We start from the raw sequence: 1,054,113 nt of genomic DNA, 5'->3' as shown, positions 1-1,054,113 counted from the left end.
TTAATTAAACAATAACTCCCTCTACAACTACTAATATTAATTTATCCCCCAGACCATACCTTTATAGTAATATTAATATAATTAGTAAATAATAAAGCGTTGCATCCGAATTATAGAAACTACTTTAATTATTTCTAATAAAAAGTAAATAAATTATCTATAAGCGCAACTAGACTTTAATACTTCCAAACCCACTAATATAAATAATCTTATTACTACACACCACCTTCTACTTTAATTAAAATAACTTAATTAACTCTAAACAATATAATTTTATATTTCTAACCTCTACTATTAAAAGTAAATCCAAAGTACCTCCTAACTATTCCTTCCCTACTACACTACCTTCCACTTTAATTATAGTAATTCAAATAATTCTAATAAGAATAAAATTAGAAAATCCATTGCTTTACTATCTAACCCTCTTCCGGGGCCGTATCGACCAACGAAGACCCTCAATAGGAAGGGGGGACGTTATATAGGGAATTTCTACTAGCAATTCAATAGAATTAAAAACTTATACCCAGCTACTAAGGATATTTCTATATAGAGATATATTAATATCTATATTAGAGGTAGGAACCGGGTATCCCCTATCGACTATCGTTTAAATCCACCTCAACCTAAAACTAATAATATAATATTCTAATTAAAGTACTAATCTACTACGTATATTACCAAAGCCCCCACCTAATTGTAATTATTAGTCGATAGCCACCTACTAACTATACAAATCTTCTCGCAAACTACCGTAACCTCCACAAATATCCTCCCATTTACTAATTTCTATAATACTATTCTTAACTTTATTATACTAAAGATTATTAATTAAAATAGACAATACAATATAAAACCGCTATACTATATAAACGCGTTCGTATAGCGGCCGCTCATTAAGATTCTTAAATTCAAATATTACTATATTGAAATTCGTAATATACTAGACTACCTACTAAATAAATTAGAACAATACTTTACCAATCCCATCCGCCAATATAATCTATAATATACCCTCCAACGCCTTTTACGAATTATTATTATCGAAATTCTCGACGATATCTATCAACCTCTCAAAAGACATCTATACCTCAATTATATTAATATCAGTTATTACCGTATTAAAATAATTCTCTTTAGTAATAAGCAAGTCGCTTATATCGGATTGGATTATTACTATATTAAGATAATTCTCTTTAATAATAAATAGGTTGCCAATATCGGGTTGGGTTATAGGCGGGTTAAAATAATTCTCTTCTATAATAGGCGGGTTACTAGCGTTAGGTTGGATTATAAGCGGGTTGCGGACGTTAATAATAAGCGAATTGCTAATATTAAGTTAAATTATAGTAGGTTGAACAATAGGGTTACTTATATTTATATAGTTAACTATAAATTTAATATATATTAGTTTATACTAAATTTCGTTCTAATTAGAACGTATAAGAATTAGCTACTCTTTACTCTAATTATAGTAAAAAGCGCTTTTAATTATAATTAGAGTAAAAGGGATATATTATTAGAATTGGATTTATTTATCGAAATTAATATTATTACTAGGTATTATATTATTCTATACCGAAACTAATTCTTATAAATCTATATTATTAGGAATTATTTAATTGTTAGCTAGTAAATTGTAGGGGTAGCCCGCTAATATTATATAACTAATTTACTCTAGGCCGACCTATAATAAATAGAATTCTAATTATAAATTTAATTTCTTTAATTATACCTAATATATAGTAACCCCAAGTAATTTAATAGCGTCTTTAATAATAATCTCCTATATAATTAAAAAGCTCCGTATATATTTTAGAGATGTAAAAGGAGGCTTTTAACTTAAAAGGGTTATAGGGTTAATATTGGCCTTGTTAGGATACTGCCGGTATAATATAAATATAGAAATATAGAACTTCTATATTATAATTATAAATAGTATAGCGGGGTTATTCTTATATTAATCGGTTACTACCTTAATAATTGTAAAATAATAGAGCATTTACTAAGTAATTTCTTTAAATATCTCCTTAAAGGCCGTATTCGGGATATATTTAGTTAGGGCGGACAAATTATTATTTTTAGTCTAAATATAATTAAAATTAGTAAATAAATTATAGGAATTAGTATATTAAAATATTATATTATTATTAAGGGAAATAATATTATTCTTAGTAGCGCTATCCGAAGTATTAACCGTTAGTACTACGGAAAGAGGTTATTTATATAATTATTTTAATAGGGTAGAAGGGGGGCTATTCTCAAACTAAGCTTCAACGTAGGAATATTTTACTCTATATTTATAAAATATTAATAAATATTAAATTTAGCCCTACCGGATTTTATTATAATTAGAATAAAGGGGGTTACTTTAATTAAAGTAAAGAAAGTACATTATAAAATCGAAACTCACCTATTATTAATATTAATACGCTTTCGTTTTAATTTATATCTATACAACGGTATATTAATTAGGTTGTAGTTTAAGTCAGATTTATTGTCCCTAGGATCTATTAGTACTTTATTCCGTATAGTTCGCTTCTCCTTCTGTATTTATAATATTTTAACGCTATTACTTTAATAATAATTCTTCCGGAGGTTATTAAATTACTCTTCTAATTTATTAATTATTACGCCGTCCTTCACCTTTGTAATAGAAATATACTATTCGTAGGTATTAATAAATTCCTATACCTTCTTAATCTATAGCGCCTCCTTAGCTTTTAAATCCCTAATAGGATATTTAAAAAACCAATCGATTATAACCTTCTAACTATTTATATCTAAGCTGTTAAAGATCTTATATATAATTTAGAAAATATAATCTACTGAGGGTAATAGATTAAACTAATTAATAAAGAGAGGATTAATTAATATAAGGTTCTTATTTAGGATAGCCCAATTAATATCACGCTTCGCTTTAAAATTAGCTATAACCGCCTTAATTAAAAAAAAATAATATTCTCTAATATAGAAGGCCCTAATAGAATCGAAGGCGGCTATATTAATAGGTAGTTTTACGACCTACGTATACCGGTTAAATTAATATAATAATATATACTTGGCGGCTTTATATTTAAATAGGGTTCTAAAATTATTTCCCGCCTTAGGGGGAATACCTATTATCTCTAAGCTTAAATTTGTAATAAGCTTATAAATTTACTATATAAATATTAACTTTCATTCTAATTAGAATTAATATATAGGCGGAAATATTATTCTAATAAAAGTAGAATATACTTTATAGAAAGTATATTCTTCTATCCAATTACAAATAATGCCGCGTATAGTAGGTAAATACTATTAAATACTTTCTTTCTAACTAATCCTATAAAGACGCCCTATATATTATAAAATTATATTTTAATTTTATACGTAGCCGAACTTAATACTTACGTAATACGTTATATAAAAGTTTAATCTAATTGTATATACGCTAGAATTGAGTATAAGAATATTAATATCCGTATATAGTTAGTTCTAAGCTACAATAATACGGTTATATTCAATTTATATTTAGTTAAAATAAATTATTTCTATATATAGGCCGATTTTATATAGGATAGTATAGAGTATCCTATACTAATTAGTAAATACCCTACTAGGTTTTGCTCTAATTAAAGTCGGTAGATCCAATCTCTAATTAAAATGAAAGTAAAAAGTTAATTGTATTTATATTTGTATTTAAAGCGAATTAACAACTATTAGCACCCTTTTCCGGCTATTATATAATTTAGTATATTTCCGAACAATCTATATAAATAAGGGTAATTCTCCGAATACCTAATATACTATATTCATTTAATTATTCGGTAGTATAAGGTACGTATTAATAGTAAAATAGGTAAATATATAAGATAGCCTACTGTTGAAATTTAGTTAAATTAGTTTATTAATAGTTTTAACCCTTAATATTACTTCTTCTTTACTATATAAAACCTTGTTAAAGATCCGGGTACGTATTTCCCAATTACCCCTCTAATACTCTATAGCCTAAATACCCTCTAATAAGTAGGACCCCTATATCGCCGTTTACCGCCCAATGGCGTTATTTTTAAATATTAATATTTATATATAAATATTATATAAGAGAAATTGTAATAAGCGGATAAAAGTAAGGTTTAGGGAGATTTGGTACTCCTTATTAGTAGCGCGGGGTATTGTTAAGTCCTTAATTTCGTACTCTAGTAAATTTATAAATATATTTTTTAAAAGATTATTTGTAATTCGGACAATTTCTTCCCGCCGACGGTAGTACCCGAATTCGATTTAATAAATTAATATTAGTAATATATTAAAGGAAGAGTACATTATTACCCTATTAGGGAGGTATAGCGGGGTAATTATACCCCTATTTATAATAATAATATAATTCTCTTAAAGGATTTCTATTATAGTTTAGTAAATAGTTTTACTATCGTTAGTAATTATATTTTAAACGTTAGGGTATAGAACTTACTATTAGTAACCCTATTCTTTACTAATTTTATATAATTAAGTATGTATAATATTAGGCGTTATAAGGTCGATAATATATAGAGGGTTACCCTAGTTATACGAACCTTTATTTCTAAAACGGAAGAACTCTAATATATTATATTAACCCCTAGGTAGGGTAAAGACTTTAAATAGGCTTGCCCCTTCCTAAAGTATAATAGTAAATGCCCGGATATTAGTAATATAATTCAATATAAGCATTATAAAATAAATTAACCTACTTACGGTAGGGATAATCTATATTACCCGCTATACTAACGAATCGCAGTTTCGAACGAATTAGGCTTTATTTAAAATAAGGGCCTAAAATATTAGGTCCTTTACTATTATTATCTAAAGCTCTAGCCTCTATAGCCTTCTATCTTTCCTAAAAGTAATATATTAGTATTTATACCTTTCGCTCTAATTATAGTAGAAGACTTACTAATTAGGCTCTTTAAACTCCTCATCTTCGATAATAATATTTATATTCGTTACATCCTCATCTTCGTATATAATATTTTACGTACTACTTTCGAATAGGTTTATAGTACGCTATCCGGGTTTTTGCCTAATAACCTTATTATACAAACGGGGAAGTACGTTAAGTTCTAAAGGCCCGTTAATTTTAGACTTATTCTTACCCTAGCGTATAGTAATAGTAGAATACGAATATATAACAACGTTTCTAACGGTATTAGTAGAATATTTCTATTCAGCCTATTCTTTTATTAAATAATCGAAGCAGTCCTACGTAAACGTCCTTACTCTATATAGGTTGTCTTTAGGTACGCTACTAATAATATTAAACTAAACTTAAAATATTAGATTACTGAAGGTATTATTAAATTTAATAAATATCTAAGGGACTAATTTAGATAGTATAATAATAATATTCGGATATATATCGAAGGGCTATTATTTATATTCCAATTCTTTGAGACGATAGTATTCTATAAGGAGTACTATACTATAAATAAATATCTTGCTAGTACCTACCTCACTCGCCAACATAGCTCTTCGTAGGGGTGAATAGAATATATAATAAATAATATACGTATTTATAGTATATTAGCCAATCCTTAGTTTCGCTTTAGTTAAAATACGAAAAATGTAGGCTAGGTTTCGTTTTAGCTAAAGTAAATAGGATTAATTTTAGCTAAAGCGAAAGGGGAAGATGCAATACCAATTTAAATTTACCTACAATTTAATAAGGGAATAGGTATTATAAATTAATCCTATTAATTTTCTAATTTACCTAATTATACCGGTCTATATAAATTTTATAGTTAAATAATTAAGGAGACTCTTCTAACGTTAGTTCGGCAATTTTACGCCTAAAAGTATAGGTACCCCCGAGAATAAAATTAAAATCGGTAAATTTCTTTATTAATAAATACTTCCGTTATACTAAACCTTTAATAACTATTCTAACCGCAATATTACTCTTAACCTTCTCCCAAATAGCCTCCTAAATATTACTAAGTATTTAAATATATTAAGTAAATCAATCAACTATATTATTTACAGCTATTAAATAATCTACGTAGGTAGGGGTATTTTTATTGCAATAGAATAGTAGAAACTACTTAATATCTTAAAATAGAAGCGTTATATAAGTTAATTACTATTAGGTTTCAAGATCTTTAATATAGATAAATAGTGTACGTATATTAAAGTATAGCGTTAGGTCTTTACTAAAATAGGTACTAATTATAGTAAAATCTTTAGTATTATAGTAATTTAATTTAGTATTAAATACGATTTTAGAATATATATTATTCGTAATAAGGAACGTATTATAAATATATATTTTTACTATTATTAAATTTAAATAGCCGAACTTCTTTAATTCCTCTTTAATTAATTTATAAGTATTTACTATAATTAATCTACAACGGTCCTTACAAATAATATTAGTAAATTAAAGGGCTTATAAAAATTGAATATTATACGGGAGTTTACTATCCTACTTCGCTAAAGAGGTCTCTTTATTAGTAGGGAAGATATATAACCTAGGAATATCCTCCTCTTTAATAGTAGCACGCATCGAGCTTAGTGCGATATTGCTATATCGGCGCATATTAAAATATACGAATATTTAGAAGATTCACACCTAATTATTAATATAATAGCCGCTATATAAAACGACGCTATCCTCTTTAGTATATTTTAGGAAGTATAGCGGGCTTTAGTATTTCGGACGTATTAAATAACAATAGAGTATAATAAAGAGAATTGCGTAAATCGATTTAAAAATTATAACTTTATTTAATTTTATTTTATTTATTATATTAAATAATACTAGATCTCCACGCCGGACGGCTATAATATAGAGCGGAAGGGAGGATATTTCGGCCCTTTCGATAGTACGTATTATATATATATATTAAAAGGAATTATAAAGCGATTCGATATACTTCTTCTATATAACGTATATATTAATAAATTTAATACCTACCCAATTCTAAATATTATATAGCCTCTTAAAGTAGGTTAATAGCCCGAATTAATTAGTTATTATAAAATAATTAGCAATAATATATTAAAGGGCCTATATAGCGGGTATAGGGATAGATATATATAGTAGGTAGCGATTTTATAGGTCGGTTTCGTTTTAATTAGAATTAGAAACCTTAATTTATATAGTCGATTCCGTTCTAATAATAGTATAATTATTTATTCTAATAAAAGCGAAAGGAGGCATTAGAAAAACTTACAATTATAATTATAATATTAATTAAATATTATAATATTAGAATACCCTAAGAGGGAAGCCGCGTCCGCCCTATTATACTTCGAATTAATATTCTACCGATATATAAATTGCTAGCCGGGGATTCGTATATTCTTAGCCTATATAGTACTTAAATTAATATACCCTTAGAAAGGCCTAGGTTCTTAATTAATAATATCGAATTTAATATTTAATAATTAGGTTAGAATATTAAGTAAGATAGCGTATATACGGTCTAAATTATAATACCCGGCGGCGAATAGGTAGTAATTTCGGATTAGAATAGAACCTCTATATTTAGAGTAACTACTACTATATTTCTTCTCATCTTTATACTAACTTAGGTTAGGGTATAATAAGGCCTATAAAAGATTGAAGTTTATTAATTTAATAATTATATATAGTATTAGTAGGTTCTAATTCTCAATAGTAAAATTATTAAAATTATCCCTATTAACTTTAAACGTAGCTTTAGGCCTAACTCTACCCAAGGATCGTCCCTTCCCTATATTAGTAATATTAGCAATTCTTATACTTCCGCTTATAAGGGATTACCAATTAATTAATTTCGCTCTAATAATAGTAAATTTATTATTAAATTTAAATACTTTCGCTCTAATTAGAATTTATTAATAGGTTATAGAAGGGAAGAAGGAGAGGAGGAGAGAAGGAGAAGGAAGGAGGAGGAGAAGTAGAAGGGGAGAGAAAGTAGGTAAATATACTAATCTAATTAGGATACAAATTGTACGTTATATAATTAATTAACGCGTTTACTATACTTACCTACTATATAAAATAGAATTTAATTAAAGTATTTACCGGTTGTACGAAATAGATTCTAATTAAAGCAAAAGTTAGGAGAGGGTAATTTAGGAAATTTAATTAAATAGTAACTATATTAGCTATTCGTAGTATAGCTTTATAATTCGAACTAAAATGAAAGTTATAAGTAGGCTGCCGATTTGAAAATTCTAATAGTTCGGATATAATTTATAGGTCGTAGGGTTAGTTATATACAATAGGGTGTAATAGCTATCCGTACACTTAGTATATAAGTAATATTTTAAATAATAATTATATTAAAGATTAATAGTATATAAATATTATAAGATATAAGTCCGATTATACAACTTTACTTATTAATTTTAATTAGAGCGAAGGTTACTAAATACTTTTAGAACGTAATAGTAGAGCTATATAGAAACTTTATATTATAAGCTACTAATTAAGTAAGCTACTATAAAATATTAATTTTAATAGAGTTTAGTATAATTATTATTTGAATTTGCCCGCTATTACTTTCGTCCCTTGAATCGAACGTTTCAAATACTCTATTACCCCAATTATTAATAATAATAGGATCGTCATCTTTATAATTAAATAAACTAAAATATTTATAATCTTCCCCCTTTTCTAACCGAACTTCCTTAGAATTAAATTATCAAAGGGTACCCAAAAATAATTTAAATAAGCCGTTATACTATAAATCTAGTACATTGAAATTATTCGGGTTTGAGGGTCTATAGTATTACAATACAAACTTATTCCTATATATTATATATATATAATCAATAATATCGATATTAGCTAATAGATTAATATATTTACCGTTGCTAGGTCGCTCGAATTCTAATTTAACCCCCTTACAAATAATTATAGTAAGAGGCCCAATAACCGATAGCTTTATAAAAGTTAATTTAATATTGTACGTCGAATTCTTATAATACTTAATATTTAGGGTAAACGAACGATTAATATATTCTATCGTTAAATCGATTTCTTTCTATTAGTTACTAATTATAGTATATTATATTAATCTAGACTTTAGAATAGTATCGGACAGTTTTAGGTTAATAATTTCGGGTCGAAGGAGCTACGAAAAATAGAGTATCTCGGGTTTATAATTAATACCCTTTCTATTATAGAAGAAGAGTAGTAGGTAATTAATAATTTGCTAAAGTATCCTATAGTTACTAAATTAAATAGTACGAGTAAGAATAAATAATAGCCGAATAATATATAAGTATTAATAAACGTTACAGAATTATATATTAATACAATTATTACTACCCCCCGGGTATTTACCAGTATATCCCTATAAAGTAAAAACTTCATTATAAATATAATTGAATTGTATAAATAAATAGGTAATTTTATTAATTTAAAAGGTAATTATAATAGCAGCCTTAATACTATCCCAACCAAGTGTAGTAGGATCTAGGAACCTATTATTAATAAAATTCTATATTAAAAAAGTAAGAATTTTAGAATAAAATATATTATAAAGGAGTCTCAATCTATAGTAGAACTTAGTTTTAAGCTATTTTACTTTTTTAGCCTTCCTAAGGCTATAGGCATCCTACTCTATAAGAGGCTAAAAGTACCGAAAAATTAAATTAATAAAATTCATTTTAATATAGAAGAATACGGGGATAGAAATTATCTACTACTTATAATCGTATACACTCTATACCTCTAACTATACTAATATAATCTTACAAATATATAATATTGTCTTCTAATTATTATAAATAAAGAAAAGCCTATTATTAAATTACGCTTAATTTATACTAAGTAAGTCGAGAAATAATTTATTATACAAACAATAAATACTAGCAAATTCACCCTCATTTTCATTAATAGCGGACGTTTAAAAAATATAACTTTTAGGTATATAATATCGTTTAACCCTAGGGAAGCGATAGGCGGGAAGAGAGCCCTATTCGCTAATAAATAGAAAGAAGGACTTTAGTTTCTTTGTAACTAAGTAGTTTATAATAGGGCGAAATAATTATAGCGTTTATACGAAAGTTAGGATAACCTAATATAATTAGAAGGGAATAGTAGGCCGAAATTGGTTGGGTTAGAACGGGCTTTGAATATTAGGATTACTTATTAATAGGTAAATTATAAGGTTGTATATTATATCCTATCGGCTAATGCCTAAACCCTAAACTATATTTAGATAATTATAATTATTATATATAATAATAAGAATAGGGTTAGAAATAATACGTTTAAAGTTGGTTTAAAAATATTAGTATAAATTATAAGATAAATAATTAACGGTATTAATTATTATAGAAACTATAAGAATTTTAATTATTATTATAGTCCTAGTATAAAATATATAAATACCGAAAGTAGATAAGGTATTTTAGATACGCTTAGCGACGCCGTTAGTACGCAAATATAAACCTATAATTTATAAAAAGAAATCGGATTTGCTAGAAGCGACGATATATATAATAATAGCCAAGATTATATATATTATAGGCGAAATATAGTTGCTATAATAAGCTTGCAATCCCTACGTTTTTTTATAGGTGTAGGTATACTATATCAAGCCTGTAAAAAGCGAATATAGTTTAGGCGTATATTTAGGCAAATTATTAATATATTGTTTAATAGCCGATGTAATCTATTATATATTGTATAGATCCGCGATATTATATAATTAGTCCCTTTATAGAATAGAAGAGGTATTGAGCTTCGCAAAAGATAAGAATAGGTTGATATATTTAGGGAAAGATATTAATTCCCGACGGAAGTTCTTTATATTATATAAATTACTTTTATTATTAAAGTATATTGTAATACCGCTACAATAGAGAACTTTATATATATAATTATTGTATAGCGTATTAATAAATTACCTAATATAGGATCCTAATAGTTAATTATTACTTCGAATTATTTTAACCTAATTACGGATAAAGGGTTTTAATATCCCCCTAGGATATAAATATACTTAATACTCTTAAGTAAAACGAATAAAGTATTAATCCTAATTAATAACGTTTAAATTACTCTAATTTTATAATAGTAGGCCGTATTCAATTAAGTTCGGGGAAGTTGGAGGGCTACAATAAAGGGTCGGAATTGAAACTCCGGAGTCTAGATATATATAAATCGAATATATTACTATAATTAGAGTATTCGGGAGAATATTAAATTTAAACGAGAGGAAGGGCGAATTAAACGCGAACGTAGAAGGATTATTAGGCAAAGTTGGAACGGCCGTTTCCTAAAACGAATAATAAATTGTATTAGGTAAATTAAACGTTATAAATCTATATACATTACTCTAATTGGAATTATAATAAACGAAAACGGATAAATTACGTATTGCGACTTTAGGGGTTTCGCTCTAATTAGAATCGCGGAAAACGAAAACGGATGTATTACGTATTGCAACTTTAGGGGTTTCGTTCTAGTAAGAGTAAATAACTAAAGTTAAAATATATCTTAATTCTAACTAGAATAGAGTTTAATTGCAATAGTTGGGCCCTACAGCGGCTAACGGCCGAAATACTCAAAATTAGCTCAGACCTGCTACCGCAGAAACGGGTGGGGTGGGGTGGTTTTGGAGGTTAGTGGGTCTGACTGAGACTAGCCTCTCTCTGCTGCGGGAGCTTGAGCTTCAGTGAGCTTCCCTACCTCTAGGTAGCTTTGCTGCCCCGGTCTTTGGTTGCCGTGTCCCACTCTTCGCCGGCCGCCTGTGATGGGCGGATGGGCCGAGAATGAGGTGAGCGGCGGTGCGGGGTAGCATTTCCTCGTTCTCTGGCCCCTCCATTATGGGTCATCTGACCAATGGGGTGGCAGCTTTTGCCTGGCCGACCCGTTCGGACGATGTTGACCGGGGCTCCCATCCCTTGAATGGCGCCTGCCCACCTGTCGCAGGGATAGCCTGCGCTACATAAAGAACCACAAGGGCCGCAGGGCTTAGGCGCAGAATGAAGTGGACGGAACTGAAGACGAGAAATGGAGCGGTTGCCCGTGCTGTCTCCCGTCTCATCGTCAAGCACTGCAGTTCGCGTCGGCACTCAAGCACACCTTCCCTTTGAGAGTGAGCAACACTGCAAGCAAGGGTGCAAGGGCAACAAGCTCCGAGGACTGGGACACGGCATGAAGCGAACTTTACGACTTTTGTTTTTCTTTTCTCGCAACGAACTGAATCTCAAACAACGTCCTTCCTTCCCGTCCATGATCGACGTCCCACTGCTCCTGCTGCAGTGCTGCAACTCGAGATGTGCCTCACCTCACCGTCCCTGGTCCCGGTCGAGGTTCATTTGAAATTATTACCTGACCCACAAAGACGGGCATCGATTTCAGCCATCATTGTTTACATCCCATAGTATGTAGGATGCGAAAACTCCAATGGTCAAGTCACGATAGGCAGTGATTGGCTGTCGCTGACGGATCTTCCACTTACCTCTCGTCTCTGTCCTCTCTCTCTCTCTCTCTTTCTGCACACTACCATAACCCACACATCTCTCGGCTGTGTCTGGATTTCTTAGCACTTCAGCGACCAGAGGGCACAGTACACTAGGGACACAACTACCCAGTGGTCCAAGCCCAAGAGACGAACAAATCCATAGGCTGACTTGAGCCACGTGTCGACCGTGTTGCTGTTTCACGTCAGATTCTCGCAGCCAGCCTTCCGCTTTGATAGAGGACCCATATGATCTGGCCGAGTCCGCCTGAGTCCTCCCTTCCACTACACTGCCTTTTCAGCTGGAGACCAAGACATCCAAGAGAACATGGCTGACTTTTTCGGGCGGGCTCGGATGCCCAATGGACACCAATGAGTTCGGACGGGCATGAAATATCATCAATGACGTGCCTTGCGCTAGATACACTATATCCAAGAGCGGCTTTCCGGCATCCCCGGCCGCCTTAGTTGCCGACCCTCGCTCCTTAGTACAATCAATGGCTACATACTTATCTATCTAGCCTTAGCTTCCTGCCTTGCTGCCTTTGAGACAGACTTTTCCAGGCCGGGTTTGAGTTGAACCCGGTCGGCCTCTTCTTCCCGTCCTGTGCTGCAGTTACTCTTATCGACGGGTGCAGGTCGGAGTGTTGTTCCTCGTGGTACTACCTACCTACCTACCTCTACCTACCTTACCTCTACCTGCTTCTACTCTGTCCCTTGAAGGCGGGCAGGCAGGTCTCGGTCATCAACAGCAAAACGACTGGGCTAGCAACAACAGCAAGCCGGCCAGGAAGGAACTGAAGCGACAAGGACTCGCTCCTGCCCGGCCTAGAACTACTAGGTGTCCTGGACTGGGGTCTCGGAGTGGACTACAGTAGTAAAGCGAAGAACCTGGGGGAACGCTCCTTCCCAGTCGCCCTCTCTCGTATCGCCCACGGCATCTGGCGATAACGAACAATCTTGCACCATCCATCTTCAAGCCCATGGAAAATTTCTGCCCCGTTCTTTTCGTCTCCGACCCCTCTTCGAAAGAAAGACTTCTTCCCTCGCAATGTTCTGGTTGGTAGTACTTTGTCAGTCGGTCGTGGAAAGGAAAACGGCTCCAACCTTTTTTGGTTTCTTGGTTTCTCGGTCAACTACTCTCTAGCACGCATCGTGCATTATCTTTTCGTCGTCACGGGGTCTTACCGCTGCGTTGCTCTTAATTACATACCATGTTTCGATAAGGGCCAGTGCATCATCTGGAACACTCGACTCGGAGAGGATTGGAGCCCACGGATCCGAGATACTATCTGCCGTGCTGCGGTTGCTGCAGGAGCACTTGGACTCGAGTCTCATCACGGTCGGTGCAGGTCATCTGAGCTTCAACCAAAGGGTTTCAAGTTTGGAGTGTTGAGCCTCCTCTGGTCTGGCTCTGGGCCCTCCTTCTACCTGCTCCTCTTTTTTTTTTGTTTTTTGTTTTTTTCTTGGAACCTCCTCTCGACCGCTGGATCCAACCCACAATGGCAGCCCCTGGACCCAATGTCGATACCCATGTCGATCCAGTCACCAAGCCTTTACCGCCATCTCCTTATGCTCTACCGATAAGCGCCATTCATACCCCCTTCGACCCTAATGGGAACCCGCTGCCGTTGCTGTTAACATCAGACGAGACACAACCACTCGACCATGTACGGGAAGATCCTACAGTCACGGAAGAAAAAGACGTCAGCTCCAGCCCTACTGTGGCCGTGGTGGATGTGAGCGAGCCCAATGAGTGGGATACTTTGGATACGATACACGACTTTCAAGATGCCGTTGCACGTCATCAGGCCCTGGAAAGTAGCAACCATGTCTACCGGCAACCAACAGCAATACCATGCGAGCCTCCAGCCAGTAAGCCCTCGAAACAGAACCGGCCGTTTCAAAAGTGGATCAAGACTCTGCACAAACGAGCAGTTCGCCGTCGGGAAGCCATGGGTAACGAGCATGCTTCCACGTCTTACTACTTCAACCTCGACGGGGCGGGCTCGACAGCCTGGGGACCCGGCCACTACCGACCGTCTTCTTCAACATCCTCTTTTGGTTTCGTGACGGCCGTCAAAAGCGCCAGTATATCTCTGACTAGTGCCAGCACTATTCTGACGCGCTCCCGGAGAAACACCGTTCGATCATCCCGTGGCCAGTCGAGGACAGAACGCAGCAGCAGAGCTTCTCTCTCCGGTGCGCGGCTTTCTGAAGATAGTTATTGTCCGGAGCGACAGTTGATGGTGGATCCTGCGGCTATAGGGAGGTCGTTGCAGCGACGCCGGGTTCTGGAGGAGCTCATCAACACGGAAGAGAGTTATATTGGAGATGTGCGCTTCCTGATGAATGTATGTCGCAGCTTCATCCCGTCCTCTTTCACTGTCTCTGACTAGTCTACCCCTAACCTAGGTTTATGTTACCATTCTTGCTTCGCTTCCTACCTTGCCAGCCAGCCTTCGCTCTTCTATCAATCAAAATCTCAATGACATTGTTGAGCTGCATGAGGAGATGTTAGGCGACCTTCATAGAGCTATTCCTCACTCTGAGTATACACAGCTCAAATTCCCACTGCAAGTTCCTTCGGCCGGCTCGGGGTTTCGTGGTCATCAGCGATGGAGAAGTCTGGATGCAGTACCAGAAGACAAGGATGGCATCTCATGGCTTCGTGAAGTTCCCGGCATGCTTGCCGACCCACAGATTGCTGCTGAAGTTGCCAAGATATTCAGCAAGAAGATGAACCGATTTTTCATCTACGAAGAGTATGGTGCCAAGTACGAGCTGATGATCAAAGATGTTGCTTCTGCTCACAGGACAATGCCTGCATGGCAATCATATCAAAAGGGCATTGAGATTCTGGCTTCCTCTCTTAGCTCGGCTAACAGTCAGGACGACAAACAGAGGAAAAGTCTCACGATTGGGGATCTGCTCATGAAGGTAGGCGATATATCGCACAAAAACACGCGGATGTATGCTAACAAGGACCAGCCAATCCAGCGTGTGTGCAAATACCCATTGCTCTTCGCCGAGTTGCTAAAACACACTCCTGAGGCAGACTGCCCCTATTCTCATATGGAAATCGAAAACACGCTTATTCGGTTGCGTGAGGCTACTGCCGAAATCAACAAAGCTACGGATGATTCTAAAATCAAGTCCACTCTGGAGAAAACATGGATCCTCCAAGACCGTCTGGTGTTTCCTAATCAGCAACTGGATGCAGCTTCAAAGAATCGCATTCGATCATTCGGCCATATCCAACTGTGCGGAGCTCTGCATGCCTGTTGGCAGACAAAAGAAGGCGTCAATGGGCAGTACATGGTTGCTCTACTCTACAAGGAATGGTTCTGTCTAGCTACAGCTAGTAGGACTGACCAGATATACACGATCCAAGCTTGCATTGCTTTGAGCAACGTCAAGTTGGAAGAAGTGGACAACGGTCGAGGTATGACATTGGCTCTGTCAGATGTCTTCATCCGTGTGAACCTCGTGCTGACGTATCTATAGGCCTTCAATGTCACACCGCGCCATATTCCTGGAAACTCGTGTTTCTCTGCGACCACCAGTTGTACGAGATCATCTTGACAGCATGCACGCCGAAAGAGGAGGTGGAATGGCGTACACGCCTCGGAAACCAACAGACCACCGAGGGCCAAGACCAGATGCAACCGGCAACTTTTAGCTCGCTTTCTCTGAATATCAAGACTCTGGGAGCTGTTTTTAGAAAGCCAGGTATGTGATCACTCTCCAATTGGTACATGGACAGAAATAGCTGATAACCACCGATCATAATTAGGAACCATTGCCAGGAAGATATCTATACATCGAGCGACCACCGTCGGGCCCAAATCCCCGTTATGCCAAGTGATACTCAAGAATACAAGTGTCGTCAAGGATGCACCCGCTTCGGGAACAAACTCCTCAATCAGTCGATCTCAGTCCCTTCTGACCACCAATACCCGACTGCCAGTCCTTGCGCCACCTCGTGAAGAACGGGCTCGACTCGAGGCTCTGCTGTCAGATGTCTGGACCCGGGATATCCTCCCCTTCCCCGGGATAACGGCCCGATCCCGAAGCGAGCAGCTAGTCCGAGCATCCGCTTCATCCATGATACGAAAGCTAAGTGTGGTGAGCATTACGAGCAGCTTCACCAAACGCTCGGCCAGTTTGACCAGTCTCCCACGCAAAGGAGGGAGTGGCAGCAACTGCACAGAAGAGGAATCTTGTGTCGGCTCTACTTCCACCAAGGGTACAACAAGCCCCAAAGTCCTGAGCAGAGTCTGCCACAAGGCGGAGGAAACCAGCCGTTCTCTACTTTCCGTGATACCCGATAAGATCGAGAGACGTAGTCCTATGCTTCGCAGCGCGTCTGACTCGGTAGGCAAAGAGATGTTTAGTGTGGTACGTCAGGTAGACCGAGGTCACGTTCGGTCAGAGAGCGAAACTGGAGGGGCACAGATGGTTCATAATGATTTCTCAGGTATTCTGCAACATTCATCGGGAAATAGCTCAAGAGCGCCGAGTATCCAGCAGTCAAATCTCAGCAAGCAGACGACCAGGGAGATGTCTTTCCGGAGAGGAAAGGAGAATGATGGCTCGGCTGGTGACACGGCTAGTGTTAGAGGTAGCGGGAATAGTATATTATCCGGTGACTCTGAGTACCAGGGGTCGACGCCGAGGAAACTGCGGAAGAGGTCCAAGACGTCAACATCAACCACGACGGGGAACAAGTGGGCAAAGGTAAACGTGCATAGGGAGGTTATGGTGCAAAGCTTGAGGAACATGTTTCGGTGAACAAAAGAGGTGAAATAATGTTTACTGGGTCAGGCAAAATTTGATGACGGGCGGCAAGGGCAAGACGGTCGGCATTATTGGGTTGGAAAGGTGGCCGGATAAAAGCATCTCTTATAATACCCGCGTGTTTTTTCTTCTCATGTTTATGGCTTCATGGTTTTACGGACTTATAAGGAACGACCAACAGGTGTTGAATACCGTCTCGGCAACGGGGTCATCTGCTCGTGGATGGTATCGAAGTGGGTTGCCAGATTGTTATCTCAAAAGTAATCAGATACCCAAATGTTCAAAGTAGTCGTTCGTTTGTGGGAGGTGGTATGGCTGATGATGATGGTATTCTCAAGGTAGGGAATTCAACGTTGACATGGCGTGATGTTTTCACGATGATTCGGTATGGTTGTTAGTACATGATGGCTTATTTTGCTGTAGTAAATGGACTCAAGATGGCTCCAATTGACCCGGAACGGAGCAACTCAAGCGGAATCCGATGGCCAAGAACAATAAGAAGGCCAAGAATTTCACCGCCCTACCGTTCTCACCTGCACTGACAGCAAACACTGGCAGTTGTCGTGCAGTTGTCGTGAATGCCAGATGGACGTCGCGACTGACATGCCGTTGTCCGATTGACAATGACGTAATTGAGGTTACAAAAGCTCGGCTGCAAGGTACCAGCAGCAACGCACTGAAAAGAGCTCCATCTTGGTGGATCGAAGTCGCTAGAACCTTGAATTATTTATAAAGAATACGCGCAGGACCCTCTTTCATTCCAAGTGTTTCTTGAAGGGTAAGGAAGGGTAAGGGGAAAATGAACACATTTCGAGGAAACTGAACCGGTGCCATGGTCGACAAGGGAAAGGTTGGAGAAGGTTGGAGGCGGCTCGGAACAAGCAAGGTCTTGCTGATAGCGCTGGAGATCCACAGCGCGGTAGCGCTATTGCACGCTAGCTCTCAGAGCCCGCTGAAAATGGATCGGCGGGGTTCTTCCCGCCCCACCATTTCCCTCTTGAGAATCGTGCCTGCCGCAGCAGTGGAGTAAGTGTCCCAGGGACCCACCAATTAACATCCAACTCCCAAAGCGTCACCTATGACGTAGTTGTTTCTGTTTGTGCTTTGCTGGCTCGGCCAACCTTTCTTCGTCTGTAATTCTGTCGTCTTTATAATCTGGTAGGTGCGACGTAGAAACGGACAATAACTTCCCCTCTCTTCTCTCCATTATCCGATACCCCATTTTCCAACGACGAACTATCACGAATTTTTAACGACGACGACGACGATTTGATCAAGTTAATCAGGTGAGTTTGACGGTGATGCTTGTAGCACATCAACCCTGATGCCCTCCTTCCTAGATCCTTTTCATGTGAGACATCTGATGGGTGGATGGTGAATGAGCTTCGATTGGGAACTTTCATTCCCAACTCTGGTTTGGAGCTGAGGATGGAATCACCTGTCCGTTCACACGGCGCCCATTCACTTCCTCTCTACCTACCACATGAAGACGAGCATAACAGAATCACGATTGCATTCATCCCCCCGACACTGCGACAAAACAGACAAACTAACCCTCGCCCGCTTTCTCCAGGACTTGACAACCCCCACGAACCCAAGAACAAACACATACCAAACCAACTCCCCCCATAAATCTATCCAAAATGCGCGGCGGTGCCCACGAGCTCAAGGTCCACTACAAGGGCAACAACGAAGAGGACTTCCTCGTCTTCGTCGACAGCAAGGACGACTACAACAAGTGGCTCGGCGACAAGTCAACTCCTCTGGCCCAAGTCGTTTCCGTCTTCGAGGTCTTCACCACCCACAAGCAAGGCAGCCAGGGTATCTACTCGGCCGCGTCCCAGGCGATGCTCGAGAACGAGTTTGGCACCAAGAACGCAGAGGATGCCATTAAGCAGGTTTTGGAGAAGGGCCATTTGCAGGAGATGGCGGTATGTCTTTTTTTCTTTTTTCCCCTTTCCCCCAAGTTTGGAATAAAGCTTGCTTGGTGTCAACCACAACAACAACGACACATGCTAATCATGAGGTGATAACAAAACAGTTCCCCGAGCGCCAAGGAAGGAAGAATGACTCCAACAACGACGCGTTTATCACCCGTTAAGCAACTCTTAACTTGTCAACATCAACGACATGGCATGACACGACACGACATTCTTGAGCGGAAAGCATTGAACTAAGTGAGCCGGCGTTTTGAGAAACAGACGGGCTGGGCTTGGGCTTGAGCTTTTGTGGGCTTGGGGATTTGGAGTCGAGTGGTGGAGTGACTGGAGTGAATGGAGCGGATGGGAACGGATTAGAGCAGCGCTTATGACGATACCATACTTAATGATGACTGCTTGATTCTGAAGAACAAACAAAACATGTAAAGTTTCTGTGCGACGTGTGAGGGGTATATGTGCGGTGACTGTGATGGGCTCTAGTGCGCATGAAACTAGATTTGAGGTTTGAAGACAAGTCAGGAAAAAGGAAGATGATATCTGTCATCAAACTCCTTGAGGATTGGGTCGTTGTATGTAATGAATGAACTTGCCAATTCAGTTGGTTTCGCTGACCATGACAAGAGGGACAGTTCCGAAACCTCGACATCCATGCCACAAACCACACAGTTGACCATCAGATACGAACACACACTTTTGGAAGTCTATATATCGACTTTTCTCTTTCAGTCCCTAGCTCCTAGTATAGGTACTAGACTACGTAGTGCTCACCTTGTGGTTATAAATAACTCGCTTTACGTCGGGTTCCCAGATCCCCCTCATGCGGCCAATTTTCGAGGCCTATACTCAGGTACATATGATACACAGCGACAAGAAGGAAGCGCGATTCCATTAAGCGCGGCTAACCAGATACTACTTTCTATGCATATACCTATATACCCGCGCCAATTGCTCCACCATCTGCGACCAATTCTCGTGACCTTGCTAGGTAGATACCTAGACTGGTTGACTGACTGACTGACTGACTGACTGACTGACTGACTGCAACAGGAAGGAACTAAGCGATTTCCATCAAGCGCCGCTACCTAGGTACCTAGATACTTGTATGTATTTAGTTGTACGTAGGTAGGTACCTAGGTATGGAGATAGATATCCGCGCCAGTCGCAGTCGCCAAACAGTCGCGAGTCGCCAAACAGTCGCCGTGCAGTCACCAGATACGGACGGTCCATCCGGGCCGGCGCTTATGGAAACAACCTATCGATGATGAAATATAAGCAAACATTAAGTACTTAGATGTAGTAGTAGTAGTAGTAGGAGAGGGTGACGTCCGTCGTGAACGAAACGGCGCAAACCCAGATTAGATGACCGTCACCACGTGTGATAAGTTTGCCCTTGCCCCCCCTGGTGGTGACGGATATATCGTGGATGTAACTACCTACCTAAAAAAAATTTACAATTTCGGTCTGTGTCAATGTTCTAGTTCTAACAAGTGAAGTGTGCGAAACGCCGAAAATTGTGTTTTCCCACGAGCGAGCTTACCTCTAGAGGTGAAAGAGGGTGGGTATATGTATATGTATATGTATAGGTATAGGTAGAGTTCAATCGCTTGGTCTATACTAATGTACTAATGCCCCTCCCCCCCCCCAATAGGTATGTCTCCGAAACACATTTTTTCCCCCACGGGCTAGCTAAGAGATGAAAGAGGGTAAGTACATGCATGGATAGAGTAGAGTTGACTGGTCGATCCATAATAACGGGTTATTCGATACCTGTCGGGCTGTTGGCAGCGTGTCGTGTCGTGTGTGCCTAGTGTGTTGAGTGTGTGTGCGTGTGTGCGTGTCGAGTGTGTCGAGTGTTGTCTCGCTGTGTCGCCTGTTGCAGTAGGTTGACTACCTAGGTACCTAGAAACACACACAAAAACACAAACAAAGAAAAGGGGTGGGTGGGGTGAGACGTGGATTGGAAGCGGCTCAGTCGCCAAACAGACATAGTGTACGCAGAGGGGAATATCTAACGGGAACAGTGAGGTGACAGAGCGCTGAATATGGAAGGTTTTTGAAAGGATGGGATGGGACTGATGCGGCACGAGAGGATAGTTGGTTCGCAGAAAGTTTCGAGCTAGACTAGGTAGCTTGGATTCCAGTCAATCTGGAATAGGATGAGGATGAGGATGAATGTCTGGCGGAGGTGTGCGGATGAATGTCTGGCGGTTATTCTACGCTACGTAGCATGTTTGGCCATGATGATGATGATGAGGTGCCTGCCCGTTTTTGTAAGCTGAAGCTGAGGCTGAAGGGTCTAGGTATCGTTGCGGTACCTAGCCGCTGCTTAGATGTACTTCACCTAGCTCTACTTAGGTACTCGGTCACCTACCCAACTGCCAGGCGCCAGCTAAGCCCTGGAGGAGATGACTCCTACTTGATTGCCCGATGATGGTGATTATCAATGGTGCCCGTGGTAATGGTGTTTAGGTAGGTAGGTAGGGTGAACTGAAGGACTCAAAAGGATACAGTCCAGACATTGATTGGTGTCTACCCAGATAGGTACGAGAGACAATATCGAGTGACCTGTCAATTCCAGAGCAGGCAGGCATGAAACTGTGCCGGCTACCTACAACGGATCCAACCCAGTCGGTCAATCGGTCAGTGATGAATCATGCCAAGAACATAAAGTGAGTGCTGTGTTCAAGGATCAAAGATGATGTTCAACTCTGTAGACGCCTTGACATGGAGGGGTTCCAACGCTTGTCAACTCGCTTGTGTAGAGGGGAGGCATTGGACAATAACTCAATAGCGTGATTTTGTGTCCCCTGTTGGTGGCTTCTGGTCATGAATTCACAATGCTGGTTGGTTGGGTGAGGAAGTTGAGAAACGAACGAATGAAGGAAGGAAGGAAGGAAGGAAGGAAGGAAGGAACGAACCCGATCGGTAGCGCTGTGAACCTCGCTCCTTCTCGGACTTGACTGGGTTTCTTGAATTTGGATCTTAACCTGAACTGGACAAATGACGTTTCTTCTGATACGCTGATTTGTGTAATTTGGAGAGAATATATTGCCATTGTTTAATCTAGAGCTGGGGACCTTGAGGACGGATGGCCTAGATTGTATAATGGCAATTCCAGTCTGAGTGGGTGACTGAATGAGAGAAGATGACTGAATGACTGAATAAATTGGCCGCTTTATGTTTGAGCCGCTGAATGGTCCCCATCGTCACCGGTTTGGATCCATAATCATCCAGCATGTCATTGATTTAAGCATTCCATTACCTTTTGCTCTGGCGAGCGTCCATCACTTCACTTCACTTCTTCTATAGAGGTCCTGACACAGTTCATTGATCCTTTTCCATCATTCATTTCTTGATCAACAACATGCAACACAAGACCTCTACCTACCGACCTAAACTCATAGTCAAAAAGTAGGTACCTTCTACCACCACTTCCGCCATTAGATATATGGTGGCAGGAGGGCGGCAATACCTGGTATTTTTCTTAACCATCACTACCTATGTACTACAAGTTTCATCAATGTAATGTTGCCTAGTTCCGCGACTGTCACATTAATATCAGTCTTGAGGTCGATAGTGGATAGTGGATACCTACCTAGGTAGTCATGTCCATCACGGAAGAGCCTCAACCCGTTTCGATATCCACCTTCCTTCGACGAACTGCCCGCTCAGTGTTTCCTCCCTGCCTTAGGTAGGTACTTTGAGAAGGTAGGTACCTAGGTAAGTAGGTAGATCTTTGCTACCTACCTACCTACTGTCGACTTTTTCCCAATCCACCTACTCACTATTGACATCATACCATATGTCATACTACTTATTTGATTCCATCCCCTCTTCTTCAAAACATCCCCATCCGTCTGGTACCTAGCTGTCTCCTTCTTTCTTTCTCCCCATTTTCTGGGGGGGTTTTTCTGCCCTTTCTGCCCCCCTTCAAGCAATAGAGTGATAAGTGACCACAATACGTCCATAAATAAAGTGAGGCATTATAACCACCATTAAGGCTCTTCGCACCAGACGCACGCACGTACGCACAAGCAGGATTGGCGTTGGTGATGAAACTGACCGAAAACACCGAAGGAGAGAGGCCTGAGCGCTAGTGATGATCCCCTTCCCCTTCCCCTGGCTGTTATGTCATCAGGGGCTCACTCACTCTATCACGATGACAAACACGATGCCGAACACGATGGATGCCAAGGAAGAGTGAGCAGGTTTCTGGACTTTGCTTTATAAGTATGTAATGCAGTCCGCGTCTCTTGAGGTGGACTGGCTTGAGTCTGTCTCTGGGAAAGTGTGGAGAGTGACGAGACAACTCAGTGGGAGATACCACATAGTTTAAGCATCAATGTGGAAATGTGTATGTGTGTGTGTGTGTGCGCGCGTAGACAGACAAATGCATTGTAATGTGTTTCGTGCCCTTTCCATCATCAAATTATGTACAACAAACCCAGACGTTATTTGTAAACACCATTCATTCCCTTTTTATGCCACTTTTGATATGCTCTTGCTCTCCGTCAATCAATCATTCCCTCCATGTTCTTCTTCGTTCCTCCTTTCGCGGGTATCATACTGCTTCTTCATCCTTTGTAATCACAAAAACGCCGTGGGTATCCAAATGCCACATGCAAGTCTGACATGCAGAATTGATGCTATATAAACAAGGGACAGTAAGAAAGAGAGAGAAGAAAGGGACGCTTTGCTTGCTGTGCATCTGAAAAAAAAAAAAAAAAAAATCCAAATGATATATGTATCAGTTGTGTATGTGCTCGTTTCGGGGTCTGGCTCGTATATACTACGGCTTTCTCCCTCTTTCTGTGTTATATCACAAGATGGCTGACTGACTGACAATCCCGCGCTCTCCGATTTTTTCCTTTGGAAGTCGCGTGTGATGATCTCGTCGTTTCTCGCCAAAAGGTGATGATGATGATGGGTGTTTGAGGTGGTCCGATAAGCAGGTTGTACAGAGTCGTATCGTTCGTCACAGGATGCTGATATGTAGCATCATGGATATCATACACGTCCAGTCTTGCCACCACGCTGTGGTAATGTCCAAGGCTTTGCGCAAATCATCTGTTCAGTGATGTTAGCACAATATCCCTCATCCAAATCATCTAGATTGAAACTAACCTCTCCCTCGCTATATGCCCAAAAGTACACGGCCAGCCCAATCACCTGATAAATAGCGGCGTTGGTCCCTTGGTAGATGAGGGCGGCGGCCAGGGCGGTAAGCGGAAGGACGGCCAGGCGGGCCTCAAGACTGCGGTGAAAGCTGGATCCGGCGATGAAACCAAGCGGCCACTCCCAAGCGATGAGCAGGAGTCCGAAGACGAGGTTGATGATTTGCAGAATCGGTATCGGCTTGACGGCGGCGTCTAGCGTTTTGGTGAGGAAATCCCAAAAGATCTTGGGCCAGAAGAATCCCTCGAGTGCGGCTGCGACTTGGTCTGTGAGATGTGTTAGTTGAGGGGTTCGTGAGACGTATAGATGAGAAATAGGCCACACGTACAAGTTCCAGCGGCCAGGATAATGAGTCTCGCCCAGTGGTTCTTGATGAGTTTTCCCATGTTGACGACTGATTATGAGTCGGGTATCTTGACCAAGACGCAAAACCTGGTTCCCTATCGTTTCCGGATCGGTCTCCCTTTTCTTTCGAACTGACTTTGCTTCCACTTTGATCTTGCTCTTCCTTGCTCCTATGACTCGGTTCCTTCGCGGATGATGATTTCTTTTCACGTAATGATGATTCCGTCCCAGTCCAAATCCTCCCTCGTATTATCCAAGCACTGATGACGAGGCAAATGTCGTAAAAGTCCGATTTTGTAGCGATCCAGCGCGTCAAACAACCCAAGTTCCAACAGGTACTCTGGTAAGTCCTTTCGAAAGAATGGAAGCAGGTAATCCCGACCTGCGGTTAAAAGAAGCGAAGTAGTTGAAAAGGGTTGTCGATGTGAAAGAAGGCTATCGACGTCCAGACGAAGATCAGGCCGGCAAAGAATGGAATGGGGAGGAAAGACGAAGGGCAACCCAAGGATGAAGCGGCCGGAAGGGCCGAGGCGGTACTAATATTAGGCGGGTTGTCCCTTCTTCTCTGGTGATGATGGATGACTGGCACTCGCCCCGCAAGGGCCTTGCACCCGGGGGGTTCGGGAGAGCGTGTGTCAGAACGGACGGGGTGGTGGTGAGGTGGCGCAACTGAAGCTTCACCGATGACGATAGTGTGTATCCAGTATTGCTAGTCGCTATTGTTGGAGATCCAGGTTCTAACGATTCGGTCTATGGCGACAGCGGGCATCCGGGCGGCATCTGCTGTTTCCAGGGGATCGGACGCTTGTTCTCACCACCCAAACAACGGGTATTATGGTGAGGGTAGAGGTAGTTGGAGGCACCTGGCCTGGGCGATCTAACGGTGGCGGTGTTGTTTTGAAGGTGAAGTCTTTGGCGATGTCACTCTGGAAGGCCGGGAGCGTCTGAAGTTGGGGGAGAGGAGGCAGTCCTTGCATGAAGCTGTGTTTGAGGCCGACAGACTTTTCTAGGGAAAGGGGGGACCAAGAGTGTATGATCTACCAAGGTCTGGGACACATGCCGGGTTTACCCACGTCTTAGTACCAAGACCTGAAGAGGGGAGGAGGATGGATGTCACTGTGTGGGGTGGTGATGGATGGAGCGTGCCGAGCTAGCACCGCACTCGGCAAGGACTGGGCATTGTCTGGGCAAGAGAGAGGAGGAGAGGCCATCGCTGGGCATTGAGAACTAACAGGCCAGGAACAGGCCGAGACCATGAGACCGCCTTGTGTTTCTGGTGAGTTTTTTGTCTTTTTTTTGTGAGAGGTGAAGCCTCAAGCCACTCTGTGAGCTGGGAGGCGGGCACATGGCCTTTCCGGGGACCCCTGGGCGGTTGCGCAGACCTCAGCTACATACTGTAGTGTACCTAGAGGTAGGTATTTTGGGGTCTTTTTTTTTTCTGATCCACGATGAGGTAATGTAGAGAGGTACCGTCCAGTTGGTAATTGGGAGAAGGAAAATCCGAAATCAACGGTCATGCCCAACCAAGACTGCATTGGGTGGAAAAGGCAATGGATTTGTCACCAGAAGCAGAAACCAAAAATGACCCAAAATGAAGAAAGAAAAAAAGAGAAAGTCGTCGTCCACACAGAAAGAGCCCCGCGGTTCCTGGCTCAACCTCAAAGCCTGGCATCCATCCTTCCTTCCTGGGCCCCGAGGTGCCCCTGCCGTCCGACGTGATTGGCGTTAGCGTGAGCGGTTAGCAGCCCCGGGCCTCATCCAATCATATGCCATCCCGCTCTGCTTTTCCGTTGCCAAGACAGGGGCTTCCCCCATGCGATGTGACCCGCCTATAACGTTCAGCATCAGGGATCTTGTACCTTTTGCGATGCCGTCCTGTAACTGGACAGCGCTTCACCAGTGTCGAGTGACAAGCCGGATGCCTCCTTTGCCGTGGCCCGGTACCTAGGACACCATGTTGAATATTTGCTCCGGAGTGCACGGTTGACGCATCGTGCTTTCCGATATCACAGTTATTTTTGGTGGGCCAAGATGGCAGCTGTGGTTTTTGTCCTCATTTTTTATTCTGCGAATGCACCCTTTCAACGGCACATTCGCCTCCCAAAGGAATGTCGTCCAGGAGCATTTGGAATCAACAATGGCCTTCTAGAAACCCAACTTGGACAATTCAGTAGCTTTGGTTCTATATGTATTCTGTAGTTCACTATACACTCACTACTGGTGTAATGCAACATGGATGTGCTGAGACAGGGCCGTTGGCTGCTGAGGCGCAAGACGTTTGAGATGCTTCCCCGATCTGGATTTCCCACCTGAGCACAGACCCTCCCCTTCCTGCCTCTTGGCCCTTTTGAGGAGAATCTGTTTTGAGAGAAGTGGAAAGCAGTCAAGCTTCCTTTCCCTTTCGTGTATCACCACTGCACCATGCGGCGACAACAAGAACGACAACACGATTGTTTAACCTCGTACAACCACACCTCACAACGTTTGAGACTCGTTTTCCATGCATTCTTCATGCTGTGACAACTGACCCCAACCCAGCGGATTTCTCTTCTCGGATCAGATTGCATTCCGTCGTGTAGTCTCTGAGATTTTCCACCACCGCCCTTTCCAAGTCGATCCGGTTAAATTGTTTCGCAGAGTTTGGTATGCCAATGGAGGAAGCCGCCAACCGACCTGGTCCATGTTCTCTTCAACATTTTCTTTACAATCACATCGGCACTTGCTTCACAATTGAACTCAATGTCCGAAGTTCAACCTCTTGACTAAGAGTCTTGTCATCACCTCCATCATGCTCAATGACCTGAAAATTCAGAGAGATGATCCCTTCACCGCCCGATAGCAACATCTGTTCATCCTGTGTGTGGTCAGATGGTGGACCCATCCAGATTCCAGTTCCGGGACCGAGCCTTCGGGGATTTGTCTGTTTTTTCTTTTCTTTTTTCTTGCTTTATTTCCCCCTGTCTCTCTTCGGAATCTGCCCTGCCCGCCCAGTCTCCTCTTTTTTGAGGTAAACACCACAGCCACACAGTTCGCCAAAAACATGGCCATGTAGTCATCACGCTCCTCGCGAACTCGCATATGCACATCGTGGGGACTACTCAATGCTGCCTTTGCACGCTTCGCTCTGCACATTGTACCTAAACCCACACAGTAAAGTGCTACGTTAGACCGGGCGGTTGTGCGCTGCTCGTCATTGGCCTCGCATGGGTCAATAGGCGGAGAACCACATGGGGGATCTCACAGTGTCCCCGACACGACACGACAACCAATTAGGGGTCCCACCCTCCCCTCTCCATCACCTCGAGTTCTTCACTCATTTTCTCTCCCAACCGGGACAAAGAGCCTCTTTACATTCCAGTGACATGATCTTCATGCGAGGAGGGCAGGTCCTGTTCGCAGATCACTCACAAAAGGATGGAAAATGTCCGCTTCGCTACACTAGTTAAAATAATCTTGTCATCATCATCATCATCACCGACACACCCCGAGCTTTCTCCAACCACGAACTTCGCGCACTCCACCAATTCATGCCGCGTCATGCGCTACTTATTCGCACATTTCACCATGGCTCCGATCTTGGGAGATTTCTTGGGTCGTGCTGTCGATTCTCGGCGACGTGATTGTTGCGTTGTGATTGTGATGGACCGGATTATGGAGCAAGGCAAGGACGAGGACATGCAAGACATCATGTGGTGATACACTACCTAGTGGGTAGCCGTCGGACGAGCAAGACTCAACGTTTGTTTGGTTGACAATGAAAGTGGCATCTGGAAACGTTGAGAAGGAGGAGATAAGATGCCGAGCACCGACCACTGGTTTCTACAAAATCCGACAAACGGCGTCTGGGTCTCCTCATATGTATGTTGATGGGGTTCGTTATCTCCACAGCTTATCGACTCATCTCCGTCAAGTTATCCTCCAGATGGTCATCACGCCCAGCAGAATCAGCCTTGAGAACACTAATGGAGGCCAGTTTAAAGCCGAAGGCGAGGTTGTCATTTTGCCACTGTGTACGCCTCAGCCGCAAACGATATCGCCCAACACTTGACTACCTATTTATCATGGCGAATCGTCACAAAAGACCGGACGATACGGACAAGTAATCCGAACCCCAATCGCGGCATCTTTCTCCTGGTCCGAGCCGTGTCCTCCACCTCATTAATATTCAGTGGCGAGGAACAAAAGCCATTGTTCTGTGCCTCAGCCTCAATCTTTTGACTGTCTTTTTTCCAGCCATGTATCACCGGGTAGTGCTGCCAGCCAGGTCCCAGGTCCAGTGACCAAAACCCACCAGTCCCAGTGGGATGGCTCGATGGGGAGGAAGCGCCCCGGGGGGTTCCAACCAACCGAACCCAGTTAGTGTAGGTCCGGTGTGTGGATGTGTGGATGTGTGGATGTGTGATCCAGCCTGGTCTGTCGGGCTGGCCTCGACCCGCCGGACTGGTACCTTGTTCGCCTCTCTCGTCTCTTTTGGGGTTTGGTGTGGCTTCATCTCCTTTCCTTTCCTTTTTTGTGCTCTCCTGTCCGGCATCCCGGATGGATGAAGATGTCTAGGTACACTACGCAGGGCATTACGCAGGGGGCGCCAAAGATAACTCAGCTCAGCATCAAGTGATGTACACGTGCAGATTTCCCTGAAAGCGATGTTGACGAGAGAAAATGAAAAAGATATCTTTGGAGAGTGTAGTCCACATTGCAAAGCACGTAAGGTTTAGAAACCTCGGCGGTAAGCTGTGCCTTTGGACTACATTACTGTAGCTCCTTGGTTTCACCTTCACTCTTCTCCCCTTTCATGCTGAACGTCCGTCAAGTTGGTTGCTCACTCTACACTACCTGCATCAGCTAGGTAGTATACACTTTCTCGGCGCTTATACCCATTGCCATATAGGCCAAGGTCAAGGATCCCTCCCTTTCTCCTCACATTTATAGGGAATAACCTGGAAGCCTTTTTTCCGTCAGATTTTATTCTATAACTTTCGTTTGTTGTCGTGGTCAGCTCAGCTCACTCCCCGTTGTGGTCGTGGTCAGCAGGAGCAGCATTCGTCACAGTGCGTCAGTCACTATCACTTACCGTGACGCCAGGCAGGCGGATATAAATAGGTGCCTCTCGAGACTATCTAGTTTCTACACTACACTACTTACAATAGATTTTCTTGGCTACGGGCTACGGGCTACGGGCTATTACGCAGTATGGGGAATGTCCCTGCTTGGGGATCACGGCCGAAAAAAACAAATAGCGCAATGAAGGATTGGTAGGTAGGGTATTGTGTCGATGCCTCAGGGATGAAGATAACAAACGGACGGATGGAATTAGAAGTAAGAGACGGTACGGGAGGGGGAATGGAGAAGGACTGAAGCAGAAGTGGAAGCTGACACAGAAACAGAAGCAGAAATGGTAATATTGGTGCTCTTGATGCTCGTGAAAGGTGTGTAGATTAGGTATGCCATCATTCATTTATTCCATCCCAGCGCTTAGTTGTTCTAGGGGACGAAGGAGATCATTGGATTGGCTTGGAGTAGATGGATGAACAGATTCGAAGTAGCTGAGCTGAGGCAGTGATGGATACACAGATATGAGTTCCTAGATGTGGGTCGATTGTACTCACGAGCCCAGAGTACCCATAGACGTAACAGGAACAACCTTTGGGCCGAGTGAATGACCGGATTCCTCCCCATCTTTCCCTTCTCGTCGGCGGTCGGACTTTGACGCGTGCTCTACCTTTTTTGTCCCCCCTTCTCTTTTTGGTTGAGGAGCGGAGGATGTAGTTTGATACTATCTATCCGAATACGGTTCATGTTGGATACGTGAATCCTAAGCGCTTTGAACTTTTGTTTGAGACGTTGTATCTCAGAGGACGATACATCGTCATGATACTAGCGTGATGGTTTACCAAGCCAGGTAGGGTCTGCACCCTCCGACCAACCAATGAAAGATAACTTGGACAGTAGGTACTCTTGTTTACCTCTCCTCTCGCCTTGAAGCATGGATCTCTAACCGTCTATCTCACTCATGTCTAGTCTTGGTCCTGTTTATGAAGTTTCGGGAGATGGTATGATCAAGATCAACGACGCAACGAAATTACCACGCCTCTCTGTTTTGTCTGCTCCACGCTGAGATATCTCTGCTTTGGTAATGTGTGAAGCGATTATTACTCAAAGTCTGAAGCGATAGGTGTTTAAAGTGGAGATGAACATGATGGCTTAAGGTGGAGATGAACATGATGGCTGTTGTTGGTACCTCTAGGTTAACATTAAGACCATAAACAAAAGACCTTTGAGGTGAAGTACTGATTCCGATCAATATCTAAGTTTTGACCAAACCAGTGCTCTAGCAAAGATTAAGAGAAGCGTGTGAAGCTGATCTCGTTACTACCTACCTACCTACCCAGCCAGAACCGCCACTTGGTTTTCTCTCTATCTCAGATAATCAACCTCATTTATACCAACCATCACTGCATAAACCTCACTCTACTTTCTACTTCCCGCTATTTTTTGATTGTTCAAATCACTTCAAATCCCAAGTCTAGTCCATTTCACTTCCGCCTTGGATAGACATACTGACTGCTCTTCCCCTTTTTGACCTTGTACCCACCCCCCTTCCCCTCATTACTTTCCAACCCCCTTCGCATTCGCCTTCCTTACCTCTTCTACCTCTACCTCTACCTAGGTAGGTAGGTAGCCAACGGAACAAAAAAAGTCCATCCAGAGTGAGTGAGTGAGTGAGTGAGAGAATATCCATTCACCCAGTACCTACCTAACAAAAGTCACCTACGCAACACACACACATAAACCCATTTTGAAGAGGCATAAAAGTCACATACGACCATAGATGGTAGAAAACTCGGGATCCCGTCCGCTCTCCCATAGATAAGCTACCAATCGCCTGACTAGTAGTTGGGTCGGTGACGACCAGCGAATCCCAGGTGTTGTATGTATTCCTTTTTGTTTTTATCGATTTTCTTTTGCGTTTTTTTTCCTTGTTTGTTTCTCTTGATAGTTCAAGTTCCTTCTGGTCCGTCCTCCTTATGGCACACACAAGTCATCTGGGGCTGGCTGGGTGCTGTTTCCCTAGGTACCTACCTAGGAAATATTTTGCCGAAACATGATGATAGCGAAACTTGGAGGAAAATAGGTAGCAGGAGGAAAGAAGAAGATGGATAAGAAGAGAACTAACTCGAGAAAAAAAAAAAAAAATACCAGTTGCTGTTCCTTCCCACTTTGGCCTTCATATACCTCCAAACCCCATATCTCAACACCCAACCCCCTATCTACAGCAACCACTAAACAGCAAACTCATGCTCCCAAAAAGCCAGAAACCTCTCAACTTCCACTTCTACCTGCTCACTACCCCCCGAGGCTAGCGCCATTGCGTTTCTGATTTGTTCTTTCCCCTCTGGTGTCTCGACTAGCTCTAGCAGATCTCGGAGGCCGGGGAAGTTCCTGAAGATTGGACCGCTGAGAATTGCGCATGACTGAGGGGAAAGAGGGTGAAAGAGTATATAAGAGCGGGACCGGTTGCGGTGGGTGGCTGTGGGGACGGTGCAGAGCGGGAGGAGGGTGTCTCTGCTGGGGATGGAGGTGGTGATGTAGGGTGCTCTTGGGTGGTGATGCTGATAGCTGTTTGGGTGGTGGTGAGCGTGGGTAGTTGGAGGGATTGGGATGTGAGCTGTTGCTGGAGTAGAGGATGGTGGTGGTTGTTGTTGGAGGGAAGAGAGGAGGGATGGGAGTTCTGAAGGGTGGGAGATGGGGAGGATGGGAATGGAGGAGAGGGGTGGGTTTCGAGTTGAGAGGAGACTGTAAAGTTGTTCGTTAGTTGCCTGGCTTCATTATGTGATTTGTTGGTGTCATGATGTCCAAAGCAGAGGACCGAAAAATGGAGACATACCTAATTTGCAACTTCATGAAGCCCTCCATCCCCTTTTCCTTTCCTTCCTCGTCGGTCTCGAGCGCATAAACAATCTTTGCTTGCGACGCATCACTTCGATCCGAGCGACAGAAATCATACAGTCCACCGATCCACTGCATTGTTCTTGCCCTGCCGACATCAGCAGCCGAGTATAATAGAAGACGAAGGACGCGGTAACTGTTTCCGCTGGGGACCATGAGGGTGATGTCGTTGTAGCGCAGCTCAGTCTCTTGTTGGAAGGGAACGAAGACTGTCAGTGGTACTGGATGATGATTGGCATGGGAAAGAATAGAGAAGGAACGAGGAATGTACGTACCTTGCCACTGCCCTCCTGGCTGATGAAGCAGCTGAGAGACGACTTCGGTCCATGCGGGTCTTTGTCTGAGGTCTGAGGATAGCAAGTTCATGGTTGTTGTTGTTGTTGTTGTTGTTGTTGTTGTTGGGTGGTGGTAAGGGAACACTGGGTGAGAAAGGATGGGGGAAAGTTCAGTTGGATGTGAAGGAGGATCATACTGTGACATGTTAGGATGCTGCCTACCTCTACGGTCTGCAATGTCACTCAAGAAATGGCCCGTGGTGGGGTGCCAGAATGCTCTTACCTACTATCTTCCACTCAGAAAGAAATTCGTCGCTCTTTCCTCGGATGACTGGAGTGGCGTGTATTCGCTGAAAAGTCTCGAGGCGCACCTGCCTCCCTGGGATGATGATGATGGTGTACCTTTACCTCTGAACCCGGGATCCAGCAGGTTTGCCAGCTACAGGCAGTTTCCATCGCTAAAAAAGAAAGCTTGCTGAGAAAAGCGATGATAGACAAGCAGGTACATTATCTTTCCCACCTCTTATTTCTTTCAATCTCCTGCTCTTTCTCTGATCCAAGGTACCTACCTACCTCTACCTACTTACATACCCACACTCACCTCACTTAACCTATTCCTCCCCTTTCATCCTCCCTTGTCCATGTCCTTGTCCTTGTCCTGTTCCCACTCTGACTGGTAATCCATGCCCTCCCGAACCCGAACCCGACGATGTCCCCGACTGTTGTAGTGTCTGTTGCTGCTGTTGCTGTTGCTGTTGCTGTTGCTGTTGCTGTTGCTGTTGCTGTTGCTGTTGATGTTGCTGCTGAGAAGAAGACGAAGAAGGCATGGTAGGTACCGGAACGCCGTCCACAAAGGAAATGACTGGCTCGGCAAAGGCTTGGAAAGATGGTTGGCCTGTTTCGGGGTGAGTGGGGAAGAGGGATTCGATTAGGTTCTGTTTGGTGTTTTCTGGTGTCAGTGATTATCCGCTTGAAGAGTATTGATGGAGATGAGATGAGAGGGGAATGGGAGTGAGTGGGTGACGAGGGAAAAAAAGACACAGAGGTGGAAGGAAAAGGAACAGAAGAAGAAGACATACCCAATCAACATTTATCCCACCACCTATCGTCGTCCCGCCTGCATTTCCTCCACCACTTCCTCCATTTCCTCTGCCTGACCCTCCTCCTCCCCCTCCACTACCACTACCACCAGCAGCACCACGACTGCTGCTGCCATTACCTGCACCACCACCCTCATTCCCATTCCCGTTACCAGCACTAGAGCCACTAGAACCCCCGCCCCCAACAACACTCCCATTCCTCCCCCCTCCCCCTACTTGCCCCCCTCCATGACCATGACCATGACCATGAGCATGAGCATGATTCACCACACTCCCCCCATCACTACTACTACTGTTCTCCGGACTCCCCGGGTTATTGCTATTCCCAGGCGGCAACCCCCAGAGGACGGCGCCGTCCGAGACCCCTGCGTACACCATGTTGGGTGGCGGCATGTTGTTGTTGTTGTTATTGTTGGTGTTGGTATTGTGGTGCCAGTGGGGTTGTTGGGAGGGGGGCCATTGGTTTTGTTGATGGTGCTGCTGCACGTGTACATGGGACTGGTGATGTTGCTGCTGCTGCTGCTGCTGTTGCTGCTGCTGTGGGTGCTGCGGATGGTGTTGGGATTGTAGGTGTTGGGAATGTTGCACTTGGTGGTGGTGGTGGTGGTGCTGTTGGAGGAGGAGCAACTGTTGTTGTTGTTGTTGCTGTTGATGGTGGTGCTGTTGTTGGTGGTGCTGTTCAGCTGGAGAGAGGGAGCCATTCATGCTCGAGTTTGGAAGGGAGAGGATATGAATGGAAGTCATGGCTGCGGCGGCGGACATGGACATGGAAGAGGATGGAGGCATGGTGGGTGTTTGGAGGCCGGGTTCCTGTTTGAGAACTAGGGGTTGTTGTTGCTGCTGCTGCTGCTGCTGCTGCTGTTGTTGCATCATCATTTGTTGTTGATGATGGTGATGCTGAGCCTGCTGATGAGCGTCATACGACTGCTGCTGCTGCTGCTGCTGCGACGACGTCTGCATCATCATCATCGGTGTCGGCGGCGGAGGCGATTCCTTAATGGCCTGCTTACCCGGCACCGCCCTGACCAAGTTCGTCGGGGCCCGCATCTTGCGCATGCTCGTGTACACGCTCGTCTTGCTCATGATCTCAGTCAAGATCCGCAAGCTCTTCTCCTGTCTCGGCATCTCGCACTCGAGCTGGAAGACCCAGTCCAGACACGCCCAGATGCGATCGGCCTTGGTGTTGTTGGGCCGATAATAAATCTCGGTCGCGAGCAAGAGCGCGATTTGGTACTGCTGGTAGGCACCCAGGTACCATGCCCAGTCGCGGAACTCGGGCGTGGTCTCGAGCGCGATGGAATGCTCGATGATCAGGATGCCGCTTTCGACTAGCAGCCCGTTCAGGCGCTCGGGAAGCGGGTGGGCCGTGTTGCTGTGGTAGGGGTGCAATACCATGGCGTGGAGTCGGTAGATGAGCAGGTTCATGACATATCGGGTGTATCGTTGGATGGGAACCCGGTCGTCTAGCATGGGATTGTACTTTTCCACCATGCGCTTGCGGAAGTTTTCGATTTTGGCAATGACGGGCGTGAGATCCATCTTGCGGGCCTCGAGCTTGCGGCGGTCCGACCAGATGATGCGCATCATCTCGTTGACTTCGAAGCGCATGATGGTCAGCAGGGTAGAAGTCCATTGGTGGTCTTGTGGGACAGCAGGGTAGCCGGGATGGTTGACGAAGGCGTCTTCTTCGCAGTTTAGGGGAAGGCGGGTGTCGTAGTCGTCTCGTCGGATGGTGGGCTTGGGACCTTGAGCTTCGCAGGTCCGGATGTCGAGGAAGCAGAGCTGGTGCCAGATGAGTCGACGGACGTGGGTTTCCAAGGGATTAAGACCAAAGGCTTCACCGTCCCGATGGAGGCCCATGCATTCGGCCATGCGGACGGCGGCGCCGACGAGGACGGAGTGAGCTCGGGAAACTTCTTCTCTGCAGAGGGGGATCTAAGCCTTGTTAGCTTGTTTGTATGTTACCCCTTTTTTTTTTTAGGAGGACAGCAACACTCACCATGTACATGACAAAAGCCTGCAGTGTCTCGACCTTGGTGGTCCTCAAGAAGTTGGCCCTCGCCAGCGCGCTCTCCGTCCCAATCTTCATCTTCTCCAGCAACTGCGTCTTGTACCACCCAAATTCCCTCTGCACCTCCTCCTCCTCCATACTCACGCAGGCACTGAACCAGGCAGCAAATACCACCGCCTGTACCGACGCTCTCGGCTCGATGTTGTTGAGCACTTCTAGCCAGAACCCGTCATACAGGGTCTCGAAGGACTGCTTATGGACACATCGAGCAATGGGGTGCACGGCGGCAAAGTATCGAGCCACGAGCCCGTCACCGATGAATTTGTCTGGCAGGAAGTGGATGAGCGAAGGAGGGTGGCCAGTTTGCCCAAAGAAGAAGCCGCTGGTAGGAGGAATGTATGCCGCGCTAGGACGGAGAAAGTCAGGGACATGTTCGGTTACGTTCCCGTCTTGGTCGATGATGGCTTGGTATCCTGAGATGTTGTTGGCATCCGCGTAGCTCATGTCTGTGTCTACCTGCTGCTGCTGCTGTACTCCGTTTGGGTTGGACGCGTTCCCCATACGAGGACTTCCAATGCCGACTTGGATCTGTCATCATCGTCATAGTCATTAGTATCTTTTCCCCCCATCAAATTCCAGGACAGAATTTCAGCATCAAAAGGCAGAAAACTCACCTCCTCCGCCAACCTAGGCCTACTCATCCCCCCAATCCTCTCCGTGATCCTCATCTTACCCACTTGTATCCCCAAATCAATCACATCATCCGTCTCATTCTCATCATACGCCACATCATTCGTCACCAACGGCGTAATCTCCAAGTCTTCCTCTCCCTCTTCATGTTCTCCCCCTTCTCCCTCTGCTCCGTCGTAATCTTCTCCCTCTCCATCATCCCCATCCCCATCCCCGTCCCCATCCCCCTCCCCATTTCCATCTCCCCCCCTTTTTCTTCTTATGCTATTATCCCCCCAAGTAGAAACACCACTCCCCCTCCTCCTCAATCCCATTATCCCACCCATCCCGAATGCCCCACCTCCTCCTCTATGTCCACCCGAAGAAGCAGCGCCCTTAGCTACATCCCTCTCCAACGCCCGTTCCAAGGACCCAACCTGCTCTTTGATTTCCGTTAATCGCATCTGGGAAGCTTCGTCTAGTTTGGGACCTAGATAGAGACATTCGCGATTGAACTTTTGGCAGTTGACGCACGGTTTGCACTTGTTGCATTTGAGTTTGCGCCGACGACATTCGAGGCATGAAGTGATCATGCGCATGCGTCGGCGAATGGGTTTTTGGCCTCCGGTATGTTGGCCCCCGGTGTGTTGGGAGGGGTGTTGGGAGAGAGGGCGGTGTGGGTTGTTGGATAGAGGTAGGGTACTGGTGAGGCTGGACATACTGGATATGGGTACCATGGATATGGGCATGGGCATGGACATGGGTATGGGCATGTTGGGGAGAGGGAGGTTGTTGTTGGGGGGGTAATTGGTGGACAGTCCGGCGGAAATGCCTGTGGCGATGGACATGATGGTGTTGTTGTTGTTCATTTGGGCGGATGAGACGATGGGTTGTTGACTGCTGCTGTTGCTGCTGCTGCTGCCCATTCCGGATCCAATGCCGCCTAGTAACCCGTTTATGTTTCCTCCTCCTCCTACTCCGACTCCGAGCATTCCCATGTCGAGACCCATGGAGGATGGTCCGGGTCCGTAGAGGTTGTTGCTGCTGTTGGGGTCAAGACTTCGTGGGGTGGACATCGGGGTGACCATCTGGTCGTCGTCTAGCGTGGCCGTGGTTATGGACGAGGCGACACTTGTTCGTCGGAAGCTATTCTGCTGTTGCTGATGTGCGCTTGTCGGCGGAAGGGAGGATAAACCACCCATGATTGTTGATGACATGCTCACGGCTGGAGGTATGCTGGCTGAATAGGCTTGTTGCTGTTGATTAGCTGCTGACGTTGAGGAAACGGCGTGTTGTTGATGCTGATGATGATGCTGGATATGTTGCGCCCCTGTAGTCTGCGATGCCATTGAAACCGGTACCGCAGTCATCGATCGAGAATGAGAGTAAGTAGTAGTATGTGGCTGTCGATTACTGTGATTGCTTGTTGTGTTCATGCTATTCGTCGGCATGCCGTTCGCTGTGGCCATTCTTCTGCGGCCGTCTCTCTTTGTTCGCCTCTCCCCTGAATTAGGCGGATGTATATCCTGGTATCGTGAAGTAAACTTATTGGTAGAGTTTGATTGCTTTCCTTTTTCCCGTTGTTTGATTTCAGGCGACTCTTATGCGGAACAATTATCGAGTGGCTTCATGGTTTGTCCCTCCAGGGGCGAACTAGGCAATAAGCGGTTCCGACTCGAAAGGGGCTCGGATATCTCCTACTATGTATATCCTAGTCCTGATCTGATTCTTGGCCTTAGCCGCGGTTTGTGTCGATTTTCTTCTTTCCAGAATTGATCTCGACCTCAATGGTCACTCTGGTTTTATTCGCGAGTTTGCGCCGATGCTGGTAAATAAAGGTCGAGCGGATGATACCGGACCCTGAGAAACGTAGACGCATTGGGTTTCCGGCTGTGTATAGGGGTGAGATGCAAGCTGAAGAAGATGAAGTTGTCTTGATTCAGGAGGGCCCTCAGTAACAGAGTAGATCGGAAGGCTGATACTGCCTGCTACTCTCGTGGTCCGTCTTGGGGGGTGGTGGTGGTAGTGGCGGTCGCCCAACCACGTGCAATGCTCTGGTCCTGCTGAGAACGAAAATGAGGCGTAATGTATCTTGGTAGTGCTACTTGCTCGTCGGTACCGTCGGAATAGATATTTCCGTCGTGAAATCCATATGACACTTCGGGGAATAGCAATGAATCGGTGTGTTGTCGTATCGCTCAGCTACCGGAAAAGCGCTTTCGGTCACAAGAAACCCACCAAAAAAGGCTAGATTCTGACAAAAGCCTAAAATAAACAGACTGGTGTTGGTATGTCTGTGTCTTTGGGAGAAAACGGATCCTATGCTCTCTCTCTCAAGACTATTGCGTCTGTGTCCAGTCTGTGTGCTGGTGCTCTCGCTAACTATATCGTTCGGTCTTGGATTCAGCCGCTTTTTGGGTGGTCCATGTCCATCTGAAATGCCACCGACCGACCTTTGCGTGTGTATGTGTGTGTGTGTCTCCGGAAGGGTACCGTACCGGAGGGTTAAAGCTGGAACTGGAACTGGAACTGGAACTTGGGGGGGGTATGTGTGTGTGTGTGAGGAGGGGGAGGGGAACACGTTGTGCGAGGTGATGCTGCTTTCTTATTGTTGCCACACTCACTCTCACTTGTCTCTTTGGGGTTTCCTGGCTTGCTCTGGTTGCGCTTTTGGAGGGGGGCTGGCGTCACGATCGATAGTAGGCGCAGCAGCCACCACAACCACGCGAGATGATGAACCCTGATCACTGACCGACCCCGAACTGATGGGAAAGTATGGAGATTCCCGTTCCTTCTTTCAACAACAGCAGCAGCAGCAACCGCTCCAGAAAGGGGAACAAAGGCTATTGGACTGTTGCTCCTTGGTTTCTCTTCCCTTGGAGACGGCACCCGGAACGCCAGCCGACATACATCCAGGGGTTGGACCTAAAGTTTGTATGTACCGGGACGGCGGCTGCTTGATCCCCAGATTGTCAGCTCCCAATACCATAGGATGCGTGACTCCGATAAGGGTATGTGAGGTAAAGAAGAGAGGGGTAAGTATGAGAAGGGTAGCTGCGGCTGGCTACCGAACCAAGACCGAGTCAAAGTCTCGGACCGTATTAAATGGGGGGAACAAGAACAAAAGAGAGAGGGAGGGAGAGAAGAGAGATGGGCCGGTCAGACAGCCCAGAAATGCACCGCAGATTGGGAAACTGGGGGAACTGGGTGAGCGATAATGCAGGAGCGAGTGTCATAAAAGGGATCTCGGGCAGCAAGCTACCAGGAAGGATCCGAAGCTCCTTTCAACCTTCTCGGTCGGTCAGCCAGCCTTTACCGAATTGCCATTTTTGGTATCGAGCTCAAAGTACCTCACTTTTTCCCCTGTTCCCCTTACATACGATGATACTCGCGTAGTTGGTAACTATTTCGGGGTGTCTGCCTACTCCCAACAGTGATTGTTGACTGTTGGGTGGTAATAGTTCTTCATCGCCGGGATGGATCTGCATGAGGAACTGGGAAGTGCCTGTTCGCTTTGCGCTCTTTTTCTTATATGCCTCTCTTGGGTCTACAGACGAACTCGATGGTCCCATTTCTAAGGAAACGAGTGCAAAGTCCTTTGGGGGAATCTCCTTGCTTAGACCCACATACCTTGATCAAGACATGGATGGGACAATGGGTGATGGGGGTTTATGTGAGCTGCAGACGCAATAGCGCTTCACACGCTCCCGCCCGACCGACCGGACGGGATAGCACAGCAACGCTTTTTGAAAGACCGGGGAGGGAGAAGGATTGGGGACAGAGAGCTAGGGGCAGAAGCTGCAGGCAAGCACCGGAACGTTGATCCCACGTTTCACAAAGAATGGAGTAATTTAGGTAAGCTGAAGGACTGTACTGCGGGAGTCGGGGTGCCGTGGTGTTATTGCCATACGTTGCTTGTAGGCATGCCTCTTCGTTTGTTATAAAGATCAATTTCGGTGAAGTGAACTCGATCAGAAGAATGCCATTCGATTTGGAACATCAAGACCTGGCGAGTGTATCTCTCGTCTCAAGGGCTGGCCCATGATCCCATGTGTCGTTTCGAATCACCACCACCACCACGAGGCAGCCAACCGTAGCGATGAGAATATCTCGTCAAAACATCCCCAGCCGGAATGTATTCCTTCCCATTTGCATTCGGCACTCGGTTATTGTTGACTCTAAGCCCTTTGAGGAGTGGCAGCCCACTCCACGCAGGAGGCGTTCGATCCGCCGCTCCCCTCACCACCCCTATCAGATTTTGCGTGTGTCCAAACGACAGCATGAGGAGGCTGGTCTGAGTCTAGACTCCCTACAGAGCCACCAGCCAGCCATACAAGTCTGAACCATGCGCGAACGCCACTTTACTGTTCGCTTGCTGACCGACCGTGTGTCTCAAGATCAAGATACGTGAGTGAGGGGGGTTGATAATCAGAAGAAATTCACAATAACGAGGACTAGGAACATACGCCGGGAAAAGACTGTGGCGTGAGATCGTGGCCTGCCAGGCGGACCAGCGGGACAGAGAGCACAGAAGCCACGATCGGGAGACTCCATGGAGGAGGAAGCCTATCGGACGTTCTGGTCGTCTTTGTGTGACTGTTGCAAGTATTGAAATGTTGCTGCAGGTCATTGCTGACCCTTCTGTCTCGCCTGTCTGTTCCTTAGACCCCCGTCCTTGTCCATGTCTCTGAGTCTCATGTTTCGGTTGTTGATTTAGGTTTTGATTTGGGTTGTCCATCTTTCTTTTGCTCGCAATCTGCTGTTGAGTTTTGATCCCCACAATAATAATAAGGCATGAACAACATAGATTGTGAGTTAACGATCATTCGTTTCTCTTCTTGTGTACTCCTTTCATTGCCGTTGAGTGACCTGAGAGTGTCCCAGCGGCCAGGCCAGACCAGATCGTCTGTTAGTAACCGTGTCACCCAGTCTGGTGGTTGGAGATTCTTTCTTAGGCACACCTTGTAGTCAAACTCACGTACCCACTTACAAATCCACTCACTCTGATTGCCCTGAGGCTTGCCATAGGCAGATAAATCGTCAACCGTTGAGATCTCTAACAGAAGTTGGGAAACATGGAACCATGGCTGGTCGTTTAGGCGAGTTTCAAGTCCTGAAATCATAGAGTGCCGCGCGGGACTTCCTCGAGCCCTTTCAAACCTAGACACGCCCTTTCTCGCCTTTGGTAGTAGGTATGTGTGCTTTAGTAGGGGCCCGCCCGAGCACGGAAGCATCGTGGCGACCAACTTATTTGCATATCTGCCGTGTAACCACGATTGGTCTCTGTGGCACCATGACACCATCCACCCCCGACCGACATCCCAGCAGCGTCAATTAAATAATCATGGGGAGCTTCTCGGTCGACGCAATCGCGGCGGTGGAAGGGGGATCTCGTTGCTCAGAGTCTGGGGTGGTGCCCTTGTCGAGCAACTGACTGCCTTTGAGACAGACGTTGAACACTTGGGTATTGGAAAGCAAGAGATGCCATGGGTGCGTATCTGCCCAGAACCAGAATTCAAACAGATGTTTTTGATGAAAATTGAACGTATTGAAATTGAGTTATGTCCAGAAGAAAGTGAGAAAAAAAAAAGACATGTGCAAGCATGTCTGCTTTCGTTCATCATATACGCCCCTCTCCACCTAACACGACGCCATCTGCTTCAACTCCCTCCTCCTCCTCACCTGGTAGGAATTCGGCTTGTCCTGCTCATAAAGCTTCGTCCTCCAGTCCACCAACTTCTGCCTCGTCGCTCTAGCCACCTCCGGCCCATAATGCCTCTCCATGCACTGAATGAAATACCTGAGCCTCGTCTCCCTGCCCGGTCTGCCCATGACCAAGTCCTTCGTTACGACCTTGTAGAGAGCCATCAGGACGTCTGCACTCAGCCCTTGGTTCCATGGATTAGGCTGGTGGATCGCGTCACGGTCGCTGGACTCGCAGTACCTGGAGTCAAGGGTGTGCTGCACCGTGGACTGAATGTCCTGGTCAGTGAGACCACCCATGCCACGGGCGGCCTTGATGGCCTCGACTTCCTCCAGATAGCTGATGGACTGCTGCATGAGCCGGTATTTCTGTCTGTCAGAGAGGTGTTCAACGCTTGCGAACAGGGGTGCGATCTGCGCAACGACTGTGGCACGCTTGTCACCCACGTTTCCATGGAGGCTCAACCGCTTCCGTTGGTCCTCCAAGGAAACCCTGTCGGGGTCGAATGCCTCTTCGAATCTGGGAATGTCAAGGACTTTCCAAATGGTGGAGATTCGAATGCTCGGGTCGGCAATGATGGCCTTGGCATACTTTAGGTATACGTGGGTGCTGAACGGCGCGTGCTTGTCGCCGTCATCCATCTTGGGTGGCATTTTGGAATTCATCATTTTTTCCATCTTTTCCCTGAACACGGGACCTATCGCTCTCTTTTTCCAGGCATAGGCTTCCCAGATGCGACGCATCTTGAGAGCCACCTTGTGATCATCACAAAGATAGGCAAGGTCTTCGAGAAGAGTGCGGTTAATAAAGCCTCTTCGTGCGAACTTCTTGAGGGCCCTGGGGAGGTGATGAACGCGGTTGAACGATCGGAGGATATGGAACATGCTGGTGAACAAAAGCGCATGATTTGTCGCTGGTTCGGACTCATATATGGCCATGGCAAGGCATGCGAGTTGGCTGTTGTCGAGGCCAACTTGGTATGCCTCATGCTTGTGCCTGTACAATCTGGCCGTTAAAAACCTTCTCTTGAGACGATTTCGACTGGCCCAGTGAAAGAGCATCAGCGAGCACATATGAAAGTTACCCAAGTGCTCAATGGTCTCAGGTACCGTCTTAAAGGCATCGATGGCATCGCAAAGTATTTGCGTGTTCACTCCGTCCATCTGGGCCAACACAGAGAGCCAGTTGTATACTACCGGGCTTCCCATCCCCTCTGGACTGGAACCGAGTTGCAAAACGAGTTCAGTGGCTGCATCGAAAAGAATACTGTGCTTGTGTGGGGAAAGGGCTTCCAAGGCGGCAGAAACCCAACGAACATGTAGACAGTTTCTCTGAGGATTCTCTCCTCTGGAACGGACGTTGAGCGCAAACAGGACGGAGTCGACGCAGCTGATAGACTTGGGATCGGGTGGAGGCCATTCTAGGTATAAATCTTGATTTGGGTCAATGTCGACTTCCTCCGTGACATCCTCGTGAAATTTGACTTGGTCCAGATCGTTGTTGTCGAAATCGCTTTCGTCGATATCTTCTTCATCAACGTTCAGCGTAGCTTTATCAGCCTCACTCAATTGACCCCCGTCAGGGCCTTCCCCAAGATCTGTGGTTCCTGGCGGCTGAGCAGCCCATGTGGTGAGAATTCGTTCGAGGACTGTCAAAATGCCTTCCATGCCCTTCTTGATACCAGGTTGGGATACGGTGCGCATTCCCCAGTAGAACAGGTAATACAAGTCGTTGCCAGGTTCGAGTTTGGACATCCACTCGAAGAATTGCCGCCAGAAGGCAGGTTCAACAGCGTCTGCGGTGAGAGTTTCGGAACTTCTGACGCCGTCAATGATGGTTTTCAGAAACACAGCTAGCTGTGCCTGTGTCATGTTGTACAGCGCCGAATAATGGGTTTGCATCATCTCCTCATCTTCGCCCCATCTCTCCTGTATGGTTCGGATCAGCTCATGGGAGATGGCCCTAAGTTCTATGGCCGATATCTCACCAAGAGCAATGTTTTGCTTGAGGTTGGCGCATATTCCACTGAACAGCTCCGCAAAGATCGCCAGGGGTTCTGTGGATGCCGCGTGTAGACGATCTACATCTTGTCGAAGATTTAAATACTGTGCTGACGGGGATTGTGGTTCTTCCTCCAATATATCCTCTTCTGTCTCCTCTTCCCGGACGGCCTCTGGACCTGAGGTTTCCAGCTCAACGTCCCTTTCCATGTTTTCTAATTCCTCAGGCATCGTTTGTCCCAAGGCTTCCGAAAACGACTGGAGGTCACCCTCTCTTCTCAGGGAACGTAGGCTTATGGTCTCTGGGTCTTTGAACCATGCTGGGAGTCGAAGCGCCGAGGGGTTGGTACTCTCTGGTTTTGTAGGCTTCGCTTCCTCCGGTGGTTCTGACGTTGACCATTGTTCCATAAAAGTCTCTTGACTTATCCACTGATCTTTGGGCTTTTTATTCTTTGGATCAATTTCGGATTCTGGAACTGAGGTAAAGAAGCCAGAATCGTCAAAGACGTCTGGTGCAGTTGTTGAATGGCGGGTGTCCGTTGAAGTCGCAGTCTTTAGGTCTACTGTGAACGACCTGTCGAGTGCTCCATGTAAGGACCCTTCTTCCCATGAGAGATGCTGCTGGGCCGAGTGCTGTGTATCCTCTGGACCTTTTATATCAACTTCTGTCGACAATTTTGCTGTAATTATATGATAATCGGAGTGCTCCAAGGTGTCTGTATGTTGCGCTGTCGGGTCCCAAGTGAAATTTCCGGTTTCGTCAAAGATGTCGGATGCGGTTGTCGAGTGACTGTTGTTCTTCGAGCTCGTAACTTCCACGATCGGAGCTTCGGGGCTTTTTTGTGAAGGCCAGCCTTCATATGGTGTTTCGTTGGGGGTCGAGTACTGTGTATCCTCGAGACTTTCTGTCTTCTCCTGCGCTGACCATGCATCATCAGATGGGATGTCGTGTCGAGCCGAGTGCTGTGTATCCTCGAAGCTTTCTGTTTCTGCTTCCGCTGTCAATGGCTCATTATATGGTACATCATCCTGAGTCGAGTGCTGTGTATCCTCGAAGCTGTGTATTCCCTCCTCTATCGCGCACTGTTCCAGAAACTGTGGTGTTATCGGTTCATTTCTCGACTGTCGCAAGTCTTGATGCGCCGTCCAACCGCTTACAAAGAAGTCGGCATTATCGAGCAAATCGGTTGGCGCAGAATTATCGAACCCAATTGCCGTACGATCAAAGGCAACATGTTGCGCCGAAGCTGAAGATGGCGGCTCCCAATTCCACTGACTCAGGTCGACTGGGTAAGGGAAGGCCCATGGTGGTGGAGTGGGCGGACATTGTAAGGCGTTGAGATCTCCGAGGTTCCGTTTCCCCAAGCGGCGGCGGGCCTCGAGCGGACCGGGCACGCTCCCCACCGTCCTCCGTGTGGACTGGACAAAGCTGGCGAGATGGGGGAAGTCGGCGGCGGAGGCGACCCAACACGGAGGGCCGGTCGGGAGTGGGCTTCGGGGAATGGAGGGGATTCGCGGCGTTCGACTCAGCTGGAGCAAGCGGTAGCAGTGGGAGGTTTGTGGAGTCATGGGGAGTGGACTCGGAGCGGAGGAGAAGGAGGAGACCTCGACGTGGGAGCTTGACTCGCGTTCACGGGCGGCGGAGGGGTGGGTGGTCGGGGGATCCCAGCCTAGTGAGATCCATCGGAGGGGGGGGATATGTGCTTGTTGATTGAGGTGTCGAGATGATGTAGTGTATGATAGCAATTAAAAAGGTATATCATGACAGACAGAGAGAGTGAATTGGTGTTGAGAAGAACATGGCGAGACCAGCAACGTACGACGGGACACAACGAAGAGAACAGCTTAGGTGGCTTGGTAGCTCGAGACTGGTGAGAGTTCCGTCCCGGTCGTGAGGGGGAATTGTGGATATCAACTTTTTAGTCTGATGGACAATCGATTGCGGGCAGGCGGCCCAGGCAACGGCGTGGCACAGCTGAGCATCTCCAACCTAACTGAAGTAAGGAACTGAAGTAAGGAAGCAAGCTGTAGCGGGAGCTGTGCTGTGTCCCTAGGTAGGTAGGTTCCACTTGTGGCTGATGGTACCTGCATTCGTCTGAACTTCCATTTCCTTGAGGGCAGTTGTGGCTTTGAGGTTGTACTTATCACCATACCTACCTAACCTAACCTACTGCCCCTGTTTGTCCTAAAGTCGTAGGCCACACCAATTGTCCGAGAAACCTACCTCTACCTAGGAAGGTACTCTAGGTAAGCGGGGGATTGACAGACTTCCAGGGACAAGAGGGGTAAATTTAGTGGAAGCCCGATCGTACCAGGGGTGCAATTGGCAGCAGATCGACCCCGCAAACCGCCAAAGGGACCCCACTGAAATTCAGGCCGAGCTTCAACTGGACGACGCTGTGGGTGCGGTGATCCTCTACCACCTCAGTTCGGCTGTTTTGGATATCACAAGTCCTTGGAAACATGGCGGCGGCTTCTCTCTGTCTCTTGTCCTTGTCCACTGCCTTGGTTGCCTGGTATCTTCACAATAAGTCAACAAACAGACACAAGATGGCTTCCCAATTTCCTCCTCTCAAGAATGACTTGTTGCTCAGGGCCGCCCGTGGTAAGTCTGGGGAAAATTTCAGACAGAAAAAAAAAAGAGTCATCTCATCTTGCACATGCAATCTCATTCACTAACACACCCATTTTCTCACACACAGGCGAGACCGTTGAGCGTCCCCCTATCTGGGTGATGCGCCAGGGTGAGATGTCCTCACTTACACATTTTTACTCTCACATCTAACGCAGCACCTCTCATCCTCACAGCCGGCCGCTACCTCCCCGAGTACCATGAAGCCAAAGGCGGGCGTGACTTCTTTGAAGTCTGCCGCAACCCCGAGATCGCCTCGACCCTGACCCTCCAGCCCATTGAGCGCTACGCCGGCCTGATCGACGCCGCCATCATCTTCTCCGACATCCTCGTCATCCCCCAGGCCATGGGCATGACGGTCGAGATGGTCGACAAGAAGGGCCCCCACTTCCCCAACCCTCTGCGCTCGCCCAGCGACGGCCAGTACGCCGAGCTCATGAAGCGCGACGTCGACGTAGCCAAGGAGCTGGACTATGTCTACAAGGCCATCACCCTCACCCGCAAGAAGCTCGACGGCCGTGTCCCCCTGTTCGGATTCACCGGTGCCCCGTGGACGCTGCTGTGCTACATGGTTGAGGGCGGCGGTACCAAGCTGTTCAAGGAGGTCAAGACGTGGATTTACAAGTATCCCGAAGAGACCAAGGCCTTGTTGCAGAAGATCTCGGAGTTGTGCGTGGAGTATTTGGCTCTGCAGGTCAAGGCTGGCGCTCAGGTAATGACCCTCCTCTTATCTGGGTATATCACTTTGGCCATTCAGTACTAACGACATCCAGATCGTCCAAGTCTTTGACTCCTGGGCCGGCGAGCTCTCCCCCTCCTCCTTCAAGACCTTCTCCCAGCCCTACCTGACCTACATCGCCAAGCACCTGCCGCTCCGCCTCAAGGAGATGGGTCTCGAGCCCGTCCCCATGGTTGTCTTCCCCAAGGGCGCGTGGTATGCCCTCGACGCCGCCTGCGACATGGGCTACAACGTCGTCGGCCTGGACTGGCTGCACGACCCCGCCGAGGCCGTCAAGGTTGTTGGCGACAGGCCCATGGTCCTCCAGGGTAACGCTGACCCTGGTGTCCTTTACGGATCCCATGAGGCCATCACCAAGGTCGTCGAGGAGATGGTGCAGGGCTTTGATTGGCATGGCAGACACAAGGGCTGGATTGTCAACTTGGGCCATGGCATTACGCCGTTTGTCAACCCGGATGACCTCAAGTTCTTCTTTGAGGAGATTCACCGGTTGACTAAGACCAAGGCTTAGTTAGGTGCCTGGTTGTATGTACGAATAAAATCGGTGATGATGATGTATGAAATTTAGACAGACATATATCCCCTCAGTCAAATCTTCAAAGTAACCTGCTCAACGCCTACAAGGCATCGCCAACTGTAGCCAGGTCCACCACGGCCCTATTTTCATGTCAGCAGCAACTCTCATAACATCAAATTCCAAAGGGAAGAAACGGGAATACTCACCAAGACAACAACCACCCAACCCGCCCTCCAATACTCTTACAAACCCCCTGACTCCTATAATTCTCCAGAAAAACATCCGCAGCTCCCCACCCATCATCGCCATAATCCTTGACATGATCCCTCATGACTTTACAAGCCACCGCCTTTGCCAGTCCCTTTCCGCGGTATTGCTCCTGTTTTGTTCTTGTCAGCTTTCTCTCTCTTTCACCTCCCTCTCCCGTTCTACAGTGACAATACAAGGGAAAAAGGGAAAAGGAAAAGAAAAGACAAACCTCAACATGCAACGTCATCAACGTCCCATCAAACGCCATGAACCCCCACGCCACCATCCTCCCCCCTTCTCCATCCCGTACCGCCACACTAGGAAGTCCCAAAAGCGTATCCTCCTGCCTTTTGATACTCGTCCGGCTCTGCACCAACCTTACATCCTCCTTTGTCCTCACCCGATCCCACACCAGCCCCTTTTCTTTTTCCAGCGTCGTTCCCAACTGCCCCTCCTCCTCCTTCTCCGACGACGACGACGACGACGACGACACCAACGCTTCCGTCCGAAACAACCACTTCTGACACACCTCCCACTCAATCTCCTCCGGGATATTCGCCGTCTTGTGCATGTGGACCCTTCCTCCCTTAGGATCCAATAAAAACAATCGATGGCGATGGATCTCCGCCAAACTCCCAATCATCACCTTTGGTCCCGGCCCTTCGTTCTTGTTTCCCGCGGCATTCATGAGGAGATACTCCCTCGCCTCAGTCCAGTTCTTTTGTCTTTGCTCACTTGCACTACCCTCTAAAACCAAAGGCATCTGCAAAGCAATGGTGCGCATCCTTCTCAAGAGGACCAACATGAGCTCGTCGCACTCTTGAGCTTCCTCTTCCGGTAGTAAGGAATGAGACTGTGATTGGGAACCGAACACTTCCTCCGATGTTGTCGTCATCGATGTTGTCGATGTTGTCGATCCATCCATGGTCGTACCAGTTCCCACACCAGGATCAAAAAAACAGTGATCTTCAAGTGTAGAATAAACCCACGCCTGCGTCTCGGGAAACCGACTCAGGTCCACAAACGCCGCGGCAAAGTGTTTGCGTCCCTCTTTTTTTCCCTTTCTGGGCTTTGACCCATTCGCATCCGCATTCCCATTCCCATTCTCATTCCCATTCCCGTTCCCATTCTTGTTCTGCTGCTGCTGCTGCTGCTGCTGCTGCTTCTCTTGGGGTTGAGTACATGTGGATGTAAATGCCGATGACGGAGTTGCGGCTGTCTTGGAAAGACCCAGACACTCCTCAACCGAATACTTGGATGCATAGAGAACATGGCTGTAGGGAGTCGTGCCTGGTGCGTTGTTGTCCGAGTCCGAAGAAAAATTGGCGGCGTATTGAAGACGGCGGAGGACGGGGAGGGAGTGGGGGAGGTGGTTGGATAAGAGGTTCAAGAGGGAGGGAGAGGGGAGGGGGGTGTCGAGGAGGTGAACTTCAGTGGACACTGTCATTTTGTTTTGGTTGTTTTGGCTGTGGTGGTGGTTGTGGTGGCGTCGGTAGGGAGCAGGAGTTGTCAAGAGATATGTATTTTGCGTGACGTCGGTTGGCGGCTTCTGTTTCTGTTGAGAAATTTTCGAAAACGGAGATCCCCAAGACGGAGAAAACTCAGACGCGTACTCTGAGAGAATGTATTTCGAACTAATGAGCGGGAGACCGACAAGTCTTCTTTGTATAGCGTTCGAGGAATTGACTGATCAAAGAAAGTGAAGAATCGATATTTTATGCAAATGTAGTTTGTTGTCGTCAAGTCGTATCAAGATCCTTCGGAATAGTCATATAAGTGGGCCAATCAGATTATCAAAGACAGAAACACCAATAACATCGACGAGTGATCGGACAATACGCGGATATAGGCAGGTAGGTAGGTGTTTGGTATCTCTGCTCTGACATATAGACATGAAACCAAATCTCACGCAAATGACTCATCACTCAACTCATGGCTTCCGAGAAAGAAGTCATGTTCAGTCAACACACTGTTGACCAGAAAAAGACCGTAACATTGGGATCACAAACGTCCAGCGGGCAAAATGAAAGATAAGTTAGGGTAACTCTTGAAACCCTTCTCTTTCTTTCCTTGCCTGTTTTAGTGTCAAGCTTCAAGTTCTTTTTGTCCTATTCCGTGCTGTGCTCAACACATCCGTACATCCGTCAAAAAACAACCCCCATCCAAAATGCTGATATTGAAAAAGGAGAGCCCCAACCTTGCATAATGGCCTATACCCAATCCATCGCAACCCCGTGTAGAGAGGTGAATATCCCTTAACGCCAAAACCCCTGGGTATGAATAATGTGATGAAACAAAGAAAAATCCCACTTTCCGTAAACATGCCGACATCAGTAGATGTTGACAATTCGGAGAGGAAGCCGAGAAGAGGGTCGTGGAGCATCGTAACAGCAGCCCCTGATCACCACTGTTGCGCCCCAACAAGCCCCTCCAGTTGTATCCCCCGCTTCGACCGCACCACAACCCAACCCGCCCTACGGCGAACTATTCCCACTCTTCCTCTCCGCACTCTCCTCCCTCTTCTCCTCCTTCTTGTCTGTCTTGTCCTTCTTCCCAAACAAAAAATTCCTCCCCTTCTCCGCCCACCCCAGTTCCGACTCGCTCTTTTCATTCTTCTTGTGGCCATGGCCAGCTTGTCTCTCGCGCTCGGCCTCCTTCTCCTTTTCCTTTTCCTTTTCCTTATTCTCCTTATTCTCCTTGTGACTTCCGCCATTATGTGTCCTTGACGGGTGCAGCAGGTTATGCAAATGCAGGTGGTTCTCGTCTTCCTTGTCAATGGCAGTGGCTCCCGAGTGGCCAGCCTTTTGGGCTTCGCGAGCAGCTTGCGCGTCTTCGGCCGTGAATACATTGCCGGTGCCGCCGCGGCCGATGTGGGTGGCGCCGAAGGAGTCGCGGCGGACAACACTGTTGTAAGAGGAAAGTTAGCAGATTGTTGAGATGGGGGAGACATGGGTAGGGAATTGTAAAACGTACGGCTCAACATCCTGCCTCCTCCTCGTCTCAACGGGATCCGAGTTCTTGGCCATGTTACCGTTGCCGCCGCGGCCGGTCGTCACCATGGCTGTCTTGAGAGTGGGTGTTTGTAGGTCTTCGGGCTGGATGCGGGGGGACTTGGAGCTGTCGACAATGTTGCCGGCGCCGCCGCGGCCTGATGATTGCATGTGGGCTGTCATTGTGTTGATATCGGTTGTGTTGTTTATGGTATAAATTGCCAAAGTTGAGTGGTTGGGTTAAAGTTTGGACGACACAGGAGACGATCACGCCTTAGACACTGTCTCTGACGTAGAAGAAGAAGCTAGGGGCCAGTCGGGTTGTTTGTTGTATTGTCTTTTATGTAGATCGTCACGAGAAGGGTTGACGATTGGAGGTGGTGGTTGGATGGTTTGCGCCGATGTGGCTGATGTCGTTATGACTTGATGTCGTAGATGGTGAAATTGGAATTGAATGAAGAAGCCCCAACTTTGGGAATAAGATGAGTCTTATATTCGAGCGACTTTTCCTTGTTCCTGTTTTCTTGTGATTCAAGACTCTTGGATCGTCGTTTTCGGTTTCTTGTCACTGCACTGAGATGAATGTCGGCGGGGCCTGGGAGGGGTGCACGGGGTGGTCTGAGTGGGCAAAAACCCTTTCTTTTCCAAGTAGCTCAGCCCAGCGGACAGGCCGGCCGGGGGCAGGCACTGCACTGCACTGCACCTACTGCATAGCTCAGGGCACCGCATGACCAAAACGTGCTGTTGACAAGGAAACAACCACCACAGCACAACAAGGATCTTGCTTCCTCTTTGGCCACTGAAAAAAGGTCGATCACAAGCGCCCGAAAAGATTTTTTTTTTTTTTTTTTTCCTCCTTCATTCTCTGCTGAAGAGAAAATTTCAAGGGTCTCGTCCGTCTGGGCGTTGACATCACACGCACAGCCTCAAGGAATAAAGAAAAAAAAAAAAAAAAAAAAAAAAGTCCCAAAACCACGCTCGACAGGCAATCCCAGCGGAAGTGGAAATCTTCTTGATGGGACATGGGATGAGAAACAAACCCCCAACCCAAGACTCTGCAACAAACCATTCCAGGGCGGAGAACACACACGGGAGCAGGCGAGAGCCATCAATCAGCCAAGAAGATGACACCATCCAGCAGATGATGTGCTCCGTCCAACGAAAGAGATTCCTGTTACGTACACAAGCATGACTTGATGGGTTGGTGTTGATCGATGGGGCGGGCAGCTGGGCAGTCCAGTATAGCTTGGGATTCGCCGACTGGTGCGCCGGTGAGTGATGTTTTGATCTTGATAAGAGCGAGGAATCGGTCAATGTCCTCGTTGATAGAGGATTCGAAATGAAGTCGTCATCACAAGGAACCCGCGTACGGAAAGGAAAGGCCATGTTGATAGCGATACCGAAGAGGAACCTGGCGGGGCCGGGCCTAGCCGAGTAAACCCCGGCGACGGAGACCACCGCTTGGGCCGACCTTGTGGCGGCAGAGGGTCCGCGAGCTCATCATGGCTTTTCCGGGTCGAAAATGCGATTTCAGCCCGACCGTCGACTTGTCTCACGAGAACATTTCGCGACAGTTCGTGATGAGACCAAAATTCACCGTGCTGGGTCCGGTTCCTGAATGAACCTGACTCCTGTTTCTGTCTCGTGACTGTTTGGAACGGGAGATCCCAGACCTTGATTTAACCCCATGGATTTACCCGATTCACCCTTATTTCTGGGAAGACATACATAACGCCGCACAGATGGGATTCTGTGCCTCAACCACTCGTTCCAAATGATGGGTCAAACATGCTTTCCACGTTTTTTTGTTTTTCTTTCCCCTTTTCCTTTTCTTCCTTCTTCGATACGATGGGATTTCGCACACGGGACCTTACTCCCTGGATCACCTGTTTGGATAGTCATCACCAAACAAACTGCGCAACAACAACGACACACACAAGCATTGTTTGTGCCTGTCGAGATATATCTCAGTGACGTATGCCATGGCACCTTTTTGCCATGCTTTCTTTTATCTCGTTGATCTCCCGAAATCTCAAAATGTGCCACTATCTGACATGCTGGCTGATCTTGCTTTACACTAGACATTTACACTACTAGGAAATGAGGCCAAGAGCTTTATCTCGTTGATCTATCAAACCCCAACGGGCGATCAACTCTAATAAGGAAATGTCATGGAATCAATGTTAACACAAAGAACAACAACACCAAAGACCTAGTCTTATCAGCAACTGCCTAAGCGCAGTGATTCTTACTTGGCAGTGGAGCAAAAACTAATAATAATGATAATAATTATTGAGTGTCTGACTTTCACTGCAGCTTCCAACAGACGCGATGTCGATTTCTCCTCGGGCAAATAACCGTCACGGCATCTTCCTGGCGATGCTACACTGATCCGGTCGCAACCCGGGAAAAGTGGGGAGCAACGGCACGGGGAGCAACGGCACGGGTACTTAGTGCCTGGCATAGCGGTATCCGGAATCGGGACTTGCTCCACTAAAACGGCCGGCCGGGTGGGACCGAGTCGAACTCCGACTTGGTCCGTTACGGCTTCCGTACAGCGATTTACACAACAAGTAGTTATATTGGGGGAGATTTAGATAGACTCACTTCATTCTTCAACTTGTTTTTCCTTTTTCCTTCTTTCCCTTTTTTTTGTGTGTGTTCCTTTACACATCGGCTTCATCGTCCACACCTCTGGTCATTATTTTCCCTACGAATGCAACTCCGAAAATTGACTGCGACAGCAACGAGTTCAGTGTGTCATAAAAAGCGGATGCTTGGAACAAATGTAAAATTGGAATTCTATTACATTCTCGAGGTACTATCTCGATCAGCCTTTTTCTTTCGTATCTCATGATACGAGCTACATCGATATTAGGCAACTATGGAAGAGTGGAATTGCGGACGTAAAAGTCCCGGGAGAAGAGCGGAAACGGGTGTATCCAATATTTGGTCCATTTTGTCCGCCTTGTCTCTTTATGCTTCCCGTCATTGCTATGTTCAATTCCTTTACGATGTACCATACTGGACAGCCAGAAATATACATGGTTTCACCTCTAACCTTGCACCTCTTGACACTCAATAACCACGTATCTCTTTCCAAAGAATCAAATAAGTATTGGATGTTTGCAATCCACTTGATTGTCCAACATTCAACATATCATCATCACGTTCATCTTGAATAAAACAAGAGGAACCCTCAACTCAACCACTTACCCCTTCCCCCCTCAAGCCCCCAAGACCCGGAAGCTCACAAGGAAACCACTTTCCCGTCATCCCAATCAAACCTCCCCTCCCCTTGCCCCCCCCTCCCCTCCCCTTTTCTCACCACCATCAGCACTTTCCAGTCTCACCTCCGCCCTCACCTCTCCGCCCTCAACCCCCCCTTTTCGACTTCGATTCTCTCGGTTCTCTCCCAAAAACCTAATTCCAGCCCTAGTCTAGTCCTCGACAGGCAGTTCCAGTCCCTCGAACCAGATCTTTCCAAGACTCCAACCCTGTTCGGCACCACCAAATATACATCTTCCACCATCACCACCTACGGAGCGGAGACACGCGCGATCCCACTTTATTTTTACTTCCCAAAACCTCCTCCTGTGCTAGCCTAGGTATGTTGTTCGTCATGTAATGTATCAGACAGGCAGACATCGACGGTTCGCAAAACGGGTATCGGCTGTGTTTGGTAACCCATTGGGGGTTTGTTTATCCATTATCGTGACAGAGACAGGGGAGAAAATAAGGGGAGGAGGATAAGATTGGTCGATTGGAGAAGCCTAGGTAGAGGTATCGAGTAAGGTGGATGAGATGGTCATTTTAGAGATCACGGACACCAGGTTATGTATGAGTCGGAGGCGGGTTGTGATGATGGTGCTTGGTGTGTGAACGTACCTAGTTTTTGAGGCAAAAGAAGGTGATGATGACGGAGGTCGTGCTTGTAAGAAGGATGTAAGCCTCGAAGATGGACGTGGTGATAATGTTCGAGACATCTAACAACTTTAATCATAATGAGAATAAGTAGAGATATAAGTTACAAGGAAGCCTTATGGTATCCTTGCCCGCCTACTTGGTGAACCTTAGACTTACTAGGTACTTACGTACAGTCACTACAGCTGGGACCATCAACCATCAACCACACTACCACACAGTCTACCCCGTGCCTTCCACTCAGGATCCTTCACGGGTGCAAACACTATAGCATCGGATGAAATCACCAACTGGCCCGCCTGCCGCCTGCCGCCTGCCGCCTGAGCCTCGCCGCACTTGCCATTGATAAAGGGCCAAGCCAGGCCCAGTTAGCAGGATCTCCACGAGACCAGATTAACTCAACTGGTCCCATTGAGGGTCTCTTCAGTGTGCCGTACCACCCCCCGGTCCACGAAGAGGTCCCGCGTTCGAGTCGGTTGCGCGTCGCGGTTTCTTCGAGCAAGGCTTGGGTTATCGGATGTCGACACGTGCCTCCGTCATCGCTCCCGAAGAGAAAGGAAAGGAGTTTGGTGGCTTTGTAGTATTTTTTCTCTTCATTCCTCTTTTTATTTTTTTGAATTCTTTGTTGATTCTTTTCTAATTTTTATTATTATTATTTGATTTTGTTGTCTTTCTTTCCATTCATCATCGTCTTTGCCACCACGTGCCTCACTCAAATGGGTTTGGCATTCGGCCGTTACTCAACCCTTAGGTGGTCAACTGAAGAGGTAAATTAGTGGAAATGCGTGATGATTGCCACAGAGCTGCGAGACCTGGGCCTGTTTACAGGTAGTCAGGTCATCCCAAAGGAAAGTACGGAAAGCCAGAAACGGGACGGGTGTAGCCTTATGAGCAAGTACTGTGTCGGGCTACTGTTCCTCTGCTTGAATCAAGGAAAGTGCTTACAAACAGATAACGTATGTACCACAGTCGGGAGTGATGAGGAATAGGGAAGCATTCAGGGACAGACAATAACTAGCCATGTCCAACCATCATCGGGTTGTCAGCATTCACTGCCATGTCTCCCGTGTGTGCCAAATTTCCCACACGAGCAAGACGCCCCGAGTGTGTCCGTCTCTGGGTGTCGCTTCCTCGTTCCGAGTCCCCGAGCATGTCATAAAGATTGGCGAGCCCTGTCGTTTATTGGCTCTGGGGTAGGCTTGTGCTGCTGTATGAGGGTGTCATGTTATCCGAGACACTACCTCTTGGTGACCCGTCTATGCCTTGATGAGCGCTAGACTTTCTGCCACGCCCGCCAGTCATGTATTGCGGTCACTTCAAGTAGGTTCTGGCATCCCATATCGTAGTCACATATAGCCTAGTCCATGAGGAATGGCCGTCCCTCCATCGCCATGTTCTACTGTTTTGGGAAAGCACATCGTATGGCATACCCAATGTTCAGGCAGGACGGAGCGGATTACCTGGTTCGTTGGCAGCCATGGTAAGGCGGGAATGGTCCATTGGGTGGCGATGCTTCTCTAGTCACCCTTATCCATATGAGCATCATATCGGTACTGATGCTGGGCCTTGGTGATGGCCCCAGATCCGGTACGTCATGAATCCATGCCCCTCTCGGGTGTTCCATTGCTGAACGCTTGAGGTCGTGACTGCAGACATGACCAAAAGTAACATCGGAATGGTGAGCCACGAGGGTTTATGAGCCCATGTCTCTCCATAACCGCCCGGGGCTCCAAACCCCGCACCTTTGTCAATGCCGTTGGCTACCCGTGTGTCCATTTGATAGTGACGCTGACAGGATGATTTGATGCGACCATTCCCGATACCATGTACCCACGTCTGGTCCCTTCCGGGGGCCATTAGTTGGGTTGCTGAAGGGAGGGGGCCTCTTTGCAGAGAGCAGCTGCCTCAGAAGCAGAGTAACACTGCTTCCAGACAAGATCTTACATTGCCTTGACAAAAGTACGGGGTGGGAAAGTCCCATGCCCGGCGGTTACCAAACTTGCCGTCTATGCAATCTTGCGGTTGTGATGACGGCATGACAAGGACTCAACCTCCGGCTCGAAGATTGTGACGGACGGTCTGGTATCTACCCCTTGCTTGATGTACCAGTACAGACACACAAAGAGGGTGTTGGTGGTGATGCTTGGATTTTATCCCAAAGCAGTTTGCTGCAAAATCGGAAGTCAGCTTCATGCTTTGTCTTGGTGAAGGTGATGGGAGAAAGGGTGGAGTTGCACCACACGGTACACGGTGTGTCAACTCAGGGGAACAAACACTCATCGGTTGCCTGGCAGCGCGAACTGGTAATAAGACGATAAAGTAGCAGTAGCAACCTGAGGTGGGCTCGCATGAATAATACCCTGTGTTGTTTACATGCCCTTGGTTCGGATGGTCTCGTGATGGTCCTGACTCTTTGCGAGGGTTAAGATGACTGTCGACAAGAATAAAGGTGTGATGTCTCGTTGTTTTTGGTAGAGTGAGTGAGTAAAAGCGCGCTACAGCTGTTTCATCGACGACCTACGCATGAATGCACACGGATGCAGAACGTCTGGAAGCCTTCCTCATGGATCTTAGCGAGCCAAGTAAACAAATTAAAAGGGGAATGGGAATAATGGAATGTCCCAGCCTGAAACAGACAAACAAACAAACAACCAAATATAAACCAGATCCCAAGGGCCATCGAATATTCTTCGAAGATGATCAGCTTCCACTCTCACCCACGCAAGGTTTCATGCGCACGGTCTCGGTTTGTCGCATGAGGCGCCATTCAGACATGCTGGACGTTCGGTTGTGTAATTGAATGGTGGTGATGTTGGATCCCTGCGATAAAATGACCGAGGCCTGACTGAAGACTGCAATTCGAGAAGAGCTTAGTAATCAGAAGTAACGCGAAGAATGGTTGGGTATCAGAGGTTCAGTTCGCGATGGTCACAGTGCCGGTTTATGGGGGAACCAACTTGAAGTCCGAGGTTGTCAAGTGGAAGGTCTGCTGAAGACACTCGACTGAGCGTTGACCAAAGAAAATATTTCAAAAAGCCAAAAGAGGGGAGCTCAAGGCCAACGAATCCTGCTAGTCCCTTGATCGTCCATTCTCGGAACCAATTTTTTCTTTTTTTTCATTTGTCATTTCCAGTCTGCTTAGAAAAACTGAAGAGCAAACAATTCGGGAAAGAATGACCTCGAGGTAGGTAGAGCTGCCCTCTGCTTTTTCCATTTGATACCGTCTGTGCGCACCTTTCAGTATTAAATGCTTAGTCTGAAGAGAAACAACCCCACCTTACCAAACTCAAACCACACTGTGACTTTTTGGTTGTTCTAATTTCTAGGTAGTCACTTCATCCTTTCATCAACCGGATCGTGACATTCCCGTTGCGGCTCATTAAACCTCTTGTTCACGTGCGAGTGTCAATCGCCGTGTACTCTTATGACTTTGCCTTTACAAGCGATCCAGGTCCTGAGTATCTCGGGGTGTCTAGCAGTTGCATAAACTCAAGACTCACCGTCGTGGTATCAGTCAGACTCACGAGACGCAATGCTTGTGACAAGGGAGTGTGGATTGTGAAAGGAGGAGCGCGCCTGCAGACGGCCAGTATAAGTCGTGGCTCGACATATAGCCTTCCCCAGCAAGGATCCTCGTCGAGATGTCCATTTGACTGTCGCTCTCCACCATCCTACCTGTCTGTACCTGTCTCACTCTTGCTGACGAGGCACGGGAGCGGAGACTTGCAGTCAAGGCACAATACCGCAATGCGGTGGGATTCTGACAAGTCGATAGATGTCATCTGTGCCTCGCCCGCGGAAACGGTATGCCCTCTCCGACCATGCTGTCCGACTCGTTGCAGACCCGGCTTCCGCCGCCCGGGAAGTTACCGCGCACGGCACGGACCCGCTCCCCTCTCTGGCGACTCGGTAGGTCAAGACAGGTCGACTGTCGAAGAAACTCGTTGGGATATCTCAATGTGTGGGTGTGAGCTGGCCAAGGGGAAAGCGAGCGGGACTCTATTGCCATCAGCCCTTACATTACACCATCTTGTGACGGCATACCAAGCCTTGGACTCGTTCACACATCAGTCTCCCATTTCAGCCTCCAATTTCGGGCCAGAAAAGGGCAACACATGCACAGGGAGCGGAAACATTGTCAGCCGAGCTTGGTAACTCTACGCCTGATAGCACTACAAGGGTATGGCGGGGCACGAGACAGGAAAGGTAGGTCTTGCCGACCGTTACGTCGACATTTATGCCTACAGCAGGCAAGTAAAGACGAAGTCGCGGCTAACGCCTAGGCATGATGGCCGCTGCCTGTCTACCTCTACCTACAATGTGCTGATGTATCTCTCCATAGAGGTAAAAACTGAGCTTATCACAGGGAAATCTGCAAACGACCTTGGACTGCCGGCATCCCATCTCAGCGGTTGAGGAAGACCTGTCATTGACGATGGACCCCCGGTAACGGCCCAGTGGCCGTACCTAGACTAATTACATATACAAGTTGTGCGATTGTTACATTCTACTGTACGCTTTCTCTGGGTGGTAGGGCAGTCTGGTGAGGTATCCCGTCTGAATTCCGTCTTGCGCACACCACCACCCACCCCCTGTCCAGTTGCTGGCTGTTCACTGCTGCTACCATAGCACAAAACAGGACGAGTTGAAATCGAAATGGCTGCTGTCTATCACATACACAGTCCCGAGCCACAGCTTGAGCATGACAGATGAAGGGCCGCTACCTTGGTGAGGTGACAGACGCAATTCCAGGTACCGAATGAAGGATCAGCTACCTCTCCTCTTCATGCAAACCCTTCAGCTATACCTACACTGCACCAACACATGCTACGGAGCGCTGCTTTTCTCGATTACACCCGGGGCCAAGATGCTTGTGCTCCTTGATCATTCGCAAGTGTCCGTGAGCATGTTGCGACGACAACATGGTCGCCCGATATTCAAACAAGGCTCCTTGCCTGGTGGTCGCCATACGCCGGTGGCCTAGTCTAGTAGCCGTTTTGAGCTCTAGTGGCATTCGTTTGCGGGCGTCAACGAGCTATAGGGTAGGTTTGGGAAATATACGACAATTATAGAACTACATATACACAAGCTCTATTATACAATGACCCGCAATAGCTGCCAAATACCAAGATTGGACCTTGCATTTCCAGGAACGAACAACACGTTAAACTTGACGGGAGATTGGGAATCGACTATCCCAAGGCTTCTGCGGCTGATGAGCTAACATGCCGTGGACTCCCGTCTGACGAACGGGCGTTTGCACAGTACCATATGTATCACATAGCCGACGGCAGTGGCCAGGAGCCCGGCAGCGGACTTGACTGCTTGTCAACATTCGATTTCCCGCCGTCTGGACAGGTATGACCTCTAGAGGTACCCAAACCGCTACAACGTCAGACAGGGGTAGACCTCATAATCACAACAGCGAGATACAAAACGGACAGGCAGCGGTATCCCTTCCTCCCTACACAGTAGAAGGCTCCAATGCCTGTGTTCAACAGCTGTACAAACGCCAAGTACCGTCTAGGTGGTGTATAGAACCAGGGCGGCTGAGTGCGTGTCGGAGACTTCTTGAAATGATTGCATGGACGGTGCAGCTTCAACAGACGGGAGTGTACAGGGCAGTAGGTATGTACCTCTACCTCCAACCTAAGGCACAACTGCGAAATGCGCGAAACTGCCCAATGAGAGGGCCCGGAGGCAATACTGGAACTGAATGAACTCAAGAGCGACGGGACACCAAAAGCTTGTGAGAACTGAAGAGCTCCACACGTACCAGGGCAGGCCTTACGTTACCTCTACATACCTTGCTCCACTAGGAGACCCTGGCCAGCTACCTAGTACCTGCCATTCTGGGGAAGCAACCTCGCTTTCACGGGCGGGCAGTTCACAGGGCGGACAGTTCCCTCACACACCCAAGTCAAGGGAACCTCTCGAGCACACACAGACACCGACATGACACGGCCTCGCGGGGGGGATTCAAGGGTACCATAGTGAGCAAGGCCATTGACGAGAAGTAAATTGGCAAACCTACCGAGGTATCTTCTTTTCTCGGAAGAGTCGAGCAAGTTACTTCAAAGCATCTACATCAAGGCATATTCACGAGGCGCAAATAACACATGCCTCACTTCAAGTTGCTCCTCTCTCTTTCAAGTCAGTAAGGTCACTTCCACCTTGAAACCCGCCTTGGATAAAGTCGACAAACTTTTCTCGGACCCGACCCATTCGCCTTCGTCATCGTCATCTCACTACAGGTTCAGGCTGGCCTGACTCTGTCAAATCATCATCCAGCATTCCATGACCCTCCCCTCCCCTCCCGTTACATACTGCATTCCCGACTCCCGTCAGCCTGGACTGGACTGGACTGTCTGTTGCTAAGTACCTAAAGGTGCCCCACGCGGCTGCCGTTCCTTCGGTGCCACTGACCGAACCCGCCCGCCCCTCATCCACTCACCACTCGCGGCTCTCCACAAAACCCCATCTCCAACCCATCAGAGAGGTACCGCAACAGCTCCAGCTCCAGGGTTCCTGAACTTCCTGACAACTTGAGCGATCAACATTGTGTAGTGTACCTTTCCCTTGATTGCTCGCTTGCCCTTCCCCAAGATCTGTCGTCTGCACTTTTTATTGTCCTGTTTGGACGAAGGAAATAACAAAAGCTCTTGTACGCCCACGCCCCTTGCGCCCACACAATATCAACCGTGGTTCAGCTTCTCTTGGTTTGGTTAAAGACAAAAAAAGACCCCTCCGACTTTTTAGTTTCTAGAACCGGACTCGAGTCCGCTTCAGCTTCCAGGATTAACTACCCACCTATCCACCTACCGACCTAGCGCCGACAAGAAGCAACAGATAGCTCTAGGTCGTTGTAGCCAGATTGGAGACAGAAAACAAAAGGGAACAGACAAAAAAGATGCAACCGTACACTTCAAACCTACCGCACCAGCTGCCGCCCGACCACGGCTATCACCACGATCCTCACGCGACTCCATATCCCCCGCGTCATCACCAATTGCAGCAGCAACACCAGCTCCCCTCCATGGGCCCTCCCAGCGCGCCACCGCCGCACCATACAAACCCATACCAAGATCCCACCATGTCCGGCTCTGCGTCGTCGGTTCCTCCTCATGCTCCCCCCGGCCCCGGTGGTTCTAGTCACGGCGATGGAAGCGGCCACGCCGGCCAATTACAATCAACCCCGCCATCCCACCAGCAGCTACACGAACGAGCGCCCTTGACGGCCGAGGAAAGGATGCAGCAGGAGCAAAACTTGAAGCCATACTCGGGGACCGACAGTCAGGGGAGGATGTATTCGTGAGTTTTGACCTACATACAGCCAACCCTTGGTTCCGGCGATCTTTCCGTTTGCGATCGGCGGTGTCAGCGACAGAGGAGAGGGAGCCAAAAGACAAGAGACATAAAAGACAGCAGGGCTAACCCGGTCTCATCCCATGCCGTAGGCTCGAAGTTGTGCAACAACCACAACGTGCACGAATGTGTGGTTTTGGTGATAAGGTATGGATGGCTTGCTTATGTCTGGCTGTTGCTGGCTGCTGGCACATTGCACATGGGCACTCACACATTCGGTCCCTCCAACCAGTGTAGCCTGTTGCGTTGTGTTTCGCTCTAGAACAAACAGATTGATCGGTGGCTTACAGCTGACATGGAATAACAGGATCGAAGACCCATCACACCCCCTCCTTGTGTTAAGCTGATTATTAGAGACGCGAAAACCGGGAAAGAGATTGATTGCAAGTTAGTAACTTTTGTCTCTGAACCACTACAGCTGATAATGACTGACATGGATGTTACAGTGAAATCGAATACTCAATGTTCATCTGCAACGTCAGCCTATACACAGAAGACGCCCTAAAGGAAGTAAACCTCGTCCGACACACGACCTCAACGCCCTCCATCTCGTCTACCACTCCAGCTTCGTATGCCTCCCTCGAGCAAACAACGCCCGCTTATTCGCATATTCTGCCGTCGAATCGAGATGTGGGCTATGGGCATCACCAGGGGATGTCATACCAAGGGAACCCGGGCATGAATCCGTATGATATGCAGACAAGTCCTTACCACGGTATGCGTGCGGCCCCTGATTCCGCGACATTTTACAGCAAGTGCTAACAATGACACCAGCTGGCTTTGTAAACGGCAACCCCTATGGCGCCCCCGCCCCCTCACACTATCAATACAACCAACCACTTCCACCCCAGCCCGGGCCTTACGGCGCCCCGCGAGGTCCTTACGACCACCCAACTCAGTATGGCGGCATGCACGGTGGTGTAGGCGGACCTCTACAGCACAGGATGTCGGTCAGCAGTACTAGTGGTCAGGGCGGACAGCAGCCTCAGGGCATGTTCACGAGGAACCTGATTGGAAGCCTGGTGTGCAGCGCCTTCAGGCTGACAGATACAAACGATAAAATTGGGATTTGGTTCGTGATGCAGGACTTGAGTGTGAGGACTGAGGGTGTTTTTAGGTGTGTATTTCTGTGCTTGCTTCTCACCCCTTCGTCCCCCCCAAATATTCTTTTCCGTCTTACCACATCCCCTCTCCAGCCGGATCAGAACTGACACAACCTCAAATAGGCTCCAATTCTCCTTCGTAAACGTTGGCCTCCCCACCCCCCTTCCTTCAGGGTCATCCGGCTCCGGCACGGGCATCAACCAATCCAAGGCTCCGATCCTCGCTTCCGTCTTCAGCGAGCCGTTCCAGGTCTTTAGCGCCAAGAAGTTCCCGGGAGTGTGCGACAGCACGGCACTCAGCAAGTGTTTTGCGACGCAGGGCATCAAGATACCCATCAGAAAGGAGGGGGCGAATAGTAAGAATAATGAGGATGATGATGATTATTAAGGCGGGGGTTTTGGATACCAGAAATGAGATGGCCATTTTGAAAAGAGGACACCGAGCAGGGCAGGGTGTGTATAAACGATCCAACGTTGATGGGAATGTTGGATGCTCGACTCACACTGCCAGTCACGTTGTCAACGCTGCCATCCGCTGCCGTCCGCTGCCGTCCGGCCCAACCTCGACGAATCACGACCAGATACGAAGAGTTTGGGAGGTACTGTGAGAAGGAGGGAGGGAAGGAAGGGGACAGGACAGGATGAAGTAGGGAGCACGAAGATGAACGAGCACGAACATTAATGATGTTTCGTGAGATGATCAACCACGAAGCGGTGTCTTTCCTCAGATAATATCTTTATCAGAAGAATATGTTGAACAGGACAGGAGATACGAAAGGCATGATTCTCCCCATGGGTTTTTTAGGACTTGGAGTATGCGAAAAGGATTGGACTGGGATGGGATGGAATGGAATCGAGCAGGTAGCTGATGGATATCATTTTTTTGTTATTCTTCTTTTCCTTTGGCTTGCCTCATTGTATTGTGTGCTAGACTCACTTTCAACATAACGCCAAATAGGGGACGTTTTTGTACATACATAACTTCGTAACTTTTTTTTATCATTTTGATCTTTCGCGTCTTTGTTTTACGAAATATCTGGCTTACACAGAAGAAGAAAGGGAGGTAAGGCGCAGGCGGCTTTTTCTTGTCTGCTTCATCTATCTACTTACTAGGTAGTTGTGTCTTGTAGTCTAGTTCTACTCGCTTACTTGGTCTAGGTCTAGGTCTAGTTCTAGGTAAAGGTACAGGTACCTAGGTAGCCAATCTCGCTTCTTCTTTACCTTCTTGTTCTTTCCCTCTCAACATCGTCGGTTTGCTTTACTTTTTATTCAATCGTTCAACATTATCATCATACATAGATAGATAGGTAGTATAGTATAGTGCCTCACCTACCTGCCTTAGCAAAGGTACCTACCTACCTACCTACCAATGTATCGACCGCCACCTTTTAGTTCCAGACCAAGCAACACAGAAGAAACCAACAAGAAAATCTGAAAACTAAAAATAACTGAAAAGCTGAATCAGTGAACTATGTTGATCACCACAACACTTCACACAATAATTTACTCACTCTTATTAAATACATACTACACTACACTACAGTACACTATATAATTAAAAGATTAATCAACCAACCAATCAACCAATCAATCCATCCTTCTATTTATTAATCTCAAGCTGAAACTGCACTGAACTGAACTGAACTGAACTGAACTGAACTGAACTAAACTGAACTAAACTAAACCATAACAGTACTGTTCTTCAAACTGAAAGGTGCCCAAGATAGGTAGGTAGTTACGTATGCGCTTGTACAACCACTGTTCGGATCGGATCGGAAGCGCACAGAATGGAAACGGAAGGGAGGGAACGAAACATACAGAACCTAAGGGGTCGGGAAAGGCAGGAAAGGAAGGCCGTTTACAACGCCGCCGGCCACACCGTCGGGGAATTCAAGAGGTAAGTATATAAGTTAGTTGATGGCCGGTTGTAAACCCCGCATCTCAAATGCATACCATACATACTATTGTTTTGGTTCCTGAGCTGTTCACATCTACCTTTACCTATCTAATAAGACCGGAAGGGACGGATGGATGGATGGATGGATGGATGGATGGATGGATGGATGGATGGATGGATGGATGGATGTCAAAAAGTGGTTTTTGTAAAGTGTCTTCATTTTTTGGTGTGTATCAATGTGTGTCTGTCTATGTACGTACGACGGCAGGTCTATGTAATGGATAGGTACTAATGCCGATGATGAGGACTTTTGTGCCCCTGCTCCCCATTTTTGTCTTCAATGCAAACAAGTACGCAAAACCAAACAAATACCCAAACGCCAAACACCAACCCTTGTCCTGGGTTACAACGAATCCAAACACCTTCCCTATGATATACTTTTGAATGCTCTCTCAAACACGCCATGCCATGCTCCGTCCGTACTTCTCAACAATGCTTCCTTCTCCAACAACGCAAAACAACCTACTCATGAAACCCGACTCGTCCAAATCATCAGCAACTTTGCAATACTATCCCAAACACAATCAATCAATCATCCAACGCCTCTCCACTCAAGATCCCCCTCAAAATCCCCACTCCCGCCCCATCATCCTTCAGCAAAGTCTGCTCGACCTCCCTCTCCCCCACACAGCTAGCCACCCTCTTCTCATCTCCCGCCACCAACGCGCCTCCCATCCCAAACACATCCTTCTTCTTCTTGCCTCCCCGCTTCGGTGTCCCCACTCCAGGCGAGCTATACCCCAAGGCAGTAAACGATCCCGTCTTGCCGTCCACTGGCGTGATCAAACTGAGAGTTTCCAAGGAAGACACCACCTCGCGAAACTCAGATGACGAAAGCGGATGAAGCAGCGAGTCCTGTTTGCAGAGCTTGGTGTAAGCTTCAAAGAGAGTCTTGACTGTCGGGGCAATTGGCGCCTCTTGTTTCCTCGACGGAGTGCCGGTAGTGGATGCAAAACTGGCTGAAGCAGAGTTAAGAGCCTCCGACTGCGCGGCGCGGTTACGTTTCTCGATGGCGACCAGAGCGCACAGAGCGGCTTTCTGCTGGAGGTTGAGCGTCTTGAGACGCTGAGTGGTGCCGTTGCTGAATGCTGCGGCTGTGACTTTGCTGAGGTCGGCGATGCTGACGCGCGGAGCGGTGGCGGGCGTCAAGGCTTGCAGAGATTTGAGTAAAGAGGCCGAGACGCTGGCGCTGGGTCCAGTGGAGATGCTCCGGAAGAGAGAGGAAGGCGCAGGAGCCGAGGAGAGGTTGGTGTTTTCGCCTAGGACGCGCTTCTTGGAGGGAGACATTTGTAGCATCTGCTCCTTGACTTCGTTTTCGTGCTTCAGACGGGTCTCCGACTCGACCAGGTCGATGGCGCGGCGGCAGATCTCGAAGGCGCGGCGCAGGTCGCCGGTTTGGCTGGAGACTTTGCGCGAGCAGAGCTCGATGGCGGCTGGGTGGAAGAAGGGTATGTAGTTGGGGTCCTTGGGTGTTCCACCAGGAAGCAGGCTCTTGAGACGTGTGATGATGATGTTCTTGACCTGAGGCGCCGTGTATGGAAGGATGGGCAGAAGCTCAGGCTTGAGGTTGCGCGACTTGAGGCGCGGCAGGAAACGGTCGGTGAGGTCGAGCGCGTTGGCAATGCCGATCAGGGCGAGGCGCGAGTTCTTCTTTTCGAGTGACCATTCGAAGAGGCTGTAGAGACTTTCAGGGTCGAGGGTGAGGATGTGGTCGATTTCGTCCAACACCACGAGGAAGACGTCCTGGGTCTTTTTCCTGGGCAGGATGAGCTTTTGGAGAGCTGCCACCACGTCGCTTTCGGTTGAGAGTTCCTCCTTGTCTTCATCTTTGCTGACTAGCTGGTCGAGAAGGGTGACGTAGAGATCCTTGGACGACTTGATGCTCATGCAGTTGATGTAAGCCTTGCGCACTGTTGATGTCTCGGATGCGAACTTGTCGGTGACCTTGTTGACGATGGCGCTCTTTCCGGTTCCAGGAGGTCCGCTGACGTAGAGGCAGCCGCTGGGATGGGCAGTGGTGCAGCAATCCAGGAAAGTGTTGAGCTTCTCGCGCTCGTCGTCGCGTCCAATGAGCTCTCCAGGATCGGCGCTTCGAGAAAAGAGTTGGCGAGCTTGATGGTAGACTGTCTGAGAAGCGGCGGGTGTCATGGGCGTGCTTGGTGTCATGCGCCTGGAGAGCTTGCCAACGGACATGACGCGATGGCGCGGAGTGGTGACTGGTACTCTTGCAAAGACATCGTAGTGTCGTGGTGTGGAAGGTGTGACGGGAGCTGTCTTTGGCGGGCTGGCGATGACTGATTTGCGCCTTCTGAGAAGTGACTTGGCTGGTGTTTCGGCCTCCTTTCTGTCCTCGTCCTCGTCTCCTGTGGGCTTGCGGTTTTCCTTGTGGTTCTCAACGTCCTCGTCGGCAGTTGGCTTGGGTGGTGAGGCGGCCTTCTCCTTCTCTGCTTGGATGTGGTCGGGCTCATGGTGGATCTCTGGGTGGATTCGGAGAGAGCGTCTTGTTCGCTTTACGGCAAGAGGGCCTAGTGTGATTTCCTCGTCTTGTGGTCTGTCAGTATGTCGATGGCAACTCTTGAATGTCGTTGTCAGTTGCAGCTGCTCACCTGTGAGTCTGGTGCTCCTTCTCCTCTTTCCCAGAGTCGTGGGTGCGCTAGGTGAGGCCATGATTTTTTGTCAAGTCTAAAACACCAGTCGCAATGCACAATCACAATGACAAGCGGCAATCGCGTGGAAAGAACGATGCGCGGATGTTGATGGTGGTGATGGACTTGCGTGGTTGTGTGGTTGTAAGGTGGAAAGAGGAACCTTGCGCACTCAGTCCCAGTCGCACTGCACCAAAGTAGAATTCCAGTTCGCGCGCTGCCACCCCTGGCACATTCCACTTCCACATTGCGGAGACGCGACCGCGAATTTGTGGGGCTGCAGCTCGGTGCTCGACGCGGCTTCCCCGCTGCACTGCGCGTTTCAATTAAGCCCCGTTGCGCATGAGCCACACAGACTGTGGCTAGGGAGGGTTCGTTTCGTGGCGCGTGCCTTGTGTCAAAGCGGGGCCTCTTCCAGATCCGTATCCACTTCCCCGCACTATTCTCACAGTGTCCACAGGGGCATTCCAGGGGAGCCCTCCACTGAAGCAGGGAGACCGCCGCCTGTGTTTCACTTTGCTGTGCTGGAAAGTGGCGATCTCCGTCCCGTTGGACCTCCCGAATCGGTACGTATAAGAAAACTAAACCTCCAATACCCGACGCCACTACCGTAGGTGCCTTTGCTTGTGTTTATCGACAAGTATCATGACCACAAGTGGCAATGACAAGTCATCCACCTCAGTGTCTGTTCAGATGTCCATGTCGATAGCCCAGAGATCTCACAGAAATATCAAACTCGGTTGACCGGTTGTCATTTAATGGACTTGGTGATACTTGATTGTTCTCCAAGATGGGTTCGTTAAACATACAGCACAATGGCTACGATGCCGACGTGGAAAAGATAAGAGAAGAAGAGTATCCTATGCTGAAGGGCAAGTTGAAGTTCGTTTTCAACAACTTGACCAGACCACTAACACAAAACAAACAGACTCCATCTACCTCGACCATGCCGGCACCACCCCCTATCCCAAGTCCCTCATGGACCGTTTCGCCCAAGAGATGACCACCAACCTCTTTGGCAACCCCCACTCCGCCTCAGCTTCCTCCCAACTGTCAACCCAGCGCATCCAAGACATCCGTCTCCGAGCCCTGCAGTTCTTCAACGCCGACCCAGCCGACTTTGACCTCGTCTTTGTCGCCAACGCCACAGCCGGGATCAAGCTGGTTGTCGAAGCCATGAGATGTCTGCCCACGGGCTTTGACTATGTCTACCATCAATCCAGCCATACCAGCTTGGTAGGAGTTCGGGAAGAGGCTAGAAGTAGTGTTTGTCTGGACACTCGGCAGGTGGAAGACTGGTTATCTGGGAGCTGTCCCTTTGACGACAACGAAGACGAAGAACGACCGATACTCTTCGCCTACCCAGCCCAATCCAACATGGACGGCCGTCGCTTTCCCCTTTCTTGGTCTTCCCAGATCTGTCGGCAGAGTTTATCGCCAACCAACAAACGAAAGACCTACACCCTCCTAGACGCCGCCGCTCTCGTTTCATCTTCCCCCTTGGACTTGTCCAACGCCGAAACAGCACCCGATTTTGTCGTCCTCTCTTTTTACAAAATCTTTGGGTTTCCCGATCTCGGCGCCTTGATAGTCCGGAAGGAGGTCCAGGATGTGTTTTTGTCCAGACGGTATTTTGGCGGTGGCACGGTGGATATGGTTGTTTGTCTGAAGGAGCAATGGCATGCCCCCAAAGATGGATTTCTCCATGAAAGATTGGAGGATGGGACGTTACCAATACACAGTATCATCGCGTTGGACGTCGCTATGGATGTTCATGCCAAGCTATTTGGGTCGATGGAGAGGGTGGCGGGCCATACGGGATTTTTGGCTAGGCGGCTATATCAAGGGCTGAAGGGGCTGAGGCATGCGAATGATGAACTGGTTTGTGCCATTTACTCCCCTGATCCTGAGACGGAAGAGAGCGGACCACTGGTGGCGTTCAACATCCGAAACGCACAAGGGATATGGATCAGTCTCGCCGAAGTGGAAAAATTGGCGACGCTAAAGGGCATACATATCAGGACCGGAGGGGTGTGTAATCCCGGAGGCATCGCTAGCGCTTTGGGACTTGAGCCATGGGAGATGAAACAGAACTTTTCTTCCGGGTTTCGATGCGGAACGGATAATGATACCATGGGTGGAAAACCAACTGGAATCATCAGAGTGAGCCTAGGGGCCATGAGCACGATAGCGGACGTGGATCGATTTGTCCAGTTTGTGAAGGAATTCTACTGCGAGGATACACCACCGATCTTACCTCCGCCAGAGACGAAACTCGATCCATCACTACGAAACACACCAGAACTCTTCATCAAAAGTATAGTCGTCTACCCCATCAAAAGCTGCGCCGGCTTCCACGTTCCCCCGGGCATCGACTGGGAAGTCCGTCCCGAAGGTTTAGTCTGGGACCGCGAATGGTGTCTAGTCCACCGCGGATCAGGCCAAGCACTCAGCCAAAAACGATACCCCCGCATGGCACTTTTACGACCAAATCTGGATTTCACTAAGGGTGAGCTCCAAGTTACTTTTGCCGGCGACATCTCTTCGTCACCAGGTTTACCCTCCTCGATATCGGTCCCCCTGTCCAAAAACCCAAAGATGTACGCCCCCAAGAAATCAGGCATGTCCTCCCGCGTCTGCGGCGAGGAAATCACACCCCAAACATACGCTTCAGCACAAATCAACGACTTCTTCTCGACTGTCCTCGGGGTACCGTGCGTGCTGGCCAGGTTCCCGCCGGGTGGGCAGGGGAAGGGGATGACGAGGCATGCCAAGGCGCATTTACAGAGACATCAGCATCAACAACCACATCCTGCAGTATCCGTATCAACAAGGTTGACAAAACCAGCAATGATGCCGGGCGCTTTCCCTTCGCCTAAAGCAGTAGAAACGCCCCCGTCGCCACCGGATTCGGATACCGAAAGGTCAGCGACTCCAACTCAAGAGGCTCAGGGTCCAAAACCACGAAGGATACTGCTATCGAATGAAAGTCCGATTTTGGCGATTACGAGTACCAGCGTCGATGCCTTGAACCAGTCCATCGCTTTACTTAACCCATCGGTATCGCAACCGATTTCGGAAGCGGTGTTTAGAGCTAATCTTGTTTTGTCCCCTTCACCTTCAACCCCTTCCGCTTCACCTTCCAACCCTTTAACCCCTTCGCCTTCCCCTTCCACCACTTCAAAACCAACACCAAAACCAAAACAAAAACCGAAACAAAAACTAAACCCCTACGAAGAAGATACCTGGTCTTCCCTTACCATTTTTAACTCTTCTTCTTTTTCTTCTTCTTCGTCTTCTTGTTCTACCCCGTCTTCCTCAGGCTTTCAAACAACAACAAAATTCCAAATGCTAGGCTCCTGCCGACGCTGCCACATGGTCTGCATAGACCAAACCACGGGATCGAAAACCGCAGGAGGCGAGCCCTTTGTGACACTAAGTAAGACGAGGAGGTTTGAGGGGAAGGTGTTTTTTGGTGTGCATATGGGGTTGCAGGCGGAGGATGAGGAGGATGGGCATGCTGAAGATATAGAAAAGGAGGGGACGGGGATGGGGATGGGGACGGGGACGGGCACGGGGACGGGGACGAGAAGCATGGGAGGAAACGGAAGTGTGGTGAAGGTTAGGGTGGGGGATGTGGTGAGGCCTTCTTATTTGTGATACCTGGGGTGAGTTGTAAAGATTGGAGGGAGTCGGAGGGAGTGGGAAGACTTTTTGAGGTTAGGGAAAGAGGTTGGAAGTCAGAGGGAGAAGTTAGAGGGGAGAGGGGAGAGGGGAGAGGGGAGAGGGGAGAGGGGGTGCTTGGGATGTTTGCAATGGATGTTAGAGGTGCTCAAGGATATTACTTCACATGAGATCATGAGATACATCACGAGAATCGTTAAACAAAATGAGGAAACTCGCTCTTTCCTCCCCGACAGCTTTGCCTGACTGACTGACTGACTAACTGCTCAACTCAACTCAACTCAAATCAAGTCATGTAATGTCGCAAACACATAACACAAGTAAGGTACCTCCACCTATTGTGGAATATCCAGGCAGTTACCTAAATCATCCACTGTGTTCATGTAACCATTCAGTAGAGCAAAATAAGACCACACCAGTTTCACAGTCCTTATACAAGAGTACTGTCTATTAACTCTATCAAAGATGATTAAAATAATCAATTCATATCATCTGACCTATGGTAGTATCTACTTTACACTTTTTTTTTCCCCCATAAATAATGAAAATTGCGAGGTCCCATGGTAAGTAGCCCACCAGAGCTTTAAGTACCTATCTTGTCTTTAGCTTTTCCTTTGACAAGTCTAGGTAGGTATTGTCTGTCAGTTATTACCTACCTATGTACCTACCTACGCACTATGGTATTGCTTTTCAAGCAGCCAGCCAGTTTATTTACCTACCTACCTACCTACCTACCTTACTTATATCATATATTCTTAGGTAGGTACTTCTTTCTTAGGTAAGGTAGTTAGTGAGTAGTTATTTACGAAGCAAGCACGCGAGGAAACAAGCACGCGAGGAAACAAACAAACAAACATCATCCTTCGCATTACAATAACCTACTACCTCTACCTAGACTACCTAGACTAAGGTACCTAGCTAGGGTAACGGTGGTTTTACTTACTTACTTACTTACTTACTTTTTTCATTTGTGTACCTATCTATCTATCTATCAATGTATGAAGAGAGAGAGAGAGCCGACTGACAAGAAGTAGTATACTTCAACTTTTTTTTCTCAATTTCAATTTTTCAAGTTTTTTTTATCTTTATTCTAGAGAGCTAAAAAAAAAAAAAAAAAAAAAAAAAAAAAAAAAAAGAAAAAGGCAGATGGACACAGAGGGACAGATAGACAGATAGATACCTTACCTAGCCAGATAGGTAGATAAAATAGACTATACCTAGCGAGCAGCTGTGACGGAACTTGGAAACTTACATAGATACCTAAGTCCCAATGGTATTCGTGAAGGAAGAAGGTCCTGCCACTATAAAGCCCGGGCCGCGCGTACGTGTCTGAGGAGCGGGAGATGATGGAGTTATATAGGTACCTAACTACCTAGTGATGTAGATATCATAGGTAGCATTTCACGCATCTCCAATTCCTTCAGTGCTCATTCGTGTCTTTTCACTCTCGTTCCAGTTTTGAGACCCATCTATTTTGGGTGCCGTCACCAGCTAAAGCTATGTACATTGAACACACCCACACACAACCAACTCACTCATCCACTCTCATCCACTCATTATCAAACTACCTATTACATGGAAAAAAGTGTATATATGCATACATACATAACTTTGACGTTCTTTATGGATACTTTGCCCCCATCACATCTGGGCATGTTCCATTTTCTCTCTTTCTTCCCTTTTTGGTTCCCCTACGCTACGCTACCAACTTTCCACATTCTCATCTCTTCCATAACTCACGCACTCTTTGTCTCCCCTGTCGTCGTCGTCGTCGTCGTCCTCGGCTTCCTCTCCCACCCAGTCTTCAACAACCTCCCCACCTCAAAGACCGGCAACGGGTGCGCCTCGGTATTGAACACGACCTTGTCCAGCGGCAACAGATCCTCCGGACTGAACAACAAATAAAAGTACTTGAGCGTCTCCGCCATCCAGAAGCTCTCCATGTTATCCTTGATCACAGGCGGTATGACATTTGCATTCGACAAGCTCGTAAATCCGCCGCCATCTTCGACAGCAGTGTAGTTGACAAACGACTTGAACATGTCCCACCCCCACTCGCGGTACTTGACGTCGCCCGTGATGCGGTACATGTAGAAGAGGGACTCGACCGTTTCGGGCCGTTGGAGGTTATGCGCGTCCATTTGATGGACTTCATAGTCCTTGCGCCAGGTCGCATCAGGGCCGGCGGGGTCATCGAAAATGGAATCTGGTGGGCTGGTGTGCGAGGAGGACTCTGGCAAGGGGTCCGAGGGGATCTTAAAGTAGGTGATTTCCGCGGCGAGGCCCGTCGCCATGTACCGGTACATGCCCCAGCACGTCTGCATCAGCTCGCGGGCAAGCTTCATGTCGGCCTCACGCTGCTTGTTCCAGAAGCCGGGCTTCTTGCGGGCTTCGCGCTCCGAGAGGCCTTCGGTGGCGGCGAGCGCAATGGTTCCCGGGAGGAAGCAGACGAGGTGGTCCATCTTGGGAGACAAGTTGCCCTCGAGACCCGAGGGACGTTCGCCGACAATGGTGAACCCGCTGTTCTCAGTGTAGGTGACTAGGTGCTTGCGGATGCCCTGGAGAGCGTCGTTCCACATGTCTTGGTAGATGGGTTCGGCCTTGTGGGTTTGCAGGTACTGCTTGATCAGGTATTCGTAGTAGGAATCGCCGCGCGAGCCGAGCCGGATGTTTTGGGTATGAAAGTGGCCGGTGCTGGGCTGGATGAAGATGGGCACGAGGCCATCGGGGGCTTGGTTGTCGTCTATCACTTTCATGACCTTTTCGGAGCGGTCCCAAAAGTCCTTTTCGCCTGTTAGGTTGGCGAGGTACTTGAATTCGAGCTGGAGGGTGGTGGCTTCGGCGGTGGAAGAGGCACCCATGTCGGCGTGCGAGGGCAGGCCCTGGAATTTACCGAGGTTGACGCTCGCGTAGGGAATGCCAGAGGGCGTGTCGAAGGCGGACATGAGGCGGTCGGCGAGGTCGCGGGCCTTTTCGAGGTAGAGGTCCTCGCCGGGGGCGCCCACATCGTCATCGGAGATGGGCGCTAGGTTCGGGTACTCGGTGCTGAGGTAGTAAGCCGACAAAAGACCGCCCATCATGCGGATGGTCGTCTCAAAGGTGTTGACATCTTGATCCTGGTCCCAGGTCAACGACTTGGAGATCCACTCGCGAGCATGAGTAACCCGCGAGGTCAAGTTCATGATCATCAAGGTGTCTAACGAATCGATAATGATCCAACCCAAACCCTTGGGGGCCATATTGCGGCCCGTCTTGGACACGGGGTGAAACTCGTCATAACCTAGTCACACAAGTTAGCCTTAACCGATAATCACAACACCAACCCTTCTTCAGAAACATACCCCAGGCATATCTCTCATAAGCATCCCAGCTCAGCTCCATAGCCTCAACAACCCTCTCCCTCCTCTTCAACCAATCCGCCTTACTCCTCGCCTTGGTATCCGAGCTCAACCACCCCCAATCGCCCAGCTTCGCCCTGGCTCGTTCATGATGCTCATCAAAGAAGCCCGTAAACCACAACAGCCCCAGCACCACCAAGGTAAATAACCCCAACACCCTCTTTTTCCTCAACAGTGGCCTAGGTCTCGCTCCTCCGGGGCCGTACCCATACGGCTTATCCTTGTACATGGGTAATGACCTTCGATCCGGGTTTAGGAATCCTCCCACTTTATCTTGTACTCCCCCTAGCACTCCTCCTGCTCCTGCTGATGGCCCTGCCCGTTGGCGGGTCGCAGCAGCCCACAGTCGATCTTCAGCTTGGCGCGCCGGGTCCGTAAACGACGGGACGTGTCGTGGGATGGAAAAAGAGGCCATGTCCCCTGGATCTTCGTATTCTTCTTCTACTTCTGTGTCTTCCTCGTCGTATGTCTCTTCCGCAGCAGCAGGAGCAGCAGCTGGCAGTAAGGTGCCCTGCTCTAAATCCGCCTGTGACTGTGACTGTGACTGGCTCTGAAAGGCAGTGTGGTCAAGCGCCCTCTCGACTTCCTTTGCGGCGGCTTCGACGGCGTCGCGGGTGCGTTCAGCGGCCTGCTCAGCGAATTCGGCGGCTTTGGCAGCGGTCTCGACAGCCTGCTGGGCGGCTTTCTCGGCACGGTCGCGGAACTCGGTGGCGGCAGTGGTGGCGGTTGCGCGGAGGATGTTGATGGCGGCAATGGTACCGGGGCGGTTGAGGGAGAGGTTGTGGAGGTTGAATGGATCGCGGACGCGGTTCATTGAGGAGGAGGAGGTGCCCTGGAGGGGAACTGAACCGTTGGCGCTATAGAGGTACCTAGTTGGGGCAGTTTCATTGGGGGACGGCAATGTCTTGGTAGGTGTGGTGCTGTTAGTGCACTTTGGGCCTTGAATAGGTAGGTAGGTGGTGCTGGATTGAGACAATGGATTATTAGAGGTAGGTTGGAATCACCACAGTAATGTAGACAGACGTATTAGTTGGTCATTAGGTAAGTACGTAAAGATAGGTAGGTAGAGGTATGGATTAAGCAAGAGCTGGCAATTGTATAAATTCCATGGAATAGATGGAAGGTAGGTATTCACACGCAAAAGGGAGCAGCCGTCTCTCAAATTAAAGGCCCTTCTTGGATTTCCCCCCAACTTTGTATTTCCCAAATTTGAGCGGTCAAGCTGCACAAGGAAGGAGAACTGCGGCGTGGACCTGGCATGGAGCTGTGCTTCCATCCCTTCGTTCCATCACATCCGGCCGCTCTTACTTCCACTTCTGGAAGTGCCTGACATGTGTTTGCACATGTGTACCTACCTACCTACATAGGGGTTGTATATTTATAACCTGCCAACGGTCAGATGTACGTACACCAGCCGGATGCAGAAGTTGTGGTGATTGCTTTCATATTAGCCCCGAGATAACGAGAATCATGCAAGAAACCAAGAACCTTGCTGACCTCTTACACTAACTACGCAGTACACAGTACAAGTACACGACGCCAAAAAGGACAGCTTGAGCTTGGACGCGTCAAGTTCCCTTGCGACAGTTGTGGGGCCCCGCTGTTTGTACAAGTCTTACAGGGGGCCAGATTCGCCAGGGTTACGAGTGTGGTGATCTGTCAGGGTTGGGTCTGTCATTAATTACTCCCGGCGGTCTCGCAAACTTCCATCTCTAGGTAATGGTTGGCGTTTATGTATTGAGGTATTGTGGAATGCATGGAGGGTATATTTTTCATGCATATGATCATAAATGAAGAACATGTGAACAACCACAATACCTCTAACTTTGAGTTACGACCCCTTCCTTATCTTATCACCCTCTCCCGTCCGTCTCGTCCCGCTCACTAACACCGTCCCGCCCGGCCGTGACAATCCAGTTCCACATGCGGTAACATCGATATGTATGTCCCAATTTCTCCCCCATCCCATCCTTCACCACTGCACCACTCAGCAGACCGCCCACCGTCTCACCATATCACAACCACACACCTCACCATTACCGAAAACACTCTTGATCAAAATGTACTCCCTGGAAATCCAAAACTACCCCCACCTCACCCCCTCCGAGTTCGCCGAGGCCGCCCACCACCTCGACCGGCGCTACAGCCAAGCGACCCTCGGCCCGCTCCGGCGCCAATGGAAGCTGCGCGTGCGCTCGGCGCTCAACACCCACTTTGTCTCTCCTTCGGATCCCGAATACAGCACTTTTATCCAAATCACGAGACCGCTCGAGGTCAATCTGGATGATGATGGCTTATCCGAGTTTTTGGATAATTTGTGTTTTTCTGAGGGGCCAGCAGCGGTAAGGGGGGATGAGCGGGAGGGGGAGGGTGTGGTTGGTGTGAGTGAGGGGATGGAGGTTGAGGATGATGATGATGATGAGGTATGTTTTCTTAATAAAAACAGTGGGTTGAAGGGGGGGTGGGTGTGGAATGCTGATAATATGTGGTTTACTGGGGGAGAAAAGGCCATGGTTTTGCCTTCTAAACATCAACAACAGCAAAAGACAAGTTATGGCTACGTCACATACGAAATACACCTTCACCCGACATATCAAGCGCCTTGTCTGTGGTTTTCACTAAACGGACTGCCGGCGGATGAACCAGCCTTCAACATCGACACCGTCTTTCGACGTCTTGTACCCGATCAGTTCAAAGATGGACTTCGCCGCGCGGGTTCCGTGGGTGGTATCTCAGCTGATGTAAGTTTTCTCTTCTCTTCTCTTCTCATCTCATCTCGTTCTTTGTATTTGTGTCTTGCGATTTGGGTGGGTTCAATCTTCTCGCTGTTGAAACACCAAAAAGTTAACTAGGGCTGAACTCCTTTTTCTCGCTCTTTGTGACTTTGTTGTGAAACATAAAGATATGAGAAGGACAAAAAGAGAGAGAAAGAGAAAAAAAAAAGGTGCCTATACTAACACACGAATGTCCCTTCTTTTGAATTATTTCGGCCATACAAACAGTATCATCCCATCACAGGCCTTCCCACCTTCTTCGTCCACCCTTGTCTCCTCGGCGAGGCCATGTCGACCTTTGACAATGTCTCGATCGAGAACTACCTGATGGTTTGGCTTGGACTCGTCGGCGGCTGTGTCAGCCTTTGGGTCCCCAAGGAAATGGCCTTGGAGCCTTCCTCCGCCTAGAGGAAGTGGGAGTAGCGCGGTGTATGTTGTACATGCAGCTAGCGGTGCGTCTTCTGCATTGTCCTTCGAGAGGGCGAATTTTTCATCCATCCGCTTCATTGCGCCTTCATTTTTCGTCATCCTTCCCCACCGCGAGCTGGTATCTTAAACAAGAAGCAAATGCCATAGTGGACACCCATCAGTCCTCGTCGCTGTCTTCCTCCATAGCAACGTCCGAATCGCTCTCCTCCTCTTCTTCCTCCTCCTCCCGTGGCCGCTTCGTTCCCCGGTTCTCCTCTGCCGGTGTGGTTGTCTCCGTCCCGGGAGGCTTGGCTGGCGAACCTTGTGGTGCTGGACTCTCGGTATTCGTAGTAGGGGCGCCTGGTACTGGGGCACTAAAGATACTCTGTTGGACGGTGGTGAGGGCCACGGCGGCGGCGGCCTTGGGTGGCACGAGAGTACCGTCGAGTTTGGCGATGATGTTGGAGCGGCCCTTGGCGTAGGTGATTTTCTAGGCAAACCCAAGTTAGCATGTGAAGGGCTACCGCTGAAATATTCAACCCGAGAAGACCTACCATTTTGCGGCCCAAAAACTCCATGCCGTCAAGTGACCTCATGGCCTGTGTTGCTGTCTGAATGTCCCGGTAGACAATGTGTGCTTGCCCGCGCATCTTCATGGTCTTGAGAGCGACGACATCGAGGACGGGGCCGTAGGTGGAGAAGAGCATGTATAGTGCTGTACGGAGGTCGTCCTTCTGGATCTTAGCTGAGGGGAGGTTCGTGACGTAGAGAGTCTGGTTTGGCGGGTTCGAGACCACCTTTTGGGGGAGGCCCGCGGGGGGAGCAATACGCGTAGCCATTGCCGCGTAGGAATCCGGGAGTTGATGCTGTTGTTGTTTGTCCAATGCAGGTTGTTAATTGTCGCGTAGATTTTCAGTATATCGTAGGCGCCTCGTGGTAGGGGTTAATATCGTCAATTGTCTCGTCGTCGTCGTCGTCGTCGCTCGGGTGTATGATGTTCAGTGTTCAATCATGAATTCAAGTCGCGGCGGCGCATGCGATGTCGACAATTCAGATGCTGGTCCAAAAATTGGAGACAGTGGCCAGCCAGCCTACGAACCATCGAAATCGGTACACAAACCCCACGGGCGTGGGTGCAGCTTGTTGGAGGTACTGCGGTTGCGAGCAAAAGTAAAACCCCCTTGTCAGGTATCTTGCACGGACCACCACAGCCAGAGCTTCGTGAGCACTGTGTGGTCGACGACCTGATCCACGGGTTTAACTTACCCATCTCACCATAGTAGGTTCCAGTTCCAGGTGGGTCAGCCCCGGCCGGCAGCAGGGCACTCTTGGCGGCGTCACCCACCCGCAGCCAACCCCACCACCATACGCTGCCGCAACGGTGCCCCTGGAGCCTGGCGGTCTGACCTCATTTCAGGCGTCCAGCCCGCTGTAGTTACGGAGCTCTCCCGCTTCCCGTTCCCGGGCACAGCTTCCCCTTTCCAATTACAACATCCGGCTCCGACACCACCGAACCAAGACATTCGATCACACTCTCCGTCATCACCGTCCCCGATTCCGAGCGCGGTAGTAGAGAGCTATACTCCTATCGCATACCTTATTTCTACACAACACCAACCTAACAACCCACAATGGCTGCTCCCGAGGTCCACCATCTCTTCCACCACCCCATCGCCGACCACTCCTTCTCGGCCGATCGCCAGACCTTGGCCATTGCCCGCGACACCCAGGTCGAGCTCTACGGCAGAGTCGGCAATGCCTTCAAGCTCAAGGATGAGCTCAAGGGCCATGACAAGCTTGTCACCAGCGTCGACATTGCTCCCAACACCGGGCGTATTGTGACCTGCTCTCAGGGTAGGCCCCCCCTTTCGCAACCCAGGCACCCCATAATGCCACCATCACAGTCAGCTAGACTAACAACCAACCCCAACTCACAGACCGCAACGCCCTCGTCTGGGAACCCTCCCCCACCGGCTACAAGCCCACCCTCGTGCTCCTCCGTATTTCCCGCGCCGCCACCTTCGTCCGCTGGTCTCCCTCGGAAGCCAAGTTCGCCGTCGGCTCCGGCGACCGCGTCATCGCCATCTGCTACTTTGAGGAGGAAAACGACTGGTGGGTATCCAAGCACCTGAAGAAGCCGATCCGATCCACCATCACCTCTGTCGCCTGGCACCCCAACAGCGTTCTTCTTGCTGCCGGCTCCACCGACGCCCACGCCCGCGTCTTTTCCGCCTTCATCAAGGGCACCGACCAGCGCCCCGAGCCGAGCCCCTGGGGCGAGAGATTGCCTTTCAACACGGTCTGCGGCGAGTTCCTGAACAACTCTGCCGGATGGGTGCATTCTGTTGCCTTCAGCCCGAGCGGCGACGCTCTGGCGTTTGCGGCGCATGACTCCTCCATCACCGTCGTCTACCCCTCTGCGCCCGAGCAGCCGCCCAAGGCGGTGATCAGCATCAACACGCAGCTTTTGCCCTTTATGAGCCTCTTCTGGAACGGAGAGACTGAGATCATTGCTGCGGGTTACGATTGCGAGGCTTTCCGCTTCCAAGGCGGCGAGCAGGGGTGGCAGCTGGCCGGCACGCTGGAGAAGGCCAAGGCCGGAGGAAGACCGGGTCTTGGTGACGAGGACAGAGAGGAGTCTGCGCTGAACATGTTCAAGCAGATGGACCTGAAGGGTAAGGTCAGCAAGGATGATACCATGTTGAAGACGGTGCATCAGAATACGGTTACTATGTTGAGGCCCTTTGAGGAGAGTGGTGGACGGGTGACCAAGTTTAGTTGTGAGTGTTCCCCATTTTTACATGACCTGTGGTTTCAAGAATTATTGATGCTAACTTGACACAACAGCGAGCGGTGTTGACGGCAGAGTCGTCATCTGGCACACCTAGATTTCCCCTCGATGAAAGAGGGTTGCTGCACACATTGGGAAGCAGAAAAGCCAAGCAAGCAAGCGTAACATCTAATGTTAATGGAACAAGAGTGAATGGCTGATAATGAATCAGATTCAAAGTCAAGATCCATCAATGTCAGTTTAGCGGGTAACTTTCCCGGTCTTTGATTTCTGCCCTATCCGTGCTTCCCGGTATCCGCCAAAGTGATTGATTGTCCATTCACCCATTGTACAGAGACTTATCATGTCACTTCTCCACAGTGAGCTATCCGTTTGTCATGACCGCCCGGCCAATTTTGCAAGATATGTATGTGTGAATCAGACACACAGTCAAGAACAAATACAGGTTCAATACATACAAAGCAATTCATTGACTTCCGCTTGTGGCTTGCCGGACACATTCCGATTTGCCGTGATAACTTCCATAAAAGGATCATAAGAGAACTAATAACCGGCAGCAGGAGAAGTGCATGTCACAATTCATGTCCATACCTACCATTGTTTTGTCCCTGTCGATTATTTATTCCATATCCTTTCGCTCCTCATCCAGACCTTCAGCTTCAAAAGCAGTTTACCATAAGTAATCAGCCGTCCGTCACTCCGTCCCTTTCAGCTATCCAAACAAACTCAACTTACCTCGCTTTGCCTCCATCTTCCCTGCCTGCCTACTTCGTTGTCTGGTTAGAAGAAGAAACAGCGGGATCAGAAGAACCAAACAACAACAAACTGAACCATGGACCACAACAGTTCCTACGACTACTACCCATTCAACCACCCCCAACACCCTCTGTACTTTAACCCCGTATCTCCTGTTCATGTTCCTCCTCCTCCTCCTCCTCCTCCTGGTCATCCAGAACCAGAGGAACAAAAAGACTACCACCACTACGCTCCCGCATCACCAAGCGACTTTATTTACAACGCCAACTCCTCTGTCAACACCACCACCGCCGCTAGCATCCTTCATCATCATCATCATCGGCATCCTTCCCGCTCTTCTCGATCTTTATTCTCCAACGAGCCAGTACTCGCCTATCCACCTCGGACAGTGGGGTCTAGGTCTGTTGAGCAATCATTTTCGAATTACTTACCTGGGGTACTGGAACCAAGTCTACCACGACCAGCACCAGGTTTCGAGGAGCATCGACGCCAGCGGCAATCAACGATGATGACCATGGGGCCGGGACCAAGTAAATCGGTACCTTCTCCACTGTCACTGCCCCTCAGTAGGGAAGGAGGAAGAAGTGGTAGGAGGAGGATGAGCGGGTTCAGTTCCGGTGAGGAGACAGTGGTGGTGATTAAGCGGGAGGAGGAGGAGGAGGAGTCGGTTCCTTGGGTGTCGATACCGTTAGAGCAGAGGGTGAAGAGGTGGGTGCCGCGGGTGCCACAGGGAGAACAGGGAGAACAGATGAAGCAGGTGGAAGAAGATGCGGTGGGAGGTGTGGTGGGAGGTGTGGTGGGATACGTGCCCCTAGGGACGGAGGAGAGTGGGGTCAGTGGTAGTAAGACTTGGGAGGAAAGGGGGGAAGGGGTGGTAATGGAGAGGGTTATGATGGTGCCGTCGGTGGTGTCTAGCGTTGGTGCCAATGCCGGTGTGGAAATGGTGGCAGGGATGATGGGTACGGCGATGGGAATGGGAATGGAACCAACAATAACGCCAAAGATGGGCCTGTTCAAACCCATCAGGTGGGATGGACCGTCTTCTGCTTCGAGGGCTAAGGCTAAGGCAAGGAGGGTACGTGCCTGGGAAACCATGGAAGAACAACATGGTGATGTTCATCTTCGACGGACTCCTCCTGGAATTCAGAATCGAAGCAGCAACAGAGACCGAAACGACGAAACCGAAGACGAAAAAGTTTCCGACGCCCCCATCTCTCCCCATTCTCGCTCCCCAAAGAGATTCAAGACCTCCTCCTCCCATTCAGGATACATCCTTCGTCCAGGTCCATGTCCAGCAGAAACAAAAACAGACACAGAAATAAAGCAAGAACCAAGCCTCTCACCTCCACCATCCGCCGTTTTGGCTCAGATTCCCATGTTTGATTCCTTCGATTCCCTTCCACGCAACAACAGTGGCTATGAATCCTCCGGTCATGACGACAATTCCCTTTCTTTGCGAAGTATCAGCCCTTTGACTCGGGTCCCGACACCTCATCGTGTGCTGTTCACTACTACTACTACTCCGAACCGGATCATGACTGGAACTGGAACCAGAGAAACGACCCAGCCTTCATTGAGGGCGGTGAGTAAGCAGCTGAAGAAGAGGAATCGGGAGATGGCGCTGGGTCAAGGTCACGGGCGGGAGGATAATCGAGAACGGAGTCGTGAACCAAGAAAGAAACGAAGAGAGGAGGGGGCGTGTTGGGGTTTACCTGGCGGTAGTCAGAGACAGACTCCAGCTCAGGGTGCTAACTCTGCTGCTCAGCAAAAACAACAACAACAACAACAACAACAACAACATCGAGAATCTTCCGAAGGGAGAGAACAAGGCTGGACAACCATCTCGGGCAGCAGTGAAGAAGGGGAAGCAAGCAGTCATTACGAAAACAGTTACAGTTATAGCTTTGGTCAACAGGAGAGGGATAGGGATGCCGCTGCTGCATCAAGTACGTCTAATCCCCTTTCTTATACCGATCAGGAAGAAGAATGGTGTCGCCCTTTTTCTTTCTCATCGTCGTCATCGTCGGCCGCACCCGTCTCTTTTGAGACCTCAGCGAGATATGATCATGATTATGAATCCGCTCCTCCGTCACTGTCGGCCTCGCAGGAGAGAAGAAGAACAGAAGAAGAAGGATACCGCCAAGCGATACAAATGGCGCAAGACACTTGTCTTGAGGCTAGCAAGAGGTATATCAGGGCTCATTGCGCGAATAGGGGGGCTCGCGGGGGTGGTAGTCCTGACACTAGTCCTGCTCCCCGCCAAACTGTCTCGACACGGTCGGCCCGCAAGGCAAGAAGGAAGCGTAAGCTGGAAACCCGTCAGGCCTCTTCCTTTTCCTCCTCTTTCTCATCCTCCTCACCTTCAACTTCACCAGAGGCACCAGCACCTTCACGGCAGCGACGCAAAGGTAAAGGTAAAAGCAAACGACAAAACCGAACCAAGAACCGAACCACCACAACCTCTCCTCCCTCCTCTTTTAACTCACCCCATCACCAGTCCCCACCTCCCCCAGACATCCAAATAAGAAATTCCCTCCTCCCCAACATCTCCCAAATCTGCACCCTCCTCTGGTCGCGCTCGCAGTCTCTCCGACTGCACGACACCGACAGCATCGAGTTGCATACCGCGCGCAACATGTACTGGCTTTTATCGTGGGCGGAAACCGTCGCTTTTGCCGTTGTTCCACCTACTCTCGCTTCCATTTCTACTTCCACTTCTTTTACTGCCTTTACCGTCCCAGACTCAAAGTCAGACCCAGATCCATTCGATTCAACTACGACCATATCAGTCGGTTCGTCGGTCCCCGGTTTCGATGGTTGTTCTTCTTCTTCTTCTGCTGCTTTGCGGCAGAGGAAAAGGGAGTGGGACAGGGAGTGGGAATGGGAGGGTTTTGGGGAGGGGGTGAGTGAGGAGGGGGATAAGGCTGAAGAAGGGTTGGAGAGCAAAAACGGGAGAGCGGTTTGGGAACAGCAACGGATAGAAGAAATGATAAAGAGGGTGTTTGACGAGGGAGGCATGCTTTGTGAGTTTCTGGGGTATGGGGAGGGGGTGGAGAGGTTGGGTAGGGTTAGGGAGTTTTGTGGGGTTTGACGGAATACATTCGTGGACTTGGGTTTGGTTCCTACCTACCTAGAATTGGTGACCTTTTGGGTAAGTACCTAGTATTTCTAGGTCAAGGATGGGATTTGGATCTTGAGCATTGGATAGACGAAGTTTTTGAGATACATGTCAAAAGATCATCGATGTGGTAAATGAAGATAGCCTGATGAGCATGTGTACTTCCCTTCGGGGCATGGTCCACAACGTGGTTGCCTCGTGGTTTGTTTGGTTCCTGGTGAGAAAAAGGAAATATGTCTCGTGCTGTTATTTGACAGCTTCTTCTGCTGTATTAATCGTCTGTCTGGCTCTTGGGTAAACCTTCATGGGCCTGGTGGGCTTGGCATGTGTGACCCTGGTTGACACTTTTTGAAGCGACAAGTGTGGGTGTTGCTGTACATATCTTGATACATAGGTACCCTTTAGTAATGACGGTAAGGAATCGATAAGGTAGCCGGGAAGAGCGGGAATAATCAAAGTGGAAACCCTAAGGGACGGATATCGAATAGAGAAAAAACCAAAAACAAAAAAGGGGGCGCGCATTATCACAGACTGGAAATTGGGATGGTCCACAAAGTATCCAATATTGCCATGATAACCTCAACCTAACTGAGGAAGAGCTGAAAAAAGATGACCCCACTGGAGGTGGAGCCCACACGATAACCCCACAACCCCACGGCGGGTAGTCGAACGCTAAGAGCGCTGCCCTGAAGTAGGTGGACCTGTCCGGGGCATGGTTGGCGGGATCCCGGGCCTCCATTGTTACAGTGGATGTGGTTTCCCCCAGAATTCCCGTCCCAGGCAGGGCAATCCCCCGGAAGGATGGGAAAATGTTGTGTTCAGTTGGTTGCTCTTATTTTTCAAGATGGTATCATCTTCGACCCCCCTTCCTTGGACCTTCCAGTCTTTGTCACCAATGAGAGACGGACTCGCTCACCGATCACTCGCATTCCCATTCATATGTCCGCCCATGTTACATCCCAGAATCGACCCCACGGACCGTCACCCAACAGCCCTGAGGCCGCCCGGGGGGGGGGGGGGGGAATGATAAGCACTTCTCTTCCTGTTGTGGCACTGGCCACGGCTATGTGCTGCAGTAGTGTAGTAGTATCAGGTAGTGTAAGCTTAGCTGACATTCGATGACTGCCCCTGCCTCTTTTTTTTCTCTTTTTTTATTTTTTTTTATCTATCTTTACATTTTCCTCCTTTCTCACTCAGATATCATCCAAGTTGAATTACTAAACACATCAACAAGGACTGTCACGCGACCACACTCCACTCACCGAATCCTCCATCTCACCCGGCGACGATAGGACGAACGGCTGTGATAGGGACGCGATGATATTGGGCGCGTATCTGGTGAGAGGATGAGACCTTTACAAACCGACCAGTCGCCTCTCAACCGACAATAACCACAACGACAACGACGGAAGCATGAAACCCAAAAAGCGAGACAGCATGCCTAGCGACATAGAAATGGCCGCTTACGGCAGCAGAGGTGGAGATTCCTTCGGCCAGGGAAGTTCATGGAGTTTCCGGGAACCCTTCGCAGTCGGCCGCGTCCCGACATGGGCACGCGCTCGCCATCGCCAAGAACCGAGGTTGCGAACATTCCTCGACTCGTTCAAACGGGACCCCGTCCGCCGGATATCAACCCATGGCATCTATGCCCAGAGTCATCCTGATCAATACCAAGCAGCCGACTCCTCGGATGAACCTCCGACCGAACAGAATCATGGAAGCCACTACTTTGACCTGCACGCCGCCAACGTCAGGACGGCAAACACGGGTCTGGCCCGAGAGCTCAAGGGGAGACACTTGCAGATGATTGCCATTGGGGGTTCAGTTGGTATGTCTTGTACAACACCTTACCTGAAGACATGACTGACCAACATCAGGTTCCGGTTTGTTCGTGGCCTCGGGCAAGTGTCTCTACCTAGGAGGTCCGGCCTCGCTCATCATTGCATATGGCTTTGTGGGTGTCATGCTTTGGTGTACTATTCAAGCTCTTGGAGAACTGGCCGTTGCTTTCCCCGTTGCCGGTTCCTTCTCGTCATACTCTACAAGATTCCTTGATCCAGCATGGGGGTTTGCCATGGGGTGGAAGTAAGACACTGACCCCTGAACTTTGATGATATATCGAACCCGACTAACCTCACCCCCAGTTATGCCCTCCAGTGGTTGACAGTCCTGCCACTCGAACTCATAGCAGCTTCCATCACCATCGGCTACTGGAACGACCAACTCAACAAAGCCATCTTCATCACCATCTTCCTAGCAACCGTCATCATCATCAACCTCTTCGGCGTCAAAGGCTACGGTGAAGCCGAATTCGTCTTTTCCATTGTCAAAATCGCCGCCGTCACCGGTTTCATGTACGTACATCCCCTTCCTTTATCCTCTCCAAAACTCTCCCTAACGATACCAGCATCCTCGCCGCAGTCATCAACATCGGCGGCTTCGACGACCCCCAAGGCAACACCGGCTACATTGGCGGGCGGTACTGGACCAACCCCGGCGCTTTTCACCACGGTTTCAAAGGTCTCTGCTCCGTCTTTGTCTCTGCCGCCTTCGCCTTTACAGGTACCGAGCTGGTCGGGCTCGCCGCCGCTGAGACCGCCAACCCGCGTAAATCCCTGCCGACAGCCATCAAACAAGTCTTTTGGCGCATCACCCTCTTCTACATTGTCTCTCTCACCCTCGTCGGCCTCATCGTCCCTTACAACCACGAGCGCCTCCTGGGAAACATCCAGCACTACTCCGTCTCCGACGCCTCGTACTCGCCCTTCGTTATAGCCATCGAGTCGGCCTCCATCCAAGTGCTGCCGGGAATTATGAACGCCGTCATCCTCATCGCCGTACTCAGCGTAGGCAACTCCGCCGTCTTCGGTAGTTCCCGCACCTTAGCAGCCCTGGCCGACCAGCGTCAAGCGCCCCAAATCCTCGCCTACGTCGACCGCAAGGGTCGACCCCTCTTCGCCATCCTTTTTGCTGCCCTCGTCGGCCTGATCGGCTACCTAGCCGACCTGAAATTTCAATCCGACGTGCTAAACTGGCTGCTCGCCGTCTCGGGCCTTTCGTCCATCTTCACCTGGGGCTCCATCTGCCTCTGCCACATCCGCTTTCGCCGCGCCTGGGCCCGTCGCGGCCGGTCCCTCACCCAATTATCCTTTACAGCACAGGCAGGCATCACGGGGTCGTACGTCGGCCTTTTTCTCAATGTCTTTGTGCTGATTGCCCAATTCTGGATTGCGGCGTTCCCGATTGTCACGTTTACAGATAACCAGTCGGCGGCTACCGCGTCGCCGAGTAAAGTGGCGCAGAGTTTCTTTTTGCAGTATCTGTGTGTGCCGATTGTGGTGGCGTTTTACTTGGTGTATAAGTTGTGGTTTAGGACCAAGATTGTGAGGAGTGATGAGATGGATTTGGACACGGGACGGAGGAGGGATGTGAATTTGCCTGTGTTGGTGATGAGGGAGAAGGAGGAGGTAGAAGGGTGGCCGGGGTGGAAGAGGGTTTATCGGTTTTTTTGTTGACCGTTTCACTGGGGTTATTTGGGTTGGAGTGGTTTGCTTTGGCTTGGGTTGAATGGTTAGGAATACCCTAATTATGTCTGGGAGTTTGTGTTGGAGTATCTGGGAAGGGTATGTCGGAATTATGGGATTATGGGATGGAATATGAAGCGAGGCGTTTAGAGTTTGTGGGCTGGGAACGAATTTGCAATGGAATTTTGATTCAGTTCAGTTCACTTCAGTTTTGATGATACCATGGCCGGGGCTTGTTAGTATACACCACTTGTAACTGTAATGACCATGAATGGAGAAGAATCAAAAGATTCGCATAATCGGCTTTTACCTTTTAAGTTCACCTACGACATTCCATCTTCTATTCACAGGTAGTTAGCTACTACCTATACCCAGACCTACGCTTGATCCCAATTCACAGTAAAGGAACGGGAGGTACTCATACACCACCGTGTTCATTGAGTCATTTTAGTATCTTGGGCAGGCAGGTTTATCGGGACTTTTCAGATATGTGCCTATTACTAGGTAGGTAAAGGAAGGGGCGATGAAGTCTTTCTGTTTAGTCATTCAGTTCAGTTCAGTGGAAACTGCTCTGGGAAAGAACACTCCATCCACCGCATGACCTATAGAAAAGGACTGTACCATTTGGACCATGAAAAGAATGAATACCGTACGCGTACTGTACCATTGACATTAGGTTACGAAACGTTTCTTGCTCAGATCGGGCAGCCATTTATACTACTAAAAGTTGGGAACCGTCCAGTCCTCACTGCAGTGTTTATGGTCATATAAAAGTCTAAGTCTTCTCAACCGGACGGGAACAGTCTACAACCACAGTCTACATAACATCCCAACACTCTTTATTGGTTTCCACCTTATCTACCATCCAGATTTACCACCGGGCATCAATCTCTATACCTCTCCCCTTCCCCTTCCACCCCTTCCTGCTCTCCCCCCTCCTCCTCCTCCATAATCTCCCCCTTCCTCCTTCCAAACCCCACCAAACTCACCACCCCCAAACAAACAGCAAACATCCCCCCGGCCACCAAAAACGGCAATCCCATCCACCGCATCCCATCTTGATTCCCCTTTTGGTCCTCTTTTCCCTCTCCGAGTTTGAGTCCCACACCAAACAACCCCGCAGCCACCGGCCTCCCCGCCGACGTAGCCGCATACGTAACAACACTAATCACCGTATACAGCGTCGCGCGATGGCGCGCATCCACAAGGTTGGTAATCAGACTGCGCAAGGGGACCGAAAGCGCGGCGCCTGCTGAATAAAGAACTTCGCCTGAGGCGAGAAAGCTGACATTTGAAGAAGAAGAAGAAGAAGAAGAAGAAGAAGAAGAAATGGGGAGGGAGATGAATAAACAGCCGAGGGTGAGGAGGGTGGCGAAGAGGCGGGAGAGGAGGGCGTCTTTGGCTTCTTCCGAGCCCATTCGTGCCCAGGGATAGGGTGAGGAGTGGGAGAAGAAAGTAGTAGACAAAAAGGGGAGGAGGAGGGTGAGTGTGAGGAGGTTGGTGAGGGCGCCGAGGGAGGGGAGGAGGGAGGCCTGTTTATTTAGGGGGGGTTAGTGGTTAAACGAAGGCAAAGAAGAAACAAAAAGAAAAAAAAAAGGGAAAAAAGAAGAAGAAAAATAGAAGAAACGAAAAGAAGAGGAGGTAAAAGAAAAAGAAAAAAGAAAAGGAAAAACAAAAAGAAAAAGAAAAAAGAAGCAAAAGAGTATAAGTGAGAGGTGTGGGTGTGACGTACCTTCCCCAAAGACCACCCCAGCCTTTTACTCGCATACTGAATCATCAACAACTGTTCCGCCTGCTCGCCCATATAGTACAACCAGAAACAAAGCAACAGCAAAACCGCCTTGGGGTTTTGGAGAATCCAAGTCCCTGCCTCCTTTGCTTTTTCCAAGTACTCTTCCACCCGCCGCTGCATAACAGTCCTCTTGTTCTTCATGACCGTTTCATCTCCCTCTTCCTCTTCATCTCCCTCTCCCTCTGCACCAATCATCAACTCACCACCACCTATCTCATCATCGCCTGTCCCAGACGAAGAAGGCAACGTCTCCTCCACAAAAACCACAGCAACCACGTACCCCACCACCTGCACCAGCATCCCGATCCACATGGCCAACCACGCATCATCATAGGCAATCATCGCGCCGCCAATAGGCACAAAGACGAACCGCGAGACGATGGACGAAGCAAGCAGGTAGCTGAAGAAGGTGGAGCGTTGCTCGGGTGGGCAGACGTCAGCAACCAAAACATAGGCGATGCTGGTGAAGGTGGTGCTGCCGGAGCCGAGGAGTTGGAAGAGGCCGCCGAACCAGACGGCGCGGATGGGGAAGAAGGTGGGGAAGTAGTCTTGGGGAATGTTAGTTTTTTGTGTATTATTAAAAAGGTAGGTATGTAAAAGATGGGAAAAGGGAAAAGGGAAAAGGGAAAAGGGAAAAGGGAAGAGGGAAGAGACAAAGAAAAAAAAAAAACTTACAGACGAGTCGAACCCATGCTTCGTTTAGTAGACAGCCAAATAAAGCGAGGAGCAAGACTTTTTTGCGGCCGATGCGGTCGGTTAGGATCCCCCAGGGGATGGCGAGGGCGACGGCTGGAGTTTTGCATGTTGTTAGTGTTGTGTTTTGTTTTGTTTTGTTGGGTTGTGTGTAAGTTTTTTGTTCAACGATCATGCAGCGTGTTCCTTTCATGGTCATGATATCCCACTCAATTTATCACCCGTTCATCTTCTCTGCCCTTTACCCTTCCCACCCTCTTCTCTCTCTCTCTCTCTCCCTCTTTTTTTTTTTTTCTTCTTTTTCTTTTCTTTTCTTTTCCTTCCCTTTTCCTTTTTCCTTCTCTTTTCCTTTTTTTTCCTCTTTTCCTCTCTTCATCTCTGCCCCCCCCCCCCCCCCTGTTTCCTCTTCCCCTTCTTTTCTCCCCTTCTTCTTCTTCCACCTCCCCTCTCAACCCCTCTCCCCCCCCGAAGAAATAAAAAAAATGCATATGAAATAAAAAAAAAAAACCCACCAGGTAATATCTCAAACACATCCTTCCAAGCATTCACCTCCGCCACTTCACTCTGCACCGGTCCCACTTTACACCTATCATCTTCAAAATTCGTTGGCAGCCCTTCCATTCCTCCTCCTCCTCCTCCTCCCAGTCCTGCCCCAATTGAATCGGTCATTCCCTTCTCATAGTACTTTCTGCAGATGATCCCCTGGAGAATGGCGAGCGAGGGCGCCGTGGTGATTTGTACGCCCATGGTGAAGAGGAGGATGAGGGAGGCGACTGTTAGGAGGGTTGGATATAGTTGAGAGGAGGAGGAGGAGGAGGAGGGGTTTTGGTTTTGGAAGGAGGGGACATCTTGGGGAAGAAGGAGGGTGGTTTGTTCGGTTGGTGGGGTGTCGTTGGGATCTGGTGGTGGTGGTGGTGGTGGTGGTGACATTGTGGTGGTTTGGTGGTTTGTTTGGTGATGGGGATGAGTGATGGATAAGGGAGTTGGAAGTGAATAGTGGGATGAAGTAGTAGGAGACAAAGTTGAAGCTGATCAGGTCAAGGGCTGGGGAAGTGAATGGAGAGTGATGCTGATGAAATAAAAAAGAGTCTAAACGCCTGAGGTCAAATGAAGTGTTAGGGAATGTGGAGTAATGGTCAAACCTTAAATGAACCACAGTAAACAAATGATAAGGGGTTTCGCATCATAGGGCTGGATGGATTGGTGTTGTATTGGTAAGAGTACGTAATGCTGGGCCGGAACGCGCAAAGGACGCGCAATACTTGCTGGGGTTGCGGTGCGCTGGCACGGTATAGGATTCAATAGCGGTTTGTTGGATGCGGCTTAACAGAACCCGGAATGATATCAAGGTTGTATTGTCATTGGGTTCCGTCTTATGTCTTGATGGTTGCAAGTGAACCAGACTCACCCTTTGCTTGAGAAGAGATGACGGGAGAGACTAACCACCACGCGGAACAGAACACCGACCAGAGGCGTATCTACGACATGAAGCATTCATAGGGCCCTTCTCGGTAACCAACGGTTTCTCTTTGTGAGTATCATACATGATGACTCTACCATGAAAGAATTGTATGGGAGTATTCAAATGTACCTTTGCTTTGCCCTGGAGACGGGACGTGTAAGCGCTAGAACAGATGCGGAAGGTCGACAACTTTATACCAACTCTATTCCAGCAACCGGCCGCGCGTTTACGTCCACGTCAAGCAACCAAAAAGAACTTTCATGCCCAACATCGCTCCCGATTCAGTCGATATATATGATGGGCTGCCCTTTTTGTCTAATCCATCGCGCCCTGCCCCAAACTCCCTTTCCTGGCCCGGCCTATGCATGCCCATCCTCTGTCACAAATATGTTTTGGTCGTCGTCATTGCTGGAAACATGTGGTATAGTATGTCGCGTATAGCTCAAGTATACAAACAGATCGATGGGCGGCTATGGGGTCCTCAGACTGTAAATCGGCTTCATATGGTCTGTTGTTTGTTCTCTAACTGGGGAGTATGGTTTTTCAAGCCGCGGGGGCAGCAACATAGGCGTTGATGGCCTTGACAGCGTCGCCATCATGGGCCTTGAGCAGCTCAGTAGCCTTGGCCTTGGTGAGCTCGAGCTCCTCGACCTGTTTGATGCCCCGTCAGTAACCTGTCCCCCACGGCGATTACTAAAGACACTCACAAGAAGGGCGACATCGGCCGCATCGACCTTGACCTTCTTCACCTCGGCCTGCTTGCTGCCAGCAGTGCTGAGAGAGTGGAAAGCGTTTTGGACGGCATCCTGGTCGACCTGGGCGGAGGACTCGTCTTCGCGGTTGGAGTCGAGGCTGGACAAAGCAGCGGCGGCCTTGCGGTCCTCGGCGGACTTGGCCGTGGGCTGAACCTCTTCCTCAACGTCACCGCCAGTGGCGCCCTCGACGACGGCAGGTGGTTGTTTGTCCTCGGCCATTTTGGAAGTTGAAACTGAAATTGGCTGTGTCGGTGGAAGAGGAGACAAATGGAAGTCGGACAGACGTCGGTTGCTAAAGCTTGAAACAGGAGCTGGCTAGGTGCTGCGGCAGTGTTACCACTACTACATACTGCAGGGCTTCGCTGTAGAACACTTCAGTTGAGTTCCCGTCGCGACCAGTTGTGGGGGCGGGGCAGGCACCACAGCGTCACAGTGGGACACATTTTGGGCTTCTTTCTAACGCTGTTCTGTTATTGGTCAATTGACTTTCCCAAGGACTCCAACTACTACCTAAACTTTGGAGGGACGGTTTTGACACTTTGAACAAACACCGTGTGGTGGGTGCACTTCAGTTGCCACTGACTCACCACTCCAGTCCCGACAAGCCGAAAAGATATTTGAATAGGATCTTCCGTCTTCTTTGAAGTCCAGTCATGACTATCAACTACCACACACCATTCTTTACCACTCTCTTTTCCGAGAAAAGACCACCATAACAGTTGTCGTCGTCGTCGTCAAGACTTTAGTTTTTGAACATTGACCCACCTGTCCTTTCTTAGTCACTCGCTGTTACATAGAATACTAGACGTACTTACTGCCAAGACATCCTCAGCGCCACTTTGGCTTCGAAATTTCCACCCACTTACACAGCAACTTCCACTTCACCATCTTCAAATCCGTCGTCACCATGAGCCAACAAACGACACCAAACGCCCCCGGATGGGCGCCCGACTCGTGGAGATCCAAGCCCATCAAGCAATGCCCCGAGTACCCCGACAAGGCTGCTCTTGAAAAGGCCACCAACGAGCTCAAGACGCTCCCGCCCATCGTCCTCCCCAACGAGATCATCCGTCTTCGAGAACACCTTCGCGATGTTGCCCAAGGCAAGGCCTTCCTCCTTCAGGGTGGCGACTGCGCCGAGCTCTTTAGCTACTGCCAGCAAGACGTGATCGAGTCCAAGATCAAGCTTCTTCTCCAGATGTCGCTTGTCCTCCTCTGGGGCGCCGACAAGCCCGTTGTGCGCATCGGTCGCATGGCCGGCCAGTACGCGAAGCCTCGCTCCTCGCCTGTCGAGACCATCAACGGCAAGGAAGTGCCCTCCTTCCGTGGCGACATCCTCAACGGCTTCCACCCCGACGAGCGTGAGCTGGATCCTAACCGTCTCGTGCGCGCCTACCAGTACTCGTCAGCCACGCTCAACTACATCCGCGGCGCCATCGGTTCCGGCATCGCCGACCTCCACGGTCCCCTCGACTGGGGCCTCGGCCACGTGCGCGACCCGGCGCTCAAATCCAAGTACCAGGAAACCGTCGACCGCATCCAGGAAATGTTGCGCTTCATGCACACCATCGGCGCCGACCAAAACGAGAAGCTGTCGACTGTCGAGCTCTTCACCTCGCACGAGGGTCTCCTTCTCGAGTACGAGGAACCGCTCACCCGCCTGCTCAACCACCCTTCGGTCCGCTCCTACCCTCCCGACTCTACCACGCCCCCCAAGAAAGAATACTACAACACGTCGGCTCACTTCTTGTGGATCGGCGACCGCACGCGCCAAATCGACCACGCGCACGTCGAATACTTCCGCGGCATCGCCAACCCCATTGGTGTCAAGATTGGTCCCTCGACACCTACTTCGGACTTGCTGCCTATGCTGCGCACTCTAAACCCCAACCGCGAACCCGGCAAGGTTACGCTCATTACGCGCTACGGCGCCGACAAGGTGGCCTCTCTCCTGCCTGCGCACATCCGCACCGTCGAAAGCTCGGAGTACGCCCGCACCGTGGTCTGGCAGTGCGATCCCATGCACGGCAACACACAATCGGTTAGCGGCGGCATCAAGACGCGCAAGTTCAGCGACATCTTCTCGGAGCTTCAGCAGACACTACGCATCCACAAGGAAGAGAAGTCGTACCTGGGCGGCATGCATCTGGAATTGACGGGTGACGCGGTGACGGAGTGCTTGGGAGGCGGTGCAGGACTGGATGAGGATGACTTGAGTACTAACTATACGAGCTTCTGCGATCCGCGGTTGAACGAGAAGCAGGCGCTGGAGTTGGCCTTCTTGGTGGCGGATCATTATAGGCAGGAGAGGAAGGAGAAGGAGGCTGAAAGGAGAAAGTCCTCGGTGGTTTAGAGGGCTGCTTGCTTGAGGATGTGGAGGAGCTGGCAGATGAAGAAACTAGGTACTGAGGCTACTAGTGGAGGAAGTGCTACAACTATTGGGGCTGCTACAGCGAATGGGGCAGCAAATACAAAATAGGATGCGAATACCAATGAGGCTGCTACTACACCTAGTGCAGGTGGTGGTACTGGATGTGGCGGGACTGCTGCTTCGGAAACTCTTTTTTCATGACAGGCCAAGGTTGGAAGCGGCTGGCATGCCACGACGGGAGATGGCCCGTGGTCGCGATATAGATATTGTGTAGTAAAAGGGTGTATAGTTTTGTGGTGAAAATAGGGTTTCTCAAAATTCAAAAGTGCTATAGCGTCTTATTCATCTTCAAATTCATCTTCAAAAGTGTGGTGGTTTGTGAACGCAGCGTGTTTTGGAAACTCGAAGCCCAGGTAAAGTACAGGGTAGTCAAGGAGACGTATCGTGAGCACAGTGACGTACCTACAGTACACCGTCCGTCGTCGGGCTCCAGCAGCTTTGGTCGGTTGGTCACTGCACAGGGCATGTTTCAGGTCATGCAACAAGCTACTTACTGGCGAGAGAAGGGGGATGGATCATTTACCCCGCTGTCTTGTATCATTGGCTTCTTCATCCCAACCACCAACGAACTTGTCGACCATTTCTTCAATCTTACACTAGCACTCTGTCATTGGGCTGTATTGTATCCCGCGTCTCAGGTAGAGTGAGTAGTACTTAGGTGGTTTGCCCCTCTTCTGTGTACATACCAGAAGGGTTCCCCTCTTTTTGATCTTCCGTCCGATCAACTTGAAACATCCGACTCGAACTGACCAAGCTTTCCACTTTGCTTAGAGCCGGCTTCCAGCAGACTTATAGCTTATCTATCTTTACTTGCGTAGCGAGTTGGTCATTCTCGTTTTGTTTGGCCGACCTCGTTACCCCTCTTCCACTTCCGGTTCCAACTCTATTCCAATACCCTTCGACGTCCATCGCAAACCCCAACAACTCTCCCCGACCAACAACCCAAACAACCCATACCAACCGCAACGATGGTCGACCGTGGCCGTAAGCCCTCCGCCCTGGCCTCCACCCCCGGCCTCCCCCCGCAACCCCAAGTCGCCTTCTCGTCGGACAACTCTCGTGTGACCGCCACTCTTCCGACCGGCGAGAGCGTCTCGGTCCTGCTTTACGGCGCCACCGTCGTCAGCTGGAAGGACAAGAACGGCCATGAGAAGCTGTGGTTGAGCGAGGCGGCCAAGTTGGATGGAAGTAAGCCTGTGAGGGGCGGTATTCCCTTGGTTTTCCCGGTATGTTGTCCGCCGCCCTTGGTCATTTATTTCAAAGGAGGGAAGGAAGGAAGGAAAAAGGAAAGAGGACATTATGCTGACGAGAAACGGAAATAACAGGTCTTCGGAACAGCCCCCGACCATGCTCAGACCAAGGATCTCCCCCAGCACGGCTTCGCCCGCTCGTCGCGGTGGGAGTTCCTGGGCAAGTCCACTTCGGAATCGACGCCCACTCCCACCACCCCGGCCTTTGCTGCGACGGCCACCAGCGCTGCCGGAGCGGTGGCGGCTGCGGCGGCGGATTTATCTGTCAAGTTGGACTTTGGACTGAGCTCTTCGGGCTTGAGCGAGGACGCCAGGGCAAAGTGGCCGTATGCGTTCAATGCGATTTACAGCGTGACGCTGAACACGGATAGCCTGACGACCAACTTGGTCATTACCAATGACGATGAGAGGAGTTGGGAGTGTCAGATGTTGATGCATACCTATCTCAGAGTTAACGTATGTCCCCCTTTCTCTCCCCTCCTTCCTTCCTTCCTCCAACTAACGGACAAAAAAAAACAGGACATCACCTCCGTCTCCATCCACGGCCTCGAAAACGCCTCCTACGTCGACAAGACCACCTCCCCCATTTCCACCAGCACGCAAACCACCTCGGCGCTAACCATCTCCTCCGAGACCGACCGCGTCTACACCCCCGCCGGCGACGACCCCGCGTCCATCCCCATCACCGTTTTCGAAGGTGACCAACCCAAGTACACTGTTCTGCGGGACAACCTCGCCAACGTGGTGGTTTGGAACCCCTGGATTGAAAAGGCGCAAGGTATGGCGGACTTTGAGCCCAAGGACGGGTACAAGAACATGTTGTGCGTGGAACCGGGGGCGGTGGCTACGTGGCAGGTGTTGGAGCCGGGCGATGCGTTTGAGGGGGCGCAGACGATTGTTTTGGGTGGGAAGACACAGAATTGAACCCAGGATGCGTGGGTGCGGGTGCGGAGGGCAAAGTGGGTTAGAGAAGGGATGAAGGGGAGGTTATGACATCAAGGCAAGGGGATGGAAGTGGTAATTGGATTAAGGGAGGAAACGGAGGATGTACATGAATGATGATAAGTGATGACAGTGGATATGTGGCAGAAGGTGAGATAGTATTGTAGCTGTGGGGGCGGCCAGTTTTGCTGGATAGATAGACAGACAGACAGACGGCAATGACTATAGTAGCTGGACAAGAGCTCATGTATAGGAAGTGAAGGACGTGAAGAGTGATGGCAATGACTGAGAGAGGCTTACATCAATATAGCCACCATTTTCACTACACTGGCTTAACCTGCTCTTTATGTTCCTAATCAGTTATATAAAGAAATGCAGCGCTGACATGAACCTAAAAACTTCCGCTATGCTATGCTATGCTATGCTATGCTATGCTATGCTATGCTATAACCCAATATCCCAGACGCCCGGAACATCCCAATTCCTACAAATGCCACATGCCACGATGATCCTGTCTGTCTATTTGCTTATACAATATGACTGACTATCTTACAACTTTCCCTTCATCTTGCTCGCCCTTCTCAAATCGCCAAGCTGTCAAGCGTCCTTGTTCCGGGCTATGGTACTGGCTACCCAGCGAGGCAGTTACAACGTCCCTTCTCCCTCCCCCCTTTGCCTTGCTTAGTTTCCATCCATTACCCATAACCCCTCACCACCCCCCCCGTATCCATCCATCCATCCATCTTCTTCTTCTTCTTCTGTCTGCATTTAGGGATTTGCTTCTTTTCTTTTTTTTTTTTTTTTTTTTTTTTTTTTTTTTTCTCTCTTCATTTTGTTCCCCTGAATATGGCCGCCGCTCGGCAGTAGCTCAGCTACCCCTCGAACCTGAACCTGCACCTGACTTACCACCACCACCACCACCACCACCAGAACCACCACCAACAACCCCCGCAACACCCCCCAACTTCCCCAACAGCGCCACAATATTCTCGCTTATCGCCGGGAGGAGCGAAGAAGCACCACCTCCATCGGGAGAAGCAGAAGCAGAAGCAGAAGCAGAAGCAGAAGCAGAAGCAGAAGCAGAAGCAGAAGTGGAGGCGGAGGCGGAGGCGGAGGCGGAGGAGGAGGCAGGGAAGTTATCTCTGAGAATCGCTTGGCAGATGGCCATGCAGGTTGCTATGTCGTCTAGTGGGACTACTGCGTAGTCACCACCACCACCACCACCGTCCTTGTTGGAGGAAGAGGACGACGATGAAGGGGGGGAGGAGGAGGAAGAAGAAGAAGAAGTGAAAGAAGAAAGAGCGGGACGACCTTGGTTGTGGTGGATGAAGGCGTCGAGGTCGAGGGAGGGGGGGGTGTGGGGGCCGTTGAGTGTTACTAGTAGAGGTGGTGTGACTGGTTCTAGTACTTGATGGTGGTGCGTGGTGAGTCCGGGGGTGGTGGTAGGCGTCATCACTTGTTGGATGTACAAGCTTGACTTTTGATGCTGTTGCCCCTTTTCTCTCTCCTTTTCCCTCTCCTTCTCCTTCAAGTGCCTAGCATCCTTAGAACTAACACCACCCCCCCTCGCAGTCTGCAACACCCCCCACCCCCAAACCGCCAACCCGCCTAAATGCACCGCGGCCGCCCAAAACTCTCTCAGTTGTCCTTTCGGAAACTCCCTCGCGAACCTGAGGACCTGCCCCGCATGCCACAGCGCCTGTCGCGCCTCGCTACTATCCGCCCATCTTTGCAGGACCGGATAAATCCGTTTCGCTTGCTCTTCGCCTTCTTTTCCCGAAAAGAGCTGTAGGTCTTCTAATGACACATGGATATGCATGAGTAAAAGGTGGAGGAGGAGGAGTTCGTTAGGTGTTGTGTATGAATACAAGGGAGCTGAAGGAGAAGAGACCAAAGCGTGGAATTGGTGCAAGGTAGTGCGCAGGTCGGCGAGTCGAGAGATGAGGAGGGATTGCGTGGTGGTAGCATTGGGGTTATTAAACGGGGATGTAGGAGTGTAAGTGGATGAGGAAGAAGACGACGGTTGTCCGAAAAGTGGGCGATGGATCGATGCCAGCTGGCGGTATTCCCAGATCAGCGACCAGAAACCATGCAAGTAGATGGAGATGGCGAACTGGACGTCTAGTCTATGGTGATGCCGGACCAAGAGGTTTACATCCCGAAGTAAGTCGCCGAGACACGGGACTTGTTCGTCCATGGTAGAGGAGGACGAGGAGGAGGCGGCGGCGGCAGCTAACCACCGAGACTTCCACTCTTCTTTGGTGCGCGCGAACCAACATTCTTTCGGGCCCGGTAACGGCATGCGCATCTCCGCGTAGCTGATGCTGGGATTGCTCAGCTGCGTCATGCTCACTTGCGCGTCGCGCAGGTACGCATGGAACGCTAGTCGTTTCCAGGATTCCATCTCCATCCACCGCTTCCACTTATCTTCGAGCTCCTTGCCTTCGTCGGCTTCCGTCACTACGATGGAAGGGAGGTAAGCGCCGCGGGTGAATTTGCCTCGGCCGCGCATCATGGCGACGGGGACCGTCAGGTGGCATTCGGCAATCTCCATCTTGCGCCGGTTGCCGGACCAGACGCCGAGGTCCTGCGTCAGGACGAGGGCTTGGACGAGCCCGAGGTCCGACACTTTGGAGTTGTTCTCTTCGAAGCGGCCGGGGATCGAGACGCGGACGGCTTCTTGCAGGGCGAAACCGAATTTGCGGAGGGCGGGCACGGGCGCGAGGACGGCGCCGCAGGCGGCGGTGATGGCGAGCCATTCGGGGGGTTGGGCGTTGAGGGACCAGTAGAGCGCCGAGGGGGAGTGGTCCTTTGAGCCGGAGCCAGAACCAGAACCAGAAGAGGAGGAAGAAGAAGAAGGAGGAGGAGGAGGAGGAGGCAAATGACAAGCAATAAAACTCGACACGGAACATAGATGCGAAGCCAAAAAGATGTGGATCCAATGGTTGATGGACCCCGAAGAAGGAAACGAAGAGGCTACCCTGGAGAACTGGGACGAGTTGGATTTGCAGATGGAGAGGACTATGGAGAGGATCAGGTCGCGGCCCGAGGAGTGAAGAGTGTGCTGGTTGAGGGTTATTAGTTGCTGCTGCCCCTGAGAGCTGGAGTTTTGCTGCAGTTTGGTTGCTTTGTTGTTGTTGTTGTTGTTGTCGGTTGGTTGTGAAGGAGAAAGATCAGACGACTTGCGTTTGAGTGCCGATTTGGGAGAGAACGAGGGAGAAGAGTGCCCGGATGTTGGGAGAGGCAAGTGCGATTGTTCGGCGTAGACGTTATCCGTTCGCTGGGGGGTCCAGCGCCAGGGAGAGTCTGTCCATATCTGAGCCAGTTTTGGTCGCATGGCGGATATGTTCACGGGATCTGAGTTTTTTGTGCCTGCTTGACCCGTTTCTGCTGTGGTGGTTGTCGACGGAATTGGGCCTGAGCTTGGACCGAGCTGAGCTGGATCAGAAGAGGGAAGCGGAATAACAGGCTCGTCATGTAACCAGTAGTCCAAAAGCCCAAAGTCCATGGCATTCAGGTCAAGACTGGAGTCATCGCAAAAGTCAAGAACTGCCAGCCCCTGAGCCTGGGAGAGCGATTGGTCGTACAAGACGTCCCGAAGAAAGTCGGAAAAGGGGAGTTTGGCCATGTTGTCGAGCATGCTGCTGCTTGTGTTATTGTTATGGGGGTAAGTTGCTTGGACTTGAAAGGCTTGTTCTGGGTTTGGGTTAGCAGTCTGAGTCTGGTCCATCATCGTTTCGGGAGTCGGTATATGGGATTCTTCGCTTTCGGTGAGCATGGGACTGTGTTCGACTGGTTCCGAAGGGTAATGTGTGGAGAAGCCAGACGCATGAGGCTCGGAAATCGAAGGTCGTGGGTAATAGGAAGCTTGTCTATCCTCATGGTCATAACCCTCAGCGCGGTCGTGGGCGGATAGATGAAGGAGATGCAGAGCTGCGTCTTCCGAGGAGCCATATTCGCAGCTTATCCCTCGATTTTTACATCGTGTACATCTGGGTGTCGTCAGTAGTCGTTCACCTAATCCCTTTCAGTTGTAGGTACGCACGGCTTCGCTTCTTCACACTTCACTCTCGCCTTCGCACAAGCCTGACAAGCATGCGTCACCCGTCCAGCACCAGGCGAGGAATTCATACGTCTCCTTTTGGCTCCATTGTCATCTTGGTGGTTGGTGCGGTGACGCTTTAGGAGATCAGCTCGGGCAAAGGCTTTTGAGCAAACCTAACCAGGACAGTGTTAGTCCAAGTTCCAAGAAAAAAAATCAGCTGCGACAGCAAACATACATCGCAAATGAAACGCTTCCCAAGAGTATGGGTCGCAATGTGTCTCTACGCTTCGGTTAGCTACATTGCTGCGATACTTTGACTATATCCGTCATGGACATACCTGTAAGTGTTCAGGCCGAGAATATCGTCCTTGTTTATTGTTAGTATGCCGAATTCAAAAGCGAGCATTGTAACCTACGTAAACAGTCGGCACACTGATAAAGTGATTGTGTGTTGGAGTGACTCCTCGACAACGGTGGTGGAGGAGGAGGAGGATTATGAACTGGTGACGGCAGTGATGGTCGATGAGCTTGCGATGGAAGATGTGATGGCGGCGGAATGGGATGAGAAGGACCAGGAAAGGATAGTGGAGCAAGAGACAAGCCAGACCCAACCCCGGGCCGGTTGCCGATGGGACTGAGGTGGTGGATCGGACTCGGACCCGGATGTGGTTGATGACTGTGGAGAATCGAGTCTATACGGGGAGCTTGGCCCGATCCTTGCCGGTATGGAGGGTCCGGAGGATGAATAAGATTCCCAATGGGACTGGCCATGGTCGATCGATAGTGGAAGATGGCTTCAACACAGGTCGAGTGGCTTTGGATGTAAAGACGCTCTTAAATTGCCACTCAACAGCACTACCCTAGACAGTAGATAGCTCGGCTGTGGTAATAGTACAATGTCACAGGTGTCTCAAATCGAACTTTTGAGTACACGGTTGCTCGGTGAAGAAAGTAGGCAGATCCGGAAAAGTGGGAGAACGACGGGAAGGTTATTGACGGGTATATGGTGGCCGATGGGGTTGATATGCTTGGTGTTTCGTCTACACGTGTAAAGTTGTATGGGTTGGTGTCCAGGGGAAGGGGACGATGGTAGGTCCCATGTCTTTACTATTATTTAGTTGAACATCTTTCTACAAGCCTCCCGTTGTCCGACTGAAAACCTAGCCCAGTGAATTAGAATGACGCTTGGCACGACCTGGGCGGGAATAGCGATTAGAGAGTTGGTGCAGATAGTATGTATGTAGAGCACACCGGCCCCCGCACTAACGGCCATCTCAGCGGATCAGTAGCCCCCCCTGACGGTTCCTTAGACAACCCCTGTTCGGCTCGGATCCCATCCACTTACCTTAACCTACACTGACACAGGACCAAGACACTTGGATTTGTGAACATATCCACGGTGTGTTGAAGATCATTGCCGACTTGTCGGACTGATAGGAAACCGGCAAGTTCAGTTGTCTCGGCAATGTCAACGGACTTTCTTGGAATTGGAGTCTGGAAGGGGAGCAAAAGATAAACATTGAAGAAATTGGTCAGCGGAAAAGAAAGAGACCAAGACCTCCTTTTGTAGTTTTGACTCAGGTTCCTGGTTTTACCATGTCGAAATGCCCGTTGGAAATGGACGGGATATTCTGAATGTCTGATGCCGTACATATACTGGTTGTCCCTTTTCACAGTGTAGGAATCTGGGTACTCCCTGCAGTCACCGTTCCACTATTGGTGATCACACCTTTTGAACTGAGACAGAACTTGCCGTCCTAGGTGGGAGTCGTATACCTCCGCGGAGGAAGGCCTATTGAGCCATCAAGGGCATCATCACTGGTCGGTGACAAGTGGGTGGTGATGGTGATGCAGTGTGAGGAAGCAGTGCCGCAGTCTCCGGTACGCGGACATGCGGTGAAGGAATAACACATTGTCAGCCCTGCCATCTCACCGTAGCGGAGTACACTCCGGGCAAAGCGAATCATGTGCCCCTGAAGAGCCGACATCGTTCCACGAGGATCGACAACATGGATGCATCAGTTAGTGGAGGAGGCTCGAATGATGTGTGATGCGCGTCGTCATCCTCACCAGCATCAGCGTCGTCAGCTCTTTTTTTTTGTCGGGATTAAAACCGGGTGATATTGATTAGCATTACGATAGCATTGATAGACCAGCGTGGTGAGTTCTAGGTGGTCAGTCTGGGTCGAGGTTTTCCAGGTAGACTTGCAACAAAAAGAAACGTCGGGCCCTTTGCTCAGTCCGAATCCTCTTCGTAGTCGTCGGGCAACTCTTCGAAACGACCCTCCTGAACCGCCTTGGCAACAGGGTTCTCAACATTAACGATTCCCAGCTTCCTCGCCCTGCGAAGAGAAAAAGGGTCAGCTTTCGGGTTTTCCGACTTGACTGGAAAAATGCAGTCACTTACCTCTCAAACAAGACAAACAGTCTCTCGGCCTCACGCTCCTTCTCCTCCATGGTCATCTCGGGCATATCCGGGAACGTCTCGGTATCCAAGAACTGGCCAGTAATGGGGTTGACCGCCCTCCTGCTGCTTTGACCAGCCTGGGAACTTTCGCCCTTCTCGGCATCGCCACCCAGCCCTTCGGGAACCGGGATGTTGTTCTGGAACAGGAAGCCAGAAGCATAGCCGTATCCGATGTTTTCGACAAACTTGTTTGCGTCCTTGTCCGACACGTTGAACAGAAGGTGGGACACAGCTCTGGCAAACTCGGGAGCAATGGGGTTGGTCATGTTAGCTAGCAGCTTGGCGGGAAGGGTGTCGCCCTTGCCGAGAACCTTGTTGCGCTCCTCTTCTGAGGGGAGCAGGCTCTTGCGGATGAAGTCACGAACGGGAGAGTCGGCTGGGGCATTCTCGTAGATGGAAGAGATGATGCAGACTAGAGGGGTGACGGTTGCGTCGAGTTCCTGGTCTGAGTAGGCTTTGAGGGAGAGATCGAGAAGGGTGATGAGCTTTTCGGCAAGACTGGAGGGTGCGTCCTTGGGGTAGAGGCATGACCGTGCTTCCTCGGAATCGAGCTTGAGGTTCATGAGCGCATTGACCAGAGGACTGAGGGGAGACTCGAGGGGCGGTGTTCCCTTTGGTGGTGGGATATCCAAGCTGAGAAGAAGGGTCACTATATGCGGGACCGCAGCAGTGAAACAGTCCAGCTTGGATGGACATTTGCTGGTGACATTGAACAGGAGCCGTAGTGTCTCTCCCAGGGCCATGAGTTCCATGGGGTCCGGCTTGGTCTTGTTCTTGGCATGCTCGGAGATTCTGGAGGCGTGGCGGGCGAGGTTCGCAACCATGCTCTCAGCCAGGTGATGCTCATCGATGAGCTTGGCAAGGTCAACAGTGGTGCCGTAGGTGCTGAAGAAGATGACTCGGGTGGCCAGAAACTCGTCGTCCCAGTTGTCGTTTTTGAGCTTTTCGCAGGCCTTGGACTCATAGCCTAGGTCAACGAAGCGCTGTCGTGTCTCGGGTATGAGGAGCATGGCGTTGCAGAGCACACGGAGGGCATTCCGAGAGGTGGTTTCTGACGGCGAGTCGAAGGCATGTTTTGTGAGAGTCTCAATGCCTTGCTTGGTGAAAATGGGGTCGGCATTTCTAGGGTCTCGGCCATACACCTTGAGTTCCTCCAGGGCCTTGTCTCGTTCTTCTGGCGAGAGACTTGTGCTCTTGAGGTCCTCGGTCAGCTTATGAATGAGAGTGGTGACAGCTTGCAACTTGGCTGGATAGGTTGTTAGTTTATGGATGTCCAAGGTGAATGAATGACTGGTGACTGACCTGGCCCAGAAACTCCTATTGAGGCCATGGTGATGTGCTTGGTACAGTCAAAGGATTGAGTGACAATTTGACCGGGTTCCTTTTTGGGTGACCACTCTATGAAAGGAATACCTAATGAAGAAAGAGTGAAATATATCGTGACTAGGGCAAAGTGGTGGTGGTGGTTGACAGGTACGTAGAGAAGCGGACAGAAAGTGGATGAAGACTGACTTGTCAGGATGACCGAAGACGGTGAACACTGTACATACTCTACAAGTATAACAGCGGCCCCACCTTCCAGATTGGATGTTTGATCCCAAGTCGAAGACTTTGAGCTTCAATCAGCGCTTGACCGAGTCATCCAGTCTGATCTACTGGGCCATGTGTATTTGATTATTTCAACATTAATTAGTATGTTTGTCGGGATCTTCAAACCAGTTCAAGTCTGTTGAACGTCAACCTCTTGTCAAGAACAGGTTCTCCTATGGTTGAGTTGACCCAGCTTGCCAACAGGGGATCAAAGGCGGGGTGCTAGCAGCTGTTAGCTTGAGCTGCTTATAAACTAGTGATTCTCTCGATACAACACATCTCAGGCTAACACTACTGATCTGATCCTTCTTTTGATCTATTTTCAGTCCTGAACAAGACCAATCTCATATGGAACACGATACACAAGTTCCTTTCCATGTTTGATGACAGCCTCAGACTAACACCCGACGGTTGTCCTGATAATCCAGTAGAGCACAGCACAGCACACCTAAACGCTTATACCAACACCTCTAGACTCAAGGAGGAAGCTGTGGGGACTGGGGAGACGGGGACCCTTAAAGTGGAATGGAGACTTGGCGCGTAACCTCCCCTGTAAATTAGTGGCTGCAAGACGCGATCTGCATCCCCCGTCCATGTCTCCATGTCACAGTCGCGACCGCGTTAAATCCTTTTAGTTTATCAGCGGATTGGCATCACCCACGGCGGCACAATCGTCACCGCCCGCCCTGTAGCCTCTGTAGCCAGTGAACAAGGAACGTGAAGAGGAGAGGAGATTGGAGGGAGACACACTGGACATCACCACCACCACCTCAAGTCATTTCTCTGCTCTGTTCGTCCCGTCGCCTTGGAAGAATCGCACAACGACGGCGACCAAGAAATCACCACCCACGTTCCTTTTTCTCCAACAAGTACCTACCTACCTACGCACTGTCGGTGAACTGGCGCTGGCTGAGTGTTGCTTGTCCTCTCCATTGTCTGTTGACTTTGACAAGACGTCGGGTCTTCAACCAAGTCATTCTCTACCTACCTTACTTCGCCTTCCACTTCTACAGTTTGGCTCCCTTTGCTGTGATGAGCGACGAAAAAGCCTCTACCATCTAGTGTAGCTCTCCCACTCGAAAGCACCGGCGTTGTCCCTGTCTTACATGCCCTCCTAGGCTGGGCCTACACGGCTGTCTGTCATCCCCCCCTCCCCGCCACTACGACGACCGGCTTTCCATCCAGATCATGTCCAATAACACGAATAGCCTCGAATCTCTGCCACCACGACCGCCCACCCCACCAAAGAGAGAACCAGCACATAATGCCCCTCCAGCCACCATCCCAAGAAATGTACTGGCCCCCATCGAGCTCGACAGCAACCTCAGGGCCGTCCATACCCCGCCTGCCCTAGACTCGCCCGGCTCAGGTCTCGACAGCAAATCAACCTCGAAACGAAGCACCAAACGAGTTGGCTTCTCGGCAAAGGCAGAATACAAAGACGCTCCCGTCTTCATCGACGGCGACAAGAGACAGCAGCCGACCCCCGTCTCCCTCCCGAGAAGCGCTTCCAAGCCTGTCAAGTCCATCCTCAAAATCACCCACCACGTCCCGAACCCCCTCGAGGAAGCCAACGGCAATCCGTCCGATCCCTCGAACCCAAACATCTCGGTCGCAACCATGTTGGAGTCAACCCTGAAGCAGCTCGCCGGCGGCGACCGCGACTCCAAGCTCGATTCCTACATGATGTTGACGCGCGCCTTCAAGATCTCCAACAACTTGCCAGACAGGGTGGCTTTGCAAGAGAAGATGGGCCTGTTCATGCAGTTCATGCAACGAGATCTTGTCGCCAGGACCCCTCAGGGCACCCTCGACTCTTCGCTTGTTCAGCATGCTCTCAAGCTCATCGTCACCTTTCTCGGCCTCCCTGCCATTGCCTCGACCATGACGACCGACTTCGGATCCTTCCTCATCGACCACTGTATCCGCTCCTTCCAAGACAACTCGACCCCCAAAGACACTGCTCGACATTTGATGCAGGTTGTCTTGGTACAGAACTTCTCGTCCAAGGTTATGACCCCTGAGCGAGTCGGCAGACTGGTCACGTCGCTACACAACATCGAGGAGAACATCAAGGGAAAGAGCATCATCATGTACCGGGTCATGATATACCAGAAACTCGTCAATCAAACGGGAAAGACCATGGTTCTCCACTCGGACTGGTTATACGACCTCTTCACCGACATGCTCAGCTCAATAAAGGATATCCGGGAGAAAGCCGTCACCCTGGGCCTCAACGCTGCTTTCACCATCGGTCATGAGGTCCAGCTTTCGCGCAAGATCATGGAGATATTCAACTCGGTCGCCGAAGAAAAGAAATACATCGAGTACTACGAGGAGAGGCTGAAAGCCATGGTCAAGGACAAGACCGTATCCGCCTCGGTCCCCCACATCTGGAGTGTTGTTATCCTGCTACTACGGATCCGTCTGAGGGTATGGGACCGTACAGCGCATTGGCTGCAACTGGTCCAGAATTGCTTCAACAACATCGATTACCCTACCAAGATTGCCGCTCACCATGCCTGGGCCCGTCTGGTCTACTTGACAAATGCCGTAGAGCCGTCCTTTGAGGCTTCCCTCAAAACCATCATCACCCCCTTGACCAGTCAGCTCCGAAGAAAGAACAGTGCAAAGGCCTCGGAAGGACAACTCAGGGCAGCTGTCTTGGGCGATGTGTGCAATCTCTGGTACTATTTGTTTAAGCCCAATACAAATGCAGCCTTATTAGATGGATACTGGACAGCTGGCGTCCAGCCCATCATTACCGCCCTTGTGTCCAGTCCGGACCCTTCCAAACCAGTAACCGCATCCCCAACTAAGCAACCCCAGGAGACTCATGGGCAAGCAAGTGTCATTCTCAGCGGTCTCTTTAACTGCACGACAGCCAGGCGATGGAGTGTGGACCGAGTAATGGACGAACCCCTTGCAAGACCCGAGGAGGTTCCGGCCATTGACGCGAAATGGGTTCGAAAGAATGCTGTCATGATTCTGGCTGCCATCGAGCCCATCCTCCACGATGATTTTAATGCACTTTCCAACAAGAAGAGCGCAGTCTACTGGCTCTGGGCCTCTCTTGTTGGGTCGATCGCCTCTGCCGCATCCAAAGAGATTAAGGTCTCCAAAGACACAGGCTTGTTTATAACAGAAGCATTGTCTGTTCTGCAAAAGATCTGGCAAAAGGGTGTGCAACCTGGTGATGCCGCTTCCGCAGTGGATTTCCTTCGCGCTACAAAGGGATATGTGGAGATCATGATAACTTCACTTGGCCTCCCCCCTTTTACAGAGAAGCTAGGCAAGGCCCAGGCCGGCCAAAGGTCGCCTATGCATCATCTGTTTTCTATGCTGTCTGGGCTTCCTTCTGGCATCCCTGACGACCACACCTTTGAAGTCTTCTTCACTTCCGTCTTTGACCACTTCACCGAGGCAAAGAGTGACAAAGGAAAGATGGAGATTGCCCTGGATTTACTCACTTTGATTCCCATGGAGACACCACGCCCATATGGAATGTGGCTGTTTGTTGCGAGGGCGCTTGAGGGATGGCTCCAACCTGATGACAGTAGCAACCACTCAACTGGCTCCGGTGATACACCCATAGGTCACGATTACCGTGATATCGTCAAGGTTCTCGAGCGTGGAATTAGGTCGACTCCTAACCTACCTCCTGAGCACTGGGAGTCACTATTTAATGCTGTTCGCCAGAGGGTCAGATCAGAAGCAGGAGAACCTGGTGTCGCCATTGTTGTCATCGAACCTCTAGCTAAAGTGGCTCTGGATCAACTTACTACCCCGGGACCCATGATTGCTTTCTTCAACGGGGTCCGAAATGTAGCCGAGTTGTTGTCGATTGCGAGTCAACCACGCGACAAGCAAGCTGTTGACGCAGCTCGAAGACGGCTTTGGGGAACGGCCCTGGCTGGCTCGCGCTCAGCTACTTTTGACACATTTGACAACTTGTACAAGGCTGTCAATGAGGCTTTGACACGGCTTTACAAGCAGTTTGATTCGGATAATGCCGAACTCATCATCTGCCTCCTGCAAGGAATTGTAGGCTTCTTTGACAGATGTAACCAACAACTCATCTTCAGGACCATGTCAGTCCTTCAAAATGGCTTCCTTCCTTGGCTCCAAGACCCTAATAGACTGCTTGGCAGCCGTTTGGACGCCATCGTGGCTGTGGTGAGTAATCCGTGTTGAGTATACTGGGCAAGCATAGACTAACATCAGATAGACAAACACGCTCTGGGACAAGGTATGCGGTTATCTCGCGGCAACCGAACGCCCTGAGCAGCAGCTGGATTCACTCACGCGCATCTTCTGCGCCACTCTCGGTTCCTCTCATCGATACATTGTCAACTCGGCTGTATCCCTTTGGAACAGACTGTATGGCAAGGCTGAGAAGCTAGACTACCCTGATGAGCTCAAGGAAGTGCTTGCCAAACTCCGACCATATGCCGACCTGGTCACGCCCGGTCTAGAGCTTTCAAGCCTCGAGTATCCCTCCCACGAACCCATCTTTGTCGAGTCAATGGAGGAGTTCAGCTTGCCTAGGCTCCCACCACCATCCTCGAGACGCACCACAAGAAGCGCCTCACGCACCAACTCCCCAGTCAAGACGCCGGATCCTGTTAAGCGCAGGTCCCCAACCAAGCGACGTGCTAGCGCCACTCCCGAAGTCAAGAGCTCTGGCTTCAACCTCCGTCCCAAAGCGGGGGCACCACGTCTTCGGCACGATGACTCCCAGATTCAGTTTGCGGCGGTTGACTCCTCCCCTCAACTGCACCTTATCAATGAGGAAATGGAGTCCCAATTCCTCACTGAGCGCCAGAAAGAGGTCCGCGAGCGCCAAAAGGTAAACGCCGCGCTCTTCCCCGAACTTCGTTCCTCCCCAGCTACACGAACTCGAAGCTCAGCGCGTCTCGCCGCCCGCTCACGAGAGGGTTCCCCTACCGTTGCTCAGACCCCTCAAGCTGGAACTCCCAGAAACCTGGGAGGCAGATTCACCGAGTTCGTCAGCGGAACGCCTACTCCCCGCCATGGCCAGGCGTTGACAGCGATTGTCGACCAGGACATGGAAATGATGGACCCGCCCTCGTCGCCGCCGATGATGGAACCAAGGAGGAACCCGCTCGCGGCCGAGATAAGGTCCAGGTCGGCGAACACAAGCTTGCTGGATGATTGGCAGCTGTCATCTTCTCCCATCTCTGGATCGCCATTGCGCCAGCAGCCGTTTGCGCCGGTGCCGTCGGGTTTGGCTGTGGCTTTGGATGCTGTCAATGCTGCGGTCGAGTCGTCTCTTGCACCGGAAGAAGCGGCTGAACAGGATTTGATGGAGGAGGATGATGATGATGATGATATTATTGAGGAGAGTGTGCTGCCCGATCAGGAGAATCAAGCTCTTCCGACCATTGATCCGGCTAAGGGAGCTCATCTGGGTGTGCCACGCCAGGAAACGCCGGAGAAGTCGGACCATGAGCTGGAGGAGTTTGTGGATGCGCCTAGCAGTCCGTTGCCGCCGACGCCACATAAGGTAGGTAGAGTCGCGGCCAAACCTACCATCCAGGCCAATACAGACCCGGTGAAGAAGACCGCACCTATTCCCGCCTTTGCAACTGCACCCACCATTGCTCCCGCTGCCACAACGGTTGTACCCGCGCCCACGCCATCAGGTGCGCCATCTTACGACGGCGGCGAATGGGATGACCGATCCCTCCTCAAACTCGTGGTTGAGCTCGACTCGGGGAAGCTCGATAGACAAGAGTACACCCGTCCGTCTCCCTCGGTTTCGCCCGAGAAGCTGGCTCTCACAGCAGCGAACCTCAAGCCCAGTTCCAGTTCTAACAAGCCTGGTTCTGGTCCCACGTCAGCTGCTCCCTCCCCTGCCGCTTCGTGCATCGTTGCTTTGGATGACGATAATATAGTGGAGGAGGAAAGCGAGAATCTTCAGGTTCCAAAGCCGGTGGCACCTCGAGGACGGATGACGAGGTCGAGGGCTAGCTCTGTGGCTTCGAATTGTTCTGTGGAGCAAATCCCGAGTTCACAGGCGCAACAGCAGCAGGCGTCAACACAAGAAAAGGGCAAGTCCAAACTCAAAGGTCCGACGAGCGCACGAGCAACGGCAGGGAAGGGCAAGAGGAAGAGGGTGGCTTCTGCGGCTTCGGAGACTGCTGCTGCTGCTATGACTCCTGGGACTGGAAAGAAGAGGAGGGTTGGACGTCCTTCGTCTACTGCGCCGGCGGAACAGGAAAAAAGCGAGGTTCAAGTTCCCAGGAGTCAAAGCCAAGAAGGTAAGTCCTCCTTCTTAGTGTCCTCTTTGGGAACGATACATGCTGACAGCAAGATTACTGCAGTCCCTCCTAAATCCGAACCTATCTTTTATGACCGCCTCCCTATCTCTGTCGCAGCCTCCTCCCAGTCGCCGTCCTTGTCTCAACTACCGTCCAGCCGTGCCTCTTCGGTGGTGTCTAACTCGGTTCTTAATGAGCGAGCTAGGGGTTTTGTCCCTGGCGGCAGTGGGACCCAGCGCACCGTGCCTTCTTCCCTCCTTCCTCAGCAAACGTCGCAGTTGTCTACACCTGCGTTGGTGCCAAGGGATGTGGGTGATGCGGGTGATGCAGCTGAGCAGCAGTCTCATCAACAGGTTCCAGAGATGGAGGAGGTATCCTCCGATGGCGAAGATCTCGTCCAGTCGCAAATAGAAATTGAGTCTAGGAGTGCGGATGAGAGACAGTCGCTATCTATGTCTCAGGTGGAACATGGTTTGGAACACTACTTGGAGGAGGAGGAGGAGGACTTGATCCCTAGTTCGCCGTTTATGGCTGTACCAGCTAGTGGAAGAAGCGGAAGTGTCTTGGTGGAGGATACGGTTCTTTCACCGGAACGAAACCCAGGAGGACAGGAGGAAGAAGAAATGGAGGTTGATGAACCACCACCACAACGAGAACAACGAGAGGTGGGAAACAACAACAAGGGGACGTTAGCAGAGCAGCAGCCGCAGCGTCATCAGAAACATCGGGTGATTGGAGAGAAGCTGACGGAGGACGTTATTACCAGCGCACCATCACCACCACCACCACCACCACCACCACCCGGCGGAAATCATCATCCAGAAAGTCTTCAGCGGCAGCAACTACCGCAATTACCACCACAACAAAATCCACCTGGCGAGGAACCCGTTCAGCGACTGGAAATTTCTTTGGCAGACAACAGCAGCAGCAGCAGCAGCAGCAGCAAGGAAAGAAGCAGCAAGGAAAGAATCCTCTCGTCCCTCCGCGCCAGTCTAAACGAACTGCGCACCGCAACGGCAGCAGGAGGCCTGTCTCGGCAAGAGGTGTACGAGATTGAAGACTTGTTTATGGATTTGAAGAGGGAGTTGTATGAGGCGGAGAGGAGGGGGAGGTCTTAGCCTTGCTTGTCTTTGATTGCTGTTTGGGCACTATGTGTGTGAGTGTGTATGTAGTGTATGCTTTGGGTATGAATGTGGCTTTCTAGGCGTTGCTGTTGCTGTATTGTCTGAACGAAAGGCTTTTCTGGCTATATTATATCGCTCTCACGAAGAGAAGGTGCGGTTGTCTGGACTGGTTGAGAATACGAGTTCCGCTTGGTGGGTTTGAAAGCGCGTTATAGTGGCGGTGATGATGGTATTCATGCCGATGGTTTGCTTATTGTTGAGATCCGAGATCCTTAATAACTACCATCGACTTCAAGGGGTTCAGTGTACCAAGGTAGGCACTTCACTACTGGTAGAGACTAAGCAGGTCCATAGAAGGACCTTGACTAGGAGGTGATCCAAACTACCTCTACCTAGATGAAAGCCGACAGCGCACGGAACTCCGAACTCCGAAGGAAGTGATAAGTAGTGAAGATACTTCCTTGGTTTTACTGATTCATCCCAAAACTAAAGGAAAAAAAAAAAGAAAGAAGAAAAAGAGGAATCCCCACCGATCTGGTTCATCCGATCTGATCTGGTAGCCACCATTGAATCGGGCTGATCTGTGGTCGGGTCTCAATCGAAGATCCAGCACGGCCCGGAGGGGGCACACCTACTAAAAATTGCATCGAGGATCGCCCGATCACCCGCCCCATTTAGAGGTACCTTATAGGGGGCCAGGGGCATGATGGCCCTGACTCGTCGCCCCCGAATCTGGTACCTCTTTCAATGATGATAGCGGCCCGGGCTCTATAGCAACCCAACCGCTGTGGAGTTTAGGGTACCTACCTAGAGGTACCTACCGTGCTGTGCAGTAGGTGCTGCCCGTCCGCCTTGGAGCAGCATCAGGGTCCTCACGCCTAGCGGGAGGTACCCAATCTTGCCTAAATTGATGGAATAAGTACTACCTCTAGGTATACCTATAGTAGAGTAGGCATCACAGGTTTCCCCAGTAGGTAGGTACAGTAGAATAGGTAAGGTAGGTGGCGTCCACGAGGGGCAGCTCAGCGGCGGTTTGCTGTGAAGCCCGGCTGGCACTAGGTACCAGTTATTGTCCGGTTACGTTACCTACTCGATGATCGACACTGTTATGGACATCCGAACGGGCACGTCCGGGTGATGATCACGCGGCGGCGGCGGTGACACCATTGAGATGTTGAGCTGTGAGACATTATGTATCTCTTTCCTTGATTTGTCTTTTTTTTTTCTTTTCTTTTTTTTTTTCTCTTTTTCTTTTTAAATATTTTTTTTTTTTTTTTTGCTATCTATTTTTCTTCTCGGACTTTCATTCGCAAATTCCAGCTTTATTTCTTCTTGCATTCTTTTAATCCTGTTCTGAACAACCTGAAGAGACAAGACAAGACAAGACAAGACACGTCGGTCGCTGCTTGGTGAGTGGTGAACGAACGGGTTAGTCTAGTGACGGAAGAAGTCCAACAAAAATTATTTTTGCTTTTTGAAGTTGTTTTTTGTTGAATTCTGAGTGAAATTATCACTTACCTCACCTCACCAACAACTTCTTTTCTCTTTCTCTGCATCTTTTACATCACATCGCCATCTCCAATTCCCTAACTATACTAGAGAGAGGTATCTACTGCAAAGGTCCTGCCTGTCCTATTGTTTGACGGCCCGCCCGCTGCAACGCAACGTACCCCAACTCAACCTACCGAACGTAACCGCCCGCAACGCAACGCAACGCAACGCACCCCTACTCGCGCCGTTCGTTCCGTTCCGTTCCGTTTCGTTGAAGGTCTGCCTGCAGCAGCTACCTAGGTATCTACCTCTACAGATACAGATACAGCAGGGGACACGACACGACACGACATGACATGACAAGATGTCACCCCTCACATCACCCCTCACATCAACCCTCACATCAACACCACCACCACCACCACCAGACGCCACAATCAACCTCGCAACCCACTACCTAACCACCTACCGCTCCATCTTCTACCACGCCCTTTACTACTACGACGACACTACCCCCACCAAAGTCCAACCGTTCCTCGTCCCCTTTTGCCTCGTCGGCGCCTTTGTTTTACCCATTGCGTTTCTCTGCATCCCGCAGTACTCCGTCGTCACCACTACAACCACCGGAGGAGCCAACGGGGAGGAGAAAACCCAACAACAAGTGAGGGTACGAAGGGAATGGGTCCATTGGCTGCGATGGGTCGTGGGTGCGGTTATCGTTTGGTGGAATCTGGGGGTGGTGGTTGGGTTACCTGGTTTTGGCGGGCTGGGACTTGGGTTTGGGGCAGCGGAGGGAGGTGAAGGGGGATGGTTTAGTCCGGGAAGAACAACGACGACGGCAAGCGCTTGTACGGCTTTGTCGTATGCGGCGGGACTGATGGGTGGGTGGGGAACGATTTGGGGGTTGGAGACGGTGGTGTTTGGGGGGTATCAGGGTGTGGCGATGAGGGTGAGGAGGAGGAGGTTGGAGAATGGTCGTGGTGGTGATGGTCGTGGTGGTGGACAGGCAACTCAGACTCAGACTCAGGCTCAGGAGGGAGAGAAGGGTGGGATTGTGAATGGGAATTTGAACACGGGAACGAACGGCAATGGAAACGGCAACCCTGATACAGCGGACTTGCGACGGAGGAATCTCAACGGGAGTGGCAAGGCTGCTTCATCGGCTTTTAGAACTACCGAGTCTACTGATGAGACGCAAAGTCCAGGCGAAAATGAACACAAGGAAAAGGGAAAGAGATGGACAGTAGACGAAACGATCGACTTCGACAAGTACGAGTACTACTGGGAGCCGTACCCGGACAACGGCACCATTTGGGAGAGACTCGATTGGGTCATGGACATGTTTAATTCCTTCCGGGGAGCCGGTACGGTTTTCTTTTTCTTCTTCTTTTCCTTTTCCCATTCCTCTCTTATTTACACAAAAACTAACTCCCACACAAAGGCTGGAACTACTCCATCTCATCCATCCCCTCTCTCCAACCGCCCGTTATCCCCCCTTTGCCAGAATCCACCACCACCACCCCCTCCTCCTCCTCCTCCTCCTCCTCCTCCTCTTCTTCTCATGTGGAAATCCTCCCCTACTTCCCAACCGGCCTCCCCGTCTCCTTCGCCAACCTCCCCGTCTCATCCCACCAACACTTCCACCGCCCCCTCACCGCCCGCTCCTTCCTCCTCTCTCGTCTCCAGCCCATGCTCTGGTCCTACCTCGCCCTCGACTTCTTTTCCATCTCTGCCCGCCTCGACCCCTACTTCGTCATTGGCCCCAACGGTCCCCTCCGTCATCCAACCTACCTCTCCTCTCTCGCCTCCTCTTCTTCTTCCTCCCCATCGGTCCACCTCCCACCTCTATCCCTCGCCTGCGCCAAGTTCTTGGCAAGCCTCCCGCCCTGGGGCCTCAACTTCTTCCGAAGCTTCTTTTCTTTAAGCGGCATTTTGGGTGGGCTGTTTCTCTACAGCTACCTCTGGCAACTAACCCAGTTTTTCGTCTTGGGGCGCTGGCTAAGACTGGAAACCCACGGGATGGGGATCCTGGATGAGTTGTGGCGGTATCCCGATTTGTTCGGGGGGTTTGTGCGGAATGTTTTGGATCGAGGCTTAGCGGGCTTTTGGGGCGGGTGGTGGCATCAGAGTTTCCGAGTGGGGTTTACGGGCCCGGTTAGGTACCTCGTCAAGCAGGGAATTCTTGGAAAGGAAGGAAAGGGAAACAAAAAGGTGGTAATGACGGTGGTACAAATGGCCACCGCCTTCCTCCTAAGCGGCTTCCTGCACGCCCTCGGCGGCTATTCATCCACCGCCTTCCGCATTTCTTCTTCTGAGAGGGAAGATCTCCTAACAGGCGACAAACAAAACAGACTGGTTGCCTTTCTTGAACCCGTCGGTTTTTTTGTCTTTCAGTTCTTGGGGTGTCTGGTCCAAGCTCTCCTCATCGCCATTATCAACAACAACAATAGAGTCACCTCTACTACTCGAGAGATGCCCAAGTGGTTGAAAAGAACAGGCAACGGCCTTTTCGTGCTGCTGTGGCTGCATTCAACTAGATGGATGTTGATTGACGATATGGCAAGGTCGGGATTATTCCTGTATGAACCGGTGCCCATTTCGGTGTTTAGGTTGTTGGGGCTGGGAGGGATGCCGGGTGAGGGAAGGTGGGATTGGTGGAGGTTGGATTGGGAGTATGTGCCTAGTTTGTGGTGGGGGAATAGGTGGTGGGAGAAGGGGTTTAGGATGTGAGGGGATGAATGGGGAGGGATGTGCAAAGGGAAGGAGAAGGGTGGTGGTTGTTACAAAGGGACATGGGATACTAAGGTCTGGAAAAATGAAGAATGAAAGAGTTGGATATCAATGGAAAGCATGGCGTTCGAAAGAAAATCGAAAGAGGAAAATAGGGATAGAAAGTATTCATAGATGGACATGGCATCGATAAGCTATAGACATAGAAAGACATCATCGCTCTTAAGACTTTTTTGCACTCAACCTTTGTGTACCTACACCCCCCTATTCTAAGCTAGACCCAAGGCCTAACAGAAACTTACTTCCCTCGCCACCTGAACCAACACCCTCGTATCCATCTTCTCCTTCTTCTTGTCTCTCATCACCTTCTCAATTTCCCCCTCCAACCACCTAATCACCTCCCTATACCCCGCTTGTTTTCTCACCAGCACCTGTCGGCAAGCAACCATGGCTAACCACGCAACTTGCCCTTTACTGACAGAGCACTGATACCCAGGATATCTTTCCTTTCTGGATTTACTCGTCAACAGACGGTACGCCACTTCGATGAGGGACTTGATTGTATCTGTTTCGCGCGCGCGCGTTAGTATATCAGCTATCTCTTTCTTTCACGACTACCTTCCAAGATATGACAAACAGACACGAAAGAGATCCAGAAGGCAATGATACAAGAGAGAGAGAGAGAGAGAGAGAGAGAGAGAGAGAGAGAGAGAGAGAGAGAGAGAGAGAGAGAGAGAGAGAGAGAGAGAGAGAGAGAGCTGAGAGAGACTTACCTATAACCAAAGCAGTACCTGGTTTTCTTTGGGTGAAGGAAAGACAGCGAGCGTGCGCCCACATCTTGATGGCTGTTTCGAGAAAGGCCGAGTACAAGTTGCGGAGGGTGGTGCGGAAGGAGTTGTGCGTGGTGTCGAAGAAGAGGAGGTGGGATTGGATTTTGAAGGCGTCTTTTTTTTTTTGGCTGCTGTTAGCTGTTTGTGCTCCCACGTGAGCCACGATACTGCTTAAATGGGGAGAAGAAGGGGGGGAGAGACAAGACAAGGGGAAAAAGAAAAAGAAGACAAAAAAAAAAAAAACTCACTCAACACCTTCCTCCTGAAATTCCGTCCCTGATTCCTCGAGTACTCAACCGTAATCCCATTGAATACCACTGTATCCTTTTTATTATCCTCCACCCCACCAGTACCAATCCCAGTACCAGACTTACAAATCTCCAACGTCCTCGTATCAATCATCAACCCACAATACGGAAACTTCGTCTTCCTTCCCCTCCTCAACTTTAACACTCGAGTACCACCAACACAAACATCAAAGTTAACCAAACTCTTATTCGCTGAAACAGTCACGCCATACTCTGCAAACCCACGATGCATCACCTCCACAAACCGCCGCGCTTTGGACCGCGACGTGGTGATGAGGAGGAAGTCGTCGATTAGACGCATTAATAAGGTATTTCCGTCGCGACTTATCCCCCTTCCCTCGTCATCGTCTTCAGTCCCTAAACCCAGGAAAGCCAACCCTTGAGAGCGTTCAAGATCAGCGTAAAAGTAGTTGCATAACGTGCTGGAGAGCACGGAACCCTGGGGTATCCCCGTCTTTTGTCGGTAGTACTTCTTCCCGATCTTGACGAGGTTTTGGGTGATGTGTTCTTTGGCGAGGGATAAGAGGGCGGAAGAGGTGTGTAGTTTGGTGGAAGAGTGGGAGGGGATGAAGAGGGTGTTCTTTTTGGTTGTTGCCACTGAGTCTTGTTGTTGGGGGAGGATGGATATTGATGCGGAAGTGGTTGAGGTTGTTGTTGTTGTAGTAGTGATCGAGGGAAAGGACGTGGTGGTTGAGTGCCAGCGTTTGGTTGGTTTTAGCTTATATTTCGGGTTGTCGATGTTGGTGTCGTCGTTGTTTGCTGGGTTATGTTCGTAATCCAACGGAAGACTGACCTCGACGTGTTTTGACTCCTTGTACACCCCATGTCCCGGGATTTTTCCCAGTAACTCGACCATTGCCGCTTGTGGAATGGTGTCGAAGGCCGCTTGCACGTCCACCTTGACAAAATAAAACTTTTTCTTGCCCTTTTTCTTCGAAACCTCGCTCATCACCCGAGCTCGAAACTCCTTCACCCTCTGATAAATATCCCCCACAGCAAACATTCCACCTCCCAACCGTCCCGGCCGTTCCCTCTTTTCAAACTTCAACATGGAATTCACCGGTCCTAGTACTGAGTTGATACTTGGCCCGAGCATCTGCTTTTGCTTTCCCCAAATGCCTTTACTCCCGAGTCCCCTGACCAAAACCCTCCTCCTCAGATTCATGATCGGCCTTAGATTACTTCCCACTCCCTTCGGCAACAACCTCACCTGGGAAAACCCCAACTTCCTCCCCTCCAGCATCTTCACCGCTTCCGCGCCCTTGACCTCCTCAAACATTTTCACTTTCAGACAAGCGAGGGCCGGCTTGGTGACAGACAGCCAGACATCATGTCGGAAGAAAAACAATCTGTACCGATGTGCCGAACTTTCCGTAACATAAAAGTTGGACCGGATCAGCGGAATCAAGAGCGAGTCAAAGGTGTAATAGAGAAACTCGAGGTAGATTTCTTTTCGTTTGTTGAGCTCGGGCTGGGAGCACTTGTGCGAGGATAAAGCTGCAGATGCCAACCAGGAAATGGAAGAGAGTTTCATTCCTTGCACGAGGTTGTGAAGGGTCATGGATTCGAAGCGGCGGAGGCGGATAAAGTTGTCGATTTGTTTGAGGAAGACCGACTTGTTGTGTTCTTGGGGATGTCCCTCTTCTGAGTCTGACGAGCCCCAGAAGTCGTTGGGGATTATTTTCGATAGAACAGCTTGGCAAAAGGCTGATATGCTCGAAATAGGGGTAGCTAGGTCCAGAAGAGAGTAAGACTGGGAATCAGAATTCGAGATGACGGCAGCGGTAGAAGGTGGACGAAGATTCCTGCGGTTCTTTTGGGATGACTTTGAGGGGCGGGCTGAAATTCTGAGTTGACTTGACTGTGACTTTTGCTCTGGTTCTAGTTGTTTTGGAAGCTGTTTGAGTTAGCATTGCTTTACTCAACTCAGAGGACCAAGAGAACTCACAGGACAATAATACTGCAGCATCTCAGCATACGAACATCGCTTATGCAACACTTGCAACTTACGAACCAACTCTTGCGTGTTACCTCTGAGTCTCTTGGGTATCTTGATCTTGGGCCGCTCCTCCTCGGCCGGTTTAGGGAACTTTTTTGCTATCTCATCTTCGCGAAGAGTGTAGTCTTGGAACTTTTGCGCAGTCTGCTGACGATCTACCGCCGAAGTGAAGACATTGTGAAGCCCGAACTGGCGAGGAAAGATGTACATCATCACATGTGTTGTGCTCTCATCCGGTTTACTTGCCTCTTCTCCTTCAGCTGGCTTTTGGCATGGAAAACGGTTCAAAACGTCTACGAGAGTCAGCTTGCGTGTCCTCAAGTCTACGATGGACGCTGAACCTACGAATATGCCTCAGTCCAAAGTGAACCAACCCCTTTGCATTCAACGCCGCTCTGGCGTACAACATTCTGTTTCTGGCAAAGGTGATTTCCGAAGGACTCAGTTCCTGGTTCTCACCGCCGGCCCCACCAGTGCCCTTCAAGTCTTTCCTGGCAGCAAAGTCCGTTGCCAACGACCGCCGCGACTGCAGTTCCGAAACAGGAATACCGCTCATTTGAACCAAATTCCCCTTTCCCTCCTTCACACCTACAAACACGGCACAATCCAGCAACAGATCCAACATGATCCTCTCCCCTTCTTTCCCCAGTAACATCAAGAACTGCGGCCAAGGCGCTTCCTTTAGCACTTTGACACAGTTATTCTGATGAACCGCATACACACCGGGTATCTGATGCTGATGACCGGCGGTTGTTGCCATGTCCCCAGATCGACCCTGCGGAGGGACTCCCTTCCGGAAACCATCACAGAGTAAATGTCTCGGCCCAGGCCATCCGTTCCCGGTTTTTGTCTTTTCTCGGAAAGATGCTGAGCGGGAACCACGGGAGAATAACAGCCAGATGACAAAGTCGACAATGTCGGACTGCGAGTACATGGCCCCCTTTAACCCATCAGTCAGGGTCACATGGGACTCATCACCTTTGGTTCCTCCTCCGCCTTGGGAGAAGCCGACCCATTGTTCCCAGCGGTAATCAGACTTTTCTTTCTTGGAAGTGATGTCTGATGGAGGGTCGTGAGAGCAGACCAGAGTTGTGTCGAGGAGGGTACCTAGGGCTTGCTCAAGTGCTTGGGCAGCGGAGGGTTTCTCCGAGGCTGGGGCAGGGGCAGGGGAAGGAGAAGGGGGAGAGGAAGACAGGCCGAGTGCGGCGATCTTCTTCCGGCGAATTCTGGATGTTTTGGGAAGTTTGGACAGTGCGTATTGGCGGAGAGTGAGGGTTTGGGGATAGTAGATGGAGAGGAGGGTGTGGGTGATGGGGTTGGTGACTGTTTCTTTGCCTTGTTGTTGTTTTGGGCGCTTTTTGGGTGGCTCGGGCCGTTCCTTGGATCCCCAAGTAGTGGTACCGGTTGAGTCCAGCTCAAGGAAGCTGACGCTCTTTCTCTTGGCCGACATGGTGATGATGGTTTGGGAAGATTTGATGGTCCATGCTGGAGCCTATGAAGGGCTCGGGAGAAGGAGCTGGTTAGTGATTGTAGGAGGGAGGATTGAATTGGTTTTTTGTACCAAATGGAAGCAGGGCACCAGTCGGTAGGGAGAAAGAAAAAAAAAAAAAAAAGAAAAAAAAAAGAATTGACAGGTTGGGTTGTGGCTGGTGAAACGGCGCGACCGCGAAAAAGGTAAATTGATGAGTTGGCGTGACGCGTGAAAGTTGGAGATGGCGACGGAAATGGAATTGGAGACATGGGGGGGGGGGGGGGGGTTCAGTTTGCTTTTCCTTCAGGTCCAGGGGCCATGTTGGGGTAAAAATGGACATTGGACGAATAGGGTAGGCACCTTGTGCGCATGTGAGACACTATCACGGCTTTTACGGGGGAATGATTGTTAGTGGAACTGCGCCCATCACACAGTCGTACAGTGCAGCGCATTATCATTAGACAACCTCCACCGCCCGACGGGCATCCAATGCAGTCCCTCTTCTTTCCCATTTCGAAACACACCTAACGGCCACAGAAGTGGAAAGACCCAAGACCGGACGTGTTGCTTCCGCGGGACTCTGCCAGTGCCCGCTTAGGATGTGTGTGAGTGTGGGTGCGGCAGTGGCACAATGTCGGGTAAGGGAAACCTCAATGGCAGGTGAGAGTAGAGACATGTAAATACCCCGGACTTGTCTGATTGGGCGACATGTACAACATGGAGCCGCCCAGCCACTAAGGGCGTGTTTGGCTATTCTGAAATTGGGCTCTGAAATGGATTCTCTGAAGTGGTTTTCAGAGGAACAGCACAGACCCTCCTGAACCGGATTTTGGCGGTAAATGCCGAGCTTTTGAGCTCCACCCTGTTCCTCTTCAGAACAGCATTTCAGAGTCCCGTTTGGCGCACCAAAATCCCCATTTTCTAAAATTTTACATTTATAGGTCTATAAATTAATATAATAATAGATTGTACACTCCCTTTATTTATACCCATTATTATACCTAATATAGCTAGCAATACCGGCTAGCGTACCCCTCTATTTATATAATAGTCTAGTTAGATGGCTAGTTAGACGGTTAGTTAGACCGCCAATTAGTCCGCTAGCTAGTCCGCTAGCTAATATATTGCTAATTAGACGGCTAATTAAATTATTAATTAAGTAATTATAATTATTAAGAAAAAGAAGAGGTTATAGTAATAGACCGATACCTAGGAAGTAATAGTATTTACTATATTAGGCGGTATAGTCGATGATAGTCTAACTAATTAAGGCGGTTATAAGGAGGTAGTATATAATTCGATTATTAAAGCTCTTTGCAATAAGTATAGTATTAAGTTCGATTTTATATAAATACGTAATAAGGTAAATTACTTTAAGTGTAAGTAGCGTAGTTGGTAGTAGTTCGCTAGTATAGTAGGATAGTCTAGTTTTGGGTATAAGAATAGTGTATATATTATAGAGGATTCTATTTAGGATGCCTTTATTAAAGTTAGTTAACGTTACTCCTATTCCTAGTTTAGTTAATAATTTATAATAGTATTATAGAGTTATAAGGATTGTACGTAGTTCCGTAGTAAGGGGTTACCCTATAGAGAATTGATGGAGGAAGCCTTTGTTAACGATTAGGGTATTAGTAAGGGTAAGGTATAAATATTGGGCGCTCTATTCGGTCGTAAGGAGCGTCCCCCTATAGCCGCACTATACAAATCTTTTAATAAGGATGTCGATAAGGAATTTGCAATACCGGTTTATATGCGTAATAGTAAGAGGAGGGCTGCTTCGTCTTTAGATCCTAAGAAAAAAAGGAAGAGGAGTAATAGTGAAGCTATTATTAATAGCTTTAAGTATTTAGCGAATATTTTAATTACTAAAGGTATTAATAATTTTGCGCCTACGTCCGTCGTTGAATTATACTTATACTTCACTAAGGTAGTAAAGATCTTCGCAAGAGATTAGGAGTATAAAATCTATCTAATTATTAGTATTTATACTTTGCGCGAGTAGAAGGATTCTAAAATTGATTTATATTATTTTGTAATTATTTTAAATAGAATGAAGTAAGCGTACTTCGATGTATTGAAGGATAAATTAGGTATTTAAGATGAGGGGGGGAAGGAGGAGGAGGATTTGCTTATATTATAATTATAAAAGGAGGAGGATTCCTTTAACGCTAATTTAATTGACTTAATTTTATATTTAGTTGCTTTATACTTAGATTAATAAATACGCTATATTATAGTAATTTACTAATTGTTTATTCGAATAAATAAAATTCCTATAGACAGGAAGGAGCGGGAAGTGGGCTTAACTCTAAATTTAATTTTTATTGTCTTTTTTGACTTTTTTTTATATTGAAACTTTAATACTAAAAAGATGTTGTATGTATATAAAAAAATTATTATTCTAATTACTAGAACGAATTAAATTAATATATTTACTTTATATCCAATTTGGAGTATTATTATAATTAATATAAGGGATTCTATAAATCCCCTCAATTATTAATATAGGTCGCTAAGACTATACGGATAACACTAATATCAATTAATATATTAAATATTTAAACTATATTTTTAACAATAATTACCAATCTTTATATAATTATATACTTAAGGTACTAGAATTTTAAGAAGGCTATATTCTAGGGGGTAATTGAACAATTTAAATTTATAGCTTAATAAATACTATTACGATGCTGACCCAAGGGGACTTGGAAAAGACGTAATATTGTACGAAGAGAAGAAGATTAGAAGAGAGTAGCGAAAATTCTACTCTCAGGCTATGTACATGAGCCAAGTGGAGGTATAATTAATAGGACGGCTAGGCTTCGGTATTGGAATATTAAGGGTGCTAAATTATTATTATATAGTACCGTAATAGTACCCGGGCCCTTAAAACGCAATTAACCTCAATTACAAATAAAATAAGCCTTTAGGGGCCTTATATTCCTTCGCTAATATAGCGGTATTGTAATTGTAGGGCGTTAAGGCGTATTTAGGTCTGTACGCTGCCTACCGGGATTTATTGCCCCTAATAGTAGCTATAGTAGTAGAACGCCCTTAAAACGGTAATACGCTAGTCCTAATCCGTTCTTAGCAGTACGGGGCCTATGTATTGTATATACTTCTTACTTCCCTCCTCTTCCTTCTATCCCCCTCCTTCCTCTTCCTCTCCCTCGCTCCTTCTTTACTCTAATAATAACTATACTCTATTACTTCCTCTTTTACTAGCGTATTGTTACTGAAACCCCCTCGCTTTATTCTTAAAGAAGTATTATTCCTACGCCGTTACTATAGATAGAGTTAGAACCTTTAAAAAAAAAGTCGTATATTATACTACTAAAATAATTAAAGGTTATATTACTACCTAAGAGGCTACCTTAGTAACTCTCGTACTTAATTTAGGTTATATACTTTACTTGTATTATTATAATCTTAATATTGAGATTAATAGTATTGAACCGTTAAAGATTTAGTACCTTCTTCCCCTTAGTAAGAAGAAGAAGTACTATTGCTATTGCGTCCTTAAAGATAATTATAACCCTATAAATTATTTTATTATATTTTGGTTTTAGTATATTGCTAACGAAATAAGGCTATTATATTAATAATTAGTAATTATTCTAACGCTACTTCTTTAATTACTTAGGCCGCTTCCTTCTAAGAGAAGGAGGATAGTGAATTTATTTAGAATAAGGCGATTCGTATAGTTATTGCTACTAAAACGAAGAAGTTGTTTAAGAACTTTACTATTATTGAGGAGGATATTTATAGTAATTATAGTTTAATTAGCGTTAAAAAAGCAATTAAGAAAATTATAAATAATAGAGGGAGTACTAGTAGAGTATTACTAGGGTTATAATACTAAGATACTAATAATATATTAGTATACCGAAGTATAAATTATTATTAATTTGCGCTGTAATATATTAGCAATTACCGGCGGCCTGCGCTCCGCCTATAATATACTTACGAAAGAACGTTATATTTGGGCTAAAGATATAAAGCTTTGCTTATTAGAGGGTAATATTAGTTTTATTTAATAGTCTATAGTTAAATTCTAATTTTGTTCTAGTATTGAAGCGGAGGTTTCTTATGTAACTTCTACTATTAAGGACCCTACCCCCGAAAATATAGAAGAATTTATTAGTTAGACTATATTTAATTATTCTATTTGGGTTTGAAATTTGGCGGTCCTGTTCTATTTATAGTATTTTACTATATTAGTTCCGAAGTAGTAGTATTATAGAAATAGGAATTTGGGTTTTAGGGTTTTAATTATAGAAATTAATTAGGGTAGTTATATTGAAGTACTTTAATAATAGTAATAGAAAGGCGGTAAAGCTATAGCGATTTGTTATTAAATATATTAAAAATAATATTATTTCCTTGTAAAAAATATAAAGTCTATAAAAAAAAGAAAATTATTAAGAGTAACTATAAGAGAAAATTGTAGGGTTTCTTAAGTTAGGGGTAAGACAGTTTTAATTGTATAGCCGGGGGCTCCTTTAACGAATAGTATTATTTTAAGGTTCTTCTAGCGTTTTATTTCTATCCTACTATAGTTAGGGGCCGGACTTCTTTAGGTTTTAATAATAGAAGTCTTTAATATTATTAATATTCGTTTAGAAGTCTTTAATTAGATGCTAATTAAGACGGTATAGTTTTAGCTACTTAATCCTATATTTTAAATTACTATCCTTATCTTAATAAGAATTTATAATACATTTAAAATACTATTCCTCTTCCCTAAAGTTAGTAAGAAAGGCGACGGCGCCGCGGGCTCGCTAGTTTAAAGCTTTATTAAATATATTCTAATTTAGGAGGCCCTCCTAGTAGGGGCGGACGAGGGAAATGTAGAAAATTAGGAAAACCTTATACGAAGTATCTATAATAATAGCGATAATTCGGAGGTATACCTTTTTAATAGTAAAAAGGCCCGCCTACTTATTAGAGAACTTAGCGACAGGCCTACCCTAATTCTAATACCTTATATTAACCTAAACTTTATTACCTACCTTATATTTAAATATATCCAACTTATACGTATTAGTATAATATTAGTAACATTTTTAAACCTCTTCTATAAATAACCGGGCCCTAATAATAATTCTATCTACCTACTCCTTAATATTATACGTATCTAACAATTCTTAGTACTATATTAATAATATTAGGCCGGCCCTATAGTATAATAGTTCGGTATTTATTCTAAGGTACTATTTATAATTAGTAAAAAATAGGGAGAGGCTAGTAGTTTTAGAAATATAATTATTAACCGCGAACTTTATTAAAGGTAACTACTATAATTAATTATCTTAATAATAGGAGTAGAAAGTATAGAGGTACTATTTAATGTAAGTATTAATAATTTCCATTTAATTATTAATTTTAAAGTAAGCGGAAGAGGAAAGCTTCTATTAAATGCCTAATAAACGGTAGAATTCCTATTAGAAAGCGGCGACGAATTAGGTACCCCGGTTAAAAATAATAGAGTCGGATATACTATAAAAGTAGTAAATTTCGCGTAGGAAGGTTGCGGCGGTTATTTTAACCGATAGGCTATATACGCTAATATAATAGCGTATCTTCGTAAGATAATTAATAATAACTATTATATAAGTATAAATATAATTACCTACCTTTATTACCGGGAGGGGGCTAATAAAATTAATAGAAATATTAGATTAATTATAAAATAATACCGGTATTAATTCAAGTAAACTAGGAGGTGAGAGGCGGGAATTTTTTATTCGTATATAGAGGTAGTAATTTTAAATAAAAGTAGCAACGTTTTAGGAGAGGTTCGGCTACGTATATACCCGCTATATAAGGTTATAAATTTTAAATTACTTAGGGTATCCCCTTAGAGTAGAAGCATAGGTACGCTATAGAATTTATAATTAGGCTTTAGAGTAAGGGGGAATAAAAGTCCTACCCTTAATTAGGATTTTACTATAAGCTACTTTATAATTAATTATAGTAGCACTAATAATTTTTTAGAACTATTTTAGGAATACGTTACAACTGGGGTCCTAGAGCGCTATAAGGGCTACTAGAAATTCCGGCGAAGCTAAATAGATTATATTAATATAATTATCAATAGGGGATTTAATATTAAAGATAAGGAGTTTTATTAGCGTCGGTCCACTTAAGTCCTTACCTAAACTTTATCCTATAGCCTAATTCTCTTCCAATAAGAGGGTATATATATAATTAATAATACGGTTGTCGCCTACGTTCCATTTATTAGCCGGGGCGCTACCGGAGAGGCGTAAAAGCGTATTAGGGATAACGGCGTATACTCCGGGGCGGTAAGTAATTTTAAAGCGAAAGTTATTAAAGAATTCGGACTACCGAACTTACTATTAATTAAGGAATTTTATAGAAGTAAAATACTATAGACTCTTATAGTCTATAATAACCTCTACTAGTTCCTTAACACTTTAAAATTCGGGGTACTATTCTTCGAAAGTTTTAATAATAATAAATAACTCTTTATTATAAATTTTATAATTATATTTGGTTAGGGAATATTTAGAAGAGAAAAAGGTAATAGGGTACTATTTCCCTTCTTCGTCGATTTAAAATAGTACGTCCTTAGAAGCCTAATTTAATATATTTACTTCGAGGACTATTTTCTAATTAGGGTTGTAGTAAGCAAATATTAATATTAAAGTAAAAGTGGCCTTAAGCTATTTAAATACGGTTATAGCTATTGGAGTTAGGGGTAAGGCCTATTTATCTTTTAATATAAGTACGGTAAGGGGTTGGACAATTTTCGAAAAACTTTTAATAAAGCAGCAGTAAAAATTTATAAATTTAATAAAGCGCTAAAAATCTTTAAACATTTTAGGGGCGCCTTAATTAAATATAGCGTTTACTTTCTCCGGGTTTATATAGAGGCCTTCCCTAAAGATAATTAAGTTTAAATATTTTATTTTATACTTATAGAATTTATATTTTCAAATATTTATAATAAGGCCGGCTTTATATAGGCGAGAAATAATATCCTTAAGGTAGCGCTTATATTCTACCTTCGTTTCGCTATAAATAAGAATATTATTTAAGTAAGTAATAGTATATTTATTAAAAACGTTAAAAAGTATATAATTAATATAATATTAAAAGAAAGCGGGGGCGCCCGTTATACCGAAATTTGTAATAAAGTACTCAAAGAATCTGAATTTAATAATAAAGGTAATCTTCTATTTATCCCCAGGGGCGATCTATAGCCGATTAAAGGCTATTATTATATTGAGCTTATTAAACTATTTTACCTTCCGGAGGACGTTAATTATTTTTCTAATAAGGAGAATAGAATACCTATTTTTAATAGTAGTATTATTTAATCCTTAATAATTAATATAAATACGGACGCCTCCGTTTAATTTCTTAATAAGTAAAATTAAAACGGCGGCGAGGGAGGAGTTCGGGCGGATAAACCTAGTAGTGAAATAATTATTTAAATACTTACGGATAATACGGAACTCTTCTTAGGATATAAGGCGGGGATAGTAATAAGGGGGGGTCTAACTTGGAATTAAATCGATCTTATAATTGAAGGAGCGGTATAGAAGTATTATTTTAGTAGTATTAAGGTCGAAGGCTTTCTACTTCCCTTAGAAGTACTTAGGGAGGGCTATAAAAATTTCTTACCGGGTCGGTAATAATTTACTATTAATATACTTCTAAATATTTTTTATTAAAATAATTCGGAGTTACAGTTATTCCGCTACCTAATTCCTATAGTTAATAATTAGCCGAGAAAGGGGTTATATAGTCGGTTATCTTTAAAGGACTATTTAAAGTATAATTTTATTAAGGTAGTAGAAGAGTTAATTAAGGTTAATTAGGTTGCTAAATCTAGGATTAAGGACTTTATTTACCTATTCCTTCGTAAAGTAATATAGTTAATCCGGCGTATAATAGTAGACTTCTATATTAAGCTCTTTATACGAGAGGATAAAATTAATAGTAAATAGAATACGAATAGAAGTATTTTAAGGCTAAGTATAGCTACTTAAGTATAGTCTATTAGGAGGAAGAGGATTATTTGCAGTCGAAGAACAGGTATATAACAATTTCGGTTTTAAAGTAAATTAGGATTTATTGCGGGGGATAGGCGTTATAGGCCCTATAATTGCCGGGGGGTTCATTATAATAAATATTAGATTTAGGGCGGCGTATTGGGTAGGGTCGGGTTAAGGCAGCGCTTCTATAGTAATAAAATTTAATAGTTCTATAAACTTAATAGATTAATTAATTATTAGGTTATACTTCCTTAATTAAAGAAGGTTAAGAATTATATTCGGGCCATTAAGTAGTTAAATAAATAAAGCGAAGCGGTTTATAAATAAACCAATAAAGTATAATAAAATATAAATATATAAAATTTTACTTCCTTCCCGGCTATTAATTAATTGAAGGGTATAGGGCCGGGGGAGGAACATTGTAGGAATATTATAACGGTATATAAAAGCGGAATTAATAAAACTTATTAGAGAATAGCTAGAATCGATTATAGTAAGATAAGGGACTTATAAACCGGCGCTAAAACGAAGCGAATTCAAAAAAGAAAAATTAGTATTAAGTCCTATAAAATATAGATATAAATCCTCCAAATCCTTTAAATTAAACTTCTAGCGGCGACTTTTACCGGAAGTTAGGTTTTTCCTATTTCCTAAGGGGAGGTTAAAATAGTAGCGAAGCTTATAGGCTTCGGTTTACCCTTTACTATATATACTATTATATAATAGTTAAAGGCGTTATAATATATATATAAATTAAATTTCTAGCGTCTATCCTTTTCGGTTTAGGAAATAAGACCCTTCTAAAGGACGCCGACCTTTCTAAAGACTATAGGGTTACTAGTATTTATAGAAGGGGGGGGGTATAATAGTATTAAAAAGCTACCGTTTCGGTACCGGTAATTACTAATATTATTAATTATAACCCGGAGGAGTTTAACCTATATAGTAAAATTATTAATTACTGGGCGGACTATAATACTAATTAAAACGTTTTGGAGGGGGCTGCTAATTTTAGATTTAAATGTATTAATATAGCGACAATTATTAAACTTATATTAGTTAACTAATTTAATAAAAGTAATAATAAAATTAGTAAATAGTATACTACCCTATTTGAAACGGTCTATTTCCTATATTACTTTAGCATAGACGTTTAAAGTAATATAGTAGGGGTTGAGGTAAGTAAGAATATTTTAGAAATTAAAAAGTCCAGTTAATTAGGTTAAAGTATTATAAAAGTTAAATATAATAATATTAATTTTAATTTAAATACGGGCGTAGGCGTTACTAGAGAGGCGTTAAGAGATATAAAGGATATAGTTGGTTAAGGTCGGGTAAATAGCGAAGTCGAATATAAATTTAATAATTAGCTAGGACTGTTAATTAATATATTCTTCTTAACGTTTAAATAGCGATATTTTAGTACTACTAAAAATAGGGGGCTTAGCGCTTCGCGGACGGGTAGTAACGGAGGTATATATAGTATATTAAATTTAATATATTAGCGTTGTAGTATTACTATTTGAGTACTAAATACGGTTTTTAATTTTAGTAAGCTACTACTATATTTATTAGGCTTATATAATTATAGTAGCGGCCTCTACTATAACCCTAACGAAGTCCTACTATATTTAGGAAGTAGCTGTAAGGTTTTAGGTTGTAGTATTTTAAATTTAATTAGCCGCCTACTAAATTTCTAAAGCCTCTTACTAAGTAATATAGAATTCGCTATATACCCTACCGAAGTATTCTTTAATAATTATAAGATAGAATTAAAATTGGGTAAGAACGTTAGGGTCCGCCTCTAAAGTAGAGGCGAAATTAGAGAGGTCCTTAAGGATATTCTTAATTACTTTATAAATAAAAGGGAGGGTATTAGGGTAGAAAAGGGTATAGGTAGTTACCTTGTAGGTAGGTACTATATTAAAAGTAAGCGTAGTTGTACTTAGGGAGTTTGTAGAGTCGTTTATAATTTAATACGAGGTTATAATATAGGAACGGTTGGTAGTATAGGGTAGGAATTAAAGTATTAAAATTATTAGGGCTAAGCTAGTTGTATAGTTGGGGTTGTTCTGTAGGTAGTATAACGGTAGTATAATATATATATAGTATTGGAGTAGTAGGTTTAGGGGTTTCCTAGGGGGTAGTTGTAGTAGGGTAGGGTTAGATTATAGGTATAGCGTAATTCGGTTAGGACGGGGTAAGGTCGGTATTAATTTTAAAGTAAATTGAAGCGAAATAATTTTAATCGTTGGGCTATTAATTAGTAGAAACGGTATAATATACTGTTACAATGCCGATTTAAGGGGATTTAGAAAAGATGTAATATTGTACGAAGAGAAGAAGATTGGAAGAGAGTAGCGAAAACTCTATTCTTAGGCTATATATATAAGCTAAGTGGAGGTATAACTAATGGGACGGCTGGGCTTCGGTGCCGGAACGTTGAGGGTGCTAAGTTATTATTATGTGGTGCCGTGACAAATATAATTTTATTTAATTTAAATATTTTAAGGGGTAATTTAGGCGGTTAGCGCTAAATATATATATTTACTCCCTTCTTTATTCTCCCCCCCCTTTAACTACCTTATATTTCCCCCTTTCTTTTAAACTCCTTATAATAATTATGCTATATCTTCTTTATAATATAGTTGCAATAAAGATTTATTTAATTACCTATCCTTCTAATCCTCTCCTAATCTATTATTACTATTAAGGGCAAAAAATTTACCCTTTCTCTTATAATTTAACGTACCGTAGGATTTACAACTGTATACTCTATTTCCTCCGTTATAAAGTTATACCCTTACTAGTTTAAAATTTAATTTAATAATGTAGTAGTTGCGTATATAACCTTTATTTACGTAGTAGGGTTGAAGGTTGGAAATATACAATAGATTTTGAATATACCCTTTAATCGACCGATGGTCTTTTTAATAATAATCCGAATTTATAAATATCGAAAATTATATAACTCCTAATAAGTCGCTAATCTTAAGCCGGTACATTCAATCTCTTTAAAATAGTAACGTATACTATAGTACAACACGAGGAATTTAGAACTATTACTATAGCCGGCGTCGGTTAAATAGACCTATCCCTTAGGGATATTAAAACTATTAATATAAATATAGTTTAATACCCTTATATTATTGGCCGACCCTTCCTAATTAGGCTATACGTATATAATCCTACTAGTAAAGTTACAAGCTAGTAAGATATTTATAGAGATACTTCCCTTATAGTTGCACTAAAGTTTTTACTCTTTATTCAATACCTTTATATTGAAATACGATTTATTAAGAATCCCTAACGCTTTACGGAAGTATAGGAAGAATTTAAAGTTAGATTGAATTTTATATAGAGTAATTAAAGAGGGTAGTTTGACTTTGCTCTATATTAGTATAAAGTAAATATCTAGAACTTTATAGAATATATTAGTAGTATATTAGTACTTTATATAATAATTACTAGTATAAATTATTAACCGGTATACTATCTCTAGACTAAATCCGAGAGTATATGTAGTTATACGAAAGGTTAACCCCTATATTACAATAAAAAGAAAGATTAATACCTTCTTATATATTGTAGTCCTCCTCGAGTTGGATAGATTAGTATGTTTATTAAATTATATTATTAACTTGTAGAAGGTATTTGGCGTTATTTTTAATAACGATTGGAAGCGGTCCGGATGCTTATGGAGAAGTTCGTATGTTGTTAATTAGCTATTTTTATTGATATTTATAGGGATACGGTGGGCTTATGGTATTAAGTTGGTATTGATTAGTATTGCGATTGTTAGTATTATCCGTATGCGATAATAGTATAATATTTAACGGCGTTGTATAAACGTACTAGCGGGTATAGCGATTAATTTAGTCGATTTATAGTGACGACGAGGGTAGTTACGTGGTGGCTGAAATCGGATTTTACGATTTTAGAATGCCAATTTAGTAGATTAGTCGATTTTGAATAGTTTAGAATCGGTTATTCTGAAATTTAGAAGATTTATGCGATTCTATTGGTTGTTTTTACGAAGTGGAGTAGCAAATTTTAGAGTCGGTTTTTAGTGGGGATTTAAGAGTAAAAAATTTTAGAGTGTTTCCAAACACGGCTCTGAAAAAACGGGTCTGAACACTTCAGAGTCGGATTTCAGAATAGCCAAACACGCCCTAACACTTTTCCCTGCCCGCCGCTCCTTCCACTCACCTACCTCTAGGCAGGCAGGACAGTCCAGTGGATGAATGGCTGATGCGCGCAATTGAGGAAGCCACGAGGGGGGGGGGGGGACGCCACAGTGTTTCGAGACCTGAGGTTGGTTGCAGTGTCTTTTACCTCCTTTTGTTAGTTCCTGCCGGCCGAGAACCTAGCGGACAAGACAGACAGGCCAATCTCCTTTTGCTTTTCTCCTTTTCCGCCCACCATTTGCTGCAGCTGTCTTCGTATTCTTGCCCTTCTCAAACGTATACGGCCGCGCGGAGGATTTTAGTCGCAGTTCCCCAAACACCGGACATTTCTTTTTTGTCATCCACAACGTTGCAGTGGTACCTGCTTCGAGTCAACATGGACTGCTAGGTACTGCTACAGTAGGCACAGTATAGGGTTCCATGTTACAGGACCGTGTTGGTGACCGGTAGACGCCCACCTATGTTACTGCAATGACGCTGTCCCCTCCTCCATCAATCAGCAAATATCAATCAACATCACCACTCACTCGATACGACATTGACCACCACCTCTTGAGGCCTGACCTGGACGGGACCTGCATTCAGCAGCAGCTTGTCTCGCATCGGGCCGTGATGATGACGACGGATGATGCTGATGCCGACTGACTTGAGGAACTAACTGCCCGTCAGCCAGGGTCCGGGTTTAGTGTACACTAGGTTGGTAGTGTAGTGTACAAGCAGATTTGCTACTGCATAGGGGTCTCTGCACTACGTGTAGGTAGCGTGCTTGGCAGAATCCACACTGGTACAACTTGATACTGATGGACGACGGGGGAGAAGGGGTTCTGGAAGGTCATTAGCACCGGGGACAAATGACTCTATCCAGATAGCGAAATGGTCAATTGACTCTTCTTCCATGCCTAGTAGTGTAGGTCGCGATGGCTTGTATAGGTGTATCGAATCACCAGATTGACGAGTCAATAGTCTTATCTCGTTACAACCATAGCTGTTAGTGTGTGTGTAAACATGCAAGTGGGAGTCTGCAAGCAGGCATCGGGCATGATGGAGGAATAGGAATGCAGACGCCAGGGGAAAGAGGGGAACTTGGGTGATCATGGTGGTACTGTACCGGGCGTACCAAAGGACCCCTGGTCAGAGACTGGACCGGATTGAAGATTGGTGGTTCCTGTTTTCTTTCTTCTTTTTCTTTTTCTTTTTCTTCTTCTTCAGATTCGCGATTTTCATTCAACCTTCAGTACCTATTGACTCGCAGACCTCCATCTCATCCCAACCAGGAAGCTACCTACCTACATATCGACACGTCGTCACTACCTAGGTAGCCTCATGCCCTGACATTTATCTCGCGGGCTGGCATGCTATGTACCGTCTCTACCCAAGTAAAGTGGTATTCAGGGTGCTGTAGTCTAGACAGGAGACATCCTGGTGCACAAAAGGTACCCAGTAGCCCCTGGCTTGTTGTGCCTGGCCTGTGTCTGTGTCTGTGTCTGTGCATGGCCGGGATGATATCGACATTTTAGAGAGGAAGGACCCGTCAGTTCCTCGCACCGTTAACACCGACCGCCTGTTACGTACTGTCGACACTTCAACGAAGTTCCTCTGACGACAAGAACTGAACTGAACTGAACTGAACTGAACTGAGCTCGCCCCCATCCCAGGTTACCCCCTCCTTCAGCTCAGCTCTTTCCTGTCCCGCGTTTTCCATACCGCGAACAAGACTGGACAGGGGCGCAGACGGGTGCAAAACTCGTCACTGTGTACCTAGGATTGAGGAGTCATCAGAGCACTCGGAGCAAAGAGGTGAATCCAGAGCTGAGTGGGCAGCCGTCACGGTACCTTCGTTACTATACCGCCTTCCACATCTTCACAAGGAGAAACGGAAAAAAAGAGTCACAAAAAGTCATAACCGTACTACCCTTAAAGAAAAGGAGACAAAACGTAATGGATCACGGCAGCATCCGGATCCAACAAGAGGAGGAGGAGGAGGAGGAGGCTGCTTCAACTACTAATTTTCATACTTTGGCCCACGAGCTTGGTGGTGGTTCAGGTTCAGGTTCAGGTTCCCGTCGTCATATTACCCGCTCAAAGTCTCAGTCACAGTACAAGCAACATCACCACCACAACTACCATTCCTCTCTGGACAATCTTGACCGTCGAGCCCCAGACTTGTACCGGTACCTCGAGGCCAAACTGCCCCACGACGGCCACCACACCCACCATCACCACCACCACCACCACCACCACCACGACGACGACTCCCACCACACCCGTCCACCACCACCACCACGCCGCCGTGATTTCCACCAACAGGACCACGGCTCCTACTTCCCCGAACACTCCAGTCCCACGCACCCGTCTGCGCCTGCGCCCGCGCCCGCATTAGACTTTGAGGCCCGACCCAGTCACTTGGCCAGCCCGTCAGCCAGTTATACCAGCTATTCAGCGAGTCGACTAACAAGTCCCTTGGCCAGCCCTCGACTAACAAGTCCAGCGCAAAGTCCCCTGGCCACCAGTCCGTCTGCCTCTGCCCACAGCCTCAGCCAAAGGTTTCCATTCGCTTCCCATGCCGCCGCCGCCGCCCATCATCTCCAGGCTTTTGCCGCCAATCCGCGAGTTTCCGGGTCGCTAAACCTGCTGCAACCAGACGACTATTATCGTAGCTTTGGAACAAGAAGTGATGCCGCCCTCGTAACAAGCAGCACTGCGGATCCAATCAAAAAGAGTACCTTGGCACCTACCGGCTCAGTCCAACAGCAGCAACAACAACAACAACAACAACAACAAACGCTTCCCCCATCCACCTCTCCAGGGTCACCTTCGAATGGGGCCCTAAAGCCATCCGCCTTGCCTGCTGCTGCTGCTGCTGCTGCTGCTGCTTCCGCTGCGGCTGCTGGCACCACCAAAATGTCCGGAAGCAGCCGTAGTACACATACTAATCCACAAACACCCAGCGGTGCTCGATCGGGACTCCGCTCAGCATCGAATCCCGTCGACGATCGCCTTGGCAGCAATGCCAGGCCGGCGCTGACAACAGCTAATTCGTATGGCACACAAGGTGGGGCTCACCCACCGAGCGTCAAGGACCTCAAGAAGATGTTCGACCAAACAGGGACATCCCACAACACCAATCTCCCAAGCCAGCGAAGACAGCCGAGACCCTCGAGAGACCAGACTACTTCCACCATATCCTCCTCCTCCTCCTCCACTACCACCGCTTCCGCTTCCCAAACCAAGGGTCCATCTCCCAGTGTTGTCGCCCGAGTTGCCTCCTATTCGGCGGCACGGTCCAGGAATACAACGACGACGACGACGACGACGACGACTTCTCCCGCGACACCGACAGGGACATCTTCGAGAGCGACATCGATCCGGCGAACGCGACAAGACCCAACCAACAATAGCCCATCATCCCAACCATACCGATCCCGATCCAGAAGTATACCGCGACCGCGACCGCGACCCAAACTCTCGACCGACGACCGAATAACAGATCGCAACTCCCAATCCTTCGCAAACCGAATCAGCAAGCCTCGGAATAATAATAATAATAACAACAACAACAACAGCAACGGTGGAGCTGCCGCAAACGGCCCAGCATCCAGGTCGCTGCCGCAGCTGTCCCCCACCACCGGATTGCCGGTACAATCCTTGTCGCGATCGAATGGGCTGCTCTTTGGCGAGATCCTGCCCGACGAACAAGACTCGGTCACGGCTGGGTTTGGCATCCAAGGCCACCACCTAGAAGGGGCTCGTCCCCGGCGGACTTCCGAGTCGGCCAGCATACATGACCTCACCATGTCCGGACCCCGCCTGCGAAGCTCCTCTCACTCGGATCCTATGGGAGATATGGAGCCCTCGTCTCCAACTGACTGGTACCGCGGGGCGGCCTCTGCGCTGCCGACTACAGATAATCTGGCTAGGGTAGCAAAGAACCACTCTAGAGCCCAGAGCGATGTTGTTGTCTCATACGCGTCCACCAAACAACCCTTGTCCACCAGCCATACCCGGTCCGGCCGGGGCACTGCGACAACAACAACAACAACAACAACAACAACAAGTAGCAGCAGCAGGGCGACCAACACGGGCCGGACCACCCCTTCCACACCGACCACGCCCCTATCCTCCACCTCGCGCCTCCCCGTCATGGTCAAAAGAGCTAGTATTTCAGAGAGCCACGGAAGAAGCAGCCCGGTGTCCACGCGATCCAACTCCCCCGTCGCCGCACTAAAATATGGACCAACCCCTACCAGCGGAAGATCGTCCCGCCAGCAGCATGGGACACCAGTCTCAAGGGCTAAAACACCTGCCACCCGTTCGCATACCCCTACCACGCCCGCGTCCACCACCACAACCGCCAAGCGACTCCAGACCTCGAATCGAAAGGCTGCTCCGACCAACATTGCGACTCCCAACAATAATAACAACGGCCGGCTCAACGCCTATGTGTCTGTGCCCGCTCCCAAACTCTCTCCTTCGCTGCGAAGCTCGCGACCTCGGCAGTCCGTGGCCACTGCTTCGACCGCGGCTTCCCGGATGAGATGCTCCACCGACCGACCGCCGTCCCCCGACAAGTCGAACCGCCGGGCTGGATCGAAGGCCGACAACGCTGCCACCATTCGACGACAAAAGCTGTCCGTAGGACCCATCGATTTCGCCCAACGACGAGAGACCATCAAGCTTGCCTACAGCAGAACCATCAAGGACCAGCAAGCAAAGGAGGCCAGGGAGACTGCGGCGGCGGACAAGCGCAAGATGGACATGGATGCTGTCACCCGCGCCGAGGCCAAAGCGGAAGCTGTCGCTCTTGCTGCAGCGCCATCAAGCAAATCGTCCGCCGATTCAGTACACCGAGAAGAAGAAGCAGCAGCAACAGCAGCAGCAGCAGCAGCAGGGAGACATACAGACAACAAGGGGCTTGAAGAGCCTCTCAAGCTTATTACCAATCTACCCATAATACAGACACCGGCGCAACCACCTGTGAGCAATGGTCGTGATTCACCAACGTTAGGAATACCAGGAGGCTTTGTCGATAGTGACGACGAGCTCGATATTCCAATACCGCAATCAGCCATATCTGTTGCTACCGCAGTGACCGAGTTCGATGAGGAAGCGCAAACAGAGCCACCACGGCCCGAGAATTTCGCAGCGATTGACTATGCCTTGGGAAATATCGTCATAGACCATCAGCCACCAAGTCCACGAACCCATGAACCGCCAGCCCCGACGCCTCCATTGGCGTCACCTTTGGCGGCACCCCAAAGCAAGCGGTTATCCTATCATTCTCCATTTGACGACGATGACGACGTGGACGACGACGACGATGTATCTATCGAGATTGCGCTGGATACGTCCGTGCAGCAACAGCAGCAGCAGCAGCAGCAGCAGCAGAAGCAGCAGCCCTCGCAGCAACAGACGCCGACTCGGGAGGACTTCACATCGACCGAGCCAACCACGGGTCCTGCGCAGCAGCAGCAGCCAGATGCAGACGAATACATGCTCCAACCGTATACATTTTCATCCCAAAATTACGAAACAACGGTCACGATATTGGGCCCCGAAAATGATTTTAGACCGTTGTACAAGGACCAAGCTCGTGACACGATGCCTCCATCCGGTCTGCACCATGCAGACGAGCCGCCGCTGATTGAGACATTGGGAGCCCCTGCTACTGCCGGCCCTGGACAATCGCGTCCCCAGCACCAGAAGCACCAGCGCGAAGAGTCCCGGGTCTCCGAGGCCGACAACCTGGAGCGCCTCGAGGATTTCTATATTGGCCCGCATCTACGTGACAACATTGCCAGCCTGCGGGATTCGACCTTGACGTTATCAGACAACGATGACCCATATGATGCCCATCCCTCCTCCGCAGCAGAGTACCAGCAAACACTTGACAGCTCACACTCCAACGGCCTGGCCCTACCTGCCTACTTGTCACCTGGTAACCGCCTCAGTCAGCACTCAGCCTGGACTGACTTTTCCTTTGGAAGCGATGATCAGAATGCTGCTGCTCTAGATAATCAAGACCCGCGTGCATCACGGATATTCAAACAGCCAACGGAACCCGAGCTACCCGTGTCGTATAATAATAACTTTGCCAGAAACCGGTCAAGCTTACGGCGTCCGCCACCGCCAAGTCCGGAAATATCACCACTTGACAAGCCGCCACGAGCGTCTTCATCCTCCATGCTGGCCGACAAGGTCGACCCGCGGCAATCATCAGAACTTGATAGGGACAATTCCGCTGTCCAAAGGAGGATACCACTAGTGTCGCATCAGACGGTCCCTGCTCGCCCATCCGCAAATAACTATGATGACTTGGACGAGAGCACCTACGAAGTGCTCTCCCGGCCCAACAGTTATCCACATGTACAGGATGATGAGGAGTTTGGAACTGCCATCATCTCATCTCCACCATCAGCCGGCCTATTTTCTTTCGAGACAGTCGATCAGTCACAGCTTTCCCGTACCGAAAGCAAAAGCTTATCGTCGGAAGCCACAGATAACTTGACGCAGGAGCAGAAACGACTCCGACAACGGCAAATGGTCATCCGCGAGTTGATTGATACCGAAGAGATATTTGTCCGGGATATGAGCGTGGTGGAGGAGATTTACAAGGGCACGGCAGAGGCATGTCCTCAACTTGATTCCAAGACGATCAAGCTTATTTTCCGGAACACCGACGACATCATTGCCTTTCACGCTACCTTCCTTGCTCAGCTGAGGGATGGGGTTGCAAGTGTCTATCAACCCAAGGGGAGAAAGTCACCTACTTTTGCACATGAGGCGTCGCTAAAGGAAACGGACACGACCACTCTTGCGTCTACCAACTCCTCCGGCGGGGCCTCGAACAAGCCGGAATTGGATGATGATAAGGATCGCCAGACCAGCCTCGGACCTCTCTTCATCAAGAACATCGACCAGCTCAAGGCCGTCCACGAAGTCTTTCTCCGAACCAGTGATCTTTCTGCCAAACGTCTGATTCAAATCCAGGAGGACGATGCCGTCAAGGTGTGGCTGAACGAGTGTAGCGAGGGTGCCAAGGAACTCACAGCAGCCTGGAGTTTGGATTCCCTTTTGATCAAGCCCATGCAGAGGTTGACCAAGTACCCTGATATCATTGCTCATCTTCTCAAGTACACCCCAGAAGATCATCCCGACCGGGAGGCACTTGTCAGTGCCAAATCCACCGTGATCAGCGCCATTGATGAGATCAACAGGACCAAGAGGAACTTTGAGCTTGTGGGCCAGATTGTCGGCAACCGGAAGCGCAAGGAGTCGGACGTCCGAGCTGGTCTGGCCAGGGCCTTTGGCAAGCGTGTTGATAAGCTACAAGGAGCAAGCAATCGGGCACCAGAAGACGAAGAATATGCCAAACTTCATGAGCGATTCGGTGACGAGTTTCTCAAATTACAGGTGGTGCTTCGCGATGTCGAGTTCTACACCCGAAGCGCCTCCACCTACGTCCACGAATTCCTTCAGTACGTAACCGCCATGGAGCTGGTGATGCGCCTGCAGCCATCGAGGGATTACGCCCACATCGAAAGCCGCTGGGTCCAGTTTAGTGTCTCTATGAGGGACATGGAGAAAATCCTGGACAAACATCTGACCGACGTTCGCAAACAAGTCATCGAGCCGTTTGAGCAGGTCATCAAATGCTACCAAAATCCCGGACTAGCCATCAAGAAGCGAGCCAAGCGCCGTCTCGACTACGAGCGCTACATGCAGCTGAAAGCCCACGGCAAGAAGATCGACAAGGCGCTCGCCGAGGCCGTCGAACAGTACGAAGCCCTCGATGATACGCTCAAGAAGGAACTGCCCAAACTTTCTGCACTGACCGCCGAAATCGGTAGAATTTGTCTCGCCAAGTTCGTCGACATTCAAGCGGCATGGTACTCGACCTGGACAGAAAAAGTCAAGGCCCCCCTCGCCGACTTCGACCACACCCCCGAGATTCCGGAAATCGTCCAGGTCTTCGAGCACGATTTCAAGGAGCAAGTCGAACGGGCAAGACAGCTCGTCATTCTCAACCCTGTTTCGCTGAGAGGTAGGACCTCCCAGTCGACGTCGGATGACATTGGCTCCGGCTCCATTCTGACCAAGACTCGATCTCGTCCTACTGAGCTGCTCACCCCGAGAGGTCGTGGCCTGTCCATCAACAGCGATTATGTCCCGACTTTGCCGACTCCCGATCTGTCTGGAAGATTTGACCTCTCTCCTACCGGCACTGGTTCGGCGTTGCCTAGCCCGGGGCAGTATTATCGGGATTATTACTCCGGGTTGTTCAATGGCCATCACTCGAGGGGCAACTCGGCGGCTCCGCTCAGTCCGGCGGATCCCTCGTCGTCTTCGGCACCAAGGTCGGTACCTGCTACGCACGCTACTTCTACCACGGGTGGCTATTCCACTACTCGTCCTACAACTGGTCGTAGCTTCGACTCGGGCAGTCTACCTCGTCAATCCACCGATTCTTACTCTGCTCAATCCGCCTCCGGCACTCACCACACCAGCCACGGACATGGAGTCGCCCACTCAGGCCACACCCTCTCCCGTCGGGGATCCTTCACCTCTTCCCACCACAACTACGCCACCAGCGAACCGCGTCGCCAATCCGGTCTCTTCCACTCTGCGCTACCAATGGACGACGCAGATGAAGTTGATGGGCACCCTGAACTGGAAGCCGGTCCCAGCAATTTTAACCATCATCATGAGATGCAAACTTCGAATGGTGGCTCAGGCATGTTCATCTCGGCGGAAGCTGCGGCCGAGGCCAATGTCATGTGGTTGGCTGCTAGTCTGTTTGAGTTCAATATTGAGACTACCAAGCATGAGGGCGGGTATCCTTATTTGACTTATCAAGCTGGGGAGGTACGTTATCATTCTTTTTTTTTTTTTCCCCTCATCTGTTTCTGTGCTGGGATTTTGGGGAGGTGGATGTCCGCTGCGCTCGGCTTTTTCTCATTTTGCTCGCTTCGCTCGAATTCACCCTCTTCCACTCGTACCTCTTCTCCCCTCTTCGCCTCGCTCAATATTTCCACAAGAATCAAAACCAATGACTAACAAATAACGTGTTGCAACAGATCTTCGACGTAGTCGCCGAAAAGGGAGAGCTCTGGCTGGCCAAGAACCAAGACGACCCCACCAACGTCATCGGCTGGATCTGGAGCAAGCATTTCGCCAAGCTGGCGGAGTAGCAAGTCGCTGGTTTTGAGGTCATGATTGCTAATGCTCGGGGAAGGGCGGAGAGGGGGAGGACAAGTCGGGAGGATAGGAGGAGGACGGACGATACCTCCAGGGATAAATAAGGATAAGGATAAGGATAATGATGAATAAGGTCCAAGGAGAAGGGAGAAGGAAGAAGGAGGAGAAATGTGACTGACCAAGAAGAAGAAGAAGAAAGACGATTGATACCTAGGGATTATTCTGGCGGGTGGTTTTTTTTGATTCTGCTTCTGCTTCTGCTTCGTCCACTACTGCTTGTCTAATAAGCGGGTGACAGTTCTTATTACTAGGTACTTTTGGGCTCGAGTGCGCGAGCCAACCTTGTGTGTGTGCGCTTTTTTTTTGTTTTTCCCTTCTCTTCGACGGAGATTATTATTTGCTTTCGGCTACCTACTTTTTATTATTATTATCAAGCATGGCGTTCAGAGAGACAGTGTTACCTACCAATTCCCCTTTGTTTTTCTCCCCTAAGCTTGAGATAAGCACGAGCACAAAAAAAAAAACTGGTTGAGGGACGGACGAATAGGCGGGGGGTATATGAACCGGGGTGATATAGGGGGGCGTGGATGGAATGGAATGTAACGGACTGACTGGCCTCTGACTAGTATTTCTCTTTCCTTTATTTTTTTTTAATTTTTTTTTCTTTTATCCACTCTCTCTTTACTTTTCTCCCTTCTCTAACAGGTTTTTTTTTTTTTTTTTTTTTTTTTAATTTCCTATTTTCAAGAAACGGTAAATGGTTAGGTTGGTGGATGAGTGGTGGGCTTTGGTTATGTCGATAAGCTACGGGACGAGGACAATAACAAGGAGAGCACGGAGGACACGGAGGACACGGAGGGTAAAAATACAGAAAAGGAGGAGGAGGAGGAGGAGGAGGAGGAGGAGGAGGAGGAGGAGGAGGAGGAATGGACAAGTGACAGACAGACAGACAGGCAGACAGACAGACAAACAGACAGAGAAGATAAGAAAGATGGATGGAAGATGGATGGAGGAAGGAAAGGAAAGGAAAGGAAAGGAAAGGAAAGGAAAGGAAAGGAAAGGAAAGGAAAGGAAAGGAAAGGAAAGGAAAGGAAAGGAAAGGAAAGGAAAGGAAAGGAAAGGAAAGGAAAGGAAAGGAAAGGAAAGGAAAGGAAAGGAAAGGAAAGGAAAGGAAATATGTATATATATGTATGTATGTATATCCAAGGCAGCTGGGATAGGCGGAGAGATAGATAGATAAGTAAGCTAAGGTAAGGTAGATGTAGGGGGATAACATGACAGGTACCTACCTACAGGTGGGAACTATACTAGGTACCTAAGGAAGACATTACTTACTAGAAGATATAGAATGTTGATACCTAGAGGTACCTACCTACCTAAATAAGTGCTATTGATATTTATTATGTCTACCTATCTGTTTTCTTTTTCTTTTTTTTTCTGGTTTTCTTTTTCTTCCGTATTTAAACCTCAATGTTGAGGTATACTTTTTTTGTCAGTCGGCTCCTGGGAATAAAAAAAAAACAAAAAACAACAACAACAATTAATGATCGTCACGCAAAGACGTGCTTCACAAGTAATGTGATGCTAACCGAGAATACCTAGATACTAATATAAACAACTAACTATTTACTAGGTACCTACCTAGGCAAAGTAACAACCAGTGCGTATCTAACAGTTGTTAATAGAAGACTTCCTTTTTCAAAGAACACTAGGTACCTACCTATCGAAGGAGGCAATGACAAAATAATTCAAATCTCCACAAAAACACGAATTAACCCGCTTAAGTCTAGAGGCGAGCCCGCTTTCTATTATTATGAGGTAGGTGAACAAGACGTGTCTGTCTGTCTAGCTAGAAATTCTATGTACTTAACTATACCTAGGTATCTTTGCCCTTCTGAAGAATTGATAAACCTCTGGATTTATGTATATATCTCGCTGAGGAAGTATGTCCATCCTTACTCTCACTAATCATATTTAGTATAGTAGTTGTTGACTGTGGTATTTGGGTTTATCTCAAATGACCTTTATACAACAACGAAAGCAACTACTGCTGCTGCTGCTGCTGACACCTCCAGATTTGCTACTCCTAGTTACACTTACCCAGCTTTACGTACGTTGAGTAGGATGTTCTTCTTATGTTGGTATGGGTTTTGCTCTATTTCAGTTTAGTAAAACCGTAAGAGGGTAGGGACTTGTGTTCGTCTGGAAGGAAATAAATTAGACTAGCTAACAAGTTAGGTTAGGTGAAGAAGTAGTTTGATGCCGCTTGTTATGACTAAAATAAGAAAAGGTCATTAGAAGATGTAATGACAATTACAATACTTCAGAAGACATCGGCTAGTCCAGATTCCCATTTAGATATTGCTGTCTAGGAAGATAATTCCTTAGAAATTAAAATAAAAGGTACAACAAAGATGCTTGGATGCGTAGTAGGCGTATACCAGGTACACAAGGTATAATGTTAGGTCTCAACTATTTTGTCTCGGACGAGGAGGGTAGGTAGGTAGGTAGGGGAGGAATCATGCCAAAGTACTAACTTCACTTATGTACTTATGTTTGCGTGAGAAGTCATTGATTATAACACCATCTGTCACCTCATTATTACCCACTACCCACGCAGTACTCAACAGCTCTCCATGTTAAGAACGTTAAGAAACAAATGGAAAGGCCAACATTTTCATTCTAAACAGCTGAAACAGGTTCATTATCAAATCGATTCATATATTTATCTATTATCCGGTCACCGAAACAAAAGCGAAGACCCAAAATCGAAAACTGGAGAGATGAACAGCGACAAATCATAACTGAATTCAAGACAAAAGCAAAGCAAAGCAGAGCAAAACAAATTCAAATTTGCGCCTGCCAACTCCGACGACCATCGACCGAGTAACTAACTAATAACTGAAAACAATAAAACAACGCAAGACCAAACAGTAACGACAAGACATGAAATTACCAAGTAAGTCGGAAGATTCTTTTTAGGTCATCTCATCGTCATGTTTTCCTTCCTTGCTTCCTTCTTTTCTTCCTGTCTATCTCTCCTTCCCTTCCCTTTCCTTTCCTCCTCCTCCATCATTGTGCTTATTTTCCATTTTCCATGTTACATGCCTTCCATCCGTGCTTCAATCCACCATCCATCAGACAATCAAACCTGACTCCCCATCCCACCCATCATCTCATCTCCCCCCTTCATCCCCTGCGCCACCGGCTCCCGCGCCTTCTGACCACTAACAACCCTCCCACCAGCAGCACTCCTCTGCTTCCTCGGTCTCTGCACCAACACCTGCGCCGGACAAACCACCACCTCGTCATCCCCCCTCCCCCAATCATCCCCCTTCCTAATCACCAGCGGAAACAACACGACTCGGACCGTGGCCCTCTGCCTCTCCAGCTCTTCTGCGCTGGGAACATCCACATCCCCACTCCTTTCATTCATCAGCGCGGCATTGAAGCTGACCGTCTCAACCAACTCTCCGCTCTCGTCGTACTCTGGCTGTAAAGGAGGCAACATGATATACTCTGCGCGCTGGGTTCGCATTTCAATGGAGAGCTTGACTGCTTCCCGCACCACACGGCGCAGTTGGTCCAGAATGACTTTTTCCTTGTCCGAAGGAGGCGGCAGGATCTTATCCAATGCGTCGAGAATAGCTTGGACGACTGCTTCCGTGTCGCGATCACGCTGCGCTTTGTAATTCCTTCGTTGGCTGAGCAGAGTCAAAGTGACGGCGCGCCATTGGCGGACGGCGTGCACGGGGCCAGTTTCCGACAGTTGTTTCTCGAGGTACTTGAGGCGCTGGCGCTGGTCGCGGTCCATACCGAACAAGAAGCGGGTGAAGACGAATTCGTAGATCATGGTCATGGTCATGGACATGAGGACGTCGCGGCGGCGCACGCGATCAGCCAGGTAGACGTCGACGTCGGAGCCGTCGAGGACGGCGTTGTCGAGCCGGTCGATGAGTTTCTCATCGTTGATCTCCGAGGTCAGTCGGCAGTGGCGCATGTCGCTGAACTTGGAAAAGCGGAGGACCCATTGCTGGACGTGGGCGCAGAGCTGAGAGAGGCGCTGGTCGAAGTAGTCGACGTCGTGAAGGTCGAGGAAGTCGTCTGTTGCGGTGGGTTCCGGTGACCGAGCAATTTGTTGGCTTTCAATTTGCTCCTGCAGCTCGCGGATCTGGGCGGTTTGGGCGTTCAATTGGGCGCGGAGGTGGGCGATCTGGGCATCCTTCTCTGCAATGGCCTTGGTGTATTCCTGTTCGTGATTGCCTTGAGCGGCGGCGAGTTCCTCGGCGGCTTTCCTGACTTGTTCTTCGAGAGCGCGCACCGTCTCGTTGTGCTTGACAGCGATGGCCGAGGTGGAAGTCTTCAGACCCTCATATGTCTCCTCGAGTCGGTTGCAGGTTTCCTGGGTTTCTTGGATTTCCCGCTGGAGGTTCTCAATCTCGACATTTTTGTCGGCAAGGATGCTGGCCAGGTCGGCATTGCGTTGGGACAATTCGGCTTCGGCGTCGTTTTTGGCTTTTTGCAGCGCGGCATTCTCGGCCATCAACTGGGCAAGTCTGGCTTCCAGGTCAATGAGCTGGGCACTGTGTCGTTTGCGCAAGCTGGGCGGGCGGGCAGGTGATCGCGGGGATCCCAGGCGACCTTCGCCTAAGCCATCCTGTGGGAGCAATTGTCGTGTCAGCGTTGCTTTTCACGCAGCAGTTTTCAATGAGGGACAAAACACTTACATAAACGTCGGGCACATCCATTGACCCCTTAGATCGGGTGCGGCCTTCATTGGCGACGGGCGTGGCAGATGTGACAGAAAGAGCCCGGGGCGTTGCCACGGCTTGTTTGTGCTGCTGCTGCTGCTGCTGCTTGTCTTTGCTCTTGTCCTTGTCGACGAGGTTGTTGTTGTTGGTGTTGTCGTCACCACCATGGGCAACAGGGCTGGTGCCCAATGCCAGGGCAGGGGCAGCTGCACCAGGGATTACGCTGTTAGCGCTGGTGGCCCTGCTAGTGTTGGGCCGGGGAGGACTAGGGGTGGCTGGGGCCTGGCTTTGGTGGGGGGCAGCAGCAGGGGCAGCTGTCGGCGACGATCCCGATGTGTCACTGCGAGGCCGGGGGGGTTGAGCACGCGAGGGGGTTGTTGGGCTGACAGGGCCAATGCTGCTTCTGGAACCTGGCCCTTCAGCATCGGCCGGGGCTCCTCCCTCGCCTTCTGCAAGTGTACCAAGGAATGCCGACTTGGCGGCGGCATCCTGTTGGCTGCCAGAGGAGAGGGAGCGCAGATTGCCAGTGGCTCGCTTGTCCATCCGCCTGAGCGGGGGAGTGCTTGTGTGAGACCGGCTGGTGCTGCTGATGCTGATGCTGCTGCTGCCTGGACTGTCAGGCCGCAAGCTGAGGTTGTTGTTATTGTTGGTGGCACTCAGTGGTTCGGGAGTGCGCAGTCGTGCAACACCAGTATTCGAAGGGATTGGCCGGGCAACCGGTGATGGTGATTGGCCTGTGAGTGCTGATTGCAGCTGCTTGCTGATGTCCGAGACGCTCCGCAAAGCGCCTGTTGGCCTCAGCGCCACTCCCAGGCCTGGCAAGGTTTTGGGAATGTGCTGCTCAGGCTTGTCTTGCGGTGTTTCTTTCCTTGCCTTCTCGCTAGAATGCTGCTCCTTGACGACTTCCACATTGTCCTCGGAACTCTCAGGCACTGGTTCCTGCACCTTGGGAGTCTCAGTAGTTCTCTGAGGAGACGAAGGGCCAGTCTCGGTCCGATCACTGCCGGCAGATGGGCTATTGGCAAAATCCCGTAGATCAACCCCTCTCTCTCTCAGATCCTCCTCCTGGATTTGAGCTTGTCGTTCAAGTTGCTGTTGGTGATACTGCTCGTTGAACACCGCGTACCGGGACATCTGCGGTGAGCCCCGGGCCGCCACGGTAAGAACGCTATCGCGGTTGGGATCCATGATGGGAGTCCCGTATCTGAAAAGTCCCGTGATATTGGCTTTGTTGACGGGTGAATCGCCGTCCTTGTCGTGCCTGTTCCTGTCGTCATCCGTTGCCCAGTCTTCCTCTTGCAATGTCGGTAGACTGTTGTAAGAATGCGCATAGTCTGAGATGGTGGACATGGGCGCGCTGGGCGTTTGTTGATGTTGATGACTTTGATCCGATGTCGCGTGACTGCCTGCCGGACCTTCCCCATGATTCGTGTCACCACCGCCTTCAATCGCCGTGTTCGAGCGACTGACGGTAAATGCTTCCTCTTCCGCAATGTCATCAGGGAATGAAAACCTGCGTTGCTCAACCACGGGAGGCGAGCTGGAATCTTCCCGACGATTGCTCTTCATTGCCCACGGCATCGGCGCTCCTTCTCTGATGGCCTTGGGAACGGTCTCGGAATCTTGGCGGTTGAGACTTGGTTCGGGAAGACCCTCGTTGTCCCCACCATGGACATCCTCTACGTCCTCTTCACCTGCTTCTTCATCTTCAAGGTCGTCTCCAGACCGTCCATCCCTCTCACCAGGCTCTCCGTCCGATTCTTCATCCTCACTGTCTCCTCGCTTGTCATCACTCCGCGTGATCGTGACAGGTTTGACTTGGTCATCCTCATCCTCACTTCTATCCTTCTCTTCATCATCCTCACTTTCTGTCTCCTCACGCTCTTCATCATTTTCACTATCAATCTGTTCCTCCGCTCTCTCTTCTTTCTTCAAACTATTCGCGACGAGCGCAGCGCCGCCAAGCACGGCAACGGTGCCGGCCACAATTGCGACGCTTTGTGCTTGGTGAACTTGATGTTCTGCATTTAGATGAAATCATTAGCAACATGTTCCGATATCATCTGTCTGTCTGAAACATTAAAAAAAGGACTGCTTACCATCATCACGATCATAATTCTCACTTTCGCTTCCGCTTTCGCTCTCCCATTCGTCGTCGTCTGCTGGGGCGTCACGAGACAATCCACCATCCTCTTCTTCTTCCTCCTCTTCCGCACCATAATCAGGCGATGCAGGCAGCTGCACATCCTCGGGATTGACCTCAGGGAAAGACGCAAACTCTTGATGATCCGCTGACCTGAGCTCCGGTGAGCAATGGTACCTCAACTCGGGCGAATGCCAAAACTCGACTGGTTCAGTATACACTGGAGTATGAACCTCCTCGGATTCTTCATACCCGTGTTGTTGCGGGGCTGAGTAGTCGACGGGGTGCATCATGAGTGGATGCGGATGCGGAAGTTCCCGCTCGTAGCGCTCATGGTGTTGTGCTGGGCTCATATCCGGAGACGGGAGGAGGTCGGCTAGCGGGTCGTAGTCATCGTCTTCTTCGTCTTCATATTCCGCTTCCGAGTCGAGTAGAGGGTCGATTGTCGTCTCTTGCTCAGGCTCAGAGTGGAACTCATGCTCATGTTCAGGCTCGGGTGTAGAGGGGACTTCGATTTGTTCGGGTTGCACGGTAGGGGAAGCAGGAAGTTCGATTTCCTCAGGTACCATTGCGGGAGATGATGGTAGTTTGATTTCCTCGAGCTTTGTGGCATCTGCCTCGGAGCTAGAGTCAGAGTCAGAGGCGAACCCGGCATCCTCGGGTTCATTGACAGGCGAAGACGGAAGCTCAATGTGCTCAGGTACGAGTTGAGGTGAAAAAGGCAGTTCAGCCTCCTCAGGCTTTGTGACATGAGCTTCAACAATTGGCGTACTATCCTCGTCTGACTCGGAGTCAGAGTCAGAGGCGAGCTCTGCATTTTCAGGTTCGACAGAAGAAGATGGAAGCTGAAAATTCCTGGCTTCAATGGCAGGAGATGAAGGAAGTTCAACCTCCTCGGGCTTCGTGGCATGAGCTTCAACAACTGGCGTACTGTCTTCGTCCGCCTCGGAGTCAGAGTCTGAGGAGAGCTCGGCATCTTCGAGTTCGTTGGCAGGCGAAGAAAGAAGCTCAACCTCCTCAGGAACCATCCGAGGTGAAGAAGGAAGATCGATGTCCTCAGGTACTATTGCAGGAGATGAAGGTAGTTCAATCTCCTCGGGCTTTGCAACATGAGATTCAACAATCGGCGTCGTCATATCTTGCTCATCCGCCTCGGACTTAGAATCAGAGACAACTTGCACGTCTTCGGGTTCATTGAGAGGCCAAGCAGGCAACTCAACCTCCCCCGTCAAAACCCGAGGCGAGACAGGCAACTCGATATCCTGGGGCTTGATGATCTCAGGAGAAGCAGGGAGTTCAATCTCCTCAGGGTACACCTTTGGCGTGGCAGGACGGTAAAAGTCCTCGAACTCGTCATTCACATGTCTGCTGTTGTGATCTTCGACTGGTTGTAGAGGAGCAGGTGCGGAATCGTTCTCCTCCTCCTCCTCCTCCTCAACAGAATGATCTCTGTTGTCCTTCGAAACCTCAGAAACAAGCGCAAGTCCAGCGGCAACCAAGCCCGTAGCGACAACAGGGATTGTTTCCTCCACCGGGGAACTAGGAAGCTCGACATCCTCCGGCTTCAGGGTAGGCGAGGAAGGGAGTTCAACCTCTTCGGGCTTGATTTGGGGAGGAGGCAAGGGTGAGGCCTGGCGCTGTGGACTGGGCGGGAGAATCTGTCTTGAGTGTAACTGCTGGAGCTCAGCGATATAACGTTGTAGGTTAGGCGGAAGGATTTGTCCTGAATGCAATTGCTGGAGCTCAACAACGTTGATATCCGCTGGAGTATCTTGAGGTTCCTCGGGGATTTTAGGCGAGGAAGGGAGCTCAACCTCTTCGGGCTTTACTTGGGGAGGAGGCGAGGGTGAGGCCTGACGTTGTAGGTTAGGCGGAACGATTTGTCCTGAATGCAACCGTTGGAGCTCAGCAATATGACGTTCTAGGTTAGGCGGAAGGATTTGTCTTGAATGTAACCGCTGAAGCTCAGCAATATGACGATGTAGGTTGGGCGGAAGGATTTGTCTTGAATGCAACTGCTGAAGCTCAGTGATGTTGATATCGGCTGGAGTATCTTGAAATTCCTCGCGAAGTGCAGGCGAAGCTGGGAGTTCCACCTCTTCGGGCTTGATTTGGGGAGGGGATGATGCCGGATGCTGTAATTTGGGCGGAATGATTTGCCTTGAGTGTAATTGCTGGAGCTCAGTGATGTGAATATCGCCTGGAGTATCTTGCGATGCCTCGTGGAGTTCAGGCGAGGAAGGGAGTTCAACCTCTTCAAGCTTGACTTCAGGCGATGACGGGACTTGACGTTGTAGGTCGGGCGGAACGATCTGGCTCGGATACAACCGCTGGAGCTCAGCAATATAACGTTGTAGGTTGGGCGGAAGGATTTGTCCTGAATGCTGAAGCTCAGCAGTATCGATATCCGCTGGAGTATCTCGAGATGTCTCGTGGAGTTCAGGCGAGGAAGGGAGCTCAATTTCTTCAGGTGCAATCTTGGGCGATGATGGAACTTGACGTTGTAGGTTAGGCGGGATGACTTGTCGTGAATGCAACCGCTGGAGCTCATCAACGTCAATCTCAACCGACGGAGTGTCGTGATATTCCTCGGGGAGTTGTTCAGGTGAAAGGGGACGCTCATCATGTTCAGACTTGTCAACAACAGGCGCCTCATGTGTATGCGCCAGTGCTGACGTGGGTTCCTCCTCCTCATCAGTAGGCTCCGACTCTTCCATCACCGTCGACAGAGTCTCAACCTCATGCGGCGCATGCGCATGCTGCACAGGAATGTCAAACAAAGACTCAACCTCTTCCTCTTCCTCTTCGGGTACAGCCCTAGGAGTAGCGGGCTGGATTTCCACACTAGGCAGAGACATCCCTCGTCCCCACTCGGGAGAAGCATCATGTTCATCATCTTCTGCTGCCGGCTCAGATTCAGGTTCAGGCTCCGGCTCCGGCTCTTGCGCAACCTTTACCTCGGCCTCGCGCTCCCTTGTTATTTCCTCCTCTTCCGGCTGCAACCCAGGTGAACTCTCCGGGCTAGGCGTAATTTCCATTTCCACGCCAGGTGTAACCACCATCGGAACAGCACCGACGTCCTCTCCTTCATCGTCCAGATACGAAACAGCCATCTCTAAAGCCATAGACTGGTCCTGTGCTTGTCCATGCGTCGTCGTGGGCGACCCCATAGAGTCTACCGAGCTGACAGACGGAGGCCGAGCCGGCTCTTCTTTTTCAGGAACGATAGTCTCTCCCAACGAATCCAAATCAACTGGCACCGGCACCACCCTATTGGCGGCGTTGGGTGCCGTATGTCCACCAAAAAAAGATGGCTGACGCGGTCTGGATTTGGATCGGACTTTACGGTCGTCTGCGAACGTCTCGAGATAATTGGCTGCGAGTTCGCGCGACTGGCGCTGGGTTTGTTCTTTGAGCAGAACTGAGACTGGCGGTTGCTGCTGGTGCATGGATGATGCCGATGGCGGGAAGCGAGGCGTAACAGGGGAAGAGCCACGGTTGACGGAGGAAGACTCGAGGAAGGAAGCGGCGAGCGCTTTGGCTTTTCCAGTGGTAGTAAAAGCGGGCCACGAGTTTCTAACTGATGAGGATTTGGCGCGTGGTGAGAGGGATGCTGCGAGGGCTTCGTTGCTGAGACGTGCTGGCTCGGTGGACCTGATGCGCTTGTGTCTGACTGGCTCTGCCTGCTTGGGGGGTTGGCGTGTCTGTTCGGCGGACGGAGACGGGGTAGTGGGCTTGGGAGATTCTTTGACTAGTGTCTCCCTTGTTGAGGCGTATGGCATGGGCGTGCGAGGAGCGAACAGGGTCTCAAACCCTTGCGTTTCTTCGATTGATTCCCTCGGTTTCTTGACCTCATGCTCCTCGGGCTCGGAGGGCGGGTCATGAGTGAAGTGGCTGGCGTGCTCGTGAGCAGGCTCCTCCGCCTCGGAAGGAAGTTCTTCGAAAATAGCACCCTCGGGCAACTCGACGTTATTGAAGTAATCGCCGTCATCGTCTCCAGCTTCCTCGAGAGGAAAGGTGGAAGCGGAGAGAAGCTTGGGAGAGGGCCCATCCGTAGGGTAAAGATCCATGGGGGCGTCCTCAATGAGACCGAGGCCGACCGTGGTGGGAGATAGGGCAGTAGCATAATCGTACTCATCGAAGCCTCTATTGATGGCACCCTTGACGGCGGGGTGGACCTCAACGGTCTCGCTCAGTTCCGGTTCATCGTTTTTGGTTGTTGTTGTAAGGAGCTCATTCACGGTGGCCGCAGCGAGTGCTGCTGCTCCTGCTGCGGCGGTGGCTGCTGCTATCGACGTGGAAGTTGGAACTGGCGACCCACCAGCTGACCGACGAAGGTCCACATTGTCTTCTGCTTCGCGGCTGAGAATGTCAGCATGATGTCCGTCGCCAGTAGTAGTAGTAGTACTTGAAGGGTCTCGAGGTATGATGGGGGCATCATCTTCCGATCGCTCGATCGCAGCAGCCACTTCTTCCCGTTTTCGGGTTGGTTTTGGTTGGTTCGGTTGCTTACTTGTTGGGGCCTCGGTGAGTAGGCCGTTTTCCGAAATCTCTGAATCGGCACCGTCAATAGAATCAAGATCATCAACATCGTCGACATTGTCGACCATTTCCCATTTCTGTGCCGAATCGGTCTTTGCGGCATCGCCCTGTTGTGTTAGTTCCTCAGCATCGGTTGCGGGTTGTTTGCCCTTGCTGTCAACAGCATCGTAGTAGAGGTCCGAGTCGAAGCTCTGTCGGACAGGTTCAATCGGTTCTTGCTCGGATTTCGTCGCAGGGGAAGTCGGAAGCTCCACTTCTTTAGGTAGAAGGACGGGCGAACTTTCGGGTGCAGTGTGCTTGTCAAGTTGCTCTTCGACTTGCTGCTCTTGAACGTCGGAAAGATCGACAGGCTCAACTGAGAGCTGCTCATGTTCCAAGTCAACCATCGGAGAAGGCGGAAGTTCCACATCTTCGGATAAGGTGACAGGCGAAGGCGGAAGTTCCACATCTTGAGCCAGCACCTCAGGAGAAGCAGGAAGTTCCAAGTCCTCAGGCTTGACGATTGGCGTAGACGGGAGTTTGGTATCCTCTTCGGAAACTTCAATGGCCTGCGCAGATTGCTCAGGCTCGACTGGCAGCTGTTCATCTGCCAACTCAACCACGGGAGAAGCGGGAAGCTCTACGTCTTCAGGAATGATCTCAGGCGAAGAAGGTAGCTCAAGGTCCTCGGGCTTAAGCTTGGGCGAAGATGGGAGCTCAAAATTGACAGGCTCAATGGGAAGCTGATGTTCCAACTCAACGATAGGAGAAAGGGGCAGTTCCACATCTTCAGGGATGACTTCAGGGGAGGCAGGAAGCTGGATATCCTCGGGCTTTGCGACAGGAGAGAACGGGGGCTCGATCTCTTCTTGTGGGGCAATGTCGGCTTCAAGATTGATGCTCCGTTCAGACGGCTCAGAGACGGTTGCAGGCTGTTCTTCGACCTCAACCACAGGAGAAGCGGGAACATCTACCTCTTCAGGGGCTGTCTTGGGAGAAAGTGGGAGTTCGACTTCTTCGGGTGCAATTACAGGTGAAGACGGAATCTCAAGATTGACATTCTCCTGAACAGCTTCCTCTGGCACATCGTCGGGTTGAGGAAGGTGCTGCACATCAGCCAAATCATCCACCGGGGAAACCGGCAGTTCGACTTCTTCAGGAACAACCTCAGGAGAAGCAGGAAGATCAACCTCCTCAGGCTTCAAAACAGGCGAAAGAGGCAATTCCATCTCTTCAGGCTGAACTTCATGCTTGACTTCAGGAGAGGATGGGAGTTCAAGAGCGGCACTCCTAGCATCCTCCTCCTCCTCCAAGTCATCGATTTGTTGATCAACGCTGGCCTCGGATTCTTTAGTAAGAATGGGAAGTTCAGCTTGTTCAGCCTCGTCGATTGGCGAAGCTGGAAGCTCGATATCTTGAGGGACAAGTTCAGGCGAAGCCGGGAGTTCTACCTCTTCAGGAGTAACCTTGGGTGAGGCCAGAAGTTCAGCGTTAGGAGAAGGCGAGGCGGGATGCTGAATATGCGGAGGAATGATCTGGCGCGAGTGCAAATGTTGCAGCTGCTCAATGTCCACTTGTTCCACAGGCGAAACTGGAAGTTCAACCTCCTCAGGAACAACCTCCTCAATAGTTGGCGAAGCGGAGCGCTCAATATGCGGAGAAATGATCTGGCTAGAGTGGAATCGCTGAAGTTCATCAACGTCCACTTCCTCCACAGGCGAAGCAGGCAGTTCAACTTCCTCTGGAATGATCTTTGGCGAGCCGGAAGAGGAAGTCGCATAGTGGATATTCCTGGGAATGATCTGGGCCGAATGCAGATGCTGAAGCTCAGTGATCTTGGACTCATCGAAAGGCGACGGCGAGCGTGGAACCTCAATTTCTTCCGGTGTGATCTTGGGCGAGGTAGGCTCAGAAGCTTGGAGCTCAACTTCTTCGTGAGCGGCTTGAAGCTTGGCGCCATCCAATTCATCTTCGACAGGCGATGGCGATCCCGGGAGCTCAGCCTCCGCGGGCATAATCTCTTTTAGAGGCCCAGTCGGAAGATCAACGTCCTCAGGATCAACCTCACCCCAAGTTGAATCAGCACGCTGAACGTACAGGGGAAGGATCTGAGCCGAGTGTTCATGCTGCATCTCGACGATATCCAATTTCGCCTCCACTGGTGAAGATGAACGTGGCAGTTCAACCTCCTCAGGCGTGAACTGTTCCAATGGCGAAGCAGGAAGCTGAATCTCTTCGGGAACGGCCTGGGTTTGGGCTGTAGGCAACACGGAGCGTTGAGTGTGGGGTGGAATGATCTGAGTTGAATGCTGATGTTGAAGCTCGGTAACATCCAGGTTATCCACAGGCGAAGGTGAGCGCGGAATGTCCATCTCTTCGGCTGCGATCTTGGGCGAAGATGGACTTGAAGCTGGATTCTCAACCTCACCAGAAACAACCTTGAACGAAGCCGGCACATGAACCTCTTCGTGTACGATCTCCTCCACAGGCGGCTTTGGAAGCTCAACCTCCTCAGGCTCAACCTCACCCCAGGTCGAATCCGCACGCTGAATGTGTGGAGGAAGGATCTGACTCGAGTGCAAGTGCTGAATCTCAGTAACGTCCAGTTCAGCGCCAGGCGAGGGTGAGCGCGGAAGCACATCCTCCTTGGGTGCAGTTTCAGCCGAAGGTGAGGCAGGAGCCTTGACGTCCTCAGGAACAGTATTAGACGAAACAGCACGCTCAATATGCGGAGGGAGAATTTGACTCGAGTGCAAATGCTGAATCTCAGTGACATCCAACTCAGCCGCGGGCGATGGCGATCTTAGTGCCTCGATATCCTCTAGCGCAGCCTCTTTCACAGGAGAAGCAGGAAGCTCGACTTCTTCAGGTACAACATCAGGCAAAGTCGGGGATTGCACCTCTTCATGAATTACTGCAGGGGATACCGCACGCTGAACATGCGGAGGAATAATCTGGCTTGAATGCAAGTGCTGAATCTCAGTGACATCCAACTCAGCCGCGGGCGATGGCGATTTTTGGACCTCAATATCCTTAGAAGCGGCCTCCTTCACAGGGGAAGCAGGAACCTCAACCTCCTCAGTCGCGGCCTCCTTCACAGGAGAAGCAGGAAGCTCATCCTCCTTGTGTGCAATCTCAGTCAAAGGTGAGGAAGGAAGTTCAACCTCAAGCTCAGCCTCACCCCAGGTCGAATCCGCACGCTGAACATGCGGCGGGATAATCTGACTCGAATGCAAGTGCTGAATCTCATTGACATCCAAGCCCTCCACAGGCACAGGCGAAGAAGGCGAGCGAGGCAGTTCAACCTCCTCAGGAACGATCTTGTGCGAAGTAGATACTTCGAGATCATTATCAGATTGTTCGTCGACGATTTGGTCATCCTGCTCAGCGGCTGTTGAAAGATCCATATCTTTTTCAACTTGCGCCTCGGTTAAATGCGACTCGGGCAAACTAGAATCTCCAGGCAGCAGTGTCTTGGGTGAGTCTAGGACGTTGTTTTCGGGAGAGGTGGGGAGTTCGATGTCCGCAGGCGCGATTTTGGGCGAAGATGAAACTTTGTGAATGTTGTCAGATTGATCGCCGAGACTCTGGATGACTTCGTGCGCGGGAGTCGGGACTTCAACCTCAGGCGACATTGGCAGCTCCACCTCCTCAGGCGAGATCTTTGGCAAAGTGGAAGTCGGGAGCTCGTGTGCAGTAGGAATCTCTTTCGTAATTGGCAGTTCGTGGATTTTGGGCTCAGTCTCGGCAGGCGACATCGGCAGCTCAACATCTTCAGGCAATTGAGCAGCAGCGGCAGTAATCGGAAGCTCCATCTCTTCGTGTTCGGCCTCAGGCAAGAGTGACTTTGGCAATCCCACATCTTCGGATGAAATCTTGGGCGAAGCTGGGTGTTGTACTTCGGACGACGGCGCAGGCGCAAATTGAACATTTTCCTCCTCAGGCGCAGGTGCAGGTGCAGATGCAGATGCAGACGAAACACCCCTTTCCTCAAACATTGTGGTATCCTTAGTCGAAGGAACCGAGCGCTCCACAGGCGACGAAGGCGTGAACTCCATTGCCGCTTCAAGCGCAGGCGAAAGCACCGCGTCCTCCGGTGTGCTCTTTGGCGAAGGGGACGATGAAGCAGGAGCGAAATTGGGCGACTCAACAGGAGAGGCGGGGAGTTCCACTTGCGCCGGTGAAATTCTTGGCGACGACGACGCGAATGCGGGTGAACCTTGGGAAGGAGGAGAATGCTGGACTTCAACATGATCAACTGTTGCCTCATCAGGCGAAGACGCGAACCCCTCCTCCTGGGGATCATCACTAAAGCTCCGCTCATATTGCTCGACATCAACTGGCGACCCATCATCGTCATCATCATCCTCAAACTCATCATCGGGCGAAAGCGGTAGTCGCTCATCGTCAGAGATAGGCTCAGGCGAGAATTGATAGCCGGGTACGATATTAGGTGAAGGCAAGAGCTGAGGGCGCTGTGGAGAAGGCGGAAGCTCGATGTTTTCTGGCTTGACCTTGGGCGAGACCGTGGGCGAAGTCCAAGTTGGGATTGTAACATTGGCGATGGCTTCGTGGGACTCGGTGGTGATTGGAAGGTCCTTGTCTTGGTCGTCGGTCTCAGGCTTGGGAGAAGGTGAGGCTGGGAGCTCTACATCCGTAGGTGCATCCATGGGCGATGAGTGTGCAGATGAGAGTTCAGCATCCTTGGTAAGTCCAGTAAAAGATACAAGCTCCGCATCTCGGTTATCAACTTCGGGAGAAGGAGACCCAGACCCATCGAACTCCTCCAACTCTTCAGCCAACGTCTTCTGCTTCGACTGCGACGCAAGATCCTCCACTTCAGAAACCTCAGGCTCAGCAGCAGCAGTCGGAACCTCGGACTTAGAAACTTCAACCGCGGGCGAATGAGCAGGCGAATGCTCACGAGAAGTCGGGATCTCTACATCTTGATGACCGCTAACAGGTGACTTGACACGCTCATGAATCTCGGCGACGATTGGTTTCTCCTCTCGATGCTCCACCCCATCAGTAGGTGAGGGCGGCAGTTCAATATCCTCGGGTGGTGGTGGCATGTCCAGGGAGCTTGGGACGGCCATTAGAACAGCAGGGGACTCCAAGGATGATGACGGTTGCGCATGAGTATCGGCAGTGGTGGTGACCTTGGGTGGTGGTGATTGAGAAGAAAGTTGTTGTTCGTCGTCACCATGAGAAGAATGCAGCGGCTGAAGCTGAAGCTGTTCGTCGATGATGATAGGTGTGGATTCTGAATCAGGGGAGGCGGGAAGCTCCACCACACCTTCAGGGGTAACCTTCGGTGAGAGCGGCAGTCGGATATCTGTGGGTCTGATCTCGGAAATAGGGTGTTGGCCACGTTGGTCGGCGTGCTGGCCAAGGCTTAGTTCGCTGTCTGACTTGGGATCATCCTCGACGTGCTGATCGCCTTTAGGCTTGGTGTTGTCGACGTCGATATCTTGAGCAAATTGGTGGTGGTGATGAGCCTCATTGAGATTGACATTGACAGTGACAGTAGTAACAGGCGAAGCCGGCAACTCCACCTCCTCAGGCCTGGGCGCAGTATGGTGCGGCGGCGCCGGTGATGAGGGAGATGGAGGAAGCTCCACTTCTTCAGGCTCGGTCATTCTAAGTGAAGAAGAAGAGGAGGAAAAAGAAGAACGAGCAGCCGCGCGTTGTGACGGGGCATGCTCGTCGGTAGTAGTACTAGCTTCGGTAGCCTGGGACGACGCGGTGTTGACAGCAGCAGCAGAGCTTGTAGTGGCAGTGGCAGCGATAGTTGTTGTTGTTGTAGCAATAGTAGCGGCAGTAGTAGTTGAAACAAGGTTAGGAGAGGTAGTTTCGGATGGAAGCTCTTCAGAAGCACCAGACATGGAAGAGCGGGAAGAACGACAAGGAAGGAGTGGGGAAGAAGACGAGGGAAGGTTAGTAGTCGCCGCCTCAGAAGTTGGCAGCACCAAGTCGCCGGGTTCCTCGTGCTGAGCCGCCTCAGGCGTGAAAAGTGGGATGTGTGATTGCTGCCCAATGAACTGCAGCATATGGATTAGCACAAGACTTATTCCAGACATCCGATTGGGTACATGGGGGGAAAGAGGTGGAATCCATACCTTGTCAGGGTTCTGGTCCTGGTCGCGGTCGGCAGTGGTGGTGGCCGGTGAGAGAGGCTCCACGGTTGTCTGCTTGGCTTGTTCAACCGCCGGCTCGGATTCGGTGAGATCCCCGGCATCTGATAGGGTTGACCAAACTTCTTGTTCAGGGTTCATTGCGTGTCTGGGAGATCGCTGGTTGAAGCCCTGTTCAATTGGCTCGTTTTCGCTTTCGGCCACTTCAGCTGAAGGTGAAGGAGAGGCGGGCAGCTGGACATCTTCAGGATTGACTGCATGTGAAGATGGGTCGGTTTGGAATTGCTGACTGATGATGATATGTTCAATTGGCTCAATCTCGGACATAGCTGGAGGGGGAGAAGGTGGCAGTCCAATCTCTTGAGGGTTGAGTGAGTTGTCTTTCTCAAGCTGCTGGTCAAAGTCCCGCTCAATTGGCTTGATAACGGCTTCGTCAAGTTGTTCCCCAGCAGCATCAGAGAGAAGAAGAATCGAGGGAGAAGAGCATGGCAGTTCTACCTCCTCCTCAGGATTGACTTCAGGTGAAGCAGGTAGTTCCACCTCCTCAGGGCTCACCGTGACCTCCTCAACTCCATCCTTCACCCCCAAACCTCCAACTGCATTCTCACTTCCATCGGTCTCGGACAAAGCGTCTTCTAAACCCCCTTGTCCTTCTCCTTCTTGTCCTTCTTCATAAACATTCCCATGCCCACCACCCCCTTCGTGCCCTTCAGCGCCCGATTCCAATTCGCCTTGGCGCTCGTGCTCATCACCTTCTTCTCCTTCTTCTCCTCTCCCATCCCCGTCGTCTCCGACTCGTCCCTCCAATCCTTGCGACTCCCTATACTCATCGCCGTCTTTGTTCTCGCTAACATCCCCGGTTTGGGCTGATTCATCATACTCGCCGTCTCCGGATCCTTTGGTGGTCTCTCTGACGACGGTGTCTCCACGTTCGGGAACCCGTACGACGTTCCCGGCGCTGACACCGATCCCCCCAGCGGAGGAGGAGGAGGGGCACCCGATGACGTCGCTGGCGGGGAGAGCGACCCCAGACCCGATGATGTTCCCGGTGGAGATCCCAGTAGGGAATCGCCCAGTCCAAAGCTGGGAAGTTCCAGCTTCGGCATCACGGGCGGCTGTTGTATCGCTGGCGGCTGCGTCTGGGACGAGTGCTCGACGCTGTGTCTCCGACTGCTCGAGGATCGATGGCTGCTCGCCATGCCCAGGGTGACCACGCTCTTGAAGGACATCTTTGACTTTTCCTTCTTGTCTGTCGTCGTCGTGGTGGTAGTCGTCGTCTGATTCGAGTGATGGCTGTGATGCGAGTGCGCGTCCGTCACGTCCGTCGGCTCCGTCAAGTTGGCACTGGTCGTTGTCTCCGGGTGTGAGCTTGCCGGTCTCTCCTGGGAGACACTGGTCCTGCTGCCCGACGGGATGCTTAGCGCAGACATGGCTCTGCCCATTCTCGTCTGCGACTTGCTCGGCTTCCCCTCTGGCATCAGTTGGTCGGGGAACTGGTTGCTGTTCCAGCTCGACGGCCTCGACCCGTTCGAGTGCGCGCTCGCCGACGATTCCATGGGCGTCTGCGTCGCTGTGTCCGGCTCGTGGTGGCTGGGCGTAGGAGTCTTGTCGCTCTTGTCCTTGATCAGCCCCAGCGTCATCACCTTGTTGAAGCTGGCCATTCTCGACTTGGGCGCCGGGCTGGGATCCGGTCTCACCGGGAACTGCGACTGCTGTGGTGGCTGCATTGACGATCCAGTTCCCGGTCTCGAGTCCGTGTCCGGGGGAGGGGTCTCTTGGCTTATACTCTTCCTGGGCCTGGACATGCCCATCCCGGAGATCGTCCGATCCATCCTGCTGGGCTTGCTGGTGGCCGTTGCCTGATACGACCCGGACGAACCCGGTCTGCTCATCTCCGGCGGCGTCTCCCCCAACTCCGGGTGCTTGTCCTTCTTTGTGAATGCGCCCAGCCCGAGCATCTTCATCGTCTTGTTGGTCTTGCTCTTTTCCGACGAGTGCTGCGAATGGTGGTGATGAATCGAGCTTGATCCAGACCCCGACCCAGATCCCGGTCTCGACGGCTCCAGCACGTCCTGTTCGGCGCTGTTGAACCCCAAATCCGGAGTCTGCGTACCCATGCCCGTTGATGTCGAGTGAGACCTTGACATCATACCGAACGTCAGCCGGTCGAGCGTCTTGTGCTTCTCCTTCTCCAGAACCGGTTCGGATTCGCGGCGCTCCGCCATGTCCGGCCGTTGTTGTGAGGCGGCTGGGTTCATGCCCGTCAACGCTCGCTTCATCATTCCCGGCTTCGGCTGCGGGTGCGGATCCGGCGACACTTCGGGTCTCAGCGCTGGACTCTCGTGCGGACTGATTTCCATGCTGTCCGTCTCCTGCGAGCCCAGATCGATGCTCGGTCCCCGGCTGGTCGGCTCCCGTGTCCTCGACTGGTCCCGGGACTTGCCCGTCATGCTGAAGTTCTTGAACGCCGAGCCCATGCTCATCTTGCGTTCGCCCGAGTGCTCTGCCGTCGAGTCCATGCTCGACCGTGGCTTCGACGCTCCCGGGATCATTCCCGACACGGCTCTCTTCATCATGCTCGGCCTGCTGGATCCGGAAATCGACTCGGTCTCGGACTGCTGATCCAAGCTCGCTCGTGGCTTGGACGTGGTAGGAATCATGCCCGAGAACGCCCTCTTCATCATGGCCGACGACCCCTTCGGTTGCGTGATCGACGCAGTCTCCTGATTGATCGACTCCGTCTCCGCATCCGTCGCCGTTGCGGGTCTGTGATGATCCGTCTCCCCACCCACCGACGACGCCCTCGGCTTCCTGAAGTCCAGCTTGTCCAAACTCTTCATGCCCGTCATGGCGCGATTGATCATGCCCGGCTTCGGCGGAGGCGAAGTCGCCCCGTCCTCCAGCTCCGAGTCCTCGAACTCCGTCTCGGGAATCTGTTCCAGACTGGGCGCGCCCCTCGTCCTCGACAAGCCGCTCATCGCTCGGCGCACCTTGCTCTTGACCGGCTTGCTGGCTGACGGCGGGTACTTGGACGGGTCCGGGGGTCTGTCCTCGGCCGGAACGTCCTCCTCCCCGTCCTTGCTGAAGCTGTTCCTCGGGCTCGGCTCCGGACTGCTCGTTTGCGTGCTCATCTCCTTGGCGCTCGATGACGACTTGCTGCCTAAGAGCGAATTCAACCCCAGCTTCGGAATCCCGAGATTCATTTTTGATGACGTTGACGTTGACGTTGTCGATTGCGAAGAGCTCTTGTTGAGTGCGTTCGTTGTCAGCTGCGGTAACGTCACGAATTTGGGGGGAGTTGCCAGTCTGCTCATCTTCCTCCCTTGGAGTAGTCTTGAGGACTGCATGTTCGAGCTCAGAGGTTGGATCTTCGCCTACTTGTTGTTGATGCTTGTCTTTGGCCTTGTCGCCCTTTTCGCCCTTGTCTGACTTGGACTTGCTGCCGCGTCGGTAAGGCACGCCCATGAAGCGCTTCGCCTTGGTCGTCTCGTCCGCTGCTCCCGTCTCGGCGTCGTCGTCGTCGTCGTCGTCGAGCTCTTCGTCTTCGTCGTGGATGGAATTGCCGTCACTGTCGTAATGAGCCTCGCCGTCGCCACCACCTCCTCCGGAGGACGTCCTGCGAATCTTGGGGTTACCCTTAGTAACACTGGAGTTTCGCCTACTGCGACCCTGGTCCGCCGAAGAATTTCTGGTCTTTTCGACAACCAGCTGTTGAACCAGATCGGTAAGCTGAGCCAGCTGAGCATGGAGCTGGGCAACCTCAGCGTTCGGCTCCAGAGGCGGGCTCATAAGGCCGGAAGACGCCTGGGATCCCTTCTTTCTATTCTTCCTCTTCTTCCCAGACGCATCGCCGGCAGCGCCAGCATTGGCGTCTTGCGAACTGCCAGAAGAGGAGGGCTCCTCATCACCATCCGAGGCCTCCTGGTCCTCGGTTCCCTCAGTATCAACGGAAGGGGAGGAAGGCGTGGATTTGTCTTTGCCCTTCCGTCCTCTCCTGTTCCTTCTGGTCTTCTTGCCAGGCGCACTGCCAGAGGGCTGAGTGTCCAAGTCACCTTGTTCGGCCTCAGAGTTGTTGTCATCAACGTCCTCTTCCTTGTCGGTAGCAATAGCAAGGGACGAGTTTCTTCTCTTGCGGCCCTTCTTGCCAGAAGGTCTCACAGTACCACCAAGCTCCTTGTTGGCCTCCGAGGTAGGGGTGGCAGTATCGGAGCCAACATCAGGAATGGGCTTCGAGGGCACCTCAGGGATGGGTTCAGGGGGAGGGATGTCCTTAGGTCCACCGCCGATAGTGAAAGGATCAGACATGTTGTTGTATCGTGAGCGTGATGAGTCTAATAATAGAATATTAAAGTATTAGTTGCTGATCCACCGTATGTGATAAGCAATAGTAAGTGCTTGTGCTTGAGGATCTTGAGATGTTGTTTCTCCTGGAAGTGAAAAAAGGAAAAAAAATTCAAGTGACAGTGAGCAGTCCCAGGAGCAGACAGGGAGTATCGACCAGAATAGGGATAGCCTGTGTAGATGGATGTTCAGGAACGGGGGCGGTGACGGTAGGCCGAGCTAAAGGGGAGCTAGGGGAGCTTCCAGCCCCGCCCATCTTTCCCCCTGGCTCTGGCTGCTCCATCCCGTACCCCATTCACATGTTCGACATGGGCTTGAACACCGTTCCGCTCCCAGATCTGCAGGCATCCCCTTGCTCACAAAGTTGTTTGACCAATAAACATACCTGGACCCACTGAGTTTCCCCCCGCTGATAACCTGCGATCAGATTCCTGTAAAACACCAACATGGTTAGCAGAATCATCACCAGTCTGTCCACTTGCGCGGCCCACCTCGATGTGTTGCCCAAGCGGCGTCGGCGTCCTATAACCGGACCGTCCTCTGATCGGGCTCGGCGATGCTCTCCCGTGCAAGTCCCTCCCGTGCAACTCTGGCCACATGCTCGGATGTCCAGGCTCCTGTGGCATCGTAGCCTCTTCATCAAATTCCTCGGGCCACGCATCCGGCCAATCCGACTTCTTGCTCCTCTTCTTCTCAGCAGCCAGCTTCTTCTTCTTCTCCGCTCTATCGGTACTGGCCCTCTTGAGCGCATAAATCGGTCTCTCCTCTGCATTGGAACCAGTCTCTGCGGCCCCGGAGGAATGAGTTGAGCCAACAACACTGGTGTGCGAAGATGTCGGTGAATCGCCAACGTCAAAGGTAGACCTGCGTTGCAAGAAGAGCGCCCGCTCGAGCTTTTCTTTCTCGGCGATCTTGGCTGAGCGCTCAGCTTCTCTGTTCGCACTGACAGTTCTCATGCGCCGTTCAAACTCTCCATCGGCAAACGGGTCAGCGGCTTCAAGGGCCTTGTCCAAGCTCATAGCGGGAGGGCTGGCAATGCCCCAGCCTGCGCCCATGGTAGGTGACGCCGGATTGGACATCTTGCCGGCCTTGCCCTTTTCCTTCTTAGGATATGACCGTCTCAGCAATCTAGGCGTGAATGTGTCTGATGTCGGGGAGACTAGATCTGGCGATACTGTAGCTAGTTGCTCCTTTATCTTTGGCTCCTCCTCAGGCTTGCCCTTATCATCGGTCTGGGATTCACCTTGCTGCGTCGAACCTTCCAAGGCGGCTTCGACGGGAACGGGATCTTCTGCAGGTTGCATGTCCATGGGAGTATCTGCTTGAGGGCTGATTGGCTGCTCGGCACCACTTGTCAGAGGTTCAGTGGTGTTGCTGCTCTCAGGTGGGGCAGTTTGGACGCCTTGTTCCGCATCACCCTGTGGCTTTCCTTGGTGGCCATCAGAGATATGCTGCTGGGGTGTGGGTGTCACAGAGCCGTTTCCATCCAACTCGTTTGTAGCCGTTTGCCTTTCATCGACAGTGGTGGCCTCGTCGTGTTTGGTTGCGGGGATCTCTGGCTCTGGTTCGCGCTCAATGGTGGCGGTCTCCGTTGGTTCCTCAGAGGCACAAGGGGAGAGGTCGCGGCTCCTTGGGAGAGGTATTTCTTCGGGGAGGGTGGTGTTTTCATTGGCCGTGGATCCCTGGGGGGGCGGGACTTCTGCTTCAAACCAAATGTCAACAGGGCTATTCCTCGTCTCTACCTAGGTAACAAAATGTTTTGCGTACTTGATTCGCTTCCCGGAGCTGTCTTCTTTTCACTTGGTACGGCGTCGCTCTTTACCATTGGCCAGGTGCTGTGTCGGTCGACTCCGGGTCCATCTGTGGGTTTTGCTGTGTCAGAAATGGTTGGTCCCTTGAGCATGCTAGCAGCAGTGCTCTTGTTCTTCTTGTTCTTTTTCTTCTTACTCTTCTTTGGCTTGCTTGCGGGTTCAGCCTCTAGCTCCAGCTCTTTGGGCTCTTCGGTTTCAGGTGCTAGTGTTGTTTCCAGGTCAGCTTGTGTTGTCGGTAATGGCGCCTCCGGCTCCACGTCGGCTTTGCCCTTCCCCTTGTTTCTCTTCTTCTTCTGTTTCTTTTTCTTACCCTTCTTCTCAGTTGTGCTGGGTTCACCTTTGACACCCTCCAATGTAGGTTCCGGTTCAGTTTCCGCCAGTTTCTCCGGTCCGGTCTGCGACTCATCAGCACCCTCAACCTTCTCAACCTCCTCCTCCTCCTCCATCTTCACCCTCTCCAACCTCTTCTCCAACTCATCCCCTGATAATTCCTCCTGCTGCTGCTGCTGCTCCTCCCCAAGCATCTCCCGCTCATCACTCGAATAATAATTCCTCTCGTCTTGCACCGGCACATCCGACGGGCTCGGGGCCGAATTGCTCCTAAAGTTCCTTCCCAAGAAAGCCGTGACACCAGGGAATGTGGGTAATCTAGTCAGCGAGTGCCTCTTTAAATTAGTACCGCCCGGCGAATATTCGCTGACATCGTCGTCATCTTCGTCATCCAAGTCGTCCAGGTCGCCAAGCGTGCCCCACTGGTTTTCAGGGCTGGCTACTCTCATTGGTCGCTGACGCTCAGGCTCAGCGACGAGACCGCCTCCGAGGATGGAGTCTTCTTGAGTGATATTGGCGGGCTGGGGTTCACCGCTGGACTCCTGATTCGATGGAGACTCGGTGTGCTTGTCTTTGTCGGTCGAAGTCTTGGAGAGTTCATCTTTTTGGGCTTCGACATCAGGAATATTCTCGACCTCATCGTTGACCGCTTCGAGGTTGGCTACCCTGGAGCTTGGGCCTGGAATGCCGATCCTGAGCTCTTGGCGAGGCGTGCTTTGGTCGGATGTGGTGTGATCGGCAGGTACGTCTTCAGGAACGTCACGCTTCTCGGTTGGAGTATCCGAAGATTCGAACGAAACTCCTTTGGCCTTCTTGCTCTGCTGGGACAATTAGTCAGTAATCTGTAACACCCATTCGTAGAAATCGTGGACAGTACCTTTTCGATAGACTCCAGTGCGTCCTCAATTTCCTGTGGAACTTGCTCCTCTTCATCCTCATACTGCGACGACGGGCCTGGCACAACCTCCTCGGGCTCCTCATACGTTTGACCCTGCTTCATAGCCGCATCTCTCTTCTTCAGATACTGCAACACCCTGAAGGAGCTCTCGGGGCTCAAGCTAGAAGTAGCCTCGGAATCGCCCGCAAGGGCCTTGGCAATCTGCTCCTTCTGTTCCGCATTGGCGCCGGACAAGAAACTGGGAGCGTCTGATGCAGCCACCGTAGAAGCGTCATCCTCGTCGCACATGTCCTCGTAGATGGTCTCAGCTAGCTTGTAGTCAATTTCGTTGGGGTCATTGTTGCCGATAAGCATGGGGGACTTGGCCTGATTGTGGGAGGATGGCTTTTCGTAGATGTCGGATGGGTGAGCGGCTTCGGAAGAGTCGCGGCGGACGTGGCCTACAATGAGTTCGTTGGAGGCCGGGAGAGGTTCGTCTGTGAAAACCATGTTAGCTTTCGGCAAACTTTCCTCGAACGGATATTTTGTACCTTGAGTCTCGCTCTCGTTCCACGGTTGACTAGGCGCAATCTGCTTGGCCAGTGACTCCTTAGCTGGCTGGGCACCAAGGTCAGGCAACGGGGACTTTGGTTCAGGAGAATCTTCCCTGCTTTCTGGCAGTGGCGGGAGTTCCGAGGGATCCTCGAGACTGGGAGCCGTCTCCATGTCCTCCGAACGGCTGCTGGATCTGCTCTCTGGAAGTGCTGGCAGGTCAGAGAGCGGCGTGCCGCTTCTGCTTTCCGGCAGAGCTGGCAGGTCGGCCAAATCTCGAGACACCTCGTCACCCTTGACGGCGGCGGGAACAGGGAAGTCTTCTTCACTGATGTCAGACATCTGAGTAGGTTGTGTCTCTTCCCAAGCAGGCTGCGTGAATTCTTCGGGCTGCCACGTAGTTTGCGTCTCCTCCTCTTCGGGGAAGTTGCCAGCTGCAGGAGAGTCAGGCAAGGCAGGAAGGAGTTCGAGGTCTTCATCAACGGGAAGTGCTGGCAGATAAGAGAGGTCCTCTTCAGCAACAGGGACTTCGGTGATATCCTTAACAGCTTCCTTGGCGATGGGGGATTGAGGTACAGCCACTGGAAGCGAAGTCTCTTGATCGGGAGTGCTACGCCGGCTTTCCGGCAGTTCAGGCAGAAGATCCAAGTCTTCGTCAGTCGGAAGAGGAAGAACCTCTGGTGAGATGACCTTGGGCAAAGAAGGCTGTGGCTCAGGAGAATCATTTCTGCTTTCAGGGAGCGCAGGGAGGATGTCGAGGTCCTCATCGACAGGCAGGGCTGGCAGCTTGGACAGGTCGGCCTGCTCAGGAGTGTTGACGGGTAGAGAGACCTCAGGTTCAGGCGACTCGTTTCTGCTCTCTGGCAACACAGGCAAGACATCCAGATCCTCATCAGCAGGCAGAGGTGGCAACTTGGACAAATCCTGTTCCTGCTCCTTCTCCTTCTCCTTCTCCTCCTCAGCTTGCTCGGGAATGACAGCCGGGACAGTCTCAACTTGCGGCTCAGGCGACTCGTTCCTACTCTCCGGAAGCCCTGGCAAAAGTTCGAGATCCTCATCAACAGGCAAAGCCGGAAGCTCCGAAAGGTCAAGCTGCTTTTCAGACTCTTCAGCTTGTGGCACCTCCTGGTATTCCTCGACTGGCAAAGAAACAGCTAGATCGGGAGAACTGCCGCGGCTGTCAGGTAGGGCAGGCAGAAGGTCGAGGTCCTCATCAGCGGGCAGTTGAGGCAGGGAATCAAGCGGTAAGTCCGTCTCAATCTTGAGGGGCTGCTTATACGAGACTTCGTCGACGACTTCTTGATCGTAATGGTCAGGGAAGTACTCCTTCAGATCCTCCATCGGCGGCTCCACACCCAGGGTGGGCATTGCCGCACCTGGCGAAGCGTATCCCGATCCCTCATGGCTTACAGGCAAGGAAGGCAAGGCCCAAAGACCGTCGTCAGATGGCAGGCGGACAGTCTCAGGGTTGATGGAAACAGGTAGCTCGGATGTTTCTTCGGTAGCCTTGACGGGTGAGGAAACCTCTTCAGTTGGGATATCAACAGTGACAGGCGAGGCATATCCCGAACCAGCGCGACTTTGAGGCAGTGAAGGCAAAGCCCACAGACCGTCATCGGACTCAGCTGGAAGTGGCACGGACTCAGGCTCGGGGATAGTGATTGACAAGACATCCTCCGTGTCCTTGGAAGGATGTTCAACCTCTGTGCCGACTGAAATATCCGTCGGCTGGGCCACTGGTGCCGCGAACTCTTCTTGGACAGGAGAGCTGGGACCACTTTCAGGCAGAGCGGGGAGGAGGTCCAAATCTTGGTCGGTCGGGAGTGGCAGAAGTTCAGGGACAACTTCTGGGACAGTCTTGGAAATATCCACGGGGACGACGTCAGGAACAGCCTGAGGAATCTCGGTCGGAGAGGAAACCGGGAAAGCAAACTCCTTAGCAGGCGAGACGGGAGCACTCTCCGGAAGAGCGGGGAGGAGGTCCAGATCTTGGTCGGTCGGGAGTGGCAGAAGTTCAGGGACAACTTCAACGACGGGTTCCTTCTCAACGACTACTTCAGTAATTGGCGAGGGAGCGAGAGAGGCGTGCTCCTTAATAGGCGAGACGGGAGCACTCTCCGGAAGAGCAGGTAGGAGATCCAGGTCCTCGTTGTCCGGAAGAGGTAGATAATCAGGGACAACTTCAACGAAGGGTTCCTTCTCAACGACCGCTTCAATAATTGGCGAAGCAGCAAGCGAAGCGTGTTCCTTTGTAGGCGAAGCCGGACTACTTTCAGGCAGCGCCGGAAGGAGATCCAAGTCTTGATCAACCGGGAGTGGCAGGAGTTTAGGGATAACCTCAGGCACTTCTTCAACAACCGGTTCCTTCTCAACGACCGCTTCGATGACTGGCGAAGTAGCAAGCGAAGCATGTTCCTTTGTAGGCGAGGCAGGTCCACTCTCGGGAAGAGCAGGCAGCAAATCCAAGTCTTGGTCTACAGGAAGTGCTACATTTTCAGGCTCAGGGATGATTTCACGGACACCCTCCGACCTTGCCTCGGGAATAGTCTCCTTTTCGAGCACAGGCACCGCTGGGGAAGCGGATCGGGCGACATGCTCCAATGCTGGCGAAGCAGGCCCGCTCTCAGGAAGAGCAGGCAGGAGGTCCAAGTCTTCGTCCACGGGCAATGAGACAGTCTCCGGCTTAGGCTTAGGCATAGACACCAGTTCTTTAACGATCTCGTCATCGACCGCGGGAACGAGTTCGACTTCAGCCTCGATCTCCTCGAGAAGCGTAGGGGCAGCGACAGGAGAAGTAGCAAGCGAAGCATGTTCCTTCGTAGGCGAAGCAGGCCCGCTCTCAGGAAGAGCAGGAAGGAGATCCAAGTCTTCATCAACCGGCAATGAGATAGTCTCCGGCTCAGGCACCTCCAACCCACGGCTTACTTCCGAAACAAGCTCAACCTCAGTATCGACCTCCTTCTCAGTAGCAGGAGCAACGACAGGCGAGGTAGCGAGAGAAGCATGTTCCTTCGTGGGTGAGGCAGGGCCACTCTCAGGCAGCGCAGGAAGCAGGTCCAAGTCCTCATCAACCGGAAGCGCTACTGTCTCAGGCTCAGGAATAATGACAGGCGAGGCGGCCTTCTCGAGGAGGACGGGCGAAGTGCTTCTCTCCGGAGAAGTATTGCCACTTGCAGGGAGCGCGGGCAAGAGATCGAGATCCTCGTCAGCTGGGAGTGTGATAGTTTCGGGAGCAACTTCGATTTCCTTCGGCGCATGTGTAGCTTCTTCGGAGGCCAAGATAGGCAAGGATGGGGTGGTCTCGGTTGTTGGAGAGGTAGCGACGCTGTCTGGTAGAGCCGGGAGGAGATCAAGATCTTCATCGACCGGTAGCTTGATGTTTTCCGGAACTGAAACCTCACGCTCAACGACCTTCGACGTCTCCTCAACTACTTCCTCCACGAAAGGCAGGGATGGCATAATCTCGGTTGTTGGGGAAGTAGCAAGACTGTCCGGAAGGGCAGGCAGAAGATCAAGATCCTCATCGACAGGAAGTCTAACAGCCTCCGGAGCCAAGACTTCCGGAGCCACAGTAGTTGGTACTCCAATAACGGCCTTCGGCATCTCCTCCGTGTCCTTAGCAACATCTGAAGCCGAGATCGGCAAAGAGACGGGCACAGTGTCAGTAGTAGGGGACGAAGCGACGCTATCAGGCAACGCCGGAAGGAGGTCCAATTCCTCATCAGCGGGAAGCTTAATGTCCTCTGGAAGGTTGACACTCCTTGGGACAGGGAGAACGTCCTCGGCGGGAGTTGAGAGAGCGTCGTCCTCACCAACGGAAACAGGTGAGGCAGGCTCACGAAGAGTAGGCGAAGAAAGGCCACTCTCCGGTAGCGCTGGAAGGAGATCCAGGTCTTCATCAACTGGGAGCTCGACAGTCTCAGGAGCTGGGATCTCAAACTCCTTGGGAGCCTCAACCACCTGAGGAATCTCAGCAGCCGGAACCTCCTCAACAACCTCTGGAGCAACTGCCGGCAAGGAAACAGGCACAGCAGACTCGATTGTCGGCGACTCAGGCAAAGCCGGCAACAGATCCAGATCTTTATCAACCGGGAGTTCGACAGTCTCAGGAGCAGGAAGAGCCTTCTCAGTAGAAGCCGGGCTGGGGATTTCGGCATGCTTGAGATCCTCATCAACGGGTAGATCAGTTGACAAATTTACGGGGGTGACGATAGGTGAACCAGCATCACTCTCAGGAAGGGCCGGGAGGAGATCCAAGTCCTCATCAACCGGAAGTCTGACAGTCTCGGGCGTGAAAGTATCTTCCAGAGCAGGAAGAACTGCTTCACTTGGCACATCCTTTTCAAGACTCTCCATTTGGGGCGCAACAACAGGCGAGCCAGCATCACTCTCAGGCGCACTGTCCGGCAAAGCAGGCAGCAAATCCAAATCATCATCCTCCGGCAGCTCAAAGCTCTCCGGGGGAGGTAGAGCCTCCTCGGTATCAACAACCGGCGCCAACACAGAAGCAGCAGTAGCAGTAGCAGCGTTTCGCTCAACAAGATACAAAGGCTTGATCTCCCTCATCGAACCCTCCCAACTGGTCGGTCTTGGCCTGCTGCTCCTGACCGGGAATTTCCCCTCGGAAGCAGCAGCGGCGTCACCATGGGCACTGGATGGCCTTGAAGCGGGTGACTGCCCCCAGGCTTCAGAAGGTGGAAGTGAGTGCACTGACCCTGCCCTCTTCTTCCCCATTAGACGGAACTGGATAGGGACGGCGGTCTGGCTTGGTACTCTCACTGGGGCAGTCCCATCCAGTGCACTACGGCTGCGAGTGTGACCCCTCTGTCTCCTGATCAGGGATTGGGTGCCCATCATTGCTGCTACGGCGGCCTTGAATGCAGTGCCTGAAGAGCTAGACGTAGGTGGTGGCGTAGAGGGTCTGCTTTCCGGCAGTGCTGGAAGCTGTTCGAGATCAAAGTCAAGCGGCGAGGGCAAGTCTGCAAGGTAGCGGTACCCAGGTCCCGTGAGAGTAGGGTAAGGAGGCAAAGGAAGAAGATCGCCATATTGAGGGTCGATGGCTGGGGTGAATGGTCTGTGGACAAGGACTTCAGGGTCGATAAACCGAGAATCCGTGTGTTGCAGCTGGGTCGGCTCGGGGGCACTGTCCGAACCGGCGTTGCTGCCGTATAATTTTTCCTCCTCATCCTCCTCCTTCTTATACTCAGCGACGGGGGTACTATCCATGGAGGCCTGGGTGGCATTTGGGCGAGGGAGACTCTGGGCCTCCGCGTCTTTGCTGTCAGAAGCGGTCGCAGCCTCAGAATCCTCTGCCGAGCCGGCACCTGCGCCATGGGTGCCGGCATTACCTAAAAAATACTCATCCTCGCCGTTGCCCTTCATCTCGGTGGTGGCAATAATGTGATGATCATGCTTGCGGTCCGATGTCGAGTTATTGGTCTGATTTTTCAAGAACTCGATGAACTCATTGCTGGGTCGGCGGTCCGCAACACCATTTTGCTCGGTACTAGCCTTCTCGCTTTCCCTCGCATTTTCATCCGAGGGATTGGTCTGGGAGTTCTCACGCTCCACAACCTCGAACGAAAACTCCTTTCCCAACCGATCTGGCGGCTCTCTGTTGTCCGGGTTGAATGTCCCCGTTGGGTTCGTCGTGGTTTCGTCCTCACCAATTTCCGCTTTGCGCAGAATGGACTCCCACTCGTCGCCTATGGAGGACTGAGTTGCCATGGCCTCACGGCGCCAAGTGTAGGTATCGGCATGAGGCTCGGGGTTGGGGTGTTCGCCGCAAACCACATCGGCGAAGTTGTCGGAGAAGGTGGGACGGTAAGGAGAGAAGATTGATGGTTCTGCGAGACTTTTCGGGAGCTTGCGCTTGGGTTTAATGGGGCTACTTGCGGATTCATCGAGGATCTGTAACTGGGTTAGCAATCAACATCATCCTCTATCAACATGGTCAATTCTCACCTGACGCGTGGCCTCATTTTGCTTCTCTTCATGGGATTCTCCCTCGGGAAGCGCACTCTGCTCCTCCTCCTCCTTGAGCTCCTCTTTAGCCTCTTCATACTTGGGCTCTTCAGTCGCCTTCGGGCCCTCGGGTTCGTCAATGGTAATGGCGGGAACTGGAGTCGCCTCATGGTGCGGCTCCAGGTGCGGCTCCGGATCGGGATGCGGGGATTGGCGGGGTAGCTCAACGTCCGGCTGCACCTCGGTCTTTGTTGGTGCAGCAACGTCAGCCGGCTTTGTCTCGGGCTCGGCCTCCCGCGGTTTCTGCTCTTCAGGCTGCTTCTCTTCAACAACCGGAGCTGGAAGAACCTCAACCTTTTCCTCAACTTCAGGAGCAAGGCTCTTCTCCTCCGCAGCCGGGACCTCAGCCTTCTGCTCGGCGGCGGCTTTCCTATCCTCAGCGACCTTCTGAAGCACCGCACCAGCAAGCGTTCCCCAAGCAATGCTCGCCTTTCTTTCCTTCTTAGGCTGTAGGGCGCGCTTGATCGCTTCCACGGCCGCTTGCCTCGACCTGTCCACAACAACGTGCGTCAACCCGGTATCAGCAACGGGCTCCACCCACCCATCTGACTTGACGGACTCCGTGTCTTCATCCTTGGGGGTCGGGGCGATGATTTCGATTTCACCGCGGGCGTTGAGGATGTAGTTTGGCTTCTTCGATTCGTCGACAGCAACGGGAGCTAGCCTGGATTCCTCATGCTCCACCTCGGACTCGCGGACAGCTTGTCTTGCGCGCTCTCTACGTTCGCGTTCAGGAGTGGGAGTGGGTGCCGGCGTGGGTAGCACTAGATTCAGCAAGGGCCTCTCCCTCTCACACGATGGATCTCTCGAACTAAACATCGGCTGACCCGTGGGCGCATGAAGGCTGGAATGATCCTCCGCCGGCCTGAGGAACCTGTGCAGGTCTCGTGGCAATATGACATGATCGATTCTCACATCGGCATCGGGCTCGGCGTACTTGCCCTTCTTGGGTTTTCCATCATCGGCAGGATCAGCTGTGGCCCAGCTAGGTTCGGCCGTGATGATCGTTGGTTCCGCTGTGACAATGACAGGTGTCGGCGGTCCAAACACTGAATCGTCATACTTATCCACGACTGATCGGGCAGGCGAGCTGCTGCGCAAGCGTTCCTCCCGCCGGCTGGAAACATAGTCACGATACCACTTGTTGGCTTCAGTCTGCGGATCTGGCGTTGGTTCCGCTTCGCGAACGTAACTATATTGACGGCTCCAGCTACGAGCACGCTCGGGCTCTTCGGTCGCGTCACGTAGTGGCTCGGATTCGCGAACACGGCTTCCCGCACGGTTATGGCTTCGGCTCCGCTCACGTTCAGGTTCCTCTGCAATCAACGTCTCCTTGTCGGTCTCGGGAATGGTCGCTTTGTCGGCATCTTTGGTGGTTGGCTGCTCCGATGCGTTCCTGCTCCTACGGATCTCTTCTTGACGCTGCTGGATCTCGAACGAGTCACGACGAGTTACCCTCTCACGAATTTCAAGTTCCGCGTCGGTTAGTGCACGGGTTAGTTGACGGCGCTTGGGAGGCGAGAAATCAGGCTCGGGAACCGTGTAGACCTGGGGAGTTAGTGGCCTAGCCGGGGTAGCAAGAACCGGCGTAGCGAAAGCATCATCCGGAACCTGAAATTGGAATGGGTCAATTACGCCGCTGGGAGACTTCGAGAGGGATGTTCCTGGAGCTGGCGCTGCCTTGGAGTCGTGACTAACCTGGTCCTTGGGGGATTTCGAAGGCTCTAGCACAGCCGGTTGGCTGGACTTGCGTGGTTCCTCGTCCTTGGGCTTCTCTTGCCGTTGCTCAGCGGCTTCAAGCTCGGCCAACTTCCTTGCCCGTTCCTTTTCGAGCTCGAGTTCCTTTTGCATTTCGGCGAGAAGTCGGAGGGTCTCGGCGCGCTTAGCACGTCTCTCCTCCTTGCTAGGCTTCTTGGGCTTCGGGTCCAGAGTATCGCCCATACTCTCTCGCTTCTTCTCCGAGACTGATCGGGTGGGCTCTTCGACCTTGGGCTTGGGCTCGTCTTTCGGAACGTCGCGCTCGTTGATGATGGTAACAGGTTCACGCTTGGGACGGTGATGCTCCTCTCTTTCCGTCTCCTTACCTGCGTTGGAGCGCTTTTCCTCCGGCGACTCATCCCTCGTCTGCCGGCTAGTGCTGCGGCGCCTAGGCTCAACATCGATAATCATGTTCTCCCGATCAGCGCGATATCGAGCATCATACATCCGGCGCTCCTCCTTGTACTGCATTTCACGAGCCTCTCGGACACGACGTTCGTACTGCTCACGGTAATCGGCTTCGTCACGGAGGCGCCTAGCTTCCTTGGCGACAGCCTCAAGCGCAGTTTCACGAGTCTCAAGCTCTCGTCGGGCAGCAATAGCGAGATCCTCCGCCTCACGACGGACTTTCTCGAGGTGCTCGCGCTCTTGACGCTCCCGCTCAGCCGCAGCTGCGTCGCGTTCCAACGCTTCACGGCGGGCCTTGTCAATGGCTTCCTGAACTTCGCGTTCCTGAGCTTCGCGGCGGACCTTCTCAATGGCCTCCTGAACTTCGCGTTCGTGAGCTTCGCGGCGAGCCTTTTCAAGAGCTTCAAGTTCCTGTTGAGCGGCAGCGGCAGCAGCAGCGCGTTCCTCAGCCTCCCTCTCCATCTTCTCAAGGGCCTCACGCGCTTCCCGCTCTTCGCGCTGCCTCTGCGCGGCAAGTTCAAGAGCAACAGCAGCGGCACGCTCCTCTGCCTCCTTCTTCTCGCGAGCCTCCCGCTCAGCAGCCTCCTGGGCCTCGCGCGCTTCACGTTCCCGCTTGATGGCGGCGGCAGCACGGGCCTCCCGCTCTTGGCGTTCCTTTTCAAGACGCTCCTTCTCAGCCTCCTCGGCTTTCCGGCGCTGCTCTTCCTCCTGCTGTACACGTTGCTTGTACTCGGCCAGAACATGGTTGGGGTCCAGGTTGCGATCCTCCTCGTCATCTCGTCGGTATCGGTCCTGGAAAAGGGCAGTTCCAATGAGGGTTGCGGCGACGCCGGCAGCAGCTGGATCGGTAAACTGGGGGACATCGGAGGCTAGGCGGGTGTTGCGGTCTTCAAAGTCGTGCCAATCGTCGAACTCGAGGTCATGGGTCGTAGGAAGCGGTACTTGGACATGGACGGGGACCTGAGAGGTGTGGGAAGTACGAGAAGTATGCGACAGGGCGTGAGAGTGGTGAGAAGTATGAGATGGATGAGCGGATACATTGCTCTGAGCACGCGAGCGATGTTGTCGGTAGTTGGAAGGTGGCGTATCATCTCGGATTACTTCATGTTTACCAGCTGCATTCCCCATGGACTTGGCCAAGGCAGAGTCGGCCGTCATAAGCCTACCATCGGCGGATCTCTGGCGCGGCATGGGGTGTTCTTCCAGAGCGCGAGTCGAGACCGGAACACGGGGCTTGGGGGCCTGGATAGCAACAGTAACGGGTCGTGACGTGATCAGAGGTGAGCCGGATACCAGAGTTGGACTGGTGACAGCATCGAACCTGCGGAGATCCGGGGTAGCGATCGGGTAGTGCATCTGCGTCGGTGTATCGAGTTCGTCTGTCGGGGTCGGGTAATCCGGAAGAGGATCGTTCTCGAATCTGCTAAGCCAGGGCTTCGACTGACGGGGTGGAAGCACATCTTCAGTCGGTCGAAACCCATTCAGGGGAGTCACAAGACCGTGCAAGGAGTTGACGGGACCAAACTTGGAGGGATCGATGGCCTTGTTCCTGATATAGGGTTTCTGGGGGCTGATGGTCGGTGGTGGCGGCGCGGGAGCCGGGGCCGGGGAAGAAGACAGCTTCTCGTCCGAGTATTGAGGTGATGAACCATAGGCAAGGTCAGAGTCACTAGCGCTGGCCTCTTCCGCGTTGTCACCCGAGTCCGAGTCCGAGTCCGAGTCTGAAGCCGTATCCCAGCCCTGATCATCATCACTTTGCTCATCGCGCTTGGAGGACTTGGAAGGAGCAAGACCGCGGCGTCCATTCCTCCTCGGATTCTGGCGACGGAAGTTGGAGATGGCGGTTGCGGCACCTACCAGCTGGGATGGACGTTGCTTGCCCGCCCTTTCCAGATCACGGAGGTTGGAAGCCCTAGCAAGGTCAGAGATCTTGCGCCCAAGTTCGATAATCTCCTCGTCGGTCGTTGTTCGCGCCAAGTTGGGTCGGCCATCGGGCGTAAAGAGCTCTGGATCATATTCGGGCTGGCCATGGTAGGGCTGCGCAGGGTGTTGATAAGCATGGGGTTGCTGCTGATGGTATTGCTGATGCTGGTGTCGATAATATGGCTCGGGCTGCGCATGTGGGTGCTGTGTGGGTTGCCCTGGTCGTGGTGTGGTCTGGTCCGAGTGCGCATACTGATCCTGGGGCACATATTCTGGGCGCTGGTATTCGTGCTGAGGTTGCTCGTACTGTGGATGATCCCTGTACTGATCCTGGTTGTGTTGTTGATACTCCTTGTCGTGGTGGGAGTGTTGGGAATAGGTCTGGCTAATCTTCCTCTGCGGCCCGCTCCTTCTCCTGGCGCCTCTTTGCGACTCGAGGGACGACCTGGACTGGTACCCGCCATAGGCCAGGTTGCTGTCGATGGAGGACGAGGAGTAGTTCTTCTTGCGAAAAGATCGGCGCTTCCGCACTTTTTTGGAGGATGCCAAGGAAAAGAAGGAGCGGAAGCCCCATCCCGTGTTTTTGGGGGCGCTGTCCTCGTCGGAGGAGGTGACGGCGGAAGACGAAGTGCTGGAGTTGGCGCGGGATCGGTGGGTGGAGGAGGGGCCGGCAGTTTTGGCAGCAGTTTGGCCGACGGCGGCGGCGGCGAGGGCGGCAGCGGCAAGCTGTTCTCTGGACTGGCGGCGGTCAGCGCGTCGGCGGCGCTCCCTCTCGGGGCTCCGGCGGCGTTGGTCTCGCGGAATCATTGTTGACCGCTTGGGTATAGGAAGTGATGTGTTTCGTTACGGGCCATTCATTTGCGGTGGGCGATGTGTATGCGTCGTCGTTAATGTTGCTGGCAATTGGTAGGGGGTGTCGTTCATTCGTTACAGTCGTTCAGTTTCGTTGTGTGTTTGTCTAAGCTTCTTTTTCTTCGCGTAATAATGGGGTATCGAGAGTCTTTTTTGCGAAATACTACTACGGCTAGGATGGTATGGTAAGCGATCGCGATACTAAACACTATGTATGGTTGATGGTATGGGTATTTTGGTGTTATTTTTTCGGTGAAGTTGTGTTGTCTGTGTTTTTGGATCATCACACGCACGTACGGAGCTGAGAGCTGAGAGCTGAGAGCTGCTGTCTCGGTCTGGAGGCTGGGGGACGGGGGACGGGGGACGGGGGTGGACGGGACTGGGGTTTGGATCTCGATTTTATGGATTCTGTCTGTGTTTCTTCTTGGTGAAGGGTCCCCACGGGTAGCGAGCGTAACAGCGAACAGCGTTCACAATGGGTGAATGAGTTTAGTATTTTCCAGGGTATAATGGGTCGTGGTATGGTATGTAGAGGCAGTTAAGAGTTATTGTCGTTGTTGTGTGTTGTATGAGGCTGGACCCTTGACGGGCACTCTCTATTCAGCCCTGCTGTAAGGAGTGTGTGTGTGTGTTGTTTGTTGTTTGATAGAGTGTTGAAGAGTCCCGTCCTTTCTTCTTGAAAGATGATGGAACGGTTACAATCAAGCCAGGGAATTGCCTGGGTACACTAGTGCAGAGCTCCTATCCACAAGCTGAGAAGAAAGGAACAAGCGCCGAAACCGACGATGCCCTGCGTGGAGACTTGAAGACCAAAAAGACCCCGATTCCGGTTGCTACGTAACGTGAACCAATCCCCCAATTGGCCCGTTTGGTGATATGTACACTTGGGACCCGCTCATTAGATCTCAGGTGGCAGGAACAAGCACTCAAGCAGCGAACCCAAGGAAGGCGTCGAGAGGCGTCGCCAGCAGTGTGCCTTGAGTTGCCCAAATTAACAAGAAGACGTGAGACGGCAAGAGGGCACTAGACTGCATGGAGAGAGAGAGAGAGAGGGGCCGTGCTTTTTTCCCTCTTTCCATTTTCCACTTCTTGGGATGAACACGACGTTAAAGGTTCCCACTCGGCGGGTGAAGGAGCGATCCCTGTCATCCTAACTGGGATCTCCACGAATCGAAACATACAAAACAACAACTGGAGGCCCCACCACTTTGACCTCTTCCCGCCCAATTCGATGTAGGTTTCCTCCATGTCTTGAACCCAGCTGAGACCACACCTCATCTCCCCTCCGCCCCTGCTCCCCTCATCGTCCCCTCCCCTCTCTCTTCCTCCCAACGAAGCACAAAGTGGTGTCCAATGCAGTGTGTCTCACAACATGTCCCGACTCCCGCGCCTGGTCCCGCGGCCGAATCATGATGTGCAGCCGGGGGATGCTTTAAAAGTTGGTGGGCACTTCTTTCTGCCCTTGTTGCGTCCTCCTCGTCTGGGCAGTCTACCCTTGCATGCGTCTCACCGCTCAATTGGCCCATTCATTCCTCGACTTCCTTCCTTCTCTTCTCTTCACACACAACTTCACATCCGTCCGTCAATCGAGAACCTCTCCCACTGGTTGGTTGCTCTCCTACGCCAAAAAGCCCAACAGCGAGTCCACACGTGTACAGAGGAGGCGACATCATCATCAAGTTACTGGTCATCAGAAGTCACGCAGAAGGCAAAAAGAACATGCGTTCTTAATGGTGTGTTTCTCGACATGGTGCAGTTAGTGCCGGCGAGAAAACCTCCCCCTCTTCAAATTGCCCCCTCTACACTAAACTCCCTCCTATCCAATGCTCATCACGGATTGTTCGCCTCGTTATCACTTGCTTCGAACTCAGCTGTTATCGTAGGCAGCAAGAAGCCACTGCAGTCATGGATAAGCATGACAAGGCTATATGTTCATGTGCCTCGACGTCAGACCTGATCGGGCATCTGTAAGCCTGAATGATGCCGTGAGGTTGAAATAAGCGCAGCGTGCTTTGTTCTTTCATCCGATGGTTGGCAGATTGGGCCGTTGTCATCCGGATATATTGATTGATCTTCGAACTGCAGAAAGTCCAGATGGAAGAAACCCTAAAACCTAAAAACCCAGCCTAGACTAGATCACAGATCTTAGTAGTCCGTGCTTGAAACCTGACAAGAGATCGATAGACACTTGTCAGTGATACCCAGCACATACAAGCTGTGTAGAAACACAAAGTCGGGTATCAGTAACCCCAAAACTTCCAGAAGAGATGACCTGCATTATTCATGTCTCAACCCTCATCCTCAATCGGACGGCCTTGCTGAGGCCGGGTCTAGCTCACAGAGTTCAAGCTGGGAGACAACATTGGAAAAGTCGTCATTGGTTGGTTGAAAAGACCGATATGAAGTTGTAGTTGCGATATTGACTTTGCAAAACGACTCTGTACGTTGAAAGAAGTCGATATGCTCTGACATGGATGTTATTTTCCCACAGTAAAATGAGAGAAGCAATGAACAGAAGCGTATAACAAAAATGTAAAAAAAAAAAAAAAAAAGTCCAATGGTGAAAAAAGAAAAAAAAAAGATGGGGAGAACACAACAAAAAAGGAAAGAAACAAACAAACACTAGCTCGTGATACAATGAAAGATACCCAAACTACCTACCTACCTACCTACCTACCACCAAGCAGCTGCTTAATCCAGAACTAACCTCCCAACGTCCGTCCTAAGCGACTTCAGCTTAGAAGACTCAAGTCAGAAACAGCCCAGCCCAGCCCAGCCCCAGCCCAGCCCCAGCCCAACCTAATGACCTCATTCATGATCGAACCCACGCCAGTCACCTAGAGGTAGGTAGTAGCTTGGTTAGTTCAGTCCTATTCAGTCACTTCTATCAGAAAAGCAGAAAGAAAGACTTGAGGACGGAATCAATGAGAAGTCATTTATTTGTGTTACGAAACAGACAAAACAAGAAAAAAATAAAAAAAAAAATTAAAGGGTGGCCGGGGTGCGAGAAAAGAAAGGAGGACAACAAGAATGATATGATGGAAATGAATAATACAAACAACATCCCGCCCATTACCATCATCAACATCAACATCATTACCTACCTACCTACCTACCTACCTACCTGTACCTACCCCCACCAACTTTGAACAAATCAACAAGTAATAAATATACACACCCATTATCCGACCGGTTATTAACGCACCTTGTTGAAAACAAGGATTGCATGAGGCCAGTGTAATAATACATACCTACATACCTCTTTCCGTGGTTTGAGCAAGGTACTATACTTAGTTATGGGAAACCTCAGTAAGCTTGCTCTAAAGTTTGCAAGACTTAGTTGGGAGAGAGACGCTTTGCTTGCTTACTTGCTTGCTTGCTTGCTTGCTTGCTTGCTTGCTTGCTTGCTTGCTTTCAGAGACCGACCATCTCCAAGAAGAAACACGACTCATAATAGGAGACAAAGAAGAAAAAAAAAAAAATATTCGGTGAGTGGGCAAGTAATCGAGTCTCAAAGCCGGTCAGTTAGTCAGTCAGTCAGTCAGTCAGTCAGTCAGTCAGTCAGCCAGCCAGTCAGTCAGTCAGTCAGTCAGTCAGCCAGTCATTAAACCTACCCGGCTACGTAGGTAGTGTATACTTGCTCTTGCATACCACTACCTATGCCAGTGAAGGAGAACAGAACAGAACACACATTGCCGACATCGACTTGAAGTGAAGAGTTTCTTTTATTTTGAAATTGAAATGGAACAAAAGAAAACTTGGTATATAAAAAGAAGTTGATTATCATCTCAAAACAAGACATGCCGACAGATCGTCTTACAACAAACAGGATAGAACAGAATAGAACCGAACAGGATAGAACAGACCAAAAAGCTGTCACGACGCTTCCTCCTCGCTATATCCAAGATATCCAACAGACAGCAAGAACAGACAGCAACATCCTCACTACCCCTTCACCTAAACCTTGGCCTCAAATCCCCCAAAAACAAAACTAATGCCCATACTCCAAATGCGGCACAATCACCGGCCCATACTTGGTCGTGGCCGTAAACGCCCCATCGCCCTGCACCACAAAATCCACCGCCAGACTAAGTTTATTCAGTCCACTTCCATTAGACCCCCCACTATGCACACTCGCCGCATACCCAGTTTGTTGTAGTCCTCCCATCCCCATGCCCATATTGACCCCTGCGTCCGGATCATAAGCCACAATAGCGACATAATTCCTCCGCGCCATGAGTTTCTTGTACTCCCTTGCTGCGCCGCTCGCATCGGTATGGAAGATCTCCATCATGTCTTCCTTGGTGTCGGAGACTTCGTGGGTGGATTTGTGCCCGTTGAGAGGCACGTAGAGCAGTTTGTTGGAGTTGGAGCCCGAGTGGAGAGCTTTGAGGAGATAAGAAGAGCACGGGGCGGCGACGATGGGGGAGGTGATGAGTTGGTACATGGTTTTGTGGTCGGAGGGGTGGGAGGGGTCGTGGAGGAGGCCGGCGCCGGCGGAGTTGACGTCTGTTTTATCCAAGTTAGTTATCAAGTGCATGACATGGGAAGGGGGAGGGAGACATAAAGGGGGAAGAAACATACCACCAGACAAAAACGTCATCCTGATCCCCTTCTGCTGCGCAATCCCTTGTAGCGTCCGAATCAAATACGTCCTCTCCAGATCCTTGCTCTCATGCGTCCACAAGTCCTTCAGCTCCTCCGCGATATCGATCTCGCCAAACTGATTCAGCACATTACCCATCAGTCCGCTCTTGCCCACTGCCCTCTTCACTTCCTTGAACCCATGCGCCACCACCTCCTTTCCTCCCACCACACCCGCCACCGAGCTCGTCACTTTACCCAGCAAGTTATACGTCGTGTTAACCGCCTTCTTGCCCGTCGCAAACGTATTCGCTAGCGTCTCGACGGTCTCCAAACGTGGGTAGACCACGGGCACAGATAACATCCAGATACAATGCTGCACGCTAGGCGGTAACATGGCCACCTTGGGGAACAGACCTTGGTACGTGGGACCAGCCATCACGCGCGTCTGCGTGCGTTCGGAGCGACAGTCGGGTCCTACCACCACAACGGCTGGGCCGAGGTACTTGACGAAATGCCAGCCGGCGCCGGTGATGGTGAAGAGGTCCATATCCGAACTGACATTGCGCAGCATTTCAACGGTGGTGTGGTGCTGGAAGAGGAGGTACATATCAATCGCAATCCGCCCGATATTCTTGAAAATCGCCGACGACTGCATGTACTCCGGGTAGGAACCAAACCCATCAAAGATATCGTGATCATCGATCTGCAAGACATGCGGAATCTGCGCAAACGCCTCGCGCATGAACGGCTGATCGAAGTGGCTTGTGTAGTAGTGGAAGTAAGCATGCGTTACATCCTCCTCGTGTCTCGCCGTCCAGGGGACATTTTTGCGGTTCTCTCTCCCGGCGATAGCAAGCCATTGCTTGAGAATAGGCACCTCGCGCCAGAGCCGATCACCATAAATCTGGTCGCCCAGACCCAGCTGGACATGAAAGCCGCCGCACTCGACGTTCTTCTGCAGGATATCCTTCCACATGAATCCCACGCCGCCCAGCTTTGCGCGCTCGTTCTGGTTCGTCGACGGAGCAAAGTCATTCCCCGAGTGCGCAATCATCCGCCATCCGGTTTCATACCGGCCCGCGACAATGAACTCGTAACGCGTGCACCCCAGGTGCGAGGTGACGGCGTAGGTCCAGCGCTCGGTGCCGTGCTCGGACATTTGCAGGTCCATGTCGTACTTGTAAAACACCCAGCGCTGGTGCGTCCAGATGTTATGCGGGATCAGCTGGCGCGGGTTCGGGGAGAGGTCGACGCTGAGGTGGATGTGGATGGTGGGCGGTTGGGGCGCGTCGGTGACGATCAGGATGCTGCCGTGCCAGACGCCCTTCTCCAAGTCCATGTTGACGTAGCGCAGGTAGGGGCCAAAGTAGACGCCGTTGGTGGGCATGATTTTGTACATGTCTACGCCGGCGCTGGGGGGTGGGCCAGTGAAGCCAGAGGGCGCGGCGGAGGCGACGGTCATGATGCTCTCGGCATAGCCGGGGGTCTGGGGGTGGAACATGGGAGAGGCCAGGCCGGTCTTGCCGCCGAGAAGAGGCGAGGCAAGAGGGTTGCCGTAGGTTGACGCCGTGGGAGACAAGGGCGCCGCCTCGTGGCTGATGGGGTTGGGGCCCTTGGGAAACTCCCACTGCGTGGCTTGGGTGGCCAAGTGGATGTAATAGTATTGACCCGAGTTCTGGTCGAGATGGGCAATCCAGCCCTCAGGCAACGGCGGCGGCGCCTGGGTGGAAGCCATGAGAGACGGCGTGTGTTGCAGGGCCGGATGTCCGACATTGTGGGCAACCTGAGCCGGGTGCTGGGGCTCATTGGCAAAGGCCGGGTGTCCGGGATGCTGTTGGGCCGGGGTTTGGGAAGCAGCCACAGCAACGGGCTTGGGCTTGTGGATGGATGAAGCCGGAGCCGGAGAGGCAGTATTAACTGGCCGGCTACTGCTGCCAGATGCAGTTGTTGCTGGACGAGATGTTGGGTTCGGAGTGGCATTGTTGCTGTGGCTGTTGTTGTTGTTGTTGGTGGTGGTGGTGGTGGTGCTGGCAGTGGCCGGATGTGTCTGGGCCGGCCGTTGTTTCTCGGCTGGGTAGTTCGAAGAAGCATTGGGAGTGACACTGCTATAGGCCGGTGGAGGAGTAGAAGCCTGCATGCGTTGGAAGTCCTGCTCCAGAACGCTCACTTGGAGGCTGGATCCAGCCGGCGCATTACTCACGGGCTCGGGGTTCTTGGGAAGGTTGAAGCTATTCTGCTGTTGGGGCTGGGGCCTCGCTGGCTGAGGGTTCTGAGCGACGGCATCGCCTTGGTAGACGGTAGGGGGGCCGAACGGTTGTTGATCCGGAGTCTCGGTCGGAGTCCAAGGCCGAGGTGGTTGCGCCTGCGCTTGAGGTTGCTGCTGCTGCTGGGACTGAGCGAGCGCGGGATGCTGGCTATGCTGTTGCGGTTGAGATGGAGGTCTCTGCCCACCATATTGCGCCAGACGCGACTGGGCCGCCGCACTTTGCGCAGTTTGTGCCTGGAGACTCGTGAGGGTTGCGGTCCCTGAAATACCAGCAGCGGCATAGCGAGCCTCGATTCCGCCTCCTGGAACCACACCCGGCTCGACAATGGGCGTCTCGGGAGGAGGAGGCGACCCACGGCTGGCCCTCGTGGTCGAAGTGGAAGCCGTTGAAGAGATACGGGCAATGCTGGGCTCCGAGTTCATGCGAACATTGCCACCTCCGGGAGGAGGGTAGTAAGGCTTTTGCTGATAGGCATTGGAGATTTTCTGCGCAGGATGAACTGGCTGAAGGGCTGGCTGCTGGGGAGGCCGACCCAAGGGCTTCGCAAACAGGTCATCCCCATTGGGACTATCGGGACTCTGTAGAGGCTTGGGGACAGCTCCGCGTCTGTCGGCCAACCCTGGCTTCTTCTCAATGGGACTTATGTTCAGCCGCGGAGTGGTATCGTTGTGTAGCTGGGGGCTCGAGGAGACCGGAGGAGGGCTATAGATGCGCCCCGTGCTGGAGGCGGGAGAAGGCCTGCGCACATCATCGACGGGGTATGGGGCTCGGGCTGGCTTGGAGGCCTGTGTAGGTCGCGAGAGGTCGTCGTCCGGGTACGGGAGAGGGGCAGCCGAACTCGAAGCTCCGGGCGGGAGAGGGAAGGATGGCAGCGGAGGCAGGCCCGGGAGGCCGGGTAAAGGGGCGATGGACGGCTTGGAAGCTGAGGCTGACGCGGCCGACGATGTTGGCGGGGCGGGGTACTTGTAGCGGTTCTCAGATGCCTTGTCGGCGGCACCGGGTAGTTTGGGGCTCATGGGCTTGAAGATTCTCAGAGGTTCAACGGTGGGACTATCGCAGTCCTCATCCGAAGGGCGAGGCCTACTGATGAAGAGTTCCTCATCAGGAACACCGCGGGATCGAGACATGTTGGCGGATGGATCTATCTGGCAAGGAGTGGTGGTTATTTTTGGGAGAGCGGCTATGCGCAACAACGGACTGGCGTTGTTTCGGAGTGTGTCGAAGGATTCGGGTAGACAGACGGTCTCTTGTCACTCTTGATCGAGCGTGGATTATTTCCGGATATTCGTTTGGAGTTCTCGAAGGGGTTCGTGATTACCCCTCCTTGGTGTTGAAGATGGTGATGATCGGAAAAAGGAAACTGAACTGAGACAGAAGAAGAAGATCAACACAGTAACAACGACAACCTCTTGCGCTCAACCTGTCACAACCGAGTCGCTTTTCCAACTGAAGCAAGCCAAACCAAGACAAAAAGTGACTTGAAGATGGACGTTTTGAAACAAGAGCGTCTCGTATCAGAAAAAAAAAAAAGAAGGGCCAGACCGGGAACAAGGTGATCAATATGCGGCCATATGTGCAGGCCACACTACACTAGTCTAGGTGACTGGCACATGGGCGGCGCCAGGCACTTACTTCCCTTTGCTTGATGGAGAAACAGACCAGGGGCAAAGGGTCACCTAGACTGAGGGAAAGTCAGGCTTCAAGCCAGTTGGTTGAGGGCGGCGTGGGCGGCAGTCGGGCTCGCTTGTCGTGTACCATCCAGATAGTGTATAAAGTGCTTGACGAGGGGAGTTGGGCATCCCATTAGGGCAACAAGACAAGCTGTGATTGGCCTCGGATGGCCTCCCATGGCAGCGCTTATGAGTCTGGAGATGGGGGGCTTGATTGGACGAGAGCAGTTGCAAGCGCCCACCCAAGCTCAGCCTGTCAGGAATCAGGATCCTCTCGGGCTGTTCATGCCCAGGCCTCGTCAAAGAGGTTTCTGTCACAGGCGTCAGAGGACTCGGACTATTTGCTGGTGAAGCCATGATGCAATCTCGTGAGACCCATCTGTCTTTGAGTTGACTGAAGAACAACACGCGTCTTGTGGTATCCTGGGGGAGATGAGCTGTGGATGAAGAAGTCCCCCCCGCAGTTTGTTATTGATCACTGATTAGGTAGGTATGTGGATGGCGGGGCAACCCGGGCTGTCCTGGCCAAAGCGCCTAAACAATTAGGCCAGGGGCAGGGGAGTTGCTACAAGTGCTCTCTCTCTTCACTCTCTTCTCCGTTCCAACAAGAGATAATTTGGCGTTTCATTGGTTCTGAAGGAGAACAAGTTGTACATATGTACATGATGTTTGTACTGGGTTAGGTTCACCACATTGGATGCCGGTGCATGTGACGACTGTGATGAGTGCTACAGTTGCTTCCACTTAAGCTGAAGCACCAAGATGCTTCTCAAGTACCTTTCAAGCAGCCGACTTGTCAAGTTGTAATATTTGAGACAAGCAACCTACTACCTATGTATGCTGTCGCACCACCTTCTCTTTACCACGGTGATGCTGTGTTCCAAAACATAAAAGTCTCGCGGTCGACGGCTCGGCCAACCGGGGGAGCGGGGCCGGCCGGGAAGTCCCACTCTGGTTCCACCCAGTTTCCATTTTGCTTGCGCCATCGCTGCAGCCGCAGCTTCCGTTAGGTCCCGTTCCCCGTCTGCAGTGTCTGGCCAAGTCCAAGTCACGGTCCCAGGCGACTTCCAGGCTTCACAGAAACACCAAGAACACCAAAATATTGAATTCAGGATGGTGATATTTATCCATTCCTACCTATCCCGGCCGTTCTTGACTCTCAAAGCTGCCCATTCTTCCGCTGTCGGATTCTTCACCTACATCAGTTTATCAGAACTCATGTATGGGTGGTCGGAACCAAGCGAACGGGCAGGTTTCCATCTTCTCCTTGGATCAAGTTCCTGCCTGCAGGGGTGAGAGTTGCGGTGCATGTGCAATGGTGGTTCGAAACTAATGATGGCACGCCCAGACGGTAAGGTAGACATGGCCACGGCCTGGATTTCGCAGCGGGGTTGTTGGACGCTACACTGCCCTGGATTCCATCAATCACCTGACGTACGTCCAACAATATGTCTAGTCTAGGGCACTATGCTGCATGACTTCAATTCCTCCCGAACACAGATTGACACTGCTTATCCAAGATATCAACGATCAGGGAGCACACATGTACAAGCCCCGGATTTCTGTCCTCCACGAAAAGGGATTTGTCAATTGACTTTACCTTACTGTATTTTGTTTGGTTCGTGAGAAGAGAGGCTGGTTGGTAGATGGTGAGAGGTAGAGAGACGTCAAGTGACGGAAAAAGACGCCAAGGTCGAGTTCCATTGTAGGTATGCGAGTACTTATGTGTCAAAGGATCTTGATTTGTCTCAACCACAGCCACCCTGTTGAATATACTCTAGTTTCCTGTTTCGTTTCTACTTTTGCTTTGCTTCAATTCCATATCTGCTACATCTTGACCCGTCTCAATATTCCTCAAGATAAGGTAGGTAGGAAATAGCTTCCTTTTCTGTCTGGCCTATCTCCCACCCCGCGGACATCCTGCAACCTCAACGACGTCACTTCTTGTCCTATTCGGCCGCGATCAACGCCGAGCTAGGCCAGTGCCGGTCTTAAATTTTCATAAAAAAAATATCATATTCCCCTCCCCAACTTCTGGGTTACCCTCGTCTATCTATCACTCGTCCTCTTCCTCTCTTGCTTCATCGTGGCCGTGTACAAGGGAACCGTGAGACCCTCGAGCCCTCCAGCTCCACCGTCTCTCTCCCTCTGTTCCCTTCTACCGTCTTCGTCATGTCTCTAAACCGTGTCTCCTCGTTGGAGACCTTTGCTCCCCTCCTTACAGAGAACCGATCCAGGCGAAGCTCGGATGCCTCGACTCGAGCTCGCAAGATCAGCTTCAACCCTCTCCCGTCATCATGGGATCCTCCAGCTTTGGAACAGATCCAGGCCGTAGGTGCCTTTGAGGTCCCCAGGTGGAAGAGAACGCGTACGTCATCTTTAACCCCCAACAGTGTATCCACCCATGAGAGTATATGCTGACCATAGGTATATATGTCTCTTCTTCTTCTCCATCTAGTCCAAGTCGTAGTTGCCGTCATATACTGCCTCTTTGCCGCCGGCATCGTCTTTGGCTATGCCGCCATCAAGCCCGTTCTAAAACGAGAGGGTGCCTACCGAGACGTCTGCCGCGTCGACCCCAACGATGAGGACGCTATCGGCGAGGACACATGCGTTGAGATCCACCTAAACTTCATGTTCACCGCGGCCGCCGTCGCCACCAACGTTGCTGCCCTTCCCATTGGCGCCATCCTCGATCGATATGGTCCCCGTGTCTGCGGCCTGCTGGGAGCCTTGTGCCTCGCCATCGGGGCCCTATGCATGTCCTTCGAGAACCAACTACCCTTTGACGGCCTGCTCTTCGGATACCTCTTCCTGGCCCTCGGCGGACCCTTTACCTATATCTCGTCCTTCCAGCTGTCCAATGCTTTCCCCAAGAACTCTGGCCTGATTCTCGCCCTCTTGACGGGCGCCTTTGACGCTTCCAGCGCTCTGTTTCTGATTTACCGCATCATCTACGAACGCACCAACGAAACCTTTGGCCACCAGAGTTTCTTCCTCGCCTACCTGATCGTCCCCGCCGCCATCGCCGTCATTCAACTCGTCCTGATGCCGGCACAATCCTACAAGACCGTCGGTGAACTAGTCGAGGAAATTGAGGAGCCCATCCCCGCAGAAATGGAACCCTACGACGACCAGATTGACGAGGAGACCGCCTTGCTTCACGAAGAGGAGAGACAGCACCGCGCCGAGGTGGTCTCGGGTATCCAGGAGTTGCTCGGAACCACCAAGGCGGACAAGCAGGCCAGGAAAGAAGAGCGCAAGAACGAGATTTCGGGCGTGTGGGGCGTCATGCATGCTTATACCGCCTGGGAGCAGATTAAGTCACCTTGGTTCATCCTTATTTGCTTGTTCACCGGTACGTTTTTTCCCCCCTCCTCTTGGGTTTTCCCCCCCCCCCCCTCTCATCCAATGTCCCTACTAAAAACCAAGTCACAAAGTCGTCCAAATGACCCGCATCAACTACTTCGTCGCCACCATCCGCGTGCAATACACCTACCTCCTCTCCTCCCCTGCCCTCGCCGAGCGCGTAAACGACTTTTTCGACCTCGCCCTCCCTCTCGGCGGCATCTTGTCCATCCCCTTCATCGGCGCCATCCTCGACCGCACCTCCACCCTGACCGTTTTGGTCACCCTCGTCGCAACCGCCACCACCATCGGCATCCTGGGAATCATCCCCCACTCGCTACTCGCCGCTTACGCCAACGTCTGCCTGTTTGTCCTGTACCGACCCTTTTATTATACTGCCGTATCCGACTACAGCGCCAAAGTCTTTGGGTTTAGGACCTTTGGCAAAGTATACGGGACCATTATTTGTCTTGCTGGGCTGTTTAATTTCAGTCAGTCCGGTCTGGATTACCTGTTGCATGAGATTTTCAATGGGGATCCGGTCCCCGTTAATGTCGGGCTGATGGCCGCGGGATTGCTGATTGGGGTGGTGATGGTCATGTTTGTGGGGGTGCAGTCGAGGGGCATCAAGAGAAAGTTGTTGGAGGAGGAGGCGAGGGGGGCGTTTGCTTATTATGGGGGGAATGGGAATGGGACGGGTACGACGAGTACGACGAGTAGTACGAGGGAGTGGAGTGCGAACTGAACGGAAGTGGACTGGGCTGAAGTGGACTGAACTGAACTGCTCTTGTCCTATACCTGAAGTGGAAAAAGAAATGCATAAGATGGAGTCTCAAAATGAAAGGATGAAAGAAGTCAAGCCAATCCGACATTCGGCAAGAAAGACAAGAGGCAAGGAAAGAAGGATGGCGGGCCAAATGAAGGCACTATGTCACTATATATGGTAGTTCATAACGAGCGAGCGAACGAACGAACGAACGAACAACAGCCGCAAAAGAAGGCGGATACGAAGGAAATGGAAGAGTACCTCATGGGAATGGTGGATGGAAAATGGCAACGGAAATATGCATGCCCGGATATGGATATTTGTTACGGCTTGACGGATTCTTTTTGCTTGATATGATATCAGATACACAGCCAGCCGGGCGCTTGGGAAAGCGGAGTTTTATGCTTTTTTTTTCTTCTTCTTTTTTTTTTTTTTTTTTTTTTTTTCCTTTTCTCTGGGCGTTTTGTGGCTACATAGCATTCATGTATGGTATTTGTTTATGGTATACTTTATGAACCGTTTTTCCCCAAGGTTGATTGATCGAAACTGATTGTGAGGGAAGGGGGTATTTACTTGATGGGTGTTCAGGTGTTGTTGGTAAGGTATTGGTGAAGCGTCGGTGGAGTGTTGGTGGTGGAGTGTTATGTTGGTGAAGTGTCACTAAAGTGTTCACTTAAAGCGTTTCTGAAGGGTTTGCGAAGTGGTGTTGTTGTTTGAAGCATCAAAGTATTGCGATAGTATTACCGAAAGTGTTATTGAAGGATTTCTGAAGGATTTCTGAAGCGTTGCTAAAGTGTCGATGAAGTATTGCTGGAGTGTTACTGAAGTTCTTGTTCAAGCATTCAAGTAATAAAGTGTTTCCAAACTATTGTTGAAATATTAAAGTAATGAAGTATTATCAAAGTGTTGTGCTACAGTATTGCTGAAATGTTGCTGAACTGTCACCAAATAATTTCCAAAGAGTTCATTGCCAAAGAGTTACCAAACTCTTGCTGAACTATTACCAAACTATTTCTAAACTATTACGAAAGAATTGCCAAAGACTTACCAAACTGTTGGCGAACAGTTGTTGGAGTGTTGGAGTGTTCGCTCAGTGTTGTGTTGCTGGAATACAGCAAAGCAAAAAGGGGGTCAAAATAGGGAAAACAAAGATTGGATGGATGGATGAAGGACTAATTTTGAAAATGTAACATCCTAGATCTTGGTAGTTACCTAGGTATCAATACAACACCTCCACATGGTGTGGGTAAGTAGGTAGATGATAACACACTTCCCGTTCCTTCTCGTGGTGTCAATTCACGAGAGTAAGTGGATGGGAGACTTAAATATTAGATACACTTGTTCTCTTCCTAGATAAAACCACGCTTCACTTCGTTGATTTTGTTTCCACGTAGAAAGAGAGTTTGTTTGATGATGCTTTTATCTTATCACATACATAAGTAGGTACTTAGTAATAGGCCATCCATTTATTCAACTGTCTTTTACTACTTAGCCTAACCTAACCTAATGACACGGTCCCAACAAAACCCATAACCGCTGGTGAAGAATCACCTGTGTTTACTACGCTTCCAAAGTTCATTGCAAACAAATACTACATATAAATCCCAAACAACAAAAAACCACTCCCAATTCCCGTCTCATCACGTGCGATCCATCTTATCATTATCCTCCTTAGCCACAGGTCGGTAAAACCGTACAGTCGGACGTTCTTCTTCTTCCGCTTGCTGTGTCCATTGGGTCTCTTGCCAGTCCCTGTCCACAAAGTAAGAAGGAAACGACTCGCTCCTCCACGGTCCACGACGAGCCTCCTCCTTGAGAACCTGAGGCAAGTGCTACTTTCTCTCCGGTTGTTGTTGTTGTTGTTGCTTTTGTTGTTGTTGTTGTTGTTGTTGTTGTTGTTGTTGTTGTTGTTGTTGTTGAGGAGGAGGAGGGGGGACGGTCAGGTCGTTCATGAGATGCGAGACGAGCACCCTGAACCTGCCGATGACTAGCTTCTTCGAGTGGTCAGACAAGTTGGCAGTGTTGTCATCATCTGAGAGCGCAGAGTGTATCCAGAAGAAACCGTTGCGGACCATCCAGAAGCAACCGGTGCGGACCAAGAGGCGGGCGTGGATCTCTAGTTGTTCTGCAGTGAGTTCGACCGAATTGGGTACAATGTCTTGCACGGGCGGCGGCGGGAATACGTGTGGCTCCGCTGGCATTTGCTCTTGCGGCAGCATCTGCCCTTGTGGCATCGAATTGTGGTGTGGCATCGGAGTCTGTGGTTGCATCGGCCAGGGATTCTGGTCTAGGATAGGATTCTGTTCTGGGATGGAATTCTGGTCTGGGATGGGATTCGGGTGAGGCATCGAATTTTGGTGAGGCATCGGATTCTGGTGTGGCATCAGATTCTGCGGTGGCATCGGAGTCTGTGGTTGCATCGGCCCGGGATTCTGGTCTAGGATGGGATTCTGTTCTGGGATGGAATTCTGGTCTGGGATGGGATTCGGGTGAGGCATCGAATTTTGGTGAGGCATCGGATTCTGGTGTGGCATCAGATTCTGCGGTGGCATCGGAGTCTGTGGTTGCATCGGCCAGGGATTCTGGTCTAGGATGGAATTCTGTTCTGGGATGGAATTCTGGTCTGGGATGGGATTCGGGTGAGGCATCGAATTTTGGTGAGGCATCGGATTCTGGTGTGGCATCAGATTCTGCGGTGGCATCGGAGTCTGTGGTTGCATCGGCCAGGGATTCTGGTCTAGGATGGGATTCTGTTCTGGGATGGAATTCTGGTCTGGGATGGGATTCGGGTGAGGCATCGAATTTTGGTGAGGCATCGGATTCTGGTGTGGCATCAGATTCTGCGGTGGCATCGGAGTCTGTGGTTGCATCGGCCAGGGATTCTGGTCTGGGATGGGATTCTGTTCTGGGATGGAATTCTGTTCTGGGATGGAATTCTGGTGTGCCATGGGATTTTGTAGTGGCATAGGGTTCTGGTATGGCATCTGTCCCTGCAATGGCATCTGCATCTGCCGAGGAACCTGTGTCTCCTGCGACATCTGCCACTGCCGAAGAACCTGTTCCACCTGCGACATCTGCCACTGCCAAGGAACCTGTGTCTGCTGCTGCATCTGGCTTGCCCATGGTATCTGTCTCTGCCGCCACATGTGTCCTCCCCACGGAATTTGTCCCTGCTGTGGCTTCGGTTCCAGTCCCGGTGGAGGTGGAATTTGGTGCCCTAGCATCATCGGTCCCGGTCCCGGTCCCGGCATCTGTTGTTGCGACGGCATCAGTGCCTGAGACGACATTGGGTTATTGTCTGCCTCTTCCTTCACCTCGTCTTCTTGTTTTATGTCGTCCTCATTGACCTTTTCCTCGACTACGATTACCTCGTCCAGCTTTTTCCTCTCCCTCGCCTCCTGTTCCTGTTGTTCCCTCGCTTTCTGGGCCTCCTTCTCCTGCTCCTGTCTTTCCCTCGCTTTCTGGGCTTCCTTCTCCCTCGCCACTTTCTCTTCCCTTTCCTTTGCCGCTTTTTCTCTGGCGTCTTTTTCCCTGACTTGTTTTTCCCTGGCTTCCTTTTTTCTGGCTTCTTTTTCCCTGACTTCTTTTTCCCTGGCTTCCTTTTCTCTGGCTGTTTTCTCTCTGGCTTCTTTTTCTCTCGCCGCCTTTTCCCTGGCTTCTTTTTCCCTAGTTTCCTTTTCCCTGGCTTCCTTTTTCCTCGCTGCTATTTCCCTGGCTGCCTTTTCCCTCATAGCTTTCTCTTCCTTTTCTCTCGCCGCTTTTTCTCTGGCTTCCTTTTCCCTAGTTTCCTTTTCCCTGGCTTCCTTTTTCCTCGCCGCTTTCTGCGCCTCCTCTTCCCTCTTCTTTCGCTCCTTTCTCTCCTTCGCCTCTTGCTTCTTTTTCTCCCACGCTTCCCGCTCTGCCTTCTCCTTCGCCGCCTGTTCTGCCTTTTGCTTCCTTTGCTTCCTCCTCTTTCTCTTGGCGTTATTGATCTTACTCTTCTTTGGCTGCGGCGATTGTTCTTCGGCGGCCGTGTTATACTCGTCGCTGTTTTCCTCTGAATCCATCTCATCCTTATCTTTTTCATCCACGTTCGCCTGTCCGTCTTCATCCTTCTCGTCGGCGTCGTCTCGTTCATCCTTTTCGTTGTCATCGTCCTGTTCATCCTTCTTGTCATCTTGTCCATCCTCAAGATTTCTAGTCTGCTCATCGTCTAGATACTCCTGCGCATCCTTGCCGGTCGTCGTCTTCTTCTTCTTCTTCTTTTTCGGCTTCCTTTTAGACCTCCTCTTCTTTTTGCTCTTCTCTCCGTCCTCCTCCTCGTCTTCATTCTTTACCTCCTGCGCCGTTACATCTACCCCCATCATTCGTAAATATGCCGTCGCAGCTTCGTATTCTTTCTTCACTACCATTATGTAATTTTTCATATCCACCTGTCCCTGTAACGAATCCTCTGCTTTCTTGGGATCCACTTCTATCACATGAACATTCCCCTCAATCACCATCGCTGGTAAACTACCACCGAGTCTTTCAAGCCATTCTGTGAACCGCTGGTCTTCGGTACGCTGCTCAACTGCCCCTTTATCGTTTTCCTTCTCCCACTCCTGCACCGCCACATCTAACCCCGTCTTTCGTAAAGCTGCCAGCACAGCACTGTAGTTCCTTTGCAAAGCCTCCAAATCAGTTTGCATTTTCACCTGTCCATGAAACCATTCCTATAGTAACTGGGCGTGCACCCGGATGGGATACTGCCGGATGGGATACTGCATTGATGAACTATTATCGAGGTTCACAAGTGCCGCACGTTGACGCATATACTGCCGGAAGTGCTGCTGTTTCCCTAGCCACTCATTCACTCCCTCATCCTCTTCTTCCACAGCTTCCAGGGTCTTTTCCAAATCCACAGTACTCTCGGCTCTTCCACGTGGGCTCTCAGGTGCCGCACTCTGCGCAGCTTTCCCAGCTTCCTGAGTCCTTTTCTGTGCTTCCTGCAAATTCTGCTGGACGCTCTCTGCATAGGCTGCCAACTCTTTCCAATCGTCTAAAGCTTTCTGCACCTCCATGGACTCCTCTTCTGTCATGGGGCCAATATATTCCGAAATGCGACCGGTTTTCAAAACCATGCGAATGCGTTTCACGTCGGCGTGACTTCGGGCCACGTCTTCCTTGGTCAGCTGCCCTTGCTCCCTTTGATTGCGCAATTCGCCGAGGATAAGGGTCAGTGCACGGTCGGGGTCTTTCTCAAAATCCAAGGGGTTTATTATATTCCAGAACCTGGGAGGCGGTGCCGTGTCTGGTGTCGGGCGCGCTGTCCCTCCTTTCCGCAGATCTTGTAGCTCTTTTGCGTGTTGTTTGGCCTTTGCTGAGACTGCAAAGTTATTCCACCACTCTAAAAGTTTCTGCGCGGTTTGAGATTCTTCTGCAGTCATCGGGCCGCTCGCTTCCGAAATCCGACCAGTTTTCAGAACCGTGCGAATGCGATTTAACCGAGTGCATTCATCGACAAATTGTCTTCTGGTTATCAACCCTCCGTTTCTCATTTCAGATACGTCTTCGACGGCAGCGAATATTGCTCGGTCGGGATTTTGTTCAAAATCTTGGGCGTCCACCTTTTGCCACCACGGGACAGGCCAGTGCGGGGGTGCTGTCGACGAGGCTGCTGTCGACGAGGGTGCTGTGAGGCCTTGGGTGACAGCGGGAGGGGGCCGTTGCGGTGGTGTCGAGGATGCTGCTGATGCTGGGGCGTTATTCGGATTGGGGGAGGCCGTTGTGGCTTCTTGATATGTAGGGGCATCATCAGGAACATCATTGGGAGCTTCAGAGTCGGGATCAAAGTCGGAACATCCGCCGCCGCGTAAATTGCACTAAAACTCGCCACTGATACCCAAACCTTCCTCCCTGTCCCGTCTGAGCCCTTCATCCCGCTCCTCGCTTTCCTCTTTGAGGCGGTCCTCGACATCGTCCCGGATGCCGCCCAGGTCTGGCGGAATCACCTGCTGCTGCACGCTGGGGGCGGCGTTGACGAAGCGCAGCTGCTCGTGCACATGTTGAATGATTTCCTGTAGGCGCTTCTGCGAGTTCCGATTCGCACGCGGTTCACCCAGGATCTGCTCTAGCGAGGGGAAGAGCTCCTCCTGGACAAAGTGCTTCCGCCAGGGAGTGTGGTCGGGAATAATCTTGTTGATCTTTTCGTCAACGTCGATGGCTACTGATGTCTCGTAGGCCCATGCGCGGGCGACATTGCGAGGAGTGTAGCCACCGCCGCCGAACATGATCATGGGAATGCCAAAAGTTTTGCAAAACTTTGCGCAGGCACCGTGACCCTGGACTTGCAGGTTAAACCTACCCAGGCGGTCGCCGGCGAGCGAGTCGGCACCACACTGAAGGGCGATGACCGAAGGACGGAACTTTTCGTTGATCTTGCCAATAACGGACTGGAAAAGATGGCCGTACTGCTCGTCGGTAATGCCGTCGTTGAGGGGCACGTTGATGGCGTGGTGGGCACCCGGATTGTGCTCGGACTTGGGGCCGTTGTCATCGAGACCGCCGGTGCCCGGGAAGAAGACCTCGGGGGCGAACTTGTGGAAGGAACAGGTCAAGACACGGTCTGTGCTGTGGAAGGCCTCCTCGACGCCGTCGCCGTGATGGACGTCAATGTCGATATAGAGCACGCGTGGATAGCAGCGCAGGAGCTGGAGGATGGCAATGACAATGTCGTTGATGTAGCAGAAGCCCGAGGCCTCGGACTTTTTGGCGTGGTGAAGGCCGCCGCCCCAGGCAATGGCAATGTCGGACTGCTTGTTGCAGATTTTGCGGGCGGCGTCCAGGGAGCTGCCGGCCGACATGGAACAGTAGTCGTAGAGGCCGTGGAAGAGGGGGCAGTCGGAGCCGCCGAGGTTGAACTTGACTTCCTTGTCGGGGTTGTCGATGTCGCGGGGCATCTCCTCGGGCGGGGCCATGTGCAGGTAGTCGAGATAGTCGCTGGTGTGGAACGAGTTGAGCTCTTCGTACGTGGCTATGCGGGTGTTGTAGTTGTCCATGGCAAAGTTCATGCCGTAGGCGGTGACGAGGCTCTTGGTGAGGGTCAGGCGGAAGGGCTTCATGGGATGGGTCAGGCCGAAGTGGTGAGGCTCCATGTCGGGGTTGAAGTGGTACGAGACCGTGTATCCCTTGGGGCGGGTGATGTTGTATTCGTGCGCCATGCGCTTCATGTGGGCGTAGTACTCTTGGTTCTCCCGGTCGCTGGCCTTGTCCATGGGGATCGGGGGTTTGTAGACGTCCACGATGGGCTCATCGACGTCGATGTCGTGAGGCAGGTAGTTTGGTTTTGGCGGCCTCCATTGTAGCGACTGTAAGGTGTCCATGATGTCGCCGTCTCGTGAGGGGTCTGGGTCTAGGAATGCCGTGAAAAGCCGTAATGTAAAAGAATGTGTTGTGTGTGATGTTTGCCAAGTCCGTGGGATTGTAGAATACTAGGTACTGACTGTAGTCTGTTGTAGTGTGATGAGAGTTGAGGCGCGAGAGGATGGGTTGGGGGTGACGCCTGTTGTGCCTCTCTCTACCTATGTAGTAACTCTGCAGACCGGGCTGTGATGCTACTGAGGTGTGGTGATGTATGTATGTATGTATGTATGTATGTATGTATGTATGTGTGTATGTTCCTCTGTCCTTTGGTCTTGGTTTTGTATCGCTGTTGGGTGTTTTGAATGTTCCTTCCTTGAGAGGGCGTGTCGAGGTCAATCAATCAATCAATGCCGCGGTTGTGCCTGTCTGTCTGTCCGGCCGGTGTCGTGCATCTCGAATTCCCATCTTGACAAGAAGTGGAAGTGGAACGGAGCCGTGGTTTGTGGACCCCTGGTAGTAGTGGTAGAGGTACGTACCCCCGTCCCTCGAAACTACCAAATAAGAGGTCACCCCGGCCTAATCAGTCAGTCCAGTGTGACTGTGTGAGACGGGAGGGGACGGGAGTCTCTGGAAATCCGAGTCCCGAGCTGTCAGCAAAGTGTCAGTGCTTCTTCTGGCGTCTTTTTTTTTTTTTTTGTGCATCTGTCGCTTGACCTGCTTTCGGCTTTGCGTGGCGATCTTGCGCCTGGAAAATAGGCTAACCAGACATCGTTAGCTCATCATGGGTTGCGTTTTGTGGGTGACGGAATTGCAGTCATGATTGGTTGTCACAACCACAAACGGAGGGTACGTACCTAGGTTAGGTTGTCCTTTTTCCACTGCAGTGGGTGTGATCCCTCCAGCCCGTTCGCAAGGCCGCCAACCGCCAGGAACTGTGAACTGTGAACTGTGAACCTCCAGGATGTGGAAGTGATTGAACGCCAGCAGTTTCATGGATTGGCAACCGCGACGGGACTTTCTTTCCACTTGCACCACCCACGGCAGACTGGCACGGCGTCCTGGTGTCCATGCCAAACTCACTGAGTCTGCCGCAGCTGAGGAGTGCAGTGCCTCTGCCTGCCCGTGTGTGTACATCCAACAGGTTTGACGCGGCTACAGTACTTACCTACTTGCCTTACCTCTACCACCGGTACACTACAAAGAAACAGGGCAGTCCACACACGCATTCAGGTCATTCATTCACAGTCATTCATTCCAGCCTTGCCTTGCTGGTAATGACCCAAGTTGTGTGCCAACGCCAAACCTCAGGCAACTCCTTCAATCCGTCCACTACTACTATTATCCCTTTCTCCTCTTACATCTTGGAGTCATTCAATTACCTGCTACTCTATCCAAGTTGCTTTTTGTCTTTTTGCTTTTCGATTTCCCACACCACATATATCTACACCCACTCCTCGTCTCCCCACCCACTTGCCCGGCATAGGACGCGACGGGAACGACGGGACAAGGAACTGAAGCAGCACAACCCGTTCCCCCCCCCACCACACCAACCACTAACTGAAGCATCAGCAACTATCCATTTCACCCATCCATCCTTAACAGATAAACAAACATAGCAAAGGCCAAGACTTGTGAAGTTGAACCTCGCGCTCTACACATCCAATATCTCCGCTGCATGGAAGCTGCCAGAGCTGTCCTTACCCAGCAGCCAGGTTGACAGGGGGGGTTACTTCATCGGTAGCCGCGCCCACTTCCTGTCTCCATACAGGTATCAATACCGATACGTACACTACACAACACTACACTACACTACCGTCGCAAGGTAAGCCCGCTCGGATTTTTTTTTTTTTTTTTTTTTTTTTTTCTCTTTGGCTCACGAATCATCAATCGCCTCTTCACTTGTCATTCTTTTTCTCTCCATCATGTGTTAACCATATGTCTACCATTACATATTTGCTTGGTCACAATACAACTGCGTTGTTCCATCTCTGTCATGTGTTACTTTAGTCGTCGTCGTCTTCTTCTTCTTCTTCCACATTAGTCCTGTGCTCCTCGGCGCCTTTTTGTCCTAGACGCGCTTTAATAGCCTTTTACCTACTTACCTACCTTCTTCTTGCCCACTTCGCGCCTGGATCGCGGGGTATCCAACACCTGTTGCCACCTATCCATCCCACTCACTTATGACACGCGCATCCTTCTTGATTTCTCCCACGAACCCAGAGCGTGCCCCGTCGGGGCGCCGAGTTAACAGCAGTCATCATGCCTAGAGACGACCTCTCCATCGACTTCGTCAGGAAGATGCCACCTGCCGCAGAGCTCGACCCGGCATTGATCCTCGACGAATGGATACACAACACGCAGAACCTCCCCGAGGAGATTCGCTTCATGCAAGACGAGATTGCCGAGAAGGACCGCCAATATGACAAGCTGGTTAAGGAAATCGAAAAGAACGACGAGCGCATCCAGAAATTCATCAAGGCCAACGGCAGCTTCCAGCCGAACCCCAAGGAAGAAGAATATAGAGCCACCATCATCAAGAACTTTGACCTAGCCGAGCAGCTGTCCAAGGAAAAGCTCGAACTCACGCGAAAGCTACAGCATACCTTCGACAAGCACGTCCGCGCCCTCGATAAGCAGATCAAGTCTCTCTACGACCGCGGCGAGCCCGGCTTTACTGATCCCGACGAACTACCCTCCCTCGTCCGCGACAGCGCCGCCAACATCACCAGCACCCCGACCCTTCTCCGGCCCGTCAACGGGAACCACCCCATATCCTCGGCACTGAACGGCCTCGCTAACGGCACTGGCTCCAACGCCGCCCGATCGAACCAGATCCGCAACATCCAAGCCTCGCACCATCACTCGGCCTCGGCACCCGCCACGCCCGCCGCGACCATAATACTGAACCAGCGCGCCCGCGAAAGCTCTGCCGGACCCGGAGGCGCCGTGCGCAAGGGCGCCGTCCGCAGCAACAGTGGTCTGAGCCTCCAAACGAGTGGCATAGGCCGACACGCTTCGCTCGGTCCAGGCACGCCCAAATCCTCCACAACTTCTGGCGGCGTCCAACGCGCCGGCAGCGCTGGCCCCCGCGGCATAGGCAAAGGATCTACAAGCAGCACCAGTCGCAAGTCCGTACCCTCTGGTAGTTCGGCCGCCTCCCGTAAGAAGGGCAGCAGCGTGCCCACTGCCGGCAGCGGTAGTGGCTCAGCCGGTGGTGTTTCCGCCAGCGGCGTCTCTGGCTCCGGCGCGGGAGGTGGCTCCTCCCACAAATCCAATCTCTCCCGCGTGCTCAAGCGCGCCGGCACCGGCACCAGCGGCAGCGGAGCGAAGAACAGTCCCAACACGACCTCCCGCGCAAACTCTACGGGAGACAGCGACCTATCAGACGCAGACTCCAACCTCTCCGGCTCCGAATCCGACCACCGTCGTATCGGCACAGGCCGCAACACCCCCATTGGCGGTGGCTCACACTCCCGTTCCGCCTCCCACCACCACACCAACTCTTCCTTCTCGCACAAAGGAGGAGCAGACGACCTCAACCACCCTCACCACCCAAGCCACGGCCACCGTCCATCCTCCTCCCTCGCCTCTAACGGCGGCGGCGGCGGCGGCACTGGTGGAGGCAGCGGTGGCCCCTTCCAATCCCGTAACCCCGGCGGCAGCGGCGGCGGCCCCTTATCCAACCCCTCCCACCCCCAAAGTATCTCCAGCCACAACCGCTCCCGCTCCTCAACCCACCATCAACTCCAAGAAATGCACCGCTCCCCTTCCCTCTCCTCAAACAACCGTCGTCGGAACAACCCCGGTCTCACAGACGAGGACGACGAGGACGTGGACGACGACGACATGGATCTCAATGTCGATCAAGAAGATGGCATGGACCTGGACGACGAAGAAGCCGGGGACGACCGCAAGTACTGCCTCTGTCAAAACGTTAGCTTCGGCGATATGGTGGCGTGCGACAATGACGAGTGTCCGTATGAGTGGTTCCACTGGAGCTGTGTAGGGCTAAAGTCAGAGCCTAACGGGACTTGGTATTGTCCTGTTTGTGCCAAGAATATGGAGAGGGACAATACTAGCAACAGCAACAACAACATTAACATGAACAACAATAACAGCAATAACAGCAGTAGTAGCCAGGGGAGGAGCGATAACAAGAAGAGTGGGAGTGGTGGGAGTGGGGGTGGGGGGAATAGTAGTAGCCAGGGAGGTGGTGGGAATAATAGTAGTCAAGGAGGGGGAGGGCAATGAAGTGATTGAAATGATTGAGAAGGGTAGATTGTTGTCCCGGGGTGGTAGTAGTATTATTATTTGCAATACTAGGATGGGAAAGCAATAAATCATCACATTTGCACATTCAGGAAAAAGGAATAGAAACAGTCACGTCGACAAAGCGCTGAGCCTTCCTCCTCTCTCTCAAATTGATGGGTGCATTGAGGTTGTGTTTTTGCCTTATCAAGTCACCAGTATACTATCGATTTCACATCCCATAAAGCAATAATGTATGTGTGTGCAATGATAGCATTGTGTATTTGTACCTATCGCCAAAATCACTGCTAGCCTCCATTCCCATCATGCTTCGTCTTCCTCTTCTTCCTCTTCTTGTTCTCTCTCCTTTTTCTAAACCATCGTCCTGGACATGGACAGACGATTTTATTACAAAAGAGTAATAATTGAATTCCCATTCATATCCATTGGTATATTAATCATATGTACGTGCAGCAAAAAAGACATGATGACGTCCCACAAAAATAGGCCATACAGCGACAAGGCACGTGCTAATAATTAAACGACAAGAACCCCCAAAAAACCGTTTAGTGCTCAAGGAGGCGCAAGCTACCCTGGACAACAACGTTTTCGAGGATGGATCCGGGAGGAATGTCAATGGTCTGGCCCTCAGTGGCCACGATAATGACGGTACCCTTGAGGGTGACGCCACGGCCGAGGTTGACGGCACCGGTAATGGTGAGGTGGTCAAGCTCAATGATCTTGGGGATGCTGGGGATGCGCTTCTGGAAGTCCGACACCTTCTTGAAGTCGTTACCAAGCTTGATGAGGGGAGCGTCACCGAAGCGGGCCGAGCTCATTTGGAGCTGGCCGTGCTTGACAGTGTAGAGATCCGACTTGACGAGCATCAGGTCGGAGCAGGTCTTGACGGGCAAGAAGCGGCGACGGGGCACGTTGACACCGTGGGCGCCCTTGAAGTGCTTGATGGCGGCACCGACGGCGGTCTCGAGCTGGACAATGCTGATGTCGGACTCGCCCTTCTTGTCGCCGGGGATGGTCTTCTCGTTGGGAATGATCTCGAGCTCGAGCTCGTTGTTCTCGACGACACGCTTGACGGCCTGGACGTTCATCCAGATGTTGTTGGTGTTGAAGTACTTGAACTTCTTGATGGACTTGAACTCGTTGACGTGCTCCTTGGGGACCTGGGCGATCTCGAGGAGACGGACGGAGCCCTCGTAGTCGATAATGGTACCACCCTTGACGTCGGCCTTGGTCTTGTTGGTAAGCTCCATAATGTACTCGGCATCGGTCTCCACCATGTGCTGGAGGATGCGGAGGTCGACGACGGCACCGAGGTTGTCGGCGTTGGAGAGGAAGATGATCTCGATGCCGCGCTCAATAAGCTTGTCGAGAATACCCGAGTTGTAGAGGGACTCGAAAACGTCACCGTGGCCGGGAGGGTACCAGTCATGGAGAGGAGAGTCAAAGGACTTGGGGACGGGGAGGAGGGAGTCCTTGTAGATTCTGGGGTAGCGGGACTGGTTGAAGGTGAGGATGTCGACATTGTGGCCCTCGTACTTCTTGATGATGGCAGCAGTGTCATCATCGGTGTTGAACGAGTTCATGAGGAGGATGGGCACGTTGGAGCCATAGGTGCGGTTGAGGTGCTCAACCTGGCGGACGGACATGTCGAGGAAGGACATGCCATCACGGACCTCGATGACGGACTTGGGGCCGACGCAGCCCATGGAGGTACCGAGACCACCGTTGAGCTTGAGAACGGCAAGCTTGTTGAGGAAGTCGACCGAGTTGTTGTTAGCGAGGCTCTCGTAGTCGACGATCTGGTGAGGGGCAGGAGGGGCAATCTTGTCCCAGTTGCTGTGAACAGTTAGTTAGCTGTCTGCGAGAGGAGCGCGGCTGGCGACAGGGCATGTCAAGATACGTACACCTCGTTGCCCTTGGCCTTGTCGTTCAGGTAGCGGCGGAAGAGCGAGAAGAAGTTGTCCATCTCGGTCTCGAAGAGCTTCTTCTGGTCGGGGTCCTTGACCGTCTCGGCAAGCTTTGTGAGGGCATTGCGCATCTGGGCAGCGGCAATGCTTGTGGAGGTGTTCTCGAAAGCCTGGCGGTGTGTTAGTTCCTCCTGGACTGTCATCTTGTTGGATGGATGGTGGCAGAGTGAAAGAATGGTACTGACCATGTGGGATCTAGTCTTGCCATGGTGTCTCTTGGCAAACTCCTCGTCGCCGTTGGAAGGCATGAGGCGGTCGGGGAGGGCGCTCCTGATTGCTTGGGCCATTGTGTCGAATTGTGTGGTGACAAAGTCGGGAATTACGTTGGAAAAGAAGGAGGTCGAAATGGTGACGGGCGTCTTGGAGGATTAGGTAGGTATAAATAGGTAATGGGAGGGAAGCAGCTTTCTATGTCTTTGAGGTGTTCGTTAGCCTGGACGCCCTTGACGTAATATATGGGAACCAAACGACTAATGCAACAGGAGTAGGGATCCGATTCGACTGGGCCTCTGGCTGGGCTCGAGATGGACGGGAAGCTGGCAGCAGGCTGGATAGGTAGAGGTAGGTAGGTAACAGAATGGCCGGGACCCGCCCAGTCTTCTCTACTAGCGTCTCTGCAAATGACAGCTCAATCGTCGTCTGTGGACACGTTGAGGATCGGCCCCAGGCAGTTGCAGAAAGGGTTTCGCCAGTCAGAGCAGCCAGAGGAGTGGAGGGAGAACGACTCGAACGGTGAGGTTTGTGTCGTTCGTTCGCTCCCCTCCCCTGCCCTGCCTGCCTGCCTGCCTGCCAGCCAAACGCCAGGAGGTGTGTGAGGTGGTGGTGTCGGTAAGGTAGGGAAGGTGAGGGGTGGAAAAAAGGAGGAGGGGTAACGGGTAGTAGCCAATGCCTGCAAGTGCAGTCTCAAGCTGCTTCCCTTGCTGCCCCTGCCCTCATCCGTCTTGGATCCAAGGTAGGTACGTAAGGTAAGGTCAGTAACTTACAGCTTAAACTTCCACACTATTGCTCACGCGGTGAGACTGGTAGTAGTTGGGACAGGAGAGGATGGAGAGAGAGAGGGAGGAATGAAGAATAGAGCAAAACAACACAAGAGAACTCGAGGGTGGGCATGGGGATCTCGATGCTTTTATCTTGTTCATGGAACAAGTGGAAGCCATGGCCCATAGAAAGTCGGGACCCAGCTCCCGTCTCGTAATAGCTCGTACCGGGTGGAAATTGTTAGGGAGCCATGTACACGAGCTACTACCTGAGCAAGGTACAAGGTACCCCGTGGGCCCCCCTCTCCTCCGATCGGGCCCAGGCTCATCTTCAACCGACCCCAAACCGTGTGGCGTCATTGGACTGCCTGCTTGAAGATGCTGTGTCTACCTTCAGACAACTAAACCCTTTGGACTGCAGTGTAACTCGAGTTTTTTTTTTTGTCTGCTTATTATTATTTTCACGATTGGGCATTCATGACATCTCAGACACACTCGGAATCTTTCTTTTCCTTCCAGACTTAGTGTAGGTAGAGGTAGTTATAGTGAGCAGCTGAGAGCCTGAGAGCATGGAAGGCACAGAACACCCAGGTACCTTATTAACCCCGCCTCCACTTTCATGCCAACATCGCCGTCAGAATGGAACCTCCATGCCAGCCTGCCCAAGCAGCCGAACCCAATCCGCAAAAACGGGGTCCTTTTTGACAAGATATCTGCCTTGATGAGCCTCTCATATTTAACTCTGAGGCTCTTTGGCTAGGTCATTATTCCATGTCCCGTAGAAATATTGATGGGTGTTGGGGGCGATGGGAGGTGGAAGGGCAGGACTGCCAAGTGTCCAAGTCAGGGGTAAGTACTGTGGTAAGGTCGGTAGAGCTGCACCTATGCATTCAAAGCTGTTGCTTCAAAAAACGGCCAGCATTCAAAGAACATTGTCGAAACTCGGTGGATCACTGGTCAGCCGCTTGGCTCAACTTCCTGCCCAACCTGCGACTTTGCCTGGCGTTTCCCCCTTTCGACCTTCGGACCTGAACCTAAACTCTTACTAACTCAGTAGCAAGCAATAGGGGCCTCCACCCATCCCACCTCCCTGCCTGAAAGCTCCAGGACGAGGTGTTGACCGTTGACCGGAAAAAGAGGCACCTCGATAGCTATCTGGCGTGGGTTAAACTGGGGACGGCTCAGCTCCATCTCCCACATGCCCCGGTTCGTGGAGTATCATTTTAGGGGGTTAAGGAAAAGCTCCCCAACTTGTTCAACCCCCAACATCGTAGTGTAGGCCCTCCCCGATGCGTTTCCTGACTTTGTTGGCTATAGCTTCCTTCTTTGGAGGGGCTGTTAATGTTGTTCTCAGCCCCAGCGGGAGCTAAAAACAGGATGGTGGGACCAGCGAGAGATCACGATAGATCCACCGTGAGCTCTCTGGTGGACATTGCCGGGAAATTTGACAGTAGGACGGGAAACCACCACGGCGGGAGAGGTCTTGAAAGGACTCGGAGCGAGACACTTCAATATTCTTTTGCTTTTGCTGATATCAACACATCAATCACAACATGGCAGGAAAAAAGTGTGAAACGCCACCGGCAGTAGTCCAACACCTGGGCCTATGCTGTGCTCCGGGAGATAGGCGGTTTGTGTACATGGTAGCAGGTGGTTGGCCGTTCTGACTTTGGTGACGGATCATGATGCAGAAGAAATGCCCCTTGCACGAAACGGGCAATTACGGGTCGACCTTGTATAAGCGAGACGTCAGAATGTTATCAGTCCAAACCCCAAGGGGAAACATTCCTAACAAACAGCAACACCGGGTCTTCTTCCCATGGCTGAGTGGATGGATGGGGGATGGGATCGTGAGGTGGTGCTGTGCTTCTCCTGAGATTCCGATTTTCCGTTCGGCCAGATTGCCCCACCCGGTCTTCTTTTTCTGGACATGGCAAGATGAATACGATTGCACCTCACCGCAACCACCACCACCACCACCACCACCACCACCACCACCACGAGAGGCCATCACCGCCGCATACATACAACAGGGTATCAGGCCTAGACGCTGTCGATACGACTGTCTCCGCCAAGAACAGGTCAGCCCCCCAGCAGATCGTAGCTACAGCGCTCGTTAGCCTCCAGATTCCCACGTGGAAAGGGGAGCTGCGCTGTTTTGCTGCTCTGTAGGTACCTTACACCGAGTCCCCCAAATGTCGGAGCGAGAAGACGACGGCGGCGAGGACGGTTGAAGGACTACTGTAGTACCTACATCGTCGCTTTGCCGACCTCACTCTTCCTCATTCTCACCCTCACCGACACGGACCATTCGTTCATTGGGCAATTTGGGGTGTCCTTGGGAGAGTGTGGATTTCTTCATGATTTCCCGACCCGCCGCTCATTCAAAGGGAAATGGAAAGCAGCGGAACCAATAACACCCCTGTCTTGACCACCCCCCTTCCTTCCGACCTCTTATGGACTTTTCCCTGGTACACTACACTACATACATACTTACAATTTGAACATTCTGCCCCTTCTCCCCATCCTACTTCGGTACAACTCGGTCGGCTTGTCGGTGATAGCTTCACTCTTCCGTTCCAGTCTTTCTACTCTATGCAAACAAGCAAACGCCCATCACCAACCAATGTGAGCCTGATGAAGATCATGATCACCTTGTTGTCTCAGGTCACATCAGTCTTGGACCACTGAGCATCGTTCCTCTTGACACATGGCTTTGTTTCGTTTACCCCTGACTTGATTGTTATCTGATCCCCAGTGGGAGATTCTACCCTTCTATTTTGAGAATTGGGCGGGAGCGATAGTTGTCCTCTGTGAGCCCATCAACTTGATAGATGTCTCTCTTGCTTTGAGCTAAAGAGCATGGTCTGTTCAAAAGTACAAGTGTTGATTTTGGAAAAGAAAAGGGAAATCAAAGGGTTCCGCAACACAGCCACTGCCAGATGGAGAGGCTTCCATACAAGTATCATGTCAGCAGGTGGATAATACAGGATGGATAAACCTGTAAGCAATCCTCAATCCTCAGGATTTGTTTTCCATATGCCGCCGCTCAAGTGACAAGGCGCCTAACGCTATCTCAAGTGCAAACATACGAACGGGTTACCCAGCTGAAGCGGAAGCACCTATCATCAACATGAGGCTGCACGAGGCTTGCGCAACACAAAGCAATTCCAGAAAGTCCATGTGTGATACCGGCAATATCTGCAAACATGGTCTCATAACGTTTGTGGTCAGTTAGTTTTGCTTTTATCTCGAATTTACAGGCCCCAAGATCCGGTCACTGAATTCACGGGAACTTCATCACAATTATTATCTAGCATCAGCCTTGTGAGACCATCGCAGTCCGACCGCCCGCGGTTCCCAGAACCAATAAAGAGACAGTATATGGGTGTACTTTCGGGGATATCTGCCAGAAGGGGCTGTCTATCTGCCAAATCAAGCAATGGCCACGAAAACCATGACCCAACGGGGAACCTAGACGTCTTCAGCAGGGGCAGGTCAACAGGATCCAGCTCCAACAGGGCTGAGGCGGCTTAAATCAAGTAATTCTTGCTTGTGTTCGGTAGCCGGGGGTCGCTTGGGTGTTGAATGGATCTTCACAAGGTACATCGAGATACAGTACAGCAATGGAAGGGGCTATTCTGTGAAGATACGCAGGTTCATGAGCAGCGGGAGGAACTCCCAATGCTATAACTGTCTTTGGCTTATTCAGCTGATAAGTCCGCGCGGCTGGGCCAGCCACCGTCAAACATGGCTCAAAGTCAAAAAAAAAAGCTGTTGGATCATCATGGCGAGCATAGCCATGCTTCAGGATCACCCTTTTTGCTTCTCGAATACTACTAAAGTGTTTCTTGGGAACTCTCGATGTTTGCTCACCACGAACCTAGTAGCAACGGGCCGAGTCGACTACATTTGTCTGGTACCCTTCACTCCTTGGGATAAAGACCAATGTCATCCTGTCGAAAGTGTCTGGAATCCTCAAACTAATAACAACTAGCTTATTTGCCTTTGATCTATATTGTCTCCTACTTTATATGTCATATTCACAATCCAAGAGCTTACCAGACACACCTGCTTGTCAAGCAAATTCATCGGTTGACCAAGACCATTGACAGTCATCCATCGAAAGCAGATATTCTCTATATTTCATCCCCATTGACCAATCCTGTATTCAACATGGTCAGTCATTACGGTGAGGAAGTAGGTAAAGATGGAAGTGAAACCCAACCTGAACCGATCGGCAAGGACCGAAACTGAATTGGTTGGTCCGGAGCACAGACACGCCGCCAGACGTTCGTTATCTCCGAGTAGTAGTATAGTAAGCACGACTGCCGGGTGAAACGCCCGTCTTGGCAAACTTGAATTGATTTACAGACAACTGCAACTACAACTAACCACCTCCTTGACTCGGTCTCCTTCCGTGCTTCACCGTCAGTCTTCTTTCCATTAATTCTTCACAAATTTCGTCCAGGAGAGAATACATATATCACCTTAATCCTTTCGCAGGTTCCTTTGACAATCCAGTAGTTACCTACCTACCGACCTACTCACCTACCTACCTATCTCCCAACTCTTCGGTTTTCCCCCCCATTATCAACCGAAACCCGCACTCAACGAACATCCAAAAATAATTTCAACACCACCAAACAAACAAACAAACAAAATAAGATGGGCAGCATCACCCTCACCCACCACCAACCCTCCTCAAAAACCACAGACCATCCAGACCATCTAGTAGACAACCCACCCCCCTTCTACTGGCGCATCAACGCTCCTCCCCATCACCCATCGCGCACCTCCCCTTTTTGCCCTCCCTTTCTCCTCCTCAAAACCACCACCAGCAGCAGCAGCAGCAGCAGCAGCAACAACCTCCCTTCCCCCCAATGCCTCTCACCCAAAGACTTTTCCACAATCATCACCCCCAACCATCTCTATAAACGCGACACGTGGCCCCAAGTCCGTCGTCGCGTGCAAGAAAACAAGCTGGCCGAGTTCCAAAGAACTCCAGCGGACATGTGGCGGTACCTGGAATTTTGTTGGCAGATTAAAGAAAAGTACAAGGAAGGGGGAGGGGGAGGGATCAAGGAGTTTATTTTGAAGGAGCGGTTGAAGTGGGGGGTACCTGGGGATGGGGGTGGGGAGGTGGTGGCGGCCAGGGGAATGAGGTTTGCAGAGGATACCAAAGAGGGGGAGAATGGGGAAAAGGAAGGGGATGTGAAAATATTGTGGAACGATTGGCCTTATGGGGTGGATGAAAAGATTGTTCACCTGGTGGTGTGGACGAAATTCGCGCTGGAGGATGATCCGCAGACGGGGGATTTGACGGAGGAAGCGAGGGCGGAGATTGATGAGTTTGTGAAGAAAAAGTTTCAAGTTGGGGGGAGGATGGCGGGGGAACATGTGCGTATACAAATCTTTCTGTCCTCTTTTGTGATAAGTGGTTATTGGAAGGCTGACTACGAACGAACGGCAACAGATCATCTGGTTCAAGAACTGGGCACACATCAAGTCGGTCAAAGCCGTCGAACACTTCCACGTCATGCTATTTGATCCTGACCCCGAGTTTGTGAGGGAGATCACAAAGGGGGATGTCCCTCTTGGTATCATACATACAGACGAACTAACAACGAACGAGAACCGCCCGGGCACCTTTTCAACAACCGAACAAACCAGCTAAAAATCCGAGGACTTTGAATTCACACACACACGACTGCGTTCATGGGGAAAGTTGCCAAGACCTAGCTCGCGGCTGGCCTTCCGGGCGCGGGAAACCCGTAACCAGCGCGCACCTCGACAATAGGGCAGTCGGCAAGAGGCACAGCTGTGGGCTTCTCCATCCGGATGTGTACCTGCCACTTTGTGTGGTCTTTCCTATGATCCGGCTCAAGGATCTTTTCAGCCAAATGGGCACCAAGTGCTTCGAGAGTCTCATAGGAGGATTCTTCAAGTGCCTAAGTATTGATTCTGTTAGCGCCATCCCCAAAAAAAGACCAAACACGTCTTGCTTATATAACGGCGAGGAAATACCGACCTTGACAACCACACCCTCCAGCTCAGAATAATAATCGTCCATACGGAAGTACCTCTCCACGTTCACGCTCGTCACAACAAACTGCTTGGCCCGTCTCTCATGGGGGTTCACTCCCACCAACGTCGGCACCTTGAGGTTATGAATCTTCAAGGACGCACTGATCAGGTTCTCCCTCATCTTCTCGCCCGGCCCGTTCTTGAAGAACTGGCTGCACGTCATGCTCACTCCGTCGCCCAACAACGACGCCTTGGGCAGCGTCACCGTAAGCGACAAGAACCTGATGCTCGAAATATCCAGGAACGGCTTCTCCTCCTCCTTCACCGAACCAAAGTGGGCCCACCCCGTCAACCCAACCCACAGATCATGAATGACGTACGCCAGCGTAAAGTTGTTGTTGTTGTTGTTGTTGTTGTTGTTGGTTTCTTGTACACTGTGGTCACCGTTACCATTACCGCTACCACTCTGCTTCTGCTCCTGCTCCTGCTCCTGCTCTTGCTCTCTCGGCACCGTGAACCGCTTCATGCGCTCCAGAATCGCCTTGCTCAGGTTGCCGTAGTGCACCGTGTCGGCGCCGAGCTGGTCGTTGGCGGCGGCGGTCCCGAACGGCTGCTTGAAGTGGACTTCGGCCGAGATGAGACATGGTTGGGGGGCGACGGTGCATTTGCGGCCCCAGGCGTCGGAGGCGGCGTACAGGGTGGTGGAAAGGTTGCGGACCGAGACGGCGGCGCAGGGTTCGCCGGCGAGGGAGCGGACTTGGAAGTCGGAGACGAAGGTGTCGGCCATTTTTTCCCTTCTTTTTTTTTTTGTGGTGACCAGGGTATTGGGCTGAATGTAAAAATTAGTGATGGTGTTCTGTTTTCGTATGATAACAACAGAGACTTACATGGGGGATTTAGAGTTGTGATAAAATGATTTAGTGAGAAATATGTAAAGTCTGCAATGTAGATGTCGTGATGTGAGTCCCGTTGAAAAGTGATGGCTCCACTATGAGTGTTTGTGTTTCCGTTTGCGCTAGCGATTGGATTTGGACGGTCTCGTTATGGGTTGAATTTCAAAGGAGAGTTCTTCAAAGCCACGAGATTTGACTCGAAAGAGGGTGTTATCGTCAATTTATATACTTCATCACCACCTGAATCCTTTTCTGGATCTGGCGAAAGGCAGGCATGAAATGGAAAGACCTCCTGAGAAATGACCTGACCTGGGTGACAAAAAACGGTTATCATCGCATCGCATGCCGCTCGCTCACAGAGGGACTCGGACCACTGTCACCTTCCTTACGTCACGGTCACGGTCACCAGTAACGTTGGACCCTAACCCTTGTGAAACCGAGAAGCGTGCCTGATGCCGTCCACACTCAACATCAGACTGCAATCAATGCCAAATGCAACAAATGCAACAAATGGTTCCTCCGTTCGTCCTGTTGGCCAATTTCACAATGTCTCGGTTCACAAGCTGAGAACGAGTTGTCTTTGTTTCATGGATGGACTACGTGAATCGTTCTTCACTACGAAATTGAGAACCAAGACTAGACCAAGCGACCGATTCTCATTATGGACATTTGCGGTTATTCGTCCCTTTTTACTGTGCTTCAAGTCTCCTTTGCTGTGTATGTTCTGACTATGGTATGTGAGTGCGGAGATTTTACATCCCGTTCGATGCGGTGATCAATTTCTCTTTGAGGATGGCTCGTTGGAGGGAAGTTGGAGGACTCAACATCGTGGTTGCTCTTTCCCGCGAACCTTGGGAATGAGTGATGTTGGCGAGGAACGCTTTCCCTAACATGACAGACTCAGATAGCAGACACAGTGAGGCATCTCTGCCCTGGAATGTTAGTATGAGGGAGGTGGGCCGCCCAGATTTTTTTTTTGGTTTGGGCTTCGGCTTTATTTCCGACATCATCATCACCATCATCATCGTCATCAGCACCAGCACTTATTCTAGCAATCCAAGAGGCATTCCCGATTGATCATCAATTAGTACGAGTATTTTCGGTCACCTGGAAAGTAAGGGTTATCCTCTTGCTCGAGATTCTAATGAAGAAGCTAATGAAGCCGTCTTCGCCAGACGACAAGCAGTTCCTCGACATACGAACGAACCCCTAGGCAGAACCAACCGGCATCGGTAACAACAGACAAATCCCGAACATGTGCATGTACAACTAGGAGTTTCACCAGTGTGGTTGTCCTGTCCATGAACACCCACCACATGCAAAGCTCGTACTCTGCCCGCTGAGCTGTCCTAGGCCCTATCGAGACCAGCTCGTCTTTTCTCCCCAGGATTGCGGAACTCCCCATTGCGTAAACGTACAACACTACTGGAGTTGGCTCATCAACACGCGCCGAAAAGGACCGCAGCACTGGCACATGTTCTGTCATGACTATCGCGCTTGGAGAGTTGCTCACGAGAGACATATAGAGCACGGTGCGCCACCACATCCATACCACAACGGTATTCCAATTTGGCATCGCGCCTATCCTTACTAGAATGAAGCCGGCCCGGGCGCCGCCGTCGCCGTTGATTACAGCGCCGGTATTTGTTCAGGTCCTATCTTGGGCACCCTTTTACAGCTGGTTCCTCTACCGCCGATGCGGTCGACGATCCCATGGTGGCAGGATAAGACAAAAGAACAACGCGAACAGGTGCTGCGGGAGCAACAGATTTTGTTCCCGTATTGTACACGAGAAGAAATCTGGAGTCTTCTGCAAGGTCGGCCCCTTCCGATCAATGCGCTGTCTTTGGATCCGGCGCTGGAAAAAGAACTCGCTGATCGGTTTGCCTATCCTTTGCGTCTCCCTCTTGACGCAGATGAATGAAGAACACAAGTTAGCTTGACGGGAAATGATCAGAGGGGAAATCTAATCAACCACTCCTAGCGGCGAGCATCCTGGAGTAGAGTATCAGTTAGGTTATCATGGTTTTATATCACGGCTACCCCATCCTTGAGTCTTTTGAATCTTTTACCTGTGACGCGGCTGACCCCTCGCCTGTTCTTTCCCATGTATACGTCGTCATGGATACCAGATGGATAGAAATCAGGCTGCTCCTTCCCAAAGATCGTCAGTTGCCTCAAAGTGAAGGCACCTACTTAGTGCTTGAGCTCGTATCAGTGGAAGTTGCTGTCGAGTGAGAGTGATCACCTTCAACATGGCCCCAAGAAAGCAACAATTCCGTGTTCCATGGGCTTCTTACTTCTGCATCATCATCATCACTCCACGAATTCTCAACCATAACACTGCACAAACGCGAGCGTACATCCCCGTTGTCTACGCCTTATATCCCTACACTTATCCTCTTTGGAACAAGATAGTGAGTCTATTCCCTCTCCCCATAAACAACGGAAACTGACAGCAACAGAACACTTGTTAGACCATCAGAAGCTTCGTACGCTCAATCTTCAGCAAAAAACGACCTACTAAAGGCCACAAGACCAAACCGAAGCCCGGAATGTGTCTGCGGGTGCTAGTTCTTTATCAATGTGGATGTAACGCGACCCGAACCTTTTCAGAATACCCTGAACAAACCTACGAAATATGGTCTTGCCATGGGTACACACCTTCCTGCTACGTGTGCCGCTTGTCTTGCGTTTACATCCTCGCCAACGACTGTGGCCGACCAACCTGCAAAGCCGTGAGAAACTATTGGGGCTGGCGAGTCCATCATGGGCTCTCTCCTGAGGCCACCTGGCTGGTATTCGCCCAATTTTATGACCGTTGGTATGCCGCCGGCGCCAACGACCAAGCCTTACCCGTAGCTATTAACCACCCACACGAACTTGTCCCTCACCGATGGGACTACAGGTACCCCCGTTACGACCAGCCGGGGTTCCTCTGCGATCCAAGGAGGAACTACAGCACTCGGATGAAGAACACAGCAGACGCGCCGCAGCCGCCGTGGCCTGTTTTCGATGTTCCCAACCCGGACCCGGACCTCAACATTGACTACGAAAATTATCCAACGCTGAACAAGCGAGTACTCGAGGAGGAAGATCCGCGGCCACTGGGACTCGGACGGGAAGAGGACTTGCAGCCGCCGGCACCTTTGGAGGACGGAGTCCGCGTAGGTCCTCGCCGCCTAACGATAGCGCAACTGCACATGGTCCAATATTACCATTGGGAGTGTACCTTTGAGATAAGTGGAATCAGCGAGTAGTAGTCTTGGTGTGTAAGCGTGGAACGAGTGGTAGCTATCGATAATGGTGTCGGTTATGCGTTGTATTTATGAAGAAGTTGAAATAGGGTGTACTACCGGGAGTTGGGCGAACAACGATTCCCATCTGCTTGGGTTGCGCGGCTTAGACGGGGAAAGGGGGTGAGTAAGCAGGGGCGGGAGATAAACTGCTTTTATACTTGTAAGTTTCAACACGTAAAGGAATGGATAATCAATTTTTTACCTTCCCTTCTCTGTTATACCTCAAATACGTTACCAACGTCAATGCAAATGGTCCTTTCGTCAAGCTTTCCTTCTTTCTCTGCCGTCCCAACTACCCAGATTTCGCGACCTTATCCACTCCCTCATAACCTCTTGTCTTTGACTAACCTCAAACCCAGAATCACCATGTCATATACGCCGAATCTTATACCGATAGACTAGCAACCACTCACTCCCCTCAACCCAACCTCTCCCCTTGTTATCATCTCTACCTCTTATCCTTCCCTCCCCCCTTTTCCTTTATTCTCCTTATTACTCTCCCTCTTCTTCTCATGAGTCTTTCCGTGTTTCGAGGCATCTTTACTGCTGCTGCTCCTCTTACTCCTGGGCGCTTCATCAGCAGAAAAAGGAGCAGTAAGTAGGCCTGCCACGCCTGAAACATCTGCATCTTCAGTGTATCCATCATGTCCATCATGATCACCAGGAGCTGTGAGGTAGAGGGTAGTGTTTGGAGCTGGGAGAGGGGGGTTGTATCCCGATGACGAACTGGGATGCGTGGATTGGTATGGATGATACCCAGGAGTAGTCTCAAACTGGTGTTGATCCGTGTGATGATGGTTTGGATACTGATGATGATGATGATGATGATGATGATGATGATAATGATGATATGATGGGTACTGCTGCTGCTGCTGCTGCTGCTGCTGCATCTGCCACTCCCACCTATTCAATTCATCATCAACATCTCGTCTGACTAATACCCAACACTCCTGCTGCTCCTTGTTTGTAACCTCCTTCGTCAGCACCTGTCCTGGTGACAGTTCCTTACCCTGGATTCATCCGGTCAAGATTTGCTGCCGGAGTTGAGGAAGTTCCTCAGGGTAGGTAGACTCCATCCATCTTACTGCGCGGACTGCTTTTTTTTTTTTTTTTTTTTTTTTTTTTTTTTTTTTTTTAGGGCAATTTTTTGAATAGATCTTTTGGAATAAAAAAAGGTTGGTGATGATGAGAGGTGAGGTGTAAAAAGGGACTAGGTACTGGGTCAAGTGCCTAAATAGGTAGGTAGGTATCAAAGATGGAAAATAAAAGGTTTGACTGCTTTGGGGGGGGGGGGGGGGGGGGGGTAGGTAAATATGGAATGCTATCTAGCTTTCGTTGTAAGGAGGGTTTTTTTTTGGAGGTAGTAAGTACGCGTGCGTCTGATGTCAATGTAGGCAGAACTGACTACGGCAAGCAGATTCATTAGTGACTCTCTCTCTCTCTCTCTCTCCTTCAAATATTTTGAGCATTCGCGACGCCTTGTTCGTCAACTCCGTCGTCGCCGTCGCTTTGATGTACGTGCACAAGCTTACAAGCGCCCAACCCAACGGGATTAATATAGCGTGCGCGCGTGTGTGTGTGTGTGTGTGCGCGAAGAGTGTTTGTTATATGTACTTTGTCTCTCCCTTTTCGCTCCCTGATTAACCAACAGACATTCACTCGACATTATATGAATGGAAATCGCTGACGACACTCAGTCACTCACATTATATGCTTCACGAGACATGCATGGCCTCTCGTCACAGATACATATATGCCCCAAAGCAGTCACCAACCAACTTAAGCTTGACACGGCGCGATGGCGTTTCAGGTTGCTTGGATAAACATGTACCTAGTTCACAATGAAAAGCACTAGGTCACGAACTGGCGAGAGGGACGGATACATATTCATTTTGTTCTGTTGCTTGTTGTTTCTCCACCGTGAGGAGCCGCGAGAGGAGAGGAGGGCGGCGGCAAAACTTTGATTTGGCTCTTTGTTTAAGGGGGAGCTTACCACTTAGATTGGTCCCAGTGATCTAGTCTACCTGTTCGTTGGTGGGGAGAAAGGATCGAGCAGACTCGAACCAACACTGGCGGTGCGAGGATGATGAGCGATCAAGGTAGAGGTAAGGAAGGAGAATCATGACCCTTGGTTTGTTTGTGCTGTTGGCTTCTAGCGACTGGTTTTGAATCGCTCACTTTGAACCTATCGGCCGGTGTGCAAAGAAGGAGTGAAATCGTATTTACGTGCGTGTAGTCCTCAAAACCTACATCTCAGTGGACAGTGATGGTAGTGTATCATAAAAGGAGACATACCCTCTACCGCGAGTAAATCGATCATATGTCTAGTGTAGATTCCATCTTCAACCAGGAAATGTGTTTAACATATATGTCTTGACCATATTAACAGATCACGCGCGTTTGATTTCTCGAGGTTCTGAGCATCTCCTTATCATAATCCATAGGTAATAAGACTCAATGAGATGGACAACCAGTTCACGGTATTATATATCGAAGATCACAGTGACACTACGATAATTGTATCGACGGAAACTGTTGCAATGAAACACCTTAATCCACCAGCAGGCACACAAAAACAATTGAGTAACAACTGAATCTCGGACGGTTGGTTCAAGTATACATCACTTCTCCGATCATGTTCCGTCGTCACTTGATCAACCCATCTGAAGGGGACACAGACACCTTTGGATCTGATCAACGACACTTTAGTCTATATCGGATACCAAAATACCTTGAAAAGTTAGTCACAGTCGAGCAATATCAATGATGCGCGAAAATGAGACAATAAAATCCGCTCCTTGAATAATCTGTCTGCAAGACTGTAACTATGTTACTTGTGTAACCCCACGAGTTGTAAAAGGGGCACCATGAAAACCTCGAACCTCGGAACACACAACACAAGTGACACCCATCCTTTCCATCCTTTCACGATCAACTCATCATCGACTGGACAAATACATATGCGCTCCTCAAACCTGACTAAACGTAACCCCCCTTCCATTCATTTTCCGCTTCATCCCGTTCAGAAGAAAAAAAAAAGACCTTGTCCCTAGGAAACAAAAAGAAACTAGCAAATAATTATCAGGGTTGTCACAATCCCTCCCTTCATGAATCTCGACCAGAGATATAAACCGAACTGGACAAAAACCAAATTAGAGAGAGACCATTACTTTTAATAGTTGAGCTCTCCACCGTTTCCACCAGCCGTGGCATCCAAATCCTCGTAGCTCTTGATCGTCCTTCCCTGGACGGCCTCACGCGGACCCATAGCCGCATTTCCGGCGGCGCCGTCACCCCAGCGGTTGGCAGGACCTCCTACGCCGCGACCGCGACCGGCCATTCCGCCCTCCATGCCTCCTGGGTACCGGGGGTTGGGCCGACGGTCGTAAGGACCAGTACGGCTCTGGAATCTACCTCCGGCACCGCCCATGTGACCGCCACGGCGGATAGGACCGCCTGCACCACTGCGGTCGTCACCACCAGCGGCATGCCAGTTGGACGCCGCCCCGGCCATGGCACCAGCGTTCATCATGTTAGGAAACATGGATGGGATGGGGAAGCCCGGGAAGTTCAGCATGCTATTCATGGCGTAATTTTGCAAGTTGAAGCCACGCGGGGTTCCAGTCGGTTGCTGGCCGTTGGAAGGCGGGAAGTGGCCATTGGAGTTGGCATCGGTCCTGGACGGCGCAATGTGTGCAGGGTCGATGACGTAGGCATTGACCAAGGCGATCTTTTGAAAGTTAGCACGTAGTCCATTCAGTTAGAGGAAGAAGAAAACTCACCTCTTCCTTGAGCTTATCTAGCCACTCGTTGTGTCGCTTCTCAACGTGCTTCTTCCAGAAATGCTCCTCCTTGAAGAGCTTGGTGCACTCGGGTACCTTGCACCTCCACTTGTTCTCGTCTTCCTGCTTGACGTACTTGGCGAGCTCATCGTTAATGGCATCCTCAACTGGCTTACCGCCCAACTTCCTGATGTCAACCGTATCGGGCTCAAGGATCTGCATGATCTTGTCCTCAAAGGTCTTGACCCAGTTGTACGCCCGCTGCAGCTGTTGCTCGGTCTTGGAAGACGTGCGGAACTTGCGTTCACCCTCAGGCGCCTCACCCTCCTCGACGTCCTCGGCATCCTTACGCTTCTTGGAAGGGAAAGGCTCGCCGAGCGCGCTCGCACGAGCGACGGCCTTGGCCGACGACGAGAGCGTGCTACGGGGTCTGCGGAGATGGCCGCCAGGGCACTTTCTCGTCAACTCATGGATGGAGTCACTCTCAAAGACGCAAAAGAAGCAAAAGTTGAAGACACGGCGAAGATACTCAATCATGAGGTCCAGCTGCTTCTTCTTGACGAGCAAGTCTTCATCATCGACTTCGTCATCGACCGTCCCCTCATCTTCATTGTCATCGTCATCATCTTCATGTTCTTGGCCCTCTTCGTCCATGGCTTCATCCATGCCAATCGACTTTTCCTTCTTGATCTTCTCTTTCTTGATGCCAGGAGCAGAGACCGCAGGCTGCAGGCGACCGGCGGCCCGCAGGTCCTCTACGCGCTCATCGATCTTGAGCGTGGCATTAAAGTCGGAGCCGAAGTCCTCTTCGAACTTGTTGACAAGGCGTCTGACAAGCTCGAGGTCCTTCTCGATGCGTTCAGGTGCAGAGAAGAGATCCCAGAGGGCCTTCTTCCTGGGGTTCATGGGTGGGTTGTGTACTCCTACGTGGCAGGTGAAATCACCGCGCTGTTCATCCTTGACAGTCTTGCCGTTGATGGCCTCCAGGGCCTTCTCAGCGGTGCTGGGGACGTGGGGCTTGGCTGAGCCCTCGTCATCATCGTCTTTCATTTCATCCTGAGCGATGGGAGCCTCGGGTGCAGGGTGCAACATGATCCAACCGATGCGGTGGTATCGTTTACTGGGATTGGGATCACTCAACGAGAGCCACTTGAATCCACCCTCTTCCTCGCCAAGATGCTCCTTGCAGAAGGCCTCGAGGTTCTGACGACTGACGGACGGGGCAATAGTCTTGATCAGGAGCGTTGGCTGGAACAGATTCTCGTCCCTGATGTCGGCACTATTGGCTGGGACCAAATCACCGACGCCGAGAACCTCGTTCGCAGCAGTTGCCTCACCTTCTTCCTTTTCCACAACACCGCCGGCACCATTGCTCTCGCTCTTGGGGATGCCCTCGAGAGAAAAGTCGTCAAAGGTGCCGGTCTCGAGATCTTGCTCCCACTGCGTGTAGGCGCCACGGCGGAACTCGTTCAGCTGCTTTCTGAACCCATCTCTGATTTCTGGGACATAGCGTTCCCTGAACCACTGCTCGTCCTTGTGCTGTTTGACAAACGTTTGTGCCATCTTGGCCTGAAGCTCTTCCTTGTAGGCATCGTAGGCGGCCTGAATCTTGGCCTTCTCCTTCTCACGCTCCTCCGGACCGCGGACCCGCTCGGGCTCACGGCGGCGGCCAGTGCGCAACCTCTCCTTTTCCTCCTTGATCTTCTCGTTTGCCCTCCACCACTCGCCGTAATATGAGAAGCCGACTTGGTACGGGAGCTTGATGGGATCGGGGATAGGGTTGGCCAGAGGTTGGATTGGGGCCACGTCCTGGCCAGGAACATAGCGGTCAATATTGGCCGGAGGGGATCGCATGCGTCTCGACTGGTCATCGCGATCGCGAGGGTCGCGGAGGTCGCGGGGATCGCGGGGATCGCGGGGATCGCGGGGATCGCGGGTCGGGTAATCGTCGCGCGTGCGGGCTCTGGGTTCGTAACGATCGAGCGCGGCCGGGGATCTTGAACGACGTCTGGTGCGGTCGGCTGATGCAGGAGTGAGTACGGTGTGGAGGAATGAACGCATGATCATGGGGCTGAGCGATGGGGAAGGACGGTCCACAGTGGTGCAACACGAAAAGGATGAGATGATGGACGTACCAGGAGATCTGCCACGATAAAAGTTGTCCCTCTCGTCTTTGATTCTGTCATCACCTCTGCCCCAGCCCCGATCACCAGGTGACCGAGCCGAACCCTCTCGGTAAGAGTGATAGGACGAGTCCATCGTTGATGGGAATCTGCTATGTGAAGGTGGGTTGGAATGGACTGTTTCCGTCTCTAACCGTATCGATGAAAGGATGGAGGAACGGGATGGGAAGTGGTCGGAACCGGATTAAGGAACCGCGTCGTATAAGTGTTGATTTTGGACGTTGAATGTTTTCTGAAGGACAGCAAGCGTGGTGTGCTGCTTGTCACGTAACGGTAGCGGAAGCCGGACAGCTGATTGCGCGTAGAGGTTGGCTTCTGTTTGGCGACATGATTGCGGTTAGAAGGCTAACTCTAGGGTGAGGAAGATCTAAGGTGGGAGTAAAAGATGGAGAGAAGCGGCAGTGATTGTAGAAGAAGAATAAGAAGACAAAGAATATGGATGAGGTAGAAGATGTAATGTTTCTGGGGTTTGCTGCTTGGTATGCTGGAGTGGTGGTAGTGGTGGTAGTGGTGATGATGATGTTGATGATGATGATGGTGGTGACGGTGGGAGGAGGAGACGGTCAATGAACAACAGCAGAGAGAGAGAGAGAGCTCAGCGCCAACACACTCTCGTCGCTGTACTAGAAGAAGAAGAAGGGGGGAAATCGAGTAAAACCAAGGCAACGATAACGATGGCTGGAAGGATATCTGAACAAGTGAAGGCTTGAGGATAGAAAAAAAAAGGGAATAACGAACAATTACATGGAACGAAGTGTTGTGATGGCCCGTTGCTGGTCGCCGTCGCGCAATGAGGGAGGTTGTCTGGGTACAGGTTGGATTTCCCGTGGCGGCGCGCGTGGAGATTCCTAGGTAGAGGTAGGTTAGGTAGTGTAGGGATGGAGGGAATGGTGTGTACCTGGCACTCCTGGCACTCCTGGCTTCCACTTGCTGTGCGAGTCGGGAGACCTGAGGGAGAGCTGCAAGTCCACTGTTAGCTAGCTCAGCACCTCAGCCGTCCGTCCACGGGCACCTCTTCCATTCTTTGATCCACTTGCCGCTAGCCAACAACCGGCTGGCCAGCCGAGTCACGTGTAACCTCCACTTTCCATCCATTGTCCAACGGGGGAGGAAGAGGAACCAAACGACTTCTGCTGACACTGTCCTTGTTTCACCAAATCACCAGCAATGATCGATCGGCCTTGTAACCACATGGGCAGCCCTCTACTTATTCCATAACACAGAACATTCGAAGCTCTGTACCCTTTTTCCTTCTCAGTGCCCGTTATTGTTCCTTTTTACCTCGGTTCGTTCAAAGTGCCAAAACGCGGAGACTGGACTTTCCTAAGCGATGTCCACAAGAGGGGTAGTGAAGTGACATGTCGCGATCCAAGGGACCAGTCATCTGGCAAGTACATCGAGCATTCAACGAATGATCTGGCAAAAAGTTTGTACCGCCAAGGTTGCAATCTCCCTCCAAACAGCAAAGTAAACACAGAAACAGAGTTAGTACAGTAGCAATGATGCCACGGAGATATTTACTTCAACGCCGGTGAACCCCTTTCCGCTCTCAAGCAGGCACAGTGTTAGCAATACAGACCCTGAACTTCGTTAGTTTCCAAACCTGGCCATGTCGTCATTACGGTACTTATAGTCAGTCATCCGACTTATACATGAGGTGAACACTACCACCACCAGTACTAGCCGAGGCTTCCATTCCAGCCCTCTTTCTCATTTCATATATCAGACGCCTATAGAATCTGTCCCCAAATTAAGGCCCGTCCTTTTCTCTGGTTTCTCTGGTCAACTTGACCAAACAGCCTATCCGAAACATAACAAAACATATCCAGAACAAAACAAAACATATATCAGAATAGAACGAAACATATCAACACTGCTTACAACCACAAAACCGCCAAAATGACGAGCTACATCCCCCAGCTCACCCTCCCCTCCTCCATCTTCACCTCAGCACCAGCCTCCATCCTCCTCCCCGTAGCTCTCGGAACAGCGGTAGGCTTCGGCACAGGCTTTGGTACTTAACGCCCTTCTCTACTTTCCCTCTTCACATTATTCCCCCCCTCCCTCTCCTTTTGTATTCACACTAACACTTGACAAAAAGTCTCCGACCAAAAACGCCAATACCACTCCCTCCGGCAACCCCCCCTCCGCCCGCCCTCCTCCGTCTTCGGCCCCGTCTGGACCCTCCTCTACGGCACCATGGGCTACGCCGCCCACCGCGCCTACCTTTTCGGCACTTCTTCTTCCTCCTCTCCCTCCCTCCTTCTTAGCAACCCATCCGTCGTGCCCACCACCTACCACACCGCTACCTTGTACACTATCCAACTCGGCCTGAACTTAATCTGGATGCCCCTCTTCTTCGGTCTGCGTCGTCCCATCCTCGCTACCCTCGACTGCGCCGCTTTGGTGGGGATCAATGCCTACTTGGCCTGGACGTGGGGAACGCAGATTGACGCGGTGGCGGGCTGGTTGATGGTGCCGTACGTGTGCTGGTTGGGGTTTGCGACGTATTTGAGTGCGGGGAGTGGGTATTTGAATGAGTGGGATTTTAGCGAGGAGAGGATTAGGAAGGGGGAGGAGGAGCAGCAGAAGAGGAAGGGGGAGAAGGGGTTGTGAGATGGTGGGAAGAAGGGTTTGTAAAAAAAAGGGTGGGTGGGAACTGAAGAGAGCAATGCAAGCAAGCGAGCAAGCGAGTTGATTAATTGGCTGATTAGTGGCTTGGGATTACTTACCTAGGTACCTATTTGAAGGAGAGAAGAAAGAAAAGCTGTTTTGGTTTGGATTGCACTGGGGGAAACGGAAAACAATACACAACATAAGTTGAGCTCAAGGTACTAATTGCAAGGTATTTCGGCTTGAGTTGCTCTAAACCAGTTGTTATTGTATATGCAAGCAACTTAGTCTACCCAAAGGCCTCCTCCTTCTATCGATGCACCTGAACTGAACGTTCTTGAGATTTCTGGCTGGCTATGTCCCGTCCCTCTTTAGCCACATTCCTTCCTTTTTGTTTCCTCTTCCTACGTAGTATCTTTGGTATCATCAATCCTCCTTGAAATGAAACGATGTGTTTGTAAAAACAGATGCAAACGCTCCAGTTCCAACCAACCCCATCTATAAACTTTGCGCCGCCGACCGTTTTCCTCCCTTCCCCCCCTCTTTCTCCTCTTCTTCGTCTTCCCTTCCCATAGTTTACCAACCATCTTCCTTATGCTCTCTAGATCCTTCCCTCTCCTCCCGCCCAAAAACCAACCAAACATAGACGGACCCCTTTTGATCTCATGCCCCTTATTGCTTTATTTTCCTTCCCCTCTAATGAGAATGTATGACCCCTCCCCTCCCTCAAGCCATAGGAAAATACTTCTTCAACCCATCATACACCATAAAGATGAAGGCCGAGCTCGGCGCGCTCCTCAACACCGTGATCCCGCACCCCCTATAAAACCCCTTGATGCCCGCCTGCTTCCACAACGCCCTCGCCTCCTCGCCAAAACTCTTCTTGGGCATCATCGTCGCTGCTCCTTTTCCTCCATTATCCCCACCACCACCAATCGGGCTCGTCTGCATCCGGCTCTTGACCGTATCAGCCGGGAAAAACAAGAAATTATAGCTCATGCCCGCCGACGCCCCCGCAATCGCCTGCTGCCACAGCGGCAGCGGCCGTTCCCTACTCGCCACCACCTCCTCCTGGCTCGCACCGCGCTTCAGCAGCGCCCGCTCGTTCCTCCCCCGGAACCACTTGGACGTGGTCTCCTTGGACCCGAACCAGGCCGCGCAACCGCCCGCTTCGCGAATCAGCGTGCCGAGCTGCCCATGCCAGAACCCACGTAGTCCTTCATGCCGAAAGATCTCCTTGATCACGGGGATCGGCTTCAGCTGCCGCTGTCGTGCTCCTGCTCCGCCAGGTTCATCAGGGACTTGGATCTTGCATTTGACTAGCTCCACGGGCGTGAGGATGAGGCTGGTAAAAGCGCCGGAAAAGCCGCCGGTGAACCAGAGGGCGGACAAAGAGAGCTCCGAGTCGCGCGGGGCGAAGCCGGATGAGTACAAAAGACTGCGGCCGATGCGCTCAAAGAAGAAGAGGGACGAGTTCTCGAGGGCAGCGCCGACGAGCGGGGCCGAGATGCCACGGTACAGACCGAGGAAGCCGTCGGCGCGGATGGATTGGCGGAAGCAGTCGAGGGGTCCCGTGTACCGCAGGGGAAGGTGGTCGGGTTGGGATTGCAGGCGGACTTTGACCGTGTCGAAGGGGTATTCGATGTATTTGCCTACGATACCGGCGGCCTATGCTTAGGTGAGTAAGTGACAGGTTTGAAAGGTTGTGGATGTTGTTGGTGAGTGAACGTACAGATCCGTAGACGATATCCTCCAGAGCCTCCATCACTGCTGTCCGTGACTCAACCTTGGTCGGTAGAGAAGTGGTTGTTGTGAGGTGAGAGGCAGAAGCAGCACCCGCTTCCTTGAAGCCCTGGTGCGTCTGGGCTGGTACGGAGTCCATTTTTGATGATGTGGGCTATGAAGCCTGTGATTAGGGAGAAAGAGAGAAAAAAAAAGTTGAGGTTGAAGAGAGAGAGAGAGGCGTGATGAGACCTGACCAATCCCCTCGTTGCAAACGACGTGGGAAGTTAGCCGGTTATCAAGATGCTATGCAGTTTGCGCCCAAGGAGGCGTTTTGCGAATTTGCGATCTGTCGACTCCCGTGAGACGGCACAGAGGTCGTTGACGGTGTGTGATGCGCGATGCGCCTGTGTGACTGATGAAGAGATGCCGAGATGTCTTCACTTCTTCTTGACTCGTGATCTATATGAGGGGTCAGGATGCTTTGGAGTCGACAGTCGTTGTTGTTCCAGGAAAGAAACCTGGAAAGAGGAAAATAAGAAGAAACGAACAAAAAAAGTCTATGATTGCTCAAAATGAAGCAAGGGGAGGACAAAAAAAAAAGTGTTGCAGGTGAAGGTTTATGGGACAAAAGTGGTAGTGAGAAGGCCGGGTTCGGTTTGGATGAGGGTCCGTACTCTTCCTTGTGAATCCTCGGGGTCGCCGTTCTCAGACTTGGGGACTACACTACACTATTTCAGGGATCACCACTGATGATAAGGAATACGTAAAGCCAACCTTATTTGGGTCCACGGGTAGGGTAAAGATTCCTTCCGAACAACGCAAGACCAAGAGCGGAGCAGAGCCGGGTCGTTGGTGTGAGCAAAGTGCCTCAAAGTGGTTAAATGACATGTGCTCTTGTCGAGTTCTGAAATCATACTTCATCCATTATTTTTTGGAGTATGCGCCCTGTGATTGACAAATTTTCCCACCATCACCAACACTAGAACAAAAAAAAAAGTATCAAGGGTACAAAAACCCTCAGTTATACCAAGTAGACAGATCGAGGCAGTGTATGTGTTACCCACAATGCCCTTGTAACCCGATTTGAACAAAAAGGAAACATTGCCCGGGGTGCAACTCCATGAAGAGACAGGGCAGAGAGAAGTCATCACTCACAAACCTTCCACTTGGGTGTGTCGATGGAAACCGATCATCGGAAATTTCCGTGAGTAGTTACACTACAGCAGGCACTCTCAGCCCGCAGCGGCACTCAGCGAACGACAGGACAGGACAGGGCCCCCGTCCCACAGTGAAACGTCGAGAAGAAGTGGATTTTGTGGACAAAAATTTGGTCAAAGAAATCCGTCCGAGAAACGGAAACTTGGCGCGGTTTCGAGTCCAGGAGCAGTCGCGTTGCAGGGCCCAAGACCCAGTGAGTCTTTACCAGTTTCGCCCATTTCAAGCGGGATTCAAGCGCCAGAACGGGGGCCGGGCTGGTGCTGTACTGTGTAGCGGAGGGCCCGGGGCTACAAGCATGTGACCCACACCGATGATGCTTGGCGACATTATCTGATGATCTGATAATTTTTGAAAAAAAAAAAAAAACCATCTCCACTGTAAGTAACCTCAACCAACTCCTCTCCAGGCTTCTCCCTTGGTTCTCACCGTCTCTTCATGTGCAAGTGCACACGCGGCTGGGTCCGCAATTGCTTCGTGGAGAAAGATGAATACGTATCACATTAAATCCCTCAAACCATCCACCTTACCCATCCCATGCTGTTGACGTCTTCTCTCAACCAGTCAAGTAATGATATGCATATAGTAACATTATGAGAACATTCAACTAAGTAGTGTGATATACTACACTAGTTCCATGACCCGCCCTTCCCGCTATACCCATTGCTCTCCTCCAACTTCTTCTGTCCCTTCTGCGGCTTATTCTGAGCAGCCTCGTGTCTCCTGAGCTCATCCGGCACCTTGGAGATGGACGACTTGGAGATGATCTGCCTCAAGTCATACAACACATCGTTATCCTCCGGACCCAAGAAAGTAATAGCCACACCACTCTTGCCCGCACGACCCGTACGACCGATACGATGCGTGTAGGATTCGATGTTGGTAGCCATGTTGAAGTTGACAACCAGCGAGACGTCGGGCACATCGATACCACGACCCGCCAAGTCGGTGGCTACCAGGATGTCTGTCTGCCCGTTCCGCAGCGACGCCAGCGCCGCCTCACGCTGCTCTTGTGTCTTGGAACCGTGCAGAGTAACCGCCGAGTAGCCCATGCCCTTGATGTCGCGCGCAACCATGTCGCAGTTGCGCTTGATGTTGACAAAGACAATAATGGGCGGCTTGAACTGCCCCGAGTTGAGGATCTCCTGCAGACGCTTCTTGCGCTTGTCTTCGCCGGATACGAACTCGACGCGCTGCTCGACCGTGTCGACGGCTTCGCCTGCGTTACCAATGGTGACGATGGCTGGACGACGTAGGTATTTCTTGGCGATGCGCTCCACGATCGGAGGCATGGTAGCTGTGTACATCATAGTCTGTCTGTATCGATCTTTGCCGTCCACGTACCGGCTCATCAGTTGTGGATTCTCCGCATCGTCTGTATCTGGCTTTTCGTTGGTTACCGGCATGGCATCCAAGATCTTGGTAAGCGGCTCCTCGAAACCTTGGTCAATCATACGATCGGCTTCATCCATGATTGTGTAGCAGCACTGAGAGAAGACGAGCAAACGTCTTTCAAGGCAGTCCACGAGACGACCAGGTGTGGCGACAATAATCTCGGCACCGTTCCGTAGAGCAAACGCCTGCTCTTCGAGCGAGTGACCACCCACAATACTGACGACTGTAAATCCGAGAGGTGTAGCAAACTTCTTGGCCTCGCTCTCAATCTGTTGCACCAGTTCTCTTGTTGGCGCCAGAATCAGGGCATATGGACCGTCGTTCTTGTTGTACTCGGTCAGGGGTGGTAGTTCGGAGATGTAAACCAGCAGAGGCAGCAAGAAAGCTGCAGTTTTACCGGAACCCGTCACGGCCACACCGATCAAGTCGCGTGCTTGAAGGGCAATGGGAATGGCAGCTCTCTGAATCGGCGTCGGCTCGTCGTAACCCACGTTCTTGACAATGTCGAGCAGACGCCTAGGCAGCGTGGACTCTTCCCAACTGCGCATAGGGTTGGGAATGGCACCGCCCTTGGTGGCAATGCCAAAGTTTTCCTTGAAGATACGCCAATCGCGCTCCTTCATGTCCTCCAGCTTCTTCTCGGACCAGTGCTTGCCCAGGTTCTTGCGCTGTTCCATCTCCTTGATCCGTCTGTGTTGTTCCAGGTATTGCCTGGCGCGCTCCTCGCCCGTCTCGGGATCGCCACGACGGATGGCTTCGGCCTTCCGCATCACCATCTCTTCCGTCATCTCGTAACCACCAAGTCGGACCAGAGGCTCTTGACGCTCTGCGTAGATGGGGTCGAAGGGTCGGCTAGTGTCGTCATCGGCATCCCAGTCAAAGTTGAACTTGTTCGCTGCCGTCCTCCTCCTCTTCTTCTTGGCCGAGAATGTGGACTGATTTACTACTGGACCCATGTAGCGGGCGCGCAGCTCTGCCTCGTCGTTCCTCTCCATCTTGGCTCGCTTCTCTTCGTCATCGTTGGGTGCGCCGCGTTTTGCGCCCCGTTGGTTTCTGTCTCGGTTATCTCTGTTGTCGCGATTGTCTCTGTAGTCCCGACCGTTGCTCATGCCGTTGGGTCCCCGGTCATCGTCGTACCGCATCGCCTTGGGTCCGGTTGGGATGTTTCGTTGAGGGTTGTGGTTGTGATGACTCTGGATACCGTCCATGCGGTTGCCGTTATGATTTGTTCCATTTGGTTGAGGCTTGGCTTCTTCCTTGCGCTTGCGTTCCTCTTCTTCCTTTGCCTTTTTCTCGGCTTCTAGCCTCTCTCGTTCCTTTTTGGGGATGAATCTTGGTTTCGCGGCGGCGGCTTCTTCCTCCTTCTTCTTGCGCAGCAGTGCTGCCAGGTCTGGGGGTTCCCGTCTTGATGTCGTGCTCATCGTGGTAGTGTATGGAGTTGGTGATGAATCGAAGGAAGAGACTGGTCGGAGGCGACAGTGTTGACAATAAACGTGTTGATTTCCAAGCAGTGCTGGGTTCCGGAATGGGGTTGTTGTTATGGCGAACTTGGGTGGTTCTGGGGTGCAGCAGCGGTGCAGCACAGTTCTCGACCCGCCCAAAAGTTATGTCACGGTTCAAGGTCGGTGATCCCTGTCGTGCCTGTTCAAGGGTCTCCACATGCCCCGCCTTACGCGGGGGGTTAAAGAGGTCGGGTTAGGGCTCAAAGTGTAACTTCCGGCTGTCGCTATGTACCGTTTCGCGACCTGGAACTTTTTCGCAGTTGGGGTCCCGTCGGCGGCCGATTGATCGCAAAGTTCCCCGTTCCGGTTCGTTCGAGCAATCCGGACCCTGTCACCTACGACAAAAACAAACAAACAAACAACCCCCCCCCCCACCTCGACCGACACAGTACCGCCAGCAGGCCGGTCGATCGACATCTTCACCATGGCGGCCACGGTGAAGCAGCACGTCCAGCTGGCGCTTTCGCTCCCACCGCGGTTGCGCACCTTCTTGGCCCGGTACCCGCCGGCCTCGATCCTGCCCGCCGGCGCCGACCCCGAGACGCACAAGACGCCCTACCAGGAGGAGAGCCCGAACCCGTTCATGCCCACCAAGCACCCAATCACCGGAAAGTGGCACAACCCCAAGTACTCGCTCAGGCGACAGGCCGAGCTCGTCAAGCTGGCCCAGGAACACGGCGTCGAGGAGCTGCTGCCCTTCACCCGCAAGCTCAACGAGGAGAAGCTACGGAAGAGAGTCGAGCTCGGTCTCCGTGTCAAGGGTACCGGTGTTGGAGAGAAGGTCAAGGGTCACAAGCACGAAAGGACACTGGTTGCCAAGTACGTTGTCGATCCTCGGCTGCTGCTGCTGCTGCTGCTGCTGGTTGGGAGGAAGTGGTGGTTTGCTGACGGTGGATTTCGCACACAGGATGGAGAAGAGGAGAGAGGCCATGCTGGCTATGCCCGACCTTATCCGGGAATGGAAAAAGGTAAGGATTGCGCCCAAACTCTTGCGGTTTGCACTCTTGTTAACCATGGGCTTCGCTACAGGTCGGCAAGAGGAACTGGACCAAGTTCCCCAAATAAGCGATCGGTTGTTGTCGCTTGTCGGGAAGATTACAACGAGAGTCACTGCCATGTCCATAGACTGTATCATCACCAACAATGTACAACAAATTTCAAGCCATTTGGAAGGGGATTGCCATCAATGTGGTTCTGTTTCCCGGTTGTTGACTGAACGTCCTCTGGCGTCTTATAAGACGGAGTTCCCCACTGTGGTTGGAGGCCGAGACGAGGTAATGTGTCTAACGGTGCAGTAAAATTTCCCCCCCGAATTTGTTTCTCTGAACAACTCACTTCACGATACCAGGCACACAACTAAGACTCAAACCACCACGTGAGAACCGACACATCACACATCCTCTTTTTTTTGCCTATTCACATTTCCTACTGTATACAGCAACATAACAAGGGCAGCGAGCGCAAAGAGACACGTGATTGCGGGATACAAACTTTTCTCTCGAAAGCTGCTCGACGCAAACCACCAACCTTTCACCACTTACACGTCGATACATTTCAACACCAAACCGGTCTCACAACCATACCATTTTATACCCGGGGCCGCACTACCAAACACCACATTGAACACCAAACCGCAAAACCACCAACACATCCAAGATGTCCCAACCAACCTTCTACGAAATCCTCTCCCTCTCACCCACCACCTCCGACCTCACCCCCGCCTCGATCAAACAAGCCTACCGCCGCGCCCTCCTCACCCACCACCCCGACAAGTCTTCCTCTAACTTCTCCTCCTCTACCTCCAACAGCCACTCCAACAGCCACCCCAAAGGACATCACCCCCCAAAAACACGCTACACAATCGACCAAATCTCCCTCGCATACACCACCCTCTCCTCCCCCACTCTACGGACCCAATACGACGCCGCCCTTCGCTCTTCTTCATCTTCTTCTTCTTCTTGCTTCACTACTACTAGGAAAGAAGAAGACGACGACTTCCAAACAGGCATCGACACCATCGACCTAGACGACATGGTTTTCGTACCACACGAGACCTCGTCCTCCGCTGGTATTAGTCGTAATGAAAAAGACACATGGTACCGCCCCTGCCGGTGCGGCAACGAGCGGGGCTTCGCCCTAACGGAAGAAGACCTGGAAGAGAATGCCGACTTGGGGGAGGTGTTGGTTCAGTGCGCGGATTGTACGATTTGGTTGCGGGTTTGTTATGTGGTTGCTGAGGATGATGAGGAGGAGGAGGAGGAGAAGGAGGAGAATGGGGATGGGGATGGGTATGAGGAAGAGAAGAGGAAGAGGTAGTGGGGAGGCATCATCATCATGGCTATTAGGAAGACTTGCTGTGGGTATATAAGTGGTCAATCGGGAACAGAAGAAGGAGGTGAGTGGGCTGGATCGGATCAATGGGATCAACGAAAAGTAGAGGGGTTGTGGTGGTGGTGATCTTGAGGGAGACGGCCATCTGTGAGTGATGGGTCAGAATCTGGCAGGAATATGTTGCTATGGTCACTCAGAAAAATACCCGGGTACCAGGACGACTTTCGGAATCACTAGCTTAGTTTGAGGAAGGTGGAGGCATAAACGAAAATCACTTGGTAGGTATATTAGCCTGAAAACATTGTGTCGCAATGTTGTTTTGAGTCGGCAATGAAATGCCTGAACTAATCTTCTCCCCTACATGTAGAATATTCCTACCTATGCCTGTTACTCATCGGGCCTGGTTCTTGACTGGCACGCCCAGCGATGCTGTGGGAAGCTAAAAGTGTCTGCTCGAGATCTTGCTCGAAAAAAGGGGGTAGATTTTGGGTTTGTGTTGTGGTCACGACTGCCCAGCGTACTAGTCTAAAAGACAAGACGATACCGAGACAAAAAAAGGAAAACCTCCAAGGTGCTCTGCTCTGCCACCTTCTAATCCTCTTTCATATTGGGGGAATCGTCCACTTATTCTTGAATTGCTGTGTTGTGTATCTGCGTAAAACATGCAAAAGTATTTGGGGGATCTCCATTCCGACACTCCAAAGACACCATTTCCACCGTGGACTTGCCAAGATTTCTGCCAGGGAATTATCACATCATGAGACTAAAAAGGAAACGTATCCGCCACCTCTTTACTCGGCCTTGGGCTCCTCCGCCGCAGGGGCGTCAGCCTTGGGCTCTTCGGGGGCAGCCTCACCCTGAGCGGCGGGCGCCTCGGCCTCGGAAGAGGTCCAGAGAGTCTGTGGGAAAAAAAAAGAGTCAGCGCCGTTCAACCGAATCCAACCTCCTCGAGTGTACTCACAAGGTTGTCGCGGAGGAGCTGCATGATGAGAGTGGAGTCCTTGTAGCTCTCCTCACTCAATGTGTCGAGCTCGGCAATAGCGTCATCGAAGGCCTGCTTGGCGAGGTGGCAAGCCTGGTCAGGAGCGTTGAGAATCTCGTAGTAGAAGACGGAGAAGTTGAGGGCAAGGCCGAGGCGGATGGGGTGAGTGGGAGGAAGCTCGGTCTGGGCAACGTCGGTAGCGTTCTTGTAGGCGTCGAGCGACTTGTCGGCGGAGTCCTTGCGCTTGTCACCAACGGCGAACTCGGCGAGGTAACGGTGGTAGTCACCCTTCCTGTTACGGGGGTTAGAGAGCGGCAAGGTAAGCGACTCGGGGCGTTGTACGCTTACATCTTGTGGTAGAAGACCTTGGACTCGCCAGTGGTGGCGGAAGGAATGAGGTGCTGGTCAAGAACGGAGAGGATGTCCTCGCAGATCTTGGCAAGCTCGCTCTCAATCTTCTGGCGGTACTCCTTGATGAGGCTGACCTGGGTAGAGTTGCCCTTGGACTCCTCCTTCTGCTCGATAGAGGTGACGATTCTCCACGAGGCACGGCGGGCACCGATGACGTTCTTGTAGGCGACGGAAAGGAGGTTGCGCTCCTCAACGGTGAGATCACGGTCCTCAGAAGCGACGATCTTCATGTTCTCGACCATCTCTGCACGGCGGAACTTATCAGTCTATGTCGGTCGGCATCGGGCATTGATTGATTTAACGTACCCTCGTAGCGCTCGGCCTGCTCGGCGAGCTTGGCAAGGTAAACAGCATCCTCGTGGCCCATTTTGGCGGTGTTGTGAAGTTCTGAGATGTCGTGTGTTAGCGGGTGAAATTATCAGGCGTGGTGGTGTGATAAAGGGGCGGGCCAATGTGAGGACGCGGGTGACCGAAATGGCGGGGTAGATATCAACGCGGGACAGCGAAAAGGAGGTGTAAGGCACAACAGCAATGCGCGCTGCGACGAAAGAAGCCCTTGGTTGCCGACCGACACGGTGAAGCCAAAGTAAAAGTCGCTTTGTGTTTTGATGTTGTGAGTCCCGCGGTGTGTCGATCGAATGTCGAAGTAGACTTGCCGCCAACGGTAGGTAGGGGGTATGCGCGCAGCAGGCTGGGCAGCACACCTCCTGAACGGCCGTCTTTGAAGCGGCTCCCGTCAAGTCAAAGCTCGGATGCGATGAGTGCTGCGGCCGCCGTCCATGGCGACAAAGATATGGCGTTGTCGCATCGCGATGACGACAGCGGGCGGTGGACGAGAGGAGCAGCGGGTAGCGGAAGTGCGTGTGCAGCTGATGATGATGATGATGATGATGATGATGCCCATGGCCGACGGTGCAGGGAGAGGGAGGAAGCGGAGAGGCAGTGTGTCTGTCTGTCTACAAGAAGCCATGATGGTACATACCTGGTTAGATATTAGAGTAGACGGTAAGGCGGTTGGTTGTAGATTCGCAAAGGCGACAATCAGCAGAGGCTTTGGTGGTGAAGAAGTGGATTTCGCTTGGTCGTTGGGGAAAAAGAAGCAGGAAATGGACAGGCAGAGTGGTTTTGGGAATGCAGAGTTGGAAATGAGGGAAGGGGGTGCATTAAGGCGGGCAGGGAAGGGGAGAGTGAGTGCGACCTGACACTGGAGGGGAGTGAGTGGAAGTGAGAGGAACCCGCCGGGGCGAGCGAGGCTTGCACGGCCACGCCTCCGCCTGTTTTGGGTTCTGATCGGTGCTAGTACCTATGGGGGCGGCGGCCTGCCTGCACTCGCTCCCCCCTCTGCTTCACCCACTGCGGCCTATGATGGTAGTGTACGGGCCTCTAGTGTAGAGGTACTGCGTAGAGGTACTGCGTAGAGGTAGGGACAGGAGTGAATGGGGAACTGAAGGGAAGTACCACCAACACGTGACACCATCTGGGCTCCCGTCTGCTGCCTTTGAGGTTGGGGACGGGATTCCCTTTGGATTGCAGCTTCACTTTGGCCGGGCAACCTACACCAGAGGTAGTACCTCCAGACCTAGAGGTACGTCACGTCACTGGGCTGGCACTCACGTAGGTTCAGTCCAGTTACTACCTCTATCACAAAGGTAGAGGTATAATCGCAGACGGGCCCGGACCAGGTGATGGCTCTCGTCGCTTCCATTCCATCAGCATCTCTACACTACCTACCTACCTTCCAATACTGTGTACCTCTGTGCAGGTGCTTGCACTCACTCCCAAGCCTGATACTCCCACACAAAGTACATACGAGCCCAGCCAGCCCAGCCCGCTCCCTGTTTGTCCACCAACCCAGACAGCAGCTGGGCAGCCCTGCCGGATAGGTGTGCCACGCAGCGAACGACGGCGGAATCATAAAATAGGTAGGCCGAAAGGAGACACCACGTTGCTTCTTGAATGAAAAACTCTGATAGTGATAACCCTCTGTCGTGGCAGTCACAAACACCACCATCAGCCCCTTCCTCCTGGTGGTGTTATTCAACAGCCCTATTTTCATCCCGCCAACCTGGAATCATACACGCAACGGATGGATGCCATGATTGAAGCGATTGGACCTTGGTTGCCGCTCCCTACCTAGATTCCGTTGTTCCATGAATTCCTATCCATCCGTCTCTATGGCATAAAGTGCCCGGCATATCTGGATCATGCGCTTAGTTCTCTCCACGGCTACAAGTCTCTATGTACTGCTGTAAACAAACCAATCGCTCGGATTCCACCTGGTGTCCAGCCCCTATGTCCTTAAACAAGACCCTGTCTCGCCTGGCCAAACGGGATCGGTCTCACGGTCTACAACTCTTGCTTTGGCATCATCTCTACAATTTCAAGAGATCTTTCTGCTCACACCCATCACGCTGAAGCCATCTAGAGACCATTCGGGTCTCGCCCTACATGTTGTCGCCCTCCAGATGTAACCGTTCCTATAGCATCAGCTGAGCTTCATCCCTCTCGCCGTGAGGTCGCTGTCCAGACCTCGATGGACAGGGATGGGCCCGCATTTATGATTGAGAGGATGGAGTCCACCCAGGGTCCCTTGTCTGACCTTGCTCAATCGCAAGGCCCTTCACGAATGCCAGGAACACGATGATCTCCGGCTCCATGGAGTTTGGCAAAATCCATGCCGTGGTAGTTGGTACAATACTATGATGCAAGAAGGCTGGAGGGGCAAGCCGCCCATAGAGACACTCTGAATGAATGATATAGAATTCGGGCTGGAACGGCTGGAGGGTTCAATGGGACTCCAAGTTGGGTTTGGGTTGTGCAAACCCACAGAGCCGCCCGCTTGCGCCAACCAAGATCTCACTGCCGAGTGTGTTCACAGCAGGTGGTGGCGTTCAGGTTGCAAAGTTGCCCTGCTTCTTGCGTGCTTGCAATCAAAGTCACAACATCACTGAATGAGACAAGTTGAATCAGGGGAGTTGTTGCCCTGGGCCGTTTGTTGACAAAACTAGGTACTTGGTCTAAGACACACGACGGAGTTTCGTTTGTGGTTGTCTTTCACTCCAGGGCATTGATTGACTCCAGATCATGATTGCTTTCGGACCCCCTCTCAGCCCCTGATGCGTCATTCGTTACCTCCCAGCAAGACAGCTGAAAGTGGGAAGAGGGGTGAGCTAGGTTTGGCGGGGCAGTGGGGTTGAGCGTGCCATGGAAGCTTGCGCAAAGAACACTGTCGAGTGTCGTCGCAACAAACTGCTGCCTCAGGCGAGAACTAGGTTTGTCTGATCCAACCCGATTGCGGTAAAGCTGCCAACTGTCAGCGACTGCCACAGCCGAGCCGTCAGCGGACAGGCGGAGCAAGTCGGCGCCAGAAGCCACGAGCCTTGAGCCTTGTCCCGGTATGGAAGGTAAGGTACGTACAAACCCCCAACCCGCGACGACATTCGCTGGAGAACAGAACCGAGCTTCGACGTCCCTGCGGACCCGAGAAGCTCCATCCCCGTCCCCGAACTCCAGTCTCCAGTTTTCGTCAGGTCATCCCAAGCAAGTGTACACTACGCAATTGGATCACCATCGCCTACACAACGTAATCGCATTGACAACTAACTCGACGATTCAATAGAAAAAGGTAGCTTACACCAACTTCCGCGACTGTCCAACTGTTGTAACACATCTTCTCCCATACATACACTCAACTCTTTTTAATCAAATCACCCATCAAATCTGTCTTCTGGCACGCCAACCTAAGAAAAGAGACCCCATCCGCTAAAGCTTAACCCACGTCACTCTAGTCCAACCAAACCACCAAACCAACCATCAAGATGCTCCGCACCACCGTCTCCAAGCTCGCTCGCCCTACCGTTTCCAGGGCGTTTGCGACCACCTCCCGCGCTCTCGCCGGTGAGACTGGTGCTCCCCCAAAGACCGGCGGCCCAGGGTGAGTTTTTGTTCCGCCGCGTTCCTCGCACGCGCACGTGGATACGCGGCGACTCCAACTAGTTCAAACCCGCTGACATCATACCCTCCCATTCCAGTGACGCTTTCCAGCGCCGCGAGAAGGCCAACGAGGATTTCGCTATCCGCCAGCGCGAGAAGGAGAAGCTCCTCGAGCTCAAGAAGAAGCTCGCCGAGCAGCAGAAGCACCTCAAGACTCTTTCTGATCACATGTAAGAACGACCCATCAGCCAGCCAACAGCCACCACCGGCGCATAGTCGCCACAAACACACCAGGCCGGGCGCGCATCATATGGGCCGTAGTCAGCTACGCACACCATCATCAGAGGAAGCCGGGCCTCGATTCTCCTTCACAAATAAAAGAAAGTTCTAAAAACAAGGCAGTTACTAACATTCGAGAAACAGTGACGAGATCACCAGGGAGCAGGGCGGCGAGCGCAACTAAACGAACAACAAGCAACAATAACAACCCATAAACATATTTTTTTTTCTTCTTCCTCTGCTTATTATCATTCCCTCTCGCGACGTCCCATCGCTACACACGCCACTACGCCTACGCAGTATGAATGCAATGAAATGAGAAGGGGCCAAGGATTTGGGGGGGTTAAGAAAGGATGGGACTTGGGCTACGGGGACGGACGGCGCGCCGAGGATGAGTGTCATCTTACACATATCTCAAACTTACCCCTTGTAGCAATATAGCGAGCAAAGCCATGATCGATGATCACAAAATCACGACCGGGGGACCTATGGACCTCACAAGTTGCATCAATGGGACGAACAAGTGTCTAAAGCAAAACCGTGACAGAACCGAGCTTATGAGAAAGTCCAAAACGAGTCGAACAGTTCCTGTGCTGCAGTAGGGGCGATATTGGGTTCATCGGCTTGCCCTTGAACCAGAATCTCATAATGCGGCTGAAGAGTAATGAAGTTATCAGGAAAGCAAGCCAGCCTACGTAGTTCCGTAACTAATTTTTTTTTTCAAAACCTAGTTACTTTGATCCAGACTCAAGACTCTTCATTATCTTAATGCCACTTACATGGAACATGAAAAAGAAAGCAGACGGGACGGTACTTTACTGAAGTATTAACAACTTCAAGTCCGTCTTATAAGAAATTTCACTGATACCCACCGACGTTCTGAGTCACAACAATGATGCTCTACGTCTCGGTTTTCAAAATGAAACTCCTGGCAGTCGGTACCTATATGTACAGTTCGGCAGTCCGATATGTATGATATTCACTCGACATCATATGAAGACAATATATCGAAAAAAACAGACACATGAACTCCCTTCCAGATGTAATGAACCCCTTTTTGGACTGTGGCCATTACCTTGAACCCATCTTGTTTATTGATTTTTGCTTCCACAACCTAGAATAAGTGGCCTAGCCCAGCCTAGCATAGCATAGCCTTTTTTCTTGTCTCCTAACCCATCCCAAAGCCAGACAGACAGACAGATCTCAGCTACGTAAATTAACATCATCGATCCCCCCCCATCCACAGCCACGATACATATACAAGACGTTTCAAATCATACCATGATGGTCTTTCACAGACTAACAAAACAAACCAACAAACCAACAAACCAACAAACTAGGGTAGGTAGGGTACTCAAAACTGAACACACACACACACACACAGACAAGTTCGCCGCCATCCGATTCTTCAGCCTCTTTCTCTTTCTCTTTCACTCATACTTCACTTTACTTTAGCTTCCTACAATACAGCATCATCAAAGCCCATTTATTTCCCTTCCCTTCCCTTCCCTTTCCCTTCACCTGTTCACACCACCGGCCCTGTACGAGCGGTAAAAGCTCTGAGCGGCATCCGACTCGTTGACGCCTTGGTGGGCACCCATGCCGCTGGTAGCCTTTTGGGCAGCGGCCACCTTGGCTTGGAGGTCGGCGGCGTTTTGGTCGATCCACTGAAGCTGGTGAAGGTGACCGTTGAGGACACGGACGATTTGGCTGAGCTGTTGTGTTTTGTTTATCGTGTGCGTTAGTGATTGGATAAAATAAGGGAAAAATGGAGAAAAAGGAGAGAAAAAGGAGGAGAAAAAAAAGGGAGAGAGAAAAACATACCGGATCATCAGGCTTGCTCCCCTTGCTCAACGTGCCCGTCATATCATTTATCTCCTTGATCATCTTGGCCAAATCCTTGCCCATCTCATCCAGCCTATCCGTCAGCTTCTCGGCAAGCTTATACGTCCTCTCGCGCTCCTGATCGGGGCCCAAGCCGTCGCCAACACCGCCAGCAGCCTTTGACTCGCCGCCGGATCCAAGCTGCTGCTTCTTGAACAACTCCTCCAGCTGTGCCTCGTACTGGTCCAGCCACGCGGTCAGCTCGTCCTGCTGCGACTCGACGCCCGAGAGCTGGCGCTCGATCTCGTTGCTGGCCTTTTCGGCCTCGTACGTGCTGGTGTACAGCTTCTGGATCTTCTCGCCGTTTTCGACCAGGAGGCGGTCCCATTCGGCCACCTTGGCGGCTTGCGACTTGAATTCCTTCTGGTACTTGGAGAGATCGGTGGCCCAGCGGGTGATGATTTCATCCATGGTCTTGTTCTTCAACCGCGGGAGAGTAGAAGTGGGGCCGGTGGTCGTGGAGGCGAGGTTGCCGGTGGTGCTGGTGGTGCCGGCGGCAGTAGTGGTGTTGTTGGTGGTGGTTTTGGAGGTGGTGGTGTCCGCAGGCTTGGCTCCTCCTCCAAAGAGACTGCTGGTGGTTCCAGCAGTGGCGGTGGTGCTCCCACCGGCAGTGGTGGTGGCCGCTGTGGTAGTGGCGGGCTTGGTGGTGGCCGCACCGAAGAGGCCGCTAGTTGTGGTCGAAGACGAAGGAGCAGGCGCCGTGGTTGTGGTCGTCGAAGGCGTAGTCGATCCAAACAAGCCTCCTGATGCTGGGGCAGTAGAGGTAGTGGTAGCATCCTTGTTGGCGCCGAACAGACTGCCGGAAGCAGCAGTGGTGGTAGAGGTGGCAGGAGCTGAGGTAGCAGGAGTGGCGCCGAACAGACCACCCGTAGCTGGCTTTGCGGCTTCGGCCGGCTTGCTTGTGTTGGCACCAAAGAGGCCGGAAGTTGCTGGTGCTGTGGTGGTCGTGGTCGATGTCGTAGCCGGGGTTGTCGAGGCTCCGCCAAACAGGCTGCCACCGCTGGTCGCAGGCTTCGCGCCAAAGAGAGTAGATCCGGAAGTGGCTGTCGTCGCGGGAGTTGTGCTGGACGCAGGCTCGGCTGGCTTGGCGCCAAAGAGACCAGAAGTGGTGCCAGAGGTGGTGGTCTCGGCTGGCTTCGCTCCGAACAGAGATGGTGTTGTTCCCGAGGTGGGGGCAGGGGTTGTGGTCGGGGTACTCGAGGCTCCTCCTCCTCCAAAGAGGTTGCCAGAGGCAGGCTGGGTAGCACCAAAGAGAGAGGGCGCGGCCTTGGAAGCGTCAGCAGCAGGTGGTGCACCGGCTGGGGTAGTCGATCCTAGTCCAAACGAGGTCTTAGCCGGCGTCGTCTGAGAGTTGGCGCCAGCTCCGAAGAGACCACCGGTAGCCGGAGTAGTAGAAGCATTGTTTCCAAACAGACCTCCCGAAGGAGCTCCTGTTGCGGGTGTGGTGCTGGCCCCGCCACCAAACAAGTTCGAGCCACCAGCGGCGGGGGTTGTCGATGTGTTGGCAGTGGTGTTTCCAAACAAGCCTGCGCCAGGCGTCGTGCTGCCTCCTCCGGCAGTGTTGGAAGCAGAGCCGAAAAGCGAAGGTGTAGTCGAGGTGGTATTGGCTCCGAATAGTCCTCCAGGTTTCGAGGCATCTGTAGGCTTAGCGCCAAACAAGCTACCGGCTGGCTGTGTCGAGCTCGCTGCTGGGGTGCCGAAGGAGGAGGCTCCGAAGAGACCACCGGATGTAGCAGTTGTTGCTGGTTGGCCCGAGGCCGCGCTGGAGCTTGGTGTACCGAAGAATGACATGATTGCGATTATGTGAGGCTGACGATATGATGTCGAGGTTTCGGGGTTGGTTGGTTGGATGGATGGATGAGGCGTTGGTGGTTGGGTAGTCGTCGTCAACCAAAATCTAGAAAGTCAACAACAGCGTCCCACTTCCCAAGGCTGTTGCGGTTACCTCAACAACAACAGGGAGCGCGCGGAAACCCAAGCAACGATTCGTTGAAATGCGAAGAGGAAGATCGGCGCGATCTCGGTTTTGAGTAAGTGATGCAATGGTCCAGCCGTGGTTATCGGATCGCGAGTTTTGGACGTCGGTTCGGAATCCGTTTGGTGGAGTGGACGTGGACGTCGTTTGGGCGTGGATTGGAGAAAGCAAAGAAAGTGTGGCAGCGTCACTCAGTCTCTCGGTCTCTGTTTGTCAAGGTTCCGTCCGTCGCGACAGGCCTTTCCACTTTTTTGGAGGTGCTGCAGCGCGCCTGGGCTTTTCCCCTTCTGGGGACCCGGACGCGCACTCAACAAGGCCAAGCATTTCCCGCTTATTGGAGCACTCCAGTCACCACTGCAACGAGTCAGCCCCAGGTGAAGTGGTCAGCCTCACCTCACCTACCCCGTCTAACATTTTACTAGCAAGTGCCAAGCGTGCACGGCCAATCAATATGTGGCTTGACGGCAGTTCGACAACTGACGGAGAACTTGAGCAATGACGGGGCGGGCCTCATAAACTGAAGCGAAGTGCTGACTTTCCACTTGCCGTGATGCTCTTCTGCATTCTGACTGGACCGTCTGGTTGCAGCACATTACGCAGCGAGTTACCATACAGTTTCCGGACACGGCGGTACCTTAGTACCATACCGTACCGTACCGTACCGCACCGTCCCAGGGTAGCCGAGCAAGAAGCAGGAGCCCCGTTCAGTCGTCTCGGAAAGCTTGGGGTGGTGGTTACCCCATGTTCTAGATTAGGCCATCGTGAGCCCATCCTCTAGACTAACTCTAGGCCATCCGGAAGCTGTTCCTTTCTCTCGTCTCTCTCCACACACATTGCTGTCCATCGTCTGGACATTGGGATGCCACAAGTCAGCCGCAACGTCTGTGTGCATACCCAATCTTGATTCAGTTCACTTTGACCTCAGGCCATCTGCTGCGTGCAATTGACCTATCTCCTGCAGAGTATAAGAGTCGGCTTACTCCCGTCTTGTTATAGGACACTCCAGTCCTGTCCCTCACAGCAGTAAACATACTGTAGCACCCCACACCAACTACATCACTCCTCAGTCCTCACCTTGGCCCCCCGATCCCCGATCCCGATCCTCCCATATCCATATCCATATCCATATACATATACATACACCTATCTTGCTTCCTACCTACCATATACATTTCTGCGCTTCCTTCAGCACTCACCATAGTCGGAAATCCTCTTGTTCTTTGATCGTATAGACCGCCGCGACTACGCTTCGAGATCACAATGGCTTCGCGCAGGAACAGTCTGTCGCCTCCCGAGAGGCAGGGGACCATGGACCCGGGCGCTCATGAGCTACCTGGTAGGTTACAGCTGATGGGGAACTTGGGAGACCTCTGGACAAAGTCGGCACATGGATATCCAACTAACCATTCATTCTACGCGACAACAGGCTCCGACACCGAAGATCACTACTCCGATGCCATCTCTTCTCCCAAAGCTCCCTCCTCGCCCATCCCGCGAACAAGAGTCGAGAGAGTAGACGACAAGCCGGCGTATGGAGAGGTCCCGGGGACCAAGGCGTATTCTATGAGGGAAGGGGACGCGAAGCCGGATGAATTTGCCATTATCCCAGACCCAGACACCAAGCTCTCGACCGAGGAGCATGACCAGCGCCGGCCGTCCACTCCAGGCGGGCGCCCCATTCCCATGACCGTAGTGGAGGAGACGCCAGATAGCACTGGTGCCGTCACCCACCATGAGATCGAAGCGAGGCACAGGGTTGACAGTCCTCCCGACGTGCTTGTCAAGGCGGATGGGCAAAAGGTCGAGCATGAGAAGGGTGGTGACAATGGTACGGATGCGTAGCACTTCTTTCTAGCCACACACACACGCGCGCGCACACACACACACTTTCACAAGCACATGCCTGTTTGTTTGTTTTTTTTTGAGCCAGCAAATTATACAAGATCTCCTTTGTATTGACTTTACGTTTTCCTGCGTAGATACACCAATACCACCTGCATTAAAGAGTCCCGCCTCGATCCATTCTAGAGACTCGTCATCTGATCTAGACCAGCCATCCCCTGACTCGCCCTCATTGGGGCCCAGTCTTCTAGAAAAGGAGGAGGCAAAAGATGACGCGCACGACAATGTCGTACGAGACAACGCCAAGACCGCCGACGACGAAGACGCCGATGAAGATGAATCCAAGAAGGAGGAGGAGAATGTAGAGGTCAAGACTGAGCAGGCTCAAGATGGAGAGGTGGAGGACGAGAAGCACGAGGAGGAACAGTCAAAAGACCGCGACACCGAAGAAGCATTGAAAGGAGACGAGTTCGAGGATGCCAGCGAAGAGCTTGAGACGCAAGATACAAAGGAAGAAGACACAGAGGACCACTTCGACGAGGCAGAACCCAGTCAAGAGAACGAGAAGAAGGTCGAGCCAGAAGAGGACAAGAAGGACGATGTCAGCTTTGACCAGAAAGAGGAGAAGCCTGTTGAAAAAGATGGGTTCGACAACGACGACGACGACGGATTTGCTGAAGCAGGGGATAAAGCCCCCGACGATGACGGGTTTGGTGATGACGACTTTGGGGACGACTTTGCTGAGCCAGCTCCGGCTGGCGCCGATGACTTTGGGGATGACTTTGACGACTTTGAGGAGGGAGCCGAGGCCAACAACGATGCTGACTTTGGCGACTTTGACGATGCCGGCTTTGACGACGATGACTTCCAAGAAGCCGAAGGGTTCTCAGCTCCAGCACCTGCTCCTCAGCCGCAACCACAACAACCGCAGTCCTCATTATCCTTCGTAAGTCCCCAACCCAGTTACTCCCTCTACGTCCAACACACACTAACATATCCCCTAGCAAATACCCGACTTCACCCACCTTTCCGCGTCCGAGATCCTCTCCCTCACTTCCCCTTACCTCAACGCTCTCTTCCCTCCCTCCCCCGACACCGACGGCGACGACTCCTCCTCCTCCCCCATCCCCACCCTCAATGTCTCCAACGGCATCACCGACCCCATCTTCCAACACCCCCGCTCCGCCTCCCTCTGGTCACAGCTCGTCGCCCCTCCCCCACTCCAACCCCCCGACTGGATCCGCTCCCGCATCCGTCGTCTCTTCCTCGTCTCCCTCGGCGTCCCCGTCGACCTAGACGAGATCCTCCCCGCTTCCAAACAAAAGAAACTCGTCTTGCCTTCGTTAGGCGACCCCGACGCAGCAGACGACGAACGCACAGGTCGTTCGCGACGCGCTAGCTCTGCCGCCGCTGCCTTCCGCAACAACCAAAACAGCCAAAACCTTACCACTACTTCGACTTCGAATTCAAGCCGCAACCCATCCAAGCAACCACCCGTCAACAAAACCGTCGCCGCCGCCGCAGGATCAAACACAGAAGGAAGCGCCAACCGCTCTTCCAGTTCCGCTAGGAAGGGACCACCGCCCGAACCGGTATTCGACCTAGTGGCTGCCAAGCAGCTGTGCGAGACGACGGATGAGGCGCTTTCGGGGATGACGGACAAGGAACTCAAAGAGCATGTTCAAAAATTGGAGGCGATGCAAGGGGTGGCGTCCGAGGTGTTGGTGTATTGGCAGCAGAGGACGGATGAGAAGATTGGTGATCGGGAGGCGTTTGAAGGGGTGATTGAGAATCTGGTGAAGCATGCAAGGAAGGTTAGGAAGTAAGTAAGTAAGTACGTGAGTACATAAGTCGGGGTGGGGGAGGTGGGTGTGATTGGGTATATATATATGTGAGAGTGTGGGTGGTTGGTTTGGTTGGGGATCAGGGAATGGAGGGGGGAAAGGAAAAGGATGATGATTATATTCTATTCTTCTATTCGATGTACAGGAGGTGATTACTTTGATAGACTGAGACTTGTTATAATATCAGGTGTTGTAATTAGCGAAGGACAAGAAGGTTTTTTTCGGGTGTGGTTCAGTTTCAAAAGGGGGAGGGAATTGTGATAGGTATGATAGACTATCAGGTCTAGAAAGAGAAAAATGAATAGAGTTACGTACGGATACATACTCGACTGTGTCCCATGAAGAGTATTGTTAGGTATATTCTTGGACTCTTTCCATCTATCCGAGCCATTACCATAGCCTAGTATAATGGTAAGATGGTCATTACGTCGAAGACTCATGGCGGAATCAATGTATTTATCTTCTCTACTTCACTCTTTCAAGTTTACTCTTATCATCACCACTGGCTAATAAACTCAATCCAAGTACGTCGGACCTTGACAAAATCAACGTAATGGCATCTTCTCTACCTCTACCACTACTTGGTAAACCCAAAGTACGTCGGTACCAAACATAACTTTTTGTACAAAAACTCCTAATGGTCCGATAATGCGCTTCTCTTCACGAGTTCCTCTTTTCACAACATTCCTCGCTCATCTTCTTCAACGAATCGTATGACCAGTCTTTCTACTGTCCTCGGCCCCAAGTTGGATAAAAATAAGACCATGTACAAATTTCACAAGGCTAGTTTTTAGAAACACAGGTCCCGGTTTCCCCACGCTACGCCGTTTCCTTCCGTGTCCGCGCCCAAGTTTCCATTCTTTGATCATCCTCCAACGACTTTTTGGATATTCATCATTAGAGCAACCAAAAATTAACAACCTTTTAATTTTCCTCCTAATCAAGCGATGTATAAACTTTGGATATTTTCTGGTCGCTCGCTTAAGAGGTAGAAGGCTCGAGGGTGACACCGCTGTTTTTTTTGTTAGTGGTTATTCAGTGGTGATAAGTTATGGGGTAAAGAAATAGAAAAGAAAAAAACTTACGCAGCAATGGTAGCCCAACCGATAAGACGCCAGTGCTTCTCGATACGTCTGGAAAGGGCAACCTTCTCGCCGATGCTCGTGCAGGCAGGGGAGGTGAGGATGAGCTTGGCGGCATCCTTCTTAATGGCGGAGACCTTGGCACCGGTGGAGGTGGAACCAATGTTGACCATGATGACTTCGTTCTTGGCAAGCTTGTCGACCTTGGCCTGCTTGCCGTCGGCGGTGCGGACACCGAGAAGGCGGCGGAGGAGGTAGAAGTTAACTTCGATCTCGGAGTAGATTTCGGGGAGGCGGCCCTTGAGACCGAGGACGAAACCGACCAGACGATCGGCACGGCAAAGGGTAGGATCGATGCGGGTACCAACACCAATGAGACCACCGGGCACGGCGTACTTGAGGTCGTTGGCCTCGGAGTTGAGGGAGACAATCCTGCTGAAGATGGGAGTGCACTTGAGGTCGCCCTTCTCGTCACGGGTGACGATACCGGGACGGATCTCAATCTCGTCGCCGAGCTTGAGGACACCGTGGAGAATGGAACCACCGGCAACACCACCCTTGAGCTCGTCGATCTCGGCACCGGGCTTGTTGACGTCGAAGGAACGAATGACAATCATCTGGGGGTCCATGGAGAAATCCCTGGGAGGAACGGGGATGGTGTTGACGATGGCATCGTTGATGGCGTCAATGTTGAACTTGAGCTGGGCCGAGATGGGGATGATGGGCGACTTTCCGGCAACGGTACCACGGATGAACTTGAGGATGGACTCGTAGTGCTGCTTGGCGGCCTCCTCGCGCATGAGATCGACCTTGTTCTGGAGGATGATGATCTTGTCGAGCTTCATGATCTCGATGGCGGCCAAATGTTCGGAGGTCTGGGGCTGAGGGCAGGATTCGTTTCCGGCAATCAGGAGGAGAGCGGCGTCCATGACGGCGGCACCTGAAAGCATAGTGCTCATGAGAATATCGTGACCAGGGCAGTCGACGAAGCTGGGAGGAGGAGACACATGGTCAGTCATTCATTGGCGCAAATGATGTTATGTTAAACAACTTACGAGACATGGCGCAACAGACGGTAGGTGCCCTCGCAACCCTCGCGCTCGCAAGGGGGATCAACCTCCTTCTCGGACTTGTAACTCCTGTAGCATGTCGGGCGAGGGCATGCTGGGTTGTCGCACTTGTAGATCTTTGCGTTGGCGTAACCGAGCTTGATTGTGATGTTGCGGATGAGCTCGTTCTTGAAACGGACCGTCTGGACGCCCGAGATGGCTTTTACTACTGTCGACTTGCCGTGGGCGACGTGGCCGATGGTGCCGATGTTGATGGTGGCCTGTCGCGCAATGATCTCGGGGGTGAGGGGGCTGAGGGTCTTGACGTCGAGGTCCTTGGGATCGGTCTGGGGAGGAAGGGGAGGTCTCTGGACGACGGGGGCGGGGGCCTTCTTGAGGGCCGACTTGCGCGGCTTGGCCTCGACCTCGTTGTCGGACTCGTGCTGGTCGACGTGAGACTCGTTGTCGGAGCCCGAGTCGGACTCGACGATGTCGTTGCCAAACTTGTCGCCGTTGGTAGCCATGATTGTGGATGTGGGTGGATGGAGGTGAGGTGTGGAGGTGAGTTAGGTTGGGTCGTCAAGTCGATGGATGGATGTGTCGCGGGGCAGTAATTTTTTCGCTTTCGGTGAAGCAACCCCTCTTGCTGTGTACTGTGTAGTGGGTGGTGTATGCCTGGTAGTTGCTGTGTACTTTTCTAGACCCTGCTCCTTGGTGTGGGTATGTATGTGGGTGTCCTACTGTCTCCGCAACGGGACTCGCGATATTTGTGATAGCGGACGTTGTTGGTGGACGGTAGAGGTAGTAAAACTGGACCTGCCAAAATAGTGGGGTTACAGCGAAGGTTGGAGGAAGGCTGAGAAGAAAAACTGCCTGCCTGGTGGATGACTCTGACGATATTTGACTTGTATTTGGCTTGTGCTAGGTCGGTATTTTCCTGTGCTGCCGCTGCCAGCTGCGACCAACAAGGCGAGAGCCTCACACATTCCGCTCTGCGAACCTGCCCTGCGTGCGCCCAACCCTTCCCGCCTTTGCCGCTGCCCCACTAAGCACGGTTTTCGGTTTAGCCCGACCGTCGCCTGCCCCACAAGGGCCGATAAGAGCGCGATAAGGACCAAGTAAGTGTAGTGCTAAAGTCCAGAGCTCAGTCACGGTTCAGCTTCAACATCATTGAGGTGACTTTTGGAACCTCTCTCCTATCAAGAGTTCGCCATCTACACTTTTATCCAACCCTCTGTCCCGTCTGTGTCGGCAGAAACTTACTCACAGCGTACACGGTAACTCAACGCTGAGAATTATATCAACTGAACGTTGAGAACGGGTACATTGTATCGATCGGCGAGTTGAATCCGGTTTCTTTCTTTGAGAACAATCGTTACTCTGCAACGGCCTCTCCCATTGACACCGGCATCCTTCGACGTACATACAAACGTTTCCGGGTCGATAAGCTGATCCATCATCAACAACGCCGAGTCTGCTTGTCGTCGTCAACTCTGAGGAGCACCCACGATGCTGGTCATGGCCACAGTCTCAACTCTATGAAGCTTGGTTAAGGGCGTCATCAAAGTCGTACCTGCTGCCAATGCCTGACTGTGGAGCGAAAAGGTAGGACACGAGGTGTCTTCTCCTGGATTCGACCCTTTCCCGTCAAGTTATTCGATATCTTCACGAAAGGTGAGGCTCATCGCTCTTGGGATAATAAGGGTTCAACTAGGGCTCAGTCTCGGGATAATAGCGCTGTGAAGAGTTGAGCCAAGTGGCCCGAATGTTGTCCTCCGTGATCTTGGACTGAGGCAGGGAGTAACTGCAACAGCTGTGCAAGCGTTACAGGATCATGTTATGTTTTGAGTGTATTTTGCTGGGAATATGCTCGATATACATCAAAACTACATCGGCCACCAACACGCTTCTCTCCCGGCCCCCAAAACACGCCCAAGCCCTTGTTTCACATCCAACCCAGATGCTTGTTGGATCGGAATCGGGAAGATTCCGGGGCCAAGACCTGTTCAACAGCGCGTACAACCGTCTCTGATGGTTCGAGAAGCAGTCTAGTAGGATTCAAGCCACAACCGATTCACAGCAATGACTATTGGAGCGGGGAGAAGACTCAGCCGGTTACACGAGACATATCCGCTTGACCGCTGAATGGCCGTCAGTCACGTCCATAACCATGCTGGGAGCTTGATCATCGCTGGGTTGGGGTCAAGAAAAATAGCACGGGAGTGTCTATTCAAGTTCATTCGGGCTGAGACTGGGCAAACGGACCAAACGATGAATTCACAACTGGCATGGCCGAGCCACTCCTATTAATACCTTGTCAGTTCTTCTTAAGAGGCGCACTGCTGAGGATTTGTCTTCTGCAATGAGCTTGGTAATCATCGTTTCACGACATGATGTGGCCAGCACTACCTACGGCACCACTCCCCAAAATGGGAATTCTTGCTGAGCTCGGATTTTTCTTGTCAAGTCATCGAACCGCATCAATGGTGCCATGGGCGATGACTTGCAGCAGCCGAACAGCGTGCTTCCACCGAGCCACCGAGCCACCGAGCCACCGAGATGACCGAGAGAGCGGGTAGGAATATAACGCAGAACTGGCTGTCCATTATGGTTTTGATGGCGATATCACAACGGTGGTACTGAAGCCTTAGTACACAACCTCCGTCTCGGCGGGCTAAAAATACTAAACCGGTGGCAACACCCCCAAGTTGATGTGCTAAATACTGGCACTTCCATGATACTCTGTGCTTACGAACACCCGATGGAGGGCGGGCAATATCTGTGTGCTGACAAGTGCAGCACAAGGTAACCTCGCTTCCAGGTGTAGATACGATTTTTCGTCAGAGTTGAGGACGGCATATAAGTTGCCAAGCTATCTATGGGCGGAAACTCGTAAGCTGAGATGTCCGAGTTGGATAACATATTGGCTGTCAAATGCAAGTCCAGAACAAGGACATCACTGTCGCGGACTTGTGACCACGGCTCTGATATTCAAGGTATTGATCTTTGCGAGTCCAGAACATACACCCAAACACCACCAGCCTTGTATCGTCTTTCCTGAATCAAGCTCGTTGCATAGTCCGTCTTACACTCACTCAGCAGCACTGCATCCGTCCTAGCGGTGTACATGTCTTGGTACCATGCCATGTTGTCCGCTGTGTTACGGAACACCGACGTCGTTGTTCGTCGCTGTTCCAGAGGGACCCCGCTCCCAAATAGAGAAAAGCGTGAAGAACACAGAATAGCTGGAAAGTCGGGAAGCAGAGACCACACGTGTGATGGTGTGACATTGACAAGTCTGAAGAAGCCGCCGGGTTGCTGAAATCCCCGCCTTCACCAGCCCTTGGCTTTCACATTAATGAACATGGTCAACTGACGATGCTGGTCGGCAAGTATAAAAGATTACTGTGTCCCCGGCGCGTGATTCCCGCGCGTTCCCGCGAAGTCATGGTCAAACATCACACTCAGAATCGTGAATTTGGCCCTTTCTGGGTCAGCGCCCGATATTAGATTGGGGGACCATGATTTGCGCAAAAAATGGAGTGTGAACAGCGTGGAGCGAGCGAGTCGCTAGTCGCGGAGAAGAGAGCGTAGAGGAGGTTTGTGTGGTACCGCTTGCCGCCCAGCAATGCATGGTTGGCAGCTCTATCACAGGATTGTGCCAACTGATTGGCTACACATGTGAAAAGCCAAAACAAACAGCCAATTAGAGGACTCGGAACACTCCAGGGTAGGCAGTTGGATGGCAGGGGACCAGCGGAGATGTACGGCAGGGGTTCTTGTGAAAAAGGCCCGCCCTCCAAGACTTCCTCAGCAACGACAACGACGACGACGACCGCTTGCCGCCCAACCACGGGCCGCCGTCTCCTAGTGCTGCTCTGAGCTTCACGCTGTCGATGATCTTGGCGGTACATCTGGACGATGTCGTTGGCCTGCCTCTTCCTGGTCGAGTCCGGTAAAAGTGCTCCCCCATCCGCCAGCCGCCCCCAGCCAATGGATTCGTGTTACCCAACCTTGCCTGTCCGAACCAGTGATATTTTCTCCTGTGACCAGGAAGGCAGAACACAAGAGAGAGCATGAAGGGCTCTGGTGTTGGGGGCGAGAAGACATGAGGAGAGAAGGAGGACTCATCATGAGCAGTCGATTGCTATTCGAGTTATCTGAGCACATTTCCGTCTTCTTGGCCATGTGTGCACACGCAGGGCCATCTACATGTTGGTGTTGACGCCGCGGGATCGTCCATGCCGTCAACAGGCTGTTGTTATTCCCCTGGTCCGTTGCTACTATATCGAGAAGAAGAAAGGTTGCAACCCCACTTCCGGTCTTACATCTTTTCTTACGGCGTTCGAGTCTTATGTGTAGACCATTTCTGCTTCTAGACTTGAATTTCTCTTCTTTCCCCGTTTCTCTCAAAGCAACACCACAGGAATCTGCAGCATCTCCAACATTCAGGAGACACAGGGAACAAAAAAAAAACGGCCTGCCACTGCCCGATCACAGTTCCTCGCTTACCGACGTACATCTGCGGCCTCCCTCTTGAGCCACGAGCGAAAAAGCAGCTAGAGGTAACCACGAAGCCAGTCCGGTGCCCACTCCTGACTCCCAGTGGGCGTCTATTTTCGACATCAGTCGCTCGACCTTATTGGCGACACTAGCCTGTCGTCCTATCAGCTTCCGTGTCTCGGGTCCGACTACACCACCCCTGTGCAAAGTATGCTTCCCTATTGCTTCCCTCCGAGGAACCACTTGCTGATCGTCTCATGCAGAGAGGCAAGACTCGCGCAACCACCCATACCCATCCACCACCAGGATACCAAATCAAGGTGTACCAGGTAGTGGCAGCGGCTATTCAAAACCACCTTCACCCCAACGGCAGCGTCTCGCTTTCCATCCTCTCCTCTACTTCGGTAGCTGGGCTCTCTCATATCTGTGTCTCCTTTTCATTATACTCTATTTCCTTTTGCTTCACTCCTGCAAAGTGTGTGCCGTCATCATCTCACAGTTTGAGGCTGTGTACCCTTTGCTAGTTTGATATCGACATCGGGAACTGGCTTCTTCGAGTTATTTCTTCATACAGTAAAGCCAACTAAAACATATACACATCTACAATCGTCGACATGGCCTTTAACGACGAGAAGAAGCGGCCAGCCGCTCTCAACCTGACGCCTCAACGAACAATGTCGGCCGGCTCAGTCTCTTCTAACAACTCATCATCCACATCCTCATCACTGGCCAAGCCTCCAAGAACACCACGATTTGCCGAAGCCACCTCAGTACACTCGCCTGTCGATGGACGAACACTACCCTTTTCTGACCAGTCGGAGGTTGCGCATGCTCAGCCTGGAGATGTTGGTTTTGGTTATATCGGGAATGGAGGAAACAGGGAATCAGTCGCCATGCCAATGACACCAAGGTCGCCCCTCAAGAGTGCGATGAAGGTTCCGGGAACACCAGGTCGGACTCTGGCCAATCCTCTCAGCCCGACATTCAGGGAAGAGGAGGAGCTGGAGGTAAAGGAAAAGTTGACGGAGAAGGAGCAGGCCAGGGATTTGGTGAGTTTTTGCATTCAACCTGCGAGCAAGCTCTGGGATACTAACATGGGTACAGAAAATCAAAACCCGGGTACGCATGGCCAAGTTCGCTCTCCGCGGTGTCAACTTCAGCTGCAGTCTCATCATTCTCTCCATGCTTTCGGCCTCGTTTTCCATCTTCAACGCTACCCGACATCTTCCGGCCATGAACGGCCTTCCCGCGTGGGCCGCTGGCACCAACCCTTGGCCTCAATACGTCGTTCTCGCCTGCTCCTGCGTCTCGCTGCTCATCTGCATCGGTGTCTTCATTGGTTACTGCCGTGGGGGTCATCAAAGGGCGGAGAAGGTTGGCGTGTACTACACGCTCTTTGCTGTGGGCTGGTTCATTTTCAGCATGATCATGTGGGCGGTAGCTGCCGGCATCTTCCAATTCACCAAGAACAACAGCAAGAACCAAGACATGTGGGGTTGGTCCTGCGTTGAGAACCACCGCGCGGAGCTCTTCAAGGACAAGGTCGACTACGCGCTTGTGTGCCGTCTTCAGGTAAGCTCTTTCGCTCCCCTCACTTTGTATCACGGCAACACCCGGAATGTCTTACTGACAACAAACTTTTTTTCTCGTGGAACAGAACTGGGGTCTTATCTGCATGATTATCGAAATCATTATCGAGATCATCAGTATCACGCTCTACAGCATCGTCTTCTACCGCTACTGGTCCAAGCGCAAGCTGCTCAAGTCTATGAACATGCGCGACAAGGCCCGGTCCGACCTCTACCTCGCCCAGCTGCGCGTGCAATCGGCGCCCAACACGCCCGGCTTCGGCCCCAAGTCACCCACCTTTTCGCAATACGCCCTTTCCCCCCGCTTCCCGCCCTCGCAGTACCAATCCTTTGACGACGTCGAGAAGGGTTACGGTCCCGGTCCTACCCAGCAGCAGCAGCAGCAGCAGCAGCCAACCACCCCCGGCGGCCAGCGTCTCATCATCCCTCAGCAGTCCTCCTTCAGCTCGCCCAAGATCGACACGGGTTTCAAGCTGCAGGCTCCTCCCTCAAAGGCCAACCCTGCCACGCCCGTCACGCCCAAGGGCGGGTTCATGACGCCTTCGTCTTCCAACGCGGTCTCGCCTGTGGATCCCATGCCCCAAATCAACCTGCCTCAGCCTCCCCCGCCGGCGGTGGTGCAGATTGCGCACGCGCCGATGGCGGATGGCGAGCAGCAGTATGAGGCGGTACCGATCCCCGGCGCTTATGCCGGTCAGGCGATCAAGAACCCGCCGCCGCCGCCTATGCAGACGAGGTTTGCTTAGGTGGTGGTCACCGGGTTCGGATGACAGTAGCAGTGGCAGTGGCTGTGGGTGTGGGTGTCAATAAGCAAGGCGATGAAAGTATATATATCCCCCTTTTTTTTTTCTACTTCTAAAGCAATCTTCTTTTTCCCTTTGTTCATAGTTTTTACTTTGTTCGTTTCAAATTGGATATACCAAAGGCGTTGGCGGGATCACAACTTTTGATTTTGTGGAATAGCGATGGGAAGCTAGGATGGAAGGATGGATGGAATGACGGAAGAAAAATTGACCAGAGCAGACGGAGAGTGTGTATAATATGAGCGGGAACTCGAGTTACGTGAAAGATGAAGATGAAGATGGATGGACGGATAAGATGACAGAAGGTCAAGTTACCTTTTTCTTTTCTGAGACAGATCAGACAGGAAAAGAACAAGAGAATAGAATTCTCTCTCTGTGTGTGTGTGAATTGAATCAAACAAACAAGTTCGTCTGACATCAAAGAGTTTCACTTGAACATGGTGGTATGCATAGCCAAGTGGTTGATTGGTCTTGTCTGTTGTTGAGAATGAAAGAAAGAAAAAGTACTCCCGTGTCTTGAACATCGTGATACTCGCAACCGAACTTGGGTGGTTGCCAACCCTCCCCAGCCACAAACCACTCGGTGAAGCCATCACCAAGATTCATGTGTAACTATATTCAGAAAAAAAATCTGGGTTACTGAATCCTAGCACCGAAGTGTAACACCATAATAGTTTTCCCAGCCATTAACAATCACCAAGCGGGAACACCCGACGCATCATCCCCGTGTCCTTCGGTGGTAGTAGTGTAATAAGCTTTGATGTTCACCAAGTCCCGTCAAGGCCCGGGGGGAGGGGCCCGGGGAATTGAAGTCAAATCCAAAGCTCCACTCTGCTCAGGGGCGCCAGCTGTCGGGCTGCCAAGGACATCGATCTGAACTGCCAGGGGCAGCGGGCAGCAGAAACAGATCAAGATTGATCCACTTTGCGACAGCTGCCACCTGCCCAACCTAGTTCATCTCATCCCGCCCGTCGGAGTCTGGTCCTCAGCGGGCGGGCGGGCAGTCAAGCACTGCACTGCGCTGCACTGCGCTGCACTGCACTGCACTGCACTGCGCTGCGCTGCGCTGCGGGCACCTCACTGCAATGACGGACGCCTGGCGGGACCTGCACTAACAATTAATTTGCCGGCGGGACGAACAATGCGCGCGGACGGGTGGTGAGGGACTGGACTGGACTGGACTGGACCCTTTGCCGCTGATGAAGGTGGATGGTGGAATTGGACCCATTCGGGGATGCCACATGTAATTGTCGCGCGTTTCGGATCGGGTCAAGTCCCCAAGTGTGTTCCTGAATCAAGCCAACGCTCTCCTTTCCCTTTCCCTTCTTCTCGTAGTTTAAACAGATAGAGTTGGAGGTCAAAGTGAAAGTAAACCAAGTCGAGTGAAAAAGGTACGTCCATGAAGGAAGGTCGTGATAACTGAGCAACCTCAAGGGTAATTCGCAACTTACACTACACCACTCGACCGCCGCTCGCCGCCGTGATCGTCATCAACCCCCATTTTCCCCAAAAGAAGAAGAAAAGGGGACGGGACGGGAGCTCTCTAATTCCCTTCCCAAAGTCGCGACCTCACCTCCAGCTCAGCTACACACAACCCAGTCCAGTCCAGTCCTAGCAATATAACTAACGAAACGGGCGTCATTCCTTGTGCAGACCAGCCTACCAAAACCAAAACCAAGCTTTTTCCACTTCATCCTCCGTCGTCTCGCTCCCATCATCCATCCGTCCCAACCCCGGACCAGCAAGCAAGTCGCTCTGTACCACCTGTACCTACCTACCTCACCAAACCAAACCAAACCAACCCGATCCAATGGCATCCCGCCAAGCCTTCCGAAGCCTAGCTGCTTCCACTCCTTCTTACACAACCACCTCTACTACTACCCTCCGCGCCGCTACCACCGCCGCTTCTCGTCGTTGCGCATCTACTTTTGCGAACACTACTACTACTACTACTACTCGGACCGCCGCCGCCCGTCGCAGCACCAGCAGTAGCAGATTGCAGCAAGGGCAAGGAAGAAGCAACGGCAACAAGAGAAGCTACAGCAGCACTCCTGGTGGCTCCCCCCCTCCTAGGGACACGAACAAGATCAGCTTTTGGCCTTTTGTGGCGCTGATTGCCTTGACGTCCGGAGGGTATATGTTGTTGGTTAATCGGAGAAAAGGTGAGTTGTTTTTTTGTTTATTTGTTTGTTTGTTTGGTATAATCTGGGGGTTAAAAGATAAGAAGAAGAAGAAGAAGAAGAATCTTAGAAGAAGAAGAAGAAAGGTGAAGGTGGAGAGGGGTAAAGCGTGGTACTGTAGAAACAGTCAGTCAAGTCGAACACCGACCGACGGGAGACGCACGTGGAAGCAGCAGTGCAGTGGGAATGCAGGGCAGCGAAGGAAGGCGGAAAGGGCAACTCAAGGTCCAGTCGCTCTCTTAACTCCCTGCTGCTGGCTGCTTTGCTGCTGCTGCTGCTGCTGCTGCTGCTGCTGCCGCCCTGCGGCTTTGTCAGACGAGACAAGACGAGACGAGACGAGATGAAACGTCCGACACAACCCACCACCTACCTAGAGGTAGTTCCTAAACTAAGTGGAAAGCTCACCACCACTTACCTCTCTACCTACCTCCCTATTTTACCTACCACCAACATATAAACCGTCCTCAAAACAACAACAAAGCTAACCACCCCCGATCACACACCTAGACATGCCTCCCAACCCCACCTCCTCCTCCTCAGCCGCGGCTGCTCCCGCTCCCGCCACAACCACAACCCCCGCCTTCTCCCCCTCCGACGTAACCGTCATCTTCGTCCTCGGCGGCCCCGGCGCCGGCAAAGGCACCCAATGCGCCCGTCTCGTGCGCGACTACGGCTTCACCCACCTCTCGGCCGGCGACCTACTCCGCGCCGAACAAGACCGCCCGGGTTCCCAATACGGCCAGCTTATCCGGGACTGCATCAAGAACGGCGCCATCGTCCCCATGGAAGTCACCGTGGCCCTTCTCGAGAACGCCATGCGCGACACTCTGGTCTCTGGCAAAACCAAGACAGGCAGGTTCCTGATTGATGGCTTCCCGCGCAAGATGGACCAAGCTGTCAAGTTCGAAGAGGTCGTTTGCCCTGCGAAAATGGTGTTGTTCTATGATTGCCCGGAACAAGAAATGGAGAAGAGACTGCTGGAAAGAGGCAAGACGAGCGGGCGTGAAGATGATAATGCCGAGAGTATCAGGAAGCGGTTCAGGACGTTTGTGGAGACGAGCATGCCGGTTGTGGATCACTATGAGAGGGAAGGAAAGGTGGTCAAGGTGGATTCGACGCCGGGGCCGGAGAAGGTGTATGAGGAGACGAGAAAGCAGCTGAGGAGGGTGTTTGGGGATAAGTTTTAGTTAGTGTAGGGGGGGGGGGGGGATTGACTTGACTTGTCTTACTCCGGGGATGGGATGGGGGGTTGAGGTAAACTTGGTTTCTAGGTACTAATTCTGAGATGGGGTTGGCCGTTCCATTAGATAAAAACTTTTAAAATACTATACACTACTACAGATTTATTGGAAAGGGACGGAGCGATGGAGTCGCGGAGGCGGTTCGTGGATGGATGGGGATGGTTTTCTCCCGTTTGGAAATTGAACTTGCTCTGTCTTTTTCCAGATGTCGAGATGGCTTGGTATTGCGTTTATACTATTCATCGTTGGGAAGCCTGAGCATGATGATTCATTGTTCCCTTTGCTGCTGGTGGTCATAGACCTTGTCTCAAAAAGCATTGATATTACGCTTCCGTTGCCTTGTATATCCTGGGTATCATGATCTATACTCCACCTTTCTGGATTTGCCCTCACGCATCATATCATCCATCACTGATGTATAAATGGAGAGAGAAAACCTGATGATTGCTGGATATCTAAAGCTGCCATTCCTCGGAATGATACAACAACAACAAAAATGCAAATCCGCCAAAAAGTGTAGCAGCTCTACCTTGAAAATAGTGTTCCGTATTTTTTTGGGGCTCACAACTCCTTGATAGATAACAACAACAACCCGTTTTGATGTAGAATTCCTTTCCCATTCGAATGAACTGAACTGAACTGATGACCGAGCGGGATGATACAGGGGCAAGACATCGCTCTTTTTTCTTTTTGAAAGGTCCCCCCATATCTCTATGCTACTAACAACAACAACCAATTATTGCAGCAAAACATCCTGTTGGCAACCCCCCTTCAGTCATCATCATCCGTGCGTTGCCTCGTCTGTCTGGCACCGCCGGTACGTCCTCCCCGGTTGCCGCCGCGCTGCTCCGACTCGCCAAGACCGGCGTTGGCCAGCTTGCGCTCGAGCTCCTGCTGCTCACGCTCACGCTGGGCCTCGACATCGGTCTGGGCCTTGCGCACGACGCCGACGAGCCTATCGACGACCGTCTTGAACTGGTCGACGCGGGTGCCGAGCTCGCGCCACTGCTTCTCGCCAAAGACGCGGTAGGTGGTGCGGTGAACCAAGAACACCTTTTGCTTCTGTGACAGGCGGCCCTCGACCAGCTTGGAGCGGATCACGTCAATGGTCCACATCTCGACGTCCTCGTCGGGGATTTGGAGGGCCTTGGCGATGCTGGCGTAGGGGATCTCGCGGTTCGGGGTGCTGGCGGCGAGCGACGCAAAGGTGAGCAGGCGCATCTTGCGCTGCAGCTTCTCGTGGTCGAGCTTCTCGTTCTCGATCCATCCCTGGTGCTCGTCCCTAAAGTCGTTGTAGTCCTCGAGGTCCTGCTCGGTGAAGATGTCGAGGAGCTGCGAGTAGACGGGGTGCGAGTCGCTCAGGGCGTGGACCGAGGGGAGCGAGCGCAGGTCGTTGAAGTCGAAGCGGGTGGGCGACGAGATGGCCATGCGGAGGGCGCGGAGGGAGAGCTTCTGGGCCTCGTCGGAGGCGACCTCGTCCTGGTTGTCGCGGTCGAAAGTGGCCAGAGCCTTGAGGAGGTAGAAGTAGGACTCCCTGCAGACCAAAGGTTAGCATGAAGCCGTAAAGGTGCACAATGCATGATGCTATAAAAGGTAAAATACTCACTCCTGATCACCGCCGTCGTTGGCGGCATCGGAAACCTCGACGTAGAGCTTGCGCTGGCTCTCCGAGTCGGACTTCCATTCCTGGAGCCAGCCCTCGACGTTCTTTAACCTGGGCTTGAGGAGGTCGAACTGGCTGTTTTGCCTGATGAAGCGGACGATCTGCATAAAGACATTGAAGCGCAGCGGGTTGGACTTGTCGAGGAGGTTGAAGATGGTGGTGAGCGCATTGGAGGCCAGGGTGAAGCCGTGGGTGGGAGACGAGGTGATGGGCTTGAGAAGGTTGGCGCACAGGGTGGGCAGGTACTTCTTGGGCTCCTCGGACTGGAGGACGAGGTGGATGAGGAGGTTGTAGGCGGGGGTGAAGTCCTTCTCGGGGGCGGCGTTGAGGGAGTGGGAGGCCTTGACGATGAGGTCAAGGGCATCCTCGCGCTTGTCCTGCTCGAGGAGAGGCTGGACCTGCTCGCCGACCTGGACGAAGTCGGCCATCTCCTGCGCCAGCTCGGCGAAGGTGCCGTCGACGAAGATCAACTGGGGGGTAGCCATGTTGATGGGTGTTGACGGTGTGTGTGTGTGTGCGTGTGTGGTTGTTTGACGACGGGGCTATCGAACTATTCCCACTTGGACCTCAAGGCTGGAGTGAGGTCGGGTTGAGGCGAGACACACGGCGGGACGGAGTCAGGGACGGACGGGGGACACGGCGACGGGGAAAATATGGCCGGGGACAATCTGATAGTATGTCCTGGTGCTAAAGGTCGACACTGGCCGGAAACGATACGGATATCCTGTCAGACGTGGGAGGGAGGGGCGGGCCCCAAAGGAAGTTTTCTTAGTGGCAGGGCTCCGCTCTTTCTTTTTCTTTGCACAGTTCCTGGGCCTCGACTCGCTGAGTGGTGTGGTGTCCCTCTCTCATCCCATGGACGACAGAGACCTGACCGGACCCTCGACCCAATTTCTCAAAGCAAAAAAATGCCCCGCATTCCAATGCCAAGCCCACCGCCTATTTTTGCCCTGTGCTGAAGAAGAGCTGTTCTGTGTGCTCCAGCCAGTCACGTGCAGGAGCTGTGTCGATGGTCAGGGTTATTGCAGTCATCTGCTTGTGACATAGAAAACCCTGACCCATGGGGTGGTCCGTCCCAGCGAGGTCTTTGACAATGTCAAGCTCCCGGGCTTCAGTCCCTTTTCCTTTGCTTGTCACCGTGCGCTTGACATTGTCCCCAGCTTCTCCAAATCCGATCTTCTTAAAGTCACATTCCCATCCATGATTCTCTTACATGGATATCAACAAACGCACCTGATGAATAATCGAAGGATTCGAACTTGACAAATCCATTATCCAAGTCGAGATTTCTGACCACTCGAACAATATGATTTCCTATATGATGTGATGCACTCGATCGAGGTTCGCAGTTACTTGCCGTGGGCTGTGGAGATATCAACCACGGGAATGACGACACACCTTGATTGGAGTATTCGGCTGCATCAAAACAAAACTATTGAACTCGCTACATCATCGAATATTTTCTTTTCGACTTTTCACCATCGTATCCATCAGGACAAAAATGGGACTCTAGCCAGTTGCAACAGTCACCTTTGTAAGCTAGGTCACCTAAAACACAAACAGAAGCGGGAAGCAAAGAGGGGGTCACGGGGCATCCGAATCGGATATCCAGGCAGACACTTAAAAGTGTGGTGGTGACCCGGGCAACGGCCACCTTCCATTACAGCCTGAGGATATTGTATCAGCTCCTTCCCTTTTCCACTGACGTGATGGGAGTCTCAAAATAACAAATGACCGGCACGCCTGACAGCCCAGAAGGATGGTGAAGAGTCACAATGAACCCACAATAGATTCCCGAGAAAAAGAGTGATGACCAACCAGCCCTACGCTACTATGTATGCAATGCACATGGTGACATTCAACCAGGGCTGAGGGTGTGCACCGCCGAAAGAAAGTCAACAAGTGTACCTAGCGTACAGAGACAGCAACAGTAAACAAAGCCCCGTGGGGGTATAACTCAGATTGTATATACACGTGGATATTTCATAGAGCACTGAATAAAATCAATGTTGTCAACTGGATGCTGTTTCCCTTTCTGTGGATTTGTTGACTTAGACGCGCCAAAAGAGTGGAGTTATGGCGAGGCGCGGCGTGATTTCCAAGCGAAAAAGTGGAAGAAAGTGAGGAAAAGGGAAGCTTCCACTTGGGGCGCGGTCATCAAGGCCTAGGTTGTAAGGTAATGTACACTGTGAGTCCCTGACGTTGTATGGTTGCTTTCTGGTGGAGGCCCCCCCCCCCCCCAATACCTTAGCACTGCCCGCGGCCTATCCCAGTCCCTCGCGAACTGCACAGTAGCATCATTCAGTTCACTCAGTCAGTCATTCTCCCCAGCCCGGCGCCGTCACCACCACCACCACCACCACCCCATCTTTTTCCACTCTACTCTACATACAACCTTCCTGGAACACACCATCCCGCCACTTGATCATTTGAGATCCTCTCTTTTGAATCGAATCCTCAGCTCCGGCATTGACTGACCAACACACCACTCGACTCGTTGCCCTACAATCCCAGCAGCCATGGCTCCCCGAGCTGAAGGCAGCAGCACTCTTAAGAGAGCTCGCGTACGTCCATCCACTCCCCCATCCCATATGTCATGTCATGCTATGTCATGACTACATTATACCTCGAGCTTTTGATTAGGTAGTCCATGGCGCATTGCGTCACCACCAAGCATGCTCCGTCGACTAATATGCGCTTTACTTCAGGGTTCTACCGACGACAACGATTCCTTCAAGAAACCCCGTCGCTCCGAGCGCCTCTCCTCCCAGCGCACCGGCGACAGCCCCGAACCCAAGCAGAAGACGCCCCTCAAGACCACCAAACAATTACCCTCTCCAGTCACCCACGACTCCGATGAATTCCCACAGGATTCCAAAGAGCCCACTGCCACCCCTCCAGCCGGCCGTCCCAGCCAGCTGTCGCAAATCAGCCCTCGCCCAGAAAACCAACATTCTCAGTCGCAAGCGTCCCAGCTCAATGACACTCAAGCCTTTAGCCAGTTGCCCGATCTCGACAAGGCATTGTCGGACGAGGTCGAGGATGAAGTCAAGGAGGGAGTTTGGGGCTACCTGTTTCCCTTGGATCCTAGGTACGGCGGCCGCTGTGTCGTCTTGAGGAGGAGGGCCGCTTGTCCCCTTCCAGATACCGTCTCACAGGCGGTTGGCTCCAAGAGAGGTAAACGCGGCCAGAAGGCGCTGATCAAGGAGGAGCACGATTTGGACAAGACCAAGGTCAAGGGACTTCCATCCGGTGGCTATCTGATCGGCCGACACCCGGAATGCGGTTGGTTCACCTGTACAATCCCAGCTAAACGCCACCATGCTAACATGACATTAGACATCCAAATAGAGGACCCCATCGTTTCGAACCGGCACTGCATCATCTTCACAGAGAACAAGGGCAACGATACCATCGCCGTATTAGAGGATCTGTCGAGTAACGGGACGTTCGTCAACGAGGCAATAGTGGGTCGCAACCGAAGAAGAGAGCTCCAAGAGCTAGATGAGATCGCCGTTCTTGGCACAGCCCGCTTCATCTTCCGATACCCCAAAAGTCGACACACCAGCGCTTTCAGGCAGCAGTACACCATGCTGCAGAAGCTGGGCAAGGGCCATTTCGCCGAGGTCTACCTGTGTGTGGAGAAGTCGACGGGTACACAGTATGCCGTCAAGGTGTTCTCCAAGACTCCTGGCGTCGAGGAGAGGTCCAAGGACGAGGGTCTTCAGCAGGAAATCGCCGTGCTGATGGGGGTTAGTCACCCCAACGTCTTGTGTCTCAAAGATACCTTCAATGAGCCCAACGCCGTTCACCTAGTTCTGGAGCTGGCGCCAGGAGGTGAGCTCTTCAACTACATTGTCAAGAAGACCAAGCTTTCCGAGAACGAGTGCCGCAAGCTGTTTACCCAGCTTTTCCAGGGTGTCAAGTACTTGCACGACCGCAACATTGTCCACCGCGACATCAAACCCGAGAACATTCTGCTGGTCGATGATGACCTGCACGTCAAGCTGGCTGATTTTGGTCTTGCCAAGATCATCGGCGAGGAATCCTTCACTACTACTCTCTGTGGTACGCCCAGTTATGTGGCACCGGAAATCCTCACCGACACGCGTCATCGCAAGTACACCAAGGCGGTCGATGTTTGGTCTCTCGGTGTAGTGCTGTACATTTGCTTGTGCGGCTTTCCACCTTTTTCGGATGAACTCACCTCGCCCGACTTCCCTTATTCCCTTTCGGATCAAATTAGGCAGGGCAAATTCGACTATCCATCGCCTTACTGGGACCCGGTGGATGATTTGGCTCGTAAGTTGTCTAGTTTTATTCCATATGTTGCTGTTCTCCGTACTAACAATACCCCAGTTGACCTGATCGATTCCATGCTCGTCGTTGATCCCGAGAAGCGCTTCACCATTGACGATTGTCTTTCTCATCCATGGATGACGCAAAAAACGCCTGGCGTCAACGACAGCACCAACGGCCTTGTTAACGGCATCGCCGGCCTCGACGTCACCAGGCGCGGCGTCCTCCGCGAGCGCACCCTCCTCAGCTCCATCAACACAGTCGAGATCGCCGACAAGATCCCGCTTGGCGAGAACAAGCCCGAGCTGAAGATCTACAAGAAGAATCCCACGGAAACGGTCGGTGGGCCCAGCGAGCACGAACTTGCCGGTGCACAAGCAGGACCCTCCCGCCAAAAAGAGGCCAGACCCGATGACAACAGAGACCCAAATGAGTTTATGAAGATGGGTGGTAAGGGTGATGAGGTACTCTTTGCGGACGATCCGAAGAGTAATTACCCAACCGCCAAGAAGGATGCGAAGGATATTGTCGAGTCGACGACAAAGACGAACGGCAAAGGTAAGGGTAAGGGTAAGAAAAAATAATGGGTGTTATAATCACTCCGTACTTCTTACCCGGCCTCCCTTGACCAAAAAAAAACTTCAATGATGAAATATGGGTATTGGCGTTTGGAGCATTGCATTTGGTTGGTATTGGGTTGTATCTGTGGGATAAGGAGGACATATATTACAACGATGGATGTTGGGGGGATGGCATGGATCTGATGTTCTATGTAATGGTATGTCCAAACCAGGACAGGTCATGACATGTTTGTTGTTGTTGTTGAAGCAGGCAAACTAGCAAGCGGATTTGGGATTGTCATTATGGATGCAAGATTTCATGGATGAAGGACGGAAACTGGTACATATATCACTGGAGCTTAATCTCTTTTTTTTTTTCTCTTCCATTTGCTTTTCTTTTTCTTCTTCTTTTTCGTCACTCCACGGTATATATGTGGATCGAGAGAGTTTATTTAGTCAAAAAAGCGGTGCTGCATGGGACTTTAAGCGAGGTTCTTGCGAAGACGAGATTCAGTGGTATACTAAGTTATGTTATTTGTATGTATGTATGTATGTATGTGTGCGTGCAAAGTACATTTGAGGACACCTAGATAGCGTTTTGCTTCTTCATCTTTTCCACCTCTTCATATGATCACTTTGATGAAAGATGAATGGGTTCTATTCGTTCATGGCAAGCAAGAGCGTTTTCGGTAGATGACCCCAGAAGCAAAGAAAACGTTGGGATTTTCTTCACAAAGAGCCTCAATGATGCTACAAATAGATCGCGGCGTGAAATCAACCTTGTTAATTGGACTTCACACAAACAACTTGAAAGTAGGTAGAAGTAGGTAGTGATCCGTTATTACTTCCTATCCTATCCTATTCACGTGAAGAGTGAGGCGCAAGAAACAAACAAACAAACCAACAAACAAACATAGCATCCGGTTATGTACTCGGATGACGTGCTAGGATATATATGTTCATTGTACTCCTGGATTTATTAGTAGTAGTGCTGATAGTAATAGTAGTAGTAGTACTAGCAGTATAGTATAGGTATCATGCAATAGTGTTAAGAAAAGAGAAGCCACTCCTGTCAGTCCATAGAGAGACGAAGCAGCAACCCAACAGGTCCCCCTTGGTCTGGCTAAGTAAGGTACAGGAAGTCGATAACCATTTCTTAGCCATCAAAGTCAAGCAAGCCAGACGACAACAACCAAAAAAAGCCAGATCAGCAGAAAGACAGACGAGCAGCAGCAGCAGCAGCAGCAGCGGCAACAAACAAGCCCCGGCAAAGACGAGACTAGCAGCGATGGCAAAGCAACAGTCGAACCAGTAAATACGAGAGAGACACGAGACAGAGGAACAAGACATACAAAAATTGAAAACTAGCAAACCAGCCGCAAGTAATAATTTCAATGCCTTGTTGATAACAGAAACCGCCTTTGGACCTTAAAAACCTGATTTGAACCCGGGTACCGGACAGAGAAAACACACAACACGATAAAGACAACACGGACTCCATCCACTTTCCATCCTTTCTTCCTCCCTTTCTCTCCTCGTTTCTTTTTCCTTCCATCCCATCTCATAAAAACCTTCTTCCACTTTAAGTTGGCGTGGCCGTTGGTTGCTTGGTGTATCGCACGCGATGTTGATCAAAGAGTAGTATGTGCTCGTATGACCAGCTAAATTCCTCCAATAAAAGTCAGAATTGACCCATCCACACGGTTAGCTTGCTTTATGGATGTTGGGTTCGGAGAGGCTTGCACGTGCCCTGCTCAGAGGATCCTCCTTATCCGCCGTCACGATGGATGGGCTCTCCAAGCCGGAGACGAGGCTGTCGGCGGCAGTGAGGCCCCTGGTGGCGAGGGGTGGGCGGAGCGCAGCGTGCTGCGCGGCTTGGCTGGCAGAGTACATGCCGTTGTCGCGGCGGCCGCCTGTGACGGCATCGGCAGCACGGGTCAGCTCGCGCTCCCGGTTCTTCTCGAGTAGTTGCCCGCCGAGCGTCGCACACTTGAGTATGGTCTGGATTAGATGGTTCTGCTGCAGCGGCTTGGAGAGATACTCGTCCATCTGTGCCTGGATACACTTTTCCCTGTCACCCATCATGGCATGCGCCGTGAGGGCGATGATGGGTGTGCGCTGGCTGCCGAGGCTGCGCTCGTACTCGCGAATCTTGGCCGTAGCTTCGAAACCGCCCTATGAAAATTGTTAGCATCGGCTTCTTGGTTTGAAAAACAGCTTTGACTCACCATAATAGGCATCTGGACGTCCATAAGAATGACATCGAACTTTTTCCTCTTGACGGCCTCAACAGCCTCTTCACCGTTTCCAACAACGGTGACGACGTGGTGATACTTCTCCAGGATCTTGACCGCGAGCCTCTGGTTGACCGTGTTGTCTTCGGCAAGCAGGATCTCAAAAGATTTGGTGTTGTCCGCCAGCGACGGCGTAGCCCTATTTTCGAGAGCAGGGACCATGCCGTTACCGAGGTCAATGAGTTGACAAGGCGTCGTCATGTACGACGTGATACCCAAGTCAAGGCAAGACTTTAGCGAGACGTGAACGACTGGTGCTAGCAATACGATGGGAAGGTACTTAAAGTCGTCAACAGACCGCAAGCGCCTTGCATCCTCGATCGAGTCCACAATGATGACGTCGTAGGGCGCCTGGCCGGCAGCTCTGGCCTTCTCGAGCGCAGGATTCCTCTCCGAGTCGACGACGATGGGAACGAGGCCCAAGCCGTGGAGCATCTTGGCGATCTCCGGTCCATGTCCGGTGCGGCCCTTGTCGATGAACAGGACCTGGTGACTCTTGTAAGGGTTGAGCTGCTTGGCGATCAACGAAATATCGTCGTTGGCCAAGCGGACCACGCAGGTGAAGAAGAACTTGCTACCCTTACCATACTCACTCTTCACCCACACGTCACCACCCATGAGGTTGACAAGACGCTTGGAAATGGAGAGACCGAGACCAGTACCGCCAAACTTGCGAGTCATTGAACCATCGGCCTGCTGGAAAGTGTCGAAGATGAGATCCAGCTTGTCCGCCGGAATACCGATACCAGTGTCGGAAACGACAAACTCGATAGCGTACTCTTCGGTGCTGCACTGTACTGAAGAGGCCTTCTGGATGGTAAGACTGACTTCACCATGCTCGGTGAACTTGATAGCGTTGCCAACAAGGTTAAGAATAATCTGGCGCAACCTGAAGGAGTCTCCGACGACGTGGTCGGGTACAGAATGGTCGACACGATAGGTAAGATCCAGAAACTTCTCGTTTGCCTTGACGGCAAGAGTCTTGAGCGCGTTGAAGACGGTGCCACGCAACGTATAAGGAATCTCTTCGATGACCATACGCCTAGCTTCGATCTTGGACAGATCCAAAATGTCGTCGATGATGGTCAGTAAGCTGTTGGCCAGGGAGTTGACAATGTTGAGCATTTCTCTCTGATACTGTGTCAGGTCAGTATCGAGAGTAAGTTGTGTCATGCCGATAATGCCGTTCATGGGTGTGCGTATTTCGTGGGACATGTTCGCCAAAAACTCGGACTTGGTCTTATTGGCCAGTTCGGCGGCTTCCCTGGCCTGGGTATTACGTTGAATACTGTCCCTCAAATTGTAGACCATCTGATTGATCTTCTTTTTGAGTTCGTCCATCTCGCCCGAGGCTTCTACCTCGACGAGTTTTGTAAAGTCCCCGTCTGTTGCTGCATTTGTGATGTCGCCGAACGCTCTCACTTGAGCCGTCTGTAAAAGGCATTAGCAAAAAGGGGTGCTGTTCAAGGGTGCTGGCGGCGGCGAGACATACCAAGTTATTCGCCATTGTGTTGACATCGGTGGTAATTTCCTTCCACCTGCCCTTCAGGCCAGCAACATCGGCTTGTCCTCCCATGATACCATCGACACCGACATCCTTGGCGACTCTCTGCACCTCATTACAGAAAATGGAGAGTCGGTCAACCATGTTGTTGATAGTCTCCTTGAGTATGAGTATCTCTCCCTTGGCTTCAACTTCAATCTTGCGGCTCATATCACCATTGGCAATGGCTTGTGTGACGGTAGAGATCCCACGGACCTGTGAAAAGTTAGCAAACAGTGCATGCCGCAAAGGATCATCTAGGAGCAGCTTACCTGAGATGTAAGGTTGCTGGCCATGGTGTTGACGTTCTCTGTGAGATCCTTCCACTTGCCCTCCACATTATCAACCTGTGCCTGACCACCCAAGGTACCATCGGTGCCGACTTCCCTGGCGACCTTGCTGACCTCGAAAGCGAAAGTACCAAGACGGTCAACCATGGTGTTGATGGTGTTCTTCAAATCCAGGATCTCACCCTGAACCTCGACCCCAATCTTCTTGGTCAAATCACCCTTGGCGACGGCTGTAGTAACCTTTGCGATTTCTCGCACCTGTGTGGTCAAGTTCATGGCCATGCCGTTGACGTTTTCGGTGAGGTCCCTCCAAGTACCCTGAACATCGTGAACAGTGGCCTGCCCACCGAGCCTTCCTTCGGTTCCGACTTCCCTGGCGATCTTTGTGACTTCCCGAGCAAATTGTTGTAGTTGGTCCACCATAGAGTTGATAGTCTTCTTCAGTTCGAAAATCTCACCGCGGCATTCAGCTTGTACTTTTTGAGTAAGGTCACCCTTGGCGACAGCGGTAGTAACCTTGATGATATCTCTGACTTGGGTTGTTAGATTGTTGGCCATGGCGTTCACATTAACCGTAAGTTCGTTCCACATGCCCTGGACTCCTTCAACGTCGGCTTGACCACCGAGGATACCCTCGGTACCGACATCTCTGGCGACACGTGTAACTTCAGAGGCGAAAGTCCGTAGCTGATCCACCATTGTGTTGATGGTTTGTTGAAGTTGAAGTATTTCTCCCTTGGCGGGACGCTCGATTTTCTTGGTAAGATCGCCATGAGCGACAGCAGTCGTTACGGAAGCAATCTCTCGCACTTGGTCGGTAAGATTCTGGGCCATGACGTTGACTAGATGATATGATCAGTACACATAGGCCACTACGGCTGCGGCTGTCAAGATGGGATCAAACATACCGTTGTCTGTGAGTTCCTTCCAGGTGCCGTCAACGCCTTCGATCTGAGCTTGGCCACCGAGAATACCCTCGGTTCCGACTTCACGAGCGACACGCGAGACTTCGCTGGAGAAGACTTGCAACTGGTCCATCATTGTGTTTATCGTACGCTTGAAGGTGGTGATTTCCGGGTCCATTTCCACCGAGTTCATCCGGACCTTTTTGGACAAATCACCCCTGGCGACGGCAGTGACAATCTCACCGATTTCTCGGAGAGCCTTTTGGAAGGCCTCGTTGGCCTTTTGATGCTTCCAGAGTTCCCGCTCAAGGGTAGCAACCCGTTCCTGTTCGATAATAGCCAGAGCCTTTTCCTGAAGTTGCTTTTGCTCAATCAGCTGGGCGTTGACCCCAGCAAGCTCCTGACGCTGGCTGTCAAGCAGCTTGGACTGGTCGTCGACATGCTCGCGGAGACCCTCAAGGGCCTCGTCGATGAAGCCATTCCGCGGTAGCGGAGCGGGGTAGCGGGCATCAGGCGTTTCCGAGGATGGCGAAAGGGTGCCGTTTGAAAACAGCGCATCGGTTGGCGCATTTGGTGTATCGGGCATGGCTGGAGGAGAGGCAGCGATGGCGGCAGTCTCCAGCTGCTCTATGCGGACAACAAGAGCCGAGAGCTCACGCTCCAGATCACCCTTCTCACGGGTATACGGACCGGGAAGCCTGACATGGGTGCTTGGGCGAAGTCCAGAGGTCTGGGTAGTGGCCGGGTCGACAGCCAGGGATTTGACGAGAGCAGCAATAGCTGCGAGAGTTGGTCCGTCAGTCATGATTGTGGGCTACGGCCGTTGGCGCCGTGAGCCTTGGGGACGGAATAGAGCAGGAAACGCAGTCGGGCAAGGCGCGGAAGCTAGTGGGTAACAATCGACTCTTGCGACTTCATGGGCGTTTGCGGGTCTAAGAAGTTGGTTTCAATTGAATCGAGATGGGAGATGGACTCGAGAGAATAGGGAGCGGCGTTGTAATCGATCTCTGGTCTCTGGGCTGTGTTGCTGGTTGGGTAGCTTGATGTGGTTATGTTGCGAAATTGCAATGCAGAGCGTCGGGTTTGTGGTGGTCTTGAAGCAGGGGATCGTCAGCAAAGGTGTGAAGAAAGCAAGCGCGTGCGTATAATTGACAGTTTCAGACGAAAGAACAGTGCTGGTGGGGAGTGGGCTCACTGTTTGTACTAGATATCCCGCCGCGATGGGTGGGAATTGTGTTTTTCAAAAAAGGATTGTATCGCGAAAGGAGAGCGGGAGCTGGAGCTGGACGGAGGCTTCAGGCTCGGAGACTCGACGTGCGCCTCGGTGCGAGGAGGCAGTAGGAGATTTTGTTTGCCTGTTTTGGTCGCCTTTTTCTCCGTGGCTAAGGTAGGTCAGGTAGTAGGATTGACTGGGGACAGCGACAGCGGTGGGTGGGTAGGTAGGTAGGTAGGTAGGTAGGTAGGTAGAGGTAGGTAGCGAGTCTAGTCTCGTCCTCAGGTTCAGTCAGTCAGTCAGTCGTTGACGACTGCGGGCGGACTGCGGACTGGACTGGACTGGACTGGGCTGGCACTGCTGCTGCTGTTGCTGCTGCTGCTGCTGCTGAGAGCTGGCTGATCTGTTGCTGGGCCTGGCTCCTTGCGCTGCTGCTGCGGTTGAAGAAGTCCGGGCCGTGGTGGTGGTGGTGAGTGGTGGTGGCCCGGTCGGTGGGTGGACTGTGGTTGGGAGAGTGAGGCGGAGAAAGAGGAGAGTTATCGAGCGGTGCCTGGACTCGACTGGCTGGCAGCGGGCGTGGACTGGGTCGACTGGGTTGGATGGGATCAGATCACTGGCTCCTGGATGGACGGGACTGGAACGGGACTGGAGACCAAAGACAGACTCGTCGGGGCCGCAGCAGGGCACTGCGTGCAGTGTCAGTCTGTAAACTCCAGGTGCAGAGTCCGTCGGAGCGCTAGAGGAGGAGGAGGAGGAGGAGGAGGAGCACAGTGCTAGTTCTGTTAGTGCCGTGCGACGGGGAACAGGGGCGCCCGCCGAGCGTTGAATGGCTGAATGAATCGGGTATGGTTTTGGTGCCGTTGACCACTGCACTCGATTCTTCCTAGCGTCGCTTTGGTTTTTGTTTCTTTTCTTTTTCGCTCCCAACTGTTTTGCCTATCCCATCAGTCGACTCTCTCTTCATCCTCTTTTCCAAGTTGCTACCTAGGGAGGTTGAGGTTGACGGGGGAACTCTTGTACAGTGTACTGTGGACGGAGCGTTCAGGTAAATCAAGTGCGGAAAAGGGCTTCGTCGAGAAGATGGATGGCACGTGGATGGGGAAATTCTGAAAGGGAAAACGGATGGGATGAGAAAGGGACAGGGCCGACGATGGCCAACAAGGATAATGGCGGCGCGCGGACGACGAGGGTGGAGGGCGGATCCAAGGTCTGAGACTTGTTGCCCGGAGTGGTCTGTTGTTGTTGTTGTTGTTGTTGTTGTTGTTACTGGGCGAGGTCAAACACCAGGCAGGGTCAAAGGAAGTCAGAGAAGAACGAAGCCTCTCCAGTGCTTGCTAAGGTAATCTCCCGTCTTCAGGTCTTCCCCTTTGGCTCTCCAGTTGATTTCCATGCTTCACAGCCGCGCAGGAAGAGAGACGAGAGGCCGCAGAAACGGGATGGGGGTGGGCTGGTGGGGTTGTTTGCCGGCCGAGTGCGCCGAGTAAGGGAGGGATCAGCGCTGGCTGCGCTTCCTGCACGGCAAGGCAGGCAATGAACTGAACTCGGGCTTCTTGGTTGCTTCCTCTTGCTTGTGGTGCTGCCGTGCTTGGCCCCTTGGGACCTGAGGGTTGATATTGTATGGGTGGTCTGTGCTCTGCGCGTATGACTTGATGTACACTACGCAGTACTGCGTATGTATGGAACCCTTTGAGCATTATATCTTGGGTTTCACTTCTCACATCGAGCCGTCCACGTTCATGACCAAGATCTCATCAGTCGTCAACTGTTGATCCGAACTTGTTCATCTGATAACTCAGTCATCTTCTTCCTGCCACTCGGCGGCCATCACCGTCCGGACTCCGAAATCCAGTGCCGTGCAGGTGGTATCAAAGGCTGCAGACTGGTGGTGCACGGTTGGGACAGTATGAGCGGCAACACTTCACACGCTACCTGCACGCCTCGAGCCTGACACGTGCCTGACTCGTCCCATCTCGTGGTCCCGTTCCGACGGAGACGGAGGGACGGCGAACACACAGACAGACAGACAGCCGCCGGGACGGGGTGTTTCCGCTCGGGAACCAGGACGTGCCTGGGACTCTTCAGGACGGAAGGATCTGATCGTGCATGTTTGGAGAGATGGGATCAGAAAAGGCATCAAGGGGACACAAAGAAACCATTGACCTAGACATCTTCTTAGCGAGAGCGCCCCCTCCCTCAAGGCCGCAAACTCCAGATCGAAATCTTGGAAACTCGGGGTCATAGCTGACATTCACCACTAGAAACACCATCCTCATCTCACGTTTTCCATCTCGGGCCCGATCTCGATCGCAAAGGGGGCAAGGGACCCAAGGTCACCTACTGTGGTCAGGCAGCTGGCCGATGGCACGCATGGGTTACCCGCACGCGATGGCACACAAGGCGCCTTGCACAAGACTCTTTTTAATGTACGACTTGGAGTCTTAGCAGGCAAGGCAGTTAGGTCATGCTTTAGTTGATTCTGTAAGAAGCCGTTTCTGGCTTCTGTTGCGCATCTGGTCGTCTAGGCATGGTCGCCGGATCGCCAGTAATCGAGTGTCTTTGAAGAAAGGCCATAGGGATGCACTAATCTCCTATCAACTAACGATCGATCGATCCATGCCATGGAGATCACTGGTTGGTAAGTATCTTATGTGTGGCTACATATATACTACACTCCCCCCAGCTGTCAGTGAGTCGTCGCCTGAAACGGGTTGCGGGGTTGCTCAACGCCACCACTTCAAGGTCGTACACTACACATGGACACAGACATCACGTTGAACAGGCCGGATTGTTTTTCCCGGCTTTCGTTGCCTTCGGTCGACTGCCTACATATAATATAAGTATGGCGGTGGAAATATTGCCTGCGTCGCAACAGGTTTCAGTTGCCAGGCAAGGCATGCCGATGGAGGGGTAGCCAGCCGCTTTTTCAATAAAAAAGGACGCCAATATCAACAGCGGACACCAAACGGGCAGCTTTGGAGATACTAGTAGCCTTGACTCCAGATGCTCCAAGGCCTGCTGAGCCATCCGGAGACGAGAACATTGGAGCCGGCCCTGGTCAGGAAACCCTTGGCTCCTATGCCGTGTATATAGGTAGTCTACATATCACTCGCTCTGTCCCACGCGAGATGACAAAGGTGAGCGAGCCTCAGTTCGCAGTTTGCATCTCGGGATGGAACCGTGTGCTCCAGCGGGCAGTTCCCTCCCAGCTCTGTCTGCCCTGTACAAGCAGGCAAGGCATGGAAAGCGGTTCTAGACGCGGCCACCTACACTACACTACTTTGAGCCTCCCCGAACCCGTCGGCATCTCGTGGGAGTTTCAAGGCCCAACGTGTTTTGACGTTGCGACCCAACTGAAGGACCACTGAAAGCTAGGTGACGATGCAGTCAGTGCTGGGCACCCATCCAAAGACACCCATGCAGCAAGAAGCGTCGTTGGAGTCTCCTTCCCCAACTTTTACAGTGTGTACAGTCGACAAGGTACTGTACACCAAACCATAAGCGGCTAGACTCCAGTCGCTTTCCTAGGGACCTAGGGTTTCTCGCACATGATTGCCCCGTCACACACTGACCGACGGAGAAAGCGCAAGTGCCAACACCTTCAGGTCCTTCCATTCCACAATACCTACATCCACTACCTATGTAACTGCTCAGTTTGCTTTTTTGCGCTCGCAAGGTTCCCTATCGCGTTTGAACGATTGCCATGGAAATTGACCACTTCTACCACCACACTAGACGGGCCAAAAGATATACGATCGAGATCATGGACCGACCGGATCGACAACATGTCAAAATCGTTTTCATCTGCAGGCACGCGACCCCATTATTTATCTGTGCTACACTTGTCGATATTCTACCCCTCCTTCCAGCTTTCCTCAGGCCATTATGGATTTCTCCCAACGGGCGACCCGGCCGATGCCCAACACTTCTTGGGAGCTTCCCCTCGTCCCAAAGTGTGTATTGCCAGCCACCTACGTCAGTGCTGGCTTTTCGTTTCTTCTCGCGAAAGCCGCCATTGGGACGGCATCTGTTGGCGCCCAGAACGACCGAACCCTGGCCAGCGAGACATAATTTTTTTTTTTTTTTTTTTTTTTTTTTTCTCTTTCAGATGGAAGACGCGGCGGTGAAGGCTTGATGAATTGACGACGTGGAAACAGAGACCACTGCAAGACATGGCTGGACTTGCCTGATGCCGAAACAAGCCTAGGCAGTAAACGAATTTCAGCCATGACGATGGCGGCAATCGCGATACTTTGACACTTCTAGCCGAATCCACCATCGTATCCGACTTCCCCAACCAAAGCTCCGTCCAGCTCCCGCTTCCGTCTCGAGTTAAGCATCAGCTGGCGGAGAAATTCAGAGAGGCATCATGACTTTAACAACAAGAGAAAACGGTCTTGTATGCGCTCAAGATAAATCACCCTGAAACGCCACTTGAGATGTGCTTGCTCGTCTGGTATTTAGTCAACCAGTGTACCAGCCTCGTAAGTCTAGCCTCATCAAAAATAGCATCTACCATTAACAGCTAAGCACCAAGACGAAAACGTGGATCTGAGCTGACAGGCGGGCACTGATGGGGATCCCCTACCTGCGCAGTATCGGAAGGCTTGGTTATCTCTCACGTGACTGCACAATCTTGCGGATTGGTTTCGCTTGCTGTTTACCAGCTGCTACGAAACGGCTCGACATCCGAATGGAGGCTGGCAACTCAAGGCCAACTCGCAGACAACAACACCAGGGACACAGTACGTATTCGCACTTGAGGCCTTCCAGAACCCTTAGAAGTCCTATCCCCAGGACCCTGAAAAGCGGTCAGGTGGCGAATGTCGATCCCCGAATCCAGACTCAACCTCTTTTGCTCTCTTTATCCCCTTTTGTCCACTTGTCAGTCGAATATGTAGCGCGTGGGTGAAAGGGAGCACAGGGGACCAAAAAAAAAAAAAAAAAAAAAAAAAAAAAAAAAAAAAAAAAAAAAAAAAAAAACCCAAAGGTCATACTTATCGACAGCCGGGGCGATCGACAAATTGCGATAAGGCCGTTCGTCTGTTTTATCTTGTGATTAAGGCACAAAAGCGACACGCCTTCACTTAAACCCAAGCCGACATGGCTGTATCAAGAGACATTGTCATCCACATCCACTCATCTGTCTGGTGTGTTGGTTACCTCCCGAATGTCCGATCTTGCCTGTATTTGGCCGGACAGCAAATGTGAGAACCGAACGAGGTCAAAGGGAAAGAAGACAAAAAAGCAGCTTGTGGCTGGACAAATCCAGCCTCGAATCGCTAACATTACGCGAATGCCCAGATGGGCCCAACCGGATATGTTCCTCGCTTTGTCTCTAGTTTCCCTTTTCGAGCTTTTCAAAGACCCTGGAAGCGAACATGCACCCTTGTCTCCTCTGCCTCGCGTGCCCAAACACACCAAGTGGGTGGTTGTTCAAGGGTTACGGCTTGTGGTATTTACCAAGAAAACACAACGCTCGAGCTATTTCCCGCGATCAATCAAGCGCCAAGCCTTGATTTCATATTTTTCTTTGCTCGTTCAGTCGGATACCGGCAACGTTATTGGGTCTCTAGTCCCAGCACACACCCTTCACTCACCTCTCCACATTCCACATGGTCTGGCAAACCGAACCAAAACCGTCTCTTTCCTCTCTGCGGCCGCCATATCGACACCCTGAAAGTGGCGAATTGAAGCTCGCAGTGTGGGCTCGCTGGGAGATACATAGCCCTATACTATCACCGTTTTAACACCACCACTCACAGGAAACAGATCCGCCCCAGTTAGTGAAACAACGGACTCGCGGACGCTAGTGGTAGAGACCCCTATCACAATGCCAAGCCAGCCCAAACAAACATTGTGTATTTGGCAACCTCTTAGTAAACATCCAACCCCACCCAGTAACTCGCTCACACAAGGGATCTAAACACCCAAGCGACCAATCTTTTTTTTTTCTCTCTCTCTTCCTTGCCAATCTTCAGCAGAGCAAGGAATGAAAGCGATCAAGGGGGTTTCTCGGAGCTGGAGCAAGCCAAAAATGTGTCTAGTGTAGTGTCACAGGAATCGGGATGCTGGGGGTGCCTGCCGCGGGAGGCTCAAAGTCTCCGATCCAAACTACCTAGTGTACAGTACCGTGTGTAGGCACGTATGTCGAATTTTCTTTCACGTTTCTCCTTTTTTTTCGGTCGTCTTGGCTGTCACCCCTCTTCTTTTTTTTTTCTTCCCCTTCTCGTCAGTGCTGATCTTGATCTGATATCGGTCACATCATCCGGAGCCAGGGCCGCTTCATTAGTGTATGTCACTACGTTACATACATGCTTGGATGTCCAACGATGGCTCGATGGAGTTCGTTTCGTCGTGTAGCCGCAGCATGGCATGGCATGGCATGGCATGGCATGCGGGTATGTAGAGAAGTTAAGAGAGGGGGATATAGGGGTTGGTACATAGGTAGGCGCTAGACGTAGAAACTGTTGATAGAAACAAACCAAGATGCTATTGGGATACCTATGTAGCTAGCAATGTATCTCAGACCACCATTCACTGAGGGAAATGCTCACGTGGCCTCCTTATTACCACATTCATTACCCATACATAATGAACGAAGACCGAAAAAAGGAACGCTTTCAATCTCGGGGCATCTTGGCAACAACCAAGAAGAAGAGTAACTGGTTGCTGGGATGCTTCTTTCACACAGTGTCGTGTCGTGTCGTGTAGTGCGCCAAGCTCACTCTCATCTTGTGTAACGTGGGTGGTCTGATATGTAAGTAAGATCATTAACGCCAAGGACTGGCTACTAGAAGTGTGGTCTAGAAGACGGAGGGAGTAGGTAAGTAGTGTACTATAAAGAAAGAGGAGAGTGCGCGCGCAAGAAACGAATTCGTTATGATGATCTTTCGGCGGGACGACGTTAGAAAATCCGCCATGTCAACGAAACTGTGAAGGGAAGGCCTTACCAAGGAGGTATGAATGGAAGGGGAAAACAAAGAAACAGAACAGGGCAAAAAAAGGAAAGAAGAAAAGAGAAGCGAACCCTTCTCACATAGGATAGGATAGGATAGGATAGGATTGAATACTAGTAGGTATCCAACTCGCCAAGTCTCTTTTTTATTAACCCATTCAGGTTTGCCAAGCCAAGCCATTTTGGCGGAGCATTTGGGACCCAAAAGGGGAAGGGGGGAAGGGGGGGGGCCCCCGGGGAACCCCAGGTTTTTTTTTTTTTTTTTTTTTTTTTTTTTTTTTTTTTTTTGTCCTGTTGGCTTGTGGTTCGAATACGAACAAACGAACGAACGGAAGTTAGTTGTCGAGGACGGCTCCTCGCTCTCGGTACTGCGTAGGTATGACACTGATACGGATACTTATCGGGATTCCGGGCCGGATGGAAACCTAGAGGTTGTGTACATGTGTTTTGGTTCTAAATTGACTATATACCTACCTACCTACGTAGGTAATGTAGGGTCATACACACTATGTAATGTATAAATTGACAGTCAAGATCAAGTTTCGTACATGGTAAGTTGGAAGTTGGAAGTTGACATCCCAAGTTTAGGAATCATCACACTGTCTGCTCACTAAAAGTCGTGATCGTTTTCAACAACAACAACAAGGAGAGCCGAGAGCGTCTGGTTCGGTACCCTAGGTATAAGCGGTCGAATTTGTTGAAGTTGGAGCTTCCGCGACTATACCTACCTAAGTTCTTAGCCATCCCTACAGGTTGATTAAGAAACGAACGTAGTCGAGATATGCGGCCAGCTCCTGTGTCTACATGGTAACTACCTATCTAGATGGGGGTCACTACGCCGAGATAAAGTAACAACAGCACTCCTGCTACGTACATACCTCCCTCCCTCTATATACGATACCACTTACCTAGCTACATACCTACATACCTGTTCTTACTGGGCGGCACTCACTCATTCATTCGTCATTGTGACACTTCGCGAAAGACGGGTGTCATTTGGAAAGGAAAGGAAAGCCTTAACCTGAACCGAGCCTCACGCACGAAATTCACTTACTACACCCCCTCACAGTATGGTAAGCTGAACTGTGAAGTTGTAAGGGAAAGAACGATGCAAGGCACAAAAAAAAAAAAAGTGAGGCTAAAGCATCCCCATGCTACCTGGGGGTTGGGGTTACGGTTCGCTTTTTGGTGGGTTTTAGGTACCAAGCAGGGGAGGGGGGAAGACGAATTGCGACGATGGAAATCATTCATTCATTCCCCCGTCAAGCCAAGTCAAGTCAAGCCACAGTTAAGGTTACATAGTACATACCGCAGTATGTACGCACGTACATGGATGGGATAGAGGTACATACATAGCCTCTCCATTGTACCCCCACCGAGAGACACGGGGTCCGTCCGAGTTGAGTTGAGAGTGTCGTGTCTTCTCTCTCACTGGCGCCGTAACCGCAAGCGATGGAAGGGGAGGGGTCCATGTGAAAGAAGAACCGGGGACTACATGTATGTGCGACATAAAATATGGGGGGGGGGAATACGAAAGGAAGGAAGTAAAGGCAGTGCTCGGAGATTAGATCTAGCCACGGCAGGGTCGGGCCGAGGAGATAAAGTCTCGAATGGAAAGAAAAACGAGAGAAAATGGAAGAAAAAAAAAAAAAGAAAAAACGAGAAAAAAAGGGTGTTTCTCGGTAAGATAAGGAAGGTTGAGGTAGGTTTCATTCGGTGAGACGGTGAACTCTCGGTGAGTTAGTTTTTTGTTTTTTTTTTGTGATAAGCGAGTGAGGGAGCGAGCGAGCGATCGAGGCCAGGCCAGGGTAAAGGGGTTGGGGGTCACTATCATACTGATTATGTACATAAATATAGCCTCACATGCCTACCTCTACATACCTACTTACCTTACCTATGTATTGTATGTACAAAGGAACCCGATATCGGTAATACCTAGGCCAATGACGCCGAGAGTATCTATAACCTCTGCTTTGAAAAAGTGCCGAATAGTCGTGGGTAGATACATATATCGTGAGAATTTGATCAGTGCCAAAGGTTCACATGACAATGGGGTGTCGCTGTCCGCTTGCAAGATGAAGTGAAGAAAGCGGGCAAGCAACGACGAACACAAACGACAGATAGTCATGGAGTACAGATGTAGTTCTGGTTTGCGTGCATCACCTAAGAATATCATGCAGTTGCCGAGTGTCTTGGGGAGGCACTTCTAGCTCCCTGTTTGTTTTGATCTCGACTCAACTATCATCATCACTTCCTTGCTAGGAATCCCCCGAGCCAGACATTTGCCACAAAGTGGTGTGTCACTGACCGATGCACTGGAAAGACAAACGAACATGCGCTTCTTACTTGCGAATATCCAATGTCACGTACCTGATTCTGGTTGATGATGCATCATGTCCAAAGCTGGATAGGTAGGCATCTTCAACCATGACAATCTCCCATGCCTACATAAAAGAAGTGTTTGAGACCCTCACCGCCAGTAATATCATATCCTCATCCAACCCAATCCAACCCCAACAGAATTCACCTTCAGAACTAACCCATATTCACAATGTGCCGTAAGCTTTGGCCCGTCTACTCGTGCGGGCACGAACAAATCCCCGCCCAGAGCACCCGCACCGAGTCCTGCGGAAACAGCTGTCCAGAACACTCTTGGGGTTCCGGCTACTATCAGCTCCCAACAGACTGCGGTAATGTTCGCTGCTCAACAGCAATACGGAACATGTTGGACAAGGGCCAAGTGAAAATTGCTGATTGGAAGTGGAATTATGGTGCTCATACTGGTAATAACTATAGCGGTGGTGGTGCCGGTGGTGGTGGTGGTGATACTACCTCGTATGGTGGGTATGGCGGTGGATACGGCGGTGGATATGCCGGCTTTTCTCCGATGCCCCCGTCGGGGCCGTCGTCCGTGTCTTGTCCGGTGCATGGTGGATACAATCCGGCGCCGTTGCCTGCAGCACCCTCTCTTCAACCGTATCATAACGCTGGCAGCGGCTTTTACCAAGGATATAACAACAACCCGGTGTTGCGTCCTATGTCAGCACCTCCAGCCCCGTTCTTGGGTCAACCCTTCTTTCCACCTTTCCCACCGTATGGCGGCGGCAGTCAAGGGTGTCCGCCTCCGACGATTGTGGTGAGATATCGTCGGTAGGTTGTCGACAAGGTGAGTAGGAAGTCTAATGAAGGTGACTGGTTGTGACGCTTAGCTTGGAGTCTGTCCAGATAAGGGAGAAAGGGAAAAGCGGAAAGTGCGTCTGAGTTTGGTTATGTGTGGTAATGAAGTTACCCAAGTATAAGCAGGACGATTGCAACGCTGTTCTTACATTCTTTTTCGTGGTAACGTGAGCACGTGTGCTGCAAATGCAAATGCATCTGCACATGTGCATGTGGACTCTGTGTCGTTGATGCATGCATGAAGAGAGGAGAGAGACTTGATATTGGTACCAAGTTGAGCAACGTCAACTCTGTGTGGGCGGCATGTCCTGACATTTGGGTATCTAGTAGCCACTCATCTTTATTCCCTTCATCTTCCATGCTTTCCTTCTACTCTTCATTCTGTTTCCTTCTTTTTATACATTCCCTTCCCATAATCTGCCATATTTCTCTTCTCCGAATCCCTTCATTTTCCTTTCACCTCCAGTTCATCACCCAAGTATCTTTCACTCACTCATTCTTTTCTCCCCTTTGCCCTTCTTTCACTCCTCAACTTTCTCTCCCCCTATGTCCCTTGCCCATACCAACCTCACCTATGCTTCCGATGACTCTTCCCCTTACTCTTCTTACTTCCATTCTTCTCCTCGTCATCTCTCAGCCACGAAGGTAGCGGCGGCGGGTTGTCGCCAGCGAATGGATTGGGGTTTGGACGCGGCATTGGGTTCGGAGGGACGCTACCACCGCCGCCATATCCTGAGCCCGAAGGATCACTACCTCCGTAACCACCATAACCCGAGGGATCTCCTCCACCGTAACCACCGCCTCCGTATCCCGGATCAACTTGTCCACCACCACCACCATAACCTCCATAGCCCGACGGATCGCCACCACCGTAGCCACCACCACCATAACCTCCATATCCCGACGGATCACCATACCCCGGATCAATCTGTCCACCACCACCACCACCACCACTCACAGGAGGAACAGTCCCATACGAATCATAATACCGGGAGTGCTGCGGATCCGTCCACTTCGCCGTCTTGGGCTGTATTCTCTGAATACAAACGTCACAGCGCGCACTCATGCAATACTGCTCAGACTGGTACCGACCGACCTCCCAACTCTTGCAGTTTTTGCCGCAGGGGTACTCTCGATTTGGAGCGGGCCCGGGAAATAGTTCTTTTCCGCAGGCGTAGATGGGGTAGTCCTTTACGCACATTCTTTATATCTGTTGTGTGGATGCGGCGGTTCAGGTAGGTAGGTCGGGTAGGTTGGGTACCTAGATGGGAGGTGTAGACGACGATGCTGATGAAGACTCGTCAAATGCACCCCCGCCATATAGCACCGGGGACACTCCTCTTTTAACCACCCTTCCGAATCCATCCCCCCTTGCCAGCGATACATCACGGAAGACGACGTCCACTGGATCTGACGCGGATTAGAGTGTTGCTGGACCCAGTCTGTCCGTTTGCGCTGCGTCATCAACGTTGACATTTCGTGGGTCACCAATCTCCGAGTTTTCTAAAAGACTGAAGAGAACGCTGTTGGCGAGTCGGGTGGATGAGCAGCGGCTGGCTGGTAGACTAGTGACTTGACGTCTCTGGACTTTTGGAAAGACACCAAGTTGCTATGAATCGATCAATTTTTCTCGTCCATCAGAAGTGTGGACGCGGAACATTTCATTTGGCCAAGGTTTGTTGACTTTGTCTTCCGGGAAAAGGGGTCATCAACAAGGCCTGTTGTCACAGACATAGTTTGACGTACAACCCTATTAATTCTAAACCCACCTACGTTAACCGCGTGTATTCTATTTGTCTAATAACTTTCCGAGGTAGGTATATCTCAATAACAGATGTACCAGGTCTGACTCTTGACCTTGCTTTATTCTTTGATCCACTCCCTTCACTACCTATCGTGTCTTCTATCGTTGTCGTGAACACCATGAGCACTTTGTTCCATTACCACAGCTCTTTTTAAACTCTCGTTTCCCTCCTTTTTCATACCATCATCATCATCACTGCAGGTGTCTTTATCACTATTACGGATCCCCATCCGCTTCTCTATCTATACTTCCATCCACGTCGTACCATACATATCCTCGTCGTCACTCTCATATCTTTAGACCCAAGTGCGTCAGCTCTGGACAGTTTCGTTGTGACTTGCATCCTTTGCACCACCAGTTCTTACCTATAATCACGAGTTCCCGCCCTGAGCAATTTCTTAGGTAGGTAGATACTCGTTCTATGAAAACCTCCCAAGTCGCTAATCAGATTGATCATCCAAGTTCATGAAGTTCATTAAGTAGGCCTAAGCACACGCGGGCGGCGGCGGTAGCGGTTGGTTGGGTCTACCACAGTCAGTCGTAAGCTAGTTAACTGATATCTAGGTAAGTTTTAAGCCAGACGACCTCGGAACATTCTCAAGGCACACGGGGTGTGTACGGGCAGTTATCGCGGGCTTCGCGAACTTGCGTAGGTAGTATTGACATTTATAGTTGTTGTGAACGAATACTTATATACATACATTGTTCTTCAGACTTTTGCTGTACTTTTGTGTGTCCAAGGGGAATGGGTTTGTCCTCTCTGTTTTTGGGGATCTGGGAGCTGGTTGGATGCGTTCTTTTTGTATAAATGGGTATTCTTCCAATAAGACAAGCTTCGTTTCCTTCCTTTTACTACCGTAGTGGGAAAATCTCTTTCCAGACATGCGTTGTAGTTGTTGAACAATAACCACAATCAATGTTTAAAAAACAATGCATGTTTCTTATAGGGGGTAAGCGCTATAACACAGTGACCTGCAGTGGTTTTGGGGCTAGGTCGGGTCCGAATTTCAGAATTTCTCAAAGTCTCAAAGTCCTACCTTCCTTCCTCCGCCTCCCCCCCCCCCCCCCCCCCCCGCGACCTTTATCAACGGAAAGAACTAGCCTTTTTCTCCAGAAATAACCAATTGGATCAGTGGCCAAGCGGTTAATGAAGTAGTTCTTCATTTATCAATCTTCTTCGTAACCTTTGTTCGATTCCCGTTCGTGACCAACTTTTTGAGGCTATTCCGGAAGACCTTTCAAGTTCCAATGCCAGCTTTAGCCTTCACCTTAAAAGGCTACTATCAAGGCCACTAAAGTATAGAAGGTTATACCCTATACTAAGCCCTATACTTTTAACTTCTAGGGGCTTAGAAGACAATTAATGTTTGGAAGACAATTAATGTCTGGAAAACAGTTACTGTTTTTTAAACATTGATTGTCTGTTAGACAACGCTTGTTGTGACTCAGGGTTTTCCGCTTAGGTACCTACAAACCTTCAAGGACATCGGTGATATCCACATTTTCCGAGAAACCAAAGCATCAGCATTTGAGTAAATTAGAATTAGTGAGTATCTAACGGCATCCGTTCCAAGTAGCCACTACATTAGAAGACTACCTACATGTGAGTCAGAAACACATACCTCCTGGGCCTCACCATCACTGCCCAAGGCAGTCATGAGAAAGGCAAGAGGGACGGACCATGCCAAGTTGGACTCAAGTACAAAGCTAGGTACCTAAAGTCAACACGAGCCGGCTGGACTTAGACTCGAACCTGAACTTTGCTAGAACATAACTTAATGAATCAATGTGAATGAACATCATCAGACGTTCGTGCAAAGTGACAAGTTCGGCATGTGCCTGACATGTGCCTGACATTTACACACTAACCCGACCTCAACACATATACATTCTATCTATATATATACAAAGTGGTGGTAGAGGTAAGTGAACACCTGACGGCTCTTGCAAAGTTCTTCCTTCCTCTCCGCCGCTCCTTTGCGACGAATTTTGTTTATTTGGGAGTCCCCTTCTTCTTCTTTTTCTTCTTCTTCTTCATCTTCTTCCCCTTCTGCTGCCCGTGATTTCTTGCTTGACGATGAGATTCTCGTCCTTGCTCTTTACTTTTTTTTTATTTTTTATTTTTTATTTTATATTTTTTTTTAAAGCCCTCTTCGTTCGCTCTCTTCTCGCTCTTCTTTCGCTCTTTTCTCGCTTTTCTCTTCGTATGTACTTCTTTACCTCTTTGGGTAATGATAATCCAAACCAAGTTTCCAGAATGTCTCAGTTCGGCTGTTTTTTTTCTTGTTTTTTTTTTTCTTTTTTCTCTCATTAGGTAGGCGCCCTAGGCAGCAGCAGCTCAAATCACACACACCACAGACTACCATCCATCCATGCATCCATGCATCCATGTGTCCGTCCATCCATGTGTCCGTCCGTTCAGTCACTTCTTCTTTCTGGAACTGGTCGCTCTGGAACTGGTCGCTATCTTTTTCCCATACTCGTCAGGTAGCTCGCCCACTAGTCATATTGGTCGATTTTGCAGACCTGACGAGTATTTTGTTTTATTTCATTTCAATTGCAGAATTACTCACTACTCAGGTTCTGCTTCCGAAAATGAACAAAGAAGAAGAAGGAAGAGAAGCAAGATCTTGGCTGGTCCTTCCTTCTTTCCTTCCTTCCTTTTCCTGCCTGCCTGCCCCTGCAGTGATGATTAAGCTGTTGTCTCCATGAAGACTGCTGTGATATAACCATAAGGTACTTTACTTCAGTGAGGAAACGTATCATACAGACTCTCATTTTTATGCATGTGAACAAAGAATTCGACAAAAACATCATCTAGGAGCTTGAGCTTAAATGTACGTGTTTATTGACTTGAGTACCTACCCTTTTACATGATACTCTTTGGGGACTGGATCACCCACTGCAGTTAAGTTCATCTCCATTATGAAGTCAGAAAATGGAGGGCGGAAGGCGATTGATTCAAGAAGTCCTGAAAAGGCGAGCGAGGGAGGTATCGATTCATCCATTCTTTCACACTCGCGGTGTCTCGGAAATGGTTCGTTTTCTTACACTCGACCAACACGTATTTACGTGATCTGGAGGTAACCATGCCATACAGTTTATTACAAATCGTAAACGAAGAAATTTGTGTATGTAACAAAGCATTGCGAATACATCATCCAATCAGGTAAAGACTTCAGATGAATTCTTGACTTGCATGTTGACGAAGGGCGTACAGTGTACCTTACAGTGCAGCAAGTACATCGCATTCAGTATACAGCCAGTTTTTTATATCCAGTAATAGTACTATTGATGCTAAAAATGCGGAATATGCATGCTGAAAACTCCGAGCCCCGAACCAATAGCCCATATCATGATATTCAAAATGACTGACGGCCGTCCGTCAGCTAGTCAGCCTTAATGGCGTATTATATGTTGCTGTTGTTGTCTTTTTTTTTGTCTAGCCGCTTTAACCAACCCGGCTTCCAGATGCTTCCCTTTCCCTTCCCCAATCCAATTGTCCCCTGTTCCCTGTCCCTTCCTTTCCCCCTTACGTAACCCTTTCAATGCGTCCGCCGATCAACAATCTCGCCAGCCTTCAACAAGGCACTCATTCCATCGAGATTGGGGTTCCCTCCCTCTGGTTTCCTGTCGTATTGTTGTTGATATTGTTGTTGCTGTTGCTGTGCCAGACCAGAGCCCATCTGCTGGGGTGGTGGTCGTGGCGGGATTCCATACACAGCACTAATAGAATGGGAAGTGGGAGTAGCAGTCTTCGCTACAGCAGGAGGCACGTGTGCGAGTGATAGAGCCCTATGGTAGCCTACGAGGGCTTCGTCAGCGGCTTCTCTAGATACTGAAGGTGACTTTCTCCAAAGCATACCATTTGTCATGGCCAGGTTAGCAAGCACCGGCGGCTGTCCAGCAGACATGGATGTCTGCTGCTGTGGCTGCTGCTGATGTTGCGGCTGCTTTTGATGCACAGGCAAGGGACCCGTCGGGTACGAATGGTGCGGTTGGCCTGCCTCATAGGAGTGGGCGGAGCTGGACGAGAGCAAAGCCTGTATCGGCAATGGACCGTCAGTAGGGGTCCTTGGATAGCCAAAGGACGAGGCCGTGGAGGCCGAGGATATGCTACCCGCCGAGGACTGCTCCTTCTTCAACGTAGGCGGATATCTCCGATCACCGCCAACCAGGCCAGGTGGGGGACCAGGGCTATTGGTGAGACTCCCTCTTGGGAAATAGCTGCTTGTATCGTTTGTCTGTTGTGACCCGCTGGGCAGAAATCTGTGGCTATCAAAAACATCGGAGAAGGATGGTAGGTTTTGTTGAGACTGAGGTGTGCTTGACGGTTGTTCCTGACGATGTTCATCCGGTCGGGTAGTCTCTGTTCGACTGGGTAATGGGTAATTCCTGGCATTGGTGTTGAAAGCCGTGGGTGATCGTTGTTCCGAAGACCGTCGATCCGCGTGGATCGTACGTGGCGATTGCATGCAGTCGTCTTGGTACGACCCTGGGCTCAGTGCCGCCGATTGATGAGAATCCGTGGTGGAAACAATAGAGCTTATCCTCTGTTCCCTGGATGGCGGTGGTTCGCTTCCGTGAATACTGTCACTGCCGCCACTGTGACTCCGACATGTCCTGGTGGGCGTGGCAGCAGCGCTACTAGGACCGCCAGATTCCGAGAGCTTCACTCGCTTCGACGAATCGTTGTCTGTGGCATGTTTAGACTCTGGCTGACCCAGTGGAATAGCAAGGTCGGATCATACGTACCTTGAGATGGTAGAGAATGCTTCGCCTTAAAGTCCGCCAAGTACTGCATGTACTTTTGGTATTGGGGCGTCTTCTTGTACTCGGCAAGTTCGGCGTGATACTTTTCCTTGTAAGCCTGCGCTTTGGATTCGTAAGGCTCCTTCTCAGCCGGCGTCAAATTTTGCCAGTTCTCGCCAACTAACTTGGCAATCTCGGTGAATGAGAGATTACGGCCCTTGAGGTCCTCGCGCATCTCTTGAAAGGGGTAAACGGGTTAGTTGCCTTCCTGACGCGGGACAGGCGCTTTCCAATTGGGTGACTTACTGTTGGAAAAAAGCACATAGGCTGATGGAGGCCTTTCCGGCGCATTTTCGTCCGCCTTTGGGTGTCTACGATACTTCCTCTTGGTAACAATAACAGTCCCAGGTTCTCGTAGCTCCATCTTTGGTGGCTCAGCACGAGGTACAACCTCTGTTGGCCTGAAATCTTCTATGCTGGGCTGTGCCAAGGGAGCCAATGAAGCTTCTGGCGCAAGCCCTCGGTAATTTGCTATCCTCCTCTGGAGTTTCTGTTGGTCCGTGTTAGCAGTTGTGACATATTGTACCACAGATCTTGTAGTACGTGGCAGTAAGATGATTGCTTACCCGTCTATGACCTAATTTCACGCCTAGGACATCGCTGATGGACCAGCTGTGTTAGTCAAACATCCAGCATCCTGCCCGTGGAAGTCCCAAACAAGATGCTTACAGGTCAGATTCCGTGATATCGAGAATAGTCTCCCATGTGTCGAAACCCTGCTCAACGAACGCATCGAGATACTGACTGATCCCCAACTCCCCAAAGATGACTGTTAATTGTTGCGCCATTGAGTCCAATTGGTGTGATTTGTGCTGCATGGTGCACCGACAAGTCGAAGTTCCTAGAAGATCCCTGCACCGAAGCTCAACAGGAGCTTTTTCCAAAAGCGGTTGATGGTATGGATGCCTGATTGCCACAAAACCAACTATTGCCCAGGTGCATGGATGAATTTGAAAGATCGGATATAAAGTCGTCGTCAGGTGGCCGAGCGACAAGAGATCTGGTTTCTGCCGCCGTGCCGAGTTCGTGTGGATAAATTGCTGTGGTGGGTATGGCGTGAGCTGTTGAATCAAAGCGAAGAAGAGAAACCGCAGCCAAGGCCGTGAAGGATAGAAGCAGATCGGGCTGTTGATGAAGCTTCCGGGAGGGAGAAGAAGAATAATTAATGGTGGTGATGATGGCTTCCTTGGATGGTTGGAGGTAATTCGACTTGGTATATTGGGCAGAGTGTCACAGTTCTCTGATCATGAAGAAAGACAAAGTGCGCTGAGAGACTGCAAGCAAGGTGCTGAAAATGGTAGGTATATCTGTAACAAGAGTCTCGGTCAATGGTAAAGTCCAGACGCGATCCAGATGATGACGGGAGTTCATGGAGCCATGACCCATTGGGCTGGTGGGGTGAGGGCAGAGATCTCGATGACAACCCCAGCACAGAAGACAGGTAAGGAAGTCTTCGCGTGGTACGACATCGGCACGGGCATGGGTTCGGCTCTGATACAGCTACCGGGCGAGAGGGTATTGGGAGGTACATACTTGTACCAGTGGCCTAGGTACCTAGCGGGGCAGCCACAGGCGATGAGCAAAAGGTGGAATTGAGATTATTCCAGCTCTTTTCAAGGCTTCTTGCGTCGCCGGTAGAGGAGTGAGTGGACGGTGAAGCTCAGGACTTTAAAGACAGAAATTTGGCCCACAAGTGCTGACAAGGGGGATTTCGCTTGGGAGGGGTTTTTTGAAGAAGATGGAGCTTCCAGCTGTCTAAAGAGAGATCTATCAGCATGGATCCACGTCAGCGGCAAATCAGTGTAAACGGCGAGTGGACTGAATCAAGTCAACTTTGAACTTTGTCAAGCTCTCTCGAAATTTTAGTTGTGAGTGAGAGCAGCACGCCAGCCTCGACCACAACCGCACAAACTCCTAGACTCTTCTCTCTCGCAAGCCAGACTTTTTCCCAGGCTTGCAAAGTTCGGGCGGCGCGATGCCACCCTCAATGCACATCAAAGGATGGTGGTGAAGTGCTCTTGGGGGGTTTGAGATGAAGTGCCTCCGACTTCTTTTTCCCCAGAGCCGCCTGGGTCCCGTCTTCCGTTCGGGTAACCAGAACAAACCCCTGAGCAGCCAACGGCGGAACCTCGCCCCCATGCACTACATTGGGGATCATTGGGAATTTTCAAAGAGGCAAGAGATCTGCTGCTTGACACTGTGTGCACATCCCATGCCAAGTGGACGGGAAATGGGTATCACGAGATACATGTACCATACATTCAGCCACCAAGGCTTTTTGATAGCCTAGGCGAGTTTGTCTGTACTGTATCCGAAGACATTGCAGTTCCTATCCACTGTCAAAGTGTATGTGTGTGTATGTGTATGTGTGTGTGTGTGTGTGTGTGTGTGGGTTCCTGGCTAGACTGTCGTCACGGTAAGAGCAGACCGTGCGCATGTTGGGGTGAATATGGATCAAGTCAAGGGGAAAAGGTTGCCGCCGTACAGGGCGGTTACATTCGGAAGCGTCTGCAATATGTAGACGCACAGGGGAAAAGAGCAGGAGCAGGACAGAGTGGTATGTAGACGGAACATGCTGATGATGCCGTGGTGCATTTCCACCAAGTCCGAACGCGCAATTGGACATGTATTTGTTTGTTTCTTGGCTCCGTGAAACCCGCAGCAGTAAAGAAGCGAGGGAGAGGGGGGAGTGGTGTTTAGGTTGGAAAAGCAAAAGGGGAAGGGGGGAGGGGAGCCGTGGCAGCATCCTATCCTACCTTGTGGTCTTGAGTTCAGTTGACGTTGTGAGATGTCTTTGATCTCCGTCTCGCTTCTGGGTAACCGTGACCGAAACCGTGGATGGCGATCCGGATTTCCCAAGAAGTGGTGGTCGCAAGGTTCGATGGTGGTTGATATCTCGATGCGAGGTGGTAACAGCAAAGTGATGTGCTGCAGGTTAAAGTGGTCGAGTGTGACTGCTGACGAGGTACGTCGGAGCTTCAAGATGGGGAAGGAGGAGCAGACCTCGAAATGAAGAAAAAGACGGATATTGATTGACGGGAATCTTAATTGGCAAGTCCAAGTTGCAGAGACAAGGGCGACAAGGAAGGGACAAATGGGCAAAGTCAAGTACCGAGAGGGTTGGAGTGCATGAACAGAGTGTTCGAGACTCTCCAGCTTGACGCCAGGTAGATGCAGATGCCAGGGCGTAGCGGTGGTGCGGCAGGAGCAGGGCAAGGTGGTAGGTGGGCGGCCAGGCAGGCAGGGGAAAAAGGGAAAGAGTGGGATTTTGTAAGAAGTGAACTGGAAAGAGCCCGTTCGTCGACATGGTACGCGGTACCTGGTACAAAACATGTGGGCTCTGGGTTGCCCATGGACAGTGGCCGAGTCGTCTACAGTTAGTGTACAATTACAAGAGGACCTCTTCCTGGTCTCATCGTGGGCACCAAGCCGAAAATGGAGCTCCAGCCGGGCAACTCCAAATCGACTCCTGGGCACTCGTGACAGGTACCTCCCGTTGCGAGCCTCGCGTACACTACTACAGCACCGACAAAGTAGGTACATATCGTAATGGACAGCAAGAGAAATTGAAGACCTTGCTTGCCTACCCGGGATGGCATTTGGAGCAAGAGACAGGTGAAAAATGTAGTGTACACGGTACTTGGGTCAACCGTGAGACAGGCACTAAACTCTCTCCAGAAGAATCGACGACTCTTTTGGAACTCGTGGCGGCTCCGCTTTCCTCGCTCACGGTTGCTCAACTCGGCATGGCGGGTCTGGATTCTTTCCCTTTTCGAGTTACGAAGGAGAAGAGGGGGGGAGGGAAGAGGGAGGGAGGGGGGAGGACCCGGCGGGTTCTTTCTCTCGATCTCTCGTGATTTCCACCTATTTGGAGGTGCTATTGCTTCAGTGCAGTCAGTCGTATGCGAGAAAATTGCATCTCGAGATTATTATCGAATTTGCAAATGTCGATCCAGGGCAGCCGTCGGGATGCTTCTCAGCCCCGTTGCCTGAACCTGGCACAGAGCGTTGTAGGTAGGTAGGTAGGTACCGAGTAGGTAGGTATGTACCCGTTGGACGTCAGGATATGTAGAGGTAGCTGCAAAGGGAATTGCTTGGTAGGTGCATACGCACTATTGGACGTCAGTGCGCGCGCGCCTGTAACGGAGCCGAAACTCCAAAAGACTGCAACCTCCCCCACAACCGTCTAACCTCCCCTCACCAACCCCCTGATGGGGCTCATTTTTTAGTGCTTGCAGTTCAGCTTGCTAAACATGCACCTACGCCTCGGCATGCGGGTCGTGACCGGATTCGAGTCGGGGAGTTCCAGCTGCCAGTTGTTATCACTGCAGTGACGGCGTCAAGGGCGTCTCCGTTAGGGCAAGTGCAGGACAACCAAAATCACGAGGCTGTAGCCGTATCAGATACGTCACTACATAGGAGTCAAGCTATTCATCATCAAATCACACAAAGAAAATGACGGTGAGCGGCGTGTCTGAAGGTCAGCAATGTAGACTACAGTAGGTCAGACCGGAGACGGACAGCGTTCCACAGATGTCCAATTCAATTCTCAGGTGCGCGTGTATTCTACCATAAATCGCAAACAAGTCCGTATTTGCTGCCCCGGTTGGTTTCCTCCAATTTGACTTCATCGGCTAGGATGCACTTTTAGATGTGGAATTTCATGATGATTCCATGTTGCTAGTCTCTCTAGTGTAGTTAATAGTGTTGTGTGTAGCTTTGTTCCAGGATGGTCCGTCGACATATGTAACCGTCGGATATCTCGATCACCATCCGTGGTTTCGTCATCAAGCATGTCGCTGCCGAACTGGGAGAGATGTGAGTACAGTAGTTGGTACGAGGGGCGTCAAAGTGATGGTAACTGCCCCTGGTAAAGGAGACATCGTGATCCTGAAGCTTGGAATTCCGATCACGATTCTTCCATCTGGGCTTGGTTTCTGGATGGGCAATTGTCCAATATCGGCCTTTTACAAGCCATGGAAATGCCGAGATTCCCGTACACCATGTCCTGTGACTGGCTCAGCCGCCATGGGGCTAAGTATTTGGAACAGATGGAGGGGAGTCGGACACACGCCCGCCCGGATTTCACCCGAACATAGTGCGATATCGATGTTAGGTAACGGGTTTGACGGTGCTACAAACGTGTTCGGACTGTGGTAGCGACCTCAGCTCAAACTTTACGTGTATGTAGGTAGGCTGCAGTGGGCAGCCAGGGCGATCGATGGGCGGTGACTTGTGGGTGTCAGGGCAGAAAGAAGCTTTCATCGAGGGCCATCGAAGTATGTACGGGAGCCACCGAGTTCAGTATCCCTGTCGGAGCTTGAAGAGCCAAGAAGGTCCCTGTCGGTCAGAGGACTGCCCTAACGCTCAAGCCCGAGTCCCATTTGAACAAAAAACCTCCGGCTTTTCACCGTTCACCTATGAGATTGAGTCCTTCCAGGGCGCGAATGCCATCACTCCCCGTTCCAAAGCTTGGAATGAAACATTCCACAAGAGGATTCAAGATGCGCAAAGCCCAACAAGTCCAAGTCTGAAGCTTGTGATGGGCGGAGTGGCACGAGAGTGGGAAACCCAAGAGGGCAAAGAATGGCAGAAAGGATCTCGATCGTTATCGAACAGCATAGGAGGTACCGCAGTACACATGGAAAACGGTCGTACGATTATGATGGTTTTGACGGGCCGGCCAGCCAATCAAGGCGCCCCTATCCACCTCTTTCCCCCAAAGTGGCCTGAAATTCCGCAGCCTGCACGGGCGAAGCGGCATCGCGGGAATTCCCCGTGACCGGGACTGGACTGTTAAAAAGTGCAAGATACCTAGAGGTAGTACCTGGAGGTAGTTGTTCGCTTGGAAGGTGCCATTGTTCTTCAGTGGTCTTGGAAGCCGAATTTAGCATCCTGCCAACGCGGTTCCCGGCTGTCCTGTGGTTGCAGCTGACATTGTCACCTTCTCAGTTGCAACAACGAACCTTCACTGTGTTAAGCCGCATGGCATGGACAGGCAATACGGGCTTTGGCCGTGTCAAAAAGTTCGCGATCTCTTCTTCCTCTCCCCTTTCTCTTTTCACGTCCACACATTTATCAAGTCTGCAGTTACAATGCATGTCGTCAGACATGGCACATATGCCTGTTTCTAATAAAAGTCTCTCAATTCCTCACTTCATTCATTCACAATCGATCGATGCCCTACTTCTGCCCTGTGCAGCACGCGAGCCAGTCAGCCAGCAGGTACCGGTAGAGGTACGTAAGGGGGAGCACCAGATTGTCTTATCCGACCGTGTCTGCAAACCTACCTCTGCCGGGATGTAAAAGAGGTTAGCGCGCTGAAGGGCAAGGTGGCGATTACTTTATTTTGCATACAAAACATGGACGTTTTCCTCACTTCCAAATACTGTGACCCAGATGGACGTACCTCGCTAAACTTTTTCTTCCAGGCAGAGGTGTACCATAGCAGTGTTCACTACCGACCCTGATCGGCGTTCTACACTATACCGGTCATCGGGGGATTCTGGCGCCTTGTTGCGAATTCAAAAACCGTTTCTGGCCTTGTTCGACGAGTGAGACAGGAAGCGGGGAGTCGGAATGGTTCCGTCATGGGTTTTGAAGTTGAATGTCTCATACGCTTCCTTGTCACCCGCTGGACGTCATCCTGCACACCAAGCATGCTGCACTGCACCACTGGCGTTGCCATCTCGTTGGTTTCCCCTGTCAAAAAGGCTTTGCAGTCACCTTAGGACATGCTGTGCCGTGTGAATGGCCCAACACCACACACTGGTCATCGATCGCCAGGTGCATCGCCGGATTCAGGAATCGATGTTCTGCCTGGCAATCGAGCACTCGAATCGAACACCACCCCACCATTTTATCTGTCAACAGGTCGTTAATGGCCACAGTCATGTTCGAAGCCCACGAGGTTTGGGGATCTTGTCATGGTTTTCCATCCGACTATCTCTTCGTCTGCTCGGCTGCCACAAGTTCCGCCTGCCCATGGGCCTGCCGATGCCCAATTCGGTAGGTATAGAGACGATGCGAGTCTCTCTTCCTTTTTTAATTGCTCTCTCACTTCGTCGGTGTGATTCTGGTTTTTGACATGCACACTCACTTTGGCCTGTTTGTTAGCTCCAGACTTGCGACCTCATCGGACAAGGCGAAAGACACGGGATTCCGGCGATCGCATTGGTTCAAACAACCCCCAAAGCAGGGGTCAAGAACAACAAGGGAAAGATCATGTCTCGCACACATGCACCAAAACTTGACTCTATTCACAGCGGGTAAAAGCCAAGTGGGTGCTATACATGCCTACAGTCCCGCCTAGCTATCTTGAATAATGTCCCCTGTTAGTGCAACTAGTGTAAATGCGCCACTATAGGGAACGACTCGAATTCTTAGCATTTTAGGGGCGGCTGTGCCATTAGAGGGGGTGCCTCAATTACATACAAGACTGGGAAGCCCGGCCGCAGAAATCGATTGCATCTAATGGGCCAGTTTCTATTTGTTTGCAAAAGGGGTGTTTTCTTGCATTAACATCGATGGGACATTACTATCAGTAAAACACTCCAGCCCTCTGCAAGTACCCCTCTAACAGACGAGGCCAGGGTTAATCGTAAACATTACAAGTAGAGGTACGCTTGCTACTAAATAGACCTTTCACACAAGAGGTACTACCTAGCTGTGACTAGGGTACCTGGGTACCGAGAATCATTCATCATGCAATTCATCTGATTGCATGTCGTAGTGTAGTGTAGTATACAGACGTTTTTCGGAGCTCCGGATGCCATTTTTCTTTGGGTGATGGATCTCACATAATTATAGCAATCGGTTTATCAAGCAACCGTAGACCATGTCTCGGCCAGTTTTTTTGCTTTGAGGGCTGAATGAAACAGGGAAGCTTCTTTCAGGGCGATCAGCCCATGGTGTACTCAGCTGGAAACCCGTCGTCGACCCAGCGGGGACCCAGCGGGTCGGTGGGCACGTCGCCCTCCCCCGCCGCGCCGGAGCTGGCGCCGGGCCAATATACACTAGGAACGCGTCCCCATTATTTTAGCGATGTTTTACCGATTCTCACCCGGTCCCTGTAGTGTACACGACGATAGAGGTAAGCAAACCCGTCTTTTAGTTTCAAACTTGCGTCTTGTTCCAGGACCATTCCGAATTGCACCGAGCCATCATGGGCGATTTCACTTGGGGCATCCATCCATCTCCCTCTCCGGATGTACCGAATACGGCTCTCCAAGCTTCAACGGTTTTGCTGCCGCTATGTAAAAGCAATCCGGACGCGGTGGATCAGGTGTACAGCGGTACCGTTCCACATCTCCATATAAGGGCCCCAGGCCCCCATCCTGTGGTCTGTCGGTGCTTCTGGTAGCAGGTCAGTCGATAACCGTTGATACAATAGGGGTTGATGGTGCAGACACAGGGAGGTGGTGATGTGATGGCGGTGGTTCCTGTCATCGGCCCAAGTGGAAGTGAAGTTCTTCAGTTGGATGATCACAGGAAAGTCTAGAACGTGGGATGCCTCAAGTCCAGGATCTGGCGGTACCTACTGCGCCTGCGGCAGACCAAGCCAATCTGGTAAAGTGGCAGTCTGTGTGGCCTGTGGGGCAGGCGGACCGAGCGCGTGTGGCTTATTCTCAATCTTGCATCCAATTTCCATGATTTGTGGGACAAGCTTGAAGCCGTACCGCATGGGGGGGTGTCCGAGAAATAGTTGATTTAGCGTAATTTTACAGTTGAAATTTCCAAATGTTTCCTAACAAAAAATGGATTGAGCGACCGTTCGAAAAAGTAGAAACGTTTACAATCTGAGTCGTTTGGGTTCGGCGAAGCGTTTGTGCCTCCAAACGTTTCTATATACAAATATTTCAATCTTCGGAAACGTTTCAATAAGTACTAACGTTTATGTATCCGAACGTAGGGTTAACGGTTCATTTATTATTAGTACTACATTAAACGTCCTAAAAAAAAATAATATTTGTATACAAAAACGTCTAATTTGTAGGACGTTTATTATATAGGTCTCGGCTATAGGTCCTAGAATCCTACTCTTCGTCGCCCTTGTACGGGCTACTCCAGTCCTATATTCGTACCCTATACCCGAACCTTAGGTACTTAGAATTAAAACCTGTATACTTGCGACGCTATATTGCTAAACTACACTAGAAAAATTATTAAATTTAATAAAATATAATAAAGGAAAAATATAATAAAAAATATAAAGATATTCCTAATACCTCTACTACTACCTTTAAATTCTATATACCCGATTTATATACTCCCGACTTATATATATTTAATTAATTAATTTATAAAAAGAATATTACTACCGTTATTATTATAAAGCTATTCGTTGGTTATTAGTAATTGCGTAAATAGCACTATGTATACTATCGTCGGTATAATTCTTATAAGCCCGATAATTGTACTAGTAATAGTATTGTAAATTAATAAATATATTAATAGATTAATAAAACTACTATATAAGTATATAATTAGCAATACAATTAAAAAGACTCTATATTCGTCTATTCCTATATAAATATATATATATTAGTAATATATATTAATTTAAGTATTAAAACCCGGGTAGGGGCCTACCTTATATTACTTTATACGTAAATATCTATTCTAGCCGAACTTAGCCCTATTTAATAGCTATATTGTCCGGATTAGTATAATTATATTCGATATATTAACTTCGCTCCTTAGTAATTCGTTTGCCCATATTATTAAATATAAAATAGTTAGCGATCGATATATAGCGATATAGTATAGCGGTTGTATTAGACAAATATATATTTTGAAAAATAATATTTAATAGTCTTTATATAGATATAACGATACGTGTACGAGTCTCCCCGCCCTAATAAATATAGAATTTTAATAATATTAATTGCAAATTGGGAATATAGAAAATATATACCTTTTATTATCCTATATAACTTTCTTCTACTACTTTACCTATTAAACTATACCTATAATAGTTATTAGTTTAGTATAATCTTATATATACGTTATACTTAAGTCTTTTTGGAAGTCTTTATCTATTTCGGATTCTTTAGTAGGAAGTTTCTCTATACGAATTATATTATTCTTAACCTTGCCGATAATCCGAACGTTATAATAATATTAGGTATTAAGGGGCTTAAATTACACCGATTTTCTAGTTATTGTTATTTATTAGATATTTTCGATACTTCTTATTAATAAATTTGGTAGTTCTTCGGTACCGGCGAGGATCGTCGAGAATAGAGTTAGTATAGTACGGCGAATTCTTTTTAATTAATTAGTAATATTAATATTAGCCAGGTTGTTATTATTATTAAATATATCTAGTAAAATAAATTGAATAGTCTGTACAAAAGCTTCTTATAAAAATAAGTCCCTTTTTAGACTACGATAGTTAGTATAATATACTACCCTTTTCTATAGCTTATATTTAATTTCGAAGATTAGTACTATAGTAATGGATATAAGGGTATACTTATCGATAATAATTAGGTAGTATAGATTAATATGTATATTCGGCTTCGAAATTATTAAGTTGAATTTATTCGACTTTATACTCTTAAACTTAGTTGTATTTATAATATCGGCTTCTTCGAATTCTTCGATACTATTTATAGTAAGAGCTGTACCGACAGCACTTAGCCTAGCTTCTAATCCTCCCGAACTATTAACTATAGTTAATATTACTTGGGCGATTATACCGGTAGTACTATTAGCGGATTTACTATAAGTTCGGTACGATTTTACTATTTTAGATATTGCGTCGTAGAATATCTAGTAATACTATTGATTTCTTTTGATCTACTTCTAAATAAAAGTAAGATCCCGATTACGTATTTTATCTATTATTAATATAATGTTAGTATATAGGTTTTCAATTAATACCCTTAGTATATAATTTACGGTATCGATAGTTTAGTTAATTTAATTTATCTATTTCTCGTCTTCGATATTTTTAGTGAAAATATTTAATAATGTATTAATATTATGCGATTTAATATATTGTTAATTCGACCTTAGTTATATTCGAATGAATAAGGGTATAATGATAGACTATTAACTATATTTATGTAAGGCGTATTGTAAGATATAGTATAGCAATTAAAGGTTATTTTAATTAGGTAGTCGAGGGAATTGGCGTAATGCTTTAGTATATTCAATATTCCCCTTAGTTATTAATAACTAATTAATAATAAGGAGGTGTATATTCTTAGTAAGGCCACCGAACTCCGAATGTACCGAATTAATTAGCCTTAATTTAATAATATCTAGTATAGGGAGGATACATATTAAAGGAGGATCTATTAGAGATAAATTAAATTTATTAACTTTCTTCTTACAGTATATTTTATATTAGTATATATCTAAGTACTATTATTATCGAAGAATCTTATAATAGTATTATTAATATTCGTTAGATAGATTGAATTTTAGATTACTACGATTAATTAGTATTATATTATATATCCGACAGTTTTGTTTAGTTATTGGGCGTTTAAATTTAGAATTGTCCTATTATTATAGGAAATTTCCGACGATAATAAAAATGAAACTATAAACAAATAATTATTAATAATATTCACTAGTATTAATCTCAATAATATTTCCTTATTCGAATATTCGAAGTTTATTACTAATCTACTCCTATACTTTAGTATCGTTTGAGCTATAGGGTTCTAAAATAATAAGTATAATATTTATTTATCTTAAACGATTAGTACGTTGAAACGTAGTAATAAAAATATATATTCTTATAATTAATTTGGCTATTATTTTATATAGATTAAAACCGTTGGTAAAAAGAATTAAGGGGACGGTCCGGATTGGAATATTTATCCTAGCGAATAATATAATAAGGGCTAATTTAGTAAATTTAACGATTTCGAATTTACCCTATATTAAATTGGATTTAACAATTAGGAAAAAGTAATACTATTAGAGATTATACTTCCGGCGTACTAGGTATTTCGCATTAACTCTTCTTTTTATTATTTCTTCGTTATTATCCTTATTTAATTATATTAAATTATTGAATGATAAATTATAGAAGATATCTTTAGTCCGTCTAATAATATTATTAATAATAATATACGTTGCTTTATCCTTTATTAGAATATGGTTTCGGGGATCGATATCCGGGTTATTATCTTTCAGTAAATTATAAATAGCTTATAATAGTTCGATACCTATTTTTTACAATACACCCGAGAGTATAGATATTAATTCGTTGAACTTAGCAATCGGTTTAATTTTAATAATAATATTGTTTTTTCCTTATAGTAGTACATTTCGATGATTACGCTAGACTTCAATAATACGACCGATATAACTATAGCGACTAGACTTACTAAGGCCGTCCGATTTATATATTATATACTTTGTATTATAATACTAGTATAAAATAGTGTTTAATAGGAAAATAGGAGTATTGTTTAAGTATTAATTGAAATTCCTAAATATATTGCGGATCGACGAAGCCTATCCCTTCGAATACTATAACTTATATAGATTATCGACTAGTACCGCTATACTAAAATATATTAAATTCCTAATACTACTACATAATAAAGTATAATTAAAATTAATAGTATTGAAAAAATATAAATCTTATACTTATTATTTATTAGATTCGTTTATCTTATATTTATATACGTTAGAAAGTTTTTTAAAATTCAAGGGAATTAGTACTTTACGAATTTCGAGGAATAGTATACGTTCTTTAACTTTAATTTTAAATATTTATATATTAGCCGGGAATTTAGAGATTTTATAATATATTTCCTTTAATATATTTAATTAAGTATATTGCTAGAGGATTTCCTATAATTTTCGATATATCGGGTCGGATACGCTATTAAATTACACTTACATTCCTAAGGCTATTTTAAAATCGGACAATACGGCCGGCTTATTGCGTTAATAGACTGGCTCCGATTTATCTTTAACATTCTATAGCTTTCAAGATATACTTAAGGAATTAAAGAATAGCGGCGGTAGTAGTAGCAATAAAATATACCTTATAATATACGTAATTATATTATAAATATAACCCAATACAGAAGGATATCGAGGGTTGGTAGTAAGTGCGGGTAATATTATATCGATAGGTAGGGAGGAAGGGATATTAAATAGAGTAGAGGATTAGATATCCTTATTTTCGAATTTATCTTTATTAAAATCCTTATTATTAAGAATATTATCTACGAACTAGTAGTCCACTATTACTTAGAACTCTTCGACGTTTATAATATTATCGTTATTAAAATTATCGTTTTAGTCCTCGGCCAACTTATTATTATAATTATTATTGAAATTCTATATTTTATAGTCAATTTAATTATAGGAGAGAAGAGTAATTTATTTAAGTGAGACTAACGAAGTTAGGATTAGGTATATTATCTTAGCCTTTAAAATCGATTATTTTCTCTTTGCTTTTTAGTAATTTTTTAATATCGCTTAGTTTAGATCCGGTTATACCTTTAAAATTAGTAATAATTCCAAGCTTATTACGTTATTACGTTAGTCGGTATATATTATCGGCAATAGAGGGGTATTAATTAAGCAATATAATAGAAATTATTAATACGAGGCTATAAAAATATAGAGAAAATTGAATAAGGTTGAAATTAACTTATTTAATAAGTTTTAAAGTTTTTGAAGGTATTTAATAAATGCGTATAGTTGTAAATATTAATAGCGTAACGAGGTGAAGGTTGAACAATCGCAAGTTTCTAGCTATTTAAAAATTTAGTATAATCTAGATATACTTTTGAAGCGAGCGATAGCCTAAAAGGTATATACCGAAGTACAAATAAATCCTTAAATTTTAATTAAATTAATATAATACCCGAAAAAAATATTCTAAAAACTTGCTAAAGGTTTATTATAATAATATTTAATAGTTTATCTTTTTTCTTTATTATTAATAATACCGTTTTATACTTTTATTTAATATATAACTAGCTATTAGTACTTTCCCCCTAGCTAAGTACAGACTCGATCTTTTTTATATTTACTAACTTAGTTTTTTACTATAGTTAAATTAAATACAATACTTTTTATAAAAAAGAGAGGAAATTATTATTAAAAATTATAAAGCTCTGGGTATTAAAAAAAAAAAAAAAACGAAAGAAATATAGGAAAAAGAAAGGGAAAAAAAGAAGGAAAAAAAAAAGAAAAAGAAAGAAATCTACCGGTTAATCTAAAAACCCAAATTATAAATAGATTATATCTACAATATATACACCCCCCTATTTATTATTTTTATCTTCTTCGCTATTCAGAGAATCGGAGGGGACTTCGATAATTATTTCCTTCTCCTTTCCCTTTCCCTTACCCTTTCCCTTACCCTTACTCTTAATCTTCTTAATCTTCTTAATAATCTTCGCCCTCTTAGCGCAACGGCGAGCCGTCCTCTCCTCTTTATCTTCCTTATTATTCTCCTTACTATTAGAAATTTTATTACCCTTATTATTAGAAAACAAGGGGGGATCCTCTACGAATATAGAGTTAAGGATAGCCTCCTTATTAACTACTTTACCCTATTTTATAAATTAGTATATATATTAATATAATAACTTCGAAACAATATATAACTTAATATACCTTAATAAGAGCCTTCCTCTTTAGCAGGGTACTCTCTTTAAAGCTAGAGCGCTAAACTTTTATATAATTTTTATATAATAATACTATTTTATAATAATCGAAAAGGAGATCCTTCTTATCCTTCTCCTCCTTAGGGTTAACTGCGGCCGCACGAAGGTATTTAATAATCTTTATAACCAAGTTAGCCCACGACTTTAAATAAAATATATTAATTAAATATTAAAAAAAATTTTTGCTCATAATAACTTACGCTTGCAAAAGAACTAGGCAGTCTTCCCAAACTTCTTAGGCACTATATAGCCCTTTATATAGTTAAAAACTATAAAAAAACGCTATTACAAAAAAGCGTCCCAGCATTTAATAATAATAGTAGCATCGCTTAAAGTATTACAGGGCTTAAGGAGGCCCAAACCCTCGTCCGACACCTATTTCTTAATAAATACCTAATATATTATTAGTATTATATATAATTTTTAATATATTATATATATAAATAAATATATATACAATAATTCAACTAGTAATATCGTTCTAAAAACACCATTAGGTTCCTATGACTTTGCGGCGGGCTTTATACTATGTTTCGGTGTTTGGGTTCTATTATATTTAGTATATATTAATAATAATAAAAAAAAAAAAAAAAAAAAAAAAAAAAATAAAAAAACCTATTATATTAATATTACTAAAAATAGCTTTCAATACAGGCTCGACACGGGATTCCTTTAATTTTCTAAATAGAAAGTATTTCTAGCGAGCCTCCCTCTAGAGGCAATTCTCCCACTTATTATTACAAGTAATAACTATATCCAATTCATCGTCCTCCGAAATTCTCTTACACTTTTACAAGCATTTAATTTAAATATTTTAGGACAATTCATTCCGGTCAATATTATTTTAAGGGAGGGGATTGGGGCGGGAATTATTACTACTATTATTATTATTATTATTAGTATTAGTATTATTATTACTATTACTCTCACTACCCTTTTTACCCTATCCCTAATAAAATATTAAATATATATATATATTAGAATTATATTTAATATTTATTAAAGTAGGAATCGTATTACTATTTTTAGCCGCTAATACCAACTTCAAAAGTTTAAAATTATCCTTTTATAATTATTAATATTATTAAGTATTAAAATTAATATTATATAGTATACAGTAAATATCTTTTAAAACTCCTCGGTACTAAATTAGAAAGCTATAATTACTATAAATATAAGAATAGAGATACGAACGTACGTACGGGCCTTTCATAACGAGATAAAAATAAGAGTAGTATATAAATTACTAAATAAAGATAGGATTAATAATAGCGTTTGGGATAACAGCAAATCGAATACTTATATACCGCGAAGTATAAGTAATTAGGTAGTATTAATAATAATTATTGGTTAATAAAATTAAAATTTAATTGGCTAGTTAAGTACAACGGGAAGATTTAATATAGTATAGTATTTATAATTGTACGGGTAGATACATTATAATATTTGGTTCTAATAGGCAAACCCGCTATAATTTTTGGTAAGAACATGCCCTAAATACTATATACGCAAAAATAAATACTAAAGTGACTTCTGAAATATTTCGGGCCTCCAAACGTTTCTAATATTACAAACGTTTGCCAATGTCAATTAACATTTTACCGTTAGCTCCACTCAAATGTCTCAAATAACAAACAGATGCGTTTTGTAACGTTTGAGGCCATTTTACGGTAAATTTACGACTTTTTTTTTTTCAACAGTAAACTTACTATTGCCCGCACCCCCCCCCCTTTTGGTACGGAGGTCGATAGGGTGGGACTCGACAAACCCACGACACACTAGTACTATAGCAGTTACATGAACCACCACTTGTTCACCACTCGTTGCTGGAATTGGGGACAGATTGCGCGTCATTATCCGGGTTATAATCAAGCAAAGCCAGGAAAGACCCAGCACCGCACCAGCTTGTCGATGCCACGTCCATGCCACTTCTTTGATATCCTCTCAATTCACCGTTTTGACCCGAGGTGAGGTCGCCGGCTTGCCAACCTCACCCCAAATTCTTACCCCGGCCCACCCGATCGCCCACGCCGACCCGAGAAGCTCCTCTCCTTTTCCTTCCAGAAGAAGCCTTGTCGTGTTCGGCTTCAGTGAGCCGAGACGAATGACGATCATCGCAGCTGTCTATCCGACATACATACACGTTGTCAATGTCCGAATGTACAAGTCGGAAAGCTTGACAAGCAACAGACAGACGCGACATGGAAAAGTGTTTTACCACAGTGTAGCGGATTGGTCCCCTTTTGTATTGTCTTTGAACAAACAAACAGTTTATTCGCTTTTTTTTTTTTTTTTTTTTTTCGCTCTCGCCCGGCGATTATCCCCGTAGCACCCCGTAGCCTCATCGCATGCACATATCGTACGACGTCCATATAATCAGCCGCCGGGGAAGGGGAGTGAATGGCCCCGTATCGATGTCCCACACAATGTCCCTGATGACTAGGTACACTACACTATACCGCACGAGACTAGCATCATCCGAACCACAAAGTTGTACCCTGCTACCTTCAGCTACGGAACAGTGACTTTAAGACAGCAGGCAGACGACACTTGACCGTCTCCAACCGTCCATTCCGCCGACTAGGGTGCTGTGCTGTGAACATACATCCCAGCCCGCTGTCCGATTAGACATTGAGCATTGGGGACAAGCGACAGGAGAGATGTAGTTTACGGAGCTTGTATGACAACTTCAACGCGTTAGATAGCTATGTACAACTACAGATCTCTACTGATAAGTATTGTCCCAATCTTCCTCCCACCTGGCTTGACTGCCGTCTGCTGGAAGGCGTGTCATGAACTGCCAAGAGCTGAAGGAGGGACCAGCATATTAAAGTCCAAGACGTCCCAAGTAGTGTACCGTCTACAAGTTGTCCCGGGATCACTCATCGTAAAATCCCCAAAGTCGACCGCAAGCGGGTGGGTTTTTGTGGGCTTCAGCAGATTTCCCGTGGATTCACCTGAATTTCTGCATCTTTATCAGATTCGACAAGAGTGGATTTTCCTCTCTGAATACCGACGTGCCCAATCAGCGCGTTACCAAAACCAACTAGTCCGGCTGTCGGTTGTTAATCACCGGCCGTTCCTTCCACGCACTGCCGCCCGGTATCCTGTAAGTTACACGTATGTAATTACGGTAACAAAACGCAGGCCACACACAACCGACGCTCGCTGCAAGCCGCTGTCGGGTTGTCGAGCAATGCCGGCACTGCGTCGTCTCCGCCGTCATCAACCAAACACCCGACGACCTACCGACACTATTTACCTTTTTAGCACTTACGCTGTTGTAGCAACCCCATCAACGACATGACACGAGAAGAGTCCAGCAACATGTCCGCCGGACAAGATACCGAAGAGAGCAACGGCCAAGCAACGTCTCCAGTCATGGTATCTGCCGCGCTTGGAGATCACTTTGCTCAGGTGAGGGTTTCCATCTCCATCTCCATATCCATACCCCGCCATACCATCTCCTTTACATTGTAGGGACAAGACACCACAACAACATGCCGACAACACAGTAGTGTAAACAAAACAAAGAATACTAGATGATGGACCTTCAGGATCCAGCCCTATGTCCGTCCGTTTCGGCACTGTCTTGATCTCCCGTTCCTCTATTTCGATCACAGCCTCATCTTGACGCCCTGCATGATCTTTCTTGCTGACCACTTGCTCGGTGTTGGGCTTGACGTTCTAGGCCCTCAAAGACCTGGCCAGGTATGACATGGCATTCTCGCTTCTCGTGTCTCATCCATCTTTACCATTTCTACACCACGCATAGCAAGATCCCCATGGGCCATGGCCATGTCGGCATCCCAAACGGCCAAGCGGCCATCTCACCTCACATCTGTATGTCCCTTCATTTGGGTTTGGACGTGTGACAGTGTCTCGGAACCCTCATCGTTTTCTCGCCCCTGTTGCTGTCCGGCTCGCAAATGCCAAAATCCCCGCTGGATCTGCAGACATGGCGATGCGTATAGGGACCTATCCCTATGGAAAATTCAGGGTCTCATGCTCCCCAGACCCAGAATCAAATGTGAGATGTGTGTCTCATTGCACATCATCTCCTCTCCTTGCTTTTTTTATTTTCCTTTTTTTTTCCGCCTTGCTTCTCCAAGGGAACACTGCTCATGGTGAGGCTACGGAGGAAGGGTCCGATTCAGCTGCATGAGGTTCCAGGGACCGGACCCAGAGCCTCGAACGTGTCGTGCTTCGGACAGGCCATCTAGCAGATCAATAGCGGGCGCAAGTGTCTCCATTGGCGTTCAAGCCCACATGAAGCACGGCGTCTAAGCAGATTTCACCAGAGATTCATTGCCCGAGTTGCAACGGAAAAGCACTCCCCACCCGTCACAGCCACATCACACAGGTTCATGCAAGCGCATCTAGACATGAAGGCCTAGAACTTTGTACCCAGCACTGGACCCCGAAAAGTCTCCTTTTTCCGAGGTAACTGGTACCAAGTACGGAGCCTCCGGTCGATCCCATGTGAAAGTGAAAAAGTTTCATTTCGTCTCGAGAACATCGATCTTGAGAGTCCATTCAAGCCTCGAACTCGCAAGGCGCCGATGCCGATAGTGTGTCGTCTTTCCCCCGGCCCCATTCCGGTCCGGTCAGTCCTGGAAGCGCCCATCCGCACGGTACCGTATCGCCACTACCACCTCATTCTCCGTCCATGTACTTGCTACGCAGACACATGACCACCCTCACCACACCCAATTGTCCTCTTTCCCATCCAATTCCCCGGTCCATACCCCAGAGTGCAATCTCATCGGTCGTTCCCAACAACTGCAAATCTAGCAGCAATCCTTGTCTCACATCCCGCCGTTACTACACGTGTAGTGTATGTCGGCCTCAGCTCATGGCTGTTTCGGGGCTCATGGTGTTGGCACTGTGCAGCATCGTTTCGTTTCAATCCATCTTCCCCCGTGCTCCGTCGGTACTCCCTCCGGTCTATCAATATCCTATGATATCCCCCCGATGGTCTTCGGACGTCCTCCCGGTCCGGAGTTTTCTTGGGCCCGGGGCACTATTGGATACGGGACGCACGGGCTAGAGAGCAAGGTGTTAGGCTTGGATATGTGCTGGCCTTTCATGGCCAAAGGTTTTGCCATCATCATCACCTCAAACCCCATCCGCTTTCTCTATTTGGCATCTCTCCGGTCCTGTTCGGGGGCCGAAAGGAGAGAATGAAGGAGAAAAAAAAATTGGCAAGCTTTTAGGTTGAGCTGCTCAGCTGGTCAGGGGATACAGCCTCGAGGTAGACGATGGGACATGGACACGGACAAAAATAAACATCCCAACTCCACACATGAGCATGGTTTTTTTGCTCCCGTCTTTCTTATTTTATTTTGCCTCCTCCACCTGTCAAGCATCGTGAGCACATTTGCTCCGGCGACCGACATACGCTTTTGATAGTTGGAAAACACGCCAATGTCATGAGCTGCAGTCGAGTTCGGGTGATGTATTAAGATCGATTTTTACAAGGGAACCCCTATGTCAGCATCGATCTATCTCTGCCCGCTGCCTTCCTCGTCCATGCATTTGACACTATTCTCATCACACTACCCTACACTATACTTGATACTATTGTCATGTATCCCTGTTCAAGTCGTAGCCGCAGGCGGCCGGACAAGTTATTGGGTCTATCTACCAACACTTGATTATGAGTGGTTCATATACGAGCATACACGCTCTTACGGAGTCGGCCCTCTGTCCGAAATGGAAACTGTCTGACTTGATGATTTGTGTGAACACTTACTGATTTTTGAACAAATTTTTCTCTGGCGAATATAGAGGCGAACAAACAGCCACGACTCTCGAAGCTAGTCTGACTAGACTGGAGAACACCCTTGATCAACTGTTGGCTTCCATGGAGGAGGAGGAGGAGGGGGGGGAGGAGGAGGTCTTCGAAGGTCAGGGCCAAGACAGCCAAGGCAACGCCAACGGCAAGGGTCAACAAGATCAGAGCAAGGGCAAGGATGAGAAGTAATAGGCAAAAAAAAGTCTCCGAATACAAGGATGTGGACGTGTATGTGAAGGGGAGGTGCTTCGTTACGTTGCTGCCCTGGTGAAGTTGCCCTTTTGCTGGGTCGGAGGAGATGAAGCTTGGGGACAGAGAGTAGGAACCTCTTTTGCTGGCAGCAGGGTAGTTACATGAGTTTGACAGGTCCATACGCGGCAAGAGGATACTGGTCAAACGGTGTTGGTTATTGACCTAGGTAAAAAGGGGTTTTAGGGGCACGAGAGAGAAGTAGCTATGGAGACGCTCACTACACTACCGCAGTACACTACAGACCACAGACTTATCTACCTAGCTTTGACATTGCTACCTAGCTTGGTTCGACCTATTATCCATAACCTGCTTCTTATCTAAGGGGTGCTGGGTTAATGGCTCTGTATCCGCTTCCTTGGGCTGCTTATTACTTTGGTGTTTATTCTTCTGGCCCATATCTCACATTGATATTATTAATATGGTGTATAAGCAGGGGAGAATGGGCATACCCCTTATCATGGATGGTTGGTTGGTTGGTCATCATGAACTAACTAACTATCACTTGCTTTTTTTTATTCAAGTTTACTACCTATTTTTTCGCAGCGAAGATTCGATCGGAAAATATTGCTTCATAGTCATCGATCAGTGTAGTTTGACTTGGACCTATTCACAGCGCAGTCAATCAACCAAGATTGTATGTACTACCTATCCATGGCTACGCTACCTAACTTGGCCAGAACACACGGAAGACGGGAATTACCCGTAGAGAAAAAGAAGGAAGGAAGGAAGGAAGGAAGGAAGGAATATGCTCCCAGGGGAAGGACTACCTTACCTTACTTGTAGTGTAATGTAGGTTTTATACCGCCCTGTACTGTAACCCAGGGGCATGTTCGAACCCGTCTGGCTAGTGAAGGTTCCAGGTCCAGATCCAGATCCAGGTCCAAAACCAGCAGAACTCCTTAAACCACACATACACAACCCATGAAAAAGAAAAGAAAAGCCATCATCAACTCGATGCCGGCCGGGGACTTCTTCATCATTTTTTCTGACTAGGTAGGTAGGTAGGTAGGTAGGTAGATAGGGAGCTCAGAATGGTTCAGCATCTATCGATTCCTTACATGTTGTTACATCCCTGGGATACATTGGGATACAATACAATGAACCAACTGAACAGTCCTCGGTGGTTTTGTCGCAGTTGAGTTGATGCGTCGAGTATGTGTGTGTGTGCTTAATAGTGGCGGAGGTATTGTGGGAGGACACGATGATGTAGGAAAAAACCCCCAAGAAAAAAAAAGGAAAAAAAACTAAAAGAGAAAAAAAAGAAACAAAAAGGAAAAACAGAAATAAAGGAAAAACAGAAAGAAGAAAGGCAAGAGCAGCAAAGACGAAGGGGGACGTAAATAAGTAAGGAAGCAAGTAACGAAAATGCGAATGTAACATGTAGCCATCAGGGACTGTCTGGAAAAGGGGTCAGTTGGGAACCGACTACTGGTGAAATTCAGCTCAGTGCAAGTTCTTCATCGGCTGAAGCTTCATACTGACATGACATGAGAAAGGGATGATGATGGAAATGCAACGAACTGATTTCTCTTCTTTTCTGTTTTACGCCTTACATATTCGTTGGTTACCACTGCAGCTGGCGGCATTCCCCTCCTTCAGTTCCTTCCTCGTACTCCTCCCGCTATACACATCCCCCATCCCATCCCAGGTCTGTCTGTCCCTTGGTTCTCTCACTCCTTCTCGGGTATTCCCTCTGCAATGACTTTGCGGTGTTTATATCCTTTCTCCCCCTTCGTTACATCTTCTCACGGGAGGCAACCATGTACCTCTATCATCAGGCATGTGACTCGTTCTCTACATACCCGGCATGATTGTGGTTTTCCTCATTATCACTCAAACTCGAACTATCACCATCATCGTCGCCCCCAGGCATCTCAGGCATCCCAGGTCTTCTGTGTCCTCCTCCTCCTCCTCCTCCTCTTCCTCTTCCTCCTCTTCCAGGCTCTTCTATCAACCCGTTACCTCCTCCACCTTCTTCTCTACCACCACCACTACTACCACCACCACCTCCTCCGCCCCAACTAGGTTCGAACCTCACCGCACGTCGTGGCTGCTGCTCACTTGCACTTCTTCTTCCATCATTTTTTTCTCCGTTCAGCGCCACTTTCTCTCCGATTATCGGTACCTTCACTTCCACCCCTATCCCTGGTTACCTCCCGAGCGGTATTCCTTGTCGAACCTCACCACAGATCCTGAAGAAGTCCCTGAAGAAGTCCCTGATGACTCCAAACGAGAAGATGATCCTGAGCGAGGAGAAGAAGAAGGAGGAGAAGGAGGAGAAGGAGGAGAAGGAGGAGTCTTAAACCGACACCAAACCGCCTGGCACGATACCCCTCCCTCGACTCGCTCATACACCCCAGGCCATGCTTGACAGGGGAGTCCGCAGCGGGTGAGGACGGTCTTGGTGTGTGAGCAGAGGGCGTAGCGGGTTCGTTGTTCGTGGCACATTTTTTTCTTTGTCTTTTTCTTTTTCTTTTTTTTTTCTTGGTTTTTTTTTTCCCTTGTTCCAGTTTAGGTTCGTGTTGTTTTTTTTACTTGGGCTTTACTGTTTAGAGGCTCTGTTGTCCTCGGGTTTGTCTTGGTCGTTAGTTGTCGGTAGTTAGTCGTCAGTGGTCAGTGAGCGCTGATAGGTCTAAGGGGTAAGGGCGAGGCTCGTAAAGACAAGACAGATCGATAGATATCTGATGCGAAGGAATCCCCCGGTTTGGTTAAATAGATGAATCGAGGGAGCAAAAACCCATCGGTGGGTTACCGAGTTATGTATCCGTTGGTGCGCATGAGCCATCACGTTGTTCTGAGTTGAGGTATGACACCATTGTCAAGTGATTCGGGAATGGCAAGCTGTTTGCTTGCTTCGATCTCAACTTAACATTCCGGTCATGGGGAAATCCAGCAACAACAGGCAGCTCTGTGATCGGAACAGGAAGAAGCTCCACTCATGTTTGTAGTAGTTTTTCGTACCTGACACTACATGACGAGGGTACAAATTCAAGTTTGATGTATCTGTTTGTTGTCCAACCCTTCTTTCTCTCCCTTTCTTTGTATCACCTTGTCTCGTCGAAGCTGGTGCAATACTTCACCGTCGGAAATATATAGTCAGTCCGTGTTGACCTACTCCCAGTTTGGAGCCAACGAACGCAATATGCGGTAGCACCAAGACAAACAAACCACCGATGGGCCTGAAACCCATCGGGATGGGCATCGTATACGGAGAAGAACACATGCTCAAAAATTCGTCGCCCAATACGTAGCCACAACCAAGTTATGGATCATCAAAATAAAAATCAATATCATCGCTACTTCCGTCCTTCCTTCATTCCTTTCCTTCCTTCTTTCTCCCCCCTTTTCCTTTTCCACCCCCCCCCCCCCCCCCCCCTTTCATAACTCCCTCACCAGTGTACTACCTAACATCAGTCCAAATCCCCGTCGTCTCCACCACCAGGTTGAAGACGGTGCCCAAAGTCCATATCCCAATCAGAGTCCATCCAATGCGTTTATTCATCACCCATCCGTTACTCGGCACCAAGATCAATAACGAGACCAGCGTGACCAACACGGTAATGGCCGAAATCATCAGCGTCCCGCCCACTTGCAGCTTATAAGGCTTGTATCTGAAGGGCAACTCGGGGTGCTTGGCGTGGCGCTTGTTGGCCGACGACACAATCATCCAGGCGCCTCCCAAGCCGATGCCGAGGAGGATGTTGAGCATGGGGCCGCCGAAGCAGGCTGCTCTGTTAGGGTGTTAGTAACCGTTTTGCAAGAGAGTAGAAAGGAGAGGATCTTGGGGTAAAGCGAGCGTAGCGAGGTGAGAAATGAAAAGGCCAGCGCAGCCGCACACAAAGAGGAGAGGGAAGAGCAGATGGGGAGAAAAAGGGGGAATACTCACAAAGCCATAACCGGCCACCCCAGCCTAGCAACAGTAACATCAGCCACCAAATCCCCCAACGAATTCCCGACGGCAAAAATCGTCAATCCCAAAATGGCCTCGCTGATGCCCAAGATCACACCAAACGCTTTCAGGATGCCCACCACTTCATTGGCTATGGTCGAGATCCAGGCGATACTAATCACGAATCCCAGAAAACAGAGCAAAAAGTGGTACTTGGGTTTCTTGTCGGCGCGTGTGGTCAAAAGTAAGATGCCGAGGCAGGTCAGGGAGAAGATTAAGCTGTAGAGGGTCATTTTGAGTAAAGTGCGGCCGGGCGAGGGGAGCTCGTCGATGGTGTTGGCCCAGTATATAAACACGACAAAGAGAGGACCTGTGAAGAGCTGGAGGGAGATCAGCCAGCGGCTCCAGCCTTCTTGGGCGGCTTTTTCGTCGTTTTCAGTCCCGTTCTCGGTTACGTTATCGTTATCGTTGTCATTGTCGTTGTCGTTTCCGGAGTTGGGGTTGGGATTGGGGTTGTGGTTGTGGTTGTGGTTGTGGTTGTTGGCCAGAGTCGTAGGTCCGGCGGCAGCGCCGAGCTCGTCTTCCTCAACGATAGTCGGGTGGGATCCGTGACGACTGTGGCCATAGCGCTGGTGCGGATTGAGTTTCATAGCCTGCTGGACTTGGGCGCCGAGATTGGTATAGCCGTTGGTGTGCGCTCTGGCTTCCGAGGTCAGCCTCGTCCGTGGGGATGCAAGCGTTACGTAGGATGGCGAGGCTGTCAGCGGGGAGTGGAGGGGTGAGCGTGCCAAGGGTGAGCGCATGGGAGACCGATTAGAAGCGGAGCGTGTGCGACGACGGAATTCCTGCCACTCGGTTTCAGGGCGGATGTGGGCGCTTGACTCCAAAGACACGGGGACGGCCATGTGCCCCAGTTGTCCGTGGCTCTGGATCAGATTGATTGCGGAGGATTCAGCGGGACCGCTCACTTCGTCGTCATCGTCGCGCTCGGACTCGGTTTCCACCACAGGGAGAGTGATGGCGAGGACGAAGACGGAGGGGGCCGAAATCAAGCTGACGAACTTGTCCCACCAGGACTTTTCAGACCAGCCTTGGAGAGTTGGGAAGAGTGTACCGAAGAAGATGTGCGGCGGCGGAAGAATGGAGTAGGGCCAGTACTTGAGAGGTTCCTCTTCTTCTTCATAGCCGCCAAATATGGCGATGGAGGAACGTCTTCTCTCGGATGGTGTAGGGAAGACAAAGGCTGATTCGGGTAGCTGTTGGGGTGTGAGCGCTGTGGGAGACTCGGAGAACATGGGGAAAGGCGAAAGAGTAGGCGATGCCCGGTTGCTGGAGGCGGTACTATCCGGAATTTGGAGGTGTAGACCCATTGTCCTGGGTGTTGTTTTTCTCCATTGATGCTGAAGCAACCCTTGATTGACACCTCCGGTATCAAGTGGAGGCGCAAGCCTGCCGTCTACGGTTCGAGTGGTCGAGCTACCTCTAGTATCCGGACGCAAATTGGGACTCTCGTTTGGACGAGGCCCTGGTGTTAGTGCCGGGCTTGTGTGCCCCGTTTCTGAACCGCTTCGAAAAGCTGGTAAACCGAGACTGTCCAGGTTAAGGGGTGAATGTCCGGATGACAAGGCGCGGTCTCTGCCGGACCTGATAGTCGAGAGGGTCGGCAATGTGTCGAGGGTGTATTGACGCCCCCGGTATAGCTGATCCTCGCGAATTAAAGGTAGTGATGGTTGATTTGAGAAATAATCGGAATTCCCCCGTCGATGTCCACGGACGTAGCCGCTATGCTGGTTTCTTTCCTTCTGTATTGACGACAATATCGACCGGAATTCCAAAGCACCGACAAGACTAGGTCTGATGGGAGTGATGGTGGAGTTGCTTCGGCCCCAGCGGGGACGGTTGACGCGCATGCTGCTGGTCATCTCTGCAGCCACTTGCAGATCGCGGTGCTCATCCTCTTCTTCTTCGCTTGGTGTAGATGCAATTCCGTGTCCGTCAACTTCTATTCTGGGACCATGTTCCAGAGCGCTGATGTCGGTCTGAGCAGTACGAGGCCGATGATGTCCCGAAGCTGCTTCATCATCCTCTGGTTGATCCCGGTATGGCTCCAGCTCTCCTGATGGCTCGGGTGTAGAGCCATAAAAATGAGCACGAGCAGCAGCTTCCCCTTGTTTCCTCTTTCTCCTCCTGTCCGTGAACCACTGCCACGCAAACACCAAGATGACATAGAAGATGTAGCAGCCAACCATGGCGTTGGCCTCCCACAGGTGCAGTTCCTGGTCCAACAGGAACATCATGGTAAAGCTGATGGAAACAATAAAGTAAACGATATCTCGGACGAAGGTTCGTTTCTGGACCTTGAACTCGCGAACCAAGGCCATGGACCCGGCTACCACGGCAGTGATAAAGCCAGCAGCACCGATCAGCTCGCCCACCGCCATGCTCCCACTGTTGGAACTCATGGCGGCAAAGGTGCTAAAGACATCCGGGGAGCCATTGCCCAAGGCGAGGAACGTGACGCCGGCCAGGTTCTCGCTTAGACCCAGGACGCTCGAGATGGTGCTGAGGTTGATGCTGAAGAAGTCACTGGCAGCGATGCCGATCGTGGTAAATAGGAGGCCCAGCCATGCGGTCAGGACGGCGAAGGCGACGGGTTTCGCATTGGGTAGCGTGCAGTAGTAGAAGCTCAGGTAGTGTATTAGGCCGGCATCCTCGTCTTCGCAGTTGGCCAATATGAAGGCGCATTGGTCTTGGACCAGGTGGACATCGCGGCAATCGACGGGGGCGGTCGGTTCGTGCTTGTGGTGACCTCTTGCGAGGATTCGCGCAATATTATGTGGTTGTTGTTGATCATGTTCGGGTTGGCGCAACAACCGTGATGTCGCGAAGGGTCTGAGGACGAGCGCATAGGTTGCTAGACAGGTTATGAGGAGAGTCGACACGATAAAGGGTCGGGAGCTGAAGGGGCTCCGTTTCTGGCGATGTAGCGACATGCTGGACCTTTGGTCATGGCATCGCGTGGGGAATACTGGCTGTATGTGCTGGTGGTGGTGTGTTGACCCAAGGGAAGTGTCGCCACGGTGATGGATGATGGATGGATGGATGGACCGGCGGGGCAATCGAACGGCAGTTATCGTTGGGTCGCAATCGCAAATGTGATCGCAAGGTACGTATGTTGATGATGGCCGGAATTAAAAAAAAAAAAAAAAAGAGAGAAATTTGCCAGCAGCAGAAATAGAAAAGAAGAAGAAAAAAAAAACAGATAAGGCTACAAGTATGTCCAGTATGGTGTATACGATTGACGGGACGATGGCGTGGCTCGCGTGGGCGGGCGGGATTGCTGTGTTATGTAGGCGGAATGAGATCATCGTCGCAAAGTTGCCAAGGTGATTTCGGGTGGCCAGAAAGGTCGGATTAGGACTGGTGCGTCGAGGTATCCATGCGCCGCTTCTCTGAGACAAGACGATAGATTCATTGCATTGGAGATGGGTAGACGACGGATGGGCGCAAGGTAGGTATCTATTAGTGTAGATACTATAGGAAATAGGTGATTGGGAGAAAGTTGAACGAGAAGATAGAAGCTATCGATGTATGTAATCTAGAGTAGAGGCAAAGGGCAAAGAAGGAAGGCGGGGAATATTAAAAGAGGGTGACCTTCCTGGTTGGGCAGGAGACTGACATATCGCTGTGTTACCGTGTTCCTGATCTCAACAAGTTCCCTGCAGCAACCGAAAAGAAGAAAAAAATAAAAATAAAAAGGAAAGGAAAATCACGGAAAGGTAATGCTACCTTCTAACGTCTGCAGCCCCATGCGCAACCCGGTTGGACATGGAGACGCTGTTTCGGTTGGAGTCTGTCTTGACTGTAGAGTAGGAATACATACCTACTACAGATGCCTACTATACTTCTACAGTGCATACATACGCGAGCTCCAATCGATGCGGGTGAGGTGACCAACAGGAACGGAACTTCCATCTGAACTAACTCAAGAGGCTGTGGATTTGTGGCGACAAGAGAGATGAGTCTTGATCGCATCACAAAGAGGTCAAGACGGGGGAGGTAGCCCATATGCCCTGCCACTTGTACACTAGGTAGAGGTAGATATACGTCTCCTTTCTCTAGTTATGTAGGGAGTGCACATGCGTGACAACTTCGGACTCAGGAACTTCAATCGGAGTTTCAACTCCCCAAGTGAACCCCACATACAAGGTACACGTGTATGTAGTGTAAGTACCAGAAGGGGGGGGGGCTCTGTGTGATCGCCAACGGCCGCCGCATGTAACAGTATGTCCCTTGTACGTGTATGGATGTATCGATGCCCTGTAATGTACCGCTGTACCTGAGCGTAGTACCTTGACTGTAGAGGTAGCTTAGTCATTCGATGCCAAGCCCCCCAGACTTCCTCCCTTCAACTTCCTCACCCCGCTCTTAGTTACCTCTACCATAGTACTGCGTAGTAGGCCCCAGCACGTGCCGCCACCCGTCACCAGCCCGCCCGCTGAGACGTGGATCCGTCTAGCCCGTGTCTGCGCTACCTATCCAGCATTGGCACTCCCATCGTGGTTACGGGCGGGTCAAAGTAAACAAACACCACTGAAAGTCCAAACTAGACAGCGGCCGCCTGGAGCTTCACATCTTGGATAGCTTCGTCAACACCGCCAAGATGCCTCGCCTCAGCACAGGTCCGCGACGGAGCATGAGCAAGGGCCCTGCGGTGCCATCCCCGCTCAAATCCCCCGGCCTCAAGTACGTCTTTTCTTTGAATTGCGAATTGCGAATTGAACGTCTTGTCGCGTCCCTCTTTCATTTTCCTCCCTTGTAACTGACCAGAGATATTCGTCCCGACTAGAATCCCACTAAACGACGACGCCCAAGAAAAGGAACAACGATCGCGAGGACGCAAAGCCCTCCACGAGGCCCAGATCAACCAGCTCAAACTCGCCGCGACCGCAGTCGCAACCCCCGCCCGCAGCGTAATCGACGAAAATGGCACTCCGACCTCCAACGGACCGCGCACCCCGCGTCGCCGCATCTCTGGCAAGGAGAACTTCTCCATCCTCGACGACGATGACAGGCCGGTTGTGGGCGGCGCCGTCGTCACCCCCATGAAGCGCGTCCCCATCCTGGCCAACTTTGAGGAGTGGATGAAGATGGCCACCGACAACAAGATCAATGCCGCCAACTCGTGGAACTTTGCGCTGATCGACTACTTCCATGATATGTCGCTACTCAAGGAAGGAGACGGTGTCAATTTCCAAAAGGCCAGTTGCACGCTGGACGGGTGTGTCAAGATTTATACCAGCAGAGTCGACAGTGTTGCGACGGAAACCGGAAAGCTGCTCAGTGGTTTGGCCGACAGTCGCGACAGCAAGAAGAGGGATAGGGGCGAGGGCGAGGACGGCGGCGATGACGATGAGGAGGAGGACGAGGTGGACGAGAATGGCAACGTACTAAAGAAGCGTAGAAAGAAGGTTGGTTGCTCGGCTCACTGCTACGGGCGGGTTGCATGATACTGACAATTGCAGACCCAACGATCCTCCGAAGCCACCCTGGCACCCTCTTTCGCTTCCCTGCAGCTCAAAAAGTTCGAACTCGAATTCTCAGTAGATCCGCTCTTCAAAAAGGCATCAGCAGACTTCGATGAGGGAGGCGCTAAGGGTCTCCTCTTGAACCATCTGATGATCGATTCGCAGGGTCGCATCGTCTTTGACAGCAGCGACGACGCCATCGACACTCTCGACTCACGCAACCAAAAAGCCGCCGAGGAGAACGACCAAGATGCCGACCCGGACGCCATGGATATTGATGCGATGGAAATCGACGGCCAAACCGAAAAGACCCAGACCCGGACCCAACAACAAGAAGAAGAGGAGGAGGACGATGTGGAGATCGACATTGCCAGTCTTGGTGCTAGGTTCTTTCCCGATCTTGGACGACTAGACGAGATGGATGTGTGCCCATCGCTCAAGACTTTTATCCTCGGAGACCCCTCCGGATCCCTCGATATTCCCTTCCTCAGAGCGCCCGAGGACTGGCGCCAGGAGCAAGATAGAGCCAAGACCCCTGGCCTCGGCAACAAATCCGGCTTCATTATTGATGACGAGAACCCGCTCGGTTTCGATGACGATGATGCGCTGGGCGCATTCGACCTGGGAGGAGACGTTGACGTAGCCTTCGGTGAGGGTGGAGAAGCCTGGGCCCGCGAAGCCGCCATCGAGCCACAAATGATGCGGGTCTTTGACGCCGGTCTAGACATAGGAGAGGGCGAAGGTGGTGACGATGGTGATGGAGTAGACGGCGACCTCGAAATGATCGATCAAGACAAGGGCGATTTCGGCATGGTTAACATGACGAACGCCCAAAAGACGGACCGGCTGCACGAGGACATTCTCAGCTACTTCGACCAAGCCCTATCAAAGAACTGGACCAGCGCCGAGCACTGGCGCATTCGCAAGATCAAAGATGTCAACAAACCCCAAACGGGAGAACCACAACGCCAGCGCAAGGAGAAACAGGCTTTCGAGATCGACTTCTTCACCCCCGTGGATCGCACCCTTCACGACGTCCTGCACACCCAAGCCACCACCAACTCGGCCATTTCGCTGCCCAAGAAGGACTGGAAGTCCAAGTCGCGCAACCTGCTGCCGGACGACAAGCACTTCAGCTCCAAGCAGCTGCTCAACCTCTTCCTCAAGCCCAAGGCCCGTCTCGGCCGCAAGCAGCGCGCCTTTGGCCGTTCCAATGCCGACAACCAAAACCCAGACCAAGTCCCCGAGGGCACCATGGACGAGGCCTTCTGGGCCCAACAAAAAGCGCCGCTGAACCAGGGCCCATCATCGCAAGACGACCATCTACCGCAGGGTGACTACGACGCCAACTTCTTCCAGGATGACGGTCTGCCGTTTGCCAACGGCGGAGACGACGATGACGACGAAGACATGGACGAGGAAGTCTTTGCTGACGCACGGGATCACTTCTCGCCTGGCCCCGGTGGCACGCAAGGGGATGGCGCTGCCGGGAAAGAAGGAACAGCAGGACTGACGATGGACGTGGGCATGACGGGCGCGTTTAACGGGCTGACGGTTACGAACCCGGCCGATTTGGCGTTTGGCACGATGCTGGTCACGCAATCACGAAGAGTCAGGCCCGAGTATGTGCAGTATGCGAGACGGGCCAAGAAGGTGGATGTCAGGAGGCTGAAGGAGGAACTTTGGCGGGGGATGGGGATGGACATGTTGAATGGCGGACGTTTTTTTTTTTTTTTTTTTTTTTTTTTTTTTTCCTCTCTTCTTTTCTCCTCCCTGTTTTTCTTTTCTTTTTTTTTTTTTCTTTTTGTTTCATCCTCTTTTTATTTCTCCCAGTTACTAACAACACGAACAACAGATACCAACAACAACAACAACAACAACAACAAACCCCGAAGACTCCCTCCTCTCCCCACCCCCAACGACGACCCCATCCGCCCAACCACCGAGCTCCTCAGTAGAACCTCCCAAAGAAGGGGAAGAAGAACAGCAAGAAAAACCAACGCTCAAGTTCACAGAAGTCATGAACTCGCTGCAAAAAGTCTACCCGAAACAAGCCATGGACGACATCTCCACCAGTTACTGCTTCATTTGCTTGTTGCATCTTGCCAACGAAAAAGGGTTGGTGATTGAGAAGAGCGAGGAGTTGACGGAGCTCTACATAAAGAAGGACGCGAATGCTGTTGTTGAGGAGGGTGGTGAGTGAGTGAGTGAGTGAGTGATAGTTGGGCGCTAGATGGAGATAGATAGCATGGGGGTTTGTTTTTGGAGTGGATGTAGTTGTAGAGTGTGACGTTGATACCCCAGTTTAGCGGGACGGTTCGGTTGTTTTGCAACGACAACGGAGAGGAGAAGAAATAGTACACTAGTGAGTGAGCGAGTGAGTGAGTGAGTGAGATGGGTGGGTGGGTGGGTGGATTGGCAGGTTTCTTTCTTCCTTTTTTTCTCTGTCTGGGTGGGTGGGTGAGCGTATGAACCAGTATAAGGTATAAGGTATGGTATGATATGGTATGGTCTAGCACTTTGTGGTATATCAAGAATATGAAATACGGGTTACGGAATGGTATACCCAACGGGTCTCTGACAGTGTTGGTTTCCAATACAGAGAGGTGAGATGAGGAGGTATGTGGTACCAGCGTGAAAAAGATTAAGTGAAAGGGTCAACTGAAGTAAAGGAGCAAGGAAGAGCCTGTAAACAACCCTTTGGTCACGCATCATATCGTTCCCGAGGACTCTCCATTTTGTGTCTTCAAATCATCATTACCAATTATCTTCAATCCCTATATAGGCTTTTTTCTTTTACTTTGTTCTTCCATCATCATCATATCCCCACCCAACCCCCTTCACAGGTAGGTAGGTAGACCTCTGACACCCCCAAAACCCAAAACTTAAAGGTTAAAAAGCTTCCTCAGCTCGGCCGCCGTATCCTCCGGTCCGGTAACCGAGTGACCAATAGTCCTAGGATCCTCGTAAATCTCGTAGTCGTTACCGCCCTTGAAGGTCTTGTCGCCAAAGAAGTGGATGGTGTCGTACGTGATACCGCCGGCCTTCTTGGCCTCGTTCTCGAGGTGCTGCAGGCAGTAGGTCTTGTCCCAGCCGGTGGGGAAGACGTCGAAGGAGATTTGGCCGCCGATGGAGAAGCTGTTTGTTTTCCGTGTCTCTCTGTTAGCTTTGTTGTCTCGCTGAGAGAATGTGGGGGGGGGGAAGAGATCGAGCGAAGCGAGGTAAAGAAAAAAAAAAAAAAAAAAAAAAAGGCCGACCGCAGCAGACACCACACCACACCACACCACACTACCAAACGGGAGACAAGCAAAAGGAAAAAAAAAAACGAAAGAAAGAGCAGAGCAGAGCAGAAAGAAATACATACGTCAAACCCAAATGCCCAAACCTCTCCCTCAACTTCTCCACCATCTCCTTCCGCACGCCCGCCTCCTTATCAAACTTTTCAAACTCGTTTCGCTCCGCCGTGCTCGCATTACGGCCAATCGGGCTGACGTTGATCATGCCGTTCCGGTACTCGATAAACGTGCCGCGCTTGATGGGGATTTCCAAGTCGGCAATGTAGTGCAGGATCCAGCGCACCAGCTCCTTGTACTGGTCCTCGCCAATGTACTTGATGAAGCTGTTGGAGGGCAGCGGCTGCCCCAGCTTGTAGGCCGTCAAGCCGTTCTCGGCAAAGCAAAAGTCAAACAGGGTGGTGACGTCGGCCGAGGCGGCGGAGCCGAGCTGTTCTTGCTGCTTGACCAGGTCGGAGCCGCCGACGAAGCCGATGGCGCATTTTTGGCGGAGGGCCGAGAGGAGGGAGAGCATTTCGGGCGAGACGGTCTTGATCGGGGGCGGGGCGGGGCTGTGTTAGTTACATCGGTGTATACATACATTTAAAGAAGGGGATGGAATTAGGTGAAGCGATCACCACCACCAGCTGGCTCTACCAGAAAGGCAACAAGGACCGGATTCATAGAGCAGCTTTTAGAGGGGGGGGCAGAGAGGACAGACATACCAGTCTCGCGGGGGTAAGGGTGCCATCGACATCGAACAAGCAGATGGTGTTCTTGAGCGGGCGCTCCTCGAGAGGAGGGTAAGTGGTGACGGCGGGGGCAGCGGCAGCCATTGTGGTGATGATGATGGTGTTTTTGGTGTTGTGGTGGACGAAGATGGAACAAAAGGACAAGTAATAAACCCTGGAAAAGTGTACAAAGCTGGGGGGAGGGGGGGGAGATGGTCAACTAGACTTATATAAGTAAACGCCTCGCTGCGACGACAATGTACACTATGTATGTACACTTCTTCAGATCACTTGCCTCAATTAGGTTGTTCTGTCAATGGACGACGGAGGACAAGGTAAATTAGAGCGGGGCCCCCCCGAGGCGGTCAACGTGTTCGGTACCTTACACCTTCCTGGTTGTTTACACTACACCTCGCTGCAGTTTGTTGCCATTTGGGGGGAGAGGATGAGCGCGGGATGTACCTCTACCTGCACCAATCATCCCCACCATTGCCGGTAATTAAGTACACGATGTGATACGTTTGCTCTTATACACCGTACTTGTACGCATGCACATAGATGTCCCAAGTCAACTGCTTCGTTAAGTAGAGGTTATACTGTTACCACGTTTTGGACACTTACGATTACTTGATACCAAGTGAACCTTGGGAGACATCCATCTCATCCATCCTCTTTTACAGCCGAGTTCAGCGAGTCAAGAGCTCCAAACATTACAAGGACAAGACGGGATTCAAGCATGTGGAGGGGTGTGACTGACAGGACCCACACTTCTGGGGCGGGGTCGTTTTCGTCCTGCAGGGGCTGACCAGTAGAGCAGATCCACCAGCCAAGTCCCCTGCTGCGCTTTGTTGTTGCCCCTGATTTCCGTTGGAGCTGAAACTTGGAGATTGAAATCGTGTTTGATGAAATGAAAGAGGGTTAGGGTCAGATATGGGAGGGTTAAGTATCCAAGCTTCTGCCTACTGATTTTCTATCCTTCACCACAATTGCTTCATCTTGTGTATATCTTACCCAATGCCACCAAGACGCCTACGAACGACCAAAAGATTGCAAACGAAGAAACCATTATCTTTAAGAGTTAAATCATGCCCAATAAAGTACTGCTCGTGTCAATGTTGGTCATGACAATACGTCAAACAGAAGGACCAATACAAAACCCCCATTCAAACAAAACGAGGCTCGGTGAACATGACATGGCGCGACACGAGAGGAGACATATACATAATTATAGAAAAGAAAACAAAGCAAAAGGAGGCGCCAAAAAGCACCGCCACTAAACCCAAACTTTATCCCCAAGTTGGTCCATGCTCAGACCTTGGGCTTGACTAGACAAAAACGGACCCAGGCCGGAACTCGGAGGGCAAGAAACAGACAAGCAGGTAGACAGGCAGAGAACAACGGTAGACGCGTCACCAAGATTGATACTGCATCGACACCCTTCGACTCGATCTCCCACCACCACCACCTGCTGCTACTGACGCCACTCCTCCAAATCCCAGACCTCCCAGTCCTTCTCCAAGTCCAACTCCAAGGTTCCTCAGTGTCAAATCCAATGATCCCAACCACACGGGCTGCACATCGCACGCCATTGTTCCCAACAAGCCGCCATTGCTTCTCCCATGGCGGCCGCCGTCGCCACCTGTGCCCGCCGCCAAACTCCTTTCCGCCATAGTAGCCAGACTCCCCGTGCTCCCGATTCGCTTTGGTGTTGATACTAGTTGTGACCCATCATTATTACCATCCTCGCTACCCCCGGCCCCGCTGCTATCACTCCCGTCATACCCCCACCCCATCCCATTCAACCCATTACTGATTTTCCTCCTTAGACTTCCCCTTTTTCTTATCGACGGGCTTTCAACCCCGTTGTTCCAACTTGTACTAGCGCTTCTTCCCCTCGCGCCTGCTCTTAACGTATCCTTGATCCCATGAACTGCCATCCTGCTATACCCCAGTCCGAAAGCGCTCTACCGCTCCGGAATGGGCGTCTTGGCCAGTCTTCCGCCCGCACTCACCCTCTTCTGTAGCCTTGCTTCCTTCTCCTTTGCCAACTTACTATCGCCGAGATTAACAGCGCCAGACCCGCCACCCGAAGCCGAAGAAAGCGCACTAACGCCGTCGTACGAAGAACCGTAACTTGTCGTTACCGCCGAGGTACCGATAGACTCGACGAGGGCGCGACGGCCACGCTTAATTTCAAGATAAGTTTGTGCGGCGTGACTGAGAGGAAACATGGGCGGTGCGACGGGGATCTCGGCCCCGTTCTGGATCAGGAGTTCGGCGACAGGAAATGGGACCTGTTTATCAGGTCCCGTGGTCGAGGATCCAGGGGTGCCTGGAGAGGGAGAGGGAGTCATGGGGTTGGGTGAAGGAGGGGCCGGGTCGGCGGCGGCCAGGGCCAAATATACGGCGTGTGTACCCCTAGACTTGTCCGTTATATTGGGGTTGGCTTTGAGCGCAAGGGCGTAGATTACTTGTTGGATTTCGTTCTTCTTGATGGCTGCGAGGAGGGTCTCTTCGGCAGTTGGATACCGGGACAAGGTGGAAGATATTGGCTCGACGAATGCGCGGTCGACATACTTGGCCGTAATGAACCGAAGTCGTTGCTCCCGCGAAGCTTGTGGTACCAGCTTCTGTTGAGGGTCCAGGCGTGCCTCATATACCATGTTGGACACTCGATTTCCAACGAGCATCAAGAGCTCAATAATGTCCGGCGTAAACGATGTGGTGTCTAATGTGAGTGACCGGACTTTGCTAATATGTGTGCCAAGAGATCGGTGAATACCACTGCACTCGATGCAAACAATAATCGCCAGGTTGAGTGACACCCATTCGACCTTGTTGCTGGAGCCACAGTCTGCACACCACGAGTTGCCCTGGTCGTTCTCCCGCAGCATCTGGAGGAGCCGATCTGGGCTTTCGTCAAAGCTGGGTGCACGAGCCGTGCTAGGGCGAGCACCGACAGTCGTCCTCCTAGAAGGAATCGGGCTCAGATTCTGGTTGCTGTGGCCATGGAAATGGTGATGGTGGTGATTAATGGACGAGCTCTTGCCCGTCAATACTGAAGCGATGTCTCGCCTGTCAAAATCCGAGTGTCCTATAGATGATGGTGGCGGCTTCATATCCTTCAGGCCGCGCCCTTCCACCGCGCTTTGTAATGCGTTGTTGATAGCCATAATCCAGCTATTCATATCTTCTTCCGATGTTGCTTGATATACGCGTTTGAACTGTGGTGTGATAACTTCAAAACAGAACCGACGCTCTGCGTTTCGAGCCTCTCGTACGGACGCCAAGCGCAGGTCGATCGGATCCATGTGCAAGTCTAGTCTCTGCTTCCAATTACTGTATTCCGAAAGCTTGCCCTGGTCAAGCACAATCCAAAACCTGCATAATATCAGTTCGGCCGTTCCACGAAATTTGGGGATAAGCAAACTACTCACTTGTGCCAGCCTTGTTTGTTGAGAGCTCGGGGATCAACATGCCCACCAGGCCGGTTAAGAGCCCACAAAAGTCCCTCTTTCCTTTGTGTCATGTTCTTGTCCGCCGCCAACTGGCTTGGATCCTTTTCTTCCAGGTCCCGAATACCCCGAAACTTTGTATTTTGTTGCGGGCTACCCAGAGGAGGTGGGAGCCCGATAAGACTCCCCGGCGACCTGGACAAATCGGTTTGTGGTGGTTGTGCTATTCCTGGTGTGATGGCCGACCGAAGCTGGGATCCTGTGCTGTCAGCGCGACCCAACTCGGACTCTCCATAGGACGCGGTTCCATTTTGGCCAGTTGAAGGACTGGGCCCGGACGATGTAGAAGGAGGTTCTGGCTCGGCATAAGCAAGGTTTCCCTTCTCCAACAGCCTTCTCTTCTCTTCTCTCTCCCGTCGTTGATACTGATACGTCTTGTCCGCCTCTTGAACTTCTGTCGATAGTGCCTCAAGCTGTGGAAGGAGCCCCTCAACCTTCTTGGCCGTGGTGAGAAAAGCCTTTGCTTGAGCGTCCGCGTACTTTGTGAGATGGGAGAGAATTTCCTGCTCTTTGCGGCCTCCAGAAAGATCCTGCATGAAGGAAGAATAGTCAAAGCGCTTAAGTTCGAAGTTTTTGCGTTTGGTTTGGTATTTCGAGTCGCTCTGTTTCGCCTTGACCGAGTCGTGTCGCTGTCCCAAGTAGCGACTGACATAGGCGTAAAAGTCTTTGCTCTCCTCCTCAAAGTCGCGCTTCTTGGCTTCAGCTTGCTTGATATCCAACTGGTATAGCTTATTCATAGGGTCGATTACGATCTTCTGAAGATTTTGGGTGTTTTGCCGCTCGAACCTCAAAATTTCCCAGGCAATCTTGTCGAAGTAATGTTCAATGGCGGGCTGGACGGCGTTGGCGTTTGTCGACGAGACGTCCCTCAAAGCTTCCATAAACTGTAAAAAGGCGTCGTTGGCTTCCGTTTGCGCGGCGTACACTTGCTCGGCCCGCTTGATCAGTCGCTTCATCTGCATTCTCATGTTACCCGTCTTTTGTTCCAGGGCCTTCATCGTGGCTCGGAAGACGGGCCCGTCGTCAGATACCGACACATCCTCGCCGGGTCTCGGACATGGCACATCGACCTTGATGGGCTCTCTAACGGTTTGCGGCGGCTGAGGCGATTGAAGACCGGGCGGAAGAAGGCTAGGACCTTGATCAATCATGGGTAGATTCGGGGATGCCAAGAAGATTTCATCCTGCTCCAATGTGCTGTCAATTCCAGGGCCCAAAGTCTGCACTGAGACCGCTCTGCCTTTCGGGGGAACGCTGAGAAGGGGAGGCGAGGGCGAACTAGGCTGACTAAGCCATGGAGAGTAACCTTGAGATTCGTTAATTCTTGTAAACAGGGGAAAAAAAAAAAAAAAAAAAGGGGGGGGGGGGGGGGGGGGGTATAAGGGGTTGAGGCAGGAACGTACTGCTCGTTACAAAGAATGAAAAGCTAGCGAGGGTGTGCAGTTTGTGCGCACGAGGATCGTACTCGACGAACTAGGCAAAGTTTCAGCAGATGTCCAGAAAGCACCAGCAATGGGGGAAACACAAACGCTGCAGAAGTTTCTCCAGCCGCCGCCCTTGTCTTCTGTGGGCTTAGGGGGCTTCCATTTCCACGTCCACTCAAACGATACCGAGGGGCTGCCGTCTGTCGCATAAACACCGACTAGCTCGACGTTTGCGTTCTTGTGAAGATTTGGGTCGGCCTCGAACTCGCGTGTAAGGAGGTTCTCAACCTCGCGGGGGGTGGAGCCGTAGACAAAGGTCAGACCATTGATCTGTGTATCGGTCGGACCGAGGGTCTCGAGGGCGCCGGCAGCATTCTGAAGCACCTGATGTGTTTGGCGTACGACGAAGGTAAAGGTAAAGACGAGCTCGTCATCGTTTGTGAGCTTGAGTAAGAAGGTCGGAGGGCAACCCGGACCGGTGGACTCGGTATCCTGGTCTTCCTGTCAGCTTGGAGAAGGGTCGAGAATGGAAGGCCATACGCTTGGGGAGGCATTGCGCACCTGAACAAACTCTATCGGGGTGTTGTCGCCTAAGGAGCGAGATACTGATGCTCGTGTAGCTGGGAATGCATTGGGAACAATGTTGATCGAGGTGCGCTTTCGCGGACTAGAGATGACGAGAGAAGAGATGGATACTGTCAGACAGAAGGAGGGCAGGTCAGCGCCAAGTCAACAACTGCAGAAGCAGATCCAGCGCAATTCTTGGGGTGCAATCTCGGTGAATCGTGAGACTGTGTGTCAGCCAGCATGGCCGGGGCGCGAGGGGTCGGACGGCGGGCGGGACAGCCACGAGGCCAGCCAGCCGGGACACATGCAGGGACGGGCGGCGCGTCTCTCACATCGGGCGAAGGAAGGGATTCCACCAAAGTTCTTCCCATTCGTGTGTCGCAATGGTGGTGGTTTTGGTTGGCGCAAGCAGCAGACAGAGGACGGCTGGATGTGGACATGACAAGACTCTCGGAGAGGAGGTGAAGGAAACCAAACATACATCGATTCTGGTCTCTAAGATAGACGGGCGTGCCCTCGTCGGGCGTGCTGCTGACCTGACCCATCTCGACAGCGCGATAGTGCAGAGTGCGGCGGCAGCAAGATGCAGAACATCCAGCTTGGGGGAGGGGGGAGAGGGGGGGGAATTGAGGCTGCCGGGCGCGATGGGTTGGCCGGAGATAGTCCGTCGTCTCTTTGCTGTTGCCGAGTTTCGTTCGTAGGTTCACTTCTCTCGCTAGGTCGCAGTCTCGCAGGTGTCGGTTCGCGCGCGGCGCAGTGGATAGGTGCTGGATGGATGGATGGCCGGACAGGGCAGTTGGTGCAGGCGGGCCCAGGCGGGTGGACTTTCCAGACTGCGCTAGTCGGCTGTCCTGCCAAACTTGCGCTAGCTGGACTGTGTGGGTTCCTTTTGTTTGGTAATGTCAGTGGTTCACTTCCACTTGGTGTACTAACCTAGGTAGAGGTATGATGATATTGGATGATAGTGCTGCTGTTGCCCGCTGGAACGACGCCCGGGCGGGACAGGACAGGACAGGACACCCGGGAGAGGGAGTTGAGCGGTAGGTACGTAGTGAGAAGTATCGATGTAAACAACCGGTCGCGGTTACGGGACCTAGCGAGGTGAGGCAAAAGAGAACCGCGCAGGAAGTTCACTTGTCGTCGATCTCTCCTGGTGGTCGGGTCAGGTTCGTCTTTTTTTTTTTTGGTTTTTTTTTTTGGTTTTTTTTTTTGGTTTTTTTTTTTAACAGTATCTACCGGCAACCCAAGTCAGGGACAGGAAGCCGGCACAAGACAACGAGGCACACATGGGCACATAACCTACCTACCTCTACATATGGTAAGAGCTATTGGCCAGTAAGTGCTAGTAGTGGACATGGATACGAGCCCAGTCTGGATTCATAGTGTGGACGGCCACTTGATTGCAATTTAAACAATGGACGTCAACGACCAGGCAGGCGGCTCTCCAGTTGTAGTACTTGGACTTGGGCGGTTGAGAGCGGTGGCTGCGACTGATCCGGATCGATGTGTGTGTCTGATGCGCTTCCCACTTCCACTTGCGGCACACGGCGGGGTTCAATTGGAATCCAATCCAATGACCTATGGAACCCAGGTCACCGAGTCTTTCTTTGCTTTGAAGGGCTTGGCAATCGACCAACAACCCTGATGGCCAAGAGTGTTGCTCTGCCAGGGGCAGGTGGATATGGATGCGCGCGCAGAGCAGGACACTGCAGACCCGACGTGAAACTCCCCGTCCACACTGTTAACCCTGGGGTTGCGGCTTGGATTCGAAAGAGTGGGCCACTCAAGTGCCAAGGGGAAACCCAAGTGCAGCGACAGCAAACAGAAAGAATCCGGACAAGTCTGGGCGCTGACGGATGATTTCCATACGATCTTGTGCAAGTACCGAGATGATTGTCGATGCTGTGCAACCAACACATCCGAGTTATCCAACGGTTTCCCTGTGTCTTTTGTTCTTTTCCGATTCATCCCAGACTGTCCTCTTTTCTGGCAAATGGCCACCTATGGTATGCAGTGTGCCCCGAACCACGCAAGCGCCGAGCAGTTGGGTCATCTGGCAAAGACAAAGAGAGGATTGGAGCTTGTGTTCCTTTCAAAAAGCTCGTGATAGCCCCATTTCCCCCCCCCCCCCCAGGGCATCAGCCTCCCCATGGCCCATGCCCATGCCCCCCTTTCCCTTGGCATCACCCGTCCCTGGCGACGCGTACCTGGAGTTATTGTTCCGGCCCTCCCAACGGCCATTCAGTCACTTTGTCTCGGAAGGCAAGATGGGAAGATCGATGGCCGGTGGCAAGTCCTTCAACAACCAATCGAAGTCAACGCGGAAACAAAAGTAAAAAAGTGTGCGGCGCCTGTGGTGTAGATCGCACAGGTTTGTGACCCAGTATCTAGAGCCAAGTTTCAGAACCTCCAACTCGACATGTGCTTGTTAGTTATAATCCCTTTCGGCTCTCACCCGCTTGGCGCATGGTGGGCCAGAGGACCGTGACCATCTAGACTTAGACTCTCTTGACCGTGGTTGGTGATGATGTCACGCTCCTTCTCCAAAGCAATAACACCAAACTTGATGATTTTGACATGTGTATTGACAATGTATGGCCCAAGACCAAGAGCAGGAGCAAAAATAGACCAACGTCTCCAGGCTGATAAGCAGCTCTGCCACACCCAGCAAGCTGTGTGCCATGATGGATATGTTTTCTTCATTTCCACCAGGACCCCACGCTGTTCTGATTCTCCTCCGTTGATACGAGGCGCCGAGTTCCGTTGCCTCGTGTCGGAGGGGGGTGCGTAGTCTGTGGTATGTTGCAAGGTTGGGTACAGGGACAGCTGCTAGAAGATGCTACTATTATCACTCCCAGCATCGATGCGTCAAAGTGGACTTTTGTCATCCATCCTCTTGTCGTTCTGGCTGTGAGAAACAAAGCAAGGTGTCAGTTGACATGATACCTCTAAAAGGCAGGGGACATCCATATTTCAAATCAGAACAATGAGCCTCAAACACAGCCCCCAATGATTTTGGAATCTTCGTATACTAAATATCCGACCGCGTGTTTGTTAATTTCGCCCTTTGTCGAATGGGCTGCCGGTTTGTCTTTGGACGTGTTACAGAATGGAATGGTGGAAAGACTACAGCAAGCATCATGCTAGAACATGCTCGCGAACCACAAAAACGAAGGCAGAACCTAAACCTCGGCGTCATCCGCCGGGCAGCTTATCACAACTTTCAAGAACACCATGATACCTTAGGTACCCAATGTTTTCTTACCTTTAGTCTAGTGTAGGTAGGTAGTCTAGGGGTTGTTTGCAGGGAAGGGTGCACGTGCATATATGACGTTTCTGGCTCTCAAGCGCTACGTAAAGGTACCCGAGGAAATTGCCCGCACAAGGGACCTACGGGATCAGACTCCCACCCAGTCAAACCGTTCCTTTGCACTAACAAACCAGCATGGGCTGGACTCCTTCTTACTGGGCCGTCACTGTGCACTTGCGATAGTGTAGCGAAAGGAAGCCGACTCCTTAGGTAGAGGTAGGTAGGTAGGCTCCCCAGCTCTCTTCTCCATTACAGGTCCCGTCGAGGGGATGCCCGGAGGTCCCTTGGCCAACGAAACTACATTTTTGATCTTGCATGATTTAAACGCCAACCAACAACTTTGATGCCTTCGTTGCACCAGGTACTGCCGTCCGCTCATACAACCTAACTACCGAAGGAAACCTCTTGTCGTGTCTTCAGTTCTTGCCCCGTCCCAGACCGTGTGAATCAATAAGGGGGAAAACACCCCGATCGACATCCTCGCTGTCCGTCAGCATCTCCAAGCTACCGAATACGCGCCCAACCAAAAAAAACAATGAAGGGACTCCCTTGAATCGGGACCACTGACTTGTGACGACACGACGACCTCTACTTTCTCCTTTGTGAACCGGTCGACAGGCCACCAACCACCAGCGCAACAGTTGCCAGCGCACCCAACCCAACTTCTTCCACCATGTCGGGGTCTACGCGACACTCGTACGCCTCGAACCGCCGAGTCGATAGCATCCAGAGCGTCCGCAGCGTCACCAGCGACGAGGAAAGACGCAACAGTCGCATTCAGGCCTCCAAGGCCCGCCAGACCGCCGTCAGCTATGACGAAGCCTACTCGTTTGCCCTCCGCGTCGCCTTCCTCAACTACCTGTTACAGCCACGCAAGAAGCGCAAGGAATATGTCGCCGTCCCCAAGGCCGTCCACCGATCGCATAGCTCCAGTGTGAGCGAGCTCATGAAGGACTTTGTGCCCTCTGGCTCCTCGTCTTCCATGAAGCTGCCGCATGGCTTCCGTGGCCAGCTAGAGAAGCGCATGACCGCCGTTCTGCAAGGCACCGAGAGACTGCCCGGGTACAATGACGCCGCCGTCAAGCGCACCTTTGGTGTGGCATACACCGCTTTTACCCAAAGAGACTTCCAAAAGTCCATTGACAAGGACCGCAAAGTCGAGCCGCTGGTCTTGATCTTCTACTCGTCCGCCATCAAGTTCCATAGTGCTGGAAAGTCTCCCGATGACTATCACTGGAGGTCACTCGTCGACCGACATTTGGCCATGTTTGTCCGCCTGATTTCCAGCGTTATCAAAGACATTGGCAGCGACCGCGATGATCTCCTGGCCCGTTTAAACACACTCGAGAACAAGCTCTTGACCAACGACCAGAATCTGTCCTTGGACAAGGGCCAAGAGAGTTCGACCTTCGTTGAAGTCGAGGTGCCCCTGAGTTACGAGATTAAGGACATGCCCATGGTTCTGTTTGTTGCCAAGATCTTTGGCTTGCCCAACTCGCAGGTTCAGAATGACATTGACAAAAACATGACTACATGGACCGAAGAGGCAGCCCTAAAAGACTTCAAAAACTACCAATTTAGATTGTCGGCAAACATGGCTGGCACTCTGCGCAAAATGGACTTTGACGTGGATGATGCATTTGAGGACTGGAAGAGAACCGAGACCCAGCAATTGGCCCAAATCTTTGCCGAAATTCTGAGTATCCGTCCAGATCTCAAGACCGGCTCCGGCTCGGATAAGCCCCTCCCATTACGGCCCATGTCGCTTTATTCGGAGGATCAAGCATTTTCCGACTTGAGCAAGATGCTTTCGAACCGCAGCTCGGGCAGCTTTGGCTTTGATCCGTCGTCTGGCTTCAGCCCCATGTCTCCTGACGATAATTCCAGCATTCGAAGTGTGGACGAGCCGAGTTATACCTTTATGCCAGTAGACCCACGGCCCGTCTACAAGACTATTCTACAATACGTCATGTCTTACGACCAACTGCACTCTGAGGAGTTCCCCTTCGCAGAGGAGTCCATCGAGTTTTTGACCGAGCTGGCCATTAGATGGCGCATCCCGCAGTTTATGCGCCACGTTACGCTCGTCGAGGTTGCCGTACGAAAGTATCTCGACCAAGAAATTTCCACGATGCAGCTTGATGCTTGCCTCGACTTTGTCAAGGAGGCTCAGCCGGAGCCAAAGAAGCCGCCCCCAATCAACTTTTTCGGCGCCACTCTTTTTGATGTTGAGCCAGGCCGATGGACAATGACGGATTTTGCCGGCTATCAGCAATCCATAAAGGACCTCCATGACGCTTTGTTGCGCGAACTCTACACGCTCTTGATTCAGTGCTACAAGCCTAATCCGCCATCAGTCGGTGTTGTAATGTCGGTACTTGCGAATCACGTCCATAATGACCCTACATATAACGAACGCCCAGACGAATTGGCCGAGTATACTCAGCATCTCGAAAACGGACTGCGTCAAAACGCCGCCGAAGTTTACCGAGGTTTCCTGGATGCCAACATTCCTTCCAACATGGAAGACTGGAACTTTGCCCATGTCGTTAAGCTCGGTCAGGCTGTGGTCGGTCTTGCGGAGAAGATTAAGAAGCGATATCGCAAGAACCCCGAAATCATGGGTGCTAGTCCATTTAAGGTCCTGGTCGAGACCATTTTCCCCAGCTTTGAGGAAGATGCACAAGAGTTCATCAAGCGTGTCGTGGATATGAGCAAGACCCGCGGTGAGGAAGGCCAAATCGATGTTCAGGACGGCTTCGATTTGTACAAGGAACTTGTGGAGATTAGAAAAATGCACGTCGAGTCTTTACCTGGAAAGCCCTTTGCTTTCCACATTGAAAGCCTCCTCGAAGACTTCGTCTGGCGATGGATTAGGAATGCCGAGGCTAGAATGACCGACTTCGTGGAGCAAGCGATCAAACAGGACACCTTCCAGGTCAGGACGAACGATCCCGACGATATCCCCACCGATGAGCAACGCCACAGTGTCTCCATCATCGACACCTTTACGCTGTTCACCCAGACCGTCAACCAGATTCACCAGCTTGACTGGGATGACGAGCTTCACCACGCAAAATTCATGACTGCACTGGCCAAAGCCTTCTCAGCAGGCATTGGTCGTTATTGCGAGATTGTGGAGCAGCATTTTGCCAAAGAAATGGACCGTCAGACTCCTCAAGAGGCCGCTGCTAGCAGGTCGGCGCAAGATCGGTTTCTTCAGTACGCCAAGGATGCGTGGAACTCGAAGGACAAGGTCGAGCCTTTCCAGTTCTATCCACAGGTATGTACCAACACATTGTGAGTTCTTACTGTCACTGTAGGCTAATTCTTCGCGTCAGTCCTTTGTCAAACTCAACAACATTGAATATGCCATGCAAGCGCTGGATAAGCTAGAAAAGACCATGAACGTAGACGGCTGTGCCGAGGCGATCCGCCGGGTCGAAGGCATCAAGCCCCTGGTTAGGAAAGCAGGCAAGTATGTGTTCACGATCAAGATCGTAGAGGCCGAGGACTTGAAAGCATGCGACCCCGGTGGGTATAGTGATCCGTACGTGGTTCTGTGTGACGAGTACCAAAAGCGTCTGGCCAAGACGAGAATCATCATGAGGAACCTCAACCCGAGGTGGGACGAGTCGATCGATATTACCGTATCGGGCCCCCTTAACATCATCGCCACCATCTGGGATTATGATACCTTTGGTGACCATGATTTCGTCGGGCGTACCTCGTTGAAGCTTGACCCCGTGCACTTTAGCGACTATCTCCCCAGAGAGTTCTGGCTTGATCTTGACACCCAGGGAAGATTGTTGCTGCGTGTAAGCATGGAGGGCGAGCGTGATGATATCCAGTTCCACTTTGGCAAGGCCTTCAGGCACTTGAAGAGAACTGAGCGTGACATGGTTCGCAAGATTACTGACAAGGTAAGTCGAACACCGCGTCTCTTGCACCTTGTCATCAGCAGCAATAATACTAACAGCAGTCCTAGCTGACCTCCCACATCAACCACTCCCTATCCCACGACACGCTCAAGAGCCTCCTCAGCCGAGGTATCGCCGCCTCTATGGCCAACCTCTGGAAAAAGCGACAATCTACCGCACCTACCGTCACTGCCCAAGACGTCGAAAACACGCTCCAACCGCTCTTCACCTACTTTGACGAAAACTTTGCCATCATGAAACAAACCCTCACTGACGCAACCATGGTGGCCGTCATGACGCGTCTCTGGAAAGAAGTCCTCATGGCCATCGAAAACCTGCTTGTGCCCCCCTTATCCGACAAACCCTCGACGCAAAAACCCCTCACCCAAGCCGAGATGGACATTGTCTACCGCTGGCTCGAGCTGCTCTTCAACTTCTTCAACGCCAAGGACGCCCAGACAGGCGAAGTCCTCGGCGTGCCCTCGGACGTGCTCAAGTCGCCTAAGTGGCACGAGCTCGCCTCGCTCAACTTCTTCTACTTTGACTCGACCGAGAACCTCATTCGCACTTCCGAGCGCATGGCCGCCGCCAACGCCCAGCGCGCGCGCGAGCAACAACAAGCGACGGCCGCCGCCGCCGGAGCCGGGTCCCGCATGTCTGCTCCGCCCCAACTTCACTCCAACAATAACAATAACAACTCCCTAGCCCCGCCTGGCGGAATGACTGGCGCAGCAGCCATCGGCGCCTTTGGCTCCCTTGGCACCATTCGTCGCGGCAAGAGTATCATGATGTCTCGCAACCTGGGAACGATGCGGCAAGCCAAACTGGAGAAGCGCAAAGAGGCCCAGGCCGATCCGTCAGATGATATGATTCTGCGGATTTTGCGTATGAGGCCTGAGGCAGCACATTATCTGAAGGAAAGACATCGGCAGAAGGAGAGGATGGCGGCGGCGGCGGCGGCTGCCATGATTGTGAGGCAGAGCGTGAATCAGAAGTTTGGTTCTGGTTTTGATAACGGTGGAGGACTGAGCGTGAATAAGCGGCAGAGTGTGGTGCCGCCGGTGCCCAAGTTGCCGTTTGGGGCGGGGACGTCGGGGGGGCAGGTTATTGGTGGAGGACAGTTTGGGAGGGGCGGGAGGTGAGTATGTTGTGAGAGTGAGTGGGAGTGTGAGTAGAACGGATTTGTGATGATACGAAGGGGAGGAGGGGGAGGAGGAGGAGGAGGGGGATGGATGATGGAGAGGTGGAACGAAAGATGATGGATGATGAGAATGGAAGGAAGGAAATGAATTACTTAATGGGGCCACATTGTCGTTTTTGTCTATCTTGTTTGCATTGTACTGTTTATACCTATGATTATCTGATATACCATATCCGCCGCACTGGAAGGGGCGGGGAAGGGGAGCAAGGCCGGGGGGGTCGGTTGGAAGGGAAATTAGCGTGTTTTGCTTTTCTTCTCTTTTTCTTTTTTTAGTTAGAAGTAGGTTCCGTTAGCTTACTATGATATCATCCATATCTTTTTCCAAGTTGTTGTTCTTCGGCATGTATTTTTTATTGCTATTACTAGCTGCTGGCTGGATTCAGTGATAAGATGGGAGAGAAAGGATATCGATATGCAATAACATTTAGGTTAGAACTGAACATGTTCAACTTGTATATCAAATACAAGCTTAGTAGTATACTGAGGAGGTACATGTGTTTGTTAATGATGAAGGGGGGGGGGGGGAGGGGTGAGTGGAGGAGGGTAACTTAGTGTACTTGTTGGTTGGGAATAAAGTGAGAAAAGGAAGAGAGGAAGGATAAAGAGAGAGGAGTCAGTGCTTGGAAAAATGTATCATGTTTGGTCTGTGGCATCTAGATACAAGCAAAAAAAAATTGCAATTGAACGAGCATCGAAAACTGTGCCCTTCAGACTTTAAGGAAAAATACCTACCTACCTGATTCGATAAAAGCAACATAATAAGGAACATTTTCTGCATTACCTAGTTAATCAATGGAATGAATGAATGGTTCTTCTTCTTCCTTGATGCGTGTTCATCTTAACTATACTACTACTACTACTACCACCACTACCAATATTTCCCACAAGAGAAACGCTTATAATTCAATCCAATTCAATGCCTGGCTGGTTTACCGATAATCATCCATCCCATGCTTAACCCAGTGAACAAACGTATGTATATATAATAATAATGATGCTGATTTGATGGATGCTGTTTTCCTCCTCCTCCTCTTTCTCCTTCTTCTCCTTCTCCGTCTCCGTCTTTGTAAAGGGACATAACTGACTGATTGCTGTAAAATAGTTTTCCCAGGATCTCATGTGGGGGAACCTCCGCTGAACTGCCTACTTGCCTGCTTGCCATGTTTCGTTTTTTTCTTCGGGCTCAAAAGGGATGAAAATACTGATAAAAGGAAGGGATGAGAGAGAACCCTAACAAGAGATAGTAACGCCAGACAAAACGTCAGACGAAAGGCGGGTCAACTAACATGTCCTTTCATCCCCTGTCAATCGTGAATAGAAATCAGACTCCTTCAATCCTTCACCGACACACCCGACACCGCACTAGAGCTACTCCCAATGACGGTCGGGGTATCTCCATCCACCGCCGGATCATATTCCTCTTCCCTCACTGCTTTGGTCCTGGTCTTGAACCCCCTCTTTTTATGACCGACCATTAACTCAGCAGCTTTGTCCTTGGGCAGCTCATCCTCCTCATCTTCCTGTCCATCACTATCACCATCCCCGGAACTACCCGCATCATCATCACTCCCACTGATGATATCATAAACCCCTCTTCCCCTTCCCCTCTCCTCAGCACCCGCAGCCTCGGCATCTCCCCGTCCCGTGACTAATCCTTCACTCTCCGCCCCTTCCTCAGGAATCTTCTCGTCCTTCTTGATGTACGAATCAATAATATAGTATTGCAACGCGTTCATGATGAGCGGGAAAAGCATCATGACAAAAATGATTTGCAATCGTTCGTTTCCCTCGGTCCAGCCGAGGGCCCAGTCGCCCACGCGCGAAATCCAGGGGAAGACCATGAAGATGATGAGCACACAGAACTTCATGCCCAAGAGGCCGATGAAGTAGATGATGGATTGCTTGAACCACCAGCTCCAGCGCGGTTTAGTACCGGGTGGGGAGTGGAGCGGGGTGTAGTTGCCGGATTGGAGGGATTCGGGAGGTTGGCCGAGGGGGGTGTATTGGAGGCCGCGGGAGAGGAGGCGGACGATGAGGATGAGGATTGGGATGCCGAGGGTTGTCTGTTTTTTTTGTGATACCTATTAGCATGGGGTTGCGGTAAGGGGAAAAAAAAAAAAAAAAAAAAAATTGAGAAAAGAAAAAAAGAAAAAAAAAAAAGAAAGAAAGAAAGAAAGTAAACGGGGAGGGAAAGGAAGACAAACATCAATAGCCAAGTTCAACAAATAAAACGAGCACGGATTGGGCGTGTACTCGTCTTCTCCTCTCGCACTCAATATCCCATATTCCACAGCGCGCTTCACCATCTTGGTCCCCACCGCCACTGCCACCGGATCCAACACTTTGATCTCAAACTTGCCGCTTGTCAACATGGACATGAACACGTTGGCGGCGTGCACCAAGACGCTCCCAAAGACTTGTTTCGACACATCAAAGAACCAGATCTTGACCGGTCTTTGTGGCCGTTCGCGCCAGCGCTTGTAGACGAGTGATAATAGAGCCAAGCAGCCGAGGGCAATTTGGACGAGGATGGCGAAAGGGCCGAGTAGGCGGCATTCGGTGTTGTTGTCTGTTTGATGAGCCATGGGGGAGGCTGGTTGTGGTGATGTTGACGACGTAGGTTGCGATGTGGGAGTCATGGTGACGGATATAACGGTCCCGGTGGGAGCAGGTGGGTTGACGACGTGAGGAAAGGTTTCGAATGGTTGTGGTTCCGTGTCTTGGGCGTCGGGATCGTCGAGTTGGGTGTCTACTTGCGGGTCGACAAAGTAATCGGGACGGGTATCCGCACCAGCAGCTGCCTCGCCACCTAGGCGACGATGGAGGCTGTTGACTGTGCCGATGCGCAGACGATGGTGAGAGGGCAGAGTACCGCCGGCTATTCTTACAACCGGTATGTCTTCGCGGATATCAACATTGCGACGCTGTCCTGACAAAGATAAAGGCGGTGTTGCGCTGAGGGGAGCAAGACCCGGCGCTAAGGGTCCTGGAGGTGGCGGTGGTTGAAGAGAAAGAGGAAACATTTAATGGTGTGTAAGTCTGGCGGATTAAGTGAAGACTAAGGTCTTGGATATTTCCGAGACAGGTTTCTCCCAACAGAAAAACAGGGTCGGGAGGCGTCGTCGTCGTCGTCGTCAGAGACGATCTAGACAAAAGAGGGGCGCTCGAACACGGTGACGTCGGTTGGTGTGTGTCGCACAATGGTCAGATGGTTCAAGCGGCTAGAGGTAGACTCGTCCCGTGGTGATGGTTTCGTTCAACTCTAAGAAATGGTAGACAAGGTGATTGTAGGTCACGGTACTGTCGGGGCTGGTTTGGTGTAATAATGTTGGTTTGATCGGTGCACAGTTCCGAACAAGTGGGCTTGTCGAGTTTCAGCCGTTCGGTTGTTGAATCCCAGCTTTCCACTTTTGAAACGTTGAAACGTTGAGTTGGAGAAGGAGCAGGACGATGACACTAAGCGCATTCAGTCGCATTCGCAGTCCAGCCAGCCAGTTGGTTGATTTTGGTTATCGTTTTCCGAAATCGCATGTCAAGTTTTGTGTGTATTTCCAAACGGGGAAATGAGACAGTCAGTACATAACAACCAATGTCGCGTATCACAGCCGCCAGAAGAAAGCCCTGGTTTGAATCGAGTCAAACTGCAAGAATTCAAGAGCGACGAAGGAGAGGTGAGCGGCCGCCACCGCCGCCTGTTCCTGCGCTTACAAGTTACAGCACAGCACGTCAAGGGCGGAGGCGATGCACAGCAAGGTCCCGTACCGTATTGTACCGTCATAGGCCAGTTGCATAGTCGCATGCTCGACTTGTCATTGGCTGTTGATATTTCTCTGGCCTTACCCTACAGTGGAGCCGTACAAATATTCCACTTGCCTGAACGGGACCTATCCACTGGAGGACGGGTCGGGTGTATCAAGATGGATCCACAACCTAATTGCATGGCGGCTCCGCACCCAGGTCCAGTCCACTCGGCTGCTGGATATGCTTCCCGTCGTCTAAACACGTAACGACATTCTGGCCATTTCAGCCTCTGTCCGTCACAATCCTAAATCTTCTTAGGCACTGTCGGGACTACAGGTAAAATGAAGCTAAGGAGATGTGACGAATGTGTGATGCGTGGTTATAGTACGAGTGTCAGGTGAAGCCGAAGGATGTGAGATGGCAGATTCAATATCGTATCGTGCTTGGATAGTTGCATCTTGCCGTTCTCCAACTTTGAGATATAAATTTCATGGCGATAATGATTCACGCAAGACAAGTAACTTGCATGTGCTGGCGGACCGTGGCGGCGAAAGCAGGTGGCTTAGATGCTCTGTTCACATACCGCCATCCCGCATCAAACATCCAACAGCCGACCTACAGGGCTGAGAAGCATGCCAGGCTTGCTTCAACATTGAATCCACACGCGTCACATGGCTCAACCGCCTGACAGACGTCATTTCACTTTGGCTATGTAATATCCTTGTGCCGAGTGTTATTTGAGTCGCGTAAAAGTTGTCTATCAAGGTTCACGGGCAACAACCATCATCAGGGTGCAGGAAATAGGTGGATTCTGAGCGAGCGTCTGACCAAGCAGTGGGACAACGCCAACACTCCAAAATACAGTGACCAATGGGTAATGACTAGGTTTGCAATTATCTCGTCGCAATCTCCTCTCATGGCTCTTTACGCCATGGGGATTCTGTGTCGCCATCAATTCAGTTGTTCCCGCATCCCAATGCCAGTTCAGTAGTTGGAAAGTCATGATGCAATCCTCCCCTAGGATAAAGACAACCGGGGAGCAAAGGAAGGCCAGCAGCAAAGCGGCCATGAAAGCATTGCGCGCGCCCAGGGGCTTTACAGCCGAAGCCCAACGTAAAAGAGTATAAAAAGCAAAAACAGTCCATCAAACCATCACACCTAAAACCCCGTCGCATTCCCCCATGCCAACGCAACAACAATGAGGGAGCAGCGCCAAAAATAACAAAATCGATCCGTGAGAAAACGAGTTTAATGATGATGTATGATGTTTCGGTAAGAGGCTTCGTGATGAGAGGAGTATGGCAAAGGCAACACAAAGCCTATCGCCAGAGCCGAATCCGGCCGCGTGTACGAAATACTGCGCGTCGTTCGTGAAATCTCTTCTGTTGTCATTCGCACACTGGGGGATTCGATTTGTGATAACAGGGGTTGATCGTTTAGGCGCACTCTGGGACGGTGGGAAGCAGCTTGCGCACGAAGTGAGGGATAGAGCTCCGCGCGTAAAAGGTCAACGGCGACCTGTCCTTCTTTCGGGCCGGTCCCGGCGGCGATGATCTGCTCGAAGCAGCCGGTGGTGCTGATCTACTCGAAGCCGGTGTGCTCGGCGCCGTCGTGCGCGGCGCCGCCCTGGTCTTGGAGGAGGAAGTATTCATAGAAGACGGGCCTCCAGACGATCGTTGTCGAATTCGGAGGCTGTCCGTAGGCCCGTCTAACTGTCAATCGATCCCGTGTTGCCTCTTGATGCGTTCTAGATTCTCCTTGCGGGCATCGAGGTCCTCTTTTGTCTTGTTCATCTTGTCGGGCTGATGGTATAGTACTGCAGAACGGTCAGCGGGCCCTTACCATGGCGACCATGTGAGGCCAGGGACACAAGCACATACCAACGAGGTAGCGGTTCTGAAAGTTGTAACCATTCAACTTGTCGCACGCCTGCTTCGCATCCATTACGTCCTCATAGACAACGAAGGCAGTGCCCTTTGTGTTGCTCGCAATGCCCTGGCGAACTTGACTATAGCCCGACGTGTCAGTGAGAGGACGACGTGATGGCTGATAGGGACGGGATGACATACCGGATAGGTCCGTACTTTCCAAAGAGGTCGAAGAGCTCCTCCGGAGTTACGTTGTAGCTGTCGAAACATGTTAGTCCATGACATGTCCATGACATCTTGGCGACAGCGAGGGAGGCGATGGCGTACCTTAGATTCTTTACGAACAAAGCTCTGTTGTGTAGATGCCAAGGGGTTAGTCATGTTCAATGGTAGATGTCTAAAGTTGGCGTAGGACAGGAGGGCGATTGATGGAGGGACGTATAGGGAATGTAGCCAAGTAGCTGTAGGTAGAGGTCGGTGTAGGCAAGGTGTGTATGTGTGTGTACCGACAGGCGGCGTGCGGGCGGGCGGGCAGGCGATCGATAGGACGCCCGTGGACGGCAGGGTGACCGCAAAGGGACTCGCGGACTCACCGATTCACTTCAGGGCCAAGTTTGTTGGCGCGACTCATATCTCGATGTCGATATTGGTAGGGCTCGACTCGGGGAAACTAATTGTTGGTGATGGGTAGGGCGTTCAAAGAGGGGTGTTTCAGGCGACGAAGCTGGAGTGGTGGTGGTGGTGGTGGTGGTGTTCAAGAAGTGCAAAGTGGAAATGGCGAAAGAGATAAGTGAGGCTGATGCGAGACTGGACGGGTGGACGCGGGAGGGATGAGGAGAAAGTTCGAGTTGGAAACGGCCACAGGCGGGTGGGGCTGCTGCTTTCTGCCTAGCCTGCCCACGTGACGCCACCAGGCAGGGTCAGTGGCCTGCCTGCATTGCGGTCGGATGCCTGGCAGTGGAAAGATAGCAGAATGTGGTCAGCTGGCACCAGCGCATACGCCTGTCTGCATGTGAGTTGCGCTGCACGCACATCAAAACAAGCAATGATCAATTCGTCCAACCTGCCAAACACAGCGCGCGTCCAGGGTCCTGGCAGCCACAAGCCGAGTGTTTGATGCAGGATCGGTCAGATAACGCCTCGAGTATTTCATCCCAATATTCGCCTGAAGGTAACCTTAGTACTTATTGTCCCACTGCGTATACGCAAACACCCGACTGTTGGAGACAACTTCAAGCAACGTGGCTCATTATTATTCATTTCTGCCAAATTTTCACATCTCATTTTGAAGTGACTGGATATCCGCCCCGATTCCCGATCGCTTTCCGACAACGGGATTCTCGGGATTAGCAGCTATTGGAATCCGCTAAAATTCGATAAGATAACCGGACGGGGTTACGAAACAATGATTTGCACTTATCCCTGGACGAGATATTCAAGTGATCATGCCTCATCATTCTGTCACCTCAGACCCTGCCCATGATGAAGCCCTCGGTCTGGGATAAACTGGACAGGATTTGCAACCTCGGAGTAACTGTGTCCGACAGTCTTTTTGTCTCTCTCTCTCTTTTTTTTTTTTTTTTTTTTTTTTTCTTTTGGCAACTTTAGCACAGCAAAACGAACACTCAAAAGTCAAGACAGACAGACTACCTACCTAGACCAAATAAGGTTTGTTTACTTTGTCCCCTAGCCCCTTTTTCTGTGCGGCCCCCACCTTTTTGGGGCCTCTTGGTATGGAAAAGGCCGGGAGACACCCGACGAACCTCTGGAGTCTGTCTCTTCGTAGCCACGCTGACCCTTGTCTGGGCATCATATCGAGTTGTCATTTGCTGGGGAACTGTCCACTGCTGTTCAAATTACCTGTACATACCTCTATCACGACATCGAGCGGCGACTGGCAACTGTGATTCGTGACGGCTTTCTTCACACCTGGTTTCTCTCATTGCGACATCTCGATCATGTCTGAGACAATGACATCAGACTGGGATTCTTCACCGGAATAAGGGAGCCGTGGAATGCCAAATCGTTCTAGAAGCCAAGAGCGTCTTGGCTATCACTTTAGCTCTTAGCAGAGAGCCAAGGGGCCTCTCCTTTGACTGTTGGCGATATCGTTAACTAGACTTACTCGGCCCTGTCAGCGCACGGCGACACGCCTTTCAGACGCGTCAAGCGGTCAAGAGATTGGAATTCATTGGCGAACAACATTTGGCCGGGCGTACTGGATAAAGGAGGTCCCTGGGCATAGCAAGACTGGCCGAGAGCTGCCACCTGCTCATCTTCGTTCCTTCGGCATTTCGGGTGAATGTCAAAACTTATGGTCGAGTGTCAACAGAAACATTGGCCTTTTGTTTTTCACGGCCGTTGAAATGCCACTTACAACCCTGACGCGCTAGTGCACAATTGGTGTTTCATTTCCGTTTTGCCTCCAGTCGTTCAAAGACGCTGAGAGTTCCAATTCAGGGACCACTTAAGCCATGACTCCAGTCTCGTCCACCCAAAGACCACCAACAGTGAATTCCTAACCCTGAATACTGTTTGTGTACTGTAGCGCGTTTCAGCGGGCAGGTACCCGCGAACCTCGACAACGCACTTGCACTGCAGGGCTGAAATCGCATCGTCGCCTCCACTTTTCGTAATCTCGAGCTTCGACTTGCTCCCAACTGTTTCTCTTTCCATCCATCATCCTCTCCTCCTTGGCTTGAATTCAACACGTCAATCTTCTCGCTCTGTAATTATTGACTAGTTAAAGTCTGTTCTTGTCACAATCAACTCGCAATTTCAGCCGCGTTGCAACCATCACGAGAACGGTTCCCGTCAATAAGCTGTGTTCGAATACCGGGAGTGGACGATGCCCTCCGTCACCCATGAGAGGATCCCCTCGGCCAAGAAGAGGAGGCGAGACGATGTCGAGAATTCGTACACTTCGGGTAACATCCAGATTCCATTGTATGCGGACTACATGTCAAACCTCCCATCGCCACCCCAGTTAGCTAACCCTTTCTTCCTCTGCTCCAGCTCCCACCCAGCCCTCGACACCACACGCGGGATTCTAGCCGACAAAGGCTCCTACGCGAATCCTACCATGCATCAGCCTTACCCGCCAACCCTGCGCAAGATAATACCAATCGCCATCAACAAGAAACAACGCATGTCCGTGTCCGATGAAGTCCACCACCGAGAGGACAGCCACCACGGCACGCGAGCCAAGTCTAATTCTCCAACTGCTGCTTCCCACCCCCACCACCAGAAACAACACGCTTTGCTGTCCAAGATCAAATGTCTAGACAGGTGTCATATTTGCTTTCGAAAACCGAGCAAGAAGGCCGACCTGGATTCGTACGCCGACTGCCAAGGTTGCGGCCAGCGTACGTGTTATGTATGCATGAGGCAATGTCCCGGATGGACATCGAGTTTCCATCATCAAGGGCGACATCACCATACCGAAACCGGAGAACAAGAAGCGCAAGTGCAATATATTCCCTTGGCGAAATCCAGTCCCGAGAACTCGTTCGTGATGCTGGATGCGGATACAGAGACGGAGGTGGACTTGGATGAGGTAGCCGAAAAAGAAAGATCAAGGCTAAAACCAACGACTACTGGATGGCATGCCAACGGCCACCGGGAAATGATATGCGGACATTGTTGCGAAGAAAGAGGGGTTAATGGGGATGTGGTGTGTTTGGGCTGTTTACCTTCCTTTGGGGGATGACACGGCACACATCTCAGGACTCGACACCAACAGTCTGAGCAACAAATCAGACTGCCTCCGAATTTGGATCAAGGACTTCTGTAACACTGCTACTGCTCGGCCATAAAGATTACGGACGATATGATTGCTGAGGTGCCGCTGCCAAATCGTTTGGCTCGGCAAGGAAGGAAGGAAGTGGTATTGTATGGAGGGATTAGAGAGTGAAAGAACCTACCATATCACGGTTGTTTCAGAATGCTCTTTTTTCCTACCTGGACTATTGTAAGCCGAGAGAAGGAATATTGGACGACGTGTCCCGCGGCTATATTCCATCAACAAAGGAGATGGAAGCTGGAACCTAAAGAAACGCCAACGCCCTGTCATTCCAATCCATGATGACTCTAGGATGGGGCTCTACCATTTACGGCATTGCTTGTACAAGAGAAAAGGCACAAATGAGCCCGGAGGTCTGCTTGGAGGAAGCCGAATGCTCTCACAGCACACTGATGTTGATGTGGCCCAAAATGTGTTCGCCACTACGAGAAGAATTTGCCAAAGGACGCATTTACCTCCTAGGAACCACGGTTTTCCTATTAACGAAAGAGGGTGGAAGATACATGCAACTCCCACTTTGACCCCTAAAACTGATAGACTTAGCCACACCCAAGAGGAAATGGACAACCGACAGAGAACCGAATTGTAGGTTGGGTCTACCTATGATGTTGAGTGGAGGAGGAGCTCAAGTATTGGAAGTACAAGAACATACTACGCAGTGTCCACTGGCGTGGTACACCCTCGAGCTATCAACCTTGCACGAAAATCCCCCTTGGCAGAAACGGGTTACGTTCAATTGCTTGGGAAAGCTCAATCTTGGACTTGACCTCACGAAGACGAAACAAGGAGAGAGAAGGTATTAGGGGAAGAATTAGAGGTGTGCGAAGCAAGGATTGGTAGTCATTAAGGGTCTTACTTGCTTCGATACTCATGGCTGGCAGCAATGAGGTCTCACCAGACAGATTCTGAGAGAATTTGGCGAAGGATACATGATGTTGAAGGGGAAGTTGATAGCATATGAATCTGTATAGCTAGCAAGTCTATCGGCGGTCATGTTTGAGCATGGAGTATGAGGACGATTACGGTGAAAGAAAAGGGATTATAGAAATCAAGATCAGACATCATGATGAAAATTTACATATGATATGAGAGAGCATGTTGGGCCGGTGGTGATTACTTGGAACATTCATTGTAAGCAGCGAGACAAGCATAACACAATACTATCAAATGGGACGGAACTAACCAAGTACTTGTCGTAACTGACCTCCCTCACCTCATTATAGATATAAGTAGATGTTTGCATATTGTCTTCGCCTCCTGTTTTCACTTCCTCTGTTCATCCCCTCTTTCATGCACACTTATTACCTAAGAAAGGACACTCCATTATCAACAACATGATGTATCAAACCTGAGCTTAGTACATAAAATAGCAGCCCAAGTTGAATATAGATCTGATCTGAATTGCAAGCGTTTCTTGTTTCCCTTTCTTTCTATATCTTTTCCCCCTCCTTCTTCTTTTGCGAAAAAAAAAAAAAAAAAAAAAGGAGGTTAAACACTGAGGTAGTGATGCTAAGTAGCTGCACATGTCTACTATCAAACCTTATGATATACCATCCGCGGCAAAGGCCAGCCCGAGGTAGGATGCTTCCAACCCAAAATTTGAACATCCGCCCAAGACATTGATTGTATAACTGACACATCCTTACTACTTACAGCACCATCGAGAAACAGCCTCGACATGTACTGATTAATGATGGTCAACAGGAACGGTTAACCAGGGCTGTATCATCCATCCTCAACAATAGCGACTTATGGAAGTACATCGTTAAAGTCCAGTTATTGATGTTCGTGTTCAGAGTAAGTAGTTGGCCGATCGATGTATGAAAGCTTTTATCACCTCAGCCCCTCCAGTTACGAACGAAACTACCCATAACCTGTCTGGCTGTCATGTCGCTACCGATGTTCCAGTCACCAGTCACGGATAGATAAAGTAGTGCAACAAGTGTTCATCCAGAACCATTTAATTACAATATGTACATGTTACAACATATTTCTTCCGACATCTTTCATTTCTTTCTTTTTTTTTTTGTTCTTCCCTTGTAACCTTCAGTACATCTACCTGCTAAGAGCAATATCGTCAATTCTGAGAATCATCTTCACCGTCTCCGCCGCCAGCTCGATCGCGCTTGTGCTGACCAACAATGGCTGCAGAACATTCTCCTTGGCGATATTCGGGTTGACACCACCGCTCTTGATGCTGACACCGGCGTTCTTCTCGCCGTTCTCGTGCCTGTGGCGCAGGTCCGTCACCACCTTGATGCTGTTCAGGCCAGCGTTCTCCGCCAGCGTCGTCGGGATCACCTCCATGGCGTCCGCGAACGCCTTCCAGCAGATGGCCTCGGTGCCGCTCAGGGCGCGCGACTGCTTGGCCAACTGCGACGCGATCTCGATCTCGGCGGCACCGCCACCGGCAATGAGCGCCTTCTTCTTGACCAGGCAGCGGATGACGCAGAGGGCGTCGTGCAGGGAGCGCTCGGCCTCGTCGAGGATGAGGCTGTTGGCGCCGCGGACGACGACGGACACGGTCTTGCCAGCGGACTTGGTGCCCGTCACCTTGACCATGCGGGAACCGGAGGAGTTGACTTCCTCGACCAGGTCGGCGCTGCCGAGCTTGTCCTCGGTGAAGGAGTCGATGTCGGCGATGGGCTTGCAGCCGGTCGATTTGCAAATGAACTCAACTTCGTCGCGCTCGATGTCCTTGACGGCGAGGATGCCGAGGCGCTGCAGGAAGTGCAGGGACAGGTCGTTGACGGCGTCGCGGAGGATGGATTTCTGGATGAAGAGGACGTTGCACTTGGCTTTCTTGATCTTCTTGACCATGTTGAGGAGGTAGGTGCGCTCTTCCTTGACGATCTTGTCCATCTGGCGGTAGTCGTTTACGGAGATGGTGTTTTCCATCTGTAAGAGTGAGTTGTTAGTAAAAGCACGAAAAGGGTAGTGTTTGGGCGATTTAGGGCCAGCAGGCAAGGTGGGTAGGTTATGGTCGCCAGAAAGGTATACGCACATCAGGCTTGGGAGGGCTGAGCTGGAACTGAATAAGACCGATCCTGGCCTTCTCCATCCTGACGGGACCACCAGCGCTCTTGATGACGGGCTGTGTAAGGACGAGACCATCAACCAGCTCGCTGTCCTCGATCGTACCGCCGACCTTCTTGATTATGCGGATGTTCTTGAGGTCGACATTCTCGGCGGTCTTGAGATCTATCGTCTTGGTGACTGCGTTGACGGCCATGGGGCCGAGGAGGTTGGAGTATTGTGACACGATCTTGGAGGAGAGCGAAGTGTTGGCGGCCTGGAGGAGCGAGGCGGTATCTGTGAGGGAGATGGGTTGCGACATGTCGTGGAGGACGTCTACGGCAGCGGCGGCGGCTCTTTGGAAAGCTTCGGAGATGACTGAGGGGTGGATGCCCTTGCCTAGTAGCCTGTCGGCGGCACCGAGCAAGCTACCGCAAAGGACGACGACCGAGGTTGTGCCATCACCGGCCTCGACATCTTGGGCGTGCGACAGCTGGACGAGCATCTTGGCTGTGGGGTGCATGACCGACATGCTCTTCAACATTGTGCTGCCGTCGTTGGTGATGATGGTCTCCCCCTTTCCAGTCATGATCATCTTGTCCATACCCCGCGGTCCCAGCGACGTTCTGACGGCATCGGCGACGGCTGGTGCATGTCTCTGTGTCAGCACCCCAGACAACAACGACACAAGACGGAATGACAAAATGTTGTAGGCATACCTCTGGCGGCGACAATGTTGGATGAGCGAACGGCGATGGGCTTCTCCTTGTCCTGTTTACATGGTGGGCTATCAGCAACTGGCTTGCCACAGAGCTTCACCCCTCCTCCTGGAGCTTTCGCACCGACTCCTATCGAGGGGTCAGGTTCCAAAAAGCGGGACGCACCCTGAAAGTCGCATTGCTCGCCGTCTGGGTAGCTGCCGGTGCGGTCGCCATGGTGCAAGCTTGTTTGATCTGGTATTTGGGATTATGGGAGATAGTAGACGGGAGGTCGGATGGGGGGATCAGAAACTGCCGGAAATTCGAGTTGACAGTTTTGGGGAATCGGCTTGCGCTGGGTGCAGTGCAGTTGTTGTGTTGTAAGGCAGAGCTCTCCTCTTCTCCTTCTTTGCTGGTCTGGAATCAATGGGCCAAAAACACACACACACACCGTCCCCTCCGTACCAATGTTTCCACTGCGGGACCGTAAAGTGAGTGCTGGCGCGGGCGCAAAGGTGGGCTGGCAGGTGGTAATTTTTTGTCGGCTGCTTTTTGCTGAGCGGTGGGCGGTGGAAAAGGTACCTGCGGCGCTGTAACTTTACACAGTCTAACCGGATAGGGTTAGGTAGGTGCTGTCAAGGTGGCACCCACCCGTAGCTCCCTCGCCCGCAAGGCAGCGCATGGATTACGGCAACGATTGAGCTTCGACCCTCTGTCAGTGAGTGGTGGCAGTTGGACCTTGACGAACCATCTCCATCCATCCATCCATCACATCAAGCAAGCACTGAACACCCATCAAACCAACTTGAACCCGACACACCACATCAAACCCGCGCCGAGATCTCTACAACCCCACGAACGACCCACGCCAAACAAGGAATCTCTCGCCCGGAGCCATCGCGACTTTAATTACCGACCCGATCCTTTCGATTACCCACCCTTCTTCGCCTTACCTAGTCCAAACGGGAAGCGTCATTCCCACCCGCCGTCATCATGGTATGCTTGCAGTCGCCCTACCCAAAGGTGCAACGCCACTTTGCACGACTGACACCGGGAATAGCCTTCTGCCACAGGTCAAAACTGGGAGAAGTACAGGAAAACGTTTGGCGACGATGAAGTCGAGGAGAAGAAGATCACTCCCCTCTCAGACGAGTATGTTGCCGCCCAAGAGAGCCCGCCCACCACTACCACCGCAACGGACAAGTCGTCTAACCCCCGTCAAGGGATATTCAGGTCCTCAAGACATACGGCGCCGCGCCCTACGGTGCTGCCATCAAGAAGCTAGAACAGCAAATAAAGGAGAAGCAGCAGAGCGTGGATGAGAAGATTGGCGTCAAGGTATGCTAGTCTTGCGGTGGCTACCCTACAAACCGCGAAGCGCATCTAGCTGACCAGTGATACTTTTTGGTCTACAGGAATCAGATACCGGCCTTGCGCCCCCTCACCTTTGGGATGTGGCAGCCGACCGTCAGCGTATGTCAGAAGAGCAACCGCTTCAGGTAGCGCGGTGCACCAAGATCATCCCTGACGAGAAGGACGAATCGAAGAGCAAGTACGTCATCAACGTCAAGCAGATCGCCAAGTTTGTTGTCCAGCTGGGCGAGCGAGTCAGCCCGACAGATATCGAGGAAGGAATGCGCGTCGGCGTCGACAGAAACAAGTATCAGATTCTCCTTCCGCTACCTCCCAAGATCGATGCGAGCGTTACCATGATGACGGTCGAGGAAAAGCCTGACGTCACATACGGCGATGTCGGTGGTTGCAAGGAACAGGTCGAGAAGCTACGCGAGGTCGTGGAGATGCCCCTCTTGTCGCCAGAGCGGTTCGTCAACCTCGGTATCGATCCCCCCAAGGGCGCCCTGCTATACGGACCTCCCGGCACCGGTAAGACGCTTTGCGCCCGTGCCGTTGCCAACAGGACAGACGCCACCTTTATCCGTGTCATTGGTTCCGAGCTGGTTCAAAAGTACGTCGGTGAGGGTGCCCGCATGGTCCGCGAGCTTTTCGAGATGGCCCGTACTAAGAAGGCTTGCATCATCTTCTTTGACGAAATTGATGCTATTGGTGGAGCCCGGTTCGATGACGGCGCGGGTGGTGATAATGAAGTTCAGCGTACTATGTTGGAGCTCATTACGCAGCTGGATGGTTTCGATGCCCGTGGCAACATTAAGGTTATGTTCGCTACTAACCGTCCTTCCACGCTGGATCCCGCCCTGATGCGTCCCGGACGTATCGACCGCAAAATTGAGTTCTCTCTCCCCGATCTCGAGGGTCGTGCCAACATTCTGCGCATTCATGCCAAGAGCATGTCAGTCGAGCGCGATATCCGATGGGAGCTCATTTCTCGCCTGTGCCCGAACGCGACGGGTGCTGAGTTGCGTAGTGTTTGCACGGAGGCGGGCATGTTCGCCATCCGTGCGCGCAGGAAGGTGGCGTCGGAGAAGGACTTTTTGAGTGCGGTGGACAAGGTCATCAAGGGCAACCTCAAGTTCAACTCTACTGCGGCCTATGCCCAGTACAACTAAACGGGGAGGAAGAAGCGCATCAATAGCGGAATGGGGAGTTTGGGGTTTTTGGTTTGTGTTGAAACCGGAAGTCTAGATGTGTAATAGATGATGAATCAAGAGCGGCTCGAGATGGCACTCATAGCTGGGACTTGGGAGAGTTTGGACCGCCAGATCCCACACAGTAGGCACAATGCAGTAGGCTCTCCTGACAAGCGAAATGAACATACGGGCGGAATGAATAGGTATCATGCCTACTGTTGTTGATGATGAACATGGATTTGAAGCGATTGCATACCTATGTGACAAAATGTGACAGCAAAACTCCATGGCAGACATGGTGAGAATTGTGACGATGAGGTGTTACGACTCCGCCGCCGTGGATATCCAGACTTCCAAAATGGGGAGACGGAGCTGCTCCCGGGATACCCTTGGCAGTGACACCATCCAAGCGAAGCGATAAGGCAAAAAGGCGGGTTACGTTGAACGATAAGGAAGCTGTAGCTCAATCGTGTCGGGTGCCGCCGTCGAGATACCGGAGCACGGAGAGGTCTTGGGGGCAAGTCATGGATGCAAAGGGGGGAAGGAAACAAATGGAAATCAAGCGAAGGGGGAAAAGTTGCAAAAAAATTAGAAACCGTGGTCGCGCTGGGGGTCGAACCCAGGACCTATGCATAACTTCCAATGGCTTGGAGGTATCTAATTGCGTGTGTTAGTATGGGACAAACACTTTGGAGAAGGTATCTTCGGGGTCAAGACTCACAAGAGCATCGCGGTAACCACTCCGCTACGTGACCATTTCTGGTTTGTTGGTTGCCTGCTTGTACCCCATGGTCAGCTTATAATAGCAGGTGAGGGGTTTGCAGATGGCTTGAACATCGATAACCCTAACCCCCTTGAATCTCAGAGCTTCTTAGAGCTGATCTTAGCTGACAATGCGATGACGCATCACCTGATGATTTGCCCTCCGGCGTCCGCGACCCGCGTTCATCGGCCTCTCACCTCAGTCTTTCCGGTGGTTTTGGATCCTTGCAAGCAATATCACGACCCAAACAAACAGGCTTGGAGGTCTGCCACTGCCACAGCTTCAGCATCTCTCCTGTTCCGGGAGTATCTACCTACATACACTGCCCGGTCATCGCGTGTGCATCACCATCACAACATGGCATTTTACATGTCCACTCACCTACCTGACTCGGCCGCGCACGCGCGCACGCACGCACGCACGCACGTACAACACCACTGCCCCCCCTGCACTGGAGAACCTACCGGACGATGGCTCCTCCAAGTAAAGTCTCCAAGAAGGACTATCGGTCTATCACAATCTTTCACCCCGCTAGGTCGTGGCAGTTGGCACCTTTCTGCCCCATTGAGCCCTTCTACCCCCACCACGTGCCCGCTGAGTATCTCCTACACTAGTATCGCATCATCACATCCCACCTTGCAAGTCCTTGCCAGCCTCCAGGCTCGTCAAGGCTAGGACAAGCCGTTGAAAAGTTTGGAAGCGATAAGCGGCCGACAGTCCCACTCCGCGACTCCCGCCCGCGGATCCCACTTTCTAGCTTCGTTCGTTCTCTGCCCCGGCCGTGCGTCTCAAGTGGGGAGTGGCCGAAGGCGGCGGCGGCGGCATTGCTCGGAGCTTTGACGGATCGATGTTAGCTGCGCAAAGAGGTTCATCCGGTTTTTTTTGCGCAAGCACGGCCGCGCGAATCAGGCCGCAGGTGCCCGCTGGTGAGGCTCGGCGCTTGGGATTCTGTGCTGGTGACGTGACTGACACAGTGAGACATTTGGCTTCCAAGGCGAGGGAGGCCAAGAGAGAGGAAGAAGGCTGTGTATACAAAGGGCGCTTTTGCTCATAAAACCGGCGGGCCTTTTTCTCGCAGCTTTCTTATTTCGGTAAGTAGCGAGCATTTGCTGGCGGCCTTGGGAGTTCAGGTCTTTGAACATCTACCATACCGACATTCCTCGTAGAGAATACCCACGGCACAGCACAGCACATATCCACATCTCCGGTCACCGGAATCCCTTTACCGGATGCGTGCTACCGTTTATCTATCCATCCTACTACATACCTAGATAATCGCGCAAATTCAAGGCGCATTAGCCTGGTGTTTCACCATTTCACCACCGCCGCCCCGAAAAAGCCTTGAGGAACACCGAAGCGGACAAAGTGAGGACCCTTGGTGAGCAAATCCCACCCAAGAACAGTCGACTGCCCCGTCCTGGTTCCCTGGCGTTGCCCCATCACAGCCCGTCCGTACCTTGCAGCAGAGCCGGGGTTGTGGAAGACGAAGAGGAACAAGCGGGTCATTCGAAGGCGCACTAAAAGTCCACCGCACCACTCACCCGCATTGTTGGGGGGTTCCCTTCACTTTGGTGCCTGTTGACCCTTCCCGTCCCACACCAGCGAGGCGCAAATCCTATCTTTTCCCATCTCTATTTTTTTTCTTCTTCGCTTTCCCAGGTTCCGCGGTCCCGGGTTCGCTTCGTTCTTGGCCTCAAGAGGGAACGTACTACACTGCCGATACCCCCTTTTCGCATCGAGTGGTGTCGGTCGTTTCTCCTCGTCCTCTCGCTTCACCTCCCGCCTGTCACTTCTCACGGTCCACACTGCTACCGTTACTGCGTCGCGTCTCTGTGGTTTCAATTTTAATCTGAGACGACCACTCGGTGCGACAACCTTCCCGACCTGTGCGACCGTCTTGTCCAACCCGACGACACGCCTAGAACGGCCAGAAGGGTTCAGTCTGATACTGTACTGTTCATCCCCGAGTCGCCCTGCCCAATTGTTTCGGGATTTTGGTCCAGGTTGGATTTGGATTGCTCGTTCACCCGCTCGCCGCTCGCGTTTAGCGACAGACGACAGACGACTTCGCTTTCGACTTCGCCATCTTCGAACGGACGAACGACGCATTCAGACAGTATCGGTATACGGTAGACGACACATTCTTTCCACAACATCCATTGTTCTACCCGCAAGCACGCTGTTCACTCTTTTCAGCCTCACACACCTGTCACGATCTTTTCTGTTGGTTATATTGTCGACAACGATTCATTGAATTCCCGGATACTCATCGCGCCGGTCTTCGCAACTAAAGGCAAGAAATATTGCACGCTATATGACGAACTTGGACGAAAGTTGGATAAGAAAAAACGAAAACAATGAGAGACTAGAGGCGATTGGACTCGACCAATTTTTCATCGATACCCAAATCATACCGATAGGACAGGTCGTCAATCACTCCGGCCTGACCAAGGTCCGCACCCACGAGCGGACGATATATATATAACATTCTAGAAATACAAAATAAGACGACAAAATGCCTGCGATAGACGTGGCCATGAGGAGGAGTGTCCAAGGGGGAATTGCGGATGGCTTTGTCAACTTACTTGTGCGCAGTGTGCAACAACCGCTCGAACAAAGAGATGTCATTCAGGATTTCAACAATGTCAAGACGGCGTTTTCAAGTTGGGACAATTGTATGAAGGTCGCTTACTGCAAGTACGTCATCTCGAACCTTGTTCCCTGACAAATGTGTCGCTGCCGCCGAAATGACACGGGCTGACCTTCTTCTCACAGATGGACTGCCATCGGGCTCATGATCTTTGCCGGTGTCATCATCTTTTCGGTTTGTTGGTGCATAGGTCGCTGCCTCTGCTGTGGTGTCTCGTGCTGTTGCGAGTGCTTCCGATGCCTCCAATGCTGCGGAAACTGCTGCGGTTGTTGCGATCCTCCCGGGGCTCGCAAACACAAGTACCTCGATGCGCCCTACGTTCCACCCGATCAGGGCTACAAGGCTCCGGAGCCGATGGATCATGGCTTCGGAAGCCGTCCGGCACCCACGTATAATCCCCAGGCATCTGAACCCCAGTATGCTGAGTTCGAAGTCAATAAGAAGAGGCAGACGATGGGCGATTCGCTGCCTGCTATGCCGGAGTGGGAGGGCGCAGGGAACAAGAAGGTGATGGTGGAAGAGGAGGCTGTGGAGCTGGATCAGTTGAAGAAGCCGGAGGAGAAGACTGCCCAGAGTGCCGGTGCCGATGCTGCTGCTGGGGCTGTGGTCATGTCCGGCGCGGCTGCTACTATTCCGGCAGTAGCACCTGGACGAGGAACAACACCACGACCTAGTCCACCTCCAGGGGGCCAGCAGGGTCCCTACGGAGGTCCGGCCGGTAACAACGGCTTCTACGGAAACAACAACGGTTACGGCCAGAACGCACAAGGATATAACCAAGCATCCCTGACTTCTCCTTACGGCCAGTCCTCATCCCCATCACCATACAGAATGGCCGCTTCCGCCATGGGCCCCGCTGCCGTAGGAAACGCGGGGTATAATGCCCCTGGCGGTGGTTACGGCAACCCACAACAAGATGCCTATGGCCGTTACGGCGAGCCCGCACGAAACAACACCTATGATACCGCACGAAGCAACACTTATGATTCCTACGGCGCCAGCACCAACAGCCCTGCCTCTCCTTACGACACCTCACCCTACGATAGCTACGATTCCGGCAACCAAGGCGGTTACGGCAGTTCTCAGCAACAACCCTACGGCATGGCCGCCGGTGGCGTAGCAGCGGGTATGGGGATGGCAGCTGGAAGTACGGGACCTAACCGCGTTCGCTCCCCGCCCGCCGCAGCAATGAACACAATAGCCTATCCTCCAAACCCCATGACCCGCCGGTCGCCAGCTCCCAAGCAACCACTGAACGGTCTCGGGTACGGAGGACCCAGCAGTAATCAGGCGTACGAAATGCCAGGCGATGATTCCTTCCTCGGTGGACCTAGACACCAGTCTCCCGCTCCTCAATCAACGGGAGTCACAGGGGGCGGGTACGATAGCCTCGGTGGGCCTAGACACCAATCTCCCGCTCCTCAATCAACGGGAGCCACGGGGGGCGGCTATGGCAGCCTCGGCGGACCTAGACACCAATCTCCCGCTCCTCAATCAACGGGAGTCACAGGGGGCAGATATGACGGCTTTTCCAACCAGCCATACTCCCAGGGCAGCACCCAGCAACAGAGGCAAAACACCTTTGGCGGAAACAACGCTTACGGAGGGGGGAACAACGCAGCTAGTTACGGCGACATGATGCGCTCCACGCCCTCCCCAGCGCCGACGGGACCGTTGCCTAGGCCTCCGGTGAGGAATAATACTATGGGAGGTCAGAGTGCTTTGGGAGGTAACAATGGTGGTAGTAGTCCTGCTTCTGCTACTGGAGGGTTCGACTTTAGTAGTGGGGGTTATTCCAGGCCGAGCCCAACAACCGTGGGACAGCAGCAAGGAGGAAGTATGGGAGGGCAGAATGAGGGAGGAGGAGCGGCGGCGTATCCGGGATACAAACCTTACTCGCCGGTGGGCGGAGGAGCAGCAGCAGGAGGAGGAGGAGGGGCGTATAGAGCATGGTGAAATGGCAGCGACGTAGAGGCGAAAGTGAAAAAAGTGAATGATTAACGGGAAAAAGCATGGGGTTGCGGCGTTCTTCTTCTTCTTTCTTCTTCTTCATGTTTTGGTTAGATACCAGGATCTTTTTGGTCGGTTGGTTGGTTGGTTCTCGATGTCAGGACCAGACTACCTACTCCGCGTCATAACCTTGACTTCAGAGAAACAATGGCCAGTGAAGGAACACCTTTCGTGTTGGATTCTTACTTTCGTTCATCCATATTTTGGTTACTTGGGATTATTGAATGGTGAGGGAAGAAGGATAGGCAGCATTGTGATTATACCACCAGGACAGGACATATATACCCGTAGGGGGGGTTTGGATGAAGTATGGAGGAGGTATGAATGAATACCTGATACTTGATTGTAGTGTTGTTTAAGTAACGTGCTGCAGTTCGTTGAATGGGTGATACCCAGAAAGGTTTACTCCGTCATGTTGGTCCTTTTTGATTGACTATTGATAAGCTGTGCGGTGTGTCTTAGACTCGCTCATATACTCGACTAAAACTCGGTCTCGCTCGACCAACACTCGATCTTGTGACTTTTAAATTATCTGCGACTTTCTCGTCTGGATACCTTCCTAACCTCTCGGTGGTTGTCTGGTGAGCGGTTGCCGGCATGGTTTGCAAACTGGTTTGGTAGGTACCTTTAGTTCTTGGGTTTGTTGTTTGTTTTTGTTCTTCTTCTTGGTTTAAACGAACTTGATATGTGGCTTTTTTGTTGTTCACAACCACGTGTAGGCAAGGAATACGAAACTCGGTAGGTCGATTGAGTGGATTGGACGGGATTGGACTGGACTGGACTGAATTGACTATGTATGGGTGAATAGAGGTACCTACCTACCTACCTACCTACTTACCTGATATGTTGCTTGACAGTTTAGAATACATATAGTTATTTAGGGACACCTAGGCAGGGGCACCTAGGAGGAGTTTTATAGTCACCCCGTGTAGTTGTAGATCAACATCTACATTTACCTAGCGGTACCTATGGTCAGCGATGTGAAGGTTGTCGGAGGATTAGCGGGTGTGGATGTATATGACCTAATGGCTTATAGGTAGGTAGGTAGGTAGGTAGTCACTGGTACGTACAACTGGGCAAAAACACTCAGTGGGAAACATGGGTACCTAATCAAACTGCATACTTACCGATGTGTACCTACATAGCTCGTAACATACCTACCTCTACCTAGGTACACACGTGGTAATTGTACACACATCTCGTCAGAGAGGTTTTGCAATAGTGACATACCTCTACACTACCTAGGTACCTACCTACCTAGTGTACCTACAAGCAAACAACTTAACTGCCCGACAATAAGATAGAGGTACCTATATAGGTAGCTTTATGTCTCTCAAACAGGCTGGTGTCAATGGTCCCCGTCCCTAGGTATCTAAATGCACCTCAGAATTCATTCACCTTTACTTCACCTCCTTTCTCTACTAGAGGTACCTATACCATCATTAAGTTCATGTAAATACCTATACCTACCGTGTCTGATGAGCGTCGCTTTATCTGTCCCTAAGAAAGATACTTAATAATCGTAATCACACCTCTATATATCTCTATACTTAGGTAGCAGGACAAAGGTCCACATACATTCAAGTTGTCTAGACACCGACCGCACCGAAGATTGATTTTCTCGGGTAAGTTGAAGTTACCTAAGTACCTAGACCCAACAGCCCGGTACCGGTACCTGTAGATGAAAGGAGACTGACTACCTGACGATGAAGGGCAAACTACCTAGGTAAGACCGGCTTGTACGACAAAGTTCATCTCTTATACGAGGTGTGTGTCCATTTCACGAGATAGATAGGTAGGTGTACAAGGCTTCTTGTGTTTTTTTTATGTAGCTCTGTAAGTGGAATAGGGGGAATTTATAAAGTTGTGTGAGTTTTGATGAGTGCGCACTTGCACCTACCTAATGGCCCGCCGTGTGTATGTATGTATGTACCTAGGGAAGTAACTACTTACTGCCGTCCTGATATCTGGTTGGTTGCCCCTACGACTGAACTGACTAGGTAGGTACTTACTTTTGTCGGATCGGGACTTTCATATTATCTTGGACTCTGAGAGCTTCCATTCTCACTTGTGTATCATGTGCGTGTGAGTCCGAGTTTGGGTAACTAACTAACTAACTACCTAGTTACCTAGGTAGGTGGCCAGTTGGTAGTACGTGAGTGAGTCTTTCCCCCATTGCGGCTCGTGTCCGAGATGTATCTATCTATCCGCTGTGTCACCAGCACTCGTTCGTCGTCGTAGCAAGTGGACGAAAGAAGAAATGGAGAGGGTAGGTAACAAGATGAAGGAAGTATATGATGGATGATAGCCGACCGAGAGGAGTAAGGCGATATGTACTTCGACCTGTGATCTCTCCTACCTACCCTCGTGAAACACTCGGCAACTATGAACGGTTGGAAGCGGATCTGGTAACAGTGCTTTTTTTTTTTTTTTTTTTTTGTTTTTTTTTTCCCCCACTGCTGGCCAAGTTATTGAAACATTGTCAACTTGCGCATGCAACATGACAGCCCCAGAAGAATCTTTATCATGATTTGATATGGCTCTTCTCTCAGAGTACTAATCATCGGGTCAGCGGGTTTACCAAATCACTGACTGCACCTGCGCCTCCCGTTCGCTTCAGTTTCGACTCCTTCCCGCTTTTGTCATACTCCCACTCAAATGCCAAAACCTACAAGCGCGGAGACACAAGCACACTCTCATTCGGTTCCTATCTAGTAAATAATTAAAAGTATTAAAGAGGCGTAGTTTGAGGTAGCACTTCTGAGAAACAACAGCAAAATCAGAAGGAGGCTGAGTTAGGTCCTGATGGAGGTTGTGTGTGTGTGTGTGTGTGTGTCCCGGCGGCTACCTCCTTTCCCACGCCGTAGGTGATGTAGTTGTAAGGCGAAGCATCACATGCATCATCAAAAAGCACGAGTTGCAATTTGAAGTCACCCACCCACCCATGGCCCGTTTTGGACTTGCACCACACACCACCACTTTTGACCCATTTTGTTCTAGGGTGAGGATAGGGAGGAGGCGGTTCCGTCCCCTCGGGTATGCAGTGGACCTATGTATGTAGTGTAAGTGCAGCGTAGTAGTACCCATTATAGAGTTTTCTTCGAGGTTTCAGTGGGTTGGATTCATGCGTGTTACACGTGGTTGGCTGATGGTTACCTACCTAGAGGTAGTCTGTTGGTTGTCTGGCTGTGTGATTCCCCGTGCAGAGAGAGGCGTCTTGAGTTGTGTGTGTGTGTTGGCTCCCGATCTTCCGCTCAAGACGGGATGTGAGGATGTGAAGATGTAATTTCCTCAGAAGAAACAAGAGAAGCCAAAGGATCAAATGCAATGCAAGAGACTTGGGTTGGTAGCCTTTGCTGTTGAGGAGCAGGATCGCAATGGGTGGTGTATGGGCAGCTATATGCATGATGATGAGTTTGGTGACGGCTTCCACGGCGGTCTTCGCCCGAAAGAGGCAGAAAAAGTAACCAATGGGCCTGTTGCCGAAAATAGATGTACGCTAGAGGTATGTACATACCTCGATGCCCCTGAGGGCACAATGAGGCGTTTCTTTAGGTAGCTTCCATCTGGCAGTTCTAGCGCCGCCGTATGAGAGAAGGAAGCGCATTGCCGGGATATTAGCGAGGTGGGTCTCTTCCTTTTGGGAGAATGAATATCGATCGACTGATTGATGTGGCCACCCATGGAGTCCAAGTGAGGCCCGAAGACTCCGGGGTTCACCAGTGTCTCGGGGAGCAATCTGGAGGTTGTTGGGTTTGCACGATTGGGGAATCAAATGCTGGCTGGCCATCTCGTTACATACCAGGCGGACCCACGGAACGAGATATTGCGTAAAATGTCGTTTGAAAAGCGGGATTACACGTACACGTACACTACCTACAGCTCTTCCGCATGCATGCCCGCCATGTGGGTGAATTGGTTGGTTGACCTGTGCCTAACCTCAAGTACATATGCACTCAGGGCTCCTCTCTGGGGGAGCTTTGTCTTGTGCTTGACGTGGCAGACGCGCGTAGGAGTGGCAGTGCTTCGGAATGTGGTGTACCTTTTTCAGCCTTCCCCGGATGTTGTGGATGACGTCGGAAAGGGCCGCAATGGAGCGGGGCGCCCAGTCAGTGGTTCGCTGTCATGAGAACCTCCCGGCCTTCTTGAGAGGATCCATCATTTTGGCGGAGAATATTAGTGAGGGTTATCAATACTCCTGGTGGAGCAGGGGAGGTCAGTCCATAATCTCGTACCCATATTCCTTGTTGCGCAATGAAGGAAATCCAAGAGCCTCATTGAAGATACGGTGAACAAGAGGATACTAGGACCGAAAAGAGGTTAAACATATGAGGGAAAATAAGAAGAGTGGGAAAAAGAAAAAAAAGGACAAAGTCGCATTCCGTCTGTTGACAACTAACGGTAAGCTGCAAAGTGACAAAACTAGTATACAGCGGGTGACAACCCAAGAGTTCAAGGTACCCCCTGCATCCACGCAACCATGCGCCTACCATCCCTAACCCCGGCCCTCCTCCAAACCTGGAAAGGCACCCCAAGGGCCCAGCGGAGCCTCCATCTTCTGCATGTAATGAAAGGTACCTACCTACCTTAACCCCGCCATTATCGATAGGTAGACGAGCATGAGGCTGAAAATGCCCTCTCTGGACCCTCATGGTACCTCTACCTTGGTTTCAAGAGCTGAACCCCTTTCTCTGGAGGGAGAAGTCGTCAAACACTCGAGAGTGCAAGGATCCGATGAGGCAGCGAGTGTGTCAAAGGACCCAGAGTGGCTTTCATGGATACGGCATCCTGTGTCACCAACGAGGACATGCGAGGCCACCATGGGAATCCTCAAAGACCCAAAAAGGAAAAAGCCACGCGAGACACGGCGTCATGGTGGAACACTCGCTGAGTATGGTAGACCTTACAGGTTTGCCCCGAGGGAAGTGAAAGTGGTTGATGACCAGAATATCAAACCATAGTCCAGGCCGATCGCGCCCCATTGGAGCAGCTGGACATGTTGGTCGTCCTGAAACAAATTCGAGTAGGGATACTGCGTGTACGACGTAAGCTATCATGTAGCTGTCACAGAAGTCACTCGCTGCAGCATGTCAAGCCATACAGGACTGACCCTGCCATGTTGTCGAGCTGTGTGTGTGTCGTCCCCTTTTCCGTCCGATGTTGTCCCCCGATGGCAACCCTTCTTCCTTCACTTGAGTGTGTCCCGCCCTGCCGATGTACGACCATCAATATTGGTCTTCCTCCTTCTTCCCAGAAGCGTGAGGCTAATCCTCCGAATTCCGATTCACCAGAAACACCAAGACCAGGCCAGCGACTTCGCTCCACCAACATCTCGTATCACCTGATCCACTTTGAACCGCATTGTGGTTCTCGGTAACGCAGCACCCCGACGACTCTACCGCCAGGTGGTGCCCCCCCGTTTGTGCCGGCCCCCTGGCAATAAGGGGTGGGAGATTCTTTGCTGGAAGAGAGTGTATAAGGTTGGGCAACATCGCCCTTTTTTTTTCCACAGGAAAAAGATGGGAAGCAGAACTTTGGATCCTCCCGTCTACGCTGTGCCTCCGCAGCAATACTACTCCCGAACGCCTGTGTCGCCCGTGTTGCCCGACATGGCCCCTACGAGTGTCGACGCCGGTTCAGTCCGGCGCAAGCCCCTCCACCGAATGAGCACCCTCTCGCAACACCTCTCCTCATCTCTCCGTCACAATACTTCATCAGCAGAAAGGGAAAAGGGGATACAGGAGCCCAGCGTGGTCCAGCTACCACCTACACCAGACTCCGAGACCACCACGGACACGGACCGAGAAAGTGGAATACAAGACGTCGACCAGGGACCCCCGGCGTCCAAGATGCAACGACGCAAGTCCCGGCTTTCGATGCTGATTCCATCCTTTTTCTTTTCACCAGACGCCGCAGATCAGCAGGGTACTGGGCTAAAAGGTACCACTGGAGCCTCCCGGAAGCAACAACGGCCAGTAACTGCCAGCCCGGCCCCTGCCGCCAATTACGCCAATGCAGAGGCGCAGCAAGCAGCCAGTGTCAGCGACGTCCATAATAAGAACATGGTAATATATCACAACCCGGCCGCCAACTATTCGTCACCCGATGGATTGTTGTTGGGCAGGAATAATAGTCCTGGGGCTCCTACTACTAATAGCTCATCCCCTCCTTTGTCGTCTTTACAATCAGGTGTGTTCAGTTGTTCGACACTATCTTGCCCTCTTTCTTCCTACCTCTACCTACTTAGCGTCCTTTCCCCAACTAACCATTCCATATCTTACCTAAGCGTCGACTATGCCCCTAAAACAGACAAACCTCGGCCCCCCCGCAGCAAGGCCCAGCAACGGGGCCCGCAGTGTCTCCGTCGAAGGCCCCCCGCCGGGAGCTGCCATCCCACCCAACCGTCTCCAGAAACAATCACAGCAACAACAACAACAACAACAACCACCATCCGGCAGCAGCTCACCAACATCCCCTACAGGCAGCCATTCGCGCGGCCGTAGCACTTCCAGCCAACCTTCAGCGACTCATAACCGCACTCCCTCAGCAGAACCCCCGCGCATCGTTTCCACTTCGGCAGACTCGAGGCCAACATCAACCCATTCCAACGGCAGCGATGACGGCAGCAGTCCGACAGCACAGAAGCACAAGCAGAGGAGGAGTTGGTTCGGAGGCCGATCAGGCTCCGGCTCCGAAGCCAACAAGGGAGACAGCAATGCGGCCTGGATTGTTGCGCCAGACAGCAAGGCCGAATACAGCACGGCGAACCTCCTGAATGGCGACAAGGTATGATGACGTGCCTCTCTCTCCCTAGGTTACATCCGTCGGACATCCGTACTCACTCACCTTACCCACCCACCTACACAGGTCCCCGAATTATGGAACGAATCTGGAAACTTGTTCATCTACCTCCATCCTCCTACCAGTGGCCGCGGCCCATCCTTCAAAGTCCATGATTACCTCGTCAGCTCCTCGCAACTATTGCTGTCCGAGATTGCCGGGTTCACCAACCCCCGCAAAGCTAGTGCCGGCGGCAGCCTTCTTACCGTCGACGATGCCGCCAACAGGCGACCAGTACCATCGCCATCAGCCTACGGCGCCAGCCCGACTGACGGACATCTGTACCTCCCGCTCGAGAATACGAATCTGGACAGCCTCGTCGCAGCAAGGAATATGTTTGCTCTCTTGACCAGCCAGCCCATTATTGCCACACACACGTATCCAACCTTGTTTGCGGCACTTCTTCAAGTGGCTGCCCTGCTCAAGCACTTCGGCTTCAGAAACCATGACGGGTCAACGTTTGGCGATCAGGTCGATGCCGCCTTCAACTCTTTCTTGGACCAGTTTGGCGTTTCGGATGTGAGAGGCAGCCGCGAGAAGACTATCCAGGCCATCATCTTGGGTGAGCATATGCGGTCATGGACGCTCTACAACGAAGCCTTCACCCACGCCGTGGGCAAGTACGAGTCCATTCAGGATCTCAACCTACCCGTCTACAAGAGTATCTCGGTCAGCACCAGGAACAGGCTTGAGCGCGCCTATCTGGATCTCACTAACAGGCAGGCCAACGCCAACCTTCGTCTCGAGAGCTTCGAGTTCCCTTCCCTGTTTGCTGGCATTGGCAGCTCGACATCCAGTGAGGAGGCCAAGCACTTGAACTTCAAGGAATGGCAAAAGTCGTTCGCCAAGATGCGCACCTTTGTTCTTGGCTACTACAAGGACTCGTTTGGCAGCTGGCCACCCAAGGCGCGAAGCAAGAAGAACCACTTCTCCCAGAGTGGTCTCAACCGCCAATGCCTCAAGATGCTTTACTCCGACTGCTGTGCTCTGTACGACCTGCTCGTCGACCGCGAATCCATCACTCCCCGTGTTATCGACCAAAAGTTCGACGACGGTGTTGCGGAAGCCGAGGCCGAGAGGGAAAAGGCCAAGAATGCCGGCGAGTTCGAGTACGAACTCTTCCTGATGCGCTCCGCCCTGCGCGCCATGCTCAGCGAGTTTGACCACTCCTCTCCACCCGTCCTGCCGCCCATCCCCTTCGACTGCCCCAAGATCCCCTCCATGACCGCCATCCACGAGAACTACCGCGAACTGGACGCCAAGAAGCGGGCCAAGCTCGACCGCAAGCTGGCCTCCAACGAGCTGCTGCTCATGCTCATCAAGTCGCGCAACATGGATACCGACTCAATACAGCTCCCCTTCCTCCAAGCCTTCAAGGAGTTCGAGTACAAGGAGGCCAAGGGTGTCAACCCTTCCGACATCGCCAACCAGCGCGTCGGCTACTGGCTTTTCCTTTACGTCGTTCTGCAGTCCCTGCCTATGCTCGTCGTCGACGCCCCCCAGCTTCACTGGACCGAAGGAGTCGAATACTTCCTCTGCGAGGCTCCCCAGGGCAACCCGCCCTGGATGGAAGATGCCGGCGAAGTCCGCAAAATGTGGTATCAGACCAACAACGGTCAAGGCATCGTAGAGCTGTCCGCGGACGTGGTCATGTTCTCCGTCGAAGGTATCTACATGCGCTCGCACTGCTGGCTCGCAGCTAAGGAATGGGAGACCGCTCTTCTCCCCGCCTCTGCCGCCGCCGCCGCCATTAACCAGCCCCTCGAAGCCGCCGCCGCCGCCTTAGGCGAGGAAATCACCCCTCTGGAACCACCCCGCCCGGTATTCCAAGACAACGACTCCTTCACCTCGGGCCACCAACGTTCTGGCTCAAGATCACAAAGCAGCTACGGAGGTGGCACTCCCGGTTCCGAACCCGCTTCTCCTCACTTCCGTCCACGGACGGGATCAACAATTAGTCGCGGGGTCTCGACCTATAGGTCTAGCATCGCCATAGGCCTCGAGCCGCTCGACTTTAGCCAGTTCGGCCCCAACGGCCCCTCGTCTCAGCAAGAAGCCGAATTCATGCAATCTTTGGCTCCCGGCGGTGACCGCAGCTCCCGCGTCGTTTCTACTCCCGCCAACATGCTCTCCGGAGGTGGTGGTGGTCGTCCTGACTCGTCCAACTCCACGGCCGCCCATGGCCACCGCGCGAGTTCGGTCGGCAGCGCGCAGACTCTTGCTGCGCTGGGTAATCTAAGCGTTGGTGAAGGTCAGGGGAGGTCCAGCGCACCGCCCACGGCGTACAGAGATCCTTCTAGGGGATCGATTAGTCAACAGATGCAGCAGCAGCAGCAGCAACAGCAGCAGTATCCGAGCCCCAGTGTCAGTCCAAGTCCATTAGGCAGAGGAGAGTCGCCGCCGAGGCAGTCACCTCCAAGGCAGGTGGCGCAACCGGCGGCGCCGGCACCCAGTAATGGGGGGAGCACGTTTGATGATATCTTGAAGGGAATGGGGGGACAGGAGAAAAAGAAGAAGAAGGGCTTGTTTTTCTGAGTTAGCGTGCAATTTTCTGTTTTTCAAGGGCAAGCAATCGGTTGGGTTGAAGTTGAAACCAGGATAAGAACAGAGCGTGTTGACACTTGATTTTGGTTTTGAGCGCTTGTCGGTAATAGGTGGAAGAAAGTTGGGAAAAAGGGGAAAATGAGGAAGGAAAGGGATGGATATACCATTTTACTAGTTTAGTATGTTGCAACTAGTATAAACCTACGCTAGAACGACTTTGTAATCAGTCAGTGAAAAGAACAGTTTCTTCATGGTTACTTACTTATTTGCAAAAATAAATACATTTGTATTTTTTATCGGTATTTGTACGGTTTTGAAATACTTTCATGTCACTGTCGTGAAAAAGTGGAATAAAATTTCTTCCAACATCAACGGCTCTTTTCATTCTCATTATCATCACAGAAGCCTTGGTATTCATGAATTCCAAGAAACCTAAGCATAAATAAGCTCATCGCTTGCCATAGCCATCCATCCATCCTTTTGAAACCATTCGTTCGATCCCTTAACATTTTTTTTTTTTTTACCGATCGTTATCATTTCAAGCCCAAACTTCATCATTATACCCGTATGAAGGAGTGTCAGCGAGCAACACTCTCCCTTAACCCCTTGGTTCTCAGTGTGAGTTTCGTTGATCCCTCATCAAATGGGAGCTGCTGCTGGGCCAAAGGTGAGCGGGACAGCGGGGATCTGGTAGCACCTGCCGTCGTCCCGTTCCCGTTGCCGTTACCGTTGCCGTAATGGTGGTAGCCGATAGTTAAACCACCTCCCCCTCCTCCTCCTACTCCTCCCGTTGTTATCCTCCGCGTCGTTGTCGTTCGGGGGCTGATGATGGTGGTGGCAGCATCGCTGTCTGTGCTTCCCCTTCTACTCCTACTCCTACTACTATTCCTACTCCCGATGTCGTCGTCGTCGTGGTCCCTACTACTGATTCCTCTTTCGTCACCACCAGCTTGACTACCATTGGCACTCCCATCCACATCATCATCAAACTTCATGCCCATCCCCACCACTTTCCCCCTTATTCTCCCCAACCACAACCCCCTTACCCCTCCCCTTTTGCGCTCGGGAACCTCGTCCTTCCCTGCACTACAGACCATCAACAACCACTGTAGATTCGGCAGCGTGTGGCGTATGTCCACGACTTTGAGGCCTTGGCTCCAGCAGAGGACTTCGATGTTTCTGTTTAGTAAAAACCAGGCGTATTCGAAGCGGTACTGGGCTGTGCTGCCTCCCTTGGGTAGGAAGAGGGGGAATTCCCTGCTAGGATCTGTTTCTTCTCCCAAGCTGGCAGGGGAGTTGGTTGATGCGGACCGAGACGATTGGGAGGCGTGAGAGGAATAGGAAGAGGCGTTGGGGTTCATGGGAAAATTGGAAATGTCGTCGCGGATGGTGGAGCGAGAACCGTGCCATTTGATCGGGTAGGGGAGCGGCACGGAGAGGTATAGTTGGAGGTGGTGCACCAAGAGGGCGACGAGACCGAGGGAGGCGGAGAGGGATTCCTCGTGGGGGTATTTTTCTTTGGGGATGCATGATAGGCTGCTGCTGCTGCTGCCGTAAGGAGAAGAGACGAAGCAGTGCGCGGTCGTGGTGGTTGGGTCCAGTACCGTGTTGGCGAGCGGGAGAGAGCAGATTTGGAAGGATAGCGGGTCATGCTCTTTCTGCGCTTTCGGGTCGGTCGGGGGAGGGATCGGTTGGATGCGGTAGATGGTCAACAGGTCCTCGCAGATGCGTCGGCGTTGACCGCGGATTTGGTCGCGGACGGAGGAGAGGAGGGCCTTGGATTGTGCGAGCGGTTCGCCGGCGGCGTGATGGACGTCTTCTTCGGCTTTGCGCTGGACGGCCAAGCCGGATTCTATGGCGGCTTTGCGGGCGGCGATGGAGGCGCGCAGGTCGTCGTTGTGCTTCTTTGCGGCGGCCACGATGCGCTTTTGGGCCGAAAGGTACTTGGAGGCTAGCTTGACTTGCTCTTCGGCTTCGGCGAGGGTCCCCACGTCTTTTTGTTTCTCCTCTTCCTGGGCGAGGAGGCCGTTGATTTGTGCGGCGAGGGCGTCACGGGTTGCGAGAGCGTCTTGAATCGAGTTGTTGAGGGTGGCGAGACGCATGAGGACGTTGTAGGAGGAGGTTGGTAAAGGGGGAACCTCCTTCTTGGGTGGTGGGTATGAGTTGGAGATCTCAAGGGAGTAGATGCCGTCTACCATGTGGAAAACCAGGCTGTTGGGTGGGAAGTTGACGTTCTGAAGGGTGCCGAGCCAGTTGAGGGTGCGGAGGTCGACTTCGTCTTCGAGGAGGAGGCTCCATTGGTCCTGTCGGTTGGTCCATATTCGGACGGTTACTTGGGGAGATCGAGTTATGGTCGAATCCAGGTCGGCAAGCTCGAATAGACGGAAGTTGAAGTTCTGATTGAAGGTGCTTAGCGTGGGTCATGGTCTGAGAGGTTATCATGATAAGCGCACCGTAGCTCGTTCAGCAACTTCGCTGATGTATATGGGATCTTCCAGACCGTCGACGTGAAGGGTAAAGAAGGCATCGGCAAGCTTGCTGGCAAAAGTATCTTGGAAGCTCTTTTGTCGCGTGGCGGGGTCGGCGTTGGCCAAGTGGGTGCTGCGGCGTCGGACAGCGGGTGGGCGGAGGTCCTCTGATGATAGCGTATGGTGTAGGTCTGGTCTCTCGCGCAAGGCCTCGAGCTTACCAGCTGTCTTGTTAAGAGCAGCATCGTCAATGGTCCGTCCGTGTTGGCGAGTGAAGGCGAGGTTCCTCAGATAGATGCCGCGTAGATGGCGTAGCTTGCGGTTCTGGGGCAGCAACAACGGGCGGGTCGATTCCGTCGACATGGTATCATTGCGGTGTGTGTGTGTGTGTGTGTGTGTGTGTGTGTGTGTATATATATATATGTATGGTCTGGCCGAGTGTAAAGCTTGCCCAAGCTGTCGCGATGAATGAGTATTACTGAAGCTTCAGATGGTAGGTTATGATAATATGGATTACAACTCTGAGAAAGTCGAAACTTGGAGGAGAGCTCTTGGTTGGTGTGACAGTGTTCCCGTCCTCTGATGACATACGCGCAATGGGGTCGATTGGGGGGGTTGCAGTCTTGGCACCACTACCTCTACGTCTACCCTGCACTGTCAGCAGAAAGGTCCACACTCCACAGAAGGAGAGAGTGGTCCGTGCGCCAATGCTACTCTTACTTGGACAGAATCACATTGTATCATTAGAATGTAAACAAATTGGTATCCAAACAACCATCAAAATCATCGCCACGTTCCGTTCGAGCACGCACCCATCGCCCATGTCCCACGCTCAAACACTCCCCGTCTTATTCAACCACTACCGATATGCCGATGGGGGATGATACGGCGCAGGTGGTGCCATCAGCTCCGACTCCCCATCACTGCGGAATGGATCAACCGGCGCCGGCGGCTGTCGTCTCGTCGGTCCCCGGTGCCAGCCCGGAATCTCCTCGTTCCTGAAGTCCGCCGTGCTGGGTCCCACATCCTTCATGCCGTACATGCGATCAAACTCTTCCTCCTCCATCTGTTGCTTCCGTCGCCTCCAAGCGCAGATGAAGATGATGGCAACAATGGCCACGGCCAGCACCCCGCCCGCTACCGCCATGCCGACCTTGAATCCAGTCGAGAGGCTGACGGGTTTCACACCGTCTTCTTCTTTGTTGCCCTCAGAAGCTCCCGTCGGCTTGTTCGAACCTTGGGAACCCACGAGCACAACGCTCTGTGATGGGAATCCCACCCTGGAAGTCACGCCTGCTGGCGCGTCCCCTGCTGTGGCCAGTGTCGACATGGTGTCAACATCAACAGAGAGAGAGACGGTCCCGGAAAACACCGTCTCGGTCGGTCGGTCGGAGCTTTGCCAGTTGATCTGGATCAACGGAGCATAGAACATGAAGTCCTTGTCGTCGGATATCGTCATGGTGGCCAGATCAGCCGGGTCCGATCCGTCGCACGTCACGTACTCGACCTCTGTGGATGTGGCTGCCCTGACACATGTCTGGCCATTTTCAACACTGCTGCATTGATAGCCCCTTTCCGTCGTCGCATGTCAGTACACGGCTAACCCGGAGGGCGGATCAAGGGCGGCCTACCTTGGACAGCATCCGACTGCCGTCTCTTTGGCGCCGGGCGCGAACTGAAAAGCGAAGTCCGACTTTGCACCAGCGCCGCCTGTCGCCGAGCATGCCGTCGCATAACCGGCTGGACAGTGCAGACCCGGCGAGTAGTATCCCCATCCGTCCAGCGCTTTTGTCCTGGCTTCCGCTCCACTGGAAACTGGTGGCCAGCAGGACGTGTCGTCAACCGGACCGCCTTTGGAGCATGTCTGACCGAGCCAGCCCGAGGGGGCAACCTTTCCCCCCAATCCAAGGAACTTTCCCGTAACCGCAGCTACTGCTACCGTGCATGCTGGTGGTGGTGTGAATGTCGTCGTCAACGGACCAAGAACGGCGGTCGCCACGCTAAAGACGGTTGCAGTCGGCGTCATGGTGCTAGCAGGTGGCTGTGTTGTGCTTCACGATCCGTTCGTCGCTCGCTTGTTCAAGTTGGCCTGCAACAAAGTTGACCTGCAACTTCCAAGTATACGATGATGTACACTTCGCAGGTTGAAATCTCCGAGACAGAAATTTCCTTCAGCGGACATCTTCTACTTGAACGGACCACGGCCACGGGCATGCAATTTCACGCAGCAACATCTTAATCTTTCCACACCCGGTTGCGCCCTTACCCACACTACCTACCCACCCTCAGTTGCACAATGTCTTGGTATGCAAGCGAAGAAACACCCATCCAATTGACGGGGGAAAAACAAGCAAGCTGCGTTTCAGGTTCCCGGTAGGACATTCTCTTCATTTGGCTAGGGAGGGTTCAGCCGTTTGTACGTCCCACGGGAAAATGCTGGGATTATCGACATGTCTCCTGCCGATCTATGGATGCCGGGACGGAGAACGGCACTGGCGGCTCAGTGGTCGACAGTGCGCGCGCCCTTGGCAAGGCCAAGAAGCGTTTGCGACCGACGATCAGGATCCACGCTGCTTTCCGTGGTCGGCATTTGCCCCAGGGCGCGGTAAACCTTTATCCCTGCCTTCATCCCTGGCGCCGTCCCTGGCGCCGTCCCTTAGCCTTCCATTTCTCAACCGTCTCTTCCATCCTGGCGGTAAAAGGGGCGTTTTCCTTCGACGCTGGTATGCGCCTGTGTGCCGTGTGATGTGTCTCGGGTAGAGGCAGCCAACACCCGAGCCCTTGAGGGACAAGGGTTACAGAGTCTATTACGAAAGGGGGGGTCCGATTGATTATTGCGGCAAGCGTGGGAATCTTTATATGAACATCGTCTCATAACTCCTTCATATGATGATGTCTATCCCACACGTCCACGTGGATCGACATCTGTGTGGATTGAGGAGACTCTAAGCGAGGTGTCAAGATGAGACTCCAAGCAAGGAGTTGTGATCCAATCTCTTTCTGTCCATCTGCTATCGGAGGACATGATCAACATATTCAAGCTATGCACTAGTGTTACAAGTGTTTACACAACAGTCACCAAAGACATTCAACCCAAAACACATAACCAGAGTTCACCAGACCGATACTATCAATGGCTCAACGAAACCTCGTGAAATGCAGCAACATGGCATCCTCCAACTCCATCTCCTCAGCACTCCTGTCCATCCCCACCACCTCTTCCATCCCATACCTCCTCCTCAACGCCGGGCCTTCCTCCCCGAAATACCCCCTCTGCCCTTCATATCCCTCCGTACCCTCTCCCTCTCCAAAGCTGGTCCCCATACTTTCATCCTCTTCCCCAAAGTCCTCCACAAACAACCTCTCCTCCCTGATGTAAATCTCCTTCCTATACGCACCCTCCGTCTCCCCCCCGCTAAAGTCACCTGTAGAAGCAGCCGCATGATACCCAAACCCCATATCCCTATCCATATCCCTCTTGATCTCCTGCTCCGTCATCCTCCCCGCATTCATCAGCGGTCTATAATCCCGAAACCTCATCCTGGCCCTCAGCGGATCTTCTTCCATCGGACTCCTATCCGCTCGCACATCCATCTCGCTCTCCGTCTGTTCGGGCAACGCCTCCCCTACCGGCAAAAGGATGACACGATGCAACCCCATCGGCAGCGGATCAATCGGCGTTCTCTCCGCCTTGACAATCGCCTCGCTCTCTGACGGCATGTCGTTGATGGTCACCGGATCATAGTGTGGGTCCCCAGGTAAGATGGGCCGCGGCGGGATTCGATGGTCCGGCTGCACATGACTGAAGAAGCCCCAGTCCCAAATCGACGGGTCGTGCACCGCTGCCGTGCTGATTTTGCCCAAGATAAAGGACGAAAACTGCCGCGTCTGGTATGCCGCCCAACTTTGTTGGGAATGGTGGTGGTGGTGGTAGTAGCTGTGCGACCACAAGGGGCCGTGGCCAGCTAACGGATCGATATCCGACCTGTCGGCTTTCACGTTCGCCTCGCTATGCGTCGGCATGGCGTTGATGGTCACCGGATCGTAATCCTCATCGCCCGGCATGATGGGGCGCGGAGGAATGGGATGATCGGGTTGTATGTGACTGAAGTCGCCCCAGTCCCAGATGGACATGTCGTAGATGACCGCATATTGTTTACGCATAGAACCCGAGAAGTGACGGGTTTGGTACTCGACACCGGCCGTCGGACCGGGGTGCCAGTGCGACCATAACAGGCCGTGGAAGTGGTTCAGGCCCCCGCCGGCGCTGGCGGCCGAGGTGTGCGGAGCCGTGGTGCGCAGAGCGGCTTCGGCGGGCGAGACGGCATGTGAATCGGTTACTTCCTCTGCGACGAAGCCTTCTTGTTCGTAGATGTGACGCGAGACTTGGAGGGCGTCGATGATGCCGGCGGGGAAGGGAACGTGGGTGCTGGTGGACTTGCAGGCTGCCTTAATGATGCCATGATGCCGAAGGGCACCGCTGGCCTTGCCCAGAGATGAAGCTTTGGTGAAGATGGTCATTCTAGTCTGTATGTCTGTGTGGTCTGTAAGGGGTTTGGAGGGAAGTATTTCGAACAAGGCTTTTAACAAGTCACTGCTAGAATCCAGGGTGTAGTAATTGAATGAAGGGGGGGAAGGGGAATGAATGGGAAGAGGCACCATTTACGACATTGGCTTTGGTCGTCTTGGTACTCCCGACCAATATGACGGGTCGTGGAGGAGAAGGTCAGAGTCACGTCACGGTGATGTGCTAAGGCCACTTGACCCCTCTCTCTTTCTTTTCCTCCGACCACCATTCACATCTTTCTTTTCCCCCGTCGAACAACTCTTGGCTATCTGAATGGTTGGATAATGGCTTGTAATTGGACCGTGGTCGGGAGAACTTACCGGATCGGAAGCTTTTACAGTATTGTGATAACGGACTGTCTAGGATGGATGCGCATGGCCTTGCCAGCTCACGAAGCTTAAGGCGGATCCCCTGGCTCATATAACAAGAAGCTTTCTGTAAAAATCACGGGAATGGCGGAAGCTGAAACGGGATCTCCCATTTTATATAGCCATGCAAGCACAGCTTCAGCCTACCCATTTTATCTACCGGGCATGTATGCCTCCGGCGGCCCCATCCGGGGAGGGACCTCGCTTCGCTCGATAGATGTCTGCAGTGGGTGAGTAAATTGTGTCATATTCCCTTCTTGTCCCTGTACGTATATCATCGACCATCCTCCCAAACTATGTACAATCCTCATGTCCAACTCATCGCTCATTATTCGTATATCCAACCAGGCCCGTCTCCGATTACCGCTTTCCGTATCACTCTCTAGTCCCTCCGGTCCCCCTACCATTTCAAAACAGCCTTGATGGCCTTTCCATTGTGCGAATCCTCCAAAGCCTTCTTGTAGTCCTTAACATCGTAAAAAGTGACGAACTGGTCCATGGGAAAGTTGCCCTTGGCGTGTTGGTCGATGAGGAACGGGATGAACTGTTTTTTGTCACAAGTCAGCATCAACCTCCTCTCCTCTTCTCACCCTCATCACCACCACCACCCCAAACCCCTCAAACAACACGCAGAACTCACCTCCTTAGGTAAACTATCCCCCTCACAACTGCCCACATACTCCTTCCCATACGTCAAATGCTCCATCACATCCACCCCCACCACCTTTCCAAAACCCGGTGCACCCACCGTCGCCGCCCTGCCCCTCGTCCCCAGAACTTCAATCATGGTTTTAATCACCGCCACCGACCCCGTGCAGTCCACCGCGTAATCGACTCCCACGGGGGGACATATCCTCCTCACCTCCTTTTTGATCATTTCCTCCTCACCACTACTACTACTTTTATTATTATTATTATTTTCTCCCAACACGGTATGCGTAGCCCCCAGTTTCTGGGCGAGTTCCAGTCTGGACGCCTGCAAATCAATAGCGATAATCGTCTTGGCTTTGGCGATATGCGCAGCGGCCATGACGGCCGCCATCCCCACGCTGCCCACACCAAAGACGGCGATGCTCGATCCGGGTTTTACCCCCAACGAGTTCAGAACGGCGCCAGCGCCGGTTTGCATACCGCAGCCCATGGGGGCGTAGAGCGCCAGGTTTGTTCCGGGGGGGACTTTGACGCAGCAGGATTTATGTACGAGCGTGTGGCGCGCGAAACTACTCTGGCCGAAGAATTGCGAAAAGATGGGTTTGTTGGTGTCGGGTGTTAAGAAAGTTGCATAGGAAGGGTCCACGGTCGGGTCAGACTTGAGAAAGGAGGAGGAATCGATAGAGCCGTCGGGATGGACGGGCAAAGGACGGCAGCCGGAAAAGTTGCGGGCGTTGAAGGAGTGGCAGTAGGCAGGATGGCCGGAGAGACAAGAAGGGCAGGAGTCGCAGTGGGAAAAGGAGAGGAGGACGGAGTCGCCTGGGGAGAGGTGGCTAGTGGAGGAGGAGCCGACGGAGAGGACTTTGCCGGCGCCTGGATGGATTGGTAGTTAGTATATGGAGGTGAGGGTTGGGGGACGGGGGATGGGGAGGGTGGTGATGGTTTTTTGTTGGTGTTTTTTTCCACTCGGTGTTTTGCCTTTGGGTTGGGGTTACATAGGGCGAGGGGAGGGAATCTGGGGTTCAACAACGGTTGGGGGTAATAATAAGATTGTGATCAATGCTCGAGATGAAAGATTTTCAAAAAAAAAGGAAAATGCGAACCTTCATGGCCCAACACGGCGCCGGGTCTACATGGCAATAAGCCGGCGGCGAACGAGAGATCGGTGTGGCAGATTCCGAAAGCCTCGATCTCGACGAGGACTTCATCTGGTTGGATGTCGTTTAGCCGGACTTCTTGAAGCTCAAACTGGCCGTTGAGTTCGGGGATGACAAGGGCGGTGGTTGTGCGGGGAGCTGCCATGTTTGCTGCGGTGATTGAGAGGTATCCAGATCTTGATGGTTGTATGCTGTGAAAAAAGAAAAGATGAGTTTATATCGAGAAGAGGTTATCACAATAGAAAGATGGCATCTATCAAGAGACTACAAGAGTTACACAAAAACCACGATACTTCCCCTTGCTTACATGCCGTGTACCAGAATAGGGATACATGGCGAAGCGGAAACGTGGTCGTTATCAAGCCAGTCGATATCCAATGGGTTTCTTCGGTCCTTGTTCCGGACGTTCCGTCCTTCCGATTATGGAAACCAGAATAGCCTTATGATATGCCGACGGAGTGGAATGCAACATCTGACGGGATCCCTATACATATTCTCCAAACTCTCCCACCCCCGTGTCCGACAGTTTAATGATGGGGGTGCTGACTGAGATGCTGTTGATGGAGGTGCTGCTTGCTGACTGAGATGCTGCTGATGGAGGACCGCTCACTGGGGGAAAAGAGAAACCGGAAATTCCCTTTTCCTGTTCCTTGTTCCTGGTTGTGCCAGCCATTCAGTTTCCCCGCTCTCTGCTTCCGCGTTTGTCTGCGGCAGTTGTTTACATGTGTAGAATATAAGGTATCGGAGTGGTGGTGGGAGGGGACTTTTGACCGTCCGTTCAGCGTTTGAACAAGGTCGGCAGACAAAGGGGGGCAGAGAATTGCGGTCGTGACTTTGTGTCAGTGGGTTCTCTAAGTAATATAAGGAATCCTTGGAATCACATGGAGGTGTTTTGGAGAAGGAGGAGAAAGAGATCCCCAAGCCCGGAGGCCTACCGACAAGCCCGGAGCCGAACGGTGATGTCTACTTCGTGACGCGGGCCAGTGGAGACCTAAGGGCCAGACCCCCCGCTCGCCCCGCTTCGCCCCGCCGTCCCTCATTCCCCGTCCCGGGGGCGGGTGCGACTCTTGGTTGTACAAAAAGGAGATGGATGCACAGAACGGCGACAGCCATTCATGCATCTGGACAAGGAACCCTCTCCACTTTCTCCAATGTCGTCTCCATCGCTAGCATGTGAGCATCGATGTGAGATGGATGCCTCTGTGATACCGGACGGCACCTAATGTATATGTAGTCTACACCTCTGCCGGCATTTGAAAGGTTAGCGCGATGAACTGCAAAGTGTGTTGACGATAACTTTATTTTCCGTGATGCTTCTTAGGTAGTGTACGCCTCCAATATTCTGAATAATGCAAGTGAGGTGCATAAACCAGAAACCTTGCTGATTGTCATCAACCATCACCAGCTAGCTCACCAGCTAACTTCAAAGAAGAAGCCGTAATAGTAGCTTCATTTCATAGGTAGGTAGCACCAGTTCCTGGCTGTTACCAAAAAGCAAAAAAGAATTCATGATCGCCGCCGTCGGTTGCTCGACACAACGGACACACACACTGCATGTGATCGCTTCAACGGTGGGTGGGGAACGGCACTTTTTGGCTTCTTCCGCGGTAGGTTTTGCTTTTTGGGGGTGCTGCGTTTCTAGGTCTCAATGTCTGAGAATGCCAGACACACAATGTGGGAGGTTGAAGAAGGAAAGAAGAAACTGTAAGAGGGTCTGAACTCTGAAGGTGATATGTATGTATGTACATGAAATCGGAGTACTGGTGGGATATAGTACTCGGTACGTACCTACGTTTTCCTTTTTTGGACGTACGTGTATTTTGACGAGGTTTTGTGGACCCCCTGAATGTTACCCCATCATCATCACCACCATCATCACCACCACCATCATCACCACCACTACATATGTACAACCACCACCGCGGATGTGATGTGAGGGCCGCCGGTAAATTGCCAAGCGGTCATACAGCGGCGTCCCCGAAAATGAGACATCACCTCTCTTCCAAGTTCCATGTCTCTCCTTACCTTTTCCATGTTCTTCCCCCTACCTGCCCTTGAGGTTCCTTGCCTACCTACCTACCTAGTAGCCCAGCCCTCTCCAACAACTCGTCCGTCGATCACTGAGTGGTAAGCAAATCCTGTGCCGGAGCTCGTACCTAGGTATTTGCATCTCGATAAGCTCCTCAAACCCATTCATATCTACCTGGCTTCCACAGTACGTTCCATGTAAATGTAAATGTGAATGTAACCCAGCAGGAAGATATCACCTGTCTACCTTGCATTAACAGGTACACACATGTGCAGCAGATGTGAGGAGAAAGGAGGGTGATGTATCGACTCCTGGCTGGGTGGGTGGATGAGTGAGTGAGTGTAAACGGACGGGCGGAGTGTCAGATTATCAGGAAGTAGATACGCATTAAAAAAAAAAAAAAAAAAAAAGAAAGAATATGAATGATCTCGAACATGATGTTGCTTACTACTTAGCTGCCGAGCTCTCCCTATACGGTTGTATCATACCGAGTGATGGGTGAGACATTGCTATGTACATATCATCACAGCGGTGACGAGATGCATTTGATCATCTTTTCATGTGCCCGGACTAAAGGGAATCGAGAAGTTTGAACACAACGAGGAGGGAGGGGATCCGTTTCCAACCTTTTACCGTGCCGGGTGTGGAAACTGACAATGTAGTCAGGTATGGATGCAGGCCTGCAGCAGTTGGGCAATACACTGCAAGCAATTGAGCAGGGCATGCTTCCAACCAGACAGGGCTTTGAGACTATAATCCAGGGCTATATTCGCATGGCCAAGCAATGCCATGGGGAACAAATGCTAGAAAGATGAGGTTCAAAAATCTGTGGTATAGCCTAGCATGATTGTATTCGTATGCTAAAACTACCATTCCCTCTCGCTTGCTTGCCTGCCAAAGACAGCATACGTTGATGGTAGTATTGGTTACATATCATCAACATGTGTCTCTTCCTCCATCTCAATCCCTCTCAAATAGACAAGTTAACAAACACTCCAAAAATGACAAAAAAAGAAATTTGAAAGAAAACTGCTGTGATATCAGACATCAAAGCACATAAACAAAAGAATCGAACCACAAACTCCCCTCCTCAGTCCCAGGATCAAACCTTAGTAGAACTCAACTTCGGCACCCAATTCATGCCCTGCTTCCACTGCTTCGTCTCCGGATCCAAACACTCCCTCTCCGCCGCGAACCACTCCTCCTCCATGATCCCTTTCCTCCTCTCATCCCTAGGCGTGATGGTCGCGGGATACTCCTCAGGCATGCAGACAAACCCCTGCGTAAGCTTCTCCTGGTCTGGAATGATTTCCTTTCCATCTACCCCAATCTTGGGCGCGATACTGAATCCCCACAGCATGCGCGCAACGCCAAGAAAAAGCGAGCGCTCGGCAACGTGAATGCCCGGGCAAATACGCCGGCCGGCACCAAAGGTGAACTGGTCGCGCTTGGTAGGATCCGGGTTGGCGGCGGAGTCAGCAAGGGAAAGCTTGTCGTCTAGGTGCCGCTCGGGCTTGAACTTGCGGGGCTCGGGGGCGCGGACGGGGTCGTGGTTGATGGCCCAGGCGTTGTTGACGACGGCAGCATGGGCGGGGATCAGGTATCCGTTGTAATAGTCGTCCTGGGTAACGGCATGCGGGACGGCGCCCATGATGGTGGTGGGCATCCAGCGGAGGGACTCCTTGACGATGGCGCGGCAGTACTGTAGGTGGGGCTCGTCGTCCATGGTGGGGAGGCGGTCGGGGCCGACGACGCGGTCAATCTCTTCTTGGGCCTTGCGCTGGACTTCGGGATACAAAAGCATGGCTTGGACGAATCCATAGAGAGTGGACGAGGTGGTGTCGGAGCCGGCTTCGAGAAGGGTGCCGGCGATGTAGGCGGCTTCGTCGTCGCTGAATCCTTCCTTCTTTTGCACGGGCACGGCGTCCTCGCAGAAGCAGTGCGTGATGGTGCCCTTGAGCGTGACCTCCTTGGCCTTGAGCCAGTGACCCTTGTAGAGACCGAGTTCCTTCTTGTGCAGCTCCTTGGCCTTCTTGCGGGCGGGGAGGAGAAAGTCCGGAAGGTAACGCAGGATGGGGAAGAAGTCGATGAGCGCGGCCACGCCGGTCTGGTTGATCTCGGCAAACTCGGAGAAGCCGTCAAAGAGCTGCCGCATCTTCTCGTCGTTGTAGGTGGGCGTGCGCCACCCGTAGACCATGGTGGTGGTCAGGGCGTTGGAGTAGCGGCGGATATTGTAGAGAAACTCGTCGGGCTTGGTGATCATCTCGTAAAGCATTTGCTTGTTCTCGAGCATTTGGTAGGGGACGTAGGACTTGGCCGAAGAGACGTTGAGGAGAGCGTGGACGAGCTTGCGGGACATACGCCACTTGGCCGTGTAGCCCAGCATCAGAATGCGCATGTCGCCGGAGCAGAGAGTCTGGCCGACGTACATCTCCTGTCTGTGTGAGTACATGTGGCTCTTCTTGTCGAGAAGGTCCTTGACCGCCCTGTCACTGGAGAGAACGACCATGACCTTGGTTCCGAGAATGAGGCTGTAGACGGGCCCATATTCACGAGCCCATTTTTCGAACTGAAGGTGAACATCTTTCGTTGGCATCTATCAACACATCGGGTGTTAGCCATCATCTAATTCCTTTCAGTAAAGGCTTTTTGCGATTTCACATACCAAGTGAAGGTTGCCGAGGATTGGAATGGTCGGGGGACCAGGAGGATAATTCTTTGGTCTCCGTCCAACCATAAGCAGACGGATCAGGAGGGCAATGCCTACCACAATGGGCAGGTATGTTGTGATGACGGCCATTTGTCCTTCTTCCAAGCAAGAACCGGCATGAAGACCGGTGGTTGGTTGGTTGGGGGATGTTTCTTGGGGTGATAGTTTTCATCTTGTGGCGGAAACTTCGGGGCAATTAATAGATCTACGAGTCAGTCGTCAACACCAGCACTCGTGTCTTGATGCTGGATGCACGTCTCGCCAATCTCTCTCCTTTGGAATTTGATTTTCAGACTGCCTTTGCCATTGATGCTCTCCATGTCCCCAAAGCGACTTGGGATCGGAGTACTGGTGGGATTTGGGGAGGGGATAGGCAAGATGAGCAAGGATGGTAGTATCGGCGATAGGGGAGGGCCCGCTCCAAGCAGGTTGGCGGACATGGAGGTGGGATCCAAACACGTGCAACGGCCCGCAGTACAATGTGGATGGTGTGGTGGGGCTGACGGAATAGCTTCAAGTGATCGCGCATGTCGATTTTGCGGACTCGGGGGTGGGCGGGTGGGAAACCGCAGATGTCAAGACACCTCGAAGGACGGCCACGCATACCAGCTTGCCTTTCAACCTTCGCACAGTCACCGTGGTACTGGTCACTGTCCCTAGTTTTCGTGGGCCAAGACGGTTGGGCCACAAGATCGGTAAGGCAGATGTCAGATCTTGGGGTGGCACGGTGGCTACTGTAGCTTCGCGGGTGGACACTCAATCATGTCTTACTTCTCAGAAACTGAGTGATGATTCCTTAAAAGAGTGATAGCGCTGTATCCCTTTACTGTGTCCGACTGTCAAACCCAAAAGTGCTGCGCCGTCCCAATATCCAACATCATCGTCCCTCTTTCGTTACCTTTCCTTACCCTTGGAATACCTAACCCATTACTCGTTTTGTCATTCAATTTCCTCAAGCTGGATTTTCTTAAAGTCGCTGATCAGCTCGTTGACCTGTCGCATGCTGGTTTGGTCGTACTTGATGAGAATCGGGTCGTTCGATTTGCCTTTGCCGCTTCCTGTCAACTCGTCGGGGTAAGAGTCCGGAGACGACCCCTTGCCCTGGTTTTCTCTAACGCCGCCTGATGTCTTTCGCGCGATACGATCCGTGAGGAGACTGCCAAGAAGCCAGTACTCGGCCGAACACCGGATGAAACCGATCCTTTTCCACATGTTTGCGGGTGTGAGGTTGTCGCTGGCTGCCATGCAGTGGGGCGGCGTAGACGACCAGTGGTCGCACCACAACTCCCAGATCGTTATCCAATTATCCAGGCCATTACGGATCGGCACAAGTTGACCTTCTACCCCGAACAAATTCTGGTGCTGGAATATCATATAATGGAACACTGAGCAATAACCACGGATCAGCATTAATCACCATCATGATGGCGAATAGTGGGATACCAAAAGAAAGGGACAAGATAAAGGGGGCAAAGAGGGCTACTCACCGGAAACAACGACAAACAAATTGAGGGGCCCAAGTCGAGCCAACCGCTGCAACGTGTCTGCGTCAAGGGTGGTGCCGATGACGTTTTCGAGCACGTCGCGGAGCAGAGTGTTGCAAATAGGACTCGACGAAGGCATCCACTGGTAAATCTCCTCGAGGCACTTCTCTGCTGTCGGAGCTTGGAAGACCGCTTCTGGACTAGCCATGTGCATTCTCATCTCCTTAATAACCATGCGGTGAGGGAGATTGTTGAAGATCACAAAGGCTGTATCGAGAAGGAATACCCACAGGAAGGTGCTACATGACCCACTCGTCAGTTTCCCGGTTCTTCGATTATTCCAAGGTGCGGGTACGCTTACCGTATAAGTTCTTCCCTCACCACATACTCGTGCCAGTCAAACTCATGTCTGAGCAGCCGGCCATATTCGAGATGCTTCGCCATAGGAATGCCGATGTCTCTCGCCACCTGATAACGGAGTACAAGGTTAGTGTTTCCCAGCACTGTCAAACGCAATACACAAAGCTACTCACAGATACCACAGTGTTGAAGCGATGGCGACGAATCCTCCTCTTGCTAGCGTCTGAACCTTCCCAATTCTGATAAAGGCAGACGATGTACGAAGCTTGCAGGGCTTGGAGTTTTCGTTTGCAATGTAGAGCTGAAGCAGGATTGGCATCATCGTCGGCCGGTGAACCAGGCTCAGTGTCGCTACAAAAGTCGTCATCCGTGAAGACCATCTCCTCAACACAGTTAAACCACACTTTTGCGTCCTTGGTGTCTTGCTCATCCGGAGAGACCGAGGCACCTGAGGGGCGTTAGTTTGGCAACTCGACGACGAAATGGCAGAACGCACGTTACTTGCCTGTCAAAGCCATAGCCGCCAGCAGAGTCGGCTTTGCGCTGGTGGGGTCGAAGGAAGGGCGATGCATAAAGTTGACATTTGGATGCCAGCATGACCAGAACAGTTCAAGGAACTTGGCAAACCTCTGCGGCGAAAAGAATTGAAGACACTCCTGCTCTTTATCGGGTGTCCAAGTCAGAGTACCCAAAGTACTGTTAGACGGTTTATGTCTGACTACATTCATGATCGAAACCACAATCTCTTGCAGCTTGATAATAATTGGATTACTGAGCCAAGAGGACCAAGGAGTCCATGGCATATAGCTATAATCATTCGACGTAGCCGAAATTGAGACAGCTGACGACGAAGCGGGCGAAAGTGGGGGCTGACCCATATGATGTTGTAGTTGCGGAAACATTGGGTGGAATTCAAGCTGGCCCTGAATCTGTTGCTGTGCTTTGAGGTGTTGTTGCTGCTGCTGCTGCTGCTGCTGTATCTGTTGTAGCTGTTGATGGTGTTTTTGCTGCTCGGCATATGATGCATAGAAGGCATCTACGACCGCCCTCCTTTGCGCATGAGTGCCGCATTCAAACGAGTCAACGAGACCAGTCCTACTAGTGAAATCATACAGGAAGTCAAAAGAGTAGCCACGATGAGTTTCTGAAGAGGGAGTCGACCTGGACGTGGTGTTACCTTCCGGAGTATCCATTGCATGAGTGCCCATGGGTAGCTCCATCTCAATCCAGTCGGGGATATGGGTGTCCTGGTGTCCAAGCATCGGGAACTGGCCAGCAGCGTCCTGAAGGAGGTTGTCGAGGTCGTCAAAGTGGGCCACACCGGGGTGGTGGAAGGGTACATGATGAGGCTGATGAGCTGAATGAGGCTGGTGGGACTGATGGGACTGTTGAAGAATCTGGGGAACCGGAACTTGGTGATTACGGGGTATCTGGGGAACCGGTACCGGAGCTATTTGAGGGATCTGGGTGAGTGGTTGGGTAACTTGAGCGTGGAGGACGTTGTGATGATGGCGCTGCTGTTGATTGTGTTGCTGCTGGTGTGGATGCTGCTGGTAGGTCTGTTGTTGGTGTTGTTGCGGCTGGAATTGGTGGTGTGGCGGTCGCTGCGGATGCTGCTGCTGCTGCTGCTGTTGTTGATGATGATGATATTGTTGGTGCTGATACTGGTGCTGTTGCTGGAGATAAATCGGCTGATGCTGCTGCTGTTGGTGTTGCTGTTGGTGTTGCTGTTGGTGTTGCTGTTGGTGTTGCTGTTGGTGTTGCTGTTGGTGTTGCTGTTGGTGTTGCTGTTGTTGTTGTTGTTGTCGTTGTTGCTGTCGTTGTTGTTGTTGTTGTTGTTCTTGTTGCTGCTGCTGCTGTTGCTGGTGAAGCTGCTGAGGCTGTTGATGAAGGAACTGTTGATGCTGATATTGCTGAGTCTGCTGCTGCTGTTGTTGCTGTTGCTGTGGCTGCTGTTGTTGCTGCTGTTGTTGCTGTTGCTGTTGTTGCTGTTGCTGTTGTTGCTGTTGCTGTTGTTGCTGTTGTTGCTGTTGCTGTTGTTGCTGTTGCTGTTGCTGCTGAGTGCTGGGCGTGTTGGAAAAGCTCTCAACCGAGTTGGCAGCACTGGTGCTACCCGCTTCTCCGTCCTGGCTTGTCGATGAACTACCAACGCTCGAGTACAAGCATTGGACTGCGCGTTTTGAGCAATTTTGGCAGGGCTGGGCCGAGTTGCAAGCTTTTTTCTGGCGAACGCATCTGTCGCAGGCCCTTCGGCGGCCAGACGAGCCATGAGGCAGCCCGTCGCATGTCTGAATATGACGCTTCAAGACGTCTGTCCGTTGGAAAGAGGCACTGCACAGAATGCAACGATGTGGGCGTTCCGAGGTGTGTGAAGCGCGATGTCTTTGCAGATGCTCCCGACGCTTGTACGTCTTATAGCAGACGGGGCAGCGATGAACAGGCGCGGCTTCACTCATTTTGGCAGTTGATTCTTCAGATGGATGGGGGCCCTCGTTGTTGCCGTCGCGTCATCTGGCTGAGCTGTGTTGTCATGCCCTCTTCGATGTTGACGTCGTCGAGTAGTCGAAGCCCAAGCCTGCACATAAAGCCGGATGGCCTGGACGATTTTGGCGGTGGCACGTCTAGGGCCGGACAGAATAGCAGCCGACAGCCGGATTCGTCGATTCTTTGGTGACTGGTTGGCGCAGTTGTTGGCAAAGTGCGGGGTGTGGAGTTTGGCCGGGCGGGAGCTGCGTCTTTACCCTTTTTCGGCCAGGTAGGGTCCAGTTGAGGCCCTTTGGGATCCAGGTCAGGTCCCTGAGAAGTGGAAAATCGAAACTGGGGAAAGCTTGGGAATGAGGAGACTGGCGAGAAGTCCAGGACTGGGTTCTCGGGTCGTTTAGGACGGCCGGGTTGGTGGATCCAAAGGGGGGGGCTTTGCTGGAGCTTCAGGAGGCGGAACGGGGGGTCCAGAGCCACAGAGGTCCATCTGATTTCCATGATAGGTCGAAATGCTACTTGTTTGGGCTAGACGGGGGGGGGGTATATTGGACCCGCCAGAAAAAGTCCTCTTACACCTCTGCGGCCAAACTACTCGCCGACGTTGGCTGCCGGGGGTAGCAGGAGGTACTAACGAGATGAGCAAGAGCCTATCGAAGGCTCCAGAGGAACCTTTTGGACTCTTTTTGCCATTGCAAATCAGCAAATGCTCTCCATCTTGAAGGAGCTCGAGCAGCTCAGCAGCTCCTCTACACTTGTGCGTGGATATAGAAGCTTAGCTCGGCACACCTAACGATGGTACAAGAAAAAGGGAGCAGACAGACGACAGGAGAGCCATTTCCTGTGCGTGAATCAACGTTCGTTGCCACCCGTAAAAAACCGAGCTAAGCTTTTATATCCATGTCTTGAGTAGTCCAGGGCAGTGTACTTGGCGACATGCCCCATACGGTATGCGAGCCATGTCATCCGGCTCCCCGTCCCTTCCACTTGGTAAGCGTCCGTGTTGGTGGTCGGGGGCATGGCGTGGCTCGTGGATGTTGGTGCCCTGACACTCAACATACTTCTGGTAATCGACGTTGATCGCACCAGGATCAGGACGGGATCGCGTGGGCGTGTGATATGTGACACATCTCAAGGGGAATATAATAAAGGGAATACCCAATGCAAGGCAAAGTGAAAAGGGAACAAATGCAGAAGAGGTAAAAGAGAAACAGGACAGTTGCTTACCTACCTACGCAGTATACACAGTTCTAGAAGGGTGGCATTTTTGGATACATAGGTGCCTGTTGAGTGTCGCCAATACCATGGCTGCTCGGCATCAACGAAGCTACGCTACTGGCCCGGCGGAGTGGACGGTGTCTTTTGATGGTACTGGATAGGCTGGAAAGTGCCAGGTAGCCAGGTAGTGTCAGGTGGTATGTAGCTCACCAGATGACCTAGGCAGGGGACTGTGTAGTGTAGCAGTCACGGTAGGTTCATCCGTCGACGTTGACAATGGAATGGACGTTGAGTTGTGGCTTGTATCTTGGCCGCTCCTGTTGTGCAACATGAAGAGATTTGATACGTGATGGCAGCGACACAAGTAGCGAGAGCGAAAAACAGGACGAAATCCAGCACAGCCGGAAGGGTTTGTCCGATAACGAACTGTACGATCGATGCTAAAAAAAGATTTGAAAAAGATAAAAAAAAAAAAAAAAAAAAAAAAAAAAAAAAAAAAAAAAAAAAAAAAAAAAACCCCAATGCGACGGTGACGCCAACCGGGAGGCTGATACACACAGTGTTGGAAAAACTGCTCAAGAGTTCGTCGCAGTGACTGGAGTGTCGCAGTACGCAGTAGAAGAAAGAAAGAAAGAGTGCCGTTGCGTGAAGGTGTGTCGATGCCTGCGGGAAGGATTCAATAGATTGGAAGGAAAGCAATGGAGAACCGTTATTGGATTGCGAGGGAGATCCAACAAAGTGGACGAACACTCCATTCCCGTCATTTCTTCTGCCCCGCCTAGAGAGGTATCCACCGCGGGCGAGGTCGGGTTCCATCCCGTCCCATGTCCAAAGTGGGGTTACGTAAGGTATTGTTTACCGCGCTCACCTACTTGTATGTAGTCTAGGTACTCCCGGCCTCCCCGCGTCTCGTGTCTAGGTCGTCACTGCATCGTCGTCTGCGCCTTCCTAGAGGTCTCCAATGTCCAACTGCAGCAGTCACCTGCCTGATTGTGGAAGCGACGACAGATGCGAGACCAGAATGTGACCCGACATCAACCGAATCCAGAAGAGCCGACCTACCTAACGCCCGGGCAGGAAGCTACATTACGATATACCGGAATCCCCTCCGGTCGGGTGGGCGCTGGAATGGAATACCTGTAGCCATTCATACCCTACCTAGGTACAGTGAGTTCACCCGCAACTAGAGGTACAGGCAGGTCATTGCAACCCTCCTTTCCCGTTTGAGAGAAAAAGAAAAAGAAAGTACCTACCTAATTGCGGTGGCTGTTGGTTCCCCTCGTGGAATTACCTGAATTGTATAATACTGTACCTGCCACAGGGCCGCCTCAGGGCACTGCGCGACTACACTAGTGTACTATTCCGGCGTATCGTTCCTGGCGCCACCACTGTACGGATAGAGGTACGGATACAGCCGCAAAGGCGCCACCATCTTCCCGCCTGCCGTCCCACATTCCATCAACGGGCGCCTGTAAAACACATCACCAGGGTCTCGACAATTTGAGACACCCTCCAACAACATCAATCACCGCTCATACATACCTACCTACCCAGGGCACATGTCGGTCACAGTATAGTACCACAAGATCAACATATATACGCCTCATTGTTTGTCAGCACAGCAGGGCAGGTCTCAACTGCACATCAACCCACGAGCTCCCGCAACTACACTATCATTCGAGATGATGGAAGCAGATCTTGCTTATCCACATCGAAAAGGCAGCTTCCGTACTTTCCCCTGCGAGTAGGGTGCTTTTCTTTCAGCTTTTCGTTGCCTCATCCGACATTTGGATGCCGGACTGATGTCGAGCCCGTCTCCGCCGACCATTCAGAGCTCCGGCCTCCTCACCGCAAGTATTGTACTCTCGTTCTTCATCGCGACTCGGCGTCGGAGGCAACAACTCTGAGATCCACGGACAAGGGGCTCAAGGTGACCGATGGTCCCCGAAAGCGACCCCATTGCGCAGAAGTGATAGATACTGTCACGTGTCACTCTGAAAAAGATGTTGCCTGTCGGGTCGAGTGGCAGTTGTATGGTCGCGTCGCATGGTTAGAATGCTTTGGCCGTTTCGAATATCACCACCACGACAGCAAATTGGTTCCGTCGAAAGACTGGGGCAGGCTCCCTCCTCGGCTACAGCCCAGTCTTGCGTCTATGAGCCGATGTCAGCTTTACGGGCAAGAGACGCTTCCCGTCTAGACACCCGACGGACTGAAACATCAATGCTGGACATTGCTTGCTGCAACAGTGTGATGCCGCATTGGTGTCGATCACATGCTGCGTGTCGACGACAAGGGTTCACGGCTACCGACTTCGCTAAAGAAGACGGGCTGTCTGTCAACCACACGTGCCACGTCTAATTCTTCGCCGAGACTCACGAGTGCACGGACCACTCCGGGGATAGGATACCGACACCACGGTAACGCGAGCACGACGACGAGAGCTCACTTGTCTCTGTCCAAACAGCGTTGAGATGGACAAACCAAATTCTCCAGTTCAAAGTGCCGAGGACGCTTGATACATCCAGTGGTGTCAAGCCGCGTCTGCTCAATAGCACGGCCATGCCTGCTGCTGTCAAGACAAGCAGTGCTTTGAACTAGTTTTGAAGCCCACCTTGAAGGACAAGACCAATTCCCTGAAAGGATGACACTGTTTTTGTGTTATGGGTAAGACAGGAAACACCCAAAGGCTTCTATTTACTGCTTGTGGAAACTGCTTGGTTGCCTGAACGGCAGAACAATGTGATCTGCTCATTGTCATTGCTTTAATAAGTAGTCACATACTTGAGCTTAGGTACACTTCTCGATCGGAGCAAGTGCTTGGTAGGAACACGGTATCAATGCCTATAGATCACTGACCTGAATAGGAACCTCAAATTATGTCCCTGTGGGCATTATGGTCGACCGCCAAGTGGACAAAGACCGCCAGAACCATGGAGATAACGGCATATCCACGATCACCGCTCTAAGACGCACTAGTTGCGAAGCTAGCATCCCAAAGCCCCTACATAGCAGGACCCTGAACATCAACCATCAGCGGTCTATTCCGATACGAGGGGGCGCCCATACCCGACATATGTCGACATCCAGGGGGGCGAGCATGGTTCGGGAACCACCGGTTAGAGCAGCTCGTCATCACAGGTCATCTTCCTCCTCAGGACAACCCCGACACTACGAATGCATGTACTACCATACCCACCGGCCCGAGGGCTACGCAACACGCATCCAAACCAAACTAGCCCAGCAACAGTACGACCTCCACAGCCATATTTCTAAATTCAAACCCCCCCTCTGCATCAAAGAGTGTGCAAGCCTTGGCATTATCAGTAACCAAGTCTTTCAACACCAACATTACGGGCAAGGCCCAAGTCGTCTCCCTTTACAATACGCACAAAGCGCAAACCCCATCCCGCCTGCCCCTCCATAGCCCCCTAAAGAACCTCGATATCAAATTCCAAACTGTATCCCTCGAGCATATCCACGACTCAAGGTTTCACTAGAACCCAGAATCCTCATGAGTCGCGTCTGCATCAAAGGACCAGTGACCGAAGTGACAGTCCCTACCATGCTCCCCAACACTAACATCACGGTGACTGGGCAAGGCCCAACCTTCAAAGTATTCGCAACACCCAAACCATCACGTCCCCCCATATCCCCACTCATTCTGGTTCTCAAATCTCACCCCTTCGCAACGCCATCGCAAAAACCCCACACTTCATAGACTTTGCTCTTCCAGACAGCTTCCTCATTCAAACCTCGGCAAACCCTCAACCAGCACATCCACAGCGTCCGGCAACAACACAGCCTTCTTCCCATCGTCCTCCTCCTATCCTTTACCTACTAAACAGCCCCCGTACTCTCCAACCCGTCGTTTGTCTTCAACATTATAGTCTCCGACCCCTTAGCTTCTCACCCTTTACCTATCCTCCAGCCTCTCATCCTACCACTTACCCTCGTACCCACCCCCCTCGTCCTTCCTCCAACGCAACCTAGACCAATGTCTCCACACCTTTCTGTTCGCCTCCCTGCGATGACGATAAAAGAGGAGGAATCCAGTTCAAACTCTGCAAGGCCTTGCTTCGATACGAGGCTTGGACAGGTGGTCTATGAACCTGTACCCAATATGGAGAGGACGGGGAGTTGAGGGGGGAGGGGTTCTGGAGGGTGGCAGGGTCGGGAGTTGGGTTAAAGTGGGGGGATACGAGTGGTGCTGGGGATGTGAGAGACGCTGCCGGGAGTAGCGAAGGAAGAGAGGCGATGAACGTGGGTAATAGGGAAGGAAGAGGCTGTGGTGGGTTTGGGGGGGTGATTATACTACTGGGTGGGGAGAGAGGGTGCTGGATGTCAGGCACGAGGGGAAGGGAATGCCGTGATGGGGAAGAGGAGGAGAAGGTCGAAGAGAAGAGAAAAGAGGAGGAGGAGCAGGTGCACGAAAGGGGTCAGAAGAATATCGAAAGTGAGTTCGCTCAGTTCGATAGCCAGCTCCAACAGTACGTCGGCTGCATCGTCGCATAGGCGGCTTCGGAGAACTGAATCCTAAAGCTCCTTATGCTTGTACACATAGAACAGTCACTCCCGGTCTTCTGTTTACGCTCTTCCTTTTCCTCAGCAAGATCAAGCTGGGCCTTTTACTTCCCATTCTCATGTTTACGATCACGGGCACATACCTCTTCTCATTACCTCCCCACTTACTCATCCTGCACCTCAACAATCTTACCACCATCATCAAAGGGGTTCAGCAGTCGGAATGCACACCCCTGGTAACCGAGATGGGCCCCAGTTATTCTATCCCCCGCATTTGTATCCCCCTTACGAGCCACCTTCTCTTTTCTCTCTTCCCCTCCTGGCACGCCTCGCCTCGCCTAGCCCAAGGTCCGCCTTTCGCTTCTGTTCCCAATTCAACCTACCACTGCAACTAGCAACCCAGCACTCGGCTCTGAGTCCCTACAGCCCGTTGGGTGCCGGAAAATCAATGTCTTGTGGGACAAACGAGAACATGAACATGATGAACTTGAGAGCCAAGTGTCTGGGGCCCTTTGTTAATGGTATGGGGGGGGGGGGACCACGCAGTGGGATTGGTATTGTCGAGGCAGGAGAAAGGTGAAGGGAGGAGTCAGGGCCAGGCAAGGAAGGAAGGAGGGAGTCAAGTTTGGGAATCGGACTAAGGATATGGATGGCGAAGGCGGGAGGAGGGAAGTTGGTACTGTAGGGCGATTGCAGACGGAGAAATTAATTCCGAAGGCTTCTTTTTTTTCGTCGGAGAAAATGAGCAGGGAGAGAGAGAGAGAGGGGGGGGGGACAATTCCTTGAGAAGAAATGAAACGATGCGTTCTGTTTTTAGGCCTGTCGTGGTCGATGGCTTTCCTTTGGGAGATGTCCCGCTGGTTACATCTAGTTTGCTGGCAGCATGAGGATTTCGGAAGAGGTGCAGTGGTGAGGGATCAAGCGGTGAGGGCAAGGATGACAACAAGATTCATGCGTCAGGGGCAAAGTTCAAGTGCCATCGGTTATGGGAGCAAAGGTGCCAAGCTGCCCCTGGGCAGGAATGGCTGGAAGCCAAGGCCATGCATGCGTGGAAGTAAGTGAATGTTAGGCGGCGATGGGGAATCCAGAGTGGTGAGGAAAGTCAAAAGTTCGGGCAGAGATGAGAGAGGGACAGGCTGCCTGAAATTGGTTGTTCGGAGGCGCGGATAGATGGTCGAGACAGTCGACAGACAGAACAGATCAATAGGGAGAACATGAGGTAACAATGTTTATGCAACAAAGTCACCAGATGAGCTGACTCGGTCCAAGTTGAAACTACGGCCAAGAATCAAGTTGAAACTACTGCCAAGAATGGGATTTCAGAAAAGAAAAGAAAAAAACAAGTTTTGCACGCTGATGTGATGATGCGTAGAGGTAGCATACCAGGAGACAGAATAGAGGTAGATGAAACAAAAAAGAAGAAAAACATACAACACCAGGGATTCGCTGGTCGTCACCGACCCAACTACTAGTCTGGCCCTCACTGGCTTATCTATGGGAGAGCGGACGGGATCCCGAGTTTTCCAGTGGGTATGGTCGTATGTATTAGGTCATGGCGCAACATTTGCTTATGGATGGTGCGAGCTTGGTTCATGATTGCGTAAAGTACTAAAGCGGAACGGAAGTGAGACCTTGTGGTTGTTGGACACTCTCGAAAAAAAGGCAAGAAACAGACCATTCGCCGACAAAAAACTGCGGAAAGGGCTCCCGGGATTGTTCAGGAAAGTCAAACGAACTTCCTTGAGCTGCGAATCAAGGTTGTGGTTTGCTCGTTCGTTCTCCTTGGTCGTTGGTGGTTCTGGATTGCCTGGACCGTCACACGCTGCCACCGAGATACCTGGCTGGACTCCGGATGCATGTTGTTCGATTGAAGAGGTTTGGGGATAAGTAGAGAAAATCCAAAAATCCAAAGCTGGAACTGGCTTCGACAAGTCGACGAAATGTGATTCTACTCGATCAGGTCTAATCCGGTTCTGTGACCAGTTGTCCGGACTGCTCCCTTTCCCCTGAGTGGTCGAGACTCCCGACTCTCTCTCACCTCACCGCAAAAGTCCACCCACCTTTGTTTTGGAAAAGATTGGTTGATATCTTGGTTCGGTTCGATTTGATTTTCTGCAGATTCCCCGGCTCACTTACCGAGAGTGCGGGGACACTAGTTGTCCCGAGAAACAAACCGAAATCGGTGTGAAATTGAAGGGTGGGGCGAACAGGGGCACGCCAAGCTTCCCTCCGTCTTTCTCAATCAGTGGGCAAAATACAGTGCTTATAGGGGATGCCGAACCGAACAGCCCACTGCCCGGGATAGCATGCCATCGTTGCCCTCACCGACTCAACGCATAAATGTTCGGCGACCAACCGAGATTTTGGAGGATAAAAAAAACATGTTCTCCGACTGGGGTGCTCAGAGATGAGGCTGGACAAGAAGCAAGAAGCTCGGCCTACGTCCCGGGAATCGGAAATGTTGTAGAAACACCCAACCGAACGACAAAGCCGACTTGTTGAAGAACAAAACCACCTCTACCTATGTAGCGATCCGTCGACGAGGGCGAAGGTCCTCCAAAGGTAGGGCAGCAGGGGCCGAATGCTCAACTGAAGCGTGCCAAGGTGGTAGTGCACGACACCCTGCCCTGTTCCACGACCTGATAGGGTTGAATGGTGGAATATCTCTTGTTTCAGCAAGGCTAGCCTCCGTCTGCGATAACCACTGCAAGGATTCTCAAACACCGAACGGACGAAAATGGAAGCTCGATGGAAGCCGTCGACGTCCGTGACCGAGCTACGCTGTGGGGCCCCAGTGATCCCTTCATTCAGCCTGAAGGCCATGTACGGAGCCACTTCTTCCGCCAAGAAAAGCCGGGGTAGTGTAGAATGGAATTACACTACATATTCCCATCTTGGGTACGGGGACCGGACTAAGCGTGAAGTTCGGGTGCCATCGATACAACCCTACCCGAGACCACCTCCAGGGACCAGGTACGTTTGGACTAAATTGTATGCTATGACAATGGCAAAGCATCCGGATCTCGGCATCAGGGTCGCCGGGATGGCTCTCTCCAAGGTGACAGGGACGACGACAACGAGTTAACCAGGAGAAACGATGGGATTGCCTAAGCCGGTCCTGTCAATCAAAAGCGACGACAAGGAGTTCGAAAGACAAGCTTGAATGGATATATAAGACCTTCAGGATCGTCGTGTTTCGACTTTTGTTTCTCTATCCCCATCACCAGCCATCAGCCAGCAGCCATCAGCCAGCAGCTTCACCCTCGTTTTCAATAAATCAGACACAATGGTCTCCCTCAAGTCCCTCCTCCTCGGCGCTGCCGGTGCCCTCGCTATGCCCTTCAACGCCACCGAGTTCTCTGAGCTCGCCGAGCGTGGCGGTACCCCCAGCAGCACCGGCTTCAACAACGGCTTCTACTACTCCTTCTGGACCGACAACGGCGGCAATGTCAACTACGCCAACGGCGCCAGCGGCTCTTACTCTGTGAACTGGCAGAACGCCGGCAACTTTGTCGCCGGCAAGGGCTGGAACCCCGGTTCGGCTCGCACCATCACCTACTCGGGTAACTTCAGACCCTCGGGCAACGGCTACCTGTCCGTCTACGGCTGGACTCGCAACCCGCTTGTCGAGTACTACGTCGTCGAGAACTTTGGCTCCTACAACCCTTCGTCGGGCGCCCAACGTCTCGGATCCGTCTACACCGACGGCTCCACCTACGACATCTACAAGACCACCCGCTACAACCAGCCGTCCATTGACGGCACCCGCACCTTCAACCAGTACTGGTCGGTCCGCCAGCAGAAGCGCACCGGTGGTACCGTCACCATGGCCAACCACTTCAACGCGTGGGCCAAGGCTGGCCTGCACCTGGGCACCCACAACTACCAGATCGTGGCCACTGAGGGATACCAGAGCAGTGGCTCTGCCCAGATCACCGTTCACGGTTAAACGATGGATTATATTCAGGATGGCAAGATGTTGGGATGATTTTGGACATTTGATGGATTGCAGGACCTTGAGATATGTTGAGGGTGGACAGAGAACGATCGGAAGTCGCACATCGAGTCTCTTTTTTTCCCTCGACCTCTTTTTTTACACTAGACTAAACTTCACAATCAGATTCATTTCTCTTATTATAGTAAATCTTTCAGTTGCGTTGCACCTTTTTCTGAAATCTCAATCGTCTCCTGTTCTTGGTCAAACTTTGCGACACCGAAGAATAATACTTAGCATTCCAGCCAAACACGCGACTTTTACACCGGCCTCAACTGTCAGCCACAAGCTGAACAATGTCAAGATACTGACTGCACATGCGTTTGTCTGCCACAGCACCCCTGGCGGTGAAGATGCATGATGCAAACGTTCGGATCTCGCGTGGCACAGACAATATGCGGAAAGCAGACGTGCAGGCGCCACTTCATATCTGGCATGATCCTATTGACGCCTCTCAGCCTAGTGGATCCCACCGCTCTGTCGTACCTGACGAGATAAATAGCAGCCGTTCCAATCCTGTGAGTTTCTCCCACAATCCCGGATTTTCCCTCGATCCTGTTTCAGCGATTTGCGTTCATGGATAACGCAGGCAACATTGTCCGCAGACGCTGTGTTCCCCTAGGCTTGCGGTCAAGATCTTGACTCCTTACCTATCCATCATAGCTCCCTGCCGGCCATGGCAATCGCCGCGCAACTCACATCCACTCACTTGTATCTGACGATGTCGCCTTGATTTTCTATTCGGCTGCTCACAGTCTTTCACGGTCAGCGCCAATGGACACGGCACTGTCACTTGAAGGCGCTCCTGCTCTTGGGTCAGGTCGTGCCACTGTGGCTTCTTACCTCATATCCTCGAATGGTCGATCTGCTCACGAATCCCAGGAACATCCGGACATTTTCGACCCGTTCCGTCGGAGTCGGTCTGAGAAAACAGCATCAATCCGGTCCCCACTCACCCAAAGCATGCGTTGGCAGCCCTATTTGTCCATCCCGTTGCCCTGAGTGGGCAAGCGCGCGGATTGCAAGCGTCATGCCTCGCATCATGCCCACGCATCTAGACCGAGCGCGATCCGAGCAAGATTCCGATCCGACTGTGGCGTGATTTGGAGGTTTCGGAAGAGGGACCGGGATATCGATGATCGAGGTGATAATATTGAGCGGTCAGGGGGGTTCAGCCAGTGGGATGTCCAGCAGGGAGAATATGGTTCGTTTGCGGCTATTCCTCGACTTACGGGCGCGGACGGCTGTAAGACCGGTGCGATGCTTAGACTACGGCCGGGAAGTCCACATGCTTCGGAATGGACAAGGAAAATCCAATAGCTTCACCGAAACAGAGCATCAACGGACGATGACAAGGTAGGCTTCAAAAGAGAAGAAACTGCTTTCCGAGTTCTTTACCGCTCTTTCTGGACTGTCTTCCGTTGTGTTCAATATCAGCATAATCTTGGAAACAAACGTTACGATCTCCAAGAGCTGTCTTTGAATATTCGCACTACAAAATGGGACTGGCAGCACCAAGAAAACGAAGCCATCAAGTAGTGGCACCTCAGCAAATCCCCGACACTCTTCCAGCTCCAAGTCAACCTCAATCCCAGCCCTCTGAGACAAGTTACGCCCTTTCTTCTGTGACTGAGACAGCTACCACGTCAAGAGCGACACCCTTCCTCCCGACGAAGCTACTCGCCATACTAAAAACTCCAACCAGTTTCTCGTCACCCGTGCTTGCAGAAACATCATCATCCGCGCACAGTTCTGCCGTAGCACTTGGAATCGTCTTCGGTGTCTTCTTCGGCACAATCATCTTCTCCTTCATTGTCTGGCGTCTCTGCCGTCGCCGTTCAACACCAAAGACTTCAGCATCATCTTGGCCATCATCAGGCAAAGCCGCCGCCTCTATGCCTGTCAGACACTCGTCAACCATGCGCTACCCGCACAGGCCAACAATGGCCCGAATCCAAAACGGCGACCGTGGAGAGCGAGCAGTAGCACCAAGCGAAGAAGTGGAAAAAGGACGTACAACACCCAAGCTGGTCAAGGTCATCCAATCCGATGCACCCGAGCAAAGCTCTAAACGGAAGTCCCGTCTAGTTTCACACGGGACTGGACGGTTACATCATCAACGCGATCTCTCTGTTTCTCGACATCGAGAATTTCCGCATCCGGGCCGACAAGCAGTGGTGGACGTATCCAGCCCTACTACCGAAGAATGGAAAACTCATGACGTCCATCCACCCGAGAGGTCAAGGCACAAGTACGACGACTTCGACGACAGGCCAGCGGTCAGGGGTAGATATGGTCAAGACAATCCTTACCATCCACCACCGCTGATATTCGTCGCCGGACGAGAAGCCCATGAAAGGAGCAATCGAAGAAGCCACGAGCGGGTACCTCAACACCTACAACGACACGGGCAGGTAGCTCACGAGCGCAGACGAATGAGGAGATCACAACCTACTAGCGTGAGCGTTGTCCAAGCGTCAGTACCTACGGTTCATGCCACCTCTTTCTCAGCACCCGCGATACCGACATCGACAAGGAGGTACCAACCGCCAAGATATGAGTCAACTTCTTCTGCGACAAGTAGCTTAGGCTTGTCGGACAATATTGGCGAAGAGCCACCAAGCGTCACATCGTCGTCATCGTCTTCAAGCTCTTCGGAGGAAGGGAGGAGGAGCTGGTCACGGCGACGTTCACGTTCGCAGAGTCCGACCAGAGTCAGGTTCACGCTCCCATCCGGGGTGGGACAGTATTTGGATGCTGATTGAGAAATGAAGATGATATCGCAATCATTTCTCGTTTGGTTTTCTCCGTCGGTCCTTTCTTCTCCAAGTATCTATACGAGCGAAGGCGCTAGACTACATTCTTTGTGTACTCTTTTCTCATGTATTGTTTCCAACAACGGCAGATTGCCAACGCGCTACCATTAGACGGACTTAAACAGGGGGTGATGATGGTTTCTAGAAGTAGAAAATGGACAGTTGCCCAAAGCCAAAAGCTATACCAATCAAAGTCAAGCTTTACATGCTGCGCAAGCTCGGGATCATGCTGTTTGAGGATTGCGTGAAATGTAATATTCTGAGAATGCGCATAGCAAGCTGCAAAACCACTGTAATTCTGCTTGCATGACCGCTATATCCTGGATGGAGGCTTTTTCTCATGCAACCCGAAATACAAAGCCAAAAAACATAGTATGAGACCAAAAGAAGCCAACTAACTAACCGTTGAGGGAAAAATATTGCAGATGAGGGAGGACAGACAAATCAGAAAAAAAATAAGAAAAAAGAAATGCCCAATAACAGGATTGAACTGTTGACCTTCGCATGGACTTGATATCAGAAGAACCGATATTAGTACGACGCTCTAACCAGCTGAGCTAATCGGGCTTTGTTGAGGGAAGCGCCAAGGGCTTTGTCTCATATTGGCTGCAAAGTCAGAAGCGGTCAGTGCGCAAACTACGATTCAGGTGTCTGAAATGCAGATGAACGGTTCATCACACTTGTCGTGTAGCCATTTTCTGTCCCTCACCACCCCAAGAATTACGGACATGGAAGCAACAAAAGTCTCACAGCAAAGAAATAACAGATATTCTTTGATGTACCGTTAGTAGATTATTGAAACGCCTCCTATGTGCAGATACAATTGAGTGAATACCAAATGTCGAGCATCAGAAAACAAGGAACCTTTTCCCTTACCTGGTCCGTGCGCGGACTACCCTTCAATGGCCCCCTTTTTCGTCATACCTTGAAAGTAAACAAACCACCCTTCACTCCCCCCTTCTGCCCCTCCCCTTTCATCCCATGTATAGTAAGTAGCCTTGCAGCCTTGTACCTGAACTGTCTTCCTGACCTGCATCTCAACACCAAGGTTCTCGGGCCTTCGATAGCCTGCCGGAAGTCCGGACTGCTGCCAGCTGATATTCTTCACATTCACCATGCACTGCACCGGAGTCCAAAATTACGCAACCTCTGTGCATACCTATGCTCCAACCTTAGGCAGCCCCCCCCCCCTCTGGACCTCAACCTTTTTTTTAATGTTTTATTAGTCAAAACTTGTCGATCGACTGAACTTCTTCTGTCATCAAAACCACAAAATCCAATCCCCATTCGACGAAAGTCAACCAACACTCGACACATCTTTTCCGTCTCACAACTACGCACCGACAAACTCACTCCGACAACAGTCTGCAATCATCACCCGCCGTCAGTTTTCCTTTTTTCCAAGACATCAAGGGCACCTAAAGGACACCAAAGCCAGCATGTTCTCTTTCCTGATCGGAACGGTCGCCCGCCTCGCCACGCCCCTCATATACAAGGTTGTCGCCCCCATCCTCCGCCCGACCATCTCGCACGCCGTCGGCTACTTCCAGCCCATCGAAGCCGGCTTTGACTACGACCATGGCGACAACCCCTTGGTCGTTGGTATCGACAAGGTGATTGACAATGTCGACATTGTCCGGAAGCAGATCAAAGCCGTCTGCAAGGCGCCCATTGTCGTTACTTCTCGCGTCGTCGACAAGGCCGTCGTGGTGGTGGTAAAAAAGCTGAGGAGCGTTCGCGAAGAGCCTGTGGCTGCTGCAAGCCAGATTGTGAAGGGTGTCGCTGGGATTGTTGAGCACTTTGTGCGTTCTTTCTTGTTGAGGTATGTTCGGACTCTTGTCACTTCGAGCTCAGCAGTCTTTCGGTGAATACTGACTTTCTACAGCGGGACCAGAAGAACCAACGACTCCGAAATCCGCCCGTGGATTAAGCCCAAGCAACCCAGATCAGGAAGAAAACGGTACTCGATCGACCAAACCCGCACGTCCTCCTTCGTCAAGTGCATTTCCTCCGCATACCCAACCCCTCCTCCCTCATGCAGCGACGGCGACGATTCGCCTGCTCGCAGGGACAAGACCTCTCCCGTCTTTGACGCCACAAGCCAGGAAGCGGACACCACAACGGTTGTGAACTTTCATCCCAGGGCTTACTCTCCCGACGTCGACACCCCTCCGCGCTCAGAGAGCACCGTCTCTTCTCTGGACCTCGGCGAGTCAATCGACTCTCTTACCAGTCTGACCTCCGTCACTTCCGTGGAGACCCATCTCCCCTCCGAGATTTCGTTTCCGTCCTCTCGCTGCTCCTCAGATCTCTCCGAGATTCGCCTTCCGCTCTATTCTCCCTCCCACGAAGGTGTCGGCTCCAAAAAGGCCACTAGCGAAGCTGAGAAATTCTCCGACGACAAAGAGGATACCGTCAATAGAGCCAGAGCCATCATCGCTTTTCGACTGGATCATGAAGAGACGGACCGCCTTGACAGCTCACTGGAGCAAGTCCCTCAATAGGATGAGGGGTGCCCAGCTGAGCTTGTCGATGGCGTGGTGAAGGCGCGTTTTGAATCCGATACCCAGGGTTCGAAAGTCGACGGAGATGCTCAGGTGGGAAGCGAGAAGCGTGAAGTCGAGGGTTGGAAGGAAGAGCCGTCCGAGATTGAGGCACAGGGAGAGTTGGTTAGTGAAGCTGACGTTGCAGGCGATAGCGAGACGGCCATTGAATTGCAGAACTCGGAAGACCCGGTTTTGACGCTGACTGAGCCCAATCGTAGCCAATTTCAAGAGCTCAACCCGGCTTCCAACCTCCAAGCCATCAGCAACGCGGCTCTGGAGCCAGCCAACACACAAAGCCCCGTGGCCGTCAATACGTCCATGCCTCCCGAGCAGCCCCAAGAACTTGCGGCGAGCTCCATCGACGACGACACCGAGACCATCTATCCAGACGATGATGACCTCGAGCCCTACGTCTTCAACTGGGAAGACCACGTCTTCATCGACGCCACGGGCCATCTCGACACCTACCAACGTGTCCACGACGCCAACTTCAATCCCAGCCGCCAATACCTCCAGCACTGCCACTGGGTGGGTCTTTTCGAAGCCTACAAGCCCAAGCAGATCATCACGCACTACCTGGGCCCTGTCGACGCCTCTAGCCAGCACCAACCGATCCTTCCCGTGCCCGAGCTGACCGTCACGACCCCCGAGGGCTACACGCTCTGGCTTGATGACCCGCTGCCTTGGAACCGGCTGTGCATGAACCGGCGGTGGCTCCGTCTGAACTTTATCGATGACTATGGGTATCTGGATACGTGGAAGAGGGTGACGGATGAGGAAAAGAGGGAGCAGGTGATGAGGGGTTACCGGAGGTTGCAGAGGGATAATTGGGTGTTGTCAAAGTTTGCGCCGCTGGAGAAGAGGCTGGAGGGCCTGCCGGAGATAGTGGTCACGGTGCCGGAGGGAGGGACGTTTTATTTGAATGAGCCGAGGAGTTGGGCGGACTTGGATGATGATGATGATGATTGGTAGGGGTACAGTGGACAGGCTGACAGTTCTGGAGGTGGCTGAGGGGGGGGGGGAGCGGGATATGAAATAAGTGGGAGGGTCCAAAGTGGGCTGAAAACAAAACACTATGGTACTTGAGAAACAGCAAAATGATGGAAAAAAAAAAGTCAAATAGGGATAAAACTTATTATATGGCCATCAAATTGTAGACAGGTGGAGCTTATAAACAGCACAAAAAAATATGAAAATTGAACAACATCTTGAATTCCGTCTGCAAAATGTGACGTGAAACTTATCTGATACAATGTTGGCCCTATACGGTAGTGTCTGGACTTGCACTATCATAGAGTGAAGACGAGAAAAGGAGAAGAGAGTAAAAAAAAAACAAGAAAAAAAAAAAAAAAACCGGTTGGGGCACTTCCGACAGCTCAATCGAGCTAATAGGTATCAGAAGAGCAGCACGCATAGAGCGAACGTTAAACGTGCAAAGACCGGAACGAAACAGGCCAAGCCAGGGGCAAGTCCTCAACCAACTGAACTGAAGGGAAGCTGCTAAGACTCAGTCATGCAGGTACCTGCCTAACGAGAGGCAAGAAGAGCGGCGAGTGGGCGACAGGAAGTATTTGACATGATTAGATGAGAGTAGGCACGTACTGGCGCCAGTCAGTGGAGGAGATGCCGCAAGTAATTCCGCGACTGGGTCGGAATTAACCACCATAGCGCGCACACGGTATCTGTAAAAATGGTCCGCGGGATCAATTCCATGTGACTGGACTATTTTCCCATGGAGGGTCAATTTTCTAACTGTAAAATAATGCTCAGTATCTTCTTAAAAATGAAATCATCCTATTAATAATCGTGGTCTTTTTAACGAAATAGTATAAGTGTAAAAATCATCCCTAGTATGGTTTTATTCAATATTAGTCTTATTTATTATAATTAAATTTTCTAAAGATTTTATTTTATAAGTGTAAAAAAACTTTCAACTTTAAAGTATAATTTCTACTTTAAATTAATCTTTTAACAAGAAGTTCATTTTGGAAAGAGTAATTATTTTAACCTAAGTATAAAATATTTTACTTTTAAAAATAATTATTAGCTTTAAATATTTTGAATATTTATTTATTTTTAATATTATTAGTAGATAATTTTACAGTTAGAATCTACTCTCTTTCTACTTATATAAATAAACTTTAAATATTTTAAATTTATCTTTATTATTATACAATTGGTAAATAATTTTACAGTTATACTCTTACCTCTTCCTACCTATATAAGTAAAGGAATTCAACTCTTTTTTTAATTATTTAGCCTAGTGGCTTAATGGTTTTTATTCTTACTATCTTTCCTGAGATTATGAGTCCGATTCCAGTTGAAAGTAAGTTTTTTCTATTTAAAAAGTTTTAAATAGTCAAAGTCTTATATTTTATCTAAAGTCTTAACTGTAAAAAAAAAAAAAAAAAAAAAAAAAAAAAAAAAAAAAAAAAAAAAAAAAAAAAAACAACTTTAAGACTAGATCCTAATTGTAAAAATATTTAGGGATTTTTATTATAGTAATTGTATAGTTTTTTTCTCGTTTCTTCCTTTTTTACCTTATAAAAGTATTTATTAATTATAAAAGAATCTTATTTTATATAAATTAATATATTGAATTTTGAATTTAATACTAAAATTATTTACTTTCCTAAAAATTAATTCATTTTCAATTACTTATTAAAGAAAATAATTTTATATTATAAAAAAAAATTTATTTTTCAAAATCATTTTGAAATTTAAAATAACCTTTATAAAAATATCATCTTCTTAGTTAAAGCTCATTTTAGTTAAAAGATTTTTATTTTGAGTAAAATATTTACTATCAAAATATTTGCACTTTATAAATAATTTATATAAAGTTTACTTGTATAATTCAAGTAGAATTATATACCTTTTATCATTTTTACCCAAAATCGTAATGCGATGATTTTACAATTGTCATATTTTACAACTGTAAAATCATCCGGAGGATCATTTTCCAGAACCCCTCCCGCGCGCTATGGCATCTTTAGAGACGTGGTGTTGTGAGTTGAGAGAAGGGGGTCGGCAAAAGGCGTGGGGGTCTCCTTGAGACGGGTCGCGACCTCCACCTGCACTTTTCGCACCCAAGCTGCATCCGGCTTCAGTTATGTTCCTCCCTCTGCCGCCATCTTGCCTAGTATACTGAATCAAGGGAACAATTGCCATTTTATAAACCTAGACGGCAGCTTCCCACGCCATGACCACGATGTCGAGAGCAAGCGCGCTTACCCCGCCACTGGCCGGCAACCCAAATCAGCCCAGGGGCACCTCACTCAATACATGACCGCAGCCCTCTCCGAAGTCACCTTATCCAAACAACACCAACCATCGATATCGTTTTCCGCCGCAGATCAACGCGCCGGCTTTCTTTTTGGCAGCATCTTCAGCATAGCAGCTGTTACGATCGTCAACTATCGCTATACACTCGTTATCAGTATCACGACCATCGAAATCACATCCATATTCCGCGCTCGCGACGGCTCGGCGAGCAACGGCACCGCTCCCGCTTTGAAATTGAGACCAGACAAAGTGTGTACAGGATCCCTGATACCTCCCCCCCTGTTGGCCGCCGTAGCTTTTGAAGGCTTCACTGAATGTGGAAGCTAATAACCCTGTCGCTACAGCCACCCAGACCTGCCTTCCAAGTGCCCCGTCGCGTGTTTCTTTCTTCTTTGCTTCAAGCCTCCAAGAACGCTACTCCGACCACCCGCCAGTAGCTGCCCAAGATGGCAGGCCACAACTTTAAGCAGCTCGTCTTCGAGCAGTTCTTCACAGAGAGTGTCCCTCTCCCGGAGCCTGAGCCTACCACGACCACCTCGCTAGTACCTTCAGCCCTGGCGAGCGATACAGAGCAGCCCAAGGAAGAAGCCAAGGCTCCGGAGCCGGTCCCATCGTAGGCCGATGAGGTGGAGGAAGAACTTGGCCAAGAACAACCACCACCGGCAGCGGTACCGGAACCAGCTGCTGAAGATGACATTGAGGACACCGCTGAGAAAGAGGATGTACAAGTCACTACAATTCCGCTATCAGGTGAGGCAACACCCGCTGCTGCGGATGTGGCGCCTCCAGAGTCAGATTCCCCGGAGCTGGAGTCGCCAGGGTCGGAGTTGGCAGACTATGAACAGGAGACCGGGTACGAGTCTTTTACACAGGGTCAGAGCTCTAGTGATAATGACAAGAGGCTTAGCACAATACCTGAAGAGCCGTCTGATTCAGAAGGTTCCCACGACAACTTTCTACCAGTTGATAGCCCGGATCAACCGGTTGATCCAAGGGAAGAAGACCACACTGATGTACAATCAACTGATTTGCACGGAGAACCACCACAAATGGTTCCGGAGGGCCCTACTGCTCCCGAAACGCTTACCGGCTTTAGCCCAGCTCAGCTTCATCCTGAAAGCTTCCCGCCCTTATATGTCAATCCAGACAGAACTCCAGTTTCCGGTAAGTAACGACATACTCTTCAAGTCACATATTAGCTGACTAGGTTGCTTGACCAAGGCACGCCTGGTGGTGTAGCGCCATCGTCTGCTGGCGAGGGACAGTCGGTTGAACCAGAAAAGCACGAACCCGCTGTCCCGGAATTTGCGCAAGAGAATCCAGCGAATGACAACAACGAAGACAACGGGTACATTTTCATCGGCAACGATGATTAGTATCTCAATGCTGACGGCAACTGGAGCAGTCTGGGAGATGGTGAACGGCAGAATATCGACGCCTGGGCAAGAGGAGAAGCTGAACTCACAACCCATGTTGAGCCCGATGATGAAGGTATGTACCGAAACATGCATAGCCAGCAATCCTGAAGATCTTGAGGCTGACGTTTGTAAAGCACCTGCAGCCGGGTCCCCGGATATTCCCGAGTTATGTAATGTTCTACGTCCACCTCGTTCATTGAACTCCTCGGACAATAATTCGTCGGATACATCAGAGGTTGCTGCTAAAGGCCAGTTTCAACACGAATCCCTGGACGCGTGGCAAAGACGGTTACAAGACGAGTCCCGGGGATTTCCAGAGCCCCCTATGGGTACGATGGCCTCTATGTTTGATTATACTCCTTTTTCCGAGACTGCTTCCAACGCACCTGCGTCCAAAGACACTCCGCCCAACGATTTGCCCGGCGATAGAATCGCAGAACCGACGGATGCTGCCTCATCTTCGGACGGCACTCTCTTCGATGCCGAGACCACCCCGCTGGCCACCCCGCCGCACAATGGTAACGGCGTTATTCCCACATTAATTAGCTCATTTGACAAACGCACGTTCTTTGAAAACCTGTCGAGAGTTTTCAAAAAGGGAAGAAAACGAGCAGAGAAACTTCGTGAGCGGATCACGTTGCTTGAAACTGGGATTGGCGGTGCTGTTCCAACGTCAATTGATGAACAGAAGAACAAAGACCACGTCCAACACATGCCTGAAGAGAGAAGCCGCTATAACAGTATCATGATCAAATTATTAAAAGAAGGATACAATGTTCCAATACCGTGGGATGCACTCGAAGAGCCGCAAAATGAAGAAGAAGATATCAGCAGCTCCGCGGGACCTCTCATGAAGCAAGCACAAGCGGGAGTCTCTCCCCCGCAAAACATCTCTGAAGCTGGCAAAGAGGAATCACTTGAAGCTGGAAGAGCCTTGGACAAATTACTCGATGAAAAACTGGGAGAAGCCAAAAACGCTCAGAAAAAGGTAGCTAAAGGGGAAACGAAGACCGATGGCCCCCAAGTTAACCCGATTGAGCACCAGAAGCCAAATGTTGCTAAGACACCGGATAACCCCGAGAAGCCAGAGGTCCTCGAGGCAAGGGGAGAACAAGCTCCGGAGTACAAGACCCTCGCAGAAGAAAGGCGTAAAGCCGAGCGGGAAGATGCGGACCGCAAGCCAGCGGAGCAAACTGTCAAGGGTGAGGAAGAGGAAACCGCAAAGAATGACGGGGATGTCAAGCCCAAAACATTGGAGGAGCAGCAAAAAGCTAAGCAAGAAGAAGAGGATCGCAAACTAGCACAGCAGATTGCCAAAACCCAACAAGAAGAAGCCGCAAAAGCTTCCGAGGATGCAAAGCGCAGACAGGCAGAGGAAGCTGACGATCTAGCCAAGTCCACCGAGGCCGAAAAGGACAAAGCCCTCGGAGAGCGGATCAAGGCTGCTGAAGCTGAAATGCTCAAGGAAATTGGACACGCAAGGGCTAAAGTTGCAGAGGCCGAGAGGCTCACAAAGACCGAAAAAAACAAGGTCAAAACGGCCAATTCTGAAATGTCCGTAGCCCGCATAGATGCCGAGGCTCTTGAAGAAAAACGACGCAAAGCCGCGCAAGAGGGCAAAGCCAAAGACGCTGAAGCGCTTGAAGACAGGAGGCGCAAAGCACTTGAATTGGCCGAAAAAGCTGCGGTTGCAGAAAAAGAAGCGTCTGAAAAGGTCAAGGTGTATCAAGAGGCGGAAGACAAAGCCCGTGAAGAGCTCAGACTCCTTGAGCTTGTGAGGCAGGACGCCGTCAAAGCGGAGAAGGCCAAGGCTGCTGAACTTGGGAATTGGAACGTGGCCGTGAACGAAAAGGCAGCTGCAGCCGAAAGAAGAAGGATCGTTCGCGAGGCAGAAGAGGCTACTTTGGCTAAAACCACCGTCGAGAAAACCCCCAAGACTTTCACTCCAGGAGGAAAACTCACCTCTGTTGCTGCATCGAGAGGTGATGTGTCGAGGACAAGAGACAATCACAAATTTGTGCCATTTTTGAAGACTTCGAAAGTTGCTGCAGCAAGAAGTGAAGCCGCCAAAGATGCCGATCGCAAGCACGCAGCGGCCGGAGCTGAGAAGCGCCAGGCACTCGAGGCTGCTGGGGCTGAAAAGCGCAAAGAGATCAAGAAGGGGAATCAGCAGCCGGGCGTTGTGAAAGCTTCCGAAGCGAACGTTCCCAAGTCTGCTGATCCGGCCATTTCCAAATCTCCTGAAGCGAGTATTCCCACAGCTCTGACAGAAGCAGAGAAACCAAGAAACTTTTACGAGACCATAAGGAGGCGCAGGGAATGGGAAGCTCAACGGGAGGAGGCTAAGAAAAAAGACGAGGCTGAAAAAATCATTAAACCCCCTGAAGCCGATATTTCCAAGCCTTTCGAAGCGAACGTTCCCAAGCCTGCTGATCCGGTCATTTCCAAATCCCCTGAAGCGAGTATTCCCACGCCTCTAACAGAAGTAGAGAAACCAAGAAACTTTTACGAGACCATAAGGAGGCGCAGGGAATGGGAAGCTCAACGGGAGGAGGCTAAGAAAACAGACGAGGCTGAAAAAATCATTAAACCCCCTAAAGCCGACATTTCCAAGCCTTCCGAAGCGAACGTTCACAAGGCTCCTGAAAAAATCAATAAACCCCCTGAAGCCGATATTTCCAAGCCTTCCGAAGCGAACGTTCACAAGCCTGCTGATCCGGCCATTTCCAAATCTCCTGAAGCGAGTATTCCCACACCTCTAACAGAAGCAGAGAAACAAAGAAACTTTTACGAGGCCATAAGGAGGCGCAGGGAATGGGAAGCTAAACGGGAGGAGGCTAAGAAAAAAGATGAGGAAACACGACGGGACTGGTTGGAGGAGAAAAAGAAGCAAATGCATGCCAACGACAAACCTGCTTCTACTCAGCAGGCGAAGGTGGAAGAGGCATGGCCCAGTTTGCCCTCTACATCACAGCAGGTGAAGCCTGAAGCTCTGGGTGCTGCCCCTCCATCAGTCAAACTTCCCAAAATTATCAAGATTGCCCCGCCTAAAGAGAAGTCTCAAAGCTCCGCTAAGGCAAACCCGCAGCAGAAGCCTCAATCGCCTACCCGAAAGCCGCAGCAAGCCTGGTCTCAACCGAAGCCAGATGGCAATGATCGCGGAAAGACCCAGACTCTGGTACAGGTGAAATCGCAAGAAAAAACTCAAGAGCAGGCTCAAGCTTCGGCTGCGGAAAACACTCAGGGTCAATCTCAGAAGACCATGAAAGGCCCGGCGCCAAAGACGCATCCCGTTCCAGCTAAGGAGAAGCCACAGCCTCCAGCTCAGAAGAAGCCACAGGATCCAGTTAAGAAGCAACCACAGTCCCAAGCACAGAAGAAGTCACAGCAACCACCTCAACGAAAGGATGAAGCTCCAGCTCAGCAAAAGCCTCAAGTTCCAGCCGAGGAGAAACCCCAGCCTTCACCTCAGAAGAAGCCACAGCAACCACCCCAACAGAAGAGTCAAGCTCCTGCCCGAGTAGAAAAACCGGAACCTTCTGCCTGGAAGAAAAGGATTAACAATTTGAATGCTAAAATCTCTGAAGAAAGTACTCATACAAAGTCTCAGCCGCCTCGACCCTCAATTGTATTTGGGGAGAAAAAGAACGAATTGCAGAAGGGAAACAGCGCAGATCAGACCCAGGCTGAAGTTCCAACTGACAATAAGCCTCAACTTGAGCCTACATCAAGCAAAACAAAGCAAGATGTTGGACCTGAAGCCACTCCAGCTACAAAAATGGACGACAAAAAGGTCGAGGAGACACTATACGTTCCACCACAGCATCAAGAAACGGTTGATACTAAGGCGCAAGAAGACCAGCTGAAGGCCCAGAAAGTCGAGACTGAAAGACTTGAGCACGAGAAAGCCGAGCAAGAACGCGTTGCACGAGAGAAGGCAGAAAGGGCGGAGCGCGAAAAGGCTGAGCGTGAAAAAGCTGAACGTGAGCAGGTCGCACTCGAGAAAGCGCGCGAGAAAGCCGAACAAGAAAAAGCTGAGCGTGAAAAAGCCGAGCGAGAAAAGGCCGAACGGGAGCGTGTTGAACGTGAGAAGGCGCGCGAGAAGCTTGAGCAGGAGCGCATCGCACGTGAAAAGGCTGAACTCGAGAAAGCTGAACGTGAGCGGATTGCAGCTGAGGAGGCGCGCAAGAAAGCTGAACTTGAGAAAGCTGAACTTGAGAAAGCTGAACGTGAGCGGATCGCAGCTGAGAAGGCGCGCAAGAAAGCTGAACTTGAGAAAGCTGAACTTGAGAAAGCTGAACTTGAGAAAGCTGAACGTGAGCGGGTCGCAGCTGAGAAGGCGCGCAAGAAAGCTGAGCAAGAAAAAGCCGAACAGGAGCGAGTTGAACGTGAGAAGGCGCAGGAGAAAGCCCTACAAGAAAAGGCTGAGCAGGAGCGCATCGCACGCAAAAAGGCTGAACAGGAAAAGGCTGAGCGCCGAAAGGCCGATCTCGAGAAAGCTGAACGTGAGCGGGTCGCCCTTGAGGAGGCGCGCAAAAAGGCGGAAGAAGAAAAGGCTGAGCAGAAACGCATTTCACGCAAGAAGGCTGAGCTTGAGAAGGCCAAACAGGAAAAGGCTGAGCGCGAAAAGGCTGATCGTGAGAGAGCTAAGCAAGAAAAGGCTGAGCAGGAGCGTATATCACGAGAGAAGGCTGAACATGAGAAAGCTGAGCGTGACAAGGCCGAGCAGGAGCGCGTTGCCCGTGAACAGGCCGAACGTAAGCAGGCCGAGCAGGAGCGGGTCGCACGCGAGAAAGCCGAACATGAAAAGAGTGAGCGCGGAAAGATCCAACAGGAACGGCTTGCACACGAGAGGGCTGAACACCAGAAAGCCGAGCGCGAGAAAGCCGAGCATGAGGAAGCTAAGCGCCAGGTATTCGAACGTGAATTAGCCAATCGTCAAAGGGTTGCTCGCGAGACGGCAGAGCGTGAAGAAGCCGAACGCGAGAGATTGATGCACGAAAAATTCAAGGCTGAAGAATTCGAGCGGCACAACCTCGCGGCCCAAAGGATCGCACGTGAAATGGCCGAATATGAAAGGGTTAAAGAATGTGGACCCGAGGATAAGTATATGGAAGCTGAAAAACCCAAGCCAGTTGTCCAGAGTGGAACTGCAAACCCGGTGGTCAAGGAAAAGGAGGAGAGAACCCATGCTGGCCAGCCAATTTTCAATCTTGATGGCTCGGAACCAAAGCATAAGGATAAAATGCTCCAAGTTTGCTTGAACTTGAAAGCAAAGAGGCTTGAATTGGTTGAAAGCGCCGAGGAGTATGGTGAAGCAGCGAAGCGCCAGAACGAGAAGATGGAGGAACTTGTCCATCTGAGGGATCACAATCTCATGATCAGAGAGCAAGAGCTTCAGAAGATAAAGCTAATTGATGAACAACTGGAGAAGGAAGTGCGCGCTATACGTAGAGTAATCGCAGAAGAGCGACGAAAGATAGAAGCGAAGCAGCGGATGCTTGATGCGGTGCAGGCGGAATTGAAGGCTGAAAAACCTCTTGACTGGGTTCCATTCATTGTGTCCTCGGCCCAACCCAACCTGAACCGGGAGCAAGGACATGAAAGGGGGAGGGAAAGGGAGCGCCGCTCTGCGGTGGGCTTGAGCAGTCAAATTCCAGGAGCACCTGAGGTATGTCTTTTCCAGCATCGGATATCGTGGGTACTACTAACGCATGAGGTAGAATTATGGCGAGGAATACCCGCTGGAAGGACATCCCGCTTGGGGACATGTACCCGAGCAGGACCAGTATCCTTCAGTTGACGCTCCGTCTTGGAATTCGTATCCTTTTAACGAATCCAAAAATTCAGCACCAGAACAGGAGCAGTCAGGAGGACCTAGAAACCCGCTACCCGAAGCACCAAGGTCACTTGGAGTCCCCCAGAAAGCTGTGATTCTTCCTACAGAAGACTATGATACATCTCAGGTATCAAGACTACCCGCAGAGTTTCAAAGCACGATCCCAGGCCAGACTCACGTGCAGAACTTCGAAAACCAGCCCCCAGAAACCGGCTTCGCGGGCATGTTCTGCATGAATTGCCACTGGGTATTCGAAAAGCTGCGTAAGCTTTTGCACCTCAAGTCTCTGCGTTAAATAAATACTGACCATATACTGCAGGTTGTTCCTGCACCTGGGGCTCACTCAGCCGAGCTCGTCCCCTTCTCTGCCAATGGTGCGGATGGGAACACGGCTTCCTCTATTGTCCCACTCATCGTCTAAGCTTTTGGGACCATACCTCTGTGCCTGTTCAACCTCCTGCTGAACTGACTCGGGTCTCGCATCCAACATCATCATATCAAAGTGGCTACCAAGGACAAACATACGTGCCCCAACCGCAGTGGAATGCGCCTCCACCGCAGTGGAATGCGCCTCCACCGCATTTAAACGCACCACAGCAAGGCTTGCATGAATTCCAACCACAATTCAACCCATCCCAAGGACCTTTGATGTCGCCACGGGAACCTGTATGGGTGCACAATGATGCAATTCCTGAACCAAATCTACAAGGGCCGTATACTCAACCAAACCATCATCGACAACTTTACGACCCTCGCAACCCAAGCAGGTCACAAAATGAGCCGTATACTCAACCAAACCATCATCGACAACTTTACGACCCTCGCAACCCAAGCAGGTCACAAAATGAGCCGTATCCGTCAGGTTCTAATCCCCCAAAGGGTTCAAGGGCCGAGAGGCCTTCGAGGCCCAGAAGGACGAGCAGTTCACACAGTGGCCCGAATCAGCCAGGGTTGGGGCCACGCCTTTGGAGTCCAAACCAAAAGAAGTTGTTGGACTCGTTCAAGGGAGATGGTGATCGTGGAGAACAAGTCCCTTCGCAGGCTCCTGTTGCGGAAGGGAATATCGTAACAAGCTCGACGCTTCCGAGTGTCCAGGAGGAGACCAAGTCCGCAGGAAGAGGTCGTCAAAGAAAACACCGCAACTCAAGGTGAAGCCGCCGGTCAAGATGAAGCTGCTTTTCAGGGTGCTGCCACTCAAAGTTAGCTTTTATCGGCCGTCCAGTATCTACCAGGAGGGACAGCTGGAACGGATTGCTCGATGTGCTGCCCTTTGACAATGGTCTTTGGACCACACCATATGGACGGAAAATGGGCGGGAGAGGTATCGTTGTTTTGGTGGTTGATTGTTTGAACATAACTTGCCACCTGTTTTTGATATTTCTGTTTTGGTTTGTCAGTGTTTGAAGGAGAGATCAAAGCATTGTTGAGCGTAGCGTTTACCCCCTTATCGTCATTCAGCATCAGCGAATAGTTTTCAAGTTTTAGCATTTGGTTGTACAAATTGAGGATGGACTACAAGGCAGTGAGATAGCAATTGATTGAGTACAAAGCAGAATATGAAAACCTGATGTGCACCATGTTTTGGATTTTGAGCAGGATATTGATGCGGGATGCGAGTTCCGTGGTGTTGGGCCATTGGCACGCAGTTACACACAACAAGCGAGCGAACGACTTGGATGTGACGCTATCGTCACCCCTCACTCTCTCCGCACAGCTCTTGATAGTGCAGTAACTGGGTGAGTCGCTTCGCTTGCCCACCATTGTACCTCTCGCAATTTCAGGGTGCTCCCCCCTCCCCCCCCCCAAAAAAAACAGTCAGCATGGGGTCCAAGGAAACAGCTGAGATGGAACCTAGGAGGGAATTCCCTGCCCCCCCCCAACCCCAAACACCATGCGATATGTACCCCATCATAAACTCCATCTCATAACCCACATAATCCATTTCAAAATTCTCATCAACCCCTTCACAAAAGGCAAGATGGCCGAGCGGTCTAAGGCGCTACGTCAAGGTTTAACAAGAAAACCTTAATTTCGAGGTTTCCCTTGAAAAAAAAAAAAAAAAAAGATCTCAGTATCCGTGTTCCGAAAGGGCGCGGGTTGGAATCTCCCACTCTTGTCATTGTTGTGCTGTGGTATCTTCTCTACTGGGCTTGGGGGGAAGTTGTTCTTTTCTCTCTCTCTCTCTTTTTTTTCTTCTTGTTTTTGGGGCAGGGGGGTTGTAGTATCGTACGCAGTAGGGCTGCTGGTCAGGCTGGTCTGGTTTGTGGGGGGTTTCGATGATGACGAGGTGGCTACTCTACTTGTCTCATGGGAATTATTCGAGAATGACTGTTGTTGTTTTTTGTTGTTTTCCTTTGCTGGTTTTTTTTTGCGGACGTGCGTGGATAATGTAGGTAAGGTAATTTGTGTTTGTTCTGGGATGTAAAAAAAAATCATGTTGTGGTAAGTAAGGTGCTTGGTGGTGGCCGGGGCAAACTCCGTTGTCCGTTGTTTATATATAGTATTGCACTGCGCTGCGATACGATGCGATGCGATGCGATGCGATGCGGGAGGGTTAATTAGATTTCGGACTGCGTTACCATTTTTTGTTTTGTTTTTGTTTTTATTCTTTTCAACTTGCGTGCGTGTGTGATGGTGCAGCTAGATATATAAATATTATTCTTGGACGTACATAGGTGAGAAGTGGAAGTTCCTCCCTTATTTCGGCGGCATTGCATGGCATCCCATGAGCATGAGCATTTTTGGCTTGCGGTGCGGGTGCTCTTCTTTCATCGGACCTGACGGGGGCTGCGGAGGTGCAGATTTTTAGAGGTATGGATGTCCAGGCTCAGGTTCCATGCCATGGTATGGACGCTGAAATTTAGGGTAGCTACAGGGCAGTCACAGTCAGGCTTAAGACCCGAACGGGGAAGAGCGAGGAGATTACGACTTCTCAATTGCCTCGCAAAATACAGCGTCCCGGAAACATGGAATAAATTTTGAACCTACATGTTGAACCACCTACTCGATGATATATTTATTAGTGGCGTAGATTTGCCCCCAAGTCAATTGAATGCTCGTTGTTCTGTTGAGTGTCCTTGCTGGGTTTTGCTGCTTTTGTCTCCAGACGGCAGGTAGCGCTGCGTGGGCCACATTCACTTCCAGCCGCAGCGCTATCGGCAAGCACTGGAATCCCGGCAGACCGGCACCTCCGCCTCGACCGACCGACCGGTCCTCGAAGTATACATGTTGTCACGACGGTAATCCGCAGTGAACGAGTATCGACGCGAGGGCATAACTTCCCAAGTAGTTGCCACTGAATACGGGCGTCTTTACTGTTTAAAAATGCCTTTGGAAATGTGACCGGGTGACTCCGTTCGACTGGGCGTCAGGTTCACAGACCACCAAGCCTGTACCTCTAGGTACCTCTACCTAGCCCGGCATGCAGTGCGCATCAAGGTCCAATTTACCGGACTTCCTGTTGACTTCGGACGACTTTGGGTCATACATAATCTGCGATTAAACCTGCGAGGCACCAGTGAAGGGCGGACTTCCGATTAATCATTTTTATATTTATTTTTTGTGCCATGGTGGAAAAATTGGGGATATAAATTCTAAGGCTCTAGACTCAAGCTTCTCTTCAACTCCTCGCTTTATCACCCCGATATTCCTAACTTCAACATTCCAAGAGCACTTTCGAAAACATCCCATCTCCAGCATCGACATAGCCGAATAACCATTTGAACCTCTATATCTTCTCCCGCTCGACATCACCAACTCTTTCCCTCTCCGCCACCTTTCTTCGCACCTCTTCCAGCGAGACTTTCGGACAACTCGACACCAGAATTCACCTCGACCAAGTCGACACCAGCAAGCAACATCGCACACAAACGATTTACACCCTCTCACAATCCGACATTCACCATCGCTTAACTACCCAGCCGGTACAATCCGTGGCACTTTGTCGACTGTCAACATCCATTACTCAAGATGTCACACTCTCTCCTCTTCAAGCACTTGTTCGAGCGCAAGCAAGTGGGCCAGCCCCATTACATCCGAAAATGGAGTATAAAGTAAGCCGTCGTCGTCGCCATAGCCTATTTGCATAGCCTTTGCTAACTCTACCGTACTTCACCTAGGAACGCAAAGCCAACCGGGCTAACAGATGCCCAACGTGCCATTGCCGCCCCACCACATGGAGGCGAGCCTGCCGCACCCGTCTACGCCTTCTTTGACATCTCCAAGTACAAACCAGATTGGCAGCCCGGAGTCATTCAAATCGTCAAGCGACCGGAGCTCAACACCGAGTACGCCCAGCTCGACAATGGGTTTTGGTATCTGCTCGAGGAAGGCGGCGGGTATGTGCACATGACGGACAAGGAGTTCAAGGACTTCCTTGCCTGGAAGATGGACCGGGACCAGCGAGAGGAGGAGGACGACGAGACGGAGGAAGGATCGGATGATCATGATGATGAAGAACTCCTTGCTGAGTTTGATGCGGCGGAGGAAGCTCCTGACCCGTCGCTGGAGATGCTTAACTCGGAGATTGGAGATATGGAGTTGGAAACGGAGAAAATCGACCCTGAGCTCAGGGATTCCAAGTAGGAGAGGACGAAGACGGGAATCCGGAGAAGGAGATAGGAAATCGCAATTGAGCGAGAAGGAGCACGAGGTCAAGGCCGCCGTTGGGGAAGGACATAAATACTCGTCGATGAGTTTGAACGATTGGATACCTGGAGGAGCTGACGGACAAAGAGCTGTGTCGGGTGCTGAGGATAACAGTTACTACACAGAGACAGCTTTTTTTTTTTTTTTTTTTTGGTTATTTGACCCTGTTAACTACGAGTTTCTGGGGTAGTTTCATGGTGGATGGAGTTTAACGGGTGGGACATAAGTTTTCTTTCTTCATTCAAAAGCATAGATATCGAGCGAAACATCTGCTTCTATTCCGCCTACCTCCGTGTCACTTCGCCACTTATGGTCTCCGGGTGATTTTCTGTTCTTGATCGTGCTCCTACTTCGCTCTATAGGTACCCTAGCAGTCCGTTGTGTGCTATCTGCTATTCTGTCCCGTCCGCATCTAATCAACATGTCATGTGTATTCACAACAGCGGCCTTCGTGCCTCCACCTATCTCGTCGGCTACCTAGAGGTAGGTAACAAGTGAAGGGCATAAAATTACCGAGACGATTAACCCGTGGAACCTTGACAAACAGACGATCTTGAAACTCAATCACCATAGCAACCAGGCAGATGATGATAGCACAAGGTTTGGGCGCTTGGCAGCTGCCAGAGCGATTCTCGCCGCCAGAAAACTGCCGCTGTCGCTGAAATTGAATGCTAGCTGCTCAGGTCTTCCCGTAGTATTGTTTATTTGGCTGGTAAACAATTGCTCGAGTTTCCGCTCTCCTCTTCTTCAAGTATCGATATTTGGGGATCTCAATCTCCCTTCTGCGCCAGCCTCGACATAACTTGCCTGCGACATTCTTTCACCACTTCACCTACAACAGACTTTTCCATCTAATTCCCACCTTTATCAACTGCAAGCACGGTACTTCATGCCGGGAAACTCATCAAACGAGAGTACTCCTCTCTCCAAGATGGACTTGCCTCCTGGTAAGATAACAACTCCAACTGCGCTGTCACAATCGCTGACGAGCTTGCTGTAGCTTCTTTAGTCGACACCAAAGTTGACATGCCCGCAAGCTCCGCTGAGGTCACTCCCACGCCGGGAGACGAGGAAAGCTCCACCATTGCTTCTCCGACCACAACCCGTTCCTACTGCCACGCCCTCAGTGTTGATGAGGTCACTGAACTGGCTAAGCGACTGGATCTTACTGGTTCTGTCGATGAGGATACCGTGAAGATGGCTGGAACTAGCGAGGGATTACGAATGGACGGCAAACATGCGATGAAGCCTATCGAAGTCGACATTCGCTCAAGCGCACAAGACGGAAGGACTTATGTGTCAGACGATAAATCTGGTGGAAGTCAGCAGGACGGTGTTACTTGCACCATCTGTAGCAAGTCCGCGACAGAAAGGTAGGTCTACATCCTCGAACATACTACCCTTTCCGCTGTTTCGCAACGAGCAATCGCTAACCTCTTTCCTCTTTCCTAGCTCCCCGAAGACAGCAATTTCAGCCCAATTTGCCAACTCGTCTACCGAAACCGCCCCCGAGTCACAGATTGCGGCTGTCGAAAGCACTGCACCCGTGCCCACGATCTATCTGCCCCGTCGCCCTAATATCTTCCGGAAGCGCGGGATGAAACGAGCCAGCCGACCTGTCTATGTGTGGAGTCAGGAATCCGGTGTACAAAATTTTGCCAAAGACGCTGAGACGATTGACGATGACGAGGGAGAGGGCTTCACCGCGGAAGATTTGAAGGAGTTCCAGTCAGCGGGAGCGGAAAATATGGAGAGGAAGACCGAGCGCTTCTTGCATATGGTCAATCAGTATTCCTGGCAGCCGCGCCGCGTGGAGGACTTGGGCGAGGCTTTTGCGATTGAGGATTAGCGGCTCAGTTCCAGCGTGGCTGATGCCAAAGGTGGAGTGGGTTCGGGGGAACAGGCTTTTTCTTATAACTGTACCTGATACATTCCATGAAGGAAGGATACATAGGTTGAAGGAAGAAGCGGGAAGGTGCTCTCAACGCATAACTACCTACATGAGTGGAATACTCAGTCCACCTATCAACGGCATTTCCTTGACGATCCACTGGAGAGGACGAGATGTCTAATTCTACTTCTAGTCGTGATGCAATATAACCACCTATGCCGTTTCAATAACCAAGGTATTTTGTCCTACATTTTCTCTACTTCTTGCCCAACCGCTCTCTCTGTGTGTTATTGTGATACCGTACCGGTCTTTGTCTACCTCCACCGAGAAACTCATTTGACAACAAAGAGCACTGAAACAATGGACATTGTGTTGTCATATATGTTATATGTCACTTCACTGGCATAAAGGAGCTAGACTGAGCAGGATCCGAGTTTAGGTAGTCTACAAGCCAGGTGCCTGTGCGATACCACACGGATAGCACCAGTGGACATACGTCGACTAAGTACTTTGCGACAGCTGTGGTCAGCTGCAACCGAGAGTTCCGCGACGGAGGATCTCAGTGACAGGCTAATAGGAAGGGATGCGGGCGGCTGGACGTGAACAGAACAGAACTCGCTGGGTGAAATGAACTGGAATTTCTGACAGTCGCTTTCAATGTTACAGAGAAGACTGGGCGACCGACGGCAGCTTGCTGTACCTTGAGTATAGGGTTGTTCATGGCTGTTCATCATCATTAAGACTGTTCACCATGTGCATCCCATCCTCAGGGCTGTTCACCTCGAGGATTGAACAGATGGTCAGTTCACCGTCACAGGTTTACTCTTCTGAACTGATCAAAAGACCGATAAACAATTTCTCTGTATGCCTATTTTCCGTTGCTTCTGTACCAAGCGCAATCGTCGACAATCTTCCTTCTTCGACTCAGATCACCGTCGCAATCATGAAATCTACGGCTGTTCCCAACTCTGATCGCGAAGTCCCGGCCATGTCTGACCTTCGAGTCGCTGCTGAAAAACCTCCAGTAAGGACGGATAACCATAAGCTCAACGTGGGCGCTCAGGCTAACGAAGAAAATTAGGCGGTGCTTGTCAACAGCGACAAACATGTGTCTACTCACGAAGAGAATGGTATGGCGACAAACGGCGCATCCATCGACAGATTGACCAACGATGTCATTGGCTTCCATATCGGCGACGAAGCTGCTACTAAAATGTATGACATTCCGAAGAACCGCTTGCTGATGCAAAATCCACCATGTGCTAACCCATACTGTCATGCCTAGCACCGTCGTCGAGAATCCGTCCCCTCGCGCCGAGAGGTCTCCAGCCGAAAACCAATTCGGCACTTTAGGCACCCTTGCCAACAGTTCCCAAGCGCCGAACGACATCTCAAACTCGGCTCTGTCCAAGCAAAGCCATATCAACCACGCCGAGGGCAAGAAACTCGACGTGAAACCGACCTCCACAGCCGTTACAAGCACCGAGCCTGTGGGCATCTACTATCCGCCACGTCGCCCAAACATCTTCAGGGCGCGCGCAAAGCATCTGCGTTTTCCCGAATGTGACCGGAACCCGATCCCAAGCCATGCCGTTGACAAGTCTGAAGGGTTTATGGAAGACGTTGATGACGATCTCTCTTTCGAGGGCTTGGAGGAATTTCAGTCCGAGTCAAAACGGAAAATGGCGGAGAAGACGAAGCGATTCATGGGTGTGGTACAGCAATGTGAATGGAGGTCGAGGGTGGAGGATTTGGGAACTGTTCAGGAGATTGAGGAGTAGTGCTGAGGTGGCTGGGCCAGGGACGGGGTATGACGTACAGCAGGATGGAGTTGAGGAAGGAAGAACGAAGAGATGTGACCTACGGAAATTTCTCGATGTTCACGAGCTACTCGAACCAGTCGTAGAATCTTCATGAAGATGTAGAGTAGTGGCACTCGAAAACTTCTGCGGACGCTCTGCCCGGCTTGCACTTCTCTGGACAGCTGCACCCAGCCTGGCTGTTCACGTTACAGAACATTGCAACAGATCAGATTTGGTCGGTTGAATGTGAACAGCGGTAGCAGAGTGTGAGCCACTGAACTCTGAACAAGCATGGCTGAGCAATTGTTGAGGACTGGCTGTTATTCAAATTTCAAGGTTGTTCATGGCTGTTCAGGATCCTCAAGACTGTTCGGGTTGGAACAGTTGCCAAGTCCCGTTCTGTCGTTTGGTGTTCATCTAATGTCGCAACTAAACCGTCCGATGTCGCCAGGAATTCATCGCCAGTCGCCTCTCGTCCGGAGGAGGATATAAACGTCGAGCCACTCCATCTTCCCCTCTCCAAAATTTCTTCCTCCCTCATCTCACAACGAGGATCTCAATTTGCACCCGCACCTGCACCCGCACCTGCACCGACTCTTCTGCACACCTGCACAGAGACTTCGCATCGCGCACCGATCTTCCAACCCACACACTCTACCCCTCCTCGACCAACCCCTCGACTACCTCACTGTCGACGCTACCGCACGGACATTGTCGCCAAACCAAATAGTAAGTATAGCTTCCCACCTCTACGCGCCTCCCAACCCCATCAGTCTTGACCTAGCATCCGACTAACCACTTGCGCTACCGCAGAACTCCATTCAGTCAAGACGATCTCGACATGTTGAGAGCCCTCCAATACCATCGTGCCATGGCCCGCGCAAGCGAGCAGCAAGAGGCCACTATCGAGGCACCGATCCACCACCCATATCAGCAGGGAGAAGCGCAGCCTTTCCGTCGCGCAACGCTCAGAGACTGCTTCCCACAAGTCAAGAAGCCGACCGAATTTTCCGAGCCTATCACAATCAACAACCCCAACACAAACAACACCTTCAACAAGGACATTGCGGAGACGGACAGAAAGAATGCCTCTTCCATTGTCGAACCCTCGAACCTCGGTCCAAATGACCTTATCGCCCCCCTTACCAGCTCCATGTCGCAGCTGAAGATCTCACCAACTCCCACCAGGTCTGGTGATAACTACCAAGCCAGTTGGTTGACGGCTAGTCCTTTCAGGTAAGCTAGCGCTTCATTCTATCTTCATTTCCCACTCTTCCATTGCTAACGACCGCACAGTCACCCCACCCCGAACCATTCCATCTGGAATAAGGATGCACGCGTCGCCCTTCCAGTGTACACACCCACGACTGTACACCCAAACAACACTGACAAGACCACCGAGTTCCCGAAGAGCAGCGAAAGCCAAAACAAACAGAAAATGACGCTGGCCAACTCCAAGGGGCATGACCGCGCTACGGGTTAGGGGCCCGAGCCGGTCAGAGCCACCGAGAGCCAGACTTCCGTCCCTAAAGCCAGGGGAACGATCATGTCAAGTATCCACACTAAAACCGAAACAAGCACCAACGGATCCGCAAGCAAGCCGCGGCTGTCACGCCGCGAGCAAAAGAAGCTTGAAAGCAGGAAATGGGCGAACAATGCCTTCATTGATGGAAAAGGCCGCCTAGACACCAAGATGAACAGGCTCGGAAAGATGCGGAAGAGGCTGCGCCACCGGTGCACCTGGGTCAAAAAGCCCTTCTCGCTCCGCGAGTTTGTCCACAGGGCGGAGCAGCCGGTTCCGTTCCTGGTGCTGACGGATCCGGAGGGAGGTAAGCACTTCTTGGAGGATCCCAAGAAGTACAAGAACTGAGGGATGACGGGACAGGGAAGGAAGGGGGCCAAGAGAGCCAAGGGAAGGGAGGAGGAAAGTGATGATGGACTAGGAATGTGGGATTATGGGAGGAGAATCAGCTGATGATGGTCGTTTGTGTCTGAGTAGGAAACGCTAGGATCATAGGGGGGGTGGAAGGGAAAAAGGTCGAGAGTTAGTCAAATTATACAAACTCTTTGGCCGTCTATTCTTCCCTGCTATATTGCCAGCTGTGAATGAATTTCGAACTACTTGTAATTGTTACTTCAACTGCCATCATGCCATCGAATATCGATACTCCATTCAAACGTGACTATGCGACGCTACTTTGTTCCCTCTCCCCTCTTTACTGAACTGTGAACACAAGTGACATTTGCTGCTAAACTCAACCCCTAGAATTTAGAACATAGTAAGTTCGTGATCCATTTTTCAAGAATGGAAAGCTGATGACCACCGCTATGACGTCAGGACCTGCTGCCGGGCCGGCTCTATGTTGCCTGCCCCGGGGACCCAGACGGCGAAGCTCCGGCGCCGGCTCCGGCAGCCCCACCTAACGCATCACGTACCTGCTGTTCCCTTCCTGCCGGCTGTCTTCATGTCCCTGTTTTATTCGTCTACAGGCCGCCTTCACCGGCACGAGCAAACATCTTGCCCTCTTTTTACCTTATCTTCAACACTCACCGCCGACAGCACGACATGAAGTACGCGCCTAACCAACTATAGTACTGCCGCGACCACGAGCGATCCAAAGAGCTTCGTCCGGGCTAGCACCATGGCGCGCTCTACGACCAACCTCGGGATAACTCCTCCAGCAGAGAATGAGGCCGTTATCCTGTTCAATTATGGTACGCCGGCTAGGATCGATAAGTCTAATCACCGCAACAACAACATATATACGAATGAGAACATTCCATCAAGAATGGGTAGTACGGATAGACCACATGATGGTGCCAACACCTCCACCGTGGACAAGCGGGAAACTCCTGAACTGCGTCAGGCTGGCGGCTTGTCAGGCGCCTACGATCACAGACACCTAAATGGAAGGTAAACCAAACTCTCCAATACCTGTCGCCTCTTCACTTGCACTAATAGTCTACTAAATGACTTCCATCACAAGCCTTGCTACTGGCTGGGCTAGAGATTCACCGACCGACGACAGATCTGACACACCAGACACCAACCATTTCGATGTCAGCAGCGAAACGACGGGAGCTGAGCCTCTCGAGCGCGAAGATTCAAGTACCACAGGTACCACAGATGCGTGCTTCCTTTACAACAATACCGTTGACAGTACCGAGGGTTAGGAACCCATGGTTTTCAAGGTCATCAATGTTATTAGGAGACCTGAACTAGGACGTGAATATGCACATCGTGACGACGGTCTATGGTACCATCTAGACGAAGAAGGCGGTTTGGGAAAGATGACTACCCGCGAATACAGCGAGTTCATCAACTGGAGGGTAGCGTCGCTGATGTCGCCTGAAACCAGCGGCCCAGAACCTATTACCGAAACAGAAGCACAAAACTTGGAAGATTCATCGAATCACGACTTAGATCCTGTCGCATCAAAAAGACATGACATCACCGACGACACAGAAGACGACGAGAATTTCAGCGTCGAGGAATACACCGGCGAAGACGAAGGCGACGACTGGCTCCTCGATTCGTTGACTGAAGAAGACTTGGAGTACTTCACTGTGGAAGATTTTCGAGAGATCTATTCTGCTAGGGAAGATCATCTCAGTCAAAAGACAGAAACACTGCTTCTGCAGGGTTTTCCGCCTCCGCGCAAGCAGCCCTCATCGCGCCGGCACAGAGAACCAAAGACACCGAAGTGGAAAGACCATAGTCTGGCCGACGAAGACGGTTTCTTGAGCACTCGGCAAAGAAAACGCCAGGAAGAGGGACGCAGGTTACGGGGGCAGTGCAACTGGTTGCGCGTACCTTCTTTGGCAGTCAGCACTGACTCATCGGTACCTGACCTGATAATGACGAGCCCGGAAGGAAGATCATACTCCTTGCATGACCCCATGGACTATGAATGAGTAGCAGCAAGTCGATGGAACAGGCGAGTCAATGGCCGGAACAAAACACAGCAGAGGTTGGCTTTAAGGGCACAAGGAGGCGCCGGTTACATGATCCCGATAGAGTTGGTCACAACATGATATAGGACTGACAAGAGTCATGGACAGAAAGAGGTGCATAGTTTTAAGGTAAAAGACAACCGGTAGGAGCCCGGGTGATGGAATTTTTGGTGGTATTGGCCTACGTTAGGTAGGTGGAGGCATACATCGATTCAGGTATTACGGGGGCTGCATCATCATAATAAACACCTATTGAATGGTATGACGTCTTATCGTTGCTTCGTCCTTTTAACAAGGAAATTGGTCTCCTGACTGTAGTCTAACAATGGTCACTTCAATTTATCCCCTTTGTTGTTGTCGTATGCCGGCCTTGCCTCCAAACCGACCGGGCACTTGACCTGTCCAGACAATGTTCTATTTGCATAGTACGACCAATCCTGAGTTTTCAAGCGAAAAAAAAAACAGAAGCCTGACAACCTGGTAATTTTTGTCATCCTAACAAGTTCATTTTGCTACCATATCTCGCCTGCGAATAGGTTGTGTTGCCTGCCCGAGGCGGATGCAATCCGGCGGCTGGGCGCTCCGGCCCGCCAATTGCCCCTCATCACATTCACCTACTTCTTCCCATCCAGAGTCATGGTACATGCGCTGTCGAGGTTCCAATCCTCGTTTTGCCTCGCCGATATCTTCTTCAGTTTTTTTCTACGAAACACCACGGTCGATCTCCTTACCTCGTCCCCTTACGCTCCTTCCTCCCGCATGACTAATCGCACGACCCAGTTTGACGACGTCCCATATCCGACATCACGCAAATATTGACCTCGCATCCCGAGATTGGGATAACTCCGTACATAAAGATCAGGTACTTGGACAGAAGCCAGTCGGCGCTTCAGGCCGAGATCAACATCGACAAAGCGGACACGAACACCGAATCCGCCGCGACGAGCGACAACGAACACTCTACGCGAGGCAAGGAAAACGCGCGCTTGGAACCTGACGAGGAGTTTGCGGTCGAGAATACAGCCCAGCTTGGTAAGACGGCCGGAGAAAGCCATAGAAAGCGTTTTGGGAAGAGGTAGTTGACCCCAAGACCCCCCCACCACCACCCTTTTTTTTTTTCCCGTTGAACGTAATCCATCCTAACTATTTTGTAGCAAAATCGAGAGGAGAAAGACCAAAACCATCTTGAGATCGAGCAAAGAGTCGTCGACAATGACCGCGCCCAAGACTCCCGTTATTGCATGCCCGAAGCCGTACGTCAAACATCCGGAAGGTGTTCAGATCACGAGTATTCCATCTGCAAGCCAACAGAGTGCGTCGACTACCCACACCTTCGTTAAACGTGCTCAGAACTGCGGACCCAAGGTGGTCCGCGTTTTCGAAAGGCCGACAAGTGGGATCAAGTACGTCAAGTTGGATAACGGACACTGGTACAAGTTGAAGTATGCGTCAAAGGCCCGCCAACTGAACGGTCAGCAACATGTCGAAGCCGTTGACTCGAGTAACGCGCCAGTCATTGATTCGGGTGAGGGTCAGCGGAAGCAGGCAGAATCAATTCGCCAGTGCCTTACTGGCTCGACGTCTTTATCCAAAGCCAACACCCTCGAAGACTACAACCGAGAGGTCAAAAAGGTTATCGCAAGGCTGAAGGAGATGGAAAGGCAAGTTACAAAGATTCTCATTCGTCAACAAGGTAAGGTGGACCAAAAGGGAGGCGTTGAGGGCAAGAAGGGCATCAAAGGCGAGAATACAGAAAAACGCAGCTCGCGCCGGAAGAGGCCCCAGGAAATGAAGTGGCATGATCATGAGTTCGTCGCAAGAAATGGTCTGCTGAGTGCCTGGGGTAATAACGACAAAAGGAGAGGACACAAGCTACGGCATCGCTGCACATGGATTCCGGTGCCGGAGAAGAGGCCCATCGAGCAGCTTTCAGGGGACGTGTCAGTCCCAGGCCTGGTCTTGACGAGTGCAGAGGGGGGCAACTTTTCTTTGCACGACCCCGCCGAGTTGTGATTGCGGGACTGGTCACGGAAGTGGACGATAAGGGAAATGGGAATCTCGTCCAAAACGTGATGAGTCGACCATCGGCAGCTTGAACAATAGGATCACCATATTCGAGGCAACTAGAGATAGCACAGGCTAGCGATATTCTAAATCAAGGGAGAGTGGCCATATGGTATCATTGCGAAGATGATGTTGTTGTATAAGTACGATCTACTAGAGCTCATGGCATTTGTCGAACCATACATGTGTGCCTGAGAAAGAAGCGAGCTATTATTGAGACTTCCACGTTCCAGCCTTTGAGGGCCGTGAAGGAACCAAGAAGATATCGACTTGGTATTAGGGTTCCCATATTCACTTGCTATTGTGCATTCTACACTGTTTCATAATTTCTCATCCCATAAATTCTTCGTATTGTGATAACTTTCAGGTTATATTGCCTGCCGCACGAAGACGGTCAAGGTTTTATGCCAGTGACCCCGCCCATTGTTCATTATTCACAGCTTATGGTACTTTTTGCGATCGTACTCTCCTTTAGTACAGGCCCTGTTTCTGTTTCCTCCCCCAACTCAGCTTCGTTACCAGCGATTACTTTCTTTGTCAAAAAATCACGTTTCCTTCAACACTGGCCATGCCAACTTTTTTTGAACGGCTAGCATCAACGACTACCCATTTTGTGAGCGCGCATTCAAACAACCCCCCCACCACAAACAAAAATGGATTTCTTTCTACCCTTTATCGGCGTACTCGGATCCCAGGCATTGCTATCTGCTCGGAATATCTTTGGCGCAGGGCAAACCACTAAGCCTACGTCGACGGAGAGCGTCAGCACATATCAGGACCCGTGGAGTGAGTCATCCATTGAGTCTTCTGGGTGCGACAAGCCTGTCGTTGCTTCCACAACAAGCGAAAAGAAGGATTGCGCAAACGACGATACAAGCGCGGTGAAGAAGCAGAACAAAGACCCCAGGATGACGCATATCGGCGCGGACGTAAGCGCATCAAAGTCGGATGAGAGCAAAGTATCAACGGACAAAAACCCCCCGACTGCCAATTCTGACGACGAGATGATCCTCGACTGTATCACGGTTCAATCCCACTTTGTCATTGGCATCACTTCTTCGCCGACCGACAACCAACCTATTACCAGCAGCCTCAAGAAGAGAAAGTGGGAGGAATCGGTCCGCACATCTCTCTTCGACGTGCTTCACAGCCCAAGCCCCAAGAAGCGTCTCACCAGAAGGTATTTCAATCCTCAAAGTCGTCCTCCTTTGTGTGTAATAAAGTGACCGCTAACTCACTTCTCTTTCAGCCCTCCTGCTACTACAGCCAGGGGCATCTCTTTCAACACCCGCACTCCACTTCGCAATACCACGGCGACCAAAACCGATGACCACCTGGCCGACACTCCGACCCCATCCAAGATCCGACTTCGCCTTACCTCCCCCGTGCAGATGGCCGTCTACAACAGCAAAGTTGCACGCACCCCGAGTTCGGAGCCCGAGGTGTCCAACTCATCCGTTGGAGGCGCGCCCGACATGGAGTGGACCGAGAAGGACATGGCGAAGAAGAAGGAGAAACCCAAGGCAGGAGAGAGTGTCGACCAAAGGCCCAAGACACAGACACCCCGTCATCGTATCCGCCAGCGTACGTCGCAAAAGACCTGGGACGACCTAAGTGTCGTTGACCATAGGGGGCTGCTGGACACCAAGGCCAACCAACAAAACTCGACTGGAACGCCGCGACGGAAACTTCAGCAGTGCAAGTGGGTGCGGTATCGGGAACCGGAGATCAATGTCTTGATGCCTGATGCGATGGTGAATGGGCGGGTGCCGAGGTTGGTGTTGACGGATCCGGAGGGCAGACATTATTCGCTGGAGGATATGCGGTTTTCGATGCAGATGGCGTTGTCGAGGAATCGAAGTGGGTAATTGAAAGGGGGCAGGACACAGGAGGACGGGTGTGGAGGGGGGGCATGGCGGACTGGACTGTGAGGGACAGATCGAAGTGGAGATATTGATTGCTCCATGGCATTATGGTCCACGAAGAGCTGCAACAGTTCGCAAGGCTACTTTATTGGAGACTGATATCGAGCATGGAGGAAAGAAGTAGGAGACTTGAAAGTCTTTTGCCAGGCACTTTAGAGGTTCATCAGCGGCGAGCAAGGGTCACGGACGGATGCGTTTACGTGCACAAGCACACTCAAATTATAGCTTTCTTGCTAGTATAATCTTTTTTCTCTTCCTTGTGTTGATGTTCCAAGCGAGCGACTGGCCTGTTTAATACTACTACTTCGTCTTTATTTGCTATATATATATATCCTGCTTCGAGAGGTTAAGTTCCTCCTGAACTAGACCATTCGCAGACTGTCATTGCAGTAGACGGACCATATGCCCAATTGCACCACCACTAAGAAACGACAATTAAACCCCAGAAATGCCTATCTCCCAAGAAGAAGTATCAGAATGACTACCACCGATAGAGCCAGGGCAATTCGCTTGACCAAGGGTGAAGCAGATTTCCCGTCCCACGGCGGGGAAGTTATTTTATCAGACAGACGTGCCATTCACTCGACGGTTGCCAAGCGTGCCTCCAGCTTCTGGGTGGTCGTGCTTGTGAATGGGATTACCCTCAGGTTTCTCTGCTCGTGAATGGTCTTCGGTGTCTGTCCGGCAGCCCGATGGCAGTCGTCAAGTGGCAAATACCTAGAGGTAGTGAAGTGTCGTGCGGGCCTGAGTGACCCCGCGCACCACCTATTTATTTTCGGTCTTGATGGACTTTTTGGTGTTTTCTTTCTTGCGTTCTTCGTTTCGTTTGCGCTGGCTTTCTATATAGCGACTGCACAACTACTACAACCACCACTTCTATTCGGATTACATACGAGACAAGATGTGTTACACATACCGCGTCCTCGAGTCCATGGACTCCAACATCTATCTGTCTATGGTAAGTATTTCTTGTTACCTTACTCATTATCACAGTTCAGAACTGATCTTTGGCAACACAGCTCTATCCTGAATTGGACAAGTGTACCTCCAAGGTCGAGGTCGAACTTCTGTCGGTTTTCATCATGAAGTCTACTCCGAGCGTCACCGTGAACACAACCGAAGACTCCGACAACTCCGACGACGGCGAGTTCTTCGATGCTCTGACCGGCGAAGACCTCTTTCCCGTCGACGACGACTGGGGCCACGAAGACTGGGGCCACGAAGACTGGATCACACAAGACATCGATACCAAGGAAGACAACCTCCAGACCGAAGAAGACGATACCTCATTTGAGGCAGACACATATTCAGAAGATAGCGGCCATCCCTTCGCTGGCTGGCACTCACAGCGCCTGGTCAACAGCGACTGGGTCAACCATAGCTTCATCGACAAGACCGACCACATCGACACCTGGGCGCGTCGATCGGCATCCTCCTCTCTGGCCCGGTGCAACTGGGTAGCATTTCCTGAGGACGGCGGTTGGCCAAAGCCCGAGAACGATCATGTTTGGGGTGCCCCGGAGGCGCCGGAGCTGAGGCTTGTCACACCGGAGGGGGATGTTTGGTGGTTAGATGATCCCGTCGATTACGAGGCCCTGCCCTGGGAGAGGGAGGTCGCGGAGGAGCGGAACAGGATTTTGAGTGCAATTTGGTGAGTGGAGTGGGGGTGTTCAGGGTTGGGGCACTGTCTGGAAAAAGGATCTATCCGCCACCAATGCATGTCGGAAAAGCAAGTTGATGTCGGCGGCTGTCTAGGTATTCCCTTGGAAGTTGGGGTCGAATATGTCGATGTAGATGCTTCCATCCCTGTTATACCAGCGCAGTCATCAATTCTTGGTCAATCTCTCTTCATCCTCTTGGTCTGTTTGCAGGAGCATGCTGTTCTTTTCACATGACAGGACTGATAATCAACATGCAACTCATGCACCTCAACATCTATCGTGGGTTATCCGATATGTCCTTCACCCCTCTCCTTGGCTGTTATGCAGTAACTCCTCTCCAAGATTTGTGGCATGAAAAACTTGAAAAGAGCATCCCACCCACATTATTCCAATCCAGAACAAGTACTTAAACATGGTCTTGCCCGCCATTTCTCTTCTCTGCACACAAGTGATCAATTAACCATTTCCTTATCGTTCCTGCTCATAACATCGAACTTCAGATTCACCTAAACTTCCTTTAACTACCTACATCTGGGAGTCTTGTTGACCGTGCACGCCGTTTCCCCTCCTCCAAGCTGCCTCATTCTTCCCTTCTTTGTTCTGTCCTTGCATCCTAGGTTACGATTCAACCATTCTTTTCTCTTTTCGCCTTCATTCGCAGAAGTCTTTCCAACCGCGCACATAGGCTGCCCATACATACCACACGACAGGTTTCGCACTATCACCATGGCCAACAACCCAGGCAAAGTTGGCCGAGAAGGAGCCGCATCCGAGACACTCAACGAGCAGGCCGATATCTGGGTCGACAAACCGGTCGACAAGGATTGGTTGAACGCACCAACCGATCCATTGGACGAAGACCTCTACTCTCCACAACTGGTTGAATTAAGGTTTGTCTTGCTCCAGCTACAATTGATCAACGAGGCTGGGGCTTTTACTTCGAGCGTCTATAGTAAAAAATTGGAGAGATTCTTGCTGGACGATCTTGTGCCCTTTACTCCACCGCGTGCTCCATTATCGTGGCGTCTCATTCTTGAGCACGTTATAATTACCAAGATTTACAAGATCAAGATCAGGAAACGGAAAGAGAAGAAGATTTTTGAGGCTATGGTCAGGGAGACGCTCGGGCTAGACAAGGGAGATACTTCTGTCGACAATACCGCGTACACAAATGGTGTCGGGAAACTCGTCGAGATGACGATACAATTTGCCCTCGATGTCAAGCTGGAGATGCAAAGACTTTCTCAATCGCTCGCCGCTGGCAGTAGCCTGCCGGCTGATATGGTAGTTGTCAAGTAAGTCCTTTTCTAGAGAGGTGGCATCGTTTTCCCTTTGCTAACATGTTCAGAGTCTACCCGTAAACCAATGATGCCCATCCCTATTTTAGAGCAGATGAAGCGTATATTTGCATAGCGACATGCTCGGCAGCAGAAACCTGACCAAAGGTATGGTCGCCGCATCATCATATTTCATGGGCAACGTTTCAATGGGTTGACTCAGCTATTTGTGGTTCTTTCATTACGACAAGATTGTATTTCCAAAGAGACACTCGATTTCCTAGATACTGGCTCGGACTCATGGCCTGATGCAGGGCGTTCTGATCCCCCCCCCCCGATCATGCGGCAGGGGGGAGTTAGCTTTGCAAGAACCAATCAGCGGTAGAGCGCCGAGGAAAATAAACATCCATTCCGGATTCTCAAGCCCATAACGAAGTCATGTACAGTTTTCCCTTAGCTGCCACCTTGTAGTATGGTGCCACTGCAATTGATAGCTCCGCAGCAAATGCCACAGATGGTGCCGGTGCCACAGCCGGGTTCGGGACACGGATTGATGCCGCGGAACAAGGAGACGAAGACTCGCAGCCTCGGTGCGGCCCGGGCCGATGAACAGACTGTGCCAGGTGATCGTCATCACTCAGATATTCTAAGATGCGACTCAGCGTCGTCAAGACAAAGAAAGCGGTTTGTGATGCCATGGACTCGAGCCCCTCTTTGTCGTTGCTGTACCGCGAACACTCGGGACGAGCGCCAAAGGCAGCCTTGGCAGCCGCCGACAACGGTACCATCGGACCTGGCAATCACTCTGAAGCTTGCACAGTCGCGTCCTGGCATGGGACCCACAGAATTCACGGAAGACCAGATTACTCTGGCTACAACTGCGAGCTGGCATGCCGACTGACTATCTTGGGGCTGTTCAGAGAAAACGAGCTTTGTCGGCACTGTTCGGATGGCTGTTCAGATAGCAGTTCGGACGATGTTCAGGAAACTGGTCTGTGGACACTTGCCCTGTTCGGACGACAAGAGCCGATCTGACCAATCACATGTAATACATCCACAGCCGCTGAACGCACAGACCGATGTCCTTGACTGTCACCACCACCAAACTATCACCAACACAACATCTGTTCAGTGCTTACTTTATGTAAAAACCATCCTGTTCATCGATCACCATGTCAACAACAGGTCCAGTATTGCAAGCGACAGTCGAACTAAGGTTGAGAACTGGAGGTATAAAAATTCCTCCCCTCACCCGGAATCTGTCCGCGAATTTCTTCCTGCTGCATCCAATTTTCGGACAAGCATCACTTCATGCAACTTTGCACAACAAGCGATCTCAACCGAAACTCTTACAACACCTCATCACCCATCAACATATTCCATCTTGACAACCGTCCTCGACAAAATGTCTTTCCCTTTCTTCTCTTTGGGCTTTGCCCCTCGCTCTCTCACCTTTCCGAGCAGCAACGTTGTCAAGGCTATCGCCATTGCGTCACTTGCCGCGCTGTCGGTCAAGCTGCTGATCAACGCAGTGGCGCCCTCGCAGGCCGACGAAGAATATGAGGGCCGTCCCGCTGGTGACAAGGTATGTCTATTCAGGCGTAAGACCTCTGCTAGCGACATCGACGCTAACCACCTTACCCAGACTGCACAAGATGCTGAGATGCTCAAGCACAACACGTCGGCCACTTCTACAGACAACAGTACTGCCGATAGCATGACCGATAACAAGGCATCTGACTTTACCGAAGTTGTCACCGCCCCCAAGGATATCCAACTGAACAAGGACGTCGAAATTTCCGACGACAACGACGTCATTCAGGGTGTCAACGGCACTGCCACCGCCGACGACACAGAGATCAATATCGACACCAAGGAGCCTTGCACTTCTCAGCACAACGATATCCAGGAGATTGCTATCCATGCTACTCCCATTTCCACCGAAAAGGGCATCGCTCACAACTCATCAAATGGAGTACGCTCTTACCGTCATGGCTTCCCGGTTGTCGACATCGTCGAAGTCGTCGAGACCCCATCCAAGCAACATAGTGTCCGATCTTGCCACCATTCTATCCCTGATATGGAGATTATTGAAGTCGTTGACGTCCCCTCCGCACAAGCGACCGTCATCGCCTCGCCAATCATGAGTGACAAGACTGCTATGCCTGTCGATGAGGAAGATACCATAATTTCGAGCGACGCTGCTCCCAACAAGAAGGCTGAAGAAGCCATTCTTCACCATGCTCGCGAGGAATCAACTGCGTATGTAATCCAATCCACCTCCTACTGCGATACACAGATATTAACTGCTCACAGGACCAACTTTTCCTCCGAAAGCAAGCAGACTGTCAACACCGAGTCGCCCTCGACTGTCCCTGGCACTCCTGACACCGACTACTCTGTTCTTGAAATCGACGACGCCAGCCAGGTCACCCCAATTTGTACCAAGAAGCTCGAGGAAAACGATGTGCTCACTCCTACTGCTGTGGTCAGGACCACTACTATCGACCACGCCCGATCGACTTGGTACGACTTCTCTCACTTGTCACCCGAACAGCTCGACAACCTCGAGACTATCATCGTTATCGATCGTCCCGATAATGGTGTCTCCTACGCTCAACTCTCATGTGGCTGGTGGTATCGCATGGACAAGGAGGACAATCCCGTCATGATGACCCAAGAGGAATACGAGGACTTGCTTGCTTGGTTTGCCAGCTTCAAGAAAGACAAGGAGGACACCAAGCTTCCTCTCCCTATCGTCCTAGTCACAGATGAAGAGGGTAACGAGTTCCCTGCGGAGGAGATTATGTACTCCGTCCCCGATGCCGTCGAGGTCAACCAACTCACCCCTTCCACCAACAAGGAGGCTGAGCAAACTCAGACTCAAGTCAAACCGATCACTCCTACTACCGTCGAGAGAATTCCCTCCAAGTGGTACAATTTGACACCCATGTCTTCCGAGGAGTCAGTCGATCTGGAGACTGCTACCGTCATTGACCGCCCCGACAATGGTATCGCATATGTTCAACCCCATGGTGGCTTATGGTACCGCCTGGACGAGGCCGACAATGCCCTGATGATGACGCAAGGAGAGTATGAGGACCTCTTGGCTTGGTTTGACAGCTACAAAGAGGTCAAGCAGGAAGTCAAGCTTCCTCCTCCCGTCGTCCTCGTCACCGACGAGGAAGGAAACGAGTTCCTTGCCGAAGAAGATGACATGAGCTTCGCCACCACACAGCACGGAACTGTCGAAACTCAGGACTCCGCCAGCGAGGCCATCACTATCACCGATTAGGAGTCGGAAGTGCTGGATCTCCAAGAGCGCCCCGAGTGTGGAACCAAGTATGTCCTTCTCACCAATGGCGAGTGGCATTACCTCAACGAGGACACCGTGACTGCCAATTCGATGACTGAAGACGATTACGAGGAGTTCGTCTTCTGGCTTGACGAGAAACAGGCCGAAGAGGATGAGAGACTGGAGCCAGAGGACGAAATCTCCGACCAGAGCTCGAAGGGCATCGAATTCTTCACCTACGCCGATGCCATTCAGGACGCCAACGACACCAACGACGCGCAAGAGCATTCGGACGAGCTTGAGCAGTTAGGGGAGGCCGAGTATATCGGCACCAACTGGAACGTTGTTGGAATCTTCGATCACCCTGACGGCGATAAACAATTCGCCATGGGCAGCGATAATCAGGTCTATTGGCTGATCGACGGGATGTTCTGTCTTCTTGACGAAGACGAGCTTGACCGCTTCAACAGGTGGAGAGATGGCGACAAGTCTGCCCTTTATGGCCCCATCAAGCAGTTGGGAAGCCCTCATGAAAAGAAGTCGGAGCCGAAGTGGAAGATGCCTGACCTGGATGCTATCTTTGAGGAGGATGAGGGAGAGGCCGAGCAGGCGGCGGAGGAGTACGTCCCGAAGAAGTGGAACAACTGGGGTTTGTACACGATCGAGGAGGAGGAGGAACAGGACGAGGAAGAATACTCAGTATGGTAAGAGAAGAGATTGACGGAGGGCAAGTTGGGGGTCACTGTGGGGAGGATTAGGTCTGAGGGAGGGAGATGGCAAGGGGTTGAAGTCAGGAATGGTCATAATTGTGGACTTTTCTTCATTTCAACGGTCTACATAGCAATTTGACTGCTGACATTACTATTCTGACTTCGAAGTGACTATCGCAATACTTCCAGTGACTGATATGGATGATCTTGCTTTGCTTAATTGATCTTTATGCTCTTTACCCTCTATCAATAGACTGACAACAACGCTTATGCATGATTCTCAAAACATCGATACCTAAGTATCTTGTCTGTTGTAATTCTCATCTATAATCCTACCTACCGTTAACTTACGCCACGGCACTATCTTACCTGTAGCAACGCCTCAGGCCTACGCATGACCAGCTTTATACTGGAATTATATGGATGTCCAGAGATATTTGAACTCACATGACTGGTCACGTCGGTCGAGCACCCTCCAAAGACAACCTCACTGTTCAGAGCCTGCCTGTGTTGTCCACGCGGTCGTGGTTGTGCAGGGTACAAGAATTATGACTCTCCCTGAACAGCAACCTAGTGCCGCCATGATATTTGAACAGCCTCGATGCCCCTGTTCTACTGTTCAGAAGACTGTTCAGGCGCTTATGTACCATCCATGAACAGCATCACTGCTCGGAGCCCAGCTCTGCCGTTCATCGACAGTTACCCGAGTAACGGGCATCAACCCCATCAAGATGTGAACAGACAAGCACAGTTCACCAAGGTCGAGAGTCGCCAATGGCTTCATGGTCGCAGCGACAGTCGACCTTCTGGAGGGGTACATATTGAGCGCAGCAATTCTCCATCCTGTCTCGGAAATCTTCTTCCACATCCAAAACAGGATTCCGAACTGCACTGTTATCACCACTGACACGCACCCTCGAACATCAGAACTCAACTCTAACAATATTTCACTCTCATATTCCCACAACAAACCTAATCGCCACCATGACCGCTTCCTTTCTTTGGGACTTGGGCCAGCATGCCCTTCGACTTTGTTTTCCAACCCTCGCGGACATGATCCTCGTCGCCAATGCCACCTCTGCCGTGCTGTCTCTGATGATCGACAACTCTAATCGCCCCCCTATTACCAAGAACGTAAGCATACTCTCTTGAAACATCAAGCATGTCAGAATACTAACAATATCCAGGTACTCAAGGCGAAGAAGAGGATCAACATTGCTCTTCCTAATGACACCAGCGTCCAAAACATCAAGGATACCGGAGCGATCTGTGACTTCGAGACAACCAAAGAGGCACCTACTCACCCCTCCATCGATCCGACTATCATTGTTGCAGCCACTTGCGCCACTATCATCGAACCCATCACCGAGAACATTGATAGTCCCCTTTCTGGCAATGACATCCGCCAAGAAGCCTCAGATGTTGACATTGTCGAGGCCGCCCCGATGATCCCCAAGGACCTGGATTCGGTCAACCCCGAAACCGAGGCTCACATCTACAATCATGCCCTTCCCATCATGGATATTTTCGAGGTCAACCTTTCCGCCGCTGATGACCTTGACGACTCGGCTGCTTTCGCTTCCAGCTGTCACTACCACGATTTCGAGCGTTTCCTTGACGAGGATCGAATGATGTGGATTCCACGCCCGGCAGAGCGCGTGTTTGCAAAGAAGGCAGTTGTCAAGAAAGTCGAGAGGCACCGTCGAGATGCAGATGCGGCTGGCCCCACTCATGTGAGGGAAGGCCCCGGTGCAGATGGCAAGCACGTTCCGACCGTTGCGCAGTCGGACGACATCACATTTCAGCATGCCAGCGAAGTCTCTGCAGGGTAAGTCCTCCTTGTTGATTACACTCATCCATCTGAGCAATAACTAACTTCCGAATTAAGATCTGATTTTTCAAGTGCAACCACACAAACATCCAACGGCCCGATCGCCGACACTACGCCCGATACATCGGATACGGCCTGCACGTCGCCCGACAATGTCTTTAACAACTCGGACGAGAAGCCAGCTTTTTCCTCGATCCCGGAAATCGTAGTATCTCCTCCCACCGGCACTTCCGACGGAGACGCGAACTATATCCGTTCCTGCCCTGCGGCTCAAGAGCCCGACTCCCCCATTCCGATCCGGGCCTCCCTTCCCACCTTCAACTATGTCTACGACTACGCCTACCAGGGTCTGACCCAGGAGGATCTAAAGAATCTGGACTTCGTGACAGTCCTCACCGACCCCATCAGCGGCAACCAGTATGGCATGCTCACTTGTGGCTACTGGTACTGGGTCGAAGATGACGACAATGTTCGGCAGATGGTGGAAGACGAGTACGAGACCTTTTTGAACTGGATCGACGCGGTCAACTTTACAACCACCAGTTTCTACAAGAACAACGATGATCACCGACCCACTATCAATCCAACGCAGCTGAGCCCCTCTTGGACCCCCAGGCCCAAGGACTAGGTATCTAACGGCCTGGAGATCCTGGGGGGGATTGAAGGGAGCGGAGATTTCGTCGAAGAGGAAGACGAAGAAGAGGGTGAGGAAGACTGGGCAGAACTTCTTCGCTGGAAGAAGAGATACGAGCTAGGCAGAGGTTGGGAAGTCGTCCGGTCTTTTAACCACCCCGAGTTCGCCGACAGGAAGTACGCTTTGGGGAATGATCAGGAATGGTACTTTGAGTTTGAGGGAAAGTTCCGCCGCTTGATGGAGGATGAAATGGATTTACTCAAGGGCCGGTTGGAGGATGGTAGCTTGGCTCCGGTCGATGCTACTGAGGAGGATACGGTCGTCAACCGCTGGGGACTCGATAACATCACTGAGGAGGCGGAGGAGGAATCTTGAGTACGTGGAGTGTCACGATCTGCGGAAGGATCATGGAGGGAATAAGGTCACAAAATCACTGGTGAAAGGTTGAAGAACAAGATGCTAGATGAGTTAGGCTGAATGATCATGTGGATGCGGTATGAGATAGGGACCTATTAGAGGATGGAAAGCTATCAAGTTGTATATGAACTGCTTCGAGGCCGACTAGTGATTGTGAATTGCTTTTGTTCCCGTAGTTTCATTGTGATTTGCTCTGCTACCTATCTTAGAGTGAGCGGCGCCCGAGGTTAACACTGATATTATTCGCAAATGATGTTCGTCTTCCTAGGTAGCTATGTACTTCTTCTTAGTCAAACACTCGTACTTCAATCTATGGGCGTAAAAGCTTCGGGGCAGAATGTCCCATTATCCTGCTCTGTGGTCTCTTGACTGCAAGGATCCTATTAGTTGTTATGTTGTCAACGTGCTATATCACCGCCGTTGGGCTGTATCGCTTCGGTGCAAGTTGTACACATTTATCATGCCAAAGACTGCCATACTTCTCTCTACACACTATGTCCTGGGTCGGCTACAAGGTAAACTGTGATACCTCTTATCCCTTTGCACGAACTTCCGAACAGTTTAATTGGTCCTTTACTACACGACTTGATGTTGCCCTGCCGATAAATTGCGAACTCCCGTGGTATTGTTCACCGTACAGCACACGAGCATGGAGTGTACCAAGTGCCGACGTTCAGTCTGAATACCTAGCTTCATGCCACTGTTGCACTGTTCGAAAGTCTGTTGAGATCAGCTCGGTCATTCATAAACAGCACCACTGTTCAAGATCTGAACATGTATCCGCCTGTTCTGTTGATGTTCTCAGGGATCTACAGGCATTCATCGCCTCGCCGGTTGCCCTCGCAACGGAACCTCACCACCCGAATAACGTGAACAACTGAACAGTTCGCCCATAGTCGCAAGTGGGGATAGCTTCAGTGTGTCGGCGACAGCCAACCTGTTCAAAGCTATAATATCGCGAGCTCGCTTTCAAATCCCCTCCTAAAACTTCTTCCCTCTGCATCCTAGAACTGGGCACCCAACTGCACCGTCAAATATCGACTCGCACCCCAAGCCAGAAGCACCTCGCACACCGCAACGACACATCGTCGCAACAACTCCTCACTCTCGCCACTTTCATCCATCAAGTACATCATCATGTCTTCTTTGTGGTCCTCGGGTGTTGCCGTCCATGCTTACCGACTGCCCCTCCCCAACGCTGCCATCATCAAAGCGATCATCAACGGGACTGTCGAGGCTCCTATTGCCATGACTTCCGCACAGGATCCTACCCAAAAGGTTAGTACCAATAAGAACATTGCGCATATTGATATCTCACATCTCGCTAACTTCTCTGAACAGACTGGACCTGTCTCCAAGGCTGATGCCGAGGAAAACATCAACGCCTCTGACGTTGACGATGACATGAGCATTGACGACATCGACGAGCTTGATGACAAGCCCACTTCCGCCTCCCCCAAAATCGCTCGAGCCGGCTACTTCCCTTTCCCCGTCCGCGATGGTCAGGCTTCTCCCATCGACGCCGGCATTGCTGAGACCGACAAGTCTTATCGTGTCCGCAAGGTCTCCACCGAGTAAGTCATTCTCATCCCTCTGCATCTGCATCGCTTCTGCATAAGCCAGTACTAACCTTCTGCAGCACAACTTCTTCGAACAACTCCAAGTTCTCTGCCTACAGCAACTCGAGCAAGGACACCACCGATACTCAAGACACGGAGTACTCCCAACCGTCCATCGCCAACACCAAGAACAAGCGCAGTCAAATCAAAACCCCCGAACAATGCGACGAAAGCGGATCTTCCCGCGACAGCAGCTCTCCAGTTCAGGATCAAAGCCCCACCGCCTACCGATGCTTCCCCACATTCCGGCTCATCAGGGGCACTCTCCCGACTGCGCCTTCCTCGCCCGGCTCACGCTCCCCCTCACCCACTCCATCTGATCCCGCCAGCGACAGCGACGTAGATGACTACTCCACCGTCATCCATGCCAGCGACGATGACTACGCCAGCGACGACGACGACGACGACAATGAGTCAACCAAAGACCAAGACTCCCTCGACGACCTCGACATCGTCCACACCATCGATCGCCCCGAGTACGGCCTCCAATACGTCCTCCTCACCAACAGCAAATGGTACATCTACCATGACCGCCGCAAAATCAGCCGCATGCTGCCAGATGAACATGAGGATTTCTTGGCTTGGATGAACGATCCTGATACCAAGCCCGCCACCACCATCACGGATTAGGAATCCGAGGTGGTGGATGCGACTCGGCTTGAGAGCAGCGACGATGACAATGATAATGAGAAGGAAGAAAGAGAACCCAAAGTCAAGGCAGTCGCGACTTCCCGCGGTTTAGAGATGGTCACCTATTACTCTGATGACGAGTCAGACAGCGAGGAGGAACCCAGACATCCCCTGGCTGAGTACATGGAGTGGAAGGAAGAAAAAGACATGGGCGAGAACTGGGAGATTTTGGCGTGGTATGAGCATCCTGATGGGAACAAGAACTACGTCCTTGGTAGCGATGAGCGGTGGTACTGGGAGTACGAGGAGGCGTTCATGTTGATGCTCGATGAGGAGCTTGAGGATTTTAATTCCTGGCGTAGCAGTGATCCGGCTGCGGTGTTGTATTTGAGCGGGGAGTTCATGTTGGAGGAGGAGGCGAAGGGATGCAAGAGTGTTTGTGGGCTTGATACCATTGTGGAGGAGGATGAAGAGATTGAAGAGGAGGTTTGCGAAGTCAAGGAAGTTGAGGATCGGAATGGTTTGGTGACGGTTTGGGGTCTTGATGTCATCAAGGAGGAGGACGAGGAGCAGGATTGCGAGGAGATTGACAAAGTGGAGGAGGTGGAGGATCACCAAGATGAGGAGAGAGTTTGGGGACTGGAGGCCATTGAGGAGGTTGATGAGGACGAGGAAGACTTTAAAGTATTTCTATGATTAACTAAGTGGACTGGAGGATAAATATGTGGTTCAGGATGTAAGGATTTGAAGCGAACCGGTCCATGAAGGAAGGATAGAAGGATGGTGATCGGATGATTGAGCAAGGGAAATGAATGAAAGTTTATGAGATACCTCACATTGTCCCATGTGACTCGTGACGTGACATGATACTTGCAAGCTCGCTACCTAATCTCACTGCTTGGGTGAAAATCACGATTGACCTGGATGAAAACTTCACAGGTGACTCTTCTTCGGCATTGACTAGTTATGCACCGCTCTTTTCATCATTCCACCCTTGTGTACAAAATATGCTAAACTACCAGTAGTGTCTTTGATGATCGTTCATATGCAAAGCAGCTTCCTCCTATGCCATGGACGTAACATCTTCCAGCCTCTCAATACATATCTTGACCTCAAAACTTGGTAGGCCTTATCTCCGTACTTCTTATACCTACTTGCATTATCTTTCCTACAACTGAACAAAGCGTGCTGGTATTATCGCCGAGTGTCATCGACGATGTGAATACTGCCATCGCCCTTGTTTTTCCATCCCCGTCAGCGTATGTCTTGGCATGTGAGATCGTGAGAAAGCTGGAAGCTGGGTGACAGCGAACTTTCATACCAACGTGGTGGCAATATTCTTTCTATATTGGTACAGAGTACCTCATTGATTGAGGATTCGACAGTCACCGTCGGAGTGAAGTGTCTTCCCCAGTACTGATTACCTGTTCAGCGCTGTTCAGTACTCACCTTATCTGCATGGTTGCCGGGCCAATCTTACAACAACCCGACAGCGAACAGTTCTCAATTGCATCGCACAGAAGTTCATGGGTTCTGGAGCCGAACAGGGCTGAAGTTTTATTCGTAGCACTGCGCTGTTGTTCAGTGCTGTTCAGTCCTCACCTGCACTATTCGTACCCCTGATCCCCAAACCGACCAATCCGATGTCATATATCCGTTCGCCATGTCAACCTCAACACCATCACCATGTCAACAAACCATCCAAACCTGTTGACAGTCGCCAGCGACAGTTAAAAGCACGTTCCCACCAGGGAGGCTATAAGAATCTCCCTCGCTGCCCCAGATCCTAGACCAGAATCCTTCCTCCCTCATCCAAAAACCTAAGGATATCCCATGCATCATTGCGCACCATAGCAAAGAAGCCTCAACATCCTTCATCATCTTTCAATATCAGCCTACTTCATCATCTTCGTGATACGCCACTTCAATCTTCATTTCTTCGCAATGGCTTTCTCCTTCTGGTTCTCCGCCTTCACGGCGCAGACCCAACGCCTCGCGTTCCCGACCATTGCTAACATCAAGGCAATGGCCATCGCATCCTTTACCGCATCAAGCGTCGCTCATGGTAAGTCGTCCACAATAGTCGCAGCTTCGGGTCTCTAGACAATTCTGACCATGCCATTTTAGTGTCCATTTCCACTGAGGCCTTTCAGATCCCCAAAATCCTCAGCACTCCTCAAGAATTCCAAACACTCTCCCTCATCGACTCACGTCAGGAAGGCGGCCTGATCGACAACATCACGAAAGCTCGGCGCATGAACGCTATCATCGATACCACCATCAAGGACATCACCTCCATTGACATCAACAAGACGACTCACGAGTCCAATATTGTCGATAATCGCAAGGATACCACCCAGTCGACCGACGCTCAAGCTACCGCGCCTCTGATCATCGCGGACAACAAGTCTGCTCAAGTAGTCGAAGTCTCTCATCAAGACAAGCTCATCCACAATGTCGACACCACCACTAACGACAACCGCAACGCCACTTTTCGCATCGCTGGTGAGGAGCTTTTCACCAGGCTGGAGAATGAGAAGCACATTTATCAGCATGTCCTACCCGAAACGGACATCATCGAGGTTGACAACTCCAAAGGCCATACCTATCATCATGTCCTCCCCATCATCGACATTGTCGAGGTCAATAGCTCCATGGCTTCCAAGATCACCGACGTCGCTGACGTTGACGACATGGGCGTCTCCGCCTCAAGCATCGGCTATGACTTCGAGCGCTTTCTGATGGAAGATAAGATGACATGGGTGCATGCGGTCGCCAACCAACCCGAACTGTGCCACTCAATCTCCAAGACCAAGAAGCAAGCCATCGAGGTCACCAAGCAAAGCACTCCAGTCATCAAGGCCACCGCTTCCGACATCAAGCTTTTGACCGACAAGAAGACAGAAAACATCAGCTCCAAGAAGGTAGTCGACACAGAAGTCGTCTTCCTTCACCATAATCGCAGGTTATCCAATGAGTAAGTCATCCAACCAAATCCTGCCTCATACTCACAGTAGAGTTGCTAACGTGATGCGCAGTACCATTTCCTCAACCGAGACGGACAACACTACCGATAGTAATGCGAGTAGAGCTACCACTCCGGATACGCCCGAAACGGTGTACTCCATCGCCGACACCAACAAAGTCAACAACAAGTTTGACGATCCCGCACTGGCAAACATCAACGAGCTCAAGCAAGCTGTAGAGAGCCAGTCGCCTTCCGCCACTCTCGACACCTCCTCCTTCGACAACATGTACAACTACTCGCACCTCTCACACTCCGAACTCGAAGTCACTCTCATCATGGAACGCCTCGACCTCAACTGCCGCTATGTCCAAATGAGTTGCGGCTACTGGTACGCCCTCGACGACGATGACGAGATCCGCCCAATGTCCAAGGCCGAGTACCAGGAGTTCATCGACTGGACCAGCCAAACCCCCGTCGTTACCCGTGATGATTTCGACAAGAAGCAACAAGCGGACGCCGAGGAGGGAATCATGACCAGCAACGCAATTGCCATTATTGAGAGTGTGGAAGATGAGGAGTCGGACAAGCAAGCCACTACCCCCGAGGACTAGGACTCCAACGGACAAGACTGGTTTGACGACGACGATTGGAACACCAACCAACCCATCAAACTCATCGATCGCACCGAACCTGCCGACTATCAGGCTACCACCGGCATCGAACTCCTCTCATCCACCGATCTCGCTGACGACTTTGAGGACGAAGACGATTACCACCCCTCCGACCCCCTTGCAGCCTGGGAATCCACCCTCGCTGTCTGGAAAGACCCGGAAGATCTCGACGAAGATTGGGGCGTGATCGGCCTCTTCAACCACCCCGACGGGCAGAGACAAATCGTGATTGGCAACGATGAGCAAGTGTACTGGATGTACGAGGGCATGTTTCGCTTGCTGGATGCTCGTGAGCTCGATCAGTTCAATCGGTGGAGAGACGGTGATGAATTTGCTTTTGATGAGATGGAGGCCAAGAGGGAGCCGAAGACGTGGGTGAGGGCGGTGCTGGGTAAGCGGAGGAATATGAATAAGTGGTACGCTTGGGGTTTGGAGATGGAGAGTATTGAGGAAGTGGAAGAGGTGGAGGAGGTTTACGAGTGTTGGTGAATTGAGAGGACGGATGGGTCAAGCACAGGATGGACCATGATCGGGACTTGGAGGATGGGAGGAAGGACAAGGATTGGGGACTCAACGGGATATCATTGAGAACAGCGCAATGAATTGCTTGCTACTGGTAAAACTTGACCGATATCGTGAGTTGTGACAGTGTCTTCTAATGAAGAAAGGTGTCCGGATGTTTGATTGCAATGATTGCTTGCGTGATTGATTGCTCCTGAAATGCCCGTTCTACTCCTTCCACTTTTCCAGCATGCCACGATTGTAGCATCACGCTGTCTTCGGGCTATTATCTCGCTAACACTATAGTGCTTGATTACACGCTATAGCGATAGTGCATGATAGTGCATCATAGTGCCACCTGTGCCCGGTTCCAGAACGACAGGATAATACTTCCCACCAAGAGGCTGTTAGTGCAGGCCCGCTATAACCGCTTGAAAGGCCCGTTCTGCTAACACCCAGTCATTGTCCCCCTGAAATCACTGGCCGTAGGTAAATACCCCGCCGCCGCATTGTTAACGGACCTCTCGACGGGAACATACCAACATCGATTTCGAAGAGAATGTGCGAAGCAGGACGGACAATTGATTTACAACATGATTGCGCGTAGAAACAGTCAAAGCCTCAAAGAGAATCACAATCAATTGTGCTGTGATGTCAAAAGAAAACATCGAGAACGAGAACACGACGAGATCGCGAAGCGCTCTCAGAACGCACTTAACAAGGCCCTTGTGCCACCATACCGCGAGAGTGTGGCCCTATCTACCACCCTCTTTAGAGAATGAAGTTTATGAACAAATCTTACAGGAAACTATAGCTTCTAAACTACTTCTAACTCCAGTTGTATCAGCTCGAAACTGTTGTGCGATGACGTTATCGCGGAGTGTCTTCTACAATGACCATACACTTGTTCGGCCTCCGCCGTTAGTGCATTGCGATGTCTTGGCACTATACGTTCCACGTCAGTCTGTCATTCTGAACGACACGCGATATCCATCGTTCTGGGCTTCATGAGTTCTTACATCCCCTGGCAAGCGTCTTCAGTAATACGAATCTTCCTTCGACCTCCAGCTATTGCGGCTGTGATTTTTTTTTTTTTTTTTTTTTTTTTTAGATGAACTCTAGCCTCGTCAACTCGGTCGTTGCCAGCTGCACATCTGGATGTCGCCAGGTAGACAATATCATATGACCCAGGATGAACATCCCTCAGTAACTTTAGCGCCCATCTTTGTTGAATTACCAGCTTATACGACTGTGAGGATTGTTCAGTGACCTCAGGCAGCGTCAGTCTTGTCAGCAACACCTGTCAGATTAGACTATCGCCAGCCATGTTATCTCGGATGCTTTGGTCTAAACAGCCCCCAATATCTTCAGCTCCAATCTACCATGAGCTTCTAGCTTCAGTCAGCTTCAGCGACTGTGGAGTCAAATCGGTGAACTCGAGGGCCACTTGGCTTCCTCGGCGACAACTTAAGATCTGGCTGTCGCTGAACTGATACCCGAACAGTTAAATATAGCCAGTCACCAGGGAAATGCCAAGTTCCATGAGCTTTGTGGACTTCCACGGCTCTGGAGACTGTTCAGTAAACTCGAGTACCATCAGCTTGGCTGGTAACGGCTGTAAATCTACCTGTCGCCAGACGTTCCATATCGAATACTGGCCGAACAATCGATATAGCAACCACTCTTCCATTCCCTTCCCCCGTTGCTGTGCCTACACATCTGTTCAACCATGTTCACCCCTGTTCACTACTAACCAGTCCCCCAAGAGCAGCTGTTCACGCCTGTTCACGGGCCACCTCCCTTGTCCGGTCATGCTCTACCCGTCTCGACCAATCAGGTGTAATACCCTGTCGCCGGGTTGCTCATGACAACCAAAACACCAACAGTCGCCTGTCAGAAGCATCACCAACCTTGCTGCCACCACCTTCCGCCCACCTCAATGGCGACATTCAAAGACAAACATGTAGTTATTGCACTACTAAACCGTGAACAGTTGATCTGAACAGACCTGAACTCACCCAGCAACGCAGTAGCACGGGCCCAGCCTGGGGAAGTATAAGAGCACATCTTCTGATGCCAGAACTGGAAACTGAATCCTTTTCTCTCCCCCATCTCACATCGAGTATCTCAGCGCTACCGCTAACTTTACCTTCGATCAACGATAACTTCTTCGCCACGCAGCTCTCTCTCTCTGCAAAAGATTTCTCTTGTCTCGCGACAACTTGCTATCGACTTTCAAACCATCTACGATCATCACTAAGATCTTGCCGCTCTGCCGCATTATTTTCCCCCTATCTATCACCAGTCAAGCATAACAGCGCGACTATTACCTCGATTACCTCTTCTCACCATCCTCTCCACACATCTTCCTTCTCACTCCACTCCGTCTTTCTAACTATCTTCATTCGACATCATGTCTTCTTCTGCCGGATCTTCCGCACTCGTGCACATCATCAACCCCAGCATTGTCGACACTACCGACATGCGCAACAACGCCAACAGCGCCTGCCTCCCGAATAACGACATCACCATCAACATGGACTCCGCCAGCTTCGACACGACTTTTAATGTCATCATCGGCATGATTGTCATCGCCACACTCACTGGCAGCACTCTCCTCGCTATCTTCAGCGCATTCTTCATCATCATCGCCCTCAAGGCCACTACACCTGAGGTCACCGACACCGATCAGCAGGCCACTCTCACTGCCGATACCGCCATTCCTACAACCGACATCACCAACTCAGAACTCATCAACACCCTTGAGACAACTTTGAACAATCAAGACATTGACACCTCCAGCGGCCCCAACAATGCCACCTCGATTAGTTCCACCAAGGACGCTGCCATCGACAACGAGCCCTCCGAACTTGTCGTTCCAGTCGACAAGAAAGTCCGAATCCACCACCACGCTCGTCCCACTGCCGACTTCGCTGAGGTCACCACTCCTGCCACGACCTCCGCCAATGACACTAAGTCGACATACAGCGACAACGATTACTTCGGTGGCCTCGCCTTCGACATCTTTGATTTCCACAGCCTCCACGAATATCTCGAGGAAGACCAAATGTGGCTCGCCCACATGCCTCATCCGAGCCCAGCCATCACCTCAGCTCCCGAGGCTACTGCGATTGTTCAGATGAACAAGATCGTCAAAGCGGCCCGTCCCGCACGCAAGACTAGTAAGTTGAGACGAGACCCGACGATAAAGAGATCAAAGCTGATATCAAAACAGGTCACAATCCGATCTTCAACGCCAAACTTTCGACCATCTACGAGGAGGAGGAGGAGGAAGAGATCGAGGAAGACGAGGAGGACATCGAGCATCCGCGCTCTTCCTCGCACGAAGCCGACAGCAGTTTCAACAGCCTCGCCGATGAAGAAGACTTCTCGGAATCTGAGGAAGATATCATTGCCTTCGCCAAGAAGGTCAACAGGCTCTGCGACGAACTCGAGAAGGTGGAGTGCTTCTCCGACTCTCAAGAGCATGCCTCTACCATCGCTCTGGCCCAAGACCCCGAAGCGACATTCCAACAATGGGACGAGGAGGATCTGGAGGCCTTCTCGGACAGCGAGGATGACGCGGTGGCATTGGCAAAGAAAATCGAGGTCGATACTCGACCCAGCCCGCCCGACTCTCCGACTCCGCCAACTCCCGAGGGAACTGGGGCCCGCTTCACCGAATCCGGCTTTCTCATTGAGACCCCGGACCACTCTCCGGTTTCGCACACCACGGTCGGCCTTCCCTTCCGGACTCCCGAGGGCAAGCTTTTGCAGACTCCGAGCGGCATTCAAATCCGCAAAAATATCTTCAGCTCTCCCGATCAGGAGACTCCCCATCACATTCGGAAAGTGTCCAACGAGTAAGTTACCCTCGCCAACTCAACTTCACTTAAAGGGCCTCACTAACTTTCCATAGGACCAACACTTCTGAAGACACCAACGGCAGCAGGACAACCGCCACAGAACCTGCCTCTCCCACAACGGTTTACTCCAGCCCAGACAACATCACCGAGTACCAGGCGATGGCTGGGTTTACCGTCGCTCTTTCCGCCAAAAAGGCCACGGCCATCAATTTCGATCCCATCGCCCAACCCGGCGATGACATTGAATATGACCGGAAACTTCTTAGAGACGAAACCCCTTCGCCTTCTCCCCCGCGCCATCGGAGTCCGGCAAGCGACAGATCCACTTCTTCCAACGACAGCAACAAAGTCACTTCCCCCAGCGGCTCGGAAGACATGAGCACTCCCTACGACTACACCCACGATTCAGACGACTCAGAGATAGTAGCCGTTCTGAAGCGTCCTGGTGGTGCCAGCTACGCCAAGATGAGCTGCGGGAATTGGTTCTTTTTGAATGACGACGGCTCACTTGATGAGCTCAATTGGCGGGAATACGAGGAGCTTATCGCCTTCATTGTCGGGGATGTTGCCTCACTACCGGCTAAACTACATCAAATTGCCCTACACGAAGCAGCCAAACTTCAAAACGAGCAAGAGCCGATTGCCACCATGGGTTAGAAAACCATGCGCAATGAGGTTCAGACTCAAGAAGAAGAGCTCCCACTCCCATGGGTTCCATGGGACGATGAGCCGGAGATCTTGCCTGAGGTCAACGTGGAGGAGGAGCTCCCGCTCCCTTGGGTCCCCTGGGACGAGCCAGAGGCCCTGAAGCCAGAGTCCGAGCCCAAACTAGAGGATCAACACAGCAAAAGCACAACTGAGGTCATCACGAACGACATCAACGAAGATTCCATCGCGGAGGTCGCTGAGGCCGTCATCAATTCGGACCAACCAGATGAAAAGTGGTTCAAGGCGGAGGAGATGCCCCCTAGGTGGTTCGTCATGGAACATATTCGGTGCCCAGGCGATGAAATCTCCTACTACGCCGAATACGTTCGGGGCAGCGATGACAGGTGGTACTTCCGCCTGGATGGGCCGGAATACAGGCCCCTGGACGCACGCGAGCTCCGGTGGTTCCTCAACTGGCGGGCTAGCACTCGCCCATTGACCTACATTGTCGAGCTCGAGGAAGAGGAGTGCTTCTGAAGAGAAGAAAAAGAAAGAAAATGAAAAAAAAAAAAAAAAAAAAAAAAAAAAAAAAAAAAAGACAATCTCGGATTCCAACCAACGAACCTCACGAACGGGAAGTGGGCGCTGAAACAAAAAAATCAATCGGAAGGACAGGACCGAACGCCACTTACCGACGGCTTCAGCGCCGACAAGCGAATGATACACTACAACAAGGGTCCAAGAGTAGGGCGATTGAGATAGGTATGTGAGGTGCAGTGTTGGGGTTCAAGGCCAACTGGGTGCCGACGGAGGAATTTTGGACGGAAATCGATTGGGGGGGGGGGGGGGGGGGGGGGGGGGAAAGTGTTTTAGCAATTTGGGAAAAGGGAGTTAGCTAGGAGTGCCAGACACATCATCGAAACAAGACACTTTGTAGCTTTCTTCCACTCCAAATGACCCTCTTATGCAAGGTGAACAAGTGATACTAATGTCCCAATATGCATAAAAAGTGATGGTAAGGTCTCATACTAGACAGTGTATATGATGCAAATGGGTGGTGAGGTCTCATTCTAACAAACTTACCCTGCTATAGTAATCAACAACTGCAGAGAAACGCTACGTTATTGACATTGCCGACGTGATGATAAGAAGAAAGCAAACCGGCAAAGTAAGTTTCCGTCCCTGGGGTCTGGTTCGAGCATAGTCTTGGTGATGAAAAGAACCAGCAGGATCGATATATGGATGCCTCGGATGATGCTGGAACGACGGTATGATTTTGAAGTTTCCGTCCCTGGGGTCTGGTTCGAGCATAGTCTTGGTGATGAAAAGAACCAGCAGGATCGATATATGGATGCCTCGGATGATGCTGGAACGACGGTATGATTTTGAAGACGATTGTGAACGGTCCAACCTCGGCCGATGGAGGCATGACAAGGCTTGGCTTGGCTTGATCACCTTGGACTAAACAAGCGCGAGTCGGCGTCATGTCGAAGGCGTGGGAGACCAGGAACAAAGCACTATCCGTGTCTGGACAGGCAGGTTGGAGGATTCTTGGTCTTTTCTAGGGCCGTGACGGTGTGCCGGAGTAAACGGTTATGGAATTAGCCGAACAGACCATGCGTGGAGCACCGTCTCCTTGCATCCATCATCATGGCATGGCGTCGGCGGATCATGAGGTCAAGTCTAGGCCTTGGCGGGGGGGAGATGAGAGAGATGGTGGACGAAGACGAGCCGGACATGTTGTTGTTGAATCTTTTCTGTGTGTCTGTCTGTCTGGGATTGGGATCAAGTAGTGAGTCGAGGTCGGAGGATCGTGGTGATGATGATGGTGAAGAAGAGTATTTCTGTTCGGGAGCCGTACCCTTATGGAGCCATTAGGATGTGGAGAGATTTTCCAGGTGCGTTGGGTGGTTTCCATTGTGTGTCAGTGTTTGAGAAGCGCTTACCCTCCCTGCTTGGGACCTCCTCCTCCTCCTCCTCGTCGTCGTCGTTTCGGGGTTGGCGTTGGGTTGCATGAACGGTAATGCATTATCAGATGCCCTGGTCACTTCACTGATAGGTGCAAATCGGATGTAACGTCACGTAACATTCTTTCCGTTTTCGAGAGAGTGTCTGTGCTGCGGTGTGCTGCTCCTGCTGCTCTGTGCTGTTGTACACCTTAAGAACTCATGTGGCACTTGCCCGCCCGGGATTTTGTGATGTGAATACCTATCTCGCAAATTTGCACAAATTGGGGTGGGGGTCCCATCTAGTCTTGTCTTTTCCAATTCTCCATCGTCCTCCATGTCCTACTAGCCGTAAGTAACTAACACAGGCATTCAGGCCAAGATACGACGATTGCCGCACTCCTGGGATTGTTCCGCACGTGTGGTGCCGTGGTGGATAGTGATGATGGTGATCTTGCTTTCTATCGAGTATCGAGGGATCGAGGACTTCCATTCGTTGATTTGCCCAAGGGGACTAAGGGAAGGAGGAAGCAAAGATGCGCTGCGGATCAAGCCATGTCGTAAAAAGGTTAGTCCCAAAAGTGGCAGGCGCTTCCACAAAAAGAAGCCAATGTTCGACTTGGCGACACTAGGTAGTACCCCTGTCTACTGACTATAACCCCCCTTGTCCATTACCCCCGGGCCCCAGTGTGGGCACATGAGTTGGCACGCTAGACGGCGCGGAAGGTCGTGAGTTTGTTCCGCCGCCGCGGGGAAGGAGGTTTGGATGGAGCCTTCCAATATGCACAAGGTGCAGCGTCCACAGTGGAAACAGTAGGAAGAAATCCGAGTCGTCGGCGCCCTCCCTCTCCCGAACCCGCGAAAGACCCCCGGCCGTCCAAGTTCCAACGGCTTTTGAGAAGAGCTCTGGTGCCGGAGCTCATCCTCTTTGTGCGCTAGATCGACTGCGAACTCCTGCAAAGTGCGTCATAATGGTCCGACCACCTGCGACGACTAACGCCAACAGAAATGACCCCTTCAGACCATTTTTAATCCCCCCCATAGCCTTCGAACCTCCCCCTCGGAGTCTGCCCTCATCTCTTTCTTTTTTTTCTATTTTTCCAATACTTCACCTTTTGGGGAGCGCTTCCAGTCGCCGCCGCCCCGTGTGCTCCAGAGGGTCCTAGGCTCCTGGCCGTGTCTGAGGTGTAGCAATTTTGCGAATGACTACCTACTATTATGTAGTGTGTCGGTTTTGCTTTGTCGCTGAATGTTCAGTTTGATGATTTGTGTGTAGTCACCTAGCGACGTGGAAATGCCTGGCAATAAAAAGCTGTGTCAATGCCCTTGTCTTCATTCCTGGCGCCTGTCAGCCTGTCAATCAGAATGGTCCGGGGGCAAGTGCTTTTGCTGCCGGGACCGCAGCGCCCTGCGTCGCCTGCCTTTCCAGCGCCCAAACTGCCCAACTGAGAGTGGCAGGCACATGTCTCCGCCTGCCCGTGCCTGCAGTGCTTGCTTGCCGTTTCCACGCCGGTCTTGTGGAAAGGACGAAACAAGTGGAAATGACAGCCGGAAGAAATGAAATGTCTTGCTCCTCCTTGTAATATGTTCCCTCCCCCCCCTACAAGATCGAGAAGAAGAAAAAAGAAACAAGAAAAAAGAAAGGAGAAAAAAAGAAAAACAAAAACCGACAATGGGACAGACCCGAAGTCGGAACCGGGCCTTTGAATGATTCTTTTGTCCTGACTTGTGTCTTTTATCTTTCCAGGGCTCCGGGCCGAAACTGCACTGTATTGAGTGCCCTTTGAGCACCTCCAGGGCCTTTTGAGTCCCTGTCGAGTGTGTTGTGGTGTGTGTTACACCCTACCTATAATTCCGAAAATCCGGGCCCCTCAGAAAGAGCTTCTCAGCATTCATGATGCCTCCTCCCTGCTCTCGGTGCCTCCCTTGCCCTGTCGTTTGGAAGGGAAGCGCACCGCGGACGGTGCCGTCGTTGCCGTGCCGGGCTGGGGTGATTTTCCTCACGTCACGGCGGTCTTGGAGACAGGCGAGAGGCTGACCAATCAGAATGTAGGAATGCCCCTGGTACATACACCTTACCCGTTTGGGGCCGTTGCTGGCCAAGCTACCTGGCACCCCGGGGTCGCCCCTGGCCTCTTTGCCTAATTGTGCCTAGGTCTCATCTCCTCTCACTTTTATTTTTGTCACATTTCTGTGAACAACAGACGTCTGACACAGTATCGTTCGCGACGCCGTGAGCCATCCAACACCACTCAGAAAAGCACCGCAAACCCCGATGGCCCCTCCGTCTCTGCTGGAAGATGGAAGGAAGGTTGTAGTGTCGTTTCTTCTCTCCTCAGTCTTGAGCCGGCCAGTTCCAGCCAGTACGAGCCACAGTACCCTCAGCCGGTGGTGAAACACTGGGCGCAAAGCAGCAGCAGGTCAACAGGAGGTCTTCATCCAGACCGGTCGTTTTGAGGTTCCTGTTGCTTGGTACCAACCTTAATATCTCGGCACCTGCCCATTCGTATGGACGCAATTCGCACGCTTCGGGTTTGGGCAACTTTCCGCCGCTTCGCTCGACTGCCTCCTTTGGGAATCTCTTCTGTTGTGTTGCGTGCGCGCCGCGGGGAACAGGGCCAAAGCAGTCGAGAAAAGGGAGCATAGCCCGGATGGCTTCATCCATTCCTCTGTTTCTAATCCGCAATTCCCAATCCTTCCCCTCTCCCACTTGGTCCGACTGTCTGACGCCGTGAGGTGGTAGTATCTGGCTGTCTGGCAGTATCCAGGCCTAGGTAACCAGTCAAGCCAGTGTGCGCAGTGCCGGTTTTGCCAGTACAGTACAGCTATACTACTCCTACCACTACCAAACACATCCGAGTCGACTTTATCCCACCAGCAGTCCGCCCTTGGGTCTTTTTCTTCGCACCGACCCGACGCTTTGCATACCTTACATATCTCTTTTGCATGCCTTCTTGCCCCCCCTTCGAATTGCTGTTTAACTGTCCCCCCCACTCGTGGCCCACTCGTGGCCCAATCGTTAATTCATCGGCCCTTGTAGTCCCAATCCTCCAATTAGTTCCATCTCTCCCTTCAGCGGGTGTCTCTCTGTCCGGGTCGCCAGTAGCAGCAGCAGCAGCAGCAGCAGCCCGTCGGCCGCTGTCTCACAGACACCGACACACCTCCGGGTCCCTAGGTTATCCCGGGGAATCGGGTCGCTGCCCCGACCTACCACACACGGGCAATACATGCCTTTTGTTAACAAAACACCTGGCATCCATCCCATTCGCCCGCCGTCTCCATCATCCACTTGTCTGCATTGCTCGGCAGCACGACCAAGGTGGTTCCAGTTCCGCACTCTTGGGTCAAGCGTCTTGGGGCCGCTAAATTTCACACTGCCCCGCTAGCACCGGACACCAATCCAAGCCTTCCCTAGCGCTGGCGTCTTCTCACTTCCCGGTGATCAGCCAACGCTCCGCTTGCGAAATAAAGCTGATCCGGGTCTGGGGAAAGAGAGCCGAGAATGCGCTGGAACTACTAGCAGCTACAGTACACTAGACTACACTACTAGTAAGGAACGCTTCCATCCTCGTCCAGTCGCCCAGCATTGGATCCCCTCGCTGCCCGGCTCATTGATGGCTGTGGAGTCAGGGCCTCCTTACTAGAGGATTGCCATCCCCAACCCTTCCATCTTGGGTGTCCACCATCTGGTCTCCATCCAAGCTCCATCTTTGTTTCTCTTTCCAACAAAACCAACCGACTCCCTCCCGTCCCTCTCGACCCTAGTCCCCTGGCATCAATCAGCCTTACAAGTATCATCCTCACACGCTTCAACAAGCTTCCCGCCGAGAGCCTGCTGCCTCACTCCACAATGGAGGCCCTCAACATGCTCGACTTTAGGTATTGCGGCCTTGTCCTTCGCCACAGCCTCGACCTCTTCTACGACGCCTACGACGGTGAGCCGAGTCTGTTCGACGAGTTCAACCCCACCGAGCATGACGATGAAAGGTCAGTAAAACACGTGTGTCCGACCTTGGGCCACATGGCTGCAGACATTGACACGACGGACATCAGTGTCACACAAAACTTCTCCTCCATCTGGATACAACGACCGCTATCCGATTCGACGCCGCCATTAAGCCCTGCTGTTTCACGAGAACCATTTCAGTTCCACGGCATCTGTCACAGCAATGATTCCTCCGATTCCAGGGCGCCTCTTTCCGGAGAACTTCTATGGAGCCTGGGCTCGCTTTCTGTTTTGGATGCATTTGTGAAGACGCCGGAGCGGTACGAACATGTCGCAGTTCCGCTGAGTTCCGATCTGTACATGGTGCGGGAGGAAGCATATGTCGACTACATTCCATGTCCAGGTTCTGGTCCAGGTTCGCCCGCCCTCAGCGTTTTGTCCGAAGCAGCCCTACCCGAAATTGTCGATGAGTTCCCCAAAATCGACGACAGCCGACCAGTGGTGACCGAAATTGAACCGGTTACGGAGGAGGAGACGAGCAAGGTTGAAATGGAAATGCCAAAGGTCGAACCACCCAAGATTGGAGAGCGATCCATGTCTCTATCCAGTCAACCCGTTCAACCCAGCCAGACGCGCAATTGGCTTGCAACTGTTCTCGAGAAGAGACAAGCGACCCCCGAGAACGACAGTGCACCCGTGCTCACCAAGGTACAAGCCGCGTTTGATGAGGAGCAATTAAAGAAGACTGTGTATGTTTGGAGTCCAATTTTTGGTTCAATGCGTAAAATGAAACTAACCCAGGGCACAGGAGGGAACATCGTCGTCACCAGGAGCTCACCAAGCCGCGTCTCAACAAGCGCACCCGTGTGCGTTCCAGTGTACCGCCGCAAAGTCGCAAGAAGGCAAAGCATATGTCCGGGCACCCATCGCCATCACCCTCACCTGCACCAGAATTTTCGCCATATCCACAATATTCGCTGCATCAAGTCTGGACTGGTTGATGGGAAGGAAATTGACGGCGAAAACCACCACCACCACTACCGAGAAAGTGAGCAAGGGGAGAAAGTAACAACTGGGAAACTGGATCGAGTGTTGCCGTTACTCCCCGTCTTCGACTCACGCCTGCACTTTGAAACGCGATATGGCGGAATTGGATACCGAGGTTCATCGAACCCCAGCACCAGCTCTCCTCTGGATCGTCGTCTCAATTATCGGCAGCTCATAACGAAACCCGACATGAACATTCAACCTGCAGCCTCACAATCATTCGACTAGGCAGTCGAACGAACGACAGGAACTATTCACGCACTTCGGCCGTCATTGGCCACCAAACAAACATTGCCCCCCAATACACGGGAACGGGGTTTTGGGAACTTTCCGTCTGTTCGGATCCGTACAAAGCGATGACCGACACGACAGTTTTCATGCCACATTATTAAGCAGTTGGCATCAAGCAAACTCGTACGATCACTCATACAACCCACTTTTTGTATACAACACCGACTCGTTTTACAGTTGACTTCTTTTTTTTGTTTCTGTTTTATCACAACGGATACCCCCTTTTTCTCGCATTTTTGTATGATTCTAGTTTAGCGAGAAACAATTACTGTGTTATATCTTGAAATCGCTCGTTTACCCACTCACTCACTAAATCGCTGGCTCGCTTGTACGCATGCATGCTAGCTAGCCGCGCGCTCATTTCTCGTCGTTGTCATCATCATCATCATCATCATCATCATCATCGTCATCATCATTATCATCCACAACACATCCTCTTTCTCCTACAGTTACTCAATAACAACATACTGTCTAGATGGGGCAATTCTTTGAAAGTATACGGTTAATCAAAGAAGTTTAGCATTAGCAACATCCATCGTCTTGAAAAATCCAAAAAAAAAAACGCAAAAACCCTGACGAATTGGTTCACTAATCAATCTGCTGTGTATTGTTGCATTTTAAAATCCGTGAGATGTGCGTGAGACGTGCAAAATGAACTTTGTATGGCAGTCTACATGCTAGCAGTATTTCTCTTGTGACATTGGCACATGAAAATGAGAAGAAAAAAAAAAAAAAAGACTTCGAAAGGGGTGCTTAGAGCGGTGAACTACCTACCTACTTTCGCAACTGCCCGGATGGCCAGAATGGAACTGAATACTGAAGAAGAAATCCGTTCTAAAACCGCCACATCTGCAAGCCTTTTTGACCGACGAGCAAATAGCACATGATAGTAACTTCTCATCGCAGCGGGAATGCACCTCCTCCTCCTTCGATTTACCATCTCGCATCAGTTGCAGCACAGCACATGGCAACAGGGCCATAAGTAGGTAGGGCAACAGGACTAGGTACAGGACGCACAGATGGAGGAGGCCAATCAATAAACACCGTAAACACATAGTAAGATACCGTGACCAACAAAGCCTACCAATGTAGTGTATGGAATAGGCAGAGAGAGCCCAGAGCCTGAAGAAGACTACTGTAGGTAACTGCCTACCGCAGTACAACACTAGAGAGGATTAGAGGTAGACTGACTACCTAGTATAGCGTTCTGCTTAGCAATGCATAACTCAGCACTCAGCAGCTCCGACGACCGACGGACCACAATGACCGTGCGAGCTTGAAGCCTTGTGAAAAGGAAGCGTGCACAGCACAGCCAGTGCAGCATGATTTGCATTGCCATTACCTGCCCGCCCGGCTCCGCTGGTGGCCATGATGTTCTAGAAGCTGATGTACTAGTGTATGTAGTGCTGCATGATTCGTGGAATCAACGATGGGTAGGTATCAAGGGTGTCGGAGTCTCCATGATTACTGGAGGAGGATGTAGAAAGAGTTGAGCGCCAAGAAAGCTGAGAGCGGAAAGTGTGGATGTGGATTGGGAGGCTGGGGGGTGTTTGTTACAGTGTTTAGCAACTTGATTGGTCTGTTTACATAGGTACTAGTGTAGTAGACAGCTGAAGAAGTGGACGGTGCGGTGCGTGAGAGGCTAGAGAGCGAACTGAAGTGCGCGGAATCGATTCCGGATTGGCAGGATTCATCCGCTCTGCCTTCTGATTTGGGAATGCACTGCGTTGTGGTGTCTCTTTTGGTTTTATTTAAGGCTGTGTGTACTACCCAGCTCTACCAGCCCAGTAGCGACTCCCTTGAGAATCTGGCACCTTCGGAGTTTCTCGAGGAAAAAATGGCAGACGTCACTGTAAGACAAGCAGTCGAATACCTTGGGAGGTACTCGGAAGATAGTGAGGACAGCAGCGGAATGAGTGGGAGTGATGTTTTTGTCACAGTGTAAGCAAGTCGAGTCCGAAAGAGCCGATGTGTTTGCCTAACAATCCGATGCTGCAGCAGGACGACGGGCTGACGGGAGTCCCGTCTGTAAGGGATGCGACGTTGTGCAACAAGACAAATCGACCGGTCGGGAGGACTTGGGAGAAAAGGAGAAAAAATGATGCTTGAAAGAGGAGTACGGGAACTGCACCCGGGGCAAGCACAATGGTGTGTTTGCGATGTCGAATGGGTACCTCGGAGACTCACGGACCGAAGATTCTGTAATGCCAGTTCACCGGTCTCGACCAGTCTTTGATTGTCTTTGCGTCGCGGGAACTACACCCGGCGTCAACTTGGTTTGCATTCTTCACCGTCCTGAAGAATGGACAATTTCGGACATTTTCCTATGTCGGTAGCATATGAGACTTGAGACTCGGGATAGGAGGCGAAATAGGCAGGTGTCGATACGGGAACTCCCGAAACCAAGCGAGCGGTCTGGTGTGTGCATTTTGTCCAACTGAGACTGCTCTGTTTCGGTTCCTGAATGTCTCAAATGTTCCTTGTGTATGTCTTAAGTATTTATATCAGGGCAGCAGGGAAACCGAGTATACCTATGGGAAGAAATCCCGAAAATGAGACGGGACCTGCACCAGGTAGTTGCCTATCTTGCAAGTAAATCATGTGCTCGAAATGATGGTGCTGCCATGGGGAGTCTCGGTCCGTGTTGAGCGCTGAACGGGGAATCGGACCCAAGCACCGGGCTAACTCGGGCGCAGCGGGCCAGTTGCTAAAAGAAAAAAAGCGGAGTTCGGGAACTGCACCCGAACCCGACGAGGTGTCACCCGGACCCGGGCCCGGCTGGGCAAGCTACTGCGCGGTAAGTCAGACACGGTAAAAACACGGTGAGGTCGCCATGACGCAAAGGCGGCCAAAAATACATGTGCAGCGCTTGGCACATGTCGATCTTTTGCTGCTATGTGGGCTTTGATGGATTTGCTTCGTCGAAACCTGGTCGCCTCTAAGGTCAGTCTTGTGCACTACTCTAGGTACTACACGACATTTCCACAATCCGATGGCCGTTGATTCCTTATCAGAATGTTAGCAATTGGAATCCATTCATCAATTAGACGTACCTTTGTTGACTCGTTTATTTCCTTCGAAAACCCGCGCATCCCATCCACCGGCCTCTCGCCCGACTCCGGCCAATCAGATTGTCTCAACAGTCATAATCATTCCACAACCGTTGGATGAGCAGATGAGACAGAGATACCTTCAGGCCTCGTTGATTGGAGGCCTGGAGATCACTTTACCCCTTTCAGGCAAGCACCAAAGCTGATCTGGTGGTTCGAGGGAAATGGTACGATGGAGATACGCTTCGACGTTCCCGAGGTATATCCGGTGACGGGCCTGAGGGTGGTCAGAGGGTTCGAGGGCGCAGAAGGTGCCGGGCGGTAGACAAAACGCCAAATTTCCTGATGGACGACTGACCAGAGCCACAAATGAAGTTGCTTCCTTGCTGGAGCTTGATTGCATTGAAGACAACGAGACGAACGAGTGGGTACTGGAGTGGGATGGCTGCGCGTCCTTCAAATTACCTGCTTTCATGATATTGTTTATCTCCTCGCCACCTAACACATTGACTCTCGACGGTTTGAGCCGGTGTATAAGGCTGTTCGAAATTCTACAATGGTTGGAAGCGGAAAGACGGCATCAAGGGCCGCTTGAAACTGAAATGGAAATGGAAGTGACACACTGTCCGGGGCAAGCTGGGCAACATCGACAGGAGCCTCTGGTGGTGGGGAGAAGGAACAGGATAAGTCGTGTCGGTGATGGTTGCATTGAATTGAAACGCTTCGAGTCCCTGAATTTAGTGAACGGACTTGGAAAAGGGACCCACTCAGTGGTTCGTCTGGACTTCATGATGCGGGTGTGTGGTGCTTAGACTGTAGTGATTGAAGAAATCAACTCGAGATCGTGGTTGTGAAAGAAAAGAAACGGGAATGGAGAACGGTCTCTTCATAAGTATGGAAGGATTTTGTTCTTCGATTATCTTTCTCTTCGCCAGCTACATTGGCCGAGTGCTCCTTCCAAAGGTCCCCATCTTCATCTCCATTCTGTTTGTGGCAGGCACGAATGTCATGGCTGCCATTGTCGGCACTTGTAAGACCCTCGTCATCATTATGGGCCGTAAAGAACGACCAGCAAGGTGGCCCCTTCGACGTTACCATGCTTCACTCATGTATCTTTCTTTTTTTTTTTTTTTTTTTTTTTTTTTTTTTTTTTTTTTTTTTTTTTTTTTTTTTTATGCGTCATCATATCCTACACCACAAATATGTAATCTACCAAAAGCCCCCTCCAACCACTCCGATGCAATGACCCTTTTCGATCCAACGAACCCGACAAACATAAACACCAGGGCATCTAAGAGTCCACCTACCCAGGGGCAACCATAACATTGCCCTCATCCTACACTACCCCCCAGTCTCCGAACGCTTGATGATGCTTCTTCCCACCGGCATACGAACGAGGCGGTTTTGCCCAAAGGTTATACCTACCCAGGGATCTTTCTCCCCTCGCCCTCCAGATGGTCTCGAACAATCTCGTCCTAGCCTTTCCATGTTCTGTTTCAGATCTCAACCCCCGGTGCATATAACTACCTAATTCGCACTTCCTTCTCTCAGCTGACTCGACTCAGCGCCAACGGGCAGGTAATAGTCGACCTGGTTTGCCGAAACTAAGAAGCAAGAGCTCAAAAGATAGAGACGCGTTCACTGAAGGATGAAAGGTTGCTCAGTTCTAAAAGAATGGCAAGTAAGGGTTTAAGTAAGCTAACGGCTGTAGAGATGGTTAATTCTGTCCATGTCTCCTAATCGCCTGGATTTCGTGGTGCTTCCTTTGCTGGCAGAGAAAATTATCTTTTTGCCTTGGCCGTGGTACCAATATATCGCCCCTATAGCAGCCACCATGCTGTGGAGATATTTCTATAAGCCAGAAGAACCCAGGCATAAATAATGATGACCTCCAGGGTAAACCCATCAAAAAAAAAGGGATGAGTTGCCGTCCAGGTAGGGTAACGGGGCTTGTGAGCCGAGGGGAACATCATACATCCTCTACCTGGAAGTTGTATGGTCTTTTTGTTTCCCCGAGGCTTTCGCTCCCGACTTGGCTAATGAGAGTTGGCCCGACCTCTGTTCATTGCCGTCGCGTCTCCTGATGCTAGGAAGACGATAGTTGCTATCCATAGTCTTTCTCCTTCCGAAAGAGGGTTGATATGTTTGATGAACAGGCGAGTGCGCGATACATTCAGCCAAACAGAAAGTGTATGACACTTGCATACGAACTCACACGCTTACTCTTCCCCAGTATATGTGGTCGTATCTGAAGCGATTGTCACGGATGGCAAACTTCAGCACGTATGGCTTGCGGGAAGTAGCTTTGTATGAGCTGTTCGTAGGCCGCTAAAGTATAGAAAGTTATACCTAATTTGAAAGACAATCAATATGTGGAAAACAATACTGTTCTGTGGATATGAATTATCTGCCAGACACACTTGTTGCGACCCAGGGTTTCCCGCTTCGTAAACAACACAGAACACAGGACGAATTAACCAAAGCAAAAGGAAGCTCGCGTATCGAAAAGCATATGTATCGTATCCGAAAGAGCGTTGGTCGTCAAACTAACCATCACGGCTTATAAACCCTGGACATGAGGAGTCCTAGCATCCGCCTTTGTACCACAGATGTTAGTATCTTGATCGGTATTTAGGATTCTCATTTAGGATTAACTTACCGCCACCACAGCCTCCTCCTCCTCCTCCCCCTCCTCCTCCGCATCCACCACCCCCTCCGCACCCGCCGCCGCCGCCGCCGCCGCAGGCACTACCACTAGCACCACCGCCGCATCCCTAAGCAAAGAGAATCCGTTAGCATTTGATGAACAAGCAGAGCTCCTTCCTCCACCATCTGGTACGCATATAGAATAACTTACCCCACCACATCCCTAGACAAATCCACGTTAGCATCACGTCCACTATCATCATGAGAATAAGGATAACTTACCCCGGCACCGCCACAACCACCCGCAGCAACGCCTCCTCCGCAGGTGCCCGCAGCACAGGCTCCATTAGCTCCGGTGCCACAGCCGGCAATATATCCAGGGTCCCAACCGTAGTAGAGGCCCGGGGTAAACCAAATGGGGTACATGTAGGGCCCAGCCATGTAGTACGGGTATCCCCAGTGGTCATAATACGCAGCATCCCGAGGCGGAATAGTTCTGCCCTTCTTCTCGGCACGTTTCTTGGCTTTGGCGTATGCATCGTCCAGTCTCTTCTGATGAAGGGCAGCGAGTTGCACGCGCACGCGGTCCTGGATGGTTAGATTAGGCTGCGAAGGATCGACGTGTAGCATCACGGCGTTGTGGGAAGAGATGTGGGCAGACTTGTCGGGTGGGCAGAGTTTGGCTTTTTCGGAGGTGTGGAAAGCTTCGGCAACTGCGAGGAAGTTGGTTAGCGAGCCGAACTGTGTTTGAGTGACCGGACCGGAAATGCACGGGAATACATACTTTTCTCTGACTTGGAAACACCCAGCACTTGACCAAGTGAGTTCACGTGTGAGGTCCGAATAGCTAAGAGACGGATGTTATGGTCAGGACCGAGAAACGAGGAGCTCAGACGGCTGGTTGGCGGGTCCCACTTACACTCGCAGTACCAACAAGTGCACTCGCTATACACCTCTCCATATGTATCCTGGTACTCCTTGCTGGTCCATTCAAATTGCTCACTCAGTCTCCCCTCCTCAACCTTGTCGTCATGATCGATGTACTTGTCGGTCGTGTTGATACTGTACTTGTAATACTTGCTCGGGCTCAACTGATGTGTGTGCCAAGCGAGATCGATATCCAGGGTAGGGACTGCCATTTTGGTTGGATTCTTCTGCATGATGGTGAAGAAACGGGCATATTTGAGCAGAAGTCGCTTCATGGTGTCGGTTGCCGACGGGCTGTGAAGCCAGTCAATCTTGTACATCTTTTCGATGAAGATGCCCTGTCGCACAACGGCGCCAGCCAGATCGAGTGCAAAGGGGCTGAAGTTCTCCCAATAATGACCCATCATTTTTCGTATGCTGAGCTTACTGGCACGGCCAACCTTGTATGCAGCGCTCCTGGGATTCGAGTATTTGTTGATCTCCCTCAGCCATGTGCTGTTTCCAAGAATGGCTTCGATTTCGACACGAACGTCTTGCATGGTAGGGTTCGGTCTGGAGGTCATGAGTGTAGTCACCTTTGTCCGAATAGAGTTGCATCCGCTTTTGAGAAGACGGTTGGGAAATGTGCGAGGGTAGATGGACCTTTCAGGCTCGGGCGGCACCATCGCGGGTCTCCCGGTTGTAGGTTCCAGTACGGTTCCTGGGATGGGCCGGTTTGTAGGCCCAAGCAAGGCTTCAACGTCCTTGACAAACTTGGAAGCACAAAGGAGTTCCTTACAGATAGTAATACCACAGCCTTTGCATGTGTGTTGAAGGTTGCCGTCACCGTAGCCAGTGCCGGTAAGGTCCAGTAGTTCAGCTTGATTATGGAAGTTTTCAGGCCGAGAGCATGTTGTCCAGGGGATTGACAGTTTAGTGTTGCATCTGGGGCATTGCAATTCCTTGACCAGTGGATCGGATTGGTTGTCCCAAGAGAGGCCGGTCTGCTTCGTCCATCGGGCCTTGCACTGATCCGTTACATTGTAGCTGAAGTCGGAGTCGATGGCCGCGTTGACCAAATGCCACGGGAGTCCTCTATTCCAGAAGCCTCTCAAGCCAGCTAGCATGGCATCTTCAAGGAAGGCTCGGGGGTTGAGCATGTGGGTATGCCAGACCATCAATACGTCTGTGCAGAATCAGTATCAAAAGGAATAGTTAATCCCAGCACAATTCTGGAGGAGAGTTTGTGACATACCAAGAGGAGGTAACTTGTCCTCGCTCCAATCAAAGGTAGCACTGTCATCCGTAGGAAATGTCTGGTATCCAAAGGATGTATCTTCCTCCATGTCCCTTTCTGTCAATGGCTGACTGCCAGGCAGCGATTTCCACCACGCCTCGTATCTCTGGGTAGCTCTCGCGAGGAACAAGGCCCATCGCTTCTCGCGGATCTTGCTGAGATTCTCGAGTATTTTCTTGTCGGCGTCTTCCAGTAGGTTCTTGTCAAGGGGCTTCTTGGAATCAGACGGGGTTTTCTTCTTATCGGCATATGTGTGTTCAAGGTGGTTGAAAGGCCCGGCAAGGGAGTCCCAGAGTCCCCAAAGGCCATCTGTATAGCCGACCTCTTCCTTCATGGACTGGATGGCGAACAACAGCTTCAAATGGGCAAGACAGGTATCGACAGTTGGATCGGAAGCCGCGTTGGAAAGGCTTAGTTGATCAAAGGCAGCTGTCAAGTCCGCCGTGGCCGACTCGTCTACGATGGTGTAGGCTGGGGGCGGTGCGAGGTTGCCATGGATTTCTGGTCCGTCGTTCTCATTGCTGATTGCAGTGCTTTCCGTCGCCGATGAGGTTCGGCGACCCAGCCTTCCGAAGATGGATAAGCGGCGAGACATGGTGGACTGGGACCTGTCCGTTCATAGAGATGGTTGAATTCCACAAGTACACCGCCAGTCTTGTTTGATGTGGATCTTGCCAGTCAGGTCGATGGTCGGTTGAAAGGTTGACTGTTATTCAGAGCTACCTAAGGTAGAGGTATCGTGATGGTTGGCGGGGAAGAAGCATTTTATAGTAGGTTGGGATGTCGACGTTGAGCTGACAGTGGACGTTACAGCACGGGCATGATGGTACCCTTCTCCAGTAGAGGTACGTACTACCCCAGAGCTCCACTCTTCCGCTTTGACCCACAGGGCACAGGGGCATCGTACGGCCGAAGCCCAGGGTCCAGACAAAGGGTCCCGTCGGGCACCCAGGGTAGCGGTAGAGGTACCTACTCGACCACAAATGGACTCGGTAAACTCGAGTGCGACTCAGCGAAATGGAAGGTGCATTTCATCATTCACTGTCATCATCACCAACCCAATGGACTGAGGAATCTGATTCTTCCGTTGTTACCTCTACTTTCCAAATTCGACACCGAAAGTAACCGACAGTAAGCCTCGGTGGCGTTTACGGCTAGGTTCAGATCATCCGTCGCCCCTCCTCTTAAACTCGCGAGTGATATAAGTGGCTTGTGGCTTGACAATTGCTTCGCCAATTCTAGCGACCTAACAGGCAGCAACCAAACGCACCGACGGGAAGCGGGTGAGATGGGGTCACATTTGGCCATCACACGACGCGACGGAGCCAAGCTCAGCCCCAAACCAAAGGCAACCCGCCTCAACTTCACTACTCGTTTTTGCAATTGCTCCTGGCCTTCTGCAAGGTTCTCGTCAACGGCAGGCTCAACAGTTTCTGGAAGGTTGGAGCATTAGTCCTCATCTGGCTTCAAGGCTGCAACCTTCGACCTACCCACTAGGATACTAGGCCAGAGTGCCCAACGAGCCTGCGCTTTACCAGAATATTTCGGATCGTTGATTTCAGCAGCCGTGTGGCAGTGCCATTAACTAAGTACCATCAACCCAGCGGCCGATCAAAGATAGTCCACCCACACATTGAAGAGCCAGGGCTGACGGGAACTTTCAGCATCAGATCGCCAAAAAGGGTTTGGATGATAACGCAAGGTGCCAATGTCTGTGCTAGGTGCAGGTGATGCGTCGTCCATCGCAACCAGAAAGGGACTAGAAACCCCTCAAAACCGCGGGCGATGACCCAAGAACACAAGGACATCCAACCAGACAATGTGCCTCGACAAGACATGTGCTCCGGCTATCGTCTAGCTCGACTTGGATGTGACATTTGATACAATAACACAGTTCCGTGATATTTGGTGTCCGATTCGGCTTGTTGATCACCAGGGTCTAACTAGTATGTCCTATATCATCAACAAATATCCACCTGCGGCTACTACTACATCAAGTGACGGCGCTTCTGCGTCTGGTTTGGGGAGACAGCAAGGTGGGATCAAGCAAGCAAGTGCTTTAAAGCATGGACAAACCAACTCACATCATCAGCAAACCCCGAACTACCGGTGTCCACTCAGACTCTCCAGTTGAATGGATGTTGCTATTCAACAAGTAGTTCTAGTGCCTGTTGTTCATCAAGTTGTGTTGGTACAAGCAGTCGCCCAGAGCAAGCGCCTGAGCCCTGTGCTCGCGAGTCAATCAAAGCTCTCAGGTCATATAGGCTCACACAAACGACGGCCTACTCTAGTAAGGTGGCTCTAGAGTATGAAGCACACTGACAATCTGGAACGGGAGGATGCACCATGATCTCAAGATCAGTATTCGTCCGTCTTATACCTGGTACTACCGGTCGCTTTCGAAGTCCGCAGCCAAGTATTATCCCCCAGTGCCCGTCACGTCAAGATAGCGATGCCAAGCGACTCATAATCAATTCCTCAACTTACAGTGAAGGGGCCTCAAGGCACCGTGGACGGAGTTTTGAGTGCAAAGAGGGTGGCTTCTTGAAGAAGTCAAGTTCTACCCAATGTTTTAGTCAAAGCCTTGCCTTGATCATCGCATCAACATGCCTGGAACAGGGTTCCATCTCATGCTGGCAGCCATCCACTACGCGGACCTTGATCCGTCTCATTTACTATACCTTGGTGAAGGTTCAATGCTTCTGAGGCTGTTCACGGACCTGCAGGTTGTTCACGCCGACCACCTATTCACTCGCACGCAAACCTGCGGACAGCACAGATGTTCGCATCGAGAACCTGCAGGTTTAATCCTCGCATATAAATAAACATTTCCGGGCCTCGTAGTACTTGATTAGTACTTAAATTCCACCTGTTTTATATGCCACACGCACATTCATTCCCCTTATAAATAATCGACACCGCGACTTTTCGTTATTGCCGCCTCGGATACCACTTGTAATCACGATACAAGTCAAGAACACCCACAGTCATCGAAATCTCTATCAGGATTACAATTATCTAGCCATGACACCAAAATCTGTGCTCTACCGTCTACTCACGGACGAGCCCGACTACGAGGGCATCGTCAACAATTTCATCGATCATGTGCGATGTCGTCCGGAGGAGAGTCAAGCGTAAGTCAGAGATTCGAGCGTCGATTTGGTAGACTATCATATTCATGGCTAACACTCGTGGACCTAGCAGAGGAGAATCTGTTCCCTCCCTTACCCCACTGCCTGATTTCGAGTGGCTTTCTCTAAATCACACAAACCAACCACCCAGCATGGCCAACTCGGCCAGGAAGGGAATGCTTCACGAGCGATTTTCCCTCTTTGTAATGCTACCGGCCGAGCTCCGACAAAAGATCTGGAAGATGTCGGTCGATCCAGTTCTGGTCACCGGTTACCTCACAGCCCCTCGAGGTCTGATCAGCAATTCCGTGGTGCTAAGCAACTACACCGGTCCCGGAAACCGCTCATTCCTGGGAACTCGAGACCACTACCAGAAAATCAGACTTTTCCAAATCAACAGGGAGAGCCGCGAGTTGGCTTTTGCGTACTGGGGAAGCCCGCTGCCATCGTCGCAAGGGGAGCCTCCCGCCTATCTATTCAACTCATACTCGGACACCTTGGCCATCCAGCTGAGCTACTCTCATCTCTCTCGCAACAGAACTGCACGCTCCAATGTCATCTACCAGTCTTCACCCTGGCAGGGAATAGGTCAACCCAGCGTCGCTGCCCTGGCGCCTACTGCCATGCTGAGCCGGATTCACCGAATCGAGCTCCAGCTCGACCGCGTCGAGGACCTGCAACCCGGCGGTTATGACTGGACCAGCCCTGGCGCAACTAATCCATTCACCTTTCTCTTCCATTTCTCCAACCTCCGCCACCTCAGCTTCGTCTTCCGCCGCCCCCGACTCATCGACATTCCGCAAACATCAGAAGGGATAACCGTGATCAGTGTAAATCGTGTCTTGCCAGTCACTGAAGCCGTCAAGCTCTACGATTACTACCACCTCGAAACCATCCAGTGCCTTCACAGCTTTACCCGCCTCTTCCAGGACCCCAGCACGCAAGACAAAGCCAAGACCGCGCTGCACAACCTCCGCACCATCAGCATCACGGCCAATCCGATGTCCCTGAGACTCGATCCGTATTGGCTTCCCAACCGACACAGGCACGCACGCATAGCCAAGATTCCCAAGGGTGCGTCGCCGCTTGCTTGTGAGAATGACAATAACAGTTTGGAGGTGGTGAGCCCGGATGTCCCTGGTAACGCAGGCTCAAATGGGTCCATGCTTGAGGTTAATGATCTGGTTTGGATTGTTTACAACGCTATGGAATCGGCGTTAGCCGAACCTGGAACCGGGGGCGGCCTCACTGCCCCTCCGGAAGACCAAGATGGGTCTACATCCTCCGTACCCTCTGATTCCGGTATGTCCTAATCTCATAAAAGGGTTGATGAGTAATGGGGGAGAATACTGACCGAAGGGAATTCGACAGAGGATTAATTCCGAGCAAAGCACAGTAGAAGGTGCTATGATAATATCCAATCAGGGGAGAGAGTATGAGTCTGCAGGGTATTATCGAAAGAGGGACGAAGGGAGAGTACCTTACTTGAAGAGGACTGCGATAGAAAGGTCCGGGAATTGAGACTGAGAGTTGGGCAGTGCAGGTTCATAATGACCTACCTTGTGAAAGATCTACTTTCCGGTATTCAAGAAGCGAACATTCCTGTGTATCAGCGTATCTGCGGTTTTCCAGACGTTTGCAACTTTTTCAAATATCCGGATTTAGAAAGATGCCCCAAGGCAAGACTAGAAAACAGGCATTAGCTAGCGAAAATCGAACGGTCATTTACTGGTCCTTAACGGCAAAATAATGCTACTAAATTCTACTGACACCTTAACAAAGCAAGTATTCTTCCTCCCAAGTCCGTATCCAGCGTGACATATGCAGTTTTTTTTTAAAGAAATCAGTGAGTGTCCACCAAGCAAGCACTCTGGGTGATCTTATCTCAACAACAAGGGGGGCGAGCGGGTTTGTGTCTGTGCACGTGTCCAATCATCCCTAATAGGTACTGAGCAAGCCTAATTACTTCAACAAATTACCACTAAGCCCGATTAGCTCAGCTGGTTAGAGCGTCGTACTAATATCTTCTCTAACGAGATATCAAGTCCATGCGAAGGTCAACAGTTCAATCCTGTTATTGGGCATTTCTTTTTTTCCATTTTTTTGGCCCCTTTTCGTGTTGTGCCAATCAATCTCATTTCGCCTTTTTTTTTTTTTTTTTTTTTTTTTTCTTTCCTTGAGCCGTGAAACAGAGCGTCAAGAAATCTAATTGTGATTCTTCGCGATGAAGACAAAGCAAGGGACAATGCAAATTGAGAGGGCTAGCTAGATAGCTAGCTGTATCTTTGTTTTAGCAAATTCAAAGTCCCGATATCACATTCCTAACTTAGGATTGATTCGATCGCATGAAGGCGAGCAGGAAAGGGCACCCGATTCCTCTAATTTGCTTCTAGTTCGTAAACTGAAAGAGATCATCCCTTCCGCTGTCTATCATGTGTTGAGGCCAGCCATCGTACAAAACCCTACGTGCGAAATTCCATGTCGTCCTCGCCTAACACTGCTCGGTGATCAACGACAGATGCGACCTCGAAGTTACGCAAGACTCGGACTTCTACTTCCTATCAAATGCAGGATATTCCGTCGGATTATGTATCCAATTGTCACTTTCGATCAATGAACTCAGTGTGCCAAGATCATGAATTGTTGGTGTGGTCATCTAAACGTTGTCTCTCCTCTACCAATATGCGTTCCAACTTACTTGCTTTCGATAACTCAATGCCTTCCATGTCATACTCGTATGTCTTGATATGCTTCATTAGGTATGCATCAAATCCAAACCCAATAAACTTTTGTGTGATCAACGCCATCCAAGTAGAATTTTCCAATCGCTATGCCCAATAACCGTGACCCAATATTTTTTGGAGAGACCTAGCCAATCCCAGAGAAAAACAAAAAAAAAAAAAAAAAAAAAAAAAAGAGAAAAAGAAGATATCCTAGAAATAAGAGTGTGCGACATGAAGTCTCTCAAGCCCACTTTCCGAGCAAGCTCATCAAAGCTAAACCTGCAACAAGGGCAGTCAAGCCGGCCAAAGTGCGGAGAGGACTGGCAGTAGTCATCTCGCCGCCCAGCATCCAGTCATGAGCCCACATTTCGACGATGCCGACCCACATAAGGATGCCGGCCGAAAGAGCGTCGAGGGTACCGATAGCGATAATAGTCGAAGGATCGTTTCCATTGAACTGTTTGAGTACGCCGATACCGATGGCCATGCCGATAGGGGTGACCAAGGCGAAACCAGAAGCCAGGACGAGCTTCTTCTTGAGCGAGACAGGCTTGATGACGGTAACTCTTGCTGACTCGTCTTCAGAGACCACTCCATGATCGGTTCCCGTTGGCGAGGTGGACTCAGTAGGCAGACTTGAGCGCTTAACCTCATGAGCGTGATTGTGACTGTGGCCGTGGTGCGAATGGCCGTGGACCGAGGAGGCCGCGTTGATCGGCGGGAGAGTTCCGAGAGCTGCGATGCGAGAACCAAGCGCAATACCCTCAAACATTTGATGGAACACAATTACTGCGAAAAGGGTGAGGAAGAAGGTGTCGCCAGCAACAACCAACGTAATGCCGATTACTGTGATACTTGATTAGCGGTAGTTCAACAGAAAGGGTAATAGGGCCGGTGTAACTTACGAATAGAATGGAAGATAACACCGCATTCCAAGACCAGTATGTTAACCATCTCGGCCCTTTGAGCCGAGTCTCCTCTCTCTCCGCCGTTCTCGATGTTGCGTGCCTCCGTTTTAGCGGCGTGCCACTGCAGGACACGAACGCCGAGATACTCTGCAAGGAACGAAATAAAGATGCCGGCCATGGAGATGGCACCTGCTGTGCCCTCGTAACTAAGTTCTCCCAGACATTCGCTGGCAAACATGAGTTGAGCATGAGACAAGAGGTGGATGAAGGCAGTCGAGATGACGACGCCGGTGCCGAACTGTCTAAGAATGGTGACGAAGACATTGTTTGGCGAGACAAAATTGGAGAGCAGAATGGGACCGAAGACACCAATGGAGCTGGTTGCCAACATGGCAAACAGGAGACCGACCCTAAGACGAATGTTGTAGTCCCGGTCGGTCCTTTCGCATGTTGCACTCTCCTCCTCATGCTCATCACCACCAGTGCAGTGTTCGACACCAGCGTGGAAGTGACATTTCTTCTCACTGGTAGTGGTAGAGGACGTCGCTTCATCTTCATCATGGTCGTGATCATCGTGACCTTGTTCAGATTCCTCGATTACTCGTGAAATCTCCACATCATCTCCGCTTGGGGTTACACAAAATCTGCTTCCAGTTAATATAGGCCACAAGACCAGGGAGGCGGGGGCACTATAACGTACAGCGCATCGTCGTGAGAGTGGCATCCAGTGAACTGAGCAGGGAGCTCAGAGGTGGCAGTGGCTGTAGTGTGAATTGAGTACTCGGTTTCACCAGCCATGCAGAATCTGTATGGGCCAGGTCAGTAATCCAGTGACTCATATTGAGATGATATCAAGACACTTACACTTCTGTATCGTGCAAGTGGCAGCCCGAAATGGCGGTGGGAACGGCGGCTGGGGCGGTGGTTGCGGTGGGAGCAGCTGTGACCTGGGGCGCTCTGTGTTGTATTTGAGAGGCGGAAGTGGACTGAAAAAGCAGCGCCGTCAAAGCATATTGAAGAATAACTTTCCTTGTTGAGGAAAGTAGGCGAGCCATGATGAGATTGGGGGTACTGGTAGCCCAGGAGGTTAAGGGCCACGGAGAGAAGTATAGGCTACGTGAAGCCTAGGGGCTGAGATGATATCGTGTGAGCTGAAGAGAAGCTATCCTCGTTTGGTGGCTGTCGAATATCGTAAGAGTAGCTGATGGGCTACGTGAACAACCCAGGCTAGGATGTCTTTCTCTCAGTGAAGGATGAGGGAGGTATGGACTGAAGGTGTTGACAGCTCATTAAGTAGCGAGGCTGGAGGCTCAAGTGAGATGGGTTGACTCGCGGGAGTGAAGTGAAGGGCGAGATTGACCGGTGAACAAAGTCGCGATGAAGATCGCCCGTGTAGTTTAAGACGTCGACTGCTTCGGTCGAATTGCCTAACTGGTATATGATCGAGGAACGTGGGTGTTCAAGGTTCCAAATTGTAACGGTCGTCGGGGTCGTAAAGGTAGGCCAAGCTCGTGGCGGTGGATCCGGATTGAGGGTCCAGGAAGCTTCAGACGAAACGGAGCGAGTGACGCGCCATTTCCATCTTTCGGGGATATCTATCGGACTGGGGACTTGGCGGCGAGGGGCGCGGGATGTGCCGAGCGAGTCTCACACAGAAAAATATGGATTGTGAATTGGCAAAAAAGAAGTTCGAAAACACTACTACTATGTACAAGGGAGGAATCGACACATTCCAGATGTCCAGTTCTCCAAACTGAACGGCCACGTGAAAAAGGGGAGCAGGAGGGGAGCAGAACTGGAGTAAACACGGACGGACACACACCGACGGGAGCAGAGAGAGGCTGGCGGTGGCCACGAAAGGAACTGAAGAAGAGAAGCAGCAGGAACAAGTCGTTTCTGCAGGCGGTGGAGTCGTTTTCTTGGTAAAGACGCCTCTCAGCCAATGGGTGGGCTGTCTTTGCTGGTGCATCGGAGTGTGGTACGGGTCCTAATCTTGTCTCAGCACAGAGGGCACCTTGATGGTTGAGAACCTTGATGGCCAGATAGCTCTGACGGTAGGTACGTACCTTTTTAAGCGTCCGGTGAGCCCCTGCTGCGGGTGGGGCTAAGCAGCAATTCCTCATGGATTGATTGGACGGATCCGAAAAAGGCAGTTGTCATTGTCCTTGTCGGGCAGTCGAGCATCTCACACTGCAGCTACGTACTACGTTCTTCCACTGCAGTGTATCCAACTGGAGTGGAAGGCACATCATTCAGTTAGTGCAAAGGTCATTGAGTTGTTTCTTGATGTGCGATGCTTCTTTATCTCCAAACTCCTCAGAGACTTATCTCATCAGTGTGCAGAATTCTTGTCGAACATCCGGTCGCGAGACATGTGCTGGGAGACATGTGGCCCGTAGGGATGCCACGCGCTTCCATGTCGGAGACAAAGATACCGATCCATAAAGGCCCACGTTCGAGATGCGCAATATCTCGACATAAAACACCAACATCACCACGGGAGCCCTGTAGAATCTCACGCCAAGTCCATCCGCTGTCTCAACTCATTTTACTTTTTCCTGCTGCCCACCAGCCCAGGAGGATGAGAGTGGATTCACGCTCCCACGCCGTCTACCAAGACCAGACTTTAGGGTTTCCCAAGTCAGGTCTCGGAGAGGCTTTCTTGGCATCAACACCATCATGCCGCCAAGATGAGGCATTCACGAATATTGAATCAAAGTCCCTCATCCTTTGAACACCTTGATGGACTCCTCACAATGGCTGGGAACTGCTCACTCAACCGCAACGGCTCGCCATAGACCATCTCTGCATGAGAATGATCAGCCTCCTCTCGGATATTGCTCGATAGCCAAGGCTGGGCAGCAGAACTCGGGATGAGGATAAATACGACACGATGAGGAGGAAGCAGCAGCAGACAGACCCGATAGTCACTCGTCACTCTCATTTTTGCAGCCAGCTACTCGTCAAATCAGCATCATGAAGCTGTCCACTGTTGCGCCGTTCCTCTTTTGTTTCGTGCATACTGCACTGGCCCAGTCCCTCGCTCCCTCGCCCACTGCTTCGGTTGGCTGTGAGCCTCATGGCGACCACTGGTATGTTGATGTATCCACGGCGAGTCATGCCCTCACGGACATTGTAACTAACAACTTCAGGCACTGCGAGGGTCCCAAGGTCACCTCTCTTGCCACGGTCGTGACCGCTGCCAGCGTCTCATCCGTAGCTGCGACCACCTCCGCAGTCCATGATCATGACGACCATGACCACGACGAGGAGGATCACGACCATGATGGCGAGTCCGCTTCCTCCGTCTCTTTGAAGCCCAGCCCGACGGAATCCTACGGTTGCGAGGCCCATGGCGACCACTGGCACTGCGCTGGCCACGTCTCGGCAACTACCACGACATCTCCCGGGTCCCAGGAACCGGCTAGCTCAGGCAACGCCACTACTCCCACCACCCCTCCCACTGCTGGTGCCGCTCGCCAGGGCGCGTCGGGCTTGGCCGCCGCGGGATTGGCCATCATGGCCCTCGCTTTTTGAGTTTGAGCTGCAGAGCGTCAGCGAGTTCGGAAGAGCCTGTGTACTTCTTGGAAAGATCTGCATATTTCTTCCCCTCTTCATGTAATCGCAGTTTGGTCAAATGTATATCCACCGACCCCTAGACGAGAATTGACGATGGCCCTCGTCCTGTTAGGCAAGTTTGAGGTCTGGGTACCTGTTCCTCAATATTAACTGATATCATCGTTGAATGCTGTGAACGGAATGCCGTTTCATTTTCTTCGTGTTGGTGAGGGTGTCATCGCTCGGTTCCGCCAACTTGCCAACTGGTGTGATGGATGGGTGACTGGGCGCATGGAAGTGAGAACCTTGATGGCCATCGGTCGGGTCGTGCACTTGGTGGGCGAAGGTCGGCCGGTTAAAAGAACAAGGTTGTTCCGCGGCCCCGCCACGCGCTAGCGAATTGGCAAACGGCTTGGCTGTTGGAAATGGCTGCAAAACCCATCGATGCTCTTTTCGAATGCTGGCTTGACTTGCTTTTCCACGATAAACACGGGCCCTTCCTGTCTGTTCCCGTCTCGTTTGTGCTTTGGCAGCGCATTTTGTTCACCAGCGGCTCGGCTGGCCTTTATCGCGGATACTGCACGGACCATCAGCCAAGCTGATAACGAACGATGACATCGGCTGACCATTGGATCTTGGCTCAGAATTGAGGACGTCATGTCCTGGCAGACACTCCCGCTTGCCATGATGATGATGGAATCAGGAACCACACTTTTTCTGCGGACCACCGCGAAAGCCAATTGTAAACAAGCATCCCGGTCTTACCATGTGATCCGTCTCCGGAACCCCCTCCTCGAGCCGAGAAGCATCCATTGCCTAGTTATTTGACGGCATTCGACACCGATCCAGCAGCGAAGAGCAGCACTCGTCACTGGCATCAAAGGTATACAAAACTCCGGGCCTTGCTTATCATGTTTGGCAATCTAGAGCTTCAATGCCGGTGTTTTCTTGACCGACCCCCTACAAGTTTCGGTGGCCGGATACCGCGTAGAGTTCCCTCACTACCGGGCTAGCTGGTGGGTGGGCGGACGAGTGGACGCTCGAGTCCTTTTGGCGCCGTGGCGCTCGACTCGGGTCACGGTACACAACATGGACGAATGGTGTTACGGCTGCAGCGACTACACGTCCACCCTATTTACGGACTCGGCCGGACGAGCGTTACATACGACAAAACAACCGTTCTTCATCCGACGTACCGGATGTGGACCATACCAATGCAGCCAGACGCCGTTCCACGTCGGAGACTTCCTACCTCGGCTTGTCGCCACTGCCCCGTTGAATAAAGTCGCTCGAGACAGGCCACAGCTAACCAAAAATGTCCGCACAAATGGTCAGGAACAGCCACTTTCCAAGGCTGTCGAGTGGTGGAGGTCCGACGCTGGCCATCAAGGTGTGATGGCATGGACGATCCTTCCTCGTCATTTCCGCAAGTTCGCTAGCTTTTCACTAAGATGGAACCCAGGATCCCTGGCGGCTTCAACACAATGGCATGCCGGACGGTTGAGTTGCTCGCCTATTCGGACCTTTGATCGTTGGTCGCGAGCAACAGGGGCTGTGACGCTGCGGCTGTCAGCCCCTTCGTTCGCATCTCGAAATTCGAGCGCGTACAAGATGAAAAGCATGGGTAGGTATATAAGCCTTCGCTTCCCCATAATGTCAAGCAGCAGCAGCATCAGCAACTACCGTAGTGAAATCTTCAAAGCAGGTAGGTTGCCGGGTCACAAAGCGTGACAGAAGAGTGAAGAGGCGAGCGAGATCATGACCGAGGGCATCTTCTAGGGCACTCTGGACAGCCACGTCACGGTGGTCTTCTCTAGTGGAGAGCCACTAGTTTTCTGACTTCGTTGTCAAGACACTCGAATCATGGTTCTCTGACAGTGAGTTCTCTTCAAGATTAATCTATACCTTACGGGCGCCTACTGTTGTTTCCGTCATGACCTCCGAGATTACTTCTACTCCTAAAAGAAGTCGAGGCCGCCCACTCTTTCAAATTCTTGCGAGCGAGTTTTACAGTCATGCCTGGCAGCTGTTGAAGACACGGTAGAACCCAGACAAGCTTTACGGATAGTCTTTCGGGTCACCGCAGCGCAATACCCGAGTGTTCGACGCCTGCCTGGGACCATTCAAACCTATACACAATTAGGCACAAGTTCCTGATATTCAACCCTATCACTTCCCTCATCTCAGCCAGGGAAGTTACCATGCGTTCCCTTCCAAGCGTGCAGAAGACTCGACATCAGGCTCCAAGTCAAACCACCGGGATAGAGTTGGCGCTTGAGAACGCAGCATGCCCATATAAGGAGTCGTCCAGCTTTTAACGACGTTCGTTGTCAGAAGCTAGCAAATCTTCCTTTGTATTTTGATGACGACCTCTGATCTCAGACGTAGGGCAACTTCCGGGAATCAGTGCTTTCCGGACCAGCAGGACAATGCATTTACTCAACCCTGGCAAAAGAACTCAAGAAAATATCAAACATTACTCTGCCTCTCTGTACCAATTCCTACCCATAAGATGTAGAAACCAAGTGCTATAGGCCAGACATTGTAGCTGCCCTCTGTTTCATGGTCATACTTGTTCTAGACGGACAACAGCAGGCATTGGCCTTGATTTGACTCGATATAGCTTGTGTGTAAGCTAATACCCTCATTTACTTTAACTAGTAAACATGCTGATGAGGTTACATACGCATGATGGGCAACGTCGATATCCACGCCAGGATATCTAGTCGTGGCCCTCCCAAACCAGTGCTACGGGTATGTCCCCTGAGCTCGATCCCCAGCCTAGAGACGATGTTCCACTGAGCCATATCAAATAATCAAGTGTACCGAAGCATCACCGAGTTTCAGAGCTGCGCAGGCCTCCAGCCTAAGATAGGAGTACTTTAGTGTTTTTGCTCGTCGTTCTGAGGCAATAGTATAAGCTTCTGTTTTCTCCTGAAGGCCGCATAATGGATTTCAAGACAAGTGCCGCCGGCGACTCAAGAGCTTGATGGCCACTAAGGGACATGAACATGTCGTAGATGCGTCTGTGCGTGCGACTGTCAGTCCGGGTGATACACAAAAAAGGAGAAAGCGACAACGACGGGGTAACTATTTATTCACTTGGCCTCATCCCCTGATTTACTTCGAACTGGTTCTTCTTTCCAAGAACTCGATGGGTGTAATCCTATGATAGATATGAAGATGCGATTTACACAAGAGGGAGTGTCTGGGAACACAGGACTCTCGAAGATATTACCGGAGGGATATGAATAGTTGGCGGTTTTATAAAAGGCCGGTGCGAACATTCGAAACATCATTCTCCTCGATAAATTCTATCGTTGTCAAAGGACGGACTCGAGATCTCAAGTCTTCGAGCTTATTTTTTGCCTAACGACGGCGTCAATAAGTACGAAGCACATAGCTGTACGTCAACAAAAACAACGCAAACATTTCCATTCCGGTTAAAGCTTGTGCAATCAACTAGTCCCGTGCATCACCAAAGAAACACTTGTTCCGACAAAAAGCACGCATCACTGAAGCTCCAGAAAAGAAAAGCATGTGAAAGGACGTCATTCCGCACACACACAGACACGCAGACGCAACCCCCTCCCAACCAGATGCCCAGACGGCTTTTTCTTTTTCTAAACTTTTGAGCCTCAATTCCCCCTTCCCCCAAGAAAATCCCTGCCAGGGATGATCCCGAGCCGACTGCATCGATGCTATTCAGGAACCGAAAATTTAAAAAGCTATGGGAAAAAAGACAGATAGAGAAAGAGAAAAAAAAAAGTTGAGCAGATGGATTTGCTTCAGGGCTCAGCCAGGGTTCGAACCTGGGACCACTTGCACCCAAAGCAAGTATGCTACCACTACACCACAGAGCCAGTTGAGCCAAACTCTGTTTTTTTTATCTGCTCGATTTGTTGACGTTGGGTCCTGTTAGTTGCCTTTAGATAGGGGCCCGGACAGGCAGGTGGGTGCGGTGACTCCTCCCCCCGCCGGCGGCTGAGCCCAGGTGTGCCGCGGTGAGAAAAAAAGTGGATCCACAAGACCGATAGGTACCTCTAGGTCCCCGTCGGGGGGCTTGGCCTTGATTAGGTCGTTCCTGGGATGACAACTGAACTGAACAGCCCACACTCCGGGTTGGCGGGGCGGGGGACCGACCGTTTGCGTTTTGCAATTCAAGTTGCGTTGGCGCCATGCGGTTCCACCCGCCCGATTTGGCCTAACGATCCGCAGCAGCCAGGTGGGACTTTTGAAGATCTCAGACAGCGATAGCGCGCGGAGAAAGGAGGCTCGGGGAGGGGTCGAGGGACGGCCGACGAGATGCGGGATATGGATCATGGACCGGAGATGGATGGAGATGGGACTGGATCCTGCTGCATGATATCTGCATTTGGCATCATGAAAAAGATGTATTTCTTTCTCCCCGGGGGGTCGATAGATAGTTCTTGCAGGCAAATGTGAAACAGGTTGGAAAATTTATTTGCAGTTTGCAGGAGCAGAGACTTCACTTTACGGTTGATGGTGAGAAGTGAAGATCATCTTCTTCGACTCCTCTCCAGTCTTTTTCGAAGCCGAGATGCCGCCGAAACGACTCACTACACCAAAAAAAAAAAAAAAAAAAAAAAAAAAAAAAAAAAAAAAAAAAAAAAAAAAAGGAACCTCTCGATAAGTTCCCGTCAGTGAGGCTGGCGAGCGTCTTGTGTTGTCTTCGAACCAGAGCGTAGAAGGAAGGATGAATGCAAAGACCAAATTTAGGCAGAGCTGGTGGTCTCATAAAGCGCAAGTATAATTGGGTCTCTTGCTGGGCATCGATAATAACTCGGGCTCGTCAGTCTGACTCTGCGGCCTGCGGTGCTACATACATACAACAAAATGCCTCGGGCCAGTCTTGATGTCTCTACTGAGAAAGGAAAACCGAAAGTCGCCGACTTCGCAAGCGGGATAGCCTCCAATCAACCTACATACATATCAAGATCTTCCAACAGCTGTCGACATAGGTCGTATCGAATATTGCGCAGATCTCACGATTCGCGCGATAATAGCGTACAGGAATTGACGTCCGGTGCTGATGTCTCCTGTCGTGGTTGCTTGCGGGGAGGGGTCGGGATGTCTTTATATGGAGCACCGAAGAAACTCGTCCCAGAACGTTTTCAACCACAAGTGTGCCAACATGATGGTCAAAAAAAAGAAAGACCCACGACGACGGCTTGGACGGCTTTACTCGCTCGCAAATAATTGGACAAATAGTCCTTCTCCGCACTTCCATACCTGCCTCTAAACAAGCCGAAGGCGAAACAAGCGAAAAACATTCGCACGAATCCCTCTCTCTCTCACAGGCTCACACGGTTGATGGGCGCTGCGACATTGGATAAGAAGAAAGAACAAGAAGACTCTTTTTCATTTGTTAGACACGGCTGTTAGTTTGGAATATCAAGCGAACGAATAAGTGCCCGACTGCGACTGCGACTATGACGACCTGGTAAAGTTCCTCTTTGCCGAAAACGATCCCAGGTGCTTTCCCCGCCCCGTGAGCCGCGCCGAAGATCCATTCACACTCGGGCGAACCGCAAACCTGCATCAGAAGCAGTATAGTGCATGCATGAAGTGTCGAGTGGTTCAATCTGCGCTGCGGGCGCTGGTGGCGAGCGAAACCACTGGCTGCAAGATGAGTGCCACTTCACCACTTAAACTGGATCTACTAGTCTAAGGTAGCTTCCACTTGCATCATGCAACAGAATAACGAGTGGAAGAGAAAAAATTTTGAGCAAAGAGGAGGAGAAAGAGAAAAACTGGTACATCGAACAACTGGACTTGCTTCATTGGCTTATAACATTATCAACAATGGAGACGACGTTGTAATATCATTTCTTACACAGATGATGGTAAGACTAGATATTAGAGGCTTTTTTAAACACTGCATGTGCTGCTTGCTATTCCCGCGCGCCTGGATCTGAATTTTTCTTTTCGTTGTCCAGCTTTCGATATTGTCAATTTGAACTTACTACACACAATCAAAGTTCGACGATATTTTCGCATCGCTGGTCCCTTGTTTCCACAGGATTGTATTGAGCGAACATCGGGTCCAGGGAACTGCCGAAGATTAGAGTGTAGCCAAAGTCGACTCGTCATTCAGCAGTTGGGCTTTTATCGTATTCGCATCCATATTGCAGCGCCGACAAAGACAGCCGCCAAGACCCGCTGAACTGCTCGCGAAGTGCAAGACAAACAGAGAACTCAACGACAAGTCGACAACAACTCACCGCAACACCAAAACAGTGGGCACCCGCCCGCCCCGTCGTTGAGCTGGTCTCAACCACCTCTCCGGGTGTCGTCGTCATCATCATCATCATCGACGAATCCCGCCCCTTTCTACCTCTTACCAAGAAAAGGAAGAAAATAAAAACAATAAGCCTGCGCCATGCCAACATTAGCAGCCATAGACGTCTCGGTATCCGACGACCGGATAAGCCTCGTCTTCTCGCACCGCGCCCTCGCCGCCGCCTACGCCGCCTACCTCGAAGCCGAAGATTCACGGCCACCTTATGCGCAGGCTGTGCCAGGCTACCGACGACATGCCATGTTTCATGCCGCCTCCAAAGAAGTCACACTAGCCATGCCCAGCTTCCTTACCTGGTTCATCACCATGCGGCAACCGGATGACGAAGACAGCGTGACGTTTACTTTCTCAGACGAGGATGAGGAGCAAGCCAGGGCGTGGGCAGAGAGCGTGGTTCTTTTCGAGCCACCGGTGCCGCCGGGAACGGTGTACGATTCGGAGGAGGACGGTGTTAGGCAGCTGCATGTCAAGAGGCTGTGGAATAGGGGGAAGTTGTTGCAGAGGCTGGAGGAGCTGAAGAAGGTCAGGAGCCGGGTTACGACGGTATGCTCTCTAAAGTCGACGAGATCGTCGCCACGGTCGTCGCCAAAAGAGGGATCCAAGGATGGTGTGCCGTGGTATGAGCGGCAGGATTATGGATATGGATATCGATATGCAGGGGTCGGGCAGACGAAGGAGTTGACGATCTTGGCGCCGTTGCCGAAGCGGGTGGCGCTGCTGCCCCATACAACGACGGCGGGACTGTTTCATGAAGAATGGTGGTGATCATCTCATCTTGGTGCCTGGGTAAAAAAAAAAAAATACATGGAAGAAGGGAAAAAGGATCTGTACATGACGTCATATTCCGGCAGGCGGGCAGATAGGCAGGCGTTTTGCTTTTTGGGATACCTAGGTTCTACCATAGATAGCGAAGCGAGGCGTTTGTCGTTTGATTTTACGGTTTCCTTTGGAGAGGGCATAGACTGAGTGAGAATTGAAGCTGTCTTTCTGTCCGTTGAACCACGTTATCCCCCAGTAGAGCTATGCATGGTGCCCGTTCATCGCTAGGTATTTCTGCCGCGAGTGTTCGTTACACAGAGCTTACGTTGTGCAACGTGTGCTTGCATCGATACATCTGGTAATGATAACCGGCAATTCCAATCTTGTCTTCTGTTGATAGTCCTTTCTTTTTATTGCAGGGACAGATTGCCGAGTTCGCAAGGCAGTGATCCTGGCAGATCCTCGCTTATCTCCCCTGACAATCATATCGATCGCATGTCTCAGCCATGATGGCACTTGCGCGTACATTTAGAGGACGGTATACCGAGGGGCGGGCCGGTCAAGAGTGTATGTACCTAGACCGTTGCGCGCTCGTGGTCATCACGTTTTTCTTGGAGGCATTTCGTGGTGCGAATCATGGTCGCTGCCAAGCCGGACATTCAACGATTGCTACTGGTATCCTGATTCGTCGCTCGAAGGTCGTTGGTTCGTATCCGATTCTTCGGCGAACCTTTGTGTGGTCACTTGACAGTCTGGAAGACTCGTGTATGGTGTCACTACATGGTTATGCTGGTGAACAAATGGAAAAGGAACAGGTACAAACTCCAAACTCTAGGATGCCTTGCCTCGGCACAGCGGGCCCAAATCATCCGGTGTGTTGGGTTCCTTAGCCTCACTGTTTAGTGAATGTACACTAAGACCGGAGGCCGCTCCCGTCCGGGCAGTTTTGACCCATGCGGGGCTGAGCTTGGCACCGACGCAACGTCATCCGATTCATATTTATAGCGCAGCCACGCTCTCCAGTCCACTGAAGAACAGAACGAAACGTCGCCGAATCCTCTCCAGGCGGCAGCCGCAAAAAACCCGGTGGAAGTTTTCAAAAGTCCGTCAGGTGCCCGGGCAGGCAGGGCAGGGCATCCATTCCGCGTCCTCAATTCTTTAGCTCGGAGGAACTTGTTATCTCCAACAAATCTCCCCGCACTTCGGACTCGAGCCAAACCTCGGTCAACATGGCAGCATTTGTTTCAGCGCTAAAACTTGCTTGTGCGCGGCCGTTGCCAGCAGATCCATCTCCCGTGGTTCCTGGCTGTGTGCCACTCCCAAGTTTAAACGTGGATCCAGTGGACGGGATTCGAGCAATAATACGAGGTCGAAGAGCTTCACTAACCATAAGAATTCCCTTCATGAGTATCCAATTGGTGTACCAGTGAGGTGATCGCACTAATCTCAGCCACCTTCGCACCGTACTGCTACTCCATTTCTTGAATCCTTCTCTGACGACACCCACTCAGATCTACACAAAATCTGCAGCTATCTTGACTCGAGTGAGTCCACACGAGCTTTGTCCGGTTTGTTGGGAAGGCCTCCTGCTTCACCGTATTGTACCTATTTAAGAGTCTCGTCAACTGTCCGCTTCGTTTGCTTTGACTTCGCTCGTCCTCTGTAGCCAGAAGGCTCCCCGAACCCATCCTCGGTACCTTACACCACCAGTATGGCAGCACTGCATGGCCAAAGCATGTCTAAATCTGGCATCGGCCGGGATTACATTACCGATGTTTACATTGGACCACCTCGACGGCCTCCTCAACGGCCTCCTCGATATCCTCCATTACCCACATCCAGACATACACGAGGGACATCACTTCCACCTCTAGTCATCCCGAACAATGCATCTCCAGCACCGAGACCGAGACCGCTTTCTGAGTTGGGGCCCAAGGAAGCGTCCTCTACCGTGTTTATGAACTTTTCACTTCCACGGCCTGTTGCCTGCAGAAAGAAATCAAGCGTTGACATCACCGCATCCAACACACAGTCAACACATCTTTCTGTACCAGACACAAACTCAACACATGGCGACAACAATTACTCCGCGTCCAACGCTGGCTGGGTTCCACCTCCCCCAAAATCACCACAGCGACCCTCAACGTCCAGGGGACACTACCAAATACCCCCTCGCCCAAAATCACCACAACGACCCTCAACGTCCAGGGGACACTACCAAATACCCCCTCCCCTACCAACATCAAACCGACCGCTATCAAGCGGATCAGACTCATCACCATCACGGCCCCTCTCATCAGGATCCGACCAAGTCCCAGAACTCGAACCAGACGTTTACAATGACGACGTCAGCATCATCTCCGACGCAGCCCCAACACCTCCACCACCCACCTACGCGCCTCCCTCACCACCAGTCAAATCACCCCTCCGTCCCTGGTCCGTAAGCTCCACCTACTCTCAAGTCTCGTCTTCATCTTCTTCTTCTTCAGGATTCCCACTGCACCGCTCCAGCTTCTACCCCGGCAAGCGCAACCCGCCACCCCGCATCAACTTCCGCCCCTCCTCCCAGGCTTACCACCCCACGAGCAAAAAGAGCGTGCCCAACCTCCGACGACAACAGTCAGAGTCAACAGACGACTCGACGGGGTCCGAAGACAACGACGCAACAACAACAACAACAACAACCACCACGGGAACAACAGGAAATGGAAGACGGCAGCCAAAGACTTACAAGCTCGACGACGCCCGGAGCCGAAGCCACCGCCGCCGCGAAATGAGCCCGTCGGATGTAGACCTGGATGACCCCACCGCCCGTGAATGCAGCAAGGCCGAAGCCGAGGCTTTCACGCAGCTGATTGGCATCATTGATCGGTTTAACGCCAGGGAAGGGGGGTCGCCGTCTGTACCTGATCGGTTAGCGAGACGGGTGTCGTCGTTGCATTTGCGGGTGGCGACGCCGGTGTTTGATCCGGCGGATGAGCAGAGGGAGCTATGGGCAAAGGGCTTGAGGAAGTTGAGCCCGACTGTGTATGTGGCGGACGTGGACAGCGTTTGGGGGTATTATTTTGATGAAGATACTAGTCCTATCTGAGAGAGGGGAGTAATTAATGGTCAGTGGGAAGAAGAGTCAAAAGACTGAAGGAAGAGTAGGAAATGTCGGGCAGGAACTTTTTGCATATAGGTACACATGGATGGAGTTAATTTGTATTTTTAGGAGTTTTGTACATATGATACCAGTTGAGCTGGCTGATGATAATGAATATAATGATACAGTCATATTTCTTCATCCCTTCTTTCTTTCCCCTTTGTTGTCAATGAAAGAAGTTATCGGGTAAAATGAAGATGTCCACAAAGATCCAAGTTGTTCAATTTGGCATGCACTGCAAAGCACTCACCAGGAAAAATTAAACCTATCAAGTGCGGGAACGTGGAGGCAGAATAAATTTCTTTATGTAAAAGACGTGCACGCATCTCATCGCATTAGCGATACAACATTGGAAGTCATCATATCCACGGGGAAACAAAAAGTTGACCAAATGGAATTTCGCACAAAAAGAAAACAATAATTGATCCGACCCAGGCTCGATCTGGGGACCTTCAGTGTGTTAGACTGACGTGATAACCAACTACACCATCGGACCGTTTGTTGAAGGTTCGGCTTTGGGCGGGGTCTCATAAGCTCGGCGATTCTCACCACCCGCATGAGCGAAAAATGTGGCTGGTATGCCCTGGCCATCCCCGCTTTCCACCCAAGTGTTCGTTCGAGTGGGGCAATACACGACAAAGCAAAAATGAGAAAAAATTGGAAAAAGATGAGAAAAAAGTTCAAACTGACTCGTTCGAGAAAACCAATGCGCCAGCCGCGAATCGAACGCGGGGCCCATCGATGGCAACGATGGATTTTACCACTAAACCACTGGCGCTTTTTGGTGATTGTTACCAAGAAGTGCTGGTGCATGTCATTTTGAAACCTTGCTTCGTTCAACGTCGAAGAGGATGGAGAGACACTTACTCACATGGAGTGCAGCACGACAGCAAAGAGCCAACTTGATCGTCACAGCTCTGATGACGTAGTTTGTTTCTTGTTGAAGAATACCTTACACTACCGACTACCCGGAACATCATCCGAACTCTCTCTCGTCTGCAACGCGCTGCACAGACAAAATGCCGATCAGGTACCATTGCACGCAGTTCCATTGTTCATCCCATCTGTTTTTTTCCTTCATGCGGAACTTGTTCGTCTGACATGAATGCATTGTATCCACGTGCGCTCCCGAGTTGTCTATGCATCGATCAAATACAAAGCTACTGAAACAGCAGAATAAGTTTAAGTATGGTTTCCCCCAAGATTTGTGAATCTCGACTTGCACCTCCTTGAAGTCGGGAGGTTGAGGTTTATGATGCCCGGTAGAACACAAATTCGGGACTGTATTAACGAGTAGGAAAAAAGACACGACCCCCCCTGTTAGGTAACTAAAGTACATAGGTACCTGGCACGAACCCGCACCACCCAAGACCCAAAATCCGGGGTTATATTATATAATGTTCAGTGCTTGAGTAGGTAGAGGTACTTACCCCGCCTATTTAAACTTGGCCCATAACACCCACCAACTAAGTGTACCTCCCTACATACCTTGCTATACCAACATCTAAAAAAGCAGCGTGGCACCTTTCAAATACGTTGATCGCCATTGACCTGATGTATGTTATGCCCCAAACTAAAAGGTGCCAGCTTGTCTGTCTGGTATGAGCGTGCTTGGGAGCCTGGAGCTTCGTTGGATCTTAGTTAGCGGTGATGGTGATGGTCCCTTCCCGCATGCCCCTGCAGCATGCAACCAACTTCCCCAACCCCGACCGACCAACCCCAACCTCGTGCGGCGCGTTCATTTGAGCAAGTTTACATCGATGGTCCAACACCGACCAACCACCAACCGACCTTCCTTCAACCCAGCGAAAACTTAGGTACCTAGGTACCTCTAGGTACTACTTGACAATGAAGCCACGACGTTGCCTTCTGGTCCCTTTCGTTATGAGGTTCTGCTTGGCCCAGCTTCCATCGATGTTTCTTCGCTACCCTCGATCGAACTGGATTCCTACTTACCTTACCTAACTACGGCTTCAATGTTATTACCCGAATCGTTCATAGAAAAGATCACTTCGCCAACGCAAGGGGGCCTTTCCCCATCCGATTATGGTGTCCAGACTGTGACATCGAAAGAAAACCGTAGACGACCTCAACCTCGACTCGACGGGAGCCAGGGCTGACTACCTAGGTAGCTGGAAGGAGGATATCAGATGGGATGGGGGGAGGGAACGCCTTTTTGACTTATAACTTGCTCACTTCGTGTCCCGTTTTGGTGAGGTTCATATTGGATTGCCAAGAAAAAGTGCCCTCCCGCACTGCTCCCGCTTGAAATTCAAAGCTGGTTCTGGAAGCCGCCGCGAAGCTGCGACCACGGATTACTTCACTTTCCTTCATCTTCCTTGTTATTCACAGCTGAGAAGGTAAAAGCAAAGTAGATTGGGAGTGGAAGGTACGTCCCGCAAATGGTACATACCTGAATACATGGAAGCTGCGTATCAAGGCTGCACTGAGCTTGAGCAAGATAGTGGGGCCTGCCGCCGCCAAGCATCCTATGTACATATTCCACGTTGGTGGCACCAACAACTTGCTCACTTCGTTTGTTGTACATCGGTTCGGTGAATGGGAGATTTATCAGTCAATTCTCGAATCAGAAAGCGCGAGTAACTAGATTATGTACAACGAAACATGGAAGCCTGAGGTATTAAAAAGCTGTGTTCTTTTCCCTTCGCACACAACCTTTCAAGGTCTTCCCCCCCTTCCTCGACTCGCCCGTGCTTTTCAACCGTCCACCGGATTGAGGATATATCAACCGGCGATAATCAAACAAAACCAACAAACCATTTAATAATATCTGGTTACGCACGTACTTCCCGAAAAGCCCCGCGACTTTGAAATAATTTCGATCCTTAAGCGACACGCGCCGACAACCATCAACGCAATCAGCGAACATCAACGAAAATGGTTTCAGCAACTCTCCTCCTCACAGCGGCCATCGCGCCTCTCGCTTCCGCCCACTTCAACCTCGAATACCCCGTCTGGCGCGCCAACACCCTGGAGTCTGGCACCAACTACTCCCAATGGAACTACCCGTGTAAGCTTGATCCATCCCTCTCCCCTCATTTCCTTCCTCTCTTCCCACCTCAAATTTGAGAAAACTAACACACCTTCCCCATCCATAGGCGCCGGCGTCCCCCCCGCCACCTCCACCTCCGGTAACCGCACCGACTGGCCCCTTAAAGGCGGCAGCGTCAAGCTCGATCTGCACCACCCGTGGGAGTACCTGTTCATCAACCTCGGTCTGGGCGCCAACGTGACCAACTTCAACTACACCCTCACCGGCCCCACGTTCTGGAACGTATCGGGAGCGGGTACGCTCTGCGTTGACTTGCCGCTTCCCGAGGGCTTGACTATGTCGGATGGCCAGGAGGGAAGTATCCAGGTTGTCACGGTGGGGGCGAGTGGCAGTGCCTTGTATAACGTGAGTTTTTCCTTTCATTCGGCTTCTGGAAGGGGCAAGAAGGTGATGAGTGGGAAAGAAAATACGCTAATCAGGAGTGATAACAGTGCGCCGATATTAGGTTCCGCGACAACGCGTCGACGCTGTCGAAGGATGAGTGCAAGACTGACGATAAGGTGTCGTTTGTTCAGGTCAAGGGGCCGAGCGGCAATAGCACCGAAGGCGGCGAGAGCGCAGACGACAAGAAGAGTGGTGCTTCGCTCGTTGGGTTGAACAAGGTCGCTCTCACAGCCGCTGTGGGTATGGCGTTGAGCTTTGTGACTGGTATGGTGCTATAAACGGGGAACGGGCTTCGGGTTTTTGTTGATGATGCCACGGAAATTGCGAGCTTGAGTTTGAAAATACAAGATTCTAATACTACTGGGTGTGAGCAGCGCTTCCATCAGTTTATGACCCGAGAAGGAGGGTTATCGACTTACAGTGTGAGATGATATGAAATGCTCCTCGTTTTCAATCCAAGTAGTGCGTAGATACAGGTATCTATTTCAGTGTAGATATCACGATATATCATTTATCGTACTCTCTCATTTCTCTGGCATTTGGTCGTGGACTCGCGCCACAATCTCCCTCATCGTGATTCTCTGGTTTGGATTTGGTGATAGCATATCGTACACTAGCCTCTCTTGATCATCTCGCGTATCGAGCTGTGCACGAGCCATGTTGACTTCACCCAGCCATTGCTGCATGTGTTTAACCGCGCTCGGCTGAGGGTTCCGATCGCGCGGGTTTGGGTGAACTTTGGCAATAAGCCAGTGAAGATGTTGGGGATGCGCTCTGTTGCCACGGGCGTCCGGGAAAGCGATCTTCCCCATGACGTACAGCATGGTTACCCCCAGGGCCCAAACATCGCTGGGTGCTCCGCGTTGTTTTAGGGCAATGAATTCTGGTGGGATGTACCATGGTGTACCGCCGATTGAAGGGGGATCCCTGGCGTGGGTAGATAGACCTAGATCGCACAGGACGGCACCACGCTCTCTGCTGTAGAGAATGTTGGCGGGTTTGATGTCATTGTGGACTAGACCGCGTCCATGGATGTACTGCAGGGCACTGGCAATGTCCCGGACGATGCGCTTTGCGTCTGATCGGTCACCGGCAAACCGGTCGTTCATTCGTCGCCACATTCCCTTGGATCCTAGATCTCGAGCATCAACGTGCTCCATGTACAGAGAGAGGAAGCGAGCGTCGCCGCCGTATAGACGTACGATACTCTTGTGCTGGAGCTTCTCCTGGTACTGAAGCTCCCGAAGCCAGACATCGGCTTGATGGATCACGTTCCTGGATTCCATAGCCATGTTGTTGACGGTGGCGGGAGTGCGGGTCTTAAGCACCTTTACCACAATAACTCCATCTGGCACATTTGAGTGGTCGGCGGTAAAAACGCTCGATAGGCTTGACGAGGCAATATCCGACTTCTTTGTGAGTGTATACTCGTCAAGCTCGCCGCCGGTCACTTGGACCGTCTCGTCAGGTTGAATTTGCAGGAGGTTTCCGTCGGATGCAATCAGCTCTCTTCTGCCGTTCGCGGAGACGAGTTCTTTTTTCTCCCCAGTCAGGCTTGGAAGAACGAGCGGCTTCGTCTTTGCTGGCAAGAACATGATGACGCCATCTTCCTTAATGTCGGTGTCTTCTTTCTTGATTTCGATGTCCTCGGATCCTCGAGGCTTCTTGTTGCTCGAAATTTCATCTTCGTCATCACCCACATAGGAGCGCTTTCTCACGAGCTGGCATGAAGTTGATGAATCGATAGATGGAATCCGGAAAAGCGTTGGCTTTTTCTCAAGGATACGAAAGTCAAGCACATCGGAATTGTAGAACCTGATTCGCCAGGTGCCCGGAAAGACGTCTTTATTGAAGCCTGGATTGACCTCGTATTCCTCGTTATCCCCTGAAACGGTAGTGGAGGCACGGGATAGGATGAATGGAGCATTGGAACGATTGACAAGGATGAGCTTATCGCTGGCCGGATCATAATAGAGCTCGCACCACAGCATGCCGGGGATTCGGACAGAGAACTTGATATCCCGGGATGTTTGCGTAACGGCAAGCACCTTGTGTTGATCCTGGTCCTTTCCTGCAACCTCGGCGCGCAGAGCTAGCCACCTGCAGTTCTCCAAGCTACCTGGACTGACCGGTCGCCCCCGGGGCGGCCTGAAAAGAATTCGAATGTCTTCATCCGGCGGAATAACTAGGCTATCGAGCGAGACGGTGCTGTTGAGGGCAAGTTGAAGTTCTTCCCTCTCGCGGCGGTCTTCTCGAAACCGCGCCAGAATCTCGGACTGGGAGAAGGCCTCCGTCTTCTCCGAGAATTCGGAGGTTTCCTTGGAGTCAACCATGCCGCGGGCCGGTGCACGGATCGAGGGACAAGGTATTGCAATATCTTGGTGCTGGTTGAATGATGGTTCAAGCGTCCTATCAAGCCAACTGGTAGGCGGCTATGGAAATCGGGTTTGTGGTAAAGTGGTATAGAAGAGCGCAGATAGAGCGAATGGCAGCTGTAGTATAGTCAAGGTGATTCGGCAGACTACCGCTGAAAAGAAGAACTGAAGCGCGTTGGTCAGACTAAATGCGAACCAAGCAAGAGCCCTGCTGCAACAAATTCAGCGGGCTGCAAAAGACAAAAACAAGTTATTGTCGTGTTCAAGGAGCCATAATTGCTATTGTTGCAGAATGACCATCAATAGGTTGTCAGATGAACGGACGAGACGAGGGCAGGTGGAAGAGCAAGCCTCCTGATGGGATACCTTAGTCTCAGCCTCGCCGAACAAGATGGAAGAACAAGAGCTCCGGGCCGTTTTCTTTGCAATGTCAGACAAGATGTGTGCGCCAGGGGTCAGAGAAGCTCAGAACAGGGCGAGAGAGAAGAGGGGAAAGTGTAAGAGAGGGGGGGAGAGAGTCATCAATCGAAACGCGACGAAGAAGAGATGACCCGACCTGACCAAAGTGAGCTGAGGCTGGTGCCTAGCTAGCACAACTTCCCGAAGAGGGCGGTGCTGCCATGTTAGTGCAGTGCCTCACAGCCCATGCCCCCCGCCTGTCACATCGTCTATCTCGACTTTGAGACGGACGACCAGATGATTCAAGGACTGCGAAAACGCAGAGCCATCAGCCGGGAAACCTCCAACACAAGAGAAGAAGATGGCCAGGGAAGCAGGATATAGTATTTGTAAGGGGCGACAGCCGGCGACCATCCCACGCTGGTGTTAGGCCTCATGAGGCTTCATTGGCGCCATGTTCCCTGCCCCCGATGGCCAAGAACAGCGTTGACAACCGAGTCTGACTGGTTCATCTGTGGTCCACCTGAAACTGGAAAGCGCGTCGGGTTCTCGAGGCAGCACCACATGAGGGGCCGTCAGCTGCCAAGGCGACCACTTGCTATCGTCAGTTGATGCCATCTGGTTTATTGCCGATGGGCCCTTGGTCTCTTTCCTGTGTCACGTTCCTCCTCCGACTAACTCACCGCGGTGAAGATTCTGGCACCGAGGTCGAATCTCTCATCATCAGCAACAAGCACACGCGGGTCACAACTCATGTGCTCACGTTGTAGTGTCGATCTGGACATGCTGCTTCCGTCGCGCAAACGGAGTTGAACCATAAAAGGGAAGAGGTTTCCCACTGATGACGAGCCTCGTGGTGAGCCTTTGGAAGTGAGTGGGAGTCGGAGGTTGTCGTCAGACTCGCATATTGACACTCACTCGGTCTCCAAGTTGCATCGATTCATTTCTGATGTCAGCGCCCTCGATCCTTCGGTTTGTATTGCCACACCTCAAAGCCCTCGTTTGCCGAGAGACTGGAGTGAACCCAGCCAGCACATTTGCTGCCTTCCCTGATTTCCCCTCGAATTGGAACTGACGAAATGAACCTCAACACAACTGAAGGATGGCTCAGGTTTGCGGCTGGGTGCGCCTTCTTCTGTTGGCGCTGGGCTGACTGATGGGGTGAGGAAGGAAGCGAAGAGGGTGGGGGGTTTCGAAAAGCTCGCGTTGTTGCAGTTGCTGTTCCAGGCAAGAGCGGCTGGACGGCGTTTGCAATTTATCGATGCTGTTTTTACCCGTGAATGGCCGCCATTGTCATGATTTTGTCATGACTCGTTTGAGCTAGCATCGTCAAAAGTCTTGATTTCACAACCGAAAGATGTCCCCCGTCAACAAAGTCTCGATGATTCATCATGAACTGAAAGAAAACCTCAATCGCTGTATCGGACGGAGGGCAGCGCAAGTCACGATGACGGAAAAGACGGACGACGGTAGGCACACACACTGCAGTGATGACCTGCAAGGAATGGGGGGAGGGTGCCAGGTCGAAAGTGCAATGATTTGACCGCAATCGGGCATTCTAGAGACAACAGCGCGCAAAGCGAGGGATGACGAAAAATGTGCTTCATGCAAGTCTTTTAGAAGCTAGACCGGAAGAGGACTGTTGTGTAGCAATCAGTGTGAGTGGTTGTCGCTTCGATTGGCTGGGTGTTGTTTGAGTGTAACCCTCCGGCCGCAGGCTCAGCTCCTCGTGTCCCGCTTTCCGTTCCCTTTCCTGCCGAGCCCACCTCAGCGGCCATCTCATTGGGCAACATCTCTGCCAAGCACCCAGACCATCTGGCGTTGGGGGCCGTCTGGCGAGACAGTCTGTGGCGTCGCATCACTCTGCTGGTCTTTCCAACACCCAGCGCATCCCCCCGTTGGCCTCGTCCGCCTCCTTCGCTTGAGGCCTTCATCTCCTCATCACCGCCGTCGTATACCTCACCTTCAAACCTCAACGAGCCCACCTGCAATTGAGCACGATCGAGACTCCCGTCGGCATCGGACCCCTACCTTTCCACCAAAACACCAAAAAATAAAATCAATAGATACTTATCCCTTCACCATGTGTGATTTTGTCGGTTACTAAATGGCTTTCTGCACCAGTGCAAGGCCCACGAGTCTTGATTTTGAACATCCCATCACCTTGTGGTGAAGCACCACTCACCCGGTTTTCGACTTTGGCTTCATTTCTGTCCCCCACCCAACTACGAAACGACGCAAAACATTACAGCTCTACTACCTACCTACGACCTATCTAATTACAGCAATACAATACCCACTCGATCTTCTCTTCTTGTTCGCATTTGGACCCCCTACTCGACCTCGACCGACACACCGAACCCACCCCCTTCATCATACCGCACTTCTCCCCAGATGGACGATCCGACCGGACCAGGATGGACATGGCCTTACTGGAAGTTTGGCTTACAGAGAGAGGACCTCGAGACTAAGCTCCACGATCAGTACAACACCTTTAGCCTCGCCATTCTCGACCCCGAGGCCTTTCACCATGACGTCTACGAACTAGCACACAGGGCCACCACCGCCGATGAGTTACATCAGCTCCTTGCCGAGCGGAAGCAACTCCGCGTTCGCGAACTGAACGAGTCTCTTGAATCTGCAGCATTCGAGATCATTGGAAACCCTTCCCTGATTGGGACCGATCAGTGGCAGCACGCTGTCCAGCTCTTCCGAACAAGGTCGCTTGATTCGCTTGTTCGATACTTTGCATCATACCTTCCCGAGCAACATCCCTGGCACAAATCCGCCGATTCTGGCTCCGTCACCTCCAGCAGTGCCGATTCCTGCCCCTCTCTTTTCGACGATGAGTACTACTGCGATCCGATTTTGATGACAGAGGAGCCGCTCGAAATTGCGGATGAGGAGTCCATTGTTAAGGACCATCTGCCGCCGTCTCCGCGCTCCATGACCATGTGCTCGAGCTCGTCTGTAGATTCCCATGCGGATGGCTCTCAACCGGACTTCGCCCTTACCCCAGCCCGTACCCTCTCCTACTCCGAATACGAATCCGACCATTTGGAATCGTCCGCCTCTACACTCTATGACGTGTCGGAGGTTACCACACCTGCTCCTGAGCAGCAGGAGGAGGAGGATGCCACTCCCGAAGTGGCATCAGGAAAGGAACCCTCGGATCATCCCACGGACCTCTCGATTACTTCCGAGGCAGAAACGCCTACCCCGAAACCCGAGCATCATGCTGCAGCTTTCTTCGAGCAGACGAAGCCATCATTGCCCTGTCGACGACACCGGAGTCTTTCACCATCATCTGCGCGTCCTCTCTCTGGTCAGGAAACCCGGAGTAGCATGCAGCAACGTGATCCCAGGAAGCCAGAGCTGCCGACTCACCGTACCCAGGTGGTGGACGACGCAGCTCGCCGTTGGAAGGAAACAGGATACATGAAGAGGCTTAAGCAGAGGATGTTGAACCCCTTGCAAAGAGGAAGGAGTCTGGGGAGGAAGACACAGACAAGTAGTTCTAGTCGCGTCCACAAACCGTCATCGGATAGGACGAGGCTCAGGGGACGGAAGAGAATTGATAGTTAGCACATGGCAGGGAGTTTTTGGCGTTTCGGAGCCTGAGGGCAAGGTGGATGGGCCTACTACCGATACCCCTGTACATATGTCCCGTGACTGTACATATCTGCTCTTCGATTTTTCATGGTAAATCCCTTTTATTTCAGTACAAGCGTGGCGACGGTCCTTGGTGGCCGGCGCTGGTAGTTTTTTTTCACGCCTTTGATTTGGTGTTCGATGTTTGCATGAGTAAACGACTAACGCTGAGTAGTGATGATATGCATCCGACCGTTCCCATCTCGCGGCTTACGGTCGGATACAAACAAACCCTCTCAGCTAAGTATCCCATCGTTTTCCCTGAGTTGAAAGCTGCTCACGATGGTCTAGGTTCAGATATAACACAGCCTGGGTAAGAATTAAACCACTGGTAAGTTAATATGTCCCGTCTTTCTGTTGTTCACATTCAAGCGGACCATTTCGAACTTTTGTGTCTTCGCTTCCCAGCTAGCTAGTAGTTCGCAAACATGCTCATGACAGTTAATGATTATGAATATTTCTACCCTTACCGCCTGACGCATGCTATTGTTTTCCACCGTGAATATCAACACGTTATTGGCAAGCGCTTGTAACTCGACCGATCGACCGGAGAAGACAGCTCAAATGTCATGCCTACTACGGGAAATATCATTTGTTTCTTCCCACAACACCGTTCCCTATTCATCTCATCCAAAAGCAGCATGCAGCGTTTGATTGGCAACGCAGAGAGACCCAAGTGAAAATCCTAGAAAAAAACCGCCTGAGCAACTCGCAAAGTCCCATCTCCAATCCTGCAGTGCGGATGCCGAGCAATGTGCGAGAGGGGAGGGGTATGTCGCTTTTGGCGGTAGTGTATTCTTTTGCAACAAGAAGTAAAGGGAGGGGGGCGGCGGTGGTGGTAGAGGCCATCAGATCTGGTGGCTGACTTCCCGCAGTGGATTAGTGATGAGAAGTTGAGGAGGGAGTTGGGGTGGAGGGATCGGGAAACCGTTGTTTGGAGAGGCGGTGGGGGTGTAGAGGAGGGCATGGATATGAGGCTGCGAAGGAGGGAGGGAAGGGGCGGGAGACCATATGAGGAAGACAGAGGAGATGGTTAGGGCCTTGGGCAGTTGTTGAGACTTTTTGAGAAAAAGGGGTAAAAAAAAAAAGATTGCGGGAGGATAAGGAGTCGAACACACAGCCTTGCTAGACACAACCCTCCTCTACCATCAGCCCCCGAAAAAGGTACAAAAAGATACAAAAAGAAAAAAGATACCAACAACCGCTCAGCCGATCAGCGCACACCGGTTAACCATCGAAACACCCTAACTATTTTTTTTATAGGGGGGTGACTTTGCACTTGTGATTACCTTCTTCTGTCGCTGCTCACACCTGCAGATCCTTGAATTGTGGACGGGGCTTACGATGTGGAACACGCTATCGGTTACTTGAATGTACATCATCGTTTCCCAACCGGACAGGAATGTTTTGGGAGTTTGAGTTGTTAGGACGGTAGACCATTGCGCCATTCGGCCAAGCGGTTGTTGGTGACTACAGGTACCAAAGAGAGCAATTATAGAGCCATTAGGTGCCTGGTATGGGAAGGGGTACCTAGTTGATAGGTGCGGGCAGACGGCTGGACGGGATGGGAAGAGATGAAATGGGATGAAAGGTTGGTGTTGATGAGCGCAGGCCTGGCAGGTAGGTACGTAGGTAACAGGCCGAGGGGGATAGTTTGACCAGAACATCCATGACGGAACCCCTGTAGGGATTGAAGGCTCGGAGTTATTGAACGGGGATAGGAACACTTTCTGCCCTACGCACGGAGAACCAAGTCCCAGATGTGCGAATCGGCAAGCTGGCCGGATCGTCACTCTGCCGCGTGCTTGAGCCCTATACACTAACTAGCCTATAGAATCAAGGATCTCTCCAGAGCAGCTAGGCCCTAGAGTTCTTCAACTTCATTTTCGTTTTCAGGGTCTGGTTTGCGGTGGATCTCGTACTTGTACTCATCCTGGCGCGCAGATGAGCCAAGGTTTTAGAGAATCGGCGTCTGGTCGAGGCACTTAACTTTCCTTAAGCGATCCACGCCATCTAACTCAACCTTTTAATTTCAATGCAAGATGGCCTCAAAACCGTGATGAAAGAATCATGGATCAACCGGTATGTAGTGATGTCTGGAAGTCGACGGGAAGTCATCCCGCTACTACACTATGTAGTGTATCTGCAACGGGGTCCGTGGGTCCCGGCCCCCGGATTGTTGTCTGTGGGGCCGAGCACCTATCTCCGGAGGCCAGGCCAGAACCCCAAGCTTGGCATCGTTCCGGGGAAGCGAGAGCCCCATGAAGTGCTGCCGGGGACGTCAATTCCTCCAACCCCATCCCGTCACTTACATACATAGTACATTCTTTTGAGAAGATTGGTCGCCTCTGGACGTCGATACATCCATCTTGGGTACAGGAACGAAACCCGACTCCTTGGGTCAGTGGGCATCATATTCATGCCAATTCACATGGCTTTCTGGGCACATACCTAGGTACCAGAGCACTTGGGTCACCTCAATCTTTTTAGGCGGACCAAGCTCGTCCCTGACAACTGAAGATTGTTTGATGAGACCCATGGCAGTTGGCCCCTGATCACCCGCCAAGAACGCGGCCAAAGGTCTCAGTACACGTAATACAATCTTGTGTGGGAACGGAACCGGTTGAAGAAGTGCTCGCGGCTCTCCACGGCTCCCGAAAACGTGGGTTTCCACAGCAATTTCTTGCGTCATGGAGCTGCTTACTAAAACAATTTGGTGACCGCCCGAGACGGTCGCATTCGGCGTCCTTAGCTCCTTAGTACCCCGCCGGCGTCATCGAGCAATCTGACCTCCAGCTACCCCGCTCCCCGCAGCCATTGGCCGTCAAGGTGTCGGATTTTCACCGCGGCAGACCGGCAACAAAATATGAGTATCGTATCGTATCCTGATAATCATCGCGGTGCCAGTTATTTCCGGCCAACAATGCCTTTTGGGGGGTGTACATACAAGGGGAAGTGATCGAGGAGACGGGAGGTTGACAAATGCATGTCGTCACCATCGCAATCGCTGTTGCGACCTTTCAGCTCCACCGGTTCGATACTGACCATCGCCATGGACGGAAATGGTGGGTTGCCGCCTACACTAGAAAAGGACGCAAGCTCCGGTTGTTGAGCGGGGATTAGAGACAGCTCCGTCCTTTATCTCCACTGAATATTTGGGTTTGAAATGTCGCCCAGGCCCCTCCTCATCCCATTCTCCAAGTCTCTCCTTCCCGCGGTCCGTTTAAAAGCCAGCTTCGTCCCGCTCTCTTCCTGTCCATCTCGTCTCTATTCCACAACACCATCCAGACAAACAAACACAATGGCTTCCGATTCCCCCGTCGTTCCCACGGCCTACGAGCCCAAGGACATGAAGTTCCGCTACCTGGGCAACACCGGTCTCCAGGTTTCCATCTTCTCCCTCGGTGGCTGGCTCACCTACGGTGGTACTCAGAAGGGCGAGATCGTCAAGAAGTGCCTCCAGACTGCCTGGAACCATGGCATTGTACGTCTTGATCCTATGTCCGTCCAGCTCACCACCAAAGACACCAAACTAACCGCGTCTTCAACAGCAAACCTTTGACACCGCTGAGGTATATGCGAACGGAGCTTCCGAGGTCGAAATGGGTCAGGCGCTCAAGGAGCTCGGCTGGCCCCGTGACGAGTACGTCTTGACCACCAAGGTCTTCTTTGGCACCGGTCGCAAGGAGCCCAACACTCGCGGTCTCAGCCGCAAGCACATTGTTGAGGGTCTCAAGGCCTCGGTCAACCGTCTCCAGACCCCTTACGTCGATGTCGTCTTCGCCCACCGTCCCGACGCTGCCACCCCCATGCTGGAGATCGTCGAGGCCTTCACCCAGGTCATCCGCAACCTCAACCTCGCCTACTACTGGGGTACCTCTGAGTGGAGCGCCGTCCAGATCAAGGAGGCCATCCACCTCGCCGACAAGCACAACCTGATCGCCCCCGTCGTCGAGCAGCCCCAGTACAACGCCTTCCACCGCGAGCGTTTCGAGAACGAGTACGCTCCCCTCTTCAAGGAGCACGGCTACGGCACCACCATCTGGTCTCCTCTCGCCAGCGGCTTGCTCACCGGCAAGTACAACGACGGCATTCCCGAGGACTCTCGCTTTGCCACCAACAAGGCCTTCTTCGAGAACACCATCAAGAGCCTGCAGTCTGAGGAGGGTCAGGCCAAGATCGAGAAGGTCCGCAAGTTGACCAAGATCGCCGAGCGCCTCGGTGCTACCGTCACTCACCTTGCTCTTGCCTGGGCTGCCAAGAACCCCAACGTCAGCACTGTCATTCTCGGTGCTACCAAGGTTGAGCAGATCGAGGACAACCTCAAGGCTCTGCCCCTTATTGACAAGCTCACTCCTGAAATCATGGAGGAGATTGAGTCTGTTCTTGACAACAAGCCCACGCCTCCTGCCACCTACGGCCGTGACAGGTAAAGGGCTGGCTTTGTGACGAATGGATGAAGTAATGAAATAGAATAATTAAAAAGTTCAACCTCAACTATCATTGTTTCACGTATACTCTCCGGTGTTCTGTCATGTGTGTGTGCCTCTCTAGAAGCTACAATTAGCCATGTTCGACTTGGGTTGACGCACCGATGACCAATTCAGGTCTCCTACCAACCGTCATGTGTACTGATGATCGAGAAGCTTATTGACGGCATGAATAAAAAGTGTCACATCCCTCCCTAAAATGAACAGTCACCTTTTGAAGCCCTGCACCGTAAGCCGTATACTACATATATCCATAACGGACAACAAGTGGCCGAGTAAAATGAATGCCTGCTAAAGAGACCCTTTGGGGAATGCTTAGCTTCCATAGGCGCAGGGATTGGGAGCTTCATCGCGAAAAACCAATCACATCACTAATCCAAAGCTGTAACCTTGTTCTGTTACCCATTGGAAGAATAGTACCCATTACTCCAAGCTTCTTTCTCACCACATCACATCCCGACCCAATCAGATATCATCCCTCGCCCAAGGCTTCACGCCCTCCAACAACCTCTCATTCGCCTCCTTATCCCCCGTGGCCTCCAACAACTTGTCAAACCCTTCCGCGTCCGCGTACTTCATGAACAGCAAAAACCCGGCCCACACAAAGTCCGCATACGACACCTTATCTCCCTCAAAGAACGGTCCCGCAGCATTCTGCTTCAACAAAGCCGTAGCCTCGTGCAACTCCTCCCGGATCTTCTCATAAGCCTGGACCCCGCCCTGCGTCTTCTGCAGCTCATCAATCGACATGCCAAACGCCGCCTCCCGCGTGCTGATAAAGTACGGCTGGCTTTTAGGGCCCAAAATGTTCTTGACGGCCCCCGGGACAAAGACACCGACCAGTTTGCCCATCATGCCGGGCATGAGGGACTCGAGCTTGGCGAGGGCGGGGGTGTCCAGGTGCAGCGAAGGGTACTGCGGAGCCGGGTAGCGCTCCTCGAGCGCCACGGCGATGGGCTTGGAGTCCATCATGTAGGTGCCGTCGGGGAAGCGGATGGCGGGGATGGTGTAGGAGCTCGTGGAGGGCTCGGGGGCGGCGGGCGGGAGGTGCGGGGAGAGAGTGGGGCGGATGTCGGGGTATTCGAGCCATTGAGTGTGGTAAGGGAGGGACTTGTAGTTGAGGGCGAAGCGGGCTGGTTTAGGAGAGAAAGCTTTGTTAGTGAGCTGTTTAGGTGAGAAAATTGGGAAGGGGGGGTGTGGTGAGGGATGGATAGATGGATGGATGGGACGGTATTCTGGTTTCTTACTCTTCCATGGGTTGAGAGTCCATGTGCGACCATCCTTGCTGGGGATGTCGAAGAAGGTGATTTGTTGGTCTTGGTTGGCCATGGCGACTTGAGCTTGAAATTGCTTGTGAGATGTGTTTGACTTTGCTTGGTGATGATGAGACAGACTGAGACTTCGGTGGTGTTGGGCTCGCTGCTTGTATTTATGTCATTCGGGAACTGAGCCGAGAAGCGGGTCTACCATACAGTCCACTTGGTTTTCACACAGCCGAGCCCACAGTTCCATAGGTCGATCGGGTGTTACGCAGAGATTACAAATCATTATTTACAAAATGCCCTGTAGAGGTAACTTTACCGATTATAGTAAGGTACCTACCTCGGGGGAGGAGGCTCTGGGCGATTCAGGCGGTTTGAAGCCAGAGTATAGAAGTGCGGGTGTTCGATTCCGTTCCTTCTGTCAACTCTTTCTCATCTTGAAACCAGGCGATTTCAGCCAATCATATCGCGTAGATAGACGTGTCAGGTCCTGCTTGAAAACTCCCCTGTCACCCGCTAGCTACAAAAATATATAGGGCGCATCCCGCGCTGACAAACTTCAGAGAGTTGGTGTATATTAAGTATTCGCAATTGTCAAAGTTAGTCGGAACGTAAAAGCTGACACCTTCGCCCTTGAAACATAAAAGTAACGCTGAGGATTTCGAATATTCACGTATGTTGCAGCCGAAGTGGTATGTGTGTACAATGATGCCCCACGATGACAGGGAGCGGGGAAGGTACCACGGTACGATGTTTAGTGGACCCCAACGTCGATCAAAGGGCGCGCCCAGGTCTCAACAAATCCGCCCATGTACAATGTACATATACAGAGATAGTACAGCGACACATACTTCTGATAGTACAGAGCTCTGTTTCCGACTCTTCACTCTCACATCTTACTCTGCCCGAATTGTCCAATGGTCCAATCCTCGTCGCTGTTTGCTTGGACTTCGAGTGACGTCCCCTGAATGCGAACCGAGCGGACCAGCCTCAAGGAAGTTATTCCACAACTGAAAGGCAAACAACAACCGCTGGACTCATTGTCGACACTCGTCCATCACTCATCTGTTTCAACGTTATATTCGCATTGGTTTCATTCTTCCTTGCAGGAGATTGGAAGAGAATCCCCCAAATGTTTACTAAACAATTCCCCCCACATTCGGGCGATCCGTGGAGTGTCATTCTCGAGTGACAATGTTGAGTAATCAACGAAAACAAAGTAGATTCCTTGAGATGGCAACGAGGACTCTCACTCCTAAGTAACTTCCCAACTTTCTTATATGCTTGAGACTCTGGCGGTGGGAATGGGAATCATGATAACTAATCCGATGTCCAGTTGTCCATATTCGAGATAACGCTCCGTTTCCATACCACCCCAATTCCCCCCAATCAAACGCATCATTCCAACTGATAACTAACAGAACCTGTGATGTGCAGTCATGAGGTGTCCCCAAGACATGACAAACAAAACGACCACCTACAACAGATTCTCATTATACCACCTTGCTCCCTATCCTTCAAAGACCTAAGCTCACTTCCAATCTTGAATCGAAAACCCCATCATTCCTCCCCGCTTCTTGAGCTCCTCAACGTCAAACGGAATCATCTTCACCTCCCGCATAATCAGTTCATCCAGCCTAATCCACTTATCATCCCCAAACGGATCGCACGCCCTATGACCCTTTAGGGTATGCGTAATCACCACCTGTTCGGTCGCCGTCTTCCCAATCTTCTTGATCCGCCTGTATAGATGACTCGGACTGCAAGTCAAGTCCATCGTAGCCCATCCCTCCTGGCGCAATACACGTTGGAGAGCTCCGAGCATGCTGGCGTCGCAATTTACCGCGTGGGTGACTCTCCCTGGAGGCCTGCGGGAGACGCATAACTGTCGAGGGGTGTCGTCTGACGGGATCTCGATAGGCTGTCTGGGATTTCTAGGATCGTGACTTCTAGCTCTATAGTTTTGGACTTCTTCATCGTCGCTGGGGTCGCGTGGAGGGAGAACTGGAGGGGATGATGTGAGACGTTCGATTACTTGCTCGACTTCGAAGAGGAGCCGGTTTATGACGCGCTGTCGGCAGATTGTAATGTCCCCTATGTTCAATGTTCTTGTTAGCTTGGATGATGCTATATGAATCAACCATCATCAACATCAACGTGGCGTTGCCGTGCATCGTTGAACCATGCGTGGGAAAACAACCAGCAATCAGGAAGAGGGGTAAACATACTAAGCAATCCCAAATGCACCAACGGAGCCCACTGCGTGTACTCATCCTTCCCTTCCTGGGCTCCGTATCCCAGCAGCTGACCATCCTTATTGATCCTTGCTGTCTTGACCATACAGCGGATAGTATGCCTTATCATCTTGAGGTGACCCAACTCGTAGACTATCCAAAGCTGCTTTGCCACCTCGTCATGGCGGAGGGGGTTCTCGTGATAGATTCTCTTGAGCCAGGGAACCGCCACCGATTGGAGGCTCAATGTCATTCCGTAGCGATGGGTAAACATCAAAAGGTCGTAAAAAAGTTGGACACTCTTGAAGCTCTTCTCAACTCTATTGAGGAACCCGTGGATGACGAGTAGGAACGTTTTGCACACTCTGTCCTCTACGTCTGGGATAAAAAGAGTCGGAAGGGAGGACCTATCCTGCTCAGGCGGTATTACGAAGGCGGCAGGTGAGCGCAGAGGACTTGGTGTCGGGGGCGGCGGGGGCTGTTGATTGACCTGGCTGTGCCTCTCGGGCATGATAATCGCGGCGAGAACTGGGGAGGAACGAAGGATGGCGGCAGTACTGGCGAGGAATCTCTGGCGTTGCGGGCCGCCGGACCCGACAATAATGTTGCCGTTGGGGTCGATCACCTCGAGTACATCGTCTTCGTGATGGGGAACGGGAGGTGCAATCGGCGGGGGTGCCGGACCTTGCGCTGGTAGGCAAGCTTGCTCCCGGGCAGGAGAGCTCGGTGCTAGCAGACCGTCGTAAACGGTGTCGATTGATGGAAGTCGAAAGGTGGGGGACGGCCGAGGAGGGATGGGCGGTACTCCTGGTTTGTAGATGGGTGCTGATGGTGGCGGTGCCTCCTCCATGTCGACTGCGGACTCGTATGGTGTATGCGGCACAGGCTCGGCCGGCGGCGGCGATCTGGATAATATCTGACGCGCTAGGTTCGCGCATTGCTGGATATGGTTACCAGGACTACTTGATTGATTGCTGGCACCCTCAAAGTTCCCGGCTTGGAACCATGCGTCAAAATCATCGTCATTGTAGCCCATGTCGTAATCGCCATCGGAGTCGTAGCCGTCCCTGGCGGCGGGCGGGGCATTGGGATCGACCATTTCCGCCATGGTTGCTGTTGCTTGAAGATTTGCTAGAGCTGAAGGTAGAAGGCGCGAAAACGAGGAAAGAGAAATGAGTGTAAAAACGTTCTTGCCCAGTGGGCTGTGGAGGAGATTGTTCGTGGCAGAAGGAGAGTTTGGAGGGTGGGGGTGTTTACTCTGGCAAGAGCGGGTCAACTTCTGGACTTTGTTTTTGTGGCGAGCGCCGTTTGTGCAAACTCCACTGACTGTTCTGGCTATCTCTTAGATAAGTATGATACCCAGACGTGTAGAAAACCCCCCAAGCTGCACAGGTCAAGAGTTTGTTGTCGAAAAGAAAATCGAAACGCGGAGGGGAGACGACCAAGAGGGTGAAGTCCTCGCGGCAGGCAGCAACAAGGTTCCAGAAAATGAGAGCCCATTCACTCGAACCTTGACGTGTGACTAACCGCAAAATACATCAGACGAAAAGTTAGAAGAAATCAGACTAGCTGGCTTGAGTAATGAGAAGGCGGGTTCGATAGCTGGTTCAGAGCAACGCGTGCTGGGCGGCTATCTTGGGATGGTGCTTTGAGACGTATGATAAGATAAACATAGAGAAATCCGTCGCTCCTTTGAAGAAATTAGCAGTCTATACTATGCATGGCTGAGACTATAGCATAGTGGTATCAATATTGAACGGCTCTCGTTGCCCCGGACACCATGACAACGCAAGTATTTAATGCTACTATAAAGGATGCAAACCTGCAGAACCAAGAATGACATCCGGTCTTCTCAACATTGACATAACATGGGAAGGGAAGGGCATGAGAAGGATAAATGGACGTTAAGTGAATATCCAAGGAGCGTACTGGCTATGGGTATAGGTACATGTTCCACGACGCGACAACATAGAAATCCCATTGACCAGGTACGTGCAAACTTCATTTGTTACTATTGCGTATTGGTTATATCCCGTCGACTGTGACGTGGTAAGAAGAGAAGGGGGTGGAAGGAGTTATGTCGTTAGTGATAGCCTCATTCTGGGAATTGGGGGTCGATGTGCTGGTATGCACCAGCTGCTGTGAGCTGCTAGTGTCGTCTACGGCTCCATGGACTGGCAAGGTGGCCAAGGTATATGATGGTGCCGATAATACTAACTGTGCGCCGAATAGCACAAAAACAAATGATCCGATGATAGACGTCGACCATATGCCTGCGGCGTTATACATCAGGTGATAATAAAGTCAGTACAGAATCTCCAGACTACTCAATTACGCATTGCCTCTCAAGTATCTATAGAGAGTCACCAAAGATCTTCGAGCCGAATGATGAAAGATGTCAGGATGTCTACCTAAACAACCAAACACAGGAAAGGGACGCATAGGAATACATCATAAGTTCAAAGACAGGCAGCATCAACTGAAGCATGGTTCATATATGCAGTCACCCCATGCGACTATCAATGAGGTCCAGATCGGAAATGAGATCAATATAAGCTGTAAGCGTGGATTACAAAAACAGTACAATAAGAAGAGTAGGGTATTCATTCGTCCACAGATGTCCAGAAACCATGTATCGTCCGGTTCCCATGTCCAAATCAGAACATAGCGAGAAAACCTCTTCATCCTTTTATCCCCCAAAAGTGTTGCGAAAGCAAAAAGCAACAAAACAAACTGTGATGATGTCGATAGGCCAAGCAAAGGAAAAAAAGAAACCCGCGCGATATATCCAATCCAATTATACAACATGCCAGAGACATAACCCAGCCCAACACCTGCGCTACCTAGAAATCCTGTAAGCCCTTGTGATGGTATGATATGATAGTGAGAAGATGCAAAGCTAGACAAACATACGCACTGAAAACGGAAACGCAAACAAAAACAGTAATAGCACAAGGGGGGAAGGAAAATGAAATCCCCAGAATAAACCAAACCCATCATGTGAGTGCCAGGTCGCACACAATTGACTGCAGCAAGTCCAGTGACCTCTCGACCTTTCGACCGACCGAAACTTGTGACCTCTCACGACAGTAGTGACCTGTCAACAAACACCCTATCGGAATTTCAGCCGCGGTCTCGGCAACGTCTTGGCAAGAAAGGCACTGCCCCAAGCCATCAAAGAGCGTTGACGGTGTGATAGATACTTGTATGGTGCAAGTATCACCGTCGGCCTCCCGGGTAATCCCAAATTATTCCTCGACTGTCTGTCGAGGTCTCGACCGCCTTGGAATTCCGTCCAAGGTGCCGCAGTATGTATGTAACGCGTATCATCCATCCGAGATCCGGTTGGCCGGTCCCAAGAAATAAGGGATGCAAGTGATGATCCAACGGTGAAGGAGGCCAAGGGCGCCAAGGGGACCAAGTTATCTCAGATCGCCTTGGCAAAAAGGGCCAAGGCCATGTTTCTCGCTTCGTTGATCGTTCGCTTCGATTCCGATAGTTTGGTCTGTTCTGTTTTGCTTCGTTCCCGCATTCTTCTTTCTAATCATCTCGTTCTTCGACGACTCCCGCCGTGTTTCACACACCTTCCGAGAGAGGTGAGAGCTTGTGCCATTTGCCAAGCTGTCAATGCAACGTGATCAGCACGCACGAGAACCAAACACCCGAAAAGCCAAGACCGTTTCCTTCCCGGCCGATACCAAGCCTCTTGGCACATGTGCCGCATAACGTTCTTCCCATTTGCTTGCCGGTCGCTGTTGGTTTGAACCAGTCGTTGGGCAATGCCCACCTCCATCCATCCCTGTGTCTTTTGTTGATGATAGTCCCCCTTCCCGCTCCTTCGTCATTGGAAAGGAGAAATTGTGCCGCGGCTTGGCTGGCACAGAATGGCACGTTGCTGTAGAGCCCAGGACCCAAAAACCAAGTTGTTGGGCCCGCGTGCCGTGTTAATATGTAGGACTCGCATGTTTGTATAGGGTGGTGAGTCGGCGGCCTCCGTTTTCCCCTTTTCGGTATGTTTTCCGGCACCGATAAGCCTTATTCGTTTCTCTGTTCGCCGATCGTTTTGATAACAGGCCGTCGGGTACCTGTGAACTGGGTGTGGGATGTCGATAAATGAAACTTTATCGTCCATATCTGATGGATATTTTCGACTTTTGATGATGAAATGATGATAAACTGCTAAAGTTATAGCACTTGAGGGGACTGGTTTCAGGATGAGACCCGTCGAGCCCATGAGCGGCTCAACCGCATCAAGAAGCGGTTGCTGGACTTCTTGCGTACCTTCAGGTCGTCGTCCGCGCTGTCGAGCGAGAGGCTGCGCGCCTTGTTCAGAGGAATTTCAGTTGTCTTTGCATTCTTCATGTCCGTATGCCTTCTGGTCACGGTCTCGTTATCTGATTCCGATCGTTGAAGGGACTGCCTCTTAACTTGCTTGCTGGCGGGCAGGTTGGGAGCGGAGCTGGGGTCGGGGGTAGTCTCGACGGCATGTCTGGTCAAGAAAGCATCACCCTTTGGTGTTGGTGCCCTGCTCCTGTTTTCGCCATCGCTGGGATTGTTGGGGCACTTCATGAACGCAAATGGGAACGGAATCTCGTCACCGACTGCTCAAGGGATTAGTCATGCCTCAGCCAGAGAAGGTGGATGCACTCACCGAGCTTGCACCATAGCCTCAAGTCAACCGTGTACTTGAAAAAATCGTTGGATACTGTAGTGAGCTGATTCTGGGCCAGCCAGATAACCGTCCACTCTTCGGCTTCCTTGATCGCCTGCGCCTTCTTGCCGGGAATGAGGAGCTGAATGTCCTTGCTGGCCGCGAAGTTGAGGACAAACTGTCGTCGCGAATACTCGGCCGCCGTCAAAGCCTTTCGAACCTCCATCTGGTCGATATCCTGCTGGGAAGTTCCTCGACGCTTTTCCCTTACTGCCATGTTCGCCGCTGAAGTCATGATGATGTGTAAGAAACAAAACCCAGAGAAGTGACGTATATGGTATGGAGTTTGTCTTGGGAACTTGCTGTCAAGGAAGCGTCGCTCTGGTGGTAGCGAAAAAGGAGTGTCCTGTGGGAAACCCCTTTGGATGGCTGGCAGCTCCCTCCGGGCCTCTTTGTAATGTCGAAAAGAGGAAGATGGTAGTTACAGAGACGACGGCGTCTAATTGTGTAACAAGAGACAAGACAATAAAAGATTAGGCCGGAATTTGGTTGACAATCAATATACCGGTGTCGATCCGATGCTGAACACTGCAGAGACCCGCGGCAGATATGTGTGATGATAGGACAGTGTAGCAACAGCTAAGCTGACAGGAGTCTCGGTGGAATGATCAGTGAGACCATAATAGGATCACACAGAGAGGTCTCAAGAAAGGAATCGATCCGGGAGGTTCGGGACAGGGGATCCTTTAAGTACAGATAACGTACTCGAGCGGCAAGGGGGGATGGATGAGAGGACCTGACTGGGGAGGACTGAGGAGGAGCCAGCTGGCAGGGTTCCGTTGTAGGATCCCAGGGATCCCAGGAATTTCCCAGGATGGCGCCCAGGTTTGCGTTTGACGGGGCCTGACGAGAGCCAAGCAGTGCGTTCTCGAATGCGGGAGCTTGGAAAAGGAGTCAAACAAAGTGAGGACCCATTCGGACCCATGGGTGGCTGCAGAACGAAACCGAAAAAGAAACAGAGTCCGGTCTTGTCCCATGCTGGGCAATCACAAGATTCAGAGTGGAAGCGTACCATCAAGTCGGGTCGCTTGGCTAGGTCGGTATTTGCTCGTCTTTGGACATCGATGTCGCGACAAGGTGAGGTGAGTAAGCGGGACCCGACGTGTCAGTGGTGAGCGCCCGAAGCAAGCTGCCAAGACGCGCCGTGTCTGGCCATGATGCTGCGTGGAACTCGGGCGTGGAGATGTCTCCGGAATGTGCTTGGCATGATGTTGTTGAACGACGGACGATGCTTCAGGGACAGCGACAGTCAAGTCAGGTGGAGCAGATGACGGGACATGGTCGATGCGGGGAAGCTTGCCGGGAGATCTCCATGCGGTTGAAGTTTGATTTGGACAAGAACTGAGGCGTCGCGTCTTTGCCCGCCCGGCACTCAGTCGACAGGGCCGGCAGGGCAGGACAGTAGTATTACAGTATGGGACCTCCAATTCGCACATCGTCCCTTCCACTTTGATAAAGGTCTCTAGAGGTACTGTAGCAGATAGGCAGCACTGCAGCAGCCTGCCAGGCAGGCCCGCGACACTTGCCTTGCCTGTAAACGGGCAGGCATTGCAGATGGGCAACCACCATCCACCATCCACCGCACCATCCCTCATCAAACTTGTACTAATAAACGTTCAACAAATCGTTCACCACGGCATATGACGCTCACCCAATTCCCCCCCTCATACGCGTGCACTCAGCCGATTACTAGGTAAACCCCTTTTCTTTCCAGCCTCTCAGCTACATACCTACCTAGATATGTACTCCGCTACACCGCCATGACCGATGACACTTGTTGTTTTGACGGCTCGTATAAAATGAAATTGGGCACGTCCATGCGAACACGTTACGTTGACGCGCTCGCCGATCGTAAGACGCCGGCACGCTATCTATCTCGGTGGAGAAGCTGAATTGGCCAGAACGGTCCCTGGGCCGGGCCTTGACCGTCCTTTCGTTCCTCACGGGTCCCTTTTGCATTCCCAGGTTGTTCCTAACAAGCTTCAGCCAGGCCCCTCAGTTCCAAGACCCCGCCAGCAACTGAACCAACCCTTCCCAGGTCTCCACTCCGCTTGCAACTCTCACTTTCCCTCCATGATCCATGCCACTCATCATCGTTCGAACAATCCACGACCGATCAAGTGGAAAACAAAACTTGCACCAGCCTGCACCTCGCTCGCTTCTTTGCACAGCCAGCAGCCTATCAAGCTTACAGCGGGGTTAGGGTCTTGGCAGGAATGTCGATCATTTCCTTGCCGACATTTCGCTTCGCATTGATCCAGACTCCAGCGCGTCGTCTTTTTTCCCCATCACTCACTGCCGTCCAACACCAAAATGGCTTGTGGCCATCAACAAATGGGAACAGATGGACCTGTCTCTGTCTTTCTGTCTTACCCCAAGCATTGCCAATTCTTGAAGCCATGTGTCATCCTATTCCGACTGCCTACATACCGAGGGCGACTTGCCAAGGGCGGCGGCAAGCCTTCCACTGAGCATGTGGTCAACTAACAGGCACCAGGTCCAAATGCCATTTAAACTCCAAAAAAGGAGAGTTGCACAAGCGCACACAACAACAGCCCCAAGACCCAAGGCAGATCGCTTAGATGGGCAGGGCTAAATAGGAGACGGGGGCCCGGCGGTGCCGCGATGGTGGTTGAGACGATAGTCGTAAGTTCGACAAGGCAGATATTGAGCCAAGATCTACGACCCTGTGCAATATCTGTGGTGCGTCTGTACCTAATAACCACCTCACCTCAACTATTGTCTCGTCATCCGTGAAACCTCACTCGATTTATCTGGCCGTACCACTCATGGTCCCATCCCTTGGCTGAGGACTACCATTCGCTTTACGTCGATCTTTTCGTTTTACGACTTTCGGACTTTATTCTTTCCACCTCAGATAACGGGACCTACACGTCCCGTCCCGCTCGCTGAGCTAACTGAACTACACTAGACTGATCACCAACGACACATGCAACTAGACGCAGTTGCGCAATCCTCACTTCGACCGCAAGCGGTAGCTGGATCGACTCAAGACAGTCCCTGGATAGACTCACCTAACCCACTTTTCTGGGCGCGCCTGACATCTAGGTAATCTACATAGGTAGTGTATATCAACCGCGCAAAAACTCAGAGGGCGCATCACCCAATTCTCATCATTCAAAATTATTGTGTGCTATGTTGATCCGGTTGCTGTACGTGAACTCTTCCCTGTGAGTACTGCTTGTGATCGCTGCTTACTGTATAAGTCAGCGGGCGCGACGGGCAGCTAGAGGCAGAGATTGGCTGCGCGCCCGCCCCGAAAAAGAAGAAAAAAAAAGGGTTTAGTCTATCAAGGGACTGTTCCAGTTTTCAATCTATCCGGCGACCGAGCTTCGCACTTGAGGTTTGACAGCAGCGATGATGTGTTTTTCGCTCGGGCTCCGCTACGCTTACCTCGGCGAAGAAGGAAATCTTTTTCATACAATGATTGATTGACAGTCCGATCGAGTCCCATCCGGACCATTTCTCCTGCCTGTCCATTACACAATTCGGCAATGGAAGGCGCTAGAGGGTAACAATGAAGCCACCTCACAGGTGCTTGATACCTCTAGCTTGATTATGTGATTGATAGTCCACCCAGATCTCCACCCGTTTCTTACACATCAGTCCTGGAAAGTTTGTTAGTCTCTTACTCGCCCCACACATTCTTACAGGGCATTAATAGTGTACTTACAGCGGGCTGCTACGTCCCCCGTCTCCCCTGCTCAAAACCCCCGTCTGTAGGTACCAAGCTAACGAACTTACCAGGACTGATGTGTACACCGGGACCCTCACATGCAGGACCCTTCCGTGACCTGCATAAAAAGGGATCTTTTTCATCACTACGATCGCCATTGGGCCTCACCAAACAAAGTTAAACCTCTTCCTACCATTGTCTCTTTCCTACTTACTTTCTAAGATAGCGCCATGCCGCCATGCCACCAACGCTACACTAAATCGTGCGTTATACTAGCGCCATCGAAGTAAAGCAAAGCAAAGCGGAGCGGAGCGGAGCGGCGACGACGACGACGGCGCACCGCGAAGCGAGGCTCGGCGTCGGGAGGGGACGGGCGGTTGTCTCCGCAGCTCCGCAAAGAACCTAAAGCGCGGTTGGAGCGGGAATGGGGACAGGATGAAGGAAAAGACATTTGAGATCGATTTTGGCTACGAGAATGGGAGACCCTGAGCGGGTGTTTCAAGATCCGTTAGTGCTTATTGTTGCGATCTGCGGGGGTCAGTTGCGTGCTATTTTCAAAGCTCTGGTTGTGGAGGGGATGGTTGGTGTTGTAATTTTTGATTTTGATTTTTTTTTTTCTTCTCTTTTGGCCCTACAGGGCTATAGGAGCAGCGGTATCACCCAACGGTTTCCACTTGGTTGTACCGTAGGTTTCTTGGCGACTTTATGGATAGATAGCAGTAGAAGAAATAGGCAAGACAGCGCTGTGCAAAGAAGAAGGCAACGCAAACAGCGAAAGTACACTACAGCGCATCCATACTATCTATGTACGTCAACAAGTAGGTAACCTTTCTCGCAATTAATTCAAGGTACGGGTTGTGTAACTCTGCGATGACTTTTCTTCTGTTCCAGTACAATGACCGTCGCAATTACGACGGAGATAAAAGGTCTTAATGACAGAAGCAAGACTCCAAGGACAGGCAAGCAAAGAGTCAGATTGTACACTGAGTGCAGGGCGTCTGTGATACCGAGGCTTTGAGTGGACGAGATTGAAGCAAAACAGCCCAATATAGTAGAAGCCCCTCCCATGTTAATGCAATTAATGCCGGCAGCCCAAACTTTTTGCGAAGGGTACTCGTCTGGGCTAGAAACTAACGCTTTGCAAAAGCAAAATCACAGACCAGAAGGACGAGTACATAGACCTTTGGCCACTGGACGACCGCCCCGAGCCTCAAAAGTGGGTCTGATAGAGCGACTATACCCCCCCGCGCAAGTGGTGTGGAAAATAGTCCGGACATTTTTGGGTGTGGTCAGGTGTCAGTGTGTCCGGACTATTTTGCAAGCTGCCTGCCCCGCTATAAAGGTATAAGTACGCCCCCGGCCTGCCACCACGATCAGGCTCCATTCAATGCACTTTCCCGTCGTTAACCATTTGCAATTGCATGTCGCAGTCTTATACATAGCACACCAGAGGAAAATGCTGGCAGTCAAAATCCTTTTGCGAAAGAGAAGGGTTTTGTAAAAGGTAGTATTTGCATGAAGCAGAGGTTTCTACTGTACATAGTGAGTGGCGTAGCGAGGCACTACTGACTGCAGTGCCTTAAATCCGTCCAAAATGTAACGACGGTACGGATAATTCCTTCCGATGCCGTTGACGACGTTGAGGCAAAATGTAACGCATGATCTTTTCCACGTCCCGAGATCTCGATCGTATTTCCCGCGCGAGCTAGTTAGCGTTCAACTTTGGTCCTTTTGTGGCCTGCGAGCAATCGATTGTTTACATACCACCTCAAAGAACCGATTGTCGTCAAGATCGCAAGATCATTTAAGCAGCGAAGGGTTTACGACTCCACAGCACAACCTCCAGAGAATCAAGATGTTGAGCCGACCGGGTGTCTGGTGGGCGGTGGGCCGCGAAGTAGGGTGAGATCATGGATGGATGTTGAGGTCGAGACTTCGGGTTCCCCCCGCGCCTCGAACGAGGAACTCCCTCCCCATTTAGGTACGTCAACAAAACCTCTCCAGTCCAAGGAACTCATCCGATTGATCCATTTCGTGCCGGCATTGGATGCAAAGATACTGTTGAAGTTCTGTTCCTCTCGGAGCACATTCTCAAAAAGAAACCTCCGCCTCATCAAGCGCTATCACGACGACGTCAGCATCGCACGATGGAAAGTATCTCCCAATGCTATCTATCTATCCACTTCATCTTCCCCAATCCCGTCTCGGTTCTCAAGATCTCGATTAGATACGTCGTAGGGTTGGATCCTTCATCTCAGCAAGAGGTGCCTTTCTGCCGCCACTTTGTTCGTAACCCACTTACAACCTGTTATTCGGCCCTTCGTGACTTCGTTACCTGGCATATCTCCCCGTTCGTTCAGTTCACATTGATCGGACGGTACGGATTGATTCCAGCTGCATCCGAACCAGAATGATATCTGGGAGCGCAACAGCCAAGTTACACTGATGTTCCGCATCTACATACTTGAGTTATCTTCAATCTTGTCATTGACGCCGCCATTGATTTCATCGTACAGTATTGTCGTCGTCATCGCAAGGCCGGTCGGCAAGCTCCATAAACATCATATCTCTGATATGACAGCCAGTCTATGGTACATTTTAGGGACATGATCGGCGAGTACTACCTCCGCTCGTCCTTGGTCCTCACGCATTTGGGTACTTCAAAAAGTTTACTATGGGGCTTGAAGCATGCGGGATGAACCGACGCTTCCCCGCCTTGCTCAACTGCGGTAGGTATATAGACGACTCATCGATCGAGTGGCCGAAGTTCCGATCGCTGCACATAAACGTTGATTCTCGCCCAGCAGGAGAGACTGAGAACTGGTACATTGAACTACTGCCCACAGTCGCTGCTCTGCTCCTCGTCCTTCGCATCGTGCTCCGTGTCTGGGGAGGCTTCATCTCCGTTGACGACAAGAACTGGAGTTGGCCGCCATACGTGGCTGATGACTGATATACTCTCGATATGTTGTGTTTTGCACGAACCCACAAGGCGACTGATCCTCGGGACACACGATTTGCTCTGTTGTCTCTATAGGAGTTTCTTGCTAACAACTTTCCACTGAAGCGTTACTATGGTAGATTCATAACATAGGTATGCGTGAAAATCGCAGTGCGGTTCTTGTGGATGGTATGTAGGTCTGGTGTTTCCCAGTTGTTGCCGAACGATGCTGGAAAACTGTCTCAGTGTGCTCGAGGGCCTCCCTTCACAGGTGCCCGACTAGAGTGAGAGATATTTGGAACAACCAGTTGAGAACAATGGATAATTGGGTCCGGGGAGGCATATACGCCTTTCCGGGCACGCGATGATCCGCAAGTCTCCTATCAATATGGGTCAGCACTATCTCCGACGGTAGCGAAGACAATACTGAACGCAGGTATCCATAACTGTGGGAGGGCAGTGCTTAAACTTTGTGACTGGTCATATCAACATAATTATGCTGAAGACAACGACTGTGGAGATTTCGTAAAGAGGTGCCGATTATATCATGATAGTTGACTTTGAAAGCTGGAAGGCAGCAGATAGACACATGCGACTTACAGGAGCAGCTCGTCTTTGAATGCCTCGACAATGGACACCCAAAACAAGAGGAAATCAACTTCATCCACTTGACTGGGCTGCAAACGGGTATGGACTTCCGCTTAAGAATCCAGAAACTTTGCGAGATAATGAGGTGTGTGGCTACATCAGATTCTTCACAGCCAATGGGCACCTAGTTGGTTACGCCGGACAGGGGATACTTTGGGGTTGTTCCTCAAAGGTCTTCAGTTAGAGATTAGGTCTGTGATTTTCTGAGCGCTGGTGATCTATTTGTTGGGATAGGAATCATGGAACCTACAAGCTGACCAGGAAATGGCGTATGTGCGTTTTGATGGCAGGAGAGGCGTTTGGCGGTGCTGTGCAGAAAAAGTAAAGGATACGGTACCCCATGATCCATTGCATGACTTTTTGATCTGTTGATAAAGAACTCTAGACTAAGCCAGCATGCACAGGGTGCAGCGAATAACGTCGATTACTATTACTTAGGTCTATTAGGTAGAGATATAACCGCGACTCGAGTATTACCTCGCATCAGGTTTGTGTGCTGTGACCCCGATACCCATTGTCCAACAGAACAGAACCAACGCAGCGTTGTTCCAACTGGTAGCTTTCCGGCATCACGGGTGGAAATAACGTCCAGAAAGAAAGTAGAAGAATATCACAATACCCAATAGCGCCATCAGGATCAGAAATATGCTGCAGCATACGTCTGCAATGGTCCGCAAGTTTGGCTTTGGCGCTCCTATGTCACTGTCCGTTTCTTTCTGCCACTAGTAGAGTCCCTGGAAGCTACCCGTGCCGTCTTGGGAGTCATAACTCTGCTGCTCTAGGTCAAAGCTATGAAGGTATGTTTGCAACGCTTTTTGTGGAGTTTGAGGGAGGGCTTCTTGAACCAATGTTGTCTCTGAAGGTGCCTCTTCGGAGTGGATAGATGTCTCCAGCCTAGAAGGAGATGCTGGTATAAGCGTGAAGCTAGGGCTTGGAAGAGGCGGATGTACACCTTGCGCTGTCAATTGCGGCATGGTGTGATTTTCCGCCATCGTTGTTGTGCTTCAAATACGTTTCAAGTACCCACAACGGGCCCTCAGGAGGAGACAGAAGAGGCTTGCGGTCGAGTACGAAGAGCGATAGGCAGGAAGACGGGAGTTCTTCAGCAGGATGATGATAGTTAGCAACAATGATCTTGGGGAAAGACAGCTCGGTTATAGTACTTGCTTTTTGAGGAGCGCAATGCCGTGGTTCAAACGTAAGGCCTGGTTCGGACGTTGGCTCGGATGTGAAGGTATCTCGAAGGTCGCCGTCGAGCCCGCAACGGTGGAAAGCGGTTACTTCCAGTGATAGCGGGGTTGATAAGGGATTCAGCCTGAAGAGCGACAATAGCTGCGGGTTCACCGGTGATGGCGACAAAATTCTGGTGACAGAGTAAGGGAGGGACCAGAGTCACCAGACGGTTGATGATTGATTGGGTCTAGTGATAGAACTAAGTTATGCTCACTGGAAGATCAACCTTCTCATCGAAAGAGAACATGATCGGTAGGCCTCCCGGCAGACCACAGGACATCCAGTCGTTCTTGAACTCGTCGCTTGCTCTATCTTGTTCTTGCCCGTCTTAGACCAGAGCAAGCAATCGAAAGATGGAAAGATGAATGGGAATTACCTACCTCTAGAAATGGAAGGAGGTGTATCACAACCCCGCGCGACTTCCAGGTACGGCTTGGCATCTGTAGGGCAGCACAGTTGTGACAGGGCAGCAAGGGGCAGGTAGGTACCCCCGGGCGGATCATGCCGTCTGACGTGAGAAGGTTAATGACTCCAGCTTCTTTCCCACAAACTCCACCGGTCCCCAATTTCCTCTTCCTTGTCCTGACCAACAACTTCTTGAGAGGAAACATCAAACCTTTGTCATTGTCGGGAGTTCGCCAAGACACATGACTGCCAGCGAATCGCAACAACAAACTCACAAACGGCCGGAATGATCCCAACAATGGCGCTAATTGGGAAGCAGCTGAATCACTCGCATCAACGGATCAGCGTCGTGATGGACGGCGAGACTGGGATTGCACAGACCATTCATGTAACCCCATAGAGCTGGCTCAGCTGGCGAACCTCGGCTGGGGCAAGAGATTTGGCGATGTTGCTGTGAACGCGCTGTCAATATTTAAACGCCCACCCAGCCCTCCTCCGCGCGGGCCCCGTCCGTCTCCTACGCGATTGTATATCCGACCCCGGGCCGCAGTGCTAGCTACGCCGAAACAACCCACGCACAATGGCCTCCGAGGACTCCACTTTCGACATCATCATCACCGGCGCCGGTCTGAGCGGCATCAACGCCGCCTACTTGTTGCAATCCGAGTTGCCTAACCATTCCTTTACCGTCCTTGAGTCTCGCGACCATATCGGCGGAACATGGGCCTTCTGGAAATATCCCGGCATCCGCTCCGACAGCGCCATGGCTCTGTTCGGCTTCCCCTGGTACCCATGGACCAAGGACATTAACATGGCTGATGCCCATCTCATCAAGAAATATATGGAGGACGCTGCTGCGTCCCAGGGCATTGACAAGAAGATACGCTTCAACCGCCGCGTCACGTCAGAGAGCTGGAGCAGCGAGGAGCAGAGATGGACGTTGCACGTCGATGTAACTTCCGGTGACGGCACCGTTCTCGAGAAGAAGATCTTCAAGACGCCATGGCTAGTCAACGCCACCGGGTACTACAGCTACGAGAAGCCTCGGTCCACTGTCATTCCCGGTATCGAAAGATTTCAGGGTCAAGTGGTACATCCCCAATTTTGGAATGAAGAGGTGCAGTACGATAACAAACGCATCGTCATCATTGGCTCAGGTGCCACCGCTATCACTCTCCTTCCTGCCCTCGCCAAAACTGCCAAGCATGTCGCTATGCTCCAGCGTAGTCCATCATATGTCTACAGCTTGCCAGCTAGAGACGAGCTTCAACCGTTCCTGGAAAGATTCATGCCAATCCAATGGGCGGGGAAGATTAACTGGTGTATCAGGATGGTCGCCGAAACCCTCTTTGTCCAGCTGCTTCTGAACTTCCCCAACTGGGGAAGGAAGCTTGTCGTTGACGAGATGCGCAGGCAGCTTCCCAAAGGTTTCGATGTCGACAAGCACTTCAACCCTCGGTACAAACCTTTCGATCAGCGTGTGTGCCTTTGTCCGCAGGGAGACTTTTTCAAGGCTTTGTGTGGCCCGAACGCTTCCGTTGTTACCGATCATATTGAGACCGTCACCGAAAACGGCATATTGCTCAAGTCCGGTGAGACTCTTGAAGCCGACATGATCATCACCGCCACTGGTCTATACATGGTTTTGCTCAACAAAATTGACGTCTTTGTTGATGATGTCCGCATCAATGATACCATCGGCCAGCGCTACATGTGGAACGGAGTCATGCTCGAGGGTATCCCCAACACAGGTGTTATCACGGGGTATGTGGCAGCCACTTGGACTCCTGGTGCCTCCACAAGGACACGGCAGTTCATCAAGGTCATTAAACATGCGGAAAAGACGGGAGCCACCACTGCCACCCCTTATATCGACGAGGCCGAGCGCGCACGACTTCCCAAGAAACCCTGTATTCCTAACAGCTCGACCTACATCACAGAAGTCCGTGACCGACTTCCACTTGTCGCCAACGTGGGTCCTTGGAGGAACGGAAAGAATTGGCTGGAGGATACCATCCGGCTTTGGTTCGGGTGGGTCACAACCGGTATGCGGTTCACTTCATGGAACCGAGCCAAGAGTGATTGAGTTATCGCCAGTCCTCCAGGTTTGGATATTGGTGTAGAAACGCCTGACATCTCCAGTTGGGCGAGTCCTCTTGGGCCATGCTCAGTCCTCGCACGTTCAGGTCCTTATCCTATGAAACCGAAGAGATAGTAATGTAATCCAGCCAACCTTCATTTCTCCCTTTACGGAATTTGGAATGTCCCAGTCGCCTTTTCTATGATTGAGCATGCTTTTGTTTCCCTTTTAGCCGTCGTACTCTTGGTTCTCTCTCAAGTGACAGACTTCGCTAGGCCATATACCTTGCTTGCCTGAGGATAGAATCCCCTTGGGGTCCAGTGTGTACCGTCCAATATGGTATTTCTTCCCTCATTCGAATTTTTGACTGGTGAAGACTTACCTTGATATTTTCAACAAAGCGGTTGTAGGTGTGTCCGTTGAGGTTCGTTCAAGCCCGCAATCAGCGTTGTCGAGTGATGCATCAGCAACTTTTCGATCCTGCTCTCGACACGCCAACACTCACCCATGTGGCTGACATGCGCTCTATATATGCCATACCCCCTTTCTTTCACTACCGGAAGAAGCCTTCGATGAAGGGGCCGTAAGTGGATGTGGATAAGAAGGGGTTGAATGGCTCGTTGGCCGTGATCCCCATTGTCCCATATGGACGAGGTTGCCGGAGGCAACCATGTCTTCTAGGCCGGCGATATACTGTGTATGGGGATGAGTGAAGAGGGCGCCAAGCCCGATGCCGCAATCTAGGCTCTTGAGGTCGGTCCCATTAAGGGTATTTCCGTTGTCTAATACAACGGTAAAATGGGAGAAGAAACCCAGATTCCCCATCACACTTAGCCTCACCCCAAGCTCGCCGTGCTTGGCCAAACTTTCTTTTTGTATCCGACACAGCACCGATACAAATCAAGGAACAGTCACACCGGGCTCCATGATCGCGTGGTGATTTGATCATTCACTTTGATGACATTATCCATCCCATGCGAATTTAGCGCCACGGAATCGTTTACTTTCGGCGCCGGTTCGCCATATCACAAGTTCTTGTCCTGTGAAAAAGTCTATGGAGGGATGGTGAACTTGTTGACAATCTTCAGTATGGCGCTCAGCTGGTTCGTGAAGCCAGAGCAGACGTTACGCTGGGGACTTTGCGCTTGTCCGTTGCTGACTCTGCCTCGCGAAGGTCGTACGGGGTGATGTAATCGGAGACGGCAGAGTCGAAGAGGACGGCATCTTGGCCGAGAACGGAGATGAGGGCTTGGATGGCTGTGGTCCAGACTCTGTGAGTGGTGCCGGGTGAGAGGACGGGGTTGAAGGAATAGTGGGGGGGTCGCGCTCGTAGGTGGCTTGCGAGTGGCATCGTACCCAGGATCGGAGTCGGGGTAGGTGCGGGGGATTGGGGTTAACATGGCTATGTACCAAGGTACACTGCTGTTGGTGATCAGCATTCAAAAGCAGTGTGACCTGACCATGTGAGAAGGCGTGTGTCATGATCTGCCCTGCAGAGATCGTGAATCATCTGAGATATTGCATGGGTTATGGCGGGAAAACAGTATCACAAATACAACCAAGCCTAGAGTTGCCTCGATTATCTCTCAGAATTTTGGCTTTCAACAATGCTGCATATACCTGCCACAGGCAGCGGTAAAACATGGATTCAAGCGTAAACGGCTTATTTCTGGATTGCCGCGTGAGTTTCTCGGGGACGAATCTGGCCAGCAACAAACTGTATCGAAGTGCAGCGAAATGTGTATGTAGAATCTTGGGGTACCTAGACCGAGAAGGCTAAGAGCACAGGGTTTCGCCCGCTGCGATGCGGCTCCCCACTTGGAGGCAGGGAGGTTCTGAAGTCCGAGAGTGTGACGAAAATCGAGAGACTGGTGTGTTTTCACTCAGCATCGCGTTAGCGATCTCATTGTTCCAGACATGACATCACAGTCCGGCTTTGAGAACATGGCAAATCGCGTACGCATGACTAAGCAATCTTCCACGATGAGCGGTAGGTAACTCACTTGAGATACAGAAGGCCGCATCATGTTGCAAAGCTCCAACATAGCAATGATGATGCTCGAAGATGAAGCGAAGATTGCGCAAAAAGATAAGATGAGAAAAAAGAACGGAAGGAGTGCGAAAAAACGCAAAAAGACCTTGAAAGCCCGACGTGGGAATCGAACCCACAGCCTCAAGATTAGAAGTCTTGCGCGCTACCGATTGCGCCAGCCGGGCTGTTGTTGTTTTATTTCCGCTCTATTTGAGTCTCATAAGGTGTAGAGACAGCAAAAACAAATCTCGATCCTCTTCCCACAACCGCTCTGTCAGTCGGCTGTTGAGAGCTAAAGTTCCTCGCGCCCAGGAGCATTTGTTGTTTTTACTCCACCGGAAACATGGGGCCCCGAAAACATGGGTGCACCATGATGCAACCGTCTACTGTACTGATGTTGTGCGCTTTAGGCAGTTCGCTTTCAGTCCGTCGGCACGGGGTTATGGTAGACCACAACCCAAGACACTGGCTGGGGCACTGCAGTGTGGTATTGACAGGCGGATGCAAGCTGCTGCTGCAAGTGGAATCAAAACTGAAATTCCCCTGATGTTCACCCCAACAAGGACTGAATAATAGGTCAGCGCGGCGAAGTTTCGGATGGGAGATACCTCCAAGTGAGCGTACATAGTACACTACCGTAGGTACGTTTGCCTACACCAGCTTTAAACTTGATACCGGACTTGGAATTTAAGGGCATTTTTTCGGTGGACGGCGATGGGAATTGGTACGCCTTTGCTGGGATGTACATGACTTGTTAGCTTAGTAGCGTAGCGCTACAAAAAACAGGGGGTGAGTAGGCCAAAAGTCAATTGATTTCTGTGCCGAATTTAAGGTTCTTTGCTACCCTGGAGAACCACGCTAACAAGTCATATCCCAGCAGAGCCCGGTGTACCTTGTGGTCCCACACAGTCGCTGTAACGACCCGGGCTCCCGGGCTGCCAGGGCCCTGGAGGGCGTTCTCCTGGGCGCAGCAGCGGCGCGGGGTCTTGCCCGCGTGCCCGCCTTGCGGTACTGCAACACCGTGTCAACCTCACGGCTCCGGTGCGCGGGGACACCTTACCGGGCACAGCCGGAGCTTGTCAGCCTGGAGGGACATTGAGTCACATTGATACATACGGCGGCATCCAAGGTTCTTCATCCTGAAATATAAGACTGGCTGACAGTGCGCATAATCAAACGTAAAGGTAGAAAAGTAGGACAGCGGCGACTAGCGATATCACTTACCATCCTAGCCAAATTGACATAGTAAGCCACCAACCGAAAAAAAAAAGCAAGTCGAACAATATGGCATCACAGCAACCTGTCGTCCGGGTGGGCGTCGCGGCGATCATCAGTGATGCGGAGGGGAAGATGTTGGTGGGAGTGAGAAAAGGGTCCCATGGATCGGGTACGTACCTCCTACGTCTAGACAGTCCTCAGCTCTTTTTCCTTTCCCTGTCTGTTTCACAGACTTTCACGGATGTCACGGACCTCATCGCATGTTCCTAACAGCATCATTTATGCTTACACGAACTGCCTTGACTGGGCAACAGGAACGTTGCAATTTCCCGGTGGCCATCTCGAAGTCGGCGAGGACTACTTGGAATGCGCCGAGAGAGAGACACTTGAAGAGACGGGCCTGAAGGTTAAAGCCGAGAAAGCTTTGGCCTTCACCAACGATATCTTTGATGCGGAGAAGAAGCACTACATCACTATCTTTGTTGCCTGCCGGAGGGATGATGAGCAGAAGCAGCCTGTGGTAAGTCTATGCCAGCCTGTTTGTCCAGCCTTTGGAGGAATATGCTCGCTAACTTGCTCGTCTTCTCAAGGTAATGGAGCCGGAGAAGTGCGAGAGCTGGACGTGGAGAAGTGAGGCTGAGCTCAGAGAGTTCATGGCCACTGAGGAGGGGAAGCAGCGGCTCTTTTTGCCCATTGTCAACTTGTTCAGCGATCGCTTGTTCAAGGAGCATGGCAGTCTGACGGCTTCGCTTTGAGAGGGTCCATGGCTGGGAAGTTCACATATCCGCCCGCAACGCATTTGTCTTTCAATACAGCAATATGCAGTTCGCCATGATGAGAAACAGCTAGCTCGTGTTGTGTTTACATCCGAGTGGTAGTCATGGCCAGAAAAAAGGGGGAGGGCCCGTGCGCATAGTGTTCTTGACATCAAGCGTTGGCGCAGATCCAGTGTTTGAGAGAAATACACTATATCTGTAATTCTGGGGTTCCTTCTTTCATTACAGCTGAATCTGGCAATCATTTTCCTCCGGATGTAAGTTGAGGATGTCGCGGCTCAGGTGAATATGGCTGAAATGCTCTTGTTTCTAGTGGTTCAGTTTCTGTTCACTTTTCACCCAAGCCATCGTTCCAATTGCAGCCTACCAGGACAGTTTTAGACGGGCCAGACGTGACCGCATCTCAAAAACAAGCATTGCCCTTTTCCTAAGAATCTCAATGTTCTGGATGGCTGTGGAAACTCGTGTCGTTGGGCAACGTACAGCTGATGGGGTCTCTCAATTCTGTGGAGTGTGCGTGGAAATTGCTAAGTGTGCCCCTCTAAAAAAAAATGCGAGGCCATGGAGATTTCTGACCCATGCTGTTCGATAGATTCTAGATGCACCTAGATAAGGACGACTTAGCTTACCGACTAAAAAAATACTTCATTCAATGTTGTTACAATTCAGGGATCCGTTGAGCTGCAAGCTTTGGGTCCAGGAGGAGACTCAGGGGGATATGTTGACTTTGTAGCCAGCTGAGCTTCCCATCTTCACCACTCGTTTCACGAGGCCTGGCCATGGAAGTAAACGAAGATAACCTCCACTGCGCAGCAACGGAGAATTTTGACAAGAGAAAAAGACGGTGAATGAATCACGCAAGAAACAATTCATCACATGACACCGCAGAGATCAAGTGTTATCTGATAGAAAAACGAAAAGAAGGTCAATAGCGAACGCCCCGCAGTGCGGTCGGCTTGGGTATGTACACCGTGCAGATTGCATCACCCAAAGTGAGGTGTTTGAGTTTCAACCATTAGTGTGGCCTAACTGTATTTTTTTTTTATTACTCTTCTCTTTTAGTTTTTCTCTTTTCTTGGTGTCGACAGCACGGGCCTTGATCGAATTCGACATCCGTCTTCTGTTTTTTCATACCGAGGCCCTGGCACATCACAACAAATTACGGTCTATTTACATGCACTAGAATGATACTTTCCCGACAGAGCCTATCATTGACCGCCTTCTTCCCGCTTCCCTGGAGAACATAAAAGGGCGCTAATTCGGGCAGGTCGGAGAACTATCGGACCCCTCGCCGTCTGAGAAAAATGGTTTCGCTTCTGGACTCTGAATTTTCGACCTGGTCAGTCTGCGAGCCTCGGGCAGCAGCGTGTTGCAGACAGCCTCTACGCAATCACCCTGGCTGGCCCTGAAACTAGCGAAAACTGGGACGTGCTCTTTCTTGTTGTTCTCCGGGTTTTCCATCTTCTCAACAACCATCATCCATGCTGTGCCCGACAAATTATGGACGATTTAAATCGATCACCAGCACACGATGCTGACTGGCTTGGCCGGATCGAGTTAGCCTCTTTCAGGAGGAAGCTCCGAGTCCTTTCAACATCGTTAACAGGGAGCCGCGACGAACAAAGCAGAATCAGTTAAGATGGTACGTACCTCGCATTTGCTATTATCCCCACAAAAAGATCAGTCACTTTCCGCCCCACCCAGCCTATCCCGACAGAGCTTGAAGAGGGACTGGCTGCGCTCCCGTCTGGCGTGTGAAGTGCGGGAATGCGGGTTGTGAGTGGTGAGTGGCAGGCTGTAAAGTGTGTCTCCTCCCGTGCTTTGCAAGGCCTGCCTGCTGCCACTCAGTCTTCCCTTCCATGTTAGGGTCACTCATTCTCGCCCGTCGATCTAGAAAACACCCACGGCTCGAGTCGAGTTTCATCATCCACGGTCCACACTCACTCTTCGGCTTGAACACCACACAAAACGAACGCCCAGTGCCATCATTACCTAGTTGTCCCCCCCCTCCATCCCACCGTTGCCCTGTCCGCCCTGAATGCTCCTCCACCGGACTCCTTCGCCACGGTGATCTTGTCATCGAAAAACCCCATCCTCGACCCCCTCGCCCAGCTCCTGGCACCACCACCACTTCGCCAATTCCCGCCTCTCGCAGAGACTGACTCCAACCATAACCCACAAGTCAGCAGGAATCCGTCTTCAGCTTGGATTCCACATTGACGCCATCCAGGACTGAGCAGCTCTTTTCTCCTCCGCCTCGAACCCGCGGCAGGCAGTCGAGTCATTAGTCGGGCTGCCAGGCAAGTCAGGCAGTCAGCCAGCCAGCTAGTGCTTCGCGGAGCTTTATCGTCCGAGTAGGGACGTCTACACCGAATCCGTCCCATAACGCTCGCCGGGCACTCACAGCTGCGCCATCATGCCTATCGACGACAACCAGAGCGCGATTAGCGTCGCCTCGGAGGGGAGTCCATGTGTCGACCACCCATCCATTGGGCCCTCCCATGATAGCTTCGACATTCACCAACATCATCTTGTCGCCCACCACCCTCCACCGGGCGCTTCTGTTTATCCCCCATCGGCTCCCTTTTCCGGTGCTCTGAACCCCCGGAGTTGTGTAACATGTCGGAGACGCAAGGTTTGTCGCTCTTCCGCTCCTCACGCCACGTGCCGCCTCCTGCTTTCCGTGGGCCCGTCTGCATGTCGTGGACCCGCTGACACCTTTTCAGGTTCGGTGCGACAAACATATGCCATGCTCCAACTGCCGGAGAGCACAGATTCCATGCATCTTCCCGGCCCCTGGTCGGGCGCCGCGACGACCAAGACCAAAAGACCCGAATGCGCCGTCGAAACAGCCTTCGAGCGAGCGGGAGCTGGAGCTGATGAAGCGCCTGCGAAAACTCGAAGGCATTGTCGAAGAACTTAGCGGTCAGATCGAACTTGAGGCGGTGCGACACCCGTTTAGCTCCAGCAACTCTCCTGAAGGCACCGGAGGACACGATGCGGACGGCCACGCGACTGGTGCAACCCGAGCCGGCGATAAACCTGGAACCCCGAACGGAAGCAATCTTGGCAAGAACTCGCCCTCAACTGGAACCGGTCTAAGCACAGATAAGAGTGGCGCGCAAGGTCTGCAGACACAACTCAACAGACCTCCTTTTGGCCCATTAAGGAGGATATCATCAGACATCCACAAACAGTTTGGTCGCTTGGTCCTCAACGAGAAGGGTGTCACCAGATATGTCAGCAGTGGATTTTGGTCTGCGATCAATGACGAGGTAGGGCGTTCCCTCTTGTTACTTCCCCCTGCATGAAACTCACCCAGACACAGCTCGACGAGATCCGCCGAGAAACAATAGAATGCGGCCAACACGATTCCGACGTCTCCGACGACGAGGCTTCTCCCGAATCCGTCGACCAACCCGTTAGCCATTCAGATCATCAGTCTTTCATCTTCGGGTACCGCTCCGCCGATGTCGACTTAAGACCACTGCACCCGCTCCCATCGCAAATTCCATTTATGTGGCAGGTATTCCAGGAAAACGTCGATCCAATACTCAAGGTTCTTCATGTCCCTTCGATGACCAAAACAATACGCCACGCTCGGAACAACATGGACAGCCTCACGCCTTCGACCGAAGCCTTGATGTTCGCCATCTACTATTCTGCCGTTGCCTCCATGGACAAAGATGAAGTATGCCCACCCCTGTTACCCTTTGTTTGTGGTTCTTGTCTTACACTGTTTAGGCCAAAATGAACTTCGGCGCCGAAAAGGACTATCTCGTACAACAATATCGATTTGCTCTTGAGCAGGCTCTAGCGAGAGCCAACTTTACGACGACGCCCGATATCACCCTCGCCCAGGCGTTCCTCCTCTTCCTTATTCTCGTTCGCCGCCAGGATGACACGAGGTTCGCTTGGACCTTGACTGGCCTACTTATTCGCATTAGCCAGGCACTGGGCCTCCATCGTGACGGAACGAACTTCCCCAACATCAGCCCCTTCGAGGTCGAAATGAGGCGCCGTATCTTCTGGGCCGTATGTATCTTGGATCTCCGCTCTGCCGAGGACCAGGGTACCGATCTCACTCTCGTCGACCGTACTTTTGATACACAGCTCCCTCTTAACGTCAACGACTCCGACATCTCACCCGATATGAAGGATTTCCCAGAATCACGAGACGGGCCAACGGACATGACCTTTTCCTTAATCCGGTACGAGATCTGCACGGTGGCGAGACGTTTGCACACGGCATCGTCCGCCATGGCGCCTGTCTGCCCCGGGGATGCTGCAACTTCGCTAGAAGAGCGAGAGGAAATGCTTGCCGACCTACACAAGCGTGTTGAGGAAAAATACCTCCGGGATCGCTCTTGCCTGGATAACCCCATGTACTGGGTGGCTGCGAACATCGCACGAGTGCTGGTCGCCAAGATGACCCTAATAATCTACCAGCCTGTGCTGTTCCCAGGACCAGACAATGAAGAGTTGTCGGATGAGCTACGGGAACGTCTCTTCAACTCTGCTATCGAAGTATTCGAGACGAACCACATCCTTAATACTGACCCAAGAACCAAGCCATGGAGGTGGCTATTCCAGACATACACACAATGGCCAGCCGTGGCGTATCTTCTAATCGAAGTTTCGCACAAGGCTTGGGGCCCTGCATCAGAGCGCGCTTGGGGTGCTTTGAACTCGGTGTATACAGCACCAAAAGAGTATGAGCTTGAGAAGCTCGCATCCCATACAGCTGTTTGGCTCCCCATCAAGAAGATGTACTTCAAGGCCAAGAGGCATCGTGAAGCGGAGACCGCCCGTCTTCGTGCCAATCCTCAAGCTGCCATGCAGCTCGAGCTGGAAGACCAGTCCAGACCCGCCCCGACCACTTTCGGGGCATTGTCAGTTACAGAGGAGATCAGCATCACAGTGGCCCGTGAACGCTGGAGGAAGCTTGTTAATGCGCCGCCCTTACCAGTTGAGCCGGTGCCACCCCCGAGGCAGCCAACGCCCGAGATCCCACAGACTGTACAACAGCAGACCAACGAAGTTCACACCAATGATAACAGTCACCCTACAGAAAACATGAGTGTTTCAAAACCGGACATGATGGACTTTCTAGATCCCACCATGACCAACCAAGGGTTTAACCCACAAGAATTCATCCCCTTATGGAGGGGGCCTCCTTTCGACCCGAGTCGTCCACCTGTCTACGGATTTTCTAATGGCGACATTCCACGAATGGACAGCGCGGCGAACTTCAACCCCGCAACAATACCCGACTTCAATCGCAGCACCACACCGGCACCCACAGGCGGTAATCAGCTGCATCACACGCCTGGTCCAGGGCCAAACATGAATACAGCTCAGGGGATGCAGGTACAGTCGCCCGTGAAAGACGAGAATGCCCCATGGTTATGGCCTGGGCCGGGGTTGCCCGAAATGCTCCGGGTACCTAATTTCCAGGTTGAAGATATGGACGTTAATATGGACGAGGGTTTCGACTGGCAAAACTGGCAGGAGAGCCTTGGTAGGTTCGAAATGGAAACGAATGGCGGGTCAACGGCCACCAGCACTTGGGGCCCAGCAATCTAGAAACAAAAAGGAGTATATAATAGATGGAATAGCGTATTGGACGATCTTGTTTTGGTTAATCCCTCGTTTATTGGCTGGACCATGTCAGTCTTTTTGCATGTCGCACTTTTGGAAAGCTAGGACGAGGCTACTTTGTCTGCGTAAGGAGTTATGTTATAGATACCCGTTGACCTTGCCCAACATCCCTCCGTCTGCCCGTATCACATGCATATATGTATCTAACTGTCTATACAATCGCTAGCCTTCCTTGAGTTTTTTCGATGAACATCATGCCGCCATGTCTTGTCTCATGTCTATAAGACAGTTGTTTTCAGGCGGTGATGCCGTTGGCTCGGTATTCGTGTCGAACTAAACCCGTACTGTTCTCCGTTTTCTTGCACATTAATTGGCTCAGCTGGTGCTCGGGAAATCTTCTTACTTGCTTCTCCCAAAACCCACTAAATCCGAGCCATACGACGAAAACTTAAGACCCCCCTTTGACACCTTACCATGGAAGGTATCAGGAATATCGGATAGAGCTTCTATAAACATATGTACTCTTGAACAGTCTGCGTTTCGGTTTTCTCTGTGCTTGCGCAATAGCTATCACTCTTTCATACCAGATGATCGTTGAGTGGATTCATGGAAAGCCAATTCGATGCACGATCGAACAGCAGACTCTTTGCCCAGACTTTTCTGAGTGTGGTTCGAGCATGATTCAGAAAACATGTGTTGGATTACTTGTAAGACTGGGTTGGGAATTAAAGTCAACAATGATCAAATATCTTATCGATAACACTCGCACCATTAGTCGTTTGAAGTAATGGTCGCAACATGAGCCCTTGTTTAGTCATTTGGTTATACTTGTGGAACGCGGGGGAGGATTAAAACTTGCAAGATCTTAAAAAAAAGAAGCAGCCTCACAAACTGTGCTTCACAGATATTGCGTACCAGATGAGCTGCCCTCGAGCTCTGGAACCAAGGCCTCATGACGGTTGCATGCATGGGCTTGGTAGGTAAGAACTTTTCGACTCAAACATAGCTTGAGCAACGGTTCCAAGGGACGGAGAAAAGCTTGAGAGTTTTGTGGATTGATGAACTGCTAAGTAACCTGGACAGACTTTACACCAGTCCATTGCGCAGGATGAAGCTTCAAGTTGAATACTAACCGGATGGCACTTGTCTAGTGATACTGTGCGAAAACTTTCATTAGGGGGTAAAATATAGTAGAGTCTCACTATTTGAAGTCGTGGAAGATAAAGATAGTGAAGATATACAGCCGTGTTTACGTAAATAGGAAAAAAAGAAGCTTGACAAGAGTGGGATTCGAACCCACGCCCTTTCGGACCACGGATATCTCGGATTAAGGGTTAACCTTAACGTGGCGCCTTAGACCGCTCGGCCATCTTGCCTTAAGATAAATATTAAGGCAAAAGCTGCAGCCTATAATCAGCCCGTTTACCTACAGCGTATGATCACTTCTATGGTACTGAGGTGGCCGTTGGAGAGTGGAGCAGCAGGACATAAAGCTGCACCCAGGAACCGTGCAGTACCTTTTCGCTCTCTTCATGTTCGACTGTCGCACCCCGTTGAGCAGGGCTTGTTTTCTAACCCAAGCACTTCCACTCGAATTTCTCGTCAACTTTCTAAAGCCCTACGCCCTGTTATTTGCGCAGCATAACAGCGTTTGGACCCTCCGTCCCGTGGCTTTGCAACTTGCTAATGCGTTAAACTGCAGGACGCTACAGGACACGATCAGCCACTGCCACGTTGAACGGGAACTCGTGGTCTGGTGCGCCACCCCGCCCATCAACGGTTTTATCACAAGTGTTCAGCTTTCATCCGACCTACCGATTCATGAACCAGATTTCATCAGTTTCTCGGAGGGCAATGGATTATGCAACAAGGACGCGTTCATTCGACACTTGCGATATGTTACGGCCTTTTAGGGTTGGGCCAGGTCCAGTCCAACTCCTAGCCAACCACCGCCGTCAAGCTAATGCTTTGATCCGACTGTTCACTGTTTTCATGTTCGGTACATTCTCAACCAGGCGGGTGGCTCAAAAATGCCAACCCCATACATATTGATCCCAATGCAACCTAGACTGGGTGTTCATTAGGCACCATCCAGACAGTAAGGGTTAGAAACCAGGCTGTGCCTTGCTACGAGCTTGTAATTGGCAGCTGAAAGATGGCGATGAGCCATTGGATGGGCATATCGGATATACTTAACAAGGTGTCTGGTGGTGGCGTCAGCAATCAGATAGGCAATTACAACCGGACGGGGGCTCAATCGAATGCATGTGTTCTGATCTGTTTCTCAAATTGCAGCCGGCCAGGGCTTCTTCCCACAACAACAAGCTGAAGACCCGATCAGTCAACACTTGTCATCTTTGTCTGCAAACCGATATCGACTTCATTTTTTCTACACTCAGCGCCCCTGATAATCTTGAGTTTCGACAAAGCTCGCAAGCAAAACATTCAACCCTCGGCGACTTGCCATGTTATGAGCATGGCTTCGAGCAGCAGCGGTGCACTGATTCCTTTACCAGGGTCTAAGTCTAGTCAACTGGCACCCGAGCTTCGGCTTGCTCAGGCGGTGTCTGAGTTTGCGCAAGCCCTGGATGGAACGAAGAAACAGGAGTTCATGAGGCTGCAAGCGCAATGTGCCAGCTCATCCCCTACTGCCTCAGAGGTCATCTTGATGACTGAGCAGCTAAACCGAGAGGGAGCTCGACGACACGCATCCTGGACACCAGCATCAGGAACACGTCTTGGCGGCTTTCTCAGCCGAATACAAAAGTTTGCGGAGGCCGGAGATGTCTTGATCGGGGGTACACAGAGTCTGATTGCTTCAGGTGTATGGACGGCAGTAAGGGTGTCGCTGGAGGTACGTGTGACCGGCATATCATTCAGTCTGCAATTTGAATTCGTTGAACAGAAGGATTGACTTGGCATACAATTTTCTTAAGGCCGCCGTGGGGCACTATGCCTACTTTGACCAGGTCTCTTCATTGTTGATGAGACTGACCCGGTCCTGGTCTGTTACCTCCGAATTTGCAAAGCTTTTCCCCAACTCAGCTGAACTACAGGCCTTATTCTCCGAGTACCTTACTAGAGTCGTCCGTCTATGCCAGCAGATCCTTGCCGTTGCTAGAAGACCATCATATCTGCTATTGGCATCATCTTTGTTTTCTACCTTCGACAATGAGTTTGGACCAATCCAGGAGGAACTGAACATGTACGGGGCTCTGATCGAGAAGCAGTTCACTCTGCTTACCAGCTCACAGGCGGCGGACAGACAACAAGCAGCGAGAAAAGAGACGGGAGGGATGATACGCCGCTTTTCTAAGGCGTGGAGACGACAATACATACTCGAACAAAAGCAACAACTCTTGCACCATCTATCTCCCCGACAAGGTCAACAGGATGTAATATGGAGACGAGAAAGAAAGCGCGGAACCGCGAGTTGGATTCTTACCACGTCCGAATACAAATCTTGGAAAGCAGGGCATCAGGCTGTGTTACGAGTTACCGGGCACCTTGGCTGCGGCAAAACTGTTGCGCTTGCTACCATCATCGCTGACGCACCGATGGAAAAGAAGAAGCACGCAGGCTTCATTTGCAAAAGAGATGATCCACACACGCTGAAAGGATTTACTATCCTGGGAAGTATTGCCCATCAGTTGCTGCAATCCGGAACAGTCCGTCAAGAGTGGGAAAAATTGATCCAAGGGAATCCTGATACCTTTCTTGGGGCACTGAGTGTTTCCTTCATTGTGCAGCTTCTACAGAGCCTTTTGCCGCGGGATGAAACCTTCTATGTGATTCTGGATGGACTAGATGAATGCTCAGAGGAGGATGTGGAAATCGTTTTACAAGCCTTACAGGACCTTCGCCAACAACATCAAATATCTGTGTGCTTCTCGACAAGACTGGATGCCTCTGGCCTTCCAACGAAGCTGACACAGGAATATTTGGGCACTGCTGCCGATCTGTCCTTGAACAATGTCCTGCGTGATACAGAAATTGAGGAGTATATCAGATCGGAGGTGCAAAGACGTAATGCTCGCCGTGAGCCACAAATGAGCGACAAGTTGGTGGAGCAGGTTACGAAAGCGCTGGCTGTGGGAGCCCAAGGAATGTAAGCTATACTCATGATGATGAATACTATCTGTTGACATACATCATTCAAAACTTCTGACCACGGCTATTTGCTTTACAGGTATCTTTGGGTATCACTTCATATTGAGGCCATATTCCCATCCTACCATGAAGCCGTCTTGACCAATGAGTCGGTCCAAGACATTCTACATCATTTGCCGAAAGATCTTCCACAAGCATTCGATCAGGCGCTCGACCGAATCCCTGACCGCCAGTACGGTGATCGAATATTTCAATTGGTTGCTGTAGCGGAAACTTGCCTTACCGGGGAACAGCTGAGTGTTGCACTCACTGTCCAACCCGGTGACCCTACCTGGAATGGGGCCCGGTTGCCTCACAGTCCCAAGCAGGTTGTCTTTCGCTGTGGTGGTGGGTTGCTGGAGATCGACGAGGAAGATGACCAAGTTCGATTCATCCATCACAGTGTGATATCGCATATGGGAGACCGAAAAGTTGGAGTGGACGGCAGCAGCCTTACGCGGAGCTGGATGACCGATGCAGAATCATTCATGGGATCCGTCTGTGTAACGTATCTCAACTTTGCCGACTTCGACAAACGTATGACTTTGAACAGAAAAGTCGATCCCAGTTCGATTTCAGAGAGACTAAAAAAGGAAGCATCAAGTTCCAACCCATTACTAGCCAGCATGGTTCGACACCTCAAAAGGGACAAACATCGAAGACCGGCGCCTGAACAACTGAACATCTTCATGGCTTTGCTAGAGGTTCAATTGCCGAAAAATGAGGCGATGACCTGCTTCCTATCGTACGCCTCTAAGTATTGGACTCGGCATACAGCGCATCTCACCGAGGAGAATGGAGCCAGAGTCGATGTCTTGTGGAGGGCATTGATCAACGATAGACCGCCACATGTTTCGGTTCCGTGGAATTCATCCCTAGATGGTGAAGGAGGGATGATTGTGTACGCGCTCAACAAGTCGCATGCGTACCTCTTTCGCCATATCATCAGAAGTCATATACAGGATGACCACATCTTCATTCAGACACGTAAGTGGCTCTCAAGGAAGATCAGGAATGATGAAGGGAAAGTTCCATGCCTAGACGAGTTGATACAGCGGTGCATTGTTGCTGGTCCTTCTTTTGTCGCAGCAGCCTACTTCCTTGTCCTTCTAACGATCCCTCTCGAGGATACCTCGACTCAGTTCGCGCTTCACATGGTCAGAAAGCACTTGGCGGAAATCAAAGCTGGGAGCATGGTAGACCACTTGTGGGCCTTGATCGAAGAGGCATGCCTCAAGTTATCCGCCATCGCGCATGATGAAGACTTACTCAATTCTCTAAGCAGACAAATATGTTTGGCTGCTCTCACTGCCTTGGTGCTGCTCCGAAGCACGAGGAACAGCCCAGATCCCACCGAAGACGATGTCTTCAAGTTCTTACGCATTCTCTCAGAAACCGCGGACGACTTAAGCTTCAAGATGGTTTGTGATTACCTCCCCATGGTAGCTGGCTGGGCATCAGATCCACAATCCCTTGCATTACTTGGATTACAGAATGCAGTTGCACACAATAATTTCAGCCTGGTTAAGATGATCATGATGAGCATTGACGTTGACTTGTCTATAATCGACCGCGTTCTGGAAATGACAAAAGAGAAATCCGACTCGATGTTTCGCTCGAAAGTAACCTCGAGAGTAACCTCGCTTTTAAACCACACAAGTCATGTCATCAAGGAGCAGCCTGTTGTGGGTAACAACGATCTGGAAATCATTCGAACACATCTGATGAACGACGATGACGATCAGGCTATGGAAAGCATAGAAAGGTGGTTCGGTCGCGGGAGGCCGGGTTGTTCCTCTGTAGCGGACTTGAGCCTTCTCCGCAAGGTTACTGAATGGGCCATTATCTACCGATGCGATGAAGTCCTCGATGCGATGCCGTGTTTGCCTGAGGCGGTGGAAGCTTGGCCCACAGTTTTACTCGATGTCATAACGACCTATGCGCAGCATGAAAGACTGAGAAGAGAAGACGACCCTGAGAGAGAGCGCAAAATCTTTTTCACGTTGGTTAAAGAAGTCCAGAAGCTCGAATCCAACGACATGTACCTCACAGGCTCGGATAGTGGTCCATCCGTCGACTCGCAATGGACAGCTCTTCACGCGGCAGCTCTGTGGGAGCCATACGCCGTTGATGCGGTTTTGAAACTCTGGCCTGGCGCAACACATCAAAGAACCACGCATGGACTCATGCCCCTTACTGTGTCAATTTGCGGACGACCAAAACAAGAAGGTTACTCTTCGATACCTCCTCTAATGCTGAGTGTTCTCGCTTTACTCCAAGCAGCTACTACTAATGATGCCAAAGCGCTTTGCGAAGACTCTCTACTTTCACCACTGCATTGCTCGATAGCGTGTTGCCCACCAGACATAACGGAGGTTCTAGTTGAGCATGGAGCTACATGTAACGTTTCTTTAACAAACGCCGAAGACTCCGAGGCCTACAGGATCCTCATGATAGTTGCTTTGCTGGAAAACAGAATCTATTACCGCAGCAGTTGGTATCCGTCGTGGAAGTTACAAGCCAAAACGCTCACGTCGCTTGAGGAATACTACAGGTATAAGGGCCCACTGCCTATGCCCCGGGTTATGACCCGTCCGTTTTACGACCCCGAAGACGACCCTGAAGGCTACACCCCCAAAAGTAGCTTCATTTGAAGGTCCTCGGCGTGAAATCGATAAGCCTGAAACGCCGCGGGATTCTCTTGAGTTATACTGGTAACACTCCTCTACCCACAACTTCAGCTGCTTGGGGAGAACTAATGGCTAGCACAGCACACGAAATAGTTCTAGCAATGTATTGTCACAAGCTTTCGGCCGTTTGGCTGCCGGAGCAACTTTCAGACACCCGTTCTAATCAGTTCATTTGCTTTGTTACCTTCCGTATTGCCGTTATCGAGAATTCCAGCTGCATAGAGGTACCTAGTAGAAATTTTGCAAAGTTGTTGGACCCTTAGACCTACCAATATCGATGCCAGGAACCTAGGTAGGGATGACGAGAAGAACAGAGGCGTGTACTAAGGTATATAGTACTGAGCAAACATAGGTACTATCCAAAACGAGAGAAATGGGACACAGAGACTGTCAAGGCCCAGCTATAGACATATGACTAAGCCAGAATGTGAACATGGTGCCTCTAGGAGCCCGTGAGGTGTACTGCCCCGTTTCATTTCGCTCAGTTGAGCCACAGACTTACTTGCGCTTACAGGCCGTCACTTGACTGTAGCCTTCAGCCCGCTTTGATTTGTCCCTCTGCTTCAAGTTTTTGGCATGAACAACGCTACAGTAACTGACGGACCTTAACGAAGGCAAAAGCTCCGGACTGCAATGTGGTAAACAAAATCTGTTGATTCCCTCGGGAAGAGCGAATGTTCGCCAACTGAAGCCACAACGGCCTCGACCCGGTCCTGGACACGCGGCATCGCGGATGATTGCGCCCGCATGGAAGACCACCTCGCGATGTCAATATCGAATACGACACCTGAAGAACATGATTCGAGACAGTTCTTTATAAGACACTCACTGCTGCCAAACCTTGTCGATCATATGACACTCAACTGCTCGAGTCACTCATTCTACCTATTGAGTGTCTTCGATTGAACTCAGTGGCTAAACCAGCTGTAGTGTATGTAACGTTCATTACACTCAGAACGGCGGACTCGGACCAAGAGGTGGGAAAGCTGCGTACTGGTCTGACAGTTCCAGGACTCCCCAGCTTGCTGAGAAGGCAGGCGGAATTGTACATGCTACTTCAGTTACTGTAACTGAACGAAGGTTGGACTTGCCTACAGTGAAGATAAAGAGTATCCCTACCTACCTAGTAAGGTAGAGTTAGGTAAGTACGATGCGTGCCCATTGCAGTGCACCAAATTCCACCCACCATTCGTTGTGTTCAGTTCACTTCCAACACGCATCCGCACTGCACCTACCCCGTCTGTACCTCAGTCAGTCCTTCGCTGCAATCTCCAGTCAATTCATCAAATTATAACCGACAACTGCATCTGCGGTCAACCTAGACTCGAGTTTCCAACTCCGGATCTCACGGAAAAGGACGGACGGGTACGAAAGAGGCCAGGATCGAACGAAGTATCTCCTTTAGATGACTGTTAGAAGGGCCGGGTAGTAGAGCAATTGATTCCACCATAGTTAAAATTCGAGCCACTAACAGAGGTACATACCTCTCCATCACTGCCTCCTCCCTGACCCTTCACTCCTTCCTTACCTACCTCTACCTAGGTACATACTCATCCATCGTTCACTGCAGTTTCCTAGGCGATCTAGTCAAGAAAGAACTAAACATCCCGTCACGAACAAGAAGAAGGTGATGATGATATAGATGATGAAGAGACGGAGGAAACACGGCACTGCAGCACGGCCTACGAACGACTTAATGTATTCTCAAACAAGGCACTTTCTTTTTGTTCCTCTCAAACGCCGTTTCAATTTTTATGCTAGGTAGAGGTATGTAGTGTAGCCACTTAAAGTCTACCTAACCATAACCATAAGGGTGGTAATAAACGACTATCCGCTGCAGTGCCAATGCGACAATATCCCGTCTTGAGCTTCTGAGCTTCTGGAGCTATCAAAACGCCTAGCAAGAAACCTTTTCCCCTTTTGCCTGTCTGAAAATGCCAGTACAAAGATACATTTTCTTTGTTTCTCCAGCTTGCCTGGATTCAAATCAACCTCTTGATGCACCACTCTATCCATTACATGTGATCATCCATATGATCAGTAAATGGTCTTGCGTCCTTTCCTTCTCTTTTTTGTGTCCCCCATAGAAAGTCCAAGGCTCCTAAACAGGGGGAGCTCAAACGTGATGCAAGAAAGAGCTTTGAAGCTCTAGACTAGGTAGTCAGATGTGCAGGCAGGTGTACCCAAATCATCTTGAGCAAAACACGAAACTGGAACTGAGATGAACTATATGCCTTGGTGAATTTCTCTCAGAACAAGTAATATCCACATCACCAGCATCCATCTCTTCAAGAAAGGGTATATCCATCTTCACCAACCAGTACCCAACTGCCTCAACGCCCGTCTTGCAAGACTAGTCATGTCATTATTCCTACTTCTCTTCCTACATCCACTCCTCGGTTCTTTCGGGTTTCCTATCCCATGTAGCTCACTGCATCAACTGGGGGTCTATAGCCTCCTAAGCAACGGGTCCATGCCCAGAAGGAGGGTGAGGGTAAGGGTAAGACAACGGCTGCATGGGTTGAGGCGGCATATGCTGATGCTGGAGAGGGTGCATCGGTTGCATCTGTTGTTGCATCGGAGGCATCGGAGCCATTTGCGGCGGCATCTGTCCCTGGCCCGGACCAGGCTGCGACATGGGTGCCATCTGGGCCATTGGAGGCATGGGTTGGGGAGCCATTGAGTGAGGTGGCATTTGCTGAGGGGGCATCGATTGCGGAGGCATATGCTGCGGAGGCATGATATGTGGTGGAAGCGGGGGGAAGCTGTGCATCACCTGGTGATGGCCCTGTGCCACCTGAACGTTCTGAACTCCTTGAGGTTGGGGCGGCAAAGCCAACAGCCCGGTGTGAGTGGGACCAAGGCCTGGTGTTGTCGGGGCCGAGGCACCGGTTGAGGGGCCAGCGGAAACTGGATCTGGAGTCTGGCTCATCGACATCATGCCCGGCTCGTTACCGTTTGTCACGCCCGTGGCCGCCTTTTCGGCCTTCTTGTTGGCCAATGTTGTACGGCGCTTTTCAACCGCTCCTTGCATTTCACCCGAAGCCCAGCGTCCTACGTCCCTGTTAGCTCGCGAACATGTCAACCAAAAAAGGTAGAACAGCAGTACTTACTTCTCATGGAATAGCTCATCTTCTCCGACTTGCTCATCTCCGCATATGGCTTATCCGGCTCCGTGGTATTGGCCAGGGCAAAGCCACTGGGCATCATCTTGGGGGGTTCGACAGGTTCGGGTGGGGTTGGCGTAGCCGCCTTCGGAGCCCGAGGTGCTTTACCTGGGCCCTTCAAGGTAGGATGTGGGCCATTGTTGACGGGAGGGACCGCCTGAGGAGGCACTTGGGCAAAGCTAGGACCCATCGGAGGGGGTCCTGGGTTTTTGATCTTGATGCGAGTTAACGGCTTGGTAATGGCCGGCGGCGCGGGAACTTGCGGCGGAGGACCTCCTGGTGGGAAGGCCGGGGCGGCGTTAAATGTATGCATGAAAGGAGACGGGCCAGGGGCCGGAGCGATGGGTGGCGGCCCACTGTTGAAGAACAACGCGGGTGCTTTCAATCCTCCTACGGGCTGCTGCGGAGCAAGTGCCGGAGGTGGTGGAGGAGGTACTGAAGTAGGCTGGCTCGTCACATTCGCGTTCTTCTTCTTAGGGCCACGCTTCTTAGGCTCGTGGCTCTCTGGTTTAGCTGGAACAGCGTTGCGAGCTCGCTTGTGCTGTCTTGGCTCAAGCTCAGGATCGTTCTCGAGCGCAAAGTTGCGTCTCCGCTTATCACGAAGCGAATAGCTCGACTCCGGGGTACCGGCCGTATTGTTCGTTCCCTCTGACGAAGCAGTTGATGGCCTCGGTACGTGCTGCTCTTGTGGCAGAATTTCCGTATCACCATTACCCAAGGTAACCGGGCTATTATAGAAAGATTGGGGAGCGATCTCTTGAACCGGAGGAAGGGCCACCTTGGGCTGACGCTGACGCTTAGTCTTTCCCTCCTCACTTTCAGTCGGAGCAGGCGCAGGGGCAGGCGTTTCCTCAACAGCAGGAGGCGCAGCCGGTGCACGACCACGTTTGCGTCCTGGTTTCGGCTTGTCTAATGGCAACGGGGTCTCTTCAGCCTTGGGTTCCTCAGGTGCTACGCTAGCTGCGTCGTCACCCAGTGGGACTTCCTGAGTTTCCTCAACTTGCTCGGCAATCTGGTCTTCCATGTCCTGCTGAGACTCCTTGGCTTGCTCGGCTTCCAACGCCTCCTGGGCCTCCTTAGCTTGTTGTGCCTCCTTGGCTTGCTGAGCTTGCTCCGCCAAAATAAGTGCTTTGGGTTTGGGTCCGCGTCGTTTGCGGACTACAGGCTCAGGCACAATCTCTACGGCTGGAGTTTGGTCAGACGGCTCAACCGAATCGTCATTGGAAGCCATCTGCTTGCGCTTGCCACGCCGGCCAACAACAGTAGATGGGCCGCCGGTAGGGGTGCCGGCACGACTAGGATCCTTGCTTTGATCCGAAAGGTTGCGGGGTTTGCGCACCCGCTTTCCTTCAACAACGTTCTCTTCGGCAAGCTCAGCCTTTCCAGCACCTTTCCTGTGTGGTCGGGTCTCGGTGATGTCCCACCGTTGCTCTTCGATGTTTTGTCTACCAACCGCGTTGGCATGGGGATTGTGCTTGAAGCCATATGCTGCGGCCATGATCTTATCCTGGTCCTTTTGATGCTCGTAGATGGGATCATCTGACGAAGGCTTCGGTGCGCGAACACCCTTGAGTTCGAAGGCGGGCGGTCCCTTGGTGGGTTCGTCATAGTGGCGGCGGAAATGTGGTGCGTCCTCCGCTTTCAGCCGGTTTTCCCAGTTGACAATCGAGACATCATTCTTCTTGCGGCGCTCTGCATTGTCCTCATCGTCAACGACCTTTTTGAGCTCGCGGAATTCATTCTGCCAGACATTGAGGGTTTCACACATGGCTTCAGCCAGCTTGTAGAGCGTGGCAGTGTCCATATCCTGGTAGTCTTCCAAGAGATCCGCAAAATCTTGAACGTCGCGAATCTTGGGGAATGACCACTGCTTCCGTGGCTGCCGGACTACCTCTAGGGGCTCTATGGAGCCCGCGGCTTTTTCAGAGTCAAACACCGGCCCATTGACATACTGACCATCTTCATCGTCGGCCACAGATGCGGTTGCCAGGTCTTCCTCGTCCACCATCTCGGAGGGAGAAGGCGCGGCAGTCGGAGGTTCAGTTTGGGGCACATCATCGGATGCTTGTCCTGTTGGACGAGACGCTTGCTTCACCTTTGGTGCGGGAGCTGGCTCTGGTGGGGGAAGTGTTTCCGCTACTTTGCCTCCAGACTCAGCCTGTGCTTCCTTCAGTCGTGGAATGTAGTAGTTGTCTCTAAACTCCTTCATTGACATACGAGGCTGGCCACTCGCTACCATCTTTCCAGTTTCCTGTCGCCAGAGTTTGTAGAACTCTTCCGTCTTCAGCTTGCGGCGCCCATCCCAATGGAATTCGGTAGACGTGGGTTCCGGCACGGCGGCCGGCGCGATGGGCACCGGCTGTGCAGGGGTGGGAGCCGGTGAGGTGGCCGGCGTCGGTATAGGCGTAGGATTGGCCTTCGTCATAGGATCAAGGACAAGCCTTTCAGTAAAAGGGCCAGGGTGCGTGACATCATCGTCCACGTAGGGCGTGAGCTTTAGAGAAGCGGCGATGGGTGTCTCGAGGCTATAGATTTTTTCGAGGTTCTTCAAACGGGGAGGAAAACCCGGCTTGGGAGGTCGTACCGTCTGAGAAGACGACGATGGGGAAGTTGTCGCAACCGAATTACTACCTTGTGTGGTATTGGGAGGGGATGGAGGGCGATTGCCGGGTTGAGAGCCGACCTTGGAAGAAGGAATTGGTGACGAGGGAATCAATTCGGGCACGGAGTGCAAATGAGTTGCTTCATCTTGCTCTGTGGGCTCTACCTTAAAAGGCCCATCGTGGAGCAGATTCGGGTGATTTTGGGGGTGTTCTGATGGACGTGATGTCTCAGTCTCGGCCGACATGGCGGTTACCTGGTGAGAGCCCTGCTCTTCGGTTGAAGTGTCCTTGGAAGAAGCGGTGTTACCGTTCTCCGTTGTTGATGGATTTGGAGCCGGTTCGTCCTCATTGCCGGTGCCTTCGATGTTGCCATGGGATGCGGAAGGATTTTGTGACTGGGACGAACTAACTGTTTCTCTGGAATCAGCAGCGCGAGGCAATGACTGTTCACCTTGCGGGACAGCACCGGATCCATTGGGCTTTGACGATTGATTGGCCGCAGATGCACCTCCAACGGCCGACTGTTCCGACTCTTCCTCTACCTCGGGTATCTCATCCATCAAGACGCCGACTAAGATGGTATCTTGCACGTCATTGTCCGACTGGTGCTGCTCAATATACGTGCTCTGCGCTGTAGCTGGCTTCTTACCCGATGGCTTTCGGTGAGAGGATGAGTTACGTGCAGGAGCCGGAGACTTGTTGCCCCGCTTGTTACGCAAGGCACTGTGATCGTGGTCCTTGAGTTCTTCACCCTCGGAATCCCCTTGAGTGCCCCTTCGCCGGCGTCCGCGGGTGGTAGGTGTGCCGGCAGGCCTGGCAGCGGAATCGACTTTGGTGCCGGCACCGCCAAAGACATCATCGATCTGTTCCTGGCTATAGTCGATCCGTGCACGCTTCCTGAGCGAGTGGCCGCCTTTACTATTTGAGTTTTCCTCATTGTCAAACTTAGGGGCTTCATAAGACAAGTCAAAGGTCTTGGACCTTTTGCGAGCTGATGTGTTGCCAGCAGGCATGGCAGTGCTCGAGGGCGCCTCGAAGGTGAAAGGGGTTGTTGTATCCAGTGCAGGTCCTCCGGCGGTGCGATCACTGTGTGCAGTGACGCGGAAGGAAGAAGTCGAATCAGGGGCCGATGGAGAAGTAGTGCGGCGCTGTTGGAGGTTTGGATAAGCGACTTGCTTGGTCCTACCACCTCGGAGGGAACCGACTGAAGGAGCGCGTTGATGTGTCGTTGGCGGCTGATGCGCCTGTTGCTGCTGCTGCGGCTGCTGTTGATGTTGTGGTTGATGTTGTGGTTGCTGGAACTGATGGCCAAGCATCTGGGGATATGGGTGTGTTGAATGGTGTGGTTGATTGTTCTGCACATGCGATGTAGTAAAGGGGATTGGAGGATTCTGAGTGGTCAGATCCGAAAAGGGGGTGTAGGTGGAGGAGGGGTGAGGCGCATGTGAGGTGCTGCCGGGAATGGAAGGGTTAACAGTGCCCGTAGTCGTGGGATTGGGGTGGTGAAAGCCATTGACTTGGGGAAAGGGTGTAATCTGAAATTGGTGCTCGAATTCGTGCTGCTGAGCAATAGGACGCTGTTGATGTTGTTGTTGTTGTTGTTGTTGTTGTTGGCTAAACTGTTGGTGGTGGTGGTGAGATGTAGTTGACAGGGTTCCACGCATTTTCTTGGTCGCGCGCCCGCGGCCACCACGTCCGCGCTCCATGTTAAAGCAGACTTCAGTTGTAGTTCACTCTGCAGCAGAAGTGAGGGACCGGACTGGACTGCACAGACACACTTTCTTTGAGCCTCGGCTATTAGCTGGTCAGATTGGGAACTTGATATTATTTGGGCGGCGGTGGTGGAACATAGCGACTCTGCCAGTGAGGCGAAAAGCCAAAGAAAAAAAATGCACTAACCTTTCAACGTGTCAGGGAGTCGGCTTGCTACCTCAGAGCTTGTCAATGGTTGGATCCCAAAGACGCTCAGGCTTGGCGTCGGTTCGCTGAGAACAACAGCGTTGTCCGGTTGGGTGAAAAGGGTATGATGGAAAAGATACCGAATAGCAATGCTTGCTGTCTGTTTGGCAATGCTGCTTGTCCGTCGTCAAATTCCTCCTAAGAACTGAAGTGCGGAGGATTGGCCAGAGTTGTGTGTACAATAATGGGCGACTTGCAGTTATGTCGAGTGTTGGAGGTGTTTTTTTGAGTGAAAAGTGAAGCCGCACGCACGGGCAAAAGTATGTATGTAGTGTAGTGTATGGTACAGTACAGACAAGATGGGCGGTAGGTATTAGTGCAAGCCGCCGGGGCCAAGCAGTTCTGTGTGAATAATGTCCAGTGTGCACCCGACCGTCTGAAGAAAAGCGAGGGAAGCGGGACGGGCTGAAGACAGAATAATCCGGATTGGCGAGTAGGTTGAATGCTGGAATTCCCAGCGAGCAAAGTGCGCGAATGGAGATAGAGATGATGTTGCGGCGTCTTCCTTGCTTGACTTGTTGGCTGGGAAAGAGGCCGTGACTTTGACGGCCGAGTAGATTTCTTCCTCGCATCAATTTTGGAGGTTCAGATTCCCGAATAACTGAAGCTACAGCCAATGGCACACGAGTACAGGTTGCAGTATTGTCCTGACAGATCCACCACACAGCTGGCTGCCAGTCGACAGGGCCACTAACATGCTCCAGCTCGTGTGTCGAATGAGACAGCTGGCCAATTACACTTCACCATTTGCATCCTGCAAGTGTGGATCAACATAACCTTGGCCGCTCTTTTGCTTCATGCCAGTCATTGCGCGAGCCATCTGGCTGGATTCACTCTGAACCGAACCTGACCTGGATGGGCCACTGCAGGCTGGTAGGCAATTGAGGGGTGTCTGGAGTAATGAACTTTACATTTGACACTCGTGGCCCAGCTCCGATGACAGTAGGCAGTACGTTGAGGACAATAAGGCTGACGACTGATGATGAGGCTCCTGTCTCACCAACAAGGATAAGAAAGGGCTGCAAGAACAAAGTGGATGCCTTGCACCTCTCCGGCATTGCTCCAATCCTGTCAAGCCTACCGACCTAGCCCCAGAGTGACGACGATTCACTTATTCTTGACCCCAGCAGAGACCATTAATACCTCGAGGTGCTTGCTATCACCCTGGGTGTTTCATGTCATGTACGTTGGAAGCTCTTAAGTTAAATCAGACTGTACTTCTTGAACACGCACAAGTGATGATGGATGATATGATTTTCCATTTTCCCTCTTCGTGTTCAATTGTGTAGGTACCTACACAGTACACAGTAAGAGTGCAAAGGTAGGTAGGTAGGTACCTGTGTACCGACACATTCGTGCAACCCCGCAAATCCGCACCCACCAACTCTGCCTGGTCCCCGCAGTGCATTGTTTGGGTGCGTGCCCCGTCCCTGAATGGCCTGGAGTCCTGGACTGTGCTCCCGCCCGCCGCCGCTCCCTTATCTCGATTGAATCCACCCAGAGACATCATTCCACCCCTCGAACAACCCAACACACGAACATCGGGACGTACATCGCCCGCCAACACACACAATGGCCACCAAACGATCCAAGACTGATCCTACCGACGACGAACTCGGCGAGCTCTTCGAGGGCATCGGCGACGACATTGCCATCAAAAAGTCATCGACGCCAAAGACCAAGCGAGCACCTGCCAAGCCCAAGAACGATGCTGCCGACCGAGATATCCTGGCCGAGCTAGAGGACGAGCTTGTCTCGAAAGCCCCCGAGAGACCGCATACCCCTCGCGTTCGCGACATCGCCGCCAGAGCTTCGCCGGCGAAGCGCACCTCGACCAACACTCCACCTCCTCCCGCTGCTGACACCGGCGCTTCCACACGAAAGTCAGGCGAAAGCACCGCATCCCACCCGACCGACACCTTCACCCCCAGCGCGACAAGCTCCGATCCGCACGAATCCGAGAAGAAGCCAGCCGAGAAGCCACAGCCAGCTGCGAACTCTGGCGGAAGTTGGTGGGGAGGCTTCTTGTCTACTGCTGCCTCAACTGCTGCTGCCGCCGTGAAGCAAGCCGAAGCCGCCGTCAAGGAGATTCAGCAGAACGAGGAAGCTAAGAAATGGGCCGACCAGGTTCGCGGCAACGTGGGCGCTTTGCGCGGCCTCGGTAAGTCTTGTTCTGCAGATGAAGCTCACTGCCGTCCCTGCCATGTCTCTCTCTGTCATTGCAATCAAATGCTGATTGGTATCCTTCATCACAGTTGGAGAAGATCTCGTACACCGCGCCATCCCGACATTCACCAATATTCTCCATACCCTCGCTCCGCCTATTTCATCGCACGAGAGGCTCCTCATCCACATCACCCATGATTTTGTCGGGTATCCCTCTCTCGATCCCCTTATCCACGGTGTCTTTAGTCGTGTCATGTCCCAGGTCGAGGGCGGCGATCTCCTGGTCATCCAGCGGGGCCAAGAGTCAACAGCACGCAACTCGTCCGAGAAGCCTTCCTTTTTCGGTGGCTCATCAACAGTCGGCTGGCGCGACGGGCCCTGGTGGCGGCAAGTTGAGATTCCTCGCGACCTAGGTGTCATCAACGGGCTTGTCGAGGGAACCAAGCTCTGCCGGGCTAACGCCGAAGGTTATGCCAACGATTACTTCGCCGCGCACGGTGGCATCGAGGCGGCGCGTCAGCGAGCAATGGAGCCGGCCCGCGAAAGCAACCCCGTCCGGACTTCAGACATCTTCCTGTCGGTGCAGGCCATCGGTGTGAAGGAGGACAAGGCGCTTTTTGCGGGCTCGTCAGCCTCGGAGAAGGAGAAGGAGTCATCGGATGTTCTGGACGAGGACAAGACTGACGACTTGGTTTGCTTTGCTGTCTACCTCTTTGATCCCATCCATGATATCCAGTACTCGGCTGTCAGCCAGTCCATTCCCGCCAAATGGATCCGCTGGCTGGACGCTGCCGCCGCGCCCCTTACCCCTGGCAGTGCCGACGAGGGTCAAGAGTTCGACTTTGAACGTGTACCGGAGGAGATTCGAGAAATTGTCGAAAGTGGTGGCGTTGACCCGCGCGAGTGGGTTGCTGAGTGGGTGGAGGAGGCACTGAACCTTTCTGTGGGCATCATCGCCCAGCGCTACGTTGCGCGCAGAATGGGCGTTGGTGAGGGCAGCATTGGTAAGGGAAAGCAAAAGGTGGAGACCATCCTGGAGGAGGGCGGAAGTGAGGCTGCTCGGGCAGGCCTCATCTGAAAGAAACAGACATGTTGATGATTTGGCTTACAATGAGGCGTTCTTCTTTGGGTCTTGTTCGTTTTTTGTCTTACGCAATACCAAGTTGGTCATAATATTACACGCTAATGGACACGACTGGACAGGAATTTTCTACCAGGCCATAACAAGAAATGTCCAAATTGCCAACTGACAGCAACAACTAGTCCTATCATCTTGTGCTCAAGGAGGCCAGTGTCCGAGTAGGCTATACTACTGCCAGCTCCGACTGCTTCTTCACGGCGCGGTCACCCCCTGTCAGGAACCCCCAAGTCTTGGCATGCGTCAAGTTGTTCCACTTACAGAAGCCCCGGGCGAGCCGCAACAGTGGAGTCGTGTCAACCGTTGGTCCGTGGCCCGAGTTTGTAGTGTAAATTCCACCGCCGTCCTTGCTGAGGACAACAGCCCCTGGAGATTGTCAAATTATTTGCACGGGTAAAGAAATGCGCAAGAAACATGCGAAGGCCTGGTTTACTTCAATCATAGCCGTGGTATCTTGACTGCGGAGGACAAATACAAATCTATCCTAATCGAGTACAATCGGGGCTTTATCCTTTTCAAATTTCCCTCTGGTGTGCCAGCGCCTTTCCCAATACGGTATTCTTACCTTACATTTCCTATGTAAGTCAGCGCAACATCAATCTCAACTCCGTGTCTTCAACTTCCCATAAACGAATTCGATCCGCAGACCATCCATCCCCCGGATTTCCTGCATGCAAGGATCTGATTGAAGCGTAACATGACTTACATACCCAGGTAATCTCATCTATACAATGCTTACATCTGAACGCCAGTAACACATACCTCCGCAAATCATTCTTCACTCCTATGACCATGGCATGACCAATGTCGAATACCGGTCACTTGGGTTCCCCATTGCGACTCTCTGCGGCGTAGCTGGTTTTGACAGGCGTGACAGGCGTGACAAAGTTCAGCTGGCTATTCGTGAACTGGTGTAATGTGATCTTTGTCGGTCAAGTTCTCCAACGACGACTTTGTCACATCTACGATCCAAGTTGGTAAGGTACGTTACACAGAACCAAACTCTGAACATTGCTGGTACTCGCTGGTGATGGATGGTTTTTGTCTGGCAGCCTGGTTAGGTGGCTTTGGGGAGATCTCACCGCAGTGAGAATGAGTGTAAATTAGGTTCCGAGATTGGGTATAAATGATGTGGATCGATACCTACAAGCGTTTCACGCCCTTCGGTATACTTACGTGAAGGTCCTTTCTTCAAAACAAGACAAAAATTTTTTTAAAAAAAAGTCTTGTACGTGGTGATGGCAATCTCGGGAACTTCAGTCACGACTCGTTGGCAGTTAGCGCAAAGGCTTCTTGGAGAAACTCAGCATGAAAATGTGCGGAAGCATTGTAAGTGCTGAGCTGACTGGACTCTGGAACAGTAAGTACCTAACTACCCGAACGACTCTTCTCGTTCGGTATTGACACTGACAGCGGCAAACTAAGGGTATACTCCCCATAATCGTACACAACATGCAAGGTTCTTTCTTCCCACATGACCATCATTGAACTGCCAGAACATGAAACCCCTTTTGTCATTCTGATAAGTAATAGCAACATGAACCCCCCAAAGAGAGGCACAACTCATTCCTCAACGGCTCAGCCCAGTCCAGCCCAACTGGAAGTGGACAGACATGCGCTCGCGTTTCACGATTCCATTTAGGTTACCTCTAGGTAGCTGCGTCAACGGGCACCTAGTGACTAAAGCCAATCACATACCTACCGACCTACCTTACCGAGCCGCAAGGTCACAGCCGGTGTCCCAAACATCTGGAGCCGAAAGTGGAAGCTTCCAATGAGCTGCTGACTGTGGGTCATCAGCTAGCCACCTAGCCAGGAGGCAAGAGCATGATATTTACATGCTCGGTCAAGCAATTCACTGCACGTGGTAGGCAAGAAATTGCAGGGAGGCAATATGGAGAGGGTTGAGCCAAGGTCTCGGAAATCTCACTCTGCGGTCCGAGGGCCAAAGGGATGTCGGAAGCTTGGTTTTGTTTATGTACTTGGCCCGGTGATGGTAAACCAACGAGCATCAAACATCGAGTCTATGGTACCACCTAATCACCGCCACTCAGCTCTCAAGATCACGAGAACTTCAATAGGATCACCGGCAACCCACGCAATGGAATGTTTCTCACCATGATGCTTGGTTATGTGTCAGCACAGTCGCCCAATCAGGGAATATCGATTCCAGTGAGAGCGATTCTGATGGCAAAGCTCAGCGAGGCACAGGAGCCGACTGCTCACTCTGACGATGTTGGCTTTTTGGTTGATACGTAGGTAGGTAGTCTCGACAACATCACTGCGGTGTGATGTATGTGGCTCTGTCAACATGAGGGATCATGATATGGACAGATGCGGTATCATTCAACGGCTTGACTGCGCAGAGCAACATCCATGAAGTAGGCAATTTCTAGACGTTCCAAAGTCTATAAGAAGACCGAGGAATCGTCGCCGACTATGTACGATCTCTTTCCTCATCATCATCACACACTTCACCAGCACCATCATCAGTCTACAACTCACATTTCACCTAACCTATCACCTATCCAAACCCATCAACAAAAATGTTCGCTCTCAATACCATCGTCATCGTCGCCATCGCGGCCCTCGCCTCCACTGCTCAGGGTGCCCCTACCGAGACTACCATCGAGTCTCGCCAGGTCGCCTGCCCAGCCAACGTCCAGCTCTGCGGCTGGCGTATCCTTAACGATCTTAAGTGTAAGGTCAACTTTTTTTTTTCTTGCTTTCCGGCTCCAGCTGGAAATAACACACATGGGTGCAAGCAAAAGAAAGTAGAAAGAAGAGCTAACCGAAAAATTACCTGATTGGGTGGACACAGGCTCTGACAAGGCTCATCTCCTCGCCATTTCTCCCCCCGGAACCACCGAGAGCCAGATCTTCAACGCCATCTACGAGACTAACTCCACTGGAGACGTCTGGCGCTTTGTCCAGCAGTGCAATGGATGCAACAACTTTGGGGTTGGTATCCCGGCGACTGTTTGCGTCTAGAGCGGACTTCCTGGTGTCTTGGAGTGTGTCACTCGAGGAAACATTTTGGGGCAATGAGATATGATGAGGAACGAAGGTCTGTAGTTTCTTTCTATTGGTTTGTGGCTTTACCAGCTAGGCCAGCTGTTCATTCCTTGTACACAAACTCTCGGTCTTTAGGGTAGTTGGTAGATCGAAATATTGGTCTCACGATCCACCCGCAAATGAATCGCTCTTTCCTTGATGCGATGAGTGACACCCGCTACTGCAAAGGGGAGATTTGAACTCGAACTGAAGTCGTGCATATATGATGACAAGGACGGAAGGCGCAAACCTTCACATAACGTCAGCAGCCACTGGCATGACGGGCCGTCTCCCGTTGACCGAATCTTTGTGTACTACACAGGTCTTCAATAATTCATTTCATTGATTCATGGTTCCATGGACCTTTGAGATCCAGTGGACGGTATTTTGACACTTTCAAGTAAATTGTGCGCTGAGATATCGTAGAGTGTCTTCAGTCTTCCAACCGGGCATAACCCACGATTCGGCCCCGAACAGCTGCCACAGGGGAGGGTTAGGGTTCATCCTTTGTTCGAATGACACATGTTATTGAGGAAAAGCCAACACGTTTCCTTTCCGACTTCCGTTTTGTTATCTTGTCAACACAACCACCGCTTCTTGATTTCCAAAGGTTCATCTCCATCGTACCTACCTAGGTATCTACATAGCGCAACTCGTTCCCCCCAAAACCCGAACCCACTCAACCCCCACGGTCCATCGGTAACTGCCGGCGTTGACAGGGAACCCCGCACTTTCTCATTCAGCACTTGTGCCCCACGCTGCACGTAAGGCGAGTGGGCTGACAAACAGGCTAGGTTGTGAAAGGTTTCATTGCAGCCCCGTTTTTTTTCCACTTGCGCATTTTCCCTGAAACACTCCTCGATCCTCCACTCATCATCATCTGCATCCAGCGTCTCGGGTCCAGACAACTTCACTTGAACGACAACGAAATACCATCCATCATCTCATCTTGGTTAACTCCAAACATAACTGCATAACCTTTCATCAACAGAAGCACTCATCCTAACCCTCCAATACCGACCGACCGCCCAATCTTACAGGGCATCATCCATCTACCCACCCCACAAAGCAACCCAGACCACACCACACCACCCGCCACGAACGAGGAGGCCACGTGGACAAGCAAGAAAAAAACAAAAACAAAAACAGAATGTCATCATCAACACTACCACCACCACCACCACCATCAACCTCGCAGCCGCTCACCCTAGCAGCCGCCGCCTCCTTCCTCGCCGAAAAAGCCCGCTCCACCTCCCAACTAATCGAAAAGACCCTTCTTCTGCCACTGTCTTCTTCTAAACCCTTTACCGACCCCTCAAACCCCTACCCTTCCAACCCCTCCCTGGCCAGGCTCGCCAATCTCTCGGCTAAGCTCCTCCAATTCAACCAGCACGCCAACACGCTCGGTGACTGTCTGACCAGCGCGGCCAATGCCTCGGGTGGCGGCGGCGTGGCTGACGAGCTGGCCAGGACGCTGGACAAGGCGCTGACGAGGTGTGATCAGGGTGTCGAGGTGATCAGCGGGCAGGTGAAGTGGTTGGGGAGGGACGACGTAGGTACGCATGTGTTGCAGCTCCAGCCGGGGACGGGGAAAGGGAAGACGCAGAAGGAGGAGGTTGATGGACAGGTGATGGAGGAGTATGCGGACTTGTTGATTGCCCACGCAAGATTGTTCATCTTTGGGTCGCAGATTGTCATGTGAGTGTGAACTTGGCTACCTGGCTGGCTGGCTGGCTGGCTGGCTGGCTTTCTTTGAGTGAGCAGGAGGAGGAGGAGGAGGAGGAGGAGGAGGAGGAGGAGTGACAACTGCGTTACTTATGTGATGTGATGTGATGTGCACGGCTAACAGTGGAAAAACAAACAGTTTGGACATAAATGAGCAAGCCGAGTGGATGGCCAAGGCTGATGTTGACAAGATGATCAACAAGGCGGAAGAGTCGGCGAAAAAGGTGTTGCTTGGGAAGAGCATCTTTAGGCAGCTGTAATGGTTGCCTAACTAGGTAGCTTTTCCTGGGGCTTTCTTGGGGATATGTGCGACAGTGTGAACCCTGCATGAGGGTTTTTGGGGGTTTTCTTTTTCTTTGTTTCTTTTCTCGAATTGGAAACAACTATCAGGAAGTTCATCACGGAGATGGTCGAATGCATTCATTGTTTTTGGGAATCGGATACGTGAGGGGGTGCAATCTGGGTTGTCATGCTTGTGTAACGACAAGTAGTGAACGGAAGCAATCACATGGGGGCAAAGAAACAGAAAAAAAGTCACTTTGGCATGGAATGTATTGATAGCATCATATAGCCACGACAGCGTTCGTTCTAGGAGGAGCAATTGAGGCAGGTAGGTAGGTAGGGACGTCCTTGATATCCAGATCTCTTCACCCAGATTCCTTACTTCAGTCTACTAACTAACCAACCTCAACGTACGGCAAGATGACATTTGGCTGGACTTGGAAGTGATGGATGCCCAAGGAGCCAGAGCCGCGTTGAAGCGTCATTCGAAAAGTGTGAAGGTGACAACTGAGGACAAGGAAAGGATGAGAGATCGGTATAGGGATAGGGGATGGCCCGACCACTTTGTTTGCATGATGACTGACTGCAGTGACTGGCATTTTTGATGCAAATCGAGTTTTGCTGGTGTGGCGGGTCACGATGGACGGTAAAAATGCCAAGACAAGTGTCGAAAATTGCTGCCCATCGTTTTCCGTGAACAGAGGGCCAAAGCCAAGACTACTTGGTTCCTGCCATTTTCACAAATGCCTTCATCCAGACACGGCAACGTTCCTGCCCCTGGAAGTGCTGCAGATGTTTTGGTCACTCCTCCCCCCCTTTCTGTGTGTGCCCTCGAAGTTCCAGAAACAAAAAGTCAAAAAGCTCATGCCTGGCCTGTTGGAGTTCTTTCAGGTTCATTACCAAATCCAGTCTTGGTGCAAGTTGCTCCTGCACTTCACTTGCTACATACTTCTGGAAATTGGCAAGAGCGTCAACACCCCTTCTTATTGCGAAAGCTAACGAGAGTTGCTTGATGCCATCCGTACGAGATTTTCGAAGATGGAGATTGCAATGGAGACAATTGCAGATATCTTCTTTTAGCGAGAGCATTCGTTAACTTCGCTCTGTTTTGTTATAAACCTCGACTTTTCTTTCGGACATGCTGGAAGCAATTATCTCAATCCATCTAACATCTGCATGCTATCCTCACCGTATGCACCAAGTTTGGTGATATTTCCACATTTAACTTGCTCATCCTGATGCAAACTATTGTGTAGCCGGAGCTTCCTTGCTTCTGGTACCCTTGATCCTGAGCATGACTGCGAGTGATGGTCCGCTTGAAGAAAAGGTGAACCTTTCCAGCCACCGGTCCTACATAACTGAATGGGTCCCCATGCCGGAAGCACAACTTCTTTCTAATTTGTGGCCTGCAAGCTCTAGCCATCCTCTCGAGACGTTTCAACCATTCTTCATCATGGCGACACCCACAATCTTCAAGATTCCCAAAGAAGTCCTACAAGCTATTCTCAAGGAGTACCGCACTTGGTACCACCTTCTGTGAAGAACAAAGACGCCGCACCCATCGACTTTGGCACTTACTCGGAGTTCCACTTGCGATTGGATTATGTCAAATACCTACCAGTGTTATTGACTTGCCGGACCTTTTATCGTATCGCAACACCATTAGCTTACGAATGTCTAACGACGCTCACATGTCAATCTCAGCCCAAGATAGCAGGGAGTTGCAGAGCACTGAGCATCGACCCGAGATTGCCAGTAAAGTAAGTTAAAGTCGTGTACTCGAAGGTCGCTTGCTCAGATGACTAATCATTGACGTTAGGAGTCCTTCTCAGACGATGGCGTTGTCAAAAGTGTACTCTGAGGGTACGCTAGCCAGTCTCACCACGGTTCGCTCACTCGATTATACCTTGGCCTCGCCGTCCGGCGTGTTCGATCTGTCCCATGTCGATTGGAGAACGGATGACTCGGTTCAATGGCAACTCAAGTTCTTTCAAAATGCTGTTACCCATCTTCCACGGGTGAAAAGACTCAGACTTGCTTTTGTCCGCGAAAGGCTCTGTCCATCCATCTAGAATGGTCTGGTTGAATTGCTTGCCCAGGTCAAAGATCTGCAAGTTATGTGTCTCTCACACATGCGTTCTCTAACTGAACAACGCGGACCTCATGCCGCACCTGGGAACCCATTTGCAGATGAGGTGCTACAGGCAAGTACATACACCCCGGCTTCGGGACCATGCCATTGTGTCTTCCAGTGTCACTGCCCCCTCCCTACTAACAAAACACAGAGTCCAAAACATACGGCAGAATTCACAACACTCATTTTGACCAACTACGGGCGATGTTACAGGACCCTCGAGTCTCTCATCCGATGGCCACGCAGACTCGAGCATTTTTCTTTCACTCTGCGATTTGGCTTTGAGTCCTTGTACTTGAATGATATCCACATGCGCGACAGTCCTATGGCCGGCCAGATCGTTCAGAAGTTACATGACATGCTCGAACCTCATCGGACTACGCTGAAGAGCTTACGAATAGGGCTCGCGTTGACACCGGTTGCGTATGCAATGGCGTACATGCCTGGGTTTGACTATCCCGCTGGGGCCAATTTCGGATTGGACCACGGCATCATACCAGACTTTCGAGACTATCGAAACCTACAGCACCTCCACATTGCGTCCATCTTTACTGGCCACCAGGATTTCTGCGACCGGTGGAGATTTAGAAGTGAATCCCGCGACTTGGACGGGTTACACCGGGATGTAGACCGACTCCTCGCTCCGACTCTGTACCGCATCACTCTGAATGTCGGCTGCGAGTTCTCTCTGCGACACTGCCCTTGCTTCCCCTTAGATATAGAGGAGCAGCTAGTCTGCGACCTCCTCTGTCCTCTCGATCAGGACCTTTTTGCCTTTCTCGTCACTCTCGCCCGGCGCGCCAAGCATCGGAGGGCTCGGCTTTGTCAAATCCACGTCAACTACTGCGTCAGGCCTTTTGCTCTCCCCATGCCCGCCTCCGATCTTCCAGAAGGGTGGAATTGGGAATGGTTTCCTCAGTATCACTATTTCGATCCGTGGGAATGGCTGGAAAGAGTCAAAAAGAGAGTGGAGAAGCTCGGAATCCTGTTCACCTACACTGGTCTAGAACCTGTGTGCGGCGTGCCTCGAACGCACATCCCGATCCCCGAGATATCTTTCGATATGTCGGTGGAGGAATGGCTGCAGTTTTGCAGACAGCATGAATTACAGCTATTCAACTACGAGGATGAGATGTGTTCGGAGCACGTCTGGACGGCGGTTAAGAGCGGCTGAAAAAATTGCTGCTGCTACTTTGGCCTAGAGGCTGGAGGGGGAGGAGGAGGTCTAGAGAAAGAAGAATGCTCCGCGAGGGGACCACCTATTGTTTGCTTTGTTCCAAAAGTGCCTGTGGAGGAACATATGTTGGTATGACACAATTTTGTAAACCGAGAGTTTGGTTAGATGAGTCAAAGACAGGAAAGGAAAGGACAACAAGGCATACTCGGAAGAATACGAATTACAAGGAGTTGGATTAATGTATGGGCTAGAGTTTACCCTTGATTTTGCACTTGGCATAGCGGAAGGTTTCCTTTAACATGATCGAATCTGCATCATATTTTGCCGGAGAAAAGGGTCCCAAGATTGAACCGACCATAGATAGTCCAATACTACACAGTTTGCTCTGGAAGGGCCGTTATGGAACGGTGATGATTTTCGGTGTTGATTGGCAGTACATCGGCTACAGTCTGTAAGCGATTCTGTCTTACTCGGATGGTATAAGAAAAGACGTACGGATGCGTTCACTAGTGTACCGGATGTGTAGAAGATCGTAACGTGTTTGGTCATATTCACCTTTCTGTCACTTGCAATGCACCCTGTTACCCACCGAGCGGGATCAAGGGCAGTTGCGAGACGAACGAGCGGAACGTCCCGGTCCCGACCTCACCGAACGGCGCCGGAGTGGAAGCCGAGGAGATTCCATCACTCACGATTTCTGACCTAGGTAAATGACGACATAGGAATACTAGAGTTACATTGCAATTCACTGCGCGCCCATTAACTTGCAAGACATTGTTCGGATCATAACAACAGGCAGACACAGCCAAGTCCCATGAAGGTGTAACCCATCAACCCATCCGGCCCATCATTACCCACCTCCACCCTACCTCTACCTCTACCCTTCCGTAGAGGTACCTTGGTAGATCTATCGCTGATCATAAGTAACACTAAACTGCGTAGTCATCTGGATCCCGCCGCCCGGTCTGCCTTCCCCTCCTACGTGGTTCATCCGATCTGCTGATCGATCCCGATCTCTCAACCCTATGCCCAGCCTCGAGTTTGACCTAGACATCGTCGTCGTCGCCGCCGCCGCCGCCGCCGACACAGAAGACACATGAAGAATGGTATCCTCGCTAGTCGCATCTCCCGTCGTCGTCACCATCACCATCTTATCATCATCTTCTGTCGACACCCTCCTGTCCCTTTGATAAACAGTCATTCCTCCGCCCACATCCGTCGTCGATATCTTTCTTTCCATATCATCATCATCATCAGACGAGACAGACCCCGAAGCGGACGGGCGACGGTGTCCAGACTTCCTGTCCATCTCAAACATGCCGCCCCCCTGATGCTGATGGCGCGGCGGCGGTCTGCTGAGACCGATACCAACACCAACACCAACACCGGCTTCGATGGCCACGTCGTGCTGATGTGGACCTTGCCAGCTTCGTAGCTCGGATTGGGAAGAGATCTCCCGGTGGCCAATGTCCCCTCCTTTGGGACCGGTGCGCTGTTGTTGTTGTTCGCGCCGGGAGATGGCAAAGTATTTGGGGAAGAGGTAGGCGAGGGGGAGGCGGCAGACGGGCAGGCAGGCGCAGATGATGGCCATGTTTTGCTCGATGATGGTCCAGATTGAGGAGTCGAGGTCGTCTTTTTTTGGGGGTATTAGTTATTTTGCGAAACAAAAACAAAAGGATAGGGGCTGAAGAAAATGGAAGGGACTTAGGAAAAAAAAAAAAAAAAAAAAAAAAAAAAACACATACAAGTCGTATCAGGCGTCTTTGTCGAAAACGTCAAGGTCTGCATCCGCAAAATACTCGTAATCGTCGTAAAGAAACCCAGAGCAAACATGAGCACCACCGCCACCTTTTGCGTCTTGCGGAGGTGCGACGTGAAGATGGGGTACATGGGCAGCGCCAGAATGAGGATATCCGTGCTGATGCTGAAGCCGGCGTTGGCGTACCAGTTGACCGTGATGTCGACGCAGGTTCCAGGAATGGATTTGTCCCAGGCGCGCGGGACGGGCGTGCATTGCCAGACGGAGGCGCCAAAGGTGGCGATCATGTAGGCGATGATGATGCCTATGAGGATGTAGCAGGCAATGCGGAACCATCGTTGGACAAAGATGCGCAGGTAGAGGAGCAGGATGGAGGTTTTGGTGAGGTTGATGGTGATTTTGTAGAAGGCTTGGGCTACGTAAAAGAGCTGGATGGTTGTGGGATGTGTTAGTGAGATTGTTTTCTTTTCTTTGGGTGAGAATTGGATGGCTCATACCTTCAAAGTCATGAGTTTGTTCTCCCTCGAGAGGTTTCTCATATGTTGACCGAATCCATAGGCACATGAGGCTATCATGAGTGCCGAAACCACAGTAGCAAAGACCTGTTGATAGTGTTAGACCAAACTAGCCTCTGCAATTCATCGACCATTTTTCCAGTCCCGAAACCAAGAACAACGAACCCATGATAGCAAAATCGTATAGTCATCCCATCCTAAGCCCTTCCATGACGCTGACTTGAACCGAGCCCATAGCCTAATACCGATCAAGAATAGAGTAACAAAAAAGAGGACGATAGCCGGAGTCTCGATGGAGTGCGCCCTGTTGTCGCCGGGCTTGTTCCCGGGGACCCTGATCATCTTTGGACAAGCCAGCCCCGCCGTGCTTAAGTCGTGGAGAAGAGCGGAGTGGGGTCTTAGGAAGAAGATGGGCATGCAAACTGGAGAGTATCCATAATACTATATTCTTCGCGGAAAGCGATCAAGACCTTGAAGAAGTCAAGACCAGCCAGGTGTGTATGGATGGTTGGTCCATGGCCGGTAAATACCTATCCCGATTCCTTGATCAATGGCGGGAAAAAAAGAAAGCAAAGCGTACCATAGTGCACAAGCAGACTATTTTACTTGTTCCTATATCTCCTACCTTGTTTAGAAGTTCAATGGCTGGTTAGTGTGGTATTATGTGGTAGGTTGATGCAGTGTGGGTAGTGCAAACTCAAGCTGATGCGCATGTCTTTGAAAGCTGCGAGACATTGACTGGCTGACGACGGACTGTGACTGGCCGTCGAAGCTGTTTTTTTTCTTTCCTTCTTGACAAACGCAAGGGAAACAAAGGTCTTGTCGTCGTAGTCGCTTAGAAGACCGGCAAGCCAGGCCATTGCCACAGTGCTTCCCAGACGAGATTTGATGCTACTCTGGTGCAGCAAATGCCCTGTCTCCTGCGTCCAAGCACTGTCTAGAATAGGTGCGATGGCCGATCCGGTAGGTTAAACCGAAAGAGCCGCCGGGGTTGTGGGACGGAACTTTTTCGGATGGCTTGTCGGGGCGACCCAAAAGACTGTGTCGTTGTGTGGTTTTGCGTCGATCCCTTTGAGATGCAGGTATGTGAGTAATTTTGATATTGTACCTGCGCCGCCAATATCAAGATTATCGTATGTATCGACTTGAAAACACGAGGGCCATTCGGGATGCCCACCTGCCGCACCCGGAGCCACGCAACCCAGCTGCAGGTCGGGAACGGGGTATCGACATGTTGGGAAGGTGAAAAGTAGAAAATTGCCAGAATGAGCTGTTTCAATGGTCGGGTTAATTGCGGTTCAATGCCCCAAGCGTGAAAAGAATGTCACCTACCTCTAGTCCTCAATCGTCATATGTATATCGAAGCCGTCCTATCTTGTCCCTGAACATCTAGGTTACATCTATACCGCGTGTTGTGGTATCGCCACCCCCACCCAACTGCCTCAACCGAGAACTGGCATTGCTTCCTTGCCGATACCCATCACCACTACTTTGTGCACGGGCGTACGTAGAGGGTAACATGGCGAGCTCGCCCAGCCTCCTAACATGTATGTAATCTTCCGCAACCGACGGCGTGCTTCGTGAAGTTTCTGACTTACCCGTCCGAGCGGTCGGTCGGTTGGTGGAATGCGCCATCCCCAAGACTTATAGTAATTACAATGTGACATTTGGTACCGAAAATCTCGCAATCTTCACTTCCAGGAGGTATGTATCTCCTTCTTTTCTCGGGCATACCGCTCCTTGGATGGAAGGTGAAGAAAAGCCGCAGCCGAATATCCGATTGCGACCTTATATACCACCCGGATCCCACCACCAAGAAGTAACAGCAATGTAAAGGTGATGAGCCCCCAAGCCAAACCAGATCTTCACCTGGCTTGGTTATCACATCACACCCGCTGCACCCACACCATCACACAGACCCAGACGCCGGAGCAACCATGATGAAACTCCTTACCCTCCTTATCGCCGGCGCTGCTCTGCCGCTTACCTCTGCCGCTCCCGCGTCGACGGCCATCGTCAAGGACGCCTCCTCTGCCGATACGGATGCCTCGGTGGCCGCCACCCTCGCCCGGAGCAGCAAAGACATCTACCCAGCCAAGTGTCCGGAAAACGTCAACGGCTTCAACTACACCTACCCCTCGACACTATGGTTCTACAACCTGACCTCGACCGTCCCGGGGTCGAGTGAGGTGCTCGAGATGGCCTTCATGGACCTTCTCCCTCCCAACTACAACCCTCGCAACGCCGGCAACAAAGAACCGCAAACCATCCTGCTCCTGCACGGCAAGAACTTTTGCGGTCCCACCTGGTACGCGGCCGCGACGCCCTTGCAAAAAGCCGGCTACCGCGTCATCCTGCCCGAGCAGCTGGGCTTCTGCAAGTCGACCAAGCCGACGCAGTACAGCTTCAACTTGACGTCCTTGGCGACCAACACGCGCAACCTGGTCAAGGCGCTCGGGATCACCAAGCCGCCTATCGTCATCGGCCACTCCCTCGGCGGCATGCTCGCGTCGCGCTATGCGCTGACGTACCCGGAGTTTACCAAGTCGTTGATGCTGGTTAGCCCTATCGGCCTGGAGGACTGGAAGCAGCTGGGCGTGCCTGACCGCTCGTTTGACCTGTTGACGGGGGATGAGAAGTCGACGACGTATGCATCGCTGAGGGGGTACGAGCAGGCGACGTACTACCCGGGCGCCGAGTGGACCGAGGACTTTGACAAGTGGGTGGTGATGCTGACCAAGGTGTATGAGGGCGACCAGAAGGAGAAGTTCTGGGCGGACCAGGCTCATGTGGTGGAGATGGTGCTGGGACAGCCGACCATTCACGACTACAACAAGATCAAGCCCAAGACGTTGTTGGTGGTGGGCGAGAAGGATAACACGGCTATTGGCAAGGTGTGGTCGCCGCCCGAGGTGCAGGCAAAGCTCGGCCACTATGCTGTCTTGGGACGCCAGGCGCAGGCGGTGATTCCTGATGCTACCCTTGTGTCGTTCCCGTATCTTGGACATGCTCCTCAGATTCAGGAGCCCGAGATGTTCAACCGCCTGCTGGCGAGCTGGGTGAAAACCGGCGGCCGCACCCTGGAATCGCTCAAGCTTAATGCCACCATCATTAGGTAGAGCATGGAGTCCTAGAGAAGGAGGGTCAGTAGCATTTAGACTGTATATATTCGAGTTATCAACATAGACACAAGGTAGTAGCACTGTAATGAATGATAATGGTTTGGAAATGGCAGCCTTCATGTCTTTTGCCTGGGGAGAAGCCTCCATCAACTTCTCAGGATATCTGGAGTGAAGAACGTACATGGCCATCCGACACAGTCCATCGCGAGCCATTGCCTGCAAGCGGCACCGTGGATTCCCGCCCTTGCTTGTTATGCATGAAAGGAAAAAAACGTAGACATCGGCTTGCAGAGGCACCCTTGTGATCATGATCCCGAGCCGCGCGCGGTCAAGGGGGTTCGAAGAACTGGGTGTGAATTGACCTGTATATCATGCATGTGGTATGACTCCCGAGCACGCCGCAACCGAAATGCAAATGCCTGCCAATCCAGCGGGGCCGGTTAAGGCCTTCATCCTCTGCATCTTCCTTTTATCTGTGGGGAAGACGAGATTCCGGATGACATTGTTCGTTCCTCGAAAAAAAGACCCGCGCAGCCCATAAAAGATCCATTCCATTTGTTCCTGGACAACCCCATTTACATGACGACACCAGAGTTGGAGGCAATACGGGGCCAAAGCTCAGCAGCCTCCTTACCGACGGGGCCGGTAATGGCGGAACCCTTCATCTCACCCTTGGGGTTGACGATCTAGAAAAAGCAATGGTCAGCATTGTCCGCTTGTAAACATGGCTCCCAACGGCCTGGCATTGTGGTTCTGCATTCGTGCCAATTTCCCCGGCGACTATCCTCCTCTGATCCTCCCAATTGCAGAACCCAAATATGCCCAGGCCGTGGTAGAGTGGTATCGGTGGGCACTTACGACACCGGCGTTGTCCTCGAAGTAGAGGAAGACACCGTCGAAGCGCTTCCAGGGCTTAGACTGGCGGACGATGACGGCGGGGTGGACCTTCTTGCGGAGCTCGGGCTTGCCCTTCTTGACGGTGGCCATGACCATGTCGCCGACACCACCAGCGGGGAGACGGTTGAGACGAGCACCGATACCCTTGACGGAGATGATGTAAAGGTTACGGGCACCGGAGTTGTCCGCGCAGTTCATGATGGCACCGCTGTAATAGTCGCCATGTTAGCTATTCATTCCTGTTTCGGTGTTGTCGTTTGTGCGTTTCGTGTGATTCGTGGGTGTACGGAGTGCCGATTCGTGATGTCTATCGCGTTCGTGCTCGCTTGGGGAATGATGATTCGCGTTTCGTGCTGAACGGGACGGGAATGGGATTCGTAACGTACACTGGGAGACCCAGGGTCATCTTGAGCTTGCCACCGGGGGCACCACGACTGTAGACATGCTGTTAGCTCACAGATTTCGCTGCCGGTTCCGAATTTCGTCGCTGTCTTCTGGCTGCTTGCTGTCGGTCCCTATCTCCTGTTCATGGTGTCCAGAATCTCCAAAAACCGTCCAAATGACTCCTGGTTCAGTCGGACATCCTCCTCCTCTTCCACATGATCTCGTCGCTGCAATTTCCTCCTCTTGCGGCCACCTCCGTTTGTCGAGCAGAACCTCGGCTGGACGGGCAGCAAAACAGCCAGAAAACAGGTCGGATTTGATCGCTGACGTGGTTACTCACGATTGCTTGGCCATTGCGACGGTCTGGTTGCTGAAATGGCGACTGGTGATGGGGGAGTCGAAATTTCGGAGGGGAAATTCAGCAAGGCCAAAATTGAACGACAGCCGCGATATTTTTTTTGGGCCTTGGGTTGGTGTGGACCGCAAACCCTACCGTCCCTTGTGACGGTCACGTGCAGTGGCCAAGCCCGTCAAGCCAGACGAACAACCTCAGGCTTGGCACAGAATAGTGGGGCACCGCTTTTTTTCGTGCAGCCCAGACCAGTTTGAACTTGACAATTCCCTTTGCGCTGTCCAACCGCCAGCCATGAAGACCATTTCATCAGCTCACAAGAGGACGCAATTGACAGCTACAACGAACGGAACGGCAAGCGGAACGAAATCATCAGTCAAAAAGCTCAAAAAAAAGGACAGAACAAGCTCTACGTGATGGTATCTTGCAGCAAAACTGTGCGCCAATCGAGTCAAAAAATCGCCAAGTCGCGCACCAATCAATGTCAACCGCGCGCCATGACGTCCAGCTATAACCACGCCAAGACACTCCGACGGCCGTAGAGGTACCACAAACACACTGACGATGTCAATCCTCACTCGACATCATTCGGGTTACCCAGCACGCGCAAGTCGCCCTTTGCTCCTCGACTAGCCTTGTTGCCCTCAACATACTTCAGCGGCCTATACACCGGATCCCACATCTGCTCCCTGATCCATTCATCAAGGTCCTCCTCGTTGGTTGGCACATCTTTCTCCTCGACTACACCCTCCTCCATGGCTGCCAAGATGACTCTCCGAGCCACGCGTACACTCACATCGCGCACGACATCGACACCGGGAAGCAGCGGCGCCGTATCGTCTCTCAGCGCTGGGCCCATCTCAGCCACGCCCTTCGATGCCGCCATCAACATCTTGTCAGTTACACGGTTGGCCCGCGACAGCACAGAGCCAAGACCGATACCCGGGAACACGACGCTGTTGTTGCACTCAGCCACATCGATCTCAATCTCCTTGCCATCCTTACCCCAGGGGCCTTTGACTGGGTCGAACGGACTGCCTGTGGCGACGAGAGCCTTGCCGTCTGTCCAGTTGAGGAGGTCCTCAGGCACGGCCTCGTGGAGCTTGGTTGGATTTGACAAGGGTAGGATGATGGGACGCTCAACATGCTTTGCCATCTCACGGACGACCTCTTCCGTGAACGACTTCGGTTTTGTGGATGTGCCGACTAGAATATGCGGCTTGACCTCCTTGATCACAGCTAGGAGGTCGGTCTTCTCGTTGGCCCAGTCGTCGTGCGACTTGGCATACTTCTTCTGAGCGTCTGACAGTGACTCTGACTTGGTGGTGAGTAGCCCGGGTTTATCGATGAGCCTGCGTAGTGTCAGTGTGTTGTTACGTGAAGAGACCTGTCCTAGGCCTGGAATGCGTCGCCATACCAGATTTGCTTGCCAGCCTCCTCGGGACTGATGTCTGCATCTGCGGCAATGGCATCGCGAACGTGGTCCGCGATACCAACACCTGCCGTACCAGCACCGAAGACCACCATCCGGACGTCGCTTAACTTTTGCTTTGAAATGTGTAAACCTGCCATGATGGCAGCCAAAGTCACACATCCCGTTCCTTGAACATCGTCATTGAAACAGGGCATCTGGGGCCGATATCTCTCCAGAAGTCGACGTGCTAGCGATTATGTCAGTAACCATGCAGGCGAGTAAACGTTTTGCAACATACCGTTGTCCAGGCCAAAATCTTCAAAGTGAATGTACGCTCTAGGGTAGAGTTCACGCGCAGCCTTGATGAAGGTCTCAACAAAGTCGTCGTACTTGTCACCGCGGGCACGCTTCTGTCGGAGGCCAAGGTAAAGATCGTCCTTCAAGAGCTCTTCGTTGTTGGTGCCGCAGTCCAAGACCACCGGGAGCACACGGTTTGGATGAATGCCACCGCAAATGGTCATCAGTACCAACTTGGCGATGGAGATAAGGATGCCACCACATCCTTGATCACCGATGCCCAGAATCTCCTCGCCGTCTACACTTTGTCAGCCATCTTCCTCACCCATGAAATCGTTTTATGTCAAAAGGTTGCGTCTTACCGGTTACCACGATATAGTCAATGTCTTCAGGCTTTCCCCACTGCGCCAAATCACGCTTTACGGAGTCCATATCATTGATGTTCAGGAACACTCCTTCGGGTCTCCTGAATAACCTGGAGTAGTTCTGAATGGCTTCTCCCTCTGTGGGTGTGTAGACTACACTAAACATCTCGTCAAGATGATCATGCAGAAGCTGAACAACCGCTCAAGTCAGAACAACGCACACCCTAAACCTATAGCAATACTTCACGGTACAGAACAAAAAAGCAATCTTACCCTATAAAATAGCACCTCGTTCTGCTCCTTCATCGAAGTCATAAACGTATTCTTGGCCAGATCATTGGGTTGACTGCAATACTGCTCATATGCCCTTTGGACCTGCTGTTCCAGGGACTGGATCTGTGGCGGTAGCAAACCATGGAGAGCAAAGTCGCGACGCTCTTCCTTTGTGAAGGCGGATCCCTTGTTGAAGTAAGGGTGGTTGAGCAGCACGGTGCCTTTCAGAGCGCACTCTAACGGGCCACTTGTGCTTAGGGGGAGGTGGGAGAATTTTGACCCTTTTTGGGCTTGTTCATCTTGGGGGTTCTGGGAGTGAGACATGTTGCGAAACTGATGAGCTTGGCGTCGTGACACCGCAGTGCAGCCACGGAAATGGCTTGAATGGACGGGAAAACGAGTGACCAAAGCATGACGCTTTGGAATGCGCGGAATCAAAGACTGGGCGCTGAACATTGAGACTGAAGGTCATTCACCGCAGATAGACGGTTGCTTTCCCACGCTTTGGTTTAGTAACGGCCAGAACGAACAACATGTTCAAGATGTGTGTGTTGAGGAACGACTTCCTGATGTTTACCTATGACGTAGTTGACACCCATCACCGTGGACGGAAGGTGGGGTGAGCTTGACGGTGAGACGGTGAACTTCCCAACTTCAGTCCGTCGCTGCCACTCATAGCGTGCATAAAAAGCGCACAGACCACTTCACAGCACATCAACGAAGGCATGCATTTCACAACAACGTTCACAAGCAGGATACATATCAAAATGTTGGACATCTTGGAGCCTCGAAGTTGTGAACCCCCGTTTCCTCCCCTCCGAAGAAGAGAAGAGACGGACAACGACGCGGACTATGATGGTTCATATGGTAAAGATTACTCTTGCAACATTTCAAGCAGCAGAGAAAGAGGTCCAAAGACCCCGCTCCCTGTTGCCCCCATCTCCAACCCCTTCCGAGTTGCAACACAAGACGTGCCGCAGAAGAGAAGGTCTCCCGAAGGAGCCCCATGAGGACAGCCAGATGGCCAGAGCAGTTGGAGAATGGTTGTTGCGAAACTGGGTTTGCGAAAGCAAAGGCAAAAAGGAAATAAATGATCACCTACCGTTTTTGCCGCGAAATAAAGGTGCAGTTGCACATGCGGGATTGCATCGTAATACGGATGCCATATGCCAGTCCAGTAGGTATTCGGACTTGATGAATACGAGTGCATCGATGGCGGCGATAACACCTCGTTCGCTCTTCATGGTGCTGCCGCCGTCACATTTTGTTTTGGAGGGGAACAAAATGCAGACCCAGACGTTGCAGCATTCGAAATTTTTGAAGCAATTTGATTTTCGGGGACGCACAGTTGCTTCGGCGGAAACTGTGGGTCTTCACAGAGCTGTGTGGCAGCCGCAAGCCAGCTGGCGTTGCTGTGTGCACCTGCCAAGCATTGAAGTGGAAACGCTCTTCAATCAACATCAACTTCACATCGTCAACAAACCAAAACGCACTGCCGTCCATGGCAAGGTTCCCAAATCGAACCCCAAGGTCACTCGCCTGCCATTATACTGAGAACTACTTTACGAAACATACTTGTATACTCAATGTCCTGCGTTCAGATCAGTACAGAGCCGACTGTGCACCCATGCCGGATTTCCTCCTGTCTTCATCCAATCGAAGCTCTCGATCAAAATCCCGATCTCTGTGCTGCGATCAGCTATTCAAGGAGATGAGTAGGCTCAAGCCAGTCAAGAGGTTAGAAAGCGGCTGAAGCAATCTGGTAAAATGCGATGCCTTGTCGGCCGTATGTGCATAATAGAAAGGATCTCTGTGAATGAAGATGGGTTCTCTTTTCGATTTGATGTGTACCAACTTCCCTGGACATCCTGGATTCATCGAGCCGTAATTTGACGAAATAACACGGGTCATGTAGAAGGGATATATTTCTCCCCAAGCCTGACTTTTCAAGTCCTGGATGAGCATTATGCCGGCCTTGAGGGGCTTGGGTGCATATCTTATGCCCGCTCACGAAGCCGGTGCTCTGAGTCTCTGACGGTTTGACAGCAGGTTGTGGGACTGTTACTTGGGCGGCTTTCGATGTTGTTCCTCGATTGTGAGCGGAAATGATGACCACTCAATTTCAAGACGATAAAATATTGAAGGTTACTGAAATGGAGATGATCGAAACTGCTAAGGCAAGTACATTGGATGCGCTGGGCGTTGAAGCACCAACTTGGTAGCCGCGATGGGGCGTGACATAATCGTCAAAACAACACCTCCATTGCATCATCGTGAAGACTTTCATCGTACCAATTCATACTTGTGCCTACTGCAATCATTTGCGATATCCTGCATACCTCGAGTTGTTATACCATCTTGGGTCTAACGGAGACGATACAGCTCCTCATCATGTTCCTGTCCCCTTTCCTTTCTAACCTCAGGTTTACCTGGGCTCAAGGGCACAATGGCACGTACTGTTTGGCCACAAGCTGGATAACGGAAACGTTGTTTACTGCTTGTGGGGTCCTAGAAACAACTACGGTAAGGTCTCAAAGGCACACTAGATAAAAAGTACGTCACTTATCACGCCGGGAACACAGGTTTACGAAGAAGCGCCTTGTCCGCTCACGATCAGTATCGTACTTCCCGATGTCGTCTTGACAGCAGTGACGATACAGCCGGCTAGCTCGCCAACTGCATGCTGCGTTTACCTACACCACCATCTTCCCTTAAACTGATCGCCTTCGAACCGAAGGCCACTGATGTAGACAAGATCTTCTTCTATACGAATAACAACGCTACATCCCCATATTACGTTGATACGCTGGCACACGGGTTCCGTTGTCTCCTTGATTTATCGCCAGAGGCCTTAGCGGCCGGCCGTCTTGCTGCGTATCTGTCCAACGGGGAGTCCATCATCTTTGACGAGACTGGCATGCACTACTATGGTGCAGGTTGTAACACAACAACTTCCGTCGCCATCTCCAATTTCTTGGCCCAACTCGCAGGATTGCCAGATGCATCGCCATCATCCGGCGCTGACCAAAGAGGCAGAAGAATCAGAAAAAGAGACCTTCCCGAGACCAACTTTACTGTCGCAGTTCAGGTAGCAGCTGCCATTAACCTCTTCCTCTAAGACCCTCAAGTAGCCTTTGGTGACTCGCCCTGCAGTTTTGTCGACATCCAGAACATTACAGAATGGGACATACACTCCTGGACATGCCAATATCCCGGCGCCAACAGCAGCGAGAAAAGCTGTGAGGACAAGTTTCACTCCTTGTTCAAGCCCGGCTCGCCTTCTCTCTCGGGACCTGGCCTCGATCAGACCGGAAACGCTCTCTTCAACTTCGTTCCCCGTCTCATCAACCGCGTCGAAAAAAATATCGCGAATCTCTTCCCCGGCATCAGCGAACCGCTTCAACACGGCCTAGCTTGGCTCAACAATGCCCACAACGCCGTGCTGCACGCTGCTGATGTCGGTTGGGGTGAACTTTGTTGAGATACTCCATGCCCTCGACGAATACGATCTTATCTTGTCAGACCCAGGATTGCCAAGCTTGCACACCATTGGGAACTACCACTCGCCGCCGGCAGCAACAATCACCGAGGTGTTCGAGTCCCATCCAGAAAGATCACGAAGGAACCGCCGAGACAGGTAGTACCGACAGAGACAAGCTTCCCGAACGTGACGGAGACTTCGTTCTCGGAGATTCCAGATATTCCCGATCTGGCGTCAACGTTGATGTCAGCAGAGGAGAAGTTGATCAAGGCTGACATTACTCCTTTTACGTCATTGGGATCTTTGCTTGATGCCCCGCTAGAGCCAAGTGATGCGGAGGCCTTTGAGAGGTTGTCGACTGTCACTGTGACGGCTATTGTCACGGAAATTGTGACATGGTTTGGGATGACTTCGTCGGCAGCAGAAGTTAGTTTTGTTTCGAGCACGTCTGCTATAGATTTAGTCGCATCTTGAGGGATGATAGTTCGGCGAGGTGAACAGCATACTGGCCTTTGTGATGTCGTTGTTTGGTGAGAATTCAGGAGGTGTCTACTTTCGAGAGGTGATGAAGCTCATCGTGTACCATTCATTCGATGTTTGTATTCTACGTAATGGTATCTTCCTTGAGGATCAGATAGCAGATTTGACTGCTGATGGAACATATAATCCAATGTTGTTCTCTGCCCTAGTTAATTGTCGGCGCGTAGAGTTGGGGCACGGGACGGGACGGGATGAGGAGAGCGGAGTGGGGTCCAGGAGGATTTGGCTCGGTATCAATGGTTGAGAAGCCACTATCTGAGTTAGTTGAAGAACCATGCATATTCTGTTAGTGATGATAAGACTACTGTTAATGCACTCGCGGGAAACAAACAACGGCAGCAGTCCAACCTCATCGCCGTCGGGCCGCACCCAACATTCAGCTTGCCCCCCAGCATCCCTCGTCAGCAACGAGTCGCATGATGGCTCAGCTATCCCGAGGGAGGTTGGTATCACTGAAAATGCCATCTCACTCAGCACTCAGCTAGGGAGATGTGGCGCAGCACGACCTTCACAATCCTATCAACACATTTCTCGTCCTCTCATCGCGTCTTGTCTGTCATCATCATTTGAACTTTCCAGTTTTCAACTGAAATTTCACCAGCTTCAATTGCCAAGCCAAGTAACAAGTGTTACCCCCCTGGGTACGATCGACATTGCGTTTGAACCCTTGGACCATCCCCAAACCCGTGAGAACCTCAACGGCTCCCGCGTCCTTCATAACTTGACCCCACCGTCCCAGATTCCCCAGACAGCGCGGTGACGACAGTTCCGTCGTTGTGCATCAACATTAATACCTGTTCACCAATTTGCCATCTCGAACCGAATCGCCATGCTACTCTCATTACGCTTCCTCATTCTAACCATCAGTCTCCTGGCCTGCATGGCTGCCTCCGCCCGCGACGTCCCCTCCAACCTCCAAAACCTCTACACCAAACTACTCAAACAAAAGAAATGCAAACACCCTTTAGTCTCAGGCTTCTACAGCACCGCCGACGGTCCCAACACCTACTCCTACTGCGGCGACCACCTCTCCGATTTCCAGATCCTCTACATCCGCGGCCGTGGCCGTGGCCGACTAGCCAACATGGACGTGGACTGCGACGGCGTGCAAGGAGGGGCTAGTGACGACGGAAGATGTTCCGTCGGTGTGAGCGCGGATTACCAGTCGACGACGGCCTTTCAGGACATGGTGGCGGCGTATAACGTTTCGGGGGTGCGGGATCTGAACACGTATGTGCATCCGTACGTGGTTTTTGGGAATGAAGTTGAGAAGAACGACAACGACAACGACAACAAGGATTTGAGGTGGAATGTCTTTGATCCGAGGGCGTATCTGGTTGAACCGCTCAGCGTGATGGCGGTGGTGTGCGATGGGGGCAGCAAGTTGGTGTATGGAGTGTGGGGCGATACGAATGGGGATGATGGGGATAAGAGCATGGTCGGGGAGGCGAGTCTGGCGCTCGCGACGGCGTGTGGAGGGAGAGCGATGAGTGGGAGTAATGGGATTGATGAGGAGGATGTCTTGTATTTAGCGTTTGTGGGGTCGGAGGCGGTGCCGGGCAAGATGGGGGCGAAGTGGGATGCGGCCAGTTTTGAGGAGTTTGAGAGGAGCATTGAGGGGTTGGGAGATCAGTTGGTTCAGAGGATTCCGGCGGATGGGAAGGCGTCGGGGATGGTGAGGGTGTCATGGGGATTGATGATATGGATGTATGTGGCTTTGGTGGGTGGTCATCTGGGATTCTATTGAATTTAGGGAGACATGTGGTATGGAATTCTAGCGGATATGGTGTTTGCAGTTGAGGAAGGAATCGGATCTGGCGTAAGTTTTCGAACGGGCAATGTCTTGCACAATAAAAATGATCTTATAATGCCGCTGCGGTCTTTAGGAGGCGGTGCCGGAGACTATGGTTTCCAGCTGCACAACAAGGCATCACTCGACGGAATTTTATACCTCCACAGTATGCATGGAAACACCAGTTTCTTGCGCCTCCCCAGAGCAATACCTATTACCATTTCACAGCCCGGTCATTGACTACCCTACCTGCAGAGGAACAGACCAGATGACTTTCCCCTGTCTCTTATTCTCTCTCTTTATTTTCTTCTTGGGCACTCCTTTGCTCGCACAATACCGCCAAAAAAACAAAACTATGTATATCATCAGCTTTATTATCGGGGGTCTTGCGAGCTCTGCAATGGCCCTCGAATACACCGACCTCGCTCCCTGCGGTGTAAGTAACCTCCTATCCTATCCTGTCCGAACCATTGTCGTCGTCGTCTCCGTCGTCGTGAGCACCACAATCATCACCAGGGGCATAATATAATGGGCGCTCCTCAAGCAACAACTTTGCTGATGGCATACAAAAAAAAAAACCCATAGCAAATATGCATCAAGAGCATGTTTGAACAGGCATACAATATGAACTGCCCCCCGTATGCCGACGGCCGGCCGAATCTTGAATGCCTTTGCAAAGACGCCAACTTCTTGAACGGTATCCATGACTGTGTTTTTGCGACCTGCAATAGTACTCCGGACGCCGAAACCACTTTGGACCTCGCTGCGATATATTGCACGGATCGTAGGTGGTGTATATTGTTTTCTGTACCCCCTTAATCCCCGATCCTAATTTCCATCCTCCATCATCGTACACGCCAATTGAACTAATTCTACCTCCATCCAAAATCCAGCAAAATACAAATCCCCCGACTGTCCCTGTCTGGACCCGCTCCTGTCACCTGGCGCTTCACCTGCGGCTGCCGTCGATCCTGCTCCCGAAGTCAATTCCAATTCCAACTCCAATTCCGGCTCTGATTCCTCCGCGAACAACGACAATGTCTCGAGTCCCTCTGGCTCGACTAATCCGAACCCGAACTCAAACTCTGACGATGGTACCGCCCCCACCGGCAACAACGACAACACCCTCGTCGCTACTCCCACCACTAACGGTGATGGTGCTGTCTCGTCTAATAGTGTGGAAACAGAAGGAGAAGGAGAAGGAGGAGGATTAAAGACAGTTACTGCGTACGTGGCTCCTAAAGTTACTACCGAGTTGGCTAATACTGCTTCTGCTTCTGCTCCTGCTGGTAGTGCTAGCAAGACGAATGAGCTGGATCATGCAGATGCTAGTACGCCCACGTCTGCTAGTTCGGGGGGTGCGGCGGAGAAGAATAGCACCGGGGCTAGGGAGATGGGGAGTTTGTGGGAGAGGGTGTTGTTGGTTGTTGTGTTGGGGTTTGTGATGGTTCTTTAAGTTATTTTTCTAAGGGGGGTTTGGTGTAACTACCTATGTCTAGGTCCTTGGACGAGGAACATGACATACACGAGGAATGGAGGATACGGATGTTGACACGCGCGAATTCAGGAGATGTAGTTTGGCATGCGGATTTGGGTCTCTAGCTAGGATCTAGAATAGTTACAGGAGAAGGAAAAGACAGAGATAAGAACAAAGCGCGTCGTTTGCTCGAGAAAACCCAAGATTCCTCCTTTTACAGTGGTCTCGCACCTCTTTATCTTCTTCTCGGCAAGAAACAGTCATAGTTGGACCACATTGTAAACATGGCATCCCGGTCATCGCTTGATGATTGAACAGCTCCCGGAAGCACCGTCAATGTTGCTCAAGTAATCAGGCGGTTATGAAAAACCCATCCGGCACTGATCCCACACCACCTTGCCCTGTCCTGATTGAGCAGACTAATCATCCTGCCCCTGAGCATCCTCGGCGGAAGCGTCTGTTGCGCCTCCGGTAGTGCCCGTATTGCTGGCGTCCCCTGCGGTGCCAGCGTTGCCACCTTTGCCAGCTTTACCGCCTTTGCCAGCACCGCCAGCAGCACCGCCAGCAGTTCCAGCGTCGCCAGTGGCACCTCCAGCGTTACCGCCAGTAGCACCGGCATCACCGGCAGCACCTCCAGCACCTCCAGCGTTGCCACCTTTACCAGCTTTACCACCTTTGCCGCCCTTGCCCTTTCCAGCATTGCCAGCGCCACCAGCAGCACCGCCAGCAGCACCGCCAGCACCACCAGCGCCGGAGGTGTCGGTCCCATTACCAGCACTGACGTTGCCAGTGCCAGCATTTCCAGCATTGCCGCCCTTATTCTTGCCGTGGCCTTTCCCCTTGCCCTTCCCCTTTCCTTTCCCTCCACCGGTAGCTGGGGCCGTACCATTCACAGCCAGTTGATTGCCAAGGTCGATGTTGCCTTTGCCGTTGCCGTTGTTGCCAGGGGCAGTGGTAGTGGTATCGGTCCCGTTGTTAGCGTTGCCGTTACCGACAGCACCGCCCTTCTTCTTGCCGTGACCCTTGCCCTTCCCCTTCCCCTTGTGGCCCTTTGCTGGTGCCGTGCCATTCACAGCCAGTTGATTGCCAAGGTCGATGTTGCCTTTGCCAGCATTGGAAGTGTCGGTCCCGTTATTAGCGCCGCCGCTGCCGACAGCACCGCCCTTCTTCTTGCCGTGACCTTTTCCTTTCTTCGTGCCCTTGCCACCCTTCTTTCCACCACCGGTGGCTGGAGTCGTGCCATTCGTGGCCTGTTTGTTTCCAACAAGGTTCACGTTGCCGACGGTACCGGTGCTGTTGTTACCCGCAGCAGTACTGCCAAAGCCACAGCCCTGCTTGCCAGCTTGGAATTGAGCGCCCAAGCCGGAGCAAACGCCAATGACATCACCACCGCGGGCAAGGGTTGCGCAGCATTGGGACCCGCAGTCGGCTTGGCTGAGGCATTGTCCACCGATAAACTGAAGACCTTTGCCGTTTCCGACGTTCTTGTCGCCTGCGGGATCGGGGATGTTCTGCCGTCCTTGGAGAAGCCAGGCGCCGGGGAAGGCTTGCACGGATGCGGTAGTCACTGTAGGGGAAACAGTTTTTGTCAGCTCAGAAAGCTCATCCAGAAACGGGGGATCTCGTGGGAGCACTTACCAGCAAGCGTGCTGAGAATGGTAGTGAACCGAACCATTGTCGTCTGGTGGTTCGAAGAAAAAAAAAAAGCACTGATGTGGACTATAGAAAAGCAGTGCTGACCAGCAGGAATGGGGAGAGTTGTTGCTCAAAGAAGTACCGGATTCTGGAGGACGGGAAAGGAAACGAAGGAGACCAGATCCTGCTGGTGTTTTTTTTGCTGTTGCTATCTCAAAGGCCAAGAAAATCAGCAGGAGAAGAGGGCAACCAGTCTCTTATAGCAGAAGTCAAATCGACTGTTGACAAGACAGCGACGTACCAAACACACGGAGAAACAAGGGCATGGTGATCGGCGAGGGACGGTCGGACGAACGGTGGAAGCGCATATCAAGCTGGAAACACCACAGGAGAAGGGCAAACTCGAAAAAGGGTAGGATTCACAAGGCTGAGACTGGATGGCGCCGAGAAAGATACGAAATCCGGGGTTTCTGTGGATTCCAGGTTGCAGCTCCTGCTAAAGGCCGGTGGTACCGATGTTGTCTCGCCCATGTTGATCTTCAATGCGAAACAGGGGAAGACGAAGATGTTCGCGATCTCGACCTCTCCAATTTCCCCGAGAAAAGCTTCCCCTGTCTGGCCATTGTTTGGGATGTGGAGGAGAGGAAGCCGGATCGGAGCATGTCCGTGCTGAATTTTCAGGTACACGCGGGTGCTGATTGGTTTCCAGAAGTACGGAGGTTGAGGGGGATAGCGTTGCAGCTAGCGCCGGTAGTTGATGGATTGTCAAGATTTCAGCCGTGATCGCCAGAGTCTAGAACATCATGTTGTGATAATTCGCAGAGCTCATGACAGACAGGAGACACAAAGTCAAGGAGGAAGGGAGGTTGTTGTCGTCGGAAAAAAAGAAAACAGGAAGAGCAAATGCCTGGAAGAGAGACAGCCCCACTGGGCAGAAGGCTGCCCTTGCATTAGCGCCCCTTTTAGCTTAGCGCATTCAGGGGTTACCTTGATGGCGCACGGCTGGGGGTTGAATTGAATTGACGTCCAATTCTTTTCTGTGTTCTCGACCTGACCATTACTCAACATATCCAAGTTGAAAGGGTTAAAGGGGGAAAAGAGCAATGATTGTCTCTCCCAGTTTCAAGTGTCGTATCATTCTCAACAGTTTATTACCCCAGATACCAAGCCGGCGCCAAGGAGAACGCGATCTGAGACAGATCTTGATGGGAGAAGGGAACAGGGGTCTTTCCAGTGCCCCACATAGCCCCAGGACCTATTCCCGGTCTAGACTAGTGTAGGCCCTGAAAGCGCAGGCTCCACAATACTTCCCAACGTCGCCCGGCTTCCCCAGGGGCATCGTCAACCTTATTCTAGGTAAGTCGTCGGGCCATCACCAGAGCAGGGCATCAGACTTGGACTCTGCGACGCCGCCAATTTCCAAATCGCCAAATATCATCCTTAAATCACTTACTGTCAACAATCTGACCGATTCCATGTTAGTAAAAGAGAGAGAGAGAGAGAAAGAGAGAGAGAAGGATAGAGACGCCCCTGATAGCCATTCAATCCTGGCAGTCAACGCTGAAACTCGGCAAACACCCTCCAGGCTCACAATCGCAAGGGAACCTCGAATAGCGCAGCCCGACACAGCCTCTTTTTATACAAGCCTACCTGGTTGAGTCGGCCGTCCACCACAAGGCAATGTAAGGTAGGCAGGTGGTCGACAGTTAAATGGTGTCAATCAATCAATAGGACTGCACCCAATCCTTCGCGTCTTCACCTAAGTGACGGCCATAGCCGTTATGTTCCATCGGATATACGGACAAGATACATTATCGTGGGACCTACTACCTAGAGGTGTCTTCAGAGATTTTCACTATAGTCATCACCCCTTCCCACACCTGACACATACGTGGTAGAAAAAACACAAAGTATCCAGAACCCGTCAATTGCCTAGACTATTATATCAAAAGTCGTGCTACCTACTTCAGCACCATATTCCCAACAGCCATCCTCTCCCTCCTTCTTGTGTGTTGAATTTGCCCAACCTCAATCCTTGAGGTCCAATCTTCTACAGCAGCAGCGTGCAGCAGCACTCAAGCCCACTTTCCATCCCGGGAATCAAGCGTGACAGTAACCCAATCCTCTTCCTCCAACAGCGGAACTTCAAAGAACCAATCGTCGTCATCGTCGTCATCATCCTTCCCCTCTCCCTCCTCCTCTTCCTTTTCTACCAGGTCTTCCAAAACCCAATCGTCATCAGCCGCTGCTGCTGCTGCTGCTGCTGCTGCTGATGCTGATGCCAAGTCATCTTTGCAAGGAGGTTCGCTTTGGCTGTCTGCCTCCTTGGGTTTCTGCAACAGCACGCTCTTTTGTAGTTGCTCCTATGTATAGTGAAAGAAAATGGTTAGAAGCTTGATCGTGTGATGGGATTCTGCCGGATGGGAAAACCTATTGGACTCACCTTCATGGGCAAAGGGGAAAGGGCAAGAGTGGCGATTTTGCCTTGGTCAAGTGTTCTCCGGCCGACGTCGCGCTTACCCTGAGGGACGGCGGCTTTGGACTTGGGCTCCGGTGCCGGCGGCATGGTTTGTGCTGTTTTCGTACGTTCTGTTCTTGTCACGTTGTTGGGTTGATGAGTATTTGGGTTTCGAGTCTCGCCGATTGTTGATGATCGAAAGGCTCAGGACAGCAGTGTGTGTGACTGCAGGATAGGAATTGGATCTTGGGTGCGGGAACAATGTTGGGGGTTTGAACCGACAGTTCCCTTGGGTAGGTAACTTGGCAGTGCCAATGCACCAAGTCTGCAGACCATCTCGAGATAATGCAGGCGTGGTGCATATTTCCGCAATATGACATTTCCTGATGGGAGGTCTGATAACATAACCGGATAGCAGACGACGCTCACCATTGTCCCCCCAGGACGTGATAGTCATCGGGGTAAATTGGTCAGATTTTCCTCCTCCTGTGCAAGGACACGAAACGGCTATCTAGAAGGACTAACGTAAGGTACTTTTAGACGGATGTCCTACTAGACTATAGGAACGCACATAAGTGGGCTGGAGGGTCGATAATCTGAACGAGATGCTAGTAATGAATTCCACCTGTCACCGGACTCTCAATAGTTCTCAAAGCCTAGTAGAAATTGAGCTTCAATGCATGTGTCCATAACGAAATAATTCCCCTGCCGATGCCAGAAACACCGGCTCGCGCGGTGTCAAGGAGAACCAAAGATAAGGCAAGCAAAGTTTCACCTCATTGTTCCTATCTCGTTGCTATCGGCAAGCACCCAGGCTTGAAATTCGCCGAAAGTAGTTCAGTGGAAGTAACTAGAAGTTGGAAAGTTGCCCAAAGGAAACCAATCATCCGTGACCTGTTCGGCAAACTCAACATCGGAGTCCTGCAGCTGTGTTAGCACACCCGCGATACTGTGAACAAAGGTTCTCAACATACCAGCGCACTGAAGTTGACGCCCTGTAATGGGTCGGGGAGAGACAAAGCAGTACGCTTTTGCATCTCTACTCCGAGAGAAAGGCTTCCTCCGGATGCGCGCCTGATCCTCTTGCGAATCGTATTTTGAGGTTGATGGCATTTTGACACATGGTCTCTTAGAGCTCGAGCCGAAACAAATGGCGGGTATTGACAACCCACAACGGTACAGTCAATACGCTGTGTGTGCCTGGTTTCGTGTTCAGACTTCGCCTTCTCGTCGGGGAATCCCAGGGTGGTTCTTGGGCAATTTGGAAAGCGACATGTGAAAGCCGATGTGCGAAACTCCTTTTTGAAACGGTCGAGATCTTCTGGGGATATCCCCGAGATGCTGGTGAGCGCCAAGATATCCTTGATACTGGATTGTATAGCGAGAAGCAAGCTTTGAAGATCATTTGGTGGGCAGCGCACTGGGGCTGTGGGTGTACCTACTCTTTGTTAGTATGCGTAATGATGCATTATTTCATGGCCTTTGGGTGACACAATTACACGAACCTCCATTGTCGGTCATCTGCGATTTAGCACGGGCGACTCGTTCCCCCAGTTCTCTTCGGGCCATCTCATATATGGCGTCGTGCTCCTTGAGGTACTGAAGACGGTTATCCTCACTAGCCGTGCTTTCAGCATTCCCAGAGGTTGAGCTTGTTCGCGTACTAGGCTGAAGGCGTAAGGAGTTTGCGAGCGCCTGTGCGACCTGGTGTAAAGGCGAGCCGTGAACAAGCCCGCGGCTTGTAGATACAGTATCCAGGAAACACTCCAGCCAGAACTGGTTGGAATAGATATGAAGGCCGTGGATTCCCTTCACTATGCGAAGAATACGGTTATCGTCTGCCAACTGTTCTGCAAATATCCAGAAGCCAGACACAAGGCACGTAATGGTGGCAGTTGCGTGCTCACGGGTTGCGGCCGATCGATCCAGGAAAAGGATGCACCCGGGGGTCTGAAGGTACCTATTTCTACATGTTAATATATCTGTTGATGATCTGTCTTTGTATTGTCTTGCCAAAATTATGGAAACATACTCCTTAAGTGAAATGTGCACAAATGAAAAGGTGGTATCAGGGTGCTCCTCTAGCAATGGTGCCCCAAATTCGAATATGTGCCGGGGTACGGCTTCTTCCACCATGTGATCCCCCCAGCTAAAAGCCAAGGCAGATCTCATCTCAGCCCTGGTCAATGGTCGTTTGGCGAATGCTATCCATCCGAGGGTGGATCTTAACCTTTCAACCGACCTTTGGTCGAAGCGTGAAGTAAGCTGAGCAAGAATGCGAGCGTAGCTATATCGAAGTGAGAGTCAGCATATGTAGTAGTTACCTTCTGAAGGTAGACGGGGTTCAACATGCAATTCGCCCAGCTTGGCCGGTAACATATCCACTGCTCCTCGCACCTCATCCCGAGAGCTCAATATATTTGTTGACAGGTAGTCAAGGACCAGACGTGCCCACAAGAACATACCTGGTAATCAGTTTACATCAGTATATTTTACATGGTTTGTTTGTACAGATTGACTGAGGAGAGGCTTCATCTCAAGTAAAGGGCGTTGAATATCAGAGTCCAGTATCCTTAAAGAGGCTTACATACCATCTGCCTTTCGCGCAATATTGATACTGATATCTCGTAAATCCGAATCTGTCAGACCCATCTGAAAGAGACGATAACGGATCGCTCTGAGCCTTTGGTTAGCATATGTCCGTATTGCAGGCTCAATACTTCCCTTCTCGTTCGTCATGGACACAACTTGAACCGTCCGTTTTCGTAGTCGTTTCTCCAGCTGCTGTGTGCGTCTGCTACACAGTAGGATCTTGAACACAGATGAGGCTGAAGATCGAAGACCGCGAAGCTTCTCGAGCAAATTTGCAATTCGTCCCTGTTGATCCGGTTCGCACTCGTCCAAGCCATCAATGACTAGGTAGATTGATCTGGATTCTGAGGGCATGGGGGAGACGGCACCACCGAATGCCAATAATAACTGCTCCAAGGATTGGCTAGTAGGTAGCTTTTTCCCGATCACAAACTCGGCATACGCGTGAGCGATAAGATCGGAATTGGTTCGCATAAGCTGAACCAGCAATGACCGGAGTATGGTCTCATATTGGACGGACGACAAGTGGGTGTAGGTGCAAAAATGCTGAATAACCATGGCCTTCCCACTGCTTTGGAGAAATTTGACGAGTTGTGTTGCTATAACACTTTTTCCGGTTCCAGGGATCCCATGCAACCAGACGAAATCTGTTGTGGGCGTCTCTTTGAGCCATTCACGTATATGGATGTGTCTGGAGACCCAGTCACAAGTTCCATCGTACTTGTTCCCTTCGGAGGAAATAGCATCGAAAATAGCGAGTTGTTCGGTCTCATCGATCTTCAAACATCCGATTATTGATTGATACTGCTTGGCAGTTTGCTCGTCCTCTAGGAACTTTAGCTTGTCAAGGTTTTCCTGACGCCATGCTTGCAGATTCTCACTCATCTTGACAGTTTCGCTCAGGTTTATCGCGCTCGCGGTATCGTCGATGAGTTTCTTATGTTTCTGCAAGTCTTCGAGTGTGGAATCAAATCGGCGTTGGAATCGGCCCCATGATGTGAGGAACAATATTCGCCAACCTGTTGAGCTATTAGAACTTGAGCCAAATGCGAAGAATCTAGTTGCTTCTGTTGTCTCACCGCTTCGTCGAACAAAGATGTACGCTTCCTTGTGGAATGTCAAAATGTCGGCGTAGAAGACTGCCAGAACTTGCTGCATCTCTTTGCTGTTTCTAAGTGCATCTGATATTATGTGAAACCTAGGCAGTGATTCGGCAATTTCTGAGTAGGCTTTGATGATTCTCTCGAACGCATCTGTATAATCTGAGGAAACCTAGCACCAGTTAGTATTTTGCGGAGCTTTGGTATGGTGGTCTTCACAATACTCGCCTTGAGAATAAGCTTAATGGGAGCCCAAATCCATGGTAGGTAGGGAGTTCCATTGCATAGGACTTCTACGGTTTCAGCGTAGCATTTCAGTCCCTCAAACAGAGGCGACAGACGCCGCATATTCCTCAGAGACTGTCTTGCAGCAAGGATACTTTCAATTTCAAGTGCGGCATCTTGAACGTTCTGTAGTGTGGTGTTGTTGAAGTCCTTCGCTTCGCTCGGGGATATGACCTTTTCGAGGCCTTCAAATGCTTCGCGAATAGTACGTCTAGCTTGAAGAGAGCTTCGCGCCGCCAGTGGCATGACTTTTGTGGTTCTAGTGCCTGTTATTTCTGAATCGTTGGAGAGTTTGAGAGGAGTAGGAAGTGATACAGCACAAGTGAGCGAGACGGCAACCTACCCAAATGTCTTCTTTGTTTTTTCAATCGAGACCTGAGGAGGAGGCAGCATCCACGTGGTTGAGACGGTGAGCCATAACAGCGCTGCAAGCTCGCGGAGCATGATTTAGGCAAGAATTTGTTGAGCCTCGCCAAAACGCCTCGACAGCGCCAGCTGGGATGACTTTGAGGTGTCGATATGTTACTGGCCTGAAGAGCTCTGATCCATCGGGGCTGTGTACATGCATCCGGCATGGTAGGTATAAGCCACGGCGGAGACTTGATAAGCCAGCCTCGTCAACCAATAGGCTTGTCACAAAAGTACAGATGAAGATGGTTTCATAGCTGCTGGAGAGATGTACTTGAGTGAAAGATGAAAATGACAAGGGAATTCATTGAGTGTTTGGCCGAAAAGAGGAGAGTAGATGGGAAATGAGACGATGAGCGGGAAACTCGGCGAGGCAAGTGCACCTGCTGGCTGTGCTTGCTTCAAGAGTGGCGGGGGAGGGGGGAGCTCCCGTCCCGTCTGTAGGTCTGGTTGGGCACGAGCCCCGCAACAACAATATTTACCTAACCAATGGGTCTAGAGCTGCCACGACACAGAACAACCCGGACAGGAGATAGGTAGGTACGGGTACGGGTAATGATTTGGTGTAGTCATCTGGCCGCCTGAAACTTGAAAGAGATAATTTGGCCATCTTCAGCTGCTGCTTTGCAGGGCGAGAGACGATGTGACGATGTGCGGACAATTGTGGCCAATCAGGACTGAACAGATCGGTCGCTGGAGAAGATCTCAAGGCGATACAGTCATCTGCATTTCCTTAAACATGAAGCTGTATATATGCTTCCACCCGTATGGTCTAAATCATATCTATCCACATGAACTACGACAGGACTAGGTGCGTAGTGTTCGTCGAAATGTCCGATTTTTTTCTTAGACTTTTTCGTTTTGCTGACATGAACCAGGTTATATTGTATATCTCTAGTGTTCCGTATTGTTCAGCATAAATTGCCGACAAGCTGGTATCACTACACTCCAGCGATGCCTTTTAGCCGACAGTCTACTTGACAATGCTACCGTCAGGCCGAAGCAACCCGAAGCGCAGGCGACTGGAAAGCAATGAATCTGGGGAGAGTGCCAGCGTTGGATATGCGTATCACTACAGCGATGGTTGGCCACATTATCCAATGCTAACTGCCCCTGTGGTAGTTCCTGCACTGGAAGACCGCGAAAACTCGTTTCCCAGCCCGTCGGCTGCTCTGAATTCCCCCGCTTTGGTAGGATCATGGTCATATTCGCCGTTCACACCGATCGCCACATTTACACCAACTTGCCTTCCAGTCCCAGCGACTCTACCAACCTCGAGACCGTTATTCACACCGTCATTCTTGTCGGAGGTCTTGTGTGAAGGTTCTACCAGTGAATATTCTCAAGACTCCAAGGCTAGGCACCATGACCCGGTCAAGCCAATCCAAGAGGTAGTTTGTTTTGGCGAGGTCGGTCTCTGTGCAAACAAATCCACCGTTGACTTCGATACTGACAACAGTTTGAAAGCTTTCTGGCATACCCGCAAGACTTGACCGAAATTTACCTTGGGGCAATGTCACGCCATCCTCGTACCTTCGAGTCAGTCTCGATTCATCATTCCGATTTTCTGGAAAGGCTGGTGCCCAGGATTTTTCCGGGACAATTGTTCAAGGCACTACCAAGAACAACACCGGCGACTGGACAGTGTTCACGGATGCTTTGCTCGAGGAATCCGGCATTGAGCTTAGTGTGATCTGTTCCAAAGACCCATATCACCCCTCTTCAGCTGCGCACCACAAGGCTTTTAAGCAATTCGAGAAAGCACTCGACTGCACACTGTCCATCACTATTTATGGTCCTCTTGATTTGTTTGAGGAGATTGGGAGCTTCTTCCAAGAGCACAACGTCTATTTGCAGGATCCACTGCACTGTGATAGACTTGTCCGCTACTGCAATCCCCATCGACTCTCATCAGCAGACCTGGAAAAATGCATTTGGACATCAGATCTGGGAAAACCAATGACGCAACTAGTTGAGCTCACTAATACTGTACCAACCCCGGAGCTCTTGGACGCCATAACATCTGCCCAAGACCTTCCGGAAGCAGACCAACCTCGAGCAATTCGAACAAAATTGGCAAGGTAAAGTCAACATCTCATTAACATTCTGAAACTAACCCTTCTGACACCCGTTGGTTACAGGCATCAGAAACAGGCTTTAACATTCATGCAAAGAAGAGAAGAGGGATGGGCATTCAACGGCAAGCATCCAGATGTCTGGGAGTATGTGGAGCATCGAGTCGGAGATGGGTGAGTACCTGTTGCATCCTTGCTGAACAGAAACAGTATCTGAACCGAGTGAATTTATAGAAGCTTCGTGAATCGAATATCCGATTCGCATCAAAAAGAACAGCCAGAGAACTTCCAGGGCGGTATTATTGCTGATCCGATGGGTCTGGGAAAAACGCTAACAATGATTGCTCTGACGGCGAGTGATTTGATGTGGGTATCGCTTGCTCGCCGAGGGAACAACGAATTCGCGTCGGTCGGCCAGACACTGGTCATTGTTCCACCACCACGTATGTTTACCAAAATAGGGGCAGTTGTGATTGGGAGTGCTAATCAACCACCCAATAGTGTTAGGTACATGGGAAGAGCAGTTGACAGAGTAAGTTTACTCCTTATCATGACGACATCAGGCAATCCCAGCTCACTCATACACGCCCAATAGGCACGTTGAACCCGGAGCTTTCTCATGGTGCCGACATCACGGAAACGACAGGCTTATCACAACGAACGACGCTCATCAACCCACCATTATCCTTACAACATATCATACCGTTTCAGCCGAGTGGAGGAATGCGGGTGAATCTGCTCGTTCTGGCATCTTCTCCAGGCGTTGGCGAAGAATCATCTTGGACGAAGGTATGTTTAGTGAGCCATGTTGTTTGTGGAAGGTTAGCTTGAACAAGAATTCACTGACTAAGATATTATGCCTCAAGCTCATATCATCCGAAACCACAATTCTCAAATGGCACATGCTATTTGTTCACTCGATGGGGATTCTCGTTGGGCTGTCACGGGAACGCCCATCCAGAACAAGCTCTCTGATCTAGCGACTTTGCTAAAGTTCTTGAGGATTTATCCATACAGCGACAAGAGGTGCTTTGACGCTGATTTCACGAATCTTTGGAAGAACGGGCAAGCCAATGAGGCACTAAAGCGCCTGAAGCGCTTAGCGGGTTGCTTGATTTTGAGGCGACCTAGCACCACCATCCAGCTCCCGGAAAGGCGCGATCTTCTGTGCCCGGTGGAATTTTACCCGGCTGAGCGAGAGCTGTATCAAGACATCCGCACCAGAACCATTGAGCGCCTCGATGAGTTCTTGTACGCAAACAATGCTGACACCGTACGACTGCCCTCGTATGTCAATGTTCTCCAGCAGATTGAGGGGATGCGAATGGTATGCAATCTTGGATTATACTACCGCTCACGCCACGACTTCACAGCCCAAGATCCATCCGCCGATACCACGTGGAATAATGCGATGGCCCAACGAGCACTCGACCTTCAGCTGGAAATGAACCCCGTGCGTTGTAAGGATTGCAAAGCGTCACTTGATGTGGCCTTCAGTCTTCTAGGCGATACTCCAGAGGTACAGGGATTGCAACAGGCGCTCTTGTCGCAATGTATGAAGTTTGTGTGTCCGGAATGTGTTTTCAGACGTGGAGGCGCACCGCCCGTTTGCGATCACACTCCAGTATGCCCGTTCGCCCCAGTGTCCATCAGTGCCATCACTGCCAAGGAAGCGCCGGAGCCTGCCGCTATCGAATTCGAAGGAAGAGACTTGATGTCACCGCATGAGATGCCCTCAAAGATCAAGTCGCTGATTTTGCAGCTCAAAAACCTAGCCTGCGACACCAAAAGGTATACCAGTAAGCCGCTGATTCTAAGAAGATGAGACTAACCGCACCATTAGTGTCGTATTCTCAACCTGGAGGACCACTCTCGATGTTATCGAAGCCGGACTCAAGACGGAAGATATACCATGTCTCCGCTTCGACGGCAAAATTCCTCAAAAAGAGCGACCAAATGTCATCAACAGGTTCCGACATGATCCAACCTGCAGGGTCCTGCTGCTGACACTTTCTTGCGGAGCCGTTGGGTAAGATCACAACACCGAATGTGCTCTCTCAATGAGCTGGTCTTATTGCTAACTCCCCAACCCATCAACCAGACTTACACTAACTGTCGCCTCGTATGCCTTCCTCATGGAACCACACTGGTAAGTACCCAATCCTTAATTGACCCTTACCATTTGATAGGTACAAAAAACCCTGAGCTGACCATGAGATATCAGGAATCCAACTCTTGAAGATCAAGCCTTGGCGCGAATTCACAGAATGGGTCAAACACGGGAAGTCACCACTGCTCGGTTCTTCATCAGGGACTCGTTCGAGGAGGTGAGTCTTTTGCATATACCCACACCATTCAAAATACACGATCCAGCTATCAAACTGACAAGATCAACACCAACTACAAAGAGGGTAATGGAAGTGCAAGAAAAGAAAAGGAAACTGGTCACGGTACTGCTAGCACCTCATGGCCAAGGCGAAGGGGAGGAGGAGGATGTGGGATCTCTTCAGGTGAGTTTCGTATAGAATGCTGTCCCCTGTGATTTGCATACGACTGGTGTGCTAACGAACAGTTTAGCATCTGAGATCTCTGCTTTGATCATTTCAGTTCAAGAAGAAGATAGAAAAGGGTGGAAAGGGGGTAATCAAGGTATCATGAAACAAGGTAGGAAAAAGAAAGGAATCCAGTTTCGACAAGAAAGAGGCGATGTTCCGTGGTGTCGCTCTGCGTTTACAGCGCAAACAGGCCTGGCCGTTAGCGACGCTTAGGCGGTTAGGCGGTTAGCCACCACTATCAATCCGGGCATCATTCCCTCACACTTTCGCACCTTTTCCGATTACATTTTGAGAAGTTCATCTCCTACCTACTTCATCAGCAGTACATTTCTTTGAATATTGAAATCTTCTTCTTTATCAAAATAAACATTTCGTTCAACTACCTCCGTCATCCTTCACATAACAATCAAGTGTCCAGCGACCCAAATATCTCGAAAAAAAGAAGCCACAACTTAGGTAGTACTCGTGCTCCGCCCCCACTTATTTTGGACTCGCCAAACTCGCACCCACCTAAGTGGGTGCTCACCGGCGGTACGGCCAACCCAGCAAAACGGCCAGGTTAGGGTTAGAGGTGCAATCTCGAGCTTGGTTCATGGGCCAAAACATGATTTTTCCAATATAGCAAAAATTCTAAGTAGAAAAAGGCTCCCTATATACAGTAAACTTCCCTTATTATGCTCATAACATTTTTCCTATCTCAATTGGTTATTGTATTGAGTTATAAGCTTTTATCATCTTGGTGCTTGACTATGGTGGCCGTTTTGCTGGGTTGGCCGTACCGCCGGTGAGCACCCACTTAGGTGGGTGCGAGTTTGGCGAGTCCAAAATAAGTGGGGGCGGAGCACGAGTACACCAAACATAAGTGGAGACCCTCCACTGTAAAATCCCCCCACCCCCGCAGCATTGGACGTCCGGGCGCTACGGGCTTTAGGGCACAGAACTACTAATTTATCTACAAGTTCGGCGGCGACATGAACCCACCAATCGACCAACCAAAAGGAACACTTACTTACTTCTTGACTAGGTACAACAGAGTGAGATAAGACAATCGGGTTCGCATTAGTACTAAGAAAAACAAAGAAACAAAAAGAGAAAAGAAACAAACGGGTTACTGTAAAGTAAAATAAAAAGGAGACAAGAAAGAAAAAAAAAACTCAAAAAGTGAAATGCCCAATAACAGGATTGAACTGTTGACCTTCGCATGGACTTGATATCAGGAAGAACACCAGATATTAGTACGACGCTCTAACCAGCTGAGCTAATCGGGCTTAGTTATTTCTTTTGCTTTTTAAATGCATCTATAGCTTGAACATTACTAACCTGACTGGAATCCTCTCGCAAACCGGTAGACTCGAATCAAGATTCGAAAATCTATGAATTCCATCCTAGGTACCTACTCTAGATCCAACAGATCTACCTCATCAAGTTGCACTGTAGATATCAATACAGGAATCGCGCCCAACGCCACTAAGGGCATTACCACGAAAACCGCAAAAACCACGCGCAACAAGAAAGGAACGAGCCCAGCGACCGCCATCACCGCAAGAGAAAAGATTGTCCAAATGACTAATACGTACAAAGATAAAGCAAACAAGGCCAATTTCCGTATGAAATTCCACAAGAGTCCGACTATAAAGAAGAGAAGCCAAATGAAAAAGTCAAAGTTGTAGACAATGTCAGGGGCAATGACATCGATCTCCTCCCAATCCATCCTCTGTTGTGGTGGAGGTTGCACTATCTCTTCCCAATCTCTTCTCTCCTGCTGATTAGGTTGCACTCGTGGTTCCTCAAATGGCTCACGTTCTAGCAAAATTATCTGCGGGAACAACCATACGTCTTGATCTATTGCTTCTGGAGCTCCCTGGGCCCGAAGAGCAACTTGTTCGTCTTCAACCTCAATGTCCTCCTGGTTAGCGGCGTTATCTCCGTCCACATTCGCATCTTCGTCGTTGTCCCGGTTGTCCTCTTGTCCAGTATCGGCTTGTTCACCCTGGCCCTCCTCGATCAAATTCGGATCAGCAGCGTCCCCCATGTTTCTGCGCTGCCCTTCAGCTTGAAGCTGTCCGAGCAAACGAAGAAGACGTCTTATAAGATGAACCAGCACGAGAGCAGCTTCTTCACCCCCAAACCCATGTTCTTGCTCCCAGTCGACGTTGTCGTCGTCGTCGCCGCCGTCGCCATCATCATCGAGATCCTCATCTTCATCATCATCTTCATCATCATCACCGAGATAATCCACATATTCATCGTCATCACCCTCATCAAAGATCCCTCCATGCACCACAACCAAATGGTCATACACGCGCTCTGGGGCAGCTTCCCCTTCAAACATCTCCAAGCATAACCAGCACATGTGGGTGTGGCATGCCGGACAAGTGACGTGGTTACACCCGTGGACTTTAACAAGGAGGATCGTGCATTTCGGACAGTCTTGAATGCCCTGCTCTGCTTTGGCGAGGGCCATCGAGTGTTCCCCATGCGCTAGATGGTCTTGGAACTCGAGGCAGGTCATGCCTCTGGCTGCGTGGCCTTTCTGGCAGCGTGTGCAGATGTCGACGAGGCAATGGGGACAGGTGATGTGTGGTGCTGTGACGAGATTGTCGTTGGGTTCAGGGACGACGTAGACGTAGTCGCAGTCGGTGGTGGGACAATTCTGCAATCTGTGTGGACGGCCCTGGACGTACGATTTGAACGAGGCAGTGAGGAGACGTTCAAAGGTATTGGTTTTGACCATTGTCTGGATCTCTGGAAGGCCAAGAGTGCGGCCACAAATGGAGTTGTCGAGTACTGTGGAGGTACCCGATGGTTTGGGCGCCTGACAGACGACCCGATTGCGCCAGCTCCCTACCGAAAAGGTGCTCGAGCAGAGGTTGTGGAAGCAATTACCACAGTAGACATGTTTGCACTGAGTGATTACGGGTGACTCTGCCGTATCACCACATATCACACAGCACTCGTCTGCTGCGATAAAGCCCCCGGGGTTTAACCTGTCCTCGTGGATTTGATCGTAGACGGGGAGCTGGCGTACCACCTCCATCGCCTCGACGAGAACTTCACAGCTCTCTCCGCTGAGGCTGAAGTGTGGTTCATCGTCGAGTGAATGGACGACAAGCTTCATCTGGTGAGTGTTTCTGGCAAAGGAAGCCTTACTCAGAAGCTGTTTAAGAGTGTTCTGAACCCATTTCTCTGGACCCTTGAACATCATTTCATACTCCAGTCTAGCCATTAGCATTTGCTGCGGGTCTAACGGCAGTGTTGACTGATTGAGAACCTCGACAGCTCTCCTGGCGTCATTCTCGTTCTGAAACAAGGTCGACACTCTCATCATGGTCGGCAAAGTCTCAACTTCTTGCTCTTTGAGAGGACCAAACTTCGAAAATTGCAAAAGTACAGCTGTCAGAGCATAGCTGTCTAAGAACTTTGGCTGTTTCGTAGTCCACTGCGCATCCTTCAAAAGCTCCGGAGGAATTTGCCTCGTGATCTCGTCCAAAAATACATCTGGAGGAAGCTCCAAGAGCTCGAGTGTCCCGGAGCCAGGACCGGAAGAAGAATACTGGGTGGTGACCAGCTTGCCGCGGACCTTGATCTCCCCAGACAGAAACAGAGTATGGATCGCGAGGAGACTTGACGGATCATGGTTCATTTTGATGGTGTACTTGAGGAATTGTCTACCCCAGTACACATTGACCCTCTTGGACTCTGCTTCGTAGTAAGGGAGGTGAGCTATCTCTGGCTTGACCTCGTAGACCTCCATGCCAGGACCGAAGGTGACGCCAACTCCTGATATCTGGCGGTTTTCCATAGTGGGTGAACCCTATATCAAGGACAAAATTTGTTAGCTTTGCTCGCCTGAAGAACCATAATCTCAAGACAAGCGAGGGTATGCGTTTTCGCAAGACTTACGCTCATGTAGTCTTTGGAAATGTTTTCGGTGACTGTTGATGAGAAGCTCTCCGAGGAACCTTGTCCGGACCTTCTTGATGAGTTTATTCCGTCCATGATGTCGATTTGTCGGGAAGCTTGCTGGAGCTGGGAAGTCTTCTCGCAATGACTGTTAATTGTTGCGGGCTGAAGGAGTGAATGCTTTTCAGAAAGATGGCCAACTTCAGTCTGCTTGGGATTCGCGAGGAATCAAGAGTTTGAAAGTGACTCGAAGGATGGGGGGGCTCAGGCTTTTTGAAGTCGTCAAAAGAAAACTAAAAGCAGACCTGGTGCCTCTCTGACCACAGCTCATCAGCAAGGTCAACGCCCGTTCTGCAAAGAAGATTGAATAATTAATTTCGCCGGACATGCGAGCAGCAGCGTTTCTCATAAGGTCCGCTGCGCTGCGCTGACGCTCATCCAACTGACAAGTTGGACATCCTTCTCGCCACAGGCGAGATGCCGCCAACATAAACAAGCCATCACAAGTAGCAACACTGCCGTAGCTTGCTCGAAATATGCAATCCTCTCTTGGCAAAGTCGAGGGGTTGGCAATGGGTGGAAATGGCCAGTTTTCGAAGCATCGCGTTGACAGTTTAGCAGTAATCTTGGTGGATTGGCGATGGTGCCTGGGAGAGATTAGATGGTGCAGCATGGAAGCTCGGACGATGCAAGATAAAAAGAAAAAGAAAAAAAAAATCTGTACATGCCCGGGCAGGTGGTGGCAGTCCGCTCCTTCTTACCGTATTGACTCGGGGCACTGGGTTTTAGGTTCCAAGTTCTGACTGGCAGAATCTATGTGTTAGATGCCTTAGGGTTTGGGTTTTGGTAGAGAAATCGAGCATATGCAATACTAGAGGTGCCTCAAGTGTACAGATTATGCTTGATTTCCAGGGAACCTAAAACCCAGTGCCCCGAGTCAATACGGGATATCACTTAACATTTTCATGCGGAGGAATCAGGAAAGTGCAACCAGGAGGCAGATAGCGGAACAACGGAGAGTGACTCAAGAGAGGTGGTTTTCCAAGGGTTTCCAAGTCTGTACATGATAAACCCACAGTACACAGCCACGATCAAGTGCATCACCTTGTTTTATATTCTACGCTGTACTGCACGTCAATCTCCGGTCGATAAGTGATCTGGTTGATAAGATGAGATGCGGTACTAATCTACGTATATGTGGGCAATCACAGAAAGTTGGCAATGATGGCGTTGATTCAGCGAAACAGGCAATTGCTGTAGAAGCCCGCTAGCTACGTAGCTGCCAATGTCAAGCAATGAATGAATGTTTCCAAGCGCTACATAAGATAGAGCTGGTTCCAGGCTCCTTTTGGTGGTGACCAAGTTGGCGTCAAAGAAGGCCGTTGCAGGTCAGACGGGGAAGGGATACCTCAGAATCTTATCACGGAATCAGTTCTGTTAGCCGATAGGTAGTTACCTAGACATATAGACATCATAATCCTGGAAGGTGCAATGGGGGGCATGAATTCTGATGTAGTATTCAACCGTGGGTCACGGTAAGTGAACCGTTAGTTAGCCTGATCAGCCAACCTACTCCCTCTGATCCTCTCCATCAACCGTGAGCACCAACGAGCAATGGCTGCAATCCCAAGTTGGGTCTTTTCAGTAAGTGTTCTTTGATATTTCATACTAAGTGGTACATTCTCTCCGGGGTATCATTTCAGCTCCAAACGAGCGACAGGACGAAAACATGCAACAAATCAAAAAGAAAACATATCAGAAATGTTTCCTGACCAAGAAAAAGCGGGCATCACCTCCAACTTCCATCAAGTCCTACCCAGTTGATAGCTGGTCCCATTCAGCTTCAAAAAGCAGCCGGACTTCTCTCCCCCTTGAACCCCGCATTATACTCGCTTCTCTTCCTCATTACAAATGCCAATCCAAGTGTGTAATCTGTACTATACCTCTTCTGCGGTAGGTGCATCAGCGGACGCATTATCTTCTCTGCCAACCTCTCAGCCGTCATCTCGTTCCAGTTCACGTTACCCGCCACATCACCCCACAAATTCAGCAGCAGCTTGAACAAGCTCCTGTGTGGCCCCTTAATGCCCTGCAATGCCTCCTCCCAGAAATCAATGCCCTTATCCAACCGGGTCGCCGAAGACCCAGACATGGTTGCTTGCCGCGACATGGAGATCCACCGCTTTGCCACCGATTCCGGGACTAAAGGTTGGGGAAGCTCCGAGAGGAACAAAAGAATCAAGTCGGCGGCTTCGTAAACCGTGAATTGGTTCCAATCCATAAACTTGCCATATCCGTTCTCGGGTGAGCTGAAGATGGTTTTGAGCCGCTGGAGGCGATTGGGGTCGCCTTCTCGCGCGAAAATATGCGGGGCGCGTAGCCCGTGGTCTTGGATGAAGTAGACGCAGCGAAGGATGCAGAGGGGGTAGTCGCGCGTGGAGGAGCCGCCGCTGTCGTGGCGGGTGCCGGCGAGACCCTTGGCTACAGACATGGAGTCGGCGAGGGAGACGCCGAAGACGGCGCCGGAGGGAGGTTTGTTGGAGACTGGTTGGGGAGCTGGGGATTTGGAAGTGGGAGTGGGAGGGGTGGGAGGCATGGCCATGGTGAAAGGCGTAGCAAAGGGGGTGCTACTTAAGCCGAAGGCTAGCGACAAGGATGGGGTGGATGATTTGGCGGAGCTGGTGCTGGCCGTCGAGTGGGAGCGTTGGCGGCTGAAGCTGAAGCCTTTCAAAGCTGAGGAAATTCGGGAGCTGCTTCTTCGTAGCATGGTGGGTTTCGGAGAGTTCGTGAGGTTCGAAGTGGATGTGGTCGGTCGAGGAACAGGTACCACTGGGCGAGGGTTCTCAAAGAGGGAATCGCGGTCTTGACCGTACGTACGGACTGGTGAAAGACCGCCGCTCATTTGCGGGAAGTGACTGACCGGAACTGTACGAGGTGAGACGGCCGCCGATTCACTTTGGGTTCGATGATGCGGGTTTTGGTTTCGGGGTTCGACATCCAGAAATGTGCCGTCAAGATACGGGTTGCTGGTACAAGAGTCGGATGTGCTAGAATTGTATTCGCTGCGAGTGACGGAAGCACCTGACGACGAAGATCGCCTCGGTGACCTTAGCGGTGGTGTCGGAGGTCGAACCGGCATCTCTCTTAGTTCATCCAACATCTCGTCAAATTCGTCCTGTGTCATGTTGATATAGGTTTGTGGTATCGGGACATCCGATGTTTTGGCATGGACAAAGGGGTGGGCGTCATCGTCCAAATCGATAGCGCTATCAGGGGCCTTGTCGGTCGAGGCCGAATGGGCACTGTTTCTCTGGCCTTCGAAATGGTCCATCTCGCGGTCGACAGCGGCGAGAGCATTTCCGTATAGCGCATCGAGATAATGTTGGAGCTTTGCAACAGCGCCGTTGTGGCGGGCTTCATCTTCGAGTCGAGCAGCAACACGGCTGATCTGACCTAGTGCGTCGGCTAACTCGTCCTTGCCATCAGATACCACAGAGGTGGCCTCCACGAAAGTTCCCCTACCCGGACTTTGCTGTTCGCTTTGTTGTTTGCTAGAAGTTCTTTTTTGTGCACATGTACTTAGTAACCCTGCTCAACCTCGCGTTCGAAGCTTCGTACAGTCGGAAGCGCACTTACAACGCAACTAGATCCACCGCCAGTCCCATGCTGGCCTTGTACACCTCCAACGTCCATCGCAACTTGGCAATATGCCCCCTACTGGCCATCCATCGCGACTTCTTGTCCTGCCTGGAGAGACCCACGCGGTCTAGAATGGAGATGCATCCCTGCAGTTCGTTGATGATGGTGAGGCAGTAGCTGAGTACTTCGGGAGTTCGTTGCGCCAACTGTTCAGGAAAGGATGGGACATCGTCCTTGAGGATCTCGAGAATGCCGCTGAGGGAATGAAGTTCGCTGGATACGGGATCGAGGTCGGCGCGCGATTCACGGACCTCGCGCATGAGGCCGTGGATGGCGGTGACGGTCTTTGCGATAGCGGCGATAATTGCGGAGCACCCGGCGTTGATGGCGCTGGAGACAGTGGTAACAAGACAGGGTTAGCCATGGTGTTGCTTTGGACGAGACTCGCCGTCTTTCTCTAACTGTTCTTCTGGTGTTTTTTTTTTTCTTCGGGGACACGCGATTACTTACATGTACTGCTCCATGTTGCCCGACCCGAGCCTACCAGCCATATGGTCGGCGGCGTTTTGGTGAAGCGCCGTGGTCGCCATGGGGAATACTGCTCTCCGGTGGTCTTGTCTACACCGATTTACGGTTGTACCGGGTACTATAGAGTATCACCGACAGTTCAACGAAGCAGATGAGGAACCGGACAAGGCAGAAGGAAGAGGCAAACACAAGGTCGAGACCCGCTGGGGGAGGACTGGAGTATTAGTGTAATCTGATCTCTAGCGTAGCTGTATCTATCTGACTGATGCCCACGGTTGCTTTGTATTGCTTACCTTACATGGTATATGGATCGTCAAGTGCCATTGGGTGGTGTGTGACAGCCGAACCGGGACCCTTGTTCCGCATGTCCCCAAAATCCATCGGGAAGGTGGCATGGCGTACCGTGGATGGGATGGATTGGCGTGATGATTGGCGGCGGCCAAACTCCCGTCTTCCCTGCACCTAGTGACTTCTGCACCCGTGGACCGACTAACCACCGGCGTCGATGGCGTCTTGGGGACGTCCTGGCGTTGCTGGAAGATGGGGAATGAGGAATGTAAACGACTGTCATGGCTACACAAAACCGACGGCCAATACCTATGGTAGGACCTGTCGCACTCGCCTATTTCCTCCATCGTCAGAATTATCTATTTTCTGTCATTCTCAGCGGAGGCAAAAAACAGCCATGTCCAAGTTCTCTCAAGTTACTTTAGTTCGCTTTCAGACAAACCATCATATCTTGCGGGCTTTTTCTTCTTTATCCCCTGAAGCGAGACTGCTTTGCGTCCGCCGCAAGTCCCATTGAGCCCACAATAAGATAGAAGATCGCGATACCTGGCCTCCGTCCACTTTCCGCTTGTGGTTAAAGGCAACCTCTTCCCCTCAACCTGCCATTGGCCGGCCGGTCTATTCGGCCCACCGATCACCTTTGAGTTCAGGCACTTTCTGTTCCTGGGGTGGGTGCCCGGTTGTGGTCGTGAGGGTGTGTGCAGTGCAGTCGTACATCGTGACCTCCATTTTACATATGAGACTGCAGTGGACTCTCGTCGGCACTTTCTCCATTCTTTTGTCCGTCCGTCGGGTCCTGCCTGTCAAGTCCGCCGCCGTGGGATGGAAAGCGATACAGTGGGAATGAAAATCACCGGTGTGGTGTGGTGGGGGGGTCCGCGGGGGCCGGGGGGTTTCGTCAACAGTTCCACTTCGCTGTACCGGTACGCAGTACGCTAGCGGTAAGTATGTAATGTAAAAAGAAACGAAGGATCCACACATGGTCGTGCGGGGGAGAAGAGGTGTCCACGAGCTCGGCACCCGGACCTCCCTCGTCCACCACTCACCACAAGGCCGGCCCGATTTCCAAGACAAGACACGGCTCGGCCCAGTCACTCGCTGCAAAGAAGAAGAAGAAGAAGAAAAAGAAGAAGAAGAAGAAGATGAAGAGAGTCTATGCAGGTCTCAAATTTCCCATCCTAATTAGGGAGTTCGGTGTATCTTCCAGAAACTCGGCAGTCAGCAATGCCTCTGATTTCCCACACCCTTCACCAGAAAAGTCGATAAAACTTTCATATCATTAAGTTTACTCTGATATTGCAGGGAATCTCCTTTCGGAATTCTGTTGGCCCAAAACGGGGCTTTTTCTTGGGGGGTGAAATACTACATTCTGGGTTGCAAAGCACATTTGGCCTAGACACATAGGTATCTTGAAGAAGCAAAGAGGTGTCAGTCAGTGCAACTTCCGTAAAAGTGAAATTGTGGGGCAGATTTTCCAAGTTTCCGGGACTTCGACAGCGTTTCCCCCCGGAGGAGACTGCCGAGGACCGGCGGCGATCTTTCCGTCTCGCTGTCTGTCGTCGGTCATGTCTGTCTAAGTCAACCGTGTCTCTCTCGAAGTTGTCGAAGATCGATACATATCTAAACCACGTTCATTAAACATGTGCGCTCGGCAGGTCTCAGAACCATTTGGGCGAAGGACAACATCTCTCGCTCAACAATACACAGTACATACATATCCAAGCAACCATCGACCATCTATCAAGCCAGCCAGCCATCCATCCATAAGCACTGCATTTTCTCGGTGGTACATAGATATACGACTACTGGTTAGGTACCGACCGAGCCGAATGCGCCACTCAACCACACAAACCGCTTTGGACATCCAGCTGGGGGAGCAGAACAGTCAGAGTTTATTGGAGTTGGAGTGCTTTGACCCAGCTGAGCGTGATCAATTCATTGTCAAATGTGATGATCCAGACTTTAAACAGACTCACAGACATTTCTTTTCTCCTTTCAGCGTTGCATTCTCTGCCGCGCTCGTGTCCCCATACCTCCTCTCCTCCCCTCCCCTGCTCCCAACAAGCCATGTTGCCGTGCTGAGAAACGTGGCGCCGAGAAGACGAGACAGAAGAAGAAGTGATGGGCCGGGAAACAAAACGTGCGTGGCCCGTGCGGCTCCCAATATGTATCGGTCTGCACCCTGCAAGCAATTCGATAGCGTGAAACAAACAAGGGGACCATGGAACGTCTGACCACCGTCTTATCCCTTTGATGAAGGATGCAATGAGTGAAGAGTGAATAAATTGTTCAAAGATGAGCTCTCGAATTCATAAAGATTGTCTAGGAATCAAAGGATTCTTGAGTGAGTTTCATGTTCAAGTTGTCACGTCTTCGCGGTTGGTTGCGTTTGGTAATGAATCTTTGAGGAGGTGTGTGCGTCTGGAGAAATCGGAGGGCTAAAGAGAAAGACGATGATGAAACAGGTAAGATCCAGGCGATTGAACTGGCAATGATCGTTGTGTTTTGGCCGTCGCACATGGTGGAGGAGTTTGGAGGATCATTTTCATGTTATTCTTGGGAAGGTTTGGATGGTCACCCAAGCGGGAGGGCAATTGCTATGTTTCACTAACGGGACAAGCTGTCTCCAGCACACATTTCTGTTAAGGCCAGTTAAGATAGGTCACGGACGTGGCATTCAATCCAAGCAAACAGCGAGTTAATCAACCAAAACGTCGAAACATCAGCTCGGGGACTCGGTACGTGTGCCATATGCTCAATATTGGTGTTTATATACTTGCTAAGATATATACAGCAGAAGTATGTCGTAAAAGTATGTGCAAGCGCTAATTGATCCCCCCAAAAATGCCAAATAATTCCCATCTGTTTTATCCGAATTATCAGGACCCTTTTTCATCCCGACAACTCAGGCTGAAGTGACCACACTCGGCACTTCACTATCACCTATCACCACCACCACCATTCTTTCTTCAACCGCAGAGCCTCAGACCAACTTCACCCATCTAAGGGAGGCACTGGCTGTACCAATCGTTCGAGAACTTGCAAGTTCCCGAAGCGCAAGAGGTAGGGCCAGTCCAGCCCTTACCACCGCACTGGCCATAAAGAGCAGCAGCACGGACAGCCGAGTTGCCGCCGTTGGTAGGCTGGGGGTTGCTAGCCTTGGTAGTAGCAGCAGGCTTGGAACCACCGCACTTTGTACTATGAGCAGCGCCGGTACCCGAGCCGCTGCCGTTGGTAGGCTTAGGGGTGCTAGCCGTGGTAGAGACAGGCTTAGGCGCGCTAGCCGAGGTAGGCTTGGGGGTGCTAGCCGTGGTAGCAGGAGCAGGGCTGGAACCACCGGAGCCACCAGCGGGGCAAGTGAACAGCGCGGGGCCGGGGATCTGGTACGGCTTGCCGCCGTTGTCGGTCTTGCCGCTGCCGCCGTAGATGTTGATGAGGATACCCGGGTCGGAGGCCGAGTAGGCACCGGGGAAGCTGACGGTGTTGGAAGGCGAGGCGCTGCCGCCGCCGGTGACGTTGATCTGGGCGCAGCCAATGTAGAACTGCGCGCCGGCTTGCGAGCCGGCGTTGTGCAGCGCAATGAGCTCGGCACGCATGAGGTACTGGCCCGGAGCGATACAGGTCGGCATGTCGAAGTAGGACCAGCCGTTGTTGGCGATCAGGTCATCGACGGCCCACTTGCCGTTGCTGAGACCGGCTTCGGCGACCTTGAACCACTTGAGCCCGGAGGTGCCGGTGGTGGCGGCGTTGTCGACCTTGGCGAGGTAGACCATGATGGGACCTGGAAGAAACACACGTTAGCGGACCGTCAAAAGCCATATGCTAAGAAGACTATGGGCGGAAACTTACCCTTGTGAGAAGCAGCAATCGGGTTGTCAGCGTCGTTGGGGCCGGCAGCACCGCCAATCTCGTGTCCCCAAAAGTGTCCAACCTTGGCACCAGCCGGAACGGTAAGGACGTTGCTATCTTTCATCGTAACAGCGTTGCAGATAATGTCAGAGGACATGACGTCGGTGACGGGGTTGTTGTTGGCAGGAGCACGGATGCCCTTGAGCTGGCCCTGATCGGCACCGTTGACGGACACCTTCTGGAAGATGGTGTGGGCGCTGGCCGAGGCCACGAGGGCCGCGAGGATGCTTCCGGTCTTCATGTTGGACTGTTGTTAAAGAGTGACTATGCGTAGGGCGTTCTAAAAGAGTGACTATGGTAGGGCGTTGTGCTGGTTGGTTGGTGTCACAATGGAATGAAAACTCGAGAAGGTGACGGGAATTGGCAGCACTTATACTCGTCTACCATCCGCCGTCCTCGACGTCTTTGAGATTCTAGGCCTTCGGTATACTGCCGCCCCTTTTCCCTTGATATCTCGGATGGCAGTACTGCTTCACTGTATGATTGGCTGAGCTCCTAGGCCATCCTGGTTTTTGAAACTTCTCGAACGCGATGCGAATTTCCCGCAGTCCATGGACGTGGGATGTCATCGTGTCGTTGGTGCCCATAAAGCTGGGAAATGATGTCTCCCTTATGGTACATAGCGCTCTTCCCCGGATTTTCCTGCCTGACTTGAAGCCAAGCCATTGTTTCAAGACCCCAGCGTGGCCCTGCGAAATCTCGCTAGATGCCAGAATACGATCGGTCCGCTTTCCGACTTTCCGAATCCCCAGTCTCGCATCCCTTCTAGCCCGGATCGGAACTCTTGGCAGATCGGAGTTCTGCCAACGGTCTTCCGAGGTTTCCTTTTTCGGGTCTATAATCGAGGTGAAAGGGGGCATGCACGAACCCAAAACTCGTGGGCGGCTCCGGGAAGACCGAGTGCATCGGCCGAGATTGCTGTGCTACCCTGTGACAGGTCGGTGGTGCATGTAGCCAAATTCAATATACTACTGCCGATGCCATCTCCATCTACACCTTGGGTTTCGGACGTAGGAGGTAGCAATAGTGATAGATATCTGGATCAGTCGCCCTCGCCTTGGCGGTTGGAATTCTGGCGATGACCTCGACGTCAAACGGCAACTGCGGACTGTCATACCGGAAGGCCGAGTAGCTCACGGAGATCCATACACCATCATCGGCCAGACTCCGGTGAATGCCTTGGGCCATAGCCAAAACCGCATCGTCGCCTGCACAAGAGATAGCATCAGCTGTGCTCTTGTCGACGACAAGGTGGTATTTCTGGGAAGATATCTCGGGAACAGAAGCGAGATTTGTAGCATCAGCAGTGATGTATTGCATCGTCACATCGCCAAACGCCGTCATCTCAAGGTGCCGGCCTCTTTCTATCGCCAAAGGCTCATAGTCAACATTGGTAATGTTAACAAAACCACGCGTCCGGAGCTGGACTTGCAAGTCACTCGTGCCAAAACCCAGATGCAGGATTCTGGCATCAGAACCGGGCAACTTGTTGAGAAAAGCCTCAAGAAGGGGCATAAACGTAGACGACGGGATCAGCCATTCAAAGGCCGTCTCCGACTCGAAACGTTGGTGCCAGTAGCTCTGCTTGTCAAAGTCGGGCATTGGGGGTGTTGATCCGAGGCCAGCCTCTGAAGTGGTAGTATCCGGACTTGAGGTTCCTGTTCTTGTCCCCGCCGTCTGGACTTGAAACATGAAACATTCTAGTTGTTGGGATGAACTCCTGTCTTGAGCGTCATTTTGGTGGCAGCAGTTTGCCAAGACAAGACCAAAGCTCAAGGTAGCAGCTGATAGCAGCTGACGAGGAAAGAGAAGTTACTAGGTGTGCCAGCTGCGCAGTGGGTCTACAACTCACCGCAACTGCCAATCGGCACACGGCTCAGTCTCGGTTGCCCTTTGTTTGCACTTACTTTATTTTGCTCCTTGCCATCACCCTGCAATTTAAACGTCAAACCAACAAGATTGTTGGCACTCGTTATTTCAAATATTTCTGCATTGAAGATAACGAACTTGATGACAAGGGAATCGATCTAGATCTATACAAAGGCAACGCTGAACACAGAGTACGAGAGACGAAAGCGCACATCGAAACCAACAGCGACCAAAAGCATCGCGGTCTAGAAAGGAAAAGAGACAAATCATCATGACTATGACCACCAGCATTCATCACTCCTCCCAAGTGTCAAACCATGTTCTTTGAACGCCATACAAAAGGAATTGAGAACAGAAAGGAATGAAAACCGGGAAAATGTAGCAATCTGAACCATTCAACTTTCAACCATATCTCCAATCAAACAACCACCCCTCAAGCATCCTGAGCCTCCATCATCTTCTTCGTAATCAGCTCCGACAACAAGGTCAGTGTAGCCGCCGCCGACAACAGCGTCAAGTAGGGCACATCCACCTTGAAAGCCTGGAAGATCCATGCCCTAAACTCGGCAGCCAACATGCTGTCCACGCCCACCTCGCTGATCGGCTTGGTCAGGTTCAGCTTGTCCTCGGGAATCAGCACCAAGTTGGAGAACTTCTTGGAGATCATCTTGAGGACGGCGTCCTCCACCGAGGCGCCCGTGGCAATGGCCTCGGCGACCTCGGCGGGCATACCGCTCGCTGCGTTGCTGCTGGCCGCATCCGTGGACTCGTCGAGCGCGGCGGACAGGAGAGAAGCGCGCGGGTCACCGAGCACGGGAGAGGTGCCCTCGAAGCCCTTGGCGCGCAATTCCTTGAGGCCAAGAGGCTCGAGACCGGTGAGGACGTGGGCGCGGGCGAGCTCGTCGTAGCTACCTGGGACAGCGGTAGGGGTGGCCAGGGAGGCGTCGATGATTTGCAGCATCTCGTCTTCGTTGATGGCTTGGATACCCTTGCGGAGGAGCATGGCTTCGATCTCGGGGTTCTCGTGCAGGTAGCCGACCTCGGAAATCATGCCCAGACCGATGGACGTAGCAGGCAAACCGAGGGAGTGGCGGTGGCGCGCGAAGACGTCGAGGAAGTAGTTGGCCGAGCAGTAGTTGGACTCGGTGGCGGTGCCGACGCTGCCAGAGATGGAGGAAGTCATGAGGAAGAAGTCGAGCTCGGAGTCGCGGCCGCGGATGGCGTTGTGCAGGTTCCACGAGCCGACGATCTTGGGCTTGAGGCCGGTAAGCCAGTAGTCGCGGGGCATGGTGGTGAAGAGAGCTTCCTGTTTTGGGGGAGTTACCGGTCAGTATTTGCTTCATCATCATCGGAGGAAAAGGAAAAGTGAACTCACATCAAGACCCATGGCAGCCTGAATAACACCGCCGATCGGTCCATCGATACCATTGACAGCCAACTCAACATCCTCCATGTTGATAACATCACCACGAACCACCGTCACCTGCGCACCAGCAAGCTCAAGATCCTCGACCAAGCGACGAGCAGGAGCCCTGTCCGTACCACTACGGCCCATGAACACAAACTTGCGAGCACCACGAGCAAGCATCCACTTGGACATGGACCGACCGAGACCACCGAGGCAGCCAACAAGGAGGTAGCTCTTCTCCGGGCTGAGGACGGTATCATACTTGAGCGGAAGGGTGGGGACAAGCGAGGCCTCGTTCTCAAGGGAGACCACGACTGAGCCAGAGTGGCCCTTGGCCGCCAGTGCGCGGAAGGCGTCGCGGACCTCGGAGACGTCAAAGACCTTGGGAGAGGAGGCAAGGTTCAGCTGGCCCTGGCGGTAGAGCGCGATGCTGTCAGCCAACAGTTGGGACCGGATCTTCTGTCCAGCAACGGTCTTGAGAGACAGGATGTTGGCAATGTCAAAGGTCGTGACGGTGACGCTCTTGCGGAAGAGGGTCGAGTCGGTAGCGATGGCCTCAGCAAGGCTAGACTTGCCGACATGCACAAGACGTCCACAGTCGGCGAAGACGTTGCCAATGCTGGAGATAGGGGCAGCATCGTTGGCAAAGTTGAGGACGACATCGACACCGCGGCCTTCAGTGGCCTTGAGCAGCTTGGCAACGAGAGCCTTGTCACCCTTGGTGAAGACGCGCTCGGAGGGTAGGTTGGTGCTCTCACCAACGGCGAACACTTCGGCACCAGCTAGTTGAGCGACGCGGATGGCGGCCTGGTCAGCAGCGATGTCGCTTCCAGTGATGACGAGAACGGACTCGCCGGCTTGGACGTGAGCACGGTTGTTGACGGCATAGATGGCGGTGCTGAGCTGGAGAGGAACGCTAGACAGGGTCGTGAAGTCCTCGTTGTCGGCCAGCTTCTGGCAAGCCCAGGCTGGGACACTTTCGGTAGTGGCAAAGTAACCGGGTGTCATGACGACGACACGATCACCGACAGCGAGGTTCTCAACACCGGTGCCCACGTTGGCAACAACAGCAGTGTACTGCGAAGTACAGAAGGAGCCGCTGGTGTTGTCGCCGTCGCCGTTGATGGCCTGGAGATCCTTGGTGTTTAAGCCCACAGCCTTGACGGAGACCTCGACGTGGCCATCAGCCAGCTGGACATCCTTGGCTTCCTCACGGCGGAAGAAGATGGAATCAATCTGGCCGACCATGTCGGTACCAAGGCGGAAGGGTCTGGCATCCTTGAGCGGCAGAGCAAGCTTCTCAGCGCCCTGCTTCTCACGGAACACCCTGTTGAGAGTCTCCTCGGGGACAAAGCGGCTGACATGGAGCAGCCCAGCGTTCTGGACAAACTCGTAGTCAGGATCCGCCTCGATAAGAGCCTGCTGAAGAACCTCAACAACGTGCTTAGCCGATCTCTCAACAGGGGTACCCTCATGGTCAACATCAACCACAAAGAAGCGGAGCGATGGCTGTTCAAGCATCAGCGCACGAGAGAGACCATAGACCACAGCATGCTCGGGCGAAGCAGACTGGAAGAGACGGCCGCCGGTGACCCAGACAAGGTTGGTGCAGTTATCAGTCAAAGTCTTGATGTGCTTCATCTCGTCCTCCGTGACACGCGAGAGAACGGGGTTCTCGAGCTCGATAGTGGAAATGACGCGGGTGTGCGCCGCGATGATGTCGGCGGTGACGCTCTCAAGCGGGATCCGCTTGGCCTCAAGACCAGTGATCTTTTTGGCCTGGGCGGCAATGGCGCTGTTGAGGACGTGGTCGGCATTGCGCTCGACGATGAGGACCTGCTTGGAGAGAGTCTTTTGCTGCTTGGCGGTGATCTCCTGGGGGGTTTGGGCGAGGATCGTGTCGGAGGGGGCTTGGAGGGTGGTGAAGCCGAGAGTTTGGAGCTTGTCGGCATCGGCAGGGGAACCGTTAACGATGATGGAGCCATTCTCGTCAACGAGCTCCTTGGCGGCTTCAAGTTCCTGGGCCTTGGAGCCGAGGATGACGACGTCAAAGACCTGAGCGGCGGTTGAGGTCTTGCCTTCGTTGGTAAGGTCCTCAAAGGTGAGGGTGCCATCCTCGGAGTAAGATCCGCTGACCAGAGTCTTGCACTTCTTGAAGTCAGTCTCGAGACGGAGGGTGTCAACCAGGAACTCGGTCAAGTTGACATCAAGGTTCAAGATGCGAAGTCTGGGGTGCTTGTGGATCAACAGATCAAGAGCAGCTCCCAAGCGAACAGTAGCATCATCAACTTTGCTCTCAGACTTTGCAGCATACTGCTCAATGTACTGCGAGAACTCCTTCGCATCACCGGCTCCAAGCCTAGTCACATCCGGCTTCCAGACAACACGAAGCATTGGGTGACGCTCATCACCCGCCTCCTGCTGGATACCGCTCTGGTAGGAAACCTGTCGGCACCGGTTGATCTGGAGGAAGACCCGTCCCTCGTCATCGAACAGCTCGCCATCAACACGGATGGTACCAAAACCAACCGCCTCAGAGGTGGCGTTAACCTTGAGCTCCTTTTGCCCGCCAACTGGAGCGCGGAGGTGCATCTCCTCGATGTGAACAGGCACCTTGGCCCGCAACTCGCGGACAACGCCAGAGGTGCTAGCAATGATACCCGCCTGGAAGAGGGCATCGATCGTGATCGGGTGGATAAGGTACTCCGACTCGGTCGAAGGGCCGCTGCCACCGCCCTGGCGGAGCTCCGTCTTGGCCAGCGTGTGCGGGTTCTCCTTCTTGCGGGGGTTCTGGATCTCGGTAAGGGATTGGAACTGGCCCTGGAAGTTGAGCCCGCCCTTGGCGAACTTGCCGTACCACGTGCGCGGCGCCTGGGGCTCCATGGTGGACGGCACGATGGGCAGGTTGACTTCCAGCGGAGCGGGCGCGGAGTCGATCTTGACGAGACCGTTGGCGTGCGTGGTGGCTGTGCCGTTAGTGTAGGAGCTGATGTTGAACTGGTACCAGCCTGCGTCGGTGGCGCCGCCGGGGAGCTGGGCGGGGTAGAGCGTGGTGAACAGCTCGACACCGGCGTCGGTCTCTTCACTGCCGAGAGTTAGGGCCTTGGTGATGTTGACGTTGCGCAGGCTGAGCGCAGGCTCTTGCTCCTTGGTCACGTCGGCGACCTGGCACATGGCTTCAACCGCCATGGCGAGGTAGCCAGCGGCCGGGAAGACGGTGGTGGTGTCGAGCTTGTGGCCCTCCATCCAGGGAATGTCCTTGGCCTTGACGACGTTCCTCCAATTGGTGGAGATGCCATTGCCGCCGTGGACTTGAGAGCCGAGCAGGTCGTGGCGGGGATACTTGCGGTTACGCCACTCGACGCTGACACGGGACTCGTTGAAGACGGTGCCGCTGTAGTCCCAGGTGTAGTTGGGCAGGTCGAGCAGCATCTTCTCCTGGGTCTTCACGTTCTTGCGCGCCTTGGGGCTGTTGAAAGCTGAGTCGACGTAGTTGACGCCCTTGAAGGAGATGTCGTGCCCGTGCAGGAAGAGGTCACCGACCAGGTTAAGGATGGTGGTGATGGAGTTCTTGCCGCGCGAGAGGGCGGAGCCGTAGTGTACCTTGGTCTCGCTGATGTTGAGCTTGGTACGGGTCTGCTTGATGGGAAGCTCGAGAGCGGAGTGGGGGCCGAGTTCAACGAGGTGCGAGGCGGTGTCCTTGATGAGACGCTCGACGACGTTGGCAAACAAGACGGGCGACTCCAGATTGGCGCGCCAGTAGGCAGGGCCAACGGCATGGTTCACGACGGCATCGGTGACGGAGGAAATGAAGCGGACTCCGTTGCTGGTGGTGGGGAAGTCGTCGCCGTCGAGAGCCTCGGTGAGGAGGTCCTCGTACTCTTGGCCAATGACAGCCATGTGGTGGGAGTGGTAGGCCTTGCCATCGGTCTTGAGGACTCTGGCGAACGTGCCGGCCTGGTCGAACTGGGCACGGAGAGTCTCGATGCCCTCGGTGTCACCGGAGATGGTGACGCTCTCGGGGGAGTTGACGCAAGCAACACGGATCTTGCCAACGAGGTCAAGCTCGCTGATCTTCTTGTTGGCATCCTCAGCGCCGAGACCGGCAGCCATCATGGCACCGACCATGGTGCTCTTGGTGACACAGTGGCCACGGTAGTAAGCGATGATGATGGACTGCTCGGGAGTGAGGTAGCCAGCGGTGTAGGCAGCGGCAATTTCTCCGGAAGAGTGGCCGATGACACTCTCGGGCTTGATGCCCCAAGAAGCGAGCAGCTGGACCAGGGCGATCTGGACAGCAGTGCAGACAGGCTGAGAGCGCGAGGCATGGTTGATCATGCTGGTCTTGGCCGGCTCGAGAATGGCACCCTGGAGAGTCCAGGTGGGAGCATGTGGGAGCATCTGCAAAGCAGCATCGAGCCTTTGGATGGTGCGACGGAAGCTGGGAAACTCCTTCATCAACTCCTTGCCCATCTCAGGCCACTGAGCACCCTGGCCGGTGAAGACAAAAGCCAAAGGAAGCTTGGAGTAGGTCTTGCCCTGGAGAGCAACGCGGAGGTTCTCGGGCTTGAGGTCATCCTTGAGAGTGTCCTGGCCGCTGAGAATGTAGCCACGAGTACTGAGGTGGGTGCGCTTGACACCGAGGGTATATGCCAGGTCGGCGATGTTGACATTCTCGAAGTCAATTGCAGCCGCAATGTCGGTGACTCTGCGCTCGAGAGCCGCGGTGTTGGAGCCGGAGAAGGGGAGGAACAAAGTCGAGCGGGTGAGAGAAGCCGGCAGGGAGCCGCGGTTGTATCCAACCGGGACGTGCATCTGGGGGGCCTCGAGAATGGCGTGGGCATTGGCACCACCATATCCGAAGGAGTTGACACCAGCACGGCGGAAGAGCCTGCCGGCGTTGTGAGGAAGGTTCTTTGGCCAGGGGGTCGTTTCGGTAACGATTTGAACGTTCCACTCATCAGTCTTGATTTTGGGGTTGATGTTCTTGACGCCATACGTGGGAGGGATCTCGCCCTTCTCAAGGGCCATGGCGACCTTGATGATGCTGGAAAGACCAGAAGCAGCCTCGGAGTGACCGAGGTTACTCTTGACGGAGCCGATCAAGAGGGGAGCACCCTGGGGCTTCTTGAACACGCGGGACACGGCTTCGACTTCGATCGGGTCACCGACGGCGGTACCAGTACCGTGGCACTCAATGTAGTCGGTCTCGTTGAAGCCAAGCCCGGCTTGAGCATAAGCCTTGCGGATAACGGCCTCCTGGCCATCAGCACTAGGCAGGGTGATACCGTTGGTCTTGCCGTTGGAGTTGATAGCAGTACCGCGGATGACGGAGCGGATTGGGTCTCCGTCACGGATGGCATCGCTGAGCCTCTTGACGAGAATAGCGCCGATACCATCAGCTCTGCCGTAACCATCGGCAGACGAGTCGAAGGTATGGCAAGTGGAGGTCTTGGACAGGACACCAGCCTTCATAGTGGCGAGTTGCTGCTCGGGAGACTGGATAAGGTTGGCACCAGCCACGATGGCAGAGTCGCATTCTCCAGCAATCAAGGCGGCAACGGCCGCATGCAAGCAGTAAAGCGAGGAAGAGCAAGCAGTATCGATGACGAAGCTGGGCCCCTTCATGTTGAACACATGGCTGATTCTGTTGGCCAAGATGGTGGTACCCAAACCTGTCGCCGAGTAGCGATGAGTGTACTCTGAATCCTTGAGCTGCATAGTGATGAAATCCGTCACGAAGTTGCCGACATAGCAACCAATGTTGGCATCGGAGACCTGATCCAGCGTGAAGCCGGCGTTCTCGAACGTCTCAAAGACCACCTCGAGTAGCTTGCGCTGCTGGGGATCCATGTACGTGGCCTCGAGGTTGTTGATGCCGAAGAAGGAGTTCTCGAACCCGCGGATATCGTCCTCGATGAAGTAGCCACCCTCCATGTTGAGCGAGCCGGGCCGGTCCGAGTTGGGGTGGTAGAAGCCATCGATGTTGAAACGCGACGGTGGGAAGCGGCTCTGGGCGGTGCGCCCGGCCTTGAGGAGCTCCCAGAGCTTGGAGCTGGAGTGGCTTCCACCGGGCAAACGACATCCTAGCAAGCGGGTGTTAGCCTTATGATCTGGGAAAGTTTAATGCTGTCACGAGTGTGGCTAGTGGCCAGACTTACCCATTCCAATGATAGCGATGGGCTCTTGAGGGTCCACGGCGCGCCCATTGTTGAGTCCGTTGAGGCCATCGACGAAGCCATCGCCAGCGGCACTGGCACTAGTCGGAGTAGAAGAACCCGACGAGTAGTCGGAGTCGAGAGTGCTGTGAGGGGCCATCTTGAAAGATTTGGTGAGTGGAGATGTGTCCTGTCAACGGATTGCGAAGAGATGGGAGTCTGAATGCTTTGAGGAGGAAGCACGAGTGTGTTGTTGGTGTGATAATGGTGATGCTGTGGAAGGTAAGTTGTGCTTTGATGGTGACGATCATCATCTTTCTTATACACTGTCTTTTCCTCGTTCGAAGTCAAAGACAATCATCGCTTCATCATCACCCTCACCGGCTTACTCGCATACGGAGGACTGCGATTCACACAAGTTCCATCCATGACGGCCTCTTTCTTCGATTGTCTTCCTGAATGAGGACGCCGAAGGCATTCACGTGATATCGACTTGCACAAGTTCCCTAACCACGCGGTTAGAGCTGTGCTATTCCAAAGGGGAGGTTCATCGCCGTGTGTGGTGTAGCATGGAGTACGGACACTATCTTACCGCGTGGTGATGGGAACACCAATATCCGTCTCGGGTCCGTTTAACGTTCTCATCGCTGCATTGTTTACTTGTTCTCCCTGTTGGGAGCATATCCGCCTTCGCTTCCCCCACGCTGTGAGTGAGCCGCAAGGTGCTAGTGGGGATGGATATGGAAACATGGAGATAGTCCCTTTGCCGTTGGTGCATTTGACTATCTTGCTGAAGATCTTTGCATGCCTACCAGAAACGTCAGCTATCATGCTCAACATTGCCCCCGGAATGCTGTGCGGAACGTGTTTCGGTAAGCTTAAAGCTATGATCATACGGACTGGACAGAAGAGCGGTGTCTAGGCCCCCTTCCAGGTGGCAATCAGAGGAAGGCTACACCGGCTCTGAGTTTGGGCGTTGTAATTGTCCCGAATGAAGTCCTTGGAAGAAAACCACAGCTCTCTAAGCTACTTACCCCAAGCGTGGCATCCCTCATCCCCAGATTTCCATGGCGATGTTTTTCATGGGTACGGACCGCATTCCACGATAACCATGACACGCGGCTGTTCCCTCGGCACATGGGCCGGTAGTGTGCTACGGGAGCTGCACCCCGTGGGTATCATTGACCGTGCAGTTCTGAGATCGGAGATAAAGTCAAGGTTGCATTATCTTACTTGCACAGGCCACCGTCTCCAGAACTTGCTGCACCGAATTGGGACGGGATATCGCTCCTGTCTCGGAGGGTGTCTGCCAGTTTCATCATACCCATCTACGTTTCACCCCATCAGAATGAACAAAACCACAAAGATTGTGTCTCCTTCCTCTTCAAGGCCAGGACATTACCAAAGATACCCCTCAGCCCTACAAGAGCTGATCACAAGCGGAGTCCGTCAAAGGGACAGTACATCATCAGACTATACTGGACAAGTAATACTCATGGTTCGGTCAAAGGGGATCTTGTGCGGATTGCGTCGTACCCCGTAAGAAAAAGGATCAAGCACATGCCCATGATTCGTTGAAAAAGAAAGGCCTGTCACGGCCAGTAAACGACGGACGGTCTTGATGTCGTGGTATCGCCAAAGTTCCTCGCGCCTAAGAGACGTAGTATCGGCGCCCGCCATTTCCCCCGTCTTACGGTCTCGGACCGCCGAGCGGTTATACGACCTTGTAACACTGATATCACCGTGACCTAATCGTTGATCTCGATAACAATCTCTCAGAGGGAAAGCAACCTCTACGCTTTGAACGGATAGTGACGTTGAGCGTGCCGAACGGGCGAACGGCAAGTGCCGTCAAGATTCAATCAAAGCGGTGTTGATGTAGTACAGGCCTCTTCCTGCTGACCGTCCAACACAGCCCGTTTCAGCCCATCTAACGGTGCGTTTACAGCGCTCTGTGAGCGTTTCGCCTTGATCGGCTACCGAGATCTCCTACTTGTCTGATATCTGGGTGATACTCATATCTGGCTCTATTCGTCCTCTCTGGTGGGGTGAAGATTCTGTCTGGGTATCTCCTGGCTTCTAGATTCACGACTGCAGTTGAGCGGTTATAAACTATGCAATGTGACCATCATCAAATTAGCAATATCTTGAGCACATCAGATTTTCCAGGTGGGATGTTGACGGTGGCTGTAGCAGGATGAAGACCACGCACGGTACGATTCAGGTCCTCCGAGCGCTGTGGGTGTTATTTTGTCCAGACGTTTCACATTCACGGGCAAGTTCAAGACGTACCAGGCATCATAACAATAGGTCGAGAACAATAATGAAAATTCGCAATATTGGTTATGATGCATCTAGCGTAACTACTCCACCAACTCCCAACTCAAACACTACCCCTATCCGATCACCATAATCTCCTTTATTCAGCCTTCTTATCTCCCTCCCCCTCATCATACTCCGCGTACTCCTTCATCAAGTACCCCATATCGAAGTCCAGCTGCTTGCCATTGACAATCAGCGGCTTGATGTCCAGCAGCGTGTACAACATCCTCGCCGGCTTCTCGTCCGACGTGTTGCGCCACTGGTGCATCGCGCCGCGGTTGATCGAGACATCACCAGGCCTCAGGATCCGCTTCTCGCCGCTGCCGAGCGTGAGCTCGACCTCGCCTTCACACACGGTGCCGATGCCCATGCAGAGGGCGCGGTGCATGTTGGATTTACAGCCAGGTGCGAAGTCAATCATACGGACGCAGACGCCATTGGGGATGTGGAGGGAGGGCTATATTTTTTTGGTCAATATCTTTGCTGCTGGTGAGAAAAAAAAGGGGGGAGCAAAGGGCAAGGACAAACCCTGTTCTTGGCGAACTCGAGATCGACGTTGCCGGTGAGCTCGATGGGGTTGGAGCCAGCGCTGTAGATGATGTTTTGCGCGGCAGCACCGCCGAGCATTACGGCCCGGTGGTCGCCGTTGTCGGTCTGGACGAAGACAGCATTGCCTTCGGCGTCGTGGCCGGTGATGTAACGGAAGGGATCCCGGAGACCGGGGGCGGGGAACTCGGTGATGGGGCCGGAGGTGGACATCTTGATGGAGCGGGTAAGATGCGATAGATGAGAAAGACAGAACGATTGTTGATGATAAAAGTTTGCAATGATGATAGTGAGGATGATGTGGAAAAATACGGAGTCAAACCGATGTTATATCGTCAAACCCGTTACATCTCTTCTCATCGGGTCAATTGGCCGATTCGTCATATACACGAAGTTCAGGGACCGCCCGATAATTGCTCCATCATCGATCCCGGGTTCGGCTCACGGATACGGAACCTTACTACAGCATGTCCACGAACGATCACCTTTTTTTTTCCTTTCTCTCTTCCAAGGGAAGCCATCATTTGCTTATTCGCCTTGGGGGTAGCTCCCGGGATGCAACGCCGGCGGGTATTGCCTCAATGTCCGTCTTACACAAATCTGACCTGCATCAGAATCCTACCCCCAATCTCACATCCGCCCCAAGACTGTTGATGGGATCTTTGAAAACGGAACGGGGTACTGGCGGTAATCTGGCACACAGACTTGGTGTTCCGTAATCTCCAGCAACTGTCGTCCTCCGATGCATATAATGGTAATCCTTCGGCGCGGATGGCACTCGATTTTGTTGCAAGCTGGCCATCGCTACATCATAGAAACATGGATCTCACTGGTTCGGCATTCGTCATCGGAGGTAAGTGATTTCCGTTCTATCTTTTACCATCGCTTTTGCAGCTAACTAGGTACGTATTATTATTTGCAGCAAGCGGTATTGGCAAGGCATGCGCGTTGGCCTTTGCCCGGTATGGCGTTCGAGGCATCGTCATAGCAGATCTCACGCTCGAAGCTGCTTCTGCGGTGGCAGCAGAGTGTAAGTCTCAGGCTACTCACCCTCACTTCCTGGCTGAAGCAGTTGCCATCGACGTAACCAAAGAAGAGTCCGTCTATCAAGCAATTGCATACGCACATCAGGTCCTCGGTCGGATCGACTACGCAGTGAACAGCGCTGGTGTAAGCTCTACCATGACCCCCTAATCACCAGCACACATTGATTGACATTCCCTGTTTGGTACAGGTCGGAGTCCAATTGGCCAATGAAATCGCCGAAGCCAGCGTCTCCGAGTTTGAAAAGATGTTCAAGGTCAACGTAACTGGCACCTTCATCGTCACCCGCGCTCTCTCCGCCCTCATGAAGACCCAAGACCCCGTTCCCGTTGACGAAGCCGTTCCCGCGCGGGGTGTCTCACGGGGTAGCATTGTCAACGTGGGGTCAGCTTCGGGGTTTGTTGCTACCCCAGGCATGGTTCAATACACAGCCGCCAAGCATGCAGTCGTTGGAATCACCAAGAATGCTGGTAAGTTAGGTTGTTGGGTTACACAAAGTACCGTGCCTGCTTTAGCGATAGGGTAGCAGAAAGGGTCCGTTCCGGCGTTTACTGACGGTTCTCTTCCAATAGCACTTGATAACGCCAAACATGGTATCCGGGTCAATAGTGTGTGTCCATCCTGGGTCGATACACCCATGATCCGCAAGGCCATGGATGACATCCCTGAACTCGGAGAGATGATCCAGAAAGCCGTTCCGCTCGGAAGGATTGCGCTAGCCGAGGAAGTTGCCGATGCGGTCATGTTCCTCTCTAGTCCGAAAGCGAGTTATGCTACGGGGTGCAACATGATCTTGGATGGGGGTACAACGCTTGCTGCTCATGTCTGATTGGGATCTAACACATCGCAAGGTTGGCCAAAGGTGTAGATTGGCGATTATCTAAGAATCTATTCGGAACATCAACTCATTATAACACATCCCAAAGAACTTGATAAAGAGGTCTCTCACATGTTCCCTCATCACAACATTTCCTGATCATTAAGCCTCACACCTTCAATACCTTTTTACACAGGCTCAACGCTTCACCTCAGAATTCCTTTCTCGCCATCATTCACCATGGCCCCTCCCAATAAGAATCCCAACGGCTACTACGTCGAGTCCTTCCCCGCCCCCGGCCTCCGTCAAATCGTCCGGCACATCACCGGCCTCAACAAGCAGGGTGAATCCGTCTTCCTGCACTCCGACCACGGCGACCACCACCGCTTCATGGTCCAGAACCAAGCTATCTCCAACCTGCTATACTCCACGCAAGAGACACCGGTCGATCTCAACAACAATATTGATATCCAAAAAGCTAAGGAGAAGGAGGTTTGTTTGTTTTTTTTCCCTCTCCTCTTTCACTTCTCAGGGCATATATGACTGACAAAGAATAACCCTCACAAAAAAAAGCCCCCCTTCCACTACAAATCCGGCTCCATAGTGCGCATGATCGACTTCGGCCCGGGCGTCGAGTCCCCCCTCCACCGGGCCATGACGATCGACTACGGCATCATTGTCGAAGGCGTGTTCGAGTTGATCCTAGACTCGGGCGAGAAGCGGATCATGCGCCAGGGGGATGTAAGCGTGCAGAGAGCGACGGCGCACAAGTGGGTGAATGTCACGGGGAACGGGACGCTACCCGGGAGGGTGATGTGGGTGTTGTTGGATTGCAAGGAGGTGGTGGATGCAAAGGGGGAGAAGGTCGAGGGGTATTTGGGAAGCTTGCAGGAGCATTACGAGGGGCGGTAGAAATACCTACCTACCTAAGTTGGGCACGACACGTTTCATGGTTTGGTTTTTTGGCGATAGGATTTCTTTTTTTTTTTTTTTTTACAAACAAGAAGGAGGCCAGAATTTTGGTTTATTGCCGCGAAAATTCCAAAGAGCGCGTGTTGTGCCTTGGCTCAATCCATTTGTTGACTTATCTACACGGTGAAAAGAAACATTGCTCATCCCCAAAGACTACCTTCACACGTTAGGTAGGCAACTAGACAACTGTCATCGTCCTTTTCTGTAGAGGATTTTTATGTATGTCAGAATTTCAGTTTCCTTTAGCCGACCCAGTATGTACAAATAGCTTTTCATCACTGAAGGTAGCAAAAACTTGCCTCGTGTAGGTCAAAAGGCGGAACACTCGATCATATTCTCCATATTTTACATGGATGAAAAAAAAAGAAAAAAAAATTTGAAAAGAGAAGAACTGCATCATTAGGAGCTTTTTTGCTTGTTCTTCCATTACATTTCCTAGGCCTTAAAACGTGCTCAGGATCGTAAAGCTCATTTACCTCTGCCGGACGGTCAGGATATATAAACATTGGCAGCTTCAAGACTTGTTACATTGAAAAGGGGGAGTATATAAAGAAGAGAAAGTCTAATTGTATGGTGATGAAAAGTAGACTTTCATATTCCTTTTCTAGCTTGACAGAGTTTGGTATTGAGCTAGAAAAATAAATTATATTTTTTCTAATTCTTTTCTCTACCTAACACTCTTTTTGAAGTAACCAGACCTACCTGGTAGCTTAAGAAAACCCTTCAAGAAGATGGCTATTATAAATAAATAATTAATGAGATTCAAGATAGAAAAGGCTTCAAAGGTGGTTCTTCTATGATGCTTAAGGATATAGATTCGGTACCTACCTCTAAAGATTCTTCAAAAATCAACGAATAGTTTGGTGCCACTTTCAGTTTCATCAGTCTCGGTTTTACTAAGTTATACTTAATGAAGCAAAAGTAGACCACAGTACGGATAGACAATGTTGACCGTACGATTAGACTTTCTCATGAAGAATGATGCCCATTCTATTGACCGACACCAGAAAAAGCCTTTGAATATGCACAAAATGGGAACAGGAACTTGGGCAATCAAAACTGAACATGAGACGGAATAAACGATATTGTCTAAGCACGATCTAGAACATCTTCATCCGTGCGCAATGGTAAATATGAACTATCGTTGAATATAATATCCCGCACGTACTAAAACAGCATGACTTCCAATATCCCATTCTTCAAAAAACCGATGGGACAGAAACGAATGCAATTCAAGCCACCTTCTTCTTCATCGCCGCATCATGCGCTTCTTTCAGCTTAGCCAAGTTGAACAAGCTCGAGAACCAGCGATCCTACAAAAGCTGTTAGCTCATATCATCTCGAGCTCAACTCCTGCTATGGGCAAGTGGGGATACATACAAACACTGTCTTGGGGAAGAAGGTATGCAAGAAGCGAATGACGCCCGAGTAGCTCCCTGTCCAGAACCATGTTGTGGGGGACTTCTTGAGGGACTCGCCAACGACGTTCTTGGCGTAGACGAAGCGATCGGTGGCAGCATCTGGGTAGCCATTGTTAGAGAGCTGCAGCGATTAGTAAGTGAGGTATGGAGAGGGATTACCGGGCGTCCTGTGGACGTGGTTCTTGAACTCTTCGGCCATAGGAGAGTAGTATGACCCCTCGGGCAGGGTCCTTCCGTGGTCGTTCTTTAGGATGTTGGTGCCGACTTCTCCGGAGATGATCTTTGATGGTGGGATTGTGAGCAGGTTATTCTGGCAATGCTTGACTGGGCCGCTAAAAGACTTACCACTAACACTCTGACGCCGAGCGGTGCCAACTCTACGCGCAGACTGTTACCCCAGTGCGCAAGAGCTGCCTTGGAGGCGTTGTAGGATGCTGTTATCGTATCAGTTGAGCGCCTTGTTACAGCGGAGAAAGATGACAAACTCACAGCCATAAACGAATGGCACAACACCGCCAATGGAGCCAATGTTAACAATGATGCCAGAGGACGCGATTAGCATATCATGGAAATGATGCACCATTCGCATGGGCCCAAACAGGTTGACATCAAACATGCGTTGAACAGACTTGACATCGGTGTCAATGGCTGTCATTGTGTAGCAAATGCCGCTGCAATTTAATCCAAATTAGTCTTTGAACCTCCCTTTCCAATGACATTTAAACGTACGCATTGTTAACAAGGAAATCCAAGCGGCCTTTGGTCAGCTCAGAAACATCCTTCTTCAACTGAACAACGGACTCCTCGTTGGTAACATCCAGTTTGAACCAAGTAATGCCAGCTTTGTCAAGATGCTCGCTCGACTCGAAGGGGAGGAGTGTGGCGATAGGGTGGATGCCGCGGCGCAGATATTCTAGGATGAGGGCCTCTCCAATACCACCGGCACCGCACCCTGTGATCAGGGCAAATTTTGTTGACTGAGGCGCCATCTTGGATTTGCTCAGTGATGATGGTCGAGTGCTGGATGACGAGCGAGCGATGGTGGGTGAGTGATGAGGAGGAGGAGAAGGGGGGTAAGAGTGAGTGAACATGATGTCCAGAAATGACTTGGTTCTCTCAGAGTCATGTTATGGATCCGTATCCGCAGACAATTTGGAATTTGATGGCACGGCAATGATCATCCGCTTGAACATTCAGAGAGAATGATGGTGATACCTCCGTTGATGCCTCAGACCGGAAAAGGATATGAGGTCTCAAGATCCTCGCAGAGTGATATCCAAGAGCAATCAAGTCCGCGCGGGGGGGGCAGAGATATTTGTCGAACTCGTCGGTGGGTAAGCAACATGTTGCTCCGAGCCTTGGCATCGCCTAGGGGGACGAATGGCGTCAGCATACACGGAACAAGAGCCTGGCATTGCCTTGCAAAACTGAGGATCTTCAGGATACTTCACCACGGCGGTTTATGTGTAACGGTATCTGGGATATTCATCGCAAGAGTACTCACAAGGCAGACGATAGTAGGGGAGGTTCGATCGGTGTTGTCAACACTTCTCCGTCTGGTCTGTCTGGAGGTACCTGTCGTGCCCTGGTGATCCAAGGTGGATCCCCTCCATGCCGGTGACTACAAGACTTTTTGCCCGTTTCGGCAGCCGCCAGGGTGTCTGGACCAATCAGATACGAGAGCAAGGGGACCCTTGGCTCTTCAGTCGCCCTTGTCCACTGAACCAGCCGCTGTAGAGCCTGTAAGGACGGTCCGGCGCTCCAGGCACAAAAATCCCTTGCCGCAACAGGGGCATCATGGAAAGTGTTCCCAAAAACTCTCCGGCTCACGTTACTCAAGGCGACCGATACATGACTTCCTGTCGTGTTTCTAAGCTTGGAGCTGGCTTTCTCAAACAAGACAAAGATCGAGGGACCTGTCGCCAATGATGCCAACCGAGTCCAGGCACTATGTGGTCGCACTGGCGGCCCAGCATGACACCGCCTCGTATCCTGCCCGCCCAGCTCGTCGTCATTTCGAGACATCATGATGGGAGACCACGGCGGACGGACAGCTTGGTCAGCCATTCTCTCCATAAAAGTGACAGATCCATATTGTCATGACTATCTGTAGTCCTTTAAAAGGCTCCGTGGTGACAACAGCATTGCTTCTACAGCTCGGAGCCTCCATCCTCTTCGAGCACCACCACTAGCCCCAGAACACCAAATCCACCAAGGACCGGACATCACCATGGCTGTAACAGATTCCACCGTCGTTTTCATCAGTGGTGTAGGCAAGGGTACTCACGCCCCCTCAACCTCTCAGTTTCAATCCCCTTTGCAAGATCCACAGCAAACTAACCAACTCTCCTCCTAGGCATCGGCGCCGGCATCGCCAAGCTCTACCTCTCCCGTCCCCACCACATCGTCATCGGCTCCGTCCGCGACGTCTCCACGCCCTCCGTCGCCGAGCTCAAGGCCTCTCCCACCGCTCCTCCTGGCTCCAAGCTTCTTCTCGTGCACATCGAGTCCACCTCCTCCACCGACCCCGCCGCCGCCGTCGAGGCCATTCGTGCCCAGGGAATCGATCACATTGACATCGCCATCGCCAACGCGGGCGCCATGCCTTCCACCGTTCCCATCGAGGAGGTTGATACCAAGGACATGCTGGAGAACTACCACATCAACGCCATTGGCCCTTTGCTCCTCTTCCAGGCGCTCTTGCCGCTGCTCAAGAAGGGCACTGAGCCCAAGTGGGCCAGCGTGTCGACTACTGCAGGAAGTATTGGCTTGGTTGATCCGTTGGCGGCCTGGATCCTGCCGGCGTATGGAGGCGCGAAGGCGGCGCTGAACTGGCTTACGGCTGGTATTGCGAGCAGCCAGAAGGAGTGGATGACTACTATTGCGCTGCACCCGGGCTTGGTCCAGACTGGACCAGGTAACTGGGTTGCGCAGAAGGTTGGGATGGGGGATAAGGCGCCGGTGACGGTGGGGGATAGTGCGGCCAGTGTTGTTAAGCTGGTAAGTTTCATCTTCTGTTCTACTGGGAAAATTTAATTTGAGTGCTGACACTATTTCTAAATCATAGATCGACGGCCTCACGAAGGAGTCTAACGGCAAGTTTTACAATGCTGTTGATGGTACTGAGGTGCCATGGTAAACGGGGGTTTGATGGCTTAGAGTCGATAGCGAGCAGCTGAATTAGACATTGTTTGTGGGAACATACACGATAGAGATCCAAATAAACAAATTCAATGAGCTTATATGCAGATTGATGTCCCCTAGCATTTGTGAGATGCTGAATCATACATGACTGAATATCGAACGAGAGAGACAGTAACCCGACAAGAGAGTCAACACTGCGGGAAAGAAGTGCTGCCATACTTAAAGTCGGATATAAGCCCCTGGAACTATTACCCGAGAGGAGAGAAAATTCGTCAGCGATGTCATCCCATGCTGACATAGACCCCATGATGAACCTTGACATTACACATGCTCAAAGTATAGAGTTCACAGACAAGTTATATTGTGCAGTAAACAACCCTCCGATCGACATTTTAACAAATGCTCCGAAGCAATTCTCTAATCGTGTAAGTCAAGTATAAGGCACCATATTCCCACCATTCTACCTGTTATTCTCTTTTTCTACCCTCGACTCTCAATATTTTCCTTCCTACTCACCTATCATATGTCAGGCATCATGTCCCCCGACGCCCTCACCCCCCACGACCCCCGGGTCACCCACCACTACATCACCATCCCCTCCACCTCTCTAACCTACCACTACCTCCTCGCCAACCCCGACTCGGCCTCCTTCCCCCACCCAACAGCCACCGTCCTCCTCCTGCACGGCTGGCCCGACCTCTCCCTCGGCTGGCGCTATCAAGTCCCCTTTCTTTTATCTCTGGGCCTCCGCGTCATCATCCCCGACATGCTCGGCTACGGCCTCACCTCCGCCCCTTCTTCCCCGTCCGAATACTCTTTGAAGAACCTCTCTTTTCACATGACGCACATCATCCGCCAAGTTAACCCTTCGGGACAACCAGTTCTCCTGGGAACCCACGACTGGGGGGCTTTCTTGGGATGGAGATTGGCGCTTTACTACCCGGAGCTGATCAAGGGGATTTTTGCATTTTGTATTCCTTATAGCCCGCCGGAGACGAAAGTGACGAGCTTGGAGGAGCATATCGAGAGGCATCCGGAGTTGGGCTATCAGTTGCAGAATGCCAGGGGGGAGGTGGAGGAGGCGGTGAACGGGGGGAGTAAGGAGAGGTTGAGGGGGTGGTTGAATGCCATGTTTGGGGGGTTAGCAAAAGAGGACGGGGGAGTGATGGCTTTTGATCCGTGGAAGGGGGTGGATGTTGCTAAGTTGGAGGAGGTGGGGGGGTCGCCTTTGGTGAGCGAGGAGGTTATGGATTTTTATGGTATGTCTGTTCATTTATTTTTTTCTCTGATTGTTATCATTCCCGTGACCTTGGTCTAACTGGTATTCGGACTTAGTTGAGGAGTACTCGCGCAATGGCATACGAGGACCCATGAATTGGTATCGCACACGGGAGATCAACTTGGAGGATGAGTTACCGCTGGCTGAGAAGTGCGAAAACTGGCAGTTCCAGGTGCCAGCGATGATTGTGATGGTCGGTCATGATCCTGCGTTGCCGCCGGAGCTGACCGACGGCATGGAAAAGTACTTTGCTAAGGGGCTGAGGAAAGAGGTGATTCCTGAAGCGTCGCATTGGGTCTTGATTCACACGCCAGAGGAGGTCAACAAGCTTGTTGGGGAGTTCTTGCAGCAGTTTTTGTGAGGTAGGAGAATCTAGGGAATGCAGGTCAGTTTTGGTTCTTGATTTCAATCGTTGCCATGGATTGAGGATATGGTAAATGTCAACTTGGACAATACGGTCTGATGATCTTGATGTGGTCTTCTCCTCCATTAGAAGAAGGGAACCACGAAACTACCCTTTTTTTTCTCTCATGTGTCCCAGTTCGTGAACGTCTTGAAGGTCACAACCAACATGTCGCCGGCTGCCGTTCAAAAGTGGTGTTCACCTTGTTCGGTGAGGCGATTGGTCAAATACCGAGCGCATAGGAGGTATCGGGCCTCCAGTGGACTGGCACTTCCAAGGAAGTTTCTTTGTCTCGGATTGCCCTGGTGTTCCCATCGCCATGTCGGTGTTGTTGTTGAAAACAACCCCGCGGGAGATATTCCTTTAACGGATATACGCATATTTGCATAGACAGCTACCCCACCACCCCACTATGGGTCTGATCTACAGGGGACCGTTGCAGTGCTAGCTACAGGGCTAATTGTTAGTGCTGCCACTAACAGCAGGGTCCTCATCCTTCTTCCAACCTCATCCTTCGAACCACCAACGTCCAATTGAATCACTCCGTCGCCATGTCTCTGCCATCAACAATGTGACCAACATTTCCGACCCGTGCCGCACAAAAGTCCCTTACTGGTCCTGCGCAGGAGCCGAAGCTCTACCCGTCTCCAAGAGAATGAAACGCAGGCGCATTGTGAACCAGAGAGGGTGCAGCTCAGCGCCGGATCCAACCAGTCCAAGACATGTTGCCGTCTTTGTGATGGTCGCACAGCGTTTCTGAGTCAGCCCCCACGACATGGAAAGACGGGAACGGGAACACGGCAATCGATGGCGGCAATCGGTTGTTTGGCATGTGATTTGCTGATCTGAGGCAGATGATCTTCGGGTCCTCGAACCGGTAAATGCTCAAAATGCGAAATGCGCCCGAGACACCACAAGGCGCATGTGGGGGGTGATGTTCCATTTATGATGCGGCCGCAGTGGTAGTACGCAAGAAAGGGAAAACAATCTGCTAACCAACAAGCGTATTACACGATGTAGGCTGATACTATTTTCGTTCCACAGCCGTCCACACCCATCTTCCCCTCCCTGCGATTCGAGTCCTGTTGAAGGCCGGAGGGTTTACATAGGGACCGTGCAGAATCAGGGTCCCTTGATGGAGTGGTCTAGCCCTATGCGCCGGACTAGTCACGGAGGAGAGCTCTATCGGACAAACACTCTCAGCTTGGCACATTTCTGCCCGGAATAGAGTCCGATTCTCTCAGTACCACACGGCTCCTGTCCGCTTCGGAAGCTATCCCGGATACCAATGTTCCCAACCTTCAGAGCAGCAGCCATGCAACACGTCCATCAGTTATACCACTCGAGCCGTACAACTTGCCGATCACGGTTATCAGAACGTGGGCAAGCAGTAGAAAGGACCGTGTGGTGCAAGCAACAGTTCGGAAACACAAGTTCCCATGTGGCTGTTTGGAAGCACCGTTCCTAAGGCAAGAGATCGGACGATCACTATGACTTCAAGCATGCGATAGAGTAGCCGATATAGTTGTTATAGGTGCTGGAAACAGTCGAGAATGCTGTAAAAATGTACCACTAACCTTTTTCACCGATGGTGTTCATTATCTGCCGTTCACCGCCGCCGAATGGTCGGGATCGCAGGCCAGTCAGCACGGCGGTCTCTGGCGACGGGACATCGTGACGGCGCTGGAAGATGATCGGCAGTAGACTTACTATAAGCCGAGATACACCCACCAATGTGCTAAGCCAACAATTGTAATACTTCAACTCCGATCCATATTCATCGCCCCATCACGTTTCGATTCATCATGACCTTCAAAGTCATCATCGTGGGTGGCGGCCCTGTTGGGCTCTACATGGCCCACGCCTTTGAGCGGGCCAACATCGACTATGTGATACTAGAACAACAAGACACCGTCCTGAACATCTCGGGGCAGCTTCTCTTCACCTGGCCCCAGACAGTACGCCTCTTCGACCAAATCGGCCTCCTCGCGGACCTTGAAAATGTCGCTTTAGGTATCCACCACAAGAAGCGTCTCTTCGGCGACAATGGCCAAGTAACCACCACCAGCAACTTCTGGGATGCCATGCAGGACAAGTGAATTATCTCCCTATCTTCCATCTCTCTCTTCTGTCCCTTTCAACTAACAACCTCGACCCCCAACCACCAGCCACGGCTACCCCTTTCTTCCCCTCCTCCGCTCCGAGCTCGTCAAAATTCTCTACAACCATCTCAAAGGCCGGGAATCCAACATCCGCGTCAACTCCCGCGTCACCGACATCCGCCCCCACGCCACCGGCGTGCACGTCCACCTCGCCGACGGCTCCCTCATCCAGGGCTCCATCGTCGTCGGCGCCGACGGCGTGCACTCCCGCACGCGGCAAATCATGGACTCGCTCGTAGCCCAGCACGCGCTCAACCCGGCGCGTCTGGCCAACAAGCCCATGGTCTCGACCTTTTACGGCATTTTCGGCCGGGCGTCCAACGTTGACTTGGGCATCGAGCCCGAAGTCTTTTTCGAGTCAAGAGGCGGGGGCGGGGAGGGCGGTGCCGTGGTCCAGTGCTTGGCCACCAAGGACATTGTGCAGTTTGTCACTTTGAAGCCGCTACCCGGTGGTCCGACGAGCGAGCGCAGTCCGCGATACTCGGACGAAGAAATGGATGCGTACGCTGCCTCTCTGGCGGACGTTGCCGTCTGTCCTGGCGTCAAGTTTGGTGATGTGTGGGCCAAGGTGCAGAGGAAGTCGACGAGGATGTTGAACCAGGAGGAAGGCTTTCTCGATAACTGGTTCTTTGATCGCATTGTGTTGGTAGGCGATGCGGTGCATAAGAGTACGAGTGTTAATGGGCTGGGGATGACGTGTGGGTTGCACTCGGGAGCTGTGTTGGCTAATGAGTTGCACTCTCTCCTTTCTCGGCAGCGTGAAAAGGAGGAGGAGCCGTCGACGGAGGAGTTGGAGGGTGCCTTCGGAAGGTATCAGGAGGATCGAAAGACCGAGGTCAAGCCGATTTGGAATGGTGGACATGCGATGATTAGGGAGGTGGTGAAGAAGGGATGGGTCAGCTGGTTCTGGGATCGGTTCGTCCTGCCGTGGTGCGATATGGAGACTTTTGCAAAGGGCTTGTTGGTTTCGGTGTTGCTGATTAGGCAGGGACAGATTTTAAGGTTTGTGCCGTTTGAGGGGAGGGGTGGGAGGGTGCCGTGGGCTAGGAAAGTTGTTGTTTAAGTTCTCTTGATCTTGGGCTTTGGTCTGCGATGTTGATGTTGTTGTTTTCTTTGTTGTTTGTCATGATTCATGATTTTCTTGTCGTCTTGGGTGTCGTGCGATGGTAGATTGGATCCGTGATTTCTTTACGTTTACTAGTTGAATCAATCTCCTTCATTAGTATCAAATATTTTCTTATGCTCTGGCTACTATCAAATTGTCTATATTCCTGCTAAGTATAGCCCTGGGTCATCAGCACTGTTCACAATAACTCGCGGAATTCTTTATCTATATTATGGTGTCCCTACTCGGTGAACACTCCGACTTGTACTCGGACAGAACCGAGTAATACCAACCTACAAGGACGGGAAAGTGACCATGCATCGATTCTCATCACAGCCAAATAGGCTGTTTTTCATCCAGGTTTCTCCACCACGAGAATGTATAAAGTATCACAATATGCAATGCTGTCGCCAACCACATCGCAGCATTTCTTCCGCTGTCGGTGCGTAAACATAAGTGCATCCAAAAAGCCCAGCATTCAACAAAGCCCGATTAGCTCAGCTGGTTAGAGCGTCGTACTAATATCTGGTTTCTACCTGATATCAAGTCCATGCGAAGGTCAACAGTTCAATCCTGTTATTGGGCAAGTTTCTTTTTTTGCGGTAATTTTCGTTCATGTGTGGATCCTCTCGTTGATCTTATCTAGTAGTGACTTTATTTTTTTTTATAGTTTCACTGGCCAAAACCAGTCGCAAGATGTAGCTCTTCAACCTTTAATATGTTCTTAAGTCGAGTGGACGTAGTAAGTAATCGGACGAAAAGATTAGTGGTGCATGTGTGTGTGTATGTGTATGAGGAAGGGATGAACAGGTGGAGGAAAATGAATAAACGAACGGATAATGTTAACGGACAAGATGTTAGTTACTAACATCTGCGAAACTAAACGAGATAGATAGCGAGATTGAGTCCGCCGAAATTTGCAATGCTACAAAAATCATGAACGGTCGGTCCCGTTGCGAACAATCCAGATGCGGCTCCGAACCATCTGGTAAGTAGCAAGTGATTCTTAAAGATCCAAGTTCCATACGACCGACCGATCACCTTTGAACAATATATGCCCATGATTATTCTTTTCTGCACCAGACAAACATTTCTTCAAAAAAGCAGACAAACAAAAAGGCGTAAATGTAAAATAACATCCCTACCAAGGACTTTTTCTCGGAGTGCTTTTCTGAGCACATCTATCTGACTGAGCAACAAGCATCAAGCTCCAAGAAGGAACAATAACAGAAGAAGAAAAGGTAAATTGAGAACAGAAAAAAAAAATCAAAAAAGTTATTGAGACTCGGATACCGGGAGTCGAACCCGGGGCTGTTGAGAGAGCAGTCACTCCTGAGAAGTGAGAGTCAACGATGTTACCGCTACACCATACCCGATTGAACTGATATGGTCCGATGTGTTTGATGGAAAGACGCCCGGAAGTTAGAACCTATGTAGCACATGATGAGAAAAACTTTTTTTTTTCTTTTTGTTGGTGTGGGGCGGTGGGTTGCTTAGTCCATGGTTGTAATGTGGAGACGGGGCGATCGGGGTTCCCGCCTGGATCCAGCTGGGTCCGTGGTTCGCTGGGTAAGGGCTGGTACCAAAGGTTGTAGCAGGATGGGAAAATCCTCGTAAATACGGCATAATATTTAGAAAGTGTTGTCAATGTACAAAGGAGGTTGAACGTGGTGAGCGTCGTAGTGGACGAAGAACGTGATTCGAACCTGAGTTTTCCGGGAACCGCATTCTGGTCTCATGCGTCTGGAAAACTGTTTTTGGAAATTTGAAAATTCACGGTTATCTGTCAAGGTGGGAAATATGATGTGATACAAGATGTATGTCTATGTCTATGTAGGATAATATGTCTATGTGTGTACACAATGTTCTAAAAGTAGTAGGAAATGTCTAGCGAGAAAAATGAAATCAACCACTAGCAAGCAGAAAGCCACCCCCAAGGTCTAGAAGCCAAGTCTATAACAAACAAACAAGCAAGCAGAAAGCCAAAATCAAACACCCATGAGCTCTGCAGCTCATATGCATCCACAATTGTTCTTCAAACATCTCACCACCTCAGCGCAAGGTCGAATTGTCAAGGTCCTAAGCTAGCCACTTAAGGGTAGCTAGTAGGAAGAGGGTTGTGGAATCCAAAGACGGACGAAGGGTCATACTGCTTCTTGAGCTTCGCAAGACGGTGGAGCTTGTTGCGGCCGTACATCTGCTCGGGAGTCTCGTCGCCGTGGGCGTAGTTGACGTAGACGGTGAGGCCGTTGTAACCCGAGGTCTTGGCGAAGTCGTTGCGAAGCTCGCGGCCCATGGCGTCGGCGACAGTCTCAACTGGGTTACCGGGAGCGTCCCAGCGCATCTGGATCATGCTGTAGTAGGAATTTTGTTAGTGATTGGTTAAAGTCGAGGGGAATGGGGTAAAGACAACTTACACATAGGTGGTAGCGTCTCTCCAGGGGTAGGCAGTCTCAGAGTCAGGCACGGCGACGACGGCTTGGTTGGGCCAGGTCTCAAGGACAACGGAGGAGGATTGTGCGGCGGGCTGCTCGTTCCAGAACTTGGCGAGCTTGTTGAAGGTCTTGACCCAGGTGTTGGCGTCGTGACGGCGGAGGTTGACACCGTAGATGTCGAAGACCTGAGAGTTGGCGCAGACCTCCTTGTCCAAACCCAGGGCGGTTTCCTTGCTCATCCTCTTCCAAGGGATGGCCTTGATGTCCTTGTACCAGGGGTTCAAACGAAGGAGCGGCTGCATCCACCTGCGGGCCTCGGCCTCGGAGCCGCCGGCGTAGGTGCTGCTGACAATAATGGTGGGCTTCTCGGTGGTCTGGTTGTAGGACATGATGGTCTCGACCGTCAGGCCGGGCGGGAGGTACATGTTGGCGACGGTGTTGAAGAGAGTGACGTTCTGCTCGGGCTCGTAGATGAGATCGAAGCTGATGATGTCACCCATGGATTTGTGCATCTTATAGGTGGCCTGGGTAATGATGCCAAAGTTGGCACCGGCACCACGAATACCCCAGAAGAGTTCAGGGTTCTTGGTCTTGGAGGCCTCGACAATGTCGCCGTTGGCAGTGATCATGCGGACGGACTCGAGAGCATCAATGACTAGACCGTGAACACCGTCAAGACGGCCAATTCCGGCGCCAATGGTGGCGCCAATCATGCCAACGCAGCTGCAGGTACCAGTCTGAACCTGATAGCCAGCATCTGAAACCACCGGGAAGACATCAGCAAAGACGACACCGGGGCCGATGGTTACAGTTTCACGTTGCTTGTCAATCTTGACATCTTTGAAGTGGCTGAGGTCGATGGCCAGACCTTCCTGACATTTGCCAAGGGAAGTACCATAGCCGTGGCGGCCACCAGTAGCAAGGAAGGGGATGTTGTGCTGCTTAGCCATCTTAACCAAGGACACGATATCAGCCTCGGTGGTGGGCGTGATGGCGGCCTGGTACGAGGGTGGGCGGTAGACGTCCCAACGCTCCGTGACACTGAAGAAGTCTCCCGAACCGGGGAAGTGCACCGCGGTGGTGTTGGACAGTACCGGGGTAGTATCACCAATAATGGTTCTCATGTCCGCCCCCTGGCGGCGGTAGGCGTTGGTTGCAGGAGAGGCATTGATACCCCCGGCAAGAAGGGCCGAGGTGAAGAGAAGGGAGGAAGACAGATGCATCTTGAAGTCTTTGGTAGAGTTCTCAAGGAAGGCCGCTCAGGATTGTTAGGTGGCTGGTTGCTGGAAAGAGGTTGAAGGGGTTCTTGATGCTTTGGTGTTGAGTGATGAAGGGATGAGTGGATGCTGAGATGATGATGTGAGTGATGATGAGAATTATCGTCGAGAATGAGAGAAACAAGTCTTCCTTTATACCTGGAGATCACCATTGTGTTCTTCGTCTTCAACACCCATATTGGGTGGATGATGAGAGCATCGCGGCAACACTGAGCATCTGAGCAGAGGTGTATGCTCTCGTGGCCACATTCGGCGATTCTTCAACATGAATCATAATGTTGATGTTGTTGAAGCTATCACCACAACCCTTGTGTGTCTGTGGGGCATATGCCTTTCCGAGGTGGTTAACCTGCTTGGGGTAAACTCCATCATGATATCTGTCGTAAGCTTTTCAACGCAGGTACGAGGCACCGAGTGGTTCCATGACGGAGTGTCCATTGGCCCACAGTCTCAAACCATAATGATATTGACGGTGTAACAGGTTATGAGCCCCAAGTGTGGAATTGATGCCACCCGAACCGAAACTCCCTTAATCCATTGTGTATGAGAGGCACAGATAGCTTGTGGGTGAGGCTCTCAACTTCTCGGCCTAACTCGGAATGGAGCAAAGGGGAGCTGACACTGGACAAGAGAGAACAGCCTCAATGCAGGAACAAGTTGCTTGCAGATCCCACAACATGAACGCAGTCGCCAGTGAGAATGCTTTGAGGGGCATTGGCTTTCTTGGTAGCGCACATGTCATGGGTGAGAAGGTAGTCTGAATGAGAAAGCATCCAAGAAACTTCTTTCCGTGCCCAAATCGCCATGGTTTTCGGTCAGCGTGGAAACGTGACAAAAGAGGCTGAAGCCATCAAACCTACTGACCTTTCTCCCAATCTGGCTGAAAGTAAACAAAGGTACGCTCTGCCTCAAACCCTCGGCCGTACTTTTGTGTGAACTGTTTGTGGGCTGATGGTGAATCATGTCGAACGTGAGTGTCATCTGGGGTTCCAGATGGCCAATGGGTGGATAGTTGAAGGAGCATTAAGGTTGATGGGCTGGACATCCCACAGCACCATCCAGTATCAATCTGGTGTCAAGCTAAACCGGGTCTTCGGGTCATCTCTGGTGTGGAAGATTCGGAACTGCACTCTTGTCGTCTTGGCAGGGCAGAGCAACATGGATTGGTCGTACGATCTAGCCGCAGTGCAGCGGCCCTGACACTGACAGTAACCCCTATCCCAGGCTTTGTCGATGTCCATGATTGGTATTATGCCAGATGGAGTTAACATGGCCGGATCGACTGGGTTTGGATCTCTGCCACGTGCGACAAGATTCACTGCTGTCGTCGACGCCTCTGGTGGCATCGCGGCTTGGGAATCGTTCCAACGTACTGGTGGTGGTCAGGAAGCTATGATAATTCGTCTCGCTTGTCGCGTTTGCCCGTGACTGTGCCCGTCTGTGGCATGCTTGGATCGTGGATTTTACCAGACACAGGAAAAGGTGTTGTGTCGTCGAACGTGTTGCGGCGGCACAGTTCAGGGCACAGCTTCCATGCCAGGCTGATGCCAGTGTAACCCACCTAATACAACCACTATCGATAAGCCCTGAAGCCCCACCATCTCAGCTCTCCATCGGCCGCCATCAGCTGTAGTCCTCTCAAGGATCCCACTAGCCCTTTTCAGACTGTAACGTACCTCTACTTGCCCAGTTCAGCCTCCAACAACATTAACACCACTCTTCTTCAACTTCACCAGCGAGATTCGATATGTTCTAGAAAAGAAGCGAATCTGCTTGTGCCTCACTCGACGATACGGCGGCCAGGTAGCTTGGCATGATTCATCAGGATTCATTCTCTCAAACCTCAACCAGCACTTTCCGTTTCTGTCCCGCAGTCAACATCAAAATACACTCGTCCGTATCAAGAGATCGTAAAGAGATACGCATGGTGGAGTGGCGTCAAAACCTATCCTGTCATCTGGACAGAATCCGTCAAACAGCCCCGAGGATGCGGTTGGTTGAGCGCCATGGAATTGATACCTTCTGAGATGCTCCTCCTCCAGACACTCCAAGACGGGAAATTGGGTGGTTTGGATGGAAATATCATGATACTGACTGAAATTCGAATCATGGTGAATGGAAAAGATCAAAGTCAAGTCGAGTAGTAAAGATGAAGGCCTCTTCACGCAGTTGAGAATCCATATAAACCGTCAAAGGTGTCATGGTTAAGGGGTTCTGTTCGACATCAACTCCTCATCATCTCATCACACAACAGCCTGACAAGAAGCAGTCAAAATGACTCGTTTACACCGCGTCGCTTTATCTTCAGCACTTCTTCTGCAATCCCTCGCTTTTGCTTCTCCGGAGCCATGCCTCAACGGACTCTGTCACTTCACCCGCAACAAATTGGCAAGCAGGACAGTTGCCAGCGAGCTGGGTCCCCAGCTCTCGAAAAATTGCAATGTTTACGGCCCCGATGATACGCAGTTCGGTAATTGCACGGCTCGATATGACCCCTTCTTCACTCCAAAGATTCAGATGGTGGTCCAGCCCGCCACGGAGGAAGACGTCCCCAAGATTGTACATCCCCAGCCCTTTTGTCACTCGTAGCAAGAATTCGGCTGACTCCAACCAGGTTCAATATGCTAGCGCCAATGGCGTCCCTTTCCTTGCCATGGCTCGGAGACACGGCATGACAAGCACCTTGTCAGAGTTTGACGGTATGCAGATCGACATGTCCCTCCTTGACAAGATTGAGATCCAGCCAGACGGAAAAAGCGCTATCCTCGGCGGCGGCGTGTTTGCCAAGAACATTATGGAAAAGCTGTGGGATGCTGGTTATGTTACCTGTAAGTCTTTCTGTTTGGGTTCTCCATATTCACAATGCTAAATCCTCTTAGCATCCGGCAGCACGTCCTGCGTTGGCCTCCTCGGTCCAGCTCTGGGCGGAGGCCGCGGCCGTCTCGAAGGCTACTACGGCGTCGTCAGTGACAGCTTCCTCAAGCTCAACGTGGTTCTCGCCAATGGCACCGCCATCACCGTCTCCGAGACCGAGCACCCTGATCTCTTTTGGGCCATGAAAGGCGCCGGTCACAACTTTGGCGTCGTCACCAGCCTCGAGATGAAGATCTACCCACGCGGCGTCGACACCTGGTACTACAAGACTTATATCTGGACCCAAGATAAACTGGAAGCCGTATTCGAAGCATCCAACGCTTTCCACAACGACGGCAACCATGCCGGCCACCACCTCAAAGAAATGGCCTTCAACATGGGCAGCTACACCATGATCCCCAGCATCAGCGAGACCGAAGGCGTCATCTTTTGGTCCTTTGTCTACCGCGGCTCCAAGGAAGAAGCGCAGCCGTACCTGGACGCTTTTGACGCCATCGAGGCCGTCTCCACCGAAGACGGTAACGTCCCTTACCCCGATATCCCTGGCGTGTCTGGAACTGGCATGAACAGCGCGCTGTGTGACTACGGCTTGAACCACGTCCACTACCCTGCAGGCTTGAAGGTGTGGAACGTCACTACCCAGCGCCAGATCTACGACCTGTACAACGAGAAGATCCGGGAGTACCCCGAGTTCCAGCGCACGACCGTCAACATGGAAGACTACTCGCACGAGGGTGTCGACGCTATTGACCCTGACACTTCGGCTTATCCGTGGCGCGACAGGGGTCTTCTCAGGTAACGTCTTTATCCCTTCCCCTTTATCCTGATCTCCTACCTTTCATCGTTAGTGAGTCACACTAACACCATGTCCAAAGCTTCATCGCCGTAACCTACGACCCCAACCCCGCTCTCGACGAAGCCGCCATCGCATGGGCCCAAGAAACCCGAGATCTCTGGAACGCCGGTGCGCCCGATCTTCTTCCTAGCACCTACGTCAACTACGCCCATGGCGACGAGTCGGCCGAGTCCATGTACGGTTACGAGCCCTGGAGGCTGGAGAAGCTCCGCGGGTTGAAGGCGCAGTATGATCCGGATAACCTGTTCAGCTACTACAACCCTATCATCCCCAACATGAACCCAAGGTCTACGCATGAGTCGAACTTTCAGGGTCGTCAGATTGGGGCCAAGTCGAAGAGCCGTGGACAGTAGAGTGAATGGATAGGTATGGGATGTCATAGATGAAGGGTTTTCCTTTTTTTTTTTTTTGGTGACGCGGAACTAGTCTAGATGTGGAGGTTGCAGCTGCTCTTGATTTGTTTCTTTTGTGTTTCCTGCTTAGCACCCATGGGGTGATAGACTTGATAGATATAGGCGTTTCGATATAAATGGCTTTTAGAAACTAGAATAGAGTAGAGTTATTGCTTCAACCACGCAAAGCCCCAGGTTCAGTCACACTGATGGTGTCGTGATCATCCCGCCCCCAACCAACGGGCAAGCAGATCTTCAGATGATGGGAGCGAAACAGATGGGCAACCCTTCACGCGTAAACCGTTCTGCTGGAATATGTCGTGAACCATGACCTGCCCGACGCAAGGACTCTATTCCACCTTCGTGGCTGTTCATGCACTTCGCTGTCTGTTGAGCAGATCGTAATCGCCTGTGGTTGATGTGGTACCAGTAGATGTCGATTCGAGGATGTTGCGGCAGCTGGCTGGACGTTTCTTTTGCAAAGTCCAGCGAGAACGTTGTTCAACTTAGGCTAACGCATTTCGTTAAGAGTGCTCCAGCTTTAGCAACGTTCCAGCTGCCTACGGCAGTCAGTCACTAACACTTACAATACTATTTCCCTCCTTCCGTAAAAATCTTGGCGCCAACGTTTCCATAGGTGACTCCACCAGTAGAGGTAGGTACCCACCATTTTGCCCCACTGACAAGTGACAACGTCCTCCCGTGGTTGAGCTCCCGCGCTTAGTTGTTCGCCAGCTTCCTTCTTCCCCAATCCCTTCCATCATCATTCATCGTAAACCTGAAACCAGATCATGAGACTGTGGAATGAACTTACGGCAAGTAATCCAACCCGACCCCATCAACGAGAACTTCACACGTGAACCCAATCGATCGAAACATGCCGCCTAGAGGTAGCCACTGACAGTCCGCCCGACTCTGCTTAGCTAGCTAGACATGACAACCTAGCGACGCCGTACACACACGATCTCCGCATCACGACACATGTGTCAGTCACCACCAAACACCGAGAGCATTTACCGATTCGGTCGATCCGGTCATGATGCCATACCTTCTCGAAGCTTGACGACCAGTCGAACGTTCGATTACTACCCACTTTGATGATACCGTTGCTTTTGCACGTGGATGGGGCGGGGGATCTACATACGAAGGCATCGCAATCACAATGCTAGATGTCGGAGCTGAAGTCTGTACGGTGACGACCAGCGAATCCCAGGTGCTGTATGTTTTTTCTCTCGCTATTTTTTGCACACCTGTTGACAACTTATTTATAACCTTTTTTTTTTTTTTTTTTTTTTTTTTTTTTTTGGCATTGAGTAGCCCTTTGTTTTGACCAATTCCACCCATTTCCTCCGTTTGACACTCACTCATTGGAACCATCGTACCTAACCAGCCGCTGTCTACAACAACACCATATCCATATCCAGTCCAAAACACCCTCAAATCCTCACTTGGACGCCGCCGGCGCGATAATATTCGAGAAACCTAAAAGAGAGGGCCATCAGTGTCAGAAAAAGGACCCCATCCAACTGTCAAAAAGAGGGATCAACAACAACAGACCTGAGTACATGCTAGCTACCGTCAGGCTCGAATCAGTAATTAGCATCCCCCACTTGATAGCCTTGCCCTTCGGGGTTTCATCAAAGTAGTTGGCTGCCACAACAGCTACAGCGCCCCCGACGCTCGCGCCCGTCTGGAGAATGTTACCCCAGCGCGGCTTGGTCCAGCATCCGGGCACGCAACCCGTCATGGCGGCAGCGCCAATATTCAATGCGCACCCGCCAACACAATGCGCCACTTTGTACTGGGCCTGGTACTGTCTCTGTTCATCCATCTTGTCGAAAGGTAAGTCCATATTCGCAATCCGAGCATCGTTGACTGCCTTCGTGATGTCCATGTAGGCCTCAACCATGACACCGACCACAGCGACGGCGAGACCAGCGCTCATGCCGACGTTTTGGCCCTACAGAGTCCCCATGGTTAGCAGAGGCTGTTGCGATAGAGAGAGAGGGTAGATTTCCACTTACCAGGTTGGCAATATCCTTGGGATCTTTATTGGCCCTTTCCCCCGAAGAGATGATATAACTGCTTCCCTCACCAATCATGCTACCCAAGGCAACCAGTGCAGTAACAGTTTTGAAAGCGACCATCTTGCGTCCTATGGGCTCCTCGGCTCTTCCGGCTTGGTAGACGATGAGGCCGTTCGTGATAAGCTTGAAGAGGCCACCCACGATGCTCATCCAGTCATTGAAGGAACTGTTGGATGTTTCCTCGGTCTCCGGCGCTGCCCCTTGCTTTTCGTCGTCTTTTTGGCTGATGCTTCCATAATCTGTCATGACCATCATAACCATAGGATTAGTGTCCTCTGGCCTGGATGGTCCGGGATATCTTGCCGCAAGCACTGCTTGGTTCCTCGTGTCTTGGAAGCTGGTGTACAAGGGCTCCATCTCGATCCTTTCGGCCCATCCTGGACGGAAGGGGGCACAGGCGGATGTCTTGATCTGGTCCAATACCGCAAAGGTCATGAGGTCCAACAGGACGGCTGAGCCATAGGTTGCAAAGTTGATCAACGAGAACTCCTGCCCGGTCCAGTCCTCCCAGACGTCTGTCAGGCCCGGGATTGTCCAGGCCTCAGTAAGGAGCCCAGGGATGACGTGGATCATGCGGATGATGCAGTCAACTGCAATGAGAATCGTATCCCGTGTGGCGTGAAACAGCGTCCGGGAGGCCTTTTTGATGGCAGAGATGATGATGCCCAGCATTTGCTTGGGGTTGAGCAAGGCCTCGGTGCCGCTGGTGGCGATGTTTTCAATGATTTGGCCAAAGACCGTCAGGAAGACTTCTAGAAGGGCGTCGCCTGTCATGCCAATAGCCTCGGCGAGGGGGGTGATGTCTGGAAGTTTGAAATCGGGCAATGACTCGGAAAGGCCCTCGCTAACTCCCTCGAGGATCCACGACAGAGGATTGAACTTGAGAATGAGCTTGATGATGGGCGAGTTGAGGACTCTCTTGATGAAACGCTCGATTGTCGTTTCTTGACGGGGCGCCTGGGGTTCTTGAAGCCTCTCAACTGAACCAAAAATCAATGTTTCGGCGTCATTGAAAAGGTCTTCGAGGCTTGAGCGATTGATAGCGAGGAATCGCTCGAGGACGGTAAGCGATCCAAGAGTCACATCTTTGAGTTTCTGCACCGGTTGTCAGTCATTTCCCACAGAGCATCATGATGAGGAGTCACTAACGCTTTGAATAGCTGGGATGTGCTTCCCGAAGTCCAATCCGAAGAATTCCATCATATTGGTATCGAGAACATTGTCAAGGAAACCTACCACGGACCGGACGAGAGCGGCGGTATGTTTAACGACAAAGCTGAGAACCTTGCCCTGGATCCTCAAGTAAATGCGCAAAACCTTGGCGCCAACTTTGACGACGAACTTGACTGTCTGCTTGACAACCGTCTTCAGGAATTCGAGGGCATCACCAATGTACTCGACAGCGACATCAACAGCCTTTTCGATCCACGATTGCTCCTCTCTTTGAGCATGAGCACCTTTTTCGCTGGTCTGAGCAGCAGCACCGTGCCACTCGACGAGCGTCGTTTCAGATCCAATGGACGATGAATTGTCCTCCACATTGTCGTTCGGGTCACTGTCCCTCGTTCCACTACGCAACGTATCAAACTGGGAAAGCAAACTCGCAGATGCCTCCAGGCGGTCCTCCGACACACCAGCAAACAGAGGCTTCCCAGTTGTCCGGGAGGTCAAAGACATCATATCATCCTTGCTGCGAATGCTCGACATCATTTCCATGACACGCGAAGACATGTTGATGGAGCAGCTGAAGGGCGTGCTCTCAACGAACCTTTCGAGGCTAAGTTCGAGAGAGGAGATGCCAAGGTGATCGGGCGCCGCAGTGACGATGTCAATCTGGCCCGCGGCGTTGGTTTTGACCACCGTGGGTCGCATCCGGTTGAGACGATAGGCCAGGTCGTTAATTTTGACAAACACTGGCTCTGACTTCAACGACACGGGATACCCCTCAGGCACGGGGTCGCCGGTTGCCTTACTCAAAAGCGTGATGGTAGTGACATACTGGTTTTCCTTGGCTAACGTCCCGGGACCCTGGACCTGGAGATCGGTGGATATCCAAACACCGGTTTTGCTGTCACGAGCCAGATGAGAGATTTGGTTGTCCCGCTTGGTAGTGTAGATGAACTCGATGGCGTCGATCTGCTTGTTGTAGTGGCAAGCAATCTGGGCCACATCGGTCCGGACAGGGAGGCCGGAGCACTTAAACGTGGGGAGACCAAAGTTTGTCGCGTCTCGCTCGCCCTCGATGAGGTAAAGCTCGTCGTCCTCGGAAACGGCTAGGATGGAGAGGATGTACCGGCGTGGGTTAGCAAGCATCGTCTCCTTGCAAGTAACCTGGCGGAAAGTAATGTGCGGGAGGATGACATCGCCCTTGCTGTCGAGGCAGGGGTCGTTGAGATTCTGGAACTGATGGAACGCAATTCCATTGCCCGCAACCAAGACGTCGTGGGACCTGGGAGTGTCAGTGTACCTATTTTCTAACCGAGGAAAAGGGGGATATCACTTACCCCCAGGAGTTGAAAGAGGTCCATATGGCTGACGGGCTGCTGATTTTCTCAGTGTTGAGCGGGATCAGGCCAAAGGCTTCATCGCGTGCATCATTGAGCGTCAGAACGTGGCACCGGCGCTCAACGTCGGCCTTTTGGCTTGGGGCATCGTGCAGTAAGGTGAGTCCGGCGCGCTTCTTGGCTCCCTTGGAGGCACTCCCAACAACGACAGGTTGCATGTCGACGATGGAGTAGGACTGGGCGCCAAAGGAGATAATCGTCCATGGCGCAGAAGCTGACTGGCTGGGATTGATAGCATAGGTCGAGGCCAAGTGTGTCTCTGTAGTCCTTGTTGCCGCGAAGATGGTGAAAGCGGGCGATCCAGGCACAGCATCTGGGTTAACAACGTTGACCAGTTTGGTAATGACGCGAGACCCCAGGTTGTTCTGGATGAGCTTCCACTTGAGATCTGAGGCCGTAAAACCCACCAACTGTCCGTCGGTAATTTGGGCATTCGGTTGCTTGATGCTCGCCCAGAAGACTTGGTGTGTTTCCTCGGATCCCCCTGGCGTGTATCTGACAGATGCTGAAAAGTGAAGATCCTGCTTGATTTCAAGCACGTCAAAGGCCGTGACAGAAACAGAGGTGTTCTCGGCGACCGGAGTAATGTCCAGTAACTGCCATGGGTGAGATGCTTTCTCGACGTGAAAGATACAATATAGGTGCTGCCGTTCAGTCAGAAAGTGAATTCTAGGAGGACTATGGAAAAGTATCAAGGCCGGTTAAGTTACTTACGCCGTCCGATCCAACAGAAAACACCATGGGCCGCCCGTTAGCATCGTGAACAATGTTCAACGAACTGTTGTCTCCCTTCTGGGTCCGGAATAAAGACGTCGTGATACTGGAAGTGACCAGCTCCGATGCCGACTCAACGACAATGGTGTCTGTCTCGTGTTTTCCGAGGACAACGTTGTCTCCATCCAAATTCTCGATGTCGATAACCGGAAACGGCACGTGAGTTTGGAGGATAGTGGGCTCAGCCAGTTGGGTTTGTTTCATGGATGCCATGTTGAGTGCTCAAATCTCGGGGCAGTGTAGGATATGAGAATGAAATGATGAGGAGTTCCTAGGAATAGGGAGGAGAGCGGCTCTATATATCTATCTCGTGTCAGATTCTCAGAGAGCTGGCCCTCTCGATTCCATACTGACTGGTGCCGGACCTCACACCCCAGGATGCGCAGCTGGGCATCTTGCCTCCCATCTTCCCTCAGGGACGCAAAGGCAGCATGCTGGAGGACAGAAAAACCGAAGAAGGGCGTAAGGAGGCGAGACCGCTGCTAAGATTCGGATGTTGACGAATAAACGCTGCTCATATCCTCAGATCCTGTCAGCTCAGCCATGACAAACTAGTGTCACTATATTGAACCATCCAGCTCGAACCATCAAGGCCTTTCAGCGCAGCCGACGAAAACCAAAAGGTCGGTCTATTGACTCCAGCTCGCCCGCAACAGAATATCAATACCCAGTTGGGCGATCCCCGCACCGATTGCTGGAATCGCCGTGCGGTCCGTATGACCAAACTCGCATCCATTCTGCTAGCAGACAAGAAGGGTAGGTACTTTGACGCCGTTCCCCATCACGGGCTTCACTATGTGTGCTTCGATTCCGCCGTTGCTTCGTTGTTCTGGACTGATCTAGACTCCAGCCAAAACGGCAACGCCCCCGTCTCTCGTTGGGCTGTATAAGACATGCGGATGAGGCTGGCAAGCCATGCAACGATCATGGAATAGGCCAAATCTCGAATCCTTCAAGTACTTATCGTTAAACCACATCGGTGTCCAAACGTCAAGTTCGAGACGTATCACCTCGTCAACTGACAGATAATGCATGAGCTAAATGACTAGCACGAAGCTGAAGTGCAGAAGGGGATCGGTCTCGCCACGAGGCCACATGCACTATTGGATCTAGTTCCCTTTTTCGTCGTCAGCCCCATGGAGATGTTCTAGATCATCAGACGCAAGCAAATCTTCGGCATTGGTCTCATCCCGTTACTGGTGATTTACATCACGCTGCGCTAATGCTTTTTGGTGCTTCAGCGCCAATATTCCCACATACTGCGCCACAGTCACGGCTAGTGCTGTGATTCCAAGTGCGGCTCCCATGGGCTTCTGAGAAGAGCTGAGAAGGCCAACGGCCGGCCTTCGAATTGTTCCCCCCAGCTCCCGCCAACACATTTTGACATAGGTCAAGTTGAGGGCAGATCTCCAAGTCCTGTCGTGCTTATTAAAGGGTGCCAGTCTTCAGTTATCCGCTTCTTCATTCAGCATCCCTTCTCAGTTCTTTCAAGCACCCTTCACCAAAACCCAACTTGACAATCCAACTTTTCGTCTGCTGCCCACCAAATCCAACATGGCACCACGCAGTTCAGACCCTGACACCCTTAAGGGATATGACATGGTAATCACTGTGTCTCAGAATGCCATCAACAAGCAGTTCCGGGAACTTTACGACAGAGAAATTCCAAGCGCCTTGATGCCTGATCCTGAGGACCTTGAGGGCTTTGAGACACTTCCAGCGGCCAAGCACTACATCAACCACCAAGTCAAGATCAATCCCCAGACATTGATCGAGTGGGATACGCCGGGCTTTGAGGACATTCGGCCCGAAGTACGTCCTACCGATGGCCTGTTCTTTCTCGAAAGCGACAAGTGGATTGAAGGCGAGATCGATGCGCCCTTTGTCACCTTTGGCGAGGAGGAGGGCAACTATCGTTGCGTGCGAGTCAACTTGAAATTCAAGTCCGGAAAGCTCCACTACTCGATCAATGGCCACCAGGTCAAGGCCGATCTTGGTGGCAGCACCCTGAGCTGGCTTACCGATCTATCTCACAAGGAGGTCGGAAACGTGATGCAAAGTAAGTCCCAGTCGGAAACAAGAAAACCAATGGCGTACTGAACCGTCCAAATAGACATTGTGGCCTTGTCGAAAAAGCGCGAAAGTCACACCCTTGTTGCCCAGCCTGTACTCGACAAGTTCGAGGAAGTCAGCGAGCAGAACTACACAGTTACCGCCCTCTTCTGTCTCTTCCAAAGCACCAAAGTCGTCAACAGCTTCAAGTTCATTGACTTCAAGGGCGTCAACAAAACGCAGACCGCAGCCTCAAATGAAGCTGCTAACTTGCTGTCTTCCTACTTTCAGGCGTTGACTGAGAGATCCCAGATCGCGTCGACGCCCAACAATCCCTTCGTCCTCGGATACGGCCTCACCCAGGAGCTTGCGTCTCAGACAGCCGAGCAGAAGGCCAGGGCAGAGAACGTCCCCTACCTGGTCCCGAAACGGTTCGATCTTTCGGTGACGAAAGGGGATGGCGACTACTCAAAGGGCGTCATCAACTACTGTATCCTCACTCGCAGACCCAGCGGTGTCTCGGAGAGCAACATCAGCATTAAGGAGGATCCCGGCGCAGGATTTTGGCAGGATGGAAACACGCCTTTCAAGCGCGTCCGAGCCGATGGCATGTCGAGTGGTGCAGATGGCGTTATGGCCTTTTCTCGGGGCATCTTTCGTGACTTCTGGCTGAAGGAGCAGTTCCTGAAGTATTTCAAGGTCAACACGACCGAGCTTGCTGCGATTCTGATTCCGGAAGGCGACAACGTGGCGAGAGAGACATGGGGGCGAGGTCTCTGGAAGAATGATGAGACCATCAGCGTCGATGGTACCACCAAGCTTACCCTGAAACAGGAATTTGCGTTCAACGAGATGCCATGCCATGAAATGGACGTGGACCGTATGATTCAGACCGAAGAGCTGAGCACTTTCCTCAAGGTGGTTTTGCAGGCTTCAAAGGCGATTCCGGGGATGGAGCTGAAGTACAACCAGAGGCGGCTGGCCAACGGTGAGGCACCTGTCCTTTGGAATTAGCTCTCTTCCCAATATGCTGACAATTTGACAGGAGTTGCCGAGGCCATCTTGACGTACACTAGTGACGTGCAGCAGAACCCTGCCATCGATAAAGCGTCGGATCAACAACGCAGGTTAAAGTTTGATATTGAATTGAAATCGCTGGTGTCCATAACACAGCAGGCATCTGGCATTTGCAATATCAACCGCCTTGCTGAGGACAGTAAGTACTTTTGCTTCTTTGAACGCGCAGGACTCTGGCTTACCTATGGATGGCAGAAAAACGACTCCTCAAATGGGTTGCTCTCCCGCCAACTATTATCGTCGATATCCTGAATGATCGCGATTACTTCGAGCGCGTCTTCTCCGAATGGCGCGACGCGCGGCGTGCCGACGTTCAGATCACCACCCGTGCCGGATTTGACATGCACCCTGCTGGCGACACCTGGAAGCTCAACCTCATCAAGGACAAACCACGCACAACAATCCCTTTGGGCGACGAGGAGTTGCCGCGACAGACGATTGGCCCAGAGACGTATAGCACCTTTGAGAACATCGGTGGTGTTGAGAAGATGAGGGACTTGAATGAACGCAGCAAGGAAGATGGCGTCATTGTTGAGCTGTCCAACCACGAGATGTTCAAAGAGTTCGGCACGCCGAAGGGCATGGATGGGTTCGCAAAGCCAGCCCACCAGTGGGCTTCTGGCTTTGAGAGCAGCCTCGAGGCCAGCATGGCGGCGCTTGCGAGCAGTCTCCAGACGAAGCTCATCCTGCCGGCGGGCAACGTGTTCGAGTTCAAATCGCTGAACACGGACTCAGAGGGTCATGTGTACTCGTTGATTACGTACAAGAAGGCCAAGGTATCGCAGACCTGAGCAACTTGGGAGGTGATGACCTGGTGGGGGTGGAGGAACCTAGAAGGAGGCCTGTGATCGTTTGTGTGGGTCTGTAGTGAAGTAGGTAGGTAGTCAATATTAAGTTGTAGTGACCGACATCGATACCTTACCTACACATCAGTCCTGGTAAGTTCGTTAGCTTGGTACCTACAGACAGGGGTTTTGAGCAGGGGAGACGGGGGACGTAGCAGCCCGCTGTAAGTACACTATTAATGCCCTGTGAGAATGTGTGGGGCGAGTAAGAGACTAACAAACTTTCCAGGACTGATGTGTACTAAGGGTTGGGCGCTAGACTAGGCCCCACTGTCCGTCGAGTCTTCCATATTTGTCAGTGCAATCGGGGCATTTCCATTGGCCCAAAACCTAAGTAGGTACCTAGGTATCATGCATCTCGCAAAGCTGCCTACGGCCCACCACCTTGAAAATGACTGGGTTTAAGCGGTGCGGGTTTGCCGCGAACTACTTGTAGGCGTGGTTAATGTGGCCCTGGAGGACTGAATCCAGATCCCCATATGTCAATAGATCCGACTAGTGGCATCGGAAGCGCTAACCGTTGTGGACAGACGCATTCTATCGGATCTTTAAAAGAGCGTTGAGGCTGACAAGTAACCAGCTGAACGGTGGGATTTTGAAGGCGAGGGTGACATTGACGATGTGAGCTGAAGGATGCAAAACCCGAAACGCCTATCGGCCAAAACGAAGCTGAAGGATATGTGCCCCATCATGGCTGGCTGATGATCTGATATCTCGAGACATGGCCTAGGATGATCTCGTAGGTTGGTGGATTCGCGTGGGCATATGTTATTGATATATCGGGGTAAGGACGGCGAATTTAAGGAAGTCGTCGCGTCGGACCTGTTGCAGAAACGACAGCGAGGAAAACATTCCCCGCCATCCCACCTGTTAGCACGCAAGTGTTCCACTTCTCGGTTTCCAAACCTACACGGATGGTTTTACCCAAGCTTCATGAAACTCTACTAATACACTATTCCCTTTGAAATTTGGAAATGTTGTTAGTTCTTCCTGCACCGAAGGAATGATATGATCACCTTGTTCAGCTGATGCCATCTCAATCACATCACCTCACTTAAAGCGGCTTAGGACTCGAAGAAGGCGGACTTGACACTAGAAATGATAAAACCCAGTCACTAGCAAAGTGCTGTATCTGGTGTTGATCGACGACACCGGCGGGGTTTTGACATATGTATGGAGTTTGGTTCCTCGAAATCCAAACCCTGATTGTCAAATGTAAAGGGGTGATTCCGATCACGCACCCTCACAATACTTCAACGATCTCTTTTTCACCTTCCTCCCATATCTGGACTTGACTAAGTTGAGTAGTGCAATGAAACTCCTGAGTCTTCGGAAACTATTAGCGGCCGTTCTTTAAAGGATTCAACGAGAAAAAAGTCGGCGTGTAATAACCATTTTCCGTTAAACCCGTCCCACTTTCAAAGAAAATGCGTCCTTCCAAACTCTACAGTGACAGGGTTGACAAGATCCAGGCCTTGGTTGTCGACCGAGTAGAATATCATCGGCATCGACAGATGGTTGGTTATACTACACCGTGTAATGACGTTGATGGCCAACTCTCTCCACCATGGCGCCGTGGGATATGGTTAGGTATGTGAGGCCTGACTACTCTCCAAGGAATCTCTGGCTCTGGAATATAGCGTAGAGGTAGCTTAGACGTCAAAGTATTTAACTGGCTTAGTCTTAGGAAGAACGGTTTTGGTAGTAGATTATCGTCATACCTCTCTGTGAAGCCAATCGGCGTGGTGCCGTGCCATGTCGTGCATCCGGAAGAGTCGAACCAGAGAGCTGTGCCACCTACCACGTCGCTTGAGTGCGCATAAACCCCCCGTACCAACCATCCACTACCACAAAAAAAAAAAAAAAAAAAAAAAAAAAAAAAAAAAAAAAAAAAAAAACCGGCGGGTTTTCAATGCTTCAAACCAAGAAAGGAGGAGCTGTATAGTAACTATCGTCAAGAGAAGTGGCCGCACTATCCCGTTTCTGATTATTAAAAGCAAAAAGTGATGTTTGTGTCAGCAGTTGTTTCTTCCCTAGATGGGGGGTTAGAAAGGTATCTAGGTAAGCAGCGATGGACAGGAAATCGGGAATTGGGAAAGAGCGACAGTAGGTAGGTGTCAGTGATCTTCAACCCCTCTTATTCCGTCATATGATCGCGCCAATGATCAAAGGACCATTCAAAATCGAAACCACAAAGCGTCGCACTTAGTTGTCTCCCAGATTTGGGCGGGTGAGAAAAACATGATACCCATATAAGGGCAAGAGTCCTCGTAGCGAGACATTGCAATTTATTCTGGATGCTCACACAAACTACAAAAAGAACACATGATGAAGACGAAGCAGACTGAATTGAGTACCTAATGTCTAATCCCCCACTCCCACTGCTGGCTTTCTCGTGTATATTCCCATTCGCCATTGTACTCTCCTGAACAAGTGATGAAGACAGAGAAACCTGTCGAGTCTATATATGCCAAGGTAGTCAAGGAAGAAACCAGACGCCACTCAGCCGTCAATAGGCACAGCATCAGGGTATCTCCTTCCGGCAATCTCAAACTTTTTCAACGTCTCATCAATCTTCTTCAAGTCCTCGCTAGTCAAGTCGATATCCACGTTATTCTCCTTGACCCTCTCCGCGGTAGTCGCACCAGGGATCGGGATAACCGTCGGGTAACCGGGCTTCTTGCTCAGTGACTTGACCCAGTTGATGGCCAACTGCGCGGGCGTGTATCCCTTCTTCTTGGCCAACTCGTTCAGCTCGCTAACCAATTGAATGTTCAAGTGGAAGTTCTCGGGGTAGAAGCGGGGGTAATGCCTGCGGAAGTCGTCCGCGGCCAGATCGTCAAGCGTCTTGATCTGACCCGTGAGCATGCCCTGGCCGATGGGCGAGTAAGCAATCAATGGGATGCCAAACTCGGCGCAAGCCTCAGCAACGCCGTTCTCCAGCGTGTGCGTCGCCCAAAGGGAGATCTCAACCTCCACCGCAGCGATCTTGGTGATCTTGACTGCCTTGCGGATCGTCGCGGCCGAAACCTCGGAGAGACCAATGCCGCCAATGATGCCCTTGCTGACGTACTCGTCCTCGAGGTACTTGAGCGTCTCCTCGAGCGGCACCTTGGGGTCAATGCGGGCGGGCTCAAAGATGTCGATCTTGTGGGTGCCATCCAGGTCGGCGAGACAGGCGTCGATGGAGCGCTTGAGTCCCGCAGGCGAGCAGTCGGGGATCATCTGCGGGAAGAGGAAGGCGCCCTTGACCGAGAGGACAACCTTTTCAGCGTCTTCGGGGTACTGCTTGAAGTAGGCAGCCAGAAGCTTTTGCGTGTTCCAGTCAGGCGAGCCGTAAAATTCACCGGCGTTCCAGAAGTTGGCGCCGGATTCAAGGGCAGCGCGCATGGCCTTGAAGGCTTGCTCTTTGGGGGTGGGAGGGTTCTTGGTGCAGAAGCCTAGGGGTGCGTTAATTTGACTTGATTATCTCGGCAGGGACTGTAAAGATGGGGTCACGTACCCATGAGGCCGTAGCCAGTGGGACCAACTTGCTTTCCAACGAGCTGAGGCATGGTTGCGATGTTGGTTGTTTGTGAGGACGAGTAATGCTTCTGATAGTCAAAGTGTGCTTTGAGGTCGAAGTAGGTTGAGGTGATGGAGTCGAGTCAAGTCTTGTGATACTGATGCTGATGCTGATGATGAGTGAGATGAGGATGGGGATAAGAAGTCCTTGTGTCTCTTGGGGTGGCCTGATTTATATCTGCGGCGTGGAGGACTTGTGCTCATTGAATTTGAGGGATCAGGGTAGACGGAACTTTGCAAACCCAGTGTCAGACTAGATACCGGATTCGGACGTGTGAGGTTTGGTTTTTGCATTGCAGGGGCAGCATAGGATTCCTCATGTGCTCCTGGCGGATTCTGCAGCATGCAGGCCTTGGAAGAAGCGGAAGGGACCACGGGGGCCATGGCGACTGGAGATAACGCGCGTATGTTGAGTCCAGCCTTGGGTCCGTTGGTTACCAATCTCTCGGGATGGAGAAACAAACAAGAAAGCTTGATAATACATAATTGAAGTGTTCAAGTTGGAAGAAGCTTTGCCACGATGTGGAATATCGTCAGTTTACTCGTCTGGTATCGCTAGGCTGCTTTCGTTTTGGAAGCCCATTGAGAGCTTTGTCCGAATCGGGCAATTATTCTGTGGTTGGTCAAATCCTCGGGTTCGTCATGAATTCCAGAGCGACAGACTGACGGAGGGAGAGTCGCGCCATTGGCGGCCGTTCCGAGCACCAGTTGGTTCGTCTTGACTGTCACCTTACCCTCGCTTACCTAACAATCTTCAGTTCGAAGTCTTGAAGGGCTGATCCAACCCCGCGAATGTCTTTGTCATCAGCGGTGAATTGCTCGTAGGTAGGTACCTGTTCGGGATGTCCACTGCGGTGTCCGGGAGCGCGCGGGATCTCCTCGTCGTCGTCGTCGTCAGAACTCTGATGAGGGACGGACAGGGAGTCCATATACATCATACTTGATTGGCCGGTTGCAATTTAAGGTGCAAAGTGTGGAACTTTTGCTGTGGAGCTGCCTAACGCATCCCTAAATGCGGTGGAGTCTGGGGAGGGTCCAGCCGTTTAAGTGCATATCCCTACCAAATATTCATCAATCAGGAGAACAAGGTGATTCAGAGACAGCCACAGCGTCGTGCCGCTCTGTGCCATTGGCCAAAGTCACACGTTCATCTCACGCTGCTCATGTCCGGCACTTGTTAACGGTAGATTTGTCAGTCAGTTTCCCATGGCTGAAAGCATGCAAAAGGTCCAAGGCTGAAGAAGCGAAGCCACAAGTCCCTACCACACTGCTCTGCCCGCTTCTTGGTACCCGGCTGGGAGGGCTCGCTCTCCTTTGTCTCAAGACAAGACATATCGGTTTCCTTTCCGACGAGGCCGGTGAACCATCCTTCTGTCTGCACATTTACATGTTCTGGAATCCGTACACTCGCATACTTTACACCCTCTTCTGCGCGCCATCAATGTAACGAACTGCAGAATCCCCTTATCATTCTGATTCATCCTACTCCTCTGACCTCATCCTTTCTTCTTCTTCTTCTTCTTCTGAAATCCTACGATTCCTGTCAGATACTGGCGATCCTGACCGCTGAGCACACTTCACTCATACAAAAAAAAACACATTTCACAATGGGCAAAGGGTTCCAGTTCATAGACTCGACCAAGACCGATAGGGTCACCAGGCGACTGGTTCGAAGTCATGCCATGAAGGGCAAGAATGTCGGCAAGGTGCTTCACCGTCGATCAAGGCTGGAGTTAGATCTACATGCACCCCGGCCGTCCAAGAAAGCATGCACCACATCCACTGTCTGTAACCTTCTCCCCCAGCAGGGACAGCAACCCACCAGCGCCAGCACCAGCACTGGCAGACCGAGTAGCACCAAGAGTAGGAGCAAGAGTCCAGAAGAAACCCCTAGTCCCAGTGACGGCTCGAGCTCCACGGGAAGCAGCAGCTACATGACCACTCCAGCTTCGAGTGTCACCGATCTTACCAGCAACGACTTCCTCTTCCTCGACGATCTGGACAACCTTGACTGGTTGGCCGACATCGAGAACCACGATATTGATGGTTACATTGCGGATACCCTCACCTCTCCCCCGGTGGACATGTCGTTCCCAGGGCAGCAAGTACAACAGTCGTCGCTTATTCTCCAAGCACCCACCCAAAAACCGCTTAGCCCGACACTGGGAGCACGAGACAGCCTATTCACCCTTGCCTTCCCCGTTCAGGCAACCCCACAAAGTCAATATGTCATTAGCCAATGTACGTCCTGTTAGTGTACCCCTTCACCATCTCTCACACTTACTAACACTTACACCTATCTAGTCTTCGGCATTGTCATCGATGCTCTATACCCTCCCCAACTGGTCCGAGGTGCTGCGAAGGCTTATGATTATTGGATTGGCACTCTCTTCCAGGACAGGACCTGTAAGCCAAGCCTCTCTTCACTCCCGCTCATCACTCTCCCCTCCCTTTAGCAATGGGAGTGAGAATCCTAACTAAATGTCCCCTGCTAGCTTTCCATTGCGCCATAGCCCTAATGGCTGCCCTCAGTGACTTTTTCTTTGGTGATCAAGCCCTGACACCAGACGCCATCTACCATCTGAGCCAGGCCATCCACATGGTCAACCAGACTCTGGAGACTAACGGCGCCTTGTCCGAGTCCAACCTCGCCGTTGTCAACTTTCTTGTCATCCAAGAGCTGCTAAGAGACTCATTCAAGTCCAAGGCCGAAGTCCATTTAAAGGGTCTCCAAAGAATGCTAGAGCTACGTGGTGGGTTGAACTCGCTGGGGGAGGACAATCCTCTAGGTATCAAAATAAGCAAGTAAGTCGCCGGTCTAGCATGAATCCTGTTTGATCCTCTCATCCTTCATCCTCTCCCTCCCAATCCTTCGTCATCTTGCTTAACCACCCAAAAACAACAAGACCACTAACATCTCCTCTCCCACCTTACAGAACAGCAGTAGACTATGCCCTCCACCGCGGCACCCCCATCCCCGCCCCGTTCTACCGGGACCGCATGTCTTCCATCCGCGCCCGTCTGCTTTCCGAAGGCTTCATCCTTTCTTCCCCTCCCTCCCCACTTTTCTCCTTCTTCTCTCCCCTCTCACCACCATCATCGTCATCATCCCTGTCGGGTCCCGGTAGCCTCTGCAGCGTCCAACAACAGATCCAAATCCACCCCTTCCTCTCGCAGATCCTCTCCGACGTCCTGTCCATCACCACCCTCCTCAACTCCCCCTTCCTCAACTTTCGGTTTGAGCCACACACCCTCCAAGAGTTTCTCGTGTCGGTGGGGTGCCGCTTAATTCGCTTTCGGCCACTATCTTATTACCAAACCCAAACCCAAAACCCCAATAAAGGAAAACGACCACCACCACCACCACCACCACTTCCATCAACAACAACAACGCAAAAATCCCGTATAGAATCCGCCATCCACCTCGGTCTGATCGCTTTAACCACCACGCTCTTTCTCCAATTCGGTCGTCGTCGCTTCTTGCGCTACGAATTGGTCAAAGACTGCATGACCAAGTTGATATCCGAGTGGGATTACTGCTCCTCCTCCTCCTCCTCATCATCTTCTTCTTCTCCTGCAGACAATGTCCAAAACCAAACCCTCCTCTGGCTCCTCCACATAGGCGGGATTTCCGTGCTAGCGGGGCCAGAAGAACAAAAGTGGTTGGCGCCCAAGGTGCAGGAGTTGGCGTGGGGGGTCATGGGGATCTTGGACTGGGAGGGTTCATCGGGATCGGGATCGGGATCATCATCTGGGGGCGGGGGCGTCAAGGAGTGTTTGTTGCGGTTTCCTTGGGTTGATTCGTTGCATAGTGAGCCGGGTAAGGCCATGTGGGATTCTTTGGGGGTTATGGGGATGGTGATTGTTTGAGAGAAGGTCTCCTTTGTGGGGATGAGGTTTTGTTATCGTTTTTTTTTTCTTCTTCTTCTTCTTTTTTTTTTTTTTTTTTGATGAGGGGGACGGAGTTGAGGCTTAGAGGAGCAAACAAACGTGTTGCAAGATAAACGGCGTTAATGTCAATGTTGATTCTTGCTTGTGTGCCTGGTTGTGGAATGTGGAGGACTTGGTTGTGACGGTTTAACCGGTTGATTTGTCCGTCTTTAAATAGCGAGATATTGAGTGGTGTTGTGTTAGATGGATGAATGACGGGCGTTTGTTGTTACATGAGGTTGAAGAGGTGTCCTTTCTTAATTCTGGGTTCTGCATATAAAATATATCCATACAAGTCTCAACTGTGTCGTGCCAAAAGTTCCCAGTCATTGTCCACAACTACTATTATACCATTCTCTCAACCCTTGCCATAGCCGAACTGATGGGCTTCAAGTCGTTCTCCCATAAAGATCATGAAAGACTGTTCACTGTCCCTCATGCAGTGTTTCTCGCATATGTACGCGATATCCCTCATTATGCAGTGCCATGGCCTTGCAGTAGGTATGATATCAGCCATACTGATTGCAGTGTCGAAATTTGGTGAGTGCTCGCCTTCACTCGAGAACGCAGCCCACTAACATGCAGGAGAAGGAGATAAGATCAAATGACAACACCTCAAGACGTAGAATCTTACACGAACCTTGAAGTTAGGTTGCCGACGACTCCCACAGTTAGCAAAGCGAGTGATATGTACCGTAGGAAGGTGCCGACAGTAAGGTACGTGGCTAAATATACTGGTGGCTGCCGATACAAGTAAGGTGAGAGCGAGAACTTGCACTTTGCACAAATTCAACAAAATGCTGGAATGAGTATAAACAGTCATTGGGAACTGACAATTTTCCAGTTATGCGGTACGAATACGTTCATCAACCACAACTTGGATATGAAATACACGATGAGCGCATTCCAAAAGCCACACATGATTTTCACAATATGTCGCCTGCAAACCCGACGATGCAAAATGAAATGACCAAAGACCACGCATCCCACACCAACGACGATCTGGAAGCTCCGGCCCAGAACAATCTCTCCCGGCCATGAGGCCACAAGCTCAACAGCCGCCGTCATCAAGAAATGATAAAGATCCCTCAACGCATCCAGGAACCCAACTACCTCCACCAACAACAAACAACACCACCACCCATGATCATTTCCTCCCATCCACTCCAACCTCATATCCCCCATCAGCATCCACAACCTCCACACTCAAACTCGACCTTCTATACCTCCCCCACCCCCCCAGGCCAGGTGAATCCGCCAACCCTCCTCCATCGTCCTCCCCCTCCCCGTCTCGCGTCCCCAAATGAAAGGTCCCACTGACCCCACCACAAAAACTCGACCCCCTCCTCCGTTGCATGATGGACAACGGACTGGGATGCGGAATCTCTTCCGGCGCCGGGTGCGCAGACCCAATCATGCCAACATCCACCGAATTCCCCCGCCCGGCTTTGGACAAAGCGTAGTCGCCCGAGTCAAAGTACTTGCGCTCTCGGAGGTGGCGGGCGAAGCGGGTGGTTGCTGCGTTGTTGGTTGCGCTGGGACCAGTGCTGGTCACGGTTGCCGGTTGGAGGGAGGAGCCCGAGTTTAGAGGGGAGGTGTAGGGCGTCGTTGAAGTGGAGGAGGGGGCTGATGTGGACTGGGGTTTGGATGCGAGGTTAGATGGAAGACGACCGTAGAGGCGGAAGATGCGTAGGTCCTTTTCGGAGAGAGACTGGTTTGGGTTGTTTAGTAGATAGTCATGAATGTGGATGGGGTGGAAAGGTTGGATAAGGTTGAAAAAGGGGAGGGGGACTCACGGATGTGTCGAAGCCCTGGTTCGGAGGAGCAGCCATTTTGGGAGTCCAAACAGGTATGTATGCGTGTACCGTTGCTTTGTTTTGTCAAAGCCCTTGTGGGGTAGATGCTGTTTTTGACGATTATGATGAATACTTGATGTAACTTAACTGTGTTTGGTTTCGTTCGTCGAATCGTAAGATACGTTCTACTCACAAGTCGTGTTATGTGTCTAGCACTAGTGTAGATGCACTGTGGCGGTGGTCGAGTCACAATCTTATACCCAATAGTCCAGAGCCTCAGTATCTTGGAGAAAGAGAAGCCGTTCGAGTCGGTAGGTCGGATCTGAAAGAATAAGACGGAATTGTGGAGGCGATCGGATAGGAAAAAGATGGGACGGAAAGCGATGAACAAATTCTCGGAAGATAAAACATCACTGACGTCGATGTGAGAGTTGTGTTTGCTTATCCGGCCATCCACCACTCTGACTCTGACTCTCTGATTGATGAACTCTTTTATCGTTCCTCAGAAAGATAAATCAGGTGGAAGAAGGACGGAGCCGCCCATTTGTGTGACATGCAGGCCGCTTCTTATTCATTTTTGTTTCCCTGCTTCCCACTACCATCAAGCCCTCTTAATCTCAACGGGTAAGGTATCCCGTACCATGGTTGCTTCCTCGACCCCACCACCTCTACCCGAAGCAAAACTAGACAGCGAGTAAATTCCCGAGCATAAACAAAGGAAGCCCAGCCAAGTTCACACACCAATCCCGATACGCCATCTGAGCTTCACCTACACTACACACAACTCCCTCCCCACGCTCGATCATCACTCCTCCATCTGGGCCTTCCATGTGGATAGATGAGACGCAATATGTAGACCATTCCTAAATCGGCCCATTGATCTGCTGATTCTAGTACGTTCGACCCTGCAGGGACCCTTGATCGATGCCTCAAGGACGCCAGCCAGCACGGAGATGCAACAAAACCTCTGCACGGGCGACCCGTGCGGTGACGATGTCGTGGAACACGTTGTAGTGTATGTAGTGGCTCCCCCCCCTCCACTTTCATTCTATCTGCATCTTGATTGGCTGGATGGGGCCGTGTAAGTCGTCAACTCTCTCCACTTTTCAAATTCTGGACTTTCGAATCTGATAAGTCGACGAAACCCCTCGTGACCCCATCTTCTACACTACACTACACTACACTACGTACTTACCAGATCCTCCCGAACTGGAGGAGGAGGAGGCGGAGGACTGGAGACCCTCACCTCCTTGACACCTACCACACAGCAACTCAATCTCCATATGTATATACACTACAAGAGAGCTCGCTCAGACGCGAATCTAACAGTACGACTGCAAATCCCCTCCCCCACCGGGTCCGGAAAGGACTTCCGGCGCGCGGGGTTCAAGAGATAAACCCGCAACACTACCTACATACACTACAACTCTATGTACATACACATGTAGTATGCTATTTTGAGATGCTCTTGCGTCGTCGACACGGTAGATGCAGTCAACTCAATGGTGATACGGCTAAGTAGTGTATATAACTCGTGCGTCAGTCAGGTCGCTGAGGATCTCTGGCCCCATATACAGAGTGCCACGAAGCGTACCTAGGTTGCTTGTACCGGTTCGTACCGAGTACCTGACAAGGCGGGGGGGCTCTCTTTTACCTTTCCTCGCAATCGCAAGGTACATACCTGGTGGTAGTATTAGATTCAAGCAATTATGTCATTGAACATCCTTGAGAGTCTGTTGTTGTTCACCCATCAAATATTCCATCAACGATCATCCCATCACCCACTCTGAATCTCGCGGACCTTCCAAAAAGACATCGATACCCTTCAGTTTATGAGTTCAAGATGTCCACTCGAAATTAGAAAAGCCCTGTCAGCCATCCACCTTACCTACCCACCAGTATGAAAGTCATATCCCCAACGGTTGTGTACCACTCTACTTTTCATCACTTGTGCCTGCCACAAGATAGATTCGATCCCTAAATGCACAACTTCACCTAAACACTTATCAACTGTGTTTTGGTATTAACAGCCATTGAATGTCATTTAAAGACTTACCATTACCCTCAGCATCCAGAAAGACAAAAGAGAAAAAGTGCTGCTTCATTAAAAACGCCTAATATCCTATGCACAATAGGTAGAAGAAAAAGAAAAAAAATCAACCACCGATACCCCAAAAAACCGATCCTTGACTCCTTAGCTCCCAGCTCCCACCCAATGCATTCCATGGAAATCCTCAAGTTCCTAAACCCCCAACCAGCGAGACGAGCAAGCAGCAGCACCTAATAGTACCTATAACGACCGATTGCCATCAAATTCCCATTCCCATTTCCTTCCCGTCCCTCGCTACCTAATCCATTCCATGCTGATTCAAGAATCAAAACTCCGTCTTTTGAAAACCAGAACAGCCCAGAGAGAATCCCGCCTCCAAACTCCCAAAACACCTCGCTTTTCCTAGTACCTTTGTATGTTTTGCAAGGTCCAGATATAGACCACACATACAAAATATGATCTAACCCAAAACGAAATAATACGGCATATGAAAGCCCAAAACCGCAGCACCAAGGAAACGCCCACAGCAGTCCCATCGTCTCCTCAAAATTTCTTCTACCCCCCTCCGATCCCACTCACGCTTCCATTCACTTGCCCGGACATCCTGCTCTTTCTCCTTCCATCCCATCTCCTCCAGTTTATTATCATCCTCTTCCGCATCTTCCTCTTCGTCGATAATGTGCCCTCCCTATGAGGCATTCCCGTTCCCAATAACATCCGAAAACAACAGCAGCGGCCACTGTCCACCCCCGGCTCCAACCACAGCTGAATCCGCCGCCGACACTCCCAACCCATCAGCTCCGTCTCCCGGTCCGTGGCCGGCTCCGCCGTTAACATGCGCATGCGAATGGTCGACCATTCCGGCCCCCGACACGTCACCCGGCCTGGTTGACCCCAGAGTTAGTAGCGCATTAGCGCTGTACCGCTCTTGGGAATCAGCCATGGCGGCCGCCCAGTCATGCCATGCATTGTTGTTGGGTGCATTGGAGGCGACTGATGCTACGGCAAATTGCGGGTGAACCTGTGGTCGCCATTCTTCCGTCCCGGTACCCGGTTGGCCTGTTGTGGAAACGTGCTGGGTGGCTTGAGAAGCGAAAGCTATTAAAGGGTTGATGGCGGAAGAGGTTTGGTCCATTGCTGCGGCAACGGTTTGCGGGGGTGCTGTTGATGAGGTTGGGGTGGCTGTTGCGTAGAGGTATTGCACACTGCCGCCGGAGGGGTCGTAGGCTGCTAGGTTAACGCCATTACTGGTTTGGTGGGCGTCGGCGCTGTTTTCATTCAGAGACATGGTTTGGTAGGGGGTTGCTGAGCCATCGTAGTACCCGGTTCCGTTTGTGCTGACGCTACTGCGGTGGTCATTGGGTGTGACCGAGTGACTGGACGCAATACCGTTGCTGTTGAGTGGTTGCTTAAACGGTAGGAGAGGCTGCTGCTGGAATGGTGATGTTGATTGTTGTTTGGCTATGGTCTGGTCGACTGACAGTCCATCCTTACGGCTCATGTCGCGTTCGATGCGGGTGATGGTCTGCTTGATAATCGTGTCCAGGGTGGTTGCTAGACGGTTTCCGGTACCTGTTAGTCGACCAATCTCGCTGATAATTTCGAGGCCCAAAACCATATCTGCCCTTAAAGTGGCCATCTCCATATGGGTGATCTCATGTCTCCTTTCCCAGTTTGCGACGAGAATCGTCAACGTTGAGGCGACGTATACCGACAACTGGTACCATGTTGTGTCCAGAGACTTCAGTTTCAACAGCTCCCCTACCACCTTCAATAGCTTCCGAGCTGTCTGCTCGCATATCCTTGTGTTCTCAGCACAGAACTTGGGGTCCTTTTCTAGACAAACCGACGGATGTCTAAGACAAAGCTTAAACTCGAGACTGATGGCCTGGGTATACAGTGCAAACACCAAGTCGGTCGGCTGACACTTTTCCACTCGCAGACAGTCGGGTAGTTCATTCGTCAGCTTGCGCATTCCGGCCTCAAGTTCGGCGACGGTATCGACATATTTCTTGGGATCTCGCCTCACGCTGTAGATGCTAGAATACATCTCCATGTACAAAGGAACAGCCTTGAAGCCGGCAAGCCCAATTTGATAGCGGCAATGACCAATCTTGGATGGGTCCAAGATGCCATCTTCTTCGAGATACTCGTCATCAATAGCAATTGGGAACTCAATGTCGAATTCCTCGAGTGTGATGGGCATTGGCCTGCCAAGTCGGCCGTTAAGGGTAATGATAATACCCAGGATGGACCACCACACCCTTTTGCGCAATTCGTTTTCAAGAGTTGTGCGCCCATTCGGTATCTTGTTGCTCCGATGGAAGTTGAGTTCAATGGCCTTCATCATGGCAAAGTTGGCAATGGTAAAGGAACATCCTGGTTTGGGAAAATTGCGGGTGTGAGACGCCAGCATGGCCAAAGCCTGGACCGCGGTAACCGTCTGAGAAACGGCAAGTTCGAAGAACTTACTCAAACACCAATGGTAGTGCTTGTTAGAAAGGTCATTGAGCTGCGCATGGTCCTCTGGCTTCTCGCGATGGTTCCTGATACCGTACTGGAAGTACATGCTTGATATCATCATGCGGACCAGAACGAGTTCGGGTACTGTCGCTTTAAAGGTCGGATCATCATAGATGCGAGTCAAGAGCTGCATAAACGAAGGCCTGTGGACTAGTGGCATGTACGGGTATATGGTGAGGAAGTACCACTCGGCATATGTAAAGGCGTCGTGTCTCGAGGGGAGGTCGCAATGTTCCATTGGCGGGTTTATCCTGACTAAGGACTGATAAAAGGCCGTGACCGATTTGTTATACAACGGTGATCCGATGGGAGTATTTGGCGAAGGCTCATCCATATCGGGGTCAGGATCGTCAAACGAAGTGATCTCAATGGTAGTTCCAAGAACCGAAAGGGTGGTGCCTTTAAATGTCACGCCTAGGTAGCTCTCTGTCGGCCTCGATTCCAAGAGCGAACATCTCGTATAGCGCCCTGGTGTGCTCTGTGACCCTCGCCTGCTTTTTCTATACCACACCGAGCCTTGTTGCTGCCATTCGCCTTGGGACACGGGATCGTGGATGGGATTCCCCATGGCATCCAGGGTGACACCCGGTGGGTGGGGGTTTCTATTCGCGTTTGACCCTTCCCACGGTCGGATTTCAATTTTATGGTCGGCCAACACTCTTTCGAGGTCCCTCACCCTGGCTTCGAGTTGTTGGGTATAGCCTCGACGTTCGGTACGGCCTGTTACACGGTCTGTTACAACGCATTCGATGTTTTGGCTCGCGCAATGGGAGCAGCCCGCAGGGGAGGCATCGCAGCGGATTTTTCGGACCTGGGGACGCACAGAAATTAGTATGTTACGGGAACGCGACGCCGGTTAGACGCGCAGCAGGCTGTCAGAGCGACAGGTCGGAAAATCAGTACCTTGCACCTGTCACAAGCCTGACCAGTCCGCGTGTATTGTGAGAGCTTGGTCTTGACAACACTCGAAAAGTCTTCTGTACTGCGCTCAAGACGGGGCAGCTTCATCTTGGGTTGTAGGCCATTGTCGAGAGGAGTGTCCCCGGCTTCGCTTGGCCGCTTTGGAGGACCGCCTGGGGGCATGATGTTTGAGTCTCCAATCTTGACCAGATCTGTAGGCGAGCGTGGGACGATTCGAGATGACGATTCGAAAGAATGATAGTAGTAACCGTTGTGGGCAGCGAATGGGTTGGTTTGTTGTCAATCGGGTGGTTTCTTGGAAACGGGTTATGCCGTGGAATTGCAGCGCAGTGAGCAAGCGAGCGGATGAGCGACGGCGCCGACGGACTTCAGCTGCCACGCTGAGTCGCTGGTCTGACTGTGGTCAGGGTAGTGGCGGTGGTGATGGCGGTGGTGGTGGTGGTTGTGGTGTGTCGTGAGAAGAGAGGGACGGGATGGAAAGGGACGGACGGGACGGATGTGCGATGGAGATTGCCGCGCGGTGGATATGGCGTGCCAATTAATATTGAACGATGACCGGGAACCTTGAAGCGAAGGATGGTTGGCGTAGGGAGGCACTGATGGCGCTGGATTCCTGGAGGGGAGGGGAGGGGAGGGGAGTGAGAGCGAGGGATGTCGGTTCCGAAAGCGTCAATCAAGGAATGGATGGATGTGTCCAGGGCGCCGGAATCGAGGAATTCAACTGAAGGGAATTAAAAGTTCACGGACTAGGGGGGGGGGGGGGGGGGGGGCGGCCGTCGATCGCTGATCAACCCAAGAACATTGAAAGAAAAGAAGGAACATGCTATCACCGGCCCATGATTGTTGCGACAAAAAGGCAATGAATTGGGAAATATGGCCCATTCAGGTCAAGGGCAATTCGTCCTCCTCGACGAATGAATCCGATTTCACTCGGGGCGGATCCGTTACGTTCTGCGAGTGTCCCGATTTGGCATGGCTGCATCTGCATGGAAGTCGAGTTCACGGATTTGGTCCAATTCCCAATCATTCCCAATGCAATCACGATCATCGGTGCATGGCAAAGGGAACATCCATGGCTGAGAGTATCCGAGCGTGACTTAAGCTGGGTGGAGTTTTTATTGTATGTTAACGGGATTGACCTTCGTCCGAAGTGAGCAGCCTGTTTCTGGGCATCTTTCTCAAAGCCCTCAAGACTGGCGCTCATCCAATAGAAAGCCGAACGCTCTCCTGTTTCCAGTACACCAAAAAAGTGGCTTTTCGTAGCAGGGCCGTATATCCTTCTGTGGTTTCTTCGACTACACTACTATCCGATATTTCCCATCTCTTCCCATCAACATCGACTGAGGTGGGGGTCGGGACTACAGGTGGTGGTCCCCCTTCCCAAGACAACAACCATCATGTCAAAGTCAAGGTACGCCGCGGCATCCGTGTATCCGTCGACAATGACATTCCCTAAAACACAGCATATTGCTGACGCTACCTGGCCGTCGCAAGATAATGGGAAGCGTACCTCTAGACAGTCCGAGACATGTGTTCATGTATCCGCTGTGGTTGCGTTATTGCGACCGAGAGCCCAGATTGTGAGAACCTCGACGGCTGCACGCGCGCCATGTTCCACTTTTTGGGCTGCCAGATGGAAGAAACTCAGACAATCGGAACAGCGACCCATCGGCAATGTGACAAGTTGATTCCCTGTTACGTAGTATATGACCCAATACATACAGTCAAACGTTAAAGGGGCTGACGTCCGGGCCTCTTGGAATTGACATGCTTGGCGGGGTCACTTGTGTAGGTATTGATCCCTGTCACCAGCGCGACGCGCCCCGGCGCCCGGGGATCTGCCCCGCCATGGAGATCCCGCCGATGGGCGGCAAGGATGCATTCGCCGTCGCATTCAACTTTTGAGTCTGTTTCCTTATCGCCAAATCAGAAAAAGTATCACTGGAAATTGCCCAAAAAAAGAGTACGGTACGGCACCCAAACACCTTCTCGACCTCAATCCAAACCAAATAATACTGACGTCGGCTTCTCAGCATAACGGACCGACACATGATTCAATAACACATCAATCAACCCGTCGCATTCCATCCATCTACCCCACCAGCCATCACCATCACGACCATTTACAACCGAGGACCACAACCGTCGCGATGGCGCTCGAAACCCTCCAAATCGAACACGTCCCCTCGGACCACCATGTCTACGCCGCCCTCTTCCGCGACGTCCAAAACGTCGACTTCCTCCAAGCCCAGCTCATCGGCAAGAACCCCGAGTTCGAGTACGCCTTCATCGACGCTTCAGTCATCATCTCCCGCACACACCTGTTCGCCGCCATCTTCCGCGCGCTCAACACCTTGACTGAGGGAACCCTTCAGACGCCCAACGTCCATTCCGATATTGTCATTGGGCTAAGTCCGACCAACAATGTTCGTCTTTCTATCCATCCATCCATCCATCCATGTCCTTCCTCTTTTGCGATAATCATAATCCACCTTCACTGCTTTTTTTTTTCTTTTTTTTTTTTTTTTTTTTTTTTTTTTGCTTTAAGTGAGCCAACCCATGAGCTAACAAAACAAAAAAAAAAAAAAAAACAGATCTCCGAATCCTACCGCCGCTACGGTCTAACCCCCTCCAAAACGCGCGACGTCCTGGTCATCAAAATCGTCTACCCCAAACTCAGCTCCGAAAACTCGACAATCACCAGCGAACAACAACCAACACCAGAAAGCATATGGCAACACCTGACTACTCACATTCAAGGCACGCCCGTACCGCTTACAAACGAGGAACTCGCCAAGTCGACGGATTGGGCAAAAGTGCGCAAGTATTACAAGCTGAATGGCGTGCCGGGCGTCGAGAGGATAGACAAGGCGGATGAGGAGGGGAGGCGGAAGGAGATGGAGGGGTTGGTTATTAGTGGGATTGCGCTGAGGGGGTTGTAGATGAGGCAAAGAAAGGATTGGGGGAGGAGGAGGAATACAAGCATAGGACAAGATAAAGGTCAAGACAAAAAGTCGATTGACAGATAAGAATGAAGGAACTGAAGATACCTCTAGAGGTTGGGGAATGACCTGAGACGGAATTGGGTTGTAGAGAAGCATAGACTTGGACATGGAGAGCTGCATGTTGAACTGACACCAGACCAAGATACTACTGACATCTTTACTGTGCAGCCGTGGCGAAAGTGTCTGAGCGATGCATACAACAACAGAGCAAAAGATGGAAAGAAAAGACAAAAGTAGTGGATGTCAGGATCGAAGCGGGAACATGGCCTAGGTGAATTATTGGCGGGATGCTACCATAGTGAATTGGCGCCATTCCAGGGCAAGATTTCAGGTGATTTCACAGGCATGTTAACAGAACGGTAAGTTGGTCTCATAAAGTTTTGATGTTGGAAACAATATTGTCATAGGACCTTTGAATGGGAAGACGGAAATCACGACGACTAGACCGGGATGCTTTCATTCATGACTTGAATATTTGTATCTGTATCTGTCAAGCAAAGTACCCACGCTCAGACCAAGGCCAAATCTACTAGGTAATCGATCCAAGATGCCAGGCAAGCAACCCTCGCAATGCGCCAAAAATAATGATCCCCAAAGGCCATAAAAAAATGACATTTCAGGTTCTTACACCCACTGGAGGGCGAGCTTAAGAAGAAACCCCAAATAGCCCCTTCACTCTCCTCCTAACCTCCCTTCCCATCGCCTCCCGTCCACTCCTCGTCCTCTGCACCGCATCCCGATTCTCATAAGCCCTCCGCAACAAATACTTCATGCACTCCCCCGTCGATCCCCACACCAGGTACTTGTACACCTGCGGCTTATTGACCATTTCACTTCCCTTCTCACTGCCCTTCTCACTTTCCTTCTCCGCCGCCATCTCCATTTCCTTGGGAGTCTCGTGCGGCCCAGCAACAAGCTCACAACTAACCTCGTCCGCCATTCCCTGCAGCTGGGCGAACGCCACCTGTTCATAGCCCAGCTTGGCCACGCCGCTGTCGAGAAGGGCCTTGCCCTTGAGTACCGATTCGCGGTTGTGCGTGGCTAGAACGACGCCCACGTCGGGGAAGTTGGTCGTCTCCTTTTCAGCAGATCCAGACTGGGGGACAGGAGGTTGCAAGGGGCCAGACCAGGTCTTGCGGAGCAAGGCTTCGGCAATCCCATCGTACTGGCCATCCGTGTCGGCCTTGGTGTCGCAGATGAGATATCTGGGATCAGCGCCCAAGTAAGCGCCGCGAACGAGTTTCACGCCGAGGGTGAACCCTTCGGACGCGGCGATGGCGAGGTGCTTAGAGAGAGTGGCAGGTGTGGATTTGAGGTAGGCTTGGTAAGTGCCGTAGACTACGGCGTTGCTTTTGTTGTAGCGGCGCATGTAGTCGAGCGTCCAGTCGTCGATACCAGGCTGGAGAGCATTTTGTTCGGCGTCGAAGAGGAGGCGGACGCCCCGCTCGGCGGCGAGGTTGCAGATTCCGTCGATGGCAGAACCTAGAGCCTCGGAGGGTGGGAGCTGTTTGGAAAGACTATAAAGGGCCTGGCGGCCGGCGCCGGTGAATTTGAGAGCTACGAAGTCGCCGGGAGAGGCAAGGCGGACGGTCTCCATGGTTCCTTCGGCCCAAGGGTTGATTTCCGTGCGAATGCACTCCTCCGCAGCGGCGCCACCCTCGGCCGCGCAGGAGGCGAGATCTTTGGTCTCCGAATCAGTAAGGACCACCTCACGGGCGTAGCCGAGGATGACACCACTGAAACCGATTTGCTTGAGGGAGTCGATGGTTTGGCGGACCTCGGCCGGATTCTCACCGGCGCAGAATTGGGCGTAGAAGGTCTTCTTGAGGAATGCGCGGAGGAGAGGGTTTCGGTCGGGGTTAAGAACTGGGTTTGTGGTATGGGCTAGGACGGACATGACAGCTAGTGAAGGCGGTAGGAGGAAGGGCGAGGAGGAAACGGTGGTGGTCATCCATGATCGGAGGACGTTTGTTAGTGGCAGTACTGCCAATGGCGAAGGTCCCGGTGTCTTGGGCATCTCACTGGACTGAGACCCGCCTGTTGCTGGTAATGATGATGCGTTGTTGATGGTTAGGTGGTCGGTAGGCTTAGGTCGGTTGGTGGAGGAGTGTATAAGTCGGGTGGCATATGTTCTCCCGACGCCGTTGATACGCCCGACCATTAAAATTGAATGTGAGACATGATGACGTGAGATAGAAGCCGCGGCAGGTCCAAGGGCCGAAGCAATGGTTCTTGCCCGAGCATGTCCTACGTTGCAAACCAACTGCCTGCTGGCCGGTGATGTTGAAGTAGGGAACATATTGCAGTGTGTGATGGGGGTGCCGGGATGAGACCAAATAAAGACAGGTCAACACCGTACAAACACAAAGGATGATGAAGCAGGTACCGAGGGAAACAGAGACGGGGTAATGACTGTGGCATATATAGATGCAGCTTGATTCATGACAATCAACCACACCACAGACCTTCGTCTCATCTTTATCTCCGGCTCGCCCCTGGGAGGCCGGGACCGCTAGCAAATCGAACGTACCAGATCCATCCCCTCCGAGTACACTAGCGCAGCGTGGGACGGGCAGAAGACAAGTTCAGGCCGACTTGCTACACTACTATCTGGGATAAACCCTCATCGATCCTCCTTTGTCAAGGTTTCGTTGACGCGGGTGATGCTGCGGCGGGATGGTACCTGATGCAGCCATTGGCATCAATTGCGCTTGCTTCTTATCGGGCGTCACGTGGCCGTCCCCCAAGGCCGCCAGTAGCCGCGATCTGCTGGGGGGTGATCGGAGAGGAGATTGGGCTGAGTGACGTGCCCCCTTTGATGCCCGCTTGATGAATGGCCAACAATTGGTTCTTCCCAGCCCTGTCTCGCCAATGGAAGGATGCTGAAATAACAGTTCCAATCCAAGCATTCCAGAGCTTTCCTAGATATACCCACCTATCAGCTGATACCTTTACCCCTAGTGTAGGCCGCCGGGTCTTCGAATTCCAATGCCGATGTTGGAAAGCTTCGATACGTACTGGCCAATAATGGTGACTTGTGCGCATACCTCGGCGAAAGAACGCCGATGTGTGTCTAGACTCTACTCTATAGAATCCGATGCGGCTGAGCGGGCGCCATGTTGGATTCCCACAATGCTTGGGCATTTCGTGCAGAATTGAGGGTCTTGAGTTTGTCATAGAAATGGACTAGTAAACCGACTGCCCGATAAGTTGCAGGGGTTGTGCTGTTTCGACCTTGAATAACCGTTGCGGAGCATTTGGGACTTCCGAAATCGGCTGTGATGGTAACACTGAAGAGCAACTAACCAACCTTGTGTTTTTGTATCTCTTCACCGATCGGATTGGGATGCACCTTTGAGTGGGCAAGGGGGATTGGACTTGTATCGTCTTTAAATCACCCGCTCCTTCTGGTTTTCGTCCGCGGTATTCTTAAAGCCGCCAACGCGGCGCTTGAGGAATTCGACATATCCGATGGGTCGACCTCTTGCGATGCCAGCTACATCCTGCAAGCCTCCGTAAGCGAGACCTACGACCAGGGCAGTTTTGGTTGTTCGGGCCGCCATGGGCAAAGAGAAACGATCTATATGGGAAAGTCATGATTAGCGTTTGATGCGCAAGATCTAGGACAGACAATCACGTACTCCATAGACTGAAGGCTCCCGCAACAGTCACACAGGCGGTTACAGTATTGAAGATGTCGGCCGTCCCGCGATAGGCGTCAAACATGTGCTCGATGCCAAACATGGCTGTTGTCCAGAAGCAAATCTTGGCTCCCATCCTGGCACCCTCCTTGGCGCCGCCCCAGATTGAGTTGTAGTTCTTGCTCTTGTGATAAAAGTACCATCCCATCTTGGTGGTCGGCAGCTTATGAGCGTGTTCGGCGCGAAAGCGCATACCGGCTGTCTTGATGCCTTGGCTCATTCCGAGTGTGAAGCCAATGAGCAGAGCCGTGCTCGACGCAAGGGGGATTCGCACGGCATCCGGAATGGAAAGACGACATTTGGTAACGTATTCGGGGACGGGCTCTGGCGCGGCGGCCTCGGTTTCTTTGGTGGTTGACATGTCGACCAGTATCTATCGAATGTCGTATCGCAGTCTCCTGTCGTGTTGTGCTTGTCGGAATCCTCAGGTAATGGAAGTTGTGGAGTTCAATCGGGGCAGCTCGAGCCGATGTAAAGACGCGGGTCAAGGTGTCTGCAGCTGTTCGCTGGCGATCCACCGTGTTGGACAGTGAAAGACAACTTGGATCAGTGACACTGGAAACAACTTCAGTTGAAATCTCCCCCGAAAGTCCAGGTTGACGAGACGGGGACCTAACAGCTTCCACTTGGTAGGCTGCGTGCCTGCATGTGGATATCAGAGATTGGAGATGGCCCGAGCTCCCTTCTATGTATGTAGCTGCCGCCCCCTCCAAAACGCGGAGAAAGCGGGTCGGATCGCGTCTGCAGTCTCAGTGTCTCCAACCTGGGCCACCCGACCAACGTCATCACAGCCCAACTCCACTGTCCATCCCTTGTTGCAGCTTCCACTTCCACATGCCAGGAACAGACTGACCCCAACTTTTTAGATCTCAGCCTAGCGAAATCTTGACAAAGGGTTTCTACTTCTTTCTTCTGTACACTCAACATATTCCCTCAAAAAAGACCCCATTACCGTCATAGTTGAAAAGTTACAATGGTAAAAAAAACCGCCATCTCCGTCGGGCTTCTCTCCAACTTTGCTGACCATCACCGTCGTCCCAGCCTCGCACCACCAACAACCCGGTCGATGACCCCCGCATCACCCTTCGCCTCAAATGCGGTATCCATACAATCTTCCTCTTCGTTATGCTAGATTGGACCTTTGCCAAGGTGTCCGAAGAGCTACTCATGATCCTCCATGACCGCTACCCCAACGGTCTTACATTCAGCGTCGACGCCGAACCGGTCCCTCTCCCCGAAGGCGATGTCAAAATCGTTTATGGAATCCCTAGGCACCCTAATGGGGACTTAAGCCACGGGTGGAAGAAGCTGAAGGTGGAAGACGAGGACACGGTAGAATCATCCAAGCTTGCGGATGTAAGCGCTGTGGCCTTTGCGCTGGTTGATCCTGAGTCGTATGGCAATGTGACGTTTGATGTCACTGTTCCGCGGTTGGACGACTATGATGAAGAGTACTGAGTCATGGGAGGGAACATAACGGCGTTTGCGTGGCGCATTGGTTTAGGTTCAGGCTGCATGGCGGCAAGGTCGGCGTTCGGGTTAAAGATATTGAGCAAAAATGAAAAGGCGCTTTGGTTATGGGAAAAGGATACATCATACGTCTACCTGACATGTATACCACTGGCTTCTACATCGTTATCTGAAAAGTCCATTGTAAAACATCCTCCCACTTTCCCCTACCCTTTTCTTAAAAAAAAAAAATCGAATTAGTCCGCCTTTCCCACTATCCAAACAAGACCTAAAAGCCAGAACTCTTGGTGGCTCTAAACTCCACAGACACCCCAGCCCACCACATACTTCCCTCCCATCAGGCCGGTACCGCAACGTGACCGAGGCAACTGAGCAAACCATGAAAATTGCTGATAATACCATCTAAGACCTCCTTGTCAGTAACATCTCAAAGCCAAACTGGGAATTTTTGCTTACCAAGATTTATGTAGGTGTCTCCCCACTTCTCGCCATCATAACAGCTGCAGTGAAGCCATGTAAACATACCCAACTTCCCTTTGGGGTCGGGACTGAGCCAGCAATCACCGCAGGTATTACCAAACCATCCACTGACGGATTGCTCGTCAGTTACCTGTTGTTGATCGAAAGGTAAAAACCAAGAAAACTTACTTGTCTTGCATGATCAGATAACCATCGACGTTGGCGATGCACTGTCCGAGATATTGTCGTGACTTCAGATACGAACCATCTTCCGTCTGGCATTCTGCTAAGAAGTCCATGTCGAGGGGGTGGGTTCCTGGTGTCATATACCACTTAAGGCAGCATTAGTACTGGGTTGGTACGTAGTGAGACCAAGAAAGCAAAAGAGTCACTTACGCGTGTGCATCCTCCGAAGGCGGTTTCGTTATGTCCCGTGGGCTCGACACTGTCCAGGCCCCCAACAGGTTCAATGACCAGTCCATGGACCGCACCCCAAAATAGCAGTGCTGCAAACAAAAGCCTGGGGAGGATCTCCATTATGGGTACTGTTTCGGAGAGTTCTTGTCAAAATTCCACGATTTGCGGTTCTTTCCAATCTGTCAAAAGCCTTCCCGAAATAAAACCACAGCAAAGACGGCTCCCGGGGAGCTTATTATGCTTCGAATTCATCATGATTTTTACCCACTCCTTCATCTTTCTCACCTACACGCAACTGACAAGGCAACGAGTGTCAAGATCTTTGTAGGACCGATCTCGGTGTAAACTGATTGGTGCCACTTCCACTCTCCGCGTACACACCTTCAGCTGTCTTTGGTCTGTGCTGTCCGACGGAAAACTGAAGGTCTAGGGCCAGTGATTTTCCCTTTGTACTGCTACAAAGTCAACATTGCAAGATGGAGCTTGGCCTCAACAAGACCGTGTGGAGGAGAGGGACTTTGGGTCAAGGCACACAAGATAAAGGTGCCCCCCACAAACATAGGGAAACACGTCTATGAGTTACCGGCCAGTAGACTAGCAGTCAGAGCAAGGCGGGAAGATGGTGCTTGAAACTTGCACATCAGTTGGACTGACTCTGCTTGCCGGGCCACGGAGCCGTTGGCAGCTACACAATCACGGACCATGTCTCGGCCTGACTTGATTGTCGGCGAGCGTTGCCACCGGTGAGGTGATTTGTCTGATCTTGTCACTTTCCGGAGCCTTTACGATGATCAGAAAAAGAACTGGTTTTTAGTGGGGACCATCATCCAAAGGTGTAGAACTCCCTTCTTGATTCATTTGAGGGAGAGTTCATACGACCCCCATGTTGACGAACTCCCATGTCTCACAAGATCTAGACCCCTTATGCCAAGACATGGTGAGCATCATGGATCTGGAGAACTCCAAATCAGGGGCATGCACATGACGTTCGAGTGCAGTTGCCGCCGGCAAATCCCTTCCCCCACCCTCCCTTCTCCCCTCAAGTCTTGGCATTCTTCACCTGAAAATTGGCGAAACACGACTGGAGCATCGCCGACACGCTCTCATGCGGCGCAATTTGTTGACTCCTTTTTTTGTCGACTCCAAATCGGGAATTATCACAACAAACAGACCCCTGACACTCATTGTCCCGGTTTCACGAGGACTCTCTCAGAACTCTCGTTTGAGGGCATTGTGTTTTTGCTTTTTTTCTTTCTCTTTTTTGGTCTATACCCTATATACCCTTTCACATGTGTCTCTGTTTCCCCATGTCGCGATAGTCAACATCCAATGTCGCAACTCTCCTGGTCCCCGACGGCGACCCTCCGCAAGGGATTGCGCATCTTCCTCCCTATCTCCCTGGCTCTGACGATATACCTCTACTTCTTCCCTTTCTTCGGAAAATGCGCCTTTCCGTTGCCGCCTGTCCAACATAATGCGCCCGCCGACACAGGTTACCATGCCTTCCTCGAGACGGTCAAGTTGCACCTTTCGCTACCGTCTGTGCCCGTAGAGGAAACCGACCCTACCTCGACACCTACCGTTACACCTTCGCGACCGCTTGCGCCGTTTCGTCTCCTCGCACTTGGCGACCCGCAGCTCGAAGGTGACACCTCGATCCCGACCGAGTACCTAGGCGTCTTTCCACACGTCAAGAGCCTCTTCCGCCACCTGACCTTCCAGACCAGCCACGCCTCTTTGCGATGGCGCCTGCGCCAGTGCTTCCACGAGATCGTCGACATTTTCTTCGAAGACGTCTTCAACCTTGCCGAGTCCTACCGCAAGCGCTTCGACCACTGGGGCAACGACTACTACCTCGCCCACATTTACCGCACGCTACACTGGTGGTCGCGCCCGACGCATGTCACCGTTCTCGGTGACCTTCTCGGCAGTCAATGGGTCACCGACGATGAATTCTACTGGCGCGCCCACCGCTTCTGGAACCGCGTCTTCAAGGGAGGCGAGCGCGTCCCCGACGAAGTCGCCATGTACCCAGCCGACGAGTACGACCTAACCGGTTACCTCTCGACCAGCGGGCCCGCCAACGACTCTTCCGTCTGGACCAAGCGCATCATCAATGTAGCGGGCAACCACGACATCGGATACGCAGGCGACATCAACACCAATCTTACCGCGCGCTTCGAAGACGCCTTTGGCAAAATCAACTACGAACTCCGCTTCGAGCTGCCCCTCACCAACAAGTCCCTGACCTCGACCCTCTTCGACGCCCTCGACAACCCGCTCTCCGACCGTCTCGTGCCCGAACTCCGTCTCGTCGTGCTCAACGACATGAACCTCGACACGCCCGCTTTGTCAACCGAACTGCAAGACGACACCTACTCCTTCATCAACAGCGTCATCAACACCGCCAGCGCGGTGCAGTTCAAGGGCCACTTCACTCTGGTTCTCACGCACGTGCCGCTTTACAAACCCGACGGCGTCTGCGTCGACTCGCCGCTCTTCACCTTCCACGACCACGACGGGACCCTGAAGGAGCAGAACCAGTTGAGTCTGGCGGCCAGCAAGGGGTTCCTTGAGGGCATGCTGGGAATGTCGGGAAACAAAGACGCGCCTGGCAACGGCCAGGGTAGGAGGGGGATTATCCTGAACGGACACGATCATGAGGGGTGCGATACATGGCATTATATCAACCAGTCTTTTGTCGAGGTGGAGAGGCTTGTCCAATCTGAAGACGGGGAGTATGAGATCGAGAGGAAGCAGAGGGAGTGGGAGGTCAAGAGGTACAAGCAGGCCAAGAAGGAGTCCCTGATCGGCCGCGAGGATATGCCGGGCGTGAGGGAGGTGACGGTGCGAAGCATGATGGGCGAGTTTGGCGGGAACGCGGGGCTTCTGAGCGTCTGGTTCGACGAGGAGGAGTGGGAGTGGAAGGCCGAGTATGCGACGTGCCCGATGGGCACCCAGCATTTGTGGTGGGTGGTGCATTTTATGGATTTCTTTGTGATTTTGGGGGCGGTGCTGTTGGCCGGCGCGGGAGTGGCGGGGTGGTTTGGTGTGGATGTTGATAGAGCTGTTGTGAGGGGGTTGAGGAGGATGGTTGGTGGAAGGAAATACAGACGGAGGACGGGCGAGAGGAGTGAGAGACAAGAAAGGCTTAGGGGGGAGGGAGAGAGGCATAGAGATGAAAGAGGGAAAAGCCGTGATCGTGGGGTCTTGAAGGATCGGACGAGGTCAAAGTCCAGGAGGCGGTTGGAGAGGAGGGGTGTGACGCCTGATCATCAGTTGTGGAGTGAGGCGAAGAAGAGATTGGATTATGCAAAGTCGTGATGTTTTGATGTTTCATGTAGGGGATGATATGGGATAGTGGGTTTCTTTTGGATAGAGCACCAATTGGATTAGGATTTTCCGTCCCTATATGCATTATTGCGTGTACAAGCTCAATGACTTTTATGGTCGTTATCCCGACTCGTGATCTGCTCATTGCTGCTTACCGTTTGACTTTGATATGATTATATGGGATACGCCAAATCAACATTGGACTTGGATTATTCTCAAAAGTATGACACATCCGAACCAAAAGAAAACTCAGGAAGTTTCATTATTCATCACTAGTCGCTATCATCCATAGAAAAAACACCTCCAACCTCTACCAAACCAGCCCAAACTACCCAAGACAATATCTCACCCCCTAAACTTCCTACTAGCCTCCACAAAACTCATCCCCCCCTCAATCGCAACCTGCATCTTTGCATCCGCCTCCACCTGCTTCTTCATCAACGGCAGCGCGTGCTCCGCCAATTCCTTGGGAAGCACCACCACGCCATTGATATCCCCCACGATATAATCCCCCGGGTTAATCATCATGTCCTTTTGCTCGTCCGTCGTCTGCTGGAGCTTGACTGGCACGTTCACAGCGACCACCTTCACCAGCTCGGCAGGCGGCGCGGTGCCCACGTCCCGAGCGAAAATGGGATAATGCAGGTCTCGTTGCTCTTGCAGGTCCCGGAAGCGGCCGTCGATGACGGAGCCGACGGCTCCCAGGGCGCGGGCACGCGTGGACATGAGGCCGCCGTAGACGGCGTTGGGGGTCTTGGCGGGGGCGGAGACGAAGACTACGGAGCCTTTGGGGACGTTGTCGATCTGATAAATATATATTTGTTTCGTTTAGTATGTAGGATAAACCATAACCTACGCCTAGGCACATATAAGGCAAGAAATAAATGAAAGCAAAGTTGAGTAAGTAAGTGAACTGACATAGTGTGTAGGGTGTTTCGGCCTCGGGTCATCCAAAGGAACATATTGGACGGTGTAGGCGGGACCGACGATTTTGGTTGCGCCTTCTTGACGGTGGGGGGACCACATGGTCAGACCGGAGAGAAACCCGCCATTGCGATACTTGAGCTTGATGAGGGCGTCCGAGACATCGCAGCTGTTTTTGTGTGTTTTTGTTGTTGTGTTAATTGTAGGCTGGACAACAACGGGGTTCTTTGGATGATTGATGACATACGTTGTGTATTGCTGCAACGCCTTGACGATGGGATCTTCCTTTGTCATCTTTGCTGATGTTGGTAGTGATTGTGATATCGTGTTGTTGTAGTTCAGCTGTGAATGTGATCGACAACAAGTTGACAGCCGAGGTTGCGGGGTCACTTGGGACGAGTAGTTCTTTGGTGTAAGTGTCAGTAGTACGTAAGGTATCTCGAACGCTCAACTCATATAATATCTCGAGTGTTTAACCAACCAAGAGGTGATCCAAGGTCACTTATATATCTCCAAAGCATACAGTGGAGTTTATATGTTGCATCATGCAATATATCATGCCCGTCGTTGATACAAGCGGGAGGGAAGCTTAAGAAGCTCGGCGACGGCCGGCTGACAAGTGGGACTGTGGAGATCAATGACACCGTTGGGGTCCGTTTCCGTCCGGCCGTCAATGGACGCCAAACCCGCAAAACCCGGGGAAGTCAGGGGGTTTAGACCCGGACCATTCGGCATGTGACGGTGCTTTCTCGATGTTTTTCACTCAAGCTTCGCTGTACTGATTGTGGCTTCAACTCGCAATAATTAGCTTGACGCACAAGTGATGTGCAGTTGAGATCCGATCATGATGCAGATATCTTGGGCTGAGGCTCCAGTCTGTTCGTCTACAGAACGCTTTGCTTGTCACAAGGTATATATGGGAACATCAGATGACTTTACGAGATAGGACTCGATCCATCGGCCAGAGTCTTCAGAAATGCGAGTCAAGTAGCTCTCGGCTCGTAATAGGGACTAAACACACTTTAACGTACCCCGATAGACTGAGTAGCGACGTCATGATGCGCTCTTCATATTGTACAACTTCCAGATAAAAGCAGTTCGCAATGCATTCCCAAACTAACCCAAGAACGCCTGTCCCAACCCATTATGCTCCCAGACTACTATCATCATACCCTTCAGTGTTGACCCGCTGCGTGGATACGTCAAGCAACGATGACAACGTCCATACCGACGCCATTAAGCAGTGCGGTAGCCACCATGTCGTTCGTAGGGACCACAATATCCTCTTCATTATCCAAATCAGTCCAGCCTCTCTCGGGCCCCCACAGAATCTGCTTCCCATGCGACAGCGCTGTATTGATTAGCCCGCGCATCATGGCGCCCTTCTTCCGGACGCTGCTCCACGCGTCAAAGGTAACGTGTTCGACAAAGGGCATTTCGGTGAGCACGTCCGTCAGCAGACCACGGGAGAAGCCCTCGTAAAAGTCGTCGGCGCGACGGAAGCCATTAAAAATGCCGTCGCTGGGGTCGCACTCGACAAAGACGGTCAGCTTGCGCACGCTGGTGCACTCGTGCAATCCCAGAGCTGGGTTGACAACCCAGCCGCGCGGTGGCTTGTTCCAGCCGGGGCCGAGGCGCATCTCGAGACTGGTAATCCAGGAGCGCTGGCGGGCGCTCATGCGGGCAAGCAGAGGCTTCTTGGTCTTGAAGTGTTTGCCCGGATGGGTGGGGAAGATGCGGAAGGTGTGTGTGCTATAGAATAGGTAGCCGGCCTCGAGGCTGATGGTCCGACAGGTGCGCAAGAAGCCCAGCTTCTTGTGAATGCGCCTGTAATTGTCCGGGTCTAGGTCGAGGACGTAGTGGGTGTCGTCGAAGAAGTATTCGTAGATCTTAACTCGTAGTTCGGCCGGCAACTCTAGGAAGGGAAACGGCTTTTGTTTCCTTCTGGCTAGTCGGGAGAGAGGCTTTGGGGGGGCAGAAGCTTCACCAGTCGCTTCGACAGAGCCAGCCAAGGTTAATGCGCCCATGGCTTTGGTAACATCCTCATCGACTTGTCCGTCAACCCCCCCTTCAACCTCTCCGTCAACGTCCCCCTCAGCCTCGGAGGCATAAGTCGACGGATAGGCAGAACTCAGCGGAGTATTGAGATTAGAGGGGATCGGGGTCGGGGGAGCATGAAGCGAATTGTCCACGACGGTCGCGACGGTACGGGACGTCCTCGTGGTGATTCTACGCCCCACTAGTTGTTGGGTGGCTTTGCGAGGCATTGTGGTGTAGATCGTCGTCTAACGACAGGGCAAGCGAAGAGAAGGTTGAGAGATACGGTAAGTAGAAGTAGTGGTGATTATGATATCGCGATCCTGGCAAAACACGAATAAGCAGTCTGTAGGGCTGACTGGCGCCACTGTGCCTTCGGAACGCGAAGTGGCAAATGTTGAATGTCAAGGGTTTGGGAAGGGTGGGAGATGAATGTAAGTGGATGTTGTAGGAATCTGGAAGGATAAAAGATCGGTTCTGAGATGGTTCAGTTTCTTCTGACTCTTGGCTTTAAGCTCGATGCGTCGATGATAAGTAGTATGTCTAGGCTGTGTGTGTGGTTGAGTACGCAGAACTCTGAGAGGGTGGTCCCATCGTGAGTACTGAATGCGCAACGACTGGACCACCCTCTAGAATGCATTCGCGAAAGCCATGGTGGGCGGCGATAGTTGGGAGTTGGAATGGTAAGTGGCAGGGAGTTGTAGAGCGCGGACTGGACTTTTTTTTTGGATGATTGATAATGCCGGTTCGGGTGGCGGGGAAGGAGTGGACTTTGCGTTTGTGCTTGGATCACCGCAGCCGTTCGAGCGTTGGATGAATGATGATATGTTCCAGAAGAAACAGAGAAGACGGGAGTGGGAAGGAGAGAAGATGGGTTGGGAGCAGAAGAGGGCAAGTGTTGTGTTAAAAAGAAGATTCGTCAATTGTATCGATTCGGTTCCGTCTCGGCTTGCTAGAACGATGCAGAAACAAAACGAGCAAGAAGTGGTCACCTACCTACCGAGAAGTGCAGGTGAGGGGAAGGCAACTGAGTGGATGATGTTGAATGGTTCAATTGGATGTCCATCACAGCAAAACACGGCATCGCTGTATCGCTGAGTGTGCAGACGATTTGCTTTGACCGACGCATTACATAAGCTGTACTCGGATAGCAAGAGGGTTAGGGGTAGAGTAGGGAAATCACACAAATGGCCTGGATCACCAAGAGGTACAACTACTGAACTGGATTGTAACAGAAAAAAACATCCACTTAGCATATGGTTCACCTGGGGGACTTTTGAGGTGATCAAGTCGTCAGTCAGGTCACCCAAGCTTTCCATCCGTCGTTTAGATAGCAACTGTGTGGTTAGGAGAAGAGCGAAGTGATCTGAATGGCTCAGAAGAGCTTTAGTTATCGAAGAGCCAGTCATACCTTTGAATGCCCGGTACTTGTTTAGTTCGCAACCTCCCTTCATTTACAAATTATACTTGCTCCTTTCCACGCAACAGTAATCTGCTCGTCGAAAAGCATCCCGTCTGTAGGCGCAATGCCAGTGGAAGAGTACATAGTGTCACGGTCGTCTGACGTTTTCAGTATCTGCAGTCCAATAAACGACACCTGTCAAATCGTGCCCGAATCTTCCAACCGACATAGGATCTCAGACACCTGTCGTAATAGATAGTCTCCTGGAGACGAGATCAAGAGTTTTATCTTTTAAGCCATATTGGAGTTGAGATGGTGAATTGGAGATCAAAGACGTGATTGTCATCCATCCATGCAACAACCACAAGCTGAAAGATGACGACATGTCCCCCACTGTCTTTGACGCTTAACTCCGTATGTGGGGCCATTGGGGCCGGGAACAAGAACTCTCAGAACATCAAAGGTCTGTGCACGGCGGCCTTGGAAGATCCAGCGACAGACCCCTCCTTCGTGTCTGATTGGACCGAAAGAAGCGCGCCAAGGCTGAAGTTCAACTAGCAGCGTTGTGACGGAAGGTTCAGGACTCAAGTTTTTTTCTGGGCGAGCAGCCGGCCGGGGCGGGAAGCTTGAGTTTGTGGAATTGGAAAGTTTGGTTTTGGGATATCATATCGCTATCGGGCCCAGCGGATACTGACTGACTGCAACTGACTACGACGCCCTGAATTTCCGTTATCCTACTGTTATCGTCACTTGTTTCCACCACCTAGAGGCAGCAACCAGCTCCCCCCCCCCCCCCTCCTGCAACCACCCGGGCATCCATCCACCTCCGGTTTCCATCACTAGGGGACACTCGACACCACACAGCTCCAAACAGCTGCTGCCCTTTGTGTGTCCAACCAATATCAGTCATGATGCTGTCCAGAGCTGCCGTGCGCTCCATCGCGGGCGCGCGTGTTGCAGCTCACGCGGCGTCGCCTCTCCTGTCGCAGCGCACCCTGCCCGCCGTCTGGACCCGTTCCATGGCCAAGGACAACAAGCCTCCCAAGTTCTCCAAGCCCGAGAGCACTCCCGCACAAAAGGCTACTCCCAAGGCCCCCGAGCCCGCCGAATCCGAGAAAGCTGAGCAGAAGCAGCAGCAACAGCAGCAACAACAAACCCCAGCCGAATCCGAACCCGAACCCGAAATCGACCTGTCCAAGCTCCCCGATCTAAGAGGTGGTATTCCCACCACCCTAGAGTATGAGATGGCCCAGAAGGAGGCCGGCAAGAAGCCGGTCGCCGGTGAGGAGGCAGAGACACAGGCTGAGGGCGCCGAGGGCCCTGAGGCCGCTACGTCAGGCAGCGGTGGTGGCGGCCGCAAGAAGGGCCAGCTCCCCGATTCTGCCTACGTTTCTTCTACTGAGAAGCGCCGCCAAAAGATGGCCAACTGGGCCTTCATTGCCGCTGGTCTCGCCTTGGTGGGTGGAACGATCTACTTGGGAAGGGAATGGGATGAGGAGGAGCTTGAGAAGCACCATGATATACCAAATGGCTGGGGTCTCGGCCTGTGGTGGAAGAGGGCCAAGGCCAGGATGACTGGAACCGTCAGCTACTACCAGGAACCTGCCTTCGAGAAGCTGCTACCCGACCCGGATCCGTCATTCGAGCGTCCGTACACCCTCTGTATCAGTTTGGAAGATATGCTGGTGCATAGCGAGTGGACGCGCGACCACGGCTGGCGTCTCGCCAAGCGTCCTGGTGTCGACTACTTCTTGCGCTACCTCAGCCAGTACTACGAGATTGTTCTCTTCACCAGCGTTCCCTTTGCCAACGCTGAGCCTATTGTCCGCAAGATGGACCCGTACCGCTTCATCATGTGGCCCCTCTTTAGGGAGGCGACCAAGTACAAGGATGGCGAGATCGTCAAGGTAGGACCACCTAGAGCTGTCAAGATTGCACCATCACGGTAGCTAACCAACCATTGTCGCACAGGACCTTTCTTATCTCAACAGAGACTTGTCCAAGGTCATCATCATTGATACCGACCCCAAGCACGTGCGCGCCCAGCCCGAGAACGCCATCGTCCTCCCCAAGTGGAAGGGTGATCCCAAGGATACCGAGCTCGTGTCCCTCGTCCCCTTCCTCGAGTTCATCCACACCATGAACTTCCCCGATGTTCGCAAGGTCCTCAAGTCCTTCGAGGGCCAGCACATCCCCACCGAGTTTGCCCGTAGAGAGGCCATTGCCCGCGCTGAGCACAACAAGCTCGTTGCCGCCAAGGCCAAGAAGGCTGGCTTGGGCTCGCTTGGCGCCCGCTTCGGCATCAAGCCTAGCAAGCTGAACCCCATGGCCATGGAGGGCGAGGAGGATCCTTCTGAGGCTTTTGCTAAGGGCAAGATGATCCAGGATATTGCCCGTGAGCGCGGCATGCGCAACTACCTGGCCATGGAGGAGGAGATCAAGAAGAACGGCGAGATGTGGCTCAAGATGGAGCAGGAGGCCCAGGAGAAGGCCCAGAAAGAGATGATGAAGAACATGCAGAGTTCCGTCTTTGGCTGGTTCGGCGGTGCTCCCAGCGGCGAGCAGCAGTCCGGCGAGTCAGAGAAGAAGGCCTAATCGACCAAACGAATCCGCCCCCTCAGTCATCCGCGACGATATGTATCAACACCTTGTGACCATTTTCTTGTACTTTTACCATGTCTTGTGCTATTTCTTTTTTCCATTTTCCATTCTCTGTCTATGATTGGCGTCACTAAAGGGATTTACCGGACTTCTCTACTCCGGTCATGGTATTCTTCCTTCACATGCGGAGCATTGGAATAGGCGTGGGTCACTTAGGAAAGAGAAGGTTTCATACATCTACATAATCTGTCTGAGGGTGTGGCTCTAGAGGTGCTGTAGAATGTCTCTCAACGAAAAAAAGTTATGACAATTCCAACACTTTTCCATATCACTTCGGGCAAACATCCCTTCTCAGCAAGAAGTCTTGTCTGTTCGCCTCCCTGCATTTTATTCGTGATGCCAGGAGCACGTTACTGTGTGACCGCAAGTCGAGGGAACATCCTAATCGAAGAACACCCACTAGCTCATTCACCTTCTCTCGTTATCGAAGCCGCCTCGCGTTAAGCGAGATAAATATCTGTCCTCGCATTGTCAGCGAGCACAGTCCCACCAGTCGAACCCGGTGCTTTATTAAAGAAAGTCATTGGTATTGAGCTTGGGTTGGCACAACTCAACACCTTATTGCATTGGACATCTCATCGTCCAGTGTTGCGAGGACTATGACTTGTCATCCTTGACATATTCCCGATCAGGGGTAGGATAGCCGATACTAATTCGATGAAATGTTACGCATTCGAGCGAACCCCTCTTGACCACGCCGTCGGGTCAGAACTGTGAGGAGCACAGTCGAGATACGGATCTTTGTGTCCAGGGTCACTTATCAATGTCTGGAGACCTTTTCTTTCCACCAGGTATGTTGGCAAGTCCCTCTGGTCACTGCTCCCAGATCTTACAAGCCATGAACATCCAGTAGGCAGAGAACCGTTGCACTGCTTGAGGTCATAGATCTGGAGTTCTACCCAACTTGGAGGTTACTCTAGATAGCTACTACTGCTGTGCTTCGGTTCGAAGTTTCTTCACTGGTCCGAAAAACCGCAACGGCTCGCCACTTTGCGCCCTTTCAGTAAGCAATCACTACAGTTTGTGCTTCTTCTAGAAGCGGACATTACAACTTCGATCATCTTGGTACACATGGTGTTTTGCCTACCAAAAATGAGCGAGCAGCAAAGCATATAAACGACAACGATCTCCTCTCAGCAGTGTCGAAAGAATTCCAACCTCCAACCTGACATCCTCACCACTCCTCAATCCTTTCAACACAACTTTCTGACACTTTCAACCAAGTCCACTGGCTAGTCCGCCGCCAACAACATGCATATCCACTCCCTTCTTGCCCTGACCCTGGCAGTCACCACCTCGGCCTTGCCCTCCCTTCCAGGATGTCTCGTGACCGATGAGAACCACTCTCGCGCCTGCCGTGAGGTTGGCCCCGTGCAGAGCAAGCTGGAGATTGTCGACGGTCAGAAGCAGCAGAACCGCGGTGGTCTCCAGGGCCAGATCGAATATGTCGACCAGCAAATCGGCAAGGAGATCGAGTGCCCCGGTTGCGGCAAGAACATCGTCGGTGGCCTTGCCCAGTCCAGATCCATCGATCATAACAACAAGGTTACTGGCCAGGGTGAGCAGCAGCTTGATGTGATCAACGGAAAGACCCACGAAGAGTGGATGGGTGTGGATCAGCAGCAACAGGACAGCACGGTGAGTCTTCAGAGAATCCATTATCTCTATCACCCTCAAATCTCAGCATACACACTAACAAACAACTATTCTACCACAATGCAGCCCCATGGCCAGAAGTCCAACTTCAAGGTTGGCCAGAATCAAAAGCGTAACCACCTCGGCCAGCACTTTGACGACCAGTCCAGCACCCACGGCCCCGTCATGTACACCGGCAAGACTCAGCAAGATGAGCTTCTTACCAAGGGCCAAGGCAAGACCCAAGAGCTCTACAATACCATAGGCCAGACCAATGGCCGCGTCCAGGAGCGTGATACCACCCACAACTGGGCCAACCAACTCAACCAGGGCCAGAACCAAGAGCAGCAAGAGCAATTCAACAAGGGTACCCAGCAGATCGAAGGTCTCTACACCACTGGCAGCACCCACGGTGTCACCCAGGAGTTCAACAAGGGCGGCCAAAACCAGCAGCTCTACAACGGTCAGCAGGTAGGTACTACTGACCAGCTGTACAAGACCGGCCAGAACGGTATCCTCCTGACCACCAACTCCAACCATGAGCAAGAGCAGTTCAACAAGGGTCAAGGCCAGGGCCAGCAGCTGTATAATGGTCAACAGACTCACCATCAGCAGCAGCAGCAGCAGTGGAACAACGGCGGCAGCCCCAACGACATTCTCCTGACTACTACCCACCAGCAGCAATTCTACCAGGGCCAGCCCATCAACACTCAGCAGCTCGACAACAAGGGCCAGGGACTCCAACAACTCCACAACGGCCAGCAGACACAGCAGCTGAACAAGATCGGCGGTGAACAGACCCAGCAACTCAACAACGGCGGCAACTGGAACCACCAACAAGCCACCCAAGAGCTCTTCAAGACCACCACCACCAACGGCGGCATCATCCAAGTCCGTCACGACGAGACTGCTGCTGGCGAGCATTTCGATGGTCAGCTGGAGCAGCAGCAGCAGCAGTTGGCCGCCGGTAACAGCCAAAGCAAGCAGCAGCAAGAGGAGATCGTCATCGGTAGCCAGAACAACCAGCAACAAATCTTCTCTCCCCAGCAAATGATGGATTTCGTTGCTGCTCACTCCAAGCAGCAGCAGCAGCAGCAGTGGGTTAGGGAGCAGGTGGTTACCGTGGATGGCAAGCAGCAGGAGGTTTGGACTTGTGTTTGAGCAACTGACTGACTGACTAACTAGTCAGTTAGTTTTCCCTGCTGAGAGGGAAGGATGGGGAGGATGGATGGATGGATGGATGGATGGATGGGAAAAGAATGGATTCAAATGAGATGGATGTTGGATGAGATGATGACGATGTTTCAGTTTCATGACACTGATGCTGATGCTGACGCTGCCTGTGACAGGTGGTAAAAAAGCTACTTTTCGATTCGAGAAGGAAGGGTATAGTGCATTGATGCCACATTGGGCTCAACGCCTTTCACTCGTTTGGTTGTTGAAGGGATTTTTCTATTCGAAGGGCGATGTTTTTATCTGTTTTGTTGTTTTTCTAGTGCTTTTGAGAGAATAGGTAGCAATGGAGTCGCTCGTTGAATTGTTGTTGTTCTTCGGATAAAAGTAAAGCAAAGTGAAGTGAAGTGACTGTCATGCGGAAATCGAAACCTAGGAGGTGCTGGCGAAATCTTGCCAGACTCTTCACTTGCCCTTTACATATGTACAGTCAAGTCTGCAAATAACGATCACGTCGGTGGCGGGGATTCTGACCGCTATACCCAGATTATCGTTACTCCCAGTAGTGCCAAGAGCGCCAAGGCAGGCTCGGATAGGTACAAAGGTACTAAATAGTTATGAGTTAGGTACTGCTAAGGGATGACTTAGTAGTATTTCCCAAGTTTCCTACCTATAAAAATAACGATTAAGTACCAAATTATAGGTGTTACTAAGCAGGATTTTGATCGTAATGCCAATACGGAATATATCGTTATACTACTAAAATCACCATACAAATGAAACGGTAGCAGCGAAATTGATCGTTATATCCAGATTATCGTTATACCTCTGATCGCTGCAGACTTGACTGTACTCGGTTTTGACGCCATGGTCATTGGAAGTCTCAGTCCGAAGAAGTCTGCCGTATTATTGCCCATTGATGGATGGAAGGAAGGAAGAAGGAATGTTCGAACGACCTTAGCGGAACCGATTCACCAACGGGTACACATACAACAAGCAATCACCAGGTTTGGAAAGCCGAGCATCAGAATGCCGTTGTCTCATTCATTCCCTTCATCAAAAAGTATCCCTTGAGTAATTTATTGGACTCCAGTTTCCATTCCACGCCGGTTGGTCGGTTGATCATTGACAACATTACTGGTATATACATAAACATAGTGATACCCACAAAGTTGATGCTTTAGAGTTTCCAAATTTCCTCCAGTTCTCTCATCCCCTCCTTTCTCCTTCCACCCAAAAGAAAAAAACGCTGTCCTCCGGTATGTATACGAATCGAGTCGCGGGTATAGGTCACGTCACGCCAATCATCAGAATACCATCACCATCCCAATTCCATATCTTGTTTTCTCTTCAAAAACCTCGTCTCATGGATCCGCACCTTCCGCCGTTATCCTAGCCGAAGTTCCTTTTATCCCTTCTCCTACTGGGGGACTGTGACTCTCCTTGTCTCTTGCAGCTGTCGTGCTCCTGGTGCTCTCCGAGCGATCGATATCCGCAGTAACAGCACCGCTTCTATTGCCCTTCTCTTTCTCCATCTGTTCATTTACTTCGATGGTCCTCTCGGGCTTTTTCCCCTTTGTCGTTACTGAGGTTTCCTCGCCCGAGTCACTCTCCGTCGATGTTCGGAAACTCTCCGATACTGACGTACGAGCTGCGCTACTCTCTCCTTGGAATGTTATGTTGATGTTCGGAGGGTGAGACGCCGATTCCTCTGTGCTGGCCGCGTTATTATTGCTCCCCTCTCCTATCCTTATCTCCTCTTCCGGTTCGACGACAATGAGTGGCACTGAGTCGAGACGCAGACTTGGCAATCTGGTCGGTAGGTTCCCGGTTCGGACACCTCCTCCCCCTGAGATGCTCCTCTGGTGAGCAAGGGTTCTGCCTCCATTCGTGCGCGTAGAGAGCGATGTCTCTTCGGCTGGTGGTGCTGGTGATGGACCGGGGTATTCCGGAGGGGGTTCGTTGTACGGAAGCGGCGTCATGGTGGTGGGGCTGTTCCTACCGGATACAGCAGCAGAGGCAACTGGGGAGCGGAAGGGAGTCAAGTCGTCCAAGCGAACATCTTCGTAACCTGGCGGAGGCGGCATGTTGATGGCGCCCAGGTCAGCATCATCGGCATCGATCATCTCAGGGCTGGATCCAGCGCGCGGGGTATTGGCAGCCGAGTTTGCCCTGGACCTGGATATCGATCGTCCGCGTTCTTGGCTGTTGCGCGTAACAAGGCTGAACGTGCTGCTACCGCCCGCTCCAGTCAAGGGCGTAGCCACAGCCGACGAATCGAGTAACTGATCACCCAATCTGGAGGTGTCGATACTGAGCGAGCTCGAACCCCTCCGATGGTGAGTGGCTGAAGTACTAGGCCTTACACCCTGCTGCGACGCCGCCATGCTCGCCGCATCGCTCAGCAATCCGACCCTCTCGCTTTCCGTGCTGTTAGCCCGGATGCGAGTGCCATCGGCCCTGGCGACACCCAATTCCGCATACTGTACACTGCTCGTCGCGCGCGATCGCAACTCTCTGATGCGATTGTGTTCCTCACGAAGCACCTCCAGTTCCTCGGTATTCCGCGCCGTCTGAACCCGTGCTTGCTCTCTGATCTGGCGCAAAGCTGCAGTGTTATGGGCTTGCCGAGCCTCTTGGCGCAGTCGTCGCCGCTCCTCCCGCTCTTGGTTCGCGCGCCGTCTTGCCACGCGAATCTGATACAGTGCCTCCATTTCCTCGTCACGTAGATGCTCCTCATCCTCCGCAGTCGGCATCTCCACCACCACGTCGATACCGTCGCGCTCGCCTTCTCTACCTAGTACTCGCTCGTTCTCGCCTGGGGCTGGCCGGTAGGGCGGGAGTGTCATGATGCTGCGGATCGACTGGTTACGGTTTACCTCAGCTGTCGTTCCTCCTGTCGCTCCTGTTCTGCCGGCTGCGGCGGCAAGTCGAGCGTTCACCGCAGTGAGTGTTTCCTCCATGACGTCTTGATTTGCTCGGTTGTGACTGTTGTACTCTTCGTCGATGCCAGCCTGAGCGTAGGCATGCTTGACAGGCGGGACCTTCCATCTGGTCCATAATCGCTTTAAGAAGGGCGTGGGTATGTATTTTGGGTTGGGATGCCTGGCGCGGACGGCGCGTAAGGTGAGAGTGATGGATAACATCAGGGCGATTACGGCAACGACAATGGCGACAATCTGCGATGGAAGCAAGTGTTAAGAGAGGAACACCATTTGATGTGGAATAGAGAGGCCTACAATGCTAGTTTGGGTGGGCTTTTGGGAAGAGGGAGCATTCGGATCCGGGGCTATGTCGATGCGTGGCCATAACCTGACTTCCATCGAAACAGCATTGGGCTCCAGTGACGGTTGAGAAGCCCGGATCGGTATCCGTGATTGTGTTACAGGCATTTTGGCAAATGGTGGAGATGTATAATGGCATATATATATGTAACAGTTCGAAGAAGCGGCCGCGTCGACGATCAATGGGTTGAAATTATCCTCTGACTAGAAGGCCGATGTCTCTGCATTGCTCTTGGTCGTCGTCTGTCGATGGAACGCAAAGTCGTGAACCGGGAAGAGGCAACTCGGCAATCGTCACACAGCCCTCCGCAAGTTGACAACGCCAATGAGAGTGTTGAGGCGCGGTTGGGGGCGTTACCGGTCTCCAAAGGGTCGCGATACGCGGTGATATACGCGGTGATCGGCCTTGTACAACCGTTCGACGGGAGTAATAATTTCTTGATGTCGGCGGCTGGTGCAGATATGTAGTGTAGAGGTCGTGTAGAAGTGGTATGTGTATGTAAAGGTTGTTGAGGCAGTATTGATTGACACAGTCTGCTATTCGCACTCACCAAGCGAAACAAACGTAGACACAATACCCATGGAGATATACGACTAAGCAAATGGGCGATGGCCAAACAGGAGAATCCGCCTTGGCGGCTAAACAAATCGACCAAGATAGTGAAGTTGAAAAGGTTCAATTAGTTAGTTGGAAGAGAGAACAAAGAGGAAATCGCTATCACGCTTTCGCATTTTCCACCTAATCTTTCAGCAAGGCGGGCGGGCGGGCAAGCGTGCGACCTGGGAGGGCTGGGAAGTGGAAGCAAAAGAGTGACAGGGAAGGCCCGAGTTTGGGCCATTCAGAAGCCAAACAAATTGGCAGGGGCTGTCATCGTTCCATCCAGCAAGACCCCGCTGGGCACTGGGCAGTGCCGCCTCGTGTTGCCCCGTCAGTGTTGCGCCAGTTGTTTACCATACCCCTTGGGAATCCGGTAGGGCGGTACTGCAAGAGCAACAACAGGGTGCAGGGCAACAACCGTGAATTACGTGTCTGGGTACCGGGAGAAAGACTGTTTTTAGAACACATTTACTTAATGACCTATGTAGGCTCGTTGTTGTTCCAAGTTCAACTTTTTCATGATCTTCCTGCCTCGAAGAAAATCACATCCCAAGACCCTCACTAACAGACAGCCAAACTGTTACATAGGCGGTCTTGAACCCCACGGCATCAAAACAACGAATGGAACACCAAAGTCCCACAGTGGATCGCTTTCCCATCCCAACCGAACGTCCTCTTTCATTTTCAGGGACGGGAACTTTTACCTATTTTGACGACTTCAACCACAGCACTCAACCATAGAGATACATATGAAGACGATGTCCTGAAACTCTCACTGATTGTTTCGTGGCTAACATGGGCCCCTCGGTCTCTTGTCCTTGTCCAAGCGCACTGCCATGGTCGGACCCTATTGTGGCTTTATCTGAGGCCGATCTCCAACTTACAACCAAGGCCGGTTTCCAAGGGAGTGGCTGAGTGGGACGTCTGACGGGATACCTACCCACTGCCACCGTCCTTTGAGATCACCACGACCACTCGGTCCAGGCTGTGCACGCACTCGATCTTCTGTTCCTGCGCGGTTGTCCTTGGTCGACACTGATTTGGGCATGGTCAATCGTCTATTTGTGTACACTATGTACAGTGCAAAGGGTCCAACAAAGAGGTACCATAAAGAGGCACAAAGGATCTACGTAGATCCCATCTAGATCACCGCCATGAGCTCTTCCGGCCATCCCATCCTCCATCTTCTATTTCCAGTCGGCGCTAGCACGCAATCAAGTCAACGTGCAGAGCAATCCCCGCGTACGCTGCTGCCCTTGCCTTTGCGATATGTACCTACCCTACCGACAGACATGTCCGAGCTACGCGGTACATACTGCGCACTCTGAACACATACACACATATCAGGATACAATCCCGCTTCGTCTGTCCAATAATACTTACCCATCCGTATATACACGGCATCGCCGGATTTAGGGCAGTTTATTGCTTGTTCTTCTCCGGTTCTGCGGGGTCCGGGGTGAGATTGTATACGTGTGTCTCACTCTAATATTACTGACTTTGTGCCTCAAAAAATAAACAATCATATTATATTTCTATAATTCTCTGCTGCTGCCTGTTGTAGTCACCCATAGACAAACGTCCACTGAGTGTCGGACAGCCACAATTGCCTGAATGGTTCGATGACTGCCAGCGTGCCCCGACTGATCATTTCAGTGCAAAAGTGCGACAGATGTAAACCTTGACTGCTACTCAAAGATGGGCAGTCTTGTTGTTCCACCTAACACGTCCGGACTCTCGTCAGTCAAACTGGACACTCTAACTTGATCAAAAGGGGAACTTACAAATCAAGGAACAACTTCCACAGAATGGAAAACATCAAGCCCTGAAGGCCATTGCACAAAATCCGCGTCTTCAATCCGCGGCCAAGCAAGCCCCTGATGCCATCATTGACAATGACCAGCCTCGCTGCTTCGGCTATCCAGACACAACATGTTAGCGTAAAACAATTCTCTTGCTGAAGATTCACAAACAAAGGGGGGAAGGACTCGTCCGTCCAAACTCACAATAAGAGACCTCCTTATCGTTAACCTGCCGATACGTCTTCACCACCCTCAACGAATTCGACACCGAGTCGCTCACCACGCTCGCCACGAACCCCGCAAACGCCAATCTCAGCAACCAGATCCCCAACGGGTGCTTCGCCGGCTCCGGTATGATCTCCAGCAAATAATCATGCGTCGCATACCACGGGTAGTTACCCACAAAAGTCGCCGCGGCCGTCGCAAAGGCGCCCCACCAGAGACTGCCGATGCCGTCTGTCTTGATACGTTGCCGGAGAATGGCGGTGCCTCGGGGTCCCTGAGCTTGGAGGGTAGTTTTCAAAGTGTCGATGGGTGTCAGGATCATCCGGAAGGCGGCGGCGCAGAGCGAGGCGAAGATATCCTGGATGGTGATGGGCAGGCGCTTGAGAAAGGAGTTGGATTGGAGGAGGGCGTGGATGCCGGCGTTGGCGGCGGTGTCGCCGAAGCGGGCTGCTGGTCCTGCGGTTGTGATTTTGTGTGTGAGTATCTGGGTTGTTAGCGGGTGTTTGGGAGTAGAGGAATTTACCTTGAAAGAGAGCAGCTCCCATTCCATCGTAGTACCGACGGAGACCACCCTGTCGGTAGAGAGTCTTGGTAGCAGTGGTGAACGACGTGCCGAAGCGGTATTGATAGTTCATGATGGTTCGTAAGGGCTTACTAAGGGTAAGTGACTGCCTTCCTCAAGATCAACGGTGAGAGTCAAAAGATCACGTACCATCAAAAGCAACACCTGAAGCACCATGGCCGCAGCACCGCTTATACCACCACCCAAAGCCCGTTTAAGCGCTCCCTTCAGGTCGAACTAGAGATGATGAGATCCATCAGTGTCAGTACAAGTCAAACATTTGCGAAAAAAAGCCCTTGGGAAGGTGATGATGCAGCAACCCACGTTGACATCCGCCCCAGCATCGATCCAAGCCTTGACAAAGATAACCGTCACTGTGATCGCAGCAACAGTCCAGAATATCCTCCAAGCAAAGTAACTACGCGTATATCTGCTTCTTTCATCTTGTTCTGCCTCCTCAACAGTATCATTATCAGGCCCTGCTCGATGATCAGTTTGGCTTATCAACAGCGGCGTCTCCTCGTTGATAGTGGTTGTCTGGCTTTGGCCGCTCTCGATATCATCGTTGAGAGTTTTGGTGGGTGGCATGGTTTTATCCAGACGAACTTTTAATGAGCAGGATAAAGAGAGCTTTCGATGATGGAAATAGTCGCGTTCTTGATGTAGTTATGGTTGAATTCTCGATGTATGTTTTGTTTTGTTCTGATGAAAGATATCGCCTGATAGGCTGCCAGCCGATCCCAGTCGTATCCCCCCGCCCGCAGCAGATTACCAATCGGTGATGACGTGCTAATCTCGGCCGCTTTGGTGGTCGACATGAGACACTCATCTGCATATCTTTGAAGTTTTTGATTTCTATAATCGGGTTGTTCTCATGATGAGTTTCAACCTCCACCGATCGAATATGTTCGGTCTCAAGATCAACAATCGCCTTACGTTGAGTTGATGAAAACGATGTGCAGCACTGCGGCCATTCACGAAAACCACGCTAGCATATGGTGTTAAGGAATGGATAGTAAACAAACCACTGTGTGTTTCCAATCCCAACTATAGTACCATCCATCCCTAACTAATATTTCCCAAGAGCCCCAGCTCGCCGGCGAAGTACTTAATGGAGGTGCAATTCCCCCATGCTTGAGCGCGAGTGATGGTAGCACTCATGATGAAAGCGCGGTCTCAAGCGAGCGTGTCGCGTTCCGACCAGGCCTCCCTCTCTCGATAGATTACGTGAAACGCTCGATGTCTTTCAGCGAAGTGAGGTTCTGCGGGTTGACGGTCAACTGGGAGAAGCAGGTCGCTATGCGGGGGAAGTCAGTGTTTGAGACGAGGTTCTCAAAGACAAATTGTTCCTTTTTGGTAGTCTCATAGCCGGGGAGGAAGAGGTCGTTGATGATGATGGCGCCGGCAGAGCGGAGGACGGAGAGAGCTGCCTCGAAGGCGGGGAGGACGGGCGCGTAAGGGTCGAAGGCAGGATCGTCGAGTTCGATGAGATTACGTGGGACGCCAATTCGAGCACCGCGCAGGGCGACGTAGTCGGGGATTTTGTCGACGGGTCCTGCTGAGGATAGTATACTACTCCCTCAGTCTGACCTCTGGTAGCAGATCAGCTTGATGTGTAATTTTTGCTGGGATTGCTGGCCCATTGAGAAAGGTTTTATTTGCCGAGGATGACGGCGCCAGCTTTCCTCAACTCAGCGGCCACTGTGCTGTCTTCGGACACTTTGGCTCCAACCAAAGCGTTTGAACCGGCTGTATAATTCATCTTATCTGGCGTGGCGATGTTATCCTTGAGCAGGATTGGGATGCCATGTAACGAACCCATGATCCTGCCGTTTGTTCGAGCAGCGTCCAACTCTAACGCTATCGAGAGGGCACTGGCGTTGAGCTGGGTGACAGCCTTGAGGGTGGAGTTCACCTCCAGAATACGGCGAGTATAGGCATTGACGAGGTCGATGGTGGTGGTGAATGAGCCCTTCTCAAGCCCGGCAGCTAGATCTTCAACATCAACATCCAGTAGTGAGGGGAAATGTACGCAATTGCCGGCTGAGCCCAAGAGTGGCTTTTGCGAGCAGAAGGCATCGCGATACCGTGATGACGCGAAGACTGTGGCTACAGGAAGGAGACAAAAGACTGTAGAAATTTCATCTTCGACAACGGGGAAGATGGAGCAAAGGTTCACCGAGAAACAAGGGTTGAGAGCACAGAGAAGTAGAATCGCTGGATGAGAACATCGGGATGTTCATACGGAGGTCGAGAAGTGATAGATGCGAATACTCGATAGATGATGTCAGATCATCATCGAACCCCAACATCCTCACCGTCCGCAATGGATGTGAAAGATAGCCGGTGTACGCCATAGAAGTCGGGTTGTATCGTTCAGATACGAGGCGGGAAGTTGGACTGTCTGTTGGGAATACCCAGTGAATGGTGTCAGATCCGAATCGGCCCTCGACATTGTGCTAGAGGACCGACGCAATCAAGACGCGATGTCGCCGATCCAGTCTATCCTGGTATTTCACCATGTTCCATATGCAACCTGCTTCTTCACACCCCGAGCTTCTAGCCCAAGATTGCAATGAAAGAGGGTGAGCACAAGCAAGATGTAGTGTGGTTCGCGTCGCCTGGAGGCAGTGTAATACCAGGGACACAGTGGAAGGTAACCATGTGCAAGCACAGAGGGAAACCGACCGAGTTGCAAAAATTAGAATAATCACGATTGTACTCCGTAGAGCACTTTCAGAGATTAAACTGAAAAGAACAGATACTACACTTGATCTAAGCCAAAAGGCAAAGAGAGCTGAAGAAGAAAAGAAGAAAACAGGAGCAAAAGTGGGAGGGGTGGCCGGCATTATATACCCTCCCGGGTCTCCTGGGGCTGGTCTGTGCACGAGTGCAAATTATCCGTGCACGAGTGCAAGTCGCTTGCTGAATGGGTGGAGTCGGCATTTGCCGGTGCCCGGTTCCACCACATGTCAGGCACGCCCGCCCACTGCCTCCACGTGCAAGGCGGGCACAACGGAATATGTAGGCAGGTCGGATATGGGGGCGGGGTCTCTGTGCAGTTCCCGTTTGCAACGCAACCCGGCACCATCCACCACTGCAGCTTCTCTTTGTCGAGCTCAACCTCACCACTCCAGCAGATCATGCATGTATCTTCGACCATTCACAAAACAAGGAGTGGGACAAATTAACTGTTAACTGTCTTGACTTGGTATCAATTGCATGCTAAACTGTCAAATTTCAAAGGATGACGCATTTGGACGGCAATCCGCAAGGCCCTTCTTTGGTTTCCTTCTGCTTAGTAGGTTGCTGTTCTTGCTTTACAGGTTCCTTCTTCTGCTGCGGCGCCGGCTTGGGCTGCGAAGCTGTTTGATTGGCAGCAACAGCAGTTGCTTTCGCGCCAGTGTCACTTGTCTTCGCCTTCTTGGAGCCTTTTGAGGAGAATCACTGTTAGCAACCACTCGCAATGACATTGATTTCGCGCACATCACAACCAAAGGATGCATACCAGTTGCAGTTTCTCACGCACCGGTAAGCTTGGACAAGGTGTTGTAGAACTCCTCGCCCTGAATGCCCGCAACCTTCAACTCGCTCTCGCTGGGCTGCCTGCTGCCATCACCACCGGAAAGGGTGCCAGAACCCCAAGGGCTGCCGCCGTGGACGGCCGAGAGGTCGGACAGCTCACCGAACACCTTGGCGTAACCGAGAGGCACATAGATGATGCCGTGGTGGGCGAGGGTGCTCATGGCCGCAATGGCAGTCGACTCCTGGCCACCGCCGAGACCAGCAGTGGAGATGAAGAGACCAGCCGCCTTGCCGTAGAGACCGCCGGTGGCCCAGAGCCCACCGGTCTTGTCCCAGAAGGCCCTCCACTGGGCAGGGAAGTTGCCGTATCTGGTGGGGATGCCGAAGAGGAAGCCATCGTACTCCTTGAGGATCGCAGGGTCCTCAATGACGGGGATGTCGGTGGGCTTGGGCGGGGCGTACATCTTGGCGAGGACCTCGTCGGAGAGGGTCTCGGGGACTCTGATGGATATGTCAGCGCATTTGTTCAAGTGGTGGATCGCAGAGTATTGGTTTACTCACTGGTAGAGGTCGGCAGTGCCACCGGCCTTCTCAATGCCAGCCTTGGCAGCCTCAGCAAGCTGCCTGATGTGGCCGTACATAGAGTACTAGAGATTGTTGATTAGCCGTTTGTCCGACACATCAAGAAGGACGGATACCTACGTAAACAATCGCGATCTTGGGCGCCATCTTGATTAAGGATATTAATTAAGTATGAGTGTGGGTATATTAGAGTATGGTATGGAAAAAGCAGAGGTTCTTATGGGAAGAATTTGAATGTACAGAGCATGTGGCACAGTCGTCCTTATATACGATGAACTCGTCCTCGTGGGATCAGGGGTCGTCTTGAAACCAGCGGGATGAACCTGCAATCCATCGACGCCGATAACACGTTGTGAGACCGATCTGGATTCGTCATGATTACCGTAATCAACTGCAAATCGGCAACAAAGGGTAACAGCGTCCACTGGAGAGCAGATCGGGAGGGCTCTAGGCTCGCAGATCCTCCATCATGCGACGACCTTTCCCTAACTGGCTGGAAATGGTGTCATTGATTCCCGTACGACGTGGTATCATTGTAATTACAAGCACTGTACGTATGGTTGCTTAGCTCATCGGACTGGAGCATTGCTGAATAACGGATGACAACGCCCGGGATACCTGACTCGGCCTTCGTTGTTCAGCCTTCAGTAAGCGGGGCGACTCGCTTGTTGGGAAGGTGGGTCAAGGGTGAACCCCGGCTCGAGTCATTCGTAATGCTTTGTTACCATTGACAAACTTCAAGGTTGCATTTTGCGAATAGCATCATTAAACTCGGAAGATTCTCGCACGGCATGGAAACATTCGCATAGTGCCGTATCTATGGCATACTTTTTATTTCAGGTTTAGGGGTGAATATTTTACTCCATCAATACGGTATATTTTCTCGGCATGATAGCCAAAACAAGAACGAAGGGGTGTCACAATGGCGTTTACACCCGTCCAGTGTGAGAAGATGCAGACACTCTTGACCCGAGTTCACAGAACCTTCAAGTTTCCTCTGTAGCTTCTCTCACCCCCATCAAAATGTTCCTCAACCATTCATTCTCTCTGCCCTCATATTTTCCAGCCTTCACCAAGCCAGCGCCTGACTAGTCGCCCTCACCGGCTTCGCATCTTTCTGCTCTTCCGTATCCTTCACCACATGACCATGCTTATGACCCTCCTCATGTTCGTCCTCCTCGCTCCTCGGCAGCAACACCGCAACGTCCCAAACCAAGCCAAACCTCTCAGCCAGCTCGGTCCGGATAATCTGATCCCACTTCTTAATGAGCGGATGTGCTAGCGCAATGTCAGGAAAGAGAATTTCTGGCTCTGCTTCTTTTTGCTCTTTCTTTTGGTCCTCCTCTTCCATGTCCTCTTGATCCCTCTGTCGCTGTTGTTGTTGTTGCGGTTGCTCTCGCTCAGGATGCTGATACCGCTCATGCTGCTCCTCTGTCTCCCCTGGGACCTCAAACTTCCAAGTCCCATCCTCATCCCAGTACTCCTTGCCGTAGATACTGTGCACGCTGAGATCCTTTTCTGCTTCCGCCAACAACCTCTTGACTCTCTCCTTGATATCCTCCTCCTCCTCCTCCTCCCCTTCTCCTTCATCATCATCCTGCTGTGGTGGTTTGCGCCCCTTCGCCGACGAAGAAGAAGAGCCAAGAGAAAAACTCAACCCCTCCAAAACCCCCAACAATTGCCCCGCCATAGCGCCGATCGTCGCTCCAAGCCCAAACCCCTCGTCAAACCCAGCCTGCACGTGCTCGGCTTTGGCAACGGTGATGCCATCACGATAGCCAGCTGTGGTGTGTTCCTGTTGGAGGCGGGGGATGTCTGACGGGTGATTATGCCCTCCGTGGCCTCTCACCGTTGCTTCGTGATGGTAATAGTGATGGTGGTCTTCATGTGAATGGGAGTGAGAATGTGAGTCGTCGCCCCAGACATCATCATCGTTGTTGTCGCCATCGTCGCCCCAGACGTCATCCAATGTTGTGTTGCTGTTGTCCTCAATGGAAAGGGCAGTGTCGTCTGTTGGGTTGTGGTATTCGACTGCAGGCGCTGTAGGAGCGACGCCGGCGCCGGCGTTGTTGGCGATGCGACCGGATGAGGACATGGTGGTGAAGAGGTCGGGGTCTTCTCTGGAGGAGATTTGGCGCATGAACATTTCTTTTTGTGTTTCAAACCAGTTGCTGCGGTGGTGGGTGAGACGACACGTGGATCTGAGATAGAACTAAGCGCTGATTTGAATTGAGATATGACGGCGTCGGCATGTCGGCGCTTTCGTTCCATGTGAACTCGAAAAAAAAAGGTCAAAACGCATTTGAATTTGTAATCGTGGGTCTGGAGTCACCTTCAACCCTAACCCTTCTACAATAGAGATCGATGGATTGGTTGATGCTATCGTCAAAAACTCGTTTATCCGATCACGATGTCAGTTGGCTGTTATGTGACGTTCGCACTGATGATGTAGAATATGTTCTCAATTGGTATACCCAAAACACCTAAATCGCTAATAAGGTTCCCAAAAACATCTCATCAGATAGGTAACGCCCCGTCACCCCTCAAATAAACTTCTTCTCAAACTTCTTCAACATGCCAGTCACTCCCCTCTCTAACTTGCCCGCACCCTCTTCTAGCCTACCCTTCTTCTGCTCAGGCACATACAACTGATGGTGGACCCCATACTCTTGCTGTCCAGCGACATTCTGCCCATAACCCGCTCCTTGCTGCATCGACGGCGGTATCGGCGACGGCGCAGCCACGTAACCAGCACCAGGTGGCGTGGGAGTAGGAGGAACGGCTCCGTAGCCGCCAACCGCAGCGACCGAAGCAGGTTGGGCTGGGTATCCTTGGCCATATGGGCTAGCAAATCCAGGGCTGACGAGACCGGGACTGGGGAGCCCACCAGGCATGGTGACAGACCTTTGTACTCCGGGATGTACGGGCGGTTGGCTGAGGCCTGTCGGGTAGCCGCCTCCAAGCGCGCCGAATCCCTGGGGCGCGAAGCCGGGTGAGGTCACGCTGTGCTGGGGAGGAGCAGCAAAGGTCGGAGCTCCAGGCGGGTGCTGTAGGTTTGGCGGAGGAATGCCTGGGCTCAAAGGTCCGCGGCCGCTGGGGGGAGGCAGGCCTGGTGAGAAGGGAGTGGTCGCATCGTAGGCCAGAGTCTGGTGCAACGGGTTCACCGCGGCATCCTCTGGGGGAGGCGTCTTCTCGCGGTACCGTACGGGTTCGGCGGCAGGTGGCGCGGCTGGGTTATAGGCCATCGGAACAAATGCTTGAGGCGATGGTGTCGAGTGATCGTGGGAAGCAGACACTGCAGACATGGGCGGCGGAGCAAAAGACTGGATTGCGCCAACTTGCGGAGGCTGTGATAAAGTGGTCGGGGGTGTACCGTGGTCAGCGATTGCTGCCCTCTCGAGTTGCTGGACTACCGCGCTGACTTCGGTATCGTGCCGAGGTGGTGGTCCTGGCTCGTTGTGGACATCGCACTGGTGCGGAGGGAGCACACGTCGGATGCCATTGACGAATTGCAGAGCATCTTGATGGTTGTGAAAGTAAATGTCGAGCGAGTGAAGCTTGTAATGGTACTTGGCCTGATTGTGAGGGTCGTATGTTGGTAGATGCCACTCCTCGTAGCCCTCGACCTCGCCAACCGTCAAAGTTACAAGGCAGGTGTGGTTGTAATCGTACTCGAGATGGGTTTTGTCGAGGTCTGGCGACACATGATGTTAGCCTTCCCACTGTCGTCTCGAGCTCTCACTCTAAATCCTAATGCTTACAGCCATCGAAAGCATCCTGGTCTTCCCTTCCAGGTTGGTTCGCAATCTCCAGCCGTGCGCGGCCCAAGTTGGCATCTTCGAAAAGGTATACATAGGAGCCCTTGTCGAACCTGTGATGAGGCGGGTTATTTGTTGGAGGGCCGTAGAAGTAGTGAATATCACCAAAGCTATGCAGCGAATCAATCAGTCAGAATGCGCCCAGGAACTATCACCTCTTTATGGGATCAACGGAAGACAAACTTACAACGTGCCGACGTTCTCCTCTCCCTCACGGGCGGCCATCTTTTGTGATCAACGAACTCGCTTGAGTGAACAAACACAACAACACAACAACGGTAAAAAGGATTGAGAGAACTGAAAGACAGCAAACTTTCTCAGCTTCCCACCCGAGGGCTATCACGCCTAATATCAGAGATGACGGAACCCAAAGAAAACAAAAGCCACTCGGCTTCCGCGTCTTTGCGATAGTACCCTACCTCTTACATACCCTTGCAGGAGACCGTGGTCTGGTTCTTCACATTCGGCTCTCACTCCATGGCGCAATCAGCACACAGCCATCCAACCAGCGCGCACGATAGGTCGGTGATGCGACCCCTAGTGCCGGTAGAGGTGACCTTGCCTGGTGGTTGCATCGTCCTGGATGGTCACTGGATGGTCCGCCTGGGCGCTTAAGGTGGGATGCCAAGAAAGAAGCACGAGCAAGTCAATTGTCACACTCTCCAGTCCTTCTTTCACAATTGACGAGGAGGGAAAGGAGCGGGAGGGAAAGACAAGAAAAAAGGTGGGGTAAGCAGGATCCATCCTCAATAAACCTGGAGAGCTACCAAGAAAGCCCCACCGGACAGACACCTTCTGGTCTCTCTGGCGGAGGGACGGGAGGCCTTTCAGGGCAGCAGGGGTCTCTTTTGCAGTGACTTTCGTGCAAGGCACAGTGGAGGTCATTGCCCGAGGTCATTCACTCTTTCAACGCTCAGCCTGAGGTCTTTTCTCGAACCATCCCTGTCCGTCCTCCACACGGCCCCGGCGGCCAAGCAAACGCACGCACGCCCGCCAGCCCGTACGTAGTGCCGTACGGCAGAAGCGGACAGAGCAGCAGGGGGACAAAAAATCGGCAGCACAACTTACCTAACGGAGCCATCCCGATCGAGACCTCGAAACCGCAATTCGCATCCGGACCCCGTTGCGCGCCGCATTCGCGAGTCCCGAAACCTCCACTTGTTTTTACGGCTCCTCCGAAGTCCGAATTCCTCCATCACGACCACCGACCCGTGACGGCCACCCGACTGTGCGCAACAGCTACGGTCTCCCGATTGGTTGTGCGTTGCAATCTTCCTTTTTTTTTTTTTTTTTTTCTGTCCCGCGAATCTTCATCGGCACGCCTAGACTAACCTCAAGACGCCCCGTCGCTGCAGCACCGATTCCTCACCCGCATCATCCTTCTCTTCATCCCGCATCATCCTTCTCTTCATCCCGCAAGGTCCCCAGTTCGCCGCCGCATCTCCCGAGCACTTCTACACCGGACGGACCAAGCCATACCAGCCGATCGACCCGACGACTTACGCGACGACGGCCGACTTCTCTCTCTTTATAACCCATCACCCAGTGCATACCATTTTCTCTCTCTCTCTTCAGCAACACAAAAGTCCCACACGGGCATCATCAAACCTTCAAAATGGGCATTCAACAAATCACCAACATGTGCTCGCACCTCCAAAACGCCTCGCGCGCTCGCCTGGGCCTGACCTCCCTGCCCAACACCAAGTACAACCTCGCCCTGGCCCTGGCCCTGCACCGCGCAGGCTTCATCTCCTCCATCACGCGGGGCGGTCCTCACCCGCCCACGCCCGAGGCCCTCATGACCTACGAGCCCGAGCCCGTGACCAGTGCCAACGTGGCCACGCGCCGGTTGTGGGTGGGACTCAAGTACTGGAACGAGGAACCCGTCTTGAAGGAGCTGAAGCCGATTTCGAAGCCGTCGAGGCTGGTGACTGCCTCCCTGGAACAGCTGAACCGTGTGGCGAGGGGCTTTCCCGCGGGATACATGAAGGGGTTGCAGTTGGGCGAGTGTTTGTTTGTGAACACTGATAGAGGTGTGTTGGAGGTTAGGGAGGCAGTGGAGAGGAAAGTTGGTGGGCTGGTTTTGTGCAAGGTAAAATAGATGGGTAGAAGAAGAAGAAGGAGGAGGGTCTCAAGGATGGACGGTGGGGATAGGACATGAATTCGGTGAAAGGAAGGCATTGTTGGGAAGGAAGCGAGAGGAATAGAAGAAGAGGAGGAAGAGTCACCGCACTTTGGGAGGATCTCAAACCTGAACTGGAGCCAACCATTTCTGTGCGCAGTGTACGATACGGATGTGATTCCATTGTACACTAGACGACTTAGCAAGACTGGACAAACATGGAAAGGAATAGACATTGGCAAAGCAGAGCTCATCCTTGGTTCTTGCTATGTGAATATGAGGTATGAGGCCAAGAAAGACAACGAGCTGGCATCCTGTATGCTATGATCTATGCATGACAACTAAATCATCAGCACTCACCGTGGAAACAGATATCACCAAGATTGATAAGAAAAGGGATCGATTCATCCTGCTCCAGGGTGCTGTACAACCCACTATCTGCTATGCATTCATACTTCATGCTTCGCCAACTTTCTTACAAATGTGTGATTGGTCTTTCTACAAAGGTATCATGAAATGTGCTAACCCAGTAACACTGCATCCCCCTCTTTCACTGTCTCGAACAAGTAATAGGGGTGATTAAAAAAGACTCTACAGGCCAAAAAGCGATCACATCCACCATTTCTGGCTTCCTTTTACGAATCAGAAGTGTGCTTAAATTCCGAAGTGCTGGCAGACTTCTCCTCGCCGTGCTCCTAGATGTCAGCATCGGTGGTATCAACAACCTCGGCAGCGGACGAGGGGGCGGCTTCAGTCTCCTGGGCTGGCATCTCCTCCTTAACAACATGAACGTCAGAAGTGGGGGTTTGGGGAGCTTCCGTGGCTTCCTCTACCGGCTGAGCAACTTCTTGAGGAGTCTCCGTCACAGTGGGGAGGGGCACCTCAACAGCTTCTTCTGCCTTGGGAACCGGCTCAGCCTTGGCCGCAGCTGAACCAGCACGAGACTGTTTCGGTGTCGTAGCCGCAGATGGTGCTGCAGATTTAGTGGCAGGTTTTTTGGTCCGTGGCTTGCTGAGACTTCTCTTCGCGGCAGGTCCGGGCGTGGCCGATGACCTCCTGGGTGGCGATGTGACAACCTTCTCAGCGGTCTTGGAGGCGGATGCCGCGGTTGGACGCGTCATGCGTGCCAAAAAACCTTCGTCCACTTCCTTCTCCTTCTTCGTTGGCGGATGATCCTTCGCGGTCTGCTTCACAGGCACACCTAGACTAGGGCGAGGCCGGTTCTTGGTCGAGTTCTGTCTCTTGAGGGTCGAGGTGGCCGTTTTCGGTGCCGACACAGTAGAGGATGGCACTCTCGCTCTGCTAGAGGAACGGCTAGCCGGGGTAGGACCTCGCTCGCGAGTCTGCGACTGGGCGCGCGCATTGCCGAGCTTGGAACCAGAAGCAGCCGTATGAGTGGTAAGGCGTTCTGGGAGAGCAGCTGGGCGTGTAGGTGACTTGGCCTTGGGCTTGGAGCTCCCGGTGATGACAGGAGATGGGGCCAAGGACGCTGGCTTTTTGTTCAGCGAGGAACCGAGAGGTTTCGTGGTCTTTGCCGCCGAAGGCTTCGGGGTAGCGGTCTTGCCCGGAGTCTGACTGGATGCGGTCGTAGGGTTTTGCGCCTTGGGGGTTTCAGCAGTGATGGGGGATTTGGCAGGCTTAGCTACTGTCTTGTTGGCCGAAGACGTTGAAAGAGGTGGGAGGTTCGATTTTGTTGTTGTTTTCGGGACGGTCCGCGCCGCCGGCTTGCTGGGATCTGTCTCTTTGTCTTTGCCAGCCCCAGCTCCATTGGGTGCCTGCGTCTTCTCTGCTGACTTTGAGTCACTCTCCGTAGTAGATAAGCTGGTAGCCCCATCTAGCTCCAACGTCTTGGATTCCGCCGATGCGCTAGCCGAAGATTCTACATTCTGTGCTCGTGGTTCTGGAGCAGAGTGTATCGGACTCTGAGCATTTTGGTTCGCTTTTGGAGACTCGGCCGGTATACGGCTCGCCTCGGGACTCGCCGGTGCTGGTGTTTTCTCCATAATCTGGTCAACGGCATTGGCTTTTTCTGATGGAGCAAAAGGACTTGTGATGTCGCCTGGGCCGGCTGGGGCTTGTTGTGTGGGCGTCTCGGAGTCGTTGCTGCCTTCTCGTTGAAGCCCGAGTCTTCCACCTTTCTCAACCGCAATGAAGCTCGTTTTAATCTTGTTCAAAGGCCTAGGAGAATCGGCTAGAGGTTGAAAAAGACACTAGCTATTAGTCCGGTCCATGCATAGTGTGATGTTGTGGTTGATAACAACACCCAAGATGACCAGTGCAGTTGGAGAAGAGGCAAACAGCGAGGTGATGGAAATGGCGACAATTGGAAGTGGAAGATGGCGGAACAGAAGACTGCTTACTTGGAGAGATGACTGGCGACCTGCCACGGTCCGGGGGACTCGTCTCCCCCTTCTGCTCGAACATAGCCCGAAGGTTCTTAACCGCGCTCATGGCTGCTGACTTTTTCGAGCTCGAGCAAGACCTGGGGAAGTTGAGAAGCGTCGGGCCACGAGGTGATGATGAGTAGGTTGTGGTAAGGTGGCAAGAGCGGTTGGTTCTGGTGATTTTTGTAGCCGACAGTCCAAGTCGACTCCGAGAGAAGGACCTGACTGAGTGTTTGTTTAAAGGAAGTCGAGGATCGTGGCCGCGTCGGGAAGCAGAGATCGGGGCAAACGGGCGTGCCTCCTTTAAGCCCCTGGACCCTGCGCAAGGGGTCTTCGTGTTGTAACAGACTCGAAGCGGCTTCCCCACGCGCCACTATAAGGAGGAGCTACGATCCTGACCCGAGGAACAGGGACTCTGGAGGGAAGCGATGCGCGCGTGGAGCTGGCGACGCTATGACGAGGAATGGGGAGAGCTGTTTGCTTGTAGGGATGTCCGTAGAACGTGTCGCGGATAATTGTAGCGCAGAAGTTGGGGGAGTGTAAGCGACACTTGGCGCGATAGGTATAGATGAATGTTGATGAACAACAATGAACAGAACGATGAGGGATAAACCTAAGGTGTAGGTAGAGGTAGTGTGGTTCAAGTTAGAAATGGAAGAGACAACTACCTCTATCGCAAATTCCCCAGATTTACGTCCATGGTGCCACCGGGCAGTCGAGGGCTTACACTACAAGTGACGGCCGAGGCGCGTTTAATGAGCAAATGCTTTAAAAAGTACGGCTACTTCAGGCGAGCGGAGTCGTCGCATTGCAATAGCGTATGCGGCGCTGGGTCTTCTGATGCAGACAAGGGAAGTGCACCTCGCTGCAGGTCCAGAACAGGGAGTCATTCCCGTGTGTCAACAGTACACTCACTGGGCTCGGCTACCTCAGTCTACACATGAGCTTCGGATGCATCAGCGTGGCAGGACGGGATCGCCTTCACTTCTGTCTGGGTATGTAGGCCTTGGCTTTCTTTTGCTGAGGTGTCTTTGGATCGGAATAGGTAGGAATCCCGTTATAGCCACTACCCGGGCAGGCGGCACGAACCAACCAATCCGAGACTATTTCCAGGCATTTGCCATTGAGGCTATCGTGATAGAGCAGAAAACTCTTCCAACAGACTGGCCCGTTCACGATGAGGTGCCACGGAAGCTGAAGGCTGCGTGTTGGCCTAGGCTCTTGCATGAAGTCATTGGCTATCACAAACAGTCTAAATTAAGGAGCTTTTTTTTTTTTTGGGGGGGGGGGGGGGGGGGGGGGGTTGTTAGTACTAGCCGGTGTTGGTGGTTGTGAGGTTGTGATTGGAAAGTCCATTTCAAGGGCACACATGTCAAGCTTTTACGAGACTCCCATCTTTCAGTCGGGCTGCCTTCCTTTCAGTCGATTGTCGTACAATCCTCGATGTTTACCATATGCCGGCTTGACACAGGCACGCAAACATACATACATCCACGGACATCTACCTATCTTCCTCTCTGGATCATACATCCCGCTCCTCCTGTATGGGGCCGGCGGATAGCTCTCCGTGACAAACGCTTGGCGCCCTTCAACCCGATTTCACGATGTTTCAAGTCAGTGTTTCGCATTGGAGGTGCCCCTGGCGCAATAAACGATGGAACCGGACTCCCATCATGACACCCAAACCTCGAAACGACCGGCGGCCACCTAATTCACACGTGGAATCATGCTACGTTGATTCGGACATTACCACGGCCGGTAGATTGTCCATGAGGACACGTGAAAATGGGCAGCGCTGGGGATGCCGAAAGCATATATGACCTGCTCTCTCCATGCTTTCTGAAATCACGTCCTTTGGAGATGCTCCGAGTCTTCTGTCATCTTTCCCAGGTTGTCCTTCACTCTCTGTCATTGCCTCGACATCTCTAGCCTACGCAGTAGAGACGGCATAGGCAGGCACTCTAGATCACCTCCCTGACAGGCCATCCTGGGAAAGGTGCGGAACAGCCCGCAGCGATCAATAAACCTGGAGAATGCTGCATGTTTACTTCCCAAACAGGCTAGTTAGTCTCTTTGCTGAACATGCCATTAGTCACTTCACTATGGCGCTTTTGGTCCGATCCCGGCCCTGGTGAGCCATGCTAACGTATGATTCGTCCAACATTTTGGAAGCTATCCGCGGTACTTTGTCTTTTCCTCCGTCGGCATTTCTCCACTCCTCGAGACTTTTTCCTTTTTCTCTTCTACAAAGTCACTTGAAACAGAAAAAAAAGATGGCGGCCAGGACTCTGAAGATTGGTTAGCAGCTTCCTAACCCTTTCATCTCTCCCAATGCCTTCATGCAATGCTGCTTACTGCTGGGGAAAAAACAGCGCCCTGCTAATCACCCCGCTTTCTGCCAACAGGTCTCATCCCCGGTGATGGCATCGGCAAGGAAGTCATTCCCGCCGGCCGGCGCATCCTCGAGGCTCTCCCGGCCTCTCTGGGCTTGAAGTTCGAGTTCATCGACCTCAAGGCCGGCTGGGAAACCTTTGAGCAGACCGGCAACGCCCTGCCCGAAGAGACAGTCTCGATCCTCAAGTCCGAGTGCGATGGCGCCCTTTTCGGAGCCGTCAGCTCGCCCACCAAGGCCGTCAAGGGCTACTCCTCTCCCATCGTCGCCCTGCGCAAGAAGCTCGACCTGTACGCCAACGTGCGTCCCGTCAAGTCGGTCCGGGGCCCCGGCGTCAAGCCCATCGACATGGTGATTGTGCGCGAGAACACGGAGGACCTGTACGTCAAGGAGGAGAAGACGTACGACACGCCCGAGGGCAAGGTGGCCGAGGCCATCAAGCGCATCTCGCAGCGCGCCTCGTCGCGCATCGCCACCATCGCCGGTGAGATCGCCCTGCGCCGCCAAAAGATCCGCGAGGGCGGTTCCCCTTCCATCCACAAGGGCCCTCTCGTGACCGTTACCCACAAGTCCAACGTCTTGTCCCAGACCGACGGCCTCTTCCGCTCCACCGCCCGTGAGGCCCTCGCCGCCGGCCGCTTCACTTCTGTCGCCGTTGAGGAGCAGATTGTCGACTCGATGGTGTACAAGCTCTTCCGCCAGCCCGAGGCCTACGACGTCATTGTCGCGCCCAACCTGTACGGTGACATTCTCTCTGACGGCGCTGCCGCCCTCGTCGGCTCGCTCGGTCTCGTTCCCTCGGCCAACGTCGGCGAGGGTTTTGCCATCGGTGAGCCCTGCCACGGCTCCGCGCCCGACATTCAGGGCCAGAACATTGCCAACCCCATCGCTACGCTCCGCTCTGCTGCGCTCATGCTCGAGTTCCTCAACGAGGAGGAGGCCGCGGCCAAGATTTACGCTGCTGTTGATGCTAACCTTGAGGAGGGCAAGCTGCTTAGCCCCGATCTTGGCGGTAAGGCTAAGACCGAGGAGGTTGTGCAGGATATCCTCCGTCGTCTCTAAATGGGGAGCGCGATTAGATGGCAAGGGTTATGAGTCATGATATTCAAAAATGACTAGGTATCCGGCTCGAGAACCAAAAAAAAAAAATGGCTATTGAATGATGTACTATATGACATTTACATGAGAGCGGTATCCTCCCGCTGGACACCCTGTACATAATAGATTGAGGAAGTCGTAAATGATGGTTTTGAACACTAACGATATTAGTTGCAATTGCCGTGTGCATGATGTGGTTTTTAGACAGCTTCCGCCAACTGTGAGCTGTGGGTTCAGGCCGTTGATAGCCACAAACTCGGCATCCTTGCCAAAAGATGGACAAGGTATCGGGACGGTGTTCAAGCGAGTTCATTCGGAACACCACACCACAGCCAGGTCCGACACCAATTTATTTAAGAGAGAAGAGATCATGTTCGCTTTTGCTCTACCGAAACCCATAAAACAACCGTTTCCAAAGTAGTTTAACCATTCCATACATGTACAAAATACCCTTCTTTTTATCATCACACATAAAATACTACAGATCTATGTACTGTACAACGTCAACACTGGACATCCTGTATACCAAGAGAAGGAAAAGCCGCTACGCTGCTGTATGTTCTAGAGTTACAAGAATGCTAATCGGGTTACATCTTTTTAGCATAGATACAACCAGATGATCTATTTGCCTTCACACGCTTCTCCAGTCGTGAATCATCTGATGGGGAAGAAGAGTCCGTCGTGTCTAGGCCAGAGCAGCAATTATCGTCTAGCCGAAGGACGCTACTTCGACCGTTCAACAACATCAAGTTCAGGGTAGACTGACGGCTCGAAATCGGCCTTTGATTCGAGCCCCAAGACCTGATCCGAACCTGACCCTCAGGCTGGAAGCAAGCGCCGCGTGAGAGCCAGCAGCGCGAACCTCGAGTTCGATCGCAGCAGCAGCAAGCAAATTCAAAGTTTTGCAGTTCTTCAACAGCCAGCTTACTTTGTGCGCTTGGCCTCGAGCTCCTTCTGGTACTTTTGCACCAACTCCTTCTGGAGGTGGGGCGGCGCAGGAGCGTAATGGCTGAACTCCATGGAGAACTCGCCCTTGCCCTGGGTGGCAGCGCGCAAGTGGGTGGAGAAGCCGAACATGGCGTTCAGGGAGCAGTCAGCGACCATGGTGAACTCGTCGGCGCCGACCTCGGTATCGACAATGGTGCCGCGCTTGTTCATCAGCATGAGAATGTTACCCTGGAACTCGGCGGGGGCCGAGATGGTGGTCTTCATCAGAGGCTCGAGCACCTGGCCGCCGGCGGCGGTGAAGGCCTTGCCGAAGGCCATCTGGGCGGCGAGGTTGAAGGCGTAATCGGACGAATCCGTAACGTGGGTGGCACCGTCGGTGATGACCATGGAGGAGCCGATGACCTTGTGGCCGAGCAGGGGGCCCTTGATGCAGGCCTCCTGAAAACCCTTTTGACAGGCAGAGATGTACTTGTCGGGAATGGTGCCGCCGACGACGCGCGACTCGAAGTGGTTGTCCTCACCGCCGTTGGGGTTGGGCTCGATCCAGCCGACGACGCGGGCGTAATCACCGGGGCCACCGGACTGGCGCTTGAGAAGGTAGTCGAACTCGGCCTTCTGGGTGATGGTCTCACGGTAAGAGACGCGGGGCTGGCCAGTTTCGCACTCGACCTTGTACTCACGGCGGAGACGCTCAACGTAAATCTCGAGATGCAACTCACCCATGCCGCTGATGATGGTCTCCTCCGACTCCTCGTCGACATGGAGACGGAAAGTGGGATCCTCACGCATGAAGCGGTTCATGGCCTTGGAGAAGGCGTCGGCGTCGCTGGAGCGCTTGGGCTTGATGCTGAGCGACATGACGGCGTCGGGGACGTACATGGAGCTTAGGGAGTAAGGGAGACCACCGTCGGTGAAGGTATCGCCAGAGGCGCAGTCGACACCGAAGACGGCGCAAATTTCACCGGCACCGATCTCGTTGACGTCCTCCATCTCATTGGAGTGCATACGAACGATACGGGGGATACGGACCTTCTTGTTGCCACGGGAGTTGTAGAGGTAGGCGCCCTTCTTGAGGGAGCCCTGGTAGACACGCATGTAGGTGAGCTGGCCGTAAGGGTTCTCTTCGAGCTTGAAGGCAAGACCGACGAAGGGAAGGGAGTTGTAAGGGACGAGCTTGACCGGCTGCTCGCCCTTGGAGCGGTCGAGGGCAGTGTTGTCGGTATCGTTGGGGTTGGGGAGGTAGTCGCAAACGGCGTCAAGCATGGGCTGGACACCCTTGTCGGCAATGGCGGAACCCATGAGGACGGGGGTGAACTTGCAGGCGATGGTAGCGCGGCGAATGGCGGCCTTGATCTGCTCGGGGGTAGGGGTCTGCTCCTCAAGGAACATCTCGGCAATCTCATCATCGACATCGGCGAGCTTCTCGATAAGTTCCTGTCTCTTCTGCTCGCAAAGCTCCTTGATTTCGGCAGGAATCTCCTTGGAGATCTTGAGGTTGACACCACGCTGACCGTCGTTACGGATACACTTCATGTCGATCAAGTCGACAACACCCTCGAGCTCCTTCTCAGAGCCAATAGGGACCTGGATAGCAGCGGCGGGAATCTTGAGCTTGGTGTTGATCTGCTCGACGGCCTTCCAGGGGTTGGCACCCATACGATCCATCTTGTTGACGAAAGAGATACGGGGGACGTTGTAGCGCTTCATCTGTCTGTCGACGGTGATGGTCTGGGACTGGACACCAGAGACAGCGCAGAGAACCATGACAGCTCCGTCAAGGACTCTCATGGCACGCTCGACCTCGATGGTGAAGTCGATATGGCCGGGGGTATCGATCAAGTTGATGTGGTAGGTCTCCTCCACGCCCTTCTCCTTCTTCTTCCAGTCGGCGAAAGTGGCGGCAGACTGGATGGTGATACCTCTCTCTCTTTCGAGTTCCATGGAGTCCATCTTGGCGCCGACACCATCGCGACCACGAACCTCGTGGATGGCCTTGACTCTGCCAGTGTAGAAAAGGATGCGCTCGGTCACGGTGGTCTTGCCGGAGTCAATGTGGGCCTGTATATAGCTAGCTGTTTAGCTTCTATCCCCGTCCTCTGTCCTCGGTCTCTTATCTTTCATCTCGGGCGCGTTTGGGGTTCACATACGGCGATACCAATGTTACGGACACGGGCCAGTCTCTTGGCCTCCTCGGGGGTCATACGGGCGGCAGCAGCCTCGGGGGTCATGTTGGAAGCGGCGAGTTCCTTGGCCTGCTTGAGACTAGAGAAATACAGCGCGTATTGTCAGCCGGGTCTGCTGCTGTGGCATGCTGCCCGGTGCTATGACGCCAGCCATGACAGCCTTCGTTTCACGGGAGATATCTTACGCAATCTCGGCCGCAGTCATGTTAGCATTCCTCAGGTAGGAGGACCTGCTGAACAGACGGCGGCTCTCAAACTGGGAGCCGGCCGACCGGAGGGACGGCGTCTCGACGGCGGCGCGGCATGCTCCAAGACTGACGGAGCGAACACCCTGGCGCACGGCGGCAGCGCGGCCGGCGTGGAGAGTAGCAACAGCCCGAATCACCCTCATCTTCGCTCACACGCAGCGAAGGGGGAGGAAAGAGAAAGGAGTGACTGGTGGGGAGGAAGGAGTGGTGCCGTGGATTTGGAAAACTACCTAAAGTTTCCAAAGGAGAAGCACGGGGCAGGATGCGGGATGCGGGATGCGGATGCGGATGCGGCAGCAACTGACGGCGGGGGGAGTCGGGACGAACTCTACCAAAGCCCGGGCATTGCCCACGAAATTTTTAAGTGGGTACTTTTATCTTTGCTGGGGCCATCGCGCGGGTACCATGGCGCTAAATATCGGGGGCGTGCGTCCATCGACTGCTGGGTACTCCATCCACACACAGCTCCCCAAGAACCATCAAGGTCCATACACTTATCATCAACTGAAGCGTGCCACGACGAACCCACATCGACAACCTCACTACCTTGATCTTCTTTGGACAGTTAGTATCCGAGACTCGTTGAAGGTTGAACACTGATCATACATTACTAGCACTATAAACAAACCACTCCAAACAGAACAGTAACTCAATACCATACCCAATTGCCATCCCTCACTGTTTCAACCCATGATGCCTAGTCCACGTAAAGTAGGTACCGACCATAGGATAAACAAACTACCCAAGTCCTAGGTAATAAATGAGTATTGTTAGGATCCATCCAAAAACAAAACCGAATACTCTTTTCAACTAACGCTACGCCCCTCGGGGTATCGTCATCATCCTGTTCTGTGCGTTTCTACTCCCAAAACAAAGAAAAAAAAAGGAATGCCATATCCAAATCCAACCGAATGCAATGGCAGAGCCTATAGCAAGACGAATACGCCAGAACCAACCATGGCAAACACCATCGCAATACCCATCACAGACATCTGAGCGACACCAAATGCACTTGGCATGCCTGCCGATGCATTCTCGTCCTTACCATCGTTGCCCGAGCCACCAGTATCCGAGAATCCTGAACTCGCCGCAAATGATGGCATAGTTGCAACGGGTCTATTGGTGACCGCCGCTTGATTTGGCGCCTGTGTTGCTGACGGGATCGTCGCGCTCATGCTGGCAAACGCCACAATGTTGCTTTCGGTCGAGTTGAAGTCCGTCTCCGCCAAGCCGATTTCATTGTTGACCAGATCGTAGACCACATATGCCGACCGCAGGAAGGTGTCGCCAAGGAGGTATGGCGCAGAGGTAGAATTCTGAATGCCAAACTCGCATACATCCTGGCCTTTGTTTGGTCCGCTCGTGTACTTCGGAGGGTCTCCACTAGTGAGATCGAGGACCAGCTCGTCCATCCGCACAGTGATGCGAGGGCCGTCAGGGCCGGCAAACCCAAAGGAAAAGTAGCCGTTACTAGACTTCTTCGAGCAGGGAATGACAGCCAACTCAAGCCTATCAGAGTATTCTGCACCGACTTCCTGCCAGATCTGATCCACGATGTCTTGCGGCAGATAAGACAGGGTCGTACCCGAGTCGAGCACTACCGGAATGGGGAACTCCTGAGAGGTAAGCGTGTCGTTACCGCTAGGACTAATTGCTTGTAACGATGTCAAGGCGACGATGAAGGAGAAGTAGTAGCCGTTACTACTAGGGTAGATTCGGATTCGCGTCAGGTCGCCTTTATACTTCTTTGTGTCGATGCCGCCGAAAAGAATACTGCCTTCACCCGCGTCTATGCGATGCCACATTGTCAGCTTTGCGTCCGTGTCAACGAGAACATGCGCTATACATACCAAGATCGTTCAACCAGAGACTGTACGCGATTGTGTTGATCAACCCATCATCGACCATGGCAACGGGCAGGTTGGGGTATTGGGAGCTCAGGGAATGGCTATTTCCCACAATGGCCTCATTGATAGCATACCCGATACCCACCAGGCCATACGCAATATCCGTCTGAGCTCCCAAGCCCATCGTCAAGTTGGTGACCGTTGTTCCGCCAATATTGAAAACATCGGTAAAATAGTCCCCCTTGGACGAACTGCCGTCCACATATGAAATGTCAAATTCACCCTGCCCTACCACCGTGTATGTTTCCGATTTGCTTGGATCGACTAATACGTTTGTTAGTTGGCATCAACGCCGTCTCAGGTATAAGGGAGCGGCAGGTCACATACAACTTCCCAGATCACACGCGCCCTTATTGCAAATTGATGCAGTCGAGTCCGGTACCCATACGTCGCTGCTGCCTGTATCCAACTGCAATGTCACTTTCTGCCCAGGCGTCCCCATCGCGCATGTCGCAAAGTATCCTCCTCGGGCCTGCTCATTTTGAAGAATTGCCTGATGCGTCGGGCCGGCGCGCCTTAGAAGCCGGTTTGGTGCGTTGGGTGCGTGCCTTTTCTGGATGCCCCAATGGACAACGCCGTTTGGTGCTTGCTGTGCTAGGGCAAGCTGAGAGAGCAGCGCAGGGCCCAGAAGAAGGGCAGATGATGTGTATCCCTTCATGGTTGCGATGGTTTGCGATTTCGACTTTGGATAGGTGCGGCTCCTCTCAAATGTCGGGGAGTCCGAGCGGAAGGGCCGGTGAGTTGGGTCCGGTCAAGAAAAGGCCGGCGGGTCTCGGAGGGCTTAAACGCCGATCTGATGCTTCTTCGTACTTGGAATCCGACTGCGCGAAGAACAAACTCTGCAAAATGATGACAGGGTATTGGGAGGGGGAATAGGTAAGTCGACGGTTACTTGTCGCAGTCCAACCTAGCCCACAAGAACGATGCTGTGATGAAAAGGAGAGGCGAGATGAGCTTAATGGAGGCAGCCGAGGTCACGCAGCCAGGTAACGCAAGCTGTGCAGCCGGGAAGCAACTGAATGTCCGATGACACTGCAGCCTGAAATGGAGTCGAAAAGCAGACTATCGTAGCGTATTCATCCAGAAAGCTCAATACTGAAACGATCGGCGGAGAGAATGCTGGCGAAGCGAATGTCTCCTTGCGTTTAGGGGGTATTTTATTTATAGTGGTATTGAGACCAAAAAAAAAAAAGGACGGCGTTTGGAAAGCGAACGTGCAAAGAGGCGACGTAAACTGAGGAGCCAAGAAAAGTGACGAGTTGATGGATTGATGGAAAGGGAAAAAGAGTGGTTGAAACCAGAAAAGAGAGAAAAATAACGAGAACTAAGAGATGGAGGTCGGCGATGATGATGATGACGACGACTGCAAACATAAACCTTGGATGACCACTCCAAGGCTTGGCCCTTCCCATTCATTCCGTTACCATGCGCCCCTTCCGTCCAACGTCCGGCTCCCCCAACAACAAAAAGAACTAACGAACCAGGGGTCGATTACACTAGACGCAGTGGACATCATGGAGCCACTTGGGAAAGAGCATTACGAATTTTTGGTACCGACAACAAACCAAAACGAAAGAGTCAGCAGCCAGGCAACACTCACTGTGCACCGCCTCCGTCCCGTCCGCGATTCAGAGACCTGGGGATTTGATGCATTGTGCGCCAGTTCGGTTTCGTCCCTTTCCTTTGAATGGCCCATCTCGGACTGCGGCACATCCGGATCTGGGGGATCTCCTTTGCCTCGCTTATTGCTGCAACACCACGCAACCCCTCTGCAAGGAGCTGTCCACTTGCGTCAGTGTACCAGTCAATGGAAGGTATCTAACCGCGCATCTGCTGGCTGGCTGCTGCCCTGGACCTAACTAAGCGTCACTGCCGCACCCACAGTCACACAACTGAGTATAGTTCCCTCCCCCTGAGCCTCTTTTCTCCAGTTGCATTGAGGCCACAGCCGCTGCTACAGCATAGCCGCTGCGGCCGCTTATTTTTCATGCCAATGTGAAGGCCCAAGACGAGTTTGTCGAGCCGCGCTTGCTTTCTTCTTTACCCCCTTACTTCCTTTGAACATCTGCTTCTATCTGTCTGTCTTTCCATCTGTCTGTCTTTCAAAGTTTTCGCTTGCCAAGTGAGCCAACTGAAATAGCGTACCTATCTGCGTCAAAAGAACTTAAAGATGAAGATTCGAAGGGCTATACTGTGATAAGCGGCAGGGACCCCGGACCACCTCTTTGGTGCCGCAGTGACCAGCTTAGGACTGGCCAATGGCAGTGTCTCTGCAGTGACAGGTCCAGCCTCAAACGCAGCCCGAGACCCCGAATCATCCTTCCTGTCAGGAGTCCACTCAGTCACTTGTCGCATCGTCGTCGCATCGTTAGTATCGCTTCCTGTCTGTCGCCACTGGCAACGACGATCGATTACGGAGTCGAGGTTGTCAAATCTGAGACAGATTCAACCGATCTTGACTGCGCTTTATACCCAGTACGTACGCAGTTAGATACAATACTTCGTTGTCTTTGCGCTGCGCTGCAGTTGTTGTTAGCGACCGCGGCGACCTTGATTTTCCGGCTCGCCATGTCAGCGTGGGTGGGACTGCCACGACGCACTCTCAGTCGGCCCCTGCATTGAACTGTGCGCTTATCGAAGCAAGTACACTGTGCATTTGTATGCCTTGTGAATGGGTGCACATCTTCCTACCTAGAACCCTGCGCCATGCATCCCATTGTACAAAAATCTCCGAAACGGAAGAGAGCTTGCAAGTGCCGAAAAGACTTCACTTTCCGCGACTCCAGTAGAAACTCCATTCGTCCCGTCTTCATTGTGGCAGTGCTACGGTTTCTTCATATCGAGCTGCTTTCTTTTGAAGGAGCCAAGAATATACCTGATTTTTGAACACCCGACAGGAATTATAAGATCGAGTATAAGTTCAGTCCTGAATAGCGGGTGTGCGTACTTCTGAGGCGTTCGTCGCTTCAAGAACATATACTTTCACAAGTTTCGACAACACGGCAGCACTGATAATGATGAGACCCTCCGAGTTCGCCGCGACGAAATTTCGGGGACTATACTTAACTATGTAAGTGTCAGTATCCATCTCATCCCACCACGATCATCATCCGTGTCACGTGCAGCCGAGCCCAGCCCAGCCATGGTCCCTTCGTTCGTTGCCCTATTTCCAAGACCTCGCTCCAGACTTGAGTGCACAGTCTAGTCTAACCTCTTGCGCTACTCAATACACTACATCATCATCATCGTAGTTGATTTATTCGTTGTCCCGTTCAGCCTGTTCACACCCCCATATCCTTCCTCCCTGCATCCGAAGTCATGTCGTCCAACCAGACGAATCAGCAACACCGAGTTGCATTTCATCGCATCCCCCGGAGAAGAAGTCCGACAATTAATTCATGATCCGACCTATTACAGGTTCCCGACTGACTCTCACGTCGCAAACCGTCACCCACCCTGCATCCGGTTCCCGATGGACCATGCCATGTGCTGATGTTCCTGATTGTGCCCAGCTAATAACCTTAGCAGGCTTCCATGTTATTGATCGAAAGCCAAATCAAGAAAAACGACAACCATGTTTGCCACGTGCGTTTTTGTGGGTTGAATGTTGGTTGTAGTCGTTTACACTACTTGTTCCTCGTGTTTGAGGATCAGATGCCCTTTTGAGGTCGTTTAACATATGACTTAAAATACCCACAGGCTTGGCCGGCTGGGCTGGCTGATGGTTCAAAAGATCGAAAGAGAGATTACGGCTTGTGTACAAAGCGCTGTAGCAGTATAATGCCGGACAACTTGAATGTTGACAGTATTTTCGATTCAGCAAGCTGAAAAGAGCAAACATACATTTTGCTCTTGGCTAGCTAAAGTGTCGAGGTCTAGAACCAGGGGCCCGGGGCTGTCGATTATGTAACGATCCCTTCCATGCTTGACGATCCTTGGTATTGGCAAGAACAGGGAGGGAACCAAAGTGCGCAACGAAATTGTATCGCCATGGTAACCTTTTGCTTCTGTTTGCTACCGTGACGGGAAGGTAGTGAAGGTTTGTGACATGACAAGTCCAAATCCCCATTGACTAAGTAGCTTTCAGCGCCTTAGAACGCATTCGTCGTTGAACTCTCCACTACAAATTCCCCTGAGACGATGGACCTCTCTCTTTCTCACTCTCTCGGTAGTGTCTCTTCTCTGCCATTTCCAGTCCACGATTATATAATTCCCGGACCCAGGTTGGTTTCCGCGCGCGGCCTTTCTTTCCCCTGTCTATTCACTATCCTCAGCACACTTCACAGCCATAGCCATAGCTCCGTAATTCATTTCCTTTCCCCCCTCTTTCTTTCTTGGCCTGACCGCGCTTGTACCTTTCAGCAGATCGTTACTGTTCAAGATCACACAACGACAACCATGCCAACCGTCAAGAGTAGAACGGCGAAAAAGACAGAAGCTCCGCATTCGTACACCAATTTCCACCTGTTACAGGATCCCCATTGAGTTCATGAAACGCCGAAACCTTCCTGGGTGCACAGCTAATGGAAAAAGAGAAAGTAAGAAGCGGGTTTCCTGAAGGAAGAGCATCCCCTTCTGAAAGGATGCACACCAAAAAAAGCCATGGGTATACTCAACCTGGCTTTGAATCAGGAAGTTCCCATCGAAACCGCAAAACAAGCCACCCATATCCCGACCGCTTTGCTCGCTGAATCCCATGGCCCAGTGAAACATACAACGAAGATTAATTTTTGGAGAACCGGATGACGAGAATCGAAATATAGAGGCAAGATGTCATGAAAGACATACCTTCGCTGTCGATAATAGCTATGCCTTCTTTTGTTTGATCAAGCCCTAGCGGAATAACGGAGTAAAGCTGGGCGCAAGTAAAATTGCACGCCTGGAGCAATTGCCGCAACTCCAACTTCTCCTCCCTGAGGCAACAATAATCAAGACATGTCGCAAGGTTCCTCAGAAGGAACATATGTGCCATCCGTGAGTGGGGCTCACAAAGACGGCCAGTGCCGTAACTGTACATCAGAGGAAGCCTGTTACACTGAACTTCTTCTTCTCAAGTGACGCAGCGAACGCGTGCAAGAGTGCATTGAAGAGTGTAATGAAGCTCGGCTCATCGATGTCTTGGTTAGAACAAACTCCTAGAATCTGTTCGGCTCGGGAGGGCGGAAACCGTTCACTCGAGGTGCCTCATACTGGACTCCGGTCATGGCGTCAATTCCTGGTGCTGGGGCAGCTGCGGCAGCTTGAAGGGTAGTACGCAGTGGTGGCAATTCCTGTTGGGACCTCCTGTTCTCAAAACCGTAGGTTTCGCCCATAGGAGCGGGTTGTGACCGTCTCAAGCTATTGGCCTCCATCTGGGCTCGCTGGAGCTCGTGTCTCAAATGTTCAATCTCGCGATCTTTGTTATGGAGCGTCGACGTCAACACCTGTATGTGGTTGCTCATGCGTTGATGTTCGGAGATGGCTGTGACCTGGTCAGTTCGCTGAAATCATGACGAGAATAAAAGCGGGTAGCGGCACGAACCTTTTGTGAGAATTTCCCACTTTGATGCCTTGGAGCCGCGCTCCTGAGGCATCAAATCCCTCAATTGTTCGAATAGCTCCTTCATCTCGGTGCGCCGCTTGCGCTCCGCCAGCTTGTGACTAACACGCAACTCGGGTGTCCTGCTGTACGGCTGAGAGCCAGCATGCGAGCCGCCCTCCTCGTTTTGCAGATCACTAATTGCTCTGTGTTGAAGGCTGTGGTGATGGTGGTGGTGCACGGTTGGATTCGCAAAATCCGCAGATACACTAGAGAGCCTATGGGGGTAGTTGTCATCAAGACGTCTTTGTCCTGATGGCAGCCTACTGTCCATGGTGAAGTGGCTGCTCGCCAGCGACTCGGCAATGCTGCTCCTCCTAGAGTCGATCAGAGACTGACTGGAGGAAGTGACGCGCTGTATCTCCTCCTCTGGGAAAGCCCACGCCTGGCCCTTAGTAGGCTCAGCAGCCCGAGCAATCTGACTCGTTGCCGGCCCAGTAATGGTGGGCGCCACCCTCGTCCTGCTTTGCCCATCTGGATTCCGCTCAGCGCTTGGCTGGTAGCCATTGGAGATGCGGTGATTGGTAAGAGCGTTCATGTCCGACCGCGGATTACGCTGCTGCTGTAGAGTCTGATGAATTGATGTTGTCGACTGGTTCTGGCTCGCATATGGCGAGTTTCCGAGCCGCATGTCGTTAAATCCCTGATTTAGGGAATGTCTGCTGTCCCAACTTCCTCTCCTAGACATGGCCTCCAAGTCACTATTGAGTGGCAAGGGGGCGCCATTGGGCCCTGATTCGTAGGACTGAGGCCGGTCGAAGCGTTTGGGGTCTGCGCTACCCGGTGTTGTGGGGGAAACCATGGAGGCAACGCTCATGTTGCTGCTTACCGACGAAAGATGCGATTGCGGGGGCTGAAGGTTCGATGTGTTCGTGGGGGACGGGGACGTCTTGTCGATCGGAGAAGGCTGGAAGTTGGAGCCGTTGGGAGTGAAGACACCGACGCCTGATGCTGCCGACGTGTCTAGGCACAAGTTAGCTTATCGATCAAGAGGAGACTTGTAGGGCGGCGCGACGGAGCGGAGACTGACGCTTGCTTGAGGCATCCGTCGCAGAGTAATAAGCCGAGTCTCGATTGTCTTCGGGTGCATTGAGCACGCCCGCAAGACCGAGAGGTAGCTTCTGCGAGCTTGTTCGTTGAGCCATGATACACCGAGTTCGTTTCTTCTTCTGCCTGGGCCGACCAATAAGGGTCGTAGGGGGGTCCAGTTCAGTAGCCACACACTCGCCCGAAAAAGGAAGATGGCAGAAGTCCTTCTTGGTTCGAGATCGAGGTTCCAGATTGGGGTGGTAGGATATACAGAGCAGTACCCTAGGTATGGATGAAAGCAGTAATCGACACTTTCGGTCAAAAGGTATACAGGTACCTTGGATGATTATAGGTAAGGTAGGTCTCGCGACAAGGTGAGATGAAGAACTCGGATGGCAACTGACGCCTCGGGCGGGATCGAGTTTGGGACTCGCAAAGTGCAAGTCGCGAACGTGCGAGTCGGCGGCGGATGGCGGACTCGGAAAAGAGAGGACCGGGTACGTAGCCAATGGATGGTTGCGGCGGTCCGTCTCTTGTCTGTTTTTCGTCTCTGTGTGTGGTGTCTCTCGCGCGGTCGCGGAAGGGTGCACAGAGCAGACTTGACGAAAGCTAAGCGAGAGTGGTACGGATTATTCCAGGTGAAGAGTCGAAGGCGGTCGAGACATTGGCCATGCGACACACTTCAGGTTGAGGTTGTGTTGTAGGAAGAAGTCAAGGCGGAGGCGGAGAAGCGGGAGAGGTCTGGACGGGGATCGAGCTGGTCAGGTCTGGCTGAAGGCTGAACGGGATGCGATGAGGTGGATGGATGGATTGGGTGGGAGACCTACACTTCCTCTACAGGGGCGGGAGAGGAATGGAAAGCAGCGAGAAGCCTGAAGCCAAGGTGAGCCGGCAGACGCAAAGACGGGCAGGCAGGCAGGCAGGCGGACAGCGGGCAGAGCGCCAGGGCAGCCGGAGACGGGAGAGCACGTTTTTCATAGAATGGCAGGGCAGGTTAGCACGAACTGCGCTGGGGGGGGGCCGTGCCAACGATAGAGGAGGGGCCCGCTGGAAGGGGGGAGGGACATGGCTCGACATCACGGAAGGGACATGGTGGTCGGCCCATGGGATTGGCTGGTGGGATGGATGCAGCCAGCCCATGTGTCTCGATGTGCCATACCTAACTAGCTCGCATAGGTCGATGGGCTCCAGATGATGTAGAGGTACAAGTGCCTACCCGTCGGTACAGGTACTCGGTGCACATCTCCAGCTACAGGTAGGTAGGTAGGTAGGTACTAATGCTAAAGCCGTCCCATCCATCTCTCTTCAATCATGCCTCCTCCCGTCTGGATGAGGTGAGGTGAAGCGAGCGGCAACAGTAGTAGCAGTGATATAGCAGCATCAACCCAGTGCGATACTATCATGGGGGCGACATCATGATGACAGACCAACTGAACCGTCGGAGCATGGCAGGAACGGTCGGTACCGTACCTTGGAATTGGATGCGCACGTAGTGTCGGGTAGACGTAGATGCGGGAACTGCAGTGAACTCGACAGCAACGTGGTACATACGGTGATGATGCATTTTTGCGCGCTCTCCTTGCCTCTGGATCTCTGCCATCCACGGTTTTGCATGAAACATGGCCTAAAAATCAACTGGGCACTCATTCCTCTCGCGAGTCGCAGTAGGGGTCGGGTACATAGGTATCTCTTGGCCTGGGTAACGGCTCGCTCCCCGCACGACGCGAACGGGAATTCCTGTGTTCGATTCAGACGAGAGGACACGGTGAGGCTAGTACAAGGGAAGAGCAGTACCTCTGTACATACCTTGCTACATTGGCAGCATCTGTAGGTACCCAACCTCACACTTCCACAATGGGTGGTCCGGTGCTATCCATCTCCGCGATTCCTCTTGCGCGGGCGTCCCTGGCCTCCCTGGACCTAGGTAGCTCTCTACTAGTAGAGTACCACACCACTGCACCAACGGGAAGGACAATGGCTGAAATCACGGTGAAAAAGCGGCCGTTCTTGTAGGTTGTTATTTGGTATTCCCAACCCAACCACAACCATCGCCAATTGTCCCACTTTGTCCAATGTCCGTCATGTCCGTCTCAAGTTCTGGGTACCTGGGCTACTTAGCTACGGCGCACTGAGGAGCCGTGATTTGCTTGGCTTGTCCCTGAGTACCGCAAAACTTGAAGTAGTGTGTGTATCTTCAACGGGATCCGCTAACTGCGTTCCGGAATTGGCAGGAGCTGTGGTGGTCCATTTGGAGACGATTTGGAGGGGATTTGAGGGCAAATGCGACCGAAACACTGCCGATAAGGCTTGCTGGTTCCACCCTGGTCTGCTAGCCCCGCGGTAGCTAGATACACGTGCCGAGCCACGGGTCAGGTGTTTTGGGCGTGACAGCCGGGCCCAGCACTGTACACAATGCACCTAGTGTACTATGTACTGGTGGTCCCTTGGGAAATGGGAATGCGGCCAAAGTGGAAGTGGTTAGGACTTTTTATTTGAGCCCCCAAATCAGCAAGCTGCCTTTGTCCTTCATTGAGTGGCCCTTCAAGTTGACAACCTTCAGATAGATGGCTGGTTCAACAGTCTTTAACCCAGGGTAAGGCTACAGGATGACCCCGCCCATTGGCATCGCGTCATCCAGCCCGATGTTGAGTCGGCGCCTGCAGGTGGAAAAAGAGGAGCAAGGGTGAGGAGCCATCAAAGAAAATGGTTACTCCATCATAGGAGCGAGGTTCATTACTCAAAGGAACCACTGCGCCAAAGGAGGAGTTCGCGGGGCGTGCGCTCAAAAGCGACACCAGCACCGCAACGGGAACAGACGGGACTGGAGAGAGCGGGCGAGACACAGACCACGCAGCGAGGAACTGGATTCCTCATTTCCGGCCCCGTCTGTGCTCTGGAATCACACGCAAACAGATACAGAATCTGCCCAAGGGGGCCCAAATGTGCCATCGCTACCAAACAGCCGCCAACATTGCGGCTCACCCATATAACTCGAGATAGGCTAGGTGCGATACACACGGTAGCGCGTGAAACACATGGCTTGGGGGTTGCAATAGGGCGGCATTGATGTGACTGATCTGCTGATCTCCTTAAGAGGTGCCACTTTAGGGCATGGGTGTTGGGGGGATGGGTGTGCACTTGGCACGCTACTTGGAGGGTAGCAGTCAAATCTTTCACGTGGCTTTCTCGTCGTTTTCTCGTCGATTTCTCGTTAATCGTCAGGTCTCTAGAGGGCTAGATTTCACTTTGCCATATTCGATTTGAGATGGGACAACAAGCACGAGTGTCATTGACTTCAAAGTTCATCACACCAAACCCGAATCCTCAGTGGTAGACGGTGATGTGGTCGAGAAACAAGCGCGGCAATCACAGCTTTCGGCCCCCGCAGTCCTGTTCTGTTACTGTACGGAACTCAGGTCGACTTGGCAACCTAAACTGTGAAGCCCTGCAGGTGCATTCTCCATGCATACACTAGGTACCTAGTAACCTATCTTAAGTTCTTAACCCTACCATAGGTACCGTTACCTACACTACAAAGTGACCATTACTTGCAATACACAAAGAGAAGCGCTGAAACTGTAAAAAGTCAACAACTTGTAGGTTGACAGTTGGCACGTACAGCGTAGTGTAGTGTATAGCATGAGAAACAAACCTCAAAACTTGTCTTCACCGCCCGCTATACGTCGAGCAATGCACACGTGCGCTCAAGCAATGGACGTTGACAGCTCCGGCCCCGACCCGCCTCTTGCTGCAGGCGCAGGTACATCACAGTGATCACATCTGGGCCACCTCAACAACACGTGTCAGCCAGCCAACACTTTTTTGCGAGACAGATTAATCCCACCTGGCATATGTCGTAACCATCGAGTCCGGCCACCAAGATACAGCTCACATTTCTCTTCTCAAAGTTCCCCTTGCTTTGTGTTCTCACTCTCACCAAATCAGACCTTGCCGTCTTCCATTCATTGTTGTTGCAAGTCAAACCCCCCACCCAATTCCCATTGTCAGTCAAGGACGATCCAACGCTGCAATGAGATCGCAACCCCACGTTTTTGTCTCTCCGACCGCTGTCCTGACAACGAAGCCATGGGGAGATTTTTGTTTCTTAGCACATGCAGCTTTCTGCTCGCAGCAACAGCTCCAATGTTGCGAGTATCACATTTCAAGCCCATCGACAGTCTTGGCGCCTCCATTCCGGGCATCAATGTCTTCATGACAATTAGACATCCATTGATCGCAGTTTTCCCAATCCATCGGGGAAAGACCGGAATCTTCATCCAATCAACTAACAATCTCGCTCGGTCGAATTCCAATTAGCTGCTAGCACTAGCAAATACAAATACATTGGCAGAGCTTCTTCCCCCGCGGTCTACTGTGCAGTATGGCCCACCACAGTACAACCATCACCCACTCTCTCCAGAATATCCCCCACCAGCGCTTTTCCTGGCAACAGAGCCCCAGTTCATCAGGGCCGTTTCCCCTTGTCTAACGTCCCCTGCGTTCACGGAATCAGACTCCCTTGGATTATTCCCGGGCGCTCGAACCTCCATGGGCCTGTGATAAGAGACTGCTACTCGTCGAGACTGTGTACACTACATAGTCCACAACTCTAGCGGCTCCCAGAAAATGTGGGTCAACGAATCCCCCCACTTCCAACAACCGCATTTTCGACGGGATCTGCGTGTTCGCGACCCTTTTGTTTCTCGTATCTGTCTTTGATGGCCGCGGCTCTGACGGATCACGGCAATGGGAATTGGATCTGGGATAAGATTCTGCTAGTCGGGTGGAGTCACACAAACCTGTTCCAAAAGACTAAAGACCAGAGACGGCCAACAAAAGGTCACCACTCACCCAAAAGCTCCTTGACATACATTTTAATCACTGGGAACCGCAGAAGACTCACGGACAATTGAGGTTATTTCCGGGGTCTCTGACGGCCTAGGCCTTGTGAAGCTTGTAGGTTGTGGGTTCGGATGGACGCCCATACAACTTGCTGGCCCTGCCAAGGTGCCATGATAGGAGAGAATATTGGTGCCCAAATTCCAAAAACTTTTTGATTTGGCGACAGCTACACATTTCGCTCACAGCCCCCAGTTTTCTACCTGCCTCTACACGCCCAGAGTAGCTGCGAACCACAAGCCTCATGTAGTCCTCTGAAACTTGTCTCAAAAACCGGAGTACGGGAGAACGCAACCTCTTCCCGACATTCCAATAGGGGCCTTGTATCGCTGTCAACTAATACCAAGCAAGCAGGACAGCGCATTCCCCAGTTCCTGGAATGTCGATGGTCAAATACCCAAAGAGAGAACATGGGGAAACTGCAGACAAAAAACCATAAAGATACAATGACGAAAAGAACGGTGGTCTAGTGGTGCCTACATGGCTCATCTCGATGACGGTAATCGTTAAGTCAAAGGAAAAAGACGCACACTCACACTAAACAGTTTAGCCCGCCGCCCCACGAGCCTAGAGTTTTTGGGACCTGCCTAATGCGGCCCAGGGAAACGATATGCCCCCGAGTCGGCGAAGCTGCAGCGAGCTCATCCGTCCGGATTCCGACGGGAATGAGCCTTTTGCAGGCGGCGCGGCACCCCCGAGTGGAGAGGGGAGAAAGCGAGCGAGAGGAAAGTTTAAAAAAAGAGAAGAAGAAAAAAAAAATGGGTATTTCGTTTTTCTTTTCTCAAGCCTCAGGACCTGGGGCCCTGGGGGCCACCTTGGAAGTACCCTCACAAGCGCCATCGTTTAGTCCACCAACCCAAGACGACGATCTAGCGTACGGGTACCGATACTGAGTGCCGTTCCGCTGTTAATAGTAAATTGGCATCCTTCGATAAGCCTAACCACAGTCGAGATCTTGCAGTTAAGGAAGAAGTATCTTTATCCCAATGTCTTCCGTTAACCATTTGCTCATACCCATTAGGTACGGGTTAGAGACAGAAACGCTCAACATTGTCTCACACCGGCATAAAGCTATCATGCGGTTCGCAAGAAAGTGATTTGCGAGCGAGGTCAACTGACTGCATCATCTACCTACATACCTCTACCCGTGTATCTCGCTCGTCCTTCTACTATGCTACGATACAACAGCATTAATGTAGCGAGGTACAGTCAGAGTAGAAAACTCTCCTGGGTTCGAAACGCTTAAGGAAAATAAAATAAAAAAACGGCCGATGTGATATCATAGCAAATACATGTGTACATATGTCCCAAAGGGAAAAGAAAAGAAGAGTTCCATGGGAGAGGGCCAAGGATTCTAATGCCAGCTTCCAGCCTCCGGTTCGTCTCACTCGTTCATTGATTTATTTATTCTAGTTTTCGCTCTTCCGAAGGAACATACCATAGGTAGCCTTGGCGATGGATTCGATCCAATATGTCGAATAGCAGGACTTCCAGCTTCAAGTCTAGTGAAAGGGGTGTACGGCTTCCCGATTGGTTGATAGGGTATATGAGTACCTAGAGTCAAGCTTTCAATTGCTTGTCTATACCTATGAACGATTCGAAGATCAGCCTATCCCCTGGGTTGGGTCTATATAGGGTGGATGTTCTTTCATGCAATCGTGGCATTATGGGGCATGACAGAATATAATATCGAAAGAGAAGGAACTAAGCGTTTGCTATCAAGTTGGAGTGTCCTCGTCAAAGTGTTTGGCATTCTCTTCTTTCCCCCAGGGATAGCTGAGAGGAGAAATTCCACTGAACGGCCAGTCCTTGCGCCAAGATTCAAGTGGTCAGCAACATAATTGCAGTCATCTGCTAGACTTGGGATCCAAGATGATGCTAAAGTCCAAGAGCTTGCGAGCTCAGGATATCCCAGGTCAGTTTTCCTACTCCTGATTCCTACCTACGCCCTGCCCAACATAATCCCATCTCACCACGTACTCACATCCAAAACATCTCTTGTCAGTCTCCTATTTTAGGGTCCCTAACTACCTACCTATTCTTACCCCACGAAATGTATTGCATGTACATCACTCCCATTCTAGAGTAGAGGTACCTACCTAATATTCTCCACGGGCCCACCGCATAACGACCGAGATAACTGGAACAGAAATGCCACAATGTAGGTAGTACGACGGCTATATCTATGTATGTGTGTGTAGCACGCATGTGGTTTTCGCCCGAGTCTTATTGTTGCAGCAGCAGTAACAGTGCAGTGTAACGCGGATTGTACTACTGTTGCGTGCTTGCCCGCCTGGCGCCGACGCAACCAGGTTGCGTTCCAGTATGTGTACAGCGACGCCTCTGATCCTTGGTGAAGGTGGGAAACATCGAGATTCCCGGTACCTATCTAAAAGTATGTGCTGGTACCTAGAGGTTGTTGAGCCGAGAGTTTCCAAGTCTCAATATGGGCGCGATAAGTGAAAAACAGTTGAGACGAAGAGTGAAGTAAAGTTAACCAGAAGGGAGCAGGACACTTGCTATTTTTATTCCTCTTTTCGTACGTACATTGCTAGAGGTATACTACCTAAAGGTAACTACCTCTCCTAAGCGCCAAGTTGACTTCCACACCAAGGATCACCCACGGAGACGGAACTTTCCACGTCCAGTATGCCATAGCCGTAACCGCTGGACCTCTCGGTCTCAACTCAGGTTACCTCTCCCAAGCCCCAAGCCACTTGTGCAATGTGAGAACCAAGGTGTAACCGCATACAGGTGTAGTATCCATCTGGAACACAAATGCATTGGGCAATGGATTGAGGATGGGAGGACAGGGAGGACATGGAGACAAAAGTAGTGCTACTCTTTCGCCACGTGTGGGTTGCTAATGATGTCCTACCTCACATCGCCCACCATTTCTTTTTTCTTTTTTTTTTCGCTTCCCCTCTTTCCCTCTTATTTTCGTGCCTTTGTACCTCTGTACCTTTCTTTCTCTTCTACTGCTTGGGGCATCCTAGCTGCTGGGCTTTTTGTGCTGTGGCGGTGTTGTTGTATTTGATAGTAGGGCGGTAGTTGTGACTTCTCCCGCTCCAGCTGTAACTGTACACCAGGGGCAGACATTGGTGAATACTGCAGCTCGGCGGTTACTATGACTTTTCAGGTCCCACTCCTCATTTCATCCGTCGGGATATTGCAGAAGCAGTATCAGCAACATGAAGGGGGGAAAAGAGGGAAGCAGAAGGAGTACGAGAGATGGTGAACTGGCAAGACCGATTCTGGATCATCATGTACGATCTTGGGTTACCATACACGAATGGCGGGCAAGTATAGATGTTCGGCGGTAATGTTTCTCAACATGAACAGAGGCTGGTTGAGTGTCGGCATTGGATTTTTGCCTCCCTTTCTACGCTACGCTTTTTGCTCCCGAAATCACCGTGATGGCCTGTTAACACTGCTTGCTATCACCTTTTATCAACCTTGGGTAGGGGATGAGGCAAATAAAGAACATGAAGATTCCAAACTAGCTGAAGCAGAGTGATTCTATACAGTGCCGTAGGTACAAGTAGGTAACTGAATCACATAAACCACAACACGACCGGGTAACCGCACGTGCCGAGTCACCCGTGATGACATAGACGCAGTGAAGTCGTGACGTCGTAACCCTGTGACATTGACTCCTTGACCTTCCTGTTTACCATGGCCACGGTACACAGGGGTGTGTTCTGTCTTGTGTCGGCTGTGGTTGGTGTTGTTGTTTCTGTTGCCGTTACCCAGGGGCAGGTACTCTCGTTGGACCAAGCTGGGCACCCTCACTTAGCACAGGGTTATTTTCTGGCCCGTTCGGGCACGATATTTTGACGTTCACTCCGACATTGCTACCTCTAGGTCAACTTTCGTTCTCTCAGGTTCTGTATCTCGTGCCGTTGCTCTCGGACGTAAGATCTTGTGAGTCTAGAGGAAAAGGAAAGGAAGGAAAGGGAGAGAACATACGTTGAGGGCATGGTGTTGTTCAGTACTCGACCTAAAAGGTAGAATTCGGGAGGGAAGAAGAAGCGGCTGGATACCAATGGAGGAGGAAGACACCCACAATGCACTGAACCACTTAACTTCATGGAACAACCCGGCTGATGACCTCGTGTCTCTTCGCGTGACTGTACATCATGTCCAGTGGACAAATAGACATGCATAGCGCCTGGCCAGGAGGGTTTCGTTGATCTTCCTGTACAGCAGCGAGACAAAACATACAGATAGCATGGAAGACACAAAAAAAAAAAAAAAACGTGTCCAGCTAAGTGCAGGTGACTCACCTGGCATTGCGGGTTCTGACTTTGAGACAGTTGATGGAAAAGTAAGTTGACGACTGGGATGGGGCTGCCCTCCCCTAGGGTCTCCAAAGCTCCTAAAAGAGTTCATTCTAAATTCGGGACGCAAACTTCGAGAAGAACTGATTTATAGAAGCATGTCCTTGCCTCAAGAGAAGCTAGATGTCAAACTTGGTTTTCCATGTTTGCACATCCGTCTCACAAGGAGGTAGATGAACGTAGTTTTGCCCTCTTCTTGTGGTCTTGGTAATGCAGCTAGGGGATTGGGGTTCAGGAGAAAACACACTTCCCCGATTTAACATCATTGATCCCGCGTTCGGTCTTCGGTGGTCGATTCCAAAGTGTCGAAGCTGATAACGGAATGGGGTTGAGTGCATACAGCGCGGGTGAAGTCGAATTCGAAGACACTCGTTGTCGATATGTTCCCAGCATCAACTTTCTTCCCTGGAAGGACATTCCTTAAATCCCTGAAACTAGCATACAAAGAAACAAAAAGAAGGGAAACGAAGATTATCACACCAGATCATAAAGGAAGCCATCGCCAGTCCAGACAACAAGAGCAAAAAGTAGAATAAAAGTTGCGCCAAGAGGGAATCGAACCCCCCCCTCAACCTTGGAAGGGTTGAATCCTAACCACTAGACCATTGGCGCCCTTGATGGTTTTGTTTGCTTGTTGAAACTACAACTATCGTGATCCTCCTATATCATACACCGCAACGTGTCCGCAACAGCTCAGCTCTAGCTGGGCAGTCGCGGCCCAACAACTGTGGAGCCTTCGGAGCCGACGGGCTGTCTTGGCACTCACTCTACACATGTAAAGAGATCGAAATGGAAGGAGAATACTTAGGGTTAGGGTTGGCCCCTGGAGGTATCTTTTAATGAAATGGAATCTACTTGTATAAAATGCCTGTTGGGGGCTCAAAGATTGGGAGTGAGTGTAGTCGGAGAAGGCCTGGTTCGGTGCTTACTACCGAGTCCTATAGTTAGGGGGAAGGCCTCCTGTTAAGCTTTTATCAGCAAATTTGTGATGATCGTTCGATGGCAATGCGTAGTCTGTGCTTGAGTGACTTTCGGTGGATGGTAAGATAAGCCAGAGGCTTATATACACCCTGAGTAACATGGCGTGGTCTGCGGAGTCAACTGCCAACTCGATGCGGGTTGAAGCCGGATCACGACGTATCAGGAATAGGTGTTTGTCAACCCATCGGGCATATCCCACTACTAAAGACGGTATAGTCATACACAGCCCAAAGAGGCACATAAAACGGTCGCAACGGTCATGGTGTGCGGTTGGCAGTACTGTAGCTTTGAGGTTGCCTTTCGGAGTGAGTAAGCGGAATCCCGATGTGGGTAATGTCCGTTATTAGAGTCTTTCTCGGATATGTGTGGGAACTACAAACCATCAAATAGGTGGTGGTGAGTGCTCGTAGTATGGACGACGGGGTCTAACCATCTGCTTTTGAAAGAGCACGCAACCGGTCAGCATGGCGCTCCATTCGCACGACCTTTACTTGACGGTTGTTGGTACGAGCTATGAGACTGAGGTATAAAAGATCGCGCTTACACTGGCGAGTGTACCGCAAACCATGGGCGTAGTTAGTACTGCGGCACGTGCAATATCTCCTATTGGTCCCATGACAAAGAGCCACCCAGCCCTATGGCACCAACATAGCCCATGTGGTTGCTCTGCGTCATTGTTGTCATTTGCTCTTCTCATCCGGTGGAAAAGGTGAATGATCACTCTGCAGCACACTCGCGCTTGACCCGAAGGTAAAATCCTCATGCCACCTTCATGGGCACTGTCTTACAGTCTCACGAGTTGTTGAGGCCTGGTGAGCATGTCCATGTTGGGTCTATAACACCCCCCAACTCCAAGCACTCATGAAAAATGACCACTTCCCGCCAGTCGATGCTCCTTCCCCAGATGAACACAGTTTCTGCTATGCCTTCCCACCATGGTCGGAATCTCATACCCGGCAAAGGGATATCGCAAAATCGGTGGCCCTCGCCCCTTCTCGACCATCGAGGTGGTACTCTTAATCTTCCTGGTCTCCTTAATGACCTCGCTCATTGTGTTCTCAATTATCTACTCCGTCCAGCATCGGGGACCTCTCCGACCTGCGCTTGTCGTTTCGATATCCGGATCGATAATCTTCCTGTTGGCTGTTTGTTATATTATATATAGCAGAAAAAGTCAATCTCGTCAGTATTACGATCTTGAGAACAGGGAGGATGGACAACCCAGTCCGTCAAGCTACACCATCAACACCTACTTGCCATCAGTTGAAAGCACATCTCCCAACATGCGTTTCGCGCCGGCAAATTACTTCCGCAAGAATCGGAACCGCCCATTCTGGACCTCTTCATCCACCGTCTTACCCACAAACGCGGCGGACGAAGAGAGATTGTTGGCCCACACCAGTGAGCAGGAAGCGTCCGAGGAACGGAAAGAACGAAAGCCTGGGACGGGCCGAAGTGACAATCGTAGGAATGGGAACAACATCAAAATCATCATCACGGAACCGGAGCCGGTAGCCTCGCGACATGGCATATCCCTCGAATTCGACCCCCTCAGATCCCATCCAGTCAATCTGGATCGAGGTCCCAGCATCATTCAGTCAGGAACTTACCAAAATCTGACTACGGATCCCAGAAACGCAGAGTCCAACAAAACTGCGTCAAATCGAATCCATCAACTCGACTCGGGTCCCAGGACGCTAGGGCCCAGTTCAGCCTCTAGATCTCATCGCCATCAGCATTTGCGGAAGTCGAGGAGGCCAACCCTTGGCAGCGTCAGCGGCAGGGAGGACCTGCGCGCTGTGTTCCAAAACGGGGAGTAGATATGGGGGTGGTGTGATGTCGCTCGACGCTCAACATCCCTTGGAGACCGCTGATGGCGAGTTGGACCATGGCGCATAGCACGCTCAAGTACCGGTAGTGATCCGGTCGGTTTGGATCATGAACCTGACGTAGTATGGTTGGTGGGGACAGACCAGAACGTTGGGGAATATGGGGCCAACCAGCCCTAAGAGATGTCCTGCGAATTGATAGAGAAAGCCTTAGACCTTCAAATGAGACCAAGTCCAAATATGTTGGCGAGCGTAAATCTCAAGTCATTTTCTATGCGCAACCCGTCGCCGTGATTGTGGGTTTGAGATGTGTTTTTGTAAAGTGCCAGGTGAAGTTGAAGTTGGACAACTGATAGCGATAGATAAAGAACCGTCAGTACTAGACCTCTAGAGGTAGCGACGGGATTTACACACTGCACCGTTCAGCCTGCACTCACTGACGCGTGCTGCACAGAGTCAGGCACGTCCGATAAGCTTATCCGTAATAGCAACCTTTCCCAAGGCGGCTAGTCCAATCGGTTATGCAGCTCAGTGTGCCGCCTCAACCCTGCTTGAATTTTCTGATAGCGGCGGATGAGAGCACTCCAACCATAGGCAGTGGAGAGTCCACTCTGAGAACCCCGACTCGGGAGCGGGACCTTGAGGTCGACTGACTTTTATTCTTTTCCAGGCAAACGCTTCCTGTCTTCCCGATACCTCTTTTCAACAACCCTTTTTTGCCCATCCATCCATCCATCCTCATCCCCATACTTCAAAATGTAAGTTCGAGTTGCTTAATATCTTTCCTGGCGTAACAGTCAAGGAACGGACAGGTAGACCGGCATCCCACATCAGTTACTAACCAGATATCTCCATATTCAGGCAGTCCATCCGTCGTGCCGCTCTCAGATCCGCCCTCTCTGCTTCGAGGGCTATCTCTACCCAGGCTCCTGCTGCGTCCTTTTCCGCCAGCATTGCCCGTACTGCTCTTGTCTCCAGCAGAATCCAGGCTATCCGCTTCTTCTCTCAGTCTCCCCGTGTTCTTAACACCGAGGAGCCTACTCAGCCCGAGCAGACCGAGACCGAGACTGCCCCTGCTGCTACCGAGGAGGCTGCTGTTCAGAAGGACACCACTGAGGGCCACGCCGCTTTCGTCCGCAACATTGTCTTCGACGCTACCGAGGAGCACCTCAAGGGCGCTTTCGAGAAGTTCGGCAATGTCACCGACGTTTTCCTTGCCCGTGATCCCCGCGGCTTGAGCAAGGGGTAAGTTTGGAGTCCTTTCTACGTATCCCACATTGAACTACGCTAACAGATTGTGTCCACAGTTACGGTTTTGTCACCTTCGCCACCCGTGAGGCCCTCGAGGAGGCCTGCTCCCAAGTCGACGGCTCTTTCTGGCACGGTCGCCGCATCAGCGTTGAGCCCCGCCGTGCGAAGGTCAACCGCGGCAGCGCCGTCGGCGAGCCCTCTGCCTGCCTTTTCATTGGCAACATCCCCTACGAGACCACCGATGCCGAGCTGAACAACATCTTCGTCGGCATTGACGGTCTCAAGGACGTCCGCGTCGCCGTTGACCGTGCTACCGGCTGGCCCCGTGGCTTCGCCCACGCCGACTTCGTCGACGTTGAGGCTGCCGTCAACGCCTTGGAGAAGCTCCAGGGTACCCAGCTCGGCGAGAGGACCATCAAGATTGACTATGCTCAGCCCGCCGCTGCTCGTCAGCCCCGTGAGAACAACGGCGAACGCCGCGAGTACCGCCCCCGTCAGCAGCGTGATGGTCAGCGCGATGGTCAGCGCAGCTACAACCGCGACGGCGGTAACCGCAGCTACAACCGTGAGGGTGGCAACCGCAACTACAACCGTGATGGTGGCAACCGCAGCTACAACCGCGAGGGTGGCGACCGCAGCTACAACCGCGAGGGTGGCGACCGCAACTACAACCGCCGCGACCAGGGCGAGTCCACCGAGTTCTAAACTAACAAGCCGCAATCGAGGGCATGTAATGGTTACGACATGACTGGGTGAAGAGGATGGGAAACGGATGTAATGGAGGGCAAAACTGGGCAAGTTCGGTTTTCAAAAAAGAAAAGAGGCCGGTTGTGTTTCTTGACAAATGTTGCCAAAATTGGGGCACATTGGGATTGGGAAACTGTGGGATTGGTGTTGTGGCGCCTTTGCAGTACGATCACTCTGCGTACATCATCCTGACCTTTTGCTTGCAATGATACCTGTACAACTACGAAAAATCTTCTCTTCTTTCTTCTTACTGCGACTAGTTGTTTTCGTTTACCATTTTTTGTTGGTTATATCGCTGTACATATGTACGAATAGAGGGGTGGTCTTCTGTACCTTCTTTGCGTCCTGCATCCCGTATGCGTGACGTGACGATCTGCTCGAAACGCATCGTTTGATTGTTCATTTTCCCTTTCAACTTGCGTACATTGCCGTGCTGTCGGCATGCGAGTATGATTTCCGCACTCCGCTGTCGTCCGATTGTTCTCGGCTGTCGTTTGAAGGAACGAAGGGATCGATGATGGATCCGGGGGCGGGGGCGGGGGTGTACTCCACGGGCCGGGCTGGGGTTCGGCTCCATGTGAGGTGTGGTTGACAACACTCCATTGGCGGGGTTACCAGTAATAGCCGCGGCCAGGCAACAAGTGCCTGAGGTGTGGCCGGCAACTGCCACAGCCCAAAAAGACCTAACAAGAGCGCGGTGAGGTGGATATGATGGCTGGCTGAGGTGCCCTGGCTGCCTCGGCATTTCCAGCTGTTCAGGTGGCGCACGGCGGTGCCCCCCTTGTGCCCCTGAGTGACCTGAGCTTTTGGCGCCCAAGGTTCCAACTCACTTCAGATGCATGCAGAGCCCGATTTCTAACCACGCTGCTGCCATCCACACATGCCGGACCCAGACAACCCGCCCGTGCATCCGTGGGCTCCCGTCGTTACTTACAAGACAGCACACCTGCCACACATCCCGCGAGAGTCGGTCAACTTCTTTCTTTCACCTGGACAACTTCAGTTCTGGACACCGCCGCTTGATCACTAATTAATCAACTCCACGAGCTCACCACGCCCGTGCCTGGCTTGTTTGTTACTTCCACTTCTTTTTTTCTTTCCCTCTTCCAAACTAAAGTCATCCTTCCTTTGCCCTGCGCAAAAATCTACCTAGCTACCGCTACTTCCAGCCTGCCTCTACAACTTGCGCGGGCCGCTGCTTTCCCAACAGTCGACCGCATAGCGCTCTACTTCGTCTACCAGATAGTGTACAAGAGCCGCCCATCTTGTCTTCTGTCTTGGGCTTCGTTGTCAACTTTCGCCGAAACATCGCCATTGTCGCATTAATATCCAACATCTTCAAAATGTCTTTCATGGGTGGAGCCGAGTGTTCGACGGCGGGCAACCCGCTCAGTCAGTTTACCAAGCATGTTGGAGACGACAAGAGCCTCCAACATGACAGACTTGCCAACAGAGGTCCCAATGCTGCGGTTGGTGGCTTCCGGAGTATTAACCGCGGGCCTGGCCAAGATGAGGTAAGGAATCTTCATGGATATTGTTGACGGCAAGGCATGCGCTCTTGGCTGACATGACGATCCTCTCGAACAGATGGTGAACGGATTCCTAAACCAAACGCCGGAGATGGCTCATATGCCTCTCGAACAAGGACATATGCTTCACCTCGACCCGAGCCAAGGCGCCCACATGCGCGCCCCGAACGCCTCGCCAGCATGGGCTCAGGACTTCCACAACACACAGGCGGCTATGGAAGCCGCCTTCAATGCGCCGCCTGGCACTCAGTTCAGCGCCGATGAGTTTTCAAAGTTCCAGCAAATGCACCCCGCCGCGGCGCCGGCCACCGCCAGCCAGATGCCTGCTCAGCGCCCCATGATGGGTGGTGGCATGATGGGCATGGGCAACATGAACTACAACATGATGCAGCGACCCATGTACCAGCCCATGGTCGGCATGCACGGCCCTCAGATGCACAACATTCCCCAGCAACAACTACAGCCCGAGGGCAAGGGTAAGGGCAAAGTTGTTGAGCTCGACCAGAACAAGTGGGAAGAGCATTTTGCTCAGCTGGAGATCAATGGTGACGAGGCCCGCGCCATGGAGCCCGAGCTCAACAAGATGGACGAGGCGCTACTTCACTCCGAGACTGGTGCTGGCGATCTCGAATCCATCTGGCGCGGTATCCAGGCCGAAAGAGACGCCATGAAGGAGTTGGACGAGATTGATGTCCAGGACGACTTTGCCAAGTTCGACAGTGAGAACCTGGAAAAGGAAGATTGGACGCTGAACGGCAGGCTCGGCGCGGACCCTATCGTGCAAGAGTACCTCTTCGAGGAAGATAACCTCTTCAGGGAGACACCAAACCCATTCGAAGAGGGTATTCGTATCATGAAGGAGGGCGGGAACCTGTCGCTAGCTGCTCTGGCCTTCGAGGCTGCGGTCCAGAAGAACCCCGACCACACCGAGGCGTGGGTCTACCTCGGACAGACGCAAGCCCAGAACGAGAAGGAAGAAGCTGCCATCCGTGCTCTCGAGCGTGCCATGAAGCTCGACCCCAACAACCTCTCTGCTATGATGGGCCTAGCCGTCTCCTACACCAACGAGGGCTACGACAGCACCGCCTACCGCACGCTCGAGCGCTGGCTGTCGACCAAGTACCCCAGCGTCATCTCACCCAGTAACCTTTCCTCGGCCGCTGACATGGGCTTCACCGACCGCGCCCAGCTGCACGAGCGCGTCACCAACCTCTTCCTCGAGGCGGCCCGCCTCGCTCCCGATGGCGATCACATGGACCCCGACGTGCAGGTCGGCCTAGGCGTCCTGTTCTACGGCGCCGAGGACTACGACAAGGCCGTCGACTGCTTCCAGTCGGCGCTGCACTCGACCGAGCTCGGCACCTCCAACCAGCGCGAACAGATCCACCTGCTCTGGAACCGGCTGGGCGCCACTCTCGCCAACAGCGGCCGCTCCGAGGAGGCCATCGCCGCCTACGAAAAGGCCCTCGCCATTCACCCCAACTTTGTCCGCGCCCGCTACAACCTTGGCGTCTCGTGCATCAACATTGGCTGCCATGCTGAGGCCGCGGGTCACTTGCTCGCGGCGCTGGACATGCACAAGTCTGTAGAGAAGAGCGGACGCGAGAAGGCGCGCGAGCTGCTGGGCGGCAATGCGGGTGATAGCGACTCGCGTATCGATAACATGATGACGCAGAACAGGAGCACGACCCTTTACGACACTCTCCGTCGCGTGTTCACGCAGATGGGACGGAGGGATCTGGCGGAGAAGGTTACTACGGGCGTGGATCCCGAGATCTTCCGTGGTGAGTTTGATTTCTAGAGTGAGTCAGAGTTGGAGTTGAAAGAAGAGGCTCAGGAGTGGATGGTTGGGTATGACGCTATGGAGGATGTTTACTACGATGTTGATGTCGAAATGGAGAAGGCCTTGAAGGAGGAGCAGCAGTGGTGTGATGAGGACTTGGACGAGGGTTACTTGTCGAGTGAGGCGAGTACACTATGTTCGGATGATTATAGGGAGTTTTGGTGAATATACAAATATTAAGTACTGTACAAAGCGAATGTAGCTGGCTTGTCGGGGTTGTTAACAGCTTGTGTTGGGGAGTGAAAAGTCGAAGATGGGGCTTGGTGCTTTTCGGCTAGTGGTGAGTCTGGTTTTGCATTTGCTGGGTGTCGTGTGTTTCTTTCTTGCTTCACGATGGTGAGCGGAGAAAAGCGGATTGTGTTCACAGACACATACATAGATAGATACGATACATAGGCTTCTGAAAGAATCTGCATTGCGTGTCCTTGCCATACCTTGCTCGTTTTGATATCCACAAGTTTGGGATCACCATCTTGCTAGTATCTACCGTCAACCAGAAATAGAAGAGTAGATCCAATGAAGGTGTGCAAAGCTGAGGCTCTTGGTCAACAGCGTGTATCACTGAACCTTAACAAAACGGTGATATTGGCAATAGATGCTGAAGACTCAAGACGTCGCCTTCTCTAAATTTATGGTAAACTTCGTAAAGAGAAGTAAATGTTCGTAGAGCCCGCGGCATCGAAGTATGTATCTTGACGATATTCTATAAACCATCGTTGACGCACCAAGCAAAGCCATAAGGTCTATACTGTCTTGATGTCATCTAAGAACCTCTTCGCTGCCATCCATAACCATGTTCACGCCAACAGCTACCCTGAAACCACCTCCCACAGATATTAATTCTTCTTTCTCCAGCGTCCACTCGGGGGCATAGAGCTCAGAGCCTATTTAACTCCAATGAAGCCAATGCCGCTTCTCGCCACCTTCAGAGCCCGACGCAGAGCCTGATCCTCCCTGTCCGTCCATTGCACACTAAGCTGGTCCCACTTAGAGCCAGGCGTGTTGTACTCCTTCTTGAACTGGGCCTGCATGGCCTGCAGCCGGCTCATCTCGCGCGGGTCACCAGTGCCGGTGTAGACGATGAAAGCCGTGCAGGGCGGGAGATTGTCGTAGATGCGCTTCAACCGCTCGCCGAGTGTCTTCAGGCAGGTCTCAAGGGGTGATGCGGCATCCTCCTGCTCTTCCTCTTCCTCCTTTTTATCACCATCAGTGAGAGCCGGCGGGCCGCCAGCGTCCTCGGGGACGAGCTTGTTGCGGTTCCACCATCCTCGGAGGGCCTCGAGCTCACGCATGCGTGCCCACACAAAGTCGACACCGCCGCCGGGAACTTCGAGGCCGTCGGGATCACCCTTGACCGCGCGGAGGATGCCGGCTTCAACCTCGGCGTCGGATTTGCAGGAAATTGTGACGGTGGCGGCGTTACCGGCGCTTCTGCTTACGTCACCCCAGTCAACAGCTGCGCTGCTCTTGCCGACAGGAGCACCGCCCGTGGCCTCCGGCCCAGCGGTCGAGCGATATGCCGTACCAGCGCGAGCGAGGCGCTTGAAGAGGTTCTCGCCCTGGCTCTCTCCGGCACCCCATGCCTTGCCCTTCTCGCACTTCCTCTTGACAAGGTCGAGACACGTTTTGGCGTCTTCGATACTGTCGTGTCCGGCGTTGGTTCCACCACCCTTTTGAACTTCGCGGTTGAGGAACTTTTGTGCGAGGTACTTCAACGATTGTTTGAGGGGAAGTCCGCGAGGGTGCGGGAAGAGAAGCGAGGTGTCGACAATGAAGGGGTGAGCGAGCTTGAGGGCCTTAAGATCAGAGTCAAGCGAGTGTCCGAGGAGAATCGAGCGAGGACCAAGAATGTCGAGCAAGCGTGCCTGGATATCTTTCAATGTCGTGTTGATAGGATCGATCATCTCTTTGGTGATACCTGAAAACCGGGTCACATAGTCAATGATAGGCTTGTCCGGCTTGACAAGCTCGTCAAGAACAACACTGCCGTCCCAAGAGACCAAGCTGATTCTGGTAAGTGAATACTCGGCTTCCCCCGTCATACACATCTCGCAATCGAGGGCATAGACTTCCCGGCCTGCGGTGACACTGCCCTGTTGCACTTCGCCTTCGGGGACCTTTCCATCCTCAAGATTCTCGACCCTCGTGTGTACCCAGCCTTCGGGGTCCTTGAACTTGTCTTTTTTCTCCCCTGGGTTCAGCATAGCTGGATGAACGGGGAAGCCATGCTCCATCAGCTCCTCGTTGGTGGCCAAAAACTCGGTAATGCGTGTTCGCTGATTTTTCCAGCCGTGGGGCTCAGATACGGGCTGGATTCCCGTTCCCTTGCTCTTGGGCAGGGGCGCGGTAAGCATTGCAGGCATTGGCGAGTGCAACTTGCCATACTTGTCGTCACCTGGAGCTTTTACAGGCCACAAATGCGGGAACATGTCGGCGAAGGGCTGCAGGACTTCGGGCAACAGCTCCTTCTTGAGCTCGCGTGGATAGTACTCATCAGGATCAGGGGCGCCGCCACCGGAGATCGCTTGATCAAGAGTGGGACCGGTGTAGGCGGAGAAGTCAAGACCGTTCTTGAACATGGCCTCGTCAAGACCCGGTACCATGATGGCCACGATCTTTCTGAACTCGGGGCGATGCTTGACAGACACCCATTGCGGCGCAGGGCCATCGGCAAAGATGTACAGGATCAGGTCGCGTAAAGAAGAGACGTTGATCTTGGAAAAAAGCCTGGCCTGGGTCGAAAAGTGAATGCCGGGATAGCGCTTGGATTCCTGGCCAGGAATCTTCTTGAGTTTCTTTACCGGCCGGCCATTTTCGATTGTCTGCCAGCCGCCGCCGTCTTCATGGTCATCTTCGGGACATGGCCGTTTAAGACCAGCCGAAATTGTGGTTGACGTCAATTCACCGTCCGTCGGAGCAGTCGAATTCTGAAGGCTGGTGACTTCGGAATCAATGGCCATAGAGTCGCCCTGAAAGGTGGCCAAGGCAGCCGCAACGCCGCGCTGACCTTTACTCTTGTTCTTTTTTCTGCTCATGATGACTGCGCTTCCTCTGAGGGGAGTGTGACCTGAAAATTGCACGGAAGTGCAGGCTCAGAAGAAATTGCAAAAGAGAAGGAATTAGGGAGTGAAAGTGAAACGAAAGTGTTCAGGTTTTAAACTGGGGAAAACAACTGAACATTGATGGAAGTGGACGTCTGAAGTTGGCACGAAGTCACTGAAGTCGGACCAAACCAAAAAGAAAGACACCCTTGTTCGTGCCTGTCAAACCCCAGGCACGCCAAGGTTGGGTGGAGCGACTCACGGCGCAGTGTTTGCAGGCAGGCAGAGCCCCACTGTGGCATCCAGTGTGGCGGATTTCACTGTCATTATCGGGCATACCTAGTGGTAGGTAGTCAAGCCACATCTTATCGTCCAAGAAGGTGGCGCCTACAGCTTTCGGTCCCCTGTATTGCCAAGACCATCTCTACATAGTACAGTATCAAACGACTTATACGATAGCTCCTTCCTTTGTTGTCCATTGTTGAGAACCAAAATGAGCGTCCACGTTTCCCATGATGTGAAAATTTCCTTCAGTGTACACAGTTGAGTTGCCCGAGTCATCCCCAGCACATCTCCAATTCGATTTCAGCTCAAGCAACAATGTGCGTGATCTGATTCCGACGCCCACGCTCCACGGTTCTGATCTCCCGATACGCGGGGCATCACCATATCTTTCCTTTCTCATTCCTGAACACCTGAGTTCTTTCGCAGCAGGCCGCTTAACCTTGCCCTCGATATCCATAGTTCAGCATGGCGGAGCTGGTGCTCTGCCGTTGCAAACAGTGCCGGGGCACTATAGGCAAGTTCATCAACCTGTGGTATGAAATCGGCATGTATGTGGTTCCTATCATCGAATCAAAGAACAGTCTGGACGTATGCCACAAGAGAAGCGCAGTTTACGGAGAGCCGGGTACCTTGATGGAAAACTGGTAAGTCTGTATCAATCATACACTCCATGTCTGATGTTGTTACTTATTCGAATGTGCTGTAGTCGACTGCAAATCATAGCCTGTGTCAGTTGTTCCGCGTTTCTTGGGCTGAAATGCGTCGAAACACCCGGGAATCATGTGCTAGAGAGGCAAGTCAAACATGATCATTGGCGTGGGACATCGAAGACAATGCCTAACATAACCTTGTAGATATCATGTCCTATTCTACCAAGGCTCAATTGTGCCATTCGACGACGCAGGCAAGAAAAGTAGCATCTACATCGATCGCGTCCTCGACAACACAGAGCCATCTAGTAGTGTCAGCACAGTTAGCTCAGCCGAGACACTAGGGGAAAGTGGCACTTCTCCCCGGGCGGGAATTTCAACAATGCCTTATCGAAGAACGAGCTTCCCAGACAAGCGAGCAACGAAATGACCAAAGTCAGAAGCCAATTGCAACAAGAACTGGCGGGGCTTAGGTCCCAGGTCTCTGACCTCCTAGTTCAAGTTGATGTCATAGCATCAGAAGCCAACAAGAGCGTTTCTACCACCAATGATGGGAATGAAGTTGCAACACTTCGTGCCAAAAATGCAGACTTGAGACGCCTGTTGAGCAACATGCGCTCTATCGAAAGTCTTCAGATAGACTTCGATATTCTCAAGAGCAGGGTGCAACGGCTCGAGGGTGACCAGCAAACTGCCAAGAATCTGACATCTCCCAACTGTCACAAACGGACCTCGTCGGAGGCCGAGCTTCCTGAGACAGACATTGCAGGAGAGTTGCCAAGTACGCCAGCTATCGACACTTCGCCTTGCCTCGCCCGACGCCGCTGCACAAGGAGGCGTACAGTCGGGATGCAGCTAGACACCTCAGACTAGCCTGTCGGCCAAGTAAGGAAAGGGAGTCTAGGTGCGGAGAAAGGACTGAAATATCTTTGATTCTTTTCGGGCTTACTTCCGAGCCAGACTCTTGTTGCCTCCCAGTTCAGCCTCGATGATCTCAATTGCGAAACTCGCAAGCTGTGTGATCGGCTTGAGCACAACGTTCTCCCAGAAAGCTTTGCTCACAGGATCTTGCAAATTGTTTGCCCAATGCTTGACCATAGCGGCGTCCTTCTCGTCGCGCTCCTGCAGATCTCCGATGTCGCGCAACATTTCCTTGGTTCCGAATAAGACGTCCCACGATGCCACACCCCCTATAACGCCGTTTTGCCTGACCAGCCGAAGGATGACCTCGGTCAAAGAAACTATGTCAGCGGTTGCCAGAACCCCAATAACACCCTCGTGGTCGCAGTACCGAGCAAGATCGCCGCTATAGGTCAAATCTCCCGCCGCGGACAGGAGCTTTGCAATTGTCATCAGTGTTTTGACCCTGAAAGGCGTGAATGATGCCGGGTACTTGAAGGGATAGCATTCCAACGCCATGAAGCAGTGTAGAGGAAGCGCCTTGGCTAGCGTAGTACGGTTAGAACCCAGCATGGTAGCTATCCTGAGAATCGTGGGAGGAAGGGGATCGAGAGCCCACAGCTGGGCATCCCTGAGAGGTTTGCAAAGTTCCCACTGGGCTCGCGCATTCTCCATAGGATCCCCCTGAACAATGCAAGTCAACTCCATACACTTCCAGTGTATTTCCTCGATCTTTGACTTTGGTACTGTCTTTGACCTTTCGATATAAGCAGGAACCAGGCTGGCGACATCCGGCTGGAAACTGGAGGAGTTGAGCCACTTGACACCCGGGGAAACCCCGCAAGCCTGAATAACTTCGTAGGCATTCAAATCCTCTTTGCAACGAATACAATTGCACTGGAAGTGATAGAGTCGAAGACTCTCTTGCCTTGCACGGCGAGGCATAGTGTGATCTGGCTGGCAAGTTAGAAGACGAGAAAACCCTCGCTTGCGAAAGGAATTACCATACCGATATATGAAATCAGAATCTCGTCGCCCGGTTCAAGATCCCTCTCCGCCTTGAGAAAGGCCTTGCGCTTCTCGAAAGCGATGTAGGCGTTCGGAACACAAGAGTGATTAACCATAGAAAGACTAGGGTGAAGATAGATGCCCGCCTGTCCCGTGTCGGCATCAAACCTGTTGAACGCATTCGTTTGGATCTAAGGTCGCCGCACTAGTCAGTTCACATCACACGTCGATACCCAGACTTCCACATCAAACTCACCTTGCACAAAACCTCCATAGCCTGCTTCAACGTCTCATCACTCTGCAACAAACCCGCATAAACCACCGCCCCCGTAGCCTGTAATTCGAAATCACCCCACAAGCCCTCATCAGTCTTGAACCCCTCCACATTACTCTCCAACGTACCACCAGGCCCAAACGCCTTGACAGTCTCCTCATCCCCAGCCTTCAACAACAGCATCACCTGCGCCACCGCCCTCACGGGAGTCGGCAACCAGTCCTTGCCCGTCCGCTCCTGGATTCGCTTGAACATCTTGCATTCGGCCTTATGCACCAGCTTCCAGTGCGCCCGCTGGCACTCGGCGTTGCAGTACACGGCCGCCTTGCAGCCCGTGCACGCCTTGCACGTCCGGGCCCCCGCTTCCACATCGCCCTCGAACTCGATCGTCCCGCTGACATAGAGGCAGTAGTTGCAGGTCGTCCGCATGTTGGCGTCGTCTGGGAGAGCGAGCAAGGGGTTTTCGATGATGGCGATGGTTTCGCCGGCGCCGAAGCGCTCCGTGGAGAAGAGGCTGCGGCCCCGGTCGACGCCGGGGATGCCGCCGATGCGGGTTTTGGGGATGGGAGATGGCAGTGAGGGCGCCATGATGGTGGTGCTTCTCTGCGAGTTTGGGTTGGGGTTTGTTGATGAGGTGAAGAAGAAATTCGGGTGTTTGTTTGTTAGAGGTTGCTGGGGTGACCGTTCTTATGTGTAACGCGAAAAGTTGAGGTGCCACCCGTTGATAGTGGCAACCGACGAGAAAGTTTGAAGAGAGCGAGAAGGATAAAATGCTGTTTCCAGTACAGTTTTCCGTTATACTCAACCCAGTAAGCCGCTTCGCCGTGTATTTCTCTTGGAACAAGATGGTCAGTTCGAGGATTGGCTCCTCAATGGACCTATCTATGTTGTCGAGGAAAAGTGAGAAGATGGTTGTCAGGAGAAAGTCAAGTCACTGTTTACTCGGTACTACATACCTAGGATCTCGGGCATGTACCCCGCCTGCAGCGAACAGGGGAAAGCGACGAAGCGACCCCTGGAAGCCCGCAAAATTCTGCCCCACAGAGCTGCTCTCATAGCGGGGCAACCACCTCCACGCACTACCTCTATCGTTGCTGCCGGCCCTCGTGGCCGCCCGATCAACTGGAACTGAACCTCGTTCAAACATCACATTCGGTTTTGTGAATTAGACACTCTTACATCTAGCCCATTCCTCTCTCGATTACAAACGAATAAGAAAGCGTAAAGATGTCTGGCAAGCAAGAAGGAGGTAAGTATCTCCCCTTTCACCGCTGCCCGCTCCTTTGAACCTTGCAAGCTCCCACTCATTCAAGGGAGCTTCATGTTCGCTCCTCCTCTAAAGCTCAATCAAGCTTCGAGCTCAAGCTTCACCTTACCTTCCCCATCCCCCCCCCTGGTCACCTCCCGCACTCATCTCACCCCCTTTAGTCCACACCATGATGCCGCCCCCATTCCCCGTTTGATGTTTCAATGTGTGGCAGTCACTAACAGACCTTCCCAGTCAACATTGAGAGCCTCAGCGCTCAACAACTTACCGCCGTCAAGCAGCAGCTAGACGAGGAGGTCGAGCACCTGACGGCCTCGTACACGCAGCTAGCTGCGGCGCAGGCCAAGTTCAAAGAGTGCTTGCGAATCGTGCAGACAGGAAGCAGTTCTTTTGATGGTATGTTTAGTTGACCTGTTTCCTTCATTTTTCTTTCATCTTGATGTGGTAGATGAGATGGGGTGGATCGTCTATGAGTATATTCGAAGGGCCGGGAGTTTGGGGGATGGGGATGGATTTTGTCAAGCTTCCACTTGACGGTCAACCTCTTCGTGAGCTTTTGTCTCATTCTCTGATGTGACCCGATGAGCTATCCCTTTTTTTCTCCAGTCCTCTTCATCCCACTTACAACCATAACAAACGTCTACACCTCATTTTACTTTTATCTACTCATCTCATGGCGGTGATGTCGCCATCCTCCACCTCCCCACGCCTCATATCTCCCATCCTCATATCCGATCAACACCCTTTCTTCCCACCTGCTGTTCCACCACGCCCATCCTACAATTCCATTCCCTTCATCCCGACCCAAGCCCAGCCGAACGCCTACCCTCCAGTCATGGTCACCGCTGACAACAAGACCCCATTCAACAGACAACAAAGACATCCTCGTGCCCCTCACCAACTCCCTCTACGTCAAGGGCAAGCTCTCCAACCCCGACCGCGTGATCGTCGATGTTGGTACTGGGTTCTACGTCGAAAAGGTACGTCTCTCCGCCACGAACGGCACTACATGTTATTAACTCGAAGCGTTCAGGACACCAAAAGTGCCACTGATTTCTACGATGCCAAGGTCAAGGAACTTGGCGCCAACATTCAGAACTTGGAAGCCATTGTCCAGGGAAAGACTAACAACCTCCGCGTGGTGGAAGAAGGTACGGCATTCTCCTCTTTTTCTTGAGCTGTCCGTGCATTTCAGCCATGGCATTGTTACTAACAAGAATCAACATCTAGTCTTGAGGCAGAAGGTGCTGGCACAAGGAGCTGGACCTGCATCGGCACAGGCATAGTGGAGAATCTGACTTGTTATTGTGTGATTAAGCGAAGCAAAAAAAAACAAACAAAAAACGACAAAAATACAACTTGGGCACAGCTACTTGGTGTATGTCCTCGATCTCCTTGAATACGCGTTGAGCCATTGACGATTATTATGACGACACACCCATGTATTCGAAGAACCGTTCCGCGACCTTGAGCTCAGCAGCCAAACATCACTACTTCAGCTCTTAATACCTCACCACGACAACTTTCCATCTACAACTGCTGATAGCCCGCGTCTGTCTATACAGTTCTTTCCAGCACCGTTTGGACCTTTCCAACCCAGTGCAATAAGGCATCAAGCGGGTCAAGATCCCTAGTGGGGTCAGCGGATGACATGGATGACTTGAAGAACTGTTCTGGAAACGCTTCCCAGGACCGCGGTCCGGCTGAAACGTCAGCATTGGCCATGTGGTCGTCCCACTCCGGTCGATACATGCTGACGCTCACACCAGCGACGGGCTCTTGAGGCTGTCGGCTCTTGGTGCCCGAGATAGTGCTCCACTGCCGGTACAGGGAAAGCTCAACGATGTAGTCCTTGTTGAGGTAATAGGACCAGGTCGTCTTGCCAATGAGAGCCTCAATATGGTGTTTCTGTGCGAAGGACGCCGCAATGTGAGGCTCAATACAACGGGTGTTCTCATTGTGACGAATCCTGATGCCCTTGCTCAGTGTATGTTGATCGAGTGGGAGCTTATTGCCGGTCTCATCGATGGGAGACTCGACTTTCAAGACCCAGTCGTGATTTCTGGGATGTGTTAGTTTGGCAAGGAAGTGAGAAAGATGCCGACTTACTTGTCAGGGCATGCTGTGGCAAGTTCGACACTACGGTGGCTCTTCTCTCGATGGAAGACGTTCAATGAGCCGAAAGTAAAACCACAGATTTGATTTTTATCGACGCTCACTTCCAGGTTGACATTTTTCGTCGTCACAATCACAAAGTTTTCTATGCCTTGGGGGCCTTCAAAGTCTGGATCGAGGGAGAAGGCATGTTGAATCTTTTCGCGCATTGATTCACCACCCAGTCTGAGCAGTGTTAGACATTAATCGCCTGGGAAAGCGACCAGAAAAAGGAGAACCAGAAGGGAAGACCAGAGTATACACTTACCTCATCTCCATGTAAGAAGTCCCTCTGCTGCTCACCCTGCGAGCCAACTTCGAGAACTCATCGAGCGTATAGCTCGTAGTACCCCGCTTGCGTTCTTTGAAGAACAGTTTGCCGAAAGCGATCTGCATGCGCATCCTATTGGGACAATACCGCAAGCCATCACCCACGCGGACCATCGCAGCAGCAAGATCGCTCTTGTAAGCTTGGACAGCCAAAGCATCGGCCACCTCAGTAGAGTCGGTGAGTGTCGCGGCTGGTCGAAACCATGTGGTTTCAGGGCTGTCCTGGAGAAGTATCCGTATGACACGCTTGTCGCTGCTGGGCGGAGCCACAAGTACTGAATCTCGCCAGACTGTCGCATGCCCTTCACGGAGCATCAAGCTCCTCAAGATGCTGCGTATGGCCGCCTGGGCGTTCTTGGGAGAAGCAGCGGAGATCTGGATGGGATCCTCCTGTGCTTTGAGGCAGATCCTGACACGGTGCTGTTGTTCGATCTGTTCCAAGATTGTCTTGAGCTCTCGGTCCTGGTCGTCTACAATGCGAAAGCCACGAGTTGGGACCACCAAGTCCACCTGTAGAAGAAAATATCAGTATACGTGAAATGGGGGTGAAAGCACTCTTCCTCAATAGACATAGACGTAGAACTGCGCTGCTTGAGAGAAAGGGGAAAGCTGAAAGGTACTCGCCTGAATGTTCAATACCTCAGACGCCTGGCCGCTGCGCTGCGACGAGGATGAGGCGCCCGAACGAGAATTGGGCAGTCGAGCTCCGGTGGCGAATGACATGGTGACTTGACAAACGCGGAGTGATTGCAAGTTGAGATCGAAACGTTATGAAGACGGGGAAAGATGAAAGAAGGAAGAAAGAGGAAGATGTAGAGGTAAGGAAGACGGCGACGACGACGACGGCGATGTTGATGTCGAAGACCAGGTGGTAATGGTAGTGGTGGTGGTGGTGGTGGTGATGGTGGAGGAGACACTGAAGATTGATGAGGATGAACAGAAGAAGAAGAAGATGGAGAGGAGGAGGAGGGTGAGATGGTCTTATAAGAACGCAGGTCGCGAATTTGATCTCGTGTCCGACCCAAGCAAACGATACTCGACACGAACGCGCATGCTCAAACCGAGTAGGCCGCTGGGGGTAATTGCAAGTTGCCGGCTGGTTGCTTTGGGCTTCGGGGTGAGTGCCTTGGCAATCAGGGAAGGAGCCAAATGACGTTGCTCACCCGAAGAGGGAGTAGGCACGAGATTGAAGACCTAACTATATGAACATGGGTTGCTCTTGCCCATGGACTACTCACAACCGGATAAGTTGAACACTTCGGTTGTCTTCTTGCGACTTGTTTATTGTGGTAGTAATATTCCTGGTTGGATGGGCAAGGTGCAGCAAACCCAAGACACTGTTCGGAAATGCCCGAGTGATCTTTGTCCTTGCCCAACTGAACCTCAGCCAGTCTCGAAGGAATTTGGACAGCAAGTGGTAAATAGTTCGATCGCGGTAACAAACTTAACAAGTCTGGACCAACGCATGAGCTGATGACTGGGAGGAAAAGAGCAAGACCATTCACCAGGCCGGAGATCAAGCCGAGCTGAACACGTCATTGTCGTTGGAAAGGGGAAGAGCCATCAAACAAGGACGGCAGTGGCATCAATGCGTCACTTGGGGTGGGCTTTTGAAGGAAAGCACGTACCTGTAAGGGCATTCGAACTAAGTGGCAGGAACAACGAGGTTGTCGATAGTTGGCGATAAGTTCTTCGTCCTTTGTGAGACTGCAAAGGGTTGCTCCCCGGTAGATTCAGGTACCATTGGAGTGATGTGATCTTGCTGTACCTGTAGATGATACTAACGAATGCATATTCGGAAACCAGATTTGGTTCAAGGAGCTACGCATTTATTCATATTAAATATTTCTTTGCTGACAAGATCGACTACTGCTACAGATAAGTTGAGATGGAAATACTCTATATAAAAGCAGAGTGTCCGCCTTTTTGTCCCGAGCGGAAGACAAACCAAACAACTTGTGAGCTGTGAAACAAGTGTCATGAAGTGTCTTGTCTTGAGAACCGTAACAGTCCAGTGTCCTCCGCCCGGTGTTGTCTCTTTGCACTGCAGTAAGAATATTGAGACAGAAGTGGATGATTGCTATGGATGTCTCTGCTGAAACAAGCTCAATGAGGTCTTCAAGCCTTTCGTATTGACCATCTAGATCATGAAGTGTCGAGATACACCTACTCAAGAAAAGAAACTCGACCAATGCTTTCATGTCTAAACTTGGACAACCAATATGATAACAGTGTTTTGAGAAGAATCTGAATGGGACTTCAGTCTCATGCACACATGAGTGCCACAAGCAAGCCACGAATCTAGCAGATCCCGCCGCTTCACTACGCTTACTGTTCCTTCGATGATATGTGAAGTAGAATATGACTATAACGAACCGCAGTATGGGGGTCTCCAAAAACGAGTGATGATTTTCAAACGTTTTTTTTCCACAACAGTCCGCCTGCCTGACCTAGCTCTCACATAAACTGTATTGTTGGTGACGTTCCGGATGAAGATCAGATGGGTTGAAAGTGATAGCGGAAACTAAAGAGCATCGCTGCTGATCGATATAGGACGAAAAGATATGACAGTCGAAAAACCAAAGTAGACACAGAGCTGAGGATCCAAGAGAACTAATGTTCATTTCTTGACGGCTCAAGGTTCAAAAATCTCTTGCATAGGTTGCCATCGAACGGAAAACTGAGAACTAATCTCTTGCCTTGGCTTGGAAAATACTTTTCGCAGATGAGATGAGAACAGGCAGAAACTTAGAATCACTCAGTTTTGTTGCTTCCGACTGCATACCAACACTCTGTTCCTAAACATCGCTCTATCGGGTTTCTCGAGCAGTTATCGGCGTTATTCTCCGTTACAACGATGGCTGCCCGTGTTCCGTTCTCTTGATGTTGTTTGCATCTTGTCCTAAAATCGCAAAATCGGAACCGTGAAGAAGTATAGCGAGTTGTAGCCGGTAGTCCGAGACCAAAAAGAAGCTCAATCAATACAGTACCATGCTGAGTTCGAAGAAAAGATCAAAGAAGAATATAGCTGGGCTGTCTCTTGGGCAAAGATGGACGTGGACGCTCATCGACGTCGTCGTTGTTGACGGTGATAGAAGGACCTGATCTGATTGGTAGCCCTAAAAGGCAGCCGCTTTCAGGGGCTCGTTCTTGGCTCCGTCAACAGAGCCGTGGGGCTCAAGCGGGAGTTAGCGGATCCTGCAGGGATGTTAAGTGCCCTGGACGCGCTAAAGCTTCCAAGACGCGTCTTGCCTGCTCTGCCTGTCATCCATCCATTCCGGGCCCTTCTTCAACTTCGAACGAACTCTTTTTATCTCAGCGAGGCAGTAGTCAGTACCGGAATTGCCAAGCTACGTTGATGAACTGTTTGTTGTGATTTCCGACTGACCGACCGGCCAAATCGATAATCAATTTCTACGACTGGCCTCTTCAACAGCTGGCCGCCATGCCTGCCACCCCCGGACGGCGTTCGTCTCGAGCGCAAGACTTTCGTCTCCCAGGCGTAACCAGAGAGGATTCGGATGATGAGCTTGGGACAGATGATTTGCCGTGGGAATGGATTTATGACAGGGAAGAGGACGAAGGAGAAAACGAGGTTATACCAGCAAGCGGACCGGGATCGAGAAAACGGAAACGAACAACACAGCCAGAGCGCAAGATTATCGGTGCACAAATGGGGGACTTTGACTGCTACGTGGGAGACACTCTGCTTCTCAAAGCTGAAGGCTCTAACGAAGCCTGGGTTGGCATTGTCTCGGAGTTTTTGGTGGATGATGGCGAAAAGTCGGCCAAGTTCATGTGGTTTTCTTCGGAGAAGGAGATTCGGAATGGTCCGAAGAAGAGAACGGATTTTGTTGAGGTATGTCATCATAGTCTTCATCTCAACAGTCCCTGGTTTGATTTTGCTAACTTCGAAGTGCAGAACGAGCTCTATATAACACCGAGCTTCGACTTCAATGCCCTGACCACTATCAATGGCAAGGCCATAGTCATGTCCCAAGAAGCCTTCATGAAACAGTACCCAACCGGCAAAGTCCCACGAAAATCCAAAGAGTTTGGCAAGGTCTTCATCTGCCGTCGAGGCTGCAACACACGAACGTGTACCTACACCGACGAATTCAAATGGGAAGATATCTACAAGGGCAAGGAAGATCTCGAATCCCTCCTCGACTTCGTCCTCAAGCGCACCAAAGCCACACGGAGGAAACGACAACCCAAAGCCGAATCTCCCGAACGAGAATACGCCTCCGACGACGGCGCTGGCGCCGAACCCGCCGCTAAAGTCCCTCGCACCCCTCGAAAACTCAAAGTCCGCAGCAATGCCGCCACCCCAACCAGCCGACGCAAAGGCACCAAAGCCGCTCTCAGCGCCGCCGTAACGCCCACCTCCCACCGCAAGATCATGATAAAGAGGCATCTCGAATTTACCCCCTTGGCCACCCGCGTGCTCTCCCCCATGCACATCCACAACTCCCCCTACCAACTCGCCCGCACCCAACTGCACGTTGCCTCGGTCCCGACCTCCCTCCCCTGCCGCGAAGCCGAGTTCTCGCTCGTGTACTCGCACCTCGAAGCGGCCATCACTGACGGAAGCGGCACCTGTATCTACATCTCCGGCACGCCGGGCACGGGCAAAACCGCCACGGTGCGCGAAGTCGTCTCGCACCTGGACGCCGCCGTGCGCGCCGACGAGCTGGATGACTTCATCTTTGTCGAAATCAACGGCATGAAGATTACCGACCCGCACCAATCCTACTCTTTACTCTGGGAAGCCCTCAAGGGCCAGCGCGTCAGCCCCTCACAAGCGTTGGACCTGCTCGAGCGCGAATTCAGCCACCCGTCCCCGCGCCGCGTGCCGTGCGTGGTGCTGATGGACGAGCTGGACCAGCTGGTGACCAAGAACCAAGGGGTCATGTACAACTTCTTCAACTGGCCCGGGCTGAGACACAGTCGGCTGATTGTGCTGGCCGTGGCCAACACGATGGACTTGCCCGAGCGCACGCTAAGTAACAAGATCAGCAGTCGGTTGGGGCTGACGCGGATTACGTTTCCCGGGTATAATCATGAGCAGCTGATGCGGATCGTGCAAAGCCGGTTGGAGGGCGTGCCGGGGGATATTGTGGATGCGGACGCGGTGCAGTTTGCGGCTCGCAAGGTGGCGGCTGTGAGTGGTGATGCGAGACGGGCGCTGGATATTTGTCGACGGGCGGTGGAGTTGGCGGAGGCGGACGCGAAGGTTGTTGCTGAGGCTGAACCGCCAACGCCAAGCAAAAAGAAGGGTGTTGAAGATAAAGTGGTCAGTAAGAAGAAGGGGTCGGCCGGTCGAGTCACGATTGAGACGGTGCGGAGGGCCATTAACGAGGCTACGAGTAATCCGCTGCAGCAGTACCTGAGGGGCCTCCCCTTTGCGTCAAGGTTGTTGCTTACGGCGCTGCTGTTGCGTACTCAGCGGACAGGGTTAGCGGAGAGCACGTTCGGAGATGTGCTGGAGGAGATGCAACGGATGATTAAGCTGGCGACCGGAGGCGATAGTCGGCCATTGAATGCCTTAATGGCCACGGCTGGAGTGAGCGCGGCAGACTATGGAGATGGTATCATGGGTGGGCCTAGATCCAAACCCGATGTCAGGCAGATGCGGCCAGGCGGACTCGCCATCGCAGCGGTCGACCTAACAGGAGCGGGTGTCATCAACTTGGAGGCTCACAAGGCTGAGCGACCGAGCAAGATTCGGCTGGCTGTTGGAGATGAGGAAGTTAGGTTGGCTTTCCGTGATGATCCGGAGATCAAGACGCTAGGTGTGCTTCTTTGAACGATAGTAATGATACCCAACAGTAAGAATATAGACAAGATTTCGTTGGTTTGATGCTCATGAACATTGAATGTCAAAGTCCATTTGGTTGATTAACACGCTATCCCAGGTTTGTCGTCTATCCATTATATCCCTTTTTCGCCTGCTCGTCTTTAACCTGCATGCAAAGGAAGAGGTATGACATTCTCCGTTCTCGCCATTCACGATGCTTAAAATTTACGCTTAGCCAATGTTGGCTTCCACTCGAGGGGATGCGACTCTGGTGTCGCGCTAAGGTCTTCACCCCATATTTTAACTAGACATGGGGTTAGTAACAATATCCTCAAGAACTGATTGTCATGGCAGGGTAAACTCACTGGTCTTGTCCGCTTCACCGCAAATCAAGCGGGCGCCAGACTTGTCAAAGGTCGAGCTCATGATACCCGACTCCGCATCAAGTGAACCAGGCTGAGCAATCGTATCAAGAGCCTGGAAGCGATGGCCCGACTTCCAATCCCAGAAGCTCATGGAACCATTGTCGCCACCAGAGAACATGACGTTTTGGTCGTTCACGGATAGCGTGTTGATGATGGCATTGTGTCCCTCAAAATTCTGCATAAAAGCACCCTCGGGACACTTCCACTGCTTGATGCTGCCTGTGCTACCCGTTGCGAACGTAAACTCGGTTGGATGCGTCGTCAACGCTCGCACACCCTTCTTGTGATGTGTCAAGACGCCCATCGTCTTGCCGGCTGCCAGATCCCACATGCGAACGGTCGAGTCCAAGCTGGCTGTGATGACCTGAGGGTCGGCCTCCTGACAGACAAGATCCGCTACTGTGCCTGTGTGTCCAGAGAGGACGTGAATGTTGCTTCTTGTCCGCATATCCCACACACGCGCGACACCGTCGCGACCGCCTGTTACCAAAACATCCAGTGTAGGATGCAGCGCAAGGGTATAAACACCGCTGAGATGGCCGTGGTAATGTCGGATAACCTTGTTCGTCTCCAAATCCCAGCACTTGACCATCTTATCCTCACCGCACGAGAACAGGTATGGGTGTCTCGGTGACACGGCCAATCCGCGAACCGTCGAGATGTGTCCGGTAAGAGTCAACTTCAGCGCTCCTGACGCCAAATCCCAAATCTTGATAGTGCGGTCGCCTGCGCCCGAGGCAAACCACTTGTTGTCCGGTTCTACTGCCAAGGCACGCACCCACCCCAGATGGCCCGAAAGCACCTTGAGAAGCTTCCAAGGTGGGTGCCAATCTGGCCTGGGCTGTACCAGCACGTCGGATCGCCGCGCCAGGCTGTTTGTTTGGGGCTCGTTTCGTTGCGCATTTGGTCTGGTTGACGACGCGCCAGCGCCGCCGGGCTTGCTGCGCGACAGGACCAGAGCATTCGAGTTGGCGGCGGCGGACTTGCTCGGTGGGATACCCTCGATGAGTTTGCGGGCGTGTTCTTCGGATTTTGAGGGAGCCTCTTCGATGGCTGGCTTGGCCTTCTTTTTGCGTGGTCCGCCGGCTGGCAACTTGGAGGCAATGGCTTCGGGGAGGGTCTGGACGTCGCTGTACTCGGCGTGGAGACGGAGAGATAGGCCGGTCTTGGTGATGTCGGGATCTTCTGACGCAAGCCCAGGGTCGAGTTTTAGACGCTTTCTCCCGGAAGTGCCAGAGGCATCTGTAGTTGTGGCTGTGGCGGCGTAGATGAGTTTCGTTTTTCTAGCGTTCTCGCGGATCATGGTCGAGAGCGGGTTGGTGTCAGGGCCAGAGCCATTGGCGGCGCTGTTGGCAACCTCGGCCGCCATCTTAAGGGTCGGATGTCGGATAGGTAGGGTCGTTTCGTCGTTTGGGTTCTTTGTGCGAATTATTCTTCAATATAGCCGGAGGGGGTTTTGAGTCGGTTGTTGTGATGAAATCCGAATTCGAGCCGTGGTTGTTGACTTGATGTCAAAGTTGAAGTTGAAGACTGGATGCAGTGCGTGATGAAAGTGATACAGTGTGCTGAGCACCGACGAGCGCCACCGGCGCGGCCTGGACGCGGCTGGGAATTTTTGCTGACGTCCTGGCTTGGGGGAGCTTGGGCCACATCTTTTAGCACATTTAGCGTCTTGGCAAACACAGTCGAGCTCACACTGTGTGCCTCTTTCGGACTTCACACACCTCATGGAAGCTCCCGGGGGAAGGCATCACTTACATGACGTTCAACTCATGCAACAGCATCATCACCATATCAAACAAATCCTTGGAACTCAATTCAATCGACTTTCTGATTGACTTTGAGGCCTCTCTTACTGAGTAATCCATCTGCTTGATCAATATGGCAGAAGACAAGTTTGCAATTCACGCTGCCGCTAGGGATGGTAAAGGTGAGCATAGAAAGCTCCAGAACCCTTCAAGCTGAGCAGTTGAGGACACTCGTTAAACCATCCACGAAATGACTGAATACTGACATTTTCACAATCTCAGCGTCCATCGTCGAGTCTCTCCTCAATGTGAGTGAGATGTCGTTTCAAAAATACGTATACTTGCAAAATGACTAAACACACAACCAGGCCAACCCCAAGCTCGCTCAACGCAAGGACGACGATGGCCGTCTCCCCATCCACTGGGCCTGTTCCTACAACCGCAAGGAAGTCGTTGAGCTACTCGTGAACCAAAAGGGTTTTGATCCCGATGTTGAGGTAGGAACTCTCACTTTTTTTTTCTCCTTTCCCTTCCCTCTGTTCACTCAGCACTTACAACTTACACCACACAACCAGGACGACATGGGCTGGACCCCCTTCATGATCTCCGCCTCGGTCAAAGACTCCGACGCCATAATCGACCTCCTCCTTTCCCGCGGCGCCGACATCAACCAAACCAACCACCAATCGCAAACCGCCCTACACTTCATTGCTTCCAAAAACAACATTGACCTCGCGCGTAAGCTTTTGTCTCCAGACATGAAACCCAAGCCTGCCTCGGTCCGGGTCAAGGACAAACGGGGGCAATACCCCTTGCACCGCGCCGCGGCTATTGGGTCCGTGCCGATGATCAATCTTTTGTTGCAGCACAAGTCGCCGATTAATGCCAGCGACAACGCGGGGTATACGCCGCTGCATCATGCGGTGGCCGAGGGACATGGGCATGCGGCTGTTGCGTTGTTGAAGGCCGGGGCGGAGACGGACAAGAAAGATATGGATGGATATTTGGCATTGGACTTGGCGCCGGATAAGGATGTGAGGAGGTTTATTGAGAAAGAGGCCGAGAAGGAGGGGATTGAGCTTTAGGTTACCCCGTTTGCAGGTGCAGGTTGGGGGTACGTGTGGCGAAGATGACACGATGAGGAGAACGAGCGTTGACTTAATTTGCTCCGGAAAAAAGGGCGATGAATACGAGATAGTGATGCTATGGGCTAAACCAAGGTTTATGGACATCAATATCCAAAATATTAGTGAAAGCCATCCTTAGTCACATGTCCATTAGAGTCCCCTTCCCTTCATACCCACACGACAACTCATTTTCATTACCAGCCATCTTGAATAGTTTATTATGTATGCAAGAATCACTACCCAGTCCGTCCCCTCTCACTCACCACTCACGACCTCATTTCATAGTCCTCTCCACCAAATCCCTATACATGTCCTTCAAATCCTGCACATCCGCCTTCAACTCATCCACCTCCTCGCTCTTCTCGCCCAACAGCTCCAGCGTCGTCTCATATCGCTCATTCACCTCCGCCACCTGCCTCTCCAGCTCAGCCACCCTCTCAGCCGCCTTCTTCTGATTCTCCACCTCGCCCATGAGCGCCACAATCTCCGCCCGTGCCTCGTCCCGCTGCTTGGAGATGCGTGCCAGCTCTTCGCGCACCGTCACCTTCTCGCTCTCAAGCTGGCGGATCTTGGCACTCATGCGCTCCACGAGCTGGACCGAGGGCCCGGCGGCGATGGTGGATACGGAGACCATGTCCTGCAATACGTTGTGTGGAGAGGAGGACGAGTCGACGCTGTCGAAGCCCGTGTCGGAACGATGGAGCCCAGCGCGTGGGTGCTGGATCTCGGGTGCGCCACCTGCGTCTGATGTCTGGTGAATCGCGGATGAGGGTGTGACTGGAGGCATGGATTCTGTAGTGGGACTGAAGAGGGAGTTGCTTCCTGCTTGGGTGCTGCCAGAGGCAACTGATGTGCGGATCAGGCCGGGTTGGCCGGAGGGTCTACGGCTTATGTTTGCTCCCGTTGCGGCATCACCGTTACTTGATGGGGCTGATGCCTTGCGGACCTTGTTGGAAAGGCCTTGGATGCCTAGGAAATCAGTGCTGTAGGTCCTTTGCGCTGTTGATAGTTGGGGTGATCCAGGCCCGCTACCCTCGTTCTTCAGGAATGGGCCGCCGGGGAGACCCTCTAACCAGGATCGTGGCCGGTTTCCTTGTGATTGGAGATCCCTTTCCCTTTCCTCTTTGATTAGTTCCTTTTCAGCCTCCCATGCCTGCTTCTGCTTCTCAAAATCGGCTCGCGCCTCTGCTAGGGCGGCTTCGGCTTCTTCCGCGCGCTTCTTGAGAGAGTCGAGTTGTGAGCGGTAGGACTCAACGTCTTCCTGGTTAGGAAGCTTGGTCTTGGCTTCTTCCAGCTCTTCCTCATTGCGTCTCGCTCGGAGGGCCTAGAGATTATCAGTGTTCTGATTTGCAAAGGCATATGACTTCGGAATGTGCTTACAGCTTCACGAGCCTTTCTTCGCATGTCAGACTCCCGCTGCAATGCTTCATCACGCTCCTTCTCAAGGTTAACTATTCTCGACCGCAAGGTGGTTTCGATCCCTTGCCAGTTTTCGCTTGCAATCGAGTATTGACTTTGCAGGGTTTCCACCTGTCTAAGCAACTTGGCTTGGGAGTCTCCCGTCACGCCCGAGGAAGCTTCTTCAGCGCGGGTCCGCATAGCTTCCAGCTTACTTTCCATCATATGGACTTCGGCCTTTAGCTCTAACTCCAAAGCCTTTGCCTTTTCGCTTGCTTTTTCAGCCTCTTTTCGGAGTTCATCAGCTTGCGCCTTGGCGCGGTCGGCCATCAGATTCTTCTCGATCTTGAGAGCTTCCACGGATTCTTCCAATTCTGCTATCCGCCGCTGATCCTGTTCTCTTGCCTTGTCGTTGGCCTTTGCTGACATGACATCCGCCTGTTCAGTAGCCTTTTGGATTTGTGATCGTAGTTCAGCGATGATAGTATCCTTGGACTTGACTTCCGGTCGTAAGTAGTTTAGCTCCCGTTGTGACTGGTCCAACCGTTTTTGGAGCTCGTTCTGGCTCTTTTCGAGTTCGTCTGCGTGTCGAGCACGCTTGCGCAAGTTCTCTATTTCCCTGTCGGCCTTTTCCTTGGCCGCTTTAAGGTTCCCCATGTCCTTTTCATCTTCGGCTTGTTTCTTTCGCAAGTTCTTCAAGATCGTCCGCAGCTTTTGTTCGTTACTAGCAAGATTCTTTCCTTCTTCCATCAGCTGGGCTATTTGTTGATCCTTCTCCGCAAGCTTCTTTTCGGCACTGCCAGCGGGTGCAGACAAAGCCTCCTTGCGCGCCGCTGCGGATGCCTCCCTTGCAAGGTACTGGAGCTTGGCCTCCAAAGCATCAATTCGCTCTACGTAGGCGTAGATTTCGTCCTGATTTTGCGGTCGCGTATCGTCCGATTTCATTTCCTGACCATCTGGACGTGCCTTCTCAGTGACCTCAACGCTCTTCTTGGGTTCGGTCTTGGCGAGTATCTCCGCGGGTGCTTCCAATTTACTTTCAGTTGTCGGGGCTTCATCCTCAGTGTTCTCTGGACTTGGCTGATCCGTCGAAGGCCTCGCACTATCCGCTTTCTCAGAAACTGACTGTGCTTCCACCTCCTTGATGTCGTCCGCTGAGTCCAGTGGTGCCACTGGCGGTTCCTGTGTTGTATCCTGCGATTTTCTGGGCGTGTCTGCGGATGCGCGCGGCGAAGAAACGGCATTCGGACTGGCTTTATCTGCGAAATTTGGTCTTTCGATGCTATCGGTCGAGGCACGACTTGGCGCATCCATGCTCTGGCGTGGGCTCGCTTGTGTCGAGGATGACGTTCGATCGAGGTTCTTGCCGGCAGCCTTGGCGGCCACGGCCCTGGCCAACCGCTCTTGTAGACGATCATTGGTACGTGTCGAGGCTGTTCTCGATGGCGCTGTAAGTAGTAAAGACTGTCAGCCATATGTCCTGGACGGATGTACAAGATTGGGTTCGAATGGAAGCATCCTACTCGGGCTGGCCTTTGCCGGTGATGGTGCCGGCGGGGGAGTGGCTGCTGGTTTGGACTCCTTGTTCTGCTGGGCGGCATCATCATAGTCATCGGCGAGAATGGTGTCTAGTTTGGCCTCGACTCCGGCGACGGCCTGGGATAAGAAGGAGCCCCATCTTGACGAGGCTTGTTTAGCGGGTGCTGCCATGTGGTGGTGTGGCCATCCAATGATGGCAGGTCAAGGCCGGGGATCGTGTTTGGAGTTGGTCAGGTACGGGTGGTTAACCAGCTGTCACATGGATCCGTCGTTGCAGTGGCCGTCGTCAGGAATTGTTAGATTGGTGAAGGACTGATGCCGGAATCCCTCGACACGTTTGTCGTCGTGCTAGGCTCGATGGCCTGTGTATCCGCAAAGGTCCGTCGAGGGCCGCTTCGTCAGAATCTCGAGGGTATTGTTGCCTGCTTCGGAGGATGCGCCGAGTTCTTGACATCCCCAATGCGCCTCGGCTTTCTTCAAGGTAGTCGCCCCTGGTTACCTCTTCTTCATCGACCTGGCTCTGTCAGTGTCAACAAACATTCACTTTCGGCTCGTGGCCCGAGGTATATGCTAGTAGAGACGGCCGGGGATCATGGAAGGGTGACAAGTGGAAGTGGACAGACAGTCTGTCTCCAGCTGATGGCCCGGGTGCAGTTCGATTCCTGGGGCTACCATTACGGCACCTCTACCTACCTAAGGTAGCAGGTGCCACCCCCACTAAAGCCACTGTGGCATGCTGTATCTCAGCTGCTCGCTGTACACGGGCGGTACAAGTTCGGCTGTGCATGCACGAGCCATCCGCTCGGATCCGGGCCGAGCGGGGCCGTTGCCGGGGGCTTGTGGTCCCGCTTTTAGTTCCAGGTTCCGCCTTTTCTAGGCTCGAGCCAGGCACATGTGACAGGAACCATGCTGCCGGTGTCTTTTCTGCTCATGTCTTTGTTTTTGTTTTGCCATATCATTGATCACTTCGGGTCGCTCAGGACTCTGAGAGTTTGTGCCGGTTGTTCTCTCAACCATCGTCGAAGATGCTGCATAGAGGTATATATATATCCGTCACATACGAGTCGAGGCGTCTAGTGTCATATTTATCGTCCAGCATCTACGCTTACGTACCTCTAGTTCTAGTTTGGTCGAGCATCTGTTGACAATAAATGTTGCGCCAGGCCGGACACTGATCCCGCATGGATCCTCGTCTAAACTCCTCTTTGGGAAGTCAACTTTAACGCTCGGTTGTTGAGTTGTGTGAACTGCCCAACGTCGACATTTTTGGTGGATCCCGATCACCAAAGGTCTCAGATTTCGATCAATGGTCTCGAATGTAGGGCGCTTCCTCTTTGGATGTTCACGGACCTTTTGTTCCTGTCCCAGGGCAGCAACCTTCCCCCAGATTTTTACATATACTAGTAGTTCCAGTTGCAATTCTGATATTTGACCTATTGTGAGGAAAGAACAACCCGTTCCTGGCGTGCATGGTTCTGCGCTACTTTCTGTTTTCGTCGATTTTCGTACTGTTCCGAGATATCCGGCCTTTCTTGGTTTTCAATTTCACCGAAGCCAAGCCGGTTTTCTCTTGCTTGATCGACCACATCTTGCCTTTAATTGCCCAAGATTTCAACTTTCTACTGTTTCGCTGCGATCCGCCATACCAGGACATATCAGAGGCCCTCTCCGTGCTACATCACACACTCATTGCCTTGTAGATCTAGGGGCGTGGCTTATACGACCGACGAATAACACGGACATCTGGTACACTTACTGGCAGATCTGTTTCGACTACAGCAACGATTCTTCACTGCCACAATACCCCAGATATCTGCAAGCTTCAGTTCACTTTACGGTTTCCAATCCAGCCACCCAGACCACCTTTTTGGTCGGGCTTGGCGCCATTCCAGGGTTCGGGGTGTTAGCTGTGCGTCTTATTTGCGGCGAGAGCTACGCTATTTGTTTAGCCACAAGTCAGAATGTCGATACTTCAGATTCCTTATCGGGAAGGCCGTGATGGCTTCTGGGGAGAGCAAACATCAACCTTGAACTGGTGTGAAGAGGTACCTAAATTACACCAGTTACAGCCCGCTTTTGCCCGCGAGACTCACCATGAATCTGACATAGGATTACAACATCACATACTATTGCGCCGAGCTGGTCAACACATTGACCAACTTGATGTTTATGTGGCTCGGAGTCAAGGGGTTACGCAATGTCCTTGAGTTTAAGCATTCGCCCATTTTCATCCTTGCCTATGTTGGCTACCTGGTGGTTGGCCTCGGCTCCATGGCGTTCCATGCAACTCTTAAGTGTAAGTGAGCTATTGTTCCGTCATAGTGTTATTGTGGATATGCTAACAAACAATCTCAGATGAGATGCAACTCGCCGATGAGCTACCCATGATTTATACCGTCTTTATCATGTGTTATGCCACATTTTCCTACAAGAGATCCCCGAGGACCCAATTACTGATTGCCTCGATCATGGTTGGGCTTGGTATCTTCATCACTGTAAGCAAGTCATGATCTCTTTTGGTGGGAAAACGTAGCTGACCCAGATTTTTAGGTTTATTATCTTTATGCGAAAAACCCAGTTTTCCATCAGGTGGCATTTGCCCTAATCACCGCAACCACCATCTTCCGCGGCTTCTATGTTATGGAGTATCAGTTGAGGCCGCAGCTTAGGGAGAGAAATCCTACCGCGTGCAGCCGGATTATGCGCGAGATGTGGACGTTGGCATTGGTTTGTAAGTGATGCCCGTCCTTTTGTTCCCAATGAGGACTACACTGATACTTGGAACATCATAGCCATTATCACCTTTGTCGGGGGTTTCTTTATCTGGAACATGGACAACATCTTCTGCAGACATCTCACCACCGCAAAGAACCAGCTGCAACTCCCCTGGTCGATTGTACTTGAAGGTCATGGATGGTGGCATATCCTGACCGGCCTAGGTGGTAAGTGCATCCCATAGCCGAAAGGCGGCTCTATCGCTGTGGTTTCTTTTTGACTGACACTTGCTCCTGTATAGCATACGAAATGATTCTCTGGCGAATCTGGCTGGTTCGTTGCCTCAGCGGCGAGGAGGAGAAATTCATGCTTGATTGGCGGCCTTGGAGGTCTATTCCTCAGGTCGTTCCCAGAACCCACAAGGGTGCAACCAAGAGCAGCTAATAATATCCGGCAAGAGGGCGAGCGTCCTTAGATAATAGACTAAAGATCGATTTAAGAGGATTAGCGAAGATAGTATGATCATCTTGTTGGTAGGATAATGGGACCAGGCACAAATGTAGGCCGCTCCTGGCGAACCGATCACGGTCACTTTTTTTTTTCAAGTACAAGTCGATCCGAGAGCAGGGAAGCAGTGAAACGCTGATAACTTCAACCCGCTATCAACACAGTTTTTAAGAAGAAATTAAATGAAGAGAGTGAGTATCGGTGTAATGGGTCGTATCGCGAAACTGTCCGTTTGTTGAGGATCAACTGCTACCACAAAGACGATGTCTTCGCAGTAGAAGCTGTGGGGGCATAGGGTATCGTGGAAACAAACACCTCGAATGAAATAGAGGAACCAATGGAAGCATACATGGGTAGTTACCCATACTTAGAGATACATACAATGTAACATGGCAGTTGCAACTTCAAGAAGCTTGTTGCTTTGTTGTGTTGGAAGAACTAAAAACAACGAACTGAAACGGACCCTGAGTGCATCGAACAAAGACATGTGCGGATAGGCGATAAATTCACTGTGCTTTCCAGCGCATCACCACTGCACTGTCCAAACTGAAGGTCGCGGCCGCCAACGTATCCCTCACAGAACAGCTTCCCCCCCTTTTGGACTTTCAGATTCAAAACACCCAGACAGCAACAATCCAACCCAGTTGAGGATCAAATCACCGAATATACCCTTGTTCCTCACCCAGTCTCTCAGACCGCAACCGCAAAAATGTCCATTTCCAACGAAGCTCTTCAAAAGGTAAGCCGGGCATCAACCACTTCAATGACGCTTTGCAGTGAAGCTCTGACATCGACCCCAAAATGACATAGCTGGTCCGTGAGATCGAAGCGCAGTCGATCGCGGCTCAGCAACAAATTGGTCTCGTCCGCACCCAACAAGCATCCAAGCAGCGTGAGATGCGTCTGGCCCAGCTCACACGGAATGAGCTCGCCACGTTGCCCGAGACCACTGCCGTGTATGAGGGCGTTGGGAAGATGTACGTACTACCTCTTGATCATCACCTTTACAAACCGACGACCACAGGACACCACGTCTCGGGTGGCCACACCGACTTTCTTTAACGACACACTCACCATGTAACAAACAGGTTCGTCTCCGTCCCTGTCCCGGCATTGAAGGATAGGTTGAGCACCGAGATGAAGGAGATGGAGACCGAGGTGGAGAACCTGGGCAAGAGGTTGCACTACCTCGAGACGACAGCGAAGAACAGCCAGGAGCATATCGAGAAGATGCTCAAGGGTGGTGGACAGGCTTGAAGGGGAGCTAAGGAGCTGGGTGTCGTTCAGGGACTTGAGCGCGAACAGGAAGGGAGGTTGTTGCTTGAAGCGCCGATGAGTTTGGCGCTCACAAGTTTCAACAGGGAAAACGTTATCGAGGTCCTTGGAAATAGGAATCGGTAGGGAAGACTATAAAACTTTTGCTCGATACCAATGGCACCGTGTCTATCACATTCAGCGGTCGAGAACAGCATATCTCTTGAGCTTGGAGGTCCAGTTGTGTCGTTGCTATATGTACACTAGCCTGCCAACTGAACGGTACGCCGTTGTACGCGGCTGTGTACAGTGTACACTAATAAACTCTGCGGAGTCTACCCGGGTAGAGGTAGTTATAGCTGGCGCTTAAATCCCAGCAGATGGAGGAGTGGCGGCCCAAGTCCCGGCCGAGCTCGGCAGCAGGGCACGGTGCCCAACCTGGAAGCTCTAAATAAAAGGTTGAGCGATATGGGATGGGGTTGAGGTATTGGGTGCGTCACGATGTTACAGACATATTTCGATGTTGGGAGATACAACATACGGTTGCCTATCATGACAGCACTTTCAGTGTCACCGGCGGCGCGCCTTGCCTTGAGTTTTCGTGTTCACATGCGGACAAAATCATTTTTCGTCGATTACCATAGTCTATGGGCTGCTACGAATCACCACGCCCGATTCATCACAGCAACTGAAGCTCCTGTGGGGGCCATCTTTCGGTCGAAAACCACTCGGCAGCCATTTCCTCGAGCAGTCGGAATGCCCTCACACTGTTCCCGTCCCCTAGGATCCACATAGCGGACGCCTCAATTCTTTCTTGCACATTGATCTCGATATCTTGGGTCCTTGAGGTAACACCCGGCTGACGGCGAAGGACCGTGTTCCTTGGAAACAGACATCTGAAAAGACACAAGCCTGGCAGCCAGATTCGATCCGCTGCCAAGACCCGGTTACTGCACGCTTCATGCACCTGGGTACAGCCCCTCACTTTTAGCCCTATGCATGGCGACTTTCAGCGACGGCATTCCCGAGTTTCGGGTTGATAACAGCCTGTGTTCGCACATTTTTCACAACGAGAAGTCGATGAGGAAGAAAAGAATTAATTTTGACGCCATGCTCAGTCACCAACAGAGACCGTCACTACGGAATGTACAAAGAAACACAACATGTCTGGTTTACCCGACACGGAAGATACCAGTCACAGCAGCTCCTAGGACCCTCCAGCTAGAGCCGATGATTGTCGTTGGCGAGGCTCAGCTCTAAACCCAACCACAGCCCGTGAGACCCCTCCTTTGCGGGTACTGTCGTCTCAGACCCTTCTGCGCGACTTGTTCGTCCTCTACTCGGCATTGGAAAGTGGCTTTGCTTTTTTTTTCCACTGAAGGGATGGAGATTCTGGATTCTGGATCTTGGGATCTTCACCGTCCACATTCCACAAACCTCCACCACCGACCCGTCCAGATCACGTTCTGAGACCTTTTCCTGTGAATCCTGTCAGCACCTTGTCTATCGCTTGCCCATCTCTGGTCCATTCACTGGCTCATCATGCCGCCTATGGGCGCCTGGGACATGCAACCGCTAGGGTTGTTACCGGACCACCCACCCGCTTTTGGACCAACCACAGCCAGGCCACCGTGAGAAACGAGTGAGAGGGCGTGATCACCGTTGCTAGCCCCTCCAGTATCTTCTGGCCTTCTCGTCGGCTCCATGGTTCGGCGGCTGGGTGGCACATGCCGCATCACCCGTCGTGTTTTGATTGTGTCCGAGGGTGTGGTCCGTCTGGGAATACCTGCTTGCCTACCAGACTGAGGAAAAACCCGTACACACTGTGTCGTTAACGTGTCTGGCCGGGGCCGAGCTGACCCAGCCCAACCATGCCTCATGGGTCCATTGAGACCTTCCCTCCTGATGCTCTCCCATGCCATGCTACCTTCCATGCCCCCCTGCGCTAGACCACAGAGCAAGTGGTGCGTCACTCCCCGCCCTCAAGTAGTGTAAAACCGGGCTTTTATATTCCTTCTGGGCCCCTCCGTGTGCCGCTTTTCTCTCTCGAGCCTGATCTCTTTTGCGACAAACCACCCACAGTGAGCCTTTCCTCCTCCAGTCCTGTCTCACTGTCACCTCAATCAGTGTCAGTTTGGCTCCGGTCGGTTCACCCGAAACCCCATTCACCCATTTCCCAATCAAGTGTCGACAAGATGAGCCGCGCTGCTAGTCGTCACCATTACGACTATAGCGACGAGGAGTCGTTGGCGTCCACGGGCATCGACATCCGTGTCCATCGGGCGCCGCCTCCTGGCATGGTCCGTCCTCCTCCCAGGTCGCCTTCGCCCGATCGCACCCACCGTGGCCCTACCTACATCCAGTCCGTCTCCCGGTCCGACTTTGGCGGCCCATCCCGGGTACCTTACTGGGAGCAACGCGCTCCTTCTGTTGTCAATGAGCGCACTCTCGTGGCTACCCACGCCCACCAGAGCCGCTCACGGTCGCGTGCAGGGTCGCGCGAGCGCCCCTCTCCTCCCGCCGGCATGGTCGTCCCAGCACCTCCCTCTCCTGCGACCAAGGGACCGGTTGTGGTTCAGAACATCATTGGCCGCGGCCATCACAGCTCCTCTGATTATTCGTCTGACTCGGAACCTGATTACCATGTTCATGCTGGCATCAGCAAGCGGGGCCGCAAGTCTCACAGCCGTGGTGCACACAGCCGCGCCCGTAGCCGGTCGTCGAGCGGCGAAAGCAACTTTGACGACGCCCATACCAAATGGGAGCTGGAGAGAATGAAGGCCGAGCTCGCGGCCATGAGGTCCGCCAACGAACAGAAGAAGCAGAGTCTCACTCAAGAAAAGTACCACGAGGAGGAGATCGAGCTGGTCAAGGCCCGGGAAAAGTTGGCCATGATCAGACTCGAGGAGGAGCGGAACAGGTCCGCTTACGACCAGGAAAAGTCACTCCGTCTGCGTGATGCCGAGGCCAAGCTTGAGCGCCTCGAGCGTGCTGCCGAGGAGAAGCGATTCCAGGCTGAGCACGACAAGGATGTGGACTACCACCAGACCAAGCTCCAGCTCGAGCTGATCCGGCACAAGGAGGACGAGGAACGCCAGATGGGCCACATGAAGGAACAGCAATCGCTCCATGAAGCCAAGTTCCAGCTGGACCTCATCAGGCGTAAGGAGGAGGAGCGCCGCCTCCAAGAGCAGCACGAAGAGCACGATCAGCTCTACCAAGCCAAGGTGCAGCTCGACCTCATGAGGCGCAAGGAGGAAGAGTCTCGGGAGCGCGACAAGTACAAGGAGCATGACGAGCTGGCCGTCTCCAAGTTCCAGCTGGACCTCGTCAAGCGCAAAGAGGAAGAGGCCCGCCACCTGGAGGAGGAGCGGAAGAAGGAAGCCGCATTCGAAAAGCAGCAGCAACTCGCGCAGGCCAAGTACGAGCTTGACATGATCAAGCGGCGCGAGGAGGAGCGCCGCCGCGAAGAAGAAGAACACCGCCGTGAGATGGAGTACGAGAAGCAGCACCAGCTGCACGAAGCCAAGTTCCACCTGGACATGATCCGGCGGCAGGAGGAGGAGCGGCGCCGTGCAGCGGCTCGCGAGGAGGAAGAAAAACTCATTCGCGCCAAGGAGAGGCTCGAGCGGCTGGAGCGCGAGGAGGAAGAGGAGCGCAAGCAGAAGAAGCTCGAGGAAGAGCTAGAGCTGCGCAAGGCCAAGGAGGAGCTCGATCGCATGCGCAGGGAGAAGGAAAAGAAGGAGGAGGAGGAGCGCCTGCGTCGCGAGTACGAGCTCAAGCGGCTGGAGGAAGAGAGGAAGGCGGAAGAAGAACGGAAGCGCAAGCAGGAAGAGGAGGAGGCGGCCGTGGCCCGCTGGAAGGCCAAGGAGGCCGAGCGGCTGGCCAAGGAGCAGGAGGAGAAGGAGAGAATGGAGAGGGAGTACCAGCGCCGCCTGCAGGAGGATCTGATCAACTCCGGTCTGGACGAGAAGGCTATCGCGGCCATCCTCAAGAAGGAGAAGATCAAGAAGGAGAAGAAGGGTAGCGATAGTGACAGCGACAGCGAGAAGGAGGCTAAGAAGCAAGGACAGATTGCTCGTCCTACCTACACTCGCATGTCTCTGCGCCATCTCGACGTCGAAACCCTCTACCACTTTAAGATTGATTTCGAATATGATGCTGTACGTATTTCATTCTCCCCCCTCTCTTTTCTTCCCCCCCCCCCCCCCCCTCAATATCCCATTTTCCCATTTCCAAATCACTAACGCCCCATCCCCCCCAAAACAGGAACCAGGCTACGTCCTAATCAAGCGCTGGGTGCCGGAATGGGAGCAGCAACAACTCTGGGACCACACGCGCCAGATCCGCACCGTCGTGACCAAGGAGGTATCCGAAACGCTGGTCATCAAAGACAAGAGAGACAAGCACCGCGAACGCTCGCACTCACGCCATCACAGCCACAGCCATTCGAGGAGCAGCCACCATAGACACAGCAGCAGTAGTCATCTTGACGACGACCAGTTTGAGTTTGTGCGCAAGAAGAGCAGCACCAGACATCGCAGCAAGAGCCCTAGTTTGTTGATGTATTTGGCTGGTGGACGGCCTTCATGAGGGGAGTGATGAGGAGGATAAGGGGGATAATGAGGGATGATGACGTGTTATGACTTTTTGTGGTTGGGATGAGAGATGGATGTGTTTTCTTTTTGCTCTTGGATATCACGAAATGAATGCATCGCTTACCTTTTTCTGATTTTCTTGGTTGATGGTACAGGTTGGGTAGTAACAAAGATATCCATCATCAAATCACTTATTGTTGGGTTTCAGTTTCTTCTCAATACCCTCCTACTCCAAGAAAGATTGAATGAGCACCAGAAACACACAGAGAAAACCCAAGGGAATGACTTTACGTTTTCCGACGATGGAAGGTATAAAGATATTATGATAACAAAGAAACCCATGACTTCATTCACTACTTCAACTTCAGCTGTGGGTTTCGATTTGACTTGGTCACCTTTGCAACATCTTTTCCAAACAGAATTCCGAGACCTTCCAATGCCAATGCTAATTGACCCTTAACCCAACCACGATATGATACCTACCCATCATCAATCCATACCAAGACAAAGCCGCTGGCTGTGTCTCGTACCTATCTTACAAAGGCCTTTGATCGCTAATTGTACATGCCGTTAATCGCTGAGCAGAGGGATATCTATAATGGTGGTACAAACCCCAATAACCACAAAAACACCGTTTCATGATGAATAACCAAAATCCGTACCCATACCTACCGCCTGCAGTATCTTTTTTTCCCCCTTTTCCCTGTTCAACCATGAACGTCATTTCATGACCTTCCCTTCCTGTAGCCATAATTGGCCCTTGACTTTCCCCTTCAGGTCTTTCTTCCTGCCCCATCCATCTTCCAATGTACCAACTTTACGAACACCCTTCGAGATACTTCCCCCTTCAACTTACAGCTGAACCTCCTCCGGTCCCCTCTTCGTCCACGCCCCCTCCGCCCGTCTAATCAGCTCCTCATAAACCGTCCACGCCAACGCCGAGCTCATCGCCTTCCTGCTCATCCTGAGCGCCAGTCCATCCATCATGCTCCTCACCCCTTCCTCGGCCAACATCTTTCTCGAAGCCTGCACCATATTTCGGTACTTTTTCGGCTGCAGCTGGATCCTCGTCTTGACCGCATCAAACGGGTTCGAAATAATCGAGCAGATGATTGCCGAGAAGACGCCCGAGGCAAAGTTGATCGAAGCGGCGCGGGATTGGCTCATGCGTCCTCCTCCGTCTTGTCCCGCTGCTGCCTCAAGGGTGGTGGTGGTGGATAGTTGTGGTTGTGGTGGCTGCGGGAAAAGATTGCTGAGATGTTGTTTGGATTTTTCGTAGAACAAGACATACAGTCCCGCGTACGGCGCATCGCGAATGGCGGTTGCGCCGAACCCAGCAAAGAAGCCGCGCGCCCCTTCCGTTCGCGCGATATCCCGCGCCGCGCCGGCTAAAGAGGTGTACTTGTAGAAACTGCTTTCGTACCGGACCTTGAGCACGGTGAGCGGCATGAGGATGAAGCCGGCAAAGGAGCGGGCGACGGCGCCCGCGAGGAGGTTGCCTGTGTTGGAGAGCTTAGGGAGGGAGGAGGATGTCTGGTTTGCGTTGGGGGCGACAATGCCGGATGCGGCGGCTATGGTGGGCGCGGCCGCTGCGAGCGAGGGCAGATGGCGCGCGGCATTTTCGCGGATGGTGTTGAGGGTCGTGAAGTAGATGGCGGAGCCGAAGCCGGTGCGCAGAGCTGACGGGAGGGTGCCACGCCAGAGAGAGGGGAGGAGGCCTTGTTGGGAGGAGCGGAGCTCGGCGAGGGCGGCGCGGAGGGAGTGTTTGCCGGATTGCTGGACGCGGGTCTTGAGGAGGTCGATGGGTTGGAGAAGGATAGCGGAGAGGACACCGGAGCCGAGACCAGCTACGAAGTGGAAGGCTGTTTGGTTGGGAGGGGATTAAGTCAGCGAGGAGGTCTCAAAGGTTACAACGATTGCGATGGAAGCTTTGGACTGGGGACATACTGGACTTTGTGCCCGATTTACGGGAACCATCGGACATGGTTGCGCAACGGTTGGCTGACGAGCTTGATGCTCCCTTTGCTCGGTGGGCGAGAAGATGACGACGGAAAGAGAGGGTTCAGTTTAAGCGTGGCGCAAACCGACCATGGCCGTAATACGTTTCCGCTGGGGAGAAAAAGAGGAAGGAGAACAAAAATCAAAACTAGAGACAAGTCAACATCGTGACTGCGCTTCCGTTTCGTGTGTTGAGATTTGCCGTGGATGTGGAGGGAAGAAGCTACCGGGAAGGATGCTGTTGCCGGAACGGCAGGGACAAATAATTCCAAGTATGACGGCATGGGAGTCGCCGATTATTTTTTTTCGGAACTGCCCCGCTGTTCGGGAACGGTCTCTCTCCACCCTGCCGCTGCGGGGCCGCTAACTGGTTCCACCACAGACCGAACAGGCCGGGGCCCCGGAAGCGGCCTCAAGTTAAGGTAGGCCCACTTTCAACCTCTCTTGGTTGTATTAAGTGTAAGTCTCGGGCCGAAAAGCTCTAGTTTAGTTGAATATTGGTAGATTGGGTGTTCATCCAGGCGGTCTTCTTATTTCTTCTGATCCCCCACAATCGACTCCAGCCTTCCAGCCAAAGCCCTATGTCTCTTCACAACCTCCACCCACTCCTCCTCCGCTTCCGGTCCAAGATCCAGACTGGCCAAAAACAGTCCAAAGTCGCCTCCCAGCCTTCCCAAGCTTCCGGCACAGTAAAGGACCTGCGTCAGCAAACTATCCCTTGAGGCCTGATCCTTCACTGTGGGCAAATACAGTCTCAGTGTCTCCAATAACATATCCACCAGGTGCAGCGGAAACGTCGCCAACGCAGCCGGCATGGGCTCCAGCGCATCTTGTTGCTTCAACGGATCATCCAAATTTTCGTTTCCATTTCCCTTTGGGGCAGCAGGAGGGAATATGCTCCTAAACATACTCACAATCGCGAAGCTCTGCTCACGGAAGATCTCAATGTACCGCTTGAGATAGCGTTCCGTTTGCTGCCCGCCCGACCAGGCATTCCCGCTTCCAATCGCCTTTTGCCTCGCCTTCTCCTGGTCGGCCAAGTCACGTAATGGTTCCAAGGCGTCGAGCATGTTTACCAGCGTCGCTAGTCGGCAGACCAAGAAGAGGGCCCCCAGCACCCGTTCTTGAGAGTCGTGACCCTTGCTTGTGCCGGCAGCCTCTAGGTCAGGAAGAACGCGCCGAAGCCAGCTAATCGTGCGTAGAGAAGCAGCTAGTTTGAGACCTGGGGATTTGAGACTTTGGATGAGGTTGGCGGCCATGGTGCGCATGGCCTCATCTGCCTGGGCGGCGATGGAGGTGACGAGAGGTGAGTCCGGGTAAAGTGAGTGCAGACGGCGAATGTGGCCGTTTAGGTCGAGGGCAGAGGAGTAGTTGACTGGGGCAGTGGAGATGGCTGTTGATAGAAGGTTGGGCAGCTCCAGCACGTCGACAAGCCGCTCGACATTCCGAGAGAGCAAGAGTGCCTTTTTGCGTCGGAGGAGAACATCGCTCTCGCTGGACTTGCTGTAGTTCGTCGAGAAGCGGACGGCTTCGTGATCAAGCTTGGGGATGGAATGTCGCAGGTCGGCGGTGCTGGCTGCTAGGGCAGGTAGGCTGGTGCGCAGGGTGGAGTGGTGGGTTGCTGATTCGATGACTTGCTTGTGAGACTTCTTTGAAAGAGCCTGGATGGATAGAAGGAGACCATGCGATGTCTGGGCGAGGGCTTGTGGCTCGGTTGTCTCCAGGGCTGTGAGAGGTTGTGACGAGAGACTGGTGAGATACTCGAGTGAGCTTGAATCGGGCGCCGGCCTGGATGATGGATCCCCTGAGAAAGAAGGGGACAGCAAGTCGTAAAGGAGGTCCGCCATGTTTAACTCGTGTGTCGTGCAATTGATTCTTTTTCGCTGAATATGTGTATTATCTTGCGCAGGATTCTTTTCATCTGTTCAGCTGCACCCTCATGCGATCGTGAAAACCAAGCAGAAAGGAACCTCGCAAGGTTGGCGAAGGGTCACTCGAGCCACAATGTCGAGTGCACTCTACACGTACCAGCCCCTGTAGTGTATGAGTTGTGCTAGTGAAGTACGGTCAGACAATCTCAAGGAACGTCAGCAATGGTCTGAACAAATCGCGTACAAAGTCTTCACCTTGGTTCAATGCAAGGTTAAAGGCCGCCGCATTCAATATCACTCTGGTCTGATTGACAACTCTTATATCGTGGAGATGGTGGGTGTTCAGTGACAGTAGTTAAGTGGTACGTATTCCTAGGTACTTGTGGTGAAGGGAAGTTGAGGCCAAGCTGACAGCATTGGACGGGAACCCTGGAGCTGAATGAACTTGGCTCGCAGTGAGGGTTAGGGTGACCAGGCGAGCCGGCATGGTCAGTGCACGCATGTGAGGCCAGACCTGCCTGGAGCAGGACAACGAAGCACAACTCAATTTGAGGGGTCAACGACTTCATCAAATTAATTCCAACAAAGTTAACACCACTTTTCCTTGAAAACCCAAGCTCAAATACCTTTTCCTTACCAACCTACGCCGTCGCGACCAATCAAACTCACTACAACGTCTGCGTTCTTTAATGCGTCGCTCATCTCTCATTCCCGTTATTTTTCCCACTCCTCCTTCGCCTTCCACCTCTGCCCTGTCCCGTTTGCGACCATCACGGGTGTATCTGTGTCGAAATCCTCTGACCATGGCTTCTTTCCCCAAGTGGCGGGCTCTATCTGCCGAACTTCCGAAACCATCGGATCACGCTGGTCTCTCGTCCATACTGAAGGGTCGGGGTAGGCAGCAAACCCAAGCATTGCTGCGAAGAGGTCCCAGACCGTGAGACCACCCTGCAGCCAACAGAGGAGACCCAGGAGAAAGCCTGCTTTCATCTTTGGCTCATCGATCGACATCTTCACTTCCTTCCCCTTAGTTCCCTTACTCGCGCAGTCCCCTGGCTGTGACCCCTCAAACTGGGTACGCATGCTACTCCTTCTCACTCGGCAAGTTGGACTGGATTCTCCTCCACTCTCACTTTCCTGGCTGCTTTCAACCAGTGTTGTGCCACTCGAGAACTCCGATCTTTCGAGAAACTCAAGGCTTTGCGACTGTTGGGGCATCGTAGAAGTCATGGCCAACTCCAACCCAGCCGCCCTGGCCATATTTTCAGGTGTCGACGGGGTGAGGTGCGGCAGAGCACTGGAAAGTCCCGTCAGCCTTGGCCATGCCGTTGTCTGCAGTCGCGGAAACATCATCTGGTCGTCAGCATCGTTATGGGTCACCGGAACAGCCGTGTCATTTTGACGCTGGGGGGCTAGGGCGCTGGTTGTCGGGCCGGTTGCTGGCTCTGAGTCCATGGCTGGACGGAAGGAAGCTGGTTGAGGCTGCGGAACTTCAATCGGAATGCTACGCATATTCTCCTCCTCCATGGCGTACGGAAGACCTTGAGCTATGCTGTCTAGCCACACAGATGACGAGTATTCGCGGGTCCACTGGAATTTGACGGCTGCTGTATCATGTGGACGTGCTTTATTTCCGCCGAACTTGAGCTTGTTCATCGTGTGTTTGAATTGGTCCCTTTTCCTTGCGAGCTTGCCTTTGACCTCTACCGTCATATGGAAGGCCTTGGCATTGTGGCCGATGGCGAAGGCTGTGTGGAAAATGTTGCCATGCGATGGCCGCTCCTCAAGAAAGCACTCGTCGAGGTCCCACTCAAGCCTGTTATAAGTGAGGGAGCCGGGATCAGATCGGAGATGGCCGGAAAAGCCCCATCTGTCGGTGATGTGTCGGTTTTCTTCTGTCGAGATACCGGCGCCGCCAGCCCCATAGCCCATGACCTCCACGTGAGGCATGAATTGCTTCACCCGTCTGCTTTGCACCAATTGCCTTGGTCCCCGCAGCTGCCCCGGGCCATAATACTCTGTCATCATAACAGGTGACCCATCCTGTCCAGTTGTGTCCTCGTCCTTCCCTATTATCACAGCTACTGTTGCTGACTGGAGTTTACAGTCTTGTGGTTGCCGGAAAACCAGATCGAGATAGAGGATGCCGGCTGGAAATTTGGCTGACTCGTTTCCCAAATTCAATCCCATGTATCCCCATTTCGACTTGGAGAACAGGAACCGGCAGTCAACTTCGACCTTTCCAATCGACCCATGTCCCGCAGGCACAACTGATGGAACGCTGTCAGAGTACCTTTCATAGTCAAAGCGCATGTACTTGGACTTCTTGGTTACTCCCTTGAGCAGCTCCGGCCGTGTTTGTTGTTGTTGTTGTTGTTGTTGTGGTTGTTGTGTCATTATGGATGGAATTTGGCGCAACAATGTCCTTCGTGCTGGGAAAGATGCGATTGAGAAAAGCAAAATCCACACACGAAAATTGCCGCAGCGAAGCGGCGGCTATTTGTGAAGGACGCAAACCCGTAACTCGAGCCATTGCTGCAACACCAAATTGGCCTCCAGCCTTGTTACCAACCTACCTACACGAACACCTCGCGATTCGCCTGATGCAGCTAAGCCACCCAATAGTAGGTGTACGCGTCAGAATCGAGATGTGGGGGAGGCCGTCCCAGCCCCAATGCAACCATTCAGTCGACCTTACGGTGCTTCGAAATGCCTCCAACTGTTTGATACGCGTGCCTATCTGCCTTCCCTCCTTCCTAAGTTAATTGTAGCGAAGGGTTCAGATGTCGGTCATTTTCGCTTTTCAAAGTCATATATGGTAACTACTAGACATGAGCATCGGCACTGGTCGTCTACTACCTTGATAAAGCGCATGGCTATGTTTCTGTTGGCCTAAACGATTCTTTCTGATCCCGCCACACCTTATCATTACTTGTGCAATATCTTCGGAGCTGCGGCTATATTGACTGCGGTACGTTTCGACGCGGAGAATCTGAAAGAAGCAACTGGACACAATCACTCTCAACCGCTACCGAATCACCAGACACCGGAGTGTTTCACCTCACCCCATGGATCGGAGGCCTACGCAAAGTGGTCATAGCCATGATGTTAGTCATTCGAGGAGTCGCTTCGCTGGGAGGTCGGTTGAGGAAATAGTCGACATCCTCACGAAACTGGACCGTGCAAACTCACAGCCCGATGACAGAGCTCTCGTTCGTGGCACGGAGCCAGAAGGCGCTTCAAGCCCTGGCAGGTATCGATATCGATATTCAGGACCCTCTACAGGTAACCTGCAAGAGACTCCTGACATCGGGATGGGCTTCAACACGAAGGATGATCCGCCTAGGTTGACACACAGAAATGAAGGGACTGGAAAGTCTATCCCTCGTTATCCTGCCCATCGTTCTCGGCCCGGCTCCCCGTCACGTAGTTGGCCTAAACATGCATCAAGGCAATTACAACAACAGAACAACCAACAACCTACAACAATCCAGCCCTCAAATGACCAGTTGAAAAACAAAGTGGTCGATGCCATCCACGATCCTTCCCTCTCAACCAAGGATATCACAGTACGAATTGGTCTTCCCATCGAACAAGACATAAGTCTTGATTTGGAGAGTTTCTGTCGGCTGAGGCGTTTAGGACGCTTTAGCGAAGCCAGGAAAGTTTACGAGTCCAAGCTCGTCCAGCACAGCACTGCTCCATACATTCTTGTGCAATATGCTGAGATGCTCGTTGTTTCCGGTAACTACAGAGGATTCCATGAACTCATCTACCCTGAAGAATCAGCAAGCGCGGCAGATCACAACCTGGCAATCAATTTTGCACTGTTGGAACTGGCCGCACACTCAGAAACGCTCGGATATACCGCCCACGCAATGAAAACCGTCCTGTCAGTTATAAATTCCATGAAGGGAACACAGTTGGTGGGATCAACAGAGGTATGCTGCCTTGTTATGGATCATATACAAGATTTCAACTGCATAACTTACACGTTTGCAGATCCAAATGTTCTCGCTTTGCCTTCAAATAATGTGTTATTTGAAACCAGCTGTCCACGAGGACGTTGTAAGCGAAGCTCTCATTAACGCAAAAACGGTCTTTGAATGGAAATCGCTTTATTCGCGTCTCCTGGGTGAAGCTCGTATCTGGGACTTCAGGGATCTTCTCGTCGGCGCAGCCTCCCTATTTGGATGGGACGAGACCAGTATCATGTTTTTTGGATCCACACCGTTGGATCAGGTACTAAACATGATCCATCAAGACTGGCTCCAAACAGGAGATGACGAGGCGACCGTACTAGGCCTTCTGGACATATTTACGTCTCTCATACTACATGGTCGCCCTTTAGATCCCACTCGTCAGCCGTTGCTGTCATCTTTTGCCGGACATGCCCGAGTTCTCGCCGAAGTGGCTCAGCAGAACAATCCGGATAACATGAACACCCGACCGTTCATTCAGTTCATATTGGCTAAGACGGTGATCGAGATGGTACCAGTACCGAAGCGCCCCGATGGAGTTACTCTACGAAACTTCATGGGACTTCTTCTTGACCAAGGAGATGAAATACAACTACCAGTTTTCGTCCCTCTCTGGCATTCTTCCAAGCCAGGGTGGGGGATGGTTTCAGCTCGTGCGAACCCGGCGCAACGAACTGCTGTTGAGGTGGCCTTAGGAGCAGCAATGCAAGGAGACGACTTCCATCTGCAAGCCCTGGCTTTGAAGATCCTTTGTCTGCAGTCGCAAGACCCGTCCAATCTATTGGACGCCCTTCTTACTTTGCAGCTGAAAACCCAAGGCGACCATGATGGGTTTCTGCGCACATGGTTGGCAAAATATCTCATAGCTGATCATAGTACCGACCATGAAGCCTTGCTGGAAACCCTCGCACAGTCCACGAGATTCGTGGACAGCTCAAAGAGGTACTACATGGCCAATCCCTCGTTAGTCTGGGCCAAAGAAGTCATTAAAGATCATCTTTTGGCGAGAGTCAGCGGCCAAGAACTACATGCTCCAAATTGGGGAAATTGGTTCAATAAACATGGCCGAAACCTCCCTCAATATATAGTGGACTTCATCTATTTTCACTACCACCTTGAGCTTCCTTTGCCAACGCGGGTTTCATTCGAAGTGTCTGAGGGAAAAAAACGCAATTCATGGGAAGGCAAGCAGCCAGAACCTGATGTGGATGGCGATGACGATTGGGGCTACGACAGTGAAGGAAGTCATGATGGTACTGGCTCTATGGACGAAGAACCTCACGACAATACACCTGTTAGACGTTCTGTTTATGCCGATCGCGTTCGCGCAGCACCGAGAGCCCGGATTAATGAACCCTTTCACGATCACCGCAGGTATGACCATATTCAACGACTTCGAAGTCCCGACAAAAACCGATCACCCGCTACAAGGCCTCCTCCCGGTCCAGTAATTCCCCCAGACCTGGTGATAAGAGCGAGTCCTAGCAATCGCCGGGGCCGTCGGAGCCTGTCTCCCAGCACTGTGAGAATCCGGACCCCTTCCCCTGACAATGTACTTGTTAGAAGGCCATCATTTTCTAGTTCAGACCACAGTTGGGGGAGGTTCATGGTTGGAGGAGAAAGGCAACGTGAGTCTCTTGAATCCAAAATCTTTCTTTGGGAGGATGGATATCGCGAAGAACACCCAAGACAAGATATATGTGTTCGAATGACACAATGCAATGATGATGATGATGACGGCAGCATGGTCGTCCATGACGACAATGCCAATCACACAAGGACTGCTAGAGATGACCATATAAAAGTCGGCGTTGACCGACTACAGCACAAGGTCAGGTTTGTGGAATCGGGGCGGCCACAGCTCGGATCTCAAAGGGTTAAAGATGAGAGGCCGGATAACGCAGTGAGGAGCTCCGGTGATCGATGCGGTGACATCGGTTACAGTACACAAGTTCCGAAGTCCGTGAACGTCGATAATCACAAATCCGAGCTCCTTTTCTCATCCAAGATCCTCAAGGATAATACGGTCACAGTATCCGTGCGGAACAGAAAAGACCCGGATAAAGTGGCAAGGTACGAGATTGAATCCACAGGTATTCAGGATATAACCTTGGAAGACAAAATGCCCATTCCTACGACAGTATCAGGCCGTCTTAATCAACGAGACGCCAAGGCTGAGGTGAGAGAACAACAAGCTGTACCTTCTCAACAAGAGAGTACTCCTCCGAGGTCTACTTCCTCAGAGTCTAGTTCCATAGACCTGGACTCTACTTTGTCGATGTCTGCTTGGATGGAATCACGAACGCTCAACCAAAATCACGGTTCCAGACCCTCCCAACCTATTTCAACGTCACACGATAGCAACACTTTGAATGACATTGAGGTAGAGCGGCCGGAGTATGTAACTACGAAGAAACAGGATTTGGCCAGGAGTACAGCGAAGTCGCAGATTCTGCCAGGAGGTCGATCCAGCACGGTAAGCAGGGCGAGCAAGCGGGCAGAATCTCCAAAAGGTGAAGAGACGCAGAATGAGTGGCCGACGGTCGATGCGGAGGAGCGGCCTGGTTATACTAATGAAACCAGCAGCTCTCTTTCTGAAAAGGCCCTGAACGAGTTGAACGCAGATTCGACCGAACGGCAGCAGAGACCGAGAGACTCGAATACGATAGCCGCGATAGCTTCAAACGAAGAAGCCAGGGGCGTGAACGACGATACCAATAACGGCCTGTCGGTGGAAAGCCTTCAAGAATCGGAGTCTGGTGGTGGCGTTGACGAGGACTTGGCAAATGTGAGCGGGATGCACCAGGTTCCGAAACCCCTTTCGCGACGCCCGACGGTCCAAGACGACTCCGACGACGACTTCATGATTAGATGTAGAGATTATAGAAGAGAGGACTCTTTCTGCAGCGACCAAAGGCTAGAGTCAGAGCCAGTCAAAGATTTTCAAGTAGGCGCTATAAAGATTCCCCTGGACAGATATGCAGACTCATATGCGATTGAAAGTACTAACACTATGCAGGCGCAAAACACGGTGTCCAGCGATGATGAAAGACTATACTTATAACGGAGATTGCGAACGGATAGATAATAAGCTTGGCAGCTGAGCTCACAGAAAGTTTAAGCACCAAACCCTAACTATTCGGGATACTGAGGCTTTTTCAAGATGACGGGAAGAATATTCGATTATATCTCGATTTTTGATTTTGTTCATTCATTGTCTTTCTCACATTTTAATAGACTCCAGGTTAAGTCAAGCACCAATTCTCTCTATCAGTGGCTTGTTGAAGTCATAGAATGTATACCGAGTACCTTGACCCTCTTCTCTTGCAAGTGCCCTTTCTGTGCCTCGGCTCTTTGGTCAGGGGGGGCAGCAAGGGAACAAATGACCTGCCCTTGCAGCAAAGGTGGCGGGGCAACACCCATCTGCTGGGTACCTTATGGCCAGAGACGATGATTCTTGTGACTCGGGCAAAAGTCAGTCATAGATTTCTTCTGGAGAGACACAAGGTTACGGGAGTTTCTTTATGGTGATTGAAGTCGACATGTTCAGCAGCTTGTGCCACTTGAACGCATGTGATTTTGAAGCACTTAGCCGATGAGGTAAGGACGGCGCCAGAGGTACCTCTACACCTCTACAGTCGAACCCCCTGAAACTGCATACTCCAGATTCTGCATATATGCTAGTTAGTGCATAGATTTTCCAGGTCTGAAATCGCCATTCTTGCCCTAGCGCCGCCTCTAGAAACTGCATATACGCCATTTAGTGCATGGATTTTGACGGTCTGGATTACATGCAGTTTCAGGGGGCTCGACTGTAAGTACCTAGCACAGCGCCAAGACGCCCAAGATCCCAACAAAACGCACAGTGACAGGCGGGAGTGACAGGGTCCCCATCCATCTCTTTGACTTTCCTGGTCTGGACTGCCAGGATGCCATGGATGCCTCCCGCAATTGTCGTGGTTGTCCAGCTCGACAAAAAGAGAGGCGGTCCCGAATACCTACACTACGTACTTGACGCTTCCGAAAGCACGAATGACAACATCGCACATGGCACCACACCCTCATTTGGTGGTCCCAACGTCCATCGTGTAGATCAAGGAGGAAGAAGCTGTTGCTTCTCCTGATACCATTGTGACATTGTCCCAACTTCTCTCTCTTTGCATGACCTTTGGCCGTGATCATATATAACACCTATCCGCCTGAGACTCGTCTCGTGCTGGCCTCTACCGTTCCCATCGTAACGATCCAGCTGTCAAGGCCTGGGGCTGCGGACTGCTGTTCGCTGCTGCACGTTGACGGTTGCAGCTTTGTCGACCTGACCTTGTCAAAGCTCTAGACTTCCAGGGTCCATTTGACAACCTACATACCTTATTTATCTCCGCCTCTGCCTCCACTAGAAGCAACCTCGACCCTGGACCCCTTCCGTCGTCCTTTGGGCAGCCAATCTGCCACATAAGCTATCGTACATATAGTCAGAGCTTCCCAAACACCGTCACCGACAGAAGCTTGTGTACTTTCCGCAGTAATCAACAAACCTCCTAACAAACCACGCCGCCGCCGCGTCGATATGCGGGATCCCTTCCCGTTCCCCCCGATTCCGGCTCTGGCCAAGGCCACCCAGCCATGGGCCGACCGTCTCTCTTTGCCGACCCTGCCGCTCCATATCCATGAAGTCATTGGCGCCGCCGCCCTCTACACCTTTGTCCACGTCGTCGTCTCGCCCATCGTGTCCAACCTTTTCTTCTCCAAGTACTACCCCAAGCACTCGCGCTCCAAGAAGGCCAACTGGGACACCCACGTCGTCTCGCTCGTCCAGAGCACCCTCATCAACGTCCTGGCACTATGGGTCATGTACGCCGACAAGGAGCGTGCCGCCATGGACTGGGAGCAGCGCATCTGGGGTTACACGGGTGCCTCGGGCATGATCCAGGCTTTGGCCTGTGGCTACTTTGTTTGGGACTTGGGCATCACGCTGCTGAACTTTGATATCTTTGGCTTCGGTCTTCTCGCCCACGCTGTCAGCGCACTTGTGGTCTACTCATTTGGATTCGTACGTTCTTTGTGCTCCTCCCCTCCCAACCCAACTCACAACTCTTACCAGCAACTAACAATGCCCGTCAACAACCAGAGACCCTTCCTCAACTACTACTCCACGACCTTTATCCTCTACGAGCTCTCGACACCCTTCCTTAACATCCACTGGTTCTTCGACAAGCTCAACATGACCGGCTCCCGTGCGCAGCTGTACAACGGCATCGCCCTCCTCGTCACCTTCTTCGGCTGCCGGCTGATCTGGGGCACCTGGCAATCCATCGAGGTCTACAAAGACATGTGGAAAGCCGTACACCGCGCGCCCACCCCGGAGTACATCCAGTCCTACTACAACACCACCAGCTCGACCATCGATGCCGAGAACGTGATGCTCTTCGCCGCCAAGCCTGAACCCATCCCCGTGTGGCTTGCTCTGCTGTATGTGGCTAGCAACTTGACGCTGAACACGCTGAACTGGTATTGGTTCTTCAAGATGATTTCGGCGGTGAGGAAGAGGTTTGTGCCTCAAGACGAGACGAAGGAGGAAAAGTCTGATGTCGCTGCTGGTAAGGGGGAGGAGAAGGGGGCCAAGTCTACCGCTACCGAACAAGCCAAGCGCCCCGTAATCGTCAACAGACACCGTCGTCAGAACTCGATCGAGGATCTCATCCCCGACAACGAGGAGCTCCGCGAGGGGACGATCCAGTAGGACTAGCGCGCCTTTTCAGGACTCCCTTTTCCTACGCGCCCGCCATCCTCACCACCTGTGGACGGGGACGCGGTTGTCCATAGCAGCAGCAGCGCCAGCGGGAATCACGACGATGATCCGTCCCTACCGGCGCTGAGGCGTGTTATCGAGGCCATGAGCGCAGGTCATAATGGTAATAGAGACCTAAGCTCGAGTTGTTACCGTTGCCACGTCCTGAGAGCGGGAACGGAGAAGAGCCTCTGCTGCTGCTGCTAAGGGACGTGATGCCGAGAAACTATGTCAGGACTATACAAAGGAACTAGAGAAGAGACAAAGATACGGAGGGGGAGGTCCATTTTAGACTGACAAGCGCTATGACCACAGAATGTCGGATGACGAGAGGAGACGAAGGAATCAAGAGGCCGGTATAGAGACGGACTAGGCGCCAGTGTCGAATTCATGGGGACAATCACGGTGTTTTACTCGCCATATCTCTTTTGGATACATCGTCAAACGGGGTAGATGAGTTGGAGAGGTTTGACCAGCGGACTCACGGAGTGAGGTTACTCTATATAATCAGTCTTGCAAGCGTTTCTTACTTTAACAATGGGACAAGGATCAATCAAAGCGTCATATGCATTGGCTTTTGTATGGTAGGTAGGTAGGTAGGCAGGTAGGTAGGTAGGTAATATCTAAGATATGCACTCATGATATTGGCTTAGGGTCATTTAGGGTAGTTTGTAGAATAGGTAAATGAGAATAATAGACGATTGATACAAGGCCCTTCCTTACTCTCAGTATCCTCGGCGAAGTGCGTCTTATAGTGAAGTAATGTTGATGAATACCTAGCTAGATTGAAAAACCCACAAGTCCCTACCTATTGCTTACTGAGGATCCTATATCATTACACTTTTACATCATGTACTGTGGGTTGATGCGTGCGTCCAACACGTCTGGACGAAAGTAATACAATATTAGAGTTAGGGACGAAGCAGGAAGACGAGATGACTCAGTCTATTACACGAGAAAGAATTGTGTATATCTAGGGCCTCTGATATGCGATGACAGCAGTCCAAATAGGATAAAAGGTAAGACCTGAAAGACCAGATGGCAGGTAAATAAGATCTTTAGTACTGCGACATGTGCTGGCATGATGTGCCGTCACAGTCACATCAAGTACAATCGTAACGATACGTTCAAGTTTATCCACCATCGGTATGGTAAGAATAGAAGAAGAAGCAAGTGCCGTCGTTTGATACATACATACGTGGCAACTTTGTTGGGACTTTTGAGAGTTTTCATTCACATCCAAGAAGACGGAGGTAACCCGAAACTTGACAATCCATCTTAGTAATTATCATATTAAAAAGTTATCCATCTTATTATAAAAAAAAAGATTGCAACGATGCTATGCGATCCGCGGTGCTGCTGCTGCTTCTACTGCTTCTACTGCCTCTTCTTCCTCTTCTCCTTCTGTTTCGTCGGCGTGTGTCTAATTGTGTTTGTTTGTCTCGGAGAACTCGCTAATGCTTTGCACCACACCTCACACCTCACTAGGTACCTTTCCCACCATGGAACTTACCACCAACCAACCTTCCCAATTCCGCTCGCATTTGCGTTTCCTTTCACCGAGTTCTCTTCTTCACTCCAGATTCACCTCGCTCTGCATCACCCATTTCTTGGGTAGTCCGCACAGTCTATTAACAACCAGCCCCAACCAAGCAACAAAACTAAACCCAACCACTGCACGCTCAACCACTCACAAGAATCCGACAAAGCCTACATGAATTGTATGGAGAAAGCTTAGAAACCGAACGGGTTATCGGGAGCTAGGAAACTGTTAGCACATTTCCTTTTACTACAACAAGACATGCCTTTTATGCGGGCAAAACTTACTAGCAGCAGCCAAGTTGGCTCTCCTCCCCGTCGCCTGCGGCGCCAGTTTCTTCGCATCACCACTAATACCGAACCTCACAGGCGGCGCCGGCCCCGTCTGCTGCGGCACCAACGGCTGCTGATGCTGCTGGGGTCCGTTTCCAAAGCCCTGAGTGAAGCTCATGCCCGTAGCCTGAGGCTGGAGAGGAGGCGGCAGTCCACCACCGACGTGACCGTAACCGGTCGGCTGGGGCATAAAGGGTTGCGGCTGTTGTTGAGGGAATTGACCGAAGCCGGTTTGCTGGGGCTGCATGCCTGTCATCATGGGTTGTTGTTGCTGCTGCATACCAAAGCCGGTAGGCTGGGGCATGAAGGGTTGTTGTTGAGGGGGGAATTGGCCGAAGCCGGTCTGCTGGGGCTGCATGCCCGTCATCATAGGTTGCATGCCCGTCATCATAGGCTGTTGCATCTGTTGTTGCTGGGCCTGCATCTGGGCGGTGTACTGCTGCTGAAGACGTTGCTGGGCGAGATCGCCGAGGCTCTGGCCAGGAGGAGCAATCTGGGGTGCCTGGAAACCGGTCATCTGAGGCTGGATAGGGGGTGGCGTGAAGGCGCTGGGTTGAGCGGACTGAGGCGCCGAGAGGGGGCGAGATGGAGGTGGAGCAACAAGACCACCCGGGGCCGCAGTGAACTGAGGAGCAAGAGGTCTTTGACGGGCAATGTTTTGAGGAAGGATCTGTGCACCAACAGCAGGAGGTTGCATACCGGTGAAGAAGCCGGGAGTGGCGCCGGTAAGCTGAGGGACCTGTGCAGGAGCAGCAGCAGCCGGAGCTGGAGCCGCGGAGGGCGGAGGCAACGTGATGGCCGGTTGCACAACTGGCGGAGGAGCGACCTTCTCGGGTTCCAAAGGCTGGGTAAGCAACGACAACTCCTGCATCGACTTGGTAAGAGCCGCCGGCGGAGGGGGGGCCGGCGCGTCAACCAGAGCTGGCGCAGCAGGGGCTGGAGCGGCAGCGGGTGCCGCCGCAGGAGCGGGAGCAACGGCTTGCGCAGCCGGCTCAGGGGTTTTCGTCTTGGTAGGCTTGACATCCCAAGCATCATCATCAAAGCCACTGGAAGGCTTCGAGGCAGACGGTGTTGGCGTAGCCGCAGCCGTAGGAGATGATGACTTGCCACTACCAGCACCCGAGTCCTTAGAGAAAGCGTTGGGATCAACGGTGTTGCTGACCTCGACGGGGGGCGCCGGCCTGCCCTTCTTCGTGTTGTTGCGGAGCGCACCTCCTGGCCCAGAGAAGAGTCCTCCCTCGCCCTCTTCGCCTTTCTTGTTCCGCATGTACTTGTTGTCCAGGTACCGCATGACCTTGATAATATCACCTTCACGCAAGCCCAAGTTCCTCAGCACAGTAGCATCAACATCTGGCAAGACACTTTCGTCGATAGCCTCCCGCAGGAAAGCTTGAGAATACCGTTCGCACAAACCAACCTGTATGTCACAACCAAGGAAGAAGTTAAACCAGTCGTAGTCGGGCTTCTTCGAGGAATCGATGGTGGCGCCAACCCGGGAGCTGGAACCACGGTCTCTTTCCCTGTCGCGCGTCGATCGACTAGACCTCGAAGACTCACCGGCGGATCGCTTGTTCCTAAGATCGGATAGGGGCTTGTCTTCGTCGAGAGATTCGCCAGTTACGCGCTCCACGTACTCGAGATCCTCAACTGACATCTTCGAGACGGGCACGGCGATCTGCACACCGTTCATCTTGTGGAGCCTGATCTTGCCATCCTTGACACCGAGGAACTGGGCCTCAACGCTGAAGGACTTGGATCGATCGGTCCATGTTCGCACTTTGGAAGGATCGGGCTCTGCGACAAACTGTCAGTATTCTGCATACTCTGAAAGAAAATCTGGACATGGGTGTACTTACTCGACTTGCTTGACGACTTGGAGCTGCTGTTCTGACCGGGTTCGCGCCTACTGCTTCGCTGTTTTCCTCTCCTGTTATCATCTGTGGCCGGCAAACTACTATTTCGTTCTTGCAATTGCAATCCTGGGCCTACCTCAGAGTTCCTCTTCTGCTTCTCCTTCTCTTCCTCGCGCTGGGCAGCCTTGATAGCCTCCTTGGTTAAGCGCGCCTCTTCCAGGCGGTTCTTCTCGACTTCCGACATGCCCACGGCAATACCGGTAACGGCCGTCTCCGGCTCTTCCCACACGCCGTTGATCTCAATGTAGCTGCTGGGAACCACACCCTCCTTGCCGTTCTTGACGCGACGCACCATCCACCACTCGTCACTCTTGGTATCGTCGAGAATAACTACCTCATCACCAACGCCGACAGTAACCTCGTCCTCACCCTGAGCCATAAAATCATACAGCACAGCACCCTTCTTCTTCTTGCCTCCGGCTCCCGCGGCAATGATCTCCTTGAGTCCCTCGAGGCGCACAGTTCCGGCCATGTCGCCCAGCATCGCGACGATCTCTTCAGCGGTGTCCTTGGCGCCCGCATGAAAGTCAACGCTCTTGCTTGGTCGTACGAGCTCCATAAACACGTGCTTGCCCTCCCGAGAGTAGTGTGTCATGCAATCGGCCCGCCATTCCTGCGATGGACCGTCGTGGGAATGTTCCGGCGCTATGAGAATCATTCCCGTCCTCAGGTTGATGCCCAGCGTGGTAGGCATCTTCTTCTTCTTGCCCATCACCGACGTCATCTCGTTGATGTTGTACATGTGGAAACCGCCAGGGGTAAGCGCGGCGGTCTGAGGAGGAGGAGCCTGGGAGGTTCGCGGGCTAATGCCATAGTCGTCGGTGTCGTGGGCTGCTGACTGAGCGGGCGGCGGCACCGGTCTGTAGGATTTTTGCTCCGGAGCAATTTGCGAATCGCCCCGCGGGCGGCTCGGAAGCGGCGGGGACCTTACCTCATTTTCGTAATCTTCCGAAGCGTATGACTGTCGCTGGGGCTGGGGAACACTGATAGGCGCTGGAGGTTGGAAAGAAGAGCGGTTGGCCATAACTCCGGCGATGGCGGCGGCAGCAGGGTTGGAAGCGGCGACAGGGGTGCTTGGCTCGGAGGGCACACTCCTGGCGGGCAGGGGCGGGCTGGCTACATCGACGCTGACGCTGGGTGTCCTCTGCGGAAGAGGAGGAGGGGGGGCAGTCGCTTCTTCCTCCTCCTCGACCTGGCCAGCCTGGCCATCGCCCAACTCGATGTAGTTGGCGGGCGCGAAGCCGTAGTCGCCATCGTGGCCAACAAGGATCCAATCGGGGTCGGAAGTGTCGAAGACTGAGAGCTGCGCATCCTCGGGGAAGGAGAGCTCTTCGTCGGTCTGACGCGTGTACTCGTAGAGCGCGCGAGCGTATGATACGGGTTTCGCCTGGCGTCATGGTGTGCGCGGTCAGTTCAAGTGATCCATCTGAATGCCAAGGCCAGCCAGCTTGCTATCCTCCAAGCAGGTACAAGTGCCCAGATGACACTGCACGCAATCCAGATCTAGACCTCGGACCACATTACATACCTCCTCAATGTAGTTGTTGGGGATCAAGCCGACGGGCTCGTCATCGTCGGCAGCATTGGCCTTCTTCTTCGCCTTCCACCAATCGTCCTCCTGACTCTTTTCCAACACATAGAGAATGTCGCCCTCGGAGATTGTCAACTCGCCCTCGCCCTGGGGCGTGTAATCGTAAATGGCCCTATAGACGCCGAGGAAGCCCATGGCTGCTGCGGGAAATCTGCTCGTATGATGCCCTTTGGATGGCAGCCGACATGAACCGACGCAAGGGAGTTGCTGTTGCGAAGAAAGGAATTGGGGAAAACGAAAGGCGCCGTGGTGCGAATGGTGGCTGGTGGTGTGGTATCACAAGTCTTGGTTCTGCCGGGGAAGGGGGGGTGTGTGTGTGTCCGGTAGGAAATGGAATCAAGGAGCGAGCGGCGGCGGCGGCGGCGGCAGCAGCGTGTGAGAGCGGGTGACGCTGGGTTGGTGACGGGTGACGGGGGTGCGGCGCTGCGGCTGCCGGGCAGAAGGTGAACGAGGATGGAAGCTCTTCTAGAGTGTACGGGTGCTCCTGAAGCAAGGGGTAGCCGCTGAAGCAAGCACTGTAGGTATGCCCGCTTGCGCGTAGGATTGCGGCCGGCCAAGGCCCTCCTGTATGGTACCTACGGATAGGTAGCCTGTAATTTCGAGCGAGGGAACGTCGGGAAGATGTCGACGACAGCGAGCACGCGCGGCTGCGGTGACCCTGCGAGGAATTTGACCTTTATCGTGATCAAGAGTCTGGAGTTGCGGTCGAAATGGTCGAGCCAAGGGAGACGTTGGAAATTACTCTATGTCCAAGTCGTGGACCCAAGTGCTCGTTTAAAGGAGCCGGTCCGGGGGGTGTGTGTTCGGGGGGGTGGGGGGGTTCGCTGAATTTGGGGGAATTTAGACGATGCAACGAAGCGGTCGCGAAGACACCGCGATCTTCATGGATGCTATCACCAAAATGTATATTTATGTAATTGCAATGTCCACGGAAAATCCATTCGAGATCAAATCAAGCGTAGGTAGGAAGTGCACTATTGACCCGAGGACAAATGAACACCTTGTTCGTACCTTACAATTTGAAACCCCAAGAACAGGTACGTAACCTCCCAGCGCTGGAGGTGTATGTACCTAGCTTTTATTTGGAATAACCGCAGCGCATTTCGAGGGTTCAGGTCAACCCCAATGACCGACCAACAACATCGAAGCAAGGTACTGGCGCAGGAACGAAGGATTCTTGTCCAAATTGAACCCGAAAGAGTGAGATCGTGCAGGAGCAAGCACAGCCCAGCCGCATCTCGAGCGCTGCTGGTACGGCATAGCACCTGAATAAGTACCTCGAAAGCGCAACTTTCACTTTGTTACACAGTATCTATTGATTGGCCGTAATTGTGGCTTAATTGTGACAGTCAACTTGGGCTCTTCTTCACGCCCAACTTTCCCATCAATCAATCAAGAAACAGCAGCCAGCTGGTCCCGACCGGCAAACCCGGGCATTCATCAGCGATCTACTGTAACCGCACGTGTAGATAGCGTCATATCCCGGGTTTTCCCTCTTGACATTTGGGCGCTTGGTGGATCGTTCATTTCAGGTCGGGGTCCGCTGGGCATGGGAGCCGTTCAGCGGGTGTCGATGTTATTTATACGCCCCCTGAATTGCATTTGTTTCGTCGTAACTCCCTCGCGTACGGTAACGTAATCATCAATACAAGCTAGTAGCAACTATTGTCGACCCCCTTTTTCTTGGTGGAGATACCCTGACCAAAAGTCTAAACGCCAGTTCAACGTAGATTATACCTATATCGATCGAATCACCCTCTGAACTCGGTTCAATATTCTGTCAAGTCTATATAGCATGACTCCAGATACCAGTACCACTTGCATTACCCAGCCAGTCCAGACCCAGAATGGCCCAATGTCTAATATCTTCAACGAAGATGCCCTTCACTCACTCACTCACTCACATACCACCTCCAAACAGTCAGGACAGTCTTGCACAGGCGTACTCCCCACCTCCTGCGCCATCCCCACCGTAGCTTCTGGAGGCTGCATGTCCTCCATATAATCCTCCATCACAATCACGCTCGGTGTGTCCTTCCTTCTCATCATCTCCACCTCGCCGACGAATTCTCCAGATGAGGTGATGTCAGCCACCTACGGCTTAGCATCGCTCTCATGCAACGAACTCTGTCGGGTGCTGGTCTTGCGCCCCTGGCTGCGCGACATCACCCCGGGGAAATACCTAGGTTCGTGCTCGGGGAGATGCAGCTCCCTCATCGAGTCGGTGAGACCAGTGGCGGTTCCTGTTCCTTCGAGCGCGGCACTGGGGAGTCCCAGCTGAGGCGACTGCTGCATGGGGCTGGGAAGGGTCTGGGACTGTGAAAGGGAGTCGTTTCCCCCGTGCGGAGCGGGCTGCAAAGTGCTGGTGTTGAGCGGTGTCTTCGCCTCCCCAATGATAGCCTTCGCAGGCGGCGCCGGAGATTTGGGGGCTGCTTGGGCAACAGCTGCCGCCGATTCGGCTGCGAGGGCATTGTATCTTTCAACCCTGTATTTATTCACTTGTCAGCAGTCGTCCACAGGGTCGACGGAAGTACATAAACTTACATTCCCCTTTCCTCAAGTAGAGTTCTATAGCGGAACTCCTCTCTGCGGTCAGGCACGTTGGTCTTGACCATGGTATTGCCCTGGGCTCCTGGTAAGTCAAAGTTCTTGCCCAGCCACTGCTCCTTGATCGAACGCTCGTAACCACTCTGCTTCACAGAGTTCTTTGCAAGCTCGCACATATCCACGGGGCTGAGCTTGTAGATCTGCGCCGCCACCGCATACTCCTCGATAAGCGGCTCCTTGGTGAACGCAAACTGGAGAGGATCATCCGTGGAGAGCGACACGTTGAGGCCACGCTTGAAGTATTGGTGCATCGGGTTTCTCTCGTATGCCAAGAACAACGCGTTGTTGCTCAATGGCGACATGGCAATACCAATTTTTTCAAGGTAAAAGACGTATTGCAAGACAGGAACCTTGCGCAAGAGAAGACCGTGGCTGATGCTGTGGCAGCACAGAGCAGCGACGGCAAGATGCTCGCTGTCACCCGCTTCACCGCAATGGGGACGGAGGACAAAAGTGTTGAACCCACGCCTCTTGCGCCAATGGTTAAGCGAGGCCATGTTCGCATACAGGTAATAGATCCAGTAGCTGTAAGGAGGGTTCTGCTTGCCGTCCCAAATCTTAGGGACGGGGAACTTCCTGAACAGTCGTCGCTCGACCTTGCTTTCATCGTCGACACTGTCCAAACCAATGACTCTCTGCAGGAAGATGTGCAGCTTGGGGTGGCTGGAGGGATCCTTAGTGACCTCGAACAAGGGCTCGAAGATGTTCCTGACAATTTCCTCAAACGTGTTTACGCCGCCACTAGCTTTGTAGACATCGTAAAGGCGAGGAATCTGGACGAGCCAGCGGACGTTGTGAGAGAACAGCTTGTTGTCGACAACCCAGCTGGCAAGCTTGTCCCACTCATCGAGGGACTTGCCGTAAATAGACACACGCCACTCAACCATCTGGTATTTGCTAGACTCCAGATCCGCAATGACTTCCTTGGTGATTTCGGCCAGGTAGCGTCCGTTGATAAAGTTATCGGTCTTGAGGAAGATGGTACGCAAACGCGACTCGCCGATTGGGTTATACTTGAGGTTGAACTTGTCGAAGCGGTGGAACGAATCCGTGTGAGCATGCATATCCAGCGTGTCGATACTGAGATCGTACGCTGTGAGGTTGAGACTCTCGAATACCTCCGCTAGCGTCAAGTACTTGCCATCTCTGTAAAGCACAATCTCGTCCGGATACTTCTTGATCTTACTCTTGATAAAACGCAAGAGATGCTTCTGGTTCATGCAGGCCGAGTGGTGAACGTGGGTGTCAACCTTTCTGACGTTATAGAAATCACGATGGGGCACCTTCTTGCAGTCGGCCGTCTCATCGTATCCTTCCAAAAGCACATAAAGGTCGAACCGCTTCTCGAGGTACTGAAGACGTCTGAAGGCAAAGCTCTTGCTAGGTCCGTCCGAGGAGACGGACAGGATGGCTTCCAGATCCAAGTAATACTCCCTCAAGGTTGGGATCTTGATAGCTGGCTGATCGGCCTCTTTGTGCTGGTCGTTGCTGTAGATCTGGTAAACACCATTTTCATCCAGTTTATACGTAAAGTCATCCGGACCAGGCACAGGCAACAAGTCCTCAAGCACAAAATCTTCGCCAATATCCTGCCCAGGTTTGCGCCTCTTGCCCGTCCACTTGTATGGGGTGCCAGAGGACCCTTCGTGTTTGTCGTTATTCAGTATCATGCTGTTCGCTAGGCTGTTTCCGGCGCTCCAAGCCGGGCCCGGGGGAGGAGGATAGATGACCCAGTTAGGATCATCCTTAGGGTTATCATGCGGCCCTTGGAGGGACAGATTGATGTACTTTTGCCGAAGATCAATGATCTTCTGAACGCCCTGAAAGATGCCAGTAAGCTCCGCAGTGATCTGAGGGTCTGTGTCCATATAAGTACTGCTTCCAATACCAGAGACCATGCCGGTGTTCAGCAACGTCTCCCGCTGAGCAGCCTGGTTCATCCTCCCCGGCAATGGCGAGCTGCCGGTGACAGTCCGAGTATGACTGTAGCTGCCAGACAGTCGCGGCATCTTTTGCCGGAGCGAGGCCTCGATCAAAGGATCATTGGCAGGGCCGGCCTTAAGCCCAGTGCCCATCGTGGACTCGGGAGACAGGATGGCGCTCTGGGAAGAGTCCGTAGGGATTTGCCTTGTTACAGTGCCGTGACCGTGGCCTGGCGCGATGAATGGGCTGCCAGTGGGAGTAGCGTGGCCGTCTGTAGGAATCTGGTTTCTCTCGACCTGGCTCCGTTGATAGAACAGCTTGGCGTCTGTCTGAGTCATCTGGCGCTCGGTTACGGCGTCGTAGAATGTCGTCTTTTTGGGCATATCTCTGAGAAGCATGCCCTCTTCAATCTCTGCGTCTGTCGAGTGGTTCCCGTTGTTGGCCAGGTCGCCGTGGCTACCAGCGCTGCCAGGCCTGCTGCCAAGGTGGTCATGCTCGATGGTGTTGTCGAACTCTGTGTCACTCGTTTCATGAGCATTGTACTCTTCGTCGTCGGAATCGCGAGCCGGTAGGTGGCTAGCCGCGAAGCTGGGAGACGTCGGGCTTGACGACTGGGTGTCGCGCGCGTATGGGGAGGGTCCTAGCAGGAGATCATCAGACCACGATCATGGAGGCATTGAAGAGCACATTGGTCAAGGACGGGATCATTGCGGGGGACGCTGTGGTTCCTGCAACTTACCACCACACATAGTAGCAGTCTAAAAGCGCAAAGAGAAGGTGAATAGTTGCTGCTGTATTCGGGTGTACACAGCGGAAGGAAGGTGATGACAGCGAGGGGCAGATTTGCAAATTCTGCCCGCTGGATGGAAGCCCCAAACAACGATTGGCCGTTGTCGTCTTTGGGCACAGTCACAGTTTTACCTGTTTGCTTGTTGTCCGACGTATACGACGGGTGACGACCTTTTGACAAGGTACCGAACTTGGCTTGTGTCAGTTGGTGCTGTTCTTTGGTGTAGTGTTTAGGTTTATGTTGGGTTCAAATCTAGAGAGAGGACTACAGAGGAAGAATGACTATCAGAATCGAACGCCCAGACCAAAACCCCTCCAAACTCTGATCAAGACTGATAGTCCGATACGGAGATAGGCCTATAACTGCCCTGCCACACAAAGGTGGTTTAAACTCTTGGTTACCAAAACCACGGGCACCAAGAAGCGAACGGGATCTTCCATCTGCCGCGTCGGATGACGCATCGCAACCCCACCATAAGGCTCTTGCAGAGTTGCAGGGGTGTCTCCCGTCGATGGACCACTAACGAGCTCCCTGCGGTCTCTTTCGGCCCCATTTCTGCACCCACTGCGCCTGACAGAAGGACCGCCCGTAAAAAGGAACTGCTTGCATTCTGACCCTACCGCTGCAAGGGCGCAAGGTGGCTCCTGGAGACAGACCCCTGAAGATTTATCAACAGGGCGGTTCCGGCCCTTATTCTCGGTCACTTCCGGCAACAAACAGTCAAACTATTACCTAAAAGCAGACTTCGAGCCCTAGGAGGATCGGTGCAGAATCCGAGTTTCATTCCAAACTGTCAGTCGGACACGGTTATCCCGGCTGCTATCGAAGTATCAACTAAATTTCCACCGTCACAACAAATCAACCCTCAAACGGATCATGCCTTTTTGAGCGGCGCGGACGAGACCCTCCGGACCGGAGCCTTCTTCTTCCCGTCCAGCGAGTACAGCCCGCCAGCGCCGAACACTATCACGGCTCCCACCAAGGTTCCAAACGCCAGCTTGTTCCCGAACAGCCATATGCTCAGTAGCAGACTGACAAGCTTCCGGATATTGAGGACGATCGTGACTGTCAATGCAGTCGAGGCTGCTGCCAAAAGATTGACTCCGCGGATGCAAGCATACTGGGTCAGGACGTTTAGCGCCAGATAGAACAGTTGACTGGGAATGTGAATATTCTCCAGGAACTTCTGGATGTTGGGCGACAGATTGGGGTACTCTTCAAAGTCCGGCAGCGGTAGAGTCAAGGGCGCGCTGTTGGCCAGTTTCTTAAATTGCGTCTTCAACGACGGCCAGAAAAACAGAAACAGGGGCAAGGACAGGAGATGCGAATAGAAGAGGTTCTCCTTCCAGTGCGGGCCATATTTCTTGTAAGTTTCTTCCGTGTAAAGGCCCATGACAGCCGATAAGCTCTGGGCAACGAAGAGAATAGCAAGTCCAATGCCAAAATCCGAGTTCTTCTCATGAGTCTCTTTCTTGCTCGATCCCTGGAAAGTCTGTCAGTATCCGTATCCTGCATGGATATCCACTACGTTGTTGGGAAGCGCACCTTGCTCTGTGCGTCAGACCAGGCCGCCGTAATCACACCCACGGTGAGGAGGAGTACGGCTACGATCTGGATTCTTGAATATCTCTTGCCCCACAAAGCTCCAGCAATCATTGTGGTTATGCTTCCTCCCGAGCGCAGGATAATATGTACGGGCACCGAAATGTCGTAGCTAAAAGCATGATTATTGAGGACATTGATGGCAAAGAATAGCGCGATATTGATCAGCCACCGTTTAATCGGAACTTGGTTTTTCTTGAGGAAGAAGGGCGGACGGCTCCAGTCGATCTGGGAAGGCAGGCCGACGAGGGCAACGAAGAGAAATTGGACAAAGGTCAAAAGTGTACCTGTGAATGTTGCGAGATCGTTAGCTCCATGTTCTCGTATCCGTGATATTCGGTTTGCAAGCAATGCGAAGCCGATTTGGCTAAAGATGGCTAATAGCAACGTACCGGCACCAGGCTCAACTTTGATAATGGACTCAAGCGCAAAGACATTGGAACAGCACCCGCCAAAGATGAGCGAGAGCATAACTCCTATAGCTATCCATTGCGGAATTGTCTCGATAAACATGCGCCCAGCCAGGGCCATGGCGCGGCTGAAGAACGGACGGTTGTCGTCAATTCCGTACATCTCGGCCTTTTCGAGAGACGGAGCTGCATTGATGACACGGGGCGAAGGTTCCGACACAATGGAACCTCGGTCGTCGCGGTTCTTGTTGCTGTTTACCGAAGTGTGCTGCGGTTTAGGCGCCTGACGCCGACGTGAGGCGGCCATGGCGAATGGGCAAGTCGGGGCATATAGCCGCTACTGGAGAGTTGGGGGCGACGGAGTGAGCTGCCAAGGGGGCGCAGTCGGCAATGTGTATAGGTACGTAGGCAGGCAAGCAAGACTCGGGTTGTTGTTGGTTGTGATGTCTTTTCGGGCAGCCTGGAAATAGTTCAAATCGGCCTGTGTCCGAAGCAAGCAACTTGTTCGTCTGATGGCGGGGCAGACAGGGAACGTCAGTCGAGTCGAGTCGGGTACCGGTAGTGGTTGGGTAAGGTAGGTGATCCCCAGACGTCTTCGAACCCTTGAGGTTGGGCCAGAGCTTCCCAAGAGAAGCAAGCGTATGTAGGAAGGTGACAAGGTCAAAGGGAGAAACAGGTGATGATATGTCGGACGGGATGAAGAAGGACGCGATGGAAGAAATGTGTACACTCGATTAGTTCCCGCTCGGAACCTTGCGTCGGGGCTGGCAGCAAGCAGAAGCAACCAAGTGGGCTCGACATCAACTAGATGGAATTTCCAGGCTCAAAGCTCCAAGGCGACCCGACGTCGCGCCAGAATTCCATTCGCTGGAATTGGTCCAACGTTACCTTTTTCAAACTTCCATGTGGCCACAATTCGGGATGGTGGAGATCTGCCCGTGGCAGTTTCAAGCAGATTCGGCTGGCTTGACCCACCATTTCCATCGGGACAGCACCAGCATGAGCTTCAGCTGAAACCGACTTGTTCACTGATCCAGGCATTTCGGTCCACTAAAATTCGCAGGGCCAGCGTCCGGGCGGGACGGGAATGTGAAGATGGGGATCGATGGTCGGGTGGCTTGACATCTGCCGAGCCAGGATCACACTCTTGACTGCCCGTTGTTAACTTAACTGTCTCCGTCGAGACCCTTAACCTTCATTCACCAGCTCGAGATTGTTTACGCCCGCAGTACAGATGCCCTGCGTTATCATGTGGCCGATGTCTTGGCGGTCTCTGAGATCCCGTCTCATCTTGTTGTGACCTTGAAGTCGGCTTGCATGCTCAGATCTAGGTACGGAATTGGATGACATAGGGTACCTTTAGGTGATTAATCGACACCGCGCGTGCAGAGACGGGTACAATGCAGCTGGAGCCAACGGACCGCAGGATAGGATCTGTCACAGACAAGCACTTGTGCACTTTACCGAGTACGCGCCATGAAAAATGGAAAGTTTACCTCTAGATATATGTGAGGAACAGTCAAGTTCAATCAGAAACAAACTGGGCTGTTTCTGAATTACCTGACGCCCCCTGGCTATTGTAAATAAATGATGGGCCAGTCATCAAGGTACCCGCCTGTGCAGATTCCAAGGTGATGGAACAGTTCGCTGGGATAGGCCACTGCACCAACCCTAACCCTCCCGTCCTTCCATTTTGCCCACTCATCTCAACCCTGGCCGCTTCCCGTATCCCGCCAGGAGGCAGCGACACGGCAACTGAACCTCCTCAAGAAGAAAGGTTCACTTATAGCATCATTGTAGTGCTTCCAAAGAGAACGGACTTTCAGGAAACAACCTGACGATATCGAGTCTTGCAGCCAGCAACATTTCCCCAATAAGCATTTGAGTTGACCACGCAAGTTGTCGCGCTGGGTCAAGCTTCATTCCGCCCTTTATTACTGCAATCGCCGTGTCAACGTTCTACATGAGATGAGGCCATCACAATGTGAGTTCCTGTCCACCAACATCATCATACACCAGACATGATATTGACACATACTTCAGGACCGTATTCTCCCTCGTCATCATCAACAAGGCCGGTGGCCTAATCTATAACAGGACGTTTCACGAAGGTGGCCTGAACAAGATCAGCACCAACGACTACCTCGTCCTGGCTGGAACCTTTCACGGGTATGTTAACATCTTACTCACATGCCACAAATTCAATCTCTTTCGCACCATGCTAACACGGCCTCCCCCCCTCAAAAAAAGCGTTCACGCAATCACAGCCCGTCTAAACCCCGTCAAGTCCGCTCCGGAGCGGCCTCTATCTAACAGCATCCCCGGCGTGCCAGGCGGGATCCTGACGCGGCCGGAACCGCCTTCGGGTCTGGAAGTGCTCGAGTCGGAGAACTTCCGACTGCAGTGCTTCAACACGCTGACGGGGGTCAAATTTCTGTTGTTTACCGACACGACGCAGACAAACGTGGACGTGATCATCAGGCGCATCTACGACCTCTACTCGGATTACGTCATGAAGAACCCTTTTTACCAACTCGAAATGCCGATCCGGTGCGACATGTTTGACCGGAAGCTGTTGTCGTATATCAGGGAGGTTAACAACAGGTAGTGATAGTGAGTGGGGTTCTACAGCACGAGGGATCAGTAAGAGAAGGGGTGAGGAATGGTATCAAGTTATCATGTCATGTCTGTCAAACGGAGTTACGTGGCGTTTATCTTTTGGAAATGGTTGGGCGGGCGGTCAAAGGGTCATGATAGAATAGCTTCATGCTCAAAAGATGGGCGGTAGGTAGTTGCCCATGTAATACCATGGCGAGTCTATTGTACACAAATACAGCCAGCGCCTATGGTAGTTGTCCCTTGCAAAGCGCCATCACCCATAATCTCGACCCGCCAACAATAAGTCAACTAGGAGGTATCCATCTTGTCGCCATCATCTGATTTGCCGGGCTTGTCACCATCCTTTTTGCTGCCGCTGCCGCTCGGTTCGCCGTCCTTGCCTAGCAATGGTTCCGACTCGCCAGCCTCTTCCTTGACGTCCTCCAAGCTCGCCTTTTTCGCCGCCTCGGCCTCCTCCTTGGCGCGCTTCTCCTGGCGTGCCTTCTCTTCCTCCATACTCATTCTCAGCGCAAGGGCCAGCTCGGGGTCGACGGATGGATCGATACCGAAGGGGAAGTCCTCGTTGGCCGCTCCGCCAGCATCGCCACCAGCGCCTCCGCTACCGCCAGCAGCAGCCTCGCCGAGGAGGATAGGTGTCGAGATGAGCTGGTCGCTAAGAAGCTTGCTGCTCGGTGGGATGACAACCATGTTGGATCCTTCGCCACTCTTGACCTCGCGGTTGAAAGCCTCGAGCTTCTTCTGGTTCTCGTCGTCGATGTCGCCGAAAAGCACAAAATCGACGCTGGTGTTGTTCTTCTTCATCTTCTTGGCAAGCTTAACGAGGTCGCTCTCTTCTTCCTCGATGGGCGAGCAAACAAAAATGACGATACGACCCCGTTGGGACTTGTTCTGTCGGTGCTTGAGAGCAAGCTGTGGTAGGTAGAATAGCTAGTCAACTGTCTGTAATCTCCGAGCAAAGATCAAGAGGGGATGCCACATACCCACGCCACCTGGATAGCCCTTGACAACTGTGCCGAGCCACGAATGTTCTTCTTCGTCCGGTGCAGACCCTCGAGAATCTTGCCTTGGTCCGTTGTAAGCGTCACCAGGACCTCAGGACCCCTGCCGGCCATGCTCATGAGACCGACCGACGACTCAGGGTTGCCTTGTACGACGTTTTGGAAGATGATGTTAACAGCGTCCGCTTGCGCGTCGTAGCGGGTTGGTATGTAATCTCCATTGCGACTGCTCTCGCTGTTGTCCACCACAATCATTACCGCTTCAAGAGGCATCTTGTCGGTGTCTGTTCGACTGTAAATTATCGATGAATGTCGCAGTTATATGCAATTTGGTAAGGAAATCGAAGCGTTGCTTGTGGTTGGTATAGGAAAGGTTGGATTAGTGGGAAAGATGGTTGGTGTTCTGATGGAAAGATGATGTTCAGTGACAGCGGTTGGGGAGCTCCTGCGTAAGGCGGTTCAGCCTAGCTGCCCGCGTAGCTGCCGTTACGCTATCAGGTGGAGTTGTACGTACCGCTGAGTTCGTTATGTCAGTGACCTGGAGCTGCTGCAGTACGACGCCCCCCGTGTGTCTAGCGAGTCTTGAGTGGTCAGTGCTTTGGTTTGTTTACTCCAGGAATTGTCAACCACTCACAGCACAGCGTACCATTCAATTCAACCTGCAACACACTTCGACTCGCTCATCCATCAAGAATACGCCGATTGAAACATACAGACACTTTCTTCCGCTAACGATTTCTCGCCAATCTCCTCGAAAGCCCAAAGTCATAGCTGACAGAGTTACAATCATTCGATCTACGGCGACCATGTCTCCAACCACCGGCGCGAAACGCAGGTCGGACGAGGCCGATGTTCCTGACGACAAGAACAACACTGGCCTCGCGGTGCCGTCGCTTGACAAAAGTACAATGGAAAACGGACGACCACATGGCAGCGAAAGTCCCGCAAAGAAGAAGAGGCGAACAGGAATTACGGCGGCGCAAAAACAAGCGCTGATTGACAACTTGCAACTCGAGCGTGAGTTTATACCCCTAACAAGCCAGTGACGATGCGCGTGGCCGACTAACATATGTGTAGTCACCGAACGCGCTCGCAAGCTGCGGGCCAACTACGACATCCATGCGCAAAGTCTTCGAACCCGCATCGAAATTCGCGTCAACCGCATTCCCATGTCCCTTCGCAAAGTGAAGATGGGCGATCTCATACAAAAATACTCTACCGAACAGCAACAAAAGACCACGACTACATCTAACGGCCCCCCGGTACCACCGAAAGATGCGACATCATCACGCCCCATCTTCCAGCGACCAGCGATTGCTTCTAGACTTACCTCTCCGATACGGCCCAGCCCGATCAAGACGACAAGGTTAGTCCCCTTTTCTTCTTCCCAGGGGAAATGGACGCCGTCAGTATCAACATCATCCAACCCTAGCCATGAAGTTTCCGGTCGCGACAAAGAAAATTACGAAATCGAACCCATGAACACGGAGAAACGACAACGTCTCGGCCCAGCAGCCGACATCTTGCGCAACCACTCCAACCAAGTCCTCTCGCCCACATCCTCCAACTCGCGCCTAGCACCACGAGGGGAGCGCACCCCATCACCTACGAAACAACACTATCCGACCGGTATCGGCGCACGCCCAATTTCCCCAACCAAACCCACAGCCGGCACGAGTGCATCTACTCTCATCAGCAACATGGTCGAAAAGGCGCGATCGCGAGCGAACAGCCCCCAGAAGCACTCAACAACAACGGAAGCAACGCAAGCGAGCGCAGCAAAATCCAGAGCTAGAGCGGCAACCACATCTGCGGCTTCTGCTACCACACGGACATCGCGGAGAATTAGTGGCGCCAGCGTGTCTAGTGAGGCTAGCAGTACGTCATCGGCGGCGGCGCGGAGACAGCGACCGGCGACGGCGACGGGCATGGCATCTGGAACGGCGGCTAGTGCGAAGAGAGGTGTCATCAGCACGATCAAAAAGGGTATGGCCGCGACGAAGAAGGCGGCGGGTGGTGGGACGAAGGAAGCGGCAGAGAAGGTGGTCGCTAATACGGCGGCGCCGGCTGTGTCGGGGAGGGTGTTGCGAAAGAGGGGATGAGCGGGTTTGAACTTTTGTTTGAATTATCGAGTGTCATCAGTTTTTTCATTGCTGGGGTATGGACTTGGAGGATGTCCATCCAGGTTGTGCACTGTGGGATTGGCATTGTTATTGTTAGGCGTTGGATTGTATAGATGTTACGACCGCCGCCAGGTGTCGGCTTCACAGAGTTCGGCGTTATTAGGTCTGGCAGGTTTCAGGGAACAGTTGGGACATGGCGACTCCAAGTAATGTTATCATTTATCGCTTTTGTCTTTCGCTACTTACAGCGTCAAAAGCCTTTTCCCCCTCGATCTCAAGCGGAATAGCCAATACCATCCGAATAGCCTTGTGATATCAACCAAACTTAATCATTAACTCCCACCTGCTTTAGGCGCGCCTCCGCAGTCTTTTAGAATTCAAAGTCAAGTCGGAACAACTAGTTTCCTTCGCCCTTCTTCTTCTTCTTGTCTTCCACGAGTTCTATGTTGTCTTCGGGAACCTCCTTGTACTTTTCGAGGATGAACTCCTCAATCTCGCCGCTGACATCGCCCTGGACGACAATCTCCTCGCCGCCGCTGGGTACCTTGGTTACCGAAGAGCCGGTAGCGAACTTCTTGCCAAAGTCCTTGGCAACCTATTGCAGGTTAAACAGGATTAAGTTAGCGATCGCTCTTCCAGCATCACCACCATGATACATGTATAGCTAGCAGCCCGTAGGTAGGCGAGCTAGCTAGCTAGCCAGCATGTAAGCTTGGCTTGCGGGCAAAAGTATAACCGTACCTTCTTTAACTCCAACCCAAACGCCTCCAAGCCCGACACCGAAGTGACGTATTTCCTCTTGTTGCGCTCAATGCGCTTGATGGTCACTACGCTGTTGGCGCGCTTGTCGGCCTGCTTCTGCTCCGCCGCCTCGGCCTTGGCTGCCTTCTTCTTCGCGTCCTTCATGGCGCGCTCCTGCGCCTCGACTGACAGCGATGCCATCTCCGCCTCGAGCACCTCAGGCGACCATATCCTTGAGTACATGGTTGGTTGGTTCTTCTCAAGCCATTGCTGGCACTTTTTGACGGTTCCACCGTATTCGCAGTACTAAAATTCGGGGACGGTGATGGGTTGGTGAGTATGTAGTTGTCGGTCTTTGCTACGGGTCGGGGGGTTCGAGGGACGGATGGACGGTAAAGGGGAATAGTATCATACCTCGGGCGGCAGGGAGCATACTGGAATTCAAAGAGGGAATGGTCAGCGCAGGGTTCGATAATAGGGCAGCGGTTCGATTTGGAAGAGAGCGCAAGCATTGCATGTGACTACTTACCACCGCAATAGACAACAGGACGTCCTGTGAGTGCGGTCATGGCTGGATCTGTGGAGGAAATAGGCGCTATAGGTGAGGTACGAGTCGAAAGTATAGAATCTACAACTCTGTCGTTGTTCTCTGATATCTGGTAATGGATGTTTGTAGATCTAGTTGCGCCGCAAAAAAGTGATGTTTCGTTCCAGGAAGCGGATAGGCATGCGACGAAAGCGGATCATGGACGGGATAGCTTCTGTTGTTGTTGCACTTGCCCCTCCTTATCGCTGCTGGGGGCGTTCGCGATTGATAGTTGCGGGGCTTAGTTCTCTTTCGTCTCGGGCATGGCGGGGCACATTCGAAAGGCACTGAGGTGCCTGGGCCCTTGCCGTGACGACAACGTGGGCCAGTTGGAGAACAGGCACAGACCACTTGCGGGTTTGATATTGTGCTCCATACCTGACAGCGCCAAGCTCTTCAAAGTCCGGGGAAGGTCTGTGCGTCTTTGAAATAGCCGCCGAGCCCGACTGCAGCCGCAATCTTTCCTATTACCGCCGCTGCCACTGCCACAGACGGGTGCGCATCACTTCCACTTTCCCATGAACTGACATTTCCTTCGCCGGCTTCCAGCCTCCTACACCGCACCGCATCGGACACGGAGTTGGCTGCCGATACGGATGCCACCTAGCATATGGTCGGATGCGCGGTCCGGACACGTCGAAAGTGAACGATTTGTCAAATCACAGGTGAAGAGACTATGAACCCCAAGTGTGGAGTTTCTTGGGGCGCCAGCGTTCTCATCACCAAGTCATCACCTACACTACTCGACCAGCAGATCAAACTAGGTAAATATCAAAGTATGACCTCTCTACTGTATCCCGAATGCGCCGATTCAACATCATGGTGGAGTGATCTCCCGAAGCTCCCATTCGATTGATGGGAAGGGGTAATATCTGTCGATCGAGATTTACTTTTTTTTCTTTTTTTTTTTCCTCCCAGGCCAACAATTCGAGCTTTTCACGACACCGCCTCAGTTCCTCTCAGTGATCCTCGGCTGCACCATCAACGGGATCCAGGGTTACGTCGATCTCTAGGTTTGTAGATCACGAATGCAAGGGGCCGTGTTACCTAGCGTGGCTTTCGTTGCTTTACGATTTTGCGGTGTCTGCAACCCTTCACCGTCTGCGGTTCCCCATCTTCAATGCAATCATTCATGCTGACCTGTTTGGGAATCCTAGAGGTTGGAGAGTGTACCCGTTTGGAGTCTGCACTAGCAGAATCTGGTGGAGGATAGGAGAGAAACCCAATCATGGAGGATGGCTCGATATTTTAAGCGCCCAGCTGGGTGCCGGCGTCGCTCCCTACCATGTCATTGGTCGTATTCTCTGCAACGCTGTCGATGAACAGGCCCCATTGGCGCGCGCCTTGTCTTGTCATGGCACGCTTGGTTCGCCGGATTCTTCTTGGTCGACCTTCTGCGCAACCTGATTCGGTCGCACAGTTTTCTCCCACCCTCGTCAACCGGCTATCTCGAATTCTTGGTGCTGCCCAACCCCAAGCTCGTCCTGTGAGACACTGGGAAGAGCGAAGCCAAGTCTCGCCGACTGCCAGGGCCCGGCCGCCAGAGTCACGTCAACAGGCGACAACGGCGGCGCAATATGGGAGGACATGGGGCAATATCAGCGGGAATCCGGCTTTCATATGGTGCTAGAGAGCGTGCTAGCCGCTGTGGTGGGAATCAGCGGACAGACAGTCCAAGTGGACCCTGCCGTCGCCATCACGCACCTGACCATCCATCCATCTTTTTGTCTTTTATAATATCGCGTGGCCCAGACCGGCTGCGTTGAGCAGTCCTGTTTAGATCTCCATTCTCTTCTTATACCTTTCTGCGCCAATACAGGAATAGAGCTTCGTTGACCGAAGCCGGTCCATCGTTTAACCCCCCATTTCCATACTCTTCGTCTTACTGTTGCATTCGCATCGACGCCGGCGTCATTCCATTTTCCCGGTCAGCTCTATTTCCAGACTTTTTAATCAATATCAGAGCGACCCCATATTACCACGACACCAACATCATGTCGGACCTTCTGATTTTGCCCAGCACTACATACCGGCCACCCTCCCCGCAGGGCAGGCGGAGGATGGCCCGGACTCTTAATCCTATAATGGAGGAACCTGAACAGACCGATACCGAGACACCGCAGCAGGAGCAAAGGAGACACTTCAACATCCAGAACAACAACAGCAGCAGCAGCAACTGGCCAGTCAACCAAAAGATCGAGCAGTGGCTTGCCCCTTTTTCTCCCTTGAGTGACCATTTCCCTACGCCACGGGGCCTCCATTTCCTTGCCGCCCCGATCCTGCCGGCAACACCGTCGTGCATTTCGAGCTACCGCGGGCCGGACACGGATGCCGACGACACAAGTTCAGAGACTTCATCTTCCAACCCTTCTTCGGGAGCATGGAATAATAAACGATCAAGCGCCATGACTGATGTGACGGAATTTGACGACCTTTATGACATTTCGGATGAGGAACCGCAGCGCAAGGAGATGCTGCAAGCAAATGGTATTGGCCGCCACATGAGTTCGAGGAGGAGTCTACGGAGGTCATCGAGAGCTTCAATCGGTCAAAGACTGTCCCTGTCCCGTCTGGTCATCCCAGCCGATGTCCAGGCGGATGCGAAAAAGAACATGACTTCGCCCATTCCACCAACACCGCCATCCGCTATTGCCATGTCCCCAGCTGTCAAGTCATTGATGGAGCTACGGCAAATCCAGGAGATTCCCAACGTCTCCGCACCCCCTTCCCTTGATGGCAGCATCAACTCGGAGGAGATGGCTGCCATGTCCGCGCCGCCAACCCCCTTGATCGGAGCCCGGGACAATGTTGATGAGGACTGGTCAGGAGTTCGTCTCCAGCCCGGCGCATTGGAGACACTCCAGGCCCTTTCCTCCAACCACGAGTCGGAATATGACGAGACACCGACCCCGGAGCAGGTTATCGAAGTGCCCCAGGAGATGATGTCTCGAGAAATGTCCCAGACTCGCCAACTTCCTCGGTTGATGACCAGCCTCAACCGGGCCCCCTCCGGTCAACGTCGGTCCCTTGCTGAGCTTAGCAGGCTCGAGATCCCTTCCCCTGGTGGTTTCTTCTCGGAGCTCTCTTCAGCAACCCGGCGCACATGGAACATGGGTAGCCAAGCAGAGGAACCTTACCCACATCAACCCCCTACTTCGACCACTGCCGAGAACTTCTACAAGATCCCTTGGCAAAACGCCCCCAACACCACGCCCCCACCACCTTCTCGGCCGCTTCACCTTGACGATGGCCCTTCCAACATTGTCGAACGCGTAGTTGAGGTTCCCGCGGGATTGAACCCGGAAGAGCTGCCGACAGCGGTTCGGGTCGAGGCCACCCCAGTCACTGCGGTCAGGATGCCTGCTGCGGGATCTGGGGAACCCGCCCTGGAACTGATCGCCGAGGAGACCTTTTCCCCCATGGTCGGCAACGAGATTGTCGCTAACGAGATTGTTGACGATTATGACGCCAAGTATGTTGCCGAACAACAATCGACTTCTCTCTCCCACATCGAACGCACTGAGCTTTGGTTGATGGCCCAGAGAGCTTATCTCCAAGGCGTCGTTGGCTTCTCCGATGAGACTGAAGTCCATGAACACCTCAAGCTCGGCATTGAGGGGCTAGAGGCGGAGGCGGAAGTGACGGTGGAGGAAAAGACAGAAGAGCCAGCCAAGGAAACCGTTGTCGAGTCCGAGACGAAGCAAAAGAAATCTGTTCGCTTCTCCGAAATCACCGTCAAGGAGACCGTTCCCAAGTCCCTTCCTTCCAAGTTGGTGCGCATGGAGAATGCCTTCTACCGCGCTTTTACCGATGCCGCCGTTAAGACCTGCCCCACCGATGTCTTCATCAACCGCCAACCACGCTTTGAGGCACTTCAAGCTCAGCGTGTCGCCCTCAAGGATGCTCACCGCAACCAGCTCCTTGGTAAGTTCCAGCTGTCTGTCGTTCCTCAGTCAGCCAAGAAGCGCATGAGCGCCAACGTGGTTCGTGGTGATGACGTCCTTGTCGATGACCCTGAGAAGCTCCGTGCGGAGAAGGAGGCCGAGGCCCGCAGTCAGATGAACATGGCCACCTGGCACGTCGCCGCCACCAAGCTTCTCAACGGGGGCCGTCTCATCTGCGCACCCGTAGCCAAGCGCCTCGCACGCCAGAGCCGCTTCGCCCCCGGCGCCGACGGCGTCAGCCGCGACCGTGCTCGCATCCTCGACCTTGCCGGCCAGGGTGCCTGTGACTGGGCCTGGCACTGCGCGCTCCAGTACCCCAACACCAAGATCTACACCGTCACCACCAAGACGCTCCGTCAGCTGAGCAACAGCAATATCCGCGGCCCTCCCAACCACCGGCAAGTCGCCGTCGAGCGCCTCGGTAAGCTCCCCTTCTCCGACAACCAGTTCGACCTCATCTCCGCGCGGGAGCTGCACGCCGTGCTCAAGCTTTTTGGTGAGAACGGCGCAGACGAGTGGGACGCCTGCCTGAAGGAGTGCATGCGCGTGCTCAAGCCTGGTGGCTACCTCGAGTTCTCTGTTCTCGACGCGGACATCATGAACGCCGGCCCACTCGGCAACGCCAAGGCCGTCGAGTTCGGCTTTGCCCTGCAGACGCTCGGCTACGACCCCAACCCCACGCGGTCCTTCATGGCCCGCCTCCGCCGCGCCGGGTTCGACGACATCCGTCGCGCTTGGATGTGCATGCCCATGGGCCCTAGCCACTCTACCAAGCCGCCCCCTCCGCCCCCCAAGGCTGAGACCCCGGGCCTCCCCCCTCCTAGGCCCTTCAAGGACAGCGACAGCGGCATCGACCTTGCTCACTCCTCCTCCTCATCCGGAGAAGACCCCAAGACCCTCGAGCTCGAAGCCATGGTTTTCGGATCCACCGACAACGTCGCCGCCATCACTGGCATCGCCGCCAGCTGGAGCTGGGAGCGCTGGCTCCTGCGCGCGGAGATGGAGAAGGCCGCTGGCGAGCTTCGCTTGGCCGACATGGTCACCCCCGGCGAAGCCATGCGCGAGGCCGGCAAGATGATTGCGGATGTGCATGCCGTTGTGGAGGAGGGCAGAAATTGCGGGTCTGGGTTCCGCATGCTGAGGGGGTATGCGAGGAAACCCAGCACCAGCTTGGCGGCCAGGGAGAGGGAGATGAAGAGGCAGAGGGAAATGGACGGGGAGAGGGTGGGGTTTATTGATATGGTGTTGGATACTGATAGTCTTTGTTGAGGTTGTTTTGTTGATTGAGGGGGAAGGGTGAATTTTGGGTTTTGTTCCTGTTTCTGGTGAAGGTGTTTATATAGTTCTAACTCTGGTTCTCGATGGACAGTAGTAACAGGGGAATTTTGGATAGCGGACAGTTCTAGATGAACGATTGATATTTCTTTTGTTGATCTTCTTAACTTTGTCTCCGACAAATCGTAATAAGTGGCAGGAACTCGTATATATATTGTTCGGCAACCAGATTGCAAATGTGGACAACATACAAGAAGTGGACGTTGATGAGTTGATGCTGGGATGTTGGTTTCTTACAGAGTCACTCTCCGTTATCCTTTCGTTTTCCTGACTTCTTTCCTTGCGTCTTCAGGTAAATCTGTAGAGTCTCGCATGTTACCAAGTGGGGTTATTGACGAGCTTTTGGTTGGACATGACATTTCCTTTGCTACTTTACGACCTTTATGTTTCCATACTACCCGTATTATGAAATAGTAATCTTCAAATATGTGGATATGCCTTTTGCTGCAAAGTGAGAACGGCACATTATCCCAGAGTTCATACAACCAAGCCAAACGGGTCTTACCAGAAGTGGTGAGTGTCCCAAGAGATCAGGTCAAATACACGATGACTTGAGGTATCTCGAGAGGTCATGCCACGCCAGAGGCCGCGGCTCCTCATCGGGAATATAAGGTGGTCTTTATGTAGGCTAGCAGGGCCTTGTAAGGCAATGCGAAGGTCATCTATCTAAAACTATGGGCTCTACTGTAGTCGATGGTAGTAACTGTACACTTAGAACATCTCTGGTGCCGACAATCTGGACAAAATTCGTCCAAATGACAAGGTAAAGGGCCGTATCTGCAATAACACTATTGAAGCCCGTTAGATGACGGAAAAGCATGTTGGTGGGGTTAAACGGTGTACTTACGCAGTACCATTTGACGTGCCTTCCCTCATAGAGTTTATGCACACCATGGTCAATATGATCATCATTGACGTGGTCGTGCACACTAGAGTCGCCAGAGTCGCTATTATTATCTTCGCTTACTTCTTGCTCAGGTTCGCAGTTGGTGTCATCGGTCTTGTCATCGTCAACCTGTTTGTCACCTTCCTCAAACCCATCGTCATCTTCATCTTGATCATAGTCAACCGAGGGAAGAGCAAACAGAGCAAGCTGCTCGAGGTGCAATGCCACGTGTGAGATGTACAGCTTGTCCGACGCCAGATGATGGTCGCAGAAAATGCATGGCCCACGGGCTTGAGCAGGATCAGACACGCTGCAAAGACGGGCAAGGCTTCCGGTATGGTGTTCGGATAACTCATCCTTGTGAGCGGACGAGATATGCTGCTGGAATTTCTCAGCTGAATGCATGTACTTGTGGCAGCCGGATGGACATTTCCAAAGCGTCCAATGCTCAAGGTACATGTGTTTTGACCAATCCTTGCGACGCCCATACAGTTTGCTTGCTGCAGAGCATGTATGAGCTAAGCAGGCATAAGGTTGAAGGTCCCTGAAGATATGCTTTCTTCACTTTGTTAATATCGATACTGAGATTACGTGGATGTAGAAAGGGGTAGGGGCTTGCCGTACTTCCAGTCGCGTCGACTACCTATCTGGATTATTGAGTGGCAGAACGGGCACTTGATGGGTCCATTGGCGTATCCGCTGGGCATTGGCGGTACTCGTAGCTGATCTGAGTTGACTTCCGACGCCGCATACGAGGTTGCCGACAGTTCGGATCTACCGTCAATGTCGTCAAAAGATATATCGCATGTTTTGACTGTTTCCAGATGGTTCGGTATTGGGGATGCAATGGTTGTGGCTTGCTCATGAGGGTCCAATAGCTCGGTCTCGGAACCAGGTAGGCCATCTGCAAGCCTGTGGAAATGCTCCTCTCGATACCGAAAGTACTGGCGTCGAACCGACAAAGACTTCCCTAGTCGCTCCGCTACTTCTCGTGCGAGCTTGGGGAACTTTTCGTGTACATGATGGATATCAAAAGGCTCGGAATATTGAATGACCTCCGCCGCTTGTCTTGACAAGAAATGGTTGTGGGGTGTAGGATTCCGGATTATAAGAGAAAGCCGAAGTAGCCGATCAATGATGTGTTTGCTGTCATCTAAGAGCTCATCGAAAACGAATCCATCTTGACGATCGTTCCGGGAAAAGTACTCAGTAAGCTCGTCATCAAATGCTTCATTGCACTTATGAATCCTCAAAACCTCAGCTGTTGAGCGGTCAGTCGATAAGTCCAAGGCTAAGGTGATTTTGCACAGTTAGTACGTCTCGTTCTTCATTACGATCGAAGTTTGAAGAGGTAGCCGCCGTTTCCTGGGATAGTAATACCTTCAGTAATCTTGATAACAACGCCATGCAGTTCTTCAAGAAGGGAAATGACGTGCCGCTGCAAAGCAGATGCATCTCGAAGTTTGAATTCGAGGGACCGGGTTCCTCGAGGTCGGTGTGCTCCTGAGCTGGCTGACCACAGTTTGAACCTTCCCAACAATGAACTGACCGCGGATACGTGTGGCCCATCGCCGGCGTTCAACTTGGCAATGAGCTTGTCGAAGGGCAAGATAATTGACGCCACGAGGGGGGCTATCCTAGGGTTTTCAGACATCCTTGAGAAGTGTTTTTCTATATATAATCAATGACTGAGGATGAAGCGCGGATTCTACAGCAAGATGCCAGCGGACGCTACTGAACAGGTTCTGCGTCAAGCAAGGACGCGAAGTATTGGAGTACTCCAATTAAATCTCGACTTCGACCTTTATTTCATGCCTAGAGGTAAGAATCAGGCATCAATTTCCACACCATACCTACCAGTCAGTGTTGAGCTCTTCAAGTGGCTGGATGCTGCCTAGTATTTCCGTAAGCCCGACCAAACTGCTCTCTATTGGCGCCACAAGAGTGGAAGAGGGGTTGTCGGCATTCTGCACCTTGCTCAGCGAAGCTCGTCACTTCTTGCGCATTAACCATGGAGTCTGACAACATATCACAAATTTTGACAGCTATCCTCACCACACTGTTCAACATAGATCACCGGCGATGTCAGGTCTAGAAGTTGCAGGTCTCGTTCTGGGAGTACTTCCCATTGCGGTTCAAACCTTGCAAACCTACAAAAAGGCCCTATCCTCCTATAAGAACGCCGTGCGATTCATCCATGCCCTCGAGTCGGATTTGACGAACGAGCATTGCATCTTGACATGCACTTGCGAATTGCTACTTCAGGGCATCGCGCCCACCTGCAAGGTTGACATAATGTTGAAGGATCCTTTTGGCCACGAATGGAAGGGAGAGCAGTTCAATCGAGCACTTCGTCTTCGGCTCGGACAGTCGTATTCATCCATCGAAAGTGGAATACAGAATCTGAAGAAACTGGCAGACGAGCTGGCGATAAAGCTAGGACTTGGCCCAGACCTCAAGGTACGTGTGATACATCAAAGAAACCTACGCTCCTTCTCCATAATCTCCAACAGAGGTGTGGACGCTACAACACTATAGGAAAAGACTGCTTTTACTCTAAAGAAGGAAGATTATGACACGGTTCTTGCCAGAATTCAATCGACAAACTCAAGCCTCTACAGGCTTGTCGATCTCAACAAAGGGTTAGAGCCTCACCGACGGTATCGCTCTCAGTGACGCTTCACCCAGCTATTGCGAGGTATTTCACAAAGTCTCTCCAATGCTCTCGATGGAGCTACAGCAGCCTGCTGTACAAGACCACACGATGCATGCTTCAAGCTCAACCCAAGACCTTTGGAGATGGATCCCGGCAGTACTGAGGATGAAATGGTCAAGGATTTGGATTTTTTAGTGTCGTTGGAGCTGTATACAAATGGCTCAATATCAGTTGGGTCTACGGCAGAACTATCGCGCTGGCATAATCTCTCGATTAGTATCGTCAGTCTCGGTAGTCGTAAAGCCGACGGCCACGTACCAAGGACACTCAACATCCGTTCATCATCAACTAACACTTCGAGACAATCACCACAACAAAAGGGGCAATCAGAAAACACCCAACGGTTCCCTGAAGGTTCGAAAAAGCGAGGATATCAAACACTAGTAGCGCATGCTGCGAAGAGGATAGCGAGTAAGGAGAAGGCAGTCAACGCATTGATCAAAGGTTCTTTGGATACAATCATCGAACCTAAACACATGACCGCGGGCTGCTTCAAGACATCGGCGCCGAGTTCTGTTGATGGGATATGTCAGCTCATTCGAAGGCATGAGAAATATCCTGCTACGGAGCATGGGCGGGTATTTTATGGAAATATTATGGATCGTGAAGATCCTGAGCGCCGGTTTGGACTGTACGCGCCAACGCCGCTGATGTCGAAAGGCCAACACATACCCGAGGCTCCCCCTATTCTTCGCTGGCAACCGAGCGATTTGCCATCTAGTTTGACCTTGCGGCAACTACTCAACCGAATACATGATGCTCGTCTTCAGCAGAGCAGTAGCGAACCTCTGCTTTGGCTAGAATTCCAGGACCAGCTTCAACTAGCCGTCAGCATTGCCGTCAACATCCTTCACCTCTACAGTACCCCATGGCTGCCGAGGATCATCACACTCGACGATATCTGGTTCCGCCTTGAAGATGAGCCCTTAGACTCCAATTTCTCATCTGGGTTTCCTTACCGCCCTTTTATCAAGAAGTCAATGCCGTTGTCCGCCGCTTCCTCTGCAATGCCCCGGACAACTGGTTTCATACCAAGATCCCGAAAAAGAGAAACAACCGTCTTCTCCTTTGGCCTGATCTTGATACAGATTATTCTTGGGCGGGTAATCAACGAGTTGGACATGAAGTCACCATCAGACGAGCAGGGTGCTGCTACACCTGAAGCAGGGCAATCTACTAGCGACACCGTAAACAACAACATTGCAGCGATGAGTTTGAATGACTACATGGAGAAACACAAACTTGGTAAGGAATTCGAGGGCGCGGTTCTCGCAGAAGCGGGACCAGAATACACCTCGGCGGTAACGCGGTGTCTGGAGAGTTTCATCAACATCGAAGGGTTGCAGAGCGAGAAGTTCTGTCAGGAGTTCTATGTCGAAGTGATCTCCATGCTGCAGGAAGCGCTCGACAAGTCCATGGAATTATGAACAAGTACCTAGAGGTACCTTGGTTAGCACATATCAATATCATGGGTTTCAGTCACATCGTCAGTGCAATATACCTTACAGTCCTAACTCATCGCTCAATATCGAGGAAAACTCAGAGTCGAAACAGGCCGGAAATTTCGTCTCACCTCTTAAGTGTATCTGTCAACGAAGCATGTAGCACTGCCAGTACCATCGAGAGCCAAGCCGACATTTTTTTGTCCGTTCGAAAGGAGGCCCAACTGTGGCCAAATGCCATGCTTCGAACCTCCTGCAAAGGCATCATCAGCATAGACCGAGAACCATGACCTTCCCAAGCCAAGTTCAGAGGGGAAAAAAAAAAAAAGACACTCACTATGCGTAAGAAAAGAATACCTCTTCGGCCCCACATTGACACTAGCAGAGGCTAGAAGTTGACCAGCCCGAGTCTAAGAGTTAGCCAAACCGGGTGTGAACAGGTGCGATAATGCATGGGCGACTGAGTAACAGCCAGACACATCTAGAAGAGCAGCTAAGTACGGTGTCAACAATGTGGTGGATCCCAACATAATTTTCTACTTATCTTCTTGATGATATGTTTCACTTCTTGAATCGCAGAACTGGTCTGAATCTTGGTAACTTTTCATGAAAGGCTCTTGGAACATGGAGCTACACGTCGCGACCCCAACCCCGGTCACCCCCCCCCCTCCCTCGGTCGCATTCCCCACACCGCCATTTCCCCATACAACCAGATACCCTCATTCTTTCAACAACAACAACTCGACCAAAACACCCTCGATTTGACTCGTTCCTATTGCGATGGCTTCGTCTTTGCTCGATCAAGCGATCTCTGAGGTCCGTAATGGACTTTCCCAGCGTGCAGCAGCCAAGAAGTACGGCGTACCCCAATCCACCATCTCCGACCGCATGCGAGGCACTCCCTCCCTTCGTGCAGCCAAAATACCCCAACAACGGCTGTCCCCCGCCCAAGAATCCTTCTTGTGCAAATGGATATTGGATGAAGAGAAGGCTGGCCGGGCTCCCAACCGTCGTCAAGTATCAGGGATCGCGACGTCGATATTGAAAAGAGGAGGTGACAATGACAAGCTGGGCGCCCGTTGGATCGATCGCTTCCTAGCAAGAAATCCCGATATCAAGACCAAGCTTTCCAAGCCACTCGAGTCAGCCAGAGTCAGAGGTTCTGTTGATGACGGTGCCTTACCAACCCAGCCATCACCACCTAAAACGCCACCCAGGGACGAGATATCTGAGGCCAATAATATATTCAAGACTCCCCAGAAGTCCAGGGATATGCTAGAAGGCATTCACAACGAGATATCTGATCTTAACCGTAATATCAGGACTCTTTACACCAAGGCAGCCAAGTCCCTGGATATCAAGAACGCTGAGCTCGCTGCAAAAGATCACCAGATTCAATATTTACAGACTCAACTAGACTCAATGAAGCCCAGGGGTAAAAGGAAGGTTAAAGAAGGGGGTAACAATAGATTTGCACGGGTAGAAGCGATTCTGGAAGCTCGTGATGCCTCAAAAGAGGGTCCCAAGCGTAGAAGGGTTGCCACGGCAACGACGACGGCACCACCACTGCAAGAGTTAGGGAGAGCCTTCTAGCCAATCTACTATATTATTCAAGAACATCAGGAATAAGATTATGACATTTTGAAGCATCAAAATCACTGCAAAAGTGGCTAGTTTGCAATGTTATCTGGTGCCTGGTGATGAAGTTACATGACTGAGGGTGGGAGGTGACCGGGGTTGGGGTCAGCACGTCTAGTTGATAATAAGGTCATAATTTGAGATGAAATCTAATCATTGCTTTGGTATGTGGATTCAGCACTATCAAGCTCGGAATACTAGATTATGAGTGGCAGGACAGTGGTGGTTGTTACTTATAAGTAAGGACATCTGAAGTTATAGCCCAAGCACCTGTACATAGGAAACCGTGGAGTGCAGGTAGGTTTTCCCAAGAGGAATGTGAGTTCTTGAATGGGAACTTGTTAAGCCATCGCGCTAAGTGGAACCCACCCCTTTACAAGCAGGAAGATACAAGTAAACGAGTTGAAGAACCTGCTCAGATGAATGGTTAACACATTCACTCAGTGGTCGTGGCTACATTTTCAATACAAAGGCGATATGTAGATGGTAACTCGAAGATCATGTCGATAAGACGAGCGAGTAATAAGAAGGTGGACATGCGTATCGCATCCAACTAATGTGCCGTCCGTTGGTAGATGAGGCCATTGCAATGGACGCCGTTGACATGCTCCTTACCCGAGAGCCAAACAACATAGAACAATGAAGTCACGAAACATACACCCTCATCAACTCAACAAGGCTGACAATGAGATCATCTCGCTGTACATCATGTAATAAAGTCTCAAGAGGCTCGCAAAGACAAGGTCACCAGGTGAGCGCACCTATCAGGTGCACAAGGCGCCAACCAACCGCACCGGCCCTATTGGCTCCCAGAGCATTAACGAAAAGAAGCCTTGTCAAACAGCCCATGCCACCCATTATGTCCGAACTGAAAGACCGTTGAGCTCGTACCACTTCACGCAGCGAATGCTCGTGGTGTTGTTGGAGAACGAATGGGGTGGTTGGGATAAACAGGGACATTGTCTATTGTCTCCAAAGTGCCAATCAGGATCGTAAGGATGGAGTATGTATAACACTCCCGTATGATAAGACTTCTTGGCCGTCCGCCTTGGATGGATGTCTGTAAAGGACCGCGATTCAATAAGGTTTCTTGGATAGGATATGGGCCATTTAGGTCTGTGCAGGATGATCATAGACCACACTCGCTAGGTTCACTTGCAATTTGAGCTAGCTGCAGTCTCGGGTTGAGTATTTGTGTGTGAAGTTGGCTACCTTTGCTCATGACCGGTCTTTTTGGCGTTCATGATGTTGGATGTGGTGGAAAATACTTTGTAGAAATCTAGATGAACGCTTGCGGATAACTTGGGAGAATCCACATGTTCGTTTCTTCTCGAACCAAGTCTGCTCGGTGGGATCTGGCCAGTATCGGAACTCAGCTCCTCAACTCAATGTGACCATGGAGGCTCGCAAGGTAGCGGTACACTGTACATATTGCTCAAGGATGGGCCGATGTCACGCCGTTGAAGCACGGCAGTCCGAGAAGTGCCGAGGATACTGGTGTCCTGGGACCAGCTGAGACTTGCGTTGCGGAAGACGAGAGTCGCCATCGATGAGAGAGTTTCCTAGTGTCGATGCTGTTGACGGTTCTCCATGGGTCTAAGTGAGAAGAGTTCATGCTGTAAGCCTTTCAACATCACCACCTACAACCCATCCTGTTGTCCGCCCAACCCATATCCCATCAGTTGAGAGGTAGGTACCTAGTTTCCAACCCGCCGTACCGCTTCTTATTCTCATGCGTAATCGTCTGTACCGATGCGACGTGCACCATGGGTTACATGCGTCTCCCCTATTCAGACTAGGCGTCGAGCGAAGGAGCCAACAACTTGTCTTGAGAGAGCGGGCTTGAAATTCGTCAAAGTCGTAGCTTTCGACACTTGCATAGCTCTGTTGACGTGCCGTCTTGAAGGCGCGGGCAAGTCAGACGCCGATATGGCCGGCCAGCTGGCAGCGGGAAGTCATGACAGACGGAGACCGACCCGTTTCTCTCCAGTGCAAATGGCGTCTGTCGTGAGAACAGACAACTTGAACGAAGAGACACAAACGTTGGCATTGGTTGGCAAGAGGCGCGTAGAGGCTGTGACTGCCTGGCTGAAATGGAGCATAATGTTGTGTTGCAGTGGGCCTTCCGTCACACATGAAAGCAATGGTGAAGACGGCGGGGAGCGGGACTGAGCGGGAAGCGGAGCTCTTACCCCACAGCAAGCTCCATCCCTTTAACGGTGAAAATGTTACATTTTAGCGGCCCCCACAGTCTACCAGCCGCGACTCCTCAGCGACTTGCCAACGTCGCCAAGCAAGCGTGAGTCAGCATGTCCACTTCAAGTATCTAAAGGCCGCAAAATGTCACCCGCTAGAAAGGGGAGCCACCTATTGGCTGCTAATCCCTACCGCGCTGAAATGTAACATTTTCACCGCTAAAGGGATGAGTGGAGTTCTGCACTACGGCTGGCATCCACCTCCCATCCCCAATGCCAAATGACGCTGGTCATTGATTGGATGGTTGGCCACTCCCTTGGCGGGAGAATGAGCTTGCCCCCCCCCGCCGGACATGGCCCGGGCGGAACGCTTTCAACGGTCGTCGAGACCTCGCTAAGATCAGCACATGTACAGAGTAGGCTAGCCCAGATGCGGCAAGGCTCCGTGAGCAAGCCCTATCACGGCGAGTTCCATTTTCACTTCGCGACTCTTTCTCTCACTCCCAGAGCGTTGAGGCGTCCAGTCGATTTTGACCGGCTCTGATTCTCCCGCCGAAGGGGGGTTCCATGCGGAGGAAGTGCCTAGCCGAGTGGAAATCCCATTTGTCGTTTTGAGAGCTCAGGTGTAATATACATGTGCATGTGTAGTGGACTGCACTTGCAGACATGCAGTGAGCTGTGCAGCGGGATGGATGGATCAGGGAGTGAGTGGATATGGTGGTGGCATACGCATGCGCGTCCAAGCTGAGCTGGAGGATTTGACTTGAGCATCCAGTCCGACAGTAGCCGTGTCCTCCAGAGGACGGAGATTTACGCACAGGATGACAGGATAGGAGTAGAGGCAGGCGTTGAAGAAGGAAAAAGACGGAAAAATAAGAAGTGCCTTAGACTCGTTACTAGGTCCGAGTCAACAGGTCTTGGTCGGGTGGCCTGATGATTCTCGCCATATCAGCTAGAAAAACCTGAAGCTCTGGCTGCGGCCAGAACCCTCCAGCTGTGCCTAGCTGTCAAATAGTCGGCAGCTTGGATGCATGTCTACCTGCAGACCACAGCGCTGATCTGGTTGTCAAGGAACATGAAGCCCAGGATCCGAGAGGAAAGCTTGCGACGTCTTCACATCCTCCGACTCCTCCATTGGCTGAAGGTGGCCGCAAGAAACCTGGGGCTGATGAAACGCCGTTGAGTTGATAGTGTAGTCCTTATCGCAGTGAATCATGTCAAACGTACCTACCATACCTTTGAGAGCTTTCCAATGAGTGCTCTTCCCACATTCTAACTACCCTACGTTCTTTCTCTCTGTTCCTTCCCCCTCGTACAATTGCCTGTCACTCGGTTTACACGGGCACCCAGGAAAAGCTCTTCATGGGGAGCAAGGAAAGACCCATCTTTTGAGACAAGGTACCTTCCAAATGGAAGCCCAGACAGTCTGAGGTAGAAACAAGCGCCGGCGGCAGTCACAGCCAAGAGAGAACAAGACTTGTCAGCAGCGTTCGGACCTTGACAGCCCCAGGGCATCCATCAGCTCAGCCCGCGGTCACTACCTTCCCGCTCAAGACTTGTGATCATCCATCTACCCTACCTTGGTAGTAGTGCAGTTCTCCGGGACAGGCAGGCAGACAAGCCATATGAAAGTGCGGGAGACTGGACTCGCACATCCCGCTTGACTTCCATCCCACCGCACTGGCTAGTGGCTCGTCATCCGGGAAAAAAAAAAAAAAAAAAAAAAAAAAAAAAAAAAAAAAAAAAAAAAAAAAAAAGTCATTCTACATTTGTCGTCCTGTCCCCCGTGGGGACTCGTCCACATCGATTTTTGGGTGCTCTCCCCAACAAGGCGGAACCATCTCCGTTGCCTGAGGCTGAGCAGCCCGAGGCCCTGCAGCGAGCTTTCCTTCAACCCGCCCACGCACATCAGTTCCGGAAAACCCATACGGCACCGCACCGAACATTCACCCAACAAAATCCTCCACTTTTCTCCATCGGCCAGGACCCCCGTTGTCGCGCCTCCCCGTCACCTATCTCCGCCTCCCCGCTTCCCCATCCGCTTCCCCATCGGCCCATCCGCTGAATTCCTTCCTCAGTCTCCCGTACAGCACCGACTGCCGTCAACCACTGCACCCCGTACCGCCCCGACGTCCGCGCCAGCAGAATGTCCTTGTAATGCAACGCAGCTGGCTGCCCAAACACCCCAGCTTCCACAAGCCGCCGTCCGTCACAGCCCTTCGTCTCGTCTCTACCATGTTGCGCAATTCAACTCACAAAGGCCCTTGTTGATGCGTGAAGATTGGAAAAAGTTCGCTGGTGGGCTTTCAAGCTGAAGCTGGTGCAACACTGGTTGCCCAGGGCCATCGGCAGTATTCAGAGGGGACTTCATCCAGACGGGATTTCGGTGTGCTCGGTATTTTTTTTCTGTCTCGCACCGCTTTGCTTGTTGGGCGCGCCAGCCCGTCACTATCACTGTTGTTGTCGTCGGGTCTGGAGGCTTTCTCAATCTTGCTCGCCTCATCTCTTGCGCACACGGCAGTGCGACCTGGTCGGCCGTCATCTTTAGCGCCGGCCCCAATCCCAACGCTATTGTTCATCCACACGCGCCATGGCCACCGAACATATCGCACCCCCTCCGCCTCCGGCGCCAGCGCAACCGGTCCAGTCGCCGGCCCTCTCGCGCCCGGACCATCGTAACTCATTAACTGCGCCGCCGCCCCCACCTCCACCATCGGTTCTTGCACCACCTCTGGGCTCTGGTCCCGGCCCCGGGCACAGTCCGGCTACCGGTACCGGCCCCGGCTCCGTTGCAGCCTCCGTAGCTGCATCTCAACAGGTGGCTCATCCTCACAGTCACGCACATCCTCACGCCCACACCCACGCCCATCCTCATCCATCTGCGCCGCCACCTTCTTCTGTGCCCTATGGCCCATCCCTGGATCCCGCCATCAAGCACTTACTCGACCAACAAGCCGAGATCCAGGCCAAGCTGGCCGCTCTTCTTCCTCAGAAATATGGGCCCAACATCAAGGTGGAGCTTGACATGTTGCGCCATAAGTACCGTGTCCTGCGCGCATATGCCGACGAGAATCGTGAGCCTTTCCGCCCCTCTGCCCTTCTTCATCTCATTACATCCATTATCCCGTCATGTTTTATTAGCTTCTCGTCCCGGTTTGTGGGACCGACCCAAGCGCCACCCGTGCTGATGGCGCCGTAAACAGTATTGTCTGACAAGATTCCCGTCTTGTCTGACATCGAGGAAGCGAGATCACTTCAGTATCAGTGCGAATGTATCGAAAGTGCATGTCTCGAGCACGGTAGGTCACCATCGTCCCGCCCGTTTTGTCTTGAATCTGTTCTAAACCCATCTGTGTTGCCACTAGGCGTCGATCTCGGTGACCCCAGATTCGTTGACGTGCTCAAGTACGCGTTCTATCGCGACCAAGCACCGGAAGGGTATGCCGCTTGGCTGGACAGGAATTTGTCACATTACGATCCCGTCTGCAAAGCTGTTCGGTTGCGCGACAGCTTGCCACTGGCTTTCCGTCAACACCACTCCCACAAGTGCTGGGATGAACGTTGCACACATTACATCTACGGATATCCTCATCCAGATGACCGGGACCAGCATGTTAAAGAGCACGCGGCCGTGTACAAGAGGGACTCAGGTCTCTCCTTTGGTGGCACCCCGCCCATGATCTTCCCTGAGCCGTTGAGTGCGAGCTATAATGGAGAATATCACAAACCACCCTCTTCATATCACCACCTCCCTCGTCCTAACTCGGGCCTTCAGCTTGCTCCCCTGGCAACGAGTAGCCAACCAAAGGATCACCGCGAAGCCCTTAAGAGCTATTCTTTTGTTCCGGAGAAGCCTCCTGGACCTCCTAGAGGCTCGGTTGACTCCGAGGTTGACCCGTTACTTCCGCCCCTGAAGCGCAGCCGAGTAGGCCAGCCACGATTGGAGTCCATAGGAGAGCTTCGACTTCTGAGGGAAAATGGGCCCTGTCTACGGTGTAGAACGATGAAGAAGAGCGTGAGTAAATTTCCCCTTGCGATCCACGGAACTATCGACTAACTTGTACAGTGCGATTCCAATGATCCCTGTGCGTTCTGCCCCGACATCGCAAGCTCTCCGAATAATGATTTTTGGGCGGCCCTTGGGTGTTTTCGAGGATCGCTGAGTAACCTCACCGACATCATGCTTCCAGGTACGTGGAATACTGCCATACGTGATACCTCAACTGCTGATCGATCTTCCAGCCTATCTGTCACCCAGACAGATGCAGACGCCCATGACTTCTCCTCTTGCTATTCGCCGCAGCATGAACGAATTCCTGGACAGAGGTTACGCTGTTGGCCCAGATGTCACCAACATGGTAAAGGCTCATTTGGATTTCAATGATCGCTTTTGGTGGACAGACGACCTCTCGAACCTGCCGCTCGCCAATCCAACACTCGCTTCGTTCTCTCAGGAACCCGTTGAACGGTCACCCCCTGTTCTAAACGTCCTTGCCTCTAGTTGGAACCTGAATGGGACCATGTACAACTTTTGGAAACTGCTACACTTGAGCGGCTCGATCTCAGACGGACGGATGCACGAAGTGACGACCTACCCTGTCCTATATCGCGCCAAGCTTCTGCTTCGTGAAACGCTTTTCTACGACCTCCAGCAGCCGGAACCCGCAATTCATGGAGAGATGACGAGCCCTGGTAGCCATGTGGTCTTCGACGATGTGGACACGTGCGGTCGCTTCCGTGTGTTATACAACTGCATGACACAATTTCTCCAGGCCTTTGAAGCCCAGACAATGCGACCTACAATACCGGATCCCCGGAGCTGGCTCGCCATTTTCTACTCACTATGCATATTCAGTGTAGTGAGGACTTTGTTGGTGGACCGAATGGCGCAATCACGAATAACTTCCCCTTCTCAGCAAGGCGTTCCTGCCATGCATGCCGTGTACAAAGCGCTGGTGAGCGTATTTACTTGGTCCGCGCCTATGCTGCTTGACGGGTCTGACATCGAGATGAGTCATGGTGACCGCGAGCTCTTGACTTCCGCAGCCACTGTATTGGAAAGGGGTACGTGGGCTGAACTGGGTATCGCAACCACCAAGGACTTTCTGATGTATCTTGGTAGTGGGGAGATAGAAGGATCTTATTTCAATGGGTTTCTGAAGCAGAGATCACCAGCAAAGCCGGGGTCATTTCTTCTGCCTCCCATTGCAAGATCGGGGGAAGATGCCAGAAAGCCACTGCCAGATACACGATCGATTGCCAATCCATGGCATTCCAGGATATCAACCCAACCAGAGAAGGAGCCTTTTTCCTACAATGTTTTCACAGGAGAGTCAGATCGGATCCTGACTTCTCCTCAGGTGATGGAGGCGGGAAGGCGGCATACTGTTGCTGAAAGCCCGACATACATGAGAGCAGGTGGCCGAGGCCCAACATCACCCATTGCTGCTGCAAGAATCAGATCGTCATACCAGCGGCCACCGTTACGAAGAGTATACTGTACGAAGTGCAACGAATATCCAGAGGGGTTCCGAGGCGAGCATGAACTTCGGAGGCACAACGATGCAAAACACGCTGCATTGGTTAAGAGGTGGGTGTGCACGGAACCGCACGAGCCAGGCTCTCCGTTACCCGTCGTTCCATTGGCAAAGTGTAAGGCATGCGTAACACAGAAACGATATGGAGCCTACTACAATGCCGCTGCACATCTGAGGAGAGCGCATTTCAACCCTCATCGAGGGGGCAAAGCAAGCGGAGACTGGCCGCCCATGGCGATTCTCAAGGACTGGATGCGTGAGGTTCGGCAGTCCATCGATATTCAGGATCAGGATGACGCCTCAAGTGGTGAAGATGAGACACAAGACTTCAAGTCAATGCATGACTTTATGTCACCGACTGAACAACATGCTCCAGTGCTGGAGATACCACGTCTTGCCCCAGCTCCTCCACCACCACCACCTCCATCACAACCACACCATGGTCCGCCGTTATTAATGCCTTCAATTGACAGGCTTGGCGCTACTGGACCGCCGCAACTTATAATGCAAGGCGGCCAGGGAGTTTTCCTTGCTCCCAACCCGGGGTTGAAAGCCGATGAGTCGTCACATCCGCCCAGCGCGACCTCATCTGCTCGAAACCGTTGTCCTATTCCTGAATGCGGCCGAGTGTTTAAGGATCTCACGGCACATATGCTCACACACATGGAAGAAAGACCCGAGAAGTGCCCTATAGAGTCCTGCGAGTACCATATTAAGGGATTTGCCAGAAAGTATGACAAAAACAGACATGCGCTGACGCATTACAAGGGCACCATGGTATGCCCTTTTTGTCCTGGAGCTGGGACGGCATATGAGAAGGCTTTCAACCGGGCCGATGTGTTCAAACGCCACTTGACCGCCGTGCACAACGTTGAACAGACACCACCAAATAGTAGAAAGTTAATACTGACCACGGGGGGGCGGTCCGGTGGGGTTGGTGCCAGATGTAGCATCTGCCAAAGTCAGTTTGCTACCGCGCAAGAATTCTACGAGCATCTGGACGATTGCGTTTTGAATGTCATCGTCCCGTCCACGCCAAAGACGGCGGGCAGCAGCAGCGCAACCACCAGGAAGGACTCTTTAGCCACAAAGACGCCCACCACTGCAAGCACCGACAAGGGAAAAGAGCTTGATATTGAGCTTGAGATGCATCGGCGCCGAGAGTCCGCGCACGCGCTACCGCCGCCTCCTCGTATACACACCCTACCAAGAGATCATTCAGAGCCAGAGCCTATTAAACAGCAAGGCCTCAGTGCCAGGGACGCACAAAATCTCAAGTTAGTCGCCGACTCCGTGTTGGAGAACGAAGCAATGCTTGCCAGTATTGGCAAGAACGCGTCTGAGCAAGAGATTGCTGGATCAGAAATTCAAGAACCTCTCCCACAGCCATCATCAGAGGCATACCTACCCCCCTCTTCGTCATATTTATCTAGACAGGCATCTGTCACCGAGCCAACATTGGAGAATCAGATTGTCCCGTTGAAGGTCCAAGAAGAAAGGATCGACAAGGAAATGGGTAATGCTGATGGGAACCTATCCAAGGAGCCGCAGTCGGCTGGAACACCTTCCGCTGCTACGAGCTACGTGGAAGCGATGAGGCTGCGTCGCAGCCCGGAGGTGACACTAGGCTCACCACTGCCAACGGATGAGATGAAGACGGATTAGATGGGAAGAACAAGAAGAACTTGAGACAGGATGCACGATGTCGATGTATGAATTTTGATATGCGGTTGATGATTTAAGTGATTAATGATGTAATGGGCTCCTTTTCATGTCATTCTTCTCCCCTCTTCTACTTTCTTACTATGTATATACGACGGCCTAGAATACTTGTCTCATGCCACGTCCTCGGTTTTCTAATGGGGTTTTGCTGCTGGTCTAAAGCCCATTGGCGGTGGTATGCATGCGATTACTGAGTACACGCGTACATTTCCGAGCTTAGGGACATTATCATTTTACTGGTTACGGACTGAGAGCCTAGAAACATACACGACGAGTGGGTTGAGAGAGATTTCTAGGAGGTGATTGGTAGGCTTCGCGTGCGGAAATCAGCAAAGCAAGCAGCCGTGGGTGTGCGATTTTATATACCTATGAACCGACATAAGCCCAGCGCCCAAAACAAGAATGTTTCATGTTTAGACAGTATCAAACACGTCACTACTGCTGTCCCCATGGGTTGCTGCTTTCTTTGCATTCCTGATCTTCCCCTCGTCGATGTTTCCGCTTCGGCCGTTCTTCTCGATGCCCTCTGCTTGCAACATTTCGAGTGTCGAGGGTGTGCTCTCCGGTGGAGGTGATGATGAAGTGCCCGGTTAGAGGTGTGTATCGACTAGACTTACTGGCCTGTGAATCACGAAAATTCTCGTTTGCTTTTGCATGAACTTCAACGGCTTGATGCTTTATGGCTGGAAGTGAACTCCCTCAGGAATAAAACTGGACAAAAAGCTGAGAATGTGCCAAAGAAAGGGGAAAAAAATGAGAAAAAGGAATGCGGACTTACAGCTACCGGGTTCGAACGCGTAGCGTACAAGAGAGCCGGGGGAAACAGGAGGAAGGAGGGGGGCCACACAAACGTGCCCGCTGCACCAACCTACCAGCTTGCCACGAAAGTCACCGCGGGAGAAGTGATACATATACCCTATGACAAAGGGTTGGATTGCAGTCTAAAGTCTAGAAGTTATTGAGAGATCTTTATACTGTTTTGATATCTTCGGCCTGGTACATTCTTGGGTTTTACATTTTGAGATATCCTATAAATGGGGAGAAGATTACCTGACACATCCGTTCAAACATAACGCCATATTTAGAACAGCCGAAGATGCAAACGGCCTTGTCTTTCTTTCTGTTGCTTTAAATATCGGAAGCCGATATCGTATGCTCACTTCCTCCTTCTGTTTAAGGGGGAGATGGAGATGAGGAAGGGCGTGGGGGAGAAAGAAGAGATCAATAGATGCCCGCTACCTGTAAGCCTTCGCTGCCATGATCAAAGACATGTGCGTGGGTTTTGTTCCATTTGTTATATATTTAAAGTGAAGAAGTAGCACGAGACAAAGCCCAAAAAAAAAAAAGTAAGTGTGAAATGGGGGTTTCTTCCCGGTTTCTTGTTAGTTTCTTTTCGAGTTTGGGAGGGGGGTTGAGGTTGGATGATGATGATGACATGAGACCCTGCCGCTATTGGACACTTCGGTATCCTCTCTCGATCATGCATACACTACACGAGGAGGAGCGAGAAATCCCCGTTCGTTCGGTCTCATTTGAGCTTCTTGAAGTCGAAGTGTACACACACAGTGGGTATGTGACTGCAGGATCGATGTCTTCGAGGTGAATCAGTTTTCTCTTTGACGGAATGACATTTAGCCCATTCATCTACCTGGAAACCCGGCGGCATGTTTGAACCAACTGCAGTCCACGATCAACTATGAAGAACACTGATACGGACAGCGGGGAACTACTGACTACTCTCTAACTAGATAGGTGCCAGAAAGTGCTTGAGGTTGAGAAGTCGTAAATTGATTTGCAAGTCGAGAGGTATGTACTTTCGTGTCTAGCTACTTCGGCGAAGATATACTACTTTGATGTATATGACTCCCGTATGGATAGGTATATGTCTTCATGTGATAGGGAACGGATGGCCGCTCTTGATGGGTAGAAGGTGATCAAACTAGAGATTGAGGCTGATCGGACATTCTCAGTGGACATATGTGATATGATAGTCTGTGAATTTACACTAGCTATAGCTGACGACGGATGATCTGCGTGGCGTTACATCATACAGCTAGGTTACGAAGCATCGAGTCGGAGCGACCCTCGGAACCTCGATACTCCGTCTCTGAAAGAACAACGTGGGAAGTGGAAACTGTGTAGAGAACAAGTCGCTATGTCTGGCACGCAGCTCAGCCACTGATTGACCGTACGCATTTCGAGCACATATCGAAGGAGGGGCCGTCGTCCTTCGGAAGCGCCGATCGGAGGAAGCTACTGTACATCTGATATGCCGACGACCAACGGATCGGGAACTTCGCAACAGGGAAGCCGAAGTTTGGCTGGCTGGAAATGTGGTGATCTTGCCAGACATTGCTCGATGCCGAGTGGTCAGGCTTGGTCACAATGAAGGCAGGCGCGCAAGGTTCAGTTTCGTCGGGCTTCGACAGATCAGCAGAGACGAGCGGCTCTCTTTTGCGCGATATATCTCGGCAGTAACACATGTTTTTGAAACACACACACACACAAAGATCAAGTGGACGATTAGACATGTGACCGGGATTTCATAGGAAAACATCACAGCATGTGCTCCGGATTCCCTCAAACTGTTCGGTGTTACTCTAGCAACTAGCAATTATGAGCACTCGCTGGACACGGGGAGCAAAAGTCCTTGGAGGCGGCGCTGGCTGCGTTGAATTGATGTATATGTATGTAGAAGAAAAGGAGGAAAAAGAAACAGAAGAGAAAGCGCGGCGAAAATTTCAAGATATGGGCGCGGATGCCATACAGTGTATAGTTACGGTAAAGAGCTGAACGTACTGTGCTTGCCCCGCGCGCTGTCGACGTCGAGCTCACACTCAGCTGGCGGCACTGCAGCGGCAGCGGCAGCGGCACCGACGGCGGCAGGGCAGTGGTGGGGAACTTCGTTTTAGTCAAGGCACCCACCAAAACCTGACATCATCTCCAGATGTACAACGGAGATAACTGACAGCTCTTCTTGGTTCTGCTCACGAGGACGTGATTCCCGGTTGACAAGCCTAACAAGCTTCTTTTACTACTACGTACAGGCTGGAGCCGGACTGTTCTCCTCTTCGTCCGGAGTTACACGACTCGGAGTGGTAGCCTCTAGAAGTTTCATCTGATGTGAAGGACGCCACCTTGATAGAAGTGATACATGTTCGACATGGTCTCTGGCGGCACGCTCATGTGTCCCATCTCGGTGGTTGCCCATATCCATGTCAGCTCGACGACGCATTTTGCGTATCAGTGCGCACCCCTCTCTGGGTTACACGTGGGGATGATCCTGAACAGATATTGGTGTCTTGCAAGGTCCCATCTGAGGTATGTACGACGTGTAAGCCTCGTACCACCTTGTACCGACAATATTGAAGCAAAAAGTCGTGATATCTGCCATGATTTCTTGGGGTATGAGCCCGCTCTGAATACCTATTCATATCTCGAGACATATTTCGCACATACAGACGGAGGAAGAGCAATGGGGAAAAGGTCAAATATTATTGTTACGAAGATTATGGAAAGCAGATTTTATGTCCAAAAAAAGCATATTAACCAACGAAGGCGTAAGTAAGTATGCTGGATGACAACCACGTTGGGGACGATCCTACATCAAATCGACGGGACCTAAAAGAGGGAATAAAGCACCTTGATGTCTGCAAGTGTGCGCCTGACCGCTGTCCATCGGATCCATTCAATCGAGGTCAGGTTCCAGCCCCCAGACGCCAACTCGGCGTTCCACTTGGCCACTGCGGTCACCAGTGATGTCTGGAGCCCACTATTCAGGGTCCAAGTTGCCAAGGACTGGACTGGGACCAAGAAGGTCAAATGGAGAAGCGTGATACCGATCTTCAAAAAGCCTTGGTTTGCGCTCCCTTTTGACTGAATCTTCCACCGGCCGACTTCCAGGAATTTTCACGAAACACGCCACCGACTATGTAAAAAAGCATAGTTCAGTTTGAACCCTCCTCTTTTTCTTTTTTCCTCTTCTTCTGAAGATGCCATCTTCAACTTTGTTCCTCTGTACGGCTCTCAAGTCTTCAGAGTCTCCAACAAAGTCCCAGAGGCAGCACCCAATGTCACTCAGCCGGTGCATTCTAGGGCTGGCTTGCCTGTGGCATGGCGTCATTGCTAGCCCACTGGGTGCCGTCCCATCCAACATCCCGATTGCAACCGACCTTCAGACAGCAGCAGAAACAGTCGCACAACCCATCGCGAACTCTGCAAGAAAGTTACACGGCAAATTTTTGCACATTACTGGTGGGCAGAGCCGCGACGATCGGAAGGTCCCAAATTATTGAGAGCTAATCGCTTCGTCGTCCCAGATCTACATCCCGACCAGTTCTACAAGCCACACTCTTCCACAGACGAAGCTGATGCCTGCCACCGCGGCAAAGGGCCTGCGGGCGTGTACGGCGCCGAGGTCTCGGATTGTGACTCGCCCTTCGCCCTCATCAACGCAACCTTCGACTGGATAGCCGCCAACGTCAAGGACGATATCGACTTTGTCATCTGGACCGGCGACACTGCCCGCCACGACAGCGACGAGGGAGTCCCGCGTAATGCCGACCAAGTTTTGGGTACCAACCGTTGGATCGCCGACAAGATGGCCGAACTCTTCTCTGACTCGACGGGCCGTCACCTCGAAATCCCCATAGTACCGACGCTGGGAAACAATGACATCCTGCCACACAACATTCTGCTCCCAGGGCCGAACTCATGGCTGCAGCACTACACGCACATCTGGCGCCGCTTCGTCCCAGAAGCACAGCGTCATAGCTTTCAGTTCGGAGGGTGGTTCTACGTCGAGGTTATCCCGAACAGGCTCGCCATCTTCAGCCTGAACACGCTGTACTTCTTCGACCGCAATGCTGGGACTGATGGTTGCGCCAGCCCCAGTGAGCCTGGGTACAAGCAGATGGAGTGGTTGCGCATCCAGCTTCACATCATGCGGGAGCGTGGCATGAAGGCCATTCTTATGGGTCATGTCCCTCCTGCGCGGACGGACAGCAAAAAGCTGTGGGACGAGAATTGCTGGCAGAAGTACAGCCTCTGGCTCCGCCAGTATCGGGATGTGGTTGTTAGCGGCGTGTTTGGCCACATGAACATCGACCATTTCTTCATTCACGATGAGCGGGACATTAACGTGGGCCAACTGGCCGGACTGGCCGATAATAGCATTGACATTCGGGAGGCCATGGACGACGAGCTCTCGGTAACGGGAGCAGCCGACTACCTCCGAGAACTACGTCAGAACTGGGCAAAACTTCAACCGCCACCCACCGACTCCAAGAACTCCGGCCAACTGAAGAAAGGCAAGAAGGGAAGGAAGGGCAAAAAGAAAAAGCCCGACGTGTGGGGTGAACGCTACTCGCTATCGCTCGTCAGCCCCAGCATCGTTCCGAACTACTATCCTGCCCTGCGTATAGTCGAATACAATATTTCCGGGTTGGAGGACACGCCCGTTTGGAGGGACGCAGCCAAGGACGCAATGTCGATTGAACTGGAGCAAAACGACAGGCAGAAGCACCTCGACCTCAAGCGACAACACCCTTCTCACATGGAAGATGACGATGAGATCGACGCCCAGAAGAAAAAGGGGAAGAAGCACAAGGGTGGTGACTCCAAGCCGAAAAAACCCGACTTCCTCATTCCCCACCCCCCTGCGAAAAGCTCACCGCCAGGACCAGCCTACTCCCCACAGCCCCTTACGCTGACAGGCTACACTCAGTATTTTGCCAACCTTACGCACATCAACAACATTACTACCGAGGCCTCGTCTGCGTTGTTGGATCACGATGAAGAGGAGGAGACATGGGTGGATTGGCTTCTCCGCTGGCGCAAAGGAAGGCACGGCAACAGGAAGCCTATCCACCCAAAGCCGGACCCGCGCGAGTTTCAATTTGAGGTGGAATACAGTACTTTTAATGATAAGCTGTACAAGCTGAGGGATCTCACAGTCAAAAACTATGTTGAGCTTGCGTACCGGATAAGTAAGCAGCCCAAAAAAGGCAAGGCTAAGAGTATTGATGTCTCGTACGAGTCCGCGGCCGAAGAAGAGGAGGAGGAGGAGGAGGAGGAGGAGGAGGATCTCTTTGAGGAAGTGGAAGAGACAGACGAGGAAGAAGAACAAGAAGATGATGATCTGAGTGATGGAGAAGAAGTAGACGATGACTCGGACGAAGACGAGTTGGAGACGGAAACCTTCAAGAAGCACGACAAAAAGAAGCACAAGAAGAAGAAGGGGAAGAAAAGGCAGAACAAGGTCTGGATGCACTTCCTCACCCATGCCTTTGTCAGCACGGTAGAAAAGGAGGATTTGAAAAAGTTTACATAATAGGTAGTATGTTGCTGTTGGATCTGTTTACACATGGGTTTTGAATCTGGGAGCATCTGGCGTTTTCACGTTCAAAGGTTGAAGGCAACAAAGATGGCATATGGTTGTGGCGTTTAGGAAAACAAGGGATTTAGGGTTAGAGAGGGAAATATACCACGTTCATTGTTGGATTGTCAAACTTTTGGAGACGCTGTCTTTTACGCTGCTTAGCTTTCATTTGAAGAAGCATTGTGAATGAAAGGAGCAACCTGAATCGACTGACTGCCTTCGTGTTGCCGGTGATCATTTCATCAACTTCAGGAGCTTTGCTTTGCCAGCCAAAGCATGTCCGTTCCTGGAAAGTCTGGCCACGCTGCCCCACGATGAACCCCACTGAGCCCCACAATCCCCTAGTGCTTGCATCTTCAGGTCAGGTTATCGGTCCCTTGATGGCCTTATCGCTTATCGGGTTAATTGAATTGCGTCCTTCGAGTCGCGTCTCTCCAACGAACTCTCCGCTGCTTCTCCTATTCAACCCGCCGTCTCTTTTTTCTAACCCTTTGTTCTTTCTGTACCAGACGGACAGACAGACATAACCCCCGACCGATATCATCTTCGAAACCCATACCAACTGCCGTCCCGATCCTGCCTTGTAACAAGCTACAACGAACGAAGGGAATGGCGCTATAACCCGCCCTCCCCGGCCCTCCCTCAACTCTCGACTTCAACCTTACATCCTTCTTCGCGACACCCCGCGATACTATGCCACGCCTCCTCCCACGCCTCTCCCTCTTCGCCGCCCTTCCCTCCGCTGTCCTCCGCCGCCGCACCCGCCGCGCCCGCATGGCCACCCTCATCCTCCTTCTGCTCATCCTCCCCTCCATCCTCCTGCTCCCCTTCTATACCATCTACAAACCGCCCTCGTCTTTGATCCGGTACTTTTCGCAACGGTGGACCGACGTCCTCTGGCGCCTTTGGTTGCCGCCGCACCGCAAGATTGTGGCCCTGACCATTGACGATGCGCCGTCCGATCACACGAGAGAGATCCTGGCGGCTTTGAAAGCGGGCGGGGCGCATGCGACGTTTTTTGTCATTGGGGGTCAAGTGCGGGGAAGGGAGGAAATCCTGAGGGAGATAGTGAGGCAAGGGCATGAGTTGGGGAATCACGGGATGCATGATGAGATGGCGAGGGAGCTGGCGGATGAGGAGCTGGAGAGGCAGATGAAGGAGGTGGAGCGCTTGATTCGAGAGGCTTATGAGGCTGAGGGGAGGGTGTGGCCTGGTGGCAGTGCTGGCCATGGTGCAGAGGAGGGGAGAACAACAGGTGGGACAGATACGACGACGACAACACAAATAAGAGATACAAGAACAAGAGAAGGAGGGACCGTCGAAGAGCAAGTCATCGAGGGCAAATATTACCGGCCTGGATCAGGGTTCTTTAGCGAGAGGATGTTGAGTCTGGTGAGGAAATTGGGGTATCGCTTGGTTTTGGGGAGCATATATCCACATGATGCCCAGATTGGGTATGCCTGGCTGAATGCGAGGCATATCCTCAGTATGCTGAGCCCCGGGGGAATCATTATTTGTCATGATCGGAGGAGCTGGACACCGCCCATGTTGAGGAAGGTGTTGCCGGAGATGCAGAGGAGGGGCTACAAAGCTGTGACGGTGTCGCAGCTTTTGGAGGAGGCGACGGGGTGAACATATCGTCGATTGAGGATTATTAGAATTACTAGACTATATTGCTTGTCGGCGTTAGGGAAAAGGGGCGGCGAAATCGATTTGGGTGGGAATAATTATCACTGAAGCGCAACCCGCAGTGAACCATGGTATAGCATTTTGCGGCCATCTCACTAGGAGTGTCAAAAACAAGACTCGAAGATTATTCAACGTGGCACAACATGGGATGGCTGGATTGGAACCAAAATAACCATCTATGTGCTGGAATTTGGAGAACATAATGCACCAGGTTTGGCATTGATCACGGATACGTCAGTCCATAACACTTTTGTACCATTTTGGTGGCGCTCATCTCCTGTTGTTGTGCAACTCCAGTTCCTCCAAGTTCGTATCACTCACAATGGTTGAATTGGCCTATTACAGCCAGCTCATCGAAGCCGGGTAATACTGCATGCTTGAATTGTAACGTATCATACCAATGTGTCGTGCACTCAAAATTTCATTATATGAATCCATTAGCTCGAAATTTCAGGGCCGGTGCCCTTCTCGACATTGATCTTGAGCGAAAAGTCGACGTGCGGCACGCCCTGGTGAATGGAGCTTGTCGAAAGGATATCGATATCTAATGTGCTTGTCAGCGACAATTCTACTGGAGATGATTGATCCGGCACACTTACCGTGGCAAATGTAGGACTCGGCGTTGTCGGCAGTCAAACCACCGGAAACCTCAAGCAAGAACTGCTTCTTGCCAGCCCACCTTTCCTTCAGGCTGCGAGCAGCGACCCTGACGCCCTCACCAGTGAAGTTGTCCAGCATAATAATGTCGGCACCGGCAGCAATCGCCTCATCAGCTTCCTCCTCACTCTGCACCTCAACCTCGATCTTGAGGCTGAAGCCGCCGGCCGCCTTGGCCGCCTTGACAGCCTCAGTAATGCTGCCGCGGCTCCACACGTGGTTGTCCTTGAGCATGGTCATGGTGCTGAGATCCATGCGGTGGGTGTCGGCTCCTCCGACGAGCATGCCGTACTTCTCGACAAGACGGAATCCGGGCGTGGTCTTCCTAGTACCCGCCACAATCCCCTTGTAGCCGGCACTCCGCAGGTTCACCAGCAGGTGCCGGCTCTGCGTAGCCACGCCGGAGCAGCGGGCCAGGATGTTGAGGGCCACACGCTCGCCCTCGAGCAGGCCGCGGGCGGGACCGGTCACGGTCGCCAGCGCCCTCTTTCCGCCGTGGGTCTCGACGTGGCAGCCCTCGGTCGCGTGCCACTCGACGGTGCAGCCGCACTGCTTGAACACCTCGTTGAAAAAGGGCACGCCGGCCAAGATTCCCTGCGACTTCCCCCAGAGAGTGGCAGTGCGCGGCGCGTCGCCGACAACGAAACCGCCGACGTCGAACGAAGGAGTGTCCTCAGCAAGCCAGGCTGTTATTTGGGACTTCCACGAAACAGGGAGGATGTGCTCGAGGGAGCCGTGGTCGAGGGCCATGTCAATCATGATGGGCGATTTTTCTCAATTTTGATTTTTTTTCCTTTTATTTTGGTTGCGTCGAGTCCTGGATCTGCAATTGGTGAGTGCTTGTTTGTTTTGGGGGGATATGTTTTGATTTGATGGCTGCAAAAGCTATCTTGATAGAGGCAGTCTAGGTTCTTAGTCACACTTATGAGAGGCCACTCATAGGTTGCGGGATGAGATGAGCGGAAGACACGCCGGGTCAGCTCCGACAATACCCGCTGAAGGTCTCGATGAGCCGGGATAGGTCCAAGCAGACGGTTCGGCAGGGTTTGGAAAAGAGAGGGGCGGTGCGAAGACACTTCTGGGCCAATGTGGGATTTGCAGTGCACTTACAGATGTCGCGATGTATTTGAAGTCGTCGCCGATTGTAAACACTTGAGACGATGACGTTGAATGTCCCCAGAAAGCCCGGGTCCGCTGCCGGGCCGCGCAATTTCGGGGAGCGGGGGAGCGACAGACTGGGATTTCGGGGCTTCTGAGGGGAAGAAGGGGTTGCCTTGTTAACCCTAACCTGTTAGCGCGGTTCTTCCATTCATCAGGCATCACAGCCTCAAAGTCTGACAACGCTAGACGTCTATTTAAACAACACCAGAGTATTATGATACCGTCCCTTTGAAAAAATATATATATATATTCATATATATATCGTGTCCTGCACTCTCGTTGGCATTTTGCCCCCCTTAATAATACGTGTCCTTGATTCCGCAATCGTGCCATGGTTGTCCCGCACTGACAAGCATCAAGGGGACGCAGTTATCGTGCATGCTCGGGTCAGTCGGGGTCTTCCAACATCAATTCTCCTCCTCCGGGACGGGTGAAGGTCATTGTCACATCACACCTCAGGAACAAGTGATCAACACCACGGTCAAGGGATAGCTACTCGGAACTCCGGACCTTGGTTTGCTTTGTGGTCCACGATTGCGCTCTATATGCGGTCTTGACATCTGATGTCTCGAGTGCGCATACTCGGCCGTCACCATTGACCTGCCACTTTTCAGCTTCACTCGACTCAGGCCAAGACCAAGCGACTTTGACACATGAAAAGCCTCAACACCCAGAAAAACTTTTAGTGATACCGAGAACGATGAGACGAGTGCCGTGACCGCCTTGCTGTCATCTGGCTTCGACGCCTTCTCTGTCAGCCAGCTTCTTCATTCTTCATACCGAAGACTTCCTGTCTTGCTCAGGATGACCCGCTTCCTAATTTATCGGCCTCCTTTATCCTGAATAACCTGGCTCATACCATTGGCCCGGCGTTGTATACACCCTCATCTTTCAATATATTCTTCCAAGTGTCTTCGATCGACCCTGTGACACAGCCAATCAGCCAACCCCAGATTCTTTCCCCGGAGCCTGCGACGCCGTGTAGATGCCATTTCTCTAGGATGATACATGTCGCTTACAGCTGGTCAGCCATAGAGGAGTGTGTTCATCTATCTACATAACCCAATCGGCTCGGTGGTTCTTTGACTGACACCTTAGTCCTCACCTTCCATGTAGCTCCTCCACCACTGATTCCTGGAATTGGAAGCTTCGTTAATCCCTACTTTCCATCCACCTCCTTCGTTTAATCTATCTCAACATCCTTAATGCCACTCTAGTCTCATCAAATCTCCGTTGGACCGCTTGCGGTGGCTACGCATTGAGCTTTTGCCATGGCTGCCCGATGACACGAGAACAGAATTTCTTTCCCGAAATATTACGTGCCATGGAAGTTTGTTATCCAGTTGGAGGAATCCGGATGTTTAGCTTGGAAATTATGCGCAACGGCAAGCAAGTGCCGATGAATACCAACAAAGTGCAGTGTCGCCCAATCTATCCTGTCCCATATTCTGGGATGCGTTACATAGTCTTGTATCGTCGTTGGAAAAAAGAAGTAAGAGATATAAGAGGCAGAGACGTCTCACTTTTTCTGGCTCACCTCCAGTCCATCAGTCATCACACTATTGTTTCCAAACACAGACAAACATACCTCCAACAGCCAGCCATCATGCGCTTCGATCTCCTTGCTCTCTCGGCCTTCGCGCCGCTCGTTGCCGCCCACGGTGCCGTAACGAGCTATATCATCGATGGCACTACTTACCCAGGCTACGAGGGTTTCTCTCCTGCCAGCTCCCCCAAGACCATCCAGTTCCAATGGCCCAACTACGATCCGACCATGACCGTCTCCGACGCCAAGATGCGCTGCAACGGCGGTACCTCCGCCCAGCTGAGCGCCACCGTGCAAGCCGGCTCGAACGTCACCGCCGTCTGGAAGCAATGGACGCACGAGCAAGGCCCCGTTCAGGTGTGGTTGTTCAAGTGCCCCGGCGCCTTTGGTTCGTCCTGCAAGGGCGACGGAAAGGGCTGGTTCAAGATCGATGAGATGGGCATGTGGGGAGGCAAGCTGAACAGCGCAAACTGGGGAACCGCGTTGATTGTGAAGAACCACCAATGGAGTAGCGAGATTCCGAAAAACATGGCACCCGGGAATTACCTGATCAGGCATGAGCTGCTGGCTTTGCATCAGGCCAATACGCCGCAGTTTTATGCCGAGTGTGCGCAGATTGTGGTCCAGGGCTCGGGCAATGCGGTTCCGCCTAGCGACTATCTGTATTCAATCCCGACCTATGCGCCTCAGAATGACCCCGGCGTGACGGTAAGTCAGAGAACTTGTCCCTATCAGGTGGTTTCTGGGCATTCAAAAGCTGACGCGAGACTTCAAGATTGATATCTACTCGAGCAAGGCCACAACATACACTCCTCCTGGTGGTCGCGTTTGGTCTGGATTCCAGTTTTAAAAGATTCGGGTATGGCTGCATGGCCCCAGCAGTGACAATCCAAATAATCATGATGAAACACAAGTGCCTCTCTAGCATCCAAAGGTTTGATATGTAGGGTTTATTATCCAAAAATCTATATAGTATATCCAAGTACCACAACGGGTGCATAATGATCAATCCCTCGATGGGCCGGCCACCTGCATCAATCTCCCCCGACTTCAACATCATCGTCATTGAAATCTAATATTGACCGCCTGAAATCAGCCGGTACTTCAACATCGTCCACGTTCCCACCGTCTTCGTTTCGGAAACGTCCCTTCGCAAACCCAAACACGCTGTACCTTGCACCCGCCCCAACAAAGAGAGTAATCCTCCCTTCAACAAATTCTTGAAGCAGGGTCGGGCGGTCGATAACATCAATGTTAGGGTAGCCGGTGGGGCGTGGCACGCCGCACTGATTTTGTGCATTGGAACCCCAGACGTAAACCTTCCCGTCCTGATCAACTGCGAGGCTGTGTTGCCTGCCCGTCGCCACCTGGTCCCATCTGCGATTATCATGGAAGTAGTGCCACCCGGCAAACTGCGGAGCCTGGGCATAATCATTCCCGGGCGGAACAGCAGGAATCAGCGGCTCGTTGTCTTGGTTCACCACGCCCATGGCATTCGGCATCTCGTGTTCGTTCCCCCACACTTCTCCCCACCCGTTCCGCCGAATCGCGAGCCCGTATCTCAAGGCCCCGGAAATCGCCTTGATCGCCGTCTCTGGCTCGTCGTCCGTGTGGCCGATCCCGCTCAGCCACGGCGCCTCCGTCGGATACAGGACAACCCTCATACGATTCCCGTCTGGCGCATCCGGATGTCCAGGTGTTTCCACAAAGGGGGCTTTCGACAGAGGAAGCGTCGTCTGCATGTCGTCGTTCTGTCCCCAAACGTAACATAACTGTGCCCCTTTGCGGTTCCCGCGCGTAAGCGGCTTCGTCACCGCAAAGCTAAAGTTGGCGCCGCAGGCTATATATCGTATGTTGACCAAGTTGGCCACCACACCGGGCGCAAAGGGGTGGTTCATGTTGCCGTAGGGATCGTGGCGGTAGCGGGGGTTTCGTAGGCGGCGACTCAAGTAGCGCCGGCCCAGGATATTCATATCCGGGGTACCCCACGAATAGACGAGACCGGATTTGGAAAGGGCCAGGACGTGGTTGGAACCGCACGCGATTTGGATAATCTGCGGGTTGTCCGTGGGGAAGCGGATCTTCAGGGGCGACGGTTGGTTGCGCAATGGCCCTTGTTCGGGCCACTCCATATGGTAGGGGTGGAAGGCGTAAAAGTGGTGCATAGCATCGTTCTCGCCGCCGTAGTACTGTTTGTGGGGTGGAATGTTGAGGTTAGTTAATGTTGCTAGAGATGATGAAGGAGAAGGGGGAAGGATATGCATACCTCGAAAGCACCCCATCCATAGACCTCACCCGTTTCGGTCAAGGCAAAGGAAGCATGATCGGTCACGGCCACCTGAGTGAAGACGGTGCCACGTTCGATGGCGATGGAGTTGATATGGCGAGGTGTTTGCAGAATGGAATCGATTCTCCGTCCTTCTGGTGAGTCTGGATTGTCGTCCTCGCCCTCAACCCGACTCCAAGGTACCCATCTGCCGTCGCCAAGCTGCCATAGGCGCGTTGTCCGGCCGAGGGCGCCATGTGTGTTCGAGCCCCAGGACAGGACCCGGTTATCTGCTGTGAGCGCTAAGCAGTGGTTGTTCCCCACGGCTATAGCAACGGTTTGGTGATCCTCGCTTAGGTAAGGGTTTCGCGCCGGCTTTTGAACGATCGTGCGCTCTCTATAACCGGGACCCATGCACAGTTGACCTTTGTCGTTGGCCCCCATGATGAAGACGTCCATGGCCTCCCTAGGGGCGCGGTTGATGATCTCTTGTGGTGGAGGCATCTTGGCTTAGTGTGTTTCTTTCACCCCAAAAGTGATCTTTGTAGCTCTAGTGTCGCTGTTCGATGAACACCATGGCGATGGCATCAGGGTCTTTACTCCTACTTATGAAGCAAAGAATTTGATGATGGCCATGGTCGTCAACTACCGAGTACAAATCGAACAATGACACCTCAACCGATCATTTCGAAAGAGAGATCTCGAGGCGGCATTGTCCAGCCATTTTTAGTAACCGAGTCCATTGTGCTAACCCAGGATTGAAGCCCATCTTTGTCCCGGCTCTTTCTTGAGCCCGCTTTGTGGTGAGAATGTCATTGTATAGGATTGTGCGCTTTGTTCTCCATAACTTGAGCACTAAACGATATAACAAAAGGCATTTAAACAATTGAGTATGATTCTGGGCAGATTGTCTGGTTGTAGCGCGGATGGTTGATGAGTGGCCATGTGAGAGTCGAAGAGGAAGTTGGTTGTCATTGATAAGAGTCTCCAGATATGGAATTGCTCCAGGGATTATGACATCCGTACGGTGAGCTCCACTTTTTTGTTCAGTTACGCCGCGCCTTGGCGTCCGGTTCCTTGCCTTCTCGGCAACTGAACAGGGACCATTTGACAGCTGGGGGAGGCTCTTGTCAGGGGTCAATCTCGGAAGGAGCCGAATCGCAGTGTCCATTTGCCTGCCATTATCCACAACCAACAACAGGACATTGTTGACATTCTCGTCTGGCATTTTAGCATCGCGATGTGATCGTTACGATACGCGAAACCATGCTAACAGATCTGCCATTATCTCAGAGGATGTCTTCCATGTTACAGTTAATCCCAAGCGTCAGGGCGCTTTGGCTGGTTTCCGAGTTGGTCACGACATGTCTCAGGGGATAGTATCCTTCACAAAGTCGTTGGTCTACTTGAGCTTTTCTTCGCTGATTGCTGATCCTTCTCTCTCTCTCTCTCTCTCTCTTCTCTTCACAATCATCATTTATATGGGGTAAAGTACTCTGTGAGCCGAAACGGGCGGATAGTTGCACATAGCATGGTTTCAAGGTTTCAGAAAGGCGAAACCACCAGGAAGGGCTGTGGTGTTGTTTGCATTCCAGTGGTTTGCTCGCGTTTCCTACCAACATTGACTCTCTGAAACCCGTGAGTGCTGAGATGGGAAGTGTTTTTTTTTTACCTTTTGGTCGTGTTGCTTGGGAAATCCATTCGACTGTAATCAGTCAGCATGCAATAGCGTCGACAATTAAGGTTTAGTTATGTTCGTTTGTCTGTTTTTTTTTTTTTTTTTTTTTTTTTGCCGCATCTTGTTCCATGTCTCTATCCGGCCCTGTCGCGATTCCTCCCTGTTCAAGCTGTCCATATTGGCGTGGGCAAGACGAGATCGAACGATGGATTCAGACCTGTGACATAGATGATCAACCCGTGCACTGTCGAGAACGGGCTGGGAAGGCACAAACGGCTATTGTGTGACGACTTGGGAGTTACACGCTAACACCATCGGTAGAGGTACTCAGTCAACGTTTCCATTATCGGTGCACACTACGAATCTTCCCTCTTTTCCATTCGACATTGACCCTTTACCTCGAAATCATTTGGACGGGATCCATAACTGAGGTGGGTGAAGTGGAAGTCAAGAGTACAACCCACCACCAAATTTGTCAGTGTTTGCGACACCCTTTCCTCCTTTCCTTCCCACCCCTCCCCTCTTGCCGACTTGATACTTACTTCCACTTCAGTCGGATGGAAGTGGAAAGCTGACATACGAACTAACTAACTTCCACTTTATTTCAGCAGCAGGAAAGGAAGGAACACTTCGCCAAGTGACCTAGAACTTTCAAACAAATCTTTCCGGTACGTTACCATCCCCGATATTCTCGCAAACCTGGGACGTTTTTGGGCCCGGACCACTCGTTCTGGAAATACCCACGGCCACCGACACCTAGAACCTACGGACGGCCAGAAATCCAGGGGACGAGGGGCTTGTCAAACCGGTGGTGCTTCCATATCATACCTCAACTTGTTCCCGTCACAACGTTACTGCGAAGCACCGACGGTTTTTGACTCTGTTGCCGCCTCTATTCTGACCAGCGAGGTGATTTTGTAGAGACGAAAAGGTAAGAAGACAGCGCTCGTCACCCCCCAGGACCCCGTGTGACTCCTCTTACGACATCTAAGCGGTCTGTTGCAAGCCACATCAGCGGTCCTTATCCAACTCTTACTTTCGCATCTACTTTTCCACTGGATTCTGCAATCCCTCAAAAGAACTGTAGGTCTGCCAACTGACCAGGGCCCAGGATTAGGACATTACACCAGAGTATCAGTACCATGGCATCAGAAGGCCGCAACGCTGGGCCGAGCGACCAGCCAGCTGTGGAAGTTCGTCCAGAGATGACTTCGCAACAGAGCCAGACGTTCAAATCCTACGGCCAGGACTACCAGTTCGCCGAGACCTGGGCGAATCCCCCTCCCGAGTTCGTCGTCAGCACCGGTGTCGCCAACAACGACCAAAACCCCGGCTTGCTGGAAGAGGCGCATCCCAACAGCGGGGGAAATGGAGGAGCCACCAATCTTGCGAGCATTGGAGGCAGTTTCAGGACCAAGGAGTCTCAACATACCGCGGATGAGCAGCCCGAGATCATCTGGGTTCCGCCTAGCGACAAGCCATGGTACAAGAAAATCGCGAAGCTATGGTGGATGATTGGCGGTATCTCTACCCTGGGCATCATCGCCGTCATCTTGGCCATTCTCGGAGCCCTGGGCATGCTTGATGGCCACCACCACAAGTCTGTTGTCCTCCATACGAATGATCCATATCCACCAGGAACGTCCACATCGCTAACATCAACAAGTACGCTTCCTGAGTCCACGGCCTCCGCCACTTCCTCGATCGAACCTTCGTTATTGTCGACCGGAACTTCGACGTTGCCCACAGCTTCGCCGACTTCAACCGTGAGTTCAGCTTCACCTTATCACTCCCTCGTCACAAACGACTTCCAGCTAACAGGACTGTCTATAGAACCTAGCCAAGCAATGCACCGACACCAGCACCTTCATCGAACACCTCGCCTGGATGGGCACCGAGGTCGGCGGTTACGAGGCCACTTACGACGCAGCCAGTTCCGGCAAGGAGTGCTGCAACCGCTGCTTCAACGGTGACCCGGGCTGCGCGGGCTGGATGTACGACGGTGCGAATAAGTTCACGCCCTGCACCAAGGTTATGGTTACCAAGGATGAAGGAAACCCGAACAAGCAATGTCCTAAGGGCAAAGCGGCCGCGACCTTCTTCAGCCAGAATCCTGACAAAATGGTTGTCGGTGGTATTGGACCGTGCAGTGGAGAGTCCCAGATTCAGCACTAGCAGGAGTGAACGGTCACTGTTCCCAGATGCGTATGCCTCAATCCAAGATCAACTCGCCAATCTCAACCAGGCATCTCTCCGTGCTTTCTTAAGCTTGGAAGCTCGCCATTTCCGGAATTCGGGTCTGAGCTGGTTCTCATTCACCTTATGATCTAATAAGAGACACGCATAGATGGTCTGATAGGAGTTATACGTGAAGAATCTGGGGACAACGAAACCAAGCGATCCGGAATCAAATGGGCGGATCAGTTGCCTTTCGATTTTGTTTTGTTTTGTGGGGGTTTCAAAGAAAAGCGCTCACGTATGTTTATTGCATTTCACAGTTTGGTAGAGAGGGATACCCGGATACCCGAGCGAAAACATCGAAGGAAGGTGAAGAATACTAAAGATACTGGTGCGAGTATTATCAGCGTTTATCGGATTCTGGAAGAAATACTACACCATGTATCTCAGGTTATGCATATGCCTCTGACCGGGCGGAGGACACTGTCGTTACAGAGGAGGATGACCGGATGTACGTCAAAATAGCGAAGATATAAGCCGTCGTCATGATTTATCTGATTGTGAGTACCATCATGGTGTGGTCTGTGATGCTCATGACCATGACAGACGGGCAAGACACCATAACAATCTGATGATCACTTCATCAGATTAGCCAGTCCAGATATTCTTTTGTCGAGGTCACCATTGTCTCTTTGTAATCAAACAGGAATTGCGCACAGAAAAAACAGAGAAAGACATCAGTATTCCACAACCCATTTCTCCAACACATACAGCTCCGAACCACAAAATGTTCACCAGGCCATTTCGCAAATGCATTCACAATCATTACATTCAAAAGCTAAGTCTAATCATCTGAAGTCTTTGTAGCTTTTGTATTTTTCCCATCCTACCCGTGTCTTTTCTAGACCCAACGTACCCTATCACACCTATACAGCCACTTAGATAAGCTTGAGAAGCTTGGCGGCGTGGTTCTCGATAAGAGACTCAGTAGGGAAGGCCATCTCCTCGAGCCCCTGGGCATAGGGCGTAGGGACATCGGCACCGGTGACACGCTGGGGAGGAGCATCGAGGAAATCGAAGCCGTACTCAACAGCCAGGGCAACGATCTCAGCACCGACACCGTAGCTGGGGAAGCCGGACTCGACCGTCATGAGGCGGTGCGTCTTCTTGATGGACTTGAGGATGGCGTCCAAGTCAAGGGGCTTGATGGAGCGCAGGTTAAGAACCTCAACCTCAACGCCGTACTTCTTCTTCAGAGCCTCAGCGGCGACAATGGACTGGCCGACGCAGCGCGACATGGTCACGATGGTCAGGTCGCTGCCGGCGCGCTCGATCTTGGCCTTGCCAAAGGGAATGACGAAGTCGTCCTTCTGGGCGGCCTCGGACATGGGGAAGACCTGGCCGTACATGAGCTCGTTCTCGAGCACGATGACCGGGTTGGGGTCGCGGATAGCCGCCTTAAGCAGACCCTTGGCGTCCTCAGCAGACCAGGGGGACACGACCTTGAGACCAGGGACGGAACCGTACCAGGCGCTGTAGTCTTGCGAGTGCTGGGCGGCGACACCGGCGGCAAAACCGTTGGGACCGCGGAAGGTGATGTTGCAGGGCTGGATACCGCCGGACATGTAGAGCGTCTTGGCGGCAGAGTTGACGATGTGGTCGATGGACTGCATAGCGAAGTTGAAGGTCATGAACTCGCACTAGATGTTGGGGAAGAAGGAACATGATCAGCTTGTGTGCTTCTGCTAAATGTTTGTTTCTGTTCCGCTGCTGGCCGTCGTTACTATCATGGGCGTAGTCGCAGCCATAGGGCTGAACTGATGTAGGGCTGGAGGTATAGCTTAGGATGAATCCAAGCTTCTACGAGTCATGGCTGGTCCGGTGTGTGCGTCACGATGGGTCCCTTCTTAAGAGTGTACTTACGACGGGGTGAAGACCGCTGAGAGCAGCGCCGACGGCGAGACCAGTGAAGCCCATCTCGGTGATGGGTGTGTCGATAACACGCCTGTCGCCGAAGCGATCTAGTAGGCCCTTGGTGACCTTGTATGCGCCATTGTACTGAGCAACCTCCTCACCCATGACAAACACCTTGTCGTTGGCCTCAAGCTCCTCGGCCAAGGCCTCGTTCAGGGCATCACGGACCGTGTAGTCCTTGGTTCCGGCGGGAGCATCGGCGTAGGTCCGTTTTTGGAAAGCGGCCACGGAGGCGGGCTTGAAGAAGGACGGGGCGGCAGGACGGGCAACCTGGACACGCGAGGCCGTGGCAGCCAGGCGGACTGCGGGTCGGAGATAGCGCGACATGGCTGGGTGCTTGGTTGTTCGTGGATTGGAGAAAATATGGAGAAAAAGAGGGTGTCCCGACTCAGGTCAAGAATAATGCAGTGCACTGACTAGCCGACAGTGCGGAGTAATTGGAAGGAAGGGGTTTGGATATGGAGGGTTGCGGATTAGTAGTTTCCTGCCGTCGGTGTCGACTGCAGCGCGCAACTTGTGCTTTGAGCCGGGAAAGGGAGAGGTGAGGACGGGGAAAGAAGGCAGTTGGCTGACTGTTGAGAGCAAAGTGTCAGGTTGGGGATGATGATGACCAGAAAAGCAGGCGCAGCTTTTTTTTTTTCGCCAGAGAGCGGGAGGGATTTTTTTGGGCCTTGCACCATCCGCCATCAAAAGATAGGGAGCTTGGATCCAGCTTTCGTTAGTTACGCCGCGCCGCACTCGAGCTTTTTCTCACAGCTGGAGCGTTGAACCCCAACGCTTCCTCGGCGCTAGCTTACAAAAGGCCTAGCAAATGGGCCATCCATGACAGTTTCGCGCGTGTCCTGGCCCCTCAATTGGCTCGACACACCCTGCACGCCTTCGACGACAAGCCCTGGCCCACTGCAATGACAGCTGCGGAGGCAATCGATTTTGGAGAGACAACCCTGCAACGCCGCGACTCCCCTCACGATCCCGCGTCGCTCACGATAAGCAAGCTCGTTTAGCTCATAAGCAGTGGGTAATGCCGGCTGGCATCGGAGCTTTCACAGGATTGGCAGCATGCAAAGTACACATTTACCATCCCTCAAAGTGATTCAGAGACTTTAATGAATGGGAACTAAGTGAGGGCGAAGATGCATTACAAATATATGGCGGCATTGGCACAGGAAAACATCGGCAACTCTTTGCCTTGTCGTCGTGGATCTGACGGCGTTGAAAGTGGATTGCTGCCCCTCCTCTCCGATACACCCCTGCGGCGTTCGTTAGCATGAGACCTCGTCAGGCTCGTCATAGCCTGAAGGGTCCCAGCTATCAGCACCGCGATTCCCTTTTGATAGAAATGCGTCGACCTGATGTAACTGATACAATTCATAGTTCAGGCCTGGTTTTGAGCTTCCAAAAAGACACCAATGTGCTCCTTGCCGGCCCCTTTAGAGTTGGAGAAGGTTTGTATCTCAAGAACCTGTCTAACACGTTACTATAACCGATACAGCAAAGTCCGTTGGGGCAAATACACAATGCGCCGAAGCCGCGCCGCAGATGAACAGGAACACCGTGAGTGAGTGAGATGAACCGCCGGAGTCGGTGTCTCACAAATGCTACCATGTTAGTACTCGGGCTCATCATACTTACCGTCTGGGCCTCGGCGTTGCGCACTGGCTGTGAAAACCTGTCCAACAACGATTCACTAAACAAACATGAAAGGGGCGGTTTGCTTTGTGCCTGAAAGAAGTGGTAGTCAAGAAAGAGTATATTAGGTTCATTCATACAGGTCATTGTACACGACGTCGTAAACTACCTAGCCAACTCTAACGTCCGGTCTCTTGCTGGCTCTTGCTGCAGCCAATCTAATCTTTCGAACAAAAATCCCGGCGTGACCGGCAATTATTGATTAAATCAGCGTATAAATGCAATAGTTTGTGGCCGTCCCTCCGTGTCATTATGATTTATCCGCTTCATGATGATCCTGATGTAAACCTTATATCCCCGCCTAAAACAGTGTACAAAGAAATGGAAATGATTATATGGGGTATCGTTTCAAGCACATTTTTTCTTTCTTTTAGTTGAGGGGCTTCTTGCCAACCATGAGGTACATGGGGGTGAAGAGCTTCTTCTTGGCACCGGCAACGAGGCCATCGGCGCCGCGGGCAAGCGCGTCAGCGGTCTTCTTGGTACCTTTGGGGGCAAGGCCGACGGTCTCGAGGATGCCGGCGAAACCGTGGAGGATGCGGCGGGCGGTGTGGGTCATGCGGACGACGGTGAAGAAGTCGAGGTAGCTCTGCATGTAGCGGAGCTCACCAGCAATGGGCCAGTACCAGGGCATGGGGTCGTTGCGATCGGCAAGATCCTCGTGGTGGACGAGCTCGAAACCGACGTTCTTCATGGCGGCGAGACCCTCGCTGATGGTCACCATGTTGGAGATACCGTTGCCGACTTCGATGGCGAGACGGATGTCACGGTGCTCAACGTTGTCGTTATCGTAGTTGTCAGTCATGAGCCATTCATAGACACCAAAGGTACCGCCGGGCTTAAGGACACGGTAGATCTCGCCGTAGACACCCTCGAGCTTAGGAGCGTGGACGGTGGCCTCAATGGCGTATACGGCATCGAACGAGTTGTCGGGGAAGGACATCTGCATAAAGTCACCCTTGACGAACTTGAGCTGACCAGAGAGACCATCGCGAACAGCGTAATGAGTGGCGCGGTCGATCTGGTAGTCGTTGTTGTTCAGGCCGGTGATGTGGGCGTCAGTGAACTTGGCGATTTCGCGCGCAGGGCCACCGACACCACAGCCGACATCGAGAACCTTCATGTCCTTCTTGATGCCGATCTGGGCAGCGAGGTAGTGCTCGTGGCGGGCAATAGCCTGGTAGAAGGACTCGCCGGGGGAGTAACGGCAGAAGTGGAAGCACTGGCCCCAGCCATACTCGTAAATATCGGTCGCGAGGTTGTAGTAGCTGCAGGAAACGCGTTTGTCAGTCTCCACGTGTTCGCACAAAGCAAGAATCTTGCGAGGCAAGGCGAGGGAACTCACTGTCTGGTCAAGGTCGCGTACTCCTTAGTACGGGCCTCGCGATCAGCCTGGGTCTCAGCCTCGGCAGTCTTGTTGTCGAAGTGCTTGAAGTACTCGTCCACGGCAATCTGCTGAGCCTCGGTGTTCTTCTTCAGCAGAGCAGCGACACCGCCAGCGGCCTTGGCCGAGTCGCCGTGCATGACCTTCTTGAACTCAGCATCACGCTGGTGGTCCTCCTTCTCGAGGGCAATGGTGGAAGGCATTTTGGCGGGGTGAATTATGGTGTTGAACGGGGAGAGGATTGCGGAGGAAGGCGAAGATCTCGCGAGTTGTTGAATGAGGGGAAGAAATGAAGATGGGATTGGCACGAACAAGCAGAAGACAACAACACGTTGCGGTCAGTCGGGATCCTCCAATATAAACAAAAAAAAAGGCCACGACCCCGGACCCCTTTCCTCCTCCTCGTGCTGCTGCCCTGGCACCTTGCAATTACCCCTGGATAAGAGCTATGCCAGGGTGTACAACGATAGCATGCGATAGCTGCTGTAGTCCATCCACAGAATAGGCGCATCTCAATCGCCAATTGGTCTGAGCGCCCCACAGAATGGCGTCGGCCAATCTGAAAGATCCACCCCCCCTTTCAGCTTTCGGGTTGAACCGTTGCGACCTTGAAACTTGGCGCCAGCGAATTGGGTGAAGAAGCACTCGAAACATGCGAATTCGAATTCGAAATCCACGTGAAGGTTCGGGATGTTCTCGCCCCCCGCGCCCGTGCACTCAAAATCCCGAATACGAATACCAATCCGACTTGTGGGGGATGCTCAGTTGAGCTTAAGCCACGGCCAAGTTTCTTACGCGCACATCGTAACGCGTGTAACAGAGGACGTGGCGTAATTACGCCACATTGATTGATAAGAGTTCTGATAAGCACCGTGAACGTCTGGACAAGGAAAGAGAAGGGCCCGAACTTACGCAGGTCACCGTTCGTTGAAAGTCGCAAGTTTCCAGATCATCATCATCACCACTGCGTACACCACCCGCCGCCAACCATCGCGTCACTATTCGACCTTCAACGCGTATTCAACTCATCAAAATTCTGCATCGATCCCGATATGCCGCCGCAAATCAAACACGATCTTAACCGCTCCGGTTGGGAGGCGACCGACTTCCCCTCCGTTTGCGAAAACTGCCTGCCCGAGAACCCTTACGTCAAAATGCTCAAGGAAGACTACGGTGCCGAATGCAAGCTTTGCACCCGCCCGTTCACCGTCTTCAGCTGGGCCGCCGATCGCGCTCACGCCCGCAAGAAGCGCACCAACATCTGCCTCACCTGCGCTCGCCTCAAGAACGCCTGCCAATGCTGCATCCTCGATCTTCAGTTCGGTCTGCCCATCATCATCAGAGACAAGGCCCTCGAACTTGTGGCCCCCGGACCGCAGAGCGAAATCAACCGCGAGTACTTTGCCCAAAACAACGAGCGCGCGATTGAAGAAGGAAGAGCTGGTGTAGAGGAGTACGAGAAGGCGGACGAAAAAGCCAGAGAGCTGCTTAGGAGGCTGGCACAAAGCAAGCCCTATTTCAGGAAGGGCAGGGAGGTCGACGAGGAGGGTAACCCCGTTAACGGATCATCGAGTGGCGCAGGACGGGCGACGGGAGGCAATCCTGCTGTGGGAGCCGGTGTTGGTGGGGTTGGTCCGATTCGCACGAGAGATTCCAGGGCGGCCGCAGCTGCTGGCGCCAGACCCGGCGGCGGACGAAGACCCAACGCAGCTCCGGCGCCTCCTCCGGGACCCAAGGACTGGCTGCCACCGGCCGACAAGAGCATAATGTCCCTCTTCGTCACCGGTATCGAAGATGATCTGCCTGAGTTCAAGATTCGCGACTTCTTCAAGGCGTTCGGAAAGATCAAGTCGCTGGTGGTGTCGCACATGTCGCATGCCGCGTTCGTCAACTACGAGACTCGGGAGGCTGCTGAGAAGGCTTCAGCGGAGTGCAAAGGCCGTGCTGTCATTGCCGGATGCCCCTTGAGAGTTAGATGGAGCGTGCCCAAGGCGTTGGGAACAATGAACAAGGAACAGCGTTCGGAGATGCTACGAGATGGTCGGTCGGCCTTTGGCAGTGGTCAAAAGACAGGTGGCCAAAAGGCGATCGGGGGACAAAATGCCCAGGGTGGCGCATCAGGAGCGCAGAAAGACGACGCATCTAACCTCACTATCGCAGCGCCGCCCGGTGCGGCAGACGTACAGTACGCCAGTCTCTCTGGCAACTAAGCGGGGTCAGAAAAGTGCTTATTAATCATGGTATTGCAAGGCGTTCGGAGGCTATTATGATTTGGGGTTTGGGCTCAGGGTATCTCGGATACGTTGCATTTCCTGATATCGCATGGTCTCTTCCACTAGTTTTCTACATTGAGGGGTATCATTGATGATTTATACATATACACGGGCAACGGCACTGTCCTGTTGTCCCATTACGTTCTCACGAACTTGAGCTTCCAAAATCCTTGTGTTATCCAACCATGGTTTTGTATTCACTTATGCCGAGCAGCACTTCTGCTCGCCGCCGATCTTGATGGTCTGGTTGCCTAGCTTGATGGTATCGTTGTCGCCGCGCTCGGTGTCCTGGTGAATCCGTAGCTCTGCAACGAACATGGAGTCAGCAACCATATTCTGTATATGACTCGAGCACCCCTAGACTTCGCTCACTGTAGGTCTCGCCGTCCTTACGGCCCTGGACGACATTGGATCTCAAAAAGCTGGCAACTTCCTCGGCATGCGCAATCGCAGGCGCAATCGTAGGATCGTTGGCGGGAACGTTCTGGTTCTCGCGGAAACCACGGCGGATGGACTCGTAGGCGGCCGTAAGGGTGCGGTTATCGCCTAAGATAGTGGCACATGCCGGTCAGTCCGGGGAGCTACATGGGCCGGCGGATGCACCAAGGAGACTGCAGGGGAACATCGTACCATCAAAGGCAACTCTCGCGGCGCGCATGAGGTGACGGTAGGCTTGAAGGGCAGACATGTTGACAATACTGCTGGTAAACGAGGGTCATGCAAGGGAATGCAGGTTCTAAAGAAAGTAAATAGTATTGTATCGCCAACTTCCGGTCTAACAAAAAGATTCAAGGCTTGTCTGGAAACAGTTGCAGTGACGGCAATGCGACCTCCAAAAATGTCGCCCAGGACCGGGTAGGCTTGCCGGCCGGAGTGGACTTGGAGTTGCGATGATTGTGATTGGCGGTCGATAAGCAAGATGTGGGGAGCTTAGCCATCGAAAAATTTCCAGAATTCCGTCGGTAAAAAGACAACAGAGGGGCCCCGCCTATACAAGCTTCTGGTTCCTGCGCCTGTCACTGTCTCCCAACCCAACCATCACCATCCTCATCATCGGCCGCAAAAATGACTACTGTGGTTCCCCTTCCTCTCCCCACCCTCCCTGAGGGCTGGACCGCCGAGAAGGACTTCAAGCCCATCGGCAAGATTGCCCAGAACGAGGCCACCCAGCGCACCATCGAGCCCGTCGGCCCTCACTTCCTCGCCCACGCCCGCCGCGCCCGCCACAAGCGCACCTTCTCCGAGGATGACCGTATTCAGGCCCAGGAGCGTGCCAAGAACGTCGAGGAGGACAATGAGAGCGACCTCAGCGAGCCCGAGGACCCCATGATGCTCTCTCGCGACGCCAAGGACTGGAAGGTTAGTGCTCAGCGTGTAATGGTGTATCACGCCACGCAAGACCTTGACAGCTAACCTGATTGCCCCGTATACAGCAACAAGATCACTACAAGGTTCTCGGCCTTTCCAAGTACCGCTGGAGGGCCACCGAGGAGCAGATCAAGCGCGCTCACCGCAAGAAGGTCCTCAAGCACCACCCCGATAAGAAGGCCGCCGCTGGCCGCACCGAGGACGACAACTTCTTCAAGTGCATCCAGAAGGCCACCGAGGTCCTCCTCGACCCCATCAAGCGCCGCCAGTTCGATTCTGTTGATGAGGAAGCCGATGTCGAACCCCCCACCAAGAAGCAGCTCCAAAAGGGCAACTTCTACAAGCTCTGGGGCAACGTCTTCAAGGCTGAGGGCCGTTTCAGCAACACCCAGCCCGTCCCCAGCTTCGGCAACGAGAACTCTACCCGCGAAGAGGTCGAGAACTTCTACAACTTCTTCTACAACTTCGACAGCTGGAGGTCGTTCGAGTACCTCGATGAGGATGTTCCCGATGACAGCGAGTCCCGCGACCAGAGACGCCACACCGAGCGCAAGAACCTCAACACCCGCAAGAAGAGAAAGGCTGAGGACAATGCTCGTCTCCGCAAGCTGCTCGATGACTGCTCGGCCGCCGATGAGCGTATCAAGAAGTTCCGCCAGGAGGCCAACGCCGCCAAGAACAAGAAGAGGCTCGAGAAGGAGGCTGCCGAGAAGAAGGCCGCTGAGGAGGCTGCTGCCAAGAAGGCTGCTGAGGAGGCTGCCGCTAAGGAGGCCGAGGAGAAGGCCAAGGCGGACCGTGAGGCAAGCAAGAAGGCCAAGGAGGCTGCTAAGAACGCTGTTAAGAAGAACAAGCGTGTCCTCCGTGGCTCCGTCAAGGATGCCAACTACTTCGTTGAGGGCGATGCTTCTGTTGCCACCATCGATGCCGTTCTCGGTGACGTTGAGCTTATCCAGGCCAAGATCGATCCCGATGAGATCGCTGCCCTCGCTGGCAAGCTCAACAACCTCAAGGTCGCTGACGAGATCAAGGCTGTCTGGAACGAGGAGGCCGCCCGCCTTGTCGGTGCCGGCAAGATCAACGCCGGTGACCTCAAGGCTCTTTCTGCTTAAATGATCTCTTACCGAGTCATGAGATAATAGTGAATGATCATGTTGGCGTTTGTCTATCACTACTAGAATCTAGACCTGGAGAAAAACAGAGTTGTTGACTGATACCATTGGAGATGGAGTATACTTTTTTCCTCGCCAGCCAACTTCTGCTTCGACGTGTGATGTCGTATCTCTGGTTGTCACTGCTACAGAGATCCCTACTTGCTGTGATGTTGAAAGTGGGTCCAAACTCTGATGATGAAGCGCATGAGTTGGCCGGTAGGCTCGATCATCTCTTCAACGATTCGGATAAATCCTGAGAAACAATACCTACTGCTAAGAATGACAGATCTACCCCTATCCGGCTACAATCATAATTCCATACGCAGGTACGCATAACAATGCTTTACTGCTCGCTCAGTCTTGGTCCTTTTTAGTACGGTAAAGCTTCATGCACAAGCACGCTTGTACATGCCATCTTGAGCGGCAACTGTAAAAGCATCATCACATGCGCATGTGGCAGATGCAACTAAGTACATAATTCACGATTACATGCGTGTTTCGCCGACGACGCAGGTACATTTCTTATCAGATGGAAAGAACAAGAAGGAAAGCTCACAAGGCACATATAAGTCACTGCTAAGCAAGGGAACAAGTCCAGGGCCCTTCAAACCGTTGATCGCAAAGCTGAGGTACAGCCACCTTGAACTCCTAGGTGTACTGTTCCCGGAAAGTCTGAGCCATTCGATTTCCGGAAATTTTCGATCAGATGTCAAGCTTGAACTCACTCTCAGTCCATGTACGTAGGTACTGTAGTACGCCAAAACCTGCGGTTCCTAGTGTAGAGTGCGCAGGTGGGTCCCAGCTTTTGCCGACGGGAACGACAATCGATGAACTCCACAGCGGACCGTCCCGCGGACTAAGCCTTTTTGGGCCCAAGGACATGGTGCAGTGGTCACTGTTTCGGACAATGTTTAGACTTTGTTCACAATGTCTTCTTCGAATACTGGTATGCTTGATATTGGTAGGTATGAACTAACTAGCCTTCTAAAGACAATGCATCAACATTCTCAAGGGCTTTTGAGAAGCCCTGAGGCTCATTTTATCTCACTCTCGTCAAGCCATAGGCTGTAGAGCAGGAGCTTGATGGACGATAACTAGGCGGCCAAGTCAGTGTGCAAGCTTTTGTTCTCTCAAGCACGATCTGAGGCAGAGGTGATCAACTGGTCACTTAGTCTTGGATCTGCGTTAAGGGCATCATAGCTTACAGCACTTATGGGCTGTAAATCTATGCATCGCTACCGTAGTTGGAATTCATCATATTAAATATTTGCCATTGGATACTGTTTGTTAAGAGTTTGGTACCCGTTTCTAACGTGAAGCTGTGGATGTCATCTCAAACATTATCTCTTTGCCGATGGCTTCAGTAAACTGTTTCATAGTCTATGAGCACAATCGTCACAAGAGTTGCTTCGCTATTGGATCTTATCAACAAGAGCCTACCATCCTACCTCTCTCCTTGTTGCGTTCGGCTATCTGGACTTGGCAGCAAAACCTTCATGAAGTCCGAGTCAAAGAAGTGACGCAATGCAATACTGCTGTTGCTCAATGGCCCCCTCAAGTTTCATTGGTATCTTAGTGCAGATGTAAAAACGGGCACCGTTATGCTTCATCACTCGACGCCCGATAAGAACGACGAGTACCCTCATGTTATATCCAAATAGAAAGAGGCGATCAAGACACGCTTCGCTATAGAAGCGGGCAGTACTACTAATCAGGAGCGATCTGGAAAAAGCTAGTAGAGGGGATCATAGCATACGACGTGTTGGCTTTGAAAAGAAAAGCCCCCAAGAGACTTCAGAGTCAGGCAAGCCAGTTACGCTCTTCCCATCTTACCTAGCGTGTGAAGTTATCAGCCATCGATGATCATAAATGTACCCGCGTAATTAGAAGCCTTAGTTGTCAGGATTGTAAGGTCATCTAAGACTCTTTCGAATCGGGTTCATTCCCACGCGTACTGGATAATTACGTCTGGAGAGCGACCGGCATACCGACGCCTCAATGTGAGAGGCCAAGTGGAGGGGAGGAGCCTCCAGCTTACTGATTTACGTAGCAGGTAAATAATTACACGTTTTCAAAGGGTGGCAGAACAGCCCTCCGGCATTTTATGCCAAAAAATGGAAACAAGGTTAAAGAAAGTCATGAATGAAAGTGAAGAGGCGCCGTGGGTAGAGCGTGGGTCGCTACGCGCATGAGGTCTCGGATAGAACCATGACTCGGGTGAAATGCTTCATCGAATCGGCAAGATAATATTGTATGAGACCATACGTAAAAACCTTGTCCGACATGCTTAATAAGCCTTCAGATACAAAACAACAGCTCCTACTAGGGACACAAAATACAGCGGGCAGTGGAGCGTAGATGCTATTCAGTTGATGCCTGACCCAGTTCGCTTTTGGTGATTCAAACCGTTAAATTGGGCAGAGATGCTCAACATGGCGCAATGTACATAGTGAATCCATCGCAGAAATGATCAGGATGGAAGTTGTTTGATTGTGTTTGGGTTAAGGAAAGTATCTGGTGCATGTGTTCCAAATGTTGATGGCTGTTGCTCGTCTGTCGGGGTTTGCTTGATGATATTCACCATTCTGACTCATCCCAGAAAGAAAATCGAGTTTGAAGCCATTTCCAGCACAAAGAAGAACCTCGAAAAGATATGGCTGACCATGCGAGGCAGGGTCCCCTAAATGGAAGTTGTGGCCAAGAGAAAAGCTCATGGCTCAAGATTTAAAGTTGTGGGGGAGGGGCTCACAGGGTTGACTCCACTACATCTCCACAATAATGCTCGCTATGGAGCTATGATTGGAGCTCCAGACCGGATGCCCGATGACTGTGTTAGACTTAGCATCCCCCAGCCGACGTCGGAGTCCTGGAGCATTCTCAAGCCAAACAAAGTTGCACCATTGAGTCACACTTGGAACTGAAGTAACCAAACTTCGAGGCGGCTAACGCCACTGTTGTATCGTTGGCCAGCACGACTGCGTGGAGTAAAGCTTTATACAAGCCACCTCCGGTTAAGATCAAAGATTAGGGTTAGTTAGGGTCAGTCCCTAGGTTGTAGGGGGCCGATGAAAGACCCCACGTGTGAATGGGAATTTGGCGCTTCGAGAAAGGTGGTTTTCAACATTCGTTGTGGCGATTCAAAGTGATGATTTTGGAGATAATGTCGAGCCGGATAAATCGACTGTGTGCCCAGATGAATCCGCTGTGTGGAGCCCATACAAACTGACAGCCAAGACCAAAATCTTGGCATTTCTAGGCATTCCCTCTGGCGCAGCAGCAACCATCACCAAAAGACATCATTTTGAACGACGACAACCAGAGTTCAAAACCACCTTTTTTCGAACGTTGAACTCTCATTCATACGCGGGGGCCTCTCGCCGGCCCCCTGCACCCCCGGAACTAACCCTAACACCTAACCCTAACCACTAACCCTAACACTAACTTGGGGTGTAGCCCGCGAGAAGCTACACAGTCGATTTATCCATCAAACACAGTCGATTTATCCGGCTGCGATAATGTAGGTAGTTGGCCAAGCTTTAGCGAACCCGAGCGAGGCTTTGACTGGCTCCCATCGTGTACGTCCTATGTAGATTTTTGACGGCCCCACACTGTCGCATTAGCCAGCCCGCTAAACTTTTAGGCCCTCTGATTCATCTTTCGGCGTCAGTCGTCCAGAAAATAAAATATCGCGAAGTCGGCGCTGTTCTTGCGCTACTTCTCTCCAAGAAACTCTACCTCTACCAATTGGCCCTTTTAAAACCCTTCTCGGTCTCGTCTTGGCTTCTAACGCAGATCGGACACACAAACAAAACACAATCACAATGGCGTCTGTATTACCCGATCCCACAATCGACCTCGACTGGTCCGGGTATGTCGGTTCCATCCAGGAGCACTTCAGACGTAACGCCGAGGCACACCCCCAAAGGACATGCGTCGTCGAGACCAAGACTTCCTCAACACCAGAGAGACGTTTCACATACCGCCAGATCTATGAAGCCTCCAACACGCTAGCCTGGTATCTGCACAAGGCCGGCATCACCAATGGCGATGTCGTCATGATTTGGGCCCATCGGTCCGTCGACTTGGTGGTGGCCCTTATGGGTATTCTGGTATGTAACACTGCCTCTGTGATACCATGGCGCCGGCCGCAGTCCTGTCTAACATTGTGCCTTGCGTATATAGGCTTCTGGCGCGACCATGACAGTTCTCGATCCTGCCTATCCTCCGGCAAGACAGCAGATCTACCTCGAGGTCTCCCAGCCCAATGCGCTCCTACGAATTGGCCGTGCCACAGACGAGAACGGCCCATTGGCCCCCTTGGTCCAGAAGTACATTGACGACGAGCTCAAGCTCAAGACCGACGTACCAGATCTGCGCCTCCGCGACGACGGTTTCCTCTACGGTGGTGAGGTCGATGGCAAGGACATCTTTGCCGAAGTAAGGCAATTGGCATCCGCGCCTCCCGATGTCATCGTCGGTCCCGACTCGAACCCCACACTATCCTTCACTTCCGGAAGTGAGGGTCGCCCTAAGGGTGTCCTCGGTCGTCACTATAGTCTGGTCAAGTATTTCGGCTGGATGGCCGAGCGCTTCAACCTCTCGTCCGAGAGCAGATACACCCTCCTTTCCGGCATTGCCCACGACCCAGTACAGCGCGATATCTTCACCCCTCTCTTCCTTGGCGCCCAGCTTCTTGTTCCATCCCGTGAGGATATCCAGCATGAGAAGCTTGCCGAGTGGATGAGGGAGCACAAGCCCACTGTCACCCATCTGACTCCCGCTATGGGTCAGATTCTTGTGGGCGGCGCTTCCGCTGAGTTCCCCAGCCTGGAGCATGTCTTCTTCGTCGGCGACGTTTTGACCACCCGTGATTGCCGCGCCTTGAGACGCTTGGCTGAGAATGCCAACATCATCAACATGTACGGCACTACCGAGACCCAGCGTGCCGTCAGTTACTTCGAGATCCCCAGCCGCAACAGGGACCCTGACTTCCTCGAAAGAGAGCTTAAGGACACCGTCCCTGCGGGCACGGGCATGCAAAACGTCCAGCTCCTGGTCGTCAACCGGGAGAACCGTGAGCAGCAGTGCCAGGTTGGCGAGGTTGGAGAGATATACGTTCGTGCTGCCGGTCTTGCCGAAGGATACCTCGGCGACCCGGCTCTCAACGAGCAGAAGTTCCTGAACAACTGGTTCGTCGACAACAACAAGTGGGTTGAGGCGGATGCCAAGCTTAACAAGAACGAGCCATGGAGAAAGTACTACAAGGGTCCAAGAGACAGACTCTACCGCACTGGCGATCTTGGACGCTACCTTGAGTCTGGAGATGTCGAATGTGTCGGCCGCGCTGATGATCAGGTCAAGATCCGTGGTTTCCGTATCGAGCTCAACGACATTGATAGCAACTTGAGCCAAAGCCCTCTTATCCGTGACTGCAAGACTCTTGTGCGGAGAGATCGTAACGAGGAGGCGACTCTTGTCAGCTACATCGTCCCCGAGCACAAGGAATGGCTCAAGTGGCTCGAGGTCCGTGGCCTCGCCGACGTCGAGGACGAGGGTGTCGAGATGGGTCCCGTAACCGTTTACCTCAAGAAGTACAGGCGCATGCAGGCCGAGATCCGCGATCACCTGGGCGCTCGTCTGCCTACCTACGCTGTCCCCACCATTTATGTCGTCCTCAAGAAGATGCCTCTGAACCCCAACGGCAAGGTTGACAAGCCGAACCTTCCTTTCCCCGATGTGGCTGAGCGTGTTGAGGATGCCTCCGAGGAGGACCTCAAGAACTGGGAATCGCTTACCGAGACCGAGCGCACCGTGGCCCAGCTCTGGGCTGATGTGATTCTCGGCCTTAACCCCCAGACCATCAAGCGTGAGAACTCTTTCTTCGATCTGGGCGGTCACAGTTTGTTGGCTCAACAGTTCCTCCTGAACATTCGTAAGGCGATTGGCAGGGATGTGTCTATCAACATTCTCTATGAGCACCCTAGCCTCGCTGGGTTCTGTGCCCAAGTCGACAAGCTCCTCGGAGAGGAGACCAGCGGCGTCACTGCCGAGGCTGGTCAGGATGAGTACGCCAAGTCTTTGGACGAGCTTTTGGCTCAGCTTCCTGAGAAGTATCTCTCGGCCGATCCCGCGGCTCTTGGCTCTGAGGAGTTGACCGTCTTCCTCACTGGTGCGACTGGATTCCTCGGCTCCTACCTGGTCAAGGACGTCCTTGACCGCACAGCCCGCACGGTCAAGCTGATTGCCCACGTCCGTGGTGTCAAGGACTCTACGGCGGCGCTCGAGCGTCTCCGTCGCTCTCTCCAGGGTTACGGCCTCTGGAATGATGAGTGGACTGGAAGACTCAGCACCGTCGTCGGTGACTTGGCGAAGCCCAACCTTGGCATCGATGATGCCGATTGGGCGGATCTTGCTCAGAAGGTGGATGTTGTTATTCACAACGGCGCCACTGTTCACTGGGTCAAGCGCTATCATGACATGATGGCCGCCAACGTCTTGTCCACCGTTGACGCCATGAAGCTTTGCAACGAGGGCAAGCCCAAGGCCTTCTGCTTCGTCAGCTCCACCAGTGTCCTCGACACGGACTACTACTTCGACCTGTCTGACAAGCAGACGAGCACCGGACGGGGTGCCATCATGGAGTCCGACGATATGGAGGGCAGCCGCACTGGTCTCGGAACTGGCTACGGTCAGACCAAGTGGGTCTCTGAGCAGCTTGTCCGCGAAGCCGGCAAGCGTGGTCTCCTGGGTTCCGTTGTCCGCCCTGGCTACATCTTGGGTGATGCCAACACCGGTGTCTGCAATGTCGATGATTTCTTGGTCCGCATGCTCAAGGGCTGCATCCAGATTTCCTCGCGTCCCCACATTGTCAACACTGTCAACGCCGTTCCCGTCAACCACGTCGCCCGCACCGTTGTGGCTGCCGCCCTCAACCCCATTCCCAGCGGCGTGCACGTCATCCACGTCACCGCCCATCCTCGTCTCCGCATGAACGAGTACCTCGCCATCTTGGAGTACTACGGCTACAAGACTCCCGAGACTAGCTACGAGGAGTGGAAGGCCGAGCTGGAAAAGTTCGTTTCTGCTGGTTCCTTGGTGAAGGATCAGGAGCAGCACGCTCTCATGCCTCTTTACCACTTCTGCATGAACGACCTTCCCGCCAACACTCGCGCCCCTGAGATGGACGACAGGAACGCCGTGGCTGTTCTGAAGGCTGATGCTGACAAGTGGACTGGCGTTGATGACTCGACTGGTAGCGGTATCGGCAGGGAGGAGGTTGGCAAGTTCCTTGCTTACCTCTCTGAGATCAACTATGTTCCTAAGCCCACCGAGAGAGGTCGTCCTCTGCCCCAGATGCAGCCTGAGGTTCTCAAGGCTTTGGCCATTGGCGCTACTGGTGGTCGTGGTGGTGCTCACTAAGCAATTTCTCCATTTTGGTTGTATGAAATTTCGGCGAATCTGGGTAGAGAAAAGCAAAAGGCATTTGGCGTGGTTTTCTTTGAATGGGAATATCGGAATGGGTCATTCGCGGAATATTAAGGGACAGAGCTTGGTACGGAGCTCGATATATATAGTGTATATGGCTCGTCAATAATCGACAACAGTCATGGTCAGGCCGCAAAGGCACTCTAACAACGAGCTCAGTGCTTACGGTGACTTCGAATTTCAGATGCCATTTCAGGAAGCTTACAGTGAAAATAATGAAGTCCAGCATGACGTAAGGAAGGTAAAAGAAAAGAAAAAAAAAAAAAAAAAAAGGGCTTCCATATGCAAAGCACCGAGTTCCAATGAACAAAAAGTAAAATGAAAACATTTGAAATGATCCGACCCAGGCTCGATCTGGGGACCTTCAGTGTGTTAGACTGACGTGATAACCAACTACACCATCGGACCAGTTGTTATTATTAATTTTTTGTTTTTGTACCTATATACTTCCAGACGCAGCACTAACCCACCAGCCGGTAATGACACAAGACACCTGGACGGCGTGGACACTCTACCATTAGTAGATGACCTGTTACCACCACCAATACAATTTTACTGAGAAGGGATTCATACCTTTTATACCATCTGTTCTTCAACCATCGGTGACGGCAAGAAAGACATTGAAGGCAGACAAACTGAATGTCGCTGATATTGACGTTCCTTGATTATGGGTTGACTTATTGCCGATACGATGGAAAGTACGTATATGCCGTAGCGAAAACATTAGAGCGTCTTCTGGGGTTGATGAGGGGGCATCTGGTTAAGCTACAATTCTTGAGGTAGTCTGGTTCACTACTAGCCTATGTGCTATTATTTGGACCAGGCAGTTGGGGAGGCCTTTTGTTTGGTTAGTAATGTATCCTCAAAAAAAAAAAAAAAAAAAAGAAAAAAAAAAATCTCCAAAAGCCTAACGGTCTTTCACAGCGGTTATAGAAGGCCGCTAACTCAAAGTTGAGGTCGAAGGGCGAACATGTAAAGAATGGAGAAGTCTCCCTGAAGCACCTGACCCAAACCGGTTATCTAGAATAGATGCTTGATCTTGGAAGAACTTCCTATCCCTTAGGTATTTCTCCGCTATGGTATGGATAGATAGATCGATACAAGACCTACCCGTGGCAAGGGGAAGAAGACGATTCCAGTCCTGATAAGTGGAAACGATCCTGTCCTACTCTGCTCATCCCAAAATAAAGGACATTGATCACCGCCACCATAGACACTGGAATCAACCCCGACACAGTATCTGCAGCTTTCTTTTTTTTTTTTTTTTTTTTTTTTTTTTTTTTTTTTTTTTTTTTCTCTTTATGCCAATACCGCTGATGGCACACTCGACCATGATACCACGCAAGCTAGGTGTTACCGAAATTGCCACTGCCCAATCACAATCTCGTAATGCGCGACTGCAAAATGCACAAATATATGTAGATGAATGGCACATAAGTATGACGGCAACGTCATAGGTCAAAGGAAATTGAAAAGAAGAAAAAACGAGAACTGAAAGGAAAGAACTCCAAAGCGAAACATAACTGAGCCTGATCCTATGATCCTGATCCCAACACCAATATCAAAGTCCCAACCAGCGTCTGCCTACCTACCATTGCATTAACATTAATCGGCATATCCGTCCCTTGAAAGAACTTATTCCCCCTAGATAGAAATAGCACTACCGACCCTCCCCAGTACCTTCGGTTTCATCGTAACTACTCCTTCCTCCCCTACTGAAGTGGGAATCGGCGACGGCGGCAAGATAACAGTAGACGTCCCTGTCCCTGTCTCTGTTTCGCCATTTGTAGCCACAGTTGCTGTTGCCATAGCTGCAGAAGAGATACTGCCGAGCAAGTTTTGTGCTTGTTGTCTCTTCCTCTTGATATTGGATTTCGGTGTGGGAAGGCCCTTCTCGAGGAAGTTCTTCTTGAGGAAGTCGAGGAAGGCATTGACGTCTTGGGCGGTACTCATTGCGCCTAGACTGGCTCGGACGACACTGGGAGGGAGGGAGGTGTTAGCTGGGCTTGGTGCGATGTTTCCTGATAGCGGGGTAAAAGGAATGAAAGGATTGAGGCAGAAAATGCGGCTAGGAAAAAGGGGAAGAGAGAAAGGGGAGAGAAGGGCATGAAAATTTGTAAACAACGGAGTGGACTTACCCTGTAGGAAGCTCATTAATGACGCTCAACCCGTTAGAGCCGCAATGATGACCGGCGGACTTGGCCCTGTTCAGTTGCCACGGTTCGTACTGAAGAGCTGTGAAGACTCCTCCAGGGTTGCAAACTCCTGTATAGAAATTTAGTGTTAGTATATCTCAGCGTATATGCAAGGGAAACCGGGCGGGATGAAGACAAACTCACCACCTGATCTCACATAAATCCCCCCATCATTTGCCATCTTCTCCACCATCGCATAGCTCTCATACGTTCCGTCTTCTCTAAACACGTTGAAGGCTATCGTAGCGCCCTGCACCCTCGCGTCACCGTACACCTTATCCCCCTCCCCCTTTTCCCATAAGTCTTCATCGCCCGAATGATAGACCTTGCAAAGCTGTTGTCCATTTTCATACCGCATCGCTTTCATCCCTTGATACAGTCTCTTTACCAACATCGACGTATGGGCAGAAACATTCTCCATGCTTCCAAACAGCTCTTTGTGAACATCAATTGCCTCGCCCAATGCCAAAATGCTGTGAAAGGGGAGCGTCCCATCTTCCAAACCCTCATGTAGACCGCCGACGTGCTCGCTCCCATCGTCATGGGTGTAGGCCTCCAACCCCTTGCTTACATGCCATGCGCTTCCAATGGTGCTGACCAGACTGACGGTGCCTCCGCCAAAGTATTTTCTCAGCGCTAGGATATGGCCGGAGTCTTTACGGACAATGAGCCCGCCCACATCCGGAAAACCAAAGATCTTGTAGAACGACACGCAAGTAAAGTCAGGTGCGGTGTCAGGGTCTTCGAAGACGTATGACATGGGACTGGTCATAGCCAGCGCTGCAGCATCCAGAAGGGTGTAGGTATTGCGTAGCCTCTTCGTTCTGTCGTGTCGGATCCTCCCTGTCCATGTGAGCGGAAGTCTGCGCCCCGTAAGGTTACTTTGCCCGGGGTATGCAAAGAGAGCAAGACCACCGGGCTGCTGACCAAAGGTATTCCTTCCCTCGATCCATTCCTCGACTTCGGCGTCACTCTCAAAGCACTTGTGGCTAAGTGGTCCCTTGGTCAACTCGCGCACGCCAACAAGACTGGTGTGTGCATCACGATGATAGCCGTACCAGAAGGAGCCGGCACGGGTCTGCTCAGCGAGATCACGGAAGCAGTCTGCCACGAGCTTGATGGCCGCGGTGGCGTTGGCGACGAAAACGAGGTCAAAGTGGCGTGGGTCAGCGCCGAGGAAACGGAGCGTTTTTTCGCGTACCGAGTCAACCATTTCACCGGAGAACTTGGCAGGCTCGTTGGCAGAATGGGGGTTACCGTAGAGGTTAGCGCGCATCTTGTCGGCGAAACGCTTGATGGTCGATTGGGCGTAGATGGTAGTCCCACTGTGATCAAGGTAGATACCTAGTCACCGTTAGATTGAAGCTAAGAACAACAAGAAGAGATAGTTGTAGAGAAGGAGAATGTTCCGGAGCTTCCGGACTTACCACTGTTCATGTGAGAATACTCTTCTTTGCGTATCATTTCCACTGGCTTGTTGTATGGTGACTCGATTGGAGTAAGGCGCTTGTTACCCGAGAATGGGACTGTACGCCAGATGTCAGCTCAGATTAGCTCAAATTGACATGTTTGATTCCTGGAATTACAGAGGGTGAGTGAAGCAATGTGGGGAAAGGTAGCTAGGTTGAATATGCTCTTACAGTTGATGGAGCTCAAAGCTGGATATTCGGAGGATGTCTTCTCTTGTGATGATTTTCTAGTGCTATCACTCATTGTAGTAACATCACGACGCTCTCGTCCTTTCTTGGAAAGACGGCTGAGAAGGTTGAGACGGCTCATGGTGAATAATGCAATGGTAATGGCGCGATGTGATGATTCGGAAGTTATGTCCACTTGGTGTTATGGAAGGGGGTATCTAGACCGTCTTAAATACTCCTGTAAGACGACTCGACCTCTAGATGTTAATTCTCCCTAGGTTTTTAGAGACCCCCGTGCGGATGTGTCTTCCTGGATCCGATGGCTCGGCTATCACACTCCGAGAGCCGGCATGACGTTTCCTCACAAGTGTATGTTGAGAGTGCCATGAAGATGACAAGCTGAACATCATGAGGAAGTACCTATCAGAAGGCAAAGAGAATAGACTCAAATGGCTGGAGTCACTCAATCTGTAACGTCAACCGCTAGCAGGCCCGGAAGCTAGAACAGCGTCATGAACGATGAACAGTGACCTGTTGCTCTCGGAGAGCAAATGGAACTCAATGGACCCCACATCCAAGCATACAAGGAGTTTCCCAGTGCTACCGGATGTCGTACCAGAAAACCGTATTTGGAAGAAGACCAATAGAAATTTGGGCTGAGGGTGTTGTCGAGAAGGGTGGGTCAATATTGCTCCCCGGTTTCCAGGTGCACACATCCGGATGTACCCATGTGCTCATCACGAAGATCAACAGGGACATGAGAGAAACTTGTTGGTTCGTTCGCGTAAAAGGGCACAGTACACTGCACAATGGGATGTATGAGCGGTGGAGAGCCTCACTACTCAAGTGTCGTCCTGGCTGATCGTTTCCTTTCTGGATCTTTGAATTCCAGCACATACCCATTGACTTTGACATGCGAGGATCCCGCTTCACGCTTGGTAGTTTGTGAATGGAATCATAGCACAAAGGGTCGGCGTCCGATCTACTCATACTGGTAAGAAGTGGAACCGATCCTATTATACCACGCTCAAGCTGTGGTCCCAGAACTCGCTTTTTGAGGTGATGCCACGCAAGAAGCAGAAAGGGCGGAGTTACACTGCTAGAATGGCTCAGTTGCGAGATCAATGCAACGGGTTCATGTGATCGTCCTGCTTCACGTGCCATTGCCTGTCGGATGTGTCCTGCTACAAGGTAGTCTTGACATAGCTTTCACCAGGTGATGTCGTTTGCGCAAGTGTCTCAATTTAGCCCCATGGCGTGGGATGGGTTACATGATGGAGTTAGCGTAGATTGGTTCTCGGTATTATCCCCGTTGATTGGCAGACTCAACAGCGTTGGTCTTCAATGTTGGCATCCGAAAAGGTCATGAGCCCTGATCGTTGGGAGTGCTATCGATTGCCAACACGTGCGGTGGCAACAAGTCCCTGTTTTGAAGGCAAATGGCCAGTTGGAGGATGGGCTTGACCTCCTAAGGTGATGCTTGTCTGCAGAGTGAAGGTAGAAGAGCTTGCAATGCAGCCTGATAGAGGCCATGGGCTGATACACTGCTCTAATGTTACCCGTTCCCGTCTTGGTTCGATTGTTGTTCGGTTTCATGAGGACAGTCAATATAGCCGGATAGCATTATTCTGCACAGCCAGCTGGACAGGGCCGGAGTACGTAGATCATGACGTTGAAGTATCTGATTCATTAGAGATCGAGATATGCCGAGTTGAATGAGACCGCGGGTGAGTCCGAACGTTTTCCGAGTCTCGGTGTGCTGGATTATCAGTGTACCATCGTCGCTCATATCTCTAGCTGTTGCTCAGCACGAGACAGCTCAGTTTGCCCAGATTTAGCACCAAAGCACTGAATGACAAATACAAACCGAGTCGCAGCCCACGGTTGGCGTCTCTAGATTGTACCATAGACATGACTTTGCGCACCGTTGAGTTGGCTGAAGCCAAGGGACTGGAGATCGCCATGGAGTTTATCTCTGCCAATTGTGATAATGTGTTCAGGATGTAACAATCTCGTGGGCGATCATGTCCCCGAGCGCAATGGTGTGATGTCCGCAGAGTTGTAGGCATCCATTCTTCACTTGGAAGGGTAGGGGCAAGTGAGACACAAGAGGAGGCTGTAGACAGTGGTATGTGAAGTGGGATGGCACGGCTGGGGAGAATGACAGAGATTGCCAGCTTGAGGTGAAAGTTGATCAAGTTTGATGATTGGTGAAGATTGCAACCCTCTTCGTCGGCTGTGACATGGATTATACCTTTCCCACAGCAGTGAAATTGTCAGCGAGGATAAGGCAAAGTGGCGCTTAGAGGGGACGGCTGGCAAAGGTCATGAATCTTGGAAATGTGGAAGCAACAAGCGCTTCGAGGCTGAGAGTGAGACAAATTTTATTGTCAGTTCCTTTCCATTGGGACCACCACTTCATGGCACACTCACAGTTGAAGTGAGGCAGAAGGAAGGAACCACCCGATAGACTGCAGGATCGAACTAACAGCTGCAAGGTGAGATGATGGCGTTTTGGTGGCTTTTGTTAGCGCGGGTTATCACCAGGCCTCCGCACAGATTCGGGGCATTCCTTTTCAGCTAAGTAAGCATCGCAGACTGCGCAGATCGCTTTACAAACCCAAACCCTAAGGCACCCAAGTTGAGTTTCTGTAATCGCCATTGGTAAAGCTGTCAGTCAGGCCCTGTCAGCTGAAAACGAACACCCCGAGTCCTTTCGGTACCGGTTCCGTGCTCATCAGCTGGCGTCGTCAACAAGAAAAGCTTGCACTTTCCATGTGCGGAAGTGGAAGCTGCGACCCGACCCTTTCCTTGTGTTACCAACCGCGTTGCGTGCCCGGATGAGCGAGTAAGACTTTAAGGGACCAGACATAGCCCTTGTTTGCCTTCTCGAAGTTTGGTGTCCGTCAGCGAACAATATTCTCAGCCGAGGTAGGAGTTGGATTTTGGTAGTTTCTCCTATGTTCTGTCAGCAGACAAGATATCTCAAGCTATTTCCAAGTTCCTGCCAGTCTTGTAGAGCTAGCTTGAGACATGGATCTGCGCAGGAAAACTCCGATTCGATAAAATAGCTATCTTTCCTCCCAAATCGCCAGCTGTCAAATGCCAAAGCTCATGGACGCGAAAGGCAGGCAAGCCAGCGCAACTTGGCTGGGATATTGACCGATTACAGCTCGGAGAATTTAGGACGCCAAAACGTCAAGACATGGCTGCTGAGCTTAGAAACATCAACTTCGTGAAGCCGGCGCTCAAGAGCAGAGCCAAGTGAAATGAAGTTGCAGTTGCGGATGAAGAAGCAATGAAAACGCCGAGTCTGACCGAGGGGACCTATCTTATGCTGTTCTTCGAATCGTTAGCCATCGGTTAATGAGCTAACTTGAAACTGGCAGGTGCCTCTACTTGACCCGAAAATTTGGTCATTAGCGGCGGTTATCTTGGATTAGCCAAGCTTGGAGAATGACGCTTCTTATCCTTGAGCGTTCATGTCGGTATACACCCCTGCCCATCGATGAACCCGTGGATAACACGCGTGTTGACATCGTGATGATGATGTTGCAGTTGCATCGCATCGTTCGCGCCGCCTGCCAGGTCGCATTTCCCTGATCGGCGTTAGCGGTCGATCATAGGAGCCCCGCTAAGTGTTCCCCTGAAAGCACGGCACGCTGTGATTTTTTACAGTAGGGGGTGCTAATGCAGTCAGGGGGATTTGTGGGGCCGCTAAAGGGAGATCCCCGCGTCGACGCAACCATACAAGGAACAAAACACTTCACACCTCAATCGGGCTACCACCCTCAAAGGACGACCCAATAACGTACCGTGGTCCAGCTTCACTTCATCACCATCACGGAACGGTCTGGATGATCATTGCGGGTGGCCCTAAGTGTCGTACGATTATGACGGCTGAGAAGGCTTGGCAGGATGTGTGTGGGAAGCCATCCAAACCCTCGACACGAAGGACAGCAGTGGCTGTCGACAGGAATGATACCCAACCCGCGGGGGAAGCCGACACTACTACCGTCACCACAGCCTGCTCTGGTCAAGTGAATGCTTCGGTACTTTCTTCAAGACACCTTATATGGACATCAGAGGTACTAAGTAACTACGGTTGCCCAGGGCTCTTTGGCTCTTTACTAGTGGCCAAAGTGGATATATCCAACCTCTCACCATCGTCTGCCTCACCATCCAGATAGGAGAAGGGGGGGAGGGGGAGATGTCAGCTGGAAATTCTGGGACGGCATCACTTGAACCCCCGAACCCCGCTCCCAACCATCTCCTATCTTTCTTTTCCCTCCAATACTCGATCTTGACTTGACAACCGCAAAGTCTACTCCGAATCGAAAATAATTGCTTTCAGCATCTAATCATGCAACAGCAGTCAAAACCTCAGGCTGTCGTCACGGCATTTGCATGGGTCACCGTCGGCAATAGCTTGACAAGTTCAACTTTATTATTACAAACTTTTGTTGGGGCGATTTCTGCTTGCATTCGTTATGCACGCAAAGAAAATCAGGGACATGTTTGTGTTCAGGTACGTAGCTTAGGAGCTCGCATGCGCCGCTAACCTAGGATAAAACTGAACTCCCAGATAATAAATCATCGGATCGCTAACCAGAGAACCAAAAACCATAGCCATTTGAAAGATGGATCCAGAAATGGACCATTAGGCAATATCTATTTTCCCATCATTGACCCCAAACATTCCCGATAACGTTTCGTCTCAACTCAGAGCATCAACATCATTGCACCGCCCAGTAAGGCAGCCGCCACTCCGGTCATGGAACTCGCGCTAAGGCTGGCTCCAGCTGCAACAGGTAGTGTGCCTGACGGTGAGGGCGCGCCTCCGGTGGTAGATCCGGTAGGGGCAGCAACGCCAGTGGTAGAAGCACCGCAAGCCGGCTCGGTGATCTTGAAGTTGGCGCAGGTGATCCTCGTCTTGTTGGGGAAATGGAAAACGATACTGCGGTCGAGGAAGTAGGCGTCTGAACCCTCAACGAGCGAGGCGTACTTGTCAACGTAACTGGCGCTGAAGGTGGTGTTGCCCGCAGGAATAGCGCCGTGCTTGCCGGCCAGATCGCCGATCTGGCACGTCTCGGGCTTGCTCTTGTCGCAGGCGGGGTCCTCGCCTCGCTCAGTAGGGTCAAAGTGAGCGCCGGTTGCTGTGCAGTTGCCGTTCTCGGGGACGGGTTTGGCGTGAATGTGGTAAGCTGTGAAAAGGTTAGTTACCTTCTTTCCTGTCCAGTAGGGATGAACTATGTCGGGATCATACTGAAAGGGCCACCCTCAGGCAGGCCGCTCACTTCAACATTGAACTGCACTCCAACACCGCCATCGCCCGACTTGGCTACCACCTTGCCCTTGATGTTGCCGCCATTAGGGAATCCGTTCTTTTGCCAGGCGTTCTCGGGAAGGACCGCTTCGGCAATGAGACAAGAGGGATTGTTGGTCACAGCTGCAGCTGTGGGGAGCTGGTACAACCTCATAGTTAGTATTGAGACGCTTTCTACGTCGTTGTATAGGCAGGAGGTCGATGATGATGAGAACATACAGCCTTCTGGGCAGCAACACCGGTAGCGGCCGCGCCGAGGAGTGAAAGAGCTACTGAGGTACGCATTTTGGATTGTGGTTGAGGCGATAATCGACGATAAGGTTGATAATGCTGACAAGTTGGACTAATGCGGTGTCTCGAGGTTAATATATGTGACCTCTTTGCGGTATGCTGAGCGAGTGACTGATTGAGACAAGCTTGAAAAAAAGAATCAAAAGACACAAACAGGCAGAGGAAGACGACAACTTAAATCAAAAGCTGAACTCAACGTTGGTCAGGATCTTCCGTCCATCCATGCAAGGGACAAACATTCAAGACCTTGTCCCCGGTTCCTTGGGTGGCGTTTGGGAGGACCAATTTCCACGTGTGCAACCCAACACAGTGAAACTAACAACAGGGGCGTACACATACCTCGTTTTCTTGTTTCTGCTTTCTTGACCCTCGAAAATACCCGAATGCGTTGTTACCAACCCGGTTGACCGTTGACGTCGCTGTCCTCCAATCAAAGTTTTCCCCTTTTTTGATGAAGTGGGATGGGGGTGGGATGTGAACAAATTCCGGTTCTTCAGGCGAGTTGAACTAACTAGCCCCGTTGGAACCGTTATTTCGTTCGTTGTTGTTGGATTTCGCCAAAACAAAAAGCAGTTGGTTCGTTGTTGGAGTTGTTGCTTTTTTGTGTCCTGCTTTTTGCTGTTGCTTCTGCTATTGCTGTCGAGCCGTACAACTTTGTACTTGGCGAGGCCAAAGAAAGAGGAGAGCGCTAAGCTTGGTAGTACCTCTTATATATCAAAAACAAATTTCGAATGTCCTTGTGTTCTAAGCGGAAGCGGGAACTCATGAAGATCTCTCCCGCCTAGTTCTGCTTTCTGCTGCGGTGCTTCCACACGCACAAGGTCACGAAGCCCAGGGGGCCCCCCAGTTGGAGGTGAGGGCCACCTAAAAGGCCGGCCGAGGCAGGACAGGGGCGTAGTTCACCACTTTAACCTATCGAGGCTAAATCTACCTACCGTAGCAAGTCAACGGAAGCGGGCGGAAAGAGAAAGGCGAAACAGGCATCAAGTGGAAGGTGTTCAACCGGCTAAAGGTAACGGACGGTATTCGTTGGGGGTCATTATTAGTGCTGTTCGCTACTAACTGGCTAGCTCGCTAGCTGCATATGGCAACCTAAGACAAGGGCCAATTGCGATGGAAACGCCAAGCCACGAATGTTTTATAACATGTTAATCTTGTCTCTTTGATGGGCTAGAGTTACGCCTGAAAGAAAGGACTAAAAACAGAAACAAAAAGGTCGAGCGTTGTCGGAGGGGCGGGGTGCAAAGCGGCAAATTGCATGGCCCCCGTTATACAATTCCAGTACCATACCACCGCTGCTACTCAGCTTAATAGGATCCTATGGGCTGTTCAGGCTGTGTGACAAAGATGCGTTGTGTTGTTGTTGGGTCGCGATACCTTACCTACTGTTGAACGGAAAGGAGTGCTGTGCTGATGCTTTCCAAGAAGCGGGTGTCGGTTGGCGATTTGTCTTGGCCTTTATCTTGGGGCCGTTGAGTGGATGTCAAATAAAGGAAGTAGACTAACATTTCGCTTGCCCCTTGCCACAGAGGCACGTTTGATTGAGCAAACTGTCTTGGATTGATAGGGGAGCCGGGAAACTGGAAGTTGGGAAAGTGACATGGCGGTTAGGGGGAAGTTGAAAAAAGTTGAAAATGCTGGAAGATAGTGTGAAAAGGATGAAATGAAACGGTTTTTTCTGCGCTGTTGGTTGGTTGGTTGTAACGACAAGTGGGAGGTAAAGCACCGCTATACCTAGATATGTAATTGAGTAAAACCGCATCAAGTGAAGAAAGCGGTAAACCATCACGTGGATGGGATGCGATGAGTATTGAGTGATCATGTATGCTTTTCCTCTTCACTAGTTGATCATGATGGTTCGTCCAATCCATCACTTGAGGAATCAATTCAATGAGCGTCAATTCCGATCCGGGCTTCGGAGCGGTCCGTGTGGTCACTTACTTCTTTACTCCGCAACGTTTTTATTATCATTTTAACCGCCCATCCAAGGCTCCAGTGCGATCAACACTCGCTAATAACGGCGTGCTAGTGTGTTCTTGGTGCTGGTGATCGCTCTGTACGCGATGGGACTGATTGGTAGCAGCGACTAAACTTCTAGGCAAGCTAGCAAGATCACTTCGGTAAAGTGGAAAGCACCAGACGAGTAAAGTCTACGTGATGCTATTGGTGGGTTATTAATACTACCGTGCTGTGGAGAGCGTAGTATACTATGTAGTGTAGTGTGGTGTACACTAATTAAAACGACAGGTACTTTTCCCCACAACTCAGCCTCCGTCCTACTGCGTTTCCATTTGCAACACCATCGTCTATCACTTTTCTCACCCCTACAATGACCAGTCAAAGCGACACGTCAAAATCATTCAACATCTTGGAACAGCTTGATGGTGCGTATGTAAGCCAAGGTAAGCTGATCCACAGCCTCGGTGTTGACATTTGACACAGGGCAGCCGGCCATGACATGACCCCATCGTGGGATGTATGTACTGCTTTCCAAGGCTCGGTTCAAAATGTAGGAATCAACTTGAGATACTGGACTAGACAGATGCTTGGAAAGAAGCGCGTGGGGAGGTCACGCAACATAATCTTGGTACCTGAGCATCTTTTGGATCGGGATGCAGAGGTCGAAACAACATGGATTCGCACATTAGAGGAACAAAGAAGAAATACGAAAAATGAGTGACATACAGAGAGAAAGTGAGGGAGGAGGAATAAGGAGAGCACTGAGGTTGGCCATAGTGAGAATGGGAAAGTCTGAAACTGTCCACGGGTGGGTATGATGCAGAATTTGAAGCTTCAATGTGAGGCTGAACGAAAGTGACAGTGAATGGTGTGTAATAAAACAAAACAAAACGAAACAAAACAGAATGCGCGCCTGACACAGGGGAAGGCAGTTCGAGTGGCTGCAGCGGAGGAAGTCCAACTCAACCTTCCAATCCAGCGCTGTGTATGAGGAAATAAAGTAACATCTAGGGGAGATTTGAGAATTGACTAGTGATACTTCACTGGGCGGGAAGGAAACATCGCGGGTTTTCAAAATGCCATGGCAAAATTACATATGACGGACGTCAGAAAGAGATGTTGTGTAATCTGCCTTCGCGGTCTGGCGAGGGGAGTCTATAGACTGGCCGCCATCGTGGGTGCCTAACAAAGAATAGCGATGAAGCGATGGCGGGGCGGAAGGCGAAGCCAGACAGGCGGCCGTATGAAGGCCAACATGAGCTGTTGGAGTTGTCATCGTCGGGCATCCTGTGCATCAAGTTATACGGCCGACCGGAAGGGCGTTTGAGGTGTGAGGCAGGGCTAGAAGCGCCAAGGAGTGCCCCCGGTCGTTTCTACGCGGCTATTTCATCGTATTAAGTTCAAGCACATTCCAAGTCACCCACGCGCTTTGGTCTATATCTTTTGTGCTGAAGATAAGTTTCATGACGAAGCCGCGAAGTTGGCCTGAGAAGGAAGTCGGTTCTCGCAATTGGAGCGCACATGCTTTTGCGGCACGAAGATGATTGTGAATTCCGTGTTGTCCGTCATGATGTGGCCATGGCGTCCGGGAGCAAGATATTCATTCGGTTTTTCGGGGTCAATCTACAATCTCGGGTGGTCTTGTCGGGAAGCTGACGGGATGCACTTGGCAGGATGTCAACAGTGTATGGAAGAAATGGTGTTCATGTTCCTACCATACAGATAATTGATACAATATGTGTGCCAATTACTCGAGCTATTGGGGGGTGTTGGGTTATTTGTTGTATGTAGATTATATGCGACCAGATAAGGCAGTGGACGCTTATCGTTGCTACCTAGCCCGTGCGGGGTACGAGCCCAACCATCGTCAACTTCCTTCATCCTCCTTCAAACACTGACCAACCTCTTCCCGATGAGGTGTCCGTTGTCCCAAAAAGCGCCAAATTCGAAGAACAATGTCCGAAGAGCCTAATCATGAGCAGAACATTGGTTTCGACGCCCAGGAGGAGGCGGTCCAGTCAACACGACCCCGCCTGCATCTATCACCGGAATTTCTCTCCAAACGCCTACACTACTGTTCCAAATGCAGATGGATATTCGAGAATGCAGATCTGAGTATCCAAGACTACCCGGGAAAAGAATATGACTTTCATAACTGGGCGGGATTGAGTGACGCGGCTAGGGAGGGATGTCACCACTGTTACGTTTTGCTAAATACCTTGGACGAAGAGCATATCTTGCGACTCACGGGTCCAGATAAATTGGAGTCGCAAGAAGATGAAAATCCACTCAAGTTACGAATACGGTCCTATGACCGTGCCTGGACTGGGACGCCTGGCATCATGACATCGTGGGAATTGCATTCGGTCAAACAAAAACTGTATGATATACACTTGGAACCACTCGAAAATGGTATAGACCTAAGTAAGAAAATGGCCTATCGCACACATCTTTCCCTTTCTTGAGTGATTCAGTGGCTAACTCCCCACTCTTATTTTTGTCCTGCCAACTAGGTGAAGCAGAAGGTCGGTTCGTTGGGTGCACGAGTACCGACAGTGAAGCCAGCTGGAAACAGATACTCAGCTGGGTCGACCAGTGCTCTGCCACCCACCCTTCCTGCAATGCACGGATTCGTCAGGATTCTCGTGATCGCAAGCCCACCCGGCTGTTGTTTGTGGGTGATCTTGTCAACCCTTGGGTCAATCTTTGCGAGACAAAAGCTCTGGATTTATCGCGAACAGATTACATGACGCTTAGTCATTGCTGGGGTGACGGTGTCCCGCTACGTCTCACACACGACAACTACAACAGGTTTCTTGCAGGGATTGAGTTCAGCGAAATACCGAAAACATTCAGAGATGCCATTGACGCAACCCGGCGACTGAGTGTCCAGTACTTGTGGATTGACTCTTTATGTATTGTCCAAGACTCTCGGGAAGATTGGCTCCACGAATCCGCAAAGATGCATCATATCTATCAGAACTCATACCTCAATCTCATGGCGGCTGCTTCATCCAACTCCCACGGTGGGCTCTATTCATCCAAGTATCCCTTCCTCAGTATCCCATTCCTTGTGCCCCTCGGAGATCCCCGCAACCCAAAAATCGCCTTCTATCGTTACATGAATGCTAGAAGAGAAAAGCTCGATAATCTCACTCTTTTCTCAAGAGGTTGGGTGATGCAAGAGCGAGTCTTGGCTCGACGAAACTTGATCTTTGGAAAAGAGATACATTGGGAATGTCACGACTCTACCGGATCCGAAAGCTTCCCTGTTGGAACTGCACTTGAAAAGCGACAACACACTGTCGAGGGACAAACAGATGCAAGCCGCCGCACTGTCTGGCAAAATATCGTGAAGAACTATTCACGCTTGAACCTGACGTTTGCAAGCGACAGGCTCATTGCAATCGCGGGCATGGCCGCCGAGTTGGGACAGCTCTGGGACAGCGTCCAATATTACGCCGGTCTCTGGTCATTGCATCTCCGTGCGAGCCTTCTGTGGTATAGCAGGAAGCCTTCTGTTCAGGCGAAGAGTTTTATAGCGCCATCTTGGTCGTGGGCGTCTGTCGGTACAGAAGTACAGTGGTTTGACGCTGACGACTTTGATGGGTTAGCCGAAGTTTTGCAGGTGGATGTTGTCTTGACGTCGCATGGACATCCATTTGGCCCTGTGACTAGGGGGTCTATCCATCTCAATGGGCCCATGTGCCAAGCGAGATTAGTCAAGACAAAGTATACAGAGATCTTGTGCTTCGATCAAGATACTGAAGATACGGTTTCAAAAGCTGACATGACCGAGGATGATGATGCCACTACCCAGTCCGGATTTCGCACAACGGTGGTGCTCGACCACTACCCTTGGAGTGAGCAAGAGATGGCTGCTGAGACGGACGTAGACATCACGGTTTACGTGGCCCCTCTGCAAACCGACATTGACCTCAAACTGACCTATTCCGGCCTTCTGCGACTGGGCGGGCTCCTTTTGCTACCAACAGACTCGATTTCAGGACAATTCCGAAGAATCGGGCACTTCTTTATCCACGACCAATGGGGTATGGAAGGCCGACGCGTCTATGAGGAGCGGATAGCACAAATGAGAAAAGAAGGGAAAATACAGCAGAAGGATGTAAAACTCCCATGCTTTGTGGACCGAGAGGAGTGGTTGCAAAGAGACCCGTTTGGCAACGGTGTAATCACCAAAACGCTCCGCTCTCGCTATATCTCGGCTGTTAATCTGGGTTATGATGGGGAGATTAGTAACTTTTTGGGTTATATCGATCGATGGGCAGAAGAGCACAGGAAACTGGGTATCAAGGACCCTAACCTTGGAGAAGATGTTGGAGCCAGGGGGTGGTACAGATACGAGATTGTCTGAGAGCTATCAGCGAGGGTATCTTCGTCAAGTGAGTGCTCACTCGGCTCAGCGGTCTCGCTGTGATGCTCGAAAAGAGAACGAGGCTGATCACTCGAAAATCATAAGCCCAGGGCTGGCACACAGACACTAGCTCACCTCAGCCAATTTCTCCTTTTGCCTTCTGTAGATTCGGTCGGCCCAATATGTACAACAAACTGGGACAGGAGCCCCAAAAAAAAAAAAAAAAAAAAAAAAAAAAAAAAAAAAAAAGCTTCGAGGACAAATAACCGACTCGCGCCCCATATCTGGATGTCTGTATCAGTTTCTGTTTCGAGAGTTATGAACCTGCAATATGAAATTGAAAATTCGAGACTCGAACCTGGCGAGCCCCAGTCGCTCAACCGGATTCGTCTTTACACGGCCATCTTCCGACTTCGGTAACCGGTGGAATAGCATACTAACTGAAAGACTGGAAACTCTTCCACAAAGCTGTTAGGATACCATCTCATTGCACCTGGTTTTGGTGGACGATGCTAGCGCACAGATCATTCTCGACCCACCCTACTCCATCGCCAATTCTACGATGCTTTTTCCCTGTTTCTTGCTCGAAACACCAGCATCCCGCATCACCGGCCGGCCCTATAGCTGTGAAAGTAACAGAATACTACCATATATATGGTTGCAGCCAGGGCAATTTGCGACCTAATGGACACCGAGAAAAAAAAAAAAAAAAAGAAAAACCATTACAAAAGGCCTCCATAGCTTCATCTGTCAATCAACCACTACCAGCCTCCGCTTCCCTCATCATCAATCATCATTATCATCATCATCATAGTCTACAATACTTCGCCTTCAAGGCTTCCACGGGTCGCAGTGCCGCCCGCGTCAGAGACTCCTTCAGGCAACGAAACATCATGTCGTCTGGAAAAGACCTGCGTTTTCCAGGATGTACCCCTTGCTCACTCATGACCACAGAGGAGGCCCAGAGGCCAAGAGCTCAAGCCGTCGACAAAGCAGCCACAAGCGGGATCAAATAAATCACAATCGTCCACCTCGCCCAAAACCTCCACGTTCGCTCCTCAGCACCCGCACTCCTCTGCGTGAGTACCCGACTTGCCAGAAACAGCGAGTAGAGCACAAAATAGGCAGCGACTGTGATCTTCAGCTGCCAGAACCACGCGCAAACGAGCGTCCAGAGCGGCATCATCATGGCCAGCTGTGCCCGCGGGACCGCCGCTTCGCCGAGGAAGATGGCTAGCGTCTTTTTGCGCCTCATGGTCTTGTCACCGCTGCTGCCCTCTTGATTCCCCGGGGTGTGATGGTCCCCGTGGTTCTTGAATTCCTGGCAACCGATGGTGGTGGCAATTAGGATGCTGACGAGGTTGAGCCAGGTCCAGGTGTGGCGGTGCGGGCTGCTGCTGCTGCTGCTGCTGCTGCCGGCCATGAGGACAATTTTGAGAGAGGCAGAGTTGATGTACCCGAACGAGATGCCAAGAATGATGTCGCGGACAAAGAGCTCGTTGCCGCCGCTGAGGTCGTTGTAGATGAAGGCGAGGAGGTGGATCATCAGCCCTTCGTGCCAGGCGCCGAGAAAGTGGTCGAGAGCGAGGGTGATGGGGAGCAGGATGAGGTAGATGTGGCGGATCTGCTCGGGCGCTGTGACGGGCTTGCGGGAGGAGCCCTCCTGGGGCCGCTGGTTGCCGAGATTAAAGATGAGTAGGGCGTAGAAGTTGAAGAAGTAGGTGAGTGGAAGTCTGGTAATTATCTCGGGAAAAGTGGGGCCCGCGCCTTCGAAAGCCTCGCCGCGGAGATACGCATCAGCGATGGCAGCTGTGATGGCGAAGATGACGTTGGGTAGCGTGGCAGTGAAGAGGTCATCTTTGGTGAAGGCCCAGATTACTTTGCCGACTGCTAATACGTTTCCGAAGAAAACGGCGGCGGGAAAAAGAGGGAGCCGTCCTAGAACAACCTCGTCGTCCTTTCCCACGGTCACAGACTCGGACTTTTGGCGCGCCGGTCCAGCGCCGAACAAGGAAAGCAGGCTTCTGAGTGTGGGAGATTCGGACTCAGCTGATAAGTGAGAGGGAGCGTGGGAGGCCATGCTGTTCAAATTATGTATTATGTACAAGAAGGGTGAAGAGCTGGGTGAGTGATGAGGAGTGTACATCCTTGGAACGTCCAGCATGGCATCATTTATACCCGCAGTCTCAGTTAGCATCATCACCTTCATCGAGATCAAGTCCGTCCTCGGCAGCTATGTCCCATGCTTCGATCTCACAGCTGTGGGTCACCAGTTGAAAGGACCAGTTTCCATGTAATGCTATTGGATGCCGGGCTGCAATGATTTTGCGCGGATCATTCGGGCTGTTCGCCGGACTTCCCGAACGAGTGGAGCTCCCGAGAGCACGGGCGGTCTCATGCCATCAACGGACCTTGATTTGACGACAATCATTCCTCTGTTCGTGACGCGAGTTGAGCGAGGCATAATCGGCATCGGAATCTGAACATGTTGGCTGATATAACACCACACATGACACTGCAAACTTTGACTGACTGGTATGTTGGAAAAGATCTAAAGCGAACGATGTCCCTTTACTACGAACTTGCAACAATACCTAGATGGCCCCGACTTTTCCATTTTCTGCTTTAAAAGTCAGGAATTCGAAACCCATAGTTGTACGTACAGTAGAAAAGGAACAGAACCAGGTAGCTCCTATCGTGGCTCTCCCCGAACTACAGTGGAAGTAATCCTCTGGAACTAGTTCTCATGGTAACTATCGTTATACGATTTGGTTCGTTGCGCAAGAACCCACATCAGTTGCTATCTTGAACCGATTAGCTGTTGGCACAATTTATCAGTACTTCATCGACGCCGCAGACCGGAATGCGCATCAGGTAGGTGGGGTACTTGCTCAGAGCCAGGCTATACCTAACAACCCACCATCTACACTCAGTTCAACTTGACTGGATGTACGTTTCTCGGAACTCTACCTACCACGCAATATGTCTCACACCCAAATCCCTGCATCTCTCGCCATCATCCTAGAGATACCCACCTATGCATGTTACTCCTGGTCATACGTCGACACGTGAATATGTTCCTGGGTCTGATAGGAGACGAGGCGTCAACCACCACGGTATCGCCAAAGGACCCTTCCCGGACACTCTTTAAGTCTACGGCATGTCACCTCAATTGAGATTTTGTAATCCTGTGTACTGACAAGTCTTTAAACAAGACTGCTAAATGTACTCTTTTGGTTGCTTGTGGAAAGTAGACAGATGCTTACTTTGCCTTCGCACTAAAGCATGCCTCATACTCTGGCAACGCAGTCATGCCCCCGGCGACGATCGGATGTCTTCGCAGAAATTGAACTATAAAGAACCACACAAGACTAAGTCTAGTATACGAGATCAGGTTACTCTCACTTGACGAGTCACCACTGTTCTTTTTCCAGAATTGTTCTGCTCGTGCAACTTGAAAATTTCCTCGGTCCAGTATCATTCCGCGTATACACATTTCAGCTCTGAATCAGCGGCCCATTGTATCTAGCTCACCATGATTTGACGCTGATAAAAAGAGAAGGTAATGAGTTCCAAGATGAAATCATTTGCAATGGTCATCATATTACTAAAATAGTGCAAAAATTTGACAACTGTGAGATTCGAACTCACGCATCTTGCGATACTAGAATACACCGCACTATGTGCAGAAGAACATGTTCTTGAGTCTAGCGCCTTAGACCGCTCGGCCAAGTTGCCATCTACAAATTATTGAGTTTATAAACTATGGCAATGACATAAGTACGCCATGCAAAAAAGGTAACACCACCACATCACCACATACCAAGTCTATACCAACCTTGAACATTATTTTGTGCCAGTTCTACACTTTCTGGGGAAATTTCTCGTATCAACCGTCTTATCAAAGAATTGATGAAACTCGTGAAAAGTGTGTGTGTCATTCCTGATGCTGTGCAGCGCGAAAGCTCTTTCTGGTCGGCGACAAACGGCGAGTCGTAGGCCGTCCGTTTGCAAAGGAACTTAGTTCGGGATGGGACCTGTTTAACGCAATCACTTTAGCCTGTGACACTTCTTTCTCCTTTCTGTTTTCTTCTGTTTGCCTAGAGTCAACGTGTTCTTCTTAATTTCTCTTGGCTTCCGTCGTTCTTTTTCTCAGTGTCGTTTCACTTCATTGCTCAGAGAGCTGGACAGGACAAGAACTCTGTGTCCATTGCCATACGAAGCAGCGGTACATCACCAGTACAACAACAAACAGAAGAGCATCAGACCTGACAAATCTAGACGCAGTTCATCATAGCGGGACCGTAAGTGCCCACACTCGAAGTTCAGAACAGAAAACTTCAACGTTCTCCCTGGCTAACACTCAGCAACGAAAAGACCATGAACTCCCTCTACGCCACTCTGTTCCGCTCCTTACACCAGCGACGACCATTCGGCCTCAACCGCCTAGTGACTGCGGAAGTAACAAGAGCAGTAGGGCTGAGTGCAGCAATTCCCCTCGCGCTTGGGCACTGGCAATATGTCGGGAACACCGCGCAGGGACGTAGACTGAACTCAACCAAGGCCAGCCAGCTGAACGACAAGAAGAAGCCAACTGGGAAAGGAAAGAAGGCGAGATTGACAGAGGAAGAAAAGGAGGAAGAAAAACGAAGACGTAAGAAAGTTGTCAAGGACTTCAACGAATTCATAGGCGAGAGGAAACTCAAAGATTGGAGAAAGCTGTGCTATACCATTGGTCTGGAAGGCGAGTTTGAGGATGTGCAGAGTTGTCGAGAGGTATGTGCATATGTTGGGGGGCTTCTTTGGTCCCTTCTCGCTCTAGGCCACACTACCGGGGAACCGGCCATTACTGATACCCATTTCTTTTCGCCCTCACCAGGCCATTAAAGCCGTACACGTCAACATCTATGATGTCCTTGAAACCGATAGAATCATTCAGGCCGGGGGGGAGTCAAGGCCGCAGCGATTCACAACACCTCAGGCGCTCTCAAAGTATTCAATAGGGCATCGCAAGATTTACCCCAGGAATAAGGTCATCGAAGATCAGCCGGAGCACGCGATGCTCAAGCACATTTTCGATCCGGATTTGGAGGAAAAGTTGCAGAGTAAAAGAGAGGAAAGGCTGGGGAAGAAGAAGGAGGCGAAGTTGAAGGGAAAGGAGAAGTCGCAAAGGGAGAAGGAGGTAAAGCAAACGGAAACTGGAAGCACCTGAGGATTGAGGGGATACTGATGCCTCTGAAGACGTGGTTTGATGCATGTCATGCGTACAAGGAGAAGCATGGGAATACATATCGTTGCCATAGGGCTGACACTTGCTGAAACCTTTTAGACGAGCTGGACAGAATTTCATGGCCCAAAACCTTCAAACCCTTAGATTACCACTAGTTTATACTCCGCACTATTTTATCGCCAACTCAACGCACTACACAATGCGCAGATCTAGCTCCTAATCTCCCACATCCTAATCTTGCCCACATCATTGCCCACCGCCAACACATCACCACCATTCTGGTGGCTAAACGCCACAGCAGTGATCCTACCCAAAGGCGTTTGCTCCGTAGGCCAGTTCCTGTAAACGGTGCAGCTAGGCAAGTGCACCAGCCTTAACGCGTCCTTCTTGTGGAAGCTACCAAACGCCAATAGCTGACCGTCCGGCGCGAACGTCACCACTGAGATGGGCGTCGTGAGCTGCTCAAACGTCCTCTGCGGGGTGGGGATGCTCTTAATCTGCACTGTCTCCTCCTTGGACGCCGACGCACCACCCTCCTTCTTAACAGGCTCAACCAAATCATTCCGATCGTAAATGTTCATAATGCCGCTATTCGAGCCCACAGCCACCCAGCGATCGCCACCAATCTGGCTAGGGCCGGTGCCCTTCTGCCCGCCCAGCGCAATCACCGTGCCGCCGATCGATCCTTCGTCGCGCCAAACGCCGACCGTGCGCCGGCTGAGCATGCTCCACTCAGTGACCTGGCCGTTCTTGCCGAGGATGGAGAGGCCGTTGCCGTTGCCCCACCAGGCGAAATCGGAGATGCCGCCGCGGCCATTGGTGCGCGCCTGCGCAATCCACTGCATCGTGCGCACGTTGACGATGTTGATCATGCCGCCGCCCTTCTTCTCGGAGGCGATGAGCCCCAGGTAGCGTCCGCAGGGCGAGGGACGGAAGTGCTCCATGGTACGCTGCTCGCGCTGGTGGCCCTGGATCTGGGTGATCTTCTTGACGGCACCCGACGAGAGGTTCCAGCTGTGGAAGTAGCGCCGGCGACCGGCGAAGATGACGTCGTCGCCATCGGGACCGAGGAACTCGGAGCGCCGAAGGTCGGTGCGCTTGACTTGCACCGACGTGAGGGCCGGGTTCGGAACCGGGTGCGCGGTCGGGTCAACTTGGTGTAGGTACATGATGGAGGAGACGCTGCACGAGAGCAGGATGGGGTGCTTGGGGTGGAAGGACAACGAGCTGACGGACTGCTTGTGAATGTCGGGGATGTCGCGCGAGCGCTGAATGTCGATGGTCTCGGGGCGCAGCTTGCGGCGCTTGCTGCCACGGGCATCGGCGCTGGCGTTGAAAGAGTTGACGTCGCGGAGGAAGGTCTCGAGAGGGAGGGCGGATTCGATGTCGTCTTCGGCGTCACTGTCTTCCTCGGAGGAGGAACCGGCGGCTGAAGATCTTCTCCTCCGGCGCTGGCTGGCGGCCGAGGATTCCTTGGCCCACTCCGGAAGGGGGTATAGTCGGAGGTACTGCGAGCGCAGGCGGCGCGCGTACTCGGTGCCGTTCACGACATCCTCCTCTTCGGACTGACGCAGCTTGCGCAACCGCGAGGCAGCCGCAAGGGATACTGTCAACCGCTCGTCATCGCTGTCCTCCCACGCTGGGGGGTCCTCCTTCTGCTCGTAAGCCTCTAGCGCAGAGGGCGCGGCCTCTGTCTGCTTCTTATTACCGGGAACGCCAGTATCGAACGCGAAGAGGGCGTTATCGTCGACATGTTCGAGGCCAGTCGTGTCATCTTGCTTGTCGGTCCTAATGAGAGCCTTGGAATCGGTAATATCGGCGAGGAAATCGTCGCGGAAAAGCTGGGCGCGGAAGGTGTCGTTATTGCCCAAGACGAATCGTTCGAGGTCTTCTTCGTCAGAGTCCTTCTCTTCAATATCGTACTTTTTCCTCGGGTCGGCAATTGAATCCATATCGGAGTCGTCCTCGTCGTCGTCGTCTACTGACATGCCATCATTGTCGTGCATCTCCTCATCGCTCTCCTCGTCGAATCCGACGAATTCGTTGTCGTCGGAAACTTCGTCTTTCGTCTGTGGCGCCATTTTGTTCTGATTTAGGAGATTGCGCAAAGCCCAGTAACGGGAACTTTTGCTGTGAGATCCGGTCCTGGTTAAATGGAGTTGAAATGGACGGAAATGCCACGACCAGTCGCTAGTGTTTGGTTTGTTTTGAGGTTGGGAACTTTTTTTTTCGTTATCAGCCTTGCAGATCGCAGATCCTGTCCCACTTAATCTGGACCCACTTGCTATCACAAGCACGCCAGCCTTGTTCAAGGAATAAGTTTGAAGTACCCCTACAAAAAAAAAAGTAAAAAAATAAACATATATTAAACTTATCTGATGCCTCAATGCTACTTTCATTAACAATATCTTTGTGATGAAGATGACTTTATGTGAACTCATTCGAAGACAATAAATCTGACCAGACACGAACTAGTACTAAAATTATGAGCCACGCAGAGCAAATATATGATTTCAAAAAGAACATATGCATGAAGAGTACGTGGTGTTTTGGTATCCTTGCAGATGATTCTATGTCATCTCACAGCCACCTTTTTGATTATTGGACGACAAGCAAGTCTAGAGCCTAGCTTAACAACAGAGCACAGCTAATGCCCACCACACACAACAAGTTAAGTGCATGCTTGCAGCTCGCCAGCCCAGCACCACTACCAACATTCGACGTCTCAATAACCGTCGAATCACCAGGAGCAAAGAGGGCGCCGAGTTCGTTAGTGTCTGTCCAATCGATGTCCTCGGGCGCCAGTAACGGGTTATCAAGTGATTGGCAAGACGGGCGGTCGTCGCTTTTGCTGATGCTGTTGGTCACAGAGACGGGAAGATCAAATATCGTGTAGTGGTTCTCGCCATTGAGTCTGAAGCGTTGGTGGATGGAGATCTTTTGAATTGTCAGTGAAATGGCTATCAACACACTCTTAAGCTGACTATTTGGAAAACCCACATTGTAACTGCCACGATCGTTCCCATTCGTACCATCGCCAACCATGCAGTCGGGCCATGTCCACCGGACATGCTTCACGGTGCTACCAGGCTCGGAGAGCATGATATCACCGAGTGTGGCATTGTTGGCCGACGCAGTACCGTTGGTGATGGTCAAGTTTCGGCCCGTTACGTAGCTGTAAAGGAAGATGTTGATGTTGTAGATTTGGCTGGAAGCGTCGTCGCCGTAGGGCGGTAGAGGAAGCTTGCCATTGGCAGAAACATCGAGCGCAATCTCGACATTGTCTACACAAGTTGAAGCTTATTAGTAGCAAGTCCTCAAGTCCTTTGCCGACAGCCAGCCGGGTACTAATAGTACTAACCTCCGCCAAGAGGCGTGTCCGGCTGGGGGGAATCGACGATAACAAAACCAGGGGTGAAAATCTGGCCATTGCTAACGGTAAAGTTGCTCGCAAGACCCTTAGTCGCAAAAAGTGCCGCAGCTGCAAACACAGCGAGAGACAATGATTGTGTCATTCTCAGCAATGTGATTCAACGATCTCGGCGGGTCAAGTCCTTGGAATGCGAAGGGAGCTAAAAGAAAAATGCACTTGTCAAGGAGTAGACCGGACAGCAACTGGGCGTATCCTGGATAAGACAGACAGCTAACTAACCTAACGTATGGATGAAAAGATCTTCAGATTGACGTTTTCGAAAAGGAGAGAAGATAAGAGATGGGAAAGGGAAGCACAAGTATGTAATAAGGAAATCAGAAAGCTTCCAAGATACTGCCGTGAGATTGAAATTGCACCGTGACATTGGTGAGAAGTGACTAACGGAGTCAAGCAAGGGGAAGAGCTTCTCTCATTCAAACATGGTTAGGTCTGCATCCGAAAGTGATGAAGTTGTGTGGGGATTCAGGTGTTTTCCAGATCCTGAGTTCTGAAGCCATTTCCACTTTGGCCGCTTGAATCAAAGGTAAAAAGTCCAGGTGCCGGATACGCAGTACGTAGCAGATATGGAAGACGGGGTTCACGGCCTTTTTCCATAAGATCGACGTGCGCCTTTCTGAGTGTCAGAGGGTCCCGCAGTAAGATGTTCAGGTTGACATGTTGAGGAATAAGTTGCGTTTGCGAAAGAGGAGAGTTGACGATGGAAATTATGCATCGATGCAATTGAGTTTCTCGCGTGTTTCATGAGCTTCGGTTCGGATTCTGGAAAGCCTGAGCCCCTGGCAGCCCATTTCCCAGTGGGGCTCGCCAAACAGGAAGGAGGCCCGCTGGTGCCGGATGAGCCGACCAACCGTGCTGTTTTCCATCAAGCCATCCAAGTACTTGTGGCTATGTAACATAAGAAAAAGCGATAAGAGCACAGGGGATAAAGGCTTCGATGATGCACTGATCATATGCGAAGGTTACGGCGTCTATGATCATTCCGGTGAGCGCCGAAACCGAAGCCGGCTCCGGCTGGGAACGGTCTTGGCGCGGACCTAGCCCGGGGCTTGGTGCTTCGGTTGGGGTTTTTCCCCAGTGTTGATAGCACACTCGGCGACCAAGCACCTTCCTGAACAAGAGAAAGTCGCAAACAACGACCCTAACAGCTGAGGTCAAAACACACTAGGGGAACACCTTCAGGTAAAGATCTCCTGCCCGATAACCTCTCCTCTTCACCACCGACAGCAACCAACCGACTGATCTCGAAAAGTTTGTAAACAATAGGTTTTACATTGGCATCAACTGTCAAGATGCTGTAACTCTGTACTGCCTTCTCTAGGACTCTCATTTCATTCACTTGGTTGTTTAGATGTCAACAGTTATTTCTAGCCCACTTATCTTATCGCTTGGCACCCATTCTTTCAGTCCGTTGCGTTCGAATTCAATGGCGGGGGTGGGGTCCACATCAGCTTACCCCATGGTCATTTTAACCACCAACACAACATCAGATAAGTATCTCTCTTGCTAACAGCAATTGGCCTCGATCCACCACCCATCGGTCAGTCATCACGGCGGTTTAAATACATTTACAGGTCAGGTTCTCCTGATCTTGCAACTTCTGGCTCCATCACCCGAGGATCTTCCGTTGTTGTTGTTTTTGCATATTGAATACTCACTGCCGGTGATCATCAACTCGCAGTTTGGCCTGGAAGAGCTCAAAGATCAAAACCAACAACTCGATACCTGGACCAGCCAACAGGAAGAAACTAAGTCGTGTTACAGATCCTCGCTCTCAATCCTTTCTCGCGCCCCAGGTGACCCGTCACCAACATGACAGCTCGGCAACACCTCCTTAGCCGGGCCCACCATGTCAGCTCAGCCCTACTGGGCTCGCGACTCAAGTGTGCCCGTCAACCCTGTTTCAACACCGTCCAACGACGCCTCAAAAGCACAGACTCGCAACTCGCCAGTCTCCTCAAAATCTCCCCTGAAGTTGCCGACGCCCTGGCTACCAACAAGCCCGTCGTTGCTCTTGAGTCCACCATCTACACCCATGGCGCCCTCGGAGACGATCTGTACCTCGAGGACATTGTCCGCAAAAATGGAGCTGTCCCTGCTGTTTGCGGTATCCTTGCTGGTGTGCCTACAGTTGGTCTTAGCACTGAGGAGGTGACGAGAATGGTTCACGAGGGTGCAAAGAAGGCTTCTAGACGCGATCTTGCATATCTGGTGGGAAAGGTAATTCGGTTACCATGAGGTCCAGTGACTAATTTGGACATCAACGTTAGGGAGGCCATAGCTTGCTAACCATTGGTGTTCCTATAGGGCCTTACGGGAACCAAGATTCATGGTGGTACTACCATTTCTGGAACTATGGTGCTCTCTAGACTTGCCGGAATCCGCGTATTTGGTACCGGCGGACTTGGTGGTGTTCATAAGGGCGGCGAGAACTCCATGGATATCTCGGCCGACTTGACCGAACTGGGAAGAACTCGTGTCGCCGTGGTGAGCAGTGGCTGCAAGGGCTTTCTCGATATTCCCAGGACACTCGAGTTCCTCGAGACCCAAGGGGTTCTGGTGTCCACGTTCGCAGACGGGCAACAAGGAAACATTGACTTCCCTGCCTTCTGGGCCCGTGAAAGCGGCATCAAGAGTCCTTCAGTGATTCAAAACGAGGCCGAAGCCGCGGCCATGATCTATGCCCAGGAGCAGCTCAACATTGAGACAGGTCTTCTCTTGGCCAACCCCATTCCGGAGGAGCATGCCATCTCTAGGCAGGACATGGAGCACGCCATCAGCGTTGCCGTAGGCGAGGCGGACGAGAAGGGCTTCAGCGGCGCAGAGAACACGCCGTATATCCTCAGGAGAATCAGGGAGCTGACCGAGGGCCGCAGTGTGCCTGCCAACAAGTACCTGGTTCAGGCGAACGTTGCGCGGGCTGCTAAGGTAGCAGTGGAGCTCAGTAAGCTTATGGACGGCGGCTCCCGCTCTTCCCAGGCTGCTGCGTAAGCACTTTATTACAACCTCTATAAGCCAGCTAAACCATACCATATTAACGCAGAGTTGATCAGGTTCACAGTTCAGTCTCCTGGAATTCGCAAAGTGAAAGTAGAGATCAAGCCTGAGCCTTCCAAAGTCACACAGCAGCAACAGGTAAAGTTTAGCCTTGGTTTCAGTAATGCAAACCCTTCCAGTAACTCCCGTGTTACTGACTGGAAAAATGAACCTACCATATATAGTCTAACACGGCTGACATCCTAGTCGCTGGCTCGGTCGCCCTCGATTTGAGCTGTGATTATGCCGGTGGGGTTGATGCCCAGGGCAACAAGACAGTGTCGCCTTTGGCTCACGTCTCTAATCCCTCCCACATCACTCAATCCGTCGGAGGTGTAGGCCACAATGTAGCCCTTGCCGCCCACAAAGTCAGCGAGGATGGCAAAGTGAGGCTCTGCAGCATGGTTGGTGACGACATGTAAGTCGTTTTTCTTACCCTCCCTATCTCGCTCGAACTAGAGACTCACCCTCCCCCCCCAACTCAGTGCGGGCGCCACTATCCTTGCCAACCTCGAATCCTCCGGTCTTGACACCACCTGCATCCGCAAGCTGGGTCGCGAATACCCGTCCACCCGCACAGCCCAATACGTCGCCGTCAATGACGCCGATAAGAACCTCGTCATGGCCATGGCCGACATGGCTATCTTCTCCAACCACTCATTCCCAACGTACTGGAACTCCGCCGTAGCCGCCACCAAACCTAAATGGCTCGTCGTCGACGGTAACTGGGCCGAAGCGGACATCCAAACCTGGATCGAAGCTGGACGCAAGCACGGTGCCCGCGTCGCCTTCGAGCCCGTCTCGGCTGCCAAGTCCGAGCGTCTCTTTGCCGCTCCGAAGCAGGGCGGCCAGTTACCTTTGCGTCTGTTCCCCAACGCCAGCGTCGATCTCGCGTCGCCAAACCAGTACGAGCTTTCGGCCATGCATGCTGCCGCGACGAGGAACGAGTACTTTACGCACAGTTGGTTCGAAGTCATCGACACGTTTGGCATGCACGGTTCAAGGGATAAGTTTGTACGACTGACGAGCGCGGAGATCACCGATATGGGCCTGCCCCAGCAGAATATCCAGCTGTTGCCATATATCCCGACGATTATCACGAAGCTGGGAGCGAAGGGCGCGTTGGTTACTATGTTGTTGAAGCCGGGTGATCCATTGCTGAAGGACAGCCATCATGCGCCGTATATTCTGGCGAGGAATTATAACGATCATCCGCATGTGGGTGGCGTCTATATGCGGCTGTTCCCGCCAGTGGAGACGGTCAAGGATGTGGTCAGTGTCAATGGTGTTGGAGATACGTTCTTGGGCGTATTGGTGGCGGGGTTGGCGATGGGTGGTCGAGTTGAGAATCTGGTGGATGTGGCGCAAAGGGCGGCGTGTTTGTCATTGAGGAGTCATGAGAGTGTTAGTATGGAGTTGGCTGGGTTAAAGGGTGATTTGAGGTTGGCGGTGGAGAAGGAGTGAGGAATGGTTTTCCGGCCACGAGATGGAAGAGGCATAAGCGATATACAACGGGACTGGAGGGCCACATGGAGGAAATAATTGCCATGCGGTTATGAAACAATGGAAATAAGAAATTGGGGTTCTGTTTGATTCGGAGGGGACTTGTCGTTCGAACGTGACGAGCTAAACGTCAAGTCAAAGCCTTCTTTTGCCTCTTGACAACATGAAGAGACAATGAGCACATGACTTTTGGCTTGTGGTCACACTTGTAGCCTGCCTACAAGTGCCCACATGCATTTACCGTGATAAGAATGAATAGGGGTTGGAGGATGCAGTGTCAAGTTTGTTGTATGCTCGCCCTTTGGTTATGGCGCAACCAATGAGGCTTATAGTACTTGGTATAATGACTTGTTTGTGTTTCTCTAGAGAACTTGATCAAGCTTGTGGGTAAAAACCTCTATGAGTTGGCAATTCAAAAGTGTGACACATAATGATGGATCGAGTCGCCTTTTCTCGACTTACGAAGTCAACAAACATTTTCTTAACGGCCAAAGATTGCCACTTGCAGCTCTTCGGTGTTGAGTCTCAGCCCAAGACCGTCAAGCCCTATCATTCTAGAAAATTCACGAAAAATTCTTTATTGTACACAGCTTACCAATATAACGAAGACTCCCTTACTAAGTAGGTACTCACTCTTCTACCCTAACCCGGACTTGGATAGCGGGTGACGAAAACAAGAACGCAGAGAGGACACTCATCCTTCCCTTGAACAGGATATCCTAGAAAGACCGGATGATTTCTTGGACAATGGAATAACGTTCGAATTTATCCAAGATCCATCTGTCACGTGTATACTTCATGTTTCATGTGTGGTGTTATTGCCGAGTGTCCAAACCACTAGACAGTACGCCCAGCATTCGAATTTGTCATTACTACCGCACTATCCATCTTATCTTTTCGACTTCATGCACTCCATCAAGAAGATACTTCTGCCTCCAGAGCGAGTCTTGTTACGACTCCTACTATTACTACCACTACTACTACTACTACAAGGCCGACAGCTTGCCGCATCTGACCAAGTGGTATCGAAGCATACCTACCTAGTAAATTGATGCCGCCTGAGAGATGCCTATAGCTATTGCCACACATATGCAGAGCCCCTGTTCGTTCGTCGTGCAACTTTCAACCTACCTACAGTAGCATGTGCCCGTCGGTAGCCGGCCACGGTACCTATAACTGTGTCTTCTCTCGCCTAGGTTCTCTTCAACCACTTTTCACCCGCTATTGAACGTCTATGCAAACCCTAGGTACATATACAGATACACTTCCCAGTCTGGCATTCACGTACTGTCACACACCATGGTATGCAAAATTCTATCCTTCGAAGCTCAGAAATACAAAGGTAAGCTGGTGGTTTAGAGGGTTGAAACTGTGAATGAACAGACACTTCTGCAATCTCAGCCCTTTCTCGCGTACACGACGCTTTTATCGTATATATATATATATATATATAAATGTGTGTGTGTGTGTGTGTGTGTGTGTGTGTGTATTATACTCCTAGTGTTCCTTCTATATTATATGGAGTTCTCTTACATTCATCCACGACTCCTCGGCCAAGTCATGCCAAGCCAAGCCATAGATGTCAAAGGCGGTATACAAGGTATATATATCAGAAGCAAGAAACGCCTATAACCCGTGCTTCAACCAACCATCGTACCAAACAACAAAACATCATACCCAAAATCTTTGCTGTTCAAGGCCGCTACCCACAAATGACGGATCATCGATTATCGTTCATACCGCGGCAGATACTCAATAGGAGGCGGGCTAGAAGAATCCGACCTTGCTTGCTGTCCCTGTTCCCGTGGCGAATCGTGCACGTTTCCCGAGCCCGAGGCCGGGAAAAATGCCGATGCAGGTGCTAGTACTGGTGACGACGGATTGCCAACAACCGTTACTGCACCTACGGACCCAGGGCGATGATTATTGTACGTATACTCTGGCACAGTTTCTTCTTCGTGACCGCCGTTGCCGCTAGCGGCGCTAGGAAAGCTGGGGCCACCGGCGGTATATCCACCACCGTGATAATCTTCATCGTTCTCGAAAAGCACGGGAGCTGAGGGTTCAAAGGCTACGGGTGGAGCTGGGGGAGGCGCGGAAGGTCCTGCTCTTGAGCCAGAGGGCCCCGCTGGAGTTACGGGTCCTCCGCCCTCGTCGGGAATATAGTCCTCTGGGAATTCGGGCGGTGCGCTGGCCTCGGCTAACAGCCTTCTCCGTTCGAGCTCCTGTTTATCCTCAGTGGTGCTTGGAGGGTGGTGCGAGGGTCCTCTGGATATTGGTGGTGGTCGGTCGAGCTCCTCAAGGGTTGGCGCGGATGGCAGGTCTTCTGCTGGTGTGGGTGTGTATACCGGAGCGAGAGCGTGGTCGAATGGTGATGCTGTTGCGGGAGTGGCGGCTGGGGTTGGTACGTCGTCTTCTGCATCATAGATGTTGTCCCCGTTTAGTAGTAAGGACGAGTCCGGGACGTGGCTGGACGCGGATGGTGAGGGCACGGCGGCAGAGAACGATGATGATGATGCTGCCGCTATTGGTGGTTGACTGGGTAGCAAGCGTTGTTCGGCACGTCTGATGCGCTCCTTTTCCGTAAGACTATTTTCATCAGGTAAGTCGGGCGGTGGTATATAGTGAGGTGCGGGTATCGCTTGCTCATGCTGTGATGAGTCTGGAACGTAATTCCAGTAAGGTGGTTGTTGGACATAACCGTGTGGATAAGTCGTTTGTGGAGGGTACGACGCATAGTCATCATGGGGGTTTGCAGACTCGGGACCGTATCCGTCATCGTCGTGCATGCTGTTCGGCCAGCCGCCCTTTTCGTTGTACTCATTCTCCACATAGTTGGAGCCGCCTGTTACAGATGGTGTATGCGTAAGGCTGGGTCTTTGCGGACCCTTGCCTCGTGACCTATTACTGTCGGTCGTACCGACAATGACCTCGTAGTAGCCGGGAATGACTCCTTGTATCCTTTTGAGGCGATCTGTGTCCAGGATACTTGTGCTCCCTGTCGCCCCCCACGATGGTAATGTGCCAACATTCTCGAAAGGAGTCCCTACCACACCAGTAGCTCCCACTCGTGAGCCGGAAGACGCACCGCCCTGTAGATGATTGGCAAGTTTGCCGCCCAGGTCCACGATGACTTCGACGAAGTACCTGAAACTGATCATCTCCCCGGGTACACCCTTGATAGTGGGGAAAGAGTCCTCTGGTACTCGGACTGATGTCGTCAAGGTGGCAGAAAAGTTCACCGGATCTGTAATGAGAGGCGCAAATGCTTGTGATAGATCCTTTCGAAACATGCTGCAGGAACCCGCAGACGACAGGGAAAGGCCGCTGAGACCGGTCCTGGATTTGGGGTAATAATAGTCGTCTGATTCCGACTTTTTCCAATCCTCTTTGGAGAGCTGGAGCGGGGAAGAGTCGATGCGCCCTTGTCTGAACAGAGTAACAATGACACCGTGCATGCTTTTGATCATCTTGATGTGATTAACCGACACCTTGACGGGTATCACGTCGCCGGGTAAGCATCCACCTTTAAGCACTTCAACTCTCAACTTGATGGTCCGTTCGTCGGCAAATGATATCCGTTTCCCTGTCATTGCGGACCCAACGATGGCTAGCTGGTTTGTCTCGCTATATGCTCTGCTCGGGTGCGTGCTGAGACTCGCGGCGCTATCGCCACTGAGACTTCGCACCTCACTATGTGAGACACTGCGCGGAGCCTGGCTAAAGCCCTCTTGACCAACGTCATCACCGACTATCGAAAGAGATCCTTCCGTCGATGTGTCGTTTATCCTTGCTGAATCACCATCGGACAATGATTCTGCTGGCACATCAGCAGACAAGCGCTCTGACGATATCACAGAGCGCCTATCTCCACCGGCTGGTCGTTTCTTCTTGGCTCGTTTCGAAATGGGTCGGAGGTCCACAGTCTGGGCCTTGGGAGGAGCAAGCGGTCCAACGTCCAGCTGTTCCATCAAGTAGATTTTGCGTTCACAGCTGGTCGTTGGGGCTACCGAAGTCGGGCGCGTTAGCGTTGCTGTAATCATGTAAGATATCGTGCCACGTTCAAACTGGATGATAGTTAGCGACAAGCATGCTGTCTGGTTCGGAGCTGATAGTACGCACATCAATGCTGCTGGGGAGACCCTTTTCTGGAAAGAGTAGATCGAAATTGAACTCGTATCTTCCGGGCTCCAGCCGGCCATCGGAGCTGAGAACCTGCTCATCCTGAAAGAGCGACGCATAGCCATTATAGTACTTCTTGCGCTCCCCTCGGCTGCTAATGTTCTTGATCTCGGCCGGGCTCCTGACGGGCTCGTTGTTTTGGGCGCCAGGTCCCTTGTAGACACGTACGTAGCCGTGCAGCAAGACGGTCAGGTGCGTGATGCGGACGGGCTTGACGACGGTCAGAACCACGGCGCCCTGCACATGGTCGCCGGCACTGTATTTGCGGTGGGGATCGTCAGGTCGGATGTGGAAGTCGGCGATATTGCGAGTGCGTGACCGAAGAGGGAGGATGTTGAGGCGCTTCAGGAACTTTTTGCTGGTCGAGGAATCGTCGGACGTGGCAGCAGATGGTGTTTTGGAGAGGGGAGATGGCGTCGCAGTTGCAGTTGCAGGAGCGGCGGTGGCGGCGGCACTGTTGCGGTCGGAAGCGCTCGAGAAGGGGCCCATCTATGCGTGTAGGGTCGAGGACGGAATACGGGTTGTTGTCGTGGATAGTCGTATGGAGAGGAGCGGGAAGGAGGAGTTCCTTCAAGGCCGTCGCATTCGGGAATCAGCGCAGGGCTCGAACCCGCATGCGCGACGGGGCACAAGTCGACAAAAGATGGGCGGGCACTCGGTTCGAATGTAGAAATATGCACGCGAGGGTTGGTTGAGTGCTGCTGGTCAATGGTGATGGTGGTGCTGGTGGTGGTGGTGGTGGGTAGTGCCTCTGGTTGGTGTTGGCAGCCCTCGGGGCGTCCGGGTAGGTTGTCGCTACACCTCCACTGTCCAAACTCTTAGCGGCGCGCAACCACAGTCGACGGCAACCTTCAGTATCGGGCAATCGGACTCGGATTCGTCGGCGTGGAATTGGCCGTGAAGCTGGTGATGCCCCTGACGCGAGGACAGACGGTTATCGATCGCAGAGCCAAGAGATCTTTGAGTGACGGAGAAGGCTTAATTGCGTTCTGGGGGTTGCATATGCCAAGGCTGGACACTTCGGCGGACAGTGGACAGCAACAGTGACAGCGACGGGGCTGGACAAGCAAGGCCTGGAAGTAAGTTGCCGCTGGGACTGGGAGTTGATGATGGGTCGTGCTTGGCTTGCTTGCCAAGAAATGTCAACGCAGGGTGGACGACGGTGGAGGAGAAAGGGAAGAGGAAGGGTCGGCCCCCAGCCCAGCCCAGCCCAGGAGTGGAGAGTGCAGAAAAGCTTAGCTGCATCCAGTGGACCTGCTGGCACGTGCGTGTTCCGAATTCTGTTCCGATTTCAATGTCAGAAGAACAAGTAACGGCAGGCCTACGACACCAAAAACAAGGCAGCCCATTGAGGATTCAAAGAGTTCTTCTGGCTTGAAAGTACATGGAGTCGCACTCCAGAACGTTGCTCACGATGCGTCAAACGACCGCCTCACTGGACACTAACGAGACCCTCGCTCTCCTCCACAATCTCAAACTTGGAGACACCGATGTTGGCTACCTCTAGGCCAGCCCATACCCACTCGAAGACCAGGCAATAAATACGATTGTACACTACTGGGCAATCAAGCCTTCATTATGATATTCCCCCAGGGGCACGTCTGCCACGAACCCATCTGATTCTCCCTTGGATAAAACATATGTACCGGGCATCCTGGTTGCTCTTCTGGTCTCCCCGTCAATTCGGCGGTGAAATAACCCTCACATAGGACCCATTTTCCCCGCCCTGACAAAACAAATCCCTGCCCTACAGACCCAATTCCAATGCACTCTCATGCACGTAGGGACTTGGAGCTTGTCGTGCCTGGAAAAAAAGCAGAACGGATGCCCATATCAAATCCAAAACGATAACTCTGCCGATCTTGTTGGGATCTCGTAGGGCTATACGCCACGGTCTTGGCTTCTTGGCGATCTCTACACTATTCGGTCCAAGCTCGATAAAAAGGTTTTGAGGCTTGAGTAGTTGATGGAGTCAAGAACCACTTTGCGCTCTCTCCACTCGGCGAGACCCGCGAAAATCACAAACTTCAGTTCACATGATGGGATAAAATCAGCACACAAACCTCGGGGGGGGATGAGAGACACTCCCAAACACCCGACTGTGAGTCTTTACTTCCATGTTTCCAATTGATATGGCACTTGTACGTAGGTCACTGCCAGATTACCATTTCCTTTGTTCCATACTAGGTAGGTACCTTACATAGTAGACAACAGCTGAGTATCATCAACAAAGAATCAGACAGTCGGATGCTCAAAAAGCCGAACCTGAATGCCAAGAATGGCTTGCATTGCCGTGACATGCAAAAACATCTTCCTCGAGTCCTCAGTGGTTTCCCCCAGCGCTTCGCTCATGTTCGCCGTTCATGTCCCTGTTCGTTTCCGTTGGTGGTCTAGGCAGCTGAGGCAGCCCCCAGCAACCCCTCTCTTAATGATACGCTAATTTTCATGATAGGATGCCATCACAACCTTTCCACTGTCAATCACATCACGACAATTTTGTCAAAATCAATATAAGCCGTAGTCTCAAACCTCCTCCCAGCCATCCACTTGACCACTTCATCTTCCCAGAATCCTCAGTCCTCTGAACATGAGGATCATCCTTCATGATGAGAGACATTGTTGACCTACCACACGATCTCTTCCTCCTCGTCATCTCTTACCTCTCTCCCAGAACATGCGTCCTCTCTCGCTCTGTCTCTCGAAGATGGCACGCCGCCTTCACCGACGAACATATTTCGTATCTCTTGATGCGATGGAACTTCCCACAATGTCGTGAGATGCGTCTGACGTCAACCACTGCCTTACTACCATCGGCATCAACTTCAGACTTTGACAACATCAACAGCAATCTCGCCATCGAGATATCATGTACTTCTCGTAACCTCCCACCATGGCCCGAGACTTTTGCTCTCGTGGCCAGACGCTATCATCATCTCTGTCAAGGCTCAGCCCGAGTTGTTGAGAAGCTTCAGATGACTCGGCCAAGCCGTGAAAATACTGGGCCCTCCCCATTCTCTTTCAAGGGAGTCGCTCCTTGGAACCGTTTCCTGCGTCTGGAGGAAAAGACGGCCGAGTTTCATTACCCCGATCCCGCGTGGTGGTACAGTCAAGAAGACGGAGTGCTGGTCTACCCAGCAGAAGTCCGTGACAGGCCCAATACTCCATCATCAGATCCAGCCCATGGATATGTTTATCAAATCTTCGACCCAGCGACTGGATCCCAAATCCCTGTTCCGTTCGATGTACGCCGTAAACATATCCGTCGAGTCCGCCTCGCCCAGGGGGTTCTGATATTCGAATGGGCTGAAGAGCATCCATACCACCAGCTCAATGACAGAGAGGTTGTCCATCGGCATTTTGTGACTACTTTCGACGTCGTCCGAACACCGTCTCCATCTGCCTGGACGTGGACCATCCAATTCCGATCAGAATGGAAGCTACATTTCCTTGGTCTTCCCATAAACCGATCCGACCGCTTCTTCTCCGCCCACACAGCCACACACTACGCCGTTTACTTCTGGCAACCCAACCGCTCGTTGTACCAGGATGATCCCATCGAACAACTCGCTGTCTGGGACATTTCCTTGCCAAGTCCATACCGTCCATCCGAGGATCCTACAGGACACAACCGGCCACCAGTCGGTAATCGGACGACTTCCATGTCTGCTGGCTTGTGGAACGGAGGGGGGACCCACACGACGACCACAACAACGACAGCGGCCGGAGAAGCAAGAAAGGACGCCAGCCCCGAACCAGATCGCATTCCAGCAACCAACGGTCCCCAAGTAATCCGCCGCATGGCCTGGCGTGAACTCGACTTCTACGGCGTACGGCAGCGCGCCAACCCACAGCTACGTGATCTGTCGCTCGACGATCGGAACCTCTATTTCATCGAGGAAGAACACCGCTGGGCCGAGGGCCAACATTCCTCTCTTAGTCCGCCTCGCGTTCACCATGTCAAGTGCACGGGTATTCCTATTGTGCCTTGCACGCCGGCTGTTCCTATCCCTTTGTTGTCATCTGTCAAGAAGGGTGCGGAGCAAGGGGCTAAGCCGTCTCATGCGCATTACTACCAGGCTCTTTTCACTTCAACAAACAATGACGCTGTGTATGGGCCAGTATGGGTGGACCAGTGTGGTGCAGATGGGGATGTGAATATGTCCTTTTGTCAACGGGCACATCATTCCACTTCCATCTCTCCACTCACCTCTTCAGCCTCCCCGTCATCCTCCTCCTTCTTTTCCACGACACCTCAGGCCCAAGACGGGCAACAACTTCCCCCCTCCCCACCCCTCTCCCCCTCCTCCTCCTCCTCCTCCTCATCCCGCTCCTTCCACACCCTCCTCTCCGACCAACAAGCCCTCCTGCATCACCTCCTCCGCTCCCGTCCCCCTTCTCCCTCTTCCCAATCCTTCAACTTCTCTATGCCCCCCGACTCCCGCCGCACATACCAGCAATCCTTGGAGGATCTCTTAAAGGCAAGTAACCAGCAACGTTTTCCCGGCCTCGCCCCCTGCTGGCGCCACGAAGATTTCCCCTACCTGACCGTCGCAGAAATGGTCGATTTCGCTGCGGGGGTGAGGATCACGGCCAGGCATTGTTTCATGTTGGAGACTGTTAGTGTTTGTGTGAGGAATGCTTGTATTTCTGTGAAGCCTGGTTTGCCTTTGCACACGGAGGTTGGGGGGAAGGAGGATGATAATAACAATAACAATAATAGAAGAAGTGAGAGGAAGAAGGAGAATAGGAATAAGGGACATAAGGCCGGAGGGGAGGGATCAAAGAGAGGGAGAGGTGAAGAAGTGCAGTTTGCGGATGAAATGTGGAGCCAGTTGGTGGGTAGGAGGGGATATCTGGCGGGTGATGAGAGGTGGGTGCTGGGAGAGGATGAGGAGGGAAGGATTACTGTTGTCAGGTTTTAGACTAGTAGTTTTTCCACGTTGGGCTGTTGTGGTTATGGCGCTTGGCTTTTCGTCCTCTTTTTTCACTTTTTTTCTTTCGCATTGGGCATCAATTGATACACTAAAAGTGACGGTGTTATGGGTGGAATACACGGACAAAACAGTTGATAAGACAGGATGAAACAGAATATACGTAAGGGAGTTCGGTAGAATACGGTAGATTTCAAGCATCGGTACAGGTAGCTTTGGGTGGCTTGTCCTTTGCGACATATTCCAATACATCACTTACGCCTCTACTGTTTCTCAGAAAGACACACACAATGCATGACTGGCCAAGCATATCACACATTGGTCACTCCTCAAATTCCTTTCATGTTCCTTTCCGGATTTCTAAGTCGAAGACGAGAGCTTTTTTCAAGTCCTCAAATTCTTTTTTGTTTCCGGATTTCTAAGTCGAAGAAGACGAGAGCACTATTCAAGTCCTCAAATTCTTTTCTTTTAGCTCGTCAACCCGTTACATACGTACAGGAAACAGGTTACGTGACAGGACTAAGTCTAACTCCTCTGCGCCAAACCAAACACCGCCAACACAGGGATCCGAAATAACCCTCAACCCAAACCAAGACGAAAAGAAGGATATTTTCCTCACTCGACACCCCCACACCAAACTGCTCCCTCCAGTGCTCTGTCTCCTCATCTTCCTTCCCGATTGTCTTTCCAGCATGAGTAGAAAAGTAAACAAACCTGCCTCCCGGCCCTCAATGGTTCTTCCTATACCATCTATACACCAAACAACTTCCCGCCTAGACCTATTCTCATGAGTGCGTCTTTACTCCGCGAGGTCCTTTGATCGGTGTCCTTTCTGCGTCTTGGTCATTCCCGTTAGTCTGCTCGTTTCCACGTTTCTCTCGTTTTCTCTTCTCTCGTTTTCCCGAGCAACAGCAACCCCTTTGCCGCTGCATTCCCAACACTCTCCTCCAACCAGTTCTCGTTATCCTCAGCCATGTTGCTTTCATTTTCCAGCCTTTAATTTTTCCCTTTTGATATAATGCGCCCTTTCCAGCCATCCCTCTCTCTCGGGCCGATTATCAAGATTCGCCGCCAGCTTCTCCACTATGTCCTTCAGAAACTCGATATCTCTCTTCTCAATCTCCTTGTCAATCGTGAACACCTCCTGTACCTCTTTGACTATTTTTCCTTTGCCACACACAATAATTCTGCGAATCCAAACCTCTTCATCCCCTCCTCGTCCCCTGCCACGCCCTCTTCTTCCGCATCAATCTCCTAATCCATCGCAGGAGAAGGAGGCACCTGCAAAAACCGATCATAGTAAGTGTCAAGCCACTTGGCCGCCTCCTCACCGGCATCGTCCACGCTCGAGTCCCATCTGCCGATAGAGCCAACATACCCATCGGGACGGACGTTAACGATGGCCACCTCTCCGGGGCCGAGACTGCCGAGCCACTTGTTGGTGCACAGCTGGCCGCGGGTGTCGAGCTCGGGAATGTCGTCAAGGTAGAAGGTCCAGCGGCTGTCTTGGAAGAGGGCGGGGAGGTCGGTTATTTCGATTTCAGACTTGGGCATGGTGGCTGAAAGACTGTTAGCTATATGGGTTGACGAATGGGGGGCGATGTGTGCAGCTTACTGATCAAACCAAAAGTAAACAAATGGCTAACGGCCGTATACCGCTCCGGACGAAGATAGATATCCTCAGGAGCTGGCAGACGGGGCTGCTTGGCGTACGAAATGTTCGCGGCGGCCGAGAGCTGGTTCATCAAAGAATCAGGCGAGTTCAAAGCCGCGCAGAAACCATCCAAAAAGATGCGCGACTGATGGACATCCCACATCAGCAGGTAAATCCGGAACTGGCCCAGCATGGGAATATCGAGCTGGACATCGACCGGATTCGAGTCCAAGTAGCGAGTAACCTTTGCGGGCGGGAGCAAGCAGCCGGGCTTGGCATCGCCCATAACCCACGACTGCGGCTCAACCATGTTGATAGCATTCTCACCATATTCCGCACCAATGCCGGAGATGAAGCGAACATTCGTTTTGAAGTTTTCAGCCAGAGCGACAGCGTCGCCTCCGGCAATCTGGTTAGCGTGCTCATAGTCAAAGTTGACCAAATCCAGCGCAATCTTCCTGCGCTCCTGTTCGTAGCTCTCCAGTAACGCGGGCTTCGCAAGGCCACGGGCGGCAAAATTCAGCTTCCAGCCAATATTCCAGGCATCGTGCATCGACGTGTTCATACCCTGCGCAGCCTTGGGCGAGTGAGTGTGGCTAGCGTCACCAGCCAAGAAGGCCCGGGTATGAGGGTCCTGGAAGCGGTTCGCAACTCTCTGGCCAATCTGGTACCTACCAAACCATTCAATGTACTTCCACTTGACACTAAAGGGCGCCATGATTTCCCTGGCGCGCTGCATCACAAACTCCTGCCCCAGCATGTTTCTGTCACCCTTTGTGCTGCTCTTCAGCTCAATGTAAAATCTGGTCATGTTCCGCTCTCGAGGAATGATCAAGATAGAGCCATGCTCTTGCGAATAGACCAACGTCTTTGACCAAATGTCTGGGAAGTCGGTATCGAGCTCGCCGTCAAGGACGCCCCACAGCGAGGGCTGCGATAGGCCAATGGGCTTGGCATCAGGGATGCTTTTCCTGACCTTGGAGTGCGCGCCGTCACCTAGGCAACGGAATCAATGTTAGCATTAAGCGAAGTCCTTGTCAGGGGGGTAGGGCCGCCGCCAGCAGCGGCCAGCGGTAGAACGGCAGCGGAGATTCAGGGGTAAGACCCACATCCAACCAAATATTGCGTCAATATGGTCTTGCGATCCTGGGTGACATTTGCTAGGCAGTTCACCTGGAGAGGCCCATTGTTTCCGTCACAAACGCTATACGAGTCGAAAGCGGTATTTCTCCGCACTTCAACACCGCGCTTCTTCAAGTCCTCGATGAACAGACTTTCCACCATGCCCTGGTGAACCAACAAAATGTACGGGTCCAGCACATCGATTATAGGGGGATAGTGAATTTCTCGGCCAAGGCGGTGGAGCGGTTCGTCCGTTGTACTCCTCCAGAAAGCAATGTCGTACACTCGAACGCCGCGTTGTAGTAAAGGATCTGCCAGGCGCATCTGGCGGAAAGTCTCGATCGTCTTGGGTTGCAGACCGTCGGCTCTGTTGTAATTTGCACAAAGTCAGACAACCACTTTCTCGTTCCTCGTCGGGTGATTATAACGGCGTGGTGTGAACTTACCTCCCCACTGGGGTCTGGTCTGCCCTGTCATCCACCACTTCCACCTTGACACCGAAACGGCCGAGGTTGCAAGCCAGCATCAGGCCGGCCGGGCCGGCGCCGACCACGCACACTTGACACTCTACCGGCGGTTCCGGCATACTCCTCAGCAAGGTTAGACGGTCGACACAGCTGTCGTCAGCAGCGTTAGTCATGTGCAAGTCGCCTCCTTGTTGCTCCTCTGCGGGCTTCTCGAGGACACCGGGAGCCATTGTTGTATTAAACGGGGGACGCAAAGGTCCCAAGGGTAATGTTGGATAAGCTTTGACTTGTTGGAAGGGATGGGCACAACAATACTGCTGAGCCTCGCTCACGCATTCGGATCGAGATGGAATAAGGCTGTCACCAAGCGCCAGTGACAAGGGAAGTGCCGTGTGATTCGCCAAAGGGGGGGCCCTCGTCTAGAATTCTCGAACGATACGGGATGAATTTGGTTCGACTCCTGGGCGATATCGAGCCGCGGTACCGGGGCTCCAATGATAGTTGGATGCTGGCGCAAGGCCTAGTAATAGGGCGGGGCGTGGTGCGGCGCTGCAGCAGGTGAACAGCCAACTTTGTCGGTACTGGTGACGGGGGGGATTGTGTTCGATTATGGCCAAGCTTCTTGTAAAGTCGAATCGTCGTCTCGGTCTTGGGGTCTGCTGGCGGGTATGGATGTGAAGCCGAGCAGCGTCTGGTACTTTGCGATGGACGGAACCAAGAGTTGATGTGCTTCGATGCGGTATGCTGGTGGCCAGGCTGGATGTGCGTGTGTGTGTGCGTGTGTGTGTGTGTGACAACCACAGATCTGCAGTGAGGATTGACAAATACCACACAGTGAATTCAGAGAAGGTGTAAGCAGCCTTTTAGGAGCTGACTGGCGAGCCGGGAAAGTATACAGAGTACGAGAATTCGGAGTTGTCGGTGCAGTCCCGACGAGATACTCCGACAGTGTAGCTAGCTCCTTAAGTTACCACAACAGTAACAGCAACAGCGGCCAGTCGACGGCAGAATTGGTTAGTGGATCGGGTACTTATTGATATCCGAGCTTACACTAGTTTAGCAGCCAAAGCCGGTAGGTAGACTGGAGGATGTCGTATGTGAAGGAAGGGAAAACGGAACTTGAAGTCGTAGTTGTCTTTTTTGGGTGAAGGGGAAGACTGGAATTCCGAGCGCCTCTTTCGACTAGACCTGACACTGCTTAGCTCTCTGGCTACCACTACCATGGACCGGCACCTCATGGCGAAAAGCCCACGGCAAGAAGGGGAGAGCGACATTGAACAGGCGATGCTATCATAATTCTGGCTCCTCGACGACAAAGCGGATACAGGCCGATATCTCGATTCATGTTGCGGCTTTGGGGTGGTCTGTTTTATGCAGTAAATGATCTGATCTGGCCGCAACAGCGTCCATTGCGTTGCTTTGATTGGGCCCTCGGAGCGGGGGGTCTGTGGCCAGCCAGTCTCAGGTCAGGCCAGTAACCTGGGACAAGCAAACGGGACCTGGCGCCATGGGTGAGCAGCCCAGGTCTTGGCAAGTCCTCTTCGCACAAGTGACCCCTCAGGACCCATATGGAAACCCCCGCCTCCACAGTCAACCCTTCCCTCGTACCCGTGTGTAACTCCCGTCCCGCTGAAGAAAAAAAAACCGAAGGGAAATTCCCAGCCCGCGACAGGAGGTTCTCCTGTCTGCGTCGGGTCCCAGGGGCAATGATCCATCATCAGCCCATTTTCTTTCCCTTCTAGAAGAAACGACCATCAAGATCGCCCTTATGTAGTGTATAATCGATTCGTCATGCTTACATTTGGTTCTGGAATGTTGCCAAAACCGTATTTCCCCTCATTTCTTTGTTCCTGCCCCGGCCGCCGGGTCGGTCTGGACTCTTTTCCATTCCATCTTCAATGAATGTCTCATGTGCGTCAGTGAGGTGTGTACAGCAATTGCATTAAGCCATTGACACTGCATGGAGCCGCAGCCGCTAAGTAGGTAGGTACCCAGGTACCTCTAATATGTCGACGGTAAGGAACGGTAGGTATATACCTACCTCTACATATGATGTACACCTTTTCAGCGGACGGGATGCGGCAACAACGGTTCAACGGTTATTCTACAGCCAGCCATCCGAGCCAACGGCCAACGGCCAACCCGGACGTCCAGAAAGGTTTCAGTTAGACTTAACTTTCAACGGTACCAACGGGTCGGCCAAGGTACATGACGGATATGGGCGACATGTTTCATTACTTCCATCACTTACACGGCACACACACACACACACACACACACACACCGTTATCCTTCGCATTTTTCAGCAGCAGCCAGTCAGCTAGCTACCTATGTCTTGTATTACCTCGTGGGCCTAGCTACCCATCTACATACACTACATATTATACAGTACTTAGTTCACAGCGTCCTCCGACGGCCGACGGAACTAGACCATCGTAAGATAACTTTTATCCAAATGCTACCTCGCTACCAACTTCTCCGGAGTCCGGGGACTTTTGCTGCATCCAGATGGCATGGTGCCATTTTTGACCACTGGTGGGAAGCGAATGAAAGCTCTAAGCGTTCCCCTCGGGTCCACACTAGGCTCGTTTGGATCATGTAGACACTGGTATATATGTAGGTACATAGGTACCGAGGCGAGTGAGACATGGACGGCAACATATATCCATCTGACAAGATACCGTTGAGAAAGAGGCGTTTGTCATAATCGTTGGCAGGCTATATTTCGACTAGTGTAGCGCTACGGGGATTACCTTGAGACAGGACAACAAACGGCAAACAGACATGCTATAAGTCAGGGGCATATTGGTGGACTTGTGTTTGAATTGCTTGGTTTAACTGTACTCAGGTCTAGTCGACATCTTATAGACCATATCATCACATAACCAAGAGATTCCGCTTCCTCCGCCCCGTCCCATCTCACATGCCCGTGTAGTCTAATCATGACTTGCCCCCGTAGGCGTAATATCCCTCTTCCCAAACCTCGCTCCCAAAGCTCCAATATCTCTCCTGAAAAAATTCCCAATATTCTTCAAATTTTCATTGATTGTAGCTTTATCGCTGGCCGTTGTTGTTGCCCCTCCTCCGCTTGTTACCCCCTCCCGCTCCATCGTACTCATATCCCTCGCCGCACTTAACAACTTCTCCCCCAAACTCGTCGCCGCATCAAACCTGCTCGTCACGCTGCCACTTCCCTGCGATGCATGATGTCCTGTTGCCGCAAATCCTGGGGCTATCCCGCCGCCGATGCTGATGCCGCTTCCCATGGAAGCGAACAACGGCGTTAGAAGCGGCGAGTTTTGAACCAAAGTCCGGCCTACGCCTGCCCCCTCGCGATGGACGGAAAAGAGCTCGAGCAAGTGCGAGTGGTCCTTCTTCGGCACGCCTTTGAGCTCGAGGATGCGCTTGAAGTTGGCGTCGGAGCAGTCGCCGATGAGGTTGAGGTAGGCTTGGACGAGCCCTTCAGGCGGGGAGGGGCGAACTTGGAGAGTTTTGAGAAGAGGGTCGATCTTGGTCATTGATTGGTTGACGCGCTTGATGTAGCTTGCTGGAGGGGGAGGAGGGGGTGGAGCGTTGGGGTCCGAGGGCGTGCCGGGGGGTGGATGGTTCGTGTTGTGGAAGGCGAGAAGGTTTTCGAAGGCTTTGGTCAGGATGTATTTGTCAAGAAGCATCTATTTTGGAAGTGTTAGCAAGGGGTTCTATGGTTTGCTCGGTAGGGAGGAGGGCAAAGGGAAATGGGGAGAAGCCTGCTCACCTGCTCAGCGCCGACTTCGCAGACAGGGCGACATTGCACCACGTTGCTGATGTACGAGTTGGCTATGTTCTCCACCAGATGATCACAGAACGCGCGAGCATACTGCGGCTTGACCACCAGCGGCAGAATCTTCGCCGCCTTGCCGTTGACGTTCTTCAGCAGCTCGCTCACGTACGAGCTGTGATCGCTGACACTTTCCATCCTGCTCCAGTTTGTGTTCTTCATCTCTCGCCATGCCGGTTCGCAGTCCACCTCTACCTTGTGCACCAAGGCGAGTACAGCCGCACTAGCAACACCCATGAAGGTATCTGCTTGGGTCGAGAGATCAACCTTGGACGCCATTTCGGGGTCGATCCTCTTCTTGATGTTGTCTTCAAGCTGGTTGGCATTGGTGTGCCAAAAATCCGCAGTGTTGAGAACCAATATGATGTCCTGCACCGGAGGCCCCTGTGGTCCTCCGCGCTGGAGGAGTGTAAAGAGAACTTGCTGTGCGTATTCGTCCAAGTACTTCGCCAGTGTTTTGGCCAGATCCAACAGCCGCTCACCCGTAGACAGTTTGGCGCACTGGGAAAGCGTGAGCTTGTAAAAGTGGAAGAGTTCAATGGCCGAGGGGATGACCGCCTGCGGGGAGAACTCCTCGTCTGGCGGTATCAGCGGTTGTGACTTGTACTTGGGTATCATCCCAGCCAGAGTCTTATCCTGCGACTCTACCCATAGACTTAGATACGGTTCGAATGCGACCGAGATAGAGCCATTGAAGTTCGATACTCGATCATCCGCCGAGCTCAAGGTGTCGATGCTAGCCCGGACTTCGCTCGAAAACCGGCGCTCCAGGCTCTGCTCAAAGTCCATCGTCTCCTGCAAGCAATTCAACAGCAAATTGACGTCAATTTTGTTGGTGCCTCCATCTGTCCTCCGCATGCTCTTCTCCAGTATCCCCTTGAAGTCCTCCCTGGTACCATCGCAAAACGCCATCGACAAGGTCTCGTTAATGCGCCAGTGCGCCGGAAAGATGGCAGCATGCTCGCCCTCGTGTGTTTGTAACATCCGTCGGAACCAGGCATAGCGACGCCCTATGTTGTCCAAGTTGCCTGCCTCGTCGTTGCCCCGGAAAACGGATCGGTACTCGCGCAGCTCGGTGTTGACATACCACGTAATCAACCGCGCCTTTGCCTGCTCCCCTAGCGCGTCCATGACCAGACAAGCTTCCGCCAGCATGCCGCGCCGGGCAGCCACCTCGCCCTTGGCAAACGCCAGCTCAAAGTCCTCGCACACTTGTTCCAGGAGTTCGCGTTGTAGCTCGCTGACGTTTCGGCTCAGGACGGCAATCTGTTCGATGCTTCGGTAGCTGTTGAAGTGGCGCATCAGCTGTAGCACAGCCTGCAGGAGGCCGGCGCACTCGCGGTACTGGCGGGTTTTTGCCAGGCCTCGGAGCTGGTCGTAGGCGGTGGTGAGCATCTGCAGGCGCTTGAGGGCGGTCATGCTGTGGGTGAGGTTGCGCTTGGTGCCGTCGAGTCGCTTGATGTCGGCGGTCATGGTGGTGATGTCTCGCTCAGTCTGCAGGGCGCGGTTGCGGACGCTCTCGATGCGCTGGAATAAGGAGGCCAGCTCCGCCTGGGCGGACTGCATGCGCTCGAGCGAAGAGTCGGGCCCGTAGGCCTGGGCGGTTTCGAGGGAGTCGATCGACTTGGTGAGCTCATCCTTATGTCGCTGGAGGGTGGACGATACGCGGCCGACGGAGGAGACGGTGGACGGGTGGGAGAAGAGGAGGTTGAGGTGTGCGATCGGGTCGTATTCAACTGATCGGCGGCGACAATGGTTTAGTATGATGACGTGCCAGTAGTAGTAACCAGGACCCTACAGGCTCGTGATAGCTGAGACCTGTTAATGGATCATCAATCACGTACCCGAATCAAGCGATAACTGCTCCGCCAAAATGATGTTCATGATGACAGCTTTGGAGGTAGTAGGGAACGAGGGGCAGTAGTCTCAGCTTTGTGTGGTGGGAAACGGTGTCCTCGGGGAAACCCAAACATTCATTAGCTTCCCACCAGAGAGACGAACAAGAATGCGGAATCTAGACTATTCTCGAAGGAAACAAAGAAAAAAAAAAAAAAAAAGGAGGCTTTCCGCTTCCAGAAAGCAGCAGGATCCAGGACTCTCGGCCGCTGTTACACCGTAGCTTTCCCCGGTGTTGTTGAAGTGTCCACATGGGGATGGGATGCTATGGATCAATTGATCTTATCGCGGAATGAGATGCTGTCAGCAGCAAGGAGGGAGGCCTGCAAGGTACCTGCTGAGGTGGCCTGTGCTCCCTTTCCCAAGAATAGGGCAATCCAAGGTGGACCTTCCCGCTTTTCGGGGAGGTTTCGGGCGAGGTCTGATGCCCCGTTGGGCCCCCGCCGACCCGTCCACGTTAACGGCGGCACCCGACGGCACCCAACGCCCGGCATTCCCCCCGTCCCGCTCTACCCGCAGGAATCTTCTACGGCTCCACTCTCGGGTACTCTCATCCTCTTTCCAGCTCCGGTCTTCTCACGCACCATGAGCTTTCCGCTGTCACCGGCGTAAGCTAGAGAGTGGACGGAAGCTTCCAGTCCTACGAACCGAATGCATCAGTTTTCCTCCACATTGGTGTACCTAACGATTCGTTTCACATCTCCTCCACGGCTGACATACAGCTCGGTCGATCAATCTGCTTTCAGATACATAACTTGAATGGATGGTAGATAGATGGCCAACGCAGGTTGAAGTCGACAAGGTACCGTTCAGGCGCAATGGGCCATCTCACATCTGGCCACGTTCACCCACAGAATCTCTAGTGATAGGTAGGATAGATTCTTCATCACCACGGACGACATTCGTCTGCGCCGTCATCTTTCGTTCGTCCTGTTCACTTTCTTGAGTGTTTCATGATCGTCCTCTGCAACATCTGCAGCCTTTTGCAACGTTCGGATACAACCATCGATCGAACCACATATGTACATACTGTACATACTGTACCTAGAGAGAGAGTCCACTTGGCGTGTCGCCCTGCGTTTCAACCCAACTCGACACCTCTCTCCCGTCGATTGTTGGTTCTTTTTGTTTCCAACAGCACGGTAGCAAATGGGCAGCAAGCGTATGGAATAGAAGATAAAGTTTATGTGGAGAAATAATGGAATTTTCTATCATCATTTTTTTTTGCACTTGGCCGGGCGTTCGTGCCAGCAAAGCAGATCCAGGTGGCACTCGTTCGACATTTGCATTGCCAAACAGGTGCGCCTTGTTTTCAGTGTTGTTTCTTATGTGCATCAACGTCAGAGCCGCAAACGCCAAGTTGCTTGGTATATTGGCCCAAATTGAAGAGTATGGGGAGGCGGCTGTTTTGGGGTTGATAGAGGGTTTGTGCACATCGACATATTCCTTCGTGACATCTTCTTCCTTTTGTTTCCTCTTCCGTTCTCAGCTCAACTGGTACAGTTGGGTAGGTTCACATAGCTTCACCTTACTTTTTCCTCCATCCTTCTATCTCCGAGCGCACGCCAAGTTCCCGTGCCGTAACCCGACAGGCACAGGACATCTCCGTCTCAGCTTACACGGTATTTGAGCTTTTGCGCAACATGCTCTTCGATATACTGTAGACGTCATCCTAACCATTTAGACATTGACGATTGGGTTCATGCACCCCTGAGTAGGCTGCTCAGCTGGATGTGTAGTGTCTGGCCCGTCTTATGTGTGCCACCAATGTGGCTGGCTTTCGAACCAGCCAATGACACGGGTACACTTACATTGGCGTAGTCATTACCGTAGGAGGCACATGATTTCAGGGTTCTGCATTGGGTCCTAGAATCCATTTCGGCAGCGATGTTGAATATAGTTTGGAGATCTAGATGTCCATGGCGTTCCGGTCAAGCTAGCAAATATCTTTGCACAAAGGGCATGCGGATGTTTGGTGTTTTGTCCAATTTTTGGTTTCCGGAATGAAACCGAATGGTATCTCATTGGAAAATCCACGGCCACGTGTGGGAGGCGGGCTCGGTGGGATAAATTGGATAACAGAATATCGTCTTTGATTGGAGGCAGACGGGAGAGCATCGAGACATGTAGGGACCAAGACACCCAATATGCGCTAAAAAGCTTGCCCGGAAATTCTCCTATCACTAGTGTACTACCCGCTGTTAGATGAGGGAGCGTTGGGCAACATGCCAGGTCCTACAGGGTGAGAAATAGTTTTTTTTTTTTTTTTTTTTTCTCGAGAATTGCTTCCTGTCCAGCAGTCTATCCATAACAAGAAAAAAATCCTATACAACTCTGCCATGTCGCTTACCCCTCTGATTTGGTATATCCTTTTGCAGCAAAGCAACTCCTCGTCACTTGTGGGCACTGCAATATGAATGGTTGAAACCGAACTCCTAAACACGAATACTTCCGAACTGTGTGGAAAACATACCAGAAAGCAGATGAGAGAGATAGAAAGGGCGCCTCAACAAACGAAAAAAACAATACCAAAGACAAAAGAAGAAGAGACGAAGCGAGAAAACAAGAGGGAACAAAATGCGAACATGGTATCTCTAGAAAACACGAAAAAAAAAAAAAAAAAAAAAAAAAAAAAAAAAAAAAAAAAAAAAAAAAAAAAAAAAAAGACTGTATACTCGTTACAAGGGTTGTCCTTTTGAAGTCGATGATCAACGCTCCATCCATCAACGGGCGAGCTTGGTGTTATGCAAAGAATCGAGCGCCACGACTTCGATGCCCAAAAAGGTACCAAGGTGTCATTCGTGGTAGAGCGACGCATGCAGAGACGCCAACCGAAATGGCGTCCAATGACAGAAGTCAGCCACACTTCGCTGAACAACTAAGGCCATGCAGAGCCTCGGGACGACCACATTAGCGAGCAAGGGGGGGCTCTAGACTACAGTGGCTGTATGTGTTTCAGCTCACGCTGTTGTCATGACACTCAAGAGCTATGCAGTGTTCGGAAACCCGCCGCAATTAAGCTCCGTTTACTGTCTTTGACATCTGATGGTGCGCTCGAGTAAAAGAGACCCTGGATGAGAAAAACATCAGCCATATGCCTTTAGACTGGAGAACGGCTCATCAAGCCGAGTGTCTTGGAGGGAAAAGGATGGTACTCTGTGGGAGCAGTGGCCAATAAAAGATCGGGAACTGTGGGAGCAACTTACACCGAGTCCCTTTTGCTTACAAAAAGTGGCCTTGGCCTTCACTGTATCCGGATTATCGTAAGTGACGAACCCACCGTCTCCGCCCACACACTGGGCGGCAACGGCCCGCTTGTCAACTTGTTCCTTCGTTCCTCGTCGTGGTAGCTGACAATACTCGAAGGATCCGTCGTCGCCGCCCCCGGCACCCTGGAATTTGTGGCCTGAGCCGCTCGCGTGAAGAAAGCTGCGTCCAAAGAGAGGGATTCCAAACAAGATTTTCTTGCCCGGGACAGCGGAAGCCATCAGATATTGCACACTCGACGCCCCTGATGCTTCTTCTTTATTCATTGCATAAAGCTGGGAGTGATGCCCACTTCGGTGTGACCAAGACCCAAAATAGTCGTACGCCATCAAGTTAATGGAGTCCAAGTATTCAGCTGCCTGCCGCACATTGATATTCTGCAAGATGGACTTGGCCCCAGGGAGAGCAGCGGTGAGCAGGTAACGGTCCTCGGGAAGATGGACGCGGACTGCGGCCAGTAAAGATACGAAATCACTTCCTTGTTGCGGGGAGCAGGGGTAGTCCCATACAACTGGTGCTGTCAGTCAAACATCTCAACAAGATCATTGGGGATTTGTACATGTGTGACGAGGCAAGAGTGGCTGAGCCTTCTCACGCGTACGTGGTCATTGGCTACGATATTGGACGAGGCGAGATGAGGCGAAGGGAAAGGAGCCGTACTGTCTATTCCATCCAGGCCGGATGCTTCCACCAGACCGCGAGCGGACTGTGCAAAGTTGTTACGGAGAATGGCGCTGGAAGCCACCAGTGCGAATGTCTCACTGGAAGCGCCACCCCCAATGGATAAGACCACTTGCAGATGGGGATATTTCTGCTTGAGATGCATCAAGGACCCGAGAGCCCCTTGGACACCGTCACAAGGCGCTGTGACATCTGCCCACTCATCGCTGAGCTACCAGAACAAGTCAGCTGAAGTGCTTAACGATGGAAGATGGCGTCGGAACAAACTTACAAACACCCCTCCGTCTGCCATGATGTTGGCAAAGGCATAGTAAACACGGTTGATGCATCCGTAGTTGAGTGAACCGGGAGTGTCACCTCGGTACACGCTGTGATTCGGCCAATATACGGCATTGTTGTAGAGAACGTTGGCCGCGCTTGTGATGCGCGACTTGCGAGAAACGGAGGGGAAGCTCATGGTCAATGCGGACTCTTCTACGCGTGATGATCAAGACCAGGTAGCGATCGAGGGTTCGGGCAGGAGACGATGGAGGAGACGGATGGAGAACCCTCAAAACATGGAGAAGCGGACACGACCATGGCGCTCATTTATGAATACAAGAACTAGGGAAAAAGTACCGGAAACTTGATGAATGAGGCTTGTGCCAGCTCATTTTTGTTGGACCGATGTGTTTGAGATGCTGCTGGTCGGGCAGCAAGAACGGAAGAAGAGTGGCAGATTGCCCTGTTGTGCGTCTATATAACTAGGTACCCTTCTTCTGCTGGGACAGCTGGTTCCCAGACCTTGGGGTTCATGGGACGGTGAGCAAACCAAACAGACAACTTACCCATGGCAGTGGAGCAACGCGGACACCCGAGTTGGCTCAACGATCGGAAGTCGCAAGCCCTAGTTGCTGCATGACATGACGTTGTCTGCGAGGGTGTATCGAGGAAAGGAAAGGATAAGCGGTACCTCTATGGGCACGCCAGAGATGCACCGCTGCGTATCCACCAGACCAGTGAAGCACTTTACGAAAAGAGTGGGAAAAATGTAACGAGGATGCAGGCGGCTAACACTGAAGGTTCCAATGAGATGTAGAAGTCGGTGACCGGAATCTTTTGTGGTGGTTGGGTCGTAGTTAAGATTTCCTAGGGCTGACTTTTCCCGTCTAATTTCATGCCATTTTCACTGTCAACAGATCCTTGACCTGTGGCATCGGGAGACCTTGCCTTGACTCGGCCATTGGGCTTCAGTTTGCAAAACTAATCTGCATCTGGAGTCAATCCTGAAGGGCTTTACATAAGTCCACGTCCTTGCAAGTTGCAGGCTTGAGCTCGCAGGTGATGATTTTTGGTGATTTTCGCCCAACAAATTCTAAACCTGGATTGTGCTGAGCAGGGGCATATGGTAACTACCCTCTGTGTCATGGTCATCCTCGTATGTGGATATGGTCAACTTCGGCCTGTTCTCCGGAGAACCCACCCCCGGATGTAGCACTCGCCAGCGGGAAAAGCAAATTTCCTGGATAGACTTGCGGGGCCCTCCCATGATCTCGGAATGGAAACTCGAGGGTCCATGAGATGGGGCACCCGGCTGGCTCGCACTTGTCATGTGTGAGGCGCGTATGGACAAAGATTCCGAAGAAACGAGGTGGCCGGTTGACGTCCGAGGGTGCTGGTGACTGGTTATTTGGTACACAGAAGGGGTTTTCGGAAGTTTTTACGGCATCAGCCTGCGACTATTCCAAACCTGGCCGTCGATTGTCGATCTATTAGCTGGGATCATGCGGTTGGGAAGACTGTGCTCCACGGCCATCGTGGGGAAGTTGGAAGCTTGATCTATTTTGAAGGAAGCGAACCTAGTGGAAGCCATCGAGTGAGAGCTGGGTGCAAGGTTGAAGTGAGTGAAGCCTGACTTTGAGGCCCATCTGGGCGGGGAAGTTTGACACAGGCCAATCTCCCCGCCCCAAGACAAAGAATTGAAATTGGAGAGCGACTTTTCATGGTGGCTTGGTCATAGCCCTGAAAGCCTGAAAGGGCAGGCGCGATGACATGATTGCGATCGTGGCATCCGTTCAATTCCTCGCGCTGGAAGGAGTGAACAGCACAAAGGTGACGACCAGGGTTAGAGGGGTGAGTTTGTCAAATGCGCCCAGTGTAAGTAGAGGTACTTACCCTTAAGTATATTGCATCCGTCTTGTTGCTCAAGTTACCTCTACTGCTACTGGGCGGGTACCTCTCCTCCCTGTCTCGTTGCCACGTTCCTGGCCGTTGTGCAATGTCTCGACAACGGATCTTACGAGATGAGACACCCATCAGAGGCTAAGCTGAAGTAGGGGTATCTGCTCGAATTTGATGGCATTGCTGTTTCGAGAAATTATTAGTATTTTGGCGCCGGTTGAACGATGACGAGGAAGCCCGATTTGGACTGGAATGATGCAATGTCCTAAAACACACGGCCCAAGCAGTGTCTTCCACATGGCAGTTCCGAAGGGACCCTTCCCTAATTTAGTCATCACTGCCCGGGCAGTAGAGGTAAAAGCCCCTGTCGTCAGTGAGGATTTTGTTAGAGTACAGCTAATAGCGTCCCTGTACCTAACCCTGCCACTGGCCAGCTCCAATTGGGCTTCTGTGCCTGCGATTTTCTACCACGTCAAGCAGCAGGGCATCATGAATACAGGCAGTAGGAACCTCAACCTCACACCCTCGGGCAACCTACCTCGACACAGCAAACACAACGCCTCCCTGCGTGTCCGACACTTGGTCTCAGCGCCTCAACCTCCGATCTCTTTCTTTGTGTGCCCCCACGAAATCGATGTCCTCGCCATGTTATGACGTGTTCCACGCCGCTCCTAAAACCCGAGTCACTTACACAAGGCTGCTGTTGATGCAGGTGCCCAATTCAACGCAAGTATTGGATACGGACAGCATTGCTTAATTCCATCCGCTTCGTGCCTGGCCACTTCTTGGCTCACTAGAGGACTCATCATGCAGTCAACTCAACAAATTTAAGCACACCCGCCGGCGTCCGGCAACCAGCCTGAAATGGCCTGCTGTCGGCTGTCTAGCTTCAACCGTGGAGAGCTGTCATGTGTTCCTTCAGTCAGTGCAGCAACATGGCTGGAAACCCCCTTGTTCGGAGACAGAAAGTTGCACGCGACCTCTTGGTACTTGATGCTGCACCTCCAGTTGCACAACCGCCAGTCGTGCCATGGTCGCTCTTCTCAGCTGGTCGGTATTTCTCCGATGCGCCCTGCCCCGAACCGCGAGTGGTTGTCATAGAAGTTCAAGAGCAGGAGTCCTCGAAGAGTGCCTCGTATGTCCATATGATGACTCCTATTGCGTCCAATTTCTCATGTGGCTTGCCGGCATGGGAAAAAGACCATCTGTAGCTGAAAGACATGCAGCGGGCGGGACCTTCCATGAAAACTGCAGTTTGAGACATTGCTAACGAGCGAGGAAGATTCCATTAGATCCTTGGGATCCTGGTGTCGTCTGTCGATAAGTTTCGGTCCAACGTGGCAGCACAGCCTTTCCTCAACGAAGCCCGGGATTGGATCTCTTCGAGGCCCAGAACCGGAAGGTTGCATTTCACGAGATCGATTCAGGCAGCGCCTGTCCGCTGAATCCCGTATACAACAACCCACATGACCGGCGTCGCACGCGTAGCAGCTCTACCTTGACGGGCCATCTCTTGGGAAAGCGCTGATCTCCTCCTCAGTCCATGCCCTTGCCCACGCCAACTCCACTTCAGACGGACGAACGAAGAAGAATCCTCATCAACGTGAGGGCACTCGCTGCTAGTGCGTCGACATCTCGCATTGACGGACAGCCTATCATAGTGTAATAGTTCCATGATCTCAAAGGTTTGTGGAAGACAATGGTCGCTTAAGCACGTCGTATCCTTGCTTGGCCCGCAGCAAGAAGAACTGCCTAGGCGGTATGCTCTAAAGTGCGGTTAGAGATGTGTCTTGATGTACACCAAGGCTACACCAAGGCGGTGAAGGAGCAGATGCTCGATATCCTTGATACACTTACCTGGAGTATCCTGGCATGGTCCACGGACCATGCACTCTGAGCTGTACATACCTGTCTGGTATAGTCCATATGTTCTACCTCCTAGTTCGCTGAGGTTGACGCGACGGCCCATATAATGCCGCCATAACAACAAACGCTACTGATCAACCGAAAACGTGAGTAGTTTGCGAATACGATTTTGTTGTGCAGGTTTGACGGAAGACATCAACGAAAGATTATTCTCGCCAAACCGGCTATCGGCTGAGGGTCACTGAACCTTCAAGAATGCTGATTGCGCATCAAAGTAGGAGGTTTGATGCGTTGAGTTTCTTTCATCCACCAGAATAAAAGTGTAGGCAGAAGCGATGAAGTGTCTGCCATCTGAAGAAAGTTTGTTCAAAACCAGAGAAGGGAAGAGGTTTAGGTTTGTCAAGGGAAAGAGTGAGACGATTCGCCCTCGTCCATTAGTTTAGAAGGTACATGGATTTGGTTCGAAGCAGCAGCTAATCGACAGTACCCTGTCATCACACACATGCGATAACAAAAGCTACTGGACAAGCTGATAAGATGGGGGGAACCGGTCAGGTGTCAGGTCATGTGGATGCCGAGAGCCCGATAGAACCTCAAAGAAGCGGATGGGTGTGAGAGCAGGAGAGTACTATCAAGGTGTCGCAGCTGACTGGAACTAGTAGGTGACAAGATAGTGGCTCACCATCTATATGGCACGCAGAAGTTGCAATCAGGCACCGTTCGTATCATCCATCGATTCCATGTAGTATGTATACCTATGTATACGCCTAGTGACCGGCGTTCGTTACGTCGAGGCCCTGTGGGAAAGCTGAAGTAGGGTACTAAGGTACTGTAACATGCACTTGGTAGGTAGGGTTAGGGATGGAGTCGTGTTCAACGACAGAAGTGAAGCCTAAAAAGGCAAGAACCTCGGTGAACACTACACTACCTAGTATACCTTAATGACGGCTTGTAGTGGGGTCTGCTGCCTGCCGTGGAGGGGCTCTTAATGCCATGCCACCCACCTGCCACTGTTGGCGGCAGCGCTTATCGGCCTCCGCCTGTGACCTTCCAACATTACAACAACTCAATTACTTTGGTTCCCAACACAACCCTTTTCCGTAGCATCACCATTCCTCAACTTTCACCAGCACACGAAGCTATCGTAATTCCATACGAACGACTTTGCAGCAGGCTTTCACATAATCCCATCACAAAGTGCTGAACTCGAACGTGGGGCGATCGGAGCTCCCCTGAGACCAACGTCATCATCCACGACCGCCATTAACCGTTTCATTGCCGAATCGTAAAGCGATAGAAATCATGGCTGAGGCTTCAAATACTGGCGGCGATGGCCAGATTACCTTCAAAGTAAAATGCTCAGGCGACAAGAACCACACAGTCACCATTGCCGAGTCTGCGACCGTCCTTCAGCTCAAGACCCTGTTAGCGGGGGAGGAATACGAGAACATCTCGCCGGAGCAGCAACGCCTCATCTACTCCGGAAAGGTCATGAAGGACGATGAAGTTCTTAGTTTCTACAAGATCAAGCACATGAACACAGTGCACATGGTTAAGCGTCCAGCCAGCGCCGCGACAGCCAGCAGTGGCTCAACCTCGACACCCGCTCAGCCCGCGATACCTCAGAACATGGCTGCCGGCACTCCCTCGAATAACCTTTTAGCTGGCCTCACAGGCGCTCGCTTTGCCGGTCAGGTGCCGCTACCAAGCCGAGACCTGTTTGGGCCGGACGGAGGAGTACGCCACCCCTTTCTCGGCCCCCTGGACCCTTAACATAGCTGTTTACTAATGATGTTTTATAGATGGGCGCGCCTCCTAGCGAGGATGAAATCGCGAACATGCTCTCGAACCCAGCGATGGCCCAGGTCATGGCCGAGGCGTTCAACAACCCCGCCGTCATCGACCAGATGATTGCCTCCAACCCGATGTTGGCCAACATGCCCGCTGATCGCGCTCGCGAGCTTCTCAACTCTCCGATGATGCGCAACATGATGACGAACCCGGAGGCACTTCGCATGGCGGCACGCATGCGTAGGATGATGGGCGGAGGCGCCAACGCCTTTCCAGCGCCCGGGGTAACGGACAACACTCCGAACGCGACGACCGGTGCCGGTAATAACAACGCCAATGCCGATGCGCAGAACCCGTTCGCCATGTTTCTTCCATTTGGTGTTCCTCCGGCGGGCGCTCCCCCAGCAGGTAATCCCTTTGCCGCGCTCTTTGGAAACCCCGCGGGGTCTTCGCCTGCGTCTACCGGAGCTTCGACCGAGAGTGCCAGGAGCGGGGATGCCGCATCTGCTCCGGCTACTGGCGCCACTTCGGGGTCTGGGCAGCAAGCAGATCCGTTGGCATCTTTGTTCGGAGCGCTTGGAGGTGCTGGTCAGCCTGGTCAGGCTGGTGCCGCGAACCCTTTTGGTTTGCCCCCTATCTCGCCTGAGGCCTTGCAGCAGATGATGCAGGCATTTGGTGGCGGTGGTTTGGGTGGTTTTGGCGGAAATCCCGTTGCTCCTCCCGACAACAGGCCGCCAGAGGAGAGGTATGCTGAGCAGCTGCGTCAACTCAACGATATGGGTTTCTTCGATTTTGATCGGAACGTTGCTGCACTACGCCGCAGCGGTGGTAGCGTACAGGGTGCTATCGAACATCTTCTGGGCGGTTCTTAACTTAAATTTCTTTACTAGACGGTGCAGAGATGTGGACCGGAGATTGACAGTTATCTGCTGTTCCTCAAGGATACGGCGGTATTCACAATGAACGACAGAATGTCGAGGGGATAGTGGATTGAAGGATGTCCAGGGAGTGCAGTGTTATCTCCTGGCGAGGTCATTGTTGGGCCGTGCTAGATATATTTTAATCAAATATCTAGCGATAATGGTTGCTCAGGAGGACGATAGACAGTCCAGCACAGAGACGATGCTCAAAACAACACCCCTTCAGCGGGTGTCCTCACGTAAGGAGGTTTACATGTTTACAGTTTAGCGATCTTTATCAAACATGTCTCCTCTTGCTTGAATCAACAAGGTTCTTTTGTCCTCTAAGAAGACGAGTTCGCATACAGTAGCCGGGCTAACTATCAACACCACTAATCAACTCTTATTTGCATGCTATCATTCCCTCTACCGATAAAGCACCGTCAAATCCCCAGCCGGCACCGGAAAGTTCCTCAATTTATCCATAATCTCCGCGTCCGTCATGTTCCTCTCCGTCATGATCTGATCAAAACAATGTCGTCCATCCATATACTTTTGCAACGGATCCCCACTAGCCTTCATCATCATCGCCATCTTCTTGCTGTTCGACCCCTTCCCCCCCGGACCCCCATGACTCCCGGGTTCACGATAGGTATCATAATGTCCGCCCGGCACCGCCACTTTATGTTCCCTCCCCATTTCCCCTTCGCCATACCCCCTCCCACTTTTCCCTTTGCCTGTGCCAGTTCCGGTGTCGGATGGCGAAACAGGTCTAGCCAACCCCGTAGCTAGCGCAGCCAGATACTGTTTCGAGATAACATACTTGTGCACCCTGTACAAACACCCCTTGATGACGCCAAATTGAACTAAGCGGCGAACGTCCACGTACCGTAGGACGTCGAAGCCGGAATCCATATGGCCCTTGAGCCATTCGGCCACGGTTTTGCCGACGCAGAAGGTAGTCATTAGGCGGATTAGCATGTAGTTGGATATGCGGTATCCGTTGGGTGGTGGGGGCTTGTTAGACGGTGGGGAGGAGGAGGAGTGGATGTTGGAGGAAGGGTTGCGGGGGGAGGTGGAGGGCTTTCGTTCGTGGACGGGGGAGAGGTGGTGTTGGGCGTAAGGGCTGGGATCGCGGTCGGAACCACCTCCTGGGCCAAGGCCAAAGGGGGAGAGGTGGCTGTGGCGTGTGCTGGCAGAGGTGGAGAGGTTGGAGGGATTGTGGTTGTGGAAAGTGGTGCTTCCTGACACAGAACGGAGACGGTGGTAGTTGTCGGAGGAAGAAGAAGAAGAAGAAGGTCCGGCGCCGGTGCCGGTGTTGTTGCTGCTGCTGGGAGACGGATCGATAGGTCCGACGCAGACGTAGTTAGCACATTCGTCGACCATGCCGCCTACGTTGGCGATGAAGTCGTGGATGCCCGGGCGAGGGGCGTAGCACGCGCCGAACAAGAACATGTCTAGGAGCAGGATAGTGTCGTAGTAGAGCAAGTGGCGGAGGGCGAGCTGGGTCAGCTCGAGGGAGACGCCGGAGGCCAGAGCAATGCGGCGCACGTCGGAAACGCCATCGATATGAGCGACGACGCGCTGCAGGGTTAGATCCCAGGTTGGGTCGACGACGTCGGCGAACTTCATCTTGGCGACGGGGACGTGCCAGCCTTTGACTTCAGGGGGGTTGACGTGGTGAGGAAAGAGTTTCATGTTGATTGTGTTAGCGTCGTCTGTTTTGAAACGGTCAGCATTTTTTGTAACTAAGGTGATGAAGGGGGGTGAATAGGTAGGGAGATATACCAATGGGAATCATGCACTCTCCATAGTTATTCAGATCCTCCTTCACAATCTCCAGCAACGATTCTATCGGCCGCCGCATACTCACCATTTCATTCCCGTCCCCATCCACCCAACGGCCCCCGCCATTGCCATACCCATGAACCGCGACCGCTCCGCCCCTCGTGGCCGCGTCCTGGCTCAGGTAGCCGTCCTGCTTCTCCATCTCGGCAAAGGTGGCCGCCAGCCTCCTTACGACGCGTTCATAGGGGATCTGGTCCACCACATCGCAACTGATGACGAGCCCAAAGTTGAAAATGAACTCGTTCCGGTCGTACCGCGGGTCCGGAATGGAGACGGGGTATCCCAGGATGACGTACTTGCCGTCCGGGTCATTGACGGTGATGAAGCGGTTGCAGAAGGCCTTGCGCGGGATGATGTACTCCTGGAGCACGCTGAAGTCGAAGAGACATGGTTTCCTGTTGAGGGGACCATTGGTGCCTTCTGGAAGTGGAACTGGCACGATTGAGCCCGGTGGACTTTGTGCGACGATTTTGGTTCCTGAGTTAGGGAAAAGTGCCACTGGTTAGCTTGAGATTCACTACACTTCGTCTTTGGGCTGTCTTGGCCAGACCCAATAAAAATGGGTGGGCAAATGACTTTGATGAGTGACGGGCAAGGCAGGCTATATGTACCCTCTTTTGGAAAGAACCTGGCATAGAAGATTGCTTGAATCATGATTTAAATGATTGTTGTCGAAACCCAGGGTCTTCTTGGTGTTGGGAAAAGCGACTTTGGATTTGACGCCGAGACGAGTAATATGGTCTCATCGGATGTTACCGGCGCTCATTTCTATCGGTTGGTTCTACCGAGTAGCGTATAGATGTCATCCGAATCTGAAGTAGAATGAAATTGCTTTTGAGAACAATGATCAGACACTTTGCAAACCAAAGATGACGTTAGCATAGTAGTCGTCGCCGTGGTCGGTTTGCCAGAAGTTGTCACGTATTGTGTTTTGTCTTGGGAAAGGTGCCTTGGTGCTACGAGGTCAATGGCTGCTAGTGTGTACCTCACATATAACCCTAACCCCTCCCACAAAAACAGAGAACACATAACCCCTTTTCGACTTCAGCATCGGAGGACCCAGGAATGAACGCTAACTATCCGTGTATTTCAAAATGTTTGCTTGAGAAACATCATGATCATTCTGGAAATACCATATTGTCGTTTGTGTTTTTCATATTGCGGGGCTCCACGGTATTGACTATGATGTCCAAAAATCGGGTATTCTCATGCTTCTATCTTACAAAATATGTATGGGGAGTAACGCTTTTGTCCAACCAATCCAACCTTTATGCCTTTTCTCTGTGCCACCCTACCATGCGAATAGAATCTTACACATTCTCTACCACTTATACGGATCCCTATCATCTTGAGTCTGCTTCTTCACCCCATCTCCCCGCACAGAGGGTTTTTCGTCCATCATGCCATCAATCGTTTTTACTGAGGCAATCATCTCCTGCTTAAGCTTGGTCTCCATATCCTTCTTTTGCCTGCTCTTTTCCTCAGGGAAGATAATCTGCTGGCCCTGCTGCTTCTCCTGCGAACTCTTTTGCAGCTCGTTCACAGCATTCTTAGCCTCTTCAGGGGTCAACTTCTTCTCTTTGAGGTTCTTCATAATCTCATTCAGTTTCCTGACAGCGCCGGTAAAGCTCTGTCCGGGGTACGTCTGGCCCGAAGCAGCATACTCGACGTCGCTGACCATCTGGATTACACGCACGTTGTGCTTGCCCTTGCGGAGGATTAGCAGGTTGCCGTTAATCAGGTAGCGCTGGGTCTCGCCGGGGAACCACAGCTTGACGGGCATAAAAGAGATGAGGTCCGGGTTCATGGTGACGTTCTCGCCGCCGGCTCTGTGGGCTCCGCCGACGTAGCAGCCCTGGGCAGCCGCGAGCTTGTGGCCCTCGGTGGTGCTGCTGGCGAGACCGGCGGCGTAGAGGATGCGGCCGATAGACTTGCCCATGATGAGCGACTCGGGGAGAATCATGTCGATACGGGGCGCGTTGTTGAGGGTGACAGGCTGATCTGAAATCGTCTTGTACTGATCGCCACCGGTGGCTGCGTCCTTGGCACGAGAGACTTGGGGAATGGTCATCTGGCCGGTATACATCATACGATGCTGGTCCTCGGCGGCGCTGGCCTCCTGTTTACCGTGCACCAGCGTCACAACCTCACGCGCAAGGGTATGTTGCGCGACACGCTTGCTAGGGTCTTTGATGTGCTCCTCCATAGTCTTGGTGATTTCGCTGATGGGCATGAAAGTGAAGAGCTTGAGGAGATTCTCAACCTCTTGGTCGGACCGGCGGACAAAGTAACCATAGAAATCGAAGACGGAGGTCTGATAGGGGTCAAGCCAAATGGCGTTACCCGCACTCTTACCAAACTTGGCACCGGATGAATCGGTCAAGAGAGGGACGGTGAAGCCGACGCATTCGTCAAGGGCAGTCTTGGGCGTAACATATTTGCGCTCCTGCGGGTCGGGCTCGGATTCTCGGGCGGCCTTGACGACCTCGAGACCAGATATGATGTTGCCGTACTGATCAGAACCTCCAATCTGCATCTGAACTCCCTGCTGGTAGAACAACTCGAACCAATCCCAGCCCTGCATGATGGGGTAGGTGAACTCGGCAAAAGACACGCCGTCTCCCTGGGTCATCTTGTTCTTGACGGTATCGCGCGACAGCATGGGGCCGATGCGCAAGGCGTGACCTACCCTCCTCAGGACCTCGAGCATGGGCTGCTTGTTCCACCAATGGTTGTTGTTGACGATGCCTCGCTTCCGCGCCCAATCGGCTTCGTAACCACGCGCTCGCATCTGAGTGTCCACGTTCTCCCACAGCTTTTTGAGTTGGTAGTGAATCTTAGTCATGTTCATTGTCGCATCGCTGCTGCTCAAATGATCTCTGCTTTTTAGCCTGCCAGTCGGGTCTCCAATCTTTGCCGTCGAGCCTCCAATGAGGGTGAATGCCTTGTATCCTTCCAAGTACATCCAAAAGAGCGGCATCAGGGGGAGTAGATGGCCGACGTGTAATGATGGTGCGGTAGGATCGATGCCGACATATGCCCCAATCCGCCTCGTCCTCATAAGCTCGGCGATGTGCTCTTTGGTGCTGGTAGAAGAATCGTGTTAGTCATGTTCCTGTGCGCATCGAAAGGCCAGTTGTCTAAACTTACCCAGCTGTATCCTTGACATAGCCTCTCTCCTCAAACAGGTCCCATGTATTCTGCTTCTTGCCCTTCTTGATGGCCTCTGCCCTCGCCTGCCAGTTTTCCTCGGCCTCATTGATCTTGGCCGTGTACTTTGGTCCGAATTCGCGCCTGAGTCCTCTTCGTTGGAGAATGAAGCATGATGGGTTAGCCGCAGCATACTTGGCGATACTCCCGCCGGAGCGTATTAGGGCTTTTGTGCGAAGCAGCATTTGATGTGATGTTTGGCTGCGTATCGCTCAACGGCTAGAAGAAGGAAGGAGAGGGAACTGGGCGCAATCCGTAGCGCAACCCGAAGCGCCGATTCCGGCCCTCTTTTTGCGATCCGATCAACCGGAATTGGGTCCCTTGCTGGGCAATTGCAAGAGTTTGGTTATGGTTCCAAGGGCGCGGTAGTAGATTGGTCGGGATGCCCAGGCGGTACAGTAGGGTTTCCGGCTGAAGATCCGGGGTCGCGTGGTGTGAGCGGATCAGTCGACTGGTGTTGAGGTAGGTTGGGAGTGTACAAGCGGCGATGATAGCTTCGGCCAGTCATTAAGGTACCGGCGAACTACGGCGCCATCGAAAAAAAATAATGGCCCCTCGTCCCAACCCGGGTGCAGCGAAGGTCTCGATAGGTATCTTATCGCCCCAACTAACGCGCTGCCGTACCTATCATTACGCGCTAGCATCTCCGACTGCGAAATAATTTCTGGAACGGCGGAGGGGAGCTTGGGCCACCCCTGTTCTTGCCGGGTCGGGTTTGGCGGGGGGACAGGGCCCTTGGATTGCATGTGCAACCCACTGGATGCAGCAAGATCCGGTACGTAGTGAGAGGTACCAATCTCAAAGCTACGGCCACGCCGGGAACAATGGGATTTTCCACGCCGAGCCACGACCGGCACACGCTGCCGCTGACATCTTCTATGCTGCGATTGGCCGAGTATTGCCGAGGGATAAGCTACATCAGGACTCGCAGCTCGGCACCAGTCCGTTCCACTCCGGAGCCCGCCCGTCCCGTCACTCCCAGCGCTCCTAGCGATCCACGGCCACGATCCTGTCCTGAACCAACCGAAAGACCCGTGCGACGATATCTCCTGCGAAGACCGCCCTCCCGTTCTCGAAAGTCCAATTGGTTGTCCGCCATCACCACCACGCTTCGACCACATCACCACCCAACACCCGTCATCACCACCACAATCACCAGAAACAATGGCTTCCGTCGCCCGTTCCTCTGCCCTCCTCAAGCAGGTTGCGGCCCAGCAGTCCGTTGCTGCCAACGGTCTCCGTGTTGCCGCCTTCCACACCACCTCCCGCAAGAGCTTGCTCCCCCCTCCTCCTCGTACGTAATCGCATACACGCACACTCGGACCTTAATACAGGTTCAACGTATGTTGCATGGATCGGTATTTGTGCTAACACTATGAGGGGGACAGAGCGCATTGAGGGTACAGGTACGAACAACAACCCAACAGCTATGCTTCCTTGCCCGTCATGAACCAAACAACCCCCATGCCGGGTTGCGAAAAGCGCATCCACCACGACACCTCGACATCACATGCATGCAAACAATAGCCTAACACCTACCTTTAGTGAACGACCCCGTCGAGGTCCCCCCTCCCTCTCCTTCTCATGGCTCCTACCACTGGACTTTCGACCGTGTTGTCGCCGCCGGTCTCATTCCCTTGACCGTCGCTCCCTTCGCCGCCGGCTCTCTCAACCCCACCATGGACGCCGTCCTCGCCGCCACCATCCTTATCCACTCCCACACTGGCTTCGGCAACATCATTGTCGACTACGTTCCCTCGAAGCGCGTCCCCAAGGCCCGCAAGGTCTTTACCTGGGGCCTTAACGCCGCCACCGTCCTCGTTGGCCTTGCCCTTTACGAGTTCGAGACCACCGATGTCGGTCTTACTGAGACCATCAAGCGCGTCTGGAAGGCTTGAGCGACTCTTTGCGACAGTTATCGTTGCGAGGACCGGTTGGAAAGATGAGGGCTGTTTGATATGCATTGGGAACTACCGAAACTCCTAAGGCCTCCTACTTTTTTTTGGATGGAGCAAAGGCCGGAATGACGGGAATAGGTGAGGGAGGGCACCTTCAAGAGGAACAGAAAGGGGTGGAAGAAGTTCTGTTTTGTCATACCTCACGGCGTAAAAAGAATATACCTTTCTCTTTTGTCTCCATGCGGCCTTCTTTTTTTTCTGCGCTGTTCAGGGGCTCATGGCGCGCAGACGGTCTAGATTGGATTCAGTTCTCGAGTTTGGATTGCTCGTCAGATGTGACACCGGGAAGAGGTTGGTTATGAGGGCACGAAGAGGGGCTGCTGGTACAGGAGCAATCTAAACGCGCAAGTGCTGTTTTCCTTGGTGGCTTCAAGATCGCATTGAAGTCGGTGGATTGCCCCTGAATGGAGTTGTGCCTTTCAAGTGGATGATCATGGTCTGGGGCTGGCGGAAAGCGAACACTGACAAGTTGGTTTCAGCCCCGGTCGTTGTAGTGTTCTTACAACATATCGAAAACAGATGAAGAGGCACTGGCGGTTGATCAAGTTATATCACTCGCTTTTCCTGATTATGGAACTAAAGCTATCTCAGGGTGATGCTGGTCGAGTAAGGTACAGTATCTCATCTGACCCTTCTCAGCTACCTAGATACCTAACAATGACGATGGGAATGTTTGACTAATAAAGGAAAATGGCGAGTGGACTGCTATGGCCTTGCTCGTGCGTCCTCGGCATTTGCCTGCCTGGCCTTATGGAAACTTTCTTTTTCTGAGAGTTGTTCTTCTGGCCGACTGGAGTTTCCTATTCCCTCATCTCTTCACTTTCATTTCAGCTTCACCCTAACTAGCACACAACGTGGGGCACTTCGAAGACAATCCAGCCCCAGCATACAATATAGCCTTCTCACAGCTATGCTTGACTGCAAAAGCATATTTTTTTCAGGCATCCAACTCGGTCATTCGAGTTCAACCTCACTTGACGGCAAGGGATCCGGTCCCTTGAAGCATAGTAATTGGTCGTCTGCTCACCAACACTGATTACTGAGCTCACATAAGCGCCGATATGCTCCTAGCCACTCATTCCTAGTGATCAAACCAGCTGCAAAAGACATTCCAACCAGGTTTTGAATGGCCTGTGCAACCCTTTGCGAAACTGGCGCGAACCGTTCAACCCAATCTTCCATGCGGCCAGAAGCACCCGAACTACATCACCTGAGTTTCGAAACCCAGCAATGGCCATGGCGCGTAATAAGTATCGGAGAAACCAGCATGAGATTTGCTCGACTCCCCAGTTGACGCCTACCAATTGTGCGACCAAAACATTGCGATGCGTCGGCCTGCTTTCTCTCTTTACAGTGCTCTGGGAGACCGTGTATCTCGTCGGGACATCTTTTTGCTGTGGAAGCTCTTATAACAAATACTTATCTGACCCGCCTTGTCATGTCAGGCCAGTAAAGAGGTTGCGATTTCTCCCACGGTCCTCGTTTTACCATGCTTGAATCAAAAAGCCGGCTGAATGGTTGAGTGGCAGATAAAGAATATCAGATGCCGTGTTCTGGCCAGTAGAGGTAGTCTTGCGCTAAATAGGGTTATCCAACTTATCACCTAGGACCAAAATATCTACTTAAGCTGAGTCAACCAACTCCTCAAGATCCTCCATCTTTTCCAAGATCCAACAACTAGCATACATATTCACCCTGTCAATACACTCCTGGTCCCCCCTTCCGGATTCACGACAACCCACCCTCCTTGCTCCAAACCCTTCCTCCACAAAAACCCTCACATACCACGGCTCCACTCCCGCGCTCCTCAACAACACCTTTCCACCCACCTTCAACGCCCGATTCAACCTCCTCACTTGCTCCCTCGCCTTGCCCCTTCCTTCCTTTTCCTCCTCAGGCGAAGGCGGATCGAACCAATCCATACTATCCATCACCACCGCTACTGTCAAAGTACCCGGCTGAAACCTAGCCAACACCTCCTGTATTTCATCCGTGTGGATGCGTAAGCCGTCAAAGGCTCCAGGAGCGCTGAGTATAGAGTGGGCGGCAGGGGAAAGGTAATCGGGATGGCACTGGCGTGTGTATTGTCCCAGGACACAGACGAGGTAGTAAGGGTTGTCCGAGGCAAGGTGGGAGGTGGAGAGAACGGGATCAAGGGTGGAGGTTGTGTAGTGGAGGATTGCTTCGGCGCGGCTTGGTTTTTCTTTGCTGCTGGGGGTGGTGGAGGAGGAGATAGAACGGCGGTGGTAGTCGGCTTCGATCATAGCCACTTGATTCTTGGGCACGCCCAAAGCCGACCAGAGGAAGGCGTCGGAGCTGAGGACCAGGCCGTTGACGAAGCGGTTGAGCAGACAGGGACGAATCTTGGTGTGGTAGATGGAACGTTGCCCTTCGAGGGTGGGAGTAGAGAGAAGTCGACGGACCGCGGAGCGGCAGAAGAAGAGTGTGGAAATCCAGCGGAAGAAACGGATAGCGTATCGGGAGCCGCCGGTATCATAGAGACCGCGCCCCGCAGGGTCGGTAAATATGTGCGCATTGGATAGCCAGTATTGAAACGCGCGGCCGGAGAGGTGAGGGGAGAGTTTGGAGATGAGCAGTGAGCGAAAGTCGGGGTGTTTGCCCTCACCGAAGATCTTCCAGACGTCGGGGTAATCCAGAGTCGTAAAAGAGGCGACTTTGAGTTCAAGCAGGTGGTTTTGGGCTGGGTTTAGGTCGATGGCGTGCACGCGAGCGGGACTCTGCATCAGGTAGGAAAGAATGTTGTCGCCGGCGCTGGTGATGGCTAGGACGACGTCGTCGGGCCCGAGGTTAAGGAGTTCTCTGTCGACGCGCGAGTCTTCCCAGGTAAAGGCGTAGATGTACTCGTCATTGAACTGGGTGTGCTTCGGGAGTTGATCGTCGTAGTAGATCCTCCAGTGGTGATTTTGGTAGAAGAAGGACGGGAGAGGTAGGTTGGCCGAGATGTTCTCGATGGCCGTATTGAAGGCCTTTGAGCGCATCTCCGGCGCTGTGCGGCCGACTGCAAAGGCTAGCGCATTTGTTGCTGAGGAAGAATGTTTGCCCACTAGACGGGGTGATGATCTTGGGGACTCTGTCGCAATAGCATCGATGTGTTCCACAATTTCGTGTGGTAGACTCGACGTAGAAAAGGGCTTCTTGAGGCATCCCAACCAGATGTAGTAAGGAATTGCTCCCAAAGTGTTGTTGCGGGCGTTGACGGTCAGGACAGTCCCGAACCTGTACTCGAGATAATCTCGACGAGCTGGCTCAAGAGACACCCTGTCAGCATCGAACCACGAGCGCCAGAAGTTCCGCGCGAAATAGCCAACGTGTCGGTTCATAAGACCACCCGTGTAGTTGCGGAATGTGAAGTCGACTTTCGACTGGGCGTAAAAGTCCACGACGGCAATCAAGCCGTGAGGTGCTAACAGAGACTCGAGCGAATCGATAATCGAGAAATAATCCGGCTACATCGTCATGATATGTCAGCACACACCACCCCAAGACGTCCTTAATCAAGAAACATACCATCATCGAAAGGCTATAAGACATGGTGATCAACTCAGCTCCCGCATGTCGTCCCGGCTTCGTCTCCCCCCACCAACCCGACAAAGAAGGCGAAGAATCTCCAGAGCCAGACTCTCCTTCGTCAACATCCTCATAATCCTCAAGCCTAAACTTGCGAGCATCCGTGCAGATAACTCTCACATTCTCCCACCCCAGCCTGGCAAACCGCTTCCTAGCCACTTCACAAAGTGACGGCGAAAAGTCCACTAGGTAAACAGTCTTGAAGAATTCAGAGACGTTGACAAACTTGGCCATGGCTTCGATATTCCAGCCTGTGCCCCCACCGACCTGTTTTGTAGCGATGGTCAGCCGTGTGTGGGATTTCAACATTGGCAAGGGTTCTGATGAGGAGGCGTACATCTACCCATATCGGTTTCCTCCTTGTCCCGGTCCCTGTCCCGGCCACGGTTACACATGTCTTCCCATTCCTTTGTCTTTTTTCAAGCCCATCTCCAGCTCCTCCAAGTCCGCCAAGTCCAGCCTCAACCTTGTACCTCAACTGCGAAGCTGCAAGAGCCAACATATCCTCCCTCCCCTTCAGTAGCGTACCCCTTGTCGCATCATAAATGTCTGCCTGACTTCGGTAAAACGACTCCAGGGCATCTTGCTGTGTTCCTGTGGTGCCGGCGGTGGCGTGAGGTTTGATGAAGCAGGAGTAGCAGAAGAGGAGGAGGGATTTGAGGGAGCTTGGGTTGCCTTCATCCTCATTGTCGTCCTCGTTTTTGGTTGTCTTCCGCGAATAGTTGCTGGTGGTGACGAGAAATACCAAGACGGCCACACCGGTGAAGAAGATGGATTTGGTAGTGGTGGTGTTGAAGTTGAGGTCTGCTAGTGTTCGGGTTACTGAAAGTGATGGTAGCGAAATGTTACCCATGTGACCACCATGAGAAGCCATGGCACTGTTGTCTCCCATTGCTATAAGGTGTTGGTGTCAAGTAAGAGAAGAGAGGATCCGACGGTCTGTTCAAGAACCGAAGGAAGAGAGAAAGAAGTTGGATTGAGGTTAGCCTTTAAGACCGATAGTTATATCTTTTCTCTCTCATATAAACCCGTATGTACATCTTCAGAAGCTTCAATAGCGAGCGTTGTAAAAGAAGTTCCCCACCTCCACACTCCGCTTTTGCGTGAGATCCGAACGGAATGGGTGGCCAGCGCTCGGCCCCCAGTAACATAGGGAGACAGGGTTCTGTGATCCACATGTCTGGTTCTCTGTTCGTCATTCTGCGTCGTGGTCCTCAGATTCAGGCACGCCCATGGTCGGTTGGAGATTGGCGATTTTGACCTGGCGATTTCGAAAAAGAAACGAACGGAATATCTTGCGAGCGTAAAAGAGGGGATTGAAACCATGGGGTAAGGTGGTTCTGTAATCGCCAATCAACCGCCCACATGGCCCATGGTCGATCGCTGATTATCTTGGGGGCATCATCGCCAGTTTGGATAGACTTTCGAGTGTTAAACTTTAGATCCTGGGGGGCTGTTCCCAAGTACAAGCGCCATCTAAATTCGCAAGCTTGCCCGAACCGTTTCCTCTGGCTTAACTACTTTACGGTTTTGCCAAAGTCTTAGGCCTCTCGCAATCCCTTGTCCTGTTCGTGCTTGTTTGGCAAGCATTCGTCGACCACTGTTCGGCTTCCTCCCCTTCAATCCCTTACCTGGCTCCCCGGCTGCATGGGATAGGTAATGAGGGGTCTTTCACATGGGCTGGGGAGAGGTAGGGGTTCAGTCCCTATTGGAAACCAATCGGGAAGGTTGCTAGATGCACACGGGTAGGAATACATACGATTGGATGGACGTCTCATTTTTGCGGTCGGGGTCTCGATCGGGTTAAAAAGACAAGCGAGTAGGATTCCTTAACTTCTTGTATTGTGGTTTTTGCCGTCAGAGAAGTTTTGTACATTATCTTTCCCCTGGTAGTTGTGATGACTGGATCGAAAACAAGATGCTTCAGGGTGGGATCGTACATAGGACGCATGACGTATCATGAACAGACATTACACCCGACATCATCGTCTGAATATGTAAGCGCTGCACGTCAAAACACGCGCACAGAATTTACTTTACCTGGGTATCAAGCAGCGCGTGTACAACTGCATAGGTAGAGGTATGTCGGTAAAAGCATAGGCATGCATGCGAGTTCGCCGGAACGTTTAGTCGTTGCAGCTATCATTTGCTTGCGCTACATGGGCGACATGCAAACAACATCTAACGTCCGAATGGCTTCATGGTCACGACCAATATTTCGAATGCAGAATTTTTTTCCCTCGATCTATTCTAACTACCGAGTCGACTGATCATTTGAAACACCCGTGCCTCAGTCACACAAGACAGACATCGAGACTTTTATGTTCGTCCAAAGAGAGGAGATATACCAATGCCAAATCAGACGAGTGGAGAAGGGCACGAAGCCAAGAGACTCTTAAGCAGGCTGCGCGAGTTCATGCAAACAACATACAAATTTGATGTCTCTCGCAATGCCAGTATAGAGAATTTCGATGGCAAAACCACAAAGTACAAGAATAAAACAAAAATCATAAGCAGTTCATGCAGTCTTGTCCTTCTGTCCTGTCCTGTTCCACATTCGTCCTATTCCCAACCTGATAAAATTTGCAAAAAAAAACACGACTAAGCCGCCCGCCAAAGTCCATTCATCCGTTCGTCCATCCGTCCGTGCGTGCGTGCGTGCGTGCGTGCGTGCAGTCCAAGTCCAAATCCAGTTCCGTTCACCCATCCGCGCAACATTTCCGTTTCGTCAACCTAAAATCCTTCCCCCTGCTACATATGAAATATACGCTTTTTAGTGCAAGTGCTGTGAGGCGAGTTGTAGTAGTACCGGTTAAGAGGAAATATGGACAAGGATGAAAGGAAAAAATCCGATAGAAGAGGCTCCGCGCTATGACAGTGTTGAAGAAAGAAAAATGAACGTTATCCTTCCCTAAAAGAGCCTGTAGTGTGAGTTTGATGCAGGATGTGTAGCCTTGTAGACGATGTAACTGCCCTTCGTAGCCACACACCACCACCATCACCATCACCCACTACGAAGCAGTAAGCAAATAAAATAAAAAAAAGGTTTCGACCCAGTTTGTGAAGTTGAACAAGCACGAGCGCATACGTATCGCCCACCCCGAACTCCTCGCCAACCGTTTGTTCGATGCTGCTCATGCGCCCAGGCGACGAAAACATAAGAGTATGGACGATAATAATAGCATGGCCGTGTGTCATTACGTCATGAGATCCGACCCTCAACTCAGAGCTGGACTTGGGTATAGAATTCGATAAATTGTTCCTCCTTTTTCCAAGTACACGCTACCGCATTAGTCCGAAGCGTCATCGTCCTCTGGGCTTTCGGGAGCGGCCTTCGCCTTCTTATTCGGGGCGCCCGAAGTACTTTCGGCTTTCCTCTTGGTTCCTCCAGTCGTTTTCGACCCTGCTGTTACCGAGGACTGCTCCGAACCATCTTGCTTTACATCCCCGTTGACCTTGTCCCGCTCCATCTGCGCAACCTCGTCTGCTGTCAGGAAACGGCCACCAGGACCACGAGGGCGTCGCATGGCATGGTTGTGTCTCGACTCATGGAGATACGGCTTGCGTCCCTTGTTCGTCAACCGCAATTGTTCCTCCAGCTTTTGTCTAGCGACTCGGCGCTTCAAGATCCGGTGGAACTGCTTTGCGTTGACATACAGAGGTGACTCTTCCACGGCTCCGGAAGCCATCTCTGGGGACTGGGGTGGGGGCATTTGCTGTGCGGCCGTCATCGGCGGCGGGACGGCAGACCTAGAGGCGTGGTTGAGCATCGCTTGCGCATTAGGCACACCGGGGCTGGCGACCTGACTGAGACGGCGCTGTCCTGGAGGTATGCTGTTCATTTGCGGCGGAGATCGAGGTCCCGCTCTGACGTCCTTCTTAGAGTTTACACCAGACATTCTAGGCGACTGCTGCAAGTTCGGGTCCGCTGCCATGTATGGGTTCGGGTAGTTGGTTCCTGACGCAGCCGCGGTGGCAGCCAGAGCTGCAGCCTGTAGGGGCATGCCATAGTGCATGTTCTGCTGAGGCACGCCGTACTGGGTTTGGTACATGCTGTGACCTTGGGTTGGCGAAGGCTGATGCTGCTGGGTCTGGAGAATTGGCGATGTTTGCGGTAGATGCTGGCTCGATGGGGATGTGATGCTGTTACCACCCGCTGAGCTGGAGTAGGCCGTTTGCATATGTGGATTAGAATGGCTGTTTTGCGCCGGCTGGTATTGGGCGTATTCCATCATATTGAATTAGGGTCCGACTTGAAGCCGTGATGATTGGCGGCAGGCGCGATAGATTGATGTTGTTGACGAGATGAACCCAAGTGATGTTCGCGTAGTGCTGCTATGCTACCGAGCTCGGGTAGAGGAATGCTGACAAGAAAGCTGTGTCTGTGGTCGTAACAAGATGTGCTACCAGGCAGACTAAATCCAGGATGGCCTGCAGCTCAGATAAAAACACCAAGCTTCTGTTTTGGGCTCGATGCTTTGCAGTACAAGAGAAGTAACCTTGTACCTGTGGATTGGGCTGGATGTGCACCCAATCTATTGGAGTTGATGCGTTGGCAGTCGATTAAGTGTCAAGGCAAGGCTTGCTATTGGTCGCACACGGCATATGCAAGCTGATGTCGCGGGGCAAATGCTGGGTGGCTCGGTCCTGGGCCGTTTGAGACGAGACGAGGAGGCCTGAGTGAGCAAGGCCACGTGAGGACAGGGTGCTGATGGAAAACGCCTAGAGGGCTGGGCGATAAAAGCTGATGGTAGCGCTGCAGTTGGGATGACGCCTAAGCGAATAGCGAACACTGGCGTTGAGCGGGGGCGGAACGTCAAGCTTTCGTGGAACTCTCCCCAAAGTCTCGAGTAATTCTAGAGGCCTATCCGGCTGGGAGTGTCAGTTAAAGCCATTGGCAAACCCAAAACGGAAAAAGAAAACAGAGAACAGCGGGCAATGACGATGTGACTGGGCCGAGTCAGTGGTGGGCAAGTTTCTTTTGGCGCCTTGGGCCGGCCAGTTTGATGCGCTGGCATGCATGACGGAATATGCACGAGCCAGGCCCACCCTAGTTGACCAGCTCAGCACACACAATCATCGCCCTCGTCTAGGCCTGGCAATGCAGCATCGAAAGAGGAAACCGTAAGACCCCAGGGTGGGGGAAAGGAGAAGAGGTGCCAAATCCAGAGAATTGTCTCAACCAGTGAGCAAAGTTGAGGCTGCCATGAAGTCATTGGACCTATTTGGTGGGCTTCGTCCACCTGTTCCCTCAAGAAAACTAGCGTAGCTTCGAGCGCGACACAGCGAAGTATGCAAAATCGCGAGGTGAAGAAGGCAGACACATCCTCAGCGTCTCAATGGACCATGGAAAGAAGCATTCGACCTTGGACCTCATAGCCTCTCTGGATTACATCCATTACGTGGATGTGTGGCCCAGCAACCGAAGGATCCGTATGTCGTGTATCAATGCAAGCTCAACAGGGCTGGAGGGACCCGATGACAGAAACCGAGGAAATGAGAAAAGGAATGCAAACGTACCGTAAGAAAGTTTGACGGCGTTGGAGTTAAGCGACACTTGTCTGTTGCCCTTGGCAGATAAACAGAGAATACTTGGGAGAATGTCAGCAACACTGTCAGGAGACTTCAGAGACAAAATGAGGTATGTGGCTGATGGAGGTGATTGAGAACAACAGTTGCCGGTTTTCACGGGCAACAAGGCCAGCACATCCCAACCATCAAAATAGATGGGGGTGGCCTAACGAATAACGGGTTAAGGGTACTGGTACGTGCCGCTTCCCGTTTCAGATGAAGATGGTGTGCAGCCGGCAAAAGCGGGAGGGGAAGGAAGTGACGCTTGGGAGTAACGACGCTTGGGAGAAGCATGAGGAATCCCAAGTGGAAGGCAAGCGAATGGGTGAACGGGGTGTCTCTCTGTGACTTACACAAAGCTGTTCAGAAGCACGGCTGTGGACGCACCAAGTCTGCACAGTCCTGGATACAATAGGAAAAAAATTCCCCGAGAACTGGAGATTCACGCACAATATGAATGCCTGTTGCCAGGAACGTTGCAAAAGCGCTAGGAAGCAGCCGAGTAATTGAGGACCGCAGGCGGAAGTTATCACGGGACCTTGTCACGGCCAATGATGAGGCCAATGTCGAGGTTCGCGTTGGTGATAGGTCTCGAAATCAGACGCGGTGCTTAATCCGCAGGGTCGCTGCGCCCTGAATTGATTTGCTGTGTCGGGAAGGGTCTTTGGGATGCTTTGCGCTCGGGTTGTGACTGGTTGAAGCAGTGCGGGTATGATAACTCAAAGTGGATATTGGTGTTTCTACTTTGTTCCCAAATCGTCGTCAGTGTGCATTCGCAGCCTATAAGTTGTTTCCCAAGAGTGGTCTCTAGTCTCTTTTCCAACACTCGCGTCCCAAAAGGCAATAGCGCAAGCCTTGCTCGTCTCCTAATCAGGAGAGAGTGTCAAACTGCTCTGCCTTTCGGAGATGAGAAGAATGGATTGCCCCCCCCCCCCCCCCCAGCTCCCGTCTCTGGTCGGCATCGAGCACAGAAGACGCCATTGTGGCAGCTCTCGTTCAAAAGTATTTAAACATGCAAAATGCAAGCTGGTGATTGCAGGCAGGCACCAGGCTAGGTGGTGAAAGATAACGAACAGAAGCATCCGAATGTCATTCTGCTCGAACGGCCACGACCATCATAGAGCCGGGCCATGCCCTTATCGCCACTTCTCCGCATCTTGACGAGCTTGAGCGCCGGCGTGGGTTGAACCATCATCGACATGTGCGGGAAGCTTGGGATGTTGGATGGATTGATGGATTGATGAAGGGCGGAGATGACTGAAAATGAAATGAAATGACAGGGCTTACCTTTGATTTTAAGCATGTACAAGGCTAATAAGGCAGCCTGGCAGTGAGTGGCTCTTGCGCGCGAAGGTGGTCGCTGAATGGTTGAGTTTAAAGCGACGTCTCCTTGAATTGGTGGTTGGTCGGATGCTCCCGTCTCCAATTTGCAGACGGTCCGTTTGGCAGGTTCAACGGGTGGATTTGGGGTCCGATGTCTGGTTTGCTGCGACTGAGACTGATTCGGCGGGACTGACTCAACTGACAGCCAACCAACTATATAAAAAAAAAACCGGGTAGGTTCCTTGACCTTGTGTCAATTTTTGCCTGATAGCGATAGCGATATCGAAATCTCGAAGGTTGCGCGACGCGAGGCAGCAATGACGGGTTGACAGCAAGTGACTAAGCAGGCACCGCTAACTTGTCGAATGAGATGCGATGGAAATGCGAAATGCGCGTCAAATAGAGTTGCTCAAACAGTCCCAATTGGACTGCAAAGGTTGCGCAGGAGTCGATGGCCGCAGCCGTTGATTTGACAGAATTTTTGGCCTGTTCTGCTTGCTCGAGAGAGCCTTGGGCAGTGGAGTGGATGATTGGTGGGCTGATTGGTTGTGCGAGGTGAAGGAGGAGAGACGAGGGGAAATGCGAACGATGATTTGAGGGCGCATCCGGACTTCTTAAACTTAGTAATCTGGTTGGATGAATCAGCTGGCGAGTGGGGCCCCGCCGGCGGCGGCGAGTCCAAAGACAAGTGGCTGGCGCCGGGCGGTGGGCGACGGGTGAGGGGCCCAGCTCGGGGGGGTGTCGCTGCACGATTTGGTGTTCACCAGGTTCTGGGTGCTTGGCGCGGGGCTAGGGCGTGCAGTCCCCTGCACCGAGATTGTGGACGCTAGCAATGCGGCATTGAGATGGAATCTGGCTCTCAGAATCGCAGACCTAATGAAGGAAAGAAAAGAAACGAGAATGGGGATCGCGCGGACCAAAACAACCATAACCATACGCACTCAAAATACTGAACCCAATATCATTGTGACCAATGTAACGCTGAGTAGGTATTTGATCCACCTGTCTCCGGATCTGTCCTTTTCCTATTCTCACTATCGACTGGTATCTGTCTGATATCTGGATTGTGACGCAGTGTGGGAGGAGAGGTTGGGTGCCTTGAGCTGGAGATTTTAGCGAGACACGATCGGTCGGATAGGCAGAGCCGCACACAGCAGGCTGTGGTGACTTTTCTTCACACGGTCCAACTTCCCCGGTGAGGAGAAAAAAAAAAAAAAGTGATAGGTGCATATGGCCAGGTCCTGGACTACATGCTCCGCGGACATGGTTGGATGACAGCGCGTCCAACATTCAACGCGTCCCTAACTTCTCTTATTTTGAGTTTTCATGGTCAGGAACGATCTGACTATTTGCCTGCCTCGCCGGTGATCACAAATGGCTTATAGGTTTTGTAATTACATGGTGACCTTAACATCACTGCCAATAGGATGTGGTATCGTGTTGATAGGACCATATCTTAGAATCTGCCGACTGAATATTCAGTGGAAATCACCAACGTACAGACTAAGTTTTTTTGTTTTTTTGTTTTTTTGCCTTGAGTACGTAGCCTTCTCGATCGGCACACGCCTCCATCAGCTTTAACTTGATGCACCACCCGTAAGACGGACAACCTCGGGAACTAACAACAAGACATGCTGTCGCGCGAACTTAGTTTAGCTGTAGGTACATCCGAAAGCCGCCTAAATTTAGTCCGAGCAACGTCACATACGAAGTCGGGCTTTTTGCAAAGTCAGGAGAAACGGCTCCCGTCACATCGTAGCGGGCCATAACACCTCTCGACAGTTTGTACCGGCGGCCTTGCCACGCTCATGCGGCGGTTCGAATGTGCGGTGTTGAGAAGATACTTGCCTCTCATGTGATCAACAGCAACAATGATGGCATTCCAGATACCGACTAACACGACGATGGGTCCGTCTTCGGTCCTCCGGATAGTCCTGGTAGTGTACGCAGCAGCTAGCATACTAAAACGGGCGTCATTGTGAGCATCTGGCAATGGTTGTTGTTGATGCATGTTGACCCTGCCCTTTGCCACAGAGTGCTTTCGATTGGGCAAAATGGGAAAAGTTTGGGCATGTTTCCAAATCCAAGGCGCCCCTCTCGATGGCCAGGAGTGCCAGGCCAAGAGGACCGGGGATGCAGGAAGCAGCGAGGCCAACTCATCGGGAGTTCCAGCCTCCACCCCCAGCCCAATGGAAATGTCGGTGTGGACCACAACAGCAGACGTCAGAAACCAGAAACCGGGACTTTGCTGGTCCGCTGGGGCCTAATCATGCTCCACCCGTGGCCTCGTAAACCCCCAACGCGACCCCGCCGAACAACGCGGTCGACCGGCCTTGGTGGCATCTAGCTGTTGACATCCATCGTATGAAACTCGATTTGACGCCCCTGTGGAAGATCTATTATTGCCATCCCACAGGCATGTCATGGTCTGGACATTGCAAACGATGAAGATGGGTACCCATCGGAGGCTCTGACTTTGACTGCGGATTTGCAGAGGCACGCGCCGTGGTGATGATGCTGTCCTCGCAAAAGACGATGCTGCGCCGCAAAGCGGCATTGTTTCGGGGAGGTGCCCTTTGGGCTACGTGTTCCGTGTGCCGTGTGCCGGAAACGAATCTGACTGGATGGTGAACGAAGCTGTTCGCTGTGTGTTCTTAGCAGTTCGGTCAACAAAGAACATTGATGTCGCTGTAGCCGTGAGCCGGCGAGATATCGATACTATGCCACGGTACAGACAACCTGCCGATAGCGCGGTACAAGGTTGGCTGGTTGGATTGCATGTCTTTGGTCCGCAGTCCAGGTGAGGATACCATGTATCGTTCGAACACATCTCCTGTACACTAGGATTTTGTACAATGTGTTTGCGTAGACCTCGCTGTTCTTGACTCCCACCCATGTCGCCCACCGGTCTTGGCGCTGGGGTTCGGGACTTTGCGTTGCGACGGTGGTGGCGGCTCGGAAAGATGGGGAACGATGATTCTCGTCCTTCGTTACAGGTTGCGGGCTGCGGCTCTCCGTGCTGCTCTGCGCATGTCCCTTGTATCTGTGTGAAGAAAAGCATCTGGAGAACTCCCATCGTTTCTTATCTTCTTTGGTCGTTTGTTACAAAAGCGTACCTCTAGCGAGAAATGAATTCTACTGGCTACAAATCCACGTTGTTGACTGTAAAACTCACGTCCCGTACCGACCATGACTCGGGAACTGCCGGCCGCGGTTCCCACTGGCATGATGCTTTCCTTGATGTGGTTCGCTCGGCGGCTGTTCCCTCTCGAGGGGCATTGTTGACTCTCACTCTGTGAACTACCCCTGGGACTGTCAAAGCTCTCGGTCGTGTCAGTCAAGCATCCCGTCACCAAAACAAGCGACAAGAGAAACAACGAATCAAACACCAAACGGGAATTTAGTTGGAGGCCCAAGCGGCCAGAAAATCACGTTGGCGCTCCGGGGCCCAGGCCCTCGCTCCATGGACCTCCATTTGGTCCTCATTCTACCGGCGATGAGGTGGGGCGGGGGCAGGGTGGACCCCTTGGCTTCCTTCTCCGCATTCCACTTCCATCCACTGATTCCTGTGCACCCCTCTGGCCCTCTCAGACAACCCTCTCTGACCTTGCATCACCTCATCTGTGTGCAACAACATCACGTCTTTCTCGAGACAAATGACAATTCTCCAGACTTCATTCGGCCCAGCTTTCTTTTCATGTAGTCGCACAAAAGCCATGTCCGGTAACATGGAACTTTCTATGGTGTATCCTGCAACGGATCAGTCCGCCACCACAGAGTCCGGGCCGCCATCACAGCCCATATCGCGGCCCAATGGCTGATCATGGCGCCCCCGAGACTGTTGGACAAAGACGAAGCCAGCAGTGCGTACAGACTTGCACCGTCGACCGAACCTTCCATGCCCCAGGACACCGGCCACAAGGCGCATGATACGCAGTCGATTCAAGTTTATGCGGAGTTTAAGCAAGACTCAAACCCGGTCCCCCTTGTGTGCTTGTCGTCCCGGCTGTCCTAGAGGCTGCTCCCGCTCGTTTCCACTGGCGCTAATATACCTCTACATATGTACCTACATCAGATCAGACATCATCTTGATAGTTTATGTTAGTGTAGACACTCATCAGCAACTGTAGTTAGTGCAGGAAGCTAATTATGCACGTCCTCCGTCATCGAAGCACGATTCCCTTCTCTGCATCCCACTGGTCATCATTCAGTTCCCAATTCCGCAAATAGCTACCTGGCCCAACTCGAGCGCTTCGGGCGAATGGTAGACGAGCAGTCAACTTCCAATCTACTATTCGACGCCTGAGAGCCTCATAGTATCCTATTGACAAGCTGCTCCTTCCGGTTTGCCCAATCTTCGAATTTTTGTTAGTTTCAACAGTGTCATTCGAACACTGTAATGTCTTCCTTGCTCCACGTGGATATTGTGCGTTTGGGGTGACCACCTATCAACTTTGATAATCCAGTTGTTGATGATAACCGCAGGAATTTTCTCACAGATCAATCACGAAACGAGATGGCTTGCTCCTTGTGAACCCCAGCCAGAGCTTCTCCCACGTTCACCTCATCACCATGCCAACTCCCAGTGAAGCTAAAGACCCTGATAATTCACCTACTGGGGTTGAGGGGATTGGGGAGCTGTGATTGACCAATGTGACCAAAACGTAAGGATTGCAATGAGTCAGTCCTAGTCCTGTTCTGTCAAGATGCCGTCAGGGACCAAAGAGCTTTGCGTGGCCTGCGATGCTACTGATCCTCAATTTCATCACATTGACATCCCCAGAAGGCCTCAACTCTTGATCGGTTCTTTGATGTTCGTGAATCCTCAATCAGGCATCGAGTTGGACATCAATAAGTTTTTACTGCGCCATGGCGAGATGAGGAAGATTCATACGTTTTGCGATGGACCGTTTTCGCTGCGCATCATGTTGGCTAGGTACTTTTGCCAATCTGATTAATCCTCTACATACATTCATGTGATGCCCCATGGATCTAAGTAATTTCCCTCGATATGACCATCACAAGGACTACTTTCCCGACATTACCGAGTTTCTATCAACTTGCTTATGCGGCGTTGTGATTCTGAAAATTCTTCGTAGCAGACAGGCGATTAGTTGTTCGTGTGTTTGATAGAGTTTTTCGTTCTCTGTTCGGCTTTAATCAGTTGACGATGCATCAGAGACAAATGTCTACTGAGTTGTTGGTCAGAAACAGTTGGCCGGTGAGCCACAAACTCACAATCACTGGTTCAAAACTCTTATCTGCATAAGAAGGTAGAGACAAACTGATTAAGTGCTGGATAGTTACCACTTCGAACTTATTCCGTCACTTGCACGTATCCTATTCATCGCCTGTCTGCCAGGCTTCCACGTGTTGTTTTCCACTTGCCGCGTGTTGCCTCTAGCAGGGGTAACAAGCCACACCACTAACCACCAGCACACATTCTCCCGTCAACATGCAGAAAGATATCAAACAACCATGAGTCCTACACCAGAAATAGGTCTTCTCATGTCGTTGCCGTCACTGGCTGGGCGGCACCTGAGAAAGAAAGGGGGAGCACTGGCAGATTTGGCAAACCATAAACGAGTATGTACAACGAAAAGAAGATGGTGAGGTAGTGCTCACACATTCCGGGTATAAAAGGGCCGAGGGAAAGGAACTCAACGACGACAAGCTGGATGACACGACATGCTCGGAGATTAACGGCCCCATTAATGATCTGCCCTATTCTAGGCGGACTATACTTCCGGAGTGTCGGAGATGAAGAAGCCGAGGAAAGATGAGTATTGGATTGGAGGTCAGGCGGGTGTGATACCCTGGCTTGCTGACTGACTGGTCTCTCCTGGTCTAATTGGGTGGTTTGGAAGAATACTGGACCAAAGAGACGATAAAGGTGAGCACCCAGGCGTCATCGTCCGTCCGTCCCTACACTACATATCATTTTTCCAACCCGGACTCCGGAGTGCGAGAGAGTAGCGTAGGTAGGGCACCGAGCTATCGCTGTCTCCCAAGGTAAGATGCTATTACGACGAGCAACGGACGGAATAGCAGTTGGAGAACTTAGTAACATGACTATCCAAACACATACGGCTTCTCGATATCAGAAACATTAGTGAGTGATGCTCAGTTCTACCCGTCATTTCGGCGCCTAAATTGCACATACTGAAGGATAGATGACGAAAACAGCCAAAGCACCTCTACACCGAAGCCAAGGCTGAGTACACCTTTATATTCGTGCTGCTAGTAAATCGTAAAACCACATTCATTTTCTCTAGAGGACTGCGGTCCCACAGGCCGTTTTGGTAGTTCGGTTCCGAAGATTTCGGGTTTCCGGTGTTGATGAAGGGTCGAGGTACTTCCTTCTTGCTGCTCGCTCTTGCCTGTGATTCTCCATCGCTTCTTCTTGTATGACCTTTAGCCCCCAGTTTTGGGGAAGGTGCGACCGGACGGTTGAGTCGATGGATAAGCACGCAGACAAGGTGACATACATGGCACTCTATCTCTCGACTACCTACCCTAATTCTACCTCCATGTATACCGGTCTGCATGAGCCCTAAGCCCGAAGGTTGTCACAAAATCTTATGCCGCTGCTGGTGAGAATCAAGCCGCTAGAAATGGTTTAGTCCTCAATAACCCTTGCCTATTATCCATAGAGGCAAAGCCTAAATGACTTGACTATAACAGCAAATTAGAGACCGCCAAATGTTCCAGGTTGTGCTTATTAGTTCATACCTCTAGGTTTACAGCGTGTGTTCTCACAAGCGGCCCGATATTTTTGGCGGACCTACTAACTGTTTTGGATTATGATCCGTGTAGACATTGTTATCAGACCAACTCGATAGTGAAGATATTATACAGCAACAAAGACTGTTTTACTTCAGGACTAGTTGATTTTGAATCTGCCCACCACTAAGTAGATACTCACATTAACTCGTTGTCAAAAAAATACTGTCCCCCTCCACATGTGTGCAATGCATGGCATTTATCATTTTCTTTCATGAGTGCATCTCGGCATCACCACTATATGTTTCTTGATGGTTTCAGGTGCAAAAGAAAGGTAGAAATTTGATTTTGTATTTGATGTACCCATCTTCACTCTTTTGAAGGCGCTTATGTATCAAGTCAAATAGACACCGTCCATGAAAGACTGGGGGATTCGGTTCTAGATTCCAACAAGTATCTCTCTAGTTCCTTGCTTGTTTGCCTCGTCTTCTATCAATAGATAGAGGTCTCGAATCTGAATCTCTTTTGCAAAGATCCTCTTGATTTCATTCCATACATGCTTGATGGGGTTAGACACTGACCGTGAAGAGGGTATTCTATCCACTAAATGCCGTGGCTTTTCAACCAGTCTTTAGTTGTCCTTGAAGTATAAACTATGGCATTGTCTTAGAAAAAACCTATTCCTGGGCGATAGTTAGGGGCTAATACGTCCTCTACGCTTCCTTTAGGGCAGATGCAAAAGAGATGACGGGGTAAAAGTTTGATGGAGGTGCAAAGAGAGGAAGGGGGGATATCGTTCTTATTTTCCTTTTTTTCTTCTTTTTTGACCATTACTGTACATATAGGCCTGTGCAAACATAACCAGCGGTCCAAGTAGAAACGAGTAAGAGCATAGAAGAGTGGTTCGTAATCCGAGGGAAAAATGAATAGACTTTGGAAGTTGCACAGCTCAAATTTCGGTTTTAATCGGCTATCTCAAGAGTAGTTCGACGCCACTACCGCATGACCCTGAGTTGATGACTGACGGGAGGTCAGATCTCTTCCGGGCACTGGATGCCACATCCGCCCACAGGCAGCGGCGCATTGGCAGCGAGAGGTCTGATGAAAACATCTCCTCCGTTCCACGACTTCAACCAACTCGGATGTTAGTCAGAAGACAACAGAGACAAGGCAGTAAAGACAAAAAGAAGGAGGAGTGAATGGCTACATAACAGTCTGTCGAAGTTGGAGCTAAGCCTGATAACCAACTCGATCTGACTGGCCTAGTGAGTAGATACGAAGTGGAGGTAGTCAAACAGTTCCATCTGCTGTGCCTCCAGAGCCTCGTACCAGCGCAAAGGACCGTGCATGTTGTGTATATGTATGAAAATGTCGAACCAGACCAAGTCTGTCTAGTAGAAAAGGGTTTGTCCTCGTCGTTTGCCACCTCGTGTTGCTGAGGATTGCCAACTCGGATTGGGGCAGCTGATGTGACATCCACGTTCAAGATTAGAGCTACGGACGCGGGTTTGCCATAGTCTCGGCGACGTCGATAGAAGCGTATTGAAGGGAAATAGTCTACTTCCAACGATACGACAAGTCTTTTGACGCTTTCTCCAGGCTTTGTCATGTAATGGAAGCATGTGGTCATGGCGAAACAACAAATTGATGTCGTAAATTGCAAGCACGAGACGAACAGCATCTTGCGACCATGAGAACAGCAAAGAGCCGAGGAATGTTAGAGCATTATGAGCCAGGGGTCTTGTCTTGGTCTCATTCGGTCAATACTATCCACAAATAAAGAGAGAGCTCGGAATTTCGACAGCCATCGACGAGTGATGCCTGAAACTGGCCATCGAGAACTCCCATGATGGTGTTTCATGTGTAGGAGCTCATGAGATCCATATGATCTACCAAGATCCTGGGTATTACTGGCATATGGACGGCCAAATAGGCGGCCGTACCGAGCGGGCCCTCTCAGGCGGCCACCCGTGTTGATGACTGCCCAGATGCTTGGTGTTGCGCACTTGCGATGACTCGTTCATCCCCTCAACAATAGAGCAACAATATCTAGCACGTTGTCATGGCAGCAGGCGCGCGCTCTAGGAGACTTGGGAAAACAGATACACTCGTAAGTCAAAAGGCAGGCAGGGTACTGAGCGCGCGCTCAAATAAGGGGTAGAAAGTCGTTAACAGCAGCCAATCGACGTGAAGGCGTTTAGACTAGACTACTCAAACACTCAGGGCCAGATGCGGAAGTCCGGGGAAAACAACCAACAGAAGTCTTGGCAGATGATTTCTTTTCTCGCAAAGTTAAGCGCATCAACAGCCGCGCGCCGTGTTGGTCAGTCCGGACAAAGATCCGCCTTAATTAAACCGTCGAAAGCAGGCCCCAGAAGGCGGTCTCCCCAGGGACAAAGTACGGCTGCAACCGCAAACCGGGCGAACCGACAGCCGCTTGGCGCTCTGGAACAGGCATCTCAACGACCGGAGGCATGAACTTGTGGTCTTTGGCGATAGTAAGTCAAAACCAGCTGGCGCGCGCTCCCGGTAGGGGCCCGTTAAACGGCATGGAAGATGGGGAATGGGGAGAATACCGCGAGGTTGGGCATGCCATATTTGCATACTGATACGAATACTGGCGTTTCGAGATCAAGGAGCGTCTATCTTGCAGACCGGCTAGTTGGCGGTTATGTAGCGCGGGAGAAATGTATATATAGAAGAGAGTTGCGCGAGGCGACGAACGGGAACGGGACGGAATACTAGCATTGCCAACATCTATGAGTTTTCTTTGTCGGTTTTTCTTTTCTTCTATTAGAGTCTTGGAGTGTTGATAGTAACTTGCCCTTGCCCTTTCAACCATAACTTCTGCCTGGTGGACTGGACTGGTTCCTTCCTTCCCTCACGCATCTTTGTTTTCAAGATTTTCAGCCTTGTTCTTTCCCTTTCTATACCAGCTCATCTCCCTTGGGCTTGATCCGTCATCTCGTCTGCGACTTTTTTTTTTTTTTTTTTTTTTTTTTTTTTTTTTTTTTTTTTTTTTTTTCCGCAAGTCGCACTCCACTGTCGACAAGTCACCTGAAAAAAAAACTCCATTTCGGGAGATCTTCCGCTGGTCGACCGCCTCAGTTCTATTTTCTCGACACCCGGAATACCAGCAACACGGTTCTCGGGCACCTCAATTTTCCACACACACGACACAAGCTGAAGTGCAATCCCACTTCCTGGCACTTCCTTGTGGTCATCCCCGTTCTCCACCCGAACGTTCAGGTGTTTTTGTCGGTACGCTAGCACGCGGTAAGCCCCTGGCCAATTAGCGGCGTCGGCGACCATCAGTGCTAAGAATACAAGTATGAGCTTAGCGCTCTGGTGCTGCAGGTTCTGGCACAACATCACCAATCACATCCCGTGCAGGTGTCTCGCCGGCACCCCATCCTGGGCCTTGCACCTGTACCGAACGGACGCCATCACGATTCACCTCACGATCTCGCAGCCAGCACCAGGCATCTTCCATCCCGAGCTCGTGGCAAAGACACCGGAAACCCCGGGCCAAGACGTTTCGTTTCTTCTTCCCGTCTTTGCTCAGTGATTTGGGTCCAAGGGCGTCGACGGGCGTTTCACTCCGCCTCCCTCATAATCCACTCGGGAACTCCCCTTGGAAATCAACTCTCTTCAGACAGTCGATCAAGAACCCGGGCACCGCATTTGCACCCAGTATCTTGCCGGACTTGCTCGTCGGATCGTGGTATTGGATCTTGCTTAGGCGCTTCTTCGTTCCGAGGCACACAGAGCCCGATCTTTTTTTTTACTGCGCAACTGCGTAGAAGACCACAAGGGATTGATTACGAGGTGATCCACTGGACGTGTGTAAGTCTCCATCCTCTTTGGCGATACCTTCATCAACCTATCCCATGCTCCAAACATGCCTTCCCTACCTATCCAGACCAAGCGAAAGCTGCCAGCGCACCGGACAGAGAAACAAAATCTGGAGCTCTGGATGTAAGCTGCATCCAGCGTCACACTAAAGCATACGGCGGGCATCCCAGCACACTCACAGCCGCTTTGCAAAATCGCTTGCCGCCGTCGTCCACTTTGAACCCCTCTGGTTGGCTGGTCCGCGCTTGGCTGCAAACTTCACCACCTCTGTTTCTTCCCTCTCACACTCCTCCTCTCAGTAATCCTCTCATATTCTGACAAGTTGCTGCTGGTGGCGTATAGAACTTCCCGCTTTCTCCTCTTTGCACCTTGGTCTTCCCGTCCGTCTGTCACTGTGGTTCGAACCAGCTCCCTGGACTCGAGTTTTAACAAACCATCCTCCCTAGAAAGCCTAGCTCAACCACCCCACCTGGTCTTCATAACGGGCCCAGCCAATCACCAGACAAGCATCAAACCACCACTGCTCCCTGCCTGCCTTCCGCTAGCTCCAAGTGCGAAAAGAAAAGAAACAGCGGGACCCTGGAGCCAAACCCACTGCTCTGGAAACGAGCAGGGACACCAAGGAAGACCAGCATCACACGCCGTCCTTCTGCTGCCGCGGGGATTTGGTTCTAGCTTCGCTTGTTTCGAGTCCGACTACTGAAGCACACCCTCGTCCATCGCCTTGAATACCCCTTCACATCTTTACCGCCTCTGGGGCCCTCACTTCATTCTACCTCTTCATATAACCGTTTGCCCACCACCTCCTGCACATTTTTTAGCACTCTTTCCCCTCCCCACCTACCGGCTCTCTTCCTCCATCGCCCAAAGGCAAGTCAACCGGTGGGCTCACAACGCCATACGACATTCAAGATCAACACGTCTCAGGTCCTTCGTATTGCCAGCCTACCTGCCATCAACATGTCTACCAAACCAATCCTCAAGCTGTCGACTCCGGTCACAGCCAACTTCCCCAATATCCCCCGACCAACAGACGAGCTCCGCTCCGCTGTGACACTTCCCTCGGCTCTTTCAGATCGTACTCCTCTGTCTGCCATCTCGCGAACATCAGCCTTTCGTGACCCTCTATCGGCACTTCCTTCAGCAGGCCTTCCTTCTGCTGGGCCATTCAGCGCAACTCTCAAGGTGGATCATGATCTTCAAAAGACACCCATTACACCACCAGTCGCATACCTCGATTTTCTTAAGTGCATGCAACTCGTTTCTCCTAGTCTAGCCTCGCCACCGCAAACAGGAAAGGTGTCCCTGCACCGGACGAGCACCGCTAGCAGCCTCAGCACCAGCAGTACTAATAGCCATGAATCGGAGTCTTCGGTTGACTCCGCCACTACGGACGACTCTGAGAAGGAGAAAGAAGGACAAATTGAGAGCGCGCCATCAACGGCTCGCACAGACGTGAGCTCCGAGCCCGAAATCAAGGTCGAGGCCGAAGAGAAGGAGGACAAAAAGGTGGACGAGAAAGAGGACAAGAAGGAAGACGAGGAGAACGTCGACAACGGGAAGGAAGACAAATCCAGACCAGCACCTATCACCATCTCTCAACCTCCGACTCCCCAAAGCTCGCTCTATCCGATGTCAGCTCCAGCCACCGGCGCCGCGGTATTCCCAAGCACCAAGATTCCTGCATCACCCGCCATCTCTACTTCCGCACTCTACTCGCCACGAACACCCCTCAGTGCAGCATCTGTCCGCTCGCCTTTCGATTGGGAGACGGCGCTAAAGCTGCGGCGATTTGCCGAAGTTTCTAGCCTCAAGCGCTCTGCGCCATCTGATGCTCCTGCTGTCAGCACCCCCACGTCTGTTCCCGTCGCAAAGGAATCACGATCCAGCATACGCCACATCCGTGAAGTGGTTACAAGAACAGTAACCTACACACCACGAATGGCGCCCGCACCCAAGGGAAAGCGAAGAAAGATTGACGCCGACACAGCCATCAAGTCATGAAAACAGCTAAATTATCTACGGTGCTGGTCATCGCCGCCAACCTGATCACCACCACAATATCGTTGCAGAGCAGCCTGCCTGGAGCGGTGCAATAACTGAGATCCTCACAACCCATTAATCGTCAAATCGACAACGCTTAGAGGGGTCAGGAAGAGGAATCAAAAAAGAAGAGGGGATGCAGCTTGCCCAAAGCTACGGATTGTCATTTACGAATGGTGCACATATCAACGGAGTCAAACGGAGTTTATCGGCGTTGCTGGCGGCGTCCACCACCATGGGAGTTGGGTTGTATTTTGCGGTCCGAACGGTCAGGTTGGAACTTGAACCACGATACCACAGGAGGAGTCTTGGCTTGGCTTTGTGTCAGCGAATTTTTTTTAGAGGGAATCTATGGAGCATAGGGAAGGGGATACTTGAAATTTGCTGGAGGATGAAGAGAGTTACAGGATAGGGTCTAATCATGGCCATTTTCGGTGGTTTTGGATCCAGCCCAAAACTCATTCTGCATAGTCACTACAATAGGAATCCTCGGGCGACACAAGTCGTCGGGTCTTCAACACAAGAATATTCTCTCCCCATGTTTGATCAGCATATCCTTCGAAGATCCGTTTGCTTCCTCACTGTTTGTTGTCGGCTTGCTACCCCGCAAACAGGAAGAAATGGCCGCCTTGATGGCCGGCCGGAGTACACAAGTCAGGATCTTGGAGGCCTGTAGAAGGTACGTACTATACTGGGCGATGAAACACCACAAAAAAAGAAATCAAATTTCCAATGCCCGGTTATCCCAGAGCGTTTGCTTAATCCAACTGACAATGACAGATGACCTGATGAGGAGTGCATACGTATCCCGTGTTTACTTGACCCTTTTTATTTTCCCTAATTACTTCTTTTCCTTTTTCCCACAAAACATGACGAAATATCTTGTCTATAAATTCAGTGTTATCGATGGCTTGCATGGATCGTGAAATTGAACGAGCTGGAAGGCTCAGCTGACCTCTCTCATGGAAGCTCGTTCAGCAGATGTAGAGAGCCCTTCACGAAGAGAATATCATGCATTGCGGTTCACCCCTGCACTCTAGGTATTTCCAATGCCTCCACCAAAATCTTTTGAGACTTGACTGTCCGCCACTCAATTCTCATCTACGACTTTCCGCTGGGTGGATGAGGGAGCATCTCTTCCAGCAAGCAGTTCACTAGGTATGTACCCCAACCACTTCACTTTCCCAGTCTTTTTCCCACTGGAGTCTGGCAGACTTCCCACAAGCTCGGCGCTTAAACCCATGCTCCCAATCCCTGTCTACCGGTCTTTACCGTGGTCTACCGTGTCGTGCGGAACGGGGCTGCTTGCCCATGATTGGTTTTCTAGAGAGAAGGCAATGATAACATTGGTTGTAGCAGTGTGGGTTTCTTGTGTGTAAGGGCGCTTAAATCCCTGTCTAGTCGACGAATGATGGGTCTGGCGAGACAGGGGTGGATGATTGGCGAGACGTCACATGTCGATTGATTGATTGACACTGGGGGACCTGAAGAGAGAGTTTCAGTGCTTCGGGAGTTGTGGGACTTGTGTGTGGGATTGGGAGGTGGAAGGTGAAGGGTTCATTGCTGGGGACCGCTGTACAGTTTTCTTTCTTTCTTTCTTTCTTTCTTTCTTTCTTTCCTTCTTCGGGATGGACTGGAGGGCTTTTGAATGATGGAAACAAGTGATGCTGATGATGAAGGCTGGCTGCTATATCATGGGCCATGGCTCTTGGTTTGACACATGCCTTGTCACCGGGGTCACCTAAGCTGAACGGATCCTTGAAAGCGATCGACTTGGAGAATATCATTCCGACGACATGGCCCAGCCTCAAGTAAGGTTTAGTACTCTTTCTTCCAGGGGATCACCTGTTCTCTACCGCTGCAACTTTCGCAATCTGCCTAGACATCTTGGGCGTGTGATATCGAACCCATGAGCCGAAGCATCGATCGGATCAACTCACCTCATCTCGCCCACCGAACGTTCGGAACTGGGTCTGTCTCGCACTAGCACTCGAAAATGATTTCTCGGAGGGGGGCCGGATAGTGACACAGCATCGACATAGTGTACACATCTGCATAATGGAATTTTCTCGGCACACTGCCATTGTTCACTGAGTGACGAGTAGGTACTAAGGTGCTGTTACTTCGATGTTTCGATGTTGTGAAGTGTGGAGATATGTCAAAGTGAGGCAAGCTGAAGCCGCAAGTTGTGCTGTCCGTTCGGTGTGAATGTCACGTTGTTCATTCAAGACAGAATCCATTCAACATAAAAATAACCAGCGCGATGGGGTGACAGCGCGGTGGTAGCAACCCGTTCGCGGTTCGGATGCCCTTCCCAGCCCAGAATCAAGAACCGGACTGGATGGTTCCTTGGCCCAGGAACTTTTTGTTGCCAGCTTGCCTTGGAAGGGTAGGGAAGGTAGGGAAAGTAGGTGTTCATGCAAGTGGAAATTGAATTTCCGATTCAACTGTGAACTGTAAATTGTAAACTTTGCAGCGAAATAATCTACTAGATTGCTATGTTTAACTTCTTGTTTTCCTTTTTTTTCTTCCCCCCTCCCTCAAGCGGCTTCCATGGGGCGGCAAATAAGCAAGCCCTGGCGCCCTCTATATCATGGGATACTGTACACTATGTTGGGTTGCAGGGCGGAAAAGGTAAGGCGGAAAGTAAAACGCTCGTCGATCTGGAACCGAATCGCAAGACAGGGGGTTCGGTCGGTCGGTCATGATGTGTGAATCGACTGTAAGGCCCCCGTGGAACTCGAGCGTGAAACGCGACGCTGGACGGGGGATTCGGGTGAACTGCCCAGGGGAGGGGAATGCGAATTGCGGAATGCGTGCGCGCGCGGCGCGACAGTGTACATCTTTGTTAACAGACCAAAGAGTAATCTGAAACACAACTGATATGGTTCAGGGTGGGTTTGTGTCTGCGAACAATTCGCTCTATTTTTGGCATGTTGGAATTTGATCAACATCCCCTCCGCTTTTTCCCACGTGTGCGTATCGCTGCTGCATATCACAGTTGTACACCATGATGTGCAATCAGGACTTGTGGTTGGGGCGAACAAAACAGCGTGGTTTATTCCTGGACGGGAAATGAAGCTTCTTCGTACGTGAATACGTGTTGACGACCAGTTCGTCAATAAAATGGCGTTATAGACGGCGATACGGTTTGATCCGGAAAATGATGTTGCTATTTTGATCTCCTTAGCCATTGCACCGAAGAAGCTGGCGATGCTGCTATTGCTATTGCTGCTGCTGTTGGTGTCATGATTGGAGTAATCATCAGTCGATTGTCTTCACTTCCTTGGCTACAGCATTGCACAGCACGACCCGTACGCCCGCTGCCGAGAGGACATGTATCCATAGCCGTTGTGTGTCACTGAGCCGGTCATTGGCACTTTTGACTTCCACAAACATAACTTCTCCCTTGCCGTTCTCAGACTGCTCCTTTCGATCGTCGCTTAACTCATGTGTGGTACGCCAGAGGATTAAGTCCGGCACACCACCCCCACGAGCCTTGTAATCCTGTGCAATGACCTTGCATATGGCGGCAAGAGCCTCACTTTCAAAGCAGGAAACCAGCTGGATAAGATCCTCAACCTCGTAATCCCAGTTCAACCCAACAATGCATGTACGGCGCTCGCGGTGCTGCTCGTTGACCCGGCGAATAAGGTCAACAGCTCCACCATTGGATATGTCCACCAACCGGTGGTTGATCTCGCTCGCCCGGGCCGGATAGAAGGCGTCAGTATGTAGATCCAAAGGACAAGTTTGGTAAGCGGTCTGAAAGACGTTCGGGACGAAGATGAAGAGGATGTCGCAGAACAAGTACGCAAAAAGTGTCCGCAGAATCCCACCCTCACTGTGATATCCTTTCCAGCCTTGTGTGCGGTAGAATGAGAGGCACATCTCTTCTACACTGACATGCATCAGATTGCCCTTATCATCCGGGTCACCCAGTTCGTCAAGCCAGATAGTCTTGGTACTTCCTTGGCCACGGCCTGCGTCCTCACGGACCAACTGAATACCATCGACTGTGTGCTCCTCCGGATCTCGTAGCCTGGCATGGTCAAAGTTGTGCTGTTGCCGACGCGGAATGTTGAGTTGCTTTTCAAGTCTAATAAGACGCTTTTGCAAATCATAATGGTAGATCAGATGACAATTGGGATCCTGAAGGGCGGTTTCACAGGTTGCCAGAGCAATTTGCCTCCAGCGTTTCTTCTGGAGATTCTTTTGTGCTTCGGAAAATGTGGTTGTAGGAGGTTGTTGCAGCTCCCACATATACCGCTCCTCAACGAGGGCCTTTCGCTTATACCAAGCACCTCGCCGGGCAAGGTGAAAGATTTGTTGGCTCAGTAGCTCGGTCAGTAGATCGTATTCGTCCTGATACCGATGTAAGCGGCCAAGAGCTTCAGCAGCTTTATGCGCAATCCTCGTATAGGCATGACCTGCATTGAAGCGGCGAAGATACCCTCCTTCACCGAACTCATAGCCCGTGTTCTCCATTTTCTGTGCTTCAGCAAGCAGCTCTCTCCAACGAGGGGCTATGCTCTCGAACATTTCCACGACTTTGCGATTCCCCTCTGCTCCCGGCGGCCCGCTGAATTCCAAGATGGTGTCTGCCTCGAACTGGAGACGCATTGAATTCTCGAACTCCAAGAGATATCGCCGAGATGGAAAGATGTTAGCTGAGCGACAGACGACATATTCAGGAAAGTTCCTCCTCGAAATCTTGGCTAAGATGATTGTTGTCAGTGACTTTTCTGTCCATTCGGTAGACCGATAGAAAACTAAGTGAACACGTTCAAATAGCTTGAAGACAGACTCTGAGAGTCTGACAAGCGGGCCAGTAATAGCAAGAATTTTGTCCAGGAAATGCGCCTTTCGGTTGGTATCTTGTCCCTCCGTGTTTGCCTCTTCCGATGTCGAATCCAACGAATGCATCGAGGCGTTGGTGCTGGACCGTCGTAGTCCAACAGACATGAGGCTTGACTGCTGAGAACACATCCGGCAGAAAGCCTTGATGAGGTCTGGTTTGTTCTTGCCTTGGACTTTGGCATCCTTTGCGAGAGTTTTGAGCTCATCGAGAGAGAGCAAATGTGCAGCTTGCTCGACCGTCTTGATGTGCGATGCTGAATCATCAGCGAACGCGAACGTGTCGGCGAAGACATGCCCCGGTTCTGCCACGAATTCCTCGTCGGACTTCTTCACAGACTGTCCCTCGGGCAACGCTCGAGGCTCCAGTAGACTCTCAATGGCCTTCTCTATATCCGATATGTCGGAGTAATGCTTCAGTCGTTCTAAGCGATGCCAAGAAGCAGTTTTGCGCAAAAACAAACGCACATACCTGAAGAGTGTCAGTCAGAGATGGCCACGCTATGGCAGGGTTCCATACAAGTACTGAGCTTCATAGCTCAACGCTCTCCAGTTCTCAAGTACACAGTTTTCTTTCTCCTCAAAAAGATGCGCCTCATCCTGCAGGACTGTATCCAAGGCAAGGTTGAAAGCGTCAACGTAGATCGAACTTTGCCCTCGGACCCATTTCCGTGTCTGTAGCCGTGTCTCCGCGCTAACTTCACCATCCTCGACTTGGGAAGACTTCAGCTTTTCGTATTCTTCGATGATATCGTTGTCAATCTTGACTTCGGGCAGACTATCCTCCAAGGCCGTATGGTGCTGCGCTGCTAAAGCAGTCTCTGTGGCATCGGCATCTTCAGCATCACCACTTCCGGTCTTCCCGTCTCGAAGAGGCGAATTCCGATTCGGATCCGCCAGAAACAAATCCTCCTTTTGGTCATTGTTCAATGCTGCGGAAGAGTCATCGTCTTCATCGTCTTCAGCATCATTTTTCTGCCTGATTTGATCGGTTCGACGCTTCTTTGTTGGTGGCCTTTCAGGTCTTCTATTGGTGTTGGTCCACCCAGCCGTCAACGTCAAAGGACTGTTGGAAGTCTGGGACGGTCTTGTTCTCTTCACAAAACGGTCCATTCTATCTCCGATGACTCTGGTGTTGAAGGATCAAAGATCATGGTGTACACCGAATAAAATAAAAAAGCATCCGCAGTGGCTAGAAGCAAGAAACTAAACACATTTCCTCCGCAACTTCCTGGAATCAAGGCGAGTGGAAGGCACGAACAAAGAGTGACGTGTGTAGAAAGGTGTTGAACCGGAACCGCGTGGAGCCTTCAACGCGAAGTCCCGTGACTGCGTGTACAATAGTGGGGCACGCAGTGGAAGCGACGCTGATCTCCAGACGCAATTGGAGCTGCATGGGACCTGGAGCTTCTCCAGACGGGTGTCAACTTTCTCGAGCAGAGCATTACATACCACCTCAGGGCACCAAGTCACGGCTTTAATCACTGATTTACACTATAGTCACTCAGGAACAAAGCGAAGCTCGGTATAATTTCGGCCGACTTTCTGTTATCGCATCGCATATTCTTTGTTATCAACTTCAAGATGGCCGCCAACGAGCCGCAACAGGGACATGCTCCAACAGAAGATGTAAACATGACCGATGCTCAGTCCGACCAACCAACTGTATGATTAACTCCTCTGGTCTTTTCCCCTCCATGTCTTCCTACAAACAAAGCCCATCATCATAGCCACTTCACCCAACTTTATCAAGCCATTCGTTTCACACGACGTCTCGACCTTGACTGCCCATACCCAACAACCACCTTACCCTGAAAACCAAAGCATATGCAAACAACTGACGCTCACTCTCCACATAAGCAGCAGCAGCAGCAGCAGCAACAGCACCTAACAACAAGCCACCACCACATCCCCGACCGCCCCCCTCACCCCGTCTCTCCGGTCCCGATCCCCCAAATCCCCGGCCGTCCAAGTCCCACAGGGGCACACCCCACCGCAAACCAAGGACCCAGCGCGATACGCTCTACAGCTACAACGAACGGCTCGACAAGCGAAGACCAACAATCTCAACCACTACCACCGTACCAGCAGCGGGCTAGCTCGTCACGAGCCGCCTCTGCGCATCCCCAGGACTCTGGTCAGGGTCAGCAACAGGGGCCGGGATCAACGGGCACAGCAGGCATGCCCACGGAACCGACACTTCACGGCGCGCCGGTGAGGCAGTACTTGAATACCAAGGTGACGGGGCACTTGTTGGAAGGGATGAAGATGCTAGCGAAGGAGCAGTATGTTACACCCTTACACCCTCCTCCGTGCGTGGTTTACCTACCGATAAGGAAACTATTTTGCTAACCGACCCTGAACAAAACAGACCAAAAGACCCCCTCCGAGCCCTAGGCGAGTTCCTCCTCCAGCGATCTAAACAGTATGAGGGTGGTGGTGGCGCGAATGGTACTTCGACTAGCGCATAGAAGGCTTCAGTCAGATGATCGAGCCCACGCACATACCGGGAGGCCGCGATCAGCGGCCACCGTAGTTCTCATAGGGTCTATGAAGATTTCACCTTGATGAGGTCTATACTTTTATTACGATAAAAGGCGGCGGGAAAAGGGAAGGCAAGAAATAAAGGAGCTTCTCCGGCGTCCAGCGAAAAGAAAAGGAGGGGGTGAACAAAGGTTGGCATATAGTCTACGTGACAGAACTGGAAGGTGACACATCATGAGAGCGCTCAAGTATGTGTTGGAGGCTGGAAAAGCGACAACGAAAAGGGCTTGATTCTGGAGTTGTCTAACGGAAGGGGAGAAACGAGACCAGGGCAGCCTAAATACCCAGGAAGGGAGTGCCAGTGAATAAGCAATGCTAGTGAATGGACGGCCCGGGACACGGACTTCCGACAGTATGGCTAGGATAACATTGGCTTTACGTCACAAGGGTCATGAGATACGCAGGAAAACCGAACTTGAGGCAAGAGGATCGAGGAATTTGTATTTTTCAAACAAAAACCCCAGCTGACTTTGTCTTCATCATGGGTGCTGCTAGACATCCGCCTAGCAGATAATTTGAGCACGTTGAGCAGTAAAACTGCATCCCGATGCCTTTCTTCTCTGCAGTGACTTCCGAGAATGCAAGTTTCCTTTCCATTCCTCCCCCAACGGCCTTTTCAGTTTGTGTGGATCGACCAGACGTCATGCTAAGCATGCTGCAAAAGAAGACACCCGTAGAAGCCGACAAAGATCACTCCATCTCGACTCGGCTGCCCACCCTCTTTCACCAATATCTCGCGGCGCGTGCTCTACGCTTAGGAGACGATGGTGGAGGCAGTGGAAGACTCGTACTTCCAGGTGGGGGGAAGGACACCGACGGTCTTGTAGTAGCGAGCAAGACGGTGGATACGGGACTCAATGAGAATGAGACGGAACTTGGAGTCCTTGTCCTTGCGGTTGCGCTCAAGGTGCTTGCGGACGGCAACAGCCTATGATCAAATAACGTCAGTTAAATGCAGGTGATGACGTATGAAAGTGACAGCGGGCATATCTTACCTTCTTGATGAGCATGTACAGGTCCTCCGGAAGATCGGGGGCAAGGCCTGTAAATAGCATCACTCTGTCAGCCAATCTGACCAAACAGAGGCATATGCGTCTTTGACATGTTGTTTGTTTCCCAGCTCTTTCACTCGTGCCTTCTGCATCTGGCGCTAATGTCCCGTGTCGTCCATCCGTCACGGGTGCACAATCAAGGCTACGTGCGGGGCAGGCTGAGCGAGAGCCGAGAAAGCTCACGGGACATGTAGCCCATATGCATCGGAATTTTTCGAGTTTCGAGGGCCGGTAGTGATTAGGGGAATTATCGTCGCGATTCGGTTTGTCTCGCTTCCGCGTGGGAAAATTCAAGGGAATTCGTCGGAGTAGTAGGCAGTCATACCGTTGGACTTCAGGATACGAAGGATCTTGTTACCTATAGAAGCACCACCGTCAGCATTTCACCTCGACATCAACTCGAGGACTCGGGAATGAACATACCAGTGACAACCTTGACCTGAGCAATACCGTGGGAGTCACGGAGGATGACACCAATCTGGGAGGGGGTAGCACCCTTCTTGGCGAGCTTGCAGATCTGGTCGACGACCTGCTCGGGGGTGGTCTTGAGCCACGAGGGGGGGTTGCGCGAGTAGGGGATCGCGGAGGCAGAAATGCCCTTGCCCTTAGAGTGCATACGGCCCATTTTGAAAGATTTGGTGGTGCTGCGGTTGTCGGGGGAGTGACTTCGGCTGGCTTGTCGTCGACAGAGAAGTACGAAGAAAATATCACCGGGCGAACGGTTTGGCGGTCGTGCGATATTCGCTGTGGGCTGGGAAAATTCGCTTGCTTAGTCAGGCTCTTAGGGTCGGCAATATGATTGGCTGTAAAGCACTGAATTTTGCACTTCAGGTTCCACATCCACGTGAACGGAGACCTGACCTGAACTTTTCTTTCTTGGCATCTCCCGCGTCCGCCCATCCAAGCATAAAATCGCTTTCCAGCAAAATTTTTCGTGAGGCTTGCACTTAGAATCTTCCTCCGATCATCGCCAGGTCGGCCGTTTGCCCGTTTGGACCAAGTTGCTCGACAGCATTCGGCCATGATCTCCAGAGACATGCCTGATCGCAGTCCTGTCAAACTTCGGGAATTAGCATCATAACGGTCGACCTGGTATCCTATTCACTTTGGTAAGCTTCTCACTGCTCCCTCTACCTTTTTTCCGAGCCTCCTTATCCTGATGATACACACTTTATACTTTATTCTGGTACCTCTTATGTTAAAGTTCCTTTTTGGGACTTGATGAATTAAACGGACTTCTGAAACTTTAGCTTTCGCACTCGTCTTGTTATTGCATAATTCGAGTCGTGCTCAGGCTAACGTTCCTTCAGACCTAGGTACCAATTTTTAAGCTCGAGACTGTGCGGTCGCCATGGCATGCAAACTGAGTTCATTGTCGCGGGCGTTGGTTGGCGACCCCGGACATTTAGACTAAGATAATGATAAACAAGTGATCCCAATGCAACTTCCCTTGTGCCGATCGATGATGTATTTGTAAACCTTCGGCATGTAATCAAAATACACTTCTGAGTGTATTGATGTTGTATCCTCTGTTTTTGAGCGCCCTGACTGTACCGCGGCTGAAATCCCATTAACTTCTGTACACGCCGCTGAGATCCCAACGATAACTTCGAGGAAATGACCGAACCTTGATACTAATGACGTTCTGATTGTTTCCTCGTTGTCAATCAACAGATCACGCTATACCATGCACGACTACTGTTCTTCCTTTCAGTACAGTCAAACATATCCCTTCTCCTACTGCCTATCGTCTTTTACCAGGCGTTGACATCAAAGTTCTCCTGTAGGATTTATCAGTATAAACGAGCGAAGCAAATCAGAGCAAAGCTGATGAAACTAACCTCAGGGAAGTATGTCGCAACCACCGTGCGGTCAGCAAACTTCCTGCCCGCCAAAGCTTTGAGGGCCTTTGTTGCTTGGTCGGAATTCTCGTATTTGATGAAAATCTTGCCAACACCAGCAGACTGCCTGCTTCCGCCAGTGGGTCTGGGAATCTTTAGGGAAACAATAGTTCCGAACTTCTCGCATTCTTCCTGGACGTCGTCGCGAATTTCTTGAAAGCACACGTTAGCATCTTGAACATGTGTAGTGACAGAAACGCTGAACAAACCTTCGTAATCGTCGTTGTCCATCAGCTCATCCGCTGTAACCATGTTCAGGAGCTGCACGACCCTGCTGACGTCGCCATCCAAGGAAGTGGTACCAGCAAGCATGGACATGGCGTTCACACTCAGTTCTCCAGCTACCTGTTGAATGCCATAGCTGGCCTTTTGAACCTTCAGCGCCCTATCGCCCAGCATCATGTTGTTGAGGCCGTCAATAGCAACAGATGTGACCGAAGAATCGTGATACTCGCAGAATGCGATACCCTAGGACATGTTAGCATGTGCGCTCGTTGGTAGAAAGGACCATTAGGCTCACCCTTGACTCCTCCGTATGCTTATCCTTAACCAACACAAAGGACTTGAGCTTGCCAAAGGCAACCAGGAGCTCCATGATTTGCTCTTCGCTCAAATATGCAGGGATGTTGGTGACGCTGATCTTGTTAGGGCTGTCGATGACAATGCTGGAAGGCACCTCTGAATCAGGGTCGTAGTTGGGGTCCTCGACAATTGCGGGTACGATGTAGTCCTTCGGCCTACGGATCTTGAGCCCACCGGCACCAGCAGCACCATTGGCATCCTCGGCCTCCATGGTGATACCGTCAAGGGCCAGAGCGACTGTAGCATCCGGGCTGTTCCTAAACTCAAGCATGGCGAAGCTGTGATCGGGAGATATTTGGCACTGGACGCAAGGATCGGCGCTGTCGATTACATTTAGGCCATTGAGCTGAAGGTTGAAAAAGCCCAACAGGCTCTCGTCGGTGGCTGACGGTGGGATATTCGAGACAATAAGTCGTTTGCTCTGGCGGGAGTTCGTAGGCTTAAGGGCAGCACTGTTGACAGCTCCACCTGGCTGGGTCATGAAAGCCTGAAGCTTGGTCGGGTCCATGGCCTGTTGTCGCGGGGCGCCAGGTAATGGGAACATACCCGAGAGCTTGGCCTGCTCCGCGGTGACGTTGCCATATCCGGGAGGCTTGATATCCCACTGTGTCATGCGCCTCTTGCGCTCTATAACAGGAACGACATCGGTCAAGTCGGGTGTCGGTTCCCTCTTTTTGGGGGGCGGCGAGACACTCCTCCTGCGCTCCCTGTCCGCCTCTCGGTCCCTTCTGCCTCCACCGCGGCGATCATCTCCCATCACGTCACGATCTCTGTCCCGGCGACGGCCGCCTTCGTCATCGTCCCTCCGGCTGCGACCTCCACGCTCGGCCCCGCGGTCAGCGCCACGATCCGCACCACGGTCGGCTCCACGGTCGGCTCCACGGTCGGCGCCCCTGTCACGATCCCACTCCCTATCACCACGATCGGGTCCACGACGGTCGCGGCCAGAGTATCGATCTTCTCGCTCGCGGTCGCGGTGGCTGCGGCTCGATGAATAAGCGTCAAAATCGCCGTCTTCGCGACGGGGTCGGCTGCTCCGGTAGTCGGCGGGAGAGCGAGAGCGTCTGCGTCCACTGCCTCGGTCACTGCGATCTCCACGGTCACGTCTGTCATCGCGGTCGCGTCTCGAGGACTGATAATAGGTTAGCTTAGGCCCACAGAAAAGACCGCTGTTAGGTTTGTATACGAGGCACACTTACCGGATAGTCGCGAGACGAACCGTGTCGGCCGCTGTCTGTTTCGCCACGGTTAAGTTGAGTTCTAGCGGATAGCCACGGTCAGTGCCAACATACCTCTGGAGGAATAGGTGTCCCCGTTCATGGTCAACACAAATCTCGTTAAGTATAAAAGAGGTGATACGAGATGGTTGCACCAAAGAAGCAGGAAAATGTTCTGAGGGTGTTTGATGAAAAGGAAAGTGGCTTTGCTTGACCTAGCTTCCAATTGCGAGTCTCGTCGATCGCGAGGCTGCAACTTTTCCAGTAGCCGTTGTTACTGCAGAGGGCGCTTGATCCTCTTTCGGCTTAGCGCGCTATGTTTCCGTGCGATTCGGTTCCACTGACCCATCCACACCGGGAAGTTTGACGCCCTGCAATGGCGTGGCAACAACTGAAGAGGAATTGCCCCTGTAGAGGTACCTTAGTTCCAGCAGATAGGTAACCACCACCGCAGGGCATTTGCAGCCCCAGTGCATTGCCCCCCATCAAATCCGGGTTGGGATTTTGGGTCCATGAGAAACAAAAGTGATAATCAATCTACCTGCATAATAAGGGATGGAGACAAAGAATTTCACATCAAGCCTCTATAGAAGACCCTTATATCCTTTTTGTCTTATCTGCAAAGTCTAAGAGTTTTTAATAAATACGATATGGCATCCCAGAAAGTGACAGAATGGCGCAAACTGCCTATCAGTCTCACAGAGCTCTGCATCGAAACCACACTCCGATGCGGCCAGTCCTTTAGATGGCGCAAGATAAATGAACAATGGTCCGAATGCACACCACTATCTTACTTTTTTTCTTTTTATTTCTTCTCTGTTCAAAGTATCAAGTCCTAACAGTTTTCCAGGCACTGCGTCCTCAAAGGCCGTCTCATCTCCCTAAAACAAGATCCCACCCATCTTCACTACAAAGTGACATGGCCTACCAGTACAGCAACTCCCAAAAATGAACACCCCCAGGACTTCGAAGACGACACGTCCGTCCTCCTCCACAACTACTTTGCCCTCTCTCACTCTCTCACTACCCTTTACGCCCAATGGTCTCTTTCAGATGCCAACTTCGCCCGGCGTGCGCCCGCTTTCACGGGGATCCGCATCCTTAACCAGGACGCATGGGAGACGCTGATCTCCTTCATCTGCAGCAGCAACAACAACATTTCGCGCATCAGCCAGATGGTGCTGAAGCTGTGTACGCACTACGGTCCTTATGTGGCCACCGTGGAGGGAGAAGCGTTTCATGATTTCCCCGGGCCGGAGGCGTTGGCGGGGGAAGGGGTCGAGGCCCATCTGAGGGAGCTGGGCTTTGGTTATAGGGCCAAGTACATTGCTGAGACGGCGGGGTGTGTGGCGCAGGTTTATGGGGAGAGGTGGTTGCTGAGGTTGAGGAATCCGGGTGTTCCTGCGTTGAGAGCGGCTGAGGAGGATATTTTAGTGAAGAAGGAAGAAGGGGCAGAAGAGAAGGAGTCTGTTGAATCCAAGGCTGACTTGGACAACCCACCGACCTACCAGAAGGCTCATGAAGCTCTGTTGACTCTGCCGGGTGTTGGCCCCAAGGTGTCGGATTGTGTGTGTCTAATGGGTCTCGGGTGGGGCGAGTCTGTTCCCATCGACACGCACGTTTGGCAGATCGCGCAAAGAGACTACAATTTTGGTGGGAAAGGGTCTGCCAAGACCAAGACGCTCAACAAGGCCATGTATGTGGCCGTAGGCGACCATTTCAGGAAGATATGGGGTCCTCAGGCTGGTTGGGCACAGAGTGTCCTCTTTACTGCGAATCTCAAGTCGTTTTCCGAACAAGCAGCTGGGGTAGAGAAGAAGAGGGTGGTGAAAGTCGAAGAGGAAAGCCAGGAAGAGATGGTTACGACTGCTGAGGTTGTGCCCAAGCCCGGAAAAAATAAAGGAGTGGTGGTCAAAATCGAAGAAAGCGAAGAGATGGCCGCCACAACGTCAGTGGCCATGTCCAGGAAACGGAAAACGGTTGCTGCGGAAGTGATACCAAAAGCTGAACCGGACGCCACCGTCCAGACGACAACAACCCGGACATTACGATCCAGTAAAAGGATAAAGAGTCAAGTTTGAGGTCGAGAATAACGCCGATGGGGCTGCTTTGTTACCAATACATACCAACTTGAGCACATATTCCCATCTCCGGATTCATCGCCTCAGTAAACCCACTTTCCACTCCTTGAATACCCGTTCAGTGGTAGGCAGCAGACAGTTACTCCTGTCTAGACGTTCCACAACCTCCTTGATGGCCTCTGTCGGAAGGTTCACCTCCTGGGCATCGCCAGTAAGTGAATCCAGCATGCGGTCAGCCTCCTCTCGGGGAACCAACCGATAAAGCAGTTTCATAGCCGGAATACCACTTTCAGCTCCTGGCCTCGTAACCGTGGCCTCCATGGCAGATGATGTAAACACGATACCACTGTTAAGCACCCATATATGGACAACTTGGTCCTTCCCTACCCCTTCTTCCTCTGTGGTTGCTATGGTCTCTGTGATGGGAAGCAACAGCGACTTGGAGGATCCTGATCGTGCTATGGTGGAAATCAGGGTCGCGGCAAGACACTCTTCAAGTCCTGGGCTGAGGTTGGACACAGAATCGCACGAAATCTGCCACTTTAGGAGTGTGACTGCGGCTGTCCGGAAATTGTAAAAACCGAGCTGGGATTGACAGGAAGAGCAAAACACGTTGAGGCTCCGAACCTGGTTGCTGCTTTCGTCTGAAGCAACAACTTGCCTATCTGGTGATCCATGCTCAGGGGTAGAGAGTGAATACTAAAGAGCGGAAACATGGTCAGCACTAACTGACGAGGGGAGAGGTTTACTGGTGTGAAGAGTTGAGAAAGGATGTTCCTCCAGTTAATCCCAGAGCATTTAGGACTTGGCAATGATCTGGCGAAATGCGGAGGGTTCAGCCTGTCATCCACCGACTGGAAGCGCCCCATCACAGAAGTCAGGTTCGTCGACCACTCAATGCCCCGCATAAGCAGGGGACAGAGTCTGCTTGATTTTGGGCATTTGTATCGGTATCCATGCCATTGAGGGGCCGAGGCCGACTTGGCTACCTTCTTGATGCCCCGACTGCTAAGATTCAAATGGACGCATTCGAGACGGTGAATAGACCAAGTCATGAGCATGCTACATATGGACTTACCGTGATGTTGGAACAGTCCTGCTCGACGAATAACAGCGTTGTCAGATCAACAAACCCAACACCTTGTTGCGCCGAAATGGCCGAGCTCGCGCCATATCCTCGAGCTGCAAGACTCATGTCATCTGCCCTATCGCTTTGCCCGTTGGCATCAACGCCGTTTGACTTGTCGTGGTGGTGATGGTCATGATCGTGGTCACCAGGTTTGTGACAGTGCCAAAACTCCATCATCTCAGCCCAGTTCTCACTCGGGAGGTCTTTCCACACCTTGACAACATCTCGCTTGACAACAACGGCCTGGCATTGTCTACAAACAACTTCGGACCCGGCCTTCAAATCGGTGGCTGTCCAAGTGGACGACTCGGCTGATGATGCATCCGTGTATGTTCCTTGACCCAACGGTAACCTCCAGGAGAGCGCAGAGGCTCCAGGTCTTTGTATTGGCAGAATGGCGCCGCCAAGGGCTACCTTTGCGGGTAGATGTAGTGTATGTGACTGTCCATGGTGTGTGAGCTCGACATTCTCTCCATCCGCTGCCACCACTACTCGTGTTGACGCATCGCTTGCAGAGCCCAGTGAGATGGCCAGCGATATCTGGCGGATATTTGAAAGCAACTCTACATACAGTAGCGGCGTTGCAGGTTGGGATGTCATGCTGGTCGAAGCGAAGATGAAGCGAGGTTGAGAGAGGTGAAATGGATGGAAGTTGAGGGTGTGGAAAGTGAAAGTGCTGCCTCCCCACATGAGCTAAGTGGAAATGGATGGAAGCTCCCCTGCTCCCCACCGCGATCGAAAGCGTCGAGGTCTGGACTGCTTACCTAATGCACCTGGAGCGCCACTTGGAGTGGAAACTTCAGGTGCAGCCTTGCCAAGCCCGTGTCAGCTCTCTCACGGTCACGTCCCGTCACCAGTCGCTGGCCAAAATTTCAGGGAAGGCGTGTGCACCGTACCGCATCCACTGCGCCCGTCTTCAGCCGTGACCTGCATCCCTCTGCCTCCACCGTCTATTCCCTTGCTGATAGCCTCAGTTATACACGACAAAGTGTCAAAACTGTCACCGTCAATTTAGCTGCCCCGTCAGTTACCATACCCGATCCCACCCAACCACCCACGGGCAGCGCCACATCATCACGTCCCGTTTCCTCCCGACCACATACCATCATTCACCCTCGCGGCGCGCTGGACATTCTTGCGACGACCCCGACCTGACATGACACGAGGAGGATACGGCCAGCACCATGTCGGACTCGGATTTTGAGCAGATCAAGAAGCTCCAGCAGGAGCGCAATGCTGCTGCTGCCGCCAAGAGCGGTTCGCGCAGCTTTGATCCTGCCAACCAACGATCCGACAACAGCACCAAAGCCAAGCTGGGAGAAATATGGGACACCGATCTGTATGAGCGCAACACCGGCGACAAGTTTGCGGGCTACCACACCACCCTGCCTGCTGCCGATGGCGACGACGAAGAGATGGAAGATGCCGACTCCGGCCGCCGCCTAGTAGGACAGTACACCGCCACCCGAGCTCAGATCGATGAGTTTGCACGCGGCGATGGCGTCGAGGAGGATGATCCCCTGGCTGGCCGGGGCGAAAAGAGCAACCGCATCACCGACAGGGAGACCGACTACCAGAAGCGCCGATTTGACCGCGTTCTGACCCCTACACGAGCCGACCCATTTGCTGCCAACCGCCAAGCAGGTGCCACTGATGAAGGCGAGAGTTACCGGGAAATCATGGAACGCCGCGAGCTTGAGCGAGAGGAAGAGCGCGTACGGCGCGCCATTGAACAGAAGATGAAGGAGGGCGGTCCGGTCGAGGAGCACCAGCCTACCCTTCAGGATTCCGGTAACAAGGAGAACGAGGAGGCTGGCTCTACTGAAGCTGCGGCTGGTCGGAAGCGCAAGAAGAGATGGGATGTCGCCTCTACAGATGATGCTACCCCGGCACCAGAGCCCAAGAAGAGGTCTAGGTGGGATCAAGCACCATCTGTTCCCGCTCCAGGGGCGCCAGGGGCGGAACCCAAGAAGCGATCCCGCTGGGACCAGGCGCCTTCTGCCACTCCTGTTGGTAATGTCGGCCTAGCTACCCCGATGCACCCTACCCAGACCGCTGTCGTGCCCCCAGCTTTCGGGGCTGATGCGGCCGGTCGCTACGCACCACTCAGCGACGAAGAGCTGGACGCGATGCTTCCAGGCCCCGAACAAGGTTACAAGATTCTTGAGCCGCCACCAGGGTATGCCCCCGTGCGAGCACCGGCACACAAGCTGATGCAGGCTCCGGCCCCAACAACGGGCTTCATGATGCAGGACCCCGACAGCGGACGGATGACAGGCCAGCAGGTGCCAAAGGAGATTCCCGGTGTGGGAGACCTGCAATTCTTCAAGCCCGAAGATATGGCATACTTCGGCAAGCTCACCGACGGAGCAGATGAGGAAAGTTTGAGTGTCGAAGAGCTCAAGGAGAGAAAGATTATGAGGCTCTTGCTGAAGGTCAAGAACGGTACTCCTCCTATGAGAAAGACTGCGCTCAGACAATTGACAGATAATGCTCGCAACTTTGGTGCCGGCCCCCTCTTCAACCAAATTCTTCCTCTGCTCATGGAGAAAACATTGGAGGACCAGGAACGCCATCTTCTCGTCAAGGTTATTGATCGTATTTTGTACAAGCTCGATGACATGGTTCGACCATACGTTCACAAGATTCTCGTCGTTATCGAACCCCTTCTTATCGATCAGGACTACTATGCCCGTGTTGAGGGTCGGGAAATCATTTCGAACCTCAGCAAGGCTGCTGGTCTTGCCACAATGATCAGTGTCATGCGTCCAGATATTGATCACGTCGATGAATATGTCAGAAACACTACTGCCAGAGCCTTTGCCGTCGTTGCCTCGGCTCTGGGTATCCCAGCTCTGCTCCCCTTCTTGCGAGCTGTGTGCCGAAGCAAAAAGTCGTGGCAGGCTCGTCACACGGGTGTCAAGATCGTCCAGCAGATTCCCATCTTGATGGGCTGCGCAGTCTTGCCCCATCTCAAGCAGCTGGTTGACTGTATCGGACCCAACCTGAACGATGAACAGACCAAGGTCCGCACAGTGACCAGTTTGGCCATCGCAGCTCTCGCCGAGGCATCTAACCCCTACGGTATCGAGAGCTTTGATGATATTCTCAACCCCCTTTGGACCGGTGCCCGAAAGCAGCGAGGCAAGGGTCTGGCGGGTTTCCTCAAGGCTGTCGGTTATATTATCCCGCTTATGGATGAAGACTATGCCAACTATTACACCAGTCAGATTATGGAGATTCTGCTACGAGAATTTGCCTCTCCTGATGAAGAGATGAAGAAGGTTGTGCTAAAGGTGATTTCACAGTGCGCCGCCACCGATGGAGTAACGGCTGGGTACCTAAAGGAGCATGTGCTGGACGAGTTCTTCAAGAGCTTTTGGGTACGGCGTATGGCTCTGGATAAGCGCAACTACCGACAGGTCGTTGAGACCACTGTCGACATTGGCCAAAAGGTTGGTGTCAGCGAGATTCTGGAAAGGATCGTAGCCAACCTAAAGGACGAGAGCGAAGCCTACCGCAAGATGACGGTGGAGACGGTTGAAAAGATTGTGGCCTCTCTCGGTGCTGCCGATATTGGCGAGCGTCTGGAAGAACGCCTTATCGATGGCATTCTTCATGCGTTCCAGGAACAGAGCGTGGAGGACATCGTTATGCTTAACGGCTTCGGTTCGGTGGTTAACGCATTAGGCACCCGATGCAAGCCTTACCTTCCTCAGATTGTCAGCACCATTCTTTGGCGTCTGAACAACAAGTCAGCTACTGTACGACAGCAAGCAGCCGATTTGATCTCCCGCATCGCCATGGTCATGAAGCAATGCGGTGAAGATGCCCTCATGGGTAAGCTTGGTATTGTTCTTTACGAGTATCTTGGCGAGGAGTATCCCGAGGTCCTTGGCTCTATTCTTGGTGCTCTCCGCTCCATTGTTACTGTCGTGGGTATCAGCCAGATGCAGCCCCCTATCAAGGATCTTCTGCCTCGCCTGACCCCTATTCTTCGTAACCGACACGAGAAGGTACAAGAGAACACGATTGATCTCGTAGGTCGTATTGCCGATCGCGGTCCAGAGAGTGTCAACGCCCGCGAATGGATGCGAATCTGCTTCGAGCTTCTCGACATGCTCAAGGCTCACAAGAAGGGCATCAGACGTGCTGCCAACAACACTTTCGGTTTCATTGCCAAGGCCATTGGTCCTCAGGATGTCCTTGCAACCCTTCTGAACAACCTCCGCGTTCAGGAGCGTCAGTCCCGTGTCAACACGGCCGTCGCCATCGGTATCGTTGCCGAGACATGCGCGCCCTTCACTGTGTTGCCTGCGCTCATGAACGAGTACCGCGTCCCCGAGCTCAACGTTCAGAACGGCGTGCTCAAGTCGCTCTCCTTCCTCTTCGAGTACATCGGCGAGATGGCCAAGGACTATGTTTACGCCGTCACGCCACTCCTGGAGGACGCCCTCATTGACCGTGACCAGGTGCACAGACAAACAGCCGCTAGTGTTGTCAAGCACATTGCCCTTGGCGTTGTTGGTCTCGGTTGCGAGGATGCCATGGTTCACTTGCTCAACTTGCTGTATCCCAACCTTTTCGAGACCAGCCCCCACGTTATCGACCGCATCGTCGAGGCTATCGAGGCCATCAGGATGGCCGTTGGTCCGGGACTGGTCCTCAACTACGTCTGGGCCGGTCTTTTCCACCCGGCAAGAAAGGTACGGACACCATATTGGCGTCTGTACAACGATGCATACGTCCAGTGCGCGGACGCTATGGTGCCGTATTATCCCAACCTCATCGAGGAGGGCATCGACAGGACGGAGTTGGCGATTGTGCTTTAGGCGATGGGAATCAGGTTAGTCTAGCAGGAGCAAACAGGTTTCTTGTTTCTATGGTTCAGCTTCGTTATGACGACGAGGGTGAACAACGCGACTTTTTATCGAAGCGTCTTGGGGTTTGGGCGCGCTATGCGCCATTGAAGGCTTTACACACATAAACACACGCGCACAACAAAAGAAGGATCAAGTGATGTCACTATGGTTTTATGTGCGATATACACTGTAAAATGCGATCTGCGCCAATGTCATCGTTTGTCGTATTGGTTAGGACATCCAAGATGATGGCTTTCTATGTTGTAAGAGAATGGTGGACGATTGTTCTTAGGTCAGAAAGTAGCTAGGTTGTTACATATGCACCTGTAAAGCTAGGTCAGACGAGCAGATGAGTGCAAAAAAGGATAAATACATAATGACGGAGTTCATCGATGTTCTTTCTTGGACTTCAACGTCAACAATTTTCCATTCCCTCATGAAACTATTTGGCTAGAGGTTGTGACAGATCGTTGACAGAATGACAAGTGTTTTCCTTCTCGTCTCACCTCTGCTTCACCTCTCTTGTCATTCAACAAACACACCACTCTTTTACTAATCTCCATTTACTTACACTAGTCCTGTATCATGTCAGTTCATGTCAGTTCACTCTCCTTCGAGTTTATTTGGTAAACCTCTTGTAGTTAGTGTTTGTCAACTTCTATAGGTGATAGACAACTGATGTAGATTTGGTTGGCTAATATATACGGACGTTCTATTTTTCACTACTAGTAACACTTTATTCCGTTCCAGATCACTCTGAGAGTTCGTTTATATCCTGCCTGTACTTGTCTAGAGACCGGGAGGCAGGGACAACCGAGGCTTCTGCTGCTCACTCTTTCCCGCTTGGTCTTTATCATTCCTGTTAGTATATCTAGAGGTAGGTACCTATCCTCCGGCTCCTTCTTGTATGAGGTAGCTTCCGACCTCCACTCTACAGAAGAGGCAACCCGTGTCTTCTTCCCTTGAGTACCTATGTCCTGTACCTACTGATCTGTTATCTCGCTCGAGCGACACCACAGGAGGATACCTATTGCCTAGAGGTATATATTCTGTGCACTTCCGGTATATGTTGGCAAGCGAATATCGTCCTACGATCTTTTACAGGTTTGACGGGCTCGGCCGCAGTGCACACCGGTTGTACTACAAAGGAAATACAAATCTCTCATGAAACGCCTACATAGAGGTACTCACACTGTCATGATCCAGCTGGTGTTTGGGTTATATTTTCCCTCGAATTTGCAATTCATAGCCAACATATCATACATAGCTGCCGATGAAACCCCGGAACAGTCCACACTTCCATCACAGAAGTTTCATTTCTAATGAGCCGTAGTGGAGCACCCAGCCATATGAGCTTGGCCGTGTTTCTCTGTCTCATGACCCGGATATAAGTGGCATCTAGTTATTGACAGCAACCATTTGATCGTTATTTTACACTACATTCTTGAGTAAAGTACCCGATGTCAGTCATGACTTCGACTGCTTCGATCATGGATACTTCATTTAAATAGGACGTGAGCACTACATGGCCGGGTGGTAATCATACAGTTTCATAAGCTTGTAATCTATAGAACATGTGATGTCTCTCCTTGTCACATCGAAGGCCGTGGGTGTGAGCCGAACTGTTACTTGTGTATGGTAATAGTAATTTCATTCATGTCTTTTCCAACCCGACAAGCCACTGCTTGGGGCTGATATTACAAGATGCGGTTTCCGTGAGACTATAGGGCGCAAGTCTGGTGTAAAAGGTCCAGAGATTTGACGAAGTCTAGATCTAGGTACTTGGCTATGGGAACCAATTACAAAGCAAATTACGGTGCGTTATTTTCAGAATCAACGTGTTGCATTCATGTAAGCTGTTTGAGAGGATACACAGAGTTAGAAGTCCCTAGTTAGTCGTCAAGTCCAGTATCTAGACAGATTATGCCTATGCTAACTGTGTAGTCATTCTATAGTGTGCCTACAAACAAAGTAGGTACGTGGTTGTTCTCCTAGTACTTACCTCTACACATGTAGTTGGTTCTACGACACAATGTGCTCCTTGAGCTACAGTCAATGTTCAGAATTCAGGTACGGTATTCGATATTGGGGGCGTACACTACAGAGTAACAATAAACAATACCCGTGGTCCGGGAAAAGGGGTCCAAGAAATGTTTCCAACTGTTCAAAAGCAGAAGCCACGGCTCGTTACTCTTTTTCTTTTCAACTGGATGATATGGACCTGACGCTCAGGTCGTCGCCAAGCGACATCTCGCTCTCCAGATCGAACCTGCCAGGATCTGTCTCCAGGGGTAATAATTCCTCCAGCTGCCCGACAACAATGGACTGGGAGGGAGGAAGGAGGAGAAGAAATCACCGTGTCACCAGGGAAGCGCCGGCTCGAAGCCTGAACCATACCGCAGTAATGACAAATCAGGTGACACCGACTTGTCTTCATGTTAAGGAGCCTACCAGGGCGACTGTGTAATTACCGGCGGCGACTGTGTTGAAGCAAGGTCCAAGTCGCTCCCAGATCTCCAAGGTCGGTATTTAGGGTAAGCGGTGAGGGTTGCTTATTAGAGTTAGTTCCGTGGGGAGGGGGGTGCCAATAAGAGGCCCCAGCATATAGATCCAGAGTCAGCGCATCGAAGTCCTTTGGATATCTCGTTGTTGAAGTTCAAAGTGGTAATTCTCTGAAGATGATTATCGTGACTTTAGCCTTGCAGCCTTGATGCCGAGCATCAAGTATGCGGTTCGTGCAGTCTACTCACAGTCGCCCAAGTGAGCCCGTCAAGTCAATTAAGGTGTCGCTTGAAAAAGGAGGATTGCTACTGGCTGGCCGCTCGTAGACCCCTGGTTTCCCCATCAGCCTAGGTACTTATAACTTACTATCTGGCATCCCCTAGTCCAAAGAAAGGGGACCCAGAAAGGGGAACCGAAAACAGGAGAGAGGCCGAGACGACCCAAAACTTGTGAGATCCGTAACACGTTACGGAGTGAAGCGGAGCATGATACGGAGATAGATGTGATGCAATCAATGCATCAAGCAACGAGTGTTTCGTGTTGATAAGGTGGACGTGTGCAGAGACAGAGTGTGTGGGCTCGTTGCTGTCGTGGTGCTGGTCAAGTTCTGGCGCCGCGCATTCCCTCTCATGCAGTGAATGATAGTTGTAGTTGCAGGTGGGAAATGAACAGTTGGTGAAAGTAACACTAAAAGTGATGGCAATTTGGCCTGACGCAACATGGCATTTTGGAAATGCGGTTCATATACTCTCGTCCAGCTGACGGGTTGGTCAGACGGCAGGCAGGATTGGATGGTCATGTCGAGGTGGGATTGACGCATTGTTATTGATTGGTATTGACCGCGTCAATTTAATCTAGACATATCAGATCGATTGTACCTCTTCAGTTGGTTGTGTGTGTCGTAGAATTAAGGGTGGACTGGTGTTTTTTTTCTTTGTTTTTTTCTCTCTTCTTTTTGGTGGTAGTGCGTGCGGATGGAATTGGTATGGCAGCTGTACACGTGTAATGTCTGTATCTGTTCACCTCAACCCCAATGCCCAGCGATAGGTATTAATGGAAGCCCAGGATCGCGCCGTTGCAGTCGCAGTCTCAGTCGAAAATCCCCCGCCAAATGAGATCATCTGGTGTTTCATGTTTGCTTGCTCTCGGCAGTGCAAAGTAACGGTGAGAGGCAACCTTATCTGGATCGATCTTGAAGCTGTCGACGTTTAATTTGCCAAGTAAAGGGACGTCGTTGTTGGATTGACTCTCAACTCATCCACTTGGGCGCGTACTGGGCAAAGCAGAGATTGGAGACGTGTCAAAAGCCAAAAGTGAAAAATTTGGTTAGAACAATCTGTAAAGTGAGATTTTTCAGCGACTGTGTGCGTTGTGTTGGACGAGCTAATGCACACGGGGTGCTGCTAACCACGGTGTACACTACCTGACTACGTACAATCTTGACCTCTCTTGGTGCAACTTCATTTCAGAAGCGACACTTGTTGCAATAAGTAGAGTGTTTGTCAAAAAAGGGACTGGGCGTCAAGTGTATGCATAGTACATACCTAGTAGCAGCTAGCACTGCAGTCCTAGTACGCCTGAGTCTGCCACCTCAATCTGGCACTCAACTTCAACTGGCTATAATGAGTAGGGAGTTCTAGCACAAAAAGAATGAAAAAGGGGGGAGGGGGGAGTTGCAACTGCAGGGGTAAAGACTGTACCATTTTCATTGCATTCCCTACCTATCTTCATTACGCATGCAGCAACAAGCATGCAAGTAGCAAAAACATATACGAGTATGTTTTCCGTCACTCTTCCTTGGCACCCTTCCACTTTGCGATAGTACACAGTAAATAGTGTTACTTGTGCTCGTAGTTTTCCATTATCTGACAACCTCTTAATTTCGCAGCGGCCGGGCTTCATTCAGATTCGACTACACAGGTAGTACTACTCGGGCAGTACTGTACGGTACTGTGAGGTTTGCAGTGGGGTAAAGACGGTGCGGCAAGATCAACAGTTGGGACTGTGCTTGTCCGGTCACGGTGCAGCACAGGGGTTGCGGAGTAGCCACCAAAAAGCCACATGACGTCATGAGGCATGGGATTCGGCTGGGAAGACGTGCCATTGAAGAAAAAAACCACATGCGTTCCATTTTGTAATCGTCGTCAACCTCACTGTGGCCTTTCCAAACAGTTACTGTAACAACACCAACCTAGCCAGCATGGGTACCCTCCGAGAGATACCTTACTGGGGGCTAAACCGACGGAACCTAACAACATTACACCGAGTGGGACTTCACGAAATAATACACAGTACTATGTAGTTATTGCTCACACCTTAGTCACCTCAACCCACCTCTGCCACTCTCATCCTGGCCCGCCCTTTTTCAACCACTCTGTGAAGCGCGGTTCTGATTCCGCCCCTGGTCACAGACAGGGGCCCTGGCACATATCTCCTCCCAACGGCTCTCATCTTCAAGTTCCCTTTGGTCCGTTTTGGCTGACATTGGCTGGTCAGGAACCCGATCCGGCCGGTGGGATATGGTGGAGGTCGGCGAACACTGCCACCACGGCAACCTCAACCACCCTTCAACTGTGATAAAATCTTGGATGCGTGCGGGACACGCTTGTGCTCGATTGGCCGCCGTCATCGGTCCTCTGCAGCGCGACAATGCATTTGCGCCGTACCCTGCTGAGCGCACCTTGACCTCTCACAAGTTCACATTTGGCCTTATTCAAACTTGGGCCCCATATCAAACCTCAACAGGGCCGTCTCTGGGACACTGTCAGTTTCACGAATCGCGATTACCTGTGCTCTTGGGATACAGTGTCAAAGCCAAAGCTGCCTTTGGTCATCCTGGCCCTGAGTGTACATATTGGTGTCAGTAGGAGAGTGCTGCTTCCCCGCGCGATTGTCGGGCAGCAGCACAAGCCTCAGAAAGGACCCTGAAGATCCGTGAGCATGCGCCGGTGCCATGATTGGCTAGCCTCGTTTTTGCCATGCGCACTGGGCAAGGCATCCAAAACACGACACCCTTAACACCACACCCTTTTTGAAAGGAATTAAAGGAACTACATAACTCTTCGGCCAGTTAATATCGTGCCTTGATACTTTACCGGCCACGTTAAGCATTCTGTGCCGCCGCCGCCGCCGCCGCAACTGCCGCGGCAGCCAGACTCGGTTGCTGACAACCGACGTCATTAGCGGGTCTAACGACACCCTGAGAAGATTCGCCGTCGGTATTGCTGACCACGGGGATAGGTGCTGATAATACCTATCAATGATTTTAGTGTCAACCAGTTCAACTGTTACGGTACGAGTAAGTAGCCAGCCATGTGGCGCCATCCCGGCCAACCAGCGTCGGTTGTCAGTTACCCAATTACGTATTGTTACAGTACTATCTTCAGTTTGCGAGTTTGTGGTTGCGACTTGCCTGCTAATACCGTCTCCTATACGAGTTTCGGGCGATTGTTTCACGAGCCACAACTTCCTCAAAAAGCTCACCATGCTTGGTTCCGTCCGTCTCCTGTTCCAGCTAATACATGTGATGTTGACGACATAGGTAGCGGGTTCCTTCCCAAAACCACGGCAATGCGTGCTCCTTCCCCCATCTTGATCCGCCTTGTCCAGCGGGCGGCAGTGAGTCCGAACCTCAAAGCCGTCAAACGTGGAAAGCGTGGATGGTTACAACTTCCCGGCCCTGCTTGGCTCCTCGCCCCTCTCCTGGCCCCTCCCCTCGCATCCCAGCCTCGCCTAAACCAAGGAAAGCACGGAGAGCGGACGGAAGACATGCAACCCAGGCCTCCAATGTCGAATAGGATTTCGTCCTGCACCCAACTTACCTTGCTTACCAACAACCCAGGCCCTGTCCGGATGCTAGGAATCAGGGACCGAAAACCAGCTCACTCAGTTTTCTCCATCAGCCTGCCAGCTATGTACCAGTCTGTGCCATGCCAACTTGGAGACGCCCCGCATGCCGTCACTACACTTTACGCCGTGACCTTGACGACGTAATGCCTCTCCACCAGGTGACAAGACATTTGTCTGGTGCCTTGGTGAAGGCATCACGGCTGCTGACAAGAGAGGTTGAGAGGGTCCATAAACCAAAGAGACGATCACCCCTTGAACCCCATCAATCCCTTCCCCTTGCGTTACACGGCACGTGCTGATTCGAAAGAAAGAAGCCAGATGAACTCATTACCGAACCTCGCCCGTTCCTTGGACCTCAGTTCCATTTCCCCAGTTTGGCTCAGTCTATCCCCACTCACGAATCTGATGCCCGCCGATCACCACCGCTTCCACACTCGACCGTCCAGTCGAGCTTTCTGCCGGCCGTCAACGTACCGCCTCGGTACGGCTCTTCTTATAAGCACTTGCCTGTCTGGGCAATGATCAGATGTCTCCCCATACACCCCGTCCAGTCAAGCTTTTCTTCTCCATCCACCGCCGTCCATCGACAAGGACTCCCCGCCCTACACGCTCCGTCACATCTATCTTTTCTCCATTAAAGGGACTGATTTGCGTAATCTGAAACGAGGCCGTCGAGGTCCTTAGGACTGGGGCTTGCCCATAAACCTCCACCCTAGCCCATCATCAGAGCTTCTCTCGTCGCCTGCACGAGTAAGGACGCGCCAGCAAAAAGTCATGCAAGAGCGTCGGATGTTGTTGTTGTTGTTGTTGTTGTTGTCCTTGGATGTGTCCTGTGCGGTGCTCCCACGGAGCGGTGCGGTACGCCGCGGACCAAGCGGTCACGGCCATGGGACGGCGGTGTCGGTGGTGCTAGCCGTGCTTTGAGACAGTCCGCCAGGGACCCTCCACCCATCACCCATCTCATTTCATCTCATCTCATCTCATCTCATCTTATCTACATCTCCGAGTTCAGTCTCATTCCTCTGTCATGCCATCCCGTAAGTCCTGGTCAATCGTTGCTTTTTTCCGGCTCGTTGTTCAGTAAGGTATTGCCTTGAACAGGTGTTTATACGAAGCACTGACGGAGTTCGTACGTGCTGTTGAGAGATGGATATGCATACTTCATCACAATAGAAGCAAGTTTTGGTCGTGCACCATCCATCACGCACCCACCCATCCACGTCCGTCTTTCATTTGTAATATGCCTTGGTGCACAATACACTTTCACGTGTATCCACCATTACCATGGGACGCCCCATTTTTTCGCCTCTCTCCAGCTCCTTGGGCATTTTCAGCTGATACCAGATGACTGTCTCGTTAGAAAGAGGTCCATCTCATACTCAAGCACAAACCCCGTAGATCGATGGGCATAGAGGCCAGACAATTGGAAGCGTGCTGCTTCGTGGACAATCAGGCAATGAGAGACGTGTGGCGACGATCATACACCTTCTCTCACACCTCCTTCCTTCTCTCCGCTTTCCATTTTGAGCACAGCATATACATGTACGCCCTCTCTTATCCCATTTATGGGCGGGATATGGGTTGATGGAGATGCTGCTTGTGTGTGAAACGTGATCGCGGTTCCTATTCGGGCCAGTCAGCATTCGGGACATGCGTCGATTCGGCTTCAAATCCGACTTCCTCTCGCACCGTGATCTCTTCTAGAGTGCGCCCTACTCCCTGCCGTATGTCGCCTTGGGGGGCTTGACACTCGTCCTCCACCGAGGACGGGGAATGGGAGGAAAGCACGCAATGCAACCCGCCCTCTCAGTGCCCGGATCTTCCGCGTCTGCCTCTGCCTCCTCCCCTCTTCCCTTGCGTCCCCTGTCTCGCATCTAGGGATGCCTGTATACGCGGAGCTCTTCACACATCGGCTTCGTTGGCTCCCTGGCTTTGGTACCAGATCAAGCAGATGTGCCCGACTCAGCCTCCTTCTCCTTCTTCATCCTCTTCACTCTTCCTCCTCCCTGTCTAGGTATCCCGATGCCCTTCTCCTGAAATTGTTGTGGACCCCTATGCCGGTCAATGTAGTTAGTACAAGCCTTGATGTGAATGCCACGCTAGGCTTTTTCAAGATAAAGATTTTCACGGCCTTCCCGAACCTTGTTCAACCTTCATAACTTTGTATACTTTATGAAGGAAATGGTAGAACTGTAATTGAGATGTTCGTGGGAAGAAAGTAGGGACTAGGAACCGTAGCAAGAAAAATAAAACCTGGGCTAGTCTAAGGACCAGCTTAACTTGCGCAACCACTGCGATGTGACGTCCGAATTTCTTTCCTATACCTTGCCCGGTCTAGTCAGGCCACTCAAGCGAGTTAGTCAAGTCAGGGTAGGACTGACGGGTTACAGCATGGTTAAAGAAAAAGTATGGGGAGAAGCAAAGGTAAATGGACAATTTGATATCTGAAACGGACGGCTATGCTGATTAGTTGCGAAAAGAAATTCGAATTAGGTGGAGGTATGTTGTTGATTGGACGATGAGTTTTTTGTGTGTCATCTCATTGGAGGTAGAGATCTTGGACGAGAAGACAGACGCGGATAACTCGTGATGAACTCTGCTCGCATTCGGTTTCGCAATTGAGTGAATTTCTGGAACATTGCAGTGCTTGATAGTGACAAGTTTGATAGTTATAGTAGTACATAATTAGGTTTCGCAATGTGCTTAAGCTCAGATGATACATAGATGTTCCTCCGCTCTTTGTAACATCCTTTTGGAGTCGTCGCCATATAGTGGTATCTGCCGAGCCTGTTTCCCCCTTCCTTCCTTCCGATGGGCCCATCAAATATGTCAAAAGCTAGGTATTCTTCTCCTTGCCATGATCAAATGATGATAGTATGATGATAATGGAAAAACCCCTGATTGACCAACCGAAACCTATAACCAATTCCAACCAAACCTGTGTGAGTGTATCTCTTAAACGACAGTAGAGAAAAAACATTCCCAGATGCAGCAAAACAATGATCTGAAAAACAAGCCCACCGAGACGCCGGTTCATGAGATTTGTGGTCCCTGTGCAAAGGCGCCCTTCCTTTCGCAATCTCCCTTGGATGATGACTCCCTTGGTATCTTCCCCGTTCCTTCCCCACGTAATCAATCAAATGAACCCAAAAGGAAAACGAAACGATTAAAAGATGTTGGCCAGCTCCCCGCGGTTGGCGACCCATGCGGGACAGCTTGGTCGTTGTGATCGACAAGTCTCGTCTACCTGAACTCCAACGCCGAGCGCCTCTGCTGCCAATGACCGACAGCAGGGAATGATGGAGGGATCGCCTGCTGTCCCTCCTTGCCAAAACGTAAGTCTATGAGATGCAGAGCGGGTACCGCCGACTCCATTCGTGTACTTGGTAGGCGGTAGCGAGTCGCATTTGTTTATGTCGATTTCGAATCCTTTTTTTTCCCGGGATCGATATAGACCGTGGTGTAATATGCTGGGGGGTTCCAGTGCCGATAGTGTTACATGTAGTGAATGTTGACAATTAAAGTGTGTAGTCTATCGAGGGGCATAATGTTGAAAAAGAAGACTTTAGCGAGATGCACTGGTTAGTTTATTCCGAGTGTTGGCCCGCTTCGGAACCAGTCTCAGATGGCGTCTCGCTCTGGGGCTTGTGGACCTTCTTGTGTCTCCTGAGGTTAGACACAACTGAGAATTGGCGACCGCATCCCTCAACTTCGCAGTGGAAGGCTATGAAAATTGTTAGCAGGCGCAAAATCTTAAACTACGTTACGAAGGAGTCCTTACGCTTTTCACCGGTATGGCTATACATGTGGGTCTGGAGCGAGCTAGGCCGTGTGAAGCGCTTGTCGCAAACCTTGCACTTGTGCTTCTTCGAGGTACTTGTTGAGACCTTGGAGCTGAAGGAGCCCATCATAGACTGTGGTGCCGGGGGCTGGCTCGACATCAAGCCTTGAGGGCGAGGAAGTGACCGGCCAGAGAGCGACTCAATGTCAGAGCCTGCGGTCGAATAATCGCTGATCGACCCATCGACTGAACCGCCATAGTACCCTCCAAAGCTCGCAGAAGAAACGCTAGAGCCCGTGGAGTGCGTCTGAGGGAAGCCGTACGAGTCTGTAGAACCCCTAGCACGGTTTCGCACATCGTAGATATTCCTTGGTGTCTCTTGGCTCATGGTAAGCATGCCTTGGCTAGCTTCAAGCGCATCTTGAAAGCTTCTCCGGTCATCAGGTTGAATTCCCCTGGGCAGGTGGGTTAGTATTGGTAAGATGTACAGGACAAACCCGGAGAATACTTACTGCTGTGAATACCTCCTCGCAGTGTCATCAGGAGCCATGCCAAAGGCCCCCCTCATGGTGGCGGGTGGGTAACCGAGCTCATACTGTGATGTCGAAGGAGGATAGTTGGTGCTAACGGGGGAAGCAGAGGTGGTGTAGGCGGAGGTATCATATGCTGTCGAGGTGGCTGGGTGAGGCATGCGGTTGAGACCTAGGAGATGATCTTGTGGCATAGAGAGTAAGTCCTGCTGCCTGTAGACATCCGCCATGGGAGCGCTACCTGCTGGCGCAGTTGTGACGGGGCCGGGAGCAGCAGGTTGATGAGGCCACACACTTCCGTTCCTGACGTCGTGCTGACGCTTGGGGAGTGCAGCGAGGTTAAGATGCGGCAGGCCGGCGCTGTCACGGTTGTTGATGTACATGTTCTGGGGAGCGGGCTGCTGAGGAGGAGGAGGAGGAGGCGGCCCTCCAGGACCCGAGGACGAACCCCAAGGGTTGGTGAAGTGTGGCTGGCTCGATTGATAAGACATGTGGTCGTAGTTTAGCGGTGCAAAACGGTGCTGGTTGGCGTCTAAGGTCATCATCATTGGGGTTTTGTGTGTGCAACGAGTGCGGTGTCCTTCCCAGTCTTGTTTGTGAGGTGAACTGGTGAACTTGGGAAAGAGAGGAGTTAAAGGTGTTTGTCGACAGTGGTAGGTAGGTATGTAAGTAAGTAAGTAAGTAAGTATGTATGTATGTATGTAGTAGTTGCTGATCAAACGCGGGATCCTTTTAGTCGGGTCGAATGTCAAGAGAAGATCAAACCACGAGTTGACAAGGAGGGATCAGCGACCTTAAGTGTTCTTGGGGGTCTGAGAAGCTCAGATGGCATGCGAGCAGCCCTGGGAACAATGGGGAGTACCAAACTGCAGGCTAGGGCCAATCGGGTATGCGTCCACTTCAGAGCAGCGAACCCAAAATCGACTGAACGGTATTGTCTCCTTGGTCAGCGGGACAAGTGGAGTCGGCTTCGAACTAGGTATATTCTGTGACGACCTCGGGGCGAGATTGATCGACGGTGGAATCTCCCGGTCCAAGGGGCCCTAGCAGGGACGTTGAGGAGACAGGGTTCACCCAATGATGCAGGCGAGCCAGGGCGGTCTTGTCGTCCGCTGTGCTTTTCTACTCGCTACTGTGTAGAAGAGAAAAGACAGAAGACGGGGGGGGGGTTCAGGGCTGACGTTGGTCTGCTTGTTTGGCCAGAGGAGCAGGCTACTCTCAGCTCAGTTGGGACAGGCGGGAGGGCCGAAGAGAGGAAGAGAGGAAGAGGAGAAGATCGGCTCCTTGTGAATACTTGTATGGATGTTGTAAGGGTCTTTCTTGTATGGATGCTGAAGAGGGGGAGAGATCTGTTGCTGCTCGACAGGAACCGGTGTTTACGGTGCTGGCTTTGTGTCCTGATGTGTCCGGGAAATCGACGGTTAAACCTTTTTCAGGACAGATGATTGCGCGATAGTTGCAGTGGTGTCGGGTGTGAGTGGTCCAAGTGTTTCGACTGTTGTAGGTTGACTGCGTGTACTTGCGCTAAGCTCTTGCTCCGTCAGGCTTTGATTTAGTTGGTTTGATGAGATGTCTCTATACTGTGGAAAACGGAGGAGACCAAGTCTACTGGACAATGGTGGAGGGTTGGCCAAGCTTTAACAGAAGCGAGCTTCGTCCGCCCGTCCAAAGGGATGCCGTTATGAAGTCAATGGTTGAATCGGAAAGCCCAAACCACCTACCTGGCCAGACATGACAAGCGCAAGCCCACTCCCCCTGCCCACACGCCTGCTCCAGTTCAAGGTTGGGGGGATGGCTTGGATGGGTTGGAAGGAAGGATGGCTCGGTACCTGAGTACATTGTCCTTGTACACAGCGGCAGGGGTCGGGGGGCAAGATGGGAGTGGGGAGGACAGCCCGGGGGGGTGGCTTTAGGTGAATGGGGGCAGGCTGGCTCCCACCGACAGGGCAGGGATGCGAAATATTCAAGAGATGCAAATAGCAGTCGCAAAATTGCGTTCTACCTTTTCCGAATTGATTCACACAAGGAGCCGTTTCAACTCTCTTCTGAATGCTCTTCAGGGTCGGTCAATGGTTGATGATCAGGATGCCAAGTGACGGGAGCAAAAGGCTGAAGGCCGGGTGGTGTGCTGCTTCTGGCAGCCCCCGCACTTGCTGTCAAAGTCATTGCCGGATATGGTCGGAGGAGTTGTGTGCTTGCATCAATTGATTCATTGCTTCTGTTGTTTTGAAGACGAATTGGGATTTGGTCAAGTTGGAGAGTACAGTATGCAACTCGGTAGCAGCACAACGGCCTCCATCTCAAGGTTGGGTCGGTGCTAAGGCATGTTGTGTGTGCTGCTACACTATGTATGAGCATGTGGAGGTTCGTTGTTTTCCTTTTCTGCAGGGTCTGGGACGACAGCCCTCATCTGACACTGTGTGGCTGACTCGACATGGACACACTGTCGCAGTGTGAATGGGGGTTGTCGCTGGCCCTCCGGACGGGGGCTCCTCGTTACCCTCCACAATCGATAATGGTTAGGATTCCCAGGAACTCAGTCTTGCGTTGTTATGCTGTGGTAAGATGGGCGTGTTGATTGGGAGTCGGAATGGGGACACGCATGCCCCGGCTATCAGCTCTCAGCGCTGTGACGACTGTGAAATTTGGTAGCAGGCTGGACGATAGACAATGGACGCTCGACGCTGGAACGAAGCCGGGATGTACGAGGCGGGAGCAGCCATTTCCACTCGCAGCTTGACAAGCTCGACGACCGGATGACGGACGGGATTGCATTTGACGCAAGATTCGTCCCAGCTGCACGACTCCAACACCCAATCCCATGTCTGTGGTTTCAGCATCCCATCATAGCTTTCCAATTCTTCGGGGCTTTGACAGTTGCTTGCCGGGACTGTCTCTTCTACCCGCGCCTTTCGAATGCCAACATGTCTCCCTGTGAATTTGTGATGGGTTTTTTTTCTGCCCTGCAGTAATCAAGATGCTGTGTGTGATTCTGAACGCCGGGGGCAATTCCGGAGGGTGTCACCTTCCAGCGGAGTTGTCATGAACGCCATGTTCTTTGTGCATGCGTCATTGGTGGCAGTTGTGGAACAGGGTGCAGGGCACAGGAGTTGGGGGGGGGGCATTGCCCCTGTCCCTCAGAGGCAGGTACGTACCGCCAATGTGTCGGCTGGCAGGTGGGAAGGCAATTCTATCTGAATGCCATTAGCAAGGACACCCGACTCATCGACAAGAAAAGCGGATTCGGCAGGGGCCACTGCAGCCCACCACCAACGTATGGACTAACCCCATCCGCGATACTGCAGAGAAAAATGGCGCTAGCCCCCCTCCCCTTCTGCCGCTTGCTCCCATTTGTTGCGGCGGCACAGTGAGGGTACTCTAACGTCGAGACTGACTAGTTTCTTGTCAGTCGACAAAATTAAAAAAAAAAAAAAAAAAAAAAAAGTGAGCAGTGTCGGTACATGAACACTACACCAGCCCAGTACAGGCGTTTTCAGGCAGGTTTCGGTTTTACGGATTGTTATGTTAGTAGACTTGCTAACGAGCAGTGCTTCTCAATTTTACCTCAAAGACTGTTCTGCTTGAGATGGAAAAGTAGTGTAGCTACACTCAGTCACGTCACGAGACGCGTAGGACAGCGATGCCAGCTGCAACTTGACAGTCCCCATCGCATGCTTGAATGAAAACCTTTTCCGCCGTGTGAGATCATTCCAATTGGCGTGCGGGGACGAAGCGGAGTTCAGTTGTGTTTTACCACACAAAGTGCTAGGAAATATACAGGGTCGCGGTCGACAGAATGAAACGAACGTCTATTGGAAGGCGTGAGTGGGGGTGCTCGTAATTACTCGACGCTCTGTGACGTCTGTCGTTCGACCTCGCAGTACGCGCGAGGCGCAAATGAAAACGGCCCGAGACGAAGACGGTTTTTGGGCGGTCCCTCGCACAGCAGCCAGCTTATTCACTGAGGAGGATTGCAGCGTCAGCTCTCCCGAAATCAAACTTTTAGCAAAATGGCTGGGCCAAGTGCAGGCGAAGGGTAGACCATGATATCAGCCGAGAAATAATCGGGCGAGCCTCGCTTTGTTAATGTTGAGGGCGGTCCCCTTTGTTTGTTTCGCAGCCTTTCAGTCCTTCGTGACGAAATTTGACAATAACCAGGTCGGGATTCCAAGCTGGCGTCACGGCTCTTTCCGTTCTGTGAGATATGCCACTGACATCAGCCGAATGCCCTCCAGAGATGCCGTACACTAGGTACCATACATTCGGCATTCTTACCGCGGCGGCCAGAAAGAAACGTTCCTGAAACGCATCGATACCGGCGGTATGATAGTAGTATAACATGAGCTTGTCATAACCGGACTCAACGCCGTCAAGTGGAAGCCCAACATTTCAGGGAACCCTCAAATACTCCACGATTGCGAAGCCGCGTCCAAATCAGCGGAGTCCAGTCGTCGTCAGCCGTGGGTCGGGACCCCCAACTGCGGAACGGGAGCCTCCTGGTTCGGAATTTCATACATGAGATCTGGTAACTTTGCGAAACGGGGACAGGGATGTTGCACTTTACACCGCAAAATCTGTCCACACTTGGAGAGCTTGCGAGTTCCTGCATCGCTTCGTCAAACAATGCTAAACGTGTTCATCCGTTCTTGTGAACGACAAAGACCACAGACAAAGTGCAAAGCTACAACACTTCCATGCTCGCGGTGGTTTCGGCATTTGGACGCTGCCCACCTAGGGCAAATGGCGCTACTCTGTCGACATCCTGGCGTGGCCAAACTCCCCAAGGTGTGTGGGCTCGCGACCTCACCGCGGAAACCGTCGAACACGAAGCGGTCGGCCAGAGGACCGGGAATAAAAGAAGCAAAAACTAGTACCTCAAGCGTCGACAAAGCAAGGGTACTGCAGCCTGGTCCACTCTGCCGTTGCCCACGGCAAGCGGTCCAATAGCGGCACATTAGGTGGGGTGGCTACCCCTGACGCCTCCATCGACGTCCCCATGATCCCCCGCCAGGTTGGCAACTTCGCAGGTGAGCACATCAGCCTATCATCCCCATCGGCCTCCATCGCCCAGCCATCAACACCGCACTTGACGGCCAACGGGTGTGGTGTGGTTCGAACGTGAGATTTTATCAGATCTCACTGTTGGCAACTTGGCACGCTATGTCTCTTTGTCGGGCGCGAGCTCCTTATCGTCGTCATCGTCGTCGTTGTCGCCTCAATGTGACAGGCAAGACCCATCAACTTATTGAACCAGCTCACCACGCAATACGATGATGATGCCTTCTCTGATGACTGGCAGTTTGGCAGGAAAAGTTTGATACAACGTGAGACTCGGATGGATATCGGATGCGCCACTCTTGATATTTCCCTCCTTTCTTTTTTTTCCCTTTCGACGACATCTTATTTTCATGCAAATGATTCGAGGCATAAATGGCTGACTGACTGGTGTGCAGCATTCTGCTTGGTAACATTGGAGCCACCTCCACAACTCGCTATTCCGCGTTCAATGTTCACTGTAACTCTGTGTGCTGAGTGTTCGCGTCCACCATGACGCATGCAGAACTGGATCATCGTCGCTCATTGCCTCTTTGGGCAGAAAGAGATTCAGCTTTCCTATTCGTCCACTCGGTCCTTCGAGATGAGCCAAATAACATCTTGTACACCTTGATGGTCACCTCGCGTCAAGGAAATCGCTCGTTGACCAGGACAACAGCGCTCACTGGTTCAAAAACATTGATTATGCATATTCAGGCGCAATCTTGAGATGGTTTCTCCTGGGGCGCGGGAGGAAAAAAGCGGAGAGCATCGGAGGAAGTCGTAAAGGCGAACGGGTGTCTCCTTGCTACGAGATGCGGCCAGGAGTCAGTGACCTCAACGTTCCGTTACCGCTATCCTATGTCTCAGTCCAAAAGATGAAAGGTATGCCTCGAAGGCTGCAAGAAGAATTCCAAAACGGCACGGAGAAGACCGAGATGATGTTGGGAGGGTTGAATGTTTGGCAGGTATGCCCCATGCTCATCTCGAAAGCTGGTGTAGCCCGTTTTGTGACCCTAAAGCTCACTACGGTCCATTAATCAAGGGAAGTCATCCCCCCCCCCCCCCCCCAGAAAAAAAAACAAAAAAAAAACAAGAAAAAAAAAAAAGACAATCTCGCAGCTATTACACTATCTTTCAGTAAAGGCAAGGGCGCGACTACGGTTGTCCTTGTCTGTCGAGGTTAGGATCGGGATGTATAGACACCGTCTCGGGGGGGCTCGCCCTTCCCTATTAGGACAACCGAGTATGGGTTACTAGGGGGGGCTCGTCAGTGGCAGCTGGGCAGGTCGCCGATGTTTGATGGCGTTCCGCTGGTGCGTGCAAATAGGGGAGCCGGGAAGACGTCCATGGCGGCTATTTTGCTAACCAGGGGGAGGGGGAACCAGAACAGGAGACAATGGAGTGTTGGAACCCTACCTTTCTGGTCATCGATGTCAAGAGCGAGGCTGAGTAATGAGCTGCAGCACATCCGCACGAGGTACAGAACCATATCGAGAAAACCCTGAATGTCTATTTTCGCAATGATGCAGCCCTTATTCTCGGCTGCACATGGTAACCCAGATATTGGTGTAAATAGCCCTCTTTGCGGATGGAACTATCAACGGCTCGCGTTTGATCGTCGTTCCTACGGATCTCTTAAACGTGGCAACGACGCTGATCGCACGAAGCCATTCGATACGCTCATGGCGAACATTTGTACTAGGAGAGGAGTCTATCCAACTCCCTGGGAACTACGCCACACTATTTACACGCACATGGAGGTTGTTTAAGATTCCCGAGGACAAGATACACCGACGATCGCCCCTGAGAAAAGATGACCGCCAGCAGGACACAGAGCGTCAGCTAGTGTGCCCCCAATTTGCCAAAAAAAAAAAAAAAAAAAAAAAAAAAAAAAAAAAAAAAAAAAAAAAAAGCGAGAACGGCCTGGACGAAGGACCAACGATCTAGGTGCTTGAACTATACGAAGTGGGTAAGTAAATTCCTCAGCTCAGGTACCTCTACCTATTACACTACTTACCGCCCGCATATCAGTAGTGGATGGCATCGGGGACGATAGAGTGACATTCGGCGATGTTACATTGACCAAGTGAGGATGGGAAATTGATTGAACAAGATTAACTGGGGAAACTCTCCCCGTGGGACAAAAGCACATCCAACCATTTTAAGAAGAGGGATGGCGGGCACACGATGGGCTGCTAAGAGAATGGGTGCCAAAAGACAAAGAAACCAACTCTAAGACCCTCGACACGGTGTTGCCAGCTGGGAATACACACTCGCGAGAAATTACTCCTTGGAACGCGAGGATGGTGAAGTTGCCTTGATCCATAACGAGATTCGGTCCAAATACCAGCGAGGGATTCGGTCGTGGGTTCTGCCGAGGACGGACACTGGACAAACCCAAATTTTGGCAGAGGCACAGCCAGTATCGACAAGGGTGTGTTACAGATCAGACAAGGGTTCCCGAAGAGGGCAGGCTCGATGGAAACCCTTGCGCCAAAAACGCCAAAGACGACAGACTGCCCGTGTTCGCGACAGGCGACATCCCTCCTTCTCAACGACATCAAAAGTTGCCTCTGTTAGCAGCTTATCTTGACATCGTATGGATGCCAGACCGTTCATGTCATGCTTCAAACAGCAGCACAAGCAGCAACTCCGCGGCCGGCATCGGGGCGCGTATGCAATGCATAGCTTTCTAACAATGACCCAAGTCTCGTCGCCAGCCATGATAACTTTGTCCTTCCGAACCTCCCGTACCAGCAACCGCAGTACACTATGTACATGTCGGGATTTGGCATCTAGCGTCCCCAAAAGACCCCGGCGCTCCCTGGACAGAGCAAATGATCACTCTCGTTTAATTAGATGGATAAAATGGATAGGAACGGCGCCGTGGGGCAGCGTCCATCGGCGAATTCACAACGACTCCATACCCCCGCCAGCGCTACGGAATACCCAATCTGGGCAATCCACAAATCCCCAAGGACCCAAGAGATCCTAGAACTCCAGAATACCACCGTTTTCTAGGAAGCGAATTGCGACTCAAGCGAACCATCACTACAGTACAACCTCACCCACCCACCATCCAAGCTATACTCGGAGGATCATCTACCCCATAGTGCTTGTGCTTGTCGGGTGGAGTTGGAAGATGATGTTCGATGTGTGAGGATACCTACCTACCTCTCGAATGTGCTGCTTTTATCTCACAGACCCCGTTCTTCACGCATCCTTCACATCCTTAATCTGGCCTGGAACCCTCGTGATATCTTGGTAATTTCTCCAGACTTCAGGTTTCAGTGGGAGATCAGCACTGCTCGCTGACGTTGACATCTGTCAAAATTACAACACCGACGTCCACACAGCCGCCTAAGCCCCGAGATCGGCCAAGCTGTCAAGTGCGTGTTTTGAGCTCCCCTGAATCCCGATTGCATACGGTACGTAACGCAGGAGGGCAACAACTGCCGGCGGCAGACATCTCTGTTGTGCGCTACCCGCTCGCTTTCGCCGCGTTGAATGGAAACGTGCGAGTAAATTGAAAAGCCCCATACAGGTTTCGGCGGACAGCAGAACGGCTGCAACGCCAACAACAAGTTACCCCTTTGAAATAGATAACAACAAGCGGACTGTTTCCGAAAGCATCTTGTACTATGTACAGTACCCCAAAGATCGGAATCTGGAGCAACGGTTGCGGTAGTTGGGTCCAGTATCCACCAAATCTCCCTCCCGTCCATCTTGGCAGCCACTAGTGCTAGGACCGCTGCAGAGAAGAGAAGAGCTTTTGCGGCGACACCATTATCATTGACTACAGTAGCAGTTGACGGCTTCTTGATGCAGTTTGGCGGTCAATCCAACTTTGACGGTCAAAGGTATCATGATCCCCAAAGTCACACAAATAGAAGCCTCATTCGAAACGGAGGGTGCCATCACCCGCTGTTGATGCGACGGCAGAATCACAGCCGCTTACCTGTTGAGCCTTCGACAAGAACGTCAAATGTCTACCTACTGACTAGTCTAGAGTCCCACAGCCGACGACGTGCAGACAATTTACGGGGTACATCCGCCAAACACTGATAATCGGTTCAGTGCAACGGCGCGGTTTGCACCGTCTTCACTCAGCCTTTCTCAAACCCCTTCGAGGCACCACCATAGGACGCCATGAAGCGCCACGGCTAAAGAAGACGGCTCAGATTCGGCCCTTCCTATTCAACAAGATGAACACTGCAAGCCCAATGACGCCGCTATTCGAGGAACAATGAATGACCTTGGCTTGTTGGCTGTCGCATCCAGGCACGTTCTGCCCTCTTCTGTGTTGCGACATGCAATGCATCATCAGATCAGGTCAACAACAAGTCCTGCATTGGTCTAGGTTAGTCCATACGACAAGACTGCGGCAGCTCACTGCAGCAACACGAAAGTGATCTACCGTTCCCCAACTTGACAAGGCGCCAACACTGCCTTGGATATTCTTGGTACATAGCCGTTTGCCGCGCAACTACCAAGGAAGAAACCCCAGGAAACGAGGAACGAGAAATGGTGTCTATACCGGTAGTGATGTTTGCCGCATCGTGATCGACAATGCCTAGCGCATCTGTCAGATCTGCCTGTCGTGCATCACTTGAAAGTAGATTCATCCTTACGGTTGGAGATCGCTCTGCGCCAAGTTCAAAATAGTCTTTGACCCCTTCCCTCGTCATGGCACAAAGTGAAATCGATGGGTTTGCCAATTTGTTCAAGTTTCAGTTGCTAACCTGGCTTGGCCCATTTGCTTGGTTTCCTCTGCTCTTTCCTGGCCATGAAGCTATTCTTCTTTGAGAAGTTTCGATTCCCAGTGGTAGGTATATATTGCCCCGCCAAAAGCAAGGCGCCCTGTAGGGCCTGGATCTCTGTGCTAAGGGGGTGGCTTCAATATAGCAAATGCCGCCATCTTGACTTGTCATTATTGATACATGTCTAGATCCGTCCGCCCGCCGATCGAAGATGCAACCAACCCGAAAGAGAGGAAAAGATATGGAAGACGCCGGCAAGAGAAAGGCAAGAAGAGATAGTCAAGGCCAAAAGTACCAAAGCAAGAATTATGCAGAGGATGGAGCATTCAGCCTTCCAGTTGCACTCTTTTTTTTTTTTTTTTTTTTTTTTTTTCCAAGCAAAAAACTCATTCATGAGTACGACTGCCGGCTTATTACCGGCTGACTAAGTTAACATGAACACTAAGGGAAATACTGTCGTCGAAAGTCTGACACAGTTCCGAGTTCATGCATTCATGCATCGGACGAACCTTCGATGGTGCAAACTGTTTCCATTAGGGATAGTCGCAGTCAGCGTTATCCCTGGTGAGCGAACTAGGAACCCCAGCACAACGTTCTTTTTCATTTTTCATGAAAGGGATCACAGAAGACATGCCTGAGCTGCTGTCCGTAACGTTCCCTTCAGTCTCGATTTTGCGAAAGCGCGGTGGGAGGCGGGTCCGGTCCTAACTACAGGCATGTCGTGATATTGACCGACGGCTGCTGCACATGTTCATTTACTCTGTTGTGATGCGCCACCCCAGGCCAACCCTTCCATTTACTTGACGTTGTCAGGGATCTTCTTCTGCTGGCCAACAAATTCAAATTCACCTGATCCAGGGGCGTCGACAAGGCGTCCCTTACCCCTGATCAGTGATCGACATAACCTCAGCACGCCCCTTGGGACACGATAGATCATCCCTGGGTTCCCTAATACCTAGCACCAGGGAATAACCTCAATTGTGTTCAATGCTTTTTATTTTCTTTATGCTTGTCGCTGTACGTATCGAATTGATGTCGGCCGGCCGCTTGGCAAGTCTGCAAATTACCGAGCCACTGTTGTTGTGGACGAAAGAACAAATGTTGGGCGTTGTGGCTTGCATTTCGTTGTCGCCATAGTTTCCCGCCCCTGGCCCTCCCTCCCCGTATTCCCTTTATCATGCGAAGCTTCTTTCCACTCCACTTTTGCATTTCCTGGGGAATGGTACGTACCGTACCACCTTGCTCGCAAACAATGGGACATTGTCTCTTTCTCTTACCCCTTTATACCTCGTGGCAGTCTGGTCGTGATCGACAACCCCGCCGAAGGGCCGGTTGCAATAGGACAAACCCCTAACCATAGGCTTCACATCGTAGGGTATTGAAGCAAAAGCTAGTACACTACACTCGCACAGCCAAAAGCCCAACGACGAAGGAAAAGTAAAATGGAGGACAGCCCTCCTTGGAATGTCCTCCAAGACATATCGTTCCGCTAATTCTCAAACATATCACGGTTCGGCATTCGCGGCCCCATGCACTGGGCAGGGGTAATCCTTTGACGCTCGAGAAATGATAAAAGACGAGGCCAGCCAGCGCCCAATGATTCCCATCACACAACACACAAGTCCAGAGGCGCTTTACAAAACTCCGCAAGGCTGTCACCAAGCTTCTCGGCACGACAAGAAAGGAAGGTCCATAAACAGAGATCCAGTAGTGTCTGTCCACGATCAGTCACCGCACGGAACTCCATAGTCCACGCAGTATGTACACTAGACTACTATGTACATACTAGCTGCTCCAGGGCGCCGGAAACCCTCGTGCTTCCCATTCTCCCTCGATCGACACACCCCCATCATCGGGTACATAGCATAGAGGCGGCAGATATGTAGTATAAGGCGGTAACAAAGAGCGGTGTGAGTGGACAATATACACTAGGTACACTAGAGTCTAGAGTGCTTTCAGCGTCTCGCCAGTGAGACCTGCTCCCCTCTTTTTTTTTCCCCCCTATCAAATGCCGTGCCTCGTTGATGGCCTTTCAAAGATGAGGCTTCTGTAATATGAAAGTGAGTGAGTCGAGGTTTTGGGAGGCTATCCGCTATCATCCAGATCGTTCAGGGCCCAGTGCCAGAAGTCGATATTGAAGGTATTTTCCACCTTGGAAGCGGACCTGTCTGTATCCACTACGGCTTTTATCGGCAGTGAACTTTTACCAATTTATGTACCGGTTCACTAAGCTCAGCCTGGGAAGACTCATGTAATGGTATCAGGTATCCAGGCCCTCGACCTTTTCTTTTTCGGTTTTCTTTTTTTGTCTCTTGTTTTTTTGTTCCAGTCTGTCCAGAGCATGGAGCCCTTCTTTGAAATCTGCTAGACAATAGGGTCTCCGCTAGAGACAATCTACAAGCTGCTTGTCAAGAAAAAAACAAAAATTTAAAAAAATAAAAAGAAAAAAAAAAACTGCCATGAGGATGTCTGTGTACACTACTGCTCGCATATGGGGTAGGTCTGCATGTTCTCTCTGCACCAAGCATACCGCCTGAGAAGGTGAAAGAAGGGTCGGCTGGGAGAGTCCGAGAGAGGTGCATGTACATCGCGTACGTATGTACCTCTCTCTACTAACTTTCAATTTCCATTGATAGCTGGAGTAGGCTCGGCAGGAACTGCGGGAAACTACACTACTATACAACCACAAAATGGCAAAGATCCTATCGGTACAGAGACCCCCAGTCCTCATCAGGCGCACATGCAATCGAATTGCAACCCGCCAAACTCACAACCGACCACTCCTTTTCGCTCCTTTTGGGCATCCACCCACCCTACCGGTACTTGAGGGACCCGGGGCGACCAAGGGGATTTCAAGGGGACCCGTCAACCTTACGTCGATATCATACGATAATTGTCCACCCCCAACCGCCTCCCGCTCTGCGCATCGCTGCGCGCCCGCAAGCCCGGGCTCCCTTCCTGCATTACGTCTAGGCTGTATAAGGTTTAGTTCCCCTTGGTTAGCGTCCTCTTGGGAGTGGGTTAGCTTCAGTCTGTTAAGTAGCTTTAGTTGGGCTTGCTGCTAGCAGTGTGACTTGCTGCAGGATCAACATGTCTCGATCTTACATCCACCACTCACAACCAGAATCGGAGTTTGCTCGGTACCAGTGACACTAGTGGGAATGTTATAGCGGGAGTCAACCTCCGGAGTTTTTGAGTACGTACATACGTACTCTGTGTACACTACACATACAGGATGATCTGTGCGGCTCAGTCGCATGAAGCTGGCGAGTATGGTAGAGAATAGCAGCGTACGTAAGGTAAGGTAGGAACTAGCAACTAACTTGGCCATCCCATGTTTCTTTACTTGGCTCTATCACCATGAGCGCTACTACAATGCCACTCCCAGATAACCATCCAACTGAGTTGTTGGCTTAGTAGGCTTTTATCATCAGGTGAATGTTGTAATCTACCCACCAGTCGTCAGCGTCATCCATGACCATTTTTGCCCCTCAGTAGCAGGCCACAGGCGCAAAGGTCAAGGAAATGTGAGTGTAAAAGTCAAGTAAAGCGGCCAGTTCAAGTTCGTGTTGGGGGGATTTTACTTTTTTTTTTTTCTTTCAACCACTCACTCACTCTCTTACCGTGTAGGGTCTGCAGCTGCACTCTGCAGTATTAAGGCCGCATTGAGGCATACCAAGACCCTCATAAACGGCCGTCTTACTGCGTTGTAATCGGTACCTACCTAATTATATAGAGCCAAACCTACATAGTGCCCTCGTACTCGTTTTCCCCCCTGTCCCTAGTATCTTGTTCTTTCCAGCACGGCATATGCACTATGCAACATACTGTGGAGCTTAGAGGGTAGGTATCAATTGGTAATAGCCTTGATCATTAGTCTTTTTTTTGGTGTTTTTTAAGAAAAAAAAAGAAGAAAAAAAGTTGAATACTTGATGAGCGCAGTACGGCAGTACTATCTCCCTTTAAGCATCTTTACTGCGAGCCGACGGGAATGATGCAAATCTGGATACATATCTTTAACCTCTTAACTCAAAATAGAACAGGCCTCAAGTGAATTGGCCAGCAACATGAACCAGGGGGGGGGCACCACCAAGAAGCAAGATAGAGGTACATATCCCGTGTATACCGATGTGGTCAGCAGCGCAGCTGGAGAGGTATCAATCACACATGTACAAGAGGGAAGGGAGCAAGTCCAGTCGCATCACAGGGCCTCGAGGCTGTATGGCAGCAGGCGGTCGATATCACCGGGCGTGAATGTGGTGCGCATAGAGTCTCCTATCATTGATGTCTGCGTATCTGTCCAACCAACTAACTATCCTTCAAACTGGATATAATATCCCATCCTGCTACATAGGTACCTGTTCTTACTTACTCGATCACCCCTGAGGGAACTTGACTAGGAAACCACAATACAGTTGAATATGCGTCTGTTAAGTAATGATTCATTCTACATACTTACACACATAGGTACCTCTACCTGCCCTATCGATGCAGATGTAGATGTTAACCTATGCGACCTGTCGGTACTGCAGTGGGTCACATGGCCGCAGGTTGTCAGCTTGCGCTTAATCGCACATCCGCACATCTCCCGTCCATCTAGCCGCCGCCTATCTACTATCCACCACCTCTTCAGATGGAGGTAGGTCTCCCCGTCAAATAAGTCAAGTGTTAAAAGAGGAAGGAGGAAAGCGAGGGGCTGCTGACAGAAGGCTCGGGAGGCTGGAAGGGGCCGTCGCCACTGCTTACATGTACTACACTGCAGATGAAAGACACAGAAAGCAAAGAAAAAAAAAAAAAAAAACTAGAGCTGTGTTGACCTTTTGCCGGATCGGATGAACTTGGACGGTATAGGAGGTTGATGGTACGCCGTTAGAGGTATCCGTTTGATACTGAGGCATGAGTAACCATCAGAATATGGCAGCCCGTCGTCTACATACGTAGGTAAGCTCGAGCTCCGGAATGGTGATCAACAAAAGGCCATCTTCATGCAGCGACGACACTGAGTGAACAGTGAGGACTGAAGAGCGACTGGGCCAGACTCCTGTGTTGAGGAAAGAAAAGTTACACCACAGTTCATCACGGAACTTGAACTCCAAGGAGACCTCGATGTTATTGTAGAGAAAAGGGGCTGTTTCTGAAAGCGTGGCATTTCCACAGACGACATGATTTGCGATGAGACTACCTCTAGGTACAGAGATAGCTATTACCTGCGAGGCACCTTCACAAAGCTTGAAACTCCCAGCTTTTTATGACACTGCACTGAGTGTTGCAAGTAGTGGTATCCAGATGGAACCCCCCCATTGAGGGAAAGTACTACGCACATACCTCTACTGACCTCAAGGTAGAGAGAGGTATGTACAGTACTGGCTGGGTCAATAGAAACAATGAATGACGTCGCGTGGCCATGAAGGGAACATTCTGATCACTCCGCCATTCCGGGGACACAATGGCACATGAAAGCCAGTAATGAGGTCTGATGCCATGTGAATGACTTCCTTTGATCATCAATGGCGGGAAGTAAACATAAGACGTCCAAGGTCAGGATGGAACGAAGCACAAGCACCTCTAGCTAAGGTATTAAGTGTCAGTTGTTCGACCATGGCGTTTCGTGCCCGACTGGACGACGCCTTTTGCGCCCTCACTCCGGACGGAGCTGAGTGAGACGAAGAAGGACTGGGAAGCCACGGTACGGCAGCAAGGTACAATCATCTACCACTGCACTCACTCAGGCGGCAACTTGAACCTGAGGACTCCGCTGATAGAAGGAGCCAGAGTAGCCCGCCCACTGCAAGTGGCGTCGGACCGGATTGGAAAGGAAGTACCTTGGATCAAAAACTGTTAGAGAGGGTAGTAGAGGGATCAAATTACCTATGCATGGAAAAGTTTCCCGCTACTAACAGATGATGAAGCTGGGTACCTACTTCCACCCAGTTTCTGGGCAGTTGCCGGGCGAGTGGGAAGGCACAAGCTTCGAAGGGCAAGAACGGTGCAGCTCAAAGGGTTTAAGCTCACGGCGGTTTGTGAGGGAAAGAACCACACCGTTTGTCCCCCGCCCGCCATACAAGCTGCGGTCCTGGGCTACAGACCGACCGTCGACTAGGTTAGTGTAATTGGTGTGTAGAGGTACCTTACCTCTAGTAGTAGTAGTCTGGTGCAGTGGTTGAGTGGAGGAAGTTGCGATGCTCTCACGACAGAAGCTGAAGCGGGAGCTTGGCGGTCGGTCGGATTCCGGCCAGGAGGCAAGAGCTGACATTCAGAACTACAGTACCTCTACGTGACCTAAGAGACAGAACTTGGGGAGAAGAAGACCTGACGGATGCATGGAATTTGCCGACCGACCAACAGTTGCCTGGTACCGCAGACCGTGCAGATTCGGTTCCAAGTTTGGGCAATTGCTTCCGATAGTATATCCGCTGTCTTGGGACGGTACAGGCGGCTGTAAGTACGACATCAGACACCCGGAGACCGAAAGACCATGTTGAACCAAGTATCCAGTTGGATTGCAGTGATCGATTGAATCACTGGACATGAAAGGTCCTGTTGGGTGTATTTCCATCCTCTTGAAACAATCTTATCAACGGACATGAACACCGTGAGAGACCTCGAGAGTTTTCGAAGTAGCTGAGTGGCGAGTAGAAATGCTTTTCCAGTCGATTGTATAAGCGGTAGAGTACTTACGTACCTAGGTATCGAGATGAACAGTCTCCGTGACGGACTGCGAATACAAACAAAGGATCATTGACTGGCTGCTCAAGACCAGGAACTTTAAGAACAAGCGCAAGAATCTGAGGAAGACAGGGAAGCGGCCTGCATGGTTGGCAAGAGCAGAAAACATGGAACTGATGCCACTGCAGTGCTCACTGCTTCGAGAGGGTCCGAATAGGTCGACCACGAGCTTTTTTCCCCCCGTAGCCAAAAGAGCAGTGAGTTGAATGCATTCACTGCACCTCGCTGACAAAATCGTCGGCCCAAATTCAAGCCAAAGCTAGTAAACCAGAGCAACGAATTATAGGACAACGAAGGACAATTCCTAGTCTCAAATTACAAAGTGTCTAGCCAGTCTGCAATGATGTTGGCTAGGCAAAGTGCAACGCCAACAGGCAGGCGAGATTCTTTTGCACCGCTTCGACGGAATCGTCGTAGAAACAAACTAGGTACCTACCTTACCTTCACCGGTCGTTAAAGTAAGTACCGCAAGCAACAGTGAATGAAAAAGACAAACACAACAAAAAGATGAGGAGAGCAAGAAGCTCTAACAACTATCTTGTCAAGTTGAACTACGGAAAAAAAAAGTTGAAAAAAGGAAAGTCTTACGACGGGAATTGAGCCCGACGTGGGGGTCGAACCCACAACCTTGAGATTAAGAGTCTCACGCTCTACCGATTGAGCTAGCCGGGCAGCTTATTGAGCTGCCGTGATTGGTTGAGAATGAGGCTTAGATCAAAAGCCTATATACCTAATATTTCAATCAGATTCTTAAAAAGTCCACGAAAGCTGCCATTGTGCGATCATCTCCTCACGTCGTTGGCTTCAGATTCTGTTGGAGCATCAAGATTGAAGTTGCGTACATGCGAATGAAACATGAGTTATTTGCTATTTTTTCAGTCCCTATACTATCACTACTGTTCAATCGTTCTCTCCTTCACCAGCCTTTCTGATTTTTTAACCGTGAATATTTTCGACTAAGCTCCCTTCAGCAAAGGAAAAGATATGGCAAGGTAGATGCCACCCTTGATGTGATGCTAAACATTATGTATTTGAAAACAAGATTACCACATTACACTTAGTAAGCGGGAAGTGGCTTGCTGTGGATGCAGCCTTATAGACGAGAAAAACTTTTTTTTAAAAAAAAAAAAGGGAAAAAAAAGGAAAAAAAGGGTGGAGGAAAGAGGTCGTCGAGATATGGCCCGTAAAAAGGAAACCCTCGTCAAGTTGCGTTACAAGGTACCTTGAATTGTCGTCTCCATTACCATCAGGTCATCTCACCAGCGCCGTTGACACACCGCCGCCCAGCCACACCATGATAGCACACCACACAAGGAGATATCTCCAAACGCCCGAACAAACATAAGACGAACGAAGCCAAGTCGTGGTATATTAGAGTTCTTCAAACAGCAGCCCTTTCCACCAACCAGGTCTGGGTTGAGTAAATGGGTATCATTTTGGTCCGTCAACCCATCCGTGTTGTGGGTGTGCTTGCTGAGAAAGCACTCCAAATTTGTAAACTCAGGAACAAAAAGGATGAAAAAGAAGGAGCGAAAGTGAGAGAGAGGCAAAAAGGCACATAAAAAGGACGCCATGCCGCTGCCGCTATCAGTTACCGCCTGCTGCTGAGGATCTTGTCATAAACCCGAGGTGAGATTAACGCTTGATGATTGATAATGACAAAGAATGAACAAGAATGCTAGTGGAACCCCATGAAAAAGTTGTGGTATCTCCTCCTATCTGACTGACTGACCAACAAAACCATCTAATCCCATTGTGAACCCATCTAATTGCATCACCCCAATGTCCCTTTACATCTGAGGCGCACCAGATCGACTTTTACTTAGCCCCTCCAGCAGCTCATGCGGCGGTATCCTCTGGATGCCACTGCCTCGGTCATACATGTGCGTCGGGGCAGGCACGTAACCCTCGCGCTTCTTGCGGATTCTGTCGAGGATCAAACCGGCCACGACGATGAGGAGCATGAGGGCGAGCGAAATGCCGAGGCCGATGAGAACAACAAACACTAGTGGCAGGTGTTTGCCATCCTTACCGAAGAAGTTCTGCTTTTCCGAGAAGACAACGGCAAGCGACCCAGGGGTGTTACCGGAGTTGGTGGTCAGAATATAGGGCCTGAAATTTGCGCCGTCAAAGAGGACGCCAGAGGCTGAGCCAAAGTCGGGTAGAACAATGTGGCCGGTGACCATAAGGACCTCCTTGTCGTCGATCAGGGAGTGTTTGTCATGCGATTGGCTGAGCTGGAAGATCTGGAGACCACGGATCTTGGTGCCGGGCTGCAGGGTCTGGCCAACGGAATGCCAGGATGATCCGTCATCCTTCTCGGACTTCATGAGGTAAACCGAGCCGTTGGAGGCGGTTCCTGATACCCAGATTTGCTTGTTGTCGCTTGTGCCGGCAGTAAGAACCTCGACCGGTCCGGGGAGCTGGCCGGCATCAGGGTAAGCGTCCCATACCAGGGTCTTGGGGTCGTAAGTGGCCAGGTAGGCTGAGGCGGTGTTGTTGATGGTAAGGTTGCCGCCAGCAAGGAGCAGGTTCTCATCGACCCACAAGAGCGTGTTGACGGTTCCTCCAAGGTTTTGGCCAGCTTGTTGCCATTGCGACGAAGATGTGCTGAAGAAGCAGACACCGGGACAATCAAGAGAGCCCGCCTGAGTGAAAGATCCTCCGACATAGACATCGTCTGTGCCGTCACGAACAGCAATAGAAGAGACAGTACCGTCACCGCCGTTCAAAGAGGGTGGTTGCGAGCTGAAGGACATGCTGGCAAGGTTGTAAGTGACCAACGCCTTCACTTCGTTGCCATTGACTGTGCCAGTGATGTTGCCACCGGCAAAGAGGATATCATTATGCACAACCAGGGCCATGACAGTTGAATCCTGTGAGATACCATCACCAAGACCAGAGATTTCGTTGTTCTTCTTGCCGTCCATAATAAGGAGGTTGTTGATCGCAGGTTCGCTACCGGTTGCAGTGAAGTGACCACCGAGAATAGTGAGATTCCTCTTGTTTTCCTGGTCGAAGATGCCTGTAACGACTCCTTGTAGGCTGTCGGCGCTATCAGCGTTTATCGAACTATCGCGCTTGGCCAATGAATTGGAGCTTGACGGCTTGGAGGGAGCTTGGATTTTCAATGGCAGACGACTGAGCGTTTCTCCCAAGCCCGCAATGTCCCTCACACCGAGCGTGGACGATACCAACGAGCCAGCGTAGAGGGAACCGCTGCCAGAGCGATCAATGATGGACGTTGATAGGACACCGTCAATTGACTCCAACTCGAGATCCAGGTTTTGTAGCCAGTTCTTTTGTGAAGGCACCCAAATACCGAAACCAGTTACAGAAACAGCAGGGTTCTTATCAAAGGCATTCAGCTCGTCAAAGTCGCCGTTAACGCTCACGACAAACTCTGGAGTTGACCCGGTAATGTTCATCGTCAAGCCAACAACGCGCATGACCTTGCCATTGACACCAGCACCGAGGGGGCTCCACGTGTTCTTCTCGGTGTCGTAGGCGGCAACATTGTTGAGACCATCTACCGGCTTCTCGGAAGTGCTGTTAAAACTTCCTCCAACGTACAATGTGTTGCCGTCCAATATCATCGATTGAACTTCGCCGTTGAGTCCACCATCCAATGTCCTGTTGGTCGAGTCCTTGGTGTTTAGGGCAACAACGTGCTCAGCAGATGGCGAGGTGAAATTGCCTCCAACGAAAACGGTATCGCCAGAGGTGGCAAGAGTGTTGACAGCGGATTTACCAGAGAAGCTCGATCCAAGGCGGTTGACAGCTGAGGCCGTGAAGTCGCTAACATTCACATGTTGGCCAGGCGTGTATTCAAACAACCCATTCAGGCCACCCGTACTGTTAATCAAGGTGAAGGCGATACTTTGGGCGACGAGAGTAAGACTGGCCAAGTCCTGGCCAGCAACTGGCGTCAAGGTGATTTGGGGCCGAAAGCTTGACGAGCTCGCATCAACCATGCCATTATAAATCTGATCGTACTTGTCGAAGTTATTTGTCTGGAACAGTGTTTGGTCGACCGGTTCACTCTTGGTAGGGTCGGCAGTCATTTGACCTGAAAGATGAACCTGTCCTCTGCTCGAGCATGTGTCATCCTGGAGACACCCGGGTGTGTACAAGTTGACGGAGTAGAAGCCCGATTCCCTGATGTCCGGCGAGAAAACGATCTTGGCCGAGGTGTCGGTAACGGGTGGGGATATTTGAGCAGTCAGGTATTCGGAGGTGCTCTGATGAGAAGGAGTGACCTGCCAAGGGCCTGTGGCAGTAGACGACGACTTGAACTCAAGATTGGCACAAGTAGGCTCGTTGAAGTCATTGATCGCGTACGAAAAAATATCGTCTCCAAATAGCTCGATCCCGTTCAAACCTCCACCGTTTCCGTAATAGTCCGAAATATCGATACGAAACTCGTTCATACCGATGACGTTGATGAAGTGGAAATCCTGGAATTTGATAGTCTGATTGTTGCTTAGTGGGCACTCGCTCGTACACGTAGCGTTCTTGTTCGTGACTGGGTCGACATAGGTCATGTTCATGATGCCGTTGATGGGTAGCGCAGTGAATCGCCATGTCTTTGTTCCAGCGCCGTCCAGGTGCGTGTTGTATAGGCGAAGCTTTGTCGGCCGGAAACCGTGTCTAAACTTTGCCTGCCAGAATCCCGGTGAGTTGTCCTGCAGCAACCATGTCTTGCCTGCCCCGTCGGTTCCGCTAGTACTGCACACAATGTTCTTGGGATCACTGAACCCATCCCTGGTTGTCGAAGGGCTGGCTGAAATATTGGCGGAGGAGAGGTTGATAACTTGGCCATCGCGCTCAGTCGGCGCAGTCGCGTTTCCCAGACCTGTGAAGCTTCCTCCGTAAATGATATGACCATTGGATGCCTTCGTAATGGAGTTCACAGGTCCGTTAAACCCCCTAAACGGTAAATCCGTCCATCCCTGCCCCCCAACCCATGCGATCGCATTCCTAGAGTCTTTGCCGACGAAATTTCCACCCACGTATACCGAGTTGGTGTCACGGTCACACAGCACAGCATAGACCTGACCTTCTAGACCTGACAATGTCTCGATGCTGGACGTGTTTGGGTTGAACAGCGCTATCGCTTTGGACTCTCTAATGTCGGGACTTCCGCTTCCGTGCGTCGGCAGCTGCAAACTCGTGAAATTTCCGCCGATAATCACTCCATCCTCCTTCCCGTTGCCCTCCACAAACGTGCACATGGCCAGGATAGTCGCATCTGTGGTGACAACGGGGCTGAAGATGCCGTTGGGCATGCGTGCCATAAGCGACTGGCTGCCATTTGTTGTAAAAGGTTGTTCATTTTGTTCCTCGAACTGGAAGAGAGATATTCCTGAAAAGTCGCCAGCAAGGGCTACCCGACCAAGGTCCTTGAGGTCAAGATTTGTCGCGGGCGCGGGGGTAAATGATATCGCGGTGACGGGTGATAGCGCTACTGAAGATAAGGTGAGAAGAACGGATATCGGAGAGAGGGACTGGCCACGCGCATCACTGCGCCGGCTGAAAGGCAATCGCATCGCGATTCCAGGTAAGTTTATGTGGTGGAGAAAGATGTTGCCAACCGGAGGGAGCACATATACTGCTCTTGGTCGTGGTAGTCGGGGTCAAAGTTGCTATGGTCGGAAGGCCATAACCACGAATGGTGAGTACCTAAACAGTTGAACAGTTCGCGATAAGGTAGGGACCGAGCGCGTGGTCGTTCGAGCGGTGGAAGTTGCCGCCGACGTCAATTAGGTGAGATATCCAGGTCCGGAAGACAATCTTTGGACGAAAAAAAAAAAAAAAAAGCGAGACGCCGTTGTTGGACGGGATCAAACGAGAGTGGTAATAATTAGAGTGAAGTGGAATTAGGGAGGAGTATCCTAGTCGTCGATACCAAGCGGGTTTGCGAGGACGAGAGATTGAGGATGGGGACGGCGACGAGGTCTGGTGTGTCGACGAAGAGTTGGGCTTCGCGACCTTGCGACCTGGTTAGGTTTGTTGTGGGTTTCGCCTTGGCCGGCCGGGCGGGTGCCGCCTGAAATGTGTGATGACGCTCAAGAATGCTGAGATGGAGGGTGACCCGAACTTCCGTCTGGGTGTCGAAGAAAATGAGTGGAAGTTGTGGTACAACTGAAATGAATGAATGTGTTTGGATTGGGGGTCCCGTTGGCGTGACACTCAAGCTTCGCTCGTTGCCTCTATGTAAGGTAGTTGCACGTGTTGCACGGACCGCAAATTCCTCCCACGTACTGGTACGGGCAGCCACGAGCACAACCACGGCAGCTGTTCCGGTTCCTGTCTCTGTGTTCCTTCCCTCCAGCAAATGACTGGGCAACCGGGGTCGGTGCAATGTCCGCTTGTCTACAACGGGAAACACAACCGTAGCTGCGTCGACAAATGGAAACGTCGTCACCTGAAGCAGCCTTGAAAGCGGTTAGTCCTGGCCAGGCGACAAGCTGCTGGTGCTTGTGGTTCTTGTTCTCGGCCTGTTGATGTTCAAATGTCCAAAGGGCAGCACAAACAAGATGCGCCCACAGGGCACCTTTCAACAAGAATCAAGGACGAAAAGCTTTAGGTGCCGATCTCTTGATCTGATATTGCTCGCGTCGCTCGTGATCAGATTTTCTGTGCCAGTTGCTGCACCTTGGAGCTCAAGGTTGGCTTGCCTGCGTTTCGAAGATGCGCGTGAGAAATGGCCCGCGCACTCAGACAGCTTCGGACGACGGCGTGCAAGGTGGCGGATCGCTGGGCGCACGTTTATGATGGTGTGCCGTGCTTCCTCGAGTGTTCTCGATGTTTTCGATATTGGTAGCTTTGAGCCTTTGATCGATGAAGTGATGGGGGAGGATTGGCCAGGAGGCGATTTCCTTGATCTTCCACTTAGGTTCCGTTCTCCCTTGAACGTTCAATGTCGTTTATTAAAGAGTGCTCCACAAGTTAAATGAGTGTTACTCCGCTTCGCAGGCGGCTCGTCGTGCAACCCCAGGTCACTCTTTCGTCGCACAAAATGTCTCTCTCAACCCGCAACACAACGCAGAACAGATGAGTATGTTTCGAAGCTCCTGTTTGTTGTCTGATTACACTGGTTTTCTCAAGTCTCGAGTACCGACCAAGAACGCTGCGCTGTGACGTGCATTACATTTGCAACGAGCTCTCCTTTTTCACAAAGCCGGGGTCTCAATTGATGTCTCAGAGAACAACCTTAGTCCGACGATCAGGGGCCGGCGGCCACGCCTTCTTCAGAGTCGAGCGATTGGTGACCGCTGGGCGACTGCACAACCGCAATACGAAGAAGAGTGACAGGACGGCTACCCGTATTGCTTCAAAATGTTCAAAGACTTGGACGAGCCGAAGATATAAGAGAAAGAGAAAAGGAATAGTGCGATTGAAGGGCAAAAAGAATGGCGAATGTCGTGAAGGCGATGATTGCTGAAATGTTTGTCGTGGCGTTGTTCGTTTTGTCTTCGTATCCTTCAACCTCACGAAAAACGCAGGTCGAAAGACCCTCAAAACCTCCGAAAATCTCAAACAGCTGTTGATGCTGGCGTGGCTACCATGGAACCCCATCAGCCAAGCCCAAGCAGTCCACAGCGGGCATTCAGGGGCTCCCGGTGTTCTGCGTCGGGACTACTGTAGTATCGTGCGATTGGGTTAGCTGGGTGAAGAGCGACAGGGGTCGTCCCAGGTACCGCAGCCATCGCAGCGATCGCTTTTAGGAACGGCGATCACCTCACCTCACGATTCACTGCAGTGACTGTCTTGGGCAGGTGCTTAAGTACTCTATGAGTTTCGATGTGAAGTGGGCAGCGCTTCACACGAATATTATATAGTCAATCAAGCTCGGGAAAAAGCCACCATCAGTTTATTAGGCTAGACAACTGTTTTGGAGGAAAGCGAAAATTCAGTTCCGAGTCCCTCGCGTGCCCTCTATGCGCAGCCGAAGCCACGAGGCGCCCGCCGCCCGGACCGGCCGACATCAGCGTTGGATCCCATTCTCCCTTCTCACCAAGGCGCTCAAAAGACCTGGACTAGACGTTCCAAGCTTCCAGCTCGGTGTTACCCTCGCGCGCCGTTATGAATCGGCCGTGTGACCTTTGAGTGGGAGCTTTCATCGTTGGGAATATGTGTTGGTCTGTCATGGCAGCTAACTCACCAACTTGCCCAGGCACTGACATGCTTACAGGTAGAGGTTGTGAGAAATGATACCGTTGGCTTTCACCCTACCCGTCATTGCCGGCTTTCGTACTAATATTAAGTGGAAATCACCTCCGTAGTTGTATGAGGTAAAGGTATCAATGAACACGGCGCCCAAACAGCGAACAACGGGCATTCCCAGCGTCGATCATGCGTAAAAGGAACCGTTATGGTAGAAGGCTTTGCGTTCCTGACAAAGCGGACGGGATCGACAGACGTGCGTTGCATATGACTTATGCGAAACATTTGGGGTTCATCTGGCTTTTGTACCGCCTTATTGGCGCAGGAACCTTCCAAGTAACTGTGCGTTTCTAGAATAGGCTCGGGGAACGAAACGAGCTTGTATTGGCGCGGCAACAGTTGTATCCTTCATATCTTCTTGGAAAGGCTTTCCATATGTCACAAAGCCGAATGTACAAGGCCTGCTCAGTATAGACTCTACTCAGATTCAATGCGATTGTGTACGATAAGTCCAAACGATTGGAGACTCGGCGAACCAAGACAGCACTTCCGAGCAATGACTGTGTTTCTGTGCCAACTGACCTCTTCCTTGGATATATCATTTCATGGGTATTATCAGTCGTCGTCCGTTTCCTGCAACCATCATGGCATCTTTGCCACGGTACTATCTGCAGCCGTCGCTTTGGTCTTCTCCTTCTTCGCAGCCGCCGCCGTCTCCCTCTTCACGGCCGGCGCCTTCTTGGTAGCCGTTGTTGCTTTGGGCGCCGCAGTCTTCTTCCCCAGTATAGTGTTTCCCGCCGCTCTCATCCGGTCCTTATACTGTCTCGGACTCTCGATTTCCCTTCTCCTTCCCAGCCCGAAAAATCCCGTCAGGGTATTCGCCCACATCCCCTTCCCCTTCCTCCTCGCCGCCGCCTCAGCATTCTTATACACCTGTTCCATCTTAGGCCCGCCAAACTCCGCGCCCGTCTTGGCTTCGTACGTGGTCGCCAGCCCAAGTTTAAGCATTTCCAGCCCAACGTCCTTGCGCAGGAAGAAGGGCGGTTTCCGAACGAAGACGGTCGCAACGACCCGGTCGTACTGATCCTTGCGGTATATGCGTGCCCGCACGCGCTTGCCGAGAATGTAGTTTCGGAGCCACTGGAGGGCTTCGCTCGAGTAGGGTTGTGCGGGCCGGCCGAAGTGGGCGCCTTCTGGGGCGTCGATGCCAGCGATGCGGATTGGGATCTGGTAAAAGCGGCACTCGAGTCAACACTTTATCGCCGCTCATTCTTTCATTCACATATTACATTTCGTAGTGTTGAGGACTGCGCAAAGGCAAACTAACCGTTCGATCCTTCAATTCCTTCCTAACCATTGGCACCCTACGCAACCAGCCCCACCCCGCCAACCGCCCGCCGGGCGTGTGAAAGAAATGAAAGTTATCGCCGTCGCCTACGCTCGTCACCTTGCCCAGCAGCGTGCGCCGCCGAAAGAAGCCGGGCGAGATATATGCGGTGCCGCGAAAGCGGCGGAGAAACGAACGCCAGATGCCGAAGAGCGCGAAAGCTCCGATGGTCGGAAGGGTGTAGAGCACGATCGATCGCGGTTCTTGGTAGTGCTGCCAGTCGATAAGCGTCCAAAGCGAATCGTTCCAGGAAATGGCTCTCTTTTTTAGTTGGGGCGGGATGGGTGGTATGTCTGCCATATCTGCGGCAGGCGGCGGCGCACGCTCCGTTGGACGAGGCGAGTTGGAAAGGAAGTTCGAAGGCATGTTGTGGATGCCATGATTGCTGTGGTTGACGCTTGTTGTTGATGTTGTTGATGAATACTTGGTCGAAGAAGAGGGTGATGGAGTTCCCTCATCCTTCCCGGTAGGCGATGCCCACAGACCCCATGGCATCGTCAAGAGCTGGGGGAATGGGGAAAATGAGGAAAATGGGGAATCGTAGCGGTGATGTCGGTTGCGATGCGCGTTCCTGCGTTATGCGATACGACGAACCGGTTGGGGCAGGCAGGATTTAAGGGACTCAGTGCACGGTCCTCATTCCCCGATCCCCATATTGCTTGGCGTGGATTGGCTCTACCCGTGTACATAGTGTAGTAGGTCCAGCGCCCTTTTGACAGCAGCGCCAAGAGTGGCCGGTCTTCCAGCTGACTTGGACCCCCTTCCGTGATCCGTCGTTCTGTTCCCCAACCCAACCAACCACGGCACTTTTGTCGAAGCCAGGTGATCAATTTAGGAGGTCACGTCGCTCATGGTCAGTTCGTGATTTGTCTCATCCGAAAAGAGCGATTCGCTACATTGACTGAGCTCGTCTTCATGGCTGAGTGGCCGCGGTGTCTCTTGATCACTACTTAACGGCTGCTATTAGTGGCAGCTCCTTGACAGGACTCAAAGGCTGGGCTGGGTAATTTCAAGCTTACCTAGCACGTAAGGGACCGTGGTCTTTGACGATGACATGTTGAATTTGTAAGGAGCTGCTGCGAATTGGAATTTTCGCTTTTAGCTTCCTTTCCAATCGCTTTTTCGGTGGATTTGGAGATTTGAGAGGTTGAAGGCCGATGCTAATGCCGCCAACAAACTGTTCGTTTTTCTACGCGAATTGTTACTACCAGTCTGTTACAGGCTCACTCTCGTTATGAGGACCAGGAATAACCATGGTAAAGGGAACCTCATCCAAGATCATTTAGGACTTCACTCCGAACTAGAGGCATGCTCCCTCACCAACTCCATCATATTTCGGAAATGAGCTTGACTCACCTTGATCACTTCATTAGGATCGATAAGATCCATGGTTTCTGCCTCCTCGACATCACCGTCACCCCCACAGTCGTCGACAACTCCCACCTTCACGATACTTCCCCTGTTCATTGAGGCAGCAGACTCAACCCCCCCATCACTCCAGCCACGCTCTTGAACCCCAGAAGAAGCCTCCCGTAGGTCCTGGATCTTGGCTAGCAACTCTCTAGTCAACTGGATCCTCCCTCTGATTTCATCAATAGCTCTATCCGTTGTTGCTCTTTCGAGGGCGCAACTCTCGCAACACCTGTCAACTCGGTATGTTGAAAGCGGATGCGTCCACATGACATTGCAGCCTTCGTCGATCTTGCCTTGGTCGAAGTTGCGTTCTGACTGGCACTTCTTTGTTATGCCTAGCCAGGTGAAGTGGCCGCATTTGCGGTAGATGAGACGATGATGGATACACATATCTAGTAGGTGTTGTGTTGTTGTCTGATATTAGTTTGGACAAAGGGATGGCACGTAGTGAAGGATAAGTACTGGTATCAGAAACATGATGATGTTTGGCACACATGGTATTGGCGGTGGACATCGCTGCTTATAATGTTATTCATTCCGTGCTGATGGAATGAGAGTCTGGTTCAATGTTTCAGCACAAGACAAAAGCAAACCAACAGTATTGTTATCTGAGATCATGTTCTGAACATAGCAGAAAATCAGTTGTGACATGTTTGCGGACAAAGACTTTGTATTGTCAACACTAGTGGTGCCATTGATTGGTCAGAGAAATGAGGACAACGAAAATTAGAGACAAACACACATGTAATAAGTTCCAAGGTCTGCTTTTGATCAAACATCAAGATCCTATGGGCAAATCCTATCATTGACTTTCCTTGGCTTTGTGGTTCAAATACATTGGATGATAGACATGAAAGAAGTTCCGACTTGTCATTGGTACCGTAGTCTAAGAACCATGGACTAAGGGAGGGCATGAATACCTGTGGCTTTCATCGCATTCAACAGATATACACCCAATTATCAAGCTTGAAGTCAACCCATAATACTGTTTCCTAAAACCTCCTTGAAATCTCTTGCCCATGCCAACTTTATGCCTTCCCGACCCTCCGACACATGCGGCACCTCAAAGCCCAGCCTCTTTAGGGTCCCCAATAACGTGCTCTGCTCCTCCTCACCCTCATTTACCACAACGATCCCTGTATCCGCTCTCAACAAACACTCCAGATCCGTCACCGAGTCGCCAAAGTACACGCTTTTACGCTTTTTGCTCTCCCCGGCTGCCTCTTCCAGCAGCATCGTCTCAAACCCCTCAAGTTTATCCTTAGCAGTCATCATCACCTTCCCGCCCATTTCCTCCGGTCCTTCCAGCTGTCCGCCAGGCCACTTAATCTCGTTAACCCTCTTAACAAACTCACTCCGGTCCGGATCTTCAGGTTCTATCACCCCTTCAACGAACGACCTGGACCAGTTCACGCTCACTAGCCCCAATTTGTCTCCCCTCGCCTTAGCTTGTTGCACAAACTCCGAAAATCCCTTTCTCACCCTCACTGCTTTCCCTTCATCCCCGTCCCAGTCGGGATTCCATTCCTCGCCAATCCGTCGAGCCTGTCTCCCAAACTCTTCCCACTGCTCACTTGTCAACCTGGCAAAGAACCCTGTATTAACAACTCTCTCCGCACTAGACAGTTCAACGGTTTGCAAGCTCTCTAGGTACGCCAGCTCCTGCGCTAATAGTTTTCTATACTCGGCTTTGGGGACGTATAACTCTTTATGCTTTGCGTAGTCGGCGAGGTATAGGTCGACTATCCGTTTCCAGTTTTCGGAAGCACTTTGTTGAGAGTAGGCGCAACCGCGAGACGAGATGGCAAATTGAGCGAGCACGTTGATAGTGTCTTGCTGGGTAACGGTACCGTCGAAGTCAAAGACTATAAAGCGAGCCATTCTTTTGGTAAGGTTGCGGGTTATGCTTTGATGAGCGGGTTTCCAGAAAGGCATTGAACTTGAAAGGAGGTTGGCTCGGATCAGAATGAATGTGGCTTTATTTAGGGTTCAAGTTGTGCTATCCCGAAGGTGGGTGGAGGTAAGTAGGTAATGGAAACTCCAGGTGAATTGTAGCCAGGACAAGAAGGAAAGCACCAGTAGCCATAGCATTTCTTGGCCAGTAAGAATCGGGAATGATTGACATAGGGCCCCACTTCATTTATGGATAATGTTGTTGACCAAAGGATCGCCCAAAGAGTTGTACCAACGTCACGCATTGTGACTAACACTTGTAATGTAAGAGCCTTTGCATAACCAACGACTGCAACGCTTTGACGCAATTAAAGGAACAAATAACCCAAACTGGAAAACCGACTCTTGTTCATTGATGCAACGGGTATCATTGTATGAGCATGGTCTTGAAAGACCGCTCGTCTTGCGAGCAAAGGAAAAACGCAGCAAACCCAGTCTACTCTAAACGCCTGACGCAAAGTAAGTGAATGAGTCAGAAGGAAGATCGCATCCATCATGACAGCGCTCAGTCCTGTCATCTTAAAACAGGACGTCCTCCATCTTGATATCGTCGTCGTCCTCGTCCTCAGATGCGATTTCGGGTTTGGGAGCCGCTTCGTTGGTTGGTGCCGGCAGGTCCTTATCAGAAATCATACTTTGGTATTCCGGTTTGAGAGACCAGTGGTTTGCAAAAGTACCAGTTCGGTGAATAACGGCAATCTTGTCCAAGCACTCTCGAATGAACGCCTCGGGCTGAGGAATCCGAGAGCGCAGCGCCTTGATGGACCAGTACATGTAGACGGAGAAGCATTTGGCGAGCTCGTCGAGCAGCTGGTTCTCTGGCCAGCGAGCTGTCTTGTTGTCCATCTTCTTGGCCTTGCTCGGAGCCTCGGTCGTGCGCTATTGTTTGCTATTAGTGAAAGCTCTAGTGGTGATATGTCTTCAAGTACACGCACCAGAAATGTTTCCCAACCCTTGGGATCCGTGATACCATTGGGTGGCAGACGATCCAGGACCTGTACTGTATGTTTGGGAGCCGTCTGCTTCTGGCCTCGGGCAGCAAGCGCATAGTCTGTCTCGGGATTTTCCAAAGGAGTGGCGACAACCTCACGCTTGATTGTTGCTGCAATCGCCGTTTGTTCTGAACTCTTAAGTTAGCACCTATCAAGGCAGGCCAGTTGAGATTGGGTGTAACGAACTCGGGATGGCCTTCTTGGTGTACTGCTGTCCCTTCTTTCCGCGCTCCTGAGGTGGCTCCGACTGCTTCATCTGCTGGCGCACAAGGTGTGCAGGTATGCCCTGAGCTAGAGCCTCAGCCCGCTCCTTGTTCTTGGCGGCATAACTTGGGTGATCATGTTCACCAAAGATGAAGGTGTTGTTGACGTTGGCATCCACCATGTCGAGGTTGTATTCCTTGGGAATATCGTAGTGTTGTGGAAGATCGTCGAGGAGAATTTGTAGCTTCTGAAAGCCCAAACAGTCTCAGTAACCTATTGAAAACGTAGTGCTCGTCAGGGAGTGCTGCTACTGACCTCCGGTTGACCATCTTGCACAATTCGACGAACTTTGCCAATCTGAATCTCAGCATCATCGGGAAGCGAAGCCCATGCTTGCCAGACATACCCCGGAAGGCGAGCCAGATAAGCGTTTTTCAAGGGAAAATCATTAGGATCATAGAATCCCAAGTCGGCTGATTCGTCAAGCTCGTCTTCGGCGAAGGCTGCGTCCGGGTCAGGCTTAATTCTCATTGGATCGGCCATGATTGGAGTTGGTCGCTGTGACAAGACTAGCAAATATTAATATGTGCGTAAAATGGCCTTTCGTTCGCTGGTTGTCGGCGTCTTGTGGTAGCGTGGACGGAAAGTTGGGGCGTGATTGTCGTGGTCGTTGTTGTTGTAGAGAGGTTGCCTGGTTGAAAGCAGCCGCGAACGTCAACGTCAGGACAAAGACCGTTGAACCTTGGATACGTACCTGTATACTATTATGTAAGCCGCTACCTGATCCTAGCGCGACCCGCTCTCCCGCAAGCGGAGCGGCTAGTGGGGTCTCTGGTGGCAAGTACTTAGCTGTACCTAGGATCCTGCATACATCTTTCAGTTAAAGGTTGACTTCAGTCTGGTGAAGGCGCCTGTGGTTTTGGATTTCTCTGAGGGCAGTTCAAACTTGGAGTCTCATAGGTTGCAGTATGGCTGTCTACGGGAGCGTTCTTGTTTGTATCCGGCGTTATTTTTTTGGGCGTAAAGAAAGGAACAGAAGTGGAAGTAAGGTATGAAGAGTGCCTTGGGTCTTTTTGGAAACAAGCCGATGGTAGCTGATTAGGAGGAAATGTGAGCTCACCACGGGGCATTGAGGCTTGGTATCTTGCATAAACTGCTTTCCTCGACGTAGGTAGTGTCCATACTATCATATGTGCACAGCATAGCTTCCCAATGTTCAGGTCCTGCCTGGTTGGTCGTGCCCTGACTGGTTGACGCATTACTTACTTAACTCCATGGCCTTCTTTCTCTGATAGCGACCTTGGCCGTTTGTGATTGGCTGACCTCTGGCGCATCCCCCCTCAAAAGATCACTGGCAGTTCGCCGCCGTCCTTGAACATCCGAACCAAAATCCTTCTTGCACCCATCATCCTCTGTTTTGCGCGCCGCCACAATCATCCCAACAACAACGTTACCTTATCGCATCGAACAAACGGCACCAGCAACATCGCGACCTTTATCATATTTTCTTCAATCTAAATAACCGACAAAGACCGGTACTGCTTGATCGTGGAACGTGACCGCAATATACCGATACGCTTTTAATATTGAAATTGCAGCAACAGCTACTTGTATTGGCTCTTGGATTCGAACAAAAAGATAACAAGATGACAATGTCTGCCGAGGAACACGAGCTGATGGAGAGGATTGCCCGTGTGGCCGGTCAGATCAACCAGCACAAAAATCAACAAGCAGGCCTTGTTCCGCCGCAGAGCAGCCACGCACCACCGCATCACCGTACGTCCGTGGAGTATCATAACAGCAACCGTGCTGGTATTGACGGTCTTGAAGACTCAGGTTATTCTGGAAGCTGGCGTCATCAAAGAGGAGGCTACCCATACCCGACCCGCGCCCATTACACCAAGCCTGCCCACCGTCACAGGACCTTGGTGCTGAACGGCGCGTCTCAACAAGGTAAAGCAGGTCCGCCCAGTTCAGGCGCCGCGCTCGACTCGTCCCCGTCGTCCTGGGTAGCAAAGAACGACCGTCACCTTCAAATCATCAATTCGTCCATCTATCATAAGGAAGCGCAGGCTCGCACTCGGGCCATTGAGCAAACTCTGCGCCAGAAGCAACAGCAGAGAGATGATCTGGAACGAACCAAGTTGATCAACCATCTACACCGTGCTGGCGATCGGTCGGCAGCGGCACCAAACCAATATGAACTAACCGTGCAGGGTATACGTTTTGCCGTTACGAAGAACGGAAGCAAACTTGTCAAGATTCCCGGTGCGTCGAAACCGCGGCCAGAAGTGCTGGATGTGCCGAATACTCACCCTTTCACAGGCGATCTCAACTCAGGGCCGACCCCGAAAATGGCTATCGTAGGCGGTGTCAAGTTCTACCGCAGCAAGAACGGGAATTTGTACCGCCATGGTATTGTTAAAGCGCAGCGGTATGTGGCCCGGTCCCTTTTGAATCATCCGCTAATTCTAGTTTGCGATAGGCAATCCGGCGCTTTCAAGAAGGTCAACGTGCCTTGTCGCAATTTCTCCATGACCGGTAACTCCAACTTTTCAGATTTCGGAACCTTAACCGACACCACGTCGAAATGACTGGGTCTGGTAAGTCCAAACGATGTTTATACTGACATCCCCCGCAGGTTCATGCACCAAAGGCCCTCGGTGCCGATATATCCACGACCCAGCCAAGGTTGCCATTTGCAAGGACTTTCTCCAACAAGAAGAATGCATCAACGGTGACTCTTGCGATCTTTCGCACGAACTCTCCGCGGAACGCACCCCCACGTGCTTGCACTTCATTAAGGACAGTTGCACCAAACCTGACTGCAAATTCACTCACGCAAAGGTGTCTCCAGCTGCCTCGGTCTGCCGAGAATTTGGCCTCTACGGCTACTGCGAGAAGGGTGCAAGCTGCATCAACCGCCATGTTTTCGAATGTCCCGACTTCAGCAACACTGGCGTGTGTAATACCAAGGGCTGTAAACTGCCGCACCGGGAGAGGGCAAGCGTCTTGCGCAGGGTCAATGCCCGCGACGACGCGGAGATGGAGGATCTATCCAGCGACGACGATTCAGTCGATAGCGACGATATCGACTCGGACGACGTTGACGAGTTTGTTGGCCAGGACGACGATCCTGACTTGGATTTCGCCGAGCAAAAGGACTTCATCAAGTTTTGATTAGTGCAGTCCTGGCTCGTTTGTTTTGGTCCTTGGTTTTTCCTAAGCCTTGCTGGCTTATTGATACCCTTTGATGTTTCTGTTTTCTGTAGCGCAACCCGTTACACTTTCCGGGTTGGCAGTGGGTATAGGAGGATAATAAAAGTAAAAAAAGGAGGAAGAGAAAAGCAAAAGGAAAAAAAAGAGAGAAAAGAAGATGTCACTCTGAAGAACAGCCAAGACTAGGCAATTTATTATAGATATAGGAGTGCATGACCGCACTTGGTGCATGATTACAATGATTGGCCTGTGGTGAACGTCGACCTTGATGTGCTGCGGCAAGCTCCAAGCAGGTACCGCAAAATGTTATCCTGTTCATCCAATGGCTGCTGAGAGTTAGTCTGCCGAGAGCTCAATAGCCACACCATCACTGCCATTCCTTCTTCACTCGGGCCCGGAGTATCATAGATCAATCACCCCGCATTCGCAACCTTAACCCCATATGCTCTCCGCTAAATTATACTCGTATGAATTCACCGCTGCCTAACGAGAGTTTAGCGACGGGATGCCCTTCTCTTGGGCATCCGGATTTCTGTTTAGAAGTAACTCGCCGCTTACACTATCCAAAATCCATGTAATCACTCCTCTTATGACCCCTTAATGCCGTACACGTATATAGATCAGCACCTGCAGATGTCCCACATTCCATAATACTACTAGTCTCATGATCTTTCTATACCTAACTCCCACCTCCTCTCCCGCACTCCTGTGGATAGTCAGTAAGGGACTAAGGAGCACTGGGGTTTAGGCAACTAAAGCAGTTTTATATATATACTACGTTCTCGGATTCACAACTACAACCACTCAGATGGCGCGGATGTAATGAAACCCAGACCAAGACCCTTGCACAAAGCACTAGTCCATGACGCAGATCGAAGGCCTGCGGCCGCCGTGCGGTTCGGTTGAGCAAAGCCGTTACCGAACCGTCCTGAGTCCGACCAGGGGTATTTGATTGTGAGGGGTAGGAAGTGGTAAGTTTCGGCTCATGGTATGTTTGATGAAATGTATATATACAGAGAAAGAGAGAGGTTTGGAGGCAAATACCTTGGCTGCTGGTCTGTCTTCGACTATGAGGTTGACGATCTAATACCTACACCCTTTGACAAAACAAATACGTCGCAACAAGTATACGTCAAGAGATATCAGTGGAGATGGCTACAACTACGAACGGGCACATGGACGGAAGTGACCTCAAGAAAAAGTTTACACTTAAAGACACGGTAGTGGAAAATCTTAGACCGTTGAGGGTAGTTGTCATTGGCGCTGGGTATAGTGGTATCGGGGCAGCGATTAGGTGAGTTGCTTCCCTACCTCCCGCTTTAGGCTGATGAAATAGTTGTACCACCGGTTCAATACTGACAAACATGGGTGTGCTGTGAAGAATACCAGAGAAGCTACGAAATGTCGAGCTAGTGGTCTATGAGAAATACGAAGGCGTCGGAGGGACATGGTAAGTCCACGCTTTTCCTCATGAACTCATTTGGACCGCCAGTCATTCACCAAGCAAAGACACTGATACTGCAAGAAACAAAAAGGTGGGTGAACACATATCCAGGTATGTACGACCTGGTCGTGGTCCCCAAACAGGAGTAGGAAACCAAAGCAGATCAACTAACCGACAGCTAAAACGAACAAAAGGCGTCGCCTGCGACATCCCCTCTCATTCATACCAATTCTCCTTTGCGCCCAACCCGAACTGGTCCAACCTCTATGCGCCAGGCCACGAGATCCAGAAATATCTGCAGGACGTGGCTGAGAAATTCGGAGCGACGAGGTTCATCAAGTTATCACATAAAGTGGAGGAATGTGTCTGGGACGATGGGCAGAAGAAATGGTTCGTTATAAGTTCAGACCAGTTTCACACACGTCAAATAGAACAGACAGGCTAATAGAACGTGAACGGAAAGGCAATTCAAAGTCATGAATCTGGTTACCGGAGAGGTGTTTACCGATTCGGCGAACGTGCTGATTACGGCTCGAGGTCAGCTTAGCGAGCCGCGATGGCCGGATATTCTGGGAATTGACCAGTTTAAGGGGAAGAAGATGCATTCGGGGGCGTGGGATAAGAGGTAAGAGGTTGTCTGACTGGCCTTTCAGAGGCAGTCCTGAAAAGGTGTCGTGCTAACTGACCTACAGTTATGACCTCCGCAACAAGAAGATCGCTGTTGTGGGTAACGGTTCCAGTGCCATCCAGATCGTTCCCAAGCTCCAGAAACTCGAAGGAACGACGCTCTCATGTTTCATACGATCACCGACCTGGATATCGTCAGCTTTTGGTGATAACACCATGAAAGACCTAGGACTGGATCCCAAAGTAACCGAGTGTAAGTTTTCATCTTGTGTAGATCACGGACCTCTCCGTGAACAAAAGAGCCTAACAACCTATACCCAGTCACCGAAGAACAAAAAGCCCTCTTCCGCTCCGACGCCCCGCCCTCCTCAAATTCCGCAAAGCTTTTGAAGACTTTGGCACCTCCCTCCACAACTCCACCATGGCAGGCCACCCGATGACCATCGAGGGACAAGCTTTCTTCAAAGCGGACATGGAATCCAAGCTGTCGGCTCGTCCCGACCTGCTAGCCAAGATCATCCCGGCCTTCGCCCCTGGCTGCCGGCGCCTCACTCCAGGAAGGGGCTACCTTGAAGCCCTCCAACAACCCAACGTGACAGCAATTCACGACCCCATCTCACACATTACCTCCTCCGGCATCGCGCTCGCCACTGTGGAAGGAAAGAAACAGATAATCGACGCCGACGTAATTGTCTTTGCCACCGGCTTCCAAGCCTGCACCTCCCCACCCTTCCCCATCATCGGCCGGCGCGGACTTACCCTCGCCTCCCGCTGGTCCCAACACCCCGATAGCTACCTCGGTCTAGCCGTCGACGGATTCCCCAACTATCTGATGCTGTTCGGCCCAAATACGACCATCGGGTTCGGCAGCCTGAATCGGATCCTGGAGGCGCAGGTAGACTACATCGTCTCGGTAATCCGCAAATTACAAAAGGAGGATTACGCGTCCATGGAGCCCAAGCCGGAACGAGTGCGGGACTTTGTGGCCTTTGTGGATGCCTACTTTAAGGATACGGTGTACCTGGATAAGTGCAAGAGTTGGTATCGGTCGGAGGGTGGGACGGGAAACAGGATCGTGGCGCTGTGGCCCGGGTCGACGCAGCATGCTGTTGAGACGCTGAGGAGCCCGAGGTGGGAGGACTGGATGTATGAGGGTGCTGACAAAAGTGGGAATGGGCTGAGGTGGTTGGGGAATGGATGGAGTTTGACGCAGACAGAGGGCGATCCGAGTTGGTATTTGAATCCGGAGGAAATCGAGTTTCCGTGGGAGGGCAAGCCGGAGGAGAACCCAAAGTATAAGTCGAAGCCATGGTCGCATTGAGGGCGGTGGCGGTTATAGGAAATTTCTAGCTGAAACTAGTTAGCCAAAAGCAATCTTCACGTATCTTGGGCTAGAATGAACTCCGGTGTGCCAGGTATATCGGAAAGCCGCAAGATCAACGTTCACTATGTAAATCGAGTGGAATGATTAGGGTAGTGATTAATATTGTCTGTCTTTGGTGGTAGCTGTAAGTGGTCATCTTCGGCCGCCTTTGCCGATAGACTAACATGACGGGTTTCAAGTAAAGGCAGAGTAACGTGATACACAAACCGCTGCACGAACTCCTTAAGCGCCAGCCTTGAATGTCCTTCCGCTTGCTGTCTTCTTCTCCTTTTCTTCGGTATCGGGCCTGGCTCTCCGGAGAACCTGGAGGAAGTCGGCGGTGCGTTTGCGCATACGCGAGTGGATATACGCCTGGGATGGAATGTCAGATGGAGATCTCTGCGTAGCATGTTTCCCAATGCACCTACCTTGGAGGCCTTGATGTGATAGTGGAAGTAGTCGCGGAAGGTCTGGATATGGGAGATAACATCGGGCATCCGCTGAGGAGTGAGATGGCGAGGGAACAGGACTGCTACCGTTAGTCAATCCCAGATATAGCTTGTTTCACGATGTGGCATACCAAAAGTGACATAACCAATCTCGCCTGTACCAGTATTCTTCACCCCCGGAACATTCTGAAGCTCGAGAGGAGGGTCGTTGCGGAACAGGACCTGGGGGGCGTTCTGGATGGCTCTGCGCCGGGCATCGACGAATTCCTGGATGAAGACCTTGCCGAATACTCTGTCCGTTTCTTCCCTAAAAATGGTACTGAATATGACGGTCACACGATCGTGGCTGGCCTTGACGTAGATAGCCTCCTCTTCTCGGTAGTGAATAGCCTTGACCTCTCCACCCTCACGGACACCCTGTGGCGCCTCCTCGGATGTAAACTTGGACGCTTCCTCCTTTAGGGCGTAGTGTTCCTGGTAGGCCTGCTCGAAGGGCGCGGCCATGGCATTGCGCTTCAACAAGGCAATCTTCATGACAAGGGCATCGCGGGCCTCCTGTTCGGCGGGGAGGTTCTCGAGGTCGACCTGGATGGAAAAGTCATAGCCGGCCTCGGGAGGGACAACGAGATCGGCATATTCGCGGTTGAGGACCTGCTCAGCGCCGTAGCGAACGAGATCCTGGAAGCATCGAATTTGGAGAGAGACGAGAATCTTGGTCTTGGATTCGGGGGTGGAGATGTGGAAGACGACGCCGTCAAAGTCGGAGACAGTCTGGTCGATGTTGACGGGGGAAGCTCTGGAATGCGCGGTGACGGCGGCGGCAGCGTCGTCAGTGCAAGTTCAGGGGCGGACAGGCGCACTGCGCGTTCGGGCTGGAGACGTGGTAAACATACCCAGGAGCGAAACGCTCGGTGAGCACCGCCTGAATCAGGACGTTCTGGTAGTCGAGCAGGAGCATGTTGACTGTGATTCCTCGTATATATCCGGCGCCGTCGAGTTGTTGAAGCCGGGTCGGGTCAGTTGCGTAGTGTGTTCAAGTGTCGGGGGTGGGGCCGTGATAGGTAGGTAGCTACAATCTTAGAGGTATGTAGAGCGGTCACCTCCCTCAGCACGGGCGGGCAGTGTTAGTGTACAGAGCAAGCAGCACCTCCAGCGGCACCTCAGCAGCTGCAGGTGGAATGGGCCAACAAGGCCCTGGAGGGAATGGGGGGTCTGACAAAAGTGGGCGTAGCAGGCCTTTGTAGTATAAAACGCTTGAGCAGGGGTTGTGGGCTGCAACATCCTTATACAGTATTGTTTCTTACTGTAATCTACTAAATAGTTGAATATTATTATATTAAAATTGGTTTTATTTTGCAATGTATAGTTTTAATTAATAGTACAGCGACTATTAACGTAGTATTGGGTACGAAACGGAGTTGACCGTTCAACAGCGTACAAAAGTATAACAACAGCAAATTGTACTACAATAATGCGACCTAAGCCACAAAATGTGCAATATAACATATATACTCGCTTGAATTACTAGTTGCAGGCTAATATTCTTATTAATATAATAATTATTTAATTATATTTATCTATTTAATAATTAGTATATATTCTAATTACTAAAAGTCTTACAATTATTTTACAATAATTTTTAAGTAATATTATATTTATATTAATAGAGGTAAGTAGTAAGGGAGAAAGCGCTATATTAAATTACCTATTTGGGCTACCTAGCGGAGGTTCTTTATAGTTCCTATCATTTCTATCCTTTTTTAATAATTATAAGCCAAAACTCTAACTTATATATATAAGAAAATTGGAGTATAGGTACTATATAGGTAGTTAATAATATTCGCCTACTCTAAGTACGCCTCCTTTATAACTATTTCAATATAATAGTATAAAATATATATTCCTTAATATAAATATAACAATAGGAGAGTATAGCGAAAAGAAAATAAGAAACTCTAGCTCCGGCTTTAAATAAAAACAACGTATAAAATTAATTGTAAATAATAACCCGGGATAATATTATAAAAATGAAAGAAAAAAAATAACTTAAAGAAGATCGAGGGGTACTATAGCCTAATATATATATAATTGTAGGTTTTGCTAATGCTAACTATTAGCGACGAATATCCTCCGGAATTATTCTTCCTTAGAGAGGTGAAATTTATTAAGGTATTCGGTCGGGAATTCGAATTTAGGCGAGGGTATTCTATACTAACCACAACTATCTTTTAGAATTTAATTTCTAGCCTCTTTAATATTCTTCATTAAATCTAAAGAAGTATTAATAGAATATCGATTTAGAATCCATAGTTCGTAGAAGCCATTAAGATTATTTACATCAACCCTACAATAATAGCGCTCTACAAACTCTATTTATATTAAATCGGAAACTTAAATTTCGCCTTCGAATTTAATAAAATTGTATTTATAATTAGTAATTTAATTAACTATTTTATACTCTCCTTTATACTTATAGAAGTTAGGAGGTTCTAGGATCTCTTCTAATTCGTTGGAGGACTAAATAATTGTAAATATAGTAATATTAGGGGGAGGAGGCTTAGAAATCTCTTCTAACTTATTAGGGGACTAAGTAATTACCGGTACCTCCATAAATATAGTAAAATTAAAACTCAAAGCAAAAACCTCCGGCGGAGTAATATAGTCGGGGATAAAGTTTGAGGAACTAGGAATATTACTACCCAGCGGAGCAATATAACTAAGAAGGTTATTTCTACTTACTATAATATTACCGCCTAATAGAATTTCGCTATCGTTATTAATATTATAAAAAGGTTATTTATAATTATTAGCGTTATAAAAATACTATTTATATTCGTTTTCTCTAATTTTAATATAACGTCTCTTTTAATTTCTATATCCACCGTCGTCGGATTCAACATTACTACCTTAAATAGCTTTAATACTAAAAATATATATTTATTCTTTAATTAATATACTATAGTCTAATATATTCTCTAGTAATTATCCGTATATAGGAATAAGTAGAATAATAGTAGAAGGAACTAGGAATATATATAGAAGCTACTACTCCAATTCTCTTTTAACCTTAGGGGGGTAATTATATTTATATTTAGTAGGAGTAAAAGTAGTAGTAACTTAAAGGGTTACAATAGCTTTAAATTTCGGACTATAAAGGTTATTAATAATAATAGCGGTATAGAATAGGTAAGAAACTTTGTATATTTTTAATTATATTAAAATAAACTTACTAGTATAAAGTAAAATTTCCGAAAAATCGTCGTTCTTAATAAGCTTAACCCTAAGTAAAAATATATTTCCGTTATAATTAATAACCCGTATTTCAATAGCCGAATAATATAAGAAGCGAGCTATATTTGGCTATTTATTATAATATTTTTCCTATTCCTTTTTTATATTACACGAAAACTTTTTCTTATTTATACTTAAAACTCCCGTAATACTACTAATAAATATTATAAATATTAGGCCCTTACTTAAGTTATTACTCTTATTAGCCGCTTTAAATTATTAAAGGAATAGCTTATAATAACCATTTAGGTAGAAACCTTTACCGGCTATAGCATTAGCAATATCTAAGGCAATGTTTCCAATTATATTCTTCTATTTAAGGATATAAATAGGAAGGATAGCAGCAATTTTATCCTACCCCGTAGTAGAAATATTAGTACTTCCAGCTCGAAACTTATTCTTACTACCGGGAGGTCTACTAGGGCCTCTACGTAGCTTCGTATTCTTAGGGGTAATAATAATAATAGTAGGAACCTTAATATTAAGAGGAACTTAAATAATAAAAACCTAAGTAATATCCTAAAGCGGGGGAGGGATAGTAGTGATATTAGCGGTAATTCGAAATTTATTTTTATTCTTACTACTAGGAGGCCTACTTTAAGGTTTATATAGAGCTGCAACTACAATAAGAGTAACTTTTCTACTATATTAGCAATCAAATCCTCTACCTATTATATATATACTAGCGAATATATATTAATTATCTTTATATAATTCTAAAGTAAGAATAACGTTACTTATATTTAATTACCAATATTCGTAAAAATAGGAAACCGGTATATTAATAAAATAATATTACAAAATAATATAACAATATAATATAATAATAAAATTAATTAAAAATAGTAATTTAAATCTTTCAATATAAAAATATAATAATTAATAGAATATAGAAGGAAGAAAGATATAATATAGGGGGTAGAGGTTGGATACTATAAGGTAAAAGCGGGAGTATCTTATAGAAATTTAAATATAATAGGAATAAGTAACGTACCGTATATACCACTTCCCGTTTACTATTACTATAAAAATCTCAAATTATTCTCAAATTAAAATATTAATATAATATTAAATTAGAAAATATTTAGGACATTTTATTAGTACTACATTATTAGTATTCCCACCGGGCCGTTACCTTTAGTTACAATAGGAAGGAGAACTACGAAAATAAATACTTAGAAGATTTTATACCTCTATTAATATAATAGGAACTAATAGAAATTACTAAAGATAAATAACAATATTAGAAAACTAATATTAAAATATTTAAAAATATATTAGCTACCTATATCCAATATTATATATTATTATATAAAATATTAATACTATAATTAAATATATACTAATAATACAAAGTATAAAACCTAATACTATATTAACTAAGTATAAAATCAAGGTCGATATTATAATCTCGTCCTTCGTTCCTTCGTCCCGTATTATTCATCAGTATCGTATAAAAAGGATCGCGAAATACCCTATAAAAAAACAAAAGAAATATAAATATTAAATATCTATATAATCCTCCCTATTAATACCTATTAACCCAATACCCCAAAACTTATAATAATAAAAATCCGAGTCCTAAAAACGAAAATATACTAATATCTCAAATAAAAAAAAAAGAAAAGGATAACTTCATACTACAATTTATTCAAACAATCTTATTATATTTCGTATAAATTACTAGCATACTATTTAATTATCCCTTAAATTCGGCAGCCTCCTCCTTATTTAACTCCTAATCGAATTAATAATTAATATTATTATTAATACCCTCGTTATTCTCGCCCGTATTCTCCTAACTCCCCGTACTAATTCGAATACTAAATATATCCCCTTTACACTTTATATTAGGAGGAACGAAGTTTCAACGCAGCTTATTATCCGGGTTAATTAAAAAGGAGCGTTTACTATCTACCTTTTTCTTTATTAATTTAATTGGCTTAAAGATAGCGAAGTCCTTCTATTTCAGTTTATTATCTTTATCCTAATCCTCTACAATCTCCTCCTAATAACTATAAAATTCCTCATTATTATAAGCATATCGCTTAAAGAGGCAAATACAATACTTTATATTAGTATTATAGTCCTACAACTTAACTATAATTATAACCTAGACATAGACGTTTAATAAAATCCTATTAGTAAAAATATTTTATAATAATATTAATTACAACGTACCGCAAACCTATTTCTAAACTTTAAGTATAAACGCCCGGATATTAAAACCCTTAAACTAATAAAATACCTATTAGAACTCTTCAATACCACCTAGGCTCTCCCAACGAATATAAAACTACTATTCAATAACTTCTTAATACCTAAACTTTTTAAAATTCTTATCTTACTTATTAAAATATATAACAATATCTTTAACCTTCTTAAGAGTATAGAAACGCTACTATTAAAAGTTATTATCCTATTTATTAATAGCCTTATTATAAACAAAGCTCTTATATAGCTCTATAAACTTCTTAGTAACAATAACGTAAATTCTATTATACTTAACATCTAAGTCGCCAATATAAATTATTATATACAAACGCTACACAGATCGTACTCTCGCCTAATATATAATTATTTTCTCCTAAAAGAACTTATACTTAATAATATCTTTACGTCCTTTAGTTATAGGAACATTACTAATATAAATATTAATATTAATTTCTAATATAAGCCTAATATCTTTAATACACTTCCTAAGAATAACCTCCTTATTTTTATTCTACTTTCTTTTACCCTTTCTAACGCCTCTAACCTTATTAGATTCGGGGGCCTATAAAAAATTAATATTAGGAAAATAATATTCAATATAAATAAAATACTTATAGTATTCGTATTAATAAAATCCGTAGTACTAATCCAGTTGTCCGAGGGCTATATCCGTACTAGACTTTTATTAGGAGGACCCGTATTATATATTTAGCCCCTAAATTGAAACGTTTAGGTTTATATTTAATATTACCCCCCCCAATTATAATATTTAGCCACCTTAGAAAGATATCTACAATTATAATTAATTCTATATACCTAACGTATTTATTAAGGTACCCGAGACTTAAATTTACTAGCCCGGCAGTAAATTTACTAGTAGAGTTAAAAATTATTCTTATAAGAGGGTTGGTAAAGAGTTAGTAGTAGTACTAGAACTATTAAGTAAGTTAGGAGGTTGTAAAATAAAATAATTAATATTATAATTAAAATAATAGTATTTAAAGAGAAAAAATACTTATATAAATATTATCTATATTAGGAATTGCGGAAGATAAGCCTCCGCCCAACATTTTAATAGGAATTATTTTTTAATAAATAGGGAGAATTTAATATAAATACGGGAAAGATAAAGAAAATATAAATAAATATACATAAATATACTACTAGGGCCTCGAATTCATAATAATAGTAAAGTAATAATAATAATATATAACGGAATAAAAAAAATAAAAATAAATATATATAAAAAAAGAATAAAATTACTCTATAAAATTAAAATAAATTTAGGGTAAAGTATTCGCAGGGTTAACAATAGAAGAATTAACAAGATTGTAAAAGGAAGAAAGGAAGAGAGAATTTAGAAATAAATAATAAAATAGGAAATAAAATATTTAAGAAGTCCGAGCTCCTTAATATAATAATAATAAGGTTGTAGGGTAGCCTTAATTTATTAGGACTTTATTTATAGTACATACTTCAAATCTAGAATTAGGTACTAAAGTACCTTACGCATTTTCCTATTTTTAGAATAAATTCCCCCCCTCCCCCCAACAGGCCGCCCATTCCCCTAACAACTAACGTCAATTAATTTAATATTTTTAATAAAAAAAATATTATTCTATAAATTATTTACTAATTTAATTCCAAAAGCAGATCTTACTATATTACTATTATTTATATAACTAACTTATAACGTATAACTAATAAAATAAAATTAGTTAAATAATATTCCTCCAACCAATAAAATAAACATATTACTTTTATATAGAGGTAATTTAACTTTTGTTTTACAACTTCATTTTTTATTAAATATATTTTAATACTTATATTAAATATTAATAGAGCAATATACTTAGGCGGCGCTAAGATACTCGAATGCCTCTAACAGGCTTTATAATAACTATTAAAGGAAATAAGAACCTTATACTAATTTATAATAATATTCCTAATAATACCTCTAATTCAATAAATTCGGAGCTAAATTAGAATAAACTAGAAGCTTCTACTTTAAGGGCATTAAACTCGGACTTAACTAAAAACTCTAACTTAATTAAAAATTCGGACTTAATTATAGCCAAAGGAATACTAAATCGTAAACGGGCTAGGACAAATCCCTCCCCAGAACTATTAAATAGAACTACAACGTAAATAGAAAACTATAATATAATCGAAGACGATTATACTATTAATATATTACTAATAGAGTTAAATAAAGTGTTTGCGGGAATCCCTAAGGATATCGAAGAACTAGAAGAGGAAACTATACTAAATATCATCAATACCGTTTTAAATAATATTATAGTACTTAATAATATATCAGATACTAATAATACGGATAAGAATAACAATATACAAGTAGGAAATAATAATTTTAAGGAAGAAAGAGCTATAATTACCCCTAATAATATAAATATAGGTAGCGATTTTAATAACGGACAATTTAATAATAATAATAACAATCCTACCTTTAAATAACTAATTAGAACCCCGACTACTACTAATTTAAATACTACTACCCTCTTATTAACTACTCTAACGGCTACATTAATTTAAATACTAAATACTACCTTTAAAATAACTCCTATATCTATACCTCTAATTACAACCGTATATATATATATATAATATACCTACAATATTCCTATAGGAATATTTCCTAACCTAATAATAGAGGAATTATATTAGTAATAGCCTATTAAGATAATACTTTTCCAGAATCTACTAGTAATATAGCTATAAAATACAAAAATATCCTAGGAATAATATATAGAAATAGTTAATATATTAAAGACAACGGAAAGCCTTAAGGAAATTCACTCTTTACCCAAATCTAAGGAAATATTAATTAATAAATTTAATAACAGCCTACCCCTTAGTAAAATATATAATTACGTAATCTCCTTCGACGCTCGCTCCTTACTAAACCGGGTTTTATAGTAGGAGAAGTATTATATCGTCGATATTAAATACATATTCAAAACACTTCTTAACTCGGTTTAAATAAAGGAAAAGATTTATCGAAGTATAGTAAAATATACTAATAAACCTATTATTAACCTATAGGAATATCTATAGTAGGGATAGTTAGTATGTATAATAATATCGGAGTAATATTTTACCTACTCCAATAGTATACCTTTTTTCCCTTCTAACTTTATATATTAATATAAATATAGTAATACTTTAAAGTCCTATAAATATTTTAAGCGAAGGTATAAAACGGTTTATATTAGAAGAGTAGTTTATTATAATCTAAATTACTCAACCCTTATATAATAAGAAAATAAACTTAATAATAAAATTTTATACATCTAGCGTATAATTACTAAAGATTAGTTTATTTAAATTATAAAACGTATTAGTTAAAGTCTCAAAATTTTAAAAATAAAAAAAGATTCGGATTATAAAGAATTATTTATTATTAAGGATAATTATACTTTACTTAAATATTAATAAATATTTAAATATACTAGGTATATAGAAATTAATTACAATTTTAATCCTAAGCAACCTAATATATAGATGGAATATACTACGCTTTTTACAATTCGTTATTATTATAACGAAGAACAAATTAAATTTAGGCTAACTATTACTATATCGCCACTCTATAGTAAATTCGAACTTTAGATATATTCTAAAATATATTTTCCAAAGAAATAAGTAAATAAGTAAAATATATAATTATTACCTTTATAAATATTCATTAACAAATTTAGATTTTTTTAATTTATACAAAGATTAATCCTTAGTATATATTTATTCTATTAATTCTTCCCTAAAACTATTCGAAAGTAATAATCCAATATAATTCCTATTATACTTAGACTATTCGGAGTACAATTATTTTATATTCTTAAATTACTTACTTATATAACCGAGCTTAATAAAAGTATTGAAATTAATACTAGGAATAAAAACGAGAAGATTTTAATTTATCTATTTATTAGCACATTAATTAAAAATATACTATAATAATAAAAAATATTCGGATACCTTTTATATATAGCTAAAAGACCTTACCAATTCTATCTTATTTAGAAAGAGAAGCGTTCTAATTTCTAGTTTAATATATAAAATTAAGGTCGCTATCACTTCCAATACATTAAAGATATTAAAAAAATTAAAGTAATACTACTATACCTACATAAAAATAAATTTACTAAACTAGGTTTATTATTAGACTTCCGAGTACTAAATATTCTTATAATTTTATTTCCAGTATTGGATATTATTCGATCCCGTCCAAGTAACGCTACCTATTCCGAATACTAAGGATTAAGAAAATATTTTCTATATCTTATATTCGACTTTAATAATAAGGGTTTCTTATTTAAAAGAGCATCCGACGAGGCTATTATTAAATTTCGGACTTTTCTTTTTCCTATAAGCTAAAGCCAAATATTGTCTATTAAGAAATATATCGATTTAATAAATATATAATAAGTAAGCAAAGTAATTATAATAACGCTAGTATTTTTATATACGTAGCTTAAAAATAAATATATTAAATCGAATTTAATTAAACCTATTGAGAAATTAACTATTAATAAAAATCTCGGATATTTAAACTTAATAATTTTATAAGGCGGTTTTCCAAAAGGTATAAAGTTCACTATAAAATATTATATTATTTTCACTTTCTAAATATTTACTATTAATTTTATTATAATAAATAACAATCAAAATAAATTTTATAACTAAACTATACTTAGAACGAAGCTAATAGCAAAAAGAAGAACCATCCAATTTATATTTTACATTCGATAGAATATATAGAACAAAAGCAAAAAAAAAAGTAATAAATCTACATCCGGGGCCGGTATTCGAAAGCTAATAAAACCCCTACAAGCTACCGGACTATATAATTATACTATTTACCTTCGAGCCAAATCCCTAATTTTAATACTTTAGTACCTAAATTCACCCAGTACTAAACTTAATATTAATACGTATACTATTCCCACATCCAAATTTATCTATACTCCTTCGGTAGCGGTATTAAAAGCGTTATTTACAAAATCTATAGTATTAAATAAAATATCGAGCAACATAAGAGTAAAGACGCAAGATTTGAATAGTAATATTAATTTAAATACAAGCAAAGTAAATAATAAGGGAAAATAGGGTAGGAAGTTGGTACTTCCTAATATATATTAAGGTTTATACTATTATAAAACAATAAGAGAGTATAGAACTCTTTATATAATATTTATTCTATTTAGAGAATTTTAATATAATAAGTATAAAACCGATATTAATTTAACAAATTTCTATAACGTAGTATTAATACTACTTTAAAGGGATTAACTACGGCAAACTATTACGTATTTATTTACTGGATATTTTAAATATATAAACCCCAATAACTACTAGAAGTTCCTTAAACTTAAAGAACTTTACCCCGCTATAGCCAAAAAATAGGATCCCCGGCTCGGCGAGTAACCTAAGGATAAAGATATATCGAAATTTAATACTTTATATATACTAGAATATCGCTCTCCTTCTATATATTTTCAATTAAACCCGACTATTATAGAACAATAATTAAATAAACTTTTATATATTAATAAAATAAAGGAAGATACTTTATTCGGTAAACTCCTTCGTAAAGTATTAGAAGCTAATTACAAATTCTAATACTTTATAAACCTAAGGAAGAAAAATATATTATAGTATAAAAGGGTAGTATTTATAGATAAGCTCGACAAAATATTTAAATTTCACACTAGCGATTTTATCCGAATAAAACGCTCAACCTATATACTTCTAAATTTATAACTAAAATATTTAATTAAATTTTAACTTACAAAAATTAACAGCATCTTCACTTATAAAATTACAAATTTAACCCGGATTTTTATTATAATAACGTACCTTAATACCCCAGAATATAGTAAAAAGACGGAGCCTATCCTTAATTACCCTATATATAAATTAAAAAATAGCTATAATATAATTAGACTCCCTAAAGTACTCCTAAAGCGGGTATAGATAGTACCTAAATTAAAAGGTAGTATATTTATATATATTTAATATAATATCTACTTTATATAGAATAGACAGAAGGTAACCGACCAACGTAGACTTGTATAATTTTTATTTAATACTTTCATAGTATAATACTAACCTAATTATACAATTAATATTATTTTATATATAATATTTACAATAAACTTCATTTATTATATTATTAACCGGAGTATTAATTAAAAAAATATATCTTTTTTTTTACTTCTTAGAATAAAAAGATTAAATCTAGCGTCTATACCCCCGTCTTATTCAACGTTACGGTTCCTAATACTCCTTAATTAATAATATTCTTTCTAAATATTTTATATAATAAGTATAAAATATTAGTAAAAAAAATCAAAATTTATAGAATATACCTATAAAAGAAAATACTAAATCTACTCCCGTTTATACTCCTTCCTCGTTATATTAATCGACTACTAGCACTACTTTTATTAAAGTACCTCCGTACCCTAACTCCCATCCTAGCTAGCTACGTCCTACAATTTAAATCCGATATATATACAACCTCCTACTTCTACTCTCCTAAGTACTATCGCTATATATAAAATCTTTTATTCTTTACACTCTACTACAGCACTTAATTAAATATTTTTATAATAGCAGCATTATAATATTTAAATACCTAACTTCCATTTATTCTTTACCCTATTATACTATATATCTTCTATATTACCCTCCAAATTCTTTTTACAATTATAATCTTATTAATTCGGGCCCTTCCTCTTACACTCCCGCTCAATACCAACCCCGCTTCTACTTATATAATTAAATTATAGTAGGGATATTACCTACTATCCTACTACAATAAGTAAATATAAAAGTCGATAATAATATTTAACTCCCTATTATTAAATAGAAAAAACAAATATAATATTAATATATTAGTCTAACGGTATTAGTAAACAGGATTCTATCCAATTACAATATATATTACCTTTTAATTGTAGTACTATAAAGTTAAATTCCTATTTCTTCTACTATCCTAAGCCCCTCCCTCTATTTAAACTACCTATTACTAACTACTTCTAATTATTATTTAAAACACTCTCCCCGCGTACTTAATACTTTATATCCACTACTCCCCCTCTATTTTTAATAATATTTATTACTAATAGCAGTAAATTCTCACTATAAACGCTTCGTACGTACTTTATAACTATCTAATACCCTCCTACCCTACTTACTACTCTATACTCTTTATTCCTAATTAATATTATTCTATATAAGACTATTGCTTATTAATATTTATTATATTATATTACAATTACCTACTATAAATTTAAATTACAATTATACCTAAGTAGAAGAATTTATATACCCCCTATATAATAATAAATATTACCTAAATAGTTGGTTAGCAATTTACAAAAGTTAATTTATTTTATAATAATTTCTAAAAAAATAGATATAGGTTAATATATTCCCTAATCGCCCGATACCTTAAAGGGAGTAACCCGTATACTATATTTTAATCCCCAATCGACTTATTAAACTCGTAACTAAATATTAAACTTCTAATATAATTATCGTTTAGCCCGGTTATACTATCGAATAACTTATCTAATATTTAATATTCCAATCTAACTATCGAACTCCTAATCTAAATATTAGGACTTTAATTAAATAATAAGATACCCAATCAAATTATCAAACTTCCGGCTAAATTATCCATTTCTTAAGTAAATATTCAACTATACCGCAAGCTACGTACAAATAGGAAATTAACGAACTTTGAATTTTTAGTATATTAAATCTATAAATTAATTATTTTTTTTTATAGTAGCTTTAATATTCTATATATTAAGCTCCCTCCTATTTAGAATATAATTAACTATACTAACTCCTAATATATTTAATTCGCTTAAGGATTTTAAAGTATACTAAATATAAACCGGGGCAACCTACTAAATAGACGGAAAGAACTCTAATTTAATACTAAATCAATAATAACTATACTTTTTCTATATAATAGAATACAAATAAACTTCTTCTCCTAATAATTATAAGCAATACTAACGTAATAGAAATATAAATTATAAGCTACTTAATTAATAATAAATAAGTAAAAGTAATAATAATAAAGGAAGTTTAAGAGGAAATAGAAATTTTAAAGGAAATTTAGGAAGAAATAGAAATTTAGGAGGAAATTTCCTATAATAAAAGTAAATAGAAGTTCTAAATCGCTTCCACTACCCACTACCTAACACCTATTCCATTCCGTCTACCCTACTATTACTAAAGCCCTTAGCGCTACTACCCTCCAACTATATAAATATTTAAAATAATTACGTAATATAATAATTAACTATAAAATATCCCTACTTAACTCCGAATAGAGACCTAAATAGAAGCTAGAGTCGTTAGTAGTTTTTTTATTATAATACTAAGGGGTATTATAAATAGAACCGACGAATACTATTTTAACTTTCTTTATTTAAAAGTAAAATTAATAGTAGCGTACTCCGTATATACAATCTAATTAATATATAAATTTCCACTTCCGTAGGGGACCTTAATATATATACTATAAGAAATATAGGTAGCGACCCCCAACTCCCACTATATATCTACAATATACTAACGTTATTATAAATAATTACTATTATAATATATAGATTTAAATTATTACACACCTTATCGTAGGGTTTCTATAAATTAAAGCGTAATATATTAGTAATACTAGTACTAATAACTACCAATAATCTAAGATCCTAATACAAATTCGGGGTACTATATAAAGGGGCTTAAAAAAAAGCAGGTGTAAAATAAATACCCGGGCTACGTATTTCTTTATACTACTAAACGCTAGCTACTAGGAATAGAAAATAGGAATAAATATTTAATATTTTTACAATAATAGTAAATAAGGGAATTGCCCTAAACTACTTTAAGGGTAAGGCACAAAGTATACTACCTAAAAATACCTATAGCAACGGAATTAAGATAGTAAATAAATACTAACAGCAACCCCAAAGTAGTAAATTATAAATAAATATTAAATAAATATTACAATAATTTCAAATAATATAATAATACTCATATAATATTTAATTATACCATTCAACTTCCAATCGTATATCAATTAATAATTATTATATTACATATACAATAGTAAAAGTTTAATAAAATAAATTAATATATATATAGTAGGATATTTATAAAAGAAAAAAGAATAAATTTAAAATATAAATTGAACCTTCAAAAATAATTCTTATACGAGTTTATTTTGTATTGTAAATAGATAGTTTAACTAATTATTACTTCGGAGATAAAATAAAATATTAAAGATGAAGTACCTTCGATAATTGAACATTCTATTATATAGAAGTTTCTATTATATACGCGAACCACTTTTTAACGAAAATTCCTATTGTACGCACTACTTTTTATTCTATATAAAATACTATTACTATTTAAGTATACCGTTCTAGCGGGTCAGCTATCCAAACGCAAATAGACCAACTACCGAAACGCATTAATTACAATCCACAATTGTTCAACCAAACATACAATTATCGAAAAGGGGCTTATACAAGCGGATTCGTTCTATAACGCTTTTGCACTGTCAACACCACTGCCTGCACCCTGTTCTGGCCCTGTTGTCAGACCCCCTATTCCCAGCAGGGGGTCAGGTCCTCGCTTCAGGCTGGCTGACGTTGCTGGCTCCAGGCTGAAGTACTTTGGCTCCACTCTGGCGCCGGAAGACACGCCGCCAAGCCTGGAAACTGCCCCGCAGAACCCGTCCAGGCCGTGATACGATGCGGCGGCGGGACCGGGCCACTTTCAGACAGGGGCCGGGCCAGCCACAGCGGACAGTGGCCGTCTGGGCAGGCAGTGGCTGGTGGAAATGGACGCGGCAAAAGTTCTTATCTTATCACTTGCCGGACTGGCAACGCCAAAAAAAAGTTCAGGGACGGCAACCCACTGCGCAGCGGCGACACGATTGTGCTAGTGGACATTGAATCGCGAGAGACCTTGCGCATGTTATTTTGGATTGGCATCTTGTACTAGTGGCTGTCCAATTATCGCAAATATGGTCAAATCATACCTGTAAGCCTTGCGATTCTGTCCTACTTTTCTCTCGCCTGATGGCATCTCTAATACACCTGGGAACAACAGCAAATTCGAGCCCTCCAAGTCCTTCGGTGTCGTCGCAACCAGCTCCTCGAATCTCGTCTGGACCTCCTCCAAAGACAAATCTGGCACCGGTGCGGGCCAGGCTATCGTCGCCGCCAACAATGAGGTTCTAACTTGGGATATCAAGAAGGGCGAGCTTCTCAACCGCTGGAAGGACGAGAACTGCAAGGCCCAGGTCACTGCCATCGCCCAGAGCAAGACCGATCCCGACGTATTCGCTGTCGGCTACGAAGACGGCAGCATCAGGCTGTGGGATAGCAAGATCTCCACCACCATTGTCAGCTTCAATGGACACAAGTCGGCAATCACGATACTGGCCTTCGACAAGTCGGGAGTGCGCCTGGCCAGTGGCGCAAAGGATACCGATGTGATCGTTTGGGATTTGGTCGCCGAAGTCGGCCAGTACAAGCTACGAGGACACAAGGATCAGATCACAGGACTGCGATTCATCGAGCCCGAGCCGCAAATACCCGAAGGCGGCGACGACGAAGAGCAGGCTATGGTGCTGGACAACGAAGCGACAGAAGGTTTCCTCTTGACGACCGGCAAGGATGCGCTCATCAAGCTTTGGGATCTTTCATCACGGCATTGTATCGAGACCCATGTGGCACAGAACAGCGGCGAGTGCTGGGCGCTTGGTGTTTCTCCCGACCTTAGTGGATGCGTCACAGCTGGCAACGACGGCGAGATGAGGGTATGGGCTTTGGATGTAGCAGGACTCGCTTCGTCAGCACGCAAGGTCGATCTCTCGCAAGCAATCAACTTCCTCCACGATCGCGGCACACTACACCGTTCGAGCAAAGAAAGGGCCGTCGAGGTCATCTTCCACCCCCGTCGCGACTATTTTGCAGTACATGGCGTCGAGAAGTCTGTCGAGATTTGGAGGATACGAAACGAAGCCGAAATCAAGAAGAGCTTGGCGAGGAAGCGGAGAAGAAGAAGAGAGCTGGCTGCGAAGAAGGGCAAGAAGGAAGCAGACGCGGAAGAGGAAGACGACAAGGCCGATGATATTTCAAAAGCAGACATCTCCGACGTCTTCGTGCAGCATGTTATCGTGCGGACAACAGGCAAGGTTCGGTCGGTCGCTTGGGCCCTCAGTCAAGGAACCAAGGATCTCCAGCTCCTTGTTGGAGGCACAAACAACCTGCTCGAGACATATACCATTGTTGGAAAGGATAAGCTCAAGTCCAAGGGTGATGCGCCAGACTACAACAAGGCGCTTGCGGTGGAGCTTCCCGGACACCGAACAGACATTCGTGCCCTCTCCATCAGCTCAGACGACAAGATGTTGGCTTCGGCAGCAAACGGCTCCCTCAAGATCTGGAACATCAAGACCAACACATGCATCCGGACATTCGAGTGTGGCTACGCGCTCTGCTGTTCCTTCTTGCCTGGCGACAAGGTGGTCGTGGTCGGAACCAAGGAGGGCGAGCTTCAGCTTTACGATGTTGCTTCGGCATCTCTGTTAGAGAGCGTCAACGCTCACGAGGGCCATGCCATCTGGTCACTACAGGTTCACCCAGACGGCAAGTCCGTTGTTTCTGGCGGTGCTGACAAGACAGCCAAGTTCTGGGACTTCAAGATCGTTCAGGAACAGGTTCTAGGCACGTCAAGGACAACCCCCAAGCTCAAGCTTGTCCAGTCCAAGATTCTCAAGGTATCAGACGATATCCTGAGTCTCAGGTTCTCCCCCGACGCGAAGTTGCTTGCTGTTGCCCTTCTCGACAGCACTGTCAAGGTCTTCTTCGTCGACTCTTTAAAGCTTTACCTCAACCTTTACGGTCACAAGCTGCCCGTTCTCAGCATGGACATCTCCTACGACAACAAGCTCATTGTCACAAGTTCCGCCGACAAGAACATCAGAATCTGGGGTCTCGATTTCGGTGACTGCCACAAGGCTCTCTTCGGTCACCAGGACTCCATCCTCCAAGTTGCTTTTGTTCCTCACAACTCGGACGGCAACGGCCACCATTTCTTCAGTGCCAGCAAGGACCGCACCATCAAGTACTGGGATGCCGACAAGTTCGAGCAGATTCAGAGGATCGACGGCCACCACGGCGAGATCTGGGCCATTGCCGTTGCTCACAGCGGCCAATTCCTCATCAGCGCTAGTCATGACAAGAGTATCCGCGTATGGGAGGAGACGGACGAGCAGATCTTCCTCGAAGAAGAGCGCGAGAAAGAGATTGAGGAGCTGTACGAGAGTACGCTCACCACCTCGCTCGAGCAAGACCCCGACGCCGAGGACGAGAACCGCGAAGTCGGCGCTGCGTCCAAGCAGACGGTTGAGACGCTCATGGCGGGTGAGCGCATTGCCGAGGCGCTCGAACTCGGCATGGCCGACCTCAACGCTATCAAGGAGTGGGAGGAGGCCAAGCAGCAGAACCCCAACGTGGCGCCGCCGCAGCGCAACGTGCTTTTCATGGCGCTCGGCAACATCAGCGCCGAGCAGCATGTCATGAACGTGCTGCAGAAGATCAAGGCGTCGGCGCTGCATGATGCTCTGCTCGTTTTGCCATTCGCCACCGTCCCCATGCTCTTCACCTTCCTCAACATCTTTGCCATGCGCTCCATGAACATCCCGCTTACTTGTAGAATTCTGTTCTTCATGCTCAAGACCCACCACAAGCAGATCGTGGCGAGCAAGACGATGCGCGCCATGTTGGATGGCATTCGCACCAACTTGCGTGGTGCACTCAAGCGCCAGAAGGATGAGATGGGGTACAATGTTGCGGCGCTCAAGGTCGTAGGCATGCAGTTGCAGCATAAGAGCGTGAAGGATTATGTTGATGAGAAGTGGGAAGAGGAGAACGAGGAGAACAAGGCAGTTAAAAAGCGTGCTTTCGTGCAGGTTTCTTGAGCGTCGGATGGTTGGGGTTGGCGAAGGAAACAAACGCCAGCATGATACATGGGAGTGACCTACAGGTGGAGGAAGGGTAGTGTAGGTGGAAAGAGTAGAAGGGATCTGGAAGAGAACAAATCCGTTCCGCACATAACACAACATACATATGATGTCTGACGTAGAGGAGAAAGGGGTGAACGGTGTTGATACCGTTTCTCTTTCGTAAGGTAAAATAGGGCAACGTTTCTCTTTTTTTTGGAGTTGGGGTCTAGTTAAAACGGCATTGCATAGTATTCGTTACCCTTATCTCCAAATTGCTCTGTCTTGAATCTCCCCCATCAAATTCTCCATCTTAACTTCCGGAAGGGAAACGCGTGATGTCTTGATCAGTTCGTCTTCGTGGTGCCGCAATCTATCGTCCACCGTCCACTATCATTGTCTTTTTCCATCCTTCGTCGTCTTGTATTCCCCCTTTTCCCTCATGTTCCCCAATTCCCCAATTTCCCCTCACACCTGTCCCACCTTCACTCCCTCTCATCTTCCCATCCGATCCCCAAACCTCTACTACCTTAACCTCGTTCAGCCGCCTCTCGCTCCCTCGGCCCCAAGTCCCCCCCCCTCCCTCTCCCCTAATCACACTTGTCGAGTTGCCTCTCACATAACACAACACCGAACCTCAACCCCCGGGTCCCCTCCACTGGGTCCGGCACCAAGTTTAATCCCCTTCTTAATCCTGGTGACCATCCTGACCTGATTCCGATCGTAAACTCCCCTCAAGTCACACTCCGGACACGGTTCGCCGCGGGCGATGTAGGCGGGCGGAGCGGGCTTGGCTACTAGGTGTTGGTGGTGTGGGCAGTTATCTTGGATCTGGTGGTAGGGAGGGCCAGGAAGATGGACTTGGCAGGTGTTGTGGCCTTGGATTTGGAGTTGGCCCTGAATGGGAGTGGTAAAGGCAGCGGTGTGGCTAGGGGTGTGATTGGGATGGGGATGTTGCTGGTAGGGGCAGAGGGGTTGGTGGCAGAGGCCGTCGGGAGAATGGTGGTTGTTGTAGTGGTAGTTGCGTGTGTTGTTGTTGTTGTTGTTGTTGTTGTTGTTGTTGTTGTTGTTGTTGTTGTTGTTGTTGTTGTTGTTGTTGTTGTTGTGGGAAAAACAGGGACAGGTGTTGAAGCCCGCACCTGGGAGACAAGGAGTGGTGATGCGCATCCAGCGGTGTTTGCAATGCGTGTCTTTGTAGAGGGTTGTTTGGCACATTGTGGTTGTTTCCCGTCGGTGGGGTGCTGGTGGTGTCAAGGTTGTTATGTCTCCTACTTCGTTTCCGCCTCCTCAAAGGGTACGACACGGCGCCTTGGTATTAGGATATGAAGGTGAGGGATGGCTGACTGTCTGGGAGGTGGCCGTGACGGCCTGCTAGCGACTTCTTTTTCCTGCTTTGCTTTTTGAGGAAGGCGCGATGGGCGCTGGCTCCGGCGGTCCGAGGTTGAGGACTTGACTACAATAGACACCGGGAGATATTAAGGGCAGCGAGAAAGCGCTGGGGATGGCTTCTTGTAGTTTGTTTGAGCATTAAATGGGAAATTATTGTCTTGTCAAGGAGGAGGGAGCGCGAGTGACTGTGGTTTGTGTGGGTGAACTACCTATGCCGATGATGAGACGAAAGGGGCAGTCACTCACAAGCTTTCTGGGGTCTCGACTCGTGGATCATGGATATCGCGAGGATAGCGATGAGTTCAGTTATGCCGTCCAATGTCACAGGATACAAACGCACCAGCCAGTGTCTGGAACCGAGGGTTGGAATCGAACCCCAAACAACCCAACTTGATCCATGTTGAGATCTTGGACAATCAGACGCTTGCAGACCCTCCGGCTGAGTGCGGGATCATGTGTCTACCAGTTCTGCATATAGGATTATTAATATCCCTATCAGGGTTCGAGACGACGAAAGAAGGGGTCCATGGAAACGACCAGATTTATGAACTCGTGTTTTGGTGGATGTTAACTACCTCATAATCTTGACAATCCAAAATCAAGGTCCTCTTGATTCCTATTGTGGACCTTTACCTGGTTGATTCATCAATCAATAGCTTCGTCAAGCCTCGGATCATTTGCTACCTTTTCCGAATTTCTTCACCCATTTTTTGACCTTTATCCAACAGATGAATACCATAGCTGTCGTTCCGTCTTGGCCCAAGCAACTCTACCCATCATGACTCTTCTGAAGCAGATGAGGTATGTGTCGGCACAGGGGATGTGCTCTGGGACCGACCTCTTTTTGTAGATGCCACATCTGCACTTTTGTGCTGCCGTACCTTTTCATGAGTTTCACTTGAGACGTTGTTACCGTCCTCCTTGTCACTTTCATCGCTGACGGAGATGTCTGCAGATGAATGGTGTTCCTGCTCCTCCTCATGCTCCTCCATCTCCTGAGCCATCTCTTGATCCAGATTCTGGTCCTGATTGTGCTCCTTTTTCTGCTCCTCCTGGTCCTGGTCCATCTCCTGGTCTTGTTCCTGGTCCTGATCCCGAACTTCGCCCATCTCCTGATCCGGCTCTTCCAGTGCTGCTCCAGCCTCCGGAAATGATACTAACACGGCAGGTCGCTTGTCAACCGACTGTTCCTGGCTCTGGCTGTCCTGCACCGTATTCCGAGCCTCTTGCTCGGCCAATAGCTGACCGGCTGGTGACGCTTCATCTGGTTCGGATTGCGCTTCTTGTGCATCCGATGACTGTCCTGCAGGCTGTTGTCTCGGAGGAGTGACCGGGGGATGCGGGGCTACACCGGAAGCCGCCGCCTGGGGCGATTGGGTGCTGCCACTGACGCTTACAGGACCGGGGCCAGGCTGAGGGGGAGCTGGTCCGGGCGACCTGAACTCTCTCGACCCTGGAAATGGTGGCACTGGCACCATTCCCGGTGCTGGACCAGGAACTTGTCCCGGTCCGCCCGGTGCAAACGGGGGAGGTTGAGGTGGAAGGTTGGGAGGAAGCGCAGCAGGCTGAGCGTACGGAGGCGCCTGGGGGGTTGCATAATAGGGCGTGAATTGAGGAAATTGAACTATCATTGGCATCTGGAACTGCGGACCATATGTGTATGGGGCCGGGTAGGATCCGGGGTGTGGCTGCGGCGGAGGTCCTCCTTGGTATGGTACACCTTGATGAGGTGGGTATACTGGGCCTCCTGGGCCAGGTTGGGGATATGGCGGGTAGCCGGGGTGGCCCAAAGGAGGACCTGGCGTATGGGGAGCTTGGTGTGGAGGACCATAGTGAGGAGGAGGAGGAGGAGGAGGAGGAGGAGGCTGACCATAGCCATGCTGAGGATTGAAAGCGGGCGGTCCCGGCTGATAAGGGTATCCTGGCGGCGGTTGATGATGAGCCACTTGCGGAGGGTACGTGTGCTGTAACTGATGATACTGCGGTGGGATTTGGTCAGGTTTGGGCTGATAGGGGTTGAAAAATGGAGGCTGAGGCTGTGACGGCTGAGGCGGTTGAGAGTATGACGGCTCCCCGGGAGGGCGAGGAACATAGGGATGATGATTCACTGTCCATTGGGCGGGAGGTCTCTCGAGTTGCTGACCAGGTTGCACAACGACAGGACCGTTGGTATTTTGTGTGTGTGGCCCAGCCGGCGGCACCTGGGCAACGGGCGGTCTTGAAGCAGCCTGCGAGTTCACATTCGTTCCTAGAGCTGCAGTGTGCGAGGAAGAAGCGGACGAAATTGAGATGGCACGAGCAGGAGTGTTCCTGGCGACTGCGCCACGGTTCCCTTCTCCAGCCATGGTAGCGCGTTGCTGAGATCCTTTCGCACTTCCGCCACTCGAAGGCGCAGTTGGCTGCTGTTGTGGTTGCTGTTGAGGTTGTGGCTGTTCAGATCCTTCTCGAGATGCCGGTTGAGGTGCTTGCGGACTAACTATGAACTCAACACGGGTTCCCGGCCTTGGCTGATCGGAACCCGGGTAATCACCTGGCTTCGATTTGGGCAGCTCAATACCTGTGCCCTCTAGGATTTTCTCGCGGGAATCCCACCAGCCTTGGATGGTTGGGATGGGAATCTTCCACCACTCCGAGGCCTCAACGTAGGTAGGAGCACGATACCAGACCAGCTGTCCGTTGGCGTCGCGGGTTGCAGTTTGGGGGACGGGTTCCTGTTCGTGTGGCGGTTGGCCGATTCGACGACGAGGAGCCTTGCGTGGACGATAATCGGCAATCCGATGGTTCAGCAGGAATTGTATAACCTCGATTTTGCGTTCCCTGGAATAAGAGCGCTCGACCCTTCTCACAGGCTTTGGGGCCGTCCAAGGACGTTCTGATATTGGTTTTGGAGCTGGGCCACGCTTCTTAGCCGGGATTCCTTTGGCGGTCAAACGCACAACTGGGGGCGGCGGAGGTTTCCTGGGTGCCATGACCAATGCTTATATGAGCACTGCTCGAGAATTGACGCAGTCTTGATGGTGACGAGACCGGTCATAGAGTGTGGAGAGAGCAGACCTGGTGCAGTACACCGACGTGTTGGCACATGGCGGCCCGATCACGTCTGCTGCAATATCGTCGGTGGTCCGGTGGTGGTTTGGCTGCGTTGCTTGCTCAGATGTCCGGTGTTCGGATACTGGTGGCGCGCAGTCTACGCCAAAATGAGCTAGACAGAAAGGGTGACATCCAATAGGCGGCTGATCTAGGTGGATACCAACTACGAATTTCGGGCTGTTTTGCTGGGTTCACGTTCCCCTCAGACTTTTTCAATTCAGAATTAACGGATTGGGTAAGATATGGGGGTGGACAGTGAGAATTCCATTCGGGTCGAAACTTTGGGTCAAAGGCGTTTTCATAATGTGAATATGCTATTTCCCAATCTAGAACCACTGTATTGGATCTTGTTGATGCCATTCGGATCCCTTCGTAGCCATTCATTCAATGGCTTAGGCCAAGTCGGAAGATATCTCGTCTAGCGTGACAGGAGTACTGAATTAACAATGAAACCAGCATCGAATTGTACTTTGAAGGTACCAAGGTTAGCAAGCAGCTCGAGGCTTGCACGTACTGGCTCCCTCGACTCAGGCACTGAGGATAAATTGATGTGTTCTTGGGGAAACGCGCGTGCAGACAGTTTCAATGTGCAAGTGGTGACTGCCCTGGCTGAGCAGCCACTTCCCTTGCATGGAACACTTCGATTGCAACCGACTCATCACAACTCGTCATCGACATTCGGCAAAACTCGAAAAAGCTGCATCGCGCCCGCCACTACAAGTACAGGTAGAGGTACCTCCTCTTTTCATGAAACGCAGCTGAAGTCGCGGCAAGGCACCTGTCTCGGTCCCTCGGAAGACCTGCTCCAAAAGGTTCCCCAGAGCCTCCAACTAACCCCAAACATAGCGGCTAAGCCCCGCTATTATGTCCCACTCATGAAAGACCCTTACCCCCTTCCTTCGAGCGGTGCCTGGCTGGGGTGGGGATCGAGGGTACCAAAGAAGCTGGCCCGAGACCTGGATGCCTGCCCTAGCGTATGCCTTGCTGCTGTCTGCGCCAGCCTAGAACAATTTGGACATTGGGGACCTCGTCCAATCTCCGTGTGTCGCGAACCGAACCCAGATCCCTCCCCGTCCAAGAACGATGCCTCCAACTCGCCGACAAGCTGAAAGATTACGTCCTTTCCGATGGCGCCGGGCGAAGAACCCAGATTTACACACGCATCTTCTCCTCCAAGTCTCCAATCCGTGAATCTATAGTCAACCACACCTCCGCCATCCCGATCGACTGCGCCTTTGTCGACCGTTGCCTTTTTTTGGATACAACAACACTCGCTTTCTTCGTCGTCTTTGCTTCCAACCAACTTGAACGCCGCGCGGCGCGTATATCACCAGTTCTGACAACAATCCTAGCTACAACTACGCTTTGTATCTTATATCCCATCTTTCGACCGACTACACATCTATACCCGACACCATATTCTGCAATCGTAATCGCTACTGTATCTACACTTCAAATCATGGGCCTTTTCGCAAAAAAGAAGCATGGCCACGAAAAGGGCGACTCCGAGGCGCATTCGCCATCTCCCAATACGCAGCTCGGTGCCCCCGAAATCACGTTCGTCCGTACCGATACGTTTACCGAGGAGAGAATCTTTCCTCCTGCGAGCCCTGTAACCGAAAATGATGCCGACCACGATTCATACCTGTCCGCCGAGACGGCGTCAGGAACACCAGCAAGGGGTCGCCTTAGTCTGGACGTCTTCCGCAGCAATCGCAGTCGTAGCCAATCTATGAGCAGCAATCCCAAGAGCCCCGGAGCCAAGCGCGCCTCGCGGTTCCATTTACATCGTAGCCCAGTGAGCTCCGACAATGTGCCTCAGGACCTGCCGGACGTGCCTGCTATCGTGGTTCCCGAAGGCGATGAAGATAAGGAGGGCAAAGAAGCCCAATGGGAGAAGCGCGCAACCATGTTGGCACGCAAGAACTCCGAGGTTCGCAGTCGTCCAGGAGCCCGTCCGGCCAGCCCTACCCGCAGCGTTAGTAACGACTTTGCCCGTATGCGCCTTGGAAGTGGCCCGACCGAAGCGGAAGAATGGCCTTTGAAAAGCGAACCTGGGGCTGTTACGCCTGCTCCGTCTGCAACCAAAGCTGTTTCGTCCAAGGCTATTGATGACGATATCCAGCAAGCTATCAAGTGGCATGAAGAAGGAAACTTGGAGGAGTCCACTGCTCTATTTGGAAAACTGGCGGACCCAGAAGGGTCAAATAATCCCCTAAGCCAAGTTCTGTACGGCCTTGCTTTGCGGTACGTGCCTCTTCACCTTTTTGGCTCCGGTGTTCCATCTGTCTCTTGTGCTCGTTCGTAGGGCGGTGATTCGGGTGTATTCACTGGGATGTTCTGTTGCGTCTGTTGCGGTCTTGGCTCCGTGATACTTGATAACTCCATACGAGTGTATCTGTCCGTTGCTAACGCGAGGGTGCAGGCACGGATGGGGATGCACTCCTGACGCAGCCAAAGCCGTGACATACCTCTCAGCAGCAGCCTCGAACGCCGCCGAAATCGAACAACTCGCCCTCCAGGCTGGGCTTAAGAAGGGCGGCGCTGCCAAAGGCGAGCTCGTCCTAGCCATATTCGAGCTGGCAAACTGTTTCCGTCATGGCTGGGGTATTCCTAAAGACCCGATAGCCGCGAAACAATACTACGAGACAGCGGCAAATTTGGGAGATTCTGGTATGTCCCCGAGTACCAAGTTTCTATGTGTGGGCTAACAGTTATGTCGAAAAGACGCCATGAACGAGGTAGCATGGTGCTACCTTGAAGGTTTCGGCACAAAAAAGGACAAAGTTAGTATTACATCCACCAACACACTACAATCTACCAATGACGCGGTTTTTTATCTTTACGTCGAGCAGCCTCGTGGGCTCTTGTGCATCAATGAGGCTTGGTCAGCAGCGCAAATGGGAGGGGAGAATCACCTCGGTTGACACGTATCAAAGAGATATACATACATAAGGCTGACCAAGACCACTCGCCATTAGTACACCGCCGCAAAATATTATCGCCTGGCGGAGAAGAACGGAAACAAGATCATGGGCAATACCTGGTAAGTGCTTTCATTTTCCTTGCTCAGCATCAACCACCCACACTCGCAACACACCGACGCAACCCATTGACAACGGTCGCCGAGTATCGGGACATTCCGAAACCGTAAATTGGGTTTCTCAGGAATGGCTTGCGGATGCATTGTGGCAGAGTGCTAGTCGCCCATTGGTACATCAACGACCAAGCATCCTTGCTCGCCCTGCCTCTCACGTGTTGTGGTGCTATGCATGGCCTTGGATATCCTTCTCTCAGCCACTTCCCGAGGAAGTATCAGGTTGAAAAAGGGGGTCTGATGCCAGGACGGTTACGTTAAGTCTAAAATTGGACGTTGGACGTTGATCAGCCGCCGAGCACATCACTCCGTTTTTCCTTTTCCGTTCACGCAGATTCACCCCTTCCCAGACTCTAATACTGGATATCCACCCTCCTCCGTTTCATACCGCGTCCAAAGTGACTAATATGTCGTCGTACACTAGGATTTGGAAGGAAAAGTATGACCCGGGAAAAAAGAAGTAAAAGGAGGGGGGGGGGGGGGGTCCAATTATTTATTCAGTTTTTTTGTTTCTGGTTTTCTTATATCCAAAAGAGTAGCGAAAAGCGGAATCAAGAACAGGGTTACCGAGAGCGAAAAGCCCAAAAACCTGTTCTAGACACTTGCTCTCTGTGAAATCTATGGTCTCGACGGCCGGATTTGAAACAACCAGCCAGTCCCTCAGTCAATCCGTCAGTCAAAGAGCGGTAGGCTGGCAGGGTAGGTGTTTTCTTTTTTTTTTTTTTTTTTTTTTTTTTTTTTTTTTTTTTTTTTTTTTTCAAACCATATGCCACATGAGAAAATGATATTCCACAACATATATCAAATACAAGGAATATCAATGACAACGCGTTCGCGGCCATGACCTGAAGGTCTAGAACATTTGTATGGATTCTATGTCAAAGCCAACCAGCAACTTAGCAACAGCAACGGCAGTTCAACCACATGGTCTCGTATGGTTTGCGGTGTCAGATACTGCAAAAGGGTGCAGGATCGGGAAGGATCAGAGCAGGAGCAGCAGGATCGCCTGGAACCCTGAGCTCGTGCTCGATCTACTTTTGCAGGCATGCCGTCGGTCGTCGTGCCGGCTAGTACAGTCAAGTCTGTACATAACGATATCTGGCGTTCTAGTGGATCTGATCGGTTATTCTAGATTATCGATAGATCGAGGTTTTAGTAACAAGGGTCTTAAAGTTGTACTTTTTGACCAAAATCGTCGTTTTTACGTTATTTTGAATTAAAATCATCGTCGGATTATATCGTTTTGAATCAGAAATTACTTAAATTTAGATCTAGAAAACCGTCACTATACTAATCTATATAGCTACTATTTTTTGAAGTACGAATCTATCGTCTATTAAGGTGCGTTAAACTTTTCAAACAACGATTATTCAATAAATCTTTTCTATACCCGCCGAAATAATACCATATCCACCAAATTGACCATTATCGATTACTCCTCGTACTAAATAACTATTACAATAGCTTCAAACGTAACCGCCAACGATACAATAAATAATTCTTACTACTCTAACTAATTATCATTATCCTCCCCTATTACCAGCGAGAAGGTTTCAACTATATAGGTAAGGAGGTTATCTAGGGCATTAATAACTATTTTATTTAGTAAATTAATAAAATTATTAATATTTATTATAGCCTTAATCGTCCCTAAACGCACTAAACCTTCTACCAATTTAATAACCTCATTAATATCCTTATTAATTGAAGAGGCTTCTAGAATCTATTATAATAGTATAATAGGAATTAGTAGGGTAGTAACTTCTTTAATACTATAGTAATCCCCGTTATTAATTACTAGGGTAACCTAATTTACTAGCTTCTTATTAAAACCCTATACTAGACTAAATAATATAAACTTCTACTAACAATTATTAATAGTAATAGTAGTAACCTTAGTCCGCTAAGTATCGATAATCCAATAAACTACTTACAAAATAGTAGTATTCTTAAAGGGATTACGGCTCGCTAATATCTAATTAACTATATATTAGAGCTAGAGCTTCCTATAATAAACCTTCATATTATTAATAATCCCTTAATCTATAAATTAATATAAGGAAATAATATTAGGAAGGAGAAAGAGGATAATTGTATTACGTAGAGTTTAATTTCTACTACCTTCTTTAAGCTATTTAACTATAAAAATATAGGTACTAAATCTATCTATTAAAAGGAATACCTTGCTACCCTCCATCTAACGATCGAATTATAATAAATATTCTATAAAAATAACCAACGTTATTTATACCTTCTTATTAAACCGTTAAATAAAGGGGAGTTTAGTAATATATTTACTATCTTTACCGAAGGCACAAAGGTTCTTAAAATAGCCAATAATCTAAAGATCTAATTTGTAGGTACCTAAAGTATTAGCAATTAGTATAACTATAATACAGTTCTTCTTCTTCTTACTACTTAACTATAATTAGGAAGCAAGGGTATAATTAAATATAAATAACCAAAAAAGGCTAGTTTTATCCGTATTGTATATATTATTAGAATAATACTACTTAACGCGCTATCTAATACGCTCAATTTTATTAAAGGAGCTACTAACATCGGCGGACCCTAATTTCCCGGACTACTTGTACTATTTAATACTATAGTAGCGTTTAAATCCGGCTAACCAGCCTATTACGGGGTAAGGGCACCGTTATAGGTAAGCTACGATATTCGTTATTGTACGAAGGAAGCAAGAAGAGAGTATACGCCGGCCTGGGTTTATAGGTAGGGTTGTATAGCCCGGTAGAGTAGGTTATATAGAGCCTCAATACCCGGGCTAGTACTAGTGCTATAGTAAGGCACAGAGTACGTAATTTACTATGCTATAGCCTAGCATAGGGTATGTGATTTAGCCCTGTGACACTACCTCCCTCTAAAACGCTCCTACTATAAAAAATACTATCTAAATACAATCTTTTACTCAAAGTAGGTCTCTCGAGCTCCCTTATCGATACGTCCAATTATTTCGCAGCAAAGATCTTTAGCGCCTATATTAAAACGGGAAGCTACTTAGCGCCGGTTAGTATTTTAATTCCTATTTAAGAGTAGAATACTAGCTAAAATATCATTAAATCCAACCCTTCTACTATAAAAGCTATTATTTCCCTTAATAATTTATTTATACGTTCAAAAACTAGCCCAATCGTTATATATAGAGAATTTTAACGATTCTTACTATTATTAGCCCTACCGGGGGTACTATAGGGATACCCGTAATATAGCGGTATATAGGGATATCTATAATTGCTATTAATATAAGTTTAGAGAATTCGTACGTTCAATTTCCTATTTATACCTTATTTCTTCTTTAAATATTCAATTATTATATTGCTAACCTCTTTTAGATCCTTCTTATTTTTAAATTTTGGTATTAATTGTATAGGGCTACTCTAGGGAATAGGAAATGTAAGATTGCTATAAGACGTACTATTTCTCAGTACTATTAATAGTTATTTTATAAAAGGGTATATTATAAAGTATTTAATTAGGGTACGCGGAATAAATCGTACTAAACTCCTTTCTTTTTACTCTTGCCGAGTCTCATCCTTTTTACTAAGTAATCCGAGTGCTCCGCCGAAGTGGCTAACGTAAATTTAAGTTGTAGATAATATCCTACGTTGGTAGTAGTATATATAATAGGTTTAAAGGTAATAAAGACTTCTTCTTTAGTTTACTTTTAATCTATCTTTTTTTTACTTATACTAGTAGTAGTAGTATATTGGGGTGGGAGTTGTAATATTTCTAAATAGTATTGTTATATCCTTCCAAGTTTTTAATAGACTACTATATTAGTTTATTAATGTCCTTCTATTTAATTTAGTATATTTAACAGCTATTATTTACTTTACTATATCTAATAATATTTTCGAACTTCTATTCCTACTATTCGCTATTATTATTATTATTAGTCCTAGTTATAAACCTCCCTTAGTTAGTTAGAATATCCTATTTAATATTATATTACTTTAAGAGTCCTATTACCTTCTAGAGTTTAATTATTAATATATAAAATACCGAGTTAATTTTTATATTCTTAGGCAGTTAGAGCTTAACCCGGTAGGAGTTGTATTCGAATACTACGAATAGGCCTTCGAATTTAAGGATTAATTTTATTTATAGTCGTCTAGTAATAAGATTTTTAGTATTAAGTAGTACTTTATTGCTTATTCTATACTTAGGGGTATTTGTATAGTATTTATTTACTTACGCCTTATACCGGTCTTAGGCTTACTTAAATAGGGCGATAATACCTTCTAATACGGTTTAAAATTAATTAATTACTTCTAAGGCCTTAAAGAATTCCTTCTTTTAAACTTTTATAAAATTTAGGGGGTAGGGTCTTAACGGTTTTATACCTATTTAGGGGTGGAAATTGTAGTTAGTATAAAAGGGATTGACGCCCGTTATTTTAAAAATAGTATTATTATAAGTAAATTTAGTTAAAGGTATCCAATCTACCTAGTTGTCTTGTGCCCAATTAATATAGAGCCTCAAGTATTATTCTATTTCTATATTAATTCTCTCAATTTAACCGTTAGTTTAAGAATAAAAGGCCGATAAGAACTTTACGGTAATACCTAATCTTTTATATAGTACTCTTTAGAATATTAAAATAAATTGAGAGCCCTTATTTAATATAATTTCGTTAGATAGTTTATAAATACTATAGATTTTCTTAATAAATTTTTCGATTAGTTCGTCCGTTTTTAGCGTTTTTATTAGGATATAGTACTTTATTTTCGTTAAACAATCGACTACTATTATAATATAGTAATAAGTATATCCCTACTTAGTATAGGGTATTATAGGGGTTACGTAATTTACCGAAACTTATAATTACAATATAAAGGGGATTAGGAAAGGTTTTAAGTAATTTACTAGCGAGTATTTCAATAATTTAGTCTTTACGTAGGCTAGATAGGCTTTATAGAATTCTTTAACGGATTAGTATATTCTTAACTAGTAGTAAAAATAATTAAATATTTTATATATTCTTTTACGGCCGGGGTGCCTACCTAGTTTCGCTATATATATTTTATAAATAAATTAGAATTAGATTTCTTTATCCTTAGGATTCATAAAGATTTACTCCTCCGTATCCTTTTGTTAATATACTCGTCCCTACTTGGTGGTATATTTTGTAAATATAATTTTGAAATATTTTTTAACTTCTAGGGTCTAGCTTCTCTAATCTTCTTTTTATAAGTATAAAATTATTTCTTATATTAAATTCAATTTTAAGTAGCTATTATCGATTAAGTTGTTTATTAATTTCGTAATTTCCAATTCGTAGAATCTAATATCCCCTAAATCTAAGTCCTTTTAATTTCGGTAGACGCTTTCTATTGCTTTTAAATATAGATAAGTAGCGTTTAACGCCTCCTTATCTTCGAAGAAAGTAGGGTTAAAATAATCTAGGTTAATAAGGGGCTTCTTTCTAGCGAGTAACTATTCGTCCTTTATATCCCGAAGTTTATTTTCTAATTTCCTACTTAATACGTCGGATTTTATATTTTCGGGCTCCTTCTTATAAGTAATATAAAAATTGAAACGGCTAAGGAACTTTAACTAACGTATATATTTTAGGGTAAATTGTTTCGTAATTACGAATATTTTAAGGTTTTTATAGTCGGTTATAATTTTTACTTATTCTTGGGCCTCTTTTAATTCTAATAACTATTCTTCTAAGGCTTTAACGATAGCTAATAATTTTTTATTGTAAATATTATAATTATATTCCGCTACTATATACTTTATTAAGAAGTATATTACTAAGTATAAAATACTATCGTTCCCCTATTGCGAGAGGGTGCCGCTAGAGGCCCAATTAGAGGCGTCCGTCTTAACTACTATCTTCTTTGTCTAATTGTATATCTTTAGTATTGGTACTGTAGTAAATATAGCCTTGAAGTTATTGAACGTAGCTTAGTACTTAATATTCCAATATTAATTAGCGGCCTTCTTTATTAATTTGTATAGTAGTTTAGCTATATTTAAAAAGTTTTTAATAAAATGGTAATAGAAGTTCGCGAATTTAAGGAAAGATTAGAGTAACCTCTTAGATTTTAGGGCCTCCTATTTTATTACTACCTTTATTTTATTTATATTTATTTTAATCCCCCTTAATATAATAATTAGCCTTAGGTATTTTATCCTAGTAATATAGAATTTATATTTATTTATATTAATTTATAGGCTTAAATGTTCGAGGCGATTGAGGACGTTGGATATATATTTAACGTACTTATTACGATGCCGACCTAAGGGGACTTGGAAAAGACGTAATATTGTACGAAGAGAAGAAGATCGGAAGAGAGTAGCGAAAACTCTGCTCTCAAACTATGTATATGAGCTAAGTGGAGGTATAATTAATGGGACGGTTGGGCTTCGGTGTTGGAACGCTGGGGGTATTAAGTTATTATTATATGGTACTGTAATAGTACCCGGGCCCCTAAAACGCAATTAACCTTAATTATAAATAAGATAAGCCCTTAGGGGCCCTATATTCCTTTACTAGTGTAGCGGCGTTATAGTCGTAGGGCGCTAAGGCGCACTTAAGTCCGTACGCCGCTTGCCGGGATTCGTTGCCCCTAGTAGTAGCTATAGTAGTAGAACGCCCTTAAAATAGTAGTACGCTAGTCCTAATCCATTCTTAATAGTACGGGGCCTGTGCATTGCGCGTACCTCCTACTTCCCTCCTCTTCCTTCTATCCCCCTCCTTCCTCCTCCTTTCCTTCGCTCTTTTTTTATTTTAATAATAATTATATTTTATTACTTTTTCTTTTGCTAGTATATTATTATTAAAACCCCTTCGCTTTACTTTTAAAGAAGTATTGCTCTTGTGCTATTACTATAGATAGAACTAGAATTTTTAAGAAAAAAATTATATATTACACTATTAAAATAGTTGAAGGTTGTATTACTATTTAAGAGGCTGCTTTAGCGATTCTCGTACTTAGTCTAGGTTATATACCTTATTTGCGTTATTATAATTTTAATATTGAAATTAATAGCATTGAGCCGCTGAAGATTTAGTGCCTTCTTCCCTTCGGTAAGAAGAAGAAATATTGCTATTGCTGTATCCTTAAGGATAATTACGATTTTGTAAATTATTTTATTATATCCTAGTTTTAATATATTATTAATAAAATAAGGCTATTATATTAATAATTAGCGATTATTCCGATATTGTTTTTTTAATTACTTAGGCCGCTTCTTTCTAGGAGAAGGAGGATAGTAAATTTATTTAGAATAAGGCGATTTATATAGCTATTACTACCAAGACGAAGAAGTTGCTTGAGAATTTTGCTATTATCGAGGAGGATATTCGTAGCGATTATAGTTTAGTTAGCGTTAAGAAGGCGATTAAGAAAGTTGTAAGTAATAGAGGGAGTGCCGGTGGAGTACTATTGGGGTTATAATATTGAGATATTAATAATATATTAATATATTAAAATATAAATTATTATTAATTTATATTGCAATATATTGGCGATTATTGGCGGCCTACGCCCCGCTTATAATATACTTGCGAGAGAGCGTTGTATTTAGGCCGAGGATGTAAAGTTTCGCTTGCTAGAGGGTAATATTAGTTTTATTTAGTAGTTTATAATTAAATTCTAGTTCCGTTCTAGTATCGAAGTAGAGGTTTTTTGCGTAGTTTTTGCTATTGAAGATTCTACCCTTAAGAATATAGAGGAGTTTATTAGTTGGACTATATTTAATTATCCTATTTGGATTTGAGATTTGGCGGTCCTGTTCTGCTTGTAGTGTTTTGCTATATTGGTTCTGAGGTAGTAGTATTATAGAAATGGGAATTTGGGTTTTAGGGCTTTAATTATAGAAATTAGTTGGGGTAGTTATATTGAGGTACTTTAATAACGGTAATAGAAAGGCGGTAAAGTTGCGGCGATTTACTATTGAATATATTAAAAATAATATTATCTTTTTATAAAAAATGTAAGGTTTATAAAGAAAAGAAAACCGTTAAGAGTAATTGTAAGAGAAAATTATAGGGTTCTTTAGGTTAGGGGTAGGGTGGTTTTAATTATATAGCCGGGGGCTCCTTTGGCGAATAGTATTATTCTAAAGTTCTTTTAGCGTTCTATTTCTATTTTACTGTAGTTAGGGGCCGGGCTTCTTTGGGTTTCGATAATAGAAGTTTTTAATATTATTAATATTTGTTTAAAAGTCCTTAGTTAAACGCTAATTGGGACGGTATAATTTTAATTATTTAATCCTATATTTTAAATTACTATTCTTATTCTAATAAAAGCTTATAATATATTCGAAATATTATTCCTCTTCCCTAAAGTTAATAAGAGAGGCGATAGCGTTGCGGATTCGCTAATTTAAAGTGTTATTAAATATGTTCTAGCCTAGGAGGCCCTCCTAGTAAGGGTGGATAAAGGAAATATAGAAAATTGGGAAAATCTTATACGAAGTGTTTATAGTAATAGCGATAGTTTGGGGGTATATTTTTTTAATAGTAAAAGGGCCTACTTACTTATTAGAGAGTTTAGTAATAGGTTTACCCTAATTCTAGTACCTTATATTAATTTAAATTTTATTGTTTACTTTATACTTAAGTATATTTAATTTATATATATTGGCGTAGTATTAATAATATTCTTAGGCCTCTTCTATAAATAATTGGGCCCTAGTAATAATTTTATTTACTTACTCTTTAATACTATACGTATTTAATAATTCTTAGTACTATACTAGTAATATTGGGCCGGCCCTATAATATAGCGGTTCAGTACTTATTTTAAAGTATTATTTATAGTTAATAAAAAATAGGGAGAGGTTAGTAGTTTTAGAAATGTAATTATTAATTGCAAATTCTATTAAAAATAACTACTATAGTTAATTATTTTAGTAATAGGAGTAGAAGGTATAGAGGTACTATTTAATATAAGTATTAATAATTTCTGTTTAGTTATTAATTTTAGGGTGAGTGGAGGAGGAAAGCTTCTGTTAAATGTCTAATAAGCAGTAGAATTTTTGTTAGAAAGCGGCGACAAATTGGGTGCCCCGGTTAAAGATAATAGAATTTAGAATATTATAGAGGCGGTAGACTTCGTATAGGAAGGTTGCGGCGGTTGCCCTAATTAATAGGTTATATACGCTAATATAATAGTGTATCTTTATAAAACGATTAATAATAATTATTATATAGGTATAAGTATAGTTATTTATTTTTATTGTTGGGAGGGGGCTAATAAGGTTAATAGAGATATTGAATTAATTTCGAAATAGTACCGGTATTAGTTCGAGTAGGTTAAGAAGTAAGAAGCGGGAATTCTTTATTCATATATAAAAATAATAACCTTAAATAAAGGTAGTAATATTTTGGGAGAGGTTCGGCTATATATATATCTGTCGTACAAAATTATAAATTTTAAATTATTTAGGGTGTCCCCCCGGAGTGGAAGTATAGGTATATTATAAAATTTGTAGTTAGGCTTTAGAGTAAAGGGGAATAAAGGTCCTACCTTTAATTAGGATCCTACTATAGGCTACTTTATAGTTGGTTATAGTAATATTAATAATTTTTCGGAGCCGTTTTGGAAATATACTATAATTAGGGTCTTAGAGCGTTGTAAGGGCTATTAGAAATTCTAGCGAAGTTAAATAGGTTGTATTAATATAATTATTAATAAAGGATTCGGTATTGAAAATAAGGAGTTTTACTAACGTTAATTCGTTTAAATCCTTATTCGGGCTTTATTTTACAATTTAATTCTCTTTTAGCAAAAGGGTATATATATAATTAGTAATATAATTATTACTTATATTCTATTTATTAATTAGGGCGTTATTAGGGAGGCGTGAAAGTATATTGGGGATAGCGGCGTATATTCTGGGGCGGTAGGTAATTTTAAAGCGAAAATCGCTAAAGAATTCGGATTACCGAATTTATTGTTAGTTAAAGAGTTTTATAGAAGTAAAGTACTATAGGTTCTTATAGTCTATAATAATTTTTATTAGTTCCTTAGTACCCTAAAATTTAGAGTACTATTTTTTAAAAGCTTTAATAATAGCAAATAATTCTTTATTATAAATTTTATAATTATATTCGGTTAGGGAATATTTAAAAAAGAAGAAGGTAATAGAGTATTATTTCCCTTCCTTATCGATTTAAGATAGTACGCCCTTAGAAGCCTAATCCGATATATTTACCTTAAGGACCGTTTTCTAATTAGGGTTGTAATAAGTAAATATTAATACTAAAGTAAAAGTAGCCTTAAACTATTTAAATACGGCTATAGCTATTAGGGTTAAAGGTAAGGCCTATTTATTTTTTAATATAAGTACGGTAAGGGGTTAGGCAATTTTTGAGAAACCTTTAATAAAGCGGCGGTAAAAATTCGCAAACTTAATAAAATATTAAAAATCTTTAAATATTTCGGGGGCGCCCTAATTAAATATAGCGCTTACCTTCTCCGGGTCTATACGAAAGCCTTCTTTAAAAATAATTAAATTTAGGTATTTTATTTCGTATTTGTAGAATTCGTATTTTCGAATATTTATAGTAAGGCCGGTTTTATATAAGCGGGAAATAATATCCTTAAGGTAACGTTTATATTCTACCTTCATTTTACTATAAATAAGAATATTATTTAAGTAAGTAGTAATATATTTATTAAGGATATTAAAAAGTATATAATTAATATAATATTAGAAAGAAGTAGGGGCGTCCGTTATATTGAAATTTATAATAAAGTATTCGAAGAATCCGAATTTAGTAATAAAAGCGGTTTTCTATTTATCCCCGGGGGCGATTTGTAATTGATTAAAGGCTATTATTATATCGAGCTTATTAAACTACTTTACTTTTTAGAAAGTATTAATAGTTTCTTTAATAAGGGGGATAGGGTATTTATTTTTAATAGTAGCGTTATTTAATCCCCGGTAATTAATATAAATACGGACGCTTCCGCCCGGCTTCTTAGCGAGTAAAATTAAAGCGGCGGTGGGGGAGGAGTTCGGGCGGATAAACTTAGTAGCGAAATAATTGTTTAAATACTTATAAATAATGTAGAATTCTTTTTAGGATATAGGGCGGGGGTAGTAGTAAAGGGGGGTCTAGCCTAGAATTAAATTAATTTTATAATTAAAGGGGTAGTACGGTAATATTATTTTAATAGTATTAAGGTTGAAGGCTTTCTACTTCCTTTAGAGGTACTTAGGGAGGGCTATAAAAATTTTTTACTAGGTTAATAGCAGTTTATTATTAATATACTTTTAAATATCCTCCGTTAAAATAATTCGGAATTATAGCTATTCCGCTACCTAATCCCTATAATTAATAATTAGCTGGAAGAGGGGTTATACAGTCGGCCGTCCTTAGAGGACTACTTAAAGTATAATTTTATTAAAGTAATAGAGGAATTGGCTAGGGTTAATTAAATTACTAAATTTGGAATTAGGGGCTATACTTACCTATTCCTTTGTAAAGCGATATAGTTAATCTAGCGTATAATAGTAAATCTCTATACCGGATTCTTTATATAAGAGGATGAAATTAATAGTAAATAGAATATGAATAGAAGTATTTTAAGGCTAAGCGCGGCCGCCTAGGCGTAGTCTATTGGGGGGAAGAGGACTACCTACAGTTGAGGAACGGGTATATAACGACTTTAATTTTAAGGTAGGTTGGGACTTATTGCGGGGGATAGGTATTATAAACCCTATAATTGTTAGGGGGTTCGTTATAATAAGTATCGGATCCGGGGCGGTATATTAAGTAGGGTTGGGTTAGGGCGGTACTTTTATAGCGGTAAAACTTAGTAATTCTATAGATTTAATAGATTAATTAATTATTAGGTTATACTTCTTTAATTAGGGAAGGCTAAGAATTATATTCGGGCTGCTAAATAGTTAGATAAATAAAGTAAAGCGGTCTATAAATAAACTAATAAAGTATAATAAAATGTAAGTATAGGAAATTTCGCCTCCCTCCCGGCTATCGGCTAACCGAAGGGTACGGGGCTAGAGGAGGAGTATTGTAGGAATATTATAATAGTATATAAAAGTAGAATTAATAAAATTTATTAGGGAGTAACTAGAGTCGATTATAGTAAGATAAGGGACTAGTAAATTAATATTAAAATAAAGTAAATTTAAAAAGGAAAAATTAATATTAAATCCTATAGAATATAAATATAAATCCTCTAAATCCTTCGAATTAAACTTCTAATAGCGACTTCTACCGGAGGTTAGGCTTTTCCTATCTCTTAGGAAGAGGCTAAAACGGTAGTAAAATTTATAAATTTCAATTTACCCTTCGTTATATATACTATTACATAATAATTAGGGGCGCTATAATATATATATAGGTTAAACTTCCAGCGTCTATCCTTCTTAATTTAGGAGATAGGACCCTTTTAGAGGGCGCCGACCTTTCTAAGGACTATAGGGTTATTAGTATTTATAGAAGGGGGGGGGTGCAACGGCGTTAAAAAGCTATTGTTTCGGTACCGGTAGTTACTAATATTATTAATTATAATCTAGAGGAATTCGACTTACGTAGCGAAATTGTCGGTTGCTAGGCGGATTGTAATACTAATTAAAGCGTTTTAGAAGGGGCCGTTAATTTTAAATTTAAATATATTAATATAGCGATAACTATTAAATTTATATTAATTAATTAATTTAATAAAGGTAATAATAAAGTTAATAAACAATATATTACCCTATTTAAAACGGTCCATCTTTTATACCACTTTAGTATAAATATTTAAAGTAATATAATAAGGGTCGAAGTAAGTAAAAATATTTTAGAAATTAGAAAGTCTAATTAATTAAGCTAAAGCGTTATAAAAGTTAAATATAATAATATTAATTTTAGTCCGAATATAAGTATAAGCGTTATTAGAGAGGTATTAAGAAATATAAAGGATATAGTCGATTAGGGTTAAGTAAGTAGTAAAGTTGAATATAAATTTAGTAATTAATTAGGATTACTAATTAGTATATTCTTCCTAGCGCTTAGATAGCGACGTTTCGGCGCCGCTAAAGATAGGGGGTTTAACGCCTTGTAGACGGGTAGTGACGGAGGTGTGTGCGGTGTGTTGGACTTAGTGTGCCGGCGTTGTAGTATTGCTATTTAAGTATTGGGTACGGTTCTTAATTTCGGCGAGCTACTATTATACCTATTAGGCTTATATAATTACGGCGGCGGCCTCTACTATAGCCCTAGCGAGGTCCTATTATACTTAGGAAGTAGTTATAAAGTTTTAGGTTATAGTACTCTAAATTTAGTTAGCCGCCTATTAAGTTTTTAAAGCCTCTTATTGGGCAATACGGAATTTACTATATACCTTACTAAAGTATTCTTCGATAATTATAAAGTAGAGTTAGAATTAGGCAAGAACGTTAGGGTCCGCTTTTAAAGCGGAGGCGAAGTTAGAGAAGTTTTTAAGGATATTTTTAACTGCTTTATAAATAAAGGGGAGGGTATTAAGGCGGAAAAGGGTACGGGTAATTACTTCGCAGGCGGGTACTATATTAGAAGTAGGCGTAATTATATTTAAGGAATTTATAGAGTCGTTTATAGTCTAATATAGAATTATAGTATAGGAATAGTTAGTAGTATAAGGTAGGAGTTAAAGTACTAAAATTATTAGGGCTAGGCTAATTATATAATCGGGGTTATCCCGTAGGTAGTATAATAGTAGTATAATATATACGTAGCGTCGGGGTAGTAGGTCTAGGGGTTTCCTAGGGGGTGGTTGTAGTAGGGTAGGTTTGGATCGTAGGTATAGCGTAATTCGGTTAGGACGGGGTAAAATCGGCACTAATTTTAAAGTAAGTCGAAGCGAAATAATTTTAATCGTCGGACTATTAATTAGTAGAAACGGTGCAATATATTGTTACGATGCCGACCCAAGGGGACTTGGAAAAGACGTAATATTGCACAAAGAGAAGAAGATCGGAAGAGAGTAGCGAAAATTCTATTCTCAGACTATATATATAAGCCAAGTAGAGGTATAATTAATAGGACGGCTAGGCTTCGGTGCCGGAACGCTGGGGGTGCCAAGTTATTGTTATGTGGTGCCGTGACAGTACTTATCCTTATTGTCCAAATAAATTAAAATATTATTTAAGTAGGCCGTAGCGAATTTATTTAAAGTATTGTATAGAATATTATTAATAAAGTTTTAAAATATAATTAGGGCGTTCTATAGGCCGAATAGGTATATTAAGGATTTATATAGACTAAACCGAATAATAAATATTATTAATTATTTATAGCCTTTGTAAATTCGGATCCGGTTGAATATTATAATAATATTAAATTTAGTAAATATTTTAGTTTTATAAATAGCGTCTAAAGTTTCTTTAATTAATAGTAGCGGGTATTATATTTTTAAAGTAGTATTATTAATATTGCGGTAGTCGATGTAAATGCGTACGCTTCCGCTGGGCTTTTTTGCTAGTAGGATTAGCGAGGCTATTAGTAATTAGGATAGCCGAATAAAACTTTATTTAATATTATTGTCTAATTATTTCTTAATAATACCTAATTCTACGGAGGAAAATAATTGTAACCGGGCATTAAGAAGCTCCACGCTAGGGATTAATTTAATTTTATAATTATAAAAACGGTATTGCGGAATAACTTTCGCCTCCTTAGGATTTACTATATTCTAATACTTATAGTAGTATATTAGCATTTTTACTTTAATTTCCTACTCGGTAGCTAGGGGCTTGTCCGCCTTTTTGTAAAATTTTTTAGTATCTTCCTTTATAATCCGTGCTATAACCTCCCCTACTTTGCCCTAGAGTATCCTAAGAAAATGGTTTATAAATTGGTTTTTGTACTTTGTACTATTACCCGTATAGATTTTATTATATATTTCTTCTATAACGTTCATTTTAGAGTCTGGCTATTTATTTATTACTTCTATATTTAGCTTCTTTAATATTTCATCGATTTCTCTTCTAATTATTATTATAACTTCAAAGTTTTTTATTTATAATTATAAAGTTAAAGCTAGCTACATTGAGTACTATAATATTATTAGGATTAATAGGGGTTTTACTAATATTTATAGGTCTTACGAATAATAGTACTAATAGTCGCTTCTTAGGGTTTAATATTCGAATTCGCTTACTGCTGATAGTTCTATATAGAGTAGGTCTTTTTATAGGGAGTTATAACGTATTAGAAATTATAATTACCTAACTATTTGCAGTTGAGTTAGTAGACTAGAGTTGGTCGGGGTTTATTCTGTAAATTTTAGCGATCCTATATAGTAATTTAAATCTCCTACGCTTTAAGGCTCTACGAATTGGCGATTAATGTTCGGCCTTAAATACTTGCTCCTCTTCGGCCGCTTTAACGGTTTATTCTTCTTTAGTTACTTTAATAATTTACTCTTCTTCGGCCACTTTAACGGCTTGCTTCTCCTCGGCCGCTTTAACGGCTTACTCCTCTTCGGCCGCTTTAATAGTTTACTCCTCCTTGATAATATTTCTGACGGTTATATCCTTTAGAGCTTTGGGGGTTCGTATTAAGAAATTTGGGGTGGCTGCCGGTATATAAGTACCCTTATACTTATAATTGAATTTAAGTTCTTCCTTTTCTTAATTTATTAATAGGTTGTAGCGTTATAGCTATAGTAGACCTAGGATAATAGGATTCTCTAGGGATAGGGTAAAAATAAATAATTTAATTTTTTTTTTATAGAGCCTAATTTGTATAATGATTCTTATAAAGTCGGTTATATAGGTATTAACGTTGCTATTAGTTAGTTGAAGCGGCCTTGGGTAGTTGAATTTTATTATAGGTATTTAATTTCTTTTAACGAATTTAGTATTAATAAAGCCTTTGCTTGTGTAGCTATTATTAATTAAGGTTAGGTATTGTATTTTGTATTTACTATAAAGAAGGTAATTTAAAAGGAGGATAGATTTCTTTAGTCTAACTATTACTAAATTAATAAATAATAATTCTAATATCTTTTCTTAGTCCCGGTATAACTCCCTATTTAATTTAGTTAGGTATCCTTCCGCTTCCAAATCCTTACTTTCCTTCTCCTTTTCTTATAGTAATAGCCTTTACTTATAATTTAGTATAGAGGTTTAGTATTTCCTAATTTGTTGGCCTCCTTTGCGGCTTCGGTATTGGTATTGGTAGCGTCGGTGGTCTTAAAGTTATTAGTATTATTACCGTAGCCGTTCTAATTAGCCCTCTTCCTTTTAATATTATTTAGGATAGGGTTAATCTTTATACCTTCGATGCCTCCTTTACCGTCTTCGATATTAATAAGGTTCTAGTATTTTTTTTAGTCGTAGTTAATTTTACTATACTATTAGTATTTACCTAGTTCTTAATATTTCTTCTATAGAGTTTGGGGTACTAAGCGTTTATTGATAACTTCGAGTTTATTTAAATTTATAAGATTACCCCCTTAGGAAACGGTTTTATTTTCGAAACTAACTCTTTTATTGTTGCTATTATTATTACCCGAACTATTGCCGGAGGATAAGTTAGTTATTCTTTTTTAAAAAGCTTCCTCCTTTTAATGTTTAGTTAATTTATTAAATAATATAAACTATCCTTAGAAATCCTTATTATTTAGGACGTTAGGTTAATAGGTTATTAAAGCTTTAAATTAGTTTGTAACCTTCTAGCGAAGTAAGAAGACGTATATAGTATTATTTATATTGTAGTAGTCGGCGTTTAGAATAAATTTATTAGCGAAGTCCTAGAACGATGATTTTATTTAAAGTTTCTGTAAAGTATAATCGGCTTTTACTTTTATATTTATAGTATTATACCGGCTATTAAGGTACTTAATTAATTCTTTAACTATCTTCTACTTCTATAGCTTAGGGTATTTATTAGTAAGAATCGTTTATATATCTGGCTCGATAATAAATATAGGGGTCTTATTTAGGTATATAAAAATATATATAAGTTTATTGCGCTCGGTAGGGAAGTACTATTTATTATAAGCCTAGTATAGGCGAATTTTAGTACGCTAGGTAGTATAAATAGTATTATAATCCTTAGGGTTGGAATTAAAGGCATTAAATACCTCTAGGTTGGTAGATATATAACGGTATATTCCGTTAGTAGGTTCGATATAATTAGTATTAGAAGAGAATTTACTATTGTTAATACCTCCGCTACTTATATTACTGCCGTTAATACTCCTACCGCTAAATCTTCCGCCGCTGCTATTATTTAAATTACTTTAGTTATTAGTATTTAAATCCTTAATTATAACGTTGAGGCTATTATTAACTATTTCGAATATAACGATTTTATTTTATAATAAACGTACTTAGGCTTTAAGGATAGTATTGTCGTTAAGAAGCTTTATTATTTTAATATTGTAGTTAATATAAAGTACTTCCTTGGCCTTAAATTCGTTAAACTAACCTTCGGCTTCGGTTTTTTAGTAGATAATACTATTTTAGAGATCCTTTTATACTTGGATATAAATTTATTTATTAATTTCCTTATAAAGTATCTCCTAATAATAATTAGCGCGGGTTGTATTAAAAGCCTTTATAATAGTATTAATAATAGTACTAAAAATTAGGAGTAGTACGATATTAGAAGTATATTAGCGGAAAATAATAGGGTATACATTAATTGATTTATTAGTTCGGAGCCTATTATAAAGGTAAGCCTAAGCGATACTACGATTATTATTATTGTTATAGAGATATAGAATTAATATTACTATCTTATTATTAATAATCCTTCCCTCGGGGTTGGTATAAGGTAGGATTTTTATTCTTAGGAATACGAAGTCCGGACTATAGAAGTTAAAGTCCGGTAGATGATTGGGGGGGGGGAATTTGCGAGCTTTACTCGGTAGGAATAGGTTAATTATTAATTATATTGTAATTGAACGCCGTTACTTAATTAACGATAGGTACCTTGCTTAAGAGGCTAGGATAATTGTTGAGAATTAGAAATTTAGTTTTACTATTAGTATAATTATTAATAACCGATTTGGTATTATTATTGTTTTTAGGGTAATTGAAGTAGCTTTAGCTATTAATTATAGTAGTTGAGTTTGTATAGTAGCTATAATAATTATTGAAGCTATTTATAGTATTATTCTTTTGTCCTACAAGGGCTGGACTTTTGGTTTGATTAATTGCTAGCCCGCTGGTTGCGATGATAGTTACCTATTGTGCGCGCGTAGCGCGATTTTAAAAGTATAATAAATTATTATAGGGCAAGGGTATTATTATAAGTAAACTACGATATTCGTTGTTGTACGAAGGAAGTAAGAAGAGAGTGTGCGCTAGCTTGGGTTTATAGGTAGGGTTATATAGCCCGGTAGAGTAGGTCATACAGAGCCTCAATACCCGGGCCGGCACCGGTGCTATAGTAAGGCACAGAGTACGTAATCTGCTGTACTATGGCCTAGCATAGGGCATATGATCTAGCCCTGTGACACAGCCGGTAGAGAACTTAGGCTCGTTAAGGGAATTAAAATTGGGCATTAAATTCTATAGAGCTTTAGTAGTAATTTAAATCATATTACTAATAATTAACAACCGGAAACCCTCTATACGAAGTACCTATTCGTAAAGCGCTTTTTTAAGGACAAAGTAGTCGGCTTTATAAATTTTAATAATACCAACGTATCTTCAAACGAAGATCTTAATATCGAAATACTCCTATCTAAATTAGAATAACTCACTAACGGTAAACTAGCTAATCTTATACCCAAACTCACAGGTTGCCCAAATAATTATCTCGCATTAGGGGGTAGAATAGAAGCCGCACTTTACGAAACGGCGGATAGCTTACCGCTAGAATTCGGTAAGGGTATAGCGGCGGGTAGAAACATTTCTCGAAAGCTTAGATATAGTGGAGTATTGATAGAATATTAATAAAATAATTAAGGAGAATACTAGTAGAATTATAGAAAGATCTATAAAATCAAGAAGCTTGTTAGCGTTGAAAAAGGAGGATTTTTGAGTAATTTGTTGATATACTAGCAAAAGAGGGGAAAGAGGGGATGGGTCAGTTAGACCCAATTAAATTTACCCAATCTAGGCACTGGGGGGTGGCCATTGAGACCCCTAAAAATAACAATCAAACTCGATTTAATATATATTACTAAGCAAGATTCTAATCGTAATCTCAATACTCAATTTATCGTTGTACTACTGTAATCTCTATATAAATAGAACGGTAGCAGTAAAATTGATCGTTATTTACACGATATCGTTATATCTCATATCGTTATGTACAGACTTGACTGTATTCCCTTCACTTCGGTCTAGTCCCCGAATACTTACCAGCCAGGAGCCCATACTTGTGTCGGAGAATACCTGCTGGAGGATGGGATACTGGGTAAGGTATAATCGGTACGTGAATGGCAGTCAAGGTTCTGTTTCATATTCACGTAGGGTTTCCAAACAGCGATATATCCAAGTATATCTTTCAGCGCGTGTAAGAGAAAGTCTTTTACCGGCTTCTCTGATAACGAACGACACTTGGATAGTTTTCACTTTGTCCCAGCCTCCAGCCTTCTCCTTTTCAAAAGAAAGGAAAATACCTACATTGTTTAGTCTGGCCTGCCATCCTTTGGGACGTTTGGCGGATGGCGATGCCATGATATGCCATGCTGGCTCGTGGGGCCTACTAACAAAGATCAATGTCAATAATCCAGGTACCTACTATCATTGCCGCCACTCAACATAGGAGGCTCGTTTACTACACATCTGACGTTGGATTTCTCTCACTTCCGGTCCGGGTCTAGTCCGTGTCAAGCATCCGAAGAAGTGAAGTCGTATCGTTATCGATTGGACTGATGAGAAGACGGCAGTGAACGGTAGATCAACGACGATGAGAGAAGAAGAAATTGCTTATGTGCATGTAATTAAACTGTAAGCTATCATTGTCAACACAACCACATTGGAAGCCTATTTGTAATAACGCCGAGTGATGTAGACGGGATGCCGGATAACAGTTATTGAGTAGATAGAGGTAGTAGTAAGATAGCGAGAATTATGCGATAACCTGGAGGTCGGTATGCACAGAATTCACGATGAGGTAAGTGGTTTTGCGCATTGTCCATATCGTAAGCGATTTTAATTGATATACCTAATTTGATATTGTAGTGTTATTATTAATAATTAGTTTATTATTAGTATCATTGGCTGTTTTTGGTTAATCTTAGTCAGACCTACTAACCTCCAAAACCACCCTACCCCACCCGTTTCTACAGTAGCAGGTCTAAGCTAATTTTGAGTATTTCGGCCGTCAACCGCTATAGGGCCCAACTATTACAATTGAACTCTACTCTAATTAAAGTTAAAATACACTTTAACTTTGGTTATTTACTCTCACCAAAGCGAAACCCCTAAAGTCGCAATACGTAATATATCCGTTTTCGTTCTCCGCAACTCTAATTAGAGTAAAACCCCTAAAGTCGCAATGTGTAATTTATCCGTTTTCATTTACTATAACTCCAATTAGAGCAACGTATATAGACCTACAACGCTTAATTTACCCAATGTAATTTACTATTCGTTTTAGGAAATAGCTATTCTAATTTTACTTAATAACCTTTCTACGCTTATATTTAATTCGCCTTTCCTTTCGTTTAAATTTAATATTCTCCTAAGTATTCTAATTATAGTAATATATTCGATTTATATATATTTAGACTCTAGGGCTTTAATTCCGACCCTTTACCGCGGCCCCCCGACCTCCCTAAACCTAATCGAATATAGTTTACTACTATAGGATTAAAGTAATTTAAGTATTATTAATTGGAATTAATATTTCGCTCGTTTTACTTAAGAGTATTAAGTATATTTATATCCTAGGGGGATACTAAAACCCTTTATCCGTAGTTGGGTTAAAATAATTCAAAGTAATAACCGGCTATCGGAATCCTATATTAAGTAATTTATTAATACGCTATATAATAATTATATACGCGAAGTTCTCTATTATAGCGGTATTATAATATACTTTAGTAATAAAGGTAATTTATACGATATAAAGAGCCTCTATTGGGAATTAATATTTCTCCCTAAATATATCGATCTATTCTTATCTTTTATAAAGTTTAATACCTCTTCCGCTCTATAAGGGGACTAGCTATATAATATTGTAGATTTATACGATATACAATAAATTACATCGGTTATTAAGTAGTATATTAATAGCCTGCCTAAATATGTGCCTAAATTACATTCGCTTCTTATAGGCTTAATATAGTATACCCGCGCTTATAAGAAAACGTAAAGATTGTAAGCTTATTATAGCAATTATATCTCGCCTATAATATATATAATTTTAGTTATTATTATATATATCGTTGCCTTTGGTAAATCCGATTTCTTTTTGTAAATTATAGGTTTATATCTACGTACTAACGGCATCGTTAAATATATCTAAAATACCTTATCTACTTTTAATATTTATATATTTTATATTAAAATTATAATAATAATTAAAACTCTTATAATTTCTATAATAATTAGTACCGTTAATTGTTTATCTTATAATTTATATTAATACTTCTAGGCTAACTTTAAATATATCGTTTCTAACCCTACTCTTATTATTATATATAATAATTATAATTATTTAAATATAATTTAAGGTTTAGGTATTGGCCGATAGGATATAATACGTAACTTTATAATTTGCCTACTAATAGGTAGTCCTAATATTTAAAGTCCGTTCCAACCCGACCAATTTCGGCCTACTATTCCCTTCCAACTATATTAGGTTATTCTAGTTCTTATATAAACACTATAATTATTTCGCCCTACTATAAATTATTTAGTTATAAAGAAACTAAAATTCTTTTTTCCGTTTATCGGCGAATAGGGCTTTTTTCCTACCTATTGCTTCCTTAAGGTTAAATAATATTGTATACCTAAAAGCTATATTCTTTAAACGCCCGCTATTAATAAAAACGAGGGTGAATTCGCCGGTATCTACTGTTTGTACGATAGATTGTTTCTCGATTTATTTAATATAGATTAGGCGTAGTTTAGCAATAGGCTTTTTTTTATTTATAGTGATTAGAAGACGATATTATATATTTGTAAAATTATATTAGTATAGTTAGAGGTATAGAGCGTATATAATTGCAAGTAATAGATAATCTCTATCCTTGCGTTCTTCTATATTAAAATAAATTTTATTAATTTGATTTTTCGGTATTTTTGGCCTCTTATAGAGTAGGATGCTTACGGCCTTAGGAGGGTTAAAAAGGTAAAATAATTTAAGACTGAATTCTATTATAGATTGAGATTCTTTTATAATATATTTTATTTTAAAATTTTTATTTTTTTAATACGGAATTTCGTTAATAATAGGTTCCTGGATTCTACTATACTTAGTTGGGATAATATTGAGGCTACTATTGTAGTTGCCTTTTAGGTTAATAGAATTATTTATTTATTTATATAGTTTAATTATATTTATAACGAAGTTTTTACTTTATAGGGATATATTAGTAAATATTTGGGGGGCGGCAATAATTATATTAATATATAATTCCGTAGTATTTATTAATACCTATATATTATTCGGCTATTACTTATTTTTATTTGCGCTATTTAATTTAGTAATTATAGGATACTCCGGCAGATTATTAATTACCTACCACTCTTCTTCTATAGTAAAAAGGGTATTAATTATAGGCCTAAAATACTCTATTTCTTATAGCTCCTTCAACCCGAAATTACTAACCTAAAACTATCCGATACTATTCTAAAGTCTAGACTAGTACGATATACTATAATTAGTAACTAATAGAAAGAGATCGACCTAATAATAGAGTATATTAATTACTTATTTACCCTAGATATTAAATACTATAAGAACTCAATGTACAATATTAAATTAACTTTTATAGAACTATTAGCTATCGGGCCTCTTATTGTAACTATTCGTAGGGGGGTTGAATTAGAATTTGGACGACTTAGCGGTAGTAAATATACTAATCTATTAGCTAATATCGATATTATTGATTATATATATATAATATATAAAAATAGGTTTATATTGTAATACTATAAACTTTTAAACTTAAATAATTTTAATGCGCCAAATTTATAGTATAATAATTTATTTAAATTATTTTTAGGTACCTTTTAATAATTCAATTCCAAGGAGGTTCGGTTAGAAAAAGGGGAAGACTACGAGTATTTTGGTCTATTTGATTATAAAGATGACGATCCTATTATTATTAATAGTCGGGGTAATAGAGTATCCGAAACGTTTAATTTAGGGGATGAAAATAATAGTGGGCAAATTTAAATAATAATTACACTAAATTCTATTAAGATTAGTATCTTACGGTAGCCTACTTAATTAGTAGCCTACAATATAAAATTTCTATACAGCTTTACTATTACGTTCTAAAAGTATTTAGTAACCTTCGTTCTAATTAGAGTTGATGGGTGAAATTGTATAATCGGACCTATATTTTATAATATCTATATACTACTAATCCTTAATGTGATTACTATTTAAAGTATTACTTATATATTAAGTATATGGATAGTTGCTATACCCTATTGTATATAATTAACCCCGCGACCCATAGGCTATATCCGAATTATTAGGATCTTTAAATTGGTAGTCTACCTATGACTTTCGTTCTAGTTCGAATTATAAAATTATATTACAAATAGTTAATATAATTACTATTTAATTAAATTTCCTAAATTGCCCTCTCCTAACCTTCGCTTTAATTAGAATTTATTTCGTACGGCCGGTAAATACTTTAATTAAATTCTATTTTATACGGTAGGTAAGTATAGTAAGTATATTAATCAATTATATAATATATAGTCTATATCCTAATTGAATTAATATA

The 1,054,113-nt window shown here is 50.6% G+C and overlaps 267 protein-coding genes and 25 non-coding genes across 313 annotated transcripts; 139 read left to right on the top strand and 153 right to left on the bottom strand.

Annotated features, from left to right (window-relative positions):
• Positions 1–11,955: 11,955 nt before the first annotated feature.
• On the top strand, positions 11,956–17,529 carry Rsp (round spore). The gene is made up of 5 exons (XM_959166.2): positions 11,956–14,779; positions 14,841–15,365; positions 15,417–15,870; positions 15,933–16,157; positions 16,222–17,529. Exons 1-5 carry the CDS (start codon positions 13,928–13,930, stop codon positions 17,217–17,219), a joined length of 3,054 nt encoding a protein of 1,017 aa, XP_964259.2. The 5' UTR covers positions 11,956–13,927; the 3' UTR covers positions 17,220–17,529.
• An 811-nt stretch (positions 17,530–18,340) lies between these two features.
• NCU02765 (RNA binding protein) lies at positions 18,341–19,824 on the top strand. Its single transcript, XM_959167.3, has 3 exons — positions 18,341–18,511; positions 18,799–19,156; positions 19,267–19,824. The coding sequence occupies exons 2-3, from the start codon at positions 18,869–18,871 to the stop codon at positions 19,324–19,326; spliced, it is 348 nt and encodes a 115-aa protein (XP_964260.1). The 5' UTR covers positions 18,341–18,511; positions 18,799–18,868; the 3' UTR covers positions 19,327–19,824.
• A 3,623-nt stretch (positions 19,825–23,447) lies between these two features.
• ham-6 (hyphal anastamosis-6) lies at positions 23,448–26,304 on the bottom strand. The gene is made up of 4 exons (XM_959169.2): positions 25,918–26,304; positions 24,669–25,732; positions 24,290–24,606; positions 23,448–24,232 (listed from the first exon to the last, which is right to left on the bottom strand). The coding sequence occupies exons 2-4, from the start codon at positions 24,724–24,726 to the stop codon at positions 24,173–24,175; spliced, it is 435 nt and encodes a 144-aa protein (XP_964262.1). The 5' UTR covers positions 24,727–25,732; positions 25,918–26,304; the 3' UTR covers positions 23,448–24,172.
• Positions 26,305–31,520: 5,216 nt separating this feature from the next.
• Positions 31,521–31,619, top strand: NCU15608. The gene has a single exon (XR_897805.1). It is a non-coding gene; the product is annotated as a 5S ribosomal RNA (ribosomal RNA).
• A 346-nt stretch (positions 31,620–31,965) lies between these two features.
• NCU16492 (hypothetical protein) lies at positions 31,966–33,112 on the bottom strand (the record flags this gene model as incomplete). Its single annotated transcript, XM_011395141.1, has 3 exons — positions 31,966–32,479; positions 32,571–32,841; positions 32,908–33,112. 3 exons carry the CDS (start codon positions 33,110–33,112, stop codon positions 31,966–31,968), a joined length of 990 nt encoding a protein of 329 aa, XP_011393443.1.
• A 406-nt stretch (positions 33,113–33,518) lies between these two features.
• On the bottom strand, positions 33,519–38,036 carry NCU16491 (fungal specific transcription factor domain-containing protein; the record flags this gene model as incomplete). Its single annotated transcript, XM_011395140.1, has 4 exons — positions 33,519–33,842; positions 33,987–35,942; positions 36,007–36,606; positions 36,693–38,036. The coding sequence occupies 4 exons, from the start codon at positions 38,034–38,036 to the stop codon at positions 33,519–33,521; spliced, it is 4,224 nt and encodes a 1,407-aa protein (XP_011393442.1).
• Positions 38,037–39,313: 1,277 nt separating this feature from the next.
• Positions 39,314–40,259, bottom strand: NCU02769 (hypothetical protein; the record flags this gene model as incomplete). Its single annotated transcript, XM_959171.1, has 2 exons — positions 39,314–39,478; positions 40,068–40,259. The coding sequence occupies 2 exons, from the start codon at positions 40,257–40,259 to the stop codon at positions 39,314–39,316; spliced, it is 357 nt and encodes a 118-aa protein (XP_964264.1).
• A 1,145-nt stretch (positions 40,260–41,404) lies between these two features.
• On the bottom strand, positions 41,405–45,965 carry NCU02770 (hypothetical protein). The gene has a single exon (XM_959172.2). It carries the CDS (start codon positions 45,958–45,960, stop codon positions 42,328–42,330), a length of 3,633 nt encoding a protein of 1,210 aa, XP_964265.1. The 5' UTR covers positions 45,961–45,965; the 3' UTR covers positions 41,405–42,327.
• A 735-nt stretch (positions 45,966–46,700) lies between these two features.
• NCU02771 (uroporphyrinogen decarboxylase) lies at positions 46,701–48,497 on the top strand. The gene is made up of 4 exons (XM_959173.3): positions 46,701–46,996; positions 47,094–47,135; positions 47,200–47,735; positions 47,797–48,497. The coding sequence occupies exons 1-4, from the start codon at positions 46,855–46,857 to the stop codon at positions 48,271–48,273; spliced, it is 1,197 nt and encodes a 398-aa protein (XP_964266.3). The 5' UTR covers positions 46,701–46,854; the 3' UTR covers positions 48,274–48,497.
• NCU02772 (hypothetical protein) lies at positions 48,380–50,068 on the bottom strand (the record flags this gene model as incomplete). The annotated part of the gene is made up of 3 exons (XM_959174.2): positions 48,758–50,068; positions 48,486–48,658; positions 48,380–48,419 (listed from the first exon to the last, which is right to left on the bottom strand). Exons 1-3 carry the CDS (start codon positions 49,973–49,975, stop codon positions 48,380–48,382), a joined length of 1,431 nt encoding a protein of 476 aa, XP_964267.1. The 5' UTR covers positions 49,976–50,068.
• Positions 50,069–50,381: 313 nt separating this feature from the next.
• NCU02773 (hypothetical protein) lies at positions 50,382–52,080 on the bottom strand. Its single transcript, XM_959175.3, has 2 exons — positions 51,502–52,080; positions 50,382–51,432 (listed from the first exon to the last, which is right to left on the bottom strand). Exons 1-2 carry the CDS (start codon positions 51,699–51,701, stop codon positions 51,003–51,005), a joined length of 630 nt encoding a protein of 209 aa, XP_964268.1. The 5' UTR covers positions 51,702–52,080; the 3' UTR covers positions 50,382–51,002.
• Positions 52,081–56,217: 4,137 nt separating this feature from the next.
• Positions 56,218–57,141, bottom strand: NCU14048. The gene has a single exon (XR_897804.1). It is a non-coding gene; the product is annotated as a ncrg93 (non-coding RNA).
• Positions 57,142–60,364: 3,223 nt separating this feature from the next.
• On the top strand, positions 60,365–61,462 carry NCU02774 (hypothetical protein; the record flags this gene model as incomplete). Its single annotated transcript, XM_959176.1, has 3 exons — positions 60,365–60,484; positions 60,558–60,800; positions 61,262–61,462. The coding sequence occupies 3 exons, from the start codon at positions 60,365–60,367 to the stop codon at positions 61,460–61,462; spliced, it is 564 nt and encodes a 187-aa protein (XP_964269.1).
• Positions 61,463–61,852: 390 nt separating this feature from the next.
• Positions 61,853–64,947, top strand: NCU02775 (hypothetical protein). The gene is made up of 6 exons (XM_959177.2): positions 61,853–62,753; positions 62,900–62,954; positions 63,115–63,194; positions 63,254–63,522; positions 63,582–63,924; positions 64,034–64,947. The coding sequence occupies exons 1-6, from the start codon at positions 62,353–62,355 to the stop codon at positions 64,296–64,298; spliced, it is 1,413 nt and encodes a 470-aa protein (XP_964270.2). The 5' UTR covers positions 61,853–62,352; the 3' UTR covers positions 64,299–64,947.
• Positions 64,948–66,004: 1,057 nt separating this feature from the next.
• On the bottom strand, positions 66,005–68,681 carry NCU02776 (cell division control protein Cdc6). The gene is made up of 2 exons (XM_959178.2): positions 68,474–68,681; positions 66,005–68,410 (listed from the first exon to the last, which is right to left on the bottom strand). Exons 1-2 carry the CDS (start codon positions 68,532–68,534, stop codon positions 66,396–66,398), a joined length of 2,076 nt encoding a protein of 691 aa, XP_964271.2. The 5' UTR covers positions 68,535–68,681; the 3' UTR covers positions 66,005–66,395.
• A 465-nt stretch (positions 68,682–69,146) lies between these two features.
• NCU02777 (molybdenum cofactor sulfurase) lies at positions 69,147–72,177 on the top strand. Its single transcript, XM_011394723.1, has 2 exons — positions 69,147–69,384; positions 69,441–72,177. The coding sequence occupies exons 1-2, from the start codon at positions 69,303–69,305 to the stop codon at positions 72,170–72,172; spliced, it is 2,814 nt and encodes a 937-aa protein (XP_011393025.1). The 5' UTR covers positions 69,147–69,302; the 3' UTR covers positions 72,173–72,177.
• A 1,402-nt stretch (positions 72,178–73,579) lies between these two features.
• On the bottom strand, positions 73,580–76,738 carry gh47-1 (glycosylhydrolase family 47-1). Its single transcript, XM_959180.2, has 2 exons — positions 75,538–76,738; positions 73,580–75,476 (listed from the first exon to the last, which is right to left on the bottom strand). Exons 1-2 carry the CDS (start codon positions 76,406–76,408, stop codon positions 73,933–73,935), a joined length of 2,415 nt encoding a protein of 804 aa, XP_964273.1. The 5' UTR covers positions 76,409–76,738; the 3' UTR covers positions 73,580–73,932.
• An 826-nt stretch (positions 76,739–77,564) lies between these two features.
• On the top strand, positions 77,565–78,776 carry NCU02779 (hypothetical protein; the record flags this gene model as incomplete). The annotated part of the gene is made up of 3 exons (XM_959181.2): positions 77,565–78,017; positions 78,102–78,335; positions 78,597–78,776. The coding sequence occupies exons 1-3, from the start codon at positions 77,655–77,657 to the stop codon at positions 78,774–78,776; spliced, it is 777 nt and encodes a 258-aa protein (XP_964274.2). The 5' UTR covers positions 77,565–77,654.
• Positions 78,134–79,846, bottom strand: NCU02780 (U2 small nuclear ribonucleoprotein B). The gene is made up of 2 exons (XM_959182.3): positions 79,331–79,846; positions 78,134–79,266 (listed from the first exon to the last, which is right to left on the bottom strand). Exons 1-2 carry the CDS (start codon positions 79,613–79,615, stop codon positions 78,955–78,957), a joined length of 597 nt encoding a protein of 198 aa, XP_964275.1. The 5' UTR covers positions 79,616–79,846; the 3' UTR covers positions 78,134–78,954.
• Positions 79,847–80,183: 337 nt separating this feature from the next.
• On the top strand, positions 80,184–81,955 carry NCU02781 (hypothetical protein). The gene is made up of 3 exons (XM_959183.3): positions 80,184–80,630; positions 80,714–81,556; positions 81,624–81,955. The coding sequence occupies exons 1-3, from the start codon at positions 80,408–80,410 to the stop codon at positions 81,662–81,664; spliced, it is 1,107 nt and encodes a 368-aa protein (XP_964276.1). The 5' UTR covers positions 80,184–80,407; the 3' UTR covers positions 81,665–81,955.
• Positions 81,956–82,399: 444 nt separating this feature from the next.
• NCU02782 (hypothetical protein) lies at positions 82,400–85,414 on the top strand (the record flags this gene model as incomplete). The annotated part of the gene is made up of 1 exon (XM_011394724.1): positions 82,400–85,414. The coding sequence occupies one exon, from the start codon at positions 82,400–82,402 to the stop codon at positions 85,412–85,414; it is 3,015 nt and encodes a 1,004-aa protein (XP_011393026.1).
• Positions 85,415–86,533: 1,119 nt separating this feature from the next.
• On the top strand, positions 86,534–89,273 carry NCU02783 (general amino-acid permease GAP1). Its single transcript, XM_959185.3, has 4 exons — positions 86,534–87,269; positions 87,319–87,526; positions 87,586–87,795; positions 87,849–89,273. The coding sequence occupies exons 1-4, from the start codon at positions 86,855–86,857 to the stop codon at positions 88,954–88,956; spliced, it is 1,941 nt and encodes a 646-aa protein (XP_964278.3). The 5' UTR covers positions 86,534–86,854; the 3' UTR covers positions 88,957–89,273.
• Positions 89,274–89,700: 427 nt separating this feature from the next.
• NCU10239 (hypothetical protein) lies at positions 89,701–92,642 on the bottom strand. Its single transcript, XM_001728352.2, has 4 exons — positions 91,963–92,642; positions 91,433–91,546; positions 90,698–91,305; positions 89,701–90,497 (listed from the first exon to the last, which is right to left on the bottom strand). Exons 1-4 carry the CDS (start codon positions 92,378–92,380, stop codon positions 89,850–89,852), a joined length of 1,788 nt encoding a protein of 595 aa, XP_001728404.1. The 5' UTR covers positions 92,381–92,642; the 3' UTR covers positions 89,701–89,849.
• Positions 92,643–92,940: 298 nt separating this feature from the next.
• Positions 92,941–94,005, bottom strand: NCU02784 (hypothetical protein). The gene is made up of 2 exons (XM_958847.2): positions 93,620–94,005; positions 92,941–93,563 (listed from the first exon to the last, which is right to left on the bottom strand). The coding sequence occupies exons 1-2, from the start codon at positions 93,884–93,886 to the stop codon at positions 93,456–93,458; spliced, it is 375 nt and encodes a 124-aa protein (XP_963940.1). The 5' UTR covers positions 93,887–94,005; the 3' UTR covers positions 92,941–93,455.
• A 218-nt stretch (positions 94,006–94,223) lies between these two features.
• On the top strand, positions 94,224–96,395 carry aro-8 (aromatic-8). The gene has a single exon (XM_958848.2). It carries the CDS (start codon positions 94,575–94,577, stop codon positions 96,018–96,020), a length of 1,446 nt encoding a protein of 481 aa, XP_963941.1. The 5' UTR covers positions 94,224–94,574; the 3' UTR covers positions 96,021–96,395.
• Positions 96,396–96,593: 198 nt separating this feature from the next.
• On the top strand, positions 96,594–98,681 carry NCU02786. Of its 2 annotated transcripts, XM_011394725.1 has the most exons (4): positions 96,668–96,741; positions 96,870–97,324; positions 97,424–97,804; positions 97,868–98,615. In XM_011394725.1, the coding sequence occupies exons 2-4, from the start codon at positions 97,067–97,069 to the stop codon at positions 98,270–98,272; spliced, it is 1,044 nt and encodes a 347-aa protein (XP_011393027.1). In that variant the 5' UTR covers positions 96,668–96,741; positions 96,870–97,066; the 3' UTR covers positions 98,273–98,615. The 2 variants fall into 2 exon arrangements, with proteins under 2 accessions (XP_011393028.1, XP_011393027.1); XM_011394726.1 differs by having other exon boundaries at positions 96,594–97,324; positions 97,868–98,681.
• A 447-nt stretch (positions 98,682–99,128) lies between these two features.
• On the bottom strand, positions 99,129–103,206 carry NCU02787 (hypothetical protein). Its single transcript, XM_958850.3, has 5 exons — positions 102,752–103,206; positions 102,674–102,702; positions 102,571–102,615; positions 102,336–102,508; positions 99,129–102,282 (listed from the first exon to the last, which is right to left on the bottom strand). The coding sequence occupies exons 1-5, from the start codon at positions 103,104–103,106 to the stop codon at positions 99,159–99,161; spliced, it is 3,726 nt and encodes a 1,241-aa protein (XP_963943.3). The 5' UTR covers positions 103,107–103,206; the 3' UTR covers positions 99,129–99,158.
• Positions 103,207–103,298: 92 nt separating this feature from the next.
• On the bottom strand, positions 103,299–106,312 carry ric8 (ric8-like). The gene is made up of 3 exons (XM_958851.3): positions 106,105–106,312; positions 104,743–106,048; positions 103,299–104,677 (listed from the first exon to the last, which is right to left on the bottom strand). The coding sequence occupies exons 1-3, from the start codon at positions 106,130–106,132 to the stop codon at positions 104,572–104,574; spliced, it is 1,440 nt and encodes a 479-aa protein (XP_963944.1). The 5' UTR covers positions 106,133–106,312; the 3' UTR covers positions 103,299–104,571.
• Positions 106,313–107,068: 756 nt separating this feature from the next.
• On the top strand, positions 107,069–114,177 carry NCU02789 (hypothetical protein). Its single transcript, XM_958852.2, has 3 exons — positions 107,069–110,568; positions 110,621–112,676; positions 112,740–114,177. The coding sequence occupies exons 1-3, from the start codon at positions 107,581–107,583 to the stop codon at positions 113,792–113,794; spliced, it is 6,099 nt and encodes a 2,032-aa protein (XP_963945.1). The 5' UTR covers positions 107,069–107,580; the 3' UTR covers positions 113,795–114,177.
• A 907-nt stretch (positions 114,178–115,084) lies between these two features.
• Positions 115,085–118,260, top strand: NCU02790 (hypothetical protein). Its single transcript, XM_958853.2, has 2 exons — positions 115,085–116,655; positions 116,733–118,260. Exons 1-2 carry the CDS (start codon positions 115,656–115,658, stop codon positions 118,019–118,021), a joined length of 2,289 nt encoding a protein of 762 aa, XP_963946.1. The 5' UTR covers positions 115,085–115,655; the 3' UTR covers positions 118,022–118,260.
• On the bottom strand, positions 118,180–122,745 carry NCU02791 (hypothetical protein). Its single transcript, XM_958854.3, has 5 exons — positions 121,504–122,745; positions 121,108–121,451; positions 119,100–121,056; positions 118,795–118,965; positions 118,180–118,586 (listed from the first exon to the last, which is right to left on the bottom strand). Exons 1-5 carry the CDS (start codon positions 122,606–122,608, stop codon positions 118,309–118,311), a joined length of 3,855 nt encoding a protein of 1,284 aa, XP_963947.3. The 5' UTR covers positions 122,609–122,745; the 3' UTR covers positions 118,180–118,308.
• Positions 122,746–136,487: 13,742 nt separating this feature from the next.
• On the top strand, positions 136,488–144,638 carry NCU10282 (hypothetical protein). Its single transcript, XM_001728351.2, has 3 exons — positions 136,488–138,130; positions 138,413–143,711; positions 143,924–144,638. The coding sequence occupies exons 1-3, from the start codon at positions 136,788–136,790 to the stop codon at positions 144,035–144,037; spliced, it is 6,756 nt and encodes a 2,251-aa protein (XP_001728403.1). The 5' UTR covers positions 136,488–136,787; the 3' UTR covers positions 144,038–144,638.
• A 2,091-nt stretch (positions 144,639–146,729) lies between these two features.
• Positions 146,730–180,934, bottom strand: NCU02793 (the record flags this gene model as incomplete). Of its 5 annotated transcripts, XM_011394730.1 has the most annotated exons (14): positions 146,730–148,701; positions 148,772–150,816; positions 150,895–161,500; positions 161,579–162,169; positions 162,235–164,838; positions 164,972–165,924; positions 166,320–166,365; positions 166,426–167,636; positions 167,702–167,794; positions 167,882–167,947; positions 168,056–168,893; positions 168,953–169,449; positions 169,504–175,414; positions 175,469–180,424. In XM_011394730.1, 14 exons carry the CDS (start codon positions 180,422–180,424, stop codon positions 147,190–147,192), a joined length of 31,929 nt encoding a protein of 10,642 aa, XP_011393032.1. In that variant the 3' UTR covers positions 146,730–147,189. The 5 variants fall into 5 exon arrangements, with proteins under 5 accessions (XP_011393032.1, XP_011393029.1, XP_011393031.1 ...); XM_011394727.1 differs by adding an exon at positions 180,767–180,934 and having other exon boundaries at positions 162,235–164,526; positions 164,627–165,924; positions 166,320–167,633; ... (1 more) ...; positions 175,469–177,139; positions 177,227–180,641; XM_011394729.1 differs by having other exon boundaries at positions 162,235–164,526; positions 164,627–165,924; positions 166,320–167,633; ... (1 more) ...; positions 175,469–177,139; positions 177,227–180,747.
• Positions 180,935–184,180: 3,246 nt separating this feature from the next.
• On the bottom strand, positions 184,181–189,150 carry so (soft). The gene is made up of 2 exons (XM_958983.3): positions 185,054–189,150; positions 184,181–184,978 (listed from the first exon to the last, which is right to left on the bottom strand). Exons 1-2 carry the CDS (start codon positions 188,448–188,450, stop codon positions 184,461–184,463), a joined length of 3,915 nt encoding a protein of 1,304 aa, XP_964076.3. The 5' UTR covers positions 188,451–189,150; the 3' UTR covers positions 184,181–184,460.
• Positions 189,151–190,385: 1,235 nt separating this feature from the next.
• Positions 190,386–193,529, top strand: NCU10987 (MFS transporter Fmp42). Its single transcript, XM_001728350.2, has 4 exons — positions 190,386–190,427; positions 190,514–191,361; positions 191,452–192,351; positions 192,434–193,529. The coding sequence occupies exons 2-4, from the start codon at positions 191,166–191,168 to the stop codon at positions 193,084–193,086; spliced, it is 1,749 nt and encodes a 582-aa protein (XP_001728402.2). The 5' UTR covers positions 190,386–190,427; positions 190,514–191,165; the 3' UTR covers positions 193,087–193,529.
• A 1,145-nt stretch (positions 193,530–194,674) lies between these two features.
• NCU16490 (hypothetical protein) lies at positions 194,675–197,777 on the bottom strand (the record flags this gene model as incomplete). The annotated part of the gene is made up of 2 exons (XM_011395139.1): positions 194,675–194,859; positions 194,944–197,777. 2 exons carry the CDS (start codon positions 197,775–197,777, stop codon positions 194,748–194,750), a joined length of 2,946 nt encoding a protein of 981 aa, XP_011393441.1. The 3' UTR covers positions 194,675–194,747.
• Positions 197,778–198,950: 1,173 nt separating this feature from the next.
• hda-2 (histone deacetylase-2) lies at positions 198,951–200,450 on the bottom strand (the record flags this gene model as incomplete). The annotated part of the gene is made up of 1 exon (XM_959358.2): positions 198,951–200,450. One exon carries the CDS (start codon positions 200,448–200,450, stop codon positions 198,951–198,953), a length of 1,500 nt encoding a protein of 499 aa, XP_964451.2.
• A 1,201-nt stretch (positions 200,451–201,651) lies between these two features.
• Positions 201,652–204,907, top strand: NCU02796. Of its 2 annotated transcripts, XM_011394732.1 has the most exons (2): positions 201,652–202,252; positions 202,698–204,907. In XM_011394732.1, exon 2 carries the CDS (start codon positions 202,729–202,731, stop codon positions 204,679–204,681), a length of 1,953 nt encoding a protein of 650 aa, XP_011393034.1. In that variant the 5' UTR covers positions 201,652–202,252; positions 202,698–202,728; the 3' UTR covers positions 204,682–204,907. The 2 variants fall into 2 exon arrangements, with proteins under 2 accessions (XP_011393034.1, XP_011393035.1); XM_011394733.1 differs by lacking the exon at positions 201,652–202,252 and having other exon boundaries at positions 202,273–204,907.
• Positions 204,832–207,839, bottom strand: NCU02797 (UTP-glucose-1-phosphate uridylyltransferase). Its single transcript, XM_959360.3, has 4 exons — positions 207,650–207,839; positions 206,852–207,080; positions 206,604–206,776; positions 204,832–206,535 (listed from the first exon to the last, which is right to left on the bottom strand). The coding sequence occupies exons 2-4, from the start codon at positions 206,951–206,953 to the stop codon at positions 205,245–205,247; spliced, it is 1,566 nt and encodes a 521-aa protein (XP_964453.2). The 5' UTR covers positions 206,954–207,080; positions 207,650–207,839; the 3' UTR covers positions 204,832–205,244.
• A 4,472-nt stretch (positions 207,840–212,311) lies between these two features.
• On the top strand, positions 212,312–213,396 carry NCU16489 (hypothetical protein; the record flags this gene model as incomplete). Its single annotated transcript, XM_011395138.1, has 2 exons — positions 212,312–213,043; positions 213,120–213,396. 2 exons carry the CDS (start codon positions 212,312–212,314, stop codon positions 213,318–213,320), a joined length of 933 nt encoding a protein of 310 aa, XP_011393440.1. The 3' UTR covers positions 213,321–213,396.
• NCU02798 (hypothetical protein) lies at positions 213,062–214,890 on the bottom strand. Its single transcript, XM_959361.3, has 3 exons — positions 214,558–214,890; positions 213,675–214,499; positions 213,062–213,594 (listed from the first exon to the last, which is right to left on the bottom strand). The coding sequence occupies exons 2-3, from the start codon at positions 214,455–214,457 to the stop codon at positions 213,382–213,384; spliced, it is 996 nt and encodes a 331-aa protein (XP_964454.1). The 5' UTR covers positions 214,458–214,499; positions 214,558–214,890; the 3' UTR covers positions 213,062–213,381.
• A 171-nt stretch (positions 214,891–215,061) lies between these two features.
• NCU02799 (hypothetical protein) lies at positions 215,062–218,073 on the top strand. Its single transcript, XM_959362.2, has 3 exons — positions 215,062–215,677; positions 215,739–216,980; positions 217,029–218,073. Exon 3 carries the CDS (start codon positions 217,119–217,121, stop codon positions 217,821–217,823), a length of 705 nt encoding a protein of 234 aa, XP_964455.2. The 5' UTR covers positions 215,062–215,677; positions 215,739–216,980; positions 217,029–217,118; the 3' UTR covers positions 217,824–218,073.
• A 2,566-nt stretch (positions 218,074–220,639) lies between these two features.
• Positions 220,640–224,461, bottom strand: NCU02800 (arsenite resistance protein Ars2). Its single transcript, XM_959363.3, has 3 exons — positions 223,780–224,461; positions 221,645–223,665; positions 220,640–221,592 (listed from the first exon to the last, which is right to left on the bottom strand). The coding sequence occupies exons 1-3, from the start codon at positions 223,901–223,903 to the stop codon at positions 221,035–221,037; spliced, it is 2,703 nt and encodes a 900-aa protein (XP_964456.3). The 5' UTR covers positions 223,904–224,461; the 3' UTR covers positions 220,640–221,034.
• Positions 224,462–225,264: 803 nt separating this feature from the next.
• Positions 225,265–226,783, top strand: NCU02801 (translocator protein). Its single transcript, XM_959364.2, has 2 exons — positions 225,265–225,841; positions 225,929–226,783. Exons 1-2 carry the CDS (start codon positions 225,727–225,729, stop codon positions 226,441–226,443), a joined length of 630 nt encoding a protein of 209 aa, XP_964457.1. The 5' UTR covers positions 225,265–225,726; the 3' UTR covers positions 226,444–226,783.
• Positions 226,652–229,009, bottom strand: arg-13 (arginine-13). Its single transcript, XM_959365.2, has 2 exons — positions 228,173–229,009; positions 226,652–228,108 (listed from the first exon to the last, which is right to left on the bottom strand). Exons 1-2 carry the CDS (start codon positions 228,320–228,322, stop codon positions 227,167–227,169), a joined length of 1,092 nt encoding a protein of 363 aa, XP_964458.1. The 5' UTR covers positions 228,323–229,009; the 3' UTR covers positions 226,652–227,166.
• An 854-nt stretch (positions 229,010–229,863) lies between these two features.
• On the bottom strand, positions 229,864–232,328 carry NCU02803 (pre-mRNA-splicing ATP-dependent RNA helicase prp-28). The gene has a single exon (XM_959366.2). The coding sequence runs from the start codon at positions 232,194–232,196 to the stop codon at positions 230,010–230,012; it is 2,187 nt and encodes a 728-aa protein (XP_964459.1). The 5' UTR covers positions 232,197–232,328; the 3' UTR covers positions 229,864–230,009.
• Positions 232,329–232,509: 181 nt separating this feature from the next.
• On the top strand, positions 232,510–233,515 carry NCU02804 (mitochondrial 60S ribosomal protein L25). Its single transcript, XM_959367.2, has 3 exons — positions 232,510–233,096; positions 233,185–233,245; positions 233,307–233,515. Exons 1-3 carry the CDS (start codon positions 232,702–232,704, stop codon positions 233,340–233,342), a joined length of 492 nt encoding a protein of 163 aa, XP_964460.1. The 5' UTR covers positions 232,510–232,701; the 3' UTR covers positions 233,343–233,515.
• A 92-nt stretch (positions 233,516–233,607) lies between these two features.
• Positions 233,608–234,883, top strand: NCU02805 (diphthamide biosynthesis protein 4). The gene has a single exon (XM_959368.2). The coding sequence runs from the start codon at positions 233,934–233,936 to the stop codon at positions 234,591–234,593; it is 660 nt and encodes a 219-aa protein (XP_964461.1). The 5' UTR covers positions 233,608–233,933; the 3' UTR covers positions 234,594–234,883.
• A 19-nt stretch (positions 234,884–234,902) lies between these two features.
• On the bottom strand, positions 234,903–237,396 carry nfh-2 (Neurospora fourteen-three-three homolog-2). The gene is made up of 5 exons (XM_959369.3): positions 236,984–237,396; positions 236,308–236,388; positions 235,939–236,245; positions 235,570–235,882; positions 234,903–235,507 (listed from the first exon to the last, which is right to left on the bottom strand). The coding sequence occupies exons 2-5, from the start codon at positions 236,366–236,368 to the stop codon at positions 235,400–235,402; spliced, it is 789 nt and encodes a 262-aa protein (XP_964462.1). The 5' UTR covers positions 236,369–236,388; positions 236,984–237,396; the 3' UTR covers positions 234,903–235,399.
• A 2,038-nt stretch (positions 237,397–239,434) lies between these two features.
• On the top strand, positions 239,435–240,790 carry NCU02807. Of its 2 annotated transcripts, XM_011394735.1 has the most exons (4): positions 239,435–239,626; positions 239,790–239,935; positions 240,033–240,164; positions 240,358–240,790. In XM_011394735.1, exons 2-4 carry the CDS (start codon positions 239,820–239,822, stop codon positions 240,395–240,397), a joined length of 288 nt encoding a protein of 95 aa, XP_011393037.1. In that variant the 5' UTR covers positions 239,435–239,626; positions 239,790–239,819; the 3' UTR covers positions 240,398–240,790. The 2 variants fall into 2 exon arrangements, with proteins under 2 accessions (XP_011393037.1, XP_011393036.1); XM_011394734.1 differs by having other exon boundaries at positions 239,598–239,935; positions 240,358–240,724.
• Positions 240,791–241,380: 590 nt separating this feature from the next.
• NCU02808 (hypothetical protein) lies at positions 241,381–244,495 on the bottom strand. The gene is made up of 2 exons (XM_959371.2): positions 242,038–244,495; positions 241,381–241,928 (listed from the first exon to the last, which is right to left on the bottom strand). Exons 1-2 carry the CDS (start codon positions 243,886–243,888, stop codon positions 241,731–241,733), a joined length of 2,049 nt encoding a protein of 682 aa, XP_964464.1. The 5' UTR covers positions 243,889–244,495; the 3' UTR covers positions 241,381–241,730.
• A 426-nt stretch (positions 244,496–244,921) lies between these two features.
• On the top strand, positions 244,922–247,973 carry NCU02809 (hypothetical protein). Its single transcript, XM_959372.3, has 4 exons — positions 244,922–245,408; positions 245,499–245,900; positions 246,052–246,860; positions 246,919–247,973. The coding sequence occupies exons 1-4, from the start codon at positions 245,333–245,335 to the stop codon at positions 247,738–247,740; spliced, it is 2,109 nt and encodes a 702-aa protein (XP_964465.3). The 5' UTR covers positions 244,922–245,332; the 3' UTR covers positions 247,741–247,973.
• A 306-nt stretch (positions 247,974–248,279) lies between these two features.
• On the bottom strand, positions 248,280–250,827 carry NCU02810 (eukaryotic translation initiation factor 2 gamma subunit). The gene is made up of 3 exons (XM_959373.3): positions 249,896–250,827; positions 248,844–249,830; positions 248,280–248,770 (listed from the first exon to the last, which is right to left on the bottom strand). The coding sequence occupies exons 1-3, from the start codon at positions 250,411–250,413 to the stop codon at positions 248,740–248,742; spliced, it is 1,536 nt and encodes a 511-aa protein (XP_964466.3). The 5' UTR covers positions 250,414–250,827; the 3' UTR covers positions 248,280–248,739.
• Positions 250,828–253,608: 2,781 nt separating this feature from the next.
• Positions 253,609–257,289, top strand: ham-8 (hyphal anastamosis-8). Its single transcript, XM_959374.3, has 4 exons — positions 253,609–254,600; positions 254,656–255,441; positions 255,497–255,964; positions 256,050–257,289. The coding sequence occupies exons 2-4, from the start codon at positions 255,007–255,009 to the stop codon at positions 256,725–256,727; spliced, it is 1,581 nt and encodes a 526-aa protein (XP_964467.1). The 5' UTR covers positions 253,609–254,600; positions 254,656–255,006; the 3' UTR covers positions 256,728–257,289.
• A 707-nt stretch (positions 257,290–257,996) lies between these two features.
• Positions 257,997–260,593, top strand: NCU02812 (uridylate kinase). Its single transcript, XM_959375.3, has 3 exons — positions 257,997–258,175; positions 258,438–258,946; positions 259,472–260,593. The coding sequence occupies exons 2-3, from the start codon at positions 258,595–258,597 to the stop codon at positions 260,149–260,151; spliced, it is 1,032 nt and encodes a 343-aa protein (XP_964468.2). The 5' UTR covers positions 257,997–258,175; positions 258,438–258,594; the 3' UTR covers positions 260,152–260,593.
• On the bottom strand, positions 260,522–262,809 carry NCU02813 (eukaryotic translation initiation factor 3 subunit M). The gene is made up of 2 exons (XM_959376.3): positions 261,812–262,809; positions 260,522–261,739 (listed from the first exon to the last, which is right to left on the bottom strand). The coding sequence occupies exons 1-2, from the start codon at positions 262,351–262,353 to the stop codon at positions 260,977–260,979; spliced, it is 1,305 nt and encodes a 434-aa protein (XP_964469.1). The 5' UTR covers positions 262,354–262,809; the 3' UTR covers positions 260,522–260,976.
• Positions 262,810–264,175: 1,366 nt separating this feature from the next.
• Positions 264,176–267,389, top strand: prd-4 (period-4). Its single transcript, XM_959377.3, has 4 exons — positions 264,176–264,432; positions 264,577–265,153; positions 265,208–266,170; positions 266,228–267,389. Exons 1-4 carry the CDS (start codon positions 264,388–264,390, stop codon positions 266,749–266,751), a joined length of 2,109 nt encoding a protein of 702 aa, XP_964470.3. The 5' UTR covers positions 264,176–264,387; the 3' UTR covers positions 266,752–267,389.
• A 269-nt stretch (positions 267,390–267,658) lies between these two features.
• Positions 267,659–274,233, bottom strand: os-1 (osmotic-1). The gene is made up of 6 exons (XM_959378.2): positions 272,955–274,233; positions 271,763–272,852; positions 270,837–271,696; positions 270,514–270,780; positions 268,956–270,452; positions 267,659–268,902 (listed from the first exon to the last, which is right to left on the bottom strand). The coding sequence occupies exons 2-6, from the start codon at positions 272,562–272,564 to the stop codon at positions 268,432–268,434; spliced, it is 3,897 nt and encodes a 1,298-aa protein (XP_964471.1). The 5' UTR covers positions 272,565–272,852; positions 272,955–274,233; the 3' UTR covers positions 267,659–268,431.
• An 8,018-nt stretch (positions 274,234–282,251) lies between these two features.
• NCU02817 (hypothetical protein) lies at positions 282,252–283,081 on the top strand (the record flags this gene model as incomplete). The annotated part of the gene is made up of 1 exon (XM_959380.2): positions 282,252–283,081. Exon 1 carries the CDS (start codon positions 282,479–282,481, stop codon positions 283,079–283,081), a length of 603 nt encoding a protein of 200 aa, XP_964473.2. The 5' UTR covers positions 282,252–282,478.
• Positions 283,082–283,524: 443 nt separating this feature from the next.
• NCU02818 (hypothetical protein) lies at positions 283,525–284,305 on the bottom strand (the record flags this gene model as incomplete). Its single annotated transcript, XM_959381.2, has 1 exon — positions 283,525–284,305. The coding sequence occupies one exon, from the start codon at positions 284,303–284,305 to the stop codon at positions 283,673–283,675; it is 633 nt and encodes a 210-aa protein (XP_964474.2). The 3' UTR covers positions 283,525–283,672.
• Positions 284,306–288,165: 3,860 nt separating this feature from the next.
• NCU02819 (high mobility group protein) lies at positions 288,166–292,955 on the bottom strand. 3 transcript variants are annotated; one of them, XM_011394737.1, is made up of 8 exons: positions 292,477–292,955; positions 291,254–291,487; positions 290,390–291,027; positions 290,287–290,320; positions 289,967–290,210; positions 289,664–289,897; positions 288,774–289,604; positions 288,166–288,713 (listed from the first exon to the last, which is right to left on the bottom strand). In XM_011394737.1, the coding sequence occupies exons 3-8, from the start codon at positions 290,536–290,538 to the stop codon at positions 288,454–288,456; spliced, it is 1,752 nt and encodes a 583-aa protein (XP_011393039.1). In that variant the 5' UTR covers positions 290,539–291,027; positions 291,254–291,487; positions 292,477–292,955; the 3' UTR covers positions 288,166–288,453. The 3 variants fall into 3 exon arrangements, with proteins under 3 accessions (XP_011393039.1, XP_011393040.1, XP_011393038.1); XM_011394738.1 differs by having other exon boundaries at positions 291,254–291,475; XM_011394736.1 differs by lacking the exon at positions 292,477–292,955 and having other exon boundaries at positions 291,254–291,957.
• On the bottom strand, positions 290,678–292,672 carry NCU14047. Its single transcript, XR_897803.1, has 3 exons — positions 292,477–292,672; positions 291,254–291,475; positions 290,678–291,027 (listed from the first exon to the last, which is right to left on the bottom strand). It is a non-coding gene; the product is annotated as a ncrg92 (non-coding RNA).
• Positions 292,956–312,233: 19,278 nt separating the features above from the next.
• Positions 312,234–313,183, top strand: NCU16488 (hypothetical protein; the record flags this gene model as incomplete). Its single annotated transcript, XM_011395137.1, has 1 exon — positions 312,234–313,183. One exon carries the CDS (start codon positions 312,234–312,236, stop codon positions 312,795–312,797), a length of 564 nt encoding a protein of 187 aa, XP_011393439.1. The 3' UTR covers positions 312,798–313,183.
• A 451-nt stretch (positions 313,184–313,634) lies between these two features.
• Positions 313,635–317,891, bottom strand: NCU02826 (sodium/calcium exchanger protein). Its single transcript, XM_958690.3, has 2 exons — positions 314,313–317,891; positions 313,635–314,157 (listed from the first exon to the last, which is right to left on the bottom strand). The coding sequence occupies exons 1-2, from the start codon at positions 317,306–317,308 to the stop codon at positions 313,827–313,829; spliced, it is 3,327 nt and encodes a 1,108-aa protein (XP_963783.2). The 5' UTR covers positions 317,309–317,891; the 3' UTR covers positions 313,635–313,826.
• A 1,087-nt stretch (positions 317,892–318,978) lies between these two features.
• Positions 318,979–322,046, top strand: NCU02828 (condensin complex component cnd2; the record flags this gene model as incomplete). The annotated part of the gene is made up of 4 exons (XM_958692.3): positions 318,979–319,061; positions 319,165–319,786; positions 319,841–321,502; positions 321,699–322,046. The coding sequence occupies 4 exons, from the start codon at positions 318,979–318,981 to the stop codon at positions 322,044–322,046; spliced, it is 2,715 nt and encodes a 904-aa protein (XP_963785.3).
• A 426-nt stretch (positions 322,047–322,472) lies between these two features.
• sec53 (Sec53-like) lies at positions 322,473–324,152 on the bottom strand. The gene is made up of 3 exons (XM_958693.3): positions 323,841–324,152; positions 323,208–323,665; positions 322,473–322,981 (listed from the first exon to the last, which is right to left on the bottom strand). The coding sequence occupies exons 1-3, from the start codon at positions 323,949–323,951 to the stop codon at positions 322,729–322,731; spliced, it is 822 nt and encodes a 273-aa protein (XP_963786.1). The 5' UTR covers positions 323,952–324,152; the 3' UTR covers positions 322,473–322,728.
• Positions 324,153–324,876: 724 nt separating this feature from the next.
• On the bottom strand, positions 324,877–330,860 carry NCU02830 (ARF GTPase activator). Its single transcript, XM_958597.3, has 6 exons — positions 329,834–330,860; positions 329,347–329,480; positions 328,891–329,277; positions 328,765–328,834; positions 327,284–328,667; positions 324,877–327,227 (listed from the first exon to the last, which is right to left on the bottom strand). The coding sequence occupies exons 1-6, from the start codon at positions 329,895–329,897 to the stop codon at positions 325,811–325,813; spliced, it is 3,456 nt and encodes a 1,151-aa protein (XP_963690.3). The 5' UTR covers positions 329,898–330,860; the 3' UTR covers positions 324,877–325,810.
• A 1,840-nt stretch (positions 330,861–332,700) lies between these two features.
• On the top strand, positions 332,701–338,108 carry ham-10 (hyphal anastomosis-10). Its single transcript, XM_958600.2, has 3 exons — positions 332,701–335,945; positions 336,004–336,585; positions 336,651–338,108. The coding sequence occupies exons 1-3, from the start codon at positions 333,336–333,338 to the stop codon at positions 337,722–337,724; spliced, it is 4,266 nt and encodes a 1,421-aa protein (XP_963693.1). The 5' UTR covers positions 332,701–333,335; the 3' UTR covers positions 337,725–338,108.
• A 433-nt stretch (positions 338,109–338,541) lies between these two features.
• NCU02834 (hypothetical protein) lies at positions 338,542–341,476 on the bottom strand. Its single transcript, XM_959031.3, has 2 exons — positions 339,988–341,476; positions 338,542–339,846 (listed from the first exon to the last, which is right to left on the bottom strand). Exons 1-2 carry the CDS (start codon positions 340,804–340,806, stop codon positions 339,115–339,117), a joined length of 1,551 nt encoding a protein of 516 aa, XP_964124.2. The 5' UTR covers positions 340,807–341,476; the 3' UTR covers positions 338,542–339,114.
• A 691-nt stretch (positions 341,477–342,167) lies between these two features.
• NCU02837 (pre-mRNA branch site protein p14) lies at positions 342,168–344,216 on the bottom strand. The gene is made up of 5 exons (XM_959034.3): positions 343,986–344,216; positions 343,720–343,743; positions 343,594–343,650; positions 343,405–343,532; positions 342,168–343,340 (listed from the first exon to the last, which is right to left on the bottom strand). The coding sequence occupies exons 1-5, from the start codon at positions 344,021–344,023 to the stop codon at positions 343,240–343,242; spliced, it is 348 nt and encodes a 115-aa protein (XP_964127.2). The 5' UTR covers positions 344,024–344,216; the 3' UTR covers positions 342,168–343,239.
• Positions 344,217–346,008: 1,792 nt separating this feature from the next.
• Positions 346,009–348,299, top strand: NCU02838 (hypothetical protein). The gene is made up of 2 exons (XM_959035.3): positions 346,009–346,338; positions 346,408–348,299. The coding sequence occupies exons 1-2, from the start codon at positions 346,241–346,243 to the stop codon at positions 347,099–347,101; spliced, it is 792 nt and encodes a 263-aa protein (XP_964128.3). The 5' UTR covers positions 346,009–346,240; the 3' UTR covers positions 347,102–348,299.
• Positions 348,300–348,969: 670 nt separating this feature from the next.
• On the bottom strand, positions 348,970–351,468 carry NCU02839 (T-complex protein 1). The gene is made up of 4 exons (XM_959036.3): positions 351,094–351,468; positions 350,929–350,980; positions 350,199–350,854; positions 348,970–350,092 (listed from the first exon to the last, which is right to left on the bottom strand). Exons 1-4 carry the CDS (start codon positions 351,142–351,144, stop codon positions 349,250–349,252), a joined length of 1,602 nt encoding a protein of 533 aa, XP_964129.1. The 5' UTR covers positions 351,145–351,468; the 3' UTR covers positions 348,970–349,249.
• Positions 351,334–353,690, top strand: rpt-1 (regulatory particle, ATPase-like-1). Its single transcript, XM_959037.3, has 4 exons — positions 351,334–351,903; positions 351,968–352,059; positions 352,131–352,245; positions 352,323–353,690. Exons 1-4 carry the CDS (start codon positions 351,901–351,903, stop codon positions 353,430–353,432), a joined length of 1,320 nt encoding a protein of 439 aa, XP_964130.1. The 5' UTR covers positions 351,334–351,900; the 3' UTR covers positions 353,433–353,690.
• Positions 353,691–354,051: 361 nt separating this feature from the next.
• Positions 354,052–354,208, bottom strand: NCU15071. Its single transcript has one exon. It is a non-coding gene; the product is annotated as a tRNA-Thr (tRNA).
• Positions 354,209–355,378: 1,170 nt separating this feature from the next.
• On the top strand, positions 355,379–359,286 carry NCU02842 (hypothetical protein). Its single transcript, XM_959039.2, has 2 exons — positions 355,379–356,913; positions 356,992–359,286. The coding sequence occupies exons 1-2, from the start codon at positions 356,732–356,734 to the stop codon at positions 358,820–358,822; spliced, it is 2,013 nt and encodes a 670-aa protein (XP_964132.1). The 5' UTR covers positions 355,379–356,731; the 3' UTR covers positions 358,823–359,286.
• A 2,304-nt stretch (positions 359,287–361,590) lies between these two features.
• Positions 361,591–363,316, top strand: NCU02843 (hypothetical protein; the record flags this gene model as incomplete). The annotated part of the gene is made up of 3 exons (XM_011394739.1): positions 361,591–362,381; positions 362,890–363,091; positions 363,303–363,316. The coding sequence occupies exons 1-3, from the start codon at positions 362,199–362,201 to the stop codon at positions 363,314–363,316; spliced, it is 399 nt and encodes a 132-aa protein (XP_011393041.1). The 5' UTR covers positions 361,591–362,198.
• Positions 363,317–365,073: 1,757 nt separating this feature from the next.
• Positions 365,074–368,555, top strand: NCU10529 (hypothetical protein). The gene is made up of 2 exons (XM_011395004.1): positions 365,074–365,662; positions 365,744–368,555. Exons 1-2 carry the CDS (start codon positions 365,171–365,173, stop codon positions 368,249–368,251), a joined length of 3,000 nt encoding a protein of 999 aa, XP_011393306.1. The 5' UTR covers positions 365,074–365,170; the 3' UTR covers positions 368,252–368,555.
• A 68-nt stretch (positions 368,556–368,623) lies between these two features.
• On the bottom strand, positions 368,624–371,103 carry NCU02846 (hypothetical protein). Its single transcript, XM_959043.2, has 2 exons — positions 370,714–371,103; positions 368,624–370,656 (listed from the first exon to the last, which is right to left on the bottom strand). Exons 1-2 carry the CDS (start codon positions 371,089–371,091, stop codon positions 368,839–368,841), a joined length of 2,196 nt encoding a protein of 731 aa, XP_964136.1. The 5' UTR covers positions 371,092–371,103; the 3' UTR covers positions 368,624–368,838.
• A 484-nt stretch (positions 371,104–371,587) lies between these two features.
• Positions 371,588–372,754, bottom strand: NCU02847 (hypothetical protein; the record flags this gene model as incomplete). Its single annotated transcript, XM_959044.1, has 2 exons — positions 371,588–372,254; positions 372,360–372,754. The coding sequence occupies 2 exons, from the start codon at positions 372,752–372,754 to the stop codon at positions 371,588–371,590; spliced, it is 1,062 nt and encodes a 353-aa protein (XP_964137.1).
• Positions 372,755–373,820: 1,066 nt separating this feature from the next.
• On the bottom strand, positions 373,821–375,395 carry NCU02849 (hypothetical protein). The gene has a single exon (XM_959046.3). The coding sequence runs from the start codon at positions 375,388–375,390 to the stop codon at positions 373,867–373,869; it is 1,524 nt and encodes a 507-aa protein (XP_964139.3). The 5' UTR covers positions 375,391–375,395; the 3' UTR covers positions 373,821–373,866.
• Positions 375,396–376,063: 668 nt separating this feature from the next.
• Positions 376,064–377,616, bottom strand: NCU02850 (alcohol dehydrogenase; the record flags this gene model as incomplete). The annotated part of the gene is made up of 3 exons (XM_959047.2): positions 376,064–376,207; positions 376,304–377,187; positions 377,418–377,616. The coding sequence occupies 3 exons, from the start codon at positions 377,614–377,616 to the stop codon at positions 376,064–376,066; spliced, it is 1,227 nt and encodes a 408-aa protein (XP_964140.2).
• A 2,965-nt stretch (positions 377,617–380,581) lies between these two features.
• Positions 380,582–382,300, bottom strand: cyp450-31 (cytochrome P450-like-31; the record flags this gene model as incomplete). The annotated part of the gene is made up of 2 exons (XM_959049.2): positions 380,582–382,096; positions 382,166–382,300. The coding sequence occupies 2 exons, from the start codon at positions 382,298–382,300 to the stop codon at positions 380,603–380,605; spliced, it is 1,629 nt and encodes a 542-aa protein (XP_964142.1). The 3' UTR covers positions 380,582–380,602.
• Positions 382,301–382,983: 683 nt separating this feature from the next.
• On the bottom strand, positions 382,984–387,060 carry NCU02853 (C2H2 type zinc finger domain-containing protein). The gene is made up of 5 exons (XM_959050.3): positions 384,560–387,060; positions 384,228–384,502; positions 384,056–384,162; positions 383,698–383,993; positions 382,984–383,595 (listed from the first exon to the last, which is right to left on the bottom strand). Exons 1-5 carry the CDS (start codon positions 386,508–386,510, stop codon positions 383,150–383,152), a joined length of 3,075 nt encoding a protein of 1,024 aa, XP_964143.3. The 5' UTR covers positions 386,511–387,060; the 3' UTR covers positions 382,984–383,149.
• A 4,882-nt stretch (positions 387,061–391,942) lies between these two features.
• NCU02854 (hypothetical protein) lies at positions 391,943–393,409 on the top strand. Its single transcript, XM_959051.3, has 4 exons — positions 391,943–392,240; positions 392,315–392,550; positions 392,670–392,795; positions 393,163–393,409. Exons 1-4 carry the CDS (start codon positions 392,008–392,010, stop codon positions 393,330–393,332), a joined length of 765 nt encoding a protein of 254 aa, XP_964144.3. The 5' UTR covers positions 391,943–392,007; the 3' UTR covers positions 393,333–393,409.
• A 289-nt stretch (positions 393,410–393,698) lies between these two features.
• NCU15607 lies at positions 393,699–393,814 on the bottom strand. Its single transcript, XR_897802.1, has one exon. It is a non-coding gene; the product is annotated as a 5S ribosomal RNA (ribosomal RNA).
• Positions 393,815–394,685: 871 nt separating this feature from the next.
• Positions 394,686–396,436, top strand: gh11-1 (glycosylhydrolase family 11-1). The gene has a single exon (XM_959052.3). The coding sequence runs from the start codon at positions 395,561–395,563 to the stop codon at positions 396,221–396,223; it is 663 nt and encodes a 220-aa protein (XP_964145.1). The 5' UTR covers positions 394,686–395,560; the 3' UTR covers positions 396,224–396,436.
• A 1,331-nt stretch (positions 396,437–397,767) lies between these two features.
• NCU02856 (hypothetical protein) lies at positions 397,768–399,029 on the top strand (the record flags this gene model as incomplete). The annotated part of the gene is made up of 2 exons (XM_959053.1): positions 397,768–398,727; positions 398,853–399,029. 2 exons carry the CDS (start codon positions 397,768–397,770, stop codon positions 399,027–399,029), a joined length of 1,137 nt encoding a protein of 378 aa, XP_964146.1.
• A 525-nt stretch (positions 399,030–399,554) lies between these two features.
• NCU15070 lies at positions 399,555–399,651 on the bottom strand. Its single transcript has one exon. It is a non-coding gene; the product is annotated as a tRNA-Ile (tRNA).
• An 872-nt stretch (positions 399,652–400,523) lies between these two features.
• On the top strand, positions 400,524–402,602 carry NCU02857 (hypothetical protein; the record flags this gene model as incomplete). Its single annotated transcript, XM_959054.2, has 3 exons — positions 400,524–400,906; positions 400,979–401,576; positions 401,655–402,602. 3 exons carry the CDS (start codon positions 400,524–400,526, stop codon positions 402,600–402,602), a joined length of 1,929 nt encoding a protein of 642 aa, XP_964147.2.
• Positions 402,603–404,867: 2,265 nt separating this feature from the next.
• NCU02858 (hypothetical protein) lies at positions 404,868–413,330 on the top strand. Its single transcript, XM_958899.3, has 7 exons — positions 404,868–405,164; positions 405,260–406,079; positions 406,137–406,263; positions 406,321–406,406; positions 406,468–412,004; positions 412,057–412,435; positions 412,492–413,330. The coding sequence occupies exons 2-7, from the start codon at positions 405,965–405,967 to the stop codon at positions 413,322–413,324; spliced, it is 7,077 nt and encodes a 2,358-aa protein (XP_963992.3). The 5' UTR covers positions 404,868–405,164; positions 405,260–405,964; the 3' UTR covers positions 413,325–413,330.
• An 814-nt stretch (positions 413,331–414,144) lies between these two features.
• Positions 414,145–414,291, top strand: NCU15069. Its single transcript has one exon. It is a non-coding gene; the product is annotated as a tRNA-Leu (tRNA).
• A 1,850-nt stretch (positions 414,292–416,141) lies between these two features.
• NCU02860 (hypothetical protein) lies at positions 416,142–416,756 on the top strand (the record flags this gene model as incomplete). The annotated part of the gene is made up of 2 exons (XM_958901.1): positions 416,142–416,224; positions 416,291–416,756. 2 exons carry the CDS (start codon positions 416,142–416,144, stop codon positions 416,754–416,756), a joined length of 549 nt encoding a protein of 182 aa, XP_963994.1.
• Positions 416,757–417,750: 994 nt separating this feature from the next.
• NCU02861 (hypothetical protein) lies at positions 417,751–418,668 on the top strand (the record flags this gene model as incomplete). Its single annotated transcript, XM_958902.1, has 3 exons — positions 417,751–417,766; positions 417,829–418,192; positions 418,272–418,668. The coding sequence occupies 3 exons, from the start codon at positions 417,751–417,753 to the stop codon at positions 418,666–418,668; spliced, it is 777 nt and encodes a 258-aa protein (XP_963995.1).
• A 793-nt stretch (positions 418,669–419,461) lies between these two features.
• NCU02862 (hypothetical protein) lies at positions 419,462–420,491 on the top strand (the record flags this gene model as incomplete). The annotated part of the gene is made up of 4 exons (XM_011394740.1): positions 419,462–419,509; positions 419,639–419,734; positions 419,792–419,925; positions 419,996–420,491. The coding sequence occupies 4 exons, from the start codon at positions 419,462–419,464 to the stop codon at positions 420,489–420,491; spliced, it is 774 nt and encodes a 257-aa protein (XP_011393042.1).
• Positions 420,492–421,353: 862 nt separating this feature from the next.
• On the top strand, positions 421,354–422,382 carry NCU16483 (hypothetical protein; the record flags this gene model as incomplete). Its single annotated transcript, XM_011395136.1, has 3 exons — positions 421,354–421,748; positions 421,809–421,990; positions 422,045–422,382. The coding sequence occupies 3 exons, from the start codon at positions 421,354–421,356 to the stop codon at positions 422,380–422,382; spliced, it is 915 nt and encodes a 304-aa protein (XP_011393438.1).
• Positions 422,383–423,154: 772 nt separating this feature from the next.
• Positions 423,155–424,427, top strand: NCU16482 (hypothetical protein; the record flags this gene model as incomplete). The annotated part of the gene is made up of 3 exons (XM_011395135.1): positions 423,155–423,426; positions 423,500–423,681; positions 423,781–424,427. 3 exons carry the CDS (start codon positions 423,155–423,157, stop codon positions 424,425–424,427), a joined length of 1,101 nt encoding a protein of 366 aa, XP_011393437.1.
• Positions 424,428–425,678: 1,251 nt separating this feature from the next.
• On the top strand, positions 425,679–426,479 carry NCU02864 (hypothetical protein; the record flags this gene model as incomplete). Its single annotated transcript, XM_958905.1, has 1 exon — positions 425,679–426,479. One exon carries the CDS (start codon positions 425,679–425,681, stop codon positions 426,477–426,479), a length of 801 nt encoding a protein of 266 aa, XP_963998.1.
• Positions 426,480–427,183: 704 nt separating this feature from the next.
• On the top strand, positions 427,184–428,398 carry NCU02865 (hypothetical protein; the record flags this gene model as incomplete). The annotated part of the gene is made up of 2 exons (XM_958906.2): positions 427,184–427,710; positions 427,780–428,398. 2 exons carry the CDS (start codon positions 427,184–427,186, stop codon positions 428,396–428,398), a joined length of 1,146 nt encoding a protein of 381 aa, XP_963999.2.
• Positions 428,399–429,356: 958 nt separating this feature from the next.
• NCU02866 (hypothetical protein) lies at positions 429,357–430,110 on the top strand (the record flags this gene model as incomplete). Its single annotated transcript, XM_958907.1, has 2 exons — positions 429,357–429,413; positions 429,475–430,110. The coding sequence occupies 2 exons, from the start codon at positions 429,357–429,359 to the stop codon at positions 430,108–430,110; spliced, it is 693 nt and encodes a 230-aa protein (XP_964000.1).
• A 732-nt stretch (positions 430,111–430,842) lies between these two features.
• Positions 430,843–432,002, top strand: NCU02867 (hypothetical protein; the record flags this gene model as incomplete). Its single annotated transcript, XM_958908.1, has 3 exons — positions 430,843–431,006; positions 431,070–431,411; positions 431,888–432,002. 3 exons carry the CDS (start codon positions 430,843–430,845, stop codon positions 432,000–432,002), a joined length of 621 nt encoding a protein of 206 aa, XP_964001.1.
• A 796-nt stretch (positions 432,003–432,798) lies between these two features.
• On the top strand, positions 432,799–435,396 carry NCU02868 (hypothetical protein; the record flags this gene model as incomplete). Its single annotated transcript, XM_958909.2, has 4 exons — positions 432,799–432,978; positions 433,039–433,655; positions 433,710–434,538; positions 434,689–435,396. 4 exons carry the CDS (start codon positions 432,799–432,801, stop codon positions 435,394–435,396), a joined length of 2,334 nt encoding a protein of 777 aa, XP_964002.2.
• A 986-nt stretch (positions 435,397–436,382) lies between these two features.
• On the top strand, positions 436,383–438,238 carry NCU02869 (hypothetical protein; the record flags this gene model as incomplete). The annotated part of the gene is made up of 4 exons (XM_958910.1): positions 436,383–436,532; positions 436,586–437,226; positions 437,302–437,771; positions 437,895–438,238. 4 exons carry the CDS (start codon positions 436,383–436,385, stop codon positions 438,236–438,238), a joined length of 1,605 nt encoding a protein of 534 aa, XP_964003.1.
• A 1,179-nt stretch (positions 438,239–439,417) lies between these two features.
• Positions 439,418–441,225, top strand: NCU02870 (hypothetical protein; the record flags this gene model as incomplete). The annotated part of the gene is made up of 4 exons (XM_958911.1): positions 439,418–439,558; positions 439,622–439,854; positions 439,920–440,391; positions 440,530–441,225. The coding sequence occupies 4 exons, from the start codon at positions 439,418–439,420 to the stop codon at positions 441,223–441,225; spliced, it is 1,542 nt and encodes a 513-aa protein (XP_964004.1).
• Positions 441,226–442,473: 1,248 nt separating this feature from the next.
• NCU02872 (hypothetical protein) lies at positions 442,474–444,657 on the top strand (the record flags this gene model as incomplete). Its single annotated transcript, XM_958913.3, has 4 exons — positions 442,474–442,594; positions 442,657–443,506; positions 443,568–444,058; positions 444,263–444,657. The coding sequence occupies 4 exons, from the start codon at positions 442,474–442,476 to the stop codon at positions 444,655–444,657; spliced, it is 1,857 nt and encodes a 618-aa protein (XP_964006.3).
• A 2,425-nt stretch (positions 444,658–447,082) lies between these two features.
• On the top strand, positions 447,083–449,720 carry NCU02873 (hypothetical protein; the record flags this gene model as incomplete). The annotated part of the gene is made up of 4 exons (XM_958914.3): positions 447,083–447,851; positions 447,905–448,532; positions 448,589–449,099; positions 449,193–449,720. 4 exons carry the CDS (start codon positions 447,083–447,085, stop codon positions 449,718–449,720), a joined length of 2,436 nt encoding a protein of 811 aa, XP_964007.3.
• A 3,864-nt stretch (positions 449,721–453,584) lies between these two features.
• NCU02875 (hypothetical protein) lies at positions 453,585–456,991 on the top strand. Its single transcript, XM_960464.3, has 3 exons — positions 453,585–455,116; positions 455,183–455,824; positions 455,884–456,991. The coding sequence occupies exons 1-3, from the start codon at positions 454,980–454,982 to the stop codon at positions 456,074–456,076; spliced, it is 972 nt and encodes a 323-aa protein (XP_965557.3). The 5' UTR covers positions 453,585–454,979; the 3' UTR covers positions 456,077–456,991.
• Positions 456,992–458,216: 1,225 nt separating this feature from the next.
• NCU02876 (hypothetical protein) lies at positions 458,217–458,804 on the top strand. The gene is made up of 2 exons (XM_960465.2): positions 458,217–458,354; positions 458,412–458,804. Exon 2 carries the CDS (start codon positions 458,449–458,451, stop codon positions 458,647–458,649), a length of 201 nt encoding a protein of 66 aa, XP_965558.2. The 5' UTR covers positions 458,217–458,354; positions 458,412–458,448; the 3' UTR covers positions 458,650–458,804.
• Positions 458,805–462,075: 3,271 nt separating this feature from the next.
• Positions 462,076–465,131, bottom strand: NCU02877 (hypothetical protein; the record flags this gene model as incomplete). The annotated part of the gene is made up of 5 exons (XM_960466.3): positions 464,271–465,131; positions 463,029–464,201; positions 462,894–462,956; positions 462,392–462,822; positions 462,076–462,237 (listed from the first exon to the last, which is right to left on the bottom strand). Exons 1-5 carry the CDS (start codon positions 464,905–464,907, stop codon positions 462,076–462,078), a joined length of 2,466 nt encoding a protein of 821 aa, XP_965559.3. The 5' UTR covers positions 464,908–465,131.
• Positions 465,132–467,336: 2,205 nt separating this feature from the next.
• NCU02878 (hypothetical protein) lies at positions 467,337–469,281 on the top strand (the record flags this gene model as incomplete). The annotated part of the gene is made up of 3 exons (XM_960467.1): positions 467,337–467,446; positions 467,595–468,745; positions 469,226–469,281. 3 exons carry the CDS (start codon positions 467,337–467,339, stop codon positions 469,279–469,281), a joined length of 1,317 nt encoding a protein of 438 aa, XP_965560.1.
• A 147-nt stretch (positions 469,282–469,428) lies between these two features.
• NCU15068 lies at positions 469,429–469,527 on the top strand. Its single transcript has one exon. It is a non-coding gene; the product is annotated as a tRNA-Ile (tRNA).
• Positions 469,528–470,337: 810 nt separating this feature from the next.
• On the bottom strand, positions 470,338–472,129 carry NCU02879 (zinc/iron transporter; the record flags this gene model as incomplete). Its single annotated transcript, XM_960468.3, has 4 exons — positions 470,338–471,012; positions 471,072–471,718; positions 471,775–471,879; positions 471,939–472,129. The coding sequence occupies 4 exons, from the start codon at positions 472,127–472,129 to the stop codon at positions 470,408–470,410; spliced, it is 1,548 nt and encodes a 515-aa protein (XP_965561.3). The 3' UTR covers positions 470,338–470,407.
• Positions 472,130–473,625: 1,496 nt separating this feature from the next.
• On the top strand, positions 473,626–474,844 carry NCU02880 (hypothetical protein). The gene is made up of 2 exons (XM_960469.2): positions 473,626–474,166; positions 474,227–474,844. Exons 1-2 carry the CDS (start codon positions 474,051–474,053, stop codon positions 474,609–474,611), a joined length of 501 nt encoding a protein of 166 aa, XP_965562.1. The 5' UTR covers positions 473,626–474,050; the 3' UTR covers positions 474,612–474,844.
• A 3,579-nt stretch (positions 474,845–478,423) lies between these two features.
• NCU15067 lies at positions 478,424–478,495 on the bottom strand. Its single transcript has one exon. It is a non-coding gene; the product is annotated as a tRNA-Pro (tRNA).
• Positions 478,496–480,440: 1,945 nt separating this feature from the next.
• Positions 480,441–481,950, top strand: NCU02882 (hypothetical protein). Its single transcript, XM_960471.3, has one exon. It carries the CDS (start codon positions 481,036–481,038, stop codon positions 481,717–481,719), a length of 684 nt encoding a protein of 227 aa, XP_965564.3. The 5' UTR covers positions 480,441–481,035; the 3' UTR covers positions 481,720–481,950.
• Positions 481,951–482,942: 992 nt separating this feature from the next.
• Positions 482,943–484,998, top strand: NCU02883 (hypothetical protein; the record flags this gene model as incomplete). The annotated part of the gene is made up of 3 exons (XM_960472.2): positions 482,943–483,021; positions 483,244–483,257; positions 483,380–484,998. 3 exons carry the CDS (start codon positions 482,943–482,945, stop codon positions 484,802–484,804), a joined length of 1,518 nt encoding a protein of 505 aa, XP_965565.1. The 3' UTR covers positions 484,805–484,998.
• Positions 484,999–485,280: 282 nt separating this feature from the next.
• On the bottom strand, positions 485,281–485,354 carry NCU15066. The gene has a single exon. It is a non-coding gene; the product is annotated as a tRNA-Val (tRNA).
• Positions 485,355–485,565: 211 nt separating this feature from the next.
• Positions 485,566–485,636, bottom strand: NCU15065. The gene has a single exon. It is a non-coding gene; the product is annotated as a tRNA-Gly (tRNA).
• Positions 485,637–487,418: 1,782 nt separating this feature from the next.
• stk-20 (serine/threonine protein kinase-20) lies at positions 487,419–492,591 on the bottom strand. Its single transcript, XM_960474.2, has 2 exons — positions 488,735–492,591; positions 487,419–488,672 (listed from the first exon to the last, which is right to left on the bottom strand). The coding sequence occupies exon 1, from the start codon at positions 490,646–490,648 to the stop codon at positions 488,840–488,842; it is 1,809 nt and encodes a 602-aa protein (XP_965567.1). The 5' UTR covers positions 490,649–492,591; the 3' UTR covers positions 487,419–488,672; positions 488,735–488,839.
• NCU02884 (hypothetical protein) lies at positions 487,420–488,840 on the top strand. The gene is made up of 3 exons (XM_960473.2): positions 487,420–487,889; positions 487,978–488,276; positions 488,363–488,840. The coding sequence occupies exons 1-3, from the start codon at positions 487,757–487,759 to the stop codon at positions 488,591–488,593; spliced, it is 663 nt and encodes a 220-aa protein (XP_965566.1). The 5' UTR covers positions 487,420–487,756; the 3' UTR covers positions 488,594–488,840.
• A 413-nt stretch (positions 492,592–493,004) lies between the features above and the next one.
• Positions 493,005–494,882, top strand: NCU02886 (hypothetical protein). The gene has a single exon (XM_960475.3). It carries the CDS (start codon positions 493,484–493,486, stop codon positions 494,672–494,674), a length of 1,191 nt encoding a protein of 396 aa, XP_965568.2. The 5' UTR covers positions 493,005–493,483; the 3' UTR covers positions 494,675–494,882.
• Positions 494,883–497,573: 2,691 nt separating this feature from the next.
• On the top strand, positions 497,574–499,296 carry NCU02887 (voltage-gated potassium channel beta-2 subunit). Its single transcript, XM_960476.3, has 2 exons — positions 497,574–498,224; positions 498,292–499,296. Exons 1-2 carry the CDS (start codon positions 497,907–497,909, stop codon positions 499,171–499,173), a joined length of 1,200 nt encoding a protein of 399 aa, XP_965569.2. The 5' UTR covers positions 497,574–497,906; the 3' UTR covers positions 499,174–499,296.
• On the bottom strand, positions 499,233–500,877 carry NCU02888 (hypothetical protein). The gene is made up of 2 exons (XM_960477.3): positions 500,478–500,877; positions 499,233–500,363 (listed from the first exon to the last, which is right to left on the bottom strand). Exons 1-2 carry the CDS (start codon positions 500,557–500,559, stop codon positions 499,696–499,698), a joined length of 750 nt encoding a protein of 249 aa, XP_965570.1. The 5' UTR covers positions 500,560–500,877; the 3' UTR covers positions 499,233–499,695.
• Positions 500,878–502,023: 1,146 nt separating this feature from the next.
• NCU02889 (hypothetical protein) lies at positions 502,024–503,834 on the bottom strand (the record flags this gene model as incomplete). Its single annotated transcript, XM_960478.1, has 2 exons — positions 502,024–502,586; positions 502,721–503,834. The coding sequence occupies 2 exons, from the start codon at positions 503,832–503,834 to the stop codon at positions 502,024–502,026; spliced, it is 1,677 nt and encodes a 558-aa protein (XP_965571.1).
• A 1,367-nt stretch (positions 503,835–505,201) lies between these two features.
• NCU16477 (hypothetical protein) lies at positions 505,202–506,462 on the bottom strand (the record flags this gene model as incomplete). Its single annotated transcript, XM_011395134.1, has 1 exon — positions 505,202–506,462. Exon 1 carries the CDS (start codon positions 505,724–505,726, stop codon positions 505,202–505,204), a length of 525 nt encoding a protein of 174 aa, XP_011393436.1. The 5' UTR covers positions 505,727–506,462.
• Positions 506,463–506,935: 473 nt separating this feature from the next.
• On the bottom strand, positions 506,936–507,672 carry NCU02890 (hypothetical protein; the record flags this gene model as incomplete). Its single annotated transcript, XM_960479.1, has 2 exons — positions 506,936–507,327; positions 507,378–507,672. The coding sequence occupies 2 exons, from the start codon at positions 507,670–507,672 to the stop codon at positions 506,936–506,938; spliced, it is 687 nt and encodes a 228-aa protein (XP_965572.1).
• A 7,458-nt stretch (positions 507,673–515,130) lies between these two features.
• Positions 515,131–516,260, bottom strand: NCU14046. The gene is made up of 2 exons (XR_897798.1): positions 515,891–516,260; positions 515,131–515,823 (listed from the first exon to the last, which is right to left on the bottom strand). It is a non-coding gene; the product is annotated as a ncrg118 (non-coding RNA).
• Positions 516,261–516,517: 257 nt separating this feature from the next.
• On the top strand, positions 516,518–518,679 carry NCU02894 (flavin-binding monooxygenase). The gene has a single exon (XM_960483.2). It carries the CDS (start codon positions 516,942–516,944, stop codon positions 518,445–518,447), a length of 1,506 nt encoding a protein of 501 aa, XP_965576.1. The 5' UTR covers positions 516,518–516,941; the 3' UTR covers positions 518,448–518,679.
• Positions 518,680–520,585: 1,906 nt separating this feature from the next.
• On the bottom strand, positions 520,586–520,658 carry NCU15064. The gene has a single exon. It is a non-coding gene; the product is annotated as a tRNA-Arg (tRNA).
• An 844-nt stretch (positions 520,659–521,502) lies between these two features.
• Positions 521,503–522,888, top strand: NCU02895 (MutT/nudix family protein). Its single transcript, XM_960484.2, has 3 exons — positions 521,503–521,860; positions 522,006–522,211; positions 522,282–522,888. Exons 1-3 carry the CDS (start codon positions 521,758–521,760, stop codon positions 522,444–522,446), a joined length of 474 nt encoding a protein of 157 aa, XP_965577.1. The 5' UTR covers positions 521,503–521,757; the 3' UTR covers positions 522,447–522,888.
• Positions 522,889–524,242: 1,354 nt separating this feature from the next.
• On the top strand, positions 524,243–528,348 carry ada-3 (all development altered-3). The gene is made up of 4 exons (XM_960485.2): positions 524,243–525,102; positions 525,194–525,742; positions 525,796–526,158; positions 526,212–528,348. The coding sequence occupies exons 1-4, from the start codon at positions 524,884–524,886 to the stop codon at positions 528,051–528,053; spliced, it is 2,973 nt and encodes a 990-aa protein (XP_965578.1). The 5' UTR covers positions 524,243–524,883; the 3' UTR covers positions 528,054–528,348.
• A 995-nt stretch (positions 528,349–529,343) lies between these two features.
• NCU15063 lies at positions 529,344–529,444 on the bottom strand. The gene has a single exon. It is a non-coding gene; the product is annotated as a tRNA-Leu (tRNA).
• Positions 529,445–530,867: 1,423 nt separating this feature from the next.
• NCU02897 (hypothetical protein) lies at positions 530,868–534,871 on the top strand (the record flags this gene model as incomplete). The annotated part of the gene is made up of 5 exons (XM_960486.2): positions 530,868–530,922; positions 531,005–532,176; positions 532,258–532,754; positions 532,995–533,204; positions 533,310–534,871. The coding sequence occupies exons 2-5, from the start codon at positions 531,053–531,055 to the stop codon at positions 534,869–534,871; spliced, it is 3,393 nt and encodes a 1,130-aa protein (XP_965579.2). The 5' UTR covers positions 530,868–530,922; positions 531,005–531,052.
• Positions 534,872–536,819: 1,948 nt separating this feature from the next.
• On the bottom strand, positions 536,820–541,700 carry NCU02898 (hypothetical protein). Its single transcript, XM_960487.3, has 2 exons — positions 538,021–541,700; positions 536,820–537,961 (listed from the first exon to the last, which is right to left on the bottom strand). The coding sequence occupies exons 1-2, from the start codon at positions 541,688–541,690 to the stop codon at positions 537,366–537,368; spliced, it is 4,266 nt and encodes a 1,421-aa protein (XP_965580.2). The 5' UTR covers positions 541,691–541,700; the 3' UTR covers positions 536,820–537,365.
• Positions 541,701–544,107: 2,407 nt separating this feature from the next.
• On the top strand, positions 544,108–546,433 carry NCU02899 (hypothetical protein). The gene is made up of 2 exons (XM_960488.3): positions 544,108–544,797; positions 544,892–546,433. The coding sequence occupies exons 1-2, from the start codon at positions 544,209–544,211 to the stop codon at positions 545,878–545,880; spliced, it is 1,578 nt and encodes a 525-aa protein (XP_965581.1). The 5' UTR covers positions 544,108–544,208; the 3' UTR covers positions 545,881–546,433.
• A 2,053-nt stretch (positions 546,434–548,486) lies between these two features.
• NCU02900 (hypothetical protein) lies at positions 548,487–548,931 on the top strand (the record flags this gene model as incomplete). The annotated part of the gene is made up of 2 exons (XM_960489.1): positions 548,487–548,640; positions 548,762–548,931. The coding sequence occupies 2 exons, from the start codon at positions 548,487–548,489 to the stop codon at positions 548,929–548,931; spliced, it is 324 nt and encodes a 107-aa protein (XP_965582.1).
• Positions 548,932–549,840: 909 nt separating this feature from the next.
• On the top strand, positions 549,841–551,374 carry NCU02901 (hypothetical protein). The gene is made up of 2 exons (XM_960490.3): positions 549,841–550,692; positions 550,859–551,374. The coding sequence occupies exons 1-2, from the start codon at positions 550,145–550,147 to the stop codon at positions 550,977–550,979; spliced, it is 669 nt and encodes a 222-aa protein (XP_965583.3). The 5' UTR covers positions 549,841–550,144; the 3' UTR covers positions 550,980–551,374.
• Positions 551,375–552,454: 1,080 nt separating this feature from the next.
• On the top strand, positions 552,455–554,309 carry NCU02902 (hypothetical protein; the record flags this gene model as incomplete). Its single annotated transcript, XM_960491.1, has 3 exons — positions 552,455–552,525; positions 552,668–552,761; positions 553,287–554,309. The coding sequence occupies 3 exons, from the start codon at positions 552,455–552,457 to the stop codon at positions 554,307–554,309; spliced, it is 1,188 nt and encodes a 395-aa protein (XP_965584.1).
• Positions 554,310–554,993: 684 nt separating this feature from the next.
• On the bottom strand, positions 554,994–557,377 carry NCU02903 (integral membrane protein). Its single transcript, XM_960492.2, has 4 exons — positions 556,752–557,377; positions 556,569–556,673; positions 556,058–556,499; positions 554,994–555,944 (listed from the first exon to the last, which is right to left on the bottom strand). The coding sequence occupies exons 1-4, from the start codon at positions 557,001–557,003 to the stop codon at positions 555,220–555,222; spliced, it is 1,524 nt and encodes a 507-aa protein (XP_965585.2). The 5' UTR covers positions 557,004–557,377; the 3' UTR covers positions 554,994–555,219.
• Positions 557,378–558,130: 753 nt separating this feature from the next.
• Positions 558,131–559,820, top strand: NCU02904 (alpha/beta hydrolase fold protein). The gene has a single exon (XM_960493.2). The coding sequence runs from the start codon at positions 558,524–558,526 to the stop codon at positions 559,703–559,705; it is 1,182 nt and encodes a 393-aa protein (XP_965586.1). The 5' UTR covers positions 558,131–558,523; the 3' UTR covers positions 559,706–559,820.
• Positions 559,428–561,449, bottom strand: NCU02905 (60S ribosomal protein L23). Its single transcript, XM_960494.3, has 4 exons — positions 561,330–561,449; positions 560,992–561,039; positions 560,567–560,813; positions 559,428–560,394 (listed from the first exon to the last, which is right to left on the bottom strand). Exons 1-4 carry the CDS (start codon positions 561,341–561,343, stop codon positions 560,284–560,286), a joined length of 420 nt encoding a protein of 139 aa, XP_965587.1. The 5' UTR covers positions 561,344–561,449; the 3' UTR covers positions 559,428–560,283.
• A 229-nt stretch (positions 561,450–561,678) lies between these two features.
• NCU02906 (NAD-dependent malic enzyme 1) lies at positions 561,679–564,390 on the bottom strand. The gene is made up of 5 exons (XM_960495.2): positions 563,691–564,390; positions 563,415–563,607; positions 563,054–563,350; positions 562,759–563,002; positions 561,679–562,693 (listed from the first exon to the last, which is right to left on the bottom strand). The coding sequence occupies exons 1-5, from the start codon at positions 564,144–564,146 to the stop codon at positions 561,916–561,918; spliced, it is 1,968 nt and encodes a 655-aa protein (XP_965588.2). The 5' UTR covers positions 564,147–564,390; the 3' UTR covers positions 561,679–561,915.
• Positions 564,391–565,987: 1,597 nt separating this feature from the next.
• On the top strand, positions 565,988–567,849 carry NCU02908 (hypothetical protein). Its single transcript, XM_960497.2, has 3 exons — positions 565,988–566,213; positions 566,273–566,778; positions 566,844–567,849. The coding sequence occupies exons 2-3, from the start codon at positions 566,371–566,373 to the stop codon at positions 566,931–566,933; spliced, it is 498 nt and encodes a 165-aa protein (XP_965590.2). The 5' UTR covers positions 565,988–566,213; positions 566,273–566,370; the 3' UTR covers positions 566,934–567,849.
• A 441-nt stretch (positions 567,850–568,290) lies between these two features.
• NCU02909 (chitosanase) lies at positions 568,291–569,458 on the top strand (the record flags this gene model as incomplete). The annotated part of the gene is made up of 1 exon (XM_960498.3): positions 568,291–569,458. The coding sequence occupies exon 1, from the start codon at positions 568,541–568,543 to the stop codon at positions 569,456–569,458; it is 918 nt and encodes a 305-aa protein (XP_965591.3). The 5' UTR covers positions 568,291–568,540.
• A 397-nt stretch (positions 569,459–569,855) lies between these two features.
• NCU16474 (hypothetical protein) lies at positions 569,856–571,178 on the top strand. Its single transcript, XM_011395133.1, has 3 exons — positions 569,856–569,939; positions 570,089–570,287; positions 570,397–571,178. Exons 1-3 carry the CDS (start codon positions 569,859–569,861, stop codon positions 570,957–570,959), a joined length of 843 nt encoding a protein of 280 aa, XP_011393435.1. The 5' UTR covers positions 569,856–569,858; the 3' UTR covers positions 570,960–571,178.
• Positions 571,179–571,295: 117 nt separating this feature from the next.
• On the bottom strand, positions 571,296–572,682 carry NCU02910 (hypothetical protein). The gene is made up of 2 exons (XM_960499.2): positions 572,619–572,682; positions 571,296–572,547 (listed from the first exon to the last, which is right to left on the bottom strand). Exons 1-2 carry the CDS (start codon positions 572,653–572,655, stop codon positions 571,400–571,402), a joined length of 1,185 nt encoding a protein of 394 aa, XP_965592.1. The 5' UTR covers positions 572,656–572,682; the 3' UTR covers positions 571,296–571,399.
• Positions 572,683–574,690: 2,008 nt separating this feature from the next.
• NCU16473 (hypothetical protein) lies at positions 574,691–575,181 on the bottom strand (the record flags this gene model as incomplete). Its single annotated transcript, XM_011395132.1, has 2 exons — positions 574,691–574,978; positions 575,059–575,181. 2 exons carry the CDS (start codon positions 575,179–575,181, stop codon positions 574,691–574,693), a joined length of 411 nt encoding a protein of 136 aa, XP_011393434.1.
• Positions 575,182–575,652: 471 nt separating this feature from the next.
• Positions 575,653–579,724, bottom strand: NCU16472. Of its 2 annotated transcripts, XM_011395131.1 has the most exons (9): positions 579,394–579,724; positions 578,994–579,309; positions 578,745–578,937; positions 577,665–578,684; positions 577,427–577,538; positions 577,106–577,360; positions 576,579–577,033; positions 576,048–576,511; positions 575,653–575,994 (listed from the first exon to the last, which is right to left on the bottom strand). In XM_011395131.1, exons 1-9 carry the CDS (start codon positions 579,492–579,494, stop codon positions 575,911–575,913), a joined length of 3,000 nt encoding a protein of 999 aa, XP_011393433.1. In that variant the 5' UTR covers positions 579,495–579,724; the 3' UTR covers positions 575,653–575,910. The 2 variants fall into 2 exon arrangements, with proteins under 2 accessions (XP_011393433.1, XP_011393432.1); XM_011395130.1 differs by lacking the exon at positions 577,427–577,538 and having other exon boundaries at positions 575,835–575,994; positions 577,661–578,684; positions 578,985–579,417.
• A 1,057-nt stretch (positions 579,725–580,781) lies between these two features.
• NCU02913 (DNA repair protein rad5) lies at positions 580,782–584,232 on the top strand. Its single transcript, XM_960502.2, has 12 exons — positions 580,782–580,867; positions 580,926–581,539; positions 581,600–581,707; positions 581,768–581,976; positions 582,035–582,065; positions 582,129–582,322; positions 582,400–583,324; positions 583,377–583,562; positions 583,635–583,682; positions 583,758–583,860; positions 583,942–584,043; positions 584,106–584,232. Exons 2-12 carry the CDS (start codon positions 581,418–581,420, stop codon positions 584,115–584,117), a joined length of 2,040 nt encoding a protein of 679 aa, XP_965595.2. The 5' UTR covers positions 580,782–580,867; positions 580,926–581,417; the 3' UTR covers positions 584,118–584,232.
• Positions 584,233–585,255: 1,023 nt separating this feature from the next.
• On the bottom strand, positions 585,256–585,356 carry NCU15062. The gene has a single exon. It is a non-coding gene; the product is annotated as a tRNA-Ile (tRNA).
• Positions 585,357–585,509: 153 nt separating this feature from the next.
• On the bottom strand, positions 585,510–588,087 carry NCU02914 (hypothetical protein; the record flags this gene model as incomplete). The annotated part of the gene is made up of 3 exons (XM_960503.2): positions 585,510–585,519; positions 585,666–587,902; positions 587,992–588,087. 3 exons carry the CDS (start codon positions 588,085–588,087, stop codon positions 585,510–585,512), a joined length of 2,343 nt encoding a protein of 780 aa, XP_965596.2.
• Positions 588,088–589,774: 1,687 nt separating this feature from the next.
• NCU02915 (hypothetical protein) lies at positions 589,775–592,432 on the bottom strand. The gene is made up of 3 exons (XM_960504.2): positions 592,141–592,432; positions 591,628–592,020; positions 589,775–591,551 (listed from the first exon to the last, which is right to left on the bottom strand). Exons 1-3 carry the CDS (start codon positions 592,218–592,220, stop codon positions 589,835–589,837), a joined length of 2,190 nt encoding a protein of 729 aa, XP_965597.2. The 5' UTR covers positions 592,221–592,432; the 3' UTR covers positions 589,775–589,834.
• Positions 592,433–595,364: 2,932 nt separating this feature from the next.
• On the bottom strand, positions 595,365–597,076 carry gh61-3 (glycosylhydrolase family 61-3). Its single transcript, XM_960505.2, has 2 exons — positions 596,296–597,076; positions 595,365–596,227 (listed from the first exon to the last, which is right to left on the bottom strand). Exons 1-2 carry the CDS (start codon positions 596,594–596,596, stop codon positions 595,449–595,451), a joined length of 1,080 nt encoding a protein of 359 aa, XP_965598.1. The 5' UTR covers positions 596,597–597,076; the 3' UTR covers positions 595,365–595,448.
• An 88-nt stretch (positions 597,077–597,164) lies between these two features.
• NCU02917 (hypothetical protein) lies at positions 597,165–598,065 on the bottom strand. The gene has a single exon (XM_960506.2). The coding sequence runs from the start codon at positions 598,045–598,047 to the stop codon at positions 597,346–597,348; it is 702 nt and encodes a 233-aa protein (XP_965599.2). The 5' UTR covers positions 598,048–598,065; the 3' UTR covers positions 597,165–597,345.
• Positions 598,066–598,657: 592 nt separating this feature from the next.
• pks-6 (polyketide synthase-6) lies at positions 598,658–605,950 on the bottom strand (the record flags this gene model as incomplete). Its single annotated transcript, XM_960507.1, has 3 exons — positions 598,658–599,530; positions 599,600–605,718; positions 605,794–605,950. 3 exons carry the CDS (start codon positions 605,948–605,950, stop codon positions 598,658–598,660), a joined length of 7,149 nt encoding a protein of 2,382 aa, XP_965600.1.
• Positions 605,951–608,120: 2,170 nt separating this feature from the next.
• On the bottom strand, positions 608,121–608,917 carry NCU02919 (cupin domain-containing protein). Its single transcript, XM_960508.2, has 2 exons — positions 608,641–608,917; positions 608,121–608,569 (listed from the first exon to the last, which is right to left on the bottom strand). The coding sequence occupies exons 1-2, from the start codon at positions 608,869–608,871 to the stop codon at positions 608,210–608,212; spliced, it is 591 nt and encodes a 196-aa protein (XP_965601.1). The 5' UTR covers positions 608,872–608,917; the 3' UTR covers positions 608,121–608,209.
• A 560-nt stretch (positions 608,918–609,477) lies between these two features.
• On the top strand, positions 609,478–610,531 carry NCU02920 (short-chain dehydrogenase/reductase SDR; the record flags this gene model as incomplete). The annotated part of the gene is made up of 4 exons (XM_960509.3): positions 609,478–609,511; positions 609,581–609,828; positions 609,893–610,172; positions 610,275–610,531. The coding sequence occupies 4 exons, from the start codon at positions 609,478–609,480 to the stop codon at positions 610,529–610,531; spliced, it is 819 nt and encodes a 272-aa protein (XP_965602.3).
• Positions 610,532–610,759: 228 nt separating this feature from the next.
• On the top strand, positions 610,760–611,431 carry NCU02921 (cupin domain-containing protein; the record flags this gene model as incomplete). The annotated part of the gene is made up of 2 exons (XM_960510.1): positions 610,760–611,011; positions 611,093–611,431. The coding sequence occupies 2 exons, from the start codon at positions 610,760–610,762 to the stop codon at positions 611,429–611,431; spliced, it is 591 nt and encodes a 196-aa protein (XP_965603.1).
• Positions 611,432–612,723: 1,292 nt separating this feature from the next.
• Positions 612,724–613,901, bottom strand: NCU02922 (short-chain dehydrogenase/reductase; the record flags this gene model as incomplete). The annotated part of the gene is made up of 6 exons (XM_960511.1): positions 612,724–612,804; positions 612,872–613,011; positions 613,072–613,192; positions 613,258–613,346; positions 613,402–613,583; positions 613,642–613,901. The coding sequence occupies 6 exons, from the start codon at positions 613,899–613,901 to the stop codon at positions 612,724–612,726; spliced, it is 873 nt and encodes a 290-aa protein (XP_965604.1).
• A 901-nt stretch (positions 613,902–614,802) lies between these two features.
• NCU02923 (hypothetical protein) lies at positions 614,803–616,051 on the top strand (the record flags this gene model as incomplete). Its single annotated transcript, XM_960512.2, has 3 exons — positions 614,803–615,191; positions 615,269–615,912; positions 615,980–616,051. Exons 1-3 carry the CDS (start codon positions 615,143–615,145, stop codon positions 616,049–616,051), a joined length of 765 nt encoding a protein of 254 aa, XP_965605.1. The 5' UTR covers positions 614,803–615,142.
• Positions 616,052–616,591: 540 nt separating this feature from the next.
• On the top strand, positions 616,592–617,696 carry NCU02924 (epoxide hydrolase; the record flags this gene model as incomplete). The annotated part of the gene is made up of 2 exons (XM_960513.1): positions 616,592–617,315; positions 617,392–617,696. 2 exons carry the CDS (start codon positions 616,592–616,594, stop codon positions 617,694–617,696), a joined length of 1,029 nt encoding a protein of 342 aa, XP_965606.1.
• Positions 617,697–619,543: 1,847 nt separating this feature from the next.
• On the top strand, positions 619,544–620,963 carry fbm-1 (fruiting body maturation-1; the record flags this gene model as incomplete). Its single annotated transcript, XM_960514.1, has 2 exons — positions 619,544–619,833; positions 619,907–620,963. 2 exons carry the CDS (start codon positions 619,544–619,546, stop codon positions 620,961–620,963), a joined length of 1,347 nt encoding a protein of 448 aa, XP_965607.1.
• Positions 620,964–621,491: 528 nt separating this feature from the next.
• On the top strand, positions 621,492–621,591 carry NCU15061. Its single transcript has one exon. It is a non-coding gene; the product is annotated as a tRNA-Ile (tRNA).
• A 698-nt stretch (positions 621,592–622,289) lies between these two features.
• NCU15060 lies at positions 622,290–622,381 on the bottom strand. The gene has a single exon. It is a non-coding gene; the product is annotated as a tRNA-Glu (tRNA).
• Positions 622,382–622,800: 419 nt separating this feature from the next.
• Positions 622,801–624,663, bottom strand: NCU02926 (hypothetical protein; the record flags this gene model as incomplete). Its single annotated transcript, XM_960515.2, has 2 exons — positions 622,801–623,359; positions 623,423–624,663. The coding sequence occupies 2 exons, from the start codon at positions 624,661–624,663 to the stop codon at positions 623,098–623,100; spliced, it is 1,503 nt and encodes a 500-aa protein (XP_965608.1). The 3' UTR covers positions 622,801–623,097.
• Positions 624,664–624,742: 79 nt separating this feature from the next.
• Positions 624,743–626,205, bottom strand: NCU16468 (hypothetical protein). The gene is made up of 2 exons (XM_011395129.1): positions 625,582–626,205; positions 624,743–625,501 (listed from the first exon to the last, which is right to left on the bottom strand). The coding sequence occupies exons 1-2, from the start codon at positions 625,760–625,762 to the stop codon at positions 625,359–625,361; spliced, it is 324 nt and encodes a 107-aa protein (XP_011393431.1). The 5' UTR covers positions 625,763–626,205; the 3' UTR covers positions 624,743–625,358.
• Positions 626,206–626,991: 786 nt separating this feature from the next.
• NCU02927 (hypothetical protein) lies at positions 626,992–629,018 on the top strand (the record flags this gene model as incomplete). The annotated part of the gene is made up of 4 exons (XM_960516.2): positions 626,992–627,276; positions 627,332–627,545; positions 627,597–628,386; positions 628,467–629,018. The coding sequence occupies 4 exons, from the start codon at positions 626,992–626,994 to the stop codon at positions 628,798–628,800; spliced, it is 1,623 nt and encodes a 540-aa protein (XP_965609.1). The 3' UTR covers positions 628,801–629,018.
• Positions 629,019–630,283: 1,265 nt separating this feature from the next.
• Positions 630,284–635,066, bottom strand: NCU02928 (hypothetical protein; the record flags this gene model as incomplete). The annotated part of the gene is made up of 7 exons (XM_960517.2): positions 634,205–635,066; positions 633,431–634,134; positions 632,695–633,375; positions 632,163–632,496; positions 630,864–632,021; positions 630,397–630,799; positions 630,284–630,321 (listed from the first exon to the last, which is right to left on the bottom strand). The coding sequence occupies exons 1-7, from the start codon at positions 634,475–634,477 to the stop codon at positions 630,284–630,286; spliced, it is 3,591 nt and encodes a 1,196-aa protein (XP_965610.2). The 5' UTR covers positions 634,478–635,066.
• Positions 635,067–635,818: 752 nt separating this feature from the next.
• On the top strand, positions 635,819–638,184 carry NCU02929 (hypothetical protein; the record flags this gene model as incomplete). Its single annotated transcript, XM_960518.1, has 4 exons — positions 635,819–636,323; positions 636,378–637,304; positions 637,362–637,532; positions 637,589–638,184. The coding sequence occupies 4 exons, from the start codon at positions 635,819–635,821 to the stop codon at positions 638,182–638,184; spliced, it is 2,199 nt and encodes a 732-aa protein (XP_965611.1).
• A 2,383-nt stretch (positions 638,185–640,567) lies between these two features.
• On the bottom strand, positions 640,568–642,785 carry NCU02930 (hypothetical protein). Its single transcript, XM_960519.3, has 2 exons — positions 641,741–642,785; positions 640,568–641,678 (listed from the first exon to the last, which is right to left on the bottom strand). The coding sequence occupies exons 1-2, from the start codon at positions 641,790–641,792 to the stop codon at positions 640,741–640,743; spliced, it is 990 nt and encodes a 329-aa protein (XP_965612.1). The 5' UTR covers positions 641,793–642,785; the 3' UTR covers positions 640,568–640,740.
• A 417-nt stretch (positions 642,786–643,202) lies between these two features.
• NCU02931 (hypothetical protein) lies at positions 643,203–645,672 on the top strand (the record flags this gene model as incomplete). The annotated part of the gene is made up of 4 exons (XM_960520.2): positions 643,203–644,052; positions 644,107–644,208; positions 644,298–644,607; positions 644,739–645,672. The coding sequence occupies exons 1-4, from the start codon at positions 643,410–643,412 to the stop codon at positions 645,670–645,672; spliced, it is 1,989 nt and encodes a 662-aa protein (XP_965613.2). The 5' UTR covers positions 643,203–643,409.
• An 803-nt stretch (positions 645,673–646,475) lies between these two features.
• On the bottom strand, positions 646,476–648,184 carry NCU02932 (hypothetical protein). Its single transcript, XM_960521.3, has 3 exons — positions 647,722–648,184; positions 647,529–647,635; positions 646,476–647,443 (listed from the first exon to the last, which is right to left on the bottom strand). The coding sequence occupies exons 2-3, from the start codon at positions 647,562–647,564 to the stop codon at positions 646,880–646,882; spliced, it is 600 nt and encodes a 199-aa protein (XP_965614.1). The 5' UTR covers positions 647,565–647,635; positions 647,722–648,184; the 3' UTR covers positions 646,476–646,879.
• A 1,442-nt stretch (positions 648,185–649,626) lies between these two features.
• Positions 649,627–653,770, bottom strand: NCU02934 (hypothetical protein). The gene is made up of 2 exons (XM_960523.2): positions 653,005–653,770; positions 649,627–652,912 (listed from the first exon to the last, which is right to left on the bottom strand). Exons 1-2 carry the CDS (start codon positions 653,182–653,184, stop codon positions 650,267–650,269), a joined length of 2,826 nt encoding a protein of 941 aa, XP_965616.1. The 5' UTR covers positions 653,185–653,770; the 3' UTR covers positions 649,627–650,266.
• A 576-nt stretch (positions 653,771–654,346) lies between these two features.
• NCU02935 (cgi-121) lies at positions 654,347–656,299 on the top strand. The gene is made up of 4 exons (XM_960524.2): positions 654,347–654,433; positions 654,517–654,990; positions 655,056–655,448; positions 655,617–656,299. Exons 3-4 carry the CDS (start codon positions 655,173–655,175, stop codon positions 655,962–655,964), a joined length of 624 nt encoding a protein of 207 aa, XP_965617.1. The 5' UTR covers positions 654,347–654,433; positions 654,517–654,990; positions 655,056–655,172; the 3' UTR covers positions 655,965–656,299.
• Positions 656,300–656,470: 171 nt separating this feature from the next.
• Positions 656,471–658,626, bottom strand: NCU02936 (proline oxidase). The gene has a single exon (XM_960525.2). It carries the CDS (start codon positions 658,324–658,326, stop codon positions 656,674–656,676), a length of 1,653 nt encoding a protein of 550 aa, XP_965618.1. The 5' UTR covers positions 658,327–658,626; the 3' UTR covers positions 656,471–656,673.
• Positions 658,627–659,044: 418 nt separating this feature from the next.
• Positions 659,045–660,107, bottom strand: NCU02937 (hypothetical protein). The gene is made up of 2 exons (XM_960526.2): positions 659,669–660,107; positions 659,045–659,607 (listed from the first exon to the last, which is right to left on the bottom strand). Exons 1-2 carry the CDS (start codon positions 660,087–660,089, stop codon positions 659,417–659,419), a joined length of 612 nt encoding a protein of 203 aa, XP_965619.1. The 5' UTR covers positions 660,090–660,107; the 3' UTR covers positions 659,045–659,416.
• A 392-nt stretch (positions 660,108–660,499) lies between these two features.
• On the top strand, positions 660,500–661,452 carry NCU02938 (hypothetical protein). Its single transcript, XM_960527.2, has 2 exons — positions 660,500–660,704; positions 660,770–661,452. The coding sequence occupies exons 1-2, from the start codon at positions 660,702–660,704 to the stop codon at positions 661,184–661,186; spliced, it is 420 nt and encodes a 139-aa protein (XP_965620.1). The 5' UTR covers positions 660,500–660,701; the 3' UTR covers positions 661,187–661,452.
• On the bottom strand, positions 661,449–662,618 carry NCU02939 (hypothetical protein). Its single transcript, XM_960528.3, has 4 exons — positions 662,054–662,618; positions 661,847–661,989; positions 661,655–661,785; positions 661,449–661,600 (listed from the first exon to the last, which is right to left on the bottom strand). The coding sequence occupies exons 1-4, from the start codon at positions 662,192–662,194 to the stop codon at positions 661,536–661,538; spliced, it is 480 nt and encodes a 159-aa protein (XP_965621.3). The 5' UTR covers positions 662,195–662,618; the 3' UTR covers positions 661,449–661,535.
• A 562-nt stretch (positions 662,619–663,180) lies between these two features.
• Positions 663,181–665,507, top strand: NCU02940 (hypothetical protein). The gene has a single exon (XM_960529.3). The coding sequence runs from the start codon at positions 663,404–663,406 to the stop codon at positions 665,396–665,398; it is 1,995 nt and encodes a 664-aa protein (XP_965622.2). The 5' UTR covers positions 663,181–663,403; the 3' UTR covers positions 665,399–665,507.
• Positions 665,508–665,637: 130 nt separating this feature from the next.
• On the bottom strand, positions 665,638–667,071 carry NCU02941. Of its 2 annotated transcripts, XM_011394742.1 has the most exons (4): positions 666,813–667,071; positions 666,579–666,736; positions 666,326–666,500; positions 665,638–666,211 (listed from the first exon to the last, which is right to left on the bottom strand). In XM_011394742.1, exons 2-4 carry the CDS (start codon positions 666,623–666,625, stop codon positions 665,753–665,755), a joined length of 681 nt encoding a protein of 226 aa, XP_011393044.1. In that variant the 5' UTR covers positions 666,626–666,736; positions 666,813–667,071; the 3' UTR covers positions 665,638–665,752. The 2 variants fall into 2 exon arrangements, with proteins under 2 accessions (XP_011393044.1, XP_011393043.1); XM_011394741.1 differs by having other exon boundaries at positions 666,579–666,918.
• Positions 667,072–667,179: 108 nt separating this feature from the next.
• Positions 667,180–669,415, bottom strand: NCU02942 (hypothetical protein). Its single transcript, XM_960531.3, has one exon. The coding sequence runs from the start codon at positions 668,596–668,598 to the stop codon at positions 667,534–667,536; it is 1,065 nt and encodes a 354-aa protein (XP_965624.1). The 5' UTR covers positions 668,599–669,415; the 3' UTR covers positions 667,180–667,533.
• A 992-nt stretch (positions 669,416–670,407) lies between these two features.
• Positions 670,408–672,865, top strand: tim50 (translocase of inner mitochondrial membrane 50). Its single transcript, XM_960532.3, has 2 exons — positions 670,408–671,677; positions 671,742–672,865. Exons 1-2 carry the CDS (start codon positions 670,679–670,681, stop codon positions 672,363–672,365), a joined length of 1,623 nt encoding a protein of 540 aa, XP_965625.3. The 5' UTR covers positions 670,408–670,678; the 3' UTR covers positions 672,366–672,865.
• A 742-nt stretch (positions 672,866–673,607) lies between these two features.
• Positions 673,608–675,619, top strand: NCU02944 (hypothetical protein). Its single transcript, XM_960533.3, has 2 exons — positions 673,608–674,069; positions 674,154–675,619. Exons 1-2 carry the CDS (start codon positions 673,683–673,685, stop codon positions 675,225–675,227), a joined length of 1,461 nt encoding a protein of 486 aa, XP_965626.1. The 5' UTR covers positions 673,608–673,682; the 3' UTR covers positions 675,228–675,619.
• A 642-nt stretch (positions 675,620–676,261) lies between these two features.
• On the bottom strand, positions 676,262–679,304 carry NCU02945 (hypothetical protein). Its single transcript, XM_960534.2, has 2 exons — positions 678,479–679,304; positions 676,262–678,418 (listed from the first exon to the last, which is right to left on the bottom strand). The coding sequence occupies exons 1-2, from the start codon at positions 678,629–678,631 to the stop codon at positions 676,604–676,606; spliced, it is 1,968 nt and encodes a 655-aa protein (XP_965627.1). The 5' UTR covers positions 678,632–679,304; the 3' UTR covers positions 676,262–676,603.
• A 1,333-nt stretch (positions 679,305–680,637) lies between these two features.
• On the bottom strand, positions 680,638–682,454 carry NCU02946. Of its 2 annotated transcripts, none has more exons than XM_011394744.1 (6): positions 682,035–682,454; positions 681,861–681,947; positions 681,672–681,798; positions 681,128–681,604; positions 680,906–681,038; positions 680,638–680,841 (listed from the first exon to the last, which is right to left on the bottom strand). In XM_011394744.1, the coding sequence occupies exons 1-6, from the start codon at positions 682,296–682,298 to the stop codon at positions 680,814–680,816; spliced, it is 1,116 nt and encodes a 371-aa protein (XP_011393046.1). In that variant the 5' UTR covers positions 682,299–682,454; the 3' UTR covers positions 680,638–680,813. The 2 variants fall into 2 exon arrangements, with proteins under 2 accessions (XP_011393046.1, XP_011393045.1); XM_011394743.1 differs by having other exon boundaries at positions 680,906–681,032.
• Positions 682,455–682,933: 479 nt separating this feature from the next.
• NCU02947 (hypothetical protein) lies at positions 682,934–684,067 on the bottom strand (the record flags this gene model as incomplete). Its single annotated transcript, XM_960536.2, has 3 exons — positions 682,934–683,289; positions 683,529–683,819; positions 683,956–684,067. The coding sequence occupies 3 exons, from the start codon at positions 684,065–684,067 to the stop codon at positions 682,934–682,936; spliced, it is 759 nt and encodes a 252-aa protein (XP_965629.2).
• A 796-nt stretch (positions 684,068–684,863) lies between these two features.
• On the bottom strand, positions 684,864–686,215 carry ncw-4 (non-anchored cell wall protein-4). The gene is made up of 4 exons (XM_960537.3): positions 685,938–686,215; positions 685,797–685,882; positions 685,219–685,736; positions 684,864–685,141 (listed from the first exon to the last, which is right to left on the bottom strand). The coding sequence occupies exons 1-3, from the start codon at positions 685,962–685,964 to the stop codon at positions 685,232–685,234; spliced, it is 618 nt and encodes a 205-aa protein (XP_965630.2). The 5' UTR covers positions 685,965–686,215; the 3' UTR covers positions 684,864–685,141; positions 685,219–685,231.
• A 425-nt stretch (positions 686,216–686,640) lies between these two features.
• On the bottom strand, positions 686,641–687,912 carry NCU02949 (hypothetical protein; the record flags this gene model as incomplete). Its single annotated transcript, XM_960538.2, has 1 exon — positions 686,641–687,912. One exon carries the CDS (start codon positions 687,910–687,912, stop codon positions 686,887–686,889), a length of 1,026 nt encoding a protein of 341 aa, XP_965631.1. The 3' UTR covers positions 686,641–686,886.
• Positions 687,913–688,264: 352 nt separating this feature from the next.
• Positions 688,265–690,180, bottom strand: NCU02950 (hypothetical protein). The gene is made up of 3 exons (XM_960539.3): positions 689,823–690,180; positions 689,579–689,745; positions 688,265–689,511 (listed from the first exon to the last, which is right to left on the bottom strand). The coding sequence occupies exons 1-3, from the start codon at positions 689,858–689,860 to the stop codon at positions 688,361–688,363; spliced, it is 1,356 nt and encodes a 451-aa protein (XP_965632.1). The 5' UTR covers positions 689,861–690,180; the 3' UTR covers positions 688,265–688,360.
• Positions 690,181–690,459: 279 nt separating this feature from the next.
• Positions 690,460–692,189, top strand: NCU02951 (mitochondrial 37S ribosomal protein MRPS8). Its single transcript, XM_960540.3, has 2 exons — positions 690,460–690,894; positions 690,991–692,189. The coding sequence occupies exon 2, from the start codon at positions 691,251–691,253 to the stop codon at positions 691,734–691,736; it is 486 nt and encodes a 161-aa protein (XP_965633.2). The 5' UTR covers positions 690,460–690,894; positions 690,991–691,250; the 3' UTR covers positions 691,737–692,189.
• On the bottom strand, positions 692,041–695,010 carry NCU02952 (hypothetical protein). The gene is made up of 2 exons (XM_960541.2): positions 694,118–695,010; positions 692,041–693,948 (listed from the first exon to the last, which is right to left on the bottom strand). Exons 1-2 carry the CDS (start codon positions 694,206–694,208, stop codon positions 692,453–692,455), a joined length of 1,587 nt encoding a protein of 528 aa, XP_965634.1. The 5' UTR covers positions 694,209–695,010; the 3' UTR covers positions 692,041–692,452.
• Positions 694,570–695,085, top strand: NCU02953 (hypothetical protein; the record flags this gene model as incomplete). Its single annotated transcript, XM_960542.2, has 2 exons — positions 694,570–694,624; positions 694,766–695,085. 2 exons carry the CDS (start codon positions 694,570–694,572, stop codon positions 695,083–695,085), a joined length of 375 nt encoding a protein of 124 aa, XP_965635.2.
• A 429-nt stretch (positions 695,086–695,514) lies between these two features.
• Positions 695,515–697,814, top strand: lys-7 (lysine-7). Its single transcript, XM_960248.3, has 2 exons — positions 695,515–696,439; positions 696,547–697,814. Exons 1-2 carry the CDS (start codon positions 696,280–696,282, stop codon positions 697,593–697,595), a joined length of 1,209 nt encoding a protein of 402 aa, XP_965341.2. The 5' UTR covers positions 695,515–696,279; the 3' UTR covers positions 697,596–697,814.
• Positions 697,815–697,968: 154 nt separating this feature from the next.
• On the bottom strand, positions 697,969–701,480 carry NCU02955 (elongation factor G 1). The gene is made up of 3 exons (XM_960249.3): positions 700,948–701,480; positions 700,727–700,841; positions 697,969–700,637 (listed from the first exon to the last, which is right to left on the bottom strand). Exons 1-3 carry the CDS (start codon positions 701,151–701,153, stop codon positions 698,556–698,558), a joined length of 2,403 nt encoding a protein of 800 aa, XP_965342.2. The 5' UTR covers positions 701,154–701,480; the 3' UTR covers positions 697,969–698,555.
• A 102-nt stretch (positions 701,481–701,582) lies between these two features.
• Positions 701,583–704,410, bottom strand: NCU02956 (aspartic proteinase). Its single transcript, XM_960250.2, has 3 exons — positions 703,245–704,410; positions 702,861–703,181; positions 701,583–702,799 (listed from the first exon to the last, which is right to left on the bottom strand). Exons 1-3 carry the CDS (start codon positions 703,573–703,575, stop codon positions 701,937–701,939), a joined length of 1,515 nt encoding a protein of 504 aa, XP_965343.2. The 5' UTR covers positions 703,576–704,410; the 3' UTR covers positions 701,583–701,936.
• Positions 704,411–706,526: 2,116 nt separating this feature from the next.
• NCU02957 lies at positions 706,527–710,531 on the bottom strand. 2 transcript variants are annotated; one of them, XM_011394746.1, is made up of 4 exons: positions 710,352–710,531; positions 709,526–710,265; positions 708,439–709,458; positions 706,527–708,378 (listed from the first exon to the last, which is right to left on the bottom strand). In XM_011394746.1, the coding sequence occupies exons 2-4, from the start codon at positions 709,638–709,640 to the stop codon at positions 708,053–708,055; spliced, it is 1,461 nt and encodes a 486-aa protein (XP_011393048.1). In that variant the 5' UTR covers positions 709,641–710,265; positions 710,352–710,531; the 3' UTR covers positions 706,527–708,052. The 2 variants fall into 2 exon arrangements, with proteins under 2 accessions (XP_011393048.1, XP_011393047.1); XM_011394745.1 differs by having other exon boundaries at positions 706,672–708,378; positions 709,526–710,531.
• Positions 710,532–719,303: 8,772 nt separating this feature from the next.
• Positions 719,304–719,375, bottom strand: NCU15059. The gene has a single exon. It is a non-coding gene; the product is annotated as a tRNA-Gly (tRNA).
• A 1,304-nt stretch (positions 719,376–720,679) lies between these two features.
• On the top strand, positions 720,680–721,827 carry NCU02959 (hypothetical protein; the record flags this gene model as incomplete). The annotated part of the gene is made up of 2 exons (XM_011394747.1): positions 720,680–720,754; positions 720,932–721,827. 2 exons carry the CDS (start codon positions 720,680–720,682, stop codon positions 721,562–721,564), a joined length of 708 nt encoding a protein of 235 aa, XP_011393049.1. The 3' UTR covers positions 721,565–721,827.
• A 330-nt stretch (positions 721,828–722,157) lies between these two features.
• Positions 722,158–723,972, top strand: NCU16466 (nucleic acid-binding protein). The gene is made up of 3 exons (XM_011395128.1): positions 722,158–722,331; positions 722,435–722,818; positions 722,881–723,972. Coding segments are annotated over exons 1-3 (1,035 nt in total). The 5' UTR covers positions 722,158–722,329; the 3' UTR covers positions 723,530–723,972.
• Positions 723,973–724,373: 401 nt separating this feature from the next.
• Positions 724,374–727,376, top strand: pex5 (peroxin 5). The gene is made up of 2 exons (XM_960254.3): positions 724,374–725,085; positions 725,159–727,376. Exons 1-2 carry the CDS (start codon positions 724,915–724,917, stop codon positions 726,899–726,901), a joined length of 1,914 nt encoding a protein of 637 aa, XP_965347.3. The 5' UTR covers positions 724,374–724,914; the 3' UTR covers positions 726,902–727,376.
• NCU02961 (exonuclease) lies at positions 727,345–730,180 on the bottom strand. The gene has a single exon (XM_960255.2). The coding sequence runs from the start codon at positions 729,976–729,978 to the stop codon at positions 727,828–727,830; it is 2,151 nt and encodes a 716-aa protein (XP_965348.1). The 5' UTR covers positions 729,979–730,180; the 3' UTR covers positions 727,345–727,827.
• An 861-nt stretch (positions 730,181–731,041) lies between these two features.
• Positions 731,042–734,009, bottom strand: NCU02962 (hypothetical protein). Its single transcript, XM_960256.2, has 3 exons — positions 733,084–734,009; positions 732,829–733,018; positions 731,042–732,772 (listed from the first exon to the last, which is right to left on the bottom strand). Exons 1-3 carry the CDS (start codon positions 733,687–733,689, stop codon positions 731,865–731,867), a joined length of 1,704 nt encoding a protein of 567 aa, XP_965349.2. The 5' UTR covers positions 733,690–734,009; the 3' UTR covers positions 731,042–731,864.
• A 167-nt stretch (positions 734,010–734,176) lies between these two features.
• NCU02963 (c-myc binding protein) lies at positions 734,177–736,586 on the top strand. Its single transcript, XM_960257.3, has 5 exons — positions 734,177–734,350; positions 734,603–734,764; positions 735,239–735,348; positions 735,402–735,519; positions 735,599–736,586. The coding sequence occupies exons 1-5, from the start codon at positions 734,329–734,331 to the stop codon at positions 735,652–735,654; spliced, it is 468 nt and encodes a 155-aa protein (XP_965350.1). The 5' UTR covers positions 734,177–734,328; the 3' UTR covers positions 735,655–736,586.
• Positions 735,926–737,575, bottom strand: NCU02964 (hypothetical protein; the record flags this gene model as incomplete). Its single annotated transcript, XM_960258.2, has 4 exons — positions 735,926–736,337; positions 736,478–736,708; positions 736,791–737,362; positions 737,492–737,575. 4 exons carry the CDS (start codon positions 737,573–737,575, stop codon positions 735,926–735,928), a joined length of 1,299 nt encoding a protein of 432 aa, XP_965351.2.
• Positions 737,576–740,126: 2,551 nt separating this feature from the next.
• Positions 740,127–742,756, top strand: NCU02965 (origin recognition complex subunit 1). Its single transcript, XM_960259.3, has 2 exons — positions 740,127–740,711; positions 740,775–742,756. The coding sequence occupies exons 1-2, from the start codon at positions 740,298–740,300 to the stop codon at positions 742,659–742,661; spliced, it is 2,301 nt and encodes a 766-aa protein (XP_965352.2). The 5' UTR covers positions 740,127–740,297; the 3' UTR covers positions 742,662–742,756.
• On the bottom strand, positions 742,564–744,630 carry NCU02966 (pre-mRNA splicing factor prp46). Its single transcript, XM_960260.3, has 2 exons — positions 743,018–744,630; positions 742,564–742,956 (listed from the first exon to the last, which is right to left on the bottom strand). Exons 1-2 carry the CDS (start codon positions 744,444–744,446, stop codon positions 742,871–742,873), a joined length of 1,515 nt encoding a protein of 504 aa, XP_965353.3. The 5' UTR covers positions 744,447–744,630; the 3' UTR covers positions 742,564–742,870.
• Positions 744,631–744,813: 183 nt separating this feature from the next.
• Positions 744,814–746,194, top strand: NCU02967 (ankyrin repeat domain-containing protein). The gene is made up of 4 exons (XM_960261.2): positions 744,814–745,007; positions 745,108–745,133; positions 745,194–745,322; positions 745,401–746,194. The coding sequence occupies exons 1-4, from the start codon at positions 744,959–744,961 to the stop codon at positions 745,908–745,910; spliced, it is 714 nt and encodes a 237-aa protein (XP_965354.1). The 5' UTR covers positions 744,814–744,958; the 3' UTR covers positions 745,911–746,194.
• NCU02968 (hypothetical protein) lies at positions 745,990–749,528 on the bottom strand. Its single transcript, XM_960262.2, has 3 exons — positions 748,874–749,528; positions 747,333–748,798; positions 745,990–747,276 (listed from the first exon to the last, which is right to left on the bottom strand). Exons 1-3 carry the CDS (start codon positions 749,058–749,060, stop codon positions 746,227–746,229), a joined length of 2,703 nt encoding a protein of 900 aa, XP_965355.1. The 5' UTR covers positions 749,061–749,528; the 3' UTR covers positions 745,990–746,226.
• Positions 749,529–750,448: 920 nt separating this feature from the next.
• On the top strand, positions 750,449–752,302 carry NCU02969 (alkaline ceramidase). Its single transcript, XM_960263.3, has 6 exons — positions 750,449–750,934; positions 750,999–751,185; positions 751,245–751,384; positions 751,440–751,620; positions 751,682–751,831; positions 751,906–752,302. The coding sequence occupies exons 1-6, from the start codon at positions 750,851–750,853 to the stop codon at positions 752,046–752,048; spliced, it is 885 nt and encodes a 294-aa protein (XP_965356.2). The 5' UTR covers positions 750,449–750,850; the 3' UTR covers positions 752,049–752,302.
• Positions 752,303–752,658: 356 nt separating this feature from the next.
• Positions 752,659–753,709, top strand: NCU02970 (hypothetical protein). Its single transcript, XM_960264.2, has 3 exons — positions 752,659–752,850; positions 752,922–753,088; positions 753,200–753,709. The coding sequence occupies exons 1-3, from the start codon at positions 752,821–752,823 to the stop codon at positions 753,366–753,368; spliced, it is 366 nt and encodes a 121-aa protein (XP_965357.1). The 5' UTR covers positions 752,659–752,820; the 3' UTR covers positions 753,369–753,709.
• A 749-nt stretch (positions 753,710–754,458) lies between these two features.
• On the top strand, positions 754,459–758,350 carry NCU02972 (hypothetical protein). The gene is made up of 2 exons (XM_960266.3): positions 754,459–757,528; positions 757,635–758,350. The coding sequence occupies exons 1-2, from the start codon at positions 755,561–755,563 to the stop codon at positions 757,956–757,958; spliced, it is 2,292 nt and encodes a 763-aa protein (XP_965359.1). The 5' UTR covers positions 754,459–755,560; the 3' UTR covers positions 757,959–758,350.
• Positions 758,351–758,815: 465 nt separating this feature from the next.
• On the bottom strand, positions 758,816–759,947 carry NCU02973 (mitochondrial carrier protein; the record flags this gene model as incomplete). The annotated part of the gene is made up of 2 exons (XM_960267.1): positions 758,816–759,825; positions 759,911–759,947. The coding sequence occupies 2 exons, from the start codon at positions 759,945–759,947 to the stop codon at positions 758,816–758,818; spliced, it is 1,047 nt and encodes a 348-aa protein (XP_965360.1).
• A 202-nt stretch (positions 759,948–760,149) lies between these two features.
• Positions 760,150–762,182, bottom strand: NCU02974 (hypothetical protein). Its single transcript, XM_960268.2, has 2 exons — positions 762,077–762,182; positions 760,150–762,014 (listed from the first exon to the last, which is right to left on the bottom strand). The coding sequence occupies exon 2, from the start codon at positions 761,806–761,808 to the stop codon at positions 760,492–760,494; it is 1,317 nt and encodes a 438-aa protein (XP_965361.1). The 5' UTR covers positions 761,809–762,014; positions 762,077–762,182; the 3' UTR covers positions 760,150–760,491.
• A 199-nt stretch (positions 762,183–762,381) lies between these two features.
• Positions 762,382–764,488, bottom strand: NCU02975 (hypothetical protein). Its single transcript, XM_960269.3, has one exon. It carries the CDS (start codon positions 764,227–764,229, stop codon positions 762,547–762,549), a length of 1,683 nt encoding a protein of 560 aa, XP_965362.2. The 5' UTR covers positions 764,230–764,488; the 3' UTR covers positions 762,382–762,546.
• Positions 764,489–764,571: 83 nt separating this feature from the next.
• On the top strand, positions 764,572–768,857 carry NCU02976 (hypothetical protein; the record flags this gene model as incomplete). Its single annotated transcript, XM_960270.3, has 3 exons — positions 764,572–765,773; positions 765,835–768,685; positions 768,832–768,857. Exons 1-3 carry the CDS (start codon positions 764,901–764,903, stop codon positions 768,855–768,857), a joined length of 3,750 nt encoding a protein of 1,249 aa, XP_965363.3. The 5' UTR covers positions 764,572–764,900.
• Positions 768,858–769,808: 951 nt separating this feature from the next.
• NCU02977 (DUF887 domain-containing protein) lies at positions 769,809–772,314 on the top strand. Its single transcript, XM_960271.3, has 2 exons — positions 769,809–770,862; positions 770,941–772,314. The coding sequence occupies exons 1-2, from the start codon at positions 770,380–770,382 to the stop codon at positions 771,550–771,552; spliced, it is 1,095 nt and encodes a 364-aa protein (XP_965364.2). The 5' UTR covers positions 769,809–770,379; the 3' UTR covers positions 771,553–772,314.
• A 558-nt stretch (positions 772,315–772,872) lies between these two features.
• NCU02978 lies at positions 772,873–777,704 on the bottom strand (the record flags this gene model as incomplete). 2 transcript variants are annotated; one of them, XM_011394748.1, is made up of 5 exons in its annotated part: positions 772,873–773,360; positions 773,428–775,266; positions 775,329–775,386; positions 775,462–776,772; positions 776,914–777,704. In XM_011394748.1, 5 exons carry the CDS (start codon positions 777,109–777,111, stop codon positions 773,335–773,337), a joined length of 3,432 nt encoding a protein of 1,143 aa, XP_011393050.1. In that variant the 3' UTR covers positions 772,873–773,334. The 2 variants fall into 2 exon arrangements, with proteins under 2 accessions (XP_011393050.1, XP_011393051.1); XM_011394749.1 differs by having other exon boundaries at positions 772,878–773,360; positions 775,329–776,772; positions 776,914–777,111.
• Positions 777,705–778,662: 958 nt separating this feature from the next.
• Positions 778,663–782,592, bottom strand: NCU02979 (AMP deaminase). The gene is made up of 3 exons (XM_960273.3): positions 782,246–782,592; positions 779,521–782,146; positions 778,663–779,461 (listed from the first exon to the last, which is right to left on the bottom strand). Exons 1-3 carry the CDS (start codon positions 782,253–782,255, stop codon positions 779,071–779,073), a joined length of 3,027 nt encoding a protein of 1,008 aa, XP_965366.2. The 5' UTR covers positions 782,256–782,592; the 3' UTR covers positions 778,663–779,070.
• A 442-nt stretch (positions 782,593–783,034) lies between these two features.
• NCU02980 (UPD-GlcNAc transporter) lies at positions 783,035–785,304 on the bottom strand. Its single transcript, XM_960274.3, has 3 exons — positions 784,291–785,304; positions 783,842–784,185; positions 783,035–783,779 (listed from the first exon to the last, which is right to left on the bottom strand). Exons 1-3 carry the CDS (start codon positions 784,613–784,615, stop codon positions 783,171–783,173), a joined length of 1,278 nt encoding a protein of 425 aa, XP_965367.1. The 5' UTR covers positions 784,616–785,304; the 3' UTR covers positions 783,035–783,170.
• A 748-nt stretch (positions 785,305–786,052) lies between these two features.
• NCU11085 (transporter particle complex subunit) lies at positions 786,053–787,167 on the top strand. The gene is made up of 3 exons (XM_001728345.2): positions 786,053–786,292; positions 786,352–786,477; positions 786,559–787,167. Coding segments are annotated over exons 1-3 (486 nt in total). The 5' UTR covers positions 786,053–786,290; the 3' UTR covers positions 786,917–787,167.
• On the bottom strand, positions 786,961–788,410 carry rpn-10 (regulatory particle, non-ATPase-like-10). The gene is made up of 2 exons (XM_960275.3): positions 787,908–788,410; positions 786,961–787,836 (listed from the first exon to the last, which is right to left on the bottom strand). Exons 1-2 carry the CDS (start codon positions 788,196–788,198, stop codon positions 787,216–787,218), a joined length of 912 nt encoding a protein of 303 aa, XP_965368.1. The 5' UTR covers positions 788,199–788,410; the 3' UTR covers positions 786,961–787,215.
• Positions 788,411–788,584: 174 nt separating this feature from the next.
• On the top strand, positions 788,585–790,381 carry NCU02983 (hypothetical protein). Its single transcript, XM_960276.2, has 2 exons — positions 788,585–788,942; positions 789,003–790,381. Exons 1-2 carry the CDS (start codon positions 788,732–788,734, stop codon positions 790,025–790,027), a joined length of 1,236 nt encoding a protein of 411 aa, XP_965369.1. The 5' UTR covers positions 788,585–788,731; the 3' UTR covers positions 790,028–790,381.
• Positions 789,690–791,692, bottom strand: NCU02984 (translation machinery-associated protein 22). The gene is made up of 4 exons (XM_960277.3): positions 791,319–791,692; positions 791,204–791,223; positions 790,790–791,095; positions 789,690–790,643 (listed from the first exon to the last, which is right to left on the bottom strand). The coding sequence occupies exons 1-4, from the start codon at positions 791,356–791,358 to the stop codon at positions 790,446–790,448; spliced, it is 564 nt and encodes a 187-aa protein (XP_965370.1). The 5' UTR covers positions 791,359–791,692; the 3' UTR covers positions 789,690–790,445.
• A 1,186-nt stretch (positions 791,693–792,878) lies between these two features.
• Positions 792,879–797,079, top strand: NCU02988 (hypothetical protein). The gene has a single exon (XM_960281.3). It carries the CDS (start codon positions 793,370–793,372, stop codon positions 796,586–796,588), a length of 3,219 nt encoding a protein of 1,072 aa, XP_965374.1. The 5' UTR covers positions 792,879–793,369; the 3' UTR covers positions 796,589–797,079.
• Positions 797,080–797,253: 174 nt separating this feature from the next.
• NCU02989 (hypothetical protein) lies at positions 797,254–799,342 on the bottom strand. The gene is made up of 4 exons (XM_960282.3): positions 798,921–799,342; positions 798,165–798,831; positions 797,502–798,099; positions 797,254–797,442 (listed from the first exon to the last, which is right to left on the bottom strand). Exons 1-4 carry the CDS (start codon positions 799,192–799,194, stop codon positions 797,317–797,319), a joined length of 1,665 nt encoding a protein of 554 aa, XP_965375.3. The 5' UTR covers positions 799,195–799,342; the 3' UTR covers positions 797,254–797,316.
• A 175-nt stretch (positions 799,343–799,517) lies between these two features.
• Positions 799,518–801,757, top strand: NCU02990 (the record flags this gene model as incomplete). Of its 3 annotated transcripts, XM_011394751.1 has the most annotated exons (3): positions 799,623–800,000; positions 800,079–800,182; positions 800,252–801,683. In XM_011394751.1, the coding sequence occupies 3 exons, from the start codon at positions 799,623–799,625 to the stop codon at positions 801,681–801,683; spliced, it is 1,914 nt and encodes a 637-aa protein (XP_011393053.1). The 3 variants fall into 3 exon arrangements, with proteins under 3 accessions (XP_011393052.1, XP_011393054.1, XP_011393053.1); XM_011394750.1 differs by having other exon boundaries at positions 799,518–800,000; positions 800,085–801,757; XM_011394752.1 differs by having other exon boundaries at positions 799,518–800,000; positions 800,132–801,750.
• Positions 801,758–802,478: 721 nt separating this feature from the next.
• NCU02991 (hypothetical protein) lies at positions 802,479–803,475 on the top strand (the record flags this gene model as incomplete). The annotated part of the gene is made up of 1 exon (XM_960284.2): positions 802,479–803,475. The coding sequence occupies one exon, from the start codon at positions 802,479–802,481 to the stop codon at positions 803,289–803,291; it is 813 nt and encodes a 270-aa protein (XP_965377.1). The 3' UTR covers positions 803,292–803,475.
• A 982-nt stretch (positions 803,476–804,457) lies between these two features.
• Positions 804,458–805,411, bottom strand: NCU14045. The gene is made up of 2 exons (XR_897797.1): positions 804,765–805,411; positions 804,458–804,691 (listed from the first exon to the last, which is right to left on the bottom strand). It is a non-coding gene; the product is annotated as a ncrg91 (non-coding RNA).
• Positions 805,412–807,305: 1,894 nt separating this feature from the next.
• NCU02994 (hypothetical protein) lies at positions 807,306–813,167 on the top strand. Its single transcript, XM_960287.2, has 5 exons — positions 807,306–808,605; positions 808,735–808,830; positions 808,897–809,546; positions 809,598–809,721; positions 809,774–813,167. The coding sequence occupies exons 1-5, from the start codon at positions 808,122–808,124 to the stop codon at positions 812,731–812,733; spliced, it is 4,314 nt and encodes a 1,437-aa protein (XP_965380.2). The 5' UTR covers positions 807,306–808,121; the 3' UTR covers positions 812,734–813,167.
• A 1,794-nt stretch (positions 813,168–814,961) lies between these two features.
• NCU02995 (hypothetical protein) lies at positions 814,962–816,025 on the bottom strand (the record flags this gene model as incomplete). The annotated part of the gene is made up of 3 exons (XM_011394753.1): positions 814,962–815,257; positions 815,590–815,691; positions 815,836–816,025. 3 exons carry the CDS (start codon positions 816,023–816,025, stop codon positions 814,962–814,964), a joined length of 588 nt encoding a protein of 195 aa, XP_011393055.1.
• Positions 816,026–816,635: 610 nt separating this feature from the next.
• On the top strand, positions 816,636–819,366 carry NCU02996 (endopolyphosphatase). Its single transcript, XM_960289.3, has 2 exons — positions 816,636–817,044; positions 817,110–819,366. Exons 1-2 carry the CDS (start codon positions 816,783–816,785, stop codon positions 819,119–819,121), a joined length of 2,274 nt encoding a protein of 757 aa, XP_965382.3. The 5' UTR covers positions 816,636–816,782; the 3' UTR covers positions 819,122–819,366.
• Positions 819,367–819,607: 241 nt separating this feature from the next.
• NCU02997 (polysaccharide deacetylase) lies at positions 819,608–821,132 on the top strand. Its single transcript, XM_960290.3, has one exon. The coding sequence runs from the start codon at positions 819,863–819,865 to the stop codon at positions 820,799–820,801; it is 939 nt and encodes a 312-aa protein (XP_965383.3). The 5' UTR covers positions 819,608–819,862; the 3' UTR covers positions 820,802–821,132.
• NCU02998 lies at positions 820,035–822,783 on the bottom strand. Of its 2 annotated transcripts, XM_011394754.1 has the most exons (3): positions 822,626–822,783; positions 821,458–822,338; positions 820,035–821,402 (listed from the first exon to the last, which is right to left on the bottom strand). In XM_011394754.1, exons 2-3 carry the CDS (start codon positions 822,272–822,274, stop codon positions 821,296–821,298), a joined length of 924 nt encoding a protein of 307 aa, XP_011393056.1. In that variant the 5' UTR covers positions 822,275–822,338; positions 822,626–822,783; the 3' UTR covers positions 820,035–821,295. The 2 variants fall into 2 exon arrangements, with proteins under 2 accessions (XP_011393056.1, XP_011393057.1); XM_011394755.1 differs by having other exon boundaries at positions 821,061–822,338; positions 822,626–822,701.
• Positions 822,784–824,184: 1,401 nt separating this feature from the next.
• On the top strand, positions 824,185–825,072 carry gh61-8 (glycosylhydrolase family 61-8; the record flags this gene model as incomplete). Its single annotated transcript, XM_960293.3, has 2 exons — positions 824,185–824,930; positions 824,998–825,072. Exons 1-2 carry the CDS (start codon positions 824,283–824,285, stop codon positions 825,070–825,072), a joined length of 723 nt encoding a protein of 240 aa, XP_965386.2. The 5' UTR covers positions 824,185–824,282.
• A 100-nt stretch (positions 825,073–825,172) lies between these two features.
• On the bottom strand, positions 825,173–827,429 carry NCU03001 (hypothetical protein). Its single transcript, XM_960294.2, has 2 exons — positions 826,489–827,429; positions 825,173–826,411 (listed from the first exon to the last, which is right to left on the bottom strand). The coding sequence occupies exons 1-2, from the start codon at positions 826,990–826,992 to the stop codon at positions 825,257–825,259; spliced, it is 1,659 nt and encodes a 552-aa protein (XP_965387.1). The 5' UTR covers positions 826,993–827,429; the 3' UTR covers positions 825,173–825,256.
• Positions 827,430–828,895: 1,466 nt separating this feature from the next.
• Positions 828,896–830,993, top strand: NCU03003 (hypothetical protein). The gene is made up of 4 exons (XM_960296.3): positions 828,896–829,097; positions 829,278–829,766; positions 829,833–829,932; positions 830,000–830,993. Exons 2-4 carry the CDS (start codon positions 829,309–829,311, stop codon positions 830,339–830,341), a joined length of 900 nt encoding a protein of 299 aa, XP_965389.2. The 5' UTR covers positions 828,896–829,097; positions 829,278–829,308; the 3' UTR covers positions 830,342–830,993.
• On the bottom strand, positions 830,738–833,068 carry ace-3 (acetate-3). Its single transcript, XM_960297.3, has 2 exons — positions 832,268–833,068; positions 830,738–832,044 (listed from the first exon to the last, which is right to left on the bottom strand). Exons 1-2 carry the CDS (start codon positions 832,643–832,645, stop codon positions 831,283–831,285), a joined length of 1,140 nt encoding a protein of 379 aa, XP_965390.1. The 5' UTR covers positions 832,646–833,068; the 3' UTR covers positions 830,738–831,282.
• A 963-nt stretch (positions 833,069–834,031) lies between these two features.
• On the bottom strand, positions 834,032–835,907 carry erg-4 (ergosterol-4). The gene is made up of 2 exons (XM_960299.3): positions 835,353–835,907; positions 834,032–835,275 (listed from the first exon to the last, which is right to left on the bottom strand). The coding sequence occupies exons 1-2, from the start codon at positions 835,592–835,594 to the stop codon at positions 834,378–834,380; spliced, it is 1,140 nt and encodes a 379-aa protein (XP_965392.1). The 5' UTR covers positions 835,595–835,907; the 3' UTR covers positions 834,032–834,377.
• Positions 835,908–836,292: 385 nt separating this feature from the next.
• Positions 836,293–837,845, top strand: NCU03007 (pre-mRNA-splicing factor slt-11). Its single transcript, XM_960300.3, has one exon. The coding sequence runs from the start codon at positions 836,444–836,446 to the stop codon at positions 837,599–837,601; it is 1,158 nt and encodes a 385-aa protein (XP_965393.2). The 5' UTR covers positions 836,293–836,443; the 3' UTR covers positions 837,602–837,845.
• On the bottom strand, positions 837,651–838,494 carry NCU03008 (hypothetical protein). Its single transcript, XM_960301.2, has 3 exons — positions 838,295–838,494; positions 838,037–838,210; positions 837,651–837,969 (listed from the first exon to the last, which is right to left on the bottom strand). Exons 1-3 carry the CDS (start codon positions 838,350–838,352, stop codon positions 837,866–837,868), a joined length of 336 nt encoding a protein of 111 aa, XP_965394.1. The 5' UTR covers positions 838,353–838,494; the 3' UTR covers positions 837,651–837,865.
• Positions 838,495–838,632: 138 nt separating this feature from the next.
• On the top strand, positions 838,633–840,451 carry NCU03009 (zuotin). The gene is made up of 2 exons (XM_960302.3): positions 838,633–839,023; positions 839,098–840,451. Exons 1-2 carry the CDS (start codon positions 838,730–838,732, stop codon positions 840,139–840,141), a joined length of 1,338 nt encoding a protein of 445 aa, XP_965395.3. The 5' UTR covers positions 838,633–838,729; the 3' UTR covers positions 840,142–840,451.
• A 3,419-nt stretch (positions 840,452–843,870) lies between these two features.
• On the top strand, positions 843,871–847,867 carry lys-3 (lysine-3). Its single transcript, XM_960303.2, has 2 exons — positions 843,871–844,292; positions 844,366–847,867. The coding sequence occupies exons 1-2, from the start codon at positions 844,005–844,007 to the stop codon at positions 847,600–847,602; spliced, it is 3,525 nt and encodes a 1,174-aa protein (XP_965396.1). The 5' UTR covers positions 843,871–844,004; the 3' UTR covers positions 847,603–847,867.
• A 135-nt stretch (positions 847,868–848,002) lies between these two features.
• Positions 848,003–848,076, bottom strand: NCU15058. Its single transcript has one exon. It is a non-coding gene; the product is annotated as a tRNA-Val (tRNA).
• Positions 848,077–849,090: 1,014 nt separating this feature from the next.
• On the bottom strand, positions 849,091–851,642 carry NCU03011 (hypothetical protein; the record flags this gene model as incomplete). The annotated part of the gene is made up of 5 exons (XM_960304.3): positions 849,091–849,646; positions 849,807–849,933; positions 850,008–851,207; positions 851,291–851,389; positions 851,504–851,642. 5 exons carry the CDS (start codon positions 851,640–851,642, stop codon positions 849,313–849,315), a joined length of 1,899 nt encoding a protein of 632 aa, XP_965397.3. The 3' UTR covers positions 849,091–849,312.
• Positions 851,643–855,798: 4,156 nt separating this feature from the next.
• acw-10 (anchored cell wall protein-10) lies at positions 855,799–858,099 on the bottom strand. Of its 2 annotated transcripts, XM_011394756.1 has the most exons (4): positions 857,457–858,099; positions 857,046–857,169; positions 856,767–856,965; positions 855,799–856,704 (listed from the first exon to the last, which is right to left on the bottom strand). In XM_011394756.1, exons 2-4 carry the CDS (start codon positions 857,109–857,111, stop codon positions 856,223–856,225), a joined length of 747 nt encoding a protein of 248 aa, XP_011393058.1. In that variant the 5' UTR covers positions 857,112–857,169; positions 857,457–858,099; the 3' UTR covers positions 855,799–856,222. The 2 variants fall into 2 exon arrangements, with proteins under 2 accessions (XP_011393058.1, XP_011393059.1); XM_011394757.1 differs by having other exon boundaries at positions 857,046–858,099.
• A 1,347-nt stretch (positions 858,100–859,446) lies between these two features.
• Positions 859,447–860,474, top strand: NCU03014 (hypothetical protein; the record flags this gene model as incomplete). Its single annotated transcript, XM_960307.3, has 4 exons — positions 859,447–859,505; positions 859,560–859,593; positions 860,024–860,061; positions 860,273–860,474. The coding sequence occupies 4 exons, from the start codon at positions 859,447–859,449 to the stop codon at positions 860,472–860,474; spliced, it is 333 nt and encodes a 110-aa protein (XP_965400.3).
• A 199-nt stretch (positions 860,475–860,673) lies between these two features.
• Positions 860,674–863,666, top strand: NCU03015. Of its 2 annotated transcripts, XM_011394758.1 has the most exons (3): positions 860,674–861,500; positions 861,590–863,479; positions 863,557–863,666. In XM_011394758.1, the coding sequence occupies exons 1-2, from the start codon at positions 861,032–861,034 to the stop codon at positions 863,449–863,451; spliced, it is 2,331 nt and encodes a 776-aa protein (XP_011393060.1). In that variant the 5' UTR covers positions 860,674–861,031; the 3' UTR covers positions 863,452–863,479; positions 863,557–863,666. The 2 variants fall into 2 exon arrangements, with proteins under 2 accessions (XP_011393060.1, XP_011393061.1); XM_011394759.1 differs by having other exon boundaries at positions 861,590–863,666.
• A 761-nt stretch (positions 863,667–864,427) lies between these two features.
• Positions 864,428–865,580, bottom strand: NCU03016 (hypothetical protein; the record flags this gene model as incomplete). Its single annotated transcript, XM_960309.3, has 1 exon — positions 864,428–865,580. The coding sequence occupies exon 1, from the start codon at positions 865,529–865,531 to the stop codon at positions 864,428–864,430; it is 1,104 nt and encodes a 367-aa protein (XP_965402.2). The 5' UTR covers positions 865,532–865,580.
• Positions 865,581–867,077: 1,497 nt separating this feature from the next.
• NCU15057 lies at positions 867,078–867,189 on the bottom strand. The gene has a single exon. It is a non-coding gene; the product is annotated as a tRNA-Leu (tRNA).
• Positions 867,190–867,831: 642 nt separating this feature from the next.
• On the top strand, positions 867,832–868,663 carry NCU03017 (hypothetical protein; the record flags this gene model as incomplete). Its single annotated transcript, XM_960310.2, has 2 exons — positions 867,832–868,209; positions 868,274–868,663. 2 exons carry the CDS (start codon positions 867,832–867,834, stop codon positions 868,661–868,663), a joined length of 768 nt encoding a protein of 255 aa, XP_965403.2.
• Positions 868,664–868,712: 49 nt separating this feature from the next.
• NCU03018 (small nucleolar ribonucleoprotein complex subunit) lies at positions 868,713–871,048 on the bottom strand. The gene has a single exon (XM_960311.2). It carries the CDS (start codon positions 870,760–870,762, stop codon positions 868,891–868,893), a length of 1,872 nt encoding a protein of 623 aa, XP_965404.1. The 5' UTR covers positions 870,763–871,048; the 3' UTR covers positions 868,713–868,890.
• Positions 871,049–871,172: 124 nt separating this feature from the next.
• NCU03019 (hypothetical protein) lies at positions 871,173–873,028 on the bottom strand. Its single transcript, XM_960312.3, has 3 exons — positions 872,043–873,028; positions 871,682–871,965; positions 871,173–871,618 (listed from the first exon to the last, which is right to left on the bottom strand). Exons 1-3 carry the CDS (start codon positions 872,194–872,196, stop codon positions 871,307–871,309), a joined length of 750 nt encoding a protein of 249 aa, XP_965405.3. The 5' UTR covers positions 872,197–873,028; the 3' UTR covers positions 871,173–871,306.
• An 80-nt stretch (positions 873,029–873,108) lies between these two features.
• NCU03020 (IdgA domain-containing protein) lies at positions 873,109–877,033 on the top strand. The gene is made up of 6 exons (XM_960313.2): positions 873,109–873,293; positions 873,364–874,331; positions 874,419–875,098; positions 875,165–875,246; positions 875,333–875,565; positions 875,633–877,033. Exons 2-6 carry the CDS (start codon positions 873,924–873,926, stop codon positions 876,609–876,611), a joined length of 2,382 nt encoding a protein of 793 aa, XP_965406.2. The 5' UTR covers positions 873,109–873,293; positions 873,364–873,923; the 3' UTR covers positions 876,612–877,033.
• A 1,079-nt stretch (positions 877,034–878,112) lies between these two features.
• On the bottom strand, positions 878,113–881,983 carry NCU03021 (pH-response regulator protein palF/rim-8). Its single transcript, XM_960314.2, has 2 exons — positions 880,773–881,983; positions 878,113–880,717 (listed from the first exon to the last, which is right to left on the bottom strand). The coding sequence occupies exons 1-2, from the start codon at positions 881,319–881,321 to the stop codon at positions 878,378–878,380; spliced, it is 2,889 nt and encodes a 962-aa protein (XP_965407.2). The 5' UTR covers positions 881,322–881,983; the 3' UTR covers positions 878,113–878,377.
• Positions 881,984–883,305: 1,322 nt separating this feature from the next.
• On the top strand, positions 883,306–886,070 carry NCU03022 (F-box domain-containing protein). The gene has a single exon (XM_960315.2). The coding sequence runs from the start codon at positions 883,436–883,438 to the stop codon at positions 885,752–885,754; it is 2,319 nt and encodes a 772-aa protein (XP_965408.2). The 5' UTR covers positions 883,306–883,435; the 3' UTR covers positions 885,755–886,070.
• Positions 886,071–886,095: 25 nt separating this feature from the next.
• NCU03023 (phenol 2-monooxygenase) lies at positions 886,096–890,227 on the bottom strand. The gene is made up of 4 exons (XM_960316.2): positions 888,986–890,227; positions 888,527–888,906; positions 887,379–888,413; positions 886,096–887,322 (listed from the first exon to the last, which is right to left on the bottom strand). Exons 1-4 carry the CDS (start codon positions 889,234–889,236, stop codon positions 887,018–887,020), a joined length of 1,971 nt encoding a protein of 656 aa, XP_965409.1. The 5' UTR covers positions 889,237–890,227; the 3' UTR covers positions 886,096–887,017.
• Positions 886,149–886,725, bottom strand: NCU14044. The gene has a single exon (XR_897796.1). It is a non-coding gene; the product is annotated as a ncrg172 (non-coding RNA).
• A 971-nt stretch (positions 890,228–891,198) lies between the features above and the next one.
• Positions 891,199–891,909, top strand: NCU14043. Its single transcript, XR_897795.1, has 2 exons — positions 891,199–891,622; positions 891,699–891,909. It is a non-coding gene; the product is annotated as a ncrg117 (non-coding RNA).
• On the bottom strand, positions 891,707–895,001 carry NCU03024 (GARP complex subunit Vps53). Its single transcript, XM_960317.2, has 3 exons — positions 894,668–895,001; positions 892,761–894,559; positions 891,707–892,677 (listed from the first exon to the last, which is right to left on the bottom strand). Exons 1-3 carry the CDS (start codon positions 894,705–894,707, stop codon positions 891,943–891,945), a joined length of 2,574 nt encoding a protein of 857 aa, XP_965410.1. The 5' UTR covers positions 894,708–895,001; the 3' UTR covers positions 891,707–891,942.
• Positions 895,002–897,699: 2,698 nt separating this feature from the next.
• On the bottom strand, positions 897,700–899,124 carry gh18-3 (glycosylhydrolase family 18-3; the record flags this gene model as incomplete). The annotated part of the gene is made up of 4 exons (XM_960319.2): positions 897,700–897,789; positions 897,926–898,497; positions 898,647–898,878; positions 898,939–899,124. The coding sequence occupies 4 exons, from the start codon at positions 899,122–899,124 to the stop codon at positions 897,700–897,702; spliced, it is 1,080 nt and encodes a 359-aa protein (XP_965412.2).
• Positions 899,125–899,312: 188 nt separating this feature from the next.
• On the bottom strand, positions 899,313–900,634 carry NCU14042. The gene is made up of 2 exons (XR_897794.1): positions 900,506–900,634; positions 899,313–900,396 (listed from the first exon to the last, which is right to left on the bottom strand). It is a non-coding gene; the product is annotated as a ncrg90 (non-coding RNA).
• A 3,092-nt stretch (positions 900,635–903,726) lies between these two features.
• Positions 903,727–905,876, top strand: NCU03028 (deubiquitination-protection protein dph1). The gene is made up of 2 exons (XM_960321.3): positions 903,727–904,430; positions 904,496–905,876. The coding sequence occupies exons 1-2, from the start codon at positions 903,996–903,998 to the stop codon at positions 905,354–905,356; spliced, it is 1,296 nt and encodes a 431-aa protein (XP_965414.2). The 5' UTR covers positions 903,727–903,995; the 3' UTR covers positions 905,357–905,876.
• On the bottom strand, positions 905,638–908,166 carry NCU03029 (hypothetical protein). Its single transcript, XM_960322.3, has 3 exons — positions 907,843–908,166; positions 907,172–907,708; positions 905,638–907,101 (listed from the first exon to the last, which is right to left on the bottom strand). The coding sequence occupies exons 1-3, from the start codon at positions 907,883–907,885 to the stop codon at positions 905,810–905,812; spliced, it is 1,872 nt and encodes a 623-aa protein (XP_965415.3). The 5' UTR covers positions 907,886–908,166; the 3' UTR covers positions 905,638–905,809.
• A 132-nt stretch (positions 908,167–908,298) lies between these two features.
• Positions 908,299–911,161, bottom strand: cyt-18 (cytochrome-18). The gene is made up of 2 exons (XM_960323.2): positions 910,382–911,161; positions 908,299–910,317 (listed from the first exon to the last, which is right to left on the bottom strand). Exons 1-2 carry the CDS (start codon positions 910,624–910,626, stop codon positions 908,553–908,555), a joined length of 2,010 nt encoding a protein of 669 aa, XP_965416.1. The 5' UTR covers positions 910,627–911,161; the 3' UTR covers positions 908,299–908,552.
• Positions 911,162–911,267: 106 nt separating this feature from the next.
• Positions 911,268–913,307, top strand: tca-13 (tricarboxylic acid-13). Its single transcript, XM_960324.3, has 3 exons — positions 911,268–911,735; positions 911,830–911,847; positions 911,987–913,307. The coding sequence occupies exons 1-3, from the start codon at positions 911,606–911,608 to the stop codon at positions 912,337–912,339; spliced, it is 501 nt and encodes a 166-aa protein (XP_965417.1). The 5' UTR covers positions 911,268–911,605; the 3' UTR covers positions 912,340–913,307.
• Positions 913,308–913,945: 638 nt separating this feature from the next.
• On the bottom strand, positions 913,946–917,035 carry NCU03032 (betaine lipid synthase). The gene is made up of 3 exons (XM_960325.2): positions 916,325–917,035; positions 915,928–916,254; positions 913,946–915,866 (listed from the first exon to the last, which is right to left on the bottom strand). The coding sequence occupies exons 1-3, from the start codon at positions 916,877–916,879 to the stop codon at positions 914,022–914,024; spliced, it is 2,727 nt and encodes a 908-aa protein (XP_965418.1). The 5' UTR covers positions 916,880–917,035; the 3' UTR covers positions 913,946–914,021.
• A 1,179-nt stretch (positions 917,036–918,214) lies between these two features.
• NCU03033 (CCAAT-binding complex subunit HAP2) lies at positions 918,215–923,501 on the bottom strand. Its single transcript, XM_960326.2, has 4 exons — positions 922,846–923,501; positions 921,912–922,298; positions 921,508–921,578; positions 918,215–920,851 (listed from the first exon to the last, which is right to left on the bottom strand). Exon 4 carries the CDS (start codon positions 920,220–920,222, stop codon positions 919,278–919,280), a length of 945 nt encoding a protein of 314 aa, XP_965419.1. The 5' UTR covers positions 920,223–920,851; positions 921,508–921,578; positions 921,912–922,298; positions 922,846–923,501; the 3' UTR covers positions 918,215–919,277.
• Positions 923,502–924,981: 1,480 nt separating this feature from the next.
• NCU03034 (hypothetical protein) lies at positions 924,982–925,932 on the top strand (the record flags this gene model as incomplete). The annotated part of the gene is made up of 4 exons (XM_958946.1): positions 924,982–925,169; positions 925,376–925,527; positions 925,616–925,681; positions 925,751–925,932. 4 exons carry the CDS (start codon positions 924,982–924,984, stop codon positions 925,930–925,932), a joined length of 588 nt encoding a protein of 195 aa, XP_964039.1.
• A 7,187-nt stretch (positions 925,933–933,119) lies between these two features.
• On the top strand, positions 933,120–936,249 carry NCU03035 (hypothetical protein). The gene is made up of 2 exons (XM_958947.3): positions 933,120–933,450; positions 933,802–936,249. Exon 2 carries the CDS (start codon positions 934,420–934,422, stop codon positions 935,461–935,463), a length of 1,044 nt encoding a protein of 347 aa, XP_964040.1. The 5' UTR covers positions 933,120–933,450; positions 933,802–934,419; the 3' UTR covers positions 935,464–936,249.
• Positions 936,250–937,954: 1,705 nt separating this feature from the next.
• On the bottom strand, positions 937,955–938,780 carry NCU16463 (hypothetical protein). Its single transcript, XM_011395127.1, has one exon. The coding sequence runs from the start codon at positions 938,694–938,696 to the stop codon at positions 938,205–938,207; it is 492 nt and encodes a 163-aa protein (XP_011393429.1). The 5' UTR covers positions 938,697–938,780; the 3' UTR covers positions 937,955–938,204.
• On the bottom strand, positions 938,767–941,604 carry NCU03036 (coiled-coil domain-containing protein MTMR15; the record flags this gene model as incomplete). The annotated part of the gene is made up of 2 exons (XM_958948.3): positions 940,880–941,604; positions 938,767–940,831 (listed from the first exon to the last, which is right to left on the bottom strand). The coding sequence occupies exons 1-2, from the start codon at positions 941,470–941,472 to the stop codon at positions 938,767–938,769; spliced, it is 2,658 nt and encodes an 885-aa protein (XP_964041.3). The 5' UTR covers positions 941,473–941,604.
• Positions 941,605–941,781: 177 nt separating this feature from the next.
• Positions 941,782–943,453, top strand: NCU03037 (hypothetical protein). The gene is made up of 3 exons (XM_958949.2): positions 941,782–942,024; positions 942,223–942,644; positions 942,731–943,453. Exons 1-3 carry the CDS (start codon positions 941,944–941,946, stop codon positions 942,828–942,830), a joined length of 603 nt encoding a protein of 200 aa, XP_964042.1. The 5' UTR covers positions 941,782–941,943; the 3' UTR covers positions 942,831–943,453.
• NCU03038 (40S ribosomal protein S13) lies at positions 943,065–944,719 on the bottom strand. Its single transcript, XM_958950.3, has 4 exons — positions 944,379–944,719; positions 944,281–944,313; positions 943,899–943,945; positions 943,065–943,831 (listed from the first exon to the last, which is right to left on the bottom strand). The coding sequence occupies exons 1-4, from the start codon at positions 944,578–944,580 to the stop codon at positions 943,658–943,660; spliced, it is 456 nt and encodes a 151-aa protein (XP_964043.1). The 5' UTR covers positions 944,581–944,719; the 3' UTR covers positions 943,065–943,657.
• A 320-nt stretch (positions 944,720–945,039) lies between these two features.
• On the bottom strand, positions 945,040–947,895 carry NCU03039 (splicing factor u2af large subunit). Its single transcript, XM_958951.2, has 6 exons — positions 947,731–947,895; positions 947,638–947,672; positions 946,377–947,570; positions 946,066–946,324; positions 945,797–946,008; positions 945,040–945,736 (listed from the first exon to the last, which is right to left on the bottom strand). The coding sequence occupies exons 1-6, from the start codon at positions 947,756–947,758 to the stop codon at positions 945,710–945,712; spliced, it is 1,755 nt and encodes a 584-aa protein (XP_964044.1). The 5' UTR covers positions 947,759–947,895; the 3' UTR covers positions 945,040–945,709.
• Positions 947,896–948,195: 300 nt separating this feature from the next.
• On the top strand, positions 948,196–950,095 carry NCU03040 (N-glycosylase/DNA lyase). Its single transcript, XM_958952.3, has 2 exons — positions 948,196–948,424; positions 948,506–950,095. The coding sequence occupies exons 1-2, from the start codon at positions 948,306–948,308 to the stop codon at positions 949,734–949,736; spliced, it is 1,350 nt and encodes a 449-aa protein (XP_964045.3). The 5' UTR covers positions 948,196–948,305; the 3' UTR covers positions 949,737–950,095.
• On the bottom strand, positions 948,712–951,545 carry NCU03041 (hypothetical protein). The gene is made up of 2 exons (XM_958953.2): positions 950,815–951,545; positions 948,712–950,435 (listed from the first exon to the last, which is right to left on the bottom strand). Exons 1-2 carry the CDS (start codon positions 951,463–951,465, stop codon positions 949,812–949,814), a joined length of 1,275 nt encoding a protein of 424 aa, XP_964046.2. The 5' UTR covers positions 951,466–951,545; the 3' UTR covers positions 948,712–949,811.
• A 163-nt stretch (positions 951,546–951,708) lies between these two features.
• On the top strand, positions 951,709–956,164 carry NCU03042 (U2 snRNP component prp10). Its single transcript, XM_958954.2, has one exon. The coding sequence runs from the start codon at positions 952,050–952,052 to the stop codon at positions 955,695–955,697; it is 3,648 nt and encodes a 1,215-aa protein (XP_964047.1). The 5' UTR covers positions 951,709–952,049; the 3' UTR covers positions 955,698–956,164.
• Positions 956,165–964,683: 8,519 nt separating this feature from the next.
• NCU03043 (C2H2 finger domain-containing protein FlbC) lies at positions 964,684–968,024 on the bottom strand. Its single transcript, XM_958955.2, has 3 exons — positions 966,372–968,024; positions 965,860–966,314; positions 964,684–965,802 (listed from the first exon to the last, which is right to left on the bottom strand). Exons 1-3 carry the CDS (start codon positions 966,935–966,937, stop codon positions 965,666–965,668), a joined length of 1,158 nt encoding a protein of 385 aa, XP_964048.2. The 5' UTR covers positions 966,938–968,024; the 3' UTR covers positions 964,684–965,665.
• A 3,758-nt stretch (positions 968,025–971,782) lies between these two features.
• NCU10772 (hypothetical protein) lies at positions 971,783–973,195 on the top strand (the record flags this gene model as incomplete). Its single annotated transcript, XM_001728340.2, has 3 exons — positions 971,783–972,069; positions 972,141–972,391; positions 972,956–973,195. Exons 1-3 carry the CDS (start codon positions 971,937–971,939, stop codon positions 973,193–973,195), a joined length of 624 nt encoding a protein of 207 aa, XP_001728392.2. The 5' UTR covers positions 971,783–971,936.
• Positions 973,196–979,057: 5,862 nt separating this feature from the next.
• Positions 979,058–979,668, bottom strand: NCU03044 (hypothetical protein; the record flags this gene model as incomplete). The annotated part of the gene is made up of 3 exons (XM_958797.1): positions 979,058–979,144; positions 979,305–979,449; positions 979,643–979,668. The coding sequence occupies 3 exons, from the start codon at positions 979,666–979,668 to the stop codon at positions 979,058–979,060; spliced, it is 258 nt and encodes an 85-aa protein (XP_963890.1).
• A 3,843-nt stretch (positions 979,669–983,511) lies between these two features.
• NCU15056 lies at positions 983,512–983,584 on the bottom strand. Its single transcript has one exon. It is a non-coding gene; the product is annotated as a tRNA-Lys (tRNA).
• A 158-nt stretch (positions 983,585–983,742) lies between these two features.
• On the bottom strand, positions 983,743–989,167 carry NCU03045 (cellular morphogenesis protein). The gene has a single exon (XM_958798.2). It carries the CDS (start codon positions 988,459–988,461, stop codon positions 984,703–984,705), a length of 3,759 nt encoding a protein of 1,252 aa, XP_963891.1. The 5' UTR covers positions 988,462–989,167; the 3' UTR covers positions 983,743–984,702.
• Positions 989,168–991,443: 2,276 nt separating this feature from the next.
• On the bottom strand, positions 991,444–993,036 carry NCU11241 (nuclease domain-containing protein). The gene is made up of 2 exons (XM_001728339.2): positions 992,409–993,036; positions 991,444–992,308 (listed from the first exon to the last, which is right to left on the bottom strand). Exons 1-2 carry the CDS (start codon positions 992,961–992,963, stop codon positions 991,724–991,726), a joined length of 1,140 nt encoding a protein of 379 aa, XP_001728391.2. The 5' UTR covers positions 992,964–993,036; the 3' UTR covers positions 991,444–991,723.
• A 722-nt stretch (positions 993,037–993,758) lies between these two features.
• NCU16461 (hypothetical protein) lies at positions 993,759–994,271 on the bottom strand (the record flags this gene model as incomplete). The annotated part of the gene is made up of 1 exon (XM_011395126.1): positions 993,759–994,271. One exon carries the CDS (start codon positions 994,269–994,271, stop codon positions 993,759–993,761), a length of 513 nt encoding a protein of 170 aa, XP_011393428.1.
• A 560-nt stretch (positions 994,272–994,831) lies between these two features.
• Positions 994,832–995,762, bottom strand: NCU11240 (hypothetical protein; the record flags this gene model as incomplete). The annotated part of the gene is made up of 1 exon (XM_001728338.2): positions 994,832–995,762. One exon carries the CDS (start codon positions 995,760–995,762, stop codon positions 994,854–994,856), a length of 909 nt encoding a protein of 302 aa, XP_001728390.2. The 3' UTR covers positions 994,832–994,853.
• A 236-nt stretch (positions 995,763–995,998) lies between these two features.
• NCU03047 (hypothetical protein) lies at positions 995,999–997,706 on the bottom strand. Its single transcript, XM_958800.3, has 4 exons — positions 997,346–997,706; positions 997,013–997,277; positions 996,770–996,954; positions 995,999–996,713 (listed from the first exon to the last, which is right to left on the bottom strand). The coding sequence occupies exons 1-4, from the start codon at positions 997,571–997,573 to the stop codon at positions 996,354–996,356; spliced, it is 1,038 nt and encodes a 345-aa protein (XP_963893.2). The 5' UTR covers positions 997,574–997,706; the 3' UTR covers positions 995,999–996,353.
• Positions 997,707–998,408: 702 nt separating this feature from the next.
• On the top strand, positions 998,409–1,000,488 carry NCU03048. 2 transcript variants are annotated; one of them, XM_011394760.1, is made up of 5 exons: positions 998,409–998,806; positions 998,861–999,298; positions 999,356–999,464; positions 999,516–999,571; positions 999,672–1,000,488. In XM_011394760.1, exons 1-5 carry the CDS (start codon positions 998,677–998,679, stop codon positions 1,000,208–1,000,210), a joined length of 1,272 nt encoding a protein of 423 aa, XP_011393062.1. In that variant the 5' UTR covers positions 998,409–998,676; the 3' UTR covers positions 1,000,211–1,000,488. The 2 variants fall into 2 exon arrangements, with proteins under 2 accessions (XP_011393062.1, XP_011393063.1); XM_011394761.1 differs by having other exon boundaries at positions 998,409–999,298.
• Positions 1,000,489–1,001,400: 912 nt separating this feature from the next.
• Positions 1,001,401–1,003,707, top strand: NCU03049 (flavin-binding monooxygenase; the record flags this gene model as incomplete). Its single annotated transcript, XM_958802.3, has 7 exons — positions 1,001,401–1,001,543; positions 1,001,631–1,001,699; positions 1,001,785–1,001,804; positions 1,001,888–1,002,083; positions 1,002,157–1,002,318; positions 1,002,386–1,002,573; positions 1,002,749–1,003,707. The coding sequence occupies 7 exons, from the start codon at positions 1,001,401–1,001,403 to the stop codon at positions 1,003,639–1,003,641; spliced, it is 1,671 nt and encodes a 556-aa protein (XP_963895.3). The 3' UTR covers positions 1,003,642–1,003,707.
• On the bottom strand, positions 1,002,768–1,005,332 carry NCU03050. 2 transcript variants are annotated; one of them, XM_011394763.1, is made up of 5 exons: positions 1,005,026–1,005,332; positions 1,004,264–1,004,928; positions 1,004,112–1,004,212; positions 1,003,924–1,004,055; positions 1,002,768–1,003,670 (listed from the first exon to the last, which is right to left on the bottom strand). In XM_011394763.1, exons 1-4 carry the CDS (start codon positions 1,005,088–1,005,090, stop codon positions 1,003,927–1,003,929), a joined length of 960 nt encoding a protein of 319 aa, XP_011393065.1. In that variant the 5' UTR covers positions 1,005,091–1,005,332; the 3' UTR covers positions 1,002,768–1,003,670; positions 1,003,924–1,003,926. The 2 variants fall into 2 exon arrangements, with proteins under 2 accessions (XP_011393065.1, XP_011393064.1); XM_011394762.1 differs by lacking the exon at positions 1,002,768–1,003,670 and having other exon boundaries at positions 1,003,793–1,004,055.
• Positions 1,005,333–1,019,592: 14,260 nt separating this feature from the next.
• On the top strand, positions 1,019,593–1,023,016 carry NCU03051 (WD domain-containing protein). The gene is made up of 2 exons (XM_958622.2): positions 1,019,593–1,019,723; positions 1,019,793–1,023,016. Exons 1-2 carry the CDS (start codon positions 1,019,707–1,019,709, stop codon positions 1,022,668–1,022,670), a joined length of 2,895 nt encoding a protein of 964 aa, XP_963715.1. The 5' UTR covers positions 1,019,593–1,019,706; the 3' UTR covers positions 1,022,671–1,023,016.
• Positions 1,023,017–1,023,306: 290 nt separating this feature from the next.
• On the bottom strand, positions 1,023,307–1,023,906 carry NCU03052 (hypothetical protein; the record flags this gene model as incomplete). The annotated part of the gene is made up of 1 exon (XM_958623.1): positions 1,023,307–1,023,906. The coding sequence occupies one exon, from the start codon at positions 1,023,904–1,023,906 to the stop codon at positions 1,023,307–1,023,309; it is 600 nt and encodes a 199-aa protein (XP_963716.1).
• Positions 1,023,907–1,024,797: 891 nt separating this feature from the next.
• Positions 1,024,798–1,027,197, bottom strand: NCU03053 (hypothetical protein; the record flags this gene model as incomplete). The annotated part of the gene is made up of 2 exons (XM_958624.2): positions 1,024,962–1,027,197; positions 1,024,798–1,024,821 (listed from the first exon to the last, which is right to left on the bottom strand). Exons 1-2 carry the CDS (start codon positions 1,027,047–1,027,049, stop codon positions 1,024,798–1,024,800), a joined length of 2,112 nt encoding a protein of 703 aa, XP_963717.1. The 5' UTR covers positions 1,027,050–1,027,197.
• A 698-nt stretch (positions 1,027,198–1,027,895) lies between these two features.
• On the top strand, positions 1,027,896–1,030,736 carry NCU03054 (hypothetical protein). Its single transcript, XM_958625.3, has 5 exons — positions 1,027,896–1,029,417; positions 1,029,596–1,029,843; positions 1,029,898–1,029,956; positions 1,030,152–1,030,216; positions 1,030,692–1,030,736. Exons 1-5 carry the CDS (start codon positions 1,028,147–1,028,149, stop codon positions 1,030,729–1,030,731), a joined length of 1,683 nt encoding a protein of 560 aa, XP_963718.3. The 5' UTR covers positions 1,027,896–1,028,146; the 3' UTR covers positions 1,030,732–1,030,736.
• Positions 1,030,737–1,054,113: the final 23,377 nt, after the last annotated feature.

The sequence above is a fragment of the Neurospora crassa genome, linkage group I, assembly GCF_000182925.2.
Source record: "Neurospora crassa OR74A linkage group I, whole genome shotgun sequence".
NCBI lineage: Eukaryota > Fungi > Ascomycota > Sordariomycetes > Sordariales > Sordariaceae > Neurospora > Neurospora crassa.
The sequence above is the reverse complement of the archived record's forward strand: the minus strand, read 5'-3'. Positions and strand labels throughout refer to the sequence as shown.

Excerpts from the sequence above, each read along its gene's own strand:
- NCU02813 (XM_959376.3), bottom strand. The coding sequence starts at position 262,353 with ATGGCTACCCCCCAGTTGATCTTCGTCGACGGCACCTTCGCCGAGCTG. Across the intron at positions 261,740-261,811 it reads AACGACGGCGGTGATCAGGA|GGAGTCCTACTTCTACCTCC; the intron begins GTGAGTATTTTA and ends TTTGGTCTGCAG.
- NCU10987 (XM_001728350.2), top strand. The coding sequence starts at position 191,166 with ATGTCTCTAAACCGTGTCTCCTCGTTGGAGACCTTTGCTCCCCTCCTT. Across the intron at positions 191,362-191,451 it reads CCCCAGGTGGAAGAGAACGC|TCCAAGTCGTAGTTGCCGTC; the intron begins GTACGTCATCTT and ends TTCTCCATCTAG. Across the intron at positions 192,352-192,433 it reads CCTTATTTGCTTGTTCACCG|TCGTCCAAATGACCCGCATC; the intron begins GTACGTTTTTTC and ends CAAGTCACAAAG.
- NCU03020 (XM_960313.2), top strand. The coding sequence starts at position 873,924 with ATGACAGCTCGGCAACACCTCCTTAGCCGGGCCCACCATGTCAGCTCA. Across the intron at positions 874,332-874,418 it reads TTGCATATCTGGTGGGAAAG|GGCCTTACGGGAACCAAGAT; the intron begins GTAATTCGGTTA and ends GTGTTCCTATAG. Across the intron at positions 875,247-875,332 it reads AAGTCACACAGCAGCAACAG|TCTAACACGGCTGACATCCT; the intron begins GTAAAGTTTAGC and ends TACCATATATAG.
- NCU11241 (XM_001728339.2), bottom strand. The coding sequence starts at position 992,963 with ATGCCATGGGGTCTGTGGGCATCGCCTACCGGGAAGGATGAGGGAACT. Across the intron at positions 992,309-992,408 it reads AGGAATTGAAGGATCGAACG|ATCCCAATCCGCATCGCTGG; the intron begins GTTAGTTTGCCT and ends CGCTTTTACCAG.
- NCU02970 (XM_960264.2), top strand. The coding sequence starts at position 752,821 with ATGTCCATTTCCAACGAAGCTCTTCAAAAG. Across the intron at positions 752,851-752,921 it reads CCAACGAAGCTCTTCAAAAG|CTGGTCCGTGAGATCGAAGC; the intron begins GTAAGCCGGGCA and ends AAAATGACATAG. Across the intron at positions 753,089-753,199 it reads TATGAGGGCGTTGGGAAGAT|GTTCGTCTCCGTCCCTGTCC; the intron begins GTACGTACTACC and ends TGTAACAAACAG.
- NCU03024 (XM_960317.2), bottom strand. The coding sequence starts at position 894,707 with ATGAACATCATTTTGGCGGAGCAGTTATCGCTTGATTCGG. Across the intron at positions 894,560-894,667 it reads GCAGTTATCGCTTGATTCGG|TTGAATACGACCCGATCGCA; the intron begins GTACGTGATTGA and ends GCCGCCGATCAG. Across the intron at positions 892,678-892,760 it reads GCGAAGTCGGCGCTGAGCAG|ATGCTTCTTGACAAATACAT; the intron begins GTGAGCAGGCTT and ends CTTCCAAAATAG.
- NCU02975 (XM_960269.3), bottom strand. The coding sequence starts at position 764,229 with ATGACACAACAACCACAACAACAACAACAACAACAACAAACACGGCCG.
- ric8 (XM_958851.3), bottom strand. The coding sequence starts at position 106,132 with ATGGCCTCAATAGGAGTTTCTGGGCCAG. Across the intron at positions 106,049-106,104 it reads AATAGGAGTTTCTGGGCCAG|CCAAGTTGCAAGCTGTCACC; the intron begins GTCAGTCACCAG and ends CAACCTATCCAG. Across the intron at positions 104,678-104,742 it reads CTGTTTGTCTTGTTTGAGAG|GGCGAGGAAGCTGGGAATCG; the intron begins GTAAGTGACTGC and ends TTCTCTTCGCAG.
- ham-8 (XM_959374.3), top strand. The coding sequence starts at position 255,007 with ATGGCCTTTAACGACGAGAAGAAGCGGCCAGCCGCTCTCAACCTGACG. Across the intron at positions 255,442-255,496 it reads AGGAGCAGGCCAGGGATTTG|AAAATCAAAACCCGGGTACG; the intron begins GTGAGTTTTTGC and ends ACATGGGTACAG. Across the intron at positions 255,965-256,049 it reads CGCTTGTGTGCCGTCTTCAG|AACTGGGGTCTTATCTGCAT; the intron begins GTAAGCTCTTTC and ends CTCGTGGAACAG.
- NCU02967 (XM_960261.2), top strand. The coding sequence starts at position 744,959 with ATGGCAGAAGACAAGTTTGCAATTCACGCTGCCGCTAGGGATGGTAAA. Across the intron at positions 745,134-745,193 it reads TCGTCGAGTCTCTCCTCAAT|GCCAACCCCAAGCTCGCTCA; the intron begins GTGAGTGAGATG and ends ACACACAACCAG. Across the intron at positions 745,323-745,400 it reads GTTTTGATCCCGATGTTGAG|GACGACATGGGCTGGACCCC; the intron begins GTAGGAACTCTC and ends CCACACAACCAG.
- NCU02884 (XM_960473.2), top strand. The coding sequence starts at position 487,757 with ATGGTTTCAGCAACTCTCCTCCTCACAGCGGCCATCGCGCCTCTCGCT. Across the intron at positions 487,890-487,977 it reads CTCCCAATGGAACTACCCGT|GCGCCGGCGTCCCCCCCGCC; the intron begins GTAAGCTTGATC and ends CCCCATCCATAG. Across the intron at positions 488,277-488,362 it reads GTGGCAGTGCCTTGTATAAC|TGCGCCGATATTAGGTTCCG; the intron begins GTGAGTTTTTCC and ends GAGTGATAACAG.
- NCU03041 (XM_958953.2), bottom strand. The coding sequence starts at position 951,465 with ATGACATCCCAACCTGCAACGCCGCTACTGTATGTAGAGTTGCTTTCA. Across the intron at positions 950,436-950,814 it reads AGGACTGTTCCAACATCACG|TATTCACTCTCTACCCCTGA; the intron begins GTAAGTCCATAT and ends TCCGCTCTTTAG.
- NCU02797 (XM_959360.3), bottom strand. The coding sequence starts at position 206,953 with ATGGCCCAAGCAATCAGGAGCGCCCTCCCCGACCGCCTCATGCCTTCC. Across the intron at positions 206,777-206,851 it reads GCAAGACTAGATCCCACATG|GCTTTCGAGAACACCTCCAC; the intron begins GTCAGTACCATT and ends ACACACCGCCAG. Across the intron at positions 206,536-206,603 it reads AAGGCCAAGGGCAACGAGGT|CAACTGGGACAAGATTGCCC; the intron begins GTACGTATCTTG and ends AACTGTTCACAG.
- NCU02781 (XM_959183.3), top strand. The coding sequence starts at position 80,408 with ATGGCTGCTCCCGAGGTCCACCATCTCTTCCACCACCCCATCGCCGAC. Across the intron at positions 80,631-80,713 it reads TATTGTGACCTGCTCTCAGG|ACCGCAACGCCCTCGTCTGG; the intron begins GTAGGCCCCCCC and ends CCCAACTCACAG. Across the intron at positions 81,557-81,623 it reads ACGGGTGACCAAGTTTAGTT|CGAGCGGTGTTGACGGCAGA; the intron begins GTGAGTGTTCCC and ends TTGACACAACAG.
- NCU03038 (XM_958950.3), bottom strand. The coding sequence starts at position 944,580 with ATGGGCCGTATGCACTCTAAGGGCAAGGGCATTTCTGCCTCCGCGATC. Across the intron at positions 943,946-944,280 it reads TCGTATCCTGAAGTCCAACG|GCCTTGCCCCCGATCTTCCG; the intron begins GTATGACTGCCT and ends TGCTATTTACAG. Across the intron at positions 943,832-943,898 it reads TGTACATGCTCATCAAGAAG|GCTGTTGCCGTCCGCAAGCA; the intron begins GTAAGATATGCC and ends ATTTGATCATAG.
- NCU02789 (XM_958852.2), top strand. The coding sequence starts at position 107,581 with ATGTCCAATAACACGAATAGCCTCGAATCTCTGCCACCACGACCGCCC. Across the intron at positions 110,569-110,620 it reads TGGACGCCATCGTGGCTGTG|ACAAACACGCTCTGGGACAA; the intron begins GTGAGTAATCCG and ends AACATCAGATAG. Across the intron at positions 112,677-112,739 it reads CAGGAGTCAAAGCCAAGAAG|TCCCTCCTAAATCCGAACCT; the intron begins GTAAGTCCTCCT and ends AGATTACTGCAG.
- NCU02968 (XM_960262.2), bottom strand. The coding sequence starts at position 749,060 with ATGGCAGCACCCGCTAAACAAGCCTCGTCAAGATGGGGCTCCTTCTTA. Across the intron at positions 748,799-748,873 it reads ACCGGCAAAGGCCAGCCCGA|CGCCATCGAGAACAGCCTCG; the intron begins GTAGGATGCTTC and ends TACTACTTACAG. Across the intron at positions 747,277-747,332 it reads GAAGAAAGGCTCGTGAAGCT|GCCCTCCGAGCGAGACGCAA; the intron begins GTAAGCACATTC and ends GATAATCTCTAG.
- NCU02983 (XM_960276.2), top strand. The coding sequence starts at position 788,732 with ATGTCTCCAACCACCGGCGCGAAACGCAGGTCGGACGAGGCCGATGTT. Across the intron at positions 788,943-789,002 it reads TGACAACTTGCAACTCGAGC|TCACCGAACGCGCTCGCAAG; the intron begins GTGAGTTTATAC and ends ACATATGTGTAG.
- NCU02956 (XM_960250.2), bottom strand. The coding sequence starts at position 703,575 with ATGAAGGGATACACATCATCTGCCCTTCTTCTGGGCCCTGCGCTGCTC. Across the intron at positions 703,182-703,244 it reads CGCGTGTGATCTGGGAAGTT|TCGATCCAAGCAAATCGGAA; the intron begins GTATGTGACCTG and ends CAAACGTATTAG. Across the intron at positions 702,800-702,860 it reads TCTCTGGTTGAACGATCTTG|ACGCGGGTGAAGGCAGTATT; the intron begins GTATGTATAGCG and ends GGCATCGCATAG.
- NCU02790 (XM_958853.2), top strand. The coding sequence starts at position 115,656 with ATGTCACCCCTCACATCACCCCTCACATCAACCCTCACATCAACACCA. Across the intron at positions 116,656-116,732 it reads TAATTCCTTCCGGGGAGCCG|GCTGGAACTACTCCATCTCA; the intron begins GTACGGTTTTCT and ends TCCCACACAAAG.
- NCU02839 (XM_959036.3), bottom strand. The coding sequence starts at position 351,144 with ATGGCGACCGCACCGGCAGCTACCCAGACGGCGAGCAATGCGACTTTC. Across the intron at positions 350,981-351,093 it reads CGAGCAATGCGACTTTCAGG|GACAAGGAGAAGCCCATCGC; the intron begins GTGCGTCCCGCT and ends CCATGTAAACAG. Across the intron at positions 350,855-350,928 it reads CAACATTGTCGCCGCCAGAG|CCGTCGCCGATGCCGTCAGA; the intron begins GTATGCCTACAA and ends GACATGCACCAG.
- NCU10239 (XM_001728352.2), bottom strand. The coding sequence starts at position 92,380 with ATGTCACCACCACCACCACCACCACCACCAGATCCCAACGACACCCCA. Across the intron at positions 91,306-91,432 it reads AGCATGGGTTCGACTCGTCT|ACTACTTCCCCACCTTCTTC; the intron begins GTAAGTTTTTTT and ends ACATTCCCCAAG. Across the intron at positions 90,498-90,697 it reads TGGGGTGGTCTTTGGGGAAG|GCCTCCCTCCTCCCCTCCCT; the intron begins GTACGTCACACC and ends CTAAATAAACAG.
- NCU02988 (XM_960281.3), top strand. The coding sequence starts at position 793,370 with ATGTCGGACCTTCTGATTTTGCCCAGCACTACATACCGGCCACCCTCC.
- NCU02858 (XM_958899.3), top strand. The coding sequence starts at position 405,965 with ATGGTTCCGGAGGGCCCTACTGCTCCCGAAACGCTTACCGGCTTTAGC. Across the intron at positions 406,407-406,467 it reads TGTTGAGCCCGATGATGAAG|CACCTGCAGCCGGGTCCCCG; the intron begins GTATGTACCGAA and ends ACGTTTGTAAAG. Across the intron at positions 412,005-412,056 it reads AAATTCCAGGAGCACCTGAG|AATTATGGCGAGGAATACCC; the intron begins GTATGTCTTTTC and ends CGCATGAGGTAG.
- NCU03032 (XM_960325.2), bottom strand. The coding sequence starts at position 916,879 with ATGGGAGACAACAGTGCCATGGCTTCTCATGGTGGTCACATGGGTAAC. Across the intron at positions 916,255-916,324 it reads GGAAACCGATATGGGTAGAT|GTCGGTGGGGGCACAGGCTG; the intron begins GTACGCCTCCTC and ends GCTACAAAACAG. Across the intron at positions 915,867-915,927 it reads CTTATAGCCTTTCGATGATG|CCGGATTATTTCTCGATTAT; the intron begins GTATGTTTCTTG and ends ATGACGATGTAG.
- NCU02886 (XM_960475.3), top strand. The coding sequence starts at position 493,484 with ATGGACGATCCGACCGGACCAGGATGGACATGGCCTTACTGGAAGTTT.
- NCU02994 (XM_960287.2), top strand. The coding sequence starts at position 808,122 with ATGGCCACCGAACATATCGCACCCCCTCCGCCTCCGGCGCCAGCGCAA. Across the intron at positions 809,547-809,597 it reads GTAGAACGATGAAGAAGAGC|TGCGATTCCAATGATCCCTG; the intron begins GTGAGTAAATTT and ends TAACTTGTACAG. Across the intron at positions 809,722-809,773 it reads CACCGACATCATGCTTCCAG|CCTATCTGTCACCCAGACAG; the intron begins GTACGTGGAATA and ends TCGATCTTCCAG.
- NCU02783 (XM_959185.3), top strand. The coding sequence starts at position 86,855 with ATGAAACCCAAAAAGCGAGACAGCATGCCTAGCGACATAGAAATGGCC. Across the intron at positions 87,270-87,318 it reads TGCCATTGGGGGTTCAGTTG|GTTCCGGTTTGTTCGTGGCC; the intron begins GTATGTCTTGTA and ends GACCAACATCAG. Across the intron at positions 87,796-87,848 it reads GCCGCCGTCACCGGTTTCAT|CATCCTCGCCGCAGTCATCA; the intron begins GTACGTACATCC and ends TAACGATACCAG.
- NCU02776 (XM_959178.2), bottom strand. The coding sequence starts at position 68,534 with ATGGCCTCACCTAGCGCACCCACGACTCTGGGAAAGAGGAGAAGGAGC. Across the intron at positions 68,411-68,473 it reads AAGGAGCACCAGACTCACAG|ACGAGGAAATCACACTAGGC; the intron begins GTGAGCAGCTGC and ends ACAGACCACAAG.
- NCU02895 (XM_960484.2), top strand. The coding sequence starts at position 521,758 with ATGGCATCACAGCAACCTGTCGTCCGGGTGGGCGTCGCGGCGATCATC. Across the intron at positions 521,861-522,005 it reads AAAAGGGTCCCATGGATCGG|GAACGTTGCAATTTCCCGGT; the intron begins GTACGTACCTCC and ends ACTGGGCAACAG. Across the intron at positions 522,212-522,281 it reads ATGAGCAGAAGCAGCCTGTG|GTAATGGAGCCGGAGAAGTG; the intron begins GTAAGTCTATGC and ends CGTCTTCTCAAG.
- NCU02974 (XM_960268.2), bottom strand. The coding sequence starts at position 761,808 with ATGGCGGACCTCCTTTACGACTTGCTGTCCCCTTCTTTCTCAGGGGAT.
- NCU02972 (XM_960266.3), top strand. The coding sequence starts at position 755,561 with ATGAGCCGCGCTGCTAGTCGTCACCATTACGACTATAGCGACGAGGAG. Across the intron at positions 757,529-757,634 it reads TTGATTTCGAATATGATGCT|GAACCAGGCTACGTCCTAAT; the intron begins GTACGTATTTCA and ends CCCCCAAAACAG.
- NCU03029 (XM_960322.3), bottom strand. The coding sequence starts at position 907,885 with ATGATTCAAGCAATCTTCTATGCCAGGTTCTTTCCAAAAGAGG. Across the intron at positions 907,709-907,842 it reads CAGGTTCTTTCCAAAAGAGG|GAACCAAAATCGTCGCACAA; the intron begins GTACATATAGCC and ends TCCCTAACTCAG. Across the intron at positions 907,102-907,171 it reads AGAGTGCATGATTCCCATTG|ACGACGCTAACACAATCAAC; the intron begins GTATATCTCCCT and ends GTTTCAAAACAG.
- NCU03033 (XM_960326.2), bottom strand. The coding sequence starts at position 920,222 with ATGATGGAATACGCCCAATACCAGCCGGCGCAAAACAGCCATTCTAAT.
- NCU03042 (XM_958954.2), top strand. The coding sequence starts at position 952,050 with ATGTCGGACTCGGATTTTGAGCAGATCAAGAAGCTCCAGCAGGAGCGC.
- NCU03008 (XM_960301.2), bottom strand. The coding sequence starts at position 838,352 with ATGTCTGCCCTTCAAGCCTACCGTCACCTCATGCGCGCCGCGAGAGTT. Across the intron at positions 838,211-838,294 it reads CGCGAGAGTTGCCTTTGATG|GCGATAACCGCACCCTTACG; the intron begins GTACGATGTTCC and ends CCACTATCTTAG. Across the intron at positions 837,970-838,036 it reads TAAGGACGGCGAGACCTACA|AGCTACGGATTCACCAGGAC; the intron begins GTGAGCGAAGTC and ends TGTTCGTTGCAG.
- NCU02882 (XM_960471.3), top strand. The coding sequence starts at position 481,036 with ATGCCAACATTAGCAGCCATAGACGTCTCGGTATCCGACGACCGGATA.
- NCU03050 (XM_011394763.1), bottom strand. The coding sequence starts at position 1,005,090 with ATGCTCCTGCTCGACTACCAGAACGTCCTGATTCAGGCGGTGCTCACC. Across the intron at positions 1,004,929-1,005,025 it reads ACCGAGCGTTTCGCTCCTGG|AGCTTCCCCCGTCAACATCG; the intron begins GTATGTTTACCA and ends CGCGCATTCCAG. Across the intron at positions 1,004,056-1,004,111 it reads ATCACATCAAGGCCTCCAAG|GCGTATATCCACTCGCGTAT; the intron begins GTAGGTGCATTG and ends ATTCCATCCCAG.
- sec53 (XM_958693.3), bottom strand. The coding sequence starts at position 323,951 with ATGGCTGCCGCTGCCCCCGCCGTCACCACTTACCCTCCTCTCGAGGAG. Across the intron at positions 323,666-323,840 it reads CCCTTACCCCCGCGAGACTG|ACCGTCTCGCCCGAAATGCT; the intron begins GTATGTCTGTCC and ends CCCCCGATCAAG. Across the intron at positions 322,982-323,207 it reads TTTGGGCATTTGGGTTTGAC|CTTCTCCATCGGCGGCCAAA; the intron begins GTATGTATTTCT and ends GAAAACAAACAG.
- tca-13 (XM_960324.3), top strand. The coding sequence starts at position 911,606 with ATGGCTTCCGTCGCCCGTTCCTCTGCCCTCCTCAAGCAGGTTGCGGCC.
- acw-10 (XM_011394757.1), bottom strand. The coding sequence starts at position 857,111 with ATGCGTACCTCAGTAGCTCTTTCACTCCTCGGCGCGGCCGCTACCGGT. Across the intron at positions 856,966-857,045 it reads GTGTTGCTGCCCAGAAGGCT|CTCCCCACAGCTGCAGCTGT; the intron begins GTATGTTCTCAT and ends AGGTTGTACCAG. Across the intron at positions 856,705-856,766 it reads GCCTGAGGGTGGCCCTTTCA|CTTACCACATTCACGCCAAA; the intron begins GTATGATCCCGA and ends ACCTTTTCACAG.
- NCU03007 (XM_960300.3), top strand. The coding sequence starts at position 836,444 with ATGCCGCCGCAAATCAAACACGATCTTAACCGCTCCGGTTGGGAGGCG.
- NCU02997 (XM_960290.3), top strand. The coding sequence starts at position 819,863 with ATGCCACGCCTCCTCCCACGCCTCTCCCTCTTCGCCGCCCTTCCCTCC.
- NCU02903 (XM_960492.2), bottom strand. The coding sequence starts at position 557,003 with ATGCCCATCTTCTTCCTAAGACCCCACTCCGCTCTTCTCCACGACTTA. Across the intron at positions 556,674-556,751 it reads ATACGATTTTGCTATCATGG|GTCTTTGCTACTGTGGTTTC; the intron begins GTTCGTTGTTCT and ends CACTATCAACAG. Across the intron at positions 556,500-556,568 it reads ACAAACTCATGACTTTGAAG|CTCTTTTACGTAGCCCAAGC; the intron begins GTATGAGCCATC and ends ACAACCATCCAG.
- NCU02952 (XM_960541.2), bottom strand. The coding sequence starts at position 694,208 with ATGAGCGCGGTTAAGAACCTTCGGGCTATGTTCGAGCAGAAGGGGGAG. Across the intron at positions 693,949-694,117 it reads GTCGCCAGTCATCTCTCCAA|CCGATTCTCCTAGGCCTTTG; the intron begins GTAAGCAGTCTT and ends TTCAACCTCTAG.
- NCU02810 (XM_959373.3), bottom strand. The coding sequence starts at position 250,413 with ATGGCTACCAACGGCGACAAGTTTGGCAACGACATCGTCGAGTCCGAC. Across the intron at positions 249,831-249,895 it reads CGTCTGTTGCGCCATGTCTC|CTTCGTCGACTGCCCTGGTC; the intron begins GTAAGTTGTTTA and ends TCCTCCTCCCAG. Across the intron at positions 248,771-248,843 it reads GGTTGGGCTACCATTGCTGC|CGGTGTCACCCTCGAGCCTT; the intron begins GTAAGTTTTTTT and ends CAAAAAAAACAG.
- NCU02910 (XM_960499.2), bottom strand. The coding sequence starts at position 572,655 with ATGGTTCGGTTCACTACCATTCTCAGCACGCTTGCTG. Across the intron at positions 572,548-572,618 it reads CATTCTCAGCACGCTTGCTG|TGACTACCGCATCCGTGCAA; the intron begins GTAAGTGCTCCC and ends TTTCCCCTACAG.
- NCU02838 (XM_959035.3), top strand. The coding sequence starts at position 346,241 with ATGCCCTCCGTCACCCATGAGAGGATCCCCTCGGCCAAGAAGAGGAGG. Across the intron at positions 346,339-346,407 it reads GGTAACATCCAGATTCCATT|CTCCCACCCAGCCCTCGACA; the intron begins GTATGCGGACTA and ends CCTCTGCTCCAG.
- NCU02807 (XM_011394735.1), top strand. The coding sequence starts at position 239,820 with ATGCTCCGCACCACCGTCTCCAAGCTCGCTCGCCCTACCGTTTCCAGG. Across the intron at positions 239,936-240,032 it reads CCAAAGACCGGCGGCCCAGG|TGACGCTTTCCAGCGCCGCG; the intron begins GTGAGTTTTTGT and ends CTCCCATTCCAG. Across the intron at positions 240,165-240,357 it reads AAGACTCTTTCTGATCACAT|TGACGAGATCACCAGGGAGC; the intron begins GTAAGAACGACC and ends TTCGAGAAACAG.
- NCU02941 (XM_011394742.1), bottom strand. The coding sequence starts at position 666,625 with ATGACAAAGGAAGATCCCATCGTCAAGGCGTTGCAGCAATACACAAC. Across the intron at positions 666,501-666,578 it reads GCGTTGCAGCAATACACAAC|CTGCGATGTCTCGGACGCCC; the intron begins GTATGTCATCAA and ends ACACAAAAACAG. Across the intron at positions 666,212-666,325 it reads CGAAACACCCTACACACTAT|ATCGACAACGTCCCCAAAGG; the intron begins GTCAGTTCACTT and ends TATATTTATCAG.
- NCU02888 (XM_960477.3), bottom strand. The coding sequence starts at position 500,559 with ATGGCCAACCAAGACCAACAAATCACCTTCTTCGACATCCCCAGCAAG. Across the intron at positions 500,364-500,477 it reads GACTCTCAACCCATGGAAGA|CCCGCTTCGCCCTCAACTAC; the intron begins GTAAGAAACCAG and ends CTCCTAAACCAG.
- NCU03021 (XM_960314.2), bottom strand. The coding sequence starts at position 881,321 with ATGGGCCCCTTCTCGAGCGCTTCCGACCGCAACAGTGCCGCCGCCACC. Across the intron at positions 880,718-880,772 it reads GTCTCCCCAGCAGCATTGAT|TTTGAACGTGGCACGATATC; the intron begins GTGCGTACTATC and ends ACTATCATCCAG.
- aro-8 (XM_958848.2), top strand. The coding sequence starts at position 94,575 with ATGAGCCAACAAACGACACCAAACGCCCCCGGATGGGCGCCCGACTCG.
- NCU03018 (XM_960311.2), bottom strand. The coding sequence starts at position 870,762 with ATGGCGCCACAGACGAAAGACGAAGTTTCCGACGACAACGAATTCGTC.
- NCU02930 (XM_960519.3), bottom strand. The coding sequence starts at position 641,792 with ATGCCTCAGCTCGTTGGAAAGCAAGTTGGTCCCACTGGCTACGGCCTC. Across the intron at positions 641,679-641,740 it reads CACTGGCTACGGCCTCATGG|GCTTCTGCACCAAGAACCCT; the intron begins GTACGTGACCCC and ends ACGCACCCCTAG.
- NCU02796 (XM_011394733.1), top strand. The coding sequence starts at position 202,690 with ATGCCTAGAGACGACCTCTCCATCGACTTCGTCAGGAAGATGCCACCT.
- NCU02946 (XM_011394744.1), bottom strand. The coding sequence starts at position 682,298 with ATGCCACCCACCAAAACTCTCAACGATGATATCGAGAGCGGCCAAAGC. Across the intron at positions 681,605-681,671 it reads GGGAGCTGCTCTCTTTCAAG|GACCAGCAGCCCGCTTCGGC; the intron begins GTAAATTCCTCT and ends TCACAACCGCAG. Across the intron at positions 681,039-681,127 it reads CGATAAGGAGGTCTCTTATT|CCGAAGCAGCGAGGCTGGTC; the intron begins GTGAGTTTGGAC and ends GTGTCTGGATAG.
- NCU02800 (XM_959363.3), bottom strand. The coding sequence starts at position 223,903 with ATGGACTCGTCCTATCACTCTTACCGAGAGGGTTCGGCTCGGTCACCT. Across the intron at positions 223,666-223,779 it reads TTATCGTGGCAGATCTCCTG|CCGACCGCACCAGACGTCGT; the intron begins GTACGTCCATCA and ends CTCCTGCATCAG. Across the intron at positions 221,593-221,644 it reads TAGATAAGCTCAAGGAAGAG|ATCGCCTTGGTCAATGCCTA; the intron begins GTGAGTTTTCTT and ends AACTTTCAAAAG.
- NCU02998 (XM_011394755.1), bottom strand. The coding sequence starts at position 822,274 with ATGATTGACATGGCCCTCGACCACGGCTCCCTCGAGCACATCCTCCCT.
- NCU03019 (XM_960312.3), bottom strand. The coding sequence starts at position 872,196 with ATGACACAATCATTGTCTCTCGCTGTGTTTGCAGCTGCGGCACTTTTT. Across the intron at positions 871,966-872,042 it reads GGACACGCCTCTTGGCGGAG|ACAATGTCGAGATTGCGCTC; the intron begins GTTAGTACTATT and ends CAACTTGTGTAG. Across the intron at positions 871,619-871,681 it reads ACGATCGTGGCAGTTACAAT|ATCTCCATCCACCAACGCTT; the intron begins GTGGGTTTTCCA and ends ACAATTCAAAAG.
- NCU02804 (XM_959367.2), top strand. The coding sequence starts at position 232,702 with ATGGCGGCCACGGTGAAGCAGCACGTCCAGCTGGCGCTTTCGCTCCCA. Across the intron at positions 233,097-233,184 it reads GAAAGGACACTGGTTGCCAA|GATGGAGAAGAGGAGAGAGG; the intron begins GTACGTTGTCGA and ends TTTCGCACACAG. Across the intron at positions 233,246-233,306 it reads TTATCCGGGAATGGAAAAAG|GTCGGCAAGAGGAACTGGAC; the intron begins GTAAGGATTGCG and ends GCTTCGCTACAG.
- NCU02834 (XM_959031.3), bottom strand. The coding sequence starts at position 340,806 with ATGTTTCCTCTTTCTCTTCAACCACCGCCACCTCCAGGACCCTTAGCG. Across the intron at positions 339,847-339,987 it reads TGTTGAACTTGGCTATTGAT|ACAACCCTCGGCATCCCAAT; the intron begins GTTTGTCTTCCT and ends CAAAAAAAACAG.
- NCU03048 (XM_011394761.1), top strand. The coding sequence starts at position 998,677 with ATGACAATGTCTGCCGAGGAACACGAGCTGATGGAGAGGATTGCCCGT. Across the intron at positions 999,299-999,355 it reads CAAACTTGTCAAGATTCCCG|GCGATCTCAACTCAGGGCCG; the intron begins GTGCGTCGAAAC and ends ACCCTTTCACAG. Across the intron at positions 999,572-999,671 it reads TCGCAATTTCTCCATGACCG|GTTCATGCACCAAAGGCCCT; the intron begins GTAACTCCAACT and ends CATCCCCCGCAG.
- NCU02940 (XM_960529.3), top strand. The coding sequence starts at position 663,404 with ATGTCGCAACTCTCCTGGTCCCCGACGGCGACCCTCCGCAAGGGATTG.
- so (XM_958983.3), bottom strand. The coding sequence starts at position 188,450 with ATGTCTCGATCCCGCGGTGTTCCTGATGAGGAACTCTTCATCAGTAGG. Across the intron at positions 184,979-185,053 it reads GATGACGTTTTTGTCTGGTG|ACGTCAACTCCGCCGGCGCC; the intron begins GTATGTTTCTTC and ends TGGATAAAACAG.
- NCU02777 (XM_011394723.1), top strand. The coding sequence starts at position 69,303 with ATGGGTTCGTTAAACATACAGCACAATGGCTACGATGCCGACGTGGAA. Across the intron at positions 69,385-69,440 it reads AGAGTATCCTATGCTGAAGG|ACTCCATCTACCTCGACCAT; the intron begins GCAAGTTGAAGT and ends CAAAACAAACAG.
- NCU02979 (XM_960273.3), bottom strand. Across the intron at positions 779,462-779,520 it reads CTACTTGAGGAAAGGGGAAT|GGTTGAAAGATACAATGCCC; the intron begins GTAAGTTTATGT and ends GAATAAATACAG.
- NCU02906 (XM_960495.2), bottom strand. The coding sequence starts at position 564,146 with ATGTTCAGCGCCCAGTCTTTGATTCCGCGCATTCCAAAGCGTCATGCT. Across the intron at positions 563,608-563,690 it reads ACGAGGTGCTATTTTATAGG|CTTCTGCATGATCATCTTGA; the intron begins GTAAGATTGCTT and ends GCGGTTGTTCAG. Across the intron at positions 563,351-563,414 it reads TGACTATATCGTGGTAACCG|ACGGCGAGGAGATTCTGGGC; the intron begins GTAAGACGCAAC and ends GACAAAGTGTAG.
- NCU02791 (XM_958854.3), bottom strand. The coding sequence starts at position 122,608 with ATGTCGGCCAAGAGAAAGAGCGTCAGCTTCCTTGAGCTGGACTCAACC. Across the intron at positions 121,057-121,107 it reads TGCTGCAGTATTATTGTCCT|CTTCCAAAACAACTAGAACC; the intron begins GTGAGTTCTCTT and ends TAACTCAAACAG. Across the intron at positions 118,587-118,794 it reads AGGTACTGCTTTGGTTATAG|ATACAATCAAGTCCCTCATC; the intron begins GTAAGTCTCTCT and ends CGCGCGAAACAG.
- pex5 (XM_960254.3), top strand. The coding sequence starts at position 724,915 with ATGTCTTTCATGGGTGGAGCCGAGTGTTCGACGGCGGGCAACCCGCTC. Across the intron at positions 725,086-725,158 it reads GCGGGCCTGGCCAAGATGAG|ATGGTGAACGGATTCCTAAA; the intron begins GTAAGGAATCTT and ends CCTCTCGAACAG.
- nfh-2 (XM_959369.3), bottom strand. The coding sequence starts at position 236,368 with ATGGGCCACGAGGATGCTGTTTACCTTGCCAAGCTCGCCGAGCAGGCC. Across the intron at positions 236,246-236,307 it reads GCAGGCCGAGCGCTACGAGG|AGATGGTCGAGAACATGAAG; the intron begins GTACGTTAAATC and ends TCCGCCGTGCAG. Across the intron at positions 235,508-235,569 it reads AGCTCCTCCGCGACAACCTT|ACTCTCTGGACCTCTTCCGA; the intron begins GTGAGTACACTC and ends TTTTTCCCACAG.
- NCU02905 (XM_960494.3), bottom strand. Across the intron at positions 560,814-560,991 it reads ATGACCCTGGGTCTCCCAGT|CGGTGCCATCATGAACTGCG; the intron begins GTACGTTACGAA and ends CGACTATTACAG. Across the intron at positions 560,395-560,566 it reads TCGAGGACAACGCCGGTGTC|ATCGTCAACCCCAAGGGTGA; the intron begins GTAAGTGCCCAC and ends TGCTTTTTCTAG.
- NCU02898 (XM_960487.3), bottom strand. The coding sequence starts at position 541,690 with ATGCCTGCTGGCAACACATCAGCTCGCAAAAGGTCCAAGACCTTTGAC. Across the intron at positions 537,962-538,020 it reads GATGAGCTATTCCATGAGAA|GACGCTGGGCTTCGGGTGAA; the intron begins GTAAGTACTGCT and ends ACAGGGACGTAG.
- NCU03015 (XM_011394758.1), top strand. The coding sequence starts at position 861,032 with ATGTCCGAAGAGCCTAATCATGAGCAGAACATTGGTTTCGACGCCCAG. Across the intron at positions 861,501-861,589 it reads CGAAAATGGTATAGACCTAA|GTGAAGCAGAAGGTCGGTTC; the intron begins GTAAGAAAATGG and ends CCTGCCAACTAG.
- NCU02786 (XM_011394726.1), top strand. The coding sequence starts at position 97,067 with ATGGTCGACCGTGGCCGTAAGCCCTCCGCCCTGGCCTCCACCCCCGGC. Across the intron at positions 97,325-97,423 it reads GTATTCCCTTGGTTTTCCCG|GTCTTCGGAACAGCCCCCGA; the intron begins GTATGTTGTCCG and ends CGGAAATAACAG. Across the intron at positions 97,805-97,867 it reads ATACCTATCTCAGAGTTAAC|GACATCACCTCCGTCTCCAT; the intron begins GTATGTCCCCCT and ends AAAAAAAAACAG.
- NCU02876 (XM_960465.2), top strand. The coding sequence starts at position 458,449 with ATGCGACGTTGTGCAACAAGACAAATCGACCGGTCGGGAGGACTTGGG.
- NCU02950 (XM_960539.3), bottom strand. The coding sequence starts at position 689,860 with ATGGCCGCCCGTGAGGGAGAGGAGAACGTCGGCACGTT. Across the intron at positions 689,746-689,822 it reads GAGGAGAACGTCGGCACGTT|CTTTGGTGATATTCACTACT; the intron begins GTAAGTTTGTCT and ends TTCGCTGCATAG. Across the intron at positions 689,512-689,578 it reads CCAGGATGCTTTCGATGGCT|ACCTCGACAAAACCCATCTC; the intron begins GTAAGCATTAGG and ends ATGTGTCGCCAG.
- NCU03045 (XM_958798.2), bottom strand. The coding sequence starts at position 988,461 with ATGCGATTGCCTTTCAGCCGGCGCAGTGATGCGCGTGGCCAGTCCCTC.
- NCU02917 (XM_960506.2), bottom strand. The coding sequence starts at position 598,047 with ATGTTTCAAGTCCAGACGGCGGGGACAAGAACAGGAACCTCAAGTCCG.
- NCU02846 (XM_959043.2), bottom strand. The coding sequence starts at position 371,091 with ATGTCGACGGAATCGACCCGCCCGTTGTTGCTGCCCCAGAACCGCAAG. Across the intron at positions 370,657-370,713 it reads AAGTTGCTGAACGAGCTACG|AACTTCAACTTCCGTCTATT; the intron begins GTGCGCTTATCA and ends ACCTTCAATCAG.
- NCU02812 (XM_959375.3), top strand. The coding sequence starts at position 258,595 with ATGGCATCCCGCCAAGCCTTCCGAAGCCTAGCTGCTTCCACTCCTTCT. Across the intron at positions 258,947-259,471 it reads GTTGGTTAATCGGAGAAAAG|ACATGCCTCCCAACCCCACC; the intron begins GTGAGTTGTTTT and ends TCACACACCTAG.
- NCU03047 (XM_958800.3), bottom strand. The coding sequence starts at position 997,573 with ATGGCCGATCCAATGAGAATTAAGCCTGACCCGGACGCAGCCTTCGCC. Across the intron at positions 996,955-997,012 it reads CACCAAGAAGGCCATCCCGA|AACAAACGGCGATTGCAGCA; the intron begins GTTCGTTACACC and ends TTAAGAGTTCAG. Across the intron at positions 996,714-996,769 it reads AGGGTTGGGAAACATTTCTG|CGCACGACCGAGGCTCCGAG; the intron begins GTGCGTGTACTT and ends AGCAAACAATAG.
- rpn-10 (XM_960275.3), bottom strand. The coding sequence starts at position 788,198 with ATGCCTCTTGAAGCGGTAATGATTGTGGTGGACAACAGCGAGAGCAGT. Across the intron at positions 787,837-787,907 it reads GGGCTATCCAGGTGGCGTGG|CTTGCTCTCAAGCACCGACA; the intron begins GTATGTGGCATC and ends TACCTACCACAG.
- NCU02915 (XM_960504.2), bottom strand. The coding sequence starts at position 592,220 with ATGGCGACCACGGCGCTTCACCAAAACGCCGCCGACCATATGGCTGGT. Across the intron at positions 592,021-592,140 it reads GGCAACATGGAGCAGTACAT|CGCCATCAACGCCGGGTGCT; the intron begins GTAAGTAATCGC and ends CACTGTCTCCAG. Across the intron at positions 591,552-591,627 it reads GCGGTGGATCTAGTTGCGTT|AACTTCTAGCAAACAACAAA; the intron begins GTAAGTGCGCTT and ends TGCACAAAAAAG.
- NCU02853 (XM_959050.3), bottom strand. The coding sequence starts at position 386,510 with ATGAGTGAAGCCGCGCCTGTTCATCGCTGCCCCGTCTGCTATAAGACG. Across the intron at positions 383,994-384,055 it reads GTGAGGGAAGAACTTATACG|CACCTTCCTGTGGGTATTCC; the intron begins GTAAGCGTACCC and ends TGGGTCATGTAG. Across the intron at positions 383,596-383,697 it reads TTTGTTTGTCGTTGTTTCCG|TGTTCCATTATATGATATTC; the intron begins GTGAGTAGCCCT and ends GTTATTGCTCAG.
- gh11-1 (XM_959052.3), top strand. The coding sequence starts at position 395,561 with ATGGTCTCCCTCAAGTCCCTCCTCCTCGGCGCTGCCGGTGCCCTCGCT.
- ace-3 (XM_960297.3), bottom strand. The coding sequence starts at position 832,645 with ATGTCGCGCTATCTCCGACCCGCAGTCCGCCTGGCTGCCACGGCCTCG. Across the intron at positions 832,045-832,267 it reads TCAGCGGTCTTCACCCCGTC|TGCGAGTTCATGACCTTCAA; the intron begins GTAAGTACACTC and ends CCCAACATCTAG.
- NCU02808 (XM_959371.2), bottom strand. The coding sequence starts at position 243,888 with ATGTCATTCTTCGGTACACCAAGCTCCAGCGCGGCCTCGGGCCAACCA. Across the intron at positions 241,929-242,037 it reads GGAGCAAGCCTGATGATCCG|CTCAGCCAAATCGTCCGTGT; the intron begins GTATGTTTTTCT and ends AAAACACAACAG.
- NCU02989 (XM_960282.3), bottom strand. The coding sequence starts at position 799,194 with ATGTCTGAAAACCCTAGGATAGCCCCCCTCGTGGCGTCAATTATCTTG. Across the intron at positions 798,832-798,920 it reads TGTTATCAAGATTACTGAAG|CCTTGGACTTATCGACTGAC; the intron begins GTATTACTATCC and ends AAATCACCTTAG. Across the intron at positions 797,443-797,501 it reads GGCACGTCAAATGGTACTGC|TGTTATTGCAGATACGGCCC; the intron begins GTAAGTACACCG and ends GGGCTTCAATAG.
- NCU16472 (XM_011395131.1), bottom strand. The coding sequence starts at position 579,494 with ATGCTCCGCGAGCTTGCAGCGCTGTTATGGCTCACCGTCTCAACCACG. Across the intron at positions 579,310-579,393 it reads AAAACAAAGAAGACATTTGG|AACCACAAAAGTCATGCCAC; the intron begins GTAGGTTGCCGT and ends AACAGGCACTAG. Across the intron at positions 575,995-576,047 it reads GCGTCAACTTCAGTGCGCTG|GACTCCGATGTTGAGTTTGC; the intron begins GTATGTTGAGAA and ends ACACAGCTGCAG.
- NCU02984 (XM_960277.3), bottom strand. The coding sequence starts at position 791,358 with ATGACCGCACTCACAGGACGTCCTGTTGTCTATTGCGGTG. Across the intron at positions 791,096-791,203 it reads TATGCTCCCTGCCGCCCGAG|TACTGCGAATACGGTGGAAC; the intron begins GTATGATACTAT and ends CCCGAATTTTAG. Across the intron at positions 790,644-790,789 it reads TTGGGTTGGAGTTAAAGAAG|GTTGCCAAGGACTTTGGCAA; the intron begins GTACGGTTATAC and ends AACCTGCAATAG.
- gh61-3 (XM_960505.2), bottom strand. The coding sequence starts at position 596,596 with ATGAAGACCGGAAGCATCCTCGCGGCCCTCGTGGCCTCGGCCAGCGCC. Across the intron at positions 596,228-596,295 it reads GATTGCTGCTTCTCACAAGG|GTCCCATCATGGTCTACCTC; the intron begins GTAAGTTTCCGC and ends TGTTTCTTCCAG.
- NCU02919 (XM_960508.2), bottom strand. The coding sequence starts at position 608,871 with ATGTCCACCTCCGGCCCCATCACCGAGTTCCCCGCCCCCGGTCTCCGG. Across the intron at positions 608,570-608,640 it reads TCGAGTTCGCCAAGAACAGG|CCCTCCCTCCACATCCCCAA; the intron begins GTTTGTCCTTGC and ends AAAAAAATATAG.
- NCU02965 (XM_960259.3), top strand. The coding sequence starts at position 740,298 with ATGCCTGCCACCCCCGGACGGCGTTCGTCTCGAGCGCAAGACTTTCGT. Across the intron at positions 740,712-740,774 it reads AGAGAACGGATTTTGTTGAG|AACGAGCTCTATATAACACC; the intron begins GTATGTCATCAT and ends TTCGAAGTGCAG.
- NCU02969 (XM_960263.3), top strand. The coding sequence starts at position 750,851 with ATGTCGATACTTCAGATTCCTTATCGGGAAGGCCGTGATGGCTTCTGG. Across the intron at positions 750,935-750,998 it reads CCTTGAACTGGTGTGAAGAG|GATTACAACATCACATACTA; the intron begins GTACCTAAATTA and ends AATCTGACATAG. Across the intron at positions 751,186-751,244 it reads GTTCCATGCAACTCTTAAGT|ATGAGATGCAACTCGCCGAT; the intron begins GTAAGTGAGCTA and ends AAACAATCTCAG.
- NCU02875 (XM_960464.3), top strand. The coding sequence starts at position 454,980 with ATGGAGGCCCTCAACATGCTCGACTTTAGGTATTGCGGCCTTGTCCTT. Across the intron at positions 455,117-455,182 it reads ACCGAGCATGACGATGAAAG|TGTCACACAAAACTTCTCCT; the intron begins GTCAGTAAAACA and ends GACGGACATCAG. Across the intron at positions 455,825-455,883 it reads GAGCAATTAAAGAAGACTGT|GAGGGAACATCGTCGTCACC; the intron begins GTATGTTTGGAG and ends CCCAGGGCACAG.
- lys-7 (XM_960248.3), top strand. The coding sequence starts at position 696,280 with ATGCTAACGTATGATTCGTCCAACATTTTGGAAGCTATCCGCGGTACT. Across the intron at positions 696,440-696,546 it reads GGCCAGGACTCTGAAGATTG|GTCTCATCCCCGGTGATGGC; the intron begins GTTAGCAGCTTC and ends TTCTGCCAACAG.
- os-1 (XM_959378.2), bottom strand. The coding sequence starts at position 272,564 with ATGACTGACGGACCAACTCTCGCAGCTATTGCTGCTCTCGTCAAATCC. Across the intron at positions 270,453-270,513 it reads ACACAATGGCGAATAACTTG|ACGGCTCAAGTGAGAGCGTT; the intron begins GTATGTCTCGCC and ends TGCCTTTTACAG. Across the intron at positions 268,903-268,955 it reads ACGTCCAGATGCCTATTATG|GGCGGTTTCGAAGCTACGGC; the intron begins GTGAGTCAAAGC and ends CAATTTTCATAG.
- NCU02842 (XM_959039.2), top strand. The coding sequence starts at position 356,732 with ATGCCTGCGATAGACGTGGCCATGAGGAGGAGTGTCCAAGGGGGAATT. Across the intron at positions 356,914-356,991 it reads ATGAAGGTCGCTTACTGCAA|ATGGACTGCCATCGGGCTCA; the intron begins GTACGTCATCTC and ends TTCTTCTCACAG.
- tim50 (XM_960532.3), top strand. The coding sequence starts at position 670,679 with ATGATGCTGTCCAGAGCTGCCGTGCGCTCCATCGCGGGCGCGCGTGTT. Across the intron at positions 671,678-671,741 it reads AGGATGGCGAGATCGTCAAG|GACCTTTCTTATCTCAACAG; the intron begins GTAGGACCACCT and ends ATTGTCGCACAG.
- NCU02980 (XM_960274.3), bottom strand. The coding sequence starts at position 784,615 with ATGGCCGCCTCACGTCGGCGTCAGGCGCCTAAACCGCAGCACACTTCG. Across the intron at positions 784,186-784,290 it reads CAAAGTTGAGCCTGGTGCCG|GTACACTTTTGACCTTTGTC; the intron begins GTACGTTGCTAT and ends CAACATTCACAG. Across the intron at positions 783,780-783,841 it reads GGTCTGACGCACAGAGCAAG|GGATCGAGCAAGAAAGAGAC; the intron begins GTGCGCTTCCCA and ends CAGACTTTCCAG.
- NCU10529 (XM_011395004.1), top strand. The coding sequence starts at position 365,171 with ATGCCCCTAAAACAGACAAACCTCGGCCCCCCCGCAGCAAGGCCCAGC. Across the intron at positions 365,663-365,743 it reads ACCTCCTGAATGGCGACAAG|GTCCCCGAATTATGGAACGA; the intron begins GTATGATGACGT and ends CCACCTACACAG.
- NCU02934 (XM_960523.2), bottom strand. The coding sequence starts at position 653,184 with ATGCCCCCAGGCGGTCCTCCAAAGCGGCCAAGCGAAGCCGGGGACACT. Across the intron at positions 652,913-653,004 it reads AGGCTTGTGACAGGTGCAAG|GTCCGAAAAATCCGCTGCGA; the intron begins GTACTGATTTTC and ends GTGCGTCCCCAG.
- NCU03037 (XM_958949.2), top strand. The coding sequence starts at position 941,944 with ATGGCCGCCAACGAGCCGCAACAGGGACATGCTCCAACAGAAGATGTA. Across the intron at positions 942,025-942,222 it reads CTCAGTCCGACCAACCAACT|CAGCAGCAGCAGCAGCAACA; the intron begins GTATGATTAACT and ends CCACATAAGCAG. Across the intron at positions 942,645-942,730 it reads AAGATGCTAGCGAAGGAGCA|ACCAAAAGACCCCCTCCGAG; the intron begins GTATGTTACACC and ends TGAACAAAACAG.
- ncw-4 (XM_960537.3), bottom strand. The coding sequence starts at position 685,964 with ATGGCGCCCAAGATCGCGATTGTTTAC. Across the intron at positions 685,883-685,937 it reads CCAAGATCGCGATTGTTTAC|TACTCTATGTACGGCCACAT; the intron begins GTAGGTATCCGT and ends AACAATCTCTAG. Across the intron at positions 685,737-685,796 it reads GGCACTGCCGACCTCTACCA|AGTCCCCGAGACCCTCTCCG; the intron begins GTGAGTAAACCA and ends CATATCCATCAG.
- NCU02996 (XM_960289.3), top strand. The coding sequence starts at position 816,783 with ATGCCATCTTCAACTTTGTTCCTCTGTACGGCTCTCAAGTCTTCAGAG. Across the intron at positions 817,045-817,109 it reads CAAATTTTTGCACATTACTG|ATCTACATCCCGACCAGTTC; the intron begins GTGGGCAGAGCC and ends TCGTCGTCCCAG.
- NCU02771 (XM_959173.3), top strand. The coding sequence starts at position 46,855 with ATGGCGGCGGCTTCTCTCTGTCTCTTGTCCTTGTCCACTGCCTTGGTT. Across the intron at positions 46,997-47,093 it reads GTTGCTCAGGGCCGCCCGTG|GCGAGACCGTTGAGCGTCCC; the intron begins GTAAGTCTGGGG and ends TCTCACACACAG. Across the intron at positions 47,736-47,796 it reads AGGTCAAGGCTGGCGCTCAG|ATCGTCCAAGTCTTTGACTC; the intron begins GTAATGACCCTC and ends AACGACATCCAG.
- stk-20 (XM_960474.2), bottom strand. The coding sequence starts at position 490,648 with ATGGTTGACTCCAAGGAAACCTCCGAATTCTCGGAGAAGACGGAGGCC.
- cyt-18 (XM_960323.2), bottom strand. The coding sequence starts at position 910,626 with ATGCTGCTTCGCACAAAAGCCCTAATACGCTCCGGCGGGAGTATCGCC. Across the intron at positions 910,318-910,381 it reads TATGTCAAGGATACAGCTGG|CACCAAAGAGCACATCGCCG; the intron begins GTAAGTTTAGAC and ends TTCTTCTACCAG.
- NCU02880 (XM_960469.2), top strand. The coding sequence starts at position 474,051 with ATGAAGCTGTCCACTGTTGCGCCGTTCCTCTTTTGTTTCGTGCATACT. Across the intron at positions 474,167-474,226 it reads GAGCCTCATGGCGACCACTG|GCACTGCGAGGGTCCCAAGG; the intron begins GTATGTTGATGT and ends TAACAACTTCAG.
- NCU02775 (XM_959177.2), top strand. The coding sequence starts at position 62,353 with ATGCAACCGTACACTTCAAACCTACCGCACCAGCTGCCGCCCGACCAC. Across the intron at positions 62,955-63,114 it reads TGTGTGGTTTTGGTGATAAG|GATCGAAGACCCATCACACC; the intron begins GTATGGATGGCT and ends ATGGAATAACAG. Across the intron at positions 63,523-63,581 it reads GCAGACAAGTCCTTACCACG|CTGGCTTTGTAAACGGCAAC; the intron begins GTATGCGTGCGG and ends CAATGACACCAG.
- NCU02951 (XM_960540.3), top strand. The coding sequence starts at position 691,251 with ATGGGCATTCAACAAATCACCAACATGTGCTCGCACCTCCAAAACGCC.
- NCU02904 (XM_960493.2), top strand. The coding sequence starts at position 558,524 with ATGATGAAACTCCTTACCCTCCTTATCGCCGGCGCTGCTCTGCCGCTT.
- NCU03054 (XM_958625.3), top strand. The coding sequence starts at position 1,028,147 with ATGCCTTGCTGCTGTCTGCGCCAGCCTAGAACAATTTGGACATTGGGG. Across the intron at positions 1,029,418-1,029,595 it reads CTGTACGGCCTTGCTTTGCG|GCACGGATGGGGATGCACTC; the intron begins GTACGTGCCTCT and ends GCGAGGGTGCAG. Across the intron at positions 1,029,844-1,029,897 it reads GGCAAATTTGGGAGATTCTG|ACGCCATGAACGAGGTAGCA; the intron begins GTATGTCCCCGA and ends TATGTCGAAAAG.
- NCU03043 (XM_958955.2), bottom strand. The coding sequence starts at position 966,937 with ATGATGATGACCTTAGACGCCAACCAGCACCGTTTTGCACCGCTAAAC. Across the intron at positions 966,315-966,371 it reads GCGAGGAGGTATTCACAGCA|GGGAATTCAACCTGATGACC; the intron begins GTAAGTATTCTC and ends CCACCTGCCCAG. Across the intron at positions 965,803-965,859 it reads TAGCCATACCGGTGAAAAGC|CCTTCCACTGCGAAGTTGAG; the intron begins GTAAGGACTCCT and ends CAATTTTCATAG.
- lys-3 (XM_960303.2), top strand. The coding sequence starts at position 844,005 with ATGGCGTCTGTATTACCCGATCCCACAATCGACCTCGACTGGTCCGGG. Across the intron at positions 844,293-844,365 it reads TGGCCCTTATGGGTATTCTG|GCTTCTGGCGCGACCATGAC; the intron begins GTATGTAACACT and ends TTGCGTATATAG.
- NCU02798 (XM_959361.3), bottom strand. The coding sequence starts at position 214,457 with ATGGCCGACACCTTCGTCTCCGACTTCCAAGTCCGCTCCCTCGCCGGC. Across the intron at positions 213,595-213,674 it reads TGGAGGGTGTGGTTGTCAAG|GCACTTGAAGAATCCTCCTA; the intron begins GTCGGTATTTCC and ends ATCAATACTTAG.
- NCU02826 (XM_958690.3), bottom strand. The coding sequence starts at position 317,308 with ATGTCGCTACATCGCCAGAAACGGAGCCCCTTCAGCTCCCGACCCTTT. Across the intron at positions 314,158-314,312 it reads GGGTGGCCGGTTATGGCTTT|AGCAGCCTGCTTCGGCGGCC; the intron begins GTGAGTATTCCC and ends ACACCCTAACAG.
- NCU03028 (XM_960321.3), top strand. The coding sequence starts at position 903,996 with ATGGCTGAGGCTTCAAATACTGGCGGCGATGGCCAGATTACCTTCAAA. Across the intron at positions 904,431-904,495 it reads TGTTTGGGCCGGACGGAGGA|ATGGGCGCGCCTCCTAGCGA; the intron begins GTACGCCACCCC and ends GATGTTTTATAG.
- NCU03022 (XM_960315.2), top strand. The coding sequence starts at position 883,436 with ATGATGAGAGACATTGTTGACCTACCACACGATCTCTTCCTCCTCGTC.
- NCU02966 (XM_960260.3), bottom strand. The coding sequence starts at position 744,446 with ATGGCGGCCGAGGTTGCCAACAGCGCCGCCAATGGCTCTGGCCCTGAC. Across the intron at positions 742,957-743,017 it reads CGGTGAAGCGGACAAGACCA|TTAAAATATGGGGTGAAGAC; the intron begins GTGAGTTTACCC and ends CCCCATGTCTAG.
- NCU10282 (XM_001728351.2), top strand. The coding sequence starts at position 136,788 with ATGGATCACGGCAGCATCCGGATCCAACAAGAGGAGGAGGAGGAGGAG. Across the intron at positions 138,131-138,412 it reads GCCTCCTATTCGGCGGCACG|CAACGGTGGAGCTGCCGCAA; the intron begins GTCCAGGAATAC and ends CAACAACAACAG. Across the intron at positions 143,712-143,923 it reads TGACTTATCAAGCTGGGGAG|ATCTTCGACGTAGTCGCCGA; the intron begins GTACGTTATCAT and ends GTGTTGCAACAG.
- NCU16463 (XM_011395127.1), bottom strand. The coding sequence starts at position 938,696 with ATGGCTAAGGAGATCAAAATAGCAACATCATTTTCCGGATCAAACCGT.
- NCU02849 (XM_959046.3), bottom strand. The coding sequence starts at position 375,390 with ATGGTGCCTCTTCCCATTCATTCCCCTTCCCCCCCTTCATTCAATTAC.
- gh47-1 (XM_959180.2), bottom strand. The coding sequence starts at position 76,408 with ATGAACCGCGTCCGCGATCCATTCAACCTCCACAACCTCTCCCTCAAC. Across the intron at positions 75,477-75,537 it reads TTATGAGAGATATGCCTGGG|GTTATGACGAGTTTCACCCC; the intron begins GTATGTTTCTGA and ends TTGTGTGACTAG.
- NCU02784 (XM_958847.2), bottom strand. The coding sequence starts at position 93,886 with ATGGCCGAGGACAAACAACCACCTGCCGTCGTCGAGGGCGCCACTGGC. Across the intron at positions 93,564-93,619 it reads CGGCCGATGTCGCCCTTCTT|GTCGAGGAGCTCGAGCTCAC; the intron begins GTGAGTGTCTTT and ends GGCATCAAACAG.
- NCU03003 (XM_960296.3), top strand. The coding sequence starts at position 829,309 with ATGGCATCAGAAGGCCGCAACGCTGGGCCGAGCGACCAGCCAGCTGTG. Across the intron at positions 829,767-829,832 it reads CTTGATGGCCACCACCACAA|TACGCTTCCTGAGTCCACGG; the intron begins GTCTGTTGTCCT and ends AACATCAACAAG. Across the intron at positions 829,933-829,999 it reads CAGCTTCGCCGACTTCAACC|AACCTAGCCAAGCAATGCAC; the intron begins GTGAGTTCAGCT and ends GACTGTCTATAG.
- arg-13 (XM_959365.2), bottom strand. The coding sequence starts at position 228,322 with ATGGACTCCGTACCAGCCCAGACGCACCAGGGCTTCAAGGAAGCGGGT. Across the intron at positions 228,109-228,172 it reads AGGATATCGTCTACGGATCT|GCCGCCGGTATCGTAGGCAA; the intron begins GTACGTTCACTC and ends ACCTAAGCATAG.
- NCU02913 (XM_960502.2), top strand. The coding sequence starts at position 581,418 with ATGACGCAACTAGTTGAGCTCACTAATACTGTACCAACCCCGGAGCTC. Across the intron at positions 582,323-582,399 it reads AAGAATCATCTTGGACGAAG|CTCATATCATCCGAAACCAC; the intron begins GTATGTTTAGTG and ends TTATGCCTCAAG. Across the intron at positions 583,563-583,634 it reads CTTTCTTGCGGAGCCGTTGG|ACTTACACTAACTGTCGCCT; the intron begins GTAAGATCACAA and ends CCCATCAACCAG.
- NCU02937 (XM_960526.2), bottom strand. The coding sequence starts at position 660,089 with ATGTCAACCACCAAAGAAACCGAGGCCGCCGCGCCAGAGCCCGTCCCC. Across the intron at positions 659,608-659,668 it reads GGGAGCCTTCAGTCTATGGA|ATCGTTTCTCTTTGCCCATG; the intron begins GTACGTGATTGT and ends TTTCCCATATAG.
- NCU02935 (XM_960524.2), top strand. The coding sequence starts at position 655,173 with ATGGCGCTCGAAACCCTCCAAATCGAACACGTCCCCTCGGACCACCAT. Across the intron at positions 655,449-655,616 it reads GGCTAAGTCCGACCAACAAT|ATCTCCGAATCCTACCGCCG; the intron begins GTTCGTCTTTCT and ends AAAAAAAAACAG.
- NCU02977 (XM_960271.3), top strand. The coding sequence starts at position 770,380 with ATGCGGGATCCCTTCCCGTTCCCCCCGATTCCGGCTCTGGCCAAGGCC. Across the intron at positions 770,863-770,940 it reads TGGTCTACTCATTTGGATTC|AGACCCTTCCTCAACTACTA; the intron begins GTACGTTCTTTG and ends GTCAACAACCAG.
- NCU03009 (XM_960302.3), top strand. The coding sequence starts at position 838,730 with ATGACTACTGTGGTTCCCCTTCCTCTCCCCACCCTCCCTGAGGGCTGG. Across the intron at positions 839,024-839,097 it reads GCGACGCCAAGGACTGGAAG|CAACAAGATCACTACAAGGT; the intron begins GTTAGTGCTCAG and ends CCCCGTATACAG.
- NCU02939 (XM_960528.3), bottom strand. The coding sequence starts at position 662,194 with ATGGAGATCCTCCCCAGGCTTTTGTTTGCAGCACTGCTATTTTGGGGT. Across the intron at positions 661,786-661,846 it reads TATCTGATCATGCAAGACAA|TGGATGGTTTGGTAATACCT; the intron begins GTAAGTTTTCTT and ends GCAATCCGTCAG. Across the intron at positions 661,601-661,654 it reads AGACACCTACATAAATCTTG|ATGGTATTATCAGCAATTTT; the intron begins GTAAGCAAAAAT and ends AGGAGGTCTTAG.
- ada-3 (XM_960485.2), top strand. The coding sequence starts at position 524,884 with ATGCCTATCGACGACAACCAGAGCGCGATTAGCGTCGCCTCGGAGGGG. Across the intron at positions 525,743-525,795 it reads GGTCTGCGATCAATGACGAG|CTCGACGAGATCCGCCGAGA; the intron begins GTAGGGCGTTCC and ends ACCCAGACACAG. Across the intron at positions 526,159-526,211 it reads CCTCCATGGACAAAGATGAA|GCCAAAATGAACTTCGGCGC; the intron begins GTATGCCCACCC and ends TACACTGTTTAG.
- NCU02830 (XM_958597.3), bottom strand. The coding sequence starts at position 329,897 with ATGGGTCAGGTCAGCAGCACGCCCGACGAGGGCACGCCCGTCTATCTT. Across the intron at positions 329,481-329,833 it reads TCTTAGAGACCAGAATCGAT|TATCCATCTCTTCTCTCGTC; the intron begins GTATGTTTGGTT and ends TCTGTCTGACAG. Across the intron at positions 329,278-329,346 it reads CCCCGATAGAGTTTGTTCAG|GATACCGAGTCCACCGGTCC; the intron begins GTGCGCAATGCC and ends CAGGAAGACCAG.
- NCU03001 (XM_960294.2), bottom strand. The coding sequence starts at position 826,992 with ATGCCTCCACCACAAGAGATCATCAACCGCGCCCCTAGGGAGGCCATG. Across the intron at positions 826,412-826,488 it reads ATGGATGGGGTGCTTTCGAG|TACTACGGCGGCGAGAACGA; the intron begins GTATGCATATCC and ends CCCCACAAACAG.
- NCU02961 (XM_960255.2), bottom strand. The coding sequence starts at position 729,978 with ATGAGCAGAAAAAAGAACAAGAGTAAAGGTCAGCGCGGCGTTGCGGCT.
- NCU02945 (XM_960534.2), bottom strand. The coding sequence starts at position 678,631 with ATGCCTGTAACACAATCACGGATACCGATCCGGGCTTCTCAACCGTCA. Across the intron at positions 678,419-678,478 it reads AGCCCACCCAAACTAGCATT|ATTGTCGCCATTGTCGTTGC; the intron begins GTAGGCCTCTCT and ends CTTCCATCGCAG.
- ham-6 (XM_959169.2), bottom strand. The coding sequence starts at position 24,726 with ATGGGAAAACTCATCAAGAACCACTGGGCGAGACTCATTATCCTGGCC. Across the intron at positions 24,607-24,668 it reads TATCCTGGCCGCTGGAACTT|ACCAAGTCGCAGCCGCACTC; the intron begins GTACGTGTGGCC and ends CACATCTCACAG. Across the intron at positions 24,233-24,289 it reads GGGCATATAGCGAGGGAGAG|ATGATTTGCGCAAAGCCTTG; the intron begins GTTAGTTTCAAT and ends ATCACTGAACAG.
- NCU02901 (XM_960490.3), top strand. The coding sequence starts at position 550,145 with ATGTCATCATCAACACTACCACCACCACCACCACCATCAACCTCGCAG. Across the intron at positions 550,693-550,858 it reads TTTGGGTCGCAGATTGTCAT|TTTGGACATAAATGAGCAAG; the intron begins GTGAGTGTGAAC and ends AAAAACAAACAG.
- NCU02765 (XM_959167.3), top strand. The coding sequence starts at position 18,869 with ATGCGCGGCGGTGCCCACGAGCTCAAGGTCCACTACAAGGGCAACAAC. Across the intron at positions 19,157-19,266 it reads GCCATTTGCAGGAGATGGCG|TTCCCCGAGCGCCAAGGAAG; the intron begins GTATGTCTTTTT and ends ATAACAAAACAG.
- NCU16468 (XM_011395129.1), bottom strand. The coding sequence starts at position 625,762 with ATGTCCAGCCCATCAACCTTAATGCTCCTTCAACTATCCACCCATTGG. Across the intron at positions 625,502-625,581 it reads TCAGCCAGATTGGGAGAAAG|AAGTTTCTTGGATGCTTTCT; the intron begins GTCAGTAGGTTT and ends GGGCACGGAAAG.
- ham-10 (XM_958600.2), top strand. The coding sequence starts at position 333,336 with ATGTCGGGGTCTACGCGACACTCGTACGCCTCGAACCGCCGAGTCGAT. Across the intron at positions 335,946-336,003 it reads CTTTCCAGTTCTATCCACAG|TCCTTTGTCAAACTCAACAA; the intron begins GTATGTACCAAC and ends TCTTCGCGTCAG. Across the intron at positions 336,586-336,650 it reads TTCGCAAGATTACTGACAAG|CTGACCTCCCACATCAACCA; the intron begins GTAAGTCGAACA and ends CAGCAGTCCTAG.
- erg-4 (XM_960299.3), bottom strand. The coding sequence starts at position 835,594 with ATGCCTTCCACCATTGCCCTCGAGAAGGAGGACCACCAGCGTGATGCT. Across the intron at positions 835,276-835,352 it reads TACGCGACCTTGACCAGACA|CTACTACAACCTCGCGACCG; the intron begins GTGAGTTCCCTC and ends CGTTTCCTGCAG.
- NCU02894 (XM_960483.2), top strand. The coding sequence starts at position 516,942 with ATGGCCTCCGAGGACTCCACTTTCGACATCATCATCACCGGCGCCGGT.
- NCU02805 (XM_959368.2), top strand. The coding sequence starts at position 233,934 with ATGTCCCAACCAACCTTCTACGAAATCCTCTCCCTCTCACCCACCACC.
- prd-4 (XM_959377.3), top strand. The coding sequence starts at position 264,388 with ATGGCTCCCCGAGCTGAAGGCAGCAGCACTCTTAAGAGAGCTCGC. Across the intron at positions 265,154-265,207 it reads CGGCCGACACCCGGAATGCG|ACATCCAAATAGAGGACCCC; the intron begins GTTGGTTCACCT and ends ACATGACATTAG. Across the intron at positions 266,171-266,227 it reads CCCGGTGGATGATTTGGCTC|TTGACCTGATCGATTCCATG; the intron begins GTAAGTTGTCTA and ends ACAATACCCCAG.
- NCU11085 (XM_001728345.2), top strand. Across the intron at positions 786,478-786,558 it reads CTGGCTGGAACCTTTCACGG|CGTTCACGCAATCACAGCCC; the intron begins GTATGTTAACAT and ends CCTCAAAAAAAG.
- NCU02770 (XM_959172.2), bottom strand. The coding sequence starts at position 45,960 with ATGACTCCACAAACCTCCCACTGCTACCGCTTGCTCCAGCTGAGTCGA.
- NCU02936 (XM_960525.2), bottom strand. The coding sequence starts at position 658,326 with ATGTTCCCTACTTCAACATCACCGGCCAGCAGGCAGTTGGTTTGCAAC.
- rpt-1 (XM_959037.3), top strand. Across the intron at positions 352,060-352,130 it reads ATCACTCCCCTCTCAGACGA|GGATATTCAGGTCCTCAAGA; the intron begins GTATGTTGCCGC and ends ACCCCCGTCAAG. Across the intron at positions 352,246-352,322 it reads ATGAGAAGATTGGCGTCAAG|GAATCAGATACCGGCCTTGC; the intron begins GTATGCTAGTCT and ends TTTGGTCTACAG.
- NCU03035 (XM_958947.3), top strand. The coding sequence starts at position 934,420 with ATGTCTACCAAACCAATCCTCAAGCTGTCGACTCCGGTCACAGCCAAC.
- NCU02963 (XM_960257.3), top strand. The coding sequence starts at position 734,329 with ATGTCTGGCAAGCAAGAAGGAG. Across the intron at positions 734,351-734,602 it reads GTCTGGCAAGCAAGAAGGAG|TCAACATTGAGAGCCTCAGC; the intron begins GTAAGTATCTCC and ends AGACCTTCCCAG. Across the intron at positions 735,349-735,401 it reads CTGGGTTCTACGTCGAAAAG|GACACCAAAAGTGCCACTGA; the intron begins GTACGTCTCTCC and ends CGAAGCGTTCAG.
- NCU02957 (XM_011394746.1), bottom strand. The coding sequence starts at position 709,640 with ATGGCTCAACGAACAAGCTCGCAGAAGCTACCTCTCGGTCTTGCGGGC. Across the intron at positions 709,459-709,525 it reads GACGGATGCCTCAAGCAAGC|ACACGTCGGCAGCATCAGGC; the intron begins GTCAGTCTCCGC and ends ACTTGTGCCTAG. Across the intron at positions 708,379-708,438 it reads GTGGGAAATTCTCACAAAAG|CCATCTCCGAACATCAACGC; the intron begins GTTCGTGCCGCT and ends ACCAGGTCACAG.
- NCU02955 (XM_960249.3), bottom strand. The coding sequence starts at position 701,153 with ATGAGGGTGATTCGGGCTGTTGCTACTCTCCACGCCGGCCGCGCTGCC. Across the intron at positions 700,842-700,947 it reads ATGACTGCGGCCGAGATTGC|TCTCAAGCAGGCCAAGGAAC; the intron begins GTAAGATATCTC and ends GTATTTCTCTAG. Across the intron at positions 700,638-700,726 it reads TCCGTAACATTGGTATCGCC|GCCCACATTGACTCCGGCAA; the intron begins GTATGTGAACCC and ends AGCTATATACAG.
- NCU03039 (XM_958951.2), bottom strand. The coding sequence starts at position 947,758 with ATGAACGGGGACACCTATTCCTCCAGAG. Across the intron at positions 947,673-947,730 it reads GGACACCTATTCCTCCAGAG|ACAGCGGCCGACACGGTTCG; the intron begins GTATGTTGGCAC and ends GTGGCGAAACAG. Across the intron at positions 945,737-945,796 it reads TTGCGACATACTTCCCTGAG|GAGAACTTTGATGTCAACGC; the intron begins GTTAGTTTCATC and ends TAAATCCTACAG.
- NCU02780 (XM_959182.3), bottom strand. The coding sequence starts at position 79,615 with ATGGCTACGCGTATTGCTCCCCCCGCGGGCCTCCCCCAAAAGGTGGTC. Across the intron at positions 79,267-79,330 it reads AGTTTTTGGGCCGCAAAATG|AAAATCACCTACGCCAAGGG; the intron begins GTAGGTCTTCTC and ends GGGTTTGCCTAG.
- NCU02962 (XM_960256.2), bottom strand. The coding sequence starts at position 733,689 with ATGGCGCCCTCACTGCCATCTCCCATCCCCAAAACCCGCATCGGCGGC. Across the intron at positions 733,019-733,083 it reads CTATGGAGGTTTTGTGCAAG|ATCCAAACGAATGCGTTCAA; the intron begins GTGAGTTTGATG and ends CGGCGACCTTAG. Across the intron at positions 732,773-732,828 it reads GATTCTGATTTCATATATCG|ATCACACTATGCCTCGCCGT; the intron begins GTATGGTAATTC and ends CTTGCCAGCCAG.
- NCU02819 (XM_011394737.1), bottom strand. The coding sequence starts at position 290,538 with ATGCAGCACAAATCACACCAATTGGACTCAATGGCGCAACAATTAACA. Across the intron at positions 289,605-289,663 it reads GCATTCTCTACCATCTCAAG|ACAACGATTCGTCGAAGCGA; the intron begins GTACGTATGATC and ends AACATGCCACAG. Across the intron at positions 288,714-288,773 it reads TAACCTGGCCATGACAAATG|GCTACCATAGGGCTCTATCA; the intron begins GTATGCTTTGGA and ends AAGCCCTCGTAG.
- NCU02837 (XM_959034.3), bottom strand. The coding sequence starts at position 344,023 with ATGAGTCGCGCCAACAAACTTGGCCCTGAAGTGAATCG. Across the intron at positions 343,651-343,719 it reads TTGTTCGTAAAGAATCTAAG|CTACAACGTAACTCCGGAGG; the intron begins GTACGCCATCGC and ends ATGTTTCGACAG. Across the intron at positions 343,341-343,404 it reads TCAGAACCGCTACCTCGTTG|TACTATACCATCAGCCCGAC; the intron begins GTATGTGCTTGT and ends ACCGTTCTGCAG.
- NCU02908 (XM_960497.2), top strand. The coding sequence starts at position 566,371 with ATGCTGCGTTTACCTACACCACCATCTTCCCTTAAACTGATCGCCTTC. Across the intron at positions 566,779-566,843 it reads ACTTTACTGTCGCAGTTCAG|TTTTGTCGACATCCAGAACA; the intron begins GTAGCAGCTGCC and ends CTCGCCCTGCAG.
- NCU16466 (XM_011395128.1), top strand. Across the intron at positions 722,819-722,880 it reads CCCCGCGGCTTGAGCAAGGG|TTACGGTTTTGTCACCTTCG; the intron begins GTAAGTTTGGAG and ends TTGTGTCCACAG.
- NCU03040 (XM_958952.3), top strand. The coding sequence starts at position 948,306 with ATGGCATCCCAGAAAGTGACAGAATGGCGCAAACTGCCTATCAGTCTC. Across the intron at positions 948,425-948,505 it reads CGCAAGATAAATGAACAATG|GCACTGCGTCCTCAAAGGCC; the intron begins GTCCGAATGCAC and ends ACAGTTTTCCAG.
- NCU02854 (XM_959051.3), top strand. The coding sequence starts at position 392,008 with ATGAACGTGGGTAATAGGGAAGGAAGAGGCTGTGGTGGGTTTGGGGGG. Across the intron at positions 392,551-392,669 it reads TTATTCTATCCCCCGCATTT|CAACCCAGCACTCGGCTCTG; the intron begins GTATCCCCCTTA and ends CACTGCAACTAG. Across the intron at positions 392,796-393,162 it reads TCTGGGGCCCTTTGTTAATG|GATTTCGGAAGAGGTGCAGT; the intron begins GTATGGGGGGGG and ends TGGCAGCATGAG.
- NCU02803 (XM_959366.2), bottom strand. The coding sequence starts at position 232,196 with ATGAGCACGACATCAAGACGGGAACCCCCAGACCTGGCAGCACTGCTG.
- NCU02809 (XM_959372.3), top strand. The coding sequence starts at position 245,333 with ATGGCTTCGCGCAGGAACAGTCTGTCGCCTCCCGAGAGGCAGGGGACC. Across the intron at positions 245,409-245,498 it reads GGGCGCTCATGAGCTACCTG|GCTCCGACACCGAAGATCAC; the intron begins GTAGGTTACAGC and ends ACGCGACAACAG. Across the intron at positions 246,861-246,918 it reads CGCAGTCCTCATTATCCTTC|CAAATACCCGACTTCACCCA; the intron begins GTAAGTCCCCAA and ends CATATCCCCTAG.
- NCU03023 (XM_960316.2), bottom strand. The coding sequence starts at position 889,236 with ATGGCTCCCGGTGTCCTCGAGAAGCCCGCAGAGGAGCAACAAGGAGGC. Across the intron at positions 888,907-888,985 it reads GACCAGACCCCAGTGGGGAG|AGCCGACGGTCTGCAACCCA; the intron begins GTAAGTTCACAC and ends AAATTACAACAG. Across the intron at positions 888,414-888,526 it reads GACGCAATATTTGGTTGGAT|GTGACGGCGCGCACTCCAAG; the intron begins GTGGGTCTTACC and ends TCCGTTGCCTAG.
- Rsp (XM_959166.2), top strand. The coding sequence starts at position 13,928 with ATGGCAGCCCCTGGACCCAATGTCGATACCCATGTCGATCCAGTCACC. Across the intron at positions 15,366-15,416 it reads TTGGGGATCTGCTCATGAAG|CCAATCCAGCGTGTGTGCAA; the intron begins GTAGGCGATATA and ends AACAAGGACCAG. Across the intron at positions 15,871-15,932 it reads AGAAGTGGACAACGGTCGAG|GCCTTCAATGTCACACCGCG; the intron begins GTATGACATTGG and ends ACGTATCTATAG.
- NCU02801 (XM_959364.2), top strand. The coding sequence starts at position 225,727 with ATGACGAGCTACATCCCCCAGCTCACCCTCCCCTCCTCCATCTTCACC. Across the intron at positions 225,842-225,928 it reads AGGCTTCGGCACAGGCTTTG|TCTCCGACCAAAAACGCCAA; the intron begins GTACTTAACGCC and ends CTTGACAAAAAG.
- NCU02887 (XM_960476.3), top strand. The coding sequence starts at position 497,907 with ATGTCGCCCAGGCCCCTCCTCATCCCATTCTCCAAGTCTCTCCTTCCC. Across the intron at positions 498,225-498,291 it reads CTGCCTGGAACCATGGCATT|CAAACCTTTGACACCGCTGA; the intron begins GTACGTCTTGAT and ends CGTCTTCAACAG.
- NCU02773 (XM_959175.3), bottom strand. The coding sequence starts at position 51,701 with ATGACAGCCCACATGCAATCATCAGGCCGCGGCGGCGCCGGCAACATT. Across the intron at positions 51,433-51,501 it reads AGGAGGCAGGATGTTGAGCC|TGTTGTCCGCCGCGACTCCT; the intron begins GTACGTTTTACA and ends CTCTTACAACAG.
- NCU02932 (XM_960521.3), bottom strand. The coding sequence starts at position 647,564 with ATGGCTGCTCCTCCGAACCAGGGCTTCGACACATCC. Across the intron at positions 647,444-647,528 it reads ACCAGGGCTTCGACACATCC|TCTCTCTCCGAAAAGGACCT; the intron begins GTGAGTCCCCCT and ends AACCCAAACCAG.
- NCU02944 (XM_960533.3), top strand. The coding sequence starts at position 673,683 with ATGCATATCCACTCCCTTCTTGCCCTGACCCTGGCAGTCACCACCTCG. Across the intron at positions 674,070-674,153 it reads AGCAGCAACAGGACAGCACG|CCCCATGGCCAGAAGTCCAA; the intron begins GTGAGTCTTCAG and ends ACCACAATGCAG.
- NCU02799 (XM_959362.2), top strand. The coding sequence starts at position 217,119 with ATGTGTCTGCGGGTGCTAGTTCTTTATCAATGTGGATGTAACGCGACC.
- NCU02899 (XM_960488.3), top strand. The coding sequence starts at position 544,209 with ATGGCCACCAAACGATCCAAGACTGATCCTACCGACGACGAACTCGGC. Across the intron at positions 544,798-544,891 it reads GGGCGCTTTGCGCGGCCTCG|TTGGAGAAGATCTCGTACAC; the intron begins GTAAGTCTTGTT and ends CCTTCATCACAG.
- NCU02942 (XM_960531.3), bottom strand. The coding sequence starts at position 668,598 with ATGCCTCGCAAAGCCACCCAACAACTAGTGGGGCGTAGAATCACCACG.
- NCU16474 (XM_011395133.1), top strand. The coding sequence starts at position 569,859 with ATGTATATCATCAGCTTTATTATCGGGGGTCTTGCGAGCTCTGCAATG. Across the intron at positions 569,940-570,088 it reads CCGACCTCGCTCCCTGCGGT|CAAATATGCATCAAGAGCAT; the intron begins GTAAGTAACCTC and ends AAAAACCCATAG. Across the intron at positions 570,288-570,396 it reads TGCGATATATTGCACGGATC|CAAAATACAAATCCCCCGAC; the intron begins GTAGGTGGTGTA and ends TCCAAAATCCAG.
- NCU02787 (XM_958850.3), bottom strand. The coding sequence starts at position 103,106 with ATGGCCAGTCCCATTGGGAATCTTATTCATCCTCCGGACCCTCCATAC. Across the intron at positions 102,616-102,673 it reads CTCGGCCTGAACACTTACAG|AGACACATTGCGACCCATAC; the intron begins GTATGTCCATGA and ends ACCGAAGCGTAG. Across the intron at positions 102,509-102,570 it reads GGAAGCGTTTCATTTGCGAT|GTTTGCTCAAAAGCCTTTGC; the intron begins GTATGTTTGCTG and ends TGTCCTGGTTAG.